Genomic DNA, 1,147,343 nt, shown 5'->3' with positions numbered 1-1,147,343 from the left:
AATCTGCATCTTAACACATAGCAACTGAAATTAATGCCAACTCATCAATATGCTATAGATAGCCATCAGCTACTTGGGGTAAAAGTTTTCTATTATATCATTTCAACCATTAGAAACACAGAGCTTGACTTTGACTTCCAATCTGTAGGCCTTTGCAGTTAATGGAATTACACCAGTGTAAAATCAGTGTAATTTGAAATCAGACACAGGTCCAGTACATTATATTGTTTTAAATTGTCTCTGAGAATAATATGTTAGCTAATATCCTCTAACAAAAATCACAAGTGTTCAAATTTATATAATGACATCAAAACCAAATCATCATCAACACAGCATCAAAATCAAGTGTAGTTTGGTTTCTTCGTTCAAGGATGGACCTGAAATATTTTTAAGGCACCCTGAGAAGTTCTCATAACATATGTGAAATATATAGACTTGACTGAGGTGTGGATATTTTTTTTAAAAAAGGGTTAAATATTGACCTAGAGTGGTGTTTATTGGGAGAATCTGGTTTTGGGTAAACAAAATTACAATATGAGGTAAATTGGAAAAAGATTTTGAAACGTTATAGTACTAGGGAGATTTCTAAATGCATACACATCAACTTTTGGTCTTATATAAAATACCCTTACACTGGAACCCAAACCCACCATCAGAAAAAAAAAAAAAGGTTTCTCAATTGTCCTATAGAAAGGACCAAATTTTCTATAGGAAAATGTTGTATATTTGACAGGACTAAAGCACATAAGTTATTCTCTCAATGGCTAAGACCACAGCTCTTTAATAACAGTGCAGCAGCTAATTCATTTTGTTGCACCAACTTCTAGCAGACAGATAGGTCAGCTTCTCCATCAATTTCCTGGGCTAATAGAAATAAAGTCCACAGTAATAAAATGCCATCATCATATAATCAATGACATCACCTGTGAAAATAAGTTTTCTGATTTCTTTAACATTTACTGGCAGGAGAAACCAGAAGCCGTTATTATGACAATGTTTTATTCCATGTATATTTCCTTTTGTTCACCTAGGCTACATCTACACTGCAGCACAGAGGTATCCCAAAATAGCTATTCCACGTCTTTTGAGTGTTTCAAAATATAAACCATTATTTCAAAATATAAACCTCATTCCACAAGGAGCATGGGATGTTTGGGAATAGTGATTTATTTAAAAATAAATGCTGTACAGACAGCACCAAATTTCAAAATAAGCTATTTTGAAATTGACTCAAAATAAGCTATGCAATTTGTGTAGCTCAAATTGCGTAGCTTATTTCGAGTTTCAGGGGCAGTGTAGATGCACCTGCACAGAGCAAAGAAAGAACTCCTTGAATGTAATTAACATAAATTATAATGGTAGATCAGAAACCTCTGTATATCTACATATACTATGCATAGGCCGCAGGAGAAAACATTTATAAAACACAAAGGATGATACCACTGTGTGCTTTCTAAAGATTGCATTAGGTTTTAGTTCTGCTGCCCTACTAAATTAAGATATAGGGTACATTTAAACTAGTGAGCAAAGCTCAGGAAGATTAGAAGTTTGGTTTTTTAAAGGCCTTGACAATTTTGGAAGCACATCTGAATCTTTTATTGAACATTTCCAAACCTTTACAATCACCCTCTCATGTCTAGCTTTTGCGCTCTTTATTTCACAGTCCAGCGTGGTTTTCCTCATTTCTTCCAACCTGCAACAGACCCCTTCGGTCACAGGTCCCTCTCGGTGCTCTTCAACTATTGGTGATATCACATGTGTGTGTCTGCAAGAGGACATTTTCTTTCCTGTGCTGTCATGTGATAGTATATTCCAATCTCATTCACTCACAAAGTCGAATGTGCCTCAGAATGAATGTCAGTCTCAGGGAAGTCATTATTAGAGTTGGCCACAGCAGCCAGCTCAGCAGAGGTAACCTGAGTTGCTTAGACAACAATCCCAGATTCCAAAGCAAAAGGTCTGCTGGATGCTGTACAAGATATTACTTTTTTGAGGCTGAAAAACATGTGCAAATCAAGCCTGCACTCCCTCTGCATCCAATCAAAGTGCTGTGTATTTCAATCGGCACCGCACCCTCCCCCCTCCAATTCTATGTACACGAGCACTATTGCAAAACTATCCTATCTTGGGAAATCATCTTGATTATGACAATCATGCAGCCCAGTGAGATGGAGGGCCACACATTCAGCCCACTCCACTAGCCTTGTGCCCCTCACCGTTTTAGTCACTATTCATCACCCTCATTTTTTTTTAAAAGCTGGCAGATCTGAAGAAGCTTAATCCTGGCCTTTTTAGTATTTTATTTCTCAGCCTTTGCCAGCCCCTAAAATCCCATTCAGTACTTTTAAAATTGCTAATTGGTTTTATTCTCCATTATTGAGAGTTAATCTTTTTTGGATTTAGCAATATGTGGAACTGGAGGCATAAGAGTTTCCTGGCTGCAGATAAAACAAAGGTAGGTGGAAGTGTGACTTAGAAATTGTAAGTGATTCTAAAATGACAGTCTCTGTGACTCATTCTGTGGGTTGTGGGGAAAAGATCATGGTGTTCTCAAGCTCAGGCTCTGAAGATGAGCTGTCAGCACTAATGGATGCACTCAGAGCCAAAGCCATCCAATAGACCCCCGAGAATTCAGCCTTTTTTTTAAAAAAATGGACTATGCCAGTTAACTCGTGCCTCTTAAATTGAAGCAGTGGATTTGAGATTCAGTTGGTAAAGGACATTCGTGTTTCCATATGTACAGAACTAAACTTTGTGTGGAACCTGAGGTATTGTCTAGACCCCAAACACTGAAACGTAATTATTTTGAGGTTTTGCTGCATGTTCCTAATTTTTCTTTTTTTTCTCTCTCTCTCTCTCTCTCCCCCACACATTCTCTATACAAACAACCTCAGAAACCTCATGTACATTTGAATAGTTAATGTTTAAAATCAAAATTTAAGAAAACTCTGGCTGTTCATTTTTTTAAAAGCTAGAAAGAATCACATTACATTTTACAATACATTTTTCATGTATGGAGATCTTGGTATAAGCTGGGGGATCACACTTTGATTTCACATATTGTCCTTTATACTGAATTCTTAAAACATGCCTGCACTTACTTTGTAATTTTCATTGTTTGTTACCTTCACAGAACAATAGAGTGAATTCTGGCTGTCAAATTAAAATCTTTAAATTGCTATGGATATTAATAATCATTTTAAGCCTAATGAGTCAACTGTTTGCCTAATATTCCAAAATGTAATTGAGTTGAAATATCAATGCTGGATCTATTCAGCACACAGATATGTGAGGGATTGATGATGGGATATGGATCTTTTCATCTGTTGGTTACTGATTCCAACCTAAATGAACTGCACACTCTCCTTTCTAGGGGAGTCTGTTCAAGACAAAATTAAATCAATTCCCTTATGCAAGACAGCATTATTCCTATTCTGTAAATAAATTAGAAGGCTTCAGTCCTGACAGCTGATATTACAACACTTTTCACAAGCACTGAATTTTCAAATAACAAAAATATATAATAGCTCTCCCACCACACACACATTCCACTTTAAAAAAAACCTCATGACATTACACATGGATAATAAGCTCATTCCTGGTATTTTCCTGCATTTTAAAACCTAAAATTGAGATAATGCAGTTCATTTTTAGTTCTATGGTAAAACCTCTGTGAATATTTCTAAACATCACAATGTGGTGAATGTATTTCATGTGGAAAATCAAACATTCACTTCTAGAGTTCTAGTACTCTATTGTTTATTTTCATGGTTTCCTAGGAAAAGCAGAAGACACACGCTATCATAAAGAGAACCTCGTAAGACTTATTTTTGTACTGAGATAATTCAGAACCCAATACAACAGCCCATCCCTATTCATCACAGTACATGCTTAACTTGACTTAAGTGGTTTTAAATATATTCCTAAGTGTTTTGCTTAAATGCTTTGATGAATTCAGATTTTAGATGTAAGGAGGAAAGCAGTCAGAAAAGTGCTATCTTCGCTTTTTCACTTCTACTTGGACAGTTAATAACAAAAGTAAACAGGATACCACATAGGAACCAAATGACTGCCTGAATTTGAATTAACATTACAGCATATCTCTGTTCTCTAGTGTGTTTGTCTTCATCAAGCTACCTTGTTAATTCTATTCATTTAGATTACAATCAGGAAGACAGTTTCTAAGCAACACAGTTTATTTTTTGCCTATTTCCATAATGGGAAGAGACTAAGGACCTGCAATGTCACTCTGACACCTTCTGAAAAACATATTTTAAAAATGTCTATTTGAGAAACCTAGGTGTTTCAGTAAAAGTCAAGTATTTAATCACATTCATTTACTGCAGAACTGAAGGAACATATGTGATGTTTCATGGTGATCTCAAGATTTGATTAAAAGATCTTTTATGTTAATTACTTGCTGAGGTCTGTTGTGATAATTGGGCCTACAGATTGCCCTAATGCTCAGCTCAATTGTAAAAAGTGAGTGAAAATTTATAAAATGTCACAATAACCTGTAACTATAGCTGAAAGGAAGACAGAAATCTGAATTAGACTAATACAAAGAGGCCTACTGATATAACTTGAGAATTGTGATACGATCCTGCCTGGGAAACCAGAGAAGTGTGGAAATGAAAAATCAATTAACCAAAATATGTTTAATGAGAGAACTGACTATTCCACCCTCACTCCTGCTTAGAATCCTCAGAAAGAGACTCGGGGAGGGGAGAAGAGAGGGAGGAGTTACTGAAATGCTGGCTGACCAGTGAGAGATGGGAAAGGAGCATGCTCCACCAAGGCTGCACTCACGCACTTTTTCAAGGTACCGCATACCTTTTTCAACCTTGGCCTGCTCTGGTCAGGGATATCTCAGGATTAAGAATGGGAGTCAAATGGCATCATCACTTCTACTGGCTTTGAATAAATCCCAAACACCATCTGGGATGTGATATGTTGGCACTCACTCCTAATTGTGTGTTCTTTTCATCTCCTCACCTCATTTCTTGTCTTTCCAGTCCTCCTCCTTTTGTCTAATAAAGAGCCTAGCTTGGCTGGCTATACTTCACAACTATGCTGTAAGTTTGTGTCCAGAAAAAGGCAACTAAAAACAATTGCCTAAACAGCCCAATGCATGTTTTCCCTCTCTTGGAGTGGGTAATAAGATTGTGGGCTGTATCTGTGTTTGTTCCAGCAACGAGGTCACAAGTGAGAGTCAACACCAAATAAAGAAGCTGCATTTTCTATCTTTTCTGTTCTTCCCTTTTTAGTGTGTTTGTCTGTTTTGTCGTCTTTGTCTTAACAACACGAGCTCCAGTCCATCTCAACTAACTTTTTTCCCCAAAAAAGAACAATTATTATAATTTGTAATGCTGTCTAAAGATTGTCCTTACCAGAGAAAGGAAACAAGGGATGTTGTTAAGATGAAATACTTATTTAATTCTTTGCATTTCAGATGCTTTAACTATTTTTCCTTTTTCTGAATTGTTTTAATAAAAGGTTAACAGAAATGTTAATGATGTATTTGCCATCATATAAAGCAGACTGAGGTCTCTATTTACCAAATGCAAATCTTATTTAAAACTATTTAATAGGGGTAGCTAGGGTCTTAACACTTCTGATTTTTTGGGTCCACTTACTCCATCTGAAATAATACAACAGGCCATATCATTCCTTTAAAAAAAAAGTTGTTTTTGCAGGCAAAAAATAGCTAATACTTAATTGCATCAAGACGGCATGTAGGGTCTACACTGTGGGGTAAAGTTGAGTTAAGACATGCAACTTCAACTAGGCAATTAACATAGCTGAAGTAGCTTAACTCTGCTTTTGGTGCTGTCTACACAGCAGGAAGTCGAAGGAAGAACATTGTTCTTTCAACTTCCCTTTCTCTTCATGAAATTAGGATTACAGAAATTGGAGTAAGCAGCCCGTTATTTTGAAATTATTTTGAAATATTGGGCTTGCTATGTAGATGCACACTCTGTTATTTCGAAATAAGCGTGCAGTGTAGACATACCCTTAGAGTCTTAAAAGAACATAAATAGAAGCACAATTCAGAGCATTCAGTGAGGATTGCCAGTCTTCTCTACAATTTATCCTATTATCTTATTGCAAAAAAAATTCATCCTTTGTATGTTTGATTTGAAGACCACTTGAGGACTTGAAACCAATTCTTATAAACTGATTGATGAAGGGCCAAAAGCAGAGCTTTCATTTACTGAAGGGCCTCTCTAACATTGTGAACTATTTGGTATTTATCAGGGAAGCTCTTTTTTAAATGTTCAGTTCTATAGCTAGACAAAAATGAGCTACTTTTGAACTGACACTTTATTCTCAGGAGGGGTTTGTAATTAATTTTCAGAAGAGTGAGGTACCAGAGATGAAAGAATGATCCAGGTGGCCACAAAGCCAACATCTATCTGTTCTTACTAATGCGTATCTTATCCTTGGACTGCCATCATGACATGGTGGAGGAGTTTAGGATCGTCTGGAGCAATGTTATCTGGAGTCCTGTACCTTATAGTGTCATCCACGATGGTAAGGTCAAAGCTGAGGTACCAGACAAAGTGCAGTCTACCGGGCTAAGAGAGCAACCACTAGCTGACAGAAAAGCACCACTAGCTTATGGATGAATTTGAGAGACTGCAAAGCTATGAGTAAACTTGGACAGAAAATCTGGAATGGATCCCCAAGGTACTAACATTTGAGTATCGTTCCTGCAACTCCTGCCACAGATAAGATACCAGATGTTTCCATTCTTTCCTCTCCTCTGGATTTTTCTGAGGATGCCAAGAGGGGGGTCCTTGATACATGGACAACTCAGGGTATTCATATCATCTGCCTTGGCTTGTGCCCTTGAGGGGCACTCCAGCTTTCTTTACCTCTGAAACTCATGGTCTCTTGAGACCGAAGAATGTCTAACATCTACTTATGGCAAGATAGTGAAACCTTGTTCAAGTGGGGTGTGACAGCTGCCTTTCATTCAGGATGAAGGTAAGAAAAAGTATAACTGAGATAATAGGAACCAGTCAGAAACTTAGCTATGTGGGCAGAGAGTTTTCATTAGGTATTGTTTGAGGGAGATATGTGTGTCTGTGAGAAGAAACACTGCCAGCTCCACCTTCCCTTTCCCCAACATCACTGAAAGAAAGTAAAGAGAGGGAACTTTGGGAGCAGAATGGGGGCTGGAGAGAAGCTTGCAACTCTGAGCAAAGAAACTGCTTCATCTTTTTTGATTCCTGCTATGTTCACGGAAATGGAACTTTTGTGCATTCTTCATAAATAAACAGGATTGCAACAAGGAAATACCAGACTCTCGTCAATTTGTAAATTGTATTTGTATAGATGTAAATCTTGTAGATTTTAAAGTTAGCCCTACACCCACAGTAATACCTAAAGGACAGAGGGGGAAAGTAATAAAAAAAAATCCTTATGGCATGAAAGCCAACATGCAATAAATTCTACCCTCTGTGAGGAAGAGTTAGCAGAAGCATGGATGGGAACAGGAGGCATGATAGTGAACTCTATGGACTTCAAGGACCTCAGGTTATGACCCTGACAAGAGGTCCAATCAGCTGCCTCTTTGTCCGCACAAGTTCCATGGCAGTTGGCTTGCAAGTGACTCCCTCTGAAAAGAATCAGTTTTGAAGCCACAGGATTGACTCTGTTTCCAACATTAACAACTGTGTGGCTTTCTGCTTGAAAATCCTCTGGTGTGACAGTATGCACCATCTTCCCTTACCCCAGCAAACACCAGCCTCTCCAGAAAGGAGGACATTCCATGGTGGCTTCATTCTCACCAGTCTTTTCTGAGAATGCTGGCAGCTTTCTACCACTTCATAAGCTGGAGTTTTAGGTGACTGGTCTGGAGGTGGTAAAACGACCAAGTTTGTGCTAAGCCACTGAAAATGCCTATGCCGCAATAGTTATTTTCAATATAATGAAAGAGCAGAGTCTGAGTTGTGCGCTTGCACCATTGCTGATCATTTTTCTAGCTATTCTGCCTATTAAGTTCTTCCTAAACATAGCAAATTAAATCCTGGCCCATTTGAAGTTAATGGACTATTGCTATGGACTACAACAGGGCCATGATTTCACTCATAACATTTGCTTTCTCTTTTGCTTCCCTCTGTGCCACGGAATGAAAAGGAGCATGGAGCCTTCAGCCACTAAACTACAGCCCTGTCCTCAATGCCTCACTGTACTGCCTTAAAGAAATTCAAGGATGTGCTTTACATAATCTCACCTTAAACTCATGCCTTACATCCATAAATTGAGAGCTGTTCTTGTGTTTCAGTCAGTGTTTATCGTATTTTTACCATTACCAAAGACAAGGAGGCTTACCAGGCTGTAATTTCCTGTACTGTTCTTTGATTACTTTTAAATTATAAGTGCTAGCTTCTTGAAAGTGCATCCATATCTTCCCTAGCTTCAAGGTTATTGTATGTATAAGTAGGAGAGAATCTAAACATCATCTTCTGCTCTTCAGTATTCAGGTAACATCAAATATGCCCAGATATTTGGAAATCATTAGGCATAAAGTTTAGAAATGTGGAAGTTATGAGCAGAGTGTGAGAAGAGGGAGATTAGAGACTTGAAGAATTAATTCTATGCTACCTGCTATTTTCTGTGCATGTGACCTGAATTTGATGATCATGAATCTAACTACAGTACCTGATATTTGGTTAGGGTTCCAGGCTGCCACTTGGAACAGTTGGGTTAAGTTATGTGCTTTGCCACAAATTTCCTGTGTGACCTTGGGCAAATCACTTATCCTTCCTGTGCCACAGCTCTCATTTGGAAAACATGTAGAAAACAGTAATGCCCTCTTCCTGAGAGGTTTATTGTGAAAATATGGTGCCATGAAGTAACTAGAGACCACAGAAGAACCTATGAGAGATATAGAATCAAATACATAACATATATGTGTGCAAATACATTTTGTGTGCATGCATATCAAAGTCCTTAGAAAAGGTCTTTCCACATTTTTATGGTCATACCATGAAGACCATGTTTAAGACTGGGTGTGGGAGATGAGAGAGGACTTGCTTTCCTGTTTCACTTGGCCTCCTGCTTACTCATAGAGAAGCTATGACATTACATTCGAGAATCCATTGGTTTTGATTGAATAAAGATAACTCTTTCATTCAGCAGTTTTGGTTTCAAGTGATTTCAGATACAGGAAAATGTCACTGAACACCTGATGCAAGAGTAGATTCCTGCTAATACGTGACAGTGACCCAGAATAAATTTACTTTTCTTACTCAAAAAAATACAAACAGGACAACCACATGTTGGGGACAATTTAACAGTATGAAAACTACGCAATATTTCTGATAATTTTTAAAAACTCAGCTGCTACCATTAGTATGTAACTAACCAGAAAACAATGTTGTTTGCTTGTAAGCAGCTTAATGGTGATATTTATTATCATCATAAAATGGACACCTCATAGAGAGTTAACAACAAAGTAAAAGCCTGGTCCTGTGAGATGAGGGAGTGCTGAGCTGATGTGCCGAGTGCCCTGTACTCTTAGGGCATGTTTTCACTACAGTGAGGATCATTTTATTGTGTCTTTAGTATAGACACGAGAAGTGTGCTGCTTACCTAGAACTAGAATTCAGGGTTTGACCGAGAGTCTTCCGAGACTGATCAAACCTTTGGATCACTACTCCTTCCTACTTCTCCATGAAGAACTAACGATACAACTAAGAATGACCTTGAGTGTGTCGCTGCAGACTGTGGAGCACTGGGAAGCAGGATCAAGGAATGTGTTATCCATTTTCCCTGTTGAAGGAAAAGGTCCAGATAGGGATCGCCAAGTCTTCAAAGTAAATGCGTGGTTGCGCAGGTGATGCCAGAGAGAGGGCTTTGGTTTCTTTGACCATGGGATGTTGTTCAGGGCACAAGGATTGTTAGGAAGAGATGGGATCCACTTAATGAAGAGAAGGAAGAGCATCTTTGCAGGCAGGCTTGCAAATCTAGTGAGGAGGGCTTTAAACTAGGTTCATTGGGACGGTGACCTAAGCCTGAGGTAAGTGGGGAAGTGGGATACTGGGAAGAAACACAAGAAGGAAGGTGCAACAGAGGAGGACCCCTGATTCGTACAGTATATATAGGGCAATCAGCTAGTTAAATCTAAGGTGTCTGTACATGAACATAAGAAGCCTGGGAAACAAGCAGGAAGAATTAGAAGTTCTGGCACAATCAAAGAACTGTGATTTGAGTGGAATAACAGATACTTGGTGGGATGCCTCCCGTGACTGGAGCACTGTCATGAAAGGGTATAAACTGTTCAGGAAGAACAGGTAGGGGAGAAAAGGTGGAGAAGTTGCTCTGTATGTAAGAGAGCATTATGATTGCTTAGGGCTTCAATACATTAGGGCTACGTCTACACTGGCCCCTTTTCCGGAAGGGGCATGTTAATTTCACCTATCGTAGTAGGGAAATCCGCGGGGGATTTAAATATCCCCCGCGGCATTTAAATAAAAATGTCCGCCGCTTTTTTCCGGCTTTTAAAAAAGCCGGAAAAGAGCGTCTACACTGGCCCCGATCCTCCGGAAAAAGCACCCTTTTCCGGAGGCTCTTTTTCCTACTTCAAAGTTTCCTTCAAAGATTCCTTCAAAGTAGGAATAAGAGCCTCCGGAAAAGGGTGCTTTTTCCGGAGGATCGGGGCCAGTGTAGACGCTCTTTTCCGGCTTTTTTAAAAGCCGGAAAAAAGCGGCGGACATTTTTATTTAAATGCCGCGGGGGATATTTAAATCCCCCGCGGATTTCCCTACTACGATAGGTGAAATTAACATGCCCCTTCCGGAAAAGGGGCCAGTGTAGATGAGCCCAGGGGGAGAAAAGCCTGTTGAGAGTCTTTGGGTTAAGCTTAGAGGCGGGAGCAACAGAGGTGATGTTGAGTAGGAGTCTGCTATAAAGCACTGGATGAGGTAGTCAAGGCTTTCTTCAGACAACTGCAGAAGCTTCCAGATCACAGGCCCTGGTTCTGGTTCTCCTGGGGAACTTTAATCACCCTGACATCTACTGGGATACCAATACAGCAGTAGACAGACAATTCAGGAAGTTTTTGGAGAATGTTGGGGATAACTTCCTGGTATAAAGTGCGGAAGGAACCAACCAGGGGCCATGCGCAGCTTGACCTGATGCTCACAAACAGGGAGGAATTAGTAGGGGAGGTAGATGTGGGTGGCAACCTGGAAAGCAGTGATCTTGAGATGGTAGATTTCAGGATCCTGACAGAAGAAAGGAGACCAGCGCATCTGTGAGTCTGTCTGTTCAAGAACTCCTCCTATATGGTAAGAGCAAGGGACCACCAAATTTGGTATGCAGCTTCCTCTTATCAAAGCTTTAAAAAAAAGGGTTTAGTCGTGGCAGAGTGGCATGCGGGATGCAATTGTTTCTCATCCAACTGATCGGGAGGGCTGTGACAGCAGGAAAGTAATACTCCCAAATGTCCACAGCGAGCAGCAAGCACAGGGAACAGTTATATCCCAGCATGACAACAGGGGTACAGCAAGCAGCCCTGCTCCAGAAAGCAGCCACTGGCTGGGCAGTGCAGCCTCTGCCACCCTGGGCCAGCTCCGAGGAGCAGCCAGCAGCTAGACTGTGTGGCTTCAACCACACTGGGCCGCCCGCAGGGAGAAGCCAGCAAACAAGCTGTGTGACCCCCGCCATCCCAGGATGGCCACAGGGTGAAGCTGGCAGGTGAGCTGTCTGGATCCCCTCCCCCCCTTCAATCTTCCCCCACCTCTCAACTCCTTGCCCTGACTCCTGCTCAGCCACCCCCTGCCGTGAGCCCTCTATCTCTTGCTCTGGCTCCTGAACCCCCCACACCCTCCACCTCCTGCCCTGAAGGACCTGAGCAACACTGGGTAAATCTTCTAGTACATCCTAATTTAATCATCTCTCAGTCGTCTTTGTGATAAACTAAATGGATGAAGATCTTTAAATTTCTCTCTGTAAGGCTAATCTCCAGCTATCAACGAATATTTGTGCTTTCTTCACTCTCTCCAGCTTTTCAACATTCTTTGTTAAGATTTAGACACCAGAATTGGCAGCAGTATTCCAATACCTTGCATCCAATTTTCTGCTGCTAGTCACTACTCCCCTAGTTATTCATACAAGAATTACATTAGTCCTTTTTTTCAGAGCAACACACTGAGAGTTCATCTTATGTTGTTTGCCTTTTATGACCCTTGCATCCTTGTCAGAATCACTGCTTCCCAGAATACAGTCTTCCCCGCTCCCCCTACTATGACCTGCATCTTTCATTGCTACAGACATAACTTTGCATTTGGGTGTTTTAAAACACATTTTATTTGAATGGTCCCAGTCTGCAAAGTGATTCAGCTCATTCTCTCCTTGTTATTTACCACTTTGCTGATCTTTGGCTTATCCACAATTGTTATCTACATTGATTTTATATTTATTTACAGATCGTTGAAGGAAACGTTGAATAACATCATGGTATTGATCTCTGTGGCTACCCAGTAGAAACCACCTGATTTGATGAATCCCCTCTGACAGCTCCTTTTTAAGATCTGTCAATTAGCCAGATCTTAATCCATTTAACAGTTAGAGTTGCCAGGTGTCTGGTTTTGAACCGGACAGTCCAGTAATTGAGCTTTCTGTTTGGGAAACAAATTGAGAAAATATAAATGTCCGGTATTTTCTAATTAAGATGTAATGTAGATTGTGTTGTAATGTCAAGTGTGTCCAGTATTTTTGTTGAAATCATCTGGCAACCGTAAGTTACATGTCCTCTACCGTTACTGCATAGTAATAATTTTTTAATAACTGTCATGTGGTTCTACTTCAGCCTGTTGATTGCTTGGGTTAGCGGCAATTCAATGCACTGGAGAGTGAAGCTGGAGTGCAGGCAAGACTTGGGAGCCTTCATCCTGGGCCTGAGTGAGTTGAAGAAGCATTGCTCATATGCGGAGAACTACTAACAGTACTGAGCTTAGAGCATCCCCTGCTGCTTGAATCTTGGAATGACAGGGAGTGACATTAGCCGTGCAACAGACCTGGCACTTTCCCTTCTAGAGATAAGGAGCCATTACAATGGGAAAGGGGGAGGCCTAGTCTACTTAGTTTGGTATTTCCTATTGCTGCTGTTATGTGAGACGATTTCTTGCCATGGGATCAGGTTTGGGTATATTGGTTTTGTGCAAAAAAATCCAAAACTTATTTGAAAGAGTCCCATTTCAAATGAGATGATCGTGCCTACAATGCACAAATTTGGCCAAATACAAATTGCATCTGGTATGAAAACTGAGGGTATGTCTACACTGCAATTCAACATCCATGCCTGGCCCAGGTCAGCTGACTTGGCCTCTTGGGGCTTGGATCAGGAATGAAATCTAAGGAAATGTGTAAACTGCAATTATTCAGCTGTGCCTGACCCATGCCAGCTGACTTGATCTCACAGGGCTTGGGTTATGGGGCTGTTTAACTGTGATGTTAGACATTCAGGCTTGGGCTGGAGCTCTGGGACCTTCCCATCTTGCCTCTTCGACCAAGCCCCATAAATCCAAGTCTGGTAGTATGGGCCAGCTGTGCATGTCTAATTGTATTGTAGATATAGCCTATGAGGATGACCCAGTCACTGTAATTTGGAGTGGCAGAATCAAGGCATTTATTATTGTTCTTTGCCTAAGTACTCCAAAGATCTTGTCCAACTTATATTGATTCCAGGGATGAGATGTGCCAGAGCAAATTTAAATAAAGCCCTTGCAGTAGTTTACATAATTGGAGTGGTTTAGTGGTTATCTTTTCCCAGGAGGGTTTGCTCAGCATTGTGAGATGAGACACCAACATCATTAAATAACAATAAAGAACTACTGGAAATAGAATAGCTCATTCTTTAGACAAATGAGGTATCCACATTTTGCATGCTGGTTCTGAGTATGATGTAGAGGTTTATAATTAATCAGAGTTTAAATTCATCCCACACTAAGCCCCCAATCTCGCTCAGAAACTATTGTGATTAACATTGCATGAACACCTAGATATCTTACTATTTGTAAGATTTTCTAGAGTGGTCATCGCTGTAATGCCCCTTACAAACATTTACTGAATCTATCCTCACAGATTTGTGAGGCAAGAAAACATTCTTCTCTCAGTTTTGCAGATGGGCAGATATGGCAGGCCAGACTCGCTCTAACCGACTTTCTAGCCCACAAATGGCTCCAAAACCTACTTTGGTTAGAACACCTTGTGCGACTTATTTATAGAGTTCTTTTTCACCATTCTCACATACTATGTAGCCTTATACCAACAGTAACATGGAGCCCTTAGCTCCTGAGGCAAGGAGAGAAGAGATTTCTTGTGGCTCTCAGTCTACAGAGCTGACCCTCGTCGCACCCTAACAGCCTTCTTCACACTCTCTTCCTATGCCTTTTATACCTTCTGATCATGCCTTTGAACGCCCTCCAGCCCATCCCAATTCATCCATTGTATGCAGTTCCCATAGCCAAGTATGCTCTGGGCAACTAATTGGAATTGCAGTGGTCAGAGTGTTACTATTGCCCCGCACACTGGCATAGCAACAGATTGGTCAAAAGCCACCTGGAAAGGTAAGTGGTAGAGATGGGCAAAATACCCACGTGTCCTGAGTCATAGCCCCATGCCTTAACCTCAATATCATCCTTCCTTAAACACTTAATGCCTACTTTTAGGGGGCAAGGTGTGCAGAGAGATTAGCAGAGATTTTTACACTTGAGTAAATTTCACTCTAAAAATCTTCTGTTGCACCAGAAGGTTTAGTTATTAGTATTTTTTATTTTGAGAATAAAACACTTGTCATTTGCATAGCCCCAGCTATTTTCTATTTTAAAGCATCTTTGCAAACATGAATAATGAGTTCAGTCTCCTAATATCCTCAGATATTTTCCTACTATATCTATAAATAAGTTTTTCCTGTGGGCCAACAGAGTGATATCATTACGTCCTTCTGCATCCTGCAGCCCCTTGCCCCAGTCATCTGGCCTCCTCCCTATCTTCTCCCTGCTGCTAACCCCATTATGGAGTTGGCAACCTAAGGCTCTTTGACTCCTGAACAGCAGCACTCACCTTCCTTGAAGGTAAGCTGCTGCTGGGCTTGTGGGGGAAGGTGAGGGGAGTGGTGGTGAGGGCCATGGCGGGGTGGGGAGGAGAGGACTGGGAAGAGAGAAAGTACTGGGCTGGTGGAGGTGGAGAGGGAGGAGGGAGGAGAGAGGGAGGGGGAAGGGGCCTAAGCTAGTGGATCAGAGGGAGGGAGAAGAGGCCCTAAGGTACTACAGGACCACTTGTTGTTTACATTTTTTTAAGCTACAGACTAACATGACTACCCCCTCTCAGATTTATATCTATATTTGTTAAAGAATGTAAAGTGCTATGTGAGAATTAAGTTACTCTTTCTAGAACTGGGGAGGTGGACTCTCTTTTCATTAGTGCTATCTCTGAGGGCACATATACACTGCAGCGTTATTTCGAAATAACAAGGTGAGCGTCCACACAGCAAGCCCATTATTTTGAAATAATGGTCTTCTTATTCTGGAATAATAAATCCTTCAGGGTGTGTCTACACTACAGCACTAATTCGAACTAACTTAATTCGAATTAGTTAATTCGAACTAAGCTAATTCGAACTAGTGCATCTAGACCTAAAAACTAGTTTGAATTAGCGTTTTGCTAATTTGAACTAGCATGTCCACATTGAGTGGACCCTGAGCCGAGGTTAAGGATGGCCGGAAGCAGTGCCAGCAGGGCATCAGGTTAGGACTTAGAGCGTGGAGATGCTGTCTCAGGCTAGCCGAGGGCTGTACTTAAAGGGACCCAACCCCCACCCTGGACAGACAGTTCTCAGGGGTTCCCCGCTTGCAAAGCCGTCCTGGCTTGGAGTGCCCTGAGTGCCCACACTCGGCACATCACAGCACTCGGCCATCAGCCCAGCTGCACTTGCCGCAGGCTGCCATCCAGGGGGGGTTATTCGGGGGGCTGCAGGAGAGCTTCCACCCCGAGGAGCCCGCAGAGCCAGCCCAGTCCTCCCCACCGGGGGCTCGTACCCCATTCCTCCCTCACCTCCTTCCACTTACCCCTCCCTAGCCCCCCGTCCTGATGTACAAAATAAAGGACACGTGTGTTCAAAAATAGAAACTCTCTTTATTGAACAAAACTCGGGGAGACTGGGAAAAGGAGGTGGGAGAGGGGAAGAGAGAGGGTGGGCAACTAAAATGATCAGGGGTTTGGAACAGGTCCCATATGAAGAGAAGCTAAAGAGACTGGGACTTTTCAGCTTAGAAAAGAGGAGACTAAGGGGTGATATGATAGAGGTCTATAAAAGCACGAGTGGTGTGGAGAGGGTGCATAAAGAAAAGTTCTTCATTAGTTCCCATAATAGAAGGACTAGAGGACACCAAATGAAATGAATGGGTAGCAGGCTTCAAACTAATAACAGAAAGTTCTTCTTCACAAAGCAAATAGTCAACCTGTGGAACTCCTTGCTACAGGAAGCAGTGAGGGCTAGAACTATAACAGAGTTTAAAGAGAAGTTAGATAAATTCATGGAGGTGGGGTCCATGGAGTGGTATTAGCCAAGGGGTAGAAATGGTATCCCTGGCCTCTGTTTGTGGAAGGCTGGAGATGGATGGCACGGGACAAATGGCTTGGTCATTGTCTTCGGTCCATCCCCTCCAGGGTCCCTAGTGTTGGCCGCTGTCGGCAGACAGGCTACTGGGCTAGATGGACCTTTGGTCTGACCCAGTATGGCCATTGTAAGCTCAGGACTCAGGGTCGGGGGTCTCAGTGGACCACCTTGATTTTCATGCAAACCTGCTCCTGGGTGGCCAGGCTGGCAGCTATCCTGCCCTAGACGGCCACTTTCCTGTACCTAGTGCGGAGGTCGTGGATGAGGTCCACGATCTCTGCACTAGACCAGGTGGGTGCCCGCCTCTTGTGGACCTGGGCAGGCTCCCAGGAGCCGCCAGCCTGGTCCTGGGAAGATGCGGAGGGCTGGATGGCAGCGGGTGGCTGGTTCGTGCCGTGCCAGGTGCAGGGTATGCTGGCTGGGCGCTGGCAGGCTTGCACCTGGCACGGGCACCGTAGCCAGCCTGTGCCCCTTTAAGGGCTCCGGGGCCGGGAGGGGGGCAGACGAGTTTCCCTGGTGGTGCCCAGAGTGGCCACCAGGGAAAGCTGGGGAGGGCTAGCCTCCCACTAGTTCGAATTAAGTGGCTACACACCCCTTAATTCGAACTACAGTGAACCCTCGTTTATCGCGGTAGATAGGTTCCAAACCCGACCGCGATAGATGAAAATCCGCGAAGTAGAAGTAGGATCCTCAAAGCCTCGGGGGAAGCCGGCGGGGGGGGGGGCATCCCAGGCGCGCCTGGGCTGCTCCCCCGCCGGAGCCCCTCCGCGGCTTTCAAAGCCTCGGGGGAAGCCGGCGGGGGGGCATCCCAGGCGCGCCTGGGCTGCTCCCCCGCCGGAGCCCCTCCGCGGCTTTCAAAGCCTTTGAAAGCCGCGGAGGGGCTCCGGCGGGGGAGCAGCCCAGGCGCGCCTGGGATGCCCCCCCGCCGGCTTCCCCGGAGGCTTTGAAAGCCGCGGAGGGGCTCCGGCGGGGGAGCAGCCCAGGCGCGCCTGGGATGCCCCCCCGCCGGCTTCCCCGGAGGCTTTGAAAGCCGCGGAGGGGCTCCGGCGGGGGAGCAGCCCAGGCGCGCCTGGGATGCCCCCCCGCCGGCTTCCCCGGAGGCTTTTTAAAGTTTTGGTAACCGCTACTTCGCGGTTCGACCATCGCGGATTCACGTATATACATAATGTAATGAAAAAAGTCCGCGAAGTCGTGAATCCGCGATAGTCGAACCGCGAAGTAGCGAGGGTTCACTGTACTTAATTCGAACTAGGAATTAGTCCTTGTAGAATGAGGTTTACCTAGTTCGAATTAAGTGCTCCGCTAGTTCGAATTAAGTTCAAACTAGCGGTTTGCCTGTGTAGCACCTATCAAAGTTAATTCGAACTAACATCTGTTAGTTCGAATTAACTTTGTAGTGTAGACATACCCTCGTTTCACAAGGAATAACACCTATTTTGAAATAGTTATTTCAAAATAGGGTGAGTATGGATGGTGAAGCTATGGTTATTTCGAAATAATTGGCCACTCTGTCCACACTCCTCAGAACTCTATAGTTTTCCTTCTCCTGCAGGCTTTAAAGCTGCAGCCACAGGAGAAAGTGCTTATGGCACAAGGAAGGCCCTGACAGCCTGTGCCACACAACAGGGCCCTTCTCTGCCTTCCCTGCTGCCATGGCAGATCCCCGTGCTCCCACTGAGCCCATCACAGCTGCAACGAGCTGAAAGCCAGTTCTGAAGCCTCTGCCTGGAGCAGAAAAGGAAGCCCCCTTCCTGGTCTGGTTCGGAGAACTTGGATCTCATTGAGGTCTGGGGAGAGGAGGCTAACCTCTAGGATCTGCACAACAGGACACAGGAATGTGGGCGTCTAGGGCCAGGTGACTGCGGGACTGGGCCATACAGGCCACATGCACACCCAGGAGCAGGTGCACATGAAAATAAAGAAACTGAAGCAGGCCCACACCAAGACCAGGAAGTGGAGTTCCCACTCAGGGGCAGCACCCCAATCATGCTGCTATTTGACCAGCTGCACCTCAACCTGCAGGGGGGGATTGGTCCCTTTTTTCTCCCTGGTCAGTGACTCGGGCCTGGAGATGCCCATCATCAGCCTCCTGGAGGGTAGGGCTGTGGATGAGGAGAAGGCAGAGAAAGAGGAGGCCAACACTGACACCATGCCCGCCAGCCAGGATCTCAACTTGTCCCTGGAGCCGTCCCCCCTTTTCCCCCTGAGGATGTCACCCAAGGTTTGGATGAAGCCAGGGAAGGCCCATCAGGTGAGTTCCATTACTTTTCCTAAACGTGTGTGGGGGGAGGCGGCAGGTGGCAAGGGGCTGCATGCTCCTCGCGTGGCCTTCTCGACCTAAGGATCACACACAGCAGCTGGTGCACGTGGAAGCACCAGTCCAGAGCAGACTGTTGCATGAGGCTGCCACAAAGGAACCTTGCAGTCTTGCTCACAGGAGAGGTCTGTCTTACTCCTGACTCCGTGGTAGGACACCCTCCTATCGCAAGCCACCACTAAGGAGGGCATCATGGACACACACAGCAGTGCCACACATGGCACAGGCTCGTGCCTACACTCTTGGGGAAGCATTTGCTCCCAGGCAAGCGTTGCAAGGTGGAGGACACCGAGCCCCTTCATGGGAACCTGTTGGGTGGGGCAGGTGAGAGGGCGGAAGGAAGAGGAGGAGGCCCCAGTACCACCACCCCCAGCAAGTGGCATCTGCCCCTCACACACACCTCTCTCAACACCCTTCCCCCCTCTGCTCCAGCGAGCAGGGATAGAAGTCCTCTCCCTGTGGGATGATGGCAGTGCCAGACCTGGTGTGTGTGCGGCACAGAGGGAAGGCAAGCCACCCCATCGCCATCCTCCTTCTCACAGGCTCCTGGCCTGGCCGGCACCTTCCTGTGCCTGCTTGTCTCTGGGACATGGGGGTAGCAAGCTCCCTTGGGACATCCATGTCCCTGCAGGACAGTGTCTGCTGTCTAAGCCACACATGGCCTTGCTCAAAGCAAATCGCCATCATCTGAAGCGAGACCTTTTGGTGTCGGCTCAAAGATGAGGGCTAGGCTTCAGGCATAGTGTCTCCTGGGATGACTGCCCTTCTCACTCTTCTTTACAGCTGGCCCAGCTGCAAATGAGGCACGTCCACCATCTCTCATGCCATTCTCCTGACCCTGGGAGAGCCGGTGCCACAGACGACCCTGAGAAGACCTGGAGCGGGAAAACATTGCCTGCCTGTACGCCCTGCAGCAGTGTCTTGAGCAGCAGGAGCAGAGGTGGGATGCTGACTTGGAGCTGCACCACACCACCTGGCAGGAGCTGTCTCACCAGACCTGGAACATGTGCGCAGCATACACTGATGCTGTTGACCACTTGCTCAATGTGATTGAACAGCCCAGCAGCCACCCCCCATACCCACTCCTTCCCAAGTCCCTCCACTGCATCCACTTCTGTTCCCGCCCCCACGCCTACCACCACCTCTCTGGTTTCTCCCCCAGCTCCTCTCATGGCTGCCAAGGGCCCCACACAAAAGATGGTGGGACCATCTGAGGCAAGCCCTGAACCCTTCCTTTCCCCTCCTCCCATTTCCACCTTCTCCCTTCCCTGGTTCTTTCCCCAGTCCCTCCCCAGTTATATTTATCCCCAATTAAAAATAACAGAGAGTTTATTCCAAAACAGAAGTCTGGTTTAATTGGTCTGTAGGGAAGGGGCGGGGGAAGGTGGGAGGAGAGGGGATGGGGAGCATGGGAGGAAAGGCACAGAGAGGCAATGCAGAGGCCCCTTGTTGGGAGGCCCAGGGAAGAATGTCACAACTGGCCTTGTCTGAAACTTTCCCTCAGGGCCTCCCAGATGCACGCAGCCCCTTGGTGGGCCTGACTGAGCAACCACTCGCTGCTGCCATCCAAGGCCCTGGCTATCTGCTTGGCCTATGTCCCCTACCCCGGCAGGAATGTCTCCCCCTTTTTCTCACGCAGGACACAGCAGACCACCACCACCTGGGGGATGTTCCACTTGCCGTGGTCCAGATGAGTGAGGAGACAGCAGAACCTCCCCTTCAAACAGCCAAAGGCCTCCTCTACCACGATGCAGTCCCTGCTGAGCCTGGCATTGAACTGTTCTTTCATGGGATCCAGGTGTTCTAATGTAAGGCTTCATTAGGCGGGGGGGGGGAGGGAAGAAGGGATAGGCTACATTGCCCACAATGCACAAGGGCATATCCACGTGGCCAACCCTGATGGCGTGGTTGGGGGAGAAAGTGCTGGCGTGCATCTTCTGGAACAGGCTGGAGTTCCTAAAGATGCCAGCGTTGTGTGCCTTTCCCAACCACCCAATGTTAATGTTGGTGGAGCAGCCCCTGTGGTCCACAAAGGCCTGCAGCACCATTGAAAAGTACCTCTTCAAGTTGATGTAATCAGAGGCATAGTGATATGGGGCCCAGATGGGAATATGGGTGCCATCATTGCCCTCCCACACAGTTCAGGAAGCCCATGGCGGCCAAGCTGGTGACGATTGGGTCCATGTTGCCCATGATGATGGCATTGATGACCCTCACCACCTGTGAGAGAATATAAACAGAGAATCCTAGGGAGATTCCTGAGCCCAAGCCCCTTCCCACAGCAGAGGCAACCCCCAAGTATCCCCTCCCCCACAGGGCTTTGTGAAGGCAGGACTGCAAAACCTCCACCCTACCCCCGTCCCTAGGGAACTCCATTCCAGTGCTTCACCACCCTCTTAGGACAATAGCAAGAGAGCCAAACCTGCTTAAGCATGGACTGATGGTCGATCTCCCCATGCCAAACTGGTTCCTAATGGAACCATAGCTGTCCCACATGGCAAGCTGCCAAATGGGGATGGCAGGTCACATGTGGGTGTCTCTTCACCTGAGGGCAGGGGCAAGCCACTTGCAGAACTCCAGGAATGTGTCCTTCTACATGTAGACGTTCTGGAGCCACTGCTGGTCGTCCCACGGCTCCAAGATGATTCGGTCCCACCAGTCAGGACTGGTGTCCTGGTGCCAGAAGCAGCGGTGCACAGTGTCCAGGAGAGGGTGGGAGGGGCTGTGATGCAAGAGAGAGATGTGGAGAGAGATAAGGAGGTATCCTAGAGTGAGCTGCTGGTCCTGGTCCTTCAGTGCCACATAGGCCTCCTGCTGCACCTCTTGGCACACTTATTGCAGGCTGCCCAAGAGCCAGCAAGTGCTTTGCAGTAGGTCCACCTCCATGTGTCAGCCAATGGTCAGGGCAGTGTGTGTGTGTGTTATACACCCGAGTCTTCAACTGCTGGGACACAAGTTCCTGTCACAGCGGGCGGCCTTAGGGGAGGCCGACAGGCGCCCCGAGAAGTTTTACATCCGTGTCTTTGACCGCTAGGACTGGGGTCTCTTCGCAGCGGGCAGCCAACAGGCTGACAGACACCCCAAAGTTTACAGGGAGAGCTTATTACACCTCAGACTTTGACTGCTAGGATACATGATCCCTTCGTAGCGGGCAGCCTAGGGAAGGCTGAGAGGTGCCCCTACGGATCTATCCCCTGGAGGAGACACGATCCAAACACCCAGCTCTCCCTCACTGTGTCTGCCCTATGACCAGCTGGAGTTCTTTTAAATTGTGCTTGGTTCTGTTACAGCAACTGAAAGAGTCAGGTTAAAACTTAACCAGTTACAGGTTTATTAAGAAGGCTTATAAAGCATGTGGTTACAATGGCTATTGCTCTACTTTTTAACTGCTAGCAAATACAGATCTTAAAATGGTTACAAAGGAAAAAGGAAGATAGAAAATAATGGTATCAAGTGACAGCTTAATCTTTAAAGAGCTCTATTCTATGCATGCACTAAAACACAAATGGCACATACGGATATAATTTTTACCCCCTTCTGCATCACTCGATTCCAGCTCGTCAGGCCAGGATCGGTCCCTCAATTCCTCGGAAAGACAAAATACGAGGTGGGTGTCCCCGTGGACCTCGGGAGGCAATGCACCTAATCCGACCAGGAGGAAAAGGGTGGATTGGCACTCGAAGTGAGTGTGCTGCTGGACCCATCTTTATATCCAGGGGGTCACGTATTTCTCTTTCTTATCTGTGATGCCAGATGGTACTGGTCCGTCTTTGTGACGCCAGTTCTTACAAGGGAGTTGTGAAATTAATTTACACTTGTAAGAGAGATAACTAAATTGGGAGTACTGGGCATTCTTTTCTCAGTGGGAGATTCCTCTGTGGGATGACTGTGTGTGATCGTAACAATATAGGTGCCAGCCAGGGAAGTTCTCGCAGCCTCGAGGTCAGCTTATTGACTTGATCGCTCTCTCTCATTTCTATGTTTTCAGCTTACCCAGGGTCAGATGAGCCAGCATATCCGGGCCTCTGACAAGGCTTCAAAGACTGTTGATTTTATTGCTCCTTCTCTGCCCTGTATGCAGGCACCTCAGAGGGGCAAACAAGATGGATGTGACAGAGGGGGGGCCTGTCTGACTACACCATGGCAGAATTGCTTGGTGTCCACAAGGGCAACCAGAGAAGGCAGTGAGATGAGTTTGCTGTCCCTCAAGGAGGTAGGCAATGGAAAGGAGACTGAGACCTGGCTGTAGAGAGGAGCCCCTTTAAGCATGAGCCTCAGGCAGCAGCTCTAAGAAGTTACTGCTGTCCTGATGCCCTGATCAGAGTGCTTCCGGGAGGCTTTAAATGTGATTCAGCCTCCAATAAGTGTGGACGTGCTATTCTGACATAGCTCTGCACTATTTCGATGGGCATTTGTAGTGTGGACACGCTGTTTCAAAATAGCTATTTCAGGAGTTATTATTTCAAAATAGCTTATTTTGAAATAAGCGCATAGTATAGACATACCCAGAGTTATCCATGATTGGTTTCCTTGGGCTGGATTGGCCAACATGCCTGAATCTCCTGTCGCATCCTTTTCTGCTCTGTCTATTCACTTTGCCTGAGAGTTAGGACTCTCTTCACTTGCATCTTGGGCATTGCAGAATAAAAACTTCTGTTTATGATCAGTAATAAACAGACCGAGTTATGCAGCTTGGCATATTTTACAACCCAACCGGAGAGCTTGGCTCTCACGAGTCAATTTGAAGTGAGCAGGGAGATTGTTTCCTACCAAGCTGTCTTCCTGGGAGAGGGCCAGCTTGTGTCTCTAGCAGCACAGTCTGAAGGTGAGTCAGTAGAAAGCGAGTTTAGTAAACATTGTTAACTGATGTTCCAAAAATTCCTACAGTGTTTCCAAAGACAGCTGCAGTCCATGATAATGACTGAAAAATAATGGGGGGATGTCTGAATACACCCACTATCACTCCAAGAGTACACAATGCTTTTCTTCTACTCATCATCTTCACTGCCCTAATACTAAGTTCTCATCCATCTGTTATGAGACCACAGTCCTTCAAGGTGCACCATTTAGGAGAAGGAAATCTTTCAAACCATGCCCCTTTAACTAAGAACTGCATTTCAGGTGGGTCCCAGATACCCCTCCATCACTTCGGAGATACTTTCTCTCCTGTGTGATGTTTACCAAAACAGTATTACTCAAATGGACTAATAAAATAATAAATTGAAGTAAGATCAGATATCAAATCATATAAAATTACACACAAGGTTTGTTTATCGAATCTGGCCTTCTCTCCATGGAAACTAATCCAGATAAAATGTGTTAGGCTTATTTGCCATGAATAGCTGAGAACTTACATATTTAGCAGAGAGCCTTTCGCTTTTTTAACACTAGATCTGAGTCAGCCTGAATTCAGTTAATCAGCTTAGACTAGGGATGTTAAGGACTAATCGATCGACTAATCGATTTCTCCTCCCCCCACACTGCCTCTATGGTTATGTCTACACTACAGAGTTTTTCCGGGATACCAGTAGTATCCCAGAAAAATTCTACCACGTCCAGGGAATGCGTCTGCTCTTCTGACACTTTTTGCGGAAGAGCAAACACGCTCTTTTGGAAGCCCTGTAAACCTCATTTCATGAGAAAGAAGGACTCTTCTGAAAGGAGTTTTTTTCCTAAATTTGGTGCAGTGTAGATGGGCCAAATTTCGGAAAAGCTGCTTCCAAAAGAAAATCGGAAAAAGGTACGCAAATTGCGGAGTGCAATTTGTATACCATTTTTCCGAAAAAGAAATGGAGTGCAGACATAGATAGAGGCAGCAAAGGGGGGGGGAGGGGAAGAAGGGGTACTTCAAAGTGGCAGTGCAGCCCTGCACTGCTGCTTTGAAACGCCGAGTCATCCCTGACTAAGAGAGATGTGCTTGCAGAAGCCCTTAGTGAAGACGCAGTCATATTGGCAAACCTTTGCTTTTAAGAATATAACTTTTCAGTTCAGCTGCAGCGAGTGGCCTTAGGTCACAGCACAAAAGGGGCACAGCACCACTCAATGTGGGGGCCTACTGAAATGGCCCTTTGTATCCGCGACAATCAGGATGGTGTTGTATATGTGTGCCCATTACATCTGCAGTGCATGGAAGCTGTTCTTGACTGTTATATCACAGACAATAGTGCACCTGAACCAAAGTGCTATCATACACAGGTGCTGGTACTGATCCAGACTAGCTTTTAACCCATCCCCCATTTTTCAGCTGCTGACTAAAAGGTAGATTTTGGAAAAGTCAGAAGCTGAGTGAAAGGCCTTGGAGGAGCTAAAGATGGAAGTGCTTCTCAAATGAGACATTTGACATATGCCGAGCTGAGACTGCTCTAGGCAGGTTTCTCAGAAGAACAGCAGCCCTTCCTGCTTAGGGAGATAGGGAGTTGCTTAGCTATTTTTACCTTTAGTTTTAGGGGTAAAAAATGATAGAATTGCTTGATGTTGAATGACACAAAGTAAATAAAAACCCAAGGGGCTGACTTTACCAGTAGAGGAGAGCACATTACTTTTAAAATCATGTATATGAAAGCTATGCTAGTGTGTCACCCTTAATTGTCTTTCTGAGTACAGTTACTTAGCTACACACACAAATCTGAAGGGCTGTTAAAAGAAAAAAAGACCCAGCTCTACACTTACATATTTTTTTTTCAGAGAGGTTATGCTGAGATTGCCAGCTACTGGCAAAGCAGTAAGTATTCAAAGGCTAAGGATGCTTTCGCTAGGCGACTGAGCAGAATGCTGGGCAAAAAGGAAGGATGTATGGGATAGGGACTGACTGGTTGGTAGAGGGGAGGGTGAAGAATTCCTTTCCCTTCACAGAAAGAAAATTGCTAATTTCTAGAACTCAATAGAACCTCTCTGGAGGTTCTAATATGGCCTATCTTTTTCTCACTCTTTCCCTTTGCATTTTACTCCTCACTCCTTGACTTCATCTAGAGATGGAAAGTCCCAAATTACTCAAAAAAAAGCTGACCTGAAAGGTTTTTTGGCACAAGTGGAAGCAAGAAATAGGCAAAACCTTATGAATTCATTCTTGCAAGATTTCCAGCCAAATTTTGCAGCCTTGAGGGTATTTGAGCCAAACATGAACTCTATACCTCCACTTACATAAAACCATTACAAGGCAAATGTGTAGGGAAATGCAAAAATCCTGGCTCAAAAATTTTTTAAAAAAAAGCCCATCCTGTCAGGTTTCTGTGTTGATCCCTGATTCTTCACCGGAGAGCTGAGCTTCACAAAACATGGCAAGGAGGAAGAAAATGTACAGCCCATAGACTATGTAAAATTTCTGGACTGAACAACTTAACATTGTGAAAGACCTCTTGAGGATTTTAACATGGGTCTGAAGGGTTTTAACATGGCATATTGCCAGGGTTGGACCATTAGGCAAAACAAGAAAAACAATGGAAAGGAACACTGCAGGTAATTGCTTTCCTTTTCCCATACCTTCCAGACGGATTTTTGCAAACATTTGAAAGGGGAGGAGAATGGGGAAGGTGATGAGTTATTGGAGAAAAAGGAAAGGTATTAACTTTTCATTTGCCTGGCTTGCTAGCTTGAGACATATTAGAAGGTATAAATGTAGTTCAGAAGTGTTGGAGAGAGATTTTTAAATATATTTGTAAGTAATAACAATGCCTCCTAGATCAGATGGACAAGGTATTCTAATGAACGCATATAAATCTAAAGCGAATATGTTTATCTTTTTAATCCTTCCACTTCTTTGTGTGCGTGGGAAAGGGGTGGGTGATCTGGCCCTTAATTGCTATACTTCACCCCAGAGATGTCTGCATTGCATCATTGAGTGAATAGAGTTCTGTATATGAGTGCAAATCTCACCCCCACTTTGAATCCTTACTGCCACGTCAAATGGGTCAGAGTGACATAAAGGAACCCTAAAAGCTTAGGGTTGCCAACTTTCCCTACCAAATGCCATTTGCTGCAATGGCATCTAGTTCAGGAGAGTTGGCAACCCCATAAAAGCAACATATCAGATTCAGAGAGGATTCTCTGACACAGACATTGGGAAGGTTGCCTCTCTAGGACCTCTCAGATGTGTGATTCCAGGCAATCCTGTACCCCATAGACAGTCTGGCTCCTGTAACTTAGGTAGTGTAATTTAGATGACCCTGGAGGCCTGGAATAGCCCATGATCAGCAGGGCAAAAGGTATATTAAAGCTGCCTTAGCATATTCTTTCTCTTGGCTATGAGGTCTGTGCTGCACCTCTTAGGATTTGTCTATATCACTGGGTACTTCCTAGCCTGGGGACACAGACATGTTCTTGCACTGTTTGAGCAAATGCACTAAAAATAACAGAGTAGCCAGGAGTAGCATGGATAGCAACTTGGGCTAGCTACCTGTGTCCAAACCTGACTGGCCTCCCAGTTACTTGGGTCATTAGTCCAACCCAATGCCCATGCTACCCCCAGCTACTGCTATTTTTAGCATGGTAGCTCGAGGAGAGCTAGCTCATGTCTCTCTACTCATGTGCTCCCAGCTGCAGTATAGACATAATGTAAGAGCTGGCATGCAGAATCTCATCCAGGGATCTTTAACCCACAAGTAACATGTGTAAAGCTCTTTATAGGATGCCTCTGGATGAGGCCATAATATGGTAATAATAAATAGTACAATTGGCTCCTTGAAATAACATGAACCTCAGTTGTTCTTTCCTTTATATTAACCATGTAAATGGATAGCCCTTTTCTAAGTGTACTATTTTTATAACAATTGTGTTCTTATGGAGCTAACATGCCTATGTATCAGTTATATTGAATCTTATTCAATATGGAAATACTGCCTAGTGGAACCAGAATCATTTGTAATCCTAGCTCTGCCACTTCATTGCCATGTGGCCATGGGCATATCATTTAACCTCTTTTTATCCATTTCCCACAAGAACATAAAAATGGCCATACTGGGTCAGATCAAAAGTCCATCTAATCCAATATCCTGTCTTCTGACAGTGGCCAATGCCAGATGCCCCCAGAGGGAGTGAACAGAAAAAGGTAATCATCAAGTGATCCCTCTAATGTCATCCATTTCCAGTCCCTGAAAGAGGCTAGGGACAAGAGATATGCAGCAAGGGAGATATTAGGAAAACTTTCTATAAGGATAGTTAAATACTGGAATAGGTCACCAATGGAGGTTTTTAAGATCAGGTTAAATCAGTGGTCACCAACCAGTAAATTGGGAACTACTGGTAGATCTTGGAGCCTCTGACAGATGATCCTGACTGGTTTGGCCAACAGGCTATCAAGTGCTGGCACTTGAGCTGTCCTTCCCCACACTGCTGAGCATCTCCTGCCCTTTGCCTTGGATATGCCCCTCCCCCAGAGCAGGGAAGAGAGAGGAGAGGGTGCTTATGTCAGGGTGCTCCCCTCTCCTCCTGTATTCTATCTCCACAGATCAGAGAGCGGGCACAACAGGGCTTGGGATGGCAGGAGTTTTCTGGATGCTTTTGAGAGTGGTGCAGGGCCAGAGCAGGGGTGAACCTGCCTTAGCCCCACTGTACCACCACCCAGGAGCCACCTGAGGTGATCAGTGTCCAGCTCAAGCCAGCTCCAATCCCCTGCCCCAGTCATGACCCCCCTCCTGCACCCAAAGCCCCTGCCCCAGGCTCAGTTCAGAGCCCATCTCAATTCCTTAGCCCAAGACCAGATCCTGCGCCCCATCCCTCTACTCCTGCCTGGTGAAAGGGAGACAGAATGGGGGTGGGACAGAGTGAGGACAGAATAAGCAGGGGCAGGGCCTCAGAGAAGGGGCACAAAGGATTTGGGGCAAGGATCTTTGGGTGTGACGTAGATCTTGGATAGAACTTAAATTCAAAAAGTGATCTCATGCTTCAAAAGGTTGGAGACCACTGGGTTAGATAAACCTATCAGGGATGTCCTAGGTCAAGGGTCGGCAACCTATGGCTCGCGAACCAAATATGACTCACCAGGGAGCCAGATATAGCTCTTCTGGAGCCCTAACTCAGCCCTTCAAGCTTCCTTCCCCCTCCCCCTGCAGCAGAGAGGCAGCACTGGTGCTACAGACTCATGGCCCCCCACAAGACTGGAATGCCTGCTCTGGCTTCCTGCGGGAGGGTGGAGGGGAGAACAACAGCCTCAAGACTCCTCGTCAGATCTGGCATGCGGGGAACAAGTGTGGCTCCATGTGGTGCCCTTTTCCTTCCTCCTGCATGTGGGAAACAAGTGGAACCAAAAATGGCTCTGTGAACACTGCCATTTTCCTTCTCCTGAGACACGCTTCCTGGAGGCTTCCTTTTGGTAAACGGGAGCAGTGGGAGGCTGTGTTACATGGTGCCTGTGATGCAGCACAAAACCAAGTGATCCCCTACCCCCCTCATGGCCAGACACCACACCCCAACCCCTTCACTCACCCTCCCTGGCCAGACAATGTGACCCCAGCCCGCTCCTGCCCCCTCTAGGGTTGCCAGGTGTCCAGTTTTGAGCCGGACAGTCCAGTATTTGACCTTTCTGTTTGGGAAACAAATTGAGAAAATATAAATGTCCAGTATTTTCTAAATAAGTTGTAATGTAGATTGTGATGTAATGTCAAGTGTGTCCAGTATTTTTGTTGAAACCATCTGGCAACCCTAGCCCCCTCCCCTCTGGCCAGACAGCCTGCCCCACTCCACCCCTGACCCTACCCCCGGCCAGACACCCTGCTCCCAACCCCCATTTTTGGCCCCACCGCAGAGTCCAGGCAGGCCCACAAAATCTACTAACAACTGGAACCCCAGAAGATCTGGCCTGAGGCCTTGAACCTCAGTCCTCCCTCCCCCATTATGGGGCTGGAGCTCCAGGAGAGTGAGGTGTGTCAGTTTGGGCCACATCAGTGAGGGTTTTGGAAGTGGGTTTTTTCTGATTTTTCTGTGTGTCAGTGGCCCCCAACTCACAAAAAGTTCCCCACCCCTGCCATTAATAAATATAGTGTTGAAACCTTTTTTGTTGGACATAATATTTTACTTTATTTAAAATGAAGCCTGGCCAACAAGCCCCCAACTGGGGCCCAGCCCACATCTGGCCACAGCGTCATAACACTCTTACACCCCACCACCAACCCTAAGCCCATCATACACCTGAACCCCCTGCTCTGAACCCATTATATTCCCACATCCCCAAAGTCCTGCACCCCCACATCCCCAGTCTCCTGCCATAACACTCCTGCACAGCTACACACCCCAAACGTGTGCCCTGAGTCCATCATACACCCAAATCCCCTGCCCTGAGTGCCTCATACATCTCAACTCAGACTCCTGCACCCCGACATCCCCCTGCCATAAGATTAACAGAAGATAGCCTGAATGTATTCATGAAGCTGGAATTGGCCAGTTGTAATGTAAACTTCAAAGAAATGTGCAAAAAGATGCAGCAGCAGAAGTCCCATTAAATAAAGTCTGTGAGTAGAATGTTTCATTTATGCTATTATTAATCATTGCTATTATCAATAATATTAATCTGTATATTTTCAGTCATGCAAATGGGCATTCTTATACAGCTCGTTGTTGACCACTTGTTCTGAATTTTGATTTAGTTTGGCTCTTTGGTTTGAAAAGGTTGCTGACCCCTGTGCTAGGTATACCTGATCCAGCCTCAAAATAGGAGGCTGATCTAGATTACCTCTTGCAGCTCTACATTTCTATTCTTCCTTGTCAAAAAGGAAAAATAAGTGTCTTGCAAGTGCAGATATTTGGATAGTTTCATTCCATATAAGTGGGCTGGCATGCTTTGTGACTCAGAGTATTTCTGGTTGGCTGGAGTTTAATGAAGATAGAGTTCAGGAGCTATGAATTCTGCCCCAGCCTTACAACAGTGAGCCTAATTTGGCTTAGCTACTCTAGGTTTGGGAGACCTGGGCTTAGGTAGGTGCATTGCTTGATTGGAAAGGTTTGCTCCAGCTAGAAAGATTTTACCTGGGTTGAGAGGTTATGTTTAAGCTCCAGGTTTGGAACACTATGCAGCAGCTTGTTCCAGGCTTGAAAGTTTGAGTTTAGCCTGGAAGCCTGATAAAGAGCTGTATCAGAATTTTGTTCAGCCTAGACAAAGGCTTTATCTAACTTTAGAAGTTCTTACCTAATCTGAGAGCTATATTGCTATGAACTTGCTCTTTATTTTTGTAACTGCATTTTTGTAACTCCATTTATTTCCTTAAATTTAATGTGTGTGTGTGTGTGTGTGTGTGTAATATATATATATATATATATATATATATATATATGCTGTATTTTTAGATTTCCTAAGTCATTTTCTGACTCTTTCCCCTTCATGACTCACAGCTCACATGTGTCAGAAGGCTCTCTGATCACAAGTCAAAGAAGAGGGAGGGGGAATTAATGTCATTACAGTGTCAAATTTCTTAATATATTCACCTCACCAGAAGTACTGAATACTCTCTCAGGATCTAAGATAGTTATTAAAAAAATTTGCAGGGATCTCATACTTTTCCTCCAAAAAATGATTTTTTTTTTCCAATAGAAATGTTAATTGTGCAGTAGCATATAAAGGGAAGACATTAACAAATGAGAACGGTGCCTGATTATACTAACTAGTCCTCACTAATAAATTCCCTGCTTGTCTTGACCTTTCCCTTTTTTGCACTTAGCTCATCTGCATGTGAGAAGTGTTAGTTGTTAAACCATTTGTATAAAAATGAAGAGAGCTGATTCATCCACAGTGATCTAAATAAAAACAGATAGATAAACTCTATTGGAAAACAGCCATATCTGTTACAATGACAGCATTCTCTATTAAAGTCAAAAGTCCAATATAACAGGCCATACAGTATGCTGGGTAAATCTTCTCGTCTACTATATATCTGAGAGAATTTGTCTGTCAGTTCAAGAACTCCTCCTAAAGTAGGAGTGGCATTAATATTTGTTGGGAGAGCCATTCCAAGATTTTGGTAAGTGGTCAAGGGCTATGCTTTTCTATAGAGGGGGTGCAGGATCTGGGATGGAGGTTGGGTGCAGAAGGGAGCTCAGGGTAGGGGACTGGGGTGCAGAAGAGAGTGTGGGGGCTAAGAGGGAGCTTGGGTGAAGTAGGCAGTTGTGACCTGGGAGAGAGGCTTGGGGTGCAGGGTCTGGGAGGGAGCTTGGGTACAGGAGATGATTCTAGCCTGGGTCAGGGCTATAGAAGGGGCTGCAGGGTCTGGGAGAGAGTTTTGATTTTGGGGCAGGGGAAGGGATGCAGAGTGTTTGGGTGGTGATCTGGGCAGGAGGGGGTCATGGCCTGGGGCAGGAAATGAGATGCAGAGAGGGCATGGGGTTCCAGAAGCTACCTAGGCAGTTCCCAGCCAGCATTTGTGCATGGAGCCAGTATGGCACTGAAAAGAGCTGATTGGCTACCTCTTCTGTGGATTCTAACAATTAACAGCTTTATTTGATTAATTTAACCACTTTACTTTTTGTAGCGTGTTTGAGAATAAAATGAATTTAACGTGCTAGCTATTGAATTGTTCATGCACTTTTATATATCAGCTTACAGACTGCTCATAAATTCTGCAAGAATTCTCTTGAGTGCATACCTAATGCTTTTTATCTTGAAGTTGAACTGTGGGATTGATCACACACAGATCATATGGGGCAATTTATTCAATCAGGAAACCAAAACTAAGTTTTATAAATATTTCTACCTGGAAAAAATAAAGGTTGTTTTTTTTTTTTTTCAATGAAGAAACTTCACATAGGGCCTGAAATTCACTCGGTGCTCGGTTTGATTTATGACACAAGCATGTTCATGGGAAAACAAATGAAAAGGGATGCAAAAGAACCAAGACTTTTTTTATAGAAATCATCAAAATATTAATGAATTTTTCTCCATTTGTCAACTGATAGTCAGCACTTTCCTGTTGACTGAAGTCAGGAGAGCAAGAAAAGGAATAATTGAAGGAGATCGAAAATGTAGGAAGACATGGAAGAGGAGAGGATGCAAGGGAACAAACACAGCAGAAAAGAAATAGGCAGTGCTACTGTGGAAACACTTCGTTTAACAAATAGAAAGGTGCAAAGAGCACAATGATGAAAAATAAGACATCCCCCCCCCCCTGAATTTCAGCATATGCAGTTATAGAACTGTGATACGCTTATAAATGTAAAAAAAAAAAAAAGGAGCACATAATTAATAAGAACCCTAAGAACTAGAGGAAGAAAAAGCATTTTGTTTGCAGAGTTGTTATATACAGAAGAAACACAGAGTTTTCTCTCTCATGTGAAGATTCTATTTTTGTTGTTGCTTGGTTTTTGTGTACCTGCAATGAGTCTCACAGATTGAAAGTATATAGTTTCTTTGTGAGTATAGAAAAACATACTGCACAGAGGAAAAATGAAGTAGAAAAGTGGTTATCATCTTCACCTATCACATATATACACATTATTATTATTATTTTTTTTTTAAACTGTTTCTGTATCAGTTTAAGAGTCTTTCATGCCCAGTGAATACTTGGATGCCAAAGTGATAAACAGAGTATAGCACCTTAGAGAAGTTAATTAGATTAAATAGATGCCTGATAGTTCTCTTGATAATTGTAGGAAATGGTACCTGAAGCCTATACCACTATGACTTTGAAAGAGGTAGATAAAGAGGGTGTGGCAAATAAGGAACATGAGCATGGTATATTAAATACATTTGAGGGAATACTATTCAATACCAGCAGCTGACTGTCAGTTCAAAGTGGGAGAAGGGGTTGTAAACACATTGGAAGACAGAGCCCAATTGCAAAGTGCTATAGAGTAGGAAGAATTGGAGGCAATGAGGGGAGATCTGATATACATAAATGAAATGTCCCAGCAGAGGAAATAAACAGCACAGGTTAAAAGAAAAGGGGAAATAACCCAGCATTCACATCCACCACATATGACAAGTTGACTTCCCTCTTGTCTCCTTACTAGTGCCCTGATGTTATATTTTAATTTAATCATGTCCTGTGGCTGCCTTAGGGAAGGTGTAGCACTATGTTGGAAGGAGAGAAGGCGTATGAAAAGGGTGAGATGATTCACAGTATGAAACAATTTGAAATAGGACTGGCATATCCAGTTGAAACTACTGGGGAACTAATAGGTAGTATGCAATTAGGCAAAATTAAGTGTAATTACCCATATAAGACTATGGTCAGAATTTCAAGCTTAGAACACCCTAGCTTTTCTAAGAGGGTTATGGAATCTTCTGTTTGGTACTGACCCAAAAGTACATTTCAGCTACTAAGGCCTTGATTCAGAGCCAACTGAAATAAACAGAACATCTCCCTTTGACTTCCAGAGGCTTTGGAGCAACTGCCAATGCACAAACACCACTTCATTACCAAGACATTTTTAGGAAGGATTGCGTGAACTCCACTTAGTATCTACAAAAGCATGCAAGTATTTCATTACTTTTTAACAAGCATTGATATGCTAGCAATACTAGTGCTTTTTCCTCTGTTTTGGCTGGAGACATCATAATGACTTTCAGTATGCTATAACATTTTCCCCTCAGAGTTTAGACAGTATGAGTTAAGAGAGCTCAAATCCTTTATTATTCCAGGCAACTGTAAAGGAAAGTATTTTGTTAAGGGAAATTTCTTGAGCATGTTTTTTTGAACTGAAAGTCCTCCCAGCATAAAGGGGCCCAAATTGACAATATAAGTAGTTACTTTCTGGCTTAAATGTTTGTTTTAGCTATTTAGGATTATTTAAAGTTTATTATTTAAAGAAAGCTATTATTTAAAGCATAGTTCCATATTTTTGTCAGGCAACTACATTGTGTATTACATATTTTTGGTTATGAAACTAAAACTTGGGCTATTTATACAAAATAAATTAAACCGCTATTATTTTTAACCATTCATGAAAATGATCTGAATTCTGTGATGCAACAATCACTATAGAATTTCAGTGGAACAATTACTGAATTTATGGAAACTGACAAAGAACATTAGGCTTTCTGTTTGTGTAGCTGAAATGTTTAAGCCTGATGCTAAAGAGGAGTTAAACATGTAGCTAGGGAGACAATGCTCAGAAACATTTATTGCAAAAGGTAACACTAAAAGGAATCAAACAGTAAAGGAGAGTAAATTAATAAAACTAAGGTTGCATTTAACACATTTGTTACAGGATCATAGTTTTATTACTCAATGGTCAAATTTTTATTGATTAAAAGGGATCAGAATTGAGCCCTTTTATTTCTCTATATAAACTGGTACAATAAGCCAAATTATGAAACCACTGTGCAAATTTTAGTATAAAACTCATGTTTTTAAATACTAACAAAACACAAAGAAAAACTATCATAAATTGGTAAAAATAAATAAAACAGTAAAAGTTTTGATGAACTTAAAAGCTCATTTAATCTGCATTTCTGATCTCTCCCAACATAGATCTTCAGTCTAGTCACCAGGGCTATTATTTTGCCCAGCACATTATGCAGTTCATATTCTGCACTCTACTTTTATGCAAAAGGGTCAGAAGACAGTAAGCAACTGAAATAGGACTTTATTTATAAAAAGCAGCTTCTAGGGTGTGTCATTAGACTGAATCTGTAATGATCTGATTTCCTACACCTTTTACACTGACGTTGACAATGACCCTGAGACACTGCAAGAACCTGCAGTATTTTCAGAATCATCAAAGAAAGATTTTTAGTGATCTGGGAATACACCATGCACTGCCTATTGTTATGTGTGGTGTTATAAGAGAGCCTACTGTAAAGAACGTTGTATATGTACACACCTAAGTGCTTCAGGAAACCAACCACTGAGCAGTGCAGTACTACTACTGGATTGGTGAGTACCTGTGTACTATTTTATATTTTATTCATTTTATTGTATTCTAATTATTTGAAAATTGGTATTCCATAGGTAAAGTGTAACTCTCAGTTAACCAGAATATTTGCGTAATTGGCACCCTCTGACCCTTAACTTGCTGGGTAACAGTTTTAATTGTAAATACAACCAGTAAAAATGGTGAGGTATGCTCTAATTCAGCAATCACTTCAATACAATACACTTCAGCAATACAATTCAGTCTAAATACATACCCAAGAGCTCTGCTGAATCGGAGCCTTGGACACATGAGTAACTTTAATCATATGAGTAGTCTACAGCAGTCTAATGCTTTTGTATTTTTTTCTTTGTGGTTTGTGTTCAGAGTAACACAGTTTTGCAAAATGATTGTTTTTATAGCAGTTGTGATAGCACAACCTTTATTCTGTACACCCTTGTGTTGTAATTGTTTCACACTTATTTCAAAACAATAAATCTGGTTTCTGTCATTTGTTCACCCTTGACATTTTGTCTTTATGCTTTGGTAGGAAATCTTAAATGGATGTCTTGATGAAAAATATCACAGAAAATATCATATTGCATCTCTATATAACCATGGTACATCCATATGTTGAATACTGTGTACAGATGTGGTCGCCTCATCTCCAAAAAGATATACTGGCAGTGGCAGATATAGGGCAGGGCGAGCGGGGCGGCTGCCCCGGGCTCTGTGCTTCAATAGGCCCCACGCATGCGCTACTACCTGTCAGCTGTGGCATGCGCTACTACCTGTCAGCTGTGGCATGCGCTACTACCTGTCAGCAAAATTGTGCTGTCCCAGGCCCCACACTTCAATAAGCCCTGGGCCCCTCAAAACTCTTATCCACCCCTGTATACTGGAATTGGAAAAGGTTCAGGAAAGGACAATACAAATGATTAGGGTTATGGAACAGCTTTGTTATGAACAGAGATTAATAAATCTGGACTTTTCAGTTTGGAAAACAGACAGCTAAGGGGGATATGATTGATGACTATAAAATCATGACTGGTGTAGAGAAAGTAGTTAAGGAAGTGCTATTTACTCCTTTCCCTAACACATGATTAGGAATCACCAAATGAAATTTATAGACTGCAGGCTTAAAACAAACAAAAGGAAGTATCAATTTACAAAACACACTGCCAACCTGTGGAACTCTTTGCCAGAGGATGTTGTGAAAGCCAAGACTACAACAATGTACTATAAAGAGCTAGATAAATTCATGGAGGATAGTTCCATCAATGGCTATTAGCCAAGATGCACAGGAACAGTGTCCCTAGGTTCTCTTTGTCAGGAGTTGGGAATGAGTGACAGTGAATGAATTACTTCATGATTACCTGTTCTGTTCATTCTCTCTGGGGTACCTGGCATTGGCCACTGTTGAAAGACAGGATACCAGGCTAGATGGAGCTTTGGTCTTACCCAGTCAGGCTGTCCTTATGTTCTTCAATAAAAATAAATTGGAGAAAGGCTTTATTTAGATATCTACTCATCTGGCCTGAGCAGGAAAGAACTCCCAGTGCCATGATTCTTACTAGTGACAGCTGCCATTTGTTTGGTACGTTAGCCTGTGCTACCTGATGCCTGAGGAAATTAAATAAACAAGCCTTTTCGCCACCGTGAACCAGATATTACTAGTTCCATTACATATTTCTCATTATAATCCCACTCACCCATTTCCCACTTTCCCATGCTCTCTCTGCTTATTCGCTTAAAGTGCTAAATAAGGAAAATGAGAAATAATAATACATTAATATTTAAAGATAATAAAATATTGATTAATATCCCTACAACAATGCTCTGACTTCAATAGTGTATAAATGTGCACTCCCTTAAATGTCACACCTATTCAAATACTGAAGTCTTTCTTGGTTCTGATTTGAACTTAATCTGTCAGAGAAAAGGGGTGAGGAAATAAGCACAAAAACATTATCTATGTTCATCCTGTCTGCCTATATTAGGTTCCCATCATCAATTGGCCTATTTTGAAAACTAGGAATCATTTAGGGTATGTCTAAACTGCAGCTGGAAGCATGCTTGAGTGGACAGGCATGCTAGCTGAAGCAGCCTAGCATGCTAAAAATAGCAGGATAGCCAGAGGTAGCATGGGAGGCAGATTGACCTGGTCACCCGAATATGCACTCGTTAGGGCCTGGGAAGGTTGTCCTCCATCAGTTAGCCCAAGATGCTGCTTGTGCTACCTCAGGCCACACTGTTACTTTAGCGCACACACCGCTGCAGTGGATACATACTCTTAAATGTAATTTGTTCTCCTACTAACGCCATATGGTTAGATTTTAACAGATAACCTCTCAGCCCTATGCAAAAAAAACCTAGACGCAAATATAGACAAGGACAAAATGTAGCAAGCAAATGCAGGATATCACCAATTACACTGATTTCTATAGAGTCCTTTTTAATAATCAGATTTTGTTGCATGTTTTAGTACACACTATATGTATATATTTTTACAGACATTGAAGTTGCTTTCATAGTATTTTTCTTACCAGAACTTGGATACATTTAGACATTTATGCTTTGTGAATTATTCTTGCTTTCTCCCAGTTAGTCATAAATATTGGTAAATCGTAAGTGCTCGGAATAATTTTCAGATTAAAGATGGTTCAAAAATTGTGCACTGCAAATGCTCACTATTCCATATTTGCAATTTGCAATGCCTGGCTATTCATATTGTATTGTTCTGGCTCTCTGATCAGACATCTGACCTTTTCTAATGGAGAACGATGAATAATAACAATGACTAACCCATTTCCAGAACTAACTTGTGAAACTTTGAAATTCACATATTCATTCCCAAATAATGACAGTTGTACAAATATCTGCAATGCAAATAACGTCACTCCATGAATATCAGCCATTATCAGATTCAGATAATGTATTCATTATTAATCTCACAGATTATTCAACCACCAGTGTTAGATACAGAGAACTGGTTAGAATCAAAACTCTGTTCTGTATCTCATATTTTTTAAATTCAGGAATGAAGTCTATGCATTTATTTTCTCCATCTTTCTAATACCTTACAGCAAAAACCAATTAAGTACTTACTACTGTGTTGTTTAATATTTCAATCAGTGAAGAGAAGATGGCATTTCAAGCTTACCATTTTCTCCAAGTACAAAGACTGCTACAAATTGAATACTGCAGTAGTAGCTTTCAGCTATTTACCAAGAACCATATTTTCATGTGCAAAGTGATTTGTAATGCAAACATTAAACTTGTAAGAATCAAAGAGGGACCCAGAGGCTGTCAGGAGTAATTGTATTTTAGTGAAAAAGGTTGAAAAGTAAAATTTCTTGAGGCAAAGATTCATGAAACTGAAATTCTTCCGGAAGTCATGGAAATCTGCATTGTAAAATCTTGTTCCCTGAGATTTCCACAGGGATCTCACAGAATTTATAGTAAAGCTACATTTTTTTTCTTTTTGTATTTACTCTGCTCATACTAGCTGTGCAATATTCCCTCTTATATGCATATATTCCATATAAATAATTGCAGAAAATGCTGTTTTCATTTCCTTTGATGGTGAAGTTGCACACATTTATTAAAAATGTATTAAACAGTATAACCAGTGGCTAAGCATGCATTGATTTTGAATTATATGAACTATGCCTATTTCATACATTGATGGAATGTGAATAATCTTAATAATTTTAATGTAACAAGCACAATTCCTACTGGAAATACTGAAAACAAAATCATTAGAACAATGCTATTGTATGCACATATTTGGGGTGTGACACACACGAAGAAATTCTGCAACCCTTGGTTGCCATTAGAGAATCCTCCCAAACCTTCTGTAAGTGGATAAGGAAACAGAGCTCTCTAGTCTATATGCTACAGATTCAGTTTCTCCTGCTGCTTTTTCCTATAGGGCTGCTTGGGAGTGTGACACTGTTATCCACACAGAGGGAAACTTCTTCCAAAGTAGCAGCCCAATTAAAAAGAACCGGATAGCAGCTGGAGGAATTGCCATGTGAAGCTGTGATAACCATGTATATTCTGTTGTGGTACTCTAACCCTTCCCCTCTGTACACCCCCTCCTCCCTCCCCCCCCCCCCCCCCCGACAATCTGCTGAAATTTTACCACTTAGTTTTCTCCAGTCTAGAATTATTGTCCCTCTCAGGTAAGCAAAGAGAAATGTTCCCTTCCCCTGACCATAAAAATAAATGAATTACTACTAACAAAGAGAGACCGGGCAGGTGATCAGTTGGCTAAACTAATTTGTAAGTTTCAGGTTAACATTAACAAAAACATAGATATTAATACAACCCTCAAAGTTCCACTCATGGCAGTGAGTTTCTTTGTATCTAATCTATACTCTATTTGGAAAACAGATCCAAATAAGTAATACAAAATCAAGACTATATAGTCAACATTGCTCCCCTATGGAGTCAGTGTTGGAGGATTGTCTATCTGCCTGGAAACAGTGTATTGCTGGTCCCAGTGGATACAGAAGTAGGAAATATATCCTTTCGTGGTGCTTCTACTCTTTGTTGTTATTTTTCTCCTCTCTGTTTGCATTTTTAAAAGACAAGCCAGTCTGAGAGATCAGAAGAATTTCAATAGATCAGATTCCTTCTATGTTTAGGAGCAGACCCCTATTTGGAGTAACTGGTATGGGTCCATTTTGATCTATTTAAACTAGGCTTATTTAGATCTGATAAGAACCTGGGGTTTATAATCTGTCAGCACAACATATTTATACCAATTATACTAGTCCAACACAACTCTTTTCTCTCTATATTTGTTTTCTGAATCAACCTGCATCACAAAAAAATGCATAGCATGTAAGTTCTTAACACTTTCACCCAGATCTACTTCCCTTAATATGATTTCAATCTCTTCTTCAAAATAATAAATTCCCATACTTGTTTAAGAGTATAAAATAATCTAATTCATTCAAAATCACTCCACTCCTCTTCTATTAGCATATTCTTATAAAAACATAATTTACCTCAATTACCAAATAAAACAATATGTACAGCATTCAGAGATTTCCAACTGCTAGTTAACATTCAGTATGGCCAAACTCAAACACTCAAGTTATGAGAAAGCACCATCCCCCTCTCTCGCTCCCCCCAAAAAAACCATGAGATTGGCTCAGACAATGAGTTTTTTATAAAGTAATGAATTTTGGCTTTTTATTTGCCTTCTGGTTTTTGAGTCTTTAGATTCACGTTTTCAGGATTTTCTCCAAAGCCACGAGAACAAATCAAAACTTACCTAGCAGACAAAATAAAAGCCAATATTTTCATGTAATCCCATGACTCCAGGAGCTAAGGATGTAATAGTGTAGTTGATTAACCAATTAACCGATAAGCAAAAGCTTATAGGTTAATGCTATAGATTAGACACATTCCCCCCACCCCTGCCCGTCAGTAAATTTTTTAGCAGGCTGGCCAGCAGTGTGGCTCAGTCCTGGCTTGCGCTGAGTCCAGAACCTACTTCTGATGCTGTCCCCATTCCTGGGGACTATAGAATAGTCAACTAACCGATAAGAATTCATGAGGTTAATGACTATTCAATTAACCACTATTTAACATCCCTACAAGGAGCTAAGGCTTTAAGAAAAATGACAACTATTGTAAGACTGAAAAAAATCTCAAGCACTGGCAACACTTAACTCTATAGCATCAGCAAGAAATAACGTTTACTTATAAGACACAATCCATTGAGATGTATGTGAGTTCAAATCTCTTGGTTTCCACTTTCCTCCAACTTTATAGAAAGTTATTTTCTTTTCTGCTCACATACGCTCTTAGGCTGTGTCTACATTGGCACCCTTTTCCGGAAAAGGGATGCTAATGAGACAAGTCGGGGCTTTGCCGGAGAAAAGCACCAGTCTAGACGGGATCTTTCGGAAATTAAAGTCTTTTCCAGAAGATCCCTTATTCCTCTTAAAATCAGGAATAAGGGATCTTCCGGAAAAGGCTTTATTTTCCGAAAGATCCCATCTAGACTGGCGCTTTTCTCCGGCAAAGCCCCGAGCCGGAAAAAAGCGGCAGCCATGTTCATGCAAATGCCGGGGGGATATTTAAATCCCCCGCGGCATTTGCAATTCCGACTTGTCTCATTAGCGTCTCTTTTCTGGAAAAGGGTGCCAATGTAGACACAACCTTAGTGTCACTTGAGTAAATAAAATAGTTATTCTATATAAGTTCTTCTCCTGTCCCTCCTCCTTACCCTCCTTCCAGATACTCACACCTAATGTAATGATAAAGTCCAGGCCATTTAAAAATTTGCAAGGGTTACACAAACCTATGAATTCACATAAAGACAAAAAGCTAACCTTTAACTTAAATTCATTTTTATTAGCAGCCTTATTTATTTTGTTTTTGTTTTTATTCCTCTGTGAATTCATTACATTTTGCTCTGAGGGCACTGGCATTAGTTGCAGTTTGAAGGAAAACATTTATGGCTGCATCCCTGAAGGGCTGGAGCACAAGCTAAGCATCTGCTAGCATCAGCAAAATATGCAGGGGAAAATAAAGTAGTTAGAGAAATGTTAGGGAAGTTTGTGTCAGAGACAGCTGAGAAAGCTAGCTACTGTTATTTTGAAAAGTTCCCTTACTTTCTTAATTCTTTTCATATTTCTTCCAATCACCAAAGTAACAAAGAAAAGGGCTAGGTTCTGACAGGTAGATCTTGCCAGAGACTTTAAAAGAAAAGATATTTTATTGCTCCTATGGGATGTCTGTGAAGAACCAGCTACAGGTGGGCATATTAGAAGGGATGACATGGTTCGTCTAGGGAAATGGCAGTGTACACAAATCTCCTATATTAACTATCAAAACAGTGGTATAGCATCCTTTAAACAAAGAAACTTAGAAATATTGAGGCCTAAATATTAAGATCTACTTAATATTTAGATCTCCCACAACGTTTGCAATGGAGGAATACAAATATTGTTAGATCTTAAACATTTGCGGAAATTCACTATAAATAACTAACAGATATCTTTTATATTTAATCCTATCTCTAATCCTTGGAAAATGTATCCCTCAGTGGGTGGTGTGAATCCTAAAATACCATCCTTTATAGTAAAGGGGAAAAGAAAATCCTAACTTTTTTCATTGTATTATGTGCAAGCTGTAATATGAAATTTCAAAATTACCATGTGTTTTTTGCATATATATTTCTTTATCAGGACAAAAATCACATTCATCAATCCACTGCTACTTTCTTCATCAAGGACGGGAATCACAAATTACTGAATTCTCCATATAAAGACCAACATTATCACCACAAAATATCTACATTTTGACCATTGTCAAGAGTATTCAAAAAGGTCTAATCTTTATTCAGTCCTTAATAAAGTAAAGTTCCCAAAAACTTCAAGAAGATTCCTGTCAAGGAAAAAATTCAAGACTGCAAGATTTGGCCTATTTCATCAGCAATAATAGTTTCACTGAGATTTCAGGAAGCTCACATTTACCCATACCTAGCTGATCAGATAGATAAAGCAAGTTGAAAGGAATTCACAATATATTCAAACAGATAATATTGTCAGGCACTCTGCTATCCCTAAGGTCATCAGAAGTCTACATTCTGTGAGAGACTTTGTCATTTTAACAGGAAGTACTACACAATCACCAAAATGGTGGTTAAGAAGGAGAAAGTATCTTTTCAAAGTTCAGTCCATCAAAGGAAATGGTATTAGTCAATTGGTTCTTGAATCAAATTCCTGCTTCTTCCTTTAATCTTGATTAGAAAGCTTACATATTCTAGAACACTGTGAAGTGGGAAAAATTTGAACAGCAACATAATGTGATGAAGAGTTTAATTTATACATGTCGTATATGAAATTAATGTTTTAATTGTTAGATTATGTTTCCAGAACTACATATAAAAATTAAGAGTTACGAGAGGCAACTTTGACAAGTTTCCTGTTGTCCCAAATATTTTAAGAGAATAGTTCAACCCTGTCTAATAGATCAATGGGAATAATAATCCTATGAAAAGAAATTAAGATAAGCAAAAATCGTCCTTTTTGCATCATACAGTTTAATATCAAGGATTTTTAAACTTAATACTTATGTCAGTAAATTATGGTTATTCAAAGTCATCATTATGTACCCAAATTGTGACACGAAGGGAAATGTCGTATGTAAACTATCCATTTTTTTTTTCCAAATTTAAAGTTCCAGAGGAATTAGAAATGTTGATGAACCGAGGTGGGAAACAAGTTTATAAACATTTTTATGAAAAACTCTCACTTTTCATATAACTATAAAACTAGTCTAAACATTAAATGTCAAATTTTTATTTGAAAAAAATGTAAGGGGAAATATTCAAAAAATATTTACAATATCCCTCCACCCCATCTCCTCTTTTTCTACTAGCTCTAAGGCTAAATCTTAACTTGGGGCACAAAATAATTTGTATATCTTTGCCAGCTATGATGTATGAAAAAAGAAATCACTGCAAAAACCCAGTAAGTTAAACAGTCAGCTGCATTCAGGCTGTAAATGGAATAGAGTTAGAGCCTGCAACCCACTCTTACCAGTTGCAGAATTTTGCAATGCTCGTATATTTTTAAAGACAAAACAGATAATGTCTTATATTAAAATGGCATCATTGTCCAAAATGTTATGCCACATAGAGACATTAAGACAAACACAAAACATTGAAGAAACATTTCTAGGAAATGTACATAAGATTTTCATTATGAAATATAAGTAAATAAATCTCTGCAAACTCCACAGGCCCATAAAATGGCCTAAAGATCATCTTTACTAAAACTAAAGAAAAGATATAGCTATGAAGAAAGAGGATCTTCTAACACAACAAATAATCAAGAAACACTATATACCAGCACAGGAATATCCTGGGGAAATGAAAACTGAAAGAATTTCCCAGCCTAGAACCAATGTTCTACCTAAGACCTAGCTGAACATAACTCAAAATATCACTGACAAATTTACAAAATAATTGCAAGCAAACTACATGTAGCCTGTGGGAGACAGACCTGGAAAATAGACTTTCAACATGTCTAATTTTTAGATATTCTCTAAAGTAACCTTTTGTTATTCATCTCTGACCTCAGCACTGTATGCAGAGTTCTGGGATTATTAGAATCTTGACTCCATTTTGTTGCATGAAACGAATCTATTGGAGGTTTCATCATTGCAGATTTTTATTTCCATTTCATTACTCAATATCAATTGCTGCTGTTTTTTGTTGTTGATTTGTTTTGTAAGGCAGTATAAATTGCCATGACATTTCCTAAAGGTGTGGATTACATAGACCTAGATTCTGAAAACTGTGCAGTTGAGTTTTTATGTCCAGACTTTCAAGAACACTAATCCATACACTAACCCATTATGGCATCTCTGCCCCCAAAAAATGTTCCAAAGCAGAGGTATAATATAATTCCCTAGTACTGGTAATTTTGACTCTCTAGTATTTAATTTACTGCTGGCACTTTATGAACAAAGTTCAGTGGCACAGAATTATATGCATACTTACCTAGATGACAACACATTTTAAATACAGGCAGTCCCCGGGTTACGTACAAGATAGGGACTATAGGTTTGTTCTTAAGTTGAATTTGTATGTAAGTCGCAACTGGCGTCCAGATTCAGCCGCTGCTGCTGAAACTGACCAGGGGCTGACTACAGGAAGAAGGAGGCAGAATTGCTCTGCCCCCAGCTTCCTGGAATCAGCCCCTGATCAGTTTCAACAGCGGCTGAATCTCGAGCCTGGGACAGAACATCTGGGCTGCCAGGTAGGTCCCTGCAGGACCAACCCGGCAGCACCCCAGCTGCTCTACCCCAGGGTCCACAACAAAAGCCTGGTCTGCTGAGGGGGGGGAGCGCACTAGCTGCGCCCCCCCCCAGCAGTCCAGGGACACAGGGAGCAAAGCCGCAGCGGCGGCGGGGTGCCGCGCCTCTGAGGCTTTGCCAGAGCAAAGCCTCAGAGGCGCGGGACCCCTCCGCCTCCCCGGCTTTGCTCCAGGTGTCCCTGGTCTGCTGGAGACGGTCCCCAGCAGACCAGGGGCACCCAGAGCAGCTTTTCTCGCCCCGGAGGTCGAGGTGGCGGGACCACCGCGCTCTGGGCGGTCCTGCTGCCTGCGAGCTCCGGGGCGAGAAAGCCCCGTTTGTAAGTGCGGATCCGACATAAGCCGGATCCGCGTAAGTCAGGGACTGCCTGTAGATATTTTTCCTTCAGTCTCTTGCTAAAATAACCTCTGAAGTATCATAACCGCAAAGGGAATGAACAGGTTCTAGTGGCTTTATTTTTATTTTCATTTTAAGTATTTATATTGTGTATATATATTTGTTTTTCCTAAAAGAGCTGTGCTTATTTCAAAAGTGTAAAATTTCCATTTTAGAAATGAATTGGGCAGCTAGGAGCCTTAGATGATTTTGGAAATGGGATTTAGACTCCTGAATTACTTCAAAGAAGAACTGGCTTAAATTATTGTGACAGAACAGTTTTCTGCCAGAAAATGCAGATTAGATAGAAACACCTCTATTTTATCAAAAATGCTATCAAAAATTGAAATTATTCTTATCTAAATGCTCCTTTTGACTTCTATAATTTACAATGTAATTAAAAGTCAATGGACAGATAATGTCATTGACATGATGTGATATTATTTCCATTTTTAGTATTATTACAAAATGAGTTGATGAAGTTGAAATGATATATTTGACTTTCTAAGAACAAATGAATGCTGTCTGAATTTTTCCAAACTAAAATTCAGGAATTCCTACTCCACAAATATTCTGAGTTTTTGTCCAGTCAAAAAAAAATTTTCACAGTGGTCAATCATATAGTTTAGGTGAGTGTACATGATGCTACTTTTTAAAGCAGCAATGAACTCTGTCCAGCAACATAAAGCCACAGTTTGCCTGAGCCACCTTACACTGCAGTATTTCAGGGGAATAAAAGTAGAATCCTCTCTGCTTGAATTTTAGGACCAACTTTCACTGAAGTTCTGGAGAAGCCAAACTGGCTCCATACTCTAAATTGGAGAAGGGTGAGATAGACTTTTATTCCTCCTGGTGATGAAATCTAACCCTTCACAGACCCGTAGGAATCTTCCGATTCCTATTGTCATTATAATAATCTTATCACTGTAGAAGATGGTGCTTTAAGAAAGGATGCAATATTCCTGTCCCTACTGTCTTTACTCTCCTAAAATTGTGATTCCGAAAGGAGAAATTCTCTGCCTCCAAGATATGCTGAGACAATTTTGGGCTCTGGTACTAACTTCTGTTGTGCAGACCACAGCAGAATTTATGGTGCTTAAAGAACATGATTTGAAATTGTTAGGCAATGTCTTATATATATATATGAAAATTTAATATTGTTCAGCAGCTTGTTCTCTGGATATGACTGGAGAAGAAGGTAGGAAGGAATTTGGATCAGCTCATCTATATTGTATTTGAGGATCATTCAACCATGGAAAGAGGACAGGACACACATAAGAGGGCGACAAGAAGTATTCTGTCCCTCTATACAGTTAACCCATCCTATTGTTCAGTAAAGGAGTACATTGAAAGAGAACCTGAGCCAATTGATTCAACCCAGATTAAGGACACCGCACTACTGCAGGAATAGGTCATGGAGGAGCAGTGTTTCCTCTCATTTTTTACATGTGTGTGGAACACATTTTGTTATGTGCACCAAGGCATATGTGGATGTGCACCACCAGCAGAAAGGCATGCTGCTAGATGTGATCACTCTGCTAATCAGCTGGGTGGCATTTTAATCTCTCCTGTATGGCTACCCAAGCACATAGTTTACAGGAAACACTGGGGAGGAGCTGTGCCTTTAAACCACAATCTCTCTCTTACCCCTTTCTTGTTTTGGAGTAGTAAATTACCTTATCCTTTTTAGGAATTTAGCTTGCTCTGCCCTTCATGTACCAGCCACAGCTCTGTCCTTTCCTCCACCCTTATCCACTTATTCATGAGAAAAAGAATTAGGTGGGCAGCCCATGCCCTCCCTGTGAACCCTGGGCCATAATCCAGGCAAAACTTGTGAAGTTGCCAAGGTGGATAAAGAAGTGCCTTACTCCCTTCTTGTCCCCTGAGCAGCTGTCTAGTCAGCCAAAATCTAGTTCTAAATGTGCATCTTTATTCAGTTACTTTATTCACTCCCTCTGCATAGAGCGTCTCATGCAACTGACAAACCTGGTTTCTTCATCCTCATGCTAGCACCAAGGTACACTGAAAGCTTCTCCTTCTGGTTTCGTTATTGCTATTACTTGTGTGCAAAAGGGGTTTATTTATGATGAAATATATGTTTGCTTGGCTAGCCACAAATAAGAGTTACTGTAAAGAAAATATTGAAATTGGAGCTTCTGAGCGGAGAGGAAATGCAAAGGTTTGAAAGAAGAGAATGCAGCCGAATCAGCAGAAATAAAACATCCTGCTGAGACTGTGATTTCTATCTTGAGGGAGAAGAAATAAGGCCAAGATGAGAGAAAGAGAGTACTGACAGACAGTGAGTGAGACAGGAACAGAGGAGAGTTGGTGGCAAGGAAAGTATTTCAAACCATTGTTTAAAGAAAGGTGACAGTGGAGGAAAAAGGAAAGAAAAGCTTGAGTGTTTTTTAATTATTGTGTTTATTTAAAAAGATGATCAACAAGTGTGGAGAAAGGGCATATGCAGCATTTTTTGGCTCATCCTCCACTTAGGAATGTGGTAAAACAGCTCAAAGTGATGCTCATCCCATGTCTCTCATTTCATAGAACTGTAACTATACAGAAATGGAAAGGACCTTGAGAAGCCGTTAGGTCCAAACACTTGAGAGGAGGCAGAGCCAAATAAACCTATGTTTGTAAGGTGTTGTGCAGAAAGAAGATCAACACCATAATATTCCTCCCCAAAGGCAAGTTTTCTACATGGTTATAATAACTTCTCTGACTTAGGGCTTGATCTCATGGTTTCTATGGTGTTTGGGTTTTTTTGTTTTGTTTTTTGTGTGTGTAATGGAGAAAAGAAAATCAGAAAATGTGCTTGCTTAGAAAAAAAGGTGTGTGGTAACTTGTAACTGCTGGCAATACACTATTCATAGCCCTCAAAGACAGAAAATCAATGCACAGAGCCTGGCCTTTAGGCAGACTGGTTTGCTAAGTATAGCACAGTGTAAGGTAGGTAGACAGTGGTTCAGATTTAAAAGCCCTGTGAAAAGGGTGAAGTACAAGGGTCCGTATTCAGAGATGGATGATAGCTGGAAACCTGAGACCTGACTGAAACAGACCATGAGTGTGGAATACACTGCAGAAACTGAGACACTATTCCCTAGGTGGGTACTGATAAAGTTGTTAAAACTCTAGATTTTTTTTCTATGGGTTCATTGCAGGGTGCCTTGGAGATTATGTGTATTTCCCTATACTTTTGCTGCCCCATTCCACATATTCGTATTCTTATTCCATTCTTAGGTGTGGCTGTTTGAACATGCAGAAGGTTGGCTTCTGCCCCATTACTTCTGGAAGATCAGTGCACAGAGGGTCTCCTATCATAAGACTCTAAGGAAAATAACCAGAATTGGTGAAAGTGAAAAAAGTGATAGATTCAAAAAAGAAGCCACTGTAATCATCTAGTCTGACCTCCATCTTAAGACAACTTCAAGAACTTCCCTGAATCAGTTCCTGTTTTCAATGCAATAGGCTGAACTAGACACCAAAGCATATTTTTTAAGAAAAATATCCAATCTTAATTTTAAATTGTTCAGTAATGGAAAGTGATAGATAAGTTGCTCAAGTGGTTAATGACTCATCTTGTTAAAAGAAATTATGCCTTATTTCTATTCTGAATTTGCCTAGCTTAAACTCCTAACCATTGACTCTTATTTCTACCTTTGTTTACTAAATTGAAGAACCTTCTATTATCAAATTTCTGTTTCCTATATAGATACCTATAGTTTGTGATCAAGTCACCACTTAACCTTCTCTTTGAAAAAATACATAGATTGAGCACCTCGAATCTCTCACCATACATAGGCTACGTCTACACTGGCATCCCTTTCCGGAAAAGGGATGCTAATGTAGCACGTTGGAATAGGCAAATCCGTGGGGGATTTAAATATCCCCCGCGGCATTTGCATTAACATGGCTGCTGCTTTTTTCCGTCTTGGGGAAAAGCTGGAGAAAAGCGCCAGTCTAGACGTTATTCTCCGGAAAATAAAGCCTTTTCCGGAGGATTTCTTATACTTTCAAGTAGGAATAAGAAATCCTCCGGAAAAGGCTTTATTTTCCGGAGAATAATGTCTAGACTGGCGCTTTTCTCCGGCTTTTCCCCAAGCCGGAAAAAAGCAGCAGCCATGTTAATGCAAATGCCGCGGGGGATATTTAAATCCCCCGCGGATTTGCCTATTCCAACGTGCTACATTAGCATCCCTTTTCCGGAAAGAGATGCCAGTGTAGACACAGCCACAATGTTTTCCAATCCCTTACTTATTCTTTTGGGATTTCTCAAAACCTACTCCAGTTTATCAACCCCTTTCCTGAACTATGGAAATCTGAGCTGAACATCAACAATTTTATACAGTTTCTAACTTTTAATTTATAATAATAATCAAGTTCCCATTTATTTATTTGTTTATTTATTTATTTAAAATATTGCTGTTTTCACTTCCTCTCTAAGCCAGGATTTGTTTTAAACCAGCACAGTTTTATCTTCTTTAATTGTGAGATTGTAGGTTTTGGAGCATTTAATAAAACAGTCTAAAAAAACTCCCAGTTATCATTTACCTTTTTCTGATTGCATTCTTCCTTCCATTCAATTTGGTTCATAATTATTTTCAGCTTTGTGAAATTGTCCCTTTTAAAGCACCACATATATGTATTACTAGTTTGCACTTGATATTATTTACACATGATAAGGTCACTTGTGTCCTATCAACCATTAATTTTTTTGTTCTGAGACGAAGTCCTCTTGATCTTTCAAGATGAGGTTTAATATAGAATTCTCAATATTGGATGCAACAATTTTTTAGTTGGAAAATTTGCCGTCAATAATTTTTTCAGAAATTTTTTGAGTGTTTTGTACTTGTAGGTGGATTCTCCAGTGTATGTCTCTCAGATTGAAGGCCCTTATAATTATGCATATTTTTTCTTACATGTTATACTTAAGGAGCCAGTCATTTTGTTTTTTAATGTGATTTGATTATCTATAGTAGACAGCAATTAGTACACTATCATGTGGTTTATTTAAGACATTGATCCATCAGCACTCAACATCATTTGATTCCAAGTAGGGATGTAATAGTGTAGTCGATTAACCCATAAGCAAAAGTTTATAGGTTAATGATATAGACTACACTCATTTCCCTCTCCCTGCCAGTAGGGAACAATCAGGATCTCCAGAATTCCACCAAACAGAACTAGAGTCCTCTGTCAAGAGATTAGCTTCTATTTCTGGTGATGTCTCACTTGTCACTAACTGGCTCCTAAGAGCCCTGTGGACCAGGTTCAGGGCCTGTGGACCTTGATTCAGTGCTGGCTGTTATGGTACTGAACAATAAACTGTACCTAGAAAGAAAGAGCTTTGCATTTTCCCTATAAATGGTCTCCTGTTAGTTGCCGCTGCTCATTTGCTTAGTCTGGGGGCCATATTTATACTGATTTGTTAGGCTCCCAAAATAATGAGACGAGCCAGACATTTTTTTTAAATTATAAACTGAGATTACATTTGACCTTGATGTTTGTAGGATCTCGAACATCCAGAAGCTTGTGGCTGGGATAACGAGGAGGCCAACTCTGATAAAGGTTTGGAAAGATTCAAAAATAGCAAGAATCCAATGCTTTCATTATGCATAGCTAATTGCCTTTCATGCAAGCAAAGCTCACAGATGTTAGTAGATAGCCCTGTAGCAAGGAGATAGCTGTGCAGGGATTTATGGCCCATACTAACATTTCGTGATCAGTTTTTGTAATTCATATATGATAACTCCATAAATCCATTAATTTAGGGTTGAAGTGAACAGAACAGGATTTGGACCAAACTGCTATTTTTTTTCAGGACAGAAATTCTGGGGCCCTATTTTTTCTTAAGAACTATTGGTTGTGAATATATGACTGTTGATCATGAATTCCTTAAAGGAAGACAACATCCTACTCCACTCAGCAAAGCAATCTAAAAGTGCATAGAGGGTAAGGAGACATTATCTCCATGAGCAAACAATGAAATAGACGGTTTAATTAAAACTTACATGTAGGAGCCTAGTACTGGAACCAGACATCTTACAGTATTTTTCTTCAGGTCACTAGGGCTACGTCTACATTGGCCCCTTTTCCGGAAGGGGCATGGTAATTTTTGAAATCGCAATAGGGAAATGCGCGGGGGATTTAAATATCCCCCGCGGCATTTAAATAAAAATGTCCGCCGCTTTTTTCCGGCTTTTAGAAAAGACGGAAAAGAGCGTCTACACTGGCCCCGATCCTCCAGAAAAAAAGCCCTTTTCCGGAGGATCTTATTCCTACTCCGTGGAACGAGGAGTACAGATAGTTCGGAATGGCTACGTAGTTCGAACTATCTAGCCCGTGCCGCGTGTAGCCGCGCGGCACGGGGTTCGCACTAGCCGGCTTTTAAAAATGACGGCGCCGGCTTTATGCTAATGAAGCCCGGGAAATTCAAATCCCGGGCTTCATTAGCAAGTTCGGTATGCATACATTACCCCGCTAGTTCGAACTAGCGGGGTAGTGTAGACATACCCTAAGAGATTCCTGAATCTTAACCTACACACCTCAGGGGTGAGTTCAAAGTTTTGCAACACAGTTTTTTAAAAATCATCCTATTTCATGCCGTTTCATTAAATAGTTGCTATGCAGCTCCCTAAAATTTGGAGTTAAGCATGGGAACCTTCTTGTTTTTATAATCTTTTGAGGGTTGCAAATTCTTTCAAAAGTGGTTAGAAAAATCCATTTTGCTGGCTGCAGGGCAGTTTTTCCCAGCTGGATGACTTTTGGGGAGGGCTGATGACTGCTTGAGAGTTTTGCATCTGCCCCTCCAGCATCTTATGTTTGTACTCAGTAACCTCATGCTTCTAGTATGCTGGTACCATGGCTCCAGCATTTCTGCAGCTTCTTTTTGCTTCTCAGTATTCAGGGCTCTTTGATATAGCCATTTTCTGTCCTCAAGCTCCATTTATTTTTCCTTCTCTTCTCTTTTTCCCAGTTTCTGTACCTGTCAGCCAGTCTGAGTCATGTGGCTTGTCTTGCTGTGAGCTGAGTCTATGCCCTCAAGTCCTTTTGGTGGATCTGATTGTTCTTTTTTAATGTTGATTATGCTTATTGATCTTATTTCTTTTCTTTTACTTCCTTTCTCTGAAAGACAGAAAATAAAACATGTAACCTTTCTTTGTTCCCAACCGTCTTTGTGACTCTCTTAGAACCCAATTTGCCCAGAGTGTTAGCTAACCAGCAAACTGTGTGTAAATCCTGCCACCTATGTCCTTTTGACACTGAGAGTCATCCTATTACCTCCTGCCTCTGTGAGAAAAAGAGACTTGTCGGTGTTTACCTGACCATCAACGCCCCAACAACCCTAGTCTTTTGGCCACCCAAACAGTCTACTCAGGGCTCTCCCAGCCCTTATTTTGCCTTGCAGGTTAACACGTTGTGTACTCTGGCATGTGAGTTTCTCTGAAGATCCTCTCTATCCCCCCCCTCGTCACTGGACATTCAGAGTAATTACCAGGTTTGCTGTTCTCAGAGGAACAGTGCACGTACAGCATGACTGGAACACCATAAGGTAAGTCCTATATAATAATACAGCACTGAAATATATTTATAGTGAATCAGACATTTTTATGATCAAAGGTTAAGTTTTAAGAGACAGTAAAGATAACAAATGGAAATGGCTACACACATAAAACAAAACATAAATTGCTAGGTCTATACTTATTAATGGTTACCGTTCCTATTTCATAAAGTAGATTTTCTCTGAGCAGTCAGACTGACAAAGCTTCAGGAGTCAGTCAAAACCAGGACCCAAGATTTCTTGAGTACCCCAACACTCTTCAAAGGGTTTCTCCAGTAAATGGATACTAAAGTGGCTTTCTCCCCCTTCCGTTATAGTCAGTAAATGTTTGATATGCTCTCCATTGAGTGTTCTCTTGTGTGCTGATCCCCATGTTGACTTTATGCCCTCGATGTTGACCTGGTATGCAAATATTATTCCCAGTGCTTACTTTAAATCAGAGACCGTTGGGGGGTAGGAAATAGCCATGTTTTGCTTGGGAGAAAATCTGTTTGCCAACTCTGCCTTGTTACATAGTTTTAACACATTTTAGTAGGCACACATAATTCTTTAAATATCAACAGTGCAAATATTTCACGGTGATATTAATGACCATTATGACACCAGCTTTTATTTTACACTATTGATGGATAAATACTATGAAATTGATATGTTAGGCCTGTTCGGAGTTGCCAGTACTGAGTAATGATCCCTTTGGCCTTGCAGGGATTCTTAGGTTCATAACATCCAGGCTTGACCTGAATATGGCGAGAGATAGAGAATCCCTTCCCATAGGAGTCTGTTCCAGTGGTTAATCATCCTTACTGTGAAAAATATCTGACTTATTTTCCATTTACATTTGTCTTCCTTTAGCCTCCAGCTATTGGTTCTTGTTATGCTGCTTCAGTTGGATTAAAGAGTTGTTTAGTACTAGATATTTTTTCCTGTGAAGGTTCTTATACAACTATTGCAGGATTGATTTTCCCCCCTCCCCCAGGTCCAGGAGTCCCAGCCAACTTTCTGATGTATCATCCTCTCTGCTGTATTTAGCCTCCTGGGACAACATATCTTTATTACAGGGCTTTCTATCATTAAAATGGTTTGGAAACTTCTTTCCAGTTTCTTCCCTAGGGATCTCAAGCTGCAAGTGTCACAAAATATTTAATTTTTAACCAGCTGGCTGTCTCTCTCTCTAAGCTTATTTATACCAGTTATAATTAAAATGTCACTTTTTATTTATGGTGGTAAGTACTTCCTGTCCTGTGAACTCTCATACTACTGCGCTTAGCAATATGGGTGCAGTTTTCCTTTAAGTACCAAAGAGTTGTATTTCTTTAACATTAAATAGCTTTCACATCAAATATCATTTCCTTCAGATACTGGTCATGAGGTCACACACACAAGCCAGGCATCTTCAGAGGGACAGGTTTCAAAGATGGGCTGCAAACAAGGACATCTGCCTCAAGAAGATACATGGGCGCAATTCACAGGGGGATTTAGGCTGAGCAATGCAGTAGCAACTTTTAAGTGTCTGGCTGTCAAATGGAATCTTCTGCCTTGAGTTAGGTGCCTGGGTTCTCTAAACAATGCATGGGGTGAGTTAGGTGCCTAAGAATGGGATTTACTGAAGGCAGCATACTGAGCAAGAAGCCATCTGAGCTAGTCAGTAGGAAATGCTAAGGAGAGTGATATGAACATAGCCCCATTCCTCAAAGTGACTTAGCTACCTAAATGCTGCTGGAGGGAAGTAGTACCTTCCTATACTCAGGATTCACAGCCATGAACGCTCTCCTGGAGTTAAGCCTGGAAGCTCTATTTAACGAAAAACACCAGGCAAGGAGGTGGAGGAACAGGAACTTGCATCCATGCTTCCTATACCTCAGGTAAATGCCCTAACAACTGAGATAAGGCATATAAGCAAGGCACCCCTCACCGCCATGAGGAAATACTTCTACCACCGCCACTACTGCTGGCTGTGCAAAACCTGATCTGCTAGACATGCTCTAAGGTGGCCTCTGAGCCGACCCCTCAGACAAGCAAAAGGAGAACACCTAGTTTCTGAATCCTGCTGAGACTCAGGTGTGAGTTCTGTGCTGAGCTGTTCCATTGTGTCTGGAATGAGGCAGTTGTGCACATGCCTAACTACAGAAACGTAAGTACCTGTGGAAACTTAGGCACCTAGGGACTTTGGGGGTATGTCTAGACTACACGCTTCTGTCGCCAGAGGCATGTAAATTAGATTACCCGACATAGTCAATGAAGTGGGGATTTAAATATTCCCAGCTTCATTAAAATAAAAATGGCTGTCGCACTGTGCCAGCTCAGCTAATCGTCCGCACAGCGCAGCAGTCAAGATGTGGATCAGTCGACAGGGAACGCCTTTGTCGACCGCTCCTGTAAACGTCGTTTCATGAGGCATAACGGAGCGGTCAACAAAGGCATTCCTTATCGACCAATCCACGTCTTGATTGCCGCACTGTGCCGACGATCAGCTGAGCCAGCACAGCACAGTGCGACAGCCATTTTTATTTTAATGAAGCTGGGGATATTTAAATCCCCACTTCATTGACTATGTCGGGTAGTCTAATTTACATGCCTCTGATGACAGAGGCATGTAGTCTAGACATACCCTAGGTGTCTACAGACTTAGACAGCAGCTGACCAGGGATTTGGAGGACATTAGGTGCCTAAAGTGTCAGTTAGGCATAAACACCGCTCTTGTGTATCCTACCCTTAGGTGTTGATTCTCATTTCACTTACACCAATGTAGCTCTGTTGAAATCAGTCGAATAATGACAGTGTAAAAACAGGGAAAGAAGAATGAGGTTCAACAAAAACATGCCTATCCATTATCTCAGTACCAGCTAGGAACAGATTCTGATAGATTTACTCCTATTTAGCATTCATTTCAGTGGGACTACTCTGAGTAAAGTACAGTGCAGGGCCGACAGAGTCTGGCCCTAGACTATTTAAGCTGATTTTTAACTAATATGATTGCTAATTTAGCTCCATCTTTGACACTCGTTTACAACTACTTTTCATAAAAGTAGCCTCTCTTTCTATACACACCTGTTAGAGAATTTCCTTCAAAACAAAATTTCACCCGTTAAATGTATCCAACCCTTAACATACCAAACTATACAAAAGATAGTTGGAAAGCAAGCACACCAAACCTAAAAATAATGGGAGAGCTATCCAGTGATTGAAATACAGGCAGTCCCCGGGTTACGTACAAGATAGGGACTATAGGTTTGTTCTTAAGTTGAATTTGTATGTAAGTCGGAACTGGCTCCAGATTCAGCCGCTGCTGCTGAAACTGACCAGGGGCTGACTACAGGAAGCTGGAGGCAGAATTGCTCTGCCCCCAGCTTCCTGGAATCAGCCACTGATCAGTTTCAACAGCGGCTGAATCTCGAGCCTGGGACAGAACAGCTGGGCTGCCAGGTAGGTCCCTGCAGGACCAACCCGGCAGCACCCCAGCTGCTCTACCCCAGGGTCCACAACAAAAGCCTGGCCTTTTCGGGGGGGGGGGGGCACACTACCTGCGCCCCCCCCAGCAGACCAGGGACAGGGGGAACAAAGCCGCAGCAGCAGCTCTGGCAAAGCCTCAGAGGCGCGAGACCCCTCCGCCTCCCCGGCTTTGCTCCAGGTGTCCCTGGTCTGCTGGAGACGGTCCCCAGCAGACCAGGAGCACCCGGAGCAGTTTTTCTCGCCCCGGAGGTCGAGGTGGCGGGACCGCTGCGCTCTGGGCGATCCCGCTGCCTGTGAGCTCCGGGGCGAGAAAGCCTCGTTCGTAAGTGTGGATCCGACACAAGTCGGATCCGCATAACTCGGGGACTGCCTGTACCACCAAAGTTAGGTAATAATACTCTGCCAGGTAGAAAACAACCATGTTGCATTAAATACTGCCTTTCTCAATACCATCTTGCATTTATTTAATATCAGAGTTTCATAGTCACTTATGTAGAACTATAGTCAGCACTGCAACTGACTGCATACCTGGAGTACACTTGCCTTGATTCATCATTTTAATTCAAGATGAAATGGATAGATCTGGAGAGTCCGGGAAAGGAATGTGAACTACATAAAACAAATTATTTCTCTATTTAGAAATATTTTCCCTCAGACTAGATGTTTCAGGTCTTGGTAAGTCTCTGATTATTTTTCAGGTGAGATCAGGAAGGTGAAGGTAAATGAAAGAGGCAGAACACAGTGAACTAGTGTGCCATCCTTCCACTCTGGAGTAATGAAAGTGCTCTTTTCATCATGAATAAATTGAGATGGATAGTTTTATTCTGGAGTATATGATAGATAACTGTAATGGTGGGGTATTGCAATTCATTCTTGCCAAACTGATCTTAAATCATAAATGCAGAAAGTAGCCTGTTTAAGAGGTTTGCCAGAGATGAAATCTGTTGAAACAAATACAAAGATTTTATTTCTCAGGATTTCCTGGTGTGTACTAATACCTCACCTTTTGCTTTGTCAGATGAAACAGAGCTTGAACTATTTGATGTTTTTGTAATTGCCCCTGGCATACTATCAATGTTTTACAGCCAGCATCATCAACATCAAAGGCACCAAACTGCAAATGCTATGTCTGCTTCATTTGCAAAATACTCAACTGAGCTAGCGCTGTGCAGGAAACTGATGTTTGGAACAGCCTATCATTTGTACTTTGCACTAACCAGCTCATGGTCATCTTTGACAAAAAAGGCCACTTTGAAATATGAAACTCGATTGTCAGAATGCACAGGTGGGAGAATTAGATGCACATACATGATGGCTACTCTGGGGGGTATATATACTAAAATTTTAATAAACTGGCAGACACAACAATGATTGAAGTTACCTCATTGTAAAAAGAGTTCAGTAAAATTACCTAATTGGCTGTTTGCGAAGAGTTTGGAGATTTTTTTTTCCTTTAGAAGTGATTTTTTTAGGGCCCAGTCCTGCTCTCAATGATTAGAAAATCCTGATAGACTCATTCCCTCCCCTTCCACATTTAAAACTCTTTCTTGCTGGCTTTTAAAATATATATATGTTATTTCAGGGGCCTGATTTGCACGGCATACTCTGTCACCATTCAGTTTCCTCAGGTTATAAGATTTGATCATGCAGAGCCTTACTCATAACAGCAATCTTTACTCATGTATGTAGCCCCATATACTCCTGTAAGAAACGACTCTCCATTTGAATAAGAGCTTGTAGAATTAAATTCACCTCTGTTATAACTCCATTTAAAATGAAGAAAGTTACACCAGGATGAATCTGCCCCATGGAGGCTGAAATAGGCAGCTTTATGCAAGTTGCCAACAATCTGTGAAGTTTAACATACCAAGGCATTCTGGATAGAAATTACATTCATTCACTTCAGCAAAATAGAAGAATAATAGCATGATTTGATGTAATCGCTGTAATATCCCTTTCAAAACTCAAATGGGATTGAGAATTGCAGAAATTGTTCAAGCTCACTTAGGAAACTGAATTATTTGATTTTTGCTTTTGGAAATATGTTATTCAAATTTTATTTTTAAACATTTCCATTTGGTATTTATTTCATTGTCATACTAAGGCCCTTGTGGCTACATGAAACTGACTACAGGACTGGCACCTAAATGATTAACATTGGAACTCTTTGGGCTATATCACATTTTCACTTTCCAGAATTATGATAGATAGTTTCAGTCCCATAGGGTAGAGGTAAAAGCATACACATATGCTTGGCTTTTAGCTTTGCCTCTAAGAAGTGTGAAACATTCAGGCTATATCTAGACTGCAGGCTTCTTTTGGAAGAAGCATTTCCAGAAGAGATCTTCCGGAAAAACTTCTTTAGAAAGAGAGCATCCAGACAGCAAAAGTGCATCAAAAAAGAGATCTGCTTTTTTGAAAGATAGCATTGATATTGATTGGACACCATCTCTCACTGAAGTTGTGATTACTAGAGCACCTGTGCTTTTTTCTGGAAGCCTCGTCTTTCAAAAAAAACCCTCTTCCCTGTCCACACATACATTTTTCTGATAGAGCACTTTTGGAAAAAGGCTTTTTCCTTGTAGAAAGAGGTTTGCTGCTGTTGGGAAAACTCTGCGTTCTTTCAACTTTCTGTTGAAAGAATGCAATTGCAATGTGGACATAAGTGTAGTTTTTCCAGAAAAATAGGCGTTTTTCTGAAAAAACTCTGCAGTGCAGACATACCCTTAACCTGCTAATGTATCTTTTTTTCAGGGTATGCAGATTGGACTATGTTTGCAGAATCTGGGATATTGCTCTGCAGTACCAACTATTGAAACTATCATTTGAAGCTTTTACACCCTGCTCCACCCCCAGGTTCAAATTCAGCAAGCTTCTCAAGCATATGCTTAAGGTCCATTGCCTTTTGTAGAACTACTCACATCCTCAAAGTTTGGCACATGTTTAGCCTGCTTAACCAGGGTCTTAAGGCTTGACCATTGAGGTGATTACCCAGTGATCAAGAGTGAGAGACTATTAAAGCATAGAAAAGTGCCGTCTCTTTTCTAGTTTGGGTTTTGGTGTGTGAGTTACTGGCATACTGTGTCATTCTTAAGGTGTGTATTTTTATAATATCTGTTGGAGAGGCATTTTTTTTCCTTTTTGCTAAATTGGTCTTTTGTTTACACGTAAAGTGTTTTGGATCACATTGAATGGGCCTACATCAGGCAGAATGACAGCATTGCAGAGATAAGGTTCAGACTGTGTGGGTGCAAATGTGTATAGAGGTAAAGCGTAAACACAAAAGGAATTAGTGTAATAAATTTTGGAGAAGCTGAAGTACAAGACAATGAAATTGTACTTTATATTGTGAGCTAAATGTTCAGCTGGCCGATTGTAACAAATCCCTGGCTGAAGTTCTGACCTTTTCAGTCAGTGGAGCTTACACCATCTGAGGAGCTGGCTTTCAAAATGCTATATGTTATTGTTTTATTTCTGTGTCTATCTAGATCTGAAACATCATATTATAGGATATCAGGTGTCCCCATTTTAAAGCCTATGGAGAAGGAGGGAAGAATTAGTTTGAGAGTTTAACTTTTGCAATTTCCTGGCCTCTGAGAGTTTATCTCAACCTGAGTCATCTTTCCTTTTGTGTGGAATGGTTACAACATTAGGCAGGCTCAAATGCATTTAAGATCCTGTAACTCGTTGCCCTTGTGGCCACCCCGAGTTCGGGTGGCCTGCATCCTGAACAGAGGACCGGCCTCCTGGCCTTCCTCCCGACCACGGTTTCCAGCCGACCGTGTAGGATGCCGGAGCCTGTGCTGGCTCGCGGGCGCCGGGAAGGGGGCTCGGGCCCTCCCTCACTCCGAGCCCCGACCCAGGGCCCTAAGACGGGGACGCTAGTCCCTAGTCAGTGGAGGGGGCTAAGTTCCCCCAAACCCTCCACTCGCGGGGTTCACGGCCCCGCCCTGGGTCGCTTCTTCCCGGCCAGCTCTCCGTCACGTTCCCCAGCGAGGGGACAGACTCACCCAGAGTCCCTTCCCCCGGTGGGGCGTCTGCAGCCGAGACTCGCGTGCCTCTCGTAGGTCTTCCAGTGGGCCAGGGTCTTTTCTCCTGTCCCAGGGGCTTCCCCCCTCCTGCCCACGGCTGGTCTCCCTTTGAATGTCCCGCGCCCCTGATGCCGGGGCCGGCATGGTCCCGTGACTCCGGGCCCCGCCCCTCCCGACATCCTCCCCGTCGCCTCCCATGACGTTATCGGCAGGCGCCAGGTGAATCCGCGGGCTGACGGCCGCCCCGGCCGTGGATGCTGCTCCTGGGTTCCCCGTTTCAGTGCGGGGTGGCGTGGACACTGCGCCTGCCCCGTCACAACCCTCCCCTCTTAGGCTCCTTTCTACCCCCACCTCTCCTCCGGTCCCCCCTTCCGGTATCCGCGATAAACAGTCAGCATTCCCGTTTGCAGTACCTGACCTATGCTTTACTTCGAATTTGTACGGTTGTAAACTCAGGTACCATCGTAATATGCGGGGGTTCGTATCCTTCATCCCCTGGATCCACCAGAGGGGTGCGTGGTCCGTTACCAGCGTGAACTCGGAACCTAAGAGGAAATATCATAAAGAATCAACGGCCCATTTTAGGGCCAGGGCTTCCTTTTCGATAGTGGCGTAAGCTTTTTCCCGAGGGAACAGTTTACAGCTCAAGTACAACATGGGGTGTTCGGCCCCCTCCTCCTCCTGGGCGAGCACCGCCCCCAGCCGTAGGTCCGAAGCGTCGGTCTGTAAGATAAACGGCTTATTAAAATCGGGCTGAACCAGTACTGGGGCGTGGGTGAGCTCGTATTTCAGCTTTTCGAAGGCGTTGTTGCATTGCTCCGTCCATCTCACATTTTGGGGTTGCTCTTTCCTGGTGAGGTCCGTTAGGGCTACCATCGCGAAGTTGGCTACGAACCATCAGTAGTATCCGGCTAGCCCAAGGAACTGACGGACCTGTTTCTTTGTGGTTGGGATTGGGTAGTCCCGGACTGCCTGGATTTTACTCAGCAGGGGTTTGAGTTGGCCTTGCCCCACCGTATATCCTAGATACGAGACCTCTCTTTCCCCAAAATGGCACTTTTTTGGCTTAGCCGTCAGGTTCGCCCGTCTGAGTGTCTCTAGAACGGCCGCGACGTGCTCGAGGTGTTGCTCCCAGGACCTGCTGGTATTCATGGTGGTCCCGCAACAAGCGGCTGCGTATTCATGGTGGTCCCGCAACATGTGGTCCATTAGTCTCTGAAAGGTGGCGGCCGCCCCATGTAAACCGAACGGCATGTTTATGAATTGGTATAGTCCGAAAGGCGTAGAGAACGCCGTTTTCTTCTGTGCCTCGGGAGACAGGGGGATCTGCCAGTATCCCTTTGTTAAGTCTATTGTTGACAAGTACCGGGCCTTCCCCACTCAGTTAAGTAACTCGTCTACGCGCGGCATGGGGTACGCGTCGAATCGTGATATGGCGTTTACTTTTCGAAAATCTATACAAAATCTGGTGGTTCCGTCTGGCTTTGGGACCAATACTATGGGACTCCGCCACTCGCTGCGTGATTCCCGAATCACCCCCCATTCTAACATCTTCTGCAGTTCCCTCTTCATGGTATCCCACATTTTCCGGGGCACGGGCCACAAGTGGTCCCGAACTATCTTGCCCGGCTCGATCGCTATGTCATGGTAGACTTCCTGTGTCTGCCCCGGGCGGCTGGTCAAAGTTTTCTGGAACTGCCGCAGGACTGCCCTCACTTGATCTCGCTGGATTGGTGACAGACCTTCCCCAATCTGGGCCTGGCCTACAGCTACCTCTGGTTCGCCCCAGGGCCCGAACTCGATATCTAGGGGTCGTGGGTCTATTAGAAACGCATCCCGCGGGTTCCACTTTTTTAGTAAATTTATATGGTAGACTTGCATCTCTTTTTGATTGTAGTGGGCCTGCTGTCTCTCTCTTGAGCTTTTCTCAGGTTCTCCTGGGCCCATTCCGCCAGCCCGCGGAGGTTCCCTCTTAACTTGCCCACGTACTGGGCTACTCCCAAGGCTGGCGTTCTCTGTTCCTCCCATCCTTCCTTTATCAGGTCTAGGATCCCTCTGGGTCGTCTCCCGTACAGCAACTCGAATGGCGAGAAACCTAGCGATGCCTGGGGAACTTCATGCACTGCAAATATCAGGGCTGGTAGTAGTTGGTCCCAGTCTCGTGGGTCCTCCTTGACGAACTTTCATAACATCTCCTTTAGGGTGTGATTGAATCTCTCCATGAGCCCGTCCGTCTGGGGGTGGTACACTGACGTCCGTAGTTTTCGTACCTGTAAGACTTTGCATAATTCTGTCATTATCCGGGATGTTAGATTCGTCCCCTGGTCTGTCAATAGTTCTTTGGGTAGGCCTACTCGCGAGAACAGTCTCATTAGTTCTTTGGCTATCGCCCCCGTGGTTGCTTGTCTCAAGGGGACGGCCTCGGGGAATCGCGTGGCGTAGTCTATAATGACTAGGATGTAGACGTAGCCCCTGCTTGACTTTTCCAGTGGCCCCACCAGGTCTAGCGCAACACGCTCGAAGGGCATCCCTACGATGGGCAGGGGTATAAGAGGCACCGGTGGCACCCTTGTAGTTGTCATCTTTTGGCATTGGGGACATGAGGTGCAGTAATTTTTTATGTCCTGATACACCCCTGGCCAGTAGAACCTCTGGAGCACCCGGTGCTGCGTCTTTTCCGCCCCGAGGTGTCCAGCCCAGGTGTGGTCGTGGGCGAGCTCTAGCACTCCCCCCCGGTAGGGCTTCGGCACGAGCAATTGTTGCCTTTCCTCCGTCCCCCCTTCCTGGGGCGTGACCCGAAACAGGCAATCCTGCCGTACCTCGAACCGAGGGCCCTGCCCCCCTCTTCCGGCGGCTCCGGCCTCTCCTAACTGAGCCCAAGTGTGTTGTAAGGTCGGGTCCTCTCTCTGGAGTGCGAGAAAATCACCTTCGTCTGGGTCCAGGCGGAGTGTTGGTGTCCCCGTCCCGGCTGGGACCTCCTTTCTGGCGGCCGGGTCCTCTACTTCCTCCCCGTGAGCTGCAAAGCTGGGGTTTTTGTACCTTCCCCCCCCCTCATTCCGTTGTCCTTGTCCCCAGTTACTTAGTAGGTACCCCAGGCCGGGCCAATCCCGGCCTAGCAGCGCGGGATACGCTAGATTGGGGCCCACCGCAACTATACATGAGTCCCGTATCCTCCCGTCATCAATCTCCACCTTTGTCGTCACATAGGGGTGGATATCCCCATGGACACATTTCATGTATACTTTCGGCCCCCGGGGCACTTGAGACCCCAGGATGTTGGCCAGTATTATCGTCTGCCCACACCCTGAGTCTAACACCGCCTTCACCTGGCGTCCATTAACCCTTATCTCATGCATCATTTGCCTCCGCCCCCGTTCGCCTCTGGTTACCTTTCTTGTGGGGCCTTGCCCAAAGGTGCAATCCATAAGGGGACAGTCCTTCTTAAAGTGCCCCTCCTGTCTGCACTGGTAGCAGGCGCCTTTTGTTCCCCCTTCGGGTTGCTGGTTCCTCTCAGGGTTGGTTCCTTGGGTTGGTCCTCCGGCGTCTGGGGCTCGTCCCTCGGGGTGGTCCCACCGGGGTGCCAGCCCGCGTCCCATAGCTGGGCCTGCCGGGGCTCTGGATCCGTGTGCCCCGTGTGGCTTCACCCCGCTTTTCGCCGGGGCGAAGCCCCCCAAATGTGGTTCTCGTGGCACGCTGCAGGGGCGGGGTGCTTCGGTCCCTTCAGCGGCGAGGAAACATTCCATCTAGGTGATGGCTTCCTCGAGGATCTCTGGGAGGTGTTGCCTCACCCAGCGCTGCCCCTCGGCAGGGAGGATCTTCACGTACTGCTCTAAAATCACAGCCTCGGCCACTTGCATCCCGGACTTATTTTCGGGTTCCAGCCAGTGCATCCCCGCTTCCCTCACTCTCTGGGCCACCGCCCTTGGGCATTCCCCCGGGCCGTACCGGGCCTCCCGGAACCGTTGCCAGTGGGATTCCGGGGAGACCCCGAGTTGGTCCAAGATGGCCTCCTTCACCTTATAATAGCATAATGCGTCCCTCGTGGACATTCCTCGGTAGGCCTGTTGGGCTGCCCCTGATAAGTAGGGGGCTAGGAGTGTTGACCAATGGTCCTGTGGCCATTTTGCCGCCAATGCCACCCGTTCGAAGGTTACTAGGAAGGCCTCCGGGTCGTCCTCGGGTCCCAACTTCGTCAGCCTGATGGGGAGTTGGCGGCCCACCACCTCCTCGTCGCTTCCCATTGGAGTCGCACCCCCGCTGGCCACGCTGGCACCGGCTTGGTGCTCCTGGAGCTTATCCAGGACCTGTTGCAGCGCCTGCGACTGCTGCTGCTGCCACTGCTTCTGGTTATCTACTAACCAGTCTAGCACTTTGTTCAGCTCCATTATCCCTGGGGAAATTAGCGTATTACAACCGGGGAAGGGGTCCCGCCCTATGAGGGACCTGTCTTCCTTTCTCCCTTATATATATCCCCTTTTTTTTTCCGTGCCCCCCTAACCGGGGCTCAGGTCATACCCACATTCTCCACCACGTGTAACCCGTCGCCCTTGTGGCCACCCCGAGTTCGGGTGGCCCGCGTCCTGAACAGAGGACCGGCCTCCTGGCCTTCCTCCCGACCGCGGTTTCCGGCCGACCGTGTAGGATGCCAGAGCCTGTGCTGGCTCGCGGGCGCCGGGAAGGGGGCTCGGGCCCTCCCTCACTCCGAGCCCTGACCCAGGGCCCTAAGACGGGGACGCTAGTCCCTAGTCAGTGGAAGGGGCTAAGTTCCCCCAAACCTTCCACTCGCGGGGTTCACGGCCCCGCCCTGGGCCCCTTCTTCCCGGCCAGCTCTCCGTCACGTTCCCCAGCGAGGGGACAGACTCACCCAGAGTCCCTTCCCCCGGTGGGGCGTCTGCAGCCGAGACTCGCGTACCTCTCGTAGGCCTTCCGGTGGGCCAGGGTCTTTTCTCCTGTCCCAGGGGCTTCCCTCCTCCTGCCCGCGGCTGGTCTCCCTTTGAATGTCCCGCTCCCCTGATGCCGGGGCCGGCATGGTCCCGTGACTCCGGGCCCCGCCCCTCCCGACATCCTCCCCGTCGCCTCCCATGACGTCATCGGCAGGCGCCGGGTGAATCCGCGGGCTGACGGCCGCCCCGGCCATGGATGCTGCTCCCGGGTTCCCTGTTTCAGTGCGGGGCGGCGTGGACACTGCGCCTGCCCCGTCACAGATCCTGATTAAGGGATTGACAAATGTGAACATTAGTCAGACCGTGGCCCAGGAGATAATCAAGGTTCCAGTGTTCAGACTGCAAGGTTATGCTGTACTGCATGCTTTCCAGCCCCAGCTGTCCTGCCACTTCTCAAGAACCTGAGACCATGTTCTCAGTCTGTCACATATAACTGTACTGGGTGGCTTATCAAGATATCAGTGCACTGACAAATAAACTGCTTGTTTTAAAACCTCCAGAGAGTCTGAAAAGGCAAAAGAGCAACACAACCACCTGCCAATGAATAAATATTACATGACTCAGCATCTCACAAATCTCATGCCTCCTTTTCTGAGGTAGAATAGCTAATATGTTGCCTATTACTGTCATTCATTGTTGCACTACACAGTAACAATTTAGATGTGGAAGCTGCAGGCCAGGAGCTGCTATTAATAACTTTGTATACAGCTACTAATAGGGCAGTTAGGCAGTGGCATTGCTATGAAACCTAATGTGGGTTTGACGCCTTCTCTTTTCCAAAAATAACACAAAAAAGCCAAAAATAAATCTATGGCTAACTGCATACAATATTAAACAAAGATGAAAGGCTAAAGGAGGACTGATGCTTTAAAATACAAATGGGATAATCAAAGGGGTTGGGAGGAGAACAAATTCAGTCATTAGCATTCTAGTTAGATGTGGAGTAGAAGTGAATCACTCCATTGATAAGTTGTGCCAAGGTACCTCAATGTAATTCCTTATATCCCTGTCCCAAGTGTATTGAATCAGAACTCAGAATGGGCCTGATTCATAGCTCAGTGAAGTCAATGGTGAGCCATCAACTTCTAAGGGCTTTGGATCAGAGCCAATAGGTCTCAGTCATGCTTTGTGGTTAAAGGGTGATCCAAAAATATTAACAGTTAAAAATAAGCTTTCATATCAGACATAAAGTTGAACACTTAAAAGGCTTCTTTACACATATTTCATTACATTTAAACATGCAGACAAGACAAAGGAACAGAAGTTAAGATTCTGACTGGTGCCTTTAAGAGGCCTGTTACAGAAGGGTGCAGCCTAGGGAGAGTTCTGTAAGACACTCTTGCACCTTCTCTGCGGTCCACTATTCTGTGCTACTCCAGAAGCGGGTCACATAATATATAGCACCCCCTCACATAATTTACAGAAGCTTAACAGCCTCTAGACAGAGTGCACAGTTTGCTGCATTTCTCACTCACCTGGGGAACGCAGGAGACAGACAAACCTAGACATGCACCGCTCCCCCAGCTGTGCCTTCTGGAGCTTCAGTGGCCAGGGAGAGGCACTTCTCACCTGGCCCCAAGCTGCCGCTGTGAGAGAGGACTGGGGTAGTCCTCTCTTTGGGGAAGCATGGATACTGAACCCTTCATCCCCACCCCGAGCAATGATTTAAATGAAGCATGTACATTTTCATTTTATTTTCCAAAAAAACAAAAATTGAGTTAAGGACCTGAGAAACTGGGGGTAAATCCTCTAATTATCTATAATTTATTTGTTGAACAGGTAAATCAAAGAGCTGTGCCCAAGATCATGGCATAACTTTTTTTTAGCTTGGAATGGCCCACACAAGAAACTAGATGAATTCCTGGTTGTCTTGCTGTGAAATACAGTAGCTTGCTTTCCAATTCATTCAGCTCTTAAATCTGATGAATATATTTCACCATCATCCAGGTACATTGGGGCTACGTCTACATTGGCATCCCTTTCCAGAAAAGGGATGCCAATGTGATGAGTCAGAATTGCAAATCCACGGGGGATTTAAATATCCCCCGCGGCATTTGTATTCACATGGCTGCCACTTTTTTCCGGCTTGGGGATAAGCCGGAGAAAAGCGCCAATCTAGATGCGATTCTCCGGAAAATAAGCCCTTTTCTGGAGGATTTCTTATTCCTACTTTCCTACTTGAATACACACCTTGAAAGTAGGAATAAGAAATCCTCCGGAAAAGGGCTTATTTTCCGGAGAATCGCGTCTAGACTGGCGCTTTTCTCCGGCTTATCCCCAAGCTGGAAAAAAGCGGCAGCCATGTGAATGCAAATGCCGCGGGGGATATTTAAATCCCCCGTGGATTTGCAATTCCGACTCATCACATTAGCATCCCTTTTCCGGAAAGGGATGCCAATGTAGACGTAGCCATACAGTATAATGTACAATAATTTCTGATCAAATTATTCCTTTCATACAGTCTTCATTCCGTTTACACACAAAGGACCAGTGTAAAATAAAGTGGTGTTTACAAAAGATTGCATCACAATCACATAAGAACAGCCATACTGGGTCAGACCAATGGTCTATCTAGCCCACTGTTGGATGACAGTTTGCCGCCCTTGGCTTCTCAAACTGCGGAGGAGCCCTCAATGTGACACACATCACAATGCGTGTACTGCCCCATCAAGCAGCCCAGTTTATAAACAGGAAGGGCTACTATTCCACGGCGCTGCGGGCCCTGGTCGACCACCAGGGACACTTTATGGACATTTGTGTTGTGTGGTTGGGGTGGGCACCTGATGCCTGCATATTCCGCAACTCCTACCTGTACCGCAGGTTGAAGGCAGGAACATTTTCCCCCCAGGGTCACCTCACGCACGGGGATGTGCAGATGCTGGTGTGCATAGTGGCCAACGCGGCCTACCCCCTGATGCCGTGGCTCATGAAGCCCTACACCAGCCACCTGGATGCAAGCAAGGAGCTTTTCAACATGCATCTTAGCCAAGCTCACATCCAGGTGGAATGTGCCTTTGGCTGGCTGAAAGGAAGGTTCTGTTGCCTCCTCACGCACCTGGAGATGGGTGAACGCAACATCCCGGAAGTGGTAACTGCATGTTGCGCCCTCCATAACCTGGTGGAGAGGAAAGGGGAGGCCTTCCTGCCAGGGTGGGGGGCAGGTCCTGATGGTGAGGAGAGGCAATTTCAGCAGCTCCAGATGGCTGCCATTCGCCAGGCTTACCAGGCTGGTGTCCAAATCCGAGGCCCTGAGGGAGAGATGCTCGTCCAGCAGCCTGGTGCGCCACTCAGCCTCTGCCTACGTTCTCTACTGCAGGGTCCTGTTGAGGTCCTGCAGGACCACTACGTGCTCCCTCAGCAGGTCTGTGTAGACACGCCAGTGTCTGCGGGTGCCACAGGTCCAGCATGGTGGTGAGGCAGATGTGGTGCTCCCCTGTTGGGTAGAGGGTTTGACTATGGAGTAAAAGAAGAGGAGACAATGAATGTCTATGTGCACCCCTGCTGTCCCCAAGGGCATTCCATAGCTGTCAGGGGCTCTTCTTTGGACAGGAGACTCAGGGGTATTACCGTGTGTGAGTAGGGAAGCAGCCTGAAAGCCTTACAGGGGTCACACAGTGGCAGTGGGACTAGTTGGCTCCCCACACTGCCAACCCACCCATGTGTAGTGACCCCCTCAAAGCACTCACCTGATGTTCCCTCCCTGCTATCCACAGACGCCTGGGAGGCCTCTGGGGACTGGAGGACCAGCTCCTGGGAGAGGGTCCCTGATGCCTCCTCTTCCTCCTCTTCCTGGTGCAACTCTCCTGCTTCATCTTCCTCCCTCAGGAGGGGTCGGTCCACAATGTGGTGGGGTAACCCAGAGACCACCACACGCAGTGGACTCTGGGCTTCCTCAGAGCCCAGGATCTGCTCCAACTCCTGGTAGTAAGGGCAGCTCTCTGGGGCTGCCCCAGAGCGGGAGGTCTGGTCCCAGGCCTTGGCCTTGGCATATCCCTGTTGCAGCACTTTGACCTTGGCCCTCACTTGTGCCATGGTGTGGGGGTGATGCCCATTGATGGTCAGTCACTGGGCCAGGCACTCGTAGATGTCCACATTCCTGCGGCGTGTCTGCAGGGCCTGTAGGGCTTCTTCCTGGGACCAGAGCTCCAGCAGGTTTTTTATTTCTGGTCCTGACCAGGCTGGTGCCCACCTCTTGGTGCCCCTAAGTGGGTTCTCCTTTCTGTTCTGAGAAGGGCCAGGGGGCCCTTGAGGCTGGGACATGGCCGTCACGGGTGCTCTGGCTAGCTGCCGGACAGTTATGCCTGTCTGGGTGCCTGTGCCTTTAAGATGCTGTGACCAGGAACCACAGAAGTGCTCTAAAGGTAAAGGCTAGACTGTCCACCAGGGCTTCTTCCTGGAGCCTTTTTTTTTTTTCCGACAGAACTGGCACCCTGCATCCACACATACCTTTTTCCAACAGATCTCTGTCAAAAAAGGTGTTCTTCCTCGTAAAACGAGGTTTACCACTGTTGACAAAACCACTGCGTTCTGTCGACTTACTATTGACGGTACGTGGTGGTAGTGTAGACACAGGTATAGTTCGAAAAAACCCTGTAGTCTAGACACACCCTTACATCCCTACTCAGCCGCTATAGCAAGGACTGCTGAAATAACGGACTCTGGCCATTGGGCCTTGCTGCCCTGAGGGAAAGGGCTGCTGTAACTGATTCTGGCCACTAGGCCATGCTGACCTAGAAATGAACTGTAGAAACTGATGTAGGCTGTGACATCCCCCACATGAGAGCATAAATATCCCTTTCCCACTCCAAGTGGTATGGGATACATCCCCATGACAATATTGAACAGAATTGATGCCAGCACATGCCCCTGGGGGACACCTTTCTTCATTTTGAAACCTGACCAATATCTCTACTCTTTGTTTCCTATCTTTAACCAGTTATCAGTCCATGAGATGATATTCTATCTTATCCCATGACAGCTTCACCCTTCCAAAGAGTGCAATAGGGAGATCTGAGACGCTCACTTTCAATTTTGATGCAAAATGCTCCTTTATTTCAACTACAGTTTTCCTTGGGCTCAAAATGCAAGACTGGGAGGTCCTGGCACCCTACAGGCAGGGGCTACTCTGGACAGGATGCAGTATTTGATGTGCAAATGTGAATATCAATGGCATGGAAATTACCTTTGTAGTGCATTAACCAGTAAAGATCTTTATTCATGCCTAAATTGATAGTTGGAAGGGACAAGGCAAAATATTATCTAGGCAGGAATTTGGGTGGTCCAGATATCATCCAAATGGGACCCATGAATATATCAAGAACTAGGTTCTAATCTCAGTTATCTCCATATATATCCAGAGTATTAATTTCAGTGGTATTACTCGAGAATTAGCTTGTCTAAATGAGATTGGAATCTAGCCCCTCTACTGGAATATCAGCCTATTACCTCATCCTAAGTGTTACACTTTTGCAGTTTTGATACTGGCTCTTTGGCTCTTGGAGCATGCTCCTGAATATCTATTATATATATTTCAGTGATCAAGTGAATTTATTTGTACGTTTGTTCAAGAACGCCCCCTAAACAGTAAGAGCTAGAACCACTAAATTTAGTATGGAGCTTCCTCTTATCAGAATTTAAAGTGAGATAAGAGTTTGGTTGTATAGGGGGGTTTGATGCTTCCCCCAGTACATACAGGAATGCATAAAACCATATAGAAATTAGATAGAATCATCAGGCAGGTGAAAGGGGTGTGCCCCTACCATCCACAACTTCTTCAGCCCCGAGCCTCCCATCCCCCAGGTGCCCTTTAGGGAAGTCTTGGGAGGGCCTGCAGCTTCCCCTCTCCCCAATTTTTATGAGACCATTGTTGTCTGTTCTCATTTGTCAGGCAGTGAGGAGAATCTGGCTAGGGAGTGCAGGGGGCAGATAAACCTGGACATGTGCCCCTTCCCTGCTGTGCCCACTGGAACTGCAGCAGCCATGGAGAGGCTCTTCTCACCTGGCTCAAAGCTGTGTGCTGGTGGTGGGGGCTGGGATACTCTCTCCATAGGGAAGCCTGCATACTGAAACCCTCATCTCTAGCCCCACCTGAAAGCAATCCATTAACACGCTGCCTACAAATTTCTGAGACCTGACAACAGTGCTCAAAATTTCTAGGGATTGGAAGGATCTAGGGCTATCAAGCAATTAAAAATATTTAATTGCAATTAATCACATGTGCCTTCCCTTTGAAATGCTGCTGTGGTGTTTCAACAGGGCAGTGCTGCATGGAGCCTCGTTTCCAAGGGGCAGAGTATTCGGAGTCTGGGATCAGCTGGGAACTTCAGGGCTACGTCTACATTGGCATGATTTTGCGCAAGAACTCTTTTGTGAAAGAGTTCTTGTGCAAAAACTCTTCTAGAAGAGAGTGTCTACACTGGCATGTGCCTTTGTGCAAGAGATGTGCTTTTGCGCAAGAGCATCCATGCCAGTGTAGACGCTCTCTTGCGCAAGAAAGCTCTGATGGCCATTTTAACCATAGGGCTTTCTTGCGCAAGAAATTCATGTTGCCTGTCTACACTGGCTTCTTGCGCAAGAACAGTTGCGCAAGAGGGCTTATTCCTGAGCGGGGGCATCATAGTTCTTGCGCAAGAAGCACTGATTTCATACATTAGAACATCAGTGTTCTTGCGCAAGAACTCGTGGCCAGTGTAGACAGGCAGCAAGTTTTTGCGCAAAAGCAGCTGCTTTTGCGCAAGATCGCACCAATGTAGACACAGCCCTGCTGATCCCCAGCTACTCTTGCGCTGCTCCCTCTGAAGCACCGGAGCAGCACTTCAAAGGGGCAGCACAGCATTAACACCTGCGATTAAAAAATTAACACGTTAATCACAGGCATTAACGCAGGTCAATTGACAGCCCTATAAGGATCCCAACTACTATCAGCAGACCACATTTTTCAAAAATAAAGCATTTGTACATGTAAGTGTGTAATGTGAATGCATATTTATATTTTGGGAACACAGTTTAAAGAATTTTAATTGGCCCTATAGATCCTGGTATTTCATAATTGAAAAAGAAGACAAGGTGATGACATCAGTGAAACTGTAATAGATGAGTCCTTAAGGAAGTTTCATTTTTGTTAATCTTGTTTCCTGCTGGAAAGGAGTAATTATAAATGCAAAAGCAGTCAGATATAGATGAGTTCAGTGAAAGCACTGAAAAAGCATATTTTCTATTAGGATCTCATTGAGGAAAGATCTTTTCCATTTGCCTTCTAGCTTTGCGTGAGTCATTTTGAAAACTGAAAGCAAATTTCTCACCCGTCTGAACTACCATGATTTACTGAGTTGAAGTCAGCAGAGTCCAGACTGAGTTGAAGTCAGCAAACTGAGTACTCATTTCGGTATGCCAAAAATATCCTGAGTGTTAAGCAACATATTTCCAGATCCTAGCATGCTGAGAGAGCTGGCTGCTCCTTACTGGAATAGATGCCAAGTGAAGGTAAAACCAAGATGTATCAAAGCAAGTTTTGCTGATCTTAAGATAGCATATGCTGATGGAAAGCAAAGAAAAGGTGTTGCTGTAGTGAAGCCTATAACTGGCAACATACCCTTTGCTACATATATATATATGCCAACATTTAGCTCTGTGAAGATCAGCCTACTGCAACTGAGAAAAAAAATCAAACAAAACAATAGACAAGCAAGAATTTATGGTGGGTTAACTCCATCTGTCATTGTAATGTTTCTGTATTTATAGATAAAATGCATAATTGCTGTCACATGCATAATGTACAATAGGTATGAAATATTCAATATGTCTATCCTTTCTTGGAGTATGAATTAGTTTGTATTTTATCATAATGGAAAATTGCTCATTTGAACCAAACCTTGCACACTATTAAGGAGCTGATAGCTTACTTCAAATGGCTTCTTCTGTCTCCTTATTTTGGCAATCACTGCCAGTCAAAATTTAAAAGTATGCAAGCCCAGCATCTTCAAAGTTCCAAGAAAGAGAGAAGATCAGTGCTCAAAGGTGAAAAGTGCCTTTAATTTTGTATATTCTCTTTTGGAGCAAACAGGCGCAAAGTAGAATGGTGCCACTTTTTTTTCATAAATAACAGCCTGATTTCAAGATTCTCCCTCTTGTAAACAGTAGGGCTACGTCTAGACTGGCCCCTTCTCCAGAAGAGGCATGCAAAGCAGGCAAGTCAGAATAGGGAAATCTGCGGGGGATTTAAATAAACATGGCCGCCGCTTTTTTTCCAGCTTGGGGAAAAGCCGGAAAAGAGCGTCTAGACTGGCGCAATCCTCCGGAATAAAGCCCTTTTCCGGAGGATCTCTTATTCCTACTTGCAAGAAGGGGCCAGTCTAGACGTAGCCTAGTATTGTATTTTCAAAAGGTGTTTGCAACAATTTTCTTTTCTAGCATCTGAAAAGTCAGGAATTTCAAACTCAGCCAACATAGAAAGGAAAAGCAGGCCTAAATTAGTAGTAAGTGGATCCATCATCTCTGAAATGGGGAAACTAATGGTAGCAACCATGAGACTTTTGAGACCAAAATATATTCTCACTGGCTGAAGGCACTCTCACAAATTCCTCGAAAACTTTTACAGACAGGAGGTCACCTTTAGGATGACCACAGACAGCAGGATACCTTTTCAGCTTGTCAAACAACAAAATGAGTATGTGTAACCTTGACCTGTAGAAGCTAACGCTAGGGCTACGTCTATATTGGCAAGATTTTGCGCAAATACTCTTTAACGCAAGAGTTTTTCGTTAGAGTATTTGAGTAAGAGAGCGTCTACACTGGCATGTGCCTTTGCGCAAAAGATGTGCTTTTGTGCAAGAGCATCCATGCCAGTGTAGATGCTCTCTTGCGCAAGAAAGCTTCGATGGCCATTTTAAACATCGGGCTTTCTTGCGCAATAAATTAATGTTGCCTGTCTACACTGGCCTCTTGTGCAAGAACAGTTGCTCAAGAGGGCTTATCCCTGAGCGGGAGTGTCAGAGTATTTGCGCAAGAAGCTCTGATTTCGTATATTAGAATGTCAGTGTTCTTGCGCAAGTACTCACGGCCTGTGTAGACAGGTGGCAAGATTTTGCGCAAAAGAGGCCGCTTTTGTGCAAAATCTTGCCAATGTAGACGTAGCCTAGGATGTTTGTCATAATGTCCATTGATTTCTTGGCCTCTGCACAAGCTACCAACATAAATATTATGAAAGTGAGCTAAGCTCACAACCAGCATAGTCCATAACTGAAGAGCAACCTAGAGTGGAAAGGCTCTGAACAGCATTGTTCATCCCCTAAGATAACCCATTCCCTAAATACAAAACAAATAATGGGATAAATACAGAAAATACTGGTCAGGGAAATTTCTTTTTCGGTAACTAGTCTCTTTTGTCAAATTAGCCCCTGTGCAAAATCAGTCCAGAAAGCTAAGCCACAAAATTCCAGTTTTGGAGTTGCTAAAAGCATGATTCTAAATCCACCTATATCCCTAGTAATAAACACATGCTAAAACACAGCGATATAAATAAAAGTACTAGTTCTTATATAGTGTTTTTCATTAGTAGATCTCAAAGCACTTCACATAGTCTCATAAAAAATATTAGAATCAATATTGCCATTTTATAGATAGGAAACTGAGGCACAGGGTAGCACAATGAGTTGCTCAACATAACCTAATAAGAGATTTTCTGTAGCATTAAACCCTAACTCGTAGGACTAGAACACTGGTCCCTCAAACATCAATTGGGTGTGCTAGTCAGGCGATCCCAAGGGGAGACCACAGACAGTAGGATGTTATCTGACAAAAGTTACCATTTATATCCATTCATTCCTCAGTAATTACAGAATTTTAAAAAAATGTTGCATTAATCCTTGCTACTGTATACTAGAGTCGGTAAATAGCATAGAACACATACCTGTCTTACAGTGGTCATCAATAAAATTCTGCATTTACCAAGCGTTTCCATATCAGAGCATTAGCTATCCAGTGGCATCTGAGATTTTAGGGGTCTACCGAATATATGGCCCATTTTGGTCAATCTCACAGTCATACGCTTTTAAAAATAATACATTTTATGATTTCATCTATTTAAATCTGAAATTTCATAATGTAGTGATTGTAGGGATTCTAACTCAGAAAGGAGTTTTGGAGGTATTGAAAGATTATTGGGGGAGGGGTGGGTTGCAGTATAGCTACACTTATTTCTGTGCTATTAGCTGGTACTCAGTTCTGAAGGCAGAAGCTCAGAAGTAAGGATAGCATGGTATGGCACTGCCTCCATTACTTCTGCATGGCTGCTGATGGGATGTTGCCTTCAAAACTTGGTTCCTGGCTAAGTTGCTGCTCTCTGGCTGCCCATTTCTGAAAGCAGGGAAGAAATTAGGGTGGCAATACTGTGACTCCCCAAAAATAGCCCTGCAGCCCCCCTGCAACTCTCTTTGGGTCAGAACCCCCAACTTGAGAAATGCTGGTCTGGATGTGTGAAATATGTGTAGTATAAAGTAAAAGCACACAACAGACCTGATTTCATGAAGACCAGATTTCACAGACCATGATGTATTTTTCATGGCCATGAATTTGTTAGGACCCTAGAGATAATATAAAGTAGCAACTGCTGGAAAATGCTGATTTTTTATGCTAACTTCTGTATAATATTTTTTTCAAATAAAATAGATTTCCTGTAGAATTGATTTTCTAGGAAGCTTAAGAAAGCATTTATCAAGTCTTTCCCCCCCTCCCCAGTAATTTCATTTGAAATTGAGATGCATAGCACATTTCCATTATTCTTAAAGGTTTTTGTCCCAATGAACTGATTCAGATATTTCTTATTATACTCAAAGTATCAATATTTTACCTGATGATTTCTGGACAGTGAATAACATTCTTCTTATTGCTTTGAATATAGTGAAGATATAAGTAATTTATAAGCCCTGACAGATTCACATTCTGAAAATGTTAAGCTGGTGAGAAGGCAAGCCCTCTGGAAACTGTGGTTTGCAAATGAGAAGAAAATTGAGCTTATCATCATTCTTCCCTTCTCTCTCACTGTCAGTACACCATCTGCCATGCTCTCTGGTTTAATTCTTGCATTTCTTCTCCATTTACTTCCAGGGGCTCACCAAGTGTTGCTGCTGTTGCTTCCATAATAATACCTGCAAAAATCAGTCATCGCTGTCAAAACACTAGCTCATGATCTAGTTATTTCTAGACCCTCCTACTTTCTGGCCCATCCTTCTCTTCTATTTCACATTCCATCTAGCAACAATACTGACGTCTAGATTAATCCCTTTGCTACCATTCTGATTATGTTCCCCAAATTTTTGAACCTCAGGCCTGGCATACCCTCTGCTTCCAGATAAAGTTGAAACTGTTTTTTAAATTTAAAGCTCAAAATAACCTCTCCATCATTTACTCTAACCTCACCTCCTTCTATCAGACCTGCGGACAGGTCTGATAGGAGGACTGCAACTACCCAGGGCTTGGCAAGTCAAAAGGGCCTGGAGATTCCTGGCCACCACTGCCATGCTCATCCAGTGGTAAAAGCAAGACCAGGATCACTATGCTATGGAGTGGCCTTAAGGACTGCCTGGGGTCTCTGAGCAGTGCTGAGGGCTGACTGCCCACAGCCTCACCCTTTGTGGAAGTTCAGAGCTAGCCCTCCACTTTTCCCAGACGCCCGGAAAGTCTGTTGTTTCCCCTACCTCCTATCAACTTCTTCCGATTCCCAGTGTTTCTTTCCTGCATCCTGAGTCATCTTCATCCATGCTGGTTTTATGCTGCCCTATAATAGCTTTCCAGTACATGTACTTCAAGCCCTTTCCCTCTTCTGCATCAGAAAGTGCATGAAAACCTATAAGTTGCACAAAGCATTCAGAGTCAAGATTCTGAGGTAGCTTGCTTGCTCTTAGTAGAGACCAAGCATAGCAAATAAACTGTCAGGGAGCCCACTATACTTCTTACACTTTTTAACTCTTGGAAATTTATCTGAGCATAGGCTTAGACCATTCAGGGGCCTGTTCTAAATTGTGCCCATTGGCAATGGTGCCTAAAGCAGTTGTTCCCAACCACCAGTCCCTGCTGAACACTGCTAGGCTATGTCCATGGGGCTGAGGTATACCCCGGGCATATGGCCGGTGGCTGCTGGAGCTGAAACCGGCTGTTTCTGTCAGCTTTGGTGCTGAACCCAGCTGCTGTGCAGCATCTCAGCAGGCTGGAGTGTATAGCAGCCGACTTCAGCTCTAGCAGCCACCATGTGACGGGCAGCTGCTGCAGCTGAAACTGGCTGTTTGCAGCAGCTCTGGGGGCCGAGTCTTGGGTATGTCATGAGGGCTAGAGTTGTAAATGTAAAAGAAATGTGCAAAAAGATGCAGCAGCAGAAGCCCCATTAAATAAAGTGTGTGAGTACAATGTTTAATTTATGCTGTTATTAATCATCATGTCAATTACCAATAATATTACGTTGCATATTTTCAGTCATGCAAGGGCATTCTTATACGAATCTTTGTTGACCACTTGTTCTGAATTTTAATGAATATTGGCTTTTTGGTTTATATAGGGTGATGCATTTCATACAAAGTTTACATAGGTGTTAATGGCTTAAGATAATAAAGGAAAAGATTCTTTTAACAGATTTTTGTAGTGTTATAGATATCTGCAAACTTTGATCTTAATGATTTTATGCAAATATGCAAATGAATTAACATAATTAATACGCAAACAGGCAAATAAAATGTTATCGGTCTGCCAAAAGTTTGTGAATGGGTTTGCTGGTCTGCAGTATAAAAATGGTTGGGAACCACTAGTCTAAAGGACTGTCTGCAAGCTGGGAGGTAACTGGAGCACATCATCTTCTAACCAGTCCTCCTCCCTATTTTTCTTTAGCCTCAATATCACTGGGAGCTGCAGTGAGCAGATTATAGGAGCCTGCAATTATGGGTTTTTTTTTTTTAAATGATCTCCCTTTTCCCTCGATATTATGTTCAATCATCAATACATTTTCATGGCCTGATTAGTGCAAGGGAAGTACTATGATACCCTTCTACTTAGCTTGAAGTGCTGCAAACATTTGCTGAACTATGTCAATAATGGATATTATTAATACATAATAACGCTTGATGATGAGATTGTCTCAGCTGGCTTTTTCCAAATTCACGTATTTTCCATGGTCTTGTCAGGCAATATGCTAAATATATTAAAATCAGTCCTACTTTACTGGAAAATATATTTATTTCCCCTCCAGCATTTACATTTAACAGAAATTGATAAACCTCCTTGACAGGCTCAGAAGAAAGGATGAGTTCTGGATGTATCTCTTCTTGTGTCATTCAGATTGGAGTGAATGAAAGAAATGTCAAGGTGTATTTGGAAGATCAACCAAGAAAAACAAAAACAGAGAAATAACAGCAAGACACAACAGCAGAAGTAAGTCAGCTGTTTACTATTTTGGAAGCTTTTCAGATAAAACCCAAAAACTGATAGAAACTGGCTGTTATACATAAAATGAGATGATGTAGGCATCATACATGAAAAGATGTAGGCATCATACATGAAAAAACATAGAAGTTCTTGCTTTTACCATTGGATCACATATCAGCATGGCAAGTATACAACATGAACGTATTCCTTTATATAATTCTCATTGACTGCAAAGCACAGATCATCTGAATTTACTCTCCATGCCCAATATTGGCAATTATAGGATCTATGGCAGTCCTTTTAATATTGTTGTTTCTCTTGTAGGAAGAAATCCCACATTTCCTTAAAGTCGTTTGTTTGTTAACTTTGCATTCAAAAAGAATTTCCACTTCAAAATAGAGCTAGATCCTCAGCTAGTGTATTGAAGTCAGTCAGTTTACACTGCCAAGGATCTGGTCCAGCATTATTAAATAGCTCTTATTATATTTAAAAGCAAAAGAGCTACCAACATAGGGGCAGATCCTCAGCTAGAGTTACACGGACTACAACAATTGAGGATCTGATTTTATGTCAGTTTCATTCGCTCATTGGCATGGCTATGAATATACACAAAGTTAGCATCAAGTAACTCTATAGGGTGACATGTTAAAAATCTCAGGGGGTAGCCATGTTAGTCTGTAACTTAAAAAATGAGTAGGTCTTCGGCATTTTACAGACTAACAAAAATATATAGTACAGGTTGCACCACAGATGTTTCAGGATCAGAGAGTCCCAGCATGCTGCAAGAGATGGGGGGGGGGGGGGGCAGGAGCCCGGTGCTATACAGGGAGTTGGGGAGGGAGCTGTGGCCCAGCTGGAGGGGGTGGGAGATGGGAAGCCTGGCATGCTGCTCAGCTGGGCTGCAGGGGGAAAGAGGGACATAGCTCAGCTGGGCTGCAGGGGGAGCCAGGAAGCCAGACTCTGACCCCTGACTCTCACCCACATAAATCATCCTTGGAGCCTGACTGGTCCTGGATGAGGGAGTTTTCCAGACTAGGGGAGGTCATTTCCAGCCCTCCCCTAGTCTGGGAGGAGGAGGGCAAAGGGACTACAGTAGCAGAGGGGGCTGGAAATGACCTCCCCTAGTCTGGAAAACTCCCTCATCCAGGACCAGTCAGGCTCCAAGGATGATTTATGTGGGTGAGAGTCAGGGGTCAGAGTCTGGCTGGTTGGAGGATCCCTGCCCAAGCGCTCCTGTTCACTGCCGTTGCCACAAGGGGATGTGGGTCAGGGAAATTGGCAGCAGTGCAAGACCCCCTGACCTGCCACTCCGTTCCTCTGGCTTCTTCTTAGGGATCGTGGGCAACAGCACATGCCACAGACAGCATGTGCACTGCCTGGCATTCACTGAGAGGGGCAGCAGGGTTGGCGTGGCCCAGTTGGGAGCACACCTACCTCCCCTACAGTTGGCTCCTTTAACCTGCCTGCCTCACCAGCCCCACAGGTCACCACAGGTCACCAGCACCAGCCTACTGCAAGAGCCTGGCTTGGAGAGTACACCCCAAGCCCCAGCGCAGCACACACAGCTGCTCAGCGGGATCCAGAGTCAGATCAGCAATGGCTGCCCAGCAGGATTGGCAGGGCAGTGGGCCCAGTGGGAGGTGAGGAGCTGGCCGGGAGGCCAGTGGGCCGGGCAGAGGGGCTGGCAGCGGGGGTCCAGAAATGACCTCCCTGTGTCTGGCAAAATCCCTCATCCAGAACCAGTCAGGTCCCGAGGGTGCCGGACCAGGGAAGTCCAACCTGTATTTGCTAACTTTACTGCTGGAATCCAAATTCCTAGATTTGGGGAATTGCTAAGAACTGCATTAGTTATCCTCTGCGTTTCTTGTGTAAGAATTACACCATCTATATTCTTTCCCTCTTTCCATTCTAATCCCCATTGCTGAATTGAGGAACTTAAGGATGAGGGGTACCCTCTGGCTGTGTCCAGACTCCATGCCTCCGTCGACGGAGGCATGTAGATTAGCCAGATCGGAAGAGGGAAATGAAGCCGCGATTAAAATAATCGCGGCTTCATTTAAATTTAAATGGCTGCCCCGATCTGCCGATCAGCTGTTTGTCGGCAGATCGGGAGAGTCTGGACGCGATGCCCCGACAAAGAAGCCTTTCTTCATCGACACAGGTAAACCTGGTTTCATGAGGCTTACCTGTGTCGATGAAGAAAGGCTTCTTTGTCGGGGCATCGCGTCCAGACTCTCCCGATCTGCCGACAAACAGCTGATCGGCAGATCGGGGCAGCCATTTAAATTTAAATGAAGCCGCGATTATTTTAATCGCGGCTTCATTTCCCTCTTCCGATCTGGCTAATCTACATGCCTCCGTCGACGGAGGCATGGAGTCTGGACACAGCCTCTATGAGAAATATTTTTAAGAATGCCTGCCATTTAGTATAATCCCAAGCATTTCAAACATCCAGGGCTACAATCCAGAGTGATGCTGGCTCCTACAATTCACATGCAGCACCCTTAGGTATGGAGGGCACAGCTAGCAAAGTCCCCTAAAGTAGGCAGCACTGATGAGAAAGGGAGAGCTCAGTAGCCAAGACAATCTCTTCTTTTTGGAACTCCAATCACAGTTTCAAGCTGTGCTCCACCAGCAGAACTTCTAAGGGAGGGCACTGACTGCCTGCTTTCCCTCAAGGAGAAATTGTACTTCTCTGCTCCAGTGGAAGTGAATCAAACATTGCTGGTTAGAAGTGTCTTTGTGGCGGGGTCCTCCCCGCCCCGTTCTCTCCTCCCCGAGATTCAAGCAGTTCTGCCCCCTCGTAGACCCTAAGGTCTGGTCTGGGTGGGGGTTAAAGCAGGCCCTGAGGCCTAGTCCAGCAGCCACAACAGGCCCTGAGGCCCAGTCAAGCAGTCACAACAGGCCCTGAGGCCCAGTCCAGGCCCTGAGGGGTTGGGGTAGGGTGGTCCTCCCTCTCCACCGGACCCCAACCCAGGGCCCTAGTAGTGGTGGGTGGTTCCCACCACTGGCTCAGCGGAGGGGTCCTCCCCAAAACGCACCGAGCCCACGGGAGGGGGGGTCTTCCCTGCCCCTCACCCTGGGTTGCTTCCTACCCCAGCCTTGTGGCTGACGGAGGTCCCACCTGGTGATGCTGGGCTGGCGGCAATGGCCAGCCGGTCCCGTCTCTGGGGCAGCAGTGCAAGGGATGTCCACTGCAGCGGGGCGGGCGGCCCCCCGGAGTCGGCGTTGGGGGCGTGCTCGCCCTGGTGAGGGTAGCAGCAATAGCAGCGGTCCCTCTGGCTCGGATTCTGGCAGCAGGTCCGGCTGCAGCTGGGGCTGGAGCTCCTTCCTCCCTGGCAGTCCGCCCCAACTGAGCAGCCTGGCAGCCTTTTATAGTGAGGCTGCACTGCAAGCATGCCCGGTAGGGTTGTGGGGGAGGGGCGTATTCTACCCAATAGGCAGGCTCCCCTCCCTCCTGCTCAGTGTGGGGCAGGCTAGCCCCGTCACACACCTCCCCCCTTATGAGCGTTCTTCCCGGTAGTCTTTCCTCCCCCTCCTTAGGAGCAATGCGCGAAAAAAAATCTGCGTTACCATGTGCTTTCCCTGGTCTATGTGCCACTCGAAATGAATACGGCTGCTATGCTAGGTACCAGCGCATGATACGTGCATTGGTGTCTTTCATTGTTTGCAACCACCTTAGAGGGGCATGATCCGTCACTACCAAAAAGGTACTCCCCGGCAAATAATACCTCAATGCGTCCACGGCCCATTTCACTGCCAGCGCCTCCCTCTCTATGGTGGAGTACCGGGTTTCCCTATGGTACAACTTGCGGCTTAGGTACAGTAGAGGGTGTTCTACTCCCTCCACCTCCTGGGATAGCACGGCCCCGAGGCCTACCTCGGAAGCATCCGTCTGTAGGATGAAGGGCCTAGAAAAATCCGGCTGGGCTAATACCGGTCCCCGGATAAGGTGGTCTCAAGGTTTGAAACGCCCTCTCGCACGCTGCTGACCACTCTACCCGCCGTGAGTGTTGGTTTTTGGTCAGGTCCGTCATGGGGGCCGCTATGGTGGAAAAGTTAGGGACAAAGCACTGGTAATATCCCACCAACCCCAGGAACTGCCTCACCTGTCGTTTCGTGGTGGGAGTGGGGTATTCTCGGAGGGCCTGAATTTTGTCTATTACGGGCTTCACCCGTCCCTTCCCCACTGTATACCCCAAGTAGGTTACCTCTTCTTTCCCTAGATGACACTTGGCTGGGTTCGCTGTCAACCTGGCCTCCCCTAGGGCCCTTAATACCTTCTCTAAGTGGGTTAGATGTTCCTCCCATCCTTCACTGTACACAATAATATCATCGATGTATGCCGCTGCATACTCATCGTGGGATGCCAAGACTTGATTCATCAGCTGCTGAAATGTGGCAGCGGCTCCATGTAATCTGAAAGGCATCATTGTGAATTGGTAGAGCCCAAAAGGGGTGGGGAATGCTGTTTTGGCTTTCGTCATCTGTGTCAACGGGATCTGCCAATAGCCTTTTGTGAGATCTAGTGTTGAGATATATCTGGCCCTCCCCAGACATTCCAGTAGCACGTCTACCTGGGGCATGGAGTAGGCATCGAACTGGGAGATGGCGTTCACCTTGCGGAAGTCGACGCAAAACCTCACTGAGCCATTGGGCTTGGGGACCAGCACGATGAGGCTCCTCCACTCGCTTCGGGATTCTTCCACCACCCCTAGAGCCAACATTTCCTTTAGTTCCTGGTGCACAGTGTCCCACATTTTCCTGGGTAGGGGTTGATGATTGTCCCGTACTTTCTGCCCCGGCGTAGTGGCGATGTGGTGACTAATTAACGGGGTCCTTCCTGGTTTATCTGACAACACATGCGGGAACCGCGCTATGAGTTCTTGCAGCTGTTGCTGTTGTCCCTTCTCCAGGTCTTACCCGATGTCCACCTGGGGGCGCTCTGTCGAGGCTCCCTCTTGAGGTCCCAACTCATCCTCCGGGGGGAATGGGGTGATCAGCATTGCCTCCCTCTCCTTCCAGGCCTTCAGGAGGTTCACATGGTACACTCGTAAGTCTTTCCGCCGCCCTGGTAACCTCACCTCATAGTCGACCGGCCCCACCTTCTGCACGACTTCAAACGGTCCTTGCCACTTCGCTAGCAACTTGGACTCAGAAGAGGGCAACAAGAGCAACACCCGGTCCCCGGATTGAAAAGTCCGCACCTTCGCCTTCTGGTTGTAGTGACGCGCCTGTGTTTCCTGTGCCGTCCGCAGGTTCTCCTGTGCTAGCCGGCCTAATTCTTCTAGCCGCTCTCGCAATTGTAAAATATAGTGGATTGACCCCTGGGCGCGTCTTTCTTGTCCCTCCCTAGTCTCTCTCACTAGGTCCAGGATCCCCCGTGGTTGCCGCCCATATAATAATTCAAAAGGGGAAAATCATGTGGATGCTTCGGGAACCTCCCTTACGGCGAAGAGAAGAGCTGGAAGCCACCTGTCCCACTGCCGCAGGTCGTCTTCAACGAATTTGCGCAGCATCGACTTCAGCATCCTGTTGAACCGTTCCACCAGTCCATCCATCTGGGGGTGGTACACGGAGGTTCTCAGGGATTGGATATTCAGTAGGTGACACAATTCTGTTATCAGTTTGGACGTTACGTTAGGTCCCTGGTCTGTTAGGATCGTCTTAGGGAGGCCCACCCTGGCAAACACTTTTAAAAGTTCATCGGCAATGGCACGGGCGGTCGTGATCCTTAAGGGAATTGCCTCCGGGTACCGAGTGGCATAGTCCACAATGACCAAAATGTATTTGTTCTTGTTGGTGCTTCGCTCCAGCGGCCCGACCAGGTCCAGTCCTACCCGTTCAAAAGGCGTCCCTACCACGGGCAGCGGGACCAATGGGGCGCGGGGAACCCCACCGGGGTTAGCACGCTGGCATTCGGGGCACGATGCACAATAGTCCCTCACAGCGTGGTGTACCCCCGGCCAGAAGAACCGCTGGGCTAGTCTGCATAACGTCTTTTCCTGGCCTAGGTGGCCCGCCCAGGGCACGTAGTGGGCCAACCGCATCACTGCCATCCGAAACCATTGGGGTACCAGCAGCTGACAGATCTCAGCTTGGGTTTGCGGATCTTGGGTCAGGTGGTACAACAGATCACCCTGTACCTCGAACCACAGGCCTTAGGGCCTCTCTTGGGGTGGCAGGTCTGTCGGCTCCGGTCCTCCTGCCTGCTCCCAAGCTCGGCTGAGGGTCGGATCATTCCTTTGTTCTTCTAGGAAGTCTCCGTCCAGGGCGATATCGGCTGCTTGGGTGTCTATAGGGGGAGCATCAATTCCAGGGGATCGTATGGCTCCCCTCCTGGCCCCCCTTGAGGTCACTTCCCCGGGGTCTTCTTCCGTCGGTTGTCCGGTTAATGCCACTTGTGGCTGTTCTGGGCCCCCCTCGCCGTGGTCCCCTCCCCTGTGGCCCTGCAGTAGGGCCCAAAAGTAGGGCCAATCCCGCCCTAACACCACGGGGTAAGCCAGTCGGGGGACTACCCCTACTCTGCACAGCTCTTCGTGCGACCCGATAGCTAACTTCACCTTAGCCGTGGGGTACGTCCTCACGTCCCCATGAATACACTGCATTCTCACCGGGGGCCCCCATTGCTCTGTGTCGCCAACTAGGCTTTCCTCTATCAGAGTCTGCCCACAGCCCGTATCCACCAAGGCTGTGGCCTCCTCCCCTTGCACCTTAACTGGGATCACTATCTTTGTCCCATCTTCTTTCTGCGGTTGCACCCCAGCCGCTAGAACTTGCCCATAGCTACAGGCCCTGGCGGTACCCCTGTCTTTACCCAGGTCTCCCTGTCGGCTCCCTGGGTGGCCGGTTCCCCTCAGGGCTCCTCCGACAGCCCAGTGCCCTTCCAATAGGGCTACGGCTTGTCCCAAGGTCTTGGGCCCCCGCCGCCAGATCCATTCCCGATCCTCCTTGGGCAAAACCCTCAAGAGTTGCCCCATGGCCCCTCTACTACCTTTCTGGGGGCCATTTTCCCCTATGCCCCCGCAATAACACCAGCACGACTTAATCCCGCTTCTCCCCCGTGCTCTAAGCACCTCGAAAAAACTCTCCGCGCCCCCTTCCTATCGGGGGGAATCAGACTACCCACATTCTCCACCAACTGTGGCGGGGTCCTCCCCGCCCCGTTCTCTCCTCCCCGAGATTCAAGCAGTTCCGCCCCCTCATAGACCCTAAGGTCTGGTCTGGGTGGGGGTTAAAGCAGGCCCTGAGGCCTAGTCCAGCAGCCACAACAGGCCGTGAGGCCCAGTCAAGCAGCCACAACAGGCCCTGAGGCCCAGTCCAGGCCCTGAGGGGTTAGGGTAGGGGGGTCCGGGCCCTCCCTCTCCACCGGACCCCAACCCAGGGCCCTAGTAGTGGTGGGTGGTTCCCACCACTGGCTCAGCGGGGGGTCCTCTCTGAAACACACCGAGCCCACGGGGGGGAGGGTCTTCCCTGCCCCTCACCCTGGGTTGCTTCCTACCCCAGCCTTGTGGCCGACGGAGGTCCCACCTGGCGATGCTGGGCTGGCGGCGGCGGCAACGTCAGCCGGTTCTGTCTCTGGGGCAGCAGTGCAAGGGATGTCCACTGCAGCGGGGCGGGCGGCCCCCCGGAGTCGGCGTTGGGGGCGTGCTCACCCTGGTGAGGGTAGCAGCAATAGCGGCGGTCCCTCCAGCTCGGATTCTGGCAGTAGGTCCGGCTGCGGCCCTGCAGCTGGGGCTGGAGCTCCTTCCTCCCTGGCAGTCCGTCCCAACTGAGCAGCCCGGCAGCCTTTTATAGTGAGGCTGCACTGCGAGCATGCCCGGTAGGGCTGTGGGAGAGGGGCGTATTCTACCCAATAGCCAGGCTCCCCTCCCTCCTGCTCAGTGCGGGGCAGGCTAGCCCCGTCACAGTCTTCAATGAGCCAACGATAAAAGGCATTTCAAGGAGGGATAGCTTGGTATAGAAGATCAAGGATGAAAGGGCAGAACCTCTCCCCCAACCCTTACACACATACAGGCTCCTCACAGGCAGTGGGAACAATGTTTATAATAGAAAACAGTATATGCATGTCAATATATCTTTGTAAACATATATGGCTGTGTCTAGACTGGCCGCTTGAATTTCTGCAAGAACACTGACTTCCTACTGTCTGAAATTAGTGCTTCTTGCGGAAATACTATGCCGCTCCCATTCGGGCAAAAGGGCCAGTGTCGACAGCTCAGATTTGTTTTGTGCAAAAAAACCCCGATTGCGAAAATGGCGATCGGGGCTTTTTTTGCAGAAAAGCGCATCTAGATTGGCACGGACGCTTTTCTGCAAAAAGTGCTTTTGCGGAAAAGCATCCGTGCCAATCTAGATGCTCTTTTCCGCAAATGCTTTTAACGGAAAACTTTTCTATTAAAAGCATTTGCGGAAAATCATGCCAGTCTAGACGTAGCCATATGTGTCTTTATAGCTATGTTCCATATACCCAGGATATAATGTATATATAGCAATGAAATGTATTTCTACTGAAAAGTTACTGCAATATTTTGATATTCAGCTTTCTATTATATAAATGTATAAAAACACAACTTATTTTTATGTGCCTCCCTTTATTTTGTTCTTCCCTCTCTTTTCTGCCCTTCATTCAGTTCTTTATTCCCTTTGTTGTATATTTATCTCTATTTTAATCCATGATTTTTGCTGGTCCTTCCCTCCTTTCCTGTGTTTGTTCCATCTTCTGTCTTTCTACACCCAATCCTCTTTCTGCTTCCTTCATTTATGCTTCTTTCCCTACACCATTGTTTTTCAGCTTTTTAATCGTACTTCTCACCTCAATCTTTCTCTCTTTCCCATTCTTCAGTATCACAACTTCCCCTTTTCTAAACAAATTCTCTACTCAAATTCTCGTCTTCTTCACTGATTATGTCTCTCTCTAATCTCCAAAAAACTTAATTCATTCTCTCTCTATGCATATCAGATACATGTCCTTGATCAGATTCCTTCAGGTCTAATCTGCCTTTTCCTGGCAGCATCCCATCTGTCTCCTCTGTCCCTTTTCACCTAAAATCAAATTAGTCTAATTTTCCACCTTGCCTTTTACACAATGTGCTTGCTTTCTCTACTCTCCCTCTCCATATACTGTCTTCCCTGTTCTTTTTTTATTTCCCATCTCCTTTCCCTCCTCTAACCTTTTTGTTCAGCCTTTTCCCTTCTAGGCAAATAGTGCATTCTAACATTTCTAAACAGGACCATATACAAACCAATTTGTGATGTCTGTCTTCATCATGAGAGAAACAAACAGCCTTCATTCAGACAAGTTGTTGACTCTAAAATCTAATGGTAGCACTTTAAATTACAGTTTTGCTAACCAATTCACTGATGATCATATTAGTAGAAATGTTCAGCTAATAGTTTGAGCTTGTGAGATAAAAACATATCCTACACTTTCATAGTTAACCAAACACCCCTGCTGCCAATATCTCCAGATACCCTCCTGACAACTTCTGTAACATAGTCATGAACTATCAATACTGAGAAATACATTACAATAAACTGAATTTAACATTGAAAGGCCTAAAGCCCATTAAGTCAATGGGAATCTATGAATTCATTGGGTTTTGGATCAAACCCCAAATGAATAACACAAGGAATATTTTATTGATTGACTGAAATATGAAAATGAATAATTCAATAACACATCTCTAGCTTCTTTAGAATTTCTAGTCTCCTGCCGAAGGGTGCTTGCGGATTTTGCCACAAGAGAACATGAGGCCTTAGTGATGACTAAATATTGCAGCTCAAGACCATCTGGTCATAAAAATAAATATATATCTAACACCAAATAAAACTGCTCCATTTTCCAGTCTACTTTATGTCTAGACCTTTGTTCTAAATTGGTTGCTGAATTTGTTCATGAGCCATATATATATATTCCTAGCAGTGCTCAGTCTACACAAATGGTCTTTTAAAAGCTCGCTAACTCCTTCACATCACTGGCAAATTGAAAGACTGTGTTTGCAAGTATCAGAAATTAAAAGAGAACTGCACTCTGTCTAAAAATAAAACTATATTGCTAAAGGGCTCACTGAATAGCATAACCTTTAAAATTAATGCTACTTCCTTTGCCACAGTGAATGCCTTTATCACGATTTGTAGTTAAATTCATTCCATTGAATTGCTAGATTACAGACTCTTTGTGGAACCAGCTATCCAGTTTCTCATGTAATTTATCCATATACAATCCTCTCTTGAATTTTTCTGTTTCAGGGTTTTTTTAAAGCCTTTTTGTTTTCTATTTATATCTGACTTTATTCAACCAATATAAGGTCCACAAATTAAAGATCTGTTTCTGTAGCCTTTGTAGCATGGTGAACAATTAGTCATTTTTTTTCAATAGTGAATTTAGTAATCCAGATCCTTGGTTGGTCTTTTTTACTCTTTTTCTCAAACTCACTTTTGAGGGCTTATGTGGGATATAAGTGCGCTCCGCTTCTTGTACCCTTACCTCTGCAGAGAGGTGAATTTCATTCAGAGTGAATGATGTGTTTTAAGAATTATCCCAGCCTCTAAGCTGTTTCAAAGTTGTCTTTGACTTTTTTCATAATGTACATTTTCTGAATTCACATTCCCTAGCTTTTCTCACTATAAAGAAATGTAAGTAAATATTTCCCTTTTGTAAATGCCAAAATTATTGAAATTGACATTACATTGTCATTTTGACAAATAAAATATGCAGAATTTTAAAATGTCATATATCGAATTTTTACTTTTTGGAAGATAATTTTTAATTTTTTGGTGCTGAATTTCCCTAAGAGTATATAATAGGTGCTCCCCCCAAATATTTATTAGGACATATCATCATGAAAATAAGAACAGTATAGGGAACATAACATGGGGATATATTTATTTTTGAATATATATACATGACACTTTCCAAACACAATCCTAAAAGCACATGTAGTTATCAAGATGCATTGAGATTTTTAACCCAGCTGATTTATTGTACTTTATTGATGGACATATAGGTAGATTTATGTACAGCTTGCATTCTGTTTTACAACTAGAGGATGTGTAAAGGAATGCTAACAAGTTGGAAGCTTGCTTTTTTTAGCACCTTGTCCTCCCCAACTGTGTGTAATTTCTTTTCTTCCTCTGTGGTGCTCTTGCCTGTGTTGACCTATCCTCCAGGGCTACGTCTAGACTGGCATGATTTTGCAGAAATACTTTTAACGGAAAAGTTTTTCCATTAAAAGTATTTGCGCAAAAGCGCGTCTAGACTGGCACGGAGTTATCGTTATAATTATGCACTTTTGCGCAAAAGCGCGTCTACATTGGCGGCGCGCTTTTGTGCAAAAGCAGAAGCCCGGAACCATTTTGTAGAGGACAAAAGGGCACCAGCCCTTTCCGGGGGCAGGAGCTGGAGCTCCTTTGAGACACTTGCTTAAAGGGATCTCCCTGGCCAGCCATTTCTCTCCTGCTCTGTGCTTTAGGACTTCTTGTAGGGAATGACAGCCGTAGCTGTTTTGGTGGTTGCCCTCTGCCTTTTGGACACCACTGCCTTTTGCCACCTAGTGCTTTTGCCTGTTTGTTTGTTTTTAAATTTTGCCTTGTTTTGTCTGCCATGGAGCCGGGGTGGCCATGTGCCTGCTCTAGCCCCTGCCGGACATTTTGGAGTGCCTGCAGCTGGTGCTCTAGGCTGGTGCCCTCCTGTTCCAGGACCAGGAGACGCAGACCGCTTTGGACTCCCTCACCAGGGAGGCCATGGCATCCCTGTGGCATCCCCACCCCAGGGTGGAGAGGCCACTGTGGAGACTGTACACCAGCACCAACTGGTGGGACCAGCTGGTCCTGGGGTAATGGGGCGACCAGCAATGGCTCCGGAACTTCCGCATGTGAAAGTGGACATTCCTGGAGCTGTGTGCCTGGCTCGCCCCTGCACTCCAGAGAACCACCACCCGGCTGCGGGCACCCATCCTCGTCGAGAAGAGGGTCGCCATCACACTTTCGAAGCTGGCCACCCTGGACAGCTACCGATCGGTGGCACACCAGTTCGGGGTGGGCAGATCCACAGTCGGTGTCATCGTTATGGAGGTAAGTCCCAGGGGGAGTGGGGTGGGTGCTGGACTCCATGCCCAGGGGCAGCCAAGACTCCAGGCTGGGTCACCCAGGGGTTTGGGCAGTCCCTCCCTTGCACAGGCCTGCTGGTGGGGGAGGGGAGGGGCGTGGGGCGAGGGGGCCCTGGTGTGTGTGTGTGTGTGTGTGTGTGCGCGCGTGTGCGCGTGCGTGAGGACAGAGGGAATCCCAGGGGGGGAGCAAGGGAGCACACACTCACCCCTGCCTTATGTGATGTGTTCCCCTGTGTTTCTCTGCACTCTTCTACAGGTGGTCCACGCCATCAACGATGTCCTGCTTCCGAGAGTGATCCGCCTGGCGATGTGGATGCTATGCTGGCCGGCTTCACTGCCCTCGGGTTCCCCAACTGCGGGGGAGCCCTGGATGCAACCCACATCCCCATCCGTGCCCCGGAGCCTCGAGCAGCACATTTCACAAATAGGAAGGGGTACTAATCGATTGTTCTCCAGGCCCTCGTGGACCACCGGGGCCGCTTCCTGGACGTGTATGTGGACTGGTCCGGCAGGGCATGATGACCGCATCCTCCACAACTCCAGACTGTTTCACAGGTTGGAGGCGGGCAGCTACTTCCCCCAGTGGGAGTTGACTGTCGGGGATGTGCCTATGCCCATCTGCATCATTGGGGACGCGGCCTACCCCCTGCTGCCCTGGCTAATGTGGCCCTACACAGGGCGGCTGGACCAGAACCGGGTCCGGTTTAATGATCACCTCAACCGGGCCCGGAATCAAGTGGAGTGCGCTTTCGGCCGCTTAAAAGCCCACTTCCGTTGTTTGCTCACCCGTCTCGAGATGGGTGAGCGGAATGCAATGGAGGTACTAGCCGCGTGCTGCATGCTCCACAACATTGTGGAGCGGAGCGGGGAGGCCTTCCTCCCCGCATGGATGGCAGCCGAGGCACAGACTTACGAACAGCCTCACACAGCTGCCATCCACCAGGCGCACCAGGATGGGGTGCACATCTGAGAGGCCCTGACGGGCATGTTCGCACAGGCCCCATAGTAGGGTCACCTCGGTCTCCCCATACAACTCCCTCCCATCTCCTCCCCTTCCCCTCCCCTTACCTCCCAATAAAAAACAACACAGTTTGGTTTTCAACTGAAAAACTTGTATATTTTTATTTACAAGAGGGAGAGGGGGAGAAGACCTTCAACTGGGAGGGGGAGGAGCTACTCCTGGGAGGGGTGGCCCCTGCGACCGCTCCTGCGAGGGCAGACCTGGACATGGGGGTCAGGCCGCATCAGGGCAGGCTGCACAGGGAGGTGGGCAGGAGGGGCAGGAGTAGGAGGGGCAGGAGGGGTAGGGAAAGGAGCAGGAGGGGCCATTGCAGGAGGGGCAGGCGCAGTGCTAGGGGAAGGATGGCGGGGGCGTGGGACAAGGGCATGCCACAATGTATGGCATGGCCAATGTGGGCAGTGAGGGTGGTGATGGAGTCGGCCATCCTCACACTGGGCCTGGAAGGCGGCCCAGGCCTCCTGGCGCCACTGCAAGTCCCCCTCCATGCGCCGAGTGATGGCAGCCTCGACGCGCTTGCCAGCCTGCAGGTGGCACCAAAGGAGCTGGTCCTGGTGGCAGAGCCTCTGCCTTGGTGGTGGGCGGCCGGGGGTGCTGCTGTTGCCAGACTGGAGGGTCCCTGGCTTGTGCTTGGTCCCGCTGCAGGGAAGAAAAGAAAGGATGGGTCAGTCAGGCAGCCCAGCCACTGTCCCCACACCTCACGCCCTCCACCCCTGATCCCAGGTGACACCACAGTAGTGTGGCTTGGGCCCACTCGGTTACCCCTCTGCCCCCCCGTGTTGTATGTTTGCATAGAGGACTGCCCCTGGAGTAGGGTCCTCCTCCATGTATTGTAACCACCGGTCTGTGTCCTGGCTCCTTGGGGGGTGGGAGGGCGCTTGTGTTGTGTTCACCTGTGGAACTCCCTGCTGGTGGAGGCTGTGAGGCTTTGGGCCAATCAATGGTGTTTGACAGGGAGCGAGATGAATCCCCACACAGTGCTTGGGAGCACATCTGGCAGACGTGATCTGGGCTCTCAGATCCCCATCGCGTGGGATATCCCCTGGACGGAACCAGGAGAGTGACTGGGGGGGGAGGGGTGTCCCATCTTTGCAGCAGAACTCAGGCGGCCCTAGGGGTGGCCCGAGCACTTCCCCCCCTTCTCCCTCACACTATCCCTCACACATGTAGCCCAGGGACATGTGTGGCCGCAGTGGGGCCTTCCCTTGGGGAGCCAGCCAAGGCACCAGGAGCAGGCGAGAAGCTCAGTGGGGGCCACGTTCACAGGGCTGTGACACTGCGGTTTTCCCAGGAGCAGCTGGCTGTGCCTGACAGCCAGGCCTGGGACAGTGTTGCTGTTCTGCGTGCTGCACCCTTGCGGAGGTGCGAGCTCTGGCCTGAGTCCCTGGGGCCCTGGCTGGTTCCAGCCGGCACCTACCCTTTCCCCTGGTCCCGCTGGATGCGTGTGAGCAGCACGGTCCCAGGCGTGCCCTGGAGCTGCCTGCCGCGGCCACATGCCACTCGGTCACCAGGCTGCACGTGGTTACACGTGCTGCTTACTGCCTAATGCTACACAGCATGCAGGTCACGTGGCCTGATGACATGCTCTCTCCCTCCTCCCTCCGGGCGCCTGGCTTCTCACCCGCCCCCCCCCCCGTCCTTGTGAGTGCAAAGTGCAACACGCACCAGTGGATCCTTCCCCGCCTCCGAGGATGCGCGGGAGACGTCAGAGCTGCCGGAGGGAGCCTGCTGGGTGGCAGTGCCGGCCTCATCCTCTGATGCACTGCTGCTGTCTCCTTCCCCAGTCTCGGTGGTCCTGGTGACGGGGGGGCACATGCTGCTGTCAACGGGGACCTCCAGGGCTTGTGGGGCTGGCTCGCCCAGGATGGTGTGGAGCTGTTCGTAATGGGGGCAGGTGTCGGCTCCTGCCCCCTGGCCCTCGCTGGCCTGGACGTAGCCCAGGCGCAGTTCTTTAGCCCGGACTTGCTCGAGGGTCCGGGCTGGATGGCCCTGCTGGGTGAGCACCTGGGCCATGCGAGAAAAGATCTTGGCATTGCGGCGCCAGGAGCGGGTCTCGTGGAGGGCCACAGGTTCAGGAGGGCTTCCAGCTACCCCGGGGACCAGGATGGGGCCCATCTCTTTCTGGCCCTGGGGGCCTCCTGTGCTGGGGGGGCGGGTGGCTGATCCCCACGTGGATCTGCCATCATGCTTGGAGGGGTGTCTGCTCGACAGCAGAGGCCACGTGGCAGAGCTGTGGCCAGAGGGCTCCTGCCTGGTGACCTCAGCAGCCTGCATCTGCTTTAAGAGGGATCAGATTACCAGGAAGTCCGAGAGCTGATTGTGGCTACGGAGCCTCTGAGCATCCATAGGGCTTTTTTCCGTTTAACCTGCTTTTGCGCAAAACGTCTTAGCTGCCTGTCGACACTGGCCCTTTTGTGCAAAAACATTTCCGGAAAAGGGCTTTTGCCCAAATGGGAATGTCAAAGCATTTGTGCAAGAAGCACTGATTTTGGACAGCAGAACGTCAGTGCTTTTGCGCAAAATCAAGCGGCCACTGTGGACAGCTGGCAAGTTTTTGCGCAAAAGTGAAAACTTGTCAGTCTAGACGCAGCCCAGTTGTTTACACTCTCTGCTGAACAGGCAATGTTGGGGTGAAGGAACATGGTGCAAATGTTTTGTACCTGGTCATATTTATGTTTACAAAGGCCACACCTTCTTCCTTTGTGCTGAGAACAAAATGAACCTTGGGGTCGGCATCTTTGCCTGACGAACATTTCATCCAGTGGAAACATAACTCCAAAGTGGATTCTGTGCTCTTTGCATCACTGCAGACAAAAACTACATTAACTCTCTCTTGTAGTGAATAGACAAGATAGGGGTTGTAGGCCCTGATTTTGTAACTTGGTTGCTTAGTGTTAGTGGGAGATTTAGGTTCTTATTACACATGTAAGCCAAAATGTAAATTTTGGCTAACTTTTAGACACCCTACATTAAATATTTTAACCTCAAGGCGCAAATTGAATTTTACAGTCAACATGTAATGTGGATTTATCAGAATTTAAATAGTGCTGTTTTAAACACTGTGGCTACGTCTAGACTGGCATGATTTTCCGCAAATGCTTTTAACGGAAAAGCACTTTTTGCGGAAAAGTGTCCGTGCCAATCTAGATGCGCTTTTCCGCAAAAAAGCCCCGATCGCCATTTTAGCGATCGGGGCTTTTTTGCGCAAAACAAATCTGAGCTGTCTACACTGGCCCTTTTGCGCAAAAGCTTTGCACAAAAGGACTTTTGCCCGAACGGGAGCAGCATAGTATTTCCGCAAGAAGCACTGATTTCAGACACTAGGAAGTCAGTGTTCTTGTGGAAATTCAAGCGGTCAGTGTAGACAGCTGGCAAGTTTTTCTGCAAAAGCAGCTGCTTTTGTGGAAAAACTTGCCAGTCTAGACACAGTCTGTGTATATTATTAATTCCATTGATTAGGTAATTAGCAATTGCTGTTAATCAAACAGGGAAAGAACTGAGAAAGAGAGGTGAAATTAATTCTGCTCAGCCTAGCCTCATTCATCTAGAAAATCATTGTTGTACTTGATATTTGGCCAGGACGCTGGGGTTAATAGTCTGGTATTTTAATAATCCTGAGTGGGCAGGGAGGTTTTATAGGTTCAGAGGGTTTAAGACCAGAAGGGATCATTAGATCATTTAACCTCCTGTTTAACTAATGCCATTAAAATTCATCTTTAATTATCTTATAACCATGTCTTTATTACTATCTATCATTAACTAGAACTCTATTGTATTATTATTTGTACCTAAGTGATGCCTAAGAACTTTAATAATAGACAAGCATGTTAGTCATAGACCTCTCTACCCCATTCTTTTGTGCCCAAATAAGAACACTAACCTTAGTGACATTTCCTAACTTTGAGTGCCTAACTTTGTAACCTGAATCATGTTGTGTTAATGTATAAACGGACGGTGCATCTAGACTGGCAAGATTTTGCGCAAAAGTGGCCACTTTTGTGCAAAAACTTGCCAGCTGTCTACATTGGCTGCTTGAATTTGCGCAAGAGCACTGATGATCTAATGTAAGATTATCAGTGTTCTTGTGCAAATACTTTGACGCTCCTGCTCGGGAAAAAGCCATCTTGTGCAAATGTATTTGCGCAAGAGGGCCAGTGTAGACAGGGAAGGAATTTTTTGTGTAAGAAAGCCCAGATGCGCAAAATGGCAATCGGGGCTTTCTTGTGCAAAATCTTGTCTATACTGGCCACAGACGTTTTTGTGCAAAAGCAATTTTTGTGCAAAGGCACCCGTGCCAATCTAGATGCTCTTTTGCAGAAATACTTTTAACGGAAAAACTTTTCCGCTAAAAGCATTTCCGCAAAATTATGCCAGTCTAGACGCAGCCGGACAGTCCCGCTACCCAGAACTGAGAGCAGATGGAGCATGCTCAGGCTCTGCGAGCTAAACACCCTCCTAAGTCTAGTCAGCAGTAGCACAATCAGCTGGGAGGGTTTGGCCAGAGCATGCTGAATGAGGCCAGATTCTTCAGAGTTTCTTGCTACTAAAATTAAGTCCCTGCTGACCATGCACAAACTACAACTGGGGCTAAATGTCATGAGGTGGCAAAAAGGACATCGTTGACACAAGGGCCATCTTTCCACCAAATGTCAAGTCTGTTTTCTAAAGCTCCAGGGCACTCCAGCTTGTGAAAGCAGGCTCTTTGCTGGCCAGGCCTCTCGCGCGTATTGCCATCCAAGCAAAAGGTCAACTTCCCCTTGATGAAAACCCTTACACTATGTAACTTAAAGATCAGCGACGAATAGGAACCAAAACCAGACCCAAAAAGTTCATGTAAAGTTCATGCTGGTTGTGCCATGTCCGATAAGGCAGAAAAGGAAAAACAGGAAACCATCTCATCCCCTTACTCCTGTCACTTAACAGCTAGCCTATCACAAAAAGCGCACAAAAGCTTTCTCTATAAAACAGCTTCCTCTCCTGTATCAAATTGAGGAATCCCGAATAAACATTGGATGGCGGAATACGAGCCAGGTCCGAGGACTGATCACCCGAGGGCCACCTCCCGCTCACCGAACCAAACGAGTTCCTGTAGAGTGTAACGTATACCAAACATAACAAATACCAAATATGTTGTTGTAGTTTGTGTGTCTGTTAAATGTAAGTATTGTTATCTGAAATTGTTTAGAGGTATTGTTAAGTAGTAGTGTTAAAAGTTTTAGATAAATGATTAGTCTTATAAGTAAGACTGATGTAAATGTAACTGTTAATAATCCCTAGTCCCTTGTTAACAACTATTGGGATTTAGAGAAACCTCAAAGAATTTTCTTCTCTGTATTGCATTTTGCTTATTGGACAGTCTAATAATTATTTGGTGCCTATGTATGTAAGAAATTGATAAATTATGATTTTATACAAAGCCCTTTAATAAAAGTTTAAAAGATATTTAGTAATAGTTTGCCTGTTTCTGCGCCTTCCTGGGACTAGCCACATTTCCGAACCTTTTACTTTAAACCACACAGCTGTTTGAAGAAAAGGTCAGCAGAATGTTTCCATATGGGCAAAGAACGGATTTTTCCCCCAGCCTTCCAGGTTAGTAATTGGTTGAATTGTTCTGGCTGATTCCCCCCCCCCCCCCAAGAAGAAATAAAATACACCATTAAATGCCTGCAGCCGGAGGTGTACAGACACTTCACCATGTACAACTCCGGATTACAAGGTGGCAAAATGAAGCTGAAAACAGGATGCTGTGCACATTTATTCAGAAGCGATTTACTGCAATTCGCCGGGCGCTAAGCCAGATTGCCAGTGAGGAGTGAGTCGCTGAAGCTGGGAAAGCTACAAAGAAGCGCCCATGCGGTTTTGCAGACTTGGGGGGAGGAAAGACGCTTGGCGCCCCCAGGCAGAGACCTCTCCCCACGCGGACGCATCACGCCAAGCCCGCCTCCCTTGCAGCGGCGCTAAAGCCCGCGCCCCACCGCACGCTGGAGAGCAGAGAGCGTCTCCAGACGGGGGCGGGGGTGTTAACTAGCTCACTCGCTCCTGCCCCGCCCCAACCTAGAGCCAAGTCTCGCGAGAAGCAACACGCGCTGCCCTAGAGGAGGCTGCCTGGAACGCGCCCGGGCTGCGTGTCAATTATGACGCTTCGGAATGGAACGCGGCGAAGGGCGGAGGCAGGCGCGCGTGCGGTGGGCTAGGGGGAGGTCCTGCGCGGGCCGCGCGCAGCTGGCAGCCCGCGGGCGGAGGTCAGGCGGAACGTCCTCCAGCTGTGGACTAAGCCCACGTGCCTCGTTGGCAGCGGGGAGGCTGTGCAGCTGCTGCAGCGAGCCGCGCCGCGCGGGGAGCTGGCAGCCGGCTCCCGGTACACAAAGCAGCCCCGCCACTGAGCTCTCCCCTCCGCTCCTGCCTGGGGTAGGCTCACGCCCAGCCTCCGCCGCGGCGAGCGGAGCGCCGCTGTGTTTCAGTGAGACATTCACCCTCCTCCTCCTCCTCCTCTCCCGCTGCTCGTGCCCGGCGGCCGCGCTGGGAACGCTGCTAGGGGAGAACCGGCCAGGCTCCTTGGGAAGGCGAGGGAGTGGCCGCAGAGACTGTCTTCGGGGGAAAGCCCCCCGAGAGCTCGCAGCCCCCCCACGTGTTGCGCACCGCTAGAGGGAGCCGTGCCCCAAAGAGAGGGAGACGAGGACGGCAGAAGCAGCTGCCGCAGGAGGAGAAAGACCCCCCCCCCCCCTCCGCTACCTCCAGCTACTACTTCTGCTCGGTCTGCTCCCCCCACCCTAGCGCTGCGCTGCTGCTGGCTGTAGCGGCGGCCGGGCGAGCCGCACAGAGCTCCCCACAGGCCGGCGGCTGCTGCTGCCGCGGTCAGGGCCCAGCCCCGCGCGGAGCAAAGGCGGAGTGGACCGGGGCAGCTGCGGGGTTCCAGTTCCCCGCTCCTCCTCCCACCAGCCGCCCAGCTGTTTTATTCTTAGTCACTGCTGGCTGGGCTGCCTCTCGCCTTCCCGCGCTGCCTGTCGGCTGGTTTTGGTTTCCCTTTCGCGGGCCGTTTCCTCTCCAAGCCCGACCTTTGAGGGGCTTATACTGAAGCAGAAGGACTAGGGGAGGGACGAGCGGCAAGGACAGCTCGCCCGGCGGCGTGGAGCGCCCCACCCGTCCGCCCAGCCCCAGCCGACTATCCAACAAGAAAGTAAAGAAGCCAGCAAGGGTGACGCCGACTCGCCGGGAGGAGAAGAAGCGCGGCTTCTCTCCCGTCTCGCCTCCGGTCCGCCCCCCTCTTCCCAGTCCCTCTCTGCCTCCGAGGCACCGGCAGGAGCAGCCTGGACTCATGATGGCTTCAACCGCTACCTGCACCAGGTTCACCGACGAGTACCAGCTCTTCGAGGAGCTTGGAAAGTAAGCGCCGCGGTGGGGGAAGGGGTCGAGGGGAGGAGGGGGATTTCGGTTGGGAGCAAGGGAAGTGGTTTGACAGGTTGCGGCTGGGCAAAGTTGTGGCTTTTGTTCGGAATGGGGGTGGTGGCTGCTGCCTCAGATCCTTTGCAAAGGAGTCTTCATTGCATTGCTAAGCTCTGCAGTTGGAGTTGTCCTAGGGGGAGGGAGGATTCAGCTCCATGCACGAATCTAAAGGATAAATGCATAATTTTTAGACACAGCTGCCTAGCTTGCTTTGCATGCTTGTCTGTTTTATACTTGATACAATTAGGTGCTACGTTTATTGAGGCAGAAAGTTCAGCTGGATGTACAGTATCTCTTGCATCCAGTACTTCCAATGGGGAGGAAGGGCGACCCTCCCCTCCCGTCCTCTTGTTATTTGTGAAGAATTATTGTTGTTCTTGCTGGTAATGTCACATTGCATCTATCATCTCTTCAGGATTTACGGCCACCATTCTCACTAGGGTAAGAGAAACCCAAGGTAGATGAGAGAGCTCTGCCCATGGTCAGAAAAGCTGCCCGGTTTATGTAGACACTCAAAAATATATCCAGACATTCATACATTATTCACACACAAGCTGATGGCTGTGTATTGTTCATACTTGAAATTAACTATTCTCTACTCTCCAGTTTTTTTTTTGCTTTCTGTTTAAATTGAGAATTCATTGGTGTGTCATTTTGTTATGTAAATGACTTGAAAAGGCTTGTGGGGATACCATTTGGTATCAAAAACATGGAGAATGTTGTAAACAGCAGTGTAATTCAAATGCTCCTTTTCTGCAAGGAGTAGGATGTCCCTGTGTAGCGCTGTGTTCATTAAGATACACTTCTTACTCACATGAATGAGCTCTGTTTAAATTTAATTAAATATAATAGCCACATTGACAAAGCCGGAGGTGTAATTTTTACACAGGTTTGGTTTTGTTTTTTTACACTTAACAGGTTTGATTACTGTAATGTAGTCAGGGAGCAGTTGAGGCTTTTGAGTCGAGGAACAGTGAAATGTGCAAGTTTCTGGTGTGTAAATACCATCACTTACAGTTTTCTGGACATATATTAAAACTGCTTACCGTGACTTGTGGTCACTTTTATATTTTAAATCCAGTTAATTGTTGTAGTCTATAAAATGAATAATGATTGCCATTTCGTGCTCATTTGCCTGTCTCTTACATCCACAATATGCATTTCAATCAAATCAGTTAAAACACTCACATTATTAGAATCATTATCAATATTATAGCTCCTGTGCTGATGTTTGTCTGGTTATTGGTTTTCAGGGGGGCATTCTCAGTTGTAAGAAGATGTGTGAAAATTCCTGCAGGACAAGAGTATGCTGCCAAAATTATCAACACCAAAAAGCTGTCTGCTAGAGGTGGGTATTTTTCAACCCAATGTTTTCTGTGTCTGTGTCTCCCTGTCTTCATCCCCAGTCTCCCCTCCCTCCCCCTTTTTTTTGTTTTTGGCTTAGTAGTATATCTAAGCATTTACACACTCAGGAGACATTTTATTTTTTCTCCTTATATTTTCCATTTCTCTAACATACTGATTAGATATTCCATGTTGATGAATAACGTTTGGCAACGCTTAGATATGAGATTACTGTTCTGCCATGCTAAAAGGAAAGACATACACATTTCAAAGCATTGTTAAAAGCTTTTTGTGAGTGATTTTGAGCTTGGAATGTTATTTTCTTGTATTTTTTGAGAACGCACTCCTGTAGCTTTTATTAAAAGAAATAGGTCAAAGCTTAATTGAATCTCATTCTTTCATTGTATTTAAATAAGAACATAATTCATCAAGCCATATTTAACAGTGAACGCCTTTAGGGAAAAAAACTGATCTGCTGCCCATACAGTTTTTCAAATGAAGATGATGTGTAACAGGGTAGACATTTTATGAAGTAACTATTTGTGTACCAAGTAGTGATGTTTCAGTGAAGCATTTGTACTGTTATTTCTCTCATGGACACATTTTTTTTCTCCTTTTATTTTATTTTCCTTATGTGGTGTAAATGTGGGTATATATTACAACTGTGTAGCTGTGTGCATGTATACACGCTGTCAGTGGCGCTGTGCTTACACAACATTAAACAAACAACATTAAATAAACTATGTATTGTGTTAGGACTGCTGAAAATAGGTCTCATACTTATTCTTTGGCAAATCCACACTAACCTGCTTGTACTAGGATGTTAGGGATTAAGGATTATTTTCTGCTAACATAACATTATCTTTATTTTCATATGAATTTTTGGCCCTGTGATGAGCATGTAAATTGAGTAAACAAACAATGTCAGCGTCTAAACCTTCTTGCGTGGCTTGGCTTACGATTTATACAAGGAGAGTGTTGTATAGTAACAGCACTCATATGCAATGAGTTAATGAAATCAAAGAATGCTAATATATGGTAGCAGAGCTATAACTTTTAATGCTGCTCTAACACCTTTTGTATGATATAATCTTATTTTCAACTCCGTAACGGTGTAAAAGTTTACTTTTCACTTACTCTTCGTCTTCAGAATCTTAGTGTGAGATTTTTTTTTCTTTTCTAGATTTATAAAATCATATTTCTAATGAGTGTTGCTTTTTAGGATTTGGCTTATTTTGAATGGGGGTGTATGAAAATAAATGAAAGCTTATTTGACAGAACTATTTTTATTTAAATACATTTTGATTTTAAATTACTTTTTTCAGTTTGTTTAGATATGTAAAATAAAAAACAACCAAAATATTGACATTAAAACAGAGAAATGTTTACAAAGTCCCTCTAGTCATAAGAGACTGTCATCACTGGATTGTTAATAAATTATGGTTGTATGTATCGTATATGATTTAAATATATAAAAACTTAAACTCAGGTGTATTACAGTGAAGAAACAGAACACTTTATTAAAGTAAATTTTAAGAGTCTGCCTCAAATGCCTAAAAAGGAGCATAGCACATAGTAAATGCTTCTAATTTTCACTTCTTTTACATGGATTTATCTAGACTTTGGAGCACATACAGGACCAAATTGATGTGTGGTGAATTCTGTTAATGTAAATGGAATTTTACCAAGGAAATTGAGAGCGTAGTATGCAGTGTAACATCATGCACATATATTGGATTTCTGCGTTAACGGTACCAAAGAATTCAACTCCGAATTCCCTTCCTTTTGTGGATTTAAAGTTTAAACCTGGATACTAACTTGTGGTCATGTCATTTTCCTTACATATCTGTGTGTATACACGATATATTTTCAGTGGATGTAAGTGTATAGGGGTAGACCATACTAACTGTCCAGCTTTGTCTGTTCAAATTTGCACAAATACAGTAGTTTTGTCATTCGTCAGGCAACTTTCACAGAGCTAGTTTTTTCAGGGCTCTTCTGAAATTGCTAGTAGTTTTTGCTTCCAATTCTATTGCAAGTATTATGGTCCATATACTATGTCAAAAATGTACTTCATCCCAATGCACAGGGTACATACAAGGCACTTTGCAGAGGTGAATTTCCCACATGGTGACTGGTTCTCTTTGTTTAGCTTGCTAAATTGGCAGTGTTCAATAAGCCTTTTGTTTGCATTATTGAAGGAGAGGTATTTTAACATATGGAAAAATATTGTCTATTTTATTAAGTTTGTATAAAACAGTAATAATATTATTAGTTATGGTTTCATTTAGTGTTGTCCAGTCAAACAGCTTTTTCTCCACATGTATTTTCTTGGAGTATATATATTTGAATGCTTCGATTCATAGACTTCCCAACATGAAATATTGATCTGGTCATACAAAGTTGTCTGTGGATTTGTACTTGCTTCATAGTTTCTCTGCATGATTCAGTCTTTTGAAAAGAGTTTTAAAATGCTCTTGTGTTTAAAGTGCTGCATGTTCTTTATTTTTTTGGGATCTTTTGCACAAGACTGCATTTTTATTGCTCTCACTTTCAAAACTAAGTTTGTTTTACATTGATGACAAATTATGTATATTAGGTATGTGACCATATCCCAAACTAATTCAAATTACAGCAGAAAAAGTACTATTGTTTAAGATTAGATTATTTTTTAAATAGAAGTTAATTTTAAATTCATGGTTTGCTATAATATATATAACAGAAATCTAATCAGTTCCATGGTTCTCTATTTTATTGTTGAACAATAATAGTATAACCTTTCACTGTTGACAGAAATCATTCAGAAATGCTTCTAACTTAATATTTCAATAGAAACATACAGAAGTTCTGGTTTTCATTTAAAATCAGTGTTAAAAGCTTCATGTACAAATTGTGGTTTTTGTAAATTGTTACATTTAAGAATAAAGAGTTAATTCAGTCTGATAATGTTACAAATGACCAACTGTTCATTTTCTATCAAAAGAATATGTTCTAAATAAACTAGGAGCATGAATATACTGCAGGAAATTAGACCACTAAAAGAAGTTGGAAGATTTGGCATCTGTATGGAAAAGTAATAGCAAAAACCACTGTATCTGTGCTGCTTCTGCATTGTATAGGCTTTATCTTATAAAGAGAGTTTTCGTTTAGTCTACTGGTTTTTATTAAGTCTAGGTTTGTTTTTTGCATAAACTGTCTTCTTTGATAAGATGAATAAAGTTTGCTATTGTAAAATATTTTATTCAGTCTTGGACCAAACTTAATACCTAATAGCATTTATTTTTTGTCTTTGAGTCTTTGTTTTTTCATTTGTGGCTTTAACCCTACCATGTGTAGATGACATCTCAGCCTAGGCAGATCCCATTGCAGGATCAAGGTCTTAATCTCCAATTAGAATGTACAGTAAAACTCCAATTGTCCGTCATCCAGTGGTCCAGCACTCCCGATAGTCCAGCACCAACTGGAATCTGGAAGTGCTCTGGCCAGCTGGACAATTGGAGCTGCTCCGTGCCGCTTCCCCAAGTCATCTGCTGCTGCTGCTGCTGACACTGACTTGGGGAAGCAGTGTGGAGCAGAGCAGCTCGGGTGCTCCCGGGTTGGTCCCGCAGCATCGCCCCTCACCCCCCTGCTCGGTGCCCGGCAGCACCCCAGCTGCTTTCTCCGTGCCGCTTCCCCAAGCCACCGCTGCTGCTGCTGAAACTGACGAGTGGCGGACTTGGGGAAGCCATGGGGCAGAGCATCTGGGGTGCTGCCTGGTTGGTCCCGCAGCACTGCGGGGCCAACCCGGCAGCCCACCAGCTTCTCTGCCTCACAGCTTCCCCAAGTCTGTTGCTGCTGAAACTGACCAGCAGCGGACTTGGGGAAGTGGCAGGCAGAGCAGCTGGGGTGCTGCTGGGTTGGTCCCGCAGTGCCGCTCAGGTGAGGAGCAGTGCTGCGGGACCAAGCCAGCTGCTCTGTCCTGCCACTTCCCCAAGTTGCTACTGCCACTTGCAGCCCCAGCTGGCCTGTCTCCAGCGGCTGCGCAGGGCTTCCCCCACCTCCCTGCAAAGCGGCGGAGGGTTTGCCCCACGCGGTGCTGTTACCCGCCGACCTCCTCCCCCCGACCTGTCACAGCCCCCCTGCTGGAGTACTTCCTGATACTCCGGCATATCCGATAATCCGGCACCCCCTAGGTCCCAAAGGTGCCGGATTATTTGAAGTCTACTGGATATGTTTCTCATGTGAGTAAATACGAAATATTTGGGCAACCAACATGCTTTTGACATCATACTCTCTATGATAGGATTGAGAAATTGGTGTGCGGAGTAGTTTTTTCATAGGATGTAATCAGTTCACTAATTCTGAACCTGTTATGTCTGTGGCAACCAAAAGTACTTTCTTAACAATTATCATTTGATGGTACTGTCCAGGTCATTGCAGTAGAAAGGTGAGCACCCATCTGTGGAAAGCATATACATTTTTAAGGCAGATACAGGAACTCATAGGGGTTATCAATTCCTTTCTTTTCACCCTATAACCTGGTCTAAGTCCATGGATATCAGTAAGAGACTTGAATTATTTTCATAGGGTTTTCTTTCAGATCCTTGGAATTTTCTGCTGTTTTGTTTTCTCGGTTCCCCTCGCCACTCCTCTCATCTTCCTACTTTATGAAAAAAAGTATTCCACTACTATTTCTTGTACTTCACTCACCAAAGAGTCCCCATGTGCAAGGCAGTGTCACAGGTGACCACACCAATTACAACGAAGTCCTGTGGCACTTTATAGACTAACATTTATTGGAGCATAAGCTTTTGTGCCCACAAAAGCTTATGCTCCAATAAATCTGTTGGATTTATTGCAGATTCAGACTAACACGGCTACCGCTCTGATACTTGACACCAATTACAGATACGACTACCTGAGATGGGCATGAAGGCGGAAGAGGTGCACTCACCCTTTTGGAACAACATTTTATTCAGAGATTGAGAGGAATGTTGCGGTGAGGCTCAAGTAATAATGTACCCAGTAGTGCAATACTGTATACTATAGAGGAAAACTTCATTCAGACCACAGCAGATGATCAGCAGATCACTGAAGTATAAACATTTTAAGAAAATTTAGAACTATATCTCTATTTTAGTATTACGGGATGCTATTTCTTGTCTATATTCAAACAAACCCTGAAGGACCTGATCGTATAGTCTGAGTGATGCAAATGTCAATTTATTTGCAGGAACCACAGAATTGGGCTATAAACCATTTGCCTCAGTAAAGTCTTGCAAAAGCCCATTTCTCACGTTAACTTTCTTCCTGCAGGCTGGAGAAATGTGATAGAAGCCATGGGCATATACAGTTTTTGCTGTGGTTTAGAAATGGTATTTTAAGATCATTGCTAAAAAGGTCTGCCATGTTGAAATCCATTGGCGTCTTACCTTGTCAGGAAAGATAATGGTAAATAAAGATTATGGGAAATGCTCATTTTTTTCCATTTTAGTTTAAGTACATTTAATAATTTCATAAACATTTGAACAACTTTTTGAGGAGACCAGGAATTTTGTCTGGGATCTTCCTATTTACTCATTCTATTCCATTACCTCCTAAGACTTTAATTGGGCTTCTGTCCTGTCTTTTTATTACTAGGTTCCACTAAAGAGTCAGTTAGAGGGTAACTTATTCTTTCTCTTCTCCCCTCTCCCGCCAATGCCTCCACCCCACACATTGTAGACAAAGGGCCTCTCATTTAGCTGATTTTATGTCAAAGTAACTCCAGTTAATTCCACTAGAGTTATTCCAGATTCACTTAGCCTAAGAGAAAAGAGAGCAAGGCACTGAGATATTTATAGTTAATTCTACATATTTTACAGTTTCTACATCTCCATGTTGATTTTTTTTTTAACATAACTATGTTTTTCCTGTCTTCAATTTTGGTAGAGAATTTTTTCATGGAATGTATTTTGGTGCTTAAATTCAAATCCGATTTCAAAGTAAAAGCTATTCTTAAAACAAACCACTTAAGAGATAAAAATATTAAGTAGCCAGTCCCGGGCACGTTTTCTACTGCATATACATATACACCCATGCATAGTCCTAGTGACTTTAGCAGGTTTATAAGCAGGGCTAAAGAGAGCTTTTGTAAAGGTAGTTATTAATGGCCCCTATTTTGAAAATAGTGTGTAATATTTTAATAGTACCTGTATTCTGAAAACCAGGAATCAAAGCAGCTATATTATTTGCTCTTCTATAGCCTCTTGGTATACTCCTGTTACTTTTTTAAACCTCTTTTTCTTGTTTTGGTTTTTTTTTATATGAAGGCTGCAAACCCCTCTAATACATGCTGTGCATCTAAAATATTACTAGTATGTGTTTACACATGTTCCTATGAATATGGTGTACTGTATTTTCTTGAAGTATGAAAGTAAGGGCACAAGAACAGTATTTAAACATTTTCAATTGTATGTTTGTTTTATTCGGTTCTTTAGTATACAAAAGAGAAGGTACAGTATTTTATTCCTGTTGTGATATGAGGACCCAGTTCAATAAGGAACGTAAAAAACATTGCCTGTGTTAACATATTTAAAATAGGCAGATGCTTCTTATATTATGCAAATTGCTGAGTTGGATTTAGAGTGAATTCTTGTATGCTTCCCATCTGATTAGGTTTTAAAATGAACAAGTTTATTGAAAATGAAAAATAAAAGCAATACTCCAAGACAATGTCACGTATATTAGGTATGCATATAAGAGGTTTTGATATATTACTCTTTCCCAATCAATTGACATGTAGTAGCCATTTTTACTACACTTATTTCATCCTTATCTCACAATTCTTTCCCACATCATCTGTTTTTCTGACACTGACTTGGAGGTCAAGGAAAAAAGCCTCTTCCTGTAACCTAAAAACACCTGCTTTGACAGTTTAGTGACCCTGACATTAAAAATGTAAAGAAAATGTTTTATTTGCACAGCCAAACATAAGCAAACTATTGTAATCATTTACCTACCTTTTTGTTTGAGCTTTCTCAGATAGGTAGCATAGGATATCTGAGTGAATCTTACTGGTATCTCAGGGTTTTATTTCATCAGGGTCATACGTTCTTCATTGACAGTTACCTAGCATTTGTAACATACTTTGTAAGAATAACTTGAGGACCGTAAAGCATTAGGAAGCAGTTATGCTTTTCTGTAACTTTACTGGATAAAGGAAGCATTCAATACATGGCCACGTTGAAGGTGATAGCCCCTTTGTTTAACTGTTTGTTTTAAATTAATCATGCCTTGAAGTTGAATGGAACATCTGCTTCATATTGGAGAGTTTATAAATCCAATCTGTGTGTTTGCTCTTGTAAATGTTTTAGTTTGTGTGTGAATGTATATAATATCTGTTCCCCTCAATGTAATCGGAGTATTATTGGAAATGTTTTGTGTAACAGGGTCTTTACTTATGCAATACCATCCTGAGCAGATGTTGCCTTTTGTGAGAGGGTTTGGTGGTTTTTTTTACTTTAGTCACACCCACTCTGCAGCTGTTTTTTTTCCATTGGAGTGCTGTCTGTCCATTCTCCTATATTTGAGATTCAGTAGCTTTGTCTACCTATTCATGTAGGACTTGTAACTCTACAATTTCATGTTCCATTTGACTGAAAGTTACTAAAGAAGTTGTCAGCTCTAGTGCAATGTGTTTAAAACTGAGTGAATTTGGTGCTGATGAAAGCACTGGCTTATGCCAAACACAATATAGTTAAGACCTGTGCAGATTTCCTCCATGCAAATTTGCTACTGCAACTTAGCCTTGACTTGTATGCTTCTTTTTTTAGTGTTCAGCTTTGAGTGGAAACTGCTTGACAATTTTTTTTATAAGAAAAATCAGGTGACAAAGCTTGTTTCCACCTGTTGTCTGAATCTCGCTTAGGAATTGGGTCTCTGGAGCAAGAAAGCTAGTGTCTGTTGCACAGCTGTGGTCCTTATCCCCCTAATCATTTTTTTAAAATACTTTTTTCATCTGTTCAGACACTTTTTGCCTGGTGGCAAACATTTTAAATATTTTCCAACTCATTTTTGCTTTCATTTAAAGGACAATTAGAGAATGTGGTTGAAATTTTAGTTTTAATTCTAATAGGAAAAACAACTCAACGTTAGGATTAGAAATTACTTTGTTATTGGGACAGACTTTCTGAATATGAATGCCTGCTCAACTCAGCAGTGATCTGACCATAGAACAGTGCATCTGTTTTGTATTTGGTATAAGTCTCCTTTGCTTTAGCTGGTCATCTGAGCCAACCAAAGAAATTTTAGCTTCCACTATTGCCTGCCAGGAACATGAAGTATTTTGCAGAGAACTTTGGTGGTGGTAAAGTATTAGGCATGTCTGTGCAGTTATTCAGGAGGTGGTCAGGATTTACTGCCAATGTGTCCTCAGAGGTCTCTGGCTCAGTTGATAACCAGAAGGCTGCTTGCATGTGTGCTCAGTGATGTGGACTGTGTCGACTTGTGCACTTAAACTCCACAGCAGACTCCAAGAGAGCCTGCAAAGACCACAAACCAGTTAAGGACCAAAGGTGCTAGGCCAGGTTTATTGTTAAGTATAGTAACAGTAATAGTTGTCAGTAGACTCTACTGAACCACTACACATATGAACCCCATAACAATGGATTGACTCAGTCAGTGGGAAATTTCCACTGCCCCCCTAGGTCATCCAAAGACTGCCTCCCCCCCCCAAGACACCACTTTATGTACAGGTACAAACAACTTACATATCACTGCTGAGGTCAGGTTGCTGCCCTCTGACACTACTTAGATACCACCCTGTACCTTGAGGTTTGGTTAGATCATCTCTATACAGGCAGTCCCCAGATTACGTACAAGATAGGGACTGTAGGTTCTTAAGTTGAATTTGTATGTAAGTCGGAACTGGTACATATTGTAGGGGAAACTCTAGCCAAACATTTCTCCAGAGGTCAGTTTTATTCTCCCACACCTCGCTTCCCTCAGTCCTTTATTCTCAAGCTGAGGTGTCTGCTGAGAAAAGCCGCTCCGCATCTCTCTGGTCTGCTGGGGGACGGGGGGCGCTAGTTTCGCATCTCCCTGGTCTGCTGGGGGGAAGCAGCTAGTGCGGGGTTGCCTCACCCCGTTTGTAAGTAGGGATCCGATGTAAGTCGGATCCATGTAACCCGGGGACTGCCTGTACATCATGCTGTCATTTTAGACACTTACCTTAACCTGGGTCTGTATCTGTGAGGAGTGGGTACCAGGGTCTTTTTTTTTTAATGAGCTAGTGGAATCATGTGCTTTCCACTTATGACCAGTATCAATTATTTTTCTACAGTTGGTACCTAGCACCAATTAGTGTTTTGTATTCTCAGCCTTGTCCGTGCGAAGTTCTGTGAACAGGGGCCTGCTTCTTGCTCATAGCTTAGCTTTGTTAGCCATGTTTTGTCCATTGTTAGTTAGGCTTCAGACCAGACCTATGCTACATGGGCTTATGTTTTAGGCCTTCATCTTACTGTGGTTTGATTCAAATGAAATAAAGCTTCCTAATAACAGAAAAAGCGGTGGTGTTGATATTGATATGCAACTGTAAAGGAATCTTCTCTTTGTAGTAAGAGGTATAATTTTATTTTCATAATACCGCACCAATATTCTGACTCTAGCTCCACATCAGAAATTTCTGTATTTGTTCAGTCACTTAGAAATTTAGCCATGCTTGCTGTTGAAGATGAGGTCCAGAGTCTGCCAAATATCTTTTGCTGATGAGTTCTAGATAAATCAGCAATAATTTGACTTTGACCAAAAACGAAGAGCGTTGTTTACAAAGATAAGAAGCTGATAATTGTTTTCCTTTTTATCTAGCAGTTTTTCATCTGTTTTCATTCCATGTTCAGATCCATCGTCTGCCTTGTTACATCTCAAGGCAGAAGTTATGGTGTGCAGGTTCAAATTACCAGCTAGCATTGTTGTGCTATCCATCTATCCACCCGCATAAGAATGGTTCAAAAGCAAAAATGTTTAGGGTGCACTGGAAATTCATTTTCAGACTAATGTTAACTGTGTCCAAGATATAGAGTATATTGAAAGTAGCTCTAGAATCAGTATATTAAGGTAACTGATAAGCACAACATTCAGGCACTGTAAAATTACTGCATTCTGAAGTTTAAAGGATAGGAAATGCGAGCTATCAATATATTGAGCTCATAAGCAAACGTAATTTGTAGCAAAATGTCTGTTTTAGATGCTTTGAAAACTATTTTCATTACTTAATTATAATTAGAAACTGCTTGCTTATAATATTCTGCAACGTGAATGCAGGCACCACACAGTAGCTGTCGGAACAGATGGAGTACCTACATAATACCCATATTTGACAATCTGAAGGGATTTGCGGAGCCTAAGCTTTCGTTTACATTTTAACCTCTTCAGGAGATGGGTTTGTGATTTAATCAGGCAAGGGGGCTTATAAGTTACTTATATCAGATCTGTCACCAGTGCTTAGATATTTTGTGGTTTGGAAGATTCTTTGTGGGAATGTGCTTTTACTAGATGTCACTCTTTTGAGTTTGGTGTCTAAGTCTAATGTTTATCCTTTAGCTTTGTTCATTAGCCTGACTTTATTTAAATCTTCAATGAAAGAATCAGTCTTATTTTTATCTGCACTCTAAACCAAAATGTAATATATCATTGAGAAGTTCTTGGTTTCTGTGGTACTGCATTGCAGTGAAGATTTTGTACTGTCGTACAGATTACCATGTTTTGCTGCAAGGCAGCTCAAGGTACTACAGTACTGAACTTGTGTAGATTATGATACTCAGATTTGACAGTAGCATGTGATGATTTGCTTCCTTCCTTTCCTAGAAAGGCTTCTCGAGAGATTACATGCCTTAAGGCTTGAGTAAATTTTAGTGGAGAAAACATCCTTCAAAAAATGTTTTGACTGTAGGACACCTTACCCATGAAAAGAAAAGGTATTTCATCATGAAAACCTAACGATTGCCTTTTGAATGTGAGGTTATTACAGCTGTCTGTCTTACAGTGCACATAGCTTTTAAAGTTTACCTGGTTAATGTCTTATGTTTAAAAGTTTATTGGAACAGACTATGCTAAGTCAAGATCTTTCCTTTACCATTCCACTTTTGTAAGTGGAATGTTATGATCCTGCAGTATTTTCTTTCCAGTTAAATATCTATATTTAAGTTTTTCCTTAAGCGAATGTCAGTTCTTTCTTCTATTCACAAAATGAAAAGAAATACATGATCATTGTACTACTTAAGATGATTGAGGTTTTAAAAAAAATCAAATTACCTTCAAAAATCTTTAGTGAAAAGTTTAGTTACATTTAAATGTTCTTCTGTAGTATTTTGATACCAAGAGAACCAGAAAGCAGAACTGACTATAATATATTTGACGCTAATCAGGATTGCTTACTTGGTCCAAAATATGTGAAATGGAAAGGCAGAAGTGCTGTGGGTAGCACGGGGCCAGAAGGGGACTCAAGCAGTCCCTAGCTGGGCCTGTGCTTCCCATAGCGTTTCAAGGCAGCAGCACCACATGGAGCCCATGTGAAGTCACCTGGCTGTTTTTCAACTGACAGCTAAAATCAGTGGCGTTAGACCAGTATAAACATTTGCTGAGAAGAAAATCAGATGTATAATTTGGTTCTCCTACCACTCCCGCTCTTGCTCTTCAATTGGGGGTAATTAGTATGGGGGTAATTACTCCTGACCCAAAAGGGTATTGCTGGGAGAGTGGCAAAGTTATTTTAGGGGAGTTATAGTATTGCCACAATTACTTCTGTGATGTCTTCCATGTTAAGTGGCCAGAGTGATAGCTGTTGGCCAGGCATTCAGCTCTGAAAGCAGCACTGTGCCAGCAGCAGTTCAGAAGTGTGTGGCAATACCATGCCATGACACCCTTATTTCTTTGCTGCTGCCTGCAGAGCTGGGTGATGGGAGAGTGGTGTATTCTGGGTGACAGCCCAGTTCTGCAGGCAGCAGCAGCACAATAATATGGACGGCAATACCATACCATGCCATCCTTGAATCTGTGCTGCTGACAGTAGCTCTCCCTTCAGAACTGGGTTCCTGGCCAGCAGCTGCCCAGCTCTGTAAGTGGCACAATAGCAAGAATAATAGTACTGCAACCCTCCCTCCTCCCCAATAGTCGCCTTGCAGTCTCCCTCAACTCATTTTCTATTTAGGACATCTACAAGAATAACATGAAATTTCAGATTTGAAAAGCTGAAATAATGATACTTGTGATTTTAAAAAAAACCTACAGCTGTGAAATTGTCCAAAATGGAATGTGAATTTGGTAGGGCCCCAACAATGAGCCGTTGACCAAATTATTTTCCCCCTCCCCTGGTAGGATATTGTCAGCATTGGGCCCTAGCCCAGCTCCTACATTGTGGGCTACTACTAAGCACTGGGGCAGCCAGCCCTCACGTCCTAGAATGCTACCAGATGGAAAGGTGGCAGACTCCCTGTGCAGGAATCCTAATCTTTCCTCCATGCAGTTGAATGTGAGGTTGCTACTACCACTTTTTCAGTCTGAAAGAGATAGGACAAGAGTAGGAGGGAGTGGGCAACCGGGCTGGATTATTGGTGCCAGGTTAGTGTGGGATAGAAATTCTGTACAGAAGAAAGAAGGCCCTTGCTACCTTTGGTGAGCAGGGAGGGAAGGACAAACAGTGGCATTTCTGTGCTGTGGAGAAGGTAGGAAGGAGCTGGAGTTCTTTGCAGCCCCAATGTTCAGCTCGCTAATATGCACTTAAACAGATTGGAGTCAGTTGTGCTTCCTTCATCCCATCAGACCATCATTGTTTGTTTATATCTTGGTACTGTTGAGCGACTTCAGTCCCCCCGTTATTCTCGGTGCTATAGAATAACATAGGAACACTTAGTTCCTCCCCCCAAAGAATTATTCAGAATGACGATTTGAAAGGCTTGATCTACACAACCAGTATCGTGTGTAAGTGCTTTTTTTCCTGTACTGCCTCAAAAGCCCCCGAGCATATATTTGAAAAGAAATGAGACAAAAGCAGTTGCTTTCGTTGCAAAAATGTAATTCAAGATTTGACACGATAGTTTTTCATAGCCTGCTGCCTCTGTCACCTCTACTGTGCAAGGCCAAATTGGAAAGTGCTCCTGAGATAAAGCTAAATGAGGAATAGTTTCTGTTGAATATTAGCTTTCAGTTCTGCAAGGTCACATGCTTTTGTATTTAATAAAATTGCTAAAGAAAATGACAACAAAAGCACGTGCTTACAAGTAGACTCACTGTTCATTTAAAGAAAAGCGGAATCCATTTGAGACTCTCTTGACCTTGAATCAATGAAGCATACTTTAAAAGTGAAGTATTTTATTTGCAGCTGTTATATCTGAGCTTTACAGTTTGTGGCTGTTTTGGTTAATACCAATACATGTACAAGTGCAAAACAAGTTTTCTGTTGATTTTGTTTTGTATTGTGAGGCTACAATTTTCAAGAAAAGGGCACCTAATGTAAGGCTCCCATAGGTGCTTTAAGAGGTAACTGGTTTTCAAAGTGCTGTGCATCCAGGAACACTCATTTGGGAGGTAAGGTGTTCCAAAGCACAAACTGCAGTTGAGTGTCTAACTCCCAATGACTTTAACTTTTGGGTGCGTAACACTTTTTGAAAATCAGACCACTTATTTAAATGCGGAGTTGGGAGCCTTTATTTTCTATCTCTATTTTTGAAAAATCTTGGCATCACTGAATGCGTTTAGCTGGTGTTGGAAGGTTAATTATAAACTACATTAAACCTAGAGGTTCTGATCTGGAAGCCATATTGTAGGTCAACAACTATGCATGTGAAAGTTCAGTGGGGATTTAGTGCTATGCATACAGTTGCATGTGTGTTTGTGAGATCAGGTCTTGGGTTGCATTGAATAGGGAGTGGAACAAATTGAAGAGGTAAATATATGCTGATGCCGGAGGTCATGTATGTATCTAAGATCATGTTTTAGAGTACAACTAATGTGGATGAGTATTTTAAATTTAAAATGACTAAATGTTCACCAGAAAAAACAATTACTGTGCAACATAACATATTGCCATTTATTTAACTTAGAAGTTGACAGTGGAAAAACACTTATGGGAGGTATGCATTTATAGGTGCAATTTCATGCTGTTTTGTTTTCATATAGAACATTTAGATTGATTGGATTCAGTTTTCTGATGTTTATAAGTTTCTCTCTCCTGCTAGTGAGGAAAATATAATTTATATAAACATTTTGAGGTTTTAATATTATGACTATTAACCCTATATAGGAGAGAGCTGTTTTTTGCTCCCACTAGACTTTAGAAAGCCACTAAATCCCACTAGCCACTAAATTCTTAAGACATCAAGCATCAGAGAGAGAATTACCCTAGAAAGGCTAATTCAGATAGGTAGATAATTTTATGCTGTGATGGCAGAGAATATTATACTAACTATTGTATGGCAGAAGGAAAACCTCTGAAAGTAGCTTATCAGTATTGAAATGGAAAAGGAAGATATAAAATAAGTCACACTTTAATTCTGAAATAGCCTCTTTTAGTATTAAATATAATTATGCCACACTATATATTGTTACCATCAGACTTAAGAACCAAAATTGGATTCACCAGCCGTAGGACACACAGAGTAAAGTGATAGAACACTGCCTACTGACACTACTTTTTTATATTCAGATCTATTGGCTGAAAATAAAAAATAACTTCAGTATATTACTTTAATTCACTAGTTTCCTGATGGTGAATATGTGACCACACAACATATATAAATAAGATTATGGAGCCATGGATTAGTTATAAAATTCAGACTTCAGCCAGGTTCCATTGTAAAACCTTACTAAAATTTTCAAGTTTAGATGCTGAAAGTTATGCATTTAAATCCATACTTAGATAAAATGTCTATTCTTTTTTAGATTTGATGAATATCTAAAGGTACAATTGATTTTTTTCATTCCTTTTATTTCTTTTTAGAAATATTTTTATCAAACACTCTTAATTTCACCATAAGAATGAAACACACAACACAGAAATCTCCTTCTACCCATCCAGTGCTAACCAATCAGCTACAAATTATTTAAAAATTAACAATTGTACGCCAAGCTGAGTTTTTACTCTTAAAGAGAGGAGTGCTATAGAATCTGTGACCTCCATTAGTGATTTCACTATTGATTTTATGTAGAAGGTTCTCTGGTAGGCTGCAGCATAAAACTCATGAGTAACATGCTAGGTAAATCATGAGTACCTCTAATTCATTTCCAAAATCTCAGTTTCCAGTGATAGACACAACGTATGCATTTATTTGTTTATGTGGATAATACTTTCATGTTAATTGGGCAGTCGTAATCTTTTTTTCTTCTTGTAAAAGCCATAATGGGAGAATTAAGATTGAAATTTATCCTAAATTGTACACAGCAGTTTGATTCTTACTATAATTATCCCCAAATCCCCCTTCTTGTATGGAGCTGACCTGGACCAGATTTCCCTACCTGGCCACATAAGGTAGGGAAATTGTATGGAGGACTGAGTAGAGGAGGTGCCGCCTCCTCGAACAAGCAGACATGGCCCATCCCCTGCTTCCTTCAGCCAACCCCTGGGTATCCCTGCGCCTTGACCATGCCCCACTGACTCCCACCTTTTGGCCAAACCCCTTGCTCACTAATCATGCCCTCTAGAGTACTGGGCTGGCAGCGCTATAGCCTTGCCTCCTGGCCGGCGCTGCAGCCTCCCCTCCAGAGCATCTTCACTGGTGGCATGGCAGCTGCACAGTCTAGGCACGTGGGGAGGTGAAGCTGCAGGGGAAGAGGCCATAAAGGGAGAAGTCGGGGGGGTAACCATCCATGTTCGCTGTGCTTCCTGGGAGCTGAGCTGGCCCCTTTCGGCAAGGCTGTCCTAACCCTGCTTCCCAGCGTCAGCTAAGGAGTTGGACTGAAGGGTCCCATGGCTTAGATGTGGCCACAGACTGTTTTGTCCCCTTCTGACCTAGACATGGAGTCTGGATCTGTAAAGATATTTAGGTATTCTTGCACTGAGTGTTCCAATACCTTACTTATTTAGGAGCACAAGTTTCATTTAAGTGGTTTAGGCATTTGAAAACCTCAGTTCCATTGACTACATGCCTAAATCACTTTTGAAAACAATATTTATGCTTGTATAGAAGTTAGATGTTATAGCAATGCATAAATATATTTAAAAATCTGGCGCTTGGGAGTTGCTTTAGCAAGGTTCTTGGGTACATGCCTCACTTCAGGCATAAGTCACTGAAATGAGTGGAATTACTTAGATGCTTAATTAATTGGCTTATTTAGTTTTCTGTGTGCATAGCTGGCCTGAACTTCCAGTTTTAGTGACTTCTGATGTCACATCCTCTCAGTTTGGGGCTAGTCTCCATCTTAACTCTGTCACTTGGGTACATTTGTAGAAGATGTCTCTGAAATTGACAGTTCTGGTTTGTGTTGAAGCTGATGTTGTCATTCCCAGCTCCCCAGCATCTTTCAAACTTCATCACAAGATTAAAAATTGTGTATGAGCTGAGTAAGTCTGATGCATCAATCCCTTTAAAATCAAAAGTGTCAGCCTTCCTTAGTTTTGGCATTGTTCTTTTTGCTAGAAATCAGATCAAAGTGGTCCACCATGACTTAATTCATTTTTACTTTTTTTTGTATTCGAATATGTGATCAAGAAAGCAAAATTTTGTTTCTGCTTAAAATTAAGAAGAAAATGTTTTCATGTTTGTCCTTTGAATTTCATCTGCACTAGTTTTTGATGTCTGAATTTTCACTCTTCTCACATCAATCACGATGATATCTACTTATCTTTATCTACTCAGGTTTAACACCTTTTGTCCTGATACTTCATGCGTAGAGGTAGGGGGGTGAGCAACAAAACATCTTTCTCTCCCCCCCCCCCCCCGCCCCTCTTTTCCCTTTTCCTATTTATTTCCAGTTTCCTTATCCTCTAATCATAACTCCGGTCATCTGAAGTAGTGGGCTGTGCCCACGAAATCTCACAATACTATCTACATGTTTTGTTAGTCTATAAAGTGCTACCAGACCATTCGCTTGCTGTTTTTTTCCCCCCTGTAACAGACTAACTTGGCTACCCCCTGAAGCTCCATGATATCTATGTTCTTGAAACTGTCCGCACACGCGCGCACATATACACTGGTTACAGTTTTTTGGTCTGTCCAGATTTTTGCTGTCTCACATACAGTTTAGCTCCAATATTACATGCGTGTTTTCCAAACTGATCCCTTTACTTTTATGTTAGACACATCCACCCCCTTTTAAGCATTGATCATATTCTTACATAGAACCTAGACTCTTGAGAATTAAATATGAAATGTACCAGATTAGTTTTAATTGGATAATAATTTGTACTTGATATAGTGTAGAATGTAGTTCTCAACCTGGGGGTGAGGTCTTGTTTGATCTGTCCCTCTGATGGTGGTAGATGAAAATCGAGGTACTTATTAGGTTCCAGAAAGATTGAAAGGGGGTGCCCCATTATGGAAAAGAAGGGCCTAGTATGGATATGGATCATCATGAGAGAATATTCTATGCCTGTTTTGAAAGAGGATAAAAATGCAGATACAATAGACTTCCGATAATCTGGATAACCCTTGGGACCTAGGTGGTGCCGGATTATCGGATATGCTGGACTATCAGGAGGTACCATAAGATGGGTGGGGGGGGTGTGTGTGTGTGTGTGTGTGTGTGTATACACACACACACTGTATACAGTATATACTGTGTAGTTTTTAACCCTTTTTATTGTACATATTGTATACGGTATACTGTAATGTTTTAGTTTTTAACCCTTTTTTACCCTTTTCGCTTGGTTCAGCTGCTGCCGCTGCTGCTTTATGACTCGTGTTTTTGCTGTTTTTTGCTCACTTACTAGGCTCTTGCCTTTTTGATGCTGGACTATCAGGAGTGCCGTATAATTGGATGCTGGACTATTGGAGTTTTACTGTAGTTCTCTGAACTTTACAGTAACAGGTTTTCTTTTATAACACACCCCTACAGCTCTAGCAGGAAAACTGTTTTTATTAAAGCAATTGATAGACGCCACTGATGATGGGTTTACAGTGATAAGGAGTTAAATCCAATCTAGAAACCTAATGAACACAGATCAGATTGAAAGGCGGAACCAAGTGCTTCTGTCCGTCCTTCCTTTCTTCCTCCATTGCTCATAGTGTATTTATAAATGCTTTTAAAATAACTTACCAACGTACGAAGGTTATGTTCTGATGAGATTTTCTCTGAAAATCTGAACAAAGTGGTCTAGCATGACTCTTAAGTTAAATCAGTGTGGTGTGATGAATTGCAAAATGATGAACGTTTCTGCCCCACTTGAAGTTCTCATATGTGACTGCACTTCACTCATTTAAAAGTGAAAGGCTGATCAGGAGAGTCGTCATCAGATTCTCACAATGGCTTTGAATCCTTGTAATGTTCTCCCTTTAGTGTTGACTTTGGAAACTTAAATATTTTAAAGGTGAAGAAATGAGTTCCTTTTTTGACTATGAACAGACAGCTTACATTTTTTTTCTTTTTTTTGGGGCTGTTTTACTCTAACTGGAATTTAAGCCTTGTCAACTCTATTTTATCGGGATAGCTTCTTGGAGTATTGGATAATTGGAATGGGAAATCTTATTGCCACTGAGAGAGTGCTGGGTTGAATCTTTCTTAGAAAAGCAGTTCTCCCAAATCAGCAGTTTGGATTAAATAGAAGTTGACAAAAACAGAGAGAGAGCCAGATTCTCAGCTGATATAAATAGTGAGTGGGGCAGCACCCATTAGGGATATGAATGGATAACTGATTTCACAGGAGCAGCCCCACAGGCTGAGCACTGGTGTGAATGGGGGGGAGGGAGGGGGAAAGAGGGAGGACAGCAGGAGGCTGGGTGCCCCATGCATGGGGTGGGGGGGCAATAGGGGCAGGAGCAGGGAATAGAGCTAGGAGCTGAAGCTGGCAGCCCTAAGAAGGGGGTGGGAGGGGCTGGCAGCAATCGCCCGAATGAGGGGCCAGGAGCAGAGGTTGGCTTCCATGCTCTTGGGGCAGACAGCTCTTGCTGCCGACCCCACTGTGTGGGATCCTAATTAATCAGTTAACCTATTAAACCTAAGATGTAACCGGTTTACTTGGATTGTCCATCGCTAGTGGCCATTTATACCAGATCTGGCCTGGGTTTTTAAATAGCTGAAGTAAAAATCCTTTCTCTTGTTAAATGATCTAGTTTTAGTCTTTTGTAATAGCATTCTCCACCAGTTAATGTAACCTATTTTCACTGGAGACCAAACCAGGGTTATACTTATACTGATTTATTCAATGCTGCTATTGGATCAAGTGAGAAGGGAATGGAACTCCTTCACACCTGCACACCCCCCCGCCCCATTCATACACTCTTACACTTAACACACATGACGAGTTGCGCAGAGAGGGCAGAAGAAGCCAGTATAGTGGGTCCTGTCTGCAGTCTGCCTGCAGTCAACAATCTGGGCCTGCAAACTGATCGTATGGCCTGTGGTCTGCATGCTCTTTCCTCTGTATTGAGCTGGGCAGCCTCTGTCACGCACACTGAGTTTTCTCTGTCTGTCTCTCACTGAAAGGCTCCTCCAGCTCATTCTCTTCAGGAGAATATTCATTTTTTTCTTCTCATCTCCACAGCACTTCCACTTCTTACCTTTCTCATGTACAAGCGAACGTTAGGTTGGACCCCACTTAGCCCTTGGCTCCGGATCTATAGCCTCATGGCTCCTGTTCACAACGGTGCCGATGTTACCCTGTTCACACCACTTACACGCACTCATAGCTCCCTTGTCACAGGATAGAATGTTACAGAGCTTAAAGATTGTACAAGCAATAGCTGGAAGTTACAAAGCTTGCAAGAAGTTGCAGAACTTAAAACATTTCATGAAAGTTAAATGGCTTACAATCAAAACTGATAGAACTGAGCATTACCATGGCTTAAAACAGCCCAGAACCAATGGAATTGCAGTGTCTGAAACTGACATGACTTATAATACAAAAAGTTACGTGTCTGTCTTTTTACATTTTACTGGATTGCACGGAGGTACTGCACAACAGGCTCCTAAAATTAAACCTAAGATTTAACAGATTAATTTATTAACTGGGATTTTCCATCCCTAGTTCCCATTTATACCAGTTCTGACCTGGGTTTTTAAATAGTTGAAGTAAAAATCCTTTCTCTTGTTAAATGCTCCGTGTTCAGTTTCTTGTGATACCTTAATCTGACTTGATTGCCAATTTACCGAAAAGCTCTCTAACAACAATGAAAGTCAAGATGATATTTTCAGGGTTTTTAAAGAACTAGGAAGAAAGGAGCTTGGGGAAAACATGTTTACTCTTTAGTGCAACAGAGAGCCAAGGAAAATCTGGAAATTTTGGACCAATAATCCGTGTTTGTTTTCTGTTAGTTAGAAAAGCAGAGTGCTGCCATTTAGTAGGACTGTCACCTTCTCTTTTACTATCCAGCTTCTCAATTTGTAACTAATTCGGAGTGGTTGCTTTTCTCCTTGTTTCAAGTATGGCCTCTTGATGTTTCACTTTGTCCCATTCATGTACTAGAAAACAGTAAATCAATGGTTTTACTATTTTCACTATTCAGTTGATAGTCTGTTTGGCATATGCCTTATGACATACTTCTTTGTTTTCAGTATTACACTGGTGACGTTGTGTTGGGATAGCTGTATTCTTCCAGTTTTTATGGCTTGATTCAAACTAGGAATGTTAGTGTATAGTTGAGTAAAGGAACTACATGCTCTCCCTTTCTGCCTTTGGCTTTAAGCAGGCTTCCCACATGCACTTGATGTGTCTGCCCCCCACCCTCATGCTGCTGCCTTGGATAGCAGTACAGAGGATGAGGGGGGCAGATTGGAGCCTATTTGGGTGGGAAGCCAGCTCCCTTCACATATTGCCCCTCTGGGTGCTCACTGGGGCTGGCTGGCAGCTAGTGTGCTCTGGGCCCCACTCCCAGGGAGCAATCCCACTCTGCTGTCCCACTGCTGTCCCACTCTGCTGTCTCTGAATCAGCACAGGGTGGCAGGCGGGGGCTGGTTTAAAAACTGGCTCCCTGTGCAGACGAGCTCCCGCCTGCCACCCTGCATCACTGCCTCTGAATCAGAGGCAGCAGCACACGTTGGCAGGCGGCTTCCCTGCGTGTCTTCATTTAAAACTTGAACTGGTGGGCTGGGACTGAGCCAGAGCATGCTGCGGGAGGGTGGAGTGTTGAAGTTAATCAGGACCATTCACTGATGACCTTTTATTGGTTAAACCGTTATCCGGCTAGCTGCTAATATTCCGAAGTGCAACTATGTCTTCTCCTCCTCTGCTGTAAGTTAGAATAGGTCCCGTGCTGCTCTCTTATTCCGGGGCCAATGATTGGGGAGCTGCAATTGTCTCCCAATAATTGCTGTTCTTTACCACATCTGTCCATCGTTTGGATGCAGTGGAAAATCAGGGCAGTAGCACTAGAACTCCTGCAATGCTACTCCTGTACTTCAGAGTTTTTGAAAGTCTTCGCGAAGACAAGTAATTTTGCCTCTAATGTCTCCTAATTCACATTCATACCCTGGCAGAATGATCTATGGACAAGAGAGAACTGTGACTGTTGGGTTCCGTAATATACCACAAATGCCAAGGACAGATGGAGGAAGGCAATGATACTGTAGTGGCAGATGGCTGTCTTGTATGCCCTCTGACAAGGAGATGATAATCTGAGGCCAAGTGTTTCATTCAATTATAGATTCTGATATTTTGTCAGAAATAGGAGGTTATTTCCCTGCAGTAATTCATTTTATTTTCCTGATATTTAAATGGAAAGGTAAGAAGGTAGTTGCAATGATGAAAAAGAAAGTTTGTGATTTTTAAAAAGTGTTCAAGATGTACTAAAAAAAAAAGCTTTTCCCATTAAGGACTGATACCAGTGTTCTATGGTTCACCTTTAACAATTAAGGACATAATCACTTCTAGCTGTGTAGTAATTTCACTCCTTCTGTTTTAGGTGTTTGTGACGTTGCCTTCTGTTGTTGGGGAAGCACATAAGGACCTCTTTAACTTTGAGCCCAGAATCCTGAACTGTAGTCTTTGCACAGAAGGAAGTGTGAAATTGATATTTCCATTTGGTTTTAAAAATTATTGTGATGTTAAAATCTATAGGCTTTTCATGGGTTTCACATCTGAAACAAAGCATTGTGTTGACATAAAAAGTGACAATATTCCATCACTGTTAGTAAGATAGCTGGTGAAAAACCAAGGGAAAGTAGTCAGCAACCACTCAGTGGATCATCAGCAGGACTTGAATTTGGGATCTCTGGATGTTAATATATGAGCCTCTCCTGCCTAGGTTAGAAGACCCTAGTGTGTTAGCCATGGCTATAGTAGGCTGATCAGTCTCTAGTTGCCCCCCCACCTCCCTTAGGGGAGGATAGTGCCATACCAAGTGGGCATATTTTATATATTTCCCCTAGATATGAAGCAGGTCTTTAGCTTCAGAGACTTCCCAGTTCAGTTCCCATCAATGGACCTTTGGCAGTGGGGATTGATCATGACATCTCTGGCCCTTAGTATATGTGCTGCAACAGCGTGAGCAAAAAGACCCAGTTACCTTAACCAAACCCGATGTAGCTCATCTGGCCTAGCCACTACAGAGTGCTACACTCAGTTGGCATAGCTGCATATAATGCACAATTAAAATGCCTGGAGAAGAAAGAGATACTTATTCACTAAAACTGTGCAGTGCATATGAACCAGTCATCTTAGAGACAAAATAATTATGATTTCCAATTCCTTGAGACACTTGTTTCCCCCACTGGGTCCATCATCTTTAAATGTGTGATGCCATTTTGTTTGAATTATTTACACAAAGCTTTCTGATGAGAATTTTGACTATGGAGTTTTGGAGTTGGTGTATTAACAAAATGTGGAAATTACTATTGTTTCAGGATAATGGTGAGAATAAGGGAGGACCAATTCTTTGGTCAGTCTTGTATGTAAGAAGGAGGAAGTCATTGTAGTGGTAGTCTTTGGAAGGGAGCATTTTAAGGAGGATCTGTGGCCCAGTAGATGGTTCCTGTCAAGTAAGAATATAATTTGTATATTATTAAGGTGCAATATGGGCTACTATAATGGGTGTATGTAGTTCATGATGGAAGTGCATCAAAATGTGTGATACATGGAGTTTATATGTTTATGTAGCACTGAAACGGTTGCTCAGCATTATGGGCTGTGTGCTAAACCCTCCCTTTCCTCTACTGTATTGGTGCTCAGAAGTTATAATGCTCATCGGTTCCAACCACAGACTTTGTATTACATGAGAGTCTATGGAAATTACAAGGCCCTCTCCTAAGGCTTGCATGCATAATTGACTGTTTGTTGGTGATTGGGGAAATGGGGTAACTAAAGATTTATAAGGAATATTCTAGTCATTAGGGTAACATTTTCACAGCAACTTAAGTGATTTTGGAGCTTAAATCACAGTTTTGAAAGTGACTTGGATCCTTCGGGCCTGAGTCTTGTAGCCTCCTAAGTGCCCAAGTCGCTTCATAAAACTGGGATTGAAGTTCCAAAGTATGTAAGTGGTTTTGAAAATTTTACCTTGTGTATTTAACTGGGACTAATGTGTAAAAATATTTCTTAAGTCTTTAGGTGGAGACATTTTAGTGGAGCAAAATATTCTAAAACAATTTAAAAAAATTAAAATATTTATTTTAGGGCCCATCACTGTTGTCTGAACAGTATCAACATTTCACCCAAAGCAAAGACTAAGCATACACATATTTCAGTCCAAAACGATGGATGTCTTTGTGGAAAAGTTAGGATGTCAAATTGGGGCTTAGAAAGGAATGTGTCTCAAAAAACCCATAACTGTGGAGCGGCAACTGCAATTCTCTAATGTTTTACAAACAACACTGCTTGTGATGAAACGTTTTCAACTGTCATAGTAGAATATTCCGTAACTTGATTGACATTAAATAAGTGCTAAAAAAAACAAATCCAGGAAAGAATTCTTTCCTGGCAAGATGTTCCTCTGTTTACATTATGATCTGTAAATGCCAAAGTTTTATGTTAATGAAATTTCAAGAAATCATGTATATAAGTTTAGCATATGGAAGCATGTCTTAATCTGAGAATCTTAAATATGCTACTCTGGAAACTTCCTGGCCTTACAGTACCATGGATATTTGTGTACTATAGTTTCTTGCTAAAGTTTAGACATTTTCCTACTTGTTCACCTTTCTCAACGTCTTTGCATGTTGCTGTTAAGGATTATCTCTTACTGATAAGCTCCTTAGTTGCTCTGTGCTGGCCTTTCTTTCATATTTATTCCCTGAAGATATTTATAGATACAGCATTTACTTGAATGCTTTCCTGTTGGACTAAAATGACAGCGTATTAATGTGTTTTTGCATATTCATATGGCTGCTGAAGAAGATACCTATGCAGAATCCTATTGCAGAGTCCATTGCAAGATATCTATTTAGACACCTATGCAGTATATTCCATTGTTCATGTATAACATGAGTCCTGCCAGCTCCTCCTCTTCTTTCTGGCACTCTGTAATCTTCTGGAGCAGAGAGGTGACTATAAGGGAGGTAAAGGAAAGAATGCAGCTTCAGATCAGCTTCAGATGAGTGAATGATGAAGGTTGGAAGTGGCAGTATGAAACAAGACTGTACAATCACATGGGCTATTAAAAAGCTGTGGAAGTGTTATGTGTTTTGTTTTCTTTATGGTGATTTAGCACTAATTATTCTTACCAGTCTATCATGAACTCATTTTTTCAGCATGCAATCTCTTATAAACATGTATTTTATCTCCTAGCTGGCAGCATTTATTTTTTTGTTGTTTTACTTACCTATTTGTAGAAACATATTTGTAGAAATCTGATAAATGGAACTCAGGACCTCAGATGTTAAATGTCTTCGTTTCACATCCAACTCTATTTGTTCAGGGAAGACAGTGATATATATTTTCCATAAACACTTGGTTATTTGCAAATATTGAACTGTTCAAATATGACTGATGACCTTTAATGGAAAGGATCAATGTAAACTTTCAGTATTTTTGTTATCCTCAATATTCTATAATGAATGATTGATCTACATACCAAAATTCAAGCTTTAAAAAATGGAAATTATAAAGTCACTGAGTAATCTATAACAAACATCTGTATATATTAGCATATATGTTAACATACGTTTGCTATCCTTTTTAAGATTTCAATAAATAAGTGTTTTTTCTGCTTGACCTTAGCTTACTGGACACTTTTTGAACATACATACTTTGAATATATAATCTGAAGGCACTTGTACTGCAATTTTTGTGTGTTGTCATTTTAAACTCCAGTAATACATGCAAACCTATTTCCATCGTGTAAGTGACAGCATGGAAAAAAACCAATGTAGTCAAGCTATTTAATGTGAAAATGAAGACAGAATGAATAAAATCTTACCGTGTAAATTCAAATTCAGTAAGGCTTTTGTGGTATGACAAGCTGTGCACAGGTTGCCAAAGTCTGCTGGAGAAAACAACATAAGAACATAAGAATGGCTGTACAGGGTCAGACCAAAGGTCCATCTAAGCCCAGTAGCCTGTCTGCCGGCTGTGGCCAGCGCCAGGTGCCCCGGAGGGGGTGGACCAAAGACAATGATCAACTAATCTGTCTCGTTCCATCTGTCTCCAGCCTCTGACAAACAGAGGCCAGGGACGCCATTCCTACCCCCTGGCTAATAGCCTTTTATGGACCTAACCTCCATGAATTTATCTAGCTTCTCTTTTAACTCTGTTATAGTCCTAGCCTTCACAGCCTCCTCTGGCAAGGAGTTCCACAGGCTGACTATGCGCTGTGTGAAAAACTTTCGCTTATTAGTTTTAAACCTGCTATCCATTAATTTCATTTGGTGTCTTCTAGTCCTTATATTATGTGAACTAATGAATAACTTCTCTTTATTCACTCTCTCCACACCACTTATGATTTTATATACCTCTATCATATCCCCCCTCAGTCTCCTCTTTTCCAAACTGAAAAGTCCCAGTCGCTTTAGCCTCTCCTCATATGGGACCTGTTCCAAACTTCTGATCATTTTAATTGACCTTTTCTGAACCTTTTCCAAGGTCAAAATATCTTTTTTGAGATGAGACCACATCAGTACACAGTACTCAAGATGTGGGCATACCATAGTTTTATACAGGGGCACTAAGATATTCTGTCTCTTATTTTCTATCCCTTTCTTAATAATGCCTAACATTCTAATAATTCCTGATTTGTTGTAGCCAAGTTAGCCCCCATCATATTATATGTGAGAGTTAGTACACTACCCAGGAAAAGCAGTCGTGGGAATTGACTGGTTGCGTTCATTGAGAAATTCCTATGGACCTATGCACTTTAAAATAATTTCAATTCACTTTCAAAGCTATTGTTTCATAACAAGTGTGTCTGAATACCATTGTTAGTTATGGTGATTTTGGTCAGTTATCTGTGGTTTTGTATGAAAATGCTTTAACTTATTCCTTGCTTTGGCTTTTTCTTTCTTATCTAAGAAACAGTGCGCTAAACATGGTAGGCTATTTACAGGAAGTTTATTTTGGCATTTTCCACTTTTGCTGCAAAACCAGACGGGGTGTGTGTGTGTTTTGCCAATAGATCCTCTTCTGACCGTTTCAGAAATTAACATTATAGCCCACATTTTTAAATCCATATCCCATGATTCAAGTTGGTAAATAAGTTAATGGACTCCAGTAACTCATTTACAGTCATTTTGTAGGTTTCTTGTGCAGCCTTTCAAAGCAGTAAATGTACCCATCTGAATAATCTAATAGAGTTCACAGTTCCCATAAACATAACTGTTGCAGGATCATGACTGTTCTACTTTATGCCTATCTGAGTCAAACACTGAGCAGTCTTTCCTCCTACTTATCTAGAGGCTGATCTGTTCTTGCAATCCTTCTAGTAAGTCAGAGTTCTATTCTGTTTCCATCCAAAGATTTTTAGTTTGAATATTTTTTTTCTTTAAGAGCAATAAAGAGTATCTGGTATGCAGTTAACACAGTGGCCCTAATTTTGCAGTAGGGCTTCACAGAACTGAATCTGAGCCCACACAGTGCTCATTGCAGGATCAGAGCCATACTCAGTACCTGTCCCCCAATGACAGAAACCTGCCAACTACATATTAGTGTGTGATACACTACTCAGATAAGATCATAGAGTGACTGTGTTTAAAATTTGTGCCTTCCATTAATTTAATTCTATATCCTAGTTTGTGTGGAAACTCAAAGGACTTTTAATGATGGAAAATGTATTTGAAAATAAACTCATTATTTTACATGTTGGGTATGATTATAAATAATAAAATCAATAGTGGTCATTAATATTTTTGGTTCATCATAATTCTTAGTTATCATGAGTTCTATAACCTCGACTTGTCTATTTGTGTTCAGAAGTTCTCGGGTTTGTCCTCTCCTTTTAGATCTGTTAAAATGTTAATCATATTAAAAATTAGTAAAGAAATTCGGCATCTGAGAGATGACTGTCTCAGCAAGAGACTTTGAAGTACTAAAATAATGACTTTATAATCATGGATGTAACAGTGTAGCCATGTAAAAAGGGTAACCAATAAGCATGAGATTATCTGTTATCCTAGTTCAGCTTCTGGGGAGCTCCTTCCACCCTGCATTGCTGCCTGTGTATCAAATGCAGAAGTGTGGAGCAGCAGGCAGGAGCTGGTACACGAAGGGAGCCAGCTCAAAAGCCAGTTCCCAGTGCACGCCGGTTACCAGGGAGTTGCCTAACACCCTGTGCTCCTGCCTCTGTATCAGAGGCAGCAAACATCTCCCTGGAAGCGGGGTGGCAAGTGGGAACTAGCTCCCGGGGAGCTGGCTGCAACCCCTCGCGTAACAGCTGAAATTTTCAACTGCTACACAGTTAGTAAATTACATTCATTTTAACATTCCCATTTCTAATCAGTTTATTTCACAGTGATTGGAAACTTTAACTGGAGTAGCATCCTTTGTGAGCATTTTTATCCTCCCCAACCATAAAATACCGTTGCCTTCATTTGTCCAGCCAGACAAATACCCCCATGCTTAAACATGGTGTGTGTTCATTATAGTAGACTGAGGTGTCTGGGTATTAACTGGAATGTCTTGCCTAAAAGGGACTCCAGCATCGCTGATTAGCATAGCTGATGGGGCCGCCAAAAGTGCAGTTGGCTGAAGTGGCCAGCATGTCTGGCTTCTAGGCATAAAGGTGGCTGGGGGGCTCTGTGCACTGCTCCTACCACAGGCGCCAACTCCACCGCTCCCATTGGCTGGGAACCATGGCCAATGGGATCTGCCGTGGGTGGTGCTTGTGGATGGGAGAAGTATGCAGAGCTCCCTGGCTGCCCCTGTGCCTTAGGAAATGGGGGGGGGGGGGGGACAACACCAGCTACTTCCTGCGACTCTTCTCCAGGTAAATGCTGCCCAGAGCTGAGACTCCTCATTCCCTCTCAGACCCCCAAACCCCTGCCTTGTCCTTCAGCCACCTCCCACACTCCCAATACCTTGGCCCCAGCCTGGAAAACCCCCTCTTACACTGTAAGCTTATTATCCCTGGTCCCACACTGGAGCCCTCAACCCCCAGTCGGAGCTCTTACCATGACTCTCCTGAACCCCAGTCTCCTTCCCCAGTCTGGAAGGAAAATGAGCAAGTGAGTGAGAAGGAGAGAGCGAGAGAGCAATGCAGGGATGAGGGATGGATTGAGTGGGGAGCTGGCAGGAGCAGGCACTAGGTGAGGGGCATAGGGTGGGGCAATGGTTTTCAATTTTCTGCAACCGAATATTATAGACAGGAGGAGGGAGTCCCTTTTTAAAAATTCGATGAGCTCTTCAGAGGAAAAAAGGACAGTGTAACTTCCCAAAAAAGCTTTGAATAAAGTCTTCACAAATTATGCACCCAAGTCCTGCAAAGCTGTTTTGTTTTGGGGCAGCTGGCTTGACACTTAATTCTGTTCTCCAGGTTTAATGGTGTAAGTGAATGTTTGTAAAGGGGAACTTCTCTGCTTTGTTAAAACTGATTAATAAGTTTTAGATAACCAGAGTTGTATTTACTATGCTTTCATTTAAATATTATAGAAAAACTTTAAGCTTAGCTAAAAACAGTAAAATAATGTGAATCCATCGGTCCCCCTTTTTCATTTATCTTAGTTAAATAATTGCTTAAGGTGATGAAGACTGTAGTGAAATGAGTTTTAGAAATTTTGGTTTTCTTTGGTTAGTATGTTCATCTAGCTGACACCCTAAAGAAACATCAGCCAAGTCTAAAATAGATGTGTCAAACAGAACAGTAAGTCCTACAGCTATGCAATATTAATTTTTAATTGAGAAAAGTATCTGTTAGGAATTTGTCTCATCACAACAATTTTGTATGTGCAGCTTTGATATTTAGTGATCTATAAACCAATTGTCTGTTTTCAGTGGAGCTGAGTAAATAATTCAGTGACTAACTTAATGAACTGATGAATTCCACTTCCTTTTTTGCTTGTGGATTGTCAATCAGAAGTTGTTTCCTAATTTTTTTATATATTTTTGAATATATCCAGACTTTTTTAAACAATAGTGATCACATACTACTTGCTGTCAGTATTTGATGTCCCGGATTCAACAATAACAGTAAACAGTATGTGATCAATTAATATTTCAAAAAATAAACCCCACAAAGAAGTTTGGGTACAATCAAATAATAACTTAATATCAAAATTTTTCTACCTTTGCTGAAAGCTAGATGCTATTTTAAATTGCCTTTTTGCAAGTGAAAGTTTATTTAACTATATTCCCTAGTAGCAGAGGAATATATTCTATTTACCTGATGGCTTTACATTCTTAACCTCTTCTTGCCTGTCACATTAGGGTTGGGAAACCCATCAGTATGGATTGATAGAGCCAACAGACCTCCTCCCTAGCTCTCAAATTATTCACTAAAAAAAGAACTCTTTGTATCGCTTTTTTACTTCTCTTGTGTGTAGTTTCAAAACTTCCAATGTAATGAATAAAAAGTACTAATTTCTCTTGGTGTGTGTGTGTGTGTGTGTGTGTGTGTGTGTGTGTGTGTGTGTGTAATATGTGTATAATACGTACACATTTTGAATGGTGAAAGTGTAGGCTATCTTTTCAGAGCATTAAAAAAGGAAGAATTTAGGAAATGAAGCCTGTTTGCCTATTTGGCGAGAACTGAATTACTTCATTCTAATGCCTGAGCCCCCTTCACTGTGCCCCCTTAAACTTTTGATCTGTCTAATCTGAATTCTAAGCAGATGTATTAATGCATAAGTGATAGCTCAGTCTAACTGATCTGAAGTTGAGTAGGCAATTTTAAGAAGTGTCTTTAAATTGATGTCTGTAGAGCATCCAGCCTTGATGGACTGTCACAGTGTAGACTAACTTTTTGCTGGGTGGGATCAGAAATTTCAAGAAAAATTCTTTAAACTGTTTAATATCTACTTTCAAAGTAAAATGAGGGCAGGGAAGATGGAAGGTATGAGTTGGAAAAATGTATGGGTGCCCAAATTTAATTATGATTTTGAACACGTATCAGTTATAGTAATTTAGAGTAGGAGGCTAAGGAAGCTAATTCTAGACATTCTTCTGAGAGATGGTGGACATCACTCCCAATAAATGTTTAAAGCATAATGCTCCAACAGGGTATGTGTGGGGGAAATTATTTCTTTTTAATTGAACACCACTTATACCAAAGGAAATGGCTTTATATTAACCCTACTATGCTGTCTGTCACAGCATTCATTTCTGTTCTGACATTCCAGGGCACTGTTTGCATGTGAGAGATGGTCCAGCAATTGAAATATAGCGCTGTCACACATCTCTCTCTATTTTAGCATGCATCTATCTATGTGTCTGTCTGAGAGTTGGTTAAAAAACTCCTCCTAAACAGTAAGAGCTAGGGCCACCAAATTTGGTATGCAGCTTCCTCTTCTCCTAACTTAAAGCAAGGTCAGGGTTTGGTTGTGCCCAGCCAACCAGAAGCCCCAGGGAAAGGAAGAGGCAGCTGTTTGGAGAGATGCGCAATGAGAGTAGCCACTGAGCCCACAGGGGAGAGCTCTCCTGCTGAATGTCCACTAGCCATACCACCAATGGAGTGGCCTTAATAGCTGGGGCTCCACCATCTTGCCTGCTAAGACACCAAGTAAGAAGCTCTCTTGTCCCAAACCCTTTCCCCACCTCCCAGCCCTTGACCATGGGCTGGAGGAGGGAGAGAACAAGCCTCTTGCGGGCTTGGGGGGAGAGAGCAGGCCCCTTGTCTCCAGCTCTCTGCATCTCCCTCTCCTGCCCCCTCCCCTTGACATCCCCAAGACCCTGCCCTGAAGGATCTGGGTAAATCTAGTACTATGTTAGGCAGTATGTATGTGGTTGGTAAAAACAAGCAAAATCATAACTTGGAAATTAGTAAAAAATTATGTTGGTGAAGGCAGTTTGTCAGTTTATCCTGTGAGGTGTGGTTCCAAATGAGATTGTTTGTTTGTGTGACAGTGGGGTGGATTGTTTGTCCCACAATATCATATTTGGTTCTAGGAACTCTAAATTGTCCTAACATGGTACCATAATAAAACTGTATAGTTTACATGGTACATATGTTTTGTCTCCATTTGTTTGCAGAAGACTTATTCAGTAACCCCAATTCTGGGTCATGCTTTTTCTTTGTTTGGATAGTATGGGAGAAGTGAAATGTGATACTAGGATCTTCGTGAGAAATGAATGTGTGAGGATTTGTTCAGCTTTATTAACTATACCTACATTGATGCAGCCAATTCCTGTGAAAAGTCTCTAGTTCTTGTTTTAGTTGATCAGTCTTTAAGTTGGAGTAATGGACTACTCTGACACTGTGCTTGTAATGGAAATATGTTTTTGAATATGAATATGCATAATTCAAATATATCTTATGCAAAATGGGGCAAGTGACCTGTCATGCAAGAGTTTGTGATCCCCCCCAAGTGTTAGAAATATGTAACTCTGTTTATTAATCTAGCTCTTCTAGTGAAAGCCATTAGTGGTACTTAAGGAACTTTGTCATAACTTAGTAACTTGGATTTCTTCTTCGAGTGCTTGCTCATGTCCATTCCAATCAGGTGTGTGCATGCCACGTGCACAGAGTTCTGGAGCCTTTTCCCCTAGAAGTATCCGTAGAGCCAGCATGGGGAGCCCCCTGGAGTGGTACTGGCATATCGGTGCATATATACCCCTGCTGGTCCCTCACCCTGTCAGTTCCTTCTTACCGCCCGTGATGGTAGCTGGAGCATTCTAGACAATCAGTCTACCCCTAGCTTCTTTGTACTTAGTGTTCCTGTTAGTTCTCTAGTAAATAGTTTTGTTAAAGTTGTTATAAGAGGGGCTGTTTATCCCCTGCACCTCACCCCGGCCGGGGAGAGGATACCAGGACCCCATGGTTTTAAGCAGTGTGCATCCTGCCTTAAACCGATGACTGTGGGGACCCCACGACTCCTGCCTGAGATGCTTTGGGGAGACACTCCATGCAGATTTGTAAAATCTGTAGGTCTGTAAGGGATTCAAGCCCAGAACTAGGAGAGGAAGAGAGGCCAAACTGAAGAGGCTCCTCATGAAGTCTACCCTGCAGCTCCTGGCACAGGAGGGCTTCAGTTGGTGCAGGGCGCCCCCTCCTTGGTTCCAGAGGGCTTGATGGCTTCGGTGAGGCATAAAACCAAAGCTTTGCGGCATTGCTTCCACTCCGCGGTGCAGAGGAGACCGAAGGACTCTAGAGGAAGGTCCCCGGACAGGAGGGGCCAAAAAGTGCGCCCAAAGGAGGGGCACTCGGCAGTGAAGACTCTTAAGGAGCCATGTAAGGAGTTGGGCCATACTCGCTCTCCCTTGAGGGGAGAAGCTGAAGGACCACTCCCAGAACTGAGACCTTCGACCCCGGAAACTTTTGATGTGACACGTGACTTTATAGCAATGACCACTCAAGAGCCACCGCTGCCTGTGGTACCGCACCCATGATGCCTGAACACCCTGGTACCGGTTGCTACTGCAGCACACTGGGGAGCTACTGTGCTGGTACCAACCTCATTGGTGGCACCCTTCCAGTTCCCAGTACTGCCAGTGTCTGTGTGTCCCGGGACTCCTACCCCCTGGATTCCAGGACACTTCTCGGCACTACCGCAGGGTACGGAGCTGAGGTTACTGCAGTCCTTGTCTACACCGGCCCCATAGTCCACATCAACAGCGGCACCTTCACCGACTGCGACAGTGACCCCAGTGCTCATGCCGATCCCCATACCAGTCTCAACCCCGGCACCGAGCCATGCGCCATCCCCGGTACCACTGGTGCCAGTCCCATCGCTGTTGATGTGGACTACGATGTTGCCATTATCCACCATGTGGTCAGTGCTGGGAGCAGTTAATGTCCCGCCCCATCTAGCACCGTTGTGTCCAAGTGCATGAGCTACAGCATCCATGCATGCGGCGCCAGCGCAGACCCTGTTGCCTCCGGCACCGCCTTCAATATCCCATGGGAAACCAAGGGCGATGGCTCAGCAGCAAAAGGAGCAGAAGTCTGCCCCCACATGGTCCGCCTCGGACTACTCATCCGAGTCAGAAGCAGAGTCCTAAGATTGGGCATGACTTCCTACAGGACAAGGTCCAGACACTGGTCACGGTCCTGTCATGGAACCTCACAAGAGACAGGGCCTCAAATGTATGCTTGGCCACCACAACAATGGCCCTTCTGGATACCTTGGGCATACCATCAGGCCCAGGAGCCACCCCCCATGACTTCGGTGTCGGGATCCTCAAGATGGGGGTCCCCTCCATCAGCAACACCTCTTCACCAGAGGTGGAAAAGTTGACTGTATCGTCTTCTAGACCAACAGAGGCAAGTGACACAAGTGCCCATGGGGTTGCCCATCAGACTACTGCGCAGGAGCCAGCATCAGTATGGGCAAGCCAGCATGAGGATAAGCCAATGGGGGTGGACCCCATCTTCAGAGGCTCATCATCATCCCCTGATGAGGCCCTCGGAGACCTGGCTCCCTCGATTCTGGCAATGGATGTGCAGGCACATCAAGAACTGTTGAGGCTGGCTACAAACCTGTCAGTGAGGGTAGAGGAAGTCCAACAAGAGACAGACCCAATGGTGGATATCCTCTCTGCCAGCGCCCCTGGGAGGATAGAGTTGCCTCTTAATAGGATAGTAGAGAAACTGTCAATGTTATGGCTGCCTCCATTCGTCCCACACAGAAAGGTGTGGGGAGGTGTTATTTTGTTCCCCAAATGGGCCACGAATATCTCTTTTCACATCCTCCCCTGGTCCAAGCGGCAGGACAGAGAGAGCACCTGGGTCCCACTCCCAAAGCGAAAGAGCCCAAGAAGTTAGACCTATTGGGCAGGAAAACATACGCCACCGGAGGATTACAACTGCGTATCACTAACCAACAGGCTATGCTGGGGAGGTACGCTTTTAATACGTGGGCAGCCATGGACAAATTCAAGGACCGGCTTCCTCAGGAGTCCCGCCAAGAATTTGTGGCCCTAATGGAGGAGGGCAAAACGGTGGCCCATTTGACCTTACAGGCGACCCTTGATTCCGCAGACTCAACGGCCAGAACAATGGTTACAGCTGTTGTAATGATGAGGAATGCGTGGTTGCAGATATCGGGCATTCCCCCTGAAGTGCAAACCACATTGCAGGACCTTCCATTCGAGGGGGAGGACTTTTCTATGAACAAAAGGACTCTCAGCTGCACAGTCTGAAAAACTCGAGAGCGACCCTAAAGTCCCTGGGGATTCATACGCCCAGGCCCTTAAGAAGACGACTGAACTCCCAACTGGCTTTGAGGCCGTTTCTGCGAGGCTTCAATACAGATTGGGGGAGGAGAAGGGACCGTGAGAATGATGGGCATGATCAACCCTGTAGTAGACGCAAGGCCTCCAGGTCTGAGCATGACAGGGGACCAACTACGTCCCAGGGGCACCAGTCCAAACCACCATTTTGAAGGCACGGTCAAGGACAGCACACCGCTCCAACCCCTTTTTGTTTTCCGCCTCTCCCATTTCTACCAAGCCTGGTTAAACATAACTTTAGATGAATGGGTCCTGAGCCTGGTAGCGAAGGGATATTCTATCCCCTTAATGTCTGCTCCCACCTCCGCGCCCTCCTCCCCCCCTCCCCCCACCCTTCCCTCTTCAGGGACCCATCTCACGAATCCCTGCTCAGGCAAGAGGTAACAAAACTCCTTCACCTCAGAGCAGTGGAATTGGTCCTGCCAGAGTTCAGAGTCTCAGGGGCTTCTATTCCAGATATTTTCTAATCCCAAAAGCAAAAGAAGGTCTCCGTCCCATCCTAGACCTCAGAGCTCTAAACGCATTCATAAAGAAAACGAAATTCAGAATGCTCACCCTATCCTCTATTATCCCTTCCCTCCAGAAGGGGGATTGGTATGCTGCCCTCGATTTAAGAGGTCTACTTCATGTCACTATTGCCCCGGTGCACAGAAGGTTCCTGAGATTCGTAGTGGGCATGGACCATTTCCAGTTCACAGCTCTGCCCTTCAGTCTATCCACAGCACCAAGGGTATTCACAAAATTTATGGCACCGGTTGCGGCTTTTATGAGGCGCCAGGGTATACCCGTCTTTCCTTACCTGGATGACTGGCTGATATGGGGATCTTCCTGAAAGCAAGAGATGGGACACATTGCAAATGCCAGAAGTCTGTTCCTCAAGCTTGGCCTCCTAATAAACAAAGAAAAATCCACCGCAATACCCACGCAAATAATAGAGTTTTGAGAGCTCATTTAGACTCCACGTCAGAGACTGCTTCTCTACCCAATCACAGATTCCAAACCCTGAGATCGATGATCATGGACCTTCATAAATCTCCTATAACTACAGCCTGCATCTGCATGCAGCTTTTGGGTCATATGGCAGACTTCTGAGCCATACGCTAGACTCAGGCTTTGTCCGCTGCAGAGTTGGCTACGGTCAGTCCACAATCCAGTGCAGTACCCATTGGACATGGTAGTCACAATCCCAGAAGGGGTACTTCTATCCTTAAACTGGTGGATGCAGGAAGACATAGTATGTACGGGGGTACCTTTCACCAAGCAAGTCCTGTCAGTGCAACTGGTGACAGATGCATCGATGCCGAGTGGGGAGCCCACCTAGGGACTCTCCAGATACAGGGGTTATGGTCACCAACAGAGTTGAGGTTGCACATAAACATAAGAGCTCAGGGCTGTCAGATTAGCATGCCATGCCTTACCTGGAGAACAGAGTGGTGGAACTGCTGACTGACAACATCCTTAGTCCAGGAGGACAGGGTTGTGCACCAGGCTCTGTGGTACTATCAGCACATTGGGTGACAGTCTCAAGGGGATCGCTGTAATCCAGTCGATCACATGGTCCTCACTCCACTTCATATTTTTTTAAAAGCTAGTAAGGTTGTGCGTTGTTATTGGAGAGCACTTGGATATAGAGCTGGGCCCTCCCATGGACAGGGGCTGATGCCGCCAAGAAGCCCCTGTTTGCGGTAGACATGGCTGTCTGTCACGAAGAAGAGCTGCTGGACTCAGCGCAAGCTGGGACCGAGCAGTCCCAGCTCGCGTTGGTCCGGGACGCTGTAGCTCTGCATTTTAAATGTAGTAAGAGCCCGGTGGCTCTTACAACATTTAAAATGCAGAGTTGTAGTGCGGGTGGCTCCCAGAGCTGACACGAGCCAGGACTGCTCAGTGCCAGCTCCTGGAGCTACCCCCTCTGCGGCTCTGCAGAGCGGTCCTTTCGACTATTTGTATAGTTGATACAAATTGTATCGATGATACGATTAGCTACACAACCACCATTTAACATCATACTTGTACTAGCTCTAAGGATATTTGTGGTAGGGATGTAAAATCCCATTTATAATGTTAGTTGGCTAAACTTATAAGGTTAACAGGCCCGGTGCGGTGCAGTGCTGGTTGCCCCCACTGCCTGTGGGTTGGTGGATCTGGCTGGGCTGGAGCAGTCCTCCCTTGGCTGGGTGCCGATTAACTCTGGTGTAAGTATGTTGGTAAGGCAATGCTTGCCAGTTAACCAGCTGTCAATTCACATCCCTGGTTTCTTTCATATGTCTTCTGTTCCATCTTTTGCCCATCATGATATCTAGAATTAAAATAGGTTGTCATTGTTTCTTTTTAGATATGATGACAGACTCCTCCTACCTTAGGAGTGCCTGGATTGCTTCCAACTATAGAATGTTTCTTCTAAAGTGAAAGAAACAAAAAAATACAAATGCAGAAAAGTTTTAACCTAGATTTGCTCTGTGGGAATTATCTAACTGAGCCTTCTTTTGATAGTAGCCTAAAAAGCCCCTTTGAACACGTTTTAAAGTTATTTGAGAGTTTGACCCACGGAACTTGCTTTTTGCTAAGGCAGGATGGGCAATTAATTGGCCGAGGAAACCTGATAAACTTCCAGTTGCTTAACAACGTCAAAGCAAACAATAACTATCATGTGTTTTCTCTAAGCTCATTTGTATTTAAAATAGCCCTCAACTTTTCAATTGGGGACATGACTGAAATACTGGCTAGGTAAACCAGATAATTGAAGTTAAAATGAATTCAAGTGTGACCATTGATTCATGATTCACTTTCATGTCATTAAATTACAAACACCTATTGAGAGCTTTATTTGATAGAGCTAACTTTTAGTGATGATACAGTTTCATTTCTGCTGTTGAGCAGTGTTTACATTGCTACTGTGGAGTGTGTTTCCTTAGTACAGCATAGTAATGAAAACGGTTCATCAGTTAAAAGAACAAACAGGCAGTATTGATTATTGACTGTAAAGATGGTTGGGAGATGCAGAACAATATAATTCTGTATTTTTGTGGTTTTAATGGGTCACTCAAATGTGAATGGTGACAAGGATAGCAGTTCAGTCTAGTGGAATCAAGTTTGCATTGTTACCTCACAGAAAGATATTGGAGAATCAGTTCAAAGATCTTTCATTTAGCTACATGAATTCATGTTTTACGGCAAATATTGGACTATCTGTTATGTGTGCTAAACAGTGTCTCTAGCTGTGGATAGCCTAATGTGTAAAAAGAGTTGAGTCCTTGATTAAATAATAAATAAAAAAAGACTACCCCATACTGCATGCATATAAAAAATTAGCAGTGCCAATGAAATAGAAATAAGATTGCATGCAGCGTTGTAGCTATCAAATTGAAGTGTGTGTTTGTGGAGTTGATTTATTGATTCTTCTCAATCATTTACATAGTATTTTAGCACATTCACACCAGTTTCCTGATTTGTGTATGCAAACAGGTAGTTAAATGTCAAATTGATAACCATTTTTTTTTACAAATTTTTGCTTGTGGAAGTATTTTCCAAATGAAAGTTACACCTAGAGAATTGTTGGTCTAAGTTTATTGAAGTGGCCTCTTTCTTGAAATTGAAAACTATAAAAAGATAGATAAATCTTTGCAGCAAACTTGGGCAAGATTGAGATTAAATAACTGCATTGTATAGGTGGGAACTGCACAGTTGCAGCATTTACACATGCAAACTAATAACTGTTAAGATGAATAATCATATTCATAAGAAAATAAGACCATAAGAACTATCAAAGTTCATCATATTAATTGCCAATTTAGTCCAGTATCATGTCTCTTATAATGGCCAACTTCAGGGACAGTGCACAGAACAGGGCAGTTTTGGAAGGATCCAGTCCTATTATCCATTTCCAGCTACCTATGTCAGTAAGAGATTTGGGTGGTATCCATGACCATCTTGGCTAACAACCATTGAGGGATCTATCCTCCATGAATTTATCTAGGTATTTTAAAATCCAGTTATACTAGCATCCCCCTAGTAAGTTCTACATTGTGCGTTAAGGAAATACTTTTCCCATGCATTTGTATTAAACATGCTGCCCGTTAATTTCATCTGATCATCCCTGTTTTATGTATTGTGTGGGAGAATGACCTGTCTCTAGTCACTATCCATGCCATTTATGATTTTATACGTGTGTCTTGTAACATCATTAATCTTCTCTCTTTCAAGCTGAATCAGTCCCAGTGTTTTTGTCACTCCTTATTAGGGATGTAAGCAACTAGTCGACTACCTGATAAGCAAATGCTTATCAGGTAGTTTAGTAGAAACTCGACTGACTGCTTCCTTCCCTCCCCCTTGCTGCTGCTGTCAGAGAGAGGCAGCAAAGGGGAAGCACTGTTTCAGTGGAGGGGAAGGGACAGGAGAGGCAGAGGGAAGCAGGGAAATGGTGTGAGCAGAGATTGAAACAGTCCCGCTCGTGCGGGTCCGACTGCTGTTCCTCTCCCTTTGACATTTCAAAGGGAGAGAGCCAGCAGGAACCCACTGGGTGTCTCCCTTTGAATTATATGAGAGCCGTGGTTGGCTACAGTGCATTTTAAAAGTAGAGGCGCAGCAGGATAATGAGCACCCCCCCCCACCTCATTGACTAATCAAGAAGTCCTGGCCTGTACACAATGTTCATTCTGGGTGCACTGTAAAGTTCTATAGTGGCATTATATTCTCATTTTCTGTTCCTTTCCTAACCGTTCCTCACATCCCTTTAGCCTTTTTGACAGTTGCTGCATGTTCACCAGAGGTTTTTAGAGAGCTGTTTGTGGTGATTCCAAGATCATCTCCTTGAGTGCTAACAGCCAATTTAGATTCTAGTGTTTTGTACGTGTAGTTTGAATCCTGTTTTCCAATTGTATTACTTTGCACAGTTGAATTTTATCTGCCATTCTGCTTTTCAAACACCCACTTTTCTTTGCAGTCAACTTTGGATTTTATTATCTTGAATAATTTTGTATCACTTGTGAACTTTACCACTTCTCTGTTCACTCCCTAAAGATGTCAAAAAGGGAGTGATGTTGAACAGCACAGTTCCCAGTACAGATCCTTGGAGGATCATGCTCTTTATCTTTCCTCATTGCCGTTCGCTTCCTAGCTTTTAATCAGTTTCTTATCTGTGAGAGAACTGTCCCTTTATTTCATGACTACTTAGTTTTCTTTTTTGGTGAGGGACCTTGACAAAGCCTTTCTGAAAGTCTTAAGTACGTTGTATCAACTGGGTCAGGCTTCTCCACATACTTGTTGACACTCTTGGAGAATTCTGATTTGGTTGGTGAGGCATGACTTCTCTTTACAGGGCCATGTTGACTTTTCTCCAACATACCATGTTTTCTGTTGATTTGTTAAGTGGAGTTAGCTCCCAGTCTCAGGAGCTAACCCTGCTGCGGTTCTGCCTTTTAAATGCAGGCTCTTAACACATTTAAAAAGCTGCAGCGCAGCAGGGGAGACGCAGTGTGAGCTGGGACACCTGATTCCCGGCTTGCACTTGGCGCCTCCTTCTGTGTTAGCCTTTTAAATGCATTAAGAGCTGGCAGGTTCTTAATACATTTAAAAAGCAGAGATGCAGCATGTGGGAAAGGGCGCAAGCTGATGATCAGCTGATTGCCAGCTTGTGCCTGGTCCCCACTACTCCCCGCGGAAACGGTGCTAGGGGTAACTGGCTTTTAAGTCGGCTCCCCTCATCACTGGCCCTGCTACTCCCCAGGTTCCCACCAGCTCCAGCTCTGGCTCCTGCTCCCCCCCCCTTGCTGCCTCTGGGAGATGGTGGGGGGATGCGACTTGTCGACTAGTTGCTTACATCCCTATTAGCCAATGAGAGTAGTTATCACTTTTCTGCAAATACTTGATTTGCATATGTTGTTGCAGTCATTGCATGTGCAAATGCATGCATAAAGTTACACAGGAGACTTCATGCTCTTAAGGCATGTATCCTTTGTCTAAATAGCAGAGGAAATTAATTAATTGAAATTAAATGCCCAATGCCATAGTGTCTGTGACATGATCAGAACTACAGTTGTGGACTAACATCTCCTACATACAAGACAGCCCATCCTTTATAGGATTTTCTTTCTATGCAAGTCTATGCATTTTGCCTTGTCAGGCCTCAGTCAGTCTTTCTGCATCATATGTTTATCCGGAGGTTGTTTTCTCAGTCATCTGATACCAGTATGCTGAAGACCCCTGGTGGGTGTTCTGGCGAAAGTTATTGCTTTCCTATCAAGGGGTGCTGGCCACTAATTTCAGGATTTGTTAATCTGCCCCGGTGCAATCTTTACCTTCAGTATGCTTTAGCTTAGTTGATGATAATTATTTGTTTCAGAAAGAGACAAAAGTCAGATTACATCTGATTCAAAGCTGCTGCTTCTTTTTTTATCAAAGAAACTTGTCAATTCTCTTAACCACAAAATCTGTGTGACTTCTAGATAAACTCTTTGAAACCTATAGGATGTCTCTCAGCTAACTTCTATTCCAGGAAAGCACGTGACCTCTTGAAGATACAAGGTACTAGGCTTAAATTAATGGATTTCTTCAGCCTCTCAACATTCTAAACTGAGTTTGTGATTCAGTGCAATTTTTTTAACAACCAAAACTAAACTTAAGGAAATGCAAGTGTCCCTAATCCATTGTAATGAAATCATTGTAGTCATTCAGAGGGCTTTAACTATTCTTTTTATAAATATTTAGTTCTACATAACCAAATTATCACTTAGGAATTTCAAGTGTGTTCCCTTTCCACTGTTGGGGTGGTCTTCTAGCCAGCCACAGTTTTGCTCAGTGTCTCTTGTCCAGATGTTCCAGCTTCAGAGAGCAATAGGTTGAATGACACAGGGCTGGTTGCGGTGGCCTTGTTCCTTCTCTTAGCAAAGTTGCCATGGGCAAATCAGAAAGTGACTCATGCTTCTGGCAAAGATTTGAAATAACCATCAAGGATATGAGTTGTTTGTTCTCACTATCTAATGAAAAAATTAGCCATCTACTTTGAGTTCTTAAAATTGTCCGGAAAATTCTAATGTTGTGCAAAACCTCTTTTGCCCCATTCTGTTGTTTGTAAGCGTGGCTGTACATTGAAAACTTGCTCTTTAGCTCTGGTCAGCAACCTACTTTGTCAAATTACTATCTATGTTGTATGGTTCTCTGGCCAACTTTGTACTGTTACCAGCAAAGGCGCACTAGGAAATGAAATGTAATGGGGCCTGCTCTGATAGATGTTAAAATGCCTTTGTCCCCAGAAGGATGTCTGGCCTGAAAACCACCATATCTGTCACCGGCGGATTTACCCCCAGTCCTGTTAAATAAACACGGACACGTATCAGATTTAAATTTAAAATAAAGATGTGTTTTTTGCCTGTGGTATTTCAATACAACACCAAACTGATAACCCAGCCCCTCGCCCTCTGAAAATAAAAGAGGATAGGAATGGTATAACTGGCAACAGAATGTTATACTTAGTCCATCAGAGGCAGCTGATGTTCAGGACCTTCAACCCTTTAGCTAAGGTAGCTGTCAGCGGAGGAGCACTGAGGCGTCCTTGGTAAAGTAGGGAGGCGCTCGATGTGATGTTAGTCTCTGCTTCCACAGTGGACAGACGTGCAGTTTGTGAGAGAGAACCGAAGAGCGATTCAAAACGCCGTGAGGGCCTTCACCACAGCCGGTGCCAGAGGCTCTATTCGGTCCCGATGATGTAGGGTCGGGTATCAGGTAGCTAAGGCTCACGATGCTGGGCTATTGCCACAGTGTGGGCCAAAGCACCCTGAGGGCGGCAGGAGTAGAATTAGATAGGTTAGACTGGGCCTTCACCACGGTCTTCTCTCGTGACATGACTCCTTGTCCAAGGTGGTGTGAGAGAACTGCCTACCCGATCTCCTCAGAATTCTAGATTTTTATAGAGTTCAAGGCGGGAAAACTCCAAAGTGCAAAGCAGGGCGTGGTGCTGGGTGCAAAACTAGAGCTGGATGCAGACTTGTGCTGTGTGCAGATAGTGATTTTGGCGGCAAGAGCCTCTCAGGTTTCCATCTTGAATTGTCCCTCAGTCCACAAATGCCATTTTGATTTATATAGATGTAGATGTCACTGTTCAGGGTTAACAGTACAGTTCTATGTCTTTTCCATCATTACTTTTAGATGTTTGCAGAAATGTCCATTGAAGTTAGTTTTTCATGTCAAGTCTCCTCACGCTAATTGATAGTTTCATCATTGTGTAGGAGTTTATCATGCAGCAATTAAAAGAATTTGACTTATTTGTTTGGTCACTCACTAACAGGAGGTCACAGTTAATGAAATCATGGGGGGGGGAGCTCTACACACTGTTGCACCAATATATGTTGCTCCTTACAACTCAGCGATAGGGTTAGTAGGTACACTTCATATGCAAAATTTTCTCTGTGCAGCTGCCAATCATACAGTTGATGAGACTGAATTGCTTTATAACGTGTTGGTTGGTTCATCTATAAGATTTACACTTCATGTTGTGTTCTCAAGATGCCATTTAAATGAACTGGCTTCTTTAATACAAATAAATACTTCATAACAGCTTTATTAAACATCAGTTTATATATAAGTTGAAATGTGACGAGAATAGAATAATCACATTTCAATTTAAAATAGTCTTACCTGGAGTATTGTGTGATGAGGTTGACTAGGTCATAGGCCCTTCCAGTTTGAGGAAGTTTCTGTTACAGAATTCCTTGAGAGAGCTTGAGTTTTTTGATATTGTTAAATCTTGATTGACAGCTTGCATAAGATTTTTGTCCAGTAATAGCACTGAACATTATTATGCTGTATTAAACAGTATAGCTTGATCTACTGTCTCTTTATTTTACATTTAAAGACATAATAAATAGAAGAAAAGGATGTAAAAGGCAGAATTACTTTACAGCTCTAGCAACAGTTTGTGGTTAAGCCTAGCAAGTTGCAACTCAGCCTGTGCGCTCTGTGTGGAACACTAAACAGCATCTACTATTCAACACGTTTGAAAGGCTTAAGTTGTAGTGATGCCAAGATGTGTAGGTGTCTGTCATGTTAATAAGCTCTATATTTTCTGTAAAAGATTAAACAGCAAATGCTCCTGCAGCACCTTAGAAACTAACAAAAAATGTAGATGTTATCATGAGCTTTCATGGGCACAACTCACTTCTTGAGATGAATGGAGCAAGGAGTCCAGAGGGAATACAGATAGCAGAAGAAGAGGGGAAATAACCTTTGTGAATTAAAATGTTGATGCTAAATGAGGCTAATAGAGTGGGCTGTAAGTCACTGATGCATTGGTTTGCTAGGCTATGCTGCCTTTCTGATAACTGTCATTTAGCTGCACTCCTTGTAAGAAGCGGAGTATTCATCTAAAAGGTGAAGGAGGACAAAGGCCCTACCAAAATGGCATGATGATTGCCACCTGCCTTTGTCGATGGGTGGTGAAACTTGTTGGGGCCAGTGGAGAAAGGGGAACAATCCCAGTAGCAAGGGAGGGAGTCAGTCACCAAGGGACAATTAGTAGCTCTTCTTGGAAGTCTCCTGCCACCTGTTGAGTAGCTAGGACAGAGGGAGGCAGAATGGCCAAGATTCCACAGCTCCCATGAAATAGCCCAGGGCAAGGGCCATGTGGAGCCTGTTTCTGCTCTGTTCCAGCAGCCCATCCTGAACACAGAGTGACAAATGCTGCAGGTTTAGCCTTTCTGTGGCATCAGGAAGGAATTTTTTGTACCTGGCAGTGTTTTGCGTTCCTTTCCGCACCTTTAAGTCACAGCGTGTGGAATAGGAACATGCAGAGAACATACCAGGAGGTACTGGGATGGAGTGATTTTATTGTAGCATGTGACCAAATCTGTGTGCAGTTAGGGAATAAAATTAACAGCTCCCAGTGGTAAGACCTCGGATTTCGGTGTTGGGCCTTGGGTTCATGTGATGGGGTGAGACTTTGTGGGCAGGGGTTCCCATCCTGCTACACTCTGTCCCTGTGGGAAGGAGGGTTCTAGGACTCAGAGAGGGTTGAGTCCTGAGGGATGGCAGGGGTAGATTGACAAGAACCTATCCTCGCAGAGAAGAGACAAAATCACCCAGACAGATGAAAGGGGCTAGCTGGGGGCACCCTCTCCCTCCAGGACTGCCTTACCTGTGAGGGCCCCCACCCCCGATTCATACTGCACACTACTGAGTGTTCATTTGCCAGGGAGTGAGGGGAAAGTGCACAATTTGCTGTATTTCTGGCTCTGGCTGGGGAGCATGTGGACCTGCCCCAGCCAGGGGACATGCACCCCTCCCCTGACTGTGCCCACTGGAGCTGCAGCTGCCATAAAGAGGCACTTCTCCAAGCTACTGCTGTAAAAGTGGGCTGGGATAGTTCTCTCCCCAGGGTAGACTGCATACCGAATTTCTCATCCACTGCCCCCATCCCTGAGCAACAATTCAAATGAAGCATTGTACATTTTCATTTTATTTTCCAAAAAACAAAAGTTTAATTGAGTTAAGGACCTGAGCAGTGCTAGATAAATCTTCTGGTAGGTTATATAGTAAATAGCTCTGTAATTCTCAGAATGGAATCTGTTAAATGCCTCGGGTAGGAGAGGACTCATGTTGGTAGTGCCCTTCCCACAACTTTATTAAATGCATGGCTTGTCACTTAATTCCATGTATGTGTCTCTTCTCATTTTGCCACTATGTCCACATCAAATAAAATAAAGAAATTAAAACTTGTAAACCATCACATATCACTTCCGAATCTCTTGCTTACATTTATCTCTTGACCCACACCTGACTTAAAGTATTCTACAGTCATTAGAATAACTTTGAAAATCTATGGCTTACTATAAACTGAATGGAATACTTAGAGAAAATTCAAGCAATCTAATTAGTGTATATAGGAAGCTCATGAATTATTGAAAATGTCACCTATTGAATCTGAAAACTTTTATTTTTCATTTTAAGCATTTATAAAGGTAATAACGGTCGGGGCCATCTTGGACAGGGATCTTGCAGGATTTCAGTAGGGTCAGGGCTTAATAGTTGCTGGAGAGACTTCTTAAAAAAAACAGTAGGTTGCTTCAGTAAGGATGATGATTATTTAGCTGAGAGACTATTGTTACCACTGTGTTAGTATAATATCAGGGGGCACCTCTGGTCACTAAGTGTCCAATAAAATAATGTGTAAGGGTACAAATATTAGCCAAAATATTTTGTTTAAATTTCAATTTGGGGAAAATGTATTCTGCCTGTCTAAATACTTCCTTTAGTTCTAGTTAGATCATGTTTTCTTCTGTATGTCCCATTCTAAGTGCTTGTTTACACTACCAACTAAATTGATGTAAGTTACATCACTCAAAGGTATGAAAAAGCCTCCCCCTGAGCAACATAAGTAGCATAGACTTAAAGCCATGGTCTGCAACCATGCTGTGTTGTTGGGAGAAGTTCTCCTGCTGACACAGCTTACAGCTCACATTGGGATGGAGTAATTACATCAGTGGGCAAATGCTTTCCCATCAACTTACTGTGTCTACACCAATATAATTTTAGATGTTAAACTGCATTTAATCAGTTAATCTAGTAGTGATGGAATTTCCATGAACTACTTGATTAGTCGGTAAGGGGGGAACCAGTATAATTTTATTTGCATATTCATTATGCAAATAATGAATGTGCAAATATGCATATAAAATGTTACCAGTACGCCAAAATATGTGCCCAAGCCCCCTGAGCCACTGCACAGCAGCCGGCTTCAGTGCCAGCAGCCGCCAGCCACGCACCTGGGGCCATGCCCCGTGCGTGTGGTCATCAGTGTGCCGTGGCCCAGCAGTTTGCGGGCCCTCATTTTGGAACCGCTCCTTGAAAGCCTGGAACAGTCCCTAGTCAATCATTTTTGTATGTGAAAGGTTGTTTTTGGTTTACAAACAGAACGTGTAACCTGGAGAAGGTTGTGATTTGGGAAGGCTGTAAGTGCAAATCATTGACACTCTGCCTGCTCCTATTTCATCAAATTCATGGCGCTCTATCAGAAGTCATGAAAATTTTTAAAATAAACTGTCCCTCATGTACATCTCTTTGAACATCCTGGAGAGCTGCATGAAATAACTTCTCCCCCCAGACTCTGTTATGAAGAAGCATTGAAGCTGCCTTTCAGCTATTGCATTTCCTTCTTGAAGCTTGGGGGAGCAGCTAATGGCTCCATATAGTTTCAAGCTCCTTGTGTACTAGAGCCCATATAATCCCTGGATAGCATGGCTCCTCAGTGTATAGGAGGTCAGCACGCACGCACCTCCCTCCCAAAGATCAATGATTTTGCCCACTAAGAGCCCTCCATGAGTGCAATAGTCTGGAGACAGAGATTGTTCATTGCTATTGTGCCTCGTTTATTTAATACATACATATCTCCTCTGGAAAATGTGTGCAGTCTTTGAAACTGTTGTGTAATGGAGGTTGTCTGAAAGCAAATAACTCTGGTTGGCTTGTGGTTTTGTATTTTCTTTTACATTCTGAACAACTCCCTCCCTGGTTATGGAAAATGTCCCCTTTTAAGAAACTAGAAAGATCACCAAATCATTTAGTGTTTGTTGTAGCCATGTTGGTGTCAGGAGAGACAAGATAGCTAAGAAGAAGAGCTTTGTGTAAGTTCAAAAGTTTGGCCCTATCACCAACACAAGTTGTTCCAATAGAATATATTATCTCACCCACTTTATCTTTCAGATCATTTAGATCAGTTAATATGGTCCAGGCTTTAGCTGTTTATTCAGTCAGTAATCTCTTGGATCAAGCCATAAACTGTAAGGTAAATCTCCCTTCTGAAAGAGCAGTTCTCCTGGGCTAAAACAGTTGAAACTTAATTTGATCTGGTTTCTCTAAAGTATATGTGGTACAGGGTGTCCCCACTGTTACCCTGATACACGTCCTTTCCACATTAAAGTTGTTGATGCTTGTAGGAACTGATGCATTATAAGTCCTCCCATTTCCCACTCTTAAGTTGTGCAAAAAAAACCCCAAAACAACCCTATGAAGTTAGCTGTGGGGAAAAAAAATTCCCCACTTTAAGTTGTCCCATTATAGGTCTGAGTTTTTTGGACTTATAGCAAGGACGGCCTGTACTTGTAAGAGTGGTGCCTGACACAGACTACAACACATATTGTATGTATGAGGAAAGCTACTTCTCTTAATTTAAGCATTTAAAAAGTCCAATGGGCATTGATAATATGTATGTTCAAGTAACTGTCAGAAAAGTTTTTATACACACAAATTAAGGTTGGCCCATTTAAGTGGCCGGACCTCTTGGATGAGCAAGATGTCTCAGTGTTAATAGTGTGCTGTCACCAAATGATTCTGCTCAGAGAATAGCCACAGTCCTAAATGGATTGGGAAATTATGGTAACTATTTCTGACTGACAGGTGAGCAAAGCAAAATTGCTGTGCCCTTAAAAGGGCACATTCACAGAATTCAGTTCAGAATCTGTCAAGACATCCTTTTTTAGGAAAGGATCATTTATTGTAGTTTGCCTTTTTCGGTAGTTAAAATAAATTTACACGAAATACAGCAAATATGTGTACAGTAAAATGCAAATATTGAAGTTTAAGTATATTTCTGCTCTGTGCTAGACAGGAACAAGTGTTCATTTTCATTTGTGTTTGAGATCAATACAGTTCAATAGCATGGCTCTAGGCTTGTGATACTAGATCTGAGTTGTAGTATTGAATTATTTGCACCTAGGTTTAGTCTTGGATGCACAAAAGTCAGGAAAAGAGTTCTCTGAACATAGGACCAGTTATATATAAATGGAAGCCTACAATCTTGTCTATCTCTACAGTGTTAGTTAAATTCTGCAGCAATTAATGATGTACAGATTTCATTCATTGAAATGATTCTGTAGAGGAAGATTACTTAATGTTCTTGTTACTCATTGTGGTTGAGGGAGGAAAATGAGACACTTTAAATGCTTATAACTGGAAAAACTACTAAAACAAAATGTGATCTAGACTTATTGAAAGTAGATATGTAAAATTAGATACATTTGCATCAGATCAACTCAGTGGTTGAGTTCTACATGTACAAAATACTTGGCAAAGGACGTTTTTCAGTCTTCCTTTTTCTTAAGCCTCTAAAAAGGATTTGCTGGCGAAAGTTTGAGGAACTGAAATAGGATATTATAAGGTAAATAGGAACTTGACCTTAATTACTGCAGTTGCTACCATATCTGCTTTGAATAAAAAAGTGTGTTTGAAATGTTTATTTTAAAGTACACAGCATGGATAGAGGAAGTGAATTAGAAAGGAATGTTCTGCGAAGAGGTAAACTAGAATTTCCACTGACCAATGTCCAGTATTACAGTAGATACATGAAGTTATGTTGTGAATAGATATGAATACTTAAAAAAAAAAAAAAAAACCCTGAAGAATTATGAAACCCCTGACATGTGGGTGAGAATGTTTTTCTACATATATCACCAATCTGGCTCTGTTTTCAGATTTTCAGAATGGTTTCATTGCTTTTCATTTTTACTGCTCTTTTATTTGCAGGAAAGTAGATGTTTGAGAGAGCAACACATGAACTGTTATTTTTGTGTGGAGAATTCTACCTGTAGTAAGTTTACTTAGCAATGCTGTTAAATGCCTATGGCTTTGGACACCAATTAAGTACAGCAAAATAGAAGGTGATGCAAATTATCCATTTCACTGACTGCCTCTTGGGGTTTCAAATATTGACACAGGTATTATGCATAAATTATCAAAGTTAAATAAAACTCAGGGCCTGAACTGAAGATGACTTTAATTGTCAAGCTGCAGTAATTATTGTATAAAATATCTTAGTTTGCTTCACCATTAAAAAAATGTTCCTCATCTGCCTCCGCTATAGTCATTCTGTCTGTCTTAAATCACACTTTGCTGGAGTCTTGTAACTTCATAAGCTTCATTTGGAGTGTGACATTTGTAACCTTTGGGCGGGATGACTCATCAAGCATATCAAAGCACGCTTAAAAGATGTAGATTCCAGTCCATCCCAGTTCCTCAAGCTGTGTCATACCATTATTTTGATCTGTTGCTGAGTTGTGATTCATTCTTGGGTTTTGAGATGCCATATCCTAATGTAATGTGTAGTAAGGGCCTGACTTCCAAAGTTACATGCACAAACAGATGCATGCAATTGTATGTACCTCATCCTGAAAGTCTGGTGCTGCTGTTCAATTCACATTTAAAAATGATCCCTCTATAGAATTCCAAGGTAGAGAAAACTGAGTTTCTGCTTTAGCACTTCCCTGGAAGTACTGGCAATGGCAGAATGCGCCCTTCTATGATAGTGACCAACTCTAGTGCATTTCCTTCTTTCCTGCCAGTACAAGTGTAGGAAATCTCTGTACTGGAGTTCAAGAATGATTTGTGGTTAGGGATGTGAATGTTTAACCAGTAACTTGATTAACCAGCAAGCTTCAATTAAGATTAACCAGTGGGGACTGGAGCAGCTCTCTACCTGTCGTGGGATTGTAGCCAGACATGAACCCCATCTTGTTCCCCCCCACCCCCCCAGAGAGCAAGAGAAAGGCAGTCAGCCTTTGATGCCCTGGGAATGCAGGTGTGGTGCCTGTCCCTGACTCTACCATAAACAGAAACCAGACAGTAAATGGGCTAGCTGACGACTGGGAGGCCTCCCGTCGCCGTGATGGCTAGTATCAGTAATTGAGACGCCTGCACTGTCTCAGGAGAGGAATCTTCGCCCATCACATACCAGAGGTGCCCATTGTCTGCGTTTTCCCAGGTGTGAATTATGCTTTGCACCCTTTGTGGGAAACTTGGCGTTCAAAGCCATTTTTCCTAGTTGGCCACTTGAGACCAGGAAGAAGCCTACATGACCCAAGGGGTATAAAGAGGGGTTTAGTAGCCCACCCCCTTTGAGCTCCAATCACCTACACCTGCTGGCAGGTATTGATTGTCTCCCGAGGTCCGTGGGATGCCCAACCTCGCCCTACTTCTTCCCGAGGGATTGAGAGAAAGACGCTGGCCATGCCAAGTCTGGAACGCAGGGGTGAGAATTGTACCTGCAATGTGTTTTCTTTATGTGTACACTTTAATTGTCACTCTGTTGTAAGTTTAGTTACTTTATTATAGTTTTCTTAAGTCAAGCTGCTTCATTTCTATTGTAAACTGCCTTTGGTAAGGTGATTTAGCTATAAACTTTGGGAATAAGTGGGGTGCCCTCATTCACTTATAAATATATATATACTGAACCAAGTTTCTTTATTTCTTTTCTCTTTCTTTCTCCTATAAATAAGCCAGTGCGTGTCAAGCTTCTGACTTGAACCCGTGCTGCTGTACCCGAACCGAACACAAACAAGAACTTCAGCCGGTCAAAAGGGACAGGTATAGGAAGAGCTTGGGTGTTTTGGATCGTGTCGCTTCCAGGGGACAGATCCGTTGGGGCACCTCTCAGCCTCCCCAGGCTGCCCGCTGAGAAGGGATTTTAGTATCCTAGCAGCTAAAATCTGAGGTGTAATAAGCTCTTCCTATAAACTCGGGGCATCTGAGAGCCTGTTGGCTGCCCTCTGCGACGGGACCCCGGTCCTAGCAGTAAAGTCACAGACGTTAAACTATTTTTCGGGGTGCCCTCCAGCCTCCTAGGTTGCCCACTGCAACGAGACTTTGTGTCTCAGCACTTGAAGACCTGGGTGTAACACACACGCACATACTGCCCTGACCATTTCGGCTGACAGGGATGCCAAAGTAACCCCTGCCTGTGGGGCACCCTAGTCTGTTGCAGGCAGGGGCTGCTCCTGCGTCCCGGCTGGAGCAGGTTGTGTGCAAAGGGCCCAGGTGCCCTGCAGGCCTGGACTTATTGCCTGCAGCAGGAGGGGGCTCACTCCAGCCCAGCAGCAGGCTGAGGGAGAGAGGGGTAAGACTCAATCCAGCTGGAGCAGCCACTCTGTCCGCCCTCACGCTCCCATTAATCGGTTAACTAGTTAAACAATGTGATCATGTAGGTGGTGGGAATGCCAAAAAGGGAGGGATGTCTGTACCCACCTCAATAAATGGAATGGAAAGGGGAGAGAGGACTCACTTTTGCAGGGGTGTTTTTTTTTCCCTAGTATATCTGCAATCAGGACCAGTCTCAGTATATTGCTGCAGTGTCAACAAGGGCATTGAGTGCTTAGCCTTACGCTGGGAAGTAATTCACACCATTGACTGGTAGCTTTCATCAAATTGTATGTTTCTCTTCTAGTCAGCCCTATGAAGCCATGTCCATTCCTTCTCAGCTGGATGACACAAAGAGAGAGCCTTGGTCGAGGTTGGATTATAAGATTGGCTCAATGGTCATCTCAACTTTCAATTTTTAAAGAAAATGGAAATGTTCACCCCTTTTAATGGGAAACATTGGCTTTAAACTTCTAGGGGATATTCTGGGCTCAAGGTTCATTATGACGATTCTTCCTAAAAGTGACTTTTTAATTAAGAATCCCTGCCATTTTCATCCAAAACACGCAGGTTAACATTTCCAAGGTTGACTCAGTCCCATTTGGCTCAGCCCAGGAGGGAGCAGAATCATTGAGTACAGAAGTCCCAGGATTTTTTTACCTAGTTACTTTTCAGACACAAACTTCAGTTCCATGGGTGGGAACTTCCAGGGCTTAAGAACTGTGGGCAAAATTGTCATGTTTTCAAAAGTGACTCATCCATAGAGTATTATGTGTACATTGCAGTTAGCCACTTTTGGCTGATCTGTGCCAGCTGACTTGGGCTTATGGGATTTGGGTTGTAAGGTTGTTTGGTAGCGCTGTGGATGTTTGGGCTTCAGACTCTGGGAGCTTCCCACGCACCTGGAGCCCCATGGATCTGAGTCAGTTGGCATGGGGCAGCTCTAGGTTTTTAATTGCAGTGTAGACATATCCATTACGGTGAAGTTACTTCTGAAAATGGGATTTAAGAGCCTCTGTCACATGGACACTTGTAAAAAGTTTGCGTATAGCCATTATGGCTCTGGAAGTCCCCAAACAAGAAATTGCTGTTTTTTGTCAAAAATAACCTGTCACTTTCTTACTCAGTGATTCTGCTCCCTTTGGGGCTGAGCCAAAGTCCATTGAAGTCAGTATGAGTAATTTTCATTTCCACTGACTAGGATTTAGATCAGGAATTGCTCAGAGTCATTTCAGGTGACTTCTGGGACACTTATTTTTACTGCTATTTACTTCTGGCTGCACTACCAAACCAACATTAAGAATGGAAAATGGGCTCAGATCAGTTATTTTGAAGAAATCAAATTTTGCCTTCATAAACCCAAGACCTCTGGTTGGTAAAGATGCAAGTAATGATCCAGTTTGTCCACTAAACCTTTATTACATCACTTTTGGTGATGGTCGATATGGATTACTAGCTGGATAGGTCAAGCGGTAATCCCTTATTCTGACCCATGCAGGCAGTGTTAGTTCAAGTCCCACCTAAGACAAAAATTTATAAAAGGTTGGATAGCATATTAGGAACTCAGTCTATTTAGTTAATAAATTTAATTAATGAAGGTTTCTCGGAATTAGAAAAGATGTTTACCAAATCCCTGAGGTTGTTTGTGGTGATGAGGAAACAATGGCACAGCTGATGTATAATTGTGTATTATTTTGCCTAGATTGTGTATCTTTTGTCATCTTGAGTAAGGCATGTTTAATTTAGAAATCCCTCTGCAGAATCTGTGTTCCTTTCTGTTGTGTCTCCTTGAAGGGCTAAACTGTGAATCAGAGTATCCATGTGGGTGGAGCTCCAGGAAAGGGGTCCATAAGTTAATGCAGAAATGTGGGGAGTTCAGCATTGGATGCTGGGGTCCAGGGCAGTTGGGACCGTAGGATCCCCTGAAGTGATACCAGGTAAGGGAGTCTGTGTTGTAGAAATGTGTGCAACTGGCCTGAGCCTGCTGAGACCTGAGTACAGAAGCACACGCATCCAACTGGGGCACATTACTGTCTGCTGAGTATCTATTAGAGAATTTCAACCTAAAGTGTGACAGATTTATTGGGTACAAGGACTAAATTTAACAGCCCAAAACAAGTATGGGGCTCCACATACAAGGGGTAGGAACACAGTTCTGTTGGGATAGGATTGCTAGCAGGGTCTATCACTGAATACTGATTGGGGCTGAATATTTTGATTTAGCATTAGGCTCTGGTATATTCACCTTTGAAAGACTCTCTGTGCCTAACTGTGTGTGAGAAATGGGGCATGCCTTGCTTTAGTGTCCCCTGATGACAGTGTGATTGCTGATCTCACTGCCACACCCCTTCCACCCAAGATTTTCTGTCCCTCCCAAGGGTTCATGTGGCTCTGCCTTCCAGCTTGGTCACGCTCCACAAGTTTGCTGAGGTAGCAAAGTTCAAATTTAGAAGTCCCAACAGACAAGCTTCTCTGAGTGATTGCACGTGTACATTCCACACTGAATGTCTGTGCATCCAGGGCACAGCTGTCGGAAACTTTCCCCCTTAGTAGTACCTGTGCTGGTGGCTCAAGTGCCTTCTGTTGTCTGTCACATGCCACTGAGTGCTGTTTTAAAGGGCAGACCCACCTCATCCCCCCCCCCCCCCAGTTCTTTCCTATGGCTTTTCATGGTATACAATAGAACTGCTTTCTGGGGTATTAGCAATCTCTCAGCCTTTGTATAGGTGCTTTGGTGTTACATGTAAAGAGTTTTAGAAGTTGCAATGAGTTATTTAGTAGCTTTACAAAACCCCAAACCTGCCCCTGTGGAGACCTATGGAGCTTGACAAAAACCACACCCAGGCCCATGCGTTACTTTTGTCTCAAGTCTTGGGAATAGGGTTGCCAGATGGTTTAAACAAAAATACCGAACACCTCTCCTTCCCCACCCCCCACCCCCAAAAACAACACCACCAGAGGGAGGGGGGAGGGGGGATGACCAAAGTTGTTGAGCAAAAAAAACCCAAAAAGACCCCGAACATTAAGCCAAAAAAAAAAAAAAAAAAAAAAAGCAGAGCATTAAAACAGCATGGCCCCTTTAAGTGTGAGAGGGGAGAGGTTGAGCACTAAGACCCAGGGAAGGCATTGCTTCCCCTTGCTTCAGGTCTTTTCTCCAGTGGCCATCTTGTATTCTTGATCGAGCCATCCCCTCCCCCAGGTAAGCCGGGGGGCCAGGAGCTGGGCCCAGTTGCCAAGTGTTTCTTAGCATTGCCAGGTGTCCAGTATTTTCACCTCCTGGCAAGGGGAAAAAAACCTGAAAATACCAGACATTTTGGGCATCCAGTATTTTCTGAATATTTTTACCGGACAGGAGGCGAAAATACCGGACTGTCTGGGTCAATACCGGACACCTGGCAACCTTACTTGGGAAGATTCACATGAGACCACTGCCAGATTTGTCAAGGCTTTAAGTCTAAGGAAAAAAACAGACAGGGAGTCTAGGCTGAAAGTCCTGCTAATGGAGATGGTAATGAGTTCAGTATTGGAGTTGTCCCAGTCTGAGTAGGGGCTGAGTGCTGTAGCTTTAGTCAGGAGTGCTCTTGGGAGATTCTCATTCACAAGAGGCATAAGCCTTCCAAAGGAGTTTTAAAAAGAGGACTGTCATTTTCCAAGCCCCAGATAAACAGTGAGGAAAGGAATCAAGGGCATACTGGCACAACACAGTCCTGTGCTAGATATGTGGCAGTACTGGAGCCGATACCTGCCCCCCCGTCAAGACTGGCACCAGAAAGACTTGACTTCAATGGCACTGCAGCCTGTGAAGATAGTCTCAGTGCTGACTTCATTGGAGGCATGTGCACTGAGTGGCAAGACACCTTCTAAGCAAGTGGAGTTGGATGGAAAAATATAAGGATCTCCTGCCAGAGAATGCTAGGCAAGAGTTCTTCTCTCTAGTGCCTGAGGGCAGGCTAGTGGTGAGGATTTTGATCTGGGCCAGACCAGATGCAGTAGACTTGGCTGTGTTAGGTCCATGGCATCTGCATTCTCTTTGTAAAGGTACTCTTGACTACAGTCTTCTGGGATACCCCATGAAGTGTGATGAATTGTTCAGGATTTGCCCTGTGAAGGTCTTTGCTGTTTTCAGAGCAGACACACACAGCCTCAAAGGCGTTTTTGAAGTAATTGGGCTTGTACATGCCTGTCCTGGTCAGAAAGCATTATCAGCTTCAGCGGAAACATTGTTTCCCTTCTCTGGCACCTCATCAGGGGTTTTTCCTCAGTCTGCCCTCTTATTTCTGGTTCCAGCCCCTTTGTGGTCTCCCTTTGAGAGTCTGGCTCTGGGATAGAGCACTTGATCCACAGGCTGAATTCCCTGCAAAACCATTTTCAGCCTCTGCTGTGCTCTGTTTCAGTGTAGAGCACGGGGCCTCCAGGTTAGTTCCTCTGACGTATCTGGACTCCTTACAGACCAGGTTTAGAGCCTTCCACGCAAGACTTTAAACTCCCTGTTCCATGTCAAGACTGCCTGTTCTCAGTCCTTTTTACAAGGTAGGGGTGTCCCAACCCCTTATTCCTTCCCCTCCTTTATCCCTGCTCCCTCGGCCTAGGAAGCAGGTATTAATTATTGGCGCACATGGAGCTGGCCCTGCCTTCCTTAAAGGGAACAGTCACTCTAAATAGTCTGATTTTTTTTTTAAGGCCTGTGTGTTGTGTGTAAACATAAACCTTAATCTTGAATATATTCAGCAGCCTGTGATGTTTTGCATGTATGTGTGTTCCATTGAAATGTTTTAGTATTCCTGTTCTAGCATTTTAATGATTAAAAGCAACATGGCTATACGCATGAACCCCAGACAAGTGTTAGTAGTTTTATTTTTCTTTTATTGAAATCGGTGCAGCTGCACCTTTCAGTTGCACCTTACTCACAGCTATCCTACTAATTTTCATAACATATCGAAAATGCTAACGGGAGAGGATTAAACATCTCTATGAATAAAATGTTAAAGGATGAGTGGTTAAAATTACATTCAGAGTTAACTAGCATTTTTTAAATGTTTTGTATAAGCTGCTATTTGTGAGTGTGAAATTGCTCTTGTCGTTAATGATCTGTTTTGGCATTACACTTGTGAACCACAGCTTTTTACCCTGTGAATTTTACTACAGCATTCTCACATTCTTTATTTTCACTGAAGAATCTGCAAACATCTATCGTAGCAATCTTACGATATGAAACTGTAGCATGAATAGCTGTAACAGTTAGTAAAGCACTTAACCATAGATATTCTCTCAGAAAAGTTACATCAGCGGACAGCAATAAGGGGGAAAATACAGCCAACCCTGAAATCTTTAACTATAATACCATTGTCCTTCAGTTTACTGTATTGGTACTTGTCTTTTTTCTAAGAAAAAACTCGCACACTATGCCACAGCCAGCCGTACTTGGCTCTAGTTGCGAAGTAATTTATTTTTGCATTTGGCACATTACTCTTCATTCTTTCTCTTTTTTTGTCATTTTTACAGAAAAATTCTACCAGAGAGCATTTTGGGGTAGCTTCAGATGAATTAGGCATCTGTGTTAATCATTACACAGTACTATACAATATAGTGACAGGGCTGGATTTAGTGGTAGGGGACTCAGGTGATCATCTGGGGCGCTATGCTTGGAGTACTGCTTGTTGTTACCGGTAAAAGGGAAAATACATATTGAAAGTAACATATTTCACATCTACCGTATGCGGATTTATTTTTCAGTGGCCTCAGAATGCCCCACAAAAGCTCATCACCTAATAAACCATCTTGTTAAAGTGCTACATGACTGCTTTTTTCATTTTACCACGATCAGATTAACATGGCTTCCTCTCTGTTACTCCCAAAATTAAACACCGTTAGTTACAAAAGTTAGTATAAGCGTAGAGGAAAATAATTTTATTTTCTTATATACACATTAGGGATGGGAAAGTATTACCGTTTACGCAGTTAATCAGCCTGGGCTCATTGGTTAATGTACATGGTTACGCGCAGCTCCCCCCGTTACTACCTTTTTATCGGAGGTAGCAGCGCATGGTGGGGGACAGACAGGAGCCAGTGCTCCTGCAAAGCCACCTCTCCCTGTGGAGCCGCCTGCACCCACCTCATGTAACTGTGTAACTGCTGAAATTTTCATGATTACCTAATTACATGCATTTTAACATCCCTCGTGTACATGAATAATTACAGATTTACAGATCCTAGCATACAAATTATCTTGTGTGATTTACCCTTCTCATATCTGCAAATCATGCATCGCAGTCATGAAATGGATTACAAATGCAGTACAAATAAAGCATTCAGAAGTTTAATAAATGGGAGCGAAGATGCTCCTCACCTAGGGAGACATTTGGTCGAGGGCTAGTCTGTAGAGTTGGGAAGACATGTTGATGTATTTAGAGCTCTGTCTCTTTATATTTTTCCCTTGAACTGCATTGAACTATTGTCATATTCTCTGCCAGTAAAGTGAGTCAAAAGCTGATGTAGTCATTTAAAGATCATAGGATTGAAAGAGATCTTGAGTGGCCATCTAGTCCAGGCCACTGCACTCATGATAGGACTAAATATTATTCAGACCATCGCTGACAGGTTTTTGGGAATTTTTAAGAGCAGATTAGACAATGGAGGTTTCACAATTTCACTAAGCAATTTATTTCTGTGCGTAACCACCCTTGCTGCAATTTAAGCCACTTACTACTTATCTTACTCTCGGAGGGTGACAACAGTTTTTCTCCCTCCTCATTATAACAACCTTTTATGTACTTCAGGACTGTTATGTTCCTCCTTGGTCTTCTGTTCTCCAGACTAAGATATATAATTGCAAGAAATATTTCAGAACGTGCTATCTATCTGAAAAGACATAATTTCTACTCATTTTTTAGCTTATTGAAACTTTACTTTGAAAGATTCCTAGAAAAGAAGGGTAATTTTAGGTAGAAGTTTAAAAAAAAATCCACAAAAAAATTAATAAAGCCCTTAATTAGTATTCTGGAACTTTCCTGTTGGAAACTTATTGTTTAGTTGTATGTGTTTTCCTGACGTGTGCCGTGGAAAGTCTCTAATTTTATACTCCTCTGGGAATCATTTAGCAGTGCAGACTAACTTAGAAAGGATTGTTCAGCATTGCACTGGGGACTAGCATACCGAGATAACCAGATGTGCTAAAATTGGAAAGCTTTTTGTGGTAGCTGATCAGAACTCAATGATACTAGCTTGCTCAGTCCAGCAAAGCTGATTTATTAAATTTCTTAAATGTAGGCTCTAAGTCAGGGGTCTCAAACTTCTGACCCAGAGGCACCAAGCACTCCCCCAATCCAGTTTGTGAAATATTTTTGAGGAAGTTAATCTGGCCCATGCGGCTGCTGACCTGGGGCAGGGCAGGTGACACTCATACTCACCCATGGCTCTCAGCAGCACCCAGACCCCCAGCACCCATATAGTCCTGGCTGCATAGGGTGCTGTTCAGTCTGGGAAACTATGCTGGTTGCCTTTGCTGCCATACAAACAGCTTTGGCCTGGGAGTTGTCTGAGCTGACACACTTTTGCAGCCAGCAAAGTGCTGGTGGGTTTTACTTTTAGTTACTCCAGTCAGGTAATTTTTTGGTTCCTGGTCTCTGTCTCGGCTCCTGGACACGTTGGAAGACACTAGCAACTTTCATATGTTGTATTGCCAACCCCAAGCATTCAGAACTGATGAATCAGTCCCCCACCAGCCAAAAAGAGCCTGGCTTCTTGAAATCACAGACCCAAATACATTTGGAGATCTTTATTTTTGTGGTCTTTGCTTGAATTTGGTTTTGTTTTCTAACTTTTCTTCACAAACCATGAGACCTAAAGTCTTCCTTGGGGGAAAAAAAGAAGTCTGAGATTATACTGGTTTGCTGGTGCATGGTATTAGAAGATAATCTACTAAGTGAGCAATCACAGCTGACAACAGGCATCAGGTAACGAAGTTCCTAGATCTGAATTAATTCTAATAACGTGACTGAAGCTTTCCAGAAATAAAAAAGCCCCAGTTAAGAGGCTTGTGATCAAATCGGTAGAGTTGACATCACTGATAACTCACTTTGTGAAAGTGACTAGATAAGTTTCACATCTTACACCTATGGATGGGTCAGTTGCGCACACACCTCCCGAGTCACAGGGACGTGCAGGCAGTGACGGGAGCCCCAGTGGGTTTTAAATTGCCCAACGTCAATCGGTAGGGCCAGTAAGTGTGTGTGTGTGTGTGTGTGTGTTGGGGTGGGGGAGGTGCATGGACCCTGTCCAGAAGGGGTTGCCCTCTAGCTTATTAGGAGGATTTGAGGACTGGCACTGGACCGAAGGCAAATTGAATTTGAGACACCTGATTTAAATCTTATGACTAGTTTGTAGGCTGTGACATGTTAGTTTTACAATAGAGTCTTGATTATTCAACCTAAACGGGACCAGAGGATGGTCGGACAGCGGAAATGTTGGATAATATAGAATTTTAAACAAAAACATGGGTACAAATATGCATACGCTCAATTTATTACTAATTCTAACAAAAAAATTGAATATTTCAACAAACAAATAGAATTTACAACACTTTTACGAATATTAAAACGTTTAGTTTTCAAAGAAATGAGTGATTAGGAGTTTTTTGGGTGTCCCTTTGCAGCAAGATCACGCCAGCGTCTGAACAGTAGTAAGTCTGGAGTTGTCACTTCCTTCTGTTTTGTCTTTGCTGTGTGAACCACAACAATAAAGCTTCACTCACCTTCTCGTACTCGCATTTTTTCATCGTTTCTTTTTTTCAGACCTTAATTTGAAGTCCTATCAGAGCACCATTTTTCAATTTCATTTCTTTTTCTCTTCCAATTGCCAACAATAACACGCCCCACATGATATTCTGTTGCCACTTTTTACATAGTTTCGCCTTTATATAGTCTTTTTAAGGCTTCAAGTTTTTGTTCCTGTCATGAGGGATGGCCAGCAGCCTGGGTACTAAGGAGTTAACTGTACCTAGCCAGGTAGCAGTCAGCCAATAGAAATGCAGGTAGGGATTTCAAACTGAGACACAGGAATTTTTGGGTTTTTCCCTCCTTTCTCTCTGAGCAGTCTCTCACCAGATACTGAGGGGGACAGACAACACGTCTCTCTCCAAGAAAAGACTCTTCACCATCTGTAAGTAGGAAAAAGTTTAGATAAAATCTGTTAAAACAATAAAACCTATGGTCTGGGAATGGGAATCTGATGTCTGTGCATTTGGAAATGGGTTTTCCTCTCTTCTGTAACTAAGTTTTGTTCCCATGGGAAAATCCCCCATGAGTTTATTAATTGGTGGCTCTTATCATGTAGCCAATCCATCTATACTTGTAACAGGAGTATTGTGGTGGTAATAAGTTTTTTTTTTTTTCATTAATCTGGTATTGGTTAATTTTTGGGTCCTGGTTTTACTTTAGGGCAGAGATTTCCCAAGTGATCTCTTCCCTGGTTTTCTTACCACTACTTGGCAGTAGATTTTTTTCATCCTTAGAATCTAGATTTTTAGATTTTGGGGGTAAGTTTTATACCAAAGCCTGGAGAGAGAGGATTTTGGGGTACATTTGCGAGCTCCCACTTCTGCATTCATCATGCCAGAGTGGGGAATCAGCCTTGACAGTTCCATTGAAACAACTACTTACTTTCTCTTTTCACTTGCCATGCTGATGAAGAAATTTCAATCTACAGTACTGGCGTCATCAAACAAAAGCACGACAGCACTCGTGCATGGTGTGGGTGCGTGGTGCTGATTGTGATTGGCTCTTGTACATTCTGCGTTCTTCGTCAGTTCATGGTGGGCGGCATGTGATGGCGGGCGGCATGTTGGATAAAACGGAATGTCAGATAAGCGAAGGTCGGAAAATCGAGACTCTACTTTACTTATGTAACCTATGTTATAGAGCAGTAGCATGTTTGCATTGTAAGCTTCTAATTGCTTAACTCACCAAAAGGCAAAGAATTTTGAATTTATGCCACTTGACAAATCACATGGAGTAACATGAACAATGAACATTGGAGCTTTTCCTGTGATGCAGCAGCTCTTGAATGTTCTTGTATATTGCATTAACGTATTAGCACTCTTGGTGTTTAAATCTTTAAACTTGCCTGTGTTTTGGTGCTAGCAGCAAAGCCATTGACTTCATGGTACAATATCTACTGCTGTCATTGTTCTGTTTTAGAATGCATTTAAATAGGATGATGTTTTCAAGAGTCAAACCCGTTTTCCCTTTACTTTTACTAGTACAGTTATGCTATTTACTTGTAGGTCTGCTTGACATGTGGTCATAAATATGCTTAATTTTCCAGATAACTTTATCAGCACAATTACTACTACTACTACTACTATTTTGGGTGTGAGACTGGGTTAGTGGCCATCTGGTTTATGTAGAATTATTTTTCTGTGTAGTTTATAATCAGAAAGGGCAAAAGAGAATTAGGAAGAATTGCCCTAGCTGTGTAGTGAAAATTTTGTCTTGTTTCTCAGTTGGAGGGAAAAAAGACTGTTGTCAGCACTGCAGATCCGAATCATCTTTGAAGCTATTTTCTGTCTTGACAGATTTGCTAGCTGAGTTTTAGCAGCAGATTCTTTCTTGCTCATGGTGATGAACAAGACAGAAAGGATACTGCTTCACGTATCAATCTCAGGTTGAGTTTATGGGGCAGTCTGTTGGCTAAAAGGTATTTTTTACTTGTAACCTGAAGAAGTTTGATATAGGAATCAGTCATCCTGGAAACCTATATTGCTACTTCAATCTTGGTATAGAGTAGGGATGTAAAATCCCAGTTAATCCCTTTGTGTGGAGCTCCTGGCTTCTGGAAAGCTTAGAATGAGCTCAGAAGACCTAGGTTGGGTTCCCCACTCTGCCACTGGCCTGCTAAGTGTGCTTGGACAAATAACTTGACCTCTCTGTGCTATCCCATTTCCCCATTTGTAAACTGAGGATAATGATACTGACCTCTTTGTTTAAAGCACTTCGAGATCTGTTGATGGAAAGAGCCATTTAAGAGCTAGGTGCTCTTCGTTATTGTTAATAACAAAGGAAATCTGTAATCGTCTGGGGTTTTTTCTTCGGGTTTGTTTTTTGGAGCAGAAGAGGTGATAGTTACTCTTGAAAACATGCATACTGAGTTTTGTTAGCTTATCAAATAGCTGAAGTGGCATAAAACCTAGGCTACTTAACTGGCCTTCTCCACTTCCTCAGTGCTCTGTCACCAGTATTGCCAGTGACAGTGCAGAAGATTAGTTACAAGAATTCCAAAGTGTTATCTTTGAGGGTGTGTCCCGGTGAAACTTGTGGTAATTATATGGCATAAATGCTGTTTAAAGGCATAGCACAGCAGCTCTGCTAATCAGTCTTAAAGCTATGTGTATGTGTACATGGACTTATCTTCTACAAGTACATTGTTCAGGTGTCTCTTCTCTGGATATACATGGTTCATCCCGTGGCAGTTAAATGGGCTGAATCCAAATAATTCTTCTTTAATTTTTAGTATGTGACGTGGTAGTCACATGTTGGACCCTTGTACAAATGGAGAGGGGAGATGTTTAATGGCACATGTGGGCCGTAGACCCTCTTTGTGTTCCAGTGGGAGTCAGGTATCAGACTGCTCTCACTCACTGAATGCAAAATCTCCCACTGCAATCCATAATTCTGTTACCTGTCCAGGTCAGAGATTCTGAACATTCTGGTCGTGTTTTCATACTTTGTTTTTGTGAGACTGAAGTTGTCCAAACAGCAACTTTTTCCAGGAGCAATAGAAATAGCTCTACTTGCTTCTTGACTATTTTTTGTAACTTAAATTATGTATGGCCAACGTATTACATTAGTATTTAGTGTCTCTTCAGAAAAAAAAAAGCTATATGTACACAGGGAGTAAACTCACTTTGGTTAGAAATAAATATGGCAACATGTAATAATGGAAATGTGTGAACTTCCTGTTTTTGTAATGAAAATCAACTGACTGTGGCTTGTATATCTCTGTTTAGAACTGATTTCATTATGAAACTGCAGTGAGTTTTACTGACCACCTCAAAGGGCTTTGTATAGTTCCTCTTCTGTATGTGGCAGCACACTTTGCAGCTGGCACAAGAAACTGTTTCACTGGACAGTGATGTAAACGTTGCTGTTAAAAGGTCCTGGGAAAATGTTTTTAATTTGCTATTGTGTGACTTTCTGTGATGAATCTTGAAGCTTTTGCTCAAAGTGAAAAGAGCTAGACACTTTGTGTACTGGGATAGTTTCCACTGTGGTTCTGTCAAGTGGCCATAGAGTGGTGGAAAATCTGGTTGCTAGACAACAGGTGGCAGGTTGGATGATTGATTGGCTGTTGCCATTGCTTCTTTCCTTTAGCTTTAACATAGTGTTCATGGGAGACCTCCACAGTGCTGCAATCCGATTTACATAGAATTCATTGGCTTAATGATGCTTAAGTGATATTTAAAATTAAGTAGATTCACAGCCTGAGTCATGTCTGTGCCTGATTTATAGACTTAAATTCATCCATGTTGCTTCTATGGAAATGTGGCTAGATTACTCTCTATTGTCTTTCATACTAGGGATGTGAAATCAGTGTTTAACCAGTTAATTGGTCCACCGTGTCACACGATGGTGGGGTGACAGTAGAGCAGCCCCCACCTGTGGTGCTGAGCCCACCACATCGCACTACGGGCAGGGTGGGCTGCTCCAGCTGGACTGGGTGCCAGTTAACCAGTTACCGTGGTAAGCTGCTAGAAGTTGAATGCTTACTAGTTAACTCTTTACATCCCTATTTCATATAACAGTAACTTTTCCAGTAGCTGCAAATGCTACGTCACTGAGCTAGTGCTAAATACGATTAATGCTTGAGAGGGGTAGCCGAGTTAGTCTGTAATTGGAAAAACTTAAACAGTGAATAGTCTAGCAGCATTTAAAGACTGATAAAATGTGTAGATGGTGGTATGAGCTTTCGTGGGCACAACCCACTTCAGATGACTGGAGACGTCTCCAGTCATGTGAAGAAGTGGGTTGTACCCAGAAAGCTCCTGATACCATCTACATGTTTTGTTAGTCTTTAAGGTGCTGCTAGACCAGTGGTCATCTACCAGTAGATTGGGATCCACTAGTAGAACTTGGAGCCTCTGACAGGTGATCCTGACTGGTTTGACATGGAAGCTATCACGCGCTGGCACTTCAGTTGCTTCTCCACCCACTGTCATGCTGCTCCTGCCCTCTGCCTCGGAGATTGCCCCCGGTAGCCTCCTGCTTGCTGTGCAGGGTGTGGGCGGGAGAAGGCGGGAGGGTGCTGATTTCAGGTTGCCCCGACTCAGAGACTCATAGACTTTAAGGTCAGAAGGGACCATTATGATCATCTAGTCTGACCCCCTGCACAGTGCAGGCCACAGAATCTCACCCACCCCTCTTAGAATAATCCTCTCACCTATATCTCAGATATTGAAGCCTTCAAATACTTTGAAGGCCCCAAGATGCAGAGAATCCTCCAGCTGTGATCTGTGCCCTATGCTACAGAGGAAGGCAAAAAACCTCCAGGGTCTCTGCCAATCTACCCTGGAGGAAAATTCCTTCCCGACCCCAAATATGGCGATCAGCTAAACCCTGAGCATGTGGGCAAGACTCACCAGTCAGACACCCAGAAAGTTCTCTGTAGTAACTCCATTGACCTATTTCCCACTGATAATGAATGGTTAATTAGTTACCAAGATCATGTTCTCAAACCATCCCCTTATCATAGAACTGGAAGAGACATCAGAAGGTTATCAAGTCCAGCCCCCTGCTCTAGGCAGGACCAATCCCATCTAAATCAACCCGGCCAGGGCTTTGTCAAGCCGGGACTTAAACACCTCTAGGGATGGAGACGCCACTACTCCCCAGGGTAACCCATTCCAGTGCTTTACCACTGTCCTAGTGAAATAGTTTTTCCTAATATCCAACCTGGACCTCTCCCACCACAACTTGAGACCATTGCTCCTTGTTCTGCCATCTGTCACTACTGAGAACAGCCTCTCTCCATCCTCTTTGGAACCTCCCTTCAGGAAGTTGAAGGCTGCTATCAAATCCCCCCTCACTCTTCGCTTCTCCAGACTAAACAGACCCAACTCCCTCAGCCTCTCCTCATAAGTCATGCGCTCCAGCCCCCTAATCATTTTGGTTGCCCTCCGCTGGACCCTCTCCAATGCGTCCACATCCTTTTTGTAGTGGGGGGCCCAGAACTGGACACAATACTCCAGATGTGGCCTCACCAATGCCGAATAAAGGGGAATAATGACATCTCTGGATCTGCTGGCAATGCTCCTCTTAATGCTACCTAATATGCCATTAGCCTTCTTGGCTACAAGGGCACACTGTTGACTCATATCCAGCTTCTCATCCACTGTAACCCCCAGGTCCTTTTCTGCAGAACTACTACTTAGCTGGTTGATCCACAGCTTGTAACTATGTTTGGGATTCTTCTGTCCCAAGTGCAGGACTCTACACTTGTCCTTCTTGAACCTCATCAGATTGCTTGTGGCCCAATCCTCCAATTTGTCTAAGTCACTCTGAGCCCTATCTCTGCCCTTAAGCATATCTACCTCTCCCCCCAGCTTAGTGTCATCCGCAAACTTGCTGAGGGTGCAATCCATCCCCTCATCCAGATCATTAATAAAGATATTGAACAAAACCGGTCCTAGAACCGAACCTTGGGGCACTCCACTAGAAACCCACCGCCATCCTGACATCGAGCCATTGATCACTACACGCTGGGACCGGCCTTCTACTCATCTTTCTATCCATCTTTATCCAATCCACATTCCCTTAACTTGCTGGCAAGAATATTGTGGGAGACCGTATCAAAAGCCTTGCTAAAGTCAAGGTATATAACATCCACTGACTTCCCCATGTCCACTGAGCCAGTTACCTCATCATAGAAGTTAATCAGATTGGTCAGGCATGACTTTCCCTTTGTGAATCCATGCTGACTATTCCTAATTACTTTCCTCTCATCCAAGTGCCTTAAAATGGATTCCTTAAGGATCCCTTCCATGATTTTTCCAGGAACCGAGGTAAGACTGACCGGCCTATAGTTCCCTGGATCATCCTTCTTCCCTTTTTTGAAGATGGGCACTACATTTGCCTTTTTCCAATCATCCGGGATTTCTCCCGATCTCCACGACTTCTCAAAGATAATAGCCAAAGGCTCCTCAATGACATTTGCCAATTCCCTCAGTACCCTTGGGTGCACTAAGTCCGGACCCATAGATTTATGTACATTTAGCTTTTCTAAATAGTTCCTAACCTGTTCTTTACCCACCACGGGCTGTCCATCTTCATCCCATCTTGCGTCACTTAGTGCAGAAGTCCAGGAGCCGACCTTGTCTGTGAATACAGAGGCAAAGAAACCATTGAGTACTTCAGCTATCCCCACATCATCTGTCACTAGGTTACCTCCTTCATCCATTAGGGGCTGCACACCCTCTCTGATCACCTTCTTCTTGTTAGCATGCCTGTAGAAACCTTTCTTGTTATCCTTCACATCCTTAGCCAGTCACAATTCCATTTGCGCTTTCGTCTTCCTGATAACCCCCCAGCATTCTCGAGCTATACCTTTAAACTCTTCCCTGGTCATTTGTCCAAGTTTCCACTTTTTGTAAGCTTCCTTTTTGTGCTTAAGTTCACCAAGGGTTTCCCCTGTAAGCCAATCTGGTCTCCTACCATGTTTGCCTCTCTTGCTACGCGTCGGGATGGTTTCTTTCTGTGCCTTCAGTAAGGCTTCTTTAAAATACTGCCAGCTGTCTTGGACTCCTGTCCCCTTCATGTTAGCATCCCATGGGATTCTGCCCATCAGATCTCTGAAGGAGTCAGTCTGCTTTTCTGCTTTTTCCTCCCCCCGCTACTGTATCCTGTCTCCATATAGAGAAGGGGATGGAGGGAGCTTGGCAATGCAAATCTGTCACTCTCACATTGTGTCTGTCACTCTCACAAACACCAGTTGTCCTTCACACTCATCTCCTGACCAACACATACATGGGTGGTGGTTACTATTTTTACTGCTTGCAGAGTGTGGTGTTTTTGGTTTTTGATTGGTCTGTGCATTTCATAATTTTCATTTCTCTCATGCTTAAATTTAATTCTTTGAGTAGTGAGTTCTAAAATGCCTAACCTGTTGTGGCTGGAGTAATCATCCCTATGATAATTGCTGCTCCTGGAAGTAGCTCGCATTTCCCTGTAGCTCCTGAGAGGGGCAGAGCGGGTGGTTTCCACATGCTGTCCTTGCCTGCAGACACCACTCCTGTAGCTCCTATTGATCAATAACGGGGAACCGTGGCTAGTAGAAGCTGTGGGGTCAGTACCTGTAGATGAGGGACAGCACAAGGAGCCGCTGCTGTACATGCCAGCTGCTTTCAAGAGTGGTACAGGGCCAAGTCGTCGCAGTTAAGTGGTGCCCAGCCAAAGCATGCATCCTGAATCCCTGTCCCAGTCCTCAACTCCCTCCTGCCCCAGACATGAGTTCCCCTGCACCCAAACTCCTTCCTAGAGCTTGCACCCGGAACCCCCTCCTAAATCTCAATTTTCCGCCCTGGGCTAAGCCCCGAGCCCCTCCCACACTCTGAACTCCTTGGCTCAAGACCAGAGACTGCACCCCAGCCCCCTATCCTAGGCTGGTGAAAGTCAGTGAGGTTCAGGGAGGAAGGGGAATGGAGCGGGCAAGGTGAGGCCTTGGAGAAGGGAAGGAGGAGGGGCAAGGGTATTTAGATTTGAGGTAGGTCTTACATTGCACTTAAATTGAAAGTGATCTTGTAGTTAAAAAGGTTGGAGACCACTGTGCTAGACTATTTGTTCTTTTTTATGATTGAATGGCAAGTCTAAATTAAGACCCATCATGTTCAGCGCTTTTCCAGAAAATGTATTTTTCTGCTCCATGGTTTCTGAATGGGAGATTTCTAAGCATGTTTTTCTCGGTCTACACTTAGAGTTCAACCATATCCAGCACTAAGTAAGCTGCACCTGTGGCTGACATCCTGTGTCACATCAGATAATTTTCATAGTGAGACAAAGCTTTGTTAGATGGCTGAGCAGGTTCAGTGTGACGGAGTTTCCACAAGCCACAGAACTACCAATTGTAGTAAGCACTGGGTCAGCCTTTCTTTTACCAGCCTGCCTGTTTGGTGCTTGCAAATGATAATGAGCACCATGGATTTATGTGGGGCAGCCATAACTTGTTTGTAATTTACCAATGACCCCATTCAACAGAGTTCAATCGGTTGCTTAATTTGGGTATCATAAAGTGTCCTGAAAATCGCATAGTGATAGAACTCAGTAAGTGTGTGGTATATGTTCTATGACTTATCTAGGTATTTCTCTAATGGTTTGTAAATGTATGTGAAGCACAACCTTCTTTCATTTCCACGCAAAAGCATTTTGGTCCCATTTCTGGAGAGTGCTTAAGGATGTGGGTAACTTGAAACATACAACAGTCTCATTGACTACAAAACTTCACATGGCCTTAAGTACTTTCCTGAATTAGGACCTTTAAAAGGAGAAACTGTGAAGTAACACTGCAGAAAGAGCAAAACAGTTTACCCCAATGAAAATTATCACAGTGCATCACCATAAATATTGTCCTTCTCCTTGTATAGGCAGGCATAACTCCTCATAAATTTCCTTACACTCTCCAGTTTGAGAAGGTTGGCAGGCTCCTACTATTTCAGGAAAAAAGCAATCTCTCCATAGTGCTTACTGACTGGTGTAAAACATCCCCACTATAACATGTTCTTAAGGCTGGGAGTCTTCTGGTGAAGTGTCACTTGTTCCTTTCTTGTTAGTTTGGAGTAGCTGCCGCTGATTGCTGCTAACTGCAAAGATTGCACATATAAGTTTCAGCTCAGATATATGTTCATAAAATGTGTTTGCCAAAGGATATACGATAAGGAACAATTTATAAACAGCAGTGATCTGTGTGCAGACTAATTAAGACCAAATAATAGATTTAAATTCCTCAAATTTTCTGCAAAGACCAGCTCCTCCAACTCTAATACCCACACACTAATATATCCAGTGTATCAGACCAGCAGCTTATGAATAGACATATTAAAAATAATGCAGGATAATATGTTAGAAATAATTATATATTCTATTTGTCAAATTGAGCAATATTTATGCTCTGGAATTAGAGATTTAATTAATTAGAATGTGTTAAATTCTGATAGAGGCAGCAACGTCGAGGGTGAGGGGGGCAGGTGGGAGCTGATGTGTGCAGCGGGCAGTCTTTCAGAGGCAACATCATGGGGATGGGGAAGCAGAGGGGAGGCTACTGCAAAGCAGCCTCTGTCTGCAGAGAGTCCTGGCTCCTCATGGAAGAGACTACTGATATAGAGGCAGCAGCGTGGGGCGGCAGGTGGAGGCTAGTCTGCACAGGCAGCCAGTTTTTAGACTGGCTCCCTCCTGCCAGCCCGCACTGCTGCCCCTGATAGAGAGGCGGCAGTGCGAGGTGGCAGGGGCTCCCCAGAAGTGGGGCCAAGAGTGCGCCAGTTCCAGCCTTGCCTCTAGGGACTATTCAATAGTCATGTAACCACTAAAATTTGATGTGGTTACGCAACTATTCAATTACATGCTATCTAGCATCCCCAGTATTTATCCCCCATACTTTGGCCATGTCCTGGAAACAAGTAGCAGAGTTGTCAGAGCCAGTCATCAGGACAGGAAGCTGCAAAGCTGGTAATGAAGAAGGTCCACAGTTCTAAATCTTTGTTTCGGGTAGTGTGGGAGAACTGGAGGCCATGGTGAGGCACTGAAGGAACATGTCAGTCTATTATGTTATGTTAAATGCTTTGTTCCTCATTTAAAAGAATATCCATGTTAGACACATATCAGTCCCTTACTGATGCTTTTGAGCAGTATTAAGCAGTGATCCTGAATGGTCGTGAATTTAATTGGTATTTTTAGTAATGCTTGTTCTCATAGCATGGAAAATGAATTTAAAGTAACTGAAGAAGTGAATGTAGTCTGAGTCTGTCATCTAAGTAATGTTTATGAAGACATGGACACTGCCACAACAAACACATGGTCCTGAAAAGGTAGTTGGTAGCATCTGAGGTTGAGTGAAGTTTTGTGGTCAGTTTCACTGTATTTTGCAGTAGAGACCATTGAGTTTGCATTTTTCTGTCTTTCTCTATGTGAGTATTCCATTTCATTTTTTAGTTTATTAATTTCTATTAATAGCATTTATATGTTTGTCTTCACATAGCAAAGCAAGAATATTGTATATTTATAGTTCTCTCTGGGAATTTAAATCTATGGAAGAATTACACGTACATGAAAATATGACAAACTTAACTAAATGCTCTCTTATAGTGAATCACCTGAAAGTCCTCAAATAGTGTCTTATTGCAGATTATAGCTGAATTTGAGGCCCCGCCCCCTAATCCTTCAAAGAGAACCACATGCGTGCAGGCTCTGGCCACAAAGTTCTCGCTGCCGTTATTGGGAGTTCTGTATCCCCTTCAGGGCTGGGTCTTCCTACTTTCTAGTATGGTGCATCCCCCAAATCTTTGCTGATACCCAGGAGTGTTTTTAACGTGTATATAATAAATAGCATTTTCTCCATTGCTACTTTTCAAAATTCTTAGTAAGAAAAGTAAAATAAAATACAATATTGCTTGTAACCAGTCAATTAAAAATGAAGAGTAAGGAAGGGATTTTCCATACCACATAGGAAAAATGAAGGCAAAGTGTGTTTTAATGTGTTTGTAAGCATTAGGTTAGGTTAAAAATATGGAATATTGACCGCGTTGCTGCTGCCTAATTGTATTTTAGAAGCAGCTCAATTTCTGGCTCTCTTCAGTGAGATCCTGTGAAAGCAAAGGCAGCAAAACAGCTTTCTTTTAATGGCTCTTTCTGTATAAGATGTAAACACTACCTCAGGAGACAGTTGGTGGTATTGCACACTCTCGGCAGTAGATACAGATACTGTCATAACAAAAGCCAGAATGGCCGAGTAGGATGTCAGAATAAATTTGAATTAGACCTGAAAGTAAGATAGTGCCAAGTTTCTGTAGCGTGACTTGTAATTTACAAGCTGTGGAACAAATACTTCAGTGACAGTTCTCCCAGAATAATGACCGAATTCACTAGGGGTTTTTCTGCCAGGACTGCAGAATTTGACCCAGTGCTTTTACAAATGAATCTCGCATTAGGTTTTATCTGAGTGTGAAGTTGTCCATGTTCTGTATGTAAAGATTTTATTTTGGTAGATGGCTATTTTCTCTTCATGTCATCAAAATTCAAATTCAGACCTATTTTAGTGGCTAGTGAAAACTGCTTTATTAAATATTTGTGGCAAACAAGATTCTAGAAATGTAACATGTTTCCAGGTTGCATCAGATACTTACGGATTTGGGGGAGATACACTGCTGTTGAGCATAAATTTAACATTGCTACAACTTTGTTAATAAGATTTTAAGCATACAATTCAGGAAATGCACAATAACGTTTTCCTCAGTCCAGTAACTAAGCTCCCCGTAAAGCTGATTCTTTCCTGTTTTACTTGGTGCTGGAAAGGGAGGAGGGTTATGTGAAGGAGTGGATTACTGCTCCCTGACTCTTGAGAGCTGCTTTAGCCCTGACATGTGTTAGAGCTGTTGCCAGGTAGCTGCCAATCATGCAGGATTGTTGTAGCATGTACGAGATCTGTTCTGTTACTTCCCTGTGCCTTGATACCACTTGCTGTGCTCTTTATGCTGAGATTAGACCTGGATCTGGCACAGATGGAACAGCACTGAATTCCCTTCCAACAAGAGAACTCTCTGCTGGTAATTTGCTGCTAGAAGAATCCATCTCCCTTATGCCAAAGAAGTGGCTGGTAGGGGGTGGATTCCAGAAGACATTTAGCTTACTCTACAAGAGTGTTTGCTATTACTGTATGTGGTCTTCACTCTAAAGTCTTAATGTATTCTGACCTAACTTCAAAATTTGGAAATTATATACTGAATCTACCAATCCTACTTGAGACCAGCAAAATCTGAGAGCAGGAAGCTCATACAAATAAATTCTCAGTTTTGTGTGTATAATCTCTGTGGATTCAGATCTATGTGCTCACCATGAGAAGTAACTACTTTCCATGTGCTGCATTTATCCCTAAAGTCCAGCCTCTGTGGCAGAGAGAGGAGGCTTGGTGATTTGGAAGCTCAGGAAGAGCATTCCTAGAGCATTATGTAGTGATGAGTTTGGGAGATGACAGGCTCTGTTGCCCTTACCCTGGATTCTGATTGCCTTGGTACTGAGGCTCTTTAAGCTTTCATAAAACCATAGAAGATTATGGTTGGAAGAGACCAGAGGACATAGTCTAGTCCAACCCCCTGCTCAAAGAAGGACCAACCCTAAGTAAATCATACCAGTCAGGGCCTTGTCAAATCTTAATATCTAAGGATGGAGATTCCATCACTCCCAAGGCTCATTCCAAGACTTCACCACCCTCCTAATGAAACAGTTTTCCCTAATATCCAACCTAGACCTCCTTCATTGCAGCTTGTCACCATTGCTTCTTGTTCTATCATCTGCCACCACTGAAAATAGCCTACCTCCATCCTCTTTGGAACACCCTCTCTCCTGGAAAGGCTGCTATCTAAAAAATAATTTGGTGTTTTTTAATGAATTTTGAATCTGCTGAGAACAACTTCTTTAGTCAGAATTTATGCCATCAGCTATACAAGTAACAATACAGCTTGTATTTTAATATTACCATTAAATATAAAGATATAAGATGCTTCGTCTAATCCATCTGTGGCAAGATTTCTCATTCTGCCAGGTCACAACCAGCTGCCCTTTTTAAATGGGGGAATGGCCATGTAAGAAGGCAGGTTCTGAGATAGTAGTACTATGAAAAGTATGAGAACCCCTGATCTGTTAACTGTAGATAGGGCTCTACCAAATTCCTTGGAATGGAGAAGCCTCACAGACATAGCGAGAGTCACGGTATTGCCACTCTTACTTCCATAGAGTGGCAGGTGTTGGTCAGGCACCCAGCTCTGAAGGCAGCACCCTGCCAGCAGCAGCAGAGCAGTGGCAATTCCATACCATATCACTCTTTTGTGCTGTTGCCTTCCGAGCTGGGTGGCTGGAGAGTGGCAGCTGTGGACTAAGAGCTTAGCTCTGCACACAGCTGCACAGAAAATAAGGGTGGCAAAACCATACCATGCCATCCGTACTTCTGTGCTGCTCTTCGTGGTAGCTCTCCAGCCAGCAGTCAGCCTTCTCCAGGTGCCAGCTCTGAAGGCAATATTGCTGCTAGCAGCAGCACAGATATAAGACTACTAGTACTGCAGCCCTGGCACATCTCCCTTTTGGCTCAGAACCCCTGCAGTTACAACACTGTGGAATTTCAGATTTAAATAGCTTGAAATCATGCAATTTACAATTTTAAAAATCCTCTGTGAAATTGACTATAAAGGACCATGAATTTGGTAGGGCTCTGCCTATAGTGTGAATCATCACAGTCTCTAGTCTGTGTCACTCTATGTTGTGTAACTAAAATCAAATAACATTTTACACTGCATTTTAATTAATACATTTAATTCAGTTTAGAGTCAAACTAAATGAGCCCTTTTATGCCTTCAGTATCGTTTGGGATTTTTCAAATAGGTGATTTGTACAAAGTGTAGGCATGCTGAGGTGTATCTTCTAACTTCTATCTATTAGTTAAAGTTATTAATTTCCTATCTTTCTAGATTTTGGCCCAACCTTTGTGATAGGTTTCAATAATGTGTTTATGATTATGGTCAGGATTACTGTTTCTAACTTCATTTCCAAGAATGACGCCACACATTGGCTTTTACCAACACTTCCTCTGTGGCAATCGTCAAATCTATTGGGTGGGATAAATCTGCTACAAACACTGAAAAGCAAGTGATTATCTTATAAGCTACTTTCCTTTCACAGCATGCGCTCATGACAAATATGCTCTTCTGAATAACATAGGCAGTTGAAATAGGCTGCAGTGTGCCTCTTAAAGCTTGAAAATTGAAAACATTCCAGCTGTGTGATAGGTAATGAATGACATTGAAATATAGTTTTGTTTTGTTCTGTTGTTTCTTTTAAGTCTTGAAGAGCAGTGCTGGGGTAAAGAAGAAATCCTCAGGTTCCACTCTGTTAATTTATAAAACTCTTCGCTGCTGTTTTAGGCCTAGCTATATACATTTTAGAAGCAAAGCAAGAATGTTGCTATTTGCTTTTCCATACAGGTACCCAGAATGCTTTTTCAGCTTACATAGCTGTATTATATGTGATATTGGATGAGAGTTCCTGGAATTAAATGAAATATTTGTGGAATTTTGGGCATGTATGATATGAGCAATGAATCTTGGCTGTCTGGACTTAATGTTACCTTCTCCATGGTTTTGTGACCGATTAAATTAAATATGGAGGTTGTTCCCACCCTTCCTCTCCTCTTGAACCTCAGGATTTTTTTCCACAGTAGATTCAGCTAGTATGAAAGTTGCATCTGGTGAGTAGATTACTGAAAAAAATGTTAAACTGCTGGTTGGGGAATTGGTTGCCTTATACAGTGTCTCAGCCTTTCCAGACTAATTTATCCCTTTCTGGAATCTGATTTGTTTTGCCTACCTCAAGTTTCACCTCACTTAAAATCTACTTCTTTACAGCATCAGACAGAATTATACTAAAAGTATCACAACACACTATTACTGAAAAATTGCTGACGTTCTCATTTTTACCATACAATTATAATATAAATTGACTGGAATATAAATATTGTACTTGAGTCTATTTTCACTTGTAAGCCTTGTAACTCTGGGAGGCAACAAACCAACAACAACAATTAATTTTTAATCCCAATCCTACTCTCGGGGCCAGTGTCAAGCAGGGCAATTGCCCTGGGTCCCCACAAGTTAAGATGCTTAAGCTTTGACTTCAGTCACAGGCAACAGGTCTTGGGCTTTGGCTTTCTGCCAAGTATAAGATAAATGATGGCTATACATAGACCGATGGGGGAAGTATAAGGAAACAGTAAGTAAGGCTACACTCTGAGCTGAAGGTAGTTTGAGGAGACATACCTATGCTAGCTTTGATTAAGCTAAGATCCTGGAAACAGTGTAGCCTGCAGCAGTGTGAATGGTGGGAGAAGTTAGTTCCCCTAAATATGATCCAATCAGAGGGTGCATCTAGACCTCTGTTTTGGGATACTTCCGGTATCCCAAAATAGTGTATTCAGCGTTTTGACAGCGTGCACATGTTATTTTGAAATCGCTTTCAAAATAATGGGCACGCTGTTCCGACATCCCTGTCAACCTTGTTCCACGAGGATTAAGGGACATTTTGGAATAGTGATTTATTTTGAAATTTGACAGTGTAGACAGCACTGGATTTCAAAATAAGCTATTTTGAAATTAACTTGAAATAAGCTACGTAATTTGCGAAGTTCAAATTGAGTACCTACTTTGAGCTAAGGGTGCAGTATAGACACACCCTGAGAGACTAGATACATACTTGGCTAGTAACTCTTTCCACCATTCATGTTGCCACGGCTGCTGTTTTTAGCGCTCTAGCTTACTCAGCGTTAGCACAAGTATTCTTCAAGCTATGATTGACACAAGCTCCAGCTAAGTGTAGACATATCAAAATGAGTGCATTGGTCAGCAAGATAGGCAATGCTCTTAGCACAGCAGCAGCCTATTTTTTGGGGGAGGCGGTTCCAATTTGAAGGGGAGTTTTGAAAGAGGACAGTGGTTAGTTTTGCCACTATTTTAACTGGGAGATACTACTTCAAGTGCCTCAGCTCATCTGCTGTTTCAACTGGGCATGAGGAAGGATAAGTGCAGAAGGGTGGTCTCTGAAGTAGAGGACACCAGACCATTAAGGGTTTATATATTAAAACTAGGGCTGTTGATTAATTTTAAAAAATCATAATAAATTTCACTAGTACTTCATAGCAAGCTGTTACCAGATTTGCCCAATACTCTGGGGTATGCTCATTTATCAGGGTTACCCTGATGGGACTGGGGGAAGGTTAACAATTCTATCAGTGTGCTGTTGGTGCTTACTTGTGCTCTCATATGGAGCTGAATTCTCCCTGCTGCCAATTCCCCCTCCCCCTGGAGGAACTAGGTTCCTCAGGATGGGGTTCTTACCACCTTGGCAACACACACAGACACTCACACCCACTAACAGAGCACATCTGAGAGGACTGGGTACTCAGCACTCACAAGCTGACCCCCCTCATATGTCCCTGGACTCAGCTGGCTGGGTTTCACAGCAATGCCACACTGCACCCTCATGTGCCTTTGGACTTCGTGGGCTGGATTAAACAGCACTTTAAGCTGCCATCCTCACAAGCCCCCAGGTTCAGCACCCCCTATCCCCACTTTCACACCACAGTCATTCACTGGTAAACCACACAATGAGCAAACCCCACAGGATTTTAGGCACTACAGGGATCTTTTGCTTGGGTACAAGCGTTGTTGCAGAGCGAATGGGGAAGCCAAAACAACACCCCTTAATGAAGAGTGAGCAAAAGAGAAAGAAAGAGAGATAAGCAACAAGCTTAACAATGAAAGTGATTTATTTCGGAGTAGTGAATAGATATAAAAAAGTTACAATATTAAATCTAACAGTTACAATATTAAATCTAAATTGAAACTGATTACAAACATTAGGTAACCATATAACAGTTTACACAGGGCAGGGTCAGGAGGCTATGCTTAGAGAGATAGTTCATGAGAGAGAGAGAGAGAGAGACCTCACCACTCCACGGAGCTTGCACTGATCGGGGTTCCCAGATGATGATGGTAGCTGGGGGTCCAGAGGGCAGGAGAAAAGCAGGACAGAGCCCCCAGCACGATCAGACAGGAGATAAACTGCATCAGTTCCATTGAGACTTCTTTAAGTCCAGGTATCAGAAAAGTTTTCTTGGGGCAAGGAGAGGAGTTTTTATAGGGATAGTTCAAAGAGAAAGAGGAGAGACAATAGAGACTGATCACTCCTGGTTATGGGTGATGTTCCTTGAACGAGCTCACAATGCAACTAGGCAGTTTCACTATTTTAGGTGTAAATAGGATTGTTACTAGAATTGGTCTGATAATGACTAATTTGGGTGTGAGCAGGCCTAGGTTCATTAGCATCTGGAGTAGATATTTCCCATCAGGCAGTGCTTCTCTGCTTTCCGTGTCCCATAGTTCACTGCGGTTCCTGCGTTGGAAGAGCTGCTCTCCATTCTGTATGCTAATGAGATGCCCCTCTGTTCCGTCTTTAATGCAAATGAGGCTGGGGTGTTTCCTTAATTATATCACCCTTGTCTGAAGCAGTTTAGGTGTGTCTTCCCCAGCCTTTTCATTGCTTTGTCTTTGATTCTAGCAGAGGCCTGAGGGAGGGGAATGGTTTTCCATGAATGTCACTCCCTGGCTCCCCAAGAGCACAAGGCTGACTGGTGACCATGTTATGGTTTCCCAAGAATCACAGAGCTGGTGGGTAACAAAACCAATTAAAATTGAATAAATATTCTGGATGTTTTTCTATATTTTCAAATATATTAATTTTTGTTACTACATAGCAAGGTAAAGTGCTCATTCCATATTATTTTAATTACAAATATGTCCATTAATACAAGCACTGTATTGCAATTCCTTTTTCATGACCGTGCATTTTAAATGTAGCATTTTTTGTAGCTGCATAACTGCACTCAGTAAAACAATGTAAAACTTTACCACCCTCCAGTCCACTCTGTCCTACTTCTTGCTCAGCAATCACTAAAACAAACAAGGTTGTTTACATTTACAGGAGATAAGGCTGCACACTTATTTACAGCGTTACTGGAAAATGAGAGTAGGCGTTCACATGGCACTTTTGTAGCTGTTGTCAGAAGATATTTTACCTGCCTGATTTGCTTAAGCTTCATATACAGGCAGTCCCCGACTTACGTCGGACCCGTAGTTATGAACGGGGCTTTGCTTGCCCTGGAGGACGCGGGCGGCGGGACAGCCCAGACGCACCGCGGTCCCGCTGCCCGCGTCCTCCGGGGCGAGAAAAGCTGCTCCGCGTCTCCTTGGTATGCTGGGGGAGTCCCCCCAGCAGACCAGGGAGACACGGAGCAAAGCCGCGGAGGACGCGGGCAGCGGGACGGCCCAGACGCGCCGCGGTCCCGCCGCCTGCGTCCTCCGTGGCTTTGCTCCGCGTCTCCCTGGTCTGCTGGGGGGGGGGCCGCAGCTAGTGCACGTGCCCCCACCCCAGCAGACCAGGCTTTTCTCACGATGCCTGGGGTAAAGCAGCTGGGGTGCTGCCCGGTTGGTCCCGCAGCTCGGCGCTATTGGACCAACCCGGCAGCACCCCAGCTGCTCTGCCCCAGGCGTCCTGATTCAGCTGCTGCTGGTCAGTTTCCGAGGAGGGGCGCTACTGGACCAACCCGGCAGCACCCCAGCTGCTCTGCCCCAGGCGTCCCCAAGTCAGCTGCTGCTGAAACTGACCAGCGGCTGATTCCAGGAATCAGCCGCTGATCAGTTTCAACAGCGGCTGACTTGGGGACACCTGGGGTAGAGCAGCTGGGGTGCTGCCGGGTTGGTCCCCGCAGCACTGCGGTGCGGCGCTGCGGGGACCTACCCGGCAGCGCTCCAGCTGCTCTGTCCCAGGCGTCCAGATTCAGCCGCTGTTGAAACTGATCAGCGGCTGATTCCAGGAAGCCCAGGGCAGAGCAACTCTGCCTCGGGCTTCCTGTAGTCAGCCGCTGATCAGTTTCAGCAGCGGCTGAATCTGGACGCCAGTTCTGATTTACATACAGATTCAACTTAAAAACAAACCTACGTTCTCTATCTTGTACATAACACGGGGACTGCCTGTATGTCCCTTGACACTTCAACCACCATCCCAGCTGATGATGGTTTCTGCTCAATTATGATCCAAAGGAGAGCGGATTGATGCATGTTCATTTTCTTTATCTAAGTCAGATGCTGCCAGCAGAAGGGTGATTTCCTTTTTTGGAGGTTCAGCTTCTATAGTTCTTGCATTGGAGTGTTCGTTTAAGACTTCTGGAAACATGCGCTACATCTCGTCCCTCTCAGATTTTGGACGGCAGTCCGGATGTTACGTTGGAAGTTCAGCTTTCATGATAGAGACTGCACTACCATACTTGAGTTGTCAAATTGACAAATACAATTTCTTTAGCAGTGTAAATATTTGTAATAAAAATAAATATTGTGTTCTCAACTTGCACTTTGTAGTCTGTTGTAATTGAAGTCAATATATTTGAAAATGTTGAGAACACTCAAAATTATTAAATAAATGGTATTATTTTATTGTTGAACAGTGTTAATCACAATTTTTTAAATGCTCATTTGAATCCCGTGTTAAAATTGATAGCTTAGATACGTTTTCAAAGATGAAATGGAAGCTCACGCAGGAAGCATGAATGACATTTGCTACAAGAAACACCACTACGCTGCAGTTGTATTCTGCAATAGCAGAAACACTCAAGCATCGAATAAGATTATTTGAATAATTTAATGCTGGGGTTCAATGTGTATGAAGAACTGTGACCACCTCACTGTTGTCTCTTTGGCAAATGCAGTCTTGGTAAAATGGACACATTAGCCTAAAAAATTACCAATTTTGATGAACAGATTGAACTGGCTGAAAAACATGGACTAGGATTTCTGTACCATATAGAAAAAGGGCAGAAGATTTAAATTATTTGAAAACTTAATCGTGTATCAGGTTGCTTCTTGTGACTAGGTCATGAAGCAGTGTCTCCTCTCCCAGTTGCTGCCTTAGTTAAGAGGTTAATGAGTCTGTTACAGCTGCCAGCTAATGGACTTACTCTTTTCATTCAAATGGTAGAGGCTCATGCTTTTAGATGAAGAGGTCTAAGGTTCAATCCCTTAAAGTGGACTGATGGGCAAAATAGAAAATCCGATGAAAGATGCAGGAAGATTTATTCAAATCCTAGGCATATCTGCAGGTAAAGACAAAACTGGCCATGAGTCTGAGGAAGCTCACACTGATGATGATGTTTGAGAGTATTATCTAAAGACTTTGGAGTTGCTCTGGCAGCACAAAACTGACCTAATTAACCTACTTTTTCTCTGTTACTGATCATGATTTTGGAAGGGAAAAGAAACCAACTTGTCTTTGATCCTTCACCCAGTTTGCAAGGCATTGATAGCCATGTGTAGCAGAAAATCTGATGTAGGAGCAGTTGTAAATTGAGCAAATCTGATGTGGAATTAATGACAGTCAATATGGATCATCATGTGGCATTTGAGTCACTTTTCATAATATAAACATCCCCAGGTAGCTTAGGAGGTTATGGCTCCAGAATCCTTGCCACAGAGAATGATTTGATTTAGAGGTTGAACCTTTAAAATCCAGGATTCTCTGGTCTGGTAACATCTGTGGTCCAGCAGGACCATAGATGTTGCTTGACCAGAGAGCCCTGGCTGCCCAGGTTCAGAAGTGCAGCCCAGGCTGGGATGGGGAGCCCAGCTCTGGCCAGGATTTGCAGCAAGGAGTGCAACCTCGGTAAGGGCTGGAGGCAACGTGGCTGGTGGCCAGAGCACAGCCCTGGCTAGGACTGGTGCAGTGGGGAGCGTAGCCCCTGCCGAGGCTGGAAGTGCAGCCCCATGTGGGGCTGTGGCAGCAGGGACCTCAGCACCAGCCAGGGCTGAAGTCTGTGGGGCCAGCAGCTGGGCGCACAGCCTGAACCGGTGCGGTGGGGGATGCAGCCCCAGCCAGGGCTGAAGGCAGCATGGCCAGTGGCTGGCTGGTGCTGGCCTGGTCGGGGGCTGGAGACAGCGGGGCAGGTGACAGGGAGTGCAGCCCTGACTGGGAGCAGAGCCTACAGCTTTGACTTCCCCTGGTCTAGAAAACTCCATGGTTTGAGATCACTCAGGTCCCAAAGGTGCCTGACCAGGTTGGTCCAACCTGTTATGTAAAGCCTGTGATCTGTATGAATTATGATTAAGTATGGTCTCTTACAACCAGAATTAAACTTTATGTAATTAAATTGCAGTTTGTGTTTGGGTTTCGAGTTTAGGAGATCTGCTATATTTATAAGCAGAAATTTAGCACCCTGGCAGTACAGCAAAAATACAGTAGTGAGTTAGCCAAAATGTAGTTCATTTTAAAAGGAAAAATAATAGAATTACTGTTCAATATGGAATCTTCTGATCAACTGATTGTTATTATTGCTGTAGAGCAGTTTTACTTGGAAATATACTTGTTCCTGTTTAAATCTGCTGCTCAGTAAATACTGAGAGTAAGTCAAATGATCTTTTTGTAATTTGTTTTCATATCTCTGGTTTTGTCACGTTAAGATACTAAGAAGAAACACCGTATGTACTGAAGTACTTACACAGTTTTTGAAAAGCGTTAACACATTTTAATATTCACAGCTTCTAGTCTTACTATGAAAATTCAGACTTAGAGTATCAACAAATTTTCTTTTAAAGCCAGAACAAAAGTCACCAAATCTATGTTTGTTTTTTTATCAGACCTGTTCCTCATTCTGTTGTTTCCGCCTCAAAGGGGTAAAGTCTACTCTGCTGTCTGAGATAATCATTTCTAAGTTGAGAGAGGTTTGCATAAGGAAACAAAAGTCTCTTAGTTTCTGTGTGTTTTATCTTTGGCTTCTGCTGGAATAATATTTGCATTTATGCAATTTATTTTTAAAGTAACAGTGACTATAGAAAAAGATGGTTGAGTCAGCATAAATGAGAACCAAACCCAGATAGACTAGTTACTAGTACAACTTCTTCCCTAGCATTGCTCCAAGAAATAAGCTAAGACCACTTTGCACTGCTCTGGTCATGTGGAGAAGCCTAGAAGTTGGATGTAAAATAGGCTTTATTTCTTTTTGAAGCCTCTTTATACTGTTAGGGGCATATGAAGTGACCTTGAAGAAATTCGGACCTCTGTGTTGATTTTCACAGGTTGGGTGTTGAGCTCTTTCAAGAATGAAAGCACACCACCTATGAATAGATTTGGATCAAATAAGTAATGTAAATTCTCTTTGCTGCTTTCCAAAAGACAAAAAACAGATGGCTTTTGTTTCTTTAAGACCTTGCTTTTCATTGGGGCCTGGCTGGAAGTCCAGCTAACAGCCAGGAGGGAAAACTGAGAATCTGGAAACAGATTTTGGAAAAAACAATTTTTCTCTTACTATATATTTTAGAAATTTATGTTTTCCTGTCTGTCTGTGTGTGTGTGTGTGTGTGTGTGTGTGTGTGTGTGTGTGTGTGTTTTGTTCAAGAATTCCTCCTAAATAAGAGCTATGACTTACTCCTAATACATTTAAAAAAACTGAGCTGCAGCATCCCCAGAGCTGGTGCAAGCTGGGTCTGCTCAGTCCTGGCTTATGCTACCCCAAGAAGCTAACCCCCTTATTGAGTAGTCGATGAAAATTCCATCGACTACTCAGTTAGCTTATTAACTGCTACTTAACATCCCTAATGCAGCTTCCTGTAATGGTAAGTTTTAAAGCAAGGTTTGCTTGTGCCAGGACAATGGGATGTGCCTGCAATTCGATTGTTCCTCATAAAATGGAAAGAGAGGGGTTTGGTGGGAAGGAGTTGTACTGTGGAACAACCACAGCAGCAGCAAGAGGCCTGAGATAAGGACCAGGACAGCTATAACCCCATTGGGCTGGCAGGGGTGGAGAAATGGACAGCTGTTTACTGTGTGTGTGTGTGTGTGTGTGTGTCCGTCCGTCCGTCCGTCCCCGATATGCATCGCTCCCCCGGCTGTGCTGGCTGCACCTGCCATGGACAGGCACTTCTCATTTGGCCCTGAGCTGCTGTGGTGAAAGAGGACTGGGGTTGTCATCTCTCCTCAGTCTCACCCCAAAGCAATGATTTAAATGGAGAAAAACACAATGGCTGTATCTAGACTGGCAAGTTTTTCCGCAAAAGCAGGGGCTTTTGCGGAAAAATTTGCCAGCTGTCTACACTGGCCGTTTGAATTTGTGCAAGAACACTGATGATCTCATGTAAGATTGTCAGTGTTTTTGCGCAAATACTATGCTGCTCCTGTTCGGGGAGGAAAAAGCACTCTTGCGCAAATATATTTGTGCAAGATGGTCAGTGTAGACAGCTAAAAACTGTTTTGCGCAAAAAAGCCCCGATGGCAAAAATGGCAATCGGGGCTTTCTTGCGCAAAACCGCGTTTAGATTGGCACGGATGCTTCCCGTTAAAAGCATTTGTGGAAAATCATGCCAGTCTAGACGCAGCCAATTTCAGTTAAGGACCTGAGCAACTACGGGTAAATCTTCTGGTATATTTAAATATAATCTGTAATGGGCAACACTATCTTCAGCCTATAGCTTTGGACATTACAATATACTACCCTTTGATGTACTCCTTATAAACAGTATAAAAATTGACTTTAAACACATTTTTACTCTTGGAATGCTCTCTTGATCAGCAAGAATGTGATAGTTACCTTGATGTATAGACAGCTGCTACACATGTCTATAAATGCAGTTGACATATTTTTAAGACTTATTCATATAAACAACAAGCACAGCATAGGCCATACTGCAATTTGTGATGGAACTGCACCTCTTTCCTTACCGGGCTGGATGTGAATGGAATCTGAGCCAGAAGCTTAGTACAAAGCCACACATTTCCTCAGACCTGTAAGAGGAGGATATAAGGGGAGGGAAGGCTTGATTTGCAGTTTGGGGATGGTTATTTTAAGAAGGAAGGAAGGGAGGTGTTAATTTCTTGTTTATATGAATAAGTTTTAAGCATATGTCAGCTGCATTTTTATCCATGAATAGGCGCTGTGTACCTCAAGATAAATTAAAAGTAATTTCCAACAGTGGGAGAATATGGCAAAAGGACAATCAATACAGTCATACCAGAGAAGACGAACAGCAATAATATTCAGCAGGTTTCATCTTCAAAGCCTGGTACAAACGTTAACTAATTAATTGCCTAACAGTACCTTGAGGTGAGCAAGAATGAGTATGCATTTAACAGGTGGGAGAAAATGAGTCAGAGTTAAATGCCCAAATCCTCCATCCATCCAGCCCTAGTAAACAGGGTTGCTCAACACATATTGCGTATTTCTGTTTTATTTAAAAATAATCATTAAAAAGGTAGAATGTTGAGGAATGCCTGTACTTGACCCATATAAAGCAATGGGTATTTGATAGTATAAGCAGGCAGGTACTTTATTCACTACCGAATGCTTTTGACTTGTGTGATATAGCACTTTTGAAGTAAATGTATTTTCTATAAGACTTATGGAATGGGGATTCTTTCCAATTTATCATATGCTAACAGGAATTATTTTAATCATGCCTGTGTGACCATCCCAAGAGCTAGCTAGGATTTTTGCTTGGTGAGTAGGTGAAAACAATGGGGAGATCAGGGACATATTCCAGACCGATCTAGAGAATAAAAAACGTGACTTGTCGCACCATCTTACAGACACAAGTCTTCATTTCTTGGATACATGCTCTCAATTGAAGTTCAGTGCCAGTACTAGGGATATAAGCGACTAGTCGTCTATCCGATAAGCAAAAGCTTATTGGATAGTCGACACACTAGCTGACTAGTTGCTTCCCCCCCCCCAAGGCGGGGGGGGGGGAGAGAAAGGGATGCTTGGAGGAGCTGCCTTAAAAGCCGTTTTCCTTCAGCGGAGTCCCAGCAGGGACTCTTGTACATTTCAAAGTGGAAACGCCGCCTGGGGCCAGTGGGGGACTGAGTCCTGCTCTGGCCCCAGGCTCCACATGGCATTTCAAAGGCAGAATGCTGAGTGGCACTTCCACCTTTTGAAATGTAGCAACAGCTGGCTGGGCTCTTGCTCCAGTTCAAAGCGGAAGCTCCCTTATCGATTATATATGTAGAAAGGCTCAGAGTCAGAATCTTGATGAGAAATGACGTGTAGTTTCAGCAGAAAATACTAATTGTAATTAGTCTGTTTTCCAACATGGCTGTACAAACCAGGTACAGGAACTTAAACTTGAATTACTGACCTTTCTATATTCTTTAGTAAAACTTAAGCACCATTCTGTTTCCCCCACCATACATAGTTGATGTCATAAGTTCACTCTTCAGTCTTTGGCCAGTCTCCCTCTCTTCTCTCTCTCCCTGCCCCACTTCCACTCCAATTCAATCACAAGAATATTGACAACTTTAGCACAAATTTCATCTGGTTATGCTGTCTTCAATAGTAAGTACCGAGCCCTGGTGTGAATGAAAACAAACTCTCATCCATAGTCCCCAGAGCATATCAAATAGATATGTTACAATTGTTTCACCTTTTCCTGAATCTTTACTGGATTATAATGATTATATATCACAGTAATCCCACTAAAGTAGAATAACATAGGTACAAAAGTGGTGTAGCACAGTGGAGAATCAGGCTCCCTGAATGCCAAATGAAAGTGAAAGTATTTAATGAGTTACACCTGTTTCCGGATTTAAATTACACCTGATGTTTAACTTTGTGTGTGATGTTCTGTCTCTCCTAACTTCAACTGTACATCTCCACTACTGACTTCTTATGCTTGTCCAGGCCTGCATCTCAGTATCGCTTCATGGAAGACCTAGCTCTTCCTTCATCTAAACATGAAGCCCATTTTTTCTCCTATATGTTTTGCCTTGCTTTCTTTCCCTCTAACCTTTGCCAGTTTTGTAATTCTGCCTGTCACTCAGGCTTGCAGCCTTGGAATTATCTTTGACTTCCCCCGAGTCTTTTCTCCTCACAGCCAAGCTCTTGCCAAATCTTGTTGCTGCTGCTCCTTTTTAGGCTGTGAGCTCTTCATGGTGGGGACTGGTGTTTCTGCATGTGTTTGTACCACAATGGTTCTCACATAGCTGTTTCTAAAACGCACACAGAAGATTGAGCTGGTCTACACCACAACATTTTATAAGCCTACCTATATCAACTTAGAATGAGGAAAGTATCACACAGTAGCCCGTGTAGCTACACCCAATGTAGACACAACTATGCCAACAGATTATTTCTGCTTCCAAAACTCTGTCTCTCTAGTTTCTTTGCTTAACTAATCTTTCCAAAAAGCATTCCCGAGTCTCACTTCTGTCCCTTCTTTAATTTACATTCAGCAGGTAAAAGTAATTTTGTCCTAATACTTAAACCATGTAATCTCCCTGCAAGTTTTCTTTTTTTTTCCCCCGTTTCATTTTGAAAGCTGTGCAGGTAAAAATAATTTTGTCCTAATACATGTTTGTTTGTTAAAATACTCCTTTCAGTTCTAGGTCACTGGTTTAAATACAGCCAAGTCAGTGTTTAGATAGAAGGCTCTTTGGTGAGCCTAATTAGAGGTTAGTTAAAAACCTAACACAATTTTGGATTCTGTCAAAGAAAATGTAAAAATAATAATAGTAATCCCTTTTGGTTACCGTTTTCTCTTTGCCCTATGTGAAATCTGCTTGTGGTCTCTATCCAATTGTTAGAGTACCAATAGATATAGAGAGGCTGGAGCCTTTTATATTGGCAGAAATGTCAAGAAGTGAAGATAATGAACTATCCTTTTGTCCCTTTGTATTAGTGAGTCGAAGTTAGATTTATACAGTGGCGTGGGTTAGCCTTTGCCTGTCATACCTGGTTTGTAGATAAATAAGGGTTCAGGCTTCAAGTCTCTCAATTTGGCACTTTTTATTAGGGCTAAATATAAAATTAGAAGATGGGTGGGGGAAGCCCTGGAGAATCACAAGTGATCTGAAAATATATTTTCTTGTATGTTGTTATACTTGTAAGTCTCTTCAGCTGAGCACAAATATGCTTTTTGTTTTCTGTATGCCTTAGAGGTGAATGTTGAAAGAAAACAGGTGTTTATCTACTCAATGATCACAAAGCATTTAGGATTAATATTACACATTTTGTTCTTCTTATTCAAAAGTATTACTGAATGACACTGCTATGCAGAACATGCCTACAGAAATAACTCAAGGCAAACTGTGCTCCAATTCCTTGTCAGTTGATGCTTTTGACCAATGGCCCAGGAATGGGATTTAAATCTGCTGCTGTTTCCCGTTATTGCAGACTGGCATCTATTATGGTTCAGAGTATTCACGGAAAAGTGTTTACAATGATCACTTGGCAAGTGCTTTCTGTCAGGAAAAATTAGGAACATTGGGTTCAGTTAAGTGCTTTTCTCTTAATGACAAAAGTAGCTTATTATATTGGTGTCCCACATTTGAGTTTTAAACACCAGTGAAAGAAGAGCAAATAAAGATTGAATTTCAGATGTTTCTCAGGAACAGTGTGTGAATGCTAAAGAATTTGATTTGAAAGAGCACTATTTATGAGAATGTGAAGAAGCAATATTCTGCTGCATCTGTCTTCGGTATAATGATAGGTGGGTGACGATTATGGGACTTTCAGATTCTAATCATTTGGGTACAGGCAGTCCCCGGGTTACGTACAAGATAGGGACTGTAGGTTTGTTCTTAAGTTGAATCTGTATGTAAGTCGGAACTGGCGTCCAGATTCAGCTGCTGCTGAAACTGACCAGCGGCTGACTACAGGAAGCCCGAGGCAGAGTTGCTCTGCCCTGGGCTTCCTGGAATCAGCCGCTGATCAGTTTCAACAGCGGCTGAATCTGGACGCCTGAGACAGAACAGCTGGAGCGCTGCCGGGTAGGTCCCTGCAGCGCCGCACCTCAGCGCTGCGGGGACCAACCCGGCAGCACCCCAGCTGCTCTACCCCAGGTGTCCCCAAGTCAGCCGCTATTGAAACTGATCAGCAGCTGAGTCCTGTAGTCAGCTGCTGGTCAGTTTCAGCAGCAGTTGACTTGGGGAAGCCTGGGGCAGAGCAGCTGGGGTGCTGCCAGCTTGGTCCAGTAGCGCCCCTCCTCGGCGCTACTGGACCAACCCAGCAGCACCCCAGCTGCTCTGCCCCAGGTGTCCTGATTCAGCCGCTGCTGAAACTGACCAGCAGCGGCTGAATCAGGATGCCTGGGGCAGAGCAGCTGGGGTGCTGCCGGGTTGGTCCAGAGCGGCGCTGCGGGACCAACCGGGCAGCACCCCAGCTGCTTTACCCCAGGCGTTGCGAGAAAAGCCTGGTCTGCTGGAGGGGGCGCACTAGCTGCTCCATCTCCCCCTCCCCCTCCCCACCTCCCCCCCCCCAGCAGACCAGGGAGACGCGGAGCAAAGCCGTGGAGGACGCGGGCAACAGGACCGCGACACGTCTGGGCGGTCCCGTTGCCCGCGTCCTCTGCGGCTTTGCTCCGCGTCTCCCTGGTCTGCTGGGGGGGGGGGGGGGGCTCCCCTAGCAGACTAGGGAGATGTGGAGCAGCTTTTCTCGCCCCGGAGGACGCAGGCGGTGGGACCGCGGTGCATCTGGGCTGTCCCGCCGCCCGCGTCCTCCGGGGCGAGAAAAGCCCCGTTCATAACTGCGGGTCCGATGTAAGTCGGGGACTGCCTGTATATGAAGCTTAAGCAAATCATGCAGGTAATATATCTTCCGACACCAGCTACAAAAGTGCCATGTGAACTCCTACTCTTATTTTCTGGTAACTCTGTAAATAAGTGTGCAGCCTTATCTCCTGTAAATGTAAACAACCTTGTTTGTTTTAGTGATTGCTGAGCAAGAAGTAGGACAGAGTGGACTGGAGGGTGGTAAAGTTTTACATTGTTTTACTGAGTGCAGTTATGCAGCTACAAAAAATGCTACATTTAAAATGCACTGTCATGAAAAAGGAATTGAAATACAGTGCTTGTATTAATGGACATATTTGTAATTAAAATAATATGGAATGAGCACTTTACCTTGCTATGTAGTAACAAAAATTAATATATTTGAAAATATAGAAAAACATCCAGAATATTTATTCAATTTTAATTGGTTTGCTATTAAGTACTAGGGAGATGCGGAGCAAAGCCTCGGAGGACGCGGGCGGCGAGCCACCCCCAGCAGACCAGGGAGACGCGGAGCGGCTTTTCTCGCCCTGGAGTACGCGGGTGGCGGGATCGCGGCGCGTCTAGGCGGTCCTGCCGCCCGCGTCCTCCGGGGCAAGAAAAGCCCTGTTTGTAACTAGGGATCCGACATAAGTCGGATCCGTGTAAGTCGGGGACTGCCTGTATATGAAATCCACTAATGGAAAACTCCGATGGTTCCTGGCTGTTATGTGAACTTCTGTGCTGGTTTTCACTTCTCATATAGTCTACAAATGACCGTACTGCAAAATGTCAAGGGTACTGAAAATTATAGTCTTTCAAATTAACATGCTCAGGCTTTGCTCCACTCACGCTTGGTAGCATAGATGCTGTCTTAATGATTTCAACTCATGTAAATTATTGGTCCTAATTTTAGATTTGGAATTAAATCATGTTTCAGAGAGCATTGTGGCAGAGAAGTCTTCAAAGTATATTTATTTGATGCTGTTAAATCTCATATAAAACAGAGTCCTTGGTTTTGAACAGGGGCAAAGCAAATGACTGAGACAGCAATTTCAGCCTTATACAATAGACCCATAGGCCACAAGCATTTACATTTAACACTACCCACAATAATTCTCTGTGCTTTTGTATTCTTAAGGAGTATGTGATTTGATTTTTGTCACTGTTTTTTTATAAAAAGAGCTGCTTTGCATTTGGTAACGCCCAAAGAAGAATGCAAAGTGAGTTTGTGGCTGCTGTTTATCCCTTGAGCCTCTCTTGACAGCATTTTATATTGCTAAAATGCAGGCAGTCTCATTGCATTACATCCTGTGGTTGACTGCACAGTATTTTTCATAATTCTCTGCATTGCTCTTTTGTGTACATGAAAATATGTGAATGTAGACGAGCTTATTATAATCTCAGCGCTCAAATCTGGGAAATGCTTTATTATAGCTACCAGATGACTGCCTGAAGAAGACCTCTGTTTAACTCCTCCCATGCCATTGCATTGTTTGTAGGCAGATCTCTTATTCTCAGTAATTTAGTGAGGAGACAGTATATATAGCTGTGCTCCTTTACATAAGTGGCAGGTATCACAGACCGATGCTGAGATATTACAAGGTGTCTTTCTCATTTCTTACAGTATATGGCTGTGGATTTGTGCTGGAATGGCTTTTATTGTATATTTTCAGGCTAGGAGATTTCAGCATTTCTTTTCAGATGTGGATTTTGGTACCATGAGCAACAGCTTTGTGACTTCATGATCAGAATATTGCAGTGTTCTTTAAAGAGGCTACACAATAAATCAACCAACAGAAAGAAGCTTATTTAGGATATAGCTGCCAACTTCCTATGTGGTGGTATTGACTTTGAGTGCATGCTGCTGGTGCTCTGGGACCTGTACTGTCTGAGTGGATGGAGTTTAAGGTGTTCGTTCTGATCTATAAAATCCTAAGTGCCCTGGGACCTGCCTGTTGAATCATCCCATTTCTTTCATTGCAATATTGCAGAACTTATGGTTAAGCAGAGGTGCGTCAGTTGGAGTTCCCTCAGCATAATAGAGAAGAATCAATTGATATGATATTGCACGTTAGGGTAACTTTGGAATTTACAAGTTTATCTTGCTTAAAAATAATCCACATTAAGTTAACCTTTGAATGGTACTATGCTGATTTACACCAGCTGAATATCTAGCTGTCTAGTTTTTCAAAAAGGATATCTTATCAGATCTCAAAACTATTAAAATTAATACATAGAAAATATATTTTCCTGCTTCTGGAAATTAATCCCTATTTTATCTTTTTCATGCTGACACACTTACTTAAAAAACCACTTTTTTTTCTTCAAAGAGGCTTGTGAATATAGTTAAACTACTAGAATTGTAAACATTTCTGACTGACAGCATTAAAATATTATGGCAAAACTTTGTCTCACTTGAAGAAACATCAATAGGTAAAAAGCTGAGTGTAACAATTTCAACAAAGATGTTCTGTTTAATAGAGTCAGGATCATGTTTCTAGATAAGAAAAAAAATATGCTGAGCAACATGTAACTAACTCTAATCAAAAGAACCTAAAATTAGAGAGAGAACAGTATAATTATATTCTAGCACTTTCAGCTTTCAAATTTTAGTGTCTGCATTCTCTGATATCAATAGAAGAACTCAGTGGCCTATAGTACACAGTAAGACACAAGTTCTGTTGTGTCATTTAAGAAACTCAATGTCTGAGTTTTCTACAATGAATGTAGGCAGCATAGGGTTTTGTGAATCTAGTCTGCCATTAGAGATGAGGGATCCCTAAAGTCAGCTTCAAGGAAATTGACCTTTTGCTAATCCTGAGAAGCATTGATATCGGGGGTGAAGTCTATTTGACAAGCTCATACTGCTTCTGTGCAGTTGACCAAACCTATATGGCAAGCAGTAAGGAGCAGTCCAAAGGCTTAGAATAGAAGCTGTGAAGTAATTTTAGGAGAGAAAATAAGCAGTGCTTTTGTGTTTTTACTGTCCAAGGAAGGGACAGTGAAGTCAGTGGATTTACTGCAAAACTGTCCTACTAGTTTTAGTTTCTTGACTAAAACACAGTAACGAAAACAATTTACTCCAAACTTTGTTTTCAGAACTCATCTATCAAGATAAAAAATTCAAGAGCTGCTTTCTTTGTAGCTTGTCTTGGAAAGGGATATCTCATTCTTCCTTCTCTCCCCGCTGTAGCTGTGTCACTCAGAACCAATGGCAGTAGCAAAAGTCCTGAAATTTTGGAAGCAGTTCTGGGTGCTGCAATTCCCAAACACTGGGTATAATCAGATGATACACAGCAGAAGGAAAGGTGTAAAAGCTTTTTCTGGTTGCAGGTGTGTATTCTACCAAAAATAGCTTGCATTACTAAAACTGTAATAGAAAAGAAGATGATCACCCATTTAGGCACTTGCATGGTATGAAGAAAGCCAAACCAGAATCCAAGAGTTGGTTGGATTTCTTAGTCCAGTTGGTCAAAGAAGGACTCTGAAGACTTAGAAGTCCTGCAGTTGGCTACAGTTAAAAGAAAAAGTAAAATACAGATGATCTGGATAAAATGAGTGCTTTGTGAACTGCCCATTTGATTTTAACTTGAGCAAATATGAATTTTTCTGAATGAGCTGTGTGTCTATTGTTGGCTGGAGCTCTAGAATATAATAGTGAAAAGGGTGAAGGAATAAAAGTTGAGAGTAGGAACATATTGTTCAATTGTTACTAAGAATGCCGGTAGGATCAAGTAATTTTAGTTTAAAAAAGAGCAAGGGAAAATGCATAATGCAAAATGAGACTCCATCTGCACTACTTGATTCCGTTTTGGTCACACTAGTTGTATTGGGGTGTGGGTGCATTCCTAGATGTACATGGAAAGAACCACTAAGTTTACCAAAGATCAAGAGACCCTAGCAATGATGAGGATGAAGAATGTATTTTCTCAGATTGTGTCCACAGACCATGATGATGATGATGATGATCTGCATGGTTGCTTGTTACAATGGGGACACAACCACACTTGAAGTAAGAAGTTCTTACCATGATGAAAAGTTTAATTTGTGTATGCATATTACTTAGGGAAATTTTGAATTCAAGTTCAGGTTAACATGTTACAAGGAAATTTAGGCTAAGATACCAGTGCTAATACTTCTGCTTTTCCTTACTTGCCTGATCCAAAGAACTGCTCAGTATGAATAAGTTAAATTCTTCCAAAACTTGATCTCCCCAACACCTTTTCCCCTCAAATTGCTATATTTATTACCAAAAGTATATGGAGATTCTTTAAACCATTTGCCACAAAAATCATCTCTCAAGTTTAAGATGTGACACATTTGGAGGAAATAACTACTGGAAAAATATATTGTCAAGGATGCATGGAAATGGTACAACCATAAATTACTAGTAAACCAGGAGGAGTTCAAGTCTGACCACTCATATAATCAGTGTGTCTCATTCAGTGTTCCATAGTGTGTATTTTTCCAGGTTTTGCTGACTTGCATTAGTCATTGTAGAATCTGAACATGTAGCAAAAGAACACATTGAAGTATCTGATATGTTCCATTAAAGTTATCTATAGTTAGCCGCATGAAATAGTATTTTCAAAGAGAACCTTTTCCATTTATGAAACCTTATTGTTCCCGTTGCTTCTTTCCTCTGAATCATTTCACAGACTGTGCTCTTTCTCCCATTGCATTGACTATTTATTAGTGTGACTAGATGGAAGTAGTTTGTATACAATAGCAGAAGAAAGAGATTTGTCCAATGTCCATAATCCCATCATATTCAGTAATCCACTGAGTTTTAAGAACTTTTTTTATCAACACAATGAAATGATAAATAAGAAGTTTATTATTTCTCTGTCAGGGTTTGCCAGGATTCCCCCGTAATTTTGGTACTTCTAAAGAGCCCAGGCAAGTTTTCATTTCATTTACATTCTCTATTTCTAATTACCTTTTTGTAATTGTAGACATAATCCAGTATCTGAGGCAGTAAAACCTGCAAAGAGCAACCACTCATAGAAGTTAGCAACAGTGACTGCTTGTAGGTCTCTCTTCAAAGGTTTGCACCTTGGAGAGTGATGGTGTTTCGTGACCTCGGCAAGTAGTGTCTTGTGAGAGGTGGCTTCTCTTCAGCAGTGGTCACATTTACAAAAGCAGGTTAAGGGAAATGTTGCACAAGTTATTGTTTTTCTTCATATTTAAACACACACACACACACACACACACACACACACAGAGATATAACATGCTCTCACTAGTTTATTACATTTGAAATCTGACTTCAGGTTATATATTCAAAATAGTATAAGTTAAACTATATGACTCCCTTTAGCTTTAATAGAAGCTATGTGGCTAGCTTCCCTGTGTAGCTGCTTAAAAATTAGCTGTTTTAAAGGCTTGATCCTATGAAGACTCGAATTGAGGTCAAGATGCTTTTTGCAAAATGATGATCTCCCTTTGTGACCACTGAAAACTGAGTGGAATAATTTCCTATAATCAATGGATATCTGTTCTCATATGTTCCATGAGCAGGAAATAAAAGTTTAAAATTTGGCATGTAACTCACTGGCTATGAATTATACTCTGTCACAAGTAACTGTAGCACCTTTCAGCCAGTTAGAAAATGCCCACCTTGATTCATCTCCAAAATGGCTCAATTTCAGGAACCCTGAGAGCATTGCAGCCCAACATTTGTACATTGGTTGGTTTGCGTTGACATGTTAAAGTTTAATTTTTAAAAGTTCTGTTTCCTTTCTGAGCATTAATGAAGACACATCCAGAAATGTTTCATAATAACAAAATAAACGCTAATTCATCTTGGCAATGAAAATGTATTAAGTTTTGATTCTGGACAGTGCTGAGAAACATTTACACGAAACTGTACGTGAGGGCCATGTCTGAGGGTGTGTAAGTCCATGAATTCCTTTCTACTCCAAACAAAGCTGCATTGTCACAGTATAAAATCCCACTTCCTGGAATCTGGCTTGTTAAGAAAATATTCCAAAAGTACATCCATGAAAGTATATCCATGAAACCCCAACCAAATCTGCCTTCTTTGATTTCCTCTGTTTCCCCTAGTCTAAACTTTCTCCCTTGATGTGCCTGCGCACAGGATTCCTTCTCTCAGGGGTCATCTTCTCCAGCCCTAGATGTGCGTGTCTCTTGTCACACCCACTTCCTTTACAGTTGATCCAGTGAGTCCGCAAAACCCACTTAATGCTTTCTGGCAAGATGATGACCTGCTTATATGTTGTGTGTGGGTTTTTTTCCCCCAAGTTCTGGCCTTATGTGTATTCCACACTGTGTGGTATTTTCAACACATCTGGCTGCAGTCTATGTAGGGGTCACAGCTTCTAACTGGCCCTCCTCACTTTGTTCCTCTGGGTGAGAGATGCATGAGCTTTTTACCTGCAAATAATGAAAGTTTCAGGGGGCCCCGGCGACATCCATTCCTATAACGGAATAAGCAAGAGAGCAACCATCTTCTCTTTAGAGGACCTCCAAGTGCTGTATCCTGCTCTATCATTTAGTGCATTTCCACCACACAGAGTGAGAGCCTATTCCACCAGAGGAAAGCCGCCTCTGTAGCTCACTTCATGAACAGCCTCATTTTTCATTTTGCAGAGCAGCAATGTGGAACTCTGTCATGTGTTCATGAGGTGTTGCACCTGAGTTCAAGCCTCCACGGATTATGTGCCCTTAAGGGTGTTGATCCTACATCTTTTGCACCTGTATCTTCTGAACCTTCACACACTTCTCCCTACCTGAGCACTGCGTGTCAGACACTCACAATGGAATACATATAGGGACAAGTCCTCAAAAACAAATGAAAGTGACTTAACTTCTTGTAACTGGAATTTTAGGATGTGTGGTCCTCCCTCTGTTTTGTATCATTAAATAATTTGTGGTAGAGAAGGAACTAGATAGGTGGTCATCCCTTACACCTTCGTGAAAGCAGCGAACAAGACTGCCGGTGTAGACCAGTGAACACTGCTCGGAAGATACTTGTAATCCCTGGTGTGTAGTACACATGCATACCTACAGTGAAATACACATAGGAACCACACATCTCATAGAACTTGTTGCAGTAAGGTAAGTAACTTCAGGCAGACTTCAATAGCATGTTACAGGACTTGAGACTTAAAAACAAAGAGGGTTCCTTCATTCTCACTTGAAGGGAGAAACAACTAGAAGCAAAGGATATTTAAGTTGTGTGCAGGAGGCTCCTGATTCAGATTCTGGGTAGCATCATGACACAAGTAAGAACGTTTGCAACAGGCTTCTGGGGTTATGATAGAGACAGCCAGGAGGGTTGACAGGATTTTCCCCAAGCTTCAGGAAGGTTCAACCAAAGATATTGCCATGCAGAAAGTTGATGGATATCTGCCAGCTACCATTGTTGTCTGCCCATAAAGACACTTCTCTGTGTTGGCAGGTAAAGAGGGAAATGTGGCCACCTTTTTAATTCTTAAAGCTGTCTTCCCTTCATGTTTACTTCAACTGTCTGTCTTTAGCACATAAGAGAATTCTTGATCGTTACAAGCATACCTTTCTCTCCAGGCACTGTTTTCATTAAAATGCACACATGCCTGGATCCATGTGGTTATGAAAGCTAGGCCATTCAGCTTGATGTGAGTAGTGAAGAACAGGCCCTGGAAGATAAGAAGGGTAATACTAAGAAGCCCTTGAGCACTAATAATTAAATAGGCTGCATCTTGATCGGCTCTATGCAGAAAATGTCAGCAATTGCTTTATGTACACAGCAGGCACTGTGTTTTTTGGTCCATTTCAGTTCATGTAGTAAGTGGGGGCCAAAAAAGAGAGAGGGAGCTAACCTCAGTGTTGATTCCACTTGGCACACAGACAGTATTAAAGACCACCTAGAACTAGCTGTCATGATTATGAGGGTTAGCCAGCAGCCTGGGGATTAAGGGGTTAACTACACCTAGCCAGGTGGAGTGACCTATAGGAATGTAGGTGGGACTTTTCAAACTGGGACAAAGGAATTTGGGTTTTTTTCCTTTCTCCTTTTGTCTCTCTGGGAGAGTTCTCTGCAGCTTCAGAGAGGGACAAGCATGTATCTCTCTCTCCAAGACACCATTCTTCATTTTCTGTAAGTAGGGTAAAGTTTAGGTAGTTTCGTTAGGTTTTATTGTTTTAAGGATTGGGTATGGGATCTGAGATCTGGCACTGTTTAAAAGATGTTTTGGCTTTTCTTTGTAACTAAGTTCTAGGCCCATGGAGTTTCTCCATGAGTATATTTTGTTACCTCCCTATCTAGTCGTCATGGTTGCAACAGGAATATTGTTGTAATAATAAAAGTTCTTTCTTTTCTTTTTTATTAACCTGGCAGTGGCTAATTGTGTGCCTTGATTTTTATTTTAGGGGTAAGATTTCCCAAATGATCTTTCCCCTGATTTCTTTATCAACATTTGGGTGGTGGCAGCGGAAGTTTTATTCCCAAGATCTAGGGTTTTGAGATTTTGGGGGAATTTTTATACCAAAGCCTGGTAGATAAGGCTTTGGGGTACACTTGCTGGCCCCCACTTCTGCGTTTATCATGCCAGAGTGGGGAAGGAGCCGTGACACTAGCGTCAGTCAAGAACTGATTCTATTTTACCCGTTTGTCTCATTTGAACATACAGCAATTGATTTCCCCTTTTCCTGCATGAGAGATCATTGAAGAGGGGCCTGGAAGTGGCTCAATTTTTCAGTTTACTGTTTGTTTATCCATTTTGGTCATCATTTTTCTTTCTATGCCTTTGTATATTCCCTTGAACATCTGCGCACTGGCTTATGAGGCCAAGCCACAGGGAAAATGCTTCTAAAGTAGACTCTGCTCTGGGAGAAAGATGAGGTTATAATACTTTATAAACATGATGAGGATGACATTAAAAGATCTATAGTTTAATTTATGTTCCTTGCTTTGTATAGCAGCATTGTTGCCATTGATTACCAGCATACTGTGGATAAGATGTTATTGAGGTGGCATCCGGTATTTGTGTGGCAGATGTTGATGCTGTTCTGTTTCTGACACTGTTACTGTGATTTAATTTGTAGGCTTAGATTGTGTTCAAAGATGTGGGCTTATATTATGCAGTCTTGTTATTCCACAGCTATAAAACACCTGTATTTCATATCATTCTGCTACAGTAACAAGTTGAGTGGGAAGAATTATGAGGAGGAACTGGTCTACACCAATTAAAAGAAAGGAATTGCCTTCCATTTGTGTGTCTGCAAGTTTTCCCGTATAATACCCTGAAAACAAGATTATGAAGTCCATCAGAAATATATTTCTCCAGTCATCTGTTATCTATAACTTTTTATTAAGAAGTTTGTTTAGTTAAGCTGTCTTGGCATATGGGGCCACGTTAGGAGCAACCCACAATAAAAGAAGAATTTCAGAATAAACAACAAAAGAGTATATATGAGCCTGAGTGAGACGTGTAATATAGGTGCTATGGGAGGGATACTGCTGTTGATCATTTAACTACTGAATCATCCTATACCATCAATGTATTGTTAGAATTCCTTAGTATGTTGAAAAGGTTTGTCTTTACATTGGAATATTAGCACTTAATTTTGGTGATACACTTAAGACAGTTGGCATCACTTAATAGCTTAGGTTTAGAATTTTTTGAGTCAGGTCTGTCTTCATTCTGATTAATTCTATAATCATAGTTTAGCATCTGATAATTACAGGTCCAGGAGTGAACACGTCCCATCTCCCACTGAGAGAGCATTTTGATTTGCTCAAACCATGGTAGGCTGAGCAACAAGCCAAAGCAAGGGATGGATGTAGTACCCTGATTCAGTGTGGCACACAATTTAAATATGCAATCATGGTGATTCTAAGAAGGAGGATACGTTTTAACAACCATGTCACATATTGTAACATGTTTTTCAGCTTTCAGTAGTACCACATAGTGACGTGCTATTTCATGATTAAACAAAAAAAATGATTTTATTTCTCTCTTGCAGATCATCAGAAATTGGAAAGGGAAGCTAGGATCTGTCGCCTTTTGAAGCATCCTAATATTGGTAAGAACATATAATCACTTTCTGAAGTGTGTGTGTGTGTGTGTGTGTGTGTGTGTGTGTGTGTGTGTGTGTGTGTGTGTGTGTGTGTTTGCGCGCGCACGCACGCAGAAATTAAGAGAAAATAGAGGATAGCTTCAAGGAGGTAAAAAGTTGGGGGAAGTTAAAGGAAACATCTGGAATAAAATGTTTCCTCATACAGCATCGTTCATTCCAACCTCATAATGCTCCCCTCAGGTGCTGTGTAGTAGAGGTGGTCACTACCACACTAACTTCATCTCCTCGAGGTCGTGTATTGAGTTATTGTGACTTGTGTCCCTTTGAAGACTTACATAGATGGGCAAAATCCTTCCTCCTCCTCACTGTTGTTCCTCTGCATTTAAGCGAGTACTGTAGGGAATGACAAACATTTTGATTTGGTTTCCTTGTTTTCTTGAAAGTGAAAACCACTAGGAACAGATAACTTCGTAGGACATGAGGAATCACACTCTGTGGATAATTCAGGCATGGGTTTATCTGCCAGCAGTCTCTGTGCACATCTATGAATATATACTTCACTTGAGTCAACGTTAGTAAAAGGATGATAGTTTCCTTTCTTCCTCCCTCTTCTAACACACACATACATCGCATACAGGCAGTCCCCGGGTTACATGGATCCGACTTACATCGGATCCCTACTTACAAACGGGGTGAGGCAACCCCGCACTAGCTGCTTCCCCCCAGCAGACCAGGGAGACGCGAAGCTAGCGCGCTCGCCCCCGCCCCCCCCCCCCCCCAGCAGACCAGGGAGTCGTGGAGCGGCTTTTCTCAGCAGACACCTCAGCTTGAGAATAAAGGACTGAGGGAAGTGAGGTGTGGGAGAATAAAACTGAGCTCTGGAGAAATGTTTGGCTAGAGTTTCCCCTACAATATGTATCAGTTCCGACTTACATACAAATTCAACTTAAGAACAAACCTACAGTCCCTATCTTGTACGTAACCCGGTGACTGCCTGTATATGTAAATGCTTTAGTCACAAAACTTAGTTTTGCCAAATAAGGCTGCTAATTGATTATAATTACGAATACTGAACAGTGTACTTGCAGCTGCCTAAAGTAGTCTTTGTCTCTTATTTTATATTAGCCATAACAAGTCACAATTATGTTATCTCCATAACCCAGCAGGAAAGGTATGATTTTTGTCTCATGCTTAGTAATGTCTCCTCCCACCCTTAATGTCAATGTGTTTAAAAAAAAAAAAAAAAAAAAAACTACAGCTCAGAATGAAGATTAGAATCACTCAAAAATCCCTGTCAACATTTCAAACACTTTAGTCCTTAATCTGTATATATTTTTAGAACAATCATGTTCTGATACTGTACAGAGCATATTTGCTAGAAAGGATTCTACTAGAAAATTTTATTTTGCTAAGTGGAAATTCTGTATGGGTCGGTCAAAGATTTATAGCCCTGAGTGTCCTCTTATTTTGAACTGTATTCTTTCCCAAAAGATATCAGGTTTGTCCATCAGCTCCTTATGGGTCCACTTCGTAGCAATCAGTGTATTCCATCCACTGTAATAGAATTGCTCCATCTTCGCACACTGATTAACAGATTTTTAGAAAGACCTAATCGGAACCTTTTTCTGCCCCTCCTCTGCCTCCCCCCCCTAACCCCCCCCCCCCCGCCCAAAAAAAATCAGTGGACTTAAATCTTGTTTCTCTTATCTGTGAAAGCTGCATTCCTGGTAGACATGAGTGGCCGGTTGCTAAGTGGGGGAAAGCACAGCCTTTCCAAAACACCAGCTTGGCACTGCCCACGTTCGGCACCCAGAAAGTCTGCTGTAGGAGTTCTGGGGGTGGAGTGTTGCTGCTCCCAGCACCTGCCTTCCCCGTGCTCCTGGCTGGGGAGACTGGAACCACCCGCCCTCCTCAGTGCTCTGGGGCTGGGGAGACTGGGGTCATGCGCCCGCCTGCTCCTCTCATGATGGTGGGGTGTGGTTTGGCTTCCATGGGGGTGGGGTCCCAGCAGAATGGGGGGGGGTTGGGGGCTTGCCTCCCCAGCTCTACTTTCACTGTCCACCCATGATAGACATCATTTTAGCCAAGAGGGTTGGTGAGCATGTTGTGCTGATGATGGATCTTCCTTAAACTATACTCCATAGGGACGGTTCCATTATGTTTGTATCTTAAATGCACCTCCCCGGTAGTTTCAGCTTTCCACCTGAACCAATCGGTTAATTTACACAGTCTTTCAGAAACCTCATACATCCACAGAAGAAAGCAGGCTCCCATTCCTGCTTTCAAGCAGTCCTGCCAGCTCCCTGTTCCCACTGTGGTGCTTCAGTCTTTGAAGTGTAGCAAGACGAGGGGCTCTTGCTACTTTTCAAAGGCTGAAACGCTGCAGTGGGAACCAGTGCGAATGGGGACTGCTGTAGTCTCTGCTTGCGACATTTCCCCGCCATGTGTAGAGGGAGCAGCCTGCAGTGTCAAGCAGTCTGGGGCTGCAGCAGGCATGGAGCTCAGCCTGCCTGGGAGTGCTCGCAGGGCTGCTGGCCTGGAGATGCTTAGGTAAGTGCCTCCCAGCCAGAGCCTGCTTCTGGCACCTCAACCCCCTCCTCCAGATTACTATCCAAACTTTCTGCACCCCCTGCCCAAGGTTACACCTCTCTCCCAGATCCTGTACCCCCTCTTACCGCCTTCTCTTAGGCCAGAATCCTTTCCTGCACCCATACTCCCTCCTTGACTCTGCACCCAGTCCCCTGACCCAGGTCACAACCCCCTCCTTCACCCAAACTCTCTTGGACCTCACACCGTCTCCTTTACCCAGTCCCTTACCCCGTGTGCTCTTTTGCACCCACCCTCCATCCTAGACTCTGCACCCCCTCCCCTCACAGAAATGTGTGTCCGTTGACCACTTTACAAAATCGTGGAATGCCCCCCCCCAAAATCATTCCCCATCCCTATCTCTCCTTGTCTCCCCTACCCTACCACATCATTTTAAGGGCTACAAACCACCCTTATAGTGTCTTGCAGAAGGAAAGCTAACCAAACCCTTTATCTGTGTGTTTGGTTAATTATTTTATTAGAAGAGTTCCAGCAGCTTCCTTTATACACTAATAGATTGTACACTAGATTCACTTAAAGCAGTGCTGGGTTTCTCAGATTCGTCCCACAATATGACGACTCTAGTGTAGCGAACACATCTTAGTGAATTTAGAATGGCTTTAATAAGTGTCTCAGTGAGCAAAGCGTCAAACATTTTGAGGGTTCTGCTAATCAGCATAGACGTCCTATGGCTCCCCAAACAATTACCTCTCCCTCAGTAGTATCCTCTCTAGTACTGTAGATGGGTTCTTTATGGAATGTCCAGAAGCCAAGAACCAGTAAAGTTGCTACTGGTGCAGCCAGATCTCTCTCTAACTGCCCCTGTAACCCCACCCTGCCTCAAACTCTCTAAAAGGAAGGTTGGTCCAGAAGGCAGAAAATCTTCCTTTCTTGTGCCAGGACATTGGGTCATCAGGACTGTCTATAAATACCTGAGACAGTCTCAGAAAAGTAGGACCCTTGGGAACTTGGGGCACATCTAAACTACATTCCTCTTTCAAAAGAGGAATGTAAATGAAACCAATTAAAAGTGCATATGAAGCACAGATTTAAATATCCCGCGCTTCATTTGCATAATTGTGTCCAAGCGCTTTTCAGAAGAGGGTTTTTCGAAAGTGAAAGCGCAGTCTAGACAGGGTTCTTTTGGGGAAAAAACCCACCTTTTTCGAAAGAACCCGTGCTCATTTTTTTTCAGGAGCATGGGTTCTTTCGAAAAACATTTTTTTCCCCCCAAAGAATTCTGTCTAGACTGCACTTGCATTCTTGAAAAACTTTTTCAAAAAAGCTCTCGGACACGATTATGCAAATGAAGCATAGGATATTTAAATCCACGCTTCATTTGCACTTTTGATTTGTTTCATTTACATTATGCTTTTAAAAGAGGAATGTAGTCTAGACATAGCCTAAGAATAAGAGGAACATGCCCTCATTTAGGAACTCTGCTCATTTATGAAACTAGCATGTGCTGGTTAATAAGCTAACCACAAGCCAAACCAAGTTGGAAAGGACATGGTTTAAAATATTTGCCTAACAATAGTGTTCTCATTGATCTTTTTACTTTTGAAATTTCTTCTGTAGATGCATTTTATATCACAAAATACTACTCAGACCACATCCTTCTACTCAGACCACATCCTTCTGTAAGCGTTTCATTTACATGGAGCCAGGGATAAACAGTGTTGGTGTTCTGCAAAGCAAAAGATTTCCACTTAATATGTAATGTAGTTCTTTGGTCTTAAGTAGCACAAAAGTAAATGTGACTATGAAAAATGTTAATTGAGTGGGAGATGTGCACTCTTGACATTCACAATTCTCATGCACATGTAAACCATGATGTAACTTTTTAAGTTTAAGATATAAATGGCCAACGTTGTAAATTTTCAGTGAAGAAAATATCAGGGCTAGCAGTCTCCCTGTTTTGAAAAAGAAGCAAGTTATGGGTGATTAGAAATTAATTGGTCTTGAGATCACTTGAGATCACTTTTAACTGGAATTAAAGCTACGTATTTTATTATTTCATAGACTGTTCTGAAAAACTTAGACAAAGTTGGTGAACAAAAAAGTTCATTAAAATCCAAACATGTTTAGGTCAAACATAACACTTCATTTGGCCAAAACAAAATCCTTTCTTTTGATTTTTTTGAGATTTTTTTTAAAGACTTTTTAAATACAATTGAAGGAAACTCTGAAATTGTCATTTTGAATTAAAATGTCATTTTTAAAACATCTAAATAAATGTCTGGTTTTTCCAGATTTTTTCAACTAAGACAACTTGGTAAATTTTACCCAAATCTGAGAAATGTGTTGATCAACTTAAATATGCATTTTTCACCAAAATAAAATTTGGTTAAAACATTTCTGCAAGTGCTAGTTGTAATTAATTTAAAAGGGATGATTTTTTTTTAACCAGACCAGCTGGTGGGGAGGGAGGAAGGGGGATGACAAAGTTCTAATTTCCCACTTATTATGATTTATGTCCAGGTATAGGAAAAGAACATTATCCACTAGAGCCTGCCAGTTATTAGGGATAATTTAAAATATTTGTGTATACATGTGGTAACAAGATCCACATGGTAACTTAGTGTGCTGTAGGCCAATATGCTGTAGATTTACTCCTCACCTTGATAAGGATTAAGTGTCTGTGTGGGCAAGCCCTTGGAAATGCTTGAATAGATTTCTTTTGCAATACCAAAATGTTGTATATGGTGCAAAGAAAGTCTGACAGCATTCAACACTATCATTTCATCTGGTTTTATCTGCAGGTTCCAAGCAGCTTTATAATGTAATCTACATTTAAAAAAATATTATCATGTTTTTTAGAATCCTTATAGTTTACTACTAATTACAGCCCCTTAGCTAGCAAAGCATGTAAGCATTAAATATGTGCTTAAGTGCTATTGATTTCAGTGAGCCACATATCAGCTTGTATGTGTGATTTTTAAGAGACCCTGTCAGCTTGAAAATGTGAGTAGTATCCATTTCCCCTGTGTGTCCCTTATTCCCATTGCCATTTCAGGTGGCTTTACAAGTATATTTTCCTTTTTTTTTTTTTAAGTGCGCATTTCTCTGGTTGTATGAAAGGCCCACAGAAATCAAAAGAGAAGTGGTCTGTGATTAAATGAACTTTCACAAACTGAACACGCAATAAATCAGAAGGGAATTAACTTTGGGAGTTGCATAAACTATCCCAGTATTTTATCCTTCCTACCGCTGCTTCAAAGCAACCTGTCACCTTGGAGTTGTGGACTTGATACAGATCTTTCTGTAGTCAAGAGAGTATCGCCACTTGTTCAGTGTGAAAGGAAGACTCTTTCCACAACACTTTGTCAATCCTCTTTCGTTTCTTTCTCTAGTAAAATAAATTAATCCGAGCAGATTGCATCTAAGAGTGCCACAGAGACATTTCCCAATTGAAGTTTGGGAAATACAGTCTCGGAAGCATTACATAACCGCATGAAACATACATACACAGACCAGCAGCAAAAGCACAGTTTTATCTCTGTTACAATTTCTTAAAAAGGCCATCAAGATTATTGCCTGTTCTAATGTGGGTTGAAATTTTTTATGGTATTTTGTGTGAAATTCAATAAATCTAAGGTCATAAATCAGTGTGTGGCAGCTTACATCAGTGGCAGTTGTCATGTACTGGAAATCTTTGAATTGACTGTGGGACTGGACATTGCAGAAAAGTAATATGCTTATTATCGTCAGAGGGGTAGCCGAGTTAGTCTGTAACAGAAAAACTTAAAAAACAACAAATAGTCTAGTAATACCTCAAAGACTAACAAAACATGTACATGGTATGAGCTTTCGTGGGCACAATCCACTTCTTCAGATGATGACAAAAGTCGTATGTTAATCTATTTGTCCCTACTTGCGCACTCAATCTTGTGAGGTGCTGAATTCTTCCTACAAAGTGACCTTGCTAAATGCTTTCATTGGAAATGTTTCAGGGAATAAAATGTATTCTTGAACTGATGATCAAAAGGAATGAATTGGTAAGGAGGTTTTTAAAAGGATAGAAAATCTTTCACTACTAGGTTACTGGTTCTGATTCAGCCCATGAACTCTTGATGGCTGCTTAGCATTCTGTGTAATTAGAATAGTTCCTCAGGGCTAGGAATCAACATCCCCAAACCCATGACACTAATTAACAGTAATCAGGCATCTCTGGTGGGAGCTTAAGGAAAATGGAAGACCAGTAAATAAACTATAATGTTAATTACCTTCTGATCTCTAAAATTCATCCCTCCAGGTCATGGTAACAGATTACCATAGTAGCACACACTTTGGCTTTCATCTGACCCATGACACAATTAGTAACATCTTTCTGTAACAGAGTGCTGAGACCTGGCACCTATTGAAGTCTGGGAGCCAGGTGAGCACAAGCCTGCTCATGTCTGAAGACCTGTCCCCCAGTCTAAAGGGAGGAACTACTGGACCCTGGGTTCAGATATTAACAGGAGACAACTAGGGACACAGGTACAGAATCAGGGATCCATAGAAGGATATTGAGCAGAGAACCCTAGACAGTGCCCACTGCTCCTCAAAGGTGTCAGGAGCTAAATGTCTGCTGCCCAGAGGAACTTTCCCTGTGAGCTTAAAACAAGAGAGGAATGGAAGTAGATCCCTCTGGCTACTCAGTTTGCTGGGACAAAGGCCTGATTGAGGGAAGCTGGGGCTAACTGCTGGGGATCAGCCTGTTGGAGCTAACAAGCAAGTTAACCAATTAACTGAAAGAGGAGAAAGGTGCATAAGGTGGGTAGTGCACAGTGAAAATGAATGGGTGAGTTGAGAGAGGATAGGAGGGCTAAGATAAAAGGAGGTTTAGTGGCAAAAGTGGATGTTGTTTGGATGTCACTGTGCATAGAATTGCTTTACTGGACTGTAAAGGGATAACACACAAAACTAAACATCATTGTTTATAAACTGGAGGCGCTAGAGCCATTTGTATGGGAAGATAGGAGCAGAGGGCCATGTCCTGTTACACATTAATATGGTAAAATGGAGGGTGTGTTTATTAGTCTGTACAAGAAATGTGTCCTCAACTTTGAAATGTGCCAGCACCATTATAAACTACTATAGCAAGAAAACAAAAATACTATACTGTACAATGATTTTGTTTTTTTGCTATAGTAGTTTATAATGGTGCTGGTACATTTCAAAGTTGAGGACACATTTCTTGTACAGACTAATAAACACACCCTCCATTTTAATTGTGATCATAAACATCCAAAGGGACTCTATAATGTAGATTAATACAGTTGTTGGGGGGAAAGCTATTTTTAATATACAGTTACACTTCAGATTACAGTAAAAGCATACCCATTATTGAGCTAAAAGCCCCCAAAGGACTTGTGCCATTTAATGTATGTTACATTTTCAGTTGTTGCATATGTCAGTGATTCCAATTTTGGCAGAGATTAGGACTTGTAGCAGAAATTCTGAAAGGAGAATAAGCCTCTTAATAATAAATACCTTTTATATTTGTTTTCTGGTCTTTAACCTTCCAGTAAGTGCTGAATTCACAATGCTTGCTTAGCAATCAGAGAGCTCAAATCCTGCTGTGCCTCTGATTGCTAATCTGCAACTCCTGAAATTGTTTTCTGCTGTAACACTATGCTAGTACTCAATTCTTTGTTTCTTTTGGTGGTAACTTAGAATCCTGTGGTTCCCTTAATTATTTAGAAGAATCTTCACCCTTGCCCAGCTATCTTTAGTTTTTATAAGGCTAGCTTACACATCACAGTAACTAGTTGCAGCACAGAACCAGTTAAATGCTTCATGAGGATAGATGAAAAATGTGTTTATTTTCTCCTCACCTTACTATATCTCTTGGATCGTGAATATGAAACGTTAATCTGTTTTTTGACACACCCCTTCAATTTTAAATTCAGAATGTCTATGGCTACAGTTTGTATGAAATCATGCATAGCATTACATTCAAATACACAGTGGTAATAGACAATAAATGTCACCGATTTTGTAAGCCCTACAGCGACTGATAGAAAATACTGGACGGAGATTGACTTAAAAATTTATTCTGATTTTATACTAGCATAAAGTAGGAGTAGCTTGACCAAAGTCAGTAAATCCTATGTGTAAAACTGATGTGAGATATAAATCAGGCTCTGTGTTAGGGATGTAAAATCCCATTTAATTAGTTAACCAATTACATCGGGACAGGTGATGTGGGGGGGGGGGGGGCGGGATGGGCTGGCTGGAGTGACCCTGTCTGCAGCACAGCTGGGAAAGCGGATGCTGTGGCTGGGATGAAGCTTCCCTGCCTGTATCAGCCCTGTGGATTGGAGAAGTCCCCTGCCTGTGGCAGGTTTGAAGGCTGATCCAGAGCCTACCGGTTAACCAGAATGACTAAACCTCACCCGGAAAGGGTGATGCTTCTGGTGAACCATTCACACCCCTGCTGGTTGTGTCCACATTCATGTACATGCAAGTTATTGTTATTTACTTTAAATCTCACATTTCCTTATTTTTCCACTTCATTACAAATAAAACAATACAGACGTCAGGAATCGTATTAATTTATTCTCCTTCCCCCCCCCCCCCCTTCCTCCTCATAAAAAAAGTCGTCATCTAGATAGCTATATGCTGGTCCCAAGAATATGTAGGACCATTTATTCTTTTACATAGCAGTCCTAAACCATGCGCTTCGGGCATCCATGAGACATAGTTTAACTTCCAGTGGCCTCCTCTTAATACCTATAGCAGTAGGATGGGATGGTTATTTTAGTTTTCTAGATTGCTTTCATTCGAGTAAGCTAAGATGCTGTTGTTTCTTTGATAAATAAAAGGATCATTTTCTTCTGGTGATTTTTTTTTTTTAAATTAATTCAACATGTTAAATTTCCTAGTTAATTTAAAAGCAATTTAAAGGTGTGTCTCAGAAGAGAGGAACTGGTGTTTTAGTCTGTTATGGGATGCTATTTAGAAGTATAGTGCAATAAAAATGAACAAATATAATGACAAGCAGCTACGAGAGATTATCCATGAACTTAGACACAATGTACTGTGACTGACAAGAAGATACAAGGGTATATAATGTGGCTCTTCTGCTAGTACATGAATGGGGTATCATATTCTTTTTATTACCTATACCTTAAATACAGGCTTCTTCATAAATTGATTGTTTGAGTTGTTATCCATAAAAGTTGCTAGTTAAGGGGTGGAGAACAGGAGGATTTAAGAAGGGGATTTGACTTCAGAGGCTTTAGCCTAGGAAGTTAATTTGGGCAAATGAATTAAACATTAGGTGAGCTCTTCTCCTTATGTAATAGCAGCCTTTTAAAGGTGTGGTGGTAGAGAGAGAAATCAGGAAAACAATAAGTTCAGTATCTTCAACAGTTTTGTGCTAGCCGATTTGTGGCTTTCATCACTGTCCCAACCAAGTGTATGTAGTTGTATAACAATAATGGTGTGCTCTGCCATTCTCTAATGTGTAGTGTCCACAATACAGTAATATGTAGACACTAAAGAAAAGCAGTGGACTAATTTTTCATTTCAGATTGGGACTTTAGATTGTATTCCAAAAGGATATTCATTCTTGGGGAGGGGAAGGGAAATTATCTAGGAGAAAGACACGACCCAGAAACCATTTATAGCCTCTCTTACATAGAGAGAAGGTGTGCGCAAAAAGGAGCACCCTTCATGTAAATTCTAAAATGACTAGGGATGGTATAATGTGGTAAATTTTTCTGCATTTACATGTTTACATGCAGGAAGGAAGCAGCTCCCTGGGAGCCAGTGCATGTGGGGAGCCGACTTTTAAGCAGGCTCCCCACGAGGAGCAGCTCCCATGGATCCTCCTGCTTCCCCCACTCCCCATGCTGCTGCCTTTCTATCAGATAGAGACGAAAGCATGGGTGTGGGGAGCCTGCATGTAACTCTGAAGGTTAACCGGCGAGCCCAGGCTCATCGATTAACTGTTTACGTGTTTACACATATCTAATGAGGGATACATAAGATTTCACTCCAGCAGTTGAGTACCAATCTGATATTGCACTCAGAACCTTCTGCTCCAAAAACATAACCCATTACACCAATGAGTTGAAAGAAAAATCTCATTTTAGTTGGAGTAATAGAGACTTTTGTTGTTGTAGGAAAAGGTCCAAAGGAAAACTGCATGTTTGTGGTTTATCCAGGAGCCATGATGTCTACGTGTTCGTATAACATGTGGTCATAGATTCACTGTGAACCATTTTCCAGTAAGATTTTATACAAGGTTTTAGAAGTAAAGATTTATTTCTTGTATGTTAAAGTATGTAATTAATATTAAAAATTTAGTCCATTTTCAAATCTGCAATGCAATTGCCAGTGTGAGGGCTTTGTTTTTTTTAAAGTGTATATCCCAGGTAAACAAAACAATAAATCAAATTGTAAGTGGAATGCAACAGTTTTTCAAAGTCTACTGATCTTACGTAACTGCAGCAAGGTCTTCAAGATAGTTATGTAAATTGGATTAGTCTATTTTATATTTTAAATCAGTAGCTATAAAAATAGTTTCACACTGGCTTTATGGAAGGAAAAAATGTGCAGAAGGTAGAAATAAAAATGTGAAAACGATTTCTAAAATTAAAGATTCTATGGTAGGTAGCTACAATTAGGCTGTGTAAACCCTCTAAAGTTTTGGTATGGGGGTTTATATTTTATCATGAGCTATATATGCCCACCGAGCCAAGGCTTATCAGCTCTCTTCTTAAGTGTTAGTGTAGTTGCACAATTTTATTGTATTGGCTCAAAGAAATAAGTAGAAAAGGAAAAGAAAAACATGCTTATGTGTAGCAGCATTACCAACCCTTCTGCTGCTTGCTGAGCTCTTAGAAGACATGTATGGATAAATTAGAGCTAAATAATAGCACAAAACACTGAGAGCTAGGACTGGCAGCTATAAGCAAACTTTACAGGAGTGTTGGGAAACTTGGCCGTACCCAGAAAGAGCGATCATCTGGCTACCTAAAATCTTGCCAGACCACGGATGTTGCCAGACCAGAAAGTGCCAGACTAGAGAGGTTTAACTTATACTTGTGATCTCCAGGGATATTGTGGCTGATAATTAACAAGCGTTGTGAGGTCAGGGTAAACTATTTTCTTTTTTCTAGAGAGCTGCAAGGGCCTCCATAGTCTCTATACAAATAAAGACAACAATAGGGATGTTAGAGTATAACTGAATAACTTTTTAACCAATATGCAGATGAGATTATCAGTTAATAGTGTTGGTTACATTCAACTGACTCCTGGGCGGGCAGATTCGCTGCAGCAGGGCAGGGTAAGAGCTGCAGGCTCCACTCTTGGGGTGAAGGCTTTACTACGGCAGCGAAGCCACCTCCCTGGGAGCGGACTGGGCAGCTCCTGCCAACCTGGCTCTTGGGAAGGGTGCTTCCCTGCGACTGGAAAATCTCCTTCCTGGGAGTGGAGTTGGCAGAGGCTGGAAGGCCCTGCTCCCAGTGAGGCTTCACTGTGGGCTCCGCTTATGTAAGTTTTATATTGCAGATCCCATAGCGTGTAACTGCTGAGACTTTCAGTGGTTACACAGTTCCCTATTTAACCGACTTTTAACATCCCTCATATGTATCATTTCATGACTTACGTACGTTTTGTTTTAGCTTTCAGTGGTCCTACTGAAAACAGTGAAGGCCCATAAAATCTAGTGAGAAGGCATTTCAGGCACTGCTTTACCTGCATGGAATCTTTGTTGAGCAATTCTAGGTTTCTGCATGCAGTGGGAACAACTTGTTTATAACTTAAGATTGATTGTTATGAACAGATAATTAATGGCACTCATTATTTTCAGTGCAGAAATTATGGGTTATGGCAAGGTGGTGTTTGTGTGCCATGAATTACAAATTTGAAAAGTAAATTTCCTGCATCTGTCATTTGTCAGAAAAGATATCCCTGTATCTGCTGCTGCAGTTATAAATAATTTTGAGTGCTGCAGGTATAAGTAATTTTGAATTGGTTGATTATAATATACTTTCCTTAAAACATGCACAATGGCATTCTTACAATAACAGAACATTAGACTCCAAATAATTTTGAGGCATTTTATTTAGCACAATTTCCTTTTTGCTAACCAGTGGAAGGGGGAGGTAGAATCATTGAACACTAGAATTGGAATGAACCTTGAGGTGTCATCAAGTCCAGTCCCCCGCCCTCATGGCAGGACCCAATATCATCTAGACCAGTGGTCCCCAACCTGTGGAGGTTGCTGGGCGCCAGGGGCCGTGGCCGTTCGCCTGCCGGGGGCGGGGACGGAGGCGGGGCCCCCCATAGCCGCGCCCGGGGCCACCTCCAAGGGCCGCGCGCCCGGGGCCTGCGCCCCCTCTCACTCAAGCTCCGTGCGCCCGGGGCCGGCCCCCCCCCCTCCTCCAAGCGCCCGGGGCCGGGGCCAGCGCCCCCTCCCCCCCCAAGCCTTGCGCACCCAGGGCCGGCGCCCCCTCCCCCCCAAGCGCCGCGCACCCGGGGCCAGCGCCCCCCAAGTGCCCGGGGCTGGCGCTCACCATGCGCCTGGAGCCAGCTCCGGCACTGTGCATGTGCCACGTGCCCAGGGCCAGGCCAGCCCCGAGTACGTGGCGGGTGCACACGAATGCCCCGGCGCCCGCGGGCACTGTGTTGGGGACCACGGATCTAGACCATCACTGATGCCTATCTAACCTGCTCTTAAATACCGAGAGAGAGAGAGATCCACAACCTCCCTAGACGACTTATTCCAGTGTTTAACCACCCTGACAGGAAGCTTTTCCTGATGTCCAACCAAAACCTCCCTTGCTGCGGTTTAAGCCCATTGCTGCTTGTCCTATCCTCAGAGGCAAAGGAGAACAATTTCTCTCCCTGCCCCGTGACACCCTTTTAGATACCTGAAAAAACAACAACAATGAAATAGTGTATTAAGTACATTTGTAGCATTCCCGCATTCTTTTCTTTGTCATTGGTAATTGTGATAAAATGTAACATTAATTCTTGCTTGTAGTGTAATTTCATTAGAATTTGTAAACAGAATGCCTGGCATCTCTGAATGTACTTTCCAACTGATTGACAAATGGCTTTTTTAAAGTGTAGAACCTGTGGACTAACTTGGTTTTTGTTTGTGCCTTGCACAGAACTCCCTTCCGTTCTTTTTAATTTAAAATTACCCTTTCATTTAGGCTTTCTGTCCCACAGAGTACACATTTCATCAGAGAAATTCATTCGTGACTCCAGTGTATTTGGGAGCCAGCATATGAAAGGGTGACTTCTGGATATAAAAAAGAAATTTTATACAGAAATTAGTGAATAAAAAATATTTTTACCATGATGAAAGTGGAAAAAATACTTTGTGGGAGGGAACATTTCCCCTGCCATATTTTCCATCTTTCTCCCCTTTTCTAAAAACTGGGAAATACTTTTATAAAAGTCGCCTCATAATAAAATGTAAGCGAAGTTTTTGTTTTAGTTTCTTAAAGGATTTTTTTTTGTTTTTGCACTCTTGGATTTGCATTAGACTCTATCAAATGTAAAATAATCTAACACTTTTATCTTGGTCTTCAGCTCTACTATACTCAAGGCTTTTAAGTACAAGCCTCTCAATGCCACATAATTATTGGTAGCAATTTTCTGCATACTAAACACATACTTTAGTGAGAATTTTATCTCTATCAGTCACAAGTAAATTATAATCTACTGCCTTTTTCTTATTTTGAAAAGCTCATCTCACTCATTTGAGGGTAATTGGGTTCAGGGAAAGAACTACTGGAAGAAATTTCATTTTGGTATTTAGCAAATATCAGTGAAACATATGCCAATTCTTGAATTTTGTAGGACTGAGGACATGTTGGAACACTGGGACTTGGTTTAACAATCTTGAACAAGCATAAAGACACACATGTCAATATTTGCCACTTGATAATGTGCTAGAGCTGCTAACCTACAGCTCTGTTTGTATAGAAATACAGTACTACCAGTTTTCAGTAGCAGGAATCACTCACTTTCTATTACACTGCTCTACAGCCAAAATGCTTCTGAAATAAATGTAGTCAAACTTTACTAATTCTGGGTCACTGAGAACGAAAATGATGCTTGAAATTGTTGATTTGCTCTAGTTTTCAAGATATGCTATTGGGTCAGTATATATGACCCTTGACTTGCGAATGGCGTAGGATAATTGAGTTATAAAAGGAAGGGATCTCAATTTAAACCAGAAATGACTAAAATACATCTTTGACTGGATATATGAATAAATCTATCACTGGGTTTGGACAGTACTTGATTTTTAGGCAAAACAATGAATAATGCAATCTGAAGCTGGTATTGCGTCATACATGATATGAATTGCATCATGTTATTCCTAGAAGTCATGGATAATGCAATCATAACGAAGCTTGCATCACTCTGCTGAACAAATTCCTCTATATCAGCTCTAGAAATCATACAGTGTCGTGCTTTCATGTCAGTATTTGATTTTGCAAAGGGACACATTTCTGTTTAGCCAAAGTGAGCAGAGATGCCTCTTTCTTGTGTGAACAGTGCAGATAACTTCTGCTATGTTTGTGGTGAAGTGATTTTTGCATCACAAAAGCTCAGTAAAATTGGCTGCAAAATTGGAGATCAGGACAAGAGGTGGGCCCCACACATATGCTGCAACACTTGTGCAACAAATCTTCGCCAGTGGTTGAACAGGAAAAGAAAACCTATGCCTTTTGCAGTGCCAATGATTTGGAGAGAGCCAACAGATCATACCAGCAATTGTTACTTCTGCATGGTGCCTCCAGTTGGGAAAGGTGTGTCAAAGAAGAAAAAGTGGACTGTGCATTATCCAAATATTCCATCGGCTATATACCCAGTACCCCATGGAGAAGGACTGCCAGTTCCTGATGCACCAGAATCACTCACTTGAGTCAGATGAGGATGAGGAAGAGGATGAGACTTCTGGTCCTGAACCATCAATGTCACAGGACCCACATTTTCTCCCATCCTCCTCCTCCTCTGAACCACACCTCATAACACAAGGTGAACTGAATGACCTTGTCAGGGATTTGGAACTACCCAAGAGTAAGGCAGAGCTGTTGGGCTCCAGACTACAGCAGTGGAATCTCCTGGCAGGTGGTGATAGGGTTTCCATGTTCCGTGACTGTCAAAAGGATCTTGTCTCATTCTTCTTCATGGAAGGTGATCTTGTAGCCTGCAACAATATCGATGGTGTGATGGCAGCCCTCAACATCGTTCACGATCCAGATGAGTGGAGACTGTTCATTGATTCATCGAAGACGAGTCTTAAAGTTGTTTTGCTGCATAATGGCAATGTTTTGCCATCAGTTCCAGTTGGTCATGCAGTCCATATGAAGGAAACCTATGACAACATGAAACAACTTTTGAGGTGCATAAACTATGACCAACATCAGTGGCAGCTTTGTGATGATTTGAAGGTTGTTGCTTTCTTTCTTGGTCTGCAGACTGGATACACAAAGTACAGCTGTTTTCTCTGCGAATGGGATAGTCATGCAAGAGATTCCCACTACATCAAGATAGATTGGCCACTCCGACAGTCATTGGAGCCTGGGAGGAAAAGTGTTCAGCGTCCACCATTTGTTGAATCAAGGAAGATTTTGTTCCCACCCTTACACATCAAGCTGGGTCTGATGAAGAACTTTGTCAAGGCCATGGACAAAACACAAGCAGCTTTCAAGTACCTCCGTGGAAAATGTCCAAGGTTAAGTGAAGCTAAGATAAAGGAAGGTGTCTTTGTTGGTCCTCAGATTCGTGAACTTCTTCGAGATGATGCATTTGTCCATGCACTGCATGGCAAGGAAAAGACGGCATGGAAAGCCTTCCAGTTAGTGGCAATAAATTTTCTCGGAAACAACAAGGCAGACGACTACAGGTTGTTGGTTGAAAAGCTCCTCGAGGCATACAAAAGCCTTGGTTGCAACATGTCACTAAAGATACATTTTTTTTGCACTCTCATCTAGATTTTTTTTCCACCGAACTGCAGAGCAGTGAGCGACGAGCACGGCGAGCGATTTCACCAGGACATTGCAACAATGGAGAAATGCTATCAGGGCAAATGGAGCCCATCGTTGCTTGCAGTCTATTGCTGGACAGTGACAAGAGATGCTCCATTTAATGAATACAAGAGACAAGCTGAGAAGCGCCGAGTAGACACTGAATAGGACTAAACTATGTTCATAATAGTTTTTTGCCTTTTGTTTCATAATACATTTTATTTATATAACCCTTTTGCTGATTTTTAAAGTGTTACATGAAAAGGACAGGTGAAATATTATCATGTAAAGTAACCATAAACACATGAAAAGACCTAGGTTTACAATTTATGATTAAAACTCTATCTACACAATATACATAGACGTAAAATGTAAAAACTTAAATATCTTGGAAACAGTAGCCAATCAGTTGATTTAATTGTCATATTTGAATTCAGCACATTAAAATACATAAATAGCACATTTTATCTCTGAAGCAGATGACTTCTAAAAAATTGTAGACCAGTGTTATTGGGGTGGGGGAGTCCTGCTCTCAACATTCAGTATTTCCAGATTCCTTTCAAAAAGAGGATGCCATGGAAGCTAACTCTGGAAGCATTTCCTTGGTCGTATAGGTTGGTTAGTTTCAAATATCCTAATTTTCTGGTTTTCCTGTATTTCTGTCCAAGGGCCGTTGATTTAATGCTGTAAATGATGATCGATGTCTTGTATAAGAAAGTAGCTAGATATTATACTTTGTGACAAATCTCCCATTTCCAAATGGGAAAGTTTCGAAGACCAAAATTTTCTTCTGTATACAAAAGTAATCTTACAAGCAGTGGCAGTACAAACTTCACCTCAGTGGTGTCCCCCAAGTCGTTTTCTGGATGGTCCACCTCTGGGGAGAAAAAGCATAGTATGGCTTCCATCTAGTCAGTCTGTGACACATGTGGTGGTGGCTTTTGTGAATGACACCTGTCTACTAGAAACAACAGTACATTTCAAAAGAGTCATCAAGCAGTTAGGGATGTGAAACTGGTTAACCAGAAAGCCTTACTGTTAATGGCTGAGACTTGCCAGTTGAGCTTAACTGGTGAGGGCTGAAGCAACTCTCTGCCAGCTGTGGACAAAGGGTTGCTTCAGTTGTCTGGAGAATCCCCTATCCACAGTGGACCCAGGCTCCCTGCAGACAGGAGTTGCTCCAGCAGCCAGAGCAGCCTTTATCTGCACCAAACCCTTTGCAAGCAGGGTCTGCTCTGGTCTGGCTGGAGCAGCCCTTGCCTGTGGTGGGGGAGCGCTGCTCCAGCCCACTCTTTCTCCCGTTAACAAGTTAAATAATATGTTTTAACTAGTTAATCAGGACTTTAAATCCCTACAAGCAGCATTGGATTGTAATACCTCCATATCCAAGTCTATATTCACTCAACAGCAACCTTCCTCAGGCTATTATTTTTAATAACTAAAAGAAAATCATTGACATTACTTAGGGATGTGTTAAAGCAGGTAATTGGGTAACCATGTAACTGCTGAAAGTCTCAGAGGTTACATGTACCTGCCACACAGGGCAGCTGCTGGCTTCTGCCTGCTGCCCTGTTCTTGGGGAGCCACTTGCTGCTCCATGCTGCTGTCTCTAATACAGAGGCAGTGGTGAAGGGCAGCAGCCAGCTCCCCAGGAACTGGTGTGCACTGGCTCCTGCCTGTAGCCCCACTCATATGGAGCTGGCTGCCATCCTCACGCTACTGGTTGCATGCAGTGGCAGCCAGTTCCCCAGGAGCAGGACAGGAGCATGCATATAACCATGAACAGTAACAGATAAGCCCAGGCTTATCCGTTAATCATTTAAACGGTTATACTTTTACATCCCTAATTGACACATGGATGTAACTCCATCCCAAACTTCTTCTGAAGGAATATAATCTTTCTCATTCTGTGTGGAAGTTGTGCCAGTATAGTAAGTGTTCATATTCCTGTGCTCAGTGACAACGTTTTTTTGTGGCTGAATTTATTTCATATATCACATTAGGGTACTAAGGACTCCATGCTTGTAAAAATGAACAGACTCTTTGAGACTGGCTAATGAGTTAAGCTGCATCTGTTTCTAACTCCACTTTGCCCTCTCGCTGTCCCTCTTCTTGCAATGTGCCCATACATATTATGTGGTTAGAATGCTGAACAGCGTTCATAGTGACTGGCCTTTTTTTTTTATGTTGAGGATATTCTGGTGTTTTACTGTTTCCATGGCAGCAGGTTCTACATTCCAGCTGGAATCAAACTGTTTATCGATCCAAGAGCCTAGTGACAAATCTGGCAGAGTGTATAGCTGGCAGTCTTTTACAGTGCATGAATATTTTGGGTCTTTGGATATGCCAAAATCCCCTTGGAGATATCCTTCTCCTCACTGGAAGCTTCTATGCCCTCAGTCCTACGCCCTCAGTCCTTGAATGTACCACTGCATTTTTCTTCTTGGGGAAGTTGCGGCATTGGGACATAAGGTGGCTATGCTGCCTATATTTCTTGCATGACAGCTCATTGGATTACGTTTTTCTTTTATGCTGCACACTGGATCATGTATGCCTACATTTTTGGTCAATCTATCTCTGTCCTATTTCCTGGATTCCTTGAGCTTGAGTCTGTGAACTTGCTTTATGCTAATAGTGGTCATTGTTCTGATACATTCCCTGGCTCAGTTGTCCTTCATATTTGGAGGAATTTCTCTAGGGTTAGATCTGTTTTCTCTATAATTTCTTTTATAAATTGGAATCACTGGAATCCCTTCTGAGCTGCATCTTTAATTAGGGATTAAATTTTCAGCTCTATCATGTAAGTGTCTCTTCTTTTTTCTGTTTCTTGGTTTTGTGTTTTAAAAAAGTCTAATTCTGTCTGGGGCCATAGTACACATCAGACGACTTCATCTGCTGTTCCAGTGTTTTGGGAATTATACTTGACAACAGTAACACATTCACTTCTTATCCCTTTTTACCAAAGATATAATAAAAAAGCTTTACCTTTATATATCTTATTCCCTTTGATAAGCTCCATATACTGACTGAAGTCTTGCTTCTACTGTTCTCATGCTCATACCAAGTATTTTCATCTGTAAACCCAACATTCTCAAGAATTTAACTCCTTCCATGCTTCCTGTTTGCTCTGTTTCTGAATACTACTAGGGTTGTCAGGTGTCCGGTTTTCACATGGACTGTCCATTATTCAGGTCCCCCGTCCGGTTAAAAAAACCCAGAAAATACTGGACATAGGAAATACCGGACATTTCACATTTCCCTTGGATGGAATTCTGACAATTTTCCCCTGCTGCATCTGGCGGGGGAGTGAGGAGTGTGGGGCCATTTAAAGGCGCAGCGGGTGTGTGAGGTGTGGGATGGGTTTTTTGTTTTGTTTTTGTGCTTAACAACTTTGGTGTTTCTCCCTCCTCCCCCAGTGTGGTTTTTTTTGGGGTGGGGGGAGGGCGTCTTTGAACCCTAAGTACTACTTTTATTCTGTGAGTAACACTCTTCATTGTTGTGTGTCTCATTACTGACCACTGCTATTATATTTTGTGAAACATTTCTGGGAATATGAAAGGACCCATGTTTCTAAAACTAAACTGTCTATTAAAGAATCTGTATGCAGAGATTCTGAAGCTGCAGCTTGCATTTAGGCCTTGTGCCCTTCCTGGTGCCACCTACATACTCTTCTTACCTGTAGGTTCTTCCCTTACAAGTTCTATGTAGGTTGCTACAGAGCTAATAAATTTCCACCCCCCACAGTGAGCAGAAGTTGAAGTATGATATTTTTTCATCACAAGCCAGCAGTTTGTCAGCTGTTAGTTTAATATCCCTTTCCTGGCCTCATTTAAACTTTTTCAGTCATATGGAATCATCACTCTTTTGCACAGTGCCATGCCATAAAAATCAAGTTATTTATAGTTGTCTAAGGTTCTGGACAACAGTGGCAGAAAATGTCTATGATAGTTCATTGAAACAGAGGGAGCCATGCTGACTCAGGAATTTACACAGAATGGCCAGCATTTGAGCCCAATAGGCGGTGCTAGAATGACACCATTATGGAAATAGTCCAGCTGACTGCAGCACTTCATAACCCTCAATCTTACGCTTTATTAAGTTATTGGAAAAATCCTGCTGCTTAGATGTCATTTTGATTGATTCTAGGAGCATTTAGTTATCTAGGTTAGTGGAAATTTTCTGTTCACTATTCTTGACCTTGACTGGAACTTGACGGCAAGGAAGCCTCCTTGGAAGAAGGGGAACAAATATAGAAACTATTTGTAAGGTGTGGGGGTTGGATTTTTTTGTCTCTTAAATCTTTCAGACAGGCATCCTACTGCCTTCAAGGATGTATAGACTCTGCATAAGATTCTGAAATATCACACTGAAAAGACTATGAAGTAAACCATTTTTTATTCTAGGCATTGTTTATTGGCTGCTCTGATCACTAAAGGGAAGGGGAAACAGAGAAATTATTTCCCATGCAATCTCTATGAAAACTCAGGCTTGGTATAGCCACTAATCTTGGCATTAGTTAGTGGCTAGTTACTAGTGTTATCTAGAACCACTTCCTTGTACTGCTGCAGAGATTTTATCCTGCTGCTTGTAGAAAGGAAAGAGGCTCCCTGTTTTCCCATCACTTTTCCTGAATCCCTTTGTTCACTAATATGACACAAAGCTGGATTCTGAAAGCCCTGTGTATTTCTGGTGGTTTGTATATTAAAATATGAATCTTCATAATGTTTATTTTCAAAGAAACATTTGGAATCTGTTTACACCCACACTACTTGTGTATGGAAGAGTTTTATTAAGCAGTCACAAATATTAGGGATGCAAAATCCTATTTAAACAGTTAACTAGATAAAAGTTTGCTTCAGCCCCTGCTGGTTAACCATAATTGGTTAACTGGTAAACCATTCACATCCCAAATACATGCTACTGTTAATTGACTAGAAGCCATCTTAAAGGACAACCACATTGGTTGTGTGTACACACACACAGAAAATGACAGTCCTGGCCTCCATGACTTGACAGTATAGTATGCAAATAAGGATAAGCATGCATACATAAACATATATGACATTGAAGAAAGTAAAGCTTTGAGTTCTAAACATACTTTTTGAATGAAAAGGATCTTTGAATGTAAAGTTTGCTAGACTTCAGTACCTACAAAGCACCCCTTGTAAAGAAGAAAAACAGCTTGTTTTGAGGCAAATATAAAGATAAGAACATAACTGAAATTCGTGTCCCGACAAATATAGATTGCAAGGACCTTTATGTAATCAGATATAGGCAATCTGAAATTGCTATCTCTTGAAGGATACAAGCTCGGACTGAAACTATAGCATAGTTTTGTGATTAAAGTCTGATCCTTTGCTCATATGAGCTAGTTTTTTGTTGTTTCAAGCCACCAGTCTCTGAACATTCACATTTAAAAATCAGCAGGCGTTGTGCTCTAGAGGACAAATCTGTCTGTTAAGAATTATTTTTCCAGCTCCATTATTTATTTAGACTACATTAGTGCCTGAGTTGCCCAATTATTGATTAGGGTCCCATTGGACTGTACGAACAAAGAGACAGCCCTGCCTAGAAGAATTTATAGTGTAAGTATAAAATGATATACAAGTTGAACCTCTCTAGCCCAGCATCCTCTGGACTTAACCAATACTGAACCAGAAAATTTGTCGAACCGTGGGAGGTCAGTATTGTCTAGCAGCATTATCAAAGCTTAAACTGTTTAATGGACTCTTAGAAGACATTTAGGAGTAAAGTAGAGCTAAGTAACAGCACAGCACCAGGACTGGTGGCTGTAAATAAACTTTATGGGACCCCGGGACACTTGACCACACCCATGGTAAGTGGGCATCCAGCTAACTAAAATCATGTTAGGCCAGAGAGTGCTGGACTAGAGAAGTTCAACTTGTACCTGTATTAGGAATGGTGCATTATAGAATACGTGGTTGTGAGCTCTTAGGTTACTTTGGACACAGTACAAAAGCCAAGTACTTTCAGATTCCAAGAAATGTAGTTGTCTCAACAACCCCAATCTCTGCTTTACCCTCCTCCTCCCCATTTTGAAAGTGATACACTGTACTTTGGCTTTGAAAATTTAGAAAAGCTAAGTAGTTATAAGGTGTGGTGTTGTACTACAGACATATGGATCTGGAATGTGCCTAGTCAAGTGAGTAATTGCTTACCAATACGAGAAGTTCCTAATCTCACTTAACAAAAGAAAGTTCTCAGAACATAGGCTATAATTAAGGCTGTGATGATAGTGTACTCAATTCATAATTTTGTCATGAAACTATGTGGAGTCACAACTAAGTTAAAGATTTAAAGGAGAGTCTCCTCTTTATTTTTTAAAGGTTATGTTTCTAGCCAGTATAGTTTCAGAAGAAAGCTTCAAAATGTGACCAAGTGAATGTAAAAACTTAAAACAACCAACCCTAGTGATTTTTGAATGCTTGGGGACTACACCAATAAAATTGATGAAAGAACTACAAAGATTCAGGTCTAGATCCCAGTTCAGCAAGTTGTTTAAGCAAGTGCCTATCTATAAGCATTTGAGCAGTCCCACTATGCTTAAAATTAGAAATATGCTTAAGCACTTGGCTAAAATTGGCCCTAATAATAATTTGGAAGAATTGTAACTGTCCATGTAACAATTTTAATCCCCTCCTTTATCAGATATGTTTCTTGCAAAGTGATAGTTAAATGCAGAAGACATTCAACAATCTATTGTAGTCTATTTGATAATCAGGATATATGTTCCTTTCAGAAGCTTGACACATACTCAAATGACTGGCAAGATCCCAGTTTAGAAAGCTACTTTTCTGGCTATTGTATTCATTGCAATAGTATATTTAGCTGTAAAAATTCTCACATATAATGACAAAGCAACAATTAACTATCAGACACAACTATGCCAACAACAGACTTTAATTGCTCTTACAAAACTTGGGTCTAGTTAATGCTTTCTCAAACCAAGCACTCTGAGCTTTGAAAATTACAAATTTTAAATCTGACTATGATGTATGTACTACACAAGAAAGGCAAAGAACTTCATTGTTTTCTGCTTCTCTGTTCCCATTTCTGGAATTGATTTTTAATAATGTAACTATAGGCTCTAGAGCTCAATAATTTTGTTTTAGTAGTTGTGCTCCAGGAACAGATACATTTTTTAAAAAATCCTATTTTACCTTTTATTTCTCTCTGCTTTCCAAGTAAAAGAATTTCCCCTTGTGTGGATGATACAGAAGAAAAAATCTGATTTACTCTTCCCAATACCTGCACAGAATCTATTTGGATAGCTGCTTTTTTCCAGTTTTGCATCAGATTATTGCTTCCTACCTAGACAACTTCCCTGAAGCTCCTGACTCCCTTTTATGTTCTTCCAGCTGATGTTTATCTCACCTTCCTGTATGTTGAGGCCCCTGCCCAAAAACAAACACACACCCCAAGAGCTCACCTAATATTTAGAAATGGGCATGAACCAAAATTTCCATTCTGGTGCACTGGAAACTTAATTCTAGATCTGAATGCTACAGCTTAGCCCATTGCTACCTTGTAATTCTATACAGGTCAGCCAAGCAGGTCTGGGTGACTTTGGAATTATTCATCTAATTATGAAACCTGTACATTTCAAGATAGCCAGGATTGTAAGATATGTTACAACAGGAGTGTATGATAGGTGAAAGTTATGGCATCAAAGGCCAGCATATAGACACCCAGATTTTTTAGGCTTTTCCTCAGATATACTTTGTAAGCCCAGTATTTTCAAAAGAGACTCTCATTTTGGGTGCCTATTTTTTAGTTGCCTATTGAGAAACCTAATTTTCAGTGGTGCAGTATGCCCTTGGCTCTTATTGGATTCAGCATATTTTTCTATATAAGAAATATTATCCCTTCCCCCATCAGTTGATACATCTTTATATAAGTAGAATTTATTTTCTCATGTGTGCTGCATATTTGGTTACCCTGTAGTAATCCTACTCTTATCCTACTTTCATCTCTGTACCCAAGGAAAAAATTACTATGGTCCAATGAAGATCCTTTTAGTAAAACTTAGTGTTGTTTTGCTGAAAGTTTGTAGTTGCATGGTATGGTCAAAGCATACCATAATATTTGCAAGTGCACTGGTTGCTGCAGTACGAGTGCTACAGTATTTCTATAGTCCACTCTTTTATGTACATATAAGCTTTGTTATATTATAGTTTCTATAGTACCCTTAGTAACATAAGACAATGCAATACCTATTATAGAGTGTCTGAGAATGTGCCCTTTAAAACTCTGATGCTGCAATGAGAAGGCTTCTTAGCAATAGATAAATGTGGTCATAGGCAGAAAAATGCTATGGTTTTACTCTAGTTTTCATAATGGAGTTTCTAATGGTAATTATACTATATATCATTGTAACTGCTTTAATCAATGGTTTAGTTTTATATTGTTTCATAGACTCAGAGGATTAGAAAGGAACACAAGGATCATCTAGTCTATCTCTCTACCAAGGTTCTGATTTTATTTAAATTTTCCAAGATAGAGGTCTATCCGCCTTTCTCTGAAAATCTTCAGTTTACTAATTAATCATTCTGGTAAATAATAGTAAGTATTGCAAGTTACTGGAGGGTTAATCATTTTTCTGTTTTTTAATCCTATTCCTGAGGGACAGAGTAGGTCAAGTGATTAATTGAAGGTCACACAGTAAGACTTTGTCAGAGCTTTGTGAATTGAACTTCATTGTTCCGAGTCCTTGCCTCTAGACTAGGGATGGGGAGCCTCAGGCCTTGGGGATTGATGTGGCCCTTGGCTTGCCTGGATTCCGCTTCTGAGGCTCAGGGACCCTCCCCCAGCATTGGGGAGCCTGCACAAGTACTCCAGGGCCCCTCCCCCCATACACACACACTGCCGCACCATGTGTCTGGAGCACACACAATCTATTAGCCTGGGAAATGAGGGGAGCATCTTTCTCCTTGTTGGGGGCAATGTCAATGAGGGTGGTTTATTTTTCCCCCCCTTTTTCACTTCTCACTTGTGTGCGGCCTACAGCTGATTTTTCTTTAGGTCAGTGGCCCCCGAACCAAAACAGGTTCCCTACCCCTGCTCTTAACTATCCCTACTAACTCGGAAAATTGCAAAATGAATACAGCAGAATCCTGCTGAGTGATACCTGAATGCATGCCCTATGAGCTGTTGTGATCTTACAATATGTTTTGTAGCCTTCCAGCCTGGGCCAGCCAGCCCATGCATGCCTTAAGCAGTTCTTATTCAGAGTTGTTACATAATAGCATTCTATCCAGTTTATCGACTTGGTACATTTTACTGTACTTCACTGTGAAAAGTGACGTCTTAGGACTTGTCTGCATAACAATTACTTTGGTTTAACTAAAGGTGTGAGAGAAGTTCAGCCAGTTCAAAAAGTTGCTTGAATGCTTATTTCTGTTGAAGCCAAACTTAGTCTATGAATACACTGCAAGGTTTTTGCGCAAACACCGGCATAGTATCCACACCTCAAGTGTGTTTTTGCCCCCCAAAAATAAAGTAAATCAACAGGACAGAAGGCTTTTGCTGGTAGAGTTTTTCCTCTCCCTACAAGCAATAACTCCTTTTTGTGTACAGCTCTTGAGCAGAAAGGCACGCGTGGACGCTCCACAGGGGTTTCTTGTGCAAAAAGAGCCTATCAGAAAAAGCACAGGTGCTCTGATGGCCATTCTGTTAACGGCAATCAGAGTTTTCTTGTTCAAGAGCATCCGTTCAGTGTGGACGCTCTCTTGCGCAGAAGCACATCGCTTTTGTGATGCGCTTTTGAGGTGTGGGCGCACTTTTGCACAAGCAGTTTTTGGTGAAAACCCTGCAGTGTAGACACAGCCTTATTTTCATTTAGTTTAAGTTGATAGGGAATTTAAGATAAAAACTAAAATAAGGCACTCTTAAATTGAAATTAGTGTGCCTAATTGCACTGGTATAACAAGGACAACTTTCCTAAGTAGGCATGGCTTGAGTAATAAATCACACTGCAACAAGCTGAAGCTTTGCTGACAAGTGAGAGATAAATGACCTTTGTTGTGCAAATGATAGTGTTGGTATTAGTCGAGAACAGACTGACATTATTCAGCTATATATTTTTTAAATTCTAGGTAAAACCTTTTTCCCCTCTGATTTTTTTATTTCAAAGTTCCTCATTTTATAAATGATACACATTTATTGAGAGTTTTTTCATGATAATTGAACAAGCAAGTCCTAACGTATGATGTGTTATTTCTTAATATGGAATAGAGTATTGCTGTTTCTGAAATGGAATTGTTTGGAATGTAGAGACCTACCCTCTATCATTTCTTGTTCCAAGATATTCTCTATGGAGTATCTCACTTAGGAAAAAAAAATGCAGGGAAAAGGAAATAACAGAATTAGTCATTTTGTGCTATATATAGATACAGAAATGTACAAGGACAGCTTCACCTCTGTCTTATTTTGGTCACCCAGAGTAATCCCCAGGAAGTGATTGTTTCCAACTCTACTTTACAATGGGGAGTTGCTGCTATCTGAGTTAGATTAGACTAAGCTCACAAACCACCTTGAGGTGGGGGAAGCTGGCAGGACACTGTGATGGGGAGGGCAGGGTAGGCCTACCTATCATCTTTCTGCAGAAACCGGGCCCAAGACAACTAACAGTTCACTCTTTGGCTGTTTGACTTGAAACTGTAGTAAGCAATGATCAAACTTTACATTCTCTCACAGGCTAGAGCAGTGACTGACATGAGTGGCCCTCCCCCTCATTGGGCTGCAAGGTTGAAATCCAGTGGTGGGCAGCCTGTGGCCCACTGGATTTCCATCTGCAGCTCATGCACACACCGCCACCCCTTTCACACACTGGTGCACTGGAGCCCCACGCTCAACTACTCATCCCTTCTCTCTCAGCACTTTGGAAGCATCACGAATTGGCTGTTTCATGCTCCATTCCTGCATCTTCTCCTCTGTTTTAGACCTTGAACATCACGAATCAGGCAATGCATAGCACTCTGCAAGTCCTGGGAGGAAGGGGAAGGGTAGATAAGTGTGGGGCTATAGTGCCCCAGTGCATGAGAGGCATGGGGTAAAGAGGCAGAGGAGGTGTGCAAGCCTCAGATGGTATCCTCATGGAAGTTGCCCACCACTGGGCTAAAGCCTACTGTGACCTCTTTGGTCCTGCTGATCAGCTGGCATGCTGCTTAGATGGAGACTGTCCCCTCCCATCTACCTGCCTGTCCTGGAATTGCAGACCTTGCTGCACCCCAGAAGCAGCCAGCAGCAGGTTTCTGTCCAAACGGAGTGCAGAGCTAGTGCACAGAGCTCTCTTACCCCAGGAGCCGATCCTGTTGCCCACCACTTGTGTGGCACAGTGCAGCCTGCCTTCACGACCCCATTGGTCACGAGATCATCCTGCAGCAATGAGACCCAGTGCCTGCCATTCCTCAACCCAGTTCTGGGCTGCGACCCAATCTGCTAGAGTTTCTCTTTTTTGATCTGTTCCTTAAAAATTTACAACCCCCATGTTGGTTTAAGTCCTTCAAGGTAATGACTTTTATTAATACATTGCCTTATTTCAAACTAGCTTAAGCAAGTCTAAGGAAATTCTATTCCAAGCCATCAAAAATGATTGGTGTGTGTAATGGGTGTTTGGTTAAATGGAACAGTTTTGAGCGTTCATATTTAGCTCCCGAGTTACAATACCTTGTGTGGGTAAAGTTTTCCCTATAAAATAGCTTTCTCTTTACCAAGAGTCTTCGAATACAATTTTAGAAATTAAACAAATTAGGGATGTTTAAGCTTTATCGGATAGTTGACTAGTGATGTGACTAGTCACTCCCCCACCCTCCCCTTGCTGCCTCCATCAAAAGGAGAATGGGGGCCAGTGCTGGGGGGAACAAGCTTAACCACCAGTTCCACCCTGCACCATCTTTTCGGTAGGCAGGGGAGGTAGAGGCACAGTGGGAAACAGTGTGAGCCCAGCAGGGCTCTTGTACATTTCAAAGGCTCAGGTGCTGCAGGGAGCAAGGGGCCTGCAGGAATCCTGCGCTGGCCTCTGCAGGGCTTCTGCTTTTGAACTGTAGCAAGAACCGGGCTCTTGCTACAGTTCAAAGGTGGAGGCGTCCTTATAGAGTAATCGAAGAGTTGATGGAAATCTCTTTGACTATTCAATTAGTTAATTTAAATGTAACATTCCTAAAACATGTAAATCCTAGTTCTGTCGCAATGTTCTCTCAGCAGGGTTGTTATTAAAGATCATGTATATTTTCTTAATCATGCTAAATTATTAAAAGACTTTCAGTACTAAACATTTTTGGAACATTACTTTTTACTTACACTCGCTGTCTCAAATTTAGAAATAGAAACAGAAATCCTGAATGATTCAGCCTGAATCATTCTCTTCTCTCAGCAGGCTTCTCAGCTGTGTAGAAATGTTTCTTTGTCTCACCCCACAGTATTATCTAAGCACATGCTTTTATAATCTATCTGATTTTTACTTGTAAAATGTCACTTGTAATACATGTAGCAAATTTGGCAAAGGTGTGAGATTTCAAAATTGTTGATTGGATTTAAAGTTCAGATGTATTTTCTTAATTATATGGTCTGGGCACTAAAAGGAAATCCCAGGTAAGAGTATCAGGTTCTCTGATGGCTTAAAAAATGCTGCTTCTAGCTGATTATTGAAAACAAGAATAAAATGTAATCTAATAGTTCTGATATAAGAGAATCACGCATTGCTTTGGAGCCCCATATATGTAATGGCTTACCTATTATTTATGTAAATGTATGAACATGGAGCAGACAGACAAGAAAAATGCAAAACATGGTTTTCATTGTTCATGCAAAGATGGCTGTTAGACACAGGATAAAAGATTAAAATCACCTCTTGTGCCAGTCCATTTATTATTACGAGGTGTCCCCGCTATAAGTCACCCCAGTATAAATCGGTTCGTTGATACTTGTAGGAACCGATGTCTTAAGTTCTCCCATTCCCCACTCTTACATTGTGAGGAAAAAATTTTTTGTTCTTGTGGTTTCAGGATAAGAGTCTATGCAAGACAAGCCAAAGCAGATCTCCCTGACTGACTCTGCAGGTCCTCCCACAGCCCACTTCTACTTTTTCCTAACTTTGCCATGCATAATGGCCAGTTTGATGCACTGACTTACAATAAAATTTGTAAAAAAATACATGCATCAAAATAACATTTTAGGGTCTTGTAGGAAATTATAATGTCTTTGGTAATTTGTTACACACTGATTTACCTGAAACAAAATACAGGACTATGTAGCACTTTAAAGACTAACAAGATGGTTTATTAGATGATGAGCTTTCGTGGGCCAGACCCACTTCTTCAGATCAAATAATGGAAGAAAATAGTCACAACCATATATACCAAAGGATACAATTTAAAAAAAATGAACACACATGAAAAGGACAAATCACATTACAGAACAGAAGAGGGATGTGGGGGGGGGGGAGGAAGGTGAATGCCAGTGAGTTAATGCTATTAGAGGTGGGGAAGGGGAAATGTCTGTGAGTTAATAGTATTAGAGGTGATAATTGGGGAAGCTATCTTTGTAATGGGTAAGATAGTTGGAGGTATTGTATCCTTTGGTATATATGGTTGTGACTATTTTCTTCCATTATTTGATCTGAAGAAGTGGGTCTGGCCCACGAAAGCTCATCATCTAATAAACCATCTTGTTAGTCTTTAAAGTGCTACACAGTCTTGTATTTTGTTTCAGCTACACCAGACTAACACGGCTACATCTCTATCACTGATTTACCTGGTATAGTGGTTTTGTATTCCTAACGACTTAGTCTCTTCATGTACGCTTTGACATTGTTGTTCTGATGACTTAAAGGTGTATTTGCTCTCACTGGAAAATTAAGATGCATATTGAGGCATACCTTGCTTATAGAATTCCACAGTCCATGACCTATTCCACCAAAGTTCTGGTTTTAAAGTCTGTTTTCTTCATACTGGATGAATAAAACTCTAGACTGATTTTTGTATTGCTTCATTAATAATTTATGTATAATAAATGCAGAAGGTGTATGCATTATCTTTTCAAGAAGTAAATCACAAAAAACAATTTCTTTCTTGAGCTTCTGTGCCCTCCAGGAATGTGATAGTGTGGTAATGAGGTTTCTGAGGGCCCAGTAGAATGCTGATGCTTCTGCTCAGGACCGTTTTTTAACCTGGAATAATTACATTTAACCTTCTTCTTGCACATCCTGTAAATGATATATATAGGAAGAGGGAGAAGGGTCCTTGCCTACCTCATTTCCCACAAGAATCAGCACCTTACGGGCAGTGTTGGGTATCTGCGGGACTTGGAAAATAACCTGGCCTCTTCCGTTGAGAGGCTGCAACAGCGAGCTGCTCTGCCGCTAATTGCTGCTGAAGTTGCTGTGGCTTTCCTCTTCTCATATCACTGATTTCTCTTTGATCCATAAAACGCTATGGTTTGGAGGTCATAGGAGTATTTTCTTCCACCGGACTAATTTTTTATATAGAATTTTCTTGATAACTTTAGACTGCAGCCCTGTGGGATTCTACCCCTCCTTTTTTTATTCATGTCAAAAATATCGCCTTAAGAAATAGGGCTGTGGCAGTGGAAAACAGAAAGTTCAAGGTCTTCCATGGCCAAAGAGCTGAGGAAGCTAACTTCCTTCTGGATCGCATCCTAAACTAGGATTGCCAACGGTCTAATCATACGGACCGAAACATTCAGCCCCTGCCTTGCACTTTCTCAAAGGCCGTGCCATGCTCATTCCATCCCCACTCCCTCTGTTGTTCATTCTCCCCCATTGTCACTCACTTTCCATCAGGATAGGGCAGAGGCGCGGGTGCAGCTGGGGTGGGAGGGATGGTGCAGGCTCTGGACTGCGGTTGAGGATTTCAGTGTGGGAGAGGGGCCCTGGGCTGAGCCTGGGGCAGGAAGGGTGGCTGGGCTAAGTTCCCTCTAGGGTGCGTGCCTGTGTGGGCATGCACACAATTTAAATCCCACCCACTTCCTCAGCAGAGCCGCGCAGCAGCACTCACCTTCCTTGAATGAGGCAGGTAAGCTGGTGGTGGTGGGAGAGAGTGCGACCAGAGCCACGTGGTGGCTGCCTAGCTGCTCCCAAGGCACGATCGCATGGCAGGCAGTTTTCCCATGTGCCAGGGCTGGAGTTGTGTCACAAGGCAGCCGCCCGCCATGCGGCCCTGCTCCAGGAGCAATTGGACAGTCACCATGTGGCCCTGGCCTCAGTTTCAACCCTGCCCCATGTCTGGAGCTGCAGCCAGGGTGGGCTGTGTGGTGGCTGCTGGAGCTGGGGGCCATGGTGCAGCTATTCCTGGGGCTGGGGAAGCAGTACTAAAAATAGCACAATGGCCACCACCCCAGGAGCAAGCTGCTCCAGCCTTGACCTGGGAGCAGCTGGGGCCATGTGGCAGCTGCTGGAGCCAGGATGTGGCTGCTCCTGGGACCAGGGACGTGGGACTAAAAATAGCACCATGACCCTGGCCACAGGAACAGCTACACTGCTGCCCTGGCTCCAGCCCCCCAGCACACAGGACAGCCTCCCACCGCACAGCCCCACCCCGGCAGCTGCTGGGGCTGGAGACATGGTACTAAAAGTGACACCTTGGCCTCAGGAACATCTGCTCCTCAGCCCTGGCTCCAGCACACAGGGTAGCCTCCCAGAACATGGTCCCACCCCAGGAGCAGCTGGGGGCAGGGCTATGTGGAAGCAGACAGAGCTGGGGCCAGGGAGATGTACTAAAAATAGCACCCCAGCTCCAGCCCCCGCACACGGGGCAGCTGCCTGTGACACGGCTCCACTCCTGGGGAAGGGCTAGTAGCTGCCCAGTTACTTCTGAGGTAGGACATGTGGCAGCTGCTGGAGTTTGGGCCGGGACCGCCGTGCGGCTACTTCTGGGGCCAGAGCTGCAGTGCAGCTATCTCCCTTTGGGTTTTGCTAATTTGGTTTTGTTGGGTTTTTTTTTTCAAATTTACATTCCTGAAACACTTGTGATTTTGGGAAATGTGAAATAATGGTTAGGGTGTGTTTCCCCCCTGGAAAAAGATATCATGGTCTTAAAGATAATCTACTTTTAATGCTAGCATTTATATTTAAAGGACATTCTCTTTGGATGATACCAGAGGCATTAAAGTAAAAAAACTCAAAACCTGTATCTTAACAGTGAGATCTTTTTCTTTTTTTAAAGCAACATAATATATCAGTTGCCGAATTTATTTAAAATGCTCTTCCCCTCTCTTGAAAAAATTGAATTGTGGATGTTTTTTCTTAATGGTTTTTGTCAGCTCTGCATTATTTGATCCCAGCTTGCAGTCACTGGGGATTCTTACATGTTTAAAAGTAAGCATGTGCTTAATTGCTTTGCTGGATCTGGGCCTTTGGAGCCACATCTTCTAACTTGCATCCTCACTGATACGTTTGGGTTCAAAGTCAAACTGGATTCTCTCCATCTTGTGTGTAATCACCAATTAAGGTTTTATTAGCCATATTTGCTACTCGGTGGCAGGTGTGCAAATCTCCCAGCTGTGACAGGTGAAGTATTAGTTTTCTTTTATTTGATTTCCTATTAAAGAAACATTTAAAGTCCTGCTTACCCCTTGTTTTAGTATTCTTTCTTCCCTAACATTTTAAAAACATGAGAATTGTTGTTAACTTGGGTGCCACAGAGGCATACATCTGAACAAGCGCACATGACCTCAAAATTGGTGCACAAGACAAAACTCACTCCGCCCGTGGATGGAAAATCTTAGAGGGATCACTGGTGAGGGGTGCAGACTCTGAGAAGTAGTTTGGGTGCCGGAGGGGGCTCGTGGTCAGGGTGTGGCCTCCGGGTTGAGGTACAGGAGGGAGTCAGGATACAGGCTCTGGCTGGATGGCTTTTACCTCAGGTGGCTCCAAGTCCTAGTTAATAGTTTAGCAGGACTCAGGTAGACTTTCTGCCTGTCCTGGCCCTATGCCACTCCCAGAGGTAGGCAGCATGGTCTTAGGGCCACTATGTTCCCAGCCACTGGGAGCTCCATAGTTGTCACTCAGGCAGTGTTTGTTTTCCTCATGGATGGGGGAAGATGCACACACTAGCACCAATTCTCCATTACATTGCATCCCTTTGGAGATTTAAAGAAACAGCCCCCATGAAAATATACTGTGTTGGTGGAGGAGTCCACTTATGTCCCCATGCCAGCAGCATTATGTATTGGAGGCAAGTTGTGGAAAGAGGAGGGCAGACATTGGGCAAGGGGCATAGTGCTGTCTTTCCCTCAGTCCATTATAGACTAGACTAAAAGAGAATCTGAGCCATAGATTGTACACAGGTTATTGTCATGGGTGGAAAATGGCATATGGTGGTCAGTCTAATTTTATAAGTAAATTTGGATAATCATAGAATGGAACTGGAGAGAAACTGAAGAGGTCATCAGGTCCAGTCCCCTGCACTCGTTAGGACCAAGCACCAGCTCTAGACCATCCCTGACAGGCCTTTGTCTAACCTGCTGTTAGCACTCTCCAGTGATGGAGATTTCACAACCACCCTAGGTAATTTTATTCCAGTGCTTTACCACCATGAGAGGAAGTTTTTCCTATCGGCTAATTTAAGCCTCCCTTGGTGATGCAGTTTAAGCCCATTTTTTCTTGTCCTATCATTACAGGTCAAGGAGAATAATTTTTTCCTTGTAACAACACTTTAGGTACTTGAAAGCTGTTACCTGTCCCCTCTGTCTTTTCTTTTCTAGGTAAATAAACCCAACTCTTTCAGTCTTTGCTGATAGGTTATATTTTCTAGCCCTTTGATTGTTTTTGTTGCTCTTCTCTGTCCTTTTTCTAATGTGTCCACAGTTTTCCTGAAATGTGGCCAGCTGAAGCTTAATTAGTGCAGAAAAATTACATCTTGTGTCTTGCTTACAACACTCTAGCCAATACATCCCAGAATATTTGCCACCTTTGCAACATTGTTACCTTGTTGACTCTCATTTAGCTTGTCATCCACTATGACCCCTAGATCCCCTTCTGCAGTACTCCTTCCTAGGCCACCATTTCTCATTTTGTATGTGTGCAATTGTTGCTTTGAATGAAGTACTCTGCATTTATCCTTATTGAATTTCATTCTATTTACTTCAGACCATTTCTCTAGTTTGTCCAGATGATTTTAAATTGTAATAATATCCTCCAAAGCACTTGCAACCCCTCCCAAATTGGTATCATCTGCAAATTTTATAAATGTGTACCCTCTATTCCATTTTCTAATTCATTGATAAAAATGTTGAACAGAATCAATCCCAGAACTGATTCTATGGAACTTCATTCATTATACCCTTCTAGCATGATTTTGAACCATTGATAACTATTCCCTGAAAGAGGGATTTCCTTGGTTCTAACTGTTCTTTCCTTGCAGTACTACAGACTGTAGTTGTGTCTATTACAAATCATGGTGTTTTGGTTTTCTTTAAATCTGTCTTTAACACAAATTGAATCCCCTTTCAGGTTTGTGTGTTTAGAACCCAGGTTGAAAGGAAGTACTGTACTGTATAAATGCAGAACCCTTGCTTTAGCTTTTGATATTTCGAAAAATCAGAAAGTTTACAGGCAAGATATTTTGCTTCTAATTATACTTCTTCCCTATTTGTGATTAAACTAATGTGAAAGAATCTATACAATGAGGTTGAATGGTTCTAAAAAGGAAAAGTCACAGCAAATGTATTTTATCTAATTGCTGATACTGGCTATCGATATGCTTTGGCCAAGATTTTTGAAATGTGACTAGTGATTTAAGGTTTCTCAAATGTTGGGTTACTCACTTTAAAAAATATTGTGCTAGATCATTGGTTCTCAATTTATTTATCATTGTATGCAGCCTACAATGTGTAACTATGGTAGGGCAATGGCTACACAAATTCTGATCCTACCCCCTACCTGTGTGGGGAAAGCTGGCAGTCCCAGAGCTTATGGTGCCAGGTGGCAGCTCTGGACTTCCAACCCACCTTGGCCCCCCTCTGTGTGGGGCTGAGCATCACCCCTAGATCTCATAGGGCCATTTTTCCCCATGCCAGTCGGGACTCCCAGCCGCTCTGTAGCTCGTGGGCTTGAGTGGCTGCCATGGACCCTTCAGAGCTAGCGAAGCCAGGCAATAGCCCTGGAACTTGGGTAGCTGGACCAGGGACCCCGTGGGGCTTCAATGACAGTGCTAGACAGCCCCATATCCACTGTTGTGCTGGGCTAAGCAGCAGCCCCAGAGCTTGTGGGGTGGGGCAGCAGCCAGGAATCCGTGGGCTGCCAACCCCAGCTGTGTGGCTGCCCTGGATACCCAGAGCTTGCTGACTTGGGACGCCAGCCCTTGACCCAGGAGTGCTGATCCCAGGGCTAGCAGGGAGCCTATGACCTTAGAACCTGAAGGTCCCAGTAGCCTTGCTGGGCCTTAGCTAACTGGGCCGGATGGGGTCCGTGGGTTGATAGGTGGTTTAACACCTGCTGCATATCTTTTGAAAAGATCCAGGGGAATGGGGAACATTTCATTCTGAGTTGCATTTGCAATTATACTATTGGGTGAAGACTAGCTGTTCTTTCTGTGAGTAATTAAATCCAAACTTTCTTTTTAGTGAGCTAGTGTTTTATGGCCCTGGAACCTAGATCTCATGGTTGTGGAACATCTGGTAAATTAATAGAACACACTTATTACTGCCAATGATAGATAAGTAAAGCTGTTTCTAAGATATTTGGGATGCCAAGAAAAAGTCAAGAGGAAATGCCAACTGTGCTTGGCTGATTAGAGCCATTGTAAACCAATTTTCTAGACTTAGAAGGTCATACACTTGATTATCAAAAATAGATCTGGATTTAGTGCTGAAACCTTCTATTTGCAAGCTTTAAAGTGTGGGGGAAGCTCCTTCTAGATAGGTAGGAAATACTATCAGATTTTATTTTGTTGCCCTAAAGCCAGGATCTGGTTGAAGTCTGCTCTGGATTGCTCTCAGGAGTTCCTTGACAGAGTGTGCTATTAAATATATTTTAAGTATATATAAAGTGAGATATATTTAATGGCTGGTATTTCTAGTCTTGGTTCCTTTACTTTTGTTGTCCAGGTATTCCAAACTTCTTCATACCATTTGGATGTGATAAGAGTGTATAGAGGGAGGAGAAAGAACCTTATCTTTCTGTTGAAGTAGCTAATGGGTAGATTTGGTCTCTCTGAGCATCATGTGCAGGAGAGCTTATCCATTGCAATAGATTTCATCCAGTTTTTCATGCTGTCTATTGCACTCTTCTTCAGTGAGCTTTTTGTTGCCAGTTCTGTACTCTCACTCATCATAACAGGTTTCTGCAGTTGACAAAACTTCAAATGATCATAATTACACGTTAACCAAACCAAGAAGCAAGGGTCATAAGATTCCTTCCAAATCCATATTTTCTATACAGTAGAAAATAGAGCTATCAGCAGGTCACCAAGGGCACATCTATACTTATGGGAAGAGTGACGCTCCGGAGGTTGATCTTCTAGTGTTTGATTGAGGGGATCTAGTATAGACTTCCTAAACCAAATGCTGAGGCTGGCAGCATCTGGTACTCTTTCTGTGAGGAGTGTAAGGGAAGCCAGTTGGAGCGTGTGCTCCCATAAGCCCCCTGCTGTGTGGACACTGCTCAAGACAAAATATTGCCCCTTTAATTAGTGAAGGACGTAAAGTTTGTCCTTGCATATGGATTTTTAGATTTCACTATGTTAGTAGATTTTGTGTGGTAGAGGGGCTGGAGTACCAGCACCAGCTTCCCAATGCTTGGGGGAACTCTGAACCTCGGGAGCCAGATCCAGGCAAGCCAGGGGCTGCATCCAGCCCCCAAACCTTAGGTTCCCCACCTCTGGTTTAGATCTTCATATTAAGACACATCCTCTCTTTTCTTACATACTTTAATGAGAAATGAAATACTTTAAATGCCAACATTTTTAACTGTCATCACTGGCATTTGAATAAGCAGTTTACACCTGTCAAAGTTATTGTTTCAGCCTCTCTGCAATCTCAGGCAGACCCCTTTGCTTTTATTACACACTTTTCAAATTTTGAAGGTTTTGGTTGCAATTATCACAGCTAGAGAATTACTTTCATTTTTGTCTGAGCACCAATCTTGCATTTAAATTAAATTGAAATTTAAATTAAAAACACGTTTTCAAAATAAACCCAGAGTACTGCATTGTTTCAAATTCAGCAGCTTGTTACTTGTTCACTGATTGAAAGATAGTCATGTGTGATATGGTTTGAGCTTAAATGAGCCCTAAAAATTAAAAATAAATCATTATTAGTAGAAACCACCGAGGTTTGTTTTGTGTATGTGTGTTTTCCCTGACATGCTGTGGGGAATGGTGAAAAAGGAGAACATCACAATTCCTAGATACAGGCAGGAATGTGGAGCTAGCTTAGTTTCCATCCAACATTCTTGGTCTTCTATAGCTCTGTGTTCATTACTGATAAGCATGTTTCCTTTCTAGTAATAAACTAATTCAAGTCAGAGCTTTAATTTCACTGATCCACGTTGGTGGCCAGTAAGCCACACACCCTGGTATGGGTGACGGGGGGAGGGAGGGGGGGAGGGGGAGAACTCCTGGTTATTTTTTAGCTCCACATGTAAAATAAGTCTAGATGTATTGCAATGTAATCACATTCCTATTAATTCCTTGTCATACTGTATCAATAAACAAGGTGACTGGAAAAGATTTAAAGCATCTTTAGTAGGATGGACTACGGATGTTAAAAAGTGGGTAATCTCAGCAGTTACACCCGCAGCGCAGTGTGACAGCCAGCTCCCTTGGAGCTGGTGTGCGCTGGAAGCTAGTTGTTACAGATAGACAGCAGTGTGAGGTGGCAGATGGCTCCTCAGGAGTGGGACAGGAGCCTGTGAATAATCGCTAAACAGTTATACTTTTGCATCCTTAGGAAGGACATGTGCAATTTCACTCACACGTTTTCATTGTCCATGACACGTGGTTTATATTTAATGCACTCAGCAAGTGTTGCTCCTCTGTGATGTGTGACAGACGGACAATATGCTGTAATATCCTGAATGAACATATTTAATTAAGTTAAATCTTATTGAATTAGGGTTAATGTTTTGGAGTATGTTGAATTAGAAATGCAGATGTTTATGTACTATTGTGAGAGTGTATGGAACTTCTTTAGCAGGAAGACAAGATTAATCAAATCTCTAAAAGGTCTTCAGGGCTCTTTCTGGAACAACGAAGTGTCTTGCCTATGAAATAGCTTGGGTTAAGGAGAATGCAAATTCTCATCTCCAAAATCAACCTTTTGAAGATAAGTTCTGGAGAGGGAGACCCATTGTGGACTGCTTCTGGAAACTCCAGATCAAAGACACACACCCCCTCCCCCGATCTGTATAAAAAAACCTAAACATGTTCTGGGTGTAGTTGTTCTGAGCTAAAGCTGTGACAAATTGGAAATCACCAAAGACCTCACTAGGGTGCAGGATAGAATGAATTCTCCTGCCAGGAGTTAGGGTTAATGCTATTTTGTTAAGCTTATTAGCATGTGTGTAGGATATTTAATGTTTTTACTATTTTTCTCTGTAATTCTTTGTACCTTAAGAATAGAGCAGGCTTGCATGGGAAGTCTGTGTGGTAACATTTTAATCTGTAGGAATTGCACCTGTTACATACATCTTTAAAGAGAAGGAAGCATATATCCTTCAGTAACCTGCCAATGCTGAGAAATAAACAGTGACGGCAAAGAAGAGAACTGTGCAACCTGGAAATACTTAATTGGAAAGGAGAGAGACACTTGTCTCCGCTCTGGAGAAGCAACAGCTGGGGTACTTAGTGGGTGCTCTAGCTGGACCTCTTCTGGGAAAATAGGCACAGGTTACCTGAACTGTGACAGTGTGCGTGCAGTAGATCTATAATACATCTTTAATATCTGTGGATTGCACGGACATGCATGTTGGAGTTCTGTAGGTCTGAAGTCTGTTAGTGAGCTAACTGTAGCACATACTAAGTTTAAAATAGTCGTTCAGGCAAAGACTGAGTTCACGTTTCTTTTTACATTGGTTAGAAATAATAGACTTCGATCAGCAGGTATCAGATCTGGCTTCGATATAGGAGGTATGTAGGAGATAGTTAGCTATGGATTTAAAATACAAGAAGAATGTGACTCTCAAAGGGATGTAAAAATCCATGAAAATAGTTAACTGGTTAAGCAATAAAAATTATATAATTTAACTGGTTAAACAACACGTCACGGACATTTAAAGAGAAGCTAGATAATTTCATGGAGGTTAGGTCCATAAAAGGCTATTAGCCAGGGGATAAAATGGTGTCCTTGGCCTCTGTCAGAGGCTGGAGAGAGATAGTAGGAGACACATTGCTTGATCATTGTCTTCGGTCCACCCTCTCTGGGGCACCTGGTGCTGGCCGCTGTTGGCAGACAGGCTACTGGGCTAGAAGAACCTTTGGTCTGACGCAGTACGGCCGTTCTTATGTTCTTATGACATGGGGCTGCTCCAGCCACCTGCAAGCAGGGTCCTGCAGTTTTGGGCCACTACACCATGGCTGAGGGACTGTTTTTGCTGGGCCTGCTGTAGCATGGGCAGAATCCAGGTGGCTGCCGTGGGTTGGGGGCTGCTCTGATGAGGCCAGTTACCAGTAAGCAGGCAGATAAGCCTATTGCGTACTGGGTATCCAGTTAATCTCCTAGAATACATCTAGACTGTGGCGCTATTTTGGGTTACATCTGGTATCCTGAAATAGCATTTTCTGTGTCTTTATAGCATGCCCATTATTTTGAAATGCAGGCGAAATAACGGGAGTGCTATTCTGATGTCCCAGTAAATCTCGTTCCACGATTAAGGGACTTGTTGGAATAGCAGTCTATTTCAAAATTTGGCACTGTATGTAGACACACCCTTACATCCCTCTTCACGAGCATCTTTGTAGCATCACAATATGAGGCAAATCAAATATTTTTCTTTGTTCTTGGTAAATCAGAAGCTAAAATACATGGCTTTTTTTTTTAAAGCAGTGACTTTCAGTTATGTTCTTCATCATTGTTCTCTGTTCTACATACTGTGATTATTTTGTTTTATAGTATAACGAAAAGAAATATAGGCACCATATTTTGATGTGATTTATTTTTCTTTATACAAGGGAGATTGCAGGCAAATTAATTTACTGTCTGACTTTATTGTTCCTATCAAATTCTGGATTCTTAAAGAACATGATTATCCGTTGAAAGAACATAGAACTCTGTTATTCTATTTTGAACTTTGTTTTCAAAAGCAACAGCAAAATAAAGAAAATAGAAATGCTATTCATTGATAGTATAGCCAGCGTCATTCTTCAGAATAATAAAGATTAGCACTATATACAGGAGAGGTTGGACTCTGATAGGAGTTTGCCTCAATTAACATTGACTAAAGGTTTCGGGCTTTGGAGGTTAAATTATTCTGATTGGTAAATAGTAACTGGTAGCTACTAATACCAGGAGCAAAAGGGAAATGCAAAAAGCCTCATGTGACATGAAGAATGCCTTTCTATTAGTGCTCTTCTAGTACCAGATTTTGTATAAAGGGGTTTCAGGTTGTTTTCTGAAGACTTTCCATCAATGATTGATTTAACTTCTCTCTAATCTGTTGAAGGTTAGCTATAGTGATATATGTGAAAGAAGAGGAGAAAGGGAACAGAGCTGTCTCACATCTCTTCCACCTTAAAAAGGTGCTAATTCATTATAGCACTCAAGAGATTTATAGATCACCCAGCTCCAATTAATAATAATAAAGTCCAAATATAGGTTTTTTAAATAAAGATAGATGGCTCCATTTTACACACTGAATTCCTTCTTTGTCTCTAAGAGGAGGGGAATGACAAAATGTGCTATTGATTGGAGGTCTTGTATCAGATGATTTATCTTTTTACTTTCTGCCATTCAGTCTACCGTGCCTGAGTCCTACCTGGTCTTTGCAATAAGGATTCTCTTCTTCCTAAATTTGCCCATATGGACAATATAGTTTCATCGAGTCAAAAAGCATCACCTTCATCCTCTCTCTTTCTCCCCCTCCCCCCCTGCCCGCCCACCAACCTCAGCAAAACAACAAACTGTGAATGTAAGGTTAAGGTGCTACATCTTCCATTGAGGGAACTCCATTTTCCTCAGAGAATGAGTAAGAGAAAGAGAGAAAAACTCAGCCATTTCAGACAGGCAGTTAGGAGATAGTAGCCTCTCTACATATCTCCACACATTAACCAGGCACATAAAAGTTACCACTCTCCAAGCCGCATTTTGAGTTTTGTAACAGTTTGCTTTAATGTTGATTTGATATTTGGGTAATGCATTTAATCTCCTTAATGTGAGGAGAATAGGCTATTTTTATTCATGGATGCGACTAGGAATAGATAGCTAATGTCTGTATGTAAATGGGAACATTATATAAGAGAGACAACTGACGGGAGATATGGTAGAGGTCTGTAGAATCATGACAGGTATTGAAAAAGGTAAATAAAAAGAATTATTTACTTGTTCCCATAACACAAGAACAACAGGGTCACCAAATAAAATCAATATGTAGCAGGTTTAAAACAAAAGGAAGTAATTCACACAACACAGTCAACCTGTGGAACTCCTTGCCAGGGGGTGTTGTGAAGTCCAAGACTACATAATAGGGTTTAGAAAAGAGATAGATAAATTAATGCATAGGTCCATCAATGGCTATTAGCCAGGGTGGCAGGAATAGTGTGTCTCACCTCTGTTTGTCAGATGCTGGAAATGGGCAACAGAAGATGGATCATTTGAGATTACCTGTCCTGTTCATTCCCTCTGATACACCTGATATTGGCCACAATCAAACAGAATACTGGGTAAGATGGACTTTTGGGGTGACCCAGTATGACTGCTCTTACGTATGGCAGCCTTAAGCATGGACTTGTTATTAAAGGGTTTCTTTATTAATGGTGCAGTGGGCTTGCTCCCTTTGATTGCCAGAGACCGCAAGGCCTTGGACGGGTTTTCTTGTGGCTTTTCTACTGTATGCCATCCTGATGGCAGCCCAGTGCCATACCGACGATTAGGTCCTTAGTAAATGCATTACCCCAGGGAGAGCACACCTCTCGTATGCATACACAAATGCTTATTTGCACAAAAATATTATGGCACTCTATAAGAGGTGTCTTATAAAAGAGTATTACCTCTTGGTTCAGTCAATTACCAGAGACTTTGTTCAAAAGCCAGAGAAAGAGCGAGCCAGAAAGCTGGACAGTGTGTGAATGCTGAATCTGTATCTGTATGGATAAATGCTATTAAGCATTCCCTAGATGCAGTCTCAAGCCAAGACACAATCCATTTTTAATAAGTAGTAACTCAAGATGAGCTTCATAGCTGTAGATGGAGATTTGGTATATAATGTGTCTTTCAGAGCTTTTTAGGGAATTGGAACAACCTGGGTTTTTTTTCAGAATAATCTCAGCTGTTATCACTGAGTGCTTAGCCCAGTAGTAGGTCTTCAATAGCTCTTTCAATATCTATGGATTGCATAAGCATCTGGTTTACTCACTTGGATTTCAGTCTGTCTTTTGAATAGCATACCCTTCATAAATACAGAAAAAAATCTTATGGATTAAATGATTCATGTTTGTCATTTCACTTGTTTTCGGTATATTTAAATTCACCTTGCTAAGAATCATGTGTCATGTCCAACAAAGATAAATTGTGGTATGTCTACACTACCACCCTAGTTCGAACTAGGGTGGTAATGTAGGCAACCGGAGTTGTAAATGAAGCCCGGGATTTGAATTTCCCGGGCTTCATTTGCATAAAGCCGAGCGCCCCCATTTTTAAATGTCCGCTAGTGCCTAGTCCGAACTACCTAGTCCGTGCCGCGTGTAGCCGTGCGGCATGGAGTCCGCACTAGCGGACATTTAAAAATGGCGGCGCCCGGCTTTATGCAAATGAAGCCCGGGAAATTCAAATCCCGGGCTTCATTTGCAACTCCGGTTGCCTACATTACCACCCTAGTTCGAACTAGAGTGGTAGTGTAGACATACCCTTGCTTTCCTTTCCTTCTTTGATATCCTAATATATCCTATGGCCCTGCTCTATGACTGGAAGTTGAAGATAAACAAATTCAGACAGGAAATAAGATGTAAATAGTCTCTTCTAGTCTTATCAAAGAATAATGTTGGTTTAGTATTTACATTAAAAACAAATCTTCTGATATGTGTATTTTGCTCATATTAAGGATGTGACTGGATAACTGGTTATCTGGTAAGCTCCCGGCCCACTGGACTTTGGGCCGGGGTGGAAGCTGGCAACCTCACATGAGGCTAAGGATTAGGAGCCTTGCAGGGGTGGGATCCTGCTTAATCAGTTAACTGGTTAAACCTAACATTGAACAGTATAATTGATTACATGGTATTTTACATCCATAGTTCAAGATAGTTTGGATCATGTTTATACTTGTTCAATTTGTTCCACTTTTTAAAATAAGTTCCATCCATTTTGCAAAAGCATATTCGGTGTATTCAATGCTAATGTTTTGCATGCTTCAAAGACAATAACATCTAAGTTAGTAGTGTGACTATTTTCTTCTTTCATTTTTATTTGACAGCTTCCTTTAGTTTTGTCCTTTTTTAAATGTCACTTTCTAGCACTGAAAGAGGCTGTATCTGATAACTTCAAATCCAAGATATAAAATCACAGTATTCTCCCAAATGCCTTCATTCTAAATTGGAACAAAAATACTTTAAACTTAGTTGAAATTCCTCACATTCATGAGTGTGAAATATATATGGCTGTTTGGGATGTTTGAGCCTGCAGTCTTTTTTCCTCCCCCACCCTCACCTGCATTAAAATTAAAACTTTCCCTGAAGCATGTAAGCTCGGTGTACTAAATGCCCTATCTTGCTACTGTTTAGGGTTAACGCCATAAAATAACAGTAGGTTTATAATCATTCTCATTTTTCATCTCTCAACTACCTCTAATTCTTCAGTACTGTATACTCTTTAAAATAGGCTGACTCTTACTGCACACAACAGTTCAGGTTAAACCATTGATCTATATATTGGAATTACAACATTTTCCATAGTATTGTCTATCCCATTTCTTACGCATTCATTGTAACATTTTGTTTGCTTTTTTTTAACCACTGCTACACATCGAACTAGGGTTTATGTTGAACAGAAACTGTTGTAGTGTTTAAGGTTGTATGAGTAATTTAATTTTTCCAATGCAGTATGCATTACTTTGTATTTATCAAGATTGAATTTTATTTGCCATTGTATTGCCCATTCTCCTGATTCGGTTATCATTCCAAAATTCCTCACAGTTCTCAGTTAACTTGATTAATTAAAGTAATTTTAAAAACAAGTGGGGCTATAGCACCTTCAAGACTAACAGAAACAAAGACTAACTTAGTCTAACAGGCAAACCTTTTGCCATGATGAAAATAAACTATTTCTTCTGACTTTTTTTTCTGTCTTAGCCAGTTTTTGACCCTTGACACTATTTTTTTCCTCATCCATGGTGGTTTTTTTGTTCGTTTGTGGAGTGTGGGGTTTGTTTGTGGGGTGGCTTCTTTTCTTTTTTTTTTTTTTTTTTTTTTTCAATAGAAGACTATACATTTTGTGCACTGGTTTCTAAATTTTGGTATCCAGAAAACAGGCCCCTTGTGCAAATGTCACATGCTGTCCTGGCTCATAGTGCCCCCTGGTGGCAAGACCCAGCATTACAGTGTTCTGCCTCAGTTTGCTCTCTCCAGCTTTCTTAGAGGGACTTCCCAAATTACTCCTTTCAGAAACACACTTGTTTTGGCTAATTTATTAAGAAAAGCATGTGCCTTTGAAGTCCAAAAATAAAGTCTCCAAATTTGACAGTGTTTAGTGGATCGAAAATTATATACAGTGGATTGTTTTCCACTCACTCCTCTTCTGTGCTGGTCTTCACCAGTGGTCACATCATGTTCTTAATAGAGTAAAACTCCAATAGTCCAGCACTCCTGATAGTCCGGCATCAAAATGACAAGAGCCTAGTGAGTGAGCTTCAGCAAAAAATGAGTCACAAGGTAGCAGCAGCAGCAGCTGAACTGAGCAAAAAGGGTAAAAAAGGCTTAAAAGGACTAAAACATTACAGTATACTGTGTACAATATGTACAATAAAAAGGGTTAAGAACACTTTATATACAGTATATAATGTGTAGTGTGTGTGTGTGTGTGTGTGTGTGTGTGTGTGTGTGTGTGATATATATATATAAATAAAACACCATCTAATAGTACCTCCTGATAGTCCGGCATATTTGATAATCCGGCACCACCTAGGTCCCATAGGTTCCGGATTATCGGAAGTCTACTGTAAATACATGAACGTGTATTCGGCTCCTCCCAGAATGCTTTTTGCTGCTTCTCCTGGCTCTGCTTGGCATTCTCCCAGGAATTTGCAGTAGGATCCCACTGCCTCCCCTTCCAGAAGACTCTGACAATCTCTCCAAGGGAACTTCCTGTTTCTCCTGTTTTCTCTTTCTTTACTGACAGCCCAGCTCTTTTTAAGGAACATTGTCTCTTCCTCAGTTGCTTTAGATAAATGAAGAGGGGTGGCTGGTGTCAGGCCTCTAGACCTTGAAGAAGCAGAGCATTGGATTGCAGTAAATTACAAACAGAAATAACTATAAGCCATAATCGTATATTGAGAATGCCAAGCCAATATGAAGCATTGGAGGAAGGTGCTGTTTTTCATATAAATTAGGATTTATACGATACGCTATTTTTTGGACTTTGATATTTTAGTTCTTATGTTCCCATATTGCCTGTGAATGAATAGATATGTACTATTGGGGCATCTTCTGTGTGTACCCTACTCATGTCAAACAATGCATCTGAAGCAAGAGAAACTTAATTTGCAGAACCAGCCAAACTAACCCATTCATTCTGATTTGTACCTACAGACTTGGCTTTCCAGGAAAAATTCTGGGCAGAAAGTCAGCCAAGAACTGGTTTTCTCTTTAGCATTATATAAACTATAGATGTTTCCTAAAGCAGAATTTTACTAAGGAAAAAGTCATGTTTGTTTGATTTCCCTCTTTTCAAATTTCATATATGCATGGAAATATTTATATGTACATTAATATATATATTATATATTTATAAATAAGCTACCATCTGGGGAAATATAAAAATCCTCCTCCTCCATGCTTTCTTCATACACTGAGGGCAACATCCCTCTTTCGAAAGAGGGATGCAAATTAGATCAAAATTGCAAATGAAGCAGGGATTTGAATTTCCCATGTTTCATTTGCATAATGAAGGCCGCACGTTCAGGTATTTCGAAAGTGAAAAAGCTGTCTAGACCAAACCCTTTTTTCAAATGATCCTGTACTCCTCAGTTTCTCCAGCTTCAGTTGCCTTTTACACTGCTTCACTATGAGGCCAACCATTCCTGAACTGCACTCACGCAGCCTCACGCATGTAAGTTATTCCCAGCTATACTGCAGGAGTGTTTGTCAGCTACCCTAAATTATAATACAGGGACACCAGCAAATTCTCAGTCCAAGGTTTCCCCCCAGAAATATGCATCTTGTACTATCCCAAACACTCCTGGACAACACAAGCTCATCATTTCATTAATAGAAAATTATATACATAAGCCTTGTTAACTGAAATGGAGCTTCCAAAACATTTCAGTCTAAAAACATAGTGGTTTAGATAAACCAATAAAAGTTTTCTTAACTTAAAATCTATCTTTCTATAATAATTACAAGTAATGAGGCAGTCAGAGTTGGTTACAAAGAATAAAAGGTAAAATTAAAATTAAAACGTAAGTTAAGTGAGTTCAGTACTAGAAATCTCTCTCTCATCCACATGCTGTAGCAATCTTACTGGATGAAATCTCTAGGTAGAATTTCTTCCTCAGTTCAATGTTGAATTCCTTGTCCTTCAGATATTATAGTTATTTTCTTCTTTAAAAATTATTTCCAGATGAGGTTCAGGAGACAAAAAATCTTTTGGCACAGGAACCTCCAGGTGTTCCATTGCCAAGATATAAATTTCACAGTCATGAAGTAGGACTGCTTACCCAGGTTATAGTCCAATTGGTTATATTGACACTTGACTGCAGTGTTGGCTAGTCTTTTGACTCTGGGGAAACTGGTTTGAAACTCTTTCTACAGAATTGAAATGTTTCTTATATTGAAATTTTACAGTTTTACATACAGTGTTGCTGCACACTTTTTTCAGGACAATAATGTTCAGCAGATGATATTTTGAATGATACAGCACAAAGCATACTTTATACAACATTTATAATCTTTTTGACAGGGTGAACATAAGGTATAGGCTGTAACATTCGTTCATTCTTGTAGAACTCTCAAGATATTTTGTCAGAAATGAATAAAAATAGTTTTCAGATTAATGGGAAGTAAGGAAAATTGTGTTGGAAGGGTCCCTGGGTAGAAAAATAATATAAAATTTTACATGTGCCTCCTAACCAGTGGAATACTGTGGATTAGTAAATAGGGACTAGCATGAAGGAAATCAGAAGTATGCTCTCATTCCTACACTATTTTCTGGTCCTAACTAGCTCCCTCAAGCAGCTCACATTGTTGAAACTAATCCTCCTTGAACTCCTTGATCTGTGAATGTCTGCAAATATGGCTCAGTTCTGGTGGCTACTCCCACTACTGCTACATTCCTCCACTGCTGCTATGGAACCTTCAAATAGACTTGAAGTCCAGGATCTGTGAGTTCTGTATCCACTCACTTGCAGCCCTTCACCACTCATATGTCTGATGTGGAAAAGATGCAGGAGGAATAGTTATTGGAGATTGCCTAGCTCCTAGAACTGGAAGGGACATTGAAATTTTTGCCCCAGATGGCCTCCACAAGGCTTGAACTCACAACCCTGCATTTAGCAGGCCAATGCTCAAACCACTGAGCTATCCCTCCCCCACCAGACAATATGAAAGAGAGAGAAGACTAAGGGGAATATTAGGAGCCAGTGGAGGAATACAGGCATTTTTAGGGGAGGCAGGAGATTGACCTACGTTATATTCCTTATTTTACAGATTTAATGTCCGTTATTGTCCTTCATTCTAGGTGCTTCTCAAAAGGTATGCACCTAGTTACCTGTGCTTCTCCCTCCCCATACCAGAGACTCAATCCATTCTACTTTTGTTTTCTTCTCTAGCTCCTCCCTCCTCCCCTCCCCCCCAAACCATTCAGAAATCCAGGGTGCCTCAGTCTGTGCATTAACTCTCTCCTGACTCCCAATAGATGAGCATTCCTAGGTAACCTATCTCTGATAGTTTTCCAGTTTAATGAGTCTGACCACCTACTGATGGAGCCAGAGTGTGAAGGGGGCATGTTGGGGGGGGGGGGGGAGTATCATTACAGTGGGGAGGCAAGGCAGGGTGGGTGGCACCCAGGTGAGAGTCTTAACTTGTTGTGCTTCTCTGCTGATAGAAGTCATATCTAATCTTCATGCTACTGACTCTGCATGGAAAATCATGAGAACAAATAGTTTTGAGGGGTGTGGTGGACATTTTTATAAAGGCTAATAGGTTACCAGTTTAGAATTAAAGGACCCCAGTATGCTGAATGTTGTAATTTTGATTATTTCATGTTGCAAAGGTAATGAGATGTTTCTACAATCCTGCCCCATTTTAGTATTTAAAAAGGATTACATATGACTTCAAAAATGTATTGGACTTGCTGGGAATTTCTTAATTTATCTTTTGAGTTGAGTGTTTGACAATTAATGAAACAAACCTGTGCAAATGTACAAGTAGTGATTGCTGGCTGGGGGAAATATGTCAGTTCCCATACAGAGATTTCAGCATGTTTTTATCTGTCTCAGTGTTCATAGTTTCACACCTCTTCATGTTCCCTTTGAACAGTTGAGTTTGTAAAACATCTTTTCAAGGAAAATAAAGCAAGTAAAAGATTCTTGGCATTTGGGAGGACTCTCTGTGCATAAATATAATTGATTTTATGTTAAGGATATAAGCTAGTACTCTACTACCTGATAAAACTACTCACTCCTCCACCCCCTGCTGCATCTGTATCAGAGACAGCAATGTGGGGTGGAAACAGGAGCTGGTGTTGGCGGGAGCTGGCTTAAAAGCTGGTTTTCCCCCAGCACCATCTCCACGGTGCCACCTGTCCTCTACCCCCCACTGCTGCCTCTATGGCAGCAGCAGCGGGATGGGGTAGCGGAGGCTGCTCTGACAGCATCCCCTGTCTGCAGGGTCTCCCAGAGACGCGCACACATACACGACAGGCGGCTGCTGCTGCGAAGTAGCCTCTTTCCACGGTGGCCCGGGCTAGCCACAGGCAGAAGCTGGTCCCGGTAGCTGCCTCTGCCTGCAGCCAGCCCAGGCCACTGTAAACCGGGGCTGCTGGACATAGTATGAGTTGGGACTGACAGTCCTGGCTCGCTGCATCTGCACCACTGTGGCTTTGCATTTTAAATGTCGTAAGAGCAGCCTGGCTACCCATCCATGAGCTACCCCTGCTTGTGGCTCTGCATTTAAAATGCAGAGGCTCTGCAGTCCTGGCTTGCACCGGTCTAGAACTTACCCCCACTGCATCTCTGCAGTTTAAATGTAGTAGGAGCTGTACTGCCTGTGCACCTGGCTCCTACTACAGTTAAACTGCAGAGCTGCAGCAGGGGTAGCTCCTGGAACAGCGTGAGCTAGTATAGATCACCTTCCCTTATCAAGTAATCATGTAGTTTGATACAAATTGTAGCAACTAGGTGATCAGTCAGATACCTGCTTAACATCCTTATTTTATGTTTAATTAGAAATTTTCAGAGGAAAAAATATCTAAATGAATATTCATAACTTTTAAAGAAACTATGAAGTGTATCACATTGGAGTCGATACAAATAGAACAGTCAAGATGTGCTTAAGATACATGCAACTAACTGCATGACCACATTGCTGTAATGTTTATGCATTTGCACTCCATCTACTTCCTACTCATTTCCCTTGCAAGTTACAGCTAAGAATTCTGCAAATACTTTTGCACATCAACACCTTTACTTCTGTGAAGGGTTCTAGGATGTTCATGGGATTTTGTATGTGTGTACAGTTGTTAATCTGTGTAGGTGTTTGCCGGAACCTTAGGTTATTTGTGCAAAAAAACTATTTACATTCTATATCTCTTTTTGTCTTCTGTGAAGTACCTTGCACAATTTTGGATGCAGTAAAATAAATAAATAGTCGAATAGAGAAAACATGAGAGAATAGGGTAATGCCCCCAACACACAGAAAGATAGTTGGTCAGCAGATGTAGTATTGATTTCTATGACATCTGAGAACACATTATAGTTATATCCTTTATACATATTTGGGCGTGGGCAGAGGGAGATAACATTATTATATCCAGATCATGTTATGGATTCTACCAGTTACCTTTCTTTTCTGCATGCTTGTCCTGGTATTGTGCCTACGGTGTCTTTGTAGAATTTGTGAACTTAGCTTTGAACTGTGATGTATTTCTGAGAAACTACCACATATTTGCCTGGTCAGTTGCCACTAGTTTCTTCTTGTTTCCTGTTTGTTTAAAGGAGAAGAATGCACACATACAATTATAGCTTACGAGGACATCTGCCATTGTGCAGGACAGTTCTTCAAATATAATTTTTTTACCCACTTTGTTCCGTAATCACTATTATAATGAAGCAATTTATTAGAGCCGAACATAATGTAATTGGTGAGTTTCATTAAACTGTATGTACTGTAAGATTTCACAAAGGTCTACAACAGTTGACTTTACCCCCAAACATAGACCAGTATCACAGACAAGCTTCATTATAAAATCATAGAGCATTATGAAATTCAGGCCATTCCAAAAACTGGAAAATATTAATTTAGTGGTGAGTTTCACAGTCCCAAGTGTCTACTAATGTAATTTTTTTGTATCTAATGTTAGCAGTTTTTTATGAGATTAGGGTTGTATTGTGAAAAATTCATACATCTCTAGGAATATAAGAAAACCGGAATTTCCTTATTCAATCAGATCAATGTTCCATCTAGTTCAGTATCCTACATCTGATATTGGCTCATAGCGACTGCTTCAGAGGAAGGTTCAAGAAATCTTGTACCGAATAACTAGCGAGTGACGTCCTCAAAGTGAAAAAATTATTCATAATCTAACTAGTTACAGTTTGGTTTATACTCTGAAGCATCTGTACCTTTCAACATTCTGTTTGTTTAAAAAACAGCAAATGGTCCTGCAGCACCATTGTTTGTTAATCTTTATCAATAATACTTTTGGGTATTCTGATATCCATAGAAAGATCTAATTCATTTATGAAGCCCACAAAGCTCTTGTTCTGAATCATATTGGCTGGCAATGAGTTCTGAAGGTCAACTGTGTTACTTTATATAGGTTGGACCTCCCTGGTCCAGCACTGTTGGAACCTGACCAGTCCCGAACAAGAAAATTTGCCAGACCAGGGGAGGTCTCCTGTCACAAGCACCCAAGCCCATTGCGTGCTGCTAATAGGCTACCCTCACAGGCAACCCTGCCTAGCCCTTCCCCTCCCCCAGTCTGGCTAGGCTGCTTGCCATGCTGCTTCTGGCTCCCTGAAGCAGCTGGGAGCAGCCATGGGGCTGGGGCTGCAGCCCCAACAGCTGAGGACATCCACAGGACTTCGGCCCTGGCCCACACAGCTGGGGCAGCTGTGGAGTTCTGGCCCTGGCCCTGTGTTCCTGGGGGGTGCTGCTGGAGGCTGCTGCAGGACTCCAGCTGCAGCCCTAAGCTCCCTGGGGGCTGATGGAGGCTGCTGCAGGGCTCTTGCCCCAGTCCTGTGCTTCCCCCAGCCAGGCTGGAAACCCTGATGCCTCTCCCAGCTTGCCCTCCTGCCCTTAGACTTGGGGCTTTCTGGTCTAGGAGCATCCATGGCCCTGCTGGACCACAGATGTTACTGGACCAGTGTGTGCTGGTTTTTGGAGGTACAACCTGTATTGCCATATCACTTGGGTTACTTCAGGGACAATATATTTTGGGTGCTACTGCTCAGTTTGTGAAAATCTGCCCTGCAATAAAAAAAAAAGGCACCAAGTCTGTTTTTTCCCAGGTCAGCTGAGACCAGCTGATTTGCTCATTCTTGGAACCCAGAGCTTCATCCCAAGTTTAAAGGTCTTCTACACTGCAATTTTATAGCCTCTCAGCCCAATTCCCATGAGCCTAAGTCAGCTAACCTGGGCCAGCTGCAACCATGCCCATGGTTTTTATTGCAGTGTAAATGTCCCCACAGGTTTGAAGAGGCTTCAGTGGTGATGGTGTTCTCTGTAGTCTCTTGACTTTTCTCTTTCGAAAGGTAGAGAGAAAATGGGTTCACACCAAGCCATATCCTTTTCAATCAGAAGTCTACTTATTCCATTAGTTTCTCAAGGACAAAAACACTTAGGGTACGTCTAGACTACATGCCTCTGGCGACAGAGGCATGTAGATTAGGCTACCCGACAGAGTAAAATGAAGCGGCGATTTAAATAATCGCCGCTTCATTTAAATTTACATGGCTGCCGCGTTGAGCCGACAAACAGCTGATCAGCTGTTTGTCGGCTCAACGCGGCAGCCATGTAAATTTAAATGAAGCGGCGATTATTTAAATCGCCGCTTCATTTTACTCTGTCGGGTAGCCTAATCTACATGCCTCTGTCGCCAGAGGCATGTAGTCTAGACGTACCCTTACACTGAACAGAAAAGTGGAGTTGTAAAGGAAAGTGTGGTGTATTTCTATTTGGAAGGCTTGATTCGTTGTGTTGGGAGAGTGCAGTGACTTATTTCTTGAGTCATCATTTGTTTGGACATTTTTTAAAAGAGGGTTGGATTGAAACTGCTGGTAGTTAATTTAGCTAGACTTTGAGAAACTGACAGGAACAACACAATACATCATCTCCATAGTCAACAACAGTTTTGTTTTTAACATTGGCTACTTTCTACTTACATAAAGCCAGAGTTTTGTAATATTAACTGAAGTGTGTGGGTTTGAATGGTTGGTGGGTTGTTTTTTTTTTATTATTATTATTATTCTCACTTAGTCAAAGGCTTGTGGAATATAATGCTGTCTTGTTTGTCTGCTTGTTATAATCCCTCGTGTATTTGTTTCTGCTTATTGAATGCTTTGTTAAAACAGTGCTTAGAATAGTTTTTTCTCCTGAAATCTAGCTTTAATTGAAATAATTATTTTTCTATTGTATTTCTAATTAATGGTTTTCAGAAAATAATCATTATTGCTAATATCGTGTATCTAATACAGCTGAAACTCAGTAGTTGGCAATCTTTGTACACTCTTATTTCTATTACTGGTCGTCAGAGAATCTTTGTTGAGGGAGAAGAATTAGTTGGCTGGCATTCATTTTCAGCTGGTGTTTGCAGCAATGCTATCACATACTAGGTATAGGCTACTAATTCCAGCTGCTGCGTTTGTGTGTTGTGGGGTGGGAGGTTAGAAAGTGACCACAGAGTTATCTTGTGGCATAACACAGCACCTCTAGAAATAAGTATGGCATGAATCTGAGGTACAATTTTGTCTTCCCTCATCAAAAAGAAAAGTCCTAAGCAAAAAAGAACAACTTGAAAAAGGGTTGGATATAACCGAGTATCAAACAATCAGAAAACCTGGGGTGGAGTGGAAGAAACAGAGCCATGAAATGGATAAATCTGTCTCTTTTTTTTTTCTTGTTTTTTATAGTTCGACTTCATGACAGCATATCAGAAGAAGGATTCCATTACCTAGTCTTTGATTTGTGAGTATATCCTTTGTGCTTGTGTAACATATGTACTCTGGGGACCTGATGTTCAAATGGTGTGCATCCACATGGCAAGGGTGATCTGTTACTGATCAGTTCCATGTACCTAGCTAGGGATGTAAAATTTCGATTAATTGGCTAATCGAATAGTCGATAAGGGCACCCCTGCCTTTGAAGTGTAGCAACAGCCCCAGGACTGTTGCTACACTTCAAAGGTGAAAGTGCTGCAGGGAGCACGGGGCTAGTGCGGGATTCAAGCAGTTCCCCGCTGGCCCTGTGGTCCCTGCGGCGTTTGAAAGCAGCAGTACTGCAGGAGCCTGAGGTCACCTGGGGACTCTGAATCCCCAGCTGACCCTGGGCTTCCTGCAGCACTGCTGCTTTCAGATACTGTGAGAAGCCCGGTGTCAGGCTCCACGTGGCATTCCAAAGCAGCAGCATCGCATGGAGCCCAGGGTCAGATGGCAGAGTTGGCGGTTGACCATGTGGCTCTGTCACTTTGAAATGCCGCATGCAGCCTGGGGTCTGGCCCTGGGCTCCACACAGCACTGCCGCTTCGAAGCACTGTTTCCTCTGCCCTCCCCCTCACCCCGGTTGCCTCTTTCTGATGGAGGATGCAAAGGTAGGGGAAGCAATTAGTGTGTCAACTGTCCTATTAGTGTGCCCACTGTCCGATATGCATTTGCTTATCGGATAGTTGACTCATCATTCACATCCCTTTACTCAGTTTCTGACTTGTATAAGTCACTATGATAACCACATGTGCAAAGCTTTGCATATCCAAATGTTGAAAATCCTCTTCAGTGTATTTGGAGCATCAGCTTAAACTACCATCAAACTGCTATATGTGTTGAAGTAATTAACCATTGTGATATTTTCTCCATAGCTGTAACTGCTGAAAGTTCTGTTTGTTTTAAATTTGACTTTTAACAAGTTGTGTTAAATTTTTTCTTGAAATTTAGTAAACAGTTTTCTCAGAGCAAACTAGTCCATCCTGTAATTGCTATCTGTGGATTTTACAATTTATATAAGTGTCTAATGTGTAATATACAGATCATACAATAAATGGGGCTACAGGGGATTAAAATTGTGACTAATCATGCTGTTAAATTGTAATAGAATACCATTTAAATACTTTTGGTAGTTTTCTAAATTTTCAAATACTGATTTCAGTAACAACACAATACAAAGTGCATGGTTCTCATTTTATATTTATTTTTATAAATACTTGCACTGTAAAAAAATTAGTATTCTTCAATTCATCTAATACAAGTATTGTAATGCAATCTCATCATGAAAGTTGAACTTAAAAACGTAGAATTGTGTACAAAAACTCCATTAAAATAAAACAATAGAAAACTTTAGACTCTTTGATACCACGCAGTTCTATTTTTTGTTCAGCCAGTCACTCAGAAAAAAATGGTGTTTACATTTGTGGAAAGCACTGTTGCTTGCTGCTGCTTTTCATTGGTAAACTGGGTTCTTGTTTACAAGATAAGTCCCAGGCAGACTGTGAAGAGCTATAAAAAAAAAAATTAAAAAAAAAACCTCTCAAAACTCCATGACTGGACAACAGAATGGCTGATGAAATTTGATGTTGATAAATGCCAAGTAATGCGCATTGGAAAACACAATCCCAACTACACAATAAAATTGATGGGGTCTAAATTTAGCTGTTACCACTCCAGAAAGAGATTTTGGTGTTATTGTGGACAGCTCTCTAAAAACATCCACTCAGTGTGCAGTGGCAGTCAAAAAACAGACAAAAAACTAGAATATTGGAATTATAAATCCATGGAACACCCACATTATGTATTAAAATGGAAAAAGTTCAAAAAAGGGCAACAGAAATCATTAGGGATAATGGAACAGCTTCTGTATGAGGAGAGATTTGTAAGACTGGGATTTGTCATCTTGAAGAAGAGACTAAGGGGAGATATGATTGAAGGCTATAAAGTCATGATCGGTATGGAGAAAGTAAATAAGAAAGTGCTACTTTATTCCTTCTCAAACACAAGAACTTGGGGGGAGGAGGAATCACCAAATAAAATGAATATGCATCAGGATTAAAACAAACAAAAAGGAAGTATTTCATCACACAATGAACAGAAAACCTGTGGAATTCTTTGCCAGCGGATATTGTGAAAGCTAAGACTATATAACAAGGTTCAAAAAAGAACAAAATAGTTCATGAGGATAGGTCCATCAGTGGCAGTTAGCCAGGATGGTCAGGAATGGGCTGGGAATGAGCAACAGGGAATGGGTCACTTGATTATTACCAGTTTCTGTTTCCCTGTGGGGCCACTGGCATTGGACACTATTGAAAGGCAGGATACTGGGTAAGGATGTTAAAATTAGATTAAGCAACTAATTGAAAAGTTGATGGAATTTCTACCGACTATTCAATTAGTCGATAAGAGAGCTTTCACTTTGAAATGTAGCAAGAGCCTGCCCGCCTATTGCTACCTTTGAAATATACAAGAGCCCTAGCAGGGGTTCTTGTGCATTTCAAATATTGAAACATCACATGGAGCCCAGGGCTAGCATGGGACTCTAAGATCCCCACTCCATGCGGCACATCTGCTTTGAAATGTACAAGAGCCCCAGGGAGGACTCTAGTACATTTCAAAGGTGGAACACTACCTCTGTGCCCCCGTCCTCTCCCACAGAGCTGGAGGAAACCAGCTTTTTAAGCCCGCTCCTGTCAGCACTCCCTTCCCTCCCCCCCTTGCTGCCTGTTTCTGATAAAGGCAGCAAAAGCGGGGGGGGAGGGGGCAACTAGTGGACTAGCATGTCAACTATCGGATAAGCTTTTGCTTATTGGATAGTCGATTAGTCGCTTACATCCCCAGTACTGGGCTAAATGGACCTTTGGTCTGACCTATATGGCTGCTGTTTTGTCACCTAAAAGCGAGAACAGGTGTTCACATGACACTGTTGGAGCTGGAATCACTAGATATTTATTGCCAGATGTGCTAATGTCTCATATGTCCCTTTATGCTTTCACCACCATTCCACAGGACATGTGTCCACGCTGATGGTGGGTTTTCCTCATTAACAATACAAAACACAGTGGATTTACGCATGTTCATTTTTATCATCTGAGTCAGATGCCACCAGCAGAAGTTTGATTTTCTTATTTTGGTGGTTCGAGTTCTGTAGGTTCCCCATCAAAGTGTTGCTCTTTTCAGACTTCTGAAAGCATGCTCTGCACTTTGTCCCTCTCCGATTTTGGAAGGCAGTTCAGATACAGAACTCAATGCCAGGTTTAAGAATCTATCTTTAGAAATTCACATTGGTACCTTCTTTTGCATTGTGTCAAATCTCCAGTGAAGGTATTCTTAAAACAAACAATGAGTGCTGGGTTATCATCCAAGACAGTTATAATCTGAAATATATGGCAGAATGCAGGTAAAACACAGCAGGAGACATAACAATTCTCTTCCAAGAAGTTGTCACAAATTTAATTAATGCATTATTTTTTTTAATTAGCATCATCAGCATGGAATCATGTCCTCTGTATTGGTAACAGAAGCCTGAAAGTGTATTCAGATGTTTAGCATATTTGGCATGTAAATACCTTGCACATTGTAAATACAAAATGGGCAGTATTGTTTCCTGTAAACATGAACAGACTTGTATGTCTTCGTGATTGCCTGAATAAGAAGTAAGACTGTGTGAACTTATAAGTTCTAAAGTTTTACATTATTTTGTTTTTTAATGCAGTTCTGTGACCAAAAAAATTTATATTTGTAAATTTTACTTTAACAGTTAAAGATTACACCATGAGGTGAACTGAAAAATACTGTCTTGTTGTTTATCATTTTAACTTTTGTAGTGCAAATATTTGTAATAAAAATAATTGAAAGCGAGCATTGTATACTTGATATTCTGTTGTAATTATAATCTGTATATTTAAAAATGTAGAAAAACATCCAAAATATTTAATACATTTCAGTTGGTATTCAACAGTGCAATTTAAAATGGTGTGTAATCATGACTTTTTTTAAATCATGATTAATTTTGAATTAACCTGTGACTTAACTGCTCTTAATCAACAGCCCTAATAATAAAATGCTATTCATTCTGTACATTGGATACTGTATTTTACTTAATTCAGCCACGATGTGTGTATATATTGTGATGTGGTGCTTAATTACATGGCTGCTGGGGAGCCCTTTCAACTCCAGCTATTTAAAGCCCACTCCCCCCTCCCCCTTTCCGTACAAGGCCCTGCTCCCTCCAGGGTAGTCCATGACCACTTCTGAAACTTATGAAGTGGCTCCTCTTAAAGTTATTGCCCACCCCTGTTCTGGGGGCAACTCAATGGTGTTTAGTGAAGGACACTGAGGTCTGTAGGATTCCAGCTGCATTTGTTGCAGAAGACTTATAGTGAGTGAAGCAGGGATTGCAAGCAGAGAGAGAATGGTCTCATGGTTAAAGCTGTTCAGTGCCACCTTGGAGAACTGAATTCTATCCGTGCGTCTGCAGAGAGTTCTATTTGTTGCTAGTCAAGTCTGCTGAAGCAGACTTTTCACATATGGACACTAATTGTGTTCCTTATTTTCTGGCTGCTTTTCTTGAGTCTGATTGACAGAACTGCTAAGCAATCTCTGCTGAATCTAAAGTTAATGGGAGCTATGCTTTGAAAAGGAGCTATGCTTTGAAAATAGGAAGTGGTATTGTGGCACTTGTTAAAATCAGGCCCCATGTATCTCAGGGCACCCAAAATTAAAGGAAACTTTTACTTTTGAATAAAGTTGGCCAGAAGTTTTCAGAGAACATTTTTCTATCAGAAAATACTGATTTGTTCTCAGAGAATATCTGTGCTTTTGACATGATGCTTTTGAGTAAATTGACAGAAACCAGGGAGGCTTCTGAAACGTTGTTGGTTCCCTGCCAGTTCATCTGCCTCCATGTTTCCTTGGCAATCTACCTGAGAAGCTGCTGGGGAGATTGGGATTCCAAGCCCTGGAATCAGAACAGAAATTTTGAAACTGTTTCCTGTAGGATAAAAATTCCATATCCCATTCAGCTCTACTTTTGTTCTTTATCTGTACAATAGGAATAAAAATGCCCACATGTCTCAGAGGGATGTTCTGAAAATAGGTTCATTGTTGTTTGTGAAACACTCAGATATTGTAATACAGGCAGTCCCCGAGTTACGCGGATCCGCAGTTACGAACGGGGTTCCTCTCCCTGGTCTCCAGCAGACCAGGGAGAGGAAGCAAAGCGGCGGAACACGTGGGCAGCGGACAGGGTTGTCCGCTGCCCACGCGCTCCGAGGCTTGGCTCTGCTTTGCCCCCCCCCCCCCCCCCGGTCCCCCTGGTCTGCAGACCGGGGGGGAGGGGGGGGGCAAAGCAGAGCCAAGCCCCGGAGCGCCCGGTCAGCTGATCGCGCGCTCCGCGGCTTGGCTCTGCTTTGCGCCCCCCCCCCCCCGTCCCCCTGGTCTGGGGACGGGGGGGGGGGGCAAAGCAGAGCCAAGCCGCGGAGTGCGCGATCAGCTGACAGCCCAGACGGTCTGGACTGTCAGCTGGCAGCATGCTCCACGGCTTGGCTCTGCTTTCCCCCCCCCCCCCCCCCCATCCCCCTGGTCTGCAGACCAGGAAGGGGGGGGGGGAGCAAAGCAGAGGAAAGCCGCGGAGCACGCGGGCAGCGGACAGCCACGGCGCGTCTGAGCTGTCCCGCTGCCCCCGTGCTCCGTGGCTTTGCTCCAGACACTTGTGGTACAGCAGCTGGGGCGCTGCCAGTTGGTCCTGTAGCGCCGCTCTGGGCGCTACTGGACCAACCCGGCAGCACCCCAGCTGTTCTGCCCCAGGCTCCTGATTCAGCCACTGCTGGTCAGATTCAGCAGCGGCTGAATCAGGACGCCTGGGGCAGAGCAGCTTGGGTGCTGCTGGGTTGGTCCAGTAGCGCCGAGGAGCGGCGGCGCTACTGGACCAACCCAGCAGCACCCAAGCTGCTCTGCCCCAGGCATCCCCAAGTCAGCCGCTGCTGAAACTGACCAGTGGCTGACTTCAGGAAGCCCCTGCTCCGGGCTTCCTGGAATCAGCCGCTGGTCAGTTTCAGCAGCGGCTGACTTGGGGATGCCTGGGGTTCTTAAGTTGAATCTGTATGCAAGTCAGAACTGGCGTCCAGATTCAGCCGCTGTTGAAACTGATCAGTTTCAGCAGCGGCTGAATCTGGACGCCAGTTCCGACTTACATACAGATTCAACTTAAGAACAAACCTACAGTCCCTATCTTGTACGTAACCCGGGGACTGCCTGTATCCACGATAGAACCATCTACGAAGAAACTGAAAGTTCTGCCTTTAGAATAGGGTTTGAATAATGCGCAGCAAAAAAGGTCGCCCTGGGACCACACATTGAATAGAGAGAAAATGAATGAGCACTGTCTACTCCGTGCATTGATGGGAGCTGGAGTCTTCTGAGAGAGAAATAGCATATATTTGCATAGAATAACAGAACTGGAAGGAACCTCGGGTGGTCAAGTCCAGTCTCCTGCATAATTAAACACTGTCATAGTGTGTGTATATCTAGCTATATTTGTATCTATATCTATAAAAAGAGCATAAGATTGCACAGGAAAACTTCATTCCCGTATTTCCTAATTTTGGAGTTCTTAACTTACCTTCAGGTATTTTAACATACTTTGTGTGGAGTATGGTCTAGATTCTCTGTATGTGATGCACAGCTAGTGCTTGAAAGCAAATCACAAATGCAATATCAATTTAATGTGAATGCCAAGCATAAGTTCATAATGTTGTTTTTCTCCAGACTGATGCACTTTTTTGTAAACTCTCATGACATGTGTTTCTGCTGTGAAATGACTGAAAACGTGTTATATACCTATTTTTACGCCTATAAATATTTTGTGTTCCAAAATATTCTTCATTGTGGGGGGAAAAAAACATTTAAAGGAGGAATGTAATACTGTAGTAACTTACACAGAGCAGGGCATTTTAATGCAAATAAATTACATTGCCATTAATTTTCTGCATTTTCCCTGTAACTCACGTAGGTATTTATATCTGAATAAGGATTTTCTCACTGTACTGTACACTCTTCCCTTTACTTAATCTCGGAATGAAATCAATATCCTGTGCTTATGACCAGGATACAGGTTTTATACAGACAAAGTTTACCTAATATTGCTTTGGAAAAAGGCTCTGAAGGTTTCCTAAGTGCTGTGTCAAAACTAAACTTTATTCTAAAAGGGGTTTACCTTTTTTACCTGTTTAGGAACAGATGTATAATGCTGGTTTCAGTCTTGAACATTTTTCCCAACTTCCTCCTTTCTCAAGAGCAGACTAAGTCCACTGAACCTCACTGCTGTTAATGCACATTTTTATGCACATTATTGTTATTTAATTAACAGATGCATAATTTATACAAATGAGATCTTTAGGAAGCCAAATGAATATATGAAATGTAAGTTTGCTGGGAGGAAATGGTCAGCAAAAGGAGACATACTAAAAGCAAATAGGTACAGCTTTTTGCCTTTTGACAGTAAAGCACTGTGTTTGCTAGACTGAATGGTAAACCTGATTTTTCTGGAAAGAAGAATTATCTGCATATTTTATTCTTGATGTACTGCTTTTACAGCCTGGTGAAGCAGTTTAGTGCAGACATTGTTCCAGCCAGTGGAATTCAGAATGCACAGCATGTGTCAAAAAACTCTCCTCTTATAGCAATATTGGTCCTTCCTCAGATTGCCATTTCATTTCAGTAATTGCAAAGCTGAAAATCCTATTCAGTGTGCACCTTTTGCAAATAAGGTTTACTCTGAGGCCATATGCCTCCCCGTCGATATTCTTTTACTGTTTGCATCTATATATTTAGTTCATTATCACATATTTTACTACTAAGAAATAAAGTAATTCTAAACCTGACAAATTGTACATATTACAAGTAGTAGAGACAAAAGCCATTGCCAAAAGGCTGCTGTCAAAGAGACTAAGGGTAACATTAGCAGAAAGCAGCTGCTGATATCCTCTACCCGAAATGATCCTATATTGTTCTCCTAAATGCTGCTAGATTACTCCTAACTGGTAAACGGGCAGTGTTTGGTAACTTGATTTATATGTAATAGGTTCTCTGTGTGGAAACAAAATTAAAAACACTGATGTTGTTGTACCAAATAAAAGCAAGCAGGATCTTATGAGGGGGATAAGGCAAAAAGCCACATTTATTGTAAAGATAATAATAAAAAAATAAAGAAAAGATAGAAGCAAACAACGTTGTTTAACTACTTAACCCTTATAAATATAAACATTCATTTATCCATTCATTCAGGTTCTGTGTATTTGTTATAGTTACCAGCCTGGAAGTTGCTTGTGACAGAATACTGGCCAGGTACTCTGTACACAAGTGATGGTATTGGGGAGTGAAGTCCTGATCAGATGCGCATCTGAAGCTCCTGGTAGGCTTGCAGCAGAACCTTGGACTCTGATTCCATCGTTTTTTAGTACAGTTCTTATAGGAAATTTTTCCTATGCCAGTCAATGGAAATTGCTGCATCATGCTGATGTCTTCAGGGTGGCTGCCAGGTGCTCACCAGTGATCTCATCGGGTGGACCTTCAGTACTTGGTTTTCTCCACTTGACACCTTTTGGTTGCACTGGCACCTGACACCTTCTTCAGCCCTTTGTTGCTGTATTCTCAGGCTGGTACCTCTCAGAACCATTCACTCATCATCCAAGCACTCTCTCTCTTACTTACATTCCTTAATTAATGTTTCCCATACAATATTTTTGTATAATAATAACTTTACATATATCAGAGTTGTAGTTACAAAAAGTTTCTGGGTGGTATTGCTTAAAACATTCTCTGAGTGCTGAATAAAGTTACAATGTTTTAAAGAGAACAGGCCTCAATTAAGTAACAATGCCCTTAGTCAATTACAGGGCTTGGCTCCCATAGCAGAGTTAGTGGCTTGACAATGCATTGTTACAATGTATCTCTGCAATATCAATTTCAAGCAGCCCCTTGCACAATTGAGCATGCCCTGGAGCATGGGGAGGGGGGGGGGGGCGCTGTTTCTGGCTACATAGGATTATATTCTTAACAGTTCTAAGTTACATGACCTAATACATTATATTCTAAAGGGGCAATAATAATAAATCTAAACATTTAACAATCTTAACAAATAATAATAATAATAATAATAATAATAAGAATTAATAATAAATCTAAAACACTTTAAGTTGTGGGGAACAAATTATGGGGAGTCACTTCCATTTGGGGGAATCATTTTCAGTACATTAATATGTTATCCCTACAATGTCACACATTTTGTCTCTTGGAAAGTCAAATTCAGTTTTTCCCACCCATGTGAAATGTTATTGCTGGCAGTTTGTGGGCACAGTCAGAATGCTGGAGTACAGGTATAGAGATTTTAGTTTCTTGGAGGGTTATCTCTTCTCTCAACTGACAAGTATTTTTTGGAGGGGAGGGGTTAACCCTTTTATTAATGTATTTTTAGAAGCTTGTCTCTACTGTAATTGTACCTGCTGTTTTTGTGCAGTATATTGGGTGTATAATGGAAAGGGTATCTCAGAAAATTATAGGTACCAGGTGGACTAGGACAGTTGATCATTATACACGTCAACTAGTTCTTTGAATTCCATAACTATAACATGCTAGGATGGTACAGAAAGAGAGTCCAATTCTGCTATTACATGAATGCAAATGCACATGAATTCTATTCACGTTAAAGTCAAAGACACTGTCTTACATAGACAGACAAGCCTTCTGCAAAGTACAGAGCCTGTGTGTGTTATATAAGGGACCAGATAATAGCTTAAGGGGCCTGCAACTCATCTGAGTGAAATGACTGGCTGTGTGTGTTTCAGTTTGTGGTCCTCTTTAAAAAGACTGGATTACAACATGTATTGATAGGTTTGTCTAGTTTCAAGATACGTTTTGTGAAATAGTCTGTCAGAGAATTATAGAGAGTTAGAGAGTAACAAAAGAAAACAAATCCTGCAAGCTGAAGAGGCAGGTTGACTGAGAGGTCTCTTAAAAGCTGGGAGCAATATGCGTTTCATTGTTGTTTTTATTGAGGATGGATTTATTTTTATTTTTACTTTCAAACTAGAAATAACTTTTTAGGAGTGCAATTAAATCTACTGATTACATGAAACATTACACCATTTGCAGCCATTATAATTCTAAATGCACTTTGGTGACTTGTTTACAAAAATAAAGGAGAGAAAATATTTTGCAATATTTTAGAGTCCACAAAAATGTTCCTTCTCTGTTTTAGTGTGGAAACTATGTACTTGGCTTTTTTAAATTATCTCAGATTGTGGCATTAGAGTCATACTCCACCCCTTCCTTCCTTTTTCTGAATGGTTCTTTTTAGACTGTGGGATTAAATACTACTTAATCTTGATAAATTCCTTTAAGATTGTAGCCTGCCCTTGATACTGACATGGGGTCGAGTAGGGCCCTTTTTATGAATGGAAAAAGGTACCGTTTTCACACTGTGATAATTCACTTAGAATTACTCTTACAGACAGATTAGATTCACTATTTGGACATAGAGTTTCCTTGTTCCCTTGTATGCCTTACTATGAGTCACGCTTTCATCTGAACCATTTTGGCGTAAGCTTGCATGTGATGCTTTATTCTAGTTTTAAAAAATGAGAGAGTTTTTCTGTCTAATTTTGTATTATAGCCTTTCTGTCTATAAAGCTACATATTTAAGTATAAAATTGTAAAAAAATAAAAAAACAAAAATCTTGTATTCTGCTACATGAAACAGTACCCCAGTAGCTACTTTACTGTAATTCACTAATTGAGATTTTAATTGCAAAAAAAAAGTCATGAATTCAAAGGGACTACTCTCCCAAGCATATCTCCTCTTGTATTTATACAGAAATATGAAGGACTCCTTGTAAATAGGGCTGCATCTCCTTGTTATGTGTATTAATGTAACATAATGATGTGCCCCACTTATTTATTTTTTTATGTTGACTGTTCAAGGATTTAGACCTGTTGGTGGCAGTGTGTTTCTGGATATTTTTCTGTACCGGTCTTGGTATAGGAATTGTCTTTTATCATGGATAAAGAATGGAATTTTTATTCTCTTCACAGCATGTCAGAAAATAATATTGACTATTTTGTGATTGCTGCTAGTGGAGATACTGTTCCAAACCTGTTCCTCTCAATAGATATAGCTTTCATGGGGAAGTGCTTCAACAGACCTAGGACTGAAGAGAAACACTTACAAATGCATGCTTGCTACGACTACACAGGTATTCACTAGTGCATACTAACGGATTTAAGGCTGGAGACATGAGCATCCTTCTCCTGAGTTCACTTTTGTTCCATTGAAACCCCATGACTTAAACTAGTCATTAATGATTTACTCTAATGTAAGTCAGAGGAGGATCACGCTCTTGCGTGGGTAAGTTGCGTATTGTTTAAAACACTTGTCCTTCTCTGTCTCCTACATGCATTTTTATGCATGTACATGTGCGCATGCAGGGTGTTCTAGATTGAATGTGGGACAATATGCAAAGAAATATCAGGGCACTGAAATTACTTTTTTATTCCATTCCACCTCATATACATATGTTCACATGCATATACATGAACATTTATTTTGAAGTCATCCTTCACGTACGTAGCTCTTTTAAGTTTCCTTCAGCCGCCTCACTTTTCTTTTCAGGGCTGTGTGTACCCATATTCAGAATATGTAGCTGCATAGAGCACCCCAGAATTTGGAGCACCACTGGGTCTTAATGTCCACCCACCTGCCTCTTCCTATCCCTGTTGTTCTGTGGCTCTGCTTCTTCCAGAGAAGATCTAATTAATTTAAAAGTGGAAAAAGTGTTTTTTGTTGGGTTTTTTGACGGTGCACAGTTTTCAAGTTTTTTATGTTTATAGTATTCACATTATAGTTAATTTGAAGCAGCAAAGAGATTAGAGCTGGTAAAAAAAATTGGAGGAAAAGTATTTTCAACTGTCATTTTTCAAAATGATTTTTTAAAAATTAACATACAGTACTCAAAATGTTAACTTAATGAAAAATAATCTATATTTTCAAAATTTACCAAAACCCTATTGTAGACATCATTAAAATGGTTATAGAAGAGTTTAATTTACAGAAAACTGTTTCTAGTAAATGAAGTTCAGTAACGAATTTGATATTTTTGAGATTTTCAAAAAGAGTACTGAAAATTTAAAAAACCTGAAACACTTCAGAACCTTCAAAATTAAAACAACTTTTTTTATTAAATTTGATTTTTGTATATATATATTTTGATCATTTGTAATAGAGGCAGATGATTACTTTTCTGTTGCATGTTGCCTTTGAGTGTGAGATGGGAGAGGTGGGTAGATGCAGAGAAACATTACATAGGGCAATCTTAGGAAGGAGAAATGGAAGGGGAACTGAGTGGAAGGGGAGTCAAGTTTTATCTGACTTCCTTATGACTTGTCTGCTAACATGCAATTCCCCTATTTTATCAGTGATTCCCAGATAAATAAAATCTGTGATGTCCTTAGTGGACTTAATGAAGTTTTCTGCTTTTCTATTCTTTTTTTTCTTTTTAGCTCAGAGGCTCTACCGGCAGTCCCCGGGTTACGTACAAGATAGGGACTGTAGGTTTGTTCTTAAGTTGAATCTGTATGTAAGTCGGAACTGGCGTCCAGATTCAGCCGCTGCTGAAACTGACCAGCAGCTGACTACAGGAAGCCCGAGGCAGAGTTTCTCTGCTCCGGGCTTCCTGGAATCAGCGGCTGATCAGTTTCAACAGCGGCTGAATCTGGACGCCTCGGACAGAGCAGCTGGGGCGCTGCTGGGTAGGTCCCCACAGCACTGCACCTCGGCGCTGCGGGGACCAACCCTGCAGCAACCCAGCTGCTCTACCCCTGCCTCGGGCTTCAGCAGCGGCTGACTCATCAGTTTCAGCAGCGGCTGACTTGGGGACGTCTGGGGCAGAGCAGCTGGGGCGCTGCTGGGTTGTTCCAGTAGCGCCGAGAGCGACGCTGCGGGACCAATCGGCAGCGCCCCAGCTGCTGTACCGCAGGTGTCCCCGAGAAAAGCCTGGTCTGCTGGGTGGGGGGAGGGGGCGCACTAGCTGTCCCCCCCCCCCCCCCCCAGCAGACCAGGGAGACGCGGAGCAAAGCTGCGGAGGACCCGGGCGGGGGGACCACCCAGACGCGCCGTGATCCCGCCGCCCGGGTCCTCCACGGCTTTGCTCCGCGTCTCCCTGGTCTGCTGGGGGGGGCCCCCAGCAGACCAGGGAGACACGGAGGACCCAGGTGGCGGGACCGCGGCGGGTCTTGGTTCCACCGCCCGCGTCTCCCTGGTCTGCTGGGGGAGGGGGGACACAGCTAGTGCGTCTCCCCCCCCCCCCCCCCCAGCAGACCAGGCTTTTCTTGGGGACGCCTGCGGTAGAACAGTTGGGGCGCTGCCGATTGGTCCCGCAGCGCCGCTTTCGGCGCTACTGGACCAACCCGGCAGCACCCCAGCTGCTCTGCCCCAGGCGTCCTGATTCAGCCGCTGCTGGTCAGTTTCAGCAGCGGCTGAATCAGGACGCTTGGGGCAGATCAGCTGGGGTGCCGGGTTGGTCCAGTAGCACTGGGGGCCCCCAGCAGACCAGGGAGACGCGGAGGACCCGGGCGGGGGCAGACCAGGCAGACCCGGGCCCCCAGCAGACCAGGGAGACGCGGAGCAAAGCCGCGGAGGACCCGGGCGGCGGGACCGCACCGCGGTCCCTCCGTCCGTGTCCTGCGGGGCGAGAAAAGCCGGGTTCGTAAGTACGCATCCAACGTAAGTGGGATCCGCGTAACCCGGGGACTGCCTGTGCTAATGAAATAAACATTAAGATCATTTAGCACCTGCATGTAACAATGGGAGGGGGGGGGAAAGCATGAACAAGCAAGCCATCTTTCCATATTAGTGAGGCAGATGAGTTCAAATCCTATTAACTCTGCCAGTGTCAATGAGGGTATGGTACCTGAATGGAAACAGCTGAATCACTTGAAGCTTCTTTTATATTCATCAATTAGATCCTTTTTCATAGAGTCCAGTGTGTGTTCTGTTGTAAAACAGAATACACTTGTTGGCATATAGTTGTTACATTCACAAACAACATTGCTGTAGAATTTCAAGAGGAAGAGCTATTGTGAGAGTCTGTGGAAGACAGACAAGTACAAAAAAAGACTGGCTTGCCTGAAGTAAATGTCTAAACCTTCATGTCGCTGCAGTAAGAAAAAAAGGTCATGGACAAATGTAAAGCTATACAGCCATAGAGATTTGAAGGCTATTTTCCCCCCTTAGATCTGTCAATGACAGCTATTTTCAAGTGTAAGCCAGGAGGGGGGAAAAAAGTGAATATTCATTTTATTAAGATTTTTATTGGTGTTAATAATTTGAAAGCCTGCCTTTTCCTATTAGACTTGTTGATATGTATAGCTTTTCGAAGCAATAACATTCTGTACATGAGGTAAATGTGATCTCATAAATTATCACAACAAAAACAATATAAGTAGCTACTTTAATATTAGGAAATGTTAGGAATTTACTTATGGATTATATAATTCATTGCATTGAATACAAATGCCCTCAAACTGGAAAATGAAAAACTGCTATCTGCCATTGCTCTCAAGGTAAAATTGAAATAATTTGTCTTTGTGCAAAGCCTCCCCTCTTGTTCCCACATATGCACTCTGACGAAAAGATGCACATGATGTGCATGCACATGACAACTTTGTATGATGCTAATACTGTTTTATTTTCAAAGTAAATGTTAAATTTATCATCATTGTAACGTGCTCTTCAGAAAGTTATATGTGAAGGAAAGGAACAGAAAAGAGATCATTTGCATGTGCAGACTGCATTGGGAACAGAACAGTCAAATCAAACCCAGTGTAAAGAAGTAACTTGTGACAGATGCCTGCTTAGAAAGTAGATGCTGTCTACTGCTACATAAGTGTTACTTATGTATGCCTAAATTGACTCTTCATTAGAGGGAAACAGACACAGCATTTCCATTTTTCAAGCCTATATGTCTAAAAGAACCTTAAAGTATTTTCTATATGATAGTAATATATTCATAGACATTGGCTTTTGTGTGGGTTTTTTTTTTTTTTAAATCTAGAAGGTAATTTTCAATTTCTTTGCTGCTACCAATCCCCTACTTTGTAAAGTTATTCGGGGAAAAGTGTTGAATCACTGACCTCCATGTTATCATGTTAAACTCATCCCCTCTCCCTGGTTACTGATTCCTTGGTAATTATCAAATACACACCACAAGATTATGAAAATTAAGCCAAATTTAGTACCTTTACTAACACTAGTGACTATTGTTAAAGTAAAAAAGGGAAGGAATAAGATTTATGTATTTAATATATACATGTATACTCTTAAAACAAGTACTTTTTTATTAAAAAAGTCAATGTCAATAAATACTGTGTGGTCTTTCTCTAAATCAGTGGTTCTCAACCAGGGGTACAGACAGGTTTTCCAATATGTACATCAGTTCATCTTGATATTTGCCTACATTTACAACAGGCTACGTAAAAAGAACTAGCCGTCAATACAAACTAAAATTTCATACAATGACTTTATACTGCACTACATGCTATACACTGAAATGTAAGTACAGTATTTATATTCCAATAGATTTTAATTTGTGTTTATATGGTAAAAGTGAATTGAGCATTTTTTCAGGTATAGTGTGCTGTGACACTTGTATTTTTATGTCTGATTTCGTAAGTGAAGTGAAACTTGGGGTGCACAAGACAGATCCAACACTTGAAGGTGGTGCAGTCGTCTGGAAAGGTCCTGCTCTAAATGAACAATAAATATTATCTTTAATTGGGAAATCAATTAGTCAACTTACTTTTCTTGATATTAGGGAGGAGTTGTGGAAAGGTGACCAAGTTCTAACCGCACAGTATACATCCACTATAGCCAAGAAGCACAACTTTTTGGCTTTCAGCCATGTTAACTGCAGTGGTGCACATCAGCCCAGTTTGATATGCCATGCTGTACTGAGCCTCATTAGTTATCTAAATAGAGAGCCCTGGATGTCAGGACTGCTGTTACTGAATTCCAGGGAGACCCAGTGGAATCATTCCTTTAATGTTACCAGCATGGAGCCAATGTTCCAAATCAATCACAGTGCCTGTCTCTAATTTTGTATGGTTTCCACAAAATATAGGACCTGCTGCTGCTCTCACTCAATCAATAATAATAATGACCCCTGTGTTCAGGATTTGACTTTTAACTTATGGTATTACATGTGATTACTCTGTTTTCCCTGCACTCACTGGCATTGGAGCAGTTTGTATAGTGGGGCTGCAGAATGCCATTGAACAAAACTGTAAATCTTCTGTCTGATGGAAACCGCTTTAAGACAAGGGGTGCCACTGCACCCCCGGTACTTCTGATTTCAGTTCCTCTGCTGGCAATTCATCCTGCTGCCCTGTGGAAGCACAGGCCACTGCATAGTTTTTTCTGCCCAAAGATTTAACATTAGAGAGCGTTTCAGTTGGGAGGCACGTGACCCACAATTTCTCAAGAAAAAACAGTTAACAAGCAGTATTTGAAATAGTTGTGACTGTTGTTGCTGATGAGATACAATCTTCAACTCCCATAACTAGTGATACCTACTAATTAGCGAACGAACAGGTAACCAGTTAAACAGCACTCTGTCCTGAGCAGCCCTGCCCATGGCACGCCACTGGCAGTGAACACTCTAGCCCAGCCAGGAGCTGGCAACCCTGCAGATCTGGCAGCTGAGTCTCCCAGTTAACCATGTAACTGGTAGAAATTTGATCATTTACACAGTTCATTTTTTTTAACATCCCTACTATTAATCTTCTCTAGGGGTACGTCTACACAGCAGGGCTTAACTCAATAAACTACACAAATTGAGCTACATCAATAGCTTATTTTGAAAGTGGGAGTGTCTACACAGTACTTACTTCGAAATAGAGCACTCTTTCTCTGACTTCCCTTGCTCCTCATACAGTGTGGATTACGGGAGTTGGAGTAAAAAGTCTTCCCCCTTGACAGTATTTCAACATTTCAAAATAACTGCCTGCTGTGTAGACACGAACTAAGTTTTTTCAAAATGCTGCTGCTGTGTAGACATACCCAAATCTACAGTGATATAGGGAACATGTGGTGCGGATCCAAAATGTTTGCCACGGTCTTGAGAGCCAGATTCTCACAGTGGACAGTTCTTATCCCTGCATCTTTTAGCTGTTGATTTCTCCCTGACTCTCCAACTTCCCCTTTGGGTGATGACTATGGATATTTCCTGCCATTAAGGCATCTTACATAACTTTACAAAGGTGACTGAGAATGTTTAGCAACAGCTATACCCATGACCTCTGTCTCCTGCAAGGGAGTATCCTGCCTTGCTCTGGTAAAACTGTAGAGACAGATTCCTTGAAACAAAAGCAAGAAATTATGGGTACGTCTAGACTACATGCCTCTGGCGACAGAGGCATGTAGATTAGGCTACCGGACATAGTAAAATGAAGCGGCGATTTAAATAATCGCCGCTTCATTTAAATTTACAGCTGATCAGCTGTTTGTCGGCTCAGCGCGGCAGCCATGTAAATTTAAATGAAGCGGCGATTATTTAAATCGCCTCTTCATTTTACTATGTCCGGTAGCCTAATCTACATGCCTCTGTCGACAGAGGCATGTAGTCTAGACGTACCCTATGTGTCCACCCTACTTTGTCTTCCCTTCCCCAACTAAATCGGGCAGGAAATGCATGTGGGTTAGTGTTCCACTTCCAAAGTGACTGAATAACCATTTATAGATGAATCATAGAGAAAAGATAAATTATTTTAGCCCAATTCACTTCTTAAACAAAACTAATTTAGTAACTAATAAATCAGAAAAGACAGCTGTTTCAGCATGAAAAGTGTACCCAGTTTTCAGAGAGCTTCCATAAAATCCCAGTGTAGTAGGTATTCTTACCATAGCCGCTTTATTAAAAAGCGAGCATGGATTGGTTGGTTTATGATACAGGGAAAATGAGTTTATTTCTTTCCATGACTGTTGTGGATTCAGCATTAGGGACAGAACTGGAACATAATCCTGGGAAACACTCCCACTCCTTCTGCCACATACTCACGACTGACTCCACCCTCTGCACTTAACAGATCCTGCTGACATCCATGCCTCTGTCATTGCTATGGGAAGTGAAGAAACAATTCTGTGTTGTATAGGCATTGCTGCTGAAGTCCTCCTGTGTCACCACAATGTGATGTTCAAAGTTGTTATGTTTCAGTTTGAGTGCAGAGCAAATGAGTAAGGTGGAGGGTTATGCATAGTCCTCCACACTGAAAGGTAATAAGTCTCAGCCCTCCAGCATCCCCTTATTTTCATCCACAAATAAGGATGAAATAGGAATAAGGAGAAGTATGTCTGAGGGGAGTGGTTTGTGTGAACTTTACTATGGGGCACTGATTATTATCAATAGATGTAATATTGGGGTATTGCCTAGCTGCTCCTGGGATCAGGGCCTTCTTGAGCTGGACGCTGTCTGCAACATAGATATGCAGTCCCTGCTCCCTAGCTATGTGTTTCCCTCCTAGACCTGGGAGGTCCAATCCATATCTGGAAGCTAGTTTCAACCTTACATATATAATCTCATGCCTGGTATGTGGGGGTATGTCTACACTACCACCCTAGTTCGAACTAGGATGGTTAATGTAGGCAACCGAAGTTGCAAATGAAGCCCAGGATTTAAATATCCCGAGCTTCATTTGCATCTTTCCGGGCGCCGCCATTTTTAAAGCCCCGGTAGTTCGGACTCTGTGCCCGCGGCTACACGCGGCATGGAGTAGGTAGTTCGAATTAGGCTTTCTAACTCATGGAGCGAGGAGTAACGGTAGTTCGAATTAGAAAGCATAATTCGAACTACCTACTCCGTGCCGCGTGTAGCCGCGGGCACGGAGTCCGAACTACCGGGGCTTTAAAAATGGCGGCGCCCGGCAAGATGCAAATGAAGCTCGGGATATTTAAATCCTGGGCTTCATTTGCAACTTCGGTTGCCTACATTAATCACCCTAGTTCGAACTAGGGTGGTAGTGTAGACATACCTTGGTGTATTTCCTTTCTTCATGGTGCTTTGCAGTAATTTGAGTTTTTCTGTATTGAAGTTCTAAGAAATCATTAAACAGAAGATCCTAATATTACTAAGCTAATATTTTAGATATGGGATGCCTTAATTTTTCTCTGTATAAATTGATTTTAGAAATCAGCCTTAACTATTTTTGCAGTTGTTGATTGGCACTTTGGAGAGTTGATTTCACCAGGTATTCCTGTATAAGGCAGTTGGATGTTTTTTACAGTAATACAAAATTTCAGTGAAGCAGCCAATATGTAAACAGAGGATCATGGTTCAAGTTTATGTAATTGCATCAGAAATGTAACCAGAACTTCATAACCATACGCCCCTGATCGGAAAGCTTATATCCGTGCGTGGTTGCCCAGGCCCCTCTCAGCTATACATACTTGAGAGGAAAGAAGAAATTAATGTTAACTGTTCTGGTTTTTATCGTCCTATCAATGGTCAATTACACTGCTAACGATGAAGGTTTTCTAAGGCGGTCTACACTGCGGGTGTTTTGTGGAAGAGGAAAGGCAAATGGAGCGCTCATTTGCATATATTCTTCCTATCGTTTTTGCGGAAGAGGTTTTTGCGATAAAAAGCCCTGTGTAGACAGGTCCATTTGTCAGAGGGAAAACACCCTTTTGCGCAAGAGCCTGTAAACAGGCTCTTGTGCAAAAGATTTTTTTTCTTACAAATGGCCCCATCTACACAGGCTTTTTATTGCAAAAAGGACTGGAAGATATGCAAATGAGAGTATGAGATGCAAATGAGTGCTCTATTTGCATTTCCATTTCTACAAAATACCCGCATTGTAGACGTAGCCTGAGAGTCTAATTCTTTTAAAGGGAAGGAATGCAGGAATTTTGACTATTTTTATTTTTCTTCCTTTTGTTTTTCTACTTCATGTCACTAGCTGTGGTTGCCTGTATCAGCAAATATGTAGCCATTCCCCCTTTATCTTCAGTTTTGATTAGAGCAAGCAACTTTTTGGTATACTTTTAAAATTAAAAGCTGCTTGATTAAAAGCTTTTTCTTGTATTTTTGGTTTGAATCTAAAAGAATTGTTCTAGTGAGGCACAAGATCCAAGGATGTTTCGTTTTCATCTTACAATGAAAATTAAACCTTTTTTCTTTACTCCTCCCCTCCCCCCCCCCAAAAAAAACCCAGGAATATATGTAACAAGAACTACCGGAGCGAGTTAAAATATGAAAATATTATCAAATATCTTTGTGTCTTAGCAACCAATACAAATATCTGGAGAGTAGGAGACTAAAAGAAATAAGAAATATGCAAACTAAATGTGAATATAATGTGATTCCTACAGTTTTTGCTGCAATCTGTGATCTGGAATAATTCTGCATATGAAATAGATTGTGCTCCAGAATCCCTAATGTTACCCCCAGAAAATGGGGGCTTTATCCCAATCAGCAAATAGATACAAGAAATAAAAATACCATTTTCAACAACCTTCTCCTTCAAAGGGGATTTTACTACAGGGTACTGGCTGAGCAGTTGATTTCTGTCTCTCAGCTAACTGCTTTGTTGCACTGAATAAATAATGTACAGCTTAAAGCTGCTTAGCCACAAGTAACTACTACAGTAATGTGGAAATAAATACTGCCGTTTTGTAGAATTCAGCTCCCCCTACTTGTTTACTTTTTCACATAATAAAATACAGTTAGGCTGTGCAAATAAAAATGCAGTTCAGTGTGCTTAAAATAATGGATTCTAAACCAACTTAATACAAGTTCTTTATATTCCACTACTGCTTAAATAGGCTTGTCTCTGCAATGCAATAGTCTGCACTAGAGGGGTATAAATTCTAGTAAGCACTGCCTGTGTGGACACTGCTGGTGGACGTTAAAAGTTCCCAAAGTGCATTAATGTGTTTCCCAGGACTACGTTATTGTATACTTTTAGTTTGTGCTAGCAGGGTCCATGCAGATCAGGTAATGCTCACCATGCTATCATGTACTGGAGTTTACGCCCTTCTAGTGCAGTCTATTGCAACATGGAGACAAGCCCAGAGTGTGTGCTATAAAGGCTTCACTTGATTCATATGCTATAATTAAAGATGACTTCTTAGGAGACTTGACATTGTGGAATCACCTCATAAGCATAGATCACTGGAGGCAAGGTTTTTAAAAAAAAAATACATCTATAACTCGACTTCTTGCTAGGAGTCCTTTTAGGTTCTGTTCAGATGGGCAAACTGTGAGGTGGTATTTTGTGATGGAATGAGCAGCAGCAAGTGAAAGTGAGTAGGCATCTTATAAAATTTAAAACAGATTATTCTACCGTAGTATGTAACAGAGTATCAGTCGCTTCAAGATTTCTGTTGAATGTGTTGGCAAGAGACCAATTAAGGAAACAGTGTGACGAAGGCAGCATATCTTAGGACTTCAGTTTCATTTAGCACTGCAACTGGCGGGAGTGGTGATGGGCGGAACTCGGCAAGAATGGGAGGGCTTGCCAAATTTGTAATTATTGCTTTCTGAGAAGCCAGTAAAGTCTCCTGATACAGTAAAGCTCGAATTGTCTGGCATGCAGTGGTCCTGCACTCCCAATAGTCCGGCACCAACTGGAACTCGGAAGTGCTCCGGCCAGCCGGAGAATTGGAGCTCCTCTGCGCCGCTTCCCCAAGTCCGCCACTGCCGCTGCTGAAACTGACGAGTGGTGGACTTGGGGAAGCTGCAGAGCAGCTGGGGTTCTGCAAGGGTGCTGAGCAGGGGGGTGAGGGGCGGCGCTGCGGAACCAACCCGGCAGCACCCCAGCTGCTCTGCTCTGTACCACTTCCCCAAGTCCGCCGCTGGTCAGTTTCAGCAGCGGCGGAGCAGAGCAGCTGGGGTGCTGCCGGGTTGGTCCCTCAGTGCTGCCCCTCGCCCTCCTGCTTGGGGATAACTACTGCAGTCTGGGGGGTGGGGAGCCTGCAGCTCCCCTCCCCTCCTGGAAACTCTCGGCGGGGGCACAGGGCTTCCCCCGCCTTCCTGCAAAACAGCGGAGGGTTCGCCCCTCGCCATGCCGTTCCCTGCCCAGCCCCTGGACACAGTGCAGGTCCCGGCAGACCCATCACAACCTCCCCGCCAGAGTACCTCCCGATACTCCGGCATAGCCAATAATCTGGCACCACCTAGGTCTCAAAGGTGCTGGATTATCAGAAGTCTACTGTATTTAGGGCTGTAATTCTGGAGTGCACTGCTGCTTCACTTGCCACCAGCTGGGGGAATGGCAGCTCAGGAAACTGCTCACCTGGAGACTTTCCCTGTTGCTCCTGTTAACCAGAATCCAGGTCAGATGCCCTCAGCCCGTTCTTGCACCCAATTCCTGACTAGATCTGAAACTCCTCCCCCTCCTTGCTTCTCCCCCTCCCCCCGGCATTCCCAACCTGCTTCTACACCCTACCTCCCATGCAGACCCTGCACCTCTACCCTGTTCTGCACCCATTTTGTCATCTTGGGGGCTGGCTGATGGTCTGCCAAAGGTTTGGGTTAAGCAGAGTGGTCTGTGGGCCAAAAAGTTTGACCACTGTCCTAGAACATACTTGATATATCATTGTTCGTGTGTGTTTTGGATGAATTTGTGTGTCCTTGCTCTAGTGGGTTTTTTGTTAAATGGTTGGATTTGAACTCTTTTTTTAATTTTTAAAGAACTCTGGAAAAAAAATATTTTTTGTTCTTTTTCTATATGAATTTTTGTCCTATGTCAGTTTCTACCACAAGTATGCAAATATTATTGCAGCCATTACATGTTCATAGTTTATGTATTTTCCAGAACAGCAATATTTATAGATTAGATTCATCCCTGATGTAAGCGGTTACAACTCCTTGAAATAAATAGGGTTGCATGTGCTTTATATTACCTGTGAATTTAGCTGGGAAAGTATTGCATTGTACCACAAAAAAGGGGATAATGGTTATATCCATAACAATTTACTTTTTTGCCACTTCTGATTGTTCTGGCCCTAATGAATCATTTGTTTTCACAGAGTTACTGGAGGTGAACTGTTTGAAGATATAGTTGCAAGGGAATACTACAGTGAAGCAGATGCTAGGTAAGTGCTTGATTTCTAGAATGTTAACTGTTTTGTCACATTTTAACAATTACCTTTAGTTATACTAGTATGTTTACTTGTTTTCATATTTACTTATGGTTTTTGGCATCAGAACAGAGCAATTCACTCTTCATTTATAATTCCCATTAAGGCTCTATTAGATTTGAAAGATGGCTATGGTCTACTGACTTAAGCTCAGTTTGGGTCATGGTAAATTTCCCACTTACTTCAATAGAGCCATGATGTCACCTCTGGTTTCATAATCTGATTGTGGCACCCACCATATCTTTAGTGAAGACACTTTCTTCCTCAGTTTTCCCATCTGTAGAATGGAAATAAAACTTTAATGTGACAATGCTGCTAACACACATCGATTTTTGAAAATACTACATATTAAATTAGTGTTCTAAATCCAAAAGACTTTTCCTTCTTTTGAGATGCCTGTTTTTATTACCAAGCAATAGTAGCTACTGTATATCTCATAGTCAGTGCTCACACTGTGGAGTTGCAGTATTGTAACTACTTATTGGGGGGGAAAAAAGCTGAAATGTAACATGATTCTTTAGAGGTAGTGGTGTCCAGAGATACTGTATCCTTTTTTCCAATTCAATGTTCTGCTGGACTCATAACATTTCTAAATCTGCAAACACTCTGGTCCACTAGGTTCCCAAATTCACCTTTTTCATATTGGTTCCATTGCCAAACTATGTGGGAAATCTCCTTTTCAAATAAATTTAACTAGATATTTTGCTTCTGTATATTTATAATACCCAAATCACAATAGTATAGCGATGCCATATAGTAATATAGTGGTAAGAGTTGTTCTTTTAGACCACCGTCATTGGATTTAAAATACATTTTGGGGATTGTCTTAAATAACAGTTCAAACATTCTGTCCTTTCAGTTTCATTTAGCAGACAGAGAAAATATTAGCAGTGTCTTAAGTGTGTATAACAAGTAGTAACCAGATGATTCAAAGGAAAATCTGGACTGGATGTTAAGAAACTTCCTGAAACTGAAATTGATTAGAATGAAAAATAATCTCCAAAGGAAAGTAGTGGAAATCTGTTCACTTGAGACATTTAAAACTAAGCTGAACAAAACAGACTGCAGGGGAGAAAACTGGATTAGTAGTTGTGGAGGGCTGACTGAATAATTTTTGTATACTCTAATTCCCTTAGTTCTCTGGAAACAGTTACCTTTTCTAATGTTGATGCCAAATCCCACAAAGTAGTTATGCTGTGTTTTTAAAGAAAAAAATACGGAGGTGATTATTCTGTTTTACAAGTTGTTATTACATGATGCAAAGGATGCATACATATATGTATTGTATTAAAAAGTGCAGTGTTTAGGCATGTTATGCATCTGTGTATGTGTGTGCGTGTGTCCTTAGAAATAGCTAATGATCTTTATAGATGCATGATCTACCATAAAAAATAGGTCTTGTTCCTGCAAACCCTTACCTAAGTAGTCCTTATTTGTGCAAGCTGTTTAATGTCAATACGACTACTTAAATGAGTTAGCGACTACTCACCTAAGAAAGGGTTTTCAGAATTGGGCTTTACTTGCTGATTTATGACTGTCCCTACCTACTGAATTTCATGGCAAAAAAACATTTAAAATAATCAGCATCAAATCCATGGCTCTTTGGCAAGTACAGTATGTATAGGCCCAGACTACTGAAACAAATAGAATTAAAAACTAGATCTTTTCATTGGCTCTAACTGTGATAAAATGTCTGAAAATCATTCCATTGTATAGGAGACCAGTTTGGGAGGAAGGTGCATTTGAAGGGAATGGAGGTCATTGGCACTGTACATGGGCCAAAAATTAAAATTCCATGTACAACTCCATGCTGCTAATTCCATATGTGAAGCATCTAAATAAAAGTGGTCTAATTTTTCCTGCAGTAACTTTTTCAGTGAGAATTATGGGTTCACTTATTAATTAGGAACCTATATTCATACACTGTTTTTTTGAAAATTTTGGTTCATGGCATTTAATGCTGATTTTCATTTTACATGTGGCTACTAACCAAACCATTGCTGTTACTGCTGTTTTAAATGAAAATGTATACCTCCTTATTGAATGATTTACATTTATTTACAATTAATACTTTCTACAAGAAACTGTTACATTCAAAATGATAAATGTTTTGCTTTTCCTTGTTCATTTTTTAAAACTCTTTACTTTTTTTTCTTCTGTATCTTTTAATTTTTGTTCATCTTATTTCAACGCTGGTGTTTTAATATTGATGTCAGACTATAAATTTTACATCAGAAACAACTAAGGATTTCACTGCCTTCCCAATTTTTTTCTGTTTTTATACATACTTATATACTTTAAATATATATACTTTAAATAAAAACCTCCATGCTGCCTGTTGAAAACACTACACAAATCGTTCTGTTTGGTGATATCACACTTTAGATGTTAAATGTCTTTTTTGTTTGTTTTGTTTTGGTTTTGATCTGGAAATATTTTTATATTCAATATTATTTTGTTCCAGTTCTATGTGCAATTAAGATTTGTCAGGAAATGTAAATCTGTTTTTGTTCCTTATACATTTTTTAAATTTTATTTTGTATTTAATGTGATTATGTGCCTTTAAAATGTTTTCCCTTCCATTCTGCCCTTGTATCTTTGCAGTCATTGTATACAGCAGATTCTAGAAAGTGTTAATCATTGTCACCTAAATGGCATAGTTCACAGAGACCTGAAGGTCAGTATCTGGTGCCCATAAATTGGATAAGAATTTTTTTTTTTTACTTTGAAAGGGCAGAGGGTGGGTTTGCTGAGATGAGATGTTCCCTTGCTTATCCTTCTCACCCTCAAAATGACTAAATGAATAAATAGTGCATGACGCCTCTTTCCAGTTTGCAAGTCTACAGGCCTGACATACATCATGGCAAAAGGGGAAATAGTTGCTTTAAGATTGAAATTTGGAACCTTCCAAGGTGTTGGATTTATCCCAACTACTTGCACATAGTTGGTGTGATACATATATTTTGGAAGGGATTTCATTAATTATTCTGTATTCTTCTGAAGTTGCACTTTGGCTGTGATGTATGTCAGCCTGCAGATTTAAACACCACTTCTGTTCTGAGACCATGGGTTGCAGTAGCAGAACAACTGGTTGCACATTGCTCCATTAGAGTATGACGAACCCTCAGGCAAGAGATGATGATTTCCAACTAAATTAAAGCATGAGAAGTTAATAATTTATCTAAAATGCATTGCTTATAGTAATTTTACATTAAGGGCTGCTATGATTTGTAATGCAACAGAGAGCTCTAAGGAAGTAAGGGAGGAAAAGGAACAAATAACACTAAATATTTAACTGTTGATGTTATAAACACATTTCAAGTATCAGTACTTTGTTGCATATTTTAAATATAGTAATCTCCAAAATAGCATATCGCTGTTAACAGGACTTCTGCATTAAACCAAGTGGAGTCCACATTGACCTTCCTTCTTCCAAACTCCCTGTACAGATCAAAATGGGTTAAAATAAGGTAAAGCCTTCACATTGCAAAATCCTGGTATTTCTGAGATAGTAGCTGCTCTTTGTGAGTGATGTGTGTACATTTCTGAAGGTTGTGTAAAAACATCTTCAGTTGTTTGCTAGTTTTGCACTTTAACCCAGTCTCGCTGAGGGTATACAGACAGTGAGTGTAAGCTTGGAACTAACACACGCCCCCTGGTGTTTGCATGCAGTCATTGCATTCAGCAGATCCTGGAGGCTGTGCTACACTGTCATCAGATGGGCGTAGTCCATCGGGACTTGAAGGTGAGTAATACTGTTGGAGCAGCTCTCACACCACACAGCTCCTAATTACTGATCAGCTGCAGATGTGCATGTGAAGGCAAAAGAAATGAGCATGTCTTTTTGCATAAACTTGCTTGTAGACTTTACCAAACTGGAGTATCTAATCTAATTGAACAGATTGTGGCTGTTTAATAGAAGTTCAATTTAGAAAACTAATTTCAATTGTTAAATTTGTCTGGTGAAATTGTAAATATTTTCCTTTCCCTCCTCAGTGGCAAAAATAGGAGTGAACCTATAAAATCCTTTCAACCTGCTCAGGGATTGTCATTATCCATACACTTGCTCGTGACAGACAAGAAAGGGGGAAAGATGGGGTTTTTTTTTTTTTTTTTTTTTTTTCAAAAATTTTTTTTTAATTTGAGCATGTCATGTAATAACCTAAACAGTATGTCACTCTGTCATCCTGCAGCTTGAGGGTGGTGAGGGGCAGCAGAACTAACATGACCACGACTTTCAAACCATTTTTAGAAAGAGCTACCGGAGAAGCTTGTTAATACATGTAAGCCATATGTCCTAGTAGTGAATGGCCATCCTGAAATTGGTGCTACCCAGGTCTAGCCTAGTCTACTTCATGTTGTAGTTGATGACTGTGCTACAGGCCACCTTTGTTTAAAGCCGTGTTTGCTACAGTTTTCTGTCCAGAATGTTCTTAAAGGGTAGATTTCTTCCCAGAGTGGTTTTTGTATTTAGAATAGAATTTTGGGGAAGAAGTTCCCTTTGCTAAAAGGAATATTACTCCATCTTAATCACTTAGGGTGCATCTACATAGTACCCTAAACTCGAAATAAGATACACAATTTGTGCTGTGCCAATTGCATATCTTATTTTGAATTACCTTATTTTGAAATTTGTTGTGTCTATGCCAAATTTCGAAATAATGTGCTATTTTGAGCCATCCTTTCTCTCTCGCGCAACGAGGTTTACTGGGATGGTGAAATAGCACATCCATTATTTCGAAAAATCACGGGGTACTATTTTGGGATACCTCCAGTATCTTGAAATAGTCGTGCAGTATAGACGTACCCTTAGATTTCTAAGGGTACGTCTAGAGTACAGGCTTTTGTCAACAGAGGCTTTGTCAACAAATACTGTCGACAAAGCTTCTGTCAACAAAGAGCATCTAGACTACATCCAGTTCTGTCAACAAAGCAAGCCACTTTGTCAACATGAGTGTAGATGCAAAGGACTGTGTAGATGCAATAACTCCTTCTGTCAACAGAACTCTGTCGACAAAAGGCGTTATTCCTCGTAGAATGAGGTTTACTGCCATCGACAAACTGCTGAGTTCTGTCGACGTTATGTCGACAGAACTCGGCGGTAGTGTAGACACAGGTATAGTTTTGTTGACAAAAGTTCACTTTTGTCGACAAAACCCTGTAGTCAAGACACACCCTTGATGACTGGAGATAGTTGAAACATCAAATACCTCTCACAATTGATACAAGTTGGAGATGGAACTAAAGAGTTGATGTGTTCTTTCCCCTTCCTACTCGTAGACAGCACATAGGGCAGTGGTCCCCAATGCGGTGCCCGTGGGCACCATGGTGCCCACTGGGGCATTTGTGTGCCCACTGAAACATCTGGGCTGCCTTCCCCCCGGCGTGCAGCACATGCGTGGTGCCGGCCCTGGCTGTGTGGCGCGTGGGCAGCCCCTGCCCATGGCGCATGGCACATGCGTGGTGCTGGCCCTGGGCTGTGGGCGCCCTCTACCCCTGGCACGTGGCACATGCGCAGTGCCAGCCCCGGGTTCAGGGCGCATGGGTGACCCCCACCCTTGGAAGTGTGGCACGTGAGCGGCCCCGCCCCCAGATGCCCGGCACGTGTGTGGCCCCGCCCCTGGGTGCCCAGCAGCCACAAAAGGTTGGGGACCACTGACATAGGGTATGTCTACACTCCAGTTAAATGGCTGGTTTGTGCCAGCTTATTTGGGTTCGTGGGGCTAGAGCTAATGCAGTGTAGATGCTTGGGCTGGAGCCCAGATTCTAGGAACCTGCATAGTGGCATGGTCCCAGAGCTCAGGCTGTCAGCAGAGACAAAATGTCTACACTGCAGGTAAATAGCCATGTGAGTTAACTTGCTTAGGTTAGCCACCAGTGTCTAATTGCAGTGATGTTATACCCATGGAGACAAGCTAAATAGCCTATACAAACACAGTTATTGACGTCTCATTCTTCATACAAAAGAAGAGAAGAACTAAACTCAGACAGTGCTCAGTCTCCAAGATTCCAGGTATAGTTAGTCTGTTTGTCAGACTGTTTGTCAGAAACTATCTGACAAACGGGTCTCCCTTAAAAAGCAGCATCTTTATAGTACAAAGCAGTTGTAGGTCTCACCCCATCCTTCGTTTGAGTATGCTCACTCTGTGTCTGTTTCCTCCCATACTGCCAACTTCCTTCCCCTTTGGTCGAGAAATTTTTTTATAGAGAGGTGGAATTTCCTTTCCAGATTGGGGTTTTCTATCATTGATGGTAGAGCCATAATCTGAATGTTGTCTTCTCCTCTCCTCATCTCTCACCATTAGGAAAGAGCTGTATAGTTACTTTATAGATTTCTTCATTATGCTAGGTAAATCTGAATAGTTATAATGCAGGAAAAACAGGAATCAGAAAAAGTAAAGGACATGATGAATTTCAAAAGAATAGACCTATTTGCTTTTATGGAACTCCTGTATTTCATATTTTGGATAGTATTACAATAACAAGTCTCTGTCCAGGCTTCAAATCCTGGTTAGCAGCTGAATAACACGTTTCAGCACGTGTTAAGTTAAATTTGACCAGCTGTTCTAAAGATGTCTGTTCCCACAGTGTATACGCTTCAGTGCATGGTTAAAGAAACTGGAGCGCCGCTATATACATTGAAAGGATAAGGAATGGTTGGTAATACCATTCATGAGTTCATATGAAGTGACATTTTCTTCAGAGGTGCATGACAAAAGAATGGTTGTTTATGTAACCCAACTGCCGACTATACCCCAGTCTATTTGTGTGTTGGGTGGGGGAGTTATTTGGGCAAATCCTGGAAGTGGCAGAGAGACTTTGTGCCTATTGCACTTTAGTTCTTAATTTTAATATAAATTTGTTTTCTAAACAAAAACTTGAGGAAACTGAAAAATCAGCCCTCTTCCACCCCCTGTGGGTGTGACTCGGTGAAGGGAATACATTACAGGGCCATATAGTGTTTTCCACAATTCTTTCCACCCAATGATCTGGCAAAACTCCAACTCCAGAGACAGTATGTGGAACTGGAGCTGCAGGAGATCAGACCTCTGGTGTTGGGGAGAAGGAAAATCTTGGTATTGTATGAGTTAGGAGGTAACTTTTCCTCAAACCCTATCCTGACAGCATGTTTGCAATGTCCTTTCCTATTTGATGTGAGGGGGGTGATCTGGCTTAATTTTGGGGAAATATCCTGTGTTTCTAGGGGTTTTTTTAATGCAGTTTAGCAGCTAGAAGTGGTGATCTGGCACTATGACCACCAGGAAGTGGTGAAATTCCATACACTATCAGTTCACAAACAGAAGTCCTAATTCAAACACATACCATTTCACAATGTGATCCCATTTGAAATAGGCTGTAAGTCTTTCCTCCCCCCTCTTTTTATATAATTAAATATATATTCCAAAATGTTTTGGAAGCCCTAGTATATTAATGAGTCTAGAACCCAGTCCAGAAAAAAGTGCTTTCATGGGATTTTTTAAATTGTTCATAGAAATACTTATTAGAGGCTGCCTTCTTTCACATCATTGACAACACTCTTGCGTGTAGGAATTTCAAGATCTAAGTTATATTGATACTAATAGCCAGCACCAATGTTTCTCTTGAGAAACTAAGATGATGAATAACCCCCACAGACTCCCATTGTGTGTTGGGGGGGGGGGGGGCGGAGAGGAGGAAATCAAGATCATGCTCCAATCTCTAAATATATTAAAATCTACACACAACCTTTCTGAATAAAGACCTTTCCACACACCAGCCATAAGCTCAGCTCAGTTAAAACAATTACTTGTAAAAAAATGAATAATCCTGCTTTTCTGCATGCATTACTGCAGCCAGATTTTCTTAGTGCAAGGTGCAACGTATTAGTTAGTTAGCAATTTGTTAGTTTCATGGGTAATGCACAGTATTGTGCTGTAAAAGCTCTGTTTCTCTCCAGTTATGCATAGATGTCTTAGTCATTTGAAGTTCATGCATGCAAAATATCTAGTGTGTTTCTTGTTGTTATCCTAAACTGGTGGCTGTGTGTTCTTTAAGGTCACAGTCCTGCACTGCCTGGAAGACTGTTGAACTTGTCAGAGGAATAAATGTGCTTCTGGCTTATTATCTTATGACCGTGATGTTTGTTTACAGTACTCTATTCCTATTTAATAGGGTGACAGTAGATTTTTAATTATATAAAAAGAGGGCGGAGGAAAGGCTTGCAGCCTATTTCAAATGGGATCACATTGTGAAATGGTATGTGTTTGAATTAGGACTTCTGTTTGTGAACAGATAGTGTATGGAATTTCACTGTGTTGGATTGTTAAAGATCACCACAAATAGGATAATCAATTACTTAAAATTGGTTACATAAGCAATGCATTCCAGGAATTTACAACTGAAAACCTCTCTGTCTGATTGAAAACCTCTAAGAATGTATTAGACCAGTGTTTTTAAAACTTTTTAAGACCAAGGAAGACCAAACAGTAATTTTGGGGGGGAACACAAAGGATTTTTTGTGAAGGAGGTGGGAGGTCAGAGAGAGAAAGTGTCAGGGGGAAAGTTATTGAGCAAATTAACAAGGTCGCCTGCCCTTTTAAGGGTGGCCATTTTGAATTCTGTTCTCTGCAGCACACCTCCAGCTGCCTGGCAGCACACCAGTGTGCCGTGGAACACAGTTTAATAAACACTGTATTAGACTGTACACTGAAATAGGTAGTGGAAAATGACATTGTGACATTGTTTTTATTAATATTTATAAAACATCAAAGTTAAACACTCCAAAATATTTTAAATTTTGGGGGCACTGATTTAAGTAGATGGAAATAATTCATGTGAAAAATAGATTAAATTTTACTCTGGGAAACCTTAATCTTTCTTTTAAATAAATATGATCAATTGTGTATTGATTTAATCTCGTATGTGTCACGGTTTTTAATGTAATAATTGATATGATCTAGCAGATGTGGAGTGAACAATTACATTGACTGGCTCATATCTCTTTTGCAAGCTTAGTGTTTCCATAACAAATATTGGGGGGGATGGGGGGGAACAAACCTGCCACAAAACTACAGCTATGTTATAGTTTTGGTTATTACTACTCCAATTTTCACATCATCCCTTTTTTTCAGTGCTCTAAAACAGTTGGGGGTAAATGGCATTTAACAAAAAGATGATTCTTTGCTAGGTTTTTGATTAATAAAAGTTTTATGTAACAGGGAAAAAAATAAACTTCTGAATAAGAATTTAGAGGAACCTGTTAAGAAGCCATTATTATTTATTAGCAGCAGCAGCATTTCAGTGCTTTAAAGGCCCTTTCCACGTTAGAGTCCCTTTGTGCTAAGCACTATACAAACATATGCTAAAAGACAGCCTCTAACACAAAAAGCCTACAGTCTTGGGCCCGCCTCGTTCTTACAAACATGTACACAATTAATTTTAAGCATGTGTATAGTGCCACTGAAATCAATGTAGTTGCTCTCATGCTTAAAATCATGACTTTTACTGTTACTACTATATGATACAAAGCACGTTTATAATGTTGCTGCAGACAATATGCTGATCTACAAAATCTCTTCATGCAGATCAGACCCAAACCTATATTCTTTCAGCATTTTTGCAGGTAAATTGTGATTGCCAGCTGTTACACATTGTCACAAAAGCTGGTGCCAAACACTAATTTGATCACGTAGGTCGCCATAATCTCTCCAGTAGATCTATACATCTCCTTTAGTCTTGCTGACATGCAGGATTGGGGAAGCAATTTGCAAGCCAAAAGGTCTTTCAGAATGCATAAATTTCTGTAATATTCAGGGGGAAATTAATGTTTTTTCTTCACTCTATAAGATAGGTACGACTGAAGAGTACAAAACTACCATTGACTACTATACTGGAAAATGTAAATGTTAAAAAAATTACTTACAGTGTGTTTTCATCTCATTTCCTCTTTCCTCCTTTCCCCTCTCCCTTTTGTTCTCTTTCTCCCTCTCTCTAAATAAAGCCTGAGAACTTACTTTTAGCTAGCAAATCCAAGGGAGCAGCTGTAAAATTGGCAGACTTTGGATTGGCTATAGAAGTCCAAGGAGAACAACAGGCTTGGTTTGGTAAGTAAATCTTTTTTTTTTTTTTTTTAAATAATCTCACATATTTGTTCATCCTCCCAACCCTTCCTGTTTCCACCCTAATAATAATAAATGGTAATAGACAATCATACATAGTAGTGTTGACTATGTAGTGGTTGGCTATTTTGATTGTAATTCACTTTGTACCTTTTACTTCACGTTGCGGTTTTTCCTGAACAGTTTTGAGTACTCTGAATTCTTACAACCTCAGCCGAGTCTTGGAGCTCAGCATTTTGCTAAAATCTTGGCAGATAATATTGTTAAACGCATTTATATGATAGAGGAGCGTAAGTCCTTTCTGTGAGTCACAAGTTATATTGGAGGGTGGAATCTAATGCATCCATTATGCCTTCCAAAAGAGTAAACTTTTCTTTCTTTGTCTCCTAAACACTGTGCCCCTCCCCCTGCTTACGAAGGAAGAAACACAAAAAGTCATGCTGCACCAGAAGGTCTAGCAGAGCTTTTTACGAACCTTCTGAGATGGTAGGGATAGTAGGTGGACGCAAGGGGAAAGGGAGTAAGATCCTTCCAGCTTCAGAAAAGATGGTACAGCCCCAAGATAATTACCCAGTTAGCTCATCCAGGCCTGATTTAATGTAGAAAACATCTACTAATTGCAAATTCGCAATTATCATTTCCAGAAGGTCAAAATAAATGAGAAAAAATGTTTATTCTCAGTCTTGTATTAAGGTATATATGAATAAGGTGTTTGTTACTCAAGAGATAGCAAGCATAAGGCAAAAATATTTAGGACTCCAAAAGAACAATATAGCACAAATGGCTGTAGCAGATGCCCAATCACATGCCTCATAGCTGGACAACTATATTTAAAAATTAAATGAAAAGTCTGGAGTTTGATGTCAAAGCATAAGAATAACAACAAAAGAATAACAGAACAAAAGCAGCAGGTTAACCAATACTGAATGTCTGAAGAGTTGGGTACATAGGTACACATTGTACATATCAGTATCCTTAGTAACTAGTCCAGTGTTTTAAATCATGCTCTGTTTTATAGTGGATTTCTAAAATTCAGAAGATACAAGCCAGCACACTTGATCAAAAATAATATAGAATGTAGTATGCGTGTGTTAACAGCAAAAAAACAGTTGGAAAAAAAAAGCTAGGGAATAAGGAGGAAAAAAAAAGCAGAGAGAGCTTTAATCTGGAGTTACTTTAAATGGTATTTCAATCAAAGGATGAACTTACATTTTGCAGTTTCCCTGGGTCTCTGTAAAAACAATCCTGTACTGATCCTCTGATGCATTTACAGTAAATGTCCTGGGGTACAAGTAATTCAGCAGGGCTGCCACACAAAACTTTAAGGGTATAATGTAAGAAATTATCTAAATTTTTGTGTAGGTTAGTGAAATTTTAACATTATTATATAATTAAAAATAAAGGACTCAGGGGTCTGACATGAAAGCATAAAGCATAGGATAGACCCAGTGTTACTCTAATCAGACAGCACTGTTCAAAGAAGGGGAGGACAAAGTGATTCGAAGAAACCAAAAAGAATCAATTCAAACCTTTACCCAGTTGTTTAAAAACTTCCCCATCTTGGTAAAGAAAGTGTGGAAGTTCTAGGGATGATCACAAGGAGGAGGAAGACTGTGTGAATGGATTTGTTTTCAAAATATTTTTGTATGGATTCAGCTGTTAGCAGTGGAATGAGGAAAGCAGTATGTTGTAACAAAGTAGTTTCTGTGCCTCCTTGCTCCATGCATCTGAAGAAGTGTGTTGTGCCCACAAAAGCTCATGATACTCTATATATCTACAGATATAGACAGAGAGAGAGTTAGGTTCTGAGGTAGTACAGGATCACTCGTTAATTTTTTTCAGTTTTTATTTGTTCTTCTGTTTAGGGATGAAGGGTTCTGTGACTGTTTTAAATCCCCACTTTTTCCACGCGCAAAGTCCTTGCATTGTAAATAAATTGGGTTTAAATCTGCATTAACCTTCATGCAGTTAACTCTTGACTTACACGATTATGAGTTTAGTTTTTGACCCTAGTTTGCTACTGACACTGGTAAAAGTCCAAAACCCATGATGCAAGATGATTTGTTCAGGTTTTTGCAAGGAACATGTATGGATCATGAGTAATTTAGCAAATATAACTAAAAGTAGCAGCAAAGCTGCATAAGCACATGCTAATTAAGTAGCTTGAGTTGATGTACCTTGATTTGTGTTTCCCTGCCATCCTCACAGCAGGAGGCCAATGGGAGCAAATGCTCCCATTGGCTTCTCTTACTCCTAGCAGGAGGCAGAGGACTGGCTGCCGATGGAGGTGTCCTCTGAGTTCAATTTAGTGGGTCTTTACTAGTTCCACTAAATAGAACTTCAGAAGATCGATTGTGGAAGCAACAATCTTCCCTGGAGTTGAAGACATGACCTCAGTGTGTACCAGCAGCGCAAGAATGTACCCAGAGTTCTGGGTGGCCTTGTACAGCCCATCCTAACAGCAGTGCTGCTACAGCTTCACTGCATTTGGGCTAAATTAGGTTGATTACAGCTAGCACAGTGAGTCTGTCTAAGATGTACAGTCTCAGTTACTTTTGTTTTTAGGGTGTATTTACATATATCCTACAATGAAGAAGTTGAACTCCCATGTCCTGCATAGTGACAGCATGTTGACCTTTCTTTCTCTTTCCTTCCAAGGATGATTTTATGTGGTAAATTTTCCAGCAGTTCGTGACTCACAAATACTATTTATAGCTCTGAGCCAATCAGGATTTTTTTTTCTGCATATTATACTGTCCTGCAAAATTGTGGGAGACACAAATTATCTCCTGACGGAGTTGTGCCAAAGTGTGGATTTATGCCAGCAGGGAATTTGGTCCAGAATTTATATCTTGGTTGGAGAATGCAAGAATCTTTTCCCTTTTGCACATTTGTTAATCAAATAAGCTTAATTTCTGTGTAGCTGTTTGTATTATTTTAAAAAAAAATCACTTGGCATTGTTTTCTCAATACACTCCACCCAGTTAGCAGGTGTTTAATCTACTGGAAACATGTCAAGTGGGCTCTGCTGATTTACTGAAGCAGGTGACTCATTACTCCCACATTAAAGTATATGGAAAAACCCTGTGAATTCATTGGTAGCTGGATTAAGTCCTAGTTGAACCTAGTCTAAAACTTAGTGTTACCATGTTTCAGGTTCCCAAAACGGCTGTAGTGAAAAGGCGGGAGGGGAGGGGAGAGGAGTATATGGGAGAAAGGGGTGCATATCTTTGCAAATGTTATATATCTATATATGCCCCTGAGACACACACAAATCCTAGCCAAGGTGGTATAACACAACTGGGTATGTACATGTGAGGTATGGGACAGTGGATAGTAAAACCATCACCAGATCAATTCTCCGGTCATTCAGGCAATCTTATAGACAATCGTACTTCATGGCCATTGGCAAACAAGACAGATTCTACTAAAACTGTGTTGGGGAAAAAAGTCTGATTTATCTCTTTTCTTAATTTAATTTTTCCATAATGCTTAGCATGTTACAAGAAAAATGGGGCAACAGATATTATTTGGTGTCAGTCTTCCATGTCCTAATTTTTGTATTTCTCCTATGAGGGGGGGAAAAAAAGCACCATTGTTTAGCATTTAAAGAGTGAGGAGGAACGTGTAAATTCCATGGGCCAGATTGACTACAGAGTTTGGGCCAGCAAGTGTTCCCAGTCCTGGAAAATCCACAGGGGATCACAGGTGCAGTAGTAGAAAACTGCCACAATGTTAAGGCTGGTAAAGTCTGAAAAATGAATGGCACTGTTTGGAAGAAGACTGCAGCCTGGTTTGGTTTCTGCTGTGAGGAACTACCACTATGTTGCTCTGGTTGGAGCAAGCACTTCTACTCCCTTGGCGTATTTTCCAAAGGAGGGCAATAGTAGTACTACAACCTAGCACTGATTGAGATGAATCCCCATCGTGGCAGAAAGAATTTTGTCAGCATTCAGCATTTTGTACATGGCTCTACGCTAGATTTCCAATTCTGAACCTCCGCATTGATTATCCATTGATGAATCTTCCCATGAGATCCAGCTGGATTTTATTCATGCAGTATTTTCAGTCTTTTTTTAATATGAACATGAGACTGTAGCTTTTCTCTTTGGACAGTAAGTGCACTTGAAATACCATTCAAGTATAAAATAGTGGTAACATTTGTCACAAATCTGGATAGATAGCTGAGTTAGAGTCCAAAGAATATGTTGTGAGATTCCTGGATGATCTTTAGTGACATAGTTGCTACAGCTTAGGGCTCTTTTGTGCTATCCCTGATCAGTCTAGTAACAAACAATCAGCAAAAGTGTTCATAGGATCAGGTATGTGTACTTTTTTCCCTCTCTCTGTAATACATTCAGGGGCTAACTAGGTCATCTAGGAGCTGGCCTGGCTAAAATAGAAAAGATACTGCATTTCCAGGAAGATGGAATGGAAGTACTTTTTCTCTCTGTAACTTTTATGCTTCTGGGACACTGAATAAATGTACTTGCTTGTGATTGTGGAAGGTCTAAAATAGATTTACTGTAGGACATAAATTATGAGAGGGGACTGCCTTGAATCTTTTTGTGAAATCTTCCTCTGTTGCTCTATCACTGGTAACTCCAGCAGTAGTTGCATTGGAGGGTTCATGAGAGACAACAGGATCACTGGGCCCCTTGGCAATGTGTGAGGGTGGCTCTGTGCTCCCAGGGCCTTGGTTAGAAAGGGGGGGTTGGGGCATCTAGCCCCCCCCCCCCCCAGTGCTGCCTGAAAGGCATGGCTCCTGCTAGCCCTCAGAGCTGGCTGGAGCACCCAGGATGGGGCTCTGGACCATGCAGTGCTGCACTCCAGTGGCGATTCAAAAAAGAGCCCAGGGCACCAGCTGCTGCTGCAGCAGTGGTGGTGGCAACTGGGAGCTCCGAGCTACTTAGAATCACCAGGCCCCCAGGCAGTTGTCCCCGTTGACGGCACCCCCTCCCCCCCTACACACACACACATCGACAGGCCTGAGCAGGATTGCACATGGAGTCAAGTGGCTAATGTTTTTATTCCCATGCCCCTAAATTGGACATGGTGGTATCCTGTCAACACCAGGAATCCAGGAGTCTCTTACTGCTTGATAGGATGAATTACAGGTGTCAACGATATTTAGTTTTAAAATCTCCTGTCCGATTGTTTTTAAATCTTGTCATTTAAGAAATACATCATTGGATATACTGTACATAGAGAAGAGATCTGTACTCATGACTGACTGGGTAACTCTCTCCTCATGCTTTCTTCCAGGTTTTGCTGGTACACCAGGGTATCTTTCACCAGAGGTCTTAAGAAAAGATCCCTATGGGAAGCCAGTGGACATGTGGGCATGTGGTAAGAAACAATTTTGAGGAACTATATTTAGCCCACTGCATTTACTCTGTCAACTGAGAATCTCTGTTTAAAGTATTTCTGTGCTAATTTTAAATGTTTCTACATCTCATATTTATTTTTTCAGTAGTTTATTTCAACAGTAGTTATTATTTAAATGTTACAGTTAGCAAATGTGCTGCCAGGGCACTCTTGTCTATACTACTGTGGCAACCATGTCAGAGAACCTAGATACTGCATGATTTTTCTTCAACATGATTCCCATTTGTACTCTAGATTGCGTTTTAATTATATTTAATTACCAAGCTAAATACCAATCTCTCTGTGACATTAGCAACCCAGTTAAAACCAGGTTAACAGTAGGGATGTTAATGTTTAATTATTGAAATGATTAACCAATAAGCCTGGGTTTATTGGTTAATCTTAACAACTATATGCTCCCCCCTTGCTGCCTCTGTATTTGAGGCAGCAAGTGGGGGAGGCTGGAGCATAGGCAGGCTACTTTTAAGCCAGCTCCCTTGCGCGTGCTGGTTGCCACAGAGCCACCTGCTCTCCTGCTGCCTCCCACAGAAGTAGCAGCACAGGGGGCAGGCAAGAGCCAGTGCTCAGGGGAAGCCAACTCTCCATGCATGCTGGTTCTGCAGAGCTGCCTGCCCCTCCCCTTGCTGCCTCCAAAGAGGTAGCACAGTGGGGAGGGGACAAGGAGGGAGAGGGGGAGCGGTGTTCAGAAGGAGCCTAATTAAAAGTGAGGCAGGAGCACAGAGGGTGAGGGGGGCCAATGGGAGCCACCCCCTCGCAGGCAGAAGCTGCTCCTGTACCTTAAGGTGTGATTCAGCTTATGTCCATTGGGGCTAGTTGTATGGATGGATTAATTAGTGCTACTCTGGACTTTCTGCAGGTGTCATTCTCTATATTCTCCTTGTGGGATACCCTCCTTTCTGGGATGAAGACCAGCACAGACTCTATCAGCAAATCAAGGCTGGTGCTTATGATGTATGTGTTGTGAATACTCTTATGGTTGTTTTTAGCTTTAATGAGACTAAGAAGAGAATGAAAACTAAGTAGGAATTAGTTCCTAAATATTTGTTTATCAGCACATTTATGATCCTCTCTTTATGTGTGTAAACATCCTTTTGATCTGTGTTTTGTTAGCATGTTGTCAATATACAATATTTAATATATACCCTGATGCAATATATTTCTATCTGCCTATTTACAGGGTTCCTGTATTTCTACTACTGTGTGCCTTTGCTCACAATACTATAGCTGTTGCTTTTTTAAGGGTAGTATTCAGAGAACTTAAGTTTTCTCATTTTGTTGCTCATTGTTGCCCATTTTACATTTCAGTTAGATGACCTACACAGTATCGTTGATTTACTTACAAGTTTGCGTGAGTGTGTGTGGCTGGGGAAAATGTATGCAAAAAGAGTCTTAACAAGTACACATACTTTGGATAGTATCGGGTAGTATCAAAAGAATTTCTGTCAAATTCCTTTACTGCTCAAAGTCTGGTAGTTGATTAGTCTAAAATCCTTTAAGAATGGTGGTTACTTTTGCCTTGTTCACATTTTTCAGTAATATTTCCAAATTGACACAACTCTAAACTCTGCAATGTACCATTGCTACCAACCCGTTACTTCTTCCTATGCATTACCTTTCATAAAACAGTAGCCTGCCTAAATATGCATAACAATAATGTGATAGAGCCCAGTTCTTCAAGTATTTTGTAGGAATAGTCCTATTGACTCTCTGTGCCCAGCAGTGAACATTGGAAGGATGAGACTTGTAGTTTTGAGGTGTTATAGATTTTACAGTGGAAGACATTTATTTTAGACTAACTGGAATCAAGTCTATTGGTGCTCAACTATTAAGCAATTTAAAGACTTCCTGGTTCAGAAATTGGTACGGCATACAGAGCTTTCTATCTTTTAAGCCCTCCATTTAAGCCTCCTAATGGAAATGAATGTATGGTCTGTCTTGTTCTTATTGCTCAAGTGCCTATTTGCAAATCATGCCATTCCAGTTGGCACTACAGTCACAGCTGACAAGGCAGCAATTACATATGTATGGAGACTGGACTCTGCTTCCATAGAGGTTCTACAGAACAAAGTAGCACACTCTCTCCTCTTTGGTACCTGTTGTGTGGATCCGCAGTTACTTCAGGGCTTTTAGACTTAGAGACTTTAAGGCCAGAAGGGACTACTGTGATAAATCTAGTCTGACCTCCTGAACACTGCGGGCCAAAGAACCTCACCTATGCACTTTTGTAATAGACTAACCTACCTCTTTCTGAGTTAATGAAGTTCTCAAATCGTGATTTAAAAGCTTCAAGTTATAGAGAATCCACCATATTTACTAGCTGAAATCTGAAATCATGACCTAAGCTCAATTTCCATAAACTCTAAATTAATTAATTTAAAAGATGAAAAAACAAGGAGTTTAAGGCTATTTCAGGAAAGCATTCAAGCACACACTTAAATCCAAATCCAGTGTGATTTAAGCACATTCTTAAATGTTTTGCTGATCAGGAATGGGATTAAATACCTGATTAAGTGGTTTCATAAATCAGGGCCTAAACATTAGCTGTCATATAAGCTATTTACATTCCAAGAAGACAATTGAGTGTATGCAGTAATTTGTTTATTATTTTTATTTCGGTAACGTGTTAGGCAGTATACAAAGACACAAAAAAGCACACTCCCTGAATTGAATTTCTTTGCCTACTTTATTTGCCTTGAATTTGTAATTTCATCCTCTGAGTGTCAGTTTGCATCATGTTGTACAACGTGTCCCCGCTATAAGTTGCCCCAGTGTACATCTGTTCTGCACTAAGGTTGTTGACGCTTGTAGGAACTGATCCATTATAAGTCCTCCCATTCCTTGCTCTGAAGTCATGCAAAAAAAAAAAATGGCACAAATGGAAGTTAGCTGCGAGAAAAAAGAATTCCCTACTTTAAGTTGTTTCGCTTTTAAGTCCAAGTTTTTAGAATGTTTCTTGGACTTATAGTGAAAATGGCCTGTATGCATTTCTATAAATGGTGCACTACAAAATAGGTTAACATCTGAAGTAAGAGAGACAGAGAATTACATATATATTTTTTTCTTAAGTTTCCCTCACCAGAGTGGGATACTGTGACACCTGAAGCCAAAGATCTCATCAATAAAATGCTTACCATCAACCCTGCCAAACGTATCATAGCATCAGAGGCACTGAAGCATCCATGGATCTGTGTAAGTAGTTTCCATTTGCCCACCAAAAAAAATTTACGTGCAAAATAGTAGATAGCATTGCACAGATTCACAAGGTTAATGAGTATTTTATTTTATTTTTCATTCATTAGAGCTGTTTCATTGCAATGTAGTTTTATAGAGGAGATAAAATTGTAATTATCTAAGTTTTGTAAACCTACCGTAATTATCATAACTGAGGCTCCAGCCTGAGAAACTGCTCCATGCAAGCAGACACTTATACCCATCAGAGTAGAGATTTCACTGGGGTCCCAGTGGATACAGACATACATTTGCACTGAAGAGAATGGAGAATCATGGCTCTGAAGCCATCATTATTACAGGTTGGAAATCCATGATCTGGCACCCTCTGGACCTGATTGGTTGGGAACGAGGGAATTTGCCAGACCCGGGGAGGTCCCCTGCCATCAGCGCCACAGCCCTTCCCTGCTGCTGGCTCCTTCAGGCCCAGCACTGCTCGCCCAGCTGGGTGGCTGGCCAGGCCAGTCTTCTGCCCTCTACCTCCAGCTCTGGCTAGGGCTGCCTCGGGTGCCCGGTGCCTCGGTGGGGCTGCCTCAGACACCTGGCCCCGCTGATGTGGGTGGGCTCCTGGCATGCCAGCCAAGTAGGGATGTCCAACCCTACTGCTATGGGTGGGCTCCCAGCATCTGATCCAGGGCTGTCGCAGACACCTGACCCCACTGCCATGCTTCTGGTGCCACAGCCGAGGCTGCCATGAGCACTAGCTTTATTGCCTCAGGCCCCAGCCTGGGTTGCCATGGACACCTTTCCCCGCTGCCCATGGACTCAGCCCAGGGCTCTCTGTTCCAGGGACGTCTGTGGTGCTGCTGGGTCACGGATGTTGCCGGACCAGGAAGTCCCTTTTTAGGGAGGAAGAACCTGTATATGTATACTCAGGGAATACAGTATGAAGTAACAATTCTCAGTGTGCTTTGCATCTCCAGGGCAATTCTCAACCCCTCAGGAGATAGGTAAATGCTGCTGCCCCCTTTGTGCAGGTAGGGTGAAACACAAAAACAAGAAGTTAGGGTAGGGATTTGCCTGAGGATACTCTGCAAGTCATTGACAGAGCCACAATGAAAATTGGTATGTTTTGGTGCCCATCTCTGTATTCATTCTAGTAGGCTGCACTTCTCTATCAGACAGCCATACAAGTAATCATTAGTTTCAGATGAAATTAGGATATTAAATATTTCTCTTAAACATTTGATGTTACTGATAATGTTAAATAAAATTTCGTTTATCTTTTTAAAGGAGAATTTTATAGGACGTTACAATTCAGGATGCAATTACTAATTTTTTAAAAAAAGTTATAATTCTATATGGCTAAAATGGTTTGATTTTAGTCACTCTGCAGTCAGACGTAAACCCCACTGATTTAAGTTGTAATTTTTCATAGTAAGGACTAAGTATAGACTGAGTCTACAGTTTTGCATAAGGTTACATTACCATGGATCTCTTCACCCAGACAAAATCTTGGGAACTTCTCAAGCAAAGCTTGATGTCTAGTATGTAGATACCAGTGACGGATAGGAGCTTAAGACTTAAGAATTTGGCTCATGTGGGTTATAATATGCTTGTTCTCCAGTGAATAAAATATAACTCCTATATTTGTGTGTATTGAATATATTCTTTTCTTCTCCCTCAGCAACGTTCTACTGTGGCCTCTATGATGCACAGGCAGGAGACCGTAGATTGCTTGAAGAAATTCAATGCAAGAAGAAAACTAAAGGTAAGAAAGAAAATGTCTTCAGTGGAATTTTAGTAGCAGGCAGTTTCGGAATGATAAGGTGGCATATATTCCAAGAGGATAGCCATTCCTTAAAGGGACGTTATGGTAAATATTACCTATCTAGCGAACCCTTAAAAACAAGGCTATATAAATAAACATTGGGTGTTTAGATCTTTAAATAAGTACATCCATGTGAATTATGCTGCATTGCTTAACAGACAATATAAGGTTGAGCTTTGCTGCATGCATTTCTAGCAGCATTTTTATTGGTTTTTAGAGATCGCTTTCAGCAAATCCATGTGCTACAACATGTACTAAGTTAATATAAATGTAACCTACATCTCCCTCTTGAATCGGATGATAGAGCTCTCTGTTTTAAAAAAATCACCAATATTGGAAAACCTCCCTTAGTTGGTTTTGGGTAGTGTATCTTTTATACGCTTTGCAGCCCAGCCACTATTTTACAGTAGTACATATGCTCATGAACATGCACAAAATAAGAAAGTTATGTATAAATCCCAAGAAGAACACAACTCACCCCAAACAACTAAAGTAAGGGTCTGGGTTTTATTCCCAGTGTCATATGTTTGCAATTTAATTGATGGAGTGGTAACTCTGTGTGTGGACATGTATTTGTGGCCAGACTTTATCACAGCTCAGTAGCAGGGATTTTATCATAGGTGGTAATAGCATTACGAATAGTCTACGGTTTCTTCATTCCCAATGTACTTCACCTTATGCCAATAATGCATGGAAAATCCATCATTCCAGAGTTGATTTAGATATTCAAATGATTTATGATTAAGCAGATTAGCAGATTTGCCTTTTTGGTCTATTCATGTTTAGAACTCTGTATAAATAATGCTAATATAAGATAACATATGTGTACACAGGGTGCCATTTTAACAACTATGCTGGCTACCAGAAATTTCTCAGGTACGTTTATTGAACTCCAAATCCTTATGTTCTTTACTTTTATATATCTGCTTAATGCAATCAGGATCTAATGAGAATTAGGTTAGTACAGTCAAGGTCTCTGATAGTGTGGAGAATGTAAAGTATGATATATGAAAGTTATTTCTTTTTTGCAGTGATTGGAGCAGAAATTACTCCAGCTGGAGTAGATTAAACTAAAAGGATCATTTTGAGCATTTTATAAGGTTGCAGTGGGTTAGCTGTAATAGTTTGGTGACAATGTCTGTTTTCTTTACTGTGAAGGGGAAGGTTTTTTTCATTCTTATTTTTATAATCTTATCAGAGAGACTAGACTAAATACTCCAGAGAGAAAAATTGCAAATGCTAAAGATAACTCTGCAAGTTGAAATGTTATCAAAGAATAATATTTAAAAAGTTAAATTGCATAGTAAAAGTGGGGGTCAAATATGCAATATTAAAATGCATTCTAAACTTTACAGACACAGTTTTGGTTTTATCTGCTATAAAAAGCAATCATGTTGTACATATTTTACTACTTTTCTAGTAATATATCAAATCAAGTTTACCTTTAATATGATTCCTATTTGCGTTTCTAAATACTAACAAACGTGAAAATTCTTCACTCTTCCTTTTTTTGTCATATCGAGCTTCATGTTACAACAACAAAGAGTACTTTCTGCATATGAAATAATAGCTATAAATTTTCCTGAATTTACTCTCAGGTATAGGTAGGTGTTCGTGGAAAATAAACTCTCTAATGGTCAAGCCCAGGGTATAGTTATAATTGTGTCTTAATTAGGAACAGCCACAAAATAATATTATGTTTACATTTACAGTTACATATTTAAAGTTTTTAGTGAAATAGTAAAGAAAAAGTACTAAAAAAAATGCAATACATTCCTGAAAGGGAAATTTGAAAGTGTTAAAACCTTTTTTTCTTCTTCATTCTCTGATTGCCTAAACTTCTCTCCCTTGTTTCTTCTATTCCCCCAACCATCTAATCTCCACCCTGCAGATTAGCCAGACACCTGTATTTGTAGTTATGATATATTTTTGTTTACGTTGGGCTTCAGTTCTTATTTGCAAGGGAGAAGCTGGGAATTACCCAAAGTAAACCTCAATATTTGAGAATTATTCTGGAGACCTCTATCTAACCAGACATTAATAATGCATATAAAACACTGCAAATAGGAGTGCAGGCAATTGAAAAACTTAAGGTGATTTTAGCAGTTATTAATCAGTAACTCTGCAGCAACATGTATCGCAATACGTGTAACACAATAAAATGCGTCAGTGCATTGGGCATGTTTTGAAGAATATCCAGAAATAAATAAGCTACAGCAGGATGCATGTAAGACCAATTGGTTTAGTCTAGTTGGTGTTTGGAATACACATTGCCCTTCTTTGTTAGGTTCCGCTATTTAATATATAGCTGTAACATGTAAAACCATCTTCAGGGATTGTAATTTATATTTGATTAATGTTTCATGAATTGCTAGTAATTTTCAGTTTCCTTTAAGAATTGAATAGAAATGCTTTAGTCTAAGGCTGAGTCTCTTGACAGTAATGGATTATCTTAAAAATGTAAAGCATGTGTATAATTTCTAATCACTCTCCATATAATTGTTTCATATGCATCATATGTAAGTCTAACACCTCTCTGAATAACAAGAATATCATAATCCTTTAAAAATATTGTTTCAGAATGTCTTGGCATGGTGATCAGACTTTTTCATTCATCATTTCAGTGGTTATTTTAAAACATACAGCAGCATTCTGCACTTGAGATGACATTTTAGTTTTTGAGTTATTCATTGAATTTCATTGAAAGCATGCTTTTAAGGTTATTTGTCCATAACAATGTGTTTATAAAAGTGTTTTATTTTTCCTTTTCTTTCTTCCTTGTATGTGGAATGTGTGTTTCTTGTGAGGTAAGACCCTCAGCAATCGAAAGAAACATTTTTTTTGTGTCTTCTAAGCAAAATTGCTGTCTGCCTTGAACCACACTAATCTCTGCTTGTTGTCATAATTTCATTTCTTCTCAGTTTGCTTTCTGGCTTATTAGCAGCATTTTAGGATTTCTTTGTAACTGTTGCTTTTTAATTGTAGGAAATCAGCATGGTCAGATTTTTAATTATTATCTTCCTTTAGAATATGCTTTGCTACTTGCAATTTTTATTCGCAATAGTGTCCTTGCTTACACAAAATGCTTTTAAATAGTATTAGAATTGTATCTCAAGCCAACAAAAAGGCAAGAGAGTCATAGTTTAAACTGGTATTAACACTTCTTTAAATAATTCTGTGTGGGTATTGCAGTATGCATAGTATAGGATATATGCGATGCTTGTTCTGGACATGGAGCTTCTATTATTGTACAGGATTGAAGTATGAAATAGTCCCATAATATGAGATACCATATATGAATCTCATACAAGAGACCTTTCAAGAGACACATTCTTTTACATGCTAGTAGTCCTACATCTGAATGGGAGGAGTAATGGCTGTTGCAACCTTCATTATTACTCCTTTTTTTTTTTTTGTTTATTTTTATTTAAAAATCATAACATTTCCTTAACATGAAAAATATTTTAAACATAGAGCACATCGGAAGGATGTAGATCATATTATGACAAGCCACTTGTAAGAATTTATTTTTTTCTCTAGGTTTTTAGTTCTATGAGTATAAAATAACCTGTGAAACTACTACCCTTCTATTTCCCCCCCCCCCCCCCCCATAGCTTGAAAATAACCATTTTCTACTAAATTAATTTAAGAATTTGATACTCTTCCTACTTTGGCTTTTGGGCTCTGCTGCTGTACAGATAATCAATCAGGAACCAGAGCCCATTGAGCTAAGTGCTGTTCCAACAATTAAAAAAGAAGACAGTGTTTAGTTCACAGAATTTTAAAGTAAAAAAGCAGCATACTTTAAATATAACACACGTTTTTTACAGACAAAAATATTCTGCATTACTGTTTTTAACACGTGGAGATATTGTGTCAGTTTTAGCTTGAAATACATTTTTAGGAATGAAACTTTTCTGTGTCTGAAAAACAGAGGTTTATAATAATGGCAGCAGTGACTGTCTTAACAGTGGTCTGAGTGGATATACAATCATAATTTATTCACTTTTAAAAGGCAGTTTTACAGTTTACAAGATTATACAAGATAACCTTAACGTTATTTCTAAATAAAGTTTCAGTATCCCTTTTACAAATGTGAAAGACACTTTCATGAAGATCTGTTCTTCTCTGCACAGATGCTATGGTTATGTAGTCCATCATGTATAAAGTAGAATCATAGTAATATGAACACTTGACCTAGACACAACAGCGGAATAAAGACGTAGTCATGGAAATGGAGTTGAAGAAGCAGCTTTATCTTCATTAAATTAATCAAGAGAAATGGTATCTCTGCAAACTACATGGCTAAAACAGTTCCAAACAGAATAGGCCGCCCTCCTGCCAGTCAAATAAAGGGCTTTCTCAATCCTGTAAATTATATAAACTCCCATTTAATTGGTTATCTAGTTAAATGTAGTGTTTAACCAGTTAATCAACTAAAGGGGGAGGTTCCCCGCTCAGCTTTTCCGCCCATGGCGTACCATGGGTGGGGGCCTGCTCCCGGGCACTGGTTAACCATTACCTTCTAAGCATCAACCAGTGATGTTACCTGTTCACATCTCTATTTCTCAAGTGTCTGTGATTCCTGCTATTCTTCTTCATGATCAAGATAAAAGTCCAAATGAGTAATGATTCAAATTGTGCGAGACAGTGACACCATCTCCCAGACCCAGCAACACCAAGAGCCAGGTCCAGAGTCTTCCAAGCAAACTGTCTTGCAGCCCTCCATTTCTTTGCACTTTTGTCCTCAGCAACTGCTTCTCTGTGTAACAAGGAGAAGTGGCGGCAAATGAATGCCCCTTCAAAAATTTGTGGACAAATATCAGCACAATGGCTTAGCCACTTAGTCACCTTATATCACCACCGGCTATAACACCATGGACAAGACCTAGAAATTGTGACTCCAAGTTCACCTCTGCATCCTTCAGCTCTTCTTCTGTTCCTCCTCCTGGGTATCTTGCTATGTGCAGAGGGCACCAGGAGTTGGTCACCTATCCCACAAGTAGTATTAAATATATCAAGTCAAAGGGTACGTCTACACTGCACAGCTATTTCGGGATACCTCTGGTATCCTGAAATAGCTATGCCGCATCTACATGAACCTCCTGTTATTTTGAAGTATTTTTTGAAATAATGGGCAAGCTATTTTGCCATCCCGGTAAACCTTGTGCAGGTTAAGGGATGGATCAAAGTAGCACATTATTTTGAAATTTGGCGCTGTGTAGATGCACCAAATTTCAATGTAAGCTATTTTGAAATAGATTCAAAATAAGATATGCAATTTGTGTAGTGTAAGCTGCATATCTTATTTTGAGTTTTGGGTGCTGTGTAGACACTCTCATAGGGACTGGGGGTCAGTAATGTATCTTTTCCATCCACTGAACCAACCAGAAGGCTAAAAGCTGGAATTCATGGCCAATTCTAGCCCTTATATTCCCCTCTACTCCACCATAACCCTGCATGAATGACAGGATACCTTCAGAAATCAAGGCCCTCTAGGATCTCTCTCCTGGTTTGGCTTGGCCACAGACCCCAGTGCCAGCTAGCAAGGTGGGCATTTGTATCTGACAGAAAATCTAATCTCTCCCCATTTCTGAGCAAAAATGTAATAGAAAAAAATGCTGTCATTTTTACAAAATACAGTGGGATCACAATTGGCTGATTTAACTGGGATGTAGGCCAAAAACCAAAAATCAGAATAAACCAGAGAATAGGAGGTAGGGCTCCACCCATCAGCTGTGGCCTGCTGAGCTCCATCTGTCAGCATGACAGGCAAGGAGTCCCAGCCTGTCAGGGCTGACTACCCAAGCCTTGCTGCTGTCAGTGCATTTGGAGGGCCAGATAATGGAGGTTTGGTTAAATGGGGTTCTACTGTATACGAAAATGTACTTCCTTGGGAGTACATATTCACTCATAAATAAAACAAAACAGTAAGTGATAGCCACATTTTGTGACTTGTTCTTGATATTTTTGGCCGTGACCCTGCAAGCATTGACTCCTGGTGAATAATTCAGTTGAATTCAATGCATCTACTCATACAGTTAGTTATATGCCTAAGCCTTTGCCAAGTCAAGGCTCCGTGTGTTTGCTCATACTCTAATGCGCAGATTTTGGAAATTTGCAGAAGTTTGCTCTGTGAAATACTGAGGTTCTAATAGATATGGCAGTTATTTAATGCTTAATGCTCAGTGTAGATCTTGACAAAATCAAAGTAGCAAATCTAAGAAAAGTGGTACTGTGGCTTAAGTCCAGTAGTTTGGGATTTCTCAAGTAATGTAAACATTCCATTTCCTAAATGTAAGGAGGCAGGAGCCAGAGATAAAGTGCTTGCTTTGCTTTAAACCTGTTGAACTTTATTGGTAACCAGCTGACATTGATTTTATTCTCTCGTTTTACAGCAGCAAAGAGTTTACTGAAAAAACCTGATGGAGTCAAGGTAGGTTAAACAAATGCACCAAATTATATATCATGCAGTCTCTTTGTCCTTGTACTCTTCCAAATTCTGTTGCCTTTGCAACAGGAAATAACTTAATCTCTTCCTCATAGCTTGTGTTATGAAATGGTTCTCACTGTATATTTGAAAAAGTTAGTTTGTTTAAACTCAAAATAATATACCAGAAAAGAAATAGCTGAAAAAACTCTGCTGTTTTATTAAATAAGGTTAGCAAAATACTGACAGGAATATTTCCTTTGCTTTTTTCATTGAAAGTGTAATCATGTTGTTAGTGACTGACTGACTATTTTTAGCTGCTTAATGTAAATGAGACTTTGGTCATGGGTGTGTTTTAGGTTTTCAGTTGTTGGTATGAATCTGCTCCTTTCGTGCTTTGTTTCCTTGAATTCCCATTTAAATTGATGCAACATCAGAAACTTACTGATAGTTTGGGTACACCCACATGAGATACATTGTACTGTACTAGGAGTACTTGGTGTGTTTGGCAGAAGTCAGAGGGTTTAAGAACTAGGTGAGTAAGCTCCTCCTGATTAATAGACTTTGCTAAGAATGGAAACATGTTGGCAACTTTCATAGATGATTTAGAGTTCGTATTTTCATATCACAAGGTCCCACAGGAGGAGAGAGACTTCACAAATGAATGTTCTGAAAAATAACCAAGACAAAAAATCACTGAGCATTGAAAAATGTGCTCTTTCTCTCAGAGGATTCCTGAAGACTAAATAAAGTACCTCAGCTTTCCTTAGAGAATACAAAGTTTCTTCCCTTTGCAGTTCTGCCTCATTTCGTGGGAGTGTATCTTAGATCAGAATTTTAGTTTTTTGCTTAAGCTTTTTTCATAAATACTCAATTAAAGTAGGTTTATCCCACACACACACACACACACACACACACACATGTGTTAAGGTTCTTAAAATGAATTCAGTATTCTAAAATGAATTCAGTATACTATGACCTGAATGTTATGCGAAGTCAAATAATAGTCATCTTAGAATAAAGAAGCATGTCATTCTGTACAATTAGGTCATTGCAATACACATTCCTTGACATGTCTTTGTGGAATGCAGGAATTTTATGTGTTCCTTTCATGCTAGTATTTTTATAAATACCATTCTTCCTACAGGTTTATAATGGTATCTGATGTATCTCATTTTTTATAGAAATATGACTGACAATTGTCCTCAATGGTTTGGTAATATTAAACTTGTTGGAAACTGATAATTTTTGTTTTTTGGGACGTATCAGGTTTTTGGGTTTGGGTTTTTTTTGGCCATTTTCCTGCTTAGTTATGTGAAGCAAGGGAGGGAATATTGACCAGTGTGGTATCTTTATTTTTAGCATTTTTCACATGTAGAAATTTCTCCCCACTCTGCAAAAAAAAAAAAAAAAAAAAAAAAAAGTGTTTCCTTTTCTACTGCAGCTTAGGCTGTCTTTTTTTTAAAACAAAAATATACTGTACTCCATGCATTGATACTTTCAATCCAACCAGTCACATTTTCTTTTTTTCCTTTTCTCTCTGACTGGTCAATTCAGAAAAGGAAGTCCAGTTCGAGTGTTCAAATGATGGTGAGGATCTTTATCTGCCAGATTTTTTCCTCCGGTGAAACATTCACACTTAGAAATCAAATAATTGCATTTAATCTGTTAACATAACTTAAGAAGCTGCAAGACTTTTAACATGCAAACTTGTGACTTCTAAGCCAAGAAGTGCTACTTGCCATGTGTAATTAATTGTTCCACAATTTTTTAAATCAAGATTTTTAGCTATAAAAATATAAATACAAAGAAGTAGATGTAACATTGGCCAATGCAGCTGTCTTTAGGACACTAATAAAAACAGTATTTGTTTTAGTCTTCCATTATTTTAATCTCCTTGGATTTAAAATTAGTAACATTTAATTAATAAATGGATAATACTTATTATGGAGATTATTAACATAGATACTATGTAATAATTCACATAGACACTTTTAAAAAATTAATTAATTGCAAGATTTGGGAAATTGCTAGAACTTTTACTCATATAGTATGAATATGGTTCAACATCAGGAATCCATTCAGACACACCTCCCTGCCCCTGCTACCCATCCTTTTAAAAAAAAATTCACGATAAGAGCCAGTTTTATTGATTCCAGCTTTAAGTGAGTGCACATCCATTATTCAGGACACTTTTAGGTGATTTTCAAAACCTTTTGTACATTTTTATTGTCCCTTGAAATCAAGTGATAAATGAAAGGATGGTTGTTTATTTTGTTTTGGGGGACATAGTACTTTTAGACTCAAATCATAAGGTTTTTCAGTGTGTTTCAGTGTCATTTGACTCACATCGGGATGCCATCTCATAGTCACAGACCACAGCAGACATACTGCCTTTCCTTCTCCAGACCCCCAACCCAATTCCCTTTCTAGTCCAGGACCTCATCCCAAGACCTCCTCAACCTTTGCTCAGATTTCATCTCAAGAACCAATACAAAAACTCCCTTCCTCCAGCACCAGAATCCCTAGGCAGTTAGTGACCATCCTCCTATTTAACTGGCATTGATCCTGAGTTTTGGAAGACTGGCGGTGAACCCGGCAAGGTAGTGCAACATGACACTTCACCATGCCTATCTGCCACTGATCCAGCTATTGGAGAGGCACATATTCCACTTCCTTCCCAACTGGTCACTTCGTCATGGACAAACAGACTTCCCATTGAAAAGCAGAAAATTTTTGTTATGTGTAAATGGCCTATATCATCTTCTAGTTGGGGACGGTTGCTCATGTAAGAAAATAGTTCGTTTTAGTATGGAAGTACAGCCCATTTAGCAGATAAGGTGGGATATTTTTCAGCATCCCAAGCACACTGTGTGTCTGCTCTTATGCTCTGCAGAAACACCACATAGAATGCTTAGAGGATTTAAATCCCAAGACACCATTTTATACAACTTTTATAAGATATGTATGTAAATCAATAATACTGAAGACACTATGGCCCAACCCAACTGTTTGCTCTGAGAGAGAGAGATCAAGAGAGAGAGAATGTGTGTGTGTTGCTATGAAAGTTAAAAGGTGTTTCCTGGCAACCACAATTTTCGTAGCAAAAGTTTTCTTACCTGACAGAAGTACACCAATTTAGAACAGTTTTCCATAGTCACTTAATTAGTTGGCATGAAAATGTTGAATTTCGTTTTTTCAATAATTTTCCCTTTCTGTTAAAATAAATGTAATAAAGGTGATTTAAAATATATAAAACCTATCTATTTACTTAAGTTTGGAAGTGTTTAGCCAAATGCTGATCATACCGAGGAAATAACTTGACTATGCAATATATTCTCTCTTTTTCATTTGTACTAATGTAAATTTTGTATTCTTGATGTAATCTTAATAGGCTTGAATATATATTCTTCAGTTCTCAAAGATAGCTGGAATGAATGTTACTTTTCATTTTTATAGGATTTTTGACCGGGAGAGTATGGGTTCAATCCTGCTCTCCTTACTCAGGCAAAATTTTCTCTGAAATTTGGTTATTCTTTTATATGTGTTCTATGATAAGCGCTTCTATGGTATGTTATTTGATTTCTGATGTTGCTGGTTAGGACAGTGTGAAGTCTAGTGAATCTTTCATTCCTTCCCTCATACATGCTTTCTATGTGTTCATTTCTTCTTTCTTTTGCTTGTTGATTGCTTCTCTCTTGATGGCCAGATTGTCAACGAAGACTCATTTTTAATTGTACAACTTGGAAGACTTGTTACAAGAGAGAAAAAGAATATGATTGTCCATGGTGGTTGTTATATTGTTCCATAATCCATGTAATTTTAATTTGAAAAAACATCTCCTTGAATTCAGTGTTTTTTCCCTGAGTAAGGAGTGTGGCAGTAACATTTTCTAGCATTAATTAATTGTTCCTCACGAAACCCCTGTCAGGTAGTTAATGCTGGCTGAGATTGTTCCTAATGTAGAGACACTTCGCTGCTTGGAATGTGTCTTTCAGTAGCTTAGAGGATATATTGACCTTGAGTGCAAGCCCATTTTGTACCAGAGCTATATGTCTGTATTAGGGATTCCCATCATTTTAGCTACATGGATGTAGTTGTAATAGCACAGAGTTCTGCAGTCTAGAGATGTCCTAACTAAGGCATTGGCTATGCTGCAGCTCTGTTCTCATTCCAGCAATTGATGGACAGCCACCAATGTAGCTGCATTGATGCAAACACCTCAGGTAAAATCCCAGCACAAGTAAAATGAATGTCACAGTAGCATTCGTTGATTTCATTGGGGGTCATAATTTTACCACTAATGTGCATTTGCCCAAATAAACCTGACTGAGCACCTTTATCAGTCTGATCAGGGATTGCATCAGTGCAGAGTTAGAATTGGGATAAAGCTGAAGTGTAGACAAGGTTTGAATATATATATTATCTCCATCACACAAACCAGTTAAGTGAATTACTTAAGGTCATGGAGGGATTCATGAACTGAAATTAGAACTCAGAAATTCTTGGCTATCAGCCCAGTGCTGTCATTTTACACTCTGATATTATTTAGGTCTTGAACATTTTAAACTTTCTAAAGACTTTTATGTAAGAAAAATATTCCTTGGCAGCCTAATTGAAGCAAAGTGCTTGACTTTTTATTTAAAAAAAAAAAAAAAACTTTAATATTGACAAAATGTCCATCAGTGCAAGAAGAGAAGTCGGGATTTTTATTCTTGAATTTCTTTCCAGGTTAATCTTTGTTTTTAGTACCAGATTACTGGCACAGTGGAATAGTAGAGAATTCTTTACCTCTCTGAATGATAGAAATGTCAATCCCTGTGTACAGATAGTCTACCTTACATCTTTCTGTTTTGACCTGTTCCTCTTTTAATTGCAACTGGTCAAAAAAAGTTTTAATTTAGTAATTTTAACTCAAAATAGCTTGACACCAGTGACAAAATCCCACAAGCTTTAGTTATAATTGAAACCACCTTTCCAGTTGGTATGAAAATTTAATTTGGGTCTTGATTTTTAAAATCTCTCTTGTTTTGCCACCACAGTGATATTTACCTACCTGATTTTACAAATGCAGTTACGGAAGATGGGCATAAGAATCAGATACATTTAAATTAATTGCTAAAGTCTTAGAGAGAGAGAATACTTTTTTTAAAACCAGTAATAGCCCAGTCTTTCAAAGACTTATGTTTTGAAGTCATTGAGATTACTTCCACTGTTTGCAGGATCAGGGCCAAAAATTGTAGTATTGAGAAGCTACAGTACAAAAGTTGCCCTCTTAATTTAGCTTTTGTGGTCTGAATGGCCAGTGTAAAGAAAACGCAAGATACGGAAATGACAGTCTTGAGGTTTTAAAAAACAAGCAAATTCATTTATTTCATTTAATGAAAATGAAACACATATATTTTTCATTTAAATGCTTAATTGGGGGGAAAAGTCACACAGTGAATATAGCTGTACACATTCTGACCTCCGTGGTACCCATTATAAATCTGGAATTACCAATTTCAGTGGAATAACTCCAGCTTTATATGGGAATAAATAACAAATAAAGCTGCCTTCCATGAAAAACAAAATATTTAACCCAGAGACAGCCTTGAAATGATGATATGTTACTTACCATTGCTGCATGATCATAAATTGGCAAGTAAGTCACAATAGAAGTGTAGGCTTTTTTCTTTCCAAGAGCCATATTCATAGTGAATGCCTATAACTTGGTTTTAGCCACTATTAAAACATTCTTCATTCATTTGTGTCATAGCTGTAACTGCCTATGTTCTATATAGAAATTCCTAGAACAAGTTGAAAATACTGTAACTAGTCTTTGTGAAAAGCTATAGCCAATTATCAAATCTGTTGTCAATGTTCTTTTCAAGTTCATAAGTTGACTCTTCTGTGATTCTTCATTTCCCTATCTATATCTGTATATAGATATTCTATATAGAGAGATATAGATATGCTAGCTACCAAGATTCTAAGGCTTGTCTGTTTCTATTTTCTGCATACTTACAGATAAACAACAAAACCAACGTGGTAACCAGCCCCAAAGAAAATATTCCTACCCCGGCGCTGGTATACCTGGAATCTTTCTTTTCACCCTATCTTTAAGTTTACTGTTTTCTGTTTGTTTTTTCTCTTTATTCTCTGCTTTTACTCTGTTTGCTTTGTGAAATTTCAGAACAATTTTTCTTTTGTTTTTTCTTTTGTGTTCTTTTTTGTGAGGGAGTCAATTGTGAAGCAACATTTTATAAATAGAAAATGTGACATAAAAGCTGGACGTGGTAGTGTGGTAACACTATTAGTGATAGTTCGTTTTTTTGTTTTTTGCATGCTGTGTCAGAAAGTGAATAGAATGCGCTTTATGTGGCCCTTAGCTCTTCACCTGATGGTTGTCTTTCAGTGCTTAATTTTTTTTTTAAATTGTACCTTTTTTTTTTTTAACACAAGTTTTGACATCAAGGAGAGCTAACAGGGTTATTTCTAGACAATAACAAAATAGACCTTATTCAGATTTTCATTTCCCCCATTCTTGGACAACCTGGCAGGACTTTGCAAGGCTTCATTTCCTGGGATCAAGAGGCACCTTAGTCCTAATGCTTTCTGTATAGTGCCATTATACTTTAAATTTACAGTAGGCATTACTCAATAAGAAGTTGTTTGGGGAATATTACAAAACAGTAGGACAGCATACATGAATATTCTATGTCTCAATCTTGCTTCTGTTTATAAGTCACCTTTCTTAAGAATATGCTATAGAGGAAGGCTTACAAACATAAATAACATAAATACTACTCTTTACCTAAATTTAAGCAGTATTACTTCTCATGTACTTTGGTACATAGCTCTGAAGAAGTGCTTTTGCTCTTTAATATAAACATAGGGACAAATTCTGCCCATAGATTTGCATATGCAGCTTCCACAGAAATCTGAGCTGTGAAGTCATTTCACAGCAGTAGTTTATAAGCTTTATGGCCACAGTGTCCTACCAGTTCTGAAGGAGTAGCCACTATGACTACTGCTATAGAAAACTAGCCACACTCAACCGGCTAAATAGCCACATGTGGCTAGTGCGGGGCTGGTAAAAATATGGCCCAGAGGCCAGATCTGGCCCATCGACCATCCTTCTGGGACCCTCAAGCACACAGCTCCCACAGTTTAAAGTGCAGTCCTTACAACTCTCTGCTCTGCAGGGACAAGGGGTTTTGTGGGATCTCCCCAGCCCAACCCTCAGCTTCTGTCAGCTTGAAACAACCAGCCAATAGGAACTGACCCCAGCCAATCTCTCAGCACCTATTGGCTGGAAACAGCCAGTCAGTAGGAGCTGAGATATTGGCCTAAGGGATAGGGACAGTGAAAATCGTTCCCCTCTCGCAGAGCTGAGCGCCACAGGGAGGGAAGAGCCTGCAGTTTGAAGCAGTCTGGGGCTGCAGCAGACAGGGAACTCAGCCTGCCTTGGGGGTGCTGCAGGGCTGCTGGCCAGGAGACACTTAGGTAAGTGCCTCCCATCCAGAGCCTGTGTTTGGAACCCCAGCCCCTCCTTCAACCCAACTCCCTCCCTCAGGTCACCATCCAAACCCTCTGCACCCCCGTGCCCCAGGTCCGAACACTCTCCTGTACCCCCCGCTATACCCTTCACCTAGGCCAGAACCCTCTCCTGAACCCAGACGCGCCCCCCCCCCCCCGGCCATGCACCCCATTTCCGTGCCCCAGGTCACCTCCCAAACCCTGTGCAGTCTGTACCCCCCTTCCCTTTCTCCCAGGTCACAATTCCCTCCCAGACTTTGCACCTCCTCCCAGAGCCCCTTCCCCAGGCCAGAATCCTCTCCTGCACCCATACTCCCTCCCTGACCCTACACCCCAATCCCTGACCCAGGTCACAACCCCTCCTTTACCCAAATTCCCTCTCAGACCTCACACTATTTCCTGCACCCCAGTCCCTTACCCCATGCACTCTTCTGCACCCAACCTCCATCCTAGACCCCGCATCTCCTCCACAGAAAATCTTGGAATGGTCCTCCCACCAAAAGTTATTGCCCACCCCTTGGCTAATGCCTACCGTGTTGGACACCACAGCTTTATTTTATGTATGTGAGTCCTCAAATTGATCTGGTATTCCCAAACATCTGTGAGTTCATCAGAAAGTTACAGTAACTGCAGCTTGTTTCTGTGCCAGCAAGAACTGGCATTTTTAAGAAGTGAGAGGGGAGTTAAACTTTGGAATGGTATCAGGAACTTCCATCATAGTTGATATCTGTGCTGCCCAAATGAGCAGTGGGATAGAAGGCTGTTCAGCCCGTCTTTATTTTGCTTTGTGTTCATTTTTGCTTTAGGAATAAGCACACAGGATTGTTTTTAATTAGTTTACCAAGTTTGAGCTCAACAGCAGGATAAGACAAAAATTGACAGTGTATCTGATGAGAGACATTGTAAAACAGAGTGCCTCTTTAGGTTCCCCTAGCTTCAAAGCCCTGTGTATGTGTTGATCATGAATAAGGTCTTTGCATGCCCCTGCAGTAGGTGAGACAGCCTGTTTTATTAGCTTGCCAGTGGCGTAATCTTTATTAGAGAGTTGTTTTATCTTCTGGCAGCAGTTAACATTTGCTTTAGCTCTTGTCCCTGTTGCACACTTGTTTGCTGGCTCTTCTCATGCTCCCTCTCACTAATGTGAATGCCTTTACCAATGAGAACTGTTTTTTCTCTTTATTTTGTTCTCACTCAGGAGCCCCAAACTACAGTAATCCACAATCCTGATGGAAATAAGGTATTCTGAAAGAATCAGCTCCATTTTGCTTCTGCAAAGCTCACGTGTCATCCACTATTCTGAGCCAGAATGTGCTCATTACCCAGAACTTAGCTAGGAAAATGTCATTTCTGGAGCTGTTGTGCCTGGTGCCTCTTGGGCCTTATACATCTGTGGCTTGTTCCCACTGAATCCTTCCTGCCTAGCTGCTGGCTCCCTCAAACTCTATGGATATCTGTAGGAGATGAGGGTTCTCAGAAGCTTGAGAAACCAGATCCATGGTGTGTTCTATATCTCTATTAATCTCTTACTTCAGGTGGGAACTTTCAGTTGTCACAAAAACATAGGAATGTTGTGTACAGATATAGTAGAGAAGGGCTATTTTTAAGACTTTTGTATGAAATTTTTCACTAGAGAGAAAAGCATATCTTGAGTTTTCCATCTGCTATTTCTCAGCATGCTCATGCATCATACTGTGACATGTCTTCTGCATGGGACTTATGACTTCTTCCACAACGTCATCCTGCAGCTTTGATAGAAATTAACATTTGAAGTGGCAAGAAGCTCTTTGGAATTCATAAATCTTGATTTGATACATTTTTCACATTGATTTTCTTTTTTCAGTGTGCTGTGATTGTGTTTGGGTGTACGTTCTATCTATGGACAGTTTTTCCCCCTGCATGGACTTGAAAAGGGCTAGGGAGTATTGTTTGTGATTCATGGTCCTAGTTTTCATATGCAGATTTCATTTAAACATACTTTAATATGTATGCTGGGGATGTAAAGTCCCAAAAGGATTGTTGTCATATATATCTAGTGTAATAACTTGTCACTGAATGCTGTATTTGTAAAGGATTATGTCTGGAGTGGAAAAAAATCACATATAGGCATTTCACAAGCATGAAAAAGTGTTAACTGTGCATATGGTTGTCATATCTCCTCTTAGTTGGATTATTTATTTTATAGTTTGTGGATATCAAAAATTTGTGATGCTTATTTCACTACTGTACCAGCTATTTTCTACGCACATGATCCATATTTCATCAGCCATGTTTTATTAATAGGCAGGTTACAGCCAGAATTTTCATTTTAGTCAACGGCTTACTAAAACCCAGCAAAGGGAAACAAAAAAACAAAATACTGGAGCTCTTTGGCATGACTACATCTACTTGACTTTATTATATGAATCACAATTTAGATCTTTTATGTTCCAACAAGTCATAACATGAACAAGAAAACCACTTATAGGGAAAGTTACTGTTAAATTTCATTACCTGCAAAAACAAATATTTTAGCATGACAGCTGGAGTGGATGCTTCCACATTACTGGCCACATCTCTCGTGTGAGCTTGTGCATGATGTTTCCTGCTTGTATGTGTGTGGTTTTTATTTTTTTTAGGTACTATATATGATAGAGCATGGTATGTCCATTGTATGGATTGAAGAGTCTAACATCATTCACAATAGGCAAAGCATGATGGTTTAGCTTGGTTTGTATGTATGGATTTATTAGTATAGTTTGTTTATCGATGTATAAAATTTTGTTCTTTGACATCTGAATAATGCATTAACCATTCTCAAAGTTTTCTTCGACTTGTCATTGTGAAAGCATAGTAAACAAAGGGACACTGTCAGGATATTATGAAACATTTGTTTAATTTAGTAAACTTGAAACAAATCTTTGTTTAATTGGAAGCTTGAAACAAATCTTATTTTTCCCCTTCTGTGTCAGAAGCAAACTGGCTTATTAAAGATATTTTTACTTTAGTATTTTGCTGATAATATTTTATTTTTTATGTGCAGCAAAGCATTTATTTTAAAAAAAATCATAAAGAATAGATCTTCTGCAAGTAAATTTTGGAGAAAAAGGATAGGCGAGAAGTTTTGCCTACTAGCTTTCACAGTGTCCTTTTAAGTGTGCTCACGAATCTTTCATATATCTTCATATCTTATAGAAATTGTGATAAGTAGTCTTGTCTTTTAACATTGCAAAGATTCCAAATACAACTGTCTGATGGACAAGTCATTCCTCTGTGTGGCTGGCTGGTTAAAGAATATTTACAAAGATACCTTAGATTGTCTGGGAGCATTGTTGTGGACCTATCTAGTAGTCTACTCTCTCCTTCAAAATTTTTATCACAACGAGAGTATAAAAATGCAATCACGGATGTGATCCAGTTCTTATTGAAATCAGTTGGAGCCTGTTTATTTTATCTGGTCTATATGAGCAGAGGAATTACTGTAAATTGTGAAATGCAACATTCTGCTTACTTTATATGTAAAAGCTCAAATGGAATGACTTATTTATACAGTTGATATTCATGAAGCTTAAAATGTCAAGTTCTAATATTTGGCTGACGTAATTCATATAACAGTTCAGACATACTCTATCTAGTAGCATATAAAAAGAAAGTTAACTCAATTCATGAAGATTTTTTTATATTTCCCATATATCCATGTGATGATCAAAAACTGGGCAGCCATAAATGTGTTTAATAAAAATGTTCTATTTTGAAATGGATGAAGATTATTGACATTAGGTTTCAGATATAATCATCTTAATCTGTGTGGCCATTTGTTTGTGAATTACATCCACATAGCCTGCTTGGAGGCTCTGCATGATCTGCACAATACTAAGTACAATTTTCATAGGTGCATGAATAATATTCCTAGGTCATTTTATGCATTTGACTTGTATTTACTTCTCAACAGGAGTCAACAGAAAGTTCCAATACAACTATTGAAGATGAAGATGTGAAAGGTATGATTAAGAGTTGGAAAGGTAAAATCATGGTTACAAATATATGATTCAGTAGGTTTTATTAACTTCTGTTAATCTGTTAGATGAAGGGAGCTCCTAAGGAGAACATACTATTACTTTTGAAAATCATGTTCATTACAGAAGTTCTGTATATTTAGTTCTACCTAACTTTTACTGGTACCATCTCTGTAGCATTTTGGAATTAAGTAAGTTTGTTATTTAAAATGATCGTTATGGCAGACTTAAAAACTAATAAAACAACAAGTGGTCTGGTAGCACTTTATAGATTATCAAAACAGGTAGATGCTATTATGAGTGTTTGTGGGCACAGCCCACTTTTTCAGATGACCAAGTTTTGAGTTTAGGATGTGCCAGACCCAAAATAAATAGGAGAGAAGGGGGGGAGGAAGAAAAGGAGGAGAGTGAGAGACAGGGAGCAGAGGGTATAGAAAATCAGGAAGATAGAGGGGTCTGAACTCCACTTGTTATTACCTATAGTCCACAACTCAGACCCCTCCAGCACATTATACACAATCTACAACCCGTCTTGGAAAATGATCCCTCACTTTCTGAGGCCTAGAGAGAAAAGCCTGTTCTCACTTAGACAACCTCCCATCCTGAAACGAATTATTTCCAGGATCCATGCCACACAACCACATCATAAGCATCCAGGAACCCAGCCCTGCAACCAAACGCGATGCCAACTCTGCCCAAATATCTATATTAGCGAATTCATCACTGGAGCCAACAACATAAGCTACCAAATCAACAGGTCATTTGACTGCACATCCAGTAATTTGATTTATGCCATCAAATGCCAGCAATGCCCCACTGTTATATATATTGGACAAACTGGACATTCTCTGCGGGAAAGAATCAATGGACACAAATCAGATATACGTAAGGGGAACATGCAGAAACCTGTTGGGGAACACTTTAATCTTCCTAATCACAGTTTAAAAGATCTTCAAGTGGCTGTCTTGTCACAAACCAACTCTACTGCCCAGATACACAGAGAAGCATTGGAACTAGAGTGCATCCGTAAATTCAATTCTCATGCTAATGGACTCAATCGTGATGAAGGATGGTTGGGACACTATCAACCTAACAGTCAATTCTTATCTGCTTCGTTTTAACTACCCAATCTTCAGATGCTTACTGATTCCCTCTACCTTCTTGATTTTCTATACCCACTGCTCCCTGTCTCCCACCCCCCACCTTCTCTCCTATTTATTTTGGGTCTGCACATCCTAAACTCTAAACTCCAGTCATCTGGAGAAGTGGGCTGTGCCCAGGAAAGCTCAGGACACCATCTACATGTTTGGTTAACCTATAAAGTGCTACTAGACCATTTGTTGTTGTTTTTCCTGTACAGACTAACTCAGCTAACCCCGGAAGCTTAAAAACCAATGACATTTAATATTTTATTTCATTTTGTATATGATATTTGGGTATTTTTAATTTTTGCGTTCACTTGTTTTAATTTATGTTTAGTAATTTATGCATTTTTTCAGATCCGCATTTATAAAAAAAATTCTGTTCAGATGCCAGTGTTGTTTGGGATTCTTTGGTATTCTGGCCCTATAATTGTCTTAACCTTAGTCTTTATTTCTTTTCAATTTTCTGCACAATTAGCTTTTTAACTTTGCAGTTGTGGGTGGTAGGGTAGAGGGTTTTTTAACTCTACATTTTCATTCTTATTTTAATAACATTTTGTTTAAAACCAGCGTGTTCAGCTTATGTATTATATGTTTCATACAAGACACTGGCTTTTAGCTTTAAGTACATTTTAGTTATTGTAGATAAGGAATAAGAGGGACGTGTTGAAAAATGGGAGGGGGAATTGGTAAAAAAGAGATTTCTCAGTTAATTAACCAATACAGTGTTGGTTTTGTTTTGCACTGTATTATACTATAAGCGTTATGCCTGTGCGTGTCATTGTTAGTGTTTATTAGCTGAAATATGCATTAAAATATGCTGGAATTTTTAGTAACTTTAAGACTGAGAGAACATTTTAGAAGAGTGCAGGACTAGACAGGGTCAACCTGCACCATGCCCATTAAGTAAGGGGAAACATAAACATAAGTTGTCTGTCCATTTTAACCTAGGGAAAATTTCCTGCACTACCCAAATGGTACTGATTAAGTAACTTTCTTTCCTTTCTTGTGTGCTTTGAGCAATGAGTTACTTAGTAGTGTTGATGTTTAAAGTATCATTGGCTTTAGTCCCCACTGAAAGGAAAGAGGCAGTTTACTCTACAGGCTCTCTACAAATGCAGGGACAATTCGTTAAGCTCACCTTCCTGTACTGAAGATTTTCTGTGCAACTGTAATAGCTAGACATATTTTTTCCCCCAATGAAAATTGAGCCTCCGGAGAAAAATGGAAGGACTGTCTGCTGCCTACCTTCCTAACTAAGCCTTCATTCCCTTCTCTCCTCTTCCAGAGGAGTGTGCTCCACTTTTTGGGAAAGGCTGTTTTATGTGGTTTCAAAAATGTACCTTAAATGTAATTGGAACTATCCAGCATTCACTGCTACCTGATTGTATTTGACTGGACTCAATAAGTTACCACCCACTATGCAAAGCAGATGGAACTATCCAAGATTAAGGATGCTTCTTGGCCCACTATTTGGAACTTCCTGTTTACTTCTCCTTCCTATCACCCACACTCCATTCACTCAATACAGCATTCCAGAATTTCCAAATATATCCCAAGCAACGTGTGGGGTGCTGTTATGCAACTTCCCCTCTTAAGTTCCATGAAATATTTGACACATACCTGATGACTATAAGGTATTTTAGCTCCCACAAGATCATGTGACTATACCAGCTTATACCAGCCCACTTCTCCCACAAGTATTATTGAAAGCCTCCTCAGACAGGTCTAATTAATAAATGGACAGTGAAGCAATCAGACCTTTATTTAATTTTTCCTTTTAGTTAAGTGTAAAAGGTTGTCAGAAAAATACTCGGCATACTGTGCCATCACACAGCACAATCCCATTAATAATAGTATTTTGTTTGTGGAAATTGAGTGAGAGAATAATGGGGAAACTATTTTTAAACAGTCAAAATCAGTCATTAGATTAGAGATTCACAATTTAATATCTATACATAACGTTGTACAAATTCAAAACTGAGCTAGTTTGCAAGTTTTCATCCACACTATTTATGTATCTAAATGTTTCATATTCTTTGCTTTGAAAGAGATTTATGCACATTTCTCTGAAAAATACTTGTTAGTTCCAAGAAACCGTACATTGCTTTTTTTCCCAAAAAGCATGAGATAGTGGAAGAGTGAGATTTAAAAGCTCGTGGAATTTAATTGAAATTTAATTAATGAAATTGCATTTTGGGAAGCATTGTTGTTTACAGGAATGTAATTGGGGTTTTTGTGTTTTGATGCACAGTAGACTAGTGGTGCAGTTCCCTTGATTCCCCCGATCAAATGATTAATACATTGGTAAAATATTTAGAACACTGTGGCAATGTAAATGCTTGCAACATTTCCTGTAGGTTCTTAGGGTCCATTTATTGTAGTCATTCATTATGTAAATGAGCATTGAGAGAGGTTTAGGATTGTAAACCTTTCAGAGTAGGGATTTTCTATGCTGTTGTACAGCAGTCAGCACAGTAGGGCTCCAATCCCAATTGGAGCTTTTGGATGCTTCTATAGTATAAATATTTGCTCTTACTATGGAGTGAGTGGGAAGGGGGAAAATAAACTAGCTGGAGTTTAAACACAGATGCTGTGGAATCTCAAAATCGTATTCATTCTGTTAGTTCCTCTGAACATGCTGACACTTGAAGAGACCTTTTCAGACTAAAACTGTGTTCATTAAAATGCAGTTCATTTTGCTCTTTGCTTGTGATCAGTACTTCATCTACTTTCATTTTGCTATGCAGTATTCATGGGGATGTCACAAGACAGTAGTAGACTTGTCCCCCAGGAGGCCTGAATAATACTCATGTGAGTTCCTGCTTCACCTAGGCCCAAAAGCTTGCTGCTCAGGTTCCTTAATTGATGATTCCAGGACAACTGCATCCCAAAAATCTGGCACATGGCAAATGTAATAGCCATACCAAAACCAGGAAAACGGCTGAAAGATTTTTAGCGCTATCAAGCGCTCTCTCTCCATTGTTACATACAAGCTTATGATTGAGACGTCGTTATCAATTGCCCTTTGTTCAGGCTGACTTCAGACAAGGAACATGTGAGGCAATCCTTTAGACCAGGGCTGTTCACTCAGCTACAAAGACTCAACCCTCTAGCAGAGTCTTCAGTGACTCATCTCAAAGGCCTGCTGCAATTCAACTACACTGACTCATCCCTCAAAACAGAGCCTGCAGTGACTCATCACACAGGCAGGACACAGCTGCCAATCTTTGAGCGGGGCCTTAGTCAAATTACCCCCCAGGCACAGGTATTTCGCTCTGACTGCGAATTAATCTGAGCTAGAAACTCTCCTGCTGCCTCAGTGTTACAGGCACCCTAAAGTTTGAGTTATCTTTAATCCTATCCATGTTTCTGCTCCAGCCTTGCCCAGTCTTGTTCCAGCCCACTTCAGACAATTCTAACATTGTTCCAGCCATGTTTGTGATCTTTTCCAGCCCCACATCTGTCTTCTCACTCCTAGACAGTTGGACTGACTCCAGCCCTACTTCGGCTAGCATCTGGATTCTAACTATAATCCCCATTGTTATCCATGGCTTATCCCCAGATTTTGGTTTAAGAACTGCCTTCAGCCCAGTCCCGACTCCGCATCCAGTTGTGACTCTTCGTACCCGCTCTTGACTACCAGACCTGTCTAAAACCAGATATGGGGTTTTTCACATAGCTAATTTTTAAAGTACAATGAGATTTAAAAAATGCAGATGACTCAATACTTAGCTGTACCAGTAAATGGAATCTTTCGAGTTTTGTTGGAATGAGCCTCTCACTTGTCATGGAGGGATAGAATTAATTAAAACCAGGGCAGATGTCCTAGAATTTCACTGAATTGTTGCTCACTTTGACTCTACAGCCACAACCATGTAGTAGCAGAGGATGGGAGGTGTATTGCCCATGTGGCACTATGGACTATGAGTACAAATGGGAGGTGTAACTCTGTCTTTGTGCATCACAGCTGAGAACACCAAAGCAGGTGTCACTGCTGAGAAATAGGACAAATACCCCCCATAGATACCCTACTCAACAACCTTTGTACAAGATTTGTTGTAAATAAATGACAGTGGTTGCAACAATGATCTATATGGCTATATTTTAATCCAGTAACATCACAGGAGGGTAGCTCCTACTGCTATTGTGGCAGTGCTTGGTACTCTGTAGGCCTGCTCAGCAGAGTTAGCACTGCCTATTGCTCTCACCACTCCTGTTCCCAATGGATCTGTAAGGGTAGAACTTAGGTAAATTTCACTCATTGTGCAAGGAGTTGGGAAAAGATTTCCTACGCACTCTCTGCCCCTCAGTTTCACACACATGCATAGCTAGCTACAGTCTCATTGCAGATCATGCTTTTCAGTAGTATATGATCTAGAACTAACTATAAGTCACTAACATTGCCTTCTGGTCTCAAAAGTTTGTGTGCAATTTACGTTGACTCCAGCATACTTCAGGTATATTAACAACCACTCGCTTTTCAGTTTAAATAACAGCATAATGATAATGATCTCAGTTAATGGAAAGCAATAGCTCGAAGAGTTTATCTGCAATTGATGTGAAGAAAGGAGTAGTTGCAGGGTAATTTACTTTTATCCATTGCCTCCTCCTTAAAACCATTCTTTGTAGTTTAGCAACTAATTTCATTCACTATATAATTTAATCGTAGCTGGGCCTCTGCATTATCAGAGATAATGTCATGTTGAGGTTAGAGACAAGTCTGTATTATACTTGTAACTCCTTATTTTCTTAGGTTGTTAATGTAGCTATAAAAGTTTGTTTGAAACTTAGCTCACCCGGAGTGCTGTTATAGGAGAATGTACATAATAAAAATACATTGCCTAAAAATGTTTTGATTTGGCTGTTTAATATGAAAGTGAACAAAGGTTTATAGGCTCTTTATACTCATTGTTGTGTGATAGGAAGAATGGTCTGATAATAAAAATATGTGTCTGAGTTAGAAGAGAGAAGTCAAACTCCTGATTCCACTCAGAGCAATTAACAAATGCAGTAGAAACTAAGCAGCAAAATTGTTGGACAGAGCAGCAAGGACCCGACAGTTTGTTTTCTAAGCTGTCCTATCAGTGTAATGGTCTCAATTTCCCCTTGCTCCATAGAAGTCAAGCCCTACATGCCTATCAACTGTGTCCTGGTAAATTAAAGGGAAAGTTGGAAAATTGGCTGACGGACATGAGAGATCTCCTGTTAATGAATTTAATTACCAAATTGTTATCAGGAGTCAGGAAGCAGCCATCTCAAGGGACAACAATAAACATCTGAAACAACTCAGTAATGCTGTTGTATTGTACAGCCTGCATAAAGTCTAGTCAATTCCATTGCATGAGATGGGGAGAGCAAAAGATAACTGTGCTTACAGATAGTGGTAGGACCATTTGCTATTTCTGAGTTCCCCCTGCCTCTAGTGGAGACTCCTCCCTTCTAGTGCCCTTGCAGGTGTAATCACCATGTAGTGGACAGGAAGGAGATGCATGTACAGGAAGCACCTCTGCATACTAGGGCACTCCAGGAGCTCTGAGTCACAGTTCTTCCATAACTCCACTTTGGCACCACCCTTGACTTCAGAGTTGTCCCTGTTGGGCTTTGTTGGTTCCTACATCTTAGTGACCCTTTTATGGCCCCACTTACCTCTGTATTCCCAAAGGATAATGAAGAATATTGTTAATGTATTATGGTTTGGAAATGTTTTCTCTCTCTCTCACTCACTCACTCATGAGTTTTTGTGGGCAAAACCCACTTCTTCAGATGAGATTATCTTAATTGGAGGGGAAAAAAGGGGCACCCTCAGAATAAGAAGGTGGGAGGGGGAAATTATCTGTCCATTATAGTTCTGGTCTAGTGAGGCTAATTAAGTGGTCTGGAAGTGTTCCATACTTAGCTTTTTATGTCAATAGGGTGTGGAATATAAGGAAAGCTGGTGTTATAATATGTTAACCAGTTCAAGTCTTTGTTCCACCCAAGCGAGACAGTGTAGGGATGATGATGATGATGATGATGATTAATTTCAAATTTCCAGCCAGTTTAAGTATGTTTTTGTTTGCCTGTTCTTAGTGTTGCTCCTAGCAGGACTCCTGTGTCTGTGCCTGTTTTTCCTTCTACTATGAAGTGATAATCAAACTATTTTATATCATGAATTAAAGCTGATAGAACCCACTTGTTCTGACTGCTGGCATGAGTCAGGGTAACAGCAGATCTGCATTATGCACAATCCCCGAATCTTTCTAATATATTGTGATTTTTATAGTCACTGTCATTTTAAGGGATTTGTAGAGGCAAAACACAATAGTGGAAAAGCTGGAAACTTTCTGGCAATGCAGAAGTTAGGATGCCTTCAGGGATTCTCAGAAGAGCACACTGAGAAGTTACACCCAACTCATTTTTAGAGATGTAAGATATGTACAAATATTCTGGGCCATATACTTACAACTTCCTCTAACCCACCCATTTGCACACCTGTGGAGCGACAACCAAAATGTAATGAGAAGTACTCAGCCTGTGATATTCACAAATATTTTAATTTTTCATTGGCTATTGATTTGAATTTACCTACAACATTACAGATATAAAAGCATTATAAATCTGTGTAAGACCTACAATTTTCCTGGAGGATTCCTTTTATATTGAGCATGTGTGAGGGTGCATGAATGGCATTGTGGTTAGTTCAGAGAGTTGAATTTTTAAAAAGACAGCCTGAATTCTGCTTTCACAAATCTGTTTCTGAGCACAGATTATTACCCCTAGATTTCATCAGAGAACTGCACCGTATAGCCTAACATTGCATGGTAGGGTCTTGTGCTGTTGGTTTTATTATAAGGGAAGGGTTTTTTTGTAATTTGGAGGCAGTGAATCTCAAACTAGTGGCCCAGGAGGGAAGGGGGGGGGGGTTCATATATTTTAATGTAATCTTTTTTATTTAAATACAATTCCTATACTGCAAGTTAATATGGGTTGGAAAACCATATCCATGTACCATTTATAGCTATGTATTTTAACAGTGGATTTTTAATCTAAACTTTCTTTAGAAGACAATGTAAAGCATAAGGCTTTAAAAAATATATACTGGGCCAAAGGCATGAAATCTTTGTACCTGCAATTTAGAGCACATAGACACTTAAAAACCTGACTGTAATGATAAATCATGTTGACAGCCATGTGATAATAAAGGGATCTGGAAATAATTGCAGCTGTGGAAATGAAGACTAGTCTTCGAAAATGTAACCCATAGTAAAGGGCATTTGACAAGAATACCTGTGGGATTTCTCCTCCTGTTAAGAAGGTAGATTAAGACCCAAACACATGGACAGCATCTCTCTAATTTCAGAGTGGTAGGTATGTTTTCTCATTAATGCTGTAGAATATCTTCTTTATTTTTCCAGTAATTACACTTAAGCTCTAAAAAGGTGATTTGCTGAATGCAAAATGGTCTGGAAATCTAGATTTCTCATGTTGGTGTGTCCCTGAGGATGAATTGATGTAAATGATAGTAAGAATGATGATTTCTTGCAGGCAAAAATGCTGAGCTTCAGGGCATTTTCAATGCAGATAAATTCTGGTTCATCTGTGATGTTCAATTTGTCCATATGGTAGGTACCTTTTAAAGGTAATATATTCAGGAAACATGTTAATTAGAATTCATTTTATTCTGGTTTTAAATTGTATGAATAAATCAATATAAATTAAGGGTATGGAATTGTCTATTGTTTTTTAGCTTGGCTTACTTATTTCCCCAAAACTGGTCTTTTAAGCCCCTAAGGATGTAAGCAAATGGCTCTTTCCAAATCATCCACATCACCGAATCTGATTAAAGAGATTGACACTTAGCACTGGCATCTGAACAGAGACCTTTGTTGTTACCACTCTCTCCTTTTCCTTGACATCCACCTTCATTTCCCTAAAATGCATAGTTAGTGCTGTTTTTGTATTCAGAGATTTTGTCCATTCATTGATTGTGATTAATTTTTTTTTTTGGCCTTCTTTTTTTTCCTTTCCTCACATCTGCATGCCCCACATACAGCTTTCAAAATGGAGGGTGACATGGAGACGTTGTGTTCTGCTCACCACTCCTCTTCCATTGCTTCTTCATCTCGCTGGTCACCATCTTTGCTGTGGCCTAGCAGCCGCTCCTGCTGTCAGTGTCTACTGAGGATTCTGATCATGCTCTACCTCTTCATCTTTGTTTGTTCATACGTTGTGTTTCTTTCTATCAATTCCGTGACTAAGTCCATGGAAAATGTAAACTCACTGAGTCACTCACATGAGTCTGAGCTTTTCCAATCCACTCCTTCCTCTGTGCTGTGTAAGTTAAGAGGTACCATTAGTTTAGATGGCCCCTATCTTACAGACAAACAGTTGTCAAAATGCTTTTGTGCTCTCGTCTAGAATTGACATTGTTTTTGTAGTTTTGTTGTTTAAATTACCATGGTTTTGGTGGGCTTTCCATTTGTTTTCTTCCTTAAAGCATCATCATTTCTATAGTAAATAGCTATTCGTATTTCTGGAAAAAAGTAAGTCATATTTGTGGCAGATTAATGCTCCATGGAAGTCATTCCTAAAGTTTGCCTGGAAGGCCGGGTAAAATACAATTCCATTAGGTAAAATGTCTGTTTTGAAGAGTAGAATGTAAAAAGCCTTATGTGATAAGCCTGACATAATTGAGAAAATCAGTCATAGTATGGAACAGAACTATTTCACATGAATTAGGAGGATAATTTGGGTGACATGGATGGAGTGATCAGTCTTGACATCTCTGCATACAGTCTGTACAGCTCCTCTCTTTAAAGCTGTACAAATCAACTTGAACAGCTTCAGGCATGATGGAAGAGCATCCATGCAATAATCCCTCCAATTAATGTGTTGTCTTAATGATATTCATAAACATATCTTCAGTTGTTAGTTATGCGGAATTCCTGGATTTAGTCTACAAGGTGTTTGGTGAGGGAATCCTGCCCCTCTCTCTCATATACGCACGCTTGCTCGCTCGCTCACTTGCATGACAATGTTCATGCCTGGGTAGATTTGTTGCGAAATTAAACAGTAGTGTGTGTGCTTTTTGACACACACATTTTTCATAATGGATAAATAGTTACTGAATTTTATAGACTAAAGGCAAACATTATCTATGCATAACATAACCTCAGAATCAGAAACATCACATGAGAAGCAACAGTGCTGCCAAAAGGCCTAGGGGATAGGGTATTTGCCTGGGGGGCACAGGGGTGCAGGTTTGAATCCCACCCACCCTGGGAGCATCAAGACAGCCAACACCCATTGCCCCACTGATGGAGCTGGCTTATGGATTAGGAAGGTAGGATAAGGGACCTGCTGAAGATAGGGAAATGGGGTGGGTTCTCGAGTGGACTGACAGTGGTCCCCAATGCGGTGCCCGCGGGTGCCATGGCACCCGCTGGAGCATTTATGTGCACCCGCTGAAACATCTGAGCTGGCCCTGCCCCCGGTGCGCAGCATATGCATAGTGCCGGCTCCAGGCGCGGGACGCATGGGCGGCCCCTCCCCTGGGTGTGCGGCACATGTGCGGTGCCGGCCTGGGGCGCATGGCTCATGGGTGGCCCCTCCCCCGGAAGCACGGTGTGTGAGCAGCCCTGCCCCCGGATGCCCGGCACGTGAGCAGCTCCGCCCCCGGGCGCCCGGCAGCCACGCAATGTTGGGGACCACTGGACTAGGGAATAGGGCATTTGCCTGGAGAAGAACAAGGCTGGGGGTTAGAGCTCCACAACTCCCCCCACCCTCCCGGGCAGAATAAGGGATGCCCTGAAGTAGGGTGGGTTCTGGAGTGGACATGGGGATATAGGGCATTTGCCTGGGGAGCACAGAGTTGGGGGTTCAAGTCTCACCCACCCTGGGAGCATCCAGATAGCCACCTGTTGGCATAGAGATGGAGCTGGCTGGTGCATTAGGAAGACAGGATAAGGGACATCCTGAAGGTAGGGAGATGGGGTGAGCTCTGTGGTGGCCTAGAGGATAGGAATAGGGCATTTAAGATTTATTGTAAAAGGGGTGAAAGGAAAGTGAGAGAATACCAAAAGGCATGATTTTTTTTTCTCTCTCATGCTCGCTGCATCCCTTCCTTTTTTGTCAAACCACTGTGAGAAATTTACATAGCACTCAAATTCAGTACTATTCTGTTTTGGGTTTTGTCATTTTGTAAAATAACATAGCCTTATAGATACTCGTTGATGATAATGGGAGCATGAACAACGTGTTGTGTTTTCGTCTTTTTGGGGTATTGAATAATTATTTCTCCTTGAAAGGTTGCTCCAAGAAGGAAGGCAATTGTGTTTTATCCAGTTGTAAACCACTGTGTGTACCTATGAAACAATCAGATGATTGCGCTGTGCATGGATCTGTATGGTTGCTGAGGTTTCTCACTTTCTGGGAGCCTGTGCTCTTTTTTTGCTGAGCTAATCTAGAGCAGATGGCACTGAGGAGTTAGCTAAAATACACAAGATCACATGTGCTGCCGTTTGGTGTAACTTAATACATTTTTCCTACATAATATTCAGAGTCTTTAGATGTGGGCATTTAAGAGATGGAAGAGAAGAACGAGTGTTGAATGAAAAAGACTGATGGGTTCAGCTGACCTGCAGCTGCATTGTTTGTCAAATTATAGAAATAGCTTTGGAGGGAAAAGAAATACAAAAGCGGGACAAAGAAAACATATCAATAAGGTGGGCTACAGAAAGATTCATGATGTACAGGGAGCACCTGCCGAACACTAATGGAAACAAAACCTTACATCAGCTGTGGGCAACCTGCAGCTCATGGGATGTATGTGGCCAATTGGGGTTCTTTGTGCAGCTTGTGCGCCTTCCCCCTGCACGTCCCCGTCTCTCCCATCACTTCTGGAGTGCTGTGAATCAGCTGACTTGTGCATTCCAGATCTTGGAGGAAGGGAGAGGGAGAAGTGGGGATGGAGGGCAGGGAAACCAAGTGATTCACAGGCTCCAGAAGTGCTCGGAGGAAGAAGGAAGAGTAAGGAAGTAAGTGTGTGGCCCCCAGCATGAGAGAAGCACAGGGGAAGGGAGTTTTGAGGGAAGGGATAGAGAAGTAGCATGCATTGAAAGCCAAGGGCACGTGAAGTGCATGCTGGTTGCACACAACCTTGTGAAAACTCTGCACTCCCTTCACTTCTGTATGTTACTTTTGCTTGCAATTTAATTTGCCCCTAATACTGGATTGCCTTGTGTTGAAAAGGCATGCTAAAGAAGGAGAATCAAGTGCAAGAATGTAATCTTATTCTTGTGGCCATGGTTAGTGCACATGCCCAGTTCAGTCATGTGGCCCACTGTAGTCTTGGTTGTCCATTGCTGCCTTACAAGATCAGTGGTCTTTTTGTTATTGACTTCAATGATGCATAGACCACAGGTCATATCAGAGCCTTTCCAGGAAGTGGATTTGTTTGGCTGCCTTGAATGAGTGTACTGCAGTATGTAGGGATATAGTGTGAACAGTCTCAACAAATCTGTACTACTTCTGTCCATTCCTTTCCCCCAGCAACACAAAATGTGCCTAACCTTTTCCTCCATCACAAAAAAGTCTCACAATACTGATATAAAACTACAGATATTTTATTTAAGAAATGGCATAATGCTAATAAGCTACCATCTGCTGTATGCAAAATAATTTCATAATGTTATCCTGCTATAACAGATCTGATTGCTCACAAATGGGACACAAAATGTGTTCATTTAAATCCATGTTTTGGCAATGACTCTTGAAAACATGGTTCATCATCATGGTAATAGATCAGATTGGTAGTTTACACAAAGCTCATGCCTGGAGTTTAAGTATTATAAGTCTGTATGGATCACTGATTCAAGAGGTCCTGAATTTTTTGTCATGCAAAGTTCAAGATATATACATTGATTACTCTTCAGAACTTGGCAGAATTACGCTGGACAGAATAACTAAGGGTCTGCAGTTATCTCAGAATCTTCAGTATTCATTTGTACTTTCTATACTTATGATAGGAAATACCTGGAATACTGCAGTTACTAGGATCAAGTTAGGATATCTAAAGCATTTGCTAAGACAGTTGTGAGTCTTAAAGGAGGGGCCAGGAAATCAAGAGACTTTGGTTCCATTTCCTCTCCTTTAAAATGGCAATAGTAATACATATCCATAATCGTTAAGCAATGAGGTCCTCTGAGTAAAGATGCTATACAAATGCTATTGTCATTTAGTAGCATCGTTTTATATGAAGAATTATGTTGATTGGTGTGATCATTTCTTAATTCCATGAATTTCGTTCTGTTTGTATGATTCCAAAATAAAATGTTTTAAATATTATAATGTAATATAATTATAAAAAGTTATTTTTGCTGTTTACTCATAAGAATTTAAGAAATGTTTTAAAATCCTAATTTTCCTTAAAATATCCGGGAGACAGAAGGGAAGAGCAACAAACTATTTCAGAAGACCAAGCAAGATAATGTTTTAACTCTGCAGTCATTAATACATCCTATCTAGTCATTTCCATTATAGAAATGAGCAAATAATTCCATCAGGATTCAAAGTTATTCCTGATTTCCTCCTCCTAATTCCATTATTAGAATAAAGAATAGCATATGTATCTGAAATTGTCATTTTAAAAAAAATCTATTCATTTACTTGATATGATTTACATAATGTTCCGTGATTGCTTTTACTAATGTGATCTCCATATTGCTTCTATATCAGTTTGTAGTATTTAACTACAGTAAAGTTATAAAGAACATTAATCCTCGTTGTGGGGGAGGGGAAACTGACATTCTGATGGAATATGCTGATTTTAGAAACAAAGCAGTGGTATTCTGTGTTCTCTTAGAACATGTTTGGGATGCTTCTCAGAATCTCTTACTATGTTTTAGGGGCAAATAAGATGAATCCTGTAGGTGCTCTAAAGAGGAGCCCTGCAGTGCTAATATGATATTGTTATGCGCTTCAGCAATAAAGGCTACTCAGATACAATACTAGCTATTGGAATTAATTGGAGGTTTATATGGCATGAGAAAATCCTCTCCTGCACCTTACTTAGATGCTGACGATACTGTGGTAACTAATCCTGTTTATGTAGCGTGGACTCAATAAAGTAATTCAGTTCACTGCTGGAAAATTTAAAAAGCATGATGATCTTGCACATCTGTGCAGGAATTTGCACCGCAGAATTTGCAGGAACTTAACAAAAGCTTGCAGGTTATCACAGGATCATGTAAACTTCTGGGGAGTGGGGCAAAATCATGGCTCGTGAAATCAGTGGGAGTTTTGCCATTGATTTCAATGTTACTATGATTTCACCCCAGTAGACTGACGTTGTCTGGACCAGCCCATGTATACAGATAAGGATAATAATGTGTATGGATTTCTTTATAGCTTGCAGTTTCCATCTAATTTGATAGAAAGGATGCTAGAAAAGTATGATATGGTAAAACTTGATAGGATCTTACCTACATTTATGTACAAGATGGCATTGAGTGGTTATGGAGTAGGAGGATAAAACAGAGAGGAAGGAGTGACCTGTGGCTAAAGCATAACTCTGGAAATTAAAAGTTCTGGCTTCTATTCTTGGTTTTGTTTGCACCACTCAATCTCTCCATGCTTCACTTTTCCCATCAGTAAAAATGGGGCAACTCCTAATTTCATGAGACTATTGTGTTTTTATTGAGCAAAGACCATTTATTCTATTATAAAACTGAGACTCAGGATAATTTCCGAGTGAAGTTCAGAGAGTCGTAAGGTGGTAGCGCAGTTTTTTTTTAAAATGCATATGTAAGCAAATCACTTTGTCTCAGCTGCAACAAGAAGCTTAGACTTTGTTAATGCATTTAAACATTATTTTTGATACAATAAGCCAGGTTCAAGTCATCTCAGTGAAAACTTAGTATTAACTCACTATCACAGCAATTGGCCACTGGTTTTTTGGGGGGCTATGGAGTGTTTGCCATTCATAAAATATCGTTGAGAGAGATAAGAGAGATGATCTTCACTGTGTGGTAGCTGGGAAGCAGTTGGACTCTTCAGAAGTGACAAACAAGTACAAAGTGAAATTCTATTTGTTGCATATGAAATATAGCTTTAACTAAATGTTACCTTTATCACAATAATATGATAGAGGTTAATACAGGCAGTCCCCGAGTTATGCGGATCCGACTTATGTCGGATCCGCACTTACGAACGGGGCCCGTCTCCCTGGTCTTCAGCAGACCAGGGAGAGGAAGCAAAGCGGCGGAGCACACGGACAGCCCAGACGCATCTGGGCTGTCCGCTGCCCGCGTGCTCCGCGGCTTTGCTCTGCTTTGCAGACCAGGGGGACGGGGAGCAAAGCGGCGGAACACGCGGGCAGCGGACAGCCCAGACGCGTCTGGGCTGCCCGCGTGCTCCGTGGCTTTGCTCTGCGGCTTTGCTCTGCTTTGCTCCCCGTCCCCCTGGTCTGCAGACCAGGGGGACGGGGAGCAAAGCTGCGGAACACGCGGGCAGCGGACAGCCCAGACGCGTCTGGGCTGCCCGCGTGCTCCGTGGCTTTGCTCTGCGGCTTTGCTCTGCTTTGCTCCCCGTCCCCCTGGTCTGCAGACCAGGGAGAGGGGGAGCAAAGCAGAGCAAAGCCGCGGAGCCCGAGGGCAGTAGGACAGCCACGGCGCGTCTGGGCTGTCCTGCTGCCCCCGTACTCCGCGGCTTTGCTCCGGACGCCTGTGGTACAGCAGCTGGGGCGCTGCCTTTTGGTCCCGTAGCGCTGCTATGGGCGCTACTGGACCAACCCGGCAGCACCCCAGCTGCTCTGCCCCAGGCGTCCTGATTCAGCCACTGCTGGTCAGTTTCAGCAGCGGCTGAATCAGGACGCCTGGGGCAGAGCAGCTTGGGTGCTGCTGGGTTGCTCCAGTAGCGCTGAGGAGCAGCGGCGCTACTGGACCGACCCAGCAGCACCCCAGCTGCTCTGCCCCAGGCGTCCCCAAGTCAGCTGTTGCTGAAACTGACCAGTGGCTGACTACAGGAAGCCCCTGCCCTGGGCTTCCTGGAATCAGCCGCTGATCAGTTTCAGCAGCAGCTGACTTGGGGATGCCTGGGGTTCTTAAGTTGAATCTGTATGTAAGTCAGAACTGGCATCCAGATTCAGCCGCTGTTGAAACGGATCAGTTTCAGCAGCGGCTGAATCTGGACGCCAGTTCCGACTTACATACAGATTCAACTTAAGAACAAACCTACAGTCCCTATCTTGTACGTAACCCGGGGACTGCCTGTACTGAGAAAACATTGATTATATTGGATCTTGTATGTCATTTAATAGAAAGATGATTAGCTGGCATAACTTTTTCAGAGATATGTCTACTATGGAATGATGCATTTGGGTTTTCATTAAACGAGCAGCAACACTTCCACATTTATTATTTCTGGAGGCAGATGGGGAAAGTTAAGAAGAATCAGCAGTCTCAGAAACCAATCAGCTCATCAGAATGAATCATTAGGAATAGTAGACAGTGGAAAGAAGTATTATTCTTATGATGACAGATTAAGAGGTTAGAATAGGCATATAATAAATCAAAACAAATTATAGACTATTTCAGGTTACAGTATAAACTTTTAAAGATTTAAAAAAAATTGTTCTGCAGTTTCAACTATAATATTTTTTACAATTTGTGGTAAAGGACAAATCATGGATCAATTTAGGTTGTCACAAGGAAGATTCTATAGTTAAAGAATTTAATACATTTATTTTAGGGCCTGATACAAATACTATTGAAGATAATGGAAGTTTTTTCAATAATTTCTTTGGACTTTGGATGCCATACTTAAGCTCTGATCCAGAAAACCACTTACACACCTATTTAACTTTAAGCATACACGTACGTGCTTTGCTGAATCAGGACCTTCTGCTTCAAATGATGGTCACTATGTGGAATACAAATGTAGCTCCATTTGTATTCCAAAAGTGGATACATTTGGATACAAACATAAATGAGCATTAGTACAATATTTTGCAAGTGGTACAAATCAGCCAGGGCAACTTAAAATTTGAACAGTTAGCTCCTGAAAATGTGTTGTAGCACCTGGCAATTCTTTTGTGTCTATATCCAGAGTTACACAACTGAATGAAATCTGATGTGTTTGTCTATAATTTTTTTCAGTGAATGGCACAAGTGTTATATCTCTCTTGCCTCCTGCTTCTTTTGCATTTTAAATATCAGTAATATTTATTTGAGTACTCGCTGCATTGCACTGCACTAAAGTAATTACTGTATATTTTAACTGTTCAAATTGCAGTTTTGGGGGATTCCATTTTTATTACAAACTAACCTAGGCAACATCATTCCATCTGTTTTTAAGCAGAACATCCACCATGAGTTCAATGAAGAGTGCCCTGCTTTAAAACGGCTAGTGCGGTACATCCGAGGGTCTATGGTATAGAGAACTGGGATAAATTGTTTTCAAAGTTTTATCTTTGTGAAAAAGATTGAAGGCAAATCAGGTATATACTGCCCCCGATTTTGCATAGGGCAAGGAATTGTTTGCTTGCTTGCTAATTTGATAATCTGCAATGGGTCTCTCTGGTATTCAATGTGAATTAACAAGCTGCCTCTGCACAGCACATAACTGATAAACAACTGTTTTTTATAGGACTAGAAAATACATGATGATGACCTTTATTTTTGGCTTCATAATAATTACGCTTCCCAGAGGTCCTTTATGTTAATAGGAGTATTCCAAGGAACAGTAAAACCACAGGATTCCAAGTCTCCAAGTTATGTAAAATCAGGATAATAACATTTCCGGTACAATAATTATATAATCAGTCACCTCAACTATTAATAAAAAAGTGTATTAACCTGTGAGGGAGCAAGATTTTTTGTTTTTAATTTTTTATTGCAGCACAGAGCACAATTTTTAAACCATTGCATCAGCAGCATTGTGCTCACCCAATTAGCAAAGTTCTACATGCATTTCCCATTACATAGGTTTGAACAGATACCCCTTGGTGGGTAAACTAACAGTGTTTGTTTTTATCACATATCAACAGGTATTTTTTATACTTACCTCTTCCTCTGTTTTTCCTCTCCATTTCTTTTTGTTGTGATTAGCATACTAAAATATTGATTATTTCGATAGTAACTTCAATTTTTTTCATATTTCCTTAGTTGGATGCAAAAATAGTGTGTTCTTGTGTGAAGTCCTGATTTACTTCTGCATTACTTTGTTTCATTAGTTCATTAATCCTGAAAGTTTCCAGCACAGTGCTCTCCAAAATCTTCTTTGCATAGTTTATATATGAGTAGATTGTCAAACATGTAATAAATGTAAAATACATCCCGATAAAATATGGCCAGAGTCTAATAAATAAACAAGAATTGAAGCATGTCCTGTGATTAATGCCACATGCTATAATAACTTCAGCCAACATTGTAACATTCTCCTCATTCCTTTTTCAGATTTCTGTTTTAGCTTGACTTCAAAATATTTTTGTTAGAAATGCCTTTGTAATCATCATGTACCTGCCCATGTGCTAAAATAAAGGCCGCATTTGTGTGAAGCACTGTTAACACGATCCCTTAACTCACCATGTGTTGTATACTATGTAGATTATATTGAAGCCAGATCTCACGGCTTTAGTCAGCCAATTCTTGGCCGTAGTCTCTGATTCTGTTGCCCTCTGTCTCCTACAAGAAAAATGCCCCACCACCCTTTGGGCAGCTTCTATTCCTGGTGAGAGTTCAGCTTGAGTCCAATTACTTCTAGTCCCTAGTGGCGTTCCCAGTCATGCCACAGCTCACTGCCAGGAAGTTGCCCTCCAGGGCCTCTTACATGTATCGAGCCCATAGAGTTAATCTATCCTCATACAAGCGGGGGAAAAGAGAGGACAGAGAGTCTAGTCACTGCCTTAGGCTTCTTGATACTGGAACTCACTAACAGCCCTTAGTCCTGGCAGACCTCTCCTCCTGGGCAAAGAGTCCGTCGTCCCTCCCCTCCTCTTCTCCGCCCCCTCTCCCCTCCCGGGTTGGCAGGCCTGCTTATAGTAATTTCATCTAGAGCATATTTTCTTTATTTGCTCATTAGTGTGTCATCCTGCACTGTGTCTTAAGTCTTAAGTAATTACTAGTATCTGCATTGTGAGTAGTGTTCTGCAAAATAATAGAGTACTGGTTAATTTGTAAAAATACACGTACATATGTCATTATTTCTTCGGAAATTTTAAAAACACTTAATTCATTATTCCCTGCAGAGTGTATAATTTTATGTAATAGATATCCAGTGCCATGATCCACAGCTGAATGTTTTTTCTCTGCATTTTTAGATCAGATGAAATTTGAAGTTTCTAATTAGCATTCCAAAAAAGTATTTCTACCAATTTTATTAACATCTGTTGCTAATTTTGCATTTCTCCCAGTTTTTTTACAATATTTTTACCAGCAGAGATACTCATCTTTTAGACTTAACCAAAAATCCTATGATCATGGGTTCCAGAGCCCTTATATTCAGAATTTCATATTCATATATTGAGCAGGTAGTTGTAGTTTCTCTTTCAAAACTGGCTAAACTCAACAGTTGAGGTACTGAGCATAGAATTCTTAACCTTCTGCTCAAAAACTACAACACTGTTCCACTTGAGGTAAAGGAGAATCTGCAATCTTCAGCTTGTACTATGGTTTTTATCATCTATATGATGATTGTATTCTAGTCCCACTAGAGACAAGGGGCCCGGTTAACTTCTGGCATAGTAGGCATATGCCAGCTAATCTCATGAGTGAATGTGGCTCAAACCATGTTATCACTAACACTTACTCTGCATGGTGATGGACACTACTGCAATGCTAGCAGTCTGTGCTTTTATTTTTGAGCAGAGACCAACTTGCTTTTTTGTAAGACATGTTATTACCTTTCTGATTGGCCTGCAGAAAGGAGTAGCATATTTTGATTAGTGTGTTTTTCAGAGAGATTTGGTTGTTAAATTGGAATGGAACACCGAATCTGATTCCCGGTTGGTGTGTTCTTGTATAAAAAGAATGGAAAAATCTCTCATTTGGTTATCTCAGTGATATTTTCTTGTCAGCAGGTACCCCTTAGGAAGTCTGGAAATGATGTTGAGGGATACGCCCAGTTTCTCAATGGACTTCAGCACATGCTGTTGCTTCAGCCGATTTATAGAACCTCTCCAGCTGTCACTTTGCCACTTGAAATTTGTGTAAAAAAAAAAAAAAAAAATACATGCAAAGATGAAAATAAAATTGCTGCTGGTTTATGAAATTTGATTTTCAATATACATGATCTAGTGTCAGTGAGCTATACCACTGATGCATTATACAGTCTTTACAAAAAGTGAAAAGCCTGTTACACATGTTAGGCATTATATGATAAGATTAATATAATTTGAGATAACTTTCAGGGTCAGTACACTTATATAACCTCACACCACCTAATGATCAACAAGCTTCATAACACCAAAGAGCACGTCCTTTCCAATTCTGTTCATAAAAACATTCTTCTACTCCTTCAGCAAATTGTAGTATGAGAGAATTTATTAATCTCCAATATGATTTAACATACCTCAGAGTGTACTTTTTCTGGAATCTGTACTGGACCTTTCCTCAAAAATGTACTGATGCAAAATCACCAGTGTGCAAACAGCATATTTCCATTAGAAAACAAAACAAAATAATGAATTTAATTCAGGGGCAAAGAAACTTTTTTCAGTCAGGGGCCACTGACCCACAGAAATATTGGTCAGAGGCCCCACACATGAGAGAAGCTTCTCCTAGCAGTGATATCCAATATCTCCCAATAAATGCCCATAGAACCTGCTTTTGTACGCACTCGCTGGTAGCTAATCTCGTCTTCTCATCCAGTCTTCTATGCCACTTCATCTTTCCAGTTCTATCAAGTCTCTTGCCTTTCCTAGTTCCGAGGTGAAGCACAGCTCCATGACATTTTTCCTGTATCACGACTCCCAAGTCTATATCCCTCCCACTCTTTCCCCCCACCCAGTTGTTCCCAAGTCTCCTTCCAGACTCCTGCCCCTCACATTTACCCCCTACTCCCCAAGTTCTGCCTCTGCCCACCCTGGATTCTGTTTATAATATAGACAGTTTAAAACTTTGTCTGTACATGTGCTGAACCTTCTCTTGTATCTTTATTTCCTTCTTTCCCACAAAAAAAGGTTTGTGATGTTTCAAAAAATACTATTAATCTGCTGATTGTGTAGAATTCCATAGCTGTTGAGATTTTTTTTGTTTCATTGTAATTACTAAGCACTTTGTGCTGCATTCATTTGTTCTTTTTTTTTTTTCATAATGTTCATTTTAGCTTTAAGATAAGTAAAGCATGGAAATCTCAGTTTCTTCCACATGGGAAGAAGCACTGCTGGAACAAATTTTGCTACTCTCAACTGTATTGCACTTTTGTCTTAGGGAACATTTGATTGAGAGCCAGTAGATGCTGCATTTCAGCAAGTTCATTGAGTAGAAATAAATCTAGTTTTTTATACATGTACAATTATGTGTGTGTAATCAACAGGAAAAAATGGTACAATGCTAGCAGCACCGTTATAAACCCAATATGGACTTCAGTCTTATTCGTGGAGCACCCTGACAGTGCTGGTCAGCAAAGCCATCGTCCTTTCCCCATACAAATTCATCCATGATACCTATAAGAAATCAGACAACTGAAACCTGTTTATTTTTTAAAATCCTCTTTACCCACCATGCTGTTTACTAGCCCTGCTAGCTGAGTCACCATCTACTTTTACTGTGGCTTTTGCGCACACACCTTTTTAAGTGGTCTTTTTATAAGCATTTTTATTATAGGCAGTCCCGGGGTTACGTACAAGATAGGGACTGTAGGTTTGTTCTTAAGTTGAATTTGTATGTAAGTCGGAACTGGTACATATTTTGGGGGGAGGGAGGGAGCTGGAGTTAGGTGGAAAAGACCCTGATTCTCATACAACTTCCTTATTCTAAGAAAAACACATCCTGTTTTGATATGAAGGTTTTTTTGGTTGATATTTTAATTAAAAATCGATCATAAGTTTCATTGTGTCATACTATATCCAGATCTTTCTTTTGGGGTACCTGAAAGATCCCAGTTATTCATTTAATAGTCAGAATCTTTGTTTTTTATAACTAAAAAAAGTTTATTCAATGCATATTACTGTTCCAAATAGAATTTGCTACAGATGGTTCAGTGAAATGGGTATTAAGTGTAATCAATAGTCATTGGAGAGCACAGTGAAATATTGATACAATCAAAGCTGTTGTTGTCTTCTGCTGAGCAGAAAATGGAAATCCCTTCCTGTGAAGTGTGTGTGTGTGTGTGAATTTATCCACAGGATTAATTTTAAAGAAAAATTCTGTGTTGGAAACAGGAGTTTAGCCACAGGTGGGTCCTCATTGTCCACTCACCCACTTTGCAACCAGACCCATCCCCTCGGGGCTTACCCTGCTCCGCTCCAGCCAGGGTGTGGGGTTGGGGCTTATCCCCTCTTCCCTTCTGTCCTGCTTCTCCCCATTCTTGCCCACCCACACCACTGAGTATTTTTTCAGCTTCACCTCTGCCAGGCTGGAAGGGACTTGTTAATTTCACGTGACGCTAACAAGATACTTGCAGCTCTAGTGCTGAAGAGGGAAAGAGCTGTTGCTCCCAAGGTGGGGACTGTAACACAATGGGTCTCACTGCCTGCTGCTTTTGCTGTTCCCTAGGAAATTAATTTTTCCGCTCTGGGGTGCCCCCTTTTGGCTGGTGTCTTGTTCCCCCCAGCAGACCCGCATCCTCCGCAGCGAGAAAAGCCGTTCCGTGTCTCCCTGGTCTGCTGGGGGGGGGGGGGCGCTAGCTCCGAGTCTCCCTGGTCTGCTGGAGGGAAGTGCCCCCTGCACCGCCGGAGGCGGCGACAGTGGGGGAGGCACCCCGCACTAGCTGCGCCTCCCCCACCCCCGTATGTAACTAGGGATCCGACGTAAGTCAGACTGATGAAACCCAGGGACTGCCTGTATCTTAATTTTTGTCTATGGTAACACCAAAAGATTCGCTGTTAACTGTTGTGTTAGATGCTCACAAACACAGTAATGGACATAATCATTGTGCTACAGATCTTACAACTCGTTGCTGCAGTTAGATCAGTGTTGAGCCAGTGGGACTCGGCATAGGAGGATCTAGCATGAAGACCTAAATTTCTCTTCGGTAGTGGTTTGGGCTTATTTTAGGAGTAGTCACAGGTGATACAAGATTACTCAAGATAGGTAAGTACTAAGCTAGTTGTGAAGAGTAAAGATCTCACTAAAACAGGGCAATAAAATGGCAGATACAATTCAGTGTTAAGTGCAAAATAATGCACACTGGGAAATAATTCAAGCTATACGTACAAAATAACAGAATGTAAATTAGCTGATACCACTTTAGAGAGATCTTGGAGTCCTTGCCCACAGTTCTCTGAAAATATCAATTCAGTGAGCAGTGTTAGTTGACAAGCTAGCAGAATGCTAGGAACTATTAGGAAAGAGAAAGATAGTAAAACAGAAAATATATATAATGCCACTGTATAAATCCATGGTATGCTCACACCTTGAATATCGTGTGCAGTTCTGGTTGCCCCTTCGCAAAAAAAAACCTATATTAGCATTGAAAAATGTGGAGGAAAGGGCAACAAAAATTATTAGGGATTTAGAACAGCTTCCTTACAAGGAGAGATTTTAAAAAAAACAAACTATTCAAGCTTTGAAAAGAGACAACTTAGGGAGGATCTGATGGAGAGTTATGAAACCATGAATGGTATGAAGCAAGTGAATAGGATAAATAACATTTCCTATCACATAAAACAAGAACTGTGAGTCAGCTGATTAAATTAATAGGCAGCAGGTTTAAAGCAAACAGCTTCTTCACACAATGCAGTCAACCCATGGAACACATTGCTATAGGATGCTGTGAAACCAGTTTTATTTTTGGCTTTCAAAAAATTAATAAATTTGTGGAGGATAGGTTCATCAGTGGCTATTAAGCAAGGAACACGACGACCCATGTTTTGCGTATCTAAACCTCCTAATGCCAGAAGCTGGGACTAAACAAGAAATGGATGATTTGAAATTATCTGGTTCTATCCATTCTTTCTGAAGTGTTTGTTACTGGCCACTTGTCAGAGACAGGATACTGGATGAGATGGACAGTTGGTCTGACCTGGTATGGCTGTTCTTACATTCTTAAGTTCTTATGGTTAAATCTCTGTTGTTAAAATCAGTTGACCATTTAAGGAAGACGTGCTTTTTTGGGTTTGGCCAAAGCAAATGCTAGATGGGGAAAAACTCATTGTAAACATAGCTTTATGAGAACAGTAGTACACACTTGAAACCTGCAGATCGCAAATGCAGGTGAACCATTATAGTACTGCTCATAAAATGACAATTGGTTGCCTTTACACTTCTGTAAAGATCAAGTGTTTGTAGTTGTGTTTTTAAAGACAGGTCCTTAGTAGATCAGAATTGAAGTAGAAGATATGTCATTGATCTGTGACCTGTGCTTTATTTCCTTATGAATACAGAAATACACAAAGGCCAATATATTGTAAAGCGATTAACTTAAAACTTCTGGCTATGATTCTAGAAAAGGAAGTGGAATCATGGAATAAATGGCAGTCACACTAAACAGGGAAATATCTATATGTCCTTGTCTTTATTTAGTCTGTCTTTTAGGCTGTTACTTTCTGCTTTTGTTCCCATCTCATGTTTTCTTTTTGTCCGTTTATCCTTTCTTTAGCTCGTAAGCAGGAGATCATCAAGGTTACAGAGCAGCTGATTGAAGCTATCAACAATGGGGACTTTGAAGCTTACACGTAAGATGTCTCATTTTGCAAGTAGCAAGATAAGATACATGTATAAAAATGTGCATCCTTATAGTCCTTGAGAAAACGTACAACCTGCTTCACGGCTGTATTGCACAAGTCACGCACTGGTGTGAGGGCAGATTTCTGTAGAGTTACATTAGGAGAAACATGGAGTAATACCATAGTGAATGTGACCCGTTATCGCTATGTAACATATACCACGATCTCTTTCTGCAAGCAGAGAGGAGAGAATGTTCATGATTTAAAAATCTAAGAATCAAGATCAAAATACACTGGAAAAATGTTTTGACAGAAACATTTCAGTATAAGCTGGGATTCTGTGTCACCAGAATTCCATCTGTCGCATCATAATACATTAATGCCTCTTGGGGCTCATTTACATGGAGAGCTAGTACAAAGCAAGCCTGGGTATGACTCTGCAGCACACTCACTTACCATGCAGTAACAGGACATGTGGGCCTTGCTGCCAAGCACTAAAAGTTATGTAATACACTTTGACATATCCCCAGCCATCTCATTTTACATTGCAGTACATTGAAGCGCACTATGAAACGCCTAGTATGTGGTAGAAGGGTCCATGTAGCCAATAGTCTCACTATAAAATAGAAAGGCTGTCTACATGATTTCGCTGAAAACTAAGTGCTACTATGTAAGTGGAACTATTTTGTCTCGAAAATTGATGGGGACAGATACTTTTCCTTGCAGTTTCACAAGACCACCATATTCCCTGAGTCCCTCTCCCCCAAAGTTATAACATAAGTTCCCGTTTCTCAGCACTCCCTTAAATAAAAAGGTAAGACCCTTAGCACTTACTTTGGCCTTCTACCACCTTCCCATTTTGTGCTCTACCAGTCTGTCTTCAGAAATTTTATTCAGAAACCAAGGCATCTTCTGCTTAGTCATTTTAAATATTCCATTTTAAAAATAACCCTTTAGATAGTTCTGTTTTTTCCTTACTCTAATCCATTAAAATGTCTTTAGAACAAAAATTATATTTTATTTAAAGTTAAAGGTCTAGAACTAAAGGTTCTATTTCAGCTCATGCTAAAGGTTTTAGAATAGTTGAAATAGGAAAGTAATATTCCTATGTGACAGTGACAGATTACCAGTAATATGCCTTTACTTGGTACAAGCACTTTATATCCTTCGACTGTAACAAAAATGTCAAATGGAAATTTGATCAACACTTTTCTGTTTTGCAGTATGCCAGAACTCAGGCCTTAGAAACATCTAACCAAAATTAAATTATCATTGAAATATTGGTAACCACATTAGTTTTCGACTTAACAGATCATACAGCTGACCCTAAAGATGTGACAAAGATCCCACTGACTTCATTGGGACCAAGATTTCATCCTTCATGCCTGTATGTGTTGTGTTGTGTTCCAGCATGATACATTCCCTCTTGGAATAACAAATAGGAAAGCAAGGCAGACAGAAATAATAATTCCCGTGTTTATTGATGGATTACAGAATTTCACACACATGGTATTTGTTTCACAGGTTGATTTGTATGAGGTCATATGCCTTTGAGCTCAATCATATTCTGCAGTTGAACAAACTAGATAGAGGATGAATCTTTTGTTCTGGGTTATCATGCAACAAATAGAATGCCATCTCCTTTAAATCTCAGATGGAGAGGGCTGCTTTATTGTTTGTTTTAATTGTCAAAATAGTAGACGTTACGGTGGCAAATAGTATTCCTGTGGGGAAAGTCGCTAATTAGAAGTTTTCCATCATTCTTGGGAATAAGACCTGTGAGAATAAATCAGCATTCATGAGCCCAGCTCTGCCTGCCTTAAGAGAAGAAAATCTGGAAAGGAAAAACAAACATGGTAGGAATGGGTGGCTCTTTGAGCAGTAACCCCATGGGCGCACTATTTCACATGCATGCACCTTTGATCAGAGATTTTAATTAGCATGCATTCAGCCCATGCATTTACTTCTGATATCCTCATGCCCTGCAGTGAGTACAGGTGAACCACCCTCAATTCCTTCTGTCATCTCAGCTTCAAATGAATGGTAGCATTTCTGTGTTAAGTGCCTCAGCTGAGTTCATTCTACTCAGTTTAGTTAGTAGTAGTATTTAGTTACTGGCTGTTGAGGGATCATTTTATTTCCTCCAAAGAAATCGTGCTTGTGAGGAACATGCCCAGTTCATCAGGGTTTAAACATTGCCTCACCTATAGAGAGACTGAGAGAAGAAAAGAAACAAATACCAACCCTCACAGTTGTGGCCCCCAACTGAGAGAGAGAAAGGCACTCCCCACATTCCCCTTGCTCACCAGAATCTAGGAGGGCCCAGGCTAGTAGATGTTGTGTGCTCCATCCCAGCAGTGTGGGGAGGTTGCAGTGCCAGTGTAGGCTCTCCAATGCTGGAGGGGGAGCCCTGAGCCACAGGGGCTGGATTCAGGCAAGCCAGAGACTGCATCTGCCCCCCAGACCTGAGATTCCCCATCCCTGCTTTAGATACCCAAAGGACTTATCAGTGACTTCTGACCAGAGTCTGTTGGCAGTTACTGAGCATTCCTTGGTATCAAGAATCTCTTGGTGTCTGACCCCTTATACATCCCTGGTGTCATCACGTTTCTTTTTAGTTGGTGCTCCGCATTAGAGGAAGGAGATAGAAACCTCTCTTCAGTATACTGAATCTCTGTTCAGGGTTCTCCTGCATGCCTATGTATGAACTGCCTTTCTCTGCAAGACAGAGAAGATGTTTGGGGACCTCCTCATTCCTGGATGCCACCCTTATCCTTCTTATGGTCCTCAATGCCCATATTGGCATCCGAAGGCAACTTATCACTGACGACTCTCCAAGGTCCTAATCCTTTCCCATCAGGATGATAGGGAGGATTAAGATTCTCCTCCCCAGAGACAGGAGAAAATGTTTGAGGTTCAAGAGATTTAAGTGGACAAAGAAGCACCCCCTATACCTACCATCTTTTCGTTTTCACCAGATGTGACCGTAATCTCTCCTCCTCCATCTACAGCTGATTATACTTGGCAGCTTTGAGACCTCATTAAATAGTTGGCAGATTTCCTCTTGAGGAGCTCAAAATTCACTCTGCAACATCTTCCAGAGTCCTCTTCCTATCAACAAGGCTCTTCTGGAGTCTGCAAAAATTGACAAACCCCTGCCACAGTAACACATGACTCTGAGCTCCTGTTTTCTCACATTCCACCTAACACACTGGTGATTGATGTGGTGCATAGCCAGGGCAAACACCAATATAATCCACCCCATAAGCCCCAGCAGTGCCTGGACTTTCAGGAGAAAATCCTACTCATCAGCAACCTACAATTCTGCATTGTAAATTACCAGGTGCTCATAGCCATAAGAACAGCCATACTGGGTCAAACCAAAGGTCCATCTAGCCCAGTAGCCTGTCTGCCGACAGTGGCCAGCACCGGGTGGACCGAAGACAATGATCAAGCGATTTGTCTCCTGCCATCCTTCTCCAGCCTCTGACAGAGGCCAGGGACACCATTTCTGTCCCCTGGCTAACAGCCTTTTATGGATCTAACCTCCATGAAATTATCTAGCTTCTCTTTAAACTCTGATATAGTCCTAGCCTTCACAGCCTCCTCTTGCAAGGAGTTCCACAGGTTGACTACATGCTGTGTGAAGAAGAACTTTCTTTTATTAGTTTTAAACCTGCTACCCATTAACTTCATTTGGTGTCCTCTAGTTCTTCTATTTAGGGAACTAATAAATAACTTTTCTTTATCTGCCCTCTCCATACCACTCATGATTTTATATACCTCTATTATATCCCCCCTCAGTCTCCTCTTTTCTAAACCTGAAAAGTCCCCCGCAGCATTTGCAATTCCGAAGTGTCTCATTAGCATCCCTTTTACGGAAAAGGGTGCCAGTGTAGACACAGCCGAGTTGTTTGCAGAGAACACAAATAAGTTGTTACATACTCTTAAAAGATTGCAGAGACATATTATGTTCATTAGGCATCCACATTCCTGCCAAAAAAATGGCAGATTGCAAGTATCTCAATAATCCCAGACAAACAGAACTTCTAATTTAGAGACATAAGTTCCAGAGGAAAAGATCCTCTAACCCCACCCTACACAAGTTTGCAACTGTCTTCATCTTTGAAACATGAGTTTTGATGGGGTGGGCAAAGCTTTATACTCTATCTCATTGGTTTGTCAGCTTCAGTGATTTGCCTACTTCCCTCTGTTTGGGGACCTCCTATTTCCAGCTAGTATAGTAGCGTATCACCTTGGACAAACGGGAGCTGAAAATATTGTTGGGCTACCCCATTGATTTTACTTACCTTCCTTCTCCTTATTCCTCTTCCCCATTCCTCTTCAGAAAATCTTCTCAAGTTCCTGCCAAGATAGAAAATAAACTTCCTTGTTTGTTTAGGAGCAGTAGAGCCAATCCCTACTCAGCCCAGCAGTTTCTATTTGAGATTTCTCATGCCTAAGAAAAAAAGACCAAATTTAGATCTAAAACTCCTGTGAGGAGTCAGAAGTTCAGGGTGGTGTCTCTCTTGGCTATAATTCCTTCTCTGGATTCAGGGAACTGATTTTAGTCCCTGAAGCTTCAAAGCACATAATTCTGTATAGAAATGTAACCATCCAACACAAGGTTCCTGCATTTTGCCATAGGCCAGAATAATTTTCTGTACTCCTCTTTCGTCTCTCTTCAGTTCTGAGAGTGTTCTCAAAGGTTTCGTCATTGGTGACTACCTACCTGCAATCATATTATTCTAGGGATGTTAAATATCAAGTAATTGACTAATTGAATAGTCAATGCATTTTGCATCAACTATTTGATTATTCAATAGGGCATCTCTGCAGTGTAGGAACAGCCCTAGGTCTGTTGCTATGCTTCAAAGGCGAAAGTACCACATGGAACCCGGAACCCCAGGCTCCATGTGGTACTGCCTCTTTGAAACAGTGTGTGCAGCCTGACACCAGGCTCCCTGCGGCACTGCCGCTTTGAAACGCTGTGTGCATTCTACGCACACCCCAGCTGCCCCCCCCCTTACTGCCTCTTTCTGATGGGGGCGGGGGGGAGAACGACTAGTCAACTAACCGATAAGCATTTGCTTATCGGATTGTTGACCAGTTTTTCACATTCCTATATTATTTTTCTCCCTCAGTGATTGCTTGCTCAAGGGTCAAGCATACAAAGTGTTCTCTGTCACATGGAAAGCACTTTCTTGGTTCTTGGACTTGGGCCTTCAATTGAACATGGAAAAAATCCACACTAACTCCCATTCAGAACAATTAATAGAGGAATTCCTGGATTCACTGGCATCCAAGGCCTTCTTCCCCATGAACAGATTCATGACACTATCAAACCTTGTCAAACTATTCACAGAAGTCCTCAGATTTAAGTCAAAAATTACACGCAGCTTCTAGGTCACATGGCAGATTGCACTTTTGTGATAGAGTCTGTGAGTTTGTTTCATTGTTTCCAGGGGTAGCTCAGATCAGTTTACTTACCAAACACAGGTTTCCTTGTCAAATGCTCACTAGGCTAGCGGGGGGAAGTAAGGCGGGGGCAGGCCCCTGGGTGGGCCACCGCTATATTTACCTGTGCCTCTGCAGGTATGGAAGATTGCAGCTCCCGTTGGTCCCCGATCACTGTTCCCAGTCAGTGGAGCTGAAGGAAATGGCTCATACTGAGATACTGCTTCCTGCAGCTCCCTTGTCTGAGAACAGTAATCCATGGCAAACAGGAGCTGCACTCGCCTGTACTTGCGGAGGTGCGGGTAAATACAGCAGCAACGGTCCATTGGGGCTAATCCTGGCAAATCAGATCCGGTCTGTGGACTGGTATTTTTCCCACTGCTGCCTTAGACTGACAATTCATTGTGATTTAGAGGCAGGGGTCCCCTTTCTTCCAACTGACACTAATGGCAACTATATCCATGGCTACTTCAGATAGCATGGGAGGGGGAGGGTGTACAGTACCATGATGGTCACCCCAGGAAGCCACCTTCAATATCAAGCTTTTGGAGTGGACAGAAATGCCTGTCTTTATTTTCTACCCCTCATCAGACACAGGTCTATTAAAGTCATGACTGACAATATGGCCTTCATGTTCAATATCAGTCATCAGGGAGGTGTGAAATCCTCCCACTGTGCCAAAATAAAAATGTTATGGAACTGGTATATAGAACATAGCATAAGAATTTCAGTAATGTTCTTTCCTGGGCAGGTAAAATGTGACAGCTGATGTTCTCAGCAGGTTTCCCCCTGCCCCTCACCAAGATTACAAGTTAGAGTTGAATTCCCAAGTTCTTGTTGGCATATTTCAGGCTTGGGGTTTCCCAAAAGTGGACCTCTTTGCCACAGCTTTGAAGAAAACATTCCTTGTGCTCTATTCAAGGGGAGGTTTAGTTCCATCTGGGAAATGCCTTTTCTCCTCATTTGGATGAATTTACAGTGTTTTCCTACAATGCCTCTGAATAAGTGGAAAGAAAATTGGACAGACAATACCAGAGTTGTCATAACAGCCTGAATGTAGTTAAGGTAGGCATGGTCTCCATACCTACTTAGCCTAGCTCTTAGTCCAACAACAAATACTCAGTTACTCCTTAGCTTCTCTTCCAAGAGGCCAGTCAACTGGTGCAATCCAATCTGAGCATTCTTCATCTCAAGTTGTAGCTCCTCAATGGTTTGTGAGGTTAACATCTGTTCTGCAGAGGTGCAGAAAATACTGATAAATAGCAGGAAAGATTCTATGAGAAATACCTGAAGAAGTGGAGAAGATTTAGTCACTGGTGTGAACTCCAGAATTCTGCCCTGCATTGAATGTCGCTTAGTTCTCTCAAGATTCATTTGGCTGCCTTACCAGGTTTTCCCACCACTGTTGAGGGGTTCTAGCTTTGCTTGCCCTACAGCTCTAAGGTTCATGAAAGGTCTGAGCAATCCCTGTTCCCACTGGTGAAAGTCCTCATCTCAGTTTGGAACCTTAGCTTGGTTTTTAAAAATCTCCTGATGGTAACTTGCTCCTTACTGTAAATTTATATAAAAACAACTTCTCCTTAGTGGCTATAACATCAAATGCAGAATCAGAGAGACTGAAGCCTTAATGGCAGGCCCTCCTTTCGCAGTATTCTACACTCCAGATTTCTTTCTACAATGTCTTTTGAGTTTCATAGGAATTAGATCATTCACCAACAAGTGTTCCTTCCAAAATCCATAATGCCAACCTAGACATGGAGACCATCTTCCCCACTTGATGTCAGAAGACATTAGCCTTCTACTTACATACAACTAAATAATTTTGTAATTCTCCTGGACTATTGGTTTTGTTTTTCAGACAGATATAAAGGTTCTGCTTTTTCTACCCCAAGACCATTACGATAGATTTCTGGATGTATTATTATTTGTTACAATGCTGCCAGCATTCTAATCCATGCTTGATGAGGTCACAGTCTGCATCCCAGCCCTGCTTTAGAAAGTCCTAGTATTTAAGATCTGCAGAGTTGCTAAATGGTCTTTGGTACATAGCTTCTCCAGGTACTATGCTTTATTTGATGCCTCGAAATGATGCGGAAGTTGGCAGTGCAGTTCTCTCTGATGGACTTGATTCAAAAGCTCTTTTCTATTTATGGGGCTACTGCTCAGGAGTCACTTGAAGTGGCGCACACCCACAAGAATGCTACTTGAAGAAAGAGTGGTTACTCACCTTTGGAGTTTCCTTCTGAGACTCAGCTGTGGAGAAGGAACTAATAGCAGCTTGCCCACAGCCTGATACAGCCTCAGTGCAAGGCACAAGAGTATTAGCAGTGCATGCAGGGGTGAAACAAACACTGCTAATTAAAATCTCCCAGAAAAGGCACACACTAAAGTAGAGCTCCCATAGGGAGACATCTTGAAGAACTACGGTGAGTAACTTTTCTTTCTGTTCTGGGAACTCAGGGTTCTAGTTGGTAGACTGCATTTCTTCAAACTTTCTTTTTGACATGACTATGTATAATTTTCACTCTACTATTCCTGCCCCTCAGACTTCTTCGTACATAGTTTCTGCTTCACTCTTACACTTTCTGCTCCAGAGTTGCCTCTGGTATAAATATCCTCCAGCTTTCCCTGAACCCCATCATAATAATCAATTAGAGTCTGAATTCCCTCATTCTGCAGATTGTAAGTGTTAGGGGTGGGAAATCCCAGTATTGAGGATTCCTTTGGTCTCAAATATCAGAGGGGTAGCCGAAGTTAGTCTAAAGGTGCCACAGGACTCCTCGCTGCTTTTGGTCTCAAAGATATCACAAAGAAAGTTGTTCTGTGCTACATCTGAAAGTGACTAAACATTTGTCAACATTTAATTTTCTCATCCACAGGAAGATCTGTGATCCAGGTCTTACATCTTTTGAACCTGAAGCTTTGGGGAATCTGGTGGAAGGGATGGACTTTCACAGGTTCTACTTTGAAAATGGTGTGTTCCTATTCAGTCATATTTTAAATACTTCCAAGTATGTTTTTTAAATACAGCTCTTTTTTGTAGCTACCTATGATGTTTTAGAAATTTCATTTTGAGTTGTGCAGTTTTTCATGTTTCTGCTAAACTTGCTTAGGAACCACAGGGAACTTTTGATTGTGGATGGAATTTTCAAGTTCATGTAGTTATTTTAGAGGGGACGGGGAGGAGAAAGGTGAGGAGAGAAATGGAGGGACAACTAAAAGTCAAATAAGATTGGAAGGTAAGTGATTCCCACTCTTCATTTTTCAGATCTAAGGCACTGAATAGCACATTACTTGAAAAGTCTGCATTGGTGGACCTTGTCAGCATTACCTAACATTTGATGATTATTCTTTCTTACATTATGTCTAAGGAAAAAACTATAGCCACTGTGCTGATTCATGCTAGCTGAGGCCCTTGGCCTCAAGACTTTTTAAGTGGTGATCGCAGCATCTCAGTGGATTTAGTACAACTACGTCAGCTTCAGAAAAGAAAAGCTGCATATCGGGGAATAAAATACACTGCTTACTTGTTAATACAATGGACTGTCATGGTAGAAATGACTCAGTTTCAGAACAGTTTTAAAACTCTGAGAGACTCAATTAACTAATGATACTGATTTTTCTCATTCATCAATTTCTGAATGAGAAATGTCAGAGCACAAGATTAGCTCCAGGGACTCCTGATTTCTAATCTCAATTCTGAGATGCTCCCATTGTGTATTGTGAATACATAATTGAATATCAACGACTCAGTTTCTCCATCTGTACAGATATTAATAAAAATGTAGCATATCTTAGAACTAAAGAAAATGTCATGAATGCATGGTAAGCTGAAAACTACTAAATGCAAAAATGTTATCACATTAACTCAGATGGGAGGTGTTGGATGGGCATCTAGAAGTTGCTCTTATTTATTGTCTTTTAAATGGAAAGGATTTGGGTTACTGCCTCAGTGTTACTAAGTTAGAAATGAGAACTGTAAGCATTTAGCATTGTCTTGTTACTGCTATGATCTACAGGCCCTTAACAGTGAGTGGGTACTTTAGCCCACTTGTCGCTTGGGGGCAGAACCAAACTAGTCAGTCACTGACAACAGGGGAATGTCCTGCCCCCTCAAGTGGCCTCCACTTGCCTTCCCCCACCCCATTCTTCTGCGGTCGATGGCTCAGCTAGACTAGCCCTGCAGCAGGGCTTTTTGGAAGGAAATTGCACATTTGATTTTGAGTTCGGAGACAGTGCAGCTCAATAATGTGTGTATCAAATTCCCAGCTGTCTCCCACAGCTGTGTTTGATTTTGGGAGAGATTGTCCTCTCAGCTCCATTGCCTTTCTGAAGTATTTGCAATAGCTAGGGCCCCTGCATATTATAGGGAGAGAGCGAAGCCAAGAAAAATGAGAAACAAAAGGAAGGGGTCTGTGTCTCCTGCTCTCTTCTTATTGCGAATTGAGTTGGGTAGCTTAGCTAGCTCTTTGGGCAGAGAGCAATTTTTTCCTCTGCCTAGCTAGAAAGGAAACAATCCGGATTGGAAAAGGGCTGACTCTTAAGCTTTCCTTTCTCCAAAATGGCATAGAAGCCAAAAGGACAGCATGCCAGAAGCACATGGGATCCTGTGGTTGGATCAACTCCAAACGTACTAGTTTTGGGGCAGAGATGGGATTTGGCACAGGTTTGTGATGTTGGTGAGAAAAATGGGATTTAAGGATTTGCTTGTTTTTCACACCACTGCATCACAACCTACCCCTTCTGTGAACAGGCTGCTGCATGGATCCAACCACATAATCCCACATATTTCTAAACCCCAGGGTATTGTTTCTAACTCTGGGTCTCTTAAGCACACTATCCAGTGCAAACTCTATGTATGACACTCGTCTTGGGCAATGAGTCCCTGGAATCCAGCTGCCTTAGACTTCAGAACCAGTGTCCCCACCCATCCAGGCTTCCCAATGCTTAATCCCATTCCTCCAGAGTCTACCTGGCTCTGGGAGCTCTGGTTTCTTGATTAACTCCTTCAGGGACAATGTGGAAGGAAGACAGGCTTTTAGGCTTGCCAGATGGTTTAACAAAAAATACCAAGCCTCCTTACCCCCCAAAAAAACACCAGGGAAACAATTCTGTCGAAGCGGGAAAAAAAGGGGGGAGACTAAAGTTGTCAAGGAAAAACAAAAAAAGCCCCCCAGAACAGAATTGTTGAGCAAAAATAAAGAGGATGGAGAGAGGCTGTTCTCAGTAGTGACAGATGGCAGAACAAGGAGCAATGGTCTCAAGTTGTGGTGGGAGAGGTCCAGGTTGGATATTAGAAAAAACTATTTCACTAGGAGGGTGGTGAAGCACTGGAATGGGTTATCTAGGGAAGTAGCGGAGTCTCCATCCCTAGAGGTGTTTAAGTCTCTGCTTGACAAAGACCTGGAGGGGTTGATTTAGTTGGGATTGGTCCTGCCTAGATCAGGGGGCTGGACTTGATGACCTCCTGAGGTCTCTTCCAGCTCTATGGTTCTATGATTCTAGTGTTGAGGGAGGCATCACATGGCCAGCTCCCGGGTCTCTGCTGGTCACGTGGGCCAGAGCAGCGTGCACTCTACTCCCACCCCAGCCCACCGCCCCCCCTAGCTTGGTGCCCGGCAAGTGTCCCCTTCTGCCCCCCTTCGCTATGCCTCTGCTGTGCTCCTCACTCTCCTGCCCCCGCCAGAGGCGGCAGGGGAAAATTGTCCCCACCGGACTTCTGTCCCAGGGAAACCAGAAATAACTGAAATTTCACATGTCCGGTATTTCCTGGGTTTTTTGTTTGTTTTGTTTTTTGTTTTGTTTTTACCGGATGGAGCTTGCAAATACCGTACTGTCTGGGTGATACCGGGCACCTGGCAACCCTACAGGCTTTGCAAAGGGATTTGTTAACCACAGCATTTTGCTCTTAAACCACAGAAGAGTTATAGATCTTTGCAAAATAACAGACAGTCCTGAATGTGCTTTCCCTAAGTCTGACTCTCCCTCCTCCCCCCTCGAGTCCAAAGTCAGTGTGCATAAGGTAGGGAGCCCTTCCTGCTTTATCTTTCCTCTCACCCTTTTCTTCTAGCATACAGCAGGAGACTAACCCTTTGCTCAATGTAGCATCTACCTTTTAATAACAGCTTCTGCCCCTCTTGTTGCCTGGCTCAGAAAATGCCGTGATCCACCCATTATATGAACTGCACATCAGCTTCCTTCAAAGACAATGGCCTTACCAGTAGATGCTTTAATCCACAAAGGCTGTTAAAGAGCAAAGTAGAGCCCCTGAAACATAACACGGAGTTCACAATATAACACCTAGAGATCCCAAATCACAGCAATTGATTCTGTTTTTACATGTCGTTTTATTACAGTTTCTAAAGTACTTTATATAATATAATCACACAATTAAGGCATTTGGTAGCAGATTGCACTACTGAGCTAGAACCACCAAATAAGATGAAACACGTGAAGATTACTTTGGATAATAATCATGTTGAAATCTGGCCAAAGACTTTGAGATCATTTCAACAGAAATCACATTGGAAATAAGAAATGTCAACTAAAAATGAAGAAAAAAAAAGAAATGTATAGCCAGAAGGATCAGGAATAGGAATAATGCAAATATATTACTATGAGCAGAGCTAAGGTGCTAACTAATAACCTCACTTCTAAAAGTAAACAACAAAGTGAACAAAGGCAAGTGAACATCATAATTACACTTCCTTCTTTTATGTCTTTATTATGCAAGAGATCTCAAGATTGGTCAGGGTTTAAAAGCAGACAATTAGTGTAATTTATTTGGGACGTAAGTATATAAACCAATGTAACTTCAGAATGCTTTTCTGGTAGGAGAGAGGAGAACATGCTTCATCTCTTTCATGCTACTCCCTTCCCACTTGTGGGACTCTTTTTTTGCTAGTTTTGCTTGCTTATCAGTAAAATAGTGTTTAGAATTTAGCATCTGCTAATCTTGATATTTTACACACTATTCTGTGTACTGAGGGACATAACTACCTCTGTTGGTTTACTTGGAGAAAATGACTTTGTGTGTGTTTCCTCCCATAGCTTTGTCCAAGAGTAATAAGCCAATCCATACCATTATCCTCAATCCCCACGTCCATCTTGTGGGTGATGATGCTGCCTGCATTGCCTACATACGGCTGACGCAGTATATGGATGGAAGTGGAATGCCAAAGACTATGCAATCTGAGGAGACCCGGGTCTGGCACCGCCGTGATGGCAAATGGCAGAATGTCCATTTTCACCGTTCAGGGTCACCAACAGTTCCGATCAAGTAAGAAATCTGTACAAACAGTATTAAATAAGGGGTTAGGATGGTCTGTTATGTAAAAAGTCAAACCAGATGATCTAAAGGTCCCTCCTGGCCTTAAACTTTATAAAACTTTCATTCTTTTGAAAATACCATTGCAACATAGCTTCTGCACTGTCAGTTCTGAAAAGTCAGTTTAATAATTCAGTATGCTGCATACAGTATTAGTGCAAATATTTGTAATTTGTTGTTTGCTTACAATCATTCACATTTAAACTTAGGGCTTCACTGTGCTGAGTGTTGTACATACCCATACTAAGGGCACATACAAGTACTTACACATAGAAAGTGTTTTAATTTTAGGCCTCAGTATTAATTTAGACTCCTCTTTCTACTTTCAGGGTATCAGTTAATCCTTTGACTCTTCCTCTACCACATCTTGAAAGTCCTTCTTTTTCACCCTCACAGCTAAAAAGTACTTGTGCTTATTTCTGTTGGTGATCTTCTGCCTTGATTATAACACTCTCTTCCTCCCTTGCCTTCCCTGTTTTTCTCATTGACCCAATCTAGCCAAAATATTGCTGTGGTAATAATCAATTTTATCTGCTCCCTTCACAACTTTGATTCTCTCAGCTGTCATTCTGTTTTGGTGTCATGTTCAGATCTCTTGTCCTCACTCTCGAGGCTCAGACTGAGTCCATTCATGGCGACAGCTCTACTCTAATTTCTTTATTTTTTAACTCTAATTTTCCTTTTCCACATAACTTCTCTGTATGTTTCTCTCTTGTATGCCTTTGTGCTAGTCTTTATACATAGCATTGCCATCTTCCTTTGGTCCCCATCCATTACCTTCTCTCCTTACAACATACTTCTTCCTCATAGCCTGGCGGTGTCAGGCTATCAAGTAGTGGAATATAATAATAGAACAAAGTGCTGTTAAACTTTAAAAGCTTAATGAATGCTTTTTTAGAGTGACCCATCTCCTGGCCTTATCTGTCAATCGATATGTTTGTACAATAGTGTTTATTTTAAAAATATAAGTACATTGGCAGGGGCCTTATCTTCCTTTGTTTTGCACTGCTCCAAGCACACTGCCAGTGCTCAACAAAGTATGTTTAGTATTAACAGAAAATGAGAAATGTTGGTAGTTGAGAGACACAGGTTTTATGTAAGAGGAATATGTGGAACTGGTCTGCCTCTTTTCGTGGTAGGGGCCAAAAGCATAAATGACAAAGTCCAGAAAAAAAAACCTGTGTATGAATATTTCATTCTGATACTCATTGAAAAATAAAGGTTCATACCAGGATGATAGGCACTAAATTATAAAAAATATTAATCCTTTCCATTTTAATTTTTCAGCTTGCATATGTTTTGTTAAATACCGAGGGAAAGCCAAGTAGTTTTGTACATACTCACATTCATTGACATTAACGCCAAAAGGAAGCCTAATGACCATCTAGTTTGACTACCTGTAAAACATGATAGAGACTTTTGCCTAATAATTCCTGTAACCAGTAGATTCTGCAGTTTGGGAAGAAAATGATAAATTTGGGGTACAATATTTTAATGAGGCTCACCATTTTTAACTTACACAACATGAGTAACACATAGGATGATTTTCTGCAAACTTTCATGATTATCTTTCATAAGGTCTTAGAATTCACCATTAGTTCTCAGAGGCTATAGCAATGGAAAAATATCTTTGTTCTGAAGCCTCACAAAAGTGGAATTCAATAATCATGTTTTTAATGTCTGTCTTATATTTAGAATAATTGCACTCCAACAGATACAGATCTATCATAAGAATATTTATTAATGTTATATGCTCCATTCAGTAACAAACTTTTGTAATGCATAGTAGCTTTTGCATTGGCTGAAGAAAAATATTTCAAATAGCTATAATTACTTTTGTAATTTTATTGTATTGTCTTCTGCCTAGATCGAGTCATATTAGCTTACACAAGCACCGTAGCTGATTTGTCAAGACTAGTGATGACTGCACTTAAATATGAAGCCAAAACTGAAAGGAATTTATTTAACTCATAAAATGCCCACAAACATAGATTATTATTTAACTGAGTCGAAAAATTACTGAAAAGATTTGGTTACCATCTGTTCCATGGCTTGTATCTACTTACATGATACAGTTGATAACTTTCTTTGTGGCCAGTATTCTTAAAAAATTGTTCTTTCAGCTTACTTTTGCAGAACTCCTGAATATATGTGCACATGCTCACCCACACCAAGAATAGTCTCCTGGTTTCAGCATGGAATTAGTAGTCATGAGACTACTGGGTCTGAAACTGATTCTCAAGGCCAAATTCAGACATAATGTAATTAGATTCCCGTGTACCCACTGATCAGGTTATTAGGGAATCTGCATTATTATAAGTTACATTCTGATGAGCCAGAAGAATGCTTAATTAAGGATTTTGTTTTTTGATTGTACAGCACCTAACACAATGGGACTGTGGTGCATGACTAGGGTTCTTTGGCACTATTGTAGTACAAATAATAAATATATTGAGTAGCCCTCATTAATATTCTTACACATTCCTGTTAGTTTCTTTCCCTCTTACCCTAATCTTCTGGCACCTCTGCATGCAAATGATTATATCAGCTTAGATTCTTTGAGATGCACAACTTACTGGACCAAATTCAAAAGTGATGTGTATGGTATAGATCTAAATGATATATTGGTAAGTTGCATGTGAAGCTGTCAGTCAGTATAAGTTTGCGTGCCAGGAAATGGTATAAAATACAACTTAGATGCCCTTTGGTCTTACTGACTGCTCAGATTTGAACTCAGGCAAGTCTGTAATGTTTTCTGCCTGAGTATCCTTTTATCTTAATGTAAAGATACTATTAACTGGTCTCCTGACATGTGGTGAAGGTTAATTGGTGTTTATAAAGTGATTTGAAGAGGGAAAGAGCAATATAAGTGCTTACTTGTTTCTGTGCTTCTCAGTGCAGTATCCTGAAAGGTTGTAGATTGGGGAAGACGTCATAGTATTATTCCAACACTTGTAGTATGTTGCATAAAGTGGAAATATCACTAAGTCAATAACAGTAATATTGTGGTTTTTCCTCCTCCTAGCTAAAATTCAACAATGCCACTCTTGCATTCTCCGTACTCAAAGCACCTGATTGGTTACCATGTGGGCCATCCTGTTCTTCTCTTCATGCATGTTTCTGAGTGCATGAAGCCATGACGGTTCTACATGTAATGCATTTGTGATGCATCATTTTGTTGTATATTCCATCTGTATATTTTGTTTACACTTCAATTAAGAAGATGTTCCATGCAAATTGAAAATGGCAAAGCAAAAAGAATAAAAGCCAAAAATAAGAATACAGTAGTAGATGTGCAATCGTATGTAATTTTCTCTGTTAATGCTAAGTTTTAACAAATAACTTTAAAATTACCATGGTCGTAAAAAAAAAAAAAAAGGTCTCGTTTTGTTTCCATTTTTTAAACAAGTGGTTTATGGCTTATTTGTTTTCAAAACCACTCGGTTTTGCTTTTGTCCATGTTGGGAAGCTCATCGATTTCTACTAACAGCTTTGCTACTGCAGAATAATTTTTGTTGGAACAGAAAAATGGATAAAATCAATGAATGTGGTAGCAAATTATGTTGAGGTGGTACCACCTGAAACCATTTTAGTTATTAAACTGGAATAATTGCATCATTTACTAACTTGAATACTTTAGAATTAGCTTTTATTGTTCTGACTAATCAGTGATATTTTTTCTTTTTTTTTTAATCTTTACCTTTACTTTTTTATGCTAACTGAAAATTTATATTGGGAAGAGAAAAGAGCAAAATTAAAATTTATTCGGAATGAAGACTAAGGAGATAGTTTTTGATGATTAAAGTGAAAGAGTAAAACAAAATAGATTTGTATCACTTTTAGGATGTACAGTAAATTTATTAAGGAGGCTTTAGATTATTTTATTTTATGCTCTGGTCCAGATATGTGGTTAGTTTCACCTAGAAATATTAAGCCTTACAAGCTTAGTATAAAGAGCTTCTTTACTTTCTGTTGTAGCGGCTTCTACTCTGACAAACTATCATAAATATTCCAATTTTCTAATACTGTAACACTTTATAATGGTATTTTCCCCCATTTGCTCTTGGCTTATTAAAATCCTTGCACAGTGCATAATATTAGGAACAACAACTATTGCAGAATATCTTACTGTTTTGTTTTTTTCTGTCGCTGCATATCCCTGTAGAGTAAGCAGGGAACGTTCTTGATGTCAATTTAAAACATGTACTTAGTGACCTGAACGTTTTTTGCTTCTATTTTATAGCTCTGAATGTATATTCCTGCAAGCATTTAGATTTCATCCCCTTCCTTCCCTCCCCCCCACCCATTTTTAATAGAAAAATACAGGGGTTGACTGGTTTTTCTTGTTTTGTTAATTGTTTTATTATCAGTGGGGCTAATTGTTTTCTGCAGTACTCTATAGTGCATGATATATCAGTGTTCTTTTTAGCAATTACAATTTACAGCTCTCAACAGCCTGAAATTTTTAAAATGGGAAGACTTCCTAATTTGTATAATTTTACTTTGTGTTGATTATAAATCAAAAACGTTCCCTTACACTTTGATGTTGTTACTAGTGGATGTACAGTAGATGGATTTAAGCTTCTCTGATAATTATTACATGATTTAAAACAATGTATATTTAAAATAAGCATTTACAGTAAATGTGTTGAGCCATATTAACCTGCCAATGGGATCTGTGAAAAACAAAAAAGTAATGGCCTAATTTTTTTCTCGTTTATTTCTTTACTTTTTTTGTGAAGCAGCTATAAGTAGTATAAATGTATTTAAATTTAACAAAATTAGGTGTAGGGTGGGGTTTTTTACACTTTAACATAGCATGTGGTGTTGACGTATTACTGTAGATCAAGTTTGTCTTCCACACCAATATGTGAGGAAATTGTGACTCGTTCTCTCCACCACAGTCAAATAACATGCTTATCTTCTATCATTTTGGAACACTGCAGTTTACCCATGGGACATGGTGTACATATTTCTTGCCATAATGGTAAATGACTGACAGATATATTTAAGAATGAATAAATTTGTGATTTCTGCTGATACTGTGTGTGTGGTTTTATTTCACAGTAAATTGTGTTGTACAAAGTGTGGTGAAAAAGCACAATGCAATAAAATGTTTATTTCTGTTCTTCCAAACTATTAGTTGAAAAGGAACAGCTGAAGTATTTTGATAGGCCAATAACAGAGTTTTCCTTTAGTTTGTGAGCAATGACTTTCCTGATCTATCTTGTTAGTTTGGTTTTGAAAATTGTCTCTCCTATGGCCCTGGCAGTATTCCATTTATTGTACATCATGATGATGGATTTTGTATATTTAGAAATATTTTACAGAATTTTAAAGTTTGTTAGAACTATTTTTCAGGTCCTACAGCTTGTAAAAACTCCTGAGTCTAACGCTGCAAGCCTTGACAGGAGAGAAAAGATACTCATAAATGTTGATGTCAGAGGGGATCATCATGGTCTAGTCTGATATCCTGCATAATGCTTAGACTTCAAGTTACAGGGACTCTATTGACACTAGTGTAAACCTGCAAGGATTCATATGCCATGCTTCAGAGGAGGGTGAAAAACGTCCAGATTCTCTGCCAATCTGACCCAGGGAAAATTCCTTCCCAACTGCAAATATGACTGAGCTTGAGAAGGGGGGTGGTATAATAGGACTGCTAATCATCAGCAGTCACAATCTATTGTAGACAGTATTATTACGCCATCCCCTTTCTCGAGCTCAGTCTTGAAACCAGTTATGGTTTTTGCCCCTTTTGCTCCCATTGGAAGGCAATTCAAATTTGAAAACCTAAATATTACTGTAAAAGTTTGCACATACAGTATTGTTTTTAAGATGTGGCATCTCACAATGAGTCAGGACTAGAAAGAGTGCTTCATGTCAGAAAATGAGGGGAACTTCTATGATTAATAACTTGTGAAATACAGAGCCTTATGCACCACTGTGGTCTAGTTTTATTCCAAAGGTGGTATCGTGGTGAATCAGGCCCATTATTCCCTATGTTAAGTTGCCAGTGATCTGGGATTTTATCCAGCGTCTTGGGCAAATATCACATTTTAAAAGGGAAAAAAAAGAAAACAGTAGCTATCTGAAATCCAAACATTTAGAGTGCTACAGCAAGTCCCAAAGCAAGTTCATGAACTTTATCAGATAGTTCTACATCTGATAAATAAATAAAGGAATGGAGACTGCCTATCTCCTAGAACTGGAAGGGACCTTGAGGGGTCATTGAGTCCAGGCCCCTGCCTTCACAGCAGGACCAAGTACCATCCCTGACAAATTGTTGCCCCAAATCCCTAAATGGCCTCTGCAAGGATTGAACTCACAACGCTAGGTTTAGCAGGCCAATGCTCAAACAACTCAGCTATCCCCCCGATATATGTCTTCACTAGTTGTGTAATGCATTTACTCATTTTTCTCATCAAATACCATTCTAGAAAAGAGTTAAATTCCAATTCCATATAGCTGAAAAAACATAAACCAGTGGACTCCCCAGCCTGACAATATCATCTTGATGTACTTTGTCTTTAACAATAATTTATGTAACTTAATATTGCAGTTTTTTTCCTGGGAGTTGGATACACAGTGTTGAGGCAATTGGGGTGTTGACAAGGACAATTCTTGATGTTTTTAAAAGCCTTCTGAGTAACTATTATGTCACTATAAAAAGAACAGACTATTCTAGGGGAAAAACTGGCATTTGTAAAAATGGCATGTTTATGTAAAACATTATTTTATTGTCTACTTCACATAACCCTAAGTACAGCCATAATCCTAAACATAACCTTAGCACTATCTACTTGTAATTTTAACATAAAATTTATTTTTAACATTAGCTAGATTCAGTTTTAACCATAGTCTTTAACATAGCCTTTGCTTGTAACCTAACACATCAAGTTAGTGTAAAAATACATTAAAATGGAAATAAGAAAGTGGAAGAGAAGTTTATGAACTATTTGTATTCTGGTAGTGCTGAAACACCCCAGTTGAAGATCAGGGGTCAATTATCCTGGACACTGGAAGACAGTCTTTGCTTTCAGTCTGATAATAGAATAAGAGCACAAGCTTGTATGTGAGTCCATCAGCAACAAACAATGTCACAAATGATAAATGAGTTTAAGGAAAAAATGTTTGAGATGTGATATGTTTAGGGTGAAATATTGGGATTTCAAGATTATCTTCCTGAAATGGTCAATGTTTTTAATTTTGACAAAAATGTTCAGGGTATGCACTATCCAGCAACTTCAATGCGCAATACTCTTCAAGGTAAGTTCATAGAACTTTGAATCACTTGTGAAATATTGGAAATACGTGGGACTAACTCAGTCCATTCAATAAACTTAAATATGAAGATACATTTTCAAAAGCCAGGAGGTGATTTAGAAGCCCAAACTAATTTTCAAAGGCAAGTTGGCAAATAGGATTTAAGGGTTTGTCTTCCCTACAACAGTTACCTGATTTAAATTATATTTGCGACAGCATAACTTGAGTGAAAGTAGCCACACTGTGAAACAGCACTCAGACTGCAAAAGAGTAATTGGATTAGTAGGCGATGGCTATGGCATTGTAATGCCACTGCTAGCTTGAGCATCAGGAGCACTCAAATGTTAACTCTCCTTCCCTGCAACAGGACAACTAGCTCAAGTTAAAAGTACCATACAACATAAGTTACAGGTTTTTATGTGTGAATGGGTGTTGGGTTAGTCACAAAACTCAAATTATACCCAGAGCTAACAATGTAATGAAGAGAAACAGTAAGGTGCAGGGACAATGAAACTTAGACTCTTAAGTGCCTAAAAAACTTAGAAAACCAGGAGAATCACTGTTGGAAAACTTTAAAAAAATGCGTTTGTTTTTTGTCAAAATTTGCCAGTTCATCAAAACATATATCTTTCACAAAGACAGTTTGATTTTGATGGAAAAAAAATGATTTCCTGCCAATTCTCATGTCCAGGCTCTTGGCAGTCTTACCTGGTGGGCTGCTGGGGAGCCAAGAGTATGGAAACCTTGAGAGTGTTATATCCCTGGCTCATGACTTCTCTGTTTCCTTTAAGAGAGATTACATAATGGGTCGTCACATAATTAGGGCTCCTGTGATCCATGGCTCAGGTGGACTGCCCTAAAACTAGGAATCCTGGTAGAACTGAACAATGAAGGGTAATTCTGTTTTACTTAAGTATTTTGGGGGGTTGTTCCAATTGAAACAAAAGAACATTTTAAAATATTACCATTCCTTGCTCTGGTCTACATTTGGGCTCCTAAATTACTTCAGCACTTCTGAAAATGTAACCCCCAAAATGTAAATGGTATTGGGAGATGCAATTTTCTTCATCATTTAGATAATATGTAGAGTGATTAGCTGTATGAAATTAACCCCACCGATACCCTACTATGTTATAAGTATTGTTAATTACACTGAAATCAATCCAGGTAATGTATTAGATTACAATTTTAGCTACAAATTCGCAAGCAGCTCCTTTGAAACCAATGGATATATTGTGCATTTCACACTGGACTAGATATAATACAGTACAGTATATAAAATAAATCAGAAAGAAAGAGAAAGATTCAATATTCATTGAGAAATGTTTTTAACATCACTTTGAGCATCTCTTTAAGGTACAATGCAATAAATATTTTAGTATGCTGCCATCTGGTGGATTTTTGTGTTTTTATGTTTTCTATTTGGGATTACCCAAGCAGATCTAATGTGTTCCACAATGGAAAAAGTGCAGTGCATTTTATGAATCTTTCTGCTATGAACAAGCAACACAGGGTGTTTCATGGATTAGAATATCTATTTTTTTCTAAACAAGAACTCATAATTTCACTATACTATCCACAAACATAATGGAAACAAACAATCTTTTATATAAAGACTAATTTCAAAGGCATTAGTGCAGAATAGAACTATTTTTCTTTCTAACTTTAAATTGTGTACAGAACTCTGTTCTAGAGTTTGTCCTTTACTCTTTTTTCCAGTGCTGTAAGTCCTTGACCAATAAAATATTTCCATACTCAGACTGAGGTGCAAGAGGGTTTTTTTAGTCCTTTTGGAGATCTCCCTGCTTGTTAAAGTGCTTGTTCATGTCCATTCCAACTAGGTGTGTTTGCACTGACAATGGAAACATTTCTCTCTAGCACAATGGGTCTCAAACTTTTTGGCCTGTGGCCCACCCACTTTTAATGCAAACCTTGCTTCAGACCACTAACTGCTAATAGAAGCTTGCCATTAATTATACACTCAAGCAACTTTCCTAGTGCTGCAGCTAGGGAAAATGGTTTGGTTTAATCTGTAAGAAAAATACTAATCAAAATTATTAAACAGATTAAGCACTTTAACTTCTTTATTATGTTAGTGTACCAGACTTAATTTTAAATAAAGTAAAATGTTAATTTATGTCCAACACAAAAGATTTCAACATAGTCTTTATTTATGGCAGGGATGGAAGACATTTTTAGGTTGCAGGCCACTGACTCTCAGAAAAGTCAGTGAAGGATCTCACAAGTGAGAAGCTCCAGTTCCAGGGAGAGGGCAGGACAAGCAAGAGTGAGGTTCAGGGCTTCTCATAGGCCAGATTAACTCTTCTGTGGTTCCAGGGTTAGTGGATTTTGTGGACTCCCACTAGGCTCTGGAATGGGGCCAAAAATGAGGGATTCAGTGTGTGGGACAAGGCTGCCAGCAAATGGGATATGGATGGGGGTGCAGGATCGGGGCAGAAGGGTGGGGTGCAGAGAGGGTGAGGGTGCAAGATCTGGGTGGGGGTTTGGGTGCAAGAGAAGGCTGGTGGTGTGGGGTCTCTGCAGGGAAAGTGCATGGAGGTGGAGGATGGGATCTGGGGAAGAGGAGAAGGGGGGCACTTGCCTGTCTTTGCACCCTCCTCTGCTCTCAGCATTGTGTCCTAGGCATGGCCTCCCACCAATGGGAGCAGTGGGGAAAGTATCCAGGCAGCACCTTCATGTGCTGCTGTTCCCCCCACTGCGGGAGCTCATGTCTGAGCCCTCTTACACTTTTTTTCATTGGGACAAAGTGCAACTCAGGCCTTGTCTAGCCTTCCTTTCCAAAGTGGTGTCTTAGGTTCCACCTATTGGCACCACTCTAGGGGGCTCCCTAGCTAACCCAAAGGATGCTTCTAGGGGAAAGATTTTCCAAAGTCCGTGCATGCAGCGCATACACACCCATGGATGCGAACAACATCTCTTAAAGAGCAACAGATATTAGAGGCAAGTAACTTTTACTGTAAATTGCTTGGATCCTTATGATCATTTTTTATATTCAGTAACTTTCCAATGTATTCCAGTAAACAATCTTTAGTCTAGAAAATGAACTGTATTAACTATTAGGGAAACTCCAGAAGGACTTTAAGGATTCAGCTTCCCTATCTTTAAGCAATTATTAATGGGAAGGAAAGCATATCAATTAACAGTAAGGACTTGCCATTCTCAGCAGAGTTCCCAACTGAAGTCTACCGGAGTTTTGTATATGAAAGACATGCATGATTAAGCTATTACTCCTAAATTTTCAGAAGTGTCCTGAGAAGTGGCAAATTTTACATTTTAAAAGATAATAGTCATTAAAAAGGTATATAATGGATGGTTTTTGAAAGCACCTGAGTCTTAGATACATAAGTGCAGTTTTCAAAAGCTTTGAATATCGAACTTAGTCTCCTCAGTCAGTTAGAGCTCGTCTAGACAGGTGGTTAATTCACTCCACAGGGATGTGATTTCCAAAATGCACTAATGTTTTGCACATTAATTGGTCCATGTGGACTTTGCTTGCTGCATTTTAGTATACTTTAATGTAATACTGTCTGAAATACTACTACCGTAAAGAGCACATGGGAACCCTTAGTGTGTACCAGCAAGGTCTACAAGGACCAATTAATGTGCAACACCTTAGTGTGCATTAGAAATCATGCTCCATGTAGATAAGTTCTTAGGTTCATTTGCAAATTTTATATAGCCAACTGACTATGATATACCTGTCAACATATTAATGAGTGTCCAAAATGCAAGTACATTTTATATATTTATATAATTTCATTAAGTGATTCCAGTCTGTGTTTTCCTCTAGCTCCTACCTATTGAAGTGAGGGAGTCTCCTCCTCCCCCCCCCCCCCCCCCCCCCCCCCCCCCCCCCGCAAAAAAAATTACATAGGCATCAATTAATTCTCTCCCCTACTAGCACCTGATACATGAATTAATTAGTGATCACCAGCACCTGACTTGTTAAGGCTCCCCTGCTCTTCCAAGCACCTGGATGACTTTTGCTTTCAGCCTCCTAGCACACAAATTAAAACAGCCCATAACCTTAACAGCACTGATTTGAAGAGCTGATTCTGCTGGTATTGGTCTTTGCTCTACCAGGCTTGTGACCCCCTTATCCAAAACTGGGAGAGAGCTGGCAGCTCTCTAGGGAGGAATCTTTGCTGTCTACCTTCCTGGGCTTGGTAGTAAGGACAGCAGCAGATGTCAAAGTTTATTAAACAATTTAATGATAAAACAGTAGGGTTACCACATGTCCAGGGTTTCTTGTCACCACCCCTTCTTTGTTTCTCCCAGCAGATTTCTCAAGTAAGAGGAAATGGTCAGGGTTTTGCTAAGCAGACAAGTTGCAGCTGAGAAACAGCCCTGGTTGGTCCATCCCAATTCAAGCCACAGCTGAAGGATTCCACCCACCCAGCTTTCAACCCTGACTAATGGCTGTCAGTCGCTGTGTCCTGGACTTGCACCTGCCAATGTAACATGGGGTGACACTGCCCTCCCACCATCTCCTGTACCCCATCCTCCTCCTCCCTCTTCTCTCTCCTTTTTGGTAGTATCCTCATATTGGCAATCCAAAATATGGTACTTAGAAGGGACTGTTATGCTCTGGGACTATTGTTGGGGAGCAATTTGTGCCAGTACAGATACATGTGCTTTCTGGGACATTACTGATATGACTATATTGGCAAAGGGCTACTGGAGTTCTGGGTGAATAGCAATGACAGCAAAAATTGAGCCTTTTTTGCCAAATTCAGAATTTTACATGCTGGGTTGTGCCAGTGGAAGACACATTTTGCTGATAAATCTTTCTGGTGTAGGATGAAGGTGGTACAAGGCAAGTCCAAGAAGGAGCAGCTGCTCTCCCTGGTCATTCTGACTGCTCAATGCTTACAAGTACCTCAAGAGTTCTTACAACCCTGTGCTTACAAGGAGAGAGGAAGAAAGCACGGCATGCTTTTTGGACTGGGACCATTTCTTAGAACATTCAACAGTTCTGATTGACTGTTCTTCCTCCAGCAGCAGGGAAGAGAAACCCATCAGACAGATGTTTTTCTATAGGCGTTCCACATAGGCGGTCTGAACTTAAGACCCAAAAGCCAAGACTTGCAAAATGTAAGATTCTCTAATATCTACCTACATACTACATTTTCCATATTGCGGTGTTTAAGAATGAACACACAATTCAAAATTGTTATAAATATTGATGAATGCCTGTGTGTCCTGAGCGAGGAAAGTGCTGATTGTTCCAGGAAGAGAAAGTGTAAGGATCTGTCTGAAGCGCAGGCGGGACAGAGCAGTTGATCAGGACACAAGTCAGGAGAAATAGGTTAAGTCTAGACTGCGATGTTTTTGCAGAAAAAGCTACGCAAAATGCAAAGCGCGTTTTGCATAGCTTTTTCCACTTTTTTTCATTTGGCCCCGTCAGGACACTTTCAGGGAAAAAAACCACGTAAACCTTTTTTTTAGGAAGAGCATTTTTTCTGAAAACACCACATCCAGACTACTTTCACTTTCAAAAAACCTGCTTTTGAAAAAGTGATTGGAAGAAGATATGCAAATTAGTGCTGAATTTGCATATCTACTTTAAAAAAAAAACATAGTCTAGACATGCCCGAGATGAGCACAAATGGTGGAAAGGCCTCCTCTTTTGGAGGAGCCCTTATGCCTCATCAAATGAGGAATACAGGACTCCAAAAGAACACGTTTGCTCTTCAGCAAAACAAAACAGAAGAGCAAATGTGTTCCTTGGATGAGGCGGAGGTTTTGCAGAATACCTTCAATATACCGCAAAAACCCTGAAGTCTAGACATAGCCTGGGAAACTTCCAAGAAGGAAACCCAGAGCTGGACCCATTAGCACTGCTACTGATAGCTACATATCAAGCTGTGAGTACTGGGACTGGTGACTTTACACGAGGAATAAACAAGGGAAACCGTATGTGGCTAAGTGGGGAGGTTGGCAAAATGCGTCAGAAGAGAGCACAAGAGAAGATGACTGGAGAAATTTCACTGATGCTGAATACAACCATGAGCACACAAGACCTGCTGGATTGAAATTTTACCCAGGACCTCTGTGCTCATGGGTGAGAGAGGTTGAGATGACTGTGATAGGGGGATGCTGCAGCCCCTGTGGGAAGGACTGAGATGACACTGAAAGGGTGGTGACAGCAAGGGTGGGAAAAAGTTGAGGTGACTATGGAAGTGTGCATCTCAGCCTAGGCAGGAAAGGCTGATGTGATTCTGATGGGGTGGGAGGTGTCAGGCTGGGTGTAAAAGGCTGAGATGACTCAGAAGGGGTGGTAACAGCAAGGGTGGGAAACACTGAAGAGACTCTGCAGGGGACATCACAGCCCAAGTAGCAAAGGCTGAGAAAACTTGGAGGGGGAGTGGGGTGGAGGGGGCGGCGCAGCCTGAGCAGGAAAGACTGAGTGGGGGGAGTCACAAGCTGGAGGAAAGAGGCTGAGGTGACTGGGGGAGGTTGTTACAGCCTGGGTGGAAATAGCAGAGGAGACTCAGAAGGGGGCATCAGAGCCTATGCAGACAAGGCTAAGGTGACTGAGAAGGATAAGTGGTAATGTTTGGCCTGTACGCAGGAATTTCTGTAAATCTGGACCACAAGAGTGCGAATGAACTCCCCCCCCCCCCCCCCATTCCCCTAAATAAGCCGGGAAATCCGTCTCCGCCTTCCCCCCAGCTGGCCAGGGCATGGAGGAGGGAGGTTCAGACAGTGCTGCTGTGGCCTTCCCCTGGCTGGCCAAAGCATGCTTATTTGGGGGGCCATCATGGGCTGCTTTCGCACTCTTCAAAGCCCCCCTGCGTACCTGCCTGTATAACTAGGCAGGACAGGCTGAGGTGACTCTGATTTGGGAGGGTCACAGTCTGGATAGGAAAGAATGGGGTGACTCTGAAAGGATGGGGGGGTCACAGTGAGGGCAGGAGAGATGGAAATAACTTTAAAAGTGTGGGGGGACAGAAAGGCTGATGTAATTTTGATGGGAGGCGGTGAAACAGCCTGAGTGGGAAAGGCTGACGTGACTCTTGCAGAGGCAGGGAGAAACAACCTAGGCAGCAAAGGTTGAAGAAACACTGGAAGGGGTTTGATGCCTGGGAGGAAAAGACTGAGGTGATTCTGAGGGGTCCATGTCACAGGCTGGAAGAGAGGCAGAGGTGACGGAGGTAGTGGGTTGTAGCCTGGGCGGGAAAAGCTGAGGTGACTCTGAAGGGGGATGTCACAATCTGGGTGGGAAAGGCTGAGGTAACTGAGCAAAGAATTGCAGCCTGGGCAAGAAAGAATGAGATGACTTTGAACAGGGGGACCGCAGCCTGGTTGGGAAAGGCTGAAGTGACTGATGGGGGTGGGATCTCAGACTGGGCGGGAAAAACTGAAGTGACTGGGAAGATCAGGAAGGGCACAACCTGGGCAGGAAAGGCTGAGGTGACTCTGAGGGGTCCATGTCAGAGATTGGAAGAGAGAGGCTGAGGTGACATGGGGGAGGGGAGGGTGGTTGTAACCTGGGTGGGAAAAGCTGAGGTGAGACTGATGGGGGGGGGGGGTGTTTCACACGCTGGGAGCAAAAGGCTGAGGTGCCCTAAAGGGGGGCATTGCAGCCTAAATGGGAAAGGCTGAGATGAGTGAAACACAGCCAGGACGGGAACCAATGCGGTGACTTTGAAAAGGTGGGGGCCGCAGTCAGGGCAGGAGCGGCAGAGGCACCTCAGAAGGTGTGGGGAAGCAGCATGGGCAGGAAAGGGTTATGTGATTCTGATGGGAGATGGGATTGTGTCATGGGTTGGAAAGACTGAGGTGAACATGAAGAGGGGGTAACAGCTGCCGGGGGAAGGCTGAGGCGATGCTGAGAGCTGATGTCACAGACTGGGTGAGAGGTGCTCAGGCAACAAAAGGGGGTAAGAATAGCTGAGGTGACTCCAAGGTCAGCATCACAGCCTGGGCAAGAAATACTGGTGTAGATATGGAGGGGGGTCAAAGCCTGTGGTGGTTTATTTGGGAGGGACCCAGTCTGGGCAGGAAAACCTGAGATGACTGAGGGTACGTCTACACTACAATGTTAATTTGAACTAACTTAGTTCGAATTAGTTAATTCGAACTAAGCTAATTCGAACTAACGGATCCAGACTAAAAAACTAGTTTGAATAAGCGTTTTGCTAATTCGAACTAGCATGTCCACATTAAGTGGACCCTGAACCAGGCTTAAGGATGGCCGGAAGCAGTGCCGGCAGGGCATCAGAGGAGGACTTAGAGCATGGAGCTGCTGTCTCAGGCTAGCCGAGGGCTGTGCTTAAAGGGTCCCGACCCCCACCCCGGACAGACAGTTCTCAGGGGTTCCCCGCTTGCAAAGCAGTCCTGGCTTGGAGTGCCCTGAGTGCCCACACTGGGCACATCACAGCACTCAGCCATCAGCCCGGCTGCACTTGCCGCAGGCTGCAATCTGGGGAGAGGGAGCAATTGGGGAGCTGCAGGAGAGCTTCCACCCCCAGAAGCCCACAGAGCCAGCCCAGTCCTCCCCATCAGGGGCTCGTGCCCCATTCCTCCCTCACCTCCTTCCACTTACCCTTCCCTAGCCCCTCTTCTTGATGTACAAAATAAAGTGTCTTCCAAAATGGAATCTGCCTTTATTGAGCAAAACTGGGGGAGACTGGGAAAAGGAGGTGGGAGAGGGGAAAAGAGAGGCTGGGAGAGGGGAGGGCAACTAAAATGATCAGGGGTTGGGAACAGGTCCCATATGAAGAGAGGCTAAAGAGACTGGGACTTTTCAGCTTAGAAAAGAGGAGACGGAGGGGGGACAGGATAGACGTCTCTAAAAGCAGGAGTTGGGTGGAGAGGGTGCATACAGAAAAGTTCTTCATTAGTTCCCATAAAGAAGGACTAGAGGACACCAAAGGAAAGGAATGGGTAGCAGGCTTCAAACTAGTAACAGAAAGTTCTTCTTCACAAAGCAAAGAGTCAACCTGTGGAACTCCTTGATGCAGGAGGCTGTGAAGGCTAGAACTGGAACAGAGTTTAAAGGGAAGTGAGATCAAGTCATGGAGGTTGGGTCCATGGAGTGGTATTAGTCAGGGGGTAGGAGTGGTGTCCCTGCCCAAGGTTTGTGGAAGGCTGGAGAGGGATGGCCTGAGACAAATGGCTTGGTCACTGTCTTCGGTCCATCCCCTCCAGGGTCCCTAGGGCTGGCTGCTGTCGGCAGACAGGCTACTGGGCTAGATGGACCTTTGGTCTGACCCAGTACGGCCATTGTAAGCTCAGGGCTCAGGGTCGGGGGTCTCAGTGGACCCCCTTGATTCTCTTGCACACCTGCTCCTGGGTGGCCAGGCTGGCAGCTCTCCTGCCCAAGCCGGCCACTTTCCTGTGCCTAGTGCGGAGATCGTGGACGAGGTCCACGATGTCCACACTAGCCCAGGCGGGCGCCCGCCTCTTGTGGTCCCGGGCAAGCTCCCAGCCAGCCTGGTCCCGGGAAGAGGAGGACAGCTGGGGGGCATCGGGTGGGTGGCTCGATCCGTGCCAGGTGCAGGGTCTGCTGGCTGGGTGCTGGCAGGCTTGCACCTGGCACGGGCACCGTAGCCAGCCTGTGCCCCTTTAAGGGGTCCGGGGCTGGGAGGGGGGCAGTAGAGTTTCCCTGGTGTTGGCCAGAGTGGCCACCAGGGAAACCTGGGGAGGGCTAGCCTCCCACTAGTTCGAATTAAGGGGCTACACACCCCTTAATTCGAACTAGCTAGTTCGAACTAGGCTTAATCCTCGTGGAATGAGGTTTACCTAGTTCAAACTGAGCGCTCCGCTAGTTCGAATTAAGTTCGAACTAACGGAGCGCTAGTGTAGCGCCTATGAAAGTTAGTTCGAACTAACAGATGTTAGTTTGAACTAACTTTGTAGTGTAGACACACCCTGACGGGTTTGTCACAGGATGGAAGAGAGGCAGCGGTGACTGAGGGAGGGGCACTTGAGCCTAGGTAGGAAAAGCTGAGGTGACTCTGAAGGGGACATCACAGTCCAGGCGGGAAAGGCTGAGGTAACTGAGCAGAGGATTGCAGCCTGGGCAAGAAAGAATGAGGTGACTTAATGGGAGATCTCAGGCTGGGTGTGAAAAGCTGAGGTGAATTGAGTGGGGAGCACAGCCTTGGTGGGAAAGGCCGAGGAGATTGCGAAGGTGAGGGAGGGGCAGAGCCTGGCAGGAAAGGCTGAGGTGACTCTGGCAGGGGGCGGTATCACAGGCTGGGCGGAACAGGCTGAGGTGACTTGATAGGGACACACCCTGGGTGGGAAAGGCGGAAAGGCGGAGGTGATTGCCAAGGTGGGGGACGGGCACAGCCTGGCAGGAAAGGCTGAGGAGAGGAGATTCCTACTCAGGCAGTACAGCCTGTGGTGACTGATTTGGGAGGGTCACAGTCTGGGTGGGAAAAGCTGAGATGACTCTGAGGGTAAGGCTGAGGTGACTGTGGGGGTGGGGGCGCAGACTAGGGGGTTGTAACCTGGGTGGGAAAAGCTTGAGGTGACTCTGAAGGGACATCACAGTCCAAGAGGGAAAGGCAGAGATAACCGTGAGAAAAGGGTTGCAGTCTGGGCAAGAAAGAATGAGATGACTCTGAAGGGGGGCATTCTAGCCTGGATGGGAAAGGTTGATGTGATTTTAATGGGGGGTGGTGTCAGACTGGGTGCAAAAGGAGGGGTGACTTAAGATGGAGCACAGCCTGGGAGGGAAAGGCTGAGGTGACTGGGATGGGGGGAGAGGGGCACAGTCTGGCAGCAAAGCCTGAAGTGACTCTGATGGAGGGCGGTGTCACAGGTTGGGCACAAAAGGCAGAGGTGAATTGAGTGAGGAGACCAGCGTGAGTGGAAAAGTTCCGGGAAGGGCACCATCTGGGTAGGAAAGGCTGCGGAGACTGAGAAGAGAGAGTGGGTTCCTACTCAGGAGGCACAGCCTGTGGTGATTGATTTGGGAGGGTCACAGTCTGGATGGGAAAGGCTGACATAACTCTGAGGGGTCTATGTCACAGGCTGGAAGAGAGCGGCTGAGCTGACATGGGGAGGCGGATTGTTGTAGCCTGGGTGGTAAAAGCTAAGGTGATTCTGAAGGGACATCACAGTCCAGGAGGCAAAGGCTGAGGTAACTGTGAGCAAAGAGTTTCAGCCTGGGCAAGAAAGAATGAGGTGACTCTGAAGGGGGGAATCGCAGCCTGGATGGGAAAGGTTGATGTGATTCTGATGGAGAGCGTCGTCTCAGACTGGATGGAAAAGGAGTGGTGACTTAAGATCCATCAGAGCCTGGGAGGGAAAGGCTAGGTGACTGGAAAGGGCGGGGAGAGGCACAGCCTGGCAGGAAAGGCTGAGGTGACTGTGAAGAGAGAGGATGTTCCTAATCAGGTGGCAAAGCCTGTGGTGATTGATTTGGGAGGGGGACAGGCTGAGATGGCTCTGAGGGGTCTATGGCACACGCTGGAAGAGAGAGGCTGAGGTGACACTGGGGAGGAGTTGTAGTCTGGGTGGTACAAGCTATGGTGACTCTAGTCTGGGAGGCGGGGGAGAAGGCTGAAGTAACTGTGAGCAAAGGGTTGCAGCCTGGGGAAGAAAGAATGAGGTGACTCTGAAGGGGGGATCACAGCCTGGATGGGAAAGGCTGATGTGATTCTGATGGGGGCACTGGGTGCAAAAGGCAGAGGTGACTTGGAGTGGAGGGAATGGCTGATGAGGGAAAAGCTGAGGTGACTTGGAAGTGTGGGAGGGGCACAGCCTGGGCAGGATAGGCTGGGGTCACTGACAGCATGGCACAGTGAGAGCAGGAAAGGCTGAGGTGATTGTGAAGTTGGGGAGGAGCACAGGCTTGGTGGGAAAGGGTGAAGTGACAGTAGGACATACTGCATCCTGGGCAGGAGAAACTGAGAGAACTCAGAAGGGGTGGTCACAGGAAGGGTGGGAAAGGCTGAGGTGACTCTGAGGGGTCAATGTCATAGCCTGGAAGAGAGAGGCTGAGATAACTGAGGAGCTTGTTGCAGACTGGATCAGAAAACCTGAGGTCGCTCGTAAGGAGGTGGTGCTACTGTCTAGCTGGGAAATACAAAGTGGGCTAAAGGATGAGGTAATACCTGGCAGAAAGGCTGAGGTGACTGATTTGGGAGAGTCACAGCCTGGGCAGGAAAGAATGAGGTGACTTTGAAGGGGTATCGCAGTCTGGGCAGGAAAGATGGAGGTGACAGAAAGTGGAGGAGTCCAGCCTTGGCAGGAAAGGCTGACGTGATTCTGATAGGGGATAGTCTCAGGATCCGTGTGAAGAAGGTCTGATACATATCTCACCTAGTAGGGCTTGGGAGGAGGGGAAAATCCTTACCTGAGGGCTATGCAGATGTTGTAAGGACATGGGACTAACACACAATTCTATACTTCCACTCTCTCTGAGTCAGCTTCAAGCACAAGAGGGCAAGAAGAAAATGTCAAAGAAGAGGGGGAAAGAAGATGGGTCACTGAAGACAGAGGAGAAGTACTCTTGGCACAGTAATGGGGCCTCAGGTCATGTCATTATACTGCATGGGGATGTCAAGTCTTTAATATCCTGAGCAGTAAAGCAGGGGTACAAGACTGAGCCATCTTGTCCTTTTAACATTAGGCTCTGTTAATGATTATGTGAGAGTTAATGCCCTGTAATCAGAGTGCAAGTAACTTCCTCTTCTCTTTTGAGGGGAATTGACCTCTTTGTTCAACTGAGCAATTTGACTGCCCTGCTTGCCCCTATGATTCCTTTGGGTTGCTGGGCGTGTCTGTTTGACATGACCCTCTAAACAGGGTACAGGTTTAGATGCTTGCCCTTTCTTTTTTGAGAGGAGGAAGATGGATCAAGTTGAAAACCAATGGTTCCAATTACCCATTGCTGAGAGCTCTCTGCCTTTTCGAGGAACTCCCCTTTTTTTTTAATGGATGATATTGAGAGCATGTGATAGAATTGGAATGGAAGTTCTTATTTGTTTGTTTGTTTATTTTGAGTTTTTTCAGTTATACTGCTGCAGCAGGTTTTATTTCAACTCCACATAATTGACAAAAGAGCGCAATGCTTATAGAAAGACTGAAACGCTTTCTCCCCACAAAACAGAAAAAAAGAGCTCAGGGATCAGGATTTAAAGCCCTACAGATTAAAAGTCCACTTCCCCTATTCTAGATGCAGTTCCATTTAGAAGGTCCAGGTACGTGCCCTTTTGGCCTTTTGACATTAGGCTCTGTTAGCTGGCTGGTGGGAGCGACTGCCCTGTAATCAGGGTGTGTGTCTCCTCCCCCTTGTCTTTTGTGGGGCATCGAGCTCTTTGTTAGTCCGAGCAATGTGACCGCCCTGCAAGTAGGGTCTGCGTCTCCTCCCATTTGCCCCTTGGGCTTTACGCCTTGCTCTGCCCCACTCGTCCACGGGTCAACCCTGGGATTTGGGTGAGAGTGACAAGTCACGCTAGAAAGGGACATATTGAGCTCCTGGGTACTCTCAGGAGCTTGACCAGCCTGTAATTCAGGTATTGGTCTCTGCCCTTTGGATCTGCAGCGACCGTCCTGTAATCAGGGTACTGGTTGCATGCCTCTTGCTTCTCAACACCGGGCGATTAGATCCCTTCCAGTCTCATGGGCAGCCTGTAAGTAGGCTTTGCGTCCCTTTTGAGGCCCTTTGGGTCTCTTGGTCTTGGGCATTTTCACAGCCCGATGCGAGGGACCGCCCCGTACTCGGGGATTGGTTCCTTGCCCTCGAGTCTTTTGGCACTAGGTCATGTGCAGCAAACCGCTCGGGATGAGCACCCTGTAGACAGGGGATGTGCCTCATCGGATATTAGGTATGGTACCCCCATGACACTGTGTCCAGAGTCCTGACCCATCCCGCAGCGCTCCCCACGTGCCGGGAATTCAGAAGCCAAGTCTCCTGCTCTCTCGGAGACCCGGCCGGCAATTGCTGGTAAGTTCTGAGGGGAAGTCTGCTGTGGCGCTTTTTGACTAAATCCATGCAGGCAGTATGCTTTGTCGCCTTGACTTTGCAAGAATCTTGTCACGTAAGCCCTTTCTCCCCTTAATCATTCAATTCCTCTTGATTGTGCGTGCTGGTTGCCTGGTGTTAAGGTGATTGGTTGGGACTTTGGAGTAGGATGGAGTGGGAACTTTTCTCACCCGGTGGTGCTTAGGAGGAGGGAAAATCCAAAGAGGAGTGCCTCAGGACCTCCTAGAACTACCTTGAAGACCAATAGCCAGGCTGTCTGCAGATGTGGAAATGAACAACGTACTCGCCGTTTGTTCTCATTTTGCATGTGGGATGCGGGGGGTTTGTACGGGGATCTCGCCTACCCACGCCTCTATGCTCTTTCCTCTGTCTCAGGCAGCCTCACGCGCAAGCAGAGAAGAGGGAAAAAAGGAGGCATGTGCAAGAAAGAAGAGAAAAGGTCTGTGCCCTTTTGACATTAGGCTCCGTTAGCTGGCTAGTGGGAGCGACTGCCCTGTAATCAGGGTGTGTGTCTCCTCCCCCTTGTCTTTTGAGGGGATCGAGCTCTTTGTTAGTCCGAGCAATGTGACTGCCCTGTGCCTCTTGTCCCATTTGCCCCTTAAGCTTTACGCCTTGTTCTGCCCCACTCGTCTATGGGTCAACCCTGGGATTTGGGTGTGTGTGACAAGTCACTCTAGGAATGGCCATATTGAGCTCCTGTGTCTCTGCCCTTTTGGCTTTTTGACATTAGGCTTCGTTAGCTGCCTAGTGGGAGCGACTGCCCTGTTATCTGGGTGTGAGTCTCCTCTCTGTGTCTTGTGTGAGGCACTATATAGCCCTTTTGGTGGCTGGCCTTATGAATTTGATCCTACTTTGTAACTGTTTTGCAGGTGTTATGCCTTTTCATTGTTATTTTTTGGGGAGGAAAATGTCAAATTCACCAATGTTTCCTAATATCCTGGCATAATGAGCTCTCTTTCTGTTCTGGAATTTACCAATTTTTTTTGTACATATGTTTTTGTGGTAGCATGTGATACGAATGTGCGTGAAAACTTTTAATGTTATGTTTAGTTTGATTTTTTTACGTTAATTTGCTGCAGCACCTTTTCTTTCTTCTCAGAATTGGAAAAACAGCTCAAAATATCTTAGTGTTTTTTTCCTCTTTCTCCCCACTAAAGTGTAAAGAAAGGGCTCAGATATCCTCTTTTGCTGCCTTGGAGAATGTCACCTCTCTGTAAACAGGAATCTGGTTTCTCCATCTCAGCCTTGTTTAGGTAAAACTTCTTTTATTGGGCTGACTGCAATAATTGTCCTTTAAAATGGTGGTGTTTTGAGGGGCAGTGAGTACATTGTTAAAGTGAGCAATGGGACCACCCTCGTCAACAGTATAGGTCTCAGCTTACGTGCTATTCTGTGTGACAACTCTTAAATTAGGGTGCAAGTCACAAGTCTCTGTAGAATGAGAAATAGTGAGCACTTTGGTTCTTTCAGGAGCTAGATCTCCCTGTAGTTCTAGTTATGATCTCTGCTTCTTGGCCGGGCAGCAACCGCCCTGTAATCAGAGTAGGTTGCATGCATCTTGCTTTTTAAAATCTGGAGGATTAGATCCTTTTGAATAACATGGGCATCTTGACCTCTCTGTAAGTAACCTTTTTGACTCCCTTTTGAGGCCCTTAGAGCTTTTGGCCATGTGCTTTCTTCCAAGTCTGATGTGAGTGACCACTCTGTAATCGGGGATTTGGACTTTGACTTCTATTCTATTGACACTAGGCCAAATGCAGCAAACTTCTCTGATTGAGCACACTGTAAGTGGGGAACATGCCTCATAAGATATTGTTTATGGTGCCCCCGTCATGCTGTATCCAGAGTCCAGACCCATCCCTCAGTGCTTCCAACATGCCTAGAATTCAGGAGCCAATTCTCCTGCTTTTTTCCCTGTTTACTCTGCTCTTTGTGTCCCATCATCATGCTACTTTTAAAGGTAAGTTCAGAAAGAGAGGGTTCCAGGCCACTTTTCTAATACATTAGTTTGTATGGTGTTCCTTTTTCTCTTCATTTAGGTGCACATAACTGTTATCCGTGGGCTGCATCTAATGCCTGCTGATTTAGTCCTAAGACCTTTGCTCTTCCAGGTCTTATAGTTATCAGTGGAAAATATGGAGTGTTTGGCTATGACTTGTTTGGGGGTTTTTCATAACATTCCTATGTCTTTTTGCTTTCCCTGTATCCTGCTAATATATAGTGAGGTAGTTCAAGTTACTTTTCTTAAAATACATTGATAGTAACTTATAGTTATTCCTCTTTTACTTGTGAGGAATTGTTTTCTATAGATGTAATTTGTTTTTATTTTTGTAGTGTGCGTCAGCGCACTTTATTGGTGCGGTGCAGACCTTGAAATGGAAAACAGTCTTTTATTTCTATAACAAAACCAATACTTCATCTTTTTCTACCTTTCTCTGTAAATTTATTTTTACTGCATTTAATATATAACATTTATGTTATTTATATATCCAGTTTCAAATAGCATTGTAAATCTGCTCAAACTTTCTGGCACAGTCTTTACATCCTCTGCAGAAGACTTGGACAAAATGGAAACATCCAGGCTAAAGACAAGAAACGAGAAGCTACAGGCCTGGGAAGAAGATCGTGAAGAAATGCTGAGAGCAAATATAATTGCACAATCTATTTTAGAGGTAAATCATACTATAATACAAATGAATCTAAAATAGTTGAATAATAGATTTCCTTGATTATATAACATAACTCCCCTGGCTTCAAACTAATATTTTTGTTTTCTGTTCAGGTCTATGCCAGATCCCTAAGTGCATTGGAAGAATATACTGAACAAAGGCATTAGCACCTCTCACCTGTCCAATGTTAATAGGCATATATAATAAATTGTGAAGCTCAGTTGTTTGTGGCACCACAACACCGAAGACTGGAAACCAGTTTCATTCCATAACCTTTCAACTCAGTAACTATCAGTGCCACATATTATCTTATTTTATAATCATGTATATTCTCTCACATTATCTTTTACTAATGAATCCATCAAGCATGCTTTGTGCATCGTACATTCATGTTCTGATAGAAAAGAGGGATGCACCTTTTTCATTTAATTTACCAAACTTTATCTTTCTTGAATCATTTCCCTGTCAATACTTGAAAATTTGGACTGCTGTTAAAAATACATTTCATAAAGTCTCTGCTGGCTGAAGCTGAAAAGCTATTTGAAAAGGACAGAAGAAAAGTGAGATGTAGGGTATGGCTGACCATCCTGAAGAATGTTGGAAGACCTTTTCAATTATGCACACTATTAAACTTTCACCCAGCACCAGATGAAAGTCTGTTTTTGCTACCAACAGTATCATAGCTATAATACCGTATGGAATAAAACTTAAGTTTCCACCTATCGCCAAATAGAAATTGTCAATAGAGCTGGTTTTTAGCTGCTAAATGTTGGTTTCACGTTGCTATCTAACCAAGTATTTAAGAGAGGTTTTACCAAAGGAACTACCCGATTTTATGTAAAAAAGTTACACACATCTTTAAAAAATATGTTCCTTTGGCTTATGCATGTGACTTTCTGGAGTGACTTTCTTTTTTGCTTTTATTAGCTGTTTTGTGACTAGGCACCAAAATAATTGTGAATCTGAAAGGCAGAGGCCTTAAAAATATATTCATCCCACTATAGATTCATAGTTTAAAGATTACGAATAAATCATAATTTCCCACTTGAAGTGCAAAGATATAACTTAAGGGAAGATAGATGTTTGTATTCTCCACTCACCCCAAGTCCCTCAAGAAAAAAAAACTTCAATGAATGTAAAGGTTGAAAAGATTAACATTTATTCCAGCTAATAGCTAACTTATTATTTTTAAAGCTCTGTATCTCTCTCATTTCTGAAAACAAGCAAACAAAACTAAATGGTACTTGTTCTGGAAACTGGTAGTTACTCCCCCCACTTCACAACTTTCAAACATCTACTCGACTTAAACAGTCACACCAACCAAACTGTACCACTCATTCAATTTTAACTTTGCACCTATGGTGTCAGGAATTGAGAGTAGTTTTTGTTGTTTTGTGTTTTGAGGTAGGTGGTGATTAGAGGTGTTTTAACTGGTTATTGTGCTTATTTAATGTTTGAGGATGGTGATGTGGATGTTTGTTCTAGGTATTTTTCTGTGAACTCTTAGTATTTGGGTAAACATGCAGTATTTTGTGGTGATGACAGTTTTTCAGGTATTGGTTTAATGTCAGTTGTTGAAAACATTTAGCTGTTTTTGTGTATGTACATGAATAGACTTACTTAGAGGGCAAAGCAGAAGTTGCCTGTTTGGTGCAATTTTATTGGTGTGAAAGTTAATTTAGTGTAGGTGTTTGAAAGCACTGAGGTTTGAAGTTTAAACTCAGCAGGGATGCAGGGCCTACCTGGCTACTTCAAGTCTTACCATCATTCCTAATCCAAAATCTGGAGGCCAGGCAGAACAGAGGAGGCTAGCATTTCTGCAGCTTTAGGGAATCCCTTAAACCTTACTTAGCTTTTCAAAATGGAAAACTTCTATGGCTACCACTTAAGTGTTGAACAATGACCTGCACTAAAAGATTTACACTAGTCATTTATTCTGGTCTTTATTATTAGTAAAATCATCACTTTACAATGCGTGAAATGAATTACCTAAGTTTGTGTATATCTGTCTGATGAAAGTTGGAATACACCATTGTTAAATTCATAGATGTAATTTTGATTGTCATAACACCTTACTTTGCTTTTTGTAATTGCTTATATATAAATGTATTTATTATTAGTTATGTAAATAAATTAATACAATGTTTAAATTCAAATATAGGCTCAGTTTTGTGTTAAGCAAAGTTTGTTGAAAGGAAGTTGAGTAATGTAATACTTTTATATTTAATTCAAGCTCACGTTTCTCAGAAATTAAGTTTTATGGTGTACTAAATTTCTAAACATGTGAAAGGTAGTGTGGTATAGAGGTTTAGAGCACTGACCTGAGATTTAGGAGGCCGAGTTTCTTTTCCTGACTCTGCTACTGGTTCATTGGCTGTCCTTGGGCAAGTCACTTCACCTCCCTTTGCCAGTATCTTCATCCATTTAAAAGAAAAGTGGGAGGAAACATAATTGTACTGACCTCATTTGTAAAGTGTAAAGCACTAACCAGAATTTTTACTAAAAATGAGATTGCGTGGGGGCAGGTGAGAATTAGAGATTAACTTTGGCAAGAGTACATGAAGATACAATTCATGATGTAGGTACTAATTTTCAAAATGCTATGAAGAAAACTGTCTTATGAATAATGAATTGAAAGAGCCCATATCATTTTGAATTTAATTTCTTTCTAGTATGCCAGAAGCTGCTTTTCTGCTGAAACATCCAGGGGGATGTGCTTTATATTTATTACCCTTGCCTTATGATTTATCACTGAAAAAGGGGAAACTTGGAAAGCAAATAATATTAGGTGCAGAATTAAAAAGCAGGTGAACAAAGCCTAAGCCCTGAAAGAGTAGTCAATAGTCAGATCATGGGTCAAATACAGACTGCAGACCATTTTTCAACAGACCCCAGAATCCTGTCTATTTTCTTTCTGTCTTTCTTTCTTTCTCATCTTGATCTTGACTATAGTTTGACCAAGGAATTTGACAAAACATAATTGACTATTCCTACTTCTAAAGTGTGCAGCAGCTGCATTTACACTAAAGGGACTCCACGACTTTAATAGATGCAGTACATATCTTTCCTCTGTTTTTTTAGGTACAGGCAGTCCCTGGGTTACGTACAAGATAGGGACTGTAGGTTTGTTCTTAAGTTGAATCTGTATGTAAGTCGGAACTGGCGTCCAGATTCAGCCACTGCTGAAACTGACCAGTGGCTGACTACAGGAAGCCCGAGGCAGAGTTGCTCTGCCCCAGGCTTCCTGGAATCAGCCTCTGATCAGTTTCAACAGGCTGAATCTGGACGCCAGTTCCGACTTACATACAGATTCAACTTAAGAACCCCAGGCGTCCCCAAGTCAGCTGCTGCTGAAACTGATCAGCGGCTGATTCCAGGAAGCCCGGGGCAGAGCAACTCTGCCTCGGGCTTCCTGTAGTCAGCTCTGGTCAGTTTCAGCAACGGCTGACTTGGGGACGCCTGGGGCAGAGCAGCTGGGGTGCTGCTGGGTTGCTCCAGTAGCGCCGCTCCTCGGCACTACTGGACCAACCCAGCAGCACCCCAGCTGCTCTGCCCCAGGCGTCCTGATTCAGCCGCTGCTGAAACTGACCAGCAGCGGCTGAATCAGGACGCCTGGGGCAGAGCAGCTGGGGTGCTGCCGGGTTGGTCCAGTAGCGCCCAGAGCGGCGCTGCGGGACCAACCGGCAGCGCCCCAGCTGCTCTACCACAGGCGTCCGGAGAAAAGCCTGGACTGCTGGGGGGGGGGGCGTACTAGCTGTGCCCCTCTCCCCAGCAGACCAGGGAGACGCGGGCGGGGGACCGAGACACACCGCGGTCCCGCCGCCCGGGTCCTCCGCGGCTTTGCTCTGCGTCTCCCTGGTCTGCTGGCGCGTCTGGGCTGTCTGCTGCCCGCGTGCTCCCCAGCTTTGCTCCCCGTCTCTCTGGTCTGTTGGTCTCCCTGGTCTGTCCCTGGTCTGGGGAGACGTGGAGCAAAGCCGTGGAGCACACGGGCAGCGGACAGCCCAGATGCGCCTCGGCTGTCCCGCTGCCGGCGTCCTCAGAGGCTTTGCTCCATGTCTCCCTGGTCTGCTAGTCTCCAGCAGACCAGGGAGACGGGCAGCAAATCCCGTTCGTAACTGCGGATCCGACGTAAGTCGGATCCGCGTAACTCGGGGACTACCTGTACTCTGATCTGCTCCTTGTGCCCTTCACTTAAACCCAGTTCAGAGGCAGCTGTTGAGTCACAGGTGTGTTTTGCCTTCCTTCTTAAAGGAAGAATGTCACTCTGAGAGATCAGAGACCTGATAATGTGATGCGGTTTCTAATTTAGCAAAGTACCATTCTAGAATACCTCAGTCGGAGTCATCAGGAGCACCTGGAAAAAGAAAGGGCCTCTACACCAAAGATCTGCCAGGACTGACCATTTTAAATAAGTTGTTGCTAGTTAACCTTGTTTAAAGTTGTCTGAAAACCTGGAAGATTCTGTTGGTGCAGCTTGGATTCCCACTGAATAATTACCATACATTCTGCCCATCTTCCCTGGTGTTTGATTTGTCTGTGGTAGTCTTATTGTTTAAAACTCTTGTGTTGTGATGGTCTCCAATGTTCATTACTGGAGCATGTTAGAAAAAATGATCCGAGGTTGCTATTTTGTTGAAATTGAAATATTCTTAAGGACCGGTCAATTCTGAAAAAATCCACTAGAAGCCAAGCATGCCAGGCAGGATTTCATCAGAGATCTGCTTCCTGACAGCCCAGCTGCCTGTCTCCTTGATAGACCATCTTGGCTGGCTGATGAGGAATGTGAGCTTCCGGGCTCTCGGCTCCTCATGTGCTTGGCTGGTGGGCTGATGGGAAGCTTGAAACCTGGAAGTTGCAGGAGCCCCAGCTGCCAGACTCATGTCTCCTTGCCAGCCAGGGTGTTCTGAGTCCATGATTCCAGGAATTCAGGCCAGGCGTACAACTGTGGGTCCGCAGCTCAGGGGCAGTGCACAAAGCTGCTTTAGAGCTTGGAGATCAGTAATTCCATTTTCCAGAGAAGTTCAACATTTTTTATTCCCTTTCCTGTATTCTTCCATGTGTGTGTGTTCCTTTGGGGGCTGCGGGTTGGAACAGATGCCTTTGGGGGTAAGTAGCTTTTTCTCTTCTGTGTTCCTGGTATGTTTTCGCTTTGGCCATATGTGCCTGCAGAGTAGACTCCATTCTTGGCCAGGAGGGTGCTACAGTTATGTAAATCTACACACGTCCTCTGTAAACATTTGTCCCCAGCCATTTACTGGGAATATTATCGCTAAAGATTCACACATACATGTAAACTCTATACATTCAAATTTGTTAAGGGGAAATTAGGAACACAATTTTCGTGTAACCCTAGTATGATTTCAAATCAAAGGTAATGGGTTATGACATTTTGATTCTTGTAGCTATGACTGTAAAATTAGAGGCAGGCTCAGTGCAGGGGTTGCAGTGGAAAGTGACCTGCAAGGGGAACTCTGCCCATCACCCCTCTGGGAGCAGCTCTGGCATCACTATCCTGCTGCCATCTGGGTTCCAAAACTTAGCCCTGGCTGCATGGGCTGGTCGGAACCTATGCAGGGCTGCATTGGTGGGTGGGACTCAGCCTGGATGGGAATTGGTTTGAGCAGGAGGGTGTTTGATTGGAGAGAAAAGCTGAGGCAGGAGATGGTGGGCATGGACTGTGAACTGGGAGTGAGAGAACCTCTGAAGTGGCACGAGCTGGGGGCAGGGCTTAGGACAGAGGTCCACGTTCCCAGGTGGGTGTCATGGTCTTCAAAACACTGACTCTGCTTCAGGCTCTAAGAGGAAGCAGGGCTCAACGGGGTGATGCAGGAGAGGGAGGCTGTCCAGGCACAAGGAGCTGCCCCCAGCTGGCAGAATCTTCCAGGAGCCTCAGAAAGCTTTGGACCAGATGGAACAAATACCTTAGAGGCAGAGGGCTCAGACTAAGCTGCTCTGTGTAATTTTGCTCACTGGCTTTTTGTACCTTTTTTTTTTTAAAACTCATCATGACCATGCAGAAAGGTAGCAGGAGGCAGGGAGACAAACCCAGAAAAGGGGCATGAGCAGAGGGAAGGTTTGGGCTTGAGGCAGGAAAGCAGTTTTCTGTGTAAGCCATGTGCTTGTGTGGCTGCTCAGGAGGGATACCAGTGCTACCCAGCTGATTAGCAGAGTGCTTAGAGCTAGGTTAGTTTCTTCTGGTGGTGCACATTCACACATGTCTCAATACACATAACAAAATTTATTTTGCACATGAATGGAAGGAACATTGCAAGAAACCCTAAGGTAATGCGAGGAGAAGGGTGATTGGGCAATAGAGACCGTGGCTGCAGCCATGCATGGAGGGATGAGGGCTCAAATTCATTAGGGAAATGCTGAGGTCACTCAAAGGAGTAAGGAATGTGATTTGAGGCAGCAGGCTGGGCAAAGAGCTGAGGTAGCCTGAGCTGAGATGGCAGGCTGAGGTGGGAAAGACCTGAAGTAGATCTATTGAGATAGGGGAAAGATTGAGATGAGGCCAGAAGAGAGGATTTGTCGGGTACTTCAAGGAGAGGAAGTTACTTACCTTGTGCAGTAACGATGGTTCTTTGAGAGTGTTTCTCTGTGGGTACTCTACTACTTTCATTCCTCCCTCCAGTGCACATTTGGGGTTCCAAAGTAGAGAAGAAATGGAAGGAGCCCCACACACACCCCCACCGTCAACAGGCTCCTACAGGACCACGAGACATCCTCTGAGCATGGGTGGCATGGCAAGGCACCGCTACGAAAAATCTCAGATTGCCAGCACAAAGACTCACCAACACCTAACATGGAGCACCCGCATGACGAACCGTTGTTTTTGCAAAATTGAGTAACTTCTACACAGGACTACAGGCTTGTAATTAGTGTGCAAGTCATATTCTTGTTTTTTCTGCTGGATGTTGAGCTGTTAGTGACAGTGAGATTCAACTCTCTTTTGTTCTGGGTCAGAATAAAAGGGAGGGGAGTCTGTCCTCTTACGGTTTTGGCATCCTTCCCTGCTTGCAGTCTAGACAGTGAGATTACTTGTAATTGGGGTATATGCCACGACTATCTGTATGTCGTGTGGTTCGGTTTTTAGATCCAAGGGAAACCAGGACACTCCAGAGAGACTTAACCATTTTCTTTTTTTATTGCAAGCTTTAAACAGTTAACGCAGTTATTTAAGTTTTACAAGCCTTACAAACAATCACTATACAATTTAAAATATTTAAGTTTTAAAATCTAAAGCAATGAATACATCGCAAAGCAATGCAAAAGGAAGCAATAGAATATAATAATACAATAATTAAGCCTAGTTCACTTACACTTCACCCATATGCTACCTACAGTACCAGGCAGGAGTTCATGATTCCTTTGTTTCCCACGCGTTGGAACGCCAGGCACTAGGCTCGCCGGTGTGAAGAGGTCCATTCCTCCTTGTTACATTGAAAGCAGGACCTGTGGGTCAATCCTGCTTATTCCCTCCCACTGATTGTTCTTACTAAAACCAATTTATAGCAGAGCAAGACTTGGTCGTTTTAATCATATTTACCAATCAACTACAGTTTACCTAAGATACCTATTACGGCAATATCTAGGATACATTTTGCAATGCCAAAATATTGCAAAAGCGCTTAATTAATAGTTTTTCTGGTTGTCTCTTGAATTTTTCTCTTATCAAAAAATGGGATATACTAGTACCAGGTTTTTCTGGTCTTTTTGGCCTGGTGTCTCTGTCCTGTACAGTTGTGCATAATTGGGCAAGCACTCCTGACTTTCCCCCACCCTTTCTGGCCTGGTCCGCGTGCGTGTATACATGCGTGCCCAAGCTTGAATCAGACCTAAGGTGGTGTGTTAGAAACCCATACTTTAGACAAGGCCGGGACAAGGCCTAGCACTGCAGACGTTGTTCTGGTCACGGGACGGCCTACACTGTAGTATGGAAAACACTATACTCAGTGATACCTTGTAGGTTTGCTACCTGCTCTATGGACCTTTGACTCTCTACTCACAATGACCATTCTGTAATTGGGGTGTAGATTGAATCCCTGGTATTTATAGGGGATAAGGCCTTTTTTACCATTGATAGGAGTGTGACTGCCCTGTAATCAGAGTTGTGTCCTGTGATTGAACCTTTATTTGGCTAGTGTGACTGACCATCCTGTAATCAAAGATGAGTCACATTCTGCCCTGCTTTTGCTTTATGTACAGCAGGTGAACAATCCCCTAGTAGTAGTAGCTTTCCAAATTAATCACTTTTCAACATGCATGTCCTCATGCATATGTAACCCCTTCTGTTGGCTAGCCCAGTGTGATGTTACGCAGCATAGGGGAAGCCTTGTGACTTCTTACACCACTGTGGGAGGCTAGGCCTGAGACTGCTTGGGGGGAGGGCTGTGTGTGTGTATGTATGCGTGCGCGTCTGCGCTTGCTCACACCTCAGATAATACCCAGTCAGACAAACCACTAGGAACAGGCTTTATTCTGTAAAAAACATAAAACAGATCACAGTTCGGCAGCCCCTCCTCTCAGCATGCAGCCTGTGTGCTGCTTCTAGCGCAGTCCCTGCTGAGACCCTGCTGGGGGCCGAGGGCACATCCTGGCAGGAACCAGGAAGTTCTCCCAACATGCTGCGGTTTGTAGTCCACTACTTGTAGTTCCCAGGGCTGCTGCTGAAACACACTGGACCTTGGGCTACACATATTTCAATGGGACAAAAAGCCTCTACTATACTAGAAAAGAATTAACACATGCAAGGAGAGAAAGAGGCTCATTGGTCTCATGACACTTTTCGTCTCACAAAATTTGCAAAATTAATACCTACATTCTGAATTATATGTTCATGCACCTTTACCAAAGTTAATTATTAATTTTCATCCCTCTCATTGGAATCTCGCTTTTAGTAAAAATTCTGTTTAGTGCTTTTCTTTGGTAGAGCTCAAAACACTTTACAAATGAGGTCAGTACAATTCTCTCTCCTCCCACTGTTTTTTTTATTATCTGAATTTGCCAGGCAGATCTTCAGGTGGAAAGGGAGTTTCACCAGCTGCAGCCAATCAGTGAGTAAAGCAGGGACAAGAAGTTTATTTAACGGCCTGAACTAGGATGGGCTCCCTGTTTTGGAGAAGGCTATAGCAGAATCCCATTCGGCAACTGCTCTAGCTTGCCACTACTTTGGGGTTTTCCAGGCCCTCTTTCTTCTTCTGGTTGGAATCTTCTTCTCATTTCCAGCTTCATTTGATCCCTGGTGAGTTTATCCCTATTGGGGACATTATCCGTTGGTTTCACTAGGTCTTTCCCTTCCCTTATGTACTTATAATGAGTAACTTTGTAGCCCAAACAAGCCAAAGGCTTCCAGTCCCTCCTTAGAAGATTGGGTGGTGTTTCCCTTAGCTTTGTAGTTACCTTGATTTCTATTTGGGACCCCAAATTGGATTTAGCATTCCAGATAAGGCATGCTCTACTACAGCATTAAAATGTCCAGCTCATTCCTGGAAATATATTGCCTGGTATGTAAACTGAACATCACCTGGCAATGGCAGCAGGAGGACTACCCTGTGGACTTTTTTGTTTTATCTGAATAGCTGTAACTCTTGTATGCAATGAGGCTAAAAGTTAGTGTGGTTAAACTCCTCTTGCTTTGCCTGCTGTGGAGTTCCCAAAGGATTACATTATATATTACAAATCCCTGTATAAATGGGCTCTATACTGCACCCCAGAAGTAGTTGCATCTCAGGAGCAGGCACTGGATCCCAGTGATATGAAGATTCATACCCTCTCCAGGAATGTGTGTTATGCTGGAAGGTGATAATGGCTATGAGGTGTGTAGTCACTGACGTGGGTGTATGAAGAGCCTGTGTTTCCAGCTAAGCTGAAAATGCCCCTTTGGGTAGCGATAGCTATGAGCAATGGGGAGCCAGCACCTGAGACATTGGGCTTCGTGGCCCAGTTGATGAGAAGCTGAGAGGTGTCTCTGGGACCCATTTGTAGACACACAGGCTGGGAGATTGTCTGTGTTCTGGGTACAAAGTCAGCAGACAGTGAAGAAAGTCAGGTGCTGGAAGAAAGCAGAGAAATAACTTCTTTTGGGCATGGGACCAATTGGAGAACTTGGTGTGGGTTTGGGAGCAAGGAAAGGGTTTGGGGGGTTTGGATTCCTTGGGGATCAAGACTCTGTGTTCTGAGTCATTTGGATTGGTTGAAATCAGAGGTAAAATTAATGTACATTTCTTTTAGGTACTGTCGTATTGCATACCACCGTGGGGAGGGGAATCAGGGTAGGCAGTGTGGAGGGGCTCGGGGTGTGGTTACTATGCCACCCAGCTGCCAGATCCCTTCAGCCAGGTAGGGCAGGGACCATGCTGCCCAGCTGCCCTAGTTCCAGGGTGGGAGCTTGGGTGTGCCGTGGCCATGCCACCCAGGGGATTTGGCTGCTGGCTTCCTACCCCTGCACTGGAGTTCAAAGCCACAGTGGAGAGGGGAGTGGTTTGCGCACCTGTAAGGGGAGCAGGCCAGAATGACCGGAATGGACTGTCCATGCCAGCATTGGCACTGGTCCCTTTTCCCTGTACAGTGCCAAGCAAGATCCAGAGCCTTCCCCATCTGGGCACTCTCTTACCAGTGTGTGGTATCAGGGTCAATGGCTTACTCTCCCCTTTGTGTCACTTGGAAATAGCTCAATCCCAAGTAACAGCAAGCCACATGGGCCAAAGGGGCTACCATAAGCTTATTAAGTTTGCAGATGATACCAAACTGGGTGGGGTTGCAACTTCTTTGGAGGATAGGGACATAATTCAAAATGACCTTAGCAAGTTAGAGAAATGGTCAGAGGTAAACAGGATGAGGTTTAATAAAGAGAAATGCAAAGTGCTCCACTTAGGAAGGAACAATCAGTTCCATACATACAAGATGGGAAGCGACTGCCTAGGAAGGAGCATGGCGGAAAGGGATCTAGGGGTCATAGTGGACCACAAGTTGAATATGAGTCAACAGTGTGATGCTGCTACAAAAAAAGCAAATATGATTCTAGGTTGTATCAACAGGTGTGTTGTAAGCAAAACTCGTGAAGTCATTCTGCCGCTCTACTCTGCACTAGTTAGGCCTCAGCTGGAGTACTGTGTCCAGTTCTGGGCGCCACATTTCAAGAAAGATGTGGAGAAATTGGAAAGGGTACAGAGAAGAGCGACAAGAATGATTAAAGGTCTAGAGAACATGACGTATGAAGCCAGGCTTCATGAACTGGGCTTGTTTAGTTTGGAAAAAAGAAGATTAAGGGGGGACATGATAGCGGTTTTCAAATATTTAAAAGGGTGTCACAAGGAGGAAGGAGAAAATTTGTTCCTTTTGGTTTCTGAGGACAGGACAAGGAGTAATGGGCTTAAAGTGCAGCAAGGGAGGTTTAGATTGGACATTAGGAAAAAATTCCTAACTGTCAGGGTGGTCAAATATTGGAATAAATTGCCAAGGGAGGTGGTGGAATCTCCCTCTCTGGAGATATTTAAGAACAGGTTAGATAGACATCTGTCAGGGATGGTGTAGACGGAGCTTGGTCCTGCCTTGAGGGCGGGGGGCTGGACTCGATGACCTCTCGAGGTCCCTTCCAGTCCTATGATTCTATGATTCTAATGTTGTCAATTCTGTATATGCCATAATTCCCCCTGCTGCTATCAAATTCTTGGGATAGCGGTGAACTCCTCCAGCCCTGGTGTCTGGGAAAGGGAAAAATGTCAGAGGGGCACGTGGGGTGGTGAGGAGAAAAGGGGTCAAAATTAAATTTCCCTGCCTGCTCCTGGATAATGTGCACTTTGTTCTGGGAGAAGTGCTCCGACACATGGAGAGGTCCCACTAGGCACTATAAGAAAGAGGAGCCTGAGTATTGCAGTGCTGCTGATAATGTTCCTTTCATAACGTCCCTCCCCCCATGTGCAATTGGTCATGTTCATGTCATAAGGGCCTCTTCTTGGTTTTGGGCTACTATGTGCTAACATAATACTGCTAATAAGGCCTATGTCATAAGTGGGCCTCGATTTTGGTCAGTGCTGCTGTATCTCACACAAACATGATCCTTAGTTACACTGGCTGTTGCTGCCCTCCCCTCTGAACCCTTTCTCTCTCATTGCTGATCTCAGATCAGCACCTTACTGTTGCAAAGGAGCTAGGAGTCCCACACACCTGAAGGGCACACCCTGCATGGGTGTTTATTCCTGCTGGAATCATTAGAGCAGAAAGGGCCAGAGGGTGCAATGTGTTGCCCTCACTCTCGACCAGAAAATCCAGCTTTTGTTTAACTCTTGAGCTTGATTTGGCTTTTGAGTCCTGCTGGGTAGCCCCACTGACTCCCCTTGAGACTGGATTTTTTTTTGGCGGGGGGGAAGAGTCTCGGTATCCCTGTGCGTCTCCAAGTTTTCCTGGAAGCTGTGTGCCCGCTCAGAGGTTCAGGGCTCCTCTCGCGGGCAGGGCCTCAGCTGAGCTACTGGACAAGCGGGACAGGACTCTCGTCCCCTCCAAAGACCAGAAGCAGCAGCAGCTGCTGCCTGCTATAAATGGAGAAGCTGGCTCCAGCTTCTACTCCACCGCTCAGCGCTCCAACCAGGCACAGGGCCACGTGTGTGTTTCTGAAAGCTGAGAGCCTGGGGTGAACCGGGCAGGCTTCTCATGCCGCCCCTGCCCCCAATTGCTCCCATTGGCCAGTTTTAGCCAATAGCGGCTACCTGTTTGCTGGTCAGGCAGCATGGGAAGTGTCCCTCCTCCTTCATCCCCCGGCTCTCAGCGTTCAGTTTAGAACAATACACAAGGCTCCTGCAACTCCCATGAGCACTTCAAGGGGCTGGAAGGCAGGGAGCTTAGCTAAGGAGCCTGCTGGATTGGGTAAGGTTGCCAGGTAAGGTCTCCAAGCCAGAGCCTATCGCTGGCGCCTCAGCCTCTGCCCTCCTACTCCATGTAACCCAAACCTTCTGCACCAGCTCTCATATTCCTCCCCAGACACTGCCTCCCCTCCTACACCCTCCTCAGCTCACAACTCCCTCTCAGACCTTGCACACCAATATGCTATCACAGATCACAGTCCAAATCCCTGCATCTCCTGCCCCAGGCCCAGCACCCCCTCCTCACCCAGTCCATTGCCCCCGGTCATGATCCCTTACTTCATCCAAATTCCCTCCTAGATCCTGCTCCCCAATCCCTTACCCCCAAGCTCCCTTCTGCACTCAACCTCCATCCCAGACCCCCGTACCTTCCCCATTAATATAATGGAAGCAAGTGGCCATCAACCATTTACCAAATTCTTGGAGTGAGTGGCCCCGCATCAACAATTATTGCCCACCCCTGTGTTAATGGTTTAAGGCAAGAAAGAAAAAGATTCTTTAAACAGATTTTTTTTGAGTGCTGCAGGTATCTAAAACTCTGATCTTAATGATGTTTAAAATCCTAAGTTACTAATTAATACATGGTAAACTGTGTTAAATTAAGCCCAGATCTGTATGTGGTAGAGTTCTGCCTCGTCTGAGTGAGACATAGCAAGTACGAGGTACTCCAAGGTCTCAGAGGAGTAGCCTTATTAGTCTGCAACTAAAAATACCATAAAGAAAAATGGTCCTATAGCACCTTAGGCTAACAAAAATAGATAAATAATATCATGAGCTTTTGTGGGCGCAACACACTTCTTCAGCCAAGAGTAGTGTTACTTTTCTTTGTATTTGATTTAATATTAAATAATCATAAGCATTGCTGCTTGTTTTAATATATCTTCTTCCACATCTTTGAACTATTTACAATATAGTAAATGGTTTCTGTTTTTACTAGTCGGTGCACCTCCACACACTACATCAATATTGGTGTTACCCAATACTTAATGTCCTAAATGTGTAATGGATTAATCAAATAGTCGATGCATTTTTGCATCGACTAGTTGATTAGTCAATTGGATGTCTCCGCCTTTTGAAGTGTAGCAACAGCCTGAGCTATCCTTCCTTTTTTAATTGCTTGACAGCCCTAATAAGAACGGCTATACTGGGCCAGACCAATGGTCCATCCAACCCAGTATTCTGTCTGCTGACAGCGGCCAATACCAGATGCCCCACAGGGAGGGAACACAACACGTAATCCTCAAGTGATCCCTCACCTGTCACCCACCTCCAGAGAGACAGAGGCTAGGGACACCATTCCTACCCATCCTGGCTAATTGCCATTGAAGGACCTAGCCTACATGAATCTATCTAGCTCTTTTTTGAACACTGTTAAAGTACTAGGCCTTACCACATTCTCTGGCAAGGCGTTCCAGAGGTATACTGTGCGCTGAGTGAAAAAAACTTCCTTCTGTTTGTTTTAAACCTGCTGTCTATTAATTTCATTAGGTGATCCTTAGTTCTTATATTGTGGGAATAAGGAAATAACTTTTCCTTATTCACTTTTTCCATACTAGTCATGATTTTATAGACCTCTATCAATCATATGCGCCCCCCCCCCCCATCTCCTCTTTTCTAAACTGAAAAGTCCAAGTCATTTTTAATCTCTCTTCGTGTGGGACCTGTTCCAAACCCCTAATGCTTTTTGTTGCTCTTTTCCGAACCTTTTCCAATGCCAGTATATCTTTTTTGAGATGAAGCAACCACATCTGTATGCAGTATTCAAGATGTGAGCGTATCATGATTTTATATAGAGACAATAAGATATTCTCAGTCTTATTCTTGATGCTTTTGTTAATGATTCCTAACATTCTGTTTGCTTTTTTGACTGCTGCTGCACACTGAATGGAAGTTTTCAGAGAACTATCCACAATGATTCCAAGATCTTTCTCTTGAATAGTTGTAGCTAAATTAGTCCCCATCATGTTGTACATATAGTTGGGATTTTTTTCCAATGGGTATTACTTTACATTTATCAACATTAAATTTCATTTGCTATTGTTTTGCCCAGTCACTTAGTTGATTAGTTTTATTGACCTGAAATCAATACTATAGGTGTGTGATATATACCTGGAGAGTGAGTAAACCTGTTTCTCAAACACAAAAGTTAAGTTGAAACTCCCACCCAGGTGTCATTACTTATCAACAGGCCATACTTTGGCAAGGAAGCAGGGCAGGAACACACAGATCAGATCTTAGCAAAGGCTAGCTTGAAACTTCTCCTGCCACCAGAGTCCATTGTTTCTTTGCTTTCAGCTGAAAAGAACTTTTAACGTGGGGAGGATCACACTTAGGAAAATGATTTTCAAAATGTAACTGGACTAAAAAAGAAGAACCAAAAAAACCCGCAATTTATTTCTTCTTGGCCATCTCGCTTTTTTTTTTTCCCCTAAGAAGACTGAAGAAAATAGCTGTTGGACCTGGGTATCTGGATCCTGCCCTAAAACCTGGTCAGCCATGCTGCTGAAAACCTGTTATCAGGAGAGCCAACAGAATTGCCAGGTCTGTGTGCAAGGTATATGTATGTGGGGACGAGGGGGACAGGTGGGGAGGTGGCTCCACACTCCTGGAATGGATTAGGCAGAGGGCACCAGCTCGGAGTGCTGCCTGGACCGCACCATATGCCCCCAGCCAGTCCTTAGTGCTGCTGGAGGCTCTGGAGGTCTGTGGCTGTAACAGACCTGTCTGTGGTAAGAATTTTCCTTTGGACCATGTCTAGTTTAAGTTGCATACTAGCAGGGGTGGCAGGTTTGCATCATTTTTGGTGGTATCCACGATGGGCCCAAGTCCTATTCCACCTCCTCACTCCTGCCTAAGGCTCTGGGAGGAATTGTGGATGCAGGAGGGCATTTGAGGTGCAGGCTTTGGGCTGGGATGATGGTTGGTGTGTGTCAGAGCATTGGGCTGGGAAGGGGATGAGGAATTTGGACGTCAGCGGGAAGGCTGCCCAGAGCTGCAGGGGGGGGGGATAGAGGAGGACCCCCCCCCCCGGAAGGACATTCACTAAAGCCTGGGAGGTCCAGCTGTTTCCAGATAAGCTCCCTCCCCCCACACACACTTGGAATTGCCTGCTGAGGGGGGTTGCCATGAGCCACCTCCTTCCCTTCTCCCTCCACAGGTGCATGCTCCCTTGTAGCCAGCTGCAGCAGTGCCTGGTGAGGGAGCACAGCACAGAGCTGCAGGGGACAGCTGCCCCCTGCCTGGAGTGGGAAGGGCCAGAAAACACTCCAGTGGAAGCAAGCAGGGGTCGGGGAGAGACCTGGCCCTCAACTTTGGCAGTGTTGACAGATGTCTTTAGTTCCCAGTACTATTAAACTGGTGATTTTGTAATCTTCAGCAACACACGAATGATGTATTTTAAAGCGAATTTAGTGTGACAGTTAATTCTGGAACTGACAGTATATACCTGGGGTTGGCAAATGGCTGTGAAATGGCTTCATTACCACAGCTCTGTCATAGGCTCAAAGGTCTGAGAATAGGTCTGGCAGGCTTTTTCACTTTTAAATTAACTGGGTCCTTTCCGGAGGAAGGAGAGCAAGGGAACAGGGATAGGAAGAGGATAGGAAGAGGAAAAAAGCCTTTGAAGTAGGAATAAGAGATCCTCCGGAAAAGGGCTTTTTTCTGGAGGATCGGGACCAGTGTAGACGTTCTTTTCCGGCTTTTCTAAAAGCCGGAAAAAAGCGGCAGACATTTTTATTTAAATGCTGCGGGGGATATTTAAATCCCCCGCAGATTTCCCTATTACGACCTGTGAAATTAGCATGCCCCTTTCGGAAAAGGGGCCAGTGTAGACGTAGCCTATCTGTTTGTGGAAAAGGCCAGACAGCATTATCACAGCTCATAGCAAGATGTAGCCTAGCTCATTTGCATGCCTGCTGAGACCACAGGCTTCTTTGTTGGATGGGTTTACTCGGGTTATGGTGCTTAGTCAAAACTTCCTGTGTTGTCTCATTGCTACTGCTCTAGCATCTGTGACACAAGAATATTTTAACGGCAACTAACAAGGGAGTGTAATAGAAAACTTCTGAGTCTATGAATATTTTGGTCCTCCCAGTCTCGGGCAAGGTCTCACATGAAAGCTGGGGGAACACTAGTGTTGTGAAGTAGTGTACAGATGCTGGAAGCGTGTTTAAAAGGGGTATCTTTCTGCTGGGATGTAAATTTAGCACTGTAAAATTACGAAATGAATATATGTTTATCTACTGAGTTGGCTATTAACAAAGGGATACAAAGTCTACAGAAAAGGAGCATGTAGGTGAAAATGAGTCACGGGAGATTATTCTGCCTCGGAATACAGACGGCACAGACGATACCTCTTCATCCCATGTCTAGGATGTGAACAGGCAGCCTTGGTTGAAAGTCCTTGGTTGAAAGGACTTAGGTTGAGAGAAATATCTTCAGACAAGAGGCCAACTAACTGGTTTAAGACAATGTCCTGATTGTGGTTGTATCAATAATGACTTGTTTCCACTATTTGTACTTTTTTATAATAAATTTCTCATGAGTGACTTACCACCACAGGGACTCAAGTGTGGTTAAGCCAAATGCTGGTTCTGAGTTGAATCTTATGAACTGGTGTATATTGTTTCTTCGGGCACTGCAGTAGGTGTGTGAGTACCTCCTAATCCAGACTACTGTGTGTAACAGCATCTCTCCTCTCTTTTTCTCCTCTCCTCCTCCTGCCCTGCTTTTTCTTTTATGCAACCTACCCAACTGGTGCTGTACCCTGTTCCACGTTGTAGTGTCACGTGAAGGAGAGGGTAGATGTCTGTGTTCTCTCTATCTTTCAATAAGCTCTTTGTATAAGTCCATTGCAGAGCTTATGGTAATAAAATGAAAAATGTGATAAGAGGTTTAGTTATTGCTGGCCTAAGTCATCTGGCCCCTGGTGCATGTTTGTGTCTCGCTCATATCGTCTTTTTGTTCTGGCAGTGCATGCTTGACTCCTTGGGCTATGCAGCCATGACACTATAGCTAGCTTAACACTGCACAGTAATTATTTTGTAGACATAATGATTTCATGTATGACGACTTGCTAATAAGTTTGGTATGCTTCTATTTTTTTTCTCTCTCTGATAATTTAATGTTACTATAAGGCCTTGCTTCCTGTTAGCATTACAAATTAAGTTGTACCCCTTGTCTGCATCAAACTAAGTTGTGTCTTTTAGTAATTATTGATCTTGTCTGAAACTCTACACAATTGTGTGGTGTGAGTGGAGAGGGTGTGTGACTGTGTCCTCATGTGACTAAGGGGTTAAGGTCAGGTAGCTAGCAAAGGTTTTGGCCAGGGGCCTGGGAGAGAGAGAAAGCAGGAGTTCACAGACACAGAATGATTTAAAGCCAGGCAGGACTACCGTGCCTCCATGGAATTGGACGTAAGTAAAGTGAATCCAGTCGCATTCAGGGTATTTTTTTTTCTTTATTTGGTGGCTTAGTTTGAACTGCTCTGTGTGGTTCTATGCCCCCAATTACCATCTAAGCATTGTTCCTAGAGATAGTCTGTTGGTTTTCCTTAGCTGCTCTGTAACATCTAGCAACCAAGTATGCTTTAATCTTTTGTTTTGTATTAAAAATCACTTTTTTTAAAGTGATGACTTGCATGCTGGAAGGTCTGTATCTGCATGCCTCTGACTGAGAGGACAGCTACTAGCTACTGCAGCTTGTTTTTCAGGATCAAAAAGCACTTGATGCTGGCAGTGATTCTGGGGGGAGGTTTTTTGTAACCAGTGCCTGTAGAGGCAAGGTTTTGAAGCTCTCGTGTGGGCCCTCACCTTCTGCACTCAAGTGCCAGAGTGGGGGAAACAACCCTGACAAGATCGCTCTCATTCGAAGGTGCGCTCTCTCTAAATATCTCTATATTGTTGTTTCTGTTTCCACTAGTTTGAATTTCTTAATATAGCTATGTTTCAGCACTGGTTGGGGACTGCTATCTCTCTGTCCTCCCCCCAAAGGCAACAAAATATAGCTATATATAATGTTACCCCCATTCACTCGCCTTGACTTTTAAGTCATTACCCCACATACTGTCAACAACAAAAGAGAGGAAGCCTCTTATTGCTACATTTAACACTTGTACATTTTATTTTAATTCAGTCAGCCATTGTACACATTGCAGCTATGTATTGTTTGTTAGTGTTGTAGGTTTGTATAACTAATACATGCCCTCATAGATATATTCAATTAGTGTTATCACCATGGGAACAAGATGCTGATTCATCAACTTAAAAAAATCACTTCTTCTCACAGTATTCATATTCAAGTTCTTCTTTGATAACACAGCGCAAAAAAAAATCATAGGGTGAATAACCATTATGTTGTTAGTTACACAGAACATCATCTGCACGGCAAATAACACAACAGAAATGCATTTATTATTTCCTCATTTCATTTCTTTAGTCCTGGTTTTTGACCATCATTCCTAGTTTAGCTGCCTACTTTTCTCTGTTGTGGCATCAGCATCTTTACTTTGACATTCCAAGCACTGAGTGAGTCATTTTTTCTGACTATTTAGGTGTGTGTGTATATTACATATGTTAAAATGCTACAGCGCTCCCAACCACTAGTAAAATAAAGCACAGGACACAAAATATTTCAGATTTTTTTTATATTCCCTTCTTTCAAAATAAAAGTGCAGGGATGCTGTTTTAATTCTCAGAGAGTTAGTTTAGAAATATAAAAGTCAATTGGAAGATGATTAAAAACTGCTTGTTCAGTGCTAAGAGGATTATTGGTTCTTTTTAAATGCCACATGCATGTATCAGATAAGAGGCAATCTGGATAATAAAACATGGTGCATGAGAAATCTTTTTTTCCCCTCTCTCATCTACAGTGCAAGTGGCCAGCAGGAAGATACCACTACTAAGACAATGTGGATTGGCTAAAGCAGTGATGAAAACAGGAAACTACTGTAGTTATAGCTGTTTAATACATCCTGCCATGTGTCCAGATCTACAGGAGTTCAATACCATATGCAAATGGGCCATAGCTATAGCTGCTAGCAATTTGATTATCTAATTGATTACTTAATTGGGTATATGTTCCTCCTTTAATAAACTGGAAGTCCTATGGATGCAGAAGATCAAGATCAGGTCTGCAGTGCTGCCTCCCCCAGAGTATCTTTTATGTTAGCAATAGTCCTCGTAATTCACAATGCTAGTCTAAGCACTTTAGTTATGTACAGTTCACATATTAATATCCCCTTTTTAAAATGTTTTTATGCTGCAGATGCATGTACATAGTCACTTGAAGAGGCCCGTGGATGAGAAGGGTGCTGTTCTGTCTTTGGTCACAAATTAGCTTACACATACAAAAGAAAAAGGGGAATTGATTTCATTGAAATAGCTGGACTTTTCTCATTTGGCCTCTTGCTTCTGGTCCTCTTTGCAAAAATGTCTAAGAAGTTGCTGGAGAGCTTCCTGTGCTGCTTCTGGTATACTCTCCAGCTGTTCCTCAAGAACATGTCTTCCATACTGGTCCTTCACCACAGTACTCTTCTGTGAACTGCACTTATTCATGGTTGTCCTAAAGAGGAAAAAGGTAAATGAACTATGCGCTATTTTTGCTCTTAAGAATAAAGTAAACTTTTAAAAAATATGTTAGAAATGGCAGACGGTGTTAAGTTTGTTAATTTTCTCAAAAGTTCACTCTGCCATGCTGACTCAAACCTTTTAATAACCGATCCATCCTCTTTCATGATCTCTTTCTCTACTAAAGTAGGGAATTGGACATTCATTTGGCTACCTGTAAAACTCAAAGCCTAAAGTGAAACACACAATAAAACCTTAAAACAGAAGGTAATCATACTTGTGAGTAAAGGAACAAAGAACAAACCTAGTGGAAATAATGTAATCAGCACAAGCACACCAACTTTACCTCTTCAAAGTCCTCTTTGGCTGTTGGGAGATCAGTGGCTAAACTCGCATCACCAAGGTGCTTCTCCATTCGTTCTCCTTGCACCAGTGTGGTCTTTACAACTTTACTGACCTTCCGGCCTTCCACTAGTTCAGCTTGAAATTCTGAGGCACCCGTCGCAACACTGGGCTCAGAGAATGTCACCTGCAGAGATGATGTTGAGGATACATTCTGCTTAGACCTTCTGTTTGTTTGGGCAAGTGGTAAAAAGGAAAGGATCCTGAGAAAGTCTCACCTCAGACTGTTCGGTGTCACTCTTCAGAACAAGCCGCTTTACAACTTTGGAATATCCATCTCCTTCTTCAACTGTAACAGGTTCTTGTGGTGTTCCATGCATTAGGACTTCTTCCTTTTCTGTACCATCTGGTGAAATATATCTCCTGATAATCTTTCTGGTGACCTAAGGGAATATCATAACTCTAAGTGCAGCTGCTTAATATGTCACTTTGCTCCCTGAGAATAGTGAGTAAAAGTATTAGATTGTAATTCATAAAATGAAAACTGACAATACCTTCTTCACTACAATGTGGCCATGTTCATCTGTGTACTGCTCCTCTGTTACTGTTTCTGGTGGTATTTCAGGCATGTCATCAGCCTGCACAAGAAGAAAACAAAACTTCATTAAGCAATGCCTTAAGATGCTTTACATAAACATCATAAAGTAAGAATTGAAAAAGCAGTCAAGAGTATTAGTGCTGAGTTGTTAAACTCCATAAAACATTCTGCAAATGAATATTAGAAGACATGCACTGGCGGGTTGCCTTAGCAGCAGACCTTATGAAGGTTTTCACTACAGATATAGCTCGGACATATTGCCAGTGGCACGTGCAGTAGTTCAACACTCAGTACCTGAATAATCACCCGCCGGCGAATGACCCTGGTAGTTACCATCTCTTCTTCATCTGAGCTGGTCTTTAGCTCACCTAATTCTTCTGCTAGCTCCTAGTAGAAGCATGGAAGCAGTGCTCTATTTGTCTCTCTTTTAGCGCCATAAAACTCATTGCTTAGGTGTACATATTCTAAAATACGCTTTTTGTTGGCTCATTAGTCCCACTGATCATAGAAGGTGGTTAGAAAAAGAAAAGATTAAGCAAGTAATAAAAAAAAACCAAAGGCCCTTTCACAAAGTCAGAAATATTAAGCTAGCAGGGAGAGCATTCTTTTATATTTTCTGTTCCATAGTCGTTGACATAGTTTTGTTACGGATTGATTGGTACTGGATTCACTACAAGCCACAGAAGTGTAGTGCCAACCCTTGGAATAGCAAATTGAACTTATTCTTTGAGAAGAGCCAGGAAAGCTATTCCTCCTTCTCTTGATAAGAGGTGGGACTCATTTTCTCTTATACTGAGCCCCTTCATTGCAACCCTTCTTAATATTATCTTAGATTCTGAGCCTTCCTACCCTAGCTGGATGTAGAAATGCAAAATACATGAACAGCTTAAGATGACAAATTGGGAAATGTATTTCCCTCCTTTAACTTTAACAGGGCAGAAGACAGATCGCCGCCGTAGTCAGAGAAAGAATGTTGAGAGCTTTCTCACCTATGATCCTCTTGTCTCATTCGCCTGAAAATATATAGTAGGGGACTCCTTCATCTTAACAAATAAACCATCCTAAACCCACTCATAATCGCCTAGCAATTGTAAAATAACTAGGGGGTTGTGCCCCCTCCTCGCTACACTTCCCCCTCTGCCCTGGGCCACCAAGAAGGGGAGGGAAGGGGAGGGCTTGCTCCTGTGGATGCAGAGTGATTTGATGCTGTGTCTGTTGTCCCACAGGATTTTTTTTTTTAAGAGAGAGAGAGATGAGTGGTCCTGTGGCACCTGAGGGATTAACAAAAATATATATAGTATCATGAGCTTTCATGGGCAAAACCCACTTCTTCAGATGAGTTGAAAGCTGGAGTGGAAATAATAGTAACCCAGAATTTATAACAGGAAAAGGAAAGGAAAGCACCTGTCTATTGTAGTACTGGTACCAATGAGGCTAATTGAGTGAACTGGAAGTGTCCCATATTTGGGTTTTGATATATGTGAGGTATTAAATGCAGGAAATGCTGGCTTTATAAAGTAGTTCTCAGTCACATGAGCAGTCCTATTCACTTCAGTGGGCCCACTTGCATAAATACTTACCTAGACTATGTTGCCATATAGCAGTGGTCTTCAACCTTTTCAAGCACAAGATCACTTTTTGAATGTGTTAACTCAGGATCTACCTCAAACTCAAAGACCCTTCACCGAGGCCCCGCGCTCCTCATTCTGTGAAGATGGGTTACAGGAGAGGAGGACAGAGTGACATTAGTGCCCCTCCTCCCCTGTCTCTCCCACCCTGCAGAACACGCAGGAGGCTCTCAGGGTATCTCTGAGGCTCTGGGTAGGAGCAGCAGGGCAGTGCAGGGAGGGGCAGCTGAAGGGCTGGTACTTGATAGCCTCCCAAGCCAAACCAGTCAGGATCACGTGTCAGAGGCTCCAAGATCGACCAATAGATCCTGATCTACTGGTTGGTGATCACTGCATATAGATTAATACTTGCCATGTGAAAGGAATATTTACTCATGGCAAAACTGAGTCAAAACAAAGAGTTGTAGATAATTAAAGATGATTTTGTCAGCATTTGCTTAAGATAAAGATGCCATCATAGGTGCAGGGGTTGATATTACCTTTCTAAATGACTTGTCATCATCATGTCTTTCTAACTCTGCTGGCTGTTCATCAGTTGACTCCACTATAACCAGACTAGTTCTCCTTGGGGAGAGGTGGAGGTCCTCACATTCTTGTGCAACGGGAGAGTTGCCTCCCTCACTAGATGGTCTCTCTTCACATCCTGTGGCGGAGCCTTTAAATTTTTCCTTTGCAAAACCTGCTGCTTTTTCAGCCTTTGGTGCTATTGATTCTTCTGGAGTCGTGACACTGTGGATTACAGAATCAGCAGAGGTAACGACAAAGCATTCTATTATGAGCCCCATAAATATGCTAGGTGGTTGCATGTGCCATTTTTTGCAAAGTTATTTTAACAACTGAACACTGATTTTTATTATCTGTTAATTTAAAAACATTAAAAAGCAAGAGAACTAAAAATAGTTAAAAATCGAGATCTACAAATGGGCAAATTGCGCTGCCATATACTTGACTTCAGAGGTTTAGTTCTGCTAATCATCTGGTGAAAAATTATCATGATACATTCTGGCAGTAATCTATAGAAGTTGTTCGTGATACGCACAATCAGGCACTTTATTTTCTAGAATGCTACTCGGGTTGACGCTCCTCTCATTTGCATCCCTGTACCTCAAGAGCCAACCTCTTCAATGGAGTCACAGAGGTGAGACTGGAATCCAATCCTTTCTTTCTAAGATGTTCTGGAGCCAACAGGAATGGATAGCTATCATTTGTGACTTTCCCCCTAAATCTTAATCCTTTTTAAGAGTTATACATCCCATCCCAGAGTGGGAGTAGTTACATGAACAGTCTGACTTAAATCAATGGGACGATTTTATGAGTAAATGTTTATCAGTATGGGTAAAAGTTACACAAAACAAAATACTGTCATGTCATATACATAATTCAAAGTAATTTTTTTTCTTTTCAGTACTCTTTATACCATTATATGAAAATTCATACTGTACATCAAAGGCTAGACTCATTCTTCCTGGCTGTTGCTAGATCTAGTCAATCTCAACACTTTCCTCTCCAAATAATCTTAAGCAGCACCAAAATTACTTCAACAAATCTATACAGAAAAGATCTCTCTTTAAAGCAATGTTCCTTTTTCTTTGACTATTCAAAGCATACCTTTCACATACTTATGTTGGAAGAGTGGTTAGTGTCCTGAATTAAAATTCCTGTCTGAAAGTTAAAGGTACTTTGGGTCAATAACCAACTGCCAATAATAATTTCATTAAGGGAATTATTATTTAAAAACTTCAAAAACAACAAATAGTCTAGCAGCACCTTAAAGACTAACAAATCATTATTATTGTTAGTTGTAACATCTAAAATATGACACCAATGCATTAAGTGTTGCAAAGGTCTCCTTAAAAAACTGCTGGCACACCCAATAAATAAAACAGTTCTTCCCAAATAATTCCACCCACTCGTGCTGTTGATATTCCTCTCTAAGAACCCTATAGTAGGCAGATATGTAATGATCTGTTCCCCACAAAGGTTTTATCCTGCTCTCATATATAATGAGAGATTATGTGACGGATATCGTGACGGGCCGGCCCCGTCACTCGCACCGCGTCCAGGCGGGCAGGCAGCTCACGCGGCGAGCGAAGAGCCGGGGAAGCGCCGGCTGCATTGCCGCGCATGCGTGGCAAGCCGTGAGCTGCTTTTAAACGTGGCCCCAGCACACCTGGGGGGGGGCCCGCAAGCGGGAGAGGGCGGCGGACACCAAGGAGGGGCGGCGGCCACAAGGGGAAGCCGACAGACCGTGGAGGACGCGGGGGAGCGGTGGACCCGGACGGCGCCTACCTACCCCCGTCCCAGACGAGAGGGGGTGCGCGGAGAACCACGGCCGAGAGCCCGAACCACGGCAGACCAGACCCCAGGCCACAGAAGGGCGACGACAGACCATGGGAGTGACGCCCCGATCTGGACGGGGACTCTGGACTGGTGAGAGATGGACGAGAGGGAGTCCCGAGATGGGGACCGTGGGGGAAGAGGCAGCCACGGGGGCTAAGTAGCAGGGTCCTGGTCATAGCGGGGCTCGGCCCCCTTATAAGAGAACCCTACTGCGCCCTATAGGCCGAGAGAAAAAGGGTCAGGGGTAGCGGTGAGCCCCTCCGTGAATTGAACGCGGGCTCCCTTACCCCACATTCCTACGGGGCTAGATGGGCGGGGGTTAGTCCCGCCGTGACAGATACACAAAATAAAAGGATGTTTCAGTTCAACATGCAATTGGTTATAGATTTTCCCGGCCATCTTTTGATACTTACAAGTGCTCATGTTGTGCAGCTGATGAATCTTTTGGCAGATCCGGTAGTTTCCCTGAGAACTCAGCGGGTACTCGCTCTTTGTGTGCTTGTCGCAGGAGCTCTGCAACTGATAAGTCTGTCTCAGCCCTGGGTGTGCTCTCCTGAAAGGAAGAGTAACTGACAGATGTGTCTTCTTCAGAGACAATAGGAGGATGATCGCTGTCTTTATAATGCACTTCTTCCTTCTTGTGTCTTGGACTGTAAAGTTCCTCTTGCAGTGCAGAAAATCCTAGGAACAAGGGGAAAAAATCATTAAAATGCTCCCTGCCACTCCCCACCATGATGTTGCAACTTTCTCTGAAGTTTAATTGCCAGAGGAAATATAGTTTTGCAACATCATAATGAGTTATGGGGCTCTGCTGTGCATGATTTATAAGTGCACATGTGGGTGGAAGATGAAGAAAGTAGATGAAAGTAGTTGTTGGTGAAATGTTGGATTTTCACTATGATTGCCACCGAGCTTCATAGCAACATGTAAAACAAATGATCTTCCTATCTAAAACTGCCACTGAATGAGCTGAAACCACTTCAGAAATATTCTTTCAGTCTCACAATAGCCCTTTGAAGCAGATCAAGGATAGTGTAGATTAATACTCTAGCCAGGTAAAACTGTAGAAGGATTTTAGGTGGGAATAGGATTTTGAATTATAAGGACATTATTACATTCATATTTTATCCAAATAATGGTGAAAATACCACTTTCTGTAACACCTTGGCGTTTCTTAAATATCTTTCCATCTAATGAGTGATGCTCTTTATAAAGCTCAACAGAATCACAGCACAAATGCAGGTTATGCCATGGAGAATACCATGTGTTATTTAAATAGACGCAATCTCATTGATTTCCATGGAATCACCGGTACGACTATGAGCAAATTGGCCTATAGGGTACATCAAAGCTTCCTTTACTAGCATTATAAGACCTGATTATGGTAGGTGATTGTAGATGAAATACTAGTTTTTGTCATACTTATTAAATTGTCCTGCTTTTAAAGATAAATGACAGCTATTATTACAAGCATGGTAGAGTATTAGTAAAGTGTCTTAACTATACATTTTAGAATGGAATCTAGTGCAGAGACAAAATCACTTGGAAGATAACGTGAAAGGGTAACATCAGGAAGCATCTACCTTCACTATGATCCAGTCCTATGGTTTGTTCAATTTCTGCATAGGTGCGAGCGCCACAGTCCTGCACAAAGTCTCTGTGGCTTGTCTGCATTAGATGAACAATATCCATTCGGTTGATTTTTGTGAGACACTGGGTAAGGCTTGTATCTGTGATGTTCAAAAGACACCATTTAGTCATACGCTTCTGGGCCACCAATGCCCGAGCTCGCAGAAATATGTAAGATTTTCACTCAGCAGCATGACGCACAGAATGCAAATATTTTATGGTTAAAAGAACCAAGGGACAGAACAAAAACATTGTATTATTGTTATAGAAAACCTGATCTGTTGGAAAGGTTCATGCAAGAATTACTTTCTAACATCATCCGTTAGAAAGCTTCCTCAGCTAATGTGAATTTTTCTGCTTGACAGGGTAATGGAGGACTTAAGGCAGGGGTGGGCAGTAATTTTTGTAGGGGGGCTCTTTAGCATCGTAAGTGCAGTGCTGCTCCCGCTACCCCCCTCTCCGCCACTGCAGTTTGAATGTAATAGGAGCCAGGCTGCCTGCATACCTGGCTCTTACTACATTTAAACTGCAGAGTGGCAGCAGAGATTGCTTCTTCTGAGCACCTTCCCATATCGACTACACGATTACCCAGTTGCCCACCTCTTAACATCCTTAGTGGGTGAGCCTGCTAAGTCTGGCAAAGTACAGCTGGTGCAATAACTGAAAATTTACCTGTAGCATGTTTCCCATCCCTGTCAAGCCAGTATTTCAGAAGTGCATGGCTCTGGTCCTGCAGTGAATTTGGATTTTCAATTCGGATCTGGTGAATTTGCTCTTCCGTGAAATCAAGTTCTCTTGCTAATTCTGTGAACAAGAAGCCATTGTTTGGTAAAGACTCAAATTTGTTGTTGGCTTGGGCCCGCTTTCAAGGTTGTCAGCTGCAGCCACAGAGATTACTTTCCCTGGCACCAAAGTTCCTTCCATTTTATGTTCCATGCCTACAGACATTAGCAGTCTCGGGGAGACATTTTTATTTTGAGATTGACATGTCCTCCAGAATCCACCACTCCCAATGTTCGTGTAGTATCTGAAACTTTTTTAATCTACTTGAAGAACTGCTTAAGAATGACATCTTTTGCAGGCAGATTAGATTAATGCACAAGTGCTAGAGGCATCTCTGGACATGTGACGGTTGGAATCTTAATCAGATTTTAAAAATATCATTGTAGGACACATGGATTGGAAGAAAAGTTTGGCAAGGTGAATGGAGAGTAATCATCATAGCTATGTCTGCTTGTGTTGGCTGGTAGCCTCAAATAACAGTTCTCTGAGAGAGGGAACTGCTCCATTCCTCTCAATGAAATGTTAACTGTACCCAGAATTAGTGGGAGGCTCCTGCCAATACCCATAAGAGTGTATAGTATAAAAGGGCAGGGGCCAAATCATTCAAGCTGACATAACCTAGCAGCTGGGATAAGAACTGGGGAAGCCCTGCTGCCATTCCTGGCAGGAAAATTGGAGGACACGTCACTGCCCTGTGTCTCTGGGAGAGAAGGGGAGACCCCCACTCCAAAGGGGAGAGTCCCCTGAAGTGATGTTCCAAAGGTCCTAGACTGAATAATTTTTGTAAATTCATTCATGCTCTTTTGCAGTTTTGAAACAAAATGTAAACAGCTAAAAATACATATTGAAAAACAAATACGGCACATGCACTGTACCTACAAATTAGACTTAGCTGCAAGTCATGCAGGATTTTTTCTAAAAATATTAATTTCCTTGAATGTCCAAAATATGGTAGACAAGATGAACCTGTGCCATTAGCCGGGTGTGTTTCAGGCAGGCATTTTACTCTGCTGCCACTGTTAAGATAGTCTAACCCATGGGTTCCCAAACTAGGGGCATGATGACATTCCAGGGGGGGCATGAGGCAACCCAGCCTCCCCCACCATCAATTCCTTCTCTCCCCCCCCCTCAAGTTTTGATGTTCTTTTTGTTTTTCATCCCTGGTCAGTTCCTCTCCCCTCCCCCTCAAGTTTTGCTGCTATTTTGGGGGAAGGAGGGTTTCTCAAAAATCAAAAAAGGGGTGTGATGCTGAAAAGTTTGGGAACCACTCAGGATTAAGGTTCTGCTGTGTATGGCTAAAACCAAGTTTGTGGTAAGAAAAGAGACCAAATTCAAGGTAAGACAGTGATCTGCCTTTATAATACTTCACTAGGGTTTGAAGTGACCGTTTTCCTCCCCGTGCATCCAGGAATGTGCACAACCTTGGGACTGGGCTGTGCTATAAAGTTGCATGTGCCTACACTCAGATTTGTCTCCAGCCAATGTAAGATCCCTTACGACAATGCAGTAACATCACTCTCGAAGTGGTACTGGCCATTGTCGACCCACTGAAGTTAATGCAGTGCGCACGTGTGTGATCTGCGTTGACCCTAATTGTTCCACAATGCCCCAGTCTTTGTGACACAATTCTCCGGTCATAATTGTAAGCGCTGCTGCTAAAAGATTGGAAGCCACCCCATCTTGAAACTTGCCCATGTTTTTGAAATTCCCTTTTTCCTGGCTGCACAGCTAGGTGAGCAAACCCAGGCTTTCTTGTATGCAACTGCCAAACCAACCATGCCGGCTCAATGCACTAGATATGCTCTGACCTGGAATATGCAGAAAATATTGGTTTTTCTGGACCAATGGAGAGAAGAGGCTATGCAAACATGGTTATAGACCAGCCGTAGAAATGTGTAACTCTGTGATGAGATGGCTCAGGGATATAGGAATCACCAGCAGTATTGTGTGAAAGTAAAGAACTGCACCAACATGTTCACAAGACCATGGACGCCAACAACAAATCTAGTGCTGAGTTGCAGGCCTCTTACTTCTACAGCGAGCTGCATCCTACACTTGGCAGAGGCCCGGCAAATACCCCATAGACCACTGTGGATACCTAAGAGGAGCCTAAGATGGAAACTCCAGCCATGAACAAGTGATGATGAAGAGGAAAGAGGGTTAGGACCCATGCATAGCCTCAAAGGCGAAGTGTCCCATCCCAGATTGGTCTGCCAGAGATGAAGAGGGAGAGGGGCTCTGTCCTTCTGTCCGTGTACCTCACCTGGCACATACAGTCACGCTCCCTGGCAACTGGGAAGGACACGGGTCACTGCTGCCTCCCAGCCAGGTTCTCAAGCAGAAGTGACTCCATCCTGATCCCCACGGAGAACAGCTGAATGGGCAGGGGGGAGGTGCAGGGAGAGAAAGACAAAGCCGCCCATTTTCCCCCATAACATGGGGTGGGAAGAAGTCACTTGGCACTGGAGACACATTTCTTTCTGTTTAGATTGTGAGTCCCACTTGGTATGCTGCGGGGAGGAGACATGCACTGTGTATTACCTGCAGGTTCAAAGTAGAACAGTGATGGAAAACCTAGGTTAGTGATGTAAGTGGGACTTCATCTCAGTGGGCCCACTGAGATTGCCATAACCAACATGGTCTCCTGGGATAGGGTAGTTTTGCTAACTGTGTTTGTGTGTATCTAGACTATGCGGGGTGGGCTGACTGAACTGCAGCAGTGCATTGATTGGATGCAGAGGCTCCCACAGTCAATGTTGTCTGTAATCAGCACACACCTCACTTTACGTGCCCTTGCTTTTCATGCATGTCACTTTAGCAAAACTGGTAGGAAAAAATCTACATGGATGGAATCTGGCAACCCTGTGCGTGGGCAATGGTAAACAAAATGTCTCATGGGCCACACACAGAATTCTGATGGACCACATGCAGCCCAAGGATTATTAAGAATTCTGCATTTGATGGAATTTCATATTATCATAGTGGATTATAGCAAACTGGGACTTCCTCAGAATTCCTCCATCAAGGAGCGTGGTAACTTAGCCTTCCTAGTGGAAGTGATTGAGGGTTCTATTGCTTAAATTCATGGGAAAACTGTTAGAGGTCTGAGAAGAGGAAACTGGGGTTGCATCACATAGGGCCAGGGAGAATGGTCCTGATACAGTGGACTGAGTGAGAAAAGGTTCAGAGTTCACTGCAAATATAGATATCAAGGGAAGCGGAGGATAAAGTTTTGGTTTGGACTATGTGCTACTAAATGCTGGACAGAGAATTCTGCACACCTCGTTCTCTTTAAGTTCCTCTTGTCAACTGATTTTCAGTAGTGGAATTATTAATTTCACTCAGTACCAGTTTGGGTCTCTCCATGATGAGGTATCTGTCTCCGCTCAGTGTGGGTTTCAGCAAATAAAATGTTGCAACTCTGCCATCAGTTCTAAACAAAAGGGGAGGACTGCTCTCATTTAGGAAAGAGTTACACAGCTGCCTGTGAATGCTTTGTAGCCCAAAATTGCTGGAGCGCAGGCTGCTCTGGTCATGCCACCACTACCTGGCATGGTTGCTAACCAGAGTCCTGGGGGTTGCAAAAATGGGTAATACTGTTTTATGATGTTGGGTCTGTACTATTCTTATGCTGGGAGGTTTCCTCTGCCAGGGGCCACAGAGTCTAGAATCAGGCCCATACTCCTTTTTTCACTGCAAGGTTGTAGTTTCTATATCTATTGGCAAATTTCTATAAGCAGACTTTCATTAATAAAAAAAGACATTTGGTAGAAGCATGGAAATGAAAGGGGAAAAAAACCATTTCTGCATGAACATATTTAATCTGAAAGAGATTACATGCAGTTTACCTGTCCAGCTGAATCCAAGATGATCAGCAATGTGTGCAAGTCTTTCCTCTGTTCTTCTTTGATCATCCTGTTGATCTAAATAGGGTCAAACAGAATAGCCACAAGTTGTCTATCAACAGGTCAAGGAGAAGCTACAAAACCAATATATCTCAAGAAAGGAAAGCTTTCTTCTAACTGTTCTGAAGTGCCACAAACTGTGACTAAGTATTTAAAAATGGCTACCGAACATTAGTCTTTTTACTAGCTCTGTTATTTAGGTGCCAAAAAAGGCCAGATTTTTAAATTGGAGCTTTTTGGCTGGTCAGCCTTTTCTAAAATCGGACTGCTTATGTAGATGCAAAGATAAGGTGTGAAAGTCTGGCCCAAAATATTCTTAGGCTTTTATTTAACAATAAGCCCTTTTATATCTAGAACAAAGGCAAAGAAGGCAGACTGTTACTGACCCCAAAAAAACAACCAAAAAAAAAAAGAAAACCACCACCTGCATTTTTCCATGCCCTCGTTAGTTAATGCTAAAGAGAAGTCAAACATGTACTGTAATTTGTTCATTTCCATTGGTCCTTTCTAATTATTATATTTTATTTGATAATTTCATTAAAGGTTATTACAATCTAGTTCCAAGAATAACCCAGGATATTTTCAAAGGAAGCCTGGGAAAGACAAGTTCCACTTCTCAGTGTTTATATATTTCAATGATAAAAGTATAAGGACCTGTCTTCACATCCAATTTCAGACCAGCAGAGTTTGAGTTTTGATTTTCCCAAAACAGACATGCAGAATTAATGAAATTACCATCTCTATTGTTTAGTAGTTACAGGAATACAGATGTATATATGTGTTTGAGTTTTACTGTTGGATTTTCCTTGAGGCTACTCAACAATATATAAAAGTTAACATTACTTGGGGAAAAAAAACAACACCTGCATTAAGTTATTGGGGAAATGCAGAGCATTCTTCAGAAATTGGCTGTCAAAAAAATGTAATAAGAGTTTAAGGATTTTTAAAATGTGAAACCGTTCTGAAGTCTCAAACTGGAAAAAAAAATACACCACACCTAGTTTGAACAACAGTGCATGTTTATTTGCCAAAATATTCTATGACTAGTAAAAATAGGAGGTCAGTCTAGAACCAAGGAAAACCAAAAGTCAAAACTCCCATGGCCTAAAAAGGAGGATCAACTGGTGTTAAAGGAAAATAATACCATGTTTTTACCAAAGGATTTTCTGCTTATTGTGTTAACACTTTCCATAAGCATTCGCATTGTGCAATCTTGAGACTGTTTCCCAGACAAGAAAATATAGACACAACACAATAACAAACAGAGCTTACACGAAGGCATTAACAATCACACAAAGCACAAAGAAAAGAATGCACAAGTCACACACACGTGCGCGCGCACACGCACACACACAAAAGAATTATAAAATTCATGACATGCGTAGCACTAGGAATCCCAGTGTCTGGCAAATACCTTCAGCACGGTCATGGACATTTTCATCAGGAATACGCTCAATCTGAGTCTCAATGGACTCATCCCAAATGGGCCTGGTGTCAAAGATGTCTTCGGGAATTGACTGCTGGGTCTCAGTGGATGGCACGTTCTCAATAACAGAAACTTCTAGGGCGCTACTACTTTCATCATCTGAAATTAATTCTTGTTCTCTTTCTGACTGGGTAAGTCTATCCACTAACTTGGAAGCTTCATCACTAATCTCTTCAAAGAACTCTATGGAGTTTCTGTAAAGGTCAAAAAAATGGTCCTTACTTTCTTTTGTAGGACTAACAGTACCGTGAGAAGCTGTGGCACTTCTGCTTTTAACTGGCAGTCTTGATGAAAATATCTTTGGTCTTGCTGTTGTCCCATCATCTGATTCTAGCTCTTGCTTCATCTCATCCACCCTTGCTCTGGTCTCCACTTCCACCTCAGCATAACTCCTAGCTCTTATTGAGCGCCTAGTCTTTGCATCCATGGGAACACTTGATTCAGATTCAGATTTGCTTCGATTATCTTGTTTCATAGATGGTTTGCATGTCATATCGAGAGCTTTGGGTAACTGTGCCTTCTGAACAGAAGTTTCTGGATCTGTACACTGTTGCTCTGTTCTTTGGAAAGCTTCTTTGACAGGTATTTTAGACTTTGGTTTTGTTGGGTCATCCTTTATTTCATCTTGCAAACTGTCCAGAAAGCCATCTGAAGATGGGATCTCATAGTCTGGTTGTTGCAATGACTGCGGTGCAGCAGGAGTAGTTCTTACAGGAATTTTGGATTTGCTTTCAGAAGAAGGCACGCCGCTGTCCGGGACAGCAGTAGGGATTTCAATCACGGACCTCTGTTCCTCCGGTGAAGATTCTGGGGACTCGTCATCCTGTTCAGAATACACAGACCTAATGACTGTGGAAAATTCTAACTGTATCACAGACTGCTCTGGGGAGATAGGGCAAGGCACCTGACTGCTATCACATTTATCATCAGTTTCTGTTCTGGAGAAAGGATCTACTTCAGAAGCTTCAGAGGCAACAGTCTCTTTCTTTGGTGATTTTGAAGAAACTGAAATACCCATTTTAATGGGAATTCTAGATTTAAGTTCTGCTTTTGTAGTGGCCATGCTGACACCCGTGCTAGTCATTTCCTCTGATTGTTCAGGAGGCTCAGATATTGGCAATGCTGTTGTAAGTGCATGCTTTACCTGTATATCAGTTTCATCTGATTCTGAAGGTGCCACAGGATCTGGTGATCTCTCTAGCTTAGGGGATTCCATCTCTGTGGCTGCTTTCATTTCTTCAGCTAAAGAAACTTCTTCTTGAGACTTCTGCCCTACTTGGAAAAAGTGAAAGCTTTCATCTGCATAGTTCCTTTTGGTCATGTCAATGGCTCCACTTCGAGTCATTTCAAACAACTTTCCTTCCTGGAAGAGAAAAGGATTTTGTTCACTAGTTGGTGTCCCTTCTTCTGTGGGTGTCCTCGCTGGTGTTGTATCTGGCGTTGTACCCTGTGACCGCCTGTCCACTATTAAACCAAAAATCTTTTGTTCCTCCTCTTTCACACGAGCCTCAAAAGCTTCATCATCTTCACGTATTTCGCTCCACCTGTCAGAATCCACATCTGTTTTGGTGATGACCACTTGGCTGATCAGTTTCTCGGCTTCATCTTTTATATGCTGAAGGGCAGTTTCATCTAATGCTGCAGGGTCTGCTGATGAAGGCACTGAAGTTGATATTTCCTGTTTTGAATCTATTTGCATATACATCTCTTCTGAAGTTTGATCTCCACTTGCAGGATCATGTCTGCTAGGCGAACTTGCCACTAATGATTCCTCAATTGTTGTTTCTATTTCAACAGAACGAACATCTCTAGATGATGGACTTGTCTTCTGCCTTGTTACAGTTCCTACTCTACTTTCGTAGCTAGTGAAAAAATGTTCAGAAGGGACATTTTCATATGGGCTTATTATTTGCGGAGCATCGCTTTCATCAGTATCTGCGGCATAACTTTCAAATTCATCCTTTTTAGTGGTAAGGGATGTATAGTCTGTGGAAAGCTCATCTCTATAACACACACTTTGGAATGGCTCAAGATCTTTGTCTGATTTTGTCAAATCACTTCCCAAAGCAGAGCACTCGGGGGAAATATCTTTAGCTAATGCATCATCTCGTGATGCAGAACTGTGAGAATTATCATGCCCAAAGGGACCACATACTTTCCCAGACCCATTCCCTTCAGTACTGAGGTCTTCATGTGTTAACTTTCCAGCTGCATCAATCTGCTTCTGAGAGGCATGGTGTTGCTGTAGTGCTAGAGAAGACTGATGAACCAAAACGTCTTTTTGAGCATCTTCACCAATTGCATGACAGAAAGCACTATCAAGTCGTACCACTGGGCCATTAGGGCTAACTGTCTCGCTTTCATCTGTACTATAACAACACTTTGATTCATCAGTTGCTGGTATGATACCAGCATCACAGTGAGAAACATTTGATTCTTCAGTGGAAGCTTTACACTTATCACCGAGCACAGATAGTTCCTCTTTCTCTTCTTTTCTTGACTTCTCTGATTCTGCTTTGTAATCCTCCATCCTGAAAGCATGTTGTTTGGGGTCAATAGGTTGAAACCCTGCTTCTTCGGGGCTGGAACTGGAGTCTATGCTGGGTGGATGCGGTGATGGAGGTTGCACTCGAATCACAGGCTCCATTAAGAGGCCCGAGTCAGCTTCTTTTTTCAGCTGAGTCAACTCTGGCTCACTTTCAGAAGAGGAAGAACTTTTCCTCGTGTCCATAGCAGACATCACTACTGTAGGTATATCTTTTCCTTCAGTAGCTATTGGCACTGGTACTTCAGTTTCACATGTAATATCTGACTCGGGAACTGAAGAAGATTCATCTTGCTTTTTGTCCTTTACATACTCTCTTTTCTGTTTTGCTTCTTGTTCCAATTCATCAAACATTTTGATTTTGGTCACCATCTTAAACATTTCCTCTTCTGGAGTGAACCTCTTCTTTGGTTCACTTTCTGAATCATCCTCTGGCTCTTCACTGACTTCAGGGATTGTGGCTGACTTGGATATATTAGACAGTGCCTGCAAGTCTGCAGTTTTGGGTGTAATTTCATAGCTAATTTCTTCAGAGCTAGGAGTGTCAGGCGAAAGAGGACTTTTCCCTGAACTCTCCATGAGGGAAGTCTGTTCTAAACTGTCGTCTTCAGCACTTCCATCGGGGTCACGAAGAATTCTGGAACGCATCGATACCAGCTCTGGGAACATTTCTGCTCTGGTAGGGACAGACTGTAGAGGAACTTGTCCGGTAAGAATGCTAGGCTTTGCTTTTTGTTCTGTGGGGCTGCTTTCAAGAGAATCACGGCATGGTGACTCTTTCGTAGGGCTAGGCTCCAGGGAATCAGGGGTTTTGTGTGATGAGTTATCTTCCAGCACCGGGCTTGCTTCCAATGAATCCTTATGACTTATAGCCAGGGATTCATCTGCCACAGGGCTAAAGCTTTCACTGTGATGACTCGGAAGGGAAAGTTCCAATCCTTGGGGACTTCTGATAGCAACATGACTTTCACAAGTCTTATATTTCTCTAAAGAGCTGTCATACATTTCAGAAGATTTAGTTAACTGTGTGTGTTCACTACTTTTGGATTCTTTGGCACTGCTAACATCTGTCATAATGGAAGCTGAGCTACCGTCTCTAAGTTTGCCTGCCCCTTTCTCAGGGTCTGAAGGTACCTGTTCTGATAAATGATCAGAAAGAGATTTCATAGCTTCAATATCTGTGCTTAGCTGTTCTGCAGTAATACCTCTGTCATCTTTCATTGGTGGGGCTTCCTTTGGAGAACACGTCTCAGCTACTCTGTGCACCACAGTGGATTCTTTTGTTTCTCCAATTTCTTCATCAGTTTTCTTGGGTGAGAAAGACAAACTTTCAGGGCTTGTTTCTGGAGTCTCTGCCAGACCCTCATGCTTATAACTTTCCTCAGAGCTGATTTGAGGGGTTCCATCAAGCAGGCTACCGGGAGAATCTGCTACACCTTCATGTTTAAGGCTTTCTGAGCTGCCATCAAAGGTACCACTTTGTAAAGAAAGAGCAGGGAGAAAGCCATCTTTCACATACTCTGATGGGAAGGTAACATTGAAAGGACTGGTCAGTACTTGCTCTAAGTGAAGCTCTCCTTCCTCAGTGATAGAAACGTGTCGAAACTGCTGGTACTTGTCATTATTCTCGAGCTCTTCTTTAATGACATCAGAAAAGTCGGTTGAGGTTTTTCTGTCAGGGCTGATCTGGAAGTCAGTGTCTCCTTGGTCATCATCAGTTGTCTTTTCCTTCACAACTGCTGCCTCCTTGGAACTTTCTTCATCAAACACTGGAGAGAAAGATTTGGTTGCTTTAGAGCTCTCTCCTTTCACCTGGCCTCTATCTACTGGTTCCTTTTTAGAGCAATCAATAGAAGCTTGCTTTCCTTTTTTAGATGGCGAATCTTTCTCTGTCTTAAGGACTTTGGCTTGTTTGGCTGGCGGGCTATCTTTTTTGTTTGTTTTCCTAGATGGTGGTGCCTGTCCTGTTTCACTTTCTTTGTCAGATAGCTGCTGCTTTTGTTTGATAGTTTTGTGCTCAAACAGTCCGGATTTTTTCTTGGATGGATCTTGTCCTGACTGGAAGGCTTTCATTAGCTCCCGGACTGACATAGTCTCTTCCAGTCTTTCTGTTTTAGCTGAGGGTGAAACAGGTGGCTGTGCTTTGTGCACAATTTTTTTAGCTTGCACTGGCCTTCTAACAGGCCTCTCTGCAGTGATTTCTTTGGGGTGGATTCTGACAGGCAGTTTTGAACGTACTTTCTGTTCATCTTCCACTCGCTTCTGAAGAGCTTTTACCTTGTCTTTTATTGAGCCAATAGGGGTCTCTTCTATTACAGGGGATATGGCGCTAACATCAGGAGCAGCTGCAGGTGTTAAACCTGGCTCACCATCTAATGACTCCTCAGAACTGAACTTTGTTAGTCCCGATTGTTCTTCACTGCTTTGTGTCTCTCCCCCTCCTTCTTTTTGCCTTTGTTTATCTTTTAGTTTCCTCCTAATTGGTTTTTTAATTTCCAAGGAGGGTTTGTGTTGCTTCTGTGTACATTGAGTTTCAGCAGCTGGAGAGCCCTGTGTGCCTGTTTCAGAACCCCTGCTTATAACAACAGCTTCAAATTTCTCCCCAACTAAATCTTCTTGGAACGTTTGTGGCTGCACTTCATGAAGAGACACATAGGTTTTTAAATCCTTGGTAAGATAATCTACCATTCCTGTCATGTCTGTCTTTTTTGTCTCTGTTGTTCCTTTTTCTATCCTAAGTTCTATACAGGCAGGTTCAATGGCTTCTAACGGAGCATTGCGTCTGGCCTCTTCAATTTCTTCATCACTGAGAATAACCCATTCCTCTTCCACTAATTCTCTTCCAGAATGGGACCTCGGCAGTATGTGCTCTTCTCTTGTGTAGGTTCCACGTCTGAGTATTTCGTTTACTTTCTCTAAGTCCTCTTTCACTCTTTCCACAATTTCAAAAGGCTCTCCTGGCTCTTCTTCGGTGGCTTTCCCAAGATCTTTCACCTTGATGGAACCTGATTGATCGGAAGGGTCAGTTGTCAAGATGGCAGTCATTTTGATCAAATCTTGTTTCATCTCAGAAACTTCAGATAGCAAATCTGGACTGGCTAGTACTGGGACTTCATTAACCAGGTGGCTTTTCAGGATAGATGTTTCTGTAGATTCTGTCTCGTCATCATCTTTGATGTGAATGAAAAACATTGAAAGTAAAATGGAAATCAAAAATAGAAATTGAAAAATGTAATCAGGACCAAAAATGACAGTCTTTGGTTGCATTGGTAGAATGGTCAACAAAATGGGCTGGGAATGGTGGATCCACAAGATCTGAGGATACAAGAGCAAAGCAAAGCTAATAGGAAAAAAAGAAAACTGAAAAGGAAAATGGGCAGGAAATAACTTGCTTAATTTTCCCACTATTGCACATCCACACATACAACATCACCAATTTATCAGGACAACATAAAAATTAAAATAACAAAAAAGTAAATTAAAAAACAATGCGGGAACACAGTGAATTTACACAGATAGACATCTCAAGATTGTTTGGATGTTATAGATTGATGTTAAAATAAAAGAAAGCAAGAAAAAAGCAAACAAAAAAAGGTAAGCAAAAAAACCCAAACATTAGAATTGGTTGAAAGTTGATTTCCTCTAAGTGAAAGCCAGTGGTAGCAAACTGTCAGCATAACATTTGGGTAGAAGTGCACATTTGTTTTTCTTAATGATCAAAACAAAAATTAAAATCTGTATTATGTATATTTAGTTCTGTAGTAATCTAAAGTCTGATCAAATATATAGAGATCTGAATCAGCTGCAAACCGGCATTTCATCTAAGGGGATCTCATACCTAAACAATGCAACAAACATTCTTTTGTTTCAAGAGGTATGGTCCTTTCCTTGGAACATCCTCATTGACAAATAACATATATATTGAGGATTATAAAAAAAAAAAAAAAAAAAGGAGAAGAGGGGGAAAAAAGGGAAAATAAAAATAACCGTGAATCAACTTAAATGTGAATTTAAAGGTTCAAAAAATGTAATTAATGTATGGCAACCAAAAATCAAGACATTCACACTGGACACACATACAATTTATGTAAGCCAAGTTATTTCCATGCAAAGCAAAGGCGTTGGGTATGCAGCCTTACTTAGAAGCACTAGATGGAGAATGGTTATAAATTAAAATAATACATAAAAGCACTAGATGGAGAATGGTTGTAAATTAAAATAATACATAAAAAAACAACAACAGTGTACTGTGGTGAAGTATTAACTATTCTCCACTACCAATATACAAAGTATTGGATTGTGGGCCGTTCTCTATATGGCACAGTTGTTTGTGGAGAATATTTTGTGACGGTGCCCAATTTGAACAAGGATTATTAAGAAATCTGCATTTGATGAAATAAAATAGTATGACATTAATGTCAGTTATGTCCAGATTATCACTGTTATTTATTTATAATGTAATAATTTTTTCTTGCTTTTAAAAATATTACAGTATACCAACAGTAATATTTTTCTGTATCATAAGTGATTAATGGAGTAAACCTATCTGAAAGTTGCTGTGCAAATATCTGCATTTGTTTTTAAAAATTATTCAATTTATTGTAATAAAAAAAGTATTTCGTTAAGACCTAGTATTTCTCCTCTGAGAAAGTAGACACAGTAAAACTGGTTGTTCATGTTAATAAGTCATCTCTGTGTTGTTTTATAGTGTTACCAAATGCCCAAAATGGTAAACAAGAGGGCTGACAGAGCAATTAAGATTTGATGGGAAATAAAGGAAACTTCTTGGAGACATCTGAGACAATGTCAACATCTTGAATGCAGCATACTTGAAAAATTGTCATTATATGGGAAATAGTGGCATTAAGCCCCAGCTGTCCACTGTGATTAGGCACTGTGGACCCCTTTTATCTATGTGGAGCAGCTATAATCCCCAAGGATCTAGGTTTGTGGTTACTGATACAGGCGGGGAGGTCTAGATAGATGATTTTCACTGGTATGCAATTTTATTGAGAATTTACGCATCCAGACTCACTGAAAAGCCTACTTGTACTAATGAAAAGCACTCCCGTTTCAGCAACAAAAGTAAAGGGTTGATATATCAGTGGTGGGTTTTTTTCCTTGTTTTTTAAATCCTTTCAGTTAGGATTCCAAATGCTTCCTTTCTAGTAACTTTTTACTTTAGTAAATGATAACAAAATGTGCAATGCACCCCACTAACATGGAACCCTACTAACGTACATCAGTAAGACTCCTGTGCCACTGTGGAGTTAGTCTTGAGGTCAGGGTTAGCACTTCAGTCATGCACTCCAAAAGAGTTAGCAGTTAGGCATTGTGCAAATAATCACTATTAAATCCTATATAATCGTCACACTAGAAGGGTGTTCTTTGCACAATGGACCCTATGCACTAAATAATATATTTTTTATATTAATCTCTCAGGATTATGATGCTAAAAATATCTTATGTGCCAAATGAGAAAACAGCTAACTTTCAAAAGACAATATGTAGAAATGAACTTTTTCTTCTGTCTTAAGTTGTATTCACTTGTAAAGATGGCTGCAACCACGAGACAAGTCAAAAGTCATTTCCTCCCTGCCCCTCCCCCCCTCCTCAAATGCAGTTGGTAAGAAAAACCACTGCATGTGAAAGCATTTAGCTCTCATCATAGGACTATTCAAATTGAGCAAATAAATTCTCTGGTATCTTCATTAAAAGAAGACCTTTAGAAGAGCAATTGTTATAGGTTAGGACCAAGCTAGTCCATTAATCCCGGTCATTGCAACTAATAACTGTTAGGCTTCATTACATAATGCAAGTATTTAAGGAAAGCCATCTATCCAATCATATTTCACCACAGTAATGGGGATTACACAGCCTGGTTCTTTGGACAGTATCACTTTTACACATGCCTGTGTTTCTTGTAATCAACGTTATGAAAAGTTTAGTGATGCATTTTTATTAAAAAGTGATACTGTAATTTCTCTAATAAAAATGAGGTGACAATATTATGCTGACAAACATACAAAAACATAAAAATGGAGGGATGGGTATTTATTCAAGCATAACAGCAATAGCAGGATTACTAGGGATGTTGAAGGAAAGTGAATGCTTAGATGAATTTTCTTAATATGGTATTAAAAATTTACAAGTTAAAATGTACTTAATCAAACAGCTGCATTCCTATTATATTGCTTACTATTACATTTTATAATTATTAGTAATGTCAGTTAGAGCTTGCAGTCTCGTTTATGCTTTTCTTTATTCTTAACCAGTTTTCATACAAACAGTTGTTGGTGTTTTTTAAAAATCTTACTTTTTTCTGAGGTCATGTCAACCTGAAAGAGAACACAGATAAAGTGAAATGGTTACAATATCACACTGGGCTGTGTGTAAGATCATATAGGGATACATTTAAATGTGGACTTCTGTGAGCACCACTAAAAGACTCTGATGTGAAAATGGAATTTACAACGTTCAACACTGAGCAAAATTAGGGACTACGGATAATGTCAAAACCATACTGCAGATAACATTGGGACCCACCGTTTGTCACAAGTAAGCGTGGAGAATTCCCATTTCAGCCAATACATGTTTCTATATGCAGGGAAATACAAGACATTGCCCTAAAATATTATCCTTATTTGTTAGCTCTTGCTTTTTAAAGGAGTGATCAAAACAGTAATATATCGCTACAAATTGTGATACACATGTGCCTTATGATCACTAGTAGGTCACATTACTATTGGTAAACAAGGAGTAGTCCTATGGCACCTTAGAGACTAACAAAATATATAGAATCATGAGTTTTCGTAAATTAATGTAAGTAACCATTTTAATGCCAATGTGTAATTTACTACACTGCTAGTGGAAATCCCACTGATGTACCAAGGGAAGGAATAGACTCCTTAAAATTGGTCTAATTTTTGAACAGTTAATCTCACATAAGTTCTTAAAGCATTATTCTATGCCCATATAATAATGAATCCTAGTAATAGAAAATCAATAAAAACTACTACTTTTAATTCTACGTTGGGATGTTGGGCCAGGCAGGTTTTTTAAAAAACAAAAAATTAGCTCATGCTTCCGGGTCTAACTCTGTTGGGTTTTTGGTACGGAGTTGTATCTGCTACGTGTATCAGCAACTGACAGAAGCAGGCTATCAGATTGCAGACAGATTTTAAAAATTGTTCTACACCCACATTTGGGACCAGATTTCCAAAAAGGCTCAGCTACCTGACTGTACATTCATTTGTCACCCACCAAGTGCTGGGCATTTCTGAAATGTCCAAATTATTTAAATGGGTGAGGAATATCTGGCCTCATGTGTATTCCATTATAATAATTCCAATCCCCAAATCTTAGTTTTTCTTTAAATGGCAACCTGAATAATTGTGTTATCTAAAATTCTTGCAATAGTGGTTTCAAAACTGTTCTGTGCTTCATGGGGAATATGTTAATAATACACAGAGAGCTGACTGGTCATATGATTCTAGCTTTCCTTCCTGTTTACAACTGGTAACTATCAATACAAGAAAACTAAAGATACATAATTTTCTAATTATATTTTCCCACGTAAGGATCATAGCCCAAGAAATTTTGGTAATTGCCTGAAGGATACAATGTGATTTCGAATATAAAAGGACAAAACATTCAGTCTTCCGAGACGTCTATAAGTTCTCACTTGTTAGTAGAAATAAGCAATGGCAGAGCCATGATGAAGTGGCATGATAGCAAAATTACCTCTTCTTCCTGCTCTTGGTCTGACTCGGATTCCTTTCAGCCCCAAGATGCCAGGCAATAAAAGAGGAAAAAAGAGAGGAGGAAAAATACAGAATATTGAGAAGAAAAGGATAGGAAAAGTACTGTTTCAGACAAAATATAACCAGCAAGAGTAGGTAGAAAGCACAGTTTTTGCAAATCAGCTGTCATGAGTCAAAAATAGCACAGGGTCAGTTTAAATATAAAAGATAGCAGAGTCAAGCACATTACAAACAGAAAAGCTGCTTGTGGGGTCTTTGATTTCTACTGTGTCTCAAATCCTGCTATGGAATCACATGCATCATAGAACTCATACACATACAGTGTATATTAAGGGGACACAGCTATTCATAAAAATAATAGTGGTATGAAATATACAGCACATACATAAAAATATGGGGCTGTAGTTGACTATTACAAGGCACCTTTTACAGTAAGCTATCATGCATCTCACAATAATGTATTAATAAAGGTGCTTTTCTTCGAAACATGTTTAATCCTAAAGGATGAAATTCACCTCTATGCAGAGGGCTGCCCATTTGGTAAGAAAGAACGGACCACACAAGACAGATTTTAACCGGTCTTAATGCACTGCTGGAAGGTACGCGGGTACTATGGTTATTAGAGAGGTCCAAGAAGGATAGAATAGAATTGTGCTGGCCCTCTGCATGGGTGAATTGCTCTTAGTGCCTGATCCAGCTCTCACTGAAATGAACGAACAGATGCATGGATTTCAGTGGAACTTCAAATATACTAGTTATAAATGTTAGCAAATACTGACTTTCAGTAACTTTTCCCCATTTTCTTTGCTAGTATTAGCTCCTTTCCTGCATCAGTTATATATCACTATATCTTTTGAGGAGGTTCTCCTTAGAAAGCAGTTGCAAAGTATAATATTGTTAAGCATATTGTGGCAGATTTCTGACAGCTTTGAACAGATGGCAAAATATGTATTGCAGTATTAGAATTCTATTTGGAAAATAGCTTTGATGCTGTTGCTAACTACTGTAACTTCTAGCGTGTATTAACTATTGTAACTTCACTTCTGACAACTAATATGAGCAATGAAATCGTTCTATTAATCATATGGAAATCCCATCTCAAGATGCTTTGTTTTTCAAGACTATTATGGCCAGGTAATAAAATAACCAAAACATATTTGGAACTTCTTTGTCACTATCATTATTGTAATATGTATTATCAATATTAAATATATTCTTATGGAACTCTGTGAGACGGGGGATTGAAAGAGAAGTCCATTTCTATGCACCGAGGCACAGAGTGCTCAAGCAGTTTACCCGAGATTACACGGGAAGTCTTTGGCAAAATTAGGAATGGAACCTGGGCCTATTCAGTGATTCCCGTTTCTGTGTTTTATCACTGTACAGCACTGTAAGTAGTTTTAATGTAATTTCTTCATGGAAACCAAGCTTCACCTATTCCAAAATCAACTGAAACCCATGTGAGTCTTTCTATTATATACAATGGGCTTCATGTCAGACCCTCTATGGCCCTTGTGTCACTTTTTTTTTTTTAAACTATTCCATCACCAGGATGGAAGGTACGTTTAAAAATATACGGAATGGAAATAATTTCATTTGAAATCCAGTCAAAAAAGATATATGGTCTAAAATCTGATATATTCCTCCCTGCCCAAAAGGGTTAGGTCAAATATTATGTCAAATATGCATTGTGTGCTCTCAAGAGAGTGGTTGTGCCAATATTCAAATAAACTGATAGATTCTGAATACTGTTTATTTTTCCCTAACTAATATTAAAACCCTTAGGCCTGGTCTACACGATAGCATTAGGCATTAGACTTCTGATGTTGACTTAATTATGTCTGCGTACACACTACTGCCTTGCTCCCAACAATGTAAGTGCCCTATTATGCCAACACAGTAATTCCATCTTCACGAAAGGCATAGCACAGCTTATGTCAGTATAGTTAGGGCGATGCATTTTGTATATAGATCGGGGTGGGCAAGACAGCCTCTGCCAGCTGAATCCAGCCCACCAAGCTAGTTGATCTGGCCTGGAGCTGCCCTGCTCCTCCTCCACTCCCAGGCCAGTCAAGATCTGGGGATGGGAGAGCACGCAAAGTTTCTGCTCCTCGCCATGGATGCGCGGCACCAGAGGGAACCATCAGATACCTAAGGGCACTGGCAGGGGGCAAAGACTTCACGCGCTCCCCTGCCCCAAAGCAAATCAGGGTCTCTGAGTGGGGCGGCCTGGGACCACTTCAGAAATTTGTGAAGTGGCTCCCCTTAGATAAAAGTATGCAGCATCAACATGAGGAGTGGGCAATAATTTTCAATTGGCTGTCATTCTGTTCATTTGAGCCATGAAATTGAGAAGGAGCCAGCTCCTTGCTTCCCAGCTAGGGTGCTAATTGATCCCCATTCCAAGTTGGGCTGCTCTCCAAGCTCCATGTTCTGATCTGGGCTGGTGCCTAAGCTCTCAGCTTCCTGCTACCTACTGGAAGCATGGCTGCCTCTGTGGCTTTCTTTTTTTTCCTGCCAGGACAGGGGCAGCCACACCAGCCTTCTTCAGTCCTCACTCCCTGCCACGAACAGAGCAGCTGTCTAGATGCCAGGCACAGATCACCCCACCAGGAGCCCACCTGCCTGGGCTCTGAGCTTCCTGCTCCACAATGGGTGCATGGCTGTGCCTGGCAAGGAGTGCTGCACCTGGTGTCCATTCAATTGCCATGGGCAGCATGGAGCTGAGAAGCCCAGTGCAGCTATCCTGTTCCCGACAGGGATGAGGAACCTGAAGGGTTAGAGGGGAACATAAGAACACAGAATGGCCATATTGGGTCAGACCAAAGGTCCATCCAGCCCAGTATCCTGTCTGCCAACAGTGGCCAATGCCAGGTGTCCCAGAGGGAGTGAATCGAACAGGTAATGATCAAGTGATCTCTGTCCTGCCATCCATCTCCACTCTCTGACAAGCAGAGGCTGGGGACACCATTCCTTACCCATATTGGCTAATAGCCATTTATGGACTTAACCTCCATGAATTTATCTAGTTGTCTTTTCAACCCTGTTATAGTCCTAGCCTTCACAAACTCCTCGGGCAAGGAGTTCCACAGATTGACTATGTGCTGTGAGAGCCAGACTCCTGGTGGGAAGCAAAGATTGGGCTGCTGGCAGGGAGCTGCACATGAGGCTGAAAGCACCGGATGTCAGCCCCCACACTGTCCCTCTTCAGTTGGGGGGAAGCACTCCCAGTGAGGATGAGCACTAGCAGCAGCAGAAGGGCAGCGTGAACATGAACCAACACAGCTGTTGACCTAACATAAGCTGACTTAAGTTTAAAGAAAACATGCCCTCCATCGTCTTTCCCCCAGTCTTTTCCCCTCCTAGCTATTTCCTGGTTGCGCTGTGACACTGAGGATGCCACACAAAACCGTCTAAAAAGCTCTGAGACAGTACAGTTGACATTACCTTTATGTAAAGTGGCAGTGTGATATTTAAGTTGCAGATGGCTTGATGGACTAGCCCTCTTGTAGATTTTGGCTCCTTCATAAATGACAGTCTCCCACAAGCTTCTTGAGTGGAGTCTCGTACCTAATGTAGTAGAGATACAGAAATTTAATCTGTACTTTAGCTGCCCTCTATTTCATATGCAGTGCCACAGCTAGTCAAAAGAAAAGAGTAAATCTTGAACAAAACTGCTTCAGGTATGTGGATGTATGTTTATTGTGTAGTGTCTTTGTTATAGACTGGAGTATGTGAAAAACAGGAGAGATCAACAAAATAATTCAGGCAATTTGAAGTCAGTCAGTAATAATGACTTATCCATACAATGCAGTTGAGACTAGGTATGTAAGAGTGTAGCAGCGTCGGGCAGCAGCCGGAATGTGCCAGGAGCTGGCTTCTAAGCCGTCTCCTGCTGCTCATCAGCTCCCAGGAAACCAGCTGCCACGATACATAGTAGCAGCGCACACCGGCTCCTGGGGAACTGGCTGCTGCCCTGCATGTAACCACTGAAATTTTCAGCAGTTATACAGTTAGCCAATTACACCCATTTTAACATCCCTAATTGAGGCAATAATTGCACTGACACAACGCTGTCGTGGCAACTTGCACTAACTCTGCTTTTCAGTGACATTTATTATAGGTAATTTTTAAATTAATCTATAAAATAAAGCCTTCAAAATTCATAAGTTACATCATAATTTATAGATGCACTTGTATCTTTGTAGGCAAATTATCATCAATGACTGCTTCTTTGTCATTCTCTCCCCATAACAGCAGCTAAGTGGTCAATTACTGTCTTTTGTTACTAATGAAGTCAAAGGTCACACTTTCAGGTTGTCTTCTGCTTGATGATATCTTAACAATTAGAGCCATATTCACTGCACTTACACTTGAAAAACAGTGCTGGAATAGCTCTGAAAAAGCTGCAAGTTACTTGCATGTGACCACAGAATAACCCATAAAACAAAACAAAATTATATGAGACCATGGATGTTCTGAGACTTTGAAGTAAATCTCTGTAAAACAAGGGCTGCACTTGTAAGTGGACCAATCAAAGGAAAAATACAAAATAAGGACTAATGGAGTGGGCTGTTCCACCATCTCATTCGGCAAAGAGCAGTATTCCAAGAAACACAATATGGAGTCCAAAATGCACCATTTTAAGTATGCCCATGCACTTACCAGATTAGTATAAATACTGTGCATTTTTAATCCAGATTTAGGGCCAATGTATTCATTAAAATTTGGTTTGCCCTACCAGTTAACAGTAGGCAGCGGTTGTTTGCATCAATAAAATACATATTTCATTTTTTCTTACACTAGAAAGGAGAGAATCTGAGGGATGGACATTTTCCAGACTGACAAGTATATTGAAAACCCAGAGCCAGCCCTGATTAAAACTACAGTCCATAACTGAAGTTATTCCATTACCTTGACGAATAGTGGTAGTCTATTTTCTTTGAAGGCATAAAAACTGAATATATGATGTTGCCCACTTTTTGTGAGTGGCACCAGATTGCCAAAGCAGTCAACGTAGATAGGCTTTCCCTCTAATACCTATGTGGAGTTAGGAAAAAAAATCGTATTAATGGTCATATTCAATATTCATTTCTACAACATTTCGATTGATCCTTACGTCTGCATTGATTTGAGCCACTATTAAATTTTTCACAATACAGTGATCTTAGCATTAAGTTTGCCATCATTATTATTACCTATAATCAGAAATTAGTTACAACAGTTCTAATTTTGCCTAGTTTCACCTATTAAGAGCAGTAGTGAAAAGTGCATGTAAATGAGAACTAAGTCCTATGTTCTGTGAACCTGTGCAGAAACATGTGCAACTTTCCAGTATGCTGCACTAAACTGTTTGCTATATGGTACGATAAATGCACCTGCTCCAGTTTTCTCTTCAGCTCTCACCTGTCCTCTTCTGGCTAATTCAATCACTGTTTCATTCTCTTAACCACGCCTAGCAGATAGCTGACAAAGTCACCAGTGCACTGAACCTTGCTCCCTTTTAAATGAATCAGTCCCTCATGTTCACCGCTACAGATGAAGGAAAGATCTTAGTCCATGAGCAAATTCAGGATCATGAGCTGGAATGTAGCAAATCTGGATGCATCATGAGGTTAAATGTTTTACCTTCCTAGTCAGTTCAAATTATCCTGTAATTTGTTTACTCTGCTGCAGGGTGACCGTGAGAGTCCAATCTACCTGGGGACAGTCTTAGAGTTGAGGTTTTTCAGAGGGGTTGTGCACTTGCAGATCTAATTGGCTCCAACTGAAATGGTGAACATTTGGTTCTTCTGAAAAATCAGGCCTCAAGTGAATACCTGGGATGCCTCGATGACACCACAGGTTGGACCTCTCTGGTCCGGCACCTTTGGGACCTGACCGGTCCCAAACAAGGGAATTTGCTGGACCAGGGAAGTGCCCCTGCTACTGCCCTCCCCCATTTCTTCCTGCCCCCGCTGGGCTGCCATGCTGCTGTCGCCCCAGGCAGCCCAGACTGCCGCGTCCCTGGCTCCACTACCAGGGCTGCGCGTCCCAGCTGCCATATCCCCGGCCCCACTACTGGGACTGCCATTGCCCCAGTAGTGATACCAGGGCCACTAGCCTTCTTGCCACTGGGGCTCCCAGCCAGGAATCTCTGGTCCAGGAACATCTGTGGTCCTACCGGACCATGGATGTTGCCAAATGAGGGAGTTCTGTTTTTTGGAGGTCCAACCTGTACTGCTTATCTCTCATGGTGGTTATTTATATGATCCTAAGTCCCTGGAACTCACCTCAGCACAGCTTTTGGAATCAGTCCACATGAAGGACATTTCTTACTTTTACCACCCAGGAATTTTGCCTTGCCAACGTAATGATTACCCATTTTATCTATATTCTCTGCAAAAAATTGCCTATTTAGGCAACAGACTCTGAACCTGAGAAAACATTTATTCATGGTGGGATTTTGCATAGAAAACAGGGTTTGTAAAGAGACAGAATGTGCTGTGTTTTATCCATTTCCCATTTTTCATCACTTTTAAAGGAGCTGACTCAGCCAACAGCATTTAGCATGCAGAGCTACTATCCACACAGAAAGGCTTTCGTATGTACAACAGAATATATATGAAACCTGCTAATTTAATATCTTGATTCTGGTGGATGAGCACCACTTTTCTTACTGATGTCAACAGCAATCATTCTGTCAAATCCAGCAACTGCTGTCAGGGAGTTGATCTTTTTCAATTATTAATAGGTATTTGGAAGAAACTGGCAGGTGGACACTTAACTGCTCTCAGAGGATGGGCTCTGGAGATTTTCAAAGCCTCTATGTGCCTTACAAAGCTTAAATCACGTGAACATCAAAAACATGACTAAACTGCAAAAGGATAAATCCTGAGGGAGTTACTCGTTTTTTTTAAAGTCCTTACTCGGGCAGACTTCTAAGGAGTCGGTGGAAGATTATCTGAATAATAAGGAATTTAAGATTTTGTTGTAACAGATTACATCACAAAACTAATTAAAATTAAATCCTTCACCTTTGACCACCACAGAAATGGTCACTGTGCACTTTTGCTAGTGTTGAACAAAGCTTGCAGCCCACCCATATCTACTGGCAGTGCACAGCTGCTTCCCTCCACCTTTTCACAGCGGGGTTTAGAGTCAGAAAGCACAGGGCACAAAGGGCATGTCTACATTGCGTTCCTCTTTCGAGAGAGGAATGGAAATATAGACAAGCGAAATTGCAAATGAAGCACGGATTTGAATTTCCCGCGCTTCATTTGCATAATCATGGACTGCCACTTTTCTGAAATAGCATCTTTCGAGAAAACAAATGCGGTCCCTTGGTTTTTCCTCAAAGGTTATTTTGAAAGAAGGGTTTTTTCTCGTAATAACCCCGCAGGGACCGCGTTTGTTTTCTTGAAAGGCGCTATTTTGGAAAAGTGGCAGTCCGTGATTATGCAAATGAAGCGCGGGAAATTCAAATCTGCGCTTCATTTGCAATTTCACTTGTCTGCATTTACATTCCTCTCTTGGAAGTGGAATGCAATGTAGACATACCCAATGGGAGCAGTCCTGGGCTAGAAGGAAGTGGGTGAAGCAGGCAGGTAGATGCATTGATTTATGTAACATATTCCAGGTAGATTCCACAGACAGGGTTCCTACAGAGTGCAGGTGAATGAAAAACTGCTCCTCCTCTAACAAAATTAAGGTGGGTGCATCTGTGGTAGCAACACTGTTACACCCTCGCTTGGGATGGTCTCCCTCGATTGCAGCTGCCCAATGACTTTTTCTGGTTTTGTGTGCCACAATCTGAGATCCGTATTTAGCCAACATTCCTACCAGCTTCAATGACAGTTTTACCTCACCACTAAGGGTCAAAAAACTAACATTATTCTTGCGTGACAAGAAACAGGATCATCCTTTCAATAGGAGTATTCCTGTCCCTTTCAGCATTGCTCATACTCCACACCGAAGTGGAGGCAGAAACGATTGCCCTTCCATATTGCTGTTTTGCTGTGAAATTAGACAATAGAAGTGATCATAACAGTATCCTGAAGACTCCCCTCCCCTGAATTTGATAGAGAATGCCACTTATCTAATACTCTCTAACCCTATTGGCCTTGGGAGCAAAAGACTAATGTGAATTTAAAGAGAAAATGACTTTAGAGAGAAAATTTTCAAAAATGCCTCAAAAGAGACTTTGGGAGCCTGAGTCTCACTGACCGTCAGTAAGACTTAGGTTTCTATATGCTTAAGTCAATTTTAAAAATGGAATCTAGACTCCCAAAGTCACTTCGATGCATTTGAAAATTTTACCTTCGGCTCTAAACTCTGAGCCTCCAGAACGAATCATCTGCCGGCATCTGCACGCATTCAGTCACCCTCCCAAACCTTTCTTTTAATTTAAACCTTACAGCTGGGATTTTCCAAAGCACTCAGTGATGGCCTAACTCGGTTCCCATTGGTATGAAATGAGAGCTTGATATCATGTCATAATTGGTCTGAAACTTGGTGCTTGTTTTGTGCACCTTGCCACTTTATAGGTTATACCTTATACATAACCAACTGATATGTAAACTATGCATACAGCTTGAGGGGTATAAAAAGTTTTCTGTTGAACTGCTTTTCATTTTTATGCACAGAAAAGCTGACTCAAAAGGCCAATATTCATTTCCACACACAACAGTACACCACTACATTCTTTGGTTTGGAGGATGTAAGCCTGATTTTTAATCCAATTGCAAAATATTCAAGAAATGTATGCATGCTTCCATGACTTACTATTTCTGCTTCCTATATCAGACAACATGAAGAATCTGTGATTTTGGAAATAAAAGGGGCAAGACATTGTGCATGAAAACAAAATTATACTACATATTCTTGTACCTCTACATCTCTGCTTCTGGCAACTTCGGCAAAGTTTTCTTGTTGTTCTAGCGTTTTATCCACCTTGTCATCTGTCATGCAGAAGCACCTTAATCGAGCTTCAATGGGATCATGTGATTTGGCAAACACAACAAATTTGGCCATGTAGGGCACACAGATAATTTCTCTATACACTTGGGAGGCAAAAGTAACAGATTCTTGTATCTGCCGACAGTCTACCAACCAAAACCTGCGAAGGAACATAAAAAGCAGTTATTGAAAATGGCCATCTAGCAAGATTTAAGCAATGCAAATCCCCATAGTATTAAGTGTAAATACAGTGCTGATAGTATTGCCCTCTGACATCAGGTACCACAGCCAGAGTTATTCATGAAAAAAATCAGAATAAAGTAAATATTTAAAAATCATCACTTTGGGGAGATGAGGATTAGGATACATATAATATATTTCTCTTGATAGAAGGACATTTTAAATAATTATATGCACTCTGATCCTGCAAAGATTCCAACACACAATGAGATTTAAATATATGAGTAGACCCACTGAATCAAAAGTTTGGGTCAAGTATGTGTGAAAATTTTTTCAGGGTCAAGACCATAAACAGTAACCTGCTGAACTCAAGACCTGCTCATTTAACCTGTTGTCATTAGGGATAAGCTGTGAACCAAAATATGCCCCAATAATCTCCCTGCCAACTAGACAAGAAATTGCATTTCACAGCCATGAACAGAACCTATAATCTGCTGACAGGACATGAAAGGACACTTTTCCTAGTGAACATCAGTCCCCCAGTACTAACCAACTTCTTCACTGTGGCCAGGCAGATTTACCAGAGCAAGAAATAAAAGGCAGGAAACTCAGGATTATTTGGATTTTGCACAATGATACTCTCACTGCCATACATAGTCTCTTGGATCATATGCATGCATGCCTATAAACTGATTAAATCAATGACGGAACTTATCTGGCTTCACTTTTTTGACAGTAAACTGCTTACAAGACAATAACAGCTTCTAGCACTTCCCTCCAGCAGAGTTCACTGAGAACAATCCTCTCTTTTTCTCATAAAGCATCTTTCATTGTGATGTTGCAACAGACCCATGTACTGCAGACAGTAGACACAAATCACTAAATAAATTGCACGCATGCCTTGGAAACCACAACTCCAAAAATAGGTCTCTATCAGCTGAGCAATAGGAAAATTCCCCTTACTTATAGTGATATCAACTTTCTTACTCCCTCTTCTGGCTAGTCACTAGACAGCAACATTTATTGCATCTCAAAATGCAAGAATGTGTAACATTATCATTTTTTATTGCAGTTGCCACACACTTTGCTGACACAAATGGAGTGCTCTTGGTATAATAAAGACAGTGAAAAAAAATTCTGTCTTCTACAGTTCTGAGCTGAAGCAACATAAATGTCCTATTAAGTTTTTTCTAATGAAAGGAATAAACACTGTTATTTTCACCTAGTTTGTCCCTGGAGCTCATGACATTTTGTTTAACTAAAATTTGAGGAGTGGGTAGAAAACCTGGTTGAGTTTGACACCCGTAGGAAAAAGGAGAAATTGACAAGGGGTCAAAGACTTCTCGGAGATGATACAATTAGTAATTACTGTAGATCATGTGGCACAACATCCCACAAACTGTGCACTTTGAAACATGATTATTCTAATCTTACTCAACTGAAGATGAACAATAATGGATATTCATTCTGAGTCTTTCTTTACAGCACCGGACATGTTAATTGATTAAACAATGGAAATTGATTACATCTGAACACAGGGAAGCAAATCTGATACTTAAAAGGGCTGTGAATGCTGATACTTAATTTACAAAAGTGGGGAAAGATTATACTATGTCTGACTCAAACCAGGGAGCCACCTCTTACCTTGAGAAGCCTCCACAGTGATCAAACACGGGAACAGATAAAAATATGATTCCATATAGAAGAGACAAAAAGTACAACTGAGACTGAATTTGTATCTGATGGAATGAAAATTGGCCATGTGCAGAAAACTGCAGTTAACTTCTTGAGTAATTTACATACATGTACCGATTTCCCAAACACTTCTTGGAAGGATTTGATCCCATGAATGAGAGGGTGTGATTCTTGCATAATCATTTTAAAGCCCCAATTCAGAAAGTTACATACGCCTGTCCTACTCACTGACTTTATGCGCTTGACTTTAGGTAGGTGTTTAAATATCTTACTAGGAGATAGCAAGGGAGCAGGTGGATCTTGTCGAAGGCCTATAGCCATCTGTTGTATCTCAACAGCTGTATGCCGCATTAGTTACACTAAAGGGCACACATTAAATAGTTCATTCAATAGCCAGCATTGCAGATTAGACACTGTGTTTGAGAGATCCAAGTTTAGAGCTGCATTGGGGTTATGGCATCAACAGGAAGCCCAGATGTGGAAGCTGTTAGTGTGTGGAAACACCAACTATTTTAGATACCATGAGTCACAGTTGTTTGATTCCCCACAGACCATTACAAGGGTTACCCTTGCAAACTTTTAAGTTGATGCCATATCCCTAGTGCAGTTCTCAACTTGGATTTCCCAAACACAGTGTCTAATCTGCAGTGCCAGCTGTTGAAGGAAGCGTTTAATGTGTGCCCTTTAGCATAACAAACGCGGCATGCAGCTGTTGAGACACAACAGATGGCTGAGGAGGTCTCTTGTGATCTCTAGTGAAAAGTGTTTATTCCCCATTCATTTGCACTTGGGTTGTGTATTTTTTTAAAGCTTCATTGCTGGACTTTCACGGCAAGTGGGCCTGTCTACACCGAGGAAGCGTCTCACCAGTTCTACCGACAAAACCCTTGTCTAGACAAGGCTTAAAAAGCTGGATCAATTGTACCATTGGTTTGAGCAGACTAGCTTGTCTACATTCATTTAATTAAAATAGAAGTAGCAACTGGTCTGGCTACCAAATGTTCATCTATGTCACCCACCAATTTTCACACTGCTTCATAAGAAAGGATGTTAGATCCTCTCTAAGACCCTCTGCTGGTGGAAAGCCTACACAGATCGTGGCTCCTTGGCCACCCCCTTTTCCTAGCCATGTCCTATACACTTCTTTATGCTGTGGAATGCAAGCAAGGAAGGTGCATCTCGCTTGGTAATTTTGCCACACTAGGGAAATCCCCAGGAAGTCTGTTGATTCGGCCAATAATTGCTTTTCACTGTTGGAGTGATGCAAAGAACCCTGAGCAGGGCTGAAAATCTGGCCCTTGTTTTAATAGCTTTTGATCCAGCAATAATTTGTGGAGAAAAGTAGCTCTAGTCTTACAATTAATTCTCTTGACCCTGATGGGACAAGTTGCATGAGTGAAATTAACCACATATGCAAGCATCTGAAGGACCAGGCTCAGAGATTAAAAACTTTTTAAGGCAGTGCTACTGTTAATAAAAAAAGTCAATCCAATCTAATAAAGAATGTTTTGTAGCTTCTGTTTACAGTTATTGAGAAAGACAAGTAGTTAAATCTGATCAGGAAAGTATTGCACCTTGGTGATACTGAACAGCTGCTAAAATCCAGTCTCTGTTGTATCTGCAATGCAGCAAAATCTGAAGATAGGCAGCTACTTCAGCTGAATTAATGTAGAATGAGTTAGCACCCAGTTGCCTTGTTTGCAAATGGAAGGATGTGTTACTGCTCTTCTTTTTTATGTAGGCTTCACTCAGTCAGCTAGTTTAGAGTATGCCTCAGATTGTGATTTGCATACAGTACCACTTCCAAGTCAGTGTACAAGTTTTCCCTCTCTGATTTATGATGCTTTGGAGATTGCTGGAAGTAACATTTTTTTAAAGGTTGTAAACAAAGTATAGAAGCTACCTCTCTCCCCGATGGATTTTCCCTCAGTAAATCTTTAATTAACTATTTAAACATACAGCTTTTGGGCATCTATCAGAGGAGGACCTAACAGGCAAAACCACAGTGGGGTTTTCAAAAGGGCTCATTGCTACTGCAACTCACCACTGAATTCTACAATAAAATTCCCATTTAATTACAAAGTACTAAGTAAAGCTAACATTAAAAATGCAACTCTGTGTCTCTGTACAAAAATATTTTGAAGCATAAAAGACCATATGAATGCAGACAAGACAATTACAAACTCTCTCATATCTCGGTTGGATGCAGTATGGGACTAATTATTCATGCTATAGCCATGTTCTTATGAGCATCCATACTTTTAAATATGTGAGCAGTTTCACTGACTTCAATGGAAAGACTCACACATCCCTGACGTTACAAATGTGCTTAAGTACTTTGCTGAATTGTGGCCGTCTTTTGCCAATAAACAGTTTAAAATGATAAACTTATTCAGCTATATAGAAGATAATGGTTAAACTAAACAAAACAAAACCGCTTCCAAAAGGGACATTACATGTAAGTGAGAATGCATGAAAGAAAAAAGGACCAGATTTAAAAAGGCTCATATTTTAACAGTGATGTTTTGCTGTATATGTACCTTGCAGACACATTTGTTGTGAAGGAAACACATTCATTGACGAAAGTTAGTGGAGTCGTTCCTGTAATATCTTCCCATTGAGCAGGGGTCGTTCCACCTGAAAGAAAAATAATAAAAATAGGTAAAAGTTTAAAAACAAGCAATAAGCCCAATTTTGCATGGATTTAGTCACATACAGAGTTAGCCCAAATAAACCAACTTGCATTTCTTCAAACAATCAGTGCTGAAGCATAGCTCTGGAAATAATCCTTTCAAACACATCTGAAACTACATGACATTTACAGGTAAACGCATACCCCTGAAAGAGTAGAGCAAAAAGATGAGCTAGAATTTTCTGCATGTCATATCTACACATAATGGGAGCATGGATCAGCATTCATATCACACTCCCTTGTAGGTACCTGGCCCAAGACAATAAAGCTAATGATGTAACTGGCAGATCAAATTTGGTGATGAATTGTGGTCATGTGCCACCTGAAGCACATTGCGCATAAGCCAAGGAGGAGACCAAACATAATTTCTGCCCACACCAGATTCTTTACCCATATAGAGGAAAATTATCGCATTTAACAACGCGGCTGAAGTTGTACTTGGGAGGAAGAAATTCTAATAAATTTGTGATTTTTAGTGTATTGAATTTTATTTTTCAATAATTCTGATTAACTCCGTTTCAAGTTTTACTATTTACCTCATTCTGCAGAAGAATATTTTGCAGATTTATAGAAAAATCTGTCTGTATTATATTTTAATGGCCAGATTGTGAGCCCCTAGCTCATATTAATGAGCAATTTCTCATCACTGATTTAAATGGGAGTACCTTACAAACGAGAACCAGGGAGTCTAAATTTGGATGTTGATTGTGTTTCTTTAAGCATCATTGAGCAGAATATGGTGCTCCATAAGCAGAACCCATGAAGAAAATGCTAAGAAGTGAAAAGCATGGGGCTATGCAGCATGGAAAAAAATATACAGTGCTGCTATTGTTCTCACAAGTGGTGAAATATCAGTTCCACTCCATGGAATGAATGCAGTTTATTTTCATACACAGCCCCCAGCAAATCTTTTATAGAGAGTTATGTCAATGTCATCTTTTTAATACATTTGACCCAAACCACTTTATTATCACAAGATTCTGCAAACATGCAGAACTCTGGTTCACTAAACCTACCTGTTATGCTGCATAGTAATCTTAAAGTAGGTGTTTCACCCCCATAACCATTCATCATCCCATCACTGGAGACTTTGGGGACAGGAATAGTCATGGTGATTGGCTTGTGGAATTTTCTCCTTCTTGGTTCCAGGGTGACTATAGGACTGAAGGTTGCCTTGTTCCCTAAAATCTTCCTTACAAATTCATTGTGCATAGGCTGGGCCTTTCCAATGTAACAAGACAAAAATGAATAAGCAATAAGAACATAAGAACGGGTATACTGGGTCAGACCAAAGGTCCATCTAACCAGCATCCTGTCTGCCGACAGTGGCCAATATCAGGTGCCCCAGAAGGAAGGAACATAACAGGTAACCCTCACATGATCCCTCTCCTGTCACACATTTCCAGACAGAGGCTAGAGACACCATACCTATCCATCTTGGCAAAAAGCCATCGATGGACCTAACCTCCATGAATCTATCTAGCTCTTTGTTGAATTCTGTTAAGGTCCTAGCCTTCACCACATCCTCTGGCAAGGAGTTCCACAGGTTGACTGTGCGCTGAGTGAAGAAAAACTGTCTCTATCATATCCCCCCTTAGTCTCCTCTTTTCTAAGCTGAAAAGTCCAAGTCATTTTTAATCTTCTTCATATGGGACCCGTTCCAAACCCCTAATAATTTTTGTTACCCTTTTCTGAACCTTTTCCAATGCAAATATATCTTTTTTTGAGATGAGGCGACCTCATCTGTATGCAGTATTCAAGATGTGGGTGTACCATGGTTTTATATAGAGGCAATAAGATATTCTCAGTCTTATTCTCTATCCCTTTTTTAATGATTCCTAACAATCAGTTTGCTTTTTTGACTGCCTCTGCACATTGAGTGGATGGTTTCAGAGAACTATCTACAGTGACTCCAAAATCTCTCTCTCGAGTAGTTGTAGATAAATTAGTCCCCATCATATTGTATGTATCATTGGGATTATCTTTTCCAATGTGCATTACTTTACATTTATCAACATTGAATTTCATTTGCCATTTTGCTGCCCAATCACTTAGTTTGGTGAAGTCTTTTTGAAGCTCTTCACAGTCTGCTTCAGTCTTAACTATCTTGAGCCGTTTGGTATCATCTGCAAATTTTGCCACCTCACTGTTTACCCCTTTCTCTAGATCATTTATAAATAAATTGAATAATATTGGTCCAAGGACAGACCCTTCGGGGACCCCACTAGTTACTAGTTAACAATATGGAACTGTAGCTTAATGAAGATGTAAATGATTGTATCTGACCACTGCTAGTGTTACGTAGCAAGTCTCCCCCACACAAATATATAATCAAATCCCACAGCCCCTTTGTGAGTTATGCTGGAATTACCATCATAGGAGAGAGAGATTAAGTGACTTGCTCAAGATCCCCCAGTCAATAAGTGACACAGTCATGAATAAAACTACAGAAACTTGACTTTCACTACATTGCTCTAGCTTCTAGACTCTGTCCCCTAAACTTTTATTGGGCTGTAGGGGCATTTTAGATAGCAGTGGGCAAATGGTGAGCTGGTATAATTGTTCAACTAGCTGCTGACTGTGCAATACCCAAAATGCATTGTTTTACCAGGGCTCAAATGAAATACCAGCAAGGAAAGTGTAATGAAAGTCTTGTCACTGATTCTCTGTACCTGGAGGCCGACACGAATTCGCTTGGTTAGCGCTCCCTCTGGGAAGACTGCTTGCACTTGTGGTACTACAGTGCTGCTAAGCACACCTCCCTCAGGTCCAATGAGGTTGCTGTCCTGTTTGATCCGGGACACCACTGCAAAGTACTGTGGGAAATCTCTGGTGATGATACGGCAGATACGCTTTTTCTCAAGTTCCTCTGGAGTATCAAGTACTGAGGGAAAAAAGAGTCATGCTCACACAATAAAAATTTCAGAGAGAGACACAATGCAGCTATTTCCAGACAAGAAAATCTCTAAATACATTACAATAGGGGAGAAAAGCTTTAAAGAATTTTGAAATTTAAAGCAAGAACAATGAAAGCCAGAATTCGGGGGTGGGGAGGAATTAGAAATAGCGCAAAATACCTAATTCAGAACCAGACATTTGTTTTCCTATAATATGGGGGAAGGGGTGTATAGATAAAGAACTTTGGTTTTGAGCTGATCTTTATACGCTGTATCTACTTGATGGCCAAAAGATAGCAGCAGCACAGAGCTCTAATCAGTGAGGTACTGAAGTATGTGCCCGAGTTTGAGTACGCAGACGTCGGATTCATTTCTATAGTATTACTCACATGCTTAAAGTTACACATATGCTCATATGGTCTGAATCAAGACCTAACCAAGCTTATTAAAAACTAAACTCATCCTTCAGGTACAGCGTTGCTCTCCAGGCCAAAGCTCACTGTCAGTGCCATGATGCAGTTATTACTGTCCCTTCAAGGATCTTTGAGCCCCTCCAAACAAGCAGCCATCATCAAAGGTAATAAAATACCGGGCAGTGAGACATTTACAAAGGAAGCTTTCCTGTCTATGTATTAAAGACAATGTTTCCCGCGGGATGACTGAGTGACATCAGCACATCACTCTGTGTTCCCAGGAGCCCTGACGACGTGACCGCTCCTTGACCTGGACCAGCACCCACCTGTCTCTGGGCCCTGCCACCAGCCTGCCCAGCCCACGCACCTGCTATGCACCTTGGTTCTGTGTAGTTCAGACTCAGGTGCGCTCTCCCGGACCCACCGCAAGCTGGGCAGGTCTTGCACCCCGGCCACTTCCCCAGCTGTCCAAAGTGAGCGCTCTGCTCTCTGGGCTCGCCACGGAGCAAAGCTGCTGCCAATATGCCCATGTGCAAATGCTGGGCTGGGGACAGGCTGTGGCTCCTGCTGTGCTGGCCAGCCCGGTGGTGCTCTTCGGGGGGTGGGGGGAAACGAATTCAAATTAGTGAGAGGGGACAGGATATGTGCAGGGAGATCAAATTGAAGTTCAGGTTGCAGAGGAGAGCCCTGCCTGATGGGGAGAGAGCCAGGGTTGGCCCGGCCTTGGCTGTGCCCATCAGCTGGGGGAGCCGGGCTGCCTACCCCCGAAGACATGGGGGTTGGTGAATGTTGCAAGCTGAGGGCACCACCCCTTGTACTTTATTATTGTGAAAAGGGCATGGAAATTCAGGTACCAAAAGGGAGTTAAACATTGAGAAGTGTTATAAATAGAGGTTACTACTGTCACTGGAAGCTCTTCAAGATGTTTGGTCCCTATGTGTATTCCACATGTGGGCATGCATAAATCCTTCCCAGCAGTATTTACTGGCCACCACACATGCAGTAGGTGTCTCCTTGCTCATGACTGAGGGTGTAAAAACCAGCATGGGCTGAAAAATCTCCAGTCCCTCTTCCTACCGTAAATCCAACATGATCCGAAGCAGAAGGGACACAGGGTGGGAAGTGGAATCCAGATGTAGATCTAGTTACTGTAAGTAACCTCCATTTCTTCTTTGAGTTCAGGGGTTTCCTCTGTGCATTCCATATGTGAGTTATTGGCAGGCAGTGTTCAGATGGAAGGTAAGAGTGAGGAAGCCGGCAGTAAAGATGCTTACAGCACAGCAGAGGTGTTAATTGAGAAAGGGAAACTAGAGAGGCATCGGCTCGCACTGGTTCTTATACTTTCAGTCAGGAGTACGAGGAGATCTACTGTGTGTATGTAGGCCAATGAACACTGCTTGTAAGACTTTCTGGACTCATGCTCACAGCACGTACACAGACCCAAGTGTGTAATACCCCTAAGAACCAGAACCAGAAGAAGAACCATTCTTTACCAGATAATACCAGATACGTTTTGCCCCCGTGCTGCTGCCACGTTTACTGAGTGTGCATAGGCGTGCGCATGGGGTGTGCACCATGTTTACTGAGTGTGCACAGGCGTGCGCACGGGGTGTGCCAGGTGTGCCCAGGCATACCCTAATGTTTCAAAGGGGGCGTGAGCGAAGGAGCGCCGCTTTGGCGCTCTGGGGAACGGATGCTGCTCCGGGTTTGCCGTGCATGCGCAGCCAAAACCGGTGGGTTTTAGGACCCCACAGAAAGAGGCGGCAGGGACGCAGCAACGTCACCCGGCTGCCCCATCAAGCGAGGTGAGTTTAAACCCCGGGTGAGAAGGTGGGGGGGAGGGTGCTCCGGGCAGGGGATCGGGTGCAGCGCGGCTGGCCCGGGGGGTGGCCGGGGTCAGGGGCGGGGCAGCTGGCCTCGGGGAGGGAAGGGGGTTGGGGGCAGCGCGGCTGGCCTCGGAGAGGGGTCCAGGGCTGGGGGGAGTGCAGCTGGCCTCGGGGAGGGGAGGGGGCCGGGGGAGAGGGCAGCGCAGCTGGCCCCTGCCCCCGCGAGCTGCTTCCCATCCCCTCTTCCCCCTGGTCCCCCACTTCCCCCCAGCCAGTTCCTCTTCCCCCCTATCTCCCGCCCAAGATCAAGTGTGTCCGTTTTTTGGGGGGAGGGTCTACCTGGCAACCCTACGAGTCGGACCCGGTGCAGGCACCACGTGATGTACCAAGTGATGCACCAAGTCCCAGACTGCCGGAACTCCGGGAACCAGAGACTGCAGAGTGGGGGTTTGTGGCCCAAAAGGGGGCTGAGAAACCTAAGAAAGACAGAGTAGGGGGAGCACCAGAAGGGTGACAGTCAGGGTGACCCTAGAACTCTATTACAGACCAGTTGGCGGCTGCTGGAAGAGAAGGGAAAAATAGGGGATAAGGGTCAGAGAGGAAGGGGCTTGTGCTGAGGAGAGGGGGGCAGGTCATGAGAAGAAAGGGGAAGGCACCAAGGGACAGGGTGTAGGAGACACAAATTCCAGGGGGCCAACTGGAGACAATGAGGAAAAGAGAAGCAGGGGAGATGTCAGTGAGGAGGGGGGGACAGGATGATGCTAGGAGAGGAGAGGGGAAGGGCTTTGGGGGCTAGAGGGCAGTAGAAGAGGTGTTGGGAGAAGGCTTGAAAGAAGGGGTAGGCATGAGGAAGGCGGGGATGGAGCAAGGCACGTGTGAGGGCACAGAGGGGCATGAGAGGAACGGGGGCAGAGGGTGGTGAGGGGTGGGCATCAGGGAAAAAGAAGGCAAAGGGGGCAGGGACAGTGAGGGAAGGGGGAGGCACCAGGAGGGTGCAGGGGTAAGGGAAGGTGCAGGTGCCAGGGGACTCCGGGGGGTGAAGCAGTAGGGCAGACACCTGCAGGGGAGGGACCAGCACCAGAGGAGAGAGTCAGGGCAGGTGTGTTGAGGGAGGTGTTAGGAGAGGGGATGAGGAGGGGTAGCTCACATGATCAGAGTGGGGCTACTGGAGGAGTGGGCACGGGGGCGGGAGAGAAAGGCTGGTGGAGGGGGGCAGGACTCAGGAAGGCTGAGGGCAGTGAGAAGGGTAGGAGTCAGGACAGCAGAGGTGGGGGAGGGGTTGGGGGGGCAGCAGGCACCAGGGGAGCTGATGGAGCAAGCAGAGGAGACAGTAGCAGAGGGGAAAGGTAAGATATTTAATAACAACTTGGGTGCCACAGTGGCACATCCAAACAAGCCATAAACTCAATACTGGTGCACAACACAACATTTATTATGCTCATGGGAGGAAACTCTTAGAGGGAACACTTCCCCCAGCCTCTCCACCCCCCGAGTTAATGTCACACACATTGGGTTAATGCAATTGCAGGATAGTTGCATGAGGGGGGTTTGGTGAGGGCCAAACTAATCCCTATTGGTAAGAGGATAGTGGGGTCACATGACACCTTTTATTTCTGGTCATGTGTCCATATTGCCCCGAAAGTGTTACCTCCAGCGGCATGTGGGGTCAGGGGATGTGGCTAATGGGGGTCAAAGAGTACATTTAAAAAAAATTCTTTGTGTGCACACCCTAATGAAATGCGCTGCACACGGCTATGTGAGTGTGTTATGATATTCCTCTTTGATGCCAGTGAAACATCAGTGGAATATGGCAACACGGCCTCTAGAGAGTGGGGTCATGAGTGAAATAGTCAATCGGAGAGGAGACAGAAAACGACTTCTCTAGTTACAGAAGTAAAACAAGATAAAAGGATCATTTAAATTCCTCTTCAACCTTCTCCCCACCCTTGTCCCAGCACGGAGTACCTTCATCCATTCCATTGAGGATTTCATTCAGTTCATCCTCTGTATATTCACAGAAATGCTCCTTCCAGCTGTCCCCATTCTCACTGCGCAGGATTACCAGCTCTCTCTCTTTCCCACGCAAAGCGGCAAAATGGGGGATCTCCACGATCACAGGCCTGACGCAGCAACACAGCACATTAAATGTATATGGGTGAGAGGAAGAAATAGAAGCGACAGCAATCCATCCAGTCTGTTACAAAGTAACCTGGAATTCTACCCACTTTTCCAGCATAGTTGGGTATAATCCTAACCAGCATCTCAAGGGGTCACTAGAGCATCTTTTCTTTTACAAGGACCTGGTGTGTACTGTACTGTAGGACACTTTAGATGTGCATACATCTCCTTATGCAATAAGGAAGCAGTACTTTGAACAGAGATTTTAGCATATGGTTGCAAGCAGATAAAATTAATAAAATTCATGCTCATTTTAGCACTGTTATCACCATGTGTTTTAACTTGTGCAATTTCATTTCAAAGACAATCCACTGCAATATATACAGACAGTGGGACAAATTCTGATCTAGCATGCTGGTATAATCAGAATAATGATGCTTAAGTCAAGGGGCTTGATTCATCTCTCTTGTACTGATTTTACACCAACATTAATCTGGATTTCTACTAGTGTAGAGGAGATAAGAATTTCCTTCATTATGAACACGTGAGAGTCTTTGTGTGTGTGTGTGTGTGTGTGTGTGTGTGTGTGTGTGTACGCACACATACTCCTATAATGCTGGTATTTTCTACACTCAGGAAGAAAATATAAATATACATGATACATATACCTAACAAGTGCATAATAATATGGGCCATCATGTACTTGATAAAATGTCATGCTATTTCATACTATGTTATATTATATTCAATATATAACATAATATTATTGGTTTGGTAGCAATGGGTGCAAAATAGAAACATACACAAATGCACAAAAGATTCTTTTTACTTCCAATCCAGGTTGCTTTGCTACAGACATCAAGCACATAACAGCTGGAACATTTTACAGCTAGGAAGATCTCATGCTAAAACAAAAATGAAGGTCACAAAACTTTAAGAAAAAAGATATAAACGTACCGCCACAACAAAAACCACATACCACAAGGGTTGGAAAATGGTCCACTAAAGGTCAGATATACAAAATTTCAAATCATAGAAAGGGACACTGTCATGGGCACAATGACATAAAAAAATAAATCATATTGCAGAGGGAGGAGAAGAATGGGGGAGGCCAGCATCCATCAATTTGTTTTAAGTCTCTCCTACCCAAGAAATTTGGTCCCAGGAGGCCCCAGCTGAAGGATTCGGCTGACCAAGCTTTCTCCCTCATTAAGTGGGGGAGGAGCCGTAGGCAGATGAAGTTTACTGAGTACATCCAAAGCAGCAGTGAAAGAAAGAACATCAATAAACTTTATGTATGGGTTTTTTTTCAGAACCACAGTGCCACTGTCTGATCAACAGAGTGGAATTAGGCCAAACACTGAATAAGGTTCTGCCCTCGCTGTACCCCACTGCTGACAGAAAATCCTGAAATGCTTCCATTAATGCCAATGGGATTTTTATCATTGAACATAATGGGAGCAAAATCTGGCCCTTAGAATGGATGTGTCAGTGTAGTACAGTAATATTTGTGTTAACAGGTACAGTGCACAATACCTGATTTCACTGCCAGGAGGCCACCCAGAAAAATGCCCATTAGTAGGGGATAAACCTATGAGGAGTGACACAAAAACTCTAACATATCTGTGTGTGTTATTCAAATGAGTTTTTATTGAGATTACTCATCGGATGGAGGGACTATTTAAAAAAATAAAAGGTACTGCATGTTAGTGTGAATGTGGGGAAGAGGAAAAGATGGTTATAGAAATAATGTGACAGCAGAGGTATTCTGCTTGTCTTTTAGATTTTTTTTATAAGAATTGAACTAGATTTGAAGAGAATGTCAAATTAGTATTTTGTTAGGCAACTTCTCTGATGCATCTGAAACCTATGAGCACCTCATTTGTTAAGGAAGAGGACTCGCCTTTATGTTCCCAATGTTTCATAACTCTTCCTGTTGCACTATCAATAAAATAATGGAAACAAGTCTGGATACTTTCTCCTCTCATACTCTGTTCAGAGTGTTTCTGAAAAACATCAAATCATCTCCCACTCTTTTCTCAAGTCCGTTCTTCCAGATATAACTTCAGCAGGTGGCTCTGCTGGCTATCTTTACATGACAGGACTTAAATACAATTGAATGGTTTCAAAATGGATTTAAACTGTTGCTTTTCTTAACTTCATTTACCAGTTTCCAACTGAAACTTTTCACTCTATTGGAGGGGTTCCTGCAATCATCCATTTTTGGATGCCCCAGTTGATAAGGAGAGCAGCTGATAAAAAAAATAAAACAAAAGTGCAGAGAACTGCTGGTTTCAGCTGAATATTGCTAAAACAAGCACAGCAGTAGTTGCAGTTCTGATCTTTCTATTGGGTATTGCAATATAGGACAAAATAAACTGCTGGAGAATTCCTGAGATGTCCTATTGTTTGAACTTGCAATTTTAACCCCAGAAAAATCAAAGGCTTGTGCTTTCCAGATGGTCCAAATTATTGACAGCAGGCCTATAGACGAAACACAAGTTTCTACTGTAAGGAGCTTTAACTTGTGTTCTATCTGTAGCAGGCTTCAAATTTAGTTTATATCAGTGCTGTGCTACGTGTTATTCATGTCTTAACTGTGGGTGATTTAAATACAGTATGAATTGCCTACCTCTGATAGCAAACTGATTTCCATTTTCATAGCATGGCACTGATTAATAAACTTATTCCAGGAAGCACTCTAAACCTTAGTGTTAGTGGTTAAAAAACATCAGTATTGTCGAATGAAAAGGCATACAAGCTAAGTGAATTGCTGATTTGCACTAGGGGGCCGATAATATTGTGATCAATCTGAAACAGTATGCTAAGTTAACCTTTTCAATTTAAATGTTGAAGCAGGGGCTACCCCAAGTGCAATTTCCAAACAATGGAGATATACCTATTATTTTTCATGTAGGTCAAACAAAGTCTTACCCGAGAAACTGAGCACCAGAAGGTCCAACTTCAATCAAGCGGCTGGCCAGACCTTCTCCTTCCACCATTGGAGGCATGGTGGCCAGTCTATGTCGCTTGACCAATCGGCAGGTTACTCGTGTGGGAGCAGTGCATTTCCGAGGAGGAATAATGATCCTTAGCCCATTGTGTCTGCAGCCTCGCATGGCACCACCACGGGCATCCACCATGAAGCTAACCAGGAAGCTGAAAACGACAAATGAATATTAGCTATGTTTTTGAAAGCGTATCAGCCAAAGCAAAATCACTCCAGTTATGTTCCAAAGGGTTCTCTTTCAAAATGTAACAAACTATATACCTATGGCACTTTCTCAGTATGTACAGTTAACAATCCCCCTTTTTAAATGTAGCAATAATTCATGCTAACATCACTAATGGCTTGTACTAGAAATATTTATCTTAAGAGCTTTTAATAGCAACACTCTTATTTTGCAATGCAACTGATGGTAGAAATATACCATATATAAATATAGGATCCTGACCAAACACTCCTAATTTATGCATGAATATACACACTTTTCACACTGTATATTTTTCCCAATGCTATCTGGAATATTTCTGCCACGACTGTCATTGCAAAGTAAGATGGGCACAAGACACATATATTTGTTATACAATTTTAATATATTATTAAAGAAAAATGGCTTACTGGGCAACAATATGATTTTTTGTTAATTCTGTATATTTTTAGTAGTCTGATGCAACTAAATCTCCTAAAACTATGTAATTCATAGATTATGAGCCACATTTTGTTCTGCAGTAAGCAGTTATAGCTGCTGTTGGGAATTGTGCCTCTTTATATCAAGTATAAATCTCTCATTCTCTCTCTCTCTAACGTTTATCATTCTTAAAACTTTTCACAATATGATATTGTAACAAACTGACCAGATAGCAGAAAAATAATCAAGATTTCGATTCTCTTTTGTGAAAAACTGACTATATTGACTTTTAATAAGCTAAACACTACTCCTTACTACATTTAACATGTCTACCTTTCTCCTTACCATTTCCAAAAACAAAACAGAACAGGGAAAAATAAGAGTGGAAAGAGGCAAATATAGTAGGATTCTCCTATTTAAATTATATCCTTATACAGAGAAAATGGCAAATAATTGAATTTGAGATGAATTTGTTGTCAATTAGAATACTGTTTCAATGTGCCTCTGTTAAAGGAGGATAAGATAACTACAGAAAACTATGGAGTTTTGAGCTGGTGGTAACCATTCTGTAGTGGGTTTATTTCTATATTTCTGCTTTTTCTCTCTTACTATACACAATGTTAATATGTCCCTGTAGGATGTCCTACAGTGACAAGAAGACATCTGTGGCAGGGAGCTCCCTTGTGGCTCAAGATACATTGCTTTTATATCTTTTTCTCTTGCCTTCTTACAAGCTCTGTTTGTTCAGTCATGAACAGACAATGCACTTATTTTGATAGTTTTCCTGTTATCTGGAATGCACCTTAATTAAGGGCATTTCTGTGATATGTAACAAAAACCCTAGAAAAAATGGCTATTTTATATTGTTCAGATTTATGATCACCACTGTTCTGGGGGAGGAGGTTGGCTTGCTGCACGGAGAATAGGGGAAAGTAGGTGAGCATAATACCAGACCTACTTTTTAGGAAATGAACTAGTCACCACACAGAGATTCATACAAATGCTAACATCTGCACTGAGAAACCTGCAAGAAAAAAAATCTTACCACATGAGACACAAATACAGATTTTTTTCACTCTCATGGGTCACTTGGTGTGACAAATATTTGAATCCATTCATTATCAAAACATTTACAGTTCATTCCACATGCTGTTAAAACAGAAAACCCAACACTCCGTGCAAGTCAAGTCATAAAAATGAATGAGAGGAAGGAGCCACAACCTGCCATCTAAAGCACGCCATGCACCACGGATGCCATATGAAGAGACTTCCTTCCCACACATGCAGTCTCCCATTCTACCACCATTCATATACCTCTAGGTTTTGTTTAGTGTAATACCCTATGGAGTACAACCATTATCTCATTCGTCAGGGGGCTGATGTTTCTGTGGTTTTAACAAAAAACAAAAATGAACAAGTGTTTATAGCTTTAATTCCTTAGGGTTCACTTTTGAAGAAAGGACTCAACCTACCTTAATACATTCTATAGTTTAGAGTCATATTTGCATGTGATTATGAATAAGGATTAAAGGAGAACTCAAGCACAGTAGTTGCTCCATTTTTCAAATGATATTGTAATGCCGACAGGCAGAACTGAACCTGGGACCTTTGAAGCTTAGTGAATGAGCCTCTGCCACATGAGCTAAAAGCAGCTGGCTATTAGCTAAGGTTATAGAGCAAACTCATTATTCTCTCTGTAAGTGATCTCAGTGCCACTAGGTAGGACAACACACCACACCCAGAAGATGTGTGGGTTACAGTATGTGATTGTCTTTCCAAGTTAAAACAAAGTCCCTGTCTGGATGCAGTTTTTGTGTCACCTTTGTAATGGAATGGATAAAAATGTGACTTTTGCCTCTGAGGATCAGCCTAAGATTCAGTGACTTGAAGAATGCTTCAGAAATGCATTTAACAACAGCTTAAGTTCTGAGACAGCATAAGCAGTTCACAATCTGGTATTAATATTGTGAACAACTACAGAAACTGCTACCACTATTATTAGAGCAGGTTAATTTATTTGGTGAAACTAATTTACTGAATGATTTGTGGCATTTTTCTTCAAGTAAAATCATCATTAATTCATTTTTTTTTCATTATTCAACAAGTGCTCTAGATGGTCAACTAATCGTAAATGATAATGGAGTCAGTATTTTTTTCCTTTCATTCGGGGAATTCTTTATTCGCAAAGTCTTTTCCTTAGAAACTAAGCAATTCATCTTACATTGTGCGCCAACATTGCTGAGCACGCTGCAGCTGCTACCAAGTTACAAAGTAGATAATGTATCTATAAATAATAATTCAACCATCCCTATTAATGAATGTAGCACAGAACCCAATCACGGAATCCCTGCTACACTTGCAATATTGGGCTCTGCTATTTTCAGAGCTGGTACTCTCTAACTGACGCTTTCTAAGGAGTGAAAGTTTTCAGATAAGCTAAAAGTTGAGATGTGAACTGAAATGATAACCCTCTCCCATGAAACGGACAGTCTGTATACCTATGAAGTAGCCCTGGAAAAGTATATTTCTTTAGACACCAAATCAGTGTCCTAAAAGTGAGGCTGGAAACAGGGCTAATATCTCTGGTTTTGAGCATTCTTATTTATACTGGTATTTTGCAGCATGTTTGTAAGTAATATTATGCACAGTTCTGGACACCTAGTATTAGAGATGGCCTGGAGATCTAATTTTTGAAATGGGAAGTGGTATCAAAATCTGGATCAAATGCAAGATCCATATTTTGTAATCACTCTCTCTGTCTTTGCACTATGGGACCCCAATTCCAAACATAGAAAGTTTCAATGGAGTTGGGTCAAAATTCATATCCAAACCTAAATTTCATAGTGGGGGACGGACCATGTCTATTCAGTACAATAAATATGCTGTAAAATTAAAAGGAAGTCAGAAGATATTTGGAGAGACTGATTTCTGGGGAAAGGTCAAAATAAATAACCTAATTTACAGAAACTGACGAATACTGGAGAAATAATAGACATCTATATTCATTTTAAGATTGTAAAACACCAAAAGGAGAGGTATTAGGATGGCATTGGAGGTACAACTGGGGCAATGGGACGAAAATGAATGATGTCAAGTTAATACAAATAATATAATAGATTTTAACTATTTCAGAAAGATGTCTCTGAAGTGAATGATGGAAATGTCTTCTTTTGCATCACTAAAACTAGAGCACACAAAACACAAAGAAACATACCTATATCAATATTTATGGACTGGATGAATATTTTCTAGCTTTACATCTCTTTGTATTGTTGAAGATTTCTGTTGCACACCAAGTTTTAAAGGAAGAGGATGTTCTATTTGAACGTTAATTGAGTCCTCATTCAAGATGACAGCAATTCAAGAGTTAACGCAGTGAAGTCAAAATATACATGTGTTAAAGAAGGTAAGCTTTCCTGGAGGTAAGGAAGGACAACTTTTGATTATGTTTCATTTTCTGGAAAGTTTTTAAAGAAAAAGCTGGAAATGAAGGTTAGCAAAGGTAAGAGAGGACCCTAAAGTTTACTGAGTCTTTTGTTGGCATCACAGAAACTTGGTGGGATAATACACACGATTGGAATGTTTGTATGGAAGGGTACAGCTTGCTCAGGAAGGATAGACAGGGAAAAAAGGGAGGAGGTGTTGCCTTATATATTAAAAATGAACACATTTGGAGTGAGGTGGAGATGGACATAGGAGATGGAAGTGTTGGGAGTCTCTGGGTTAGGCTAAAAGGGGTTAAAAACAAGGGTGATGTCATGCTAGGAGTCTACTACAGGCCACCTACCCAGATGGAAGAAGTGGATGAGGCTTTTTTTAAACAAGTAACAATATCATCCAAAGCCCAAGATTTGGTGGTGATGGGGGACTTCAGCTATCCAGATATATGCTGGGAAAATAACACAGCGGGGCACAGACTATCCAATAAGTTCTTGGACTGCATTGGAGACAACTTTTTATTTGAGAAGGTTGAAAAAGCTACTAGGGGGGAAACTGTTCTAGATTTGATCCTAGCAAATAGGGAGGAACTAGTTGAGAATTTGAAAGTGGAAGGCAGCTTGGGTGAAAGTGATCATGAAATCACAGAGTTCACAATTCTAAGGAAGGGTAGAAGGGAGAACAGCAAAATAGAGACAATGGATTTCGGGAAAGCGGATTTTGGTAAGCTCAGAGAGCTGATAGGTAAGGTCGCATGGGAATCAAGACTGAGGGGAAAAACAACTGAGGAGAGTTGGCAGTTTTTCAAAGGGACATTGTTAAGGGCCCAAAAGCAAGCTATCCTGCTGCATCAGAAAGATAGAAAATATGGCAAAAGACCACCTTGGATGAACCACGAGATCTTGCATGATCTAAAAATAAAAAAGGAGTCCTATAAAAAATGGAAAGTAGGACAAAGAATGAATTATTTAGGAAAGTAGGACAATTCATTACAAAGAATGAATATAGGCAAACAACACAGGAATGCAGTGGCAAGATTAGAAAGGCAAAGGCACAAAATAAGCTCAAACTGGCTACGGAAATAAAGGGAAACAAGAAGAATTTTTATAAATACATTAGAAGCAAGAGGAAGACCAAGGACAGGGTAGGCCCACTGGTCAGTGAGGAGGGAGAAACAGTAACAGGAAACTTGGAAATGACAAAGATGCTTAATGACGTCTTTGTTTCGGTCTTCACTGAGAAGTCTGAAGGAATGTCTAATAGTGAATGCTAGTGGGAAGGGGGGAGGTTTAGAAGATAAAATAAAAAAAGAACAAGTTAAAAATCATCTTGAAAAGTTAGATGCCTGCAAGTCACCAGGGCCTGATGAAATGCATCCTAGAATACTCAAGGAGCTGATCGAGGAGGTATCTGAGCCTCTAGCTATCATCTTTGTAAAATCATGGGAGACAGGAGAGTTTCCAGAAGACTGGAAAAGGGCAAATATAGTGCCCATTTATAAAAAGGGAAATAAGAACAATCCAGGAAACTAGAGACTAGTTAGTTTAACTTCTATGGCAGGGAAGATAATGGAGCAAGTAATTAAGGAAATCATCTGTAAACACTTGGAAGGTGGCAAGGTGTTAGGGAACAGCCAGCATGGATTTATAAAGAACAAATCATGTCAAACCAATCTGATAGCTTTCTTTGATAGGATAACGAGTCTTGTGGATAAGGGAGAAGTGGTGGATGTGGTATACCTAGACTTTGGTAAGGTGTTTGATATGTCTCGCATGATATTCTTATCAATAAACTAGGAAAATACAACTTAGATGGGGCTACTATAAGGTGGGTGCATAACTGGCTGGATAACTGTACTCAGAGAGTAGTTATTAATGGTTCACAATCCTGCTGGAAAGGTATAACAAGTGGGGTTCTGCAGGGATCTGTTTTGGGACCAGCTCCTGTTCAATATCTTCATCAACTATTTAGATATTGGCATAGAAAGTACGCTTATTAAGTTTGCAGATGATACCAAGCTGGGAGGGGTTGCGACTAATCTGGAGGATAGGGTCATAATTCAAAATGATCTGCACAAATTGGAGAAATGGTCTGAGGTAAACAGGATGAAGTTTAATAAAGACAAATGCAAAGTGCTCCACTTAGGAAGGAACAATCAGTTTCACACATACAGAATGGGAAGCGACTGTCTAGGAAGGAGTACAGCAGAAAGGGATCTAGGGGTTATAGTGGACCACAAGCTGAATAAGAGTCAGCAGTGTGATGCTGTTGCAAAAAAAGCAAACATAATTCTGGGATGCATTAACAGGTGTGTTGTGAGCAAGACACGAGAAGTCATTCTTCCGCTCTACTCTGTACTGGTTAGGCCTCAGTTGGAGTATTGTGTCCAGTTCTGGGCACCACATTTCAAGAAAGATGAGGAGAAATTGGAGAGGGTCCAGAAAAGAGCAACAAGAATGATTAAAGGTCTAGAGAACATGACCTATCGAGGAAGGCTGAAAGAATTGGGTTTGTTTAGTTTAGAAAAGAGAAGACTGAGCAGGGACATGATAGCCGCTTTCAGGTATCTAAAAGGGTGTCATAAGGAGGAGGGAGAAAACTTGTTCATCTTGGCCTCCGGGGATAGAACAAGAAGCACTGGGTTGAAACTTGCAGCAAGGGAGGTTTAGGGTGGACATTAGGAAAAACTTCCTAACTGTCAGGGTAGTTAAACACTGGAATAAATTACCCAGGCAGGTTGTGGAATCCCCATCTCTGGAGATATTTAAGAGTAGGTTAGATAAATGTCTATCAGGGATGGTTTAGACGGTTTTTCGTTCTGCCATGGGGGCATGAGACTGGACTCGATGACCTCTCGAGGTCCCTTCCAGTTCTAGTATTCTATGATTCTATGACCAACCAGTGTAAAGTTTAGGACGCCTTGTGGATAAGGGAGAAGCCTTGTGGATAAGGGAGAAGCGGTGGATGTCATATACCTAGACTTTAGTAAGGCATTTGATACGGTCTCGCATGATATTCTTATTGATAAACTAGGCAAATATAACTTAGATAGGGCCAAGATAAGGTGGGTGCATAATTGGCTGGATAACCGTAGTCAGAGAGTTGTTAACGGTGCTAAATCCTGCTGCAAAGGGATAACAAGTGGAGTTCCGCAAGGGTCTGTTTTGGGACCCGTACTGTTCAATATCTTCATCAATGATGTAGATATTGGGATAGAGAGTACGCTTATTAAGTTTGCAGATGATACCAAACTGGGTGGGGTTGCAACTTCTTTGGAGGATAGGGACATAATTCAAAATGACCTTAGCAAGTTAAAGAAATGGTCAGAGGTAAACAGGATGAAGTTTAATAAAGAGAAATGCAAAGTGCTCCACTTAGGAAGGAACAATCAGTTCCATACATGCAAGATGGGAAGCGACTGTCTAGGAAAGAGCATGGCAGAAAGGGATCTAGGGGCCGTAGTGGACCACAAGTTGAATGAGAGTCAACAGTGTGATGCTGTTGCAAAAAAAGCAAATATGATTCTAGGTTGTATCAACAGGTGTGTTGTAAGCAAAACTCGTGAAGTCATTCTGCCACTCTACTCTGCACTAGTTAGGCCTCAGCTGGAGTACTGTGTCCAGTTCTGGGCGCCACATTTCAAGAAAGATGTGGAGAAATTGGAAAGGGTACAGAGAAGAGCGACAAGAATGATTAAAGGTTTAGAGAACATGACCTATGAAGCCAGGCTTCATGAACTGGGCTTGTTTAGTTTGGAAAAAAGAAGATTAAGGGGGGACATGATAGCGGTTTTCAAATATCTAAAAGGGTGTCACAAGGAGGAAGGAGAAAATTTGTTCCTCTTGGTTTCTGAGGACAGGACAAGGAGTAATGGGCTTAAAGTGCAGCAAGGGAGGTTTAGATTGGACATTAGGAAAAAATTCCTAACTGTCAGGGTGGTCAAATATTGGAATAAATTGCCAAGGGAGGTGGTGGAATCTCCCTCTCTGGAGATATTTAAGAACAGGTTAGATAGACATCTGTCAGGGATGGTGTAGACGGAGCTTGGTCCTGCCTTGAGGGCGGCGGGCTGGACTCGATGACCTCTCGAGGTCCCTTCCAGTTCTATGATTCTATGATCATGCTTGAAAGCAAATGTCAAGTGCTTGTTATGGCCTAAAACAGAGCGAAAAGGAAGTTTCGGGGCAAGATAGTGAAATTCTCTTCTTTAGGGAGAGTTCTAGTAGGTATTGGAAGATAAAAAGCAAACACTCTTCAAGAAATATGATGTACTGTGGGTATTCCACAGGAAGAGGCTGAGATATACTGTCTGGAAAGAAAGGTTACAGATGAGACCAACCAATGTTCACTCTATTTAATGAATCAAATTCAGTCCATTGATATCAGTGGAGTTGCCCTCACTTACACAGGGGCTGAATCACTAAATTTTGTACACTATGCAGGTCCTAACTGACTAGAACTATATATGGAAGGAGTTGATATGTGAGGTGCCTGAAAGCCATAAGGATATTTTTATATACTTCCTAGGGGGAGGTCATTGTATAGTGCAAATAAAGCAGTTTCAAAGCAGGGAGAGTAAAAACACAGTAAGAGACTGATAGTGTGCATCAGCAGTGTCTGCCTGGCAGACTAGTGCAGAGTAGATTCACAGTCCATTTTGCTGCAAGTTAATCCTTTATCTAAAGAAGCCATAAGTTATTTCCTGGTCTGATTTTCTTGGTAGGACAATCACCTGTAAATTAACTCTACTTCTGTGGCCTCTTAAACTACAGCAGAGAAATAAAAAGGACATAAAGAATCGATAGGTCTGTATCTGGAAGAAGAGTAGACTTTTTTGTGTGCTTTACTAAGTGTCATTGTTTTGTAAATGGCTTTGCAAAGAGTTACAGTCTCTTCAGATAGCAATGAATCCCAGATTGTTGGGACTCAGCTGCACATCTCTGTCTGTAGAACCATTTGAACAGCCATGCAAGCACAGCTCCATGAATAGTCTTTCTAAAGCAGGCTTTGGTTAATGTGAAAATTAACATAAAAACTGAAAATGCAAAAGCAGTATTCCCTCATTTTACACTCAGTTCAGATAGGATTATTCAATTGAGTTAGTAAGGCACATGCTTCTCATCATATAGCAGCAAACAATAACAACAATCACCACTGAACTATATCCACCATAGACACACTTGGGAAATCTATCTAAGTCATCTTAACTAATATAAGAAACAGGGAAATAAGGAGATAGCAGCATTCAGAGTTAGTCAGAGTGTGGAAAAAGAACAAATAGTTCTATCAGGGTGCTTCAGCAATTTTACAACTTGAGAGGAAAACAGATCCAAAGTTCAAGTTCAAAGACTCCAATGCCTGCTGAAGTCAATGAGAGGCTTTTCAGTTTCTTCAATGAGCAGTTAATTAGGCCCAAACTGAGCTATATATAGTGTGGAAAAATATGCTCTGGGAGGACAAAAAACATGGCTCTAGCTGCAAGGCATCTGGAAACAACAGTAATTTGCTTACGGTAATGCACCCTTCACTGATGATAATAGTTTTATTATGCTAATCTGGAGCAAGACTGTGGATGTTCGTCCTTGAAAAATGATTTTGTGAATTGATTTTTTTTTAAATTATTTTCCTAATCAATGTATTCATCTGAGAATTTGAAAGATCTTTCAACTGCCATGACAGTGACATTTTAAAAAAATGATGGGAACATATCTGCAATGAATATATCAGTCCTAGTTTATTAATAGATTATAATCTCCTTCAGGTAGGGATTGCATCATTTGCTGTGCTCAGTGCATAGTGTGCCACTTGGCACCAGCATGAAGGATTCAGTTTAAATCAATAAAATCAAACTGAATTATGACTATAGAACCAATTTTACCCTTTTATTATACTGCTGCTACCTCACTGATTTCAATAGGGTTGAATATTAGGCAGATTTTAGTCCACAAAGCATAGGCGCCATTTCTGGAGGTAAGGGAGAGGGGCTACAACTGCATGTACCGGACACTGTTTGTTCTTCTTCCTTGTCCCCTCATGATCAGGGAGCGAAGGGCAAGTAGATAGCTTGTGTCACTTCTCCACTCCCTCCCCTCACCAGTTGCGAGAGAGAGGAATGCACGCAAGTTGTGTACTCTGCACTCACTCGCTGATCATAAGGGGCAGGGGAGGAGCAAGCAGTATCCTGATGCATGTGGCTGCAGCCCTCCTCCTAAAAAAGGCGCACTTGCCACAAAGCAACTCTTGTAACAACAGTCTTTGTAAAAAGATGACTTAGGCAAAAAATCCATAATTATCAGCCAATTCAGGACACAGCTCTTGTACATTTCAAAGGGAGAGGGCAGCGGGATAGTGAGAGCCTCTGCCTCCCCTGCTCCCTGCGGAGACGGTGCTGGGGGGAACTGGCTTGTAAGAGCTGACAGAGGCAGTAAGGGGGGGCATGAAGTGACTAGTCGAGTGACTACTCGAATATCCATAAGTTTATGCTTATTGGATAGTCGACTAGTCGCTTACATCCATAGTCTACACTAGGAGTTATTTCAAAATACCGCCCCCCCCATTTTGAAATAATGAGAGTATCCACACTATTAAGTTTGTTATTTCGAACCTGTACTCCTGTATTCCTGGGGGAATAATCTTATTTCAAAATAGTTATTTTGGGAGTTATTATTTCAAAATAAGTTATTTTGAAATAATTTCCTGGTGTAGACATACCCCATGGGCCTACAATGTATCAAGCATTTTTCTTGGGAGTAATGCAGTTGGGAGAAAAGGGACACGTTTTATGGTGGGAAAAATAGGACTGTGTTTAACTGCCATCCCCAGGGTGGGAAGACATCCCCCCCCCCCCCCCCGGCACCATATAGTACAAGCACACTAAAGCATCCTGAAGTGAGGTAAATAAGGAGAAGGATGAAAAAGGAAGGGGGAGGAAAAAAGCAACATATTAATAGAATTATGCAGACGTTCACCTGCTGTTGTCATGATCAAGACATGGAGAGGAGTGGCTGCAACAGAATAGATCATTTAGCATAAAAAAGAATGGATTAAGTGAAATATAAGAAGAAAACAGAAGAGGTTTTTTACTTAAAGATATAACTAAGTATATATATACTGTATATACACTCACACCTTGTAAATGAGGAGAGAATAAAAGGGAGCGTGGAAAATAAGCATAAACAAACATCATGGGTTACAACAACAGCAACATTAGAATGATTTGGGATGTCATCAGATCCTCTCCACGTGTGCCTTAATCCCAGCTCTGAATTGGTGTGTTCAGGTTAGTACTCACATACCTAAATTGGGATTTGGACTCCTAAATAATTATCTTAAACCAAAGTAAGATACTGTGGTCTTGTTCAGGTATTCATACTTGAAAATTGGACCCACATCATAACGTGTAACCCTGCATTTTTTTTCTTATTATTCTAACTATTTATGTTCCCGATAATACATTATATGGTCACTTTTCTGACATTTTCTTATTATGGATGACTCCAGCATTATTTCCTTCTTTTGAAATCAGCAGAACTTTGGCCATAAGGAAACACACCTGAATTTTTTTTAAAGCACCAGTATTTAGTAAAAGTATTCTGGTATCATTTAATTTTGTACATTTAGAAAGACTCTCAAGCTGCTACCTGCCAGGTCCTGTTTCACAACCATTTCTGGGAAATGAATATCACACTAGGAAAAACGATGTAAGGGATTCAAAATACAACACTTTTTATTTCATTTACCTTGTTAGCAATGATCCAATCTCCTTTTTTGAAGCTAGGCAGCTAAGAATAATAACTCTAATTATTTGTCAATTTCAGCTGCTGATTTTCTGTTGTGTTTCAGTCCCACTAATGGAAGTAATGATTTCTAGGAAGGTAAACTCATGAACACAACCGCACCTGTGTAGCTTTACTAGATACACATGCATATGGATTGTTTTTTTAATCAATCAGACTTCCGTTGTCATACTATTTAATATATATGTACATATTTATTGGTGTTCTATTTTCATACAGTCTATTTAATATATATGTACCTATATATTGGTGTTCTTCAAGAAGTGTTGCTCATGTTCCATTCAACATAGGTGTGTGAGGTAACCACATGCACTGGTGTCAGAAGATTTTCCCTTAGCAATTCCAGTAGGGGAACCGACTTAGGCTCCTCCTGGAGTGGCGCACACATGTCTCCCTTTACTTTCATTTCCTTCTTGCTAAAGAACTTCAACAGAGGAGAAGGAGGACGGGATGTTGAATGGACATGGGCAACACATCTCAAAGAAGACCAGTTACGGAAACAGGTAACTGTCTTTTCTTTTTTGAGTGCTTGTTCAGGTCCATACAATGTAGGGTCCAAGCAACATCTGTGGAGGTGGGAGGAGTTCACTGACAGCTCTTCCAAAGGCAGCATCCTCTTGAGCTTGTTGCATCAGGACACAGTGCATGGCAAAGGTGTGCCCAAAGGACCAAGTTGCAGCCTTACAAATGTCCACGATTGCAACACTGGCAAGAAAGGTCGCAGAGTACTGAGTGGGTCTTGGCACCCATCGGTTGTCGAATGCATGGGGTTACCCAATAGGCAATCCGTTGTGTGAATACTGGGAACCCCTTCATCCTCTCAGCATATGTAACAAAGAGCTCGGGTGACTTATAGAATCGTTTTGTTCTGTCAATGTGGAAAGCGAGGGCCCTGTGAACGTGCAGGGCGCGCAGATGCCCTGACCTATTTGGAAGGCTGAAAACACCTTTGAAGGAAGTTGAAGTATGGTCACAGGCAGAATTTGTCTTTAAAGAAGACAATGTACAGGGGCTCTGAAGTCAAGGCACGCAACTCTATAGACCCTCCTAGCCAACATAATTACCATCAGTAAGGCCACCTTCCAGGACAGATGCAGAAGGGAGCACACGACCATGGGATCGAAGGGTAGTCTAGTCAGCCTGGAGAGGACCAGATTAAGGTCCCATTGAGGACAGGAGGTTATATAAGAGGTAAGGGCCACTCAAGACCCCTCAGGAATCTGACCGTCATCTTGTGTGCCAGGAGGCCAACAGCGCCAGCAGAGCACTGCTCACCAATACGCTTGTACTCAGTGTCGAGTCCTAGTGTTTGCGCACTGGAGCTAATGCAGATTCCATTAGGAAAGCCTTGAGATGAATGGCCCCCTCCTTTTTGGTCCCAGGCTAAAAGATTTTCAAATGTAGTACTTATCACTAATACATGCCTCTCCTAAGTACTGCAAATAGTCAGTGGTGGTCACTCACTTGCATGGGCCCAGTTGCAACTGCAATACGACTTGAAGTCTGTGGAATGGGGCATGCCTCAACCTGAAGCTACGTCCCTATGGAACCTGCACAATCTAGGTAACTGGTAACAATAAACCATCTACATATTTTGTTAGTCTTTAAAATGCTACCAGACTATTCGTTATAAGAACATGAGAACATAAGAACGGCCGTACTGGGTCAGACCAAAGGTCCATCTAGCCCAGTATCCTGTCTACCGACAGTGGCCAGCACCAGGTGCCCCAGAGAGGGTTGACCAAAGACAATGATCAAGCGATTTGTCTCCTGCCATCCCTCTCCAGCCTCTGACAGAGGCCAAGGACACCATTTTATCCCCTGGCTAATAGCCTTTTATGGACCTAACCTCCATGAATTTATCCAGCTTCTCTTTAAACTCTATTATAGTCCTAGCCTTCACCGCCTCCTCTGGCAAGGAGTTCCACAGGTTGACAACACGCTGTGTGAAGAAGAACTTCCTTTTATTAGTTTTAAACCTGCTACCCATTAATTTCATTTGGTGTCCTCTAGTTCTTCTATTATGGGAACTAATAAATAACTTTTCTTTATCCGCCTTCTCCACACCACTCATGATTTTATAGACCTCTATCATATCCCCCCTCAGTCTCCTCTCTTCTAAACTGAAAAGTCCCAGTCTCTTTAGCCTCTCCTCATATGGGACCCGTTCCAACCCCTAATCATTAATCACTAATCATTAATCATTAATCGTTGTTTTTTAAGTTTGACTAACAATGGGAACTATTAATAGGGAAAAAAAGAGACCAACAACTAGAAAAGGCATGACAGCTAATGCTGAGGAGAGCAGGTTCCAAGCACCATCACTGACAGCAAGGAGGAACTGAGGGTGGAGAGGACCGGATGTATCCTGTACAGTGTGGCATGTGCCGCTATTCCAGCTCCCCTGTGGTTACTGCTACGGGAAAATCATCCAGCACGAGTGCATGTGAAGAGCCTACACACCAACACTGAATGGATATGAGCAAGCACTTGAAGAACTATTAAATACACATTTATAGTGAAAATTTCTGGTAGTCACATTATTCGGAAGAGTTAATGGAATCTGAAGTTGCTTGCATGTCACCAAAACACATACAAAGTAACAAATTTGCATATGTACTGTACCATTCAAACCATACAAGTTGCATTCAATGTTACAAACCACACCTGATAGATTTAAAAATATATAAGAATGTGCTATTGCCCAGCAATACCCAAAAACTTCAAATGGAAAGCGCTCTTCAAATTCAGTGTTTTACTTTCCAACCCAATGAAAACATTGTGCCCCTTCACAATGAGATTACAAAGTCAGTGTAAGATGTATGATGAAAACTGTTGAGAGAGATCTGGCCAAAACCTTTGTCTTCCATAACACATAGACAGGATAAAAAAAAAAAAAAGAATATTCTCTGGCATTTCCAATAAAGCAAAATATGAGGGTAATGTTCTATACTAAATTATTGCACACTACTGGGGAGTCAGCTTCCATAGGAGGAGGGAGTTTTCTTGTTTCCAGAATATCTAACCTTTCTTTTATTGTTCTTCGCTCATATCATTAATGAGCCTATAAAAAGACAGATAGGGTTAAAATACACACCCAACTGCCACAGCCTAAGTTGTGAGATGCTTTATATGGGCCAGCAGGGGAAAAAATCTTTTGCTCTTTAACTGATTCCCCGCACTCCTTTTCCTCTCCTTTTTTTGAGCTCTGAGCCTCTCATTTTGAGGAGAGCTGGCTAGACAGACTTGCTATACTGGCTACAATGTAAACTTATTGACTCCTGTGTACCATTCTACACCCTGCCTGCAGCTGGGGGTTTTTTAGGACTGTGTGGGCTGCCTTCCAATCACCTTTTCAGAATTCAGAAGCATTAGTCTGGGAAGTGAGACAGGTGGAATTATGGAGGGTGGGCTTTTTTGTGGGAGGGTGTTTTGGGGTTTTTTGTTTTTGTTTTCCTCACTGCAGCCCAGGGATGTGGTGGGTAGGCTAAGTTTTAAGATTCAGATCATCACAACTTGAAAGGTATCCAGTGAAAATGTTTGTCAATAGGGGTCCAATTTCCTGGTAAACTACAATGGGTCTCTTAGGATACATCTACACTTCAGTCTAAAGTTGAATTAATTGCATAGCTGAAGTTGAAGTACCTTAACTTGGCTTTCGATGCTGTCTGAACAGCAAGAAGTCGAAGGAAGAACACTCTTCCTTCTATTTCCCTTACTCTTTGTGAAATGAGGCTTATAGAAGTCAGATTGAGAAGCCTGTTATTTCAAAATTATTGCTGTATAGATGTGCACTCTGTTATTTCAAAATAGCATGAGTCATTTTGAAATAACACTGCAGTGTAGATATGCCCTTAACAAGAAGTTAACCTCTCTCTGCACCCCCTTAATCCTCATAAGAGAGGAGAGTGGTAACGTCCCAGCACTTGAAGCCATGTTAACAATATAGAAGGGAGGGAGGGGAAGGAGAATAGATTACAAAGGAGGAATAATCTGCATTGGACAAGGTTATAGCCTAGTCAAACCACATTTCCAGTGTTTTGTCTTTCTTCTTGTGGTATCTTGGAACAAAGCCTCAGGCTTTAAACAACCACAGTCAATGCTTACAAAACACCTTTACAATGTCAAACAAAAAGTTTTCTTTAGTGATTTAAACATAACTCTGTAGTATTTGAAAACTATATATTGTAGCATCATGATAGCTCACGAGAGTCTGATAATGACTTCAGGGTAGTGGGAAAATAATGTAAATGCTAAATGTATTTTTAATGTTCCAACAAAGTAACATGCAATAATTAAACAAACATTACTAGAGAAAAGTATAGTAGAGTTTCAAATTTACTTCATTTTTTAAACACTATGATTTAATCCAGTGTTTCCATTTAACATACAGAAGATAAGGTAATGCTTCTGATAAGTCAATGGAAGGTAAGAATACATTTTCACAGAACTTTTTTCAAGGGTTGATTCTGGTCGTAGAAGCATCTTTGAGTATTTTATTGGTATATTAACATTTTAAATTCAAAACCAGAATAGTAATACCAAACATTCCCTCTGTCTTTTGTTAAATATGATTATTTCCCTCATGATTTTATAGAAGCAGTTGCTTCTATTATTTGTAATTGCTTGAACCTGGAACTCAAACTTGGTCACATAAAATATCTAAGGAATCTATTATTAATCTTTAAATGAAAATGTGAAATGATCAAGCTACAGAGAATATGAAATCACTCTTATAAAAAATAAATAACTTATGACCTACAATCATTGGACAGTCCAAGTAGAGTGTAGTGAAAACTAATATACGCCCTCTGGAAAAAAGAACTGTACTTATTTGGCACCAATTAGTAGAGTTATTATTTTAAAATATAAACCTTGACACACACACTCTCCAGATACAAGTATTCAGAGTTACTTATTTTTTATCCCAAAATACAAATAAGCAAACAATCCCACAATTTTTTCCCCCATAAAGGATAACATTTATAAACACTGATTTGACCAGGCATGGTCACATTTCACCAAACTAGAGCTAAAAAGGAAACGATAACAACAAGTAATCCAGTTGTAGAGATAGCTGAAGGCAACTGGTCAGGAATGTGTAAACTAAAACATTCATAAGGCTGCTTGAACATTAACTGGAGAACATTCATTGATTAGCAATAAACATAACTTCATGTTGGCATCACACAACCACTATTCACTTTATTTATTAGAAAGATCATCTTCATTAGAAGAAACAGACTTTGAAGATTATGGTTGTAGCACTGGTGATTTTTTTTCACATCTTTCACTACATATTGCTGTTTTAGGGTATAATTTTTTATAATTGCAAAAAGCCCTTGCACAGTTTACTTAGCCTCCCTTCACTCACTCCCTTGCAATTTCATTCGGTCAAGGGAGATGCTGTGGGATCAAGGTTGCCCAGCTCCCACTGATGTCAAACGACGTCACAAATGGGGCTCATCATATGGCTGAACCAGGCCCTGGTTCTCCATTATTAAAGTAACTAAGAGAGGCATGATATGCTTTTTCTCTCCATTAAACCCAAGATTTTGGGGGGAGGGTATCAATAGTAATTGGTCAAAATCCCTCATATAAAGCCTGATTCAAAGCTTCTGAAGTCAATGAAAATTAATTCATTGGTCAATGGACCAGGCTCATATTCATATTCTTCTGACTGACTGAATTTGAATGGTTATAACAAGTTATTTTAAATACTAGGCTGCAATGAAGTAAAAACAAACTCCAAGTTAAGCATTAGCTGAAGCAGCTGGGACCTCAGTTATTTTCACTCTTTCTCTGTCACAGTACAAATCAGTGGATTAAGATACTCACCCTGAATGAATAGGGCTGGAAGAAAGAGCCACGTTGTCTAAGTTTTCAGTGCCCCAGCTTAAGCGATATGAATTCCTTTCGGCTTCCTTGGCCAGAGTTGATACCTGGGCATGCAAAAAAACCAAACAAGCCTTTAATTTGTATTTTCATATTTAAAAAGAAATGAGCCAAACAAACCATAAGTAAGAATTATTTTTGCATAGCAGGGCTGAAAATGATGAAAACTTTAAAAAAGGCAACAACTAAAAATAAGTAATAACAACATCAAAATATTACAAGCATCTTATTGAAATACCTTGTGCTTTTTCAAAGCAACCACAAATATTACTGGCCCCACTGAACAGGAATACTGGGAGTTACCAGATTGACAGCTCTTTAACTCACTTCACAGTTTCTTCAAAAATCCTCTCTGAATAGTGAACCAGCTCCACAGCTCATATAGATCAGTAAAACTCCTTTGATTTTATTTATAGCAACTGAATATTTGAGCCAGTGCCTATTAATGTTGCTCAAAAATCAGATACAATAGAAAGCATTATAAAGACACATTCTGAGATATATTCACACATTTCTGGCTAGTGCAAAATATAGTATTAAATAAGAAGCTAGTTAATTTAATAGTCATTTGAAATTAGACACATTCATGGTATAATTCACATGGCAGCACACATACATCACATAGTTAACAGCATCTATAGAGTGATTCCTTTTCATGTTTCCAAAACGGAATATTTAAAGTACATGCTTATTGTACAATTGATCAATGAGATAAAGGGAAAGCTCTTACCTGGTGGCTGGGTATTATGACCGTATCATCGATCATGGCACTGTCCCTCATGTAGGAGGCATGGCTCAACGTGTGGGACCTGTCTGAACTGAAGGATCGCAGGCTGGTAGGTAGGCAGGATGCCATGGCAATTTATCAGCAGTAGAGAAGGTATTGTGAAAATGGGATGGTTGACCAAGCAGAGGAGTGAAAAAAGCGTGCTATTAGCAAATATAATGCAACTTCCAGGGGGAGTATAAAATAGCCATGGGAAAAAATAAAATCTTGGGAGGGTCTCTATGTTATGCTAACTTTCTGATTCAGAACTGAACCAGTATTTTGCCTGACTTCTCTCATTTCATTCAAAGGAGAACCCAAGAGATTAAACTACGTCATGATCTATTTTATTTTCTATCCACCAATGCTTTATATGGAGATATACATATACATACATACATATCTCATAGAACTGGAAGGGACCTTGAGAGGTCATTGAGTCCAGTTCCCCGCCCTCATGGCAGGAGCAAGTACCATCCCTGACAGATTTGCCCCAGATCCCTAATTGGCCCCCTCAAGGATTAAATTCACAACCCTGGGTTTAGCAGGTCAATGCTCAAACCACTGAGCTATCCCTCCCCCTGTTAATATAACTTAACTTATATTTAAGTTAATTTAGGAACTTTAAATTAGCTAAGTGGCTTAATTGCATCCTTTATACTAAACAGGAATGTCTGCTGAGGCTCTTTAAGAAAATTATCTTCCCTGCACCATAATATAAGTGAACTGTCTAGGAAAAGAATAGATGCAAATATCTGACAAGAAGCTGGAATGAGTCCCTCTGACAGTATTCAGACTCATTTGGTTTTGCCCCCTGGAAGGTACACAGCAAGGTGACCTGTGGCCAGCCACATGCTTCCTGTGTAGAACTGAGTGCCTTCTGCATGCCTGCAGCATCTCTAAAACAGCAATCCAACATGTGAGCGCAGGTTCCTTTGCACGTACACACAACACTACAGAAACCAATTGCTGTAGCAATGGGAAGTACAAGGCAATAATGAGCTGCTTACAAGCACCAGGCTCAAAACTTAATTGCAATATCTGCTAGCTCAAAGCAAAATCTACAAAAGCAAAACAAAGATACCCAAGCACACAAGATATATCAAGCTAAGATGGGGTTTCTGCCACAGAGAATTATTATTTTTGCCCTTTAAATATTAAAATAAATAAATACACATTTTTTTCCCAAAAATAATCAACAACTCAGACCTCTTTATATGTTACAGGTAACCCTTTATACTTATGTAGGTGTACTTATTATTTTATGCAGCTGAGGACACATTATAAGTAAGTTTAGGAACTATTTACGTTCTAATGGATTACATGGCTACTGTCCAAAATAACATAGAAACATTAGAACTCTGGAGGTGCCAAACAGCATCAGACCAGAGAGCAACTGAACAAAGTAAACTTTCTGACAATGGCTAGTACCAAATGCTTCAGAGGAAACTGGAAGAAACCTCCTAATGGACAGTTTTGAAATAACATGATCATATGGGAAGGTTGATTAATTTACTCCTGGTAGTTTAGCAGTTAATTTTTTTCTCTCTCAATCAGAGCTTTACTCTAACTGTGGATGTCCTCATAAGAATTCAATATTTTTGTGGGTTTAAAATGGGATAATTATTTTTTGACTACCATTTTAAATATTAAGCATACATTTTATACATTAAATTGAAATACTATTGAACGTAAACCTATTTGAAGTCAGACACAAATATTGACCCAAGAGATCCAGTTCAATGCCAGTGTGTATAATTACATAATCCAATACATGGTATAATAGTTACATTAGAGATACATAAAGTTAAAAGAGCTATCAAAGCTCTTCCTTTGCCTTTCTACCATATTAAATGGACTGTACAAAATTGATCATAACAAAGATGTGACTATTATATGAATATCCACCTTGGAAAACTGCCCTAAAAATTAGTGCAGAAAACCTTCTCACCTACTCTAACCAGGATAATGATGGTGAAAAACCTACCAATATTTCACTTGTACATTAAGTACTACTCACCCCTGGTGAGTGGGCAAACCGAACTGAATAAGGATGATGTATGACTTTTTGTATATATTATATACTTCACAGATGAAATTCTGATTCCACTGAAAGCAGTGGCAATGGCAAAACACCACTGACTTCATTGGAGCTGGGATTTCACCTCATGCATTTTAGTCCATACATAATGTGCTTTAAATAAAAGCTTTGGTTGTAGGTCATTTTGAATACGTGTGCATTACTTTGGCAGATAGTTTGTAGTTTTACATTTTGCTTTCCATAACATTATTAATTCAATTAATCAGAAATTACATCAGAAATTACACATCAGTAGCAGACCCCATTTTTCACCGCTATCCTTTATTTGTGTTAAGGCTTGAAACATTCAGAGCAGATGTACAGTGCCATGCAGTGCTGCAAAGGGATTGCCATCCATGTCACAGGTCCTGCTGTTCAGCTAATGTAAGATTTCACCAGACCACTACTGAACAAAAGGAAACATGTACTGTACCAGGCTTTACTGCTGGTCTCCAAGGATATGTCTAGGCTGCAGCTTGGATCTAGCATCCCAGCCCGGGTAGACAGACTTCCTGCTAAAGGGCTTCAAACTAGCATGCTAAACAACATAAACATTGCCACTCAGGAGGCAGCTTGAGCACTCAAACTCTTCCAACCCATGTCTTAGCTTGGGAGGCTAATCTGAATCTCCCCTGGAGCTGCAATGCCTACTCTGTTTTTAAGGCATTTGTCCAAGCTCCACTTGTGTAAATCTCTCTACCTGGGCTGGGAGGCTCCTAGATACAGTGCAGACATACCCTGCAGGGTTTAGGTCCTCTATGTCCTATGGGTATGAGACATTACAACTTACAGCCACTATGGTTTGCCCACAACATGCCCAGTGAATGGTATATGTTCATAAATACATGCCCAGTACACTGAGGGTATGGACATTACCAAGAGACATGGTAGTTTTACAAAGGTGATGGAGGTATGTGATGAATCAGAAGTATTCCCCTTACATATTTGTTTTAAGACAAATACTGAAATGGCATTGCTCACTTTCTATGGGCTATATCAGTTAAATACATAAGGAACAACCTCATTGCTAAAGCATCTGGGGCTGAGTGGTGTATACTTATATACTAAGTGGTAAAAACCTAGATATCAGGGGGCTTATAGGAACCAGCACCTCACTATTAACAGGTAGTGGTGTTGAACAAAGCTGATTAAAAGATACATACACTAATAATTATTTTTGATAGGCTTTTAGGAATATTGTCACAAAGTTCCACTAAATAAAAGGCATACTCTAGGAAATCTATTAATCTGGACTGTCTCCATGCATGGTTCAGATAATGCTGCCAAATTCACCACTGCAGGATGCACTGGCTCCCTGAGACTCCACTCATCCCGTTACTGACAGATTGAGAGGATAATTGTAGTATTAGAAACTACTAATGACTAATACTTGTGACATCTGGTGTGGGAAATACAACATGTTTTCTGTTGCCTAAACTCTCTGTGAAAATTACTCTAGTCCCCTGCAACTTTATATAAACTAGCCTTGGAAACGTTCTTTAATAGGTCCCCACATATGGACATGTCTGACATGGCAGATATGTTTGAGTTAAGTTGAGGAATGGAGGTCATACTTCGCATCTCAGACCTGAGCCTTTCTTGAATCTACTTGAGCTATCTGTCAATATGTACCAGGTCATTTCTCTTGTCTGAGAATAAAACTAACCCCAATAGCAATGTCATTCATTTGGCCCAGGGAAAACAATAACTCAAGTACAGAAGCCTCCTTAGATCCATCAGCAGGCCTGCAAAATGGATGAATAATGATTGGTGCTGTAAAAGTGTGCTAGGGAAGACACATGCTGTGTAATACCTACCTGGGCATAGTGCTAATGAAAGCATATTAGAAAGAATGATGAGGAGAGAGAAATAATAAAAAGGGAATACAGTTACAAAAGAAAAATATAAGGTTTTAAAATATAATACTAAATGGATAATAATAATACATGAAAATCAGCTGCTTAAATGATATACCGTGCTGCATTTGTTACAACAAAAAAATGAAATCTGCATTGCATTGTCTCGGATTCAGGTAGTACAGCAGAGCAATTTTATTTAGGCAGCTTTAGTAGTAATTTTCATGAATATAATCTCACTGCAGTAGTGTAAGCAGAGTGGAAAGATGAAACTGGGAAAATGCACATTTTTATTTGATTCTTCTTCCTGGATGTCCTTGTACTGCATTTCAGTTCAAACAGATTGGATACAGGACATGGAAATATTTTTTATACTGCAAACAGTGGGCCAGATTTTTATCTCAACTCTATTAGTGTTAAATCCACTGAAATCTATGCATGTACTCAAGATATACACTGATATAAATGAGAACTGAATCTAGTCCAGCATTAACCTATGTGAGCAGTCTTATATAATTCAATACAAAAAAATATATCACCACCAGCAGAGCAGTATATTATTAGTAAAACTTTTGACTTTTTTTAAGCCACTGTGTTGTAAGATTCATTGGATATACTGGAACAGGAAAGTCTCCAAGTTTGGCAGGTCTAAATGCTTAGGGGTTTAGATAGCCTAGGATACAATCTGAGTCATTTCCTGGCATCTTTAGTTCCAAGAGAGATCCTAAACCCATTGAAGTCAATCAAGATGACTAGTGATTTCACTAGGCTCTGGATCAGATCCTATTTGCTGCTGGAATAAAAACTACATTGGAGAGAGGTGTGACTTGCTTGACACAGACATTATTTAAGAAATACCACCTTTGAATGCACTAGATTTGAAAATGACGAGCAATTTATATTAGACAATGTCATTCTCAAATATGAATGCTAATCTAGGACACCTATTTCCTCCTTTCAGCACTTAATTCTAAATCAGAAATGTGACTATCTGTTAATTTGAGGTCCCAATTATGCATTTATGCTCATTAGTTAAAATACCAAAGTTGCACAACTGAGCCCTGTATTGTAATGTAGATTACAATGACTTGATCTCAGTTTCAAATACAACTTTTTTCAAAGTGTAAAGAGCTATTGCTCTTTGGCTTTACAACATAATAGTACTATACTTCCCTTAGCACTAATGCCACAAGCTACAAAATCCAGCTATGCAAGATAGCCCTAGTGAGATTTCTCTTTCTGTACTCTGGTTGATAACAAAAGCTAGAAAGGAGCATCCTTCCAAATCACTAAAATACCTTCGCCAATCATCCTCTGACTCCAAGTCATCTTCTCTGGGCCAAATACAGGTTAGGCTAATTCTGTGACCACATAGCCAGTATCACTCCTACTTGGTGTGGCTTCAATAAGGAAGGATGGTACCCTGCCCTCATTTCTCAAGCCATACCCTTGATTATCCTCCCATCATGAATCATGCACAGACTTTTCCTGAAAACCTTGGGGATATTAGGACCATGTACAGTATTAGTGTAGAGGAGAATTAGGTCATCCCCAGTTGCAAATTCTTTTTTCCCCAGTACCAAATGTATTTTGTTTCTGATAGTTTTCGTCCCCTGACTTTTCTTTTGACTATAGCTTTCTTCTCAGAAGTGACAATCATTATAGAAATAAGAGGGAATAGGTGTATCACACGGCTGTTTTGGCTGAAGGACATTATGATAACAGAGCTTAACTATTCAACAAAATTATGCTTTAAATCATCATGCAAGCATATAATTTTAAGGTAAGCTACCTGTCAGATCGGCCTCCTTCCAAGCTGTATCTCAGGTAGTTCATACCATCTAGGAACTGGCTGCTGGGCAAAGAGTCATCACCTAGTTCTTTCAGGTCCTCTGGCCTAAGGTATTCTCCTCCATCTCCGGTCATAGTGTCATCACCTTGAAACAAAACACAGACACAATCCAAAGAGACCAGTAAACTCAAATCTCACCATAATTACAGGTTAGGGTAGCATGTCAGCTGGATGCCACAAATAACTGGTAGGTAATTCCTAACCACAAAGCACTGCAAATCCCGAGCAATTAATATGCGCTGACAAACCGGGCACACCAAGCAGGATAAAAAACAAATCAAACCCAAGATGAGCTAGCAAATCAGTTTTTATAGTGAATGACAGACGGACACTTTCTGCTATGTACACGTCTGCTATGTACATTGGACAAACATCTCTATGGACGTGTCCATCTGCTATGGACACGTCTGCTATGTACATTGGACAAACATCTCAGACACTTCGCCAAATGATTAATGCCCACAAAACAGATATCAGACAAGATCAGAAAGAAAAAACAGTTTCTTGCCATTTTAACCAGAAAGGACACTCTCTCAATGACTTAACCACCTGCATTCTGCTACAAAGACCTTTTGCATCTGCACTTGAAAGGGAATCCTCTGAACTGTCATTCATGTTAAAATTCGACACTCTCCGGGAAGGAATGAACAAATACTCAAACTATCTTACCCATTACCAAGATAGCTTCCCCAATTATCACCTCTAATACCATTAGCTCACAGACATCCCACTCTCCCCACCTCTAATATCATCAATTTACCTTCCCCCCCCCCCCCTGCATCCCTCTCCTGTTCTGAAATGTGATTTGTCCTTTTCATATGTGTTCATTTTTTTAAATTGTATCCTTTGGTATATATGGTTGTGACTATTTTCTTCCACTATTTGATCTGAGGAAGTGGGTCTGGCCCACGAAAGCTCATCATCTAATAAACCATCTTGTTAGTCTTTAAAGTGCTACATTGTCCTGCATTTTGCTTCTGTATATATCTAAGTGACTCATCAAACAGAAAGAAGCCATGTAATGCAAATGAAGGAAACAATAGAAATATGCTAATTGCTGAGCTTTGCATAGCAAAAGGTAATCTAGGGTCATGATGAGAGTTCAAAAACCCTAAATGCATTTCCCTCCCTCCATCACCTAAGAAAGAGCACACTTGGGTAGGAGAACTGTCAACTTGTTTTTCTATGAAAAGAAACTAAATGTATGGATACAAAGAAAAAAAATTCTTCACCACTTAACTGTTCAGATTCTAACTGGGCAGAATAACTGTATGAGAAGATGGAGACTTCAGAGTTCCTTTGTGTAGCCTTAAAAATAAATTAGGGAAACTGGTAGACTTCTACATCTCTGAAGACTTTTGAAATGACAGATCAATGCTGCTCTGACGTTTGTGCCCTCCCTTACCAGTAAAGGAATCCATCTGAACACAAATCCTTCAATTACTATATAGACAAGGCTTTCTCAGCAGCTAAAACTTAAAAAACAACAAATAGTCTGGTAGTGTTTTAAAGACTAACAAAACATGTAGATGGTATCGTGGGCACAGCCCACTTCTTCAGCAGAGCTGGGAGTGGAACTGAGGACAGCAGAGGAGCTAAGGCTAGAAAGACAGCTGGTCTGGGGCAGAGAAAATGAAGAAGGAGCTGGATCTGGAGACAGAACAAGAGGCTGGCATTGAGGGAGAAGTGCATCCCTGAAGATTCCTCTGTGCCTCTTTGGGGGGGCACCCCACAATTTGAGAACCACTGTTACAGACTGTAACTCACCTGTATATATACTTATACCTACTTTAACCTCTCAGTAACTCACATTCCTTTTTCTTAGCTAATAAATGTTTAGCTAGTTATTATTATAAAATTGGCTACCGGTGTTGTCTGTGGGTGAGACCTAGGATGCAAATCAACCTGGATGAGGGACTGGTTTCTTGGGTCTGGGTACAACCAAAATGTTTAGTGTCTTTTTGTGTAAATGACCATTTATCACATAGTCCAGCTTCCTCTTATGGCTAGATAGACAGGCATGCTGAAGGGGACTGACTGTGACTCCATTATAAGACCACTGTAGTATTCTGGGGGTTCACATTGGTTGCTGTCTTGGTGAGATCTAATTATAGAACATACCACCAGTTTGGGTTGTGTGCCCTGCTTTTGGCAGTCTGCCCAGAAGTCGGCACTCCAGACAAGGTGACAGTTCCTTTATCTGCAGCTACATTCAGTGCATGGACTGACAATGGACACTGAGACATTATTGATTGCAAATGGTTGGTTTCAACTCTGAAAGGTACATTTTTTATGTACCTTTCAAAGTGAGCCCTCTTTTAAATTCTCAGACATTCAAACTGCACTGCAATGACATGATGTCATTCCTGACAACAAATACCCTTGCATTGTCCCCTGTAATATTCTCATTTTTAAAACCCAGGAACTAATACTCAGAAGTTCTTTACCCCATTGCATAAATGGAAACACAATTACATACGTACAAGGTGGGAAGATGAACAAGGAGTCAGAACTCACCATAAATCAGAAAATAATTAACCAAAAATTAAATCAAAACCTAAATTAGCCTGTTACCACAAGTATTGGCCATTACCATGCTCCTTTCTCTCCCAAAGCCTGGGTTAGCAGATGGACTTTACAACATGCCCTGAAGGTGAACAAATTTGTGCTTTTGGTCCCTCACACAGAATGCAGATATGAAGTAATAACTTGTTTTTTTCAGGAGAGTCATCATCACTTAACTTACATCTCTATGTGACACATGGAAGTTTCCCCACATTTCTTTATACATTTCCAGTGTGATCCATCTCCACATTGGAGAGAATGGTTTCTGTCAGCCTCAGTGAAGAGGCGCATTGAACACAATGTCTTTCCATCCTCCTTCCCAACTCCTTAGCATGGCATTCCATAGCTACAGATTGAGCCTGTGTACTAAATGCAGGCCACAGAGATCCACCATGTGACTGTCACCAGTAATACAGTCCACAAATTAAGTTTGTAAGTCTTCGCATTTCAGAACTGCATTGGCATCTTGCCAGGAATGTGAACCTGACACCTAATTTACATCAAACAAAGCAGACTGCAGTTCTTATACAAGATAGGACCTACAGAAATTGCCAGTCCTAGCTGTGAGGGTCCAACTTGATTTGTTCAGCCCAAGAAGCAGCGTGATAGCATTACAGAGACTACAGCTTCATATCAAAGGAGACAGCACTCCTTTGTGCTCTGTATTCTGCAAATTTCCTTTGAGTTCTAATGAAGTTGCCATGTGGACTTTATTTAGATGTCTATTATATTAAATCCAAATATGCAAATCTGATTAGTTTAACAAGGGCAAATAAGGCAAGAAAATATAGTGAGAATGTATTATTGTTAACATCTATACTTGGGATAAGGTATAATCTTTTCTACTTAGTTTCACTACGATAGCCATATGAACTAAATGAAGCAGACTAAATGAACTCTATTTAATCACAAATACAGAAAGACTGATTTTTTTTTCACCCATAAAGAGCTTAACATTCGATCTTAGGTTGATCAAGTATTGCTTCCAGCTGTTAAATAAAAACCTCTGAAAATTTTACATCCAAAATCAAATAAAAACAATGTCCTTTTATAAAATACCTATATATATGGCCCTAAATCTTTAAAAGGTAACTACAAAGCCTGTTTAAAGCTCCATCTGTGATACTGAAAAAGAAAGAGATTGGGCATTGTTTCACAGAAAACAAGAGAATGCATTTAATTGTTGCATATTTCCTGTCTTTTGACAAACAGTGCTTTCTGGGAATGTTGACAATATAAACCATGGGACTTATTTAAACCTTGGAAGATATCAAGGAAAAGCTATTTAAAAGGAATTTCAAATGATTTTTTCAAGTAAACTAGAAACTTACAATCATGCCCAATATTCCATCCATAACTGAAATAAAGGAAAACCCTACCAGTTTTCATCCCACTGGCATTCCTTCAAAAAAAATCCCCTCTTCACACGCATTCAAATTACACTGTCTGAGCTACCATTGCCTACAGTGGTTCCAATTAGTGCTGATTGGTTAGGGTGATGAGTACATCTGTATACTGCGAATTCTAATGAGACCACGGACACATTTCACAATGACCAAAGAGCTGCCTACCAAGCCCATTTTTGAAGCAATGATCTTGAGTGGAAAGGCATAATTCCCAGTCCCTTACATCGCCCCACCTCTTTTATCATAATACCGAGAACATGCGTACGCTGTCCTATAGTTCCAACAGCCAGACCACGGGTGTGTGCATAGCAATACAAACCAAAGTGTTGCACTGGAATGCCCCTTGTGGAGTATGAAAGAAAACATTTATTATTCACATTAACATAGTCTGCTTCAAACAGGACTGCATTAATGTGAAGGAAGAACCTTTTTGGTTTTGGTTTTTTTGGTACTCACAGCACCACATGGGAGAGTTACTGCACCATTGATCTCTATACACGAGATCAACACTGTAACAATCAGCAGATACGCTTGAGAAAGAGGAGACAGACATGATGAGAGTCATAATAGGAAATGTGAGGGAGACTGGATCCAAAGTTCTTTTCCCTTTCTAGCAAGTGAAGGGAGTACTCTTGGCTGCTGGGAGGCTATACTGCAATTGACTAAGGCACAGTACGAGAACTGGTAATGGATGGTCATGGGTAGGTGTAAGGCCAATTAAGTCTCATCAGATATATGTTGTACCTTGCCTTCAGTTAGATTTTAAGCATTTTGGGATATAGACTATTCCTGTGGAAACTCTGCTATGTGATTGTTCACCTTTACACTGACTGAAGCCTCTGAACACTACTGAACTACAAATTAATAAACGAATAAATACTTATATTAATACTAGCAGTCTGGTGAACTCCCCAGAACTTGCAGAGACACAATCCACCATAGTGGAGGAGCAAAGGGGTAGTGGGCTTAGCCTACAAAGAGCAGCCAGCAGTAGATACTTGTGCCGGAGTTCTTGGGCAGAGTTAACATCATGACGGTAAAGGGACATGTCACATTAGATGCAAGGGTCAGTTTTCAAAATGCAGTTGCTAGGAGACGCTGTCCATGTGGAGGGCTTCATGGTGGTGGAAGAATGAGGGAAAATCCAACCATAGTCATAGCTTCATGAAACTGCTTTCACACAGGAGTTAAGTTTTTTTTTTTTTTTTTTAAATATCTTTTCCTCAGCCAATGATCACAGAATAAAAGAACTGGAAGGAACTTTGAGAGGTCATCAAGTCCAGTCCCCTGCACTCATGGCACAAGCAATCACCACCCAAATCCATTCCTGACATGTGTTTGTCTAACTTGATCTTTAAAATCTCCAATGATGGAGACTCCACAACCTCCCTAGGCAATTTATTCCAGTGCTGAACCTCCCTGAGAATAGGAAGTTTACCTAATGTCCAACCTAAATCTCCCTTGCTGTAATTTAGGACATTTGCTTCTTGTCCTATTATCTGTGATTAATAATAATTTTTCTCCTTCCTCCTTATAATAATAGTCTTTTAGATGCATAAAACCTTTTATGTCCTCCCTCAGTCTTCCTTTTCCCACACTAAATAAACCCAGTTATTTCATTCTGATAGCTCTGTGTTTTGTGAACATATATTCAACATATATTTACTATTTTATATTTTCAACAAAAAGTCATGCCTTCAGCCTACCATTTCTGAATAACCCTAAATAAAGGATTGTAAACCTGCAATATTGCAGGTATTTTTTAAAAATAAGGCAACAGATGTTTATTATTATTATCATCATCATCAGTGTTGTTATTTCAAATATCTAAGAAAGCTTCTATAAGCAGTAGGGAAAACATCTTGATAAATGCTTTGGGACTAGATCTGGTTGGGCTGGAATAAAAAGTAAAATGTTTGCTAACAACAGGTGGGCCTTATTAAAACAAAAATCATCTTTATTCTGATTACACATTTTCAGACACCAATATTATAGAATCATAGAACCCTAGCACTGGAAGGGACATCAAGTCCAGTCCCCTGCCCTCATGGCAGGACTAAGGACCATCTAGATCAGTGTTTCTCAACCTTTTTTTATAAAGCGCCCCTTTAAAAAAAATTGTACCCTCAATACCTACAATTTTTTTTCTACCATTGCAACACATTTGTTTAAACAACTTAATTGTAGCCAGGTGGGTGATGAAATTTTTGGGTGTAAAAAGTACAAAAATAATAAAACGCTGTAAAACTTAAAGCAAAAATTCAGTTTTCTCCAAATTTCAGTTATGTTGACATACCCTCCCCCCCAGACTTCTCTCGAGTACCCCTAAGGGTACTCATACCACTGGTTGACAAAACACTGGTCTAGATCATTCCTGATAGATGTCTATTCAATTTGCTCTTGAATATTTCCTGTGATGAAGATTCTACAACATCCCTAGGCAATTTATTCTAATGTTTCATCACCCTGACAGTTAGGCAGTTTTTCCTAATGTTCAACTTTAAACCCCTCTTGCTGCAATTTATTATGCGGGTATCAGTGAATAGACTGATAGGAGAGGTTGGTCATGTGTGGAGACCATAATTATAAGTGCTTCCCTAACAAGTGCAGCTGAATATGAAGGCAATACTGTCTGGCTATTAAAGTAAGAGACTGGGATATTCTAATTCCCAACTCTTCACGTGACTGTCTGAGTGACAGAGCAAATTACCCAATTACACCGAATCTCCTTAAATTTAACTCTACAATGGATACTTTCCTACCTCAAAATGTGGCTTAAATCAGTTAACTGCCAATAAAAGCACTTTGAAATCCTCAAGTGGAAGACTCTGTAAGCACAACATATCATTATTAGGAGAGGAGAATTTAGTAAGCCACATAAGAGTTTTTAGTTTGGGAATTATGGCTATGGGAGAAGTATTTAATTAAGGCTTTTAAAACAAGCCAGATGGGCTAGGGAGCATCTTCATTTTGGTGCTCTGGTCATTATGCTCACATCTACAGCCAGGAGTATGACTCTATGAAATGCTCTCTATATTATCCTGGAAACTCAGCTCATTTATAAAGGGGGGAGGGGGGGGGGGGGGGAGGATATGGCATTACTTTCAACGCAACAGGAAAGCTCCAGCTCACCACAATCCTCTCCCAGCAACATAACTTCAGCAAAAACATTTGCTGAAGAACTGTTCTTCCAGACATTTCCCCACAGTACCTTAATCAAAGAAAGCCAAAGGGATAAATTAAAGAGAGAGAGAAAGAGAAAGGAGGTTACACAAAAAGCTGCCAGAAGCTGGTTTTAATTTATGCTCTTATAGCTGAATCCACTTGTGTCAGTTTGCCAAAAACACTATTTTTCCTGCTATCTGTTGGTAAGGGCCACACGATGCAGTACAGCTCTCCATGTGGGATCTGCAACTTAGAAGTAACAGATGGAGAAGAGGCAGCAAAGGCTAGTATGAATTTTTTATGAAATATATTAACTCTGAAATATCTTTAATGGCAAGTATATTAAAAATCACCCCCTGAGAATCTGCTTGGAAACCTTTGATTCTCCAGAGTCAATGTTCCACTCGATGTATTACATCCATTAAACAATTACCTGCGCTACAATGAATTTAGTTAATGAATTTAATAGCCATAACACAGCTGTAGATTTCTGCATCTTCAGTCAATGGAAACCCAACATATTTTACAGCTAGTTGATCGTAGATGCACATTGCCCATCATGTCAGCTGTTTGTTGTTCAGAGAAGCACTTACAGAAAGACAGGAAAGAAGCAAATGAAACAGAAAGTCTGCATGTGTCCCTACTATCTGGTCAGAAAAGGGTGATCAAGTGCTCTAGCTCTGATCTGCCCTGCTGGGATTTTGGGGAGGGGAGGATGATTGAAATGTGTCTCCTCCTGAATTAGAGCACTGCAAAGTAAATTCTAGTATTTATTAATGGCTTATAGTGCATAATCCAGAAACAGTCCACATTGATTTTCAGATTTAAAACTGGGTTTGTATGTCTGGCACTTAGAAACCCTCTCCCCCCCGCCCCCCGCCACCACCACCACTTTATTTGGGAATCATTAAGAGACTATAAACATGGAACCCACCAATGTCATTTATAAAAAGTAGCTTTTGATAATACTGTACCTCAACACAAACAGCTCTTCTCTGTTGCCCCAAGCAAGCGATCATTACATAGATGACCTTTTTTTTCTTTTTTTAATTTAACAGCTAGAGTGTGGAATCTAGAGTGTGGAGATCATTGTGAAATGAGGGTGAGGTCTTGGTTAAAATTCTCAGAAGAAAGGTATTAGCAATTAGCTCTGACATGCCTACCTAATACTTCCCATAAGCTTTTGACTTGTATTTGTTGATCTGCTTCTGTAAGACATACATCCTTGGCTAGATACTGTAAACCAAATCAGTTACAAAACAGTAAATCCAGAGTCAGTGTATTAATTCTAGTGCAGGTTTTCTGGATTTACATTGGTGTAATACAAAGGTAGAATTTCACCCTGTAGCTTTAAGTATCTTTCTCTATATGTAAAAAAAAATGGTCATCCCTCAGGAAGAGTGACATCAGCACATCACTCGCATCACCCCATAGCTAGCTCCAGGCCATGAGCTCCCCCCCCCCCGCCCCTATCCTGGGGCTCAGATGCTCTGGGGCCCATTGACCCCACATGGGCAGCAGCCTTATCCATGGCCAGACTCCCCTCCCTAGTAGCAGGCCCGGGGCTGCCACTCCTCTGAGATGCAACTGCTGCCTCCCTGCCGACTTCCCAGCTCCCCACAGCCCAAGAAAAGAGTAGAGTGCTGGCGGCAGCCATTTTCTCCGCCTCCCTCCTGGGGCTCAGATGCTCTGGGCCCTGCACAGGCAGCAGCGTTAGTCAGGGCTCCTCCCCAGAAGCAGGCCCAGGGCTGTCCACAGGCCAACAAAGTAGGCCTGGATCTCAGCCTCTCTCGGCAGCTGGGGTGGAGGATTAGGCCTGGCAGAGAGATGAACTGGGGCTGTCACAGCCTGGGCCAGTGGGGAGGGGGCAAGAATAGCTGGGTCTGGTGCAGTCCTGGCTCAGGGGAAGGCGTGGTGTGGTCTAGGCTGTGGGGAGGTGGGGGATAGCCAGGGCTGGCATCGCCTCAACTCGGCCCAACCCGGTGGCCAAGGAGAGAGCTAGGGTTGCCTACCCCCAGAGAGAGAGGGAGGTTGGCGAGCATAGCAAGCAGGGGGCTCAGCCCCCTAGTAATAAAGTATTTACAAAATGTTTTTCATCGCATGCTGAACCCCTAATTTCTGAACCCACTCTGGAGGCCTTCCCCTGTCATAGAATCCTGCCCTGGCCCAGCCCAGTGAAAATCCATGAAAGAGTAAGGGTTTGGGAGAGAGACGGAGGGAAGGAGGATGGAGTGAGTGGGTCAGAATCCCAGCAAAGGGGTGGGGCAGGGGCAGAGCCTTGGGAAGGGGCAAGGGTGTTCTGTTTTCTGCAAATTGATAGTTAGCAACCCTACCTGCACTTTCCACTAATACACATCCACTGGCTAGGTCTACACTATGTGTCTGCTGTTCCGCTTTTTGTCGCGGAAGAGCAGATGCGCTCTTTCAAAAGCCCTGTCTTCCTCCTCTCATGAGGAAGAAGGGCTCTTCCGAAAGAGAACGCTTCTCTGAAATTTGGCTCAGTGTGGACACAGGCCGAAAAGCCTCTTGTGAAAAAACTATAGGAAAAAGATACGCAATTTGCGTACCTTTTTCCAATAGATCCCTGTAGGCATAGCCTCAGTGAATTTAGCCCTGACTAGCCTACTCAACCTCTTTCACACAGATATAAACAAGGCTTAGAAAAAATACATTAGTAGTAGTACATATTATCTTCCCTCTACTGTGCGCTGGTTAGGCCTCAGTTGGAGTATTGTGTCCAGTTCTAGGCACCACATTTCAAGAAAGATGTGGAGAAATTGGAGAGGGTCCAGAAAAGAGCAACAAGAATGATTAAAGGTCTAGAGAACATGACCTATCGAGGAAGGCTGAAAGAATTGGATTTGTTTAGTTTAGAAAAGAGAAGACTGAGCGGGGACATGATAGCCGTTTTCAGGTATCTAAAAGGGTGTCATAAGGAGGAGGGAGAAAACTTGTTCATCTTGGCCTCTGAGGATAGAACAAGCAATGGGCTTAAACTTGCAGCAAGGGAGGTTTAGGTTGGACATTAGGAAAAACTTCCTAACTGTCAGGGTAGTTAAACACTGGAATAAATTGCCCAGGGAGGTTGTGGAATCCCCATCTCTGGAGATATTTAAGAGCAGGTTAGATAAATGTCTATCAGGGATGGTCTAGACAGTATTTGGTCCTGCCATGAGGGCAGGGGACTGGACTTGATGACCTCTCGAGGTCCCTTCCAGTCCTAGTATTCTATGATTCTATGATCCACACACAGAGAGACTGATGAAAGAGAGGCTGTCCATGCACAGATACTGTAATTCCCTGCCAAGCCCAGCTGAACATGGAGACAATACTATCAGTATAAAATTCACATGGCATAAATTGGCTGGATTGAAAACTGGCTAACTGAGAAATCTCAAACAATGTGCTTCATTTCAGAAGAAATTATTTTGGGGAAGTTATAGCCTGTGTAATATGAAATGTCAGTCTAGATTATCACAATTATCCCTTCTGGCCTTGAAATAGATGACTCAATAAATAATAATATTGCTCTTGCATAGACCATTCAACCCACAGATTGTTAAATTCTATACAAAGGAATGTATCATTAATCCCAACTGACAATTGGGGAAACTGAGGCACAAGAAAATGAAGTGACTTCCCAAAAAGTCACCTAACAGGTCACAGGCAGATCCTGGCACAAAACCCAGGTTTGCTGATTCCTCTTTGAGTGTTCCCTTTCCCCAAAAATACCCAGGAGTATCCCACTTGCTCTTGTCAATTTTTCTTGCATGTGACAATATTTGAGCCATGTTTATTAAATGGTTTGACTATTTCACATGTTCAGGTTTAGTGTATGCTACAAAAAAAGAATGAAGAAACCTTTTTTTACTGCTGTCTTACTCTTATGAGAAATAGGATTTTCAGTTTATAAATTCCTAGTAATCCACTTTTCTTTTAATCAAGAATCTGGCAGATTAGGTTATGGATTAACTCTGAGCTGATTTATGGAATCTAAAGTCACATTTTTCTTGTGCTTCAGTGATGAGTTAGTTCTACAGATTACATGAAATCAATTCACCCCTAATCCATGTTTATGAAGGGATATGAAACCCTACTCTCACATGATTATTATTATTATGGGTAAGTATGAAATCCACAGGACTACTTGAGAGTAAGGGACTACTCTATGTGAGTATATAGATGGAACAAATTGGCCTTCAGTGATTAAAATATGTAATGACTTAATGCATATTACGGTGAATATAGATGTACAGGACACATTTTACTTTCAGCCTACACGATTAAGCTATTGTCAGCGATACATAAACAAATTTATTATCTTGATGACCCTCTTCTTTAGATCATTATTTGTTGATGTTTAAAAGAATGACACAATGACTACACAAGCTAGTTTCTAAAGCAAACATGGGATCAAATCTTTTGTAATTTGTTAGAGAGTATGCAATAGGAATTTATTATATAATGGTTATTTTCCTTTGGGTGTTGTTATTCTAGGCTGATTTCTGGGACTATTTCCTCTACACACATTAAATTATACCATGGCCTTTTAGGTTTTCTTATCGCTTTTCTTCAAACAAAAATGAACTTTATTTAATGTCAAAATACAAAATGATACCATGGTATATTCCAATGGATACAGAATTGAGAATTAGGAGTTTCTTTTTCTGAAACAAACTCACTACAGTCCTTCGGAGAAATTATTTCCTTCTCATTTCCCCTATCAATACAATGAGGCCAAAAACAGTTAAAATATCTCTTTCTTGATGAACTTTTAAACACAAATTATTTAATTTCAGTGAAAATCTTTAAACATGTATAACACTAAATTAAGTGCTAAATATTTTATTATCATTATTATTACTCTAAGTGGGACAAATATAACATAAGTAATGGCTGAATACTAATAATGACATTAGTCATCAACTATCCAAAAATGGGGAGGGGAGTAATCTAGTGCGTCTTGTCTCATCAGTATTTGTCTTTAAGGAAAAAGAAAAAGCTTATGCACATGGTTCTCTTTACAGCTTTGAGTAGCCCCATTGATTTCACATAACATTAAACATGTGCATAATCGTCTAGAAAAGTGACTCTCTACTTCTGTAAGTTTGTACAGCACAAATCCTGCCTTACAAGTCACTCTTGCTGCCAAACATACTGATGGCAACCTATATATATATATATATATTTGGGTCATCCTGTTTTATACAACGCCAACCACATATTATTTCTGGGCCTTAAGAATATATAAAAACTTGGATCAATAAACACAAAAAAGGATCATAACAAAACAACTGCTTCCCAAGGAAAATACCAGATAACTAACTCCTCCCAAGAACAGTGGGGCTCTGAAATATTCACTTGCTCAAGTATTCCTGTCCTTTTAAAAGTGAGCAGGTTTAGTGTGTCACATTTATTTATTCAGAAATATATCCTGTCACTGTAATACAGCTAAGGGCAATGTATGCAGGAACCTTACTGCTGGTCTCTTGCAGACAGTCCAGTTATTAAAATGCTCAGCCTCTCTCCGCCTTTTGGCCTCCAGCTACTTAAATTTCCTATTAGAATCACCACCCATGATGACAAGTTTGCATATCACCCAAAATGCTTTTTGACCCCAGCAATGGACTTTTTTTTTAAGTAGGGTGATAAGAACTGCAATCTTTGTGCTTTGGCATAAATGCTTTGTACACTGCCTATGTCCTGAGAGGAGATGTACAGGGGAGTCGATTTCCACTCTGCTGGCTTTTTGATAAACTCTATTTGTCAGCTGGTGACAGAAAAACCCAGAACCTGAAGGTAATACTCCTGAGGGGATTAATCATGCCAAAAGACCACAATCAGTGCAGCCAAATAATTAATGGTACAAGTGAAATTGCCTAGGGGTTTTCTGGCTTCTCCATACAGAAAAATACATATAGGCATGCTATCAAAAGTAACAACATGGATCAGTGTTAAGCACCCAGATTATGCAGTTTTGGATTGTCACAACACAAACATAAATACATACAACCAAATTCAACAGAAACAGAAAAGTGTGTGTCTTACTCCAAAAACTCCTTTTAACAGCACCTGTGCCACTATATGCTTCCCCATCACTGAAGCGATCATCAACACAGTGTTTAAAGGCTGCACAACACACAAGTTAGCTTGAGAAAAGGGGATACCCAGGAGGTAATTCCTGAAGATATAGCAGTGGAAATCCATCCTCTGCATTGCAGATTAAAAGAGGACTGAATGGTAGCTTACATGAACAAAGGAAAAGAAAAATTTCAACATAACGCTGCATTACTGAAGGCCTTATTTTGTCATCCATGAGTAGTCTCATTTATTGTTCAAGGACTAAAGTTCTGCTTAAATAGTATAGAGGTGGCAGAGTCAAACCGTGGAGACACAAGTGCACTGATTACATTGCCATGAAGCATTTATATAAATAGATGATGTGTCTATATCCATCACTGCATGTAGATTTCTAGCCTGTCATGTTAAACACAGGCAAATTGACAAAAAAACCCACCCAAATATGCGTAGCACAATACACAAATTTAGACACAGGGTAAATTTTAAAAGTTTCCTAAGTAATTTAGCAGCCTAAGACCTATCTCAAAAAGGGACCCAGGCACTTAGCAGACTAAATCCCATTGATTTTCTATAAGACTTAATCTTTCAAGTGTCTAAGTCATTTATGAATTAAAATGTAACTTGGGTTCCTAAATCCTTTAGGCAACCACAATCTGGGAAATTCCTCTCACATCAATAACGGATATGCTATGCATAAAATATCATTACTGTAATATTAATCAGCATTTCAGACAGAAAAAGAAAGAGAAGCTACCCATTATTATAACCTAAAAGTAGATTCACCATTAGTCCAGCAGTCACAGTATTTGAAATGTGTAAACTATTCTTTCATAAACTATTAAAAACTTACCCCCCCCTTCTCCTCCCAAGTTAGCTTGCTTATGTCTATAATGTCTAATGAAAGCTGTCCAAAGGTAAAAAAAAAAATCCCAGATAAATTTCACAGATGTTTTCTTTGGATTTAGATAAATGATGTAACACACTCCTGCACTCTGCATATGGGATTAAATCTGAGATTGTGCCAATATTAGTGTGTTGTTACCTTATGTCATGCTCTATGAATCTGTGGTCTGCATGTGCCAAAAAGGCCTTCGTGGTAACAGTTTTACCTCCTTCAGACATATGGATTTTTATCTAAAAGTTTCCACTTAAACAAAGATCCTAGTCTATTTCTTTGATATGCATATCTGATAGAAGTGGATCTGAACCAAAATATTCACTGTCTCAAACCTTTCTGTATAGTGGACAAGTGCGCTTTTGCAGAACTTTATATATGGATCTTAAACTCCCAGATTCGAAAGTGTTGACACTTTAGAATCTGTTCTTGACCATTACAGAAATATAAAGAAGTTTGATAGTGGAGATTGGATCCAGGGTTTTTGGATTGGGGCCATCTTTAATGCCTCTATTCAAGTCCTATAGCCAACAAGCCATTAAATCAAGGCCTTTAAATAGCTCACTATTACAGGAAATGAAGCAGCTTGATTCTATCCTGTAGATGGCGTAAAAGACACTAAACAAGGGAATTTAATGAATTTGCTCACCTTCCTCATCTGAAACATCCAGGATCTCGGTCATCGTCTCAGGTACATTCAGTTTGTGTTTCTCTGTCACAGTCTGCAGAGACAGAATAATCAACTCTCGAGTTAAGCATCAAGAAAAGTAGCAGTTATTTATCTGAGTATTTCTAACAACAGCTGCAGTTTCAATCTGTTCAGACATTTTACAATGGTTTCTCTTCCCTCTGATTTTATTTTTCCGAGTTTAATCTTTTCCATAGTTACTCTTGCTTTTTATTTGTGCTACAGCAATTGGTCATCTAGAAAAAAACATACTAAATGCATTTTTATAAATAGATTATCCATGTAGAGTAACTCAGATCAATGCTTCCAAAGCGGTTCTAAATTGAATTAGGTAATGTCTACATAAGAGCCGTAGAAAGTTGTATGAGACATATGGAACTTATTAAAATTGCAAAGCATTTGGAAATGAAGCTATGAATGATGTGAAATATTTAAACTGAAAAAAGAGGAAGAGTATTTAGACAGACCATATGATGAATTTCTTACGTGAAATAGCAGCTGAGTGACTACATTGTCGACATAACTTCAACAGAACTTGGCAGTTTTGTCAATGGTGGTAAACCGCATTCTACAAGGAATAACGCCTTTTGTCGACAGAGTTCTGTTGACACAAGGCGTTGTTGCATCGACACTGTCCTTTGCATCTACACTCTCATGTTGACAAAGCGGCTTGCTTTGTCTACAGAGCTGGATGTAGTCTAGACGCTCTTTGTCGACAGATGCTTTGTCAACAGTATCTGTCGACAAAGTGTCTGTCGACAAAAGCCTGTAGTCTAGACGTACTTTAGGAGTAAATGTACATGGTGATTTACGTACACCCAAATTTAAACATATGACCAGCACCAAATAGCATATAGGATTAGTTATACCTGAGGCAATAGTTCAGGTAAAGGTGAGTATGGGGGTTATTAGAAAATGGATTTTTAGAATCAGTGACTTCTCACAAAGGACTTAAAGAGGAATACAGAGGGTGTTTGGCCATGAAGTGAGACCAAGAGAGGAAGGGGGGACTGATTCAACAATGGGAGCATCACCTTAGGATGAGGTCAGGTGTAGGTCAAGGATATGAAGAAGGCAATAAGAAGACAGAACTGTGATGAGTGAAGAGCATGAAAGAGTGTGTGGTGAAATGAAAACAAGTATGTTCTGTAGTTGGAGACTAGGGATGTGAAGATTGAACTGGTGAAACCAGTGGGGCTTGAACAGCTCCCCACTTGCCATGGACAGGGGGCTGCTGCAGCCCCACAAGGGTCCGCCAAGGAGCAGCTCCTGCTTGCGGTAGGCCCAGGCATGCTGCAGGCAGGGGTGTTCCGGGGTCGCAGCTGGAGCAGCCTCTCTCCGTTGAGAACCAGGCACTCTGCAGGCAGAGGCTGCTCTGGCTGGGCTCGAGCAGGCCATGCCTGTGGCAGGCGGAGAGAAGGAATCATTCCAGCCTCCTCCAAGTTGCCTGCCTTCAATCAGTTATCCAGTTAAACAATGGCTGCATCTAGACTGGCATGATTTTGCACAAATACTTTTAACGGAAATGTTTTTCCATTAAAAGTATTTGCGCAAGAAAGCGTCTACACGGGCATGTGCTTTTGCACAAGAGATGTGCTTTTGTGCAAAAGCATCCGTGCCAGCGTAGATGCTCTCTTGCGCAAGAAAGCTTTGATGGTCATTTTAGCCATCGGGCTTTCTTGGCCTCTTGCGCAAGAATACTTGCGCAAGAGGGCTTATCCCTGAGCGGGAACATTATAGTTCTTGCACAAGAAGCACTGATTTTGTACATTAGAACATCAGTGTTCTTGCGCAAATACTCACGGCCTATGTAGAAAGGTGGCAAGATTTTGCGTAAAAGCGGCCACTTTTGCGCAAAATCTTGCCAATGTAGACACAGCCCTCATGTTTAACCAGTTAGCCAACTGAATAGTATTTTACATCCCTTAGAGACAAGATTATATAAGGATCTGAAAAATATTGCCTGTGATATAATAGGAGATACAAGTCAATGAATTCAAGAATATTTCCATCGTCAGAGCAGCACTAGCCAATACACAACCACACCACACTCTGAAATCAGCCATAGAACCGGATATCTGTGAAGGAGGGCTTACATTTCACTGCTTAAGGCATGGATGAGGAATAATTTTTAAAGGGGGAGGGGCACTTCACAAATTTCTGAAGTGGCCCTGGGCTGCCCCAGAAGGTGGTGGGGCCTTTGGCAGAAGGGGCAGTACTAAGAGACTTCTTGTGCTCCCCCACCCACAGACCTTGATTGGCCTGGGGGTGAGGGAGCACGTGAAGTCTTTCTCCCCTGTCCCAGTGCCTAGAAAGAATTGCCAACTGTTTTGAACAGTTGTATTTAGAGGAGTGTCAGGAGACGTTTTGTCTCTTTAAGCTCCCACAAGAGTAGTTCACCTTTGTTCCACTCTCAATTCTTGCCAGTACCTATAAAGCATAAATTAATCCCAAAGGTAGAAGTAGCAAAGTATGTGATAGTTATTGTGATAATTACTGAGGGATGAACCTGGAAGCCCCCTACTCAATTTGTACTCAGGCAAAGTTCTCAATGTCAGTTTGCCTGTATAAAAACTGAATTAGGTCTTCCAGATCTGGTGCTGTAGGTCTATGCCTCTAGCGAGCCAGTGAGTAAGGTAGCACTATTTGTTATTTATTATAATGATGCTTTTCTATACGTATCAACACTTCTCATCATTGCTGAGTGAGTGAACATTGGTAATTTGTCTAAGTTTAAGTGTCTGAAATGCAGTAACTGCAGACAATAAGTTTCAATTTATCTTCCTATGTGGGCAGGACAGAGGGTGGGCAGAACTGATGGCCTGCAATTCAGTTACTCATCTTTAATTAGAACTTAAACATGATTCAAGGAATTAACACTTATAGTTTTCATCACATGTGTTATGTGTTCCCAGCTCTTTTGTACTCATTACATGCCTCAGCTAATTCTTTGACTCTTTTTTCCCCTCACTCCCCTAGAAAGGTCAGACAGCAGTAGGGAGTCTGAGCCAGATGAAACTGACTGAACACATACAGCAGTGCATGTGACCTCAATATCCCTCTTTGTAGCAATAGAAGCAAGGAATTAAGAAATAAATCCTAAATGAACAAAAAGACTGATACCCTACAAGAAGAATAAGGTGAGGAGGGGAAGGATTAGTATATTCTCCAAATAATGGGGTAAAGCATTGTGTATGTAGATCACTTGTTAAAAAAGACAAGAAAGTAACTCAAATGCTGTACTGCTACTGTGTATGAGCACAGAATAAAACAGCCGAGGACTCAGCAAGCACACAGATGGGAGGAGGCCTCTGAGGAAAAGGGGGAAAATGGAATTGCCTAGGAAAAAACTTAGGAGTCACATGTGAAAGCTCTTAAGAAGTTCATCTCTGTTGACAATAAATGCAACAGAGAATTCACTCATTAAGGCTCAAATCCCAGTTCTCATACCAAGCTCAGAAGCAAAAGCCTCGCATAAAAGAAGAACACAGAGGTGAAGAGTTCTGGACTCAGGACTTCAATACTGTTAGCATTAATTGGAGAAGGAAATACAATTTAAGATGGATTTTATCTATGTAAACAAAATGCCCCTCATCTCATTTGAGATAGGGACAGTGGTGGTTGTAGGAGCAGTGGTGGTTGTAGGAGGACAACTAATTAAAAATACCAATACAGGATAAGTATGTTAATATGGTATAAGACTAATACAGTTGCATATTGTATATATGTTACCTCTGCTAAAATCTAGTTATACCAGATAAGCAAACACAGAGTATGGTTACAGCCTATTGGGGCTATCAAATTTGTTTTACTAATTTAAATCCCATGACATCAAGATTTAGTTTATTAATATAGTCTTAGACATAGGCGATGGTGTATAAACACAATCAATATCTATATATTTGTCTTCCTATTACTCTTATTCAACACTAGTATTAGCATTCTCAGACAAATGCTTAGTGAGACATATGAGCTCAAAGAGCCTAACGCTAGGCACCCAAATTCATATTTAGCCTCCTAAGTGACCTGCGTTTAAGAGTTGCTGAACACCAGCTGCTCCCTCTAAAACTCAGTGGTGCTTAGTATTTCTGGAAATCTGGCCACTTGTGTGTGCACTTTATGCATCTGCATTTGAAAATCTAGCTGGAAGTCTAGGTTTTCAGAAGCTTTGCACAGAAATACATGTACATATTTGTGTGCTTGATTTGCATGTTCAACCAGTGTATTGATCAAATGTCCTAGACACTGTACATAAATGGTCATTTGTCCATACACAGACTATACTTACCTGTACACATGCATCCAAAATTCACTGTAGAGCTAAACCTCTGAAAATCAGGCTTATTTTTTAAACACTGCATGTTACAAATGGTTGTTTTTCATTTTAAACCCTAAGTTTGAGCAGGGTACAATACTTCAAATATTGAGCCAAATACCGCCTTTGATATGTAGACAGAGTACAGGTATCAGTATTGCCAAGTAATGCCCTTTTTGAGGTCTGAGTTTCCTTGGCACAATTATATTACTTACTTCTGACTTCCTACAAAGTATTAATTTTAGCTCCCCTGATTAAAACCCATCAGCCTGGAATTGCAACTATATTTAACAATGGAATAAAGAGCCATTCATTACCCCCACATTTTTAAAAGGATGAGGATCTGGGGACAGCTAATGGCTTTAATAAGACTCGTAGTTTTAAATGCAGAGGTGTATGTGATCTATTAGTATCAGAGAGGCAGCCATGTTAGTCAGGATCTGCAAAAACATTGAGGATTGCTGTGGCACCTTAAACACTAATTCCTCATTGTTTTTGTGGTCGCTCTAGTTCCACTGATATTGTATTGCTCTGGTAAATCATGCACTGCCTAAAGCTCATTTATATATCACAAAATATTTGTTTCTACCAACTACACTAAAATGTATACACAAATTAACTGTTGCTCTAAGAAAGTCTGACAATTTAAATTTGTCACTTGGTGACCTGCAAAGTACACATCAGAAGGCAGGACACTTTCATAAAACAAATCACAAATGTTCTATAGTGTAAATACCAACTGTGCTTCCATGTTATTTGCTTTTCATTATGCCAGTTCTTCAATACACGGGGGGAGGGGAAGGGAAATCTGACTCTCTTCTCAGGCCTAGTCTACACTAAAAGAAAGATTGCTGCCACTTTGATTGATTTTCTGGAATTTGATTTAGTGAGTCTAGTTAAGTCTCGCTAAATCAAACTCAAAGGGTGACCCTGCCGGAGTCCAATACTCCTCCTTTTGTGCGGAGTAAGGGAAGTCGATGGGAGCACTTGTTCCTGTTGGCCTCCCACTGTGGGGATGCAGCAAAGCTCAGCTCAAGGTAAGCCAACTTCAACTATGTATACTACATAGCTGGAGTTGCATACCTTAAGCTGAGCTGCCGGGTTTAGTGTAGATTTGATCTCAGTTTGAAGCTTTATATTCTGGGAGCTCAACTCACACACTGAATTATTCTAATGTAAATGAGAAGGAAATGAGAAGGAATTGAGACTCAGCATGTTTCCAGTAGGCCTAGGGCCTTTGGAAGCAATTGTTCCATATATAAATCAGAACTGGAGATTTCTCATCACATGGAATGCCAGTAACTTGCATATTAATATTAGTGGAGCACTGAATTGTCTAACATTCTCTATGCATCACTCTGTTATATTACTGGCCTTAGAGCCTTGGGGAATGAAATAGCTATTGTGACTGTACTGGCAATGTACCTTTTTCAGTGGTGAATTGTTCTAGCAATATCAATCTCTTCGTCTGTACAGCCTTACTGCAGGGAAAAACTTAAAAAACAACAAGTAGTCTTGCAGAACCTTAGAGACTAACAAAAAAATGTAGGTGGTATCATGAGCTTTCGTGGGCACAACCCACTTCTTCATTCATCTGAATCTGGTTTCTCGACTATTCTGTAGTCCTCGGAGGCCGAACTGATAGCCAGTGCACCCCCAGGGAGCCCCCATGCCATACCATGCTGCTGCCACTCTATCAGAGGCAGAAGCACAGGGTGGCAGGCAAGAGCCAGTCCCTGAGGGGAGCCAGTTTAAAAACCAGATCCCCGCACAGACTGGCTGCCTGTTGCCACACACTACTGCCTCTCATATTGAAGCAGCAGCGCAATGTGGCACCAGCCCCTGTCCATGAGGGGGAAACAGTGTCTAATTCCTCAGGGACAGAGGCTGCTCTAACTTCCATGGAGCAGCCTTTGTCCATGGCAAGCCTGGGCCTAACGCGGACAGAGGCTGATCCCACGAGGCTGCTCCAGCCTCTGTCTGCAGGGAGCTTGGACCCCCTGTGGACAGGGGTTGCTGCCATGAAGCAGCCTCTGCCTGCAGCGGGCCCAGGTTCTCCACAGACAGAGGCTGCTCTGTGGGATGTGGAACAGCCTCAGTTCATGGGGAGCTCAGACCACCATGGAGAGGGGCTGCTGCAGCAGCCTCTGCCCTCCTCCACCCCCTTTGCTGTTGCCTCTCAAAGAGGCAGCAGTGATAGGGGGACAGGAGGCACCACAGAGCCAGTGCTGGGGGGAACCGGATATAAGCCAACTCTCCCCAGCACTGGCTCCTACTTTCTGCACCCCCCCCTTTCTGCCTCTGAAATAGAGGCAGTGGGGAGGATTTGAGTAGCTGAGAAGATTAACCGTTAAGTCTAGACTTATTGGTTAATTGTACACTCAACTACTCATTTATATCCCTAACATAAATATTTGAAAACCCAAATACTCCGTATTTATTAAAATTCTTCTGGATCAGGAGATTGACTCAGTTTGGAGAAAAAAAAACTAAGCCTCTTTATTTCTTGCAGTTCATTAATAAACCATCGCAAACTCTATTTATAACCTCACATCAAGCTAATTTTGTTCCATCTTCCACAGTTCATTTCAACAGAGACTTGCTGTCAGCATGTGATATAAAAGCAAAATTATTGTCATCTCTCTTATTCATCTCCTCCCCCCCCCCCCCCCCCCCCCGCCCTCCACACATACACTGTTGTGCATGTTCTTGGTTTATAACATATGGTAGCATCTTTTCACTAATCTTTGGATTTGTCATTATGGGGCCTCTATGAGGTACCTAATGCTTTTAGCCTTTCTATTTTTTATAATCTTTCATGCTTTAAAAATAAGCATTCTACTTATAAGGTTTCACAGTAAAAGACAATAAGGCAAATTCATATAAAAATGGTGTAGTATAATTGTGTTCAGTGATACACAGCTTTTTGAAAGCCTCCTTTCTGACTTACTACAGTCTGTCACAGTTCTAGTAATGTCACCAGTGAGAGTGACACCCCCCCACACATGTCATAGCATCAGAATATAACTCATCTTCCTGGTTAAAAGCAACAGTTTGTATCTACTCTGACCACATAACCAAGTGGCTAGTTACCTCTGCCCTCCCTAAAACTGATTTTTTTTTAAAGGAGTGAAAACTAAAACTACTCCACAGGCATCGACTTGGCTCAACTCAGGATGTGCGGCATATACTATTCATGAGCTCCGAGCATCAAAATCCTGACTCCAGGCTGAGGAAGTCCGCAGGGGGGGGGAAGGAGAGAGAGAAAAGCGGGGAGGTACATTATGATAAAACTGGACCCATTTGTTCTGGAAGTAATTTGAGCAAAATGAGGATTTATGTGATTCAGAGCCGCTTAGTGAGCACCACAAAGTCTGGCACCCGTTCATGGACGGGCATGGTCTCAAGGCTTATGCCTGCTTTGGCAGCTCTGTAACAGCAGGTGTCACAGAGGAAAGCATACAAGCATAGAAGCTGAAAAGAAGAAACCAGGATAATGAAAAAGGAACATCGAGAAATTGCCTAGAACTTACATAAGCACTTCCAAACTTCAGGGAAGTTTGGATTTGTTGCTAGGGCCCATCTCTAAAAAACTTATGAGTACCTGTTATTATATTGGTGTGAACTCAGATTTATAGAGTTATATTAATTCTGCGAACTGTATTGCACATCTAGTTGCACATCAATACATTTGCGATGACCAAGCAAAGGAGGACCTTAAAAACTTAAACTAAAATGACGACAGAGGCATAGGGAGTCTGAAGCAATACCGCAGAGACAGCATTATGAATAGAAGCATTAACACAGATCTAGTACTCACAGTTGTGGTGGTGGTGACCTCCTCTGTTACAACCTTCAGCGTATCGACCACTGAGATGTAGCCCAAACGTCTTGCAATCGCTAAGGCAGTGTTACCATTCTAGAGAGAGAGAGAAAGAGACAGAGAGAGAGAGAAATGAGAGGGAGGATTGTGATTTGAACCAATGAGCTCACTCCCAGCACTACATGAGCCAGCATTTCCATCCAAAACAAGGCACAGCTTAGGAAAATCACCGAGTTTTACCATTACATCTGAATCTGTCTTTGTAACTTCTCTAAGACTATAGCCCTGATTGCCATGGTAACACAACACACTTACATCTGCCTGCAGTTCCTCATAAAAACCATGTAGTAGGTTTAACCCTAAAGTTGTCAAATTTCACTACACATTATGTGCCTTGACTGTATTGTTTTACAAATGCTCTATTATTTGGGAGATTATTCTTTAAAACTATTAAAAAGTTTTAAGCAGAAGTTTGTGACAGAAACAGTTCACATCTGCAGCAGGTACAATGCTCCCTCTGGGAATACATAACTTAGACAAAACCTCATACTACCCAGCAACAAAACAAGTTTTAAGTTCAGGACATGGTGGGGATTCTTTCACATTTAAATGACTATTTAAGCCATGCATCAATGAGCATTTAAATAGTTCTTTTAATTTTCAGATGAAGAATTGATCAGCTAATTAACCCTCAGGGATAGGCATTATTTATTTATATAGGGCTAAACTGCTATAGTGTCGCTCACACCGAACAATATCTTACATCAGGAGCTGTGCCACTGAAGTTAATGGAGCAACTCTATGTGAATGAGAGAGTATCAAATGCCGGGTCTGTATTTATTTATTCTAAAAGTGCCTGGCAGCACAGTGTAAATCCATCCACAATGAATAGCCAAAAGTCAGTGCCTTTTTGTCAGGAGGAGCAGAAAAAAATATCCAACAGAAGTTACATCAGCTAAGAATGCCTGAGGGTATGTCTTCATGGCAGAGTAACCTTGGGGGACCAGCCCCTGGGTATGAGCCATCACTCTTAAAAGCCCTGTCCAAGTTACTATGTCCTCATTGCCAGGGCTTGACTAACGGTGGCGAAAGCCGCTCGCCAGCCCTGTACTGCGCATACGCAAGAGCCGCATTGCACATGTGTGTGCTGCCGGTAAACAGGGCGCGCGGTTGAAATCTACTCGCCCATGGCGAGTAGATAATTTGTTGAGCCCTGCTCATTGCTGCTATTGTCACTTGTGTGTATCACTAGGACCTCCGAGGGCATATCCCATGGTTCTTCATACAGCAGTAAGTGAACAGTTCTTTTAATCTTTCCCAGGGAATAATGGGAGAACTTGTCTGTCCTACGGGGCACATGATGAGAATTGTGGAAAGAACTACAAGCACCCATGTATTTTAGCCAACTACAAAGTGGACGGCAGGCCAGCCCAAAGCATGGGCTTCACGGCAGGGTTAGCTTAGTTATCCACAGTCGAGTTAATGCCTCTTGAGTTAGGCTCTCTTGACTGTAAAATGACATTGTTTCAATTAGCAGCACAGACTAACTTCATTGCATTATTTACTCAAGTATCGGAAATAGTGGAGCATCAGCCTACATCCTCTCATGGTCCAGCTAGCTCACGTTTAAAGTACAACTTACCCGAAGTGAGAAATGTGTGTGTGTAGACAGGACTCAGCCTGGGGTAACTCTCGAATTACATATACCTCTAGCTAACACTACAATGAAAACAAGTCCCAAATGAAAGCTGAACTGGGTCTCTAACCCAGAGGCCCGTCACAGCTGTGCCAGCTAGCCCCCCCACCTTGAAAACACCACTTAACTTGGCTGAGAGGTTTTTGTGTGGACTGTAACAATGGAGTAAGAGCCCAGGCTATTTCAGCAGTGATTGTGCTTTGAGGCCTTAAGGACTGAGGCTGTGACAGTCCTACAAGCATACTGAAATCAAATGAACATACCTTCAAATTAAGTAAGCTCTGATGAGGTGTTTAGCCCAAGAATTGACCATAAATGCCCCCCAGTTGATGATCTAGGACAGAGGTGGGAAACCTAAGGCCCAGGGGCCAGATAAAGCCCCTGGCTTGCCAGGATCCTGCCTCCCAACTGATTTTTCTGGGGTCAGTGGCCCATCACCCCAAAAAGGTTCCCTGCCTCTGATCTAGGCTATAAACTAGAACAGGGATTTTTAGATAACTCAATCCCAGAGCATTGTTCCAGGGAGCAAGAGAGAAGCCAGTGCAGGTTTAAGCAAGTGTATTATACACCCATGGCAATCTGCCCCAGTCAAGAGCCAGGCAAAGGCTTTTTTAATTTTTTTTTTAACTAGTTGTACCATCTGGGCCTACAGAGTTGACAGAGATATAGTTGGCTATTGTGGAAAATGGTGTTAAAGAAAAACAGTTGCGGATTCCTAGCAGTCTGCAGAGGATAGAAGCTATGCTATAAGCTATGGTTGCTATCTGAGAATCCAGGAATAGCACTGACCTACATCCAGGAGGTGGCAAACAAATGGATAGAGTAAATTGTGTCAATTACGGGTTTTATCCCAAGCAGTAAACATTCCTTTCATCTTATACAGAAGGGCTGCAGACAGTTTGCTTTTGTGCAGACCCTCCTCTAGACCAGGCATTGGGAGGATAAGAAGAATACCGTCTTTAGTGCCACCCTCATTTTACACCTGGAGAAACGGAAATGAGGAGTGTCTGTGACACAAACAGTCAGTGGCCAGCCTGGAAATATAACGCAGGAATTACTTTTTCCAAATCCCATGCTCAGCTCACTATCCAAACGAACTCTCTGTCTGGAGAGCACTTTGCAACCGAGCAGAGCTACCTTAAGGGGCTTGAAAGGGAGGCAGGAAGTTACACTCACACATCTGATAACCAGCTGTATGAGCAGAACATTCAGCAAAGCAAAGGCTACAGAGGAGAGGGATCAAATGAGTCAATCAGACTCAGGAAAGGGAGGAACCATGAGGAGAACAAGCTGCAGGCAGGTGGCAGATTGCAGTAGTACCCCAGGCAATTTCCAGACTTACAGCAGTGATGGCATTGGGCTTGGCCCCATGCTGGAGTAGCACATTGATGATATGAGTATGACCCTGTTGAGCAGCTTGGTGCAGAGGGGTGTAGCCATTCTGTCATTGGTGGTAATTGCCATATTTGTAGGATGGAAAAATACAGTGATTAGAAAATAGATGTCAATGTACTTCCTCTAATCAAGATATTATTTAAAACAACATCTATGGCAGCAATTCACTCTCACACACAATAATTCTCAGCAACAGTCTCTGAACCCACCTAGGGACTAATGAAATAATAAATAATAATAATATTTTGACTTGCAGAGCATTTTTCGTGTGACAGAATTAATGGTCTTTATAAAGGTGAGCAAGCTTTACTGTTCCCATTTCATAGATGGAATAACAAAGCACAGAGAACTTAACAGCCATGCCCCAGGCGACAGAGCAAATTGGGTGGGAAGGGCAGAACCAGGTCTCCCAGACCATTGCTTTTAATGGGTACTCAAAGATTCTACCTTTACAAATGCTTAAGCTAATATTCAAAGCCATGTAAACTCTAACAGGTTTAATTGAATCCACTTTAAATGAACTAGTTGTGTGACTATAAGTCTCACTATGAATGTCACTGCTGTTTATATTCTACAAAAAAAGATCCCAACTCTGCGCCATAATATAGTCAAAACGTTTGTATATGTTGCATATTATTGTACATATTTTTATTCTGTATATTTATCTAGTCCAATGATCCATTCATGATTTTATACATTACAAAAACATGGCCAGACTGCACTTCAGCCAGCTGATCTGAGAGGGAATTGTATGAACCCAGTCAGGCAGTTAATTTACAAAATTATCTGCTCTTGAGTTTGAAAGCAGGCAGACAACAAAACAGGGAAAATAGCAATTTGATTTCACTTACCATTTATGCATATCTAAGAGAGCCTAAGGCACTCAGACTGATCTCTTGGACTTGTGTGTGTGCCTTAAACTATGACTATGCCTGACATGTATCTTTCATATGGACAGATGGGTGCCAACTTGCTTGGTACTCTAGTTGTCCTTGTAACATTTGGGCTATACATCCATCTACCAGGTAGGATACTAAGCAGGGGTTCAGAACAGGTTGTGATGTTTTATACTGGTAATCATATTATTTCCATTACTTTAATATCAGTGCAGTCTCTTGGAATTGAGTCCAGACACATCACTCTTCTGCTGGACGTGGCACACAATATCCTAAAGGCTTGCTTCACAGCAAGAACCCAGTGTCGTTCAGATTTTAATGTCTGCTACAAATCTAGCCAGGAGGGACTTGCTCTTTAAATGGAGTGAATCCACAATGCTGGTTATCTGCTAGTCTGCCAAGATTTATGATGCTTTGGAAGCACCAACAGGACCAGATACTCTGATATTACTCTACCAACTTTAATGGAATTGTTCCAGATAACCAGACTAACCAGGGAAACTAAAATCAGAATCTGATCCAATAAGCTTAACACACATTTAGACAAACATACAGGGAAATTAGGACATTTCTTTCAATTACTTCCAAAGAGATCAGCTGGAGGAGTTCCCAGTTGCCATTTTGGTTCCCAGCTATCTGCTTTTATTATGGGGTGGGTTTTTTTTCCAGCTTTCTGTCATATTTACCAACTCTTCAAACAATCTATGGTTTTAACTTACTGAGTCTGGGCTGTGACTGCATTGCAAATGTCCTGACATTCCCCTGGATTCTGGGTCTTTTTGGACATTGCCATTCACATCTTCTAGTTGGACTTATTTTCATAAGGCCATCCCACTTCGAGGAGTGGATCGGCCACGTAATTAAGCAGTCGGAGACAGAGGAATCAGCAAGAATGATCAGTGACTTGCAAGCTTCTGTGCTTCTGACCAGTTGTCAAGGATAACAGATGCATTTTTGGAGCCATAAATGGAGCTTAGCTGTTTGCACTGATACCAAAACACCAAGGAAGCTGTGTGAGCCTGGGAGGCGAATTATAATGCTATGACTACAGCCTAGCAACAAGAAGCCGGTTTGAATTGGAGCCAGGGAGCATTAGACCATGTGGTTTGGCCTTCTCCTCCTCCTGGTGCAGGTGATATGAAGACATCTGCGATACAAAATGGCTCTGTGATCACACATCCCTCAGTGTAAACATACATTAAGCAGATGCAGAAACCATTGGTTGAGAGAGGCAGAGTTGTCTCCATATAGCACACCATGGAGGGGCTTATTTTGGTGTAATTGAGAAGTAACTGCTAAAGCTAATGGAATTACACTAATGTGAGCATAAAAAGAATCAGGCTCCTATGTGTTACAAGTACAAATAAAATAAAGGAAAAACTCAAAACAGATCCCACCTCTCACAAGCACACGGAGTCAATGGACCTGACTTCAGTTTAGTGAGGAATGCACCTTGAAGCAGAGCAAAGGGAACTCATTCCTTCACAGCCACAGATCAGCAGATATTAACACCAAGTGTGCTTGAGTAATCTGTAAAAGGCCTACTAGGAAAACCTACAGTTGACTTTATGCAACATGAATTAGTATCATACAGTCACTGAAGAAAAAACCCCCGAAGTGATGAAAAATTCTTTACCTTTGTTTTAGCATTGACATTGGCTCCCTGCTTCAGGAGGAAATTCACCATCTTGATGTTTCCATAATGACAAGCCACAATTAAAGGAGTGTAGCCCAGCTACAATAAAATAGCACAAAAAGTAAACCCATGCAGTCAATGGAACATTCTATCATCACAATAACATGCCTGGGAAGCAGTAGCCATTATGTAGTTTACCTTTGTCTGGGCATCTTGGTTTGCACCGTGCTTTGTCAGTATATCAGCTACATTCACTTTATCCTCCTGAGCTGCAAGGTGCAGGGATGTCAATCCACTCTACAAACCAAATGGAAAGAGAACCATAATGCTACCAAAAGGAAAGAAAAGGGCCTTGCAAGTTTTAGCATTTTAAAATTATGGCAAGATCCTGACTGTAATTTAAAAAAACATCTTTTAAGCAAAAATGGTAGTTGGTTGCTATCCATGTAAAACTGACTAACAATTCAATACTGCAAATAATCACCATAACTATAGATTGATGCTTTCAGCTAGTGATTACCACATCTAGATTTTACACAATAATGTCACTGGAGAAATCTAAGTGCCCACTAATAAAGTAGGATGACCTTTCTACAATTCTAGGCCACTATTTGTAGCCTTCCTTTGAGAGGAAGAATGGACCTTAACAATTATGGGTGGGAGTTAGAACAAAGGAAGCAGCAGAAATTAATTCAGACCCAAAAAGAGAATGGAAGCAACTTTTTAAAAACAGCATACATTCATGCATACTGAGAAAGCCTCTGGACAGGAAATGGGTGAGAACTTACATAAATATATACATTGAATATAAGAATGGAAAAGCCGTTTGTTTCTTTGCCCTAGAATGGGGGTATTACAACTATTCTCATACATTAAGATCTTCATCCCACAGCTTTCACTCTGGTGAGCAAAAGAATAATGCAGCTTTACTAGTTGAGAACCAATTCCTGTGAGAGTAAAGTTTGTTCAGCATCATTTGGCTGGATAAAAGTGCATTACAGAAAGTCTTACGTAATGTTTTTTGGGGGAGGATCCAGGTACTTCTAGGAAGGATTTGGCACACATCTAATAGAAAACCTGATCAGAATGGTTTTCATTAGGATTATTTTATTATTTTCTCAACTAGTAAAGCTGTATTACTCTTTGCCAAACATTACTAGTTTCTTCCATCGCAGCAAGGAGACTGGATGGCACAATGTATTGGGATAAGTGCTACAAGCACACTCCACTACTTCAGACCTCAAGCTGTTGTTCTCTGACATGTACCACACAATCAACCCAATTACCCACAGGACTAGAGCTTTAGGCAACCTAACTTCTATAGCCCTTAATCCTTTAGGCAAGATGTACAACTTCTGTATTATGTTGGCTACCGCTCAGAGAGTACAACAACTTCCCCTGGCTTACCTGCTTCTCCAAGCTCACTTTTCTGCCAGAGCTTGCTGGCACATCATAAGAACATAAAAATGGCCATACTGGGTCAGATCAAAGGACCATCCAGCCCAGTATCCTGTCTGCTGACAGTGGCCAATACCAGATGTCCCAAAGCGAGGGAACACAGCAGGTAATCCTCATGTGATCCCTCTCCTGTCACCCATTTTCAGACAAACAGAGGCTAGGGACACCATTCTTATCCATCCTGGCTAATAGCCATTGAGGGACCTAGCCTCCATGAATCCATCTAGCTCTTTGTTGAACCCTGTTAAAGTCCTAGCCTTCATCACATCCTCTGGCAAGGAGTTCCAGAGGTATACTGTGCGCTAAGTGAAGAAAAACTTATGTTTGTTTTAAACCTGCTGCCTATTAATTTCCTTTGGTGACCCGTAGTTCTTATATTGTGGGAATAAGTAACTAACTTGTCCTTATTCACTTTTTCCACACCAGTCATGATTGTATAGCCCTCTATCATATCCCCCCTTAGTCTCCTCCTTTCTAAACTGAAAAGTCAAAGTCTTTTTAATCTCCCTTCCTATGGCACCCGTTCCAAACCCCTAATCATTTTTGTTGCCCTTTTCTGAACCTTTTCCAATGCAAGTATATCTTTTTTTAGATCATTTTCCAACGGCCATGACTCCCAGCTGAAGGTCCTGCCCATGTTTCCCAGCATGGCTGTTAAGGATAAGCTTTAAAGACAGCCTCTGCTCAGGGTCACTCACAGCTCCAGATACTTTCAACTATGCTGTTTACCCATCTACCAATAGCTTTTTTTTAATGTCTCAGATCTTGAGCTTTTGCAAGTGTATGGGGGTATCTAGTTTGAAGTCTATTTCTGAGCAACCTGGCTGTATTTTTTCACTGTACTTTGCAAGTCACCAGACCCCTTCCCACAATAGCTTATCCTCAGAGGAGAGAGGGCATTACCTTAGTTCCCACATGGATATTGGATCCTTTGTCCAGGAGCAAGGTAACCATGTCAGAGTGACCTTCTTGAGAGGCCAGGTGCAGTGGGGTCACTCCTTGTTTAGTCAGAATGTTGGTCTCGGCTCCATAGCTAAGCAGCGTAGTAGCTATCTGCATCTGATTCTTCTTGGCAGCAATGTGCAGAGGGGTATATCCATTCTAAAACCAGGCTCCACATGTTAACAGCCTTTTCTGATGTTTACAAATCCATCACACAACAAATAGTGCTCCATTTAATTTCATGGAAATATCTGCAACAATCTAGCTCTAGATAATGAGTCATTATTTTCCCCATTCTTGACAATCCTACAGTCAATTTCCTGTGGAAATAATTATGGAGGAATAGAAAATGTCCACTTTTCAGATAGTGGCTGAGAGAAATTTGAAAGAACGTTGAAAAGGAAAACCAATAAAAACCAATTATTGAGACATTTCTGTATCTTAAGAATTATTTTACATAGGAATTCCTGTATCAGATGAGACCAATTGTCCATTTAGATTGGTATCCTGTCTCCAATAGTGGCTAATAGCAGATACGTCAAAGAGGGGAGTACAGTTATAAAATGGGAGGGCGACAGAATTGCCAGGCCCCAGGCCAAGTTTGTGAATGGGTTTGCCAGTACACAACTTAAAAAAGGTTTGGAACCACTGGTGTAGGCCACATCTCCAATTGCCGGAGGATCAATGCTCTGGCAATCGATCCTCTGGGGTTTGATTTAGTGGGTCTAGTAAAGACCTGCTAAATTGAATGCTGAGGGCACCCCTGTTGGTGACAGTCCTCCTGGCGAGGAGTAAGGGAAGTTGACAGGTGTATTTCTCCTGAGGACTGCCTGCTGTGGGCTCACCTCAGAAAATTGGTGCAAGGTATGTTGACTTTAGATACCTAATTCACATATCTTGTATGGATTTTCTCCACCAGACCTGTCCTGAGTCAATTGTGCAACTGGCTGGAAATATAGTTAGAGGGAGAAATTATTTCATGAGCAATTAACTCTAGTTTATAGGCCCAGTTTGGCAAGAAGAGGATAGTTTTGTTCTGCTTAATCCCTGTATTTCATTTCCAAGGACATAATTAGGGGTTAAGAACAAACAAAACCTTGTTAAGTTGTAGTTCCTCTTTTGGGGGAGGAAGATGGGTAAATTTCCTTTCTGCAATGATGCATCTGCTGAACGAACATCCACCCCAAGAGAAGCAGCATCTCCTGTACATCAGTGAAAGACAGGGCCACATACTAAAGTACAATCTGAGTTGAGAGTAGGAGCAAGACCAGAATAGGTTCTCTTTCAGGGACAACAGACAAGTGTGTGATCCATAAAGTCTATTCAGGAGCTCAATCACACAAAGATGCCATTATCTGGTGTCCTCCTGGACTGCATTTCTTCATATTTCTCAATACACTGGATAATCAGCAGTCCTTACATGTCAGTAACAAGATTTGTCTATAACTAGGTCCAAGTACGCCTCTAAAATGCTCTACAGTGACTTAAGGAAATAACCATTACAGTAATGTTCCCTCTAATATTTTCCATTCATGTGCAGATTTTTCCATCCATCCACGTGAAGAATAATTTATTTCTATGTGCACAGATGCATGTACAAATGTGCACCACCAGTATAAACAAAAACTTAGCTATGGGTGCTCTGCTAATTAACTAAGTGGTGTTTGAATCTCTCCTGATCAGCCACACAAGCGCACACCTTACAGGGAACACTGAAAAAGTACTCAGCAAAGAGAAGAGACAGAGAATGAAGATGACAAAAGCCCTGAGCACAGAAGATATGATTCACAGGCTTGGGCTTAGTCTTAGATGTACTAATCAGAGTCTTGTATAGTTTCAAAAATCCTGAAAACTATGGCTACAAAACTACCATGAGGTTCTAAAATATCATCTCTAAGAGAATTCTAACGATGGGGACAATTATAAGCAAAAGGAGAGGCATCACCCCCTCCAGCTTTTATCTGTAGAGGAGGAGATTCCTTTCCTTCCAAACAGAAGTGGGCTACAAAGGGAAGAGGCTGCAGAGGCGGGAGAAGAAAAAGTATGAGGCATCAACTCCCAAGCATTCTTTCTCCCTTTCCCTTGCTGGTCACCCATCATCTGTTTCTCGGAGAGGCTCAAGAACATGCAGGAGTCAGCTACAGTTGTAGCCTCCTACCATTAGAGGCCTCTATCTCCACCTTCTGAAATGTCAGGAGTTTGCAACAGTGGCTCCAGCCTTCAGCTGGCTCAGCTTCTTCATTGTTTCCTTTGTTGCTGCTTTTTTAACATTATTCCTCTGGTTCTAAGAGTAGACTGTTGCCAGTGGCTGAGAAATCTCACCTTGGCAGTAGCATGGGGAGAGGCACCTTTCTCCAGCAACAGTAGCGCCACCTTCTGGTTGTCATAGTGAGCAGCAACATGGAGTGGGGTGAGGCCATTCTGTAAAGTGTGTGTTACCGAATTAAGTTGTTAGCTGGGCATAAGGAACTATTAAATTGCAAATCAATATATATTAAACAAATATATTAATTGTTTAGCCAATAAATACATAAACAAAATGACATTTAACTCAGTCTGAATTATTTTTGTTTTAGAAACTTTACTGAGACTGAAAATAATAGTAAGCCAACAGTTAGTAAGAGGTACTTTGCTTAAAACAGGGAAAGCAACTGAGGATGAATTTGGTTTGGCCAGTATTTATTATTCATCACAAATCAAGTTCTGAAATCTCCATGTCTGAGAAACATCATTATGAGCAACCTTCGCAACACGGGAACAAAAGTAATGGCTCTGGTCTTGCCCTGCTACTTTTGAATTGTGATTTTTATGACCTGAATAATTTAATAAACTGGACACTTCTTGATACACAACAACATATCGGTCTTTATCATTGTGCACCAAAGTGTCCTGCTGTAATAAAAGTCAAACATTAAACACACTGTGGGGTAACTTCATACACGTGTATATGTAAAAATCATTCCAAAGAGACTTGTTATTTTTCATATAGTTAAATTGGAAGGCAACTTCTTCCTTCTTTTACATTATTATTTCACTCTATTACTGAGCCTAATTTTTTTTTTTTTGCCTTTCCACCCCCCCAAGTAAATCCCTGTAATGAAGGACTGCACCTTGCCAGCTGAATCAGGAGAAGCACGACGCTGCAATAGAAGTTTTGCCACATCCAAGCTTCCATACTTGGCTGCCACATGCAGTGGGGTGAATCCCTTCTGAAAATTTTTCAAGAGACAAAATTGTTGTCATAAGTTTCTAGGATCTTTCACTTAGGATCATTTTCTTCTACCAACCTTTGAATATTTTAGAATGGCGTGGGGAACCTCAGGCCCGGGGGGCAGATGCGGCCCTTGGCTTGTCTGGATCTGACCCCTGGGTCTCAAGGTTCCCCCCAGCATTGGGGAATCCATGCTGGTGCTCCAGCTCCCCCGCCCTTCCCACACAGGGCTAGAGCACACAAAATCTACTAGCCTGGGCCTCCCTAAGCTATGGTGTGTGAAGGGAATATGGGGAGTGTCTTTCTCCTTCTCATTCAGAAACGGTTTTTTTGTTGGTTTTGTTTATTTGTTTTTTGCTTCTCACTTGTGTACATTCCCCACCCCTGTTTTTCTGCAGCCCTGACCAAAGAAAAGTTCCCACCTCTGTTTTAGAAGATTGAGATTCAAATTAAAGTCACCTGCCATTTTTATTCATTAATAACTAAAGACTTAACAATTAGCAATGGCACTAATCACTCTGAAGTGCCAATTTTTATATGCATGCGTCATACAAAAAATAACTCTCTCTATCAGTCTTCCCTAGGTCTCTGGAGGCAGTCAGTATGACATATTACCACATACAGATCTTACCCAGTAATATCCATTGCCTAGGTAACAGAGACTCCAATTCAAATTTTAACCAAAACGTAGCTTTTCACTGCCTCAATGTTTTGTTTAGTTTTACAGTGATAGAGTTTTAATTTTTTATCTACTATATTGATTTATCCCTGCAAGTAATATATGGGTCAAACAATCTGCGAGAAACTAAATTCTTATTCTTATTCTTATTCTGATTCTGAATTTGGTGTTATCAATTTGGTGTTACCCACTCCCAGAAGAATGACACTATATTAAGAAACACGTACAGGTTGAACCTCTTTAGTCTGACACTCTCGGGACCTTACCAGTGTTGAACCAGAGAATTTGCCAAATCACAAAAGGTCAATATTACCTAGCAGCGTTACCAACATTTCCATTGCTTACTGGGCTGTCAGTAATAACAATCAGACATACAGCTAACAAAAATCATGCTGGACCCCGGATGTTGCCGGACCAAAGCATGTCAGACTACAGAGTTTCAACCTGTACCTAAATAGCCAATACATCTGGAGTAAGCTTCTGCAGCACTACTGAAATCAATATCTATACAATTTGTACAATATCAGGATAAGAAGAAAAGCACAGCATGTGGCAGACAGTCTGCAATTGTCCTGGAAACATCATCAGGAGCCACCATAAAATATTTGCCTGACATTTTGACAATATGTGATGTTTATGTTACCCTACTTGCAAAGAGTATGGAACGGGGGTTCCCAAACTTTTCCATAGCATGAATTACATGACCTTACGAACTGCCTCATCTCTTAGCCACAATTACAAAACATCCCTGCAGCAATAACAGCAATTGCTTATATGGAAAATTAGGAAAGTGTTTAGTGTAGTTTTACCTGTGTTTTAATGTGAGTTAGCATCTGGAAACAGCCAGAACCATCAGTAACCCATGTCTTATAATTTGAGAACCACTGGCTTAGAATTTTCTAAACTCTGGCCTACATAAGATTTAAGTTCCAACTATAAAATAAGGAGCTCTTCTTTCCACCTGATACCATATTTGCAATCACATAATCACAGATGATGGGTTTAGAAAAGACCTCTTGATTCATCATTCCATCCTCCATATGCATTTTCCTTTTAGGAATCTACCCATTAATACTTAATAGGCTGGCAAACAAGACAAAACTAGAAATGTAGAACATATTTAGGACAATCTTAGAAATAATCAATTATGCCATGATATCTTACCTTACTAATTTATTAAAATGCTTAATGTTAATCTGGTTTTAGAATACTCTGATTCGTATGTAATAAATGCTTTGAGAATTTCATATCAGCTATTAGATACCAGACTTCTTTCATTAATTTAAATAATTAAAATAAACAAGGGCTTTTAGGAGGTTTGTTTGTTTAAAGAATATTAGGGATGATGATTTTAGGTGTTTATTTGAATATTCAGAAGACACCTTGTAAACAAGATAGGTTCTTTTGTCATAGGAGCCTCGTACTTTTTAAACTTATTAATGTAATTTGATTGAGTCTAGTATTTTTTGTTTAGCTTAAACCAAAACTTGATGCTTCAGAGGAAGACAAATGTGTCAAAATCTGAGGAATGCCATGTAAACGGTTTCATCTGTTTGACTACTGTTTATAACGAAACTAGGTCAGTTTCTCAGTGAAAATGCTTCCCTCGCTATACAGCTGCCTCCCTGCAGGGTAACGGCATCAAAGTCTTATCTTTTTCTTTTGGGAAACTAGCACAATGCATCTCATCTTACCTTAGTGGCCAATGAGTGTGCAGCACCTGCCTCCAAGAGAACTGATGCTACATCAACCTGCCCCTCTCTGGCAGAGATGTGCAATGGGGTGTATCCATTAGTAGTTGCGGCATCAGGGTGAGCCATGTGTTGTAGCAGCAACTGGACGATCTCAGTTTTACCCAAACGAGAAGCAATGTGCAGTGGAGTCTGTTCCTCCTACAACTCAAATCAGGTGACGAGTTAATGCAGGGAGAAGCAACCTGAATACCACATCCTATGGATTCCAGTGAAAGACTATAGACATTCATCACATACAAAAGAATGAGGGATACAGTGGAATATTCAGTATCAATATAAAGATTATACAATGTGCTATTAGATCAAAGGAGGGGAAATGTAGGAAGAAACATTGTTTCTCTTTTCTTCCTTAAATATGAATGTAGACAACTTACATCATAGTCCTACTTATCTTTCTTTGCATTACTACTTTATGAAACCCTTACTCATCTTCCATAGCACTTTACTCCATCAGTAGTTTCTGAATATTGCCTTATGGAGGCAATTTCTAGACACTCGATATTCCTGCTTTTCTTGCTGCTTTGCAGGTGTATATTTAAATGCAAACTTACTACATGCAACTCTTCAATCATTTATTGTCAAAATGAAGTCCTTTGATACTTAATAAGCACAGAGGCCCTTCAGTGGTACACTCACATGCTGTCCACATATAGATCTGGACTCAGCATGTGTGCACAGGAAATATAAAAAGTTCTCAATCTGGGAACTGAAGCCTTCCCTATAGTAGCCAAATTCTTCAGAGGAACTGTGCCAAATCTGAGGATTATGCTGTCAGAACAGTTTGTAATGAAACTTCCCAGAAACATTTGCTGTTTTTACCTCAGTTTCCTGATACTTCATTTTTATGAGGTCCAGTTTTTTCACCAAATATGCAGTGAAAACATCCATTCTTGATGCAAAATTTGCCTTTTGCGGGCATGAAAAAAAATGCTTAAAACTGCACCGTCAAAAAGTAAAATTTTCACATTTGTATGAGTTTGGCTCTCTGAAATTATGTAGTTTACTTTTATTTTATATAGTTTCAATTTGATTTCCAAATTATAGATTTTGCATAAACCTGGGTTAAACATACACTAATGATTATGGTTACCAATTGCCTAATCACACAAACCAAACATTTTTGCCCCATCCTCTGCCCAGCCCTTTCTCACTCCTTCCCCCTCTCCCATCATCACTAACTCCATCCTTACCCATTTTAACTGGAATGGGGGAGGGGAGTTGTTGTGTAGGAAGGGATGTGGGCTCTAAGCTGGGCCTGAGTGGTTGAGAGAGTGCGAGTGAGTGAGTGTGTGTGTGTAGGGGGCTCCAGCCTATGCTTGTGGCAAGAAAGAAAGGTGCAAAAGGGGCAATGGCCTCTGGAATAGAGTTTGGATATGGGAGTCGCTCAGGGCTTGGGCAGGGGTTTGCAGTGCAGGTGAGAGTGTGGTCTGTGGGAGGAAGCTCAGAAGTGGCGGTGGGAGTTTGTGTGTGGGAAGCTTACGTTGGGCAGCTCCAAATTTCAGTCAGTTGCACAGCCGGGCTAAGGCAGGCTACCTGCCTGTCCTGGCCCCGTACCACTCTCAGAAGCAGCTGGCACATCTTTGTGGCTCCTAGGCAGAGGGAGGGAGGGAGAACAGGACTCCATGTGCTGAGGGAGAACTTGGTTTCATGTATTGCCTTGGCCTGCAGGCCCTGCCCCCGCAGCTCCCAATGGCCACAGTTCCCAGGCAATGGGAGCTATGGAATGGTCACTTGTGGGAAGGGCACTGTGTAAAGACCTCTGTGCCCCAACCAAGAGGCCGCAGGCCAGCAGATTCAAAATACCAGAGTGCCCTCTGTCATCCAAAGGTATTTCTGCTTTTGCATGAAGGGTTTAAAGACAGATAGGAATCTTAACCCTAGGAATCCTCTTTCCCCATCATTTAAAGCACATCCTAGACTTAATATTTTCACCTGATATAAACCATGCATATTGCATATGGCCAAATTTATCGCAAAACCCCCATGTACAAATACAGTTGATTTTTCACTGTTGTCAAAAATATACATCAGCTAGAAATAAGACACAAAGATGTTCCTGGGACTTGGTGGGTTGACTGTGGTAACAGCAGCTGTTTCAATGTTTTTTTGTGGAGGAATTTTAATTTCTGTAGGAACAACTCGTCTAAAAATAGATGCTCTTTTAAACACTGAGGGACAGATTTTCCAACATGTTCAGTGCTGATAATTGGAGAACAGAGTGATTAAATCACTTGCCCAATCAGAATTCTCCACTCACTTATCCTGGGTACAAATGGTTTACATTCACTTTCCACGCATCTTGCACAGGAATATGGGCCCTATTGAACGTTCATGAAAACCAATGAAAAAATGTTCACAAAATCTTGCAAATAATTACATAAGGAGCATCTGGCTCATCATTCTCTTAAGTGCCAGAATTTAGACAGCTTGGTCTTTTATGTGTTAACAGCTTCCGTCTATATTTTGTCCTGCTCTGTCAGGATTAAATGTTTAAAACCACATCACATGTATACAAATCAGAGCTACGTGATTGATTTCAGAAGACAGTGGGAGAATTGCACTACAAATATAATAATGGTAGAAGTTCAGCTGTTAGATTAGTCAGAATCCTCTGATGTTTTATTCAGCATTTACATTATAGTATTTTTTTTAAACTCAAGAGTTCAAATGTCTTTTAGAACTTAAGCGCTGTAACAGGCAGCAGAGAAAGCACTGTTGGAGGTTACAGAGCTAAACAAACAGTAGACAATACAGAAATTCTGCACAATGTGCCAACCTGAAGTTGACATCCTGAAGTTTTTTCAATCTATTCTTTCTTTAAACTTCAGATGACACGATCTAGCTAAAGCAATGATCATGTACATTTACCATTCAAAAGTAAATATTTGCTACATGGAATTACAGGTATTCTCTTTTCTAGGTAAACTGTAAATAAACTACCACTCAATCACAGAAAATAACAGGTGTTGCAGAATCCAATAGTGGCTGGTGTAGAGATAGGCCACAGGGTGCTTTAAAATGTGGTAGGGTGAATCTGTACAGGAGGTAGCTGGAGGTCGGGCAGATATACGCATGCTGATCAAGCAGGACCAAGTGTACCCAGTGCAGTGAGATGGGCAACATATACTACCACCCCTAATATATATCTAGGGTTTCAGATGGGTTTGTTCTTGGAGCAGCTAGCCCATCCTGCCATTCACATCACCATGGTTATACTTCTATTTTTAGTGCGCTAACTCAATCAGAGCTAGAACAGGTATGTCTACCAGAGCAGAAATGTACATAATCAGATCCAGTGCAGTCATAGCCAAAAGGCTACTGTATTGCCTGGTGACAGCAGGCGGCAAATGCACAGCATGTGGCTCTGAAATCTGCCAATGAGTTAGAACCGGGCACTCCAATTCTAAGTCAGAGCTACTCTATTTAGAAGAGCATTGTAATGCAAGTAAACAAGTTCTGTTTACAGGACTGTATTAAAAGTAGTTAGTGTGGAGTCCCTAAAACAGGTAAACATGCAACATCTGGCCTTTTACTGTCTATGGAAGAAAGAAACATCTCTCCTTAGTAAGCCCATTGGTTTTATTGTATTTACAAGTAATACAGGAGGTATGGAAGCTACAATGCAACACTTACCCTGGCTCGAGCATCAACAAGGGCACCATTCCTCAAGAGGCAGCGGACCACTTCCACCTGCCCAGCACGTGCTGCCATGTGTAAGGCCGTCTCCCCGCGCTGCAGAAAAGCAGAGATTTCAGCGTCCCAAATCATGAGAAATAAGAAATTTTGCAGTGCATGTAAATGTGGACGACATCCATAGAGTGAAGCTGATTTATACAAGCTGAGGGTCTGATCTTAAAAAAAAAAAAATTCAGAAGTGTGTGTATGTACATGTCATAGGAGAGGGACTGCAGGCTGCATTTCATTTGGCGCCCCAGAGGTCACAGACAATGATACTCGCATCATTGAGAGTCAGAAAGAAATCTTAGACCCACTGTAGACTATGGGAGTTTTGCCAGTGATTTTAATGGACTCAAGACTTGATAGTCAGTCTTACAATAGGTTCAATAAAGCAAAATCACTGCCTGGGAATGTACTCCAAACGATTATTTTAAATAGCATTCTGTATGATATTCCCTTCTGATCGTAGATATTCCCTGGTGCTTCAGCTTCTACTTCAAAATAGACAGGGGATATGAGCATACTGAATTTAGGGTTCTCAATAGATTGTTGAGCACTTGAGCTTCAAAATGGAAGGGAACATTCTTCTAGATGGTCTCTTCCCGTTCAGTCTGTGGCAGGGACACGGCTTTACAGGGCATTGTAAAAGGCAATCTATCAGTCCCTGTGTAGTCTTCTAAAGACTGCCATCACTGGCTCACTGATTACAATGAATCCAAGTCCCTCTCAATCCTTTTGCTATCCCACAGAATTTGGGATAGATAGTAGGGATGTTAGAGTATAACCGAATAACCACTTAAATCAGTTAATGATCTCAGTTACCCTTGGCAGCTCCCAGGGAGGCAGTAAGCCTTTATCCCGAAGAGCCTGCAGCACGGGTAACTGTGTGAGATATTCAGATATTCAGATATGGTTACCCTAATACATTATATTTAACATCCCTAATGGATACATGAATTTCAGGAAGTCAAAGGGTTTTAGAATATAAGGAGCTGGTTAAGAAAGTGAACATGAAATTATCTGGGTATTTCTTTTCTTTTCCTGTGTTTGCAAAGCAACAATAGAAACGAATAAATAGTCACTGATGTTAGAGATGTTGGCTTAATCTTGCACTGTACCAGCTCCTTTGCAGACAGTAATGTAAAATAAACCAAGAGAGTCTCTACATCAGCCATTAGCATAAAGCAGCAATAGACCTATTTTTGTCGTCTTTGTTATGAAAGAGGATAAACGATGGTCTAGCATTTTTCATCCTGACATATGAATGAACTCTTGCAGATGAAAGAGTATCATTTGATTTGCCTCCTATTTGTATAAAGAAAAGAGTCTCATCTTTTTACAATAGATGGAACATACCTATCAGATAAAGACTCTTGCTGTTTAGTATTAAGTCTTAATTGCTATAGCATAGCACAGGCTCTCTCTCTTACTTAGGATTTGTCTATGTATCAAGGCCACAAAAGTACCAATATTTATTGTTGTTTACTGAGATAGTGAAGAAAGTAACCCGAGGTCTACTCACAGCAATGAGATTATAACTTAATTAAGCCCCTTATTGGGAGTTAGTTTATTTACATTAAACTATCACTTTTTCTAAATTTTGAAATCTACATGAGGTCAACAGACATGCTTAATAAGCAGACAATGGGCAAATCCTTGCAGTTCTAATGGAAGTTTTACCTAAGGATTTGATAGGAGGATTTGGTCACGTAAAAATTTTGCTATCTGAAGAATGTACTGTTAAAAATGTTTTAATTCTGTCTGTGAATATACCTTTCATTTTCAAATGATCAAGTTAGGATTTCTATAAAGATCATTCTGTATTAGCATTAGTGAAGCAATTTAACTTTTGAAAACAATTAGTGAGCTTTACAAAGTAAAAAGCCAAGACACTTTCCTAGCACAAACAATTGTAAAGTGTTAAACCTTGTATCCAAACATTTATAAATAACATTTACCTGTTATAATCCTTTCTTGATGGTTTACTTCCCAAAATTTCTTGTTAAGATTTTTTACAGACATAGATATAGAAGTAATTACATAAGTATTGCTTCTATGTAAAAAAGTATAAAAGCAGTGACTATTTTTGTCATGAATCTGTCTTATTAAAATAATAAGAAAAAAAGAAATAAAGTATAATATACATTCTTAGTAGATTTATTTATCTTTCTAGTGGATAAAAATTAGTGAGTCCAGGGTACATGAATTACTAGCTAATTTAGCTCAGAACCTCTTTGGGTCATTTTAAAAATATTATTTACCAGTAAAATTCTGATTTAAAAAGCAGACAGACACAAATAAATGTTGGTTTCTACTAACAAACTCAAACAATAAGAAACACATGTCATGTAACCCCAGGAAATGTCCATTGCCTCATTTATTCTAGAATAAACTGCATGTTTGGTATACAAATGCTCATTTCCATGGCAAGTTAGGGCCTGCATTTGGCATTACTTTCAAAAGTCATATTTTAAAGACTTTAAAAAAAAGTGATGTTCTCTAGAATTGTAAATCCATTACTTCTAAATGGGAAATACATCCATGATCTGGTAAAGGAATGGTTTTAGTTTAAAACTTCTAGATGTTAGTTTAAACTGCTAGGTTTAAAATTTTAAAAGTTCACTGCCAGTTTAAATGGCATCACTCCACTGAAGCATATAGAGTGGCACCCATTAAAGCCAGCAAAAGCTTTACCCTTTGGGATTTAAAGTGCAGTACTCAAAACTGAAACACAAAATCTTCCCTCCCATGTGCCCTGGATAAACCTGGTAAGGACATTTTCAGAGGAAACTATTCAGAGTACCAGTGCTGCTGAGAAATGCACTAAAACTATTGTACCATAAAAGGGTTAAAGTGCCTGTTTCAAAGCCAACTTCCTTCTTTTATGGGCGTTTGAGAAAGACATGAGGTTATTTTTCAGAGACGTTCAGTTAGTAATAAATAATCATTAAAATGTGACCTTTGGCTAGGCTACATGGCAGCTCAGTCCCATGGTGTATGAGCTGATGCAGTGATTATTCTAATCCAAGCCATACTCACAATGTTAGTGACATCTGGAGAAGCTCCATTCTGCAGCAGGAGGAGGACTATATTCAAGTGGCCCATAAATGCAGCCACATGTATTGGTGTGAGGCCAGACTGTGAAACAAAGCAACAGCAGTTTTACTCCTCTGCACAAGGGCTGAGGGGCTTCTTCATTTAAATAAAAATGATGAGAATGACAGAAGGTACGGAGAAATGGGGAAGCAGAAAAGGGAGAAAGGAAAGAATGTTTTTATGGAGTTGAAACACTCTTCTACCTCTGTTATAGCCTGGATTGAAGCCCCATATTTCACCAGAAGTTCCATGACTTTGATGCGGTTTTTCTTGCAGGCAATGTGCAGTGGAGTAAAACCATTCTGTGCAAAAGACAATTATGTTAGCTAAACACATGCAGCTACAGTTCCCACACAGCGCCAGGTTGGCACACTCCAAGCAGCAGTGTTAGAATGTCAGATGCCATTGTCCCTTAATCAGAGTAAGCTACAAGATATAGAAAAAAATCATCTTAGCGGGTTGCTATTTCCATAATACACAAGACCTCCAACATTTTCTGCCCCTATCAGGAGAAAAATGCATAACTTACAAAACACAGACATTCTTCTTTTCCCAGGGAACATGATAAAAAACAAATATTAAACCATCCACTTGGCAATAACTTACATCTATTGTGGAGCCCATCTCACATGAAAAAAAAATCCAGCCCATCATGATGGTGATAAAAGCTTTCAAAGTCATCTGCTGTAATTTAAAAAGTCAGGAGTACGATATTTAACTGCTCAACTTTCTCCTAGAACACATCACATTTTTGGGTTCCCCTTTAAAAAAGACTTTCTGAGCTATGTGTCTGTATCTATGCAGTAAATCTACTGTATGTGTACTAACATTTGCTACTGTGTGTAGTCCTTACTACCATTAATAGATCTATTTACTTCCATGGAATTACTCCTGTTAATAGAATCTAGGGCCCCAAATCAACAGAGAATTTCTCCATGAGCTTGAGGGCATCCCTGTTTGATTTAAGCGTGCCCTTAACTTCAAGCCTGTGTTTAAGTCCTATTGAAATCGATGAGGCATGAGCATATGCCTAACATTATGCAGATGCTTACATTCTTTGCAGAATAATGATGGATATTGACTAGGGACCTAGGCAGGACAACAAAGCCTTGAAAGATCAGGGCCACAGTGTTTTACGTAAACACTTTTTGAAAAATACAAATAATTTTAATGCAAAGCAAGAACTCATTAGATCATCACTGGCTTTTCTAATGGAAAAGGTCAGAATTGCTAGTACACAACTAGAAATAAAGCAAGTTAATCAGTGAGAGAGAGTGGAAGAGCAGCTGCTAGAGAGACAGTTTACTCCATGGCTAGTCTCTGTTAAAAAATAAATGTTACTTATAGGTTGACATTAATATCTTTTAAAACACAATAACTAAAACAACTGAGAATATATGTAGGGCTTTAATTTCTTCAAGTGCTGTACAAACATTAACTAATTAATTGCTTCAAGAATATCTACCTCAAAATGAATAATTCAGGATGCTTCTTCCATCACTTTACTGGCTACAGCTATTATGTAGAATAGTATTAATAGCAATAAATTAACCTGTCAACTGGAGAAGGGGCGGTAAAAGGGGCAACTGCCCTGGGGCTCCCAGCCAAAGACACTCTGCTACTGGCTGGTGATCTGGACTCTTTAAATCTCCGCTGGAGCCCTGGGCAGTGTGCTCTGGGTGGTGCTGAGGGGCTGGCAGGGGGAAGTGCATGGCATGGCCACTCTCTCTGCCCAAGAACCCGCCCCATCCAGCAGCCCAAAGCCTCTCATCTTGTTCTGGAGCCTGGCAAATCTGCTGGACCCCCTGAGCCCAGCTAGCTTTAAATGTTAGCCTGAAATATAATCACAAGCTTCAGTACTTCTAGCAGGCATTGCTCAAATGTCCTCGAACTGCTCTTTAATCTTGTTTTTGACAAATCTGAGTGATGATATTACATAAGAACATAAGAACATAAGAACGGCCGTACTGGGTCAGACCAAAGGTCCATCTAGCCCAGTATCCTGTCTACCGACAGTGGCCAGCACCAGGTACCCCAGAGAGGGTTGACCGAAGACAATGATCAAGCGATTTGTCTCCTGCCATCCCTCTCCAGCCTCTGACAAACAGAGGCCAAGGACACCATTTTATCCCCTGGCTAATAGCCTTTTATGGACCTAACCTCCATGAATTTATCCAGCTTCTCTTTAAACTCTATTATAGTCCTAGCCTTCACCACCTCCTCTGGCAAGGAGTTCCACAGGTTGACAACACGCTGTGTGAAGAAGAACTTCCTTTTATTAGTTTTAAACCTGCTACCCCTTAATTTCATTTGGTGTCCTCTAGTTCTTCTATTATGGGAACTAATAAATAACTTTTCTTTATCAGCCCTCTCCACACCACTCATGATTTTATAGACCTCTATCATATCCCCCCTCAGTCTCCTCTTTTCTAAACTGAAAAGTCCCAGTCTCTTTAGCCTCTCCTCATATGGGACCCGTTCCAAACCCCTAATCATTTTAGTTGCCCTTTTCTGAACCCTTTCCAAGGCCAAAATATCTTTTTTGAGGTGAGGAGACCACATCTGTACACAGTATTCAAGATGTGGGCGTACCATAGTTTTATACAGGGGCAGTAAGATGTTCTGTGTCTTATTTTCTATCCCTTTCCTAATAATTCCTAGCATCCTATTTGCCTTTTTGACCGCCGCTGCACACTGTGTGGAAGTTTTCAGAGAACTGTCCACGATAACTCCAAGATCTCTTTCCTGATTTGTCGTAGCCAAATTAGCCCCCATCATACTGTACGTATAGTTGGGGTTATTTTGCCCGATGTGCATTACTTTACACTTATCCACATTAAATTTCATTTGCCATTTTGTTGCCCAATCACTCAGTTTGGTGAGATCTTCTTGGAGTCCCTCACAGTCTGCTTCTGTCTTGACTATCCTAAACAGTTTGGTATCATCTGCAAACTTTACTACCTCACTGCTTACCCCTTTCTCCAGATCATTTATGAATAAGTTGAAAAGGATTGGTCCCAGGACTGTCTCCATTTTAAATGTACACATGCATCTTGTACCCAAAATCCCAATGGTCAGCTGTGTCTTCCACACCATCATCATCCTTGCAAATAAGCATCTCTAAGTCTAGAATTCTAGAGTTTGTCATTTAACCAGACTCTGGTCAGTTACTTTTCTCCTTTTACTGTTAAAGAATGGGGAAACTTTATAAATGACCAATGTTATTTATGGATGGAACAATATTCACTCCATATCCCAAGTTATTTATGGAGGAACAATAGTCACTCCATAGTCGAAGTTAATAGTAGCTTTCCATTACAAGACCAACAACTAATCCTCCTAACTTCCCCAAAAAGAAATCAATACCCTTGATGTTTCAGGTACTGTGTCACATAACGACACATTTTCTGGGAGTTGGTAATGTGTCAGAAATTGCCATTGTTAATTTCATTGTATTCACTTCACTTCATCTTTTTGACCCTACTGAGGTGAGGTGCCTGTTAGTGGAGGGATTATTAAAACATAAAATGTTCTTTATAGGCTCTTTGTAAACTCTTAAAGGCCTTAGAAATTCATAAAGTCAAATATGACTTTTTTTCTTCCTGTTTAGGAAATAATGGCCAGATGACTCAGCAAAAGGAATTAATTATAATATTTTATGTATGCTTCAGAAAAGTAAAAAATAGGATGTACTATGATTAATGGCATTTTGTAAATGGATGTTTGATAGGAGTAAAAAACTAATTTTCTGCCAGATGGCTGAAGTGGTGGATAATGTGTTTTAAAAAGCCTGGCAGGGGAAGCAGTAGTATTTCCACACAAACTAGCCTTTCCCAGTGGTAACAAATATGAACCACATCACTGTACTGCAAAGTGTAAAAGGCCAAAATGGCAAACATATCAAAACACTAGTGTGTGAGATAACGCCAGCTAGTAATGGCTGTGGTGCCAAGAATTACTGCATAGCCTCCAGGATCTGATCGTGCAAACACATGCTAGTTAACACAGCGCTTACTAGCATGAGTAGTCCCACTGAAGTGGTAGTTCTACATCCAACAGGAACTGCCATTTACTACAACAAGTGCTACAGCCCACTGACATGGGACTACTCAAAGTAAGCACCATGCTCAGTGGGGTTTCCAGGAGGGGGCCTCCAGTCAGCTTTATTGCTTAGTGACACACATCTTTAATCTGCAGCTGTGTGGCATTAGAAGGGCGAGGCAAGTTTACCAGGGCTCGAGCATTCGGATTTGCTCTCTTGTCCAGTAGAAGCTTGGTGACACGATAATGGCCACAGTGTGCAGCAACGTGTAGGGCAGTCAGGTAATCCAGTGTGACATCATCAACAGGAGCTTTGTGCTGCAGGAGATGTTTGACACATTCCACGTGGTCCCCCTGAGCAGCCATGTGGAGCGGAGAGAGTCCGTTCTGTGCCAGCAGAAAAAACAAATGTATCAAATCTCAAGTAAAATAACTCATGATTATATAGTGCCATTTATTAATCCCAACATGCTATTAGAAAAGTATAGAAATAACTTCATCCAGAACTGAAATGCAGCCATCTGTGGGATGTACTACTAAGAGTTCACAGCAACATTACAGACAAATTGTAAGAGGAGGTGAAAAAGAATGCCATAAATCCATGGCAAATGTATAGAAAATGAAGGCAGGCATAATAGTTATCCAAATATAGAATTTAGGTCTAGTGCATTGTCTTGAGAGAAGTCCCACAGTATCTTTAATGTCAGACTATGACAACTTTTCGCTAAGCAACAGGGTCTGTATTCATTCACTGGGGAAAAGCACCTAAATAATCACAAACACACTTACTGTAGGACATGTTATTTTTCCTCAAGGTCTCCAACAAGAAATACTGACCAGAGATGACCCTTTTTAATTTATGAGACCTGATACACTCATAGCCCAAGGTGGTGAGATGTCATGACCCCCGTGTTATAACTGTTAACAAGAAGTTACACGATACAGCTGTGGGTATGTCTACACTACCCCGCTAGTGCGAACTAGCGGGGTAATGTATGCATACCGAACGTGCAAATGAAGCCCGGGATTTGAATTTCCCGGGCTTTATTTGCATAAGCCGGCCGGCGCCATTTTTAAATGCCGGCTTGTTCGAACCCCGTGCCGCGCGGCTACACGCGGCACGGGCTAGATAGTTCGGACTAGCAAGCTATTCCGAACTATCTGTACGCCTCGTGGAACGAGGTTTCATAGTTAGGTCGTGGGTCCTGCTGGATAAGCCACTGGTGGTCTGCAAGACACTTTGTTTATCTAAGCATCCATAGGCACGGTGCCTCACAGCTCGCATTGGCTGCTGTGTGCCATTTCTAGCCAAGGGGAGCTGCGGGAAACAGTGGCCCAGTCCACGCCACTTCCCACAGCTCCCCTTGATTGGAAATGGAGGACCACAACCAACGGGATCTGTGAGGCTCTGTGCCTATGGACGCTTAGATAAACAAAATGTCTCACAGCTCTCCAAAGGCTTACCCAGGCAGATCCGCAACCCAACTTTGAAAAACCCTGGTCTATATCATACTCGCAGCTTGTCTCCGCCGAGAAAATCAAATGGTCTTGTTCATGTATGCCAACACTCCTTATATGGTTTCAAGAGAAAAACTTACTCTTGGATCCCTCTATCCCAAATATTTATTCAGTCTAACGTGTTCCCGGTGGTATACTGACATGTCCCTACATCCCTCCTCACCCCTCTAGCATAGCTAATAATTGCTTTGAAGGATTGTCACTGACATTAATTTGTTCTGTGAATGAAATACATACCTTGGTCCTTGCAAGCAATGGGGCACCCCGTTCCAGGAGGAGCTCTACAACCTGATCATGCCCACTTCGTGCAGCACAGTGGAGTGGAGTCAGTCCATCCTTTAAGCAAAAGGAAAGTAAGTATTAAGCATATGCCCAGACCATCCATCTTACCGCTCTCTATGGAACAAACATTCAGAAATCTAGCCCACAAGTTACCGATACTGAGTGGGTGCTGAACACCTTCTAATCTTGCAAACTTCCAGCAAAAGCTGTCCCTTTTATTAACATCTAATTGAAACTGGCTCAGTAGAACAGAGCTCTCCCTCCCTTCCCCCAGTTCATTTTTACATCAGTGAAGGACATTCTGAGGTTACATTCTGAGAATGGTGGAGAGGAAACACATTGTGTGTTCAAACCCATCATCAAAGAAGAGAATGTATGTATGAATCGCCTCCCTTTCCTCCCTCCCTCCCTCTCTTGCGGCATGCCTTTGAAATTGTGCTGCCTCTCCCTGTAATGGTCGAAGGATGCTCAACTAATCAACCACAGTGTTTCAATTGCTTTTGATGCATGGATGAAACAGTAAATGCCCATGCCAGGAAATGTATTCCAGAAAATTTTTAACAAGCAGGAGGAAAGAAAAGAACTTGGGTGGATGGGAGAAATCAACAGAGAAAAGACTTTTCTTTCTGGGGCTCAATGACAAGAAAGATCTAATAATCTTTTGCTAAACTTGCTGAGACAGCACTGTCTTCGGAATTTTCTCTCCATTGTAGAAGAGCATCCTGTCCCAAAACACTTGCTCGGTCATTGAACAAAGCAGTGCTAGAGAAAGATGTGTCAATGAAATATTCAGAAAAGAGAGTATGTTCTAGATAATGCTGCTACCGTCTGGCTTTTTCCTTAGAAGGAGGCAGCAAATGCAAGAGGGGGAGGGGGAGTGGAAACATCAGTGCTGAATAACAGAAGAAAGAAAATCATACTTTACAAGAAACCCAAATATACAGGATTTTAACCTTAATAGACCCTAATGCTGTATTACCATACATGATGAGCACTCAATGCGGTTCTTCACAGATGTGTAATAATTGAGATATTTTCTTTGGCTTTAAAGTAATAGAAAATTCAATGAGATGCCAATTGACTTGCTTGATATATTTACTCCTGATGGAATTCTATGCCCAAAAAAGTTAAAGTTCTCCACCAGAAAATTAAAAATTCTGTAAAATTCTGCAAATTGTATTTGTCAGTAAGTAAATGTGGTTCCAGAATGGCAGCGAGGAGCACAAGCCACTGGCTGCATTGAGGTAGATCACCCTGAAGCCCCCACTTGCCCTGGTATAGGGACTAAGCGGTGACCCAACCATGTCACAGTGGGAGGTCCAGGCTTACTCTAGAAACACCTGGGGCCCTGCCTGTCTGCACCAAGCACAACCGGTATGGCTGGGCAGGCTCATCCCAGCAGGACTCCAATGTGGAGGGACTTAGTGGGGGAGAGAAAGAGAGATCCGGGTGTGAGGTCTGAGGGATAATCTGGGTGTGGATGGCTCAGTCAAAGATCTGGATGTACAGGGGGCCCTGGGTGCAGAGTCAATGTGACTCTGCAGGAGACCTAGATGAAGGTGGTTAGGACTCAGCTGTCAGGGTCTGGATGTGGAGGGAGCTCAGCAGAGGGTCTGGGTGTGATGGGCTCAATGAAAGAGTTTGGCTGCTAGTGGAGTGGGGCTTGATGGAGGAGGGGGTCCAGGTGCAGAATGTTGGGGCTCACTGTGGGGGTTTGAGTGTGGGTAACTTATTGGGGGGGTCCAGGTGTAGGGCATGTGAGGGTGACAGTTCAATGAGCCTGCTTAATGGGGCAGCCCCAACTGCTGCTGAGATAACACTGTATGCTGGGCTCTGCTATCCCCCTCCCCCGAGTCCCCTCTTCTCTTTTCTTTCCCAACTGCCCTATGTCCCATCCCCCTCCTCTCTCACTCATATTCCCTTCCCCCTGCCCCATTCCACCCCACCTTCCTTCCCCACAGTCCCTCATCCCTCCTTCCCTCAGCCCCCTCTGACCCAGCCCTAGTGCAAGTGCTCACTGTTGCACAGAAAAAAGGAAGGGTCCCAACACACAAATGTAAAAGATGACTGGCACAGGGACCCAGGAGGTGGTGTTCAGCTGCAGAATCAGCAGAGCTGAGATGCAGCCTCCTTTACCTGGACAGCTCTGGGGATGCAGAAATGGGAAGGGAGGAAGGGCAACCCCCCCCCCCAAAAAATGGAACCATGATCACCCCCCTGCCCAGCTTCCCATTGTTTCCCTGCCATTTTCAGTAGGAAAGCACAGGAATTCTGAAGGGAGGTATTTTCTGCACGTCTCTCAGAATTCCCCCAGGAGTAATATATGGTAAACCACTACAACTTATAACCTGATGGGGATGAGGGGGAAGTGGTGGATTCTGGAATATACTTAAGTGTTATTTAATTTCTCCCAGACCTCAATTTTAAATATCACAGAATACGGAGCAACTTTTTTTGAAAGAGTGACTTCCAGAGTTCAGCTGGAGTCAGAAGCTAAAATCTACAAGGAATAATTCTTGCCCTATCACTCAGCTGCTAGTTTCCAAAGATTTTTCCAGATCCTATGATTGCTTTTTGCTCTGAAGTTCCAGTATATCCTCAATTACCTAGCTCCCATTAGCTGTACTGAAGTGACAATGCATCCCTGATGGATTCAGGAGGGAAGGGGTTTATTTTGTGTTGCTCTCCCAGGTCTGGTTTTTTATACTCATATCTTTTATTCAGAGCAGGCAGTTCACATGTGTTGCTTGCCTACCAACTTCAATGTTGTTCTGCTTTGTGAAATAGTAAAACAAAGATAATGATTGGTGTGAAGCCTTCAAGAAAGCAATACAACTTCCAGAGGAAAGAAAAGGGGAGCAACTTAAATCCAAGTAATGAATAATTTGTAGCTAATTGAGAAAAAATGGTGCTAAATTCCATAGCTAAATAGGATCAATTTTAGTGAAAAGAAAAATAGGAACTAATGCGTGCCTTAAAAAAAAATATCCTTTTTTGGCTTTTATCCAGGATGTAATCCCACTGGGGGGGAGGGGAGAGGGGAAAGAAAAGAAAAGAAAAACTTGATATCTTCTATCGTATCCTGTTCTTGTTCTATCATACTCTCATTACTATAGTATCTGAGCACCTCCCATACCCATCATGTGTTTTTTTTCCCTCAATTTGTTTTTCCTCTTGCAGAAGGAAAACTGCGTGTGAATTTTTAATATTAAATTAAGATTTTATTTATTTAAAAATTAAAATATACTTTTATTAATATTTTGTTCAAAAGTGAGGACAACAAAACTGAGGAAAACTCACAACTAGAGGAACAACCACAATGCAATTGAGCTGTCTTGTATATTTCAGGAACTTCTAACCACAAAGTGGATTGTAATAAAAACAGACATTTGTCTATAGCAGGGCTGGGCAAGAGCCTGTCAGCAGGCCAGATCTGGCCTGCTAAGCTCTTTCATCCAGCCTGCATGGCAGTGCCCAGCCTTGCTCCCTAACATGTTGCCTGGGAGCTGGGGAGGAAGAAGCCCTTTCAACTGCTTCTATTTAAAGAGCTCCCACCTTCCCCACGGCTGCCAGGCAACATGTTAGCAGTCATGGCGAAGGCACAAACCCATTAAATAGAAGCAGTTGAAAGGGCTCCCAGGTGCGAGCTCTTTAAATAGAAACAACTGAAAGAGGTCACAGCTCCTGGCCCCACATCATTGCCTGGGATCCGCTGGTGAGGCATGAGCCTTTTCACTTGTTTCTATTTAAAGGGCATGCGCCTTCCCCAGAGCTGCCAATTAGTCGATGAATCTAAATTTAACATCCTTACCTGTTATATCTTTCTCAACTATTCCACTACTGTATACATTAGGTGCTGCCCAAATGTTATTTTGACACATCATGTCTTGACTGAAACATCATGGTTTTGAAATAAAGCCAGCCGCTACTGCTACAGCACAGAAGCTCCTAAAAAAATGGTGAACGGAAGTGAAGAAATACAGTGCATCTGTCTCTATTAAAGGATCCATACTCATCTTGTCACCCAATAATGTATGTTATGATGAATTTAAGGTCTATTGTATGTGTTGTTCTCATAATGGGAGTAACCTGTTTTAACATCCATGAGCTATTTGTTCTATCAGTTCTATATTCTATTTGTGGACCTTTTGTAATAAAGCAAACATGACAGGTTCACTTTCAGAAATGACATCAAAATCCATCATATCAGTCTAAATGCCACAAAATTTCAAAATGTCATTCCTTTTTAATTGGCTGTCAAACTGAAAATAAACTTCAGAGAGCCCTCCTTCTCTTTCACTGATATGGCTGCCTGTTCTTTAACCTGTAAACGAATTTTGAATCACTTGCATTAGCTTTTCACGGCATGCTCACTATGATAAATTATTCTGTCATTTCACAGTTATTAAAATAGTCTATTCCAACTCAACAGCAAGATGGAAATGAGAAATTCTGACTACAAAGCATTCAAATAGGAAATCATGGGGGAGTGATATTTTTAAAAAGAGGTAGAGCACACTTCATCTTGTATATGAAGTGTTGATCTTAGGTGAATACTGTGGGCCAAATTAGGAGTCTTCTGAACTGAACCAACAAAACTCTCATTTACATATGGGTGAATTCATAGTTGAGTGTTGCATATGTCATTGTTTGCCTGAAACAGAAGACTTGCAGAGGGAAATTTGGCATATTTAGAACATTCATTTGAAAATTCAGGTCTGTATCTTGAAGGGCACAATCTTGCTAGGTGTTGAATGCCTTAGGCCTCTAAAACCTCAGCATTCTAGGAGGCATATTGCTATATCATGCTCCAAATGAGAAAGAAGCAGGAAGAATAGACAAATTCCTCCAACAACAAGTTTAGGCTCTCACAAATGTCTACATAGTAAAAAAGAGAGGAGGAAAATACCAAAAACCTGTGGTAGATGAATAGACTTTCATAACAACAAAAAGGGTGATGTCTTCAGCAGCTGTAAATTAGGCTGTGTCAATGAACTATGCTGATTTACACTAGTTAAAGCTCTAATCCAGATTTCTCTTTTAATTTTTTTAATAACTGTATGTGAAGCATCAGAAACTCTTTATGCATTCTCCTTGCCAGATAAGGGAATATATCTGTACGCAGTAAATTAAACAAAAAAATCATTATGGGTAATCCAAAACATTTTACCAGCTAAATTATTTTGGAAATCAACAAATCCTATTAGCATTACAAAGGTACATACTAAAGCTTAATACTATCAATTGCAGAGCAGCCTTTTTTTTTAAATTCAAAGAGTTTCAAAAACTCAGGTCCTCACAGGATTAGGCCCACTATCCATATTCTACACTAAAATGTAATCTAACGAACAGCAGCAAAAACATACTATGGATCAACAGCATGGAGTCTCAAGATTTCCACTTTAGTACATTGGTATAGGTTTCCTTTCATTAATCAGTCGATCTCCTGCGGTATTAAAATTAAGTGCTAATCCAGATTGGAGGAGTAAATATTAGGTACAGCTATTTATAAGGCATCAGACACCTTATTCACATTTATTATTAATTCCACAATAAATTTAACTCATTGCTGTGAATTAAATAATTCAAAATTCTCCTAAATTTACTTTGCGTTAAACAGATTATTCTGTTCTTTGAAAGTTTTATTAAATATTTTGCATTGTCATTTCTTATGCTTTGTATAGGACAGCTAATTTGCTTAAACTTTGTCCTTTCTGGCTGCAAACCAGTTATTCTATTTGTTACAGTCAATCCTCATCTCATTAAAAACAATCAACAATGCTCTTCAAACCACAACTCTAAAAGATAAAGGAAGATGTCTTAACTGGGTTTGCCTAAATAGTCACAGAATTATATCAAAATATTATTTGTTATATGCTGTCAATAGCTATGAAACTTTTAATCTTAAATAATGTTATTTTTTCTTCTTCAATAAATTAATTAAATACACTAAGAAGATCTTTAAATAAAATCATCATCATCATCAACTGATGTCACATATTCACAGTTTGTCACTGTTTTAAAAATGGCAACAGCCACAGCCACTCATTGATGTAACACTGTTTGGGATTATATTGGGAGAAAGTGTCACAGTGGAAAACCCTTCATTCACTTAATATAGTGGAAAGCAATTGTGCTGAGATCCCATCAGAATGGATTTATGATAGGAAATTCATTATAATCCTGTTTTGGTAAAAAAACATTTTCCCACCTATTAGAATGCTCTAAGCCTATAAAAGGAAATATTATTATGACTGAAAGGAACCCAGGAAAGTGTAAATGACAGTCATAAAATTGTTCACTCTAAATTCAAATTGTACAAGTTCTTTTCACGTTTTCTTCAGCCTTGTGGAGTCTTCTTTCCTCCTGCTTTCTTCACAGGTTTATAGCTCTCTGTAACCTGCCTGTCAATTATCCCAGCTCCATCGCAGACTCTTTTCCTTCCATGATCCCCCTCCAACTCAAATGGGTTACAGCAATTTTTCCTCTCATTTAAAGTGCTCTCAGTCTACCATAATCTCTTCTACCTTCTCACCCCATATTTAGATACTGAGTCCCATGATAACATTCTTCTCCATCATAAGACCCCTGCTATCTTTGATACTAAATTGCAAGTCCCAGAAGTTTTGGTAGCCTCCCTATTACACAAAGGTGACTCTAAAGTGGGAAACCCAGAGCACAGAAAATACGAAATAAAGGTGGTGGCATAGTTTAGTAGAGAGACTGTCACTGTTAATGAGCACCACTTCTTCAGTATCAAGGACACTGGGCTGAGGAACTTAGTTTAATGAGACTAATCCAATATTTATGATTTTGGTCAGTTCACATGAAGTGGAATTATTACTATTTATTTTTATTTTGGAGTGCCCACAGTGTGGCAGGTGCTGTCCACTCACACACACAAGAACACTGCCTCCACCCAAATGAGCCTGCAACTAAAGCTAAAGTAATTGGGCTAGCATTTGATCAAAGCTTGCTTTTCCATCCTCATTAGAATATTGCTATAATGCAGTATGAATAAGGGAATACCATTAGGATGTCAAATCTGTGTGAATAACATTGTATTAAAAGGTAAATAGTGTACAGGCAGTCCCCGGGTTACGTACAAGATAGGGACTGTAGGTTTGTTCTTAAGTTGAATCTGTATGTAAGTCGGAACTGGCATACAGATTCAGCCGCTGCTGAAACTGACCAGCGGCTGACTACAGGAAGCCCGAGGCAGAGTTGCTCAGCCCCGGGCTTCTTGGAATCAGCCTCTGATCAGTTTCAATAGGCTGAATCTGGACGCCAGTTCTGACTTACATACAGATTCAACTTAAGAACCCCAGTCGTCCCCAAGTCAGCTGCTGCTGAAACTGATCAGCGGCTGATTCCAGGAAGCCCGGGGCAGAGCAACTCTGCCTGGGGCTTCCTGTACTCAGCGCTGGTCAGTTTCAGCAGCGGCTGACTTGGGGACGCCTGGGGCAGAGCAGCTGGGGTGCTGCTGGGTTGCTCCAGTAGCGCCGCTCCTCGGCGCTACTGGACGAATCCACCAGCACCCCAGCTGCTCTGCCCCAGGCATCCGGAGAAAAGCCTAGACTGCTGGGGGGGGGGGCGTACTAGCTGCGCCCCCCCCCTCCCCAGCAGACCAGGGAGACGCGGGCGGGGGACCGAGACGCACCGCAGTCCCGCTGCCCAGGTCCTCCGCGGCTTTGCTCCGCGTCTCCCTGGTCTGCTGGTGACCAGCAGACCAGGGAGACGGGGAACAAAGCCGTGGAGCATGCCGGCAGCGGGACAGCTGCGGCGCATCTGGGCTGTCCGCTGCCCGCGTGCTCCCTGGATTTGCTCCCCATCTTCCTGGTCTGGGGAGACGTGGAGCAAAGCCGCGGAGCACGCAGGCAGCGGACAGCCCAGATGTGCCACGGCTGTCCCGCTGCCAGCGTCCTCAGAGGCTTTGCTTCCCGTCTCCCTGGTCTGCTGGTCTCCAGCAGACCAGGGAGATGGGCAGCAAACCCCATTCGTAACTGCGGATCCGATATAAGTCGGATCCGCGTAACTCGGGGACTGCCTGTATACAGACACAATAACCTGTTATTCTTGGTGTTCTGTAACCAATCCCTCATGTTATAATATCCTTTAATAAATAACAGGAAAATTACAAAACATCCATTCTCCCTAAAAATATCTGCACTAGTGCTTTTCGTGAACTGGACTTGGCTTCTATAAATGTCCTGACTTTGAAAAAAAGAGTATAGGAAAAAAGTGTAGAAACTGTTTAAATGTCCAACCTAAACCTGAATCAAGGGAGGTTTAGGTTGGACATTAGGAAAAACTTCCTAGAATAAGTTGTCTAGGGAGGTTGTGGAATCTCCAGCTCTGGAGATATTTAAGAGCAGGTTAGATAGACATCTAACGGGGACAGACCATGAGGGCAGGGGACTGGACTCGATGATCTCTTGAGGTCCCTTCCAGTTCTAGTGTTCTATGATTTTATGTTTTGTATCAATATTTTCAAAACAAACAAAAATATTTTCCTGTTTGAAATGGCTTCATTTTGAAGAGGTCAAAATAAAAATGAACCATTAAACAAAATGTTTTGGCGATTGACTTGAAAAATAATCGTTCTTTAAGTTCATGAAAACTTTCAAGATTTTGACTTTTCACCGCAATTAGAGATAGGAAAAAAAATGGAACCCTTTAAACTATTCAGTATGGGGCAGCCATTTCCTAGTCAACTCTAACCAGTCTTACTAGTGTCTTTACTGGCAAGACAGTAACATTTCATTGTACAAGCTGAATCTCTCTAGTCTGGTACTCTCAGGACCTGACCGAACCAGAGAATTTGCCAAAACACGGGATGTCAATACTGTCAAGCAGCATTACCAACACTGCTTATTGGACTCTTAGAAGACATTTAGGGATAAACTGTGCTATTATTTAGCTCTAAAACACTGAGAATTGAGATAGGTGGCTGTAAAATTTTATGGGGCCGTGAGAAACTTGGCCATACTTATGATAAGTGGACATCTGGCTAATTAAAATCATGTTGCCAGACCACAGCGTGCTGGACTAGATAGGTTCAACCTATAGTAAATATATTGTTTGTAGATCTCCAAAGTGAGTATCAGGGAAATGAATTTTAATATAAATATACTGGTATGTCAAGTATTGCCCCCTGTTTAGTGCTAGGATCATTTCCCCTGTAAATTGTCATTGAGGGAAAGGTTAGGAAGTCTTTGTATACCAACAAGTTTGGAAATAAGTAAGCGTTGCCATCAGCCTCTTTCCTTCGCCTCCCTGATCACATGACACGCTTTATAATCCTACGTTTGCATTGCCATGGACTTTTAGATAGTGATTGCATGCCCACAAGATCCAAGAATAACCCATCATCTATAGCACCATTTCTAAAACCAATATTAAGATAGCACTATATCTTTTCATTATACCATGTTTTGTTATCTAAAACTTTGTCATCTAAAATTTTAGGTGACAAATTAATGTCATTGCATTCATTAGTCATCTCAGGTTTCAGAGAGAATAAATCCTGCCATGTAACATTATAGTCATACAAGAAGTTTTATGATCTGAAACTTTAAATAACAAATATCATGACCAACATCATGATCTAAAGAGAAATGCTTATGACTAATTATGTTAATTAACTAAAATATTCATATTAGTAAGCTTTGCAAGTAGACTATATTTTAAATTTTGGAATTATCTGTAAGTGGGTTAAGTATCCAGAACACATTTTTAAGAATTTATTTTGTAGAGAGATGTGGAAAATGACAAGACTCACTACAAAATTCAGACAGGGATTGTTTTTAACTGAGTATAACTAAGGATACAATTTAGTCATGCAAAGTTACTGATCCTGTGACTTTAACAGGCCTTTGTGACTTCTGCTTCAGCTTCAACCCCAGCTGGCACGGCTCCAGCTGGCAGCCCCATGTCACAAGACTCTGGCTTCCATGATTTATGGTTTATTGCCCACGTCCAGCCTGTGAATTTTAATAACTTCCCCACACCGTGCCAAAATCTTAACCATAATTAGTTATCTTATACATGTAACCAGAAAAATTTACTCACAAACACTCAGATGGTTCTCAATTCTAGAAATTCTTAAGCTTGGATAGGACACATTATATTAGATCATGCATATAGAATTACCAGATGTCCCGATTTTATAAGGGCAGTCCCAATATTTGGGGGGGGGGGGGAAAGGGAGGGAGAAGGGGTTCCGTATGTAGTTGCCTATTACCCCTCACCCCCATCCTGATTTTTCTATCTGGTCATCCTAGATATACAAAAGTAGGAGATTTAATTCCTGCTTTAAATAGTTAGGCTAGTGCAAATTTAACTACAGAGCTGTGAATGTGCACCCATAATTTACTATTTTTGAGAGCTATGGGTTGTTTATTTATTTAAGACAGAAAGTGAAATAGCTTCCAGAGGGAACAATCCTAGAGAACATTTCCTAATATAAAAACCTCTAATGAGATAATTACAATGTGTCTGTTGAGCAGTGCATAGAGTTCTTAAGACTAATTTAAAATGCATTAATAATGGTTCATTGTCTTGATATATGCATCATCAAGTGCCACATAGCGAAGAGGGTTAAAAATAAAAAAGAACATCATCAATGAATGCTTTCTGGGCCAAAGTGTTGTTTTCAATGTGACAAAGAAATCAAGTTTAAAGGTCAGAGTTGCCAAAGTATAGATGAAATATCCTGATGTGTATTTCGTTTTGTTTCATCCCATTTTTACCCTACATTGCTAGAGAAAGATAATCTTTCCTCAGGAGAAATAAAAAGGAAAGTATGGATAGACAAGTATGTTAGTACCAAGTAGGAGGCAGAAGTCCTTCCTCTAAAATGCAAAACACATGTATGCATGGCATGCAACACACAACCTACCTCTTCATTACCATGCACACTCACAGCCATAGCAAAGCACAAGGCATGTGGATAAAGCAAAGGGAAAAGAAAAAGACACCAAGACTATATAAAATGCTGGCATGAGAACATCATCACAGAGAGACAGGATTAGACAAAAATCAAACCTCTGGAATCTCCCACACTGTCAAGTGCACAAAGCTGCCCTCAACAGTATGTCTTTTAGTAGAGAGAATGTCGAATATTAAAGCAAGAAGAAGCTCTTGAGTCTGTGCAAGTCAAAGAATGTGTATTTTGTGATACTTCGCAGGTTCTGGTTTTTGTTTGTTTGTTGTTTTTTGACAGCTAACAACTTTCAGCCAAGCTGCCTACCTGAAGAGGGGTGATGAACTTAGACAAAGTCTCCTAAAATTAGATATTTTGGAACAAACTATGTGCTCCTGTTCCTATAATTTGGTTTAGTTTTATGCTTTGATCTGGCTGGTGGGACTGTACTCTGAGTCCACCAAAATAAGAGATACAACTCTCAAAGAGAATCAGAAGTGTCTTTATACTTTTCTTTATTCGGCCAACTTTTCAAAACAGACTCCTACATTTTGAACACAAAACGTCCAGGCATTTGTAACTTTAATTCAAAACTAAAATTGCATGCACAAAAGGGGGCATCTGCATGCAACTGCCAAAATTGTGCATGTATATGATTATCTTGTGTGCAAGGCATAGTTAGCGGTTTGTTTCTGCATTTGCATATTTTACTATTTTTGAGAATTTGGCCTTTTGTGAATTAGTGCCCACTTACACAAAAGGCAGCCTTTTCCCATATAAGGTGTAATTAAAAAGAGATTATTGTATTTCTCTTCCTTACAGCATCACAAATCAAATATTAATCATATAATCATTCAATTAAGAGAGCACCTCTACAGCTTTTGTAGCATGAAGCAGTAAAAAGCTGAAACAGCCAAAATGAAGAAGGGTTGAGTCAATCTCAAGAGCTGTTTAATGTGAGCATTATGCACTATAAACAAGAGAGATGATTAGGATTATACAGGTTTTCAAAGGTATCATCACTGCCACTTTCTCAGATTTTCCACACTATCACACTGCTGGTGAGACAGACCCAAGCCAGATCTCAGTATCCAAATACCCTCTAAATTTTCAGATGCTCTTTGAAATCCAACCCTGGACCTGAAGGCAAATATCTCCTTTATTTATAACACATCAGACCAAAATCCGAATTCAAACATCCTTAACTGCTACAGTTTCAAAACCCACAGCTGTGTTTGAACACTACAGTATGAACCAGTTTTTTAAATTATGGATGTGACTAAGATTAATAACTAAGTGGATCAAGGCTTGAAAACAAACAGCTCTTTAAAAACAGATCAATTATTCCAAGAAGTGACTTGTGAGAGAAAGGAGTGATCCAGTCTGCACAAGGAGAAACATCTTCAGAAATGATTCAAAAAATGCAATATAAATAAAATACCATTGCGCACACACAAACTCATATGTATGTTTGTTAGATTTCATACAGGTGACTCCAATCAACAAAGGAGCAGAATATAGCCATAGGAATGAATCAGGAAGGAAACTGTGATTTAGAGTCATGTTTATTGCTCTGATTCATCCCTGCTTCGTGAGAAAGCAACCTGGTACAGACCAACTATAAATTATTTGCTTCTCTAATGCTAATTCCGCTATGCTGGCTAGCATCTTGGGAGCCGAGGCAACACTTCAAACCATTCCTCAGCCTATCCCACCTCCCCCTTGTCCACCTGGAGAGGAAGAGAAGTATAGCAGCCCCACAGAAGCTATTCTAGGTGCCACATAATCTGCAGGGCTGGCCCACAACATTTTGGCCCCTGAAGCAGGGAGCTCAAAGGACACCCCTATGTCACCTTCTCTCCTGCCTGCCTGTTATGTCTCTTGTTCCCTCCTTCCTCCAGCATAGCACTCCACCATCTCTGTGCATCTAGAGCAGAGAGAATACATATGCACCAACAGCAGACACAATTTTCTACACTCTGGATCCTAGTGGTGCCCCCCCGCAGTCTGGTACCTAAGGCAGCCGTCTCAGTTCGCCTCCTGGTAAGGCCAGCCCTGACAATGTGGGTAGACTGCAAAATGAACCAATGAGGTATCCTGTGTCCACCAGTGCCTTTTATTAAATCATAACTAAGGGCTTACAATCCTAGCCTTAGGGTGAATAACTGTCTACAAACACAGAGGTACTGGATTGCTATGTTGATCCCAGGATATTAGGAACAGAAGGTAGATGAGGTTCTATATTTTATAGGAAAGATCCAAAAAGACATCATCTTCCTTTTTTAAGTTTTTCCGTTACAGACTAACACGGCTACCCCTCTTTTATAGGAGCAGCTTCTACGGATGAGGGAGACAGGGCTCTTATTCAGGTCTGGGACCTGTACTTCAGAATGTCCCAGGTAAATACTAGTTAAACAGATTGTTTAGCATAAGTAGTTAGCACATATTTTAAGGGACCAATTAAAGTAAAGTGGCCTATTAACACCCCTGCAGTCGTAGGGGGGAAGGGAGGGAGGGAAGGCAGCTGGAGGCAAGGCTTATTAGTGCATAATAAATTGCTGTAATAAATCCAGTGTCTCTGTTCAATCTATCAGAGGGGTAGCCCTGTTAGTCTGGATCTGCAAAAGCGACATGGAGTCCTGTAGCATCTTATAGACTAACAGATGTATTGGAGCATAAGTTTTCGTGGGCAAAGACCCACTTCATCAGATGCATGTATCTGACAAAGTGGGTCTTTGCCCACGAAAGCTTATGCTCCAATACATCTGTTAGTCTATAAGGTGCTACAGGATTCCTTGTCGTCTGTTCAATCTGTGATTTTCAGTGTCTAGCACTATGAATTTAAGCTCATCTTTTGAAAGTGTTACGCAGGTTTTCTTTGGGGATGAGGACTGACAGGTCAGACATGAAATGCTTGCTTTGTTGTGATAGGGTGTTTTTGTCGTCTTATTCTTCTGTGAAAGTTCATTCAAGAGGGCAGAGATCATCTAGTTTCATCCACCCAATTGTTATTGGACCATTTACTGCGCTGGATGACACACACTCTCACCAACAGAAGCTTGTCCAAACAAACAAAAAGTTTCCTCACCCAGGTTGTCTCCTTACAAACATAAAACAAAGATTCTGCAAGTGCAAATAGCTGCATGGAATAGTTTTAAGGAGTCTGAAAGTCTGATCCGCAATATCAAAAACGGGCTTCAGTGTCATTTGCGAAGGGAAAATGTTCAATATTTTGGGATTGTGTTCAGCTGATCATTTTTTTCTCCTTTGATATACAAGAGCTGCACATCTAACTTCTCACTTTCAGAAGGAAAGACAAGACAGACAATCTCTCTTATCTATGAATGTTGCCTTTCCAAGCCTCCAGCTTAAAAACCTCCCCAAAACCAAGAAGTGATAACACAATATTCAGGGACAGAAACACTCACCCTGGTTTTGGCATCGATCTGCCCTCCGCGATCCAACAAAAGCTTCACCATGTTTGTGTTTCCCCTTTTGGAAGCCACATGCAGTGGGGTGATTCCATTCTACACCATGAAAAGAACAAACAAAAAGCATGATGGACTTGAAAATGTATAATGGTGATGCCTTTGTATTTGGATCACAAAAAGAGGAACATCAATACAGTACAGAAGATAAGCAACTCTCTGAGCTTCAGAGCTAGGCACACATGTTATTTGAGATTCAGACCTTTTGGCATTTTGGTTTTCTTATAGACATGTATCTTGATCTGAACATCACAGTCACACAGTAGGACAAAACATACATCAGAGCCCAAATTGGTCAACATTCACAGCATACTTATGTATTTAAATCACTGCAACACACGCACAACATACAAAGCATGGGGGCTCGGATACAAAGGAAGCTCATTAGTATAACAGAAATCAGTGTCAAAAAACAGGCTCTAATTAGTCTGAAAGATGGTATTTAATATTTAATTTTCAACAAGGATGCCCTTGCCAGCACATCAGGTGGAAAACTCTTGGGGAAAATAAAAGTGAACATTAGTGAGGATTATGTTGACTGTGTGAACATGAAATCCTTCAGAAAGGCAGTTCTTCATAAAGCAATTCAACAAGATTCTGGGAATGAAAAATGAAACAAAAAATTTCTTATCCAATAGTAACAGCTATAGCAATGCACATGTTAATCAGTTAAGTGATGTAAAATAGCTAATAAACTATATTAATTAGTCTTATAATGGTTGTGGTTTTTCATGCAAAGGTGGCTTTCAGTTAATCAGAACCTCTATTCTGTTTTATATATTCGCAGCATATTTTTAATTTATTGATTTGTTCCAATACAATAATATTATGGAAAGGTAAATAAACTTATACTGGTAAATCATAAAAATTCAGGAGACAGGGAAAAATCAATGAATAATACATGTTTCTGTAGTATGCCTGACTGTGGCACAGACGCTTAAATTAGTTGGCACAAAATGAGAGTGTTTGCATTCTGGATACCTTGAAGGGGGCTTATTACTTTGACATTTCCATAGTGTGCAGCTATGTCCCCTCAAGGCAACTCAGCACATTCCTTGTGAACTTTGCAGCTAATTCCCGGTTACAAAGTAACCTTTGGTTCTATGCTGAAATCTCCTCAGCACTTTGCTTTCCATTCCACTTTTGATTGGGAATTTTAAGCAAAGATACACTCCCACATCCATCGACCATCCCATGTAAGAAAAAAAAATTAATCCATACCCGGGCTGTGAAGTCTACCGCAGCTCCTCGGTTGAGCAGAAGCGTTGCCACGTTGACATTTCCATAGTGTGCAGCTATGTGCAAAGGTGTGAAGCCGCTCTATAAAAGGAAACACTCCTAGTTAGGGAATGAATTTCTTCAGTGCTATATTATTGGTCTCCTCAGAGAACTTCTGATTTTAACAACTTTTGGCAAACAAACGTGTAACGTTACTCTAACCTTGCGCACCTACAAAATAACATAAGGTCTTGACCATAGAATGAAGGTAGTTTTTCCCTACTGTGGATAATAAAAAGCTCTTCTTTCCTATTCACTTATTGATCAATTGTGTTATTTGCTATTCCTTGTGGATCTATGTTGCTAATCAAAAAAGAGATGACCAGACACACAGAAAACATTCAAACAAATGTTTTACTACTTCTTTCCACAACACAGAAGTTGGGCTTTCAACTGTCATGTTTTGTCGTTGGTTTTTACTTTGCTGATCTTTTCTTAGAATGGCAAATTTCAGCATGAGCATTTCTTTTTCTTTCTTTCTTTCTTTCTTTCTTTCTTTCTTTCTTTCTTTCTTTCTTTCTTTCTTTCGGAGGTGTGTTGCTGGGTGGTGGGTGGGTGTGGGTGTGTGTGTGGGTGTGTGTGTCTGGGAAAGCAACAAATGTTTGTACTATATTGAAAGTATCTTCAAGGCACTTCAAAATACTTTACTTAGTAGACAGTAGAGTTAATGATCAAACCATTCTATATTTATATTACATTCCAAAGCACTTCCCAAATCATACAATCATACATACCAAAATGGAAAAAAACCCATTGAAATGTAGCTACAATGTAGTGGGTTAGAGTGTGACTGATGCAAGGTACAAAAAGTTGCACAATAGTCTAGAATGAGGTAATTTATTTGAAATTCTGATAATGAACAAATTTCTAGTCTTATAAAAAGTTCCAATGAATCTTTAATATTCATGAAAAGCAGAGCAAAATCTTTTTTTAAAGATCTCCTCTGAAAGACCTTAATGTTGCACATATTATGTTCTAATAGCATAGCTATTTATTATAGTAGGAACAGTGAAGTATTTTCTGTTTCTGAACATACTTGTATTATAAACCAGATTTCATTTTTTAGCATCAGGATCCACACTGTAAACTGTTCATCCATTAGCAAATCAGACTCGGATGTTACATAATTTTTTCCAAAAAGACTTTGTTCCCAAAAGCTCTCGGCCTGATATTTTAATCCCATTACATTTACTTCAATGTCAGTCCCAAGATGAAAAGGATCTAATTAGAATCAAACACACATTAAATTCATGGCCTTGTTGCCATAGTTAGGAAAGCAAGAAAACACCCAACAACTCAGGACACTTTTGCACACATATGCATCCAAAGTCCATATCTCCCTCCTCTTAAAACTCCCAACTGTATAAACAAAGGCATTTCAAAACACTGCTTAATGATTTGATTCTTGGAAACAATGCCTTCTCCTGAGGTGGTGTTACTTTTAGGGTTGACATTTGAGTTATAGCCAATTGGCAGACACATGATGCCCTACAGCACTGCTTTCAGTGTTGGCACATCAGAATTAACATGAAAGACCTGAAGGTGCCTGCCATAGGTAAGTTTTGGCTATGCAGGAATGTATTCACACACTCCCCTGCGAGCATTTCTGAACATTCCATTTTAACAATTTGTCACATTCTACTGGTTATTCCAAATAAAAATGTGATTTCAATAAAATACTTCTCTTGAAGGGCTCTATTTTATTTATTAAATGTTTGGCTTTGATAGGTTGAAAATGCAAATATGTGATAGGTTAATTATCTACTGAATTCCACCTTTTAGAGCATGAGGAATGTGTTTACATTTTTTTAAACAGATTCAAAACACCTTGGGTCAAGTTACACCTATGGAACTAATGGGGAATCTTTGTTGTTTGGGCATTTGACTTTTGCTGTGATTTTGAATTAGCCTAACATCCTCATAAGTTTTCACTTAATTTTGACCAGTGAACGCTTTTGCATAATTAATTTTATTTAGTTCAAAAATATATCCACTCACCTACCCCCATCTCTAGACCTTAACTCTTTTTTTTACCACACGTGAAGACTCTAGTTTATCTCACAATACAATAATACAAGCTGGAAGAAATTATAAGACAAAGGGAGAACAAAAGCAAAAACGATCAAACAAAAAGTTGCTGCTATACAATTACTGTCATTAGCAGGTATTTGAAAAAGTTCCTTAAGTTTCACTTTTAGTGCTAAACAATAAAGAAAAAAAATACTGTAGCATAAGAAGAACAGTACCATAAATTAACAGAAAAAGTTAATAAAAAAAGTGTTGATCTCGGTACCTCAGTTGTTCTATTCACCATCATCTGATGCAGCATAGTTTGGAAAAAAGAGGAAAAATATTACAGATCATCCAGGAAAAGGAAAACTAAGTTGCCTGTTGAAATGAGTTATGTTGTTATTATGGGGAAAGCCACTCAAGCATAAATTAAACATTAAATACAACCCATGTATGCATGGGTCACAAACCAGTATCCTATTTAATGGACACAACTCAGTAATTCTGTTTTCATTCTTGTTTTGTCTTGATTGTAAATAATGAAAGAGATCAGATTTTAAAAGGGTTTACAAGATCTGTCAATTAGTACATTGCCTGTATTTATTGTGTCTTGCAGATATGCACTGCAGAAGAAGATGTTTTATTGGCAATATGGGTTTTAGCAATTTATTTACCACAGAAGTTACTTAGAGCCACTATTTTAAAATGATGGAATTAATGTCCCTTTCCCTGAGGCATCCAGATACATGACTACCCCAGGCCTCCACAACAAAGCCTTTTTACCTTGGACTGAACATCTGCATTGTGGTCATTTTGGAGCAGGAGTGCTGCTGATTTTGTATCATCTTTCCTGGCAGCAATGTGCAAAGCTGGGAGTCTCACTTTGCCCTTGGTATCATTTTCCAGGAGAATGGCCACTGCCTGATTGTGTCCCTGCTGTAGTGCAACAGCTAATGGAGTGAAGCCATCCTGGTAGAGTGGAAAAAACAAAATATGCTCCATAAGGAGAAGGGCTCAGTTATCAGCCACATAAGTACAGTACATACAAAGGCATATGTTAAAAGTAGTCTTACACACACACACACACACACACACACACAATGGCTCAGGAATCACAAGCTTTATCTCAGACATGTTTTTGAATATCCGTTTTCCCTGTAAGCTGGGCGCTTGTGCAGCTGCTCGGGAGAAATTCAAGTGCTAACCAGTTTATTAGCAGAACACCCACAGCTGTGTTTTGTATTTCTATTGGTGGTGCTCATGCATATGCTTCAGTGCACATAAAAAATTATTCCGCGCATGGATGGGAAAAAAATCCGCACATGGATGGAAAAAATTGGTGGGAACACTGATGTGCACTTAACCACTTCAAACTTGACTTTTCCGTTACGTGTGTTCCCCATGGGCCATTGCACTGACTCCTAGGGTATCTCCTTCAATGCTTACTATATTTAAAATCATCATGCATCAAGTTATTCTGGAGATACACACATGAGAAATACTAAGAAATGGTCAGTTGTTGGTATTAGCACGAATAAGATGAAATGCACCTGCTAAGGTGTCTCTCACAATGTACCATTTCTAGAGAGTCTCTCATGTTTTCCCATCACCAGATAAATTTATTGTAGTTTCTTCTAATTCTCCGAAGTTATATGCTATCTGTGTGATTCAATAAGATAGTGGGTGTCATTTACTGATTCTGATCCTAAGCAGCAAAGCATCACAATTGTTCTTTCTGGAATCAAAATTTCAGAAACATATCTTTTATTTTCCTTTCAAGTATATTTCTAATTTTACTTTGCATTCAGTTAGAAATGGAAATATTCAAACATTCACATGTGTCCTGTTCTGCTAATGCTTAAACAAAATCAAGCCTATTACAAATATTGCTGCTGCGGTCATTCCTTCAAGTGGAAATAATTTGGCTTCATTACATAAGCAAGCAGATATAGGAGCAAGGATATCCAGCAGACCATGGAACTTTGTGTCTCTTTTCTAACCTGGTAATATATAATTTTCAAAAGCAATTAGCCTTGGCCAAACTATGTTCTCATGGGCTAAAATTCCATTGACCAATGCTGAGTGATTCTGAAAATCCTACCCTTAGAAAGGCACTAAAGGACAGAAGAGATTGTGATTTGGGTTGTGGATGGAAGAGGAGATACAAGGGCAAACTGGTAAGGATTAACTGAAAACAGAAGCATTGGGAAAGCCATGGGCTACGTCTACACTGCAGGCTTTTTGTGCAAGAACGGCCGTTCTTGTGCAAAAACTTGCGAAATGTGTACACTGCACGCGCATAATTTCGCAAGTAAATTTACAGTAAGGCGTCAGAACAGAGGGCTTCTCGCGCAAGAATTATTCCTCTCCCCACAAGGAATAAGAGCTCTTGCACAAGAAGGCAGTGTGGACAGGCAACAGGGGTTTTTTGTGCAAGAAACCTTTACGGCTAAAATGGCCATCAGACTGCAATGGACGCTTTTGTGCAAAAGCACATCTCTTGTGCAAAAGCACATGGCAGTGTGGACACGCTCATAGAGAACAAGCATTTACCATGCCCAAATAAGAAAGTTCAGCTAAAGAGTTATTTACAATCAGAAAGAGGGAGGTATAGAAAGAGGGAGGGAAGCAGACTGATGGATTTGGGAGAAACATAGTAATGGAGTGAAGAAAGAGAAGAATTTGGTTGGGTTGGGAGCAGGGTAAAAGAAAGAAAGAATAGCGAGAATGAGGAATATTGGAGGCAGTACAATCTAAACTGTCTCAGATAAACATGCAAATTTTGAGGTGTTGTCCTGACTCACCAAACTAGGTTTGTACCTCACTCATCTAATGCCTTTCATTCCCTTTTGTTTAAAATTATGAGTAGACTTTATAACCGCTACACTGTTATAGCTGCGTACTCTCAGAAGACTACATTCTGTACTAGGAATTAAAATGGGAGAACAGCTGAAGCAACAGCTGAACCAGAGAGATAATTCTGAGATTGGAGCTACATTAGCTGGTGGGATGGCTTAGTGCATGAGCCTTTCCCCTCTGGAAACTTGAGAGCAAAGCCTGGATTAAGGGGGGACATATGAAAATGAGTTTGGTGGCCTCATTCTTATTCCTACACATCAAAAAAGCATTGAACATTTCAGCATTACTAGCTGTATCTACTCAATTAAACTTCAGGATTAGAAGAAAAAAATCAGGACAGTGGACTTTTTCTAATTTTAATATGAGTTTAACATCACACAGAAATTGATAAACTCCTGAAAAAGAGAAATTAATGTGTAAAACATTTAAAGCTTCAGGGACGAATTTTGTCCTCAGCTGACTACATACAAAGTTATTGAATCATTATGTGCTAAAGTAATTGAAGGCAACGGGCTACAACCAACAATAGAGTTTGGCACTTCAAATATATATATACACTTCACTTGCCAATGTAGAGCTGCATTGAGTCAAAATTAGTACCTAGGATTACAATTTTTAATTAAACTTCTTTGTGGCTAGGATTCAAATTTGGATCCTGAACTTGAAAAAAAAACAAAACAAAAAAAAAACTGGCCATCTAGCCGTTTGTCTCTGCCTCTTCCCTAGCACTTCCCTTCCGTGTTGCTTCTTCTTACAATATCCTCCCAGTCTTGGAGTCCTCATTCAGCAATACTCTCTTCTGAGATGCTCTAGTTAATACCAGTTGCTGATTGCTTCCCAGTGCTCTTTAAATGGGACTACCAGGTTAGACTGCCATTTGTTTGTTTCTAATGGCAGAAACCAGCCAGAATCAACATACATGTGAGAGCAGGTGGGCACTCACTCCACTCCCTGAGTGGACTAGCCTCCTATGCTGGAACTACATATCTTGAGAACCCTTCCATGGGGCTGAACAAAGCATGATTTCACTCTCCAAATCCCAGAAGATGAAATTGGCCTTTGGCAGGTTTAGAATGTGAGAGACAGAAGTAAAATCCTGGATCCAAACCTATCTATGAATTCCAGGGATAGTTCAACCTAGAGCCTTTCTCTAGATTATAACTGTACTGGCCATAAACTTGATCACAGAAAATACAAAGCAGTTATGTGGCACACCTGAAAGCAGGTCCCTAAGAACTTTTCGCTAGGCTTAATTCCTGAGAGACCCAAAACTCTGTTGCAATTTGGAAACACTGTTTCCGTCAATTTGCCTGGCAATTCCACAGGATTTCTTATTTCAGAAAAGCTGCAATGGTAACACGATCTCAATCAATGCAAGTCACAGAAAGGATCATTTTAGGAGCCATCGTGAAGTGACACAATATATGTTGAATGAAGAGCTAGAAAGGCAGCTGTTAACACCAAGCAGTTTGGATATAGCACAAAGTAAGCAAGCATAAATGCAGCCCTATTTCAAATCAGTTCATTGGTCAAGTTAACTAGAATGGGTGAGTTTCCATACTGATTGGAAGGTAACAAGTTTAAAAACAAAGAAGGAATGGATGAGAAGAGGAATTAAAATGGAGGAGGGAAAAGTTTCTTTGTTGTTTCACAATTGTTATATATAGAAAGAATAATAACAAAGTTGACAATTTTACAGAACCACAGCTGTCCACTTCATTTTCTGAGAGTGAGGAAAGTAGTATTTGGTAGCAAGAGAACAATGGGAAACAGCGAACACATAGTTTGTTATATATGAATTTTGTTCTTTGCCTAAAACTTCTCTGATTTACAGATCTTGGTGAAAGAAATGAATAGTCCCATTGTCCCAATTTCTATATTCTTAGAGCTATATTCTGATCTTAGTTGCACCAGTGTCAATCTGTAGTGACTAGTATTGATGTCACTGGAATTACTCCCGACACACACCCTTCTAAGGCCTGGTCTACGCAACATGGGAAGATGAAAGAAAGATACACAACTCCAGCTACATAAATTACATAGCTGGAGTCGACATATCTTAAGTACCCATCCACACAGCAGGAGGTCAGGCTCCCATTGGCTTCCCTTACTCCTCGCGAGGAGTAGGAGTATCGGTACCAATGGCATCACTCTGTTAGTGTGATCTAGCGAGCTAAATTGAACCTGGAAGATTGACTGCGGCAGCGTTGATCTTCCATGTAGGGTAGGCATGCCCTAACTGAACTCGGAACCTGGCCTTGAGTATCATACTTTTGTGTGCTTATACTTGTGATTGTAAGCAAACATGTATTGTCTGAAGATGAAGCAGGAGCTGCTTGGTGAGTATTATTGCTTCATAATAACTGATTTCCAAGTTATATTAATCACACCTGGAAACATTTTCTATTCCACAAGCCAGGCACAAACCAGCCCGCAGAATTAGAGAGCCCTAATCGGCTCACTGAGGCCCATTCTCCACCATCATTCCCCAAGCAGAGCTAAATCCTGGGAGACATTTTGCTTCAGTGTTTCTTCTCTGTATATTTGTTTCTTTTTCTCAAATTCATTTTGTGAGAATCCATCAATACCAAAGAGAAGCACATGCTGAATTCAGGAGTCTCCTAACACAAAGAGAACTGGCTTTGAGAGGCAGTCAATGACAGCTGAGGTGCAACGGTATTCTTTATTAGCACAGGACTTGTTGGGTCTTATGCTTTCAATATATTTTTAAGAAATGTTCCTCAGCATCTTCATTATGAAACACACAAAATGTTCCACATATTTTGCTCTAGCTCAGAAATGGACTGAAATCAAGGTTGCAGATCACTCCATCCCAATTAAAAACCCACCCTGAGGGATAGTAGAAGGAAAACTTTGCAAAGTTCCACTTGTTGATCTTCCCCAGATCACAGCATGTCATCATTGGGGCAGGGTAAGCATGTATCAGGCCCATAGGTGGGAGAGGGAGAGTGAAAAGGGTGCGAATGCACCCCTCACACACACACTGTCCTTCATGGTCTGCCATGGGGCCAATTCCAGCCGACCTAGGGAAAGCAGGGCGGGGCATTGCCCCAGCCTCAATCTCCCGTGCTCTGGCCGGCCAGGGAAAAGCAGGGAGGTGCACTGCCCCAGCCTCCCTCCCCCTTGCTCTGGCAAACCAGGGAAGACTGGGTCTGATTCCCCCTTCCTCACCTAGGAGGGAAGCCAGTGGTGGGACTTGGGAGCGGGGGGCAGGGATGCAGGGGGAGGACAGTCACCAGCCCCTTCCACAGCTCGCACCGCCCCACAGAAATTCCTGCGTGAGGCATTGTAATTCCTGCGTGGTGCACTGTATTTCTGCCTAGGTGAAGAGAGTTGGCATCTCCCAGAATGTGCTGGTGGCATACGGCTTCACCAAAAAAAACATGTATTCTGTACTCTTCACACCAGGGTAATGGCAGTGCAGCTCCAAGGAAGCCAAGCTGCTGTGTCATCTTCTCCGAGATGCTGCTGAAGGAACATCCCCTCAATGGCAAATTCACTTTTCTGCATATTTACGATGGGGTTGATGGGGAGACAATAGACTGGATCAGTCATACATAGACTGTAGAATGAAATCCTGGCCCCACAGAAGTCAGAGGGAATTTTTCTACTGACTTAAATCGGGCCATAAATTTAATCCCTAGACTCAATGAGAATTTTCTGAACATGGGGAGAAAAACAGCACTGTGAAGGCAACTGATATTCTCTCTCTCTCTCACACACACACACACAGAAAAATTTGCACAGTGGTATAATTTGGTCCAAAATTTGGAAATATTTGGTTTGACAATTATACTCATTCAGAAATAATCTGGATCACCAGGGAAAGGAAAATCAGACAGTATATAGAAAAGGAATATATGCTTTACCTCAGTAGCAGTGCTCTGGTTGGCTCCATTTTCCAGCAGATACTTTACCACATCAATGTGGTTCTCTTGAGCTGCCATGTATAAAGGAGTAAAACCATTCTAGGAAAAAGCACAGCAGAAAACTTGGTAGTGAGCTTTGTATGTAAAACATGTTAAAGATACCACACAGCAAAAATATCTCCTTTTCTGAGAACGGCTCTATAGTCTACTGAAATTTCAATACGGATAAACAGAAACAGGGTTGCATTTTCTGCAGCAATGGGATATACAGAATGTGCATGTCACAGCTTCACCATCATCAACTTCAAAACATCAAAGCATCTCCAATTTTGCAGTGATTTGGAAACTCTACATCCTTTCACAGCTAGCATCCTTTGGAATATTTTCTCATACTCTTAAGAAAACTCTGTGTATATTGGGAATGTTCATATTACCACAACTATTTCACCACTCTTATGGAACAATAATGCAAGACAGTAATAAAGTTTTATGAAAACTGACAAGGAAGCAAGAATTTCTTGTTCTTTATTACTTTTTTAACCAAAGGTATCCCCCGTCTATCATAGAACCCCTACCTCCAAAGAAGCCAAGCAGAGATAACAGAGCTTTATAATAATACATATAATTTCACAGTATATACTGTAATGCAAACCATTTTCATAGTTCAGAAAAAGTGTATATGTCTCTATCAGAAGACTTATCCGGCAGTGTGAGCGGTGCAGGAGTCAGGGCAGGGGGTTGTGTGTGGTGGGGGGTTCAGAGATGAGGGTAGGAGTGCAGGAATCAGGGCAGGGAGCTGGGAGGTGTGGGGTCACTCAGGACGGTTGTTGGGGTGCGGGAGTCAGGGCAGTGGGAGAGGAACTCAGGGCAGAGGCCTGGGGGAGGATCACCGGGGCTGCCTGCTGCCGTGAGCACTGTTCTACAGCTGCCAGCCATCCCCAGCTCCTCTTGGGGGGCCAGGACTGCAATGCTCAGCCCCGGCAGGATCCCACAGAATATAAAACTTTTAACTAGAATATAAAACACTTTTAACTAGAATATATCCCACTGTGCAGGCAATAGTACAGTTGATTCTGGAGTTGATGGCTTTTTATCTTCCCCCTATGCTTTTTCTATTTCAAAAGACACAAGGATTCTTATCCGCTTGCATCCCTATTGCCATATCCAAGCAAGAACTACTCTTTTCTGCTCAGCATTGGGTATAAAAAAGGAAAGGAAAACCTCTTAAAAAGTCACATCTAAACAGAAAAGTTTTTGCAATGTAGCCAAAGGTGTGAATTTAAACCAATGTAGCTGTATACATATAAATACCATGTGGACATTTGTATTCGATTAGAAGGGCGTTTCCGAGTTTATTTTATATTGCTTGTGAAGAGGGTTAAACAAACAATAAGCCATGTGGATGTCATACGAGTATAACTAACCTCAGACACCTATATCAGTACCACTAGTAAAACCTTCCCTGATAGGCAAAGGTAAAACTATTCAATATGGCAAAATTTACTGGAAATGTGATAGTTAAGAGCAGGCAACTATGGGTTAGGTCCACTAAGTCTTCCTAGTTGGCCATCCTCTCTGTTGAATTTCTACTTTCCTATTGTTTTCTCTCCTAGTCATATTCTGAATATGGTTGACATAACCACTGTGAAAGAGATATCTACCCGGGAAGCTGATACCCGAGAAGGTGCTGTGTTGCTTTGTTTTTAGAGAAATGCTACTTGCCTTCCAGGTGCTTCACCTGACTTTTGTATCTTTATGAAACACATAAAAACATTCAGCCAGGGATACCACAATCAGATCTGCTGATTTGCAATCAAGTTAAATATAGTTATGGACTGTGTCTTAAAGAAATTCACAGTAGGAAAGGATATTGTCACCGCTACCTGAAACTTCTGTGAACGTTTCTCTGCTCTGCATAGCACACTGCCTGCCTGAAAGCAAGTTGGGATAAGTTAGGCATTTTACTTTATATGATCTAAGATGTGACTGCATAGTGTAATTTGCTCTTTTATAAAACACGGTATCTCTAGGAACTGTCCAATGATGATGTCATCATCTGTCTATATATATTTTAGAGAATTTGTGTGTCTGTCAGTCTGCATCGTCTGTTTGTTCAAGAACTCTTCCTAAATGGTAAGAGTTATACCTACCAAATTTGGTGTGCAGCCTCGTCTTATCCTAAAATAAAGCAAGGTCAAAGTTTGGATGTGCCAGGGAAATGGGATGTGCCTGAAATTTGACTGTTTTACATAACACAGAAAGGGAGAGGGCTGACAGAAAGGACAGTTATATTCCAGAGTGACCACTGGGGGCAGTGAGCATGGGGAACAGCTATACTGCAGAACTACCACCGGGGGGGGGGGGGGGGGAGGGGGGTGGCCACACAGGGAAGAGAGGCCAGCTGTGGCCAGGGCTCTCCATGTTGCTGCCATCAGTTCAAGGAAGTGGCTCACCTGCCCCAATCTCCCTCCCCCAGCCTTCGGCCACAGCCAGCAGCCCCAGTCCCCTCTGTGGGATCCTGCCGGGGCTGAGCATTGCAGTCCTGGCCCCCCAAGAGGAGCTGGGGATGGCTGGCAGCTGTAGAACAGTGCTCACGGCAGCAGGCAGCCCCGGTGATCCTCCCCCAGGCCTCTGCCCTGAGTTCCTCTCCCACTGCCCTGACTCCCGCACCCCAACAACCGTCCTGAGTGACCCCACACCTCCCAGCTCCCTGCCCTGATTCCTGCACTCCTACCCTCATCTCTGAACCCCCCACCACACACAACCCCCTGCCCTGACTCCTGCACCGCTCACACTGCCGGATAAGTCTTCTGATAGAGACATATACACTTTTTCTGAACTATGAAAATTACCTATTGCTGACAATGGTTTCAATAGTGATATAGCCTAACTACTACAGATTATAGTATAACTCATAGCTCACAACATGAGAAGTGTTTCAGCACTTCAAAAACCATGATAAAAACATGAGCCAACCAGGTAAGGTCCTTACGGTAGGCAAAACTCAAGATTTACCTACTTGCAGGGGGAAAACATGGTAACAGTGGTTTGAATTATTTGGAGGTACGCATTAAAAATATGGATGTCAGATCAACATTATTAAGCAGCCAGGATTGACAATACTTCTAGGTCAAATTCTCCACCTGCTTACATCCATGTAACATCATTCACTTAACTGATGTTTCCAGGGTGTAATGAAGGGCAGAATTCAGCCCACTGACAGAAACAAAGGCAAAGTACTACGAATAAATAATTTTGAGTGAACAGTTTACAATATCCTTTGAAGAGACCCTAAGGTATTTTCTGACTGACCTTTTCATTTGCTATTTTGCAAGTGTCCATCCTGGCCTTTGCCATAACAAACATATTTATCTCTTGTGCACCAACTAGTGAAACCAGGGATGTGGTCACTTTTACAAGACAAACTACTGTGGGTCAGAGTTCACCGGTGTGGTGTCCTGACAGGTATCTTGTTCTATCCAATGATAACTGTTCAGCTGTATGCTTGTTCCTCTTGTATATTGTATTGGCTCTATACAGATAGCCCATACAACAGACTCTGAGTGAGCCCCCCAAATACGACAAAATCAAATAAATATCAAAGGCACAAGGCCAGATTTATAGTCAAACAAAGTACAGTAATAGCTGTACTTATGTATAAGCTCCAGTAAAAACTTATACTGTACATAAGCTTTCATGGGCAAAGACCCACTTCGTCAGATGCATGTATCTACTGTACATTCAGTAGATAACGCCTGACAATGGACCAGCTCAGTTAATGGCAGAATTCTTCACGGTCTCCTTTGTTGCTCCTAGGCCAGGCAAGGACAATCTCCTTAGGGTACATTTTTAAACATAGGTACAAACAAGTTACACCTCATTCCTGGTGTATCAGGTTGCTACCCTCTGATGTTACTTAGATACCTCTCATTACCTGGTTCAAGCACAATGTATCATGATGTCATTTTAGACCCTGTCCTGAACCTGGGTCAGTATGTCCCTGTTATCGGTGGCAAGTGTGCTGGTACCAAAATGTTTTTTTCATGAACTGTTCTGTTACCATCCCCGTGGAATGTGCTTCCGGCCCATGCCTAGTACCAGTTAGAGTTTTACACCTTTAACATAGGTCATGCCAAATTTTGTGAGCAGGGCCTGCCTCTTGCTCACAGCTTAACTTTGCTTTATATTAGCAAAGTCTCAACCATTGTTGCTTAGGCCTCAGGCCTTACACTCTGCAACTCCTCAGCCTCTGCCGGGCTTCTATTGTTTGACAATCCTGTTCCACCATACAGAGACTGCTCTGAGCCTCACAGTTTAAAAGGAAGTCATGTTAACTGGAGCATTTATTTAGAATGGCACAGAGCTGCCCTGACTATAGATGAAGTGAGTGGGCAGCAGGGACTAAACAATTTTTTAAAAGCTTATATTTGGCAGAACCGCAAAAAGAAAGCAGCGTGGAAATACACTGTGCTAACATTTTGGTTGTCCCCATAGACCTGGATACATATACAGCATCAATTTATTAGGTGAAGCTAATGGAAATTTACCACACCCCAGGATCAGTGGCTAATATTTACTGAAGTCTCACATTGTACAATTATACATTTTTATTTTCATGGATTTTATGCCATGTGTACAACCCTACTGGTACTGAACTCTAATATCTATGTAAACCAGCATCATGTACATTTTTAGATATGTGTGGAAATTGAAGATTTTCAAGTGGGAGCGAATTGATTTGCTCAAAAGCTCAACAAAAGAGTTTTGCCAGCTAAGTTTCCTAGCTAGCTCTGGAATAGGATCAGGATAATAAAACTCTGGATTAGAGGAGGTTATAGTTAACCCATACATAACCCGGTCATTTAGCAGCAGGAGGTGCTAAATGCATCTTCACATAGTGCTGATGTTGACCCACAGAGTTCCCATCACACTGAGGAAAACCATCATTCATGTCAGTAAGTTTTCTGTAATCATGACTAAAACCTAGGGGTTGTAGGGAAATAAATTCTTACACATTAAATTATGTTTATTACTTAATATTTTTCCTTAAGTTTCCACTGAATTAAGATGAATCGACAGTCCTAGTGTAATTCATTCAAAATACCATAAATATGATTAAAGTTCAGAATTCCTTAGAGAAAAATTTAGCGATAACTCCTGTGGTCATAATTTCTAGTCACTTCTCTACACAGACAGACATGGCTATGGAATTCTGTGGTGCCTTTATAAGATATAAAACACTGGATCTTACATTTTTCTTTAAGCTTCTTTGGAAAAATATATTTGGAAAAAACATGCCCAGTAAAATATGTATGAAAAATGCCTTAACTATCTGGATGTTTTTGTCATAACCACTGCTCCACTAGATACAAAGGAACACTTGCTTTGAAAGCTGATATTATGTTCACTTGTCTAGGCCTGCAGTAAGTAAAACACAAGACAGAGTTATATATATTTATATTTATGTATCTCCCTATGCAAAATTCCCCTTGATCAAAAGAGATGCTGAGTACCTACGATTTGTATTGAGTTTTAAAAACTGGTTTGCCACACATAAATATTCAAAAATTTTAAAATGACTGCACTGATTTTATTTATAAGCAGGCTTGTTTTGAGATCACACAGAGGAAAAATGATGCCCACAGGGGCTAGAAATATGGCAGAATTTCCTCTGAATTCTTCCATTGGTTAGGTGGGATTTGCCCTCTCAAAGAAGAATCTGAGAAATCTCACACTAAACCCATGGATATTGGGGTTCTACGGAGTGGCTGTGTTCCTTTGTATTGTCTTGAGTCTCTTCCAGCTCTGCCCTAAATCCCTAGCACCATAGTACTGTTGCACCCCTGCAAAGGATTCCTCTGTAAGTAAGTTCCCCAGCAAGCATGGACTTCTACAGAAAAGTAGTATAGTGGTACAGTACCCTTGATGGACTCATTTTTCCTAATGCTGTTTCAGATGGATGCAAGGAGTAATGAAATATGTCTGCCCCAACCACAAATGCACAGAGCCACCAGGGAGAGCCACCATGGAGGCTGGGGGGAAAAGAAAGATGGTGTTGTAGATCTCATTTGTACAGAGCATGGGAGATGTGTATGGATCCTCAAAGACCGGTATCTTATTAAGGCTTAGAAATAAAGCCATATTTTAAGAAACTTGTCTCTGGTTTATGAGGCCCTTAATATAGCATAAATCTATATCAAGATTTGCCCCCCAAATAGGATAATTGTAAGTGACCTGGAAAAGGAATAAATGCACTTCATTTTGCTTCTTTGTGAAGATGTGAAATGTGGATTTGTGTTTTATAAATTTAGTTTTGATATTTGAAAAAAAAATAGCCTATGGTCTTGAAATGAAATACTGAACCACAATGCCTAGACACAGGTTAGACGTCCCTTGTCCACCTCCCATGGGACCTGACTGGTCCAGAACGAGGGGATTTGCCAGACCAGAGGAGATCCCTCCCCTCCTGGCCTGTGCTAAACCGCTGCCCTAGTCCCCTGGCTAGGGCTGCAGCTCCTCCACTGCTGCCTGCCCAGCCGTCATTCCCTGGGCCAGAGCTCTTCAATTCCTGCTGGCCCCGCTCCTGCCAGGGCTGGAGCTGCGCAACCTCCAGCCCCCTGCTACTGCCAAGCTACTGGGCCAGATCTCCCTGCTGCGACATCCACCCTGCACAGGGCTCCCAGTTGAATCACCAGCCCCCCCCCCCGCTTGCTCCTGCCCTGTGGCCAGACCTCCCTATACCTGGACTCTATGGTCCAGGAACATCTGTGGTCCTGTCAGACCATGGATGCTGCTGGACCAGAGAGTCCTGGTTAAGGGAGGTAAAACCTATGTAAGTCAATAGGGCTAAGGTGTCATTTTAGCTCTAGTATATCTTGATGTTTTTGCATCTATTCATGAACCTTTAAATCTTAATGTAGGGTTTTTCCATTGTTAAGTCAGGAAATGCCACACTAAAGGTAGCATGCACAAACTTAACAGCTTCCTTTTGTCATATAGCATAAAGTGACACTCTATTTCTCAAATAGTATAATACAATATCATACTAAATTTTCTACAACATCAAGAGATGAATATGTAGTCAAACAACAACAGTCAACAGGGAAAGATCCCTGCACCAAAAGCATGAGGCAGTACCACTTGAACAAAGGACTCACTTTCCTAGGTGTGAATTGAATTCTCTTATGGTTTGATTCATGAAGTCAATGGGAGTTTTGGTCATTGACTTTAGAGGAACCAGGATTAAGTCCACCTTCTCTATGTGGGCCAGTCATTTGGCAATATGTTACATGCAGCAGCAGGTGGGGACATGGTATCTAAACCGATGGTAATGAGAGAATAAGAAAGGTCTACGGCACCATAATTCCAGTACAAAAATTAATGGTACTTAAAATTAATTCCACGTCTCAGAATACATGAAATGAGGTCTCATATTGCTTTGATATTATCATTACAAAGGCAGTAAAGATAGAACATTTACTAGTATAATAAAAAATTATTATAAAGAATTAAAACTACATAAATGAACAAAGTACTTATATTACTATTTGTTATTCTAGGAGGGTCCCCTCATATTTGCTCACTTGCAAAAAAATAAGCAGTTCTCTGTAGCTCTCTTAATCACTCATGGAAATTAGTGAGGTTTTATATTTATGTGGCCAAATTTGCACCATTAAACCCATCCAAGGCCTTTGATGAAGAACAACAATGTTCAAGCAATCTGAGTAAAGATGGGTTTAGAGCACTTAGAAAAACTGGCTGTTAAATGAAAATCTTGTCTCAATTTTAATGAGAGATGAGTTACTAACTCCTTATAACTATAAGTGTGATGATATAAGGAGGGGAGCCTGTCTCTTCTGTGCTAATTCTGACTGTTCCTTTAAGATACGACATTATATTAAAGTCAATACTATCTCCTATAATGAAATGCCCAGTGCTGTTGGTACTACTGAATGTATCTGAATTACTTAAAAAACCTACAGACTCTGTATGAGATGGTAATGGCAGATCCATTGTCTTAGGGTAGGAGGAGGACTGGGGGGCGGCGGGAGAAGGGGAGTGGGAGATGGTTGTTGTCTAATGCAGTTGTTTGCCAACAATGAACGCTTTTTCCTCAATTAATGCTCAAAGAGTAATTACTCATTTGCAGGTCAATGCAATCATCAGATTGCCCTTTACAGACTGGCTGTAACTCAATCACACAAAACAGGATTCCTACAGTGATCTCAGTGTAATATGTTATGACTTAGTCCTGTTCCCCACCCCTCTAGTTTACTGCATGGTTCAGTTCTTTGCTCAATATCACACTAATGACAAATCTTAAAAACCAAAGCCCTCCAATGAAAATGAACTACAATAATTCCTCATTTAATACGTGCCCACTTAACACGTTTTCGTGATAGCACGATTATTTTTAGGGAACTTTTTTTAATTACATGATTGTCCCTGGAATAACATGATTTCCCCAACCGGCCGTTCGCTGGTGGCTGTGCGGGGCTTCCCCTGCCTCCCTGCAAAGCGGCGGAGGGTTCGCCGCTTGATGCGCCATTCCTCCCTCGCCGGACGCAGTGCGGGTCCGAGCAGACCCATCACAGGGGCATACTCCCAACCCAATATCCCTCTCCTCTCCTCCCCTCCCCTTCCCATCCCCAGAGCCAAACACCTCCCCGCCCTGCTGTAACCCAGTCCCCTTTCTCCCCCAATCTTATGTCCCGGTCCCAACAGACTTGAAACGCAACCCCCATCTTTTCCATTATTTTCAATGGAAAATTGACCTCGCATAACACATTTTCACTTAACACGATCATTTTCTGAAATATATCTATAGTGTTAAATGAGGAATTACTGTATATCCTTTCTGTAGGAAAGCTTTTACCACATCTGTTTAACGCTATTTTAAAACATTAATCAGAAAAGGATGCAATTCACATAATACTGTCTAAGGCATAGGCATGTTCGCACTAGGGGACTGCAGATTTGAGTTTTACTCCTGTTTTTTCCAACAGTGTGATGTTGGGCAAATGACTTCACCTCTGTGTCTTTTATCTGTATTATCTATCTAAACCAGTGTTCGCCAATGTTTTATGTCCAAGATCATTTTTTGAATTTAAGGGCAGTCCAGCATCTACCCTGCCCCTTTCCCCAAGGCCTTGACCCACTCTCTCAACCCTGCCCCCCTTCTCTGTCACTTGGTCTCCCCCATCCTCACTCCCTGGGGCAAGGAATTGGGGTTCACGATGGAGTGTGGACTCAGGGCTGGGGCCGAGGAGTCTGCAATGTGGGCAAAGGCACTGGGCTGTGCCTGGGGGAGAGGTGTGGGGTGCAGGAGGAGGTGACAAGTACAAATTCTGGGAGGCCATTTGGGTGCAGGAGGGGGCTTGGATGGGGCAGAGTGTGGAGTACAGAGTGCTGTCTCTGAAAGGGAGATCAGAGCTGGGGGAGGGGTTTGGAATCCATAGGGTGCAAGAGGGGATATGAGGTGGCTGGATCTAAGAGGGGAGTCATGGCTGGGGCAGGTGTTTGAGGTTCAGGAGAGGAGTTGGGCTGCTGGCTCTGGGAGGGGCTCAGGGCTTGGACCTGGGATATAGAAAGGGATTGAGGGTATAGGAGGAGGCATAGGGGTTTGGACTCGGGCTTGGGGTGCTGGCTACCGGGAGGAGGGCTGGGAGTTTGGATGCAGCCTCCTGCTGGGGAGAGGTTACCATGGAGCGGCTCCAGGCCTGTGGCACAGCAAGGCTAAGGCAGGATCCTTGCCTGTCCCAGACTCCTGCCACTCCTAGAGAGGACAACACACTCTTCCCACTTCCCTTATCTACTGGAAACCCCCCCTCCCCAACTCCCACTGTCCACAGTTCCCAGTTCCTGGCCAATGGGAGCTGTGGGGGCAGCGCTTACAGGTGAGAGCAGCAGATCAAGATTTCTGCCTTTCCACAAACATGCAGGGCTGCAGGGCCATGCTGGCCACTTCCAGGAGCGAGCGAGAAGTCTGGAGTTATGAGAGAGAGGGAGTCTGCCTTTGCAGCACCCCACTCCACCACCAGAGATCTCAAGCAACTGTGAGTGCTCAGGATTGACTTGGTGACCACTGAGGTAGATTATAACATTGCCTGCCTAGCTAGCTAACAGCCCTGATCTTGTTGGAGCCTCTAATCGCTACTGTGGGAATTTTGTCAGGGTTCTGCTGTATCTCACAATGTAAGTTTATTTTCCTGGCTTGCACCATTCTTCAATATGTCATAATTTTCTCCCTGACACATCGCTAGCATGCTGTTACAGTAGGGTCCTACCAAATTCATGGTTATGAAAAACTTGTCAGAGACTGTGAAACCTGGCCTCTCCCATAAAATCTGGCTGGGAAAGGTGAGGGAAAAGATTGCACTATTGCCACCCTTACTTTTGTATTGCCTTCAGAGATGGGCAGCCAGAGAGCAGTGGTTGCTGGCCAGGCACCCAGCTCTGAAGGCAGTGTCACCACTAGCAGCATGGGGGTCACTTTTCAAGGGGGCAGGGCCAGACTTATGGGTAGGTGACATGGGCAACTTCCCAGAGTTCTATGGTTGGGGGGTGCTACTGTTACCTTCCCCCTCCCCCCGAGCTAGCTCAAGGCCCCTTTAACTCCCAACCACTGGGGGAGGGGGAAGAAGAAGCGCTCTCCAGTAGCAGAGCAGAAGTAGAGCTCGCAATATCATACCATGCCACCCTCACTTCCTTGGTACTGCTGGAGTGGTGCTGCATTCAAACCTGGGTGTCCAGCTAGCAGCTACCACTCCTGCTACCCATGTCTGAAAGCTGTACCACCACCTGCAGCAGCACAGAAGTGAGGCTGGCAGGACCATCCTCGATCCAATTTTGGATCAGCAACCCCATAGTTCGCACCATCAAATTACAGATTTAAATATATGAAACTGTGGAATTTAAGATTTTTAAAATCTTATGATTATGAAATTTACTAAAACAGACCATGAATTTATAGAGTGAAGAAATCATCTGTTTTCATACCCGTGAAAGCTACTCCCCAGACTTTAGTTGGCGCAGCTGTGCTGGCTGGTAAGGAGGCAATAGAGCCAAGACTTAGCCAATTCCCATTCCTTTCCTGCCCATTTTCTGTCCACCTGCATGGGAGTGAGTGCACCATCCCAATGAAAGATATTTCCCCCCAATGATGGGATTGCTAATGTTGTAGAGCCAATCTGGCATTCATTCAACTGCATAGGAACACTGCCATAAATGAGTGCACAATTTGACCTGCAAACATAAGTCCTACAGATGTTATGTCACCATAAGCCTAATGAGGAGTCAATTCTTTAAAGGACTCAGGGGACTGGTGGTGGATGGCTCCATGAAAGAATCAAAATGCTCACAATTCTGATCATTTTTGTTTTGCATCATATTCAGGGTATTATTCAGAGCCATTCTAAAAATAAATTCCTCATAAGAGGATTTTATCTCCACAGGACAGATTCTCTTTCTCTTAAAAGGTGAATTAAGGACAGATAACCCACTTTATCTTTCAATTTCCTGGGTTTTATTAGTTTATGTCAAAATCTGAATATCTGATACAACGGGGATTTCACTGATCTATTTCATTGCTTTTTTCATAATTAAAAAGACATTTCTTCATAAAATGTTATACTACCTACATTACTTCTCAAGAGAATGATCCCTCAGGCAAATATTCATTTCGACTAGTGAATATGTATTTAGATTGAAACCAACATATAATTGGTAATTTGTGGAATACAAATAATTTCTATGGATAAATGTGCATTTAAAATCACCAGCCATATTTGCTGCCATTAATTAGTTTTGCACACAGATTAATAGTAGAGTAAATTATATGAATTAAGGGACTATTTTTCAGTCTTGGGTGCCTAAAATTAGGCAGCTAAATCTACAGCTAGACATTTGGATAAATGGACAGATTTTTAAGGGTTCTGACCACTAGGCCCTATCAGGGGGAGCAGGGGGAAAGGGGACCATTTGGCCCAGGCTTCAGGAGACAGAGGGGCCTCAAATTTTGAAAGTCATAATTAATTCAGTTACTGTAAAGTGACTTTGCTTGGTCTGACAGTGAGTTTGATCTTTTAATTAGATGGTTACCTCTGCTTGAGAGATTTTCATATTTCTGTTTTTTCTTGTGTGTCTTTGCATACAATGACCATACGAGGCTCAGCTGTAAGCTACCTCTTCATCCAGTTTAAATTCACCTTTAAAGGCCTTTTTTGTGATGATAAACTTTTAATTCTAGTTGTTTAATAAACTTTATATCTAATCTGACAATCACCCCCATGTTCATATTTATAATAACGCACCGGTTATTAGAGGAATTTAATAACGAGAACATGTTAACAGACAAAATTTCAAGACTTTGAAATAAGGCAATAAAGGCCATAGTAAGTAACACCCCCAAACTGTTATTATATAATATTCATTGCAAAGTGTATACAACTAACATTTTGTATAACTAATACTCTTTAGCAAATTAATGTATTGTGTTTTACTGTGTTTTAAAAGATCCCTTTAATAAAAATGAAGTGAAGATTTGAAAGTATTGCAAGCAAAAGATAGCAAAAGCAAGAGTGAAGCAGCAGCTGAGAGTTTAAAGTCAATAACATCATTTCTCATAGAAAAGGCGCATCAGCCATTAGACAATGACCGTAGTGACAGTGACACTTCCAGTTCTGATGATGAAAACTTTGTACCCACAATGACATTTCAATGCCACTGCCTCAAAATAAGGAGGTCATAAACTAAGACACAGAAATGACAACAGTAGTGATAAACCCAGAAACTGATAACTTGGAAAAAAAACTGTTTAAGCTCATACTGAATGTCATTCTTTTTCTTTCTGCTTAGCAAGTATGACCCACTTTATCAGGCCACGTTAAGCGTGTTCATGAATCACAAGAGAGTGAAAAATGCATGCAAGTCCATAATCTGTCTACCAGAATACAAAATGAGTTCATTGAGCTGTATGGGACATTTGTGCAAACAACAATTCTTAAAGAAATACGACATGCAAAGTACCTTTCAATTCTTATTAATGCAACTCCAGACTGTTCTCATAAAGAACAGATTATCTTGATTGTCTGATATGTCAAAATTGCAGGAAGTTCAAAGGTTTCAACTGAAAATTATTCTTTTTGTTCGATAATATCAGAAAAAAATGGAAAAGAAATCGCCACTCATGTATTAGAAATTCTGGAAGCCTTCTAATTAAATTTTCAAGTATGCATTGGCCAAGCCTATGACAATGGATCCAATGGACTGGGAAGTACAATGGAGTACAAGCAGTCCTTCTCAAGCAAAATCCAAACTATTTCCTCCAGCTGTGGCAACTGTACACTAAATCTTGTCAGCAGTTCATTGCACTGAATCATGCAAGGATGGTACATACTTTGGAACCATCCAACAATTGTACAACCTCTTCAGTAGCAGTCCTTGATCGTGGGAAATTCTGAAGCAACATCTGCCTGTTTCCCTTCACAGAATATCAACAACGAAATGGTCAGCACGAATCGATGGCGTTGCACAGGTTTTGCACTCTGTGAGAAGGGCTTTAAGTGAACTTGAATCTCAGGTTCACTGAACTTAAGTCAATTCAGAAGTATACATCCAAATCTGAATTCATTTTAATGTCATTCATGTGGATGAAGATGCTAACAATGATCCATGAAACTAATCTTGTAATTGAAGTACACAATGCTACTTTACTTGGAACCTGACATTTGGAAAGGGCAGGGGTGCTTAATGGTTTCTTCGTTTCGGTTTTCACCAAGAAGTTTGATGATGAAGGGATGCCTAACATAGTGAATGCTAGGGGAAATGGGGTAGGTTTAGGAGTGAAAAAAAAGAGAACGTTAAAAATTACTTAGAAAAGTTAGAGGTCTTCAAGTCACCAGGGCCTGATGAAATGCATCCTATAATACTCAAGGAGCTGATACGGGAGGTATCTGAGCCTTTAGCTATCATCTTTGAAAAATCATGGAGGTGAGAAGAGATTCCAAAAGACTGGAAAAGGGCAAATATAGTGCCCATCTATAAAAAGGGAAATAAGAACAACCCAGAAAACTTTAAACCCAGTTAGTTTAACTTCTGGGCCAGGAAAGATAATGGAGCAAGTAATTAAGGAATTCATCTGCAAACATCTGGAAGATAAGAAGTTGATAAAGAACAGCCAACATCCATCTGTGAAGAACAAATCATGTCAAACTAATCTGACAGCTTTCTTTGATAGAATAAAAAGTCTTGGGGATAAGGGAGAAGCAGTGGACATAGTATATCTAGACATTAGTAAGACATTTGATACAGTCTCGCATGACTTTCTTGTCAATAAACTAGGCAAATACAATTTAGATGGGGCTACTGTAAGGTGGGTGCATTACAGGCTGGATAGCCATTCTCAGAGAGTAGTTATTAACTGTTCACAGTCATGCTGGAAGGGCATAACAAGTGGGCTTTCACAAGGGTCTGTTTTGGGGCCAGTTCTGTTCAATATCTTCATCAACGATTTAGATAATGATATAGAAAGTACGCTTATTAAGTATGCAGATAATACCAAGCTGGGAAGGGCTGCAAGTGCTTTGGAGGATAAGATCATAATTCAACATGTTCTGGACAAACTGGAGAAATGGTCTGAGGTAAATTGGATGAAGTTTAATAAGGACAAATGCAAAGTACTTAATTTAGGAAGGAAAAATCCATATCACCCATACAGAATGGGAAGTGACTGTCTAGGAAGGAGTACTGCAGAAAGGGATCATAGTGGACCATAAGCTAAATATGAATCAACCATGTGACACTGCAGTAATAAAAGCAATCATGGTTGTGGGATGCAGTGTTGTAAGCAAGACACGAGAAGTCATTCTTCTCTACTCTGCACTAATTAGGCCTCAAATGGAATATGTCCAGTTCCGGGCACTACATTTCAAGAAAGATTTGGAGAAATTGGAGAAGGTCCAGAGAAAAGCAACAAAAATTATTAAAGGTCTAGAAAACATGACTTTAGAGGAAGACTGAAAGAACTGGGTTTGTTTAGTTTGGAAAAGAGAAGATTGAGAGGGGACATGATAGCGATTTTTCAAGTATCTAAAAAGGTGTAAGAAAGAGGAGGAAGAAAAATTGTTCTCCTTGGCCTCTGATGATAGGACAAGAAGCAATGGGCTTAAATTGCAGCAAGGGAAGTTTAGGCTGGACATTAGGAAAAACTTCCTAACCATCAGGGTGGTTAAATACTGGAAGAAATTGCCTAGGGAGATTGTGGAATCTCCATCTCAGGAGATGTTTAAGAGCAAGTTGGATAAATATCTATCAGGGATGATCTAGATGGTACTTAGTCCTGCCATGAAGGAAGGGCACTGAACTTGATGATCTCTTGAGGTCCTTTCCAATTCTAGTATTCTATGATTAGATGTTGAGAGGGATAACAATGAACCATTAGAGGGATATCTTAAAGATATTCCAATGATTCACAATCAATGGGACACAATCCTTTCTGAGTGAGTCCAAATCAATAACACAGGGTACTGACATTTCATCTGAGTTTTCCACCAATCATAGCCTAGCACCCCACTCTGATGTAGAAAGGCACCATCAAGTCAATGTTTTCTTTCTTACTATTCACTCCATCAAATTTGGTCTTACATGTCGATTTGAGTAACTGCGAGAAATGTGTACCCTTTTTGAATTCCTTTGAGAGTTCAGAGAACTAAGTGATGAAGTTCTATATTCAGCAGCTGAACAGTTTCAACAAAGATACAGCAACAAAATTTCAAGAGATCTTTGTGATGAGATCTTCTTTCTGAAACGTATACATTCCACCAACTTTAAATCAGACTGCAAGCCAAAAGAACTGCTTCAAGAAATATTTGATTGTGGCTGTCAACTGTATTCCCAGATATCACTATTGCATTACGTATTTTTGTCAGTCTCCCTGCATCAGTGACTTCAAGTGAATGCACAGTCAATGTGTTAAAACAAGTAAAGAACCATCGACACTCTACAGTGGAACAAGAGCGTTTGCATGGGCTTGCAATGCTTAATGTTAACAGTGATATTGCACATAAATTAGATTTTTCTTCAATTATAAACGCGTTTGCACACAACAAAGCCAGAAAAGCATTCCTAAAATGAAGTTTGCTTGCAGTGGAAACTCACCTATACATGCTATTTGTATAATGACTTAACAGTTAATAAATAAATATCTCAAGTGTTCATTTTCATATATTCTTTTGGTTTTAGTATGACTCTGTGGATTAGAAGTTGGATACATTGAGGGCCTGGGGCTACAGCCTCTAGACTCCAAGTGGCCCAGGTCACTGTCATTCTCTCAGAGGGCCTGCTGACAACAAACAACTCCAATTAACTTACAAATAGATTTTTAGTTTAATGGGACCTGCAGATATTCTGTAGCAATTATTTAGATGCCTACCTTTGAGTTTGTACATTTTTGCCCAAAGGGTTAATCACACTGTTCATTTGGGCACCCACTCAGTAAGCCATTTGAGTCCACTGACTGAATTCCTGACCCACTCTGGGGAAAATTCCATTTGACTTCAGTGGAGCCAGGATTTCACCCATGAAGTCAATGTAACGATTCATCTGCTTAAAGTTAAACATATGCATGAGTGCTTTGCTGAATAGGGATGGGACTGCTCACACGCGCAAAATTAAGCAAGTGTTTGAGCTGTGTCTGATATTTAAAAGAAATGACACCAGCAGACAAAGCACTGTCACTACACCTAAGAATTGTGTAGGATATCACTGCGCAGAGCAGAATTAGTCAGCTTCTCTCAACCTCAAGGAAATGTAAATCATTTGCTATGACAAAGCAAGAGATGAGATGTGGAAAAGATTTTTTTTTATATACTCTGTTACCATGCTACGTAGAATGAAGGATGGACATTCAAACGAAAAACAGGTTTAGATCGTAACAGCTGACATTTGTCTAGCTAACTCCTTTCACCGAGAGGGCCGCAAAGCATTCCACAGGCTTGTATGTCATTGTGTGCAACATGACAGATGGTTAACAGAGTGCACTAACACCAATTTTTAAAGAGACAGTTGAAGTAAACTAAAATACTACTATATTTGACTGAAAAAACAGAGAGGTATCTTAGATAAGGAGAATGTAATGGCTTAAGTCGAATTCACAGCATGACTTTGCCTGTGAAATACACTGGGGGATCTTTGATGGTGAAAAAGGGTCTGGATCTCAGTATTGAAACTCATCTTTCATTTTAGCACTATTAAGTTCACTAACCAGCATGTTGGATTACTGTTTTTGTACTAGGCCAGATAAAAGAGTGTACACACTGAATCATCCCTACCACCATTTCCTGCAGTACACTGGAACTTATTTCAGAAGTCAGGTACTAATCAGGTATGATCCTGTTTCATTTATAAGACATGATTAAATCACAGTGTCACTGTTACAGGAGGTCATACTAATGCTGTAACAAACAGTGTGTCTCGTTCTTCCTAGAATTTTTTCACTCTAAACATGTATAGTTTTATTTCCTAAGACGGTGGCTCTCAAAGTGTGGCCCACAGACCACTAGTGGTCCAAGACAGTCTTGCAGGTGTGCGGTGGGCTCGCCCCTCCTCCCTCCCCCACAGCAGGAAGTCTGCATTGGTGCTTTAGCTCTGCACTGTCCCCCCTCCCCTCCCACAGCCCTGATGTGGTTGGAATTCCAGCATTAGCTTCCCACTTCTTGGGGGGGAGGGGGAAATCCCGAGCCTTGCAAACTGGATCTGCCTTGTGGAGGGAAGGGGAGAGAAGCAGCTCTGCATACTGCCATTCCCTCTACCTCTTGGGCAGACCCTGCACCCCCACACCCTGCATCCATGTTGTCATCATGGGTGGTTGGCTGGTGGTCTGTGGAATAGTGTGTGTTGAGCAGGGTGGGCCTCAGGCCAAAAAGTTTGAGAAATACTATCTTAAGTCTCTCATATTCCACAAGTTAAATCAACATTTGATAAGGTATAGGCTATTTGGGAAATAAAAACTGAGAAATCAAATACTTATTTTGAATTTTAGAAGGGATGTGGGGAGAGTTTATTACAAGAATTAATGCGCGCACTCTCAGCGATTAATTAAAACGAGTGACGGTTGTGGATTTTAAAATATTGGAGAGCATATGGAAGTTCACTAAAATTTCAAGGTTGATCAAATCTGGAGAAAATGTATTTCACATAGTCACTTACATTATTGTTGTGACTTAAAAACCATGTGGAAACACACAATTGTGGTTTCTTTTAAACTCGTTTCAAAATCTAGTAATTCCAAACTAGCCATGGGCAAAATTGACTACAGAGACAGACCTCTGGGACTACACACAAGAACTACTGCAATAATTTTCTCCTTGGAATAACTACTTACATTGTCCATCTTTAACATATAATCTTTTATTTTAAGAAACCCTGTTGGGGTACAATGACCTGAAATTACTGCTCCTCAAAGTTCTGTGTGATTTTTGATCTAATGACCTTATTCATTTTGTGGACATTAAGTTTGCATGGCTTTCTTACTGCTGCAAAACATGAGTAATGGATTTGTGTGTGGCTATGTTGTTCCAGGACCAGACAAGCAACTAGACTATGACTTGAGGGTCTGATTTCTGGCTCTATCCTTGCTGCAGGTGAATATGCATCAGCCTATATTTAGCCTGAATAAGGGGTTCACTCCTTTATTCATCCCACCCGTATGCATAGAAGTTGAACTAGCAGACATACAAAGGCCTATCTCTCTCTCTCCCACTTCCATTGTGATATGGATAGGCCACTGGAGAAGAGTAAGTGGGTTTTGTACACTTCTTTTCCCCCAATGTGGGAGCACAGATAAAGCCATAATCTAGCCCTACAAATGATGCAGTTTTGGCTTCTGTATTGAACAATCGGATGATTGAAAATGAGCTCTGAATTTGAAACAGATCACCCTATGCAACACTTCCAACAAAGGATCCTTTAAAAAGTAGGTAAATTCTTATCCATATTAAGTACTATCTAAAGCAGGGGTGGGCAAGATGTGGCCCGCAGGCTGAATCAAGCTTGCCAAACCATTTGATCCAGCCCACAGCCGCCCTGCTCTGCCTCTTCCTCCCCTCTCCCGCCAGATCAAATGAGAACCAGGGACAGGGAAGTGTGCAAAGTAATTCACTGTTCAAAGTGGCTGGAGTCTCCTAGAGGGAGCCATCAGCCATTTTGAACAGCAAATGACTTTGCACGCTCCCCTGCCCCTGGGTCTCAATTGTCCTGGGGTTGAGGGTGTGTGAAAAGTCTTCTTACCCTACCAGGGGCACACAGCGCCTAGAGGAACCCACCCCTTCCACTCAAGTCCCCACCCTTTCTGCCCAAGGCCCTGCCCTATTTGGGGGTGGAACCGGCCCACTACCACTACCCACAATTCATGAAGTGGCCACCCTGCAAAAATTATTGCCCACCCCTGACCTTAAGCTTCAAGGAGTCCCGTAGATTTTAAACAATTACTTGAAGACTAAGGTTCAACTCAATATAAGAGTATAGGAATCTATTCCATTGTGTCCAACCTAAGAAGCTAGCATTGAAGTGTTGCCTACCATTATTCTGAGATTTATGTTCTAACTGGGGAGTCTTCATAAATTCAAGGCTAGTTTCTCATAACCATGCTCACCAAGAGCAATCCCCTACTCATTCATACTGTCCAACTGGAGGTGAAGTATGGTATCAGAGTCTACCAGATAATTAGAGGAAAAACTGATTGTTGTGCAGACCATTGTGGAAGTTGGAAATCTCTGTCATTATATACATATTCAGCGCCAATCCTTAGAAGCAAGTGTGAAATATTACAATTGCAGGAATTTAAATAGACACTGGAATAGAAAACATCTACATAACTATGCATTGGCAGCAGGGCCGACTTATCCATTAGGCACAGTGCCTGGGGCCCACGATACTTTTAGGGGCCCACAAAAATGTTTTTTTTTAAAATCAGAAGAAAAAAATGAACTTTTAGGGTCAAAGAAAATGTTTTAATTTTTTTCTCACATCAGAAAAAAATGAAACTATTAGGGCCCACGAAAATCTATTACATTTTGGCAAAAACAGAAAAAAAATAAAATGTTGACGTATTTAAAGTTATATCAAAAATAATTTTTAATATTTTTTTTTATTGAGGAAAGGGCCCATGAAAGTCATAATGTGGCCCTGACTGGCAGTTTATTTTTTTGTGCAGTGTAATCCTTTAAGTTGAGGCATCACTGTACTGCCACACTAAGACCTTGACCTCTGCTATTCTGAATGCACAGTCCAGTATTCCAAAGGCATTTATTGGGTAATACTGTAGATTATATGTTGCAAGGATAACCACTTGAAGACCTAAGACCATCACCTAAAAAAATTACATAAGTGGAAGGTTCTACTTAAATGTTCTTACAGAGGCAATTTTTGTTTCATCTTTGAACAAAAATTATTTCTCAAAAATATAATAGCAAAACAATTTCTTTGCTCCATTAACCTCTAGTTTAATGAAATGCTATGAACAAAAGGCAAGGATTATTAAATCCTAAAGTGCTACTGGACACCGCTACTCTTTAAGAATATAGACGTCAATCCTCTGATTCACTGCACCCAGATGCACTGCTTTACCCATATGGAGGTTCATGGACTTTAAGGATTCAACCCAACAAGTAAAGAAAATGTATTGGATACAGGATAAGGGATAGAATTACAGAGGATTTAGTAAGAGAAGAATATCTAAATCACTAGAGCTTAATGTTGTTGGGTTATCAAAAGAAAAAAATCAATAAAAGGAATACTGAGCTTTTTTTATGACAGATCACATAAATAATATTACACTGTAATAAATTAAATGGGTCATGGCAACGAAAGTTATATAGAAAATAATTCCATTCCTCAGCTGTCTCACAAATTTACCAATAAAGAGAGCATCCTATGCTCCATTTTATACCATAGCAATAAATATAAAAGTCTACAGATAAACTAGATGATTTAGGTTCATGATATTTTCACTAACGTCACTCCTCATGGATTAAAGGGAAACTTCAAAATGGTACAAAAAGTACTACAGTACTTAGAAATCAGCTGCTACTCTTTGGTTATAAGAACCCTTCCCCAAGGAACTGATCACTTTGTAAAGTCTTCAAAAGTATCAAACCTTTCTGGCTTATAAGAACAGTTTGAAGTGTGCAAGCATCTATTTTAGCAGCTTCAAATATCACAACTGCATTTCACACACACAGACATACCATGTGCCTGCCCAGAACAGTAAATTACGAAGGGAGACTGAAACAGAGCCAACCAGAAATCAAGATATTCCACTCCTTGAAAACATGTCGTTTTTACTAGATTGAACCTTTCATCTGAAATTGAGTTGATGGAAGGGGTGAACACTGGGAAGAGAATGGATTAATCATGTACAAAGAAGCAGGACCTCAGTGCTGCTTCTCTCCACAGCTCAGGGACCCAAAGAAGTTGGCAGGAGCAGGACTTTCAGGCTGGACTGCATCCAGAATTAATATTACAGAGTATTTGCCCTTCATCCTTGATTTTAGTTCAGATCTGCTGTGAAAGCATTTTAGAAACATCAATATATTTTATGTTTAGATTGAGGAGTTTGAAAGCAGCAAACTCTTTTTTATTATTTGGTTCTAATTCATTTCACTAGTGTTCGTCATATTCTTTGCTGACAATATTAGTTTTCTTTACCTCAACCACTTGCAGATTATCATAAACTTATGCAAACATACAGTGTTTTGGTCAGTGAAAATCCTTATTGGATTCGTATATTTTTTCCAGGTGCTTGAAATCTTATTCAATGTAAAAACAGTGACAGTAAAGTAATAAAGTGGAACAAAACTACACAAAAACTGTTATGTGCTATCTGTATTGACTAATAAATTAATTGCTAATTAATATCCTAAGTCCAGCATCATCTGTGGTCCAGCAGCTCTATGGGTGTTCCCAGACTGGAGCACTCACAGGGAAAAGCTGGGCCTCTGGCTCAGCAACTCCTTCTCTGCCCTCCCAGAGTTTCCACAGCACTACAGTTTGAAGCACTCAAGCTCAGGGATGGAGGGGGAGAAGCGGTGCGAGGGGGAGATGTTTGGGGGAAGAGCAAAGGTCGCTACAGTGCTCCATGGCCAGGAGCTCAGCCTCACAGCCATGTGGCTCAGTGCACTCCATTTTAGAATGTTCTGAGTACATGCTTATTTTGTAAGCAAAGCACCAGGATCTGTGTCTCAGGTATTTCCATAGACAATTTAAATACAAATCAAAATCGGGGCAGATTAAATTTTAAGTACTCTGGCCCAATGCTAGGACCACGCTTTTGGAGTCATGCAAATACAGAAGAATCTAAACTTTCATTAAAACAAAAAAGCATACATTTCTACTCTTTTTGACTGACACGGTGACATCTATTTGAGTATGCTGGTGGCCTGAAAAGATTGCTTTAAGAGTTGTGAATTGCATCACATATCTGAATGGCGTGTTATTAGCACTAGCCAAAAAGGGAAAAATTCCATTTAGTGAAAAATTTTAAAGTTTCATAGTTTGTTTTTGTTTGACTGTCAGCAAGTTTGACCTTTAGAAATTTTTCACAGTGAAACAGACACACACCCAAGAATATTCAATAGTTCAACCATTAGGCGCACATCTGGAATGTGGGAGACCTATGTTCAAGTCTCTGCTATGCCATATTTGGAGTAGCAACTTTAATCTGTGTCTTCAATGAGTCTCTCACTTTCTCCTGTTTCAGCTGCTCCACTTCGTACAAATAGTTACTATTCATTGGGAAAAGAGAGAGACTGACTGTATAGCTCAGAGCAAAGGTACTCAAATGGTGGTTCGTGGACCACCAGTGGCCCACGAGCTCTATTCAGGTGGTCCACACCTGGGATGCTGCTCATGAGATAATAAAATGGTGCCCATCTAATTTGTATTTTGCAGAAGTGGCTCCACTAATTAGGTGGCTAGGGCCTGCACCCTCACATGCAAAGTGAGTTAGTGTCCTTGGGGAGAATAGGGAGTAGGTGGGAACAGGCAGGGGGGTGAGGTAGGGGAAAGAGGAGGCAGGTGGGGGTCAGTAGGGTGAGAGGAGAAGGTAGAAGGAATTTAGCATGTGCAGGGTTGTAGTGGCCAGAGAAAGAAGCCTCAGCTCTGTATAGCTGCTTTGGTGGGGAAACGACTCCTATTGATATTAAAATATGAGTTTTGTGATTTTATTTCTAGAACAAAAAAGTGTTCATTATTATTAAAGTTGGGATTTTTTTTAAATGCAGTGCTTTTATCTGAAGTGTTTTATACTAGTTAGCTAACAGTACAAACAATATTTGGAAAGATCATTATGTGGTCTGCTGAGATCATCAGCAATTCTCAGACAGTCCGCAAAAAAAAAAAAAAAAGTTTGAGAAGCACTGACTTAAGAGATTAGAAACATCACCAGACATCTGAAAGATCCAAGACCTGCCTGTTATGGAGGAAGGACTTGATCACTGGTCTATTGGCAATTCTGGAGTCTCTCTCGCTAGCAACCAGAAATTCCATTCTGAACCAGAAAAATCTTCCTGACAAGGTTAATGAAAACAAATACGTTTTTGTGAAAAGTTTTCATTTCAACGAATTGATATTTTCAACACCAACTCTAGGTGATATATTTTAGAGCCTCTGCTGTTACCCCAGATGTTTCTGGGAAGCAGGGAGCCCTGCTACCCCTTGGTTGAAGAAAGGGGCCTTATATTATTTTCCTGGCCTCCATGGGAAGGGAAGAAAGCTCTTGCCACTGCTACCCCAAGTGTAGTGCTTGGCTAGAGGGGATCTATAATATGAGTGTCAAGGACCCCAGAGTGCTTAATCTGTCCCTATAAAAATGAATCTTGTAGCTAATAATATATAGGTAAAGATGTAACTACAATCCAGCATCTTTTTCACAGGTGTTTTTTTTCATGCAGCAGGTTAAATACTATGTCGCTGTATATCTGAAGACTCTCTTAAGCAGTGGTCCCCAACGCGGTGCCCACAGATGCCATACCGCCCGCTTGGACATTTCTGTGTGTCCGCCAAGTGATCACAGGGGCGGAGCCAGCCCCTGGAAGCATTGTCGGCGCTGGCCCCGGGCGCGCAGCACATGGGCGTCCCCACCACCGGGCGCGCAGCACATGGGCGCTGCCGGCTCCTGGGCACATGGCACAGGAGCTGGCTCCGGGTACGCAGTGCATGGGGGGTGGCAGCCCCGCCCCCGGGCGCATGGGACATGGGCTGTTCCAGCCCTGGGTGTGCGGCATATGGGTGGCCCCACCCCGGGCGTGCAGCACAGTTGCAGTGCCAGCCCTGGGAGCGTGGCACATGGGTCGTGCCAGCTCCGGGCACGCAGCATATGGGTGGCCTCGCCCCCGGGTGCCCGGCATGTGAGCAGCCCCACTCCCGGGCGCCCGGCAGCCCCAAAAGGTTGGGAACCACTGCTCTTAAGTATTCAGTGTTCAACAAAACTTCATAGGACTCAAAGAGGATGCATCAGAGTGGTTACACAATGTTGCTCTATGGATTTCTATTGACTGAATGCAGTAACTTGGGATTTATCCATAGTTTATTTTAAACTGTAAATCCAGGCACAGCAGCAGTTTTAATCCTGCTGAGGCTGCAGATGATACCCCATGGAGACACACTAAATCTGGATGCGTGCCCTCTGTTGTCTTTAAAATCTTCATGGCCAGTTGAGATAGAACCAACCAATCCCACATTTCAGATCAGCATGGAAGTTATGTGGATGAAACCATAAACAGGGCATTCAAGCTGCTTTCAGAATAGCTTAAATATTTGCAGAATTATATTAGGCTCACAGACTCCCTATGTAAATACTCTAATACTACTTGACAGTCACTATCTTACCACCACTACGTACTGCTGTAGCCTGCAGCATCTGCACTTTCTCCATAATTTTCTATATTCACTGACTGAGGGCATACCTTTGAGATCAAAAATACTCATTGTTCTGTATAAACCAATATGTGCTTCAAGGAAGACAAGGCAGTTAGAACCTGGACTAGATTGAAAAAAAAGGATGAAGGGGAAATCTCTCCTTTTGTCCCTGTTAAAGCATTGTCTTTAATTACATCTCTTTAAGACAGAATCCTTTTTGATGATACACTGGGTTTATACTCAGCAGATACAATAAATTGGAAAAAAGTACCCATCTTCTTCTACACATGCCAGACAAACAAATGAAAGATGCATACTCAGGTTTGTCCAATGGAACTTTCCCAGCCTTTCCTTTAGCTAGAAAAATAAACTGAAAGACAACAGGTCAGGTCCTCAGTTGGTGTTAATCAGCTTTGCTGAATTGAAATCAAAGGATCTATCTTGATTTTCACTCTTTGAGAAGTGAAACCACTGAGTTTACTGACTGCAAAACACATTGTTCAACTTGTGCAGTTGGAAAGAAGACATGGGTTAACACCTTGTGGTGTGACCAGGATTTGCCAACCCTTGGTGCAAAATAAAATCTTCAAAAGTATGTTTATAAACTCGGGGAAAAGTAACCTCGCAAGAGAAGGTTTAGGAGTATTCTGAGAGAAGTGACTCCATCACAGGCTTGAGTATCAGCTAAGCCAGGGTTACTCAACATGCAGCCCATGGTCCATTTGTTTGTGGCCTGTGATGCAATTTGGGTTCATATATGTTTTAGTAGTTAAATTCCTGGACTGTCGTGAAGGCAAAACAAAAAAGTAGTCAATACAATGGTCTGTTGATTATATATGTTTTAGTAGTTAAATTCCTGGACTGTCATTGCTCATTAAAAGTGCTGTCATATGAGTGGAAATTGGGTAAATATTGCATTTTATTAATATCAGCAGAACTGACTTAAATTGGGCCTGCGTATTATATAGTTTTGCCTTATTTTTTGTATTCACGCCCATCAATGTCAACGAATCTATTAGCATATATTTGCATATATATTTGCAGGTATGTGCAACCACATTTAAGTTGCAGTCCTCGGCATGTGCTGTGAGTATCACTGTGGCCCCCCAGGGCTTCCAAAGTTGAGTAGCCCTCATGTAAGCCATTTCTTCAATTTGGCGACAAATTTTAATATGGGCCTCTAGCAAGCCCCTTACATTTATCTCTGAGACATCACCTTGGATTGGACATTCTGTACTGTCCTAAAGGTTGCCTTGTCCTCCCAAAGACAAGGGATTCAGAGAACAAGACTGCCACTCCTCCGATGTTTTTAATTTGTAATGTTACCATAAAGGCATCAAACAGACAAAAATATGTCTAGTGATGCCTGATGTGAGCTCAAAGATGACTGGGGAGGTGCAAAGACTAGAGGGCTTTCAATAACAGGATCAGGATCTTGAGGGGGACAATTTGCTTAATCCTCAATTTCAGTGCCTGGGTCACTCTAAATAATCTAGTGTTTAGAAGGGCAGGCTTCCTCCTGTAAGCGGATTCCCAAGTGTACCACTGGCTGAAACATAGTATCAATCTGGGGTGCAATAACAGGAATGGCACATGTAAGACATAGGAAGTAATAATCCTCATCTGGAGACCGTGTCCAATGCTGGTAGCCACACTTTTGGAAAAATGGGGACTATTGAAGAAAGTCCAAACAAGAGCAACAAAAAGTATAAAAGGTTTAGAAAACCTTTTAAAGAAAGATTAAAAACTATCTGGCCATGTTTAATCTTGAGAAAAGAAAAGAAGGGGGAGGATCCCTGATAACAGTCTTCAGACATGTTAAGGACTGTGATCAATTCTTCTTCATATCTACTGAAGATAGGACAAGAAATAATGGGCTTAATCTGAAGGGCTTAATATTTAGGTTAGATATTAAACTTAGAAAAACTTTTTAACCATATGAATAGTTAAGATGTAGAATAGGGTGTCAAGGGAAGTTGTGGAATCCTCACCACTGGAGGATTCTAGGAACAGGCTAGACAAAGACCTATCAGGGATGATTTAGGGTTACTTGGTCCTGCCTCAGTGAAGGATGCTGGACTCAATGGCTGTGTCTATATTGGCCCCTATTCCGTAATAGGGATGCAAATGTAGCACTTTGGAATAGGCAAATCCGCGGGGGATTTAAATATCCCCTGCGGCATTTGCATTAACATGGCTGCCGCTTTTTTCCGGCTTGTAGATAAGCCAGAGAAAAGGGCCAGTCTGGACGTGATCCTCCAGAAAATAAGCTCTTTTCCGGAGGATCTCTTATTCCTACTTATTCCTTACTTGAAAGTAGGAATAAGAGATCCTCCGGAAAAGAGCTTATTTTCCGGAGGATCGCGTCCAGACTGGCGCTTTTCTCCGGCTTATCTACAAGCCGGAAAAAAGCGGCAGCCATGTTAATGCAAATGCTGTGGGGGATAATTAAATCCCCCGCGGATTTGCCTATTCCAAAGTGCTACATTTGCATCCCTATTACGGAATAGGGGCCAATGTAGACACAGCCAATGGGTATGTCTAGACTACATGGCTTTGTCGCCAGAGCCATGTAGATTAGTTTACTAGACATGCCCAAATGAAGCGGCAATTTAAATAGTCGCCGCTTCATTTAAATTAAAATGGCTGCCGTGCTGAGCCGATCAGCTGTTTGTCGGCTCAGAGTGGTAGTTTGGATGCTCTGCGGTCGACATCAAAGGCACTATGTTAACCTCCCTGGTAAATGGGATAGTCGACAAATATCTTTGATGTCAACCACGGAGCATCCAGACTAACGCGCTGTGCTGACAAACAGCTGATCGGCTCAGCACGACAGCCATTTTAATTTAAATGAAGTGGCGATTATTTAAATCGCCGCTTCATTTGGGTATGTCTAGTAAACTAATCTACATGGCTCTGGTGACAGAGTCATGTAGTCTAGACATACCCAATGATTCCTCAAGGACCGTTTCAACTCTACATTTTTAAGATTCTATGATTTGGTAAACTTAAAGCTTTGTTCCATGTATCCTATGACTAGTATTTTAAAATTTGAGGTGATACTTTTTCTTATCAGTTGAAAGGCTCTGAAAATGAGACAATTCCTTTGTAGCTACTGCACAACAGTAAAATCTATTTCCACTCCTGGTTATTCCCTACCTATTCATACTAGAACACAATTCTAAACTCTACAATTATGTGGAATTCCATCATTTTGAGTCCAACTATTTTCCCCTTTGAAATATGTAATGTTAAAATGGGCTCCTCAGTCCAGGAGACTGATAGCTGTGCAGGGGAGGAGGTTTTTCTCCCAACAGATTTATCTGTCAGGACTATTGCAATAAGAATATCATCATAATAAATGGACTACCGTTCCACACAGCAGACTCTGAATAAATATGCGCACCCTGACAGAGAAGCTATGTCTGAAAACTTCACATAGATGTGAGCCCACACTCATTCACTCTCTCTTTCGGATACCAAGAGACCAGGAAGTTATTGACCCAGGAAGGCAATGATCATCTTCAAGACCTTCTTGTTTCCTGTCCTTAGAAGAAAGCATTTTGTTAATATGAGACTGAGACAGAACCCTTAAGTGCACAGTACATTCTTCTATAGTCAGAATGCTTGTCTAAATAGACCAAAAGCTGGGATATTACAATAGCAAGTTAATCATCATTCCACTGATCTGCCAGGTCTTTGTTGGGGTGAAGTGCTTCTTAACCTAAAGTGGCTGCTAATGTGGTGTAACTGTCAAGCATGCGATGGGAAACTGGCTTTAAATATCTATATCTGAAATGTACCTTAATGGAAATATTTTAAAAAATATATGAACTGCTGGGTAAATGGCTTTTATTGGGGATAATATTGTACACTGGGAAAGTATGTTTTGGTCACGTGGAAAAAATGCAGCTGATTATAAAATGGCTACAATTCTCGGCACATATTGTTCCCCACATGGGGTGAGTTAGAGAGGTTTGAATTCGGATATCGTCCACAAATGAAGAAAGGAAATACTATATGTTTCCCTTTACATATTTGTGATTCCAAACAGCAGAACAGAGCTTGGGATGGCCATCTGTCAAAGCTAGGGGGTCCGTTGTCAAGAAGAGCCCATTGTCGGATAGATCCATCTGTCGTTTTGTCACAGATAGAAGAAATGCTCATTAGTTCAAATAGGAATTACATAGGTGACAAGCAGAAATTTGCATTCATACAAGTAATACCTACTGAAAATTTGTACCTTGAAGTTTGAACGGCTGGACTCCTAAAATTCAAACCTCTTTAATGCAGCCCATGTGGGGAACAATATGTGCCAAGAATTGTAGCCATTTTAGAATCCTGTATGGAGCAGGGTGCATATGGAGAAGGGTGAGGACTGACTCTGCACAGGAAGAAGAGTATGTGTATTCACTATCTCTGACCCTCTCAGGTCACATGACATAACATGAGGGAATGTAGTGGGAGGCTTACTGTAGTTCACTGATTAGAGAAGCACCAGACACATGACTGACTCAAACAGGTGACACTGTTCATGGGTTATCTGCAGTGCCACGTGAGCAAAGACTCAGAAACTGTGTTAACTCTTCCCATAGATAGGATCCTACCAATTTCACAGCTCTGAAAAATGTGCCCTGGTCTGTGAAATAAGCTCTTCTCTGTGAAATCTGATCTCACCTGCTGGGAGCGTCCCAACCAGGAAGCCTGGCCAGGCTGGAGAGGGACAGGACTTGTCCTTCCTGTGCATAGCTTCTCTCATGGAGAGATCAGACCCCAGCTCTGGCTACCTTTTGGGTTGGGGCCATTGCGGTTACAACACTGTGAAATGTCAGATGTAAATGTCTAAAACATGAAATTGACCAATTTAAAAAACCTCTGTCAGTAGAATTCAAAATGGAAAGTGAATTTGGTAGGGCCCTACTCATAGGTCTGAAAATAAAGACATTCACTGGTAGAAAAGAGAGAGAGAAACAGTTACTATGTTCATCAATCACTCAAAGCACAATTAAAGCAAGAGAGAGAGGAAATGCTCCAGCTGTGGAAGAAGCAAATTGGTGAGCAATGCGGACTTTCTGTGCACTGGGGGGCCCACACTCTTTATATGGCTCTGAACTGTTTATATTGATCCTGATTCAGCTACAACCCAAAGACACATTTTCTGCATTTAGGAGAGGAATTTAGATTGATAAACCCTTAACTAGAGATTGGTTTTGTAGCTCTTCAAACTACCACTTGTGTGGTGGCCAATGAAAAGTGCACTTATTTGCAATGATTGTATTTGCTATACATGACTGTCTGGTGTACTTACATCCTCTACCTTGGGCACCCTCTCTTTGTAGTGCAGATGAACTCTGCTACTTTATCTGATCTCACCAAGGATTCATTCTTTACTGTCAATGGAAGCAAATTATTTGTGGCAATAAAATAGGAAGATGTACATTGTTTTAAACATGAAGCAACTACTGTCTTGAACACCAGTCTGAGACTGGTAAAGATAAAGCATATTGTTAAGTTTTAGAATGCAATCAAAGGACCTGATCCAAGTCAATGGGAGTCTTTCCACTGGACTGAATAGACTCTGGATCAGAAGTCATTCATTTCCCTTCCTGTGCAACAGACTAATGAACTGAGGGGAAGTTGGAAGGATGGTTACTAAGTAATTTTGTGCCATTAAGTGATGAATTATTGTCAATCCAAGAATCAATGAGCTCATCAAGAGAAAGGAATGTGCACGGATAAAGATCACATAATTTCATAGCATATAAAAGAGGCAATGAGTCTGACATATGGACATGTCAGCAGAATGACTTCATCCTTGCTGTGGGTGGAATATGATCACAAATCAAGGGAGGTATCCAAGGAAAGAAGTACACATGTATGAGTAGGAGCAAATGTATCACTCCATTGCATTCTTGACTGGATGGCACAAACTGGGCATAGTTTGCAATGGTATTTTTTGTATTCTAAATGATCGCATTTTAGAGCCATTTATTTTAGTATCTACAGGACAGGATTCAAACCTCAAGTACTATGCATGGGTCAGACTGCAAACATTCATTATTAAATCACTTCATGATGGGCTTTTTTTTTTAAATCAGAAGAGAGTACTACTTCCCTAAAATTACCAGTAGTGGTTATTAACTTTAAAGTAGCAGATGGAAGTTCCACATAAAAATTCATGGGGAAAAGGGTTCTAAAAGGTCAATGGGCAAAGCAGAATTAAAAACTTTAGAATCAGTCTTAGCCACTACGAGACAGGGGGACAACAGATTCGGTGTGTGAATTCTTTGGTCACTATTTAAAGAAAAATTGGCATGTTCAGAGATACTGTCATTATTTCCTTATTGTAAGTATGAGGAAATAACAGTATTTCAGATATTAATTTTGGCAAGTGTCAATACTTTTTATGGCAGCCACACTATAAACCAAAGATAAAAAAAATACAAAAGAGAGTTGAAAAATTACTCTCTTTCCCCATCAGTCTATAAAGCAAGACATTTTTACCACTAAGGCAATGTTTATAGTATAGGTTTGTGACCTTGACAGATATTGCTTTCTCTAAAGAGGAAGTCATGAAGCAACTTGAGAAACTCAATGACATTAAGTAACTACCATTGGATGGTATTCACCCATGGCTGAAAAAATGAAGTGTGAAATAGTAGAGATGCTGAGGTGGGTATGTAATACATCCTTTAAAACAGCAACCGTTCCTGAAGACTGAGATGTTACCAATATAGTGCCTATTTTTAAAAATGGAGTTAAGGGAATGTTTAAGGAGGAGGGCCCCAGAATTTCAGTCACTTCAGAGACCTCAGAACCTGGCTCTCTTTCCTTACTGTATTCCCCCCCCCCCCCCCCCCCCCACACACACACTTATTTATTGATGTGCCATTTTTGTGAATGTTTCTTAAAAAAACTTTTCTAGTGATAACTGTTCCATTGTTCTTTTAGCCCCCTCTTTTTTCTGTCTGTATTCTCTTTTGGGAAGTTTAGATAGAAATCATTTGGCATCATGGCTGGTGGGCTATATAGGCAAGGGAAAACATTGTCTTCCCAAAACAACTTATCTTCCCACTTCCCAGGAGGGCTGAGGCTGTAGCGCAGCTGCCTGGCTCTACAGCTGGTTGGGAGAGCTGGGGCCATGCCAGTCACTGGGATGGTGAGACTAAGGAGACTAAGTTCAGAGGGTTAGGGACGGTAACCTGGGATGGGGTTTGGGCTTAGCTCCACAGGGTGGGGGAGAGGTGATGGAAGGGGCAGGACCTTAGGCAGAACAGGCAGGGCTGAGGTTTGCCTTCCCCCAACTGGGTATTCATGCAACATCCATGTTTGGCATACTCTTGGTACAATTGTCTCCAATCACCCTCTTTTCCTGTTTCTGGATACCTCCTCTTAGGCTGTGTCTAGACTGGCATGATGATACATGCCAGTATAGACGCTCTCTTGAGCAAATACTTTTAAAGGGAAAAACTTCTGTTAAAAGTATTTGCGCAAAATCATGCCAGTCTAGACGCAGCCTTATTGTTTTCCACAAAACCTATCCTTTTAGCCAGAGACAGCTATTTTTAACAACTGCTCAGCTTCTTCTGTTTTATGTATTTGCAGGTGTGCTTCTGAGAAGCTCACATCAATCTCGAGGAAAAAGGGCAGTATTAATCTCCCCACTGTATTAATGAGGAACCGAAGCATGTTGCAATTAAATGATGTGCCCAAGATCTCACAGGAAGTCTAGCACAGAGCTAGGAAGAAAACTCAAATTTTTTGAGCCCCAATTGAGTGCTTAACCAAAGGGCCATCCATCCATTTTTGCCCACTTGCCAGGTGATTCTTAAGTCTATCTTACACTTGTGAGGTATACACATACAAACACAAGAAGAATTTGTTAGCAATGCAAAGATCTATTACATCATCTACCCCATCTCTTTCTTAATGCAGGACTTTTCAACTGTGTAATTTTCAGCTTTTGTCTAAGCTATTTGTAGATAAACTAGGAAATGATGTGCACTCCTAAGACACTCTACCTCTGATTCCAGCCAGTGGGACATCTGTTAATTTAAGGAGAGTTGGCAGGGGTCTAAGGTGAGGAGTTACAATGGTTTAAGTTCTTCCTGGAGGGAGCCAACCAACAAATAGTGTTGGGAAACTCCTTCACTTCAAGATTCCTTACTTGTGGTTCTCCCTAGTCCATTACAACTTCTCCATGAAGCCATTTGGTGAACTGGTCCTATGGCATGACCAGCAACAAAGAAATTATACTTACTATACCTGTTCTTCACCTCATACAATTACAACCAAAACAGCCCTGTGTTTGGATGAGATCTGCCCATGCGGAAAAGCAGATGTGGAATCTGAGCAAGAATGAGGTGATGCTAGTGGGCATGGCTTGCAGCCATGGTGAAGCCTCCTTTGGTTGAGGATATATATCCAAAACTGGTCAATTAGGTTATGGCTGAGGAATACTCTTGGATTACTGGCTGATGCGGAGCTCTCACAAAGCAGCATCCATGAGTAATATTTCCTATCATCTCTGGTTGGTTAAGAAACCCCATCTCGTCTTGGCAGACAATGACCTGGCCTGAGTTATTCATGCTTTCATACAACCACAGAAAAGTAGAACTGGAAGGGACTTCAAGATATCATCTATTCCATCTTCCCATAAACCAACAGCAGTATTAACTATAACTTGGTCATCCTCGTCTTAAAACCTTCAATTATAGGGATTCCACAATCTCCCGTGCTAACTATCCCTACAATAAGTTAACAATGCTTTCCCTACTATTACTTCGTGTCCTACACTTGGTAGCCAAGGGTCAACAATTAATTGCTATCCTCTTTATAACAGCCTATTAAAAATGTAAAGACTTATCAGATCCTCCTACTCTTCTCTAGACTAAACATGCCTAATACTTTCATCCTTTTCTCATAGATCATATTTTCTAAACCTCTCTCTCTTGCCTAGATGAACTTTTTCCTTATTGTCGAAAGTTCCATTGTAGTTTGCTCTCTGCTACATTGTCCATGTACTTAATGAAAGTATTCAATAGTACTGTCACCAGTGCATGGTCATGAAGCCTTCTTTGCTTAGGAAACTAACTAATACAAAATGCTGTAACATGCCTCTTCAGCAACACAGACTACTGTTTGCACACCAGACCTGTGCTCAGTTCTCTCCACTGGCATGCCATAGAACACAAACAAATTCAAGGTCTAGGTTCTTAACTTCAAGATACTCCATGGTCTTGGCCTACGATTTCCAAAAAAACTTCCTAAAGCTATTCCTAAAGCTATGGGATTAGACTATGGTTGACAGCTACACTGCTCTAGAACAATGGAACTTACAGTAAGGATAAAGTTCATCTATGCAAGAGAAAGACGTTCTCAGTGGGAAAAGAAAGACGTTTCAAGACTGGAATGAGCTTAGTCCCCATGAACTGAGAATCACTACAGACTTCACCACTTTCTACTTCAAGTGCTAAGAACATTTCTTTGACCTTTCCTTCTCTAGCATAAATACATTGCAATGTGTATATATATCATTAAAAAAAATCTACCAAAACAAGATACTTTTCCTGCTGGGAAGAATATAGAGAATGCCACATGACAGATGTTAGTGACTATGGAAGGCACTCTCATACTACAGAGATCAGTGCCGTATAAGAACCTACAGAGAAGAGAAAGATTTGACTCTTAATTTGTTAATGCCAGTAACTTCCTTTTTGTGAAGATGTGGTTGGTTCATAACTAGGTTGCAAATTAATTCACGGTCACTAGCTCATACATTCTTCCTCTGCTTGTTACCATTTCCTCTTTTATTAGTTTTGTCTAGTTCTAGAGATGCCTTACACCCGTGGTACTGTTCTCACTTTTGCTCTGCAAGCTGCCCTCCACAAAACTGAAGAATGACTTCAGTGGCAAATGTCTTGTTGGATAGATTTTCCAGCAGATAGCTTGGTAAGATAGCCATTTTCACCATTATTGTGAATGTTGAAACTATTGTCATATGCATAAGGGTTTCAGTGGGCAGAAGATGAAAGTATGTAAGATTGCCTGTCATAATCCTCTGAGTCAATTCAATTTGGATCAGACTTCCAGGAGCAAATGCTTGTTGGCATGACTAGATACAATAGCTGAAACATTCAGTGCTAACAATAAAACTGCAGTGGCCGTTCTAAGCCTACTCTGAAAAAGTTTACCCCATTTGGCAGAAAACATATATTTTTGTATTAAAAACCATTCCTGGTTTTTAAAACAATCATATTTTCACTCTGATTTCTCTTAGCATTGCTTGAAATCTTAATTTTAAAATAAAAAGTTTACCTACATATAAATGAAAAAAAGATTATGAACGTGTATGATAATTATCTAATTAAGACTTTGCAAAATAAACTTGTTCATTTCTTGAGTTAGACAAACAGCATTGCAAAATTCCTCAGCATTCAATTAAATGAAATTGAAGAATGGAATATAACTGATAATCAGTAGTCATGAGAGCTCCTTAGCAAAACAAGCTTTTGGGAAGAAAACACACAAAAAAACCCACCTGATTTTTATGTGAATGTTGTGAGGATAGGAACAGAACTATCCATTTTATAAATACAAGTCTGATTAAGTTGTGTTCAGTGCAGGACTTGGGCAATTGGAGAACATTCTGGAACATATCAAGGACAGGTTGGACCGTGGCATAATTTAGAGCTGCTCTAACTAACACTAGCTACAACAGACCCCTAAAATTTATATAGCCATATCCAATGATACCTCTACACCTGTGCACCTCCATACCCACAAACATACCCTGTGCTAGAGCAGGGGTGGCCAACACCTTAAAAGGCAAAAAGCCACAATAGTTGGCGATATAACGCAAAGAGCCGGGGTAAAAAGTTGTCAAGGAAAAAAAAAAGGACTTTATGCATAAAGAAATTTTTAAAACCATGAATGGACCTGCAGCACCTTAAAGACTAACAAAAAATGTAGGTAGTATCATGAGGTTTCATGGGCAGATGAAGTGGGTTGTGCCTACGAAAGCTCATGATACCATCTACATTTTTTGTTAGTTTTTATGGTGCTGCTCTTGTTTTTTAAGTTTTTTCAGTTACAAACTAACATGGCTACCCCTGAGACTTTTATGCATAAAGATGTCAGGATATTTAACATATAGCAGACCACTTTCCAAGTTCCTCTTCAATTATGCATGTTTGTGTACAATACTCTTCATTCAAGAGTAGCATTTACCAACATATACCAAACAATGTTGCCTGAGATATTCAGTATTTCCCTGTGTTCAGGATTCTACACAATTGACATATTTGAAATATAGTGTTATGGTAATGTAGCAAATTGCTAAACAAAAATAACAATAACTACTAGAGGTGTGTCTAGACTACAGGTTTTTTTCCCCCGAAAAAAGTGGCCATTTTTCAAAAAAAAAAAATTTCCCTGCATCTAGACTGCTGCCACGTTCTTTCAAAAGTAAATCGAAAGAGCGTGGCAGTTTTTTCGACCACGGAAAACCTCATCTTACAAGGAATAACACCTTTTTTTGACAGTGCTCTTTTGAAAAAAGGCACTATGTAAAGCAAACTGTGCTTTTTCGAAAGAGAGCATCCAGACTGCCTGGGTGCTCTCTTTCGAAAAAGTGGCTTGCTTTTTCGAAAGTACTGGCTGTTGTCTAGATACTATCTTTCGAAAGTGGCTTGTAGTGTAGACGTAGCCTAGGTTTCCATGGGTGTATTTGTGGGCATGGAGGTGCTTAACTCAGAAAACAAACCATCATCTACATGGCTTGCAGTCTGTTTTTTTCCTACTGAGAGCCTAATACATGCTGTTTATAACTCTGAAACAGAAGTAATGACAACTGCTGCTATTACAACCTTGCACAAATGTGGAATTTATCTTCAAGCATTTTGCCATTGGTTGGTTTCTGTAATCATATTATGCTCTGTGGTACATATTAGAAAAATAGCCAACCTTCATGCCATAGAGATTAATAGGTCTTTCTATACAGTTGGACTGCATTCAAAAATAAGGTGCATTTCCCAAGATCGAATGTACATGCCAAATCTTTGATTGAATGCCATCTATGTGAAGACTAAATGTTAAGACCTATCTTAATGGAAACTAATCCATCTACAAACTTTTTTTAACCAGTAGTTAACAATGAAAAGCAATGCTTTTATTCTCTGTGTCTAAAAAGTAATGCTGGAGTTGTGATGCTGGCAGACAAGATGCCAGCTCATGCCAAGGCCCCGGGGTCTCAGAAAGCACTGGCATGCATAGTGGTAACCAGTCTGACTCACCTGTGAGTGAGTATTGTTAAAATACATATTCGAGTTATAAGAATGTGTTCAGACTTTATGAAATGCTGATGAGTTTCTGCATGCATTAATCTCACTTATAATACCTATATCCCATATTATAAGGTAATATTTAAGTGTTCGCTCTGAATCAAACAGTAAATCCTCAATCAGGAGAAAAGCATTACCAAGTGTGAAATACTAGTTTTGCACAGGAGCCATCCTCTCCTGCCCAACAAAATACCAGATACTCACAGATACCAGGTACCAGACAAGGCACCATGGAACACTAGAAGACAAAAGATTGTCTCCTCTCCCCTCATGCACACTGTGACAGGGCGTTTGCCTGCACAGGCCCTTTAAAAGGGGCTGAGTGAAGTGTAAGGGAAGAACAGAGTGAAGCCCAGCTGCAGCAGCTCGGCAAATGAGGGCCCACTTGGGGACTATATAAAGAGGGACTCTTCGAGGGAGGAGAAGAGACCTGACTGCTGCTCTGGCTGGAGAGGGACCTGACTGCCAGGGAAGCGAGAGTCTTCCTGGAGATAGAGCAGGGCTGGGAAGGTTTTGGCCAACTAAGCCCCAGGCTGGCAGGCCTGAAGCTACTAGGGGCTGTGAGAGGCAGCCATGGTAGGCAGGGCTGCGAGGGGCAGTCATGATAGGCTGGGCTGCGAGAGGCAGTCTGGTTGGCAGAGGCAGCAGGTCCACACTCCCAGTAAGGGAGGTGCCGGGGAACTGGGGTGTTCCGGGGAGTAGGGAGGACCCTGAATTGGAGTATGCAGAGGAACAAACAACACCCCACAGAAGGGGGCGCAGACAGAGACTGGACAGTGTGGTTAAAAGAACAGCACGGGGAGATACCAGCGGGAGGAAGGCACACAACGAAACATCAAGCTAATTCCCCAAGTCAACCAGCTGAGGGTGCCATGCTGGTTAGTCAACCCTGTTACACACATACATACACATCTTGGAAGAGATGTGCAGATGGACTCATCCCATAAGCTTCACCTTTGAGGAAAGGAAATAAAAATTGGGGACAAGAAGGAACTCAATCTCTTTATGAGACCTGGACTCTGAGGGCAAATATTCTAAGCATAAGAAAGGGATCCCTCGCTGCTTAGCCTAGTATAGCTCTAGAAGACATACAAAGTTTACATATTACAGCAGCTTTTATTGCTTTTTGAAATCTAAGCCTGCAATCCATTTGTGTGTGTGCGCATGATTACCTGCTTTAATCTTGCAAATAACTTGTTTCTTTTTCTTAGTTAATAAATCTGTCTTTATTATAGGATTGACTAAAAGTATTGTCTTTAGTGTAGGCTGTAAGATGCAATTAAGTGACTGTTCCTTTGGGACTGAGACTAACTTGTCATTTTTGGTGAAAGGCAAGATTACTTGGGTTGCAAGATAGATCAAAGTACTTGCTGGGCTGTCCATGAGTCCATGTTAAGATAGTTGCACTGCTTGAGGGGTTCACACTTCATTGACCTGGTGAAAAACTAAGTATAACTCTCACAACCAGTGTGGGGGTTTTTGTACTCTGTTTCTTCACAGTCTGCCCAGATATTGGCACTTATGCTTGTGAACCATTACAGACAGCTTGACAGAGTGAGAACTTATCCACTTCACTTCCTCTCACCCAGCTCAAGACAAACACATCATTTTAAAATGTCTCAGTGTAGTGGGATTATTTGAGGCTCATGATTTGCTAGAACAAATAAGAAAAATTCTCCTTGGTGATCACAGTTCACAACAATCCTAGTTTATGCATCACATACTATTCTATGCAGTTGGGTACTTATACTCACAGTTTCTTAGGAACGTCTATACTAAGGAACATTATCCATGACACAGGTCAAGGCGAAGTCGATTTGACAGCATTAGGTGCAAGGGTTATTGTGCCTGCCTATTTTCCTTAAGTTTGTTTTACAGAATTTCACCAAATTGTACCTACAACAGAGGAAAAACATTACCATACCTGAGATTGTGCATTAATATTGGCTCCTTCCTTAACCAGCACTTTGACAACTTCAGCCTGTCCAGCCAGGGATGCAATGTGCAGGGCTGTATTCCCTTTCTGTTATGTGAAAGAAAGGATGTGTCATTAAGAATCATTATGACATTCAGAACATGACACTATTTTCATGTGTTACTTCACAGGACACAGTTCCACCTTATAATGGACATTGCATTGTGCGTACTGGATGAGACAGAGCTGGGGTATGCTGTCAAAGGACATTCCAAAGGCAGAGATATAGGTTAGAGAAAGTTAAAATGAGGGAATCCTCAGCTATCCATCAATAAGGCAACCACAGGGGTGAAGAGAAGCCGTTTGGAGTGAGAGTTGAGACTTAGATTCTAGAAATATGATCACAGAGGTCAGAATTCATCTGCCAAAATAAGTTAATAACCATGTTACAATATGCCTCCATTATTTGCAGTGCCAGAGAATTCACTCTTTTGCTGCAGAATAATGCTCCAGAATTACAGCTTTTGTTCTTATATTAAATTTCTAGCCCTAATAGTGCAAAAATACCCATGGAAATATGAATCAAATGTAATAAATACCCATATAAGTTTACAAAGAGCAAGAAACAACAGCTCTGTGAAGAGGGATCTTCCCCATTCATCTCACTCAGGTCCTCATCAACTCTATTGTTATACTGTTGGGAATTGGCCATTTTTCCAAGATTCCACAGAATTCAGAATTACTTTGCAGAATGAATTGTTACAGCCATGTGCTTGGTACCACTTATCTTCTCTTTGCCTGCTTCTGACCTATTTGCAAGGGAGTTACTAGCATTACAGTGTATGATCCACTTACTGTTCTACAGAAACAGCTAAGAAAGGGGGGGCAGGAGCCAGGACTAGAATCCACCTTGCAGACAAGGAGCCGGTGTAACCAGATGTGCAGGCTGGTCAGCTGGGATGCCTAGAGACTAGTGCAGCTCCTGAGGAGCTGAGAAAATGAACTGCTGAAGCTAGCTACAGGCTGAAACTCTTTAGTCCAGCACCCTTGGGACCTGACTGGTGCAGAAACAGAGAATTTGCCTAACCACCGGAGATCAATATTGTCTAGTAGAATCACCAACATTTCTACTGCTTACTGGGCCTCTTAGATGACATTAAATGGTATATTAGAGCTAAACTAGGGGGCGGTGCTCCCTGTTCGTTATGCTCTCCAACCCTCCTTTCTCTGGGGTTAGGCAGTCCCAGCTCTCCTTCCAGCCACTAGGGAAGGTCGAGGCCGCACCAGCCCCGGTATCCTCACCCTCCACTCAGCCACCGGGGAGGACCAGGGCCAAGGCTGCATCAGCCCCACTTCTCTCCCTGGCCACCAGGCCATGGCACAGCAGCTCTGGCTCCCCTGAGCACCAGGGAGGAAGGAGGGGAGAGGTCACGCAGCAGAAGGGCAACAGGGAAAAAAAATGAGAGAGAGAGAGAGAGAGATAAAATATAGCATGACAGCAGGTGGAACCAGGGATCACCTTCAACAGAGAGGGGCCCTGTTCTCTGAGTTCCATCTGGAGTATCCCTGCTTCCCCCCAGGTCCCGTTTCCCCCACTTCCTGTGGGCTGCTGCTCCCCTTTTTGCTGAGTGTCCCCCTTTCCCACCGTGCTGATGATGAGGGGCCTCATTAACCTCACCCAGAGGGGCCGCACTCCCCATACCTGGCTGGGGGAGAGGAGCCCAGGCGGGAGTCCTTGTGCTGATCAGTCCTTCCCCCAAGCACGGAAGGGCCAGGCAGGCTCGGTGTCTGCCCCAGAGAGGTTGGGCCGGGCCAGGCTGCAGTAGCCGCTCAATATTTTGGCGCTTAGCAGGAGGCCACAGAGCGAGCTCCGCCACCATGGTGCTGAGCGAGGCGCAGGTGATGGAGGGCCTGGCGCTCTCCCCACTCTGTGGCATGATTCTGACTGACTTTGGGGCACAGGTACTGCAGGCGTCTTGCTTGGGGGGCATAAATGTAGGAGCAACTGGGGGAGAATCCACCCATTTCTGAGGGTGGAGGGATGAACATTTTTCCTGTGGGACACAGAGTGATGTGCTGACATCACCCTGTTGTCCAGCAGGGAACAGTTTTTTATATAAAGAGACAACAGCACAAAACACTGAGAGCCAGGACTGGTGGCTGTAAACAAACTTTATGGGACGTTGGGAAATTTGGCCACGCCCATGAAAAGTGGACATCGAAGCTAACTAAAATCATGCCAGACCACAGATATTGCTGGACCAGAGAGTGCCAGACTAGAGAGCTTCAACCTGACCCATGTCCCCTGTCAACCTATCCCCTGTTCTATGGCATGCACTGGATGAGGGAAAGAGATTCTCTTCCTAGCCTATAAGATAACTGCTGAAGGCCATACAGCTTCACTATCTGCAGAGCAAAGCTGAAAAATCTTCATGAGAATTAGTCATTACTAAGAATAGTAACAGATGAATTGCACTACATAAGTTACTGCTGCAGAACCTGGTCCCGTTGTATTGCAGCATACATAGGGCCCTGTGTATGTTACACTTACACATTTTCACTATTCTGAAATAGCCTATGATTGGTCAGCTAAGCCTATATTCCTTGTCTCTATAATGAAAAATACCACTAGAAAGGGCATTTTCTTCATCATAGTGCAACTTTAAAGGCTCCAACTGTAGATATATCCCTTAGTCCTCATCTTCATTTATAATCTACGAGCCTCAGTTGATTAGTTTTACAGATTTTTAAGGCTAGAAGGGACCATTGTGATCACCTTGCCTGATCTCCTGTATATCACAGGCCACGCAATTTCAGCTGTATAATTTCTGAATCAAACTCACGAGTTCAAGTCAATGAAAGATCTGGTCCTATCGATTTAGGATGAAACTTATATAGTATGTTTTACCAAAGTGGTATTCTATCCTCTAATATTGATGGATTTGGAAGTTTCCTGAATATTTGGACTGTCCATCTGTCAGTAGGGGAAATACCTATTTCTAGTCCTTTCCTCTGTAAATAAACCATATAATCATGTACATATTACCTTTGTAGATGAATCCACTGCTGACCCTCTTTCCAGTAACTCCTGTACCAGTCCCACATGGCCTTCTTTGGCAGCCAGGTGTAGGGCATTAAGTCCATTCTGTAAGCAAAAGGACCATACTAGTCATAAACACCGTATTCGTAAAGATACACATGCATACCTTCTCCAAGTAAAAGATGAAGATTAATGTCCAGAATATTAGTTCTTCTTTTAGTTATTTATCTGCATAAGCACAATATTTCTGCTGGCTGAGCTCAAGTATTCTATCACAAAGCTCCTACAGTATCAATTCTTGCTTCATGGCAAGGAGGACACAATTACAAACCACATTTTGCAAGAGGAAAATACCCTCCTATCTGATAACTCTATATTCGCTAATATGACTTTATCTTGGATACTTCTATCCACACTATCCGAGCTCATCTCACTCTTTAATGTCTTGGTATGACATTGCTGAGTCCATCCCTCCCCAGTGCCTGTGAGCAGCGTCAAGGCTGGTGCCAGCAAGGAAGGGAGAGAACAAGTAGGACAGAGAAAGGAAAGCAGAGTGGCGGCAGGAAGAGAGGGAGAAAGGTGCTGAGGAAGAGGGAGCCAAACACAGCCACCATCAGCTGTGGCCACCAGCACTGCCACACGGCAACCTGCACTCCCATACATACACATTCCACCCCCTTTCCCAAGTACTCTGCCTTCCACAGTTCAGCACTGCCATAGCCCCCAAACCCACCCCTGCCAGAGCTCCCAGCCAGCCCCTGCCTAAACCCCTGCAACTCCCTGCAACTCTTTCCCCAAATAAACACACCATATCTTCCATTCCATAAATAAAGCCAAACCCATAAAACCTCCTCCTGTCACAGCTCCCCGACTTATCTCCCCACCATTCCATACCTCCCTAAATAAACCCACCCCAGGCCATAAGCCCCAGATACATATCCCCCATAAATCATAAACCCTTCTAATAACCCCACATCTCACTCCCAGACCTTTCCCTTAATTTGGAATCCTATTTTTTACAGTCCTGTGATAATCTTCACAGTACATTAGTCAGGTGACAGATATAAATCTGCCACTGCCCTCAAGCACTCTGCTGTTTTGCCATATTCCAAGCATCATAAATGACACTCAATTTGCAGCAAGTTGAGAGTTATATAATAGTCATCACACTTCTAGTTCCTAAGCAGGTCATAGGCACTAAAAGCTTGCAATGGATGAACAAGCTGCCTTCTGGTCTTTATCTGCAATTGCCAGTGGAATCTGATACACTCAGCTCCTGAGGGGACAATGGCACTTGCAGCTGTAAAAAGAAAGCGTTAGATGCATTTCTGAAATAACACCACTGAGTTCTGTGTTTAGGTGACTACGGCGAACAGATTTTGAGGTTATAGTCAGTGGAGTTACAGCAGCAATAAAACTGGTCCATTGTTCTGATTTTAAGCTTTGGAAATTTACTCTGTATATTTGTGATATTTGCTGGAAAATTCAGAAAGTGGTACCCTAAATTGATCTGAAGACTCACATTCAGATACCACAACTGCTTATTACGCTGTGACTTGAGCTTTTTGTCACTAAGTTATAGGTTGATTATATGTATGCTGATCACTTCCTAAAACTACAGGGTGTCATGTGACCATATTGCCTACAGTGGGGTAATGTTTTCAAACAGACATTGTGTAAGTAGACAAGGATAGTGTTCTTCTAATTATTTTTACATCAGATACTTCTATAGTACTTGGCTACGTCTAGACTGGCATGATTTTCCGCAAATGCTTTTAATGGAAAAGTTTTCCGTTAAAAGCATTTGCAGAAAAGAGCATCTAGATTGGCACGGACGCTTTTTTGCAAAAGCACTTTTTGCGGAAAAGCGTCTGTGCCAATCTAGACGTGCTTTTCTGCAAAAAAGCCCCGATCGCCATTTTCGCGATCAGGGCTTTTTTGTGCAAAACAAAACTGAGCTGTCTACACTGGCCCTTTTGTGCAAAAGCTTTGCACGAAAGGACTTTTGCCCGAACGGCAGCAGCATAGTATTTCCGCAAGAAGCACCGATTTCAGACAGTAGGAAGTCAGTGTTCTTGCGGAAATTCAAGCGGCCAGTGTAGACAGCTGGCAAGTTTTTCCGCAAAAGCATCTGCTTTTGCGGAAAAACTTGCCAGTCTAGACACACCCCTTGGGTATAATCCCACAGACTCAGAATCAACAGAACTCTACATGCAGTGAGATTTTGACCCGTCCAGTTGTTTTATCATAACCAAAAGTCTTAGCATGTGGACAATGTCTAACACTTTGGAATCTTCATATAGTTTTAAAAAAAAAAAAAGGACAGTGAGTATGTGATGTGAGGGCTTGTGATGTACATACACACGCCTGTGATTGCAAACAGCCACGAACAAGATACCATATATTTTAGTATTCTGCAGAGTGGAAGGACAGCAGGCCATGTCCCATTGCTGGATAAAAAACTACATCATGGTATGTTAAAATATCTTAAAGCAGGCCTTATGATACATGCTTAACAATAACATACTATGCACTTCAGTCCCAATACAATGAAGAGATTGTTATGTGAAATCTCATTGAAATGTATGGGATTTTGCATAATATTCATTTAAAACGTTTGCAATATAAAATTCTTTATTAGGGAGCAGTGAAAAAATTAGAGAAAGACTGTGCAGCATATGCTGTACAAATGTAAACAGCTCAGTTGTTTCTGTGCTCTTTAATTGTAATTAAAATATCAGAAGAAAGAACTTCATTCTTACTACAGTAGTAAGGACCTGCACAACAGTACGCTTAAACTGAGCTTTGTTCCTCCCTATCCAGAGTCAATGTTATAATTATGCTCCTTCCCACAAGACTTATCCTGCTATTTCTTTTGACGGAAGGTGTGTAAATGAAAGTGGCTCCCTTACTCCTGTCAGCTGAATTTTTGAACATGCTGGAGCAACAATGTTCTCTGACACTACCCCAAAAAAGTGAGTGGGATTTTGTTTAAATAAGTCATGTGCTTAAACAACATTTGAAAGCGGAAGGAGTTTTGCCTTGCTCCTGACAAAGTAAGCACACAGCATAACTACCTCTTTCCCCAGGCTTAGCTTCAGTGCTAACTCTCAACATAATTAAAGAACATAACTCTAGGTCTTCTCCTCAAGCTAGGCTGAACAATGGTTTCCCTGCAGAGACTCACTCTGCCCTAGATTCTAGTTCCCGCAATAAGAAAGAGTTTCAACCCCTTGTCTCCTGCTGAGTTTGCAAGAGTGCTGTTCAGCTGTCATTCCTTATATAATAAGCATATACATTTCCTTACATCCACAAAGAAGGCCATGCATTTCTATGTAAGGTCTAGAAATTGCCATCCTGTTCCAACGCTTAGCCAAGTGTTGCCTTTTGTGGTTGTTGTTAAATACGATTGGCTCTGAAGTCTTAACTTTTGGCTAGAAATGGTTCCCGCCAAAATCCATCAGAGCAGAATCGGACCCTTGAATAAAATGTTTTACCCTTCAAAATAAAGGACTGTTGATGCACTTTCTTTATAGCTGGTCTTAGGCTTTATCTGAACAGGCACATCACCAAGTGATGATCTAGCACCACAACTCCAATGACATTATCAAACTAGAAACACTGGTGTAGACAAGGCACAAGTACAGGTTGAACCTTTCTAGCCCAGTACCCTTGGGACCTGACTGGTGGAATCAGAAAATTTGCTGAACCATGGGAGGCCAATAATGTCTAGCAGCATTACCAACATTTCTACTTCTTACTGGGCTCATAAAAGACTTTTAGGGGTTAATTAGAGCTAAACAACAGAACAGAACACTGAGAGCCATGATTGGTGGCTGTAAAAAAATGTTATGGGATCACAGGAAACTTGGTCACACCCATAATAAGTGGATAGCCATCTAACTACAATCATACTGGACCTCGGATGTTTCCAGATCAGAGCATGCCAAACTAGGTTCAACCTGTAGTTTAACTACCACTGTATCACTGTAGTGCAGTGTTTCTCAACCAGCAGTACAAGTACCGTTAGGGGTATTCAAGAGAAGTCTGGAGGGGGGTACATCAACACAACTGAAATTTGGAGAAAAATGATTTTTTTGTGTGTTAAGTTTTACAGAACTTTATTATTTTTGTACCTTTTACACCCAAAAATTTCATCGGCCACCCGGCTACAATTCAGTTGTTTAAACAAATGTGTTGCAATGGTAGGAAAAAAAAATGTTGTGTGTCTGAAAACTGTAGGTACTGGGGGTGGGGGAAGGGTACTTATAATTTTTTTTAAAGGGGTACTTTATAAAAAAAAAGGTTGAGAAACACTGCTGTACTGGAATCGGAGTCAGAAGGCTTGTGTTGCCTGTAGAGATTGTTATGGACAGGAGTAAGGAATGGATGGTTATGTTGGAAGCTATTTAATCACCTGGGACAGAGCAGAGCATAGGATTTAATTAAGCTTTATGTTCAACTTAACTGGCATTCACTAAGGAAACAGTTGTCTCAGAGCAACTGTGATGGGCAGAGGGTTGCCTGGTAACTCTAGAAAGTCCCACTCTGCATCTGATGGAGAATGTTTTTTGACAGATTAACAAAAATCAAAGCACACATTCAGTGAAACAAAATGTGATTTAAGTAAATGCTTGCTTCTGCCCTAAGGAATAACAACTTTTCTGTGCTCATTTCAGATCAAAAGCACAGATTTCACTTTAGGTCTTTCATGACATTAGAAAATAGAAAGGTAACTCAATAGGATTCACCCCTTCCACTGCCCAACATGCTACAAAAAGATGAACACTTGCAACTCCCATGAGTTTTAGTGGAAGCAGTGGGTGTTCAGCACACTGTTGGCAGTTGTCGAGAACTTTCAAACTCCTATTACTGTGGCCTATTGCTGACTCAGGGCTTCTGTACATGGAGACAGTGTACGGCAAGCAAGGGTGTAATTCTATACCACACTTTTGATGTTGTCATGTAGACTGTGCTGCTGTGCACTAAAAGTTCTGTAATGCACTTTGGCATACTCCCAACTCAAACAGCAACTATGGAATTCTTAGTGTGCGGTAGCAGGGCCCATGTAGCCAGTTAGTGCTTAACAAGCTAGCATGCCACACACCAAAACTTGGTCTATGCTACATGGGAAGGTTGAAGGGATACACACAACTCCAGCTACATAAATTACATAAATGGAGTCGATGTATTGTACATCACGTTTCTGTGCTAGCCACACAGCAGGAGGCCAATGGGAGCAAACGCTTCCCTTACTCCTTGTGAGGAGCAGGAGTACCAATGCTGACTGGGGCACCCTTTGCGTTCAATCTAGTGGGTCTATACTACACCCACTAAATCGAAACCCAGAAAATTGACTACGGGAGTGTCAACCTTCCGTGTAGTGTAGATGCGTCCCAAGTCTCTTGGCAGACAAACCCTCAGAGTCAGAATCAGTCAAAGTTTGAAAGGATTTATGGGAAAAGCCTTGGAAAAAATCAGTGAAATAGAGAAGGTGAGGGAGGCAATATCTTTAATGGTGAAAGAGACAGAAATTATTCCAATAAAATAATATTACCTCACCCACCTTAAGTCTCTAATAATGTCCTGGGACCAACACAGTTATAAAAATACTGCAAACAACTATGAAGCTAAAATCTATTTTCCAAACCAAAACATTGTGATCATTTAGTTGTTCTCATTTAACTTTAAATTTAATGCAGTTCATTCTGGTTACCTCTGCTGAGGATGATATTAACTGGGTTTTAGTACTACTGAAATTCTGTTGGTTCCAATAGAACAAAGTAGGGTGAATTACCTGGTGAGCTTAGTCCACATGAAAATAGCTTTGTATTTTCTGAACACAAAGAAACTTTGTAAGATTTCCAGCAGATGCAGAAATACCTACTTGTCAGAGGACAGAGCTGAGTTGGGTTGTTCTTGGTTTTTTGGATTTCAAACTCTAATCATTATTATTGTGACATATGAAAAGCCTCTTAATTTTTCTGTACCTCAGTTATCCCATCTGGAAAATATAGAGAATAATATGCCACCAAATTTTTAGGATCCTTGCTTATTTAATTTATATAGTACTTCAAGATCCTTGGAATAAAATTGTTAAAGAAAGTCAAGATATTAATTATGTGCTCAAAAGACATGGCTAATGTTTGTTTTGGCTGAATAAGGATGACAGGACAGGAGGGATTTTGGCTGGATGGATATTGGTGTCACCACACTGACGACTTTGTAAAAAAGCGTGAAAATTAAAAGTAAATGTCTTGCCCTGTTGTAATTCAAGCTTCAGCTGAGGATGGCAAAAGAAAACCAACTTATGGCTAATTCAACCCGATGTGTTACTACTTATTTCTTTGCAAATTCTATTGCAATCTACGGCATTATGCTGATATAAATCTGGAATGACACACTGAAGAATCAGGCATGGTTTGTCACAAACTTCCATGCTGTCCAACCCCACTGTAATTAGGCAGCTACAATGGGGTTTACGTCAGTGGAGAATTTGAGCCAAGTACAGAAGCTTGATGCCAAGTGCATATGGGATGGTGTACTACCCGGGCAATTCAAGAAGTGTAAACACAGCGGAAAATAAGAACCTATTGTGGCTCATCCTGTGTGCAGATGCTGCACTCCATTCAGTATAGCGGTTGAGTGAAGAGTGCCTTTGTATTTCACCACCTGTGGCTAACTAGCCATAACATAGTTTGAGTGTTCAAAGAGTTTTGTCTCTATCCATGATAGATACAAGCATCAGCTTACTCATAGATACATCTGGTGTCTCCATGGAAAGTCTTACTTTCGGGGACAAAATTGAACAAACTACAAATGCACTCCTGCCCATGGAGAAGGAGTTAGAGAAGTAAAAATAGCACAAAGCATGCAGAAGTTCTCCTTCTCGTGGGACGTTTTCAGAGAGAAGCACAAAGTAGATAGGAGCACATGGCTTCCCAACCGCAAGAGTCCTCAGGATTTCCCCCTTAAAACATCTTAAAGAAATAAAGGAGAAACCCTAAAAAGAGGGGAGAGCATTGTGAGAGGCTGTGACAGTGCAGACTTTTCCCTTCAAATCCTTTTACTGCCCGTGAAATCAAAACGTTACCTGAACCTACTGACTTACCACTCATACACATCACTATTATTATCACCACTATTGTTAGTTATACTGCAAGGTGGGTGGCTCCCACTGAGCATGTTTGATCTATGGGTTGTGTTGGTGGGTTTGAAATCTCCCTTAAATTCAGGCTAAATGAGGGAGCAGTTAAATACCTCTTAGCTTAGTAACAGCGGAAACAACTGAAGCCACTATACAAATCTCTAAAATGTGTGGCAAGGCAGGTGTAGGAGTTGAGCCATGGGGTCTGAGGGAATTTTTTCTGGGGTCTGAATGCAAGCCAGGGGCAGGATATTATTTTGTGCATCTGTGAAAGTCACGTGCAGCCAGAGATAGCAGTAGGCCAAGAAGATAATAAGATGGTAACATGGCATAGAGAGAAAAAACTTTTGGGGCAAAGTACCGTTTGGAAAAGACTTAGAACTGTGAGTAAAAAAACCTAACCTCTGTTGATTCCTAATACGTTCAGGGAAACAAGACTGTGTGCGCATTATTTAAAAATAAACAAGACTTCATCAAAGAAATATGTGATTCCATCATAGATTTCTCCTAATGGCATTACCTTGCAAAGTCTTGAGTACTGGCTAACTGTCACAGCTAACACAAAGTACCATTCTTGTATACTCCATCTTGAATTATCATTTCTTTTAAAAATATCAGGCAATTGATATACCCTTAGAGCTTGCAGGTTGTACTGTTTGTGTCTTTTGGTAGAATTGTCCCCTATCAAGATAACTGATCTGCCATTCAAACCTATGTTATAAAATTACAGTCCCAACTATAAATAATTCTTTTTAAACTTCAAATGCAAGGCACATCTGTAAATCCAGAGTGACTCCAGTCAAGACTGAGGTGGCCTTTGAGTTCTATTGAATTAATTGTTGAAGGAGTTTAAAAATTATTAATTAATGTATATGGGGCAAAAATGTTCTATAAACTGAACCATAACAACATTCAACACAGTAACAATTTAAAGTTGCAAGTGACAGGATGTGACCTCATTTGTGCTAGGATGCTGGACAGAGAACAAATGTTCTTTTCACTCACCATCCTGGCTAGATCAAGTTAGTCATGTTAACTCCAACTCAGAATTATAGAAGCTTTCTGAGCCTTGGTAGGAAACAGCAGGAAACAGAGGATAAGAATGGGGACAGAGTTCCTGCAGAGAAGAGTAAAACTAGAAAGAAAGTTTAGGATGAAGTCTACATTTGTGAACCTTAAATTAAAAGTAAAAAAAACCCTCTGAAGGGAGGTTGAGTTTTGGACACTAACTCAAGGCTTGTGCACTATGCTCAAAATAGGGACTCCGCTCTTCACATGGCTGTGTGACTAAAGCAGAGTGAAATTTTGTAGATAAATAGTTTATTCCCTGAAAAATGCTGTTTGGAGTTGACTGAAATTATTTACTAACCTAATTTAAATTCACCAAACAGTTTAATCCAAAACCAACTAGATACACAAAGAGACTTAGGTGCCATTCACAAACCCAGTGGCGTGGCACCAGTGGGTAGCCCCTTTAATTTATAAAATTAAGTAGTCATTGGTCAGTGAGGGAGAGGGTGAGAATAATTATAGCTTTGTGATTAGGGCACCCTCCTGGGTTTGATTCCCTGCTTAAATGAATATTTAAGAATAGATCAAAGTGGAATATTTTCAACAAGAGCATCAGAGAGACCACACCAGAATACGCTATAGACCAGTGTGAAGAGCACCTCACCAGCAAAAAACCCAAGTTCAGAGCCATTGGGATATAGGATATTTGGGGACACCACCTCCACCATGAATGGCATTTCCAAATTTCCTTTGGTTTAAACAAAACAGCAGTTAAGAATGCTCCAAAATCAAAACTATTTGTTCTGGTTTTCTGAAAAAACGAAAATAGTATTGGGTAGGTGTAAACTGAACTCATGTTACTTTTTGGTTTGGCCAGTGAACTGAAAAAATATTTTATTAATGTATTACTTATTAATTACTTTATGAATAATTTATTGTATTATATTTTAATGAAAGAACTGCACTCTATCACAACAACAACGATCATTGTGTCCTTAATAATGTGACTGCATCCATAGACTAACATCACCATTCATCCCTCATGGTCACCGCTCCTATTTTTCAAGAAATGTCAATGCTGGATTTTTATACAGCAAAACATTCATTTGCTAACTTCACACACTACAAAAACATTACACCAAAATCATAACTAGCACATTCTTCTATCAAGCATCAGGAAAAATCATGACTCCAACTCCCAAAAACCTCATTTTGACCGACTGGTCAAAAAGTCATGAGGTTGAGTTTTATGGTCTTTCAGTTTTTTAACATCTGCTGCCCACTCACAATGAACAATTCAATTGTTGCCAGTTCTCCCAAACGCATATAAAGTATTGATTTTGGCCTCCTGCAAGAGCTCTCATTGAATGGAGCTGCCAGTTTCTCTCCAGGTTCTAACATTCTAAATACATTAATTGTGTCACTAGCCCATCTGTAAGCCCAGTAATTATGTATGCACCTTCCAGCCCCAGCTCCAGTCCCACACCTGTCACCTGCATCAGTGCGTGTTTGCTCCTCCTGAGGCTCCATAGCTCTTTGCCCACCATCCCAGCCTCGGCGTGAGAAGGTCCCCTTCTGAAGCCTAGAGATCCAGGGGTTATTCATCCCTTCTTTTTCCCTTCTTAGGCTAGTAAGAGATGAAAAGCAGAGGGGAGTGGTAGGGAACAGACTGACTAACTGTTTATAGCAGGGTGGGTAATAATTTTTGACCAGGGCCACTTTAGAAATTTTTTAAGTGGACCCGGGCCACCCCAGAAGGGGCAGGACTGCAGGCAAAAGGGGCGGGGCCAGGACAATTCCATGCTTCCCCACTCCCAGACTCTGATTGGTCTGGGGGTGAGAGAGCATGCAAAGTCTTTGCCCCCATAGAGAGAACCACCAGCTGTTCTGAACATCTGGCAGTTCCCTCAAGTTACCTGGGCCCCTGGCAGTGGGAGGAGACTTCACATGATCCCCTCTGCTGCCCTCAGGTCAATCAGAGCCTGGGGAGGGGGAGCACATGAAGTCTCTTGCTCCCTGCAAGGAAGCACCATGCTTAGAATCATCCCCCAGTTGACCAGCAGCTGGTGGTTGACTTCAGGTGCTGAGCCCCTTGCAGGGTGGGAGGAGACTTCATGCACTCGCTCCGCCCCCAAGTCCTGATTGGCCTGGAGGTGCAGGGAGTGAGCAAAGTCTCCTCCCACCCTGCCCCCCGTCCTGCAAGGAACATGCAGCACTTAGAAGCACCGCGTCCCTTGTAGGGTGGAAGGAGACTTTATGCACTCCCCTCTGCTCATACGCTAATTAGGGCTTGGGGGCAGGGGAAGCGTGCAAAGTCTCCTCCTGCCCTGATTGGCCTGGGGACGGGGAAGTGGCAGGGCCTCTGTGGGCCGGATCAACTTGCTTGGCGGGCCAGATCTGGCCCACAGAGGCCCTTTTGCCCACCCCTGGTTTATAGGAAAGGTTGGGGGGGGGGAGGGGAGGGACAAGCCAAATTTAGCAGCTAGGCTGTTTCTTCTCCCTTCTCTCCCCTCTCTTCTTAAAAAATGGTGTCAGTTTCTCCTCTCTCTCCATGGGGGCTGGAACTTTTTTTTATAGTGCGGGTGCTGACAGCCATGGAACCAAACTGTAAACCCTGCGTATGATGGAAACCATATCAAGTCAGGAAGTGCAGCAATACCACCAGAACCCCCTAGTTTCAGCACCTATGCATCTCCCCTACCCAAAATTTTATCTTAGATCCCAAGAGAAGACTCTGCTCATCTCCCAAAACAGTTCTGATTGGTTGTTCTTCCACAGGAAGGGGGGAAGGCTGACAATCAGAATGGATTCTTCCCTTGACCCAGCTGGAAATCACATGAGGGCTAGAGCTTGGTGTTTTATTGCAAAACTGGCCACAGCATTACCAAGAAAAATCACATTACTGGAGTTAAAAAAGAGTGTTCATCACCCTGGGTATATTTCCCACGCTACAGATTACCCAAGCTCTTCCTACACAGCAGACCTTGTAGTTACAAGAGATTTGCTCAACTCTGAGATCCACAATCAGAAAACCCTCAGACAAGCCATCCCTCTGTAACTGACCTTTTCTGCATTTCCTCCTGGGGTAGACACACTCATGGTTGATCTGGAGAGAGAGATACACCTCTTGCTCTCCATCAGAGTGTTCCCTATGTAACAGTGCCAGCATTCCCCAAGCAGTAGTAGATACCCCAGACACTGAGGGCATGTCTACACTACATTCCTCTTCTGAAAGAACCACATCTAGACTGCGGTTTCTTTTTCGAAAAACCCTTTTCAAGGCTCCATTAGAATAATAAGATGGTCTGGAGCTAGCAAAGGGACTATTATGCTCCAGTTTACTGCACATAACTGAGCAAGGCTTGCTCTACCAAATTATGCTCTAAACGCACTCAACTAGCAGATAATCTTTATTAGAAATCCATCCTATTGAACACACATTTGACTTTTAATAGTGGGCATAACAGAAAATGAATTTATATTATGTGAAAGTATTAGATCTTTAAAGAAGATTCAATCCAAACTAAACGTGTTCATAAATGTGAACAAAAAAAGTATATGGAGCTTATTAGGACATTATGGATACAAAGTAGACTGCTACTTTTTCACATGGAGCAGAAAATGAATAGTTCATCTTTAAAAGCCATCAACATAAAGATGTGGCATATAAGTGGTTACTGAAAGCGCAAAAAGACAACTCAGAGGGATAGCACACAACATGATGCAAAAGTTTGTCTGCACAGTTTAGCAAAGAAATGGAATCATGTCCATTGACATTTCCAAATTTCTGTTCAGAAATCAAGAAATAATCGGTAATGTATGAGGTTCAGAACACACTGTGACACTCCAGTTCACATTAAAGGAAGCAATGACAAATTTATCATAATTTAACTTATTGTAAACATGAGGCCGCATGCAATAAAGTATCATAAATACGCTAAAAATGCTACTGTAAATATATTCTGAAACACTAGCTTTCATCAAACTTCAGAAATACTAAAAACAAATGAAATGCATTTGATTCTCTATCTGCCATTTCCCTAATTCTAAGCACAATACTTGAAAAATAATGCCTTTGATTCAAGAAAGTGCTTCAGCAGTTGCTTAGTCTATTCTATTCCAAAAAGCACAGACCCAAGAGAATTATTTCTCAATCTAACAAAGTATACCATTTTAAAGAAAGCCGAAGGCAATAGTGCCTTTCAAATGCATCACTACACTTTCAAAGCAGTACACAGGCTTTTCTCCCTGAAGTCAAACACCTTTTTGTCCAACATTCATGGGGACATACCCTTTTCTTGCAGGTTGGGATGAGGTTTAGGTATGGCACATAGATCTATGACTATATAAATATACCATCCAAGCCCCATGCAGCATGAAAGCTAAACAGCTGCTGGACCATCAAGGCTGCAGTAGCAGCTGCAGAATGATACCCGTCCTGTTCCCAACTCTGAAAGAGCAGGATACTTTCCCTTCTGACCCCACTGAACTAAGCGGAGCACATTTCTTTCATCCTAGCTCTGTGCACAAGGCTCAGGAATTGGCCCCATGTAGGATTGTTTCATTAGCTAGGAATGACTTCCGTCCCTGAAGAGACCCAAAGGAACTGTTTTATTTTTGGAATGACTGAAGAGAGCAAATAGATATTTAAGGAAAGCACCTGAGAGGAGGAGGACTGACAAGAGCATGGGGAGGGTAGGATATGACAGCTTTAAATAACAGTGAGTTGACTGAAAGCAGCAGTGGTCCCTATCAATGACTATTATGAAGCAAATATGGTAAACAGTGTAGTGCCTCCCCCCACATTGCATGTCTGTCATGTTAGGCTACAGCTGCTTATTCACTTTAGGTTCCGTTCTGTCAAATTTAGGATTACTTGCCTCATAAGCTACTCCCCGGCATAGGGCAAGAGTAGCAGAATCACATGGCTTCCATTAGAAACCAAAGTAATCAACAGACACAAAATTAAGACCTTGTGATCTACCAGGACTTTCCTTGTGAAGCAGGTCATCATACACTTCTAACTTTTATTCATTATCTCTCTTGACCCCAAGAATCTACTTAATGCCTAAAACCATGGCCAATCACCAAGTTGAAAATGGTGAGCTTCTCACAGTAGAAGTTGCACGTCCCAAAAATGGAACTCTGTTGTCCGGCAGGATCACGGAGGCACCTGGAATCAGGAAGTCCTGGTGGGAAGCCAAAGTGACAAGAAGGCTGGCAGCTGGGAGCCCAACTGGGCTGGGACCGGGGTCAGAGCCCCAACAGAGCAGCTGGGATTGTGGCAGCTGCAGCAGCAGAGCTAGAGCTGGGAACACAGCAGCCCGAGCAGCAGGGCCATGGCCAAGGATGCAGGAACCCAATAACAGGACCAGGGATGTGGCAGGCTGCTGCAGCATGGCACCATGGCAGAGAGGGGGCGGGTTAGGGCCAGTATCAGGGAGAGGAGATGGCCTGGGCAGCCAATAACAAAGAACCTCCCATGGTCCTTCAAATTCCCTCGTTCGGGACCCGTCAGGTCCTGAGACTGCCAGACCGGAGAGGACCAACCTGTATTAAGAACAGAGAGAGAATGAGGGCCTGTCTACAGAGACAAAATACAGGACTATGTAGCACTTTAAAGACTAACAAGATGGTTTATTAGATGATGAGCTTTTGTGGGCCAGACCCACTTCCTCAGATCAAATAGTGGAAGAAAATAGTCACAGCCATATATACCAAAGGATACAATTTTTAAAAAAATGAACACATATGAAAAGGACAAATCACATTTCAGAACAGAAGGGAGATGCAGGGGGAGGAGGGGGGGAAAGGAAGGTGAATGCCAGTGAGTTAATGATATTAGAGGTGGGGAAGGGTAGATGTCTGTGAGTTAATAGTATTAGAGGTGATAATTGGGGAAGCTATCTTTGTAATGGGTAAGATAGCTGGAGTCTTTGTTAAGTCCCCTGCGGAGAGTGTCGAATTTTAGCATGAATGCCAGTTCAGAGGATTCCCTTTCAAGACAGACCCAAGAAAACCAACACTTGTCATCACCTACAGCTCCCAACTTAAACCTGTCCAACACATTATCAATAGATTACAACCTATACTGGAACAGGACACTAAACTCCAAGAAGCTCTGGGAGACAGACCCATAGTCTCCTATAGACAACCACCTAACCTCAAGATGATTCTTACCAACAACCACAGGACATACCACACTAATACCAACCCTGGTACTTTCCCTTGCAACAAACCCTGCTGCCAGCTTTGTCCACATATTCACTCTGTTGACACCATTATTGGGCCTAACCAAGTGAGTTATAAGATCAAGAATACATATTCCTGCGCCTCCAGAAATATAATCTATGCTATCATGTGCCGAAAGTGCCCGTCTGCTATGTACATTGGACAAACGTCTCAGACACTTCGCCAAAGAATCAATGCCCACAAAACAGACATTAGACAGGATCACAAAGAAAAAACAGTTGCTTGTCATTTCAACCAGAAAGGACACTGTCTCAATGACCTGCTAACCTGCATCCTACTTCAGAAGACATTCAAATCTGCACTTGAAAGGGAATCCTCTGAACTGGCATTCATGCTAAAATTCGACACTCTCCGCAGGGGACTTAACAAAGACTCCAGCTATCTTACCCATTACAAAGATAGCTTCCCCAATTATCACCTCTAATACTGTTAACTCACAGACATCTACCCTTCCCCACCTCTAATATCATTAACTCACTGGCATTCACCTTCCTTTTCCCCCCCCCCCTGCATTCCCCTTCCGTTTTGAAATGTGATTTGTCCTTTTCATATGTGTTCATTTTTTTAAAATTGTATCCTTTGGTATATATGGCTGTGACTATTTTCTTCCACTATTTGATCTGAGGAAGTGGGTCTGGCCCACGAAAGCTCATCATCTAATAAACCATCTTGTTAGTCTTTAAAGTGCTACATAGTCCTGTATTTTGTTTCAGCTACACCAGACTAACACGGCTACATTTCTATCACTGTCTACAGAGCGACTTGATACAGCAAGCCAGGAGAGTATATCTACATTGCTCTAACCTACTGTTTCAATTAGCAGCAGATCAAAGAGAACTACTGTAGATAGGTGAGTGCCAGAGTTTAAATCAGAACACATAAGTAGCAGGATCAGTCCTGTGATTAGACCATCTGAGCATGTTTCTCCCCACTGCACTCTGCTGTGCAGTGTAAGGCTTGGTCTACTTTACATATGACAGCCTACTCTGCAGGTCAGTATAAAATGAATGAGCATTACTCAAAAATACATCAATGGCATTAGAGCATCTATTCAGTCTTAATGATCAGTGGAAACAACAAAAGATCAGGCTGGGTAAAGTCCAACATATTCAGAAGAGAATTCGGCTAGCATCCAAAAACCACTTTATTTAATTAAATGGACCAGGACAGCAGAGATCCACAGAAGAAAAGACTTATGTGAAAAGTTTTCCTTTCAGGACTATTCTGGAGTCTCTGAAAGAAGCTTATGTCAAAAATTCAAGCTTCAGTATTGCATGAAACTTAAAATCATTCTTCAGAGAGATTCAATATTTGCCTAAAGTGGGGAAGAGGGGCAGTGAGGACTAGGCAGAATGATGAAACAGTCTCACCGGAAGGGGATTTTACTGGAATAAGTCTGCTGCACGAGTTTGTCAGCTTTTGCATTTTTATTGCAAGTCTCACAATATTTAGTGTTTTCTTTCAAGCCCAGCTTTTATAACATCATGTAATTTCTCAGGAATCTCAGCTTTCATTTTATAAAGAAAAGTGATTTTTCTAGCCCTCCTGCTTGCGGAGAAAGGCCAGAAAATGTGACTCATACATGCTCAAAACACCGCCAAGCAAATAAGATTTAAATGTCACAAATTTTAAGCCAACCTTATGAGATTTCAGGCCGAACTCAATGTTTGAACACTTGGTGTTGGCACACTGCCAAATACAACTGTCAACATATGAGAAGGACAAGAAGAGATGGTGCAGGAACATCAATGACAACCCAGGCCATGCCTCTTTTTCAGGTACTGTGAATCTTTCTTTTTCTTGAACTCCTTCAGCCAGGAGGAGGCTGAGAGCGATACTGGCCACTGATTTCAACAAAGTCAAAATATCACCTGAGTGTCCTTCTGTGGGAGTAAAGTAGAGTGAAAGGAGGGTGCAAGTTGAATAAGAACTACTGTAAAGAGTTAGATTGGACTGAGCAGGGGCAGGAGATGTGATAGTTCTAAGAGTTAACCATGAGGAGAAATTGTATTGCAATTTTAGACAATTTACCTATTTACTGTTCGTCTATATCTGTCTGCCTTGTCCAGTAAGATAAGCACTTCCATTCAGAAACTGTCTTCCATTCTGTTTGTACAGTGCTTCGAACGATGAAGTGCTATTAGAGAAGTGTCAAAGTAATAATAAATGTATCTGAACCAACTTAAAATTTATTTGGGCCTAGTCTATTCAGGAAGACGGTTGTAGTTCAAGCTAGTTTTTCTGTCCCTAGTAAATGATGGGGATAGGCAACCTGGAGGAAATGTTTTAAAACCTTCATTTTGTACATGAACCAATCTCAACCCAAACCTCAAAGGCGCAACTAGATTTCTTTATGGAATTCCTAGTAAAGTTCGTTGATTCTCTTTCCTTTCTTACCACCTCTCTAGAAGACAATAGAGAGAAGGAAGTACAGGAATTGAAATGAGCACCTGTAGGGGTGGTGATGAGGAAGCCAGGAGACTGGGCAGTTGATGAATGAGAACTGAAAAGACTAGATAAAAATTAAAAAGGGATGTGATCACATCTAGAAAACACATTAGGAAAGTGAACACTCTACACATCATTGTGAGTCTCAAAACCCACACACCAAGTTCAGGGTGATGAAAGGTGACTAAATGTTCCTCCCGATGTATTCTTCTGGGACACAAACCACCACTCTATATTGGCTCAGACAAAAACTCAAACCATCCTCAAGTTCACGCAGGTGTTATGAGACGACCAGGAACTTTACTTTTGCCTCATCTCATCTCCCCAGAAGGGTCCAAAGATGCATATTATTCCATATACAGCCTCGCCACAAAGGTCATCTTTTATAAAGGGCAGAACTATAAAACTAAGCATGAGTAAAATATTATAGCTCTGTAGTGCAATATATCTGTAATGGTCTAATAATGTTGGTTTCTGGTTGCCATTTTTTCCATTAATGGGTAAGTATTTACCTTTACAGCTCTATCTTAACACTTCTGTATTTAAAAATGCATTCCAGCATAAATTCAAATGGAAACAAGTAATTTTGTTTCAAAATTAGAACTAGCAGAACATAGACCAGGTGAATGGTTCAAACAAGTCTATACTGCCAGTGGAAATCTCTGTGGGTATGTCGCGGGATGGCATACTCGTCCCTCTCCCCGGAGGTGGGGCGCTGTCGCTTCTCCAGGGGTTCTTGGAACCATGCCCAACCCCGCAAGTCCTGAAACTCGAATGCAGTTCTACACTCACACTCCTTTTAGCAGGGCAGTGTGGCCCTGTAGCTGAAGTCAGTATAAACACCTTTTCAGCTGGGTGAGGGTGGCTTAGCAGACAAAGTCAGTAATAAGCGGTACAGGCCCCACAAGTTGGGGGAGTGAGAAAGTGGTAGGGGCACCCAGGCCCTCCCTACTCCACTGGGTCCCAGCCCTGGGCCCTATTAGCCACTACTCGCTCAGTGGGGCCTCCCACTACAACACACTGAGCTCCTTGAGATACTCTCCCCCATCCTGGGCTACTTCCTACCATACTCTAGTGGACTCCCTCCAGAGTCCTTCCTGCTGATCTTCTGTAGTGCAGGTGTCTCACTGGCTGGTTTTAGGGTTACCGGATGGTTAAAAAAAAAAATATTGGACACACTTGATCTCAGATGGTGGGGGGGACCAGCAGGGAGGGGTTCGTGTGGAGAGGGGCTGGCCAGGAAGATCAGAGGGGAAGGGGGAACTGGCTGGTGAGAAGCAGGGCTGGCCAGGAAAGGGTTAGGCGAGTGGGGCTGGCCGGGGGAGATTGTGGGGGGAGAGAACCGGTCGCTGGGAAGCAGGGCTGGCTGGGAGGTGGTTGCGGGGAGCAGAGCTGGCTGGGGGGGAACTGGCTGCTGGAAGCAGGGCTGGCTGGGACAGGGTGTTGGGGGAAGCAGGGCTGGCCGGGGGGGGGAACAGCCGGCGGGGAGCGGGGCTGGCCCGGGCGCACACAGATCCTGGGGTGCTGCCTGTCCCACACATGGTTCCAGCTGGGTGATGCATCTTCCAGCCAGGCAGCACGCAACCACGTACTGATACTCATGATAATAAGAACAACTTAATTAGAAAACACCAGACATTTCTATGTCCGGTATTTTCTCAATTTGTTTCCCGGACAGAAAGCTCAAATACTGGACTGTCCAGTTCAAAACCGGACACCTGGCAACCCTAGCTGGTTTCCAAGTCCAGCCCCTCTGGCAGTTCCCCTGCAGGAACTCTGGCAGTGCCTCCTTCCTCCTTGGAGGCCAGCCCAGACTGAGCCTCTCTCCAGGCTTTTATACCTGGGCTGCAGTCTGAACATGCTCAGCAGGGCTGCAGGTTCGGGACTTCTTCAGCCAGGTAAGCCTGGTTAGGCCTCGCTTCCCCAGTGCAGGGCTGGTAACACGCCGCCATAGGACAAAAGAGGGAACACACATTGTATCTGACGACGATGGTCAAGAAGCTAAAAGTGGGAAATGGTACTCTTTACCCCTGACCGTGCAGGAGGCCTGTCACAGTAAAATCTTTATAGTGGAACGTCCCAAAGCCACATGATTAGGGTTGCCAGGTGTCCAGTATTGGCCAGGACAGTCTCATATTTGCAGCCTCTGTACAGTAAAAAAAAACCCAGAAAATACTGGACATAGAAAATACCGGACATTTTAGATTTTTCTCGGATGGAAGGCCGCTTGGGACAATCTTCCCCTGCCACATCTGGTGGGGGGGAGAGGGAAAGTGGGAGGATTTGATGGCGTAGCACGCCTTTTTTTTGCGTTTCCCCCCCACACCTCAAGTTTAGTCCCTCCCCCCCAACCAATTATTTCCTGCCATGTTCGGTATTTTTTGTGAAAGTATCTGGCAACCCTACTTGAGGGAACAATGCGTGGAAAAACAGTTCCATGGCTTATGGGAACTATGAGAATCCAAACAATATGCCAATCAAATTTTAATAATAGGTCTGTGAGCACGGCTGTCTTAATCTTTTCTAATTGCCTACCAAGCACTAAAGATACTTTATTGTATAGAAAATTCCTAAACCACCTCCTGCCAATATCAGAAAAATTCCTCACTGAATCAGACCATGTTAATAGATATAAAGCAGAATACTTGCACAATAATGCTTTTGTATAGCATGTGTAAGTATAAACCTAGTTCAGATCTCCTAAGCCACTGATGCTGAAAGTTAGTGTCATCACAATGTATTGCATAGGAGTCATAAATCTATTTCAAGAAACTGTAAAATTATGCAGTGTTTATTTTGACTTCTCTATTTTATATGCACAGGTCACACTAGATCTGTTTTTCCCATTGTCATTGGTTAATGGATCCAGTGCTTCACACAACATTGTTAACAAAGAGGAGTTTTGTCCAATCAGTTCTGGAAGGAAGCACTTTATCTAGGGTGACCATCTGTCCTTTTTTCCCCAGGAATGCCCCCATATTTAAGATGTCTTCCAAGAGTCCTGAGTTTTTTTTTAAAAAAAGGGGTCAAAATGTGCTGTATTTGCACCCCCCCTCCTCGCCCTGGAGTTCCTGAGTCAGCACAGCCACAGCAGCCTCCTATTTGGGGCTGGTGGTAAAGCAGGCACCAGCACATGGTCTGGAGTCAGGCAGGGTACCAAGGATGAAACATAGAAAGTAACCAGGTAGTAGCGTCTTCCCTTCCTGTGCACCCTAAAGAAGGAAGGAAGTCTGCCAGCCTTTCCAGATCATGGAGCTGAAACCCCCCTCTCTGGTGCCCCCACCACTGGCTGCAGCCCCATTCCCAAGCAGCCCTCGCCACCGGGCTAAAGCCCTTTTGCCGCCGCAGGGCTTAGCCCCATTCCCAGGAGACCCTCGCCATGGGGCTGAAGCCCCATTCCCAGGCAGCCCCCACTGCAGGACTGAAGCCCCATTCCAGAGCAGCTCTGGCCACGGAGCTTGGCCCTGTCCCCGGGCAGTCCCACTATGGGGCTGAAGCCTCATTTTCGGATGGTCCCTGCTATGGAGCTCAGCCCCCGCTTTCGTGCTGGTGTCCCATGTTGGGCATAGAGAAATATGGTCACACTAACTTTATTGAATGGATAAAACTGTACCAGCAGTAGTCATGGAGGGTATTAAAGTAAGAGACTGTTTTGCTAATATAAATGACCAAGCATTTAGACATTGTCAAAAGTAATAAAATATTGCACCTTCATCTTGATGTAGTTGCAGAGCTGCTGTCTGGATCTCTAGAAATGTGTTTCCATCTTTTCCAAATATTCTATTAGACCGTGACTAGCAACTATTATACTCCTTACTATTTGTGGTATTTTATGTCCTGTCATGAGAAACCACAGGCCTAGGAAATACAGTCTATTTGTTGTGTCTACAGAGAATCTCAGTTCCTTTGTCATAATTCATTACAAAACAGACACATGGCTCTTTTTAAACTGGAGAGAATCTGAAAGAACAAAAGTTCCTCAACTGGAAGAGTGTAAACCTTAAAAGCGGGTTTTTTGATGCATACATTTAAATTTAGAATTTGCCTCTCATAAATCCTCTCAAAGTAACCACTGGGTAGAACATAGCCAAAATGATTTTTTAAAAGAATCTACAGGCTCTCTCGCCATTCAACCAGTTCTACCTATTACACAGACAATTCTCTAGAACAAGCTATATCTTTTGTTAAAAATGGGAAACTCCTCAAGCAATACTTTTGAAAAGAATCCACTAATTCTCTTTAGATTCTCAATAGCACAGAGTGTACATCATTATACTCTGAAGTACAGAAGGATATCCCTCCTCCGCCACCCTAATACTCCTTTGTATTCAAAAACTTTCATGTGACAATTGACTACTTAATCATCTGCTACTGTACATTAGCAGGTGAGATACTTTTCTGAAGTAAGAAGAGTGCTATGTGAGTATCGCCAGTCTCATTTTTAAAACCACTCTTTTTTTTTAAACAAAACAATGCCTCATTAGTGAAATTTTAGTTTAAGTTTTGACAGTTTTTTCCTTATAAACTTTCATTATCTGAGCTTTCAACAATGACTATTTTCCTGGGCTGAACGTTGGCATAAGGGGCAGCCAACAAGGGATCAAGAGGTTTTAGTGAGGTTGATTAGGAGATATTAGACTGTTACGATCTCTATACATTAAAAAAAAAATCTATGCAGTACAAAAGCCCCAACATCTATATGCAAGAGAGTACTTTATGGATATATTTTAATTAAAGTCAATAAAACTTGTGGCCCAGGCTTAAAGTTCTGTATGGCCTTAAGTTCCTTCCTAAAGAAGGATGAAAGTAACCATGCGTTTAAAAGTGTTTCCTCAAATCAGACCTCAAGTGAATACAGGCAGTCCCCGGGTTACGTACAAGATAGGGACTGTAGGTTTGTTCTTAAGTTGAATCTGTATGTAAGTCGGAACTGGCATCCAGATTCAGCCGCTGCTGAAACTGATCAGTTTCAACAGCGGCTGAATCTGGACGCCAGTTCTGACTTACATACAGATTCAACTTAAGAACCCCAGGCATCCCCAAGTCAGCTGCTGCTGAAACTGATCAGCGGCTGATTCCAGGAAGCCCGGGGCAGGGGCTTCCTGTAGTCAGCCACTGGTCAGTTTCAGCAGCGGCTGACTTGGGGACGCCTGGGGCAGAGCAGCTGGGGTGCTGCTGGGTTGGTCCAGTAGCGCCGCCGCTCCTCGGCGCTACTGGACCAACCCAGCAGCACCCAAGCTGCTCTGCCCCCAGGCGTCCTGATTCAGCCGCTGCTGAATCTGACCAGCAGTGGCTGAATCAGGACGCCTGGGGCAGAACAGCTGGGGTGCTGCCCGGTTGGTCCAGTAGCGCCCAGAGCGGCGCTACGGGACCAACTGGCAGCGCCCCAGCTGCTGTACCACAGGTGTCCGGAGCAAAGCCATGGAGCACGGGGGCAGCGGGACAGCCCAGACGCGCCGTGACTGTCCTGCTGCCCTCGGGCTCCGCGGCTTTGCTCTGCTTTGCCCCCCTGTCCCCTGGTCTGCAGACCAGAGGGATGGGGGGGCAAAGCAGAGCCAAGCCGCGGAGCGCCCGGCCAGCTGACAGTCCAGACGCATCTGGGCTGTCAGCTGATCGCGCGCTCCGCGGCTTGGCTCTGCCTTGCCTCCCCCCCCCCCGTCCCCCTGGTCTGCAGACCAGGGGGACGGGGGGGGGGGGCAAAGCAGAGCCAAGCCTCGGAGCGCGTGGGCAGCGGACAGCCCTGGGAGACCAGGGAGAGGAGACCAGGCAGAGGAACGGCCCCGTTCGTAACTGCGGATCCGACGTAAGTCAGATCCGCGTAACTCGGGGACTGCCTGTATATTAAAAATATATTTGTGTGTCTCTGTATTCAATATGAGATCATATGCCTAATGGTAGCTGTGTTATATAAAACACATTTATAACATCAGAGTTTTTCTTTTAATTCAATTAGCGCACTTAATTCAGGTCTGTGTGTCTATGAGGGTACGATCTACAGCCACAAAGGCAGATGAACCAAAAGGAGGCTTCACCAGCAGCTCGTCTAACACCCCTCTCTGGTCTTTCACCAAGAAGAACAGCTTTTCTTGATATCCAATTGTTCAAAGGACTTCTGCCAACATAGGTTTGCTGGGAGTTGTGAGGATCAAAATCTCTCTGCAGTAACCTGGCCCTGACCCTTTCCTAGTCTGCCCCATCCATTTGTAAGACTGCACTCCTGATTACTGCAGATTCACTGCCACTGGGAACTCACCAGAGTATGAATGCTGCCAGCCGTAAATTGAGCCCAATGCTACAGCCAATACATGACAGCTGCTTTTGATCATTCTAAACAAAGCTGGAAGAAATTTCCGTTTGAAGTACTTGCTAAATTTTTCTTTGGTTTTTTCTTTCCCCCCTTTTCTCAATTTTTTAATCTAAAACATCAGCTTTACACATTTTTACTTCCTTCCAGCAAACTTCATAGCCATTGTACAAAATCAATGGTTATCTTGACCAAGTTGCACTAAAGTTCTCAGGAACTTAGATAATCTTGCAAATTCTTAATACATGGAACTGTCACTAACTTCAGTGGGAAATCCACAGGTACTAGGCTTGCAGTATTGGTCTCAAGAGAGCACAAATCCTGCAAAATGTTAAATTAATGCTTAATTATACATAGAATCATAATCATAGAATCATAGAACTAGAAGAGACCTCAGAAGGTCATCAAGTCCAGCCCCCTGCTCTAGGCAGGACCAATTCCAACTAAATCAAACCGGCCAGGGCTTTGTCAAGCCGAGACTTAAACACCTCTAGGGATGGAGACTCCACTACTTCCCTAGGTAATCCATTCCAGTGCTTCACCACCCTCCTAGTGAAATAGTTTTTCCTAATATCCAACCTGGACCTCTCCCACCACAACTTGAGACCATTGCTCCTTGTTCTGCCATCTGTCACTACTGAGAACAGCCTCTCTCCATCCTCCTTGGAACCTCCCTTCAGGAAGTTGAAGGCTGCTATCAAATCCCCCCTCACGCTTCTGCAAACTAAACAGACCCAAGTCCCTCAGCCTCTCCTCATAAGTCATATGCTCCAGCCCCCTAATCATTTTGGTTGCCCTCTGCTGGACCCTCTCCAATGCGTCCACATCCTTTTTGTAGTGGGGGGCCCAGAACTGGACACAATACTCCAGATGTGGCCTCACCAAAGCCGAATAAAGGAGAATAATGACATCTCTGGATCTGCTGGCAATGCTCCTCTTAATGGAACCTAATATGCCATTAGCCTTCTTGGCTACAAGGGCACACTGTTGACTCATATCCAGCTTCTTATCCACTGTAACCCCCAGGTCCTTTTCTGCAGAACTACTACTTAACCGGTTGGTCCCCAATTTGTAACTATGATTGGGATTCTTCCGTCCCAAGTGCAGGACTCTGCACTTGTCCTTCTTGAACCTCATCAGATTTCTTGTGGCCCAATCCTTCAATTTGTCTAAGTCACTCTGGACCACTCTGCTGATTGGCTGAGCCTTGGTAGGGGGAGGGGCTTTATAAGGCAGTGGGCAAGCGACCAAGGAGCTTGCGAACAGGTGATTGCTAACAGGGAGTTTTGAGAGGGAGTTCTGAAGGGGAGAGGGAAGGGCGGGAGGTTCTCTTGTCTTTCTTTTTAAATCCATTCTCCAGGACAGCAGCGATGGTTGATGATGCGTCTGCTGCTGTTGTTACCTGCACGGCGTGTGCCATGTTTGTCTTCCTCCCGGAAGAAAGAACGGATTTCATCTGCACCAAGTGCAAGCTGGTCGAGATTTTGGAAGAAAAAATTAGAGGACTGGAGGCCCAAGTGTCGACCTTACGCTTGATCAGAGAGGATGAAGACTTCCTCGATAGAAGGCAGCAATTGATCCTTCAAGCACAGCAGGCAGAGGAGCCAGTGAGGGCAGTACGCGACCAAGAGGAGAACTGGCAGCATGTAACTTCTAGAAGGGGAAAAAGGCCAGCACGGGATTCCCCCGATGCTATAGAGGTAAGCAATCGCTTTCAAGCTCTCTCCACAGGCTCTGCAGTGCTGAATGCTCTGGAAGGGACCTCACAAGGTAGAAACCAGAAGGGAGCACCATCTACTGAAAGGCATGGGATGCGTAGTCCTAGGGATGGGGGTTCCACGGCCACCACCCCCAAAAGGAAACGACGGGTGGTGGTGGTCGGGGACTCCCTCCTAAGAGGGACTGAGCCATCCCTCTGCCGTCCGGACCTGGAATCTCGAGAGGTGTGCTGCTTACCGGGAGCTCGCATTCGGGATGTCACTGAGAGGCTTAGCAAGCTGATCAAACCTTCAGATCACTACCCCTTCCTGCTTCTCCATGTAGGAATGAATGATACGGCCAAGAATGACCTTGAGCGGGTTGCTGCGGATTATGTAGCACTGGGAAGAAGGATCCAAGACTTTGGAGCGCAAGTGGTGTTCTCGTCCATCCTCCCTGTTGAAGGGAAAGGACTGGGCAGGGATCGTCGAATTGAGGACGTAAATGCGTGGTTGCGCAGGTGGTGTCGCAGAGAGGGCTTTGGTTTCTTTGACCATTGGACTCTGTTCCGGGCGGAAGGATTGTTAGGAAGAGATGGGATCCACCTAACGAAGAGAGGAAGGAGCATCTTCGCAGGCAGGCTTGCGAACCTAGTGAGGAGGGCTTTAAACTAGGTTCGTCGGGGGACGGTGACCAAAACCCTGAGGGGAGTGGGAAAGTCAGATACCGGGAAGAAATGCATAGAGCAAGGAGCGAGAAAGGAGGACCCCAGTTTCGAATGGAGAAGATAATGCAATCAACTGGTTACCTGAAGTGTTTGTACACTAATGCGAGAAGCCTGGGCAACAAGCAGGAAGAACTGGAGGCCCTGGCCCAGGCCAAGAAATATGATTTAATTGGGATAACAGAGACTTGGTGGGATGACTCGCATGACTGGAGCGCTGTCATGGAAGGGTATAGATTGTTCAGGAAGAATAGGCAGGGGAGAAAAGGAGGAGGAGTTGCACTATATGTAAGAGAGCACTACGATTGCTCTGAACTCCAGTATAAAGAGGGAGAAAAACTTGTTGAAAGTCTATGGGTCAGGTTTAAAGGAGCAAACAGCAGTGATGTTGTGGTTGGTGTCTGCTACAGGCCACCGAACCAGGTGGATGAGGTAGATGAGGCTTTCTTCGAACAACTGAGCGAAGCTTCCAGATCGCAGGCCCTGGTTCTCATGGGGGACTTTAATCACCCTGACATCTGTTGGGAAACCAATACGGCAGTACACAGGCAATCCAGGAAGTTTTTGGAGAATGTTGGGGATAACTTCTTGGTACAAGTGCTGAAGGATCCGACCAGGGGCCGTGCACAGCTTGACCTTCTCCTCACAAACAGGGAGGAACTAATAGGGGACGTAGAGGTGGGTGACAACCTGGGAAGCAGTGATCATGAGATGGTAGATTTCAGGATCCTGACCAAAGGAAGGAAAGAGAGTAGTAAAATACACACCTTGGACTTCAAAAAAGCAGATTTTGACTCCCTCAGAGATCTGATGGAAAGAATCCCCTGGGATGTTAACATGAAGGGGAAAGGAGTCCAGGACAGCTGGCAGTATTTTAAAGAAGCCTTATTGAAGGCACAAAAAGAAACCATCCCGACACGTAGCAAGAGAGGCAAACCTGGTAGGAGACCAGATTGGCTTACAGGGGAAATCCTTGGTGTACTTAAGCACAAAAAGGAAGCTTACAGAAAGTGGAAACTTGGACAAATGACTAGGGAGGAGCTTAAATGTATAGTTCGAGAATGCCGGGGGGTTATCAGGAAGGCGAAAGCGCAAATGGAGTTGCGACTGGCTAAGGATGTGAAGGATAACAAGAAAGGTTTCTACAGGCATGTCAACAAGAAGAAGGTGATCAGAGAGGGTGTGCAGTCCCTAATGGATGAAGGAGGTAACCTAGTGACAGAGGATGTGGGGAAAGCTGAAGTACTCAATGCTTTCTTTGCCTCTGTATTCACGGACAAGGTCGGCTCCTGGACTTCTGTGCTAAGCGACGCAAGATGGGAAGAAGATGGACAGCCCTTGGTGGGTAAAGAACAGGTTAGGAACTATTTAGAAAAACTAAACGTACACAAATCCATGGGTCCAGACTTAATGCACCCAAGGGTACTGAAGGAGTTGGCAAATGTCATTGAGGAGCCTTTGGCCATTATCTTTGAAAAGTCGTGGAGATCGGGCGAAATCCCGGATGATTGGAAAAAGGCAAATGTAGTGCCCATCTTCAAAAAAGGGAAGAAGGACGATCCAGGGAACTATAGGCCGGTCAGTCTTACCTCGGTTCCTGGAAAAATCATGGAAGGGATCATAAAGGAGTCCATTTTGAGACACTTGAATGAGAGGAAAGTGATCAGGAATAGTCAGCATGGATTCACAAAGGGCAAGTCGTGCTTGACCAATCTGATTAGCTTCTATGATGAGGTAACTGGCTCAGTGGACATGGGAAAGTCAGTGGATGTTATATACCTTGACTTTAGCAAGGCTTTTGATACGGTCTCCCACAATATTCTTGCCAGCAAGTTAAGGGAATGCGGATTGGATAAATGGACGGTAAGATGGATAGAAAGATGGCTAGAAGGCCGGGCCCAGCGGGTAGTGATCAACGGTTCGATGTCAGGATGGAGGTCGGTTTCTAGTGGAGTGCCCCAAGGTTCGGTTCTAGGACCGGTTTTGTTCAATATCTTTATTAATGACCTGGATGAGGGGATAGATTGCACCCTCAGCAAGTTTGCAGATGACACTAAGCTAGGGGGAGAGGTAGATACGCTTAAGGGCAGAGATAGGGTCCAGAGTGACTTGGACAAATTGGAGGATTGGGCCACTAGAAATCTCATGAGATTCAACAAAGACAAGTGTAGAGTCCTGCACTTGGGACGGAAGAATCCCAAGCATAGTTACAGGCTGGGGACCAACCAGTTAAGTAGTAGTTCTGCAGAAAAGGACCTGGGGGTTACAGTGGATGAGAAGCTAGATATGAGTCAACAGTGTGCCCTTGTAGCCAAGAAAGCTAATGGCATATTAGGATGCATTAAGAGGAGCATTGCCAGCAGATCCAGAGATGTCATTATTCCCCTTTATTCGGCTTTGGTGAGGCCACATCTGGAGTACTGTGTCCAGTTCTGGGCCCCCCACTACAAAAAGGATGCGGACGCATTGGAGAGGGTCCAGCGGAGGGCAACCAAAATGATTAGGGGTCTGGAGCATATGACCTACGAGGAGAGGCTGAGGGACTTGGGTCTGTTTAGTCTGCAGAAGCGAAGAGTGAGGGGGGACTTGATAGCAGCCTTCAACTTCCTGAAGGGAGGTTCCAAAGAGGATGGAGAGAGGCTGTTCTCAGTAGTGACAGATGGCAGAACAAGGAGCAATGGTCTCAAGTTGTGGTGGGAGAGGTCCAGATTGGATATTAGGAAAAACTATTTTACTAGGAGGGTAGTGAAGCATTGGAATGGGTTACCTAGGGAAGTAGTGGAGTCTCCATCCCTAGAGGTGTTTAAGTCTCGGCTTGACAAAGCCCTGGCCGGGTTGATTTAGATGGGATTGGTCCTGCCTAGAGCGGAGGGCTGGACTTGACGACCTTCTGAGGTCTCTTCCAGTTCTGATTCTATGATAAGGGGATGGTTGGATGAAATAACATGATCTTGGTAACTAATTGACCATTCATTTCCAGTTGGAAATAGGTCAATGGAGGGATGATAGGAGTTGCTATAGGGAACTTTCTGGGTGTCTGGCTGGTGAGTCTTGCCCACATGCTCAGGGTTTAGCTGATCGCCATATTTGGGGTCAGGAAGGAATTTTCCTCCAGGGTAGATTGGCAGAGGCCCTGGAGGTTTTTCGCCTTCCTCTGTAGCATTGGGCACAGATCACAGCTGAAGGACTCTCTGCATGTTGGGGCCTTCAAAGTATTGGAAGGCTTCAATATCTGAGACATAGGTGAGAGGATTATTCTAAGAGGGGTGGGCGAGATTCTGTGGCCTGCACTGTGCAGGGGGTCAGACTAGATGATCATAATGGTCCCTTCTGACCTTAAAGTCTATGAGTCTATGAGTCTATGAGTCTATGAGACCCTATCTTTGCCTTTAAGGGTATCTACCTCTCCCCCCAGCTTAGTGTCATCCGCAAACTTGCTGAGGGTGCAATCCATCCCCTCATCCAGGTCATTAATAAAGATATTGAACAAAACCGGTCCTAGAACCGAACCTTGGGACACTCTGCTAGAAACCAACCGCCATCCTGACATCGAGCCGTTGATCACTACCCGCTGGGCCCGGCCTTCTAGCCATCTTTCTATCCATCTTACCGTCCATTTATCCAATCCACATTCCCTTAACTTGCTGGCAAGAATATTGTGGGAGACCGTATCAAAAGCCTTCCTAAAGTCAAGGTATATAACATCCACTGACTTTCCCATGTCCACCGAGCCAGTTACCTCATCATAGAAGCTAATCAGATTAGTCAGGCATGACTTGCCCTTTGTGAATCCATGCTGACTATTCCTAATCACTTTCCTCTCATCCAAGAGCCTCAAAATGGATTCCTTAAGGATCCCTTCCATGATTTTTCCAGGAACCGAGGTAAGACTGACCGGCCTATAGTTCCCTGGATCGTCCTTCTTCCCTTTTTTGAAGATGGGCACGACATATGAGAGTGGTCCCATTAACTCAGTTGCATTACTCACCTGCAAAAAGTTAAGTATGTGTGTAAGTGTACGCAAAATTGGGTCTTCTACCACTATTTGATACAACGTGGATTCATGGAAAAGGCTTAATGATGGAAAACCCAACCCAAAGTCTAAGGAAATGGTTTTCAGTGTGTGATAGTAGGAAAGCACATTTTAGATGCTGTGCATAACAATGGCACCCTTTGTAGTAGTAACAGCTTTTCAAAAGATGAGTAGTAATCCAAGGAGAAACAAATTAGATCTCAACATTGTGCTAATTTTATTGTACAACATTTTTATTTTGCAAAGACAACCATCCACCGACAGGAAAACAAGCAAAAGCTTGATAAATGGACCACTCTCATATTCTTCATATTTACAATTATTGTTTCAACTCTTTGTAGATTAAGTAAAAAAAAATAAAAAACAAATGTGACCATGTTCAAGTCATTTGACTCTTTAATACCAGCAACAGCACTAATTCGCATGTGCCATTAGGGTTGTTGTTTACTGTAGGTGACTATGAGCTACTAGATTTTAATCTGTTTGGACACACTTAAGCCTTTCAGCTAAAAATAAACAACTAAGTGTTTCCTTACAGCCAGATACCACAACAAAAATAGCCAGGGAATCCTCAGACTTCTGGGTCAATGGCAATTAGATGCTTTGTGGGGGATACATTTAATGGCCAGGAAGAAGGAGGTGGCTGATCCTGCTGCTTCTACAGTAAAAAGAAACATGTGATATCTATGTATTTCATGGAACCTTTAGAACTTTTCCCACTGTGCCCATGTATGTTTTCTAATTGAAGCATTATCTCTCTTCTTGTAGGACAATCATGTCCACATTTCCAGAAACTGTTCTTCTAGGAGGAGTGGCAACAATAATTGTAAAACCTCCTATTACTTCATCTGAATCTATTTAAAACTTCTCTGGAATTATGAAGTGCTTTGGAACCCACATAGAACTATTTGAGGGACACACACGGACTATAAAAATTTAAAAAAAAATGTTTTCTGAACTTCTTTTAAATGCTAAGTTAGATTTTGAGAATTATATGATCAAAGGACCCTCCTTCTCTTTAGCAACCAAGGAGGTCATCACCAGTACATGCCAATCATTACAGATGCATTAGAAAACTGGGATAGATAACAGGAATTACCTTTCTAGAAGAGTCTGTATGATCCTAAACCACCCCTGTATTCACATCCTACAAATATTGTAATAATCTTTGTATAAAATATACTTTGTGAGGTATTATTTGAAAACTAACATCACCATTGATATTCTTGGATGAGGTACATACAGAATGTGTGTTAAGAGTTATGGACATACTGGAATTATGACTAAAATGTGTTCAAGTCTGGCATGTCAGAAGAGCTGGTAAACAGGTCTGACTTCAACAACAGAATGTGTATTCCAGTCTCAGCTCAGCCCTTCTTCAAGTAAAGACAACGAAAGTCCATTTTTACATTTTGGTAAACAAAGCTATTACGTGGGATAAAAGTGGGAAAGAAGAATATGAAACATTCTTTACCACCAGATTCCATATCAGCTTACTTACAGCTTGGATAAGCTTTACTTTGAGAAGTAACCTTCACAAGAATCCATTTCAATCATTTAAAGGTCTATAAAGACAGAGGGGTTGAACCTTCAGTGAGAAGCAATTGAATCAACTGATTGTATACAATGTTACTGTATTATAAAAGTATACAGAGCGAGGTCTTTTCTGAAAACGAATGACACACAGTGGTGATTGCTATTATTGTCCACTATATGGATATTTAACATTATGCCTTAGAATATGTGGCCAAAGAACAGGAAACAGGTTCCCTGTCAGACAGGAGAGAAGGCAAATACCTACCTGTCGCCTATCTGAATTCAGCACGGTAGAATCAAAACAATGGATGCCGTATTTACTCAGAAATCAGAAAGGTGGGGGGATGGGAAGTCTACTGGAAATGAAAAACAGCACGAGGCCATCCTGCCTCATGAAACAAAGTTATTGAACTTCGGAAGAGATAAGAAAAGGTAGAAGCCATCTTTGGCACCCAACACTAGACCACAGGGGATAACGTCTCTGGAAACTGAATATAGGTGAGGAACCATCTTGAACAAAGTGAGTATCTTGCTAGATTCAGTTTTGGATTTTTAGATGCATGTTTTTACTTTTGCATGTAAGTTGTGATGAGCTTTTCTGTCTTGAGAGGGAAAAAAATCCTCTAACTTCAGTACTTCTCTGAGCTGTTCAGAAAAGGGCCAGACTTTAGAGAGCACATGATTTTGGGGAAATTTGGGAGTGTGTTTAGTCCACTTTGTTGGCTGTAACCAGGGTTGGTGGAAGCCAGAATGGGTCTGTGGGGCAGTATACAGGTTGCTGGAGTTAGAACTACTTACTCAGGACTGGCTACACAGCATAGACTCTCAGAGTAGGACCTGAACACTTGTGGGCTGGCTGTAAGGGTACATCTACACTGCACACTTATTTTGAAATAAACTATTCCAGAATAGCTTATTTCAAAATAGTACATCTACACTGCAGAGAAGTCTCAAAATTAGTCCAAGGCAGGCTTCTCTAATGGAGACGTGCTATCTCGATTTAGAGCCCCAGGAGGCACTGGGAAGAAATAACTTAAAATGGCTCTGGTGAGGGACTATTTCGAAATAGCAGCAGCGGAACGTCTACACATGCCTTATTTCAAAATAGCTATTTTGGAATAGGTGCTATTCCTCATAGAATGAGGTTTACACATTTCAGAATAAGCCGTCCGTTATTTCAAAATTATTTTGAAGTAACAGAATGGCTGTGTAGATGATCGCACTGTTATTTCAAAATACTACTACTTATCTCAAAATAAGTATAGATGCGCCCTAAGTATGTCAGGCTGTGAGCTACAACAGCAAAGCACTGTAAATCACCCAGGGCTACTAAGCAAGCACTTTGGCGCAGGGACTATCTTTGCATTTAATATTTGTACAATGCCTTGTGCAGTTAAGTGATTATCTCCAGTTGGGTCATTAGGGTGCCACTGAAGTAAAAACGATAAAGAACAAATACTGGCGAGAAGAATGGAACATGAAAAATAAAAGTGACAAGGTGGCCGAGAGGTAATATCTCTACTTTAGCTGATGAGAGGGTCAAACTTCTGAGCTTACACAGAACTTTTCTTTAGGTCCTGAACACCCTTTCCACCTTATCTCTCTAATATCCTAGGACTGACATGCCTTAAACACGGCTTGTAATGTGCAAATCAGCAGTTCCTTTTATTTGTCTAAAAACAGTGAGTGCATGAGTAGCAGTGTAAGGAGGAGGACTGGGATTACTAGAGGACAAATATCAGTGGGGTGATAGCTTGCATAAGTGTATATTAAAGCTGGGAAGCTGAAACTCTCTACATTTTGCTGCCACAGTGGATAGGCCAGGAGAAGAGTGAGCTGGAAGAAAAAAGCAGTAGGCCTGCTGTAAAATGTTTCTCCAAGAGAATGAACTGCCCAGGAACAAACCCTTCCCAGTTGGTATGTCTGAGAATCCAGGGTTACATTTCAAAACAACTTTTATTTTTCATACTCAAAGCCAATATATTTAGCTAGAAAGCACCTTTTTAGTATGGTTTGAATTGTGGTACTACCAGGAATAAGATGCTCAGAAAAGTCTGTTTGCTTACAATAGAGATGTTCTGTTAAATATATGCTATGGGCATAGTCAGCTGTGGAAAAGTGGACGCTTCGAGGCAAAGGTCAGGGCTAAAAATGAAACCCAAACTGACTCAGAACTTGACTGTGAAGATCTTAAAACCATTTAAAGTTTTCCTATTTGCAACTTGCTTTAAGGTTCCTTCTCTGTTGCATTCAATGCTAACATATAATAAACAGGTGCCCGTGAAGTCTCTTACCTGATTACATGTGTTGATGTCTATTCCACCTTTAAGATACTCCACTACTTTGTCCAGATTGCCAGCTCTGGCAGCTCGAAGAAAGCTTGCATTGCTGTCAGACTGTGAAAAGAAGAGGGGGAAAAAAACCTTAAATTACTGGTTTAAGGAGACTACAGCACTTGATAGAATCAAAGGTATCCCCATTGTATGCTGTATCTGTAACAATATGGTGCAAAGATAACTGTCCACACATTTTAACTTCACTGATTCATATACACCCTAAACCAGTGGTTCCCAAACTTTTCGGCATCACGCCCCCTTTTTGATTTTTAAGAAACCTTCACGCCCCCCCCCCCAATAGCAGCAAAACTTGTTGAGCAAAAAAAAAAAAAAAAAAGGAGGAGGAGGAGGAGGAACTGACCAAGGCTAAAAAACGAAAATAGCAGCAAAACTTGGGGGGGAGGGGGATTATTAGGGGGGACTGGGTCGCCTCACGCCCCCCCCCTCCATTTGGGAACCCATGCCTTAAACAATACAAAATTGGCACAATGTACCTATCAGTTTCTCAGACTGAGAAAAATATTGCAACGTTTTAACTTGAATGAAAAGATTGAAAATCCTGCTAGTTAGAAGTATTCAGAGTAGATAAAGATACAGAGTTTGCTTATACTGCGCTAATCTGCCAATCACATAATCTCTCTTTCTATATACATGCCCATATCTGATAGTTTACAAACATTTCATAAGGAACCTCTGATGGCTCTAAGGTAGTTTACTAACATTTTGCCAGATCATAAGCAGTCATTTCTTCTGTTATCTCAATAAGAATGGAAATAAAATTTGGGTTCTTTTATTTGACCATGCCTGGCTGACAGACAGACACCAGCAAAAATATTTGAAAGAGAAAACGCCCCTGCAGACATAAGCAGCTGAGATGCACATGAATAAATCAGTTTGAACAGATGAATAGAGTACAATTCTTAAAAGAATTGTGAGAGTGTGGTACTGCAGACAGCCCTAGCATGTTTCCCAGAAAAACTGACATGCTTCAGGTTTGTCTAACCTGGAGTCACAGACCCAAAGGGGATGAAATACTCAGGTGAAATATCTATTGCCAAGATAACATTGCAACCTTTATTCCCCTCCTATGCTGTTTTGCTCATTTGTTCATATTTAAAGTGAAACAGGTATACTGCCAATAACACAAGGGAATATGAAATGCTTTCAGCCCTGCTCCATTTGTCCTTAATTAGAGCACACAATTCAGATTGGCTAACCAACACTCACAAACACAATGATGTACATGTGTGAGCCTGAAGTTAGGTCAATTGGCAATTAATACAGCTGTCAGCAGAGACGGGAAGAAAATAGTGTTACAGCAGCAGGGTTAAATCAGTCTGATTATAATCATGAACAGAGATTTGGGGAGAGAGAGAGAGAGAGAGACTGAGAGAAATTGTTGCTATTTTATACTTCCTGAAGGCAAAACGGAAAATGAAATTTGACAAGAAAGTCTAAATAAAAGTATCTTCTAGTATGTTTTAAAGTGGTAACTTTTTTCCAGTCTAAGAGGAAACTAGTGGCATCATAGTGATGCAGAAGAATGGACTGCTACATAAAGCTTTCCTGGGATATATCAGACTTATATTAAACACATATTCCATGTACTCCCATCACCCCTCTAGGTGCAAGAATGTGAAGCACATTCTCCTGAAGGCCTCACAATACTCAAAGCCAGCTTTTGTGCAACTTAATAATACTAATCACATTGATCCATTTATTTCAACCATCATTGTTTTCCATCACACTATAGGAGCTCAATTTACATCACTGGTTCCCACTTATTTTAATCTGCAACAGATGGATACCATCAAAACTATTCTTTTTTACCACTGTATTTCATGCCAAGAAAAAAAAGATTTCCTTCTAAATTCCTTTCGGCAAACTTCAGTACATTTTCCACATCTTTTAGTGTTAAAAAAACAGACGATCTTTCTTACACACAGCAGGGTGGAGAGGAAAGGTAGCATAGGAATTTGCATTTGTAGAGTTACATTGCAGCCTGAGGCTTGAACCAATCAGGCACTGGATGAAGAGTAATATAGCAGCTGTCTCTGCAAAATGCTTGAAAGAGAAAATTTCTCTATCAGTGGTTTTCAACCTATGATGACCAGAACCCTATGAGTCTGCAGACTATGTTTAAGGGGTACACAAAAGGTGGTTGTTTCCAGAAAACCATGATTTTCAACCTGTGGTTCATGAATCCTTGCAAGTTTGCAGACTCTATCCAAGATTTCTATACAGGTCTTGTCCCTCCATTCAAAAATTTTTGGTGGTCAACTATTGGTCAATACCAGGGGTTGGCAATAATTTTTTACTGGGGGCCACTTCAGAAATTTCTGAAAAGGCTCTGCGCTGCCCCGGAAGGGGCAGGGTCTCGGGTGGAAGGAGTTGGGTGAGGACACTTCCCTGCTTTCCTGCCCACAGACTCCTGATTGGTCTGGTGGTGATGGATCACATGAAGTCTTTGTCCCCGCTGCCCCCCACAAAAGAACCACCAGTTGTTCTGAACATCTGGCGGCTTCCTCTAGGTGCCCATGCTCCTGACAGTGGGAGGAGACTTCACACGCTTCCCTGACCCCCGAGTCCTGATTGGCCTAGGTGCAGGGGAGAGTACAAAGTCTCTCGCTCCCTGCCCTCAGGTGCATGGGACTTAAGCGTCAACCATTAGGGTTGACTCTAAACACTGCATACTCCCTGGTCCTTAGCCCAGATTGGCCTGGAGGTGGGGGAGTGGCAGGGCTTCTGTGAGCTGAATCAACCTGCTTGGTGGGCCAGATCCAGCTCGCAGAGGCCCTTTGCCCACTCCTGGTTTAAAAGATCCTCACAATTGTCAATTGGCACCACTTGGCTTGGGAATTTGCACCTCACCTCACGCCACCCCACCCAGGTCTTTAATAAATGACAGGGCTTGGGGAGATTCTGAGGAGATGGTTGGTTGAGGAGCAATTTCTTAGAAAGGGTGAGGTGGTTTTTACTAAAAAAAAAAAGCCATAGAAAAAAAAGTTTGGTTGCTTGCTCTTGCTTTAGTTCTTATGCTTAGTTGTGGATGTAAACTATTGTCAAAGCTGCCCTGATGTTGGAATAGGTGTATTAGATTTGTCTGTTACACATCTAAATACAAATTTTTGAAGTGCTAACATTTAGGTTTACAGTTTGACAAAATGATGTTTATCCAAGCAGCAAGGGAAAAGCTACAGATACAAAGATCTCCACCACGAGAGAAAACTTCAAGAATGGAACATATTTAGCCTTGAAAAAAAAAAGATAGGGGAAAGACCACAGTGTGTAAATAGTTTAAAGGGTCACATCTGAACTTGGGGAAAAGAAGATGTGTTGATGGGACACATTTAGAATGTATTATATCAAGAGGATTTATATCAAGACCTCAGCAGAGAGAAAAGGAGCAGGAACTAACACTGAATTTGGTTTGAAGGATGTACAGTGATGAAAAAGGGGTACTAGCTAAAAAGCTGGGCTGGCCAGTCAAGCAACAGTTCTCACAGTATCTGGTTCCCCAGGATTGGGGAAAGCAACTGAAGAAAAAGAGTACAAAGTTTAACAAAGTAGCATTGTAAAACAAATAGCTTATCCATCATGGACATTTTTGGCATGTGTTGCATCACTAACCATCATTATGATTATTTAAAAGCTTACATTTTTAAGTATAATTCTACATTAATTGTTTGGACTGGTTTTTTTTCCCCAATTAATTATCCAAGGTCCCTCCCCCCCAATATAGTGATACAGAGGCAGCAAGGGGGAGGCAAATGCGAATAGTTGACTAGAACCAACTAGTTGACTACTCACTCACATCCCTACATTATATTCAACAATACAGACACAATTATGCTCAATGTCAGGTAAAAGGTGACAGACTTCCCATTAAATTACCAAAGCCATCCAGTCTACCATGTTAAATTATTTTTATCGTAAAATATAACATTATAGGGATCAAGTTGGAATTGTATGACAGGGAAAAGGGTAAAAAATTCCCTTTTTACAAGATATATATATATAACATTTGCAAAAGTAAACAGCTTTTTGAGTACAACTACAACATAGTGCAACAGTTAATGACATCTCTAACAATAAAATAGCACAGGGAACTGCATTCCACAAACTGCTTTTAAAAGAACATTCATAATCTGTTACAATAAATATGGCATCCTCCAGATCACTTTGCAACACTCACAATTTACCTGAAAGTTATGATCTGTGTTTCTATCAACGAAAATGAGAACTAATGAGAAAGAATAACTGTCTTGTCCAAAAATCACAAAGGAAGCTTGAGAAGGTACAGGGAATAGCAACCACGGCCTATTGTGTGACCTACTCTTGTGCCTTAAATACTGTGTGTTAACTAAAAGAGGAAGTGCATACAATTCAAAACTGAAGTATGGTGCACGTTTATGGTGCAAGTATTAGTTTTCTTAGATCTTAGATCTCAAAGAGCTATTTTTTAAAATTCACATTTAAACTGTTAATGCTAAAACACCAGCTACAATCTTATGGAATCCACTTAGTTGGATATGACCTTGAATGATAAAGAATATAAATTATAATACCCACCTGGGGAAGCAAAGAAACAGATTAGCAGAGCAAGTAGGTACCCAGAAGTCACCTACTACTGGAAAGACTTAAAGAAAGCAACAGGCCACAGCCTTTACCTACAGCCCCCAGCTAAAAATTCTCCAACACACCACCAGGGATCTACAACCTATCCCAGCAGACAATCCTTTGCTCTCACAGACCTCGGGAGGCAGGCCAGTCCTTGCTTGCAGACAGCCCCCCAATCTGAAACACACACTGACTCCCATCCACACATGCCACAAGGGAAACATGAATCCAGGAACCAATTCCTGCAACAAACCCCATTGCCAACTCTGTCCACACATCTACCCTAGTGACTCCATCACAGGACCTAATCACATCATCCATACCATCAAAGGCTTGTTCACCTGCACATCTATATAATGAGATATATGCCACCATGTGCCATCAATGTCTCTCTTCCATGTACATTGGACACACTGGACTGTCTCTATGCAACAGAATAAATGGACACAAATCAGACATCAAGAATGGTAATGTACAAAAAGTGGGAGAACATTTTAATCTCCCTGGACACACAGTTACAGACTTGAAAGTTGCCATCTCAAGGCAAATAAAAATTCAAAACCAGGCTGCAATGTGAAACAGCTCATCTGGAATTCATAGGAAAATCTGACACCATCAGACTAGGTCTGAAGAACTGGGAATTACTCATTACAATAAGCAATTTTCCATTTTACGTATTCTCACCTAATCCAAATCCAACTGGATTGAATTAGCTCTGATGTTACGCTAACATCTCTGTACCCCTCCTGTCTGTTTTTTTTTCTTTCACTTCATGCATCTGATGAAGTGACTTCAAATGAAGATATTTTTATGTAAAAACTTCAAAACCTGCAAAACCTTCAGAAGTTTCTGCAAAATCCCAGTCACTTGATTCTATCTTCTATATTCAGAAAAATCTTCTGCACTGATCTCAAAGGGTAACGATCTCCAGAGGGCATCGCCACTGAACAATGACATGGCTTTGTGAATATGAGCCTAAATGCCAAGGCATTTTTTATCACTGCACATTATCAAACCCTTTGATATGCTGGTTATTGGCAGATCTAGGACTTGTCACTTCCAGTATAATAGGCTCATTGATGTGACAGTGGCACTTCTATAAAAGGCTGAGAAGTAATGATATCAGCAATGAAGAGTGTTTTCCCAGGATTTATTAAGAGAATGCAGATCTCATATGCAAACTAACTATATACAGAGTACCATTTTTTCCTGGAGTCCTTTCCATTGAGATAGGTTTTACAGAGTGGTTAAGTGACTTGCCCGGTTATCATATAAGGTGTCCATTTTAGATAACTCAGTAATTGTATTACTATTTCTGTGATCAGACTGCTTTACTTGGTGACAGTTCTCTATACACACAAGGAGCATAGATACCTTATTTACTCATCCTGACATTTGCTTCTTATAAGGAAAAGTCACAGAATTAGTTAATTAGTTAAATTAGCTAATTTTTTAAAAACTAAAGCACCAATCCGAACAAACAAATAGGTACACCATTAACATTTCTTCGAATAGCATTCATATATAAGGAAAAGTCACATGAAAAATCTGCAATCATCTCATCTTTTCAAACCTAATTGCTAACAAGCGAACTGTATGAATTACTGAAAAGACAACCAAAATGTAAAGACAGCTTTTCCTGTACAGGAGTCCATGCACAATTCAAAGACTCTTTAACAACAAGTAAATGACTGATCTCTCTCTGGAGAACAATTTAACTACTGCTTTAATGGCTCAATGATTTTGATCCTTTAATACTTACTACATTTAACCCCTCTACAGAGGCAGGGGGTGGCAGTTGTCAGAATAGATTTTGGTAAAAAGAATTCTATTCCTTTGGGTCCATACAGCACGTGTAAATAATTCTTGCATGTATTTTAGGCATTTGCAGTCATTAGACCAGTTAATCTAGGAATGTTGCAAAGTAGACTAAAAAGTTTCAGTTAGGGTATGTCTATACTACCCTCCTAGTTCGAACTAGGAGGGTAATGTAGGCATACCGAACTTGCAAATGAAGCTCGTGGAATGAGGAGTAACGGTAGTTCGGACTAGGAAGCCTAGTCTGAACTACCTAGTTTGTGCTACGTGTAGCCGCGCGGCACGAGGTTCGAACGAGCAGGGATTTAAAAATGGCGGCGCCCAGTTTATGCAAATGAAGCCCGGGAAATTCAAATCCCGGGCTTCATTTGCAAGTGCGGTATGCCTACATTACCCCGCTAGTTCGAACTAGCGGGGTAGTGTAGACATACCCTCTCTATGATATGTGATTATAACATGAAAAATCCCATTGGCACACTACTGATATTTGAGTTTCTATTTACCCCGTCATTGTATCTCAAAGGAATAATGATATATGGCATTGTTCTACCCCTTTGACTTTCTTGCTCCTTCAGAACTCTAAAACTATAGAATTTCTATGTTTTCCTTAGCCATCAGTAGTTTCTCTTTTCAGAAGACTTGAGATAGTATCTTCACACATCTATAGGATGACAAACACATCTTATTTCCAAAACCAATAAGGGCCCAAGTTCAGCAAAGCTTTTAAGTGTGCCTTGATTTGCAGCATGTGCTTAAATCTTACTGACTTAAATGGAAACACGTTCATTATAATTGTAGAGGCTTACATTCCTTACTGAACAGAGATGCACTTAAACACATACTTAATTACTTTGCTGAATCCAGGCCAATATCATCATCAGTAGCAGCAGACAATACTGATGCAAAAACTTGTTAAGCATCAGAATCAACCTTGGGATGGGTCCAAATCACAAAAGTTTGCTAAAAAACCTTTTGTGGTACTTAGCTGTCTGGCTGCCACAGGCATTTGTAGGAGTCCTCCCACCACAGTCATTAGTCTGGCATAGTGGACTCACTGCCAGCTGCCTTTTCCTAAGTCAATGAAGGACTTGTGAGAGCAAATAAAAAAATTGGATAGAGCACTTGTCTCAGGCTATGTACGTGAAGCAGCTAAAGCTCCCCCATAACAGAGTCATGCCTTCCTACTTGGCTAATTAAGCAGGAAAGGAGACATTAAAAAAAGTTTAAGGAGAGTGCCAGTGTCTCTGAGCAGATTGGTACAGTCAGGAGATGAAGAGTGCTAGAAACTGATTGTGGCTCCTGGGGGAAGGCTGAAGGCAAGAAAGCCAGAAGAGGGTTTTGGTAGACTCTTAGGCAGTGGTCCCCAACACGGTGCCCGCGGGGGCATTTCAATGCACCTGCCAGGTGCTCGGGGCTGGCCTGGCCCCGGGCACATGGCGCATGGGCACTTGCGGGGGGAGCGCCGGGCGCGCGGCACTCGGCGGGAGGCGGCGGGGGGAGCGCCGGCCCCGGGCGCGCGGTGGGGGGAGCGCCGGTCCCGGGCGCGCGGCACTTGGCGGGGGGGGGAGGAGCAGGAGCGCCGGCCTCGGGCGCGCAGCACTCGGCAGGGGGGGAGGAGCAGGAGCGCCGGCCTCGGGCGCGCGGCACTCGGCGGGGGGGGGGAGGAGCAGGAGCGCCGGCCTCGGGCGCGCGGCACTCGGCAGGGGGGGAGGAGCAGGAGCGCCGGCCTCGGGCGCGCGGCACTCGGCAGGGGGGGAGGAGCAGGAGCGCCGGCCTCGGGCGCGCGGCACTCGGCGGGGGGAGGGGAGGGGAAGGAGCGCCGGCCTCGGGCGCGCGGCACTCGGCGGGAGGGAGGGGGTGGCAGGGAGCGCCGGCCTCGGGCGCGCGGCCCTTAGAGGGGGGCCCTGCCCCCGGGCACGCAGCTATGGGGGGACCCCGCCCCCGGGCGCGCGGTAGGTGGGGCCCCGCCCCCGGGCGCGTGGATGGGGGGGTGCCCCCGGTCTCCGCCCCCTGGCGCCCGGCGGGCAAACGGCCACGCCCCCTGGCGCCCGACAACCTAAAAAGGTTGGGGACCACTGCTCTTAGGGTATGTCTACACTACAAAGTTAATTCGAACTAATGGACATTAGTTCAAATTAACTTTGATAGGCACTACACTAGTGCTCCGCTAGTTCGAACTTAATTCGAACTAGCGGAGCGCTTAGTTCGAACTAGGTAAACCTCATTCCACGAGGATTAAGCCTAGTTCGAACTTACTAGTTCGAATTAAGGGCTGCATAAACCCTTAATTCGAACTAGTGGGAGGCTAGCCCTCCCCAGCTTTCCCTGGTGGCCACTCTGGGCACCACCAGGGAAACTCGTATGCCCCCGTCCCGGCCCCGGAGCCCTCAAAGGGGCACGGGCTGGCTACGGTGCCCGTGCCAGGTGCAAGCCTGCCAGCACCCAGCCAGCAGACCCTGCACCTGGCATGGCTCGAGCCAGCCACCCGATGCCCCCCAGCCCTCCACCTCTTCCCGGGACCAGGCTGGCGGCTCTCGGGAGCCTGACCAGGACCGCAAGAGGCGGGCACCCGCCTGGTCTAGTGCAGACATTGTGGACCTCGTCCATGACCTCCGCACTAGGCACAGGAAAGTGGCTGTCTAGGGCAGGAGAGCTGCCAGCCTGGCCACCCAGGAGCAGGTTTGCATGAAAATCAAGGGGGTCCACTGAGACCCCCGACCCTGAGCTTAGAATGGCCGTACTGGGTCAGACCGAAGGTCCATCTACTCCAGTAGCCTGTCTGCCGTCAGCGGCCACCCCTAGGTACCCTGGAGGGGATGGACCAAAGACAGTGACCAAGCCATTTGTCTCGTGCCATCCCTCTCCAGCCTTCCACAAACTTTGGGAAGGGACAACATTCCTACCCCCTGGCTAATAGCACTCCATGGACCCAACCTCCATGAATTGATCTAACTTCTCTTTAAACTCTGTTCTAGTTCTAGCCTTCACAGCCTCCTGCAGCAAGGAGTTCCACAGGTTGACTCTTTGCTTTGTGAAGAAGAACTTTCTGTTACTAGTTTGAAGCCTGCTACCCATACCTTTCCTTTGTTGTCCTCTAGTCCTTCTATTATGGGAACTAATGGAGAACTTTTCTTTATGCACCCTCTCCACACCACTCGTACTTTTAGAGACCTCTATCATATCCCCCCTCCGTCTCCTCTTCTCTAAGCTGAAAAGTCCCAGTCTCTTTAGCCTCTCTTCATATGGGACCTGTTCCAAACCCCTCATCATTTTAGTTGCCCTCCCCTCTCCCAGCCTCTCTCTTCCCCTCTCCCACCTCCTTTTCCCAGTCTTCCCCAGTTTTGTTCAATAAAGAGGGATTCTATTTTTGAACACACGTGTCCTTTATTTTGTACATCAGGAAGGGGGACTAGGGAGGGATAAATGGAAGAGGTGAGGGAGGAATGGGGTACGAGCCCCCGGTGGGGAGGACTGGGCTGGCTCTGCGGGCTTCTCGGGGTGGAAGCTCTCCTGCAGCCCCCTGATTGTCCCCTCCCCCCGGATGGCAGCCTGCGGCAAGTGCAGCCGGTCTGATGGCCGAGTGCTGTGATGTTCCAAGTGTGGGCACTCAGGGCACTCCAAGCCAGGACTGCTTTGCAAGCGGGGAACCCCTGAGAACTGTCTGTCCGGGGTGGGGGTCGGGTCCCTTTAAGCACAGCCCTCAGCTAGCCTGAGGCAGCAGCTCCACGCTCTAAGTCCTACTCTGATGCCCTGCTGGCACTGCTTCCGGACATCCTTAACCTCGGTTCAGGGTCCACTCAATGTGGACATGCTAGTTCGAATTAGCAAAACGCTAATTTGAACTAGTTTTTAGGTCTAGATGCGCTAATTCGAATTAGCTTAGTTCGAATTAACTAATTCGAACTAAGTTAGTTCCAATTAGCGCTGTAGTGTAGACATACCCTAATGGACTATGTTCTAGTAAGAAATCCTGTTTATGGAGTAGAGGATAAGTGTGCATGGAATTATTGGGGACTCAGTGAGGTAGGCTTGCCAGTCATGCCATGGCCTTCAGCAGGAGGACAAGCCAATCCATGTCACCCTATGACAAGCACGTGAAAATTATGAATCAGTATTTTGACTTGCTGCATGACCCAAGCTGAGGCTGCTACGTTGTGCCATGTTAGATTTCCAAATATGTTTTAACTGGAAGAAATTACTACATTCCATGCTGCTTTAAATATAAAGTTAGGTTTCATCATTCATCATCATTCCAGCCCAGTTCAGCCAAGTACTGTAGAACAGCGGTCTCCAGCCTTTCTAAGCACAAGATCACTTTTTCAATTTAAGTGCAATCCAAGATCTACCTCAAACCCAAATATCTTTGCCCGGCCTCCCTTGAGCCCTTCTTTGAGGCCTCATCCCTGCTCACTCCATCCTCCTTCCCTCTCCCATTTTCCCTCACTTTCACCAGGCAGGGGCAGCGGGTTAGGGTGCAGGCTCTGGTTTTGAATTAAGGGATTTGGAGTGCGAGAGAGGTTCTGAGCTGAGCTAGGGGCAGGTATTTGGGGTGCAAGAGGGAGTTCTAGGTTCAGGCTCTGAGAGGGTGTTTGGATGCAGGGGTGCTTGGGGCTAGGACAGGGGTTTGCGGTGACTGGGGTAGGGTTTCAGAATGTGGGCTTTGACTGAGCACTGCTTACCTCCGGTGGCTCCTGGGTGGTGGTGCAGTGGGGCTAAGGCAGGCTCACCTCTGCCCTGGTCCTGCACCACTCCCAAAAGCAGCCAGCAAACTCCATCCCAAATCCTGTTGTGCTCCATCCCTGCTCTGTGGGGACAGGATACAGAGTGGGAGATGGGGACCTTGACATAAGTGCCCCTCTTCTCCCTTGCACAGCAAGCAGGAGGCTCCTGGGGGGGGGGGGAGGAGGCAGAGGGAGAAGAGACAGCTCCAAGGCAAAGGGCAGGAGGTGAGCAGCTGTGGGGGAACGGGCAGCTAAAGTGCCGGCACTTGATAGCCTTTTGTCTAAACCAGTCAGGGTCACCTATCAGAGGCTCCAAGATATATCAGTGGATCCTGATCTACTGGTTGGTGTCCACTGCTGTAGAACAAACTGAACTTTAAGTGTATGATTAGTTCTGTGTGCTTAAAGTTAAGCACTTCACATAAGAGTGGTCCTGTAGCACCTTAGAAACTAAATATATATTATACAGTGAGAGAGAGGAAAGAAGGAGGGTGAGAGAGAGTGAGTATCATGAGCTTTTGTGTTCAAGAAAGTTCATGCTACTATATATGGCTTCAGGTCCAGATTGTATTGATCATAGTTACTTTAGAAAGTAGAACCTTGAAAGAGTTTGGGAAATATTCCATGGAGTTATAAACTAAAGAACTTGGGTATAAAGAATAAAAGAGTTGACCAAGGTTGGATAATCTTAAAAAAACAGAAAAATCTTCAGCTATTTTCCTAACCACATTTAAACTATACTTAGAATAACAGTAGATAATTTCTACTGGCTAATGGAGAAGTTAATTATACAGGAATTTGAATAAAATAGCATATAATCCTTCTGTGCACTAAGAAGATACTCATGATTTTAAGAGCCGGTTAGACAGACATCTATCAGGGAGAATCTAGATCAGCGTTTCCCAAAGTGTGGTCCACAGCCCAGTACTGGTCCTTAGACAAAAAATACCAGTCCTCAGAAAAATTTTCGTGCACGATTCTTGGGAGAGCGTCTCTGCTGGGCATGCTCCCGGGCGGTGGGGTTAGATCAGGCGGGCATTAGGACCCAGGGGAAGGCCGTGCACACCGACACAGCACACCCAGCACCGGATTCAGCCGGAGGGAGCCGACGCCAGCCGATAAAGTGGCTGGGATTGGGGCCAGGAGGGAGGGCGGAACAACCCACCGGACAAGTAGAGCCAGCAACATGCCCCAGGGCAGGGTGCGGCCCACAGTTTCACCCACGAGTGCAGGCACGACTGGGGGAGAGGACACGGAGCTACTCACCTGACCTCCAGGGCCCATATGATCTGAGTCACCTGGCAGGCCTGAGAGGGACCTTCTAACCCTACCGGTTGCAAACAGGGGTGAAGTAGATACCTGGGGTTGGGGTTGGGAAACCACCCAGGGCAGTAGACCGGGCCTGCTCCTGTTGGCACTGAGGGCTTTGGAAGGACTAGAAACAATTTATTTGCATATTCATAATTTGCTTAATGAATATGCAAATATGCAAATAAATGTTACCGGTCCTCCAAAAGCTTGTGAATGGGTTTACTGGTCCTCAGTATCAAAAAGATTGGGAACCACTGATCTAGATGGTGCTTGGTCCTGCCGTGAGGGCAGGGGACTGGACTTGATGATCTCTCAAGGTCCCTTCCAATTCTAGTATTCTATGATTCTATACCTTCATATAAGGCACAAGACCAATTCATTGCCTTCACTGAGCATTGTTATTTAGCACAATCTCACAAATGCTGGCATAGAACTAATTCCAACTAGGAATCAAGAAATACATTTTAGGATTAAAAGCTTCATTGTTCACTGATATCTTGAGGTTGTGATACAAAGTTCAGAGGTGGATTGATTTTTTCAACAATTTATTTGGCAACATTTACCATTGTCCACAGCATCCTAGAAGAAAGGAAAAACAATCTTTCCCCATCCACACTATCGATATGAGAAGATGTTTACAGCATTAAATTGGTCCCTTAAGAGTTCTGTCAGCCTCTTGATTCTATTCTCTTACATGCCTTCTTCTGTCAGCCTCTTGATTCTATTCTCTTACATGCCTTCTTACTACAAGGGAAACGTTTAAATGCAAAAGAATTTTTCTAGCATCATGAATGTTAAAGATCCAACAGTAGCTTTCATACTTTGTTCTCAGTCAAAAAGCACATGTATGGTTGAAGAACCATGGAATCAAAGACCTTTTCTGTTAACTTAAAAAAAACAAAAACCCTCACACATTTCTTATTCCTATGAGATGGTCTACAGTAGATACACAGGCAAGAGTGGAAACTATTAAAAAAATCAACCAGTGTTTCCTCTAATCTTTTCCATTCATGTGCAGAATAAATATTATGTGCACTGAGGCATGTGTGAAAGTGCACCACCAATAGAAACCAAAAATATAGCTTTGAGCACTCTGCTAATCATCTAGGCAGCATGTGAATCTCTTCTAAGTGGTGACACAAGCACACAGCTTACTGGAAATGCATATCTGTTCCTTGACTGTGACTCTGGTACCAGGGCATATTTTAAATTAAACAGGAAGATACCACAATTACTGGAGCAGTAAATGTGGATTTTGCAGTTATGCCCATTGCTTAGAGAGAGACCATATTGGTTTCACAGGCTTCCATAGGATTTGTGCAACCAGTCAAGTAACCAGCCAGCCTCTCTATGATCTCCTTTTGCTGCTGATATTAAGATCACCATCATCCTTCCCCTTGACTGGGATTTAATCTAGATGGCATTCAGGGAGCCATCATTTTTGATGAAATCCTCATTTTTGTTCATCTTTATAAATTGGCACATCTTCTGTTTTTAAACTTCACTTTAATACCACCAGTACATTATTTCTACTCAATTCCCAGTTGACCCTTAAGCCCCCAGCCCTCATTTGAGAGCCAAGCACAAGGAAATCTGGCCCTCAGCCTCCAAATAATCTGTATCTGAAATTATTTAAAATATCTTATTCAGGCACAAATCTCAAGTACAGGTTGGACCTCGCTGGTCAGGCAACTCTGGGGACCTTACCAGTCCCGGATGAGGGATTTTGCCAGACAAGGGGAGGTCATTTCTGGATCCTCAGCTGCCAGCCCCTTCCACCGGTCCACTGGTCTCCGCCAGCTCCTCTCCTCCTGATGGTCCTGTTGACCCCGCTGAGTAGCCATTGCTGCCCTGGCTCCAGATCCTGCAGCGCAGCTCCTATGCCACGCTGGCTTCTGAAACCCACTGGACAGCTGTGCGCCACAGATTCCTGCCCCACTGAGCTACTGATGCTCACGGCCCACCAGGCAGCCACATGCATGTTTCCCAACCCCACTGGGCAGACCTACTTCTGCTCGCTGCGGACAGCCCACTGCCCTGCAGGGACCCTCGTCACTAACTAGCCCTTCCTGAGACTCTGTGGTCCTGCAACATTCATGCCGGTCCATGGATGTTGCCAGGCCAGAGAATCCGTTATGAGAGTTCCAACCCGGGCCATACCTTGGCCTAAGTAACAGATAAACTGCAAACGTCCACAAACGAAAAAGTCAGATCAAAGTAATCAAGTCTCTATAATGGCTCAAATCTGAAGAATCCAAAATGTGAAGAGGTTCTGATTTGGACCTTTTTTAACCCCCCTCCATTTTGGGAATGCTTTTATCCATGGTTTTATATCAGCCTATTAAAATATTATGAAGTTTGGGTTTCACTTTCACTTAAATTTGATTTAGTGGTCACAAAAGGTTTGTTGTGTGTTTGAATATATGCCTACCCAGGCGTGTTTTCTGCCTTCATGCAAGATCTAAGAAAATGGCTGTGTTCCATCAAATCCAATACCCTCATCACAGGAAATGGACATTCCTTTTTAGAATGACACAGTAGAAGTCATACCCACCAAAAAGTTAGAAAGCCGTCTATTCTATTAGTTTAACGCACTCACATATGTGATCAGATCACACTTCCATTAGAGCAGCAAAGGGAATGTGAAAGTAAGTGAGTCAATTTATTGTAAGTTTGTCAAACTCTGATTTTCTGCAATTTGAGACCTACCTCTTACGAGTAAAAATCAGTCCAGCGTAGTTTATTTTCTTAAAATCTTTAACAATAGACTTACTGCTTTTTAGCCTTTTAAAAATGAGTCTTGTTTACTTTACTTTAAAAAAATATCCTGCAGTTTGACACCTCACCTGAAAAAGTTATTCTGCACAAAAGACTGACATTTCTGGAAAGGTGAGTGAAAAGAACTTTTTCCAACACACTGAATGATTACTTTAGTGAGCTGGGCCTGCAGCAGCAGAAAAAGCTGTTTTTAATTTTAATTTAGAAGGGCTCAGATTATTCAAAACAATTTAACTGTTCAACCTGGCTGTACACCAACTGATTTAAACTTTGGCTGTCTTGTCTGCTGTTAGTTTTCATTGAGCCACCATCCTTAGCCTGGTGCTAATCTTTTTCTTTTGGTCTCTAAGAGCCAGAGCCAGTCTTGCAGAATGTAAAAAAAAATCCCAGTAAAAAAATGTTCCAGTTAAATAACAAATAATAGCATAAAGAACAAGGTACTGTGCCAGGTACCCTATCTGTATTTCAGAAGAGATGATACAATCACTCTATTTTCCATGTTACCACCAAACTAGTCTGACACTTTTTTTAGAGATTTATCTTTGCATCATGTCTGAGGAACTGACAAGAGGGAAGAAAATGAGATTCCACAAGCCAATATTCTTAGGAGATGGAAGGCATTTGTCCTTTGTAATCTTCTGGGTTCTTTACAAGTGGTATGAAAATCCTTCCTTCAAGTGATTTTCTATACCTCTGCCAGCGTCACATAAGAACCCCAAGATTAACAGTGTGACAGACAGTGTCTGTGATGGGATGTCTGATCACTGTCCATTGCCCTGAAGAGCCAATGAATGTAGTGCTGCCTCCACACAACAGGCAACTCTGAAATCTGATTGTTTAGGATTCTTATCAATTTTGCAGCATTTGGCCTGCTACCACCTTCTGAAAGACCTACCCTTATGCAGAAAAAGGTCAGAGTCTGCAAAAAAGGGTTTAAAAAAACCTGCAGATTATCATTTTTTCAGATGTCAGAGAGCTTGTGCTCTCTGAAGGAGGACTCTACCAATTTCTCTCTATAAACAGTTCCAGCATTCCTCATTTATTTGCAGCAATCACAAGTGGCACAGCTCCATCTCAGAAGTGGCTGGTTTGACACTCCTAGTGAAGCCAGAATTTCTGTGAAAATTACTGTAAATCAGGAATGGAAGTGAGTGTACCTGCTTCTATTATGCCAAATACACTCATCTGTACTCCTTGCATTGGTTTGTCTGAAATCTTATGCATGAGATAGCCCAAACTCTGGAATAGTGCTGCTGCAGGAGATGAGGCAGATGGCTAGACAGATCTCTTCAGTTCCAATTACACCTCTGGAATGGGATAGCAAAACCTCACTATGATTCATATGATCAGTCAGAGAACTGCCAATGATGCTCTCTCTCCTCTCCTACTTCATCTGTTGTAAGTCATTTGTTCTCTATGGCAACCTGAGCAGACAACAACAATGGTATATTCACTCCAAGGAACATATCCGGAGTACATACAGGTATTTGGGAATGAGTCAAACCAAAAGCCATGTGAGATAATCCCATAATTGTCATGAGGGCCATGGCACAAATCAGTGAAACAAGAGTCAATATCAGCAAATATTAAGTCCCCAAAGGCAATCAGCTTTGATGACCACAGCACTAGCTGCACAAGTAATTTAGTGAATACAGGTACAAAGTCTGCATGAGACACAAGTGAGTGGCTTTTTCTTTCATTGAAAAAACTTAAAAAACAACGAATGGCCCTCCAGCACATTAGAGACTAAAACAAGATGTAGATAGTATCAAGAGCTTTTGTGGGCACAACCCACTTCTTCAAATGAACCCCTCTTAGACTTTTCTTTCATTGTTTCAATGGGATTATTTGCAAAGTAAATGGCAAGGTATCAGGATCTGGCCCTGATTGTAGTTTTCTTTTCACACTGAGCCTGGGGAAACAGAATAACAGAGGAAAAGGGCACTTCACTTGCTGCTTAAATAACACAGAAATTCAATTTACATCATTTCTTTCTCTTAAATGCAGAAAGTTACTTGTATATTTTAATCTGATTGTCGTATATTGCAGGAAATAGGTATACCTAAGTCTAGCTCCTGCAAGAATTTATTTGCATAGTCCTTTGGGACTACTCATGTGAGTAGGGGTTTGCAGGAAAGGATCCATACTGTAAAGCCACAAAACCAGAAATACTATTGCTAGATGTATAGAAAACAGTGAAATCAAATAATTATAGTTTGTGGCTAACCTATCAATGTAGAAGGATTTATGTCAGGAAAACAGGATAAAATACTCTCTGATAGCTTTGCTTTCATAGCATTTCCGAACACAAAGTCCTTTGCTGCCTACATTCCAAGACTATTTGGTACCTGAAAATATATTCAAGCTGCTGCTCAACATAGTGCCAGCTGTCTTTTTCATTACCCTTAGTGCCACAATGGCAAACACACACACACACACAGTAACTGGACTGGTTACTAACCAACCACCTCAAAAAGGCTGAGCAAAGAGGTCCCTTTCAAGCCTAACATCAATAGTTCTATGACCTAAACTTTTTTATTTCCTATCTTTTGTCTATTTTCACCAGTTAAGACTTACCTGAACCTCAGGCTCTTTGCTTTCTTCATTGTTGTATCCATAGTAATCAGGAATTTTATCCAAATCCGATATGTTACCTTGTGCTCTTATACTCTTGCTTGTGTGACAAGACTGGCAAACTGGTGCATTGCCCATATCAGTTCTATCAACTCCTGCAAGTGGGTTTATCCTTCACTATGGATTGTGCCCAGTGTTTCCAAAGGGCAGCTGATTTAGACAATGCAGAAAGATGATCACTCACTCCTGTGTGTGCTCCCTTGAATACATTCCCTGCCTATCTAGCTGGCCTGTGGCAAAGAGAACTCGAAACCCCAGCAACTGCAGACAGCGTTCAGTGACCATTTCCAATTCAGGCGCGGCCTGTCTATTTTTACACCTACTAGGCCAGCTATGCATGTAAATGGAGTTGAGGGGGGAGTTGCTTTCCAGCATGCAGTCAGACTGCCTCGCACACAGAGCTGAAGTCCTACTGTGTGAAATGCCTCTACATGTGAGGGTTATTGAATTACCCAGTTGCATGCCTTTGAATGTTATGATTTTTTTCCTACTGCTCTCTTTCTGACTGTGTTTATTTAAAGCACTAAATTTCAGGATGTTGCCAATGCCTTGCAAGATAACACACACCGAAAAACCCTGATTAATTCAAATGGCATCTATTTGGTATTTACAAAACAAAAGACAATCAAAATGTATGAGCACATTTGTCATGACCACTTATATTAATTATTCTTTTGGCATTTAAAGTTCACTCACATTAATCATGATGACCTCGCTTTGGATTGATATGTATGCTGGGTACAGATATTCAGTTGTAATTTTAACAACTACTGACCCTTGTGTTTATGATGGATCTTGTCTAGTCCACAATTTCATTATTTGTTAAAAATCAGAGTGCAAAGGCTTTTCTTCTGCCTTTGTATTGACCTTCAGTGTGGTATCAGGTAGAACAGCAGCTGTATTGAGCATCCCTGCTCTTACAACTACCCCATTATTCCTTAACCTCTCTACAGAGCTTAAAATCAGCAAAACTAACAGGGAAATAAAGATAGCAGGTAGCAGCTATCAGTAAACATTGGCTTGTAGTGGACATGCTGCATCTTTGCTAAAACATCGTCTTGAGGGATATGCATTCAGTACAGGAGTAGAAACGTGCATCTGTAGCATGAACTTGGTCTGAAATTCCTCAACAAAAGAAAGATGTTCCTCAAAAGTAAGAAGCATTTACCCAACATTTTTCCTCTTTCAAGTTTCAAGCTATCGCAGTATTACAATCCAGAGGAGTCACAATGGTATCCTCATGATTTGTACCCAGTTATCCTTCAAATCGGTAAGACTTATAAACAGATATTTTGCACATTAGGATTATTGACCCATATAGGGTTGTCAGGTTGATTTATAACTCTGCTTTTTTTCCTGATTGATAAGCCTTTCTATATGGGGATGGTTCAGTTCCCTTACCAAACCTTGTACAGTATTATTTATGAACTAGTGCATCTTATGGGATAACATGTACAGAAGAGTTAACAGTATTACTTCACTCAGGTATGTACTCACCTAGCTCTATTTATGCCTATGCAGAGGTGGATAAAATCTGATTCACCAAATGTCCCCAATAACAACACTTCTGCCAGTCATTTAAACCCAGTAGGAAAATTGTTTAAATGATTAAATTCTTAACTCAACAACCTGAACTTAAAAGTATGAAAATGTATTAATAAAAAAAACTTTCAGAACACCGAGATTCTAATGATAGAATGTAATATCACACACCAATTCTAAGAGCAGTTTCATGATAATTCAAGCTCCAGTAAGTATTACCATGACCTCTGACATCTCAATAGCTATGTAATGTACTGTCCAATTATGAAATTGCATATTTGATTTCCCACAACACTATGGTAATTGTCACCCACGGTGTTTTAAGGACTTTTAATAAAAGTGCAAGGGTAATCGGTTCCTCATTGTTTTAGGTTCATTCTCTTCTGGTTCTCCTTGATTTTGTCATAACCCTGCCCTGCTGGAACACAGATTTATAAACTGTTGTGATTCAGACAATGGTACTGAGTTGTTACTTTCAGCTCCTCTTACATCTATTATTACAAAACCAGAAAATACGAGAAAATTCCAAATCCTTTCCGCAAAGTTCATATGATCAAGGTTTGTACATAAAAAGAAATATACCCAATCCCACTCCCAAGGATGCTGTCAATTCAAAATAAGTCTCACTTTAAAAAATTAATTAAAAGTAATATCAGGTGCAACACTTGCTCCCTCGTATTGCTATGATGTAACAATTACATTTTATTCTTGTCTAACTTTTAGATATTTAAAAACTGCCCCACAATTAGGTGAAGAAAGAAGAAATATTATGATGTCAGATAGGTTTAAAACAGAACTTGTGGTTAGTTGAAATTGTGTAGGGGGCATTAATCTAAGTCCCTGGGTACAGATTAGTACGTAAAGGCCAAATAGAACAGTTAAGCTGCATGAAAAAATCATTAATTACACTAAACTCCAATTTATCACTTGAATATCATCACTGCATGTGTGTATAAATACTGGTATCTATATACCTAGTGAGCAAAAGAGGTTCTTTGCTACAGTGAACTGCTTCCACCTATCCAGTCAAATCAGTAGGTCACGTTCCCCCAGTTGTGGCACCAAACCATTTCTTTACACAAAGATCATGAATTGAGGGTAGGTCTTTTATGGTTATATTATCTGATCTATATTTTAAGTATTCCAGTTGTTGGTAAATAAATTCATTTTCTCCTTTATTGCGTTGCGTGTACAGATTCTCATTCATAAACATGTGCAACAAAAGCCATGTGCACAAAGTTCTTGATCCAACCAAAAACAAACACGTGCTTATTTAAAGTTATGTATGTATTTGTGTGTTTTGATAGGCTGAGCCCTGAATGGAGAAAATACAGCATCCATCTTAAAGGGATACTGCCAAATTGAAATGTATTCATTTTTTAAAAAGAAATAAGAGGGATTACAGCTGCTCAAGAGTGTCCTTGTGTTAGATGCACATACATGCCTTTTTTTACAGATAATTTTTCTCTTCCGCTTTCTGTGTGGAAGACCTACACCAGGGGTAGGGAACTTAAGGCCCGGGAGCCAGACGCAGCCCCAGGCTTGCCTGGATCCAGCCCATGAGACTTGTCTCTCCCACCCCCCAGCATTGGGGAGCCTGTGCTGGAGCTCCAGCCCCTGCTGTCTCACTGCGGGGCTGCAGCACACAAAATCTACTAGCCTAGGGCCTCCTAGGTTCTGGTGTACAACGAGCAGGAGGGGAGTATCTTTCTGTTTCTCAGTCGGGGGCCAGGTCAGTGAGGGGTTTTTTTTTTCCTTCTAACTTGTGTGCAGCCTCCGAGTGATTTTTCTGTGGGTCAGTGGCCCCCAACCTATATAAACAGTGGAAGACTGTGAAGCTCTGTCAAATTCACAAACCAAGCAACATTAAAAAAAAAGAGAAATATGTTATTGTCTCTAATGCCTTTCAGATCACCCTGAGCTATTATTTACAGTGTTGGGTTATTCTCAGGCAATACAACTTGTAAGCTTGCTGATGTGCTAACAAGCCATTTGCCTCTATCAGCTCAGCTCAGCTCCACATTTTAGACAGTTGTATCAGCGTCAATAAGAGCTAAAGAGGCAACATCATCTTGTTTCAAAATCCTTATTGTATAGTGATATTTTTCCCTTTAGTTTTATTCAGACCTTTAGTTTCTTCAGGCCTTCTTTCCACCAGCTGGTCTCCTCTGCTTGTGAAGACCCTTGTTCCTTCCCTTATTTCTTAAATTCATGCGTGTGTTAATTCTAGAAAAACAGTCATCAATGCATGAGAGACTGTAATACTTACAGAGAAATAAAATGGTTCTAAAATGAGAACAAAAATTGTTCCTCTCTAGTTTCACGCTCTCCCTGAGACTTTGCTGTGTGAGGAGGTGACCAATTCACGTGGGCAGATCATTTCACTGAGTAAAGAACATCTGCAAACCCAAGAGGATGTGGGCACTACGTACTGATTTGAAAGTTCTAGTTGTGATGAGATGTCATAGCAAATCACAGATTTTTAGGGGGGAGAGCAGAAATGGAGAAGTGCACAGTCTTAAATCCATTATGCTTTAATACCGCTGATGATTTCTGACCAAACAGATTGGAACAAACAACCTTAGAAATAAATGTTACAGCTGTAAAAACAATGGATTTCCAAGGAACAGCTAAATGACCAATCCACTCACTAGGCATCTGATTAGACTCCCCTTCCCCCCCCCCCCCCCCCCGATTAAATTGCCACCTCTCCCATATTAAGGCCCCAAACATTGAGAGGGTGTAGGGACCTACTAGCACCTTTCCTGTCAGACAACTTTGTGAGTGCTCAGTGCACACCCTCGGCATGGCAGCTTTTCTGATCCCTAGCTCCTAACATAAAGTAGCCAATTACTATATAAAATAAGCATATACAAAAGAAAAGACAGACCATTGCATCAGCTGGAGGGGAAATGATGGTGAATACAGAGCAGCATGCATTCCTTAGAAATAACACTTGAAGACAGTTACAATCTGTATAGACATCTGACAGAGCAAAGGATAAGCTTTCTGCCAGAGTCCTTTTAACAATATTACTCTTGTTTGACAAAATGGTTTAAAGTCATTAGGGCAAATTACTCAGAAAGAAAACATTTTCATGTTTTGCCAAACTCAGTTAGGGCATGATATTCAAACAAAGTATATATCTCAAGATGTGGGATTCAAAGTCTTCATGGAGGGACATTCTTGCAATATCTTTGTAAGTTCCCATGCTCTTTTTTTGCGATTGTTGTTATTTGGGCTGCAATACTGTTCTTCAAATCTCTCCTATGAGAAGACACTGAATGAATGAAAAACAAAGGCCTGGTTTTCAGTTATGAAGCTCTAGATTAGCCAAAGTATCTTAGTCCCTGGTTTTTAATAAATAACCTAACACTGTTCTGTATGACACCATTGTAAATCCAGAGTAACTTGTCTGAAGCCACTGAAGCTACTCCAGGTTTATACCTTACTAGACGAAAACAGAATGCAATTCAATCTCTCTGTAGCTAACACAATACATGCATAACCAGTTTAAAGAAATCACACCATATCCTCTGTAAATACTGGTTTTGCTTTGTTTTGTTTAATGAAAGTGTAAAGTTTGAGAACTTCTGAAGTCATTCTTAAAACCCTGTTATAACAATCTCTGTGTATGTGGCCATATAGGAGTGTCTCAGTTCAGAACATGGGGAAAAGGGTCTCGTGCTCTTATTCTGAAAAACACGGTCTTCTGCTGAAAACTACCACCCACGGAAGCTACGGAAGCAGTGGAACATATCTGACATTCCCTCTGGGAGGACACCAGCCCACATATAAATGTAAGCCATTATATTATAGTCTGCTGATTAGGGCTGAGATGAAAAGCAGCTGGCTAAGATGATGATAAAATGGGAGAAGCAACCAGAAGAATTACCAAAGATTATGTCACCATTGTTCATAGAAGTATAGTATTTGTGACACGTGTGAAGTATAAGGGACCTTCTAGATATAAACTGCTGTGGACGCCAAAGTTGTAGTTGTTGTTAAGAGCACTTTTTTCACCTGCACTTGGAACAAAGAGTATTTTACATGCAGGCCTTGCTATATGGTTTACACTTAGGGCTACTTGGAACCTGGAGCAGATGCAGCTTGTAGAGGTCAACATCTTATATTTTTGAGGACATATAGGCTATGTCTACACTGGCGCGATCTTGCGCCAGAAGTATGCAAATAAGGCTAAGCGTGGAATATAGCCGCGCCTCATTTGCATACCTAATGAGCCACCATTTTTGCGGAAGAAGCTCTTGCGCTAGAAGGAGCTTTCTATACTGCCCCTTCTTGCACAATGCCGCTATGCTGATTATTTTCAGGAATAATGGCATTGCACAAGAGGGTTTTTCTTGTGCAAGAAGGGGTAGTGTAGACGTTCCTCCTAGTGCAAGAGCCTCTTCCGCAAAAATGGCAGCTCATTAGGTATGCAAATGAGGCTCGGCGATATTCCATGCTTAGCCTCATTTGCATACTTCTGGCGCAACAACCCGCCAGTGTAGACATAGCCATAGAGTCTATGTTCCATGAGCTGAACTGGTAGCCTTGGGTGGAATTCAAGGTGTTGGTCTGCATCTTCAAATCCTTATACTGTTAAGTAATAGGTTACCTATGAGGCCACCTCTCTTCCAAGTTAAAAGCCAGTTGAGTTACTCAAACAGAACTTCCCTTTATTTAATCAGCTGACAATCACTTCTCTCTTTGGCATACCAGAGTCTAATGTTCACACATGTTGCAAGGAGGAGTCAGGATGAATCTCCAAGGGTTTATCATATGTGTTCTTTTGAAAAGGCAGGTGGTTATTTAGATCAGGAATTTTATTTATGTGTATGTTGCACACTCCCCTCCTCCATACCATTAACTTCAACTTGTCCAGAGGACTCTGTTCTCCCAGGTATTTGAATTCTAATTGGCCCAGGACAAAGGTGAGGGGAATTCGGGAAGCAGAGCCTCCTTCAGTTAATACCAACCCATCTTTATTTAAAACAGTCATGGGGTGACTCATGTGCCAACCGACAATTAACATAGTGAAGCTCTGCTCCAACTCCAATTCTTAATTACATTCCTCCCATCTGTGGCCCACCTCTTCCTCAGGGACGGTGAAGGAAATGGCACTAGTGCTTCCAATAGCTGTATGCCCTTCCATCCATGCCCTTGCACTCCTTCCCCACTGAAGAGTAAAAAGTGAACAAATCGTACTGAGTTCAAAAAGCCAGGATAGAGAGTCTTGTTAACATAAATGACTCTCAGGTAAAAGAGAAGAATGTGAAAATGCACCAAGACTAATGTCACGATATTTGTTGTATTTTAAATCATGCTATAGGATTTGCTAAACAGACTATTTTTATCTCAAATTCACACTAAGTCTTGGACAGTTATATTAATTTTCCTTTTAACCACAAAACCAGAACATAAATCTGAACAGACTGAACCTAAGTCGAAATTTTGAGATTTCAGAACAGTCTGGTAAATATTTTATATTTTTTAATTCCTTGTGTACTGAAAATTTTAACACTTATGGAAATGTTGGCAATCCAAGGGAGGCAGGATGGCTTGTTTGCTTTCTTCCAAATTAGCTATATTAAATCCCTTAGCAAACTTTTTTTTTGCGCAAATATTTAATTTAGGAATCCTCAGGCTCTTGTTTCAATACTACTTTTAATTTTAAAAATGTATTTTTACAGAGAATGCATAGTGAATCTACATTATATAGATGATCTTACTCCCATTAAAAGACAAAAAGAGTAGAATCACATTACCTACATTTGAAAACAGATTAACCTTCTTAAAGACAACTATCCTGTAGAACACTAAGGGGACTGAGGGCCAACTTTTTTTTACATTTATTAATGAATATTTATTAATAGTTATTATTAACTAGTTATTATCCATTGATAAATGATCCCCTAGTTCAGAGCTACTCATTAACCAGTTATTATCCATTGCTAAATGAACCAAAGTTCAGAGCTAACTTTGGAAGCCCCGGGGGCCACAATGATACCCACAGCATATGCCAAGGGCCGCAACTTAAGTGTGGTTGTATATGTATGCAAATAGCTTCTTTCACACTGACGGGCATGAATACAAAGATTAAGGCAAGACTACGCAACACGCCATCCCCATTTAAGTCAGTTCTGTTGACATTAATAAAATGCAATAATTACTTGATTTCCACCCATATGAGAGCACTTTTAATGAGCACCGACAGTCCAGGAATTTAACTACTAAAACACATATCAACAGAAGACCATTATATTGACTACTTTTTTGTTTTGGCTTCACAATTTTAACAAATCAAATAAAAACTGCCAATACAATATTTACTGAAATATCAGCACAATCAGTGTGAAGTTAAAAGGCACCGAGGGGAGAAGTGGCATGGCTAGAAAAGAAATCCAGGAATCCTGATTCCCAGAACCCCTTCCTTTCCCTTTCTCGCCCCATCAAGCACCAGCTCCCATAGTCCTCACAGGGCAGAGACCGGAACCCCAATTTAATTAATAGACCCACTGCCCCCTAAAGGAAAGGAAAGAAGCCAGTTTTAATGCTCAGTTGCCTGCTCAAACCCAATGCACCCATCCCCTCCCCCCCGAGCCAGGAGTCCCAGCCCCCCCTTCTCCGGCTCCAACCCAATGCTCTTTCCCCTCCCCTAGAGCCAGGTACCCCCCCAAACCACCACTCCAATGCCCTTCTCCTCCCCTAGAGCCAGTCCCCCTCCCCCCCAAACTCCCATTCTACCCAATGCCCCTCCCCTCCCTGAGAGCCAGGCAACCTCAGTCCCCCTGCTCTAACCCAATGCCCTGTCCCTCCTGCAGAGCTGGGGACATAAATCTAGCAGGGCAGAGGATAATGCCCTGGGTCTCACCGGAGCCATCCGTTTTTCCCTCCAGGTGCTCGGACCTGTGCACAGAGCAGCTGTGAATGGTCCGAGTGCGCGGCTCCAAACGTTCCATTGAAGGCACGTGCTGCTGTCCCCTCCCCGTTCCCTTTTTCAGGGCAAAATACCCATCCAGATGGCAATTTAACATGTGAAAACAAAGACATGTCTGGGAAAAACTGGACATATAGTAACCCTACCCAAGCGTCAGCGCAGACCTCTCGCACCCCGGCCTCACTGCCTGGCTCCGCCGCCAACCTGCCACGTCCCTTGCTGCCCAGATCTGCCACTGCCTTGCCATGTGCCTTGCTGCCCAACTCCCCCCTCTGCCTCTTGCCACCCCCTGACTGCTCCTGGGGATGCAGTGTGGATCAATGAAGCACCGCACAGCTCGGCTCGTGGGGAGGCACTGCCGCTGGAGCCAACGACAAGGCAAGCAGGCAGCCTGGGAAGTAGCTCAAGGTACAGCAGACCGCATACAAACGGGCCGTATGTGGCCCACGGGCTGGGTGTTTAGTATCCTGCACTAGATAATACACTAAAATCAGCATGTTTATAACACACTGAATATGCAATTTTCTTTTATGTCTGAAATAAGCTCATTATACTCTGATTTAAGAAATTCAGACAGAAATATTTTCTAATATTTACAAAGGATCTTTCCTGGCTAAAACCATCATAACATTTTTATTATATGCCTTATATTACCAAAATCAATTTTCACAATAATTGCATAATTTGAAATATTAGTCCTCACTCAATTCATTTAACGTAACACAGGCATAAACACTATATATAGATCTGGGTTTATAGTTCCAAAAATAAGAATAAAAGCAACATCAATAAAGATAGAAGATATTCCTAAAATACTATACAACTGTAAAAATAAAAATAAAATAGAATGTCTTTGAATTTGAGCAGATTTCTCTTTAGGTTAAAAAACTGACTAGGCAAAGGAAATTTTCTTCTACATACTGTACCATGCTAACCTCATGTTTATTCTTCATTACACAACGTGAATACGAATAAAATTTATATCAACTGTATGACTTCCAATAATACACTTACTCTTTTAATTCCAATATTTCTACTAACACAGATTTCTGTTTTCACTTTTCCAAAGACCTTCTTAGTGAACAGTGACATCTCCATGCATGCTGGATTTCCAGGCTCCAGACAATATACGAGACCACTGAATTGAGGCTATTTGTAGGCATTGATCAACTCCAAGACATATGAGCGAAAGCAGTGAAATCAAGCCCGGAATCTAATCTCCAGACTGAGATATAGTTTCCCAGGACACCACTACTCAGCCCCAGAAGAGCAAAGCTCCCTGTCTTCTAAACTCAGACAGCATTTGGGACAATCACACTTGTCTGCACAGCACTAGAATAATCAAGCTGCTCTGTACTGCTATGAAGAAATATTCCTTACTATATTTGTTATGAACTGAATTGCCACTATTATTGAGGATATTTCAAAACATGTTCTAATGTGACGCAAAAGGCTAATTTAACAAGAGTGTATGTATATAAATAAACATTGCTGACTTACATAAAGATAGACATAGAAAGGGAGATAAATAGAGAGAAAGGGAGATAAATAGAAAAAAGGAAAGAAAGGTAGCAACAAAGTATGGACAGTGCTAAACTTATCAATACAATTCCTTAGCACTTATTTTTGAAGTACCTGTATCTTCCTTATGTGGCAAACTCCTGTTTATCTTCCTATAGCCACGTAAGCCAGTAAAAAATGAGGAAAGTAACAGCATGAAGAGCTCTGTTTCACTGATGTTTTTCCATCCTCATTCATTAATTTCTAGGATTCATGGGAAAGCCACATATCCTTGGTGTACTACATAGCCTCCTGAGCCAACAATAAAATCAGGATTTGTTGGAATTTCTGGAATATGAACATGCATAGTTTATTGGACCCAAAGTCCTCCACTTCTCTGGATTTTTCTGTAAGGAGAGCCAGTACTTTTGGCCAGTACATTTTGGGGAGCATATTGGGCCAGCTCTTCGGTTAGTGTAGATAATCATGAAGCTTGGGAAATTTTTATCAGCTGAAGAGCTAGCCCTTTATGGTTTATAATTATGACTCTGATGTGATCATGGTCTTCCCAAAGATGCAGCCACATATTTCTTCCAGTGGAATTAGTTGTTGGTCATCCATATAAAAACAAAAAATTCCCAAACATTCAGTTACTTTTATAAACAAATGATTGTCAAATAACCACCATTCCCTTTCAAATTCACTACCCGATCAATTGCGAAGGTCTATTCTGACCCATTTAGGAAAGGAAGAATCAGTTCGCTCTTTTCTATACTCTGAATACCTTAATATATTAAGCATAATAATCCTCTCTAGACCTTGACAGAGCTTTTAATCCAGGAGGCACCATATGTTTCTAAACAGTTAATAAGAATATGAAAACAGATAACGTGCTCCTTTACTCACTGCATTTTCAGATACTGTAGTACTGAAGGAGAATAGGAGAGAGAAAGATTCAGTAAAATACCTGTTCCAAATGTACAATACAAATGTACAATCTCAAACTATTTATAGGTCTAGCACGAATTGTTAGGAGCCTCTGTCCAAATATATGAGGGCAGCTGAATCTGAGATATTCCACGGGGAAGAGGCATGAAGCACTCTTTCACAGAACAGAACAGAGATAAAAGAAAGAATCCAGCTGAGGATGATTTACATTTGAGCTCCATCAAGTCAAGAGATACAGTATACTGGCCTACTGCGGCTTTTGACATCTAATAAATATTACTGCATCAAATGATTCTGTGGCTAGTGATGTACAGCACATGTCAATATTAACTAAAACTCTCATATTTTTCTCATGTAGTTCAAAAATATGTATGTTGCTCTTTATTCGTGCATCTGTATATGTCCACTCGCAAAGAGAATATTACCTTTTGAAGAATTCCAAGACACAACTAGAAACTACAGAATACATTTATTAAAAATCTACCAAAATCATTTATTAATGTTATAATGGAAATCTGAACTCCCTATGTTATTTATCCAGCTCTGCTTTTTACCTCCATTCACCCACGTTTAAAAAGAATAATATATATGTACACTGCAGGACTAATGAGAATCTTAGCTAATATTTGTAAAAAAAAAAATGTAAGCCTTTTCAATGCAAGGCGTTGCAGGAGCGCAAATATTTTTCCTAGACTGCCTGCAATATACACCATTATCATTATTTTGGTAGGACATTTCATACATTGCAACCATATTGTAAGTTTTATTTCATATAGTTTATCATAATACTGACAATAGATTATTTTTCTTCTCCTTTTCTCTCTGAATCTGAAAACTTTCTTGGTAACTCCAAACCCAGATACGGATTAAATCATAACAGAAAACCACAATCATAAACAGTCTGATTTATAAACCACAAAACAAGCAGTTAAGACAAATGCCAGGCTGAAAAATTAAACTTTGATATAACAATTAATTGACCTAATTTTCTTTAAGTCACTGTGCAGTGTTCACATATTGCAACAGTCCTAAGCAAATGCCATGAAATAATTTACATTATAAAAATAATGCCACAGTATTAAGCTAAACAACGTGAGCTAAAGATAGAGTATTTGGCTAGAACTTCTGCCTTCATTCTGAACTTCCGTGTTATTGTGGATTCACGTCTTCATCATGTTTGTTTTCAGGCATTAAAGGTATTCACCTAAAAGCATGTAACAATATTTCTATTTACTTGGTATACAGAGAATGGATTATGGTTGGGCTGAAATAAAACTGAACACAAAATAAGTAATTAGAATACGTATGCATTTTTATTATACACAAGCTATTTATAAGCAGCGTCAAATGGGTTTACTGTACGTATGTAACAAATATAGAAGTGTTTAGCACTGTTTAACTGCGCTGTACTTCACTTTGATTAACACTGCTGGATCTTAGAAGCAGTGATCTAAAAACATGGATGCAGCAAAGGTTTCACTACACTGAAATTCAGGGAAATTCCAATGGGAAAGCAAGGAATCCTATTCAAACCCATCCTGCCCACAGAGCTACAAATTTAATATCACTTTCCATCTCCTACACACACAATCATTTGCTCATCAAATACTATAATTTTATTGGAAAATTGTTGCTTCTACTGCTTTTCTGGCAATTCACTTCATATATAGGCAGTCCCCGACATAAGTCGGATCCCCAGTTACGAACGGGGCTTTTCTTGCCCCAGAGGACGCGAACAGCGCGACGCCCAGATGCGCCGCGGTCCCGCCACCCGCATCATCCGGGGCAAGAAAAGCTGCTCCGCGTCTCCCTGGTCTGCTGGGTGGGGGGGAGTCCCCCCCCCAGCAGACCAGGGAGACGTGGAGCAAAGCCGCGGAGCACGCGGGCAGCGGGACAGCCCAGACGCGCCGCGGCTGTCCCACTGCCGGCGTCCTCCGAGGCTTTGCTCCCCGTCTCCCTGGTCTGATGGGCGAGGGGGAGGCTCCAGGAAGCCCGAGGCAGAGTTGCTCTGCCCCGGGCTTCCTGGAATCAGCCGCTGATCAGTTTCAGCAACGGCTGACTTGGGGACACCTGGGTTAGAGCAGCTGGGGTGCTGCCGGGTTGGTCCCCGCAGCGCTGAGGTGCGGCGCTGCGGGGACCTACCCAGCAGCGCCCCAGCTGCTCTGTCCCAGGAGTCCAAATTCAGCCGCTGTTGAAACTGATCAGCGGCTGATTCCAGGAAGCCCGGGGCAGAGCAACTGGGGTGCTGCCGGGTTGGTCCAGTAGCGCCCAGAGCAGTGCTGCGGGACCAAGCGGCAGCGCCCCAGCTGCTCTGCCACAGGCCTGCAGACAAAAGCCTGGACTGCTGGGGGGCGGGGGGGCGTACTAGCTGCGCCTTCCCCCTCCCCCCCCAGCAGACCAGGGAGACGCGGGCGGGGGACCGAGACGCACCGCGGTCCCGCTGCCCGGGTCCTTCGCGACTTTTCTCCGCGTCTCCCTGGTCTGCTGGAGACCAGCAGACCAGGGAGATGGGCAGCAAACCCTGTTTGTACCTGCGGATCCGACATAAGTTGGATCTGCGTAACTCGGGGATTGCCTGTATATTAATGGAGATTGCCTATCTCCTAGAACTGGAAGGGACCTTGAAAGGCCATCGAGTCCAGTCCCCTGCCTTCACAGCAGGACCAAGTACCATCCCTGACAAATTTTTGCCCTAAATCGCCCCCTTAAGGATTGAACTCACAACCCTGAGTTTAGCATGTTACTGCTCAAACCACTGAGCTATCCCTCCCCCTAATATCTTTTACAAGGAGAGATATTAAGATGTAATATCTCTTACAAGGAGAGCTATTAAGGATTTCTGCTTTTAAAAGTTGCTGTTAAGAATTTTGTATTTATATTTATTTTTTCCAAAATAAGGAAAAAACAAAAACCAAAAAGAAAAAAAAAATATGGGAGGCAGGATGACTAATGGAGAATGTTGTCTCAGTTTCCGTCTACTAGAAATTTATCAAAGTTTCTAAAAAGTCAGAACAAATCTTTTCTAATCTGTCTGAAGTCCCTCATCTCTAAAATGTTACCTGATCTTTAGCTGCCATATCAGCTAGGTCACTGTGCCAAGCTTTTATCCCTGGAGGTAGTCTGCTCTTCCATGTAAGTAAAAAATAATAATTTGGATGCAATCGCTGTTCTAGCGAACCTAGCTTTCCTTGCTCTGGATACTTTCCAAGATAACAAGTTGCATCCTAAAACCCAGTTCTAGGAAGTAATGTTTAAGGATGTAGCTATCATCATATTAATCCTCATTCTTACATCTAGCCAAAAGGATTAAATCCTGGAATGCTACCAAAACATGTAAGCCAGTGTGGCTGAGAGATCGACCCTCCAGAAGAAATCTGTTTTGGCAAGACCACTTGAACTGACATGGGGATCAGTAAAAATCATTTTATATTAATTCTCTATTATTCATGAGGATTCCAGCTAGTATTTTTACAATAAAAAATACTGTGGGTAACATTTGCATTACTGGTGAATCATTAACAATTCTATATTACAGAAGCTACAGGGATATCACAAGAATTGTTACATGATGTATATCTCTGCTCTTCTCTAACTGGTTCTATACCAAAGACTCAAAGGTCTTAACATCCCAAGAACTCAAAGGACATTAATGAATTAAGCTTCAGAAGAGCCATATAGGGTAGTTAAGTACTATTAACTCCAGAAAGAGAAACTGGACACAAGAATTTTTGCTGACTTGCTTAAGACCACACAGCAAGTTCCTATCAGAACCAAAACTGGATCTAAGTCTTCTGACTCTCAGCCATTAGGCTTTAACCAGTAGACCATGCTTCTATTCTTAAGCAAAGGTATCTTCATAAGAGTAAATGCTAATGGGCTCATCATTCCAGTCTGGGGGGAAAAAGTGAATTGTGAAATGAACAATTGCTAGGCTTCTCATATGCAGCCTAAATTAAACAGGAAGCTAGTTTTTACAATGTTTTTAGTTAATGCATTTGTCACAGACTGAAATTGCTTGTGATGGAAAGATGAAAATCTTCAGAAGCACTCTATAAACACTCAGCATTTTAATAGGGCTCACAGAAAGAATGGAATCCCTCCCCTTAAATTAGAACCTTGACCATGAATATTCATTTGAACCTAAAATGAGATCTGAGTGGTACAAATTGCAACCCTTACATGTTCTCATTCTGTGACCATTTGAATACTCAAATGTTCAAATAATCACCCAAGGTAATTTTAAAATGTATATTGCATTGTAAAATTCATAATTTGCACCTGATAATTGCATAAATCATCCAATCCAGATATATAACTACACCTAACTGTGCAATAAATGAATCACCATATGTAACAGCATGAACTGTGAATATTACGATTAAATATGGGAGTTTGCAAATTAAATACTATTTCTGAAACATTACAATCAAATTTAACATTTGAAATGTGTTTTTGGTTAGGTACAGAAAAGCTGTCCAATCAATAAACAAAAATACTATCTCATAATTTATGTAACCTTTGGAGCACAAATTGTACCTATTTGCAATTCATGAAAAATCTGCATACCAAGAAGTACTCACTGAAGAAATTCACTAGTAATTATGAACAAATACATTTGAGAATATCAAGGTCTGTTGATGGAGAACTCACAAACAGAAAACAAAATGTATTTGCTGTGAATTATTCTCTCAGCTCTATTTAAATTAATGGCATTTGTAAATTAGACAGGGTGGAGAAGACTCTTGAATAGGATTACCAAAATATTAATCAGTGTCACATTAGGATAAGTACTGAATAACTTGGAACATAACTTATTCTTGCTAATTACTTTCTGCTTAGAATCTATGGTATGGCTTTTAAATGGAACAAATCATTCCAAGCAATATAGATGTGTAATGCAATCGGTTAACTTAGGTGTTAGAGGAATATAAACTTTCTGTTTTGTTTCCCATCTGAGGTTTCACACCTCTGACCTTTCAAAAAGGTGTACCTGATTTATCTTGACTGATGGGAAATCCCATCCACGACCTGTACTATAGTGATGACATGGCAAGAACAATACTTTCCTGTCAAGCCTAACTCATCTGCTCCACACACACAATGACATTCCTGCAAATCTTTATAGTTGTCTTTTGAGAGTTATTAATATTACAATGATAGGCACCATAATAATATGGCATGCACTATTATTATTAAGCAAAAGGTAACATAATAAATATTTTAATATTGACTTCTGCACTCCCCTGAGGAATAGATGAAACCCAAAAAGCAGAGACAAACTGAAAAAAATAGCTTTAAGGTCATTTAATTTAAGACTATTATTAGCATAATTGAGCATCAGACAACTTTAAGGAGGGGCTGCTCAACTGATCTGGGCCTTTCTTCCTCTGTCCTTTAAAAGAAAGTTTTAAAATGTACAATCTACTATGCTTCAATCAACTTATAGTACATGACTTTCCAAAAACAATCTCAATATACATATTATACAGCTGAGCAGAAGCATATAGCGTTGTGGGATTTACGGGGGAAAAAATGCCTGGAGGTGAGGGACTAGACTAGGTATAAGGACTGAGAATTACCTCTCCTCTCCTGCCCCACCTTGCCCTCTTCCCCACCACCACCCTCTCCCCACCACTCCAGAAGGGAGTAGAACAGAGTGGCAGGCAATGTCCTGAAGAGAATACTGCAGTCTCGGGATTGACATGGGTTCATGTGGAGACACACTAGAAGGTGGAAAATCACAACGTGCAAGACACTGGGCAAAAGCTGCACATCCATAAACTTAACTAATTCCTAGCAGGACCAGCAGGAGGCACCGTGACAGTGAGTCCCACATCGGTACAATGGTGAATGCAAATTTTCACACATCTAAATTCTACCATTTTAAATACATGTACATTTTTCCCAGATCTTAAAGCAATGTGTGAGATACTCAAATCATTCATGACAGTAAAGAAGAGAAATGTCCAGCACAATAAAGCAGGAAGAAAGTGAGTACGACCAGCCAATTGTTGCAGGAAAGATATACACTAAACTACCAAACCATTTGTAGTGAAATGTTAATGACTGTAATTCCCTAGATAAATGTACTAAATTAGCTGTGATTGTGCTGTATGCATTTAAAGTCAGACGTATACATGCAATCAAGTTTTTAAGGCACCAAATATTTTCCAGATCTGCCAGTAATACTATTAGATTAATTAAACAGAAGATTCCATGTTTTGCAAACAAACTGACTTTTTTTTGTTTAATAATTGAACATGGCAGATTTTTTTCTTTTTCTCTGGCCTGGTTCACACTCAGAACAAGACTAACCATTGCAACTGAAAAGATCTATGAGAATGCCACACACAGAAAACAAGAGTTTAAATGAGCCAAGGTCAAATTCTGCACTCTGAATCCATAAGAGGGACTCATTCACTTGAGTGGGAATGCCTATATAAAAGGCAAAACTGAACTCTTAGTTACCAGTCTGTTTTTTTTCAGCTGTATTTTTCTTTGGTCAGTTTGATCTGCATAAGTTTAACACATAGCTCCATGATCTCACAGAGCAGAGGCTGAGAAGTCAGGGCAACTTTATTGTTTAATCAGATAAAAAACAAACTTAGTGGAAAAATTCTCTCTCCATTAATGAAAGGTTAAAATAAATAAAATAGAATGGGACCTAATTATGTTGAAGAGTTATTTACTAAGGAAAGTTAATATATACCACAGGAAGCCTTTCATAAATGACCTTCAAACCACATGTTTTACCCTTTCCATTTTAAAATATGAACTTCCCATGAAAAGGACAGAGAGAGTAATATTTGTTAACTCTGAGCACTAGAATATGTACACTAATGTATCATTACTAAATACAACACTACATTTTTACTCCATTAATTGTGAGATTTCCTAGAAGTGAAGAAAGCTGAAATACAATTCTGAAATTCTAAGCACAGACATTCCTTTTCTCCACTTCACAAAGGTTATTATATATATTTCTTTCCAAAGGAGCATAACTCCAATGTGCTGGCAGATAGTGGTGGGGTTGGATAGAATAACTTGCTTAAGAAGATGATGTTTATTGCTTAGAATTTATAACATTTCACAGAGTTAAGATTTTACTTGGATCTGTATAGGCTCGAATTTACCACTTTTGCAGCTGATTTATTCACACTCTATGGCAGGGGACCAAAATTGCAATGAGGAGACAGAGCACAGACTTCTAAGCCATTCCTCTTTACCACTGTACCATTCTTCTTATCCATTTTACCATTTCTCTTTAACAAAGCACTTGTGACTTCTCTCTCCATCAGTACGTTTATAGTGGCATTCATTGAAATATGAACTTCTGCCCAGTGGGAGTCTCAAAATTTCCATTTCAGACAATGGAAAAATGGATAAGCTTCCATTCAGATTAATGCAATTATTGCTGGGCTAAATTAGAGCCATATTTAATTTCTTTGGGGGACCGAGTCTGTGATCCTTACTCTTACTGTACATATACAATGCACACCACTGGCATTGTCACATACAGTATGTGTAACTGCAGTGTTTAGCTATAAACATCAGAAAAAGATTCCAGCTCTAGGGAGGAAGCAGGGGAAAAGCTCTAAAAGCAGGCCACAATAGCCCTGTAGATGTGGGAGGCAGTACTTGGGTTGTAGGATACATACCCTCCTGCTTATGTATCTTTACTCATCCAAATAGTGCCTCACTATCTACCCTGCTATTTATACTCATGTATGTACTATACACCCCTAAGCAGTGTGCACTCTAGACATACCAGTGAGTAGCACTTACTAAAGTAAGTAGTATGATTAAAGTGGTCAATTAGATTACTTGACCCATTAATCAGACTGAACAGGACTGCAAAATTGGGTCCTTAACAGGCATTACTTGAGTTTCAGAGGGGTAGCCGTATTAGTCTGTAACTGAAAAAACTTAAACAATAAATAGTCCTGCAGCACCTCAGAGACTAACAAAAAAATGTAGATGGTATCATGAACTTTCATGGGCACAACCCACTTCTTCAGATAAATGGAGTTAAGGGAGCCAGGCTGCAAAATAAATGGCAGAGAAAGAGAGGGGATGAGGAGGGAAAGAGAAGGAACAAAAAAAGGGGAGAGGGGGAATGGTCAATTAGATTGTCCATGCTAAATGAAACTGATAGAGTAGGTTCTGAGAACTCTTAAGTACCCGTTGCCTGGGTTAAAGCTTTGAGTTAAAAAGTTAAATTGTCATTTTGGTCAATACTGAATATTTACTACTAGCTGGGATACATAATAATTAAAAATAACTACCTAAACCTCATCTGAAGGAAATCCAAGGTATATGGAATGCATGTGATAGACATCACAATCTCCAATATATGAATATCTACATAACTTCATGTCTGCTGGTCTTTTAAAGTGACAGCACAAATTTTCCATAAACAAGTAAAACCAGTCACTTTCAGAGTAATAGTGTAATACAGTAAACTTCCGATAATCCGGCACCTTTAGGACCCAGGGGGTGCCAGATTATCAGATTTGCTGGACTATCGGAAGGGGGGGCTATGACGGGTCTGGGGGGGGATGCCATCCCAGACCCCTCATAGCCCCCCCTTCTGATAGGCCGCTCTGCCCCAGGCATCCCTGATTCAGCCACTGCCGGTCAGTTTCGGCAGCGGCTGAATCGGGGATGCCTGCAGCAGAGCAGCTAGAGGGCTGCCGGGCTGGTCTGGTAGCGCCAACCCTTGGCGCTGCAAGACCAACCCGGCAGCACCCCACCTGCTCTGTCCCAGGCGTCCTGATTCAGCCGCTGCTGAAACTGATCAGGAGCTGATTCCAGGAAGCCCAGGGCAGAGTAGCTCTGCCTCAGGCTTCCTGGAGTCAGCCGCTGGTCAGTTTCAGCAGCGGCTGAATCGGGGAACCTGGGGGCAGAGCAGCTCCAATGGTCCGGCTGCCTGGAGCACTTCCGGGTTCCTGATGGTGCCGGACCATCAGATGCTGGACCATTGGAGTTTTACTGTAGTTATGTGGCAACAGAGATGTTGAAAAATGTATGAGAAAGTTCTTCATCTTATACATTCTGAAAAATGTCAGCATGCCAGATTTGAGATAAACCAATTTTAAATGTTCTAAACAAAAATACACAATGTGAAAAATAATAGTGATAAATAGTAAGAATAGTTTTTAACCCTTAACACAGTACTAAAGATACTTGGCTTTTGTATAAATAGCACTTTTTTGTCCATTTATTTTAAAGCGTATTACAAAGGAAGGCTATTATTATTTCAATTTTATAGGAGAGGACACTGACATATATAAAGGAGAAGTGACTTGGTTAATGTCATGCAACCAGTCAGTGACAGAGCCTAGAATCTTTACTTTTGGTCCAATACACTATCCATTGGACCACAGTTCCAGTATAAACTTCTGAATTTTATATTTCAGATAGAGTAGAAGAGCCAGAAAATTAACATTTATAGAACCTTATAAACTACAGCTAAAAAAAGCAGATAGCAGAAGGTAGCATAATACATATTATGTAATGAAAGTTATTCTAAAAAAAGGAACATTATCTAATAAATAGTTTAATGAGCTGCAGTTAGGTTAATGAAATGAAATAAACACAAGAAAATGCATCATTTGTGAAACTTTTGTACAGTTTTATTGCAATTAAAGTGATAAAACAAGGTTTTTATTATTATTACTGCAGAACAATGACTCATTAAAGGGAACATAGCAGCAACTGTATATCTGGAAAGTAGCTGCCTGTCTAGGTAAATATTTGGCTATTTGTGTATGTTTTCTATCTGGCTATTCTTAATCCCACTGAAGTCAAATAGGACTTTTGCCACTGGACTTCAAATGGAATAGCTAAGCCCTAGAAGACAGTAAGTCACTCTTTACCACTCAGGGTATCTCTCCACGGCAAAGACAGACACCAAGGCTGGCTCATGCCACCTGACCCATGGTCATGGGTTTTTTTCATTGCAGAGTAAATGTCTGGGCTCAGGCAAAAGCCTGAGCTCTGGGACCCTCCCATACTACAGAGTCCTGGAGCCTGGGCCTGGAGCCCAAACTCCAAAATCTACACAGCAATGAAACAGCCCCCATAGCCCAAGCCCCAAGCCCAAGCCCAAGCCCAAGCATGGGCCAGCTATAGGTTTTTCTTGATATGTAGACATAACTTCAGAGTTAAGTAGTATAATTCAGTCACGTCCTATGTGACTAGTCAGAGTAGAAACCAAAGTGGTAGAATCCAATATAAAATCTGTTATTTGGACTGAAAATAGAGATTTGCTACCTTAAAGTCTTACTCCATGGGATGGCAAGTGTCCTCTATCACAAACAGAAGCTGAGTGCAATCGGCATCTCAGAAGAACTGCTCAGCAACTTGCTGAACTGAGACTTAAAGTAGGGTATGTCTACACTACCCCGCTAGTTCGAACTAGGAGGGTAATGTAGGCATACCGCACTTGCAAATGAAGCCCGGGATTTGAATTTCCTGGGCTTCATTTGCATAAGCCGGGCGCCGCCATTTTTAAATCCCGGCTGGTTCGAACCCCTACACTAGGCTTCCTAGTTCGAACTACCTAGTTCGTGCCGCGTGCAGCCGCGCGGCACGGGGTTCGAACCAGCCGGGATTTAAAAATGGCGGCGCCCGGCTTATGCAAATGAAGCCCAGGAAAATAAAATCCCGGGCTTCATTTGCAAGTGCGGTATGCCTACATTACCCCGCTAGTTCGAACTAGCTGGGTAGTGTAGACATACCCTAACAGAATTGCATTTGTAATGTAAAGCATATGTTTATAGTCTCTTGTCTTCTCACATTCTTTCCATGAGTTATACAGTGCAATATGGCTTCACATTTTTACTAGAAGAGCTAATTATAAGTAAATTAGAAGATATAGCTGGCATTGCTCAGGACTTTAATTAAATTAAGTTTTGTTTGTGAATAATAAAATGAAAATGTACATGTGTCAGTTGTATCATTGCTTGAGAGGCCCCAGCGAAGAGAGACCCCAGACCTCTCTCACTGCAGCAGCTTGGGGCCAGCTGAGAAGCATCTTTCAATGGCTGCTGCAGCTCCAGCAGGCACAGTCGAGGGAAAGGTGCATATCTCCCAGCTGGGGCAGGAGCATGGGCAGGGGCAAGGACAGGTTAATCCTCCCTCTATGATCCCAAGCCAGAGTGAGGAATGCAGCAGACTGTGCACTTTCCCCTTGCTCCCTAAGAAGGGGAACAGACAGCAATGTTTGTGTGCAAAGGAGGGGATCTTCAACCCTCTTTCCTCCTCCCTCCCTAAAAAGCGCACCTGGAGGGAGGCTTGGGGTTGGAGTAGCTCTAGATGTGGAGGGGTAGCCAGCCCCTTTCACCAGCCTGGTGATTCTGTCTCTTCTAAGAACCAATCCTATTCCAGCACATTCTATTTTCCTAACACAACCAAATCCTTGCCTTGCTTTAAGTTATGATAAGAAGGAGCTGTATGCCAAATTTGGTGGTCCTAACTTTTACCCTTTAGGAGGAGTTCTTGAACAGACACACAGAAAAACTGTCTCAAATATATAGTAGACTACGTCTCTGTACTGAAAAAAAAAAACTTTCATTCTTATACTTTCATAATATTTTATGGTGTAAAAGAATGACAAGAAAAGAAAAAAGAAAATGGGTGCAAAAATATGTCCAGAAAAATAATACCAAAGAACAAGCCATGTTGCTTTGCGGGTTGACTGGCACCAGTAGGGAAATCTGCCACCATCTGCCCTGTAACCGTGTGTGCAGCTTTAATTATATCAGCAACATAATTATGTATATATTATTAAATGACTATGTCTATCAATGCAGACTACCCATAACTCACACATAGAATACTGATTAAACCCTGTTAGTAGGTAGATTCTCCACTACAAAGCACTAGTGCCATAGTAAATTACATACACACCACTTCAAATGAAGTCAAGGCACCAGGGATTTCACACTCCACATCTTAAAAATACCGCATATCACACGTTAGTATTTCTCCTTCCAACAATTGTCCTTGCCAGTACCTGTACACATTCACCAGTTGCTGAATCTCTTACAATGTGCCTTTCAAATTGCATCTTTCTTTTTACTAGATCCCTGACTAGAATTTGCTGTTTTCCAGTTATCTCCACTACTTCTCTATTGGTTACTCAGTCTATTCCTGATATTTTCAATATCCGTCTATCTATAAATCCATAATTAGAAAGTCTATAATTTCTTTACTATCAGTTGTTTTAATATCCATATTTCACAGCTATAATTTAACAGAGACCAAATGTACCTTTTTTAAGAGTCAGTATTTAGTTTTCAGATTCATGTCCAGTCTCAGCATATGCTTATTCTTCCAAAATATCCCTTTTGTTCTTGCTAGTCTAGTATTGACCTCAATATCCAGTCTTCCATATATAGCGCCGCAAATTTAAGAATGAGAGAGCATGATAAGCAGGAAGCTCAACAACTGGAACTTTATTTTTTTTTAGCTATCGTCATGAAAGACAAAGGAAGATTATTTGAAATGTGTCTTCAAAAAAGTTCAAAGTATGTTAGGCTTCTTTGTTAATGCTGAGACAAGCAACCATATTCTTAAATTTCATTAATTCATAGTATATGAATATTTGTAGCTACTGATGTTGGAAATAGCCATCCTGTGTTTCCTTGCCTCAACGACACTATTTTATTAGCATACACCTCTTTCCCGTTGTTGCACCTTGTGACTTTAATCTTTTCTCCCACTAAATATTTTAGTTCTGTAATTGTACAAAGTCTGAAAATGGTTTTGGGATACAGTAGGAATAAATGGGCCCTGCAAAACCATTATTTATGCTGGTATAAGGCTTCATCTGAATAAAGTTTTGCCTGGAGCTGAACCTAAAGTTCTATTTATCATATCTTATTTTTCACCATATAACTTGTTATGCTATTATTACTCCCATGTAACAGCATAGTTCCAATAAAACTGCATGCAGTAATTCAAGAGATCTAATCAGAGTCCCACATTGATTACCTTTTGCTGCCATGGGCAATTTTTTTTTTTGCCCTCTTTGCATCTCAATTTTGTTTTCCATAATGTGGGATTAATAATACTTATGTTCCTACTGCACAGAGGTGTTATGAGAAGTGAGCTAACAAAGCATTTTGAAGATGCAAAGTGAGCAATGTTATTATAGTGTGAGGTTCTTATAAAACCTGAAGCTAATTATCGACAGCATTTTAGTCAATCTGAATAAAATCGTGACCCTTTCAAAATCACTGGTAAAACTCCCATGGGGAGAGCATTTCACCCTCATGTTTCTATTTATCCAACTGTGACTTGCTTTGGTGGCTATCTAAATAGTTAATTTTCTTGCTATAATCTTACATGTAATTATCTCCAAAAACAATTCTAAAACTAAAATCCTTCTCAGCTGTTTTGATGGTGTAGCTTTATGTTTGCATATTACAATTAATTTAGTGAGACATGGTTCAGAGTGATCAATGACCTCTTCCTATATTCTGGATTGATGATGATTACTAGAACACACCAGTGATTCAGACTGAAGATCGCAAGGCTTACTGCTGAAAATATCAAAAACTGCCAGAACAAAAAGAACATTTTATTGTTCAGTACACCATAAATGATTTACAAATATGGTTAAATTAAGCTTAAATAGAGAAAGGAGGCTAATTTGCCCTTTTTATTATGTACAAAATCAAAAACAAGCAAGAAATTGCTTCTCTTAGATTGCCTCAAAGCTTTTCTCTTCTATTTCAATGCACTTATTCCACAAACCCACTGCTAAGAATAAGCATTAAATTCTCCTCCAGAACTCTGCACTCCTGGTTAAAAACAAAACTTACTGGGACAGTCCTTCTGTTGGTATAATCTGGTAAAACTCTGCAGAAGTCAATGGAATTAAACCAGTTGATACCAGCTGTGAGAATCCGAGAGACAGCTTTTGTTTGTTTGGATAGAGTAAACTCAGATGTTTAGCTTTTCTTCCCGCCCCCGCCGCAGAGAGATGCTCCATTTTGGAGAGAAAAAATTATATATATAAAAATTGACCAAAGAAAAGTATAATGTGCTCAGTTGTACCCTTTTTATGCAATGGGTGACATTGCCCTTTTACGAGCTGCCTTGTAACTTAGAGAAGGGGGAACGTTTCAGGAATGGTCATTGCCCTGCCCTTGGTGCTGTCCAGAAGAGGTATTTATGCTTTTACTGAGATGAAGCAAGGAGGGGAGAGTGGAGTTTATGGGAAATAATTAAGAAAAGGATCGCACCTGCACTGTATCATTTGTTGTCAGGTTCTCTCAGATATTTTATGTGAATGAAGCTGCAATCCAATGAAATCACTTCTACCCAGTATAACTGGACAGTAAGATAATATGTGATTCTCCACTAGGGTGATGAGAGGCACACATTGGTTCCCAGACAGATTATGATTTCAGGATTCAGGTTTCAAAAGTAATACAGGAAAGATAGTTATACATGAGAATTTGTTGAGGCTATTTTCTGTTGTTACTTTGTAGTATTCAAGTTCTCGAACTAGCTTTGTACATTGGAATAAAGTGTTTCAGGCTCCATATGTTTCAGGATCCTTTTATGAGGTTTCAGACCCTAACAGGGCTACGACAATTGAACCTCCACACTCCGGCTGTGTCTGATCTGGGAACACCCGTGGTTCAGATCCCAAAGGGGGAGGAGGAAGCAGCTCTGCATACTGACATTCCCCCTCTCCTCCAGTTGGGGAAATGGCAGCATAGCGCTGCACTTCTCCACTGCTCCCATAGCAATGGAGGGCAGTGTCTGAAAGCGGGGTGCAAGGTAAGCATCCCACCCCTATTCCCCTTGTGCACGCTCCTTCCCTCCATTCCCCTCCGTAGCAACCTCCATGGTCTGCAAAAATTCCTTAATCCGGCATACCCTATTTCCCAGAGATGCTGGATTCATGCGTACTAGGTACCATTTCAAGGGAATAAATCTTACACTAGACTTTATTAGTGTCTCTCAGGTAAAAAGAACTTAGCTAAGAAATTACTACAATACAAGAAATGTATGAAGGAGTTTCTACACCTTTTGGGGCTATGCTACTGACAGTTTTCCATTGCTAGCTACCTGTGACAATCAGATGTAAGTCTTTGAATGATTTTTTATTCCCTTTTATGTTCTTAAAAACTTTTTTGGCATGGTGATCACCGTTTAAAGAAACCATTTACCAAGAATAACCACACTAAAATATCTGGGGTCCCTTACTATACTTAGAATAGGTGCCATGGCATGATAACAGCTGGTAAACACTGGCTTTTCAAGAAAGATCACTGTAGCTATAATGAGGCTGTATCACTCATTTCATCCAGTTGCCATGGTGCCTGCATGCATTATTCAGGCAAAACTCTAAGTCATTTACATACCATTTACCATTGCTAGTGAAAACATTGGGTAACCTGATTTCTTTTGGAAATATAATTCACTTTCAAGTCTCAGTCAAACAATCCATTTTCAAATGTTTCCTTAACCTCTGTGAAGTTTTGGGAACCATTCAGGCCTATAAGGGGTTCTGTCACCACCTGCCTGATAAATGCTATGGCTCAGAGCTCTGATACGAGAAGCCAGCCTACAAGCATGATGTTTCACCTAGGCTTCCTATACCATAGTTACTCCTTCCAGGGCAGCCTCAATAACCCTTCTGGTCCCAAAATTTGTCCCCTAGAGAGAAAGAGAAATTCTCATCTCCCCAACACTTGAACTTTTCCCATCTGGGTCATCACTCCTGAAGGAGTAAAACCTGCCCCCCAATTAACACTTCACTTTGATGCACACAATCCACACAATTTGCACAACAGAGACCTGATTGGTGTGAAAATAAACAGTGTATTTAATAGAAAAATCATGTGTTAAAAGATGAAATAGGAATAAAAAGAAAACCCAACGAAGACACAATCTCAGGCTTTATGCTTCTATATTAGTTAAATTCTCTTCTGTAACAAACTAGAGTAAGATAAAGTTAGTTGACCGGCTTCTACTGGGGACACAGACAAGCTTTTGAACTTACACAGAGCTCTGCTTCAGCTCTATGTAAGTTCAAAAGGTTGCCTCTCTCATCAACTAAAGTTCATCCTATCAAATATATTACCTCTCTACCTCATCTCTCTAAAATCCAGGGACCAAAACAGTTGCAACCCCTTGGGATGCCTGAACCCTGATTGACACAACCTTTAAAGTCAGTGCACATGCACCATGCTGAATACCCTGGCATGTCAATTATTTCAAAGTTTTCCAGCTTATGTCAGTGTTTTAAATTTCCTTGCTCTATTGATGCTTCTGCAGTATTGGTTGTTAGTAATTTCACTACCAGTATAAGCAAGAGAACCTTTACATTTCATACACCACATTATGTTCTCTCTGCATACAAATGTCCAAAATGTATCAAGCCATATATTTAAAGCATCAACAGAAATTTACACAGACATCATTTGGAAGTGGGATATTTTTCCTTCTGCCAGAGCTTAAACATTAGCTTGTATCTTCCATGCTAATCACAAGATTTTTTCAGTTTACTGCAAGAATATGACTCACAAGTTCAGTATCCTATTTCTAACCATGGCTAAAGCCCACATGTTTCAGTAGCAAACCATATTCTTAATCAACTCATCAGAACATCAAGTCCTGTTGTTAGGTAACTTGAAGTTACTCTCCAGGTTGACTGCAGTAATATCAACATAATGCAATTTCTTTCTGACCCTTCTCTTCACTCACCTCCCCTCACTCCTGCCCAGTTCCACTACTTCAGTTGTCACAGAAAACCCTAGCCACCAAAAGGAAGCATGCTGAACAAAGCCAATCCATTCCTGTTTAAAGCCTAGCTTAGAAGAAGCAACATTAACTGTCTTTTTATCTATTCAAGTCTTCTATTACATTGTCAGCTTCAGTAGTTTCAAGCAGTGACATGTCTTTATTAGACATCCTTGCAGAGCACCAGCAAGAAACAGTAAATAATTAACAAGAATCCCGCATTACTAAACCTAGAATAGCACAGAGAGGCTTGTCATTATGGTCCCTTGATGCCACTGCAGTGGCTTAACCTTTATTGGTTCTTCCTAAATGCATTCTGAGCTATTCACCATACAAAAACTTGAAAATTGGCATGTGCAGCGGAGCATTTTTTGTTACAGTGAAACATTATTTATAAAATAATATTCTGCAAAAATTCTCTTCCACTGCATTTTTCCATGCCTTAACCTCACCATTAAGGACGAGCATACCCTGATGGAAAATTCATATAACTATTGATACTAAGGATCATGCATGCAGGTCTATTCAAGTGAAATAGGACCTCTCAGGTGAGGAAGGGTTTGCACTATATATTATACTGCACATGCTAATATTTTATTAAAGAGACCAGATAGACAAGGTAGCAAGCTTTCTGACCTACACAGAGCTCTTCTTCAGGTCTCAGAAAAGTACTTAGACTGTCATAGTTAAATACAAAGTTTGAAGAGACTGTTTAACGTAAGTAATTAGCATATAAGTTATGGGATCATTCAAAGTAAAGTGGCCTGTTGTCACACTTCAAGTCACAAGGCAAAAAGGGAAGGGGCTCATGGATTATAGATTGTTGTGATAAACCATAAAATCCAGGGTCTTTCCTAAGAACACGATTACTAGTGTCTAGCAAATTTTATGAATTTAAGCTCCCAGGTTTGTCTTTTGAAGCCTTTATTCAGGTTTCCTTTGACGATGAGGACTGAAATACTTGATGTGGAATGAACGTTTTGTGACATGTTTGCCCACAGACGATACAGTGCTTTTGTCTTTTATCATTTTTCACTCGAGACCATAGTCAAAAATAGGGGTGAAACCGGATGAAACCAGACTCTCGAATCAACCCACTGGAACCAACATGGCTACTAGAACACTGCAAACAAACTAATATTTTATAGCACTTAGATCAGTGGTCACCAACCTGTAGAACAGGATCTATTGGTAGATCTTGGAGCCTTTGACAGGTGATCCTGACAGATTTGGCCAGAATGCTGTCAAGCACCAGCACTTCATCTGCCTCTGTCTGCACTGCTGTGCTGCTCCTGCCCTCTGCCTGCCTGGGAGCCTCTTGCTTGCTGTGCAGGGCACAGGAAGAAGAGGAAGGGGGGTGCTGATGTCAGGATGCCCCTCCCCCCACTCTGTACACCATCTGCACAGAGCAGAGGGGGGCAGAGATGGAGGGAGTTTGCTGGCTGCTTTTGGGAATGGTGCAGGGCCAGGTTAGGGGTGAGTCTGCCTTAGCCCCCTGCACCACCACCCAGAAGCCACCTGTGGTAACTGGTGCCCGGCTGAAGCCTGAATTCCAAACCCCAGACCCAGTCCAGAACCCCTTCTGCACCCCAAATCACTGCCCTAGTCCTGAGTCCCCCTGCACCCAACCGCCCTCCCAGAGCCTGCACCCTTTACCTCCTCCTATAGCTCAGCTCCCTGCCCCAGGCTCAGTTCAGAACCGCTCCCACACTCCAAATCCTTTAGCCCAAGATCAGAGTCCGCATCTCCCTCCCCTGCATCCCAGCTCTCTGCCCCCAGCCTGATAAAAGTGAGTGAGGATGGGAGAGGGAGGGAGGACAGAGTGAGCAGAGGTGAGGCCTCAGAGAAGGGGTAGAAAGGGGGCCGTGCAAGGCTGTTTGGGGTGGATCCTGGATTGCACTTCAATTAAAAAAGTGACCTCGTGCTTAAAAAGGTTGGGGACCACTGACTTAGATCATCTGACAGGAAAACACTTCTCACATTAACAACCAATACTTAGCTCAGTCATAACAATGTAAATTCAGAGTAAATCCATTTACTTCTATCAATTTGCCACAAAGTATCTAAGCTCATCAGCTGGTCCCATATCAGTAGTATGTTCTGATGGCTGACTTTACCCATATCAACTCATCTTCATAGTTCTCTCTCTTGATTTCTTAATCTCTGAAAAACGAGTGTACTGACAATTTGTATATTATGTCACGAAGGAAATGTCTGATTGCTGTTCTTGTTTCTTTCCATTTATATAGGCATGATCTCCATTTCTATATTGGACACACATTGGCAAATTTTGTTCTCATTTTCACCTGTGCAACTGGAATTTGCTATGTGAGAGCAAAGTTGGCCTTCTACATTTCTAGGGCTTATTTCTACTCTTTCTGGATAGTTCAGAGATGAACAAGCACCTCAGAAAGGCATGTGCAAATATTCACTCAGTGTGTCTCATTTCACTTTGCAAATAATTCAGAATTAATTTACTGACCGGAATGTTTATGGAGGGCCCAATCCAGATCCATTGGTGACATATTAAAATACATTTCAGATCTTGTAACTGGTACACATTTTCATAAAACACCAGATTCCATGAGTTACGTTTATCCAATTATATCACACATACAGAAAAACAACCAACATAGATTGAAGTTAGAACTTTGCAGCCCTCGATTAAATAGGAGAGCATTCACATCATCAGTCAATGAACAGAGTGTTCATCAACTACAAACTTTTACACTTCCACAAAACCTTTTTAAGGAGCCTGAATATGCAATGTAATAATTTAAAAAGATGCATAAATGCATATTTATCCAAGAAACCAATAGTACACTTGGGTAGATGATATCTATCTTGAAAAAACTATGTATATATATTTATGTTCCTGTTACAACAGAATGAATCTTATCTTTCAAAAATAGCTAAGGAAATTTAATTTAAAAACTGCATATAAATACTGTTACAGTTGGACTATAAACTCATAAAAAGGTAACAAAAAGGCCAGAACATTCCAAGTGGGAGTGGAAATTGCTTCCTTTCCCCACATAGTCAAGGGAATTAGTAATTGTCATACTTAACTCTCATTCCTTGGCTTTTATTATTTCTTGAGGTTATATATATTATTCTCAGTTTAACCATTAAAGACAAAATGAGAGCATCAAGGGAAAAAGTAGGGAAAACACTGACTTTATTCTACATTTAAACTAAACTTATGACAGGTACTCATATTGTATTTATTATTTTCCATTGTATACACACAATATCCTCTCAGACGAAGCTCAATACTTTGTTTCTTTTTTTTATTTTATACAGCAGGGAGGGGCAAAGAAAAGTTCATTCTCACTCTTACAACCTCCTGATTTTATGCCATTTCATTCACTATTGGGGCTTGTTTCCTTTTTCAAGATGATGCTGATGGCAGTGTCATTTTTCCACTTAGTGCTTCAACTCAGATTTTCCCCCGGATACTGTGTTCTTCCTTTCTCTTGTTTGACACTTAGCAGTTCATGTTTGGTAGGCCTAAATCAGGTATTTAAATTTATTGGGGAAATGATGCTGCCCTGCCATATACATCACAGGTACAAAGTTAATAAGTAATACAATATATACTGGTAATAGTTATAAGCTCTAAGGCATTAAGGGTGACTTCGAAATAAAAAGTTATTACTACTTTTAAATCAAGTATTGCACTCCGAAAGCTTTTTTCTGTGACAAAAATGCAGTTGAACCACTTACAATTCTATGGAATAGAAAGGCAGTTTGTTGTGGTCATCATTGACATATAGAAAATACAGCCACTGATCTGCAGAAAAATATATAGTACATGCCACTAATAGACCAGCCCAAATTGAGTTAATGCAATGAGCATTCTGGGCCTGAGGCATTATATTTACGTATCTGAAGATTGACACTCTGGAGATCGATCTTCCGGGAGTTCGATTTAGCAATTCTAGTAAGGACCCACTAAATAGAATGCTGATAGTATCCTCATCAACCCTGGTACACCACAGATCATGAGAAGTAAGGGAAACTGATGGAAGAGTTTCTCCTATCAATCACCCACAATGGGGCTTCCGGAAAAATTCAATTTAAGGTACGTCGACTCCAGCTTCACTATTTTCATAGCTGGAGTTGCGTATCATAAATAGAATTTCTCCTCCGGTGTAGACGTGGCTTCAGAAAGGTTCAGACATATGAGAAATGTGTTTGCTGCAAACAATAAAAAGTCACTTCCCTTTTCAGAGCTCAACATATGTCCCTAACAGTGTTCCCTGTAAGCTGAAAACTTAAGTCACCATCCAGGAGAGATTCAAAAGCCACCCAGCTGATTAGCAGAGTGCCCACAGTGTCTACAGCCAGCACCATGTGTTTCTACTGGTAATGCACATGCCTCAGGAACAAAATTTATTCCTCCTTTGGATAGAAAAGAGAGAGAGAGAGAGAGGGAACACTGGTCCTAAACCCACTAACCAGCAGTTCACCATATTGCCAAGAATGAGAGACAATAAGCATCTTGTCTAAGACCCTGAAGAACAAGGAGGAAAGCCCGGGGGGAGGGGTGGAGAGGAGAGCCTTACGAACAGTAGAACTAGTACAGAATCAGTCAAATCCCAATTGTGTATTAAAAAAAAAAATTCTGGAAAGTTTGGGAAGTACATCAGCTAGGACCAAAAAAAGCTCTGACTCATGTAGCAGTGAGAAGGAACTGAGGATGCAGTCAGTCCACTCCACCCTTTAATGCAATGCAAAGGCACAAGCAAACACCAAACGACACTTCTTGGAAAAGCTCTGACTCCATGCACACGAAAAACAGTGATTTCCTACACATTGTGTTATATAAGAGCATAACCTTCTAAACACCACAGTGACACTTTTCATAAAACATGAATTCTCTCTGAAGTTTCAAAAACTGCACTATGCCAGGAAGTTATTTAAAGGAAAGCATGTTCTTTACTTCTTGATGTTGAGAATGCTAAAAAATTCCAGGGCACTGTCTTCAGCAATTGTTCAGGAGACTATGACTACCGACCTACTGCTAAATTCTGCCTGTATGTACACATCTTCTGAAGTTCGCTAATAGCAGCAGAACTTTGTTTCTACCTCTGTCTTTGTACTTCTGTATGTATTGGCTAGCAACAGCAGAATGTGAGCTTTGACATTCCTTGGGTATTGAAGGTGGTAGCAGACAGGACCATTGAAATACGCCCATTTCATTTCCTTTTCTTTGACTAAAAAGTGATGGGTGTTTCAGCTGCTGCAGATGATGTGAGGACAGGTTGTCAAAGTCATGCAGGCCAGCAGAACCATTGTAAGTAGCCTTCTGGAGGCATATTTTTTTAATCAGATCAGCTATTATATTCGTACAGTATAAACTGTTTTTGTTCCCCTTCCAACAGTTTGGCAGAAAGAAAACTACTTTACATAACACCTACCGAAAAACAGAACTGCTTGGAATGTAAGAAAGCAGCAGGTTCTCAATGTTATAAAGGGACAGGAGAACATGAATGAGCCAGATGGCTAAATGCTGTGCAGTGGTTAAAACCTGGGACAGATTGCCTTCTATAAAACGGGGATCATATTCACCTATCTTTCAAAGGCACTCTGAGGTTTAGGACTAGTCTACACACCCTGCAATTCAAATGATGGGAGTATGAGCAGCAGTTATGCCGAAGTGCAGCACTGAAGCTCCCCAGGAAAGATGCTGAAGGTGCAAACTAAAAGACTCTTTGTTCACATTACTCTCATCCATATGCAAAGTAGGAGCCTTTTAACTCACCCCCCCCCCAGTGCTCACACAGTGGCGATACAGTACAGCACTTTTGCACTCACGGTGGGGCCAACAGCCACTGCGGGCCCCAGATGCCAGGTGAGAGGGTGGGCTTAATTTGACTTAATTCACCAGGGCCTGATGAAATGCATCCTAGAATACTCAAGAAGCTAATAGAGAAGGTATCTGAGCCTTTAGCTATCATCTCTGAAAAATCACGGAAGACAGGACAGATTCCAGAAGACTGGAAAAGAGCAAATATAGTACCCATCTATAAAAAGGGAAACAAGAACAACCCAGGAATAAACTACAGACCAGTCAGTTTAACTTCTGTGCCAGGAAAAAAAATGGAGCAAATAATTAAGGAATTCATCTGCAAATATGTAGAAGAAAATGAGGTGATAGGTAACAGCCAGCATGGATTTGTAAAGGGCAAAATATGTCAAAGCAATCTGACAGCTTTCTTTGATAGGAGAGCAAGTCTTGAGGATAAGGGAGATGTGGTGGATGTGGTATACGTAACTTTAGTAAGGCATTTGATATGGTCTTGCATGATTTTATCAATAAACTAGGCAAATATAACTTAGATGGGGCTACTATAAGGTGGGTGCATAACTGGCTGGATAACCATTTTTAGAGAGTAAATATTAACAGTTCACAATCATGCTGGTAGGTCATAACAAGTGTGGTTCTGCAGGGGTCTGTTTTAGGACCAGTTCTGTTTAATATCTTCATCAACGATTTCAATATTGGCATAGAAAGTACGTTTATTAAGTTTGCAGATGATACCAAGCTGAAAGGGGTTGCAAGGGCTTTGGAGGATAGGGTCATAATCAGAGCTCGCCAAACCAGCTGCGCTGTCCAGCGATCTGCGCATGCGCAGATCGCCCAAACCCGGCTCTTCTGGGTTACAATCTACTCGCCACGGGCAAGTAGGTTGTATTATTTGTCGAGCCCTGGTCATAATTCAAAATGATCTGGGCAAACTGGAGAAACTGTCTGAGGTAAATAGGATGAAGTTTAATAAGGACAAATGCAAAGTACTCCACTTAGGAATGAACAATCAGTTTCACACATACAGAACGAGAAGTGACTGTCTAGGAAGGAGTACTGCTGAAAGGGAACCAGAGGTCATAGTGGACCACAAGCTAAATATGAGTCAGCCATGTGACACTGCTGTAAAAAAAAGCAATCATGATTGTGGGATGCATTAGCAGGAGCAGTATGAGCAAGACACGAGAAGTCATTCTTCTCTACTCTGTGCTAATTAGGCCTCAACTGGAATATTACGTCCAGTTCTGGGCAGCACATTTCAAGAAAGATCTGGAGAAACTGGAGATGGTCCAGAGAAGAGCTACCAAAATGATGAAAGGTCTAGAAAACATGACCTATAAGGGAAGACTGAAAGAATTGGGCTTGTTGAGTTTGGAAAGGAGAAGACTGAGAGGGGACATGACAGCGGTTTTCAAGGTGTTACAAGGAGGAAAAAGAAAAATTGTTCTCCTCGGCCTCTGAGGATAGGACAAGAAGCAATGGGCTTAAATCGCAGCAAGGTTGGACATTAGGAAAAACTTCCTAACTGTCAGGGTGGTTAAACACTGGAATAAATTGCCTAGGGAAGTAATGGAATCTCCATCTCTGGAGATATTTAAGAGCAGGTTATATAGACATCTACGAGGGATGATCTAGACCAGTGTTCCTCAACCAGTGGTACGAGTACCCTTAGGGGTACTCGAGAGAAGTCTGGGGGAGGGAAGTCAACACAACTGAAATTTGGAGAAAACTGAATATGTTTTAAGTTTTACAGCACTGTATTATTTTTGTAATTTTTGCACCAAAAATTTCTTCGCTCACCTGGCTACAATTAAATTGCTTAAACAAATGTGTTGCAATGGTAGAAAAAAATGTGTGTGTCTGAAAACTGTAGGTATTGGGAGTACTTTTTTTAAAAGGGGGTACTTTATAAAAACAAGGTTGAGAAACACTGATCTAGATGGTGCTTGGTCCTGCTGTGAGGACAGGGGACAGGACTCGATGACCTCTCAAGGTCCCTTCTGGTTCTAGTATTCTATGACATTAGCCCTCACGTACATTACCATAAAGCAAGAGGACATCTGTAAGTCACTAGAGCTAAACCAGGGTAAAACTGGTATAACTAAGAGGAAACTCAGGCCCAGAACTGATAAACAGAATGCACAAATGTACATTTGGTGGGGGACTGGGGACTCTTCTCACTTATTTGCAGTTTCTCCCAGTGAGTGGGGATGGTGACCAAGCCATCAATTTCTAAAGAATTAAAAGCTTCCGTTTCTTCAAAACTAACATCCAAGCCCAAAGACTGTGAAGAAAGCCTTCAAATGAGAACTGCACTACAGGAAGAGAGAACACCAATTCAATATCATCTTCCTGATTCCACAGGCAGGTAGTTCCAGAGTCTCTGTTACTGTTCACAGCTATGTTAAGCTGCAGTAACAGGGAAGTGAAGGTGATTCTGGCTGGTTTCACTGCTGCTATTCAGAATCCTGCTAGCACAGGTGAAACAGATTAATATCATTTTACAGCTGCTACTTGGGAAACCTTCGAGCTGCAGCAGCAGCAGGTACTGCCACTTATTCATGAAAATATAAAGAGCAGGATGCAACACGCCTCCCTCCTCTCTCTCCCCCAGCCAAAGAAAATGGCAGTGGAAAGAGTAAAGTAACAAACAGCACACACCTTGCAGTATCTTGAAAGCTAGGAAGAGAATAGTAAAGGCCCATGTTCTGGTAAACTAAGGCTACATTAGTCAACTATATCCTGCTCCTCTGACAAAATCAGGAGCTTCAAGGCCAGTGAGAAAGAAAGAGAAATTTCCTTCTAGCCAATGGAGCCCTTCCCGCATAACCAGGATATAAAGATCTTTAAAGGAGATATGAGAGAGTTTCTAACATCTGTTATTTATCATCATGCTCTCTTTTCCACTACTGATCCCACAAACAAATGGACCCCTCTTGCGCCCTAAATCCAGCCAACCCGACAAAACGGAATTTAAATAGATAGTGTATCTAGGGCAGTATCCCACCTTATCAGAGCACAGATGTTAGCGGGTAACCAAGCACCACTTATTTATTTGTATCCATTACTGAACTAACCTGCAAGATATGCTGATGGCCCTCGTCTCCCACAGAAGGGAATTGAGGGGTCTCATCATGACAGGACATGCTCATCACTTTGCAGCAGTGGGATTTGCATTCCTTCGTCACTTGAAATGCATTCATTTCTATTACATACCACACATCACAGACACACGTCATAGCACAACCTGGGTCTGCCACTATTTCTCTCAAAAACAAGGAAAAGATCGGTTAATCAAAGCCACACCTACTCCATTGGAACACAAGTTTGTTGTGCAGCCTAAGCAGCTATTTACGTAACAGCAGAGTATGCAGCTGCAGTAAAAGGGAGACAGAAGTGAGGCCAGTGGCTGAATATTAACAAGAAACAAAAGCCAACAGCAGCCTGGTATTCCCTGTATTTCCCAAACAGTGAGCTACTGATGCTTCTGAGATATATGGAAATTTGATCAGCCACCTCTGTTTACCATGCTACAAACTCACATACAGCCCAGAATCTGCCTGGTTCCAATCAGGGTAATGCAGCACTCTGGGAAAGGATCTGCCAGGAAGGTCAGCTTTAATTCTGTTCAGCTTTAATTAAGGTCATAGTATCCATGTCTGACACAAACAAATTTACAGGCCAGGGAAAAGCTTCTGAAAGGCAAACCAGTGAAAATGACTGATGTTCTGGCCATGTACGTGCACAAGTGCGTGTGAGCAATGGGCACATGCGTAAAGGCTCTCCAGCAAGGACAAATACACACACACCCAGTTGAGAAAGAATGCTATTTTTCAGGGACTGGCACAATCGAAAATGTAATCATAAAAACTACCTTATGCTGTGGTGTCCCATTTAGGGGATTAGTAAAGTAATCACAATCTGCCCCAAGCAATTCTATTCCAGTCATCCAAACACTTCCGATATTAGAAATGACATTCCTTCTTGGATAAAAAGTATTCCAATGCAACTAGCTGAACTCTGTGTAAACAAAAGTCTTTTAAAATCCAGAGGCACCATCTCATCAAGCAGCCTAGTAATTTTTTAAAATTATTTTAATGAAGGCAATTGAGAAAATTCATTCCACTACTTAATGACCCGGAAAGAAGATGCATTTCAAAGTTCTCAGTGAGGATGGGTATGGAATTTCAAAGGGTTGCTTAAAGGAGCTGTAAATCAAAATGTAGTACTAAAAGATCCTATTTCTTTTGCCTTTTACTGACAAACCTGTGGGTCTCAAGAGAATATACATGAAATGCACTAAAAAAGAAAGAGAAAATTATCCTTCTAAGGTACTATGAAGTAAGCAATCCATTTAGGAACACATCAAAAGGTAATGTCAGAAATGTGTTAAAATGCACACAACAATAAGCTAGAGATTTCTGATACAGTAGGAAAAGATTTATGGCTAAGAAAAGACGACACAGACACATCCCCAGTGCAATTTAGTCCTAAAGACGTCTTTAACAACAGCTTGTTAAGGTACACACACCGCAATTATTGCTATTTTTCCCCCCACAGTGGTAAAATGTTGCATCTTTGTTGGAAACTATACAATGAGCTGGCAAATCATGTACCTGTATTCTTTTTTGGGGGGGAGCGGGGGGGGGGGTATAATGCAACCAATCAAGACTAGCTCCTCATTTCTAATACAGTCTTTTAGGAAAAACAGTAAGTATTTAATTGTGAATGAATAAAAACCTTCCAAAATCAGAAATAAATGTAGCCAAAGCTATTTCCCACACACACTCAAAAATGTTCATCAGCCACAGGAAGAAAATGACAGACTGCAGACTTGTGTTTTAAACCAAACCTAAAAAAAAGTACACCTGCAGCGTACTGTGTAAATAAACTGAATTATAGCTTAAATCACAGTATTACTAACAGATGACTGAATAACAACCAAGCCTATAGATCCAGCACTGGAAAAGAGTCTGTATGTAGCATCCAGCTTGTATGGAAAGGCCATACGCTAATAATTTGGGAGATATGCACTGAAAATAGGAAGAAAAAAAGGGGAGGAAGGGATCATGAAGCACAAAATGCACCTTAATACTGCAAAGCACAAAATCAACACCCTCCCCTTCCCTGACAACTGCTTCAGATCAGCTGGAGACATGAAACACCTGGTCCCTGAATGATGAAACAGAGCTCCAGATCTTTAAGGGATTGAGGAAGGCAGGCAATATTAGTGCTCCTGGCCATCTTTACTTGCATTTTTCTTTGTAGCTATGGGCTGCCATGTCTGGTAGTACTTTCACCTCCCTGCAGCTAAGCTAGTGCAGTCTAGTGCAGAAATGATGGGAAAGGATGCAAATGAGAAATGAGAGACCAAAAAATAAGAAAGATGAATGAGAGAGTATTACAAGTGTTGCTGCAGACACCTGTGTACATGCCCTGTGTAGAGAGGGAAGGGTGTGGGTAGAAAATTATTCCTCATACCTTGCGTTTCCGATCCACCCTAGAGATTTTCCGCTGTTTTTTCCTTTCCTTCTCGAGATTTCTCTCCCTCTCATCGAGTTCAGCCTCACGAACTTTTTTAATAGACGCAGCAGCATGAGCCATTTTGGAAAGGGAAACACCAGTTCCAAGGCATCAATATCCACCAGAAGGATATACAGACAATTTGGGGTTACCCCCTCCCCACAAGGACCCTGCCAGCGAGCCAAAACTTCACAGTGTAATCCACTCTTCCTCCTTTAGTATCTTGGGATAGGTCACAGCTCTGCTCCAGCCTCTGCAGCACTCGTTAAGTCAGTACAATATAAACATGTTCTAAATCAAAACCACACACATTTACACAAACACAGAGCAGTCCAGGGAATGCCTCATTACCAGCCTGAAACCACTTCACATTTGCTGTATTGTCAGTGCAGACAAGCTTCAGAGCAGCTGAAAAAAATCCATCCTTTAAACACACATTACCAAATTAGGAAGGCGTTTTGGGACTCCTCCAGATAGACTGTCTTCTCACTAGAGCCAGGAAGAAGCCACTTCTGTGAAACCATGAAGTGGAAAGAAAGGTGGACAGCTCCTTCCAGTTTCCAGCATCACCTCTATGCAGGGTGAGAATAAAATGGTGCAGTCTGACTTAATGACTTGCTGCTGTTGCTGCGACTGCCTGTGCTGGAGCACATGATATGTCTTTCCCCCCTTCTCGTCCTTTCCTTCTTCCCCTGATTTAAACTGAAATTAAAAACAGAAGCAAGAGCTACTGGGTCCAGAGGAGACCAGCTGCAGCCTGCTCACCTGCAGGTAGCGACTTCTGTACTAAAGCATGGGTGAGTGAGCCTGAAAAAGGCTGGGAATATTCAAGTCCTCATTGTGTCGTTTATAGATCCACGTGAGACTGCATTAAGAGAGCAGCATAAAGCAGCAAACCAAATGCTACTCTGAGGGGGATGATAGTAAGGAGATGCACAGCTCAGCTTGCCCCAGCCAGCTGAACTCTACAGATGAAAAATAATAATGAGAAAGAGAGTATATTGTTATTATCTGCCAGTGGCTATTTTCGGCCATTTGCTCAGACGACTTACAAAGCACAGTGCTGGGGATAAAAAGGGATGATTACTATTAGTGACTGGGAGAGAGAAAAAGAAACAAATAGAAATAACATCCTATTAATTAAAAAAATAATGATCTCCTCCCCAACCATCACCGACAATAATGTATGGCTTTAATATCAGGGACAGGTGGGGCTGTCGTCCCCTGGCTATCACCCATCCAAAGTACCATTTCACAATACCAGCCCCATCTTTCCGTGTGCAGTTTCCCACTGCAAGTACATTAAGCACTGACTTACTGAAACAGTGGATGTTAAAACTTCCAGACACCTGTGTGATGGGTTGAATCACAGAAACCCCCTTAGGTTTGTCCCCTGGTGTGCTGATCATGCCACTGATGCCTGCCTTTCTTCCTGCCCTCTGGGGCTCCCCACCACCCAGACAAGGCAGAGAGTTGGGGATTACCGCTCCCCTGCAGAACAACACAGTCATTGAACCAGTTCAGCTCCCAGAGGGCTCAGCACCCAGGAAACTAATCCCCAAAAGGGACCACACCCAAAAGAAATCCGTCTTACTCCATGTAAAAGTTTTACACAGGGAAAGCTCATAAGGTCTGTCCACTTTACTAATGAAAGAGAGAGATGCAGTGGTTGACCCCCACCCCCAGGTAACAAGTACTTACACTGGGCAAGATAATGAACAAAAAAGTGTTTATTAAGTATAAAAAGTAGAATGTTAAGTAGTTGCAAGTGAAAACAGTCAGATCAAAGTAAGTTACTAAATTAAAATGAACAAAAAATGATAGCTAAATCTAATCCACTAAGGAACTTGTTACATGCAAATTCTTACTCTAAACAGTTGTTTCTATCTCAGGTTAAAAGTTTCAAGTCAGAGTTGATCTTTACTCTGGCTTGGGTGTACAGCTTCTTCAAAGTCCTTAGGGTGGTCCAGGCAGCTTCAAAAGCCAGCTGAAGACAAAGGATTGATGGCTTCCCATTGCTTAAATAGACTTCCCCATAGTGTGAGAAGCCTTTGTTCCACACTCCCCATCCGCATGAAAAATACCAGGTTCAAAATGGAGTCCAGTACCAGGTCTCATGGTCACATGTCTTTCTAGGACCAACCACGGTTCAGGCTTATAGAACAAACATGACCATTCACAGGTCACTGATTTGAGTATTGAGTCATTAGGTACCGTTATATCCTTTAACTCAAGTAGGTTTTCACCAAAGATGAAACAGGCCCACAACAACTAAAACTAGACACTATGAGTTAATAAGCTGCATTGCTAATAAAGCAAGACAGGAGTTGTTGGTTTTCTAACATCTTTCCTAATTCAAGACGAGAGCAATCCCCTGACTACAATTTCAGCAATCTGAATAATACATCTGAAGCCATCAATCCTTCAGACATAATAAACAAATTAAGTGGCATTCAAAGGGAATGGGTAAAACAGTAAATATATCAGGAGAAAGCACATAGAAACCAGTCATCATATATCCTGGCCAAGACTGGTAACGTCAACTAGTCATTTTCGCTGCCTTAATTTTTGGGTGATGACCTGATAACACCTAAAAAGCAGTCTGGCTTTCAGAAAGTGCTGAGCACTCTCCTCTGAAAATCAGGCCTTCTCAATATGTCTCAATTGGGAAATTTGAAAACAGAGGCAGGCCAAATCAGTAGCTACTTTTGAAAATCTTGGCATATTATCTAAGCACTCGGCAAGAGAGTCCACGTTCAGGGATGGCCTACAACAAGGGAAGGCAGAGATAGCAGAGAGCTGATAGGATGCACTTTGCAGAAAACAAGAGTGCTAACAGTCTGCAGTGTCATCAGGAACAACTCTCAGCACTGGACTTTTACATTTAAGTGCTGGGAGATCATTTCCACACACACAGCAGTTAAGGACCTAACCAATAGTTTTGCTGAGTGTGTGGGAAAGGGGCAAAATAAATAAGGGTCAATTTACCTGTCCAGAAATCTTAATAAAAGGTGGAGTTGTCTATAAAATGAACAAAGACTAAATAGATAAAACAATTCAGTAGAGAGAAAGCAGTGAAGGTTATATTAAAAATATATATATAAAATCCCAAAATGAGTCATGAATAAAGAGTGTTGCCCTGACCACTTTGTATTTTCCGTCCTCCCCTTTATTTTTGACATTTTAGATTGTAAAATCTTTAGGGCAGAGATCGTCTCTTCCTATGTATTCTTAGAGCACACCATGCTAGTTATTACATGATATTACTGGGATGTCATTTGGTTGTGAATGGGAGGGAGATGCACTGTATTTTCATGCATATACAGGATCACAGTTCACACTTCAAAAGATTTCAGCACCCTTGGGTACAGGATTTGGGTCTTTTCCTGCTCTAATGTTTAGGATTTTTTACATCAGTTGACATATGATAGGGCAATGAACATTTGCCAGCTGACCTCTGAGCAAGCAGGGCTTAAAACTAGCCCTGTGAATTCACTGCCATTTTAACTATTTACACGCCCCATTAAAACAGTTCTCCTAATTCAAGCACAATTCAGAGTTTCTATTTTTCTCATGACAAAAACTACGACAGAGAATCTTTTCTACAACAAAGGAAGGTGGTATTTTAAAGGAAGGAACACAAAGTACACTGCCTAGCTCCCCTACAGAGAGGAAACATTTTGTTTTACTGTAGGGAGTGTTCCCTAACTATAACAGAAAATGATCAGTTGCTACTTACTGTATGCCGGATTTCATAGATCTTAAAAGAAACCACCCCTCCATAGATATCAAAAGTCTGGATATTACAGATCCCTTTCAATAAAACTTTGGTTACCTCCTACATAGTGTGATTTTCCTCCAAATATTTCTTCATAGGAGGCATGCACTGACGATGCTGCACAAGGACAACAGCATACACAGCAACTCTGCTACAAATGGTATGTAGGAGGGAAGTGGGAGAGTAGGCAGATGTACAATAAGACAAAAAGAACAGAACACCAGAGAAAAACATGTCTTTCCTGAAATGTATTTGTCACCATTATCTCACTAACCTAGGAGCTGATCCATCTCTGGTATAATTTAATTGGCTTCAATATGGTTTTCACTTGGTGTGATTTGACTCCAAGAATTCAAACTGTACAATGGCCTGTGTAGTTTATACGTACACTGTGCATTTGAGAGAGCCTAGATGTGTCATGCGCTAAACTGGTTGTTTGGGTATTTAATTATATCTAGAGTTCCCCATGGCCTGGTTTATAGCTCAAGGACCAATCATTAGCCTCCTGCCTTGATTCCCTGATCATCATCATTGGCATAGCACCCAGCACATTAGTGGGGGAAGATTCTAGACTCAAAGACCCCTCTGCCTCCCCAACTATCATGGGGATGGGTGTGAAGAGGAAGGGTACAGAGGCCAAGTTGACTGGTGAGGAAGGCAAAAAAAAATGTTGTGTGAGGGATGAGAGCGCAAGGTGGGATGTGATGGAGTTTCATCAACTACCAACCAGACCAGAAGTAGTGTCCCTTGCCCATGGATCTCCTAGTTCCCAGGAGGAGGGGATAGAGTTAAAGAGCAAGTCTGGGTAACAACAACTAATAGCTGCTGCGAGTGTGGCTTAAAAAAGGACTGACAACCTTTTGAGGGGGAAGAAAAAAGTAAAATGTAATTCTGCATGTAATTTAGACTTACTTCCAAATGCAATGCAGTACCTACCTTGCACATACAGCTAACTAACTGAGCTATTATTTTACCAGAGCTAGGGGTCAGACTTTCTGCCCCCAATCAAGAAAAACCTATATAGTATTTCTACTGCCTTTTTGAGATGAATGTGCATAGGTACAATCAAGAGATAACCAAATGCACTGGACTGCTGGGGATATTAAATAAGAAATCCAGCATAACCACTGCACAGCTTTGATGAAACCAAAAGCACCTAGATACTGACAGTATATTTAACTCAGCTATTTAAAGCAACTCTGATTAACTGTATACATCACTACGTGTAGTAACTCAAAGGGACACTAGTTTTTATAGACTGAAAATCAAAATAATTCTAATTGAAAGAACAGTAACGTGCATACTAATTTAGTACTCTCAAGCCTATCATGCTGTATTTGTTAACTGCCTGCTTTCCATCTTCCCAACCCCCCATAAGCTCTTCCAAAAATAATAAATACCTGTATTTGTTAGTTACACAACAGTTGTGCCATCTTTTAAAAGTACGACTCAGCGAGAGAATTAGCAAACATATTGTCCTATAGATATTTAATTTTATTGTTTGATATTTTATAGAAGAGCAAAATTTGAAAGTAGAAAAGAAGGCTCACTCTGGGTATGTCTACACAGCAAAGTTATTTAAAAATAACAGCCCTTATTTTGAAATAACTTTCCTAGCGTCTACACAGGCAAACCGCTATTGCAAAATAAATTCAAAACAACAGAGTGCTTATTTTGAATTTGGTAAACCTCATTCTATGAGGAATAACACCAAATTCGAAATAGCTATTTCAAAATAAGTGCTGTGTAGACACATATTTCGAAATAGGGGGCCTCCAGCCTTCCCAGGGTGCCCTGGTGGCCACTCCAGCCTCAACCAAGAACACTTCTTTCCCTCCGCCCCTCCCTGAAGCCCTCAAAAGGGTAAACTCTGGCCACAGTGCCTGTGCCAGCTCAAAGCCTGCCAGCAGTCACTGCCCCTGACCCAGTGGCCCCAAAACATGAGCCAGCAAGCCACTGGCAGCCAGCCCTCCACCGCTCCCCAGAAGGAGTCTGCCAGCTCCCAGGAGCCTACCAGGGCCCAGAGAAGACGGGCACCTTCCTGGTCCAGGGCGGAGATCATGGGCCTTATTCAGATTTGGGGGGGAATGCCCCCAACGTCAGTGATCTCCGCACTAGACAGAGGAACATGGACATCTATGGCAGGATAGCTGCCATCCAGGCCACCAAAGGCCACATGCGAACCCAGGAGCAGGTTTGCATGACAATCAAGTTGGTCCGGCGAGACCCCAACCATGAGCCCTAAACTTCCCCTCCCCCTTCTTTCTCTTGCTTTCCCCTTCCAGCTCCCTCCTCCCAGGCTTCCCCCTCCACTCTCCCACCCACCCTCTCTTCTCCCCTCTCCTGCCTCCTTTCCCCAGTCTCCCTAGAGTTTCATTCCCTCTCCCCCTCCCCATTTTGTTAAATAAAGAGAGTTTGCATTCATGAAAATTCATGTATTTTATTTTACATCAGGAAGGAGGGTTAGGGAGGGGTAAGTGGAAGGATGTGAGGGAGGAATGAGGCACAAGCCACCAGAGGGGCAGACCAGGGAGGCTCTTAGTGCTCCTCAGGGTGGAAGCTCTCCTGCAGGGCCTCCTGGATACTGACAGCCCCCGATGGACCTCCCGGATGACAGCTGCAGAAAGTGCAGCCAGGCTTGCAGCAACGCGTCCAAGAGAAGCACCAGAGTGCCCAGGAGCAGCTCTGGCTCCATGTTGCCAAGTGCTGTGGTGTCCCGAGTGAGGGCAACCAGAGCGCACAGAGACAAAATGCTTTGCTGTCTTTCATCGAGGTAGACAAGCAAGCAGGGAAACCTGAGAATTGGCTGTCCAGGGAGGGAGGGAGGGGAGTCCCTTTAAGCACAGACCTCAGATAGCCTCAGGCAGCAGCCCCACACAGTAAATCCTGACCTGGTGCCCTGCCAGAACCGGTTGTGGCCAGCCTTAAATGCAATTCAGAGTCCACTCAGTGTGGACATGCTATTTCGAAATGCATTTTGTGTGTAGACGTGTTATTTCAAAATAAGATATTTCGAAATAACACTGTAGTTTATACATACCCTCTCTCATTGCCACTTTGCTGAACATGTGAGGACAAAAAATATTCCTGAAAACTCTCAGCTATAAATCAGAATAATATAACACATGAAAAGATTAAATGTGAAATGCATTCCAGGATCTTTTCTGTATTTCAATCACATCCATATTACTAATTAAACAGAAACAACAGAGAAATGAAATGGAAAAACTCATTCCCTAAGGGAACTATGTCATGACCTTTAACAGACATTAGATTGTCTTACCTTCTCTCCCTCCTTCTCTGAGACACAAACAGAGCTATACAATTCATGGTACTAATCTACAGTAGTCAGCACTAAAAGGTCATAATTGGCCACAGTGGTATCTGACATGCCACAAGTTTCCTTTGCACAATGCAGTAACTGTGTTGTGCCCTGGTGAGTGTTCACTTTAATGCCAGTTACAGCTAGATCTTCTGTATACCAGCTCACATTCATTTTAATACCACTATTTTTAAAAATACTAAGTAAACATTATCTCACAAACATTACACAAAACATTGACTAATCAGTCCTCCCAGTTATTTCCATTTTCATAGATGGGGTGACAAAGAATGGTTACGTGATTTCCCAAGCCAACCACAGCATCAGAGTCATAGGCAGAATTATAGAATTCAGAAAGAGAGCGAAGGACGAGATGGCAATTGTTAGATTCAAACCATAAATCTGCTCAAAATCAACCTTGCTTTGCATTCAAACTGTGTCCCTGACAGAGAAACCCTTTTCATACCCATCCTGCAATCTAAGTATTATGGGTTGGATTTACAGTGTGCCTACACTAGGGGGACTATTCAGGTATAGTTGTGACACTGTAGTTATAGTGCTATAGCTCCATAGCGAGATGCAGCCTACATTGATAAAAGGGATTTTTCCATTGGTGTAGGAACCCCACACAGAGTGAAATGCATAGCAAATGGGAAAATATTGTAGTCATTTTTCTCCAGGTGCACACGATAATACCCATTTTGTAAACTTCTTACTGCAATAAAGTTGCATTGCCTATAAATGTAGTTTTAACTAGCGTATTTTTGTTTCTGTTTCCAAACAAAAATATTGGCTATTCATTATATTTTAACTTAACTACGACCTCATTCAAAGCCTACTGAAGTCAATGGGAGTCTATTGCTTTCAATTAGTTTTGAATCAAGACCACTGACAGTTAGTTCAAAATTTAAATGTGTCTTCTTACCTCCTCCCCCTTCTTGAATGCCTGTTTTCTGCAAGTTTTTTCAACTGCACTCCCTGCAACTGCTTTTAGGTTATAGGAAGCAGGAACCAGTCACAGGTTACCTCCAAGGGACTGTCTAGACAGCAAATGAAAATGATGAGCCTAGTGGGTAGAAATATTTTCAGTGTTCCTGCCCAAATAATGAGATGTATTTGAGAGTTCTGGTGGCTATACAAATGCTGTTTGAGGTTAGGTATTAATCTGCAGAAGTTGTATGTTGTGATCTTGTAGCCACGTTAGTCATAGGATATTAGCAAGAAAAGGGAATGAGGTAATATCTTTTACTGGACCAATTGCTGTTGATTAGTGAGACAAGCATTTGAGCTACAAAGAGCTTCTGAAGAAGAGAAGAAAAATATATTACCTCAGCCACACTGCCTTTGCCAAAAAGCTAGATACCCATTAATTTTGTCAGGCTTGTCTTGGATTCTCCATGAATTAAGGATGAATCTTGAATTAAAATTATATCATATGATTACTCCTGCAGTAATATATCCAACCCAAACTGGCAATTCTGCCAAGATTTCAGTTGAGATCCTTTCAGTTTGAAATTGGAAGGGTTCACGTATACAACTCAGGAATTCTTGATTGTGCTTGGAATAATGTGTATGCATTTTTGCACATGACCTACTCTCTTCATTCAGGTAAGTCCACTCAAACGCCAAATTAAACTTTTCCTGGATTAAACTTTTTCAGAACATATGTATGCAAATTAGGATTTGTGTGCACTCAACTCATGCAAATTCCTCTGGCTCTAAACATAACCCACACCTAAACAAGGGAATCATGACACAAAATTACTAGTAATTTTCTAGTTTACAATGTGGGAAAATGCAGAGTGCAATTGTATAAAGGATCTTTATTTAGCCAATGATCTCTATAAATATATTAACTGTACCACTAGTCAGAGGAATCTAGATAACACTGGAGAGGATTTCACCTTCCCTGCTGCCCCACCATCCACATGTGTAGAATTTGAGTAGCTGAGCTTTCTGTAATTGGTCTGAACTGTCAAACAGTTCTCACTAACACTTAGTATGACTCAAACTACTGAGAGTATTTCCAAACCCACCAGAAACTCTGTTCCTTCAGCAGCCAACACCACAATTGTATCATACATTTCTTACAAGTCCAGGATGGCTAGAACAGCCTGCCCTAAAGCCAGCAGTACATCTAAATCTTTTATTTCTGTTTAGTGCAAGCAAAGCTGTATGAAAGAGAGGTTAAATGCTGTGCTGCAATACTTCACATGATATCTATAGCCAGAGTCTGCCTTAGCATTTTTGGGATTGCTTTCAAAGCAAGTTTTTGCCACTGCTCACCGCAATTCCAGCTATATCAGATTCCTGTTTATCTAGGTCTTAAGAGCTGTGCTGAGGAATTTCAGGAAAGTTGGGGAGACATTCCCCCAAACTTAACCACATTATTACACATACAAACAATGACGGTATGTTTGCAGGTAGGTGGGAGTGCCCATCTGCCTGTTTCATCCAAATAGATACTTCCATGTATCGCTTATGTTTTCATAATTAAATGGACTATAGAAACTTACTTTGAAAAAAAGAACAAAGCTCAAACTGCTTAACATTTTTATTATTCAAAAATCACAAGGACCTGTGGTCATGGCCTTTATAGGGCCCAAAGACCTTAAAAGCAAGACTAAATCTACTACATAGAATTCATTTGATCCCCTCTACACTAGATCCAGGTAACTGGACTGTGACTTTAACGTGCACATCATTTTACTGGAGACAACAGTACGTGCATGGAAAGGCCTTGTTGCAGCAAATACGAGATTAACCGATCTCTGACTCAGTAAAACTGCACCTGAAGTTCTCCTGTAGTTCACACGAGAACTGCAGCTCTTCCACCCTTGGAAATGGTGCAACACATGTTGTGTTTTGTAATAATCAAACTACTGGTTCAGCCTGGCCTCATCCTAGCCTATCTTTTAGGGAGGCTAGCACCATGGACAGAGCTAGCATGGTATAAAAGCTGTATGAAATACAGCTCCGGTGTGGGGTGCACAGCAAGGGAGAGAAGATTCTGGGCACGCTGCCCTCCTCTTTGTGCCACCACAGAGGCCCAACCATAATCGAGCCCATGAAACACAATCCCATCAAATAAAAATGCATTAAAGCTGTTAGTGTGCTGAGACTACTGCTTATCATTCTGACCACTTTTTTCTTGTAATTCCCTTTGTGTCCCTCTGTTTTTGTTTTGGACTGTAAATGGTTTGGGGGAGGGACTATCTTTTTCTTTTGGTGTCTATGCCACAAAAAGGTCTAGGCTCTACAAAATAAAATAAAATAAAATAAAATAAAATAAACACAAACATAAAATTGAAACACACTTCAGAAAGTTGAACTACTAGCATAACTGACCCTTTGGGGGATAAAATTCTGACCTTGGTTGACTGTGTGAATTCAGTAGTCTTCCTCTATCAGAAGAAAATTTGGGCCTGCTATACTATATACTCTGTTAATAAAGGATGGAACACAATGCTGAGCTACCCAAAAACACTGTAAATCTGACCATTCATTGTGGGAACTACAAGAACTAAGTAGAATAAGAATAGCACTTAGAATTATTATCAATAGAAATTAATATAGCAACTTGCAAATGAAATGAGACTTGAACTGAAATCCCATAACCAAACCTACTGAAAATGTAACGGCTTAGTATTTACATCTAAATATTGTGGCATGAGCCAATCTCCACTAGAATCCCGATTTCAGATAAATTGCACAAAGTGTATTTCCTCTGATGTGTCAATGGAAACAAATGGAGAATGATAGCCCCAGCTGGCCAAGCCTTGTTAAGTCAGTAGAAGGAATAGTTTCTGAGGAGTACATTGGTGGCAATGAAGGCTATTTCAGTTACAGGTTATATAGCTACTCTTGTTCACAGTATTACTGCACTTTAAGTATGACCTTTGGAGCAAATCATAACAAGGCTAAAATATGGTGTAATTTTGTGTGCAAGTGCAGTAATCAGTAGCCCAACTGTGTGCCAGACAGGATCCCACTGGAAAACGTGAACACCTAATCACAACCTAAATGAAAAACTTTTTTAAGAGTTCCGAGAGATCTAACCAGCAGTATGGTTTATTAATTAATATGCAGTAACTTCTAGTGAGGACTATGCACAAATGTTTATGCATTTTCTACACTAGATTTACACTTTTGTTAGCTAAAACAACAAAAAATACAAGTGCAGACATAACCCTAGCTGCACACAAGCTAAAGCTGCTCTCACATACATAATTACACAGCTTTGTGTGCACAAACTTTCATGCACATTCATTATGTTGCTGTTGGGGGTTTTTTTTTTTTATAGAAAATTGGAAATTTTGTTTTTGGATAAATGCAGTTGCATATGTTTACTTGATTGTACTGCCGTTTCATTGAAAACTTGCAAATACAACCTGAATGCTCCCCTGCCCACATAACAAATTACTTTTAAATATTTTACAACATCAAGGCTAAAATGGTGGAGGAAGTGGGAGATTACCTTACTCCATTTCATGAGTTATCACCTCTTCTAGTAGTCAAGAGGCTTAGGATGAGGTTGAGTAACGGAAATATGCCTAGCATCCTGCCAGAAACCAGAAGGTTTGGAGTGGTATGGACAACTAGAGGTACCACTCCATAGCACCCAGCATTACCTGAGGTGATGGAAAAGGAGAAAGCTCTGTCTCCCAAAGGGTAACCAAATGAAATTAAAAGGTAGCAAGTTTAAAAAAAACAAAAGGACATTTTTCTTTATGCAGCACACAATCAACCTGTGGAACTCTTTGCCACAGGATGTTGTGAAAACCAGGAATTTAACAGAGTTAAAAAAAGAACTAGATAAATTCATAAAAGTTAGGTCCATCAATGGCTATTAGCCAGGATGGGTAGGAATGGTGTCCCTACCTTCTGTTTATCAGGGGCTGGAAATGGATGACAGGAGAGAGATCTCTTGATGATTCCCTGTTGTAGTCACTACCTCTGGGGCATCTGGCATTGGCCGCTGTCAGAAGACAGGATACTGGTCTAGATGGACCTTTGTTCTGACCCAGTATGGCCATTCTTAAGTAGACAGATGTGGAAAGGAGTTTTCAAACTGATCAGAAAACTACCAGGAAGAGCTAACTCCCTCCCTTCAGTTGGCTGTAAGGACAGCATCATTCCCAGCAACTGAACAGTGGTGTCAAGACTAGGCCTTGGGCAGTGTTGTTCCTGGACTTTGCTAGAGGGGACAGACTACAAACTATCTTTAACAGTCTTTGGCTAGCAGGCTAGGTCCTCTGGTTAGTAGATGTCTGGTCTTATTTTCAAGCAGTTATTCATCTTTATAAACTAGTCTGAAATACTGGTTTTAAAGAAAAAGTCATTTTTGAGTTACATAAAGAGACAAATACATCAGGAACCACAGAAAGTCTGGTTTATAGCATTCCAACATCTATAAAAAGTGCACTGAGCTTTTATTTTTTTTAAATAGTCTCTGGTCTGGTCTTTGCTAAATGTCAGACAACAGCAATTTTTAAAAACAGCTGAGTCCCAAATCCATGTATATTGGATTTTACAATAAAAGATTGATCATAGACAATGAAACAGCAAATGGAAACAGTGCTGGTACACACTAATGAATTTCCAATACTTGTGTGGATTTCAAAGACTTTGGAATATTACTTTCACCTGCATTCTGCCGCCTGCTGATGAGCAGGATTCTTAATTACCTCAGCAGTTTTACAATATTCAGAGATTTAAGAGACTGCTTTTGATATAATAAGTTAATTTTAGATTATTTTGAACTATCTTTGTCAAGAAATAGCTTGGCTTCTTGTCAAAAGGACTTTTATGATCAATTCCAGAGCACTACAATTGAAGCAGGATTGCTGCCCTGAGTTCATTATTTTCTTATAAAGATCAAAATGGGTCGGTCAGTGGCAAAGAGCTCCTGCATCAGCATGCTGGTCAAATATTGCGTTTACCTCAGACTGGAGAGACTGGTCTTATTTTGCATCTGTACTAAACAAAAATACTGGGACAATTGCATCTGATCTAATAAGCAAGATAAAGAGGTGCAAGGGAAAGGGGAATATAATGGGGGATCACAGTATTCTCTGTTAAGATGGAACCTAACAGAGCCCAAGTAAGCAAAACAGCATGCATTGCATATACACTACACATTCAAATTGCTATCATCAGCAAAGTGCTCCCCAGCACCAAGAGGAGTGCTTGACTCATCCAAATGTATAAATCACAACAGGTTTGATGCTGAAAAGGAGAGGAGCACCCTCAATTTTCGTTAACTCCAATGGGAGCTGAGGGTACTCTGTAGGTCCCGTTACTAAAATGAAAATACTGTATTTTAATTTAATTACCATTAGGTAAAGAACAGGGATTTCCTGAGAAACACCATACACAATTTCTTGGAAACCTGGGAAATAATAAAACTCAACAAAAAAGTGGCAACATCTGAACCACACTCCTAAGCAGTTATTATGGAGATTTGAAAGTGCACTACAGAGATCATCATGAAATAAATGTAGCTTTTCCAAAGGATATTCCATTTGACATGTCTGAAATAATTGGAAACCTTATTGCAATTCAGCTGAGTTCACCAAATGTTCCCCCTTGACTGTCGCTATATGTTTAGAGATTTCACATTTCAGCAAGACATTAGTGTTAAAAATGATCAACCAAGAATACATGAACACTCTCCCTCCTCCCTATCTCTCTTCCGAACATCAGAGCCGGCTGCTGCTTCTGTTCCACAAGCTTTAAACACACATGTGCTGACAGATCTGAATCACATGAACCATGGACGTCTGCAGTCAGAGTAATCAATTATTCTCTAACTGTGGGAATGGAATTCCCATTCACTCTAACCACATGCAGAGCAGCTGGCACATGCCTTTACATTTATAATAAACCATACCACAGACAAGTGACCCAAGACTACAAGAGGATTTGAAATAACCCAGTGGCAGATCTAATTACATCTGGCTCCTCAGATGCAATGCCCAATATGCCTTTATTTTCTCCATTGTATTTCCCCAATCTGCTCTAGTCATGCCAACATGGGGGTGGTAAGGAGAGTGGCATATTTAATCTCATGAGTGGAAGTGACTTTAGGGAAATGTGTCTAAACTTCAATGTGTGTTTGTGGGGAGATATGGGGAAATAGTGAAAGAACATGTCCAGTTAAAGAAGAGTGGGTGATAAATTACCAAGTGCCCATGTGAGGGCCATGATAAGGAATATGGTTCCTGGTTTCTCAGACACCTCAAATTATCACCACACCAGAGCTCTCAGTCAGAGCCAAGTGAATTCATTCTCCTCAACATGAGACGGGAACAGGAGCAACATCCCAACTAGGTCCTGTGAGGGTGAGATACCCATGACTCAAAGAGCCCTGCAACTGCACCACTTGTTGGATAGCTGAATTGAAACTATTGTCCTTCCTATCCATACAGACATGAGATTGAAAACTGGTAGTAGTTTCTTCTTTGCCTTCCCCTTTTACAAGAAAACAATCTACAATTCAGGGGTAGTACCCTCATTTGCACTGTCTTCCATGATGCTGGATTAACTATATTTCAGTCACTGATATGGCTCAAATTAAGAGGTATCTGAATTGTCTGGTTAAAATAAGGGTTATTTAAAAACACTAACATTTCGGATATGGTATATATTTCACAATACTTTATAAATACAGACACACACACATACTAGCCTAAAATGATCACAATCGTCAACTTTGATCCTAACAAAGGGTATACAGGCCCACTTTTAGTCTGACATGATGTTCCACTGAAATTGCTAGATTTCTCTTGTCCACATCAGTCAGCCAGTGTGGGTTTAGAAGTTCAGGGATTAAGACAAGTCAGTCAACAAATTTAAAACTAAACAGCTAACAAATATATATTTCAATACATGTTCCTTTCTTGGATTTTCTTGGATTACTTTTTCCATTTAATCAACCATGAATGAAAGTTTATGTTGGTTTATAGAATAATTTTGTCCTTAAAATATAAGAATAATTGAAATATGAGAATTTCCTGTCCAATCAGATACATCTTATAGTTCTTTAAAAATTGCAAACATTTTACCATTAGAAAAGCTACCAGGGTGGAAAGAAGTCAGACTTCTACATTGTACATTTGCTTTGTTTTTTAATCTGATAGTTACCATACCAAGATCAAAATACAAGTTATCTTGGAAAAATATCACACATGTAAATTGGCAATCACCTACATATACTCCTTAATGCTGCTCAGTTGATAAACATATTTGGATGCAATCAAAACCTGCTCCAGTTGAAGTCATTCAAGTCAACTGCATTCCAGGCAGCTACTAGCACGATCCAGGTGATAAAATGGAAGGACTGAACTGGGGATGTAAAAGGTTAACCAGTTAACCGGGCACCAGGTAAACACAAGTCTTACTGGCATGCTTACCCAGTAACCAGTTAACCGGAGGGCCAGAGAAGGGGAGCAGTCCTGCACCTGCAGGCATGGCGTGGCAGGACCCTGGTTGGAACAGCCCCTTGCCTGAAGCACGGCAGAATCCCAAGAGGCTAGAGCAGCCCCTTGTCCTCACTCTGCTCTCAAGGGCCAGGTTAGAGGAGCTTCCTGCCCATGGCAAGCTGGCTGGACCCCAACCACAGGACCCCAGACACATGGTTAAGTAGTAGAATGATTACAATTATATCATTTCACTGGTTAATTTTTTTTACTTTCTAGGGATATTTACATCCCTAGACTGAACACAAACAAGGTATATATTAGAGAGAGAGAGAGAGAGAGAGAGCGACAGACACAGAGAGAGAGACAGTCTATGGGAATTTTGTCCCTAAATAAGCGTGTTAGTCACAGGCATATCTAAATTTTGTCAATTTTGATTGAAGCAGCCTGGATTTCTCATCATTTGGGTAATAGAACACACATACACTTGGTATATTTTCAGGTGCCGTATCATCTGCGCCACCTGCCAGTAGCATACGTATTTTCTTTGAGGTTACAGCTAGTTGGATTGTTTATTAAAGTCCCATTTCCTCTCAGCTATAGATGGCTATCCTTGCCCTAAAGTGGGCTAACACTGCAAAGGATATTTTCACAGAAGTCTAGAGAGTCAAGTGACCAAACCCAGTTGAATTTCAACAAGCTACTAACTCCCTTATGAGCCTTTGAAAATCCAAGTCTGCACAGAGCATGAACATGCGCCATACAACAATGGACTAAGGAACATGGTGGATTACTTGAGGATGTGCTGGATTCTCCAGCGCTTCTAATGTTTAAATTAAGACTAGCTATGTTTCTGAAAGATACATTGAAGCTCAAACTGAAGTTATAGGTTTGATGCACAAGTTAATGAATGAGGTTCTCTGACAGGGAATGTGCAGGAAATCAAACTAGATTATAATAAAAGCCTCCTCTAGTCTTAAAATCTATGATTCAGTCTTCACTCATGAGCTCTTCAGCAACCCTAAAATAAAAATAGCCAGTTTATTCCTCAGAAACCAGAAGGATGCTACATTTTCAGAATCTGACAATTTCTGTCACTATTTTGCTCTTTAAGAAGATGGCATTGTTGTAATCACCCTATTCCAATAAAAACTATTTAAAACACATTTCTAAAATGTTCTGTGTTGGGAGGGAACTGTACTTTGATAAGAGTATGTTTCACTACATACATCTTATGAAGAAGTCCAAACTGATTCTGATTTAAAATCTACGAGCACCAGGTCAAATGTATTATAGTTATTTCTATTCTCAGAGAAATCACCATTACGAATATTAGCTCCCTTCCCTTCCCCCATACCATGTCATGTGAAATGAGCTATTCTCAAAGGTATGTATCTGTAACATCTAGCAAAGGAGTCAAACACCGAATCATATTGATCAGAATATATTTAACATTCAGATTGCATATTTTCAAAGGTAGGACAGGGGAATTAATCCTATAACTCCTGTTAGTAATAATGGTTTAAGTTTCATTCCAAAGGATTTATTCTAAACTTTGACCTCCCTGATCCAGCCCCCCCCAGGACCTGAGTGGTTCCGAACCACAGTTTTCCAGACCAGATGAGGCTCTGCTCCCAGTTGGGGCTGCACTCCCTGTCACCAGTCCTGCTGCCTTTAGCCCCCTCACCATCCCAGCCCCGGCCGGGGCTGACTCCGCTAGTGCCAGCCCCACCCAGGCACAGGCCATGCTGCACCCCCCTTGGCGCTGGTCCAGGCTGCATGCTAGGCTGCAGGTCCCACTGCCTCTAGTCCTGATCAGGATTGTGTCTCACCGGGTTTCTGGCTCAGGCTATGCACACAGCTGCTGGCCACTGACTTCAGCCCTGGCCAGGGTTACACTCCTCATCACCTGCCCCAGATGGGGCTGTGCTCCTGACCGCCGACTCCATTGCCTCCAACTGTGGCCGGGGCTATGCTCCCTATCCCGCTGGCCCCACTGGGGCTGAGGGTCCCACCCCCTGGGCTGCGTTTCTGAATCTGGCCTCTGCTCTGGTCCAGCAATATCCATGGTCTTACCAACCACAGATGTTGCCAGACCAGAGAATCCCAGATTTTAGAGATTCAACCTGTACTTACAATAACAAGCAGTCTTGTAGCACATTAGAGACTAATATATTACATCATGAGCTTTTGTGGGCAAAAGCCCACTTCATCAGATGAGTTAGAATGAAGTTGAAGTGGGTTTTGCTCACAATGAAATATATTTGTTAGTATCTAAGGTACCACAGGACTACTTGTTGTTTTTAAGTTACAGACTAACAAGGCTACCCCTCTGAGACTTTATACTTATAATAGTGTATTTTCTTTTCAGATTATTGGTGTTTTATCCCTAACTGATTGTTTGCAACAGAAAAGGGCTCAAATCTATCTCTTTGCAGTTACACTACTAAAACCATAATCTTGCCTTACTTATCAGAGGCCTTATTCCAAAACAGGCAACCTAGTTTATTCACAACTTCCCTCTGTAGTTGCTCTCATTTTCAGTTTCCTGAAGACTGAATTTTCTGTTGACTGGATGTAGGTTTTAAAAAGAACAGAGGTGTGAATAAACTTATTTTGTTATTCTCTAGGAATCAGATAAGTTTTGTTGAAGTACCTAAGAGTTATTTTGCTTTTCAAAATAACCAAGTAAAATAATAAAATACTTTAGAATTTTATTTAGTTCTCTCTCTCCTTTGAAAGGATTTGCTAATTCATTCCCACTCCCTGTGCTGCTGTCTCTCCAGTTCAAACTACCAGATGATGCAAGTACTCTGCTTTTAAGTGTTCATGGTTATCTAAGTGAGAGAGAACCTCCTTTCTAGATGAAATTCAAACGAAGTGTATTCACTGAATAACATTTACGTTACAGTTCCAATTTTATAATTTGATGTTATACATTTGTGTAATGTTAATAGAAACAGCTCCCGGGAGCTTCTGAAAGTGCCACACTCTATAAGCAGTGCTGCTAGGAACTTAACAAAGGCACTGTTGTGACGCTGCTTGACAGAGCCAATCCATGCATAATGTGAGTTACATTAAAAAACAAGTCCAGCTTCAACTCTTGAGGTTAGTATACAGGCAGTCCCCGAGTTACGCTGATCCGACTTCGGATCCACACTTACGAACGGGGCTTTTCTCGGCCTGGAACTCGCGGGCGGCGGGACCACCCAGACGCGCAGTGGTCCCGCCACCGCGTCCTCTGAGGCGAGAAAAGCTGCTCCGGGTGTCCCTGGTCTGCTGGGGAAGTCCCCAGCAGACCGGGGACACCCCGAGCAAAGCTGCAGAGGCGGCGAGGTCCCGCGCCTCCAAGGCTTTGCTCCGGGTGTCCTTGGTCTGCTCCGGGTGTCCCTGGTCTGCTGGGAGGGGTCCCCAGCAGACCAGGGACACCCGGAGCAAAGCCTTGGAGGCGGCGGGGTTCCGCGCCTCCCCCCCCCCCCCCCAGCAGACCTGGCTTTTGTTGTGGACGCCTGGGGTAGAGCAACTGGGATGCTGCCGGGTTGGTCCTGGGGGGACCTACCCGGCAGCACCCCAGCTGTTCTGTCCCAGGCTCCAGATTCAGCCGCTGTTGAAACTGATCAGTGGCTGATTCCAGGAAGCTGGGAGCAGAGCAACTCTGCCTCGGGCTTCCTGTAGTCAGCCCCTGGACAGTTTCAGCAGCAGCGGCTGAATCTGGAGCCATTTCTGAGTTACGTACAAATTCAACTTAAGAACAAACCTATAGTCCCTATCTTGTACGTAACCCGGGGACTGCCTGTATTTGCATCAACACAAAAGGCCATGTGGGTAAGAGCCTGGCTTTTTACTGGGCAAAACAAGGAACAATTGGCACCCATGAACTTTTCAAGATAGACAAAGCTTTAGTCTCAGACCAACCCTGGATCTCTACTAGGTTTAACAATGACTTCCTCAGCGCTCCTTGGCAAGCCACTTAACCTCTCTGCATCCATTTCTCTGTCTGTAAAATGAGAGCAATGCTACTTTTAGTACCCCTCAGAGTGAGCTTGTGTGTCTATTATTACTTGAATAGTAACTTGGATAGTGAACCTCTTTACTGCAGGTGTCCCTAATCCAAGAACTCCCAAGGTACAGAGGAGAAGTAGCTGTGTGCACTATGACTCACCCCCGCCAGCTGAGAGAACAACAGTGCACAGAGCCACTTCCGCTGAGGCTTTTCCACACCACTCCCAAGGGAAGACAGTACCTGGGAGCGGTGTGGATCTCAAATCCACATATGTCCCCAAGGAGCAAGGGTGGGGAGGGCAGGTAAGCTCACCCCCCCTCATGCCCAGACCCTGCAGTGCCCTCCCTGGCGTGACAAAATCTTTAATCCAACATACCCTCTTTCCCAGGGTTGCCACTTAAAGAGGTTCAAGTGTACTAATGCATAGGCCTCAGTCAGGGACCAAGGACTTATTGTGATAGGCCCTATATACATAGATGATAGTTTGCAATCTAAATAAGGTTTGAAATGAAAAGAGCTATAAATAACACCACTGCACACACATCTCTGTGTCCTTGAGCAGAACAATCATTACTGTCATGAGGATATACAACAGAGACAAGCACTGTATGTAATAATCACAGAACTGGAAGGGATCTCAAGAGATCATGTAGTCGAGCTCCCTCCACTCAAAGAAAGACTAGGTATTAATTATCTAGACCATCTCTGACAGGGTTTGTTTAACCTGATCTTAAAAATCTCCAGTGATGGAGATTCTACAACCTCCTTAGGAAATTTATTTCAGTTTTTGACCACTCTCACAGGAGGTTTTTCCTAATGTTCGACCTAAATTCCCCTTGCTGCAATTTAAGCCTACTGCTGCTTATCCTATGCTTAGGAGTTAAAGAGAACAATTGTTCTTCTTCCTTCCCTGGTAACAAACTTATGTTCTTGAAAACGGTTATGTTCCCTCTCAGTCTTTTCTTCTGGAAACTAAACAAAACCATTTTAAAAAATCTTCCGATAGGTCATGTTTTCTAAACCTTTAATCATTTTTGTTGCTCTTCTCTGGACTTCCTCCAATTTGTCCACATCTTTCCTGAGGATGTCTAGTTCCTGGCATCCAAAACCAGACAAAATAGGCCAGTTGAAACTTAGTGCAGAGGAATAAAGTAGAAGAATTATTTCTCATGTCTTGCTTACAGCACTCCGGCTAACACATCCAAGAATGGTACAGTAAAACTCCATTAGTCCGGCATCCAATGCTCCGGAACTCCTGATGGTCCGGCACCATCAGGAACCCGGAAGTGCTGGGGCAGCCGGACAGGCTTCCCCCATTCAGCTGCTGCTGAAACTGACCAGCAGCTGAATCGGGGAAGCCAGGAGCAGAGCAGCTGGGGTGCTGCTGGGTTGGTTTCGTAGCGCTGCCCCTCGGGGCTGCGGGACCAACCCGGCAGCACCCCAGCTGCTCTTGGGGACGCCTGGGGCAGAGCAGCTGGAGTGCTGCTGGGTTGGTCCTGCAGCGCCAAAGGACGGCGCTGCGGGACCAACCTGGCAGGACCCCAGCTGCTCTACCCCAGGGGTCCCCAATTCAGCCTGCTCTGCCCCGGGCTTCCTGGAATCAGCCGCTGATCTATTTCAGCAGCAGCTGACTTGGGGACCCCTGGGGCAGAGCAGCTGGGGTCCTGCTGGGTTGGTCCTGCAGTGCCGAGGGGCGGCGCTATGGGACCAACCCGGCAGCACCCCAGCTGCTTTGCCCCAGGCGTCGGGATTCAGCCGCTGCTGAAACTGACCAGCAGCATCAATTTCAACAGCAGGCTGAATCCGGATGCCTGGGGCAGAGCAGCTGGGATGCTGCAGGTTTGGTCTCGTAGCGCCGCCCCTCGGCGCTGCGGGACCAACCCAGCAGGACCCCAGCTGCTCTGCCCCAGGGGTCCCCGATTCAGCCGCTGCTGAAACAGATCAGCAGCTGATTCCAGGAAGCCCGGGGCAGAGCAGCTCTGCCCCGGGCTTCCTGGAATCAGCCGCTGATCTGTTTCAGCAGCAGCTGAATCGGGGACCCCTGGGGCAGAGCCGGACTATCGTAAGGGGGGGCTATGAGTGGCCTGGGGTGGCATCCCCTCCCACCCCACTGCAGACCCCTCATAGCCCCCCCTTCTGATAGTCCAGCATATCTGATAATCCGGCACCCCCTGGGTCCTAAATGTGCCGGATAATCGGAAGTTTACTGTATTTGGTGTTTTTGGTTTGTTTGGGGGTTTTGGGGGGTTTTTTGGCAACAGTGTTATACAGCTGGTCCCCGACTTACAAATGAGTTACGTACCAAACACTAGGTTATAACTCGATCTGTTCGTAATTCGGATTACATTCACTTAAATTACGGCCGCGCTGTTCATAAGTGCGGATTTTATTTGTAACTCGGGTTCCGGCTGTATAGGAGATTGGCCGTAAATACGAATGGTCGTAAGTCGATGCGGTTTGTAACTCGGGAACTGGCTGTACTGTTGACTCATATTTAGCCCCGATCCTTTTCTGTAATACATTCCTTCCTAGGGCGTCATTTCCCATTTTGTATATATACAACTTATAGTTCTTTCCTAAGTGAAGTACTTTGCATTTATACTTAATGATCACAATAGCTACTGTACTGTACCAATGAACAGATTTAGATTCACAGTTTTTAATTAGAAATTTTATATTTTAAAGTGAGCCAAGATTTTTATCACAAAGGTAGCAAAGGCATGAGCTGGTTATCTTTTAGAGCAGATTAATATACCCCCTGCTCTCAAATCTTAAGATTCAAACAGGCAGTAACTAGCTGTGTATACATATCTAGGTCCCATATGTCCACACAAAGAGCTGTCCATGAAATTTTTACTATGATATTGTCAAGCTTCTCCCTACCTCAGTTTTGATGCCAGGATGTCAACTGCATGGCACTGATTTTGAAATTGTGTCTGTGTTCTGTAAGATCATAGTGCCATCTGGTGATTCAGCAGTCACTGGTACGTAGTCAGCATCCCATCCTCCATGAATATTTGTACCAGTAAAATTCAATCTCTTGAGTATTCATGTAAAACCACATTCAGGATGGTATAACAGAGCAAATGAAGTGAATATTCACAATGCAGATTTTCAGCATTGTGCAATTTTTTTACCCATTTTAAACTAAGCTACCTAAGGTATTTTTAGGGTATCTATCTCCACAGTCCCTAGTTGTCACTTATACTAACTACAATTTCCCTACAACCATTTGTATTCATCTAGAAAGGGAAATTAAGGGGAGTTTCTTACTAGAGTTGATTAAGAAACGTTTGGAAAATTTTTACATTAAAAACACTGGTATGGTAAAACTTTTTCACAGGAACACAGCAGATTCAACCATTTTCTTCTTTAGAAAGTGTTTTTTCAGGTTCGGGATAAAATTTATGGTCAACATGAGAAAGAAACACAATCACAGAATAGCCCAGTGATTAAGGCATTCACCTGTGACATGGGAGACCCAGGCACAAGTGGCCAAGAATTTGAACCTGGTTCTCCTACATCTCAAGTGAGCATTCTAATCACCAGACTGCTGGTTCTTCTGCAGAGCCTGAAATTTGAGTAGTGAACATTCTATGGTCCTCAAGTACTACAAGGAAAAATCTACCTCTCAGGAATGAACTACAAAGTTTCAGAGTATCTGATCCTATATTGTCCTAATGTCACTTTATTGATTTCTCTTGGTTTTCTTGTTTCTCTCTTACTCTGTTTAAAAAGTGAATTGCTTTAGTGTTTTATTCAGTGCACTTTAACTTGTCCAATAATTGTCAGATTATAATTTCAAAACTAAAATTGCCCACACCTTCCTGGATTGGTGACTTAAATTATTATTGTCTCGTAATGCTGTTCTTCCCAATCACCACTAGAGGGCACTCCTTCTATAGATATGACTACTAACCACACCTCAACTAGAAAACTTGGCTCAGTTGAGGATGAAATAGATCTTGTAATTGTTCAGAGAACAAACAACCAATTGTTACGTGAACATATTATGGAAAACTCGTGTAACGGCTTCAGCTAGAACTGACATTTTTACAAGCATTTTCTCCAAGTTCAGCCTCTACATAAGTCAACAATAGCACTGTTGTTGTAGTCATGATAGTCCCAGGATATTAGAAAGAAGAGGAGGGTGAGGTGATATCTTTTAATGAACCAATCAATTCAAACAAATTATGAGACACTAAAACTATGTCACATATGGGCAAACACTTTTCACAAAATAATCACTCCATGCCTGACCTCTTTGTCCTTATCATCAAAAGGAAACCTTCACAATTTTCTCCCTTTAGCTCAAAAGAAGGTTTACATAGTTTGCAAGTAGAATGCATTGTTCAGTGTTAACAATGACCCATGTACATACCTGCTAATGAGGGGTGAGGCAAAAGGGGCAATTACTGCAATTACCCTGAGACCCAGAGATTCAAAAGGGCCTGAATATGATGAAACCTGAACTAAAGCCCACTTTTATTAAGCAACTACTTACTTTTATTAAACAACCTGCTGTCATAAGAGAACACTTCCGTCTCAGAAGTCAGAAGTGCGATTTTGATCCAATTATATTAGAAGACTGTCTCACTGAGCAACTGAGCTTTGCTAAATCAAGCAGGTTTCACTGTCTATAATGCTATAAAAATTTACTGTTTTTAATTCATTTTAAACTTTCAGCCTTCCCCTGATGTGTCTGGTATTGGCCATAGCGAAGATACAATACTGGACTAGTGTCAGAGGTAGCAATGTTAAACTGTTTCGGCAGAAACAACAAGGAGTCCGGTGGCAACTGAAACACTAACAATTTTATGGCCTTATAAGCCATAATGAAATTGTTAGTCTCAAAGGTGCCACTGGACTCTTTGTTGTTAACACTTTGGCTATGTCTACACTGCCCCACTCTTGCGGAAAAACGTATGCATGGAATATCACCGTGCCTCATTTGCATAATTAATTACGCTCCATTTTTGCACAAGAGGCTTTTGTGCAGAAAGGAACTGACTACACGGCTCCTTTTTATGCAAAACCCCCCTCTTGCGCAACAGCCATTCTTCTGGAAAAATGCGGAAGAACGGCTCTTGCGCAAAAGCCTCTTGTGCAAAAATGGAGCCTCAAATTATGCAAATGAAGCACGGTGATATTCCACGCTTAGCCTCATTTACATATGTTTTTCCGCAAGAGAGGGGCAGTGTAGACATAGCCTTTGTTAGGCCGCTGATATGGTCTGAAAAAGATAATCCCTATGTTCCTATAATTCTCCAAATAGCGATGTAAAATTCCATTTAATGGGTTAACTGGTAAATAGTACGTTTAACCAGTTAACTGATTAAAGAGAGTGCAGGTGGAGCATCCCTGCCTGTGGGGTGCCCAGGTTCCAAATGCCAGACTAGGCCCATCCTGCGGGGCACCTGGGCTCTGGACACTGGAGCAGCCCCTGCCTGTGGGTCCCTTGCAGGGCTGGAGCAGCCCACTTCCTGTGGCAGGCGGGGAACCAGAACCAATAAGCATCACTAGTTAAGGCTGATGCTTACCAGTTAATCTTTCACACCCTTATCTTCAAATACAATTTATCAGAGGCACACGCATACAGTCTCCCACTGCTCCCCCCCATGCAAAAGCGTGCAGAATGAAAAAAAAAAACCCTCAGGGCTTAGAATCGCAAAGCAGCTGACACATCATCCCCGGGGCAGAGGAATTAGTGCTGGCACAAGGGGCATAGCTTTTTAACCACAGAGACTGTGTGGAATCCTGTCATCAATTCTGAAGATCTCAACACATCTAGATGCCAGACAGCACCGTGCTTCAGACTCCCACAGACAAAGTCCGGGGCCCTCACAGCACAGCAAGTGGAAGGTCTGTCATTGCTCTGAAGTGAGTACCACTCTCCCCCAAAGGAAAGTAGAAGCTGTAGATCGGAAAGAAACTGCATCAAACCTCTAAGGAGTTTTCACTAGATCTGGTAGTGGGGTTTTCAACCAAATGGGGTTGAAACCAAAAATCATTTCCTGTGTAAGGGTCTGTCTTGATTAAATTTTCCTAGGAAAAGGTGTCAAGTTCAAAATGGAATTTCTGGCAAAAGCTGAGTCACATAGCAAAAGCCACCTCAGAAAGCCATGTGGTCAGGACACTCCCCTAGAACATCAGAGACCCAAGTTCAGTTTCCTGCTCTTCCTGATTTAGAGCAAGGATTAGAACCTGAGCCTCCCATGTACCAGGTAAGAGCCCTGTGTATAAAGAAATCAGGAGAAAGCTCTCAGGTTTAAAAGACCAACTAGGTGCTTGCCTATGATTCTCAAAGATAATGTCTTTTGTGTTCAGTTTCAGAAAAACACCAGGTACTATTATTGTTGTAAACCATATGCACAGGTGCCTGAACAGATGGTTGGCTTTCAACTAACCAGTTCTTCTACAAAGAAAGTAGTGCTCACTGGAGAGAAGAAACTACAAGTTTGATCCAACAGCCACTGAAGTCTATGGAAAACTCCCCATAACTTCAACAGGGATGGATTCATTCAGGGCCATTCTGATTGGTTTTCTTACTCCTGTTTATTTATGTATTAAAAGTATAATTTTAAATTCCTCTGATACACAACTGCAAAAGCAAAAACGCACAACTCCATACTTACATGTGCCTGTTTAACATAGATTATATGCAGAGATTGGGTTCATACATAGGTTATACAATTCTCTAGATATAAGGGAGTGCAAGCAATGTTATTAGTGTTACTTTGTCCTTCAGCTCTTTTTGTCTTTTTTGTTTTTAACCAGTTCATGTGTTGGCAAAAGCAGAAAAATATAATGGAAGCATAAGGATTAGTTAGAAGTACTCTTCATATTCCTGCCTCTTACCAAATAATTTAACTGCAAAATGGGTATTTTACAAAGCACCACAGTTACCAAAAGAAAGTGAGTATTTGGAGTGGGGGAGGTCGCAGTAGGGAAGGAAAGGAGTGAAACTGATAAAAATATGTGGGGAACAGTATTATCCTCTTTGTTGTAAGGCGCATAAAAGAGGTAGATCTTGAGCTAATTTTCTTTTGTGATCTCAGACAACTTTGCATCAATACAATTTCCGATAGGATAATACTCCCAACTGGCTGGGAGCAAAGTATTGGAATGATATAAGTGAAAAATTACAGCAATGAAGTTTCATCACAAGGCTCCATCAGATGTCCTGGGGAGATTTCTTAAAAGCATTTTTGCAAACACAAAGAGCCAATAGCAGAACAAAAATGATGGTTTATTGCATGGCCAAACTCTGTTTGTGCCTTCCTATTGTGAAGAGTATTGTCAGACCTGTCAGTCATTAATAGCAATTTCTTCTCTTTATTCCTCTCTTTTGGGTTTCATAAGCTTAAACAACTATTAATGCCACAGCATATGAAATTCTGTATTGAATTTGTTAATATCTTAAAGGCAATTCCTGAGGCATTCTGCTCGCTCGCTCTCCATGAACATAAACAGACACAAACTACATTAAAGAACATTAAAGTTGCAAGGTAAGTCAAAGGTTATTGCTTGTGCACCTGTATTTGGCCCCATATGTACATGTACTATGACAGTCTTCAGTTCATGATCACATACTATTTTTCCCTAGTATTCTTTCATTTAGCGTATAGAATTGGCAGAACTCACTTAAAATATTTTTTCCTCATTAGTCAATGTGTGGTACCCATGACTTATTAACTACATACTGTTCAAACCCTGCTCTGAAAACACAGCCAGTGGCTTGTCAAACTCCCTTTTCTAACCCAGAATCTCTGAATTCAAATACCATGTGGCTGATGCTTTCCCTGATAGCAATGCACCACAGAGCATTGTGTATGACAACATACAAGATTTCCCATCAAAGCACCTTGAGACCAGCACAGAAGCTGCTACAACTGCTAGGTTTTTCAAATGCATCAACCAAGAAAAAGAGCATCCAGAGCCAAACAGAATCAGTGAGAGAAAGTGAAGTGTCTAAAATATGGGTTCAGTAGAGATCAGCGAGTGGACTGAGATTTGAGCCCGTGTTTCTATTATGTGGAGTCACTAATGCAACTCGTGTTAATTATCCTTGCAATGAGCCACTGTTTCCATAGCAACTTGTAGTTTTAATCTCATAATCAGCATGTCATTCTCAAAAAAAATTACTGTACTTTGCTTATATAATACAATCAGATGAACACTGCTGGTTTCCCAGACAGGAGAGTGCACGAGGTTTACATTTTTTATTCAATTTGCACAGGTATTTATATTGCCACCCATAGGCTTTGGTAACTCAGTTTTGTGAAACTCCATAATTTTTTGAAAACTTTCAAAAACATGTATCTGTTCCCTTGTGGCTTCTGCCACTACAAAGAGTGCAGGGAGTGGGGGTGGGCTAACCATTGCTGCCATGAAGCACCAGTTTCCCTTGTCCCTGGTGATCCATGAAGCCACATCCCTGAGAATGGGGTGCCATAGGGGAAGAGAAGAGGAGTAGTGACAGGGCGTGGGGAACAATAATGGACAGTCCTCTCCATGGCGTGCCAGGACTCCACAGCTGGATTGAGCAACTGCTCCAGCCAAGGGTGGCCTGTGGGCTGGGAATCTGAGACCCCTGCCCTCCCATAAAACCACTAAATAATTCCCAGAGCGCTTCTTTTAGAAAAAACATGAAATCTCAATTTTAAAAATTGTCAGTGACGAAGTAAACACCACAACCTTTGGTAAACTGTTCCAATGATTAATCACCCTCACCATTAAACATGTACACCGTATTTCCATCTGAATCTGCCTAGCTTCTATTACATGCCATTGGATCACATTAAAATGTATGCTGCTATATTTAAGAGTCTATTATTCAATTTCCTCCTGAAACTATGGGCTCCAGAATGGAACTCAATATTCTAGCAGTGATCTCACATACATTAAGAGTACGTCTAGACTACAAGCTTCTTTCGAAAAAGCCTCTTTCAAAAGAGAGCTGTCTTTTTGAAAGAGAGCACCCAGGTAGTCTGGATGCTCTTTCGAAAAAGCCCTGTTTGCATTCAAGAACGCCTTTTTTGAAAGAGCACTTTCAAAAAAAGGCGTTCTTCCTCGTGAATGAGGAGTACCGCCATCGAAAGAAAAGCCGCATTCTTTCGATTTAATTTCAAAAGAACACGGCTGTAGTCTAGACGCAGGTGAAGTTTTTTCTAAAAAAGGCTACTTTTTTCGAAAAACCCTGCAGTCTAGACACAGCCTAAGAGAATACAGAAGTAAAATAAGACTCTGGACATCTACTCAAGACCTCACTCTTTGTACATCAGCTTTTAAAATGGTTCTATATAAATATACATCTGTGAACAAAAAATATAGGTTATACTTATAGGGTGGGGAACTCTCTGGTAGCAATGACTCTGAAAAGGAATTGAGGGCCGTAGTACATAATCAGCTGAAATGAGTTCCCAGTGCCACCAAATCACACTGGGAACTCATTTCAGCTGATTATGTACTACAGCCCTCAATTCCTTTTCAGAGTCATTGCTACCAAAGAGTTCCCCACCCTATAAGTATAACCTATATTCTTTGTTCACAGATGTATATTTATATAGAACCATTTTAAAATAAATATTGTGTGTTTGTGAGTGCCCATGCAAATAAATCTTTTCAACTAAACGTAAGGTCACGAGGAGCTGCTGCAATAACTTTTATTACTTATTGAACATAGAAGCCACAGTCACAGTCCCTTCCCCCAACAAGATTTTAATCTAAATTAAAATCTTGACTTAAGATCTGTGGGGTTCTCATACCTGATGAGAAATACAGGACAGGTAACATAAGATAGCTTGGAAAGTTAGATGTGATAAGAACAAAAATGCAGACACTAACAAGGCACTAAAATCAGTGAAGATTTGCGCATTGAAAAAAGACGACCACCAAAAGGGTGAATGAGTTATGAATTAATGTTAGCCACATTTAAAATGCAGAACAGTTTGAGGGAGAAAGAAGAGAGATATTGCAAATGTACCAGGGGAAAAGGAGTAGTACAGAGAAAGAACAATTCAAAGAACAGTGGAAAGGGATGAAATTAATGACAGTTAGGGTCCCACATATTCTGCTACCATAGGATATGCTGTGTAATTGGTCCATGGTAAAGAACTATGCATAGGAATCTAAACTTTCTTTATGTTTCTTAACATCCTGGTTGCAGAGATAACCTTGAAAATTTGAATAAAATATAAACCAAAATCTTGACATGATCCTGAGTTTATACTCAGTCTGATACAACAGCTTTAAGAGGTTTATTAATACCAAATGGTTTATTAATACCAAAGACAAAATTTGCCTGCCACAGACCAAGCAGCACCAACTGCCCATGAGCTCTAGTCTCCGCCAGAAAGCTTCAGCCCTGGGGAGCCCCAGCTGGGGAAGCAGCAGTGGGGCCGGGCTGGAGCCCTAGCCCCGGGGGCAGCAGGGCAGCACAGACCACGAGGGGAGGCAGGCTGGGAAGCCAGTGGCAGGGGATCTCTCCTCATCTGGCAAATCCCCTCATTCAGCACCAGGCTAGTCCTGAGAATGCCAGACCAGGGAGGTCCCACCTATAGCAGTAGTTCTTCCATTCCTGCCATTTAAAAAACTGATGAGATCAGAGGTGAAAATAAGGGGATACGCCCGGTGCATAGCTCTGGCAAAAACTGGCTTAGCTGTGGCAAAAGACAGCAGGGAGCTATTTAAAGAGTGGCAGGAACCTGGCTTGCGAGAGGACAGAACCTGTAAGTAATGTAAGTTCTTTTCACCCCTGGATGAGATAGAAGCAAAAATCCTTTCTCCTTGCAATACTCAGGTGCATTCTACCCTAAGTATTCTACCCAAATGGTAATCAATGTAGATAAAAGGACCTCGGTATAATTTACCCATCCTTTTGTAAAGAAGACACCTTTTGGCTAGTGAAAGATGTGATTCATTAAATTAGTTTACACAATGAAACCATGAATGGTTTTGGCAAAATGTACACATTTTTTTCTCTCTTATGGAACGTGCCAAGTTGTCACATCTCCTCATTTAGGCTAATTTAAAAATCATTCTCAGAGGTAATTAATGCCAACACCATGGGTTCATGCTACTATTTCTGAATAGTCATGACATGCACTGTCCATTCTATGTCTCCTTTAAATCATTTGAAACAGATCAAAGCCATGCAAAACTCTCAGTTGTATCTCACACACATGCTTTCTGAGGACGAGCACGCCAGGTTTGGAGAAGCAATAGTTGATATCTGAGTGAGAATCATACTGCTACAAATTATCTCTATGGATAGAAATTACATGGTTGAATAAAAAGAATATAGTAGCAGTAATATACTACCGCTCACCTGAACAAGATGGTGACAGTAAATGGGAAATGCTAAGGATGGTTAAAGAGGTTACAAAAGCAGAAAGCACAAAAAATAATAGGTAATTTCAAGTATTTTAAAATTGACTAGGTAAAGTCACCCCAGGAATAGATGAAGAGATAAAAATTCTAGACACCATAAATAATTGCTTTGTGGATCAGCTAGTCCTGGAATCTCAAGGGGAGAGGAAATTCTTGACTGGGGAAAATACCAACTAACCCCATAAACAGTAATATTTCATGTTAAAAGGGAGAGTTACACTAGCATGAGGGTATTTGTCTGATGGAAATAAAGGAACAGGTTAAATGCCTGCAAGTACCATGGGGGATATTTAAGAAACACCTCAATAGAAGCTCAGGCTAAATATATAACCCAAATCAGAAAAGACAGTAAAAGGATGAAAAGAATGCCATTATGGCTAAACAGCAGAATAATGGAGGCCTTAAGAGAGTCAGAAAAGCATCCTTTACATTTTGTAAATCCAATCCAGTGAGAATAATAGGTAGGTACACAAGCAGGTTAAGTGCAAAAGTATAATAAAGCAGGCTAAGAAATAATCTGAAGGAACTTGGTAAAGATGAAAAAACTAGTCATAATGTTTTAAGTCATAAGAAGAAGGAAGCCTACCAAACAGAAAGTAGGTTCAGTAGGGGTGTGTCTACACAGCAAAGTTATTTCACAATAATGGCTGTTATTCCAAAATAACTATGTGAGCGTTTACACAGCAATTCCGTTATTTTGAAATAATTTCGAAATAACCAATGGCTTATTCAGACTTCTGTAAACCTCATTCTACAAAGAATAGTTATTTCAGAATAGGGGCTGTGTATTCCTCCTGGGGCTCTAAACTGAGAACACATCTACATTAGGGATGCTTCTCTGCAGTATAGACGTGCTATTTTGAAATAAGCTATTTCGGAATAACTATTCCGGAATAGCTTATTCTGAAATAAGTCTGCAGTGTTGACATAGCCTAGATGACCAAGATATTAAGAAGAATTCCAAGACGACAGGGGTATTGCAAAGAAGCCAAACTAATTAATTGACTCAGTCTTTACAGCAAAGAATGTGCAGAAAATACCTACATTAGATCTATCTATTTTAGGTGAAAAATGTGACATACTGTGCAATAATGTATTAAGAGAAGAGGTTTTTAGAACAAACTGATAAATCAAATTATCACAAATCACGAGGACAAAATATTATTCACCCAAAAGTTCAGTATGAATTCAAATATGAAACTGCAAATCTATTAACTTTAGTATGCAACTAAATGTCTCTGTACCAGATGACTGGGAGGTAGCTAATGTAAAGCTGTTTTTTTATAAAGGGCCCCAGAGGCAACCCTGGCAATTACAGGCTGGCAAGCCTAACTTCAGTGCTGGGCAAACTGGTAGAAATTATCAGACATATAAATATAATTTTTTGGGGAACTGTCAACACAGCTTTTGTAAAGGGAAATCATGCTTTGCCAAGCTATTACAATTTCAACCTGTCTAGTCCAGCATCCTTGGAATCTGACCAGTGCTGAAACAGCAAATTTTCTGGACCACAGGAGGGCAATATTGTCTAGCAGCATTATCAATTCTTCCACTGGAGCTAAATAGCAGCGCAGAACACTGGAAGCCAAGACTGTAAACTAACTTTCTATGACCACAGAAAACTTGACTACACCCATGAAAAGTGGACATCTAGTTAACTAAAATCATGCCAGACTCATGTATGTTGCTGGATCTGAGTGTGCAGGACGTTCAGACTACAGAATTCTTTGAGGATATGGATGATGGTGACTAGTTGACAGAGTGCACCTGAATTTTCCAAGAGCCTTTGATAGGAAACAAAGGGTAGGAATAAATGGACAGTTTTCACAATGAAGAGAAGTAAACATTAGAATCTCCAAAAGATCTGTATTAGGATCTGTGCAATTCAGCATGCTCATTAAATTATATGAAAAAGGGAGCAAACGGTGAAGTGACAACGTGGAAAATAGCAGTGAATTAGTCAAACTCACCTGTTCTGTACATTGCCCTGCAGCTCTGGTACTGGCCTCTTTTTCAGACAGGATACTGGGCTAGATGGACAATTGGTCTAGAACTGCCAACAGTCCCTTATTACATTAGGGTCTCCCTGAGGATGTATATTAGCACTTGTGTTATTCAACATATTCATTAAATTACATGTAAAAGGGAACAAACAGTGAGGTAACAAAGTTCGCAGATTATACAACAATTATTAATTTATTTCATCTCCATACAACTTCGGGAGCTGTCAAGTGCTGCAAAAAGCAGGTGAGTACTGATTATTATTATCAACAACAACACAAACAACAATATCGGCAGGAGGGGTAGAGGGGGCAGTGGTAAGAAAACAGTCCCTCATTTTTCAGTAAAATGTTTGCCACCCTATTTTGTCCTGACCCAAAATTGAAGTTTTTATTAAGGGTATTCATGAATGATAGAATAATATGTGAGGATATAAAGAAAGAGAAGCAAGAACTTGAATCTGGAGTAAATTCTTTGTTCTGCAGGTTACTGTACTTTAGCTGAGAAATTTGAACTATTTCAAGACCTTTTTCCCCTGAAAATGGATATACACCAGATTAAAAAATACTTATTTGCTTTAGCAAAAAAATCTCTCTTTTGGGCATTGTGCACTATAGATTCAAATCAAATCAAACCAAACCAGAGTATAACAATCAAATTTATGCTGATAATGTCAAAAAGGCAGTGAAATTTGGACAAAATGTTTTGTGAATGAAATGTAGTTCATGATTTCTTAATACAAGTCTTAGCTTGGATCTTGACATTCTGCTATATTCACTGAATGTAATCAAAAATTAAACATCACACCGTGTAGCTGCTCTCTATGGGTATGTCCGAACTACAGAGAAGATCGAAGCTGCTGCTGTCGATCTTCCAGGGTTTGAATTAGCGGGTGTAGTGAAGACACTAATTCGAACTGAAAAGCGCACTCTGGTGGATGCCAGTAGTCCTGCTTCCATGAGGAGTAAGGGAAGTCGAAGGGAGAGTGTTCTCCCTTTGACTTCCCACAGTGTGGACAGTGCCAAAAGTCAAGTTAAGGTACTTCAACTTCAGCTATGCAATTAACGTAGCTGTCTTAATTCAACCTTATCCCATAGTGTAAACACACCTTCTAATGGCTGCCCAGAGAACTACTGTTTTCACAAACTGAAAATCTCCATCAAAATTCTTTACTTGGTGTTTTAGTTAAATAAGTTTAATACATAAAAAATGATGTGGTAAGAAAGGTGGATGCCGAAACAAAAGAAAACATTTAAAAATTTTCTTCCAACATTGCTTGTCTTTCTCCATGATGAATCCTTCTTATCTATTCTTCTCGCTCACAAATTGTTTTTTACATTAGGATTCTTAAAAGAATCAACAGCACCTTGTGACATAAAAAAATATTCCATATACCTTAACTAAATATACTTTTACGGTCACATTTTCCCCTGAGACTTCAAAAGCCCACGGAATTCTTGACTTCATGGGAATTTTCAATGTAAGCAATAATGTAAAGTAATGATCCAACAAATCAAAGACTTTTCATCTCTGGAACCTAAACTGGGGTGACGATAAAAACATGCAACTAATCTGGTAAGTGAAATATGCAATCATTAAAATAGTCTGGTATGGTAATCCAATTAAATAACCATATGCTATAACCTGTTACCAGCCCAACAGATTGAAACATGCTACATCACCTAAAACTGAGAGGGGAAGGAAAGAGACAATGTTTGTGAGGGTTACTGAATGCAATGATGATGTTTTACTTACAGATAATGTCAGGCAGGGGGATAAGGAAGGTCCTGAGAGTGACTTTATCAATCTATTGCAAACATAAGCTGCACAAGTTGAAATGGGTACCATCTGTCTGAATTTTACTTTTACTCACAAAAAGAAATCTATAATCCAGCCCAAACCTTCAAACCAGGTTAGTTGCCTTCTAGGACCACTAATCTCCCAAGTCCTCATTCTCTCTCTCCTGAAAATGACTCCCAAATCTGTTTTCTCCAGGTGGAGTAAGAGCCATATACACCAATTATTCAGCAAAGCTCATCATTTGCTAACAAAGTAACTGCCGGCCTCATTGAGATGTATATTGCTAGTATCACCAAATGTCTGCCCAAAACAATGATTAAAACAGAATTCTACTGTAATGTCCCAAAATACTATAATATTAGACCATTTCAGTAGAAAGGCGAATCCAGGAGCTTGATCCAAAGGCCACTGTAATCAGTGGAGAGCACAGAGATTCAGTGGGCTTTTGATCTGCCCCTCCCCCAAGTAAATGTGCATTTTTAAACAAACTCAGTTTGCATGTTTCACTGTAGAATACTAAGTTAGTAATACTAAATATTTAATAGAATTAAAAATTAAATGCATACCAACTGTCAGGAAAACGAAGTACATTCCCACTGGAGCACATGGCACTTATTGATGTTTTCTTGGGTTTTACACTAAAGACCTCTGTAGCCTCTTCATTCCAAAATGGAAGTGGAAATGTGAATGTAAGTTCATTTTCTGATCCCTCCCAAAACAATCTCTAGCATCCCTCACAAAATTGCTGCTGAACAGTCACCCACAGTAACATTAGTCAGCAGGATATGGCAAAGCTCAGGTGACAAACTTTGCCAGTTTTAGTCAGCTTAGTTTCTTTTGCTTGGATAGCAATCTGCAGCAGGAAGCTAAGACATGCACTATTTTCATCTGATGTGGTAGGCTCAGGAGAAGACCAAAATTCCCAAGCTGTAAAAACTCATTTCCTCACCCATTAAAATGTATTTAGTATTTACATAGAATTCAGGATCAATAGAGTTCTATCTGAAGAAATCAGATACATCAACTCAGAAAAGCATCATTTGTCAACTGCTAAACAACTCAGTGCTCAAATAAGGGGAATATGAATCTTTATAGTTTAGTTAGCACTATCAGTCTGTACCTATAGTTATATAAAAAGACAATGAATTGTGAATTTGTAAATTATAAGCTTTGAATCAGGCCCACAATTAATTCTCAGTTATGCTAGTAGGAACTGGATGTATATGTCAGAGGAAGACCATGAATACATGATTTTTCAAGGAGAATGAACATCCAATGACCTAAATGAAAGCAAAAATGTTCCTTTATAAAAGTCTCTACAGAGATGCTATAGATAACATTTTTAGAGGTATTCTATACATTTATTATAGATTTTAATGTTAAGTTTACTCTAGTTTCATTTCTTCAAGACACTATGTAATCCCTTTTATTTTGATCCTGTTATTGCTGCTACTTCTATGTCAATTTTTGTTACAAAGAAATCATCTTAGATACACATGTAATATGTTGAAGCATATTAAATATTTATTTGAATTAAAAATTAAATACATGCATCTACATGCTAAATGAGCTCTCCTCACCCTGCCTTTTCCCTTAGAAATATGTGGACCTTAAAATGTTAGTTCTTTCGGATTTATAATATGTATGCAATTTTTGTGACTTGGGTATGGCAGGAATTTTATTAGACAGAAATTCTATTAATTCATGAAATCACAATAGTTTATAAGGATATTTTAAATAGAGTTCTGTCTGAAGCAGATTTTGAGATTCAGACTTCCCTTTATTATTTGCAGAACCTCAAATAAGAACACCAAAACACTTTGGAAGGGGAAGAGTTATTGTGGCTCAAACCCACATTAGAATTTTGCATTATGAACCCCTTCATTTTTACTATGAGGAATTATTCTCAAATCATTTTCTACTTTTAGCAAATACTGACACACAGTACTAACATATTCCTAATAATGGAGATATGTATAAATGACAGAATTTATAGTAAAGTATCTGCTACTTTTTAATGGAACTTTTGGTTAGTTCACCCGTGCTGTAAGATTTTGTGTACTGTGTATTTGCATCCGCAAGAGGAAGCCAAAGAGGAGCTGGGGAAAAACCTAAGCAGAAGTTCTACAACAAAGTGGAAAGAGCACTTGATTTCTTAATTGTAAGGGAATTCCTTGTTCAATGTTAAATTAAGTGACTTTCTGGCATTCTTTATAATTGGAACATGACATCTGACATTAATTTGCTGTTAAAGAGCCTATGTTTTTGGAGTGCACACTGGCTGTCAAGCATCCTGTAAATGTTCCACTTCCTGATAGGAAAATATAGTCAACAGTCCAAATTCCTAATGAACAGTCTCTTTCTTCATCAGAAATTCATACATAACAATGTAAGCTATAATCACGTACACACAACTGCATAGAGGGTATGTGCTTGGGAAATGTTTTGGGTACTGCAACCAGATTAGATAGTTGTGACCATCAGAGAGCTGAACACTATGATCCAGTTTAACGTGATCATTTATCTTATTACAACCTTTGGTAGTCCACTGTAACACAGATTGTGTGTTACACTTATAATCTAAAACAGATATGCTAAATTAATATATTTTTAATTGAGATTTTTATTGCCTGTGAGCCAGACTGACAGTCTATGGCTGAGAACACCAACTCATTTCACACGGAAATTAAATCCCTAGAGTGGACCAAAATTACTCCACTGAAACCTATTTTGATGAAAAAACAGTTTGTTTGCCAAAACAGAATTTATGAAAAATGTCCATTGTTATGAAAAAGATAAAGAAGTTAGGTTTTCACTGAAAAAAGAGGTTTGGTTTACAATCAACCTCTTCCCCTCCCCCTCCCCCCAAATCTGAAGAAAATGGACAATTATTTTGTCAACATTGTATGCATAAGAAAACCCCATTTCCCAATGAGCTCTAGTCATTCCTGATCCAGACTGAAACTGAACAAGTGGCACAGAGGTGAAAAAGCTCTATATTCCATTACTGATCTCTTGTACCATCCAGTCCTCCTGTGAAGCGTGCTTTAAAAGTTTGTTTTTAATTAATGCTTAATTAGTGCTCTTACCCTTTAGAAGACTTAAGTGTGAAGAGATTAAAACTGAAAAGAAAAAGAGAAAGGGACAACAACAAAATGACTGAACAAATATACTTTGTCCCACTGACAAAAATAAAGCTTGTGTTTAGTGACTTTTCTATAACACTGGGGAGAGAAGACCCTGTGCCTTTTTCCAAATCCATTCTACTCCAACAAAGAGGACCAAAAAAAAAAAGGTGAAAAGTGATTGTAGAGATAAAACAAAAAAGGTATGTGTGATGGCCCCCCATGCTTTGTAAAAATTGGCATATAGACATGAATGTGCATAACTTGAAGGTGCTTTAGACTAAATACCGCCTGTAATATCAATTTTACAGTTACTATCTACTGAATATGTATATCCCATTTTTGTGGATGGATCATTCTTGTATGTGAAGTTAGAAAGCATGGATCTGTGTATATTTCTAAATGTGTTAATGAGGGCCATCATTGCAGCCTCAGTAACCTAACTGTTGGGTGATTCAACTACCTGAGAATAGCCTTGTTAGTTCTGTAAGTCCGAACGTAGTTGGCCCTAGAAAGACATGACACCATACAATCAAGCACTGGAATCCATTTGGAGCCCAGTATTTTTCTTCCATGGGAATGGGGGATGCCAAACAAAGGGTTCCTGCCCTAAGAGAAAGTCTATTTAAGCAATAGGAAGCAATCAGTTTCCTAGTCAGAGGGAGGAGAAAAAAGCAACAGGGACCCTACCTCACCCTGAATGGTACCCTTGTCCCCGCCACACTCATCCCTGTACACATCCAGCTCACTGATCTGACTCCTGCACCCTCACAGACTTCCTGCCCCCGCCCTAAGCTCTTCCTCATCCCCAAGGTCCTGCCCTGACTCCTGCTACCCACTATCTCTCGCTGCCCTGAGCCCCCCACCCTCCTCACACACCCACACTCCACCCCATTCTTACATTTCTTACAGGTATTGTCTTATCACACCCCCTCATTCCCTGCCCTGAGTCCCCACCAGGGCTGTGAAACACAATAGTATCTGTAAGAAACTTAAGTTACTTTCCCCCCAGGGCCAAGTGAGAAACATTACTCTATGGCCTCTGCAGCTCCAGTGGGTGCAGCCTGGAGGGGGTACATGTCTCCTAGCTGGGACAGGTCCAGGTTCATCTGCCCACTGTGCTTGCAAGCCAGATTAAGGAAAGGAGCAAAGTGTGCAATTTCCCCTCATCCCTGACGAAAGGGAACAGCCAGCAATGTTCCTGTATGATTGGGGGCAGAGCTCCCTCCCGCCCCCACCCTCCCTAAACAGCATGTGGGCATGGGAGGCAGGCAGACCCAGCCAGCCTCTGCCACCTATCAGTTGATCCTGTCTCTTTTCTGTATGGTTTTATGTATAGGCCAGCCAAACCCTCACCTTGCTTTAAGTTATAAGACACAGTTGCTTGGCTCTTAGGGGGCACAGCACCCTAAACTCAAAATAAGATACGCAATTTGAGCTATGCAAATTGCACATCTTATTTTGAAACTATTTCAAAATAGCTTATTTTAAAATTTGCTGTGTGTACACAGTGCCAAATTTCAAAATAACGCACTATTTCGAGCCATCCCTTATCCCTCATGTAATGAGGTTTACCTGGATGGCAAAATAGTATGCCTGTTATTTCAGAAAAATAATGGGCAGCTTGTGTAGATGTGGTTTGCTCTTTCAGGATACCTCTGGTATCCCAAAATAGCTGTGCAGTATAGACGTACCCTTACTGTTTTACAGGGACTTCTTGAACAGACAGATAGAATCACTCGCTCACAGAAAAACTCTCCCAAATATCTAGTAGATAAATATGCTATTTATCTGTGCCACGCTAAAGCCTCTGATTTAATTCTCAGAAAAGCATTTGAATTTGTCTTTCCGGTTGTATTTTTGTAGCTTAGTATGCTCACTTTTACATCTGAATTTAGAAGTGTGATGTCCTTGTTAAGTCATCCTGTCCATATTCTGCCAATACAGGATTTTTCTTTATGCTACATTTTCAATCAAGGACAGTGCATTATTAACTGTGAATAACTGAAGCAATAGCCTTACCTTGCTTTATAATATGCATAATATGGCTGCACCACAAACCATAAAAAAAATAAAAGAATACCTTGACCAGATGAAACTGCAGGGGAATTTGGGATCGACAGAATGTAATTAGCCATTTGGAACCTTGCCAGCACAGTCCTACTCTTGGAAAAGTGCCTTAAGAATTTCAATTGACTCTGAGCAGTTAGGAGCTCCTTGATAAATCTCATCTGTATGACTTTACTGCCAGTATCAGCGTCCATTAGCACCATTTTTACTAATGGGGAGATCACAATCTACTGAGGGCCTAATACTACTTGAATAAGTGTTCTTACATCCACATACTAATCCAGACAAACCCCGATTAGCTTATGAGATTTAATAAAATCACACTTCAAATTGGTATAAGTATAGAACCTTCTTGATTCCTACATATATTATAAATCTCTGAGGGCCAATGTTTAGCTGCTCATGTATCACAACAGATATCTGGTGTTGAAAAACTGTAAAGAACACACAATATCCTGTGGTTTCAAACCACTATAAATTAGTCTATTTTTAATTTTCTAATTCCCCTATCTGTAGTCTATACTTAGTGCAGTTTCACCTTTAGTTCTCATTGCTTTATCACGAGTGCCTTATTATACTTATCACCACCCTCTTCCTTATCAAAGGATAACCCCAAATTTGTAATTACTGTTCACATACAGAAGACACCAGCCACTCCACTCCCTCTTCTTTTTCTTGTTGCCTGCATTTTATTACAGGTGTTAAAATAAAAGGCTGCAGAGAAAATGGCACTCTACCATCACCACTAAGACCCCAGGAAGAGCTCTGTGCTCCTTTACCTTTGGAGAGCAGGGTTCCTCAGAGCACTGTGGCAAGGTGAGAGCTCCTCTTCTTATTTCAATTTACTTCACACTGCCTTAACATTTCAACTGTAAGTGCCTCCCAGCAGAGGCTACAACGTGACAGTGCCATCACTTAGTATAAGTACGGATAATTCTTCTTCTCTTTCCAAATGTTTTATTTGAATATAGATAGAGTCCTGCAAATCTGCAGATATCCACTTTATAGCTGCAGATGTGGGTGAAGATGTCCACGGCACATCTTTGCAGACAGGGATACACATTTTTCATCTAGAACCCTGCAAATGTGTAGATACTCACATTGTAGCCACAGATCATTTTTGCACATGTAGATGCAGACATAAATTATGTATCCATACAGGGCTCCAAATATAGATTGAGAAAAGTAACTTTCAAACCAACAAAACAGCAATCCATATTGAATACTCCCAGTAACCAAGTTAAAAGGCATTTATCAAATTATTAAATTTTAAAAAATCACCTCTTTTCTCTGTTCCTCTTAGGGCTTACCTACATGGGGAGGTCAATGTACTACTTGGAATTTTTTCTAATTAAAATGATCTACACAGCTGGTAACAGTAACTACGACTATTCATATAGAAGTCCAGAATCTGGCATACTTTTTCTAAACAAGTAAGCACACACCTGACCAAGCCACCAAAATTGTGGCACAGAAGCAAAATGACAAAGCATTCACTCCTAGGCCCTGATCCAAAGCCCACTTAAATGACTAGGAATTTTTCCACTGATTTCAGTGGTCTTTAGACCAGGCCCATGAAGAAAATAAGTGAAAAAGAAGACTGCAAAGAGGAGTGTGGGTTTTGGCCTTATAAAGGACATGCTAGTCAAAAGGCAAGGGCATTTCAGAGAGATGAGAAAGCAGCAAGAAGTCATTAACCCATCTAGCTTAGTCTTGTCAGCTTTTTAAGCCTGAAACCTTAACTGCCAATGGAGACGTCAATAAGAGGCACTTGAAAGTTTTTGGAGTAAAATATGATTTCATAAATTGACACAAATTCATGGGAGAGTGATTTATGGGATGAACATCAGCTGATTGTTTTCCCCCTCTCCTTTTTTTAAAGTGCAGAGTATTCTACCTACATTTTGGTTTCAGAACTTTTGTGCCTTGCGTAAACTCAGCTTTAGGAAAGGAGAGGAGTGTTTTCCCCCAGTCTTTTTCATTGAACCAGTTCAGCCTTCTTATTTATTCTCACAGTAACCAGAGTTACCAAACCATATGGCAAATGAAAGCATGGCACACATCTTCCCTTCCTTCTCTGACACTTCTTTTCTTTTCCCCCCATTCATCCTCCCCTTCACATTCTACTCCACTTCTTACTTCCCTTCCCCTCCATCTCTTCCCAGCTTTCCCTGTATCTTGTCATAAGCCCAGTGTGTCAGACTGGCATACCACTAGCCACACTCATGGCAACCAGGATTACTGACACAGGACAGTAGAAAGTTCCAAACCCCTGCATACTAATAATAAACACCTGGGCCTCCTTTCATTGGCACACATGTAAATCAGAAGTAGCTCCCACTCAAGACATCTGAACTACACAGATGTAGGCTCAGCATAAGCAAGAGAAGAACCAGGTCCATGTTTGCAAGGGCTTGCCATAGCAAAAATGGTGCTATGGTGCACTCACATTTTCGAGCCCCTCGTAATTCAGTTATTCACAGTACTGTACTTTAAAATCCCTTCTCTCCACACTTGTACAATTTGAGAAGTAGGTGTTAGTGTTCACACATGTTTTGGTATGAATGTATTAAGGATCTTTAGGTTCACTGTGAAGAAGAAACCTATTAGGCAAGTAGAAGAAAGCTCTCAAGCCTTCAAGGACCTCACCATCAATATTCACACCTCTGGCATACTAAATATAAATCAATCGATCTATCTTATTCCAGTGCATTCTGCACTGGATTGTAAAAGCTAAGGTTCAAATAGGTTTCAACAGAAAATAAGTTTATGGAGCTATTCTTCTGAAATAATTGTTAACTCAAGGATCTGCTTTTATATGCAATGTAAATAAATTAAATTTAAAGCATGAGTTCTACTGAGCAAATTAAGTCCCTCAATGAATAACATTTTTGCAGATCTGAAACACATTTTCCTTGGGTATTGCTTGAATGGAGACTATTAATACATTGGGACTCTAATGTCCATCAGAAAATGTATTGTAAAAATGTGTAACTTATAAATATACAGTTATTTTGGAGCACTAAAACACAAAACAATGTAAAACTTCCCAACCTACAAGCCCTGTCAGTTCTACTTCTTGTTCGCCCAATTGCTAAGACAAACAAGTTTGTTTACATTTACACGACATAACGTTGTCTGCATCTTACTTACAATTTCTCCTGAAAGTGAGAACTGGCTTTCGCATGGCACTGTGTAGCTGTCACTGCAAGGTATTTACAAGCCAGATTATGCTAAACATTCATATGCTGCTTCATACTTTGTCTTATGGATGCTGAAGTTTTACATTTTTTACATGACTGCAAAACAAAACAACGCTCTACATGTGTATGTTGCACTTTCATTTCCAAAAGAAGGAACCAAAAATCACAGACCCATAGAAAAAAAGGATTACAAAGGACCACAAGGATTATCTAATGTAATCCCCCATCCAAACCATGCAAGACAGATGACTATCCAGTATCCAGTACAAGAGCATCCTTGACCTCCCGCGGCAGTTTGTTCTATTGTCCTACTATTCTTATAGGAAGTTTTTCCTGAGATTTGAGGGTATGTCTACACTACAAAGTTAATTCAAACTAACGGACGTTAGCTCGAATTAACTTTCATAGGCGCTACACTAGCACTCCGCTTAATTCGAACTTAATTCGAACTAGCGGAGCGCTTAGTTCGAACTAGGTAAACCTCATTTTACGAGGACTAAGCCTAGTTCGAACTTACTAGTTCGAATTAAGGGACTGTGTGGCCCCTTAATTCGAACTAGTGGGAAGCTAGCCCTCCCCAGCTTTCCCTGGTGGCCACTCTGGGCACCACCAGGGAAACTCGTATGCCCCCCTCCCGGCCCCGGAGCCCTTAAAGGGGCAAGGGCTGGCTACAGTGCCCGTGCCAGGTGCAAGCCTGCCAGCACCCAGCCAGCAGACCCTGCACCTGGCACGCCATGAGCCAGCAACCCGATGCCCCCCAGCCCTCCACCTCTTCCCGGGACCAGGCTGGCGGCTCTCGGGAGCCTGGCCAGGACCGCAAGAGGTGGGCACCCGCCTGGTCTAGTGCAGACATCGTGGACCTCGTCCACGAACTCCGCACTAGGCACAGGAAAGTGGCTGTCTAGGGCAGGAGAGCTTCCAGCCTGGCCACCCAGGAGCAGGTGTGCATGAAAATCAAGGTGGTCCAGTGAGACCCCCGACCCTGAGCCCTGAGCTTACAATGGCCGTACTGGGTCAGAACAAAGGTCCATCTAGTCCAGTAGCCTGTCTGCCGACAGCAGCCAACCCTAGGTACCCTGGAGGGGATGGACCAAAGACAGTGACCAAGCCATCTGTCTCATGCCATCCATCTCCAGCCTTCCACAAACTTTGGGCAGGGACACCATTCCTACCCCCTGGCTAATAGCACTCCATGGACCCAACCTCCATGAATTGATCTAACTTCTCTTTAAACTCTGTTCTAGTTCTAGCCATCACAGCCTCCTGCAGCAAGGAGTTCCACAGGTTGACTCTTTGCTTTGTGAAGAACAACTTTCTGTTACTAGTTTGAAGCCTGCTACCCATTCCTTTCCTTTGGTGTCCTCTAGTCCTTCTATTATGGGAACTAATGGAGAACTTTTCTTTATGCACCCTCTCCACACCACTCTTGCTTTTATAGACCTCTATCATATCCCCCCCTCCGTCTCCTCTTCTCTTAGCTGAAAAGTCCCAGTCTCTTTAGCCTCTCTTCATATGGGACCTGTTCCAACCCCCTGATCATTTTAGTTGCCCTCTCCTCTCCCAGCCTCTCTCTTCCCCTCTCCCACCTCTTTTTCCCAGTCTCCCCCAGTTTTGTTCAATAAAGAGAGATTCTATTTTTGAACACACATTTTCTTTATTTTGTACATCAGGAAGGCGGGCTAGGGAAGGGTAAGTGGAAGGAGGTGAGGGAGGAATGGGGTACGCGCCCCTGATGGGGAGGACTGGGCTGGCTCTGCGGGCTTCTCGGGGTGGAAGTTCTCCTGCAGCCCCCCGATTGCCCCCTCCCCGCAGATGGCAGCCTGTGGCAAGTGCAGCCGGGGTGATGGCCGAGTGCTGTGATGTTCCACGTGTGGGCTCTCAGGGCACTCCAAGCCAGGACTGCTTTGCAAGTGGGGAACCTTGAGAACTGTCTGTCCGGGGTGGGGGTCGGGTCCCTTTAAGCACAGCCCTCGGCTAGCCTGAGACAGCAGCTCCACGCTCTAAGCCCTCTTCTGATGCCCTGCCGGCACTGCTTCCGGACATCCTTAACCTCTGTTCAGGGTCCACTCTGTGTGGACATGCTAGTTCGAATTAGCAGAATGCTAATTCCAACTAGTTTTTAAGTCTAGCTGCACTAATTCGAATTAGCTTAGTTCGAATTAACTAATTCAAATTAAGTTAGTTCGAATTAGCGCTGTAGTGTAGACATACCCTAATTTAAATCTGCTATGCTGCCATTTGAAGCAACTACTGGGTTATAAATCTAGTCCAGTGTCTACCATCTGCATTCTTACCAATCACAAAAGCGAGAAGGCTGGGACTGATGGGTGATGTTGACTGAACTACTCTTTCATCCCCCTCTCCTGAACAACAACTGAATTTCCACAAGGGCTGTGGATATTTCAGGTCAGATCTAGACACTATAGCAGTGATGAACTAGTGCGTGGGCCACACGAGTGGCCCTCCTTCATCTCAGTAGCCTGCAAGACTGCCTAACCAAGATAGTGTTGAGCATACCTAAAATTTGCAGGGTGGGCCAATTGAACCTAGCATCGCTTTGAGTGCATGCTGAAGGGGTGCATTGCACACAACATTGGCTATAAGAGCTATCAGCATACACCTGACTTTACGTGCCCTTGCTTTAATACTGGTAAGAGAAAAACAAAAAAACTATGGATGGAAACCAGAAGAAGCTGGCAATTCTATGCATGGTCAATGGTAAACAAAACATCTTGCAGACCACACATAGAACCCCAATGGGTCGCAGTTTATCCACCACTGTTTTACAGGTTGGTCCATAACTAGTTCCCTGTAGGTCAGGATTAAGGCACATTGATAAGAAGGTAGAAGGAAGCATCTACCACTATTACCCAGAATCTCCTTCATATATTTTTAAACAGTGAGCTTAACTGTAGGGCTCTCAATGTGGCACCTTTCACCAGTACCAAATTCAAATATTTAGATGTTCAACATTAAATAAAATGTGCTTCCTTTAGAAAGGCAGCTAGTTGTTGTGCAGGGGTAAAAATCCTTAATGTCAGGGCTGCTTGTCATAAAGAAGAAACATGCAGATGCCATAGCATGGCTTGAACTATCACACTTCTGGTTCTTTGTAAGGATCTGATAGCTGCTGCAGAGATTTTCTGCGTGCAGACTAGTGCTGATTCTGGAAGTGTTTTGTTAGTTCCAGCATGCCTCTTACAATTTGTTAATGCAAATATCAGCCATGGAAGCTTTTTTTCTGGCCTCTGAAATACAAGTATCTTTATATATCTCTGGGTCACTAAATTATATGTTGGATTTCTCACAAACTGTTCTAAACATATTCTGTGTTCTTATTAAATATGCAAATATAAGATAAACGTCAACCTTCCCTTTTTTACTACACCCACACTAACAGGAAGTGTCTTGATATAGTATGAAAAATAAATCAAGAGAAACAGTATCATAGAGTACCTGCTCTTACTTGGCATGCCTGACTTAGCAATGCAAAGAGACTATACCCTGATGCTTGCTGTCACTCCATCACTAGTTTCCATCTCTAGACATTCTGACACATCACCAACACAGCAGGAGATTATAGTAATTAGCCCAGTTTTTCAAATAAAACTATTCAGCCTAGTACAAAAATGTGAGAAAATTGTAGGATTAATGTGCTGCCACTCTGAGACAGAGGTCAACCACATAAGCAGGGTATCTTCATTATGTTTATAAGCAACCAAACATAACTAAAGAAGTCGATTTGTCTATTTTGCAGAAAGTTGCTATCTTAGTAATTCTGCCATTTTTATTCCACAGAAGCACAACTAAGTGACAGATCTTCATCTAGTATGAATCAACTTAACTCCAGTGATTTCAATGGAGTTATGCCAATTTACACCAACTGAGGATCTGGCCCTTGGTTATTTTCTGGTGCAATATGATTTAAGAATAAAACAAATACACATGCAACTCCATATGTCTCAGCTCATATTATAATGCTGCAAATGCCTTGGTACCTTGGAGGAACACGTTCATCCGAACACTTCACTTGTTTCCCCAAAAGAACTGTGGACTAAAGTGGAAATTTCTGCTAAAAGAAAAATCAGGTATGAACTTTGTTTTTTCATATTACTTGAACACTTCAGAACTGCTAGCACTGGTTAAACGCTACTGAATTTTAATCATCTCTGTAATTGTAGTAAAAGACATTCCATGTGCTGTGGTTAACTAAAGCATATCAGCATGTGCCATGTTAGGCTTGAAATGTTTAATAATCTTATTTGAGGAGTGAGAAAGAAAAAGGAAATGAACATGGTTTTATTTATAACATGTTACCAAAAGTTTCCATCTGATGGGCCATTTTGGAAAGGAGAGGCCCAAATGCTTTAGACTGATAGGGTGACATGCATAATTTCAGGAAGATTCTTGTGTGTGTGTGACAAAGTTAAGTGGAAGGATTGAAAATTGAGCATCTAATGAGAAACTAGCTTCTGTCTTAATTGTAGGATGTCTATTGCTGCTCCATAATAATTGTTCCTATATAATATGCCTGAGGGCAAATGCCCAAACATGGGGACTAGTTTTGCCACATTCTCTTCCACTGGGATTGGTATGAGCATGAATGTGCACTCTCTTACATCCCCAAGGCAAAAGCAAAAAAATAAAAACAAAAAACAAACAAAAAAAAACCCCTCGTGTATTCAACAATAACTCTGTTGACTTCAGGGGAGTTACTTTGGTTGTACATCAGTATTAGTGAGATCAGAACATGTCCTAAAATTAGTTTCCACCCACAAAATAGGTTTTGCATATTCTTCTAACTAATAGATAGCAACTGTGCATTAATCCAAGATGGTGTTAACTTTATTTTATTCGTGAAAAGCAAAACGAAATTAGTTACCTTTCACAATATTAGCAAGATTCACCGTTAATTTATCAAAGAGGTACAAGTTCAAACTTCCTAACCCATCCATCTCTTTATAAGTGCCATCCTCTAAAGAGAGAGACACAAAAAATAAAATTCACATGCTGCAAGCATTACTGTTCTAGCATCAAGATTGCTTTTATTGGTATGAGGAGAATTTGGTTTTGCTTTGGATTTTCATTTCAGTCTCTTTATGTACTTGGCACAATAAGTCATATTCTGATACTGATTTTTTTTTAATGCAAAAAAGTCCCACTGACTTCAACCAGACCTGTATGAATGGAAAAAATTATTTTATTTATTTAATCCATTTGCAGGACTGAAACTGTCATGGTGCTGCTCATACAAACTGCAGTAAATGTACAAAATTACATACATACACAGTACTTAGCCATATCATGCCTGTTTCTAATCAGTGATATTCATCCGTCACTTCTGGAGCACCAGAAAAGTAGCCTAAGTAGAGTTGCTTTGCCAATTTTCCCTGAACGTCATGCTAAATATTTACTACTCAGAATGGAAAGCTGATCCACTACTAAGAAAGCACCAGAACAATACAAATTATGCTACAGCTGATGTTTAAAAAACAAAATTCTCTACCAGGAAGAAAACATCATAGTGAACAAAAGCATGTTGAAGTCAGTATTAGCCACACTGCTCCACTGCAGCAGTGTCAGGAAGAGTGATACCTTAACAGTGTTACTGTAGCAGAGAGTAGTAACTTGTGACTCAGAACTGGAAAAAAGTCTCTCAGACTTTAATGATCCAATCCTACATCACAGATCAGTCCAAATCCACAAATCTTATTCATGTTGAATAGTACCTTATACAAATAGTCCCAATGAGTTCAGTTTTATCTCCACTATGTTCACTGTAAATCACTGCTACTCTAATATTAGTACAGGTCTCACCTCTCTAACCTGGCACTGCTGGGACCTGACCAGTTCCGAATGAGAGAATTTTCCAGACGAGGGGATGTCAATATTATCTACCAGCATTACCAACATTTCCACTGCTTACTGGGCGGTTAAAGGACATTTAGGGATAAATTAGAGCTAAATAACAACACAGAGCACCAAGAGCTAGGACTGGTGGCTGTAAACAAACTTTATGGGACCATGGGAAACTTGGCCACACCCATGAAAAGTGGACATCCAGCTGACTAAAATCATTCTGGATGACAGATGTTTCCGGACCAGAGAGTTCTGGAATAAAGAGGTTCAATCTGTATTGGTTGTAGAATCAGGGCTACAATGTACCAGACTTAATGTAGTACATGGACATATGACCTAGCATTGTTTATATATTCTTTGAATATGTGCCTTTGTATAGTATTTAATCTTTTATGTAACTTTATGTAAAACACAATAAAATTTTAATTTAAGTGAAAAAATTTAGACAGCTAATATAACTGTCTTTCCCAAATTATTCAGGGATAGCCGAGTTAGTCTGTATAGGATAAACTTAAAAAAAACAACAAATGGTCTGGTAGCACTTTATAGACTAACAAAACATGTAGACTGTATCATGAGCTTTCGTGAACACATCTGAAGAAGTGGGCTGTGCCCACGGAAGTTCATGATACCATCTTCATGTTTTATTAGTCTATAAAGTGCTACCAGACAATTTGCCGTTTTAAGTTTTCCCTATTTATGTCCATGTTAAATGAGAATTTTGGAATTTTTGTTTGTTCATCCACAATCTTTAGAAAAACTCAGTTCTTAACAATAAAATCTCTTCAAAAACATTCATGAAAGTCTCCTTGAAAATAAATTAATGTCTTGTATTTATTGATTCAACCAGCTTGGGATAGATGATTAAAACAGATAATTCACTAGATGTGCTAAATCTTAACATATGGCATGTTTTATTAAAATAAAATAAAGCAATGGTAATGTGCCATATTTAATTTTAGCTTGATACTAAAAAGCATACCACAGTATCAATATGGTACTAGATGGTGCACTAGATCCTGCTAAAATTATGTGGCTATTTGGAATGAAAAATTAGCTGGTGGTACGAACCTGAAATAAGGGAAGCTGTCTGTGTAAACTTTTTTCTAATGTTACAATAGATCCTATCCTTACTTTTTTATACTTATATAATTCAAGTAAGGGAAGTGGGGAGTTTAGGCTAATTTGAGAAATGGCATACAAGATGTCCCTCAGACTTCTTTAGCCACTTTCTTCCATTTACCATGCATAAGAGTCTCAAATGATATAGCTTACATACACCATTTGATTTGGAAGAAAGGGTAGAAGCAGTAGGGTAAAATATGCAGCAGCCTACACAATATGGCTACATCTAAATGGCACAGTTATTTCAGAATAAGCTATTCCGGAATTGTTATTCCAAAATAGCACATCTACACGGCAGGGGAGCCTCAAAATTAGTCTGAGGCAGGCTTCCCTAATGTAGATGTGCTATCTCAATTTAGAGCCCCAGGAGGAATACCTTAGAATGGCCCCAGTTCTATTTTAAAATTGCAGAAGTGGAATGTCTACACTCGCCTTCTTTCGGAATGGGCATTATTCTTCATAGAATGAGGTTTACAGAAGTTGGAATAATCCGTCCGTTATTTCAAAATTATGTCAAAATAACGGAATAGCTGTGTAGACACCCTATATATTCTTAGAGATTCCTGTTCATTATGTTTCTTGCTAGTTTTCTTAGCTTGCGTACTACACCAGTAGCACTGGAACAATTTTTAGGGTGGCGGTGCTGAGTTATTCCCCCTCACACCTGTTCATGCCCCTTCGCCAGTTGACAACTCTTGTAGATTGGAATGACCCAGACACCATTCATGGAAATGGCATCCAGTCTGGAGAGTTGCAACCCCAGCCCTTTACCACCCCAACCTAGAGCCACAACTGGGGGCAGCTACTGAGCCTCAGGCCATCAGCAGTTCCTGGGGCCAGTAGGCTGCAGAGCCCAGTGGTGACAGAAACCCAAAGGCCAAGAAGGCAGTGAGTGCCAAGGAGGTAGCAAAGCCAGTGGGGCCAGTGAGACCTTGGATCCTGGTTGGACCTCGCAGAGCCTGCCCATAGGTCAGGACCTGGGGTTGGCAAAGCTGGCGGGTGGTCAACAGGGGCAGGGAAGCTGGGTGTGAACCTAGGGGTGTTGCAGTACTCCCATGTGCCATGCCTATGTAGTATACCAATGAGGACTCCAAACACCAAATTCAGAAGGATGTGTATGCAAATACTGTGAATCCAGCAATCACAAAGAGTTTAGCCTCCCTCTCGAAATAGTTTAACTAGTTTAACTAGTCCAATGTCTTTTCATTTAACAGTCTGGGTATTTATTTTTTCCACACTGCTATTCTTGTTCATAATTATAAACACTACACACTCAAATATCAATTGTGCATAAAGTGACAATTTACCTGTATTCCTTTCTTTAGCATCCCACTCCAAGGCAATTTACAGATTTTTTTAATTTGGTGCTGCACTTTCTCTTGTGGATTTCTACACTTTAAAAGTCAATGATGGCCATTCTGATCACATAACTCTTGTCTGCTGCTTGTTCTCTTTGCATGTCATTTGATTTCTACATTTGGCTTGTAGAAATGAATACAATGTCTTTTTACAGCAACAAATGTAACAGATAATTATTTTCCCTAGATCTATGCCTACAGAATATTAAATTCCATGGTATCAATTGGACTGCTCAAGTTAAATGTTGAATTATTATATACACATATTCACTTATATACAGACATATAGACACAGACATATCAACATATGTTCAGGAAGTAGGGTAACACAAGTGTTTAAAAACTGTTCCCTGATAGAATTCTGTAATATCTAGATGCAATGCGGCAAGTTGAAGAGGGATTGCCAATCCAAATGTCAGGCCCTTAACTTTCATGTAATTTTTGTGATTTGATTCCCTCCCTACAAAAATGTTTGACTAACACACAACATGGAGCTAGTGTAATTATATATAAACTATTGCTATGGCAATAGCTAGACACAATTTTATAGAGGTGTTGCTAGCAAAATCCATAAAGACAAGATTCTGACTCATACTTAAAACAGGACCTACGTCCCTCCATTTCACGCTTCATTATTGAATTTTAGCTCTTCATTAGTGTAAACTGGCAGAGCTGTGCTAACATGAATAGCATCTAACAGTCTTGCTCTGAATCTTCACACTTGGAGGAATACATCTTCTGAGAATAATAATATTCTACTTAATTTTTAGTGAAATATTTACTAGCTTGCAGAAGCAAATTGCTCTTTTAGAAATTTTGCCCTATTTTCCCCAAATTTCTGAGTTCTTTGGTTAAATAAGCACAGACATTCCCCATAAACACCACAGGAAGTTTAGGTTTCTAATCATATGACAATTGAAACGTGAGATGGAGATGGAAGCCCATTCTGCCATATAGCAGCTCTCCAAGGCTCACTGTTCTGTAATTTATTACCTTACAAAAATCTCAGCCTCTGTTTTGATTTATTTATTTTTTTAATTTCAGGCTAATGCACAAAGAGTGAAAGTCTCATCCTCTATTCTTTCTGCAGGCAAAACTCCTGCAGAGTTCAATGGAAGTTTTGCTTGAATAAGCATTGTAGGAATGGTCTCTAAAAAACTTGATGTCATGTACTGCCATTCTCATGAGGGGGAGATTACAGAGAGTTTTATGATAAATACTGACCCCTTTAGACATTATGTGCATTTTTAAAATTGACTAAATATCAGCAGGTAGATCATGCACTTAGCACTCCATGCCAAAAGCCCTCGAGAGTGCCTCTCACGCTGGAAAACAAAACATGCCTTACAAAAAAACATAGGCGACATACGTTTGCAGATGATACCAAACTGGGTGGGATTGCAACTTCTTTGGAGGATAGGGACATAATTCAAAATGACCTTAGCAAGTTAGAGAAATGGTCAGAGCTAAACAGGATGAGGTTTAATAAAGAGAAATGTAAACTGCTCCACTTAGGAAGGAACAATCAGTTCCATACATACAAGACGAAAAGCGACTGTCTAGGAAGGAGCATGGCGGAAAGGGATCTAGGGGTCATAGTGGACCACAAGTTGAATATGAGTCAACAGTGTGATGCTGTTGCAAAAAAAGCAAATATGATTCTAGGTTGTATCAACAGGTGTGTTGTAAGCAAAACTCGTGAAGTCATTCTGCCGCTCTACTCTGCACTAGTTAGGCCTCAGCTGGAGTACTGTGTCCAGTTCTGGGCGCCACATTTCAAGAAAGATGTGGAGAAATTGGAAAGGGTACAGAGAAGAGCGACAAGAATGATTAAAGGTCTAGAGAACATGACCTATGAAGCCAGGCTTCATGAACTGGGCTTGTTTAGTTTGGAAAAAAGAAGATTAAGGGGGGACATGATAGCGGTTTTCAAATATCTAAAATGGTGTCACAAGGAGGAAGGAGAAAATTTGTTCCTCTTGGTTACTGAGGACAGGACAAGGAGTAATGGGCTTAAAGTGCAGCAGGGGAGGTTTAGATTGGACATTAGGAAAAAATTCCTAACTGTCAGGGTGGTCAAATATTGGAATAAATTGCCAAGGGAGGTGGTGGAATCTCCCTCTCTGGAGATATTTAAGAACAGGTTAGATAGACATCTGTCAGGGATGGTGGAGCTTGGTCCTGCCTTGAGGGCGGGGGGCTGGACTCGATGACCTCTCGAGGTCCCTTCCAGTCCTATGATTCTATGATTCTATATAACCTAATTAAGAAATTGCAAGACTGGGCAAAACGGGCCTGCATTGCCACTCCTTAAACAGTTCTGGAGCTAAAAAAAGCAATGACCATCTTAATTCTTGTTCAGCTGGATGCTCATATAGCTCTCCTTGCTCAGATAACAGAAAGCAGAATAGTTCTGCAAGCCCTCAGTGGAGAAGGCCCTACTTCCCATTCCCTCAGAAGTCTACTACCCTGGGGCACTGAGACCTGGGCAACTCCCCCATCATAGGCCCTGCCTTCACCTCCCCCTCTCTATTCCACCCCATCATACCCCCACTCCACCACTTCCCCTGCTCCATCCTGTATGATATCCCGATCCTTTTCTGAATTGGCAATAGCTCCCAACTTTGTGTCATCTGCAAATTTTATCAGGACACTTCCACTTTTGGTGCCAAGGTCAGCAATAAAAAGATTAAATAAAATTGGCCCCAAAACTGATCCCTGAGGAACTCCGCTAGTAACCTACCTCCAACCTGACAGTACACCTTTCAATATAACCCGCTGTAGTCTCCCCTTTAACCAGTTGCTTATCCACCTCTCAACTTTCATATTAATCCCTATCTTTTCCAATTTCATTAACAGTTCAGCAAGCTGCTCAACCAGCATTTTTAACACCCTTAGATCCAAGTTATCTGGCACTACTGATTTTAAAATGTCTATCTTCAGTAGTATCTGTTTAACATACTCTAGAGGTACTAAGATAATTGAAAAACACTATGTCATTTCCCCAATTAGAGAACAAAAATATTTTCTGCCTTTTCTTCCTCATTACAGATAATTCTACCATTTCCATCTAAATCAGAGGTGGGCAATAACTTTTAAAAGCGGGGCCACTTCATAAATTTCTGAAGGGGCCTCGGGCCACCCCAGAAGGGGCGTGGCCTCAGGCAGAAGGGGCAGGGCCAGGAGACGTCTCATGTTCTCCTCCAACAGACCCTGATTGGCCTGAGGGTGGGGGGAGCATGTGAAGACTTTCCCTCACCCCCCAGAGAGAATAGCCAGCTGTTCTAAAACAGCTGATGGTTCCCTCTATGCACCGCAGCAGGAGGAGACCTTGTGCACTCCCCCCACTTCCAGGCCAATCAGGGCCTAGGGGCAGGGGAGAGCATGCAAAGTCTCTCACCTCCTGCCCCCACCCTGCCAGGGGCACATGATGGTTAGGGAGAAATACTGCCATTTTAAAACAGCCAACATTTCTCTTTAGCTGCCGCATGCCCTTGGAGCGGGGGCTAGGGGGGTGGGAAGAGGAGACTTCGCCCACTCCCCAGTGCTCAGGTCTCAATTGGCCTGGGGGTAGGAGAGCTGCAAAACAGCAGCAGCCCAGATCCATTGGCGTGGCAGGCTGGATCTGGCCTGTGGAGGTCCCTTTGCCCACCCCGATATAGATCTATTAACATATCCATTATATTGATTTAATTTAATTCAGTTTCTAACCAAATTAATCAGGTAATTACATGAATACATCGTTGAAGATGAATACACAAAAACACTCAGAGAGCTAAATAACGAGTACTTGAAAGTCATGCCCAACCTACTATGTGTGGTCTCCTATTTGCTGAAACAGAGAAATGTGGAAAGCCAGCAATCTTGGACTCATATCAACCCAACTTCTCCCTACATATCAAAAGAGAGTAATACAGTGCTTCTTCCTGTGTCTTCTATTTTAAAGTGGCAATCAAAACTAACTCAGATAACACTCATATGATGTAATTAAGCATCATTGAAATTATCTTGTTCATCATCTTTGCAGTGAGATCTGAGGTTACAAAAAGGAATGGAAAATCATTTTGGGGGGAAAAAAGAGAAGGAACTTATTAAATAAGAGAACTTACCATCACTTATTGCCTGATACAGCCACCTTTGGTTTAGGAACAACCTAAAAAGACTGGGACTTTTCATCTTAGAAAAGAGGGGGGCTGTGATAGAGGTCTATAAAATCATGAGAGGTATAGAGAAAGCGAATAAGAAAAAGTTATTTACTTATTCCCATAATATAAGAACTAGGGGTCACCAAATGAAATTAACAGGTAGCAGGTTTAAAACAAACAAAAGGAAATTTTTCTTCATGCAGCCCACAGGCAACCTGTGGGACTTCTTGCCAGAGGATGTTGTGAAGACCACATTCAACAGCTTTCAAAAAAGAACTAGATAAATTCATGGAGGTTAGGTCTATCAATGGCTATTAGCCAGGATGGGTAGGAATGATGTCTCTAGTCTCTATTTGTGGGTGACAGGAGAGAGATCACTTGATGATTATCTGCTCTGTTCACTCCCTCTGGTGCATCTGGCATTGGCCTCAGAACACAGGATACTGGGGCCAGATGGACCTTTGCTCTGACTCTTTGTGGCCATTCTTATCTTATCTTTTAATGGACCGTACTATAGTTGAGGATGGGCATGCTGTTGCACTCAGATTCTCTCTCTGCCATGCCCTCTCCTTGTCCCAATGCTAAGAAGGATGGATGGGAACCAAGATACAGGGCTCAAAGCCAGGCAAACTTATATTAGCAGAGAATTCCCCTCCAAGTGATGGATTTTCTGTTGGCTGATAAGGTTATTAGCCTCTTTGTGCCTCCGTGGTGTAGAGGGACTGTATCTCAACAGAGCACTTGGGCTCTATTTAGTTAACACTGGACACTACGTCTCTGTAATGTTATTTGATTATATACACATAAGCAATCAGCATCTGTAACCATTTTCTATCAAAAGAACAGGGTACGGATTTTGGAGAAGGAATTTTTTTTCCTTCCAGATTATGTAGGGTGAACTGGTTGAGTTATCAGGATTCCAAAATAGGGTTTCACAAAACTCATTGTTCACTGGCTTAATTTCCTTCTTCTGTTTTGACATGCCCAGGTTTACAATGAATGAATGTTAATCTTGACATTACAAACACAAAGCCAAACATCCAAAACCAAAACTCGGAATCATCATCTAGGTGTGCACAGTTGAGAAATGTTTCAAAGGTGTTTTCTGCAACTACAGTGACTAAAACGTGAATTTTCTGCTAAAAAAATACTCGAATACTGCAAAATCTGTCATAAGGGCCCAAGAAGTACTTGAATGGGCCACATCAGCTCTAAGAGTCAGCGTTATGTTTTTGATTTGGAGTAGGGGCTGGGGAGACATACTTGTGTAACTATTTTATGAAGACCTTTTGGATAACTTTCGTGATGAAAGGAGAAGGAACAACACTTCAAGGTGTCAATGGCAGTTGGGAATGAACATCTGGGAAATGACTAGTGTGAAAGGAATCTGCTTCAAGCACCCTATTCCATTCCATTCCATTGCATCTCAAAATGGAAAATTCCTAACAAATATATAAAAGGAAACTTGTCTTCTGAAGCAAAACTATCTCTTTCAAAAGGCTTTCACTCAGACTGCATAAGAGCATGTTCTCTACCTGAGCAGTTCAGATGGGCAGGCTATGTCAGCAAAAATGCCAGCAGGGGGATATTTTTATTTCTATTTCACTATCTCTATTTTACCTCCATTTTACTGAATGAGACGGAAATAGGCATAAATTACTTTTGTTCACAGCAGTGGATCCAACATAGAACAAAGATTTTCCCATTTGAGGATAAGAAGGTTACAGTTATTAATGAGTTAGGACTCCCAGTCAGCCTGTGTAAGTAAACATTACCTAGACCATCTGCTCACAGATCACAGTAAGAATGAAAAGTATCATTACTGGCCTGAAGGTCTTCTGCTCCATAAGGGTGAACCTTAATAGGGTGCGTCACTCTGCTAATTGTGTGTGTTCCCAGAGGATTTCTGATCTTTCATTTTATAAAATAAATATTTATCACAAAATATCAGCCCTTCAGTCATGAACACTCACAACCTGTGTTTATATTCCTCCTCCATTAAAAACCATACATTTCCTTCTGATTCTCCAACATATTTGAGGCAAAATGGCCCAACAATCAGGACACTGGACTGTCCTGATTGTTGGAGAGGGACGGGCTCAGCTATGGGCCACCCTGGAAGGGCAAGTCCTCAGTCGTAACAGGTGGGGCAGAGGGAGCCAGCCCTCAGCACCACCTAGACCACACTGTACCTCCTTCACCCAACCCTGAGCGCTGTCTGAACCGCATTGCATGGGGCTTCAGTGACAGAGATGGCCTGGAGCACCAGTCCTTTAAATTGCCTGGTCCCATGGCAACATTCCTGTTTTGGCACTCCTCCCTCTTTCAGCAGCCCTGATGATTTGTCATCACTGAAAAAACTGACCCTGCAACTTTGGAAATACAATGCACTCAGGCACACATTTATTATTTAGGTTGAACCTCTCTAGTCCGTGCTCTTTGGTCTGCCAACATCTGTGGTCCAGCATGATTTTAGTTAGCCAGATGTCCACTTATCATGGGTGTGGTCAAATTTCCCAGGGTTCCATAAAGTTTGTTTACAGCCATCAGTCCTGGCTCTCAGTGTTCTGTGCTGTTATTTAGTTCTAATTTACCCCTAAATGTCTTCTACGAGCCCAGTAAGTAATGGAAGTGTTCGTAATGCTGCTAGACAACATTGTCCTCCCGTGGTCAAGCAAATTCTCTAGTTCTGCACCAGTCAGGTCCCGAGGGTGCCGGACCAGAGAGGTTCAATTGTACTGTATTTAGTCCTGGCACTCTAAAAAATTTTCCCACTCTACTGGAAACTCACTCCATTTGGAAACAGCTCAGGTGGGCTATCAATAGTGATTTGGGATAATTAAGACCCACTCCTGAGAAGTGATGAGCATTTACCACTACTACTGAAGTCAATGGGAATGGCGGGTGCTAAGCACAGTATAAGGTCAGTCCCTTATTTTATAGGCTGAGGGGAGTATCCTCTAAACAGCCATTCCTCTCAGGCTGCTATAGCTCTTCATAATAATACAGGGGGAAATGCTAATCATTAAAGTATAAAACAAAGGAATTTAAATCTTGTTCTAACTAGACAGCGCAGCCTGGAGTTGCAACAGGCATTTTCATAACACAAATGGAATGGCTTAATGCTGCTAACATTTATTGCTGTATCTGTTTTTAAACTATCATAAACATTAAACAAGAAGAGCAATGAGCAATACGTGAACATCATGCCAAGCTCTATTATATCAGTGATTATGCCTAAACTAGTATACCCAATGTATTTCATAGAAATGGTATGTAATTATCTAATTAACATATAAATAGGCATGCATAAACATAAACGTATATAATGCACAGACTGTCACACAGATCTCTACGTCTATAAAGATCTCAGCATAAAAGATTTGATGTAAACTTGGGGGAAGGGAAGCTGTGTCACAGAAAAAACAAAAGGTGGAGGGACGCTATTGTCAGATGGTTGAGCCAATACTCATTAATCTTGAGAATGGGGGCTTGCAGAGTCCAGCCAGCCACCACCTGCTGTTGCGTGTGTCTAAGGAGACACAGCACCTGCAGAAGGGGAAGGTGATTGATGGAAGAGTAAAAGGCCATGATAAAATCTACACAAAATAACTTTGTTAGAAGCCTGATCTCTAGGGATGGAAATTTTAGGCAGATTTCTTAAACTGAGTTGGGGAAGAAATGAAGTTAAAGGAATCTCATTTTCAAAACCATGTCTAAAGAATAAAGAGGAAACAACAGTGTTGCTGATAACTAAAATACTGTTTATTAAGAAAATGCAATCCTGTGCCAAGATTTGGGTTTTCCCCCCTCCTTCTTGATTTCATGTTATATACCAAAAGAAGCTATTCTAAGATCCACAGAAACAAGGCATACAGGCATAGATTTTTAAAAGGTATTTTAGCAGGGGCTTCTCTCTGTATTGTAAACACGTAACAGACATAGGAGCCCAAGTTCACTTTCAAAAGTGTACTTGGGCCCAGATTTAACCTAAATCCTTTATTTCAACAGGAGTTAAGCAGCTACATATTTTTGAGGATATGGGCTCTGGAAGCCTAACTACTATTGATTTGCAATGAGACTTAACAAGCTAAGTATCTAAGTGATCTTTGAAACTTAGACTTCAGGCTTCTAAGTCTGTTATATGTCGCGATGCTGAACGGCACAACACAAATATCTTTAAAAAGGCCCAATTCTGAAGCTTTTACAGTTACTGAATTCCCAGTGTCTTCTGTGACATTTCTGTATGCAGAGCAGCTAAACAATTATTTCTTTATTCAGGAAGAGATTTTACTGGACACATTGAACAATGTATAGAACCAATTTATTGAGCATTGAGGGGACTGGTACAGTTTTCTATGAACTAGACAATTGTCGGTATCCATTTGGGACCGTGATCCAAATGGACTCTTGACTTCTTCCAAAGATTTTGTAAGAGGAAATTTTTTAATACAAATTATATTGATCAGTTCTGTTCTGGGGGGGCTTAGAGAACAAATAAGCACATTAGCAGCAGGGTCAAAGACAAAGGGCATTCATTTGTAAATGAAATAGGAGGTAAGGTGCAGTCAGGTAAGATTTTGGTTTCTTAGCCCCCCCCTTCCCCCGCCTTTGAATCAGAACAGTGAATGTAATGTTTGCCACCACATTTTACTGAAAAAATGGCTAACAGTCACCTGCCTAAAAGTGCTATTCATTTTGCAAAAATATACAGGCAGTCCCCGACTTACGCGGATCCGACTTACGTTGGATCCGCACTTACGAACGGGGCTTTCTCGCCCCGGAGGTCGAGGTAGCGGATTGCTACCTGCGAGCTCCAGGGCGAGAAAGTCCCGTTCGTAAGCTGCTCTGGTGCCCCTGGTCTGCTGGAGACCGTCTCCAGCAGACCAGGGGCACCGGGCAGGTTCCCGCGCTTCTGAGGCTTTGCCAGAGCAAAGCCTCAGAAGCGCGGGAACCCGCTGCGGCTGCCGCTTCAGTCCGGGTGCCTGTGGTCTGCTGGGGACGGTCCCCAGCAGACCACAGGCACCGGGACTGAAGCGGCAGCCGCGGGGGGGTCCCGCGCCTCTGAGACTTTGCTAGAGCAAAGCCTCAGAGGCGCGGCTCCCCGCTGCCGCTGCGGCTCTGCTCCCCGTGTCCCTAGTCTGCTGGGGGAGGGGGAGGCGCGGCGCGGCGAGTGTACCCCCCCCTCCAGCAGACCAGGCTTTTGTTTTGGACCCTGAAGCAGAGCAGCTGGGGCGCTGCCGATTGGTCCTGCAGCGCCGCTCTGGGCACTACTGGACCAACCCGGCAGCACCCCAGCTGCTCTGCCCCAGGTCCTGATTCAGCCGCTGCTGGTCAGTTTCAGCAGTGGCTGAATCAGGACGCCTGGGGCAGAGCAGCTGGGGTGCTGCTGGGTTGGTCCAGTAGTGCCAAGGAGCAGTGCTACTGGAGCAACCCAGCAGCACCCCAGTTGCTCTGCCCCAGGCGTCCCCAAGTCAGCCGCTGCTGAAACTGACCAGCGCTGACTACAGGAAGCCCGAGGCAGAGTTGCTCTGCCCCAGGCTTCCTGGAATCAGCGCTGATCAGTTTCAACAGCAGCTGACTTGGGGAAGCTTGGGGTTCTTAAGTTGAATCTGTATGTAAGTCAGAACTGGCGGTCAGTTTCAGCAGCGTCTGAATCTGGACGCCAGTTCCGACTTACATACAGATTCAACTTAAGAACAAACCTACAGTCCCTATCTTGTACGTAACCCGGGGACTGCCTGTATTGGACAAAAATTAAAAAAAAATTTCAACACCACCCATACCCTGACTTCCCTACTCACCCACAAAAAAAGAGTTGTACCAGTGGTGAGCTTTACAATTTTTCTCCCCGTTCCTCTGAATCAAGGCTCACTTTTTGACTATACAAAACAAGACTAGATGATTTCTGTAGCCAGAGAGTCCTGCTCCACACTTAGCTAGAAGGGAATTTTTGAGGTTTGTCTTCACCCAACGATACTATGTGCTGCCTTCCTACTTCTCGCTGTCTTTGCTAACTCAGAATGAAAGTCTGGCCACTGATCACTGGCAATTTTTTATGATGTAGCATAAAATACAGGCTCATTGTCTATTAGCTCAAGCACCAACAAACTAGATGCACAGCTTGAAATTACTCATGCACCAAATGGAGCTCTTTGTCTCCTTTTTTAAAGGGACTCACTGTGATAAATGAAGCTGTTTCGAACACTTCTTGCCATTAACGCACCCTCCTAATGTCCTTGAAACACCAAACCTAAGTTCTTGTACCATATTCATTGCCATGATATTTAACAACCAAATTCTCAACTGACATTTTCAGCAGCATAAAATGCAATCTAAATTCAGCCTAATGTAGACTGTTTGATTGTATGGCACAATACTTTACTGTGGGTACGTCGAGACTATATGCTTCTGGCGACAGAGGCATGTAGATTAGACTACTCGGCATAGGAAAATGAAGCGGCGATTTAAATAATCGCCGCTTCATTTAAATTTACATGGCTGCCGCGCTGAGCCAATCAGCTGTCTGTATGCTCCGCATACCTGGGAGGTCGACAAATGCCTTTCCTGTCGACTGCGGAACGTCCAGACTACCACGCTGAGCCGACAAACAGCTGATCGGCTCAGAGCGGCAGCCACGTAAATTTAAATGAAGCGGCGATTATTTAAATCACCGCTTCATTTTCCTATGCCGGGTAGTCTAATCTACATGCCTCTGTCGTCAGAGGCATGTAGTCTAGATGTACCCTGTAGCTCAATAATGCTGAACCTCTCACAAGTTGTGGTCCTGTTTGAGCTCATGTCATAATTTTCAAATGTGGGTGGATGAAATTTGGCACCTAAATCCACATTTAGACAAATAAAGAAGGGTAAAGGGTATGGCACAGCCACAGCCCTTTCTGACTTCAATGAAGTCAGGAGGTACACCTCACTCTCGAAAACCATGCCACATATTTAGGAGTCTAAGTAGAGGCCTATATGTATTATTGCCCAGGGCCATGAAAGAACTATTTCTGGCAAGATGACTCCTCTGTTGACCAACACACTCAGCCATATCTAATCCTAGCTTCCTTGAAATTGTTCACATTTGTACAAACAACACCTATAATGTGCAATTTAAAATTGTGTGGCTGCCAGGTCTCTCAGATTCATAATGACTTCAAAAACGAAAGTGCTGTTTCACCCTGACTCATGAGAAATACTGCGGGCATGCTTTAATATGGACCATAAAAGGGAAACGCAACCCCAAGTCTTGACAATGGCATAAAATCAAATACAAAACATATTTTAGATGATAGTTGGACAGGTAAAAGTGAAAGGAGCTGTTTGAAATAATTTATTTGTATACAGACATCAATTAAAAAATCAGCCCTTCCTAGAAGAACTTTTCTTAATGCTATCTGGCATAAATAATTCACCAGTATATTGCGCCTCTAGCATTCACAAGATGGACTAACTCTATCCTTAAGGCTGTTGTGTTTTATTTAAGGCTGTGTATGCTTTAGTTGTGCATCAGCTTAGTGCTGAAATAATGCTATTCTAAAGGATAACTGTCACGCTTCTTCAATAATGTTTCTGCAGATAACTGTGGTTTTCATGACAGTTGTTTTGTGGACCGTTTTCAGTGGGAACTGGACTGATATGCTCACCAGGAATAGCTAATAAAGTGGTAATTAATGTTGTGGTAAAGGTATGAATAAAATACATGATATCAATTACCAATATAATTTTTCCACACAAAGTTGCCTGTTGAGAGGTTAAACAGATGGCCTGGCCCAAGGGACCGCTTGCTGAAGCCCTCATACTGCATCCTTACCCCTATCTATACTGATGATTAGTCCCAGTTCAGTGATGAGTATCACTGTTGAGGTGCAAACCTTAACGATAGATCAGAAAGGCTGCAATTTGCACATGTTGAGCTTTCACTTGTAATGAATTCCAAGGCCATGAAATGCACAATGCAAAAGCCACTGCAAAAACCACTGAAATCAATGAGGGTCTTCAGCTTATTTCTATGCTTGTTGGCTCATGCCATAAGGAGAATTGGTGGGTTGAGTACTCAGCTGCAGAGTGACCTTGTATAAGTTACTTAATCTCTCTGTGCCTCAATGTCCCCATCTGTAAAATGGGGAGAATGATACAGATATCCTTTGTAAAGTGCTTTGAAATCTACTGATGAAAAGCACTAAACAGTATTTTAAAACTTGGTACAGAATCTAGCACAATGGAATTCCAATCTCAGTGGAGTTATTATGCACTTCTGTACTATACATAATAAATAATAAATGCTACTATGTTTGTTATACTCTTTGACAGAAAAATAACTAAAATGATTTTTAAATTACAGTATTTTAATATTAAATGGTGCTTATATGTCCTTCCTGATACATAACAAGAAGTAGAAATTGCCTTATGAATCCTGCATAAAAAAAATCCAACATTTGACTTTTTCTCTCTCTCATTCTCACTTATGTTTCTGATGAAAGTTTACAAAACTAAGTGATTGGGCAACAAAATGGCAAATGAAATTTAATGTTGATAAGTGTAAAGTAATGACACTGGAAAAAATAATCCCAACTATGTGTACAATATGTTGGAGACTAATTTAGCTATAACTACTCAAGAGAGAGATCTTAGAGTCATTGTGGATAGTTCTCTGAAAACAGCCACTCAATGTGCAGTGGCAGTCAAAAAAGCAAACAGAATGTTAGGAATCATTAAAAAGGGGACAGAGAATAAAACAGAGAACATCTTATTGCGTCTATATAAAACCATTGTGTGCCCACATCTTGAATACTGCATACAGATGTGGTCGCCTCATCTCAAAAAAGATATATTGGCATTGAAAAAAGTTCAGAAAAGGGCAAAAAAATTATTAGGGGTTTGGAACAGGTCCCATATGAAGAGAGATTAAAAAGACTAGGACTTTCCAACTAAGAAAAGAGGAGATTAAGGGGGAATATGATAGAGGTCTATAAAATCATGACTGGTGTAGAAAAAGTCAATACGGAAAAGTTATATACTTGTTCCCATAACATAAGAATTAGCTATCACCAAATGAAATTAATAGGTAACAGGTAGCAAATTAAAATAATAGGTAGCAAGCCTGTGAGACTTCTTGCCAGAGGATGTCATGAAGATCAGAACTTTAACAGCATTAAAAAAAGAACTAGATAAATTCATGGGGGTTAGGTCCATCAATGTCTATTAGCCAGGATGGGTAGGAATGGTGTCCTTAACCTCTGTCTGTGGGTGATAGGAGAGGGACCACTTGATGATTATCTGTTCTGTTCACTCTATCTGGGACATCTGGCATTGGTCACTACGGGAAGAGAGGATACTGGGCTAGATGGACCTTTGGTCTGACCCAGTATGCTCATTCTTATGTTCTACAACAGTATTTATTAAACTGTGTTCCATGGCACACCGGTGTGCCGCAGAGAACAACTGAGTTCTTTTTGAGGGGTGGGGGTAAAGCCCCCCCTTTTTTTGGCTCAACAAAAAACCCTTGGTGTTCCTTAATAAAAAAAATTATTGACTGGTGTTCCTCGGTCTTAAAAAGTTTAAGAAACACTGTTCTACAACATTACACATTTTCTTCCTTTTACAGAGAACTTTTCAATTTTATTTATCCATATATTGCACCATATTATGAAACTCGAAAAGTGAACTTATGAAAGAATTTAAACAAAGTTCCCAACCCTAGAACTCTTACTCAGTCCAACTCATAGTCCATTCACCTTGGGCTATAACATCAAACCCTAACAGATGACTCTTCACTGACCCTTCAGTATGTTGACCTGTCCTTACAGTTATACATATTGTGACTCTCAGTCACTTCAATTAATGAAAGCTGTCCTTTTTGTTCAATTACTTTTACCACTTTCCTTTAATGACTTTTTAAATTGGACTTGTCTGGTTTTCATTTGGATAGTCACATTATTCTGAAGAGATTTTCAGTGTCCACTTTGTTTTTACTGATCACACTGCAATCCAAATTGCATAATTTCTCCTAAGAGCTGTGTTTGGATTGGTGCAGACTACAGCACATCCACTCCCCCAGCAATGAGCTCTTGAAAGAGCTCCATCTCAAGAACTCCAGGGAGTGCACCTGCTGCACTACCCAGTCGCACTGTGCAACATGCGCTCCTACCTGCAACAAGGGTTTTCGTCTCTTGGGGCACTTCTAGGGAATAGTCCTTGTCTTCCCTGGTGCAAAGGGATTACAACGAAGATCTTATCAGCACTGAAACCTCTATGGCAAGTGCACTGCAGGAACTTCCAGAAGCAATTAATACATATTAAAAAGAACAGTAGTACCTGGACTTCATGCAGGGAGTACAAGGCCAGGGAGAAGTCTTTCTGTGCCAGCCTATACTCAGTGTTGTATGTATCCAAGCAAAAGCCAAAACCCCATTCAGCCCTACACTGTATGAATGGAAGTTACACTTCCCCTAGAGTAACCTGTTGCTGATATTCCCAGCATCTGAATAGGAGGCCTGTGTTCTTTAACTGGAGCATTAAGACTTTGGACAAAGCACTGACCTTTAGAGTAGGAACAGAATGTATTTCCAATCTTTGCTTGCTCTCTTGCTTATTTTGAGAAGGCTGGAGTCATCAGAGTGTCATCAATTAGAGTAAAACAGTTAAAGCTCTGGTGGAAAAGCCAGCTCATAAAGCTTCTTTTATCAGTATTTCAAAGCTAATGAGAATGAATCACATCTGGATTGGAAATGCTCTATTCATTCCAGCACTTCTGTTCCCAATCTTTAACATGTTCCATTTCAATATTTTATAACATATACATTTGCATCAACTTGGGCTCAAATTCTCTGTTGATGTAACCTGGCCAAGTCCCCTTTGACTGCAATGGAGCTACAATGATTCGAGCTGAAGAGCTAGCCCTCTGTGGTCGGTTAGTTGCCTAGACAAAAACAAAAACACACTATGAATGTGTCTGAGTTTCCTCTCATGTAAATTAACTCCTTTGACTCTTATCAGTATAAATATTAGAGCAATCAGTCAAATCTTGATAATTGTTTTCATGATAAATATCTATAAACCAGGCATGGCCAAACCATGGCTTGCGAGCTGCATGGGGCTCTTTAAGGAATGGACTGCAGTTCCCAGAACTTGGAACTTCACTCTACAGGAAGGCTCAGGGCTCCAGCCCTCAGTGAGGCGCACCAAAGCTAGGGGCTCAAGCCCAGCTGGAGGGCAAGTGGAAGCTTGGAGTTTCAGCCCCACGGTGGCGAGTCAGTGCTCTTGGCTCCAAACCCATCTGAGAGGGAAGCTAGGCTGGACTTCAGCCCAGCCTAGAAGGGGTGTTGCTCCTGGGGGCCTCAATCTCAATGAAGTGGCAAGCTGGTGCTGGGGCTTCAGCCCTGAAGGTGGTGCTAAGGCTGTGGCTTCATAGGAGCACATGCTGATAACAACAAGAAATTGTCTCAAGGTACAGACCTTAGATCTTTTGATCTATGTACATGCTGCACACTACAGGTTGGCTACGTCTACACTGGCCCCTTTTCCGGAAGGGGCATGTAAATTTCACTAGTCGTCGTAGGGAAATCCGCGGGGGATTTAAATATCCCCCGCGGCATTTAAATAAAAATGTCCGCCGCTTTTTTCCGGCTTTTAAAAAAGCCGGAAAAGAGCGTCTAGACTGGCCCCGATCCTCCGGAAAAAGTGCCCTTTTCCGGAGGCTCTTATTCTTACTTCAAAGTAAGAATAAGAGCCTCCGGAAAAGGGCACTTTTTCCGGAGGATCGGGGCCAGTCTAGACGCTCTTTTCCGGCTTTTTTAAAAGCCGGAAAAAAGCGGCGGACATTTTTATTTAAATGCCGCGGGGGATATTTAAATCCCCCGCGGATTTCCCTACGACGACTAGTGAAATTTACATGCCCCTTCCGGAAAAGGGGCCAGTGTAGACGTAGCCGTTGTGTTTACTGTTCCTAAGTCGCAGCTGTAAATATTTTTAGATTTAAGTGTGAATCCTACATTACTTTTGTGGATGACAATGACATGCAAAATGCAAATATGAAGAACAAAACTGAAGTTTTGAGCCAGAATGTGAGGAAGAATTTGCAATCAGTAACAAAGGTGGCATACACCTGTGCCTTATCTGCAATGCATTGCTCTCTCATTACAAAGTGTCACTACAAAATAAATCACAATAACTTTTCCTCTAAATAAACAAACAACCCGAAGTGTTGACATAAAGAATACACTTGACAAAGCATAGACAAATGCTGATGTATTGCTGGATAAATTTGTCCATGTTGCAATGGATAGAACACGGGAGGAGAGGAAAAGCCTTATCAGACTTTTGAAAAGCGATTCCAAATTTCCAGACTTTCTCCTTGTTCATTGCGCATATCTCACGGACAGAGACTTCAAGTACCAAAATGTTACAAAAAGAGTCCTCGAAATTTTCATTTTAATCCACTTGAAGACTCTTTGATGGTTCAAAAGTGTCATTAAAGAGCTGGATTTTGAAGACAAACCTAACATTGTCTCTTTCTACTCTACTGTGCGGTGGTTATCAACCAGCAATGTTGTTAATAGGTTTGTGGAATTGTTGGAGCCTATCTTCTTTTTCTTTAAGGAAAGATAAAGTCTTAACAACTGAAAGATGAGCAATGGATGCAGGAAAGAGAAGTTACTCACTCTGTGCAGTAACAATGGTTCTTTGAGATGTGTGTCCCTGTGGCTGTTCCATAGTTGGTGTCGGGCCTGTCACAGCACCACAGATTGGAGATTTTTACAGTGTCCAGTATGTCAACGGGGAGATCACTCAAAGAAGAATAGCTATTTTTCACTGATATTATGCAGCATCTGCAAACTCTCAACTTGGCACTCTGAAGGAAGGGTAAGATTATTTCTGACCTTACTTGGACAGTCTTCATCTTCCACAACAATTTAAAATTTCTGTACACTGTGTCAAGAGATTTCAACTTCTTTCCTCATCTCAAGAGTAGGGGAAACACATTCCCTTAAATCAAAGTTGAATATCACAAATTCAAGAAATACAGAGGTAAATTACAAGGACTGCTTGACTTTCAGAGCAGGTTTGAAGACTTGCAGAAGCTGAGATTCTGCTTCATCTTTCTTGTAAACACCTTCATGGTCAACGTGATCGACGATGGCTGCCCGATTCCTAAAATCATGGGTCCAAAAACAATTTCCGGTTATCAGCATGTGCTCATATGAAGCCACAGCCTGGGTGCAACCTGCAGGGATGCAACATGTAAAAATGAAACTGCTGGAGCTCCTGGAAGACTAGGCTCTAAAGATGATGCACAAATAAAAATCGAGCTCTGGGAGCTTTTGCCAGGAACAAAGTATCCTCACTCAAGAAGACTAGTGTGCAACTCATTCTAATTTTGGCACAACACACTGCTGTGCATTGCTGTACCATGTGAAGAAGTTTATAAAATCAAAACATCATGTAATCCTTACATATCAATATCTGACTGAGCTCCTCCATAGCGCTTTGACAACTTAACCAGATTTCCAAAGACTTAGGACCAGGAAAAAGACCCAAAAGTCCACTAGCTCTAGCAGTAATTAGCCACGATACAGATTGCATCTCCCCTGATTCAGCACCATTGGGACTGGACTGGTCCCAGACCAGGGAATTTGCCAGACCAGGGACGTCAAAACTGCAGCCCAGAGCTTCAATCTCCCCACAGTGGCCCGGGACTCCACTGCTGTCTGGATCTCTACTCTCTCCCTGGTGGAAGAGCCACTTTCTCCATGGTGGCTTCACTGCTACCTGGGGCTTTGTGCTCTCACTGGTGGCTGGGGGCTCTGCTTTCTCCACAGTGGCTCTATTGCTGCCCGGGCTCTTCTACTGCCTGGTGGCTCTGCACATCCGGCAGCACTCTGCATCCACCTGGGGCTACATGCTCCCCCAAGCAACTTCCTGACACCTAGAGGATTTTGCACTTCCCCCAGCAGGCACACTGATGCCCACAGCTCCACCTTCTGTCCGGCGGCTCCTCACTCCCTCAGTAGCACCAGAGTTTCTGATTAGAACATATTTAAAATCCAGTCAAAATCAACCTTTGGGGGCCTCCATGTTTCTACCAGCAGTTCTGTGTCCCCCTCCAGCTTCCCCACTATGGCCTGGGGTGCTCTGCGCTCCCCTCTGGCAGCAGCGCTCCTCTCCCCTCCTCCACACCCCAAGACTACAGGCTTTGCTGCCCCTGGGGACTCCATTTTGGCCCCCTAGTTTGGCAATGCTCCTGGCCCTAGCCCCATGACTTATCCCATAAGTGCTTTCAAGGGATCACCCGAGGATGTTGGACCAGGGATGTTGCCACTCCAGGGAAGTCCAGATTACAGAGAGTTTCAACCTGTACAATAAATAGGATGTTACTATTAATTAAAATGCATGTGTAAAGATTGTTCTTTTCTAGTGACCCTTGAATTTCTGAAGATTATTGCATGCAGTTCAAAGGGAGACTAAATGTGGCCAGCCTTGCTATAAACTCACAATACTTTAATGCAGCGGTGGGGAATAATTTTTGATGGTGGGCCACTCTTAGAATTGGGTAAATGGTCAAGGGCCACACTCTTCCATGATATGAATGGAGGAGATGCGGGGTCTGGGGATGGAGTTTGGGTAGAGGAGGGAAAGATTAGGGAGTGTGGGGTCTGGGAGGGAATTTGGGAGACAGAGGGGGTTGTGACCTGGGGCCGGGGTTCTGGGTGCAGTCTGGTAGGGTGTATTTGTGCAGGAATGAAGATGCAGAGGATTTGGGTTATATGGTGTGGGGGGGTAGGAGGGAGAGTCTGGGGTGCCAGAGACGGGGTCTGACCAGGAGTCACTTACACAGTATAGCAGGCTTTCCTGCCTTCCATGCCCAGACACACTGTTCAGAGCAGCTGGCTGCGGGGGCCATGTGCTGCTCTGAGCACCGTGAGCTCCGGAGATGGGGGGATACTTCAGTGCTGCTTCAGTAGACACAAAGGACATTCACCTAGTGCAACAATTAAATGTACAATCATAAAGACCCATATCAATCACTACATACTGTGGTTAGCGTAATACTGGAAAACCCTTCTTAATATTTTCTTTGAATCAACTAAAAGAGAAACTGCAGTCAAGTTTGGAACATTCCTGGGGAGGGTATGTACATGAGGAAATTAATAGAGAGTTATAGTTTAATTTTATTTTAATTTGAAAACTATTATTCAGTTTTGATTTTTTAACAGGGATAATTTACTTAAGAGTAAAATGCTCCTCTCTGTTCACAGAGCAGTTGAGCTCAACTATGATATCCTGTTCTATCTACTTGATCTAGTTGGAATTCTGTGCATGAAAGAAGAGTAGAATATTGGCTGAGATCATCTTCCATGTGGACCTGAGAGGAGAACATTGTTTAAGTACAATCGAACAGTGACAGAATTCAATCAATGTTTACTTAAGCTTAAGTGGTTCCTTGTATTCAATGATCTCCAAGTTCTTTACAGTCGGTCCTCCAACACTTATCCCCATTTTAAAGAAGGAGAAGCTGAAGTGCATTTGTGCTAAATGATTTTCTCACTGACCACATGTGAGGCTCTCAGAGACCTGTAATAGACCCGAGGAATCCTGATCTCCAGCCTCTTCATCTCACTGCTAAATCACAAAGCAGATGAAGAGCATGTGGTAGGGAAAACTTTTCTTTTGTGAATTTATTAAGAATATATGTATCTTACATTAATTACAAACCCATTCCTGATAGTTATTGCTAGAGATGAATGGAAAACAAAACCATAAATTTGAATACTCCTAGACTATTTGATAAAGATCTGGATTTTGCACATTAGGCTTACCTCTAAATATAGTACACATTGTTTTAGGTACTTATTGCAAGTCTTGGTATAAAAATATAAATCACTATAAACAGTGGGCTGTTTCTCATTTACAGTAAGGCTACTTACTATCACTGCAGCCATGTGAAGTGGTCTTAAATGGATGTAAATGTGGGCTGAGAATAAATGCATATCAGACGTGTGGTGCGTACTGAAGTTAAAATACGTGTAGTTTAATACGCAGTACAAAAACTGGCACTGGTGTAACTATATCAGTGGGTTAGCTTCATGGATATAATCCCCCCCTCCTCCTCACAGTGTCAGAGATACACATCTACATTGGGAATTGGAACTCTTGACAGCATATTGATATAGTTACCCCAGTGCATAGCGTCTCTGGCACCAAGCACAAGAACACAAGCAGACGGCAAACAATGAGAACATGTGAAGAACAAAACCTTGTACAATGCAGTCCTGGGCACTGTTTAAATCACAGACAGCACTGACAGTAGTTACAGCAGGGTTGTGAAAGATGCTTCTGCCACTGAAATCAGGTAATGGGCATGATGTTACACTTTAGGAAGGAGGGCATAATCATGCAATGATCATTGATTGAAAAGGGGAAATGATCATGGAGAGCACCAGATATATGTTCTGACTTAACCCTGCCATGTGGGAAAGTAACACTTGCAACCAAAGAGAGACTAATGGCAGAGACTGCCACCAGCGAGAGACTACCAAAGAATAATGATTTAAATCTACATTTTTCTGGTTAGTGACAGATCAGATCTTATGAAAGCATTCCAGAGGTCTTAATCTGCTCCCACTCAACCCACTGGCGATTCATCATTAATGTATGGCCAGAATCCAATCCAGTAAAATACTTAGGACTACATGAAAAAGTATTTCAGTGCATAGCAACATGATGTGGAATGCAAATTATTCCATATCTAAGGGGAAACAACTCTTTTAGAGTCAGCATTACTCTATCCAGCAAGTTATTCTAGAGACTGAATATTTCAGCCAGGCTGCTCGTGTTGCTAGAGGCCTGAAACTGTTTAATCTGAACAGTCTCCCCCATATCCCCATGAGCATTGTTGCAATCTTGTCTTTAATAAACCCAAAGCTCTTTTGAGGATAAATTCTTTTTCAAGTAAAGGTTAAACCTCTTAAATCCGGAACTCTCTGGTCTGGCAACAGCTGTGGTCCACAAGGACCACGGCTGTTGCTGAACCAGAGAGAGCCCCAGCACTGGGGAGTGTGAGCCAGCCAGGAGCCCAGCTGTGGGGAGCCCAGCTCTGAGGAGCCCCACAAGCTGTGCCAGCAGCAGCCAAGGACTCCTATCTTGGAGGAGCCCTGAGCTTGACGAGGCAGCAGAAAGACTGGTGAACTCCATCCCAGGGGAGCCCCAGCTGGGCAGTTCAGGAGAGGAGCTGGCAAGCACTATCGGTGGGAAGGCCCAGCAGAGAACGGCAGCAGCGGGGCAGCCACCAAGCCCTGATCCCAGGGAGCCCCAGCTGGACACACATGGGTCCGAGGCAGCTGGGGAGCTCTGTCCTCGAGAAGCCTCAGCCAGCTCGCTGCGTCTGTGCCCGGCAATAGCAGGGCAGCAGCCCAGTGGCAGCAGGCTGGGAGGCCAGTGGCAGAGGAACCTCCCCATTCCCCATTCAGTAAATTCCCTCACTCAAGATGGGTCAGGTACTTCGTGTGCCAGACCAGCGAGGTCCAACCGGTAGTAGAAAGAAACAGTAAATGTAGTACTGAATATCTGTTTTATATAGTTTCAGTCTCCATCTTACAGCTGTTATTGGTATGCTCAGGACAGTAAATTATTTTGTAGTATTTACATATAACAGTTTTTACTTCCTGCTTCTGTCCTTGTGGTAGTTAATTAGTATTAAGAAATAAAGGAAAACCACACTGAAATGTTAATCATCCCTAATATGAGTGAAGTCTCTTCACCTTCCTTCTTGCTGCTTCTGCTGCTGACTGAGTGAAGGAGGATATAGCAGCAAGGTAAGAAGGTAAAAGGATCTAATTCTGAGATAAGGCTTACCAGCCAGCTCCAGACAGACCCGGGCTTCTCCTAGGGTTGCCAACTTTGTCATATTTAAAAACCTGACACTACAGGAGTGTCAGAACCTGCTCCACTGTTTTGTCTGAACCCACTCTCCTTCCTAACCACATCCCAGCTCATCCTGGGTTTGGAGGGTCTTGCGTTGGGAGACAAAAGTGGGAGCTGCAACCACTGACACAGGGAAGAGGTAGCCACAGCTGAGTAGGGGCTGGCTCTGGTGATGATCCAACATCTCCCTTCAGAGGGGTAGCAGAGTTACTCTGTAGAGGGGTAGCTGAGTTAGGGAGTTAACATCTCCCTGACTCCCCTACTTGCAGTAACTGGACTTCGGGTGTCTAATCAGTAGATCTGACTGAACACGGTCAAATCCCCTTTTCAAAAACCAAGCACCTGGGCACCCTTCCTTCCCCTCAAGCTAAATCAACACTTACTGATGCATGCAGAGAACAGGCACTCATTTAGCACAGGTATAAAAAAGGAGTGAAGAGAGTGAAACACTTCATGGCTTTCCTTGCTGCCTCCCCTACTAGGGATGTAAGTGACTAGTCCCTCGACTAGTCATTTCTCCCCCACACACAGACACATATGTTGCTGCGGGGCAGAGCAGGAGCCAGTGCCGGGTGGAGCGGTCTTAAAAATCAGTTCCCCCCCAACACCGTCTCCACAGGGGTTGGGGAGGCAGAGGGGTAGCAGGGACCAGGTGTGAGCCAGGAGTCAGCGGATTCCTGTCTTGCGCCTAATCTCAGATGCTGCACCTCTGCTTTTTAAAGGTACTAAGAGCCTGCTGACTCTTAATACATTTAAAATGCAGAAGTTCATCCGGGGGAGGGGGAGGGCGCTTGGTATGAGCTGGGAATCAGCTCCTCTTGGCTCAAACCAGGTGTTCCCCACTGCACTTCAGCCTTTTAAATGTATTAAGAACTGGTAGGCTGTAATACATTTAAAAGGCACAGCTGCAGAGAGGTTAGCTCCCGGGGCCAGGAGCTAACCCCACTGTGGCTTCCCCGCTTACAAACTAATTGATTAGTCAATGGAAATTCCATCGATTAGTCAATTAGTTGATTAAACTAAATTTGCCATCTTTATACTGCTGAAATCTTTCACTATCATGTAGCTACACATCAAGTGACAAATGTGGATGCAGCCTACATTTCACTGTGGCATGTATCTATGTAGGTATTGCCTGTATGGTACATGTTGCCATAAGTATATATAGTCTTGGACAATCCACCTGCCTAATATCCCCAAATATTTATACCCACTTTGCTCCCCAGAGAGCCCCCCCTTCAGAATCCAGTTACTTACATGCACAGGCCCCAGTATCACCCTAGCAACCTCTACATAATCCTCCAGTACCTTTTGACAGTTTGGGGCAGCTTTATAACCTCTCCCCATTGCTTCTTGAAGAGGGTGTGTTGATCATAAGTTTGACACTGTATGCAAAGGCCAATGCACAAATTGAAATAAAGTATGTACAGCAGACAGATGTTTAAATTAAAAATATGGAACCCCAGACTTTCCAAGGAAAGAATCAGAGGGAAGCTTGGGACAAGGAAAAATTGGCTGAGAACTCCTACTTTCTGGTTAAACCACTGTGGTTAGATATTTTCCAGCCTTTGAAAAGGAAACAAGTTTCTGGTCTTGATGAACAGAGGTTGCTTAGACCTAAATTTAAAGTCATAGTAACTGCTTTTGAACTGCTGCTTATTACTTCAGATGCAGTTGAGATGTCCCACTATTTACTGCATGAATGCCTGTCACAGACCATACAGCACTCAGTCACCATTCACAATCATCACAATATAACCAGAAATGACCTCTACATGACAGACCAATTTTTCAGGCTCGTTCATGCAGTTCAAAAGCTGGTATAACATTTTAATTCATTGACAAAGTCCACATTGTCACATACAAATAATATAGTTAGAATGCAAGTACCCAGTTTCTCCTTTGTATGTTCAAGTTGAGAGAGAGAGAGAAAGAGAGAGAGAGAGAGGTTGGCTTAAGACAGGGATGGGCAAAGGGGTCTCCACTGGCTGGATCCAACCCACCAAGCCAGTGGATCTGGCCCGTGGTCACCCTGCCACTCCCCAGCCAATCAAGACATGGGGACAGTGGGAGCATGCAAAGTGTCCTCCCCCCACGAGGGGCACGCAGCATTAGAGGAAACCATGAGCTGTTTTTATTGCCCACCCCTACCTTAAGGTATGCAACTCCATAACATAAATAATGTACCTTGAGTTGACATACATTAAGCCAACCTGCTCCTGTCTGCTTCCTTTACTTCTTGGCTGGCATGATTTTCCGCAAATTCTTTTAATGGAAAAGTTTTTCAGTTAAAAGCATTTGCGGAAAAGAGCATCTAGATTGGCACTGATGCTTTTCCGCAAAAGCACTTTTTGCGGAAAAGCGTCCGTGCCAATCTAGACGCAGTTTTGCGCAAGAAAGCCCTGGTCGCCATTTTTGCCATTGGGGCTTTTTTGCACAAAACAGTTTTTAGCTGTCTACACTGGCCCTCTTGCACAAAAACATTTCCAGAAAGGGCTTTTGCCCGAATGGGAACGTCAAAGCATTTGCGCAAGAAGCACTGATTTCGTACAGTAGAATGTCAGTGCTTTTGTGCAAAATCAAGCGACCAGTGTAGACAGCTGGCAAGCTTTTTGCGGAAAAACTTGCCAGTCTAGACGCAGCCCTTGTGACTGTGAGGAGTACCGGCACCAACCGGAGCCACCTCAGAATTTGTTTTAGCAGGTCTTAATGAGACCCGCTAAATCGAACACCAGAAAATTGCTCTCCAGTGCATAAGTACAGATGTGGCATAAGAATATGGTAGTCCAGACTTACAGGTATTTTAAGTCAGTTACCTGGACATTGTCCAGAAAAAAAAAGATGTCTCATACACTCCTGAAAATACAAAAACAGGTTAATTCAAAACAACATGGATGCCTGCTCTAATTCTCTCACCTGTTGTTTGCTGCATCCAGCTGGCTACTCACTTTGCTTACATACACGTAATCTGAGTTCGTTACGTTACATTTGCTCAACAATTTAGCAGATGTGAACATGTGAACACACACAAACATTTAAATATTCAATCTCTGTATGAGGTGCTCTCTAGAGAGAGGGTCTGTGTTTGCAATTTAGGTTCCTGAGGACATGGCTGAATAAATTGCAGTAATTGTGGTTTTGAAATGACTGTCTAACCTAAACATCACACAGTTTTCTATCACATGGTAAGTTGCTCAAAGAATATCCATAGCATTTATTTACTCCTTTGAGCACTGTATAACAAATAGCTTTGCATGACATATTATTATATACAGGGTTGTAATTGCTGGCTCTGAATAAACCTACTGTGCAAATGTGTGTATTGCTCTGAACATACAGAATCATGTACAATTCTGTTTTATATTAAATACATTCTATTCACTCTGATGATCTGAAAGATGTGGTAGAACGATGCCTAAAACAAGGGTGAGCAATAATTTTTGATAGGAGCGTCACTCCAAGAATTTGGAAAGTGGTCAAGGGCCGTACTCTTCCATGGTATTAAAGGAGGAGGTGTGCAGTCTTGGATGGAGGTTGGGTGCAGAAATGAACTTGCAGTAAGGGACTGGGGTGGAGTTTGGGTGGAGGGGGTTGCGACCTGGGGCAGGAGTATAGAAGAAGGTGCAGGGATTTGGGTTATGACCGGGGGCAGGGGATTGGGATGCAGGGTCTGGGAGGGGGTATGGGTGCAAGAGTGGGACTGAAGAGGGTTTGGGTTACATGTGGTAGGGATGCATGGTGTGAGAGAAAGGGAGGGACTGGAAGGACAGAGGCATTACCTGGGAGGCTCCAGGCCAGGAGGACCCTCAGGCAGGCTCCCTGCCTGCCCCACCCCACACACTGCTCAGAGCAGCCGGCTGGGGGGACCACATGTTACTCAGAACGCTGCACGTGGGGGAGGGGTGGTTCTTGCATTGCCTGTCTTGCAAACAGACAGCTCCCATTGACTGGTGTCCAACCAAAAGGAGCTACAAGATTATGCTGTGGTTGAGGGTGGTGCACAAGGCCTCTTCCCACTCCTCCTGGGCTTGCAGCACTTATAGAAGCACATGGCCCCTGCAGCCAGCTGCTTTGAGCAGTGTGCACGGTGAGGCAGTCTGGGAGCTTGTCTTAGGCTATGTCTACATTAGAGTTTTTCCAGAGGTATCCCAGAAAAACTCTGTCACGTCCAGGGAATGTGTGCACTTTTTTGGATCAGTTTCCGAAAAAGTAGGCATATTCCTTCAGAAGCCCTGTACTCCTCATTTTATGAGGAATAAGGGCTTTTCTGAAAGAGGTTTTTCCCACATTTGGCCCCTTGTAGATGGGCCAAATGTCGGGAAAAAACCTTTTCTGAAAAAAGAATTGGAAAAAAAGATACTCACATTGTAGATCGCAATTTGCGTACCTTTTTCCGAAAAAGAACTGCAATGTAGACATAGCCTGCGGCTCCTCTTAGGGTACGTCTAGACTACATGCCTCTGGCGCCAGAGGCATGTAGATTAGGCTACCAGACATAGTAAAATGAAACGGTGATTTAAATAATCGCCGCTTCATTTAAATTTACATGGCTGCCGCGCTGAGCCGACAAACAGCTGATCAGCTGTTTGTCGGCTCAGCGCGATAGTCTGGACATGCGGGTGTCGACATCAAAGGTATTTGTCGACCACCCAGGTAAACCTCCTGGGATGAGGAGCCATGTAAATTTAAATGAAGCGGCGATTATTTAAATCACCGCTTCATTTTACTATGTCGGGTAGCCTAATCTATATGCCTCTGGCGACAGAGGCATGTAGTCTAGACGTACCCTTAGACTGCAGTCTGGATCAGGCTGCTTGTCGGGCTGCATTTTGCCCACTCCTTGTTTAAAAATATAATTAGACAATATCATCACTGTGCTTTTCTGCAAGCGGGGGTGCCAAAAGCCTGCACAAATAAGGTGGGGAGCGGCTCAGTGCTTCATGAATTGCCAAGCTCCGGGGCAACTGCCCTCTTGCCTCCTCCCTCCCTCGCCCATCAAAGGGCCTCTATACAAGTGTAAGAGAAGGCCAGAACAATGTAGTAAATTAGTATTCTTTTGTACAGATATGATTCTAGGCTTTTTGGTGATTGACTTGCTGCATTTAAAAAATTGTTCTCATGTAGTAAAATCTGTACTCAAAAAGGTATATTATTACAATTATAGGCTGCAACTCTTCATGAGCCAAAGGAAGAACTAACCCTGGAGTATGGATTAAAGCAGGAGTGGGCAAAATGCAGCCTGTGGGCCAGCTTCAGCCCACCAGATATGACCCGCAGCCCAGCAAGAGCCTTGAGGAGGCCCTGCCTCTACACACCACTCAGAGTGGTCAGCCGCGGGAGTTAAAGGCATCTTTGAGCACTGCCTCAGGTGCAGGGGGCGGGGGATGACAGGGAGAAGAGGCTTCGCACACTGCCCCACTCCCAACACAGAACCATTGGCCAGTTTCTATCTGCTACCAACAGCAATTAAACCTGAAGAACAAAAAACAAACAGAAAAAAAAAGTGACAAAGGAAATTTTGACCATGTAGTTTATTTTTACACCAAGAACCAACAATAAAGCTTGTCGGGTAACATAAGATGGGGGCCAGATTCTGATCTCAGTAACACAACTGTTAAGACTGGACCCAATTCTCTCCTTAGTTACACCTATGAAAATTGGAAATAACTCCACTGAAGTCAATGGAAGTACAGGCAGTCCCCGACTTATGCGGATCCGACTTATGTCGGATCCGCACTTACGAACGGGGCTTTCTCGCCCCGGAAGTCGGGGCGAGAAAGCCCCGTTCGTAAGCTGCTCCGGTGCCCCTGGTCTGCTGGAGACCGTCCCCAGAGGCGCGGGACCCCCCCGCGGCTGCGGCTTCAGTCCGGGAGCCTGTGGTCTGCTGGGGACCGTCCCCAGCAGACCACAGGCTCCCGGACTGAAGCCGCAGCCGTGGCGGGGTCCCTCGCCTCTGAGGCTTTGCCAGAGCAAAGCCTCAGAGGCGCGGCACCCCGCTGCCGCTGCGGCTCTGTTCCCCGTGTCCCTGGTCTGCTGGGGGGGGGGCGCAGCTAGTGTGCTCCCCCCCCCCCCAGCAGACCAGGCTTTTGTTTTGGACTCTGGGGCAGAGCAGCTGGGGCGCTGCCGATTGGTCCTACAGCACCCGCTCTGGGCACTACTGGACCAACCCGGCAGCACCCCAGCTGCTCTGCCCCAGGTCCTGATTCAACCGCTGCTGGTCAGTTTCAGCAGCGGCTGAATCAGGACGCCTGGGGCAGAGCAGATGGGGTGCTGCTGGGTTGGTCCAGTAGCACCGAGGAGCAGCGCTACTGGAGCAACCCAGCAGCACCCCAGCTGCTCTGCCCCAGGCGTCCCCAAGTCAGCTTCTGCTGAAACTGACCAGCGCTGAGTACAGGAAGCCCCAGGCAGAGTTGCTCTGCCCCGGGGTTCCTGGAATCAGCTGCTGATCAGTTTCAGCAGCAGCTGACTTGGGGACGCCTGGGGTTCTTAAGTTGATTCTGTATGTAAGTCAGAACTGGCGGTCAGTTTCAGCAGTGTCTGAATCTGGACACCAGTTCCGACTTACATACAGATTCAACTTAAGAACAAACCTACAGTCCCTATCTTGTACGTAACCCGGGGACTGCCTGTACAGGTTTGCAAAGTGGTGTGAGAGAATAATTTGACCCACTGAGTTTAAGAATGTACCTTTGTTAGCTGGACTGCTCATCAATACGCAAGAAGATTGTTGATTTGGCTTCAAATTAGAATTGCTAAATTTGGTTAGTTTTATTACAAACTACTTTAGTGACTCTAATGTGGATGAGAAAAAGAAATGATTTATTAGCATAACTGTTCTTCACTAGCTCCTTCTGCCCTTTAAAACACTGCAGTAGATATCTGTGGTAAAATTCTGCATTCAACTGAAATTTGCAGAGGTTATTCTCTCGTAGGATGTGGGGGAAGGAGAGGTAGTAGGGTTGTACTACTCAGGTAAGAGCCTATCTATTGACACAAAGAGTAGTGTTGACGGTGTCCATTTGCAGGAATAGTAGCAGAGATTGAGAGATAGAGTTAACTGATGAAGCCTGGATGGGGCAGAGCTAAAGGAAAATAAAAGTGGGAAACATAGAACAAACAAAATGCAGCAGATGGGAACTATTATTTTGGAAATCTCCATGTTGATTTTACAGGAAGACTGACCACTGGTTAAAAATTTACTTCTGGTGGCAATCACAACAGCTATGCCTAATAAATTTTAATGACAACTCATTAGCTTGTTTTCTACAAATATAAAGATCAATAGATACAGAATATTCCTCTGAATTTGGCAGAGGAAAAAATGAAGTAATCTGCTAAACTAATACTAATAAGTGTTTAAATAGCCACATTTATAGTCATTAAAGCTGAACAGCCTGTAAGTGTCATTCAACCTCTGCGAGTCAGGCTACAATATTTACAAACACAGACCCACAGGAGAGACGCAAAAGATATTTAAAATGAAAAAGGGCAAATGTGAAACTACTGGCTAAGCTTAAAATAGGTGAAAGATTGAGGTTTAGAAAAATAAACATACTAATCACACTAGGCTAGCTTCAAATACATTATATAATCAATTTTTTGATGTAACAAACTGGGGGAAAAAACGTTCTCTAAGAACTCGCAGATCCTTTCATGCAAGTCTCCAGTGCTAACACCAGGCTCTATGTCATCTCTATTGATTTGTCCTTTTAAGTACAAGGCTAATCTGCAAAGTGACTGTTCCCATCTTACACCACACCAAACTCCAATAGTTACACTTTTTCCTCTTATTTATTCTATGGTGGGGCCTAGATGCCTTAGCTGAGGCCATGGTTGCATGGTGCCTGACACTACAAGCAGATAGTGAGAGGCAATCCCCAAAGTAAAATCGATCTTGACAAACAAGTAATGCAACTGTTCAGACTGGACATCTTTATTATTACGAGAACGACCATTTCTGCATCCATCAATGACACACGCTGGTATGTTTTATGATCACTAGTGTAATAAAAATCTGTGGATTTTAGAAATCCTCTTGCCATCTGTGATTGCATTACTGGAATCAGGAACAAGTTAACTTGTTTTTTTTATTGTAGCACATTTGTTGACATTTGTGGTCCTCTCGATGCATGGGCATCAGGAGGACCACAAATGTCAACAAATGTGCTACAATAAAAAAAACACATTTCTCATGACAATAACGTACTATATTAAGAAATTAATTTAATAGAATCATAAAACTCAGCAAGTGTTTTTAGACCTCCTGGAAAGTGTTCACCATGCAACAGGATGATGCACCAGGAGCTACCAGGGTGATTACAGGAATTAGCACTATGGCAACACACAGCTTGGGTGTTGCAACAGGCAGCAGGTGCACAGGGCCAAAGACATCGGATTGTGCTCCACATATGAGATACAGTATGTCAGTCCAAAAGGGCTGGCTTTACTTTAAGAATTATTCCACTGTGCTGAATGTAGCAGCTAACCTGTTCGTGCTGCTCCTCCACCATTGTTCTACTGTATCTTCTCTCTCTGATGTAAGTTTTTACTTTCAGCTAATTCTTAGCATTCACATTTTCTTCCAGAGGAAACCATCAAAAAAATTCAGCCACACTGAATGTGTAATTAAAAAAAAAATCACTCTAGAAACTTAGGAAGCAAAGTTCCACCATGCAGGCAAGTCCTTTTGTATGCTTCAAGCCTCAACATCTAATGCACGCAAGCACAGTTATAATATGTGCTGAGTAAATTACTAAGACCATGACACTTAGAGATTATTTTCTTGTACTTCAACTGAAATAGCTCAAATTATTTTTTTAAAATTATCAAAAGATTATATTAAAGGGAAACCTAATTATATTTTTGAAAGATGTAGATATAATAGCCCGTGGGAGACTCTGGACTTTTTTTTAAAAAATACATACACGTTGCGATGCATTCAGACATCACACAAGTGTCAGACGCACACATTTAAAAACGACCTAAAGGATGTGTAACTCAAAAATCAGAGATGGAAAAGACCTAACTATATTATTAGATCTTCTAGCCCATCTTCCTACAAATGCAAGACTGTTTTCAGTTCCTCTAATTACAATACAATAGCACCTGATTACCTGGTTTACTTATGTATATGCCCATCCACACACACAAATGAGTTTTACAAACACCAAGGTAAAGGTCCTTTGAAATTTGGTCCTAAAACTTAAGAGGTAAAACAAGGCAGAAATGCCTCATCTTAATTTTAAAACCCAATGTGCTGTATAAAATTCCCCACTGTGTGGAGGCTGAGGCAATATTCCAGGCCCAGTGGAGTGAGGATGTTTCTGCCTTCCCTCAGTTTTCTTGCTTTGGCTAGATAATGTCATATACTGTGTAGTTATTCAAACACAGGCTTCTTTGTGAGATAAAAAGGTACATATCATATCTATTATCTATAAAGAAATTTCCTTTATTGTACAAACCCCATTTTCTAAATTCCTGTGTTGATTAGTCTCCATTATACTCACCATATACAATCAGGTTTCTAAAAGTGAAGTGGTTCATTTTTATGGAACACAATATCATAAGAGTATAAAGTTTTAAAAGGAAACTAGAAAATACATTAGTGAATATTCACTGCAAGCTTTGTTTTTAGTGACTAGATTTTACTTCACTTTGAGCAATATCTTACTACATGGCTTGTCCCATTGAAATCAATCAGATTTACTTAGAGAACAAGGTGTTACTCAGTGAGAGGCAGAGTCAAGCCCTTAATAAATAAAACATGGATGGATGATGGCTGAGGTAAGTCTGTGCCTTATCTGCCATTTTACCATTTTGCAGGATCATCTACGTTATCATAAAAAGAAAGACAAAAACAGTCGAAAGCAATTAGTTGATTTAACCAATGATCTTAATTGTAAGAGGGCACTACTTCTAATGAGGAGATCAACTGTTGGGTACTAGCAGCTGTAAAAAAAAAAAATCAAATCACTAGAGACAGCCTAGCTGTAGAGAAAGTGCCTTGGAAATTGGGTGTGGCTGTATAGTTTTACCTCATTAGTTTTCACCACTGAAGTGCTAGAGGGATCTATACAAAACACTGAATTCTGAACTGTATTTTTTAAATTGACATTATTCTTCCATTTAACTATTTTCTTAAACCAACATGAGAGGTCCAGAACTTTCTTGTCAAATTAAATTAAAGGTAGATAAATTAAATTGCAGATACATTTCAAGTCATTCAAAATAAAATAAAATAGAAGTCCAATCATGCCCTTATGTAAAATTTCTTCTGTCACAACTAATTGCCTATATCTGAAAAGGGATATACTGAATCCAGTGCTGAAAGGCACTTGCTGTCTAATGAAGTCAAGATTAAAGCAACAAAATAGGCAGCTGCTTGTCAAAAAAGCCTTTCACTTCACTGCCCAGATTGATTAACACAATATTATTAGTTCACCGTTCAACACACGCCAGACACCCTAGGATCTTCTCTCTTACCAGGTTAGCTATGGAGACATCCATCGGTGGCAGCAACAAAATCCCTCTCTAAGCTTCACGTACACCACACACCTTAGCTGTGTACACATCACAGTATCTCAGTCAGATTACCCACCATGAGCTCTACATTAAACTACAATGCTATAAATGCTATCAATGAACAAGTCAATGCTGCTTGCCTTTCCCTCATCTACAGAGCAAGTGGAAAGCTACAGACATCTCTCCGCACTTCAACTAAAGAAGCTCGATCCTCCAGCATCCTTATTACCTAAGCCACTCCTATAGTCTCGCTCTCTTTCCTCTCACACCATTTTTGCTGTCTCCATTCACATTACCTTCTTAGGTCTCTTCCTCCTCTGGTTACTGCCGTTGTACTTCTCCCCACCATCGCTTTTCTGGGCTGCTTCTTCATTCATCATATTGCACAATTTCAAAACCAAAGAGCTCTGCCATTAAACCCTCCCGACTGTCCAGACCATTAGTGAGTATGTCACTTGCTGGAGAGGAGGAGGGGTGTCTATGCGTGTGTGTGTGTGTGTGTGTGTGTGTTGGGGGGGTGGGAGGGAAGAGGGCGTGCTGGGAGGGTGAGCATGATGATGTTGCCATGGCAGCAGCTGCCACAACTGTTTATCTGACTGCATTGTTAAATCTGATTCAACCAATTACCAAAAGAGTCTGGATGCTTTACAATGAAGAAAGCCTTGAACGGAGACTGCCCGGGTCTAGCACAGGGTGCGGGAATCAGCATGGTCACTAGTTGGTGCTTGATACAATCGCCTTTTTGATAAGATGTGGGGAAAAAGCTGCATAAGAATCCCTATATGTGATTGCACTGCAACACAGAGCTGACACAAGGCAAGTAAGATAGCTGTAGCAACTTCGGAGTGCTTCCCAACCCTTTACATTCTATGCAAAGGAAGGATGCATTTAAGATTCTGGGGTAAACCCAAATCTACAAATCTCCATGGAGTTACTCAGGATTTGCAGCACAGTTGCTGAGAACAGAATTTATTATTCCAAAACTGGAATCATTAGCGTTATTCTTTTCCACTTGGCAAGAAACCCACAAAGATGTAAGTCATACTTAATAGGTGATTTCACACTCACTTTTTATTTCTACTAAAAGGGAAAAAAAGCTATTAGAAGCTAAATCTTCTCTTGCCCCATATGCCTGCTGGGCACAGACTCGTGATCTGTTTTATTCTAATCAAAGAATTTCAATCTAATTTATTAATAAATGTTTTTTGATCCAATTCATAAATGGGCAAAACTCCCATTCCCAGGTGCCATAAGACTTTAATAATAGTTTTCTGTCTCTATTAGGACAGAAGACCGGCAGAGACACCAGTATTCTATCCCAGCTCTCTAATTCATGGATTAAGAATTATTAATTTCAATTACAGTAGTGGATAGAGGCCCCACTCAAAACAGGTTCCATGGTTGTACTATTAGCCAGGATGGGTAGGAATGGTGTCCCTAGCCTCTGTTTCTCTGGAGGTGGGTGACAGGGGAGGGATCACATGAAGATTACCGGTTGTGATCCCTCCTTCTGGGGCATCTAGTATTGGCCACTGTTGGAAGACAGGATACTGAGCTGGCTGGATCTTTGGTCTGACCTAGTATGGCCTATCTTATGTTCTTACTAGGCGCTATAGAAACACACATACACCATTCCTGAAACACATGCACATTAGTGCACGGTAGCAAAGTCACTGCTGTAACGTCAATAGACTAAGAAAACTACATTTGGAAGTACAGGCAGTCCCCGGGTTACGTACAAGATAGGGACTGTAGGTTTGTTCTTAAGTTGAATCTGTATGTAAGTCGGAACTGGTGTCCAGATTCAGACACTGCTGAAACTGACCGCCAGTTCTGACTTACATACAGAATCAACTTAAGAACCCCAGGCATCCCCAAGTCAGCTGCTGCTGAAACTGATCAGCAGCTGATTCCAGGAAGCCCGGGGCAGAGCAACTCTGCCTGGGGCTTCCTGTAGTCAGCGCTGGTCAGTTTCAGCAAAAGCTGACTTGGGGACGCCTGGGGCAGAGCAGCTGGGGTGCTGCTGGGTTGCTCCAGTAGCGCCGCTCCTCGGTGCTACTGGACCAACCCAGCAGCACCCCATCTGCTCTGCCCCAGGCGTCCTGATTCAGCCGCTGCTGAAACTGACCAGCAGCGGCTGAATCAGGACTTGGGGCAGAGCAGCTGGGGTGCTGCCGGGTTGGTCCAGTAGTGCCCAGAGCGGGCGCTGCAGGACCAATCGGCAGCGCCCCAGCTGCTCTGCCCCAGAGTCCAAAACAAAAGCCTGGTCTGCTGGGGGGGGGGGGGGGAGCACACTAGCTGCACTCTCCCCCCCCCCCCCCCAGCAGACCAGGGACACGGGGAGCAGAGCCGCAGCGGACCGTCTCCAGCAGACCAGGGGCACCGGGCGGGTTCCCGCGCTTCTGAGGCTTTGCCAGAGCAAAGCCTCAGAGGCGCGGGGAACCGCCGCTGCTGCCGCTTCAGTCCGGGTGCCTGTGGTCTGCTGGGGACCGTCTCCAGCAGACCACAGGCTCCTGGACTGAAGCCGCAGCCGCAGCCGCAGGGGGGTCCCGCGCCTCTGAGGCTTTGCCAGAGCAAAGCCTCAGAGGCGCGGGGAACCGCCGCTGCTGCCGCTTCAATCTGGGTGCCTGTGGTCTGCTGGGGACCGTCCCCAGCAGACCACAGGCACCCAGACTGAAGCGGCAGCAGCGGCGGTTCCCCGCGCCTCTGAGGCTTTGCTCTGGCAAAGCCTCAGAAGCGCGGGAACCCGCCCGGTGCCCCTGGTCTGCTGGAGACGGTCTCCAGCAGACCAGGGGCACCGGAGCAGCTTACGAACGGGGCTTTCTCGCCCCGACTTCCGGGGCAAGAAAGCCCCGTTCGTAAGTGCGGATCCGACATAAGTCGGATCCGCGTAAGTCGGGGACTGCCTGTATTGCGATTAGGTCCAAATAATACTAAGATGGTTTCCACAGTGTGAGCAAATAGTTCATCTTACAAACTAAATCATTCCCACTTTTTTTTTAAAAAGGACTATACACATTCATATGTAAATTCATATAGGACTAGTAAAAAAAAAGTTATTTATTTCTTCCATTGAATATGCTCACAAAAATACTGTTCCACTTACTATTGAACAAAGGAACAGAGAAACTTGCCCTCCTTCCTAGACATTAGCTAGGGCTAGCGAAACAAAAGGAAGAAGTCACTTTAACTGCTTACTCAGTTGAGGACGAGGTTCAGAAAGAGGAAGAGAACCAATGAAGCATGAATGCAGTATGCTGCAATTAAAGCAGCTGCTAACATAACGAACATCTGTATCATAACAATATGTTCAATATGCAATGGTCTGCAACTCTTTTTATGTAGAGCTACTTATATGTAACTTTTTTTCTTCGTAGAAGTAGGAATTTTCATGTTAAGTAATGCCTCAAATAAGGCAGACAAAGTATCACTTTGCATCTGTTATGCCATAATTAGAGCTGTGTTTTGTCATGGTAAATGTTTGGGGACATCATGGAGTAGTCATTTGTTATTAGTGTCAGAAATTCATGGGAATCATTTGTGTAATGTGAAAAGACATGGCCATGCTTTTAACTCATCAGCAAAATAGCCTTGTTCACTATTTTTAAATGCTCTATCTTGTTCTTGATGAGTCTTGGGACGATGTTCTTAGTGGTTGTTTTGTTACAGTATGAATTTATCTTGCAAACTGCACAAAAACCTGATAAAAATTCATTTTTAAATGTACTGTAAGCTATGAAAAATCACAGACAGATAAAAATACTGACATTATGGGAAAAACACACACCGCAACACTGAAAGATCAATGACAACATTGCAGCAATGCATCTTGACTTGGAAAGATGGGATCACCTCTCTCCAACTTTAAGGCTTGCCTCAGGCCCCTGAGACTATGGAAGCTGCTATCCATAGAATTTAATTCTACTTCCATTGTGATCCTCCAGCTAGAAAAGAAGAGGGAAACAGCATTGCCAGAGAACTCTGTGACAGCCAGAGAAATAGTCAGGAAGTCTCAAGACTTATTCGTGGTGGAACGCTGAAGCCAGATAAAAAAGAAAGTCAGAGGGAATAAACAAGGCTAGTGAAATGCATGTACCACTGCAATGAGGCCAGATATCAGTGAAGGCTGTTGAGACTGGGGATGTGTGAAACAGGTTTCTGAGATTTTGGGGAAAATAAAAATATAGTGGGAAGCATCCACTTTTGGCTAGGAATACTAGATTGCAAACAAACAAAGGAATAAACTGAAAAAGCATATCAAATACCTTTTAATGGGGCATGCAATGCTAGAAGGGACTCACACGCAAACTTATTGAAGGATGACATCCTCATTAACCTTAGCTGCTGTTTGCCTGTTTTCTGTAAATCTTGGGAAATCATTTTTGGCAAAAGGATCTTACATGCAATCATAGAAAACAATGTTTCACGAAAGACATGTTACAATTTCATATATTCTGTTACCACAGAAATAAAATATGAAACTTAGTAAATAAAGAGTCAAACATCTTACTATGTATCAATGAAAGTATTTTATTGAAATAATGCCTTACTTGGCTCTGGTAACAAAATCAAAGAGGAAGGGTATTGAATGTCCCACTTATTCCTCACTATTCTTCAAACTGCCAGCCTGTCCATTGTACTGTTAGGGTATGTCTAGACTACATGCCTCTGCCGACAGGGGCATGTAAAATAGGCTACCCGACATAGTCAATGAAGCAGGGATTTAAATATCCCCGGCTTCTTTAAAATAAAAATGGCCGCTGTGCTGTGCTGGCTCAGCTGATTGTCGGCACAGCGCGCGAGTCAAGACGCGGATCGGTCGACAAGGGAAGCCTTTGTCGACCACTCCTGTAAACCTCATTTCACGAGGCATAAGGGAGCAGTGCAGTACTTACAGTCAACCCTGGCAGTTAACTCTAAGCACTACACACCAAGTGGCCTGGGGGAGCGCGCAAAGTCTCCTCCCACCCTCCAAGGGGCTCAACACTTAAAGTCAACTGCTAGCTGCTGCTCAGCTGGTGGATGACTAAGCACGGGGCTCCTTTGCACGGTGGGGGCACAGAGCAAGAGACTTCCCTTACTCTACCTCCCCCAGGCCCTGACTGACCTGGGGGCAAGTGGGAGAATGCGAAAAGTCTCCTCCCACCGCCAGGGGCACAAGCGCCTAGAGGGAACCGCCAGCTGTTCAGAACAGCTGATGGTTCTCTCTGGGGGAGGTGGGATCAAAGACTTTGCATGCTCCCCCATTCTCAGGCCAATCAGGGCCTCTGAGTGGGGAAGCACTGAAGTGTCCTGGCTCCGCCCCTTCCGCCTGAGGCCACTTCAAAAATTTCTGAAGCAGCTCCAGGTCAAAAATTATTGCCCACCCCTTCTGTACAAACTGTCAGCGTTTCAGCACAGGAGGACCTTGACATTAGATAATACAGGGATTGAGTTGTTAAATCACTAACCATGCAATGCTGCAATCACATCCATGATAAATACCCATCAGCTTTCAACAGGAAGTCTGACCACAGAACAATTATGAAATCGGTGGTTAGTAAGATATGATTACCAGGAAGAATCCCATGAATGAGAGTTTATGATGAACAGTAAAATGAAGCTCTCTAGGATTATCTCCTTGTAATTAGTCTTTAAATATATTTAACTTGAGGAGGACCCAAATCAGTTATTATGACAAAGGAGAATTTAACTAGTTGACTTCTTATAGCTCTACCTTCAGTCCCCATGCCATCTTTGACTATGATTAAGTGTATTGGCTATGGAAAACTAAAGGAAGTAGTACTCCATGAAGAGGATGCAGTAAAAAAACACCTATCTTCCGATAAACAACTTTAATTGGATGGAATAAATCCTGGTTTCAGTTTTGTTCAATGAGGCTATATCTATGCTGCAGCATTATTTGGGAATAACCAACATTATTCCAAGAACAAAGAGCATGTCTACACTGCAAACCATTATTTCAAAATAATGGTGAGCTGGAGGATTTCTTACTCCGACTCCTGAAACCTTCATTATATCAGGAGCAATGGAAGTCAAAGGAAGAGTGTTGTTCCTTGGACTTCCTGCTGTGTAGACAGCACTAAAGCTGAATTAACCTATTCGACTTGGGCTATGTCAATTGTGTAGCTTAAGTTGCATAGCTTAATTTGACTTTTGCCCTGCTATGTAGACATGCCCTAAGATGCCAAAGTATTACATATCCAGAAATTCCTAAAACAGTGTACCATCTAGCAAATTATGGAACAGTTCTTTGAAAGCTCCTTAACAACATGCCAGCTAGTCCCCATGGAAGAGTTCAAGAATACTCTTGCAGCAGAATTAAATCAATTCTATTAATCTTATAAATGCTTTCTTAGCTTGTGAGAAATGTTTCCTTACTGAATCCCTTGTTTTTTCAATCCTAGGAACTTCATATCCAAAAAACATTTGCTCTGCCACTTGAGCAGGGAGGGAATTTCCAACTGCAGTTAGGAACAGTAGTCATGATACAGTCCAAATGACTCTTGCTAAATATTCCTGTGTCCACCATATCAACTCACCCATAAATGGCAAATTCCATTTTATCTCTACTTGTAAGAGACATAATATCAACACTCAGAATTGAGAGTGCGGGCAAATTTTCATAACTAGCTGCATAAAGTTTGGTGCCTCATTCTCATAGGTACCAAGCAACGCCAAGTTAAGTCAACAGGGGTTGCAGATGGTTCAGCACCTTTGAAATTAGGTATGATTCTAGCAATGTATGATTCTAGCAACCTAATTTCAGACACTCAGATCTGAAAATGTTAGCCATATATTTTATAATCAATTTACCCACTTGTATGCCTGATGAAACCCTATTGTTACAAAGGGAGTTATGAAGTTTTGCTTTAAAAGTCCTTTCTATCAGGCGATTTGAAGGCAAAAATGCTTAGTGTGGGAAAATAAGGTCAGGAAGAGTAAGCTTAAAATATACTTTACTTCTGTGGAGTAAGAAAGGGAACTTAATTCAACCAAGGTACGGATGACAACAGTAGCATCCAAAAGAAAAACTGCACTACCATTAAAATGGGGCAAGACAAAAATCTATCCTCTCAAGCTTCTGTTATCAAACTGGACTAAATAAAAGACTTCCTATTAACAGATAAGATTCACCACTGATGGAGACATAGGAGGTGAAGAAAGGGACTGGGTGACTCAATGAACTGGCACAAAAATATGTGAATTTTAACCTCAGGATCAAGTAACTGACATTTGATCAATGTTTGGTAACCATTTTTTTTTAATGAGTGGTCTCAGTCAGATTTTCAGAGAACAAAAGGCCACCAAGAACCAGCTACTGGGCCCTATCTGAAATAAGGAAGTCAGATATTGGGTAATAGAATAGTCGATTAACTCAATGAATTCTTATTGGTTACTTGACTTTTCTATACAGGCAGTCCCCGACTTACGCGGATCCGACTTATGTCGGATCCGCAGTTACGAACCGGGCTTTTCTCGCCCCGGAGGATGGGAGCAGGGGGACGCCCAGATGCGCCGCGGTCCGCCACCCCCGTCCTCCAGGGCGAGAAAAGCTGCAGACCAGGGAGACGGGGAGCGAAGCCTTGGAGCACGCCCGCAGCGGGACAGCCCAGGCGCGCTTGGGCTGTCCCCCTGCGGGCGCGCTCCAAGGCTTTGCTCCCCGTCTCCCTGCAGACCAGATAGATGCGGAGCAAAGCCGCGGAGCACGCCCGCAGCGGGACAGCCCAAGCGCACCTGGGCTGTCCCGCTGCGGGCGTGCTCCGCGGCTTTGCTCCCCGTCTCCCTGGTCTGCTGGGGTGGGGTGGGGTAGGGTGCAGCTAGTGCCCCCCCAGCAGACCAGGCTTTTCTTGCCTACCCCTGGGGTAGAGCAGCTGGAGGCTGCCGGGTTGGTCCCCCAGCGCCGCTCCGGACCAACCTGGCAGCACCCCAGCTGCTCTGCCCCAGGCGTCCTGATTCAGCCACTGCTGGTCAGTTTCAGCAGCGGCTGAATCAGGACGCCTGGGGCAGAGCAGCTGGAGTGCTGCTGGGTTGCTCCAGTAGTGCCGAGGAGCCGTGCTACTGGAGCAACCCAGCAGCACCCCAGCTGCTCTGCACCAGGCGCCCCCAAGTCAGCCGCTGCTGAAACTGACCAGCGGCTGACTACAGGAAGCCCGAGGCAGAGTTGCTCTGCCCCGGGCTTCCTGGAATCAGCCGCTGATCAGTTTCAGCAGCAGCTGACTTGGGGACGCCTGGGGTTCTTAAGTTGAATCTGTATGTAAGTCAGAACTGGCGTCCAGATTCAGCCACGGTTGAAACTGATCTGTTTCAGCAGCGGCTGACACCAGTTTCGATTTACATACAGATTCAACTTAAGAACAAACCTACAGTCCCTATCTTGTACGTAACCTGGGGACTGCCTGTAGTCTCCGGGGGCAGGGCCAGCATCCAGAACAATCCAGCCCCCCTCCCAGGGAGCTCCCGATACCTTGTGCTGGTGCCTCTGTATCAGACCCCCCTGTGGACAGGGGCTCCTGCCGCGAAGCAGCCTCTTTCCACGGTGGGCCTAGGCTCACCACAGACAGAGGCTGCTCTGCAAGATGCAGAGCAGCCACTGTCTATGGCAAGCCTGGGCCTGCCACAGGCAGAGGCTGCTTCACAGCTGCCTCCCCTGCTCTCCCCTATCACTGCTGCTGCCTCTGATAGCCAGCTCCCCCCAGCACCGGCTCCTGCTTCCTCCCTCCCACTGCCTCTGATACAGAGGCAGTAAGTGAGGGGGGGGCGGGAGAGAATGCGAGTAGTTAGGAAGATTAACCAATAAGCCTAAGCTTATCGGTTAATCTTATACTCAACTACTCATTTACATCCCAATTCTGAAACACATTATCAGTGACCCAATGATAAATCAGTTTCCAGAAACACTTACAGTAAGTAGGTAAGAATAAGTAGGACAAGGAGTCAATTGAAATCCATAAAGCTGCAGTGATTTACACCAGCAGAGGATGTGGCCCAAGATACAACAGGGATATCTATTGCTGGGTGTGACTTCAGCCTCCTCTGACTCAACCAGCAAACTGGATGTTTACCATTTTTCCATTAGTTATTGTTGCATATCCCTTGTCTCTTTCTATATATATATATATATATATATATATAAGTTTTTCCTGAAGGGTGACAGAATGACATCATCACACTCTCATACTCCCTGGCTGTGAAAGCAAAAGTGGCCAGAGAGAGAGAGGGGTCGGTCACAGCGAGCACAGGGCGCAGCCCTCTAGTCTCCTGTGCAATCAAGTTTCGCGAATATATCTTGTTTTTCCACTTCAATCCACCCAAATCTGGGAGCCAGTCATCTGATGACTTATCTAACCTTATATACAAATGTGATGTATGAGACACGTTTATGAAAATAGTAATGGTTAAAAAGTATTTTGACAGTTCTTGAAGGTGAGAGAGTCAGTACTTGTCAGGAAGATTTTTCATATGTTGTTCCACTCACTTCCAAAAGAATAATTTCTTTCACACTAATAATCTTTACCATGTACTGACAACCTGGAATACTAGGTCAGCCTCCCATACAGGAGAAAGTTGGCATGTTGTCTTTGAATCACGGATCACCACTGTACTCTTCTGATTCTTGAATGTACTTTATATCAGCTTCTCCTTTCAGTCTGGATAACAGGCTGTGCTCAAAGTACACTGAAAACAGCAATTGCTTTAGAGTGTACCTCAATGTGTTTTAAAGTACAATTTAGAAACTGGTATTGTGCGACTGTGTAGGCAAGCAAGATCATCATTAATGCACTAAACAATGCCTTTCACAGTCCTGGATATCAGGGCAAACAAAAAGAACTCCATTGCGGATCAGTATAGATAAGATAAATAATATCCCAAGTGTTACTTACTACTGAATTTAGCTAAAAGTTAGATTCCACAGCCGATTCTACAACAAGCAGTAGAGCTCAAAGTGTGATCAAGGTAAAAACAATCCCAAACTATTTGCTCTGGCTTTCCCTCAAGCTTTTTCCACTCCTCCAACTATACTTCTCTTCTGCAATAAAGAAAAGAACAACCAATCTGCTACATATAGCACCAAACTAGAAGCACTTCAATTAATAGACATTTTAGCCAAGTATAGGCAACATGGTTGCAATGGTATTTTAGTTTTCTTTAAAGGTTCAGCTTAGGGTTGCCAGATGGTTTAACCAAAAATACCGAACATCCTCCCTCCCCCCAAAAAAACCACCGGGGAAACAAATTCTGTTAAGAAAAAAAAGGGGGGGGGAGACCAAAGTTGTTGAACAAAAAGAAAAAGACCCCGACAGCAGTTATTAAGCAAAGAAAAAAAGAAGAAAAGTAAGCATGGCCCCTTTAAAAAGAAGCATTTTTTTTTTAATACTAGCAGCCATTTTGTTTTTCTTTCCAGCCACAAGACAAGCCCCTGCGGAACCAGGTAAGCGGGGGGTCCGGGGGCTGGGCCCAATTATCGAGTGAGTCGTAGGGATGCCAGGTGTCCGGTATTTTTGCCTCCTGGCAGGGGGAAAAAATCAGAAAATACTAAACATTTTAGGTGTCCAGTATTTTCTGAATTTTTTTACTGGACAGGAGGCGGAAATACTGGACTGTCCGGGTCAATACCCGATACCCGGCAACCCAACTCAACCTGCCTTCCCCATGCTTCCCACATTTTCCAATGGTCAGAGTAAGTGACATCAAGTTTTACATGAGCAGGAACAACAGGACTAAGTCCCATGTGTATATGGTTAAGATCAAACAATTTAATTAACTGACATTTCCCATTTAGCTTTTTAATTTGTTCTCGACTCTACCTTGCAATATAAAATAAATGTTTTTATTTCCAATTAAAATCATTAATGCCGAGGATGTGAAAAAGTTGGGTTTACATTTTGATCAAGACCCACAAGAATTTGTTCAACTTTCATTAGCTATAAGTTATCCAGACAAAGGATTAACTGGATAGGCATCGAGCCTACTAATGCTCCTCTTTTCCAGAACAAATTAAATTAGAGCGCGCTATATGCATCTACATTATTGGTTTTATTTCTTTAGCTACGTCAGCAGCTTTTCACCTTGCCTTTCCTGACCGGCCACCGAGAGCTTACTTAGATTTAAGATCTTCACAGCAGGGACTCTCTTTCTCTTATGTGTTTATATTGCACATCAGCATGGTGGGGCACTCATCTATGATTGGGCACCACTACAATATAAATAATCAATCATTCCTTAAGGCAAAATCCACTCTCATTGCTGTTGACTTCAACTCACCCATTTAATTTAATCCCACAGGACACGCATTCAAGCCACTACAAAGAAAAACAGCCAAATGGAAAAAACATTAGAAAGATGTGTCATATTTAAGTTAGGACTTCCCTCAAAAATGTTCCTTTAGTTCATATTTATGCCACTTTGGGGGTAGGAGGAAGGCAATCCTAACACACTTTGATTAATCTTTTACTGAATCCAGAAGCCGACCTTTTGTGTGAAGTGTAAACATGCATTTAATGTCTACTATCACTAAAGAACTTGTGTGTTCCACTTGAATAAATGCAAATGTTTTGCTCTCTCAAAAGCAAAGTTGTACTTTGTTAATAGTGTCTGTCTTCAGTATTGGAAAGACTCACTAATCCCATTCATTAATTGTTCTGCACTTATTAAATGGTCTGTATGAGATGATCATCTGGGGTTTTCTTGAGTCTCCCTTGAGAGATTTCTGGTTTCTACTGGTTACCTTGATCTGAACCCTGAGGCTGCATCTGTCCCACCACGATAAGGAAAGAACAATAGATAAATAAATGATAGGGGAGGAAGGATTAGGGGAGAGAGGAGACCAGACCAACTATGGCTTATCACTAAAATAATCAAACGAAGCCAAAACGCAAGGTAAGAGAAAGAGTAATGCATTTATTTTTAATTATATCTCCAATATTAGACAAATGGCATTTTCAATTATTTCTATCCCTCACAATAAATGTTGAAGTTAAATTATACATAATACCCATTAAATCAGCACTTCTGCACTATTATGTAAATATCCCCTACGTAATTGCTCATTCTCTCACAATACGTGAAGCATAGATAGAAGTACTAGCAGACACGCAAAAAAAAAAAAAAAAAACCCAGGGAGAAAAAGAGACCAAATCATTTTTGCACCTCAAGAAAACAACAAAAAACTAATTTTGGCCCAGATCCTCTCCTGGTGAAAATCGACTCACCTCCACTGAAGTGAAAGTAGTTGTACCCCAATACAGATATCAACAATTTGATCTTTTTGGTGTGTACCTCTAGCAGTTTGAATGCGCATTCCAGTAAAAAGACTCTTACCTTTGATAATACTTTCACTTTAAGACACAATTTCCCCATAAAAATAACACGACTGCACTCCATTTAAGAACTAATTTGCACTTGCAAAGGTTTGGTCTAAAATAATTTTCCTTCTCAATTTGTATCATTTTGATGTGGTTGTCATTCTGGTGCATCCAACTCAGGGCAATAAATCATACCCCATTTTACAGCAATCTCCACTCTCTAAAGAGATACAATTGAAGTTGCCTAGATATACTTTGCACCTATTTTTTAAGTAAGTCAGGTAAATATTAGTCAGCTCTGCATGGTTTTCGTTGTTCATGTCAGCATGAAAGCCATGGATAGTGGCACAGAATAAACCTGCTTTCCTGTATATTTTTAAATGTAACCTGTTTACCTTGTTTCCTTCAGATACATTAAAAAAAATGCATGGTGATGTGTCATGCAATAGTGAAGTCAAACACTTCATTTATCAACATGTTGAAAGCCAGGACACATCTTCAGTGACAATTCACCTAGGTGACTCATCTTCCCAGCTGTGTCTCTACTGTTGCCAGGGGACCTCAACACAAAGACAGCTAGCCCTTTGTTCTTTGTGTATGTTAACCCCCTATTTCCATTAGAGATTGAATTGCACACTAATATAAAAACAAAAATCAGACGGAGACAGAGTTATCCCAAAACTATTAGGCAAACACAGGCATTTAAGAAGCCACACTTATGTGAGATACCCATGGGTTTGGGTTCCATGTTGGCTTCTGGTATTGAAAAAGAGACTTGTATAAGGAGATGTTAAAATCTATAAAAACCATTTGGGATGCTTTCAGGAACAGAGACTTTAACAACTGCCTTAAGAAGTTATTTCTAAGTTTCAGGGACAAGACAGCACCTGGATCGTTAGATTCACTGATGTACTCTGGCAATGATACGTCTGGCTTAACCAGTAACTGGGCTTGCAGCTTCTTTGTGTTTTCAGAACTCTGCAAAACAGCTGCAGCATAGCAGCAAACCTGGCCCACACTTTTTCCGTGCAGTGCAGTCAATGGACTCAATCACAGGAACTGCTCTGAATAGTAATCAATTCATTAGATCCAAGAAAAGTTGCCTTAGTAGCACTATATAAGGATATTTGCACTTTCATCTCAAGAGCTTAGCTAACATGTCTCTCAACGCTGGCATACTCATTTCCCTAAATAGAGAGAGGGTGGGTGACTTGTCCATGGTGTCACAGTGATTCACTAGGAAGGGCTATGAGCAGAATCCAGGAGTCCTCTCTCCCAGCCCACTCTTCTAGCCAGCAGCCCACATTCCCTCTTTCACACTGATCTTCATTACAATTATGCTTGCACTATTTTGAAGGGCAGGAAGGGAAGTCACTAAATAAACCAAAGTAAAAACACATCTGTGGCAAAATGTTACTTGTGAATTTGTTACTGGCACTGACTTTTCAGTTGTTACACACACAACCCCTCCCCCCTCCCTCCTCCCCCTCCCCCCCACACACACTTTACTTTTATTTTGGAATTGCTAAGGGGTGATGTATGTATGTTTTAAATTCTACAGTAAATGCCACACCGTAGACACGGCAAGGAACATTTTTAAAGAAACGTTTACTAACAATGACTATGATTTTGTATAGGGTTCTTGTCAGCATACATAAAAGAATTATTGCCCAATTCAGCAACGCTATACATTGAAATAATGTTAATAACATTCATAAAAGTGTTTATCCATTTTCAGGGAATGCAGACAAACATTTGGAAATCCAGGTCCCTTATTTGCTAGAACTGGGTGTAAATTAGAGCACCCAAGTCATCTGTTTCATTAGATGTACTCAGGTAATTCCAAAATTAATTTTAAAATGTGACCAGTTTGTTTTTACAAAGGCCCCACTCATTTTAAGGTGTAATTACTCATGTATTATACACATCAGATCTTGCCACTGCCTGCCAAGAAATCCAAACGAACATTTGTTTGTGAATATATTGCAGATCCCACTAAAACATGTACACAATAGATTCCCACACAACTGAATTGCCAGTCAAAATCCAGACAAAAAAAGATAAGCATGTTGCAATGCATAAAAGTGCAAAGGAAATTCTGTCAGGGTTTGTAATATTCTTTACTGCAAATAAATTAAAACTTGTTTATTCAACGTGCCATTTTCTATGCAGGGAGAGCTGCGAATCAATCAAGGGGGACTCATCATTTGCTTTCTATACATTGTGTGGGGGACCCTAAAATAATCTTGCTTAGAGCCCCCCAATGGGCTAGAATCACCTTTGTCACTAGTTGTAGTTGAATTTACATGACCTCACCTTAGCAGACAAACATAGTCTTCTCTTTTCAGAGAGGCAAGAGAATGGGCTCTCAGGCACCTTAAAATTACCATGTTGGTCACATGCCATCTGGTGATTGCTATGGTAACCAGACACCTGGTAGTGATACTTTTTGACTAGGCACATTCCCTCAAGTGCTTTGGATTTTAGTTTTCGTTTTTCAGTTTATTAATTTGATTACATTTTATTTTGTGATGAACAAGAAGAGCTGATTGTGTTTGCCTAGGGAAGCAAAGATTATCAGAAGTGAATTTAGAAGCATGTTTTAATGCAAGAGACAGTGAGAAAAGATCATTTATTCCACAGAATTCCAAGTCATTTGATTTACATTAACTACAGGAAAAGTATGCCTTCATAATAATTTCTCAGAAAGATCATAACAAATAAGCAATGTTTATATTAAAGCTCTGTCTCCTTGGCACAAATCATAATAACCCTATCAGACCAATAATATAAATATTATGGGCAGGTCTGGCAGCACAACCTATTATTGATTGCCAGATTGTTTTTAGTTGCTTATAATTTTGTTACACATTAAACATTTATGATAAAAGTTTCCATAAAAATGTTTCTCTCAGGCTTCATTTCTGGGGGAGGATAATGGGGGGAAATTTCAGATAAAGCTTTCTCTGTTACAAAGAACAAGGCTAAGAAAAACATTTTGTTTTTCCTGTGTTAAAAATTCTGGAAACCTTTTCTTTGAAAGCTCTATCTCCGCTTTGGAGCATGGTCTTGAAACATGCTAAAAGGCAGTCCTTTTACTTCCCTGTGAAAATCAATCCACACTTGTCCAAATTTTTACCTTTTGAAAAAATTGCCACTGGGTAACGCTCTTAGATTTTAGCAGCTAAATTCCTAGAGGGTTCCATTCCCAATGATCTAGCCTGAGGCTGGACAAGACTTTCCTTGAGAATGCAGTTGGGGCCTTATCACCTGAACTGAGAAGTGGAAGCTTGTCTCTCCTGTGCTATCAATGACTCACTGAGGAAGTGGGTCTGGCCCACAAAGCTCATCATCTAATAAACCATCTTGTTAGTCTTTAAAGCGCTACATAGTCCTGTATTTTGCTTCAGCTACACCAGACTAACACAGCTACATTTCTATTACTATTCTAGGCCTAGGCATCTTAAAGGAACAAGTTGCCTGGTTTAAATACAGAGGGAACAAGAGCTGGACCTGAAGAGGACAGGGACAGTAGGTTGAAATAAGAAAATTGAGGGAAGGGGTCGCAACTGAGACTAAACACTGAAAGGGGAAGAGTAAATCTGAGATAGGGAGCTGCTGGGAACGACTGGGTAAGGAGATGGAGTCAAAACTAGTAAGATTGGAGGAAAGAAAGGGTGACACTGGCAGATCAGATGCCAGCAATCAGCAAGGCTTTAAGCTTCAGCTAAGGACTGACAATTCATTGCTGAAAACCACTCTGTTTCACCTGTGTGTTAGTATGGTTAACACGACCATTGGATCTGTAACAACATGTTTAAGCTTGATGTAATGCCTATTAAGATGCTGCTTGCATTGGTCTCATCTTTATCAGGTGTTATACGGTAATATTCAAGTGTTTGCTTTGTATCTGTAAAAAAATGTTTGCTCAAACTGTGAATGCGGTCAGGAGGGTCTGACTCCTGCCCATCAAAGCCATTGTGGAACACCGCAATTTAAAGACTTTTTAATTGACCTCTTTCACCCATGAAGAGGCTATTAGAAAAAGGGTGTCTTGCATTCTGGAAGAAGAAAACAAAAAACAGCAGACAATTTTTTGCATCTTTTGTTGTTTGGATTCTCTCAGGGCCAGAGCTTGAAACAGAAACAGAGATCTCCAGGTAGTCCTAAAAGACATTCAGAGCTTACAAATTACTACAACCTTGTCACCTTTTGACACCCAGAAACTCATTTGTGTATATATTTGCCTGCTTTCACTTTGTAATAACTCCCATTTATTTTCTTAATTGATAAATCCTTAGATAAGGCATTTTCAGTCTGCCCTTACATTGGCATTCACGTGAGATAGGCAAGTTGAACAGGAATTTATGTCCACTAGCAGATGCTCACTTCCATAGCCTGGAATGGAACCTTAAATTCCAGAGTCTCTCTATTCCTCCTACTGTCATCAAATAACTGTGAATCCCTGGCAAAGTTCCCCATTCTCCTCTACTGCTGATCCACAAAGAAGATGGCAGCCTATTACCACTATCACTTACTCCATTAGCTCCAGTGGCAGAGAGCTGTGTGAAGGATATAAATATCCAACCCTGCTGATGACACCATAGGCATCAATATAAAGCCACATAATGGAATATCTGTGGGGTTTTTTAGTTTTTCTTAAATAACAAGCAACTATGTTAAAAGAACATTCAGATTGCAAAGCTAAGCACTCAAAAGTTAGGAAGTGCCAAAATTAAAGTTGCTTGGGCAAATTTAGTATTACCTCTTTGTGAATAAGCATTATTCTTCTTTCATTACACGGTCACATGCTATGTTTTTCACATAACCATTGCCTCATTCCATGCACAATTCTCAGAAGCTCTGTGATGGCAGCAGGGACACAATCCAAACCTTCAGGGTTGCCTTCAACTTCCTTAATCATAAGGCCATCCTTTGTCTTCCTGCTATCTCCTGCCTCATTTCACTACACTTTCCCATTTCTGCAACAAATTAAGCAGATGTCCTTCAAAGAGCTACACAAATCTGATTTTTCCCCATATAGCACATACATTATGCTGTCTCTTTCCCACCTGCCTCCTTGTTCCAAGTTTCCAATCCCATTCTCCACTGCTCAGATTTACAGAAGTCTGGACGGATAAATATCTTCACCCCTTTACTTGTGTTCTTTTTCTGTTTTCAAACTCTTTTTACTCAGATCTCTTGGCCAATCTCTGACCTCTGGACAGACATATACAGCTCCTCCATATTTCAATGGAAGCTGAAAATGCACTCCCTGGAGAAGCCTAATATAGATACATGCAATTGTACAGACAGAAGATATCAGTCATTTCAGAAAATCATGTCTTCTTTAAAAGTGTGTCAAAAGGCACATTTGAAACAACAGAAGCACAAAAATAATGTGTTCCCGGTTTTCACCTTGGCTGTTGCCAAGCAAGAAACGTATTCTAATTTTGATGAGCCTACAATTACAGAGCTACATTAGCCAAATAAATCATAGACATTCACACAGATTAGATTCTGTGCTTAGACAGGTTATTTTATTTGTAAATCCTGAAACACACGTCATAATCAATTGGGCTGACCAGCAGCTTGGTGGCTAAGGCGTTAGCCTAGCCAGGTATTTGGTCAGCCATTAACAATGCAGGTAGGGATTTCAAACTGGGACAAAGGAATTTTTATCTTTTCCCTCCTTTGTCTGAGTCAGGGCAGTTTGTTCCTGGTATTAAAGGAGATGGAAGACGCTTCTCTCCTCAAGAACGGACTTCTTACAATGTGTAAGTAGGGCAAAGTTTAGACAGTCCATCAGGTTTTATTCTTTTCTGGTTTGGGAATTTGGAACTGAGGTTTGTGTTGTTAAAAATGTTTTTTATTTCTTTAAAAGTGGTTTTTTTCTCCCCTCTCTTTTGCAATTAAGCTTTCTAACCCAGGGAATTTTCTCTGAGTATATCAATTGAGTGGCTCTTACCATCTAGCTACCTCAACTATGCTTGCAACAGTAGTTTTGTTCTGGTAATAAAAGTTTGTTCCCTTTTTCTAATTAACCTGCTATTGGTTCATTTTGGCATCCTAGTTTTACCTTATGGATGAGATTCCCCAAGTGATCTCTTCCCTGATTTTTTGTGGAAATATTTGGGTGGAGGCAGCAGATATTCCCCAAAGTCCAGGTATTAGAATTTTTTTTGGGGGGGAAGGGGCAGTTTTTGGTAGCAAGCCTATAGAGAGAAGGTTTTGGGGTGCATTTGTTGTGCCAGAGTGGGGAACAGCCTTGATGCACTCATAATGAGAGTTTAGGAAGCAACTCTTCGCCATGGTAAGCACCTTTGTGCTACTCCAGAAGGAGGTTGTGGACCTAACCAGAGCACACTGTGCTTAATAGCAGACAGTATGGTTCCTGAGGTGGTTCTTAATCAGTGGTCCCCAACCTTTTGGGGCTCCCGCGTGCCCGGGGCGGGGCCGCCCACGTGGTGCCCAGGGGCGGGGCCGCCCACGTGGTACACACCCAGGGCCGGCGCCGCGCACAACCAGGGCATGGCCAGCCCTGAGCACTTGGCGGCACACATAAATGCCCCGGCCAGCGCCATGGCGCCCACGGGCACCTCATTGGGGACCACCGTTCTAAATGGTGCTTGGAAATGGGATGAAATAAAACCAGTATCAGACTCTGGAGCTGCACGTGATTGCTTTGCATCTTCCTCTTCAACAGTGTCTAGTCTTTATTTTGGTGCTGCTGAGGATTTGGTCTCTTCATCCCAATTCCATGAATACTTAAGCACATGCTTAAGAATTTTGTTTAATAGGGATGGTCTTAAACTCATGCTAAAGTGGGGACTTTGTGTATAGGATTACTAGTGGACTCCCCTCAGCTGCACAACAGACTGAAGCAGAGAGAGTGGGGAAAATCTGACCCAGACACTGATTTGCCCCACACCACTTTTTTTTTAAAGTGAGAAATGAAAACTCACTAGGATTAGGCATACTGATGCCATTCATTCCTAGTACTTTAGCAAATGACTAATGCTAACCCCTTGAAATTATCTTTCAGTGCTCTGTAGAGTTTTACTAGCCAAACCCTGTCTGCAAGCAGCCTAGAACAGTAGGGTTGCCTGCCAGGTGTCTGGTATTCACACAGACAGTCCGGTATTTGTGGGCTCTGTCTGGTAAAAAAAAACAACCAGCAAATACCAGACATATGATATGTCCGGTATTCCCTGTTTCCCTCAGACAGAAGCCTGGCGGGGACAATTTTCCCCTGCCACGTCTGGCAGGGGTGGGGGAGTGAGGAACCCAGCAGAGTCGTAGTGAAAGGGGGCAGGAGGGGACATTTTCCAGGTGCCACATAGGGGGACACTGGGCTGGGGAGGGAGCACATGCTGCTCTGGCCCAAGTGACCAGCAGAGACCAGGGAGTTGGCCACATGATGCCTCCCTCAACACCATCCGTGGCCAATCCGCGGCTCACAAGCGACTCTTGCCCCCCAAAAGTGTGACTCACGAAGCCATTCCTGCGCCCCCCCAAAACAGCCCCCACCCACTCACCATGAACCCCAGCTTCCCTGTGCTTACCGGGTCGGAGCTGTGGGGTTTTAAAAATGGCACCCAAGATAGCAGCCGTATTAAAGGGCAGCCTCCTTTTTAAAAAAAAAAAAATTTTTTTTTGGCTCAGCAATTCTGTTCTGGGGGGCTTTTTGTTTGTTTGTTTGTTTGTTTTTGCCTAACAACTTTGGCCTTCCTCCTTTGTTTTCCCCCTCAACAGAATTTTTTCCCAGCATTTTTTTCGTGTGTGTGAGGGGGCGGGAGGGGGGAGGTGTTCAGTATTTTTTGTTAAACCATCTGGCAACCCTATAGAACAGGGATGTGTAACCATGTACATGGTTAAATGATGAGGTTGGGCTCATTAGTTAATGTTCACTGTTACACATAGGCTCCCAATATGCATGGGATGCGGACTTAAAAGCCAGCTCGTAGCGTGCACTGGCTCCTGGGGAGACTTCGGATGGTATGCATGGGCCTTCCAGGGAGCCTTCAGATGGGAGACGGTATGAAGGGGAGTTGGTTTGAAAGCTGTCTCCTTATGCATACCAGCTTCTGGGGAGCCATCTGCCACCCCATGTATAACTATGTAACCGCTGAATTTTCAGTGGTTACATGGTTACTTAATTACACACATTTTAACATCACTAGCCTAGGGTCCAACTAAGTCAATATCAATAAGGGTTTTGTCTGGAACTGGATGACAGGAGAGGGATCACATGATGATTACCTGTTGTGTTCCCTCCCGTTGGTATTAGTCACTGTCAGCAGACAGGATACGGGGCTAGATGGACCTTTGTTCTGACCCAGTATGGCAATTCTTATGTTTAAAGTCTTTCTTGCAAATTGCTATTGGGAAAGCTCAGGTTTGTGATTAAACATGATTTGACAGCATGAAGACAATGAGTAGGAAAGTCCAAAGAGGATGCATGTTGGCGTGTGATTATCTGTTGTACAATGTTGCCATTTATAACATACTAGAGGATTTACCTGGTGTTTCTCGGGGACTTACGTAAAATAATTTTTATTTTTCTTCTTTTACATTGTTCTGGGGTGGGTTCCAGTATGCAGGCTGCCCAAGGGAGAGAATACAACCCCAGCACTCTCTCACCATAGCAGCTTGGGGCCAGATGAGAACCGCCTGTTCATGGCTGGTCTAGCAGACACAGCCAGAGGAGGGATGCATGTCTTCCTGCTAGGGGACAGACACACAGAAAAACTCTCTCAAATAGATAATAGATAAAGCGATCTAACCTTTCTACTCTGTGTTGGATGTACAGAATTTGCAAGTAACGTAAGATGAATAACTGATTTTTAATATTAAAGTAATAAGTATAAAGAGTGTTTTAAGCAGTAGAATGCATTTCATTGTATATCTCTACTTCAAAAACAAAAGCACCAATCAATATTTCTAACTGACACCCCTTCTGGGGTTATTGTGGGGAATGGTATAATACAGTCACATTCTCATCAAGAGGTTGCTCCTCTCATAGAACACGAAGATTAACACTCCCACGGTGTGTAAAATGGTGAATCATTCTAGCAACAGCAACAAATGTTCAGGAAAAAGAGATACACAGTTCATTTTTCCTGCTTAAAGTAATGTCTCTTTTCCTATGCTAACTTGTGAATAGTCCAATATCCCTATTACATAAATAAATACTGTTTACAGTCAGCATAAAGCATACAGAGAAATCAATGAAGTCTTTTAAAATGTCCCTCCACATCTCAATAGATGCTAGTTCCTCATTGTGTCTGAAGTGCACATGGATGAATCTCTTGAATACAAGGAAAGTTTCTTTGCCTCCCATTGGCCAACAGAGAGAGGACATGGTGGCTGATTATAGAAGCCAGTGTCTACTCTGCCTTCCTTATAGTTGTGATATATTGAGCTGCATTCTCTGGGTACTGACTGATCACCTGCTTTGGACCAGGAAATAATTTTTCCCCCTATTGGGTTCAACTGGCAAGAGCCTTCCTCCTTGCAGTATTGTTTAAACCCAGTTTAGGTTAAAAATAGTAAGAACGGGAATGTAGTGTTAGAAGGATTAGAATATTTAGTCCACTGAAATTGTGTCTCAGTGTCCAGTGTGGAAAAAGGCTAAAAGGGGCTCCCAGAGGCAAGACCTCAAATAAGTTTGTTGGCCACTGGGCCTGTAAGATAAATGAGAGACACAAATTCTTCACAGACTAAGGTTCCAGCTAGTACCTTCTCCCTCACTGCATAATGAGGCGGCAGGCAACTGAGATTGAGAGGATTTAGAAGTGCACTGAGTCCTACAGGTTTGGCTGAAGATAGTCTACCCAAACTACTGGTTATATGGTGGGTGGCATATAACCCCACAATGGACCAATTAAATGCCTGGTATGTGTGAGTGGATAGGCAGATAACAATGCTGAGGGGAACAAAGTAAAGTTGAGATTAGCTGCTTAAATCTATTTCTGTTTCCATCTTTCATTCACCTGCATGTGTAGATCAAATAGATCACTCTAATCTGCACGTAGGAGCCCAGATCCAAACAAAACCAAAATTGTGTTAAAATTAGGAGAGGGACTGTGAATTCATAATCACTATGTTTGCCCTGTGCTATGAAAGCCTGACCCTGACTACACCTAAAGTACCTGAATACTTGAAATAACAGAGCTATGATTCCCAGCACTGAAAAATCCTCTTTGACACTTTTCAGCTAAGAATTTTTGTGGTTTCTGCAAAGCCAAAGCAGGCAGGTTCAGCTGATAACATTCCACCACTTGGTTCACATAAAAGCCCTCTTCCTAAGAGGTGATTCCTCCTAATGACAAAAGAAACATTTATTGGAGAATATTTATTTTCCTGATGTTTCAGAAAATATCTGTATTTATTGGCTAAACGGAATATTTTACTCTGGTGCAAACAAACACATTCTCACAACTTTTTAGGCAACAACTTATGTTTTCACTCAAATGACGAGTACTCTGAAAACAGTCTTTCAACCAGTTGTGCACCCAGCTTATAGTAATTTCCTCTAGATCACATTTCCCTAGTTTACTTTTGAGAATGTAATGCAAAACCATGTAAAAAGTCAGAATGTAAATGAGTAGTCAAGTAGGCCTAGGCTTATGGGTTAATCTTCTTGATTATTTGCATTCCCCCTCGCAGCTAGCTGCCTCTGTATCTTTATCAGAGGCAGTTGCGTAGGTGGCGGAGGGAGCAGAGGAGGTGGTCATGAAGCAGCCTCTGCCTGCAGTGGGCCCAGACTTGCTGCGGACAGAGGCTCCTTTGCATCTCGCTGAGCAGCCTCACTCCACAGTGAGTCTGGGCCCGCCACAGGCAGAGGCTGACTCATAGCACCAGCCCCAGTCCGAGGGGGGTTCGCACTTTCTGTGGAGCAGTCTCTGTCCATGGTGAGCCTGGGCCCGCAACAGGCAGAGGCTGCTTTGCGACAGCAGCCCCTGTTTGCAGGGGGAGGTGGGTGTCCCTGGAGCAGGGACTATAAAATAGTCAAGTGACCAATAAGAATTAATGTAGTTACTCAACTATTCTATTACCAGATCCCTGGTCAAAAGCCTTACTCAATGTATATCACATGTACTGCTCCCTCACCCACTAAATCAGTAATCCTATCACAGGAGAAAATTAAGTTGATTTGCCACAATTTGTTCTTCACAAATCTATGCTGACTACAGGCAGTCCCCGGGTTACGTACAAGATAGGGACTGTAGGTTTGTTCTTAAGTTGAATTTGTATGTAAGTCGGAACTGGTACGTACTGTAGGGGAAACTCTAGCCAAACATTTCTCCAGAGCTCAGTTTTATTCTCCCACACCTCACTTCCCTCAGTCCTTTATTCTCAAGCTGAGGTGTCTGCTGAGAAAAGCCGCTCCGTATCTCTCTGGTCTGCTGGGGGGGGGGCGCTAGCTTCGCGTCTCCCTGGTCTGCTGGGGGAGAGGGGGGCGCTAGCTTCGCGTCTCCCTGGTCTGCTGGGGGGGAAGCAGCTAGTGCAGGGTTGCCTCACCCCGTTTGTAAGTAGGGATACGATGTAAGTCGGATCCATGTAACCTGGGGACTGCCTGTATTCCTTATAACCCTATTATCATTCAGCTCTTCAGGTGTTTACAAACTGATTGTTTAATAATTTGCACCAGGATCTTCCAGGTATTTAAGTTATGACTGATCTATAATTCTTTTTGGCCTTGTTCTGGGTTTTTGTTTTGGTTTGTTTTGGTTTGGTTTTGTTTTTTAAAGATAGGCATTTACTGGTTCAATATTCTATTTAGCAGATGTCCATGAGGTCATCATATTCCATATATATAGGTAATTTTATAACCCTAATAACCAGTCTCTGAGCATCATAAGCTTTTGAAATCTCATTGTCAGAAAAGTAAGCATCCCACATAGGGCTGAACTGATGCAGCGATATTAACAACCACCACAATACTTATTTTACATCTCCATTATTCTCAGTCTCACCGTGATAGCATACTAGTTATGGTGAACAGTAACAGTTATGTAGATCAAGACTCCTACACCTAGTAAAGTGCTAATAAGTAATTTTGGAATGCTAACACATTCATTGCTTTTTGGTTTTTGTTTGTTTTTTTCCAGGGCTAACTTGGTGGTACTTCATTATTAAAAACCTCATTTGGGGAACTGGGAAGATTAGAGTTAATGCTGTGAAATCTAAGATGTGGCTAGGGCAAGACAGTCACTCTGCCCCTCTCTATATATAGGTATGGTTCTGATGCAACCACTTGAGTTTGATACACTTAACCTTGAGGGAACAGCATCAGAGATACTGGTGCCAGGCTGACCACAGTCAGGAATCTGCCACTGTTGCTCTGAGAGCAAGCTAAGTAGGGAAAAAGAGAAACCAAAACAAATCTAACACCAGAAGCACAAGTCACCCACAAATATATCCAACAAAACAGACTGAAGCCAGTGCGACGTAGTGAACTGAAAGGAACTTTTTGAAAGGACTGGCTATAAGAAATGACATTTTGTTTTTAAACCATGGGATTTAAATATGATATTCATTTTCAACTCACCAGTTAGTATAATTTTAACTAAGAAAACAGAAGGCCTGCTACATTTGGGAAACACTAAAAAATGCCACAATTGTTGTATGCACAATGAGAAGGTGCACCCATCAATAACAATATGCAACAGAGGATTAATGTTTATTTTACAGAAGTTCTGTGGCAAAGATTTATTACTAACAGTAAATCTTCCCATGGGAAAGACACCCACAGTTTTCATTGACAACACTGAATATTCAAAAACACTGGCGGCTTTTTCATGGAAGATCAATAGCTTTGTTTGCAAAACAGTTTTTTGGGGGGGTTACCCATGCAAGCTGAGGATTCTATATATTTTTGTTAGTCTCTAAGGTGCCACAGGATCTATTCATGGCCTTTTTGAAGTTACAGACTCACACAGATACCCCCCCCCCCAAAGATGTCAGAATTTGTGTAAGTGTTGAGAGAGTTTTATTTGTAATTTTTAAATACATACAATTTCATTATTAAAATATACACAAACTAGAACTTGCATTTGTTTCTAATTTTAAAATAGGTAAGTTCTTAAACTGGAATCTTTAAATAATTTTTTGTAAGAAGCTATAAACTAAGGATGTAAAAAAACCAGGGATGTAAAAAACAGGTTAAAAAAGTAAACATGTAACCGTTAAAAATCCTAGCGGTTAAATGGTTACACATGCTGCAGTCTCTGCAGTATAAACTGACTCCCAGTGAGTACCAGCTCCTGCCTGCAAGCCCCGCTCCCAGGGAGCCAGCCACATTGTGGGCTCTTTATACTGCAGAGCCTCCAATACAGGGCAACAGGTGGCTGATGCTTATCAGTTAGCTGTTTAAATGGTAATACTCTTACATCTGTACTATAAACTTACTATATCCAGTGGGGTAGCTGTTTTGATCCCACAAGGTGGGTGAGGTAACAGCTTTTATTGGACCAACTTCTGTTGGAGACAAACTTTGTCTTTTGTTAGTCACATTGTTTATGGTGCTAACAAACGACACTACATTGGTGTCTATATTCCCCAGTGGAAATCAGAGCCTCATTGTACTCGTTACTGTACATATGTATCATAGGGGATGATCTCTGCCCTAACTCTAGTTCATAATATAAGGGTACATATACATTGCAAAGCAAACATGTCTTTACTCAGGTTAGCTAACTCATATTTGCTAACTCAGGTTAAAACAGCAGTGGAGACAGGACATCTTATCTTTTAACTTGGATTAGCATCCTGAGCTAAAGCCTGCAGGAACTCCTACCTCAAGTTAAACCAACACTGACACTTTCGAATATCCAATCCTAAATAGACAATACAGACAAAGGAAGCATTATCTCTAATTTAAAGATGAACAACAGAGAGAGTAAAAGCCAGTGGTCGTCAGCACCCAATAAATCCCAGTAATGCTTTTGAAAATTTGCCCATAAGTAATTTGCCCAACATCACAAAGGAAACCTGTGAGTCCAATCCAATGCTTTTATCATTAGGCCATCTGCCTTACCTAATCACCAAAAATAAAGTGGAAAGCAGAACACACTCTGGCTACGTCTAGACTGCAAGCCTCTTTCGAAAGAGCGTCAAGACTGCAAGCAGTACTTTCAAAAAAGCAAGCCGCTTTTTCAAAAGAGAGCAACCAGGCAGTCTAAATGCTCTCTTTCGAAAAAGCCCTGTTTGCATTCAATAACACCTTTTTTTGAAAGAGCACTTTTGAAAAAAGGCGTTCTTCCTCGTGAAATGAGGAGTACCGCCGTCGAAAGAAAAGCCGCATTCTTTCGATTTAATTTCGAAAGAACGTGGCTGTAGTCTAGACGCAGGTGAAGTTTTTTCGAAAAAAGGCTAATTTTTTCTAAAAAACCCTGAAGTCTAGACACAGCCTCTGAAGCACTATGACGTCTCAGAGGCAATCTCCCTTTCCCATAGAGTTAGGTAAAATTGTGCTTAATCTGAGGAATAATGATACCTCTATTACATTAAAACGTGTGTTCAGCACTCATAGATAGAACTATTTATGGAAAACAGACTCTTAAAACATGGCATGCATGTAAACTCAATGACTAAATTTTTCAGAAGAGATCCCCTGCAGCCACACGCTCTTATCCAAACTAAAAACATTTGCTAGTTTAAGAGGGACTGGTGTGGAATGGCAAAGCCGTAGCATAGAACAATCTATGGCAGGGGCGGGCAAGACCTGGACAGTCCGGTATTTTCGCCTCCTGTCAGGTAAAAAAAAAAAAAATTCAGAAAATACCGGAAATGTCTGGCATTTTCTTTTTTTCCCTTCCAGGAGACGAAAATACCGAACACCTGGAAACCCTACACACACTCAGCAACTGGACCGGCCCGGCCCTCCCTCCTCCCTTACCTGGTTCCACAGGGGAGCTGCCTTCTTGCTTCGATCAGGAAAACAAGATGGCCGCCAGCAAAAAGCCTCAGACCATGATGTTTTATTTTTTTTTATGATTTTTGCTTAATAACTCTCAGGACCTTCCGCCTCCCGCCCCCCCCCCCAACAACTTTGGTCTCCCCCTTTTTTTCCCCTCAATAGAATTTTTCCCCTGGTGGGTTTTTTGGGGGGGGGGGAGGTGGGGGTGTTTGGTATTTTTAGTTAAACAATCTGGCAACCCTATCTACACTCCCCTGCCCCCCAGGCCAATCAAAACCTGGAGATGGAGGAGCACAGAAGTCTCCTCCCCCCTTCCAGGAGTGCACAGCTGGAAATTCCCCCTAGGCACTACACATCTCTGGCAGGGCAGGAGCGGGGGGCAAAGACTTCAAACACTCCCCTGCCCCGAGGCCAATCAGGGTCTCTGGGCAGGGGAGCACGGAAAGTCTCTTGGACTTGCCCTTCTGTCTGAGGCCCCAGCCGCTTCTGGGGTGGCTCACAACCACTTTTGAAATTGATTAAGTCCTCCCCCTTTCAAAAAGGCCCACCCCAGTCTATGGCTTTCACTGGAGTAACAGTAGTGATGAATTAGAGAAAACTGTCTGTTTTGGTGATTAAGGTACTTCTCAGGTCTCAGAAAACCTGTGTTCAATTCCCTTCTCTGCTACCTACTTCCCTGGGCAAATATTTAATCCTGCTGAGCCTCACCTTCCCAGTGGTCAAATGGGGATGATAATACTTCTTCTGTCTTGTCTACTTATACAATAATCTCTGCAGGCCTCCTACTATCTGTAGATCTTACTTGAGGCTTCAAGGTACTACTGTAATAAATAACAGAGACTACTGCTAATCATATTAAATTTGGTTTTCAAAAAGTTTTCACTATGAGGTGATGTAAAAGATTTCAAGTGCGAAACAAACAAGAGTAAAAAATATATTAACTTGAAACTGGCGGGTAGAAGAGAAATAGTCAGATTTACAATTATCTGGTATATTAATATGGGTAGTAGCAGACATACTTTTTTCATTTCCCTTCTTCTAAGCCTTTCATAATGAGAAAGCATAACTGTATCTCTTCTTGGAAAAGTCTCAAACATTAATAAATATTTCAGCAGTCTCATGTTGCCTCAAAGCAGTACTATCTCTACCCAACAATTGCTATGCCCAATAAAAACATGATTCTTTTCATTCGTTAGAGGACTTAATTTTCTGGTTTTGCTTTCTACAGGATGTTAGTTTCAACACCCTCAGAAATAGAGGACTTTTCATTCCAACTGAAGAGATTAACAACCAAACACTGGTTTTACACCATTGACTTCTACAGAGTTGCTGCTGGCTTATGAGAATTGAGAATCAGTCCCTTAATTCAGTTAAATGGCTTTTCCAGGAGTTTATGCTTCTGAAATTCTTGATAATAATCAAATATGTCCTTGATTCCAAACAAGAGAAGGGGAGACAGCTAATAATAAAATATTATTTAAAGATCCAATATACATATAAAATTTTACACAAAGTATTAAAAAGACATTATCAAGACAAGTTTTAAGCACAAAGTGTAGCTTTTGCATTTTAAAGCTATCTTCATTAACACTATTCTGTGTCCGCAGAAATGCTTTCATTCATTTTTAATTCAAGGATTCATTTTGTTATTTAAACATTTCACAGTAGTGTTGCAACAGAAAACTCTACAGCACTATGTTGATCATGTCTGAGATCCCGAAACTGTTATGTGACTACTCAATTTTGTATTATACAAGCTGAATAAAATGGCTGAATGAAACAAGGAGCAGTTATTATGACACTCCAGCATTTTATTTTTCTGTTGTTTTTGTCAGCTTCACTCTATTGTTTTCACTGTATAACTGGAGTAACACAGTGGGTGCATAACTGTAACTGAGTGAAGAATCAAATCCAATGCCCTTCCAGGAAGTTTTCCAGATGCACATGATTCCCAAGAGGCTAGACTTTGCAATTCCTTCTCTAACATAATTGCAAGATGCAAAATCTTTAATATTCACATGTAACAGAGCTACCATGGCACTGCTCCCTCCCCAACATGGAGTGGTGTAGCCATGCAGCAGCCCTGCTTCAGTTTCCTCTCCAGCACACTTTGCTGTGTAGATGTAATTTAACCCTCCAGCCAGGGGTTTCAGGAAATTCAATTCCTTTCAGGGTAATGGAGTCCTTTAGTTCAAATCCAACATGCACAAAACCAAAAAAATCTTAAGCCCTTGTCTTCCAGGCTTGGACCCATCTAAAATGCCTGTTTCAACATTCAACAATTGGTTACTGGGTTTCAATCAAACCAACAGTCCACTCCAGGCCCCTGCTGCTACCAACAGTTTTGAGTAGGCTGCAGTCTTCAAACAACTCCTGGTTCCGCTCTCCTTTCGCATCAGTTCACCCACAGCAAAGGCTTTTCTCTCATTAAGTCCACTCACCGGTGCAGGTGTAAGAGAGTAGGGATAACTGAACCCATGGGTTACTGTTGAAATCCCCTTACCATCTGCAGCAGGGCTCACATCTGTCACACCATACCTCTCCCTTTTGCTTACACATTTAAGCATGCTTTTACACAGTACTTAATTCACATCAGAGGCTGGAATATTACACTCAGGCTATGTCTAGACTGCAGGCTTCTTTCGAAAGAGGCTCTTTCGAAAGCATCTTTCGAAAGAGCCTCTTTCGAAAGAGCGCGTCTAGACTACAATGCGCGGATCGAAAGATCGATCCGCTTTTTCGAAAAAGAGCGTCCAGACTGCTGGACGCTCTTTCGAAATTGAAAGCCACCCGGAACTGCTTCTGCCAGGGCATGGGGGCAGCATTTCCTTCCGGGTGCTGCCTGCCTGCCCTTTGCAGAGACTCGTGGTTAAAGGGACGCCCCTGAACACCCGTTGCTCTGCTCCTGCAGCTGCCTTTGCTGTCCCTCGAGGAAGTAAGCAAGGCATTGCAGTGCTGGTTTGGAGTGCTCAGCTTCCTGGGACACCCCAGCAGCTTTTTTCTTTTGAGGTTTTTCGCTTTGAGACCCTTTTTTTTGGCATGGAGCCAGAGCTGCCCCTGGGCAGGCGATGGCCCCACACCACCATACTGCAGCTGTTGCTGCATCTTCATGACACTGTCATGAGGCTACTTCCCAAGCTGCTCCCAGACCAGAGGTACGAGGGGCTCCTCCGTCAAGCAGCCGCACTGCCCTTGCCTCCAAACTTTTTTGTGGACAGGCGTGTTTGGAGGTTTCACACCAGCTCTGACTGGTGGGACCGGCTTGTGATGGAGATCTGGGATGACCAAGACTGGCTATGCAACTTCCGGATGAGAAAGACCACTTTCCAGGAGCTGTGTACCTGGCTCGCCCCTGCTCTGCAACGGCAAGACACCCATCTGCGGCCCGCCATCCCCCTGGAAAAGAGGGTCGCCATTGCCCTCTGGAAGCTGGCTACCCCCGACAGCTACCGCTCCGTGGGACACCAATTTGGCGTGGGGAGATCTACTGTCGGGGCCGTCTTGATGGAGGTAAGTCATTGTCTGGGGACAGTCACAGTTTGGGGTGGGGGGAAGGGAGACTGTCAGGAAGGGCCAAGTGGAGTGGGAGTGGGAGGGAGCTCCTCCACTCACCCTGAATTGGGGGGGGGGGTTCTGAGGAGGGGATTCCCGGGGTGTTTGAGAGGGAAGGTGGGCGGTGGGTTCTCCTCCTAAGAGATAAGGCACCCCTTCTAACATGTTGTTGTCTGTCTCGTTCTGCAGGTGGTGAGGGCCATCAATTCGGAGCTGCTCAACAGGCTCATCTGTCTACCAGATCTGGACAGCGTCATGGCCGGCTTTGCTGCCCTCGGCTTCCCGAATTGTGGAGGAGCGCTCGATGGGACACACATTGCAATCCGTGCACCGCCCCATCGAGCAGCCCAATTCATCAACAGAAAGGGCTACTTTTCTATGGTCCTCCAGGCCCTGGTCGACCATCGTGGCCAGTTTTCGGACATTTGTGTTGGGTGGTCAGGGCGGGCACACGATGCCCGCATCTTCAGAAACTCGTACCTCTACCGGAGGCTTCAGGCAGGAACATTTTTCCCCCATCGCCAGTTTGCGGTTGGGGATGTGCACATGCCGGTGTGCATAGTGGCTGATGCCGCCTATCCCCTGATGCCGTGGCTGATGAAGCCCTACTCGGCCACCTGGATGCGAGCAAGGAGCAGTTTAATGCTCGCCTTAACCGGGCTCGCAACCAGGTGGAATGTGCGTTTGGCCGTTTAAAAGGCAGATTCCGGTGCTTGCTCACACGCCTCGACATGGGGGAGAGCAACATCCCTGAGGTGGTGGCCGCATGTTGCGTCCTCCATAACCTCGTGGAGAGGAAAGGGGATGCCTTCCTACCAGGGTGGGGTAGAGCTGCTGATGGCCAGGAGAGGCTCTTTGCCCAGCCCCGGACAGCTGCCATCCGCCAGGCTCACCGGTCTGCTGTTGGCATCCGGGAGGCCCTCCGGGAGCAATTCTCCAGTGGAGGCCACTGAGACTGAGTGTACTGAGGGGCTTCTGCCTGGGGACTGGGCCCTGGCCCAATAGAAGTTTCCCTCCACAACCCATCTCCTGACCCTGTTTGGACACATCAGTTACACCAGGGTGTGTTTCAAAATAAAATGTTCTGTTTACTTTTTGTACATATTCTCAAACAATAGTATAAATGTTGCTAACATAACAAAAATTTTTTTCATTTTTGTTGTTGACAAAACTATTTACAATAAAGAAACATTTTGTTGAACCCTTTGTTTAACTGGGGTGAAGGGGGTGCTTGAAACCAGGAGGGGGGAAGGGGACTGGAAACCTGGAGGGGGGAAGGGGACTGGAAACTTGGAGGGGGGAAGGGGATCAGGTTGCACGGGGCTTGCCAGATTTCCCTCTCCTGCCTGGGCCTCGTGTTTGGGGTGCTCCACGGCTGCGGGATCGGGTGGTGCACCTGTCGGTTGGCTGGCTGGGGTGCTCTTGGGACGTGGAAGCCTGGGGGAGAGGAGGGCCAGGGGGGGAGAGGGGCTGGGGAACTGGGGGGGCTGGGGGAGAGGGAGGTCCAAGGGGGGAAAGGGATGCTGTTGTGGAAGGGGGGTTTGGTGGGGTGGGGTCATGGGGTGCTGGAGGAGCAGGACCAGGCACAGGAGCAGGCAAGCCGCAGACCTCCCTCAGAGTGGCGCACAGGGACGTGCGCTGCAGGACCAGCTCGTCAATGAGCCGGTCACGCCAGCGATCCTCTGCCTCCGCCCTCTCTCTGAGGATGGAGTTCAGCTCCTGCACGGCCTCAACGTGCTGCCTGAGGATGTCCGCATAGACACGCCTGTGTCTGCGGCTCCCATGTCCCCGAGATGGAGATGGAGGTGGGGCTGGGGTGCTGCGGCCCTCTTCCACGGCTGGTCCGGCTGTGGAGGAAAAGAAGAAGACACAATCAGTCCTAAAAACTGGACTCTGTAGCACTTAAAATACTAACAGGATGGTTTATTAGGGGATGAGCTTTCCTGGGCCAGACCCACTTCCTCAGATCAGAGTAACATGGCTACATTTCTATCACAATCAGTCATGTGTGCAACAGCTGTCCAAAAGGGCATGCCCTCTCCCTGAGACAGGGGAATCAGACATTCTGAAGGTCACACTGTGTGTGTGTGACCTGGGCATCAGCCTGAGCATGACAGGTTTCCCTTGTGCATCACCCACTGTGCACCCACCTACCTCCCCCCCCCCGGGTGTGACACAACCTCACTGTACTCACCTGCTGCTTCCTCTCCTGCGCCAGATGACGCCTGGGAGGCCTCTGAGGTCTGGGTGACTGGCTCCAGGGTGAGGGTCGCCGTCTCCTCGCTGTCCTCCTCCTCTGGGACCATGTCCCCGTCTCCAGAGTGCTCTAGCTCCTGCTCTGGAGTGTCCACCACGGGGTCTGCCAATCCAGACTGTACGAACCGCCGTGGTGTGCGTGCTTCTCCACTGCCACCCAGGATCTGGTCCAGCTCGGGGTATTAGGGGCAGTAGTGGGGGGCTGCCCCAGAACGGGAGCTCTCCTCCCTGGCCTTAACGTACCCCTGGCGCAGCTCTTTGACCTTGGAGCGCACCTGGTCCTGGGTGCGGGGGTAGTGGCCCTTCTGGAATGTTTAGCTTGCCTCCACTGTTCATGCTGTAAATTAAACCATCCATAAATATCAGCGTTTCGCCGCCGGCTTTTGAGGGCCTGTAAGGCCTCCTCCTCTCCCCACAGCTCCAGCAGGCTCTTTATCTCTGCGCCAGACCAGGATGGTGTCCGGCGCTTGGAGCCCTTGGCTGGGTCCCCAGAAGGCTCGGTGGAAGGGCCAGGACGGTCTTGGGGCTGGGACATGCTGCAGTAAAGTAGCCGTGTGCTCTGGCTCCTTGTCTGCAACAAGTGGCTGTGAGGGTGCCTGTCCCTTTAAGGAATGGCTGCAGCCAGGAACCACAGACGTGCAACCCATGGCCCAGATTGTCCACCAGGGCTTCTTCCTGGAGGCCAATACTTTCGAAAGAAAGGGCTCCCTCCGTCCACACTCACGTTCTTTCGACGGATCTCCCTCAAAAAAGGCGTTCTTCCTCGTAAAATTAGGTGTACCGCCGTCGAAAGAAAAGCCGCATTCTTTCGATTTACTTTCGAAAGAACGCGGCTTGAGTCTGGACGCAGGGGAAGTTCTTTTGAAAAAAGGCTACTTTTTTCGAAAGAACCCCTGAGTCTGGACACGGCCTCAGAGTCTGATATTATTTATGATTTATTTATGAGGGCATCCAACATAAGAGATTTAGTGATTTGCCCAAATGTACACAGGAAGTCAGTGGCAGAGCTGGAAAATGATCCCAAATCTCCTAAGTTCAGTACAGTGCTTCCTTCACAGCACTTATCCTTTGCTTTTTTCTGACACTAGTATGCTAAAAGCTTTGGCAGCACAAACCAGCCACTAACAGTTTTGTGAGGATCTCTGTATCCACCAATGTAGAGGCTATGCATATCTGACAAGGAAGAGAGAGAACAGCAACTGATTGGGGGTTTACTACACTATTCATTCTGCTAGGGTTGCCAGGTGTCCGGTTTTCACCCGGACAGTCATTTGCGGGCTCCAGCCGGTAAAAAAAAATGGGAAATACTGGACATGTGCAATGTCCGGTATTTCCTGTTTCTCTGGGATGGAAGCCCGGCAGGGACAATTTTCCCCTGCCGAGTTCTGATCTAATGAAATGCCAGAGCTTGTTCTGAGTACAATATGCAGTAGCTAAAATTGATTCTGGCTATCCCACTACCACAGTCAACCATCCAATTTTTCTCTCCAAAATATTTAGTGAGCACATGGGAGTATCTGAGCACCCAGTAACATTATTGACAAAGTATAAATGCAGAAGGGGAAGGAAAACTGAACCCTCGCTGTACAGCATATTGATAAAAATTGAAATCCAAGTCCTGGCATAACAAAGAAAATGACAGTAGAGAGAAAGAATGACATATTCTTGAACATTAAGACATTCTGACTGCTCTCTTCACTCACAAAAGCTTCTTTTCATTAGGCGATGGAAAAAATCCCCTTTCATTCTCTAGTCTTTCAAGGGTTTACATCATTGCTCCTTCAATTTCAGGACCTCACTGAAAACAAGCATTCTGTTAGCCTGGTCAAATCGCTGTGAAGTAGGAATTCCTAGGAGCATTTTATGGGCAACTGACTCTTCATTAATTGATGGTACGGTGTGTTCTCATAATGGGTCATTTGATGAAAATATAAAAACCTTTTCTCCTTTTTCAGTTTTAATGTTACAATTATCTTGGGTAACCCTCCACCAAATGAGATCACTAGATTTTTCTATTCTTTCCCTTTTTTAAACTGGTCCCAAGGAGCTTCCGTAGGAAAACCCATTAATAATTCCTCTGTACATTATGGTAAATTTATATTATGGTGAAACTGCATCATAAGAAAAGCTACATGAAACATGTTTTAAAAATCAAACTATAAATCAGAGACATTACAGTAAAACCTCAGAATCGCTCATAAATCCAAGGAAACACAATCTGCACTTTCAAAGTCTTGTCCATTCAAGAGAGACAAGTGGATGAAAAGCTGACCCCATAACCTGAAACTCCTAATATGGAAGAAGCTCAGTCTACACACTAAACGGAATGTTTAGCTTGCCTCCACTGTTCATGCTGTAAATTAAACCATCAAGAAGTTTCAACCTCTCATTTCAGGAATAAGTAGGGCCTGACATCTTGTGGGTGTTACTGCTGTTATTTTCAGTGATCTCCTCTTTTCTAGAAGATACTAATGCAGGCTAATGATGCTGACACAAAATGAATGATGCAGTACATTTGCACAGTCCTAAATTTGGGGGTGGATTGAGATTCATTAGATTAGTGTATTAGTCTGTCCGCCATGTAATCATGAATTCAAATCCTTATTCCTTACAAGTGGAAATAAATGATGTGGTCTCATTCTTGCCCCCAATGGAGGTTTGTTCATATCACAAAATCACAGCAGAATTCAGCATGTTCTGAAGTCTGTGCTTAGTAAGGGTATGTCTACACTACAGAGTTTTGTCAGAAAAATGGCCATTTTTCCAACAAAACTTGAGGAACGTCCACACTACAGTAGTGTTCTCCACAAGAAAACAGAAAGAACAGAGGGGGTTTTCCGGCATTGGTAATTCTCATTCTATGAGGAAGAGGCCGTTTTGCAAAAAAGCTCTTTTGCAAAAAGGCGTGTGTGGACGGGGAAGAGGGAGTTCTTTTGGAAGAAGAGGAAAGAGGAAAAAGCACAGGTGCCCTGGTGGCCATTCCACCCATTGCAATCAGTTTACATGCGAGAGAGTGTCCATTCAGTCTGGGACACTCTCTTTCAAAAACGCAGATTGCTTTTTCAATGCACTTTTGCAGTGTAAACGCTCTCTTTCACAGAAGTTTTTTCGGAAGATATCTTCCAAAAAAGGCTTCTTCCAAAAGAGGCCTGCAGTCCAGACGTAGGCTCAAGCAGGGCTGGATTACCCAATAGGCAGACTAAGCATGTGCTTACGGCACCAGCAAAGCAGGGGCATGCACACACACACACACACACACACACACACACACGAGATTTTATGGTATAGTATTTTTGAATTACATGGGGGGGGCACCATAATCTTTTCAGTGCTTAGAGCCTCTAAAGGTCTTAATCCGGCCCTGGCCTCAAGGACCAGCATTTGAACACGATAAAGATTTTTCAAGTCAAAATGGAGGTGGTTGGCAGAACTGATAAAAGTTTGTGCAATGCCTGCCTGCCCAAACCTGGTCTCTTTTCACAGCTATGTGTTTTGCTTTCTCATGCAATTCTCTCACACACAAAAATGGGGTCAAGAGCTATGAATCAGACTTTTCCCTAAAATATTTAATCCTAATTTCTGGAAGATGCTGAGCACCAACCAGAAAAACAAATAAGCATGTATTTAACTTTGAGCATGTGGGTAATACAGCAGATGGACACTTTCAGCACATGAATACATATTCCTGCGCATCCAGAAATATAATTTATGCTATCATGTGCCGAAAGTACATTAGACAAATGTGCTATGTACATTAGACAAATGTCTCAGACACTTCGCCAAAGGATCAATGCCCACAAAAGAGATATTAGACAAGATCACATTGAAAAAACAGTTTCTTGCCATTTCAACCAGAAAGGACACTGTCTCAACGACTTAATTACCTGCTTCCTACTCCAGAAGCCTTTAAAATCTGCACTTGAAAGGGAATCCTCTGAACTGTCATTCATGCTAAGATTCAACACTCTACGTGTCGGGCTCAACAAAGACACCAACTACCTTACCCATTACAAAGATAGCTTCCCCAATTATCACCTCTAATACCATTAGCTCACAGACATTTACCTTCCTTTCGCCCTCCCCCCAACATCTCCCTTCTGTTCTGAAATGTGATTTGTCCTTTTCATATGTGTTCATTTTTTTTTGTATCCTTTGGTATATATGGTTCTGACTATTTTCTTCCACTACAAGTATTTGATCTGAGGAAGTGGGTCTGGCCCACGAAAGCTCATCTTCTAATAAACCATCTTGTTAGTCTTTAAAGTGCTACATAGTCCTGTATTTTGCTTCAGCTACACCAGACTAACACGGCTACATTTCTATCACTATCTTTAGCAAGGACCTCTTTGATACATTGTCACCTAAAATCAGATTTTGATAGAGACTACTCAGATAATGGCAAACAATAATTTAGCTCTTGAATCTTCACCTAATTTGGAACGAGACCCTTAACTACTGTATAATCTGATTTGAGTTCTAGAAACATTTTTTAAAAGGAAGCATAATGATTTTCATTTCAAAGTTATTCAAAAAAGTTAAGGACAAGAGGTTTACATCCAATGTAATACTCTGCAACATATTTATTAACACAACTCAAAAAGTTAAAATAATTCTCCTTAATTAGTAGGGAACAACACCTGCTTAAAATGTAAGGGCTATGTCAGGGGTGGGGAAACCTTTATGGGTTGGGGGCCACTGACCCACAGGAAAAACAGTTAGGGGCCACACACAAGTGAGAAGCAAAGTGAGAAGCCCCTGACTGAGAAGGAGAAAGACACCCCGCACATTCCCCTTGCACATCAGAGCCTAGTGGTGGCAAGGCAAACAGATTTGTGTTCTCCAGCCCTGAGTTTGGGTGGCTAGGGAGCTGGAGTGCTAGAATAGACTCCCCAATACTGAGCCTCAAGGGCCAGATCCAGGCAAGCCAGGGGCCGCATGTAGCCCCCAAGCCTCAGGTTCCCCACCCCTGGGCTATTTAGATATATATCCAAAATAAATTTCATTAATACCTTTTGTACAACATATATATATTAACCCTGGGCAAGTCAACATAGCAGAGAGAATAAGATTTTTCTTAGGCCATGTTTTGTATTATATTTATGTCAAATATTTACATGTTAGTGCATTATTTTCAAGAACAATGAGTAATCCTGTGACTCCTAGAGAATAACAAAAATATACAGAGTATCATGACCTTTTGAAGGCAAAATCCCCTTTTGCAGATGAGCTGGAGTGGGGAAAGAAAGGAGGAAACCAGAATTTGTAATAGAAAAAGAAGGGGGGAGGGAGAGAGAGGAAAGCCTGTCAATTGTAATGCTGGTGCTAATGAGGCTAATTGAGTGGTCTGGAAGTGTCCCATACTGTTAATGTCTTTGTGCAAGCCCAGTGAAATAGTGTCAGATTTGCATATTAAGGTCAATTCCACACTCATGCTCTATAATTGGCTTGTGAAATTCCTTTGTAAAAGAATGGCTACTTTTAAATCCCTGATTGAGTGCCTAGGTAGGTTACCATGTTTCCCTACCCTAAAGGTTTATGTGTGTTACCATTTCTGATATCTGACTTGCGTCCATTAATCTTTTTTGGTAGAGACTATCCAGTTTGGCCAATATCCATGGCAGAGGGACACTGCTGGCACTTGACGGCATATATCGCATTAGAGGATGTACAGCTGTATGAGCCCTGATGTTGTGGTTTATGTGGTTAGGTCCTGTGATGGTGTCACTGGTATAGATGTGTGGTCAAAGTTGGCAATGGGGTTTATTGCAGGGGCAGATTCCTGGGTGAGTGTGTCTGAGGTGTGATGCGTGGCAGCTTCTTCACGACAGGCCCAACAAGGAAAATAACAGAACACCACTAGTCATTACCTACAGTCCCCAGCTTAAAACCCTTCAGTGCATCACTGACATTCTACAACCTATCCTGGAAAATGATCCCTCACTCTCTCAGGCCTTAGGAAACAGGCCAATCCTCACTTACAGACAACCATCTAATCTGAAGCAAATTCTTTCCAGCACCCACACATCACACCTCAGATGCACTCACCCAGGAACATAGGGTGCTACACTCACCCAGGTGGGGAGCAAAGGAGACAATTGTCCCGGGCCTTTTAAATCACCACTGGAGCCCCAGGCGATGCTGAGGGCTGCCTGAGGGAGGCTAGCCCCAGCCCTGTAGTGTTTTAAGTGTAGACAAGTCCATACACTATTAAGGCATGTAAAGTCCTTTTGAACATTTTATCCCTAGCAAGTGATTGATGTCTCATTTCCAACACGCTGATATACATTTTATGGGCATCAAAGCTGTAATGCATGAATTTTGTCATATTTATTCATTGTAACATCTTTAAATGTGTAATAGAGAAGCTTGGAAACAGTGGTATTTGCTGGGCAACTACAGGCAGTCCCCGGGTTACGTACAAGATAGGGACTGTAGGTTTGTTCTTAAGTTGAATTTGTATGTAAGTTGGAACTGGTACATACTGTAGGGGAAACTCTAGCCAAACATTTCTCCAGAGCTCAGTTTTATTCTCCCACACCTCACTTCCCTCAGTCCTTTATTCTCAAGCTGAGGTGTCTGCTGAGAAAAGCCGCTCCGCGTCTCCCTGGTCTGCTGGGGGGGGGGGGGGCGCTAGCTTCGCATCTCCCTGGTCTGCAGGGGGGAAGCAGCTAGTGCGGGGTTGCCTCACCCCGTTTGTAAGTAGGGATCCGATGTAAGTTGGATCCATGTAACCCGGGGACTGCCTGTACTGGAATTTTGTGAACCACTGAGCAATTTAAGAAAGACTGGTTCTACTGCCAGTAAGCATCTTCTCAATTTTTACTGCAGTCAAATCAGAGCAATACCAATTGACCAGAACAGGCCAGCTCTTACTTGTGTTTTAAAAGTAGCAAGCAACTATAACAAGGAAGCAAATTACTGATTAGATTCCTTAGAGAGCTTTAGGATAATAATGATTACCTACCACCTGTAAAAGGCCCTAATATCAGCACAGTCTTTACCTAAATAAATGATTTTCCATTGTCTTGACCTATGAAAATCACACTCCTGAACAGGATACAGTAGTCTGGAAAGCCATTGCTTTCAAGTGCTTCCCCTTGCCAAGAATTAAGCCCACTCTGAAAGCTAGTCAATATTCACACTTTTTAAAATAAAGAGCATAAGTGCCAGTCATTAGATTATACTCCATTGCATAAAAAGGTGATGTGCTGTTTAGATGATGTCAAAAGTTGTACTGATTATAGTTTAATGTATAGGATATTAGTAGGATTAACTGATTTACTTTTTTTGACAAGATGGAAAATGAGAACCTATTAAATCAATCATTTCTTAGGAAAGAGAGTATTTGACATCATCCAGTCCAGAGGTGGGCAATAAATTTTTTTTTTTTATCAGGGGCCACATCAGAAATTTTTGAAGTGATCTCGGGCTGCACTGGAAGAGGCAGGGCTAGGATACTTCCCTGCTTTCCCGCTCACAGACCATGATTGGTCTGGGTGTAGAGAAGCTCATGAAGTCTTTGCCTCCCCCTAGGTGCTCATTCTCCTAGTGGTGGGAGAAGACTTCGCACATTCCCCCTTCTGCCCCCAGACCAGTCAGGGCTTGGAGACGAGGAGTGCGCGAAGTCTCCTCCTGCCCTGCCAGGAGTGCATGGCGCTTCTAAGGGCCATGCACTCTTTGCAGGGTGGAAGAAATTTTGTGTGCTTCTCCCTACTCTCACGCCCTAATCAGCCTGAGGGTGGGAGAGTGGCAGAGCCTTTGCAGGTCAGATCAATGTGCTTGGTAGGCTGGATCCAGCTCACGGAGGCCTTTTGCCCACCCCAATCTAGTCTAATTTGCCCCAAAATTTAAACTTTTGTAGAAAAAATGTTACAAAACCTAGGTGGAATCAAAACTGGACAATATCAGAATTTTTTTTAAAAAGTCATTAAACCTTCAAAAAGAAACAGGTGTTTTTTAAAATACAAATCTCCTGAGATGTTCATAATCCAAGTGTTTCAGAATATAATGTAGGTGAACCTGAAAATGAAATGGACTTGGAACAAAAGTTAATTTGACTAATTTCAACATCAAAAGTGGAAAAAATACAGAAAGTAAACAACAGGCTAAACAGATCTCATTTTAAATTGGAAAAAAAAATTAAAATCTAAGGTGTGATTTTATATATATATATATATATATATATATCAATCATAGGATTTTTAACCTGACAGTATCCCTTAAAGGAGACAAGATAACTAAGGAAACATCTTTTACTGGACCACTTTCTGTGGTTGAAAGAGAAATGCTTTCAAGGCTGGATATATAAATGATATTACCTCACCCCCCTTATATATCTAATACCATGGGAGCAACCTCACAACAAGATTGCAATATCCTTTTAAGTCACTCCTTAATACAGAGGTCTCTTCCTCATAGGCACTGCAGCATTCACCAAATATCCAATGTGGATCACTGAGAAATTAGCACATGGTTTGTTTTCCTAATGCTGGGATTTTTGCCTAGGTATATATATATCTATGTTCATTTTAAACTGCTACTGAGACAAACAATGTCTTTCACTTATGAATTCCAACTGATTGCAGTGAAACTTTTCAGTCTTGACAACACTGTTGCTATAGTAATGCAATCTGATCAGATATTCTTAGCAACCAGCCACAACTCTCCACCCCCAGAGTTCTGCCATTTATTCCAAAAGTCTAAACCAGATAATCTGGTTTCCAAAATATAGAGATCTTGATAAGACTGATTAGAATGTGATAAGATATGCTAATAGCATTAATACATGTGTTTACAACGGAAGGACACACGGAACAAGCTGAAAATAAACTGGGAATGAAGCAAACAGCAGTAGCTGACCATTCAAAAGCATCACTGGCAATATCTACTTTACTCCAATTACCTCTCCCTCCTTTGACAACTGCCTTTAATTCCTAATGCCTATTTGGGGGCAAATTCTGCCACCCTTACTCGTGCCTGGAGCTAATGGAATAAGGAGCTAATCCATTAAAGCAAAAGTGGCAAATATCAGTCCCAGAGGCCCAACCGCAGATCACTATTCTGCTGTGTTAGGTTGATCCACCACTCTAGTAGCATTTCACTAAATTCAATCAGGATTTTGCTTGGGAAAGGAGAAGAGTACAGAATAAGGCCCATCATTGTAAGCAAGGATGGGCAAACCAGCTAAGGTAAAACAACAAATGGTTGGAAACATTTGGAATGCCTGCTCAGAAGCAAAATCTGGAGTCAGATTCTGCCACCCTTATCCACACCACCATATTTTTCAAGTAGTCCCACTTGGCACCATTTACAGACCATCTGTACCACTGAATGTGAGTGATCCTTTCTTGAGAAGGAATCATTTACTAGCAATCACAGGAACCACTCAGATTAAATCTACTGTGACATCAGAGAGAGAGCTCGAAGTGAGTATGCTGTTGCTCTGTCATCCGTATGAAATGAGGCTCTCACAGGGAACCTTTAGTGGGGTACAGAAAAAGTTTTCAATATGTAAGCAAAATATTAATTCCTTACACCACTGGGACAAAGGAATGGAAATGGGAGGAAATACCAGCCAGAAGATTTGTACAGGCAGTCCCCGGGTTACGTACAAGATAGGGACTATAGGTTTGTTCTTAAGTTGAATTTGTATGCAAGTCGGAACTGGCTCCAGATTCAGCTGCTGCCACTGAAACTGACCAGGGGCTGACTACAGGAAGCCGGAGGCAGAGTTGCTCTGCCCCCAGCTTCCTGGAATCAGCCTGATCAGTTTCAACAGCTGCTGAATCTGGACCCTGGGACAGAACAGCTGGGGCGCTGCCCGATAGGTTCCCACAGGACCAACCGGGCAGCACCCTAACTGCTCTACCCGAGGCGTCCCGCAACAAAAGCCTGGTCTGCTGGGGGGGGGGGAACGCACTATCTGCGCCTCCTCCCCCCCCCAGCAGACCAGGGAGACCCGAGCAAAGCCGCACAGGCGGAGGGACCCTGCTGCCCGTGCGGCTTTGCTCCTGTGTCCATGGGGTGCTGGGGGGAGTTCCCCCAGCACACCAGGGAGACCCGAGCAAAGCGGCACAGGCGGAGGGACCCCGCCGCCCATGTGGCTTTGCTCCTTTGCCCCCGAGCAAAGCCGCCCAGGCGGCGGGATGCCGCCTGTGCGGCTTTGCTCCTGTCCCCCTGGTCTGCTGGGGGGGGGGGGTCCAGAAAAGCCGCTGGACCCCTCCAGCAGACCAGGGGGACAGGAGCAAAGCCGCCCAGGCTGCGGGGGTCTCGCTACCTGGGTGGCTTTGCTCCCGGGCAAACGAGCAAAGCCGCCCAGGCGGCGGCTTTGCTCGGGTGTCCCTGGTCTGCTGGGGGGGGGGGGGTCCAGCGGGCTTTGCAGGAGGACAGGAGCAAAGCCGCCCAGGCGGCGGGGGTCCCGCTGCCTGGGCGGCTTTGCTCCCGGACAAACGATCAAAGCCGCCCAGGTGGCGGCTTTGCTCGGGTGTCCCTGGTCTGCTGGGGGGGGGGGGGGTCCAGCTGCTTTGCTGGACCCCCCCAGCAGACCAGGGAGACCGGGAGAAGCTTTTCTCGCCCCGGAGGACACAGGCGGCGACCCGCCACCCGTGAGCTCCGGGGCGAGAAAAGCCCCGTTCGTAAGTGCAGATCCGACATAAGTCGGATCCGCGTAAGTCGGGGACTGCCTGTATATTATTTCTAATAGCAGAAGCAGTGCAGCTCACAGAAACATGTTTCCATTCTGTTGTTATTGTTACTGTACCCTCAATATCAGGGCAGAACATGTATGCGTTGTACAGAAAAATGGTCAAAGACAATCCCTGTTGTGCTCTCTCATTCCCATGTAGGGTCTGGAAATGTGGGTACTGTATGCAGAGATTTAAAGGGGGGGGGTCTTATGCTCCCCCTTACTTTTTCTTGGGTGTGGGCATACAGGCATCTCAGAATGAAGTCTTTACATTATACAAGTTTTGAGGCAGAAACTGTCTATTTTCTGTCTTGCACAGTACTGTGAACATAATATTATTCTTTAAATGCAAATCAAGTCCAAAGTCTGGATTGAATCACACACATGCAATGTCATCAACAACAGTAAGGCATTCTGGAGAAGGGCGGAAGTTGGCCTAAATCAATATATTTGTCAGTTAAATCTGAGTGTTTATGTTCATAAGAAACAATCACAAAGATGTCATATATGAGGTTCCAGAGACATAGTTCAAGCAGCCCAAAATTGGACATCGTTAGCATATTTCCTACTGCTGTTTCCACACACACAACTATGAAGTGCTCTCTCAAAAGAACCCAGTGACTGATTCCACACATCATTAACATGAGAGGGGAGAATTATCTCTGTGTTAAACACCACAGCTCACATGTAGCCTGTGTGCAGTGACTCTATGCTGGAACATCTGCAGACATTTGAATTACTAGAGGCCACATAAAATAAACTCTATAAAGGAAAATGCCTCAAAGTTATGTAATTTGTACACCAGGCCAAATATACAATAAACTACAATGAATTCTCAATGGCTCAGATTCTGCTCTCAGTTCCACCAGTATAAATCTGGAATAATGCCAAATTTAGGACCAGATTCTTCAGCATTAAAATCAATTACAAAACTACCATTTACTTCAATACTGCACAATCAAACATTTAACCTTTGTAAAAGGAAATAGAAACCTGCCCTAACTCAACAATTAGCAAACAAAATAGTCCTATTAAATAATAAAACTTGCAAAGTAAACTGATAAACAGATTTGTCCTGATCTAAAAACAGAGCTTTTGGAAATCAATGCATAACAGCATACAGTTTGCCCCTATTATTTTGGGAGATATTTCAAAGTAATCCAAACCACCTGGGAAAAATACCTTTACTTTTTTTCTTCATTTTTCTGAAATTAACTTAAATGTTTGACAAATTTCTACGGTACAACAAGTGACAAAGAAAATTCACATGAAACAGATGGCAAAATACCCAAAATAGAGAAAAAAGCATGAACTGCTAATTGGCATGCATTCCCTCCTGCTAGAAATGAATCACAAGAAGAGCCAAAAAGAAGCCACACAGCACTGAAACCTAGATTGCCACAAACAGAAAGGGCAGAGAAAAGTTTTTTTAAATCATATTTATACTTACTAACAGGCCGAATCATGATAATCAACATTTAAACAGAACTTCTCGCCAAATTAAATGGGGGAATTAACTTGAACAAAAAAATTTAAAAAAATGTGGCACAATATGCGCTAGAAAGATGGCAATTATTTTACAACAGCATTTTTACCCAAATTGGGAGTGGTTGAAGAGTCACGTAAAAGACATTTTCTGCCATTTAATATGTTAGCATTTAAAGACAAAGGGCCAGATACACCACTGCATGATTCCAATTTTATGGTACTGTTATTCTATTACCTTCCATTTGTCAGTCATAAAACTGAAGTAATGTACTGGTGAACCAAGCCTAATGCTAATTGCTTTTAACAGGCATTTAATAAGTACAAACAACTTGCAATTGTTTGAATATTTGGCATTTTAAAAGCAGAAAGTTAAAGACCAAAGTGATAAAATGGAATCCTAGAAATCCTTAATCAGGTAGCAAGGTGGTACTCCTAAGTGAGACTTGCAAGATTAACCCCTTCCTTAGGCAGTGCTTCCACCGACTTCCCAGGGAGTATGGCTCAACTAAAGCCATAAAGGTCTACTTCTGAAGAGCAACCTTTATGCACACAAGTATAATAGGACTTGCCTGAATAAGTAATGGAGATCCCAACTGCACAGATCACCTACTCTTAACACAACAAGGTAAAGCTTTCCTATTGAAAGCTATTTGCTGTATTTTTTGTTCTAATTCAGCAAGTGCTGATCCCTTCACCCAATTTTAAGTATCAATATGTGGTGTGTGTGAAAAAACTATAGAATTGTTGTAAAAGGTAGGGTAGTGGTGTTTGGCTTTGTATGATTAAAAGTTGGCAATCCTACGTACAAGTAATAACCAAAGGAAGAATACACGAAGGAAAGTACAGTAGTAAATTCTCTATCATTTGGTGTCTTTAAATCATAATTGGATGATTTTCTAAAGCATATACTGTAATTCAATGATGAATTATTGTCTGAATGTGAGAATCACTTAGGGGATTTCACCATGCCCTGTATTATGCAGGAGGTCAGGCTCGTTGATCATAATGGTTTCTTCTGGCCTCAAAACTCTGGGTATCTATGAATTAAATGAATATTTTAAATTACAGACAATTAATGGGATTAGTTAATCAAACTTATCTAAAACTAAGGGCAGATTCAGACATCAGGTTGGTGCAAATATGGGGTAACTCCATTTGCTTCACAGATTTATACCAAGACAAGTGGAATCAACATCTGGACCCAAATCCTGCCTTTGCCATCTCATTGAAAGCAATCATGGCAGCTTTTGATCCTAAAATCATGCAAACATATTTCTCATTCTTGCCTTTAAAATGTATTAGTGATATATGCAAATAATGAATACAGGGTTTGATGTGCAGCATGGGTACACTTTTCTATATTTTTGAAGTGAAGATTGCATATTTAGCTTCATCTAGCTAACTTCTGCTGTAAGTAAAGAAAAGCATTTAGGCTTCCCAATTACACTATGGAAAATTAACATCAAACAGTAACCATCAACTAGATACACTTTGAATAATATTTTAAAAGTGGCTAGAAATATGGGAATACCATTCTCAGACAGACACATTAAAGCTTTTAGAAGAAAATTGAATTATTTACTGGCCTTTCTGTGATTGAACACAAATTGAAGACAATTATAGTAAGGTGCCCACTGCAATCTTAGCAGCTGAGCTGAACAGACTAATTTTCCTTTGGGAGTCTTTTTTTAAAAAAAAACAAACAAAGGTTTTAATACTCTGTTCTCAAGATAGACATATTTTGGAACAAGGAAGCAAAATAAGAAGATGAAGGGTTCCAGCAAGTTTTTGATATCTTATTTTATATGTTTATTTTTCAGTCTCCCACGATACAGAGGAAAATAATTATAAAGAAAAATAAGCACTAAATAGAAATACTGAAGAGAACTGAGTTTAGTCATCACATCTTGTTACACAATAAGAATAGCAGATTCTATTTTGTGGTTATCTGCGACACTCTCTATTAAGAATAATAGATAACCAAGCATAAATTATCTCTTAAGCAATTCCTCCTCCTGGCTTGTCAGTATTAATAAATCTTTTCCCCTCCCTTCCTATGTGGTTAACCTAGGACAGCCTTTAGCCTTTTGAAAATTTAATTTTAATTTTCAGAGTAGGCAATATATGTAATTTACCAAGTAAATATGCAGTACTAGAGAAATATTTTGTAATAAAATTAATATCACAACCAATAAATTATTATTCCACAGAAGGGCTCTGATCACCTAAAATGCAATGGTACCCAGAATCTCATTATAGAATTCTTTAAGATACATCATAATTATTCTTCATGGACCTGCAACCTATGTCTAAGATTTCCAAAGGGATCCATACCTCTGTTAGAATGTTTAGGGTCCACAAATGAAAAAAAAAAGTTGAAAATCACTGTGCTAGAGAATGTTGTTTGCTTTTGTTATTTCTGGGGTTCGTATTTGAAATACATTTTCCTTGCATTTGATATCATAAATAAGTTAGTTATATGGATAAGGATGTGACCAGCGTGGATATAACAGCAATATGATGCTTATGTAATACTGCATGCTGTTCTTTGGAAATACAAGAATAAATCTGTACGGAAGTCAATTAATGTTGATCTTGTTTTAACATCTGAGATTCCTTTAGCCTAATGCCCTGCAGACACATCCTGCTGTGTTGCCACTGCTCTGCAGTATTATATAGAGACAGAGGCAAGAGTAAAGCAGCAAAATAAGTCTGAGGGATTGAACTGCTGCACCAAAATAGCAGACCCCTCCAACCCACGAGAGGATAGAGAGAAAGATGTTTAGACCTCTCAATGGAGTTGGGCTCTCCTTTAGCCTCCCAATACTTCAAACTACTTTCACCACTGGACTTATCTGGAGATACTCAGCCAGAGCCTAAGCTCAGTGTCTATTGTCAGAGCTCCAAGGATGTACGTGGAGCTAGGCCAGTTTATACCAGTTCAGGATCTGGTCCACTAAACATATCCATTCAACAGGCTCTGATATCCTTAAGAATTATTTAACTCCACGAGTCTATTCATGGAAACTTTTCCAAAGACATTTTTTGTTCTTTAAATGTGATCCATATTTCCTCATTCCCACATTTAGCCATCTCTCAGAAATATCACAAAACAGTCAAAAGGCTTGGAATAGATGTGGTTAAATGGCAACACTATAAATGTTTTTTTGGTTCTCAAGAGAGATGACTTTGGATCAAACCTTTCTGCAGTAGATTAAGCTGTTCTTCATTTCCCTCAAGGTCTATCTCCATATACTAATGGGTATTTTCTGATGTTTTTAAACTCACAAAGATTCACACCAAGGTTGTTCTTTTCACTTTTTGAATGTTCTTGCCAGTCAATGTCTGTAAGAAAAGGTGCTACAGAAAACTCAATTAGTAAGCAGGGCCAAACTGTACTCTCATCATTCAGTAAAGATGGAGTAATTCCACTGAAGGAAGCAGAGTTACTCTGATTTACACAGGTGACACAGCATTTGGCCTCAAGAATTTAAGTTATCATAAGCAGACAGCCAAGTTCTTTTGTTGTTATTTGTTACTGAAGTGAAAATCAACTCCAGCAGCAGTTGTCCTAATTAAGAAATGGAATAGATTCATAGGCTGGTGCATAAAACTTTAATAAACTAAAAGTTAAAAGCATTTTTTCTCCCTGTACTATATATAAGGAACAAAGCTAAGTTTTAATTTGGATGGGTGAAGGTTGTAATTTACCTACCTGCAAATGATACAATTAGATGAGAAGAATACTGTAAATAATCACTATGTAAAACTCTTTACTGAAAATGTTATCCTCATAATTGCTTACATTGCTTAAATCAAGGGTGGGGAACAGAAAAATCAGTCAGGGGCTGCACACAAGTGAGAACCAAAAAAAGAAAAAGAAAAAAAACCAAACCCTGAGTGATGCGGCCTCTGACTGAAAAGGAGAAAGACACTCCCCATATTCCCCTCAACTCTTTTACTCAACAAGAGATGAGAAGAATAAGGGAAGAACTCAGCTTAAGGTACATCAACTCCAGTTACTTTATTCACATAGCTGGAACTGCATAGCTTAAGCTGACTTTGTGCTGTAGTGCAGATGTAGCCTGAGATGGGTCCCCTTTGTGACTTATGCCATTCTTCATGTTCTAAGTCATGCAATCCGCCACTGGCTTCATGGATCTAAAAGCATAAAGAAACAGAAATCAGAAACTGATTTCTTGTCCCATTGCTACCACTTGTTTCGTTGCTATGATCCTGCCTCACCAAAGTCAATGGGAAAATCCCTATTGATTTCAAATGGGTAAGGTCAGAGCCTGAGAGAGATTTTACCACCATTACTTAAGTTAGCACTTCAAAATTCAAGTAATCATATTTAAAATCAATGGTATTCATGGAGTTTAGTACTACCAAATTTCAGGAATGGCAAAATCTAGATAAGTCTCGTTCAATTTTGCAAAATCCATCTATCTATATATTTTAGAAATGAGCATCTGTCTATCCATCATCAGTCAGTCCATTTGCTCAAAAGCTCCTCATAAATGGTAAGAGCTCAGACCACCAAATCTGGTATTCAGCTTCTTCTTATCTTACCGTAAGCAAAGTCAGAGTTTGGTTGTGTCTGGAAAATGTCATATACCTGGAATTTGATTTTTTTTGTCTGATGAGAGAAACAGGGACATTCCACAACGACCACTGGGGACAGCTAGCGCAGGGGACAGTTAAATTGCAGAGTGATCACCGGCGGCTGGCCGCACCAGGAAGAGAGTGGCCAGCTAGCTCGCCATATTGCCAGCCCAGGTAAATAGTCTCCCTACCCTCAAAATCCTCCCTCCAGCCTTTGGCTACAGTGTCAGATGTGGGGGGAGCCCCAACCAGCAAGAAGCCCTGCCTTTCAAAGGAGCTGCTGGCCAACCCAGTCCCCTTCCCCCCACCCTATGGGAGGAATCTCTTGGCATCCAGGGGGTTGGGCAGGCTGGCCTCAGTCCTTCTCTCCCCCCTTGCGAGGAGCTGCCAGGGGTCCCAGGCAAAGCAACTCTGCCTCCCCAAGGGCCACCAGAGGGGCAATCCCTGCACACATCCCTGCCCTGAGCCCCCAACACATGCCACCCCTCCCCTGAGACCTCTACACCTGCCCTGACTCTGACATCTCCCACACCTGCAGCCCCCTGCCCTGAAGGACCCAAGGAATGCCAAGTAAATCTTTTAGTACTTTATAATTAACAGAGTGAGTAATGAGCAGAGTTCCCTGTAAGCCAGTGGTTCCCAAACTTTTCAGCATCATGCCCCGTTTGATTTTTGAGAAACGCTCACCACCCTCCACCCCCAAATAGCAGAAAAACTTGTTGAGCTTACGCAGGGAATTGATCGGGGGGGAGGGCCGCCTCACACACACACACCCCAAATTTCTTCACGCCCCCCCCCCCCCCAGTTTGGGAGCCCATGCTGTAAGAAGAGCACTTGGGCAGCTTCCAGGAGAGTCAAGTGTGGCCCAGCTGATTAACCGAGTGCCACCAGTGTCCCCAGTCAGCAGGATGTGTTTCTACTGGTGGTGCATATCCACACGTGCCTTGGTGCCTGTAACATTTATTCCATACACAGATGGGACAAATTAGAGGGAACATTGGTAATAAGTAAAATTTCATTTATTTATTTTTTAAAAATCTGAAAATTAAAGCACAAATCAAATTCTGCGAAATTGCAGAATTCTACAAGCTTTCTCTCAGCTTCTATTGGCAGGGAAGAACTCACTGCACGTGAGCTGACAGGATTCACGCATACCAAAACCTGACAGCCAATTAGTAGCATAGAATTCACTATACCAGATCAAACCTTACCCACTGGGCCATCAATTTTAACAGAACAGCTGCTGCTGTCTCTTTTGACCATAAGAGATACAGTGAGAATGGCAGGTTCTTTCTCAATACCATAACTAACATGAACAGGTAGGAGATATTGACTCAAATTATTAGCTCTACATGAGTAGAAACCGTTCAAGTCAAAGGCACTAATCCTGAAGTTAGATCCATGCAGGTGGACCTTGCACACATAGAATGCTACTGAACATAAGAACAGCCACATTGGGTCAGAACAAAGGTCCATCCAGCCCAGTGGTCAATACCAGATGCCCCAGAGGGAAGTATCACAACAGATAATCCTCATGTGATCCCCTTCCTGCCACCCACTTCCAGAGAAACAGAGGCTAGGGATACCATTCCTATCCATCCTGACTAATAGCTATTTATGGACCTAACCTCCATGAATCTATCTAGCTCTTTTTTGAACCCTGTTAAAGTTCTAGCCCTCACTGCATCCTGTGGCAAAGAGTGCCACAGGTTGACTGTGCCCTGAGTGAAGAAAAACTTCCTTTTGTTTGTTTTTAACCTGCTGCCTATTAATTTCATTTGGTGACCCCTAGTTCTTATATTGTGGGAACAAGTAAATAACTTTTCCTTATTCACTTTTTCCATACCAGTCATGATTTTATAGACCTCTATCATATCCCCCCTTAGTCTCCTCTTTTCTAAGCTGAAAAGTCCAATTCTTTTTAATCTCTCTTCATATAGGACCCATTTCAAACCCCTAATCATTTTGTTGCCCTTTTGTGAACCTTTTCCAATGCCAATATATCTTTCTTGAGATGAGGCAACCACATCTGTATGCAGTATTCAAGATGTGGATGTACCATGGTTTTATATAGAGGCAATAAGATATTTTCTGCCTTATTCACTATTCCTTTTTTAATGGCTCCTAACATTCTATTTGCTTTTTTCACTGCCGCTGCACACTGAGTGGATGTTTTCAGAAAACTATCCATAATGACTCCAAGATCTCTCTCTCGACTAGTTGTAGCCAAATTAGTCCCCATCATATTGTGTATATATAGTTAGGATTATGTTTTCCAATATGCATTACTTTACATTTATCAACATGAAATTTCATTTCCCATATTGTTGCCCAACCACTTACGCTATATCTAGACTACATCCCTCTGTCGGCAGAGGGATGTAAATGAGGCACGTGGAAAGTGCAAATGAAGCGGGGATTTAAATATCCCACACTTCATTTGCATAATTGCATCATGGTGCGCTTTTGAAAAAGCGCCATTTCGAAAGTAATATCACCGTTTAGACGCGGTTCTTTTGAAAATGGCAGGCTTTTTCGAAAGATCCTGTAAACCTCATTTTTTGAGGAGTCTAGACGTGCCAGTTTGGTGAGATCTTTTTGAAGCTTTTCATAGTCTGCTTTGGTCTTAACTATCTTGAGCAGTTTGGTATCATCTGCAAATTTTGCCACCTCACTGTTTACCCCTTTTTCTAGATCATTTACATATAAGTGGAATAGAAACTGTCCCAGGACAGAGGCTTGGGGGACCCCACTAGTTACCGCTCTCCACTCAGAAAACCTACCATTTATTCCTCCCCTTTGTTTCCTGTCTTTTAACCAGTTATCAATCCACAAAAGGACCTTCCTTCTTATCCCGACAACTTACTTTACTTAAGAGCCTTTTTGTGAGGGACCTTGTCAAAGGCTTTCTGGAAATCTGAGTACAGGCAGTCCCCGGGTTAGGTGGATCTGACTTACGTCGGATCCCTACTTACGAACGCCCCTCCCCCCCCCCCAGCAGACCGCCAAGATGCGCCGCGGCGGTCCCGCCGCCTGCGTCCTCCGCGGCGAGAAAAGCCGCTCCGCGTCTCCCTGGTCTGCTGGGGGGGGGGGCGCGCACAGGTAGTGTGCCCCCCCCCCAGCAGTTCAGGATTTTCTCGCCGACGCCTGGGGTAGAGCAGCTGGGGGGCTGCCGGGTTGGTCCCACAGCGCTGACGTGCGGCGCTGCGGGAACCTACCCGGCAGCGCCCCAGCTGCTCTGTCCGAGGCGTCCAGATTCAGCTGCTGTTGAAACTGACCAGCAGCGGCTGACTTGGGAACACCTGAGGCAGAGCAGCTGGGGTGCTGCCGGGTTGGTCCAGTAGCGCCGAGGAGCAGCGCTGCGGGACCAACCCAGCAGCACCCCAGCTGCTCTGCCCCAGGCGTGTCTGATTCAGCCGCTGCTGGTCAGTTTCAACAGCGGCTGAATCTGTACGCCAGTTCCGACTTGCATACAAATTCAACTTAAGAACAAACCTACAGTCCCTATCTTGTACGTAACCCAGGGACTGCCTGTATACCATATCCACTGGATCCTCCTTGTCCACATATGTGTGGACCCCCTCAAAGAACTCTAGCAGATTAGTAAGGCATGATTTCCCTTTACAGAAACCATGTTGACTTTCCTCCAACAAATTATATTCATCCATGAGTTTGACAATTGTATTCTTTACTATAGTTTCAACTAATTTGCCCAGTACTGACGTTATACTTACTGGCTTGTAATGGCCAGGATCATCTCTAGAACCCTTTTTAAACATTGGTGTCACATTAGCTATCTTCCAATCATTAGGTACAGAAGCTGATTTAAAGGATAGGTTAGAAACCACAGTTAATAGTTCAGCAATTTCTCATTTGAGTTCTTTCAGAGCTCTTGGATGAATGCCATCTGATCCTGTTGACTTGTTACCGTTACGTTTATTCATTTGATCCAAAACCTCCTCTAATGACACCTCAGTCTGGGACAATGCCTTAGATTTATCACCTAAAAAAAAATGGCTCAGGTTTGGGAATCTCCCCAATATCCTCAGCTGTGAAGTCCAGTATGGCTTTACCCGGGTGCAATGCTTTGCCCCTGGTTCCAGGCACTTGGGCAGTAGTGCTCAGACTATGGTCTTTGTACCGCCAATAGTTTGTAGAGCTCTGGGTAGGGGTCTGCAGAATGAAGAATTTTTTAAATTAAGCAGTAATAAAGGAATGCAGTACTGAGAAGAGGATCTCATGAAATCTGTGGAAAGAAAATATTGGAAAAAACATCGCTGTTCCAACTTACGCATACCACCAAAATGGAAAATACCCATTACAAATCCACCCCAAAAGGCTAGTCTAATAAATAGATCCATCCACAAAATCAGAGCAAATGATGAAAAATAGAGTACATGAACTGAACAGCCTTCTCCACCTCCCAGTCAGCTGACAGGATTGTACCCAATGATGCATGTAGTTCTGTACTAGAAAAATGGAAGCAAACCTCTAGGCTACTTCCCAAGTCTCACCACAGTTCAAGGGGTCCAGAATTGTCATGAGATTTTGCTTACTAATGTTTTTTAGCACCAAAATCAAAACTCTACCAAGGGAAAAATAAAATGAGCAACATCACAAAAATACAAATTTACAGTTTTCTCAAATAAAAAGGGGGAAAAAAAAACTTTCCACAAACCTTAATTTTTTATTCTGGAAGACTGTATAGTTAATGCAAATACGTAAATGTAGTTCACATTCAAAGCCAATTCAAGTGAGATGGTGATGTTATTTTAATTGGCTTAACTACACAGAGCGATTACCTGGATACATGATAAAATAAAAAAGGAAGAAGAAAACAAAAATAGGCTCTGGCTTGTAGCACAGACAAATCCATAAAATCAGGAATAAATAAAATAACGACAAATAGTAAAGAATAACGTGATGATAAATAATCAGAACAACAATATTTCATCCTCCAATAAGCAAATATTAATCCAGCAACTAGATAAAATATATCATGCCAGAAGCTACTACACATCATCCAGTATTAATCATTCTTATTGCAAGCTTTAATATATCATTGAAATCATTGCAAATTTTTCTCCTTTGGCCCTTAAAAAGGGCAGTGTCCCCTATTTGCAAAACCAGATCTTTAAGATTGGAAGCAAAGCATCTTACATATGCAAAGAACAATGAGGTACGCAAATACTTATATCTTGTTCGTTTGCTTGCTTGCATTGTGGGCGCGCGTATGTAGTTTGAATGTTCAATGATTTAACTGCTCAAAAAAGGCAGATACAGCAGCCTTCCCTTTTGTCTGTGTTAACATGAGTCTTTCCTTAGTTAATGCACATGCATGAGATTTGTGGGGGTTTTGACTGCTTCCATGCATGCCCTGTGGAGACTAAGGGTAACATCAAGCTTTATTCTCCACTAAGGTTCTACACCATTTGAGAATTCCATCATTAAATAATGTTCTACTACTACAGACCAATATTTCCTCTAATTTATCCATGTATGTACAGAATAAATTTTGTTATGTGTACCAATAATAAAAACATGTGCTGCTGGCTGTGGGCATTCTGCTAACATTTGAATCTCTCCTGGGTGGCTGTCCAAACACTCAGCTTTCAGGGGACACGGCTACTGACTGAATATTAAACACGCTTAAAATCAAGACAAAACATCTCATTCTGCTCCAGCATCAATATAGACTGAGTAATAGTAACAGCTCACAGAATGTTGCATTATCTCATGCATTCATACTAAGAGAACAAGAGACAACATCAGAAAGTAAAAGAATGTTAAAAAAATACAGATACCTTCAGTGCTGTAAAACAAAAAGTAATGGCTGAAATTCTCAGCTGGTGTGAAGTAGCATAACTCTAACTGACTCAATGTAAGTAAGGTCAAAGATACTGAAGTGAACACCACCATAAAGAACTGACGCTGAGAGCTATTCATGTACTTTAACTAGAAATAGATGGAAAATATTTTGGAAGAGATAGACAACAGATCTAGAACTTAGAAAAACTACAAAAAACTCCCGACATGACCAGAACTAGGGAGGAAGGCAGGGGTTTACTTGTAACAAACTTTGTATAAAGAAAATGGCATATCTAAATATCAATAGTATTTTTTTTTTATTTCCACCCCACCTCTCATTTAAAATCCCCTGAATAATCTATTTCCCCTTCCCTCTTTGTCATCACCTTCTCATACTCCTGGTACAGTAGCACCCTTGTGCGCACAGTATGTGAAACCCACTAAAGTCAATTTGGAATTATCTGTTTTATCCTCTGCTGGTCCTTCCGAGTGGGAGCCACAGGCATCGAAGAGGTGGCCAATGAAAAGAGGGAAAGAGGGAGAAATCTTTCTTCCTTTGAAGTGGCAGGCAGGAGGGGAACACCAGAGAAGCATTGGTGAGATCTTCCAAGCACAGCAAGAGGGAGTTGCAGTTCAAGGCTACAATCAGGATTTTTGGGATCTGGGACAAAATGAAAAGGACTCATGACTCATTCCAAAATTTCCAGCAACTCTTTCTTTCCTTCTTTCCCCTTGCCCAAGTGGTTGGCCCCTTGGCTTTTTTAAAGCAATTTATATGAATTTGTTGGTTCTTTTATCATTCTAAATTGAGACAATAGTTCTCTAACCAATGCAATTTGTTGAGGGATTGTATTCCAGTTAATCTCACCATATGATCACCCGGTGAGTGCTAGGGGCAGCACTGAAGTCAAGCCTTTATGGAACTGAGGCAAGACCAACATGCAACAGGAAGGCTCAGTTGTATCCATTTGGGTGTTCGCTTTTCCATCCACTGTGCCCACTGCTGTTCATGTCTCATTCTCCACATCCCTACCCTCTTATTCACTCACTTTATCAAGCTTTCCAGCACACAGCCATGCGCACATGTGCACTCCAGCCCCTTCCCACCTAACTTACACAACCACAGATGCACATCCTTTACCTTGTAGGAAGCAGGGTAGGGAATGGAGCCCTTTTCCAGAGGTAATCCTAGTTATTGGAGCTGGGAATAGCTGAGCTCTGCTTCATCTATAGTTGCCAACTCTCCAGAATTATCCTGGAGTCTCCAGGAATTAAAGATTAAAACTATCATGTGATGAAACCTCCAGGTGTGTCCCCCATCAAAACTGACAACACTATGTACCACAGGCTGTATGATAACATGACAGGACCAAACTACCTCCTTATTAAGAAAGCTATTTACAGAGATGCAGGAAATGCAGCTAACATTCCAGCAATGTGCACACACGCTGGTTTCCTGGTGCCTCCTCCAAACTCTTCCCTCATATGCTTCTCTGCCCAAGGTCAATGCAGATTGCTGCTGGTACAAGTTGTGCTTTTTCAGGGGCGAGGAGGCTGTCCAATTTCTGCTTTGAAATGCAGAGGCAGAAATTAGCCTTTTGTGGATTGGATCCATTCTGCATCTGAATATCTCCAAAGTTTAGTGTGGTCTGGAACAGAAATCCTGATTTGAGTCCATCTCTGCTCAACTTTAGAAAGACTGAGTTAAGAAATAAGAAATCAGGACTCTTGTCAGTGGGTGTGATTTGCCTGCAGGCAAATTAATACTAGGAAATCAAATAGCTATAAAAAGTGAGTATTTGAATTAAGCTGAGAACAACACATCTATTGCTGTACAATTTTTTGTTTTTGTAACTGTAGTTCAGAATATTTTAAATCTGATTTCTTATCATGATAAATTTTCACCTAGGGCTTCTTGCAGCTCAGTGACAATGTGCTGTGATTTATCCCAAAACAGTGAAGGTTTTGTGCTCAGGGTGTATCTAGAATTGCATTTGCTTTTAGGAAACTTCTACTGCACTTTCAATTGGGTTTTAGAGTAGAGTCAGGAGATTTTCAGAGCTGTAATGTATCATCACATTTTTAATTGATGAAATTGGCCATCCTGACACAGCCACCAGACTGTGCCCTTTTATACTGGGCCTAATAATAAAAAGAGGAGCTACCAGAGGGAAAATTACATGAATGTGGTGTGATTCCTTCCAAATCAGACCCAGGACAGGAACTGCCCTCTGGATACCAAACAACCAATGAATGTTTTACATACCAGGAAAGTCTACTCTAAACAAACAACTCCCTTAACTTCCATCTAGGGCTTATGCTGATAAAAGAAATGTGTAAAAAAACCCAAAACAAAACCACACCCCTAATCATCCTTATCATGCCAGCAAAAGTGTCTTGTGCAGACCTGGCTAGAGACTAGAAACAGAACATTAGAAACTTCACTAGAACCTTGATAAAGATCATAAAAGCTCTGTATTTTCTCCTTTTCACACCAATCTGCAATCTTTCACAATTTTCCAAGAAATTCCCTGATCCTCTACGCATACTTCACAATAGCAGCGCATCCCAACTACACAAAAAAAATATAGTTAAACTAAGAGTAAAGGAAAGATCCTGTACAGAAATGGTACTAATCAATGAACTCTTCAGAACTACATCAGAGTCTGGTAAGTTTATAAGGGATAAACGCTAAACTGTTTTTCGTTTAGCTTCAAGGAACAAATCATAGCGTGTTCACTTTCTAAGAAGAATTCTCATTATTCATTGGCTGATGCAAGAAGCCATCCTGGCCTTGAATTTCTCATTCACTGCATAACAAATTAACAAATGAATCTATTTGAAGCTGTGATGCAGTGCAGGATATCTAGGTTAGCACGTTGTATTATTCTGTACATCTGTGCTATTTCTGTTTGGACACTTCTTACTGGTAGGTTGAGGCAAGCTGTTCACAAAAGATTTTCCTAGCTAATGTATGCAGACATACATCCCCGGTGACCCATTGGGAGTGCTCTGTAGGGACACAAAAATGTTACTGACATGTCATTAAGAATAATGGCTATGCATGGAGGATTGCAAAGTGGCAATCAGCAAGATAGTGCTTATTGTCTGTAGCTGTTGGGGGTCGAAATAAAGGATGAGGCTGACCTAACCCGATTTGGGAAGATGACAAAATATGCAAATGAGCTCCTTAAATATCAGATTTAAAAAATGGGACTTTATGGATAACAAAGGAACATGGTTTCCTTTAAAGAAAAGAAGCCATGCTGGGATGCAGTCTTCCTGGTTATTAGGTTTGTATCTCAAACTTAGGACACAAGCTCTGAAATGCAAGACAAAGCATTTTTATACTTAAAAGTCTTAAGCTTATTTGCTAGCAAGCAATATTTTAATTAATATTCATTAAGCAATATTTCAATTAAACCATAGATAGAAAAGACAGAATCACCAGGCAGGGGAAAAGGGCTAGCTCGGGGCATGCCCACTCCTCCACCCCATCTGGGACTGCCCCAGCCCTGAGCCTACCACTCACCAGGCACCTTTCACAGAGGGTAGGGCGGGCTGCAGCTCCCTCCAATTAGTACAGGAACATTGCAGACTGTTTCCCTTTGTCAGAGACTGAGGGGAAAGCACACAGTTTGCGCCATTCCTAGATTTAGCTGGGGAGCACAGGGGGCAGACAAAACTGGACTTGCCCCAGTCAGAGACACTTCTCACCTGGCTCCAAGCTGCTGTGGTGAGAGGGGGCTGGGGCAGTCCTCTCTCCCTGGGGAAGCCTGGATACTGAATCCCTCAATCCCAGCCCCACACTAGAGCAATGATTTAAATGAAGAAAAATAGAAATTAATTGAGTTAAGGATCCAAGCAAGCCAGGGAAATCTTCCAGTATATCAGTATTTGTATCTCCTTCCAAACCCTTACTTCGCATGTTAATTTAAAAAAATGTTCGGCCCTCTGCATATTATGCCCTGGGGCAGTAGGCCATTTTCCCCTCCCCCCCCCAAGTCTTTTCTTTTGGCTGTGTGTTTGGACTTGAGTTACTTTTCTAAATTAGAACAAAATGCCAAAACCCTCTGACCTATTGCTGCATTTCTTCCAGTTTCCTCACAGCAGGGCTAAACGCATAGCGGAACGAAGTGTCCCATTAAAATCTAGCAAAAGTAAGCCATGCATCTTTCTCTGACTGAATTTTGCCATTACACAAGGTCGAGAGATTCCTTAACAGAGCTGCAAGACTTCTGCTAACATTGTTCATTTAAAAGTGTCAGCACACTCTTCTTTTTTTAAATACTTGAAAAGCTAAAGTTGTGCGCTTTATAACAAAAATGATAAAGTCTGTGTTTGAAGACTTTTCTACACAGACAGTTTCTTATTCTTTGTATCTTTTTATTTCCAGAAACAAGTTTTCTTATGTGTACAAAACTGAAGAGAGAAAACGTGACTTATTTCCAGCTCAGTGTCATCTTCAGAATAGCGCATATATTTTAGGTCATTATTTCAGAAACAACAGCAGATTTTCTTTTAAGTAGCTGATATTTGTTCTATTTTACTGCCTGATTATAGAAATGGCTGGACCGATTCCTTCAGAAATTTACCAGTCTATGGAAGTTCTATGAGGAAAAAATAAAGGAAGAGTGGCAAAGCTTCGCAAACTTGTGGAAACAATAGGCTTGCTGATAATGGGGTCCTTCTCATGGGTGATGAGCTGATACAGGAAAATTCTTAACTACCCCACACCCACACATATCCACTTATTAAACTTTATAGACCCAGAAGTTAATCTAACCCATGGCCAGAGTCACTTCCTTTCATAGCTGTTGATGGGAGCATAAGCTTAGTATTCAGTCCTCAAAATGCTCTACAGGCAGTCCCCGGGTTACGTACAAGATAGGGACTGTAGGTTTGTTCTTAAGTTGAATCTGTATGTAAGTCGGAACTGGTGTCCAGATTCAGCCGCTGCTGAAACTGACCGCCAGTTCTGACTTACATACAGATTCAACTTAAGAACCCCAAGCGTCCCCAAGTCAGCTGCTGCTGAAACTGATCAGCGGCTGATTCCAGGATGCCTGGGGCAGAGCAACTCTGCCTCGGGCTTCCTGTAGTCAGCCGCTGGTCAGTTTCAGCAGCGGCTGACTTGGGGACGCCTGGGGCAGAGCAGCCGGGGCGCTGCTGGGTTGCTCCAGTAGCACCGCTCCTCAGCGCTACTGGACCAACCCAGCAGCACCCCAGCTGCTCTGCCCCAGACGTCCTGATTCAGCCACTGCTGAAACTGACCAGCAGTGGCTGAATCAGGACGCCTGGGGCAGAGCAGCTGGGGTGCTGCCGGGTTGGTCCAGTAGTGCCCAGAGCGGCGCTGCAGGACCAACCGGCAGCGCCCCAGCTGCTCTGCCCCAGGGTCCACAACAAAAGCCTGGTCTGCTGGGGGGGGGGCACACTAGCTGCGCCCCCCCCCCCCCAGCAGACCAGGGACACGGGGAGCAAAGCCACAGCCGCAGCGGGGTGCCGCGCCTCTGAGGCTTTGCTCTGGCAAAGCCTCAGAGGCGCGGGACCCCGCCGCGGCTGCGGCTTTGCTCCCCGTGTCCCTGGTCTGCTGGAGACGGTCCCCAGCAGACCAGAGACACCGAGAGCGAAGCCGCAGCGGCGGCGGGTTCCCGCACTTCTGAGGCTTTGCTCTGGAACCCGCCGCTGCTGTGGCTTTGCTCCCGGTGCCCCTGGTCTGCTGGAGACGGTCTCCAGCAGACCAGGGGCACCGGGAGCAGCTTTTCTCACCCCAGAGGTCGAGGTGGCGGATCGCTGCCTGCGAGCTCCGGGGCGAGAAAGTCCCGTTCGTAAGTGTGGATCCGACGTAAGTTGGATCCGCGTAAGTTGGGGACTGCCTGTATTTAGAACCCAATACAGTAGAAACACATTACATTTTCTAATTTTGTTAATAAAAAAAAAGCTGCATCCCCACTTCCCAGCAAGCAGATACTATATTGAAACCTTACTGAAAGTTCAGTTTCACTTATACACAATAGAATACAAAACATTGACTAGTATAGTCTAAACTCTAAAGTGTTACCAGAAATGATTTAACTAAAGTGCATTTTTCAAAATAAAGGTCAATTTGGAGATTCATTATCCTTGCTATATTTTTAATATGCTCATTTACATACTCAACAATTTGCCAAATTAAGTAATTTATCATAAGCACCCTACTAATTAGCAATTATTGTCTTCTTTGGACAATCCTGCAAAGCTGTCCCCATTAGAGCCTTAAGCCTTTTACAGTCTCTTTTTCTTTCAGTTTTCCCCCCTTGTTTTGCGGATGATGGGCACAGAAAGACTTCTGTCTAGGTAACTAGACAGGTTGGCAGTAACCAAAAGCTGCTGCTATCTAACAGCTATTTAGTAGTGTACCTGAATTGAGAGAGTAATCAATCCAGGTCCTAATGGACAGGTGATCACAGTATAACACACTATTACCACTAGTGCAGACCTGGCTTCCCAAGAGGCATCCTTGGAAAAGCCAGACTTTTGTTCAATCCTACTTCACTGGCCTATAATGGAGGGCATAATTGAATGGGCTACGCAAGGTATATTTCTGTGGCCCAGGAAACTGTCCAGAATGCAGCTGAACTTTATTAATTGTTTTGTGCATTTGGCACAAATGGTATAAGAGCAGAGAGGGGTCCAACTATGTATACTTACCTTAGTGCATAAGAGTGCGATAGGGTAACTAAGAATACAGATTCTCAACATCACTACCACATTTGTACAACTCGTGGAAAATAAAAGATTCTAATGGCTTTATTCACACAGACAATATTTTACCCCTATTGACATCACTGGGACTAATGACAGATTATGCACTATTATTATTACACTAAAATGCTTCAGATGAAATGTCTTTTTATATTGATACTCAAACATTTTATTTTTTCAATTAGTGGAGTTCTCTTATTATTGTTATTCTGTTTTATTCCCTGATCCATGTTTTCAAAAATATTGGCCAATTTTATTAAGTGGAGCATTGTGAGACATGACGTTCATTTGAACAAAGATGTGTACAAACATCAAACCTGTTCTGTGTAACAAGTTCTGATTGCATGTTTACAGTCTGTTGCATCTTTTTCATTAAGCCAGAAAGAACTAATTAGCCCCCTACTACCACCTTAAAAAAAGAGACACAATGAAAAGACCTATCACAATCACGTATTTGCTCTTGCAAGACACCTTCTCTACCCTCAGCTTTCAGTGTAGGGAACGTAAATAGATTTTCTGTGGCTGAAAAGTGAATTTACTTTTAAAATACCTAAAATGTTTACAAAAAATTGGAAAGAATAGCTAACCTCTTGCAATATAAGAGAAGCATGTTTTTGAAAAGTCTTCATGAGCCATTCAAAACCACCTAAAACCTCACGTTCAGAAAAGTTGGGCAGGGGTTCATGATAGTTCTTTGCTGCTAGAAGACATGTCATCTGGTAGGCTGCTGAAGTATGGGCCAGTGGTGTAAACACAAGGCTGGGATGCAGGAATTCCTGTTTTTACTCCTGGGTCTGAGTCATACCTAATGTGGCATCAAGCAAGCTAATCACTCTTTGGCCACATTTATACTTATCCGCAGATTGACACTCCAGTGGTCGATCTTCTGATGTTCGATTTAGTGGGTCTAGTAAGGATCCACTAAATTGAATGCTGAGGGGCACCTCTGTTGATGCCAGGGTACTCCTACTCTTTGCGAGGAGTAAGGGAAATCAGTGCCAAAGTTAAATTAAAGTACATCGACTCCAGCTATGCAATTAACATAGCTGGAGTTGTGTATCTTAATTTGAACTTATCCCCTAGCATAGACCTGGCCCTAGTTATCCAAACAGCTAAAACAATGGGAGAAATGTGATTTACCTGCCTTGCAGAGGTGCTACATTAAAGCTAATTATTATGTACATAAAAATCTCTATAAAACTACAAAGTGTTATTTTTGGCACCAACAGACATCCTAGAAACATTAAATCAGGTATGCCACAGATGCAAATTGGAATTACCCTTTCTAAATAGCATTGCTATATTTCAAATGGTTTTCTGTGAAATAATACAGACACTGATGCACTGGTTACCATGGTGCACACTCATATTTCTGAAACATTTCTGCATCAGACGCAGTGCTCAAAAGAAAGGGCTCTGCTGCCCAGAATTTCTCTCTCTCAGCAAGCTGTCCATAAAGCAGGATTGAATATGGAGTAGCATCACCATCTTTGACAGTAGTACCCAAACATCCTCAAACAATGGCTACGTTGCACCCTACAGTGCCTATAGGAGTTGCCAATTAATTTGTAGAAAATGAAGATGACTGTCCTCAAAAAGTCTTCTAGACTTAGCATAGGATGTGATTGATGAGAAAAAAAATTAAGCAAACAAATGACAGATGAGAGCAGTGTAAAGAAATTCAGTTAACATCAGCTCAGTCCTGCTGCTGGCTCTGCAAGGGAACAGGAGTCAATTGGCTGAGATCTACATGTGGACTCAGGTCTAGAAGTTCAATGTTGCAATAAGGGTATGTCTAGACATATTCACTTTCGAAAGAAGCTATACAAATTTGGCAATAATTTGCATATCTTCTTCCGATGGCTTTTTCGAAAGAGGATGGGGTTTGTTTTTTTGTTTTTTGGGGGTTTTTTTTTCGAAAAAGCAAGCAGTTTACATGCGGTTCTTTCGGAAAAAAAAACCCTGCTTTTTTCAAAAGAACCTTCTTCCTCAAAAATTGAGGTTTACATATTCTACCTGCTGAAAAAAGTAATATCACTGAAGATAACGGAACTACTTGCTTAAGTACATGCAGTCTTCGACTTTATGATGTTCGTGTAACCATGAATAGCACTTACGACTTTTAGAAACTGACATGGTTTCATCTTTCCAACATAGGTTTTGACTTTATGATGCTCGAACACAAGTTAATATTTTCATAAGTGCACATTTGGTGGACAGCTACGCAGGTGCGGGGGGGGGGGGGAAGAATGGGTCAAAGGCAGTGAGTTGTTACCTACCAGCCCTGTGCTCTTGAGAAGCCAGGGAGTGACACTCATGGAAAACCATCCCCCTCTCTCAGGCCTCTTCTAGAATCAAAGACAAAGCAATGAAAAGGCCGGGGAAGACACAGCTAAACTGCTTCAGACAAGGGTGATACAATTAAAGAAACACCCCAACCTCATCTGCATGGAAGATAGAAGAACGAGTCATCTCCAATAGCATACAGAATGGAGACCAGCTCTTCGAAAGCAGGAACTGCACTGAACTATGGGATACCGAAAGCAGAGAAGTACTGACTGATGGGAAATCTCTACTCCAGATGCTAATGAACCCAGGCCTGCTCACACCCAAATTAGTCATTATCAGACCAATTCTAGTAATGGATCCTATTGACATCCAAAATATTGCAACTGCCTAGTTGCTTTGTGAGCTCCTTCAAGGAACATCCACCCATAACCAGGTGTGATCAGTCTCTATTGTCTCGCCTCTGTTTACCCATGAACAATTCCAGCGTTCTCTTCAAACTATTGTCGTAACCCTATAAAAACTCCTACTCTTGCCCAAGAAAAACTGTTCTGATACCTGGACTTAAACGGCATCAGTTCCATTGAGACTTCTTCATCTCCTGTCTGATCGTGCTGGGGGCTCTGCTCTGCTTGTCTCCTGCCCTCTGGACCCCCAGATCCCATCACCATCTGGGAACCCTGATCAGTGCAAGCTCCACAGAGTGGTGAGGTCTCTCTCTCTCTCTCTCTCTCCCCCATCTTCCCCATCCTCAACTACCTCTCTCTAAGTCTAGCCTCTTGATCCTTCCCTATGTAAACTGTTATATTGGTAGCTACCCCCTAACATTTGTAATCAGTTTCAATTCAGATTTAATATTGTAACTGTTAGATTTAATATCATAACTGTTTTGTGTGTTTGGCTTCCTCTATATATATATATATATATATATATATATATATATATATATATATATATATATATATAATAAATAACTTACATTGTTAAGCTGGTTGTTTCTCTCTCCTTCTTTCTCTTTCGCTCACTCTTCCTCAAGAGATGTTGTTTTGGCTTCCCCATTCTCTCTGCAACAATGCTTCTTGTACCCAAGCTACAGATCCCTGTAGTGCCCAAAATCCTGTGGGTTTTGCTTATCATGTGGTTTACCTGCAAATGATTGTGGTGTGAAAGTGGGGATAGGGAAGTGCTGAACCTGGGGGCATATGAGGATGGCAGCTTAAAGTGCTGTTTAATCCAGCCCACTGAGTCCAAAGGCTCATGAGGGTGCAGTGTGGCATTGCTGTTAAACCCAGCCTACTGAGTCCAGAGACATACGAGGGGTCAGCTTATGAGTGCTGAGTACCCAGTCCTCTCAGGCGTGCTCTCTTAGCGGGTATGAGTGTCTGTGTGTGTTGCTAAGGTGGGAAGAACCCCATCCTGAGGAACCTAGTTTCTGCAGGAGAGCTCCAGTGGGAGGGGGAATTGGCAGCAGGGAGAATTCATCTCCATATGAGAGCACAAGCAAGCACAAGCAGCACACTGATAGAATTGTTAACCTCCCCCAAGTCCCATAAGAGTAAATCTAATAAATGAGCATACCCCAGAGTATTGGGCAAATATGGTAACAGAGCAGTGGGGTGCTGAGATAAGTGGAGTGAGGCAATGAGGAGTGAGGCGGTGACGGGGTGAGGTGGGAGGGGAAGCAAAAGATGAAGCAGGCGGCGGGGGAGTGGTGAGCAAGAGGGGGACGAGGAGGCAATTGGAGAGACAGCAGCAAGTGAGGGTTCTCACAGCAGGCAGGGAGGTGTCAGGCAGGGAAGAAAGAAGGTGAGTGGGCCAGTGGAGGGGGGGGGTCAGAGGAGTTGAACGACAAGTGGGAGACTGAGGAGGGAGGCAGCAAGCCAGCAGTCGATGTCAGTGAGGGACACAGGGGAGGGGGGAGGGAGCCTGGTTCAAGGGCAGAGCCATAATAATAGCAGAAAAACAAATCTGGTTCATGTTATGTTGCTTTTTCTAGGAAATGTAGAACAATTACAAGAGAAACAAAAATGTAAATAATTAAGAGGTCCAAAAAAGGTGAGAGACCAACTGAAATCAGTAGTGCTTTGGATATTCCCTGAATGACTATGGTGACAATCCGAAAAGACAGATAAGGATTCAGGAACATGTTATGGGCTCGGCTCCTATGCAATCACTATGCACATTGGACTTATTGTTCAGGTTGAAAACCTGTTAATCATTTAGCTGGAGGATCAGAAATCAATACCATGCTCCTGTGAGTTAAGGCATAATTCAGGAAAAGGCTAGGAGTATTTATGGCTATTAGAGCTCTACAAATTCACATCCACGATAAATGCATCATGGACTATGAAATCTAGTCTCCCCCTAAGCCTACCTCCCCCCCCCCCCAATGAAATCTGGTCCTTTGTGTGCTTTCATCCTATATTATAGAGATTTCAAGGGGAGACCAGTGTTTCTAAAATAAGGGATCCTAACCCAAAAGGGTATGGCAGTGGAACTGCAAGGTAATTGTGGGAGGGTCACGATATTATCACTCTCACTTCACTTCCTTCAGAGCTGGATGGCTACTGAGGTCCTCTGCAGGCAGCAGAACAGCAGTAAAAGTGGCAATACTACAGTGGTCCCCAACATTTAGAGGCTGCCGAGCGCCAGGGGGCGCGGCCGTTCACCTGCCGGGCGCCAGGGGGTGGGCGCCCCCCCATAGCCGCGTGCTGGGGGGAGGGGACCCCCCCCATAGCAACGTGCTCGGGGGCAGGACCCCCCGCAAGCACCGCGCTCCTGGGGCTGCCCCCCCTGCAAGCGCCGCGCGCCGGGGGCTGGCGTCCCCTCCTCCCCCAAGTGCTGCGTGCCCAGGCCGGCGCCCCCCCCCAAGCGCCGCGCGCCCGGGCCGGCGCTCCTCCTAAGAGCCGCACGCCCAGGGCCGGCGTTCCCCCCCCCCAAGCACCGCGCACCGGGGGCCAGCGCCCCCCACCCCAAGCGCGCGCGGTGCCCCCCCCCCGTCCTCCAAGCGCCGTGCGCCCGGGGCACGAGCGGCCAATTCGTGGCGCTCCCGGCGCCGGCGCTTACCATGCGCCCGGGCCGGCTCCGGCACAGCGCATGCACCACGTGCCCAGGGCCAGGCCAGGCCCGAGCACTTGGCGGGCGCACAAAAATGGCCCCGCGGGCACCGTGTTGGGGACCACTGCAATACTATATCATGCCTTCCTTACTTCTATGTTATTGCTGGTGGTGACTCTGCCTTCAGACCTTGGCTTCTGACCAGCAGCTGCTGCTCTCCAGCTGCCCAGCTGTGAAGGCAGCACATCCAACAGCAGCAGCAGCTCAGACACGTAGCAGTGCCACAACCCCTCCTACAATAACCTTGTGAACTCCCTTACACACAACTCCTTTTTGGGTCAGGAACTCTACAATTACAACATTGTGACATTTCAAATTTAAATGCTAAAAGCATGAAATTTATTATTTTTAAAATTCTATGACCGTGAATTTGACTAAAATGGACTGTGAATTTGGTAGGGCCTTAATGATGATCTAAAGAAAGAACAGGGGGAGAGTCTAATGCTGAGCATTTTAAGGCAAAGGCGTGCTTTATGCATGTTAAAACTAGGTGAAGCTGCCAGTGCAGATATAGAAGTAGCTCACGCTTTTCCTGATATTTAAGGCTTTAAAAATTGTTTATGCTTTATAGATCATTTGTACAGTACATATTTCTTTCCAGAGAGTATCTCTTTTCAGGAAGACATTTCCTGAGACATTGGTTGAAATCAATAAAGAGGTGAGTATTGTGCTCAGCAAATTTTGAATGTTGACAAAACAGGGCTCTTTCGGAATCTGCATTGTCAAAGAGGAGAAATCCAAGCCAGGGAACCACACTACTAATGAAAGGTTCACTGTTTTACTTGGTGCAAATGCTGCAAGTGATTTTAAACTTGACCCTTTGCCTGTGCAACATTCAGAAAACCCAAAGGCATTTATCCCAGTGATATGGAAATCCAATCCTAAAGCGTGCGTCGATAAGAACATTTTTTAAGGATTGAGTTGATCATCATTTTGTGCCAAGTGTCAGGAATTATTGTAGCAAATCCAATCTGGCATTTAAAGCATTGTTAATCCTCCTCAATGTTCCTGGTCACCCAACTATCCTTGGTGATGTATATCCTACTCTAAATGGTGTTTCTGCCTTTTCCCCCCATGACCTAACTGTTGCAACCCAGAGAGCGGGGCAGGGAAGGGGCCCATAACTGCATCCTTCAAAGCCTACGATCTTAGGAGCACATTTGCTCAGGCCATCAAAACAACTGGAAAGGAAGGTGATTCAATCCTAAAGGAATTCTGGAAGGACTTTGATGTTTACAAGGCAGTTAAGAACACTGGTGACGCATGGAATTAAGTGAACAATAAAATGTGAATTGTGTTTAGAGAAAATTGTGTCCTGAGTTTGTGTCAGACTTCCAAGACTTTGCAGACACTGTTTAAGAGGTGACCAAATATGTTGAAATGGGCAAAGAACCAAACTTAGACATTGCTCCAAAGATGTTTATGAGTTGCTGGCATCACATTCTGAAGAATTAACTAATGAGGACCTCATTCAATTAGAATATCAAAAAGAAGCAGAGGAAGAAGATGATGCGCCCATTATTGAATAGATTCCTTCTTGTAAAGTCTCGACAAGAAAACTGTTGGCTGACACATTTCAACATTTGGAAGTTGCTATGTTCCTGTTAGAGGAATACAAACTCAACATTAAATGCAGTGCATATCCAACATTTACAATTTCAACGGGGAAACTTACAAGGAAAAGAAGAGAAAATGAGTCCAAACTTCCTTGGATACTTGAAAAAAGCAGACAAGAGTACAGAAAAACCTGCAGCCTAGACTCCTGAGAAGACTCTAGACAACAACCCGTCTAAACAAGAGTCCTTCAAAAAGACCAGCAAAGTAACTCCAGATAAGTCCTTCCAAATCACCTCAAAAGCCCTTGAAAACCAGACACAATTAGACCCACCCAGCTCAGAAAAGGGTGTCCGAAATCCTTCTTCATTCCTTCAGTAGGTTATAGCCTATAAATCATAACAAGACAGCAATACCCAAGAATGAAGGCATGTAAAAATATTTAAGGCTTTAAAAATTGTTTATGCTTTATAGATCATTTTTACAGTACATATTTCTTTCCAGAGAGTATCTATTTTCAGGTTCTTATATTATTTTATGTTAATATGATGGCTCTTTACTATATAAATAATGTAGCTATATTACTCATCTGGAATTGATTTGGTACAAAAATCTGGGTTGTTTTGGTGAAAATAGTGTTTCAGGCCCTGGTCTGAGTTACATTTCGACCTCCGACACAATTTTCAGGAACCAGCTGTCTCATAAGTCCAAGGACTGCGGGTGCTAGTCAGTGTGAGTAAGCTGTGCAGTATCAGACCCTCAGAAGTAAGAACGTTAAAATATAACAGAGTTGGCTAGAACTTTTTTTTCCCCAAAATATGCTATTTCATCAAACTTGTATTGGCTTTGAAACTTTGGTTGGGTACGTTTTAGTTTAAAAAACAAACAAAAAAAACCCCAAACCCAAAACAAAACAAAAACGAACACCATACTCCTGTTGGGTGCTTAAAGTTCTGTCCTGGGATGTGGGAGTCCCAAGTGCTGGCCCTACAGTTTGGGAATCTGTGTATGGTACTCTAAACTCTTGTCTGTTCTCTTAATTTTTCTTTCATCAGTCAAATAATTCTTTTCTTCAATTAGAAATGTGTAACTACACAATAATGATGTTTTTAAGTAAAACTATGGAATTTCCACATGTTCAACATTCTGTTGTCTATCTTCATGATGCAAATGATTTATAAATGAGTTTAAAACCACAAAAACTTCCCTTTCTGTTACACAGACCTTTCCTTTTCCAAATGTCTGCTAAATCTTAAGTAACCATAAAATAAAAAGGAGTCCAATGACACTTTAAAGACTAAAAAATGTATTAGGGTACTAGAGTATCAACTTTGGCGAGCTACAACTCATTTCCTCAGATCACAGAATCATAGGACTGGAAGAGACTGCAGGAGGTCATTGAGTCCACCCCCTGCCCAAAGCAGAACCAACCCCAACTAAACCATCTCCGCGCCAGGGCCTTGTGTTAAGCCAGGACATAAAAAATCTCTAGAAATGGAGATTCCACCTCCTCCCTAAGTAACCCATTCCAGTGCTTGGCCCCCTCCTAATAAAATACTTTTTCCGAATATTCAACTAGACCTCCCCCACTGAATGCTGAAGATGCTGAAAAGAAAAAGACAAAAAGGGGAAAAAAGGATACAGACATGGGAATGTGACATAATAAAATAAAATATCTGAAAAGGTATAAAAACTTACAGGAATTATGTTTATATTTTAAATTATAATTCCAAAAGCAAATATTTTTTATAAGATTAACAGGCTTTTATAGAGAAAAGATTAACAATAAAATTTACAATAATACAACTAAAATGGAAACATCCTTTCATCATCAATCACTGAGCTGTTAAAAGATTAGGCCAGATTTTCAACGGATATTCCTAATCATTCCCTTCTTTTAATCGATATTATAAAGACACCTACAAAATGTGTTCCTCACTTTGTGCACAACAAAAATAACACAAGAATCTGGGTGGTGAAGAAACTAGTGAAATTTCTCCAAAATGCTGCTCTGGGAGTATTATTGTAGCCGGAGCAGACATGAGCAGAAGGGGACCAAACACAAAGCAAGAATGGAAAACACACACCCTGGAATGGCAGATTAGCTATTCTGATCAGATCATATGATCTAAGTGTTTGATCCATTCACAGGGGAAGATTAGAAACTGCCTTACTGCAGCTGTGACTCCTTGTAAGTAACACCAAGATCAGCTAAAACCATATTCCAAATGATCAGCACCTAGTGCAACTGCATCCAAGGAGAAAGCATTGATGTCCATAATAGTTAGCTTCCAGGGCTCTTTAATTGACCCACTCACTAATCCTGTTACAAAATAAGGTAACTGACTGCTTCAATTAAAAGATAATACTTCACAGCTACTTCACTTAGCTTTTATCATTAGAAGAAACATTATATGTTCATATGAAACTTGGGCTTTGTATGAAAACCTGATAGGGAGCTTTGCTGATGCTCCGCCTGTAGTAGAATATTTATGAGCGGTAGGAATTACAAATGAAGAAGTCACTGAGAATAAAAAGTGGGCTGGATTTTTTTTTTAATCTGGACTGTATTTAGTCATCTCAAAACTAGTGAGTATGTTTCCCCGAGGATAAAAAGACATTCCCTACTAAATATTTATTTGGAAGTGACCTCTCTAAATGCACTCCAAAACCCTTTCCTGATCATTTCTTTTATTGAACAGTTAGATTACATTGCTCAGATCAGGAGGCTGGTGACTGCAAACGCAAATTTGCTTCCAGCAAGAATTAAAATAGCATGAGATGTAGATAGCATAGAGTTGGGTGAATTAGAAATGGATAGACACAGAGAAAGATGTAGTAATGGCCCTTTCAGTGAGAATGTTTTAATACCTTAATAACATTTTAAAATGACTGCATCTGCACTAAGTGAATAATACAAGGCTTGAGCAAGAAAAATCCTTTATAAAAAGTAACTCCCATTCTCCAGTCCCATTTGCTCTGTTAATATACAAATAAATCCCCCCCCCCCAAAAAAAAGCAAAATAGAGAGGGTATTTTTCTCTAGCATCTATTTTACTCATGTGCGAAGCAAAGTCCCTTTTCTTCTCTAATAATTAGTTTCAAGGTAATAATGGACCATATACCCCATCTTGCAGCCTTCCCTTTGTATACACTCAAATGACCCAATTTAGCAGGGCACTGCAGGAGTCTCAAGAGAAAGGTAAAGAACATGAAAATATTCATAGGAAGAAAGGTGTGTCATTATCTCCAGGCTCTGCTCACTAGACTGTAATTGGAAACACGACTCTCTTTTTAGCAGATGGGTCTCCTGGCCTCTTTCCAATCCATAAATTTGTTTGTCTATCAAGACAACCCAAACTGAGAATCTAGCAAGATTCAGGGAGTATAGCAAAAAATACACTTCCTAGTACACTTTTAGTTATTCCTGATTTGCCAACACTTCATTCGTGAGAACAGTGTTATAGAAAGAAAACCTATGAGAGATTGAATATTTCAGTTAATTAGTTACTGGCTATAGAGCCTTCCACTTCCAGGTGACTGGGTCAAAGCCTGTGTTCCCTCTAATTTTTCTTACCACTAAGCAGAATGAATTTTATTACGTGCACCTTTATTATGGAGGTGACGTGCGATTGGGGTTGGGAGTAAAGGATGGCTACTGTGACTCACTCCAGTTCTCTCTCCTCACAGCAGTACATGGGAGGAAGGAGAAAGGATCCTCTCTACAAGAGCCTGGTCAAAGCTGGGCTGCCAATGGCAGGGGCTGGGCTGGGGGTCCAGAATTCCGGGCCCACTGGAGGGTGAGCTAGGTTGGGGCTTGGGGTCAGACAGCCTTCACCCAGCTGCCACAGGTCCCTGGCCTGCATGGCTTCCTTGAGGACCTGCACAGCACTAAACAGGTATTACAGGAAACTTTGGCTAAAGCTGTTCTTTGAACGTAGTCACACTCATTACCCTCTGATGAGTAGGTGATGTCAGTCCAATTACCTTTAAGAATAATTATATCATAGAATCTTGAAATAGAATACTGGAACTGGAAGTGACCTTACAGCAGGACAAAGCACCATCTAGATCATTCCTGATAGAGGATTGCCTAACCTGTACTTAAATATCTCCAATGGTGGAGATTCCACAACCTCCCTATCATAAAAACTGCCATTACAATTAGTGATCTAGTGGCAGGCTTCACAGAAGATCTAAAAAAGTGAACTATCTTAACTTCTGTGGTAATCCTGCCAACCCACGATTTTGTGGGCTGTTTGTATTGCTGCTGTCTGTTCCACAGCTAAATAGTGGATGAGTGTCTTTTAAGACTGTCAATCTAGCACCAATCACAAGCATTAAAAAGTCATCAGTTTCATCTAGAAGAGAATGCTCTATGTGTGATCCCTATATGGAAAATAGAATTCTTGTGTTTGTGTAAGTTTTACTAATGGTGAACAGTATCATATTGATAGCCCCAAAGACTGTTGGATGAGCACAGAGGTGGGCAATAAATTTTGATGGGGGGCCACTCCAAGAATTTGGTAAGTGGTCAAGGCCTGCACTTTTCCATGATATTAATGGAGGGGTTGTGGAGTCTGGGATGGAGGTTGGGTACAGAAAGGAGCTTGGGGTAAGGAACTGGGGTACAGAAGGGAGTGTGGGGTCTGGGAGGGAGTTTGGGTGAAGGAGGATGTGGTGACTTGGAGCAGGGGATTGCACTGGTTGAACCTCCCAAATTCGGGATTCTCTGGTCCAGCAACATCTGTGGTCCGGCAGAGCCACGGATGCTGCTGGATCAAAGATTTCTAGAGGCAGCTGAGAACAAAGGGGCTGAGGAGCTCCATCTGGGCCAGGCAACATTTGGGTAGCCCCCACCATGGCTGGACCAGGGAGGTCCAACCTGCAGTGCAAAAGGCACTGCAGGGTCTGGGAGGAGATATGGGTGCAGGATAGGATTCTAACCTGCAGGAGAGTTGTAAGAGGGGGTGCAGTGTCTGCAAAAGTGTTGTGACATGGAGCAGAGGTTTGGGTTTTGACCTGGGGCAGAGAGCTGAGGTACGAGAGGGAGTGGAGTGCCAGGCAAGGTTCCCTCTAACCTTGGCAGCACAGTCCCACAGCTGCTTAATCAGCTCTGCCCAATCAGGGGCTCAGGGCTTCATGCAGCTTAGAGGGAACCTTGGTGCCAGGTGCAGACTGGCCAGGATGCATTTACCTTAGGTGGCTCCCAGCCAGCAGCCCAGCAGGAACCTCAGGCAGGCTCTCTCTCTGCTGGATGCCCTCCATGCCGCTCAAAGAAGCCAGCTGCTGGCACTATGTGCTCTCTGCGTGCCACGAGCCTTTTGTAGGGAGGCCTTCCACACACTGCCTGTGCCATAAGCATGTCCCAGGCAGTTCCCATTATCCAGTTTCCGGACAATGGGAGCTGTGAGATTGTGTTGAGGGTGAGGGGAGGGGCAGTGTGTGAAGCTCCCTCCCCCCCATCCCCAGGCATGCAGTGAATACATGGCCCAGCAGCTGGTTGCTTTGAACGTGTGGGCCGTGACAGGCAAAAAGATTGCCCAAGGCTCCCACCGAGCCATAGAATGGTGGTCGGACAGATCCAGTGGTTTGGCAGGTTGAAGCCAGCCTGGAGGCCATATTTTGCCTGCTCCTGGACTAGCACATACCAGATTTACCAGGAAATACGGTAGTACAAGCTTTCCCATACTGACCACCACTATGCCTCATCTTAGCCCTGGAGGGAATCACATCTAAGATTAATCTGATCAGATTTTCCATGCCCTTTCATTACTTGCTCTCTCTTCAGCAAGTGACAAGGTTGCCAATTATCATAAACTGGAGTGATGATATTGGTGATGAGTTCTTGTCCATTGAGAACGTACCTGTGGCCACCAGACCCTTTATACAGGCCACTGAATAGCTATCAGATAGCATCTTCTTTCACTCACTGTCACAGCAGAGCAAATAGTGTGGAAAATAATATGCAAACATTTTAGTGACTTCCAAATACAATTTTGCTTCAGCTGTGTTTCAATCTGTTTTTATTTGTTTTTCATGAATGGCTTGTTTGTATAAAAGTTTGCAGAGAACAAATTTCAGGAATGTATTGGGTTGATGGAGGAGGTGCCCCAAAACCAAATTAATTTTCAGTCAGAAAAGGGTGGCAGGGAAGAAAACAGAGGAAGGAAACAATGGACGAATTGCATCAAAGATGGCAAGCAGATGCGTTGCCCCAGATGAAGATGGAAGATGCTTGCATGACGACTTTACTTTGGGTGATAGGTTATGAGGAAGAAGCAGTAGTACTAATTTATTAATTTAAATTTTTGTAGGAAGATTTTCATGCAACCAATAATGAACAAGCAGTTTGTAGACTGAAATTAGTATGCAAAAATTACTACTAATGGCAAACAAGTTTGTTTAAATTGCAGTCTAGTTGCAATCAATCTGAAATCAAAAAGAGCTAATACACCAAGTAAATTCTTCATTGTACCTGTAATAATTACTAACCAAGGTTTAAAGGTAACCTACAGGAAAAAGACTCTATTGTTTAGGTCAACAGAAATTCTCTAAATTATCCATTTCCACAAAAATATAAATTTAATATAGAAATATTATCCATGGAATTAATAATAAAACACAGATTTTCTTTAAGAAATTAAGTTCAGTATTAGAAAGAAAAAGCTTCAGGGGGGGTAGAAAGAAAGCAATACATACTTGTAATATGCAGTTTTATTTGATTATACTCAGTAACTATTTGTTCCCTATACTGTATAATTTATGCAGATTAAAGGCTCAATTCTATCACTCTTGTTCACATTAAGCCAGCTCTTATTTCACTGGCACTACTCAAAGAGTAACGCACTTCTTAGCAGCACTGCTAAGATGGATCTGGGAGTTGTGGGGGAGCATACCTCAAAATGTGGCAGCAATGCAGTGTTGTTGAAAAAAGCAAATGCAATTTTAAGGTTACATGAACAGGAGCATAGCATGCAAATCATGGGAGGTGACAGTACTTCTTAGGAATCAGCTAAAGTGCTATGTCCAATTTTGGTCACCAGCGTATTGAAAGCATGTAGACAAACAAGCAACAAAAATGATCAAAGGGATGGAATGAAAACCATATGAGCAAAGGCTAAAGAAACTGAGTAGGTTTAGTTTGTAGAAGAGGAAATTAAAGGGGGATGTGACAGTAGTCTGTGCATACTTGAAAGGCTGGCATAAAAAGATGGGGGGGAATTGTTTTCTCTTGTCAAAGAGGGCAGGACAAGAAGCAATGGGTTCAAACTACCACACAGCAGATTTAGATTAAATCTCAGGGATAACCTTCCTAACTGTAAGTGCAGTAAGATGATGGAATAGACTGCCTTGGGAGGTTGTGGAAGCTTCTTCACTAGAGGTTTTCAAAAGGAGGCAGGCTATCCCTCTGTCTTGGATGGTTTAGACATGACAGATCCTGCGTTTTGACAGAAGATTTAGACTAGATTTCCCTTACAGTTCCTTCTCCTTCTAACTAGAATTCATTTAAAAATAAATATACAAAATGGTTCCAAACACAAAAGTCCATGTCAGAATGAAGCATTTGTGTATCCCAAACAGTTTTCTTAGTGAAGAACACTTGTTCACTAATCGTTTATAAGTTTTATTGTCTGCTTAGTGCATCCAAAGAGAGAAGATACCTAGAGGTTAAAATTAGTAGTAAATATCTATTGCACCATGTTGATGTAGTATACTTAAACTTTACTAAAGCATTTGATATGGTCTTGCATGACCTTCTTATCAATAAACTAGGGAACACATAACCTGGATGGGGTTACTATAGGGTGGGTGCAGAACTGGCTGGATAACCGATCTCAGAGAGTAGTTATTAACGGTTCACAATCATGCTGGAAGGGCATAACAAGTGGGGTTCCACAGGGGTCTGTTTTGGGACCGGTTCTGTTCAATATCTTTATCAACAATTTAGATGATGGCAGAGAGAATACGATTATTAAGTTTGCAGATGATACCAAACTGGGAAAGGTTGCCCAGGCTTTGAAGGATAGGGTCATACAGGCAGTCCCCGGGTTACATGGATCCGACTTACATCAGATCCCTACTTACAAACGGGATGAGGCAACCCCGCACTAGCTGCTTCCCCCCAGCAGACCAGGGAGACGCGAAGCTAGCGCCCCCCCCCCCCCCCCCCCAGCAGACCAGGGAGACGCAGAGCGGCTTTTCTCAGCAGACACCTCAGCTTGAGAATAAAGGACTGAGGGAAGTGAGGTGTGGGAGAATAAAACTGAGCTCTGGAGAAATGTTTGGCTAGAGTTTCCCCTACAATATGTACCGGTTCCGACTTACATACAAATTCAACTTAAGAACAAACCTACAGTCCCTATTTTGTACGTAACCCGGGGACTGCCTATACTTCAAAATGATCTGTACAAACTAGAGAAATGGTCTGAGGTGAATAGGATGAAGTTTAATAGGGACAAATGCCAAGTACTCCACTTAGGAAGGAACAATCAGTTTCGCATATGCAGAATGGGAGGTAGTGTCTAGGAAGGAGTCCTGCTGAAAGCGATCTAGGGGGTAGAGTGGACCACAACCTAAATATGAGTCAACAGTGTGACACTTGCAAAAAAAGCAAACATGATTCTAGATGCATTAGCAGGAGTGTTGTGAGCAAGACACAAAAAGTCATTCTTCCGCTCTATTCTGTACTGATTAGGCCTCAGTTGGAGTATTATGTCTAGTTCTGGGCATCACATTTCAAGAAAGATGTGGAAAAATTGGGGAAAGTCCAGAGAAGAACAACAAAAATGATTAAAGGTCTAAAAAACATGAGCTAGAGGGAAGACTGAAAGAATTGGGCTTGTTTAGTTTAGAAAAGAGAAGATTGAGAGGGGACACGATAACAGTTTTCAAGTATCTAAAAGGTGACACAGGGAGGAGGGAGGAAAAAAATGTTCTCCTTGGCCTCTGATGACAGGGCAAGAAGCAGTGGGCATAAATTACAGCAAGAGAGGTTTAGGTTGGACATTAGGAAAAACTTCCTAACTGTCAGGGTGGTTAAACACTGAAATAAATTGCCTAGGGAGATTGTGGAATCACTGGAGATATTTAAGAACAGGTTGGATAGACATCTATCAGGGATGATCTAGACAGTTCTTGGCCTTGCCCTGAGGGCAGGGGACTGGACTCAATTTTCTCTCAAGGTCCCCTTCCAGTTCTAGTACTCTAAGATTTTTCTCCCATGGTGGAACTCTTGCATTCAACACGACTTGAGGTGGGACTGAAAGAAACAAGAATAAAGTTCTTAATTTTTAAACAAAAACAAATCTTCCATAATACTGTGTGTATGCTGGATTTTTCTGAACAGTAATTCTTTTACATGACTGTTCATTTAACATTTTTACGACCATATTTATTTCTGTGACAAATAAACTAGACATTATAGAGAACAGAAAAAAACAAAATTACACAATTAAGATTTCATCAATTATCCCCCTTTCTGAATGGCCCATTTATCAAATGTCATCCCTGTAAACAAGCAAACTCCAGCAGTGACTTCAGCCCAGATGCCACAGAAACAAGCATCTGTGTTTTCTCCCAGCCCCTTGTGTATATTGAATATAATAGACGCAAGATGATATGCATGGATGGGTTATGCTGACAGTCTCCGAAAATTTTAAGCAACGCCTTCTGTGCATTCCTCAGTCAAACTCCTCTCAAAGCAGCTAAAGGTATCCTGAAAATGATCAATGCATTCTTTGAAACTCAGCATTATGTCTTACACTTCCTTTGAATCCTTGGAAGTATATCCTGTCATTACTAGTGCTGTTCATCCAAGTTGAAAAGGTACCTGGAATTGGGAAACTTCTTTGTTCATTTCACTTTGTTCCCAGAGGCTCCGTTTCTGTTCTCTGTTACATCATATAAATTCAAGATAACTTCACTTAATATCTCAGTACCATATCTCTAATTTACACAGGTAATTTACACAAGTGTTCACAGGATGAGATTCTGGTCCAACCAATGAACCTGCATTTCACAAGTGAAATTTATTTATTTGTGGAATCTGAACATTTTTACCTGTCTCACAAAACTAAGAGGATGTTGAAGGGCCTTGTGTTAAAGGCACAAAAAGGGGAGGTAGGAGACCTGAATTTGCCTCAGATTTCCTGTCTCATTGGACATGGTACTTCTCCATATCCTAATTGCCTCACATGCAAGATGGAAAATCAAGTGTCTTTTGATAACATTAGGGTTTTTTTCCCCCACTTAAAAAGTTACTCTGATATGATAATAGATTAATACAATTATCAGATTCACAAAAACACAATGGCCAAGACAGGGATTTTGCAATCTGTCCTGAGCAAGGACACAAGTAGCCCCTCTGGCCCCAGAACAGACCAGGAAATGAATTATTCCCTGAAGAGATTATGTTATGCCAACATTTTTCTGGGCACAGTTTACCTCTCTCTCCACATCAACTCAGTTGCACTTAGTCTCCATCTTTCTACATGAGAGATGGAAACGAGTGGCTCAATGAGAGCTGTTCTTCTCAGAACACTGACCTGCAATGCAGGGTTGCCTGTGCTGGGGAGTACGAGTAAGAGCTGCACCACTAAAGTCAATGGGACCTTTACAACAGACTCTAATGGCCACGGGATCAAGCTCTTAGAAAGTACTTTACATCTGCTAACTTCTTGTGTAGGCATGCACACAGACACATGATTGAGTTCATTAGTAATAGGCATTCCTTCTAAATGTAGCCATAAATAAGTCAACATAACTAGTATATTTCAGTGTTCCAAAATAGTGTTCTGACAATTGAACAGCATGGGAGGGGGAGAGAGAGAAGATCAATTATAAACAATTAGATCATAACACAAAAAGACATCCAAGTACAGGAGGCAGGAAACATAAAATGTTAGTAATGCATATTTGTAGATCTGAGTTTACACAAAAATTAATTTAAGTATTCTTTATTTTTCAAATCAGAAAAAAGCTAAACTGTGTTACCATCTTATTTCTATTGAAGTCAATATAAGTTTTGCTGTTAACTTAAACTGAAGCAGGTTGTTTGCAAAAATTATTCCACCTGACACTAAGAACAACAATCTCACTTACAACAATCTGATTACTGGCAGCTGTAAGGGGCTAAAAGGAATATGGAGCCAACTCTCTTCCCAGAAAAGAATGTTCTTGGCTTACACACAACAAGCTGAAATGTGAGAAACCATCTCAAGATCATTAAAAATTCAGCTGGTGGAATGAAGAATCAAGCATTTTTCAAACACTTAAGAACGTGAATAAGGAAATGTGTTCAGATTTGAAGATGAAAAACGCTGTCAACCATACAATCAGGGACAAAAATGGTATATTCAGTTAAAGTGGAGATTTGTGCTGAAATGGCAAAGGAGGGATAGGCTGGGATTCTGCAGCTCTGGCACTGTGTTCAGCCTTATCCCAGGTTCTAACTCAGCAGTGGGCAATAACTGGTCTGAGGGCCAGATACAGTTCACCAGAGTTTGCCCTGGCGAACAACTGATGCTTTATTTACGTGTGCCTCCACAGTTACGGCTGCTTGAAGTCCCATTTGCCACAAATAAATGTTCCCAGCCAATAGGAGCTACAGGAAGCAATCCAGATTAAAATACCACTTCCCGCAGCTTCCATTTGCCAGGTCTGGCATTTGTGACCAACAGGAGCTTCAATCGGCCATACTTACGGAAGTGCAGATAAATAAAGCACCGGCGACCCGCCAGAGACTAACCCTGAATAACCACATCCAGCCCTCGGATTGGTTACTGCCCACTGCTGTTCTAATTGGTGCCATTTATTGCCTCAGACAAAACTTTGCCCATAAAAACTTATGTCCAAATAAATCTAAGATGCCATAGGACTTCTCGTGTTTGAGCCACTTAGTAGCATTATCAGTTGGTCCAGTGAAATCAGTGAAAAGTGGAGGTAATGAAAAATTTAGTCTGTTACTCCCACGTATAATAAAATAATGTCACTCCTTTCTTCCCAAAGCTGTCTGCTTACTACAGCTCCTCCAAGCTGCAGACTCATTATTGTAGCTATGGACAGCTGCAGTGCAATATGTAAATCCACCTACAGATGAAAACATTGTACCAAACAATTCCATCCATGTTGCTCAAAAAGTATTTTAAATCTCAACAGTATCCAACAACACAGATTAAGAACAGATGTCAGAGTGTACTGCTAACTACCAGCACTGCGTAACTCTGTTTTTAAATGGATAAAAAAAATGAGCTTCAGTGGTGAAAATGTAGGGTGACTGTTTGCCCATATTGCTTTTCAAAAACTGAAGAACTCACCAAGCAAGCACATGGTTTCAGAAAACACAACTGCACACAGAGCTTGTTAAGGTACTGGTATATGGTTGTAATTGCCCAGGAGAGCATACAATTTGATTTCCCATCTTGACAGTCAAGTTGGAAATCACATCTATGGAACTGGAGCAATTTGCTTAACCTGAGATCACACAGAGAACAAAGGAAAGGACTTGTTCATAGCCATAATGGAATACATTTGCACTGTAAGAGCTGATGACAGCTGTATTTTGCTGTGGTCAGTTTTCCACAGACCTCATTTTATTCAATCTGCATGGTGCAAATTTCTCTAAGGCTTACACCAGACTGTCAGCACAGTATCTGTCACTGTAATGATGAGTCACTGTAAGCTGTGACTTTTCCTGAAACCCAATAAAGCATCACTGTGACAAAGTTTAGAAAAACAATGTATTTGGGTTTATAAATTGCATCTAAAAACTATAATACTAAGATACAACTTAAAATATTTTCTTTTTGCTTTCAAACCTGGACATAAATCTAATCCAATGACTCTCAATTTTGTTTCTGTTGGTGGCCTACTCTGTGATGCATTGGTACATGAGCTCTCACTCCCACAGTATTTTCTTGTATGATGCTAAGGCTTAGCTGTCCTTTATCTACTTTTTTTCCCCCTCTCCTCTTCCCCCCTTCTTGTTTTTTTCCCCCTTTTAATTTCTACTGATTTTTTTCTATTTTTTCCTTTCCTTTCCATTCATCCAAAGCTACCAGCAGCTCAGTGGCCAGTGTCTACTCCCCTGTTGCAGAAACAAGCGAGAGCAGAAACCAAAGTGTTGTCTGGGGAGCCATTAGGCTGCTGCTGGGAGTTGCTGTATTAGGGACGGCCATGGGAGGATTTTCAAAGAAGTGGCAATTTACTCCTTGGTAATCTACTACAGGTACACAGAGTACTGAGGAAATGAGGAGTAGCTGACTTTCACCAGCACATGAGCACATGCGTTGCTTTTGTAGCATGTGCGCACTCCTTTGGAGATTCATTACACCTGTTTCTTTGTCCCAACCCCATCTATCCATTAGTCCTCATTTAAAAAAAAAAAAAAAAAAAAAAAACCAATGCCGTCCCCCACAAAAATTAATCAGAGGAAATTAAATGAACCTGCTCTACTTTTGAAATGTGGGGTTTACAAGCATCAAAAGGTACAGATGCCATTTTACAATTCAGGCTGAATCTGTGCTCTACCTCCAGTAGGTCTCTCAGTTTAGATGAGCAGATGGAATGAGTCATAGAAGACTTTCCACACACAAAACATTTTTTTTTCCTTTTCTAAAGGATTTTCCTTGCCTTGGAGGCAACCATTCCTTCTACTACCTGAACGTTTATGCTCTCAGTACAGGTTGAACCTCTCTAATCTGACTCTCTCTGGTTCAGCAACATCTGTGGCCCAGAATGATTTTAGTTAGCTGGATGTCCAGTTATCATGGGTGTGGCCAAGTTTCCTGCAATCCCATAAAGTTTGTTTACAGCCACCAGTCCTGGCTTTCATTGTTCTGTGCTGTTGTTTATCTCTAATATACTCCTAAATGTCTTCTAAGAGCCCAGCAAGTGGTGGAAATGTTGGTAATGCTGCTAGACAAGAATGACCTCCCATGGTTCTGCAAATTCTCTGGTTCGGCATCAGCCAGGTCCCAAGGGTGCCGCACTAGAGAGGTTCAACCTGACATTTTTTTGGTAAGTGTGAAACTGTGACCACAGGCACCCCTGTATTCACACCCTACCCAGAACTGCAATGGTAGTGGTACAAAATATGTCTTATGAGTTATCATATAAAAGCTAGCAACATGGTGGTTATCGATATAATTGTTAAGTTATGTTTAAGGCAAGACATCTTAGCCTAGGTAAAAATGATAAACAGGCCTATTACAGGCAAAAGAATGAACTTGGGGTTTACTGCTAAGAAAACTAGCTGGGGTTTACTGGGGTTTACTGTTAAGAAAACTATTCAGATAACCCAGCAAGGGTAATCCTGTTCCTGAACTCAAGAGAAAGAAAATTAACATGACTTCTGCACCCCAAAGAGATACAGGAGATTGACATTTTCCTAACTTATAAAACAAAGACAATCCCTTTGGGAATATAAGGAACAGAGAAACATTGTATCTTCACCTAGAAGACAAAGAAACCAAGCCGTTTGATCGCTGATTCCCTGGCCAAGCTGTCCAGTAAAAAGCTGAAAAGGAGACAGATTGAAGGAAACCATCACTCTGTTATATTAAGTTTTAGCTTTTGAGATGTGTTTTCACTTTTTATTTCCTTGTCGCCATTTCTGCCTCTCTCTCTTTTACTTGGCATCACTTAATGCCTGCTTTTTTGCTAATAAAATTGTTTTACTTCCCCTATAACCCAAAGCAGTGCTGTGCTTGAAGACTGCATTCACCCCAGTTCATTAATATGCTGTCATGTACGGATTCGTTAACAGAGAAGTTAAGTGAATATATCTGCTGTGAATGCACAAAGGAGCCGTGCACTAATGAATAACATTTCTGAGGATCTCAGAAGGTGGAGCTCACCGATTGTTACCTGCTGCGCAAGGTTTGGGCCAAGAGCCCCTTGAGGCATTTGCTAAGGTTGACAGGTGTCTAGTATTGACCCGGACAGTCCGGTATTTTCACCTCCTGTCCGGTAAAAAAATTCAGAAAATACCGGACACCTAAAATGTCCGGTATTTTCTAATTTTTTTCTTAACCAGGAAGCAAAAATATAGAGTGCTGACCTGGTTCTGCAGGGGAGCTGTCTGGACCGGAGCAGGAAGACAAGATGATGGATGGCCACTGGCAGCCTGTTAGAGCCAAAAAGCCTCAAAAGCATTTCTTAAAGGGGCCATGCTGGTTTTTTTTTTTAAGCTAACTAACTCTCGGGGTCCTTTTTTTTTTTTGCTCAACAACTTTGTTCTCCCTCTTTTTTTCCCCTAACAGAATTCTTTCCCAGGTTTTTTTTTTGGGGGGGGGGGGGAGTATGGAGGGGTGTTAAGTATTTTTGGTTAAACCATCTGGCAACCCTAGCATTGTCTTCCTGCTTAGCAAATGCTATGGTAGGGAGTGAATACACACACCGTTCAGCAGCAAAATTCACTCTTGCAGACACAGAAAGGTAACAGTGGCTCTCAGCCCAGGGTATCCCAGCATAGTTTGAAACAGCTAGAATTAGAAAACACCTTTCAACAATAGGGACAAAATCCTAACCTCACTGAAGTCAATGGGAGCTTTGCCACTGACTTTAATGGGGCCAGAATTGAACATTTTACATGACAGAATAAACTCCCAGGCTATTACAAACAGTAAATTTTTGTGGGTTTGGTCTAAAGCTTTAGAAAAGCTTGAGATAGCTTCAGTGCAGGCTTAAGGACCATCACCAATCATGTGGCACAGGTCATGCATATAAAGTCCTTTTTAGGATGTGGGTTTGCATTATTTAGGTCTTCCTGGAATTTCCTCATGTAGCTTGCTGAACTGCTGTGGAAGCAGATGACATTTTCCTGGTCTTTAGCATTACTGTGTAAAATTTTTTTGGTACCAATACCTTAGTTGACCCCGAGCTTAACCATGCTGGTGTAACTGCATATATTTTGTCTCCAAAAGTGAAAAGATCCCCTTGTACCTAAGGTATTTCACTATTGCAATAAAAATCTCTGTGCAATGAATTAAATAAAAAATGCTGTTGACATCCACGTAAGAAATTTCAGGTAGACATTTTTACACATTTGGCTCAGTTTGGGATCTGTGTTGGCAGCCAGGACACACACTAAATGGGATCATCACCCTATTTTAAACTGGCTCTGGACTGAACTCTGGGGTCAGTGAATGTGTGCACTCATGCACATGCATGCTCACTCTCATTCTCTCTTTTATCTTTGAATCAAGTTATGTCAAACACCATACATTTTTAAAAGCCAGTTTAATTTTTCTGTACCAACTACATAAATGAACAAAATTTTAGATAAAGCATTTACAGCAGTTTAGGCTGCCAATCCTTCCAGTAACTACAAGCACAAATACTCTGTGAAAACGTAACAATTGTATGATGTTTACAATGCATCTCCTCTACAATTAATTCTTTATTCATCAGATGCTTTTGAATTCCACAGCATCCTCAGCTCAGATGTGGCCTGTTCTGCTAGAACTTGGCTGCGGGTTGGCTTATTTGCTGATTCAGCCAAAGCAAACTTTTATTTTCCAGTGAGAGTTTCCAATGTTAATCAGTTACAACTGATAATGTTTTAAGATGTGTTGGATTTTTGTTTGTTTGTTTTCTGTTAAAACTGAGCAGTGAAAACTCTAGCCTTAGCACGTATGTACAATGTGGATATTTACACTTTGGGAAGGTCAAATTCTCAACTCTGACATCATATTAACATAATATTTAGAGTTTATATATCCTTTGTTTTTAAATTGAAATAAAAAAGAAGCCCAACGAAAAAACCTGATTTCTAAGTGTTTAAACATTAACCCTCAAAACATCTCTTTCATAAGGTTTTCCAATCTTTCATAAGCTAATCCACAACTCCATCATGCACTGGATTGTTATGGTTTTGGGAGTCCTCCAGATCCTACCTCCATCAGCCTATGAAATTATAGATATTTTCTGATAGATCATAACATTCGTTGGGTTTAAGATTTGTTTTAAATAATTTAAATGCCAGAAAATGCTCTTTGTATTTTTATAGCACTAGTTAGAACTTTAGATATATGCTTCCTCTTTTTTGTTAGAGGAGGATCAATAAGTACTCTTGTCATTTTGATGTTCCAGTCACCCAGAAAAGTGCTTGGATATCTTTCAACACCACACTGAAGTAATTTCAACCCTGACATAATTTGATTGACTAAAAGTCAATCAATTTCACAGAAAATAAAACTGACTGTCCAAAAGGCGCTTTGTGATACAATTAAATGCATGTTCACAAATAATGGTATAACTTGCTAGTGGTGAGAAAATGTCAAAACTTGACTAAATGTAACCCCTCCATTAAACTGTGTCAGGTTGGGTTCTAGGACAAAGTAACTTGCAAAAACCAAAGAAGTGACAGCAATTATTGAAATACATTTCATGATGCTACATTTCAAAATTAGGAGAGAGAGAGAGAAAAAAAATACCATCATCCATTATGTGAATGAAACCCACATCCTTGGATAGTCCTCTGAGATCTCAGATACTGTTAAAAGGAGTGTATGTACCAACATTTCTCTATGTGATCCCCATCTCATTTTAGAAAACAAGTTGAACAAAATTGTGACATTTAAATTCCAAGTACAGAGATTAAACATAAATATTACCAGGAAACATTCAATGACAGCCAGATTAAGAGGCTAATGTCTAGTGGACTATGGAGGCAAAAATCAATTAGGTGGTTCTCAAGAGAGCACCAAAAGTTTAATTTCCCTAGCAGGAAATTAATATCATCCAAAAAAGGAGTCCCATATGAGAAACACTAATGACAAAGCTCCATAATTAATATGAACAAAACATTTGTAATCCTCTCTCACCAAACAAACAACTAAGGCACTCACAATTCACGCATGGGTGAATAATGGAGAATAATTTCAAAATCTTTTGAGGGCTTAAATATTATTTGTATAATAATGATGTTTCATTAGCCTTTTTCACCCAAGACAGGATTATTTGCTGAGAAGATGCAATTGAATAGGAAAAGATGGGAAAATCAGAAAAGGAAGAAGGAAATGGCAAATAACCAAGCCTTTCATCTTACCATTTCACAGGCTGTTCATCTTTAATGGTTTCATTCCAGTTACCAGTGAATAGGTGTGGATATCTTAGAAAACTCTATAGTTGATAACCTTGTTAGTGGTCTGAATGGGGAAGCAGGGAAACAAAGTTAAGCTCTCAGGCCTAGAGGTGCTTCCATTAGGTAAGGCTTGGTGAATGCCAATGGAGTTGTTTGCTGACGCTCAAAGCGCTATTGCTCAAAAGGCAAGTTATGTAGACTTTACACACTCTAGCAACTTCTTTAACTACTGCCTTTATGGAGCTATAAAGTCCTACCTTTCCTATAGGAAGGAAGAATCTGTTTTTATTTTTATAAGTATCACACTGTTGTTCAAAGGAATTCAGCCCTTCAAGGAAAGAAACACCCAGTTAATCTAGTGGAATTTTAAAGACTTCAAAGTAGTACACACAAAAAATAAGCCCCTTCTGTCAAAGAATTCTTTGATTAGCAAAGCTTCATGTTGAATACTACACAATGAAGTTTGTGACTTTGAACTGTATTTGACGGTGTCTGACCGGTAATTTAGTTTTTTAAGAGCAGTTTTGTGGAACAATGCAAGAGTGGTGCAATCTAGGTATATATATCTGGTAGAGGAGAAAAACACTATTCCGCTCTGCATCTCTAGTGGATCTGTACAGGACAAATATGATTCGACAGCTGTGATTTGGAGAAATTTAAAAAAACCCTTATGGATGTCATCCTAGCTTCCAAATACCCCATCTCTGCACAATCCTCTGGAGCAATTTTAATTTCTGTAGCCCTTCGGAGCTGTAACTAGGGCATTTAGCACCTGAACTGAGCTAGCATACATGGGGGCCCCACAATTGTTTCCCCTTCAGTGCTCTTACCCATTTTCCCACCCCTACAGCTTTGCCTATGTGGCTGCCACACTCACCTCACCCTGGTTATGGTCCTGCATTCCTGAGAGAGCGCATATTGTCCTTACCTCCTGTAGCTGACCACATCCTAAACTCAAAACTCCGATCATCTGAAGAAGTGGGCTGTGCTCATGATACCATCTATATGTTTTGTTAGTCTATAAAGTGCTACCAGTCCATTTGTTGTTTTTTAAGTTTATCCTGTATAGACTAACTCGGCTCCCCCTGAAGCTTCCACTTTATATAAATCCTTCAAAACCATATATGTTATTCCAGAATCCCTGGAATTCAATGATGAACGTCAATTGAATTAACAGAATTAGATCTGCATTAATAATTGCAAACTGGGCAACAAGACATCATATAATTTTATGTAGAACTGCCATTGACTTTGCTTGAGATCTGTATTCAGAATGGCAGCTTCTCCATGGCCAAAAAATTAAATAGTTATTCCAGAACTTCAATAATCCACAAAGACTGGAAAGACAGGACAGCTCCTAGGGCAGCTAAGGGAGATTTCAGTACTAACAAATGCCAAAGAATGCACCTACAGACATTCTGCTCCATGTGGGCCTGTTGGGGAGCACATCACTTCCTCACTGCGCACATGGTACTTGGCACTTTTTGTTTGCCATTTTTGCAATAGCTCCATAGTTACTCTAGGATGAAGAGATACCTGCCGAAGGTCCAAAGCACCAGGGACAGGGCAGCAAGTATTTTCTCCCTCAGATGCTTGGCTGGCTGGCTCTCACTCACATATTTAGAGTCATCATCTAAGGGATTGGGAAGGAATTTTCCCTGATGTCAGATTGGCAGTGACCTGAGACCCTTTTTGCCTTCTGCAACAACATGTGAGCGCGTGTCACTGGCCAGAATTATCCGGCTCCCTCTCACCTAAATCATTTTGCTCCAGCTGTGGAGGCCTGAAGCTCTGATATACCTCAGTCCCTGCCTGTGGCAAGTAACAGCCTAGTCTCCTAGTGGCAAATAATAGTCTAGTCTCCTAAAGGTGCTGGGACTGGCTCTTGTGAACTCTGGCCTTGAACTCTTACTTTTTCGAGACAATGCTGCCCCCAATCACCTCCTCTTCAAATAGCATCTATACAGAAGAGCCATTATGTTTGTCTTGTTTGTGCTTTCAGTCCAACAGCCTTCCACCTCCTGGGGGCAGCTAATTTCAGAGTACCTAAGCTTCCTGCTAGCCCAGCAGAGCCCAGCACAGCTTTCCTTCATATTCTGACTGCCTTTTGACCTCGCGTGGTCTAGCATTGCTATGGTTCCCCTGTGTTACTTCTTCTGGGTAAAACTTCTCTCTCACCCACCCCATTGCACTGTGGCTTTTTCACAGTACTGGAATCATATCTGACATACAAAGAACACATCCTAACTCAGAACACTGCTCTTGCTAGCCGGGAGGTCACTTCCCTAAACGCCAGCATCCCTCACAATGGAAGCACTGCTCTCTGGCTCAAATGTCTATGAGACCATGGATCGCACTCAGGTATCCACCACAAACACATTGTGTAACTCAGTGGTCTCCAACCTTTTAAAGCATGAGATCACTTTTTGAATGTAAGTGCAATCCACGATCTACCTCAAATCCAAATACCCTTATCCTGCCTCCTTTGTGCCCCTTCTCCAAGACCCTGTCCCTGCTCACTCCGTCTTCCTTCCCTCCCCCAGTCTCCCTACCTTTCATCAAGCAGGGGGCAGAGGGTTGGGGCACAGGCTCTGGTCTTGGGCTAAGGGATCTGGAGTATGAGAGGGGCTCTGAGTTGTACCTGGGGCAGGGAGTTGATATGCAGGAGATTCGGGGTACAGGTGCTGTAAGGGAATTTGGGTTCAGGGGGGCTCAGAGTTAGGGCACAGGTTTGGGGTGTGGGAGTAGGTTCATGACTGGAGCAGGGATTCCAGATGCTGGCTCCAGCTGGACACTACTTACCTTAGGTGGCCCTAGATGGTGGTGCAATGGGGCTAAGTCAGGCTCACCCCTGTCCTGACCCTGCACCATTCTAAAAAGCAGCCAGCAAACTCCATCCCACTCCCCATTATGCCCCCTCCTCTGCTCTGTGGAGATAGAGTACAGGGTGGGAGGGAGGGCACCCTGATGACAACATCCTCCTCTCCCTCCCCTGCCCTGCACAGTAAGCAGGAGGCTCCCAGTGGAAGGGGGCAGCTACAAGGCAAAGGGCAAGAGATGCAGAGCAGTGCGGGGAGGGGCAGCTGATGTGATGTGCTTGATAGCCTCTTGCCCAAATCAGTCAGGATCACCGGTCACAAGCTCCAAGATCTACCAGTAGATCCCAATCATCCGGTTGGTGGTCACTGGTGTAACTCATCCATCCTCACCCATAACAATTTAACATTTAACAGCAGCCTAGGGTATCAGAATGGCTCCCCAATATTGGACCTGACATTTATTGGACCAAATGCAAGACAAAATCAATGATATTTTCTTCCTCTGGAGAGATGATCTAATCCCCTCCACCGTAGCTGCATCGCCAACAGACTTGCTGGGCCCCTGGGCAAAGTGGAGAGCAGTCCAGTGCTCTCAGAAAGGGTGGGGCATCAGGCAAAAGGGTGGTACCACCAGCCCTCAGCACCGTCCAGACTGTGCCTCTCCCCCAAGCACCACACGAAGCATGCTATCGGAGGCTCTGCAGCATGCTGCTTGGGACACTGGTGGCAATTTAAAGGGCCTGGAGCTTTGGCCCACTACTATGCTGCAGTAGCCGCAGCTTTGGTGGGCCTCTTTGAATTTCCAGGCCCCAGAACAAAGAGGCCCCTTTGTCCCACTCCTCTCCTGTCAGTGGGCCTCCTTGCTCAACACCAAAAATCATGGACTGAATACAGATACTGGATTTATAGTTTATTACAGCTGTCTATAACCCTCTAGTTGGAGACTCAAGAGATGTTAACAGGCCACCTTGTTAGAGTAATTAATTATTCTAAACAATCTGTTTTATCTTGTTTTTCAGCTGTGACTCTAAGTACATTTTTAAGACCTGAGTAAGAGCTTTGTGTAAACTCAACAATTTGTTTCCCTCACCAACAAAAGTAGGTCCCATAAAAGATATTACTTTACCCACCTGGTCTTTCTAATATCTTGGGCTCTACAACCTTAACCAGATAATTCCCCTGAAAAAGAGGAGAGATGAAGACCCACAAACATAGTGGTTACCCCATAGAAGAGGGATGTGATTTACATTTTAAAACTGCAGCACCATCAGGTGGTGATATCTCAGTTAAAAAAAAAACACTATGGACCTGATGAAATTCCCATTCAAATGCTCCTATTAGCTTCATTTGGCATTAGCTCAGGCAGTGCAGCCTGAAATATAGTATCATGAGAAAAATAAGTTGCATGCTGTTTGAAATTCTTAATGATAAAACACATTTTTCCTAGTTAATGAGTGATTAAAGTAAGTAGCAAAATTCCAAGCATAACACTGTATGGCATGCAAAAGAAAGATTGTGGGTTTCTCCTTCTCACTAGAAAATTATTCAAATCTCAGGGGTGTTGCAAATGCAAGGCTGCATGTGAAAGGATGGAAGGGCAAGGTGCAATAGATTTTGCAGAGTAATATATTTCTTTGTTTGAGCATATTTATAAAAAACAACTTCGCTCATTTTCTCTGCAAGTTATAAAAAGCCAAATAACAATTCACTTGAACTCAAACAGCTACTGATTTTTTTTAACAAAAATAAGAATTATATATATATATGTAACAAACTCACATATATGATTAGGAGTCCAGTTTCCCATTTAACAACCTGTCTTGGACACTTCCCTATTCTCCAAAGTAATAGGTTGTAAACCCTCTTAGAATCCTAAATATCATCCAAAGTGAAGCTTTGGTAATGTCCTACAGCTAAATTATTTTAACAGTCTGCATAGGCAGTGGGTGAAAGTAGGGTTGGGGAAGACAAGCCCCCAGCCCCACGCCTCTTGCACCGGCCCCTGCGCCCACCCTAAGCTGTCCTCTTCCCCAGCACCTTGAGGAGGTGGAGCAGAGAATGGCCGCAGCCTCCCGGCCCCCAGCACCTCGGGGAGGATGGGCAGTACCAGGCCCTATCAGAGGGGGGCCAGGAGGGCCATTTGTCCCAGGCCTCAGGAGACAAAGGGGCCTACAATTTTGACATTTTTCTACAAAGTCATTTCCATTTATTATACTCCTCGCAGTTTTAACAGAGACAACAAAAGAAGCTATATATGCCTGCCAAAAATTGATTTAAATCATTGTGGGACTTCGGAACTCTGCCTATTTTTTGGTCACATCCAAGTTTTCATCTGTGTGACTGGAGACTGAAGTAGCTTCTGTGATTAGTGATTCTAATTATGAAACGCTTGTCATGAATAAGAGCTGTAAAGGAGAGCTTACGCGAGAGCGAGGAAAGGATTTTGCTAACCTTAAGCTACTCTGCACCTGAGGGAGGGGTCTTTTGGCCTTGAGCCAATGAAATATTGCTAAATAATTTCAAACTGGGGGAAACAGTCTACTTTGCTAGAGAGAGAGAGGGGGGAATCTTCTCCAGGCACGGAGGGAAGAAATGAACTCCACCAAAACAGATCCCTGGGTTCATCAGAACGTGTGAATAGGAAAAAGTTTAGAGCGTGCCCATCAGGTTTATTGATTTCCTTGTTTGGGGTTTGGAAATTGTGTCTGAGCTAGTTAATTGTCTTTTTTTCCCTATCTCTTGTAACCAAGAATTAATCCCAGGGAGAATCCCTGAGTTTTGTTTCAATCCATGGCATTTTAACACCAAGTCATTTACTATGCTTGTAATAGTAGTCTTGTTTTAATAATAAAAGTGTTTCCTTTTTTTGTTCTGTTAACCGGTATTAGTTGATCTTTTGTGTCCTTAAACTTAAGTGCCTGGCTGCACACACATTACCGGATAGAGAGCACACGTTCACTGTTCTCTGCGAGAGTGTTCTTGTTTGTTTTTCAACTCTTTGGGAAAAGGAGGTTAGGGGGGGTTTGCACTCAGGGAAGAGATCCCAAGTGATTTCTTTCCTGGAAAAGGGGGGAACAGTTGGTGGTGGCAATATAACTGGATTTCAGGAGAAACCAGGATAATAATTTTTTTTTTTGCACCTCTGAGAACTGCAGAGACAGGATCTGTCAGAGTTTTTATTTTCCTAGCCAGCCCCTATTACCTACACTCAAGCTGCCAGGTTGGGGATTTCAGCCATAATAAGGCTGTTTAGAGGTTTTGAAAGTTGTAATTAATTCTGTTACTGTAAAATGACTTTGATCTGAGGGCAAGTTTTACCTTTAAATTAGATGTTAATCTCTGCACAGGAGATTTTCGCGTTCCTATTTTTTCTTATGTGTCTTCATATACAATAACCACATCAGGCTCAGCTGTAAACTACCTCTTCATCCAGTTTTAGATTCACCTTTAAAGGCTTTATTGTGGTGATAAACTTTTAATTCAAGTTGTTTTGATAAACTTTATCTCTAATCTGACAATAATGCACCAATTATTAGAGGAATGTAATAAAGGGAACATGTTAGCAGATGAAATTTCAAGACTTTCAAATAAGGCAATAAAGGCCATAGTAAATAACTCCCCCAAACCATTATTATATAATATTAATTGTGAAGTATATACAACTACAATTTTGTATAACCAATAGTCTTTAATTTATTATGTGTTACTGTGTTTTAAAAGAACTCCTCTATAAAAATGAAGTGAAGATTTGAAAGTGTGCAAGTAAGAGACAACTAATGTAACTGAATGAAGCAGAGGTGGAGAATTTAAAGCTAATAACACCACTTCTCATAGAAAAGATGCCTCAATCACTAGATGATGACCATACTGACAATTACACTTCCAGTTCTGACGATGAAAACTTTGCGCCCACAAATGACATTTTAATGCCACTTGCTCAAAATGAGGAGGCCATTAAAACACAGAAATGCCAACCGTAGTGATAGATGCAGAATCTATGCTTAATTTAGAGACTATGCAGGCAGAAAATGAGGACCTCAGAGATGCTGCGCAACAAGAGCAAGAACTTCTGACTATCACAAGACACAGTATAACAACAGTGGTATCAGAACCTGATATTGGACTTCTTGAGAAGAACAATGTTGCTCAAATGCAGTCATTTTTCAAAGTTAGTTGTTTTCAGATTCCAAGTAATATACCAAAAGATTCTGAAAATCATACTTTTTCCACTCATCTGGTGACAAAAATCCTTCCAAATGGAGAGATCTACGCAAAAGACTAGCTCTGCTGGAGCATGGAAAAGCTGGCTATGTACTGTGTACCCTATTTCATTTTTAACAGTAATACCTGAAATGCATCAGCACTGTCAGATCCATACGTTTGAAGCATCAGTTGAGGTTAGAGGAAGTGGAAAGACCGAATGCCTGAATACAAAAATTCAGTATTTCATAAAGATAATTATATTACATGGAAATCAGCATTTCAACAGTAATACTTGAAATGCATCAACACTGGCTGACAGTTCAATTGAAAACTTACTCCCGAGTGAAATAAACACAGAAACTGACAACTGGAAAAAACACCTTGAGTGTATATTGAATATCATTCTTCTCCTTTCTGAAAGAGGATTGGATTTGTTTGGTTCCAGTCAACTTATTGGTGACCCTACAAATGGAAACTTTCTTGGTATACTTGAGTTTCTTAGCAAGTATGACTCACTTTTATCAGGCAATGTTAAGCGTGTTTGTGAATCATAACAGAGTGGAAAATACATGCAAGTCCATTATACCAGAATACAAAATGAGTTTGGACTTATGGGACATTTGTGGAAACAATTCTTGAAGAGATATGATATGTGAAGTACTTTTCAATTATTATTGATGTAACTCCAGACTGTTCTCATAAAGAACAGAGATAATCTTAGTTGTTCGATATGTTAAAATTGCAGGAAGTTCAAAAGTTTCAATTGAAGAAGGATTCATTTTGTTTGATAATGTCATGAAAAAAACTGGAAAAGAAATTGCCACTTGTATAAGAAATTCTGGGAAGCTTCAAATTACATTTCCAAGTATGCATTACCCAAGCCTATGACAATGGATCCAATATGGCTATGAAGTACAACGTAGTACAAGCAGTCTTCCTTGAGCAAAATCCAAACTGTATTTTCTCCAGCTGTGACAGCCATACACTAAATCTTGTCTATGCTGATTACACTGAATCATGCAAGGAAGCAATCACATACTTTGGAACAACCCTGCAATTGTACCACCTCTTCAGTAGTAGTCCTTGAAAGTGGGAAAGTCTGAAGCAGCATCTACCTGTTTCCCTTCATGGCATGTTGACAACAAGATTGTCAGCATTAATTGGTGTTGTTAAACCAGTTGCACAGCATTTAGACTGTGAGAAAGGCTTTAAGTGAGCTTGAATCTCTTACTCTCACAGCACTGAAAGTCAATTAAGAAGTATACATTGATATTTGAATCCATTTTAATGTTGTCCATGTGGATGAAGCTGCTAAAAATGATCCATGAAATTAATCTTGTAATTGAAGCACGTAATTCTTACATTAGATATTGAGAGGGATAACTTTGAACGACTTCTTAAAGATATTCAAAAGATTCATGATCAATAGGACACAATCCTTTCTGAATCCAAATCAGTAGCACAGGGCATTGAAATTTCATCCGAGTTTTCCACCAATCACAGCCTAACAACTCAATCTGATGCAGAAAGGCACCATGGAGTCAATTTTTGTTGTTGTCGTCGTCGTCATTACTGACTACATCATCATGGTCTTGCACATTGATTTGACTCATTGACAAATCTGTACCCTTTTTGGATTCCTTTCAGAATTCAGAGAACTAGGTGATGACGATCTATATTCAGCAGCTGAACAGTTTCAACAAAGGTACAATGAAATAGCAAGAGATCTCAGTGATAAGATTGTCTTCCTGAAATGTATACATTCCACAACTTTAAATTGGACTGCAAGCCGAAAGAACTGCTTCAAGAAATATTTGATCTTGGCCTGTCAACTGTATTTCCTAATATCACAATTGCATTACATACTTTTGTCAGTTTCCCTGCATCAGTGGCTTCAGGTGAATGCACATTCAACACGTTAAAATAAGTAAAGAACCATCATCGTTCTACAATGGGACAAGAGCATTAATTTGCAATGCTTAACATTAATAGTGATGTTGCACGTAAATTAGATTTTTCTTCAATTATAAACGAGTTTGCACACAAGAAAGCCAGAGAGCATTCCTAAAATGAAGAGTTTTGCTTGCAGTAGAAACTCACAATTAAATTTTCATTGTTAATATATATGCTATTGGTATAATGACTGATATGTTAATAAATAAATGTCACAAGTATTCATTTTCATATATTCTTTTGGTTTTAGTATGACCCTGTCGGTGAGAAGTTAGATACATCAAGGGCCTGGGGCTGGGGCCAGGCTGGAGCCTCTAAACAAAGTGTTCTGGACCTCTCTTATTCTCTGAGGGGGCCTGACTTTACTACAACGCTTACCATTTATAATATATACAGTTTCACTCTGGCTGCTTCCAGTCTGCATTACCTGCTAGTTAAAAAACATGAATGAATTAACCTGTTCGCTCCCTTTTGAATGTTCAAGGGAATGGGGCAGAGATTGGCCTGTGGCACTTCAGACAGGAAGAGAATTGAAAAAACAAACTGGAAAGGAGAGGTAAATAGGAGAAGCACTAGAATGGTTTGAAGGGCCTTTGTGAGGTAGGATGAGGGAACTGTGTGATAAACCATAAGTGAATAAGATGGGAAACATAATGGCAAAAAAGCTAGATGATTGGAAGTTGGAAAACAGGAGAGATATACTTCAGTCATGCCTCACCTTTTGTATTAATTTCCATTTGTTTTCCTAGATTATTTGTCAGAGGACCACATTTAAAAAGCAAATGTCAGATTTAAATTTTAAAAAACAACACTATGTGATCTTAAATCAGAGAGAAATGTCGCTTTGAAAGGATACAAAATTAAATATGAGAGGAGAGAACACTCAATCCCTCTCATAGTCAGGTTTCAAGTTTTCAGTAAAAAAAATATTTCAATATGAATAACTGAGTTTGCTTTAGTTCAAATTCTTTTATCACTAACTATAAGGAGACATTGTCTCATCTTTTGTCCATAGTCTTGTCTTGTCTTTTCTTCTTTTCTTTTTTTTGTAAACCATGATGATCCTTTAACATGACAATCATGAAGGACTCCGGGGCAAACTTATCTGCAAATATTTGGTGACATGGACAAAGTCCATGTGCTTCACTCCACATTTCTTCTAAGTTACTGTAGAAACTAAAATATCTGAGCTCAGCAGCTGGCTGGCTTAACTATCCAGTAAGTATGCAGAACACTGCTTACTATATTAGCAGCCAAGAAAAATCCTCTTTACCTTGCCCCTCAAATTGTTCTTGCCCCTTCTTTTCTAGCCTTTTTAATTAGATGTTATCATGGCTTTTTTAAAAACTACACCAGTGCTTACCCCTCCTATGAAAACATGTGCGAGCCAATGAACTAATACCAATAATTACAGGTTTTATTTCAACTCTGAAGCAACAACTAATTCTAATTCTATTTCAGAAACAATGTGTTTCAGATTAAACCATCTCTGCAGTTTGGTGAATAAAGTTCAATTATATGTTACACATGTGAGACTATTCACATCACAAAATACATGGAGTTCTCTCTATTCAGCAAAGCACTCAAGCACGTGCTTAAAAGCTTTGCTGAACAGGGCCATGAGGAATAGGGTTGTCAGATGGTTTCAACAAAAATACCAGCCACACTTGACATAACATTACTATCTCTTACCTCTTATTTAGAAAATACTGGACATTTATATTTACTCATTTATATTTTCGCAATTTATTTCCCGAACAGAAAGCTCAAATACTCGACTGTCTGGTTCAAAACCGGATACCTGGCAACCCTAATGAGGAATATCATATGCTTCTACCATTTAAATGGCAAACAGATTCATTTAAGTGTTTTAAATCAACCTAAAAAAGGTTCCTACTCAGCAAAGTACTGATGTCATTAAGTAACTTTAAACACATAGGTAGCCTCATTAACCTCAGTAGAAGTATTTGCATGCTTATAGTTGCATACATGAATGTTTTGCTGGAGCAGAGCCTTTGAATCAATGAGTTTCTTTCCCCTATGTAGAAAGAGATGGATATGCACAGTTAGGGTTGGCAGGTGTCCGGTATTGGCCTGGACAGTTGGGTATTTGCATCCTTTGTCCGTTAAAAAAAAAAAAAAAAACAGAAAATACCAGACATATAAAGTATCCAGTATTTTCTGTTTTTCTCGGACCGAAGGCCGCTTGGGACATTCTTTCTCTGCCGTATGTGGTGGGGGCAGGTGGAGCAGGGATTTAAAGGCACAGTGACTCTTCTTTTTGGTGCGGTAAAGGGTTGTTTTTTTTTGTTAACAAGTTTGGTCCCCTGTTTTTGCTCAAACAATTTTTTTCCTCACTATGTTCAGTATTTTTTGTAAAATTATCTGGCAACCCTATGCACAGTTGGAAACGCATTGGGGAACTCCTATTTGGAAGTTCACAGAATCCCTTTTGCCCCCACTTTGTGCCACCTGCAACTCAGGGTAGAACATGGCTGGGGAGCAGCCATTCTGTAGCACACTTCCCTCTGAACTAGCTAGCTATCCAAGACAGTGCTCTTGTTGAATTCATTTTTTTCTTTGCATCTGATTCCACACACTCTTCCCTCCAATTGAGAGGATATTGTGCATGTCAACGGAGTAGAAGTTCATAAAGCAGGTCTAAGGAAGCCACAATGAAAGAGGGAGGGAGAAGATAAGAGTGTCACACAAGGGGATAGGAGATTCCTTTTTTTGAGGATCTCTAGATCTGTGAAATTTGGAAGCCCCTCTCCTTCCTACGCCATAGTCTCTGTCAGACCCATCCCACTGACGAGCACATTTATCAGGAACACTGCAGGGATTCTTTTTGTTCCTATTCCCAGACAATTTACACTCTAGGGTTGTATAATATACTTCTTAATTCTTCTACAGGTCGGACCTCCCAGGTCTGGCTCCTGACTGATCCTGAATGAGGGAGTTTGTTGGACCAGGGGAGGTCAACACCTGCCTCATGGCCTTCAGCTGGGCTGGACGGACTCCTAGCCACTCTACTCCCAACCACTGGGGCTCTCTGGTGCAGGAACACCTGTGGTCCTACTGGCCCATGGATATTGCTGGACCAGAGAGACCTGGTTCAACCTGTAATACAATTTCATTGTGCATTATTCTAGTCTTTTAAAAGCAAGATTTTCTGCTCTTCTGAAGTAGTTTAAAGCATCTGTTCCACTCTACCATCAATAGATATAGAGTCTCTAATGGAACTGCAAGCATTAAAGGCAGTGTTTTGGGTAATACATAAATTATGGATGCTGGCATAATAAATATTTACTGACATGCTTTCCCAGAGACCACCAAGTGGAAGCCTTCAAGATATGTCAGTAGACTAAGTCAGAATTGAAAATGCTACTATTACATATAAAAATGTTAGAATAGTCACATAAACCCTATGCTTCTTGATGTGATACACAAATACTGAGCATTTAGGTGCATTTGTAATTTACTGATTCAGGCATTTTTAAACTAACCAAAGTCACACTAAGTTCATTCCCTATATAGGAATGAATTTATATAGGAGAATTGTTAGGAGGAATTGATACTGTTTTCTCTTTATCTGGCACAGAGATTTTAATCACTGAATAAACAACTGGTACTATTAACATAACTTCTATAGTGAAATGGAATATTAATGTGTGTCATGGACTACCAAATCAAAGTATGTACCAAATTCTATTGAAGATTAAATATTCACTAGTACCACACAAATGCAAGAAAGTGTGAGCATACAGATGAAATACTATATGGTTTGGTCTAACGGTTTTATTGGCATGAATTTGATATGACTACATTGCTCATGACAGTCAAGCCAAAAAGACAAGTATGCAGGTCATCCACCATGCAAATGACAATCAGACTTTTTAATATTCATTGTATGCCATGTATTTTACAGAAATACTATTGTACATGAGCTTGAAAGAGTTTACCAATAAACAACAATTACAATTTCTATATCCTTCTCCTTAGAAAGCTAGATTGCCTGAGTAGCATAAATCCAGCTCCACAGATACTGCAGGGAAAAGGGAATTGTAATTCATATATTTTATCAAAGATCAACTTCTTCTCAGTCAAGTCTTTTTTTGAAAAGCCCCTTTCCTTCCCAATGCCTTTAAGAAGTCAATCTACTATAGTTTGGAAAACAAAAATAATTTTGCCGCACTTACAGATTTCTTGGGGTGTTTTCCATTTTCTATTTGTCTACTTACCTTACAGTCTGTTTATTTTTACATATTGTACAGCACCGCATAGACTGTTTGTAAATCTCTAAACATTATTTTTAATTAATATAATATTGTGATTCAGCACCTCTGACCTGTTGGGTATTTATACTCACCAGAAAGAATGAATTCTCAACTCTCCAATAGCTAAAACTGCTCTAACTAGTCCTAATGGTTTATGAAATATCAGACTGTAAACCTATCATTATTCCAGGACTAAATACACTGTCCTTTCTGTACCTCAGACCAGTGATGTTTTGGGAAGAAGGACTCCACATTTGAGTGAAATGTTTGTTTGTTCATTTGTTGGTTTAAAGCTGTCTGGAGGTGTGGCATGTTCAAAATAGGCCCAGCTCAGGTGGATTAGGAGGCTGAATATAGGTGAGGTGGTCAACATTGCATGGTAAATTAAATGTATTGCAAAAATATCATCACCACATAAGTTGTATAAATATATCTTCAAAGAGAACTCATGAATGCACCATATAAAAATATGCTCATTTTCAGTAATCGGTATCTCAAGTTCATTTTAAGTCCATATTTGGGTACATAAACAAGTGGCCTGATTTTGCTCAACATTTCTAAGAATCAATAACTTTTTTAGGTTTCTAAATAGACATATTTTTCAAAAAGTGCCTAATTGAATTAGGTGCTTAACTCTCACTAAGCATCAACAGAGGTAGACACCAAATTACAAAGCATTTCTGAAAATCTTTCTCTGAAGAGCCCATCCTCAGGTACTCTGTTTTAAAAAGCCTTTCTCTTCAGTCTGAACTGAACTTTCTCCAGAGCCTACATCCTGAAGGGACCCTGCTGACTTAGCTGAGGCCCAAAATAAATAGAAACATTTTCATGACGTGTCAAATAAAACAGGGTTTTTTAACTATTCCAACATTCTTCTGCAAAGTTGGAAACAGAAACACCACATATTACAGCAATACAATAAGAACCTGAACAGCTGAGGCCTGCAAATTTTATACCCATGGTTTCACTTTATACCCATGGTTACCCACATCCACAGTTGGTTGTGACTCATTTTTGCAGATACAAAATTGTCTATCTGCCCAGGTCTCTACTGAACAGTCTGAAAACCAAACTGACAGTCTGTTTATAATTCTGAGATGGTGTTCCGCACACCACAAGAGGATGCTTTCTCCATGGATTCTTCCAGTCTCACATTCCTCCTATAGTGGCTCACTCTGTCTCTCTCCTTGTCTTGTTCACTTAGCACTGGACTGTTGCCCTTCATGGCTTGGCCTTCCAGCCAGGTCTCTCTAGTCCTCTTGTTCCAGGGTATCTATCTCTTGGGACCCTTACGGCAATTTTTTCTCTCACTGATCCTTAAATGACACCATTTTTCAGTGGAAATGATTACCCACCCATAGCCCTGGGTTCCAGTCCAGGGATCTTACAAGCAGCAGTCAAGGTCTGCACTGTCCTGTAAGTACTGATGTATCCCTGAGCTACTTCCTAGCATACATTCTCTCCCCCTCAGAGTGAATGCAGTCTCTCTGCCACCCTCCTTTTCTCACAGCTACTGGGCATTATACAGGTCCCTCATGTTCCTGTCCAGCAAAGACGCCTCTTTAATTAAGTCTCATTATATCTTGTCTCTTCCTCAGGTGCAAACTAAGCGGTTACAGGTTGGACCTCCCTGGTCCAGCACCATCAAGACCTGACTGGCCCTGAATGAGAGAATTTGCTGGACCAGGGATGGTCTCCTGCCACTGGCCCCAAACCCCATCACCTGCCGCTGGTAGGCTGCCCCCTCCCCTTTCCCGCAACCTGGCTGGGCTGCATGCCCAGCTGCTGCCAGCTCCCTGGGCAGCACAGGCTCCAGCTCCTGCTGCAGGTATCTGGTCCCGTGCATCCGAGAGCAGTCATAGGGCTCTGGCTCTGCTCCTGTGCTCCAGTGGGCTGCAGCTGAGGGGCTCTGACCCCACACTCTCATGGGCTGCTGTGGGGCTCCGGCTCCAGCCCCGTGCTTCAGGGGCTGCTGTGGGGCTGTGGCCTGGCTGTTGCAGGGTTCCAGCCCAGCCCTGCGCTCCTGCGGGCTGCTGCGGTGTTCCATCCCTGGACTGCAACAGGGCTCAACTGGGCTGCTGGGGAACTCCAGCCTGGCCGTGCACTGCTGCAGGCTGCTGAAGGCTGCCACGGGGCTTCAGCCCTGATCCCACGCTGCCCCCAGTGGGGCAACCCTGTTGCCTTGGCCCGGCAGTGCCTCCTGTTCCTCCTGTTCTAAGACTCCCAGGCTCTCTGATCCAGGAGCATCTCTGGTCCTGCCGGACGAAGGATGTTGCCATACCAGTGTGTGTCAGTTTTTGGAGGTACAACCTGTACTTGGCCCATGTAGCCATCTTCAGACCACTGCACTTTAACATTTAGAAAATACCATTTACAAAGATAATCACAAACATTTTGAAAGCTGGAGCACTGCATAAACTTATTGGGCTGAAATAAATCTCAGAAATGCATAATTCATCATTAATATCACATAGAAGGGCAAGTAAACAAAACTGAACCTCAAAGACATCATTTACGTTATGTCCATAGGGGGGCACTGTGTGCTTCTTAATATATTGCAAAATGCTTATTAATTAGGTTGCACATGCTAGGGATTTTTTAAATGTTTTTGTTGTTTCAAGTTTTCCAACTCATCAAAAAAATCCCCTATTCAAATAAATGTAAAGTAAAATGTATAGTGTACTCAGACAAACTAACAGCTGAGGCTAAACAATAACCAAGCATGACACAACAGAAAGCAACCAATAAAGCTCGTACACTTAAATGCATTTGTGAAAGCTGATTCTTCTTTGTATAGCTATAGTATATATTACATTTCAAAAACATACATATGGACTAATTATATTTATTAAACTGGAAATTTATAAAAATTAGTCATTTGACTAACTGATGAATTTATTAAATATACAGCTATTCTGTATGAAAAGAAAATCCAGAAAAATGTTCATAAAGCAACTGTTAGAAAAGAATGTAATATATCTAAATATTTCAAATAAGCACTGTTATGTAATATGCTCATGGGAGGGGGTTATGTAATATTTCTGTTAGTAATAGCACTTTAGAACAAAACTTTTAAACTAATGTAACAAAAGTATATATAAGCTTAAAAAGAACACAGTAAGAAGTGCAGTTGTTAGCCTGATAGGTGAAAGTATTCAGATCCTGATTTTCACATGTAATGAGCACGGGAGGGAGGGGGGGTGCGGGGGGGGGGGGGGGAGAGAAAGATGCTTTCTCCTGATACTTTATGTATAGAGGTAGGGGGGTGGGCGACAGAGCATCTTTCTCTCCCCCACCCTCTTCCTTTCTCCTATTTATTTTGAGTTTTCTTATCCCCTAGTCATAACTCCGATCATCTGAAGAAGTGGGCTGTGCCCACAAACGCTCATGATACCATCTACATATTTTGTTAGTCTATAAAGTACTACTGGACCATTTGCTTGCTGTTTTTTTCTGTAACAGACTAACTCGGCTACACCCTGAAGCTCCTTTCACAAACCTGTTACAGATTTGCATTGTATTCGTGTACATGCATTGTGATACTAAAGGACCAAATCTTTAGCTGCTATAAATTTACAGTATATATATATTGCAGTTTTCCCCCTAAGTGTGCGCTTATCATTCATCTTAAAAATCCTTCCAGGCAGACAGATTTCTTTTCTATTGGCCTGATGAGCTAAAAAAGATATACAGCAGAGAAAACATCTAAAAAAAACCAGGGCTATCCAGAGAACAATATTAAGAGATACTTTCAGAACAAAGCATATTCTGAGTCATTTCAAATATCAGTAATTTTCTATCATTACCCAGCAACATATATCAAGAACAACAAGATTTAAAAAGTAAGGAGAAACACTACAGAAGATATGTTTTAATATTACAGCTAAAGGTCAGCTACACAGACTGAAAGGATGTGCTTTCTACAGCTAACACATGTTGATCTAATTAACACTAGTTTTTAAATAACTGTCTCACTGGTATCATGACTGCAGCTTAGCAACTGGTTCACAGATGAACTATTCCTTGCCCTTGCTTGTTGCCTGGATTAGGGACACAGTTCTAGAGACCTGTTCTGATGACAGGCAGATTGGCAGGGCGACAGTCAATTCCTGTTCAACCTTCATTCCAGGACATGGGCTTGGCTTGGTCAGAGAGAAGAGTTGTTCTGGAATCTGGGTGTGTAACCCTGATCACCTATGAAGCAATGCCTATAAAGGCACAAGTTCAGGTGATCCAGTCATTTTAAGATAAAATTCAAGGGACACATGATTTTTTTTTAAATCTACATTCTAATCAGGCACCCTCTAAATGCTGGTCCATGACCATTATTTTTTAACAGAAATTTCCTTTGAAAAAAAACACAAAAAACCTTTATCATGTTTTTTTGATAAGTGTATTCTTAGGTTAAAAGTGACTTTGCCAGGTTTCAGCTCCTAGACTCTAACCATAGCATCTACACTGCTGTTTTTCGCTTTATACATTGAGAACCTCAGTCAGTTTACTCATGCTCCTAGACTTGGTGCCAGGGTGGGTTTTTTTTTTCTTGTGTACATGTTATTTAAATATAGTGTTGGATGCCTAAAGAGGTGCAAGTAAGTTTAAAATGTTATATGAAAACACTGGCAGCAAAACTAGGGTGATTAGGGCCATGCTTCCCCACTTTTTAAACAAAAGAAACGTATCTGGTCCCTGTGAGATATTGAAGTATTAATTCCTCTGCCACTTTGCCCCCCACCCCGTTCTACAAAGGTTCTAGTACCTGGAGGGCCATTATTCCCTTCGCTTTAAAACCTAGCAGGGAAGGAGCACTCCATGACCTGAACTGGCTGGCTAATGTCCAAGACCCATTCTGTACTTGAGCCAGTCTCCTGCCAGCAGCTGGTCCTTCATCATTTGGCCACCAAGACTGCAGCTGAGGCTCCTCTTGTTACAGGGTATCCGCCAGGTCTAGGAAGCAGGAAGGGCCTGTCACCCAAGAGGTTTGGCCCGTCAGCAGGTAGCGTGCGGTAAGGAGAGTGGAAGAGGAGGGGCTCTGGAAGGATCAAGGACAGAGGAAAAAGCAGAGGAAAGGGCAGATGTTTTGTTAGATTTAAACTGGGAGGTGGGGAGACTGGGGCTTCATGAGGGGATGCTGGTGGGAGGGTAAGGGCTCTTTTAGGGTGAGGGTCAGACCATTGGAAGCAGGGATTCCCCCCCCCCCTTTGGTATATATGGTCGTGCCAATTTTCTTCCACAATTTGATCTGAGAAAGTAGGTCTGGCCCACAAAAGCTCATCACCGAATAAACCATCTTGTTAGTCTTTAAAGTGCTGCATAGTCCTGTCTTTTGTTTCAGCTGATACTGAGGAGAGACAGTAATATCATTATGTTATGAGATGTAGTTCAAGTGCTGCCTGCTCAGCTAATTGCATCCGAATAATTCAAAGCATACAGAATTGGTTCTCTCTTGGGTCACGTGCCTTAGAGAGCCTTTCAGAAGAAACACCATTAAGCATGGCACATAGCGAATGAGTTAAATAGTAACACTTAACAATTACATTTACAATGACCTGGGACCTGTTATCAGTGCTGATGCTCACCAAGAGTCCAATCCAAAGCCCATTGATTTCAGGGGAAAAACTCTGAATTCCATAGTCTGTGCCAGTGAGAGAAACAGCTATTCATTTCCTCAGACCTTCTCTCTCTGCAGCCCTCAGAGACCAGTTTCTTGAGCAGCAATCTGACAACATAAGTATATGTATTTTTAAAAGATTTTTAAAGCATACACTAGCTAATATAACCATCACAACCAGATTTCTTCATGCATCTAGGGAATTTGCGTGCCAGGATTCCCTGAGCTTGGCTGGCACTGGATGTAAGAGTAACATTTTCAAAAACAGCAAGGCTACGTCTACATTGTCCCCTTCTCCGGAAGAGGCATGTTAATTTCCAACTTCAGAATAGGGAAATCCGCGGGGGATTTAAATAAACATGGCCGCCGCTTTTTTTCCGGCTTGGGGAAAAGCCGGAAAAAAGCGTCTAGACTGGCGCGATCCTCCGGAATAAAGCCCTTTTCCGGAGGATCTCTTATTCCTACTTCAAAGTACTTTGAAGTAGGAATAAGAGATCCTCCGGAAAAGGGCTTTATTCCGGAGGATCGCGCCAGTCTAGACGCTTTTTTCCGGCTTTTCCCCAAGCCGGAAAAAAAGCGGCGGCCATGTTTATTTAAATCCCCCGCGGATTTCCCTATTCTGAAGTTGGAAATTAACATGCCTCTTCCGGAGAAGGGGCCAATGTAGACATAGCCCAAGTGTTCACTTGCAGCCTTTGAAAATAGGATTTAGGTAGTGGTCACCAACCAGATGATTGGGATCTACAGGTAGATCTTGGAGCTTCTGACAGGTGATCCTGACTGGTTTGGCCAAGAGGCTATTATCAAGCACAGCACTTCAGCTGCCCCTCCCTCCATTGCTGTGCACCTCTGGCCCTTTGCCTTGGAGCTGCACTCCTCACCTCCCCCCCCCCTCCCCAGGAGCCTCCTGCTTGTGGTACAGGGCCGGGAAGGGAGAGGAGGGGCGCCGATGTCAGGGTGCCCCTTCTCCCACCCTGTATTCTATCTCAACGGAACGAAGGTGAGGGGCACAACAGGGTTTGGGATGGAGGGAGTTTGCTGGCTGCCTTTGGGAGTGGAGCATTGCCAGGACAGGAGGGTGCCTTAGCCCCACTGTGCCACCACCCAGAGCTACCTGAGGTAAGCAGTGTCCAGCTGGAGCCAGCTTTGAACCCTTGCCCCAATCATGAACACCCTCCTATGCCTTCTGCCCCAGCCCTGAGCCCCCGAACCCAAACTCCCTCCCAAAACCTGCACCCCAACTCCCTGCCCCAGGCTCAGCTCAGAGCCCCTTTCTCACTCCAAATCTCTTAGCCCAAGAGCCTTTGCCCCAACTCTCTGGCCCCTGCCTGGTGAAAGTGAGAGAGGATGGGGGAGGGAGAGAGGGAGCATGGAATGAGCAAGGGCAGGGCCTCAGAGAAGACGTACAAAGGAGGCGGGACAAGGGTATTTGGGTTTGAGGTAGATCTTACATTGCACTTAAATTCCAAAAGTGATCTTGTGGCTAAAGATTGGAGACCACTGGACTTACCAACTATGTCACTGAGGCCCTGCAATTAAAAACTTGTGGTTTGACCTTTGTCTGCTGACTTGAGCTCACAAAGCTGCAAGGTAGGAGGATCCCTGAGCCCAAACAACAACACTGCAACTAAACAGTCCCTTAGCCCAAACCCTAGAAGCAAGTCAGTTGAGATGAACCAGTGTCAAATTGTTCCCTGAAAATATGTCTTCACTGAAGAGTTAACTCTAGTTCTGTCTTGGGTATTGCTCTAGCCGTCTCACCTGAGGTTGGTGGGGCTTTCAACCCAGGCCATTTGGGACATCTAGGGGTACAGCGTTTCACTCACATTAGTAATCCATTCCCTTTGCATTGAGAACAAAGTCTAACTGTGTGGAGAGTCATTTAGTGCTTGCCCACCATTCCCCCTGCATGCCGAAGGGAACAGGAGTTCTCCCAAAATTTCTCTGGGAAAAAAGCAAAAAGTTTCAGCTTACTGAAGAACAAAAATCAAAAATTGTATTGTAGCACTTTAAAGACTAACAAAACATGTAGATGAAACAAAATACAGGACTATGTAGCACTTTAAAGACTAACAAGATGGTTTATTAGATGATGAGCTTTCGTGGGCCAGACCCACTTCCTCAGATCAAATAATGGAAGAAAATATTTTCTTCCATTATTTGATCTGAGGAAGTGGGTCTGGCCCACGAAAGCTCATCATCTAATAAACCATCTTGTTAGTCTTTAAAGTGCTACATAGTCCTGCATTTTGTTTCAGCTACACCAGACTAACACGGCTACATTTCTATCACTATAAAACATGTAGATGGTAGTCTTTAAAGCATACTATTTGTTGTTTTTAAGTTTATCCTGTACAGACTAACTCTGCTACCCCGCTGAAGCTTCGGAGCACAAAAGAACTGTGTTCCCAGACATCCTAGAGACATACCTAGGTAAGTGCAGCACCACTAAGGACAGTAGTTTGGGTTTCCCTTTGAGGTGAGACAACTCATACCCAAGCTATGCTAATTTAGGCGCCAATCAGCTGAGTTAACTTCAGAGAAGTCACCTTTTGTGGCACTTTTGGAAGTTTTACCCCATATGACTATCAATGGGCCTTTTATCAATTTCAAGGCCCTACGAGGACAAGAGGCCACTGACATTAAGGGATTTTCTGCCCTTTTCTTACACTTTGCAAATTCAATTACTCCCCTTCCTTTTTCACAAAAGGCCCATTAGAGACTCTGTTATTCCATCCAGCTGGTGAAACTGTTCTCTATGGACTTGTAAATTACAAACATATCCTTTCCTTTCCAAACTACTTCATGCTAATAGCTCAAAGAGCTAATCTTAAAACTTGCAAGGGGAAGTCATAACACATCATGTTATTTTAGCAGTAAAAATAACCTTTAGTTACTGAGTAAGAGCTATTCCTTTGTCCACAGGTTTGAGATTAAACATTATTTTGGTTCAGGCTTGTGGTAGTAATAATAAGGTTACTGACATGACAAACAAAAATGACTTACGGATAAATAACTAAGACATATGGTAAAATAAGCTTTCAAAATCTTTCACTCACAAAATCTTTAAATTATGTATTCTGGAAGTCAGCTTTCTTGGCAGATGTGTCAAAGCTTCATTCAAGGTCAATAGCATTTATGACAGTGAGGGGGCAATTTATGTTGCTGAAAAACAGGCTGCATGCACATAGACTGTGCAGCTGTAACATAATCAGTTTATATGAAGCAGAAACACATTGAGTATTATAGAAATACAGAAAGAAAGTTCCTGCCATAACATATGCACATTGTACTGTATTCTGCTCTCATATATATAGGTACTGCCTCATTAGCTTCAAGTAAGGTTAAAATTATTTAACTAGAAGCGAAATTTATACTGAATTCTTGTATTTGCTTTTTTTTTTATATCAGTGGATAAAATTAGATTCTCTTTTATTGCATTATTTTGGTTAATAAAATCATTGGTTTCCTATTTTACTTAGTGCTGATGAAGCACCAGATTTGTTTCTAAAATACTAATTAACTGAAGAAGAGCTGGCTCATGATAACTGAGGGAATTCCATAACATCTTTGAAAGGATGGGGGATGCACAGAGGGCATTAACTTTTAAACTTATCTGCTTACTGCACTTCAAGGAATCTTTCCTTTTGTGGTGCCAGTTTTCCTCAAAGACATTAAAGCACAAGTGCTGTTAAATAATTTACATATGGAATTCAAAACATGTTCACAAATTTTCTCTCTCCATTGCTTATATTTAGATGGCTATCCTTTTGTCTTAACGCTGTGTCCTTAATTCATAAATGGATGTTGAGGGGTTATTTATTTTTTTAAAAGACAACAGTGTTCTTCGTGAATGATACATGTTTTGTATCAAACATGATACAGAAGAATATTGATACTGGGTACTTCTTGACTTCTTTTATATTGATACTACTTGACTTCTTTTTTGACTTCTTTTTTGCTTAGTACTCTGTGAATTATACAGGTCATCTCTATGTATTTTTATACCAATGCATCCAAGTGACTCAGTGTGGTATCTCAAGTTATGAACTGTTTTGCACAAGATAACTTTTCTATTCATACAAACGCATATTTCTCTTATTCTGAACTTTAGTCACCCAGACACAGTTTTGTAGCAGTGTAACTTCAATGACTTCAGTGATATTTTTCTTGGTTTAGACCAGCATACATGAGACCAGGATCAGGCTAAAAGTCTGGTACCGCCTGTTTATTTTATTTGATTATGCTATTCCTAAAATGTAATATTACTTTCAGTATGACCATCATTTTTTGTCTATGCTGTTATGGTCTATCCATATATATCACCAACATATATAAAAAGGTGATCTCAGGTATAACACTACCATATTAAAACTGATTCTGCATTAGGGATGTATAAGTGTAACCGTTTAAACGTGTTACATTTACACGCTGGCACAGGCACACTGCAAACTCTGCAGTATAACTTTTATACTGGTACAGCAAAGCCTCCCTGGGAGCAGGGCCAGCAGCCTTCACTGTGGGCTCTGCAGAATAAACTTACTATATAGCTTTATACTGCAAAGCCTGCAGCCCATGTAACCACTAGGGGTACGTCTAAACTACACCCCTCTTTCGAAAGAGGGATGTAAATTCGACATATTGAAATTGCAAATGAAGCCGAGATTTTAATTTCCCGTGCTTCGTTTGCATAATTGCGTCATGGCATTCTTTAGAAAAACGCTATTTCAAAAGTAAAACCGCAGTCTAGACGCGGTTCTTTCAAAAAGAAAAGCCTTTTCGAAAGATCCTGTAAACCTCATTTTTTTGAGGCATACAGGATCTTTCGAAAAAGGCTTTTCTTTTTGAAAGAACCGCGTCTAGTTCGTGGTTTCACTTTCAAAATAGCGTTTTTTGAAAACGCTGAGACGCAACTATGCAAATAAAGTGTGGGAAATTCAAATTCCGGCTTCATTTGCGATTTTGATATGTCTAATTTACATCCCTCTTTCAAAAGAGGGATGTAGTTGTTAGAGAAAAGAAACTGCCCCCCCCCCCCCAGTAAAAAAGTTTGGTCAGGCCGCTCTTGCTATAGTGGGCTGTAGTACTCCTTGGGAGAAACCGGCCGCACCCTTCCTGCATACCATTGCCTTTAGAAAAAGGGAAGGTGTGAAAAGGGGAAAATAGCCTCAGACTCTCCCACCTGTCACCTTGGCGTGAGAACTGCGGGGCTTACCTGGTCGCATGAAACCTGTTCAGTTTCGGCCCAACCCCTGGGATACAGACCCCCCCACTTGGTGACCATTGGGCCATATATGGTAATATGCAAGCGTGGGAAAGCGATGTGCAGATTTGGGGATAAATACCCATCGCACAGTTCGCTCGAGGAGGTCTTTGCAACACACGTACCACCGTGCGTGTGCCTTCTCATATACTTCAAAGCGCTGCCAGCCTGATCAACCGACCAGCCACCTCCCCCGACTCTCGGGCGTAACCAAGGCCTTCGCAACCTAACCGATATCTGTGAAATGTTCCTTGTGCTGTGTAAATTGGTATGTATGATTTGATTTTTTTCTTGTTGTATAAGCTTAGTGTTGTAGTTGTTTTGGGTAGTACATAGAGTTTGTAGTTATCACTGTTATTTAATTAGTGTAGCTGGATATGTTTAGACTAGAGACTATTCCCCTTGCCATTCCCATCCTTATATCTCTGACACGTTTAACTAGAAATCATAGAATAAATATAATAAATACTGTAAATTCATTATTAACACGGTCCATTAAAAATGTTAGAATAAATACTATATATTCACCTCTGTCATAAATAAATATTTTTTATTTGATAAAACTGATAAAAAATAAACCAAGACTAGACTTGAATTCATTTTCACCCTCATTTGTTTTCATGCCTCTACCTGATAATCACACATTTGAAAGCCATGTTGCACCTGCCATCACCTTGACTGGGTTCTCATGCAAGCAGAAGGCAAGACAATGGATGTTTCGGCTCTTTCCTTCCCGCTATAGTGCAGAAACTGCAGGCAGCTAAGCTAGTTTGCCTTTTTTTCCTTCTACTCTCCATTGCTTCCCTGGCTATATATTGATAGGATGGGGCAGAAAGGTTGAGCTGTCTCCTAACCAGGCAGCTCCAGGCTCTCCCAACCCCTCCCAAACCATGGCCATATAGTCCTACCCCACCTCCAATAAACGCAACCCTTGTCTGTCTGTTCTAAGCTTCCTGTTCAACCCTATGCTGATATCCCATCCATAGGACGATTCAAGGCAGCTGCCCCAGCCCCTGTACTTTGAGAGGCCTTGCAATGGCTGCCTCAATCATTCTATGGTTCTTCCATATTGATATTAGCTGCGGGGGTCTAGGGTGCCTTCGTGGATTACCTGGGAGACCTGGTGTGGGGCAACAGCAGGGATCCCCGTCCTCCCCACTTAGTGGTGCCCTACATAGCTGTGTGCTGCATATGCCTAGGGCCAGCACTGCAGGTATGGAACAACAAGGCACAGGCAGTGCTGGCTCCAACAGCCAGCCTCTTCCCCTTGAACCTCCATGAGCTGTGCCCAGCTGCCACTCACCTGCTCTGCCTCGCTGGGGTTTGAAGCAAACATGGAGTCAGTGGCAGAGCCCTTGGTGGCAGCTGGGAACCCACATAAAACGTGTGGGTGCTGCAGCACCTCTTGCTCCCCCATTTATGCCTCCTTGGCCTTGCTCCTGGAGCCCTGAGGGCAGCCCCTTATCCTGTGGAGCAGCCACCGGTCATCCCCCTCCACCTCTTTCCCATGTATGGCACCATAACCCTTAAGGATGGGCCTGCTGGCCTAAAGTGGTTCCCACTATATACAGGCAGTCCCCGGGTTACATCAATCCGACTTACGTCGGATCCCTAGTTACAAACGGGGGGGGGGGAAGGGCGAAGCTAGTGCGGGTGCCTCCCCCACAGTCGCCGCCTCCGGCGGCGCGGGGGGCGCTTCCCCCCAGCAGACCAGGGAGACGCGGAGCTAGCGCCCCCCCCCCGCCCCCAGCAGACCAGGGAGACACGGAACGGCTTTTCTCGCCATGGAGGACGCGGGTCTGCTGGGGGGAACAAGACACCAGCCAAAAGGGGGCACCCCAGAGTGGAAAAATTAATTTCCTAGGGAACAGCAGGAGCAGCAGGCAGTGAGACCCATTGTGTTACAGTCCCCACCTTGGGAGCAACAGCTCTTTCCCTCTTCAGCACTAGAGCTGCAAGTATCTTGTTAGCGTCACGTGAAATTAACAAGTCCCTTCCAGCCTGGCAGAGGTGAAGCTGAAAAAATACCCAGTGGTGTGGGTGGGCAAGAATGGGGAGGAGCAGGACAAAAGGGAAGAGGGGATAAGCCCCAACCCCACACCCTGGCTGCAGCGGAGCAGGGTAAGCACCGAGGGGATGGGTCTGGTTGCAAAGTGGGTGAGTGGACAATGAGGACCCACTTGTGGCTCAACTCCTGTTCCCAACACAGAATTTTTCTTTAAAATTAATCCTGCAGATAAATTCACACACACACACTTCACAGGAAGGGATTTCCATTTTCTGCTCAGCAGAAGGCAACAACAGCTTTGATTGTATCAATATTTCACTGTGCTCTCCAATGACTATTGATTACACTTAATACCCATTTCTCTGAACCATCTGTAGCAAATTCTATTTGGAACAGTAATATGCATTGAATAAACTTTTTTTAGTTATAAAAAACAAAGATTCTGACTATTAAATGAATAACTGGGATCTTTCAGGTACCCCAAAAGGAAGATTTGGATATAGCATGAAACACTGAAACTTATGATCAATTTTTAATTAAAATATCAACGAAAAAAACCTTCATATCAAAACAGTATGTGTTTTTCTTAGAATAAGGAAGTTGTATGAGAATCAGGGTCTTTTCCACCTAACTCCAGCTCCCCCCCCCCCCCCCCAAAATATGTACCAGTTCTGACTTACATACAAATTCAACTTAAGAACAAACCTACAGTTCCTATCTTGTACGTAACCCGGGGACTGCCTGTATAGGGTTTACAGTTTGGTTAAATGGCTCGCAGCACCCCCACTATATAAAATGTTTCAGCCTTCTGCCCCAAATGTTCAAAAATGATGCATCAGGCTCAAAAAACATCTTCACGTGGAAATAAAAATAATGGGATGATGTAAAAATAATACATTTGGTGTTTTTTATTTGGCTTCTGCTTTTTGAGCCCTCTGGGTGCACTGGGCTCACATTTTGAAGCTTTCTCCACAGCCACAAGGGTAGAAACTTGGTTTTTAAGAATGAAGGCTGAAATCATCATATTTCCACTTGATACCACGAGATGGGGCTTTAAGGAAAGCAATCATTACTGTGAGACTCGTGGAAAACTCAAAAGCTGGCAACACTGTTTAAAGGCTAGTTACTTTCCAGTAGGCTTTTAAACACTGTGCTACAGGGACTGAGTTGCTGTTCTTCCAGGAGAATATTTAAAACCAAACACCAAGAAAATTCCAAATTTTTAATTCGTGGAAAAAATTGAGTCTTCTGAGTCTATCTGGGCCACTGCAGGTAGAAAAAGAAAACCAACAAGTGCAGTATCTGGCAGCTTGAATAAAAATGGGAGAATCCAAGATCTTTTTCAGGTAAAACCTCTTTTGTTGTTATATCTTCATTCCTAGATATTAACCTGTGCTCATCAACTATACACTTCATACTTCAATATCAGAGCCATTTTATCCAAGGCTACGCATTTTATACACATTGGCTCTAGGGTTGGCCAATTGGTCCCCCCAAAAATACCAGACACACGGTATTTTAGTCAAGGGAGAAAAAAAAAAAAAAGGAGCACAGGATAAGAAGTACTCCCTCTCTCAGCCAATCCCCCTGCCCCTTCTGACAGGCCCAGACCAGCAATCACGGCCCCGCCTCCCAGCTGGGACTCCCAGGCTCCCAGTGCCAATCGCAGCTCCGCCTCCCAGCCTGCGAGTCCCAGCTGGGAGGCGGAGCCACGATCGCTGCTCTAGGCGCGTCAGAAGCGGGGGAGGAGGGGTAGGGAGGCAGGGGGAGTGGCTGGGACTCCCAGCCACTTCCCCCGCCCCCACTAGGCTTCTGATGCATCAAGAGCAGCGATCGCAGCTCTGCCTCCCAGCCTGGGAGTCCCAGATGGGAGGCAGGGTTGTGATAGGTGCTGGGAACCTGTGATTGCGCAGGAGCCTGGAGGGGGTGGGAGAGTCCCAGCCACTTTCCCCGCCCCCGCCAGGCTTCTGTACAATCACAGGCTCCTAGAGCTGATTGTGGCCCTGCCTTCCAGCCACTCCTCCCACCCACACCAGGCTTCCGTCCGGTGTGCAGGCTTCCCCTCTTTCCAAACAAAAAGCCTAACAAGGTCAACATCCTTACAACTGATCTTTGGCCTCAACTCTATGCCCTGTAGTCCTCACTCTATTATCTCAGGATGTTCATTCATCTTTATCTCCTTCTCAGAGACTGCAAATTACCACCTTCCACAATGGCTGGTAGAGGAACCCAGGTTCTTCCTAATACACTGGGTTCCAGTCTAGCGACCCTGGGAAGAACAACCAAGTTTTGCCCCATACATCTTGCCACTGGCTATTTGGATTGCTTTCCATCATTAGTCTTTCTTCAGGTCTTTCCCACAATCCAGCTCCATTCCTAGGCCTTTGGCAACCAGCATCACCTCACCAAGCTTTTCCCCAGTGTCTGCTTCCCGAGCTTGTTCACAGTCAGCCACAGTAGCTTCCCCTAGCCTTGCAGAAGCCTTCCTGTTCCCCACCCGTCTCTTGAATCTCCACTACCCGAGTACCAAGACAGTCACTAATAGGGTTGCCAGATGGTTGAAACAAAAATACCGACACCCCCCCCCCCCAAAAAAGACTCCAAGGCTTATTAAGCAATAAAATAAAATAAAGCAGCACTAAAACAGCATGAACCCTTTAAGAGTGAGTGCAGGGATAAGAACAAGGAGAGGTTGATCGCTAAGACCCAGGGGAAGCCCTTGGTCAGCAGCCATTTTGTGCCAGCATCCTTGCAGAAGAACCAGGTAAGCATGGGGGCTAGGGGTTGTTGGGAGCCAGTGAGGACTCGGAGGGAGGGAGACTGGGTGCTGAGTGTTTGTAGGGTTGCCAGGTGCCTGGCAGTTTTGCCTCCTGGCCGGGGGGAAAAAAAATCAGAAAATACCAGACATCTCGGGTGTCCGGTATTCCCTGAATTTTTTTTACTGGACAGAAGGCGAAAATACTGGACTGTCTGGGTGAATACCGGACACCTGGCAACCCTAGTCACTGAGGCACATCAAACTTCAGTCCAAATTCCTCTTAAGCTACTGTCACTACCTCTTGGGCTTCTACTACTTCCATCTTCTTCCTGGCAACTCATCTCTGACCCTGGACTTCATTGTCCCCTGCTTCCCAGATTACCTCCTGAGTTAGGACCTTGTGGGTCTATCTCCAGAATTCTCTCTGCTTTTAGACAGAGAGGAAATGTTGTAGTCTCTCTCTAATGGGACTCCTGCTGGCCTTTTTCCCAACGGCCCTGAGCTCCTTCCTTTATGAAGGCTCAGCTCCTTCACAGCTGAGTTTTGTCACTAATAATGCCTAATATAATTTATTGCCACCCAGGCCTAATTGGGCTCAGGAGTCTGCTAACCCATAAATTGCCAGTGTGAAGTTTAAACATCCTCTCAAATCTTGTTTTCAGTGGCTTATAACATTGCTCAACTTAAATGTTCATGCTGAAATTTTCAGGCTGGGTGTGTCAGGCTGATTTTTTTTTTAATTTTATTTCCAAAAACAATATTAGGGAAAAACATATTATTTTGCCCATGTTAAATAATATTCTTATTTAACCATGAAGCTCTAGCATCTCTATGCTTTGGAACGTAGTCTCAGGGTTGTATTTTTTGTCTTCCCCATGCAAATTTGGCCAATGCACAAGTCTCTTTAAAAAAATAAAATCACAGCTTGCCTATACTAGGGATTTCAACAAGTAGTTGACTAGACAATTAATCAATAAATCCAGGCTTACTGGTTAATCTGTCGACTACTCACATTTCCCACACCCCCTTGTTGGCTCTGTATCAGAGGCAGCAAGGTAGTGGGTGGGGGGGGAGAAACAGGAGCCGGTGCTGGGAGGAACTGGCTTAAAAGCCTGTTCCCCCCAGCACCAGCTTTGCAGTGCCACCTGTTACCCCAGCTCTCAGAGGGAGCAGCAGGGTAGGAAGGGGCAAAAGAGGCTGCCACAAAGCAGCCCATCTGCGGGGGTCAGAGCTCTCTGCAGAGCAGCCGCTGTCTGTGGGGAGTTTGGATCCTTGTAGATAGGAGCTGGAGCAGCTTCTGTATATGGTAGACCCAGGCTCAGACCCCTTGTGGACAGGGGTTGCTGCCATCCCATGCTGCTGCCTCTGTTTCAGAGGCAGCAGCATGGAGCAGCAGGCAGCCAGTCTGCTGGCTTTTAAAACTGACTCTCCTCGCGGACTGGCTCCTGCCTGGCACTCTGCGCTCCTGCCTCTGATACAGAGGCGGCAGCGTGGGGTGGCAGGGGGCTCCGAGAGCAGAGCCAGAGCATAATGGCTGCCAGCCCCACCCCCCGGGGAACAATAGAATAGTCAAATAACTGATAAGAATTCATGCGGTTACTCGACTATTCTATTACTCGATATCTAACATCCCTAGTATATACTTAATAGAGACTTTTAAAAAAAGAATTTGGCAGCTAAATTCTCATATCATTCTGTCAGTACTGAGAATGTTCTATCTTGTAACAGCTCCTGCACATAGTTGGAATCCACATACACCATCACCACAAAACAACTATGAATGCTCTATAGTAGGGGCTATAGGCAGTAAGGCCACGTTTATACTTCTTGCACCAGAGATCGATCTTCTGGCATTTGATTTTGTGGATCTAGTAAAGACCTGCTAAATTGAATGCTGAGGGAGCCCCTGGACAGCGCCAGTACTCCTCGCAGTCATGAGGAGTAAGGGAGGCTGATGGGAGCACTTGCAGGACACAGGAATCAGATTAGAGTCTTTAAAAGGTGATTTTATTAACCAAAAAAGAAGACATACTTGGTAAAGCATGCTTGGTTGCTAGGTGTTAGAGAACAACTTTAAAAAGGCAGATTAAAAATACAGAGGATTTCTTCCCTGGGATTCATTTTAAAAGTTACAGTGCATGGAGGGGTAAATGGGCTCAGCACAGAGAAGTCCAACAAACCCAAAAATAAAGAAAAGAACCTGATTGCATCTGACTAAACATTCCCTGTTCTACTTACATATTTGTTATTCCAAAGTAAAGACAGTCCTTCTCTAGGCATGGCTATTGCTGTATATCCTTGATTCCTGATCAATCCATCCCTCCCAGCTCTTGTGCTGATTACACAAAGAACTGCAGCAGGAGGATCCTGCTTCAATTCAGAATCCTCACTCTCCTTTCATTGGCTCTCCTGGCTCCGTGCCAACACTTCCCGGCAACACTCAAGGACCCACTAGAACCTTTAAAGGCATGGCTGGAATGTCCGGAAAAGGGTAATACCCCTCCCATTCATCACAACATGGGTCCTGCCTCAGCATATGGGTCTGAATTAGGTAGCTGCTTGAGGTCCCTGCCAGACCTTCATTTCTATGACTGTTCAATCTGTGGTTTATTTAATGAACAACACTATTTAAGGCCTGCTCTGAAGACAGAATTATTCATCTCCTTATGGCCTCCATGAGAGCTAAGATTTTATAATATAAAACCATATTGAGACTGAAAATAAACCCAACAGGACATAGTGCTCAGAAACTAAGAGAAGAGCAGTATGAACGTCAAGATAGTGCGAATAATCAATGCTATTCTCTCTTCCTGTGTATTGCCTTTCTTTTCCCTCCCCTTCTTTAACATTTTATCTTTAGAGAATGTTAATATTCCAGGGCATAGTCTGTCTGTTTCTAAAGGTCTGTGCAGTGCTTAGGCACATTCATTATAAACAAACAATAATCTAATCCAGTATCCTGTCTATGAGACTGAACAAAAGCCACTTTCAAAAAACACTACAAAGGGCAATTATGAAATAACTTGCCCATATGGGAAAGTTGCTTTCTACTCTCAAGCAGTTCTAGTTGGCTTGTGTATTAAATCATGATGGCTTATACCCATATTTGTTTATTTTTTATTTGTTTATTTTATTTAGTAGCGTTTAAGCACAAGTCTTCATTTGCATTTTGCATCACTGAGAAGAAATCCTTTTTTTTCCCCCATTTGCTTTCTTTTGATTTCTTTGGATATCCCCCTTTGTTCTGTAATACAGGGTGTGATCCTTTCCATACCAGAGTTCTTACCAAGATCCCCTTCCATGTAGCCAGACTCCAGACAGAACTCCCCTACTATTTAATATGAAAACAGCAATGCAACCCCAAGTTTTATGAACCCCTATTTTACAGCTATTGTTTCAGACTGTCTTCAGATTGAGGCGAGCAGCCCTGCATTGCTTTGTTCATATTTTAGAAGTTACTATCACAATCATAGGGATTAGAAGCATGTTTTTAAATGAAAAGATATGAAAGCATGATTGTAATACTCAAACCTATCTGTGATCATCCTGATGGAGAAAACCCTGATCTATAAATATGAGCAGGAGTAAATGGCAGCTCCTGGTTGATCTTCTTTATACTGTTTATTACCTTGCTTACATCTATCTCATCCACCTTAAGTCCCTCTCTAAAATGAATAGCTGAATCCTTTTAATCTCTCCTCCTGAGGAAGCCTTTCCTTGCCTCTAATCAGTTTTGTTGCCCATCTTGGACCATTTCTATTTCTATATTTTATCTTTAAAATGGGAGTTACAAATTAAACATAATATTCATATGGAGGATATACCATCAATTTATATAATGTAATACTTATCTGTCCCAGTCTTAATACAACCTAATACCCTTTTTACTTTTTTCGATGCTACTGCACATTGAGATGTTTTCACTGAGTTGTCCACAGTGACATCAACATCTTTTTTTCCCCTTAACAGTTGCTCAATTTACACCTCTCCTTTTCTTTCAACATGCATCACACCTTGCACTCACATAAAATTCATTTCTTCTGCCATAGTATTCGGATATGCTGCTCAACAGGTCTTCTGTAGTGTCTCACAGCATGCACTAACATGAACAGTTTTGTATCATCTGTGAATGTTACTACTTCACTGTTTACTCCCATATTCAGATCATTAAGTTAAACACCAATTCTAGGATGGATTGGAAATGGATCCTTCCATTTAGAAAAATGACCACTTAGTCCTCCTTTTTATTTCTTATATCTTGACTAACAAAACCCACGACAGACATTTTAACTAGGGATGTTAGATATCAGGTAACTAAATAGTCGTGTAACGAAACAAAATACTGTCAGTTATACGACTATTCGATAATCCCCGGGGGCGGAGTCAGTAGCCAGAGCACTCCTGGCCCCATTCCCAGGGAATCCACTGCCAGCCCACACTGCTGCCTCTGTATCAGCTCCCTGTGCAGACCAGATGCCTGCTGCCTCTGTATCAGCAACCCCAGTCCATGGACAGAGGCTGCTTGGTGGGAAGGGGGTTGAAGACTGCCATGAATCAGCCTCTGGATGCAGACAGAGACTGGCCCATCAGCAGCCCCTATCTGCAGGGGATGGGGGGGTCTAGGCTCCCCACAGACAGAGACTGCTCCAGCCTCTCTCCATGGGGAGCTTGGACTCCCACAGACAGGGGCTACTGTCAGGGACCTGTATCAGAGGCAGCAAGGATGGGGTGGGGGGGAATGCGAGTAGTTGATAAGCCTAGGCTTATCAGCTAATCGTATAGTTGATAACTTGTTGACATCCCTAATTTTAACACTTGCATATAGAGACCACTTAATTTCCTTAAAAGCCACGTGCAGAGATTCTCTCAACGATCTTTTTAAGTTCACATTAACAATATCAACCATCTTTGCTCTTTCCAATATTTTGTTCATTCCCTCAAAGAATTCTATTAGAATATCGAAGTCATGAGCCAAATTTCCTTTATGAAAGCCTTACGGATTTGTACCTAAGTACAATTCTTTATTTGGAACAGAAATTTGTTAATGTCAAACAGCATATTCTTAATTCTCCCTTAAATTAACTAGATATACTTTGATTGTGTTTTTACTGAAATCTTTTGTGAAAATATTATAATTATATCACTCAGATATTTGGGAAAAAAACAAGACTTTCTGCTAGTATAACCTTTCACAACCTTTTAAGTGAACAATGTTACTACTCTCTGATTCAGTAATTATAAATCCATTTTCATGATGATGTTTGTTCACAGGCAAATTACTGACACATTCTGGTCTAAGCAAACAAGTGAAGATGGCTGAACCTTAATCAGCTTTTAGCAAGACAAAATGGCTCTGGGAATGGAAAAGAACACTAGGAATTTGGAATCAAACAGTAATGCACTAATGTTATATGCATTTATGTAAATAATGTTCTTTGAAAAGTATTACTTAAGAAGAAACACTGAATTATCTTTTGAAACACAGGAAGGCTCTGTATCATTGAAGTGTAGGGTGTTTCTGACTACATTAGCTATATACAACCAGCTATATACAACCAGCAGCTTCACATCCCCCACAAGAAGGGAGGTGCCAGGGGTCCCAACTATACAATAGCTATGGGCTACTACAGTAGTAACCCTATAGCAACTGTGCAGCCACTACGACATGGCCAATGGGTTTGATGCTGGAGGTAAAGAGAGGATTTCTTCATATTCCATCCAAACTTAGCGTAGTCCCTATTTACAGACCATATACATGGCCAGCGGAAGCATTGGGAGTAAAAGACTGGGAACAGATGACAGGAGTTGGCTTTTGGGAAGTTAAAAACAATTGCTGTGATTACAACCCAGTTTATATCATTTTCTTGACTGCATTTTTTGGAAGCATGAAATTGCCATGTTTTTCAACCTAACTGATAAATTAACCAACAGGGGGGAAAAAACAAAAATTAAAGTAATACCAACCAAATGAATATGCTTAAAAATATAAAAAGAAGTTTTATCTATATTCAAAAGAAGCCAGAGAATTTGCAGAATTTACCCTGTAACAGAGATCACCAATACTTTACGTGGCAGATCATGACAACAGTGCATGCCTAATTTTGAAAAGAAAACAGGATAATGTGATAGAGCTTTGCACAGATGTTTGTTTTCCGTGGGAGAAAAGAGCTTTTGTATAATATGGGGGAAAATAACAATTAATCATTTGATTTCACACCTTATGGCTGACTAAAGCAATAGCTTAGAGAAGCCAATGGTTTCTATCAACTAAACACAGCCAGTATTTTGGAAAAAAACCCCAAAAAACAGCTATTATACTGGATAGATTAGGAGACCAGTGTGAACTAGTGTAGCCACAAATATGTCAGTCAAAAGCTTTCTGCCATTAGCACTTGTCCCATGCAAAGTGCTCAGCCTACCAGTTAGGAGACAAATCTCCCTTCAAATTGATTTAACATTGGTTCTTGAAATAGTGCCAGTGAAACCACTATCTCCCAAAATACAGAGTACACTGGTGAAGCACTTTAAAGGAAAAGACAAATGATTTACATTTATGAGTAGCACTCAAAGAGAAATGAGCACCAGTAGGATGTAGTTTGAGTAAAGCAACATGCTGATTCTGAACATCCCAGTCTCTCTGGTGATATCTGAAATCCAGACCCCAATTTTACAGCTTTAGCCCATCTTGAATTTGCACCTGTACCACAAACAGAGCAGTCAGTCCATCCTTAGATTCTTGATATGTTAGAACAGTGGTTCCCAATTATTGGCATATACAGTATACCAGTAAGCAGAGAGATTTCATTGTGGGAAATGTAATCTAGCTAAGGAGAATGGGGAGGCACTAAGGACCCAGACCTGCAACTCCTATGAGGCACTGAGACAGCCCAAGCAGAGACAGAGATTAAGGTCAACTTGAATTATCCTGCAAATAATTTCAATTTTGACAAAACTTTATTTTCTGACTGGAAAATATTCAAATTCAAATATTCTGTTCCTATTTTGTTCCCAAGTCAGTACAAAGCCTAATACAAAAGGGCTTTTTTGCTCTGGGAAGGGTCCTTTATTGGTGCAGCCATATGTGGGAAGCTTCATAAATCAAGCATGGAAAAAGATGAAAGACTGTAATTAAGAGAACTATCAATACAAGGAGAACATCTTTTAAAGTGGCTTTGAAGACAAGTTCAGAACAGTTTTTTTCACCTCTGTTATAGTAAAGAAAAATGGTTTACTCTCAGACATACATTTCCAGAATTTCTTACAAGTCCCTTATAAAATGTGTTTGGCTGGCAAGAACTACCCCTTTTTAAGCTCAAGAGAAATAACGATAATGCCCTTTGGACTGCCATACTTGCAATAAAAAACAAGGACTTGGGCAATCAGGGTAAAGCAGACAGCAACAACAAAACCCAGCATTTTTGGCAGTAAGGTAAGGCAGGAAAAAAATTTGGCAGCTAGCATCTTGTCCGTTACAGCCAACAATTCACATGTGGAATTTTACTTGGAGACTGGGGGGGAAAAAAGCCTGGACAGTTGAAGACCCTATCAGCTTTTCCCTTAGGATTTGTAGACCTCTTTATACAAGAGAAAGGAAGTAATTTTGGTAGCATTCAGCCCATTAGGATGGGCTTCTTTTTTATTCTTATTACTGAAAAAATCATTTATCAAAGAATGGTCTGAAAAAACCACGCACAATGTGTTTTTTCAAGAGCTACTTCTTTGAGCAGCATATTCACCACACCCAATTTTTTCCTCTAAGCTGACAGCTATTTCAACCATAGTACCATAAGTATATTAAAAGGCCTAAATATCTACTCACTGGGCAAGCAGCCGGAACTCCCACTCATCTCAAGAGCATTCTGGGTCCTATCCTACACAGTGTTGAGCATTTCTGAAAAGTACTTTCAAGTCTCAAAGAATCAGACTTGTTGTGTGCACATAAATCTATAGCAATAGATAAAAATCCTTTGCGGACTTCATGGAATCAGTGGCTCTTCTCTTTTTCAGAGGTCCAAACACTGCTGGGGTCATAGGCAGTATATCACTTTATAGCTTTCCACTGCCTCATTTTAGTTAAAGTGAATATATATTTTTGAAAATGTCTTTAGAACTTGTAATGCAAATGTAATGATCATGCTGCAGTCCCTGAAGAATGAAGTCCTTATATGACCTGTAAATAAATACCAACACGAGTAAACTTCCTGATTCACCCCAAGTAACTTTATAGTTCATAGGATTATTCATACTCCATGCCCAGTCAGACTTTCCTGTCTTCTGAAATTGCCAAAGTGCCAATTAATATAAAATGTTTTGGTGGATTTTCAGTTTTGGACACCCCTCTATTAGAAAATGAAATAAAATGACTGCAACAGCTAGCATACGGTAACTCAGTGTCATCGTGCACCTAGTTTAGTTTGGATTTGAAATTATTGTTTTATTAAAATATTAGTAATCACATATTCTTGTTGACTACAAGCTACCAACATCTTAGCTTTCACCCCCCCCCAAAAAGACACTTTCTTCATTTTGTTATTCTAGTGTGATTAAAACACACACACATACACACACACTTTTCTTTGTGATCTTCTTGAGATCTAACACAAGTAACCCAGAAAAACAAACTATGGCCACACAACTGGAAACTGATGAGATAGAAGAATGAGAGTGAGAAAAAGACAACAGTGATATCACCATACAATCCACATGATTGCCAACTGAAGTTATGTTAAGTTTTAATTTAAGTTTTAATGTAAATAAATGGAAAAAGAAAATGATTAGTGCTGCTTGCACATTTCAAGAAGGAAAATATAATTATAGAATGATAAAGATTAAAAAGGCATACATGAAATCTTTTTGTCAACTCAATGAGGCTAATTGTCAGCTATTCTAAGTCATTTCTTGCACAAATATCTTTGTCACTTGTGGGAGAGTTAGTTTATCTACAGCAAAACACTACCTGAAAAGAAATGTAATACAGTCAAGACAAATTGAAAAACAAAAACAAAAAAGTTGGCATCGAGCTGAATTAGCATTCAAACCAGACTCAAAAATGTTTGACAAATAGATTAAGGTTGTTCATGCAATTGAGAAACCAACATACTTTCCCATTCCTATCCCTAGTTGTCCAGCCAGCTTCCTTACATTACTATTCCCATCACTCACCCCTAAAGCTAAGCAACTGGGTGTTGGAGAAGGGAGAGATCTTCCAGAGTTTGTTGAGGTAAAGAGAGAAAAGTGCTATAGTACAGCACATTGACAGGTGAGTACATCATAACCTAGAATGGATACTGATAGAGTAATTTATGGAGGGCTCTTCTTGGAGACTATCATTCATCAGACATGAAACTTCAAGAAAGTTTTCAGGGACTGGCTCAATTCTAAACTCAACGGCAGAATTCAGTCTGGTTCTGGGTTTCTGGTTCTGGTACTCATTACCAAGCCCAGAAAATGATCTAATCACAGGGGCAAGCTATGTGTACTAAGACTTCTTGTTCCTTCCTTCCCTCCTTCAAAGGAGAAATTGCTTAGGGGAGTGACTGTGTCTGGAACATAATGGGAAATGAAGGGCTATTTTTTTCCCTTTGGCTTCAGGTTACTTACATGCAACAGGCTCCAGAGCTGCCTCTTGGCATGCTGAGCCACACTGCTGGCTCCACAAAGGCTGAATCTGTCAGGCCCATTTCCTTTAGGTCTGGCACCAAATGGACTAAAGCCCACTATACTAGAGATGCTTTATTAAACTAAATCTTTGTTTCTTGTTCAAACTGAAGGACTCTAATCACAAATTGTCTCCACCACACACATGCTTTATCCTTTTCTAAAATGAAATGTGTATGATTTTGAGAGATGTCCTGTCAAACTCTACAGCAGGTGTGTGTTAAGTGAACATTCCAAAAGCCAAAACACAAAACAAACACAGCTGTAACTTTTACATGACTTTTAGAAACTAGTATAAGCACTTCACATTTTAATCCTATTATCTGGATTCTCTGCTGTAATTTTTCATTACTGTATATTTCAATCCTTCCGAATATCAAATTACCCAGAGAACATCTCTTCTAGGCTATCAATAATCTGTTTTGCCTTTAACACCATTTCTCCCAGTAGACAAAAGGCAATGAGAGTAAGATCTCCATCTCACCCGTGCATTATAGTGCACTAACTGAATTAACTAATTGTGTAAGAGTTCCATGCTGATATATAGACTATATAATGAGTATATAAAAAACCTTTCAGCTTTCGGCAAATATCAGAGAGAGAATCTGAGTAAAATATGTCAATATGTATTATACTGCTTTACATCAGAGAGCATGTCACTAGCTCGGTTGATATGTATTGCCAATCCCAGTGGTTATGGACATTAAACAAAGATAGAAGTACAAATGGGAGAGAGAGAAATGAAGGAAAGGACAGAAATAGTTTTAACTGGACACAACAGTTACAGTTTTCCAAAGTTTGCCTTGGAAGCTTCACAGCAGGGAAAACACTTTTCATTGGGGAATTGTGTGTTCTTGTGCAGTAATTCTCCTGCCTTGTTCTATTGTTACTACTGTACTACTTTAAGTACACCTGTGAAGTCAGTCAGTGATAGTGCTTTTCAGGATCTAGGTCAGTGCCAAAAGGCAAACTACAGAGTTAAATACAAATACTTATCTTCTTTTCTTGTATTATGTTACTCTCAGATGTGCAACAGAAAACAGGCTTTGTCCCTTCAAGAACCCATTCTCTTTGGACTCTATACATAACTGTTTTGGGAATCCTTGGCATCTGGAGAATAGGCCAAGCTGCTGGCAGAGGGAGACTAGTCCCTCTAATTAAATCTGCTATCCCTTCAAGTATTTTTAAAATTCTATATTTTTCCTTGCAACTGTCAGCAACTCCTAATATTAATTACTTGTGCATAATTAAGATGGTTATCCAGATTACAAGTAAGGTTCATCTGGACAATTTCTATATCCACTGAAATTTGTAAGGAGGTCACAAAGAATATGCCAAAGGAAATTTCTAGTAACGCTAAACATTTCAGAGCAATGAATCATTGGAGAAGATAGTTAACTTTGAGTTTGCTGGCTACATCAGAGCCCAATGTAACTATCATAATACCTAAGGCATCAAGCTCAATCAGTGTTCCCGAATTAAAAGGCTTAGCAGTTTTTGCTATTTGCTGTGACAAACTTGGATACCTGAAGTGTTTTTATGTTTACAATATGGCCATACAATAAAATAGTCTTCCAATTCTGAAAAACGATGAATTAATTCTTCAAAAATTCAGTAGGATTCTTTGTAAAAATGCAAAAGCGACGAGGAGTCCTGTGGCACCTTATAGACACACAGGTTTATTGGAGCATAAGCTTCCGTGGGCTAAGACCCACAGATGAAGATGCATCTGACAAAGTGGGTCTTAGCCCACGGAAGCTTATGCTCCAATAAACCTGTTAGTCTACAAGGTGCCACAGGACTCGTCGTCGCTTTTGCAGATTCAGACTAACATGGTTACCCCTCTGATATTTGTAAAAATGGATGCTTGACCCCAACTCTTGGATGCAGCCTCCATGACTGTTTGCAGAATCCTCATGCAATGTGTTTGAAGTGCTGCAGTAGTTAGACATTTTCCTTGGAGTTAACCAGAGAGAAAAGTCAGGCTGCACAGCAGCAGATCCACTGGGAAGAGGAGAGTCAGTGCTACTTTACTGGTTGGCTGGGAGCCTGGATTATAAAATACTTCCCTTTGAGCAGGAAACAGGAGAGCAAGAGGCAGCTGCAGATGGGTCCCAGCAGGGCAAGGAGTCAACTGAAAATGTTACTTGGCTGACTGCAGCAAATTGCAAAATAATTAAAAGTTCCATTCTGTGACATAATAGAAATTGCCAAATTCCATGGCTGGAGAAGTGCAGTCTCCCTGGGACACTGACTAACAACACTTATTAGCGTTGTTGGTTTTGGTTGTATGAATATTCAGGTATGTGTCACAAGATCACTTTCCACTCTGATCATATTTGGGGGGTTCTCTCTGCAACTACTATATAGTCACCTTTTTTTAATGAAAGTGTAAGAAAAGGAGAAGAAACTAAGAAAATCTCTCAACTGCCCTGAATGTGTAATCCACAAATTGAGAACCCATGAGCAACAGGGTGTCCTTTGATGTTTCCCTTGTGGAATGTAGTATATCTCTTTTGTATGTTGTTTAAAATGTATTCTTTATTGATAGCTTCAAATCTACTGTATATAGTTTGATGGCCAGAATTTAGTGTCACTGAATAGTTTAATATGTCACATGCTGATATTCTAGGTTGCATGAGACTATAACACAGTCCCCCTCTGGATCGACAAGGGGTGTATTGAGCACTGGTTCTAAAGATAATCATAATAAAACTCTGGCTAGTTTCACACCAAAAAGAATAATAATAATAATTTTGTTTTCTTCATCAGCAGTCTACCCTGGCTTCCAACTGAATGTGCACAGCTGCAATTAGGTAGTGCTAATGCACTGCAGATTACCATTGTGTGCACAGAGAGACAGGACAAGATACATTTCCAACAGGAAGCTTGTAGTTAGATTTCGGTGCTCTGATAACATGTCAGATGTAATAGACTAAATTGTCTGAAATGTATCACTGTAATTTCATCTTTTTATGTCATTACATTTATTTCCCTGCAGTAGATCCTAATTTAATCCATGAGACACAAACCTTATACAGGATGAACTTTTTTATTAACTTATCAACTGCAAGAGATTATCAACCTGCAAATGCTGTACTGGCTATTCAAATATTTTTCTTCGGTTCATAAAACTCAAGTGTAAGTAAATACTATCACTGACATTACACAGATGTTGTAATTCCCAAATACATACTTAAGACAAGCACAGTAATGAGAGGTTTTGTACTGTGGTTCTCCTATAGTCATCTTAGATTTTGGGCCACAATGTCCTGCTGAATTTAGGATTCACAGACTTTTGGTCACCAAAATCACCACTTTTGGTCTGAAACAGTTTTATTTCAGCCTTTTGAGAAAAGTCAGCTCACAATAATGTATCCCCAGTTCTCCAGGGAATGCCACATTATTTAGTAAAAATTAAGTAATTATTATAAAATGTTATAAAGTTGGTACTCAATTAAGTTAATTCCTCCTATTTTCTTTGTATCTGTCAGGAGGTGGACCCTGTGCAATCATTGCTGAAAATATTCAATGACTGAATCATGGGTCTCTATGTACCTTTCGATAGAGCTGTGATGAGGCACTTACAGTGGGGAAGTAAAGTAAACTTTAGCCCATCCAAAGGTTACACAGAAAACCTACCATTTAAAACAAAAGCTGAAATGCTCCCTCCATCAAAGTTAGAATTTTACCTCTGGCTTCAATGGGGCCAGAATTTCACCCTAACTCTTCTTAAGGTTTCTCAAACTGAGAAACCCAGAACTACTGGTTAATTTTGAAAACCTTGGCCAATGAGCTCCTGCTAGCCAAAACCCTTCCTTTTTAGAGGCGCAGCTGTCAGCTCTTTCCCACTTCTAGCAATGATATCTTCTATAATCTCTTTAGGGTATGATACATATTATCTTCCCCTACCAAGATAGTGTATTAACCTCCTCTTCTTGCTGGAAGTGGGGTAAACACTTCCTATCACGATTGTCGCATTTCCATTCTTCAGTCACCCTCTGATACACAAATACCATCAATGCAACAGTCAATACAGTTTTATGCATGGGGTTCCGCTACTAAATCATTTAGGCACTTTTGAACATTTTAATCCACATCTTGGATTCCCATTCCATGAGCAAACCAGAAGAAATTATGTTATTCATATGTAGCAGCGGGAAATACTTTGTCTGAATACAGGGTGACCTTCATTTAAAGGTCTAGCTTTGTGTTTCATCTCTACTTTCTCCAATTTATATTGTATCGTTACTGAATTACACATTAATCAGAAAACATTACACATTTCAATACTTGACAAGACTGATCAACAAACGAGTCTTATCTGCACACTTTGTTAAAAATGGGAGGAAAGCACAAATCTTCAATTCATACACATGCTCCTTTTTCATATGTTGCTTTACAACAGTGGGGTTGAGTGCCAGTACCACACCGAAGGGGAAGCTGAGCATTTGTTCACTGGGAGCTAGATACTGCCACCCTTACCAGTTTTGCATATATGCATATTTGTTCTAAATAAGGACGTAAGCCCCATTTGATGAGTTAACTGGTTAAACATTACGTTTAACCAGTTAACCAGGATCCTGTGGAAAGTGGGGCTGCTCCAGCCCACAGTGCAATGCGGTTGGCCTGGCTGGGCTGAAGCAGCTTCCAACCCATGTCAGGCAGGGGGCTACTCCAGCCCGGCTGGGCCCACCAGTTATATCCCTAGTTTTAAAAGGTTCTTGGTGTTACTAAGAGAGCTAGTGGGGGAGACAAAAACTTGACTCATCCCTTTTCTCAGCTCATGTATGTCCTAGTTTTCAGAGGTGATGTGCACCCATTGGAACAATCAGGAACCAGGATATTTCAGCACTTATGAAAATAAAGCAATTAGTTTCCAGATAAGGAAAAGTGCAAACTGAACTACTCCCCCTAGAGCAACTCCAGGTAGCCACAACATCACTTTCAGGAGAGGCTACACAGAGTTCCGTGTCTACATAAAATGACAATCCCCCCAATGGGGACCCAACAGGAGTAAACAAAAGAAGAAAAATGGGGCATAATGGAAAACTGCGAGTAAGTATAGGGGTTAGTTTCAGCCAGCAGTTGATACCACACAAAACTGTCAATTAAACAAACATTAGCATTCTTAAAAGATCACTTGATTTATTTTGAGTGACAGTTGTTTCCTCAGTAGCCAGGCTCTCATTTCTGGAGGATTCCAGAGATTGTTACTTTTGACAACAAACATTCTATGCAAGTACAGTCAGTGGCTTTGAATTTTCTCACAGATAATCAGCAGGCCAAATACTGAAAACAAAATACAGCAGAGAAGGCTTAAAAAGCTGGGAGGAGGGAGGGTTTATGAACAAATCTCTTCATTTTGTTAACACCGTCTCTCCTTCCATCACTAGGTAAACACACACTTAAATAATCATCTGGCTGGCATAGAACTGTCTAGAGAACAAGGAGCCATTTGGCTTTTCCAAGACTACTCAATGATGTCATCTCTCAGAGAGTCAGACACCACACGTCTATCTATTTTATGATCATCAGCATCCAAAATGGATTTTCAAATGAGTAACAGTAAAGAAGCAATACAACATGACCTCATTCAAAATGAAAGAAAAATTTAAAAGCAAAATAGGTTAAACAAATGCTTAAACAGTCCACTTTTCATGCCACCATTCAAATCCTCCTATTAGTCTTTCAACCTATCACAAATTAACCCATTTTAATATACTGGCTAAAGAATAAAGAAAAATACTGAAAAGAATGTATTCTCCTCTCCATAATATGACAAACCAAAGCAGTACCTCCTGCCCCAGCAAGTCAGTGTGCATCTCAAGAGTCAGAAAGGGTAAGCACACTGAAGCTTAAAGAAGTCCATAAATAGGTAGGGGACTAAGTGCTGCAAAGGCTCCCCCACATACAACTAATTCTCATTAATTATACAATCCATTCTTCCTTAAAATCATCTCACTTCTTCCAGTGATATACCATTGCAGTACTCACACAGCTGTTCCATATTGGGCCAAATTCTACTTGTGCACAGACCTCAGTGTTTACTAGTATCCTGAAATCCACAAGCCTGGAAAGTACTGATGGAATTTGGTCCATTAAATGAGTTACATACATGTATTGAGAAGAGAACAGACTCCCATAAATATTGAAATTACTTTAAATTTCCAACTTATTTTAAGAAAACTATAAAATGGCCTTTTAATTTGTGCTTAATTCATTTCCTTACAACAAGCACTTAATGAATTAACCATAAAAAGCAAACAACTAATTTCTTCAGATGCTGCCCTTTTGGACTACAGTGAAATTCCAAAGTACCTTTTGCAACATGGTGGTCATTTGAAATGTCAATTCTTCATGTTCGGTTACTTACCTAGGGGGGGAAAAAGGAAAAAAAATTAGAATTTTCTAATACTCTTAAATATGCCTTTCATTGTCAATACATTTAACATGAAAGCAAATCTGGTTTCCCCTTCTAAATCTTCCTTAACAGTACAAAACATTATCTCTTTGTCCAAGTTCTTAAGAGATACTTTAGAAAAATCTATTAGAGTAGACAGAACATTGAACCAGAGGACTTGGGGTAAAATCCAGCCTTATAGAAGCACACAGAAGTTTTGCCACTGACTTCAATAGGACCAGGGTTTCTCCCATTGATTCTCTGCTCTGAACCCAGTCTATGGCATGACCTACAATGTGGGGAAGTCGCTTCCTTTATCTGGGGATAATAATATCTAATGTCCTTTAGGTGCTGTGGATAAAACATGTTAAATGAAAGATAAGTATTATTATGCAGCTAGAATTTATGGCTGAGGAACAGATTGCTGACAAGTATATTATTTAGCAGGAAACAAAGAGGTAAATTATCTTTTTCTCTCCGTTCTTTGCCACATGACTCCTTCCCCTTCATCTGCCAACTCAACACAAAAGCTTCTAATATGGCTGCTATGCTGTTGCATATATGTTAAACCAATTTCATTTAGTGCTTAAAAGAATGTATTGTTTAATGTTGAAATACCCATAGTCAAACTTCACCTTCATTACTGATATCTTGATATCATTTAGTTATAGCCAAATTTACGCAGAGACAAAAACAGTTGAGAGGAACTTTTCACAAATCATAATTATACCCCATTTTTGTTTAGATGATAACACAAAATAACCTATTCCCCAATTCTGTTCTCATCTCCTATACATGTATTTCCACTTCCCTCTCTAGATTATCATGGAAAGATACATCCAAAAGCACTTCATACACTATTTTTAGGCATTACATCAAAACTGAAGTGTAACCATTTTTGTGGTAGAACATGGACACTGTTTAAAAGTGTTTAGCAACACTTCATCATTTAGACCAGAAAGTGAAAAATACCACAACCTGTGGAACTGAAAAGGTAGGTTGGAAGTAACTAATTTCCCTAACCAAAGCACTCAAAAAAATCGAATGCTGCAAAAATCATGATTTTTAAAAATAAGCTTTGGGTACTTTGTACTTCCCTTCTGTATTTTGCGCTTTTAAGGTTAACATTTTCAATTTTTTTTATGTAATTGTAACAGCGAGAAACTTACATTTCATTCTGAATTCAAACCCAAGAGTCTGTAATAACAAAGTCATTCTAGGAGTTGGAGCTTTCAGAAAGTTACCAAATATAGGAAGAGTCATGATAAAATCATAAGCATTCACAAGACTGACCTTTTGGCCTCATCTTGAAGATGTGCTTGCAGTAGCAAAGAGTCTAAAGTCCTTCTAACACTGATAATGGAGAGTAAACACCATCCAGCCAGTAACAACCAGTGCTGGGAGCTGCTTGGTGTACCACCAATCACTTCTAGAGCATGCCACCAGACTTCAAAGACAGCTAGAGAACAACTCTGTGCCCCAGAAACCATGACATTAGCATCATCACACATTGTGCCCTTGCTCACAGAAGCCACTCTAAACCAGCTAGCTTAATGCCTCGAGGAACAACCAGAGATAAGCACAGAATCTCAGCACTTCTCTTACTCCCCCATTAGATCCAAGAGTAGTTGTGGTGGGGCCCAGTCCCCAATGGCTGACTGTCCATATAGAGCAGGAACCAGACCAGAAGGGTGTACAGGGCAGCCTATAATGAACTTCTAACCAAACAATACTGCAGCTTCAGAACCAGAACAATGAATATTTTTGGTCTCTAATTTGGATAAAAGCATTCATGGCAGTTTCTACATGACTTCGCTGCTTGCTTTACCCACCTCTTTTTAACCCTCCACTTGATCCATTTCTCTCCCACCTCCTCTTTGCCGCTTCAATTCTCCTCCTCATTTCCCCGTTTCTTTTCTTCTTATAGACTCACTACATTTCCTAAAAATCTCACTTCTCCCCCCCTTACCGGCTCACCACAAATTAAAAAAATATATAAAAACTTAAAACAACATGACTCCAAAAAATGAATAAGGGAAATAGACAATCTTGACGATATAACCCAGGTCCTCTCGTTTACCTACTCTTCTATGGTTTGTCTGCTATTCTTGTCTATACTTAGATTATAAACTCATTAAACTAGGGGCGTGATCTTCAATACTTTCTTTTGAGTGTCTACATCATTTTATCCACTGTTGGAACACACAATAATACAAGTATTCATGTAGGTGCATAGGGTCCAAGAGAAAAATGTTATGCTCTGAATTACCAGCACCATTTTCTGCAACATGATGGTTTTTTTTGGAACTCTTCCCAGCCACATGACCTTTCACAACCCCAGAATGAAAGAAATGCAGGCAAACCCTCTCTTCTATCCCTCCCCCCTTTCCACCTCCCCCCAAAAAAATACTCCAACCAAAACAAAACACAAAACTCTCCTAAAAGGCTTCTTCATTGAATACAAAAAATGCACTTGAATTTCTTAGCAAAAGGTTGTTCCCAGGACCAATTCCTTCTGTTTTTCAGATCTGCCTGTTTCTTAGCTTTCTGCAAAGTTGGGAATGGATTTGAACATCTCTCACAATATAGTGTAAAAAAGACAAAAAACAAATGGTCTCCACTGCACTCTGAGAAGAGTTTATAAGCTGAACTGTAAAACTGCCTTCATTCATCTGATTTTATGTTATTCCAAGATTGCATGTTACTGCCAAAATCACACATTTATTGCACAAATTCTGTTGCTTCCATCTCCTGTTGTGCTGCTGTGTTCTGCCTGTGAATAAGCTCAGCTCTGCCAGCAGAGCTTGTATTATCCACTTTTGAAAAAGAAAACTTTAGTCCTCTGGTCCTTATGCACGTTTAGTCTTTTTCCAAGAGAACCTTAACTGCCAGCTACATTTCATGGACTTCTCCAGTGCCTGGATCAGTTTCAAATTTTATAATTCTCTTGTATCTTAACTGTGCAATATACTAAGCTGGATTTAAAATGTACTTCTTTCTTCTTCAGACTGACAAATCAATGTTCTCCTGGCATCTGACTGAGAACAACTGTCTAGTGATGAAAGGCATCACTTTTTATTTTTTCCCCCCTCCCTTCCCTTCCCTTGGCCTTGATAAATAGCTACTCAATATTAGGATGATCAGAACAGAAATTTAAGGACCTTCAATTATTTGGTGTTTCTCTTCATTGTTTTCAATACTCTCTGGGAAGTTTGAAAAATTAGAAATCACCTCAAACCAAAAAGCACTTGTGCAAAAGTCATCTATCTTCAAAAAACCATAGTTTCAGAATATACAACACAGTTCATCAATAATTTTGTCATTTACCATTTGGCAAATGATAGCTGATTCTTCACCTTGATCATCTTATGATGCTGAAACCAAAACAGTTGCCTTTCATTGGGCACAAATAGAAATCATGTGAGCAGGAATGCATCTCTCTCACACCTCATTTTGAGCAATCTCTCTTACTTTAATCCCAAAGTTAAAATGTTCCATACAAATTTGGTCTGTATCACTAATGTTTACATACATGGGAAACAATCTAGAACTTGAGTTTGCAGACAAGGTGATTCACACTAATGTCATGAATTGCATAGCATTTCCTACAGATAGTTTGATGGGTCCTTCATTTTGATATTTTGTCACACAATACTTTACATATGAGGTCTAGGCAATTTGAGATGTATGGCTTTGCACATGAATCAAACTAGTTAATGCTGCAGAAGATTTAATCTTCTTCTCCCCTCATCAAGCTGTATTTGGTGAGACAATTTCCATCATCCTTACCCTCTCACACAGCACAAAACTAAAATCATCCTGAAGCACTGCCTCTACCAGTACACCTGAAGACAGGGTAGATCCATCTTACATTACTGCTCCTCAGATCCTTATGCATATTTCAGTATTATCATCCTTTGGGAACGTCACTTCCCCTGATAGCAAGAAGGATGACATTAAGGCCGCAGATGAGGAAAGCATTTGTATTCAGGAAAACATTTCAGCGCATGATTATATAGGACATAAGCTTGTTGTTAAATTCTTTGTTGAGGAAAGTACTTAGGCAAATGCTTGAAGCTGGAGGACAAAATTCTGGAAAGCTGTTGAGTTCACCATCCTGTGCAAGCCATGCCATGTAGGAGCACAGCCAGCACTAAGGTCTGCAGTTCCCAGAATAGTTTTGAAGAAGTGGGTATTAACTCAACAGCGTTTGATCACCGTATGCCAGGGTAGCTGAAGGCGCCAATATAACATGTTTGAGAGTCCTTGCTTAGGTTCCAGTCCAACTTTTATTGATTTCAGGGGAATGTGAGTTAGGCTTATAATATACTAGCTGGGTTTTTTCCCCACAAAGAACAGTAAGTTAAAGGGAAAGGATGGGACATCGTTCCAAAAGACGTTGGTCACAGTTAAGTTGGTCACAGTTTGGAGTCTGAATTTGAATTCGCTGTCTCTTTGTAGCAATTTGTTTTCATAAAATAATAATAATGGGGTACATTTATACTTGTTGATGCACACTAAGCCAATTCAGTTTCACCAGGGATAAACTTGGCCAATTGTTTATAAAGTTCATAACATCTAAACTAGGGATGTAATAGTGTAGTTGATTAACTGATAAGCAAAAGTTAATGCTGTAGACTACATGGATCCGTCCCGCTCCCCCTCCCCAATCCAAACATTTTTTAGCAGGTGGCCAGCATCTGGCTCAGTCCTGGCTTGTACTGGCTCTGGGACCTACCCCTGCATTTAAACTGTATTAGGAACAAGGCGAGCAAGTAGTCCGGCTCAGTTCCAGTTCACGCCGGGTCCAGGAGCTTAGCCCCAGCTCCACCCCCACGGACAGAGGCTGTTGCCACCCTGTGCTGCAGCAATGCAAGGAAAAAGGCAGACAGTCTGAAGAGAGCTGGTTTTTCAAATGGCTCCCTTTGTGGACCAGCTCCCACCTGGCACCTTCGCACTGCTGCCTCTGACACAGAAGCAGCAGCGCCGAGTGGCAGGGGGCTCCTTGAGAGTGGGACCGGAGCACACTGGCTGCTGGCCTGTCCCCCAGGGTTTATAGAATAGCTGAGTAAGAATTCATGAGATTAATCGACTATTCAATTAACGCATATTTAACATCCCTAATCTGAACCAACTTCAGATCACTGCGAAAGTAAAATGAAATGAAGACACATTAACAGAAACATTAAACTGCTAAATTCCAAATAGATTTGGATCCATAATATAAGACAACACCCAGAATAAGGGTCTAAGGAAAATTAATTGTTAATATTACAGTTGCCACAAGAGGCCCCACAGGACTAGGGCCCCAGGTGGGAGATTGAGTGGTTATGGGTTGGGAGGCGGGAGAGGAAAGTTTGGCTCAGCAGCTATGGGAAAGGAGGAGGGAGTATGGTACCAAAAACTCTCTTTGGCTAAATTAGTAGGGCCATTCCTAGCAGAGAGATGACATATCTAAGATGTCTTGGTATCTGTCATTTATGGTAAAAATGCAACCTCATTTGATTTAAAAAAAAATTAAATCAGTAGACCCAGTTCTGGTAAAATTGGATGAGGGAAAATACTGGTAACATCATCTATTGTCTATACCCTGAGCTCCTATAGGACTGAGATGCATTGAGGCTTTCAGTACAGGAGGTATAGGTAGGTAAATCTTCAGCTAACGCCAACCCAGCTGAATTTCTATACGACTGTACCAGAAACACCGTGAAGGAAGACATCCCGCTGAAAAATGTCCTAAACCTACTGTGCACATGGCTACAATTCTGGGATTTGATAATCAAGGTGAATCTTTTGGACAAGTATCTCTCAACTGCCAAGATCCAGATATGTGCCAAATCCAGTGACTTGCCCGGATCTAAAGTTTGTTGTTAAATTTTGTTGACAAATATTCTTATACAGGAGCAAAATTATTTTAAAAAATCAATACACACTTCTGTCGCGTCTACTTATATGCCTTCCTCTAAGGCAGTGGGTCTCAAACTTTTTGGCCCACAGCCCACCCTGCTTAATGAAGACCTTTCTGTGGACCACCAGCCAACCACCCATGTTGACAAAATGGGTGCAGGAAGGCATGGGAGTTTGGGGTCTGGCCAGAAGGTAGGGTGGGTGGAGGGAGGGAGGGAGTGTGCAGGAGTGCGGTGGGGGGTCTGAGGTGTCATCTAAAAGAGGGTCATGGCAGTGCAGGTCTGGGCATGAAGGAGGTGCTCATCTGGCTCTGTGCCTCTCGCCACTCCCAGACACTCCCCCGCCCCCTACTGCGCTAATTGATTCCAGCCAATAGGAGCAGTGGGGAAAGCCTCCAGGCAAGCAGTTTCCTGTGCTACCATTCCCTCAGCTGGGGGGAGGAGGAGCAACAGCATGTGGAGCCACTTCCTTACCCTGCAAGCCAGATCCAGCCCGCGAGTCTCACTCCCCCCTCCTCCCCACCAGCAACCAGTGCTACTGCTCCATCTTCGTAGTGGGAGGAGGCCGGAGCATTAGTGCAGGTTCCTGCTGCAGGGTGGGCAAGCCCCAAGTCCGTGGCCCACCAGCAAGACAGTCATGGACTGAAAACCACTGTTTTAGGGAGCGAACACAACTTCTTTACTTCTATTGTTAGGGGGACCAGATGTCCTGATTTTATAGGGATAGTCTTAATATTTAAGGCTCTCTCATATATAGGTGCCTATTACCTCCAGCCCCCCCCCCCAACCCTGTCTTGCTATCTGGTCACCCTATTTACTGATCCTAGGTTTATCCCAGTAGAAGGCATAGGAGCAGTGGAGGCTTGGTCAGACAGATTGCTTTAAAACCTGAAGGATTCAAAGGGTTGGCACATCTGTAACACGGTCAGTGACTAAAAAAAGAGAGCCAAGTCAATAGCCATCAACAAACGTGATAAATCTATAAAGAGAAACATGTTAGAAAAAAACTGCCGCCCCCCCAGTAAAAAGTTTGGCCAGGCCGCTCTTGCTATAGGGGGCTGCAGTACTCTTCTGGAGAAACCGGCCGCACCCTTCCTGCATACCATTGGCTTTAGAAAAAGGGAAGGTGTGAAAAGGGGAAAATAGCCTCAGACTCTCCCACCCGTCACCTTGGCGTGAGAACTGCGGGGCTTATCTGGTCACATGAAACCTGCACAGTTTCGGCCCAACCCTTGGGACACAGACCCCCACTTGGTGACCATTGAGCCATATATGGTAATATGCAAGCACAGGAAAGCGATGTGCAGATTTGGGGATAAATACCCATCGCACGGTTCGCTCAAGGAGGTATTCGCAACACACGTACGACCGTGCATGTGTCTTCCTATATACTTCAAAGCGCTGCCGGCCTGATGAACCGACCAGCCACCTCCCCCGACTCTCGGGCGTAACCAAGGCCTTCGCAACCGAACCGATATCTTTGAAATGGTCCGTGTGCTGTGCAAGTTGGTATGTATGATTTGATTTTTTCTTGTAGTGTTGTACTTGTTTTGGGTAGTACATAGAGTTTGTAGTTATCACTTATTTAATTAGTGTAGCTGGATATTTTTTGGATAGAGACTATTCCCCTTGCCATTCCCATCCTTATCTCTCTGACACGTTTAACTAGAAATCATAGAATAAATATAATAAATACTGTAAATTCATTATTAACATGGTCTATTAAAAATCTTAGAATAAATACTATAAATGCATCACTGTTATAAATAAATATTTTTTATTTGCTAAAACGGTCTACCTGGTTCTGTCCTTCCCCCCTTGGGTATGCATCATTGGACCTGTGATTCTCGCGACAAAACACAAACCTGCATTTATATGTAGGATTCGAGGATTATTGGATGACTCCTGGAGAACCTCTCTTGTATTTCGTCCTGTTCTCAAAAAAGTATTTCCCCTATTTATACATAAGCGACAAAGTAGATTAGCCATTAAAAATATTTTTGATGTATAGGGTCTCAGCTGCCAGCCCCACACCCGCCGCCAGCAGTGGCCCTAGTCTTGGCTCCCCTACATCTCTCTGAGGCCCTCCCTCCCAGAGGTACAGCCCTGCTCCTGGCCCCAACTCTGGGGCAGGTAGTGTATGGGGAGCAGTGGACAAGGATAAGGGACCTGGCTTCCAGCACCCCCGCTATTGAAAATGTTCCAATTGCACTGATTCTATGTATCACAGTGTTGCTCAGCTCTCTCCACAAGCCCAGTGCAGTCAGCATTCTCACCTGCCACCCATTTCAAATATATGGAAATAAAACATTGATACAGCAGCAAACACCACTCCAAGCAACATCCAGTGAATATAAATCACAGACTGTAGCTATAAAACAGTAGTGCAGAACTTTGAAGAATTAGGATCTTAAATTCAAGGGAGAGGATTTATATACCTATTTCTCCCTTTTTGGGCCACCTGGCATTCAATATTTCCCTTCAAACTGTTCTGAAACTAGCTATTTTTTTCTGTTAGTTTCAGCATTCTGGCCGGGAACTGAATCAGTAAGAGTCACAAAGAAGCAGAACAAATGCTGCCTTTGTACAGGTTTTTTGGAACACAGTGAGAGTTTGACTCATAAGTTTAATACAATTAGAGACAGTGTAAATTACACAATGTGTCCAATATTGAAGCTCTAGCAGCATGAACTCTTTCACTTTGACACATGTTCTTGGAGTCAAAAAGACGTCTGAAAGGTTTTCATGACAGAAGTTCAACACACACAAAAAATCACTCTTGTATGCTGTTTGATCTGATACTAAGTTGGAGCTTAATAAATGCTTAAACTGACATCTCACAGGACCTGATCCTTTAAAGTCTTTAAAATTATTGGCACTCAAAGATTTGGAGGATTAGACTCATGGTTTCTTCCCTCTTCCTCATCACCAAAAAGAGACACACAAAATACCTTCCCAAGGGGCTAGTTCTGAAATGTGTTGATGGCACATAGTACCCTGCAGGATCAGACTTTAAATTTGTTGACAATCAATATGAAATCCTGATTTTTTGAGTTTTAAATCAGAATTTTCAAGTGGCAATATGATGCAGCCTTATTCAATCTGATTGCTTATAGGTTAAAATGCACTATTTTCATTTGCTGTGATTACATCAATGCACTTAAAAATGCTGAAGTACTGAAGTCTGGAATATCTATTTCCAAGATGCCTGTAAAAGTGAATCTGACCTCTAATGGTGCAGTAATCTATTTAATTCACTGGAGAAACAAAAAGATTATTTCTATTCCCCAGTAAAAAAGAAAAACCCACTGCATCTTTCTTTACAAAGCAGCTCTCTGTAAAGTCACTAGTATAGATAACCATAGTTTTCCTAAATATATGAAATAGTTAATAGTTCTGCCTCTGGTTCTAGAATCATTATTATTTTAATTAAATATAAGTTTGTGTGCTAAAATAACCGACTTGGTAGAAATAACCTTATAAGAACATAAGAAGGCTGTATTGGGTCAGACCAAAAGTCGATCTAGCCTAGTTGCCTGTCTGCCGATAGCGGCCAGCATCAGGTGCCCCAGAGAGGGTGGACTGAAGACAATGATCAAGCGATTTGTCTCCTACCATCCTTCTCCAGCCTCTGGCAAACAGAGGCCAGGGACACCATTTTTGTCCTCAGGCTAATAGCCTTTTATGGACCTAACCTCCATGAAATTATCTAGCTTCTCTTTAAACTCTGTTATAGTTCTAGCCTTCACAGCCTCCTCTGGCAAGGAGTTCCACAGGCTGACTATACGCTGTGTGAAGAAGAATTTTCTTCTATTAGTTTAAAACCTGCTACCCATTAACTTCATTTGGTGTCCTCTAGTTCTTGTATTATGGGAACTAATAAATAACTTTTCTTTATTCGCCCTCTCCATACCACTAATGATTTTATATACCTCTATCATATCCCCCATCAGTCTCCTCTTTTCTAAACTGAAAAGTCCCAGTCGTTTTAACCTCTCTTCATATGGGACCCGTTCCAAACACCTAATCATTTTAGTTGCCCTTTTCTGAACCCTTTCTAAAGCTAAAATATCTTTTTTGAGGTGAGGAGACCACATCTGTACACAATATTCAAGATGAGGGCGTACCATAGTTTTATACAGGGGCAGTAAGATATTCTGTGTCTTATTTTCTATCCCTTTCTTAATAATTCCTAGCATCCTATTTGCCTTTTTGACCATCGCTGCACACCGTGTGGAAGTTTTCAGAGAACTGTCCACGATAACTCCAAGATCTCTTTCCTGATTTGTCATACACAAATTAGCCCCCTGTACGTATAGTTGGAGTTATTTTTCCCCGATGTGCATTATTCTACACATTATCCACATTAAATTTCATTTGCCATTTTGTTGCCCAATCACTCAGTTTGGTAAGATCTTGTTGGAGTCCCTCACAGTCTGCTTTTGTCTTGACTATCCTAAACAGTTTGGTATCATCCGCAAACTTTACCACCTCACTGCTTACCCCTTTCTTCAGATCATTTATGAATAAGTTGAACAGGATTGGTCCTAGGACTGACCCTTGGGGTACACCACTCCAATTCTGAAAATTTACCATTTATTCCTACCCTTTGTTTCCTGTGTTTTAACCAGTTCTCAATCCATGAAAGGACCTTCCCTCTTATCCCGTGGCAATGTAATTTACACAAGAGCCTTTAGTGAGGGACCTTGTCAAAGGCTTTCTGAAAATCTAAGTATACGATATCTACTGGATCCCCCTTGTCTGCATGTTTAACAACACCTCAAAGAACTCTAATAGATTAGTAAGACATGATTTCCCTTTACAGAAACCATGTCGACTTTTGTCCAACAAATTATGTTCTTCTACACGCCTCTCAATTTTATTCTTTACTACAGGCAGTCCCCGAGTTACACGGATCCGACTAATGTCGGATCCGCAGTTATGAACGGGGATTTTCTCTCCACCGACGACGGGGCGAGAAAAGCAGCTCTGTCTCTCCCTGGTCTGCTGGTGGGGGGGGGGGGGGAGAGGAGCCAGCAGACTAGTGAGACGCGGAGCAAAGCGGCGGAGGACCCGGGCGGGACTGCGGCGCTTCCAGATCAGCGCCACGGTCCCGCCCGGATCCTCCACTGCTTTGCTCAGCGTCTCCCTGGTCTGCTGGGGGGGGGACGCAGCTAGTGCGCCCCCCCCAGCAAAGCCCCGGGCCTGTGGTAGAGCAGGTGGGGCGCTGCCGGTTGGTCCCGCAGCACCGCTCCTTGGCGCTACTGGACCAACCCGGCAGCACCCCAGCTGCTCTGCCCCAGGAGCCTTGATTCAGCCGCTTCTGATCAGTTTCAGCAGCGGCTGAATCAGGACACCTGGGGCAGAGCAGCTGGGGTGCTGCTGGGTTGGTCCAGTAGCGCCGAGGAGTGGCGGCGCTATTGGACCAACCCAGCAGCACCCCAGCTGCTCTGCCCCAGGCATCCCCAAGTCAGCCGCTGCTGAAATTGACCTGCAGCTGACTACAGGAAGCCCCTGCCCCGGGCTTCCTGGAATCAGCTGCTGATCAGTTTCAGCAGCGGCTGAATCTGGACGCTAGTTCCGACTTACATACAGATTCAACTTAAGAACAAACCTACAGTCCCTATCTTGTACGTTACCCAGGGACTGCCTGTATTGTTTTGAGTAATTTGCCCAGTACTGAAGTTAGACTTACCAGTCTGTAATTGCCAGGATCGCCCGTAGACCCCTTTTTAAATATTAGTGTTACGTTAGCTACCTTCGTCATTAGGTACAGAAGCAGATTTAAAGGATAGTTACAAACCACAGATAATAATTCAGCAGTTTCCCATTTGAGTTCTTTTAGAACCCCTGGATGAATGCCATCCAGTCCCAGAGATTTGTTGACATTAAGTTTTTCTATTTGTTCCAAAATCTCCTCTAATGACACTTCAATCCAGAACAGTTTCTCAGATTCATCACCCACAAAGGAGGGTGCAGATTTGGGAATCTCCCTAACATACTCAGCCGTGAAGAGTGAATCAAAGAAATCATTTAGTTTCTCCGCAATGGCTTTATCGTCCTTGATTGCTCCTTTTATATCTCAATCGTCTAGGGAACCCACAGGTTTTTTAGCAGGCTTCCTGCTTCTAATGTACTTAAAAAACATTTTGCTATTTCTTTTAGAGTTTTTGGCTAGCTGTTCCTCAAAATCTTTTTTTGCTTTTCTTATTACATTTTTACACTTGATTTGACAGTGTTTATGTTCCGTTCTATTTATCTCACTAGGATTGGACTTCCACTTTTTAAGAAGATGTCTTTTTGTCCCTCACTGCTTCTTTTACATGGTGGTTAAGCCTCGGTGACTCTTTTTTAGGTCTCTTGCTATGTTTTTAAATTTGGGGTATACATTTAAGTTGGGCCTCTATTATGGTGTCTTTAAAAAGTTTCCATGCAGCTTGCAGGGATTTGGCTTTAGTCACTGTGCCTTTAAATTTCTGTTTAACTAACCTCCTCATTATTGTGTAATTCCCCTTTTTGAAATTAAATGCCAGAGTTCTGGACTGCTGAGGTGGTCTTCCCACCACAGGAATGTTAAATGTTGTTAATATTATGGTCACTATTCCCAAGAGGTCCTGTAACGGTTATGTCCTGGACCTGATCCTGCGCTCCACTCAGGACTAAATCGAGATATGCCTCTCCCTTTGTGGGATCCTGTACCAACTGCTCCAAGAAGCAGTCATTTAAGCTATTGAGAAATTTTATCTCTGCTTCTCTTCCTGAGGTGACATGTATCCAGTCAATATGGGGTAATTAAAATCCCCCATTATTATAGAGTTCTTTATTTTGGTAGCCTCTCTAATCTCCCTCAGCATTTCAATGTCAGTATCGCTGTCCTGGTCAGGTGGTCGATAATCATAGAATCATAGAATACAAGGACTGGAAGGGACCTCGAGAGGTCATCGAGTCCAGTCCCCTGTCCTCATGGCAGGACCAAATACTGTCTAGACCATCCCTGATAGACATTTATCTAACCTACTCTTAAATATCTCCACAGATGGGGATTCCACAACCTCCGTGGGCAATTTATTCCAGTGTTTGACCACCCTGACAGTTAGGAACTTTTTCCTAATGTCCAACCTAAACCTCCCTTGCTGCAGTTTAAGCCCATTGCTTCTTATTCTATCCTCAGAGGCTAAGATGAACAAGTTTTCTCCCTCTTCCTTATGACACGCTTTTAGATATCTGAAAACTGCTATCATGTCCCCCCTCAATCTTCTCTTTGCTAAACAAACCCAATTCCTTCAGCCTTCCCTCATAGGTCATGTTCTCTAGTGCACGGAGTCCGCACTAGCGGACATTTAAAAATGGCGGCGCCCGTCTTTATGCAAATGAAGCCCGGGAAATTCAAATCCTGGGCTTCATTTGCAACTCCGGTTGCCTACATTACCACCCTAGTTCGAACTAGGGTGGTAGTGTAGACATACCCTATGTTTCTTAAGATCGAATCACCCACTACTAACACCTGCCTCTTCCTAACAACTGGCATTCCCTCCCCCTCAGAGGTATCCTCAGTGCGAGAGGATACCGCAACATCCTCTGGAAGGAGAGTCCCAACTACGGGATGGTTTCCCTCTGTTCCCATTGAATGCTCTGTTCCCTTGAGACTTTCATCCTCTTTAAGAGCACTGGGGCTCTCAGACTGGAGGTGGGACACTACTACAGTGTCCCGAAAAGTCTCATCAACATAGCTCTCTACCTCTCTTAGCTCCTCCAGTTCATCCAAAACCCAAATTCGGTCTCTGAGGGTCAGGAGCTCCTTGCAACAGGTGCACACATATGCCACCCTCCCACAGGGCAGGTAATCATACATGTTACACTCGATGCAATAAACAGGATAGCCCTCACTCTGCTGCTGGGCTTCTGTCTCTATTTTTCTTATGAATAAGTTTAAGTATCAATTGGGCTTCTTATTAAATGTCTGGAATATAGATTATTATATTATGTTTAAAGAAGGTCAGGAGTCACTAGCACCCTCTAACCTCCTCCTCTAAACTCCCTCTCCAAACTCCGTGTTAGCTGCTCCTGGTCGCAAGCTCCTGGTTCACAGGCTTATAAAGCCCTGGTAGCCCCTCCCCCTGACTGAGGCTCAGCCAATTAACAGAGGCTTCTAGATTTCAAACCTTTTAGAAGCTCCTTCAAACAAACAAACAAACCTCTATTTTAGAGAGGTAGCTGAGTTAGTCTGTAATTAGAAAAACTTAAAAAATAACTAGTAGTCTTGCAGCACCTTAAACACTAACAAAACACGTGGATGGTATCATGAGCTTTCGTGGGCACAACCCACTTCTTCAGATGAATGGAGTTATTAAAGGTCCAGTTTCTAAATAAACATTGTCATCCACTGACTGTGGCTTTATGAAGACATGCCCTTTCAATGCTGCTTGTGTTTTGATGCAGAATATCATGTGATAGCAAATAGGCACACTCATCTCAGTACAAACTTCCATTATGAAAGGGATGTTGATGTTAGAGCTAACTAAAATATCCCCAGCTAGCCCCTCCTGCTGCTCACACAGTTACTCTTCTGCTTTTAGCAGAATAGAGCAATCAAAATTATACTCCCAATTGAAATGGTAGACACATCCTTACACTCCAAGAAAGTGGTCAGCATGCAAGACAACCCGTTGTTCTCAGGTGGTACTGCTGAATAGTTCTGAAAACCTGGTTGCTTCCTTCGGAAAACAATAGTGAAAGTGAGCATTTTTTAAACCTGTGAATGCTGAGCACTTTGAAAAATCTGGCTCATCAGTTTCTGCTTGTCCTCCTTCCAACATGTTTTGCTGTCTGTTGATTCAATCGTTTTCTGCCTCCTTTCACAAATTTTAAATGTTTGATCCAATTAAAAACAAAGAAAAAGAGGGAAAGAATCCAAATATGAATGAGCTCTGGAAAAAAAAAAAATGTGTTCCCCTATCAAGCTCTGCCAGCAAATATTTTGAGATAGCTTCCCAAAGTACTGGCTTTGCAGGGGACAGGATGTATTTCAGTTACACAATTCCCAAAATCGTTGATGCTCCAGCCGTTCCCGGACAGCTGAGATGCAGAATGGAAAGTCACATAGCCATTTCTAGCTGAGGAAAGGACATTTGTAAGTCAAGCATGCAGTGACCACTTCAGTGCTCTCTTGTCTGAGATGCATTAGATTTCTCAGACATTCCCTGGCCAACAGAATAGAACCCTATAGTCATTAACACATTATGAAATTAGAATAACAAGGCCAGCTCTAGAAAATGCAATTTGAGTGCTCAAGCCATCTGTGACCTTTCTTCTGCACATTTACTTGTTCAATGATATGCTTAAAGAAGCTTTTATTTGTCTGGGGAGCTTGCGCTTCTTTTTTTTTTTTTTTTTTTTTTTGAGGCAGAGAAGTCCAGCTGGCCAGAGCTATTATAGCACTTTTAAAGCCTTACCTCATTTGTTTGGCATTCAGTGTTTTTATTATATTTGAAAAGAGAAAGAGCACCCATACCTGGTGCACAGCTCCTCAAAAGGAGTTAAGTAGCTTCTACCGACTTCAGAGGGAATTTGTATGCTCCGGTGCAGAGAATCAGACCCACAAGATAGATTCTCTGCTTCCTCTTCTGTGTCCTTTGTACAGCTTCCTTAGCACAAAGAGGATGGAACCTGTTCCGAGATGCTCTGCATCAGATTTCACTGGCATGGAGCAGTTCCCAGTTGGCAAAAAATCAACATACACTGCATCCTCAATATAGGGGTCACATCATAGGACCTAGGTCTAATCGGAATATTGTCTAGTGCCAGATGTTTCAACAAAGTTTTCACTGGGAAGACTAGAGAGAGCATGCACTAACCTTATCTTTAGAGCCTAGTGCGGTTACGGCACTCGTTTATTTCTAGAAGATAGAGATGTGTGCCCATGTCCATTTGGTTAGGGCATAAGCCTGGGATGTACAAGACCCAGACTGAATCCTCTAGCTTGCCTAGATTAGAATGACTGTGATGAAAAACTCTTTTCTGAATTGGACAGAACAGCAACTTGAGCCTGGGTCTCTTATATCCCAAACTAATATCCTAATTGAATTGACATTTCCTCTTCCCTCCGGAATTAAACTGCCGAGGTTTTGATCTGCAAATGCATATTTCAACATAATTCTGTTTTGACAAAAAAGTTCAAAAAAGCGTTTGTTTATTCCAGTGCAGGAATAAAACAATTTTGAAACCTATGAAATTGCCACAAAAGAAACTGTCATCCTTCAGTCGGCTCAAGAGATTCATAGGATGGATTCCTGGCCCTACTGAAGTCAATGTCAAAATTCCCATTAACATTAATTGTGCCAGGATTTGAACCATAGACTTTAAGGCCAGCACAGACCATTTTGATCATCCTGTCTGACTCTTTGCACAAGGAAAGCTACAGAATTTCACTAGTGATTTCTGCATCACGCTCAAAAAACTTGTGTTTCAACTAGATCATCTGTTTCACAAAGACATATCAGAGGAGGGGAGGAGGCTACACACCAGCTATGCTCAGCAGTTGATTGGTTGGTCTCTTGGGGGCCACTGCCAGCTTTTCAGCTGTTCTACCTTTCATCAGCGCCAGCTATAACCAGCTCTTTAATTGCCATCTCCCTGCATTGAGCATAAACTTGGCACAGTACTGAACTTTTAAAAAAATATGGCTAACAGCAGACTAGTTGGAGATGAGGACAAAAATCACCTGCCATAATTTTTAACCTCAGTTATCTAAGGAATACACAACAACATTTACTGCTTGTTTTCCTTTCCTGAGCAGCTTTTAATAAATAACACAGCTGACTGAGAAGCTGCATAAAAGATTAAAGTCTAAACCAAGTAAAACCTTGACACCAATACAAAGTTGTGAATCCAACTCTAAAATAAAGCTTTTCCAACTCCCCTTCTCTCTCTCTTCTCTCTGGGGAATGGTAACATAGTGTATAAAATCCTGAGAAGATTACTCGCCCCCTCCTCCTCCTCCAGATTCTGGCCCAGGTTATTAGAATAACCAAAGAATAATTTCCTTCTAAAGATCCTGAATTTAACTGTGAACCCAGGCAAGGAGGGACTATTGTGATCTTCTATGCTGATCACCTATAACACAAGCCATATAACTTCCTCAAAATAATTCCTTGGTCATATCTTTTAGAGAAAAGTCTAATCTTCATATAAAAATTCCACCGTGATGCTGGGTAAATTGTTCCAATGGTTGATTACTCTCGCCAGCCGTGCAGAACCGCACGCTGCGCATGCGCAGATCGCGCTGAGCATGTACTGACTGTGCTGCGCGGCCGCACCGGACTAAAATCTACTCGCCATGGGCGAGTAGATTACATTAATTGTCGAGCCCTGATTATGATTTATTTCAAGTCTAAACATGTCTAGCTTCAGCTTCCATCCATCAGATCATGTTACACCTTTTTCTGCTAGACTGATGAGACCATGAAATAATTGCTTCTCATGTACATACTTACTAACCTTCTCCTTTGTTAAGCTAAATAGACTGAGGTCTTTGAGTCTAATTAAACTTCCAGAATAATCATTTTCTAATGCATGAAACGTGCTGCAATAAAGCTGTGGCAGAATAAAGGTCTCAGTAGACAAGACACCTCAAACTATAGAACATGTTTTGTGGCTCCGAACTACAGTAGACTTCCGATAATTCGGCACTTTTGGGACCCAGGGTGTGCCAGATTATCAAATATGCCGGATTATCAGGAGGTACTCCGGTGGGAGTGGGGGCTGTGACGGGTCTGATGGGACCCACACTGCGACCGGCGGGGGGGGGGGGGGGGTGAGGTCAGTGGGGAATGGCGTGGTGAGGGGCGAACACTGCCGTTTTGCAGGGAAGTGGGGGAAGCCCCACACAGCTGCCGGCTACAGGCCAGATGGGGCTGCAAGCAGCAGCAGCGGACTTGGGGAAGCAGCTGAGCAGAGCAGCTGGGGTGCTGCCGGGTTAGTCCCGCAGCACCACCTCTCACCTGAGTCAGTTTCAGCAGCGGCAGTGGCGGACTTGGGGAAGCGGCGTAGCAGAGCAGCTAGGGTGCTGCCAGGTTGGTCCCGCAGCACCGCTCAGGTGAGGGGCGGTGCTGCGGGACCAACCCGGCAGCACCCCAGCTGCTCTTCCCCAAGTCCGGCACTGCCGCTTGCAGCCCCAGGTGGCCTGTAGCCGGCGGCTGTGTGGGGATTCCCCTGCCTCCCTGCAAAACGGTGGAAGGTTTGCCCCACGCCATGCCGATCGCCCCCGCCCCCCCGGCTGGACGCAGTGCGGTCCCTGCAGACCCGTCTCAGGGGTATAATCCCTTTCCTCTCTCCTCTCCTTCCCGTTCCCGGTCCGTGAGCACGCATGGGGCTCACAGGAGCTCCAACTGTCTGGCTGGCTGGAGCACTTCTGGGTTCCAGTTGGTGCCGGACCACTAGATGTCGGACAATTGGAGTTTTACTGTACACAGAAATCAATCACAGCTGGCTGAGCTCTTCAGTGATATTTTTTCACTCAGTTGCTATCAAGGGCAAGTGAGAAGTGCCAAGAAAAGCACAACACACTCACTGTGCCTCTGGCTGCTAGGGTTCCCTGGCCAGAACTCCCAGGCCACTGCCTGGCCCCATTGCCGCCGTGGGTTTCCTGGCTAGGGCCACCTGGCTGCCTCACTTCACTGATGCTGGAGATTCCCTGGCCAGGACAGGGGCTCCATAATGCCACCTGGTCCGGCTGGCACTGGGATTCCCCTGCCTAGCTGCTGCTGGACAGCTGGGACTCCACATTCTCCCAGCTGGATGCTGCTTCTGGGGCTCTTTGGTCCAGCAACATCTGTGGCCTTGCTGGACCATGGATGTTGCCGGACCAAACAGTCCCGGATTTGGGAGGTTCAGCCTGTACCATTTTCTTCACAGTTTGGGTCCGCAGTTAAGAACCGTACAACCATTCAGTTGAGAATGGAAGAGCTAGAATCTAATCCAATTCACTCTCCCAAGAAGAGTCTCCTGCTGGACTATTAGGACTAAAAGTTTTACAGTATTTTTTATTTGTATATCACAGCATCAAGCAGTACCTCACAGTTTTATGCACTGTACAAAAAAAGAAAAATACTCAGTGTCTGTTCCAAAGAGCTTACTAACAACACTCACTTGAAATCGGATTGCGAAAAGATGGTGCCATTTTTCAATAGTCAGTTTTGTCAAAGGAAATACAACTACAACGAAAACCCTATCAACGCTCTGATAAGCAAATACAGCCTTCAATTTAGATGGATGAACTTATATTGGCTTTGGTGCAGTTGTGACCAGGACCCTGAAGATTCTCCTTCATATACTGGAAACTTCCTAATAAATAATAAAGGAGGAACAACAGTTAATTCGAAGAAAGGGTTTTGGATCGGACTACCGCATCTACACACGGCGAGTTAATTCGAGCTACCGGCATTTTAAAATGGCGAACGGCCATGAATATGCTAATCAAGCGCAGGATATTTAAATCCCACACTTCATTAGCAACTTCGGTATTCTTCATTTGCCTCCCTAGTTCGAACTAGGGGGCAAGTGCAGACACACCCAAAGTGAGCATAAAAGCATGAAAGAATCCCTTTGAAATTACAGGAAAGAATTAGTTCCATTAAAATGTCGTCCTAAAAGTAGTGCCAACAACAGACTCTCTGAGTTGAGTAAAAGCCATATTTACTAGTGTAATGTGAAGAACCTTAAATTTTCCAGTAGAGAATATACCACATTAATAGTTCAGATTCATTCCTCGGTTTTTTTGGTCTTGTCTGCACATAATTCTAATGGCTTAAGTTTTCAAAAGGGTTCAATAATTTGTGGCATCTTGTTAGACAAAGTGACTGTTTTTCAGAGGTGCTTGGCATTCATGCCCGTAGTGAAGTCAATTATAGTCTGGGTACTCAGCACCTCTGAAAATTAAATCCTGAGGGCAGAAATTAAGCCACTCATAATTAGCAGACAAATTTGAAAATGGAGGAAAAATAAGCCACAGAGTGATGACTGTGACCGTGCTGCATTAGTGACATTCATATTCATTGTCATCATTCTGATATTATATATGTTAAAGGTATGACTCGTTAATTATTTATCATTGGCCAAATAAGAGGGGCCTAGATTGTGGAACAAAGGGAATGTGCCAGCGTATCAGGTTATTTGGCACGTAGCAGCCAGACTCTAGCATTGTTGTATTAAGGGCTGCTTGCAGTACACTAATGTATTAGGAGTTCAGCACTATCTGAAATGTTTCAGCATTCTTTCCAACTTTGCTAAAGGAATTTCTGATTTGTTTATTTCTGCTAATTATGGGCCTGATCTCACAAAAAAGCAGCCTTTGAAAATGTGCTAAGTGCTCTCAGCTTCTAGTGAAATCAGTATAAACTAAGGACTGCTAAGAACCACTCAGAAGGTCCTCAGCATCTCTGTGGATTGGACTGTATGTATGTTAAAATTTTAATAAAGTTATGTAAAAATGGTCAACGTTTTCTAACTTGAATGCCCAAGTTAAACACTACAGTTACGGGCATTAGAGAAGCTGGTGAATGCTCAATATATCTAAAAGCTAGACCACATATTTAGATACATAAACATGAGTTTAAGTCCTTTACATAAGCAATTAAGTTTGAAAAATTTGGGATATATTTTACACATAAGGAAATCCAAATTGAGTGCAATTGAACAGTACAAAACACAGGTAAATACCTGAGAATTTTTAAACAATACCTCTTTGAAGGAAAGTTGTAGAATTCAGTCCTTGAACAATACACACCAATTTCGGGGGTTCAAACTTCAGGTACCCTGAAGTTTTGCTGGCACACACTTGCACTTATCTGCAATCCTGAGGCCACTGGGCACTATGTTGGCACCAGACATACCTTAGAACAGGCTCAGGGACATCAAAGGAGGTTCTTCTGATTTACATCTGTGTAAGTAAGGGAAAATAAGGCCCTCCGAGAAGAAACAACAAAATTGCTTCATAACTACTGATGGATGCATTTATCCAAAAATACATCTGGCCTGAACAGCCAGGAAGCCACCTAAAAATTAACATTTACAACTGACTTGGACAATGTGGAAACCAGATGTATTCTTTTGCCTGGATTAGATCTTAACTGCTTAAAGCCAAATGTGTTATATACATCCAGGACCATACACCTGTTCTGCTTCTGAATATACAGAACCAGGTGATTCTTTGCTCTGAGTTATAGGACAACAGTACAATAAGCAAACCAAAAAGATCAGCCTGGTCTAGTCACTACTAAAGTTAACAGAGCTCTTTCCATTGGAATATGGGATAACTCAATCTTTTACCGTCATTTAGTAATCTTATTTCTCTCTATAAATGTATCAAATCCCCATCATATTTCATGGCATAGTGTATTATTTAAGAATTGCCTAGTTATAATTATCATTATCAAAAAGCTCTACCCAGTGTATTTAACATAACCTAGTGAATGATGTAATCATGCTATTTATTTACATGCCTCCAGAGTAATATTCCAGTCTAATTTCTTTTTTAAATAAGCTATTAGGATATAAAAAGACAGTAACAATGTTATGCCGAAAGTGACAACTGTATGTTGATATTAGAAAGAAAGTTTTAAAAAATGTAGCATATTCTACATTCCATATTCTACAGATAAGCAGCGGTGTCATTTTGTAAAAAAAACTGCAGAAAATTAAAAAAGAGTTAGCAAGCTACAGTGTGAAATAGTCCCTAGAATGAGCATAACCAGTGTACAAACAAAAATGTGAATTATAGTGAGAGAGATCCTGGTACTCTTACTCATAGAATCACAGGACTAGAAAGAACCTCGAGAGACCAGCAGACCAGGGAGATGGGGAGCAAAGCCTCGGAGCACGCCAGCAGTGCTTTGCTCTGCGGCTTTGCTCTGCGTCTCCCAGGTCAGCAGACCAGGGAGACAGAGCAAAGCCGTGGAGGACTTGGGCGGTCCCGCCACCCCCGTCTCCCTGGTCTGCTGGGGGGGGGGGGTACAGCTAGTGCCCCCCCCCAGAAGACCAGGCTTTTCTTGCCTAGCCCTGGGGTAGAGCAGCTGGGGGCTGCTGGGTTGGTCCCGCAGCGCTGCTCCAGACCAACCCAGCAGCACCCCAGCAGCTCTGCCCCAGGCATCCTGATTCAGCCGCTGCTGGTCAGTTTCAGCAGTGGCTGAATCAGGACGCCTGGGGCAGAGCAGCTGGGGTGTTGCTGGGTTGCTCCAGTAGCGCCGAGGAGCCGCGCTACTGGAGCAACCCAGCAGCACCCCAGCTGCTCTGCCCCAGACGTCCCCAAGTCAGCCGCTGCTGAAACTGACCAGCCGCTGACTACAGGAAGCCCGAGGCAGAGTTGCTCTGCCCTGGGCTTCCTGGAATCTTCCGCTGATCAGTTTCAGCAGCAGCTGACTTGGGGATGCCTGGGTTTCTTAAGTTGAATCTGTATGTAAGTCAGAACTGGCATCCAGATTCATCCGTGGTTGAAACTGATCAGTTTCAGCAGCGGCTGACCCTAGTTCCGACTTACATACAGATTCAACTTAAGAACAAACCTACAGTCCCTCTCTTGTACGTAACCCGGGGACTGCCTGTACTCTTTTTCAGTATCAGAATCTGACCTGCTATGAAGAAAAACAAAGAAAATGATGACTGAAAGCTGAAACCTTTCCCCATGCTTTATTCCACCACTAAAAATGTATGATTTAGCGCCACAATTTGCAAAGCACATTCTCTTCCTCAAACACCTTACAAGTCAGCATTAAACATGACATGAGACAGCAGGAAAGTGGTTGGGTTAAGAAGAGCGGATATAACATTAGTAAGATAATGTGATAACTCAGTGAGTGCTACCGCGCAGCGTGCAGAAATGTTTTTTGCTTATATGAATGGACTAAAATACACATGTGGCTGCCCTGTCTAATTTCTTGTAAGCTTCACAGAAGCAATGAGTTTTGAAAAAGAATATCAAAGAGTACAGACCAGGTCAGGAAGGATATTCCAAGGAGAAGGGGCAAGAGAAAACCCAGAGGAAGGCTGTGCAGCAGGAGTGGAAAACCCAAGCCCCAGGGGCTGGATGGGGCCCTCAACTTGCCTGGTTCAGTCCCCAAGGCTCAAGCCCCTCACCCAGCACTGGGGAGCCGGTGAAACAAGTCAGGAGTATATCCATACAAGTCCGCATAATTACACCAAACTGGTGAGAGATGAGAATTGGCATTTAATTATAAGCCAGATCGGGAATACTTCACACTTTCTTGTGTAAATATTTTTATCCCCATTTTTTGTCTGGAAGAAAAATATTTATTTCATGCTTTTAAAATGTTTGGATTCATATGCAGAATAGGGATGTAAGCCACTAGTCAAGTCACTAAACTACTCTCTCCTCCCCCCCTTGCTGCTGTATCAAAGGCAGCAAAGGTGAGGAAGCAGGAGCCAGTGCTGGAGGGAGCCAGCTTGAAAGTTGCTGCAGTGCAGAGTAGGGGGAAGGCAGAGGCACAGCAGTTTAGGATCTGATGGGTGCCAGGACTGCTCAGTCCCGGCTTGCACCGGGTCTCAGATCTCTGTGCCTAGAATTTTAAAATGTAGTAAGAGCCATCTGGCTTTTACTACATTTAAAAGGCAGAGATGCAGCAGTCTTGGATCCGGCAGAAGCTAGGACTTCTCAGTCCCAGCTCATGCCTGGTCTGGGACCTACCCTGTGCAGCTCTGCAGTTGAGTCAAGTACCAGCTTCTTAACATCCTTAATGAAGAATATATTTAAGATACACCTTCTCTCCTAAGCAAGAGCATTACCCAAATGTAATTGTGTGTACACATTTAGTTTCAAAATAGATTTTCTAAGACTCGAAAGCATTTTCATCTGAGTACCTCAAAAACATGTTCACAATTCTAACTTATATGAATTTTTTGACATCTTGAAAAAAAAACGGGGCTTTGGAGTACAGCTACTTTTGTTAGTGATCCAGAAAGTAAAGCTCCAATCTATATGGGCAAGGAAAAAGAGGGAAACTATACCAATAATCAAATTTCAGGTCTCTTCTCAGATAGTCCATTATAATTATTTTCTCAAGATTTAATTGAGGAATATAAAACAACTATCACAATAATATTAATTTCTACTGAAGAAAACTAATGCACTGTCTCTTTTATGCCAGGGGAGAAAATGAAGAGAAGAACCTCATAGGGATTTTCAAAAGTGCTGAGCACTGGCCTAATTCTGATCCCATGAGTTTTACTATTGACTCTAATAGGCACAGAGGCCATTGCTGAGTGCTTTTGAAAATCTCATCCACAATGTGCTGAGGCTACATGCATTTTTGTTTACCTCCAAGCCTGGGGATCCATGCTTTTGTAACCTGAGAACCTCACTACTAAAAGATGTAAGTGCAGATCATCATATGAAAAGTCAGCATTTACTTTATCACACTAAGTATCTGAGATGACAGTTATTTTCTATTGGAAGTACATGGAGTAACTACAGTATCACGGATGTAATGTGTGTGGTTGACTTTTTAATGGCAGCCTCAATTTGTAAAACAAAGTGTTATCACAATTATATTTCTCCAAGTTTTTATCAGGTAATTCCCCATTTTCCACAGACTGGTATATATCAGACAGTGACAGTAGTTTTAAACTTCAGTTAAATCTTAATAATCTATTTTTATGTTAAATGAGAAAGATTTTCCCGGGACCCCATCCTTGGAAAAAAATTCTACCCCATACATTTACCATTTTAAAAAACATGTTAAAAATAGGAGGGAAACCTGGTTATTAAAAAGACAAGGATAGAGCAAAAAAGATGGGAGTTTGAAAGTTCGTATGCCCATAAATATTAATGGTTTTCTCTTAAGATAAATATTATGTTTTGAAAACTGAACTGAATGCTCAAAAATAATAAAAAATTAAGAAAGAACACTGCAAAATATCTTGTTCTAAAATGCCACCACAAGCCAAAATTTAGTCAAAGAACAGCTGTGAAGGAAATGTCGCCTTTTATATGAGAATTCTTTCTCTATGTAGGTTCTCACATTGGCATCCATCATAATAGTATCCTATTAGTGATTGATAGATGCAAATATAGAATTTTGCATGTAGACATGCCTGTCACATTGCTCCTGAAGGTGTTAACAGAAAACACTCGACCAGATGGACACTGAAGGAATTTGTGTACTAGGAACAACACACAAAACAGCTACCCACCAAAAGACCACAATACAAAATATATCATTAAAACATCAGTTAATATAACTTATGATTAAGACACAATTCACCCCCTCCACTCCTGTTGCCACCTCAAGAAAACTTCTCAGAGCTAACAACAAACCATTTTCATGACCTGCCTTGACCCACATATCACATCCTTCTCCAACTCTTCCATAATACATGGAAGTCCTAAAAACCTATGAACAATATGCAGTTATATAGAGCAATTAGTTCTAGTTTTGCTTGCACTATGTGTAGTTTCATTCTCTGGTTACCTGGCTAAATGGCTCCTTCCACCTGCAAAATGGAAGTTTGGCAACATTTCAAACTTCAATAAAGAAAGAAATGCAGAGGGATGCTTTTCTGAACAACATGTTATGGGCAAGGACATCTATGCAGCAAAATTGCTCCTCCACATTTTACTGAATCTTCTCAAGTTGTTATAAGATTCTGCCTAATAAAAAGGATGAGAGCTGCAAAGCTGTGTGCTCAAGTCAATCTGCTTATTATTAAGCTGTTGTTATTAAGCTGTTATTCAGCTTCATATGCAGATGTTGATGCCAAGCAGATAGTACAGCTTGAACCTCTCTAGTCCAGAACTCTCTGGTCCAGAAACATCTGTCATCCAGAATGATTTTAGTTAGCCAGATGTTGACTTTCCAAGTTTCCCGCACTCCCATAAAGTTTATTTACAACCACCAGTCCTATCCATAAGTGTTCTGTGCTGTTATATCTCTCTAATTTATCCCTAAATATCCTCTTAACAGTCCAATAAGCAGTGGAAGTGTTGGTAATAGTGCCAGACAATATTAACCTTCCTTGGTCAGGAAAAATTTTTCGTTCGGAATCACTCAGGTCCCGGGGGTGCCTGGGTTCAACCTGTATATAGGAAAATGCTGGGTAAAGCTGTTACAATGTCTCTGCACGTTTAACTTGAAAGGACTTGTGTGACCATTATTATTAGCATATTCATACAACCCCATGTTGTTCAAACACCAGAGCTTCCTACTCATATGTTCTGGATAAAAACAACAGGGATTATTTTCATATAGTCCTAGATCATGTCTTTTAACTTTTGTAGCAGGGGTGAATAGAGCTGCTCAAAAAAACTGGGAGAAGGGGGAGAGAGGGAGGCAACATAAAAATATTAATAAAGAAAATCACTAAGTGCTTATGAACTTGGGTTGAGGGGAAGCCAACAAAAATGTATCTTCCTTGTCAGTTTCAGAAACGGTCACTGTATTTTTATGGTATGGCAAAAGAAAAATCCCAACAATTCATTGTTTCATAGCAAAAATTAAATCAGAATAAACATTTGTGATTTATCTACTGTGTGAATAAATTTTGTATTTCCCCAAGATTATTAATCAATTTTTTTCATTTATTCACATGAAAAGGATAATTTTCCTTATTCATGACATTAAAAGATTAGATATCTCTTACTTTCCCACGAGAACATAAAACTTTCATGTTTATATATTCAATGTCCTTTTTGTGAAAATAATAAATTCATTTTTTATGGTCTTCAGACTCTTACTCTTGACATAGCTTAGGGCTTTAGAATGTCATAATCTGGTCTTTGGAGAGAGGGTGAGAGAAAAACCAACATGTGACATTCCTTGCTGCCTTATTGGAAGGTGCTCAGATACCCTGACGATCAGTGCGGTGTAAGTACTCACATAGAATAGTATGAAATCATTATAGTAATTTTAATTAATACTTGTAACTACAATAATAAACAAGTTGTAAGTACAAAACAGTTGACATTAACCATTCAAAATACTACAGGGAATTATTCTCCACTGCCCTGCTTTTAATTTAATCACCTATGCCTGTTCAAATTTAGTGTAAAATGCTTTTTTATTTGGTAATATTTTATACCCAATTTACTTTCACTTGATTTAAATAGAGAAGGAACAGGGTACTAGTGAATAAGGCCCAACTATATTTAGTTGAAGTGCCAAAAAAAGTTGTTGAGCCAAACCCCCCCCCCCCCCCCCCCCCCCCACACACACCTCCAAGAACTTGGATCACTGCTAGCGGTTACCAGGTAATCATTAAAAAAAAAAAACGAACACGATTCATGGGGAAGGGGGGAAGGTCCAGTCCTGCTGGCCAGGAAGGGGGGGGCTGGAAACAGTTAACGGGGGGGGCGCGGCAACAGGGCTGGCCAGGGAAAATGGGGGGGCCCCAACGGGAAGCAGGGCTGGTCGTGGGGGGGGGGGAGGTCGGGTGGAACAGGGCTGGCCGTGGGATATCGGGGGAGGGAGGACCGGCCGGAAGGCGGCAGGGCTGGCCGGGAGTAAGGGGGGGTGGGAAGCACAGCTGGGGGGATCGGGGTGGTAGGAGGAAGGGGGAACGAGAAGCAAAGCTGGCGGGGGGAAGCAGCGGGGAGGACGGGAGGAAGGGGGAGCAGGAAACAGAGTTGGCAGGAGGTGCAGTGGCACTGGCCGGGAGCAAGGGGGGGCCGGGTTGAAGGGGGAGTGGGAAGCACAGCTAGCGGGAGGGGGTGCACCGGGGGGGGAGGCCCGGGAGGAAAGGAGGGAAGCAGAGCTAGCAGGAGTGGGGAGAGGTGCAGCGGCGCTGGCCAGGGGAGACAAGGAAGAGGAATGGGCTGGTGGGAAGCAGAGCTGGCGGGGGCAGGGCGGTGCAGGGGCCTGGCCGGGGAAGAGGGGGAGAACCGGCTGGCCGGGAAGGGAGGGGGGTGAGCAAATTGGCCAGCAAGGAGCAGGACTGGACCTGGGCACTTGCTGCCTGTCCCATGCAGGCTCCCGGCGATGCAGGAGCGAGGAGGAGGCTACCCCTCCTCCTCACACTCAACCAATTGAGGGCTCCCAGCAGCAATCGTGGCCCCGCCTCCCAGCAGGGACTCCCAACCGCTCCCCCGCCCACGCCAGGCTTCCGTCCAGTGCGCAGCCGGAAAAATCAGAAAATACCAGACATTGCACCTGTCCGGTATTTTCTGATTATTTTTTTTTACCGGACAGCACGCGCAAATACCGGACTGTCCAGTACAATGCCGGACACCTGCCAACCCTGAAGGTGCCACAGGATTTCTCAGTGTTTATGCAGACTCAGACTAACACAGCTACCCCTCTGATACTTGCCCTGCATTAAAGATATACAACTGTGTTACCAAAAGTCATTGCTGCAAATGCACTGGGGCTGTGTCCAGACTCAGGGGTTTTTTCGAAAAAAGTAGCCTTTTTTCGAAAAAACTTCACCTGCGTCTAGACTGCAGCCGCGTTCTTTCGAAATTAAATCGAAAGAATGCGGCTTTTCTTTCGACGGTGGTAAACCTAATTCCACGAGGAAGAACGCCTTCTTTCGAAAGTGCTCTTTCGAAAGAAGGCATTCTTGAAAGCAAACAGGCTTTTTAGAAAGAGAGCATCCAGACTCAGTGGGTGCTTTCTTTCAAAAAAGCAGCTTGCTTTTTCGAAATTCCGCGTGCAGTCTAGACGCTCTCTTTCGAAAGAGCCTCTTTCGAAAGTATCTTTCGAAAGAGCCTCTTTCGAAAGAGGCTTGCAGTCTAGACATAGCCTGGATGTGCTCAGTAACTACGATAGGACCATTAGAAGATGTTACTTCTGGAAACTTTAGATGTAAACATCTAAAAACACAAATGAGTGACAGAGGGCTGAACAACAAACTAGTATCTTTGACAACTTGAACTGAAGCAACATTCACCAAGTCACAATTTTTTTCAATTACAATTTTCATTCGGAATCAGCTTCACCAAAATAAAAACAAAAAACCCAAAAATGAAAATCCTTTTTAATTAAAATAAAAACATTATTTCTTTTTTATTTTTTTCATCAAAAACATGAGGAGTCCTGAAAATTTCTACCAAAAAAACCCCATTTTTTTAAATTGTGAATACTAAAATCTATTTTTTGGTCTAGCTCTACAGATGCTTAAGATCTCTGGCCTGTGCCTCCAGACAGAGAACCTATGAAAAAACACAGGAAGACATCCAGACAAGAAGTTTCAATTTTTGCTTTCATGGCTACAAGTGAAAACGGGCAGTGAGGTCAGAGGAAGGAATAACAAAACAAAAAATGCTACAGAGCAAAAGTGAATGCAGATGTTCCAGTGAAGTTCTGTGGCTAGTTATTACAACTAGACTTGCACTCTGGACACTGAATATTTCAAAACATTAGACAACATATTTTGTGTCACAAAATTTATCCGTATATTCATAAATACACTGGTGCAGAAAATTGACTTTGCTCTGTACAGTAACAACAAACTTAATTTCAAAAAGATAAAAAAACCTCTTATTTCCGGTGATTTGCAGTGCTTATATAGTGTGCAGTATACTGAAGAGGCAGTAAAGTTCTGTAAAAGGCTGGAAAGGTCTAATATATCCCTTTTAGCACGCTGTTACATTCATTTGAATTGAATCAGACTTCAACAGCGTATGACAGCCAATCAAAAAAAAATCCCCCAAAACAGTAGTGGTATTGATTTCACCTGCTATTCAAAATTCCCAGCACGCGTTAACATTAATTCAAGCTGAGAGAAAACCTCTCTACGTAGTAACCAAGCATTTGTTGCATTTCTGACCATCATTGCAAAAATGGGAATACAACTGTGATATTCAGCAAATAAAATTAGCAACAGAATCATTTTCATCGGAACAGGGTATATTTTATGGCTTCAGAAAACAGCCTCCATAGTTCCCATCCCCATGTCTGACTCAGGCAAAGCTCTCATTGCTTCCAGGCCTACAAATCAACTGTAGTCTTAAGGAGTAGCAATATAAACCACAAACACTATAGTATTAACAATCAGCACAACAGGACAAACAGGATTAAATATGCTATAAGAAAAGCTACGCTGGATAAGATACTGTTTATATTTCAGTAATACCTAGGAGCTCTAGTCAAAAACCATGAGCCCACTGTGTAGGTACAGTATAAACAGAACAAAGAGACTATCTCTGCCTCCAAAATGCTAACAATCTAAGTATAAAACAGGCAAGCAGTGCAAGGAAATAATGTTAGTCAGCATGACAGACAGCGGTCCTAGCACATTAGCAGTCCAACTGTTGTCAAGTTCCTTGTAGGCATGTTAGAAAAGAGAGTTTTAAGGAGGATTCTGAAGGAGGATAATGTGTTAATTTTGCAGCTGTTTATATGGAGCGCTTCTCAAATAATAGGCAGCACTGGAAAAAAAAAGTATGAAGGTGCTTGTTGGAAAATTTAACCATGAGAGATGGTAGACAGGGGAGGGATAGGCTTTGAAAGTGAAGAACAAGTAGCTTATGTTCGATGCAATATAGCAGAGCAGGGGTGAGGGACCTAAGTCCCAGGAGGCCACATCCAGTGCCCAGCTTGCCTGGATCTGGCTTCAGAGGCTTGTGGCTCCCCTCCTAGCATTGGGGAGCCTATGCTGGTGCTCCAGCCCCCGCCCCTTCCCAGCTCTCCCCCGTGGGGGTGGAGCACCAGTGCCGGCTCCTCACTGTGGGGAACGGAGCCCCGACACTCACAGGCCAGAGTCAGGCAGCCAAAGACAAAGCCAACCCACAAGTTCTGCCTGATGGGGGAGGAAGTGGCTCCATGTGCTGCCACTAGGGTTGCCAGGTTTCTGGTATTGACCCGGACAGTCCAGTATTTTCACCTCCTGTCCAGTAAAAAAAAATCAGAAAATACCAGACACCTAAAATGTCCGGTATTTTCTGGGTTTTTTCCCTGCCAAGAGGTGAAAATACCAGACACTTGGCAACCCTGCGACACACTCAGCAACAGGGCCCAGCTCCTGGACTCCCTGCTTACCTGGTTCCTAGGGTTGCCAGATAGTTGAAACAAAAATACCAAACATCCCCCTCCCCCCAAAAAAAAAAACAGAGAAAAAATTCTGTTGAAGGAAAAAAAAGGGGGGGCGGGGAGAGACCAAAGTTGTTGAGCAAAAAAAAAGACTCCAAGACCATTCTGTGCCCGTAGCCTTGCAGAACCAGGTAAGCATGAGGGCTGGGGTTGGGGGGGCTGGGAGCCAGGGGAGGCTCAAGGGGGGTGGGAGGCAAGTTGCTTCTCAGTTTAAATCTCTGAGGTTAACAGGTAGTCATTCAAAAAAAAATACCGGACATGCTTCACTAACAAGCTAGTGTAGACATACCCTGAAAGAATAGGAACAGAGTAAGTTTGCATTTGTCAAGGCCAGAGCAATGGTGAAGCTAATAGGGAGATGGGGTAGAGGAAGGAGGATGACCATCACCCCAACCTCAGCGGCCTTGAGGTCGTTTGGCTCAGCACTTTTTCCAACCTATTATGCAATTGACAAAAGGAGGCACAGGTGTGAAATGCTCACATGGGGATGGAAAATGAGCCTGCTCCTGTTCCTCAGTGCTTGTCCCAGCTTCCAAACTCAGGTGCTGCACCAGGATGCACAGACTCATGTGGCCCTGTACTACCTGTGCACCATCATGCAAAACCACTCATGCAAATTTGACACTGTCATATTGGGAAGGACAGCTGAGCCAAACCTGAATAGCACTGCAACCCCATATGCCCAGGTCACAACATCCAGAGGGCGAAGCTAGGTCCATCCTTGTGGGATAGGAGCCACTACTGCTGGATGAGTGCGGGTCATGCTCATGCTCCTCCGCCCTGCTCTGGTTGGGGCCACCCCTCCACACCAACCAGGATTAGGGTTGTGGTACCAAGGCAGAAAGTACAGCAGGCATGGTAACATTTGAAATTAGCAAACCAATAGGTATAATTGCAAATGGCACCGTTAAAAACCTATCACTCCACACTGTAAACCTTCTCTCCACCACTGTGCCAGAGAGAAGGACGTCACAGTGATCGAGATTTGAGATTATGATAGCTTGGACAAGAGATTTAACTATGCAGATAGATAGGAACGGCTGTGTTTTACAGATGTTATGCAGAATAAATTGGCAAGATTTAGACATAGCCTGGTTGTGAGGACCTAGACAGGTCAGAGTTAAAGATGACATCAGATATTAGCCCAAGTGACAGGCAGGAAGGCAGTGTTGTCCACAGTGATTGAGAAAGGAGATAGAGAAGAGGGTTGGGGGGAAGGGAGAGAGAATTAAAAGATCTGTTTTAGCCATGTTGATCTTAAGATGATGATTAGACATCTATGTCAGAGAGACAGGACCAAAAAGATGACAACTGAGTTTGTGTTTGCTGATAAGATTACTAAGAGATGTGGTGCAGCACAAGAAGAGAAAAGAACTAAAAACAACCTTGTGGAACCCCTACAGAAAGCTGAATTGGGAATTAGGATGATCCTCAGAAGTACACACTGAAGGGGCAATTAAAAAGGCAGAAAGACAACCAAGAGGACAGGCCCACAAAAATTAAGGGGAGGGCAAGATTTCAAGCAGAGCACAACTGAGTGTGTCAAAGCAGCTTTCAGGATGATGAAGATGGAGCACTGGTTCTCAGCTTTGTCTGAAAAGTTATTCAATTGTGAATATTACTTACCAGATGACTAGGAACTAGAATTTCTTGTTTAATTTCTAATTACTTCGGTTATCACGTTTGCCATAGAATATGAGATGTTTATTTGTTTCTGAAATCCCTCTGTAAGTTGACAAGGCTATGAAAGGATATATGAGATTTCACAGGAAATATTTGTATTACTATCAGTTGTTTTCGGAGCTTTTACTACTAACGATTGGCCATGTTGTCTTTTACAGTGTGTCACATTCAGCATCCCCTTTAAGAAACAGTTATCTGACTGCATTATTTCTAAACAACACTTGTATAATTGACATTTTGAAAAATACAATTAAGAGCAAAATGCAAAAATAGAACGTAAAGAGAACCCGATTTACAACTGCACTGCATCAAGGGTAGCTATACACATGAGAGCCAAGTGAGAATAAAATATTATAATTCTGATTTGGTAGAACTTTATACCCTTTTAGTTCTTGTATAAATCAATACATGAAGTACACGGTAACAGAGATTGAGGCCTAAAGTCTATAACTATGCAAACATACATTATGAATGATCAAAGTAATCAACAACCAATTAAAAGTAAATTTGAGGGGGTATAACGTAATCTATTACATATTTGTCTCAAGTTCATCTCGTCTGAAGAAGTGGGTTTTGCCCACAAAAGCTCACGATACTACATATATCTTTGTTAATCTCTAAGGCACAATACGACTAGTCATTGTTTTTATATTTGAGAGAGTATGTCTGTCTATGCATCTCTCCGTGTGTTTAATTGTTCAAGAAATCCTCCTGAACAGCAAGACCTAGGGCCACCAAATTCGGCATACAGCTTCCTCTTATCATTCTTGGAGCGTGGAACATACGTACCCTCATGGAGCATACAGATGCCGACACACCCGAAAGGAGAACTGCCCTGATTGCCAAGGAGCTTGCTTGCTACAGGATCAATATAGCAGCTTTGAGTGAGACCTGGCTGGCAGACGAAGGACAGCTGACTGAAACTGGAGCAGGTTACACCTTCTCCTGGAGTGGGCGAAGAATAGACGAACGCCGCAAGTCGGGAGTTGGATTTGCTGTGCAGACAAATCTGGTGAATAAGCTATCCAACCTACCAAGAGGAATCAATGACCAGCTGATGGTGCTGAAGTTACCTCTGTCTGGGGAAAAAGCAAGTCACATTTATTAGTGCTTACGCACCAACAATGACTAACCCAAAAGACATCAAGAACAAATTCTACCAAGACCTGGAAGAGCTGATTGCTACAATACCAAAGCTGATTGTCTTAGGCGACTTCAACGCCAGAGTTGGTACTGATCATGATTCCTGGAAGGGAGTCATCGGTAGATATGGCATTGGTAGTTGTAATAGCAATGGACATCTGCTCTTGAGGACATGTGCAACAAATGATCTCCTGATAACTAATATCGTGTTCCGCCTGTCCAAACATAACAGAACAACTTGGATGCACCCCCACTCAAAGCACTGGCATCTAATCGACTATATAATAGTCCGTAGGAAAGACCGACAGGATGTCCGTGTGATCAAAGCTATGTGTGGCGCCAACTGCTGGATGGACCACAGACTGCTCATCTCAAAGATGAACCTTAGGATTCGGCCCCCCAGACATCCACAAGGCATCATGGTCCCAGAGCGCCTAAACGTCTCCAGACTGAAAGACAGCGGCATCCAACAATCACTTGCTTATGCCCTGGCATTTAAGCTGGAAGCCACTGGAACTGACGCTGATATAGAGCCCAGCTGGGCAGCTTTCAAACAGCTGATGTACTCCACTGCCTCTGAGTTAATTGGCATCACCACAAGAAAGCACCAGGACTGGTTCGACCAAAACTGTGGAGAAATCAAGGCATTGCTGGATGAAAAACATACTCTCCATCGTGCCTACAGCAGTGTCCCTAAGTCTGTAGCAAAAAAAGTTGCCTTCACCAAGATACGTCAGACTGTACAGATGAAGCTACGTGAGATGCAGGACACATAGCTGAGCCAGAAAGCCAATGAGATCCAGGCCTTTGCCGACAGACACGATATGAGGAACTTCTACAATGCTCTTCAGGATGTGTATGGCCCAGTCACATCTGGTTCAGCCCCTCTCTTGAGCGCAGATGGTAGTACTTTGCTCACTGATAAGGAGAAGATCCTTAATCACTGGGCAGAGCACTTTGCTGATGTCCTTAACAGGCCCTCTTCTATCAACGAGGAGGCAATAAACCGCCTACTCAGGTGGAGATCAACGAAAGGAAACAGTACTGGAACAGTACTGGAAACTCAAAAGGCCACTGAATTGCTCTCCAACAGTAAAGTTCCTGGAGCTGATTCTATTCCAGCTGAAATTTATAAATCTGGTGGACCCAAGTTAATTAAGAGGCTTACTGAAATGTTCTCTGTGATGTGGAAACAGAAACGCGTTGCACAAGACTTCAAAGATGCATCTATTATTCATCTATACAAGCTCAAGGGAAATCGCCACTCTTGTGACAACTACAGAGGAATCACTTTGCTCTGTGTTGCAGGAAAGGTCCTCGCCAGAATACTTTTAAGCAGACTCACACAGCACCTTGACCAAGGTCTCTTGCCGGAAAGTCAGTGTGGCTTCAGGAAGGGACGAGGTACTACTGACATGATATTTGCCTCCAGACAACTACAAGAAAAGTGTCAAGAACAGAATGTCCAGCTCTACACTGTCTTTGTGGATCTAACTAAAGCATTTGACTCTGTCAGTTGTGAGGGCCTCTGGAAGATTATGGCCAAATTAGGATGCCCAGATACCTTCACTGAAATGGTGAAGCAGTTCCATGATGGCATGCTTGCCAGAGTCCAAGATCGTGGCAATTATTCAGAGCCATTCGCAGTCACAAATGGTGTGAAACAGGGACGCATCCTAGCCCCCCGTCTCTTCAGCCTTATGTTCTCTGCTGTGCTGATTTATGCCTTTAGAGAAAATAATGTCAGGATCGACTTGCGCTACCGTTTTGATGGAAGGCTATTTAACTTGAGGAGGCTTCAGACCAGAACCAAGGTTCAGGTCGAGACCATTCATGACTTTCTATTTGCGGATGACTGCGCCCTCAACTCAGGTACGCAAGCAGGCATGCAACACTGCATGAATCTATTTTCCGCAGCGTGCATGAACTTCAGCCTCACGATCTCCACCAAAAAAACCAAGGTTCTGCATCAGCCCACTCCTGGCTGTGACTACACTGAGCCATCCATCACTGTCAATGGCAAAAAGCTCGACAATGTGGACAGTTTTACATACCTTGGCAGCACTCTATCGAAGGCAGCCAACATCAACGAGGAGGTGAATACGAGAATTGCCAGACCCAGTGCAGCTTTTGGAAGGCTTCAACTTAACGTTTGGAATCGAAGAGGCATTAAGACTGAGACCAAGCTAAAAGTCTACTCGGTGGTCGTCTTGCCCACCCTCCTCTATGCTTGTGAGACCTGGACTGTATATAGTCATCATGCAAAAAAGCTGAATCACTTCCACCTGAACTGTCTACGGAAACTGCTGAAGATAAGATGGCAGTATAAAGTTCCAGATACTGATGTTCTTCTACAGGCTAATATGACAAGCATTCACACCATGCTTTGCAAGGCACAACTCAGATGGGTTGGCCATGTTGTGCGCATGTCCGATGATCGATTGCCCAAGAAGATGCTCTATGGTGAATTACAACACGGCAAGCGATCTCTTGGAGGTCAAAAGAAGAGATTCAAAGACACCCTTAAGGCCTCCCTTAAGAACTGTAACACAGATCCTGGAAATTGGGAGAGTATCGCTGATGATTGTTCCGCCTGGCGCAGACGAATACATGATGGTGCAATAGCCCACGAACAAAAGAGACCGCGTTATGCTGCAGAGAAACGTCTTCTTTGCAAGTCCAGGGCTGGTATCTTCTCTTCCTCTGGTCGGCAGTCTGATCTTTCATGTCCCCACTGTAACCGCCAATTTCGGGCTCGGATTGGACTAATCAGCCATCTCCGAACCCACCCCCAACTAAACTGATGACACTGGGTGGTCCTTATCGACCTCGATGGCCGAACAGCAGCAGCATCATAACTTAAAGCAAATTAATGGTTTGGTTGTGGCAGGAAAATGGCATATGCTTAGAATGGGGCTGCTGCTCATAAAAACATACAAAAAAGAGACAGAATCACCAAGTGCCTGTTAGGGAGGGAGGAAGGGGCTGAAGGGTCACACACACCGATTCATATGGGAATATTGCTGGCTGTTCCCCTTTGGCAGGGAGCAAGGAGAAAGTGCAGTTTGTTCCATTCTTCAGTCTGACTGGGCAACACAAAGGGCAGATGAGCCTGGACCTGCTTTAGCCCTAGGACATGCATCCCTCCCCCAGCTGTGCCTGCTGGAGCTGCAGTAGCTATGGAAAATATGCAGTAGCTATGGAGAGGCACTTCTCACCTGGCCCCAAGCTGCTGCAGTGAGAGAAGGCTGCATACTGAACCCTTCATCCTCAGCCCCACCCCAACCAATGGTTAAAATGAAGAAAAACAAACATTTTTTGAATTAAAGACTCACACAACACTGTCTAAATCTTCTAGTTTTAAATATATTTTCATATTTATGTGCATGTTTCCTATCATCTTTCAATGCACACTTGATTTATTATAAATATAGTTAGCTCACATAATAGAACAGAGTGGCTGCTGAATAAACAATTGCTATAGATTTGCAAGCAGATGTTGCTGCACTGATAGAATACAGACCTGTTCTGCTTTAATTTCCTGAAAGCTGTAGCATTAGCACCATGGTGATGTTACTACAGTATCAAATTAATTCAGACATCCACATTTCACGAACCAAGTCTTTAAAAATAAAAGGAAAAAAAAGAAGCCTCCTTAAAGAGTTTATTTTAAGTTATGTCTAATTGCTATGCAATATAAGCATAAGCTTTTATTTAAACTCTGGGGTACTGTCTTCAAGAAAGATTTCAGTTCTTACATTTTTAACAAATTATTGATTGCCTCATTAAGGCAGTTCTAGGAGAACAGAGCCATATATTTACATGTAGCTTCTGAGCAGACAGATGTCACTTGAACTTCTTACATTGTGCTACCTTGAATAGTACTTAGCAGCCTAAACATGACACCAGATTATTAATTGTTCTAGTTCATGATAAATCCATATGTATCAATTGCCTTAACTCACTTGAGTAGTCCCATTCAAGTGGAATCCCTTGTATTCAGGGGCCAATCCTGCATCTGAACAATACTGGATTACAATGGGACTATTTATATTAATAAGTATTTGCAGCATTGTGACCCAAAAACATAAAGGCTAAAGATACAAGAACATACATTCTAAAATTTCTGTTGTTCCTTGATATGTTTTAAAACACAAATGAAATTCAACCACAGTCATGGCAACAAATATTCATTGCCATGTTGAGCAACTGGAATTCTACATCAAAACAAATCAGGCAATACGATTTAGTACAACAAATGGTTGCAGAGACTATTCTGAATAATTGGCCCAGATCAATATTTAAGAATTATTGACAGAAATCAGATACATATTACCAGTAAAACATATCTAACATCAACCTCCAAATATTAATTTCATATTCTGTTACGATACTTATTTGATCCCCATTAATACAGTCACTGAAACCTGTACAGTCTTTAATGTCTTTGTCTTCTCCAACTCCATGAGGTAGGAGCCTTGTGAGGCTGGAAAGTACTGTTATGCTCATTTTACAGAGACTCTGTCTACACTGCAAAAAGGTGTGTTCTTAACTTGGATTAGCTAATCTGTGTTAGCTGTCTTGGGTTAAAACAGCAGTGAAGACATGGGAACTCAGGTTTGTATCTTAAGTTCGACCCCATGCTCCACTTATAAGCACTGATAGGGATCGGTTTCCCCTTCTGCCTGATATGGTGAGGGCTGAATTTGGGTCTCCCACATTACAGTACCTTGCCCTAGTAGGGTTGCCAAGTGTCCGGTATTCAACTGGACAGTCCGATTTTTGCGCCCTCTGTCCAGTAAAAAGATTCAGAAAATACCGGACACGTGGAAATTTTATTTTCTGCTTTTTTGGCTGGGTGCCCGACGGAAGCCTGGCGGGGGTGCGTGGAGTGGCTGGGGAGGCGGGGCCGCGATCAGCACTGAGATCACAGGCCCCGCCTCTCCAGCCACTCCCCCCTCCCAGGTTCCACACACAACAAGCTGAGCTGAGGGCACCCAGCACCAATCGTGGCCCTGCTTCTCCAGCTACTACCACTGCCCCTGCCAGCAATTGGTGCTGGGAGGTTCATGTACTCAAAACATGATGTAGACTGTTGATTGTTTATAATAAACTTCCCATTCAGTGTTAAACATAGTTGTGGTGGTTTGGTTTTTTTTTTTTTTTGCTTGACAGATTTTTCGCATGTGTGTTTGGTATTTATGTATTTATGGGGTTTTGTTTTGTTTTTTTTGCTCAACAAATATTTTGCATGTGTGTTCCGTATTTTTTGGGAAACCATCTGGCAACTCTACGCCCTAACCGCTGACTTTAGGGTGTGTCTAGACTACATGGCTCCATCGACAGCCTTATGCCTCGTGAAATGAGGTTTACAGAATCGGTCGGCAAAGGCTTCCCCAGCCAACAGATCCGCGTCTAGACTGCCACGCTGTGTCGGATCAGCTGATCATCGGTGTGACGGGGTGCCGAGACCCTGCACTCAGTGCCCAATATACTGTGCCCTCTCCGAGGCCCCGCGAAATGCGTGCCGGCTGTGCGCCGCTTGCCCCGAGCCGCCGCTCAGCTGATTGGCGCCACGGCTCAGCTGGAGAGACGCTGCAGCGCAGCTGAAGCGGCCTCCATCCAGCCAGGGAAACGGGGGGGGGGTGGGAGGCGACGCTACGCACCGGGCGCGTAAGGGTGGGGAGCATAAATCCCTCCCGGTGCAGCGGGAAGTTCAAAAAACCCCAAGCCGTGAGAGGCAGGGGAGAGAGGAGGAGACTACCCGGACTGCTGGAGAGTGCAGGGATCTGGAGGTCCTCGTGAACGTCTCCTAGGGCGCTCAGATGCCATGAGTACAGATACCCCGCAGAGGGGTGGGGGAGGAAGGAAGTAGCCCAGGGCAGGGCGGTGAAACAGCCCATGGGCTGGCGCCTTTAGGGGCACAACCCCGTCAGCCGGACCGAGACTGGGGCGCAGTCTCAGTCCTTAGGGCCCTGGACTGGGGCCCGTGAGTGAGGGCGGGCCCGGGCCCCCCTTCCTTCCCCCAACCTATAAAAAGGGGAACGTGATAGAATCCGACGCGCAGCAATAAATTGGCCGGCTGAGAAAGTGGCTAACCACCCCCCGGACCAGAACGTGGGAGGTCACAGTCAGCACAGCGTGGCGGCCATGTTTATTTTAATGAAGTGGGGATATTTAAATCCCTGCTTCTTTGACTATGCCAAATAAACTAATTTACATGGCTCTGTCGACGGAGCCATGTAGTCTAGACACACCCTCGGATAATCTTATGTGGAGTGCTCTCAATATCTCCTATGGAAGCTGTTCCACTCTGTATAAATACATAAACTCAATGCCAATAAAATAGCAAGAATAACTCAGTAGCCTGGTAGTAAGGGCACACAACTGGAAGGTGGTAGAACGTCCCTGCTCCAATGACTGATTGTAAAAATTGTAACAGCTTCAACAGGAGAGATTAAAAAAGACATACACACATACCCTGATCATCTGATATCTCAATGGCTCAGACATTTATCAGCAATATGGGAGACACAACTTCATCTCCTCTCCCTGCCTCATGCAGAGGAGTGGGATTGAATGCAGGCATCTCACATTCCAAGTAGATGCCCTAAGCAAAGTAAATCTTATAAGGAAGGCACCACTTCCTCCTCCATTCAGTTCAACTCAAACCAAGTTTTTGAAATTGTCCTTATTTGCCCTCTTCTACTCCTGAGTTTCAGGCTATCACTGTAACCACAGGATCATACCCATACTCCATTCAGCTAACTTGCTGTCAGTAAGAAACAGTAGCATCTGGATCTCATGTATGCTCATTTGTACAAAGGGGAAATCCATAACTTCAGACATTTTGATGGTTGGGGTTTGCAAGGCCAGTGTTTTACAACAACCATGAAAAGCTTTTGACTCTGACTGGGAACATTAACTTAAATCTGCTGCTTTGTTTTCTACATGAGATATTTGCTTGTGTTTTATGACTCAGTGTTGCCAGTTAGAGAGACCCTAAATATTGCACATAATATACTGCATGTGACAAATGCTACCCAGTCTAGATAAAACCAAGTAGACATCAATTTTTATTTACTCTTCAAAAGCAGAATATTATAAATTCCGTATTTGTTTTCAAAACCTTGAGAGAGTCATTAAACACAATACCAATGACCTTAAAAAATTCAGAAAGCTAAGGAAACTGTGGCCAGTCCTGCTGATGCTGAAATCAATTAACCTGTTTCTGGGCTCACAGTGGTGTGACTATTGATTTCAGTGGAGATACTCCTGAGATAAATGATAAAGAAAGCAAAATCAGGGCCAATAAAAATGGTGGGACTGACTTTTAATTGGAACAAGAGCAGGTTCAGCATGGCAATATCTTTATCTAAATAAATCATGAGACACACACACAGACAGACAGATGGAGCAGTTAGAGTAAGATGTTTACTTGTTTATTTATTCATTCATTCATTCAGAGCTACAAGTCTGGTAGGCCTACAACAGCTCTTTCATTATACTTCAAAAACTCAAAACCCAAGTGGTAATTTATTGTACTATAGCCATAGCTTAAAACATAGATTGAAAAGACAGGTCAAGGATTGTACACAGTTGACATCATTACCTACAGTTCACTAGGGTAAACTGATTGCTGCAGACTAATAAAATAATCCAGCAATAACGATATCATAAGCAAGGTTTATTATAAAACCACGCCCCATGAAATAGCTTCGCCACTAACTACACAGGTGAAAAACAAGAAAATGTGAGATTTTTCATCTCTATTTGAAATATAATTGAAAGCAAATTCCCAAATCTCATTGAGGAGCCTTGGCAAAGTCCAGATTCAATATTTATAACAGATGGACATTAGGACCCTGATCCAAACTCAAATGAAGTCAAAAGAAGTCTCTCTGTTTATCTTAATAGGCTTTTGATCAGGCCCTGTGTTACCATTGGTGAACAGACTAATACCGGGTTATCTTTTGAAATCTCATTACATTTACTATTGAGCACTGCAATTCTGTTCACTTGTCTGAATTATTAAGAAAATATGGAGATTAAGAGAAGTAAACATGACTAAATAGAAGTGATTAAAAAATGTAACACAAAGAAAGGTGGTTTAGCAAAGAGCTTTTCCCAATATCTGTTTTCCTGCGCACATACAATGCAGTATCAACCTGTTCTTTCAAACTGTGCTAACAGTAAAAGTGAATCATCCCACAAAAACAGTACACTAGAAAACGACTTTAAACATGTTTTAAGCAGTCATTACTTGCAACCAAAGCCATAGTCAAGTATTAAGGCCCTCTATACTTCAGTTACCAAGATCAAACACATGCATCCATCCTAGGAAAACAAACAGATAAAATATCTTTTTGCCAGTCTCACATAATAAAATGACTTGTATTAATTTGAGTTAAGTATGTACCTTGGGGTGTGTTTTTCTCTGAAACAATTTTCCCTTACAGAATAAGCAACTAAAATATGTCAAATATCTTTGCACAACTGAGACTGTTTTAGGAGACATAAGTACAGGCAGTCCCCAGGTTACATGGACCCGACTTACATCAGATCCCTACTTACAAATGGGGTGAGGCAACCCTGCACTAGCTGCTTCCCCCCAGCAGACCAGGGAGATGCGAAGCTAGCGGACCCCCCCAGCAGACTAGGGAGACGCAGAGCGGCTTTTCTCAGCAGACACCTCAGCTTGAGAATAAAGGACTGAGGGAAGTGAGGTGTGGGAGAATAAAACTGAGCTCTGGAGAAATGTTTGGCTAGAGTTTCCCCTACAATATGTACCAGTTACGACTTACATACAAATTCAACTTAAGAACAAACCTACAGTCCCTATCTTGTACGTAACCCGGGGACTGCCTGTAATATTGGTGATTTCCTTTTTTTGTGAAAAGCATGAAACCAGAGCCAAAGAAATGTAAAGCCAATCTGCATTTGTAAACAGCTGAAATATACAAGAATCCTATTAATACTCTTTACTCATGCTTCACTCAAATGAAATTCAACAGTGCCCCACACCTGCAATTCTTTGACAAATCATTTCTAACAAAAAGTATGGTTATCTTTATTCAATAGCTCAATACTAACAAAAGGTAAGTAACTAACTGATCTGCATTATCATGATAAGAAAGTAGAATCAAGGGTGGAGTCACCTCAACTCACAATGGTCTATATTTGTTCTGCACTTCTCGAAAAATAATCACAAAATACTTGTTTATATGAGACAGCAACAAAACTCCAGTTACTCCCCTACTAACCTATACAAACCAATCCTTTGAGCTGGGGCATTTTAGAAATTGTGCAGGATTTTATTAATAAGTCTCCCAGTACGCCTTCTCAAAAGCTCATTATTACATTTGTCCTTTTATGAACACTTCAGTAGAAAGGCAGTTTCACTCCTAAAACTGGAGCAGCTTGGGGCAAAACCCACTTTCAAACCATTGCCTCATTCTCTAGCACGTCAAATAAAATTAGGAATTTACTTTCTTATGCGTCCAAAGAGTAGGGTAAATCTTTTATTTCAAATATATTTTCCTGTAAGGCAGATTTCCTGTTCTCTTTGAAGAACATTGGTTACAGTTGTCGTCCTCCTCTGCAGCTCTGCATTTCAATAGTTTTCACACAATATAACACATTCTCTTGGGTTTCTAATGACAACCTTACAACTGTTCTGGATAAAGGAATGGTCTGGGTAACACACACGCACATTTTCCTTTATCAATAACGCATTTTAGAGATTCTTCCCCTACTACCATCACCAAGAAAATTACTATTTGTTTCTCTACACAAATTTAAATATCCCTTCACTTCTTCCCCCCTCCCCCCCCCAAAAGGAAACCCCTGCAGAAAAGATGAAAATCATCAAATCCATGCAAGACACATTTGGAAATCTTAAATAAATCCACACCAGTCATAACTCTGCATCCAGCTACAACTCCCTCCCCACCACTACCAAGAAAATTACTGTTTGTTTCCCCACATCCTATGATACACAAATCCAAATATCCTTTTAATATCCTTTCAAGTTTGTTTGTTTGTTTGTTTATGGCAAAGAGGAGAAGAAAATCATTAAGTTCACCCAAAACTAGTTTGAAAATCTTCAATAAATCCACAACAGTCAGAGCTCTGCATCCAGCTACAACAGTATATGCAGAGCAAAGCATCCATGAGCCTGTGGTACATGGATGTTACAAAGATCAGAGAGGAAGAGGAGAAGGAGGAAGATCTGCCTGCATCAATGTCTGCAGTTTGCAAATCCACAGCACTTCCCTGCTGCAAGTCACAAAAGGAATTCCGCTAAGGAGCCTTAAACCCCTACAGCCTCCCTGTTGCCAAAAGATACAATACAGCCACTCACAGCCAGTGCCAGACTCTCTCCCTCTCTGCAGGGTGACCCTCCCTGCATGGAGAACAAGTCAGCGAACCTCCAAGCTTTCCTGCGCACAGATGTCTCCTATAGTTTGAGCTGACTTTCCAATGACAGCCTTCTTACTGTAATCCATGTGGTTGCTGCTAGCCAGTGCCTTTAGCCCACACACAGCACCACATGATCACTATGACAACATCAGAGACTCCCCGTAGGGTTGCCAACATTCCAGGATTGCCCTGGAGCCTTGAGGAATTAGAGATTAATCTTTAATTAAAAATCATATCGTGATGAAAACTCTAGAATTATGTCCAACCAAAATTGCCAACCTTGCCTCCCAAATGCTTCAAGCCATCCACTCAAAGGTCTTGCTCTCATCACTTGCATTTAAATTCTTGAGCATCACAGCAAGCATGGGCTCTGAATAAATCTGTGCAGATTCTTCCAAAGATTGCCTCGGGAGGCTAATAAGTAGTGCCCTGGGTGGAGACAAAATTTGCATCTGGGCCTGTATCTGCAAAAATGAGCCGTGGAGATCTGCATTGACATCCGTGGATGTGGATACCTGCAGATTTACAGGACTCCACCAATAACCTGCATGACTCTTAGGAATGTGAACAGATAACCGGGTGATGCTTGCTGGGTAACAATTAACCAGTTCCCCAGGAGCAGCCCTCAGACTCGCAGCCTGCCTCCAGCCCCACAGGGTCCCCAGGTCGGGCCGCCAGCTGGCCCCAGCAGCCTGCACCATGAACAGGAGCCCCATAGGCTGGGGCCTGCTCAAGCCTGGCTGGAGGAGTCCCCCTGCCCGGGATCCCACTTAGTCGGTGAACAAATTAACGGACTAATAGGGATTTTACATCCCTTATGATTCTACCGTTTCTTTAATTACAGGAATTTACCACTAGGGTGAGAGATGGAAGCCCCTCTGGTTGGCGGGAACCCAGAGGACAAACAGCAGTGGCAGAGAACATATGAAACCCTTCACCTGCACGCTACTGGACAGGGACCCAATAAGGTGGCAATCCCCAAATGAAGCACTACCTCTCCCCAGCCAGATGAGCTGAAGGAGGCAGAAGCTCTTGGAACTGAAGTCTTCCCAGCGAGCGTAGTTATGTCACAGCTCCTGGACCTATCATGGCATGTGACAACCATCACACCATTTGCATGTTACTCCCCTTCCCACCGCCAACTTTTGCCAGTCTTTTCTGTGTACAATGTTAGCTCCTTGGCTCAGGAGCCACCTCCTTCCATCAAGCACTTCACAAATTGGGCCTCTGGCACTCAATATCATGCAAATAATCACCACCAAAATGTGTGTGGGAACACCCGGAGTTTTTCCTTTCCCGACTGAAGCATAAAGCAGACACAAAGTGATGATTTCAGAAACATACATGTGCTTTCACATGCAAAACAACCTTCAACCCAAAATCATAGCCATCATCATCCTTAAAGAAAGACAACAAAATTATAATGGGAACATATTTTTGCTGCAGAAAGAAAAGCAGCTGCTTCAGAGTTGTGAGGGAAACTAATTTGAAGATTAATTTATGTGGTCAGCTGAGAAGAGACACTTTTAATTTTGTTAAAATGATTGAGAACCCAGTTAGTTCACTAATGTATTTTTATGGTAGTGAAATCATTTGAGTTGCACTGGTGTAAAACAATTAACAAAAGTGGTGAATCGGGTCCATTAATCGATAAAATTGCTTCTGCTGAGGACTATGGGAAAGGAGAATGGTGGATGAACAAGATGGTCTGGGTGGGGGCAGAAAGGAAAAATCCGCAAGGATAGCACTGAAAGAAAATAAATGGAAGGTTGGCATGGCTGGTAAAACAAAGTATGTGAATAGATCACAGTGACTTGCCAGATTCCTTTGGACCAATTTGATTTCTTTCAGGTACAGGATATAAAGTTATTCAGTAAGTTTCAAATCAATAACATCAGCAATGATTTTTCCACACACAGAGTAGTAAACGCAAAGATCTGAACCATTTCCCAGCATTGTCCGAGTATGGACATGCTTGCTTGGTACATCTGTGATCAGACACTCTTGTCATACAAAACAAGAGGATGTGTACGCAACACAGCACAGTCTGGCAAACAGTAAGAAATTCATTTAAGAGCTGTGGCCATGGAAATTGTACTCAAGAATATCATAGTAACCACAACACTTCAGGTAAATTGGGGGGGGGGGGGATCTATTGACTTTTTTTTGTCCTAAATTAAATGGGGGAAAACTAATGAAAAAGCAGGAAGGTGTTTGGTACTTCATTCCTATGGAGCAATATGTAAAAGGCAAAAACAAATAAACTCACTTTAAAGAGGAAAGCTGGGTTATGTTACTTTTGAAATCATCCTTTGCCAATAGGTGTTCTGCCATTAATTTCAAGGGTACTTCACCAAAACAAGAAGAGTAGGCGGAGTCAACAGGTGACAATCAGCTACCAACTTAATGCTGTGAAGACACTGCAGTAAGCAGATCTATGTATGTCAACTTCAGCTATGTTACACACACTCAGCTACATGAGTAATTTAAGTTGATGGCTCGCAGTAGTATAGAAAAGGCCCTAGAAACTCATCAAATGTCTATAATGGAACCTCTTTTTTGTTTCTCCTCATTCCTGCACCAAACATTTTCAATGCACCTAAAAATCACTTTTTTCATTCTTTGTGATTAAATCAATAATGTTTTTAGCTATACAAAGTAAAAACAAAGTTGATCCTGATTCAAATTTCTTGAACAAAGTTTTCACTCAATAGTGTTGTTTTGGTGGGGGAGAGCTGCTAGACAGGACAGGTAGTCATGCTGTTGGAGGCAACCTAAGGGTATATTCAGATGGGTATCCAAAAGTCATGTGTGGCAGTGCACTATATATTTTGAATATCTGCCCACAATAACCATTGCTGAAGGAATGTAAAAGGAGAGGATAACTCTCCAGAGTCCCCTCATAGAGTAACTCTCAATTATTTACATAATGGAAGCTTTGCCCCTACTTTGCAGAATGAGCCACAGATGCCAAATATTAATTTGGCCCCGTGCCTCCATAATGGCTCTTTGCCTTTTGTGGTTGTTGGGCCACTGTCCCTCAGAGTGTGGTACCAATGGAAGCAAATTCCTCTACCAATGACTTTCCTTATGCATAGCTGTCTCCAAGGTCCCTCTTAAAGGGGTATCCCCACCCAGGAAAGGGGACTTCCATAGGAAAGATAATAGATTCTCAGGCTGCATCATCTTCTTGAAGGAGCTTCCATTGGATTAGGAGGATGATGTACGTCTGTCCTTTCATTCAATGTGGGTCCATCCTGACCCAGCTAATAAAAGGCTACCAAACTCCCCAAACCAAGCCTATACCTTTTCTCCCTCCCCCACACCCAAACCAGTAGATATAAATGCCATGACTAACCCCACATAAGGTCTTGGGAAGAAGGGAGGAAAAGGTGCAATCACATTGAATCTCTTCCTTTTTAGAGTAGGGCCTAGGGTTGCCAGATGTCTGGTATTGGTCCGGACAGCCCGGTATTTGCGGCATGTGTCCGGTTTAAAAAAAAACAAACAGAAAATACTGGACATGTAAAATGTCTGGTAATTTCTGTTTTTTTCAGACGGAAGACCGCTTGGGACATTCTTCTCCCACTGCATCTGGTGGGGGGAGTGTGAGAGAGTGAGGATTTAAAGGGGACATGACTTTTTTTTTTTGGCGCGGGGTTGTTGGGTTTTTTTGGATCAACAACTTTTGTTTTTTTGGGGTCCCCCCCCCCCCCGCTGTGTTCGGTATTTTTTGTGAAACTATCTGGCAACCCTAAGGCTCACAGGAAAACCACCTGAATCACTGTAAGAAGTGAGAGTTACCAAGCAATGTCTTTACTAGTTAAAATGATAATTAAATGATCCCTAAGGATATATCTACACAGCAGAGTTATTTTGGAATAATGCTTGTTATTCCAAAATAATGTTATGCATTGTCTACACAAGAAACATGTTATTTCAAAATAACGTGCTTCTTACTCCAACTTCCTGTAAACCTCATCATAGGAGAATTAAGGAAGTCAGCAGAATAGTGATTTATTTCAAAGTAGGTCCTGTGTAGACAGCACCAAATTTCAAAAGAAGCTGTGTAGCTCAAATTGCGTAGCTTACTTCGAGGTATGCACTACTGTGTAGACGTACCCTAAGTGATCCAGTACTTCTGAACAATATCAATGCCACATCTCTCTTTTTATAAAATTCACTAAAGAATACTACCTTATTTCCTCTACAAACAGAATGAAGTTCTCTTGTATTTGTTAATTTCCCAGCACTAGGTTTTGTTTTTGGTTTAATTACAATTCCGTGCAGCTCTACTTAGTATTTTGGACATAATTAGGAAATGTGCTCCATAGAGTTCAGCCATCCACATGACTCAAGGACATTCCATTAGAGGATCTTCCTAGAATCAAGACAGTAACAAGGAGCCTTCAAAGGAATACAGTGAGGAACTCCAAACACAGCAAGTAATTTTAATCAATCTCAGAAAAACAACAGACCAATAAAATTCAGATTACAAAGTACACAGCTCCACACAAGATCGATTAATACAGTGTATAGTTTGTCTTACTGAATCAAGCAAAAGTTAAAGAGATTGACTGATTTTTCTATCATTTGTTATTTCATTTTAATTATCGCTAAGATATTCTGATGCTATTTGGCAGGGGTAACTATCATGTTTTGTATTTTTCTGTTACCCTAGAACCGTGGTCACCAACCGGTCACTAGTGAGCTACTGGTCGATCTCGAGGCCTCGACCAGTCGCTCGCGAGGAGTCCTGTCAGCCCCGCCCCCATTTCCCTCCCACCCCCCAGAAGCCCCACTACTTATCTCGAGAGAAGACGGAGGTAGTGTCGGCTTCTGGAGCGCGGGGGTTTGGCGCCGGGACAAGCGCCCGCGGGGCTTCCCTGCGTGGGTGGGGGGTCGGCCCCCTGGGCAGGTGCACACAAGGCTTTCCTGCACGGGGGGATTGGCTCCGGAACAGGTGCGCGCGAGGGGCTTCCCTGCGTGGAGTGGGAAGTTGGCCCCGGGGCAGGTGCACGCGCGGGGCTTCCCTGCGCAGGTGGGGGGCTCGGCCCCCTGGGCAGGCATGTGCGCGCGCGAGGCTTTCCTGCACGAGGGGGGTTGGCCCCGGGGCAGGTGAGCACGCGCGGGGATTCCCTGCGTGGAGGGGGAAGTTGGCCCCGGGGCAGGTGAGCACGCGCGGGGATTCCCTGCGTAGAGGGGGAAGTTGGCCCCGGGCAGGCGCGCGCGTGGCTTCCCTGTGTGGGTGGGGGGGGGTCGGCCCCCTGGGCAGGCGCGCGCGCAGGGCTTCCCTGGAGGGGGGGGTTCGGCCCCGGGGCAGGCACGTGCTGGTTTCCAGGGGGGGGAATGCTGGGAGGAGGGAGATGCAGGGGACTCTCTGCCTCCACTGGCATCCCACTCCCCTGTCCTCAACTACAGAATGTGTGTCCCCATTCCTGTCCCCACTCCCCGAACTCTGTCCCCAACTACAGAACTGTCCCCACTCCCGTTCCCACTCTCCGAACTCTGTCCCCAGCTACAGAACTGTCCCCACTCCCCGGTCCCCAACTACAGAATGCTGTCCCCACTCCCGTCCCCACTCCCCGAACTCTGTCCCCACTGGCACTATATCCCCTGCTGCAGGAATCCTGTCCTCTGCCCTCCCAGCACCCTGTTCCCTCTCCCCTGCCCCCAGCCACAGTACTCTGTCCCCACAAAATGTATAATTATAAATGCTTCATTTTAGATTTGAATAGCATGAATAAAAAACAGACCATTTATTTCATAACTATAAACACGTGATTTTAATTGTATGTATCGCATAATGTTAAAATAAACTGTTTATCAGAGTGTGTAAGTAAGGGCTGGGGATAGCAAGTGATGGACAGGAGGAGAATAGAGAGGGCGGGGCTTCAAGGAAAGGGGGGGACTTCAAGGAAGGGGCGGGGCGGTAGATCTTCGCTTGTTCTGAGATTTAAAAAGTGATCTTGGGTGTAAAAAGGTTTGAGACCACTGCCCTAGAACATCACAAAAAAGGCAAAAAGAAAAATACAATTTAATACCAGTTCATTGCAATTCTGCTTGTTCACAGAACTCCTGGATATTCATCAACTTTTGGATACCTTTAGCAGGGGTTCCCAAACTTTTTGACATGGAGACCAGTAAATCCATTCACGAGTTTTTGGAGGACCAGTAACACTCATTTGCATATTTTCATATTCATTAAACAAATGATGAATATTCAAATAAGTTGTTTCTAGTCCTCTCAAAGCCCCCAGTGCCAGCATTAGCTAAGCTTTTGATACAGTCACCCACAATATTCTTGCCAGCAAATTAAGGGAATATGGATTGGATAAATGGACTGTAAGATGGATAGAAAGCTAGACCAGGGCTAGACCAGGGTTTCCCAAATTTTTTACTTTAGTTGGAACCCGTTTTTTTTTTAGTACTGTTTTTTGCAGCCCAAAAATATAAAACACACCAAAAAAAGAATGAAAAATGAATACATTTTCAGTTTTCACCCGGCTACATCCTCCACCCAGCCTGGGACAGGGCTTGGGGGACCCAGTGCTGCATGGGCACTCCAGGAGGTGGGAGCAGGAGCAGACTGGGGGTAGGGTAGCTGTCTAGGAGGGAGGGTACAAGGAAGGGTAGGGTTGCCAGGTGTCCGGTCTTGTACCGGACAATCTGGTATTTGAGGGTTTTGTCTGAGAAACAAATTGAGAAATTACCAGACATATAAAATGCCTGGTATTTTCTAATTAGATAAGTTTTATTATAATTAGGTGTATCAGTCCTTAGCTGCGAACTGCCTGGATAGTAGAAGTGCTCATGCTGCCTGAGTATGTCTACCTGCCAGGCAGTTCGCAACTACCAGAGGGAGGGTATGTGGGGGGGGGGAGGGGGGCGGGGGGCGGGAGAGAAGGAAATAGAATCCCCAGGCAGACTCACACCTCTGCCAGGGTCTGTAGGGTCTGCATGTGCCCAGATCAGTCCTGCTACCCCCCCTCCCCCCGCCTTCTCCTCCCGATCTCCCAATCAAGCCCTGCTGCCCCCGTCCAGCCTTGCTTCCAGTGGCCAGTTCCCCCCACCTCCCAACAATCTCCCCTGGTCAGCCCTGCTCCCCCAACAACCTCCCCCCCCCCAGCCCAGCTGCCCCCGTCCAGCCCTGCTTCCCACCACTGGTTCTCCCGTCCTCTTCCTCCTGTTCTCCCCTGGCCAGCCCCCCATCCAGCCCTGGCTCCGCTGCCTGCCCTCCCCGATTTCTGCTGGACAGCCCCACTGCCTCCAACCCTGCTTCCGCCACCTGCCCGCCTGCCCCCCACCCCATCTTCACGGGACAGTCCCGCTACTCCCAACCTTACTTCCGCCCCCCGCCAGGGCCCCCCATCTCTGCAGGACAGTCCCACTGCCCCCAACCCTGCTTCCGCCACCCACTCTCCCCCTCCCCCCCAATCTCCGCAGGACACCCCTGTTGCCTCCAATCCTGCTTCTGCCGTCTGCCCGGATATCCATGGGACAGGACCGCTGCCTCCAACCCTACTTCTGCCACCCGCTCCCCTCCTTCTCCCCCTATCTCCGCGGGACAGCCCCATTGCTGCCAACCCTGCTTCTGCCGCCCGCCTGCCTGGATCTACGTGGGACAGCACTGCTGCCTCCAACCCAGCTTCCGCCGCCCACTGTCCACCCACCTGGATCTTCATGGGATAGCCCTGCTACTCCTTTCCCTGCTTCCACCAGCTGCCCACCTGCCTGCCCTGATCTTCGCCGGACAACCCCGCTGCCCCCAACCCTTCTTCCTGGCAGCAAGTTCTCCCTTCCCTCCGCTGCCACCTTCTCCCAGCCCGCCCTGCTCTGCTCCCTTACCAGCAGCCACGCTGAGGCCTGTTTTTTTTTTCCCTGTGGCCCATTACCAGGCCACAGCCCATAGTTTGGGAAACGCTGTCCTTTAGGATTTACATTGAATCCTCACTCTTACACACAGATTTCATTGGAGGGAACTTCTGGATTTTTAAGAACTCCATATTTTCTAAGGTTTTCAAATGCCACTGCCCTTAAAAAACAATTAGTAGACCTGTGACACCTTAAAGATCTTCAAAACTACAATTTCACTAAATACTTTTACCTTTTAGGCTGGTGGAGATTGGGGTCAGGTAACGAATTTTCTGGGGATGAAAATCAGCAGATACCAAACACAAGTAGTCAAGACAGAGAGAGAGAGGTTATAGCATCTGCAGCTTGTGTTTGTTTTCCATTTCTAATAGCTTTTAAAGCACTCTATTCTGCTTATTAAGGGCTAAACTGTATTTTGTAATATGAGCTTCTCATTAGTATAACAATAACAAAAACAAAAACCCCTAACCATCTCTATCTAGAACATTGTGGGTTCTGGTTCCTTTAATGGGACTGTACTTGATGGGCGATATGAAAACATTCATTGCCTGTCAGCCTGATTCACACTAATGGACTATCAAACTGCTGTTTTTCCACTCACTCTTAATGACTGGTTGCAATGGAGATGGGTGCTCGATGTGCAGCAATGCCATCTTCTGGCATAGTTCCTGTGAGAAAGGGAACACACTGAATACAGTTAAAAGAAAGCGCCTTTTCTGTGAAAACAGAAACTTGAGCTACACAATAAATCTCAGATTTTTCCCTTTCCACTACACACGTACAACTGGACTCTGATTATTCAAGGGACCGAACTAAAACAGAGAGGGAGCCCACACAGTGCGGGACTGGAACAGGAAACTCACTCACAGGGCTCTTACCAATGTATTTACTGTGTCCAAGTGTGGCGATTGCTGATGATTCATACATAAACACACACAAATAAATCACGGGGGGGGGGAGATGCTTGCTGATACAGATGCCCTCCATACAATGGAAGATTCATACTGGGAACGGGGCAGGAGGTTGGGGTACAGAGCAGGGCAGCTGAGTGGAACAACCACTGCACATGACTATGGAAGTGGTCTCTGCATCAGCAAACATGCTAGGCATGTCTATTTATACCTATTTAACATGAAGAATGTGTGTTCTCAGAAAAAAAAAAACACAGCAAAAAAGTAATGGGGAAGAACATATCACAGTCACATAATTTAAAGAAAGCCCTATAAAGCTCGCAGTTAAGTCTAACAGTTCTGTTCCCATATTCTCATACATCCTGTCCATTGGTAGGTAGCAGACTTACTAAGAGGTGCGGTGGATCTGGGCACTGCCCTGAATTAGGGCCTCCAGATTTGACAGTGACATGCTGCCCAGGCTTCACCCAGGATTTGCAAGGCCCAACCTGCGCAACACCTTGGAGTGTTCCAGAGCATAGGTTAGTAGGAACGAGCATGGAACTGGTCAATTCTTGAAGTGCACTTCTACACTGCAAAGTAACTCCAGAAAACATGATGTCATGGGACTCCATGATTATTTTCTCCCCGTCATTTAGTACAAAAATCACTATCTGATGTTTTACAAAAATGCCAACCCTCCGAACTCAGCCTGAGCTCAGAGTTTTAGATTCTCTCTCACTCACACTGCATCACCAATAGTAACGATTCCTAGGGCAAATAAACCTATGGTTATACTAGAGAGCTTATGACAATGCCACTCTAAATTCTCTACTGCAGGCCTGGACAAAATACCCAGATCTGGCCCACGGACACATCAGGGAGCCTCGGGAAGACTCTCTGAGGGTATGTCTACACTACCACCCTAGTTCGAACTAGGGTGGTTAATGTAGTCAACCGAAGTTGCAAATGAAGCCCGGGATTTAAATATCCCAGGCTTCATTTGCAGCTTGCCGGGCGCCGCCATTTTTAAATCCCAGGTAGTTCGGACTCCGTGCCCGCGGCTACACGTGGCACGGAGTAGGTAGTTCGAATTAGGCTAATTCGAACTACTGTTACTCCTCATGGAACGAAGAATGAAGAACGTAGGGTTTAGGTGGGGAAAGGGGCTCCAGTTTTGGAGAAGTGTTCAGGGCTGGGGGTTTGTGTACAGGAGGAGGTGCACACTCTGGGCGGAGGCTTTGGCGTGAGGCTGAGGATGAAGACTGTGGGCTGCAGAAGGGTGCTCAGGGCTGCGGTGGGCTCAAGGTGGGGCAGAGAGCTGGGACTCAGGCTTACCTGGCCAGCTCCCCACTGGGGACAGCCAGGAAGGGCCCCTTGTCCCCAGCCGTGACACTTAGGTGCTGGGGCTGGCAGGGAGGGTTTCCTCTCTGCAGGATGCAGTAGCTCCTGCTGAGACTAGCAAGAATGGTTCCTCTCCAACATCCCCAGCACCGTTAGGGCTTGGAGAGAGATATTTTTTCCCGCTGAAGCCCTGAGCCCCAATGCAGGGCTTAATGGGAAGCTACACTTCGGGAAGGATAGATGATAATAAATGATGTCAAGAAGACTGAGGTGCTTAATGTCTATTTTTCTTCAATCTTCACTAAAAAGGTTAATGGTGATCAGATACTCAGCACATGTAATATTAACAACAGAGGAGAGGAACCCAAGACAACACAGGTAAGAACAGGTTAAAAATATTTAGAGACGTTTGAGATATATTTTTTTCAAATCACCAGAGCCTAATAAAATGCATCCTAGAATACTCAAGGAGCTGAGGCATCTGAGCCTTTAGCTATCATCTTTGAACAATTATGGAAGTCAGGAGAGATTCCAGAAGACTGGAAAAGGGCAAATATAGTGCCCATCTATAAAAAGGGAAATAGGAACAACTCAGGAAACTACAGACAAAACAGTTTAAATTCTGTGCCAGGGAAGATAATAGAGCGAGTAATTAAGGAATTCATCTGCAAACATCAGGAACAAAATAAGATGATAAGCAACAGCTAGCATGGATTTATAAAGAACAAATCTTGCCAAACCAATCTGATAGCTTTCTTTGATAGGATAAAAAGTCTTGGGGGATAAGGGAGAAGTGGTGGACGTAGTATACCTAGACTTCAGTAAGGCATCTGACATGATCTCACATGACCTTCTTATCAATAAACTGGGCAAATACAACCTAGATGAGGCTACTATAAGGTGGGTACATAACTGGATGGATAATAGTTCTCAGAGTTGCTCTCAACTATTCGCAATCATGCTAGAAGAGCATAACAAGTGCGGTTCCGCAGGAGTCTGTTTTGGGACCGGTTATGTTCAATATCTTCACCAACGATTTAGATGATAGCATAGAGAGTATGCTTATTAAGTTTGCAGAGGATACCAAGCTGGGAGGGGTTGCAACTGCTTTGGAGGATGGAGCCATAATTCAAAATGATCTAGACAAACTGGAGAAATGGTCTGAGGTAAATAGGATGAAGTTTAATAAGGACAAATGCAAAGTACTCCACTTAGGAAGGAATGATCAGTTTCACACATACAGAATGGGAAGCAACTGTCTAGGAAGGAGTACAGCTGAAAGGATCTAAGGGTCAGAGTGAACAACAAGCTAAATATGAGTCAACAGTATGACACTCTTGCAAAAAAAAGCAAACATAATTCTGGGATGAATTAACAAAAGTGTTGTGAGCAAGACACAAGAAGTCATTCTTCCCCTCTACTCAGTGCTGATTAGGCCTCAATTGGAGTATTGTGTTCAGTTCTGGGCACCACGTTTCAAGAAAGTTGCGGAAAAACTGGAGAAGGTCCAGAGAAGAGCAAGAAAAAAGATTAAAGGTCTAGAAAACATGAGCTATGAGGCAAGGCTGAAGGAACTCAGGAAAAGCTTCCTGCCTGTCAGGGTGGTTAAACACTGGAATAAATTGCCCAGGTAGGTTGTGTAATGTCCATCACTGGAGATATTAAGAGCAGGTTAGACAGACACCTGTCAGGGATGACCTAGACCATGCTTGGTCCGAGGGCAGGGGATGGGACTTGATGATCTCTCAAGGTCCCTTCCAGTTCTAGTGTTCTGTGATTCTATGACATTCAAGTTGGCAGGGCCTGATGAAATGCATCCTAGGGTTATTAAGGAATCAGTTGAAGCAGTATCAGAACAGTTATCAATTATCTTTGAGAATTCTTGGGACATTCAGCATTTGGTAACATATACAAGCGAAAGTTGTTTACCTTTCAGAATTTTTGGTTTCTTCTTTATGAAAGTTAACAAAACATTGATCACAAAAATACTTAGCTTTTATGGTACTAGTCATCCTTAGATTTTTAAGCACTTCACAAAGAAGCTCTAAAACCACAACAAAACTCTAATGGTTCTTCAGTGCTATCAGGAATAAAAACCAATGGAAATGTATGCTTGTCAATGTATGAAATGTGCAAGTCAGCTAACCTGACTCTCAACACATCAAGTGAGCATATATGTTCTGTAAGGAAGGATCACTTCCACACAGTTACCCTTCAGAGCAAAGCGGCTTTTTAAGAACATAAATAAGAATTAAGGATTAAAAAAAAAAAAGTGAGAGGACCAACCAAGTTAAATAATAATGTTTTGCTTCCATTTTAACTTTCCCGCATACCCTTTCCTCATCCCCACTTGTTTTTTCCAATTTGTCTTCTGCTTTTCTCTTCTCTCCGTACTCATATTTTTTCTTTTATACAGAAACATTCAAAAGCTTTTGTAAGCACTCTGAAAAAGATATCAAGGAAACTTCCCTCATCTCTTTCTGCTGGGCTTAGATATTGTATCTTACTCCCTTCTTTACCCCCACCACCCTCAATGCCTTTAGACACAGCAATCAGCTCTGAACTGTCCATGCTACTGCCCAGGTGTGCAGCTGCAGGCTTGTAACAGAGAGAGAGTTATTCAGCATTGCCAGCTCCTGTGATTTTATCATGAATGTCAAGAGTGTTTGTCTCAAGCCTGAGCAGCTGGAATCATATTACCTGAGAATTTTAACTCATTTAAAAAGTAAGTTTCTAGCCCATGTAGCTAAAGAGAAAACCTTGAGAAGAAACAGCCATACATGTCAGAAAAAAGGGCAAATAATTACATAAAAAATCATTATCTATTGAAAGTATTTTTAAATGCCCAGTCCCTCCTGTTGACAAAGTCTGAAGGAGCATTCACACTTGGAAGTAAGGGAAGTGTGAACGCTGCATATTGTAACTCAGACTTACTGGCCTCCAGCTGTTGATCCAGACTGGTCCATTGTGAGCACTCTGGCAAGCACTTTGAACTCCAATACTCATTAGCCAAGTGAGAAGATGATTAGGGAACTTTTGAATATTCACATGTTCTTGGAGCACTCTAAAGACAGCACCATTGAGCATGCATGGCCAAGGTTACAAACACCTCCAGAGTGGAATGTTCAGAATACAGTGGATCTGATAGCTGGGGGAGGGAGAGTTTGTGCAGGCAGAGCTCCAAACCAGCAAAAGAAACCCTGATATAAATCTAGGTCAAAGTCGCATAGGGCATGGTAGGTAAGGACTACACCAAGGACGCACAGCAATGCTATGTGAAAATAAAGGAGCTTAGACAAGCATACCATGTGACAAGGCTGGTTCTGAGCTACAGATATGAGAGGCTGATGACATGACCCATAGCCAGCTACACCATTTTCATCCCATGAAGCACTGAGAGCCTGGCCCAGAATTCTGACCTGCTGCAGGGACTGTGGGATAGCTTCTTGAGTAGATTCAACCCCTGGAGGTGGGAATGTGTACCGTCAACCATAGCCACTTAGTGGGGACATGCAAAATTGCTTTTGCTAAATTGGATGCTCAAAGTTTGTAGTTTAGAAATGCCCTCTGATAACGCAGTTTAATGTGTATTTTCTTCAGAAAAGCTTTTGCTTATTGGACTACTCCCTAACATCCTAGTTGGGGCTTCCCATAGGTAAGATTTACTTTTCTGGGGTTCCAGAGTTAGTGGATTTTATGGACCCCCATTAGGCTCTCATGTGGGGAGGAAAAAGGGGGTTCATTGTGTGGGACAGGGTTGCCAATGTGTGGGATAGGGATGGGGTGCAGAGTCAGGCTGCAGGTAGGGTCTCTGCTCAGAAGAGAGGGTGCAGGAGGGGGTTTGGAGTAGGGAGTCTGGCTAGGAGGGAGAGTGTCATAGCAAGCTGGGAGTGCAGGGGGGAGGGGAGTGAGTGAGGGGCATTTGGGTCTGGGATGCTTGCCTGGCGTGGCATCCCCTTGAAGCAGGGAAAGCCTCCAGACAGCACACCGCCATTTCCCCAGTGGGTGGGAAGGGAAAGGGAGCTCAGACTCTCCCTCCCCACCCCAGCATGCAGTGGGGATCCTAGCACAGCAAGGGGCTGCAGCACTAGGCTGGGCTTCCCGCTGGGAGAGTGTGTGTGAAGAAACCCTGACCTTCCCTGCCAGACCAGGCTCCAAGCCATTCCCCCAGTGGGGTGGGGAGGGGCAGGGAAGAGAGAGCGGCAGCGCATGGTGGGGCACCAAGCTCGAGCATGCCCCAAAGGGATTGCAGCGCCCCACCTGGGTTGCACATGGCCCCTGCCAGGTCTCAGGCAGCAGTTCAAAAATGCCAAGGTCTGGGACAGCTATTCAGCGCCTTTGCCTCGGACCTGGGCACTCCTCCCCTTCCTGGCAGCAGCGGCCGCTGCACCTGTGGAGGAGGAGGCCGCACGACCAGACCAGGACCCACGTTACAGAGGCAGTCCTGTGGGAGAGGCAAAGGGCTGCGTGGTGCATGGGCAGTGGGTGGAGTGGCCAGAAACCATGCTCCACCAGAAGCCCGCCCCAGCCTGCAAAGCTCCAATGGGAGCTGCCTATGCACTCTGGGGAGGTAGGGAGGATGCTCTGTCGCTGCTACGCTGTGCTGGGAGCAATGGCAGTGCGCACACTCAGCCACTTCTTACTGCAAGTCCATCCCCCCATCAAGTAGTGAAATGTCTAGCAGGGATTTCCGGGACATTTCACTACTTGATGGGACAGAGTCCTTAAATTCGGGATGTATAGTCAGCATGCAACCTCCATCCTCAAAAATGTACGCAAACAAAACACAGGCACCCAAATTTTCATAGAAATTGGAACTGAAAAGGGCACAAGATTGGTCAGTCTAATTATGCAAATTATTTAGCTGACAGTGTCACATTCCACTGCTTACCTACCTCTGGCCAAGCATCTGCTGGTTTTCTCTTTTGAAGCCCTGTGTTTCAGGAACTTCATAACTTGGCTCACATATTGCCTGACACTTGTTGCCCAACTTCTCAACCAAATGGTCTCCTCTATTTTAAACAAGCGATGGATGAAAATTAAATGTTCCTACCCTTAAGCAGTGAAACTAAGGATCTTAGGTCTGTGAAAATGGTGTCACAATGACAGCACAGGTTGAACCTCTAGTCTGTCAGTATCCGTGGTCCAGCATGATATGGGTTAGCCGGATGTCCACTTATCATCGGTGTGGCCAAGTTTCCCGCAGTTCCATCAAATTTGTTTATAGCCACCAGCTCTGGTTCTCAGTATTCTGTGCTGTGGTTTAGCTCTAATTTACCCCTAAATGTCTTCTATGAGTCCAGTAAGCAGTGGAAGCAGGTTTGTATAATTTTTGGTGGTGCTCCATTAGCCACACCCCCTGACCCGTTAACCATGCCCTGACCCCCATTAACCACGCCCCCTGACCCCGGTTAACTATGCCTCTGGAGATAACACACTCGGGGCAAGATGGACACATGACCAGAAGTAAAAGGTGTCATGTCACCCCTCTTGAAGGACTTTTCCCACCATCCTCCTACCAACAGAGATTAGTTTGGCCCCCACCAAACCCCCCTCATGCAACTATCCTGCAATTGCATCAACCCAATGTGTGACACATTAATTCGGGGGCAGAGAGGCTGGGGGAAGTGTTCCCTCTAAGGCTATGTCTACACTCGCGGCTTCTTGCGCAAGAACCCACAGAGCATCCACACTGCCCGCCTGCTCATGCATAAGTAAACTTGCAGTTCGGTGTGGTAAGAGAGTGTATCTTGCGCAAGAGCTATGCTCCTTTCTAACAGGTGTAAGCGCTCTTGCGCAAGAGGGCAGTGTGGATGCTCAGCAGGGATTTCTTGCACAAGAAACCCCTATGGCTAAATGGCTATCGGAGCTTTCTTGTGCAAGAGAGCGTCCACACTGCCATGGATGCTCTTTCGCAAAAGCACAGCTCACACATGGCAGTGTGGACGTGTTCTTGCGCAAGACTTCTTGCACAAGAACCCTTGAGCAAAATGTCCTTGTGCAAGAGGCCGCCAATGTAAACATAGCCTAAGAGTTTCCTCTCATGAGCAGAATGGATTTTGTGTTGTGCACCAGTACTGAGTTCATGGGGCTTGTCTGGATGTGCCACTGTGGCACCCAAGTTATTAATAAATATTTTATAAACTTTTACCTTTTCTCTCTGCTGCCATGTCTCCTCCCCTTGATAAATCAGCTCCTCTGGTGCCTGCTGCCCCCCAACTCCTCACCCTCTTCTGCTGTCCTGACTCCTGCCCTCAGCCCTTCTGCAACCTGCCCCCCTCCACCAGCCTTTCTCTGCCCCGTGCCCACTCCTCCAGTAGCCCCACTCTGATCATGGGAGCTATCCCTTCTCATCCCCTCTTCTAACACCTCCCTCTACACACCTGCCCTGCCTCTCTCCTCTGGTGCTGGTCCCTCCCCTGCAGGTGTCTGCCCTTCTGCTTCAACCCCAGAATCCCCTTGCAGCTGCACATTCCCTTAGCCCTGCACCCTCCTGGTGCCTCCCCCTTCCCTTACTGCTCCTGCCCTCTTTTTCCCTGATGCCCACCCCCTCACCACTCTCTGCCCCAATTCCCCTCATGCCCCTCTGTGCCCTCACACGACTTGCTCCATCCCCACCTTTCTCATGTCCACCCCTTCTTTCAAGCCTTCTCCCAGTATCTTCCCTTCCCCCCTCTAGCCTCCAATGCCCTTACCCTCTCCTCTCCCAGCATCACCCTGCCCCCCCTCCCACTGACACATTCCCTCCTGCCCTTTTCCTCATTGTCTGCACTTGGGCCCCTGGCATTTGTCTCTCTGCCAGGCTGTCCCTTGGTGCCTTCCTCTCCCACCTCCTCCCCCTCCACACAAGCCCCTTCCTCTCCCGCCCTTTCCCCCTAGTTTTCTCCCTTCCCTGCCTTCCACCTTGTGGGGCCGGAGTCCGCGCTCCGGCTCCAGAAGTCCCCAGACTCCGAACCCGGAGCTAGGCCACACGGCGCAATGCCACACTGAGCACTTTTTAAATCTTGGGCTGTGAAGTCACATCACGCCCAGGCATCTTCCCGGTCACCTGGAAATGCCATGCATGGAGGCAGCAGCAGCCAGCAGCACGCGCTGGCAAGGAGGAGCTGGACTGAATGCTGCGCACGGCAGAGACGGTCCGGGGACGGGAGTAGCTGGGGGGACACCCGGGGAGGCCGGCAGGTGTGGGCCAGGGCCCGCTCCAGGCAGGGCCGGAGGAGAGACCCAGCTCTAAATATTGCTGGAGCATGGACACCATGAGCCCATATAACTTGCGGCCCATGAGTGGAAGTGTTGATAATGCTGCTAGATAATATTAACCTCCCGTGGTTTGGCAAATTCTCTGGTTTGGCATCAACCAGGTCCTGAGGGTGTCAGATTAGAGAGGTTCAACCTGTACAAGGTTTCATTCCTGATTTAATTGTAATTGGAGTTAGGTAGCACAAACCCTGTGTGGCACTTTGACAGTGTAGGTGTTAATACCACAGCAGGACAGATGCATTCCCTCATTATTATTTTTTTAATTGTCTCGATCCATGGTACATGAATTTAACCACAGTCTCCATTATGGACAGTCACACACAGACTCATGACAATGTACCAAGCAGCTTCTAGGGTTATGGATGATGCAATGTAAGGTAATAACTCCCAAGAGACGTGGTTAACACATTGTGCAGCTAGAAGTGAGCTAACCCCTGAACATTTCACCTAATCTTCCCTTTTAAAACTTGGCTAATCTAAACTACCTCTTGTTTTGATAGAACCGAAATCTGACTGACAAGGATTTGCAAACCCAGAAATGAAATCAACACTTGGTTTCCAAAGCCCCATTTCTAATACCTAAACTAGTTAATCAGGTGTTTGGTTTTTGACAGGAACACCTGGTTGAAAAGGGATGCCTGCAGCCCCAATCATCGGTGGTGACCAAGCCATTAAAAGTCCAGTTGGTGGCACAGTGGGGATGGCAGGCTCCCGGGAAGCAGCTAGCAGGTCCAGTTTCCAGGCACGGGGTGTCTGTTAGGACTCAACACACTTCTCTGGCCTATATGCACCACCCTGAGAATTGGCTCTATTGCTGCTATTTCCAGTCCCATTCCAGAATGCACAACCTCAGCCCAAAACCCATACCCCCTCCATCATGCTAGAACCAATACCTCCTCCCACACCCCAGCCCCTTACCTCAACCCAGAGCTAGGGATGTTAGCATAAGCTTATCATGGAGTATTGACTACTTGCTTTACCCCTCTCCCTTGCTGGGTGGGGGGAGAACAGATGCCAGTGCTGTGGGGAGCCTGCTTAAAAGCTGGTTCCCTCCAGCACCATCTCAACAGTGCCGCCTGCCCTTCCGCCCCCCCCTCCGCCCCGCCCCACTGCCTCTATCCCAGGAAGCAGGGGGGTATAGGGAAGGCTGCTCCGGCAGCAGCCCTCTCCACGACAGCCCAGGTTGGCAGCACACAGGGGCTGGTCCAGTAGCAGCCTTTGTCCACGGACAGCCCTGGCCACCACGAACAGGGGTTGGTGCTGGAGCAGCCTCTGTTCATGGCCAGCCCTGGCTGCTATGAACAGAGGCTGCTCTGGTACCACCTGCTGTTCGCGATGGACAGGGCTGGCCAACATGAACTGTGGCTGCTGGACTCAGCACGAGCCAGGACAAAGCAGTCCTGGCACACACTGGTCCGGGACACTGCACCTCTGCATTTAAATGTAGTAAGAGCCCAGCAGCTCTTACTACATTTAAAATGCAGAGCTGTAGCATGGGTGGCTCCTGGAGCCAGCACGAGCTGGGACTACAAATTGTATTGACTATGCAAGTAGCCAAATAACTGCAATTTATCACCCTTACTCAAAGCCCCCCCGCCCCCCTCCCTCCACATTCTGAGTCTTTTAGCCTCACCTCCCAGCCTGGAATCTGCTCCTGCATCTCAAACCCCTCATCCTTGGCCCCACGCCAGAGTCCAAACTGTAACCCTTACCCACTGCCATACCACAACCCCCACCCCATCCCAGTGAAAATGAGTGAGTGAGAATGAGGAAGAGTGGGTGACAGACGGAGGAGGGAATGCAGTGAGCAGGCAGGAGCTTCAGGGAAGGGGCAAGGCAGGGGTGTTCTGTTTCTGCTGTTAGAAAGTTAGCATCCTACTAATAGCTGCAACACCATTTTAAAATCTCAGGATCGTTTTCAAAGTGGTCTGCTTATGACAGATTTTGATGGCTTCAAATGGACTCTCATGAATGCGTTCTATATGAAAGTGTATAGTAATTGTAAATAAATCAGATTTAAAAGCATTTAGGGACAGATGCACAAATTCTGCAGCTCAGAAGCGGAACCTATTTTCTTCCTACAGAAAAGTTAATCTCTTCAGAGCCTGCCTGAACAAACTTAATCTTACCCATATGCTAGAGGATTCCTCATGCAATAGAGTGCCTATCTAAACAACAGACCATTTTTTTGTGTACAAAAAGACTTGGAGATGCCATGGAACATAGAATCTAGTATGAATATGGACAGGTACACGCTACACAGCTGAAATATAGGTTAAAAGCTGTGCCTTGCATGTACACTGTTAGAAGGCTTGACCTCTCTGGATTATATGACTTCTCCTTGATATTCATGTGTCTGATAGAAGCACTTGATCAGACCTTTGCTGCAGTGCCCAAATGAGTCATGAGGCAGCCAATATTTCAAATGATGTAATCATGGGATCACAATCCAAGTTACCGTCTCTCATGCACAGATTGTTCTCCTGGCCTTTGCAGTGTTTTGACAATGTAGTCAACTGGTGTTTATGATAAGAGACTTAACACCATTTTTGATAATTAAAAAAAATCAATCTTTCATTAACCTTCTATGTTCTTCTGTACTCACCACTTTAAAGAATCAGGCTTCTACTACTGCATCCTTAATTAGAAACGTTGCTATCTGGGGCTGGCTTTTCAGTTAGCAGCTGACAGACCTGCTGCTCTTTCCTCACTTATCAGAGCTGGTTCTGACACTCAGTATGCTCAAACTTCTGCTTGGCACAGAGGATCAAGAGCAGCTGAGCACTGTGGCTGTCAGATACAACAGAGAATTACTGTACATCCCTTATCTCATAGGTTAGTCAGTCATGATTTTCTATCAGACTGAATGATGACACTTGCTCTCAAACATAGAAGCAAAATGTGAATCACTCTTTTTTATTAAAACAGCTACTATTCCAAGTACCTTTAAAAATAGATTCTACCTTTTTGCATTTTCTATTGTTTGTAGTATATTTTGAGCAGCTTCAAAGTGGAAATTGTTTTCTCACCACTTCTGTCTTGTATTATTTTTTCAGCTGGAAACACTAATGATTTAACTAACTTCAAAATAAACAAAATGTGATCTACAGTGGCAGGTCTCTCTCTCTCTGTTAGTGGCCCTGCTTCTGTAGACTCTATTTCAGGGGTGGGCAATAATTTTTTAACGGGGGCCACTTCAGAAATTTTTGAGGTAAAGGGGCAGGGCCTTGGGTAGAAGGGATGGAGCCAGTAGACTTCTTGTGCTTCTCACCCATCCTGGTTGACCTGGGGTGGGAGAGCGCAAGAAGTCTTCCTCCTCTCTTCCCTCCTCCCCCGCCCCACTCCCTAGAGAGAAATGCCAGCTATTTTAAAACAGCTTAGTTCCCTTTAGGCACCTAGTAGGAGGAACTCTCATGCACTCTCCCTGCCCCCAGGACAATCAGGGTCTGAGGGCGGGGGAGCTCACGAAGTCTCCTCGCCCCAGGAAAAACCGTGACGTGGTTAGGGATACACGCCAGCTGTTTTTAAAAAGCCGGCATGTCTCTCTAGCCCAGAGGTAGGCAAAGGGCCCTCTGAGGGCCAGGTCTGGCCTGCCAACCTGGTGGATTTGGCCCATGGCCACTCTGCCACTCCCCCACCCCCAAGCCAATCAGGGCCTGAGGGTGAGAGAGCCCATGGTGGCTAGAGAGACACGCTGTCTTAAAACAGGCAGCGTGTGTCTCTAGCCACTGCGCGCCCCAGGCGAGGAGTGGAGAGCAGGGGCAGGATGCGAGAGATTTCGCACACTCCCTGCCCCCAGATCCTGACTGGCCTGGAGGACCATTCGCCCACCTCTGATCTATTCACTGTGGTTGTTGGTGCTGTTCACACCCTTGAGATCAGATTCCTTTTAATATGTTTTAAGAAGGATTGCAAAAGCTCCTAAGAAATTTGGGAGCACAAACTCAATTGACATTCCAAGAAAATTTATGCATCTGTCTCTCTCAGGTGCTTTTGAAAAACTCCACCTAAAATCCTAGGCCTTCATTGGCGAGCTAATCTTGATCTGAACACCCATCTCCCAGGCTCAAAGTCTTGCATAGCAACACACTGATCCCCTATTCCTGTGAAATGTGGATTTCCAAGAGCAACCCCAAAAAACATTCACTCCATTTTAAAGTACATTTGATTGTATTTAACAGCTTCCCCTTTAAAACTTTTTTATTTTTCTTTACTGGTTCTGTACTTTAAACTCATGTCTTGTCAAGACTCACCATTTACCTATTCACAAAATCTTCTACCTCTTCTCTCTAAACAATGGAAAAGAACCATTAAGGGATGAATCACACCAGAACTATTCATCATCATCCCACTCCTCATTTAGGTCACCAGTAGTTTTTCAAACCAGTTATCTTCAGTGCTAAAGAGCATGAACCTCTATTGCTTGAACTAAAGGACCCGTGACTCCCTTAGCTATGATCTGTAAGTAAATTAATATCCTTACGTACACCAGTCACAACAACAATCCTATCAGGGTTCTGTGTGTGGCCTGCGAGACATTTTGTTAACTGTTGCCCATGAGCAAGGCTGCAAGATTCCGCTTTTCTCTGTCAGCGTAGCTTTTTGCCACAGAATCATAGAATCATAGAATAATAGGACTGGAAGGGACCTCGAGAGGTCATCGAGTCCAGCCCCCCGCCCTCAAGGCAGGATCAAGCTCCGTCTACACCATCCCTGACAGATGTCTATCTAACCTGTTCTTAAATATCTCCAGAGAGGGAGATTCCACCACCTCCCTTGGCAATTTATTCCAATATTTGACCACCCTGACAGTTAGGAATTTTTTCCTAATGTCCAATCTAAACCTCCCCTGCTGCACTTTAAGCCCATTACTCCTTGTCCTGTCCTCAGAAACCAAGAGGAACAAATTTTCTCCTTCCTCCTTGTGACACCCTTTTAGATATTTGAAAACCGCTATCATGTCCCCCCTTAATCTTCTTTTTTCCAAACTAAACAAGCCCAGTTCATGAAGCCTGGCTTCATAGGTCATGTTCTCTAAACCTTTAATCATTCTTGTCACTCTTCTCTGTACCCTTTCCAATTTCTCCACATCTTTCTTGAAATGTGGCGCCCAGAACTGGACACAGTACTCCAGCTGAGGCCTAACTAGTGCAGAGTAGAGTGGCAGAATGACTTCACGAGTTTTGCTTACAACACACCTGTTGATACAACCTAGAATCATATTTGCTTTTTTTGCAACAGCATCACACTGTTGGCTCATATTCAACTTGTGGTCCACTATGACCCCTAGATCCCTTTCCGCCATGCTCTTTCCTAGACAGTCGCTTCCCATCTTGTATGTATGGAACTGATTGTTCCTTCCTAAGTGGAGCACTTTGCATTTCTCTTTATTAAACCTCATCCTGTTTACCTCAGACCATTTCTCTAACTTGCTAAGGTCATTTTGAATTATGTCCCTATCCTCCAAAGAAGTTGCAACCCCACCCAGTTTGGTATCATCTGCAAACTTAATAAGCGTACTCTCTATCCCAATATCTACATCATTGATGAAGATATTGAACAGTACGGGTCCCAAAACAGACCCTTGAGGAACTCCACTTGTTATCCCTTTCCAGCAGGATTTAGAACCATTAACAACAACTCTCTGACTACGGTTATCCAGCCAATTATGCACCCACCTTATCGTGGCCCTATCTAAGTTATATTTGCCTAGTTTATCAATAAGAATATCATGCGAGACCGTATCAAATGCCTTACTAAAGTCTAGGTATATGACATCCACCGCTTCTCCCTTATCCACAAGGCTCGTTATCTTATCAAAGAAAGCTATCAGATTAGTTTGGCATGACTTGTTCTTCACAAACCCATGCTGGCTATTCCCTATCACTTTATTACCTTCCAAGTGTTTGCATATGATTTCCTTAATTACCTGCTCCATTATCTTCCCTGGGACAGACGTTAAACTGACCGGTCTGTAGTTTCCCGGGTTGTTCTTATTCCCCTTTTTATAGATGGGCACAATATTTGCCCTTTTCCAGTCTTCTGGAATCTCCCCTGTCTGCCATGATTTTTCAAAGATCATAGCTAAAGGCTCAGATACCTCCTCTATCAGCTCCTTGAGTATCCTGGGATGCATTTCATCAGGACCTGGTGACTTGCTGACATCTAACTTTCCTAAGTGACTTTTAACTTGTTCTTTGTGAATCCTATCTTCTAAACTTACCCTCTCTCTGCTTGTATTCACTACGTTAGGCACACCTCCAGACTTCTCGGTGAAGACCGAAACAAAGAAGTCATTGAGCATCTCTGCCATTTCCAAGTTCCCTGTTACTGCTTCTCCCTCCTCACTAAGCAGTGGGCCTACCCTGTCCTTGGTCTTCCTCTTGCTTTTAATGTATTTATAAAAGGTCTTCTTGTTTCCCTTTATGCCTGTAGCTAGTTTGATCTCATTTTGTGCCTTTGCCTTTCTAATCTTGCCCCTGCATTCCCGTGTTGCTTGCCTATATTCCTCCTTTGTTAGTTGTCCTAGTTTCCATTTTTTATAGGACTCCTTTTTTATTTTGAGATCGTGCAAGATCTCCTTGTTAAGCCAAGCTGGTCTTTTGCCATATTTTCTATCTTTCCTACACAGCGGAATTGTTTGCTTTTGGGCCCTTAACAACGTCCCTTTGAAATACTTCCAACTCTCCTCAGTTGTTTTTCCCTTCAGTCTTGCTTCCCATGGGACCTTACCTACAAGTTCTCTGAGCTTATCAAAATCTGCCTTCCTGAAATCCATTACCTCAATTGTGCTGGTCTCCCTTCTACCTTTCCTTAAGATCATGAACTCTATTATTTCGTGATCACTGTCCCCTATACTGTCTTCCACTTTCAAGTTCTCAACTAGTTCCTCCCTATTTGTTAAAACCAAATCCAGAACAGCTTCTCCTCTGGTAGCTTTTTCAACCTTCTGAAACAGAAAGTTGTCTCCAATGCAGTCCAGAAACTTATTGGATAGCCTGTGCCTCGCTGTGTTAGTTTCCCAACATATGTCTGGATAGCTGAAGTCCCCCATCACCACCAAATCTTGGGCTTTGGATAGTTTTGTTAATTGTTTAAAAAAGGCCTCATCCACCTCTTCCACCTGGCTAGGTGGCCTGTAGTAGACTCCTAGCATGATATCACCCTCGTTTTTTACCCCTTTTAGCTTAACCCAGAGACTCTCTACACAGCTATCTCCTACGTTCATCTCCACTTCAGTCCAAGTGTGTACATTTTTAATATACAAGGCAACCCCTCCTCCCTTTTTTCCCTGTCTGTCCTTCCTGAGCAAGCCGTACCCTTCCATACCAACATTCCAATCATGCGTCCCATCCCACCAGGTTTCTGTAATACCAATGATATCATAGTTGTATTTATTGGTTAGCAATTCCAGTTCTTCCTGCTTATTACCCATACTTCTCGCATTTGTATATAGGCATCTAAGATACTGATTTGATCTTGCCTCCCTGTTGTGCCCTGACCCTCCTTTCTCCTTGCCATTATAGGCCGTAGTCCCCCCCATTTCCAACCCATCTCCCAGTCCCGCACATGCAGCACTTACCTGTGGGCTTAGTTCACCTGCCCCCAACAAACCTAGTTTAAAGCCCTCCTCACAAGGTTAGCCAGTCTGTGTCCAAACAAGGCCTTCCCGCTCCTGGAAAGGTGAACTCCATCTCCGCCAAGCAGTCCTTCCTGGAAGAGCACCCCGTGATCAAGGAAGCCGAATCCCTCCTGGCGACACCATCGTCGCAGCCAGGCATTCACCTCCAGGATGCACAGGTATTAGTATACTGACACACGTGTGAAGCAAGGGCACGAAGTCAGGCGTGAGCTGACTGCCAGCCCCAGCAACACGGGGGAAAGCGGGTGAAGGGGGAGTTGTTCTGGGGCCTGATAACTCTAAAGGGCCCCGGGCTCCTGACCATCTCCGCTGCAGCCCCAGACTCCCTTGAATCACCACCAGAGCACTGGAGTGCCTGGTGAGGGCTTGTAGGTCCCAGTGCTGTGGTCCAGGTGGTGCTGAGGGCTGGCTGCCCACCTCAGCCCCACTCCTTGTCCAAGGGACCCACTGACTGACTGCACGTAACACTGACTTTAAAAGCCATGACCTCTCTCTGCATCCAATCAAAACACTGCAACAGTTCAATCTTCAAACCCCATAAATTCTAGGTATGCAAATGCAGTTAGCAAAACTGCTCTATCCTGGGAGACCATCTTGGCTATGATAATCTTTCAGCCCACCGAGATGAATGAGGGCCATGCATGCAGCCCACTGATGAGCGTACATTTCCCATCACTGCATTACAGGCAAATCAAAACTCACATGTTGCTGGTGGGGATTACAATTATTGTGTCCACTCTGTCTCTTCTGTCCTCAACGTAACTGATTTGATTTTTTCTCCAACTAATTAGTGGGCAAGTTTATATAGGTTTGATCCCAGTTTGAATAATTTACAATTTGGTTGTGACTTCTCAGGTAGTCAGTAGGTGCCAATGTGCCTTTCCACTTAATCAGAAGTTGGGGTGCGATCTTGATTGTTTCCTACAGATTTTGTTCTGAATAGGCCCACATGTTGAAAATAAAACAATAAGTCACCTGTTACTGTTTCCTAGAACAGTCTCTCAACACTAATTACAACATGGCTCTATTATTTTATAGGGAAACAATGAAGATAGCTGGGAAAACAGCTTTCTGAGCAGTCAAGTGGCTAAAAGAAATATACTTAATGAAAAGTTAATCCTCTATCTGACCGCAAAAGGGCTGCTGCAGAGTTCTGGATAGCCACTCATCTAAAATAATACAGGACGGAAGGGAGAGAAAGGGATTTACACGATTTACTCCCTATTGACCAGTATGCACTTAATAATGCTTATTACCATCTTCAGAATGGGATCAATATTTAGAGCTGATTGAAAAATTACATACAAAATATTTCTTGCACCAGTAATGACTGTTGATCAAAATAAAATGTCTCAGATTTCAATAGAAATGTTTCATTGTAAGATGAAAAAAAACTGGAATGAAACATTCTGAAGTTTTGTGGGTTTTTTTAGGAAATGTTTTTGTATCTTTTTAATGGGAGGAATGCTTCATTCACATTTTTATTCTTTCACTACCCCCACTTTTGTTTTTCTACAAGAAAAAAGTGAAAAAGTGATGAGTGTGTTTATTTTCCCATTCAATAAAACTTTTAATCAAATCCGGACAAAAATTTAATTTAAACTCTAATAAAAATATTTAATAAAAATTTATACTGATTTGATTTCCTCCCACCAGCTGTGTCCATTTATTATCATTTTACTCCTGTATCCTATCTAACAAAACTTCCCCAAAAAAACTATCAGATCATATTTATTTTTAACATAATAAGTCGCTCATTGTAAATAAATCCTTATTTTTTTCCTCATTCCAAATACACTGATGGAGGACTATAAAATCAAAAACTACATAGTGTGTTTTAACAAGATAAATCCAGTCTCAATCACATGCTGTTTTTATTTGCTCACAATCTGAAATATATCTGAATCAAAATCTTTGATTTGTCAAGCTAGAAATCAAAGATGCATCAGAAACTAAAGACCCATTCTCTATTTAAAAATGTTTAATGGACTTTTAAACTGATCATCATTTCTCTATGCTTGCAGACAGGAACCAAAATTAGCAAATCAGAACAGATAAAAAAACCTGCCCCCCTTTGGCCAAATTTCTGCAGTTCTGAGGGGTTGTGTTAGCTGAGACAATAAAACATAATTCTCCCACCAATTCAACAGAAATCCCCACACACATTGTGGGACGGAGTGTGTATGTTGGGTAGGGATGTAAAATCCCGGTTAAAGTTAACCGATTAAAGCAGACACCTCCAACCTTGTGCTGGGGCTGGGGTTGATGCTGGCTCCCTTACCACTCATTCCCTTCTTCCTATCTCAACTCTACAACCCTCTCCACTTCCCAATAGGACTGCCAGTTGATCTCAACAAAAATACCGGACACAATCTACATTACATCTTAGTTAGAAAATACCGGACATTTATATTTTCTCAATTTGTTTCCCAAACAGAAAGCTCAAATATTGGATTGTCCGGTTCAAAATGGGACACCAGGCAACCCTAACTCCCAAATAATATCTACCTTCCAGGACAGTTTATTATGGAATCTGTATAAATAGTTCTACAATCCTCTGAAGCCCACACAACCCACATTTCCTTACTGTTTAACTCTCGATCTCCAATGCTTTGTCCAAATTTAGATTGCAAATTCTTGGAAGCTTCAGGAGGTAGCCAAGTTAGTCTGGATAGGATAAACTTAAAAAACATCAAATGGTGTGGTAGCACTTTATAGACTAACAAAACACGTAGATGGTATCATGAGCTTTCTTGGGCGCAGCCCACTTCTTCAGAAACTCCGGTCATCTGAAGAAGTGGGCTGCGCCCAGGAAAGCTCATGATACCATCTACATGTTTTGTTAGTCTATAAAGTGCTACTAGACCATTTGTAAATTCTTGGAGCATTAACCATGTCTTCCTGGAAGTTTGGAAAATGCCTAGCACATTTTGGATGCTACTGCAATATAAAAAATGTAGTAAAGGATGAGATTTTCAAAATGTTCAGCATTAGCCTAATTCTGCTCCCACTGAAGTCAACAATAAAACTCCTATTGATTTCAGTGGCAACACCGGTAAACCAAAGCTGAAGATTTTTTGGTTTTGGTTTTTAAATAAAGTACTATTTAATATGAAAAGGGTGTGGCAGAATCAAGTCCAATGTCATTGACTCACACAGGAGCATTCCCACACATGTCCAAATAATGCCTTAGCTGTGTCTTACTCATGCCCCATCCATCTGGCCATCTCCTCCTAGACCTTCAGAGACCTGTCCAGGTGATATCACAGAAAGGAGGAAACAGATTGTCTCTTTTCCTCATCCCTACTTTAACAGTTCTGAAATCCCTGAAACTGAATTTCCACTATAATTTTTCTCACTTCACAATTTAACTGTTCCATCTCCTTATTTCAAGTATGTATAATATGTAGTGCTGAGCAAATGGCCTGCTTTTTTCAGTTCAGGGGCCAAACCAAAAAATACAGAGAAAAAAATTGTTTGGGAACAACTCAAAATACACATTATTTCACACTCTGGGTGTGTCTAGACTACATGCCTCCTTCGACGGAGGCATGTAGATTAGCCAGATCGGAAGAGGGAAATGAAGCCGCGATTACAATAATCGCGGCTTCATTTAAATTTAAATGGCTGCCCCGATCTGCCGATCAGCTGTTTGTCGGCAGATCGGGGCAGTCTGGACGCGACGCGCCGACAAAGAAGCCTTTCTTCATCAGCACAGGTAAGCCTCGTGCCGATGAAGAAAGGCTTCTTTGTCGGCGCATCGCGTCCAGACTGCCCCGATCTGCCGACAAACAGCTGATCGGCAGATCGGGGCAGCCATTTAAATTTAAATGAAGCCGCGATTATTTTAATCGCGGCTTCATTTCCCTCTTCCGATCTGGCTAATCTACATGCCTCCGTCGAAGGAGGCATGTAGTCTAGACACACCCTCTGACTTTCTTTCACTCAAACACACACACACTCCTTCCACAAATCAGGTCATATGAAATATTTTGTTCCAGTTTACACAAGGCTTTTTGTGTTTTCATTTTGGTTTGTTTGGGAGTGTTTATCCTTTGTTTTATTAAATAAACCTACATTTCTAAACACATTCATTTGGAAATGAAGTCATAATGTTTTATTTAGAAAATGTTGATCACATTTTGACTTTTTTTCCTCCAGCCAAGAGTGTTCTCTGAATTTAACCCAGATTTTTTCATATTTTCAGTTAATCCAGAACTACATTTTTTGACAAACTGTTTGTCAAAGAATGTATATAGGTATGAATGTATGTGATACTTACTCTTTTCTACTCCAGGAATAAAACAATCCAAAATTGCTTCATAGATATCACCCAAGGACCACAAGGTTCTGCAAACCCAGACGTTAAACCAAAGCTTGAATTTGACCCTTAAGACTTAAACTTTCTTTTTCAGTTCTTGTTCATTTAAAGACGGACATTTCCCTTTAGGCCTCCTGATTTCTATTTGCATATTAATGCTCTAATGATTACTTTTTAAATGCTTAAAACTGATTATCTGAATTACAGTAAAACTCCAGTTGTCCAGCATCCAGTAGTCCGGCACTCCTGGTAGTCCAGCACCACCTGGAATCGGGAAGTGCTCCAGGCAGCCGGACAATTGGAGCTGCTCTGCCCCGGGCTCACCCGAGTCAGCCTCTGCTCAGTTTCAGCAGCAGCTGATTTGGGGACACCAGTTGCTGGAGCCCTAAGCGCCGGCAGCTCCTCCCTGCAACCACCCTGAGCACTAGTGTCTCTTCCCTCTCCCCCTCCCCACTCTGGGGCTAGAGCCCTGAGCACCGCCAAGCACTGGAAAGCACTTTAGGACCCAGGGAGTGCCAGATTATCAGATATGCCGGACTTTCAGAAGGGGGGGCTATGAGGGGTCGGGGGTGGGGTGGGGAGGATGGGGGGGCGGCACTGCGGGACCAACCAGACGACACCCCAGCTGCTCTGCCCCAAGCGTCCCCAAGTCAGCCGCTGCTGAAACTGACCAGCGGCTGACTAGTGCTCAAGGTGGTTGCAGGGAGGAGCCGCCGGCGCTTAGGGCTCCAGCAACTGAAGCTCAAAGTGCAGGTGGCTCCATGCCCACCCTGTTCCACTGCAGGAATGAAGTTCAGCCCCGTAGCATGTAGGGTGTGGAGGGGAGGGAAGCTGCAGGTGCTTGGGGCTTCAGTGGCTGAAGCCGTGCTCACTGTCGGCTCCTTCCCACCTCGTGCTGCAGGGGAAATATGGAACAATGTGCCCATTTAAAAAAAAAAAAAAAAGTCGGGACACCAGGAACAAACCTTAAAAATGGGTCTGTCCCAGTAAAAACAGAACAGATAGCCACCCTAAGAACATTGCTTGACTACATAGCAGCTTCACTAGTTCATAATTAAACCCTGGCTATCTTTGGATGCTGAAAAAAAAGTCAGATAAAATGTATAAAATGTTTCTGCCACCATAAACTGCCCTATGATACTGTGGTATTTGATGACCTCTCATAGGGCATACATATTTCCACATAAGTCCAAAAATATACATTTTATTTCCTCTCTAAATAGGAAATAATGCCTTGAATGCATGACTGAGTGCATGTCTACCTTTGTAATTTAGTTTAGGCATTGATTGCATTACTGTTTTCATTAGCAGTTAATTAAAAATGGCATTTCAAAAAACGCAAGAGTTTGGGGTCACTGCAGATATTCAAGAAACTAATCACAGCTCTTATCCTAATCATCCCTCATCTGAAAAAGTGGATTTTGCCCTCAGTCTCATCTAGACTACAGGGAAGGGTCGAAAGATGATATGCAAATTCCTCTTCTTCCAATCGCACTTTCGAAGGCAGAGCTTTTGAAAGTGAAAGTAATAAAGATGTGGCTTTTTCGGCGAATCCCTCCCGCTTGTCAAAAAAGCCACGTCTTAATTACTTTCACTTTGGAAAGTTCCACTTTCGAAAGTGTGATTGGAAGAAGATATGCAAATTCCCACAGAATTTGCATATCCTCTTTCGACAGTTCCACGTAGTCTAGATACACCTTAAGGTGCTATAGGACTACTCATTTTTTTAAAGTTACAAACTAACAATGCTATCCCTCATACTCTTAATCATCCCTGTTACAAAACAATCGGAACACTTAAATACTATTCAATGAACTAACCACTCTGATGACTGTGTTCTGCATTTTGCCTTTTTATCTTTTGTAGTTTCATAATAATTTACAGAAGTTTGCTTGATTTGTGTTTGTTTTTAGAGCATCTTCTCCAGTCCCTACATTCCAGCGGTTTACAGTCTAGAATTTTACAGAAGTGTTTCATTAGGATGTACTTTTATCCAAACATTTTTCAACTTCCCCTTCCATGTAAATATGTCATTACTTTTCACCAACTCACTCCCTCTCTCAGACCCCCCCCCCCCACCCAGAAACACAGAAACCTATAGGAATTAATTTAATCACTTAATTGACCAGAAATACTTTGATACGTAAATGTCCTATTAGATCTGGGGCTTTGCTAATTTTTGAAGAGGAAATTGATACCATATGTGATTTGTTCATCTTGTGACTAAAAAATGAAAATACTGTATTAAAGATGACAGAGATACCCTTAACAGAATATAAAAAGGCTTCAACTAGAGAGTAAATCCTCCCCTCCAAAATGTTACTTGTACGCTTACATATCGTAATTTCTCCTGGGAGGTTTATTAAACCAAGCTTCAGGTGTTTAGAGACAGTAACAGAGGATACACAGAGTAAAGTAGTGATAAAGATAAACTGATGAGTTCTTCTGGTTATGTTGAATGAATTACCAGTACAGAAAATCTGCAGTGGTAGCATGTTAGCTACTTTAATGACTATGTTTGCTCCATATACAACTCAAACACTTTTCCACCTCTCAGTACTTCAACATAAATTCAGGCGCCCCTTCTGCATATATATTTTAAAGTACATCTGTCTGTAAGTCCATTGTCCACAAACTCCTCTGAACAGTAAGAGGTAGGGCCACCAAATTTGGTATCATAGAATCATAGGATTGGAAGGGACCTCGAGAGGTCATCGAGTCCAGCCCCCCACCCTCAAGGCAGGACCAAGCTCTGTCTACACCATCCCTGACAGATGTCTATCTAACCTGTTCTTAAATATCTCCAGAGAGGGAGATTCCACCACCTCCCTTGGCAATTTATTCCAATATTTGACCACCATGACAGTTAGGAATTTTTTACTAATGTCCAATCTAAACCTCCCCTGCTGCACTTTAAGCCCATTACTCCTTGTCCTGTCCTCAGAAACCAAGAGGAACAAATTTTCTCCTTCCTCTTTGTGACACCCTTTTATATATTTGAAAACCACTATCATGTCCCCCCTTAATCTTCTTTTTTCCAAACTAAACAAGCCCAGTTCATGAAACCTGGCTTCATAGGTCATGTTCTCTAGATCTTTAATCATTCTTGTCGCTCTTCTCTGTACCCTTTCCAATTTCTCCACATCTTTCTTGTAATGTGGCGCCCAGAACTGGACACAGTACTCCAGCTGAGGCCTAACTAGTGCAGAGTAGAGTGGCAGAATGACTTCACGAGTTTTGCTTACAACACACCTGTTGATACAACCTAGAATCATATTTGCTCTTTTTGCAACAGCATCACACTGTTGACTCATATTCAACTTGTGGTCCACTATGACCCCTAGATCCCTTTCCGCCATGCTCCTTCCTAGACAGTCGCTTCCCATCTTGTATGTATGGAACTGATTGTTCCTTCCTAAGTGGAGCAGTTTGCATTTCTCTTTATTAAACTTTATCCTGTTTACCTCTGACCATTTCTCTAACTTGCTAAGGTCATTTTGAATTCTGTCCCTATCCTCCAAAGAAGTTGCAACCCCACCCAGTTTGGTATCATCTGCAAACTTAATAAGCATACTCTCTATCCCAATATCTACATCATTGATGAAGATATTGAACAGTACGGGTCCCAAAACAGACCCTTGCGGAACTCCACTTGTTATCCCTTTCCAGCAGGATTTAGCACCGTTAACAACAACTCTCTGACTACGGTTATCCAGCCAATTATGCACCCACCTTATCGTGGCCCTATCTAAGTTATATTTGCCTAGTTTATCAATAAGAATATCATGCGAGACCGTATCAAATGCCTTACTAAAGTCTAGGTATATGACATCCACCGCTTCTCCCTTATCCACAAGGCTCGTTATCCTATCAAAGAAAGCTATCAGATTAGTTTGGCATGACTTGTTCTTCACAAACCCATGCTGGCTATTCCCTATCACTTTATTACCTTCCAAGTGTTTGCATATGATTTCCTTAATTACCTGCTCCATTATCTTCCCTGGGACAGACGTTAAACTGACCGGTCTGTAGTTTCCTGGGTTGTTCTTATTTCCCTTTTTATAGATGGGCACAATATTTGCCCTTTTCCAGTCTTCTGGAATCTCCCCCGTCTTCCATGATTTTTCAAAGATCATAGCTAAAGGCTCAGATACCTCCTCTATCAGCTCCTTGAGTATCCTGGGATGCATTTCATCAGGACCTGGTGACTTGCTGACATCTAACTTTCCTAAGGGATTTTTAACTTGTTCTTTGTGTATCCTATCTTCTAAACTTACCCTCTCTCTGCTTGTATTCACTACGTTAGGCACACCTCCAGACTTCTCGGTGAAGACCGAAACAAAGAAGTCATTGAGCATCTCCGCCATTTCCAAGTTTCCTGTTACTGCTTCTCCCTCCTCACTGAGCAGTGGGCCTACCCTGTCCTTGGTCTTCCTCTTGCTTTTAATGTATTTATAAAAGGTCTTCTTGTTTCCCTTTATGCCTGTAGCTAGTTTGATCTCATTTTGTGCCTTTGCCTTTCTAATCTTGCCCCTGCATTCCCGTGTTGCTTGCCTATATTCATCCTTTGTTAGTTGTCCTAGTTTCCATTTTTTATAGGACTCCTTTTTTATTTTGAGATCATGTAAGATCTCCTTGTTAAGCCAAGCTGGTCTTTTGCCATATTTTCTATGGTATGCTGATTCTTCTCTTCTAACTAAAACAAGGTCAGGGTTTGGTTATGCTGGGATAACTCAAAGTCCTGGGAAAGGGACAGTTTTTGATAACATACAAATGGAGGGGCTGCTGTTTGGAGGGACATGATATGAGAGTGGCCACTGGGGGCAGCAAGCCCGCAGGGGATTACTATCCCCCAGAGCAGGCGTGGGCAAAATATGGTCTGCGGGCCAGATCCGGACTGCCAAGCCATGGGATCCAGCCAGCGGATGCTGCAAGGAACCCCAGGCAGACTCCCCGCTTGCCTCGCCCCACCCGCATGCCACTCAGAAACGGAGCTACAGGGTGGTTTCACCTTAAAAATTGAGTCCGGAGGAAAGGGGGGAAAGCTTCAGGAGCTGCTCCTGCCCCCAGCACAATTCCATTGGCCAGCTTCTGGCCAGAAACTGACCAATGGGAGCTGCCTGTTTCAATAAGAGGCAGCCACAAAGCACAAGGGGCTCATAGTTATTCACAGAGCACATGGCTGCAGCCAGTGCAGAAGTGGGGCAGGCAAGGAGGCTGATTCAGGAACGGGCTGCTGGCTGGTAAATCTCCTAGCCAGAGCCTGCCTCTGACACCTTAGCCCCTCCCTTCTCCAACCCTCTGCCCCCCTACTCCACATACCTCCACTGATACAGAGGCAGCAACGCAGGATGGCAGCAGCCCCTGACCACGGGGGATCTGGCATCCTTGCAGAGAGAAGCTGCTCTGTGACAGCAGGCCCTGTCCGTGGGGGGGGGGGGGGCAGTTGAGCTCCCTCCGGACAGTAACTTCTGTCCTTGGGGAACTCAGACCCTGCCACAGATAGAGGCTGCTGCTGCTGCAGATGGAGGCTGCTTGGTGGGATGCCAGAGCTGCCTCTGTCCACAGGGAATTCAGGTACCTTAATTTTGAACCCCCAACCACATACCTAATTTTCAACTGCAAGTACACAGTCATGCTGTGGGGAGAGAGCAAATACAGTAGGGCTACATCTACATTGTGCTCTCTTGCACAAGAAAATATGCAAATGATGCATGGCGATGAATACTGCCGCACCTCATTTGCATACTTAATGAGCTGCCATTTTTATGCAAGGCATATTCATTGCCGCGCCTCGTTTGCATATTTTCTTGCGCAAGAGACCACAATGTAGATGTAGCCTAGAATACTGTGTAAAACTACTTAAAAAAGAGAAATGTAAAAAAATGGCAAGTTAAGAAAACGTTTTCTGTATTTATTTCATTTAAATTAAAAGCAACATTTTTCTTCTCCATAGTAAAGTTTCAAAGCTATATTAAGTCAATATTCAGGTGTAAACTTTTGAAAGACCAACCATAATGTTTTGTTTAGAGTTATGAATATTCCAGAATTACAAACAACCTTCACTCTTGAGGTGTTCATAATTCTGAGATTCTACTGCATATCATCGTCCTCATTTAGTAGGAGGCACTCAAGTTCTCCCATCTCAGTATTTAGACTTCTTGCATCTATATACAAACTCTTAAAAAATGTCTTAATACTCAGTTGTCTGCTTTCCAATGATGTAACTGAAGGGGCAGAGAGTTGGGGGTGCAGGAGCCAGGGCAGAGGTTTGGATGTGGGGGGGGAGGGCTCGGCAGGAGAGAGAGCAGTGGGTGGGAGGTTAAGGGTGGGGTGGGAGTGCAGGAGTCAGGGCACGGGACTTGGATGTGGGGTGGGCTCAGGGCAGTGTGTCAGTATGCAAGAGTGAGAGCAGGGGACTGAGAAGTGTGGGAGGGCTTAGGGCAGAGCGTGGTGGTTCAGGAGTGAGAGCAAGGGGTTGGGCGAGGAGCTAAGGGTAAGAGGTGGGATGTAGGTGTGAGAGGGGGTGCTGGAGTCAGGGAAGGGGACTGGGAGGTGTGGGGAAACTCAAGGCTGTGGTGGGGATGGAGGAGCCATGACTCGGATGGGGGGGCTCATGGCAGGGGGTGCAGGAGTGAGGGCAGGGGGCTGGGAGGTGGAGGAGCAATCAGGGCAGGAGATTGGGAAGTCAGGGGTGGCTTACTGGGACTGCCTGCAGCTGGTACATGGAAAGCAAGCATACACATACAAACTAATTCAGCCAAAGAGTGCCATAACGCTTCTATCTCTGGAGCACTGTTTTGAAAAACTTCCATTTGCTTCTCCTCTCGTTCCAATTAATAATTCAATTGAAAACACACTCCGGTACGCCACAAGATTTTCCCTTCCATCTCCAGCAGACAACAAAAAGGAATATATACTCCTGCTTGATCAAACTCATTCTCTAATATAAGTCACCTCATATTTTATATCAGCAAATCAACACAGACTGTCACAGAGTCCATGCACTTGGCAAATTATTCTGCTTTATTCTACAAGGTTAGGGGCTTAAATTCTCTCTCCTCCCGTCTCTGGCCCCCTCCCCACTTCTGCCTTTCATCTCTGTTCTATAGCATGTTCCCTCCTGATTCACTCCCTTCCTCCTGCTGCTACTTTTTTGTTCTTCTTTTACTCCAAAAAGTTCCACTTCCCTCCCTCCTCTAACCTCCAGCTACAGCTACAAACCGTCCTCAGTTTAGATCCCAATGAGACCAGCAGGAAATGAGTTAAATCAGTTTCCAGTTCCCTCTTAGCTAATCATCACCATTAGCCTAGGGCTAAGCTGCTATAACCCTCTGGCAAAAGCTGAATATGCAACTTCATATTGCAAAAATAGAGCATTTATTGATTTCCAATGGTCCCTTTATGTAATGAGTGGGGAACCTTTCTTGGGCAAGGGGCCATTGACCCACACACAAAAATCAGTCAGAGTGAGAAGTAAAACAAAAACAACCCAAACCCTCACTGATGGGGCCCCTGACTGAGAAGTAGACACTTCCCACGTTCCCCTCATACACTAGAGCAGGGTTGGGGAACCTCAGGCCTGGGAGCTGAGTGTGGCCCTAGGCTTGCCTGGATCCGGCCCCCGAGGCTCAGGGTCCCCCACCCCAGCACTGGGGAGCCTGCACTGGTGCTCCAGCTCCCCTGCTGCCCCACCACAGGGCTGGAGCACAGAAAATCTGCTAGATTGGGCCCTCCAGGCTCTGATGTAGGAGAGGAATGTGAGGAATGTCTTTCTGCTTCTCAGTTGGGGGCCATATCAGTGATAGCTGGGGTTTTTTGGGGGGTGGAGGGCGGCTTCTCACTTGTGCACATCCCTGGACTGATTTTTCTCTGGGCCAGTGGCCTCCAACCCAAAAAAGGTCCCTCTTCCTCCTTCCCCTCCCTCACCCTCCGCGCTAGAGCCTGGGAGGAACAGGCTAGTAGATTGTGTGCTCCAGCCGCATGGGGAGCAGGAAGGGGTACTACACCATCAGTGTAGGCTCCCCAGTACTGAGTGGGGAGCCCTGAGCCTCAGGGGCCAGATCCAGCCCCTGGCCTTAGGTTCCCCTGCTCTATGTGAACTAGGGTTGTGAAAGGTTAACCAGTAAGCATTACCCATTACAGGTGATGCTTACCAGTTCTGGTTAACCATTAACTGGTGGGGACTGAATCAGTTCCCTGCCTGCCAAAGGGAACAGGGGCAGTTCTGGTCATCTGGAGCTACCCCTGTCCGTGGAAGGCCTGGGCATCCCACAGGCAGGATCTGCTTCAGCATCTGGAATAGCCTCTGTCCGTGGGAAGCCCATGCATGCCACCAGCTGGGGCTACCCCTGCCTGTGCCCCCTTTAATCAGTTAGCCAATTAAATATTGTTTAAATGGTTAACCAATTAAACCAGATTTTACATCCCTAATGTGAACTTCTAAAGTGTTTCAAATGCTCTCCATGAAACACTTTTTGTCGGACAAAAAACTACAGTGAGATAAATGTGCACAAAATAAGTTCCAGTATGTTCACTCTGAACTGATTAAACTGAGGGTGACCCTGCTTCCAACGGGAGCTTTGCAGGAGAGGCCTGTAGGAGATGGAACACTTTGCTTTTGGAGTGTTTCTACTCACTGTCCTCTATTCACTCTTATTGTTTCACTGCCATTGTGAAATAAATGCTGCAAAGGTTTGTTGTTGTTTTTTTATTTTCCCTTTTTATTTTTAAAGTCTGATTAGAAACTCAAACATTATTCCCACTGCTGGTTTTGCCCTTTCCCCATGAATAAATATTGATTTCCTCTAAACCACTTGTTTACCAATTGATTTTCTTTAACATCAGTGCTATCAGAACAGCTCTAGAAATAGGGTTTTAGTTCATTTACCATTCTTCTGATGGACAGTTATCTAGCTTCTAAGAGATAATGCAAAAGAGTGAATGATTTATGCATAAATCAATAGCTGTTTGGACTTTTTGTCCCTTGGTTTCATTAAATCCCTTTCCACCAAATTTCCAAGCAGGCCAACAAAATGTTGGCTATGTTTTCAAATAATTTATATGGCACCATAAATGTACATGGTACGATATCTTTGTTCATGAAAACTTACAATCAAAGATACTACATTGTGCTGAATGCTCTGAAATCCCATTGAAAAACAACTGATTTCATGTGTATGCACAAATGTCAGTTTTGCATGTGTATACATCATACACTTGCAAAGTGTTCATTATGTTCCACTTTAATGGCTAGTTCACATAGAAAATAGCTTACTCTTACAGTCTAATGATGCTACTTTAGCTCGAGTGGCAGAGATCTGTGTTTCCGTGATAAAAGCCTTAGGTTCACATAGTGCACGGTAGGGAATTGTTATAGATACAGATACAATTGGCCACTAAATCTGAGCTTTTGGACTCTCTATTTCTACTTGACTGGATTCAAATCTGTAACTTTCTTGCAAAGATAGAACGTGTAAAATAGTGGAAATCACCACATATACAAAAGCTCTCAGTTAAGGGCCCAATCGTGCTTCCATAGGGAGTTTTGCTATTCCATTGAAGCAGGGTAGGTCCTAACCTCTCATGTTGCCTAAGCCTACCTCTGACATCAGACAAACTTATTTCCACACACTCTTAAAACCGATGAGCAACCTCTGTCTAATTATCCTACTCTGCCAAATAGTTTAATGGAGAGTGCACCAGTACACAACAATATCCCAGGAATAAGCCAAGAAATAGTGTACTGAGTATCAATATTATTGCTACTAAAAAAGGGTTTCAGAGATAGTCTGATAAACAGAGTACTCAGGGTACTCACAAAAGCTTATGCCATAATAAAAGTGTTAGTTTTTAAGGTGCCACTAGACTCCTTGTTATTTTTGCAGAAACAGATTAACACGGCTACTTCTGAAACCTGTCATTAAAAATAATTTTAAAAATAATAAGGCAACACACATTTAGCAGCTGACAGTTCAGTGTGAGATCCCAAGCATGGCTTCTTCCTTATACAATGAGCATGTGTTCGCTGAGAGAGTTATAGCACCCTGAACCAAAGGTATGAATGTTCCAAAGATATAAATGCAAGTTTTTAGAGCTCTCTTGCACTGACATGAGACCTTTCTGATTCATGACACACAAAACATTTCTTTTCCCCCCAACCCACCCACGGGGAGAGGAGGGGAATTACAATCCCAGCCTTTCCCTGCTGCTACAGCTAAGCATGCATTCCTGAATAAAGCAGCAGCCCTGGGTCACAGACTACCACTTGTTGGCAGGCTTTTCATATTAGAGTGGAGAGAGAAAGCTAGATTTTAAAGCGTTAAGAAAAGAAGGTCAATGAAAAATACCCTCTGAGGATTCATGTAGCTACACTCAATATATAAAAGGGTGGCCCAGTAGTATTTTTGTCATGAGATCAAACAAAAAGATGCATTTTGTGAACTAATCCCCAACATGCACAAATCAGAACTTTGCTGGAAGGGTTTTGGTTTGGTTTTTTTGGTCAGAGCTGACAATTTGTCCTTAAACAACATTACACATTTATACTCTGGGTCTCAACCCACTCAGGTTACAGCAGATGGCAGTTTTGCCATGGATAGCATTCAGAATTTGATCAGGCCCTTATTGCTTTCTTGAGAGGCAGAGGGGGTGTGAGTTTAACTGAGTAATTAAACAGGGGGTAATTTAATTTAGGGGGGGAACAGACTACTTAATGTCCAAAAAGATGCAATTTTCAGAACATATGTAGGGCAAAGATTTGTTCATGGGTATTTTAAGAAAAAGTCTGACAGGTGAAGGACAATAAAGAAAAAAAAAATCACAGAAGCCCATGACCTTTCCCTAAGTTTTACTAAAAATATCTATCACAAAATGGAGAGCCACTAGACAGCTGAGGAGGCTTGGCTGGAAGCTCAGAGGTCCCAACCCCCGCAAGAGTTGAGAGGAACTCTGCTGTCAGACGCTGGGGCTGCAGGATCCCCTGGCATATGGGACCGTGGGCTCTGTAGGCGGCCAGATGCCGCAGGGAGTCTCCTGCCAACTTGGAGCTCGGGGGCCCCACTGCCTGGGTTGGCAGGGGTGCCCTGCAGTTCTCAGCTGCCTGTGGGCTAAAAATCACGGAGGTCTTCAGAAGTCAGATTCTGTGACTTCTGCAATCTCAGCGATAAAATCGCTGTCTTCAGCTGAAGTGAGATTTGCAGGAAAGGAAGAGCCTGCAGGCAGATTCCCACAAATTAACCTAACTCAACTTCCTATTTTAATGAAAAGCACAGATGTAAAATAAAATGATGTTTCTTTACAGAGAATATGAGAACCTCTGCCTCTTAGGTCATCAATCTGAATCCAGCCCAGTTTGGAAGAGATTGAAAATTGTTTGCATCTAACAATGGATATTTGTAGTATCTCCATGAAAGAGCTGGGGGGCATCCCAATTCTAATTCTCATTACAAACTCTCCACTATACTTGACACTACTCTGCAAGGTATTTGCAGCAGGGACTCTCTCGTTACTGTGTGTTTATGCCCAGTTCAATGTGGCCCTCATCTTAATTATGGTCTGTAGCAAAAATCACACAAAGAGGGAGTCAAAATTATGTTACTCATCATCTCATGATCTATTTGCCATCACAGTTCCATGTGCAAATTTCTGTTGGATAGAGGGAAAGTTAATAACAAGAAGTAATCACAAAGCAGACCAGAAAAACAACCCACACGATTCTTATATTGAAATCTCTGGGATTGGTAATACTAATTAATATTTTACCTAAGAGGAAAATGTTATGAGGATGTGAATGATAAATTCCTGCAGAAGATACAATCTCAAGGCTATGAAGAATAATTACAGATGAGTTATTCTGACAGGATCCTGGACTTAGGCACGAGCACCTTTCTGCTCTCCAATGATAACTACTCCCATCACCCTAAGGCTACGTCTATACTACATGTTTCTTGCGCAAAAAGCCTTTTGCGCAAGAGTTTTTGCGCAAAAACTTCTTGCACAAGAGCACATCCATAACTCAAAGCACATCGCAAAAGCGATGAGCTTTTGCACAAGAGAGTGTCCACACTGCATGGACGCTCTTGTGCAAGAAAGCTGTGATTGCCATTCACAGAAACCCCTCTGGAGTGTCCACACTTGCCTTTTCGTGCAAGAACTCTTGCGCAAAAGAGAGTTATGCCTCATAAAAGGAGGTTTACCAATGCCAGAAAAAGCCCTCCCTTCTGCCCTTTTACTGTTGATTTACTTGCGCAAAAACGTATTTGAGATGTGGACGCTCCATGGGGTTTTGCACAAAAACCTTGCAGTGTAGACATAGCCTAAATGAAAGGGGGTGGAGAAGAAGGATACAGATCCCTAAGGAGGAAAGAGGCTTACTTTGGCTATACCCCTCCACAGATCCCTGTGATTAAAGCTATTGCCTACATGGGAAAGTAATACATTTAGGAAAGCATTTTTAGATAAATAGCTTTTAACAGCCAGAAATGAGGAGACATCATGTGACTAGCCAGCTTTTCACAGACTGCAGTAGGCCACAAATCCCTGATTGAGAACCCATGACATGTCATATAGGAAGATCACCAGCCTAATAATCTTTTGTAGGCCACACTTCAGACAAATAGAACTGGAAGCAATGGGTTAACAAGGCAAACACTCTTCCAAAATGTTTTGCAGGAATTTTTGATGAATGAACCTTTGTTGCATAAACAAAGATTGCTTTGCTATGGGAAGTTTCAAGTCACTGCTCCATTATACACTGTACTCTTGATAGTCTATGTGAGCAATCAAGTCCCACAGATAATCTTAAATACTAGTCAACCACACAGACTACACAAGCGGAAGCAATGAAAGCTCTGTTTCCCCACAAGTATCATGAATCTGCTTTTTTTCTTCATAGTGGCAAATCACAGCTACATGCATGACTTGATCAAAACTTTGATTTAATTACACCCAAAAATGTAGGTTCTAATTACATGTAACTATTCAACAGCATGTGTCACAGATGAAGGAAAAATAGGTATAAATATTATTCCATAGCATTATCTGAAAATTTATTAGAAGCACATTTTTAAACATTACTCCTCAGAGTGACTTTGACAAACCCTTCAAATTGGAGAGCAGTATTTTGCAGTTCTAAATCTTTCACCTGTAATTGCACCAACAAAGCTATTACAGAATAGTTGCTGATTGACCATCAATGATTTAGTATTCACTCATCATATACTGCCATATTTCTTACAAGCTGACATAGCCCTCAGATATGCCTAAGCATTCATCCACAATACTTACTTTTCTTTGGATAGTGTCTCATTTAAAATGGTATGATTTCAAAAGGAGAAAGCATCGTTACATTTTAAATGTAAGGGGAGCCTCCATTAACAATGAGGCTTTAGTTCTAAAATCAGTTAATTTGAAATATTTGTTTTATTAGCTTTCTTTTCCCACTTAGTCATCTTTCTCTTGTCTCATCTCTAAGTGCCCCTCTGCCTTTCAATATTATTTCTAATACTGGTAAAAAAAAAAAAAAAAAAAGAGGTAAAATTTACTTATGCCAACTCTAAACCAAGCTTTTTTTTGAAATATGATTTAATCCAGACATTAATTGATTTTGTTTCCAGATTCATCTGGTATCAACAATGGATTCCAAAAATAACTTGCATCTTCCCTAGGATTACAAGATTCTGCAGGAAAATGAACAGAGGTGGCTGAATTTGCATTCCTTTTAATTTACATATTTATTGTTTACTGGAGTGTATTATAAAGTATTATTCAGACTGTTGCTACATCACACAGAATTTTCGTTTTGAAATGATCACACTTAATCCTGCATGTTTTACTCACTCTGAACTCCCACTAATAACAAGGGGATATTTGCATGAGCAAGGAAAGCAGGATATGGCTGAAAGCCAGTACAACATAAGGAAGAGTCTATTTCATAGCATTGTATATAGCCAAGGGTTCCACATTTTGTGAAAGTCTTTTTGTTTCTCTAAGTCAGTTCTCAGTTTGACAGCTTACTGGGAAACTTCTGAAGTCTATTTATGAGTTACTATTTTTAAACAGTTTTTTTTTTTTTTTTTAAAGGTTTTCATTGGGCCTGGGAGACAAAACATCTACCAGAGGCAGATGAGACTTCCCCAACTTACTAGAGCATCAGCACAGTTTACTTTAATAACCCAAAGGGGTTTAATTTATTCTCTTCTCAGTGCACACATATACAGTACTTAAAAAGGATACTGTCAAGTCAGTTGAGACTCTGAAAATTATGTTTTAGAAAACCAAGCACCAACAAAGCCTGTCAAAATAAATGTTTCCATAACTTTTATATTATTTTAAGGAAAACAATTAATCTATACAGGCAGTCCCCGGGTTACGTACAAGATAGGGACTGTAGGTTTGTTCTTAAGTTGAACCTGTATGTAAGTCAGCCACTGCTGAAACTGACCACCAGTTCTGACTTACATACAGATTCAACTTAAGAACCCCAAGCGTCCCCAAGTCAGCTGCTGCTGAAACTGATCAGCGGCTGATTCCAGGAAGCCCAGGGCAGAGCAACTCTGCCTCGGGCTTCCTGTAGTCAGCGCTGGTCAGTTTCAGCAGCGGCTGACTTGGGGACACCTGGGGCAGAGCAGCTGGGGTGCTGCCGGGTTGGTCCAGTAGTGCCCAGAGCGGTGCTGCGGGACCAACCGGCAGCGCCCCAGCTGCTCTGCCCCAGGGTCCACAACAAAAGCCTGGTCTGCTGGGGGGGGGGGGGGGGGGGGGCGCACTAGCTGCACCCCACCGCTGCTGCAGCTTTGCTCCCGGTGCCCCTGGTCTGCTGGGGACGGTCCCCAGCAGACCAGGGGCACCCGGAGCAGCTTTTCTCGCCCCGGAGGTCGAGATGGCGGGACCACTGCGCTCTGGGCGGTCCCGCTGCCTGCGAGCTCCGGGGCGAGAAAACCCCGTTCGTAAGTTCGGATCCGACATAAGTCGGAACCGCATAACTCGGGGACTGCCTGTATAGGACATGCCCCGTGATGTTTAAAACCTAATCACTGCCGCATCACGCTAATGAATGCAAACCAGCAAGTGAAACAATTTACCACAATCTCATCCACCTCCAACAGCATTTGCAGGGTACAGCCCTGTGGCCTAGCCATCAACACAAAATAGCCTCTTTTCAATGCAGATACCTAAAGTCTTTGGAAGTTAACGATATGCTATAGAAAAATACACCTATCCCAAAGCCTCTGACTTTCCTGAAAGGATTATAATGACTAAGGAATATGAAGAACAGGATCAAAACTCACCATATCCAGCTCTCCCCACTTGCATTTGTCTTCAGGCTTCTGTACCAAAGGATAAGGAAGATGATTGCACACTTATTTTTAGCAATTGTCACTCAGTATTGTCAGCTAGAATATTTTCTCCTATGTGCAAATAATAATAGTCTCTTTTCCACTTCAAGTCCTTTACATGTTGGGTTTTTTTCCCTATGACTGCAGCATCAGTTGAAAATTATTATAACACCAGATGGTAAACCAGCTGAAGGATTATCAGTACTATAGAATACTGGAAACTGGTCTTCAATTAGTCTCAAAGGGAGACACACCTGAAGTCTGACTATTTATAAGCTAAACTTAAAAAACAACAACTAGCATGGTAGTACTTTAAAGACTAACAAAACAACTAAGCTGTTGTCATGGTACATTTCACCAATTGTTTTATATAGGTTTGTATGGTAACTACATTAATCCTTTTTTATAAACCTCCCTTCACTCTTGGTTGCCTCATATCTACTACATCATTGTAGTAGAACTATTCAACTGGAAAGAAATGTTACAGAAAACTTAGATAAAAAACCTCCTTTGCAGGATTTCAGTTTTATTTTGGCAGGGTTTTTCAAGCTCTTTCTGCTTCCTGTCTCTGGCCATATTACCTCCATGTATGTTAAACACCAAAACCACCTCTAAACACAGTCCTAACTGTAATACATGTTCTTTCTCTTGAATTTTGTACTCTGGCTAATACACACACACCCCTCTAAGCAAGATTCTTTTTAAAACTCTGAACTTAATTAGGCTCAGCTGTACCTTGATTGCTTTAGCTTAGGCAGGCATTGCCAGCTGAGACTCTGAAAACCTCAGCTGCAATTTAACTCAAAAAGCCCCATTCCAGAGTGTGGCTTGGCATAGCTAATCTCCCACAAGGGACATCACTAGAATTGTGAATGCCTCTCCAAAAGGCACTGTTGTTGTATTAGTGGAGTGTACTTTATAGTCTTATTGTATTTTAATTGGTTTGCTTGATAAAATGATAATGCAACTTAGCAATGATACTCTAGCTTTTATGTATTATTACTCATACAACAGTACTGTCAATAGGGCCAAGATGAGAGCCCCATTATGCTGGCTAATATATATAATCTATAGCTAGCTAGCTAGTAAAAGGTCTGAGCAACTTCAATAAGAAGTCAGTTTGTTTACAGTTATATTGATCAATACAAGCTCATCACTTCTTCCATTTTTATGAGTGATAGCTAATAGTAATATCACAACATAATGCCCATTTTGTTTTCTATCAAAGGGAGTTAGACCCCTAAGTCCCTTTCAAGATTTCATCCAAGGAAGAAATGTTTTCTGAAAGTATAAACTGTATAAATGTGTGTCTATACAAAATGTTCTGTATTTTTATAGATAAGAGAAGCAGATAGTGTCCCCTTTAGTAGATTGCCTATCACCTATTATAAAGAATCTTTGCAATCTTTTTCTTGAGGCTTGAACATCTATTCTTTGTTGCAAGACTTTGAAGCTTGGCAAAGACAAAGCCCTTGGGATGTGCCTTTTACTTATCCCATGAAATTCAGTTTAGATCTGGTTGAATTATAAACTTTTGAAAATCACCATTTCCCTTCTCATGCTTGAAAGCCTCAAAAATACTGGCAGTATGCCAAAACAGTAATATTGAACATGAACATTCTAAAGAATGTTCTTGTATATTATAATACTGTCATTAATAACATGATCGCATACTATTTTTCCACAGAGGCCCTTCCTCATTCAGTGTATGGAAGACACACAGAAAGGGTTAGATTTAAGATTGCATAGGAAACCTTAAATATAGTAGCTCATAATTTTTGAGTGTTTAATTTTGCAACCTGAATAAAATTATAATGTAATTATTGAATATGTAACATATAAATACGTGCATACACACTTATTTATTTATGCATTAACTATAATTACCTTTTCTTATAATTAGCTTCCACCTATTGTACAACAATTTCATTACCCATTGGCTACGTCTACACTGGCCCCTTTTCCGGAAGGGGCATGTAAATTTCAGCAGTCGTCGTAGGGAAATCCGCGGGGGATTTAAATATCCCCCGCGGCATTTAAATAAAAATGTCCGCCGCTTTTTTCCGGCTTTTAAAAAAGCCGGAAAAGAGCGTCTAGACTGGCCCCGATCCTCCGGAAAAAGTGCCCTTTTCTGGAGGCTCTTATTCCTACTTCGAAGTAGGAATAAGAGCCTCCAGAAAAGGGCACTTTTTCCGGAGGATCGGGGCCAGTCTAGACGCTCTTTTCCGGCTTTTTTAAAAGCCGGAAAAAAGCGGCGGACATTTTTATTTAAATGCCGCGGGGGATATTTAAATCCCCCGCGGATTTCCCTACGACGACTGCTGAAATTTACATGCCCCTTCCGGAAAAGGGGCCAGTGTAGACGTAGCCATTATGTTTGATCATTTAAAAATGCTGAACAGGGATTCTGAATTAGCATGCATTTTTCCCCAATAAGTCACAAGTGATTTACTGAAATCAAGAATGCACATTTATTCACTTCTGCAGATGTTCTTTTTGTTTAATGTTGTTCTGCTAAAGCTCATATGTCACTACATTTTACTTTTTTAAAAGATCAAAATTAAAGATAAGATTGAACCAAAGCTCTAGATCCTGATAAAGAATTCAAAACTGGAAACTTTGTTGGGATCCATCTCTGTCCACGATTAAATGAAACATGAAAGAAGTTTGCTTATAAAGATTACATGGTAAATCATATAAAATATCAGTTAATATAAACATTCTGATGATTGCTTTTGCATCTTTCCCTGACGTTTCTAAACAGGCTTCATTCAACTGGATTATTTATCATCAACTTTTCAGTATTATTGTCTAGATGAATTTATTCAAGTATGTCTGTAGAGAGTATTTAATCATACACCACCACCAACAGTTAACATATCACTAAAGTGGAGATTATAGTCACACAACCTTCACCTAAATTCTGTTCCCTGTGGCCAGAATTCATATAAACCAAAGCAAGTAACTCCCTTAACCTGCTGATCCTCATGTATGTCACAGGGTTCACCCATGGGAAGACACAGGTGTTGTTGCTGCTGCCTTTCCTCAAGGGCTACGTCTAGACTGGCATGATTTTCCGGAAATGCTTTTAACGGAAAAGTTTTCCGTTAAAAGCATTTTCGGAAAAGAGCGTCTAGATTGGCATGTACGCTCTTCCGCATAAGCACTTTTTGCGGAAAAGCGTCCGTGGCCAATCTAGACGCACTTTTGCGCAAAAAAACCCCAATCGCCATTTCCATGATCAGGGCTTTTTTGTGCAAAACAAATCTGAGCTGTCTACACTGGCCCTTTTGCGCAAAAGGGACTTTTGCCCGAACGGGAGCAGCATGGTATTTCCGCAAAAAGCACTGATTTCTTACAGTAGGAAGTCAGTGCTTTTGCGGAAATTCAAGCGGCCAGTGTAGACAGCTGGCAAGTTTTTCTGGAAAAGCAGCTGATTTTCCAGAAAAACTGGCCAGTCTAGACACAGCCAGGATGTTCCACCTCAAGTAAACTGCTTTAATCTGTGACTGGAGCCAAACATACCAGCCTGCTAGGGATGAATTGCTTCTGCCCATAATAGTTACCTGGGATTTCTTCTGTAACTACGATGGCAACCTGTGGTGCCTTTAGCAAAGAAGAGGTTATCACCACTTTATAACAATACAACCTCCTGTGAGCGGATCTTTGTCCACAAGGGGATGCTGTAAACATCTGTGCCAGTAGTAGCCAGCACAGAGTTTGTGCTGGGTTTGTCCCCTTGTATATCATAACAGGGTTCTGCATAAATTACACATTGCACCTCCCAAAACTGGCAATCTCTAGTCCAGCATCATCCATGGTCTGGCACAACCACGGATATTCCTGGATCAGCGAGCCTGGTAGCCTACTGGTAGGAGGGCTATCCAAAAGCAAGGCTGGGATGAAGCAGCAGGACAGCCTGCAGCTGTGAGGCTGGAGCCACGAACAGTCCCACGACCTGTGGCACTGAGACCGGGTCTGGGACAATGTAGGACCAGGCAGTTGCCAGTCCGTGGCAGTGCAAGGCCGAGCCAGAGCCCCAGGCAGCCTGCAGGAGCGTGGGGGCAGAGCCTATGGGCTGCTGTGGAGTTTGAACCCAAGCCCTCGACAGTTTCCGGAAGTCCAGAGCCAGCCCCCACCAATGGGACCAGGACTAGAGCCGGCAGCAGCCCCTGGCAACCCGCAACAGTAGGGCTGGAGTAGGACCCACAATAGCGCAGAGCAGGACCAGAGCCGGAGCCTGTGGCAGCCTGCAACAGTGAGGACTGCTGGAACCCACGGGAAGCCTCCAGGCAAGGCAGTGGCAGCAGGACGAGCTGGAAGTAGGGAGGGGGCCCCGGAGCTAGCAGAACTGGGGCAACGCCTACACTGCCATTTTTTGCGGCAGAAGATATGCAAATCGTGCTCTCATTTGCAGATCTTCTGCCAATCCTTTTTGTGGAAGAAGTTTTACCGCTAAAAAGCCCTGTGTAGATGGGGCCATTTGTCGGGAAACCCCCTTTGTGCAAGATCCCTTATTCCTCAAAAAATTAGGTTTTTCAGACAAATGGCCCCGTCTCCACTGGGCTTTTTAGCGGCAAAACCTCTTCCGTAAAAATGATCGGCAGAAGACATGCAAATGAGAGCGCAATTTGCAGATCTTCTGCCGCAAAAAATGGCAGTGTAGGCGTTGCCCCAGTTCTGCTAGCTCCGGGGCTAAATAGCAGTATAGATATAGCCTGAGAGCTGAGGGGCTGTGACAGAGAATCTTCCCTGTTCCAGCAAATTCCCTGATTCAGGATTGGTCGGGTCCCAAGGGTGTCAGACCAGGTAGGTCCAACCCGTATAAGATATTTTAACTAGTCCAAAATGGCATGTCTGTATTTAAAGTTAGAGCAAAAGCTGAAATGGGATGAGGCATACCTGGGAGGTCGACAAATGCCTTTGATGTCGACCGCGGAACGTCCAGACTACCGCACTGAGCCGACAAACAGCTGATCAGCTCAGTGCAGCAGCCATGTAAATTTAAATGAAGCGGCAATTATTTAAATCACCGCTTCATTTTCCTATGCCGGGCAGTCTAATCTACATGCCTCTGTCGCCAGAGGCATGTAGTCTAGACGTACCCTAAGAGATTTAACTACATATTTCAGTCTGGTACACAAATATATGTGTTTCCAAAGATACCTTTTGTGCTTGAGTTCTTCCAGGCAGTACTGACCAGGCCCCTGGCTTTCATAGCTTATGAGATCTGACAAGTCACAAAGCACTGTAGTTTGAGCAGAGGGATTATCCACTAGACAAGGGGATCCAGTCTATGCCTTGGCATCCCAAATCTCTCAACCCTTCTGCAATGGAATCACACTAAAGGATCCTCTGCTTGCACAAGGAAAGGAGAGGATTTTCCCTAGCAAAAGCTGATATGGACCTCAGCTGAATCCCTAAAAAAACTGTGGGATGACTCCCAGCATGGAGTGGAGATTTGAAGTAGGGGTGGTAGATCCAGTCACTTTCCTCCCTAGAAAGGGATTTGTAGGGACCAGAGGAGACATGGATTTGTCTAAATTAGGATTTAAGTTACTAACATGTTCTAGCTAACACATGTTAATAAACAGGGCTCTCTGAGCGGCAGAGAGCCCCACTCACCAGCCGCACAGTTCTGAGCTCTGCACATATGCAGATCATTCTGAGCATGCGCAGAACGCTCCGTGCCATGGGCGAGTAGATTACACTATTTGTCGAGCCCTGTTTATAAACAACAAATAGTCTGGTAGCACTTTAAAGACTAACAAAACATGTAGATAGTATCATAAACTTCATGGCGCAGCCCACTTCTTCAGATGACCAGTTAATAATTCAGTGTAGACAAGACAGCTGTGTACATCCATATATGCTACCAGTCTCCCCACCAGGTTCCAGTCATCTTAGCATGTGTTAAAGACAGTATACTTTGTCTACACTAGACATTCAGAACATTTTAACATGTGTTAGGTAGCACATGCTAACCTCATACCTTAAATCTTAGTCTAAACAAAACCCACAAGGCTGCAATGATAGCTGCTGTGAGAGAGCTCTTCTACTGCGCTGGAGGCAAAGGGATAGATTCATAGGAAATTCCTCAGCAGACAGCCCAGTTACACAGGCTGATAAATTGAATTGGAGACTATTAATGGACTAAAGAATCTTTCACCTCTGCATCACACATTTAAATCCAGCCCAGTTTAGCAGTGAGCAAGCACTGTTACTATATGATTGCTATATGTTCCCCTACAGGAAATATGTTTGGTTATTTCAGGACACTGACTTAACACATCACAAAAGCCATTCATGCTCTTTTCACTCTTACTAGCAATGCCAGAGAAATTACCATGAACTCCCACCTATCTTTCACTCTCAGAACTGAGCCCCTACAGGGCTGAAAGCAAAAATGGCATGGCAGTGTAAGGAAACTTTCATAACTACTGCCTGGCTGGCTGTACCTGTTCTGTGTAGAGAGAGAATACCATCTTCTCCAGGGCTCTCAACCTGGAATCCTTAAAGAGTAGTAAATTTAAAAATACATTTAATTTAAAAATTAAAAAAAACCTACAGGTACCAAAATAGGACTACTGAAAAAGAAGGAAGAACACAGAGAGACCTTCTGAGCAGAAGGATTTCACAGATCACAGCTGCTTATTTGATTCTCCTACTGGGGTAGTCTAGACTACAGGCTTTTGTCAACAGAGGCTTTGTCAACAGATACTAAACCAATCAGTTTAGATGTCCACTTTTGTCAACAAAACCCTGTAGTCTAGACAGACCCTTGGTGACTGTCTTCTACATTCCTAGGTGGCATAGACTAGAATTATTTGCTGACTAGAACTAGTTGCATTTTTTTTTACCAAAATTTTTTTTTGTCAAAATCAAAACTTCATGGGAACTGATCAGTTCAGACGACCCTATTGTGAGGAAGGTTTCTCATGTCCAGAATAGAATTACTGGTCAAAATGAGATAGAGATCCACCCCAGAGGTTAAGGCATTCAGCTAGGGTATGTCTATACTACCGTGTTATTTTGAAATATCTTAATTCAAAATGGTTACAGTATTTTGAAATAGCTTATTTCGAAATAACACGTCTACACACAAACTGCATTTCGAAATAGCAGAATGCTATTTCAAAATAGTGCGTTCACACTGAGTGGACTCTGAATCACATTTAAGGCCAGTTCCGGCAGGGCACCATGTCAGGACTTACTGTGTGGGGCTGCTGCCTGAGGCTATTTGAGGTCTGTTCTTAAAGGAACCCCCCTGGACAGCCAGTTCTCAGGTTTTCCTGCTTGTTTGTCTACCTTGTTTGTCTCTGCGTGCTCTGGTTGCTCTCACTTGGGACACCACAACACTCTGCAACATGGAGCCAGAGCTGCCCCGGACACTCTGGTGTTTCTCTTGGACACATTGCTGCGAGCCTGGTTGCACTTTCTGCAGGCTGCTATCCGGGAGGTCCATCGGGAGGCTGTCACTATCCAGGAGGCCCTGCGGGAGAGCTTCCACCCCGAGGAGCACTAAGAGCCTCCCTGGTCTGCCCCACTGGGGGCTTGTGCCTCATTCCTCCCTCATATCCTTCCACTTACCACTCCCTAACCCCCTTTCCTGATGTCAAATAAAATACACGTATTTTCATGAACACAAACTCTCTTTATTTAACAAAACTGGGGGGGGAGGGAATGAAACTCTGGTGAGACTGGGGAAAGAAAGCGGAAGAGGGGAAAAGAGAGGGTAGGAGAGGGGAGGAGGAAACCTGGAGGAGGGAGCTGGAAGGAGGAAGCAAGGGGAAGAAGGGGGAGGGGAAGCTCAGGGCTCAGGGTTGAGGGTTTCGCCAGACCAACTTGATTGCTCCTGGGTTCACATGTGGCCTTTGGTGGCCAGGCTGGCAGCTATCCTGCCATAGACGGCTGCATTCCTCCATCTAGTGCGGAGATCATGGACGTTGGAGGCAAGGCTCCTGGGAGCTGTCAGACTGCTCCTGGGGAGCAGTGGAGGGCTGGCTGCCCATGGCTTGCTGGCTCATATTTTGGGGCCACTGGGCCAGGGGCAGTGACTGCTGGCTCTGGGCTGGCAGGCTTGGAGCTCGCACAGGCACTGTGGCCAGAGTCAATCTCTTTAAGGGCTCCGGAGAGGAGGGGAGGGAGAGGAGTGTTCTTGGTTGAGGCTCGAGTGGCCACCAGGGCACCCTAGGAAGGCTGGAGGCCCCCTATTTATAAATAAGTGTCTACACAGCACTTATTTTGAAATAGCGGTTTGGCTGTGTAGATGCTAGGAAAGTTATTTTGAAATAAGGGCTGTTATTTCGAAATAACTTTGCTGTGTAGACATGCCCTCGGGATGTACAAACCCACGTCTGCCTGATTTAGAGCAACAAGTTAAACCTTGTTCTCCCACATCCCAGCTGAGTATTCTAGGGCCTCTTTCTTTCTATTTTTAATTAAATATTTTGAAAGGTGTTGAGTTAATCCTGATATGCCATGGAAAAATCTTTGAAATTTCAAACATTTTCATTAGATAGGAAAACCTCTTCCTGACCCATCTCTTACACTGATTTCATTTCTATTGCTGATTAGCTCTATCTCACCTGCATGCTGAATTTGTCACACTATATAATAGATCTTGACACCTTTGCTTCTTGCTTCGGGTTTGTTTTTATTTGCTCCTATAGAATGCAACAAAAGTCATCAGCTAAAATGTCAATGCTCCAGAGAATCAACAACACTGATAAGAGGATGTTCCACCAACTATACCCATGATTATTCTTTGGTCCCTTGACGGAACAGTTAAATAGTGCCACTGAAAAGAATGTTTGATTGTATTTTCACCGTCTGGTATTGCTAGTCAGTTTCTCTTTAAACATACACTACATTTTTCTCCCTTAAACTTAAACTGCACTATAAATTATGGGCTCGTCTACACTGGCCCCTTTTCCGGAAGGGGCATGTAAATTTCACCAGTCGTCGTAGGGAAATCCGCGGGGGATTTAAATATCCCCCGCGGCATTTAAATAAAAATGTCCGCCGCTTTTTTCCGGCTTTTAAAAAAGCCGGAAAAGAGCGTCTACACTGGCCCCGATCCTCCGGAAAAAGTGCCCTTTTCCGGAGGGTCTTATTCCTACTATTCAAAGTAGGAATAAGACCCTCCGGAAAAGGGCACTTTTTCCGGAGGATCGGGGCCAGTGTAGACGCTCTTTTCCGGCTTTTTTAAAAGCCGGAAAAAAGCGGCGGACATTTTTATTTAAATGCCGCGGGGGATATTTAAATATTTAAATCCCCCGCGGATTTCCCTACGACGACTGGTGAAATTTACATGCCCCTTCCGGAAAAGGGGCCAGTGTAGACGTAGCCTATATGTCTTTTCCTGCTAATAAATTAGGCAGTCCACACTTCTTATGGATTATGAACAGGTCCTGGAAGATAGTAAGGAAGAGCTGTTTCCTATATGTTTCTCTTTCTTAAAAAACTTGAATCTGAAAATAACAGAGGAAACTCCTCTTCAATCTTCCCAGCCTTAACTGAATCTTAATATGATCTTTGCTCACCCCCTTAGTACTTATGGATCATTCCTCAGATTTCCTGTCTGTGAAGACAACTTCTGTTTCAGGAGCCATCATTTTAGTCCCTGTTCCAACAAACTTTAAGCATGTGAGGAGTTCCACTGAAGTCATGGGGCCTCTTCATGACTGACAATATGCACATGCCAAAGAACTTGGTTGGATCAGGATTTTAAAGAGTGCTTTTACACTGTGGGGACGCTGATTGCTACAGGGGACAATGCAGATAGTATCTCTGTGGTGTCACTTGTGCAGATTCCAGAGCCAGGGGGAAAGATTCTGGGACATCTTCTGAAAGGCAGTTGAAGATCTGTAAAAGGAACCTTCTAAATGTGGATACACTAGAACAGTGTTTCTGAAAGTGGTCCACAAAATCACATTGAGAAACCTGTTAACTGGCCGTGCTGGTTTGTTCACTTATTGACACTGTGACCATGGAGTCTCACAGCGCCTATTGGCTCCGTTTCATTGTTTGCAGCCATGGGGAGCTGCGGGAAGTGGCGTGGGCCAAGCCACTGCTTCCCATGGCTCCCCATGGCAAGTAAGTAAAGAAACCAGCACATCCAGTTAACAGGTTTTTCAAAGTGGTTTTGCAGACCACTGCACTAGAGGAAGAGGCCAACATCTCGGTAATACAGTACTTAAGGTATTATTTTCACATTGCTTTGTTTTCACCAAATGTTGGGTGCTGAAGACAAATGTGAAATTATAATTAAGATCTGCATGACAAATTTTATATTTACCTAGGCTTTTATATTTTTTTCTCTTGTATATTCCAAAACACTGCATTATGAAAAGGTGTAATTTTCAAGAGGTTTGTTTAACATGCAGTAATTTCTTAAGCTTTATATGATAAATACACTGACCTCAGGAGGCAAGGCCTTTGTCTTTTAAACAAAACTCGAGTGGGATCATTCACGTGATTAAGGAAAAGCACTTGCCTGGCTGAATCAGGACCACAGATAGCAAATGCAAATAATACACTCACTCCAGCAGAGTTCACTGCCCCAAGGCTGTAGGAGGTTTGCATGTAGATGGGTTTCAGGCAGTGACCCAATAATTATAAATATTATTGTGATAACATATTACATCAAAATGCAATCAGTATAATGGATTCTAGCTAATGTATACACTTGGTTTGTAACATCCTGAGTTTATCGGCAAGCCCTCTCTTCTCCCTCCCTTCTAAGGAGCTGTGAGAACTGTGATGGTGTGGGACTTTTAACAGTTTTTGCATAAGGATAGTCAATACTTTTAGCTGCAGGTAGGTTATTTGATTTCATCTTGGGGCTTATTGCTTTGTATATGTACCCACAAATGTTTGTGAGAGGCATCCAGTATATTGCAATGTTTCTTTGCAGCTTAGAAATCAAAATAACAAATACCAAAGATCAGAACATGACTGCTCAGTGGCTCCTTTCTAAGTGCAATTAAAAATAATTCTAAACATAATTCTAGACAAAATGTATATTAAACATTTAAGGCATTTGTAGCCACCAAATACTTCTTTCATTATTCATATTTATGCACTTAGTAGATGATGTACCCAGCATTGCTCGGGTCCTTAACACAATTAATTTTTGAGTTTCTTCATTTAATCATTGCTCTGGGGTGGGACTGAGGATGAGGGGGTTCAGTATGCAGAGTCCCTGGGAGAAAGGACTACACCATCTCTCTCTCACCACAGCAGGTTGGGACCAGGTGAGAAGTGCATCTCCATGGCCACTGCAGCTCCAACAAGCACAGCCCAGAGAAGGGTGCATGTCCCCTGACTGCAGGATAGACAGAATCTCTCAAATATATTGTAGATACACTGTCCGTTTTCCATCCCATATCCCCTGGGGGGGTGTGTGTGTGTGTGTGTGTGTGTGTGTGTGTGTGTGTGTGTGTGTGTGTGTGTGTGTGTGTGTGTGTGTGTGTGTGTGTGTGTGTGTGTGTGTGTGTGTGTTCCCATTCCATTTTATGAGAAGCAATCCCATTCCAGGCACATCCCATTATCCCATTTTCCTGGCGTAACCAACCCATTACCTTGCTTTAAGTTATGATAAAAGGAAGCTACATACCAAATATGGTAGTCTTAGTTCTTGCCTTTTAGGAGGAGTTCTTGAACAGACAGGCAGAAGGACAGACAAATTATCTAAAATATATAATAAAGTTTGCAGATGGGTGGAGGGGAGGGGTTGCAAGTGTTTTGGAGGGGTTGCAAGTGTTTTGGAGGATAGAATTATAATTCAAAATTATCCAGACAAACTGGAGAAATAGTGTGAGATAAACAGACTGAAATTCCATGAGTACTACATTTAGGAAGGAACAATCAGTTTCACACATACAAAATGGGAAATGACAGCCTAGAAAAGAGTACTGCAGAAAGGGATTGAGGAGTCACAGTGAGTAGGGTCGCCAGGTGTCCGGTTTTCTACCCGACAGTCTGGTATTTGCACCCTCTGTCTGGTAGAAAAATTCAGCAAATACCAGACTTTGCACATGTCCAGTATTTTCTGAATTTCCAGCTGGGCGCCAGATGGAAGCCGGGGAAGCGACTGGGAGGCGGGGCCATGATTGGCGCTGGGAGCCCTGTGGTCATGTGCAAAAGCCGGGTGAAGTGGGGGCCGGTACTCCCAGCCACTCCCCCTGCCTGGCTTCTAGTAGCAACTAGAGGGAATGCCTGCTGGGGACTCGGTCTGTTAGACTCCGGCTACGGCCAGTGGCTGCACACCCCTCCCGCCAGCTCTGCTTCCTGCTCCCCTTCCTCCAGCCCCCCATCTCCCGTCTAGCCCCCCGACCCCCGATACCTCCCTCAGCTCTGCTTCCTGCTCCCCTTCCTCCAGTCCCCCTTCCTCCCGTCCAGCCCCTAGCCCCCGATCCCGACAGCTCTGCTTCCCACCCCCCTTCCTCCATCCCGCCCTCCTCCCATCCAGCCCCATGACCCCGGACCCCCCCCCGCCAGCCCCGCCTCCCGCCCCCCGCCCCCCTTCCTCCCGGCCACCCCTGCCCCCCTCCCGGCTGGTCTCTCCCCCCACCCCACCCACAATCAAGTGTGTCCTTTTTTGGGGGGGGATCTACCTGGTAATCCTAACAGTGAACCACAAGCTAAACATGAGTCAACAATGTGACACTGTTGCAAAAAAAGAAAACTTCATTTTGGGTTGTATCAGAGGCAGCACAGGAGGAGGGGCTGGTGGGAACCGGTATGCATAGGGAGCCATCTTAAAAGCCAGCTCGCCACACCTCGCGCACCAACTCCCAGTGAGCGGACTGCTTCCATGCATGTAACGATGTAACTGCATACATTTTCTTAATTTCAGTTACTTAATTAAACACATTTTAACATCCCTAGTGATGATTAGCCCTCTACTGAAGTATTGAGACCAGCTCTGGGTGCCACATTTCCGGAAAGATGAGGACAAATTGGAAAAGGTCCATAGAAGAGCAACAAAAAGTGATTAAAGGTCTAAAAACATGACCTATGAGGCAAGACTGAAATAAATGGTTTTGTTTCTTATCTCATGTTCTGGAAAGGAGAAGACTGAGAGGGGACATTATAACAGTTTTCAAGTACCTAAAATCTTATTACAAGGAGAAGGGAGAAAAATTATTCTCCTTTACCTTCAGTGATAGGGCAAGAAGTAATGGCTTAAATCACATCCAAGGAAGTTTAGGTTGGACATTAGGAAAAACTTCCTTACTGTCAGCATGACTAAACACTGAAATAAATTGCCTAGGGAGGTTGTGGAATCTCCATCCTTAGAGATAAACATCTGTCAGGGATGGTCTAGATCAAGGTTTCCCAACCTGTGGGTCGGACCCAAATATGGGTCGCCAATACATTTCAAAAGGGTTGTCAGGTGTCTCCCTAGGTGGCTCTTAAGGAGCCATTCACACGTTTTTTGAATTGCCCTGGGTCACCAAGTCTTCCTGAATTGTCAAAATGGGTCCCCATATGGAAAAGGTTGGGAACCGCTGGTCTAGATAGATGGTACTTAGCACTGCCATGAGTGCAAGGGATTGTACTTAATGACCTCTCAAAGTCCCTTTCAGTTATTTTATTCTATCCTTACATATTAATTCAGAATGCTGAGTCATTGTGTCATGTTCATTGCAGAATAAATACCATAATGAAAAGCTAATTCAGAATGCTAAAAAGTCCTTGATTTTAAATTACAAATAACTATGGCAGCTAACAAACTGACCACTAGGTAACAGTAAATCACGGTAATAAATTATGATAATAAGTTATGTTAATAAGTGTTTCTAAAATAATAAAATAAAGATATGCGCACAAAAATGAAATTTTCAATTTGTCATTAAATCTGTATCTGACAAGTCAATAGTTAAAGAAGACTGTTTTCCTTTACCTTTGGTTGCTTCTGACCCCCAAAAGCCTCTCTGGTAAGCAAGGACAGTCAGGATGTAGACACACCAGCCATACTCTTCTTACCCTAGATGTGCCCTTTGCCAATAGTCAGGGAGAGGTTATGATACAGGAATTTACATTCTATTAAGACTTTGCATTCTACACTCTTACACCCAGGGAATACTCCAAAAGACACTTGAGCACACATAACATCCAGTTAAGCCTATGGTATTTGTCTCATTTCCCACTTTTATTTTACATTACTTTCCTGGGATAATAAATCTAGTGGATGGAATGCAATATTATCTCTGTGTTTAATATTACCATATAGAGAGCAATCCACTGACTCTAGAATGGCTTCTCTTTTTCCCGTCCCTTCATGAGTTATGGCAACAGCAATCCCCAACTGTTTGCTATTAAAAATAAATAACTGGGAATGTAATATTCAAGTAATATTCATGACTTGGATGCTGACCATAGATCTAAGAAATGCACCAGATGCTTGAAATGTACACGAGGATCACATCAGATTTCTATTGAGGTGAGTCACCATAGTGGCTCCCAATCACTTACAAGGGGTTATTCTGCATAGCTTGTTCAAATAAACATATTGCATAAATGATAAGCACATAAAGCTACAAGCTTCTCTATGGACTAATTTCTCAGATTCTTAGAGTTTAGGTTTGGGACCTGATTTCTTCCAGGTCAGGTCCTTACTATCTCTTTACTGTAACTATATTTTGTCCTAATACTCTGTGTCTTTGCTGATATCACTGTTTAGGGAAGGTCAAATGAATTCAGGAAAGTCCCCTATTCACTTTGCTCACTTCTAAACTCAAACTCAGATTGAACTATAAAAGCCCAGACACTTTCTTCCTCCCTTTCAGTTTCCAGCTGGGAAGGAACAGGAAGTGCCAAAACTTTTGGGGGGGGGGAAACCATTCTATTGGTATTTCCAGCTGGGAACAGATGCAAATGTGTCCTAAAATCGCACACAAAAGCCTTGTTGCCCAAGATTTCCAGCCTGACTTTTCAATGTATAATAGGTTTGACTAGTCCAGAAGTTTGGATGATTATCTGAACTCCAAATGCTAAGATTCCCCCATTAACAATATGGCCACTTTGTCAGAAGAAGACGAAGATGAAGAAGAAGATATATATGACACACTCATTTGGTTACTTACCAAGAAAACTTTTTTAAACAGTTTTTAATTTTAACATCTTAATCATGCTACTTTTGAAGTTCTAGTATTAAAAGCAAGCCAAACATTTCAGAACTGGACAGGACATACTCATTATTATCTATTCTATTTCTAGTATGTTCAAAAACACTTGCAGAGCAGAAACACTTCAGTTCCCTGCAGTCAGAAGTTGAGCAGTATTTCTGTTCTACTTGAATGGACAAAGACCAGACCAGGTAGAGAATGAAAAATAACTCTAAAAAACAATTCCAAAAATCAAAATGTAAATTAATGCACCAGTCACTGCAATTTACAGGTATGGGGTTTTTGTTTTTTTTGTTTTTTTGCAAAGAGGTGCAAGAATGTTACAAAAAACAGGAAATTGATTTTTATTCATGTGCTTCAATAAACATCTCAACCACAATAGTAACATCCCCTAAAATATCTGTTGATGCAGAGCTACTGTTATGCAAATTGTTTTAATGTAACTGCATTAATCTTGACATCAGATATAATTCAATGAATGTATGTGTGTATACACAAGATTGTATATACATGTATGGCTATTTATCATTTGTGTATGTGTATACCTGTGACATGCACATCTAGATAGTATTCAAAATAGGTTTGTCTGTATATTTATATATTAGAATGTGAAGAGGGAAGGAGAGATGTGTCAACAGATTAATATTTAACTATTTTCGTTCAGTGCTTTACCTTTCAGTCCTTCTGCCTTTGTTTAAAACTCAGTGAAACTTTGGTGATTTTTTACTCCCTCACCATCAGTGTTCACAAAATGACATCATTCTAGCTCACTGAGAGGTTCTACATTAATGGTAAACAAGGATGAGAAAGGTGCATGTGTTTTATGTAATAATTCTAATGTAATTCAGTAGCATCCAGGGTCCCGCTTTCTATTTTCAATGTATTTATTTACTATGTATTACCAGGTTTACAAATACTTGCCATGTGAATACCAGAAATATACATTCAGTACAACAGTTAGGTTTTGTTTAAACATAACAGGAATGTAATTACCAGGTCTCCCTAACACTGAGCGTCATCAAAATATAGGACCTTGCTTTCTACAACTGAATTAATTTTTAACAATGTAGTGCATATCACCAGAGAGGAGCATATTTATTAGACTTCAACCATACAGATGCTCATGATACTAATATATATACACACATGTTTGTTAGTCTCTAAGGTGCCACAGGAGTACTCATTGTTCATACAGGTATGTTATCTTTGCACTTGACACAGCACCTCAAAATAAACAGAAGCAACTGAGAGAGGCAACAGGAGGACAATCAGAAGAAAGACTCAGCACAGCATAGTACTGTCACCAAAACTTAATTAGGTTACATTAAGATAGAGCAACAACCCCTTAATTTCTTTGAGTTAACTGTTGCCAAACAAGCATAACCAATGGACTGGGAGTCCTACCCCCTTCATGAGTCAGACCTTGGAGGTCCTGATGTGGAATAAACTAAAGGTGAGCATAATGCTTTGAGAGTATTTCTAGATGTTATCATAACTTTTCCATGTTGACCTTGTATTTCCCCTCTCTCTCCTTTCTCCACAACTGAAACTATGACCCACAGGGGGGAAAACATCTGTCATGTCCTCTCCTCACATATCCCCACTTCATTTTCTAAAGCTCAATCCTAGCTGTGCTGGTAACAGAGGGAAACTCCTCAGCCTGCCTCTTTTGTCAAGGCCACCTTTGCCACCCCCCCACCCCGTACTGTCAGAGCATAATAATGACACAGCCAAGAAAGGTCACACTCACGCCTACACGCATACCGGCCTCTGTGCTACCCTGCCTGTCATCAATGCTTCTTCAGATCAGCATAGCCACACAGCTCTTAAACACCCCAACTATACCAGATGGCTTCAGCCCTTCTTACATGGCACAGAGCAAACAGAAACCTGCATTCCTCTACAACATAATGCTAAACAGAGAGACAGAAAGAGAGGCAGGGTGGGGGGGTGTTTGTCTGTCATACAACATCTTGACATTTGTGGCATATGGGATGTCTTTGATTCTTCCCGGTTATGTGGCATCTCTCCTGTGCTGTATCTTCTGTGTATGAGATGAATGACGCATGCTTTGTCTGTGATGTTTTAACACACGTGGTGTTTGTGTCAGCTATGGTATTTGTTTCAGTGCTCTCCTTGTCAGACAGGCGTATGTCTGCTGTGTGTGTCATAGTGAAGTGGGTGTGTGTTTGGGGTATATGGGGAGTGTACATTACTCTGCCTTATGCATTCCACACAAACTGTGCTGTGAGCCAATGCCTTGCAATGTGTGTATTGTGTGGTAGCAAGTCAGCGTGTGCCAGGCTGTTATTACAATGTGTTATTGGGCCAATGCCATGCAGTGTAGTGTGTGGCAATGAAAAGGAGCGGGTTTTCTGTGTCTGTGTGTCAGTGCCATGCAGCGGGTGTGGTGCTGTTGTGTGTCAATGCCAGGCAGTGGGTATTGTGAGGCGGTGTTGCTTAGTCCTATACAGCATGTTGCGAGGCAGGTGTGTCAGTGCCAGGCAGTAGGTGTTGTGAGGCAGATGTGTGTCAGTCCTGTGCAGTCTGTTGTGCAGTGGGTGTGTCGGTGACAACCTGTGGGTGCTGAGAGAGGATGTTGCTCGGTTCAATGCAGTGTGTTGAGACAGGTGTGTCAGCCCCATGCAGTAGGTGTTGTGAGGCAGATGTGTGTCGGCCCCATGCAGTTTGTTGTGCAGCGGGTGTGTCAGTGACAAGCAGTGGGTGTTGTGAGACGGTGTTGCTCAGTCCGATGCAGTGTGTTCTAAGGCAGATGTGTGTTGGCCCCATGCAGTTTGTTGTGCAGCGGGTGTGTCTGTGACAAGCAGTGGGTGTTGTGAGATGGTGTTGCTCAGTCCGATGCAGTGTGTTGTGAGGCAGGTGTGTGTCAGCCCCATGCAGTCTGTTGTGCAGGGGATGTATCAGTGCCAGACAGCGGGTGCTGTGAGGTGGGTGTGTGTCAAGTCCCATGCAGGGTGCTGTGAGGCAGGTGTGTCAACTCCCATGCTATGTGCCCTCTGCAGGGTGCACCCACCTGGCGAATGCGTGCTTGGCTGGCGGGGGGAGAGGGCCCGCCTCCCGGGCCGGGAGAGGTGGGGGAAGCCATCTTCCTGCTCCTGGGCTCCTTCTGGCTGTCACTTTGCTCTCGCCAGCCCTGCTGCCCGGTGTCCGCCTGCGACCGCCGCAGCCTCTTCCCGGCCTCTCCTCTGCCGGCGCCAAGGACAGGCGAGAGCTCTGCTCATCCCAGAGCCCCGCTGCTCTCGCCTCCCTCCGCCGCCCCTGGCTGCCCTCGGGGCCCGGTGCACACACTGCAGCGGTGGGTGGCAGGGGCTGGACGCCGCTCAGTGCATGACCTTGCGGGGGAAAGTCAGCGGCAGTGCGGCGCTGCCTCCGCTCGGGCTCCGCGCCGGGGCGGCTTCTGCTGCAGCAGCCGGTCTGCCTGCGGGCTCCGAGCCTGGGTGCGCGCGTGAGAGGGGCGGGGGCAGCGCGAGCGCCGGGATTATTCTAGCGAGCGGGTGAGCTCATGGACAGCTCCTGGACAGAACGTCTCGCTGCACCGCTGCCGGCGGGGGGGGGGGGGTCACCCCCACCCCCACCCCCACCCCCACCTCTCTCTCACACACACGGCGGGAGTTATTCCCGGCAGTGACACGTGCCGTGCTGCCTTTTGGCCAAGTGGCCTCCAAAGCAGGTGCCTTTGCCGGTGGGAAAAGGGCGGGAGGGGGGGGGGGAGCTTCCTATGCTTCGGGCAGGGGAGTGTCAGCTTGCCTTGGGGGGGGAGGAGGGAGAACCAAAACGTGGTTGATCGTTCTTTGGCGTCCAGCTGCACTTGTGGGCTAGCTTCCTGCTGGGGGCTTCCCCACGCCCAGGGCACCCCAGTGCAAAGTTACCAAAACCTGGGCTAGTGGGCGCTGGTGAGCTGTTTGGGAAAAACAAAACGAGTGGGGAGGGAGTGCTTGTATACACCTGGCTGCGTCTAGACAGGCAAGATTTTGCGCACATACTTTTAACGGAAAAGTTTTTCCGTTAAAAGTATTTGCACAAGAGAGCATCTACACTGGCACGGATGCTTTGACGCAAAAGCCATCTTTTGCGCATAAGCATCCGTGCCAGTGTAGACGCTCACTTGCGCAAGAAAGCTCCGATAGCCATTTTAGCCATCGGGCTTTCTTGTGCAAGAAATTAACTTGGCTGTCTACACTGGCCCTCTTGCGCAAGAATACTTGTGGAAGAGGGCTTATCCCTGAGCGGGAGCGTCAGAGTATTTGCACAAGAACCACTGAGTTTGTACAATACAAAGTCAGTGTTCTTGCACAAACACTCGCGGCCAGTGTAGACAGGCAGCAAGATTTTGCACAAAAGCGGACGCTTTTGCACAAAATCTTGCCAGTCTAGATGCAGCTCCTTACTCTGCTGCCTTCTCTGAGCCCTGGGAAAACTGTGCTAGGAAATCAACATAATCAGGACAAACGCCTTAATAAGAAGGCTAGAGCATGTTTATACCTAAAGACTATGGGGGAAGCACCCTGCACAGGTACACATGTATACAATTCTGTGCCTGGAGGCCTTTTATAAGGAGCTGTATGTCTGATGCTGTACTACCCCAGAACTTTATCCTGATCAAGATCCTATGAAATATAAAAATTATGCTTTGGACTCTTCAAATAGTTTTGTATTTATATTTGTCTGTAAAGCTCTAAGTATCCTTATACTAAACCAGACCTTTACCTTCTGAAATGTCACCTCACTGAAGGATTAACAGGATTTCATTAATGAGGTGGAAGTAATAAAGAATGAATGCATATCTTCCTTAGCAGGCCTGTCTTTTCAATTGCTGCTATAACAGTCATTAAAAGGTTGACCATTATAGTGCCTTCCACCAAAGATGCCACATTAGAATTCCGAATGCACTGGGGGCTAATATATTTCAGCCAGAGACAGGTCACTTGAGCTTTTATTACTTTGAAAGTAGAATTTCTCAGCCAGTCAGACTGCACAGCAATTGTATGCCTCTGTCCCCATAGTAGGCACAAGAATGCACTGTATGCTACAGCCCGTGAATTCTGATTATTTTTACATATTTACCTTGCCAATGTACCATATCAATCGCAGAGACAGAAAAGGAAGTGAATGGAGGGGTGGGGAGGGAGATGGAGAAAAAAGCTGAGGGGAGACAAGGTCAAGTGTCAAATAAAATAGAGTGAGGGAGAGAGACAAAAGAAAGACAGACTGCTGGGTATGTGGTGTCAGACTGTGCCTGGGTCAGCAAAAAGGAGGAGATTCCCAGAAACACTTTGATCAAGATAATTTTATATATCCCTTATTCTGCTCACAGAGATCAATAGCCATTACTGTAGTGTTGAGTAAATTGGGATATAAATGTTTTCCATTCCACCTATAACTGCCGGCCTTGACGTCAATGACAGTGAGCTTCAAGCTTTATTTTTCTCATCAACTTTTCTTCTCTAGGTTGGTTTTTTTTTTTCCAGAAAAAAATAATTCTAGAAGCAGCAGGATTCTAAAGCTAGTGATATAAAGACTCAATGAATACACAGTAGAAATAAAACAGCTGGTATATGGTCTATGTAACTGATGTAGCTTCATCTCAAACTGGATATCAAAGCTGACAAGAGATTTTATTTTTTATTTTAAATATATTATTTTAAATACTAAAGATGATATTTGAACATCTGCTTAGTTGAGTTTAATAAAAATGCAAATAAAACTATTTAAGATGAAAAAAAATCCTATTTTGAGTGTGTTCACTATATTCATATGCAGTCTGATAGCCTAGGAACACCTGTATTTCTCAGTTGCTGAACAGCAGTCTTTATCCTCATGGTACAACCAAGTCTTTTAGGCATATCTTTATCATAGGACATCCTGTTTGGTTTTGGATTTGTGTGCATATTACATCCTGATTTCACTCTTATTTATTTGTATAGTCAGGAGCCTTCACTGTACAAACATAAACAATATACCCTTCCCCACAAATTCATAGACTTTAAGGCCAAGAGAGAGGATCATTATGTAGCCTGACTTCTTTCATAACATACAAATTGTTATGGAATAGAATTTCACTCAGTAAGTTCTGCATCGAGCACATAACTTGTGCTGAATCATTTTAGAAAGGAAATCAATCTTAATTTAAACACCTTAACTGAAAGAGCAACGTTACATCTCTAGATACGTTGTTTCAATGGCCAATTACCCTCACATTTTAAAAACGGTGTTATTTTTAGTACAAATTTGTCCAGCTTCAATTTCCAGGCATGGGATCTTCTTATACCTATGTCTGCTGGAATAAAGAGCTTTCCCTACACTATTTTTTTAAACCAATGGAAAAAACATTATGCATATAACTAGTACAAAAACAAGTAGCCCTATGGCATATTAGAGACTAACAACAATATATCTATTCTATAGTACCATGAGCTTTCATGGGCAAAACCCACTTCTTTAGATGAGATGATCTTCCGAAGAAGTGGGTTTTGCCCACGAAAACTCATGATACTATAGGTATATTCTTGTTAGTCTCTAATGTGCCACAGGACTACTCATTTTTAAAGTTACAGACTAAGGGCATGTCTACACAGCAGGGCTAAAGCAAATTAAGCTACGCATCTTGAGCTATGTCAATTGTGTAGCTTAAGACAAAATAGCTTATTTTGGCTTTTGATGCTGTCTACACAATAGGAAGTCCGGGTTAGAGCATTCTTCCTTCAACTTCCCTTGCTCCTCGTAAAATGAGGGTTACAGGAGTCAGAGTAAGTCCTCCAGCTTGACACTATTTCAACATTATGCCAAAATAATGCTGCTGTGTAGACATAGCCTCACATGGCTACCCCTCTGAGACTTTTATAACTAGTGCAGTCTCAAGTCCTTTCCTAAGTACTATTCTTTAATTAGGTTAAGTTATACTCTCTGTAACTTGTTCCTGAGCCCAGACTTGTGCATTTTTGGTGCTACATACTGATCATGTTTTCACCAGGGGCAAAAGGTATGCTCTTGAATGTGTTCCCTAATATGCATTAACTGTGGGTGTGTCTAGACTACCTAGTTTTGTCGACAAAAGTGGACTTTTGTCGACAAAACTATATCAGCGTCTACACTACCGCTGAGTTCTGTCGACATAACGTCGACAGAACTCAGCAGTTTTGTCGACGCTGGTATACCTCATTTTACGAGGCATAACACCTTCTGTCGACAGAACTCTGTCGACAGAAGGTGTTATTGCCTGTAACGTTGCGTCCAGACTACGGAGTTCTGTCGATAAAGCAGCTTGCTTTGTCGACAGAACTCAATGTGTCTGGACGCTCTTAGTCGACGGAAGTTTTGTCGACAGTATCTGTCGACAAAACTTCCATCGACAAAACGTGGTAGTCTAGACGTACCCTATCATTGAAATAACCTCTACCAGCTAACTTCTTGTTAAAACAACTTTGTCTACACTAGGATTTTTACATATTTTAACATTTCAACTTTGTTTCTAGAGTTGACATGGCCACTGTGTCTAATTGTGAGAGGCCTCCACTCAACTCTGTTTCAGGACCAGGATGCTGCATTAGGACAGATTGTGGAAATTAGAATTAGAGAAGAACTGTTAGCTCTTTTGCTCGTGCAGATTCAGAGAAGTGTGGTTCAGGAACAAAACTAGCAGCTCTCATGTGGAGGGAGGGAGGGATCCTGTGAGCTCTCAATTTCCCAACACCTCTACCTCACCACATGCTGTGTGAATTATGAATGGACCCAGAGGAAAGATTGCTAGAGGCACAGAGAATAGGCCACATCCAGCTGAGACTATTAGACTGAAATTGGGGAAGTAGGAGAAGATGAACTAGAGATTTTGGGGACATACAGGACTGCTGCCACGGGGGCAAAGGGTGCAATTTCTCAAGAACTCAGACATTCTAAAGGGCTTAGGAACAGCACAAAATACCCCAGAGCTCTATGCCATGCACTCCAGACTGTTTAGAGGGCTGCCAAGGGGAATGTAGGGGGACAGCACAGTCTGGGTGGTGGTAGGGCAGGGGTGAGCAAGCTGTTTGGATCCGTTCCACCAAGCTATTGATCTGGCCCATGGCCCACCCTGCTGTGCCCCCGCCCCTAGGCCACTCGAGATGGGGGCAGAGGAGTGCGCAAAATAATTTGCTGTTCAAAGCAGTTGATGGCTCCCTTCCCCTGCCAGGGGCAACACAGCACCTAGAGGGAGCCACCAGCTGTTCAAAATGCTTGGCTGTTCGCTCTAGGCACCGCATGCCCCTGGCAGGGCAGAAGTGGGGGCAGAGGACAAGAGACTTGGCGCGAAGTCTCCTCCCCGTGTCAAGGGAAAATGGCATTTAGAGGGAACCGCCCCTTCCACTAAGGCTTTACACCTTTCGAGGGCTGGAGCCAGCCCACGACCACTACCAAAATTGGTGAAGTGGCTCCCCCTGCAAAAAAATGATTGCCTTCCCCTGTGTTAGAGGATATCTACCTCCACCCCACTCCTTTCACACGGGACCCTTTCTCTTCCAGGAGTATGGAGCTGCCCTATCACATTGCCCAGGGCCCAGCAAGCCTAGAGCTCCCCAGAGTACACCAAGTCTCACTCTAATTAGAAAAACATACCAGAGATAGGGAAGCATGTAGCTGTATGTAAAAATGAGCTAAGATGGTGATTCAAAGAGTGGGTGCATGGAGAAGGAAGTCCATAGGTCCTCTTTAGAAATTTGGGACAAATCCTGAGCACAACAACCTTTTAGGTTTTTCCCTGTCACTAATTTGTTACTCATTCTCTACACAGTCCCATGCCTGAAATTAACAAAGCAAATTTCCTCTGTGTAATATAGTCTAATGGTACATCTACACTGCTTGCTTATTTCAGAATAAGCTATTTTGGAAGAAAAATGCCGAAATAGCTTATTTCGAAATAGAGCGTCCACATGCATTGGAGCCTCAATCGCATTTAAGGCCCCCTCCCGCCCCAACGCACTTCAGATAGCCTCAGGAACAGCTACAGGAAGTGAGTGCTGTCCTGCGCCTACACAGTGGGAACCCTTTCTGTAGGGGCACAGATGTCCCCAGGGTGAGCCTCGCTACCCCCACATCCTGGACACAAGCAGGCAAGGGAAGGAGCCGGCCAGACCAGGAGCCTGCAGGCAGGAGGGAGGCGATAGGGTAGCTTGGCTTCCTTCTGTGCCATGCACACACCGGGAAGGGGGGGGGGAGGAGAGAGAGAGAGAGAGAGAGAGAGAGAGTGTGTGTGTGTGTGTGTGTCTCACCACGGAGTTGGGAGTAAGGCAGACCCCTCCAGAAATCCTTTGAGCATGATCACAATAAGGGTCCTCTAAGGCAGCCTCACTGTGGCTGTGTGCTCCAGACCAACACTCCACATGCATCCACATGCACAAGCTGCTGCACGATGCCCCGGCCGAGAAGGCTGAGAGAGGAGCATGCAGCAGCCCCTCACTGCCTGCCACTTCCACCCGGGTGTGTCTAGGGACAGTCATGAAGCTCACCTGATGGGCCTTACCCTGCGTCATCCAATCCCTGGGCGATATCCTGGGAGGGTGGTACCGGTTCCAAGGACAGAGTGAGATCCTGGCTGGTGAGCACTGTGGAATCTGTGGCCTGATCCTGATCCTCCTCCTCAGTTGCAGACCTGCCCTCCGGTGTCTCCCTCCCAGAGTCAATAATAAGGGGGGAGAAGGGACTGAGCCCCCTCCCAGGATGCAGTGGAGCTGGTGATAGCACTGGCAGGTCTATAGCACCACCCCTGAGCTGGAGCTGTGCTCCCTGGCCTTGATATAGGTCTGCCTCAGCTCCTTTACCTTCATTCATACCTGCTCCTGGGTGTGTCTGTGTCCCTTCTGGCCCAAACTCTCAGCCATCCAGCCATAGACGTCAGCATTCCTGCACCTGATGCGGAGATCCTGAAGGTTCACCTTGTCTCCCCAGATCTTGATGAGATCCAGGATCTTAGCAACAGTCCAGGATGGGGCCCACTTCTTTTCCCCCGGGGCAGGAGCTTGGGAGCAGACTGGAGCTATGCTTGCAGCCATGGGGGGCTCAGATAGAGCACTGTGGTCTGCCATAGCAGCAGGTAGGTAGAGCTGGGCCTGCTGTGTGCCACATACTGTTTTCCCTATGGCTGCAGTTTTAAAGCCTGTCGGGGAAGGAACTATAGAGTCCTGATGAGTGTGGCCAGAGTGGGCCAGCAGGGCACATGTTGTGGGAAGCCCTGGAGGCCTCTTATTTCAAAATAACTCCAGCTGACCTGTTTACACATGCCCTATTCCAAAATAGCTATTTCGAAATAGGTGATATTCCCCATAAAATGAGGGTTACACAATCCAGAATAAGATGCCCGTTATTTCGAAATAATGGGTTTGCTGTGTAGACGCTCACCTAGTTATTTCAAAATAATGCTGCTGTGTAGATGTGCCCTAAGTGACTGGTGAGGGAAAATGCTCAGGAACATCTTCAGAGCAAGGAATTCTCTGAACTACATTTAGTTATAAACATCTTTTAGCTAAGAGATCCAGCATGCAGGAATGTAGATTTGTGACACGCTAATCAATGAATAAATAACACTCGTTTATATGCCTTCTTTTTAGCTGACAGAATACAGTCTTGGTAACAGTCTTCATTTAATTCACTAAAATATCTTTCAATGCACATTATTACTAAAGGAAAGGTGGAATATTCATTATATTTCAGAATAGCACGTGTGAAAGCACAGCATGGAAATCACTCATATAATCTATGAGAGGGGACCACAGTATTTTGTAACCTGTGGGCAATTTCTCTTTGCAAAGAAAGAAAAGCCATGTAATACATTAGCGTATTGAGACAAGTGATTTATTATTTATTTTACAGACACCTACAAAAGAAGATTCCTGCTCAGAGGATTATGCTATCTAATGAAGACAAATGTAGGCTAACAACTCAAAAGGAAGAGGAAAAATAACTATCCTTGGCATGAAGATCGAAGTTTGAAGGCTCAGATTTTCAGGGGTGATTTGAAAGAAGATTAAGGGTTGTTTGGCACAGAAGAAGGCAAATGTAGGGGTGACATGGAAGAAGGTGCAAAGTGAAAAGTGAGAGAGGGAAACAAAGCTGAATCAGATCTCAGAACAGTGTAAATTAGGAGTAACTCCTTTGTATTCTGTGCATTTTGACCAGTATAAGAGAATGGGAGATCCAGATTGGGGCACATGCCATAGTCTATCCACATATCACAGTCAAAAAGACAGCTGATGATGTGCTGTTGTCTACATTACATGGCATGAGTGTTTTGGCGCAATTGCTACCATGTTGCACCAATGCAAATTTTAACTAAACATAAGTACATCTCTTTTTTTTCTACTTACCTATATTTATCTTCTTCTATTATCCTCACAACCTCCAGCACCATTAACATCCACAGAACTGCTGAACCTGCATACCACTTGAACCCATGGAGCAGTACTTCTCTCAGGGCTTTTTATGGTGTCCATTATCACCCAAGTATGGAATGCACATCTGATAGCTTTGTTCCTGATAAGTACAGATGGAACCCTCACAGATTTTTGAGAGTCTATCAGGTTTGTTGCAAGCAGACAAAGAACTATGAGGCTCAAACTTTTAGGCTACAGATAGGATGTTGGGGAGCAAGTATACATAGCAGAAGGTTGGCTGGGGGTGTTAATTCAGGTGGATAGGTAGAGACAAAAGTGAGAGATGGGAGTAATTATTTCTGGCAGCAACTCAGTTTTGGGAGCTGATAATGTGGGAATAAATTCCCCTTTTGTATCTCCAGTTTTTAATGGTATTTCTGAAAGGTGGTTCCAAGGGCTGATGGTCTAGTGTTCCCGTGATTCTGTTCACACTTAGAACTCATTCCCCTCTTCTACTGTGTTTTAGAATTTGAATTTTGAATTTTTTCCTCCCATGTATTTCCCAGGCAGAAGATCTTCTTAATTTGCACAGTGTGGAAAAAATTGCTCCAAAGCGTTAAAGAAAGAAAGAAGAAAGATGTCAAGGAAAGCCAGTTATTGCAGAAATATACAAAGTGTAATGAAAGATTCAATTTTTTTCCTCAATGTCAGCACCAGATTTTTTTATGTTGTTCCTGATGTCATAATGCCATGGGTTTGATCTTCCATCTGTTTGCATGCCACTTGGATGGACTGTAGGGGGAGTGTCACATCTGCTGGGTTGCAGTTACCTGAATCAGAGTTGCCCAGCCTCAGTGCAATTGAGAGGGGACAAGGGCAACCCTAATTTGTGCCACTGCCAGAAGATTCCTCAGGGATCTTACATCAGCAGAGTCTCCAGCACAATGGAGCTTCGCTTCACCACATCTCCTGCCCATCAGAATGCCCTCAGTGTGCCCTTACATTTGGGCCAAGGGGGTGGATGTGATTTTAACAGTTGCATTGAAAATAATATGAAAAATGGAGCTAACGATTATGTGCCAAATCCTCAACTGGTGTGAATATGGGAGCAGTGCATTGACTTCAGTGGAGCTGGGTCTATTTTCACCAGCTGATGATCTGGCATTTCCTATACATATATATTCGCTGTTAGATGTCTCCAGACACTGCTAGACATTTCTTATCTATCAACAGGGATGGACACATTCTTTCTTCCTCCATTCGAGACTTCTTGAACATCATGAGTTTGATAGGCGAACTTGAATGCTAACATATATTGGGCCCATATTCCATCTAGGAGAGTCTGTGGAAAAAACAGCTATGGATAGTGGGCAAAGAGAAGAAGAAAAAATTAGTGTAGAGAATGGCTGAGATTTTCAGAGAAGCCTAAGGGATTTGGATGCCCAGTTCTCATTGTTTTAAATTGGACATTCAAATCCAATTGGCAGCTTTGAAAATATCTGTCACTATCTACAACTCACTTGTGTGGCTAGCTTTGGGGACAGGGTTATTTCATCGTTAATATATACAATTCAGATTTCCTTTCAATTAGGAAAACTTTAATAAAACCTAAGGGGCTTAATGATGAAGACTTCTCATATATTCCCCCCCCCCCATACACACACACCTTTCTGTCCTCAGTTACACCTTGTTTCTATTTTTACGCCAGCTCTAATAATATCCTACTTCTTGTTGGTTGTTGAACATTTTGGATTAAATTCTGTATTCTGATTTCTAACATACCTCCAGCCTTATTTCCTCCATTTAATGTACTCCCTTCTCTTTGCCTGGGAGTTAAAAATCTCCCATTAATACAACTCTGCCCTTTTGTCTGCTTTTTTATTTGAGCAGTGATTTCACACTCCAGTTGTTCTTTTTGGGTAAGTTGCCAGTAACATTCATATAGCTAGTTTACTCTCGGAAACATTTCAATTATCGGGCCATAATAACACTACATCATTACTAGTTACTTCCAAATCTCTTCTTGCATGAAACAAGGGTATGTCTACACTACCCCGCTAGTTCGAACTAGCGGGGTAATGTAGGCATACCGCACTTGCAAATGAAGCCCGGGATTTGAATTTCCCGGGCTTCATTTGCATAAGCGGGGCTCCGCCATTTTTAAATCCCCGCTCGTTCGAACCCTGTGCCGCGCAGCTACACGCGGCACGAACTAGGTAGTTCGAACTAGGCTTCCTAGTTCGAACTACCGTTACTCCTCGTGGAATGAGGAGTAACGGTAGTTCAAACTAGGAAGCCTAGTTCAAACTACCTAGTTCGTGCCGCGTGTAGCCGCGCGGCACAGGGTTCGAACGAGCGGGGATTTAAAAATGGCGGAGCCCCGCTTATGCAAATGAAGCCCGGGAAATTCAAATCCCGGGCTTCATTTGCAAGTGCGGTATGCCTACATTACCCTCCTAGTTCGAACTAGGAGGGTAGTGTAGACATACCCCAAGAGATTTATATAATCAAAATAATGTTCCTTCCCTCGTTCTGCGTGTTCCTCTTAAACAGCCTCTGTGAGCTCAACACTCAAGGATTTCTGTCATGCAGCGTTATTATCTAGGTGTCCCATGTACAGAAGTGGGCTGCACGGATTGCTTCACCCTTTTGACCTTGTTCAGAAGCTCAGGACAGCCCTATCACCAAGAATCCTGTGCTCAACAAGTTCCTATTGATGGCAATGCAGACTCTGAGTGCCCGGATACCTCTCCCCACCCCCCAAGCAGAGAATAAACACTTGAGCTAGATAAGTAAGATAAGAGGTCCTCTCTGCATGCTTTCCTGTGAGGAAGATGATACTAAAGGTATGCTAGTTTCACCTCAGTAAAGGCACCAAACAAAGACAGGATTAGCAGTGTGGCCTGCCTCATGCAACATGAGTCATCACTTCTGTTATCTTGCCTATTCTCTTTACAACAAAAAGTTACATTGCCATCACAAATCCCCTTAGATATAATCACACCTGTTGTTATTTTAATATACAAAAGTCAACCAGCTGAAGGCTGGAGTAAATCCTCAGATGGTGTAAATCTACAAAGCTCCATTAACTTAAACACAACAACAGCAATTTAGCCCAGCCAAAGATCCTGGTCCTATTGAAAACGGTAACATGATATTCACAGGTTTCAGAGGTAAGAGCCATGTTAGTCTGTTTCAGAAAGAAAAACTACAAGGAGTCTGGTGGTACCACTAACAATTTTATGATGGCATAAGCTAATGAAATTGTTAGCCTTTAAAGTGCCCCCAGATATCTTGTTCAGAGGAACTCTGACTGTTGTACTGCGGCTTCACAACTTAGTAATATAATATAATGGGGTTACAAGACAACACTATAAAATCCCGCTGTATAAGGTTATGTAAGAGTACAGCAGAGACCCTTTTGCAGGCAAGGCAATGGCCCCAAGGAAACCGCCCAAGAACAAAGAACTCACAGTAATAGAGGATAAAGCATAAGTAGTACAACGAATCTGAGAACTAGACAATGTCCAGAAAGAATATAACTTTAATTGTTAACTGAGTCTATTCATGTAAGGTGAAATGCTGGCTTGACTGAAATCATGCCAAACTCCCACTGACCAAGATTTCAGCCCTGTCTTTGTTGTTCTTTAATATGAGATGCAAAATAAGATTCAGACCTGGCAAATACTGATTCTTCAGAAGATTGTTTTCATCATCCTGGATGGTATGAAGAAAGATTCAGCACAAAGAAAAGGGCAAGAACATGCTTTCTTCTGGAAATATCTTATCATAATCAAAAGTGAACTTATTGGAAGAGATAATGAACAGGGAGCCAGGAAAGAGAATTCATTTGTTCCCTCTCTCTCATATATGGTGGGCCAAATCTTTAGCTGGTGTAATCTTGCATAGAACTGGCACCTTATCTTTATAGCTAATATTGAGAAGGATTATAGTGGTGATAAAAGTGGTCTACAGAATCAGATTGCATCAACTGCAGGGATGATATGCAACATTTATTTCTGTTAGGAAACTGTCATTGACAAATCTGGTTATTTTCACTAAAATATATTGCAATCATTTGTGCAATTTTAGCTGTCTTCATACTTCTAAATTTATTTTTACATGATGCTTAAAACTGGCTAAACTTGTTATTTTTAAATAAACTGAATAACATAGCTTTTATTTATTCCCCACACCACATTACATATGGAGAGTTAGTGTTTATTGTTTACACAGGCTGTGTCTAGACTGGCAAGTTTTTCCGCAAAATCGGCTGCTTTTGTGGAAAAACTTGCCAGCTGTCTACACTGGCCGCTTGAATTTCCACAGGAACACTGACTTCCTACTGTCTGAAATCAGTGCTTCTGGAGGAAATACTATGCTGCTCCCGTTTGGGCAAAAGTCCCTTTTGCGCAAAGCTTTTGCGCAAAAGGGCCAGTGTAGACAGCTCAGATTTGTTTTGCGCAAAAAAGCCCCGATCGCAAAAATGGCCATCGGGGCTTTTTTGTGGAAAAGCACATCTAGATTGGCACGGACGCTTTTCCGCAAAAAGTGCTTTTGCGGAAAAGCATCCGTGCCAATCTAGATGCTCTTTGCCGCAAATGCTTTTAACGGAAAACTTTTCTATTAAAAGCATTTGCGGAAAATCATGCCAGTCTAGACATAGCCAGAAAGTATGAGAAAATAGCACAAGCAATTCCTTAACAATGACTCTTACTTGTTCTCACTCAGAAGAGCTTGTAGGCCTTTGTTTAAAAGCAGGTAGCTAAAAAACGTAAAGCTTATGCAACTGTGTGCCTTTGCCAGATTTTTATTGTGCATGTTTTTGATTTTGCTATTAAGGTGAATGGTCTTTTTAAACTATGAGTTAGTTGTTTTAGAAATGTAGACTTGCATTTAGTCATTGCAGCACATGAAAACTCTCCATTGGCTTGAAGATCGCTACGAGTTACTCTCCAGGCATGCAGAGCAAAGAGGACAGCCACTGAAAATGAATGTCTTTCTTCCTGGGAGAATTATGCTTTGCCTCTTCTTCAATAGACACGGGATGTTTCCAAAGATACTACAATCACACAAATGAGTCAGCCTTCTGTGGCCAAGAATATTAGTCAGTTTCTGCATGACCTGCTACAGCAAATTCAGTCATTCACAAGGGGTGCAATCCTGTGCTGTATTTGGAAACAAGGGCACAAAGCACCTCCAGCAGTTGCTCTGCACTCTACAGCATAGAGCCCCAAGTCACCTCTCACTCTACAAGAGTAACAATGTGCATGCATGTTCTTCTTGTGACAGATATACAGTAGAGCTACAGAACTCAGAAATGGAGACACCTCAACAACATGAGCATACTAGACAGAGCTTAGTTGTTAGATTCGTTCATAGGTACCCATCTCCATAGTATCTGAGTACAGAGAGGAAGGATATGAGGCTTGGAAACTTTTTCCACAATGTTTTGAATTAAATCTTTGCCTTAAAAATAAATTAAGAAACAATTAGAAAAAGGTTTCAAATGCATCACCCCCAAAGCCTTCTCAAAAATTGTTTAATTTTTATCATTAAACCTTCTAAATTCCCAACCCCTGTATCCTAAACATAATTCCCACACTCCCTGTTATCCCCTTTTCCTGACCTGACTGTGGTTCTTTAGTCATCTTCTCCTTCTATGATGCAAATAGGCCATTTCTGCTGTAATAGGTGGCTTCAGCAGGAAATCTCTGTTGAGATCAGAAGTCAGTAGTGAAGCCGCTGGGGCAGGGCAGGGCAGGCATGCTGCTGTCTGGTCTTTTTGTGCTGCTGGATTCTTGTTGTTTCCTCACTGCTCTGGGCTGTTCCAGAGGTGGATGAAGTTGGGAGGCTTAAAGCAGCCCCAAGTTTGTCTGGGGGTGGGCTCAGCCCCCAGCTGTCCCCAATCCATTCTGCTAAATGGCTGTTGGCATTCGCAGTAAAGAAGATTACATGAACCTCAACAGGCTTGGAAATTTCTTTCAGATCAGTTTACAAATACTGGGGTGCTTATCTGAATGGAGTTACCAACATTTCTTCGTATGAAAAAAATCGGTTCGAGTCAGTTACAAAACCAGTTCTGCTCTTGAGGTTTCTGGCACTTCCAACTTCTGGCCATGCTTTAAAATGTCACAACAGCAGCCTCCCCTGCAGTGTTTTGTCACTTTCAATTCCCATCATGTCTAAGCCAGAATGTGCAAAGACATCATGCAAAACCTGTTTTCAGAATTAACTTCTTTGAACTAGGGCTTAGCCATAGTTTTGGATGGTGAATTGGATAGGTTCTTATCTTATTTAAACACCCTCAACCTTCCCTTATTTTTAGCAACCCACACGTTTGCTCCTTTGCCTGGTTCCCACTAATGCCTGTAAACTGTACATCACATACCCTGATACTTCCCAGAGGAGACAGGAGTCTCTCACACTCACCACCATACTTCATATATACACACACAAAATTGAGCCGGTGCACCCCAGTGCACTGCTCCACTAAGAGCTGGCTGGGGCTCTGGGCTGCAGGAGGAGATGGAGGAGGAGGAGGGGAGCACTTTGAGCTGGGCTCCCGGGATTCTCCTCCTGCACACTACTGCTCTAAGCAGCAGGCAGGTGGAAAGAGTCAACTGGGGGTGCACCACACATTGGTCCAGGAATGCCCAAGCCCTAGCACAATTAAGGAGGGCAAAGGAGGCGGAAGCCCCGCCTCATTATTACCAACGCTGCTTGTTGCTTGCTGTTCCTCTTCCATCACTGTTAGGGAGCAAAAGGAAAGTACACTGCTTGCCTGCCTTCCTCCCTCCTGGCTGTCTGGCAGGGGCAGGGGGCAGAGGAGTGAGTGACCCATGCTGGGCGCTGTCCTTTGGCAGTGATAGAAGGGGAACAGCAAGCAACAAGCAGCTTTGGTAGGAATCGGGGAGGGGGGGGCTTCCATTCCCCTGCTCACCCTAAGGGGTGCCCTTGCCCCCGAACTCCTTCCTATACTCACCAACTCCCTGCTCTGAGCTCCCCCCTGCCCTAATTCCTGTACCTCTCCAAACTCACTCCATCTTCTGCCCTGAAAGCCCCATCTCACATCCCCAACACTGACTCCTGCACCCCTCCCCCACAAACACACCCTCTGCCCCAAGTCTCTCCTCATGCATACACACCCCAACCCCCGGTCCCATGTCCTACCCCATACCTCCTCCAGGGGTGGGGGATAATACAGCAGTGGGGGGTAATACAGCAGTGTCTGTAAGAAATTTAAGTTACTGTCACTCCTGCACACACATCTATGGCTTGAACTCCTAACACAATTTGGCAATTTCAGGAGGCAGATAGAATGTATTACAATCTTAACACAAAACAGTCATGCACTTATCTACAGGGGCAGTGGTGGGAAAAAAAGGGCAGTTGCTCTTTGTCCCCCCTTAGAAAGCCCTCGAACCCCTGGAGTTTGAGTGAGTGGCATTGCAACTGCGTGCACAGGAACACACCACCACTCTGATTTGGCCCCGTTGCTGGAGTGGCCCTGCAACCCATGAACAGGTTACAATGCCACTCACTCAAATGTGGCCCAGTGCTGCCCCCTGTCATGATAGAGGATCAGCTGGGCCAATTTTGAGTGGTGCTGCAACCCTATGCCCCAGTGGGGAAATTGGCCCTAGCCCCATGGGACAGAAGCTTCCACGGTGGGGGGGGTGCTCACTCTCCATCCCCCCCTCTCCCTGGCAACTCAGTTTTATGGGGCGAGGAGGCTAAAGTTCAGATTTCTCTCTGGGTCCCCCAGGACAGCTGAATGTCCTGGTCTATTGGAATTCTGAAGCTGGCAACCTGTGATGGGTTGCCAGGGCTTCATACTGATACCCAATTGCTAACTGTTCACAAAGTACAGTCACTCTCACCTGCAGCTTTACAGTCATGCACATGTACACATTGCTCGCCAAGGCAGCAGAGTATGAGGGGTTGTACTTTTAAACAATAATGATGCTGGCCCTAAAAATTAGCACTGAAGGCCTGATCCAAAGCTCATTAAGGAAATAAAGTCAATGGAGATTTAGCAGGCAATGAGATCTAGTGGATGACATGCAGAACTGGGACTCGGGATATGTTGGTTCTATTTCTTCCAGAGTCACTTGCCTATAATTCATGTCACCCTTGCCTTACATCCTTTGTGAAGGGTTTTGGTAGCTGCAGTGGAAAAGCACTCCAAAAGAGCTGGGATCGTTGCCGTATCCACGCGAGCCGACAGACTTGCCTAGCCTCTGGGCAAGATGGGAGCGGGGGCTGTTCTGTATTCCTGGCAGGGGCAGGGCCTTGTGCGAAAGGGGCTGGGTAGGGCATCCAGCCTTCAACACTGCCTGGACTGCACTACCTTCCTCACCCCGCCCCTCCAGCACCATCCAGGGCTCTACAGTGCACTGTGCGAGGATCCAGTGGCAATTAAAACAACCCAGAGTTCCATAGCAGCAGAACTGGACCGGAGCCTCAGGTCCCTTTGAATTGCCAGGCCTTAGGGAAGTTTTCCCTACTGCCCCCCTTCAGCAGGCCTGGCTGTGTGCTCAGCAGTTGCAGACTCTCATTCTACCCTTGATTCTTCATCAGAGATGTACCCCTTTGATAATCAGAAGGATTTCCTGCATTAGTGGTCATCCCTATCATTGGATATGCTCAAGGTATGACTAGTTTGGTAGCTCTGTCCGCAGAAGGAAAAGGAGATTGCTATTTCTGATTTTAACAATGTCATCCGTAGGGGATCTTGGATTTTAAAACAAATAAAGATGCAAATGACAGTCTCCTGTGTGTTCAAATGTATTTACAACACTCCTGCTGCAAGTGACCTTTACTTGAGAATCTGAAAAACCATTGCTGGGATAACAAAAATGCTCCAGGGCTGTGATTTAATAATAAGGAAGCAGCCTTTCATTTAGACTTACCTGGCTTTTGTTTATGTCATAGTTGTAAAAGTTGTCCAAGTTCCACATCCTGTTGAAGCCAATGAAGATATATAGAAAAATTAGAGCAGGTTTGGGCCTACTGCTTTGTCCCCTAAGAAAAAGAAATATTTAAAGGGAAAATATACATTATATTACTGCATGGCAGATAGACAGTCTTATAGCTCTGAAGCCAAAGTAAGAGCATATTTATTTCTAAGGCAACTGTGTATTAAGGTAATAATTTACCAAGCAATTCCATTCTGATATAAATATATATCTGCTTATATATTTTGCTAAATTCATATTTAACTTTGAAACTAACACAAGTGTTTGGGAAGTATCACTAACATTTTTACACATATAACTTATTGTATGTGCCTTAATTTGGAGCAACAGTTTGAAGTTTACATGGGCTAAATTCATCAGTGATGTAATTTTATAGAAGGCACCAGAATTATAACTCTGTTGATATCATTGTATTTTTCAATATACAAAACAAAGAGACAGGTGCACTTTGACTCAGGATATCTGGGTTCTATTCCCAGTTCTCACCCAGACCCCAGTTCTTCAGGGCAGTGAATCATAGATTTAAAGGTCAAAAGGGACCATAATTGTAAACAATTATGTTCAGTGCCTAGCACAATGGTGTTCCCGAGTCCAGTGTTTCTTAAACTTTTTAAGCCTGAGGAACACCAAACAATATTATTTTTTTATGGGGAACACCAAGGATTTTGTTGTCAAACAAAACAAAACAAAACAAAAAAGTGCAGCCCCCAGGGAAAACCAAACCTGGGAGTCTAAATGTGCCATGAGCCCCTCAGGAAGACTGCCCTAATAACAGTCTGGTACATGGAGCTGAAAACGTAGATCACAAAAAAGTAAAGATAATAATAAACAAATGCTAAATAAGATCATGTGTCTGGCCAGAAGGGAGGGTAGAGGAGGGGTCCTGTGGCAGGGTGTCTGGCCAGGAGAGATGGCAGAGAAGGGGTCTTGGGGTAGAATGTCTGGCCAGGAGTGGGTATTGGGACAAGGTGTCTGGCCAGGAGGGAGGGTGCAGGAAGGGATGTGGGGCAGGGTATCAGAGCAAGCTGGGAATGTGGGATCTTGGTGGGGGAGGGGAGTGAGGGTGGGTTTTGGTGTGGGGTCTGGGCATGAGGGGGGATGGTTACCTGGCTTGGCACCCTGCTGCAGCAGGGAAAGCCTCCAGGGAGCATGCTCTTGTTCCTCGGAGAGTTGGGGTGGGGTGGGGTGGGGTGGGGTGGGGTGGGGGAGTGGAGAGCTCAGTTCCCGCCCCTTCCCCACCCATGCAGTGGGGAACCCAGCGCACCTGCAGCACCAGGCCAGGCTTCCTGCTGGCAGGGTGGCCAGGGGGGTGGAGCGAGTAGAAACCCCAACTGTCCCTGCCAGGTTAAACTCTTCCATTTCCCCAGCAGGCTGGGGAGAGGTTCAGGGGAGTGAGAACAGCAGCGCATGTGGGGCAGCAGAGCTCGAGCGCGCTGCAGGCGGGGGGGGGGGGCGGCAGATCCTGAGCCGGGTTCCCCACAGGCGGTATTTTAAAACACCGAGATCCAGGAGCGGCTCCCCAGCTTTGACATCTCCTCCCCCTCCCCCTCTCAGCAGCAGTGGCCGCTGTAAAAACGGCCGCCTGCACATGTGGAGGTGGAGGAGGAGGCTGCACAACACCAGAGGCCCCGTGGGACAGGGGCTGTCCTGCGGGCTGAGGGGGAGCAAGCACAGTGGGAGCTGTCTATGGGTTCAACAGGGGGCAGGGGAACAGATTTTTTTGTTTTTGTCTCCACAGCACACCTCTGACTGCCTTGCGGCACACTGGTGTGCTACGGAACACACTTTAAGAAATGCTGCTCTAGTAAGTTGGAATATTCTATATGCTCCTATTATAAAATAACTATGCTAACAACATCTTGTATTTACAAACCTTCTCTATTACGAAAATTTAACGCTAATTTGCACAGAATACAAATCCACAACTCTAATATGGAACACAACACAGGACATGTTGCATTCAAAATATTGTATATGTTTGGTACATCCTCTCCCCTCACGTGTACATTCCCCCTTCCTCCAGTACACACACACACACACGTTTGGGGGGGAAGTTTGCACACACATAGGACACAAAATATTAACAATTGGTATATAATAATAAAACTTATTAGACAATAAAACCCCAGTCTCCTGGCCAGATATTTAAGATTCGTGAGTCTGAGTCAGCCAAAAAAATCAAAATTCCATCACAATGATTCTTCAAAAATAGAATTTCTGCTCTCATAAATTCCCCAGTACCACCCCTTAACCCATGCCTTACGGTGCATTCTCCAGCTGTGTCTTTGTGATCATATCGTCTTACATTAGGCAGTAATATGGTTTACAGGCTCCAGAACATGAGACTGGTATCCAGCAGGTACAGGCAGTCCCCGGGTTACGTACAAGATAGGGACTGTAGGTTTGTTTTCAGTTGAATTTGTATGTAAGTTGGAACTGGCGTCCAGATTCAGCTGCTGTTGAAACTGACCAGCAGCAGCTGAATCGGACACGCTTGGAGCAGAGCAGCTGGCTCCTCGGCGCTACTGGACCAACCCGGCAGCACCCCAGCTGCTCTGCCCCAGGTGTTCCCAAGTGGAGCAGCTTTTCTCGCCGCAGAGGACGCGGGCAGCGGGACCACCGCGGCGCATCTCGGCGGTCTGCTGGGAAGGGGGCGCAGCTACTTCGGGGTTCCCTCACCCCGTTCTTAAGTAGAGATCTAACGTAAGTCGGATCCACGTAACCCAGGGACTGCCTGTATAATCTTTCACTACTAGGCAAGTCAAGGTTGTACCTGAGACACAGAAGATCCCTCTCTCTGGGTCATCAGGCCACAAATCATCAGGAATCACCAAGAGTTCTTCTTGTTTCACCCTTGAGGTTAAACTGTAGAGTACATCTTGGCACTCAGTGGTGTATCATCTGTGGCTTTTGGAATATTGTGGTGAAATGCAGTATGTGGACATTTAGATCCTGATTCAGCAAGATACTCAAGCATATGTCAAAATTTAAGCATTTGTTTCAGATGAATAATTTCAGATGTGTAATGTGTTAGTAATGTGCTGAAGTACCTTGCTGAACTGGGAACTTCAATACTAAGGCCTGATTCTCATTTATTCTAAAGCTTCTTTACACCACCACAACAGCTTAAAAGTAAGCATAATACATAGAATTTACTCCTACTTTCAGACCCCCCCTTCATACAGTGTACTATTCTTTTTATTGTCACCCTCTGTATATCTGTCCAGCAGCTTCAAGTATTCTTGCCATGCAAAGTCATCCTTCCAGCAAAGACGGAAGAGAGAATACTGAAGGGCTGAAATCCCTGGTCTCCTGCAATTGAAGAAGGAAGCACTATTATATTGGTTTGAGCAGGCAATTAAGGAGGAGGTTGTGCCAGTAGACAGTTAGTGCAAAGGTCTGGGAGTTTCATCTTCAGATTCTGGCTATTGTCACAGACCACTGAGGAGTTCACACTTGGAAGGCAAGTGAAACTTCTGATTTAGAAAATTCATTCCTGAGAAACTGAGACTCAGCTGAAAGGAGCAGACATCTCTAAATGAGTCCTTGAGGTCATGGTACTTATCCTTCTGTTTTAGGAACTCTCTTCTGTGATGCCTTTTGTTTCTTCCTTAGAGAGCAGGGAACGAAGATACTATGGCAGTGGATATGGGGAAAAACATAATTAGTTAGTTAGATAAGACTGGAGCATTTTCATCTACTTTTCACATACAGCACTGAAGGTATTTGTGTCCTGGAACCTATCAGTGTTTCTTTAACAAATGTGAAAAATGAGTGACGGAAAAGCAATTGTCACCTTGGGAAGATTCCCAGTAGCAGAATAAATGAAGTAAGATGGCTTCGACAGAATCCGTTTTAGATTTGTTCTTACACCTATATTATATCTGAGCAAATATGCTCTTCATAAAGTGGTCTGTCTCTCACCAGTGCTGGCAGAGAGGATGAGAAATAATTTTTACCAGAAGAGAAGCCTTTTATCAAACTATAGCAGGCTGCCTGTATTGTGCCTTCATTGTTTGCCATCAATTTAATTAGCTGCCATGCTGGTTTCTATACTATGGAGATTGAAACAAAGAAAGAAACAGTATTTTTTCCAATATTAACATTGTTCTAGAAATCTGCTATTAGCTTCTATACCAGTTAATTCACTTCTCAGAAATATTGTCGTCTTTCTTCTGAAGGCCAAATCATCATCTAAATGTGTTTTATCTGTCTCTTCCAGGATCAGCTGCTGTAGAAATATTTCCAGAAGTTGTTTGTGTGTCTTTCAGATATCAAGTCCCCAGTAAGTATTTTCAGTTAGGTGGTTAACTATCCTGCATTCATTTTTTTGTTATCATTCTGACATGGATTCCTTTAAATCAAATTGATGAAGTCAAAAATAGCCCCAAGTGTTCTGAGCTCCAACTATCAGAGATTGAAAAGGTATCATAATTAAGAAGAAAAGGAAAGAGATGAAGTGTGTCTTCAACAACCAAAATATTGGTTAAGAATTTGGGCTTCATTCTGAGGCTTGACTCAGAACCAGCATAATGATATCTGGTTTTGGGTACTTGCCTAAGTAAAATGCTCTTCACATGCCATCAGATGATACCAAATGCCACACAGATCCAAATCATACAAAAAAAGGGAACTGTGACAAACATCTACTTCGTAACTGTGAAATTGCTGAATATAGTTTTCTTCACTAGAAATTCATGTAAATTAATCACCATTCATGTAAATTAATCACCATTTTCAACCTGCCAGACCTCTACCATCGCTGGTGTTTTGGGGATAAAGGTGTTTAGGTGCCTAGAGATGCTGATGGATGCCTACTGGGATTGCCTCTCTGTAGCTTTAGGTAATAATTTTATCTAATTTTAAAAATGAAAGTCAGGGATCAAGAGCCAAACTACATCACTAGTTTTACAACCAGATAAAATCAGTGTAATGGAGTACAGAACCTAGCCCTCGGACTGCAAGGAAGTAGCAGGAGGATTTTTTGGGGGTAGAAACCTAATATGCAGAAAAAAAGAATCAATCAAAACTAGAAGTGAGAGATTAGAAAGAAAGAGTAGAAGAAAAGTGCTAAGAGATAAGGACATAGGAAAGAAGACAAGGAGGAAAACAACTATTGAGAAGCAGAAAAGAAGAGAATAACCAAAGCAAAGAAAGGAAAAAGAGAAAGGAATTGAAGATGGGAAGGGGAAAATGTGCAAAAGAATGAATGGTTCAGCTAGAATGTATTGTATTTTCCCCTGTGTTAATACTTTTTTAGAGACCATTGTAATTTCTTCGTAACTACTACTTCAACTTGAATTATAACAGCAAATTTCCCTTTACCATCAACCATGGATCTTTCCTACATCCATTATAAAACCCCCATAGTTATAGATGTGGGACGGGTAACACAAACCGCTGCCATCTAAGCTAAAGGAATAACTCCATTACTTGGTGGCAGAAGGCTGTTTTCCTCTAATGGACTGGCCACTAGAGATAAAATACACCCTGTCAATAAATTACATTATTTTCTTGTGATTACAAGACACTGGTCCTCATGAGATCAAAATGCTCTATAATCACTTGGAAAAGCCATAAAACTTGATTGGTTTGTGTACAAGGTTCACTGTTCTAAGCCCTAGCGATGATATACCTCTTCCGTGTCTGACATTACCAGCTAGCGAGGTGAAACACCCTCTATAAGAGAAGAAATTTCAGAAGTGTTGCATAGATGTATACATATTGGAGGATAAATGGGGGAAAAAACAATCAAACATCCCATTTGGTGTTTCAGTTCAGGGCATATTGATGAACAGCAACAGAAGATTTGGGATTAAAAGGGAAGTTTATAAAAACAGTTTCAAAAGCGAAGAACACATAGCCCCTTGCCAGTTGTCATTAAGAACACTTAATCCTGATTTGTAATATTAACAATTTGACATATCATAGAGGTTGGAGTTCATTGCACTTAAGCCTTAGCCAAGTTATCCTAATAGGAATGAAAAGCGCCATCAAGATGTAGGCTAGCAACTCTGAAGCCGTATGTATTGATCGTATTCTAGCCTAGCAGGTAGCTGAGATTAAGGCTAGGTATAAAATGCATATGCCTCGTGGCAGCGTGTAAATACATACATTGCACGTCCCCAGTATGGCTATAAATACCAGTGTAGATAGTAAGATATTGCTGAAGCCAATAAAAACACGCCTGAACACTTGGGATATGTATCCTACACAGCTCTCCACACACCCAAACAGGGCCTGTTCATCTACATGGCTAGTTGTAGCAGTGTAGCGTACCCACTGCCAGAGACTTTGTCCATCACAAGGAAAGATTCTAGCAACAGTCAAAGGCTTTCCTTGTTGCAGACAAGGACTCGCGTGAGGGGATGCTCTGGTTGGGGGAGATGCCAGAGTTTTTCCCTGCTGCCTTCCACTCACCACAGCCTTTCACTGCAGCATGTAGCTACACATACCCTACACATATTGTCACCAGTGGTATGCAGTGTAGACATAGCATATAACACAGCCAGCTAACATGGCTTTTTCCCCTTTCCCCCCCGCCTTCCCTTATTTATTCTTAGATCTGGACTTTTTATACTCCGGTCATCTGAAGAAGTGGGTTTTGCCCACGAAAGCTCATGATATCATCTACATGTTTTGTTAGTTTTTAAGGTTCTACTAGACTATTTGTTTTTTATTTTTTTTATGGCTTCCTGTATTAGCCTGCATCTGAACAGAGATTTCCAGCTGTGTTAAAGTATCTCAGTTAACATGATAGCAATACACACCCCTTTTGCCTGTTAGAACTGGGCCTACGAGTCTAACCTTACAAGGAGTTGAGAGTACTCGGTACTTTATAGGATCAGACCTTAAATTTGCTGATGTAAAAACACCTAATATTTGCAGTATCTCCACTTGAGATGACCTTCAAAAGGAACTTTCCTACTAAGGACATACTGGAATACTTGGTCTGGACCAGTCATCCAGGAAATTGGGTCTCATGTTACTGAGGATTTCTCATATTAAATGATCCTGTGGTAGCAACACAACTTCCGTTTTCTCTAAGTTTATTTTTCCAGCTCAGTTGTTCCAACAACAGTAAAGTCTTATTATAGGGCAAATTACCTACAAGACCTCCCATTGGAGTTACTAACTCATTTTATAAGGCAAGCAGGCTCTCAGAGAAATAAGCAGACAAGGACGCAGAAGGAGCAGATCTGAGTCATAAGTAAGCAAGTGATGTTTTACACAGTTACTCTTCTTACTATAATCACATTAGAATGCTGCAGGAAAAGAAAAGGGAAGCAAACAGGGATGTGCGCCAATGAGAACAAACAGTAAATCATAGCAACTAGTCAGATAAATGGGCAAACCCCGTCTTTCCTCTATGTATTTTTTAGAGGAAAGACGCATGCTACTGATGGAAAGAGGGGAACAACAATACACTCTTCTAGCAGGAGGATTCAGAGAATGCCATGCTTTTGTAATAGCTTTGCCATCTCCTAACAGCAGAATAGAAGTGGAGAACGTGCATAATATACATCCTATATATCACGTTACTACTAGTGCCCTTCATCTCTCCCCTCCCTCCCCAAAGGTAGATTTGCTGCTTTCAAATTAAAACCCCCTCAGTTTAATGTTTCAATAGGTGGAACTCCCAAAACAGGCACTCTATTAGTATAGAGAAGTATTCCTTCGGTGTTGACCATGCTGCAGCTTTGTACAGGTCCAGTAGCTATGCCAAGTATGTACTGCACTGCAGCAGCTTGTGTGTGTTCAGAGTTCAATGATGGTGAGCTGCAGTTAATAATTCAATGTTCAGTTATGCCCTGGGTCATGGGGATTTGGGGAAGGAAATGTGGGCATTCAGCACAAATACAAGTTTTGACTGATGTTTATACCATTTATTTTTTTCTCTTTATAAAAAAATCTGTTCTCTCGTATTCACTGCTACAGAGGCCCCAGAATTCATCATTCTGGCAGCTCGCAAACATCAGTTGAGTCAGCAATTGTAACAGACTTCTGGATCTCGGATTCCTGACAACGATGTACTTGGGGTAACTCTACGTTACAATGACTAGACAGGCTATAGATTTTTAAGTTTTAAGTTATATATAGAATGGTGGCTTGCCTAGCCAGATTAGTCAGGGCATTAAAACAGAAACTGCTGCTTACTCAGAATCTAACTTTGCATATCACTCTTTAAGGAAGAGAACATATATTCCCGCTTTTGCCCTGTACTGGCCAAAGACATCCATTGGAGATCCTTCTTTATCCATCCTCCCATGCTGTTCCACAGCCATTATACAGCTTCAGGGTTTTAGCAAAAGTTCCTGCATCTCTGCAATGATGAATGGATCTGTATTAGAGTGATCTCTGGCCATGGCCTTACTCCTTTCTGAACCACGTCTGCCCCACTTTCAAATGCTACAGCATGTGGAAGTGGAGAAAGCCCCTACAGAACTAAGCTCCATAGTGTGTGATGAAGTGGGTCTTTGCCCATGAAAGCTTATGCTCCAATACATCTGTTAGTCTATAAGGTGCTACAGGACTCCTTGTCGCTTTTGAAGATCCAGACTAACATGACTACCCCTCTGATACTAGAGAGAGAGAGTTACAGATGCTCTGCACAAACTCTCTCTCACCTCCTAACTCTCGCCATATGGAACCAAACTTGTTGCATTGAACCACACTTGTTCCATTGCATCAGGGGCCTTCTGTGGCCATGGAAATCAGGTTTTGTCCCTGTTTATGTTTAGATTAACATCAGGAATGCTGAGCCATTAATGGGAAGTTGTAGACAGTGTTAGGCAAGTAATGTATTTATACATTATGGCCAAAGTTTCCAAAATAACTAGTGATTTGTGATGCCTCAATTTTGAGTTTTCAATTTCAGACATCTTTAAAGGGGCTGGATTTTTGGAAAATGCTGCCCATTGAAAGTCAGACTCATTTAAGATGACTCTAGTTTGTCATCTGAAATTGTTACATGTAAAAATCTTGAGCCACATAAATAAAGAGGATTTACCCATCACCAAATGGATGCTGTGCATAAAACTCTACTATTGCTTAAAAGTCAAATAGGATACAAAGAACCAGACACAAAACCCCAGCAACTCAAGTCTGGCCCAGGGTAAGTGAAAATAATGGAAGTTAAAAAGGGCAAGAATAAAATTACCCCAAGCTGGAAGGACTCAAAAGATGCTAAACAAATATGATCCCTCCCCCATCATTCCAACTCTCTTCCTTTCTTCAAAATCAGTATCACTGAACTATCGACCATACAAAAATTATCCACTTTAAAATTCCTTTTTAACAATTCAATAGTATTTCTGGCAGCTCACTACAACTGACCAACACACATACCAGTGCACTATGACCCAAATCTCAAACAAGACCTTCATTTAATTAAGTGAACCACTAGCGCTCAGATTCATTTTCAAGTGTTTGGACTGTTTTTCTCCCTTTTTCCTTTACCTTCCCCTCTCCCCTGCCACACTTTGCTTTTCAAAAAGCCACAGCTGCAATAAAACTGTACATGTGACTGGACATGTGGATACCTAGGGACTGGTTACCTTAGTAACAGCAAGCACAGCTCACTAATATTATGCTGCTTTCATTTTCTCTTGTTTTCTTAGTTGTTTGGATGGCTTGGGTAATAGATATGCATACTAAGTATTCAAATCAATATTTATTGTAGCAGTTAGAAGCAGAGTGAATAAAAGTTGGCTAGGTTCTGTGCTTGTAAATTAACAAAAACCTATGAGTTGCCAAATATCCCCAAAGAACTGACAGGCACTTTGGCAGCAGATCTTTGCTAAATTCAAAGTGGCCATTTACCATTGCACCATCTCCAGTCCACTGTAGCCACACTAATAGCAGCAATCACTGCATTTTGAGATGAAGTTCAGACATCTGGAACTTTGTAATTCTGTTCCACTTACAGCTCCATTAAACAGAGACCTTTTGACAATTAGGACTCACTGAAAAATATTTATATTAGTTTTAGATGTTCAAGCAGCATCTGAATTAGATCGACAATTTGTGCTATGCAAATTAATTACTGCTACTTTATGCAAATCCAAATTAAAACATTATTTAGTGTGTTTGTAATTTCCTGGTTAACAAATGATAATACACGTGCCTAAATCAAGTGTCTCAAAAATGAGTATCTTGATATAATAGGATTGTTAGGAACATAGTACAAATCCAGAACAAGCACAAGCGAGAGATAACAAGCAGAACTCTTACATAATAAGTTCACAATTGTCACAAATCAAATAGCTTTGCTGACATGTACAATATTCTGTTGCTTATAGAGAACTTTAGATATAATCAACAGGCCTTTTTTTTTAAAAAAAAATCACTTTGTGCTGATCTGACTTGCAGTTTTTTAACTCCCTTATTTGATTAGTGGACTTCTTTTTTTTTTAAACAAATGAACCAAGCAAACACCATTTGATTGATCCTCACAATAGCCTGTGCAACATCATCCCTATTTTACAGATTGACAGATCAAGAGCTTAATGGCTTGGTCCTGCTCCTATTGAAGTCAAAAGGACTGGCAGCTAGATTAAGCCCTAAATGACTTACCCAAAGGGGCATTCTCTCTCAGGGCTGAGATTAAAGCACAGAGGTTCCTGATTACAGGCCTGTGTTAGTGTGTAGAAACCCTACATGGTGACAGGCAAATGAGGCATTAAAAGGAACTCAGGCTCACACAGGTGCTTCAGGGAGCAGACATAGAAGCAGCTGCATAATGAGGAGTAAGTCAGCAACTGTTTGGACTTCTGAACCCAGTGCCATGGGTGTGAGTTAAGATCTTTCAAAGTGGGGAATATTGTGTTACATTTTAATATTTTTAACCAAATGTCTGCAACTAAAATACAACTCTGACTAAAGGGGTTTCTGGTATAGGTTTTTGACTACGTAACCCCTTATTGCTTTGCTGAATTGCTTTGTTGGTTTTTCCAGAAATTTAAATTGTGTGCATATTTCTACATTATATTGGCCAGTTGACAACCTATCAAAGTATTCCCAACAATTCAGATAATTTACTAAAGTATTCCAAGTTTTGTAGAGCAGTATAAAAAATAAAAATACAATTTTAGTATGATAGTTCCACTGTTTTGTGCAAATGATTATGTCTGATTATGTGTGATCAATGGGTTGTTTATTGCATTTTATAAGAAAATTAGCAGATTATATATGCACTAAATTCTATATGTGGATATGCATTAATACAGAAGAAGGATGGTCTTGAGGGTTGATGCACAGGACTGGGGAGTCAGGAAATCCGGTCCTATTTCTGGTAGTGCCACAGCTCTTCACTTAAATTCTCCGTGCCCCAACTTCCTGTCTGTAAATGGAACACTACTACTTCTCTAAGTCACAAGGGTACTGGGAGGATAAAACAAATGTTTCAGATATTTAGCTGCAGCAATAACGGAGGCCATATAAATACATTGCTAGGTAGCACCTCCAGAAAACAAACAACTAACAGTGGGAGAAAGAACAAGTAGGACCAACTGAATACCCAGCCGGAGCACAGCTAGAAATTGAAACTCCTAGACACAACACAAAACATGACTTAGACCCCAATCTTGCCTTCTGTATAGGCACAGAATTATCAAAGTTTTGGGTCAGATATGGTATATAGCCTAAGATATATACCATATATATGGTATATATGGAATTTTGATTCATTTCAGAGGACTATCAAGTAAACCAAATTATAAGCTTCCCCACTCCAGTGAAAAAAAATTGTTACTAATGTTATTGACCTTGAACAGTTGAAATAAGCTTAGATTTTGTTATGCTGGACATCAGTTTGTAGGTAGGCAGACGCTTCATAGAATTTTAGGAATATTTTTAAAATTAGAAAGAACGTTATTGATGGGTAGTATAGAGAAATGACAGCATTCACAGGAAAGTTAAACTCTTTGCCAGTTCTTTGCAGAAGAGGCTTAACTTCTGTGTGTTTGTACTAAGTGCATTACAATGGGCCCCAATCATGGTTGGGGCTAGTAGGCACTAGTTTAATACAAGCAACTGATTAGAATATTGGCTTAAATCCTGCGATACCTATGTAGGCAAAATAAACTATCAGTCATAGTGATAATATTTTAATTTGTTTTAGGAATCAGCCTGTCTGTGAGAAAGTGATTAGTTTATTTGGCAACTTCAAGAACCAGTGCAAATTCCAATTTTAGCTCAGCTACAAAGTATATCCTTAAAAATTAGTGTAACTGATGCAATTTGTAACAATAGCTTATAAATCAGAGGTGTCAGTTGAGCAAGATAAAACACACTGTGGTACAAAGGTAGAAATCACAGGAAAAACATCATCATCAAGATGTTAAAAGCAAAAGAACTATGCAGAGATAATAGAGACAGGGAAATAGTTCCAGGAGATGCTGAAGGAAACAATACTCTAAATCATTAGTTGTTTCCTGTGTTCTTTCACTGCCAAAGTACACATTTTCTACACAAGTAGCCTGAAGCCTTACAATTCCACCCAAAAGGAAGGTTTTTTTGGGTTTTTTTTGTTTTTTTTTAAACAGGAACTCGGTGTTATTCAATAAAATTCCACCTGCTCTGCATGGGATTTCTAAGACTCCATGATTGCTCTAAACATAGCTACTATAATAAAGAACATGTTTTGTTAGTCTAGTAGCACCTTAAAGACTATCTGTTGTTGTTTTTTTTAAGTTTTTTCTGTTACAGACTAACTCAGCTACCCCCTGAAGATCAAAACAGAAACTTTAAAACAAACAGTGAGGTAGAAAAAATTGAAGATAAAAAGCTTTTTCTATACTATTAAGGATGGAAACAAAATGAGACTGAAAATCCCACAAGAGGCATTTCTGCATGAGTGTATGCAATTATGCTTATTAAGTGGCTCTGCTACTTACTGGAGAACACACAGGCCCGTCTTCTGCTTTAATCGGGCGCTTTCCATATTAATTAAAAACAATAAATGAGCAAGCTAGATACAATTTGAATTTAAGAGCAAGATCTATTCAATTGTTTCTTGAAACTACTAGCTGTAAGTTAAATATCAGCATTTGTTAAACTCACTTAAAATAGATACTGAAATTTGGCGCATGTTTCTGTCTTCTAAGTACCAGATTGGAATTCTGGAAAACCACTGCTTTTTCAGGAGTTCAAGAGGATAATGAATAAAAATATCAGTATAAGAAGAAATTTAAACACATGAATAGGTTTCTGAAGGACTACATGCGACAAGAATGCCTCCCTTCAGAGCCTTGGCCTTAATGCACAAGAGCAAATACAGGCAGTCCCCGAGTTACGCGGATCCAACTTATGTCGGATCCGCAGTTACGAATGGGGCTTTTTCTCGCCTGGGAGGACGCGAGCGGCAGGACGCCCAGATGTGCCGGGGAGAAAAGCTTCTCCGCGTCTCCCTGGTCTGCTGGGGGGCGGGGGGGGCTCCCCCCAGCAGACCAGGGAGACGTAGAGCAAAGCCGTGGAGGACGCGAGCAGCGGGACAGCCCAGACGCACCGCGGCTGTCCCACTGCTGGCGTCCTCTGAGGCTTTGCTCCCCGTCTCCCTGGTCTGCTGGGGGAAGCCCCCCCTAGCAGACCAGGAAGACGGGGAGCAAAGCCACGGAGGATGCGGGCGGGACCACGGTGCGTCTCGGCGGTTCTTCCACCCGCGTCTCCCTGGTCTGCTGGGGGGGAGGGGGCGCAGCTAGTGCGCCCACTTCCCCAGCAGACCAGGCTTTTCTCGCCGACAACGCCTGGGGTAGAGCAGCTGGGGCGCTGCCGGGTTGGTCTCCGTAGCGCTGAGGTGCGGCGCTGCAGGGACCTACCCGACAGCGCCCCAGCTGCTCTGTCCCAGGTGTCCAGATTCAGCCTCTGTTGAAATTGATCAGCGGCTGATTCCAGGAAGCCCAGGGCAGAGCAACTCTGCCTTGAGCTTCCTGTAGTCAGCCGCTGGTCAGTTTCAGCAGCGGCTGAATCTGGACGCCAGTTCCGACTTACATACAAATTCAACTTAAGAACAAACCTACAGTCGCTATCTTGTACGTAACCTGGGGACTGCCTGTATTAGGTTTTCTTAGCATAAACCAGGAGGGCGTTTTTGAAAAACTTAATTCAGTTCATAGGGTTTTTCCAACTTGAACCTTAATGGCAGGTTTAACAAAGAAGCAGGGATTCAAGAACTGTGCTTCCTATCCCAAATTTTCTGCCTCAGATACAGAGTACATCCCACCTCTAGGATTCACAGGTTGGTCGCCCCTGGTGTGTCCAGAGAGGAGAGAAACTGCTGAAAGAACCCAGAGACTGAAGCCAGCAGGACAGCTGCAGAAACAGCTTCTGTAGAGACTAAGAAACATGGATAGCATTTTCTACAATTTTGACTGGACTTTTCCCTCTGCTGATAAGCTGTTTGCTCCAATACCCACTCCAGTCTCTTCTCAGCCTCACCCCACAAAGATACTACAAAACAAACATGTTGTTTGTTGCAAGCACGCAGATTAGAATGCTCTGCCTGTTCTATCCCATTTCCTATTCAGTCTCTGTCTATTTAGAACGTAAGCTCTTTGAGGCAGGGACTGCCTACTGCTCTGTTTGTGAAGCATCTAGCACAATGGGTCCCTAATCGTAGTTGATCTTTAGGCACTACTTTCATAAACATTTGATTAACCAACTTTGTTAGGGAGAAGGCTGCTCAGAAAAGACTTGCTTTCTGTGCAGGCCCTTTTCCATTATGCCCCTGGGAGGCTTGAACAGCTCAGGAGACAGGGAAGCCTTCTGAGAAATTATGTCCCCAAGCATAAGAGGTATAGCTGAAGGCTGGTGAGTGTGAGCTTACTGAAAGGGATTGGCATCTAAAGAAGATGACTTATGAGAAATCCTCCATGAGCCATCAGAGACTAATATCCAAACTCTGAATTCAATACTATCAAATTGTTTCATAGTTGGCTAACCCATATTTTTACCATTCTTTAATTCTTTCTGGGTAAGAACCAAGTGATTAACATTTGTATTTTGATAAAGTCCAGTGGCCTCAGTTAACTTATACTTACTGTCCTATTTCTACCTTTAAAAGGACACGTAAAAGATGAGAGGGGTAAAAAACGTAATGGTATTAAAAACATGCTGCTGCTACTGAACAAGCCTACTTTGGTCAAGAACTAAGAAAAGCTATTTCAATTCAAGATTTTATTCCAAGGACAACAATAAATAACTAAGTTCTTCAAAAAAAAAAAAGTAGAGGTGGAGGACTCAACAAAATAAGTGATATAACCAAGATCAAAGATTCCTTTACAGCATGAGGAACTAGTGGCATCCGTTTCTAAGTCCAATTGTATTATTTTTGAAAATACAAAAATCCCAAACCAAAATATTCCACCCCACTATTTAGAGTTGCCTATTTGTGGCTTAGCCATGAGCAAAAGGCACTGTGTGAGAACATGGAAGTTACAGATCATAATATTTTCCACCAAAAATCCCAAACCACCTTGGATAGAGATTCCAGGAAGGAGTTAGACAGTATAGTACGCTCCATTGGTATGACAAAAAAGGGAAAGAGGGATAACATTTCTGTTTTGGGATAGCCTTTTTAAATATATCTCCAACAGACACAATCCTCTTATTGCACGTGACAAAGCATAGGAAGAAACAGAGCAATTATCTTACAAAACTTCAACTTAAAATATTTAAACCATTCTGACAAACTTAAATGTACTCGTCCCATGGAAAAGCAGATGGTTCATACTTGGGCTGTGCATATGAGCCCTGCTCCATTTGTAGTCAGTGGCATAATTCCTGATGTTTTTCAGAGAAATAACATGTGATGGAATCCTGAGTCCCTTTCCCCTCACTGCTGTCAATGACAGTGGGAGTTTTCAATGGAACCGATTTCAAAGGAACCAGGGGCTCAGGAACAGCATATATTTACATAGAACTGTAATCAGAGAAAATGGAAAAACACTACTCCTTGTTTAAGTGGTTAGTCTACTGTAAATTATGGAGAGGAACTAAAATTAGGGAAGGTTCCACTTGTTATACATTTATTAGTAATCCCTGTATCAAAGCTTATTTTCTCCACTCTCCAGAAATAATGTAAAAAACCCTTACATTCACCATCAAGAAAACTAAGCATTTCACAAAAATGTATCATTGGATGGATTTGAGTCTCAAGTGAATTTCAGCACAGGAATCAAACAGAAAACAAGAACATTCATTCAGACTGAAGTCATACACATTATCTGCATTAAAACTAAAACTTTTTTTCTTGATGTGGCAAAACAAAACCAACCAACAAGGGGCACTAAGGAGGAGTACATGATTTATTTTACAGACCACTACCATTTCTGTCTTTCATCAACTTGGAAGGTTCAATGAAAGGTAAGAATATAATCTTTATAATGAAATACTTTACTGGGAAGAAAATTAAACACTTCATATGTTTGTTAGGATTTTTAATAGTTTGACAGCTGCAAAATAAGAGAACGCCTTAATATTGGTGAAAATCAGAGGCTGAGTTTGTGAGAGAATTTTAAAAAGTGTTTCTTAGCACATCTCCTTGTACCCCATTGTACTAGTCTTGAACCACAAGTCATGCTCTTGTCTTTTTTGTCCATTTTCCCTCTGTAGTCAGTGTTTCACTTACCTTTTATTTTTTCCTGACTATTTTTGGTTGTCACTATTTTAAATCTCATCACTTACTCTCCTTCCTTCCACAGATAGCTGCATCTAAAAATACTGCTTAGGATGTGGTCACATCCATTGGTGGCTCTGAGGCATGTACTCACTCTTGTGGCTGAGCGGTGTGGTGTAGGAGCAAAGGACAGAAGCCTGCATCAATTAACAGTTGCTTGAGCTTACAGGCAACATAAGTTTCTATGTTCAGGAAACTTTCCTTGTATCTACTGCCCTGCTTCATTCCATCTTTGAAACAGTCTGATCCCACTTCCAGATCTATAAACTCTGTATAATCTCATTTCACTTCCTTTCCTAGTATTTTCCCTGTGCTCTTCTCTGATTTGATTCCCTCTTCTCTATGACTCTGTTACACTGGTTGTCAACAATGACAGAATTAAATGACTTGGTGTTACACCATGAATTATCATCGTTATATACAGCAGAAATATACTGGTATACACTCACCAGCACAGTTAGGGTAAATCTAGACAGTGGGGCTATTTCAGGATACCAGTTACCCAGCGTCTTTTAAATGTGCCAGTTATTTCAAAATGCTTTTCAAAATAACGGGTGCGCTATTTCGGCATCCCTATAATCCTCGTTCCACAAAAGTTAAGGGACGTGTTGAAACAGTGTGTATTTCAAAATTTGGTACTCTGTAGATGCACCAAATTTCAAAATACAATCAAAATAAGATACACAATTTGCATAGTGCAAATTGTGTATAGCTTATTTCGAGGTTAGGGTGCTGTGTAGACACATCCTAAGTGTGTGGTTAGTACAAACACCTACATTGCTCCTGTAATTTGCCAGCAACACAACCTATGAGCACATAAAATCTATGCATTTTACTGAGTTGGATTATTTAAATAGATGATGTTGATACTTTAGGAATGTGCTTCTATTTTTAAAACAAGCTGTTCACCATTCTGCTTGCAAGTAGCAGCATTCACACTTTATAAATCAGCAGGTTAATGTCTTATGTGCTCTGCTATAAGACACTAACAGATCACAAACAAAAGTGTGAACTTCTTCTCTTTACATTAATGGAGAGATAACGTCAAAGGCTAGGCTGATCATTTGTATGTTTAACCATTATTTCTGAGCAAAACTGAAACCCACAGCTCAAGTTTTGTTGAAATAAAATTGTTACAAAATATTTCCGACTGTCAATCTACCATACAAAATATTTAAGTACATTAGATTGTATCTAACTAATAAATCACACAATATATACACTTAGTTACAAATAGGAATTATTTATGGAACTCTAATTTTCAAACAACAAATGTAAATGTTCTCCTAATTTGCCTCCCTCACGGACATACTTGTGTCAAAGAAGATCCTTTTAAGAAATGAGCTGTTAATGTTTAGCAATTCAGTAAGTTTCTTTTCAGCATGCCTACTACATCGATGATGCTCCAATTTTCTGACTGTCTAAAGTATTTAAATATGATTTTAAATTATAAATTATACAGTTTTTTCCATAATTTCAATCTTTCTACTTCTTTCCTCCACAGTTCGATGTAAGAATTAGAGTCCTAAATTTAACATAAATAACCTTTATTATTCATATTGCTTTTTGCTGACATTTTAAAAACAAGTCTCATTAATATTGTGGATTTCTAAAACAATTTATTTGATCTTTTTTGTAATTCATCTTACAAAACTGCAATATACAAATATTCATCAAAAGTAAAACTTAATGTAAAACAAAGCAAGACCTTGTTTGATACATTTTCCCAGAAAGCTTTACCTTTCACAAGAAGCAAGCACTCTGCATATTTAAAAATGGGATTTAGAATAAAATTGAACACTGAAGAATTATGAAACGGATTGGTTTTTGACTTCTTTGTAAGAACTGTTTATGGCTTAGATAAAATATCCAGTGACTATTTAAAATATCCTTTTATAGAATATAAGGAATCTTAGGTCAGTCATCTTCAGCGAAGCGGATATGCTTACTTGCCTCTTGAGTCTTCGCAAGTCTCATTCTTTCAGCTTTAGCAATCAGCTACAAACAAAAACAAAAGACAACATCATGCTAGCAAGTCTCACAGATAATTAATCTTCGAACAATTGAACCAACCTGTACAAAACATAGTTCACTTGATAACAAAAATGTACAGGTTCCTGATGTTATTTTGCTTAACAACATATAAGAACCATCACATAGTGCACAAGTAGCACAAAGTTTTTCCTCAATCTCTGGATAGACTCTCTTTAACATTCTATCCCTGTGTCCCATTGAAACTGTGAGCACCAAAGGAGGGAGGAAAGTAAAACAGATTTAAAAAATACACACAATCCAAAGTACTCAAACACAATTTTCATAGCTATTTTAAATGGATTAGTTCTTCGAGACTTCAGGCTCTTACTTGGATCAGACCTTAAAGAAATAAATGAGCCAGGAATGCTGTGTCATTTTCTAGAGTCAGTTTCTGGAGGCGAAAAGACTGAAATTCAGAAGGAGGCCCATACTTTAGATTGGGAAAACGATGCATTATATACTGCAAGTCTAATGACAACTCATCTGAATGTAAACAGTACGGGCTATAGGAATGAGCTTAGGCCAAGGAATCCTGAAATTCATATCCCAGCTCAGCTAATTACCTCTCTCTGTTTCAGTTTCCTTATCTGCAAAATGGAGATAGCCCCTATCTTATCAGGGTAATGAGTGAATATTTAGTTAATATTTGTAAGGTGTATGACATTATAAATGTTAAAATAGTGGCATTACTATACATTTTAGAAATAAGCATTTATAACTGTTGAAAACTGAATCAAAACAAACCTCAAAATCCACAGCTGCCGGCATAATTTTAAAAAGGATATTTGAAAGAGAGAGACAGAGTGCACACACACACATAATAATGAACTTTCCAAAGGAACGAGGCCCGTTTTTACTGGCATTAACAGAAGACCTACCTAACTACTATTTTCATCACCGACCAGAGGGCCTTTCTTGCATCTGTATTGATTTGTAAGCCCCATTTTACATCAGTGTTCAAACATTACACTGGTGAAAATTTATTTAATGTAGGCAAGCTGAAACTGGAGTGAAGAGTGAACAAAAATGCCTATTTTGTTAAAGAAGAGCCATATACTAGGTAAGCTAAACTCACGTCCTGTCAGTATTCAATGTGTCATCAAACATTTATATAACTAGAAGATAGTTTAAAATTATAATATGAGTTTGCAACTAGAATTTTGATCCTATTGAGACTACATAAAGGCCTGTGCATGTATATTAAGTAAGATTAATATTTAACACTTATCTGTAGAGTGCTTTACAAACATTTTCAAAAAGAGTAATTTTGGATATGTAAATTCCTTTAATTGCAAAAGCATAAGAATGGCCATACTGGGCCAGAGCAAAAGTCCATCTACCCTCCTATCCGGTCTTCTGAAAGTGACCAATGCCAGGTACCTCACAGGCTATGAACAGTGTAGATAAATTGAGTGACTCATCTCCTGCCACCCCTTAATCCGTAAGGGTAATGCATTTGTCAATCAGAGTTTTAATTATGCAAGTTTTTATTGAAATAATTTCTTGCTTTCCTAAATTGTGGTAAAATGTGAAAAAAATGTAACTAATTTTGCAGGATCTTTTACAAAGGTTTGACAGTTATAAATGACAACTGACGAGCAAGGCAAAAATAGATACTGAAGTTGCTGAAAATTGCAGTTGGAACGTAGACTACTTAAGGGCAGTGAAAGAGTTAAAACGTTTTTACTTAATTCCTCTCAAAATGTTTTGCTTCATAATGTTAGCATTTAAATAGACCTGATTAGGCTTTGAAGCTAACACCTTCCTGGACTGAAAGGTGATGGGAGAGGGGGCAGAATACAAGCTTGCACCTTTTGCTGCTGCTATTGTTAGGCAGAACTCAGAGTTGATTCTTAAATAAGTTACGCCTTACAGGCTACATTACATTAATTTGCACAGCAAGTATTGTATGATCTTCACAAGAAGCACTAGAAACTTGGGTGCTGAGCTTCCATAACCCCCAGCTGAAGTCAATGGATGCTCTGGACCTCGGGGAAGGGAGGGGGAGAAAATAAATCAAATCTTTGATTTAAAAATAACACACACAAAACCTATGATTTAATCAAAAATAGCAATAGAACATCGCTGACTTCGTGTGGAGTTTTTGAACCCTTCACCACACATGCTAAACGAGATTAAAAATACCAGTGAAGACAGTCATGGCTTTATGTGACTGAATTAGTGCTTTTCATATACTTCTCTGGAAAGCACTCACTTTCAAAGGAGTATACTGGAATATTTATATGTGGCTTTTCCTATGTGAAAGCTCAGAGATTTCAATCACCTTAGATATTATATGTAAAAATACCATTTCTAATAGCATTTTTATGTACAGAAGGAAGCAGCAATGCAGCCACATTTCTTTTTTCTTTTTCATTTACATATGAAAATGGAAAACAAAGACTGGTCAAGAAAAGCAGATGATTTTTACAAGTGAAAACAAAAGGTTTATTTCAAAATTTATCCATAACATCTGACTTACAGTGGACGTATGATAATCATTCCAGTGTGGAAAAGGAATGTGAAAAGCCCCAGATCTAGGCAAAAGAAAAATTCCCCAGGGCAGGAACAGAAGATGACTTCTACAAGCTGTAATCCAAGGACCACAAGTAGTGGCTTAATGAGTTCAACAGAGTAGGAGAATTTCAGGTGGAGCCCTAGTACATAATTTTGTAAAATCCTGGGCAGTAACTCATCCCCAAGTTTATGAGGAGCACTTTTCTAGTATACTCATCTGATGAAGTGGGTTTTACCCAAGAAAGCTCACAATCCCATACATTTTTAAACTTAAAAAACAATAATCCTGTACAGACTAACTCAGCTACCCCTGAAGCGTCCATACATTTTTGTTAGTTTAAGGTGCCGCAGGACTCCTTGTTGATTTTACAGTTACAGACTAAGACAGCTACCCCTCAGACTTTTTTCCAGTATAGTTATTAGGCATGTTAGAGTGTACACGGGTAACTGTTTCACCAATAAGCAGATGCCAAGCGGTTAACAGTGTTGGTTATACTCGCCTCCCGTGGAGGTGGCTTCCCTGCTGCAGCGAAGCCTCCGCTCCTGAAGCCAGGCAGGCAAGGGCTGCCCTCCGCTCCCAGGGAAGTAGCTTCACTGACACAGAGATGCCTCCTCTTCAGGTATTAGGTGGGCAGGGGCTAGTGGCCCTACTTCTGTGGAGGCTTCGCTTAGCTTTGTACTGCAGAGCCTGCAGCATGTGTAACAACTGAGATTTTCCTCCTTATTAACTCTATAATACAATTTTTAACATCACTAATAGTTAGACTACTACACTACAGCAGCAAAGCAAACCTTATATGGATTCAACTGCTGCCAATACAGCTTAATTCCAGCTTCTGCAAGTGAAATAATCTATACCAGCAAATCTATACTAAGGGATATCTGTCAGTCAAGGCTCTAAACCTTCCCACCTCAGCAATGTTGCCAACTCTCATGATAATCACTGTTTTCCTTAAAACTTCAGCTCCTGGATTAAAGAGGATAGGTAATGATTTCAGTCTTCATTCTTAAAGAAAAATTAAGCTACTGAGCCTTGTGGCTGTGGAGAAAACTTTAAAATGTGACCCCAGTGGACCCTAAAGGCTCAAAAAAAGCAGAAGGCAAATAAAAAGTACACCAAATCTATCATTTTTACATTATCTCATGATTTTTGGAGCATTCAACTTGTGATTTTTCAAATTTGGGCTTGGCAACACTGCAGCTATAGTTGCAGAAGTTTGTAGAGTAGATCTGGCTTCAAACAACCATGATGGCAAAACCCCCAACAGAGGGGCAGCTATACTGACAGAAGAGGGCTTGTTCAGGAAGGTGTTACAGAAGTCTTTTTGTCGGCAAATACTGTGTCTACACTAGGAGGCTATCCAAGAATATAGTTATACTCAGGGCTCGCCAGCCTCGCTGCCCGGCTCTTCTGGGTTGCAATCTACTCACCACAGGCAAGTAGATTGCATTATTTGTCAAGCCCTGGTTATACTGGTATAGCTTTTATGGGCAGATCCTACGTTCCACTGGGACCACTCTGATCTTCAGAGCAATCTAGAATTGTGAGAATTTGAAAACACGTCTCAATGTCACCTTATCCCAAACCCTCTCTCTTCCCCATTCCCTCTTGAAGTACAAGTTCTAGAGCAGCACAGAATCTCACCCATAGATAGTAAATGTGCAATTTTTTGAACATACAAGGACAGATGTAGCAGGGAGTATTCCTCATGCTCTGGCCTTCAATTCTGGGAAACAGGATGTGCCAGATTAAAGATTTTGCTAGAGAAGACACTGTGGGGTCGGGGTGTGGAGTGCTTACCTGATGCCCTGCTCCCAGGGGCACGTAGCTGTGCCATGCACCACTGCCATGCTTGTACTGCTCCCTGTCTCTGAGGAAGCGATCGGGAGAAGCTTCAGAGGAAGCATGCTGCTGCCCTATCGTTCTCCGAGCTGTGAGGAGGGGGAGTGGCAGCACACAGAGCTGCTTCCTCCTCTGTCCTATGGGTGTTCCCAGATTAGGGAGCCCCAGAGTTCAGAGACTAAAGTGTAATAATATTTTAAAAAAAGTAAGTTTTGGATATTTTTCCATTTTTTTGAGCCTTTAAGGATTGAGCCTTTAATGTTCACAAGCTGTTCTTCACAATCAGGAGGGCTGTGAGCTTACTTACTTTTAAATAAAAGCTGAGATTCTCATGTAATTGATTGATACCATGAGATAAGGGTTTAAAGGACAAACCAAATATTGAGAGAAAAATCACAGGAGTTGGCAATACTAGGTTAGTGTTTTTCAGACCCCTTTACTTTATCATGTAGCAGCACATATATCCAGGCCTGCTGATGGGGGAAGGGGGAGGGAAGTTGCCCTGGGGCCCAGCAAATCAAAGGGCTCCAGGGGTCACAGCAGCAGCAGGACCCCTGGGCCCCTTTGAATGACCAGCAGAGTGCCACTCTACATGGCTCTGAGGGCTGCGGGAGGAAGCATGCACCAACCAGCCCCTTCCTCCCAAGGCGCTCTCCACACATCTTGCCTCTGGGTCAGCAGTGGCTATCTGCCCTGCTACTTATATCCTTTTAAACTCCATTTGAAATGCATTTTTTCTAGCTTTAAAATGCTATTTAGAACCAATTAGATTATTTAATGAGATGTAAAATTATCTTACATCTTCAAACCAGAAATCAGAATTCCTTAACCACATGCAAATGCAAAACTCATTAGCAATGATGGTTTCAGAACATCAGTGTCTAGGTAGGCAAATCATTCATTTTTATTTTCCATGTGTGACAACTGGACCCTACCAGAAACCAAGTGCTCCCTAATTTGCTGCTGCAGTGGACAATAAAATGATCTGCCAAGTTAACAGGAGAAGATAAAAGAGGATTGTGGAGAGAAAGATCGCAAAGTTTAGGAAAAATACAGATATTTCCCTTCCACCCAGGATTCTGATCACAAAAGAAAAAAAATCATATTGCCAATCACTGATACACAAAACCAAACATAAATCCAGACAATACACTATTCAAACTTAATTTACCTTCTCTGTGCCCCGCTTCTTTTCTCTAGGTTGGTTAAGTTTAGCTTGTCTGTCCACCAAAATCTTCTGCCAGTACCGCTGTTCATGATCACCTAGACAAGACACATGAAATGATAGTGCATTAATAAGGCTGTCCTACCTCATGGTCACATCTACTTGAACAATATTTGAGGGTGAAACCTGGCACTTTAGGTCGCAACAAAGAAGGAACTTCCGTCTAAGTAAGAACAGGTTAATTTCTTTTCATTATGAGAGGAGGAAACCCTCATTTTAAAAAGGAAGCTTGTTCATTTAAAATATATATATATATATATATATATATATATATATATATATATATATATATATATATAGTTTAAAATATAATATTGGGCAAAGAGATAAAACGTCAAGCACTGACTTTGTGTTAATCTGAAAGAACATTTTTATATATATGGGGGAGGAAGGCACAGGGAAAAAAAAGTATAAAGGAAATTTACTCTGCAAAGATCATGTTTGCTTTGTAATCAAGTCTGAGAATTCTGAGTTCCCTGAAAAGCCCAGGTACATCAATCCCAACTGAAATATTCTAGTCCATTACTTGACCATGCAAAAACATTGAAGGCAAAGTACAGAGTAAATATAAAGAAAAGCAATTTAATAACTTGAAAAGTAAATGCTGTTATGGTTCAGTTAGCACACCCTGTAAGTTCTAGGTATGCAAGCACAGTCAGCAAAACTTTCCTATTCTGGGAGATTGTTTTGGTTATTACAATCTTGTAATATTGGCAATTTGAGATGAAGGAAGGCCACTCATGCGGCTCACTCACTAGTTTAGGATACCCCTCTCAATTTGAATTATTGCTGCATTTAGTAAACACAAATTTCCAATTGAACTTGTGTAAGAATTAACATGCTGAATAAAGGCTTACATTTTGGTTCTTAGGGCTGGTCTGCATTGGGAACTTACAAAGGCATAGATAAGTCTCTCAAAGGTCTATAAAATCCACAATCCTGAGAGACAGAACAATGCTGTCCTAACCCATTAATGTAGACAGTGCTAGGTTAATGGAATAATTCTTCTGTCGACCTAACTACAGCCTTTCAGAGAGAAGGATTACCTATACTGTGAGGTGGCAAAGTTAGTATCTACACCAGGGGCGGGGAACCTTTTTTGGGTTAGGTGCTGCTAACCTACACAGATATCAGTCAGGGACTGCACAAAAATGAGAAGTGGGAAACCCCTCCCCCACAACCCCCCCCCACAAATTCCACAAAACCCCTTGATGTGTTAAAAATACTATTCTATAAATGTTTTGCCCCAGCCAGAGCAAAGCCTCTGGGGCTTGCCCAGCTGTAGCACCCCCTTCCTCCCTTTTCTCAGCTCCCCATGCTGGGAATGGGTTCTGGAGGTTGCCTAGCTGTGGTCACCCCTTTTCCTCAGGTCCCGCATGCCTTCTTAACTGTTAAGGAGGCATTGCTGGCCCCGTGTGGCTAGCTAAGGGTGTCAGGCACTGCTCCTTGCTGCAGCCAGCCTATTGCAAGGAAGCAGTTCTGGGGCTTGCCCAGATGTTCCCACCCCTTCCTCGCTAAAGGCAACCCATGCAGGGAAGGGGCTGTGATGGATTCTCTTCCCTTTCACTCCTGCAAGGTATTCCCCCCCCACTTCCCTCCAGTCCCACATGCCTCCTTAACTATTAAGGCTCCAGTCTGCCAGAGGCTAGCTAACCTATTCAGGGAAGGGCTTCGCTCTGGCCTCTCCCCCTTCCTTCCAAAAGGTGCACCATGCAGGAAAAGGGCTTAGGGGCTTCCCCTCCCTCCCACTCTGGGAATGCATCCCTTCCCTCTCCTCTAGTCCCACGCAGGCCTGCTCACAGCAAAAGGAGTTTTGCTGGTAGCCTCTGCAGCTGCAGCCTATTTTTTGCTATCACTTCACTGAAATGCAGGAGGGCTCCACCACGTGAAGCTTCTCCCTCCTTCCAGATCTCCTGTGGGCGCCTCTCCCATGTGCAGGAGAGGAACCAGAAGTATCCAGCCCACGCTGCAGGGGAGGCTGGGGAAAGTTTTAAGTGGCCCCAGGGGGATGGACGGATGGACACACACATACAAGCATTTCACGGCTGCGGAAGCCTCCGAAAGCCAGATGAAATTGTTTGGTGGGCCACAGGTTCCCCATCCTTGGTCTACACTGAAGCACTACATAGTGGTTTAAGTGTGGCTATACCCTTAGATGCCAAGACCAGAAGGGACCATTATGATCACGTAGTCTGGCCTCCAGTATAAGCCAGGCCTCAAAACTTTCCCCAAATAGTTACCATAGTATATCTTCTAGAAAAACATCCAATCTTGATTTTAAATGGTCAGTAATGGAAAACCAACCATGACCTTTGGTAAGTTGTTCCAATCATTAATTACACTGTCAAAAATGTGATGTTTGTTTCCAATCTGAATGTGTCTCACTTTATACCCTTTCGCTGCTAGACTGAAGAGCCAGTTATTAAAGATTTGTTCCCCCAGGTAGATATTTATAGGCTGTAATCAAGACATCTGTCTCTTCATTAAGACAGAGTGATATCCTTGACCTATCACTGTAAGACAGGTTAAGGCTCTCTACTAATAATAAGTCCCTGATCCAGCATTGCAATCAACTGAATGGACTGCTGAATCTATGCAGATCAAAACATTGGATCAAGGCCACAGTTTGAGGATCCATTATTGGTTTGTGGTAAAAATATTTGTATTTACGGACTTATCCTTTTTTGGTGCAGTCTTAATTATTGCAGGTGAGTAGTTTCTATTTCCTTCTGATCTTTAGTCATTTGGGGTTTTACCTAAAGGCTGGTCTACACTTTGAAGTTTTACTAGCCTAACTATGCAGATTAGGTAGCTGGTTGGTTTTAAATCACTGACAAAGAGCTTTCTCACATATTAAAATTACTGCAGATTAAAGCAGAATGAATTTAAAGCAGAATAGCTATTCCAGAATAACTCCATCTGTACACAAGTCCAGAGTTATACTAGTAAAAGGCCTAATGAGGACATATTTAGGGTGAAAAGGTGCTCCACTTCCCCTAACTGAAGTAAGCTATGCTGCATCTTTATACCAGTATAATCATCCAAATAAAGCCAGTTTTATCATTTTAACTAGCTATACCTGTGTAGTCAACTAGTCTAGTCAAATTTCCTAAAATTCATTATTCCAAATGTCGTAGGGGCACACTATTGCCTTTCACCATCATGTTGTAATTATGAGGGGAGAGGGAGGAACCGCACACCACCAGAAGCCAGCCTGGCTGCCCTATGCGCCCTGCGAGCGGGGAGGGTAAGGAAGCTGCTGTGCCACCCGAGGATCAATGGTACGGCACCATTAGTCACTCTTCCCCACAAGTCAGTGTCTCCATCAAGTAGTGAAAGTCCAGGAGGCTTTCTGGGACATTTGACTACTTGATAGGGCACAAGGTCAGAGTATTTAAATTCGTGATAGTCCCGGAAAAAATTGGGATGTATAGTTAGCATAAGAATAGCACAATGGTTCACTGAAGTGACAAAAGTCCACAGTTGCTGAAACCAAAAAGCCATCTGCTAGTTAAAATTATGTAAAGTCAAATTACCAACTTTGTGAGAATAAAGTTATATGGTCTGATTAAGATAACTAATTAAAAATAACACCACATTTGACTCAGACTAAAGAAAAAAGTGACATAGAATGTCTGAAGTTTTGACGCTTTAGTTTTTGTACAAAAGGGAAAACAGTGACAAGAAGGAATGTTATAAAACCAAAATATTGCTTCTGTAATTCACACACAATACAGCAATATTCTTAAAATGCAGCAAGAGTCTTACTCTTAGCGCTTAGGAGCTGCCTACCTTGCATACATTTTAACAAACATCTTACCAGTTAGTATCTCAAGTTTCCAGTTGTTTTTAATCTGAATTTCTTTGTGTGCTTTCATTACAATCTGTGCATCTTCAGGAGTTTTAAACCGAACATGACACTCTGTGTCTCCTTCCAACATGTCAACATAAGCAACATCAGCTATCGTTGCCAGAGTATCCTGTGGCACAAAATTACTCAGACAAATTAGTCAGAAAAAACAAACAAACAAGCAGTATTGTCAAATACTGTCATGTGAAAATCCAAGGTGCATAACAAAGGAGCAAAAATATGGGAAATATTCTCTAAAGTCAGTTACAAGGAAGTGAAATGGAACTTTGTTACATTAATAAATGAATCTGATGTCAAATAATTTCTGGCTAACATTAATTTTTCAGAAGAAAATCTATGATTAGTCAATTTTTACTAGATTGGAGAATTACATAATTTACCGCAGTAATGTGTGTTCTAAGACTCCAAACTCAAGCTATATCTATTATGAATCCATTCAACATCTAACTCTTGATTTTCTTTACAGTCATTAGGAGGAATGACTGCAGAAGAATTGTGAAATGTAATAGCATTTCCATTTCATAGGTTAGTCCAACAAAAATATTTAATTCGACACCCAAATATTTTATTTAAGGTTAGGACTGTGGAGAAAGAAAAGAAAAAGCTCAAGAATGGTGAACAAGTTAGAAAATCATAACATGGTGCACGCAAGGTCATCTCATCTGAAGAAGTGGGTTTTGCCCATGAAAGCTCATGATACTATATATAGATAGAGCTAGAGATACACACACACACACACACACACACACACACACACACACACACACACACACACACACACACACACTTTTTTTAGTCTCTAAGATGCCACAGGACTACTGGCTTTTTACAGTGGATACTGGAGTTAGTTTTCAAGCAGAGGTCAGTTGGTATAAAAAGTGACACCAGCAGCTGAAGAAGGAAGAATCACACAAACACTCTTTCAATCAAATACTTTACCTGTGATACTTGCTGTGAGGGAAATTAACTTGGATCACTCATTCCTAGTCAATTTCACTCACAGCAGGTACTTCAAGTAAAATGTTTCTATACAACAATTAGGCACTATTTTTAACCCTCCAGCTACAAGGCAGAATCCTAAAACCTCCCAGACACCTCCATTTGCAAAGACCACATGTGGTCCAAATAAAAGCTTTTCACCACCTCAGTCTTGAATCCCCACAATAGTGTTTCCACAGAAAAGTAAGCAGACTGCCAAAATTAATAGTATAGGAAAAGACACTACACTTGATCTTAGCTTTCAAGAGGCCAAGAAGAGATAAATTTTTGTTTATTGGTAGATCTTTGAAAAGTGCCTCCGCTCAGTTGCACAAAATGACAACATTTTGGTAAGAAAATGTGAAATGTTTAAGCAATAATGTTACATTTCAAATATATGCAATAAGCTAGCAAAAATATTTTGTATGTATCTGTTGAGAATGTATTGGGAAACCTAGATTTAAAATAGAGGTCGCCAGACCAGCAACAGAATATTTCCACAATTTCTTACAATAAGCCAAACATAATAATAATTTTGTATAATATCATGTAAAATGTTATGTTTTCCCTGCTTATGACTCCATTGTTAAGATGGGGAGTGAAATTCTACTGTTATTCATATATTCAATCCTCTTTTCCCCCTGAAATTTTTCCATTTGTTTATTCATTATTAAACATTAAATCCAATTACTTGCCTTATGTGCATAATATATATCTGAAAATACCAGAATCTAACAATTTGATTTCTTCGCCACAAACAAAACAAAACTTCATTATCCCTTTGACTATCCTACATCACGTAGTAATACAAATGCCAGGACAACAGAACATGTAGAGAAGACAAACGATGAATAGCACTTAGATATTACTAGTGATGAGTAGGAGGGTGGAGGACATCAGACACTTAGATAGCTGCTTATGAACACCCAAATAGGTAAGTGACAAATTCAGCTGAAAGCACATCACCAATTTGTTTTCAGTAAGAGATACATGGCCTCAATCTCGCAAAAATTTATGCACACGCTGAAGTTTAGGCACTTATGAACAGCCACCCTGACTTCAATTGTATTATTCACAAGATTGAACACTTAAACAACTGCATAAGTCTTTGCAAGAACAGCACTGAAATAGTTCTCTCATTGCCATAATGATCTTAAATGACACTAAAATGTCATATCTTACTGTGCCAGTGGTTTCTGAAATGGATATTTCCTATATAAATTAGAGGCAAGTGATTAAAATGACCACTGGAACTCCGTTTCTGTGTTTTCCCAATGCACAAGTTCATGTCTCCATTTATTTCAGGGCGCTCTGCTTCCCTGCAGTTCCAGCTACCACGGTGAGTGCAGGAAGCCGGACCCCTTCTGCCACCCTGCACTAACCCCCTCCTCCTCAGCAGGGGAATAGGGGCGGGTAGGGATACTCCTGCAACATCCCCTCCGCCATAGACACTCCAGGGCTGGATTGTGAAAATTCTTGGGCCATGAATTTGAGACCTTTGATTTACTCTCTCATTTCAACCAAAACTGCATTAGCTGCAGATTGCAAATCATTAAGAAAAGTTGGTCCTCTATATCACCTCACAGCACTGCATACTTATATTAAGTTTTCTGTAAACAAAGTCTGAAAAACAAATCTGATGATCACAAAAATAAGTGACAGTTATATGTTATTTCATTTATCAAAAACCATATAACCATAAATGCAACATAAATAGCATTTTTATAATAATTGAGAGTCACTTGGGGAATATTTTAGAATGACTCTTTCAGTGAGGGAACACTTAATTGGTCCTAAGTTCCTATTAATTTAGTAAGGTTTGTTCATCTAAACAAAAGTTTCAGGAAAAAAATTATTGGTACTGTACATTATTTTAAATATTAAACTATCACCCATTTTCCCTTTATATGAAGTAACTACGGCTTACCAGTTACATTTTGTTTTCTTAACAATACAGAATTCAAATGATGTTTGTCATACTGACATTGCAAGAATGGATCAGCCAGAGTTTGTGATTAAGAGGAAAAAATGACTCACGCCCAATAAAAAGTCAATTTGTTTTTATAAAACTTACTTTTACGGTAAACTTGATTTCTCTGGAAGAGCTTGTTCCTCTAACTAACTGATTTTAAAATAGGTTTTCTAAACCTGGTTCTACTTCAATGAAATCTTCCATTAATGGGTACTATTCAGAAATATATATACAGCTAGTTGCCAGATAGGAATTCAATATGAGTTTTTGGCATTCCACAGTGTATCATTTTCTGGGTGGTAAAGGGAAAGAGTAATGGCTGCCCTGAGGTTACAAAGGCATTACCTTGATGTGTTTCCTGCCTTGTAGGGGTTCAGTGCTAATGATCTTGACAATTACTCCACTCACAAACTGAGGTCCCATTGTGTTGGTTTTCTCAGGGGGGCCAGAGTCTTCACTGGTGGCTGTTAATTTAAAGAGGAAAAGAGGATAATGAAATTTCTCATGTATTAACTTGACAAAACACAAGATAACCACAAAAATCACAAAACCAAAGTGATAATACCAGGAGGTGGCATAATGAACAAAGTCCTCCTGAACAAAAGGCCTTTTGCAGTTTCAAGTTCAAATACGGTAAAAATAACAAGGAATCTGGCAGCACCTTAAAGACTAACAAATTTCAAAAGCTTATACCCTAACAAATATTTTTTGCTGAAACAGACCCAGCCACCTCTCTGAAACTTGTGGTAAGAATACTTAAGTTACTGAACTAATTGTAAGGATCTTTTCAGAATCATTCCAGAGTTTGAGGTGCAGAGTGTTAAAAAAGGTTTGGTGCTCCTAGGCTAGAAGTCTGTGAAAAGAAATTCAGTGGATCCAATGCAACTCAGTAACAACATAAGGCACCTTCTTTATTATTGCTGGGAAAAGATTTCAGCATAGCTCTTGTGAGTTAATAGGTACAAATACTGTACTTTAGTAAACAAACAAGGTGAATCATACCCAAATCGATTTCTGCCTTATTCCAAGAGTTTTGTAAACCATAGTGTTTACTCCATCTATACTGGCTACAGAAACCTTGCTAGCATAGCACTGTAAAGAACTGGGTTGAAACATGGTTTTGGTTAACATGGTGGCATTGTTTCTGTAGACAAGCCTTAAATGGAAACTATGCAATACATGTGTTACTTCACTATGAAATATCGTTAATAAATGAAAATAAATGTCTCAGTGCCAAAAATCATTTAGTAATCTTGGATTATTTTCTAAATAATTTGATTATTCACATAATTCAGCAAAACAATCTATGTAAATACAATTTATTTGACATGACACAGCTCCTTTAACATAAAGTGTTGTAAATGCTTTACTTCATTTGGCATTTTCCTTCCAGAGATGTTGGCACATTGTAGAACTATTTTGACATTGATCTATTTTAATATCAAACTAAGGACCACCACCTGCATTAAAAAAATCATCATAAAACATACACTATAAAAGTATCATAACATTTACATTTTTTTGTTTGAAGACACTTTTGTATACCACTGTCTGTTTCCATCTTCTCTACACACTCAGATTTGATTTGGGACATTGTTTTCTTTAAGGAAGCCATGCTGGCTTTTTGAAGGGCCAAATATTCTTGTTTCAGATCCAGCCATTCATTCCTACGTAAGACAAAGATTTAAGAATAAAAATATCAATACTTGTGCAAAAATATTCACAGACTTAAAAAAAAAGCCATTACAAACACAAAGACAAAAATAATCACTTATTCAGAGTCTGGGAGGTCTAGTCATGGATCAGAACTCTGCTGTGCTAGGTGCTACAAACAACGAAAAAGGTAGTCTCTTCCCCCACCCTATTAATCTAAGTATAGGACAAGAGACAACAGAGAGAGACAGATGGGATTGCACAAGACAATATTGGTCACTATGATAGGCAGTAGTCTCGGTGTACCCAGAGCCTAATTGTTCCCAAGATTTTGTAGGTATAATGAAAAAGCAAAGTATTGAAGTAGGTTTTGAAGGAGGATAATGAGGTAGCTTTGGAGATGTTTTTGGGGAGTGCCTCCCACTCACAAAGCACAGCATGTAAAAACATAAAGGTGCTTGTTTGAAAATTTTACAAGTGGGCAATCAAGGACAGATTGGAAGTGAAAGTCAACATCCTGATAGCAATTATAGTGTGAGGATAGGCTGCAATGGGTCTTGAAAATGAAGACAAGCACCTGAAGTTGGATACTTTGGAAAAGGGGGAGCCAGGGGAGGGATGCAAAAGAAGGGTGACAGAGTCAAAATGACTTGCAAATAAAATACACAAAACATAGCTGACATTATGGAGCAGTTCCACAGTTCGTTTAAATAGGAGCTGTGGCAATATACACCAACTGAGGATCTCCCCTGTTGTGCTTAATGGTATCCCATCTTTTTATCAAATTGCCTAGGATCTGGTGATTATTTGCCAAAATGACCACTTTGTCTACTAAATGGCCTAAATAAATTGAGGGGATGACAACAAAAAAACCCTAACAAATTAAAGGAGATTGCTTTCTGAAGAAAGTGTAGTGCATTTGGCATTCTGAATACTTTGGTAAATCAGACATATTTGGATCTGGAATTACACAGAACATGGACTCTAATTCAGTACTGATGAGTTCACTGAACCCCCTTTAGTGGTACAACATTAAAAATTAGTCATTTTCCTCTAGAAGGTTCACTGATTAAAAACCAACAATTGGTTAAACTCACCAAAAATCCTACAGAGATAAGAACATTCCTTACTATTCAAATGCATTGGACTTTAAAAAAAATTGCACTGCATGGAAGCAATTTATATATTTACATACATTTAACATGGAGATGTTTCTGTAAACAGCTAGAGCTTTGCTCCATAGAAACACAATGCCTATAGTGCCACTGTGAGAACGACTCATTGTTACCCTAATCTGTGCTATCAAACAAGCTGATAGGGGATTTTTAAAGAGGAGGATATCTTGTGGTAATGGTTTTAGCTGTTAACATTGACAACTGTATACTTCAAAAAAGCATCTAGACTCACCCAGGATCATACATTCTCACAGAGCAAAGACATTAAAATAACAAAAGAGCCATGTAATGATTCTTTGAGATAAAAAGGCAACAACCACTCTGTAGTAAGATATAGTATAAATAGGAGCCTGAGGAGGCACTCCTGTTTTAACTTGACTGAAAAGGAAGAGAAGATCATGGGGAAAGAGCCAGGCAAGTATTTAAATGTTTATAATTTTCTTCTGAGTATTTCTACTATGCAATAATTAACAAAAATGTTATATTCTTTTGTTATATTTGGTGTACAGGTTACTGAACTAGTGGAAAAGGATAGCAAACAGTGCAAAGTACTGCTTACATGGACCCCTTCTACTTTAACATGGAGGTGCTTTCTGTGACTATAAAAAGTAAGTGCTTCCATGTTTTAGTAGAGGTGAATCCTGATCACAGTTCTGGAAAGCCCTATGGACAAAGGAACCTTGACTCTTCGAACAGGATTTTTTGACCAGCAAAAGGAACTAAAATTAAATGAGGAAAAATAGGAAATTATGTTTATCTACTGTGTAAAATCTATTATACAATAGTACATCATATGTTTAATGAAAACTTTTAAAGGACTCCCTTTGCTTTAACATGGAGGTACCTGCTGCCTAGAAAAAGTAAGTGCTTCCATGTTTCAGTGGTGGTGGATTCCAGAATATCTGATCACACCTCAGAAAGCAAACTAAAATATGTAAAGAAGTAATAAATGCTAACAAGTCTGCTGTCTTTTAAAATGCCAATTTTTGTTTGAAAATTTACATTTTATATTACACTATTAGAAAATGCTCTTAATGTATGTGCTCTCTAATATTAACAATCTTATTATATGTATATTTTACAGAAAAAGGGCACAAAAGAAGTTTGCAGTCTCACATTAAAGGACCCCCACTACTTTAATGTGGAAGTACTTGCTTTGCTCCTGAAAAAGTAAGTGCTTCCATGTTTTAGTGATGGTGAATCCTGATTTTTCAACTGGAGAACATCGACACTGAACAAAATTCCCCTTTCTACAGAATACATTTGATGTGGAAACTAAGAGGACAAGACCTTAGCAGTACTTGTAGTTGGTCTGTAGCAAAAGCATCACAGCACTCTAAATATATGAACTAAACAAATACCCAACATAGCAATTTAAAATATACTCTAAAGGAGAAATCCTGCCTGTATGAGGTAAGTGCTCTTTAGAAACTGAATCCATCATGACAAATATGAAATTCTCTGGGGGCAGGAAGCAGTCAATGCTCCAGTTTTCTCTACAACACTAATGCATCTCTCATCCTCTCCCCCCCCATACACACACACAGAGGGATAGATTCCCTCATAACAGGTACCCTATTTTCTCCCTCTCCTGCCCCTCACTCAAAAAATAGTTAAACATACAATTTATGCTCAGCACAAGTACTCAGCACCACTGAATAAGCTATGTTGAAAAGGACCCCCTCTACTTTAACATGGAAGTACTTGCTGGATGCTTGAAAAAGTAAGTGCTTCCATGTTTTAGTTGTGGTGAATCCTAATTGCTCACTGGTAGAACAATTACACAGCAGAAAAGAATGATCAAACAGAAGCAAAATTCAAAACTGGGAGCCCTCCAGAAACTGTGTTTGTAACTGACTGATAGTACAGCACTATTTGTATTTTCCAGATAGTATACAGAACCACACAGAGCAACAAGACAAGCTGTTAAGTCCAATGAGATGAGAGAGATCAAATCTAATGAGCTGTTGTATATAAAGAATCTTAGAAGAAATGTAAATAAACTCAGTTAATTTTTTGTAATACTACATATTATAAAGGTGAATGAACAGCAATTTTGTATGATACAATTTTTTAAAAATTACTAAATATAACTACATAATGAGACTCTGTTTCAACAACACATTTTGCAGTTTTTTATTTAAATACACTTGAATTTTGCTGCAAATTCTCTTGTAAAATATCTAAACTGTAGTTCTTTTATCTTGCAGGCCACTACTGTTGCTAACATGCAACTCTGTTGTGTAAAAGCTGGAATTGCACTTTAGCAATGGTGATGGACTGTAAGACATGTAACGCTGGACATGTTAGTGAAGGAAACTTTGTATTCAACATGCAATTTCATAGGTTGGCAGTATTTATTTAATAAAAAGTATGTAAAACTTTAAAAACTTGTGATTTTCATCATGCAGTTATTTTTAATTTGATTTGATTCAGTGACAACATGAAAGCATTATTTTATAAAACTGAAGTAAATGATCCTGCTTATAAACTTCTGTTTCTGGGGATTAATTTAGTATGTTCACTTGTTCAATTTTGGATCTTGGGCTGCTAGAAAGAAGACTCAACACAGTTATCCACAACTCTTACACGGTTAAAAAGCATCAATTAACACTTCACCACACAAGACTCAACTTATTGCTAGTCAAGGATTAAAGCTATATCAAGTTTCCCAAACACACATTTAAAATATTTGAAAACATTACCTATTCCCACACAAAGTCCACATGGATAAATAAGTAAATAACAAAGCTATCAAAATACACACCCAGCATTCAGTATCCAATTGGTCAATGAGATTCTTACAAAATGGCTAAAACGGGTTCATCTTGATCCCTGGTAGATATCAACTTGATTCTAACTAAGTTACTTGCTACAATGCCATCAGGTTTCTGTGTACATCACTACTCCTAAAACAGCTGTCTTAAGATAACATACATACATTAACTTGAAATAATGTTGACTGAGAGCTTATCGCGACTGATTAGGATAATTCATTAGCACAAAAATTAAACTTCAGAAACACTTAAATGCTATATATTAGTTGGTGTCATAACATACTTTGAAAGTACTCTCAATGGAATGACCTCCTCTCCCATCTTGTGCCTTTCTTTGTGCTTTTTCTTATGCTTCCTTTTTGATTTTGAAAGGGTTGTATCTTTCTTATCACCATCTTTTTCCTCTTGTGAAGTAACTTCTATATGAAGAACAACCAAAATAAGTAAGTATGACTTGGATAGATCATATTTAGCAAAAAACATAATTGAAATGGCATGTCCCTTCATTTACTATACTATAAGAAGCACTGACGAGACAACATTTTTACATTTGTGTCATTTTTTCAGTATGAATTTTTCCAGTTAATGTCACAGTGAAAAAAAGGTGGTCCTTTCTAATTTCTGTAGCACATTAAAAGTAGACAGGTACAAACTCCCACACAAGTCAACCATCTATCTCCTCAGCATCTTTGATCCTCTGTTAATGTTAATTTGTATCAGAGCTCTCCCAGTTTCTCTGTCAACGAAGATGAACAACAATGCAGAATGCAATGTTGTCTGGTTTAGATTATTTGCTCTCTACTCTGTTTCATCCCCAACCCTTCATACTCCTTTTTCCACTGAGCACTGAGTTTTCTGCTTAACCTTTACAAAACTGAAAAGATTCTGCACTCTATTGCTTCGTTCATTTTAGATTCTTAATTCTCTTTTAATCAACTCTATAATGCAGCATTTTTTCTTCTCCACACCTCTTCTAGTTCACATAAAACCCATCTCCAACTCTGTAAATAGGATAAACTCATTAGTAGATTTTCAATAATAGTTGTCTCCCTACTTTTTCCCCCTCATTAGGAGCATGAGCCGCTAGTCTATTTCTCATAAATTGTTTCCTGTCAATGAAAAGCAGGGGTAGTCAATAGGTAGTCTGCAGACCAAATTTGGAAGGCCAGACGCTGTTGAACAGACCCCAAAATCTATTTATCTTTTCAGGAGTCTGGAGCAGTGTTCCCTCTAATTTTTTTCCATCCATGTGCGAAATAAATTTTGTTAAGTGCAGCAAGGCATGTGTAGATGTGCACCACCAGTAGAAACATGCTTCCAGCTGCTGATGGCTGTGGGCATGCTGCTAATCAGATGTATACCATTTGCATTTCTCCTGGGTGGCTACCCAAGCACACAGCTTACAGGGAACACTGGGCCTTGATTATACATTTGCCAACAAATTTGGACCTCGACAAAAAATGAACTAGAACAAAAGTGATTTTATCACTCCTGCCAAAATACTCACCCAACTAGTTTTCACTTCCAAACTAAACTAAAATCCTTTCTCCGCTCCCATTTTATATAGAGCTGGCTGCCACAGTGTGTGGACTCAATGGCTTCAAGGGGTCTCTGCCATTTCTAGGATTTTATTATTTTTATTCTTAAGAAAATGGTGTTCTCAATAATTTTTGACCTAAGTGTGGATATCAACTCTTTCCCTATATTAAGATGTTGTGGTTCAGGTGATTAGCCCTCTGATTTTAACTTCTAACCACAAAGTCTTATTTTCACATGCAATTTTGATATTTTGTATCACTCTTATTTCTAGTTTTGAAAAGAAGTCTCCAGCAATACAATTTCTAACACTGAGAAGGAAATTCTTTTTGGCTCCCGATCTTTCCCCATTTCCACTTTCTCCTCTTTCTGCAAACCTACTTTTCATAATCTCTGGAAGATTACCACAATCCATCTTGATTTAATTTTGCTTCTATGCAGATAAAAGAAAATAAATAGGCACAAAATTCAGTAATATTTTTACCTTTGGAATCCTTCTGAGCTTCTGTCGTTTCTTCTTTTATAGAATGGACATCATCTTTTTGAGCAGTTTTCTTAATCTTTGCACTTAATGCCTCTGCATCTCCAGAGCTGCTTCTTTTCCTCTTCCCTACTCTGCTTTCCTCAGTTAACTCTGAGCTTTCTGTTCTTTCCCATTTTTTTTTCTCTTTCTTAGAAGGCTGTTTCTGGACTCCAGATACTTCTATTTCCAAGCACTCAGCAGATGTTGTTCTGTGTCTCTTTGACTTGCTTATTTGTTCTGCAGTAGTGTCCATGTGTGATTCTTTGATTTCTGCAACTGCCTGTATGCTGCTCTCTTTCTTCATTTTTGATTTTTTCTTTTTCTTCTTCTTTTTCTCTTCTGTATAAAGCAAAACAACAGATTTAAAACTTTGTCAATAATTGCCATTTCTGACTAAAGTTCAGATTAGATGAGTAAGCTTAACTGCATCAAGGTACCACAATATGTCCTCATATGAAGAGCTCAGAGTTGGAGCCTTAAGATCAGTTTTCTGCTCCTGGGAAAATTGGGATGGGGATCATCTCAAAAGACATCTTTGCAATTACAGGCAGTCCCCGGGTTACGTCAATCCGACTTAAGTTGGACCCCTAGTTACAAACGGGGGGGGCGCAGCTAGTGCGGGGTGCCTCCCTAACTGTCACCGCCTCCGGCGGCGCGGGGGGCACTTCCCCCCAGCAGACCAGGGAGACGTAGAGCTAGCGCCCCCCCCCCCCCCAGCAGACCAGGGAGACGCGGGCGGCGGGACTCCAAGACGCGCCGCAGTCCCGCCGCCCACGTCCTCCATGGCGAGAAAAGCCGCTCCGCGTCTCCCTGGTCTGCTGGGGGGGGGGGGAGGGGAGCGCAGCTAGTGCCCCCCCCCCCACCCCCAGCAGACCAGGCTTTTCTCGCTGCGGAGGACGTAGGCAGCGGGACCGCATCCTCTGCGGCGAGAAAAGCCGCTCCGCGTCTCCCGGGTCTGCTGGGGGGGGGGGGGGGCGCAGCTAGTGCGCCCCCACCTGCCAGCAGACCAGGCTTTTCTTGCCGACGCCTGGGGTAGAGCAGCTGGGGGGCTGCCGGGTTGGTCCCACAGCGCCGAGGTGCAGCGCTACTGGACCAACCCAGCAGCACCCCAGCTGCTCTGCCCCAGGCATCCCCAAGTCAGCCGCTGCTGAAACTGACCAGCGGCTGACTACAGGAAGCCCGGGGCAAAGTAGCTCTGCCTCGGGCTTCCTGTCGTCAGCTGCTGGTCAGTTTCAGCAGCGGCTGAATCGGGGACACTTAGGGTACAATATGTACCAGTTCCGACTTACGTACAAATTCAAGAACAAACCTACAATTCCTATCTTGTATGTAACCCGGGGACTGCCTATACTGAAAAGAGACAAGGATTGTCCCAAAGGTCTTTGTTGGTTATTTTAGAGCAGTGTTTCTTAAACTTTTTAAGATCGAGGAACACCAAACAATTTTTTTTATGAGGAACACCAAGGATTTTTTTGTTGAGGGAAAAAAAGGGGGGGGATGGAGGAGGGGAAGTTATTGAGCAAAAAAAAAAAAGGTCACGTGCCCCTTTAAGAGAGGCCATTTTGAACTCTCTTGTTCTCCTCAGCACACCTCTGACTGCCTTGTGGCACATCAGTGTGCCGCAGAACACAGTTTAAGAAACACTGTTTTAGAGAGATGAGCTAAAAGTACAGAGGGGCTTTTGCTAGAATCTCCCAATATAGAGGGGGGCCATGGTCTTTTAGTTGAAGATTGAGAATAAATTTCTTGGAATGCTTCCTGTTGGGTTTGCAGGAGAATCAAGAGTACCTAAAAAGGGCAGGAGGTAAATTCCTGCGCCACTTTCTAATTTGTATGTCATTACAACATTCCCTGGAATTGGCTGGTTTTGGAGGTCGGAAGGAAAGAGAAGAGGAGAAGAGTTGTTACTAAGGTAGAATGGACAAGTAAATAGGAAAGCAGACTGATGTAAATTATGTGGTCTATTGAGGAACATAACCTTTGATAAATTCATGTCATAAAGGTTTTTATGATCAGACTGAATCTATCACAATTTGTATATATCAAATCCTTGTTAATAAAGGAGTAGTCAGTCATTAGCCAGAAAAATGATGGATGCAATGGGAAAACTGTGTGAATGGAAGGGGCCTCAAGAAACAAAGTGAAACTCCTCCATCAAAAACAAGATAAAAATGAGCTGAACAAGTCAATGGAAACAATAATTATGTTCCTTGAAAATGCTATTAATCTACAGATAATTTACAGAACCATTGTTCATGCACACTGCATGGCTTTCCTTTTTACAATTTTCCTATGTTTCTGCCCTGCTCAGAGGCACTCAAGACATCAAGACTGAAAGATCCTCAGTGAAATATTCAGACAGTAAAATTCTGGTAAATGTCTCTGAGTCTAAAGGAATATAGCTAATAAGTGTGGTTGGTTGGTAGGTAGGTAGGTAGAAAGAAAAGCCATATTGGTGCCATCCAAGACCTGCTAGGTGGTCACACATTGGTTTTAGCAGCTTTAACAATCTTTACATGTAATTTTATCATCATCATTTATACCAGAGATGGGTGAATTAAGGACTCATATGGCCCGTCAGCCATTTTAATCCAGCCCTCAAGTTCCTTCTTGGGAGTTGGGTCAGGGGCTTACGCTGCTCTGCAGATGCAGTGGTTCTGCTCTGGTTCCTACATGTAGGAGTAGCCAAGTGACTCTGCACACTAACTCTGCTCCAAGCACTGCCCCCACAACTCCTACTGGTTGGCAATTGTAGCCAATAGGAGGCACAAGAGTTGTGCCTGTGGACAGGTTAGCACACAGAGCCAGCTGCCAGCAACTCTCCACAGGAGCCCAGAGTGCATGTGTGGGGAAATGTGCCAATGCTTTCAGGAGCTACTTGAGGTAAGTGGGCCCTCCTGCACTCCAACCTCTCCATCCCAGCCCTGACCACCCCCTCCTGCCTTCCAAAGTCCTCGATCCCAGCCCACCCCAGAGCCCTCACCCTCTTACACACTCCAACCCCAATCTGGTGAGCATTCATGACTCTCTATACAATTTCCATACCTTAATGTAACCCTGGGGGCAAAAGGTTTGCCCACCCAAATTTATACCCTTCTCTTTAGTACTAAATGTTTTTATGCAATATGTGACAAATTGACTGGAACTCATGGTGACCATTTAAACAATGATTAATAACCCAGCTCAGTTTGCCTGTAAGAAAGCAATGTTGCTTGTTGGTTATCAAGAAAGAAAATTCTCTTCCCTATTCAAAACAGAAGAAAGAGGCTGAGGCAGGAATTCAATTTTGAAAACAGAGATGCGTGATCTCTGTATACCAGTTTTGTTTCCTCAACACATACTGGCTAGGGAATACAAAAAGTTGCAATTTTCTGTTTTAATTAGGTTTTGAATTAGCAGATTAAATGGCAGTAAAATGAGATTAAGGTTCAAGAATTAAAATATTATACCCAAAATATTGTTCCCGTTCACCACAGTGATACATACCCCCCACATTGCAGTCACCTGTATTCAGTGCAGGAACGGGCTTATTTTTCACTGTTCTGGGGAACATTCCAGGCTTTCTTGGTGCTTCCTCTGGGGGATTATTCAAAAACTTAAAAAGAAAATATTTAAGATCAACAAAATATTTAAAAACACTAAAATTTATTCACCTCCCCCAAAAAATAAATAATTACTAGAAATAGATTCTGCTTCTACATCCATTCTAGAAAGATGCGGTCTCTAAAGAATCCATCAAAGGGGGTAACCATCTTCTTTCTGATCATTGGTCCAGGAGCACTGCTTAAATGTTTATTTGTTTTCAAGTCATCAGTGTTACGAGCTCCTTAAGCTAATATAACAGTCAATTTTATTCTTGGTGTGTTATTTCTAAAGCTTCAAGACCACACAAGAAAGCAATGATAAAAAGTTCCCATTAATACCTGCACTATCCTCTTCCAGTGAACTGTGCAAGGCCATTTTGTTTCCATTTTGCTGCTGTCATAAACAGGCTTTTATCCTGGGCTCAATAGGAGCTAAACATAGCTCGATTAAATTAAAGGAGAAAATATTAAGAGTTTATTTTATCTGCTCCAGTTAATTTGATTGAATTAGAAAACTTTATTGTTTGAGAAGCTATTTGTAGATTTTGAAAAAAGTTACTAATCCCCCCTCCCCCACAAATTTAGGTGATATCCAGACTTTGAAATTATATTATTTCTGAGAATTCCTGTATTTAAAGTTTAAGTTTCTCTTCTATTGCCTTTTGCAGCACTGGAAACCATTCACATTTGCCACTCTGTTATGACATGGAAGGAAGTCTTAAAAGGCCATACCTCAATAGCTTTGTCTGCTTGCTCTCTTGTTTCAAATTCAACAAATGCAAATCCCTTTGGATCTCCAGAGGATTTATAACGTGGAATACTGACATAAACTACATTACCACATTTTCCAAATACCCGCTCAATCCAATTGTGGTTAACATTTTTGGGAAGCAGCTCCTTTAAAAAACAACAAAAAATGTTATTTATTGTAACAGTACAATGTATACCTTCCTCTATACTCAGTTACCATTGTTTCAGAGGGCTCAATTTAGGAAATATTTTCACATTTCTAGGCAAGTATGCTTATTGAATGAAATAGCTAAATAAATAGTAAGTTAATCAACACAGGTAACACCAGGCTTTTAGCATTCATCTGGAAATATCACTTTAAACTGTACCATTGGTACAAACAACAAAGTACATTTGATGTGTTATTAATTCACTTCCTGTACCAAAACCTCAGGCCTGCAATCACATCAATGCACGAGAACTGACCCAGTGCAGAGTCTCATTGTCTTGAAACAACCTATTCACAGCACAAAGGTCTTTTAACTTTTGTTAACTCAGACTTCAGAAAATTAGATGATCATATGCAAAAACAAACAAACAAACAAGCAAAAAGAATTGGTAAATTAAACCCGGTACTCGTAAGTTTTTAAACTTTATGATGAGCATTTGTATGCTATATTGATGATCTGAAGTGATGACATGCATGGGGTTTTCAGCTAGTCACCTGGGCCATAGGCACAATTTTATGCCACAAGCTTGACAGCCTCTTTCCCTTTACTGATAACAGTAGAAGCTTGTCCAAACTAATAGCTTTTTCTAGTTCAGGGACAGCTTTCTATACCTTTCTGAAGAAGCCCGTCTGGGTGCCCCAGTTGACAAGAGACACCTTCAAACACTTATAAAAACAAAAATTGAAATGTCAGCATTGTTTAGCCCCTAACAAGTTTATCTTTCTAAAGAGGTTTTAACTGAAGAACTTAGTGATGAGACACTGCGTTGTTTCTAAAGAGAGAGAAACATGCACTAAGTGATTGGCTTAATACAGGCTCTGCCTGCCTGAGAAGCACATTCTATTAGAGATTTGATACAATCTAAATGTCAGTGAATTCAAAATTATATAAAATATTTAATGGGATATCTATAGCACCAGAAAAAAAAATTGTGCAATGCTAGTAAGTCAAAAGTAGAGCAAAGAAAGTTATTAACGTTATTTTTGTAAAACCTGTTTTGAAAGTTAAACTTCAAAAATATGTTTTGATAATTCAATTAAGTTTTAAGGGAAGTTTCTTTTTATAGATAAGGTAATGAAGCAGCTCCTTAAAGAAATGCATTACAGGAAAGAAATGCATTACAGGGACTTCATTATTGTTTCAAAAAAAAAAAAATGGAGCTGTACCTTGCTGTCTAAACTGAAAAACAAGCTATTGTGCTGGTGAGCACAAGAGCAGAAGATTTTTTGGTGATATGCAAGGATGTGTTCCTCCTCATCTAAGACTATAAAAGTGATCCGTGTTGATCCTGTATTGAAACCTTTCCTTCACCCTCTCAAGATGGAAGCAGAACCTATCAACGACTCTAAAGAATGTCTACATTGCAATTAAAAATATTTGGCTGCCCTCTACCAATTGGCTTGGGTTGAAGGGCTATTAATTTAGGTTCAGGCTGCAGCTTGGACTCTGGGACTCTGCAAGGTGGCAGGGTTCTAGAGTTCAGGCCCTTGCCTGAACCTTTGCAATACAACTGAACATCTCTTTAGCCCCAGGCCAGTCACAAATGTCTAACTGCAGTGTAGACATAGCCCTAGGGAATGCCTACACAGCATTTATACACCCACAGCTGACTGAGGGCAACTGAGTTGGGCCTGTAGGGCTTGGACAGCAGAGCTGTAAAACTGTGGTGCAGCCATTTGGGTATGGGTTGGAGTTCAGGATGTGGGCCCAGTCTGAACCCCCAAATCTACATCTCAAGTTTTACAGCACCATAATCTGGTGCCACAAACCTGAATAGCAGGTGTTTAACTGTTGCAAAGACTAGCAATTCTCAACTAGATACTTGTAGACAGTAATCAACCCACCTCTCAACCTTTTCTTTGTTAAAACAGAAAGCACAAATCTGTTTGAGTCTTTATTTATAGGCATGTTTTCTAATCCTTTTACCCATTCTCCTGGTATAGCACTTTCAAGACAGAAACAGACCATGAGTTGTGCAATTTACAGTGTAAGATTTAGTAAGAAATAAGTTTTACATTAACCTTCATAGACAACAGAACAATCCATAAAGCGTACAGGCATGAGACACATGTAACAAATGCAACCTTACCACATATACAGTACGACCATCCACATCTTTTGGTTGCTCACCTAACGGCTGACGTCTTCTGATTCTAGTTCCCTCTAAATCCAGCTAAGAGCAATAAAGAAAATTAGGACAGCATTTTCTACAGTATTGTCTGCCACCACAACTATAGTAATAGGTTAAAAAATAATCTAAAAAATACAAACTTCGACAACAGATGAGCTTTTCACTGCTCGGGCTATCAATTTCCCATCAGTAGTCAATTTTTTCATTTTGTTGAATGATACAAGAAGTGATATGTCAACATCTGGAAAAAAAACCAAGTAGTGAAAATAGTACAAGTTAAAAAGGAAAACATATTCAGGCCTCATTCACATTAGCAGCCGATCAGCAATATTGTATTGATGTATTCTAAAATATCATAGAAATAACTGGAACTATTTCCCTGCATAAGGGCTGCAAGAGCATATCTCTGGTTTGTAACTATGTGGACTAATGACAAGAACTTACATAAAAGTGATTTTTTCTACTCATGTAATTTAGACTTTTTGTGATCTTAGATTTTATTCCCCACACCCCATTACCCTTCTTTCCAAAAGACGATCTATTTTCCCCAATTCCAATTGGTAACTATTCTCTTTAGAAAGGAACAAAGAAAAAGCCCTTTCCACTGTGGTTTTATGATGCAAAAATCCTTTTATACTGATGATGTGCCTTCCTCAAGTACTCAGTGTCCATATTCAACCCAATGCCCCTTATGACAAAAGATTTCTTACTCCCTCTATTTAGTAGTAATGAGTTATGTTTCTAAAAGTTTGACAGAAACTGTTGTAATATTTGTAACGGTAAAATGTTTTTACCAAGTAAGTTTATTATATATATACCACTTTTGAAAGGGAGCTTTAATATGATTGTCAGCTTACATAGCATTTCATATAAAGCAAGGATGGTGTACCTTTCTTGGAAGCTGCACAAAAGCGAGATGCAAAAAACCCACACCTCACTGACATGGCCTGGGACAGAGAAGCAGAACCACACTTCCCACTTTCCCTTTGCACACCAGAACTTAGGAGGGCCCACTAGTAGATTTTGTGGGGCCCCCTAGGCTCTGCGGTGGGGCCAAAAATGAAGGGTTCAGTGTGTGGGAGGGAACTGCCAGGAAGCAAGTTTGGGGTGTGGGATCTGGGCAGGAGGGAGGGTGCAGGAGTAGGCTGGAGGTTGGTGGATCTAGGAGAGTGGTATGGTGCAGGAGTGTACTGGGAGTGGGGGCTTTGGACAGGAGGGGTTGCAGGAGTGGGTACAGGGTCTGGGTGATATAGAGGACACTTACATGGAGTAGCTCCCAGGGGACACACATGGCTCCGAGTCCCTGGCCACTCCCAGGCAACTATGGCCAATTGAAGCGGCGGTGGGGCAAAAGCCTCCAGGAAGCGCTTTGCTGCGCTGCCATTTCCCCAGTTGGGAGAAAGGGAGTGCTAGTGCATAGAGCTGCTTCCTTCCTCCCACCAGACATAACTCATGGGTCAGATCTGGACCAGCTTGCCTGACTTGAGCCCGCGAGGCTCGGGACTACCCTTGCCAACAGCAAGCTCCAGCCCTAAAGAGGGAGATGTAGGGGGCTGCAGGGATGAAGTACCAGTACTGGCTGCCTCATGCTGGGTGGGGAATCCCCAAGCCTCAGGAGTCAGATGCAGGCAAGCTGGGGGCTTAGGTTTCCCACCCCGATATAAAGCAACTTTAGTACAGGTTGGACCCTCCCTCCTCCAGCATCTTTGGGACCTGTCCAGTCTGAATGAGGGAGTTTGCCAGACTTGAGGAGTTCAATTCTGGCCCCGCTACCACTGGTCCCCTTATTAGCCTGACTCCACTTCTGGCCTGGCCCTTGACCTCATTGCTGACTCCCCTCTGCCGATGACTCAGCTGGGCTTGTGGCCACAACCAGGCTGCTGGCCTCAATGCTGCCAAACCAGCAAGGCAACTAGCCCTGCTGCCACTAGCCTCTCAGCCAGCTACCCCCTCTCACTGGCCCTGCTGCCTTTCCACGAGTCCACTGCCTCACTAGGGATGTAAGCAACTAGTCGGCTCTCTGATAAGTATAAGCTTATGAGATAGTTGAGCAGTGACTTGACTTGTCGTTTCCCCCCCACTTGCTAACTATCAGAGGCAGCAAAGTGGGGAAGCAGGAGCCAGTGCTAGGGGCAGCTGGCTTAAAAGCTGGTTCCCCCCAGCACTGTCTCTATGTGGGCAGGGGAGGCAGAGGCACAGCAAGGAAACGTCTTGCTGCATTTCAAAGGCTGAAGTGCCTCAGTGGGAACAAGAGGCGAGCAGGACAGCTTGAGTCCCCACTCACCCTGTGATCCCTGCAGCACTCCCACCCCTGCTGCCATTATGAGAGGCAGTAAGGGGGGAGGGAAAACATGAGCGGGTTCCCCCCAGCAGTGGCTCTAGGGTGCCACCTGCCCCCGCTGCCTCTAACAGAGTTAGCAGGGGGGAGGGGAAGGGGAGATAAGGGAAGCTGCTGCAAAGTAGCCCCTTCCCACAGGGGTCCCATTGGGGAGCTGGGCTTCTCCCCTGCCCCTACAGACAGGGGCTGCCACCACCAAGCAACCCTGTTTGTAGTGGCCAGAGCTGGTCACAGGCAGGGGTTGCTTCCCCAGCCGCTGCCAACCCTGGCCATCGTAAACAGAGGCTGCTCCGGCACCAGCCCCTGTTCATAGCAGCCATGGCTGGCTGCAGACAAGGGCTGCTGCCAATGCAGCCCTTGCGCATGGACAGCCCTGTCCACCGTGGACAGGGGCTGCTAGACTCAGCGTGAGCCGGGACCAAGCAGTCCCAGCTTTCCTGGATACTACACCTCTGCATTTAAAATCCAGTAAGAGCCAGTAGCTCTAATTACATTTAAAATGCAGAGTGCGCCTCTTACTACGTTTAAAATGCAGAGCCACAGCGCAGATGTCTCCCGGAGCTATTCCTGCTGCAGCTCTGCACAGCAATCTTATTGACTAATTGTATAGTCGATATAAATTGTGTCAACTATACAATTAGCCTAGTAACTGCAATTTAACATTCCTATGCTGAACTGGGCCTGCCAGCTCACAGCTGCTGGTCCCCGCTGCCCTGCCAGCTCCTCTGGTGGGCCAGCCTCCCTGTCACTGTCCCAGACAGATTTATACAACAGGGCTCCTGGCTGCTGCCCCTCCCCCCCGCACCTCGCCTGCAGGCAGCCTGCTTGAGCTCCTTGCGGCCAGTCCTCCCCCGGGACTTAGTCCAGAAAAATCCATGGTCCTATTGGACCATGGATGTTGCTGAACGAGTGAATCTAGGTTTAGAGGGGTTCAGTCTGTATACAGTATTCATTTACCATACCCACATAAGAGGATGTCCATAATACCTTACCAAAAATTAAAGCACCTTTGTGTCTATACTAGTTTCACATCCAATAGCACAATATAACTAATAGAACCTTTTACATCTCGAAATGACAGGCATTCTGTGGTCCATTTAGAAGCATAAGTAAACATTTGCAACACCCGTAGCTTTTTGCTTTGTAAGGTAAAAGTCAAACAAACCACACAAACAAAAACGAACAGGACAGAAAACAGAACTCTCACTATCCTTCCTTGTCATGCAAAAAAATCCCACTCATCAAAGCATATCTAAAACACTAAATTAAAAAAAGCTGGAACAAAACCAAGAGTACAAACACAGCGAAAGCTCTCATGATTCCATGCCAGCTACACTACATTATGCCAAATACTATTAGCGAGTTTGTATGTTTTCATATTTGTTAATGGATTTAAAAACCAAAAATAAAATGAAAAAAGAACCATAAATTTTCCCCCATTACATTATCCAAAAGCAACATTATAACTGACTTTAAGAGAAGGAAAGGAAAGAAATGATTATGGATAAATAAGATTCCTCATCGGCCCAGTAACCATCTCTCTTGAAAGTGTACATTTATTACTCCAGTTGCTTTTTCTCCGTCCACAGCAGCTATACATACAGAATATGTCCATAATTTATATACGCAATAATCTAGAAAACTACTACTGAAGAAAATTCAAAGCAAATTTGTTTACCCGGGAGCAAACTTACATCCATCTCTAGACTTCTCTATTTGTTCTCGAAGGAATTTGTCTTTGTGAAGATTGACATCTCCAAACCAGAAATCCACTTGTTTTGCTATATCTGAGAGAACCTGTTTAACTCTGGATCTTTTCTTTTTCTCTCGTTCCCTTTTCTGTTCTGTGCTTTCCTCTTCCATGGCTTTGTCCCTTACAGTTTCATTCTCCAAGCCAGTCATTCTGTCACCTGAAAATTTAAACATAACTTTGTAAAAAACAGATGTTTTCCCTCTCAAGTGTAGGTAATATTGGTTTGCTCTTCTATAGCATCTTTCATACAATTTTCAAAAGCTTTATGCCTGTCTGTTGCTGTAGCCATGTTGGTCCCAGGAAGACAGAAGTTGATACAATAAAAGATATTATCTTGCCCATCTAGTCATTCCAGGATCTTAGGCTGATTATCACCAGTTAACGATATAGCTATAAGTTTGGGGTCTGAATCCCAACTTAAAGAACAGTTTGCTTCCTTGCAGAGGAATGCAACACCAAAGTGCTTAGTGATAGCAATCAACACCATTGGATTTGTGATGGCAATGGGATGCACTTAAGAAAACAGTCGTTTCCAGATTATAAAAAGCTAAAATACACCTCTGCCAGAAATTATACCAGGAAACAATGTGGAGATCCAAAATTTTTCAGTTGACATCTTCTGAGTACAGTACTATGAACTTTCAATACATTCTTAATGTTGTGTCAAAGATTAAAAAGACCACCAAAATTTGGGCTCACTAATGAATACTGTTTTTGTAAGTATACATTATAACCTGGATGTGCTGTATAAAAAAAAATAATGTTTTCCTTTTTTCGCAGTTATTTAGGACCTGATCTTGTGAGGCACTGGGCATCCTCAAATCCCATTGATGGCTCTTGGCAACTAATAAAATCAAACTCTTAGAAAACAGGATGTAACTTGAGGAAAGATGACAAGTTACACAGGTATAGAATTCATTTTGACCCAAGTCACTCTTCAATCTCTACCTCCTTAAGAATGATCAATCTTTCAGAGTATTATATATGTATGAAATAAAAACAACTGCAACTTGGCATGAGTGAAAGCTGTCTAAAAATGAAGTTGCCACAATGGCTGATGTATTTTACACATGATAGCAACATAAAGGTCTTTCCATTTCTTGGTCAATGGTTAGTATTACAATACAATGTTCCAGGAAGTGGTGTTTGCAGGGAGAAACAGAGAGGAAGCCAAAGATCGCATAAAAATGGAAATGGTTTTCAGATTATTGTGTAAATCAGGCTTCTTTAAGCAAGATTCCAGTTTATCTCCCTGCTGTGAGCTGACCATTCAAGATGCTTAAGGTCAACAAGCTGTCAATTAGCTTGAAAGAATAAGTAAGGTCATGCTCCTGTCATTGAGCTAAAAGTTCAACATGAGTTCAAATCACACAGCAAGACAAACGTCAGCAATGCAATATAATATTTGGTCGGACGCTACAGGAAAAATTGTACTACTATTTAGTGGCACTTTTTTTCAGAGAGAGGATGTCTCTGATGACTGTCCAGTTAAAAGTTAAAGAAAGCAAGCCAATTTTCCAAATAAAATATTCAGGAATTACAGATTTTTTTTGGAGAGGGGATCTTGTCTGGAATACAACACCTAATATCCAAGTCTCTGAGAACTTCTGCTCACCACATGGAAGCTGTGCTTGTCTTGTCTACACCATCACTTAACTCTCAGTATCCAACTAATCTGTAAAGAATTTAGGAAGCTTTCAGTACAGGTTGGACCTCTCTTGTCCAGCAACATCCATGATCCGGCATGATTTTAGTGACCCAAATGTCATCTTATTGTAGGTGTGTCTAAGTTTCCCACTGTCCTGTAAAGTTGACAGATGACAGTCCTGGCTCTCAATGTTCTGTGCTGTTATTTAACTCTAGTTTACCCCTTAAATGACTTCTTGGATCCCAGCAAGCAGCGGAAATGCTGGTAATGTCGTTAAGCAAAAACATGTTTTTATGCTTTATTTACTCATTTCCTTCTGCCAATACAGTAAAACTGTGTAACAACACTAACACTTTTTTCTGAAGAGAGCTGATAAGCCTTGGCTAGACTCAAACTTATTTTGGGTGTATCTGTACAGTTACACATTGGTAAGAACATACTAAGCATTGTTCTGTTTATTTCCCTTGGCAATCAATAAAATAAAAAACAAATAAACAAACAGACAGACAAATAAATAAAAAAGACCAAATCGCTACAATATTGGTTTCCTGTAGTTTAGCATCCATCAGATCCTGAGGATGCTGGACTAAAGAAGTTCAACTTGTATCAAGGACACTACAGAAATCGACATTTTACTTTACAAATGCTATATTGTGCTGAGCACTAATTAGATCCCACATTGTGGTGGCTTTGTCAGAAGACCAGAGCAAGGCTAGCTTCAAGATACAGTGCCTCAGGACTCAGAGTCCAAATAAGATAACCAAGGAAAGAAAGAGGATGAGAAATGAAGATGAGCTCTAATACCTGGCCAAGATACTTTTCCTCAACATGCCTGCTCAGCTGCACTGGTTGATGCCAGCTCAGCAGCACATATTAAGCTGTATTGGCGGATGAACACACGGGGAAGCAGGGAAGAGCCACAGCTCTGGTAAGAAGAAAAGTGATCCCACAAAGCAAGCAAGGGCAGTTAATAGGCAGACCATGGGCCAAATCCAGACCATCAGGTGCTTTTGAATGGACCCAGACATTTTTTCATTTACATACTATTGCATAAACATTTATCATTTCTGGCACTCCACATGTAAAATTCACAAACTAAAAAATTTATTTTGGAAGAAGAAACTCATTCCCTTTGAGTCATTCACTACTTAGGTTTACAGTGACTCGATGTTGACACCAAATAAACAATTGACGTTCATAAAAATATTTTCATTAGGTGAATCAGACTTGGATTTGTACTTTAAAAACAAAGAATTGTACAAAAACGTCACTTAGGTTTCAACCACAATAATGTCATAGAAAATGCCCAAAAGATCATAAAAGTTTGCACTCCTAATATTGTCTTATAAATGGGGCACTCACCAAAATACACACATTTTTTCCATTTTCTTGCTCAAAGTAGCTATAGCGATATCCTGTTCTAGCGTCATCAGAACTACTTGTTTTTTACATAACTACATTAAAACCAGCATCAATGCATCTACTGCGTGGAGCATTTTCTAATTCTAGCTCAATTCCAACTAGCATGAACATCAGCTGCCCCAGTAATTTAAATACAAGACTGAAATGGAGCAGTGTGTTATGTACAAAGAAGCAAAGCACAGAAATGAACAATAATGAAAACTTATGAATTAGGGATGTAAGCAAGCAGTCGAGTAGCTGATTACCTGGTAAACCTCAGCTTATCGGATAGTCGAGTTGACTACCCAAATCCCCTCCCCCCCTTTGGGAGAGCTGGAGCCGAAACTGGGGGGAGCCAGATCTCCTCGCCTGCCCCCACTTCCTGCACTGCTGCCTCTAACAGAAGCAGCAATGTGGGAGGAGGGGGATGCTTGAAGCAGCCTCTGCCCACGGCAGGCCAGGCTTGCCACGGGCAAAGGCTGCTCCGCATCCTGTGGATCAGCCCCTGTTCACAGCAGCCTGGGCTGGCCATTAACAAAGGCTGCTCTGGCAGCAGCCGGGACTGAGCAAGCTTGGCTCAGTCCTGGCTTTTGTCAGGTCCAGGAGCTCCCTGTTTTCCCCGTGCGACTGTGCAGTTTAAATGTCTTGCTATATTGAAACTGTAGAGCTTCAGGGGGGCATAACTCCCAGACCCGGCATGAACCAGGAATGAGTACCTTCCCTTCTTGACTAATCATGTAGTCGATAACATTTTTGGTTTTGCATTACAGTAGGGTTAACTTAATTGGGGACTCTGGAGTAGAATTTGGATTGCAGTCATTTAAAGTATGTGCTATATTGCATTGGAAATTTGGGCTCAGACTCAGGTTCAAGCCCACCTCTCCTCTCATCCACTCACATGTCTACCTAACATTAAACAACAAGCACTTGGGACCCAGCTCTTGGGGACCATCCAAGGGAGGGAGGAGGGAAAGAGTCTGATTCTCTCTGTGTCTAAACCCTATCATTTCGTAGCATGGCAGCAGCCGTAGCCAGACCCAATTCAGAACATCTACGTAGTGCACGCTGGACTAGTTAACCCAGCTCCAGTAACTAAAAGCCCAGCTTTACAATACAGCGTGGATGCTTCACCAAGTGCACAAGCCTGAGTCCCAAAGTCAGAGTTTCTACTGCGGTGCAGACATGGCTGGAGAAGCCAGTACCAACCCTAGCAGGACAGAAGGCAGCTTCTTCGCTACACCTGTGCGCTGATCCCAAAACTGCCCCTCCTGCCAGTGGCCTCATTCCAAATTGTTGGGAAAGGGCTCAGACGGAGGGGGATAGCAACAGTACTTTGGAGTCACTCCCTCAAGCCCTGACGGACAAAAGTGACGAATGTAAGAACATAAGAGCGGCCATACTGGCTCAGGCCAAAGGTCCATCTAGCCATGCCAGGTGCCCACAGAGGGAATGAACAGAACTGGTAATAATGAAGTGATCCCACCCCTATTGCCCACTCCCAGCTTCTGACAGAGGCTAGGCACATCATTCCTACTCATCCTGGCTAATAGCCATTGATGGCCCAATCCCCCATGAATGTCTCTAGTTCTTTTTTTGAACCCTGTTAAAATCCTGGCCTTAACAGCATCCTCTGGCAAGGAGTTCCACAGATTGGCTGTGTGCTGCATGAAGAACTACTTCCTTCTGTTTGTTTTAAAACTGCTATTAGTTTCGTTTGGGGGTGGCTAGTTCATAGGCTATGGGAACAATTACATGCCTTTATCCCGAATTCACTTTCTCCACCCGCCATGATTTTATAGAGCTCTGTCCTATCAAGCACCCAGTCTTCTTCATCTCTCTCTTCCCGTGGCCTCAGCGCTCTCGCGGCCCCTTTTCTGAACCTGTCCCAGGGACAAAAGAACTTTGGGGACGCCCCTCCCCCCCTGCAGGCGGCGCTGTTCACGGCGGGTGCCGGACTGCGCGGCTCTAGGCAAAAGCGCTCTTCAGTCTGTCCGCAGAGCCCCCCGCGGCCCCCACGCGCCGCCAATGCCCCGCCCCGCCCACGAGCCTGACGCATGCGCGAAGCCCCCGCGCAGCGCCCCCTGCCGGCGGGGCGGAGAGGGTTAACAGTGTTCCTAGTTCACCGCGCTTCCCCCCTTCCCGCGCCCGGTGCGTAGAGCCGGGCTCTCACCTGCCGCCGCCGCCGCCGCCAACTCCTACAGGGCCCCCCGCCTCTCCTGAGCTGCAGCAGCGTCACCGCCAGCGCGCGACGCTCAGCCGCAGCAAGAAAAGCCCCCGCCTGCCCTGCCGCCGGCTTACCAGATCGGCGCCCCCCCCGCGCGCGACGCACTTCCGAGCGCGGGCCGGCGGCGCGAGGGGCTATTCTCTGCCGTGGCGCCGGAAAATAGCGTCATCGGTAGCTGGCGGCGCGGGAAAGCTTCAAACCAGGGCGAGGAGCCGAGAGCTCGAGAGGTGCCGCGCGGGGGGGGGAGGGGAGAGGAGGTGACGCTGGTCCGCTCCCCGCGCTCTGCCCCCCCCCCCATCGGCGTCTGCAGAGCGAGAGGCTCGGCCATCCGCGCCAGGCGGCTTGGGAAAGAGCCGGGGGGGGGGGGGCGGAAGGAGGTTTAGCCCCCCCGGCAGGACTAGGAGAGCAGCGGCCCTGCGGGCTCCCTGCCTGCACCCACAGGAGCGGGCTGTCAGCGACGCGCAACGTCGGGCATCGCACAGCAGAGCCACAGGCCGTCCCGTGTCCCCCCCCCCCCCCCCCCGCAGCATTTTTACTCTCCCCTCCCGGTACCAGCCTCCTCCGGCCTCGCTGGTGTTTGAAATGCAGAGGTTACAAAGTATTGCGCAACCAGGCTCTCCCTAGCATGGGCTCCCAAACGGGGGGGCGAGGCGACCCAGCCCCTCCCCCCCGACAATCCCACTCCAAGTTTTGCTGCTATTTTTTGGGCGGGGGGGGGGGGGGCAGGAGTTTCTCAGAAATCAAAAAGGGGGGCGTGATGCCAAAAAGTTTGGGAACCACTGCCCTAGCAGGAACTGCCTCTGCCCCATGTCTGTACAGTGCCCAAAACGATGAGGCTCCAGCGCGCGGGGGGGGGGGGGGGGGGGCGAGCAGAAGCCCAACTCTTTTCCGTTGCAGGTTTTGGTGCTTTCTGTCACCATGCTCCCGATGTAGGATGTGTTGTAGCCAGGTCTGCTCCACTTAAAAAAAACCTCGTGTAGATAAAAGAAAATTTAAAAATTATAGAACCTTGCTTTTAGGCAGAAAAATAAGTCCTGGCGCTGGCTTCACTCCAGCTGACTTTGAAATGTTAACAACTTCAGCTACACTAGTAATCAACTTTCATGTGTAAAAACCATTGGTTTTTAACATTGGGATTTTTAAAAGCACTCACTCAGCATTGGGTGAATTCTGCTATTATTGAAGTCAGTGGTCAAATTCCCATAGACTTCCCTAAGACCAGTATTTGGACATGGAGTGTTTCTGACAATTCTCTACTAAATGGTTTGAGAGAGTAACTGTTAATCACCTTTGCCATGAGGGGAGTGATATGAGAGCAAAATTATAATGTTTTACACTCTACACAGAATATATGAGTACAGTTTATATTGGTACCAGTCCTTTCATAAGAATATAAGAATCACCATACTGGGTCAGACCAAAAGGTCCACCTAGCGCAGTATCCTGTCTGCCATCAGTGGCTAATACCAGAGGGAGGGAACACAAAAGATAATCCTCACATGATCCCTCTCCTGTCCCCCATTTCCAGACAAACAGAGGCTAAGGACACCATTCCTACCAATCCTGGCTAATAGTCATTGATGGACCTAACCTCCTAGCTCTTTTTTGAACCATGTTAAAGTCCTAGTCTTCCCATCCTCTGGCAAGGAGTTCCACAGGTTGACAGTGTGCTGAATGAAGAAAGGACCATAAAAACTCTGATACTAGATCTGAATGAAAAAACGTGATTGTGTTCCTTTCAATGTCTCTTTCTTTGCTTCTGTTACATTTTGAGGTAGTTTCTGTGAAAGACGTTATACAGTAGGGTCTTATTTTTAAGTATTACCACACTGGGGCTATGTCTACACTGGCGGCTTCTTGTGCAAGAACATCTTGCGCAAGGGTTCTTGTGCAAGAAGTCTTGCGCAAGAAAATGTCCACACTGCCATGTGCAAGCTGTGCTTTTGCGCAACAGTGCCCATAGCAGTGTGGGTGCTCTCTTGTGCAAGAAAGCTCTGATGGCCATTTTAGCCATAGGGCTTTCTTGTATAAGAAATCCCTGCTGAGCGTCCACAATACCCTCTTGTATAAGAGCTCCTGCGCAAGAAGGCTTACACCTGTTAAAAAAGAGCATAGCTCTTGTGCAAGAAGCCCTCTCTTACCACACCGTACTGTAAATTTCCTTGTGCAAGAGCGGGCAGGCAGTATGGCTGCTCTGCGGATTCTTGCGCAAGAATGGCCATACTTGCGCAAGAAGCTGCGAGTGTAGACATTGCCTTACTGATTTATTTTAGGTCATTAAGGCTTTCAGCAGCTGCCATTATATTCTTTCAGGAATTAATAAACCAATGTATCTGTAGTGGTGGCTCTATTATTCAGTCTACTTCAAAATGGTCTAGCTGTTTACTCTTCTTAGCATATGCACAATGTGCCTCAGGTGACAGAGGACCAGGATTCATCTTCATTCATTAAGTTTGGTCATGTGGTTGGATCATTAGTAAAGCTCTGCCAGTCTCCTTATATCCACAGCCCCTGTTTGTGAATAGAAGATTGGATGCAGATACTATTTTGTATCTGTGCAGGCCTCTAATCATTAACTTTCCCAGATTGCATCAGGTACTGAGGGGGAGTGCAACACAAAGGCTGATCCATGCCACCCACCCATGGACTGCTTGACAGATTCTATCATTTCCATTCTTATTGTTCCATTTTATTACTAGGAAAGAGAAAGACTATCTGAAAATTCCTATTCTGCTCTAAAGTAACCATCTTTCTGTAAACAATGCTAAATCAAGCCATTATCAGATCAAGTAAGGGGAAGTGAAGACAGCTCTTCTGGTATTGTTACAAGAATGGTCAATCTGTGAATTGCACAGTTGGAAACATGATCTTTCCATACATCTTTCTAAACAGTACCATGACTGAGAAGAATAAACGTAAAGTAAATGTTCTGAGCCACCTTGTGGCGAGTGTGTAGCATTTAAGAAGTTGAAAGACAAGACACTTTAAAACTGGAATTTTTAATGAAAAAGCTATTATAGCTTGAGAGCCACTGTCATGAGAAAAAGTGTGAATATATTTCCTCTTTTAATAAATGTATTTACAATGGAATAAAAAACCACATATGTAGAATGCTAATTGAATCTGTTTATCTGCTAGTAACGCAATCAGTGTATTATTTCTCAAATATAATTTCCTAGTTCATCCCCAAAAAGGTATCCTATGAGTTTTTTTCATCCTATCTCTACTTATTCTAAATGTTAAAAATGTACTAAGAATTCTTAAATCCCATGAACTATTGCTTAATTAATCTCTAGTCTAATATCTTCCTATAATAGCTGCTTTGTCTTCTCATATGCCTTTTCTTATGTGTGATTGCTTTTAACAATTTCTTTATCACTTGTGTTGCTGTCTATGCAGTCAGCCAGTAATTTCAAGAAGTTAGAGCAATTGCCAGTGTTAGCTGTGTTCCTGTGGTTGTGGTTTTAATTGAAGTGTCAGTAATTGATAATTATGATTAAGATCCCAATGTTAAGTGCAACTCTTTACATGCAAGTACAAGTTATGATATTTGACAGTTAATTTTCTACTGTATTTGTGTGTCATAAGGTTTGAAAATGATGAAGTGTTTATATAAAGCTTTGATTACTGTTGACTACTTTAGGCCAAGTTTTTTATGGGTGATTATTGATTTGAGGGTTTCAAAATTAGATACCCCAAAATGAAGCCTCATTAGAGACATGAAAGTTTGGTTAATTTTTTAGTAGTAGATTATATGTTCTGATAAGATTATTAGGCTAATAGTTTTCAAAGAGCCAGCTAAAATAAAAATACCTACTTATCTGAAAAATGATTTTGAGCCACAACTTCCATTAAAATGAATAGTAGTTGCAGATGTTCAGGTTTCTAAAAAAGTAGATCTCTTCTTGATATTAATATTTAAACAAAAGCTATTTCTGCTATTAATCTTTACTTTTGTTAGTTTATGTTTAGAATACAAGTCTTTAGCACTCCAATATTCCCTCACAAGCATCACTACCCTGTTTTTACCCACTCTTTAAGGGAAAGCACTGGATGTGTATCTTTTTTGTTTGACACACTTGCCTTGCAGCTGAGTTGAATTCTAAATATGCCCCCCCCCCTTTTTTTTGAGTAGTATGAAGATCTGAATATATGCATTGCAAACCTTTGGATTGCTGTGTTTCATCAAAGCAATGGCTTGTCAGGAGTTTACTGTGAGTCTTATTTTTAAGTACAATTATATATAAGATATAGTCAAATTTCACATATGCTTGGCTTGTATGACTACTAAATCATTTCAGTATATACATGTTTTTTATAATATAAGGTCTTATACACTCATCAGAAGACTAAAAAATCGAAAGTATGGCAAGATGGAGTTTTGAAAACCACTACTGGAGGAAATAAGGTGAAGAATTCAGGTTTAATTCAGTATCATGTGCATAATAGTACCACTTTTTCAGCTTCTACTTGTGTCACTGGTTCCTTCTTAACACACATTTGTTAAATTTAAAATTCTCCTATTTCAATACAGGCAACCTTATTTGATGACAGAGGACAATGTTTGGAGAGTGTATTTGTTAAATCTCAGGTATTTTATAATCATGTAAAGCTTTTATCCTTATTTGGCTAATAATTTGACGCAGCATATTTTATCTTCATGTGATCCAAAGTTCCCTATGCTTCAGTTTTGTCTAGCTTTGTCATTGCTAATATTCTGATCCTTAAATGTTTAGGTTGGAAAATAATCTGTGACAGATTGTTTGTTTGTATGTCACTATATGTAAAACAGCACATAGCAAATTTTAGTACAGTGGATAACTGACAAATAGGCTTATGGTGGATAATGAATTATGAATATATATAATTTTCACTTCATGCTGTTATGCAAACCATATGCTTAGAATGTTCTCAAATGTATTTAATTCTTTCATATAATTTCTTAAAAAAAAAAAACCCTTCATAGACTTACCTATTCTAGGAAGCATTACAATTGCAATGTACTCTGACCATTACATGTTTGATTTTGATTTGTATAGTACCTTTTTACATTGCAAGCTTATTGAGATGGAGTGCTGTTTGTTTGATATTATGGAGTTTTTGTACAGCCAAAAACTAATAGACCTATGTAAATAATTATGGTCTTAGGAGTTGCTTAAAAACTTCATTTTTAAAGCTACAGTATTTAGTAATCTGTGCAAATTTGAGTGTTTACATTAGAACCAACACAAAACAATTTGAAACTTAGAGCTAATGCTTGCTTTCATATCTAGTCTGCTCCAGTTGTCTAGGATACAGTGAATTTTGTATATTATTGTTTCATTTCTGTGTTGTAAAACAAATTATTTCAGTATCTATTTGACAACACTTAGGAGAAACTATCATTTTTTCCACTGGCTAGCATACATAATGCCATTAAACAACACTTTTGTTTCTCTGTCTTTTCTAGGTGAAACCTGGAGATGACTTAGAAAGTGACCGATATTTGATCACAATTGAAGCAGAAAAAATAACTGAAAACTGTGGTAGTGATCAGCCAAAGAAAACAGAAGCGCCTACGCTGAACAGAAATAGTTTGAAGCCCAGTGGTTTCTCTCTGCCCCATCTACCTCTTGGCTTGAAAAGGAAACATACTGTATGTTTGTGTTTCATATGTATGTTTGACTTTCATATCCAATTTAAAACACTATTGGAACGTTATAATTTGCACTAGTGTCAGGGAAAACCTATTTTAAATCCTAATTTCCCTCCTGATGGTATATGCCCTGCAATTGTATCTAACTTAGTGTATTTCCTAGTGCTTTCTAGTTATCCAATGACTAAGGCTGTATTGTGGGCATGTAAGTGAGGAGTTCAATTAGAGTGAAATCAAATGAAGTATATATAGACAAAATGTTTGGGTTTAATTCTTAGCAGCAAACTACATTAATGTAAGTATATTGTTTGCATATGTGACTTGTTAAATTCACACTGAATGTCATGATTGTAGCCAGGTTTACTTGATAGCATATTAAATTGTTTAGTTACAGGATGCTAATTTGAAGTATTAATGAGGAGCTCTGAACTTCCTGTGGATGCATTAGTACATATTTTGTTAGTAAAATAAAATAGGTGAAGTGTATTGGAAAGAAAATGTGTAATTAAAATCTGCTCTGCCTTGCATGAATAAGACTAACTTGCTTGGCATATGTAAGCAAGAGTTATTTTAACAACTACTGCTGCTATTCAGGGTACAATTCAAAAGAAGCATAATTTGGGATTGTTCAATAAATGTGTCAAATTGTTTAATGAGAGTATGGAGCATAATAAGTGCCCTGTTGCTTTTTACTGCTTAGGTTCCAAATTTCAAAGCTGATTTATGAATAATATTAACATAAAAACTTTTCTCCTAGGGCTTTCAAGGGCCACGTCAAATTGAAAAGAAAATGGTGCTGATGGAAGATGATGAAGCAGTAGTATCCCATTCATCTAAGCGGTCTCTGTTGTCCTTTCCTTCTCAGTTGTATAACACCTCTCCTTTATTTTCTACTACTTGCGAGAAGGATGCTGAAACTAATTCATCATCACTCTCTAATAATGATGCTTGCACAGGCAGCAATAGAGACCATATGTCTGTCTCCTCACTGGTTTCCACTTCTTATATTGGCATTCCCAAAGAAGTGATACACAATAGAAACCACAGCATCTCTATTTCTGGACAGATGGAATCAAATTGTCAGACAGTCAGTGGTATGTCTCTGTCTCAGAACATCAGGAGCAAAGCACAGATAATAGCACTTCTGAAATCCAAGCCAACACAACTGTGCAACGATCAAAACTCTTCCGAAATCACTGAGTGTTGTTCTGGATGTCAGTTGTCAGAAAGCAGAGGAATTTTATTGAAACAAAAGAGTGGAAATGTGTCTGCACATATGGATATCTCTGATAGAGAAAGTACCAAGAATATACAGCACCAATCAACTACAGAGAAAACAATAACTAATAGTTGGGATGTTTATATGTTGCCAAATTCAGCCAAACAGTCTTGTGATGAAGAAGTCACAGAAAGGAGACATGACAAAAAAGCAAGTAATTTAGGTTTGGATTTACAAGACCCTCAAAACCCAAAGGCTTCACATTTCATGGCAGCCTTTGTGCAGCCTGTTGAAAAAGGGCTAAAATACAATTGCGAGAAACAAACAGATCATGACAGGCAATACAGCTGGGATTGTAAAACAGCTTCTCAAGCATCTGCATCCCGTGGAAGTGATTGGGAGACTCAGCTGTTAGCCATTAATGAGAGTTCTGGCAAAGACCAACTGAATCCTTGTGAATTACCTGAATCAAATATAAATAAAGAGAGTGACATTCAATTTGTCTCATCTTCAGAGGATGTTTATACTAGGAGCACAAATGCATCCATTATCTTTGAAACAAATATCCCCAAATGCCATGAACATACTGTAACTGAGCATCTTAAAGATTCAGAAGTTTCTTCTGCTCAGTCACAAAATGGACTTCTGCCAAGAATAGATTTAGGAAGTATAGTTAATGAGTCTAGGATTTCTGGTCCTGAAGCTGTAAGTGAGGAATTAGTTGCATGCGGAGAAATTAGTGATCCAGCTGATCAGTTTATGGAAATTAACTTCAATCTGTCAGAAACTTTTGATTTTAATGACACACAAGATGAAGTAGAATGTGAAAGTAACATGCTTTCCCAGGGTTCAACCTGCTTGACAATAGGAGCTATGGCACAGAACAGTGAGAGGAGGGTTCATATGAACTGTGGAGTAATAATACGTAATAATGAAGAAAGAGTTGTCAAATATTCAACAATTCTGAGGGAGAGAGATGACAATCAGACCAGAAAGTCTCTGCAATTACAACTGTGTGATAAATCCTGTGAATGTTTTGACAAAACTGTGAAAGATGATCTAACTCTTTCTCTAGTTGAACTGGGAAATTCAGAGAGTAAAAACATTGGAGAGATGAATGCGAGTACATTAAATATTGAAGTCACTGATGATAAGAAAGACCAGGTTTTCTCTCCACAGTCTACTGTTAGAGACTTGTTAATCGAGAATAAAAAGTGCTCTGATGCTTTTGTGAATGGTGGAGTCAGTAATTATGAATGTGATACTAGAAACAAATTTGAGAAAAATGAAATTATTTCATATATTCCTGCTACTTTACAGACTTGTGTCACGGACAAAAATCCAGAAAAAGATGTTCTACATCTCGGAGACACAAACTCCCAGGATAGTCCTTTAGAACATTACTTGATGGCTAGTGGTGATGAAATTATACCAGTGAATCCTTTATTGGCCTCACCACCAAAGGTTGGCAATTCCAGTGACCCATGCCAGTATATTACTGGTAAACACTGTACCACATTTGATACACTAGATAAAGAACATACTCAGGTTTCCAGAACTATCACTTATCCTTTAACAAGAGAACATATGTCCTCAAAGGAAGACAGAATGTGTGAAATTGAGTTTGAAAATGGATCAAGCATCATGCCTTCAATTCATGATGCCATGGAAGGTAAAAGAAGGGGAACCGATTTCCTGAAACACATACCTCAAATTGATAATTCTTCAGGACTTCCTGACTTAGTAAATGGCATTACTCTTTTAAGATCTCTGACTGAACATACAACAGCATTAGAAAGCTTACAAATGATGGAGAAAAATAATGGTTTGCTGTATCAAAGAGAAACTACTAAAGAGAAAAGTGAAACAGCTGAAGAATTGGAAGGTTAGGTCAAATTCCAGTTGACATTGGATTATAAAATTAATTTTTAAATATTTGATTTCAATATTATGGGAAAAGAAAGCAGCCAGGTTTAAACACTAAAGACTTAATTCTGCTGAGAATAAAAGTATTTCCAGTTAGAAAACTGAATTTTGGTATGAGTTTTATATGATCTACAGATGGGGTCTTATACTTTCCACAATTATCTTGGCATAGATAAGCAACTTTTTTTAGTCTAGTCTCAACAGAGGAGACAAGGATTGAATGGGCATAGGAACTAAACTGCCTTTCATTCTTAAGTCATCATTTTAGGTCATGTTGAAACACACTGCGGGGGAAGCTTATACTCTCACTTTGTATTAAACCCATTTTGTAGTTAAATTAGAATGCTTTGGTTTCTAGAGGTGCTAGTCATCATTTCACTGATACTGAAATTCACAATCAACTGTAGAGAAAAAAATTAATGTAGGGTCTGATCCTGCATCACTGAAGACAGTGGGATTTTGTTATTGACTTCAATACAGTAGGACTGGGCCTCTTAAGGAATATAAAATGAGTTTGAGTTTGGTGGGTGACAATTCATTTAGCAATCTGTAGGGGAAATTATTGCATTAATAGTGATTCAGCAGAGTGTTATCCTCCATTATTGCTTGAAAGTTGCAGGTTGACTCCTGCCCCAAGCCAGAGAATGCTGAAGCAGCCAAAAATAAAAGGATTGAAGATGAATTACTTGTTACAACTGCAGAAGAGAAAGAGTGACAACTTTTATTGCTAATTAGCATAATCATAATTACTAGCTACAGTGATACCTCTTAGGTCTGGTCTTTAGCTCATTGAAGTTTTACATGAACTTCAATGGACTTGAAAGTGGGGGGCCGTAACATTTGAGTCGGTGTGGTAAACATTTGACTTCTCGTCGTGTTTTTTTGTAAGAATTGAAACTTGATAAAAGTATAATATTAAAATGACTGAAAGAAAGTTGAAAACAACGTGATTATGGGCCAAATTCTGTTACTAATGCATTGCCATTGAAGCTAATTCAACATTATTAAGATCTAATAAATTTTTAAAGTGAGCAGCACAATATGTGAAGGGAGAATAACATGTAGAGGAAAGTTGGTTTATTTTGTGAAGACGGCTTCTTTTCATTCTGAAATTTAAATAAAGTGTTTTCTATGTCAGTTGTCATTCGTGTATAAAAACAAAGATTTAAAATAATAAAAATAATGACCCTGCCTATGTAATAGAAAACATACAAAAAGGATCATTTCTAAAAATTAGTGGGAGCTGAGGAAACTAAGAAACTCTTACAACTAAGTGAACAATGTAATTTCTGGAAAATGTATAAGCAGACAGGAAAATAAATTGTATATTCCAGTTTTATTTTATGTTTTCCATTCTAATAGTAGACACTGATATGGATTACTCATTGGTGAATTAAAGATGCTAATTTAAAATGTCTAAATCTGAAAAATTAAGATGCAAGGCATAATCTTAAAAAAAAAATTATGTAAACTACTTTAGCAAATATCAAGCCTCTAGTGTAAAAACTGTCCCCCAGCAAAACTGTTTACGCTGAAAGCACTGGATTTTGTGTTACTTTTTAAAAAGATGAGTGTTTTGACACTGGATTAATTCCAAAGATGTTAGGATCTTCTGTCAAATTTTTCTCTCTTCCTATGCGAAACATTCATATACTTGTTTTGATACCAAAACTACATGAAGAAAAAATTAATAAGGATCTCATCCTTTAAGGACTTAAACATTGGCAACATCTCATAAGGAAAAGTTAAATTTTCAGGGATTAGGGTATTATGCTGGAATGTTGAGGATTTTTCTTTATGACCACAGTCAATAAAGTCATAGTCCTAGTCAATTTTTCTTTATGACCATAGACAATAGTATTAAAAAATGATGCTCTTTCAATGAAATAACAGCTCCAGAAGACCTCTTACAGTAATTTGTGGATTGTAAAGTGTGTTAGTCATTTATCAGCATTTTTGGAATGATATATGTCAAATTGTTTTATACATGCCACTGACATAAGTGTGTGCAATAAGTATGTGTTCTAAAATACCTTATGTAGTTGTTGGTACTTAGCAGCAGCCTTTTTAAACATGTGCCCCAAACTTGCATACCTTATTTTCATGAGTATTACCACAGACTCTACGGGGATAGCTATTTACATGAGTAAGAGTTGCAGGATAAGACTGTAAATTAGGAATGTAAGAGTTTAACTGGCTAACCCTAATTAATAAGCATCAGCTTGTCAATTAACCTTACCGGTTAAACTCTCGGTCACCATGGGCAGCCTCCAGGGGCCTGCGTCACTGGCAAACCATTTAACCATGTAACTACATAAAATTCCATGGTTGCATGGTTAGTGGTTTTTAAAAGGTTTACATCCCTACTGTAAACGTTCAGTTTTTTTCTATTTGAACTGAAATTGTAAATAAGACTTACTATGTTTTTCCTTCTTTTGTAGCTAGGCAACAGTTAGCTGAAGTGTCTTATTCAGAAGATATACAGACATCTTATTTATACTTTGACTCTCCTGAATCTGTGGTAATTAATTTCATATGCTTGATCCTATGTAAAATAAAATCCGTTTCCATGCTGCTCCTAAAACCCTCTTGATACTTTCAGAAGTCACAGAAGTTAAGCAGGGAGATGGAATATGAGCAAATAGAAGACTATACCTACTTTTAACACAACACATTGTTAACCTGTGGCCTTCATTGTCAAAAGATATTACTCTTAGGCTACGTCTACATTGCGCTTTCTTGCGCAAGAACATATTCAAATGAATATTGCTGCGCCTCATTTATATACTTAATGAGCCGCCATTTTGTGTAAGAGGCTTTTGCACAAGAAAAAGCAGTCTACATTGGTCCTTTTTGCACAAAACCCCCCTCTTGTGCAAGATCCGTTCTGCTGCTTATTTTCAGGCAGAACGGCTCTTGCGCAAGAGGGGCGTTTTGCGCAAGAAGGAGCAGTGTAGACTGCTCCTTGCGCAAAAGCCCCTTTCACAAAAATGGTGGCTCATTAAGTATTCAAATTAGGTGCGGCGATATTCATCGCCACACCTCATTTGCATATGTTCTTGCACAAGAAAGTGCAATGTAGACATAGCCTTAAGGTTTAAGGCCATAAGGGACTACCAGATCATCTAGTCCTATCAATATCACTCACATGCTAAACCCAACAACCAAACTTAGACCATATTACAGCCCCAGAAGACCAGAGAGTTGTGTGTCACAAGCAAAAAGTAGGAGGGACTGAGATATGACAGTGTCCAAGACCCTCACGATGGCAGTTAAATGATTTTAAGGTATATCCAGATAATTCTTGCAGGTGCCCCACCCCCACTCACTGCAGAGGTCAGTGGAACTCTTCCTCCCATCTGATAGTCTGACCAGGAGGAAGATTCCTTCCTGATCCCATGTACAGCAATCACTTAGACGAGAATATGAAGAACAAGCCAGGCAAAGTAAGAAAGAGAGAACATGCTTGGTGCCCCTCATAGATGTTGGAATTTGGGGGCGGAGGCTGCAGCACTCCCTGGCTTGAAGTGGTTCCCATTTTATATGAGGTTTACCATTTAGTTCAGTGGGTCTCAGCACTCCCCCTACAAAAATTGTTCCAATACCTTGATGTCACTTCAGAGTCCTGAGCCTCCTTATGCATCTCCAGTCACAGCAATCCCTAATGCTGAAAAAGGGACAGAGATTAAAAAAGCCCTTCCAGAATACAAAGGACGTAAAGAGCTTTTCCTGACTCATGGTTGCTGACTGAGCTTTTAGGGACATAAGCCCCAGGAATTCTGACCCCTTTCTTGTACTGTCACAAGCAACCCTGTTAGTCTAGTTCTCTCACAACTAATTACATTGTTTGCCCCCACAATTGCTATTGTGAGTCTGTTCCAGAACCTCACCATCTGATGGTTAGAAATCTATTTTGCAGGCTTCTAGAACAGTTGTTTTCAGTCTATAGTTTGTGTACCCTCACAGTTCCACAGACTATATCTAATATGTCTAAAGAGGTCTCTCCCTTGAATCAAAATTTTGAAAAAGTTGAAAACTACTGTTCTAGAACATGGATCAGCAGAATTGTACACAGTACTGCATACCAAATGAGGTCTTTCTCTGCTGGAAATGCCTCACTTGGTTCAGCCTCAGGATATATTTGCCTTTTTCACAGTTGTATGAATGGTTTGCAGTGAACAACAGATCCACGTCTCCTATTGCTTCCAACAGATGAGCATAAAGTTTAAACTAGAAATTCTTGTGTTTAAACCCCCTCCCCAGTGCATGATCTTGCATTTTGTACTATATTTTTTATGTTAAGAGCTTATCAGGATATTTAAATCAAAATATCCAGAGTTATATGAGATACCATAAAAGTGGGACATCTTTTGAGGGATAAGCTAACCACTGTATGTTTTGGAATGGTAAGAAACGTCTCCTTTGTGTAGGTCAGTGTTTCTTAAACTGTTCTGTAGCACACCAGTGTGTGGCAAGGCAGTTGGAGGTGTGCCATGGAGAACAACAGAATTCAAAATTGCCACCCTTAAAAGGGCAGGCGAATTTTCTTTCCCTCAATAACTTTCCCCCAGCCCTTTATTCAGTAATTATTTCTTACATGGTTTCTTAACATCTTCCTCTGGAGCATCTGTTTACTTCTAGAAGAAGGACACAGGACTAGATAGATCACTTGCCTGATCCAGTGTGGTGATTCTTATGTTCATACTGAGTTTAATTTTTTCTGTCCTTCCTACAATGGTTAATCTAAGGTATTGGTAGGAAAACTTAAACTGCTTCAGCTTTCTTCTATATACCATCTACAAAATGTGTGAATATGTACTTTGAAATAGTTTAAATATTGTTTGGAAATTACAATGGGGGAAGCTGAAGAGCAAAATTATAGAATAGAAATTTTTAAGAAAAATGGCAGTCATATTCTCCACTTTATAGAAGACGACATCTGCCAGAAATATCTTGAAATCTATATCCAGGTTAAATTCAGAACTTTCTCCAGGAAACAGGTTTCCAGCCAGAATTTCCTGCAAATTGACTATGTACAGATTAAACGATTGTACTGACTAATTTATTCCTGGTGTTTTGTATCCAGCAATCATCTATGAACAATGACTTAGAGAAATCTATTTCTGCTCACTGGCCCGGTAGTACAGCTAAGAGAATTTTTGACTACCAACCAAAGGTACAGTCTATAAAGTTTAAGTGCTAACAATACACTATTTAAAAATTTAAGATAATGGTTCATCATTTTTAACAATTCTCCAAATAATGAAATTTTTAATATTTATTTTAGGCCTTCCCACTTGTTTTCCTTTTACTATATCTTTCTGTATGCAGTTTATTATGGATTACAAATTCATAGTCCATTAAATGAGACACGGTGGTCACAATTTTCTATAAAATTAAAAATAAGGATAATCATTTATGATGAGACTCAGAGACATGAGTTAATGCTTTCCCTACACAGTATTGTAAGTGCAAACAAATTGTTTTTCCTTTGTATTTACAGAGAATAAATATGTAAAAGATCTAAATGCTAAACATTGTTGCTAAGCAGTTTTTGCTTTCATTTAATAATCACAATATATTGTATAGCCAGTTGAATTTCAAGGGCACCAGGTACAAGGATCAGCAACTAGTGAGTTAATGATGAGACTTCCCTACTCAGAGCTAGGATGGAATCAATATCCAGATACTATTGACCATGAAAGCCTCACAGACAATTACTTAATGTCACCCCAGCTTCCAAGCAGTTCTACCGTGACTGGCTTAATACAGGTAAAATGAAGTTTGTTTTAGTTGCCTTTCCTTCAGTCTAATCCAAGAAAAATCACATGAAGAGACTATTGAGGAGAACTAGCTATTGAAATTGCCATAAATATATCAGAATCACTAAGCCCTAAAAAAGATAGGTTGTGTTCAAAGTTTGCTTATTGATTACTCTTAAACAATGATTCTACAGATCTTTGCTGAGGCCTTGTTCATATGAGTAAGAGTTTATAAAACTGAATTTCTGATTTTATTTCAATTAGTATCTCTGACCAGTGAAACACACACATTTATAACATGAAGTATTAAATGAATACATTCATCCCAGAGAAAAGCAACCACGACCAATGTTGCCTCTAATCTTTTCCATCCATGTGCAGAATACATTTTAATGTGCACCAACATTTGTGTGAATGTGCACCACTAGTAGCAACAAAAATCCTAGCTGTGGGCACTCTGCTAATCTCTCCTGAGTGACAGCACAAGTGCTCAGTTTACAGGAAACACAGAACAAAACCTTTCAAAATTTACTTGGGGGAGGGGCAATAGTGTGGCATTCTATTCTGATCTGTTCTTGATAGTGGCATTTGCAACTATGTAGTCCTGTTGAAATATGATGTACTTTACTGTCCTGAATTAAGAGGAAAAAAATTCTGTCTGGCTCATTGAAACCAAGTATGTAAGTCAGGACAGATTCCTGGAGTATTGTACCATCCATTTCTCCAGAACAGTATCCCTTACAGTACTGAAGAAACTAGCAGGAAGCCATTTATGTGTCCTCTACAACAGCAACATCACTAGTGCAAAAAATTATTTTTGATTGAAAACAGGGTATTTCCACTTATTTTGAAAGATGAGTAATATTTTATCAGATTTATCAAGTTAGGTTTTTTTTCTGAAGTCCCCAGGCTCAAGATGTCTTCCAGAAGATGGTCTAAACTTTATTACAGGAGATGATTTTCAAAAGAAATCTGAATTTATTGAAGACCCAGTCACCAATCCATCTTGTAAGTAAATGTGAAGTGACCATTACTTTGACCCTCCAGAAAGATTATTCCAGTCTAAATGTTGTCTTTTTTTCCCCCTCCCAGCACTGAAGTTGAATGCTATGACATCTCCTTCTGATTTTAATTTGGGACATAAAGAGTGGACTTCATGGAAGCCCAACAAGGTGCAAATAGGCTGTTTATTATAGGCCTCTTTCCCTATAATGATCATAATAGTAGTATAAGTTGGATCTTGCTGGTCTGGTCCCTCTTGGCGGCCATGCTGCTACCAGACTAGGGCTCCAGTCTGCCCTTGCTGCTGCCTCAGTCCGCGGGGGCTCTCTGGCCATGGCGCTCCGGCACCAGTGGGGCCAGAGCGCCACAGCCATAGCTGCGCAGTTGGGGCAGAGCTCCGCAACCTGGGGCAGAGGTCTATCGCTGCAGCAAGAGTTCCATGACCATGGCCAGGCTACAGTTCCCTGGCCACTGCTGGGGTTGGAGCTCTCTGACCAGGGTCGGAAGTCCACGCCCATGACCAGGCCAGAGCTCTCTGCTCACTGGGGCCAGGGAGCCTTGCTCGGGCCAGAATTCCCCGCCATGCTGCCCTGACATACACACTGGACCTCCTGGCTGAGTTGCTGGTGTCCCTTGTGGTGCTTCTGTCCCACCATCAGCCATCCCTCTTCCTGGGCTCTGTGGTCTAGGAACATCCATGGTCCATGCTGGACTATGGATGTTGCTGGACCAGGGAGTCCCAGTTAAGGGTGGTACAACCTGTATCAGATATCTGTATGGTATCTTGTTAGATGCCTCTCAGAGTTCAAGGAAGTGTTTCAGTTGTAAACAATGTTGTGATATAGTACAAAACAGTAAAACTCAAATTTGTTTCTCTTCTTAATTTACCTTTACAAATTTATTCCTTATGTTTAGGTGTTCTCAACAGTGCAGCAGCATGCTTCATTGAATTCTGACTCTATGTCCCCAACTCCAAGGAGTGAAGAAAATATAATAGACATACAAGAACAGATGTCCGTGACGTCCAGAGCTTTACCAAGCGATAAAGAAAATTCAGCATGCTTTTTCAGTGAGAAAAATATTCTTTATAATTACAGGTTATGCTTCTTTTGCCTGCAGAGCTTTGAGGCTTTGTGGCACAGAATATGTTCAATTACATAAATTTGCTACTGTACAATTGATCTTGAGTGTACTAAGTGCTTTCTGGTATATGTCAAGCTCCTTTAACTTCCATTTGTTTCAGGTGTCATCTAGAATGTTTGTGTAAAGCTGTAAATAGCAATTAGCTAAAGTATCTTGCTAACCTGGACAAATTAATTAGGGCAATGTTATACTCTGTTTTTTTTCCTGCAATAGTATTTCCTCCAAACCCTAAAGAAAATCAAATGTTTTCTATAAAGGCATTGACTGGAGCTGAAAGCCAAGCAATCACCTTTAGTAAATTTATTTTATTTGCCTTTTTAAATTTTCTTCCATTTACCCTACTTTTAGTGACTGTGTTAACACCTTGGACTGTTATTTCTTCTCATGTTGAATTTAAGCAAAAAGATTCTTGTCATTCCAGAATCTTATTTTTTCCACATGGGACAGTACTGACTTTTTTGGTTTTTTATTTCTGATAAATGTTAATGCTGAAATCCATGATTTTTTTGAAAGCACGTAGCTGACCCAGCCCTTAGTTCCAAATATGTATTAGTAACTGCAGCAATAGAGGCTATACGGCCAGAGTTCTGAAACAATATTTACAAAATACACTTCTTTAGTGGGACTCAGTTTTTGTTTGAAAATAGGAAATTAAACTATTTAACAACTCCATTTGAAATGATTATTAAATGCTGGTATTTACTTTGGTACTCTTTAGAGTACAGCAGCATGAAGGGCTTACTGCCTAGAGTATACACATGAAGTCAGGATGCATGAGGAAGGTGGAATATTTAGCTTATTCTGTGTGTCTAAGATAAAATAGTGTCTGAGGGATTGGTGCAGCAGATTGTTAAAGACATATTTGCCTTATAGGAACAGAGGATTCTTGCTGTTCAGAAGATGGTGACCTCTTAAGCCTCCAGTCTGCACTTAGGACAAGAACTCCACTTATCACTGTTCCTGCCACTGGAGAGACTCCTGAATCAGAAGTTTATTCATGTGTAATGGACTGTGAGGAAGTCCAGCAATCCTTTGGGTCTCCAATAGCCAACGTTTATGGCCAGCCAGCAGTGTTTCCTGTCTCTGATTTTGGGCCTGAGGACAGGAACTATGAAACCTCTGTAGAGTGCTCGGAAGGGAAGTTGATACAGCCAGTGGTTTCTAATGTGACTTCACAAAACAGACAAAGCAAGTGGCTGAAATATCAGAACACAGCTCAGTGTGATTTGATAACTCAAAACAGAGGTGATGTGAAAGTGACTGATGACTTCTGTGCTGAGAATGTCTTTGGAATGCCACTTGCTGACACTAGACAGAGTCAGAGTGATGCCATGAATAAAAGCCTTCCAGACTCTGTGCATCTGCAAAGGATAAGAGGCATACTTGGTAAACATGGCAGAAATTTTAGCAGCCAAGATTCTGTTTCAGAAGGGAAGATACTTTCTCTGCACTTAAAGCAAATTCCTATTGCTGAAGAAGCACAGAAGGTGTTAGGTCAGCTGACTCACCATTGTGTAATGGGAGACAGTCAGGTGTGTAACTATTCAAGCAGACTGTATACACTTACTACATGTTTGCCCCACTGGCAATGCATGTCTGGCTGTCCTATCTGGAGCAGGTCTGGCCAAAATAATCATCCTTACAATAGAGTCATGAAATTTTACCAGTTCAGGTCATTCACAAACCCCCACACCTGCTTATGTGGAAGAAAAGATCAATGACCAGATATCTGTGTTTAAAAAAAAGGTCTGGCATGGAAAGATTTGCCAGGGAGAATGGTACAATATATTTATTGATAAAAAATAGCTTACTGAGCATTTCAACTGTATTTGTCTAATCTCCTTTGGGATATTACAGCTAAATATAGAATTTTCTATATACTGGTTGCTACACAATGCCAATTGATAGTTCACTGTAGAGACTAATAAAAATGTAGATGGTATCATGAGATATCATGATGGTATCATGGTATTTTCAAAACTGGACCTACCCTTAAACGCCATTCATCTAAACAAGTGGATTGTGATAGAGACTAACAAAAAATGTAGATGGTATCACAACCTACTTGTTTAGATGAACGGTGTTTAAGGGGTCGGTCCAGTTTTGAAAATACCACGATGCCATCATGATCTCTCATGATACAGTCTATATTTTTGTTAGTCTCTAAGGTGCTGCATGACTATTTATTGTTTTTAAAGTTTTTCCAATTTCAGACTAACATGGCTACCCCTCAAACTTTTTAATTCATGGTTCAGTTATCATAAAAATGTTTTTGTGTGACTAACTCCTGGTTCATCCACTGCCACGTATAGACTTGTACGCCCTGAATTTTGATGTCACGCAGGTAACAAGAAGCCATTTATGGTGTTAAGTTTTTGTCCATAATTGGCAAGGCCACTTCCAGTAATTGGTTATTCTGATTGAGAACACATTTTTAGCACACAAACATCAAATGGAAATAGATAATTTTATAGGCAAATAACATTTGGATGTGCCTATACTTCCTTATGCATAAACATATGAATATTAAACATAGTATTGCACCAGATATTTCCAGATTCTACGTTATTTGGTTGTTCATAATGATTGTGCCCAAACTGTTCTGTGAAAAATACTTTATTCTTATTTTCTTTAATTTTTGATGGGGGGGCTACTCCAAGAATTTGAAAAGTGGTCAAGGGCTGCACTCTTCCATATTAATGGAGGCGATGCAGGGCCTGGGATGGAGGTTGGATGCAAAAGGGAGCTTGCAGTAAGGGACTGGGATGCAAGAGAGGGTGTGGGGTCTGGGAGGGAGTTTGGGTGAAGAAGGCAGTTGTGACCTGGGTTAGGGGTCTAGGATGCAGGGGCTTAGGTTGTGACCTTGGCAAGAGAGGGTTGTGACCTGGGGAAGGGGACTGGGGTGCAGTACCTGGGAAAGGATATGGGGGCAGAGGGTTTGGGTTATGTGGGGTAGGAGTGTTGAAGGGGGGCCAGAAGGTTTGGGTTGTGACCTAGGGCAGGAGGAGGCTGTTATCTGGGGCAGGAGATTGGGGTGCAGGATCTGGGAGGGGATATGGATGCAGGAGGGGCAGAGGGTTTGGGTTATATGGGGTAGGAGGCAAAGGACTGGGGTGCTGAGGCAGGTTCTGGCTGGGAGACTTACTTGACTGCCAACCAGCAGCCTTCTCAGACTCCCTGCCTGCCCCGCCCCTGCACTGGACTGTTCTTTTTGAACAGCTAAGTGCAGAAGGAGAGGGAGGAGGACGTTTCACAAACTGCCTGTTGACTAGAGGAAGCTCCCATTGGCCAGAACCAGCCAATGGGGTTGTGCTGGGAGTGGGGGCAGCACATGAAGCCTCTTCTCCTTCCCCCAGATTCACAGCTCTTCAAACAGAGCCCCATAACATCTGCTTTTCTCAGTAGCATGCGGGGGGGGGGGGGGGCAGGCAGGGAGTTTGCTGAGGCTCCCCACTGCCTCTAGAGGCCGGATCTGGTGGCTTGTAAGGATCTTTAGTTAATTAATCAAAATGTATTGAATAGTCGATGGGATTTCCACTGACTATTAGATTAGTCCATAAGAACTTCCATGTACATTTCAAAGGCGGAACAAGAGACCCAGTGGGGACTATTGTGCATTTTAAAGCTGGAACGCCGTGTGGAGCCTGGTGTCAGCGGGACTTTATGCTGGCCCCAGGCTCCATGCTGCATCCCAACTTTGAAATGCACAAGAGTCCCCTCTGGGTCTCTTGTACGTTTCAAAGGCGGAACATGGAAGTTCTTATGGACTAATCGAATAGTCGATGGAAATCCCATTGACTATTTGATTAGTTAATCAAAATTTAACATCCCTACAAGCCACCAGATTCAGCCTCCAGACGCAGTGGGGAGCCTCAGGCAGACTACCTGCCTGCCCCCCACATGTTGCTGAGAAAAGCAGCTGTTACATTTCAAAGTTGGCACTGCTCTGCTCCTGCCTCCTCCCATGGAGCTGGAGCGAACTGGCTTTTAAGCTGGCTCCCTCCAGCACCCCTGCACTTCCCCTTACTTGCTGTCTCTTTGTGATAGAGGCAGCGAGGTGGGGGAAGTGACTAGTCGCTTACATCCCTAGTGTCTTGATGGGCCTTTATCTGGCTTGTGGAGGGTATTTTGCCCAGACCTGACAGACTGTTCATACAAATAAGAATGTTGTTAAGGCTTGTAAATGTTATGAAAATAGACTACTGCATTTTGAAACAAGCTGTCATCCACTTTAACATTAAAAGAGAACCAATCATATTTTTTAACAACTAAGTGCTTGAGAAATATCAAGAGATGTTCTTGAGTTAGGAACACAAAGCAGTGGATTGAGTGAGTGGACAGAAGAGTGGTCAGAAGTCCTCAACTTTAGAAATCAAGAAAATAGATATTTGAGAACTTGTGAAGATTTGTTTCCAGGCACAAACCTGGGAGGTCATAAATCAGCCCCCAAATAATAAGGGAACCCCACAAATCTTTTGAACCGTAGAATTGAAGCTAGTCTTGCTGTACTGCAGAAGTGGTGCTAATTACAGATTGGGTGGAATTCATCTCTGTGTTAAGGACTGCCATGGTGCCTTACGCATCACTTAACTTCCACTAAAGCTCTCAAAATGTCACTTATATTGTTCATAACTTGGTGCAGACTCTCAACAGAGGTGTGAATTTCACTTTGCTTATTATACTGAAAATGAACATGGTAGTATTGTAAGTGCTCTCCAAAGCCTTAGTTGTGCCAAATTATATGTGCTTATCTTTACTCATCTGGGCAGTCCCTCTGAAATGAATCAGACTGCTTCTCTTCTGCATACGAGTTATGAATCAAAATTCCTTCTATTAGTAATTTATTTCATAAAAGAAGGGGATCAGGGAAGTATTTTTAATGCCCTTTTTTTTTTAAACTTTCCAGGACATCTCTTTCTCTGAGCTATCTTTTCCTAGTGGGGATAAAGTAAAATGTACTAATCTTCCTAAAAGGCAGACTTACATACCTACTGTGTTTCAGTCTCATGTTCATTACAAGCAGATCTTTACAGCTGCTTTGACAGGTATGGCTGACATATGAAAAATAAAATTCATAGGTTGCGATTTTTTCATTTCTAAAATTTTTACAAAGTGAAAAAGTGGTATGTTATGTTAATGTTATATTTGAATCTGTTTTGGCACTTAACTGGCTTCCCTGTCCACATATCTCAGTTATGTTATATACAGGCCATCCTCACTAAGTCCAAGATACATTAAAAAAAAACTTGGACTTATAGTGAAACAACTTGAAGCAAGGGGGGAGAAAGGGAATTTCCCCATGGCTGACTCCCATTTGCGCAAATTGGTGGAGGGTTTTGTGTGTGACTTAAGAACAGAGAATGGGAGGACTTATAACGCATCAGTTCCTACAAGTGTCAACAACTTATAGCAGAGATGCCCTATAATATATACATTGTTATAGTTGAGAATATTAGGCCCTTTGCATATTCTGTCCTTGACTATTTATTTAAAGAAGAATGTCATATGCAAAGTAGCAATAAATGTAGCTTTCTTAAGTATTGCATCTTCATTGTGGGGAGGGGGAGGGAATGGTAATTTCTATTTTAGTAAGTCTGACAACAGTGGATTAAAACTGATAGTTTTTAATACAGTTTTTCAAGAATAGACAGGCTGAACTTCTCCTCTGGTCTGATGTCTAGCCCAAGGCCTATACACCACAAAAGTCCCACATCAAAATTTGTACCTGAAGTCTTCTTCAGGTGCAGTCATTTTAATATGCAATAGGGATGTTGTTAACCGTTAAGCATTACCATTACCAGGTGATACTTGCTAGTTATAGTTAACTAGCAAGGGGTTGGAACAGGAGGGGAGCACTCCAGCCCAGCTAGAACAGTCCTTGTCTGCAGTAGGGATGTCAGTGAGAATACAATTAACTGATAAGCCTAGGCTTATTGGTTATTCTTATCGACTACATACAGTCTCCCCCCTTTCTGCTTCTATAGCAGAGGCAGCAAGGGGAGCAGGAGCCAGTGCAGTGGGGAGCCAGCTTTTGAACTGGCTCCCCATGAGCACTAAATGCACAGAGCTGCCTGCCCTCTCCTACCCCAGCGCTGCTGCTTGTGATAGAGGGGCAGCAGCATGGAGGGTGAGGGGGCAAGCGGGAGCTTTCCACGCATATTGGTTCCCATGAGCCTCTCTATCAGATACATGTGGAAAACTGGCTTTTAAACCGGCTCTCCTTGTGTGCTGGCTCCGCAGAGCAGCCTACCCCCCTTACCGCATTGCTGCGTCTATCAGAGGCAGTAGCATGAGTGGCGGGGCAGGAGAGGCTTCCGCGGAGCAGCCTCTGTCTGTGGGGGACCCAGGCTCGCTGTGGACAGAGGGCTGCTCCATGGGATGTTAGCGCAGTCTCTGTCCATGGGGAGCTTGGACCCCCCCCCCTTGGATGGGCTGCTGCCGCCTCTATCAGAGGCAGCAGCATGGAGTGGCAGGGGGCTCCCCACTGCCTCCAGGGACTATTGAATAGTCATGTAGCCAATAATATTTTATGCATTTACACAACTATTCAGTTAATCACTAGCATCCCTTGTCTGCAGTGAGCCCAGCCTGGGCGAACTGGAAACAGCCCCCATCTGCAGCGTGCCCAGGCTGGGCCTGCTGTGGACCGGGCTGCTCTGGTCAGGCTGGTACAGCCCACCTGTCTCAGTTTAACCAGTTAAACATAATGTTGAACTGATTAACAAATTAATTGGGATTTTACATCCCTAATATGAAAATACTTACATTTATTACACACCTTAGTGGGACATATGGAAATAACTAACTAGCTTGCCTATGCAATTTCTAAATTGTTCTTACTCAGAAGATGTTGTTACATTTTAGGTGTTGTTACATTTTAGGTGCCAGGTTTAGATCTTTGAAATATTGGCCTTCTATTTTTCAGATCGATAGTAACAGTTAAGATGCATTTGTTTTACCTTCAAACAAAAATTGTGTACAGTTATCTTAATATTCCCTCTTTTTATTTAAAGAACATTTAAACATACTGCTTTTTGAGCAGTCACAAAGACTAAACAAGGCTCTTTCCAACGTGAACATGACTTTTTGCACTTCAGTGAAAAATGGGCACAAGGAAAATAATGAAAACTGTGTTCCACTCTGCAATCATAAGCATCCAGCAAAGCTTGCTATGGTTAAAAAAGAAGGTCAAAATAAGGTGCTATTTGCTTCTTTTTTATGGTACTTAGATTATATTCTGTGGACACTTACAAATGAATGTGAATTATAATATTGTGAAGATCAGTGTTACTATCAATTTGATTATTAATACATCTATGTTGCCATTTTTATATAACTATATATAGTTACTTTGATACTTCATTTTCTAAATTTAATTTGCTAATTATCAGATTGGATTCTGTGGACAGTGATGAATGACAGTTCAAATTATAGAAGTGAATGCTGCCTCATTTTCCAGCAGATTCATGGAGCATACTGAAAAAGCATATTTGTTTTCTTATTTTGAGAACATACACTGTGGGTTAGTCAAATTGTATGTCGATTTATAATTTTTAAATACAATTTTGATGGCTTGTCTTTGTTCTAGGGTCGCCTTTTTTATACCTGTGATGCCCCCAAAACTGACCAGTGTAAGTTTTTCAAGTGGATAGAAGATGTGAACCCAGGACAGCTAAAATCCAGACCCAGTTTAATGTTTCATGATATAAAGAGTATTGGAGCTTACCTCAGATGTCAAAAGATTTCCCTCTATGAGGAATGCCAGCTCTTGGTGAGGTATACTGGAATACAAAATAACTCTTATACTATAGTACCATATGAAGTGTAACCTTTGAAAATACCCAGGTATAAATGTTTTGTTGCTGTAATGCCATTGACCTAAGTGGAATTATACCTCAAGCTTTCCATTAAAAAAACAAAACCAGAAAACCAAAACTAGTCCTCCTGACTTTGGAGATAAATAAATTTAAAATGATTTTATGGTGTTTTCTGAGTCAGATGGCTGGCCAATTTTAGTGCTTTTAAAGCAGCCCATTGTCAAAGATGTCAGTATCATGCTACTGCAGAAATTTATGGGCAGTAGCAGAAGCAGCTGCTGAAGAAGTTCATGGTTACTCAGTCTCTAAGTATAACGTGTAAGCTTGACAATGGATAGAAAATTAGGAGGGCTGTTCTTGAAACAAACCCTTTTAATTGGGAATTTCCCCCCCCCCCCCCATTTTTATAGAAATTGCTTAAATGTTTAAAGTTTTCTAACCAGCTCTGAAAATTACGCTTAGCATGTCCATGCTTGCCTTGCTCCTGAAGGAAAGCAAGTGTTTATGTTCTCAAAGTTAGTGTTTTCATATTCAGCTACATAACTAATAACAAATGGGGAAAGTAGTTACATTCCCATTTCTTATGAGATTAAGTAGGAGGAAGGGAAGAAATAGCAAAGAAGAATTTATTAATAGGTATATTTCGAAATCTTCCAAAAGAGAAAAATACAGTAGCTGCAAAACTATTAAAACCTTTAATATTTTTTGCAGTTATTTTACAAGATTGATGATTTGTTTCTTATGATGAATCAAATTAAATGCTAACTCTTGAAATAATCGTTATTTTTAAAAAACAGAAGAGCCTTCGATGTTCAAAGAAAACATAATAAGCTAAAGACATTAATGATTGCAAATGCTACATTTGATGGGGATTCGAAAAGCAAGCTATACCTTAAATTGAGCAGAAAGGAACACTCCTCCATGTACAGCAGAGGTAAGTGAATCTGTATTTCTGTGGCAGGTCTAACTGGTTGCTGTTTTGTCTTCAAAGTGTTCTGCTATAGCATTTGTCACAGGAGAGAAAAACCTCAAATTATTGAATCCTGACTAACAATGAAGCTTTGTTTTGATTTTAGAAAGGCAGCTAGATATCTCATTAAGTCATCTAGTTGACTATCCAATAAGCTTATGCTTACTGGATAGTCAAATTGTTGCTTACATTCCTAGAATTATCAGTGTTTGAATGTGACGATTTTAAAGAAGGCTCAGGTCACAGCAATCGGGATATATTATTTAATCGTTTTCTGATAAATAAATCCTGCCTTCTTAAAGTTCTCTGCAGATTCATTTGGTTAAGGTGTTTTTCCACTTCTTGACTTATTTGGTGTTGTAGTCTCCTGTTTGACAGATGTTGCATTCCACTCAAGTGGGTGTACTTCAGTGGTAGATGGGGTGATTCTCATATCTACATAATTTATGCACTTTGAGATTTTTGTAATTTAAAGTTATTATAACACTATAGGACAAATCAGCAGACGTGCATTCAGAAGTCATGGTTTGCCTTCCCAGTTACTGAAGCTGTGTGAACCAACATCTTACTTGCATTCACAGAAGTATGTGCATTCCAGAATTGGGCAAGAGCAAGTGTGAGAGCATGTGCATATGCACACAGCTTAGAAAACTTGAGTTATTAACAATTCAGAATCTTCCTATGTTCTCTATTGAATGGCAGTCTGCCATCTACTATATGATTAAAAAGTATATCCTCTAAGAATTTATAGAGCTTTTGCAGGCTACAGCACATCAGTTTTTTTTCCAGCACAGGACTCTTTAAAAGAGCAAAGGAAAATGTCTACTATAGAAAACTAAGAACCAGGTTTTTGACAACCTTAACCTTCACCAGTAGCACCTTCCTCACCCACTAGTACCTTAGACTTTGTTAGTACTAGGTGTGAAGTATTATCCAACACAAATAATCTACACCAGCATATTTCTCATTAGAACTGTTGTTGCTCAGGGGTGTGAAAAAAGCCACACCCAGAATAAGAACATTTTTAACAGCAAAAAGGTTTGATGACTCTACTGCCCCTTCTTGAAGGTCGCTTTATTTTGTTGCTGAGAGAGCTCTCACAGCGATAAAGAATGTCTGTACTGCACACCTTACACCCAGTGACTGCAGTGGCACAGGTCTGCTGTTGTAAGTTGTGCAGTGCAGATGTATTCTTAGGCACTCAGAATCTAGCCTGAAGAGGGTTTTGTTGGTGCTCTTTAGCAAAACGGCTGCTGAGCATAATTGTAGTTTGTAGTTAGCAACCATTGCCAGCCCCTATTTCTTTTTAGCAATTTGTTTGAAAAGCCTTAAGACACTTTAGATTACTATCAGGTGACTTATAACTAGTTACCAGAGGGAAGAATCTTTAGTAAATTAGTTGTATGCTTCCTGTAATTCATGCCAATAGAAGAAGGTATTAGGAAGCTTATGAATTATTCAATTACTCCTTTTCAAATGATGTACCAACACATCTTTTGAACCTTACCTCCCTGTCATGGGGCAGACTCCCCACCAGCGCAGCTCCTGCTGGTCACTCTGGGAAGTAGCCTCTTGGTGCTGAAGCGCCTCCTTCTGGCTGGTGTCTCCCCATGTCTCTGCACTCTGGGTTCCTCTTCCTCTGTGTATCCCCAACCCTCTATGCCCTCCTTGCCTCAGAGACCCACTGCCACTCTTCATCTAGTCCCTTACTCAGAGCAGTCTGAAATGGCCAGCCATTATTGGCAAGGGGGTGTAGATTAAGGATGTTAAGGACTAGTCGACTATCCGATAAGAAAATGTTTATCGGATAGTCAGTCGACTAGTCTATTTCCCCCCTTGTTGCTTCAGAGCTCCGCGTGGCATTGTACCAACACAGTGCCATGGGCTCCATGTGGCATTTAAAATTGGCAGCGCAACATGGAGCCTGGGTGTCAACAGGGGAATCTGAGTGCTCCGCTGATCCCAGGCTCCATCAGGGCACTTCTGCTTTGAAATTTCATTTCAAAGCTAGCACACCGGGTGCTGCCTGGAGTCAGCAGGCCTTCCCGCTGGCCCCAAGCTGCACAGAGTTCCGCCTTCCTCCCTTGAAATGTACAAGAGCGCCAGCGGGAGCTCTTGTACGTTTCAAAGTAGGAATGCTGAAGTGCCTATTGAGTAGTCGATGGAAATTCCATCAACTACTCAGCTAGTAAATTAACCAATATTTAATAGCCTTAGTGTGGATCTGCTGCCTTTGCCTCCCCTTGCTGCTTCTCTGCAGCCTTAGTACACTCAGGCCTTGCTTCAGGCCCTGCAGTTTGAGAGCTTGCCTAGCCAGAGCTTCCCCAACTCTGCCTGCCTTTCCCCAGTCCTGCCCTAACTACAGCCCTAGTATTCTCAGGCTAAGCAGCCTGGGAGTGAGGTCCAGCCAGAGCTCCCCAGTTCTGTCTGCCTCTTCCCAGCACAGCGCAGCCCTGTCTCAGGAAGCCTTCAGCTTCCCAGGCAGCCAGGTCCTTCCTATCCACCAGCCAGAACAAAAGTGTGTCTGCCTCTATCCATCCAGAAGCCTTTATTTATACTTCCCTCAGCTGGGCCCTAATTGCCTCATACCAGCCACAGCTGCTGGCTTCACAGCTTTAGCCATCTCCCAGGGCTGGGTTTTAACCCTTAAAGGGCCAGTGCAGGGCAGATGCCCCATCACTCTCCCCCCCCTTTATTTTAAAGCGTATTAATAGCTTAATTTGCAAAATAATGACTTGACTGTTTTTAAAACCTTGTTATAGCAGAAACTAAGTGAAAAATTGATTTCTTGTTTTTACAGATGATCTGTGGGTTGTTTCAAAGACTCTAAACTTTGAATCCCTGAACACTTTCATTGCATGTAGTGCTTTCTTTGGACCATCATCTAGCAATGAAGTTGAATTATTGCCTCTGAAAGGCTATTATTCCTCCAATTGGTGCTCAAATAGTGAGTTTTATTCCAAAAAAATTCATTATAATAATAGAACAATATCTGTGAAAAAGTGTTTGAGTAGGGATGAAGAGTGAGTGGACTGTTTCTAAAATATGTCACTCTGTTATTTATTATTTGGTTATCTAAACTGTATAAGCAGGGCTCAACAAACCGCTGAATCTACTCGCCCGTGATGAGAAGATTTCAGCCGGTCGCTCCGTGCACCCTATGCACTGGCGCTTCGCACATGTGCAGTGCCGGTCTGGCGCATGCGCGGTGCGGGGCTAGCGAATAGCTCTCGCTGAGGTTTGTCAAGCCCTGGGTATAAGTACAAAGTATTATTTTCAGGTTAGTCACTTAAGCAATTACAAACATAAAAACGGCCATACTGGATCAGACCAAAGGTCCATCTAGCCCAGTATCCTGTCTCCTGACAGTGACCAATGCCAGGTGCCCCAAGTGAGTGAACTAAGCAGGTAATCATCAAATGGTCCATCCCTTGCCATCCGTTCCCAGCTTCTGGTGAACAGAGGGTAAGGACACCATTTCTCCCCATCCTGGTTAATAGCCAGTGATGCAAGTAGGCCAGTACTGTGCATTGTACCAGCAAGTTATTTGTAGCCAGTACAGTATACTAGGGGGCTACGTCTACATTGGCCCCTTTTCCGGAAGGGGCATGTTAATTTCACAAGTCGTAATAGGAATAAGATCCTCCGGAAAAAGGGCGCTTTTTCCGGAGGATCGGGGCCAGTATAGACGCTCTTTTCCGGCTTTTCTAAAAGCCGGAAAAAAGCGGCGGACATTTTTATTTAAATGCCGCGGGGGATATTTAAATCCCCCGCGGATTTCCCTATTACGATCTCAAAAATTACCATGCCCCTTCCGAAAAAGGGGCCAGTGTAGACGAGCCCGGGATGTCAACATGTAGTGGACTGCACGATTAACCAATAAGACTAGACTTATTGGTTAATCCTCTTGACTACATGCACTTCTTCTCCCCCCCCCCCCACCTTGCTGCCTACATCAGATAGAGACATCACCACATGGAGCCCAGAGTCAAAGGGGGACTACCCTGCTGATCCCAGGCTTTGGTGCTTTTGTTTTTGAAGTGTAGCAACAGCCATAGTTAACATTTACCCAATACTTAACATCCTTACTTCCCATGAGCACCAGCTCTGCAGAGTTGCCTGCCTCCCTCCCGTGCTGCTGCCTTTATCAGACACAGCAGTGTGCAGGGGAGGCTGCTGCAGAGCAGCTGTCTGTCTGTGGCAGGCTCAGGCTTCCTGTGGACAGAGGCTGCTCCAAGGCATGTGGGACAGCTTTTGTCTGCAGGAAGCTCCCCCTCCTCCCACTGCAGACAGGAGCTGTTACCGCCTCACACTGCTGCCTCTGTATCAGAGGCAGTGTGGGGAGGCAGGTGGGGAGGCAGTAGCACAAGGCTCCCCTAGAGTGAAGCCAGGAGTTCACTATCTTCCAGGCCCTCCTACAGAGTCTATCGAATAATCATGTAACTGCAAAGTTTTGATCGGTTACATGATTATTCAATTAATTGATATCTAACATCTCTACAGTATACTGGAAAGATTCCTTGCTGGCCATCCCAAATAGGGATTTGAAAGGTTAACCAATAAACTTCACCCTTAATGCTGAAGTTACAAATAAGCCAACAAGGAAGTAAGTAGGAACTCTGTATAGTGCAGTGTATGTTCTTTCTGGAGCAGGTTAGAACCCTATACCTGTTGATATTATTCTGATACAACTTTAAGAATGTACACCAATACAGTATTCAAGAAAGTTGTTTTCAACAGTTTTGTTAAAGGAGGTACACTTCACATACTAAGTTACTTGTCTAATAGATTGAAGAATAGTCAGAAATACCAATGTGTGGATGTGCATTGTGGCCAAACTTAACATTTCTATCCTAGCCAGAGGCCCAAAATTTAATGTGAGTTTTGCCTTGTGTAAGAACCACAGGGTTGGGCCCCTTCACTTTTCCATTCCTTGACTATTGTGTTTAGCTTTGTCATTTTAATGTTTTAGTATAAAGGGTTTACATTTATTTTCCTTGTAGATTTTAAAACTCAAAAGCCTGCCTGTGGTATTGAAGTAGGGGCTATTTCATGCTACTGTGATCTATTACATACTGAAAACCTCAATGGAGATGTTAAACTAAGCATGTTTAAAGGCTGTTGAATTGCAGTTCAGGGGTTGGGACTTGGCTAGGCCCCTCCCACCTTTTGGAATCCTGTGGCCTGGGTTCCAGCTTCGGCAGAAATTTTTCAACTTCTGTTTAACAGCCCTGTAACCTGAGCCACCTGGCACAAGCCAGCTGCAAGTGTCTTAATTGCAGTAAACTCATGGTATGTCTATAATTGTTTTGTACAAATGCTGCCACTTGCCAAAAAGATTGAGCTATTTAGCTGATCAAAGATGGCCATCTATGTATTGTATTCAAGCTTTAGACGATGATGAGATAATTTCCTTACAATACAGAGTAAATGCTGAGATTTTGTATCCAGGTTTCTATCCCTGAAGGATTTTCATTCCAGAGCTACAAATCCCTCAAAATATAATAGGCTAAAAAGAAATTCTCATTGATCTTTTGCTCTAGAATACAGGGTTAAACATTGTAAAATATTCAATTTGGCTTCTATTACAGCAGGGAAAGTTATTTACTGAACATTAGAAATGAATTACTAGATTGTTTTCTGTGGTTGACTACACTTGTTAACCTCCTCTAATCTTTCCAGTTATCGTTCATGCCTTGCTGGTTTGTAATGCTAGCACTGAGCTTACAGCTTTGAGAAATATAAAAGAGTACTTCAGTCCAGCTACTCTACCACTAATAAAATACCTACTAAAAATGTAAGTATAAATAATCATTGTACATGCAAACGGGCTTTTGTATGTGTTAAATAATAAGTGAATAGATGTGAAGGAACAAAGAAGGTTTCCTTTGTATTTACTAGACAAAAAGCAGGCTAAAAAAACCCCCAAACCTGGACAATGTTGTAGCTGTGTAAGTGATGTATAGTGAGTAGCTAATGTCATACTTCAGTTCTCAATATATAATGCAAGTAATTCCTTGTTTACATTTCAGTCAAGAATTTGACATATTTGTTTTACTTACTGTTGGGAATAATTCTGGACACACTGGGTGCAGGTAAAAACAAGCAGAGGATTTATTGGTTCACACAGCTGGTGGAGTACTCATCAGGGGTTAATTCAGTGAGCACTAACTTAACCAAAACATACATTAGATCATATAGGTAGCAGATGGACGGAGGAGAAGTGATTTGATAGGTCTAGCAGCAGAAGTGAGATATGCACATAAGCCAATGGTCTATGACAGTTACACAGCATCTCCGCCCATTGCCAATTAAACATGTTATCATTAATACAGGTAGTTATTCCTAACAAGCTAAATAAGCCAACATAAACAAAGGCATGTTGATGGTCATTTTGTCGGCTGGAAATATAATGCGTCTCCTACGGGGGTGGAATTGCCTTGGCGCGATCTTTGGGATCCAAGCTTATTTTCTAGGAACAAAGCCGACAATGAAAAACAATCCCGCACGGTTGTTTGGTACTGGCCTTATCAAAGGTCCTTTTGGAATGTGGCTGCCAGAGGAACCAGGGTCACAGTAACTGCTGTACTGTATGCTTCCTAGAGCTGGCCTAATGATTTGAGATTTGAATTTGTCAGTTCTCAGCAAGATACCATGCGCTGCTTCAATTTACCCTACACTTACACACCTGTCCTACCCCTTATAATTTGGAGATTAGTATTTCACTACTTACTGATCACAGAACTGAGAAACTTTATAATACAAATTGAATGTCAAGGTCAGCCTTTATATTAAGTAGACTTCCAGTATTTTCTCCCTACCGTTGTAACATAGGAACAAATTCATGCCAAGGGTAAAAATCAGTGGAATATTCTCAATATTCCCAAGGTTATTTGTATTCAACATATAAGACATTTCAACTGACTTCATTAGAGTCATAATTCGCATGTATGTGACTTGTGTAACCATATAGAAATGTAGAACACTGATAAGTTTATCACATACAGTACAAATAGATATTCAAACTTTGATGCCATAAATGTCAGATTTCTCTTAAGTGAAAGATAGAGTTGTGTTAGAAAAACATGCAGGACTAAGAAATCACAGGAAAATTAGATTTTAAAATCTATATTCCCTAGTGGGAAAGAAAGGGGGCTAGAGAACCATTGATAAACATACTAGTAGCTTTTCAAACTTGGTGAGATTATGTTTAACAAACAGAAAATCTTTGGCCGAAATAATCAGTGAGTATATAGTTTGTTTTTAAAAACTGACAGTTAATCAATCTGTGCTTTAAACCAAAAATAATCTAAAAATCAGTTTGAGCAGAATTCATAAACATTTGGTAGCCATATAAATATTTCAATATAGAAGAGAGAGCAGAAAAGATACTTAATGCTGTCCTAGTCAGAACTACAACAATGGCTGCCCATCGCAGGAGAGCCATAGCCTGTCATACGTCCAAGGCTGGTATAGGGGGCTCTGTCTGTGAGGCGGAGCGCTTCCCATATAAGGGCATGTAAATTACTGATCTTCCCCTGCTCGCTCCACCCACTGCAGTGAAAGATCAGCCAATGAGCTGACTTGTGGTCAGGCCTGCTCACTCCACCCACTGCGGCAAAAACCAACCTATGGGGTGATATGTCCACAGGCAATAAAACAGGCAGCCGAACCCTCTCACACTGGGGATTACATCGTGTCAACGCCTGGCCTGATCACCCAGTCTCCTTTCACCCCCCGCTCTCAAGTCTGTTTGAGCGTACTTCGAGTTGGTCGACCTGAGTGGAGACAGTTTGTGAGCATGTGGCTGGTACTCGTGTTCCTGCTGTTTTCAGAATCGGTATAACCCCTTTCCCCCGCGATTATCCCTATCCCAATTGATTTTTGAGTTGCCCTCATTGCCTATCAAGTAACAGTAGTTTAAGAGTTATTGTGTTAGTTCTTTTAATAGTGGTTGTTAAGGTCTTTAACTGTTCTTTGTGTAATATAGTGTAAATAGTTAGACGTATGAACAACACCAGTGTGAATTCAACTTTTTCTAACCCCTGGGCAGTTATTGGGAATTATTATGATTTAGAAAAGCCTCAGGGAATTGTTTTATATTGTTTGATGATTTGTTTGTTTTTCATTCTGATGGTTGTCTGGCGACCACGCATGTGACTAAGTTTACAGTTATTAGGCACCAGAGTCCTCATCAAAATAAAATCAGTTTTTATTTTTCAAACCCCCAGTCGTGGTCTCATTCTTTCCGGCATCCCTTCGAACCTCGTGTATTGCGGGGACTGACAAATGCATAAACGTGATATTTAACATATCTAGAGGTAAAAGTGAAAATTTTTTTTTAAACCTGAAAATATGTCAAAAAGATAGTGTAGTTTTGATTCCCCCCTTAGAACAGCAATTTTACATGTATTGGTGCATGCACAAAATTCTGTGTGCACACATAAGTTAAGTATACGTTCATTTAGTCTCTCACAGTCCGAATTTACTTATCGATCAACTGTTGTCTTTTTCTTAGGCCTGTCAGCGTCAAACATGCTCACGACAGAGTCAACAAAAGAAAATTTATTCCGCCAGCCTTAAATACAAAGTGTACAATGATGTGTGGGCTTCTCAGTCCAGAAGTAACATTGGGATTGGCCAGAAAGATGATCCAGACATTCCAGCTGAACACAGATCAAGCTACAGCACTGATTCAAATAGCTCAGATGATGGCATCCCATGAAAATGATGCACAAATGGAAAACCAGCAGACCTTCCCTATCACAATCATACATGGTAAAAAAAACCAAAGTAAAGCCACCAAGTTAAATCCCTTATTTGTATTGATTAATCCTTTGAGCTCTTTTACTGTTCACACAAGCATCCAAAGAGATGCTAGATCATTTGATCTATGTATGAATAGAAGTTGTAGTGGAATATCCATGTCTAAATTCTTTAAATGCTGACATAATACATTGAAGCGAAGCCCATGAGAACAATGTATTTACAACATTCTAGAATTAATGATATCCTCATGCCCAGTTTAATGCTGGGCCATCTCCAACTTCCAGGTAAATGTTAATGGGAGCCCCCTGTACAAGTAATGTCTTACTTCAGGTAGTTCATCGAACTACTTGCCCTTTCCTCTTGAACATCCATTTCTTCCATGAGGCCTACAAGAAACATGTTGATTAAGGCTTTGATTCCACTTCAGGATCATCAGCACCATCCCTTGTGCCCTTGCAGCATTCCTCTAAGCTCTGTAGGACTTTGGGTTCCATGTTAGCAGATCCAATGGCAGAGTCTGGATTTGTTCCTGTATCCATTCTATCAATGTATCTAGTATAAAAAAGTACTGTATGTGCCACCATACTGTACACTGACCTTGCTACATACAATAGCCACAGAATCAACTTAACAATATTTTTTATCCTTGATTATCTACTCTTCCCTACTGTCTTTTTGCACTCTATCCAAATAGGTTGTAAACACTTCAGAGATTTTATTTTTGGGAATCATGTAGCTTAGTCTGGGGCCTATTAAGACAAAACACATTTATAAAAACATTGTATAATACTTTGGATCTAGCTGCCTATTTTAAAAAAAATTGTTATGCTGTCAGCACACACATCTATTATTCCATTTGTAGAGTGTCTTATGTCACTGTTTCCCTTTCTAAAAGTCTACATACTTCTCCCTCCAGGCATACCACACACCTTGCAGACCCTCACCTTGCATTGGCTTCCAGAGAAGATTTCTGCCTTAGCAACTTTTAGTCCAGCAACATGTTTTTTTGCCAGGACATTTGGCAATAGTTTCTTAGCTTCCCTATTCTTTACTTTTTCTAAACATAAACTTATCTAAACAATAACTAAGACAAAATGTAGGCCCACAAGAATGTATATTTGATGAATTGTATGTTTTCTTGAAATTATTCATTTGTAACCTTGAGTTTTTCTTCTCCCACAATGCTAGGTGTTTTTGGAGCTGGAAAGAGTTACTTGCTGTCTGTTGTGGTCTTGTTCCTGGTACAGCTCTTTGAAAGCAGTGAAGAAGCTGAAGGCTCAAAACCATCCCCATGGAAACTTCTGATTGCTTCTTCCACTAATGTTGCTGTTGACAGGGTACTTCTTGGGTAGGTAACCTTGAATATAAAGGATTCAAGTGTGTGTATTATAGTGGCATATTTGCCTTGTTAAACGTAATTGTGTTTTTCTTTCCAGTATAAAATAAATTGTGTCCTTCTCTTCTCTTGTAATAGCTCTTGCCCCTTCCCTCTCTCCCTAGAGCAGCTCACCTGAGCTCAAGGATTGTGTAAGTCTAGTCTAGCAGTATTAACTGTACAAGGCTAAGTTTAAACTAATCTCCAGTATTCCAGTCAGCCGACTTGCTCAGTCACAGATGAGAGAGGCGCATTATAGCATCTTCTCTAGGTAGCATTATAGCACCTTCTCTATCCTCAAGCATGATACAGAATGGCCAACCTAGGGTATGTCTACACTACAAAGTTAATTCGAACTAACAGACGTTAGTTCGAATTAACTTTGATAGGCGCTACGCTAGCGCTACGCTAGTTCAAACTTAATTCGAACTAGGTAAACTTCATTCTACGAGGACTAACGCCTAGTTCAAATTAGCTAGTTCGAATTAAGGGATGTGTAGCCACTTAATTCGAACTAGTGGGAAGCTAGCCCTCCCCCAGCTTTCCCTGGTGGCCACTCTGGGCACCACCAGGGAAACTCGTCTGCCCCCCTCCCGGCCCTGGAGCCCTTAAAGGGGCACGGGCTGGCTACGGTGCCCGTGCCAGGTGCAAGCCTGCCAGCACCCAGCCAGCAGACCCTGCAACCGGCACGGCTCGAGGCAGCCACCCGCTGCCACCCAGCCCTCCCCCTCTTCCTGGGACCAGGCTGGTGGCTCCCGGGAGCCTGCCCAGGTCCGCAAGAGGCGGGTGCCCGCCTGGTCTAGTGCGGAGATCGTGGACCTCATCCACGACCTCCGCACTAGGCACAGGAAAGTGGCCGTCTAGGGCAGGATAGCTGCCATCCTGGCCACCCGGGAGCAGGTGTGCATGAAAATCAAGGTGGTCCACTGAGACCCCCGACCCTGAGCTTAGAATGTCCGTACTGGGTCAGACCAAAGGTCCATCTAGCCCAGTAGCCTGTCTGCCGACAGCGGCCAACACTAGGGACCCTGGAGGGGATGGACCGAAACAATGACCAAGCCATTTGTCTCGTGACATCCATCTCCAGCCTTCCACAAACAGAGGCCAGGGACACCATTTCTGCCCCCTGGCTAATAGCACTCCATGGACCCAACCTCCATGACTTTATCTCACTTCTCTTTAAACTCTGTTCTAGTTCTAGCCTTCACAGCCTCCTGCAGCAAGGAGTTCCACAGGTTGATGATTTGCTTTGTGAAGAACAACTTTCTGTTACTAGTTTGAAGCCTGCTACCCATTCATTTCATTTGGTGTCCTCTAGTCCTTCTATTATGGGAACTTTTCTTTATGCACCCTCTCCACACCACTCTTGCTTTTATAGACCTCTATCATATCCTCCCTCAGTCTCCTCTTTTCTAAGCTGAGAAGTCCCCGTCTCTTTAGCCTCTCTTCATATGGGACCTGTTCCAAACCCCTGATCATTTTAGTTGCCCTCCCCTCTCCCACCCTCTCTCTTCCCCTCTCCCACCTCCTTTTCCCAGTTTCCCCGAGTTTTGTTCAATAAAGAGAGTTTCTATTTTTGAACACACATGTCCTTTATTTTGTACATCAGGAAGGGGGGCTAGGGAGGGATAAGTGGAAGGAGGTGAGGGAGGAATGGGGTATGAGCCCCCGATGGGGAGGACTGGGCTGGCTCTGTGGGCTTCTCAGGGTGGAAGCTCTCCTGAAGCCCCTTGATTGACCCCCCCCCCTCCGGAGGGCAGTCTGCGGCAAGTGCAGCCGGTCTGATGGCCAAGTGCTGTGATGTGCCGAGTGTGGGCATTCAGGGCACTCCAAGCCAGGACTGCTTTGCAAGCGGGGAACCCCTGAGAACTGTCTGTCCAGGGTGGGGGTTGGGTCCCTTTAAGCACAGCCCTCAGCTAGCCTGAGGCAGCAGCTCCACACTCTAAGTCCTAATCTGATGCCCTGCTGGCACTGCTTCCGGCCATCCTTAACCTCAGTTCAGGGTCCACTCAGTGTGGACATGCTAGTTCGAATTAGCAAAACGCTAATTCGAACTAGTTTTTAAGTCTAGATGCACTAGTTCGAAATAGCTTAGTTCGAATTAGTGCTATAGTGTAGACATACCCCTAGTGAGGAGGGCTTTAAACTTGGTTAGATGGGGACAGGTGAGCAAAGCCCACGGGGAAGTGCAGAAAGGAGGGTCAGGGCAAAACTTGGAGGCAAGGTCAAATCAGGATCTTAGATGCCTATATACAAATGTGAGAAGTATGGGAAATAATCAGGAAGAACTGGAGTGCTAATAAATTACGACATTGTTGGCATCACAGAAACTTGGTGGGATAATACACGATTGGAATGTTTGTATGGAAGGGTACAGCTTGTTCAGGAAGGATAGACAGGGAAAAAAGGGAGGTGTTGTGTTACATATTAAAATGAACACACTTGGAGTGAGGTGGAGATGGACATAGGAGATGGAAGTGTTGGGAGTCTCTGGGTTAGGCTAAAAGGGATTAAAAACAAAGGTGATGTCATGCTAGGAGTCTACTACAGGCCACCTACCCAGGTGGAAGAAGTGGATGAGGTTCTTTTTAAACAACTAACAAAATCATCCAAAGGCCAAGATTTGGTGGTGATGGGGGACTTCAGCTATCCAGATATATGTTGGGAAAATAACACTGCAGGGCACAGACTATCCAATAAGTTCTTGGACTGCACTGGAGACAACATTTTATCTCAGAAGGTTGAAAAAGCTACTGCGGGAAAGCTGTTCTAGATTTGATCCTAACAAATAGGGAGGAACTGGTTGAGAATTTGCAAGTGGAAGGCAGCTTGGGTGAAAGTGATCATGAAATCATAGAGTTCACAATTCTAAGGAAGGGTAGAAAGGAGAACAGCAAAATAGAGACAATGGATTTCAGGAAGGCGGATTTTGGTAAGCTCAGAGAGCTGATAGGTAAGGTCCCACGGGAATCGAGACTGAGGGGAAAAACAACAGAGGAGAGTTGGCAGTTTTTCAAAGGGACATTGATAAGGGCTCAAAAGCAAGCTATTCCGATGTGTCGGAAAGATAGAAAATATGGCAAAAGACCGCCTCAGCTTAACCAAGAGATATTACATGATCTAAAAATAAAAAAGGAGTCATATAAAAAATGGAAAGTAGAACAAATTACAAAGGATGAATATAGGCAAACAACACAGGAATGCGGGGGCAAGATTAGAAAGGCAAAGGCACAGAATGAGCTGAAACTAGCTACGGGAATAAAGGGAAACAAGAAGACGTTTTATAAATTCATTAGAAGCAAGAGGAAGACCAAGGAGAGGGTAGGCCCACTGGTCCGTGAGGAGGGAGAAACAGTAACAGGAAACTTGGAAATGTCAGAGATGCTCAATGACTTCTCAGTGAAGACAAAGAAGAGAAACAAAGAAGTCTGTAGGAATGCCTAACATAGTGAATGCTAGTGGGAAGGGGGAAGTTTTAGAAGGTAAAATAAAAAAAAGAACAAGTTAAAAATCACCTAGAAAAGTTAGATGCCTGCAAGTCACCAGGGCCTGGTGAAATGCATCCTGGAATACTCAAGGAGCTGATAGAGGAGGTATCTGAGCCCCTAGCTATCATCTTTGGAAAATCATGGGAGACAGAAAACATTCCAGAGGACTGGAAAAGAGTAAATATAGTGCCCATTCATAAAAAGGGAAATAAGAACAACCCAGGAAACTACAGACCAGTTAGTTTAACTTCTGTGCCAGGGAAGATAATGGAGCAAGTAATTGAGGAAATCATCTGTAAACACTTGGAAAGTGACAAGGTGACAGGGAACAGCCAGCATGGATTTGTAAAGAACAAATCATGTCAAACCAATCTGATAGCTTTCTTTGATAGGATAATGAGTCTTGTGGATAAGGGAGAAGTGGTGGATGTGGTATACCTAGACTTTAGTAAGGCGTTTGATACGGTCTCACATGATATTCTTATCAATAAACTAGGTAAATACAACTTAGATGGGGCTACTATAAGGTGGGTGCATAACTGGCTGGATAACCGTACTCAGAGAGTAGTTATTAATGGTTCACAATCCTGCTGGAAAGGTATAACCAGTGGGGTTCCGCAGGGGTCTGTTTTGGGACCGGCTCCATTCAATATCTTCATTAACGATTTAGATATTGGCATAGAAAGTACGCTTATTAAGTTTGCAGATGATACCAAGCTGGGAGGGGTTGCGACTAATCTGGAGGATAGGGTCATAATTCAAAATGACCTGGACAAATTGGAGAAATGGTCTGAGGTAAATAGAATGAAGTTTAATAAAGACAAATGCCAAGTGCTCCACTTAGGAAGGAACAATCAGTTTCATACATACAGAATGGGAAGCGACTGTCTGGGAAGGCGTATGGCAGAAAGCGATCTAGGAGTTATAGTGGACCATAAGTTGAATATGAGTCAGCAGTGTAATGCTGTTATAAAGAAAGCAAACATGATTCTGGGATGCATTAACAGGTGTGTTGTGAGCAAGACACAAGAAGTCATTTTTCCACTCTACTCTGCGCCGGTTAGGCCTCAGTTGGAGTGTTGTGTCCAGTTCTGGGCACCACATTTCAAGAAAGATGGAGAAATTGGAGAGGGTCCAGAGAAGAGCAACAAGAATGATTAAAGGTCTAGAGAACATGACCTATGATGGAAGACTGAAGGAATTGGGTTTGTTTAGTTTAGAAAAGAGAAGATTGAGGGGGGACATGATAGCAGTTTTCAGATATCTAAAAGGGTGTCATAAGGAGGAGGGAGAAAACTTGTTCATCTTGGCCTCTGGGGATAGAACAAGAAACAATGGGCTTAAACTGCAGCAAGGGAGGTTTAGGTTGGACATTAGGAAAAAGTTCCTAACTTATTCCAGTGTTTGACTACACTGACAATTGCCCAGGGAGGTTGTGGAATTTCCATCTCTGGAGATATTTAAGAGTAGGTTAGATAAATGTCTATCAGGGATGGTCTAGACAGTATTTGGTCCTGCCACGAGGGCAGAGGACTGGACTTGATGACCTCTCGAGGTCCCTTTCAGTGCTAGTATTTTATGATTCTATGATGCCTTTATTATTGGCCCAGAGTGGCTAATGGTTTGGGCATCTCAAGAGGCAGAGGAAGTGATGCTGAAAGATAAGAGTTGATGGTGATTTGGAGATGGGAAAAGTTCGAGTATGAACAGTCCGTAGTGTACACCAGGTCCATTGAGTGCCCAGATCAGCAGGAAATGGCAGCAAGAGGCTTTTCGGTAAGAGGATGAGGAGGAAATCAACAAGAATAAGACAAGGTGACTGAGGAAAAAGAAAAACCAGCCAGAGTCAAAGGAGAAAGTGGCTTAGAAGAATGCTTGACTACAACCCAATGTAAGGTGGGGAAGTTAGACAACATATACTTCCAAGGAAGTGGCTCTGTGGGGCTGGAAGCTACAGAAAGGAGAGAGAAACAACATCTAGTACAGTGGTTCCCAACCTTTTCGAGCATACGGACCCCTTTTCCATCTATTAAAATTTCACCCCCCTCCCAGGGGAAGAAAAAAGAAAGGAAAAGAAAAAGTAAAGTAAGGATTGGGCCCCTTTTTTAAACTTTCTATGAACCCCCTGCATTACCATTACAGACCACCAAGCGTCCGTGGACCACAGGTTGGGAACCACTGATCTAGCATACAAAGCTTGAGAAGGTAAGGTCTTGGCAGGAGAGAGCAAATACAGATGCAGGGAGATGGTCATCACAAATTCTGGCTAACATACACAGATAGCACAACACTAAGAGTTTATGACCTAGATTAATTTTGTTGCTGAGTGGCTCAAGTGCTCCTTGAGAGGAAGGGAGGAAGGAAGAGGGAGAAATAGAATGAAGTTTAGTGGTGGATGTGAAGACAAGAGGATGATAAATCAGAAATAAAGGGGGCAGGGTTAAGAAAAGACAGCAGCAGCTATGAGTGTGAGGGTACGTCTAGACTACATGCCTCTGTCGCCAGAGGCATGTAGATTATGCTACCAGACATAGTAAAATGAAGCGGCGATTTAAATAATCGCCGCTTCATTTACATTTACATGGCTGCCACGCGGAGCTGACAAACAGCTGATCAGCTGTTTGTCGGCTCAGCACGATAGTCTGGACACACGGGTGTCGACATCAATGCTATGTGTCGACCACCCAGGTAAGCCTCCTGGGATGAGGTTTACCTGGGTGGTCGACAAATACCTTTGATGTCAACACCCGCACGTCCAGAATATCGTGCTGAGCCGACAAACAGCTGGTCAGCTGTTTGTCAGCTCAGCGCGGCACCATGTAAATTTAAATGAAGCGGCGATTATTTAAATCGCCGCTTCATTTTACTATGTCTGGTAGCCTAATCTACATGCCTCTGGCGACAGAGGCATGTAGTCTAGACGTACCCTTAGAGATCAACAGGTGCAGCCAGGATGAGAAGAAAGTTGGAGAGATTCAGATGTGGTGAAGCGTCTGGGAGTAAATGATGGGGATGAAAGGAGGGATAAAAAGAGGGTAACAGGATGCAGGTGAGGAGTGCTTTTGGGAGGACAGTTATAAAAAGTATGAAGCACTGTGGGAAATAGAATCAAAATTAACCTACTCTTGTCATAACAAAACAATGCATTTTTTGTGCTACATTACTTCTTGTGATAAATTGGCTATAAATATTTGTATTAGTGTTTTGATCTTCGTCCCTCTTAAAAGCATGGGGGAAAACTGCAAGTTTTGCATCTTGTTCCATTTCTACAATAAATGTATTTTATCAAAGTCTACTAGATCTTGGATTTGAGGACTTCATCAGAGTTGGAAGTGTTAGAAAAATTGCCAAGAGAGTTCTTCCTTACAGGTAAAAAACTTAAGATCTTCAAAGGACTGAATAGATCACCATTGATAGTAGTAGTACCGTAAGATGACTGCTGTGTAAACGTGATTTTAATGGTGTCTTGCAGAACAGTTTATTTTTTACAGAAAATGTAATAGTTGTAATGGCTTATAGTTTGTAAACAAGCAGTTGTATATGGCTGTATTAATCTATACATGCTTGGATTTTAGACATTTATCTCTTTAAAAGTTGGTATTGTGACTCGTTGGATCACAGAGATTCATTTGGGACTGTCACTTGATGTGCTGATCATATCACTGAGCCCACCCTATCTACCCTCTGGGGTGCTCCACCACAAGCACTAGTCTCCCACAGCAAAGGCCCAGAATTGAGTTAACAGCCACCCCAGCAGAGTAACACAGACATGAATATCAGTTCTGGGAGGGCTCAGTTACGGGGACTTGTCAGCATCTAGGAGCACAGCCCCAAGTAGGACCAAAAACCCAGATAACTCTGTCTTACTCTATATGCTACATTGTCCTGCATTTTGCTTCAGCTACCCCAGACTAACACGGCTACATTTCTATCACTATTCTATATGAAAAAGTTTTACAGAGAACGCGCATGAAGTCCTCCCCCTTTATCAATGAAAGAAGTGTGAATAGTAGGGATGTTAGATACCATGTAATTGAATAATCATGTAACTGCACCAAATATTTGTTAGTCTGTGGGGGTGGGGCTGGTACAGAGGCAGCAGCATGAGAAAGCAGCAGCCCCTGTCCACAGAGGGCCCGAGCTCCTCGCGGACAGAGGCTGTGACGGCATCCCAGGGAGCAGCCTCTGTCCACAGTGAGCCTGGGCTCACCAAATATTTCTTCTGTCCGTAGTGAGCCTGCTCCATGGCAGCCTCCCCTGCCCCCTTCCCATTCTGGTGCCTCCGATGGCCAGTTTCCCACATGTACCAGCTCCCGCCTGCCCGCCTCATCCTCTGCGCTGCTGCCTCTCTATCAGAGGCAGCAGTGAGGGCTTAGGAAAGCAGTGGCTCTGTGGGATCAGGTGCTTGCTGGGAGACGGTTTAAAAGCCAGCTCCCTATGGACACTGGCTCCAACCTCCCTACCCCTTGCTGCCTCTGATAGAGGCAGAGGGGTGTTGCATGTAGTCGATAGGTTTAACTGATAAGCCCAGGCTTATCAGTTAATCGTGTACTCGACTATATGTTGACATCCCTAGTGCACAGTTGTTGTTCCACATCTCCCTCCCACCCCCATAACTGTTATTTACACTAGGTTAAACAAGTGATTTTTTTAAGTATAAAAAGTAGGATTTAAGTGATTACAAGTGAAAACAGATAGATCAAAGTAAGTTACTAAGCAAAAAACAAAACAAAACACGCCAGCTAAACCAAATACACTAAGAAGAGTTGTTAGAGATCATTTCTCACCGTAGTTCTTATTTTAAGTGCAGTTCTTCACAAGCCAGAGCTGATCTTTTTCCTTTGACCTGAGCCCAGTAATGTTCCTGCACCCTTCTCATTATAGTTCTTTTCTTTTTCATGTGTTCTTCTGCCTCCTAGGGGAGGGAGGCAATTTCAAATGCCAGCTGAAAACCCTCTTTGTTTGCTCCTCATCCTTCAAATAGAATTTCCCCAGGACGGGAATCCTTTGTTCCATTCTCCCCCTCATTCTGAACAAGTACAAAATTCAAGAAGAATTCCAGTACCAGGTAGCATGGTCACGTGTCTCTGTAGGACCAACTACAATGTGGGCTTACAAAAAAACCAAAACTATTTACAGCTCATTGTCTTGAGCACTGGGCCAGGAAAATTCCTTAAGTGCTGACTTTCACTAAAATAATGGCTCACACTGGAAGATTTAGGTTAACAAACAGGTTTACATTTCCTATTTCTAACTTCACATATAAGAATATATGCACACAATTAGAATATTCACAGTCAGTGGATTACAAGCTTTTCAATAACAGTTTATATGCCAAATTTTGCATAAATCATATGAGTTATGCATAATCAAAAATATTTTCATAAAAATATGGGGGTCCAGTGTCACAGGTATGATTTAAGCAGAAGTGACCTAGATAACTTAAATTGCACAGAAAATAGCATGAACTGAAAAGGAGAAGCTTGGGAAATTATTCAGTTAATCACCAGCTGAGTGTCACACTGCTGCCATATGTAAACCTGACTCATAGACTTTAAAGTCAGAAGGGACCATTATGGTCATCTAGTCTGACCCCCTGCACAGTGCAGGCCACAAAATCTCACCCACCCCTCCTAGAATAATCCTCTCACCTATATCTCAGATATTGAAGCCTTCAAATACTTTGAAGACCCCAAGATGCAGAGAATCCTCTAGCTGTGATCTGTACCCCATGCTACAGAGGAAGGCGAAAAACCTCCAGGGCCTCTGCCAATCTACCCTGGAGGAAAATTCCTTCCCAACCCCAAATATGGCGATCAGCTAAACCCTGAGCATGTGGGCAAGACTCATCAGCCAGACACCCAGAAAGTTCTCTATAGTAACTCCTATCTTCCCTCCATTGACCTATTTCCCACTGATAATGAATGGTCAATTAGTTACCAAGATCATGTTAGCTCATCAAACCATCCCCTTCATAAACCCATCTAGTTTAATCTTGAAACCAGATAGATCTTTTGCCCCCACTACTTCCCTTGGAAGGCCGTTCCAGAACCTCACTCCTCTAATGGTTAGAAACCTTTGTCTAATCTCAAGTCTAAACTTCCTACTAGCCAGCTTATATCCATTTGTTCTTGTGTCCACATTGGTATTACAGTGAACCCTCGTTTATCGCGGTAGATAGGTTCCAAACCCGACCGCGATAGCTGAAAATCCGCGAAGTAGGCTTTGAAAGCCGCGGAGGGGCTCCGGCGGGGGAGCAGCCCAGGCGCGCCTGGGATGCCCCCCCGCCGGCTTCCCCCGAGGCTTTGAAAGCCGCGGAGGGGCTCCGGCGGGGGAGCAGCCCAGGCGCGCCTGGGATGCCCCCCCGCCGGCTTCCCCCGAGGCTTTGAAAGCCGCGGAGGGGCTCCGGCGGGGGAGCAGCCCAGGCGCGCCTGGGATGCCCCCCCGCCGGCTTCCCCCGAGGCTTTGAAAGCCGGAATATACGGTAGTACTGTTAACAAACCACCCTTTAATGTACAGAAAAAAGTCCGCGAAGTCGTGAATCCGCGATGGTCGAACCGCGAAGTAGCGAGGGCTCACTGTAAACTTAAATAATTCCTCTCCCTCCCTGGTATTTATCCCTCTAATATATTTAAAAAGTGCAATCATGTCCCCCCTCAGCCTTCTTTTGGTTAAAGTAAACAAGCCAAGCTCCTTGAGTCTCCATTCATAAGACAGGTTTTCCATTCCTCGGATCATCCTCGTGGCCCTTCTTTGTACCTGTTCCAGTTTGAATTCATCCTTCTTAAACATGGGAGACCAGAACTGCACACAGTATTCCAAATGGGGTCTCACCAATGCCTTGTATAATGGCACTAACATCTCCTTATCCCTACTACATCCCAAGATCGTATTAGCCTTTTTCAGGCCCATGTCACAATGGCGGCTCATAGTCATTCTATAATCAACCAGGACTCCGAGGTCCTTCTCCTTCTCAGTTACTTCCAACTGATGTGTCCCCAGCTTATAACTAAAATTCTTGTTATTAATCCCTAAATGCATTACCTTACACTTCTCACTATTAAATTTCATCCTATTGCTATCACTCCAATTTACAAGATCATCCAGATCTTCCTGTATGCTATCCCGATCCTTTTCTGAACTGGCAATAGCTCCCAACTTTGTGTCATCCGCAAATTTTATTAGGACACTTCCACTTTTGGTGCCAAGATCAGCAAAAAAAAGATTAAATAAAATTGGCCCCAAAACTGATCCCTGAGGAACTCTGCTAGTAACCTTCCTCAAACCTGACAGTTCACCTTTCAGTATGACCCGCTGTAGTCTCCCCTTTAACCAGTTGCTTATCCACCTCTCAACTTTCATATTAATCCCTATCTTTTCCAATTTAACCAATAATTCCCCATGTGGTACTGTATCAAATGCCTTACTAAAGTCGAGGTAGATCAGATCCACTGCATTTCCTTTATCTAAAAAAATCTGTTACTTTCTCAAAAAAGGAGATCAGGTTGGTTTGGCACGATCTACCTTTTGTAAAACCATGTTGTAATTTGTCCCAATTGCCATTAGCCTCAATGTCTCTAACTACTTTCTCATTCAACATTTTTTCCAGGATCTTACATACTACAGATGTCAAACTAACAGGCCTATAGTTACCTGGGTCGCTTTTTTTCCCTTTCTTAAAAATCGGAACTATATTAGCAATTCTCCAGTCAAATGGTACAACCCCTGAGTTTAGAGATTTATTAAAAAATGTTGCTAATGGACTTGCAAGTTCATGTGCCAGTTCCTTTAATATTCTTGGATGAAGATTATCTGGGCTCCCCGATTTACTCCCATTAAACTGTTAAAGTTTGGCTTTTACCTCGGATATGGTAATATCTACCTCCTTATCTTTAGTCCCATTTGTTAACTTACCATTATCCCTAAGCTCTTCATTAGCCTCATTAAAGACTGAAGCAAAGTATTTGTTCAAATATTGGGCCATGCCTAGATTATCCTGAACCTCCACTCCATCCTTAGTACCTGCATAAGAATGAAAAAAAAAAAAAAAACCTCCTCAGTTCTAATCCAGACTACAGCAGACTTGCTAGGAGGCTTTGGGCATGCATGACTTAGATTTGTTTCTTCCGTTACACAGTGGAGAGAATCTTTCCCATGTCATATGGGTATTGTGAAGATTTACAAACATTAATTAAATCAGTCATGACTAAAGTTCTGAATGTGACTATTTTTATTTACTTTTGCATTTTGAGTAAGCAGTTATCAATACACATAACTTTCATTTCAAAATATTTTTAAAGCTTACATGCTGGCTCTGGAAGTGAGAGTGAAGAGTTAAAAGAACTGCTTGCCCTGATGAAAAAAGATTTAACTCCAGCAGAAAAAATATATGTGAGAAAGAGTATCGAACATCATAAACTAGGAACCAATAAAGCTATTCTGCGACAGGTACTAACACAGTGGACTAAAGAAGACAAAGTAAACTTTTTTTTTTAATCTTTGAGAAGCCAAGCATACATAAACTGGCACCCCCCTCTGATGTTGAATGCTGTGAAAACTTTATATAGAATGAAATGGACCATACCCAAATAAGCTTTTTTCCAATATACTTGAGTAAATCAAGCTTCTTGTATGTCTTAGTTATTTCACTGTAATAAAGAACAGGAATCACAAGGTCAGAGGCATTCTCTGAAATTTGTAATGTAATGCACAAGATTTATTTACAAGAGAGGGGAAAACACATAACTTTGAAGACCTGTTTACTAGGAGGTGTTATAATGGATGTTGAAATTCAGTTGTTAGTGTCTGTAAGCCAGAGTGATGGGTACACTTGACATGCCTAGGTAGATAGCTAAATTTCTATGTAACTTATGCTATCATGGAAGCTGTGTATTTGTGTAGATTGTTAAATCTCTTTCCCACCCTACATCACAAAGGTGAAAGTGGTTGGGGCAACCTGTGCTGCCTGCCCATTCCCTTGCATGAATAACCTGAAGTTCCCTGTGGTGGTGCTGGATGAGTGCAGTCAGATGACAGAACCTACTTCGCTCCTTCCCATTGCAAGGTACAAATCAACTGTTCACATTTCTGTGTAATGATCACTTTTAGCTAATGGTGACATATTTAAACAATCCCACTTTGGTATTTTAAGAATATAATTAATTTACACTCAAGAAAACAAATTCTGAACTAGTACTGAACTAGCATTTATTGGTCATCTATTTAATTCCACTTGGAAAGAAATGGGATGAGAATTTTTGGATTCTCAACAGATCTAGGGAGTTAATCACTAATGTGACTTGGCTAAGCCCCGAATTCCAGAGTTCCACATGTCACAAGCCTTTGCTTGGGGGCCAGGATGGTCTCACCACCACAGAGGAGGTAGAGAAGAGAAAGGATACTACAGAGAATGTAGGAGTACTTTTTAAAAAAAAATGTTCACTATGTAGTTTACTGTCATCTACAGCCAAAGTCTTTAGCCCCATTTAGCATAAAATTATCTTACCTCTCAGCAAGTCCAAGGTTTCCTAGGGAAGTAGGCCTGGGACCAAGCTTTTCCTAAATTGAGAACATCCCCGTCCCCCAAGCTAATTTTTCCTCTCTTCTCCTTCCCTTTTCTGGCATTGTTTTGCTCCCTTGTTATTCCTTCAGCATCCTACTCTTCTTGGATGTTGCTTCTCCTTCTCACTCCTCTTGGAATGAACTAGGTCTAAATTACATAGGCCCATACCCTTCCCACTCCTAGTAGCCGTTAAGAGGTTAACTGGAGTCACCTGTGTGAGTTTGTTTATCTCCCCTACTTGACAGTTTACTCTGTCACAAGGGGTTAACAGAAGAGGAGCCCAGTACAAAGCAAACTGCTAATTATAAAGAGAAGCAATCAATTAATTCATTTTACAATTTAAGTTTGTGTTTTGGATTTTCATTGGAATGCTTATTGTAGGTTTGTGTGTGAAAAGCTGGTGCTAGTTGGAGACCCTAAACAGCTGCCACCAACTATTCAAGGGTCTGAAGGTGCTCATGATAATGGATTGGAGCAGACTCTCTTTGACCGCCTTAGTTTGATGGTATGTGCTACTAAAAGCTATGGGATGAAATCCAGGCCCTGTTGACTTTAGCGTTGCTGGCATTTCTTTCCTGTGTTCCATGAGGCAGTTAATCTTAATGCATCTTTGTGTAAATGTTATTTTAGGACATTAATTTTTTTTAAATTGCTTTGTCCGGATTTTTTTCTGGAAATGTTACTCAAATAATTGAACAGCTCATAGGAGTTTAAAAATAACATGTGTCTGAATAAAATGGGAGTAACTTCCAGTTACATTAATACGAATGAGAGCTCCAGGAACACAACTGGACTACGTCTAGACTGGCATGATTTTCCGGAAATGCTTTCCGTTAAAAGCATTTTCGGAAAAGCGCATCTAGACTGGCAGGACGCTTTTCCGCAAAAGCACTTTTTGCAGAAAAGCGTCCGTTGCCAATCTAGACGCACTTTTCCGCAAAAAAGCCCCAATCACCATCTTCGCGATCGGGGCTTTTTTGTGGAAAACAAATCTCTGCTGTCTACACTGGCCCTTTTGCTCAAAAGTTTTTCAGAAAAAGACTTTTGCCCAAACGGGAGCAGCATAGTATTTCCGCAAAAACACTGACAATCTTACATGAGATAGTCAGTGCTTTTGCAGAAATTCAAGCGGCCAGTGTAGACAGCTGGCAAGTTTTTCCGGAAAAGCGGCCAGTCTAGACACAGCCCTGGAGTTTAATACAGACTGAACCTCTCTAGTCCGGCATTCTAGTCCAACACTCTAGGGACCTGATCGGTTCTGAACCAGAGAATTTTCTGGACCACGGGAGGTCAGTATTGTCTAGCAGCATTACCCACACTTCCACTGTTTACTGGGCTGTTAGAGGACATTTATGAGTAAATTGGAGCTAAATAACAGCACAGAACACCGAGAGCTAGGACTGGTGGCTTTAAAACAAGCTTTATGGGACTATGGGAAACTTGGTTACACCCATGAAAAGTGGACAATGAGAAACTTGGTTACACCTATGAAAATCATTCCAGACAATGGATATTTCTGGACCAGAGAGTTCTGGACTAGTGAGGTTCAACCTGTAATTTAATTTTGGTTTGTTTTCACTATAGTCTAAATCAGTGATCTCCAAACTGTGAGGCATGCCCCTAGGGGTATATGGAAGAATATTCAGGAGGGAGAGGACCGCAGCCCCACTCCCGGTCCCAGCTCCTCACCATGGCTCTGTGACCCTGGCTTCTGGAGAGGCATGGGCCAAGTGAGGGCGGGGGGAGGAGGGGCATGAGCAAAAATGTTTGGGAATCACTGGTCTAAGTAAAACTTTTTTTTAAGTTGTTTGATATACAGTATTGAGAAATATCCCAGTAATATTTTGCAAAGTTATTAGCAACTATTTACATTTTCTTTGCATTTTCTGTGTTGCATTTCTGTAGGGACACAATGCAGTCTCTCTTAGGACACAGTATCGTTGTCACCCTGCTATTAGCTCTATAGTCAATGATCTGTTCTATGAAGGAAATCTGTTGGATGGTATTTCAGAGATGGACAGAAGTCCTCTATTGGATTGGCTTCCAACACTATGTTTCTTTAATGTTAATGGGATAGAGCAGGTAGGTTTTTAATAGTTATCTTGGTTTAGGATTTGACTTGTTAACATGTATCATCATTGGATGGCTAATTTTATTTAAATCGCCTTTTAGCAGAGCATAATTTGAAATTTTTTCCCATCTCCAGATTGAAAGAGACAATAGCTTTTATAACATGGCAGAAGTTTATTTTATAATCAAGCTTATCCAGTCATTGATTGCAAGTGGAATAGAGGGATCCATGATTGGGGTGATTACATTATATAAATCACAGATGTATAAGGTATGTACTATGCTTTTCACAAAGTAGTGATGAACAGTCAACTGTAAATGAGTCTCATTTAAATCTGATACATGAAGGCAAGCAACTAAATATAGACAATATTTATACGTACTTATATGCACATGCAGAAGTCTAAATGTTAAGATCAGTGAACTAAAGTGTTTGGCGGTAAATGAGGATATTGGTATAATAGGCATCACAGAAACTTGGTGGAATGAGGAGAATCAATGGCACACAGTATTGCTAGGGTACAAAATATATAGGAACGATAGAGTAGGTTGTGCAGCTAGAGGCACTGTAAGTAAAAGAAAGCAAATTCAGGTATTGTAAAAATCCGAAACAAATCAAACTGTGCCACAGAATCTCTATGGATAAGAATGCCACATTTGAACGAGAGGAATATAGCAGTAGGAACATATTACCAACCATCTGACCACGATGGTGAGCGTCAGCGGAGCCACTGGATACAGGAGCACTCAATGAAGACCTGTGGAAAAGCTAATTGAATTATTTGCATGAGTCTTCACTACAGAAAAAGTGGGAGTGATCCACACACCAGAGCCATTTTTTTAGGGGACAAATCTAAGGAATTGTCCTAGTTTGAGGTGTTATGGAATAAATTGATAAATTGAACAATACAGGTTGGAATGCCCTGGTCCAGCACCCTTGGGACCTGGCCAGTCTCAGACCAGGGGAGATCCCCTGCCACTGGTCCCCATATCGCTGTATGCTGCTGTCTACCTACCACCCCAGCAGGCACTCTGCCTTTCCCCCGCATCACTAGCCTGGCCTGGCTCGCTTGCCGCAGGTTGCCCTGGCCAGGCTGCCAGTCCTGCTGCTCCTGGCCCCACCTGGACCTCCTGCCAGGAGCATCTATGGTCTTGCTAGACTGTGGATGTTGCTGGCTCACAGAGTGCCAGATTTTTGAGGTGCAACCTGTAATAAATTATCAGAACCAAGAGTTCTGTAGGAATTCAAATATGAAATTGCAGAATAACTAATATAGCATGAAACCTATTACGTAAATCAAACTCTTTAATGGAAGACTGAAGAGTAACTAATATCATGCCCCTTTTTAACAACTGTCTTCAGAGGCTGCTAAGGCTAATTTCAGCACCAAGCAAATGGGTTTAAACTATAATAAAGATCAGAATTGTCAGACACATGGATGACCTCTGTATGTTGGGGGGAAGTCCACATGATTTTTTCTAAAGAAAAATTGTGTCTCAGTCTTTTAGAATTCTTTTAGTGTGCCAACAAGCACATGGGTAATGGTAATCCTGTTGATATGGTATACAGAAAACCTTTGACAAGGCCTTTCACTAATAGCTCCTAAGCAAACTAAGGAGTCATGGGATAAGCGGTAAGATGCTGTCACAGATAACTAATTGATTAAAAGATAGGAAACCAAGGATTGGACTAAAAGATCAGTTTTCACAACGAGGAGAGAGAGAGAAAGAGTTTAAGAACATAAGAACGTCCAACCTGGGTCAGACCAATGATCCATCTAGCCCAGTATCCTGTTGGCCAATACCAGATGCCCCAGAGAGAGGGAACTCCACAGATAAACCTCACGTGATTCCCTCCCCTGTCACTCATTTCCAGAGGCTAAGGACACCATTCTTACCCATCCTGGCTTGTAGCCATTGATGGACCTAACTTCCATGAATCTATCTAGCTCTTTTTTTTAACCCTGTTAAAGTCCTAGCCTTCACCACATCCTCTGGCAAGGAGTTCCAGAGGTTGACAGTGAGCTGAGTGAAGAAAAACTTCTTTGGTTATTTTAAACTTTCTGCCTATTAATTTCATTTGGTGACCCCTAGTTCTTATATTGTGGGAATTAGTAAATAACTTCCTTATTCACTTTTTCCACACCAGTCATGATTTTATATACCCCTTTAGTCTCCTCTTTTCTAAGCTGAACAATCTGAATTGAACTGTGCTATACAGCTTATTCATAAATGATCTGGAAAAGGGAATGAACAGTAAAGTGCCAACATTTATATCTTATACAAAACTACTCAGAATAGTTAAGTCCAAAAAGACTGCAGACGGTTACAAACAGACCTCAGACCAGTTAGTGACTGGGCAACAAAATGACAGCTGGAATTCAAATTTTGAAAAGTACAACATAATGCACATTAGAAAAAAAGAATCCCACCCGTACATACAAAATGGAGTCTGTTATCATGCATAAAGAGATCTTGGACCAATTGTGGATAGTTCTCTGAAAACATCTCTTCAGTGTGCAGCAACTATCAAATAAGCTAGCAAAGCTAGAAACCATTCAGAAACAGATAGGTAATAAAATTGAAAATATCACAGTACCACTCTCTAAATCCATGGAATGCCCATACTTTGAATACAATGTGCTGTTTGTCTCTCCCCCTGTCAACAAAATATGTATGAGATTTGGAAAAAGTACAGAGAATGGCAATAGTGATTAGGAGAACAGTTTTCCTATGAGCAGAGATTTTTAAAAAACCTGTGCTTTCTCATTTTAGAAAAGAGATAGCTAAGGGAGAAAATGATAGATGTTTATGAAATCATGAATAGGGTGGAGAAAGTTACAGGGAAGTGTTATTTATTCTTTCACATAAACTCAACAAGGTACCACATGATAAAACTAATGACCAGCAAGTATAAAACAAAGGAAAATTCTTCCACAACCTGTGGAAGTTTATTGCTAGAGGGTGTTGAAAAGACCACAAGCATAACTGGGTTCAAAAGAGAATTAGGAAAGTTCATGAAGGTATGTCTACCAATGGTTTTTAGCAAAATTGTCAGGGACCCAGCCCCAGGCTCCACATGTCCCGAAACCTCCACCTACCAGAAGCTGGGACTGGACAACTGAAATGTCCCTGCTCATTTCATTTCCTCTAACACAGCTTGCACTGGCCACTCAGAGCAGGATACTATTGCTAGATGGACCTTTGGTCTGAGCCTCTTTGGTTGTTATGAACTTGCAATAATTTTTTTTTCATAATTTAAGTTTCTATTCTTTATTAAAGATGGTAATATTTATATAGTTTTGTTTCTTCCAAAAGAACAAGTATTCTTATAAATAGTTGTCTTTGAATTGAGTAGTCTGGATTTTTTCCCCCTGGTGGATTCAAAACAATGAGGAAGGAGTACCAAATAACATTTGAACATAGTTAGAACAAAAAGTTTGCATTTACTATACTACTAAACACATTCATAGCAATTTGCATAACTTTGCTACTAAGCAAATCAGAAAGATTGAGTTAATTCATATAGCTGACATGCACTGTGTCAGAAGTTTGGTTCATCCACCTGTCCCCCCAAACACACACACACACACACACACACACACACACACACACACACCCTCAAGTATTAAAATCAGAAAACTTACTATAGAAAATGTATTACTAATACATCCAAACCTCTCAAAATTTAAATTAGTAAATTAGAAGCCCATTGTGAATTGAAGTGTATGTCAGGAATGGACTCATTATATGGAATCATAATGATTATAGGGAAACATTGTGTCTAACATGAAACATTGTGTCTAACATGAAGATCCTTATTTGGCAAAGGAGGAATTTTATGCTGTATATACTTGTCATCACAAAGTGTAATGTATGCAGGGCTCTCTGTCTGCTTGTCAGGAATGTTTTCCCTTATCACATGTATGGATGTTGTGCAAGCACAAAATTTTGCGCTGAGTCTACTGCTGACATTTGATGGAAGTACTCCTGTAATTAGACATGTAAAAAAGGTTTAAAAAAAAGTAAGCGTGGAACTGTTAAAAATCCTAGCAGCTACACAATGAACTGTTTTTGGCCAGGTAGGCTTAGAGAGGGAAGGCTGCTCAGGCAGTGCCTCCTGCAGGCTGCTCTCAGAGAGCCAACTGCACTGCAGGCTCCATAGCAGTGGTTCCCAAACTTTTCAGCATCAAGCCCCCCTTTTTGATTTTTGAGAAACTCTTCCCCCCCAAAAAAAAATAGCAGCAAAACTTGGGGTGGGATTGATGGGGTGTGGGGGGGGGGGCTGGGTCGCCTCACTCCCTCCCCTGGAATTTCTTCACACCCCCCAAGGGGGGCATGCTCCCCAGTTTGCGAACCCATGCTCTCTAGTATAAGCCTTCTCCTATACTGCAGAGTGGGGGCTGGGAGAGAGGGGTGGCGAGTGCAGGCCTGCAGGGCAGAAGATTTTAACTGCAATGGAAACAGATAAGCTGATGCTTATCAGTTAACTAGTTAAACTCTTACATCTCTACCTGTAATCTATAATCAATAGAGTTGCTAGTTTATTGAATGTGAGTAGACTCAGACTGAATTAGCATTTATATTGGAGTGAGTGAGTGCGACTATGTAGCTAGTAGATCTGTAAAAACTGCAACTCCATCATCTTCATTTGTCCACAGATTTACAATTTACTAAGTGCTGTACACTCTGATGCTCTTGAGATAAAAGCTGTCCAAGTGTCTACTGTAGATGCATTTCAAGGAGCAGAAAAGGAAATCATTGTTCTGTCTTGTGTGAGAACAAGACAAGTTGGATTCATAGACTCAGAAAAGAGAATGAATGTTGCCCTGACAAGAGGGAAGAGGCATTTGTTGATTGTGGGAAATCTGGCCTGTTTGAATAAGAACAAACTATGGGGACGTGTAATTCACCACTGCGAAGGTAAAATATTTTTTATTTTAAAACCACCTTTTAATTAGAATAGGTTTTTTCCTGGCTGCAATAAAATGGCATTGCATCTTATTTAAATGTCTGAAGCTTATCTGCAAACTATTATTTATGCTTAGCAATCTGTAATCAGTGTTCCGAGTAAGCTGCCCTCTTTCCTTATATCATCAGGTATCTGGCTATAACTCTCCTTTCATGAGACAAGCACTTACTTTGCCAGCTAGATGAAGGATCCAGTATCCTTCTGCCCTCCAACATATACCAGACCAATTCTTTGTCTTTATTCATAAACTTAAGTACTGTTTATTCCTATAGATTTCCTCCCATGCCTTGTCATGTTTTTCAGTTTTCACCTAGCTCAGTATGCCAATAGGCATGCAGCACGAGGCATACAATACACAAATGGCCAAATAGGGAGATAGGTGGTAACTTACACCTAGCTTAATGGAACACTTCTGAAGTTTGTTACCTCCTAGTGATTTTTAAAAATGAAAACTCAGACTCTGAAGTATAGCTAACACTCTTTACCAGGCGTTGGTACACAAATACAGGGGAAGGGTGCACACTGCCCACTTTAAAAACAAGTTGGCATATTACAGTCTCTCAGCTGCTGAAATAAAAGATAGGAGCTGCTGCAAGGGAACAGTTGTTGCCAAATATCTGCTCACTAAGTTAGCCACCTGTTGACATCAGAGGGAGAGCCCCGTTGATTTATAATGGTTAGGCTCCTTGCAGAAATCCAGTTTTCAAGGTTAGGGAAACATGTCCTTTTAGCATTTTGGTGGGAATTAGATATTTTCATCATGACAATATGGAATATGTGATGGATGTTGCACAATAAGGTGTAATTGTCCTATATGGCTGCTTTTAGGAAGAGAGTATGGAGTGCAACATGTAAGCCTGTATGAGCAACAACTGAACAACATTCTTAAACATTACTTGGAGAAAAAGATGGAAGAAGAAAACAATATGCCTAAGAAAGAAATTAAAACTCTTTCACAGAAGGAAGAGGTATAAAAATTGTGTGCTTTTCTATGTAAACAACAGATAATATTTTAAAATTAGCCAATTAGCCTGTCATAAGACAGGATTTTCAGGTCTCTCCTCCACGTCAGTCTTCTCTTCTGAGCCTCCGGTCTCTCTCTCTCTCTCTCTCTCTCTCTCTCTCTCTGTCTTTCTCTCCTTCTCCTCCTGCCTCTCACTCGGGGGCCCACACAGCCACTTGTGCCACTTGTTCCCATGCAGCGGCCTGGCTGAGCAGCGCAGAAGTCAGCCGAGCGCCATGGCGGGAGGCGAAGGGGGGCGGGGCGGTGACGTTCATGGCCAGAGGGCGGGTCCTGGAGCCACTGTCACGCCACACGTCACCACCCTCCCCCCTTCCCCTCTCGCCGTGGCACTCGGCTGACTTCTGCGCCGCTCAGCCGGGCCACCGCGGGAGAGTAAGCGGCTGTTTGGGCCCTGCACTCCCCATGCAGCACGGGCTGCCCAGAGGGAACAGCCAGCATTTCAGCGTTAGTGTCTCTCAGACACTGGGCTACTATATATATATATATGATAAGTAGTAAAATGTACTAAATCACTTGTCACATAAAATTTGTTATATCCCCCTGCATAGATACCTCTGTATTTATTTTCTATATGACCCACTGAAGTAATTTTGTCTAATTGCTTGATAACTGAAATCCTTAAATTTAAGAGCACTGTAACTTGCATTTTATCTTTTTCATAACTCCCTGGTTTAGATGAAAGTTCTAACTTAAAAATGCTCTGGGAATGATCCTGGAAATTTTAGACCAGTAATAAGCCTTGCATGTATACCTGCAAATTGGTTGAAACATTTGTTAGAAACAGAACACCTGGAACATCAGCTATGATTTAACCAGCATAGTTTCTGCAAAGGAAATGTTGTCTCAGTTATCCATTAGAATTCTTTGAAGGTATCAGATTAGTACTGGATAAAAAAAAAAAAAAAAAAAGAGAAAAATTAAAAACAAATATGATGGTAAGATGCATGAGGAATGGAATGAAAAATAAGATGGAAAATATTACAAGGACTTATAAATTAGTGGTGTGGCTTCCTCTGGAATACTGTGTGCAAGACTAGTCATGCCATCTCAAAAGCTTGTCACAGAATTATAGGAGGCTCAGAGAAAGTTATGGGAATGATTAAGGCTATGGAGGAAGCTCCAGTGGAAGACAGAAATTCCACCTTTTAGTGTCAAATGAAGACACTTAGTAGGAGAACTATGTTGCTTCCTTAGAGATCTCAGTGAAAGCATAGGCTCTTTCTGCCTATGAAGTTGCTATAGACCTTGTGGAATGTGCCTTGATTCTATCAGGAATCAGTGCTCTTGATGCACTCTAGGACTCTACAAAGCATAACTTGATCCATCTGACCAGAGATAGTTTGGCTACCTGGAGCCATTGGCACTTCAGGTGAAAGGAGGTGAACACAGCGTCGGATCGTCCTGTCGATTTGGTTTGTTTGATAGCTCTTTAGGGACCTACAGACATCCTGATTATGCCAGGTTTTTTTGTAGGATGCTGGGGTTTTGGACAGAATGATGGGAGGATCCCCTCCCATGAGGCCAGGGAAGGTGAGACCACCTTTGACAAGCAAGATTATGCAAATCTTAATACCACCCTGTCATTAATGCGTATAAAGTTGCCAACTCTGAGTCTGATTTGGCAGATGTGATAGTGACCAAGAAATAGGTTTTGATGGAGTGACCCATGTCAGTAGTTCAAAAAGACGGGCGGTCATAGCTTTCTGCAGCAATGTTAGGTCTCATGTAAGAAAGATTGGTGTGACTGCAGGTCTAACCAATCTGGCAGCCCTGAGAAATCTGGATACTTGAGGATTCCCTGCCAAGGAATCACTGAACCTTGCATGTAAGATATTACTTATGGCTGACACCTGTTGCATTAAGGTGCTGAGCTGAATTCACTTGCCCATATGGTCCTGAAGAAAGTCCCAAATAGCTGAGATGCCAGAATCCTTGAGATTTTGTTTTGAACTCTATCTTCTCTGGACAGAGGAGTAGGCCTTTATTGATGAATGTTGTCTGGAGGACAGTATAAGCCCAAATCACTTTGGTAGATAATCTGAGTATACAAGGTCTGAATTGATTTGAAAAGTCACCAGTTTCACCAGTAGATGAAGTGGGAGTTCTAATGCCAACTAAATCATGGTTTCCTGAACTAGCACCTTTTGCTGCTTCTCATCTCATCTTGTGAATTCCTTTCCCTAAAAAGTAGAAGTGGGACTGTGTAAAGCAGGCCCTGTGGCTAACAGTGAGAGGGCATCCATCCCCAGAGATCTGGCATCTGCTCCTCTGGTATGAATTACGTTGTCACATTCTATCCTTCTGACAGGCAAGTAGAGGGGGTTACATTTCTCAGAGGCTACATTTCTGTAAAATCAGGTTGATGATTTTCTGATTTGTGCCCTGTTCTGAGTTGTGGACTGCACATGTTGGCTAAGCTATCATTTTTCTAAGCTATCATTGACTGCATGTCTGCTAAGCTAGCTTTTGCATTCTTTTCTCTATCTATATTGCTCTTATAGAAAATACATTCTTCTCTGCCCATTTCATTATGTCCATTGCTTCTATACCTTGAAAGGAGCTCCGAGTCCCCCCTTCGTTGTATAGATAAGCCATAGGGGTAGTGTTCTCTGATGGCAACAAACTGTGGACAACCTGGAGGCGTCTCTGGCACCTTTATGATGCTAGCTCGATAGCTCTGAGCTCCTAAAGTTACTTATGTGGAACTCCAAGTGCTCTGTGCTGTTTTATGCCCCAGATGTGTGCCTCACCCCTTCGGGCATCTGATGGGTGTACCAGTGAGTCTGGAAGGAATATTGGAAGACCCCTGCACGTGTGGTCTGAGTCCAATACCTGGCTAGGAACCAGAATCCTGTATACTTTACAGTAAATAGTTCTCTACTTTCAAGAAAAATGTCTGGAGACACCAGACATGGGGTTTGCTAAAGAGGTTCCAGTAGCTGGAGACACTGAATTATGAATGGTTGTGTGTTCCTTACTAACATTGACATCCACGTTTTGGATTTTCTGGAATCTGTCCAGTGATTGGTTACTCTTTTGCCACATGTATTGTTGATATTCCTGATCCACGTCACCCTTTTTAAAAACTTTTAAATTACTGTAACATAAATCAGACATTTTATAAGGATTGGAGGGTGAAGGACTCATCTTTTTAGAACAAAATTGTAACATGGACATGGATTTATCTTAAGGAGAAAGTTAAGCGGGGGTGGGGAGGACTTGATTACAGTCTAATTAGCTAAATGGGGAATCATTGCTGGGGGATGCTCAAATATATGTCAGCAAACTGCAGCCATTTCCATTTACAAATGGTCATAAAATTGTACCCCATCCTATCCATCCCACATCTAACTTTGGTTAGTGGTGTATGTGTGACCTTCAGGCTTATATCTAGGAACGAAGCTACACGCTCCAAAAAAGCTCTGTCAGTTTGGCAACACACAGAATTTTTAGCATGAAGCAGCAATTCAAATTATTATGCCAAATTTTGTATGTAGTCTTATAGTGGGCATAGCAATTAATACAAGTTTTGAAATACACTTTCCTGGTTGTAAATAGATTCCAGATAGTGGACAGTCTAGTACTGAAAGCAATCACAGTGGTAAGGGCAAGAGGGCAAAGAGAAATACACACTGAAAATAAGACTTGAGTTATTTGTGACCTGATCCATTGTTTAGGACTAACTGAGTTGGGAAAACATATCTAATGGCAAGAGACTATGCTATGCTCCAATCTCTCTATTATATATATCTCATCAATCTGTAGTTACACGGAGAAAAAGACAATATCCCTCTCCCTCACACATGATGATCTGTTTCATGCTATTTGCTACACACACAGATGGGACTGGTGCAGGCCTGCCGATGGGGGAGCAAAGAGGCCAACTGCCCCAGGGCCCAGTGAATCCCGGAGCCCCAAGTTCTTTACATCACTGAGTGGCACACTCAAGGCAGCTCTTAGGGCTGCTACACAGTAGGCAGCACTGGCAGGGTAGCACCACAGTCCGGGGGCCCCCGAGGCCAGCTGCCCTGAGTTCCTCCCCTTCTGGGAGTGCAGAGCCGACTCCCTCCCCCCACTTTTCCCAGGGGTCCGGCATGGCTGTCGGCTGCCTTGACTGGGTGCTCAAATAATATACAGATGGGTGTAATACAAAATAGGTTCTGTAGATTGAAGAAATCCTTTCCAATCTTATCTGATGCTGTATTGGGGAGGTTACATTCTGTTTTCAGGAGGTATTTAAATTAAAATGTTCTATTCACAGACCATACTTTCATGCAGTGACTTCACCTCGCCTATTGCCCTTATTTTAATTGTCTATGGTTATATGCATGCATGTGTAACCTTAATCTATCAGGGGCTGGTGTGATAAAAGCACTTTTCATGTAGCCATGCTGGAAAATTTGAGATAGTGCTGCCCATCACACCAGGCCCTCTAAATAAATACCAGGAAACAAACCATAGCCAACACTTGAATCTATTGTATGTGCTGGAAGCCCTTCATTAATAATAACATAGGATGGATTGCTTCTTTACTTTTAAATCACTGGAAGCAAGAGTTTGCCCAAAGGGATATTTGCTATTAACTGTAACATAACCAGGTCGTGAAGCAACTTATCTTCTTTATGGGCCAAATTAGGATACCTTTACTCACATTTTGATTCTGGTGGGACCACTTGTGGAGTAAAGTATTAGTCATTGTGACTGGAGAATCTAACCTAATGTGTTTTTGGTGTGACACAAAGTATTTCAAACAATGAAAATCTACAATGTTTTCACTCTCCTGAGAATGTGAGGGTTTTTTCAGACATTCCTATGTTTTGGCTAAGTTTTAGAAAAAAAAATGTTTTTTTCTTTACTAGAATACTTTAAAATATTTAAGTGTATTTAATTGATCTTAGAATTACATTATTTAGCCTGGTATATCTTAGAAGAGGTTTTACTTGGCTTACTTGCAAATCCATTAATAGAAGACAATGAAGCTTTTTTTTTTTCCTTCATGAGAAAAAAAAAATAAAAAAAACTCTAGTGAGAATTACAAAAAAAAGACTGTGCCTTTTTTGCCACTTATGAATACTTATTCTTTCCTCCTCAGTACAGCTGCGCAACTGAATGATATGAATACAGCTTCATAGAATGGTGTTCCATGATGAGGAGGGACATAAGAGAGGAAACCTGTCCATTAGATAAGAAATCTGGAAACTAACCAAAACAGCCTCTTCTAAGACAACATAAAACAATCAGAAAAATCTCTTTAAAATAAAATATGTAAAAATTGTAGAAGAATGTGTCTAGGCACCAAATCCAGAAGTGTTTTGTATTGGAAGTGTCTGTAGAGAAAATTCACGAACTTAAGATATTCAAGCCATTCTTCTTAGCTTCTGAAAACTTGAAACCGATAACCATATTTCTTGTATTTCATATAGATAGACGACTTGGTTTTGGAATGCGATTTAATATGCATGTATTTGTTATAAGACAAGTTCTTTTAGAGCCTAAAATGATCTTGTGATAAAATAAAGATGGTCCACTAGGTGGTGCCAGTGCACTCTTTCTTGCCGCTGGCTGGACCAATCTGAACAACTATCCTTTTGAACTATCAAAGGTTTAATAAAGAAAGGTAGTGAAGAAAGAACATTTGAATAATCGCACGACATCAATACAGATAATGACTTAAATCTGATGCAAGTCTGCTGCCAGCAGTAGCTGGAGTACTATTCTTTGCCTGTGAAAAAACGGAGCTGCATTACACAGCCTAAACTTCACAGTTAACCATTTTATTAAATGTTTCCAGCGAGAAAGTGAGAAACGCTCTATCATATTTGAGAAGAGTTTCTGGCCCAAGTAGCAGCTGAAGACATTAATAAGTGGAGTTGTGGAAGAAGAAACAGTAGATGGCTGAATAGCTCCTTTAAATTACTGCTGACACCTCTGTTACAGCTCCCTAAAATCTCAATCAACAATCCATTAGAACTCAACAGGAGTAAAACTAAATCCTCGTTTAAGTGTATTTATCCGATCTCTTTTCACTCTTTCAAATGCTAAATCCATTTCAGCATATGCCCCTTCTTTCTCTCGCCTTTCTCTAAAGACTGGCAGCCTATACTACTCTTGTAAATATGAAAGATGCTAATCATATGACATATCACGTCTCAGTCGGAGCCTGGAATAAAGCCTTGAGATTTGGGATCATTGCCTCCAGACAACAGCTTCATCAGCCGGAAAGTTGTTTTTTTTCTCCTTTCCTTCAACTCTCAATCCCTTCTTTGTCTGGGGGAAAATGCAGCCAACTCGAGCCACCCTGGCCATATGGTTCACTCTGTATTTTCTTAGTTGAATTCTGAATTGTTTCTGTGACTTGCGAAGGTGGGCGGGTTTTTTTAAGGGTGTATAAAGACATAGAAGTTGTTGCTTGTGCTGGGACTGCTTTGCAGAGCTACTGCATGTTCTTCACGTGTTTATTTCACACCTTCCTTCTGCAGCCACCCAATTACTTTTTCCTCCACATTGCTAAAGATGCAGCACTTAAGAACCAAGTGCACTATTTGCCTTTAACACTAACCAAATGGATTCCACCCATCTCCACTTTCCCTTTTGAATGGTTGAAAATGCCATCTTCCTCATTGTTTCAGGGCTGATTGATTGTACAATGCTGGCATGTTCCCATTTCAATGTATGGCAAGTGTGTAAAAATAATACAGGTTTCCCAGCACATCCCTTAATAAAGGGGGTTGGCTAAGAGAAGCCCAGAAGTATATGCATAAGGAAGGATGGCTTTCAAGATCTGTATATATTAGGAGGAGAATAAGGTTGATGCGCTCAAGTTTGGATAGCCCCCTGCCAAATTTTCTTTCTCTCTCTCCTTACACAAACCCCCAAAAGGCCCTTTCACCAAATCATTACATTCTACAGAGGTGGTCAAGCTAGCCCTGCTTTTCATGCATTTGAGAAAGAAAAGGGTCCTTGAAGTTTAGAAGATGCCCAAGGAAAACTCCTTGAATGACATCAAAAGAATGAGTTTCCATAGCTGTTGAAGCACGAGAGCCGTGTAGCTGCACAAAGGCGGGTTGGGGCAGTGGGACTGTCCCACTGCTCTATCCTAGCACAATTGGGTCACTGAAATAGGGAATTAATTACCATTGGAGAGTGGGCAGCCCATTCACCACTGGCTGAGTTTTATTAAACGCCAATATAAATAACAAAACAACTCTTGTGGCTGCACTATTCCTACACGCCAAAGGAAGGATTATGCTGGGGATTAACATCTTAAAGTCTATGAGACTTTCTGACTCAAGGCTCGAAGCTAGTAATCGTATTTGTCTCCTGGTTCAGCGATTAGTGCTCTCTCTCGCTCGCACCTTCGCCTGGATGGCCAATGTCCCTTTTGCAGGCACTGGGGTTTTTCACACAATCGGCTGTTCTTTTGCCCAGAGCTATAGAAAATAATAAGAAAACTGAAGCATGTTCATGCAGTGCTCCGGCCTCTTCTCTTCTTCCTGGGAAAGCAAAGGAGGGGACCGCAGTCTTTTTTCACAGGCAGACACCCTTTGGGGGAGACGGGAGGGGCCATGGGTCTAAAAATCACTCCGCAGGCCTGCACCTGCCATGCAAATTGGGAAAGGAACAATCGGCCTAAAATGGGGGCACAGCCACACAGGGGGGAAGGCGGGACTCTGTGCTAGAGGCAGAAGACGCCTAGAAGCCGCAAGGGCATCTCAGGGTGAAAGCCAGCCAATGCATGGATCTGGCCAGCAGCAGACAAGAAAAGGGGACAGCGAGATGTGGGCTAGGAGGGGGCTGCTCCTTGAGGGGGCGGGTGTTACAGTGTGTGGGCATCGAAACTCGCTGGGGGAAGTTTCTGCCACCCCTTCCCCCGATTGTCCCCCACAAGCAGAGAGGACCTGTGAACAGGCAAAAGCAAAGGGACTGGTTGGGTATTAGGAAAAATGATTTCACTAGGAGGGTGGGGAAGCACTGGAACTGGTCACCTAGGGGGAATCTCCCTCCCTAGAGTTTTTTACAACCCGGCTTGACAAAGCCCTGGCTGGGATGATTTAGTTGGGGTTGGTCCTGCTTTGGACAGGGGGTTGGATTCGATGACCTCCTGAAGTCTCTTCCAGCCCTGGGATTCTATGGCTGCAGCTAAGTGCCATGGGGCTCTCAGCACCTCACCCTGCCCAGCACATGCAGAGCTATGTAGGTTTTTGCGACCATGCAACAACATCCAGGCACCCTCTGTGCTCTCTCCTGTGAGCGCATATGCCCTGCGCCCCAGCTAAGACCCCCCTCCTCCTTGCCCTCGTTCACCTGGGGCAGCAGCGAGCCATTAAATCTCATTTACAACTTGTGAGGTCGAAGCGTGGATGGGCTGGAGCCAAAGGTCCCTCAGCAACACCTACCCTCAACTTATAAGACTTTTGGGTCACCCCAGAGTTCAAGCTGCTTATAACCCACAAAGCCTTTCTATAGGTCTCTCTCACTCACACGCCAGCTCAGCGCCCTTTATTCCTGGGCTGTGTGATGAGCTTAAATCATTGTGCTCCTGTTTCTTGATCACTGCCTGCTTTGGGCTTTTGTTCCTGCAAAGTAGGCTTGAGCCTGGCAAAGGGGCTGAAGCTGAACAGTTTGACCCTTTGGGGACAGTTCATGCAGTGGACAGTAGGCGACACTTCTTTGCCACCCCCCTGGTGCTATTCAGCGCTCTTTGCATAACAGTTCAGCTTCGTTTCATTTGGCCAGTTTTTTAGACCACACAAGTGCCTCTTGAATTTAGCTCCGTTGAAAGAGTGCTAGAGAGCCCGGCTTAGTACATCGGGCACGTTTGGCTCAAAACAGAGGACGACCTGAACTAGCATTTTGCTAGCAAGACCTAGCCCCGCTAGGGTTAAACGCTACTAGTTTGAGAAACATACTGTTGCGCACCTGCCAGTCCTTATCAGTTTTGAAACATCCCTGTTCGCGTATTTAACTCACGCAAGGGAGATTGAAGTTTTCCTCCAAACTTTTCTTTCCCTTTTCATAAGTATTTATTTCTGATCACTGAGACACTGTGGAGATTAAGTTTGGATATCTGTAAGGGCCGAGGGCTTGTGTGGCTTGTGATAGTTCTAACAAAACTTCATCATCATCCATTTTTACATCAGAGACAAAATTAAATGGGTCTCGGTAAATGGAGGGACAGGGGGATACATACATGTGGAACAACTGAGAGGGCAGGTGACTCTAGAGGGCACTGAAGAATTTTTTAGTAAAGTAGAGAAAGGAAACTAAGGGCTGTTGTATAGAGTTTCTCCATGTTTCCCCTCTTTCGTACAGCTATGAAAACGTGTAGATTTTCCATATTTCTAATGAACATTAAAGTGTTCATTTCAATCACTTGCCAGATTCACTCTTCCCATTCAGTCTACTACATTTAGAAATATTTTTGATTAGCACTAAACCAGTCAATATTTTAATGATCGTAAAGGAGCTTGTACAAAGAATGTAAAGGAAGTCTTTCACCGGTACATGAAATGTCATGTGTATTGCATTTAAATTCAATTTTAAGGTAAAACTTTTTTGAACACTGGCATTAACGCTTACATTGGGTTTCAGTACTAGACCATGAAAAATAAAATAAGGATAAAAAGTGTTTTTCCACAGAAGAGTTCACGCACAATCATTGTGAACAACCAAATAATGTAGAATCTGGAAATATCTATTGAATACGAAGTTAATTGAACGTTAAGTACAGTATGTAGGTGTGGTATTTGGAATGGACTTAATATCTAGGTTTTAGGTTTGTCTTTACGTGTCTTTAGATTGTGGAGTTTTCCCCCTCCCCAATAAATTGCAATAATCATGTTTACAATAATAGTCATAGAATTTGATTTTACACACTAAAATATTTCGTGGTCTCCATTTGATTTTGTGTGTCTTTATGTCGTTTCCCGTGTTGGAGCGACTGAGACCAAATTTGTTGACCTCCAGGGCATGTTACAAAGCCTACGTATTCACTCAAGACTTTTGCCTAAGAGGGTGGTCTGAAGAAAGGGTGGGGGTTGAGTTTTGGTCGTGGACTGACGAGGGATTTTTGTTTGTTTGTTTTTGTTTTGTTTAAGTCCTTTTGAGCGAATGTTGTGTCAGTGCTATATTTCATGTTGTTTTAAAAAGTAGTGCAGTGAAGAAAATATTGGTAAGGTACAGCATAGATAAATCATCTTATCTGTCAAGTATAAAGATAAGTGTATATCAAACATCTCTCTAAAGATTCAGAAACCACTCTTGTTTTCAGTCAGGTATATTGCGGTTTTTCTATTTAAGCATACTGAAATTCTAGCAAAAAAAGAGAGATTTAATTAAGACTTTTTGGGTATGTACTTTAATATCTTACTACATATGTTGTAATACAAATATCTATCTTCAATGCACTGTGTTTCCCAAATCATTTTTATCCCTTTATTTCCCATTTTGTTGGGGAAAGAATTTTCTTTGTTAGTCTTCAAACACAAAAGTCTAGCACAAATATATATGAGACAGAATCCGTCTTAATCTGCCTCCTCTTCTTCCTGCACCTCCATCATGAACTAGCATTAATTTCTCAATGTAATATGTTTAAGACCATTTTAAAGTGTTTCCTTTTTCTCATGCTCATTCTAAAGTTGTTCCGAGTTTGCAAACAATGCTAATCATAAATCTTTTATTGTGTATTTTAGAGCTTTAAACTACACGAATGGACATAGAGTAGAGCAAATAAGTTAGCACAGAAATTGTAAAGAGGCTGAAAAAAGGATTAATTATTTACCCTGTGCAACAAGGATTGCCAAGAAATATTTCATTTGTTCATGTCCCTCCAAAACAGGGAGGTAAAGCTCTTAGCACATTGGCCCACCAGTGTTTTCAATAGATCACAAAAGCTGCACTTTTTTTCTCCTTTGTATGACAAGAACACCAAAAAAATCTCTCTTTAGCCTTCTCTCTCAGAAAAAAATAAAATATCCATTTTAAGTTAAAGAAACCATTACCAGAATAGTTCTTTTTCAAGATCTCTCCTCTTCTTGCCTGGATAAATCATTTTAATCAGTGCTGCCATCTAGGGTATGTCTACACTACAGGACTAAGTGTGTGTCTACACAGCACCCTAAACTCGAAATAAGATAGGCAATATGAACTATGCAAATCATATATTTCAAAAGAGATTTTGAAATTTGGCATGTCTACACAGCACCAAATTTTGGAATAACATGCTATTTTGAGCCATCCTTCATCCCTTATCCCCCCCTCCCCCGCCACCACAATGAGGTTTACCAAGATGGCAAAATAGCATGACCGTTATTTTGGAAAATACTGTGTGGATGCGGGGTAGCTATTTCAAGATACCACCAGTATCCCAAAATAGCTGTGCAGTGTAGACCTACCCTATGTTGAATTAAGATACACCATTTCAGCTACCTTAATTGAGTAGCTGAAGTCAAAGTAGGTTAATTCCACTTTTGGTGCTGTCTACACTGCAGGAAGTTGAAGGAAGAACACTCTTCCTTTGACTTCCCTTGGGTGTGTCTACATGGTACATTAAACTCAAAATAAGATATGCAATTTGCGCAACGCATATCACCTATCTTATTTCGATTGAATTTCAAAATAGGCTATTTCAAAATTTGGCACACAGCACCAAATTTCAAAATAACATGCTATTTTGAAGCATCCCTTGAGGGTTACCAAGATGCCAAAATAGCACTCCTGTTATTTTGAAAAATATTTTGAAATAATGGGTGGCTTGTGTAGATGTGGGGATAGCTATGACCTGCAGTGTAGAGTATCCTTATTCTTTGTGAAATGAGGGTTACAGGAGTCAGAGTAAGAAGTCCTCCAGTTCTTCATTATTTTGACATAATGGCTTGCTGTGTAGATGCAGACTAAGTTATTATGGAATAATGTTAGTTATTCCGAAATAACATGGATGTGTAGACATAGCCTGAATTCTTAGCTACAGTCTATCCAATCCCCCTACCCTACGTCCAACAACCACAAGCTTCCTGTTCCCAGTGTCTTTTGGCTACAGGATTAGAATGCCCTCAGCGCCTCAGAGAAAAGAGAAGAGAGGGGATTTGTTCAGCCAGTGGGAAACTATTGGAAGAAAGTAAGCTAGGAGCCCTGGATAACTGAGGGAACTCTGGACAGCTCCTTTCCCCAGGGCGGATCTCTATCTCAAAGGCGACACCGTGACAAAGACCACAAGCACACACAAGATGAGGAGAGGGATCGCAACTCATTTACTTTAGAGCTGGTTGTTATGCCTTGGTCACACGAGTTCTCCCATCACGTACACAGCACGTACCAGAAAATGCTACTGCACATGGGCTTCCACGCAGCATACCTCTCTGTTCTGTAGCAGCCATTGGCCTGCTCCGCACCTGCTACCCCGCTACACACGCAACTCGCTCGCCAGAAAGGAGCAGATAATTCTGCTCCAGATTTGCAACCCCCTGTGCACGCAACCCCTAGTCAGCAAACAGTCTTCTTGGCACGCGGCGGCAGACACGCACACATAACCCTATTCCATCCCCTCCAGTGACCATGCAGAACTAAAAATCTCTTCCTTATCTTTACCCTCCTAGCCTGTACCCCCTCCCACTCTTGACACACACACACACACACACACACACACACACACACACACACACACACGATCATCCTGCTCCGCATCTTTTCCCCTACACACATCCGTCCAAGATATTTTCTGGCTGGACCTACGTGGACACACGTGCTTCCCAACATTGTCTTTCAGGTGTTCATGCGGGGTGTAAACTGTGCGACACCGAATTTCATTCAGCATCAACCCCTGAGCGGCCCCAGGTCTCAGTGCAAACTGATCCATCAGCTTCGTCTTTTCTATAGGTGCGTGTGTGTCTCCGGCTCTGTACGTCTCTCGCTGTGCATCAGAGCCCGCGGGGAGCGGGGGCTGGAGGGGGGCTGAGTTGTGGATCCTATAGTCTCCCTCCCCTCCGCTGCCCTCCAGCCTAATGAGCTGCTGAAAAGGAGCAGGCTCCGGCGCGCGTGGCACGCCGGGCTCGCCGATTGGCCAGCTGCGCCTCGCGACCCCCATTCATTAATAAATTAGCGGCACGCTCCAACCGAGCGCGAGGCACCAATCACACCGCAGCGCAGCCGGGGCTGCACCACACACTTTATGGGGATCAGATAAAAAAAGAAAACAGGGGAGGAGGTTGGGGGAGGGAGGCAAGGGGTGCAGGGGGCTTTAAAAGAGAGGGAGAGAGAAAAGAATGAGATGAGTGATGATAAATGAAATGAAAAGAAAGAATAAACCCGGGGAGGGGGAGGGGAGCGTTCAAGGGGCCCTGGGGGTAGATCTGATTGTTTTCTGGGGGGTATATAAGGGGTTTTAAGGAGAGTCGTGTGCCAGACACACAGCCACTGAACCTCAAGCAGCTTCACTTTAACTGGAGTGCCGGGGCGCGTGCCAGCAGCTGGCCCCACCAGGACTCTCTCTGCGCACACCCCATCAACCAAACACAGGCAGAGGCAGCAGGCAAGCGGCCCTTCTTCAAACTCCTCTTTGGCAAAGACAGCCGGACCCCCACCCCCCACTGCAGCAAGAGTGGGACCCTCTCCAGGAGAAAGGGGGGGCACACTGGCAAATCGGTCCCTGCAGCTTGCAGCGAGGGTCAGTGCAGGGAGAGCGCGCTCCGCAAAGAGGCAAAACATTGTGTCTTTAAAAGGGGCGCCAAGTAAGTCACGGAGGCTCCGCTTCGAACTTTCCTGGAGTTTTTATTTTCTCCCACGCTCGGGCAAAAAAATAAAACGCTCCGTTGCGGAGTAAAATTTCGTGCTGCCTAAACCGGCCGCTTCTCCCTCCCTGCGTGTCGGAACGCCCCGCTGCAGCTATTCTAGGGGGAGAATGTCAGGCGAGAGCAGCCGTGTCGGGGCGAGGGTGGGGGGAGAAATACATCCCTGAGCCTCGATGGCCCCGCCGCAGCAGGGCTGGCAGGGCTTTTTCGGGATGAGACTTCCAGCTGGTGAGGATCAGAGGGACCGTAGGGGCCGAGGCGGGAAGGGGGGCGTGTGCGCGCATCGCAGCCTGTGCCCATAGGCGCCTGACAGCTACACCGCAAGGGGTGGGCAAGCCGCCCCTGGGCGCGGCGCTGCCAGGCCGGGTGAGCGCCCGCAGGAGCAGTGCCCCGGCCCGGCGGCAAGAGGGAGTTGGCAGCCCGGGTTAGCTGGGGTGACCTCGCCTGATGGGGCTTCTCCCGCTCTCGTTGCAGGATGTTCGTGAAGCCGGAGGGCCTGGAGCTGAAGGCGGAGGGGGACCTGCTGCTTCTGGGCCCGGCCTCGCCCTGCTCCTCCTCGCTCACGCCGCTCTCCTCCAGCTCCGAGGAAGAGGAGGACGAGGACCTGCGGGCCGCCTCGCCGGCCCGCCCGGCGCAGGAGCAGCAGGTGCGGCTGCCGCTGAGCCTGCGGCGGCACGAGTGCAAGCGGCGGCCCGGCCGGGCGCGGGCCGGCTCCCGGGGGACCAAGACCGCCGAGACGGTGCAGCGCATCAAGAAGAGCCGGCGGCTGAAGGCCAACAACCGGGAGCGGAACCGCATGCACAACCTGAACGCGGCGCTGGACGCGCTGCGCGAGGTGCTGCCCACCTTCCCCGAGGACGCCAAGCTCACCAAGATCGAGACGCTGCGCTTCGCGCACAACTACATCTGGGCGCTGACCGAGACCCTGCGCCTGGCCGACCACTGCGGCGCCGCCGGCCTGCCGGGGGCCCTCTTCCCCGAGGCCGTGCTGCTGAGCCCCGGCGGCGCCCCGGACAGCAGCCCCTCGCCCGCCTCCTCCTGGAGCTGCACCAACAGCCCCCTCTCCTCCTACAGCTGCACTTTATCGCCCGCCAGCCCGGCCAGCTCCGCCTCGGACATGGACTACTGGCAGCCCGACAAGCCCCGCTACGCGCCCCCGCACCCGCTGGCCAGGGAGTTCATCTAGCAGCCCCCGGCTAGCGCAGCCCGCGCCCCGCTGCCAGCTTGGCAACGCGAGTGGCGCTGGCGGGAGAGGCTCGGGGCCAGACTCCCCCCTCCCCTCCCTTAGAGACATGGGGGGGGGGGGGAAGAGCCTCCCGCCACCCATTGGCAGAGGCGCACCGTGAGGCCGACCCCTGGCTGAGTGGAGGGAAGCGCGTGCGAGCAAGGGAGCCGCCGTGCCCTGGGAATCTGCAAAGGAAGCGCCCCGCCGTGGTGCGCTCTCGTCACCTTTGATTCTCCACACACATGTTAATGGAGGATGGCAAAAGTACATTCGCAGCTGACTGATAGGGCCGGTAACAATATTAGCCCCAGATTTGCAAGGCCTGGCATCTGCTTTCTTCCCAGTGCTGCCTCAAGGCTGTGGGAATTTCACCTGTCAAACCAAACTTTTACCCCTCTCTGATGTGCACTTTGTTCCGTTCCCCAGCTTTGTCACAATGCGGTTTTGTCCCCGTCCTTCTCTTCCCTGCTCCCTCCTCCCCATTATGCCATCTGTCTCTTATGATTTATAAGGGGGAAAAAAAGTTGTTTTGTTCCAGGCCCAGGTTAGAAGTCATTGTATAATTTGTAGGCTTTGTAATGATTGAATGCAAGCGTGGAAATTTAGGCTGAACTCTCTCTATCAAAAGAAAAAAAATGTAGAGGGGGAAAAAAAATCAGGAGGGAGGATTGCCTCATGCATTATTTATCTCGACCTTTTAGGGGACGAGGCACTCCCCCATTCTTTCAAGAGATTAAAAATAAATCAACAGACTGAAAACCTAAACAGACACGGAGCATTACAGGGATCAGCCACACACGTGTTCACATCTATTTATTATAAAAGAAAGATTTCATGGGAGATATGTATTTTTTGTATATTTTACAGAGTTTATTCTAGTATGTATTTACAGCTGAAGAGCAAAGGGACTGCTCGTGACGATACAAATAAACTATATAATTTTCATAACTTTGTCTACCATTTTTGATTGGGTTGTTTACATATATATAATACAATAGGGGCGAAAGACATTTATTGTAACCACGGAAGGTTGGGGGGTTTTTTGGGGGGAGGGGGAGAAGGTTCCTACCACATTCTAGATGGCCCCAATCCATTGAAGGAGCTCAGAGTAGATGTCCTTAATACAAATAGTAGGCGTATTTGATAAACATACGACAAAGCGATTGTGGTGCTTGGACACATATACAAAAACCGTCCAGAAGCGTGTGTATTTCCCTAAAAAGAAGGGCAAACTGTAGATGTGACCGAATAGACCATAGATAACAAAAATCCACTTTTAAATAAATGGCTTACGTTTTCGAACTAACAAGTGAAATGAAGTTGCTATACTCGAATAAGTATTTCTCCAAGTTTAAAACATTAATTTCAACTGAAGTCAACTTTCTTTAAAAAAAAATCAAGTTAACCCACAATTGCCAAGAATTTTTAAAGGTACAGTTAGAAAGCGAGTCCTTTCCCATCAATAACGTTAAGTCATCTCAGCTTTATTGTACGCGGAAGGGCCATATGAATAAATCCACTGTCATTTACTGGGTACAAATCCAGAGATGCTGTCAAATTTGGGCTGCTTGCTGAGTTGACTCCTGATGCCAGGCCAAGGAAAGCGAGAACCGAGCCCTTTTACTAAGCTCTGCACTTGATTTAAGTTCAGGGAAAACGCACTGAAGATTTTGCCTTGCTATCTGCTGTGTTTTGGTAGGTGTGGATTGGCACAGGAGAGCGAAACGCGACAAATTCTACTCTGTACAAAAATCCCGTGGTTGAAATAGTCGTTTAATCCGATCACTCCCTCAGTTTAAACGGACGGGACTATAAAAGCGTGTATTTTTGTCTGCAGATGATTCTTTCTTGATCTCCCCAGAGGCTTATGATTTTATGCTAGATCACAGTTTCCAACAGAAATATAATTTACCAAACAGCGCCTCGCAGACAACTACCACGAGGCCATATTTCATGTTACACACCGCTGTTCCCTACGCCAAGCATCTGCGCTAGCCAGCCGGTCCTCACACGTACAAAACTTCCTTGCGGACCGCCAGCATCCTCTCAGTCCAGGAAATACAGTAAACTTAGAATAAAATCCTGTTGGGGATGCGTGAGAGTGACCAGGTGCGCATAATGGCATGGCTTCGGGACTATTCTTGCACTACATCTATAGGAGTTCTGTCGTTTGTTCGCTTTTTTAAAAGAAACATTGGGGGAGTGGGGTGTTTCAATTTCGACGTTTTAAAATGGCTGCTGGCCAAATTAGGAAGTTTTCTTCATCCCGAACAATGTATAAAAGTTTCGCAACGTGGTCTAACTACACCGTGCAGGCTCTGGCGGAGTTTTCTAGAGGATCTTTGATCCCCAGAGAAATATCGTCCCTAAAAACACAACTACAACTGCTTGCGTTGTAGAGGACCTGCGCTTCTAAGAATGCCAGAGCTCTGTGTTTTCTGACAATCACTGTCCCCTCATTTAATCCCTTCCACTCATTAAATTCAGAGCCACCCAGGCCTAACAAGAAAATATGTAAAAATATTTCAATGTGGAATTTGATCCCCCCCCCCCCTTCAAAATTCAAATACACCAACATGGGAACAGAGACAGTCGTTAATGGTACGGAAGATGATTTCAGCCAGGAGGCGAGACTATCGCAGGGAGAGTGTGAAATTGAGTAGATCAGTTGCAAGTGCCCTTTAGTGTAGGCCTGGCCTTAGGCAGATACTAATCTGTGTGTATAGGAAAGGCCAGAAAATGCAGATTTCGCTACATGTTCAAATGCACCTCTCTATGTGATCAGTGTCATGGCATAGACATGTTGGTCTTTTTTCGCGTGTTGACTTCATTTCTAGCCACTGCCGACCTTCTTTATTCACAGGACTCTGTCTTAAAATAAGTTAGAAGGACGTTTTCCTTTATGGCGGAGCAACCATGAAGTCTATTTCCAGTCCCTCAGTGGGATCAGTTTCCCAAGCCAGGATTTTAGGCCGATCACCGCTCTCGCAGTGCCCGGGCTTGTGAGCGCTGGAAGGAGGCGGTGATGCAGAGGGGACTAGAGTCGTTTGTGGATGGTCAAGAAGCGCCACATTAGGGGTCGACTTTCTAAAAGCAACAGATGTGGAGGGGGAGGAGAGAGATCTCCATCTAGCGCATCACAGGACGCTTTGGGCCCGATCCTGCCGTCCCCCGTCCCCCCCCCACTCACGCAGCTCGGCGTTTTTCCTCCTCTGGCCGTAGCAGAATCCGGTCCCTCGTCCTTGTTGCCTAGAAGCCCGACAGGCACAGGGTGGGGAGGGCAGATCAGATGCCTCCTTTGGACAAGGGAGAGCGGGGTTACGCCTGGGGGCCACATGACACCGGCAGCCTCCGGCCCGGGCGCTCTGCCTGGAGAGGGAGGAGTGGGCAAAGGAAGGTCCCCGCGTCCCTTCTCTGCTGGGACTGGCATTGGAAAGGGGGCGGGTGGGGCAGCGCCTTGAGCCGGTGTCTCCGCACACTAGTCCTGCCGAGCGAGAGCAGAGCGCGGCGGAGACGGGACCAGCCACGGCCCGGACCTACCCAAGGGCTGTACGGGACTGGGAACGGGTCACCCTGGGCGCTCTCCGGCCTGAGCGCCAGCCGGTCTGCGAGAGGCGCAGGAGCCGATGGGTTACAGGTGCAGCCCTCCTGGGCACAGCCCCGCTTCGCTTCCAGACTTCAGCTAGGCGAGAGTGGATCGGATACAGGCTGGAAACAAACGCTCCCAGGCAAAAGCCCCCCTCCTATGTAAATATCCCGGGAGGGGCCCTGGATGGCGTTACCTCCAGATTTATCGCCCTGTCACTAATTAAAATCAATCGGCCCCATCCAGCCTGGAGCACTGGGTGACTTCTGGGTACCAACACCTGGAACTCATTACAAAGGCGCCAATCCCCACCCAGGAACCGGCGCGGCTGCACTTAGTAATTCAATAAGAGGCGCAGCCCATGAATCTGCCCGGTGCCAGCAGATCCTGGGAGCGTGAAACCCGGCCCTTAACACACAGTCCCAAAAGGGAACGGGAAGAAAAAAAAACCGCGTGAAAAGAGAATTAGTGAAATTAGGTTAGCCCAATAAAACTTGCGGGGTTCCCTGCCCTCACCCCTCCCCTGCAGCCTTGGGCTAGAAGCGCTCACTGGCCAGATCTATTGTTTCCTGCCCTGGCAGGGGGCTATTGTGGGATAAATAATTCCCTTTAAAAAAAGTGGGTATTTGCATAATCACTGCTTTGATGTGGCCAGCGATCTCAGGGTGGGTCCCCCCAAATCTGGCTTTGGCCTGGAGGAGCACAACCAGACC

The 1,147,343-nt window shown here is 42.2% G+C and overlaps 5 protein-coding genes and 4 long non-coding RNA genes across 78 annotated transcripts; 4 read left to right on the top strand and 5 right to left on the bottom strand.

Moving 5' to 3' along the window:
• Positions 1–75,777: 75,777 nt before the first annotated feature.
• Positions 75,778–87,399, bottom strand: LOC142829406 (uncharacterized). Its single transcript, XR_012903803.1, has 3 exons — positions 86,867–87,399; positions 77,623–77,771; positions 75,778–77,073 (listed from the first exon to the last, which is right to left on the bottom strand). It is a non-coding gene; the product is annotated as an uncharacterized LOC142829406 (long non-coding RNA).
• Positions 87,400–98,536: 11,137 nt separating this feature from the next.
• Positions 98,537–359,082, top strand: CAMK2D (calcium/calmodulin dependent protein kinase II delta). Of its 18 annotated transcripts, none has more exons than XM_025182683.2 (21): positions 98,537–99,847; positions 101,161–101,255; positions 200,315–200,374; positions 254,630–254,684; positions 277,773–277,838; positions 281,556–281,628; positions 287,863–287,965; positions 293,246–293,329; positions 294,225–294,319; positions 296,435–296,557; positions 298,224–298,307; positions 299,201–299,243; positions 304,766–304,803; positions 306,355–306,387; positions 310,807–310,866; positions 313,514–313,555; positions 316,247–316,316; positions 341,192–341,267; positions 349,595–349,689; positions 353,766–353,994; positions 357,068–359,082. In XM_025182683.2, the coding sequence occupies exons 1-21, from the start codon at positions 99,780–99,782 to the stop codon at positions 357,069–357,071; spliced, it is 1,596 nt and encodes a 531-aa protein (XP_025038468.1). In that variant the 5' UTR covers positions 98,537–99,779; the 3' UTR covers positions 357,072–359,082. The 18 variants fall into 18 exon arrangements, with proteins under 18 accessions (XP_025038468.1, XP_075785915.1, XP_025038470.1 ...); XM_025182685.2 differs by having other exon boundaries at positions 98,538–99,847; positions 304,769–304,803; XM_025182684.2 differs by lacking the exon at positions 281,556–281,628 and adding an exon at positions 280,488–280,560 and having other exon boundaries at positions 98,540–99,847; positions 304,769–304,803.
• On the bottom strand, positions 266,204–287,857 carry LOC112545147 (uncharacterized). The gene is made up of 4 exons (XR_003088578.2): positions 287,785–287,857; positions 278,066–278,160; positions 268,660–268,740; positions 266,204–266,500 (listed from the first exon to the last, which is right to left on the bottom strand). It is a non-coding gene; the product is annotated as an uncharacterized LOC112545147 (long non-coding RNA).
• Positions 296,033–296,876, bottom strand: LOC142829568 (uncharacterized). Its single transcript, XR_012904087.1, has 2 exons — positions 296,737–296,876; positions 296,033–296,211 (listed from the first exon to the last, which is right to left on the bottom strand). It is a non-coding gene; the product is annotated as an uncharacterized LOC142829568 (long non-coding RNA).
• A 14,615-nt stretch (positions 359,083–373,697) lies between the features above and the next one.
• On the top strand, positions 373,698–380,119 carry LOC112545149 (uncharacterized). The gene is made up of 4 exons (XR_012903802.1): positions 373,698–375,238; positions 375,653–375,716; positions 377,813–377,949; positions 378,060–380,119. It is a non-coding gene; the product is annotated as an uncharacterized LOC112545149 (long non-coding RNA).
• A 16,784-nt stretch (positions 380,120–396,903) lies between these two features.
• On the bottom strand, positions 396,904–999,646 carry ANK2 (ankyrin 2). 43 transcript variants are annotated; one of them, XM_075929766.1, is made up of 51 exons: positions 999,178–999,646; positions 892,073–892,127; positions 618,788–618,889; positions 585,347–585,445; positions 582,310–582,408; positions 543,133–543,231; positions 537,167–537,352; positions 536,667–536,690; positions 534,317–534,415; positions 533,036–533,134; positions 518,639–518,737; positions 517,073–517,270; positions 513,046–513,144; positions 512,786–512,884; positions 509,702–509,800; positions 506,009–506,206; positions 503,535–503,633; positions 502,747–502,845; positions 500,386–500,583; positions 498,223–498,321; positions 498,025–498,123; positions 495,440–495,538; positions 492,399–492,497; positions 484,225–484,297; positions 482,648–482,728; positions 469,404–469,548; positions 463,640–463,742; positions 462,853–462,956; positions 456,187–456,222; positions 445,083–445,307; positions 441,996–442,150; positions 437,567–437,778; positions 435,911–436,115; positions 434,743–434,839; positions 430,259–430,487; positions 426,305–426,430; positions 424,838–424,960; positions 421,371–421,403; positions 419,944–419,965; positions 411,011–416,797; positions 409,540–409,614; positions 405,581–405,712; positions 404,863–405,009; positions 403,693–403,960; positions 401,419–401,668; positions 399,606–399,698; positions 399,268–399,351; positions 398,992–399,156; positions 398,718–398,900; positions 398,510–398,601; positions 396,904–398,366 (listed from the first exon to the last, which is right to left on the bottom strand). In XM_075929766.1, exons 2-51 carry the CDS (start codon positions 892,091–892,093, stop codon positions 398,198–398,200), a joined length of 11,826 nt encoding a protein of 3,941 aa, XP_075785881.1. In that variant the 5' UTR covers positions 892,094–892,127; positions 999,178–999,646; the 3' UTR covers positions 396,904–398,197. The 43 variants fall into 43 exon arrangements, with proteins under 43 accessions (XP_075785881.1, XP_075785880.1, XP_075785903.1 ...); XM_075929765.1 differs by lacking the exon at positions 999,178–999,646 and adding an exon at positions 936,281–936,422; XM_075929788.1 differs by lacking the exons at positions 892,073–892,127; positions 999,178–999,646 and adding exons at positions 443,295–443,393; positions 636,655–637,317.
• A 35,110-nt stretch (positions 999,647–1,034,756) lies between these two features.
• LARP7 (La ribonucleoprotein 7, transcriptional regulator) lies at positions 1,034,757–1,071,511 on the bottom strand. 4 transcript variants are annotated; one of them, XM_075929750.1, is made up of 13 exons: positions 1,071,376–1,071,511; positions 1,065,970–1,066,185; positions 1,062,078–1,062,178; positions 1,061,896–1,061,979; positions 1,059,580–1,059,744; positions 1,058,750–1,058,858; positions 1,055,225–1,055,602; positions 1,053,488–1,053,623; positions 1,049,115–1,049,266; positions 1,047,945–1,048,063; positions 1,044,599–1,044,758; positions 1,040,725–1,040,816; positions 1,034,757–1,035,157 (listed from the first exon to the last, which is right to left on the bottom strand). In XM_075929750.1, exons 2-13 carry the CDS (start codon positions 1,066,175–1,066,177, stop codon positions 1,035,077–1,035,079), a joined length of 1,785 nt encoding a protein of 594 aa, XP_075785865.1. In that variant the 5' UTR covers positions 1,066,178–1,066,185; positions 1,071,376–1,071,511; the 3' UTR covers positions 1,034,757–1,035,076. The 4 variants fall into 4 exon arrangements, with proteins under 4 accessions (XP_075785865.1, XP_075785863.1, XP_075785867.1 ...); XM_075929748.1 differs by having other exon boundaries at positions 1,071,248–1,071,386; XM_075929752.1 differs by having other exon boundaries at positions 1,058,768–1,058,858; positions 1,071,248–1,071,386.
• ZGRF1 (zinc finger GRF-type containing 1) lies at positions 1,071,391–1,133,585 on the top strand. 8 transcript variants are annotated; one of them, XM_075929745.1, is made up of 30 exons: positions 1,071,391–1,071,528; positions 1,075,437–1,075,515; positions 1,075,629–1,075,709; positions 1,075,836–1,075,892; positions 1,076,751–1,076,936; positions 1,077,694–1,079,827; positions 1,082,523–1,082,602; positions 1,085,168–1,085,257; positions 1,085,671–1,085,853; positions 1,086,746–1,086,851; positions 1,086,936–1,087,015; positions 1,087,761–1,087,914; positions 1,088,862–1,089,520; positions 1,092,895–1,093,033; positions 1,095,002–1,095,186; positions 1,095,577–1,095,764; positions 1,096,603–1,096,739; positions 1,099,576–1,099,722; positions 1,102,458–1,102,572; positions 1,105,294–1,105,553; positions 1,106,733–1,106,892; positions 1,113,699–1,113,776; positions 1,118,708–1,118,855; positions 1,119,344–1,119,471; positions 1,120,351–1,120,474; positions 1,121,875–1,122,051; positions 1,122,176–1,122,310; positions 1,126,701–1,126,962; positions 1,127,840–1,127,979; positions 1,133,128–1,133,585. In XM_075929745.1, exons 2-30 carry the CDS (start codon positions 1,075,495–1,075,497, stop codon positions 1,133,146–1,133,148), a joined length of 6,375 nt encoding a protein of 2,124 aa, XP_075785860.1. In that variant the 5' UTR covers positions 1,071,391–1,071,528; positions 1,075,437–1,075,494; the 3' UTR covers positions 1,133,149–1,133,585. The 8 variants fall into 8 exon arrangements, with proteins under 8 accessions (XP_075785860.1, XP_075785856.1, XP_075785855.1 ...); XM_075929741.1 differs by having other exon boundaries at positions 1,077,694–1,080,040; positions 1,133,133–1,133,585; XM_075929740.1 differs by having other exon boundaries at positions 1,077,694–1,080,040.
• Positions 1,133,586–1,142,104: 8,519 nt separating this feature from the next.
• NEUROG2 (neurogenin 2) lies at positions 1,142,105–1,146,335 on the top strand. The gene has a single exon (XM_075929156.1). It carries the CDS (start codon positions 1,142,295–1,142,297, stop codon positions 1,143,003–1,143,005), a length of 711 nt encoding a protein of 236 aa, XP_075785271.1. The 5' UTR covers positions 1,142,105–1,142,294; the 3' UTR covers positions 1,143,006–1,146,335.
• Positions 1,146,336–1,147,343: the final 1,008 nt, after the last annotated feature.

This window comes from Pelodiscus sinensis, chromosome 5 (assembly GCF_049634645.1).
Source record: "Pelodiscus sinensis isolate JC-2024 chromosome 5, ASM4963464v1, whole genome shotgun sequence".
In the NCBI taxonomy this organism is placed as follows: Eukaryota; Metazoa; Chordata; order Testudines; family Trionychidae; genus Pelodiscus; species Pelodiscus sinensis.
Note: the sequence above shows the minus strand (reverse complement) of the source record. Positions and strands in the feature narration are given on the sequence as shown.

What these genes read in the sequence shown, in the direction of transcription:
- LARP7 (XM_075929750.1), bottom strand. Translation starts at nt 1,066,177, where the DNA reads ATGACTGGCTTGGAGAATGAAACTGTAAGGGACAAAGCCATGGAAGAG. An exon ending in AAAGCTCATCTGTTGTCGAA is followed by an intron (nt 1,061,980 to 1,062,077) that starts GTTTGTATTTTT and finishes TATTGCTCTTAG; the next exon opens with CTGGATTTAGAGGGAACTAG. An exon ending in CCATTGAGAGTACTTTCAAA is followed by an intron (nt 1,049,267 to 1,053,487) that starts GTATGTTATGAC and finishes TGTCTTACGTAG; the next exon opens with GAATGAATGGCTGGATCTGA.
- NEUROG2 (XM_075929156.1), top strand. Translation starts at nt 1,142,295, where the DNA reads ATGTTCGTGAAGCCGGAGGGCCTGGAGCTGAAGGCGGAGGGGGACCTG.
- ANK2 (XM_075929788.1), bottom strand. Translation starts at nt 636,789, where the DNA reads ATGGGCAATGCACCAGTTTGCCAGTCTTGTCACACAAGCAAGAGTATA. An exon ending in TTGTTGATGCTCGAGCCAGG is followed by an intron (nt 506,207 to 509,701) that starts GTAAGTGTTGCA and finishes TTTGAGTTGTAG; the next exon opens with GAGGAACAGACTCCACTGCA. An exon ending in ACAACAAATGTGTCTGCAAG is followed by an intron (nt 430,488 to 434,742) that starts GTACATATACAG and finishes GTTCCTTCGCAG; the next exon opens with GTTTTGGTTGGTAGACTGTC.
- ZGRF1 (XM_075929740.1), top strand. Translation starts at nt 1,075,495, where the DNA reads ATGGCTTGTCAGGAGTTTACT. An exon ending in TGGCTTGTCAGGAGTTTACT is followed by an intron (nt 1,075,516 to 1,075,628) that starts GTGAGTCTTATT and finishes TTATAATATAAG; the next exon opens with GTCTTATACACTCATCAGAA. An exon ending in TTTTTGACTACCAACCAAAG is followed by an intron (nt 1,085,258 to 1,085,670) that starts GTACAGTCTATA and finishes TATATTGTATAG; the next exon opens with CCAGTTGAATTTCAAGGGCA.
- CAMK2D (XM_025182683.2), top strand. Translation starts at nt 99,780, where the DNA reads ATGATGGCTTCAACCGCTACCTGCACCAGGTTCACCGACGAGTACCAG. An exon ending in AGAACAACAGGCTTGGTTTG is followed by an intron (nt 287,966 to 293,245) that starts GTAAGTAAATCT and finishes GCTTTCTTCCAG; the next exon opens with GTTTTGCTGGTACACCAGGG. An exon ending in GGGGACTTTGAAGCTTACAC is followed by an intron (nt 341,268 to 349,594) that starts GTAAGATGTCTC and finishes TCTCATCCACAG; the next exon opens with GAAGATCTGTGATCCAGGTC.